We start from the raw sequence: 1,153,433 nt of genomic DNA, 5'->3' as shown, positions 1-1,153,433 counted from the left end.
GGAAAGAATCCGCTACGGGTCACCTCGCAGAAGCAGGCAGCCGGAGGGACGGATACAGGTGCAGGCTGTCCCACGTCGTCGGGAGAGAATGCAGACCCTGGAGCGAGGGGGGGCTCCTCCTTCCACCGAGGCGCCGGGGCCACCAGGCCAGGGCCCAACGCCGGATCCTCCGTCTCCGGGCACGCCTCAGCCCCGCTAGAGACAGGACGGGGCGATCAGGATATGCTGTAGGTCCCCACCATCGACGTGCCGGGACCCCTCTCCGCCGGACACGGTCACGAGCCCCTGACTCCGGCTCCAGTGACTCCGCCCCGACAGCGCGGGCCAAGATGACTGAGACCCAGCCGGCCTCGTGGCGCCACCAGCGGGCGGATGAAAAATCGAGGCCCCGGCTCGCCACGCGGCAAGTAGGCCCAGAATGGACGGCCCTCGATGGTCGCGCCAGCGGGCGCCCGGAACCCGAAGAAGCACACCACCGGGATCCTCTGGACTCCAGTAAACTCCTGCACTAGCAGAGATGGGGGAAGAAGAGGTAGGGCCAGGATAAGTTAGCGGATAAAGAACGGGCTGGCAGGAGCTCTACAGAGCCGCGTCCGCCATCTTCGCCCTCGAAGCCACGCCCCCTTACATCACTTTCAACCTCCCAATTTCACCACCATTATATACACATGAAGTGTTCTTTAACAGACTATCACAGAATTTCAACTGCTACATTTCAGAAACATACAACTGCACTAGAATGAGGGCTACCTCAAGACATTTGTATCTACAAATAAGCAAAATCAGAATTCCAGAACAATCGATGACTTAAGGGACTTACGTGTGATTTGAGGCTGACTGGAATGGAGCCCTGGTGAGATAAATCAAGTGGATTAGGGCCATATGTATCATAGTTCTGTTTTGCGATTCCTAAATAGCGATTTTTGAGGAATCGCTATTTAGGAATCGCAAAACGGTATGTATGAAGAAAATCGCTTTTTATTAGCGATTCCTTAAGCTTCCTTAAATGCGAATTCGCATTTTGCGAATTCGCAATTAAGGAATAATTTCCAATGCATTCCTATGGGCCAGGAGGCCCATAGGAATGATTTCCAAATAATTCTCAAATTGCGAATTCGCAATTTGCTAATCGCAATTTGAGAATTATTGCAAGGGTGCAGGGGTGTCTCAAGGACACCCTGCTGCACCCCTATACATTACATGTGTGTGCATATGGCGCACATACATGCCCAATGGGCATGTATGTGTGTCATATGCCACCCTCACAAATGCACAATTCTGCATATTTACAAGAAATCGCAAATTACCACCAACTACAAGTTGGTTGTAATTTGCGATTTCTAAACCTGAAATCGCAATTCTTAAAAGCTTCTTACATAGCATTTAAGGAATCGCAAAATTGTGATTCCTTAAATGCTATGGCAAATTAAGGAATCGCAAGTATTTGCGATTCCTTAAGATGCGATTGTTTCATACATATTAAATCATGCAAAATAGCCTTTTGCGATTCGCAAAGGCCGAAATTCGGCGAATTTCGGCCTTTGCGATTCACAAAAGGCTTGATACATATGGCCCTAAGTCCTATGAAAGTCTGGAAGTCAAAATGTTCACAGAAGTTTCTAAGTCCTAATGCAGAATGGGACTTGACACGTTTTGAGAAGAAAAATTCTCCCTGATTAGGGTGCCACTGAAACTGTATCTACAGCTGTGGAAAAGAAAGCTGGAAACTTAAAGCAAGCTGGTCTCGCTGGAGCTCTGGAGCTTTAGAGATTTCTCCCTGAAAATGTTTAAAGTCCCAACAAAGAATGTGACTTACATGTTTTACAGAAGTGCTGGGTACTTTGACAGGGACAATTGTCAAATTCAATCCAACCCAGTGTAACTGCCAGTCAGATACCTTTTCCGCTGGTCCTCCTGAAGTACAAGAAGGAAACGTTTTTTAAAGTTTCCAAACTGTCTTCTGCTGCCCAAACAACCACAGGAGTACTATTCTGAGGCCCCCAGGGTCTCAGGGGGGTCACTTTGCCGCTCTCAGGGTGTCAAGCAGAGGCTACATGTAAACTCCAGTCAAGGTACAGTTGCTGCTGGTCAGCTGGGTATTCCCAGGAAAATGACTTTTGCAGCTTTTTATGTCCCTGCAGCCACACAGGTCAGCCAAGTGAACCTTGGGGTCGACTTCTTTGTCCTGGGTACAAGAAGGAGCCAATACAGTATTTCATGTTATGTTATGTTAGAAGGGTACTTGTAGAGCAGACAACTACTCAGAAAGTGTGTCCCGGTGCTGAGAGAGCCTTGTGGCTAGTCTGTTGCGGTCACACAAAGAGAGGGAGTCTAGAGTTGCTGATGACACAGCCACGTTTTTAGCTGCTTCCTAAAAGTCAGTAGATCAGGTACCTGACGGAGTGGCAGCGGTAGAAGGTTCCAGACACAGGCAGCTTGCACTTGAAAACTTTTGCCAAGCCTAAAACTCCTTTTTTAATACATATACATCACCCCCAGCGTAGGCCCTAACCAGCCCATAGGGCAGCGTGCTTTGTATTTTAAAAGGTGGGCATGTACTTTTAAGTCCTGGTAGGGAAAAACCACACATTACATTTTCCCAACTGTGAATCCTACCTCGCCCATATGATGACATTGGATTATGTCATTACATTTAATAAGTGATAACTTTTGGTTGGGAGCAGATAGGAATGTCATATTTGGTGTCTAAGGAACTGTAATGTAAAACTCTCTTTAATGGGAAAGATTGATTTTAAGTAACTGTTCTGAAACTGACACTTTTAGAAAGTTGGCTTTTTCTTTCCCTAACCATTTGTGGCCTTAATTTTGTTTCATGGATCACATGACCAGGAATAGTTGGCAGTTGGTGTTTGTTTATTCTTCACAAATAGCTACACAACAGAGTGTCTGGGTTTTGGAGGGATAGGCCATCCTGACTTGAAGAGTGGGTGGAGCCATCACCCTTGCACTTCAAAGGCACTGTCTCAGCTCACAAAGAACCTCACACTAGTCTATTGTGTCCCGCCACAGACAGACTGGCACCAGGGCAGGAAGGTAAGAAATTTCAAACACCTCTGTGGGTGGAAACCTCCAAACGCTTTGCTCATTTTAAAGCTAGCACCAAGTATAACAAGGATTGGAATAGCCAATAGGTCTCGTCTTTGGGATCCTATAAATATTTAGCCATGAAGCACATTATGCTGGGTACTACAACATCTACTGTTGTTTAATGTGGAAACGTTGACACTACTAGGAACAATATAGCACTGTATTGAGAAGTAATTATTTAAAGTATTATAGGCTTTTGCTTTAGTTCAATTGACAGCAAACAGCTGGCACCGGAGAAGCTTGTGTAAGATGTCCCTTCCGTAGATAGGCAACCTCCGTCTAAACAAAGGAATTCACCGAAGATGAGGGAATGGTTGGGGATATTTAAAAGAGATCTAAACATGGACGACATGTGGAAACAAAAAGGGGAAAAAAAAAAAACCATACCCGTTTACTTTTCACAATAAAAAATTAGGACATAAATCTAGGATAGATTTTTTTTTTTTTTAATAAGCAACTCACTTCGAGATAAGGTCAAAAGCATTGAACATTATCCAGCTCACTTATCAGATCATTCGGCTGCCCAATTAAAAATTTCTTTAACACAAAGTTTAACTCCGACTAGATGGACCCTGGATCGATCAATTCTAACAACGGAGGAAAGTGTGGACCAACTGCTAAAATCGACAACTAATTACTTTGCAGATAATGGCGAAGAAACCTCTGAAAGAATTAAATGGGACACGTACAAAGCAGTGATAAGAGGACACTTACTTAGTTTGGGTGCACATAAAAATAAGGGAAGAAAAGCCGACATAAAAAAATTGGAGTCAGAAATTAAGGAAACAGAATCACAACTGGGAGCCAGCTCATCACCGATTTCTAAAGAAATACTAACTGAGAGGATAAGTAAGTTAAAAGAGACCTTAACAGATTACTTGGAGAACATAGTACAAGAGAAATGGGAGAACAGTAAATTGGCTAAACACGAATATGGGGAAGGATGCGGGAAAATGCTAGCGTGGAAGTTGAAAACAGATCAGACAAGGAATACTATACTATCCGTGTATACCAAAGATCACTCAGCCTTATGTGAAGACGACTCCGAAATTAGACAAGAATTTGCAGATTTTTTTTCAACAATATACAAAGAGGATATAAATCCATCAATTGAGACAATAAAGGAATATCTAGAAGGAATAATAATGCCAAAACTGATAGAAGAGGAAATCGTTTTCTTAAATATCGATATAACACCTGAAGAAGTTAGATCTGCAATAGGAAGTCTAAAGAAGGGTAAAGCGGCAGGTCCTGATGCCCTACCCAACGAATTTTACATAGCTTTAAAAGAGCCTTTAATTGATCACTTGACAAAAGTCATGAATAAGATATACATGGAGCATGAAAAAATCCCTGATTCATGGAATGACGCCACAATAAGTCTTATATTAAAACCGGGAAAAAATCCAAAAAACTGTGAGTCTTATAGACCAATATCTCTACTTAATTGTGACTATAAACTATTTATGAACATAATAGCAACAAGACTATCAAAGCTAATGCCGAACCTGATTGATCGGGACCAGAAGGGTTTCATAAAGGGCAGACAAATTCAAGAAATAACACATGAATTAATAGCGACAATAGACGTAGCCATATCAGAACAGCTACCCCTCACGATCATCACCTATGATGCGGCAAAAGCCTTTGATCGCGTAAACTGGCAATTCTTAAACAATGTCATAGAAAAAAATAATTTGGGAATTAATTTCGCTCACATGGTGAAGGAAATCTACTCAAACCCTAGAGCAAATATAATAGTGAACGGGAGTTTGACAAGTAACATCACTATTCAGAGGGGTACGGGGCAAGGTTGCCCCTTGTCACCGTTACTTTTCAATTTATATATTGAACCTTTAGCTTGTTCAATTAGAAATCATAACAAAATAACACCTTTTAAATACAAAAATTGGGGAAAAAAGTGGCTTTATATGCAGATGACCTAATGGTATTCACAGATAACTACAATAACTCAGAATTACCAATTAAGGAAATAATGAATAATTTTGGCAGGGTCTCAGGCTACTCGATAAATATTAATAAAACAGAGGCAATGAGTTGGAACTACACGACTAAACCTGCTTTCTCAAAGGAAAAAATAAGATACTTAGGGATCATGCTGACTGAAGATCTGAACAAAATTCCCCTATTAAATTTAAATTTAGTAGCAAAAGAAATGAGAAGTCTTCTCAAAACATGGTCTGGTCTACCACTAAACTTCTTGGGCAAATCAAACGCAGTAAAAATGACTATCATCCCCAAATTTACATACCTCTTTAATACAATTCCGTTGGAGTTTAATAAAGCTGCCCTAAAGAAAATACAAGGAGAATTATCCAGTTTTATTTGGTCGAAAAAAAGCACAAGAATTGCTTGGAACAAACTCAGGAGAAGAAAGAATCAAGGGGGCATAGCAAGCCCAGACATTATTGAATATTGCAGGGCTTTTCAGTTTAAAAATTTTATAACGTTGCTAATGAAACACGGTAACTTCCCAAGTTTCCTTCAACATATCACAAATGGAGAAGACTATTTCCTTTTCAAATTTGGCCACCCAAAATTCTTTAAGAAAGTAAAATTGAAGCTATTAACTAATGCGGTCCAACTATGGACGCAATTTAGAAGTATTTTGAGGATCCCATATTATAGCAATATGGCCCCAATTTGGGACTCACCTGGAACACCAGAATGTCTCAAAGATGCGTTATCCAGTGTAATTAGACAACTAGGTCTTGAAAAATGGGGACAACTTTTATGTGAAAATGAATTAAAACAATAACGGATGGGAAAGTCTCGAAGTTTAAATATTACCAACTGAAGAGTTGGGCTAATACCATCTCGAGAGAAACAACAGATCCAGGAAACTTTGAAAAGGAAATGACAAAGGAAGCCATAATAACAAAAGAAATATCAAAATGGTATTGGGCGTTAATTGAAGCTGGAGAAGAAGATCAATCAATATCGGAAAAAATATGGAGAAGAGAGTTTACCAACAAAGAAATCGATTTAAAGATGATGTGGAAAAAATCCTCTGAACTATGTGGGAGTGTGTAAAACCCGCTGCTCTAAAAAGAAATCATCTGTTCTCAATACATAGAGCGTATTGGACTCCAAAGAGATTATCAAGGTTCAAAGGTGCATCAATAAAAGCCTGCAGTAAATGTGGCGAAGAAAAGGCAGATGATACCCATATGTTTCAACATTGCCCGGGACTTGCGCAATTTTGGCAAGAAATTGGTAAGACACTCTCGGCCCTAATGAGAACCCCAATAACTGTAAGTACCTCTTTAATTATTTTTGGGATTGCTTCAAACACCATTAGATTAAGTAAACTTCAGGAAAAGCTAATGTTTACTCTGATATTATTGGCACGTAGAGAGATCTGTATAAACTGGATAAAACCGACACCACCAATATATGAGGACTGGTTAAACTCTGTAATTAGGGTATGCAGGCTGGATAGGAAAGGGAATAGTACAAAAAGAATGCAGTACTGGGATATTTGGGTACATTTTTTTACTCCTGAGTAATCGTCAAGACTCTTATTCTAGTGCCATGATCAGTATTTCTTTTCTTTTCCTTTTTCGTTCTCCTTTTTTCTTTTTTCTTTTTTTTTGTTTACCAATGATTAAAGCGGAGACAATAATTTCCTGGCAGGACTGGATTTCTGCCGAGTAGCTCTAGGGCTAGCTCATTACAGATCCTTGGAATTATTGTGTTGGATAAAGGTAAAGAGGAGAAGTCTGACAGGTCTTGAGAAAAAGCTGGGAAACTCCCCTTGGAATACTCAGCAGAGTTCCGGGGCAGTGAAGCCATATAAATCGAACAGACCGTCAACTCCCCCGAACACCTTATTATTCACATCTTTTTTCGCAATATGAGGTTAAAGAAAGAAAAAGAAAATGGAAAAAAAAAAAAAGATGTCCCTTCCAGAAACAAAAGCCAAGTGTAATAGAGACGCGTGTGTAAATCATGGGCATAGAAAAGGGACTACCAGCAGAGCGCAACACATAGTGGGAAAAGTAAATAGCAATGATGGTTTGTAACGAGCAGCGCTGAGCCAAACAAGCACTTGAGCTTCTAGGGGCTTTTGGAGTTTCTAAAGATCAGTTAACAGTTTAAGGCACCTGTGCTCATCAATATAAGCATTATCTGGGAATAGTTGTACTATAATTTCCTCTGACCTTATACTGACATTTGCCGCTCTCGCCCCAGCCATGACTGTGAGCCATGGGGCCAGCACCCCCAGCTGCTGAAGAAAATTTGTAGAGGCCCTCTAATCCCACTGTAGTGAAAGCGAAGTATTGCTGGCTGGGGTGAGAGTTAATAGAGAAGACACTTTGGAGTGAAGTCAGCATAATGTAAACAGATCGAAAAGTTTAAGCATTCATCAAATTTTACTTCATTTTGACTCGAACAAACACGACTTTAAACATGTATCAGGACTGCTTGGGTCAAATTTTTATTTTTTTAAACCTTTATTATACCTTCACATAGTTACACAGCAGTTTGCCTACAACCCAAAGGGCCGGCCGCTAATAAATGAGCATTGGAAGTCATGCATAAAGTAAGTCCATATTGTAATCATGCTGCTAAGGGCAAAAGGTGCATTATACGGTTGAGTGAAAGGTATACAATCAATATCATGTTGCAAGTCAGGTAAGGTTTTGTTTTTTATGAAAATAACAAAAATAACAGTCAGGAAATCACAATGCGGTCATCTAGAAGTAGTAGTGCAGTTTAGCTGTATGAAAGATTCACATGACAGTATGTGTTGCTATTTGTTGTCAGGAATTTCAAGCCAAAGTGGAGGGCGGCGATATCCCTACATCCACGTGTAACTGTGTAGCAGTCCCTATCCTCCCTCTACCCCTCAACCTACCCCCCCTCATCATCCGACTCCAACTGGTCGTCCTCTGGCAGAGGGTCACAAATTTCACTGCGGTACACATTCCATGGGGACCATATCTTATTCCATTTTCCCGGGCATGCGCGGCTCAAGTATACCGCCCTCTCTGTCACCATTATCTTGTCCATATTCATGCACCACTGTGACTTTGTCGGTAGTTCTGCCGCCCCCCAACGCTGAGCAATATCTCTCTTAGCCACAATCATGCCTAACGTTACCCAAAGTTGGCCACATCTGGACAGGTCAGTCGGTCCCCACACATTTAAGAGACATCGCCTCGGTTCTGGAAGGAGCGAGGTCTCTAGAGTCTGTGACACAGTGCGTAGTATTTGTCTCCAGTAATTTTGTATGCGTGGGCAGTCCCAGATTGTGTGGAAAAAGGACCCCTCCTACCCACAGCCACGGAGACAGAAGGGATGTTGTATTCTGTGGATGCGATGTAAGAGTGTTCTCGTATAATATACTCTCTGTAGGACCTTAAGCTGTACAAGTCTCAGCCTGGCTGAGATGCCTACCTCTTTTGGAGACGCCAATGCCTCATTCCATTCGTGTTCATCCAGGGCGTCTACTTCCCCTTCCCATCTTTCTTTCAGGGGGGCCAGCGGGTCAGGTAAGTTATTCAGGAGTTTACGGTAAGTCAGTGATGTCGCTCTTTCTATCATAAAGTCAGTTAGAAGACGATCCTCCAGTGGGGAGGATTCTGGTAGAACTGACCCGGAGGGGATGGCTGCCAGCAAAGCATGGCGTATCTGAACGTAACGGTATGATTCATGTGGCCCCAGTTCGTATAATTCCCTCAGGCGGTTGAATGAAATGACTTCACCCCGTTCCCACATGTCACCCACCGTGGATATCCCGATGGAATCCCAGTGAGAGAAGCCCCTACTGTATCTCAGGTTTCCCAAGGCACGTGTGTCCCAGAGTGGGGTGAGTTTGGTAATTTTCCCCTTCCAGCCCAGCGCGGCCAGTGCCACATGCCACAGCGACACAGCAAGTTTGGTAGGCCGCGTTAATGTTCGTACTTTACGTCGGTCGTAGAGTGGGGCAAGCATGTTGTTGATGCCCAGTTGTGCCCTATCTGTTTGGAAAGCTGGGTCAGCCTGTGAGGCATGTATCCACTGGTTAATGGGCTTGAGATGCGCCGCCCAGTAATATAGGTGAAGATTCGGCAACGCAATTCCACCATTATACCAACCCCTGTGTAGCTTGGCTTGCGCTATGCGTGTCGGGCGATTGCCCCACGGCAGACCAGAGACAACTGCCGCCACCTTTTTAAAGTACCCCGGCGCCACCGGAAAAGGCGTGTTTTCTAGTATATACAGAAAGCGGGGCAAGGACATCATTTTATATAGCGCTGCTTTTCCCAGCATTGTTAATGGTAACCCCGCCCAGAACTTGACGTCTTGCTTAAGCCGTTCCAGTGGTGGCGCCAGATTTAATTGCATATATTCCAGTGCATCCCGTGTGACATGGATCCCCAAATGTCAGACCTCGAACCCCCCCTTCCCCCTCTGTACCCACCTCTGAGGTGCAGAACCGGTAAACCCACGAAGTCCCGAAGCAGCGGGCGGTAGAACTACACTTCCCAGCATGTCGTACTATGCGGCACACAGGAGACGCAGAGTCAGGTGCTCACCCGGAAACAAAACAGCCTCGGAGACCAGCAGCGGCGCCGATTATTCAGCGGATCACAGAGTCTTCGGGGTGAGCGTCTTCTGGTAGCGGTAAGCTGGGTTTGGAGCTTCTCTTCCCTCATTGTTGTGGGGGAGAAGCCTGTTTTGTATTGAACACGCAAGCTGCGTGTTAAAAAGGACTTCCCAGAACTTTTGGTGATTTTGTTCAAGTTTATGACACGCAGGCAGCGTGTGTGTAAGGAACTTCACGAGCTCTCTCTAGGCTTAGGGAGAAAGGACTCAAGGCTTGAGGGAATAACATTGCGTTGTATAAAGGCGAGGTGAGGTTGCAAGACGGATTGCCACCTTGCTTTTGAGCAGAGTTGCATGCAGGCTGCGTGTGTTTAAGGATCTTCACGAGCTCTCTCTCTCTCAGCTGAATGGACTCAAGGCTTGAGGGGAAAACATTGCTTTGTAGAAGAGCGTGGTGAGGTTGCAAGAAGGATTGCCACCTTGCCCTTGATCAGAGTTGCAGGCAGTAGCAACAAGTGCATAAGGGACACTGAGTCTCGGTGACTATGTACACAGTAAACAGCGTTAAGGAGTGATTAACATTGTTTGCTGATTTTTTCTGTTTGTTTCCACAACCCTGTTTTGCTTTATTTTTACATGCAGGAGAACCGAGAAAGGGGTACCATAAGTAAGGGGTCCTGTGCTGTAAGGTGAGCAGTTCTGAAAAGGTATGCATGAATGTGTATGAATGAGTTTCGTAGTCTTTATTCACATTAGGGTTTCATACTGGTTCCCTTTGTCTTCTCTACAGCAAAACAGAATCCCTGGTATTGCCTCAAGTCTCCTCTCCTCGCATTTAATCCCTAACAAATTCCCCCCTCAGGTAGGAAGGAAAGGTTACGTCACTGATTAGTATTTATAGAAGAAGGACGTTAGAGTCAGCGGATATGGGGGGGACTTTCTTCTAATGGTTTGTTCGTTTGTCGTTTCAGATCTCCCTCCCCGCTGTTCCCTTCCTTTCCTTCCTTGGGGGAATTACCTTTATGGTTTGTGCATACTTCAGACGTTGGGGTGGTTCTTCGAGGGAAGGTAGAGGTCTTGCAGCACAGCTCCGAAGAGATAGAGGCGGAGCCTGACAGAATAATCAGCCCAAGCAGTATCTCTCTTCTCGGCTGTGTTGGAAGACGCCATGACAACGTTAGATGATGTTATGGCTGCACTGGCGGAGGTTCAAGCTGAACTTGCAGCATCCAATAGAGAAGTGGCGGCTGCCCGAGCAGAAAACGCCCAATTAAAAGCCAGAATGGACAGAACCCCATCACCTCAGGCTATGGGAGGGGGAACTCAAGTTCCAGCAACCACAGTTACCGTGGAAATGCCAGCTCAAATTCCCTTAGCACCACCGGAACGCTTTTACGGGGAAAACAGCAAAGTACAGGTATTCATTACACAGGTGATGTTACACTTTATGTGCAAACCAAAGATGTTTGCCACAAATCAGGCGAGAGTCGCGTTTTTGATATCACATTTAGGGGGTGAGGCCGCCCAATGGGCAGTCCCTATTGTACGAAGGGATGACCCGTTACTATATGCTTGGGATGGCTTTCGTGCGGCTTTTGAGAAAACCTTTGACAGGAGGGCTGAGACTTTTTCGGCTGATAGGGACCTGCTTAAGCTAAAACAAGGCAGTTCGGATCTGGTGACATATATGAACAACTTCCGCCGTTTGGTGGCCGAAACAGAGTGACCTGAAAACAAACAATCCGCCCTTTTTTATCAAGGCCTGAATGACGACCTTAAGGATGTTTTGGCTCAAATTGACCCTCAGCCTCGAACCTGCACTGCGCTCATTGAACTTACGTTACGCTTGGATCACAGGCTGAAAGAGCGAAAGGGAGATCACAAGACTAAAGAAAAACAAGCATTTGCAATGCAATAGGTCTCGCATTAGGAAAGTTTGAGCTATTGGTATTGTAAATGGCAAAGTTTTTTTTTTTTTTTTTTTATATACCTAAATTAATAGCTTTGTCATTTACAATGCCAATAGTTATAACTTTCGCAAATGTGATACCTATAGCATTTGTAATGCAATATGTTTTGTATTTACATGACTTAGATGTATTGATATTACAAATAACAATGGCATCCACGTCAGCTTTTCACATCATCATCATTATATAAATCTCGACACAACGATTGTAAATGGATCTCTTTTTACCTGGCCAAAGGTTACCCGAAAATTCTAACGCTTACAGCAGATCACTAAAGCAGCAAGTTCTTGGGGATCGTTCTAATGAAAGTCAAGAAGAATCATGGAGTGATGGGAAAGTGATGGTGAGGGGTTAAAGGGGAGGGTTGAAGCATCGGCAGGGATTATGAAAAGTAAATTAGATTTTGTGAATCCTTAGTAATGAGTGGTTTTGTCCTGGGCCCATGGGATTACATTTTAGGTCTTTGGAGCTCCTAAGCAGGCCACAACGAGACATTTCCTCCCTCAGCAGAAATCAGCAGGCTCTGGAAATAATTAATTCCACTGACAGCTTTCAACAAACCTTAAAGTGTTGAGTCTATGCAATATTCCCAATAGTACATCACCTGCATCTTATCTATGAAGAGATCGAAAAAAATGAGACTAGTAATTATATGCAGATTAGACCAAGCAGTCGAGAGAGTACTGAGAAAATAAAAAAACAACACCACCAGACTGTGAAGAGCACTCCCCTGGCCGCCTAAATAAGATGCACAAACGAATGCCCTCTGGTCCAGTGCAAATTGCCGAATAAATGAAACAGTGTCAGTCGCAGGAAATCGAGGACACTTTCGTGAGATTGCAGTTTATGTTTGACCTACCGTTTGTTCCTGTTAATGAATGGATGAGTTTTAATATGGGCATTCAGTGGGCTGTTTCATTTATTTCAATCTAACGCATGAGCGAGAAATTGCATCTTCACCCCTACAGCGAGATTCACTTGCAACTTAAGCTTGTGCTGCAGTCCGCCGCCGGCCTGCGACCAGGAAGTCAGGCAGGCCGGGCGGGACAACCGGAAACAGGAAGTAGGAGGGCGGGAGCCTACCCCGCCTCCCACGGAAGAGCCGCGATTGTTTGGAGCACCGGAGCAGGCAGGAGCCTACCCTGTGCCCCGGTGCCGAAGAAGGGAGGAAGAGTCCTGCTGCCGGTGAGAGCCGCTGCACCAAGGAAGCCGGTGAGTGGGGCTTCGCCTTGTTGCTGGGCTGCGAGGGCGGGGGCATGTGTGTGCGCGCGCGCGTGCGGCGGCGGGCTGTGTATGTGTGTGAGCGTGCGTGTGTGTGTATGTGTCTTGGAGTCTGTGTGTATGCGTGTGTGTGTGTGTGACTGTGGGGGGGGGTTGCCTGTCTGGGTGCCTGCGTGTCCGTGTAAGTGTAAATGCGTGTGCATGCATGTGCGTTAGGCTGACTTGCTGGGAGTATGGGAGGGAAGTGCACGGCGCGGCGCAGGACGGAACGTGCGCGTTCGCGCACCCAAATCTGCTCGTGACAGTTTCTTGTCCTCCATTCCCCCGTGTCCGATAGCTATAAGTCTCCGACCCTGGACGCATCCTTCGGTTGCGAATTCCAGGGCGAGACCTAAACAGTGTTACTTTACGAACATTCGGGGCACGGAGACAAAACGGCCTCGACATCAGAAGCGATGGATATAGGGGCAATGCGTGCATCGTTAACACTTAGTGAGAAGAACTATCGTCAGAAGCAGGGTCTTTGCCTATACTGTGGGAAAAAAGGACATTTCCTGAGAGAATGTCCGGTGAAACCCAAACCTGGCAGAGGCAGAGGCGGACCAGTAGCAGCAGGTACTACTACCACGGAGTCGGAAAACTACAAAGCTTGAAGGCGAGCGGAGGGGAACCGTCAAGCAGAATAACTATGCCTTCTATCACCCCAGAAACAAACTCAGAACAAACGCATCTGTTTCTGCACATGTCTATCGTGATTGCATCTAAGAAAAGAAACATCAGAGCCATGGTTGACTCAGGTGCTACTGGGTGTTTTATGGATTTCGCGGAAGCAGAGCGTGATGGGGTGTTGTTGATTACAAAAGAACATCCAGAACGGTTTATGCCATAGACGGCAAAGAGCTGAAAGCGGGACCCATACGGTATCACACTCCGAACTATGTTTTGTCTTATCAAGGAATGCATCATGAGGAAATATCCTTTAATATCATAGAGGCGCCTCAATATGGCATCATCTTGGGTCTTCCGTGGTTGAAGAAGCATGAACCACAAATCCAATGGAACTCCGTCGCTGTGTTTTTTCAATCCACATTCTGTAAAGAACATTGTAGTCAAGAAAGGCTCAACCCCTCAGGAGCATTGGCTTTGGTGCTACATGTTGCTACTGCAGCAGAAAAAGAAGTATCTCTTCCTTCTTGTTATACGGAATATGAGGAGGTGTTCAGCAACGTGAAGGCTGAAAAACTCCCTCCTCATCGTTCATATGACTGCCGGATTGACCTTATTCCCAGTTCTGTGGTGCCCAATGGCAGGATATACGCCCTTACCCTACCAGAAAATGAGGTTCTACGAGCTTATCTGGATAAATATTTGGCCCTTGGATTCATCAAGCCTTCTAGGTCCCCCGCTGCTTCACCACTGTTTTTTATTCCGAAAGCGAATGGCGAGAAAAGATGCTGTATCGACTACAGAGCATTGAATGCCATCACGGTCAAAAATCAATACCCGTTACCCTTGATACCGGTCTTGTTGGAGCAAGTGCGATCAGCCACTGTGTACACAAAGTTAGACTTGAGAGGGGCATATCATCTCGTCCGAATTCGACATGGGGACGAGTGGAAGACAGCATTTAAAACGAGATATGGGCTCTATGAGTACCTTGTAATGCCCTTTGGATTATGCAATGCCCCGGCGGCATTTCAATTCTTCTTAAACGAAGTATTACGAGACTACTTGGACCGTCATGTTGTCGTATACATTGATGACATCCTGATTTATTCGAATTCCATGGAAGAACACGAAGAACATGTAAAGCAGGTATTGAGAGCCCTGCTATCTCACCATTTATACTGTAAGATCACGAAATGTGAGTTCCATGTGTCCACCGTGGAATTTTTAGGGGTGATGCTCACCCCCTCGGGACAAGTGATGGCAGAGAGAAAAGTCAAGGCTATCACGGACTGGCCACGGCCCAGTACCGTTAAGGATATTCAGTGTCTGCTGGGGTTCGCAAATTTCTATAGGAGATTCTTCCGAAACTTTTCTAAACTGGTGACCCCTTTGACCCGCCTTACAAGGAAGGATGTTCCCTTTGTTTGGGATCAGGAGGCGCAACAGTCATTCGAACAGTTAAAAATCTCCTTCTCTTCTGCACCGATTTTGATTCATGCCAACCCTGGTTTGCCATTCATTGTCGAGGCGGACGCTTCGGAATACGCAATTGGCGCAGTTCTTTCCCAATGGAAAGAAACCACTGGAGCATTGCACCCTATTGCCTTTATGTCTCGGAAATTGAGTGTGGCTGAATGTAATTATACCATCGCCGAAAAAGAACTGTTGGCCATAATGGATGCCTTCTTGGAGTGGAGACATTGGTTGCTGGGTGCAAGGCAGATGGTTACAGTATATACAGATCATCGGAATCTGCAGTTCATGCGGGACGCAAGACATCTTTCCCCACGTCAACTACGTTGGATGTTGTTTTTTGAAGAATATAGGTTTGTTGTTACTTTTCGACCTGGTTCAAGCAACAAGAAAGCGGACGCATTAACACGCCAAGAACAACCCAATATGCATACCTTCACCCCTGATCGGGCAATCATCCCTCCTGCTTAAGTGGTTGGGGCGACTCAAACTCAGGCCTTTCTCACAGGAGTGAGTAAAGGAGTACAGACGTGTGTATGGAGGACATGGATTCGCCATCACCCTGAATGGAGACTGAAACATGGAGTGCCCATGAGAGGAAATCAAGTATTAGTTCCCACGAAACCTCTGAGAAAACTAGCATACTCATGGTGTCATGACACCCCTTGTGCGGGACACATGGGATACGTAAAGACTTTGGAGAAGGTGATGAGACAGTTTTGGTGGCCTTCAGTGCGTCCTGATGTTCGACAATGGGTGAGCGAGTGTACGACGTGTGCACAAATGAAATCCGACAGACAACAGCCACAGGGATTACTACAGCCGTTGCCCACACCAGAACAGCCTTGGGAGCGGTTTTCAGTGGACTTCATAGTCGGCCTCCCCAAGGATCAGGGCAACACAGCCATCATCGTTGTCGTGGACTACCTTACGAAGATGGGTCACTTTGTGGCATGTAAGCAGGTCCCTACAGCTGGTCAGTTGGCTCACCTTCTTTTGGTTCACATTGTAAGGCTACACGGTCTCCCTCGAGATATAGTGTCTGACAGAGGGGCCCAGTTTACGGCCCGTTTCTGGAAGACCTGGTGTGCGGAACTGCAAATCGAGTCCTCTCTGTCCACCAGTTTTCATCCGCAAACTGATGGGCAGACAGAGAGGTTAAACCAAACACTCAAGCAGTATTTGCGTTGTTATGTACAGGCTAATTCGGATGCTTGGGTGGATTGGTTGTGGGTAGCAGAGATTGCCTACAACAACACTCTGCATTCATCCACGCAACATACACCCTTCTTTTGCACATATGGGCATCACCCCAGATTCACTCCCTTGCTGCTACCCAGTACGTGCAGTAAACTACCCGATGTGAAAGAAAGATTATTGCACGTACGCAAAGTCCTAACCTGGTTCAGGCCAAGACTAAATACAAAAAGCAAGCCGATAAGCACCGTAGGCCGAGCCCTGTGTATAAATGTGGTGATTTGGTATGGTTGTCCACGAAACACATCCGGTTTAGAAAGCATAGCGTGTTCAATCCTAAATTCATAGGACCCTACAGGGTTGTGCGACACGTCAATCCCGTGGCGGTGCAATTACGACTGCCAGCACATCTCCGGATTCATCCGGTATTTCATGTCTCGCTGTTGAAGCCATCTCTATGCCCCCGTTGTCGGGCGCCCATGCCTATTTGGGTACAGCAGGATAGGGAGTATGAAGTACAGAGGGTTCTGGACTCCAGGAGGGTGAGAGGGCGCTTGCAATACGTGTTATCCTGGAAGGGTTACGGTCTGGAGGAAAACTCGTGGGAGCCTGCTGAGGCGGTTCATGCCCCGCGGCTTGTGGCAAGGTTCCATGCCGCTTACCCGGACAAGCCTGTGTAGGTTCGGGACCTTTTGGAAGGGGGATGTACTGTCAGACCTCGAACCCCACCTTCCCCCTCTGTACCCACCTCTGAGGTGCAGAACCGGTAAACCCATGAAGTCCCGAAGCAGCCGGCGGTAGAACTACACTTCCCGGAATGCCGTACTATGCGGCGCACAGGAGACGCAGAGTCAGGTGCTCACCCGGAAACAAAACAGCCTCGGAGACCAGCAGCGGCGCCGATTATTTAGCGGATCACGGAGTCTTTGGGGTGAGCATCTTCTGGTAGCGGTAAGCTGGGTTTGGAGCTTCTCTTCCCTCATTGTTGTGGGGGAGAAACCTGTTTTGTATTGAACACGCAAGCTGCGTGTTGAAAAGGACTTCCCAGAACTTTTGGTGATTTTGTTCAAGTTTATGACACGCAGGCAGCGTGTGTGTAAGGAACTTCACGAGCTCTCTCTAGGCTTAGGGAGAAAGGACTCAAGGCTCGAGGGAATAACATTGCGTTGTATAAAGGCGAGGTGAGGTTGCAAGACGGATTGCCACCTTGCTTTTGAGCAGAGTTGCACGCAGGCTGTGTGTGTTTAAGGATCTTCACGAGCTCTCTCTCTCTCAGCTGAATGGACTCAAGGCTTGAGGGGAAAACATTGCTTTGTAGAAGAGTGTGGTGAGGTTGCAAGAAGGATTGCCACCTTGCCCTTGATCAGAGTTGCAGGCAGTAGCAACAAGTGCATAAGGGACACTGAGTCTCGGTGACTATGTACACAGTAAACAGCGTTAAGGAGTGATTAACATTGTTTGCTGATTTTTTCTGTTTGTTTCCACAACCCTGTTTTGCTTTATTTTTACATGCAGGAGAACCGAGAGAGGGGTACCATAAGTAAGGGGTCCTGTGCTGTAAGGTGAGCAGTTCTGAGAAGGTATGCATGAATGTGTATGAATGAGTTTCGTAGTCTTTAATCACATTAGGGTTTCATACTGGTTCCCTTTGTCTTCTCTACAGCGAAACAGAATCCCTGGTATTGCCTCAAGTCTCCTCTCCTCACATTTAATCCCTAACAAATTCCCCCCTCAGGTAGGAAGGAAAGGTTACGTCACTGATTAGTATTTATAGAAGAAGGACGTTAGAGTCAGCGGGTATGGGGGGACTTTCTTCTAATGGTTTGTTTGTTTGTCGTTTCAGATCTCCCTCCCCGCTGTTCCCTTCCTTTCCTTCCTTGGGGGAATTACCTTTATGGTCTGTGCATACTTCAGATGTTGGGGTGGTTCTTCGAGGGAAGGTAGAGGTCATGCAGCACAGCTCCGAAGAGATAGAGGCGGAGCCTGACACCAAATACTTGAAAGAGGAGCCAGCTAGCCTCAGGGGGCAGTCGGGGCCGAGCGTCGGGACATGGCCTTTCAGAACATACAGCTCTGATTTGTTCCAATTAATCGTGTAACCTGAAATTTTACCGTGACCGTCGCATAGATTCAAAAGAGCCGGTACACCATGCTCGGGGTCTGTTAAGTACACCAGCATGTCGTCCGCGTAGAGGGACAGCCGGTCTTCCCAACCCTCCTTCCAGTCTATCCCCTTAAGTAAGGGCGTTTGCCTTATTAAATTAGCTAGTGGCTCTAGGGAGAGCGCGAAAAGCAAAGATGATAGGGGGCAGCCCTGTTGGGTGCCTCTCCCCAGCGAAAATGTACGAGAAATGTGGCCATTCGCCACTACATGTGCCATCAGTTTCGTATACAGCAGTCTAATCCACGATATAAATTTCGAGCCGAAGCCCATACAGGACAAAACCTCAAAGAGGTAGTTCCATTCCACTAGGTCAAAAGCCATTTTCGCATATAGGGCCAACATAACTGCGTGGTCGTGGATCAAGTCCGCTCTTGCCAGCACCCCATGAACCCTGCGAAGATTTAGTGCTGTGTTCCTATGGGGCATAAATCCGGATTGATCTGGATGGATAAGATCAGGCAGATGTGCCATCAACCGGTTAGCTAGGAGTTTAGCCAGAATTTTACCTTCTGCGTTTAACAGGGAGATGGGGCGATATGAGGAGCAATCTTCCTGTGGCTTTCCGGGTTTAGGTATCGCTACTATAGTAGCCGTTCTTTGATCGAGTGGAAGCTCACCTCTCTCTCGGCATTCCTCGTACATGTTGAGCAAGTATGTACTGAGCTCCTCGGACTGGGACTGATACCATTCCACTGGAATGCCGTTCGGGCCAAGCGCTTTGCCAGGTTTGAGGGCTCGTATGGCCAGCTGTATTTCATCGCTGGTTATGGCAACATCCAGGTCGGCTATTGCCTCTGGTTGCAATACTGGGATTTCCATTCTACTCAGCGCTTCCCGTGCCATGTCAGCGGTCACTACCCTTTCTGGAGTATATACCTGCTCAAAATGTGTCTCCAATGCTTCCACTATCCGTTCAGGGCTTGTTTGTGTTGCGCCGTTGCTATCCCTCACTTGTTGAATCCCTCTGGAACTACCCCCCCCTCTTGTCGAGCCAGGCCAACATCTTTCCCGCCTTATCGCCAACATCATATATCCGATTCTGTGTATCGGTCATGTGTCCCTTCACCATATGGCGAACATGTTCTGTGTATTGTCGCTGATGGAGTGCAAGGGTATGTGCCGTGTCCACTGTGGGGTTAGCCTCATGCAAAGTTGTTAAGTCGCGTAGTGTCAACTCAAGCTTAGACTGTTCAGCCGTCTGTTCCTTTTTATGGGCCGCGATAGAGCTTATAGCTCGCCACCTCAACACTGCCTTGTAGGCTTCCCATAGCACCTCGAAAGAGGCCACAGTAGCCACATTTTCATCGAAATATTGTGTTGTAGCCTTCTGGAGGGTTTTCCTGATTTTCGGAATTTTGAGGTATGATGCTTGAATGGGATATATACGGTTACGTGATTTTTTTCTGGGTGGAAACGGTTAGGGTGATTGGAGAGTGGTCTGAAATGCCTCTAGGGTGTATGTCTGCAGTATCTACGTGTTGCAGCCCTTCACCCAAAGCCAGGAAGTAATCTATCCGGGAAAGACTGTTATGGACTGTGGAGTGGAACGTGTACTGTTTGTCCTGGGGGTGGACATGACACCAGATGTCTACTAACCCCATTGCTGTCAGGAATCGCTGAAACCGGGAGGGCCCCCCCAGGCGAAGCTGTCGTAGGGAATCTGTCAAGCTGTGAATCTACTACTGCGTTAAAATCCCCACCCAAAATTACATCGCTCTCGGGAGAGACAATAAAAAGTCACTAAGACCTGGAAGCATTATTGAATGAAGGGATGGCGGGATGTACACTGATACCACAGTTAGGGGGCGACCTTCCCATTGCCCCTACAAGGCTGCGAAGCAACCCTGACCATCAGTTTTCGTGCTCAATGGAATGAAGTGTGAGGATTTTTTAATCAAAATACCAGTTCCCCGGGAGCCCGATGTAAACTCCGAGTGTGCCACCATCGTGTACCCTCTCCTATCTAAGGCCTTAGTGCCCCCCCCCGTCAAGTGTGTCTCTTGTAATAGCGCCAATTGGGGTTTTTGCCTCTTCAACGCATTTAGTACCAGGCCGCGCTTCACCTTATCCCCAAGCCCCCTCACATTCCACGAGAGTAGTCTAAGGGAGGAACCATCCGACCGTGACCCAGCGTTCCCCGCGTTACTTAGCTGCTCATCCGCCATTTCCAATCTTGCAGACACATACAAACGATTCTAGGAGGATCAATCGTACCTGTAGGTGTATCCTTCCAGCTATAGCACATACACAGCGAGCACCAATTTCTGACCGACGTAGTGAATTTCCAACCAAGAACCAACATCCCCTCCCCACCCATTCACTCCCTGCCTCCCTGCTTAACGGACCTTCAACTGTCCGCCTCCCCAACTGAGCAGAGCGCTTAACCCATCCCAAAAACAGAGTACTTGCACGTTGGGGGAGAGTGTCTCCCCGAGCAGGCGGCTCCCCTGCTCCCTTCGGAGTACCCAGGCCGGCGTCCATTAACGACCTGTGTGTATAGACAGTCAATCAGGGAGTCAGTGTCCAAGTTATTCATGGGCTGCTCATATTATTTCCCCCCTGCAGCTTCAGACAGGTCCGGTGTCGGTGATTTACTCGCGCCTCTTCTATCTGAAGTTTGTGAGCCAGTCCGGCTATCGTTTCGGTGTCTGTGATGCATTCTGTCGGACTTGCGTTCTACTGTGTGCCAGCCTTCAAGCCAGTCCCTTGCCGCCTCGGGGGAATCAAAAAACCAAACTTTCTTATCGGCGACCACCCGTAGCCGAGCTGGAAACAACATGGAGTATGGCTATTTTTGCTCACGCAACGTCTTTTTTACTTCTAAAAAAGTCCTTCTCCATCGTGTTGCCTCCGCTGTGTAGTCCGGGAAAAAGGATATTCGCGAGTTTTGAATTTGAATGGCTGGTGCCACTCTGGCCGCCTGTAGGATGGTGTCGCGATCCCTAAAGTTAAAAAGTCTCGCTAGGATCGGGCGCGGTGAGGACCCTGGTTTCGGTGTTCCTCCTGATACTCTGTGGGCCCGTTCCACAGTGAAGAAGTTTGAAAGACCCTTGGGGGCTAGCTGGTTCTTGATCAAGTCCTCCACATATAAATCCATTGCTCCTGTGGTTTCAGATTCCGGGACCCCCAAAATACGAACGTTGTTCCGCCGGGAGCGTCCTTCTTGATCGTCCAGCTTTTCCTTGAGCAACTTATTGTCGGCCTGCAGTTTCTCCATTTCAACCTGCAGATCTGAGACGTCCTCCTCCAACGATTTAGCCACCACCTCCACTTGCTTCACCCTTTCGCTCATCTTCTGGAGTTCCGCCCGTATCAGGGTCACTTCTGTTGCGGTTGCCCCCACCGTTGCCTGTACCTGGGCCAGGGCGTTCAATACGTCCTCCAGAGTGGCCTTCTTCGCACCTTCTCCTTCCGTGCCTTTGCCCATGGATTTGCGCTGCTCCGTCTGGGAGAGTGATTGTTTCTCAAAGGCAAATTTATCACGCTTAGCTTGGGTGGAGGTATTTCTGGACCCTTTGCCCGCCATATTATTACACTGGTACTTTCGGCCAGCGGCGGTCCCTTGTTGAAGGAGTGATCGCGGCGAACGGTCCGCCGGGCCGCCCGAGTTTCAGCGGCGCCCAGTCCTCTCAGTTGTTAGGCTTCCCACAGTCGGGTCTGCACTCTGTACTCCAATCGTGATGGTTACTCAGGATCTAGTTCCAGGATTGCGGTACAGGTCGCCCGGCCTTGCAGACGAGAAAGTTCGTGCCCCAGCGCCGGGACGCCCCGTTGCGGGGGCAGCTGTTTGCGCTTTACAAAACTGCTAACAAACTGCTAACATAACATGTGATGGAAAATGGCGGCGTCTACGTACTTGCTTTTCAGGCTTCAGTTGCGATTAGCGTCGCCGTCATCCACAGCAAAGTCTTGTCGTTGGAGCGATATGTCGAGCCCTTATGCGATCTGTAAGGAGCTGCAGACTTCCATCGCCGTTGTCGTGGGGTCTGTACTCGCTGCGGGCACTTCCAGTTAACAGCGCCGACGAGGCTCCGCTTCCGCCCGGGTAGCTCCCCAACCAGCCGCCGCGGCTGCGGTCACGCCACCAGGCCGCACACAGAGGTCGCCGTTTACTCCCGTTCCTGGGGCACCGATACTCCCAAACTTCTCCTCCAAGTGCCGTTCGGTCACCGGACCCGGGGTATCTCTTCTGGGTTCGTTTTTGTGCGGATAGGCATGCAGATTGATGCGGAAAGCCGCCTTACTCCGGGAGCCTCTCTAGTTTGCTGCCGCCATCATCGGCTGCTAGCCACGCCCCCCGGTGCTTGGGTCAATTTTGTACACAGATTTTACTTTCAAATAATTCATATTCACTGACAAATAATAACATTATTTAAAATAGGACTACGTTGGCTTACTTTGAGTTGCTTTTCTTTTATGTGCTGAGGTAATAGAAATTTTCAGGTAGCCAATGTGTCCCCCACTCGCACCCTATCCCCATGCACCCATGTTCCATGTATGTCATGTAACTTCTGCTCTGTACATGCTAGACAGACGCAAATACATTTGCGTCCATCCTTAACATGTAAGCTATCCAACCATACCAGGAAATCTTGTTAATTATGTTCCTAGGCATACGGTGCCACCGTCTTTACATGGTGCACTTCTGAAATTCGCACACGTTTTCTCCATGTTTCCTGGCCCAGTCGAGCTAGGCCCTTAAACGAGGCCTCTCTGCCTCATCTCTCCTGTCTCCAAAAGCTGTACGCCTCCCTGACCCCTGCCTTACTTCCTGCCAGCGCAGCGGTGCCCGGCTCGGCCTGGACTGCCTGCCAAATTCATGTTTTGCCTTCAAATTATCAGTTCATCCTCCTCGAAAACACATTCCAGTCTAGTGAAATAGTTAAACATATTCCCGGCTGCAGAGCAAAGGGCCCGGCCTCTTCTGTCCTCCTTGCAAGTGATTTACTGGCTCCGTTACCATGGTAGACCCATGGCTCCGCACGTTGCACCCAGACACGTATGCACGCACTAGCTTTCAGTATGGGATGGCCCCTGCCCGAGAGACCTTTTACTTCAGACACTACATCCTCCAAACATAAGATACTAGATATGTTATAGGTACAGGTTGCCCTGACACTCCAGACACCAGTCTCCTCCACTAGTGCTAAAGTCAAAGCCCCCAGTTTCACGTCATGCTAGTTGCGCGCGCATCCGGGTTAAGGGTTTCTGCTGATTCTGCAACTTTTCTCTATGCATCCACCCACATGTGACGATTCTTGTGACGTTTCTCTGACATGAACAGTGCACGCCCATGTGTACGCCTCTTTTTCACGCCTCCTCTTACGCACATGTGTTCTTATCTCGCTCTTTTCACCTGTTACGCCTACTGTATTGGATTCAATTGTGCTACTTTACTATATATAATGTGTAATGTTAATAAAATGTTGACTGTCCCTTCCCGAACCCTAGTGGTGACGGAACATGATATCCAACCTCGAGGTTCATTGTCCATTAAAGCCCGTATGACTCAGATACCACGGACTCTGCCTCTCATTTGAATGAGCTGTCTTGTAATGATAATTATGCGGAAAAATGTTTAGGTAAATTTATTTACCACATAATTTGGCGCCCGAATAGGGACCCCCCTTCCCCACTCGCCGGTGAATCACGCGGCTTTCGACCCCTTCTACAACCCCGACGGAAACCGTGCACGTTTGCGGGGTTTCCCGCTATCTTCCCTCGGGTCCACGAGGGAGACGGAGACTGCGGTCCGGCGTCCAGACGAGGCGGTGAGGAATGCGGAGGATCCCGACCAGACCCCTAGTCGAGAGAGCAAGGTCCGAGGTGTCCGGAGGCCCACCTGTTCCGAAGCGCATGCGTGGTAGCGTGATGTGTGCCAGTCCGATGTCGTAGCAGTCCAGTCCAGTCCAGAGTCCAGTCCGGTTTCCGAGGCCTTCAGTTTCTTGCTTCCCGGTGAGTACCGTTGTTGGGAAAGCATCTAGACAGGTTCATTAGTTTGTGCCTGGTAAAGACAGAGTTGGGTACACAATTCTGGTCCTGACGTGTTCACTTAGGTGGATACGGTCTGACGTGTCTCTTTATGAGACCGGTCTGTACTGTTTTAGCAGTACATCTAGTTATCCAGTTTTATCCCGAGAGTTTTACTGTGTTTTCTGTGTTCCAGGTAATTTCAGTCCGACATGTTTTAATGTGTTTCAATGTTGTGGTATGAATGATTGTTTACTGTTTATTACTGTGTATATTGTGTTCACGTCCGAATCACTCTAGTCATGCCGCTGTTTTCAAAGTTACGTCAGATAGGTACTAGGAAAGGGATACTTGAAGAAGCAGTTCCTGTCCCGCCTAGGGACACTCCAGGATATTTTATGTACCACAAACATGGCTTAGATGCTGTGTTGTATTTAGATTTATGGGTGGACTACACCAAGACACTGGAAGAGAAGTTTAGATGGCCTGCCTCAGGGACATGGGATGCAGATTGCATCATGAGAGTAGAAGAAGCGTTATGGAAAAAGAAAGCCAGACAATCTCAGAAAGATGCCATAGAATTGTGGCGCAAAGAATCGCATAGAAGAACAGAAAAAGCAATCAGAAAAGCCGAGAAAAGTAGAGGAGAATCCGAAAAAGCTAGAGAAAAAGAGTTACTAGAAGAAGGAGAACAGGTCAGATCAGAACAATTAGATCGCCAAAGAAATGCACTCATTTCAGGCATGTATCCAGTCCTGGCCGAGGGCCTGCCTAAGGCAACCCCGGAAGTACCCCGTAACTTGCCACCTCCATTGGTTCCGATTACAGTACGTCATAAAAAGACCGCAGCAGACATTTTCCTTTCTTCCTATTTAGATGATGTAGCTCCCGCATATACCAATGTAGCCGTACAACCTGCTAATAATCTACCACAGCATGTTCCGGTTGATCAAGCCACGACCCCTCCACGCCAAGACTCACTTCCCGCACCTGCTGTCACTTCCCCTTCTACTGCTGCTGCTACTGGTCCCCCTACTATTGGTCCTCTTAACCCTTTTGCTACAGATGTGACTCAGAGTCAGTCGTCCCCGTTACATGTACCTTTCCCACACGCAATGACGTCAAGTCATGCTCATGGTTCTGCTCAGGAGGTGCTTCAGGAGGCCTCCCTCACACCCGCCACAGTTACATCGAATGACAATGAGAGAATTAGCCACACAGCGCACTCCGAAAGCGATGCCCCATGAAAAACTTAAACAGTATCTTACGGATTGTAGATATGATCCAGTACCTGGCAAGACAGGAGACATGATGTTAGCCTCATTGCGTCTACGACGTGTTACAGATTATCTGATGTTATTACCAGAAATGCCAGAACATCTAGACAATATATATCATTTTATTAGAACAGGGGAGAGGCCCGAATGTATTCGTGAGGCCATGGCATATCAGAAAGTTGAGACACAAGGTTTACTATTACGATTCTTGATTAATTGTTTGATAAGGGAACAACATCAGACAGGTGTTGTTAAGGAAGAGATGAATGTACTGACAAAATGGAGTCAAAATATTGCAGAATGTAAACATGATAAACAGAATTGTATAGATGCTATGTCCAGAAAGATCCGTAAAGAAATAGTAGCGATACATACCAGACAGAAAGCTGAAAAAGAAGCCGAGTCAGAAAAGAATGACTCCTCGGAGGAGGAGGAGGTAGAAGCAGAGATTCCAGCAGAGACAGAAGATAGAATAGCGTACGTAGGTAGAGTGAAACTCCCTAAACAGTATTCTCTTGATAGACCTTTCGACAGACCCATTCGTCCAGAAAACAAGAAACGTTACCTTTCCCCGATACCAGAGCAATGTTCTCTTGAACATATATTCCAAGTCACTGATAAAATACTGAAAGAAAGAATAGGTTATCATGAACTCACTACCTTACGTGATCAGGAACTAGCCCGGTCAGCAGTCCAATGGGCCGGGGATGACAGTATATATAAAGATGATTTAGTAGTACAAACGTTTTTGAGTCTTACTCCAGAAGAACAGCGACTAGCTGGTATATACATGACTCAACATCTCATTACACAGTATGAAAATCAACAATCTGATCCAGGTCCATTGTATAATCTATTGCAAGACTTACTCCTGAGAAGATGGAGAGGTCTAGGTACCGATTTAATTGATATCATTCTAGAACAACGTCATAAATATAGAACTTTCCTGACTCCACGTCTTGTTTCCGTTCCACCCCCAGTAAGACAACCATATCACCTAGATAGACAGAATCCTTTACGAGAAGTACATCCAATTCGGAAGCCAGATGATACGCTTGAACGCGTATTTGTGTATACTCCTTTGACTAAAATGGAATTATTGGAAATGAAGAAAATTGTACCTTGTCACGATAAAGATCCTGCAGGTTTCCACTGTGAATTAAAAGACATGTTACTTATGGGCGATTACACGTATTCTGACATTCTTAAAATGTTAAAAGTATTGTTGCCAGCAGGGATTTACGAAAAACTGAAAGAAAAGGAATGGGAGGTGGGAGATAAAAAGATTGTTTGGACTGAATTAGAAGACGAAGAAAAGGGACGTACCCCAGGTTTAGGTCTTGGGGACAAAACTAAAGCATTGCCAGGATTGTTAGTACAGGTTTTGCCTAGATTATTGACAGTTAAAAAGGAAGATTGGGATGCAATCTCAGCCTGCAAACAGAAACAAGACGAAGACACTAGTGATTTTTATTCAAGATTCGAGAAATGTTTTATTATTAATAGTGGCCTGAAAACAAGTAGCGAGTCATTCCCACATCTTTTCGTGACCAAATTAGTTGAGAATTCCTTACCCCAGGTTAAGAACAGAGTATTGAAAGTCGAAAGTACATGGCAAGCTAACACGCCTTCCCAAATGTTACAAATGTTACAGTACCACCAGAATAGAATTAGAGAGGAACACGATCATGAACAGAGACGTATGAAAGACACTAAAATGAAAGTACTAGTTGCCCAGTCTGTTCCAGCAGACGGTCAGAGGAGGGGTAACACGCCGAACACACAGACTAGTCATCCTACAGGTCCTGTTAAAGGAAATTGCAATTATTGCAAGCAGCCAGGTCACTTCATAAGTGATTGTGCCGTTCTCAGACACAATATTGCTACAGGCAAAACGAAAGAAAGACCACGTCCACCTAGAACAGAACATGTTCAACAGAATTTTCAACAGAACCCGCAACCTCCACAGAATGCACAGCAACAGACAGTAGCTGTACCGCAACCCCAACCCATTGCCGCGACACAACACGTCACACAGCAAATGTACCAGTATCCACAATCCGAGTATCCAGATTATCAGCAGTACACATGAAACAGCCTAGAGAGGGAGGTTGGCTTGCCCCTTATCGAGGTTCCTGTAGATCAAGATGGTCCCTATGTACATAGTCAGGTGTTAGGGAAAGACAGAAAATTTTTGATTGACACGGGGGCGAGCAGAACTACCATTAGTCATGACGAGGTCCCAGGGGCACCCCTCTCAGGCTCACAGAATGTTTCCCTTGGTTTTTCAGGAAAGCCTATTGTAAACGAAGTATCGCAGCCAGTTCCCCTTGCAGTTGGTCCATTGTCCCGTACTACAGATTTATTGCTTACAAAATCGTGTCCTGAAAACTTACTTGGTATTAAAACACTGAAAGCTCTAGGAGCTGTTATATGTTGTTCCCCAGAAGGAGTGAGATTGTTCCTTCGCGATTTAAAGGGCCATTATGTATTGAGAGATTTTGATATCAGATTGAAAGATGTTCCACAGCATTTATGGGCGCAAGGTCCAACTGATGTAGGTTGTATGCATATTACTCCCTATCGTGTTACACTCAAGCAAGGTGTTGTACTGCCCCGAATCCGACAATACAAATTGCCCCCCGAGGCTGTAGCAGCCTTACTGAAAATTATTGATGAACTAATTGCCCAAGGAGTAGTTGTAGAAACCGACTCCAATGTATGTAATTCTCCAATCATCCCGATTCTTAAACGAATTGACCCAAATGCACCTCCAGTTTATCGTTTGGTGATCGATCTTCGAGAGCTGAACAAATGCATTGTACCACAGTATCCAGTGGTCCCAGACATTTCATCCCTATTGACTGCCATTGATTCCGAAGCTGCGTTCTTTACTGTAATTGACCTCAAGAACGCCTTCTTCAGCGTCCCCATTCATCCTGACAGCCAATACTTATTCGGATTCTGTTTAAATGGCCGAAGCTTTAAATTTGCACGTGCACCTCAAGGGTTCACAGAGAGTCCAAGTATTTACAGCCAAGCACTGAAAAGACAACTAGACAGTATTCACATGCCTACTGACACTGCTCTACTACAGTATGTCGATGATCTACTGATCACAGCACGGACCGAACGTGACTGCGAGCGCGCGTCACTGACAGTCTTGTATTTCCTTGCCGAAAAGGGGCACAAAGTATCCCCTTCGAAGCTCCAATTCTGTGCCCAGCAAGTGGTATACCTTGGGCACTTTCTGTCCAAGAGGGGTAGACAGTTAACACCAGATCGTATCCAGTTAATTGCACATCTGCCACAACCCAAGACACAAAAGGAAGTACGTGCCTTTATTGGCCTCACTTCGTACTGCAGACAATGGATTCCCCAGTATGCATTCCTAGCCAAACCACTCATACAGTTGACAACACAGGAGGCAGCGACTTCGACTGTCCTCCCTTGGACTCAGGAACATACACAAGCTTTTAATGACTTGAAGAAAGCCTTATGTCAAGCACCAGTTTTAGCGACACCATGTTACAGCAAACCTTTTACACTTTTTGTCACTGAACGCGATGGCACAGCGTTGTCCGTTCTCACACAAGATCAAGCAGGACACCACAAGCCTTGTGCTTATTTTTCTAGTACATTGGATCCAGTAGCCCAGGCTCTGCCTGCGTGCTTGAAATCAGTTGCAGCAACAGCTCTAGCTATCAGACAAAGCGATTCAATAGTATTAGGACATCCTTTGACAGTACAGGTTCCACATTCCGTAGAAGTACTTCTAAACCGTACACAGACTCAGCACTTGACCATAGCACGACTGAAGGTTATGAATTGACACTGTTCCAGCCACACATAGAAATCAGACGCTGCAACATACTCAATCCTGCCACATTGTTACCCTCGAGTACAACAGATCCAGCACCACATGACTGTGTAGAAGTCATTAATACAGTGACGAAGCCCCGACAAGACTTGACAGATATTGCATTGACCGATCCAGACTTGACACTTTACGTGGATGGTTCATGTATGAGAACAAGTACAGGAGAATTAGTGGCCGCCTATGCCGTGACCACTGATTCTGAAGTCATAGAAACACACCGTATTGACACACTATCTGCTCAAGCTGCAGAGCTCATTGCTCTGACCCAAGCATGTATAATAGCCAAGAACAAGAAAGTTAACATATACACAGACTCACAGTATGCATTCGGAGTCGTTCACGACTTCGGAGTTCTTTGGGAAGAGAGAGGTTTTTTAACTTCTCACGGTACCAAGATCCAGCATGGTCCCCTCATTCAAGCTCTGCTAGAAGCTATACATTTGCCGACAGCCATAGCCATTATGAAATGTAAAGCACATACCAAAGTCACCGACATTATTTCCCGGGGTAACGACCTGGCAGATCGTACAGCCAAATACACTGCTCAGACCGATATTCCGACTGACATGACAAAGATGGACACGCCTACACCGACACATTGCCTGACAGTTAAGGATCCCATTCTAGATGTACTCGACATACAGACACATGCCACACCAGACGAAATCAAGAAATGGACTGAACAAGGAGGGATCCGAACAGATCAGGGATGGATGACGAAGGGTAGAGCCACATGGTTCCTCCCCGACTCTATGGTTCAAGTCATAATTAACACAGCACATAGTCCAGCACACTTAGGAGAGAAAGCCATGTTAGACAGTTTACAGAATCTTTGGTACAACAAACATTTACGAGCAGCCGCAAAACAGAACGTGCGTACTTGCATGATCTGTTGTCAGTTCAATCCAGGAAAAGGTGTCCCCGTGGAACAGGGTGGATTTCATCCTCCTGACCATCCTTTTGAAGTCCTCCAGATGGATTATATCCAGATGGACAGATGCCGAGGATTTAAGTATTTCCTCCTAGTCGTATGTGCTCTTTCCCGATGGACAGGAGCATATCCAGTCCCCGATTACACTGCTGTAACCACTGCCAAACAGCTGGTACGTGAGTTTTTCCCGCGGTACGGTTTGCCCCGTGTCGTGTACTCTGATAATGGACAGCCATTCTCGTCCGAGCTCATGAAGCAGGTGTCACTCCTGTTAGGTTACCAGTGGAAGTTCCATTGTGTCCGACATCCTGAAGCCGCAGGTCTCGTTGAGAGACATAATCAGACCCTGAAAACACGCCTAGCCAAAATATGTGCCGAGAAAGGTGTAGATTGGATAGTTGCCTTGCCAGTTGCACTCTTTTACATGCGAATGGTAGCTCATTCTAGGACAGGGCTATCCCCGTATGAGGTGGTCTTTGGAAGGCCTCCTAATATGTGGGGGACGCCTATGCCCCGTAAAATCACAGATGTTGACAGTTCTATGCTGACGGATTACTTAGCTGCATTGATGTCTGCACTACAATCTTGTCGTTCACAGGTCGCGCTGCCTTTCCGGACAACACCCAAGTAAAGCCACATGAAGTCCGCCCAGGAGACCTGATCCTCGTGAGGAACTTCGACCGGAAGAGTCCGCTGGAACCCAGATGGAAGCAGCCGAAATTGGTTTTGTTATCTACAAGGACTGCAGTTAAAGTGGAGGGGAGAAAAGGATGGCTGCATTCGAGCCATGTTAAAAAAATTCACGGACTATTGCCAGACTCTCCCTTTAAGGACTGCCCACTTCCAGAGACTGATTCTAAACTCCCCCTGCTAGAGAAAACTCCCCAAGAGGAGTATCGCACAAAGTTGAGGTCTAGTAAGTCAGACAGTTTAATTGTTTAAGTCCCCTCCTGGGTGAAGCGGTTAGACAGGTTCCTGACATGTATAAGATAGACCCCACTAGTGAGAGAGATAGACAGGAGATCAAGAAACAAAAATATTGTAAGAATCTCCGAAGTCATTGTGTTCTAACGTTACTTATTATGTTTTTTCTGAGTCTTACGATAATCTGCACGAGTTGGATGTTACATATGTTCTTTCCTATTGCACATTCTTTTTCTAATGACACTGCAGAGCACACGTTTAGTGAACTGCCCCCACATGAGCTTTCCTATCGTTTAGCGATGCGCAACAATACATTCATCCGTATGTTACACCATTCTCACCAGACCAGCAATGCCACTAATTGCTGGATATGTGGCCGACTCCCTCCCTATCAGAACTACAAGGGAGCTCTGCCCCTCTTTCCTTATCCGTTTACACATAATGGTTTGTGTGGTGCATGGTTTACTTTAATGTCTTCCCTAGATAGTAAGTCCCAGGTTTCCCAAGGCAATTGGATATGGGGGAACCTGAATACAGTCATGAATAGAATATGTTTCCCAGACCAGGAAGGTCTTCCCCAAAGGACAGGGACCGATCTAGAAAATGAAGTGTATGGATTAGGTCATTTTACACTTAACCTCATGATCCTGAACGTGCAGTCTGAGACTAATTCGGACTTGCCGTCTATTACAGTTTTACCAGTAAAAGGTGAATTATGCGTCAGAAAGAATGGTTCAGTACATCTAGGACACAGTGATTGTGATACTGTTGTCGAATTCCGTGATAAAGGCAAGTCTACTTTCAAAGCTTCCCGACATTCCTATTTCATTTGTGGTCAGACAGCCTATATACGTTTACCTCCAGACTGGGATGGTACTTGTTTTATTGCATTCCTACTGCCACCTGTTTTTCTAGCCCCATCTGATTATCACAGGAATTCCCGCCTTATTCACGTTAGACAAAAGAGAGATCTCCCAATAGTCGATCAGACTGAAACCACATGGGAACAATACACAGACTTCAATAAGGGATTCTTCCCTTATTTAGGCACTGTCTCCAATAGTAAACTTATACGCAAATTGACCAGCATCCTTGAAGCAGTAGTGAATGAGACTACTTCTGCCCTAGGTAACTTAACAGAAGAGCAGTCTGCTATGAGACTTGTTGTTCTTCAGAACCGCCTTGTCCTTGACGTCATCCTGGCCGATAGGGGCGGGGCTTGTAGAGTCATCGGATCCAGTTGTTGCGTGTTTATTCCAAATAACGCGCCATCCGTGTATAAGGCCATAACTCGGCTTCATGAAATAGCTCACCTGATACACCAGAATCCAGGCTCCTGGACTTGGTCCGGTTGGTTCTGGAGAGTAGTATCTGCCTGGGGATGGAAGTTGTTGTCGTTCCTAGGAATAATATTGGTCATAGTATTCAGTTATTGTCTCTGTCTGCAATGTGGGCCAGCGATTTGCGGCTTGTGCGCCACAGCTTGTATTCCCCATCCAAGTACACGTTCCCGTTCCCAAATAAAGAAAGATGAACAAATGATGCTTTATGAACAGATAGATGGTCTCATGAATATAGATATATCCTAAAGGGTGTAGTAGGGTCCAAGGAGGGAATGAGGTAATAGAAATTTTCAGGTAGCCAATGTGTCCCCCACTCGCACCCTATCCCCATGCACCCATGTTCCATGTATGTCATGTAACTTCTGCTCTGTACATGCTAGACAGACGCAAATACATTTGCGTCCATCCTTAACATGTAAGCTATCCAACCATACCAGGAAATCTTGTTAATTATGTTCCTAGGCATACGGTGCCACCGTCTTTACATGGTGCACTTCTGAAATTCGCACACGTTTTCTCCATGTTTCCTGGCCCAGTCGAGCTAGGCCCTTAAACGAGGCCTCTCTGCCTCATGTCTCCTGTCTCCAAAAGCTGTACGCCTCCCTGACCCCTGCCTTACTTCCAGCCAGCGCAGCGGTGCCCGGCTCGGCCTGGACTGCCTGCCAAATTCATGTTTTGCCTTCAAATTATCAGTTCATCCTCCTCGAAAACACATTCCAGTCTAGTGAAATAGTTAAACATATTCCCGGCTGCAGAGCAAAGGGCCCGGCCTCTTCTGTCCTCCTTGCAAGTGATTTACTGGCTCCGTTACCATGGTAGACCCATGGCTCCGCACGTTGCACCCAGACACGTATGCACGCACTAGCTTTCAGTATGGGATGGCCCCTGCCCGAGAGACCTTTTACTTCAGACACTACATCCTCCAAACATAAGATACTAGATATGTTATAGGTACAGGTTGCCCTGACACTCCAGACACCAGTCTCCTCCACTAGTGCTAAAGTCAAAGCCCCCAGTTTCACGTCATGCTAGTTGCGCGCGCATCCGGGTTAAGGGTTTCTGCTGATTCTGCAACTTTTCTCTATGCATCCACCCACATGTGACGATTCTTGTGACGTTTCTCTGACATGAACAGTGCACGCCCATGTGTACGCCTCTTTTTCACGCCTCCTCTTACGCACATGTGTTCTTATCTCGCTCTTTTCACCTGTTACGCCTACTGTATTGGATTCAATTGTGCTACTTTACTATATATAATGTGTAATGTTAATAAAATGTTGACTGTCCCTTCCCGAACCCTAGTGGTGACGGAACATGATATCCAACCTCGAGGTTCATTGTCCATTAAAGCCCGTATGACTCAGATACCACGGACTCTGCCTCTCATTTGAATGAGCTGTCTTGTAATGATAATTATGCGGAAAAATGTTTAGGTAAATTTATTTACCACAGTGCTGTCACTTTCTGATAGTCTTTCCTGCAATAGGATTGCTAAAAAAGTCTGTATGGGGGAATCCTATATCACCTGGAGTCTGGTCTCACAAGCTCTACCCCGTGCCTATTGCTGGACTGCATGGAATGCAGGAGATGGCGGTGGCATAACAGGTCATGGAAAGCTGGATCAGCATTAAAAGCAGTAGGCGGGGGCACCTGGGATGGAGGCACTACTGGGACCCACCACAGACTCCTAATGTGTAGAAATGGAAGGACATGCGTGTTGAAAGGCTCTGCACCTGATGTTATGTGCTCTTCCCTGCGCGTGCTGGAGTTTGCTACATCGGAGCGTCACTGGCCGTGTTTCGCAGAAGAGAGACCAATCTGCAAGTAGATCAACTACTGGATGGCCCAACTTCCTGCATATCCCCTGAATAATTTGTGTTGAAATCACTGAGATACCCGTACTAAAAAGTTAAAAGTGGTTGCAATGTGCACTTCAATGTTTACTGAATGCGCTCCTATTTTGTGAACCGGGCTACGGAGAACGGGAGGGGGTGGGAGCATTGTGAAGATGGACAGCGGGATGGCCCCTACGCGCTGAAATCTTTTCACGCACTCGTGCTTGAGCTTTTGTGAACCAGGCTACGGAGAACGGGAGGGGGTGGAAGCATTGTGAAGATGGACAGCGGGATGGACCCTGTGTGCTGAAATCTTTTCAAGCACTCATGCTTGTGCTTTTATGAAACGGGCTACGGAGAACGGGGGGGTGGAAGCATTGTGAAGATGGACAGAGGGATGGCCTTTGTGCGTTGAAATCTTTTCAAGCACTCGTGCTTGTGCTTTTGTGAACCGAGCAACGGAGAACGGGAGGGGTGGGAGCATTGTGAAGATGGCCCCTACGCGCTGAAATCTTTTCAAGTAGTCATGCTTGTGCTGGTATCCATGTAGCGGGAGCAAGCAGCGGCACGCGGGCCATCTGTTTTCAATTAGCGCGCGCGCCGCTGCTCGCTCCAGCAAGGTGGATGCCAGCACAAGCACAAGTACTTGAAAAGAGCTGACCAATTTCTATAGTTCATCTCCTAGAGTAGCGCATGCGCGCTGCCTAGGCGAGACCTAAACATGGGACCCTCAGACCCTCTCTTCGGTACACTCCTGGACCTGCCGATACTACTGAAGGACTGCTCTTTTGCCAGAAGACTGTCCTGCTGCCTGAGGCTTGCCCTGAAGTCTCAGAAAGAAGACTGAACATGAACCGGTGATCCCAGGCTAACTGAGTGACTCAAAGGGCTAGTTAGCTGGCCTCCTATTCTGAGCTTCAGGGACACAACAACCTTCTGAGACCTCACTACAAGTGCCCAGCTGACCTGCTGCTCTGGACCTGCTTGGACCTGCCTTTGCCTTGCTCGCTCTGGCTGAAGTGAATTCCTGATCACCAAGAGGCGCCTCCCAGGTCCTGGAACCATGTTGTGGCATCAGTTGAGCTCTTTCGGGAAGAAAAGGAGGAATCCTGAAATTTTGGGCTCTTTGTGCATTGCCCGTGGCAACTAACAATGCAGACCTGACTCTTCCCGCTACATCGATAGCCAGCAACGACCGGTAACACAAGATGTGCATTGCGAGCTACATCATTGACAGCCTGCGGAGATGCCAATGAGAAGCTCCAACAACGGCTGACAGGATCTCCGTGCAACAGCAACGACTGTCTGCCATGCCCAACCTGCTCTTCAAGCTACAGCAACAACCATCTGTGATGCTCTCCCTGCTCCTCATATCCTCCTCCACCGCGAACTGCCTCTATGCGTTGGAGTTTAGAAGGTAACTTTTTCAGCAGGACTAACCTGTCACTGTATCCAGTCCGCTCTCCATTGCAGTTGGCCTGAACTTGTGAGGGGCACTTTATGCTTTTAGGTGCTATACTTCTATTACATCTTTGCAATTTTATATCTCCGGAACTACTGATTGGAGTTTTGTGGTTTTGGTGTCATATTATGTAGTTTTTTAAATTGATTATTGTTTCTAAATTAGTGTGGGATTTTTCTTGTGCTGTGTTTTCATTTATTACTGTTTGAAGTGTTAAAGAAATACTTTACACACTGCCTCAAAGTGCCGACAGCGTTTCTGCCAAGCAGCTAGAGGGTTAAGCAGAGGTTAAATTTGTGACTTTTTGTGGTTCACTCTGGGAAGGATTTTGGCTTTTGCATGAGAAGGGATTTGCCCTCCTCAACTACCAACCCAATGTCTCACAGGGATTAGTCCCTGTAACCAAGGAAAACACACACATTTTCACTCAGTATTTCCAGATTCACGTAGGTAGTCCTAATTCCGTGGAATATACCTTGCAAAGGCCAGGTTTAGACAAGGGATATCTGAGAAATCATAAGTCCAGGCCCCTGGTATCCCGGCACCTATATTCAGCTAACACGAAACAAATCTACTTTAGGGAAAACATGTTTAGTATAATGACATAATAGAATAAAGAAAATGGAAGGATTCTAATGTATTTTATTACATAAAAATACAGACATGATTAACAGAGCTTGTTCACCCATTCCATCTAGTGATGAATACATAACGTACAATAAATGAATAATACAAAACATATATTGGCATTAGTGTGAAATATGAATTAACATTGTCATATACTGTTGTCTTAACCTTCTATGGGACTTATGACTAATAAATAACTGACTGAACACTCTAATATGAGAAGACTATCACCCCAGACCAGTTCACTTATTGTATTTGTAATGTTTAACAATATGATCATAATGAGAGCATCCTTGAACTGGATGATCTTATTGCATGTTGTAATTTAGTCAACTCGTTGACAAGGGGCTTAGTGCTCTAACACGTGGACTTTGCAACCGCTATTTATAACAGTTTCTGTGCAAAGATAGTAGGCTACGTAAGATCTTCCGGTGGATCCCCACCGAGACCAGGAAGACGGTCACCCAGGCCCTCGTCACCAGCCGTCTGGACTACGGCAACTCCCTCTACGCCGGAACCACCGCCAGAAGAGACTCCAGCGGATGCAGAACACCTCAGCACGACTCATCCTGGACATCCCCTGTCGCAGCCACATCTCCGGACACCTGAGAGACCTGCACTGGCTCCCGGTCAACAAGAGAATCACCTTCCGACTCCTCACCCACGCACACAAAGCCCTACACAACCAAGGACCAGGATACCTCAACAGCCGCCTCAACTTCTACGCTCCCAAACGCCAGCTTCGATCGACCGGCCACGCCCTCGCCGCCGTCCCCCGCATCCGAAGAGCCACCACAGGGGGACGGTCCTTCTCCTACCTCGCCGCCAAGACATGGAACTCCCTCCCGACCCACCTCCGCCTGACCCAGGACCACCTCGCCTTCAGGAAGCAACTCAAGACCTGGCTGTTCGAGCAGTAGCGCCCCCCCCCTCCCCTAGCGCCTTGAGACCCTCTGGGTGAGTAGTGCGCTATACAAATGCTTTGATTTATTGATTGATTGATAGGCACCAACCCACCGACTGCATCTATTCTCACTCTCTGCAACACCCAGATGTTTGTGCTGTGAAGCCCTGGAGACCACTTCCATCCCGGTTTCAAATCTCACGACTGCACGCAAGGATCTCATTTCGGCTAAACTGCAACAAACACCCTTTCAACCTCCATGCACCAGACGAGAGCCCAGAAACCCGATGAATCGTACCTTGCCAGGGCTATGCAGCGCTATATAAATGATACACGTGGAGTGGTGAGCTACTCGGCAAGCCGGAATAAGTTCTAGGGCTGACAAGGAGGGATGAAAGAACTATGTACATACCAGGCGCGCAACACCCATTGGACTCACCGGGCTTCAGCCCCCCCGTCGTGTGTGGCAGCCCGGGATGAGACAGATCCCGGGCACACACAGAGCCGCCCCCGAACGTTTCACAGGTCTTTTAGACAATTTGAATGTTAATTAGGCCTTGCAGTTGTTTCACTTCTTCTAAGAGCCCCTGCAGCTCCACTCTGCCTATTGATTAAAGGTTCAGCCCCCCCCCCGAATTTTTTTCTTAGCCCCCCGAAATTTGGCTCTAGTTGCGCCTCTGGTACATACCAATACAATTCAAGGGCACAATTCTTACACTTTTTTCCCCAAGAATGTTCTACTTTCTTTATAACCGCTGGATTGCTATTGATGTATCTAAGGAAAGAGACCCTTTTCTTTTTTTAAAGTTTTTATTAGTTATTTAACAAGTACAGTATTATTTGTGAGACCAAGAGTACATGCAGCTTGGCAACACATTGAAATACTCATCCACTGGCATGCATAGGCGTTCAAACATTGGCACATCAAGCTCATAAACAATCAGCGATAGTGTCATGGTTAGTGACCAACTGGATCTTTAACCCAGAATAGTAAACTAACCAACCACAGCGATGCAATGTCAAATGCTTTCAAGAAGTTCAAGTCAGAGTGCCAGGTTTACGATAACGGGCGTGGTGCACCCTGAATGCAGGTGTGAGATGTATAGCATCCTTTATAAACATTCCGCAGGACCTATTGCTGTAGAGCCATTGCAATGCTTTTGTACGAGTGGCTGGCAATTACGTCAAAACGTAAACAAAAAGTAGATTGCTTCAGTCAACACATTAGAAGCTTGATGCAAAACATGTCTTTCTGTTATTGCGAAGTTCATGAAAGTGACCAACGAGGCTAAAGAGCTGGGCATTGCACACATATTTGTGCATGTTTCACTTTTTGTTAAAAACAGAGTTTGGAAATGTTTTGGAGAACGGTTGCCTGCTCTTATCTTCCTAACAGGAAACACCCTCTCGAGCAGGCAGATTACATATCAGCCAGGTTCCCTCGGTGGGCCAGTGTTAGTGATGGGCTCACTTTCCAGGATAAACATGAACCATGACAACACACTGGACCAGGAAGCACTGCGAAGCCTCAACTCGGATAGGTCAGATAGTTGCTTACCGTGAATATGTGACAAGCGCAAAGGCTTTGTGAACTAGGCCCCAAAAATGTGCAGTGACAGACGCCACCTGGCTGTGGCCTAAGACCCCCCCCCCCCTCTTCCTTTGAACCGTATCCTATATAACAATGAGCGAGCATTTGGGGTGAGCGAGCACTGCAGTTAGTTAGAGGATTGCTCTGAAATTCGCTTCTATTCCTCCATCCTTCTTTTAGACTTTTTCTTCCTTCCTTCTCTCAATCAACATTTATGTCTTTTTTTACATCCATCCTTCATTCTGTCTTTTTATCTATCTATCATTCCTCCTTTTTTCCTACCATGCTTTCTTTTCATCCGTCCACCCAGCCTTAGATCCCTTCATTCACCCAATCTTTCTCTACATCCATCATTCAGTCCTTCCTTTCTTTTCCCCGTCCGTCCATCCATCCATCCACCGATCCATCCATCCTACGAATTGTTCACCCACTTCACAACGCCCTCATATTACCCGCTTGCAGTGGTATTTGAGTGAGTTTCTGATTGGAACTGAAAACAAAAATCTGACCTTGTACAATGTAATATGGAGCTCGGGCCGAGTTCGCCCTATTTAAAACTACAAAATAAAATTGAAATGTTCCATCCTGCCAAGTGGTATCCCGCTAAAGCAATTAAAATAGTGAGGGGGTGTTCATGAGGCCCCTTCTGTAACCCGCAAGTAGGTAGAAAATGGCGATAAGGCGTGCCTACGGAATTGGATTTGTGGTGTAAGAGGATAAAGCCCAGGCAGAGATGTCCGTATAGAAAGCAGATATAAGTTAACAGAGAGCGACGTCCTCTGGAGGTGAAGTGAGCTACACCCTTTACATTGCGTAACAAAAGACCGTCTCACAGCACAATTAATTCAACTCGGAAATTACAAAAAAAAAATGACAAAACAAGAGAAGAAAGGTTTAGCTGCGTGGCAGTACTGGCCTCCAGTGGTAAAAGCAGGAAGTACATAAGTTCAACTAAAAATGTTGCGACAGAGAAACTGCGGCATTAGGACAGAAGACTACAGCGGTTGCACAGCTTATTCCACACTCTCCTTTATCTGAAGAACCAGCGGACATGGCTCAATACTTTAGGAGAAACAAGCATTTGCAATGCAATAGGTCTCGCATTTGCAAGAGTTTAAGCAATTGACATTGTAAATACCAATGCCTTTTATTTATGTTTTTAAAATCAACACAAATAAAAGGCATTGTCATTTACAATGCCAATAGCTCGAACTCCCGTAAATGCGAGACCTATTGCATTGAAAAATGATTGTTTATCACTGCAAGCATGTCGAGTGACACAGTTAAAACAATTTGCGTATCAAGAGAGAGAGAGAGGACCAGAAAGCTAGTCCTTATCCCCGGGTTTATATATAGTTAATCAAAAAGAGACTAGCTTTATGCATTACGAGTTTAACAAAAGTTAAGGACTCAAGTATGTTTCGTCAGGGGGTAGGAGCACCTGGTGAGTGTGCTCATGAAGCCCTCACCCACCAACCTAGTTGGTGGCATGCTTCATCATCGGGCCCACCCAGTGACACCTAGCGTGTCCCGGGTGTGCTTCGACGCCTGATTACAGCGGAGCAGGTATGTCGCTGAGTGTGCGGTGAAGAGTGTTATGAATGTGATTTTAAAACGGCTTGGCGGGGGTCCCAGTACCCGAAGGAGAATTAAACTTTAATACCTGGGCCACCGTCAGCGGTTAAATCCCCCTCTCACACATAGAAAAACACTTTAGGGCGTGTATACACAGTCTGAACTACACACCCACTAGTTTAATCCCATACACTTATTTTAATTTCGTCCTGAAGAAAGCCAGCATATTCATAAGGCACTGGCTGAAACATGTTGACCCACCAATGGATGTGGGAGGTCGTAACTCGTCTCTAACATCCGACAGCCTTATTTTTAACCACTGACGGTGGCCAAGGTATTAAAGTTTAATTCACCTTCGTGTACTGGGACCCCCGCCAAGCCGTTTTAAAATCACATTCATAACACTCTTCACCGCACACTCAGCGACATACCTGCTCCGCTGTAATCAGGCGTCGAAGCACACCCGGGACACGCTAGGTGTCACTGGGTGGGCCCGATGATGAAGCATGCCACCAACTAGGTTGGTGGGTGAGGGCTTCATGAGCACACTCACCAGGTGCTCCTACCCCCTGACGAAACATACTTGAGTCCTTAACTTTTGTTAAACTCGTAATGCATAAAGCTAGTCTCTTTTTGATTAACTACAATTAAAATAAAAACATATATCAAGTTACAGGGAAGCAACAGTAGGTGCCACACTATAAAGTATTATTTAATATTGATTAAGTTGCTCTTCAATTAGCAATATTAAGTTGTAGAGAAATAGAATACCATTCTTGTGGGAAACTGCAAAAGAGAGAAATTAGATGTGGCAAAACATACAAGTTGAGTATTTTGGTTATATATTGGTATCATTCTGCTTAACGTAGTTCACTGCCAACATGTCCTAATTGTGAACCACTGACTGAGGCTAACTGAAGTATAGACAGAGCCACTGGAATTATGCAGCAGCAGGGGGCTAATTTATGCAGCAGGGTTGACAAAATTAAGTGGTAAGAAAAGGCAAATTATGCAGCATGTGGTACATTCTGTGATAGTATTGATTATTTTCTCATTTTTACACTTAAGTGTCTAGGCATAGTTGCACATCATTAGTGTTGGTTTATCTCCCAAATATAATAATAAGAACATAAAGGTAACTAGTGAACCTATGCAAAGGGCCTTCCACTGCGCAGCAACATGTGTTGCTGTGTTTTTAGTAACTTTTGGACCGTTTAAATTAGAAATAATTTTTGGTTAAAATCTGCAATTATACAGTAGATGATAGATTATGTGGCGAATACGGAAAATTCCTAATTATTCTAAAAAAATGCAGCACCCGCACAAATATATAATTCCAGTGGCCCTGAGTATAGCTGACATACGGCAGTGCAGGACAAACACCAGTGCTATGCACACCACCACTGAGTCTTGTTATTAAAGTGCATGCGACCCCTGGAGGGGATGCTGAGGGATGGAAACAGGGAGGATTACCTTTCTCAGTACCTGTGAAACTGCTGGCACTCTGCATCATAGTGGACTGATTTGCACAAATAATATTTCCTTTTTTTACTCACTTTAACTCCTTTACTGCGGCGCAAGATCCGCCGCGGTGCGGGAGTTCTATTAAGTGGGCGGGCCGCTTTGGCCAACGGACGTGCATAGCACTACTGAGGTAGTGCTCGCGAGGCCGTTGGCCGACGCGAGCACGCAAGGGGTTAAATGGTGAAATGTTACTACCGCAGCAATGTCTGCAATTTGTTCTGCTCTTAATCGGGTCACTGTTAAGGCCTAGGCAAATCAGTACACTACTTTCATTGAACCAGGTTTGTGGTAAGAACCTTGTTTACAAGCCTTTAACAACACTATAGTAGCATTCACTCTTTTGAACGTGCAACTCAAATAAAACGACTCATAAGCATTATCAATTACTGATCACAAATATTTTTGGAGTGAAACATTTGTCGACTCTTAAAAATTAACCAAGTGACTCCAGTCTCTGGAAAACTAACCACAGACTGTCAATATGTCTGTGCACCACAAAGCATGTCTGCATATTCGAGCAAGGTTCTCACAGCAGATCTAAGTCACAAGCAAAATATGCGAGTTGGCACTGGATCACCAGAAGCGCAGATGCCTATGGGAAAATAAGAAGCAGGGCCAAGGTGTGCGACTACAAGGCATGTAATTCTGAGAAATATGTTAAATGCCAAACATGTAGCTGACTTTTCTCCAGCTAGACTGGAATTTCCAAGGCAAGAGCCAGCCACATGTCTGATTATCAACATGCTAGTTGTCTTCTAAATCTCACTAAACTACGTTCACTAAGTCCTAACCAAGGTTCAGAATAATGGGAGCTTCAAGTTAGTGCCACCTTTCGTCTGTGGCAAGTAAAACTGAAGCATTTGGGTGATTTCAACTTATTCTTCACAAAAGACTGTTATCACTAAAATGCCACAATACCAGCTCATTTGAGAAACCGATTTCCGAATATATCAATAAAAGTGCCCTTAATGATTAAATATGAATTCTGCCGATCAGATGGTTATGTACCAGTTCTCACACGCCATCTGCGCTCTATGGGGCTATCATACCTGGCTCTTGTCCCGCGGGTACGTGTACGAGCCGGGGGACGATCTTTCCGCAACTTAGCGGCCAAGCTCTGGAATTCCCATCCCCTCCATATTCGCAGTCTGGATAACTATCTGACATTTAGGAAGGCCATAAAAACTCATCTCTTCCCTTCTGTTTAGGCTCTAGTTTTTAGTCTCGCTGCAGCCAGCGACAGGACCTCTTTGCTGAGGCAGCTGTTGCGCTCTATAAGTTGGGCTAACATAACATAACAACATAACATAACATGTATCTTGGATTCCATGTCCTTAACCAAGTTTCTTTACCGCATGTATTCCTTATCTTATTGTTGTTATTCTTTGTATTTATTGGTTGAGCTTCATCTTACTAATGGCATTCCACCTTCTAGACTGGTGTTCTTATTCAGTGTGGTACTCCTCTATGTTGAATGTGGATGCTCCAATAAAAGACTGGAATTGAACACTTATGTTTAAGTGTCTTCTTCCTTCTAATCCATTGTGAGACTGTATAATTTTATGTTTTTATTGTCATTGTAGCCACTGTATTCTTACAATATTCAAACTTTCCAAGCAAGATTTTTCAATTCACCACTACATTACTGTTGCATTTAGTTTAGTCTTGGGATTTGGGACTTGGCTTATTCTTGTCTTGTGCCTTCGTTGTGGTGGAATCTTGCAGTGGCAGGATTCCATTAAGAGCGATCATTCCTTTGACGGCATATTAACACTGGCCAGCAAGGGAGAGGCCGCTCTGAGTTGTTGTTGTTGTTAATAAAGCCACTCCATTGTAGTGTGTACCTACGTTCCTTCACCACAATTTTGGCAACATTCAGCTGGCCAGTTCAGTGAAAGGTCGAGAGTAGTTTGAGAGGAGTGGCGCTGTGTTCAAATCACATCAAAGCGTAGGAGAACCTACGAGGATGGTAAAAGTCTCCATAACAACTACGTGCCATTGCAGGAATATAGCTGAAGCACCATCTCATATGTAAGTGAGAGGCACAGAGGCGTATCTGAGGGCCCACTTGGCTTCAGTGCTACTGGGTGGCATGACTGTATTATGCTAACTACGCACAGAGCAGCCATATTTTAGATCTGCTTCATTAACAGATTGTACAGTCTAGTACTTTTGGAGCGCATCACTTTGCAACCCCTGAAGTCCGACACCAGATACGCATGCAGTGGCCATCTTGAAGTCCCAAACCAAAAGGAAGCACTGCGGTCTAGAGGCACAGTGGCTTAAGACGTCAAAATAACGTGTTGGATATCTTGAGTGACCAAAGGAATATTGTTGTGGTGCGTACTTTGGAATGGTGATGGACACACCTTTTACCTGCACTTCAGTTCAGTGTGTACAGCGGTGATGCACACTCCTTGCAACTTGATCATAACGCTGAGTGCCTAATGATGCAAAAAACGTTTCAAAGAAAACATATCACAGTGCATTTCTCAGTGATACACACACTCTTACTGGAGATTTCATGGTTCAATAAAGCAGTCTCTACAGAGGGTTTCTTACAGTGCGCTTCTCAGTGATCGCACACTATTCTGGAGATTTCATTATTGCTGTATTTTTTTTAACAGGTTGCTGGTGTTGAGACACCCTATGTCTCTGGTAATAGTTATCTTTGGGGAAAGTTAGATTAGTTTTTATGGGAAGTAATGGAAGCCTCTGAGAGTAATCACGGTGAGGTCTCCCCAGTAGCCTCACCTTCACACACTTCTGTAATTACACCACCATGTTTCTTGGTGCAACCAGGTTCTCCACCAATGCCTTGGAAATATTGGATCTTAATGTTGGACAACTAGATGGAAGCTTTAGATGGAGTGGGGTTTCATCCAACAATAAAAAAGGTATTGCTGTTAAATAGACTAGGCAAGGAGGGCCAACGTCTGTTTGGATACTTACCCCCAGCTACTGAGGCGAATGGTTATCCCTTTCAAGGTGTCTTTAAAGAAGCCAGACGCAAGTTGGAAAGTTTTTATGCGAAAGAAGATAATCTTGTTATGACAAGGTATACGCTCTATACACAACATCAAAAAGTGGAGGAGACTATAGATGAGTTTGCATCTAGGTTACGAGAGTTGTCTACCAAGTGTTGCTTGGGGTTAAGACACACAAACTCAGAGACCAAATTATCATACAGTGTATGAACAAAAAGATTCAAGAGAGGTTATGGGTGACTCAGAACCCCACATTAAGTGATACCATAAGCATAGCCAATGTGCAACAGCAATCAGATTTGTGCATGAGAGAACTGGAGAAAAAGAATCAAGAAGTGAAGATTCTGATATTGGGGCGGTAAGTAGATCAGGAGGTGAGTCCTTTACTATAGTGAAGCCCAGAAATACAAAGAGGAAGAATTACACCCCATCCAAACAAGGACATAAGGGTTGCTATCGGTGTGGGAGTGCGAGTCATGCCTCAGACTCCAAGTTTTGTTTAACTAATAATAGAGAGTGCAGAAGATGTGGCCTTCTTGGGCACTTTCTAAGAATTTGTAAAAGGGGTAGGTCGTGGAAGGGTGACTTGTGTCTCTGATATATCAACTGAACCAGCTTAGATGCCCGAGAGGATCTTAAGAGTAGAATATGAAGGGTTAGACGAGAACCACAGGTGGAATGGACCCAAAGTAATGTTCAGAATAAATGAGCACAAGGTGCAACTTATGGTGGACACAGGTTCAATGTACACTATTCTGCTTAAGGCCATAGTTGAGCAATTGTGGGAAGGTAAGTAATTACAACCCAAATACATTTCGCCAACGGGATATCACGGAGAGATTATTGATATTGAGGGCTACATATATGCGGACATAGAATTTGGAGGTAAAAACATATGAGGAAAAGTATACATAGCAGAGCAAGGTCCCTCAATTTTGTGGTGGGCACATCAATGAGACTTACACATCTTTGTAAATCCCAGGGCACCGTCACATATGATGGTAGTTGAGAAAGAATCAATATCTGAAATCTTGAACTCAATGAGACAAGTGTTTGAGAGCAAACTGGGAATGTTGAAGGGTTATGTACATAAAATAGTACTAAAAAAATGCAGTTCCAATTCAGTACATGGTCTGGAGAGTCCCAGTGATTGTCAGAGAAGTGCAAAAGAGCTGATAAAGGAGATGTTACGAGAGGGAATCATTGAACTTGTGGAGGCTTCCAACTTTGTGTCCCCAGTGATCAATACATGCAAAGTGGATGAACGTTTGAGGTTCTGTGTGGACTTGAGATCTTTGAATCACTACATTGTAGCCGATACGTACCCCCTACCTAATTTGGCCCTTATGCTGTAGGGGGTGGGGGTGGGGGGGCAAGAGGTATTTTTCTAAATTGGATTTAAAAAATGTGTACCATCAGATTAAGCTCCATGAGGATTCAAAACGACTCACTGTATTTATAATAATGGAAGGAACTTTTCAGTTTACAGGTATGCATTTCAGGTGGTCATCAGCGGCAAGCGCTTTTTAATGCATGATTTAATGAGTTTTTTAGAGAATGAACAACAGTCTCTATTTTCACGAACACATACTGATTTTTGGTAAAACCATCGGGGAGCTCAAAACGATTTTGAAACAAGCCTTACAGCGGACTGTTGATGTGGGTCTTGCTTTGAGTAAGGACAACGTTTTTTTTTGTTGGAACAAATGGAATACTTGGGGTACAGACTGTCGGCTGAGGGAGTTAAGCCAAAGAAGAAACTGTTGAAAGCTACTGAACTTGCCTCAAGATGCAGGGACAAGGAACAATTGAGGTCCTTAATGGCCTTTATAGAATACTATGCAAAGTTTGTGCAGAGGTTTGCTGATAAGACAGAGGTGTTAACATTGCTGTTAAGGAAGGGTCAAACATTTATTTGGGAGCAGAAACAAAAGGAATGTTTTAATTTGATCAAGAAAGAAATCTGTAAGGCAGGCATTCTTGTGAGATTTCACATTGGCCGTAAATCCATCATAACTGTGGATGCAAGTGCAACAGGTGTAGGTGCCATTCTATCACAAAAACATAGTAGCTAGGAAAAAAAGTTGCATTTGCGTCAAGGACATTAACAGATGCTGAAAGAAACTGCTCTGTGATTGAGAGGAGGCCATGGCTTTGGCATGGGGTGTAGAGTATTACAGAACGTACATATGGAGTACAGAGTTTGTGTTCAGATTGGATCATAAGCCTCCCGTTAAAGTTCTTCTTCCAGGTGGGGCTGGCAAAGGTTCTGCCAGGTTGGCTAGACTGGCTGCCAGAGTTCAAGAATGTCGATATGCACTAGAGCATGTACAGGGTTGGCGGAACACACAGGCTGATTGTTTGTCCCAGTTGGCATGGATCAAATGAGTGGAGTGGCAAAAATGAGGAACCTGTAGCCTCTGTGCAAGATGCAGTGTTGGAAGGGGCTGGTGCTTTTACTGTGGAAGAGTGGTGCCAAGCAATGGATAGTGATGGTACCCTCAAGGAAGTCAGGCGGATGGTGGTTTCTGGGAGCAAGAGAGAGAGAGTTGTGTTGCAGTGTCAGTGTGTCTTTTTGTGAAAGTTCTTGAAGAAATGACCATGTGTGGTGATCAGGTTTTGATGAGAGGTGACAGGTTCGTGCCCCAATGGGTTTGAGAAGTAAGCTCATAAACATGGCGCATGAGGGACATTTGGGGCAGAATTTAACACAATGCCATCTCAAAGCACAGTTCTGGTGGTCAGTGTATGTAAAGGAGAGAAGAGACTTAAAGTGGGTAAACAATCGGTCTTATAACCAATCCAGGAGAGGCTTAGCATAGTGTATGTATTGATTTTATTGGTCCTATGTCTTCTTGAATAGTGATTGTAGGTTTGCTTTGGAGGCTGTGGGTGCATTTTCCATGTGGTTGAGTGTATTGCTCATGACAGTAAGCACCACGAAAGTCACCATTGCAAATTTAAGGAAGATGTTCCTAGAGGAGGGGGTACCATCTAACCTTATAACTGACAATGGCACGCAGTTAGTATATCACGATATGAGGGTGTTTTTCCAATGGCATGGCATCAGGCATCCCTACACCTCTTTTTACAACACAGAAGGGAACAGTATGGTGGAGAGAGCCAACAGGAGTGGCTAAAGGTGTGATCCCAATGGCTGATGTAGCGGGACACAAAATCAAGAGGGCTGTGGAGGATTTAGTTTGGGCATACCGCACTACTAACAAGAGGCCACGGTAAATTGCCCTTTGAGCGGATGAGAGGGACAATTCCAGGTTCCAATATGGTACCCTCCTGGATGAAAGAATGGGTAGCAAGAGGTTAGCAAAAGTGGGTGTGCAAGAACACAAGTCTGAGGTCGATTTAGATAATAGTAGTGTGATGTGCGATTGCATTAAGGTCAAAACTGAACAAGTGATGTGAGGATTGTCGAAATTTAAAGGTCCATATAAAATGGTGCATGTAGACAAATATGTGGTTTTGGAGAATGGCGAGCGGTGGAATTGACCAGGTGGTAATTGTGAAGTGAAGAGAGTGGAGGATTTCAGTGGGTTCATGTTGATCAAATATGGCGATTTTGAAACCTCTTTGGCTGAAAGGAGGATGAGTGGAAGCATACTACCCACTCTCACTGAGGACCCAGACGTTGAGAGTGCTAGGGGTTTCAAAGAAACAAGTAGTGAAAAGGGATCGCAGACCACCAGGATATTTGAAAGATTATATTTGCTAATGCAGTCCCATAATCTTGTTTAAGTTGCAAATTATCAGAATGCTTATAAATGTACTCAATGTTCTTGTTTTGTATTTTATGTTCTATTGTTTTATCCGTATAACAAAGGAGAGAGTAAGGGAGGTTTGCACAGTCTATGTTAGGTGGGAACTCCTGGTCCCCTAAGGTATAGTTTAACAACAATGGAGGAGTACCCCCTATGGGTGAACCAAATACAAAGAAGAGAATCCTTCTGTATCAGGAGCTTAAGGCTCTGGTTAGCAAAAAATTGCCCCAACCTTTATATAGGACAGTAGTAGTCCTTAGAGAAGACCCCTCACTCACCAACCTGGAAGGAAGGTTTTGGTGCCTCGAGAAGTGATCCGATCACTCCACGGGGCAGTACAGAGTTAAAACCAAGTAGGTGTGTACGCCAGACGAGCAGAAACCGCAAGTGACGGATATTTGCCGTCTTGGCCAAATCGATGCCCATGAAGCGCTAATTATCGCTTCCAGTGTTTTTCTCCTGACCCAGGAAAAAGCACTTTTTTACACCAGACCACTATTTATGGTCTGTATTTGAACGAGGGCTGGACACGCCTTAGCGTGCGTGGACCACCCCGTTCAACACACGGTCCTGACGAAAATCAAAAAATCTTACAGATGGTTGAAACATGTAGACCTACTTTTAACTACTTCACATAGCACACTTGGCTATTTTTAAGTTTTTCACACGTCTCGAGGCACCAAAACCTTCCTAATTAGGCACTGGTGCCACACATATATTTTAACAGGGCTCAAGCACTCCGGAATAAATTCTAGGTGTGAGTAGACTTGACCCTTTTTAAAACACTTTTCACAGTTTTACTTTGCACATATAAAAACAAAGAAACCCGCTCCACTGTAACCAGGTGTCGCAGCACACCCTATGGGCACTCGGCCTATAGGGTGGGACCCCAATGAGGAAGCATGTCACCAACCAGGTTGGTGAGTGAGGGGTCTTCTCTAAGGACTACTACTGTCCTATATAAAGGTTGGGGCAATTTTTTGCTAACCAGAGCCTTAAGCTCCTGATACAGAAGGATTCTCTTCTTTGTATTTGGTTCACCCATAGGGGGTACTCCTCCATTGTTGTTAAACTATTGTTTTATCCCTCTTATTTTGTCTCCAGGTTGCTGGAGAGTAATTTATGCTCCTATTGTGAAAGGATATATTCTCTTCCTGTACTGTATTTTTTCTGTCATATAGAACGGAAGGAGATGTGTTATATACAGTTTAATCCTGGGATATGGGACTTGGCTTTTTCTCGTCTCATGCCTTTTTTTCTGGTGGAATTCTGCAGTGGCAGGATTCTATATTAGGAGTTAAGAGAGAGTGTTCCTTTGATGGTGGTGGAACACTGGCTAGCAAGGGAGAGCCCGCTCTGAACAGTTATTGACAATAAAGCCACTTACCTCCTTTATTAGGGTGTGTGCCTACGTTCTTTCACAACAATTACCATACCCAATGGGGCATTTAAACCGACCTACACGAAAGCCACCCAACTAATTCTCAGGACCTCTTGTTATCAAGATTAGCTACTCACCAGTATTTAAAGTGGTTTCTGTAACCACGCACCTGTATGATGGTACAAGCCTTATCGTTCATCATTACTTTTTAAGTTTTCACCTGTCATCTTAGTCTCTCTGAGATCATAAAGGTTTAAAATATATGCTCTCTTCGAAGTTTTCAACCATAGAACAACAAGGTTCCTGCAAGTTCTCTGGACTACAACCCAAAAGCAAATAGAAGCAAACATTTCAAAATAAAAAGCCTAGAGAATTCTCTTGGTGCCCATTTTTAAAGGGGCCACAAGTGGTAAACAAACTACACAAGGAAGCTCTGGAGCGGCACTAATCATGAAAGCAAGAGGATCAACTTCCAGTGGGCTATGGGCAGAAACAATCCCGGCTCCATGAGTCTCTATATGGGCAAGCCATAAAGATGTATGGTGAACAGAAAAAAGCCAAAGGGTTTGGAGGTAAGCTATAAACAGTGGCACAGTCAACATTTATTATGTTGAATCTCATGGATAGGACCAATGGGCAACTCGTGTGTCCAATTTGCACTGGGAGCATGAGTACTGGGCACAAGTGCAGACGATGCTCCATGCCGAATGGGTAAGGGCAGCAGGCTGTCTGTGTTCGGTGTCAATAGATATTGCTATGCCCAGAGCTTAAATGCCAGAAACCGGACCTCGGAAGCTTGTTTCCGGTCCAGGGAAGGCATGGCTTGGCTGTTCGGGTGGACTGTTCCCATGAGGCACAGGGTCAGACTGATTTGCATATGGCCATGTCTGAACCGGGGTGGCGGAGTGTGCTAAAGAACGGTGATGGATTAAACCCAGATCTGTTGACTGGGTGTGAGTGTTTGATTGGTTCAGATGCTCCGTCCATCACCACCCCCTTTTGTACCGCTTTGTTCGCCATAAGTTGGCAGGGTATGCTCAGACGTGAGTCCCTTGCTCACTTTGCCACTGGATTCAAGCAGGCCGGGCAGAAGACGGCTGAAATGCCAGAAACCGGTCCTCTGAAGCATGTTTCCGGTCCAGGGAAGGCATGGCTTGGCGGTTCGGGCTGGACTGTTCTCATGAGGCACAGGGTCAGACTGATTTGCATATGGCCATGTCTGAACTGGGGTGGCGGAGTGGGCTAAAGAACGGTGATGGATTAAACCCAGATCTGTTGACTGGGTGTGAGTGTTTGATTGGTTCAGATGCTCCATCCATCACCACCCCCTTTTGTACCGCTTTGTTCGCCATAAGTTGGCAGGGTATGTGCTCAGACGTGAGTCCCTTGCTCACTTTGCCACTGGATTCAAGCAGGCCGGGCTGAAGATGGCTGAAATGCCAGAAACCGGTCCTCGGAAGCAGGTTTCCGGTCCAGGGAAGGCATGGCTTGGCAGTTCGGGCTGGACTGTTCCCATGAGGCACAGGGTCCGACTGATTTGCATATGGCCATGTCTGAACTGGGGTGGCGGAGTGGGCTAAAGAACGGTGATGGATTAAACCCAAATCTGTTGACTGGGTGTGAGTGTTTGATTGGTTCAGATGCTCCGTCCATCACCACCCCCTTTTGCACTGCTTTGTTCGCCATAAGTTGGCAGGGTATGCTCAGACGTGAGTCCCTTGCTCACTTTGCCACTGGATTCAAGCAGGCCGGGCTGAAGACGTCTGGAATGCCAGAAACCGGTCCTCGGAAGCATGTTTCCGGTCCAGGGAAGGCATGTCTTGGCGGTTCGGGCTGGACTGTTCCTATGAGGCACAGGGTCAGACTGATTTGCATATGGTCATGTCTGAACTGGGGTGTCGGAGTGGGCTAAAGAAGGGTGATGAATTAAACCCAGATCTGTTGACTGGGTGTGAGTGTTTGATTGGTTCAAATGCTCCGTCCATCACCACCCCCTTTTGTAGAGCTTACGATAGGCAGGAATATTTTGGCTGCAAAAACACATCTGAAGTGGATGAAGTGTCAGTTCAGGGTGATATGATACCACAGCTAACCACAAATGTAAAAAAAAAAAACATTTTTAGGTTCAAGGCGTTTCAACACAAACATTTAAGAGGAGCAATGTCATGACTAAGAATTATTCAATTTCTATATTTATTAGAAAATATATTAGACTATGCCAGTGACATAGACAGGAAGTATGATATATATATATATATATATATATATATATATATATATATATATATATATATATATATATATATATTGAGGAGATCAATCAGAATAACCTAAACCTCAGATTCACAGCGACCCTAAGTCAACATGCAGTCACTTTTTTGGACACAGAATTGTACATTACCGATGGTAAATTAGAGTCCAGAATTCATCGCAAACCAACGGCCGAGAATAGCATATTGCATGCTGCAAGTGCACATCCGATGCATCTCGTTTCCAGCATCCCCTACGGGGAGATGCTGAGGATGAGACACATCTGTAGCAATCCCACTGACTTAGAGAAGGTTCAGAGGGAAAGCCCTGAGCGTTTCCTTGAAAGAGGCTATTCCCTACAAACTATCGAACAGGCCAAAAGTAGATCCATGATGGTAACCAGGGAAGCCCTATTGACCGAAAATAAGCAACAGGAAGTGGACACTGACTCCAATATAAGTAACAGCAAAGCAACTGATTCAGGTGTTTTCAGAATTATCACAGGGTTTAGTAATCAACACAGGGAGATTTATAGATTGGTTAATAAATATTGGCCAATAGTAAGAAGTGACCCTATCATAGGTACAACTCTTCGAAACAGGGCTTCTATGACTTATAGTAGGGCACCTTCCCTCAAAGATAAGATAGTTGACACTAACCCAGAACCTATACTGAAATCAGCCTGGTGGCAAACCAATAAAGGCTTTTTTAAATGCAGGACGTGCAAGGCCTGCCAGCATGGCATTAACACCAAAACTTATCCGGATGGATTCAGTGATAGGCAGCATCCAATATCGCAGATTTTGACCTGCAAAACAGAATATGCCATTTATATCCTCCAATGCCCCTGCCTACTGAAATATGTGGGCAGCACGAAACTCCCGGTACATCAACGCATCCTCCAGCACCTCAGAGCTATCGCTAATGGGGATAATACCTACCCAGTCGCAAGGCATTATCGCGATCACCATCAAGTTGATAATTCATCGCTTAGATATTTTGTGATAGATGCGATCAAGGCTAGCAGGAGGGGCGGAGACAGGGAGGTCAAATTGAGAAGGCTGGAGACTCATTATATCCTGTTGCTCGACACCAAGGCCCCAGTGGGCTTAAATGTGACAGAAGATATGTACACCTGTTTACCTTAATGATTGTCTACAATGAGTTATATATTGGCACTAGTAGAGGCAGCTTTGCTTTTGCGTTTCCATTCTCTTCTCCCCTTTTCTTTTTCTTTTTCCTTCTTTTTTCATTCTTCTTTGTCTCAGGATTGGGGACTGGATATTGGGTTGCCGTCATTAGGTATGCATACATGAAATGAATTACAACAAATGATTTAATCTTTGCAGTAATTTCTGAATTACATTGTTACAACCGCTACAATTTGATTTAATTTTATTTTATAACACACACCAAGGGCATAACATGGTTAAATTAGACTAGGCGGATCCTAAGACCCCAATAGTCGATATTTTAAAAAATAAATTATTAGCCAAGCACACACTAATGTTATTGATTTGTTTGAGCACAGTTGGAAAGAAGTTGAGGGCGGACATGGCGCCAAATGGGATATAACATTCGGGACGAAGGGTGCAAGTAGGGGATGTTATGTGTATTATAACACAGAGATTTAGTAGAACAACGCATGGATAAATAATGATTTTAAAATTATTTATTACAGATACGATGAGAAGATAACAGGGCATCTCTGGTTTTAAAAAGCATTATTGCACTTTATTGCTGACATTTGCACATAAATGCATTTTGCACATAACTACTGGGAATTTGAATCCCTGTAGCTTTGACCAGCACTGATTTTGCGTATTATGCACAGTAATTAGATAGCACATGCACTTTATTACTTCTCCAAGTACTGTAACCGTGATGCCCAAATCATTCGTACTGTACATGTATTTTACTGAGATTTTATAATTAGTATTTTACAAATGATCAATTGTTATAAATGATTATAACAATTCCCCCTATTGTTTAATGCACAATGAATTATGAGTATTTTACCGATATTTTACTGTGACAAAAACATGTAAATAATTGACCTGAATGTGTTTAAGGATTCCAAAGGGAGCGTCATGTATTTTCCCCAAGTATGTCTTCCCTTTTTACTTCTTTAGCCCTGACACGTGATGTTGTTTAAATCAACTTTGGGCCCTTTAAAAAGACTGAGTTGCATTTGGATCACTGTCATGTGAACCAGGCTCGTTGAGAGCCGAAACGTCATGCGCTAACTTGTACTGAGTAAATAATTGCACCAAATTGGTCCGTGTCTGCGTTTCCTTGCCTGGGGGAGTACCTGAGCGATTGGAGTAAAGACGCAGTGTCTTGGATATTGAGGTCGGGCTGTTTCCGAGCCGACCACACACGGGACCCTCTTCAATCTGGTCAACGCCCTAATCGGAACGCCACCTGAGTTTCACTTAGGTAACTTGTACTCCGGAAGGAGTAAGGCTGTTTGACCCCCACCGGCTGCAGGCGTGATTTACAGAAAACATGAGGTGTTTGAGCCCACGAAATGGCGGACCGGACGATTAAGGAACCGGCAGCAACAGCTTCGGCACCAAGTAAGCACGGCCAGTAACTGTGTTGGGAGAAGAGTTAAGTGCTTTGACTTTGGCGCTCGGCGCATTATTTTGAAACTAACATAAAAGCGTAGAGCGCCATTTAAAGAAATATCAGCATTACAAGGATGGCGGCAGACAGTGTTCGGGACAGGGAGACACTAGCATCCATTGTGTTTTCCGACAGTCTACCTCTCCCTGCTAACATTCGGGGGAGACTTGACAATGAAGCCGGTAGTAGCGGTAATGCAGCTTTGAGAGATTTATTTAAAACGTTGGAAAAGAAATCCCGCAACGAGCAGTCTAAATGGTGGGAGTCGAAGTCCGTGCAAAGATACATAGAAGTCAACCGCATACCTCACGGTTTGCGTATCCTGACGGCTCCTACATATGAGGACCCCAATCCGGAGCTAATGAAAGAATGGGCCGAGTGTAATTTGGACGCCTCACGCCGCCAAATTCAAATTCTCATCAAGTATGCGGATATCGACCGGGCAAAATTATTACTGGAAATTGATGAAATACACAAGCAATTGGCAGGCATGGGTGATGAAGATGAAAAAATCAAGCTCATGAAAGCGATGAATGATAGGCTCAAAAAGGAAGAGGCTAAAATAATCGAAAGGAAGACCTATAAGTTTCAGCGCGATCGGAGTGACTACGAGCTGGGTCAGATTTTTACATTTTCACGGAAATATGACTCACTACGACGGGGAGCAAACCAAACTCAACCCAAGCAGAAAATTATTCGACCACAGAACACTGGAACCGATTCGGCTGACTCTAATCTAAGCTCTGATATTGACTCTGAGCCAGATGCAGAACGACGCGGCAGGGCACAGGCGGAAGGAATACCAAAACCATCTCCAGGCCAAGAGATAGCTTTTTTATGCCAGGAACGGCTCAAAACTCTGCGACTCCGTATTCCGCAAAGTCAAACAAGCAGAGGACAAATTACAGGAGGCGCCAGAGGCTCAGGGCGACCCAGAGGAAATTATCAGAAAAGAAGAAGAGGGAGGGTACAGAGAGCTGCCCCTCAATAAAACTAAATGAGAGCACGAGTCGAACTGTGATGAATCTTACAGAATTTAAGCTGTCAACCAAAGAGGAAGAAATATTGAGCTTGGGATTAATTTATGCCCCACGCAGCAACTTCAACTACACTGCTACGAGATGTGACATTTATAAGGCAGTGAGAAGGTTATAACTTCGCAAATTGTACACTCTAAACACTAAACAAAAAGATAAGACACAACCCCTAACGGAACAAATGGACACGATGAATGAGGCATCACAAGGAACTAAAATAATAACTAAATTATGGGAGACTAAGGGAGCAGGATATGAAAGGGTACAGCAGGAAAGAAACAAATCACGAGACATTGATGAAATGGGCAATAGAGTCACCACTGAAACGTTGTTCAGACAACCATCGACGTTCACCCCGGTGCTCCCACGTGATGCAATAGACATATTTCATGAGTGTGTGGTCGGGCAATTAAAGGAACTACATAGAAATACGGTGAACAGCAAGAGGAAATATGATGAAACATCACAACGATATTATGCCCTTGTGAAAAGACTAACTAAGGAACGTGACATTGTGGTGAGAGGAAGTGATAAAGGCGGCAATATTGTGCTTTTGACAAAATCAGAATATGAAAAAGAAGCCTTTTCACAGCTAAATGACAGAAACTGCTACGAGCGCATCAATGCCCAGGTGATGGCAGCTACGAGAATGGAATTCCATCGAAAATTATTAAAATGGAAAGCAGCTAAACTTATCACGGATGCAGAATATAAATACCTGAAAGTAGATCACCCAGTCACCCCAATAATGTACTTTATACCTAAGGTGCATAAGGACCCCATACATCCGCCGGGTAGACCAATTATCTCGGCAAGGGGGAGCCTTTTAGAACATACTTCGGTATATATAGACTACTTCCTGCAGGGATATGTGAGGAAGCTTGATTCCTTTGTACAAGACAATAGTGACTTCTTACTGAAAATCAGGACCGTGGAGGTGGCACCTGGGGATTGGCTTATTGCGCTGGATGTAACGTCCTTGTACACTAGCATTGCACATGAACAAGGTTTAGCAGCGGTCAGACATTATTTATTGAAGCGTGACCCAATATTTAATGATCATAATTGCATGCTACTGGCTATGTTGGAATTTTGCCTGACTAACAATACCTTTATGTTTAGCAATCTCATGGACCGCCAACGACAGGGGGTTGCAATGGGGGCCAGTTTCTCCCTGAGCTTTGCCTGCTTACACATGGGAGCTTGGGAGGAACTGGTCCTCAGGAGGGAACACAAACATATATTGGAGACTCATGTGATAGCATGGTATCGTTTTATAGATGATTTGCTAGTGATATGGAGGGGCAGTGAATTGGAAGCAAAGTCATCAATTGAGGAGATCAATCAGAAGAACCTAAACCTCAGATTCACAGCGACCCCAAGTCAACATGCAGTCACTTTTTTGGACACAAATTGTACATTACAGATGGGAAATTAGAGTCCAGAATTCATCGCAAACCAACGGCCGGGAATAGCATATTGCATGCTGCAAGTGCACATCCGATGCATCTTGTTTCCAGCATCCCCTACGGGGAGATGCTGAGGATGAGACGCATCTGTAGCAATCCCACTGACTTAGAGAAGGCTCAGAGGGAAAGCACTGAGCGTTTCCTTGAAAGAGGCTATTCCCTACAAACTATCGAACAGGCCAAAAGTAGATCCATGATGGTAACCAGGGAAGCCCTATTGACCAAAAATAAGCAACAGGAAGTGGACACTGACTCCAATATAAGTAACAACAAAGCAACTGATTCAGGTGTTTTCAGAATTATCACAGGGTTTAGTAATCAACACAGGGAGATTTATAGATTGGTTAATAAATATTGGCCAATAGTAAGAAGTGACCCTATCATAGGTACAACTCTTCCAAACAGGGCTTCTATGACTTATAGTAGGGCACCTTCCCTCAAAGATAAGATAGTTGACACTAACCCAGAACCTATACTGAAATCAGCCTGGTGGCAAACCAATAAAGGCTTTTTTAAATGCAGGACGTGCAAGGCCTGCCAGCATGGCATTAACACCAAAACTTATCCGGATGGATTCAGTGATAGGCAGCATCCAATATCGCAGATTTTGACCTGCAAAACGGAATATGCCATTTATATCCTCCAATGCCCCTGCCTACTGAAATATGTGGGCAGCACGAAACTCCCGGTACATCAACGCATCCTCCAGCACCTCAGAGCTATCGCTAATGGGGATAATACCTACCCAGTCGCAAGGCATTATCGCGATCACCATCAAGGTGACAATTCATCGCTTAGATATTTTGTGATAGATGCGATCAAGGCTAGCAGGAGGGGCGGAGACAGGGAGGTCAAATTGAGAAGGCTGGAGACTCATTATATCCTGTTGCTCGACACCAAGGCCCCAGTGGGATTAAATGTGACAGAAGATATGTACACCTGTTTACCTTAATGATTGTCTACAATGAGTTATATATTGGCACTAGTAGAGGCAGCTTTGCTTTTGCGTTTCCATTCTCTTCTCCCCTTTTCTTTTTCTTTTTCCTTCTTTTTTCATTCTTCTTTGTCTCAGGATTGGGGACTGGATAATGGGATATAACATTCGGGACGAAGGGTGCAAGTAGGGGATGTTATGTGTATTATAACACAGAGATTTAGTAGAACAACGCATGGATAAATAATGATTTTAAAATTATTTATTACAGATACGATGAGAAGATAACAGGGCATCTCTGGTTTTAAAAAGCATTATTGCACTTTATTGCTGACATTTGCACATAAATGCATTTTGCACATAACTACTGGGAATTTGAATCCCTGTAGTTTTGACCAGCACAGATTGTGCGTATTTTGCACAGTAATTAGAATGCACATGCACTTTATTACTTCTCCAAGTACTGTAACCGTGATGCCCAAATCATTCGTACTGTACATGTATTTTACTGAGATTTTATAATTAGTATTTTACAAATGATCAATTGTTATAAATGATAATAACAATTTCCCCTATTGTTTAATGCACAATGAATTATGAGTATTTTACCGATATTTTACTGTGACAAAAACATGTAAATAATTGACCTGAATATGTTTAAGGATTCCAAAGGGAGCGTCATGTATTTTCCCAAAGTATGTCTTCCCTTTTTACTTCTTTAGCCCTGACACGTGATGTTGTTTAAATCAACTTTGGGCCCTTTAAAAAGACTGAGTTGCATTTGGATCACTCTCATGTGAACAAGGCTCGTTGAGAGCCGAAACGTCATGCGCTAACTTGTACTGAGTAAATAATTGCACCAAATTGGTCCTTGTCTGCGTTTCCTTGCCTGGGGGAATACCTGAGCGATTGGAGTAAAGACGCGGTGTCTTGGATATATATATATATATTTTTTTTCTTTTTCTTTCCAAATCGCATAAATTAAACGATCACACAGGAGGGTTAATTTCACCACCAGGTCTTTTTTATTCCAGTAACGCGTTTCGCCTGTCACAGCAGGCTTGCTCACACACTGAAGTGTGGGTTGAGGATACCTATATATTATTCAAAACAAGGAAGGGAAAGCGGACTGCATTTCGATAGTCAAATGACATTAGTAAACACAGCGGCCATTTTAGACTAGTGTTATCGTATTTACATTCAGTTATATTCGGTCCCTGTAATGTTCGTTATAGTGAAAAACTGTATGATTGAAATAGTGTCACAAGTTAGTGAGACAGGTTCAGTTTAAGTTTTTACAATGCTATGTTTGCTATATGTGGTCTGTACAATAAATGTTTATCCATTCACAAGACATAGTGCCCCTAAGCAGATCTAGACATGCACTCAACTGCTGTGCTGCCAATCCGTTTCCGCATGTACTATTATTGTGAGTTCATAATTCTCTATTCATCACATAGTGTCTGTTCTGTGGGTACAAATACGCTAAGCATATGGTCTGTATTAATGACATAGTGTCCCTAGGTGCTTGCGTGCAGATGAAAAGCAGACTCTGCCTCAATACGTCTTATCAGTTCCTTACGTACCCTATTAATCACACAATTAAAAATCACAGACCAGCCCCAGAAGAAAAAAACTTGAATACAAGTGTATAGTACAAACCGTTACAGTGCTATCTAATGTCCCCAAATAATATTCTACATAGTAATTACAAATTTGAACACAACCATATTATTAGGAACAAGAGGGTTCTCTTATCTGTAAAAATTACTACGTCGATACTTGTTGATGTGCCGTTCTTGATGCGTTTTGATTCCCTTGCGGAGTTGGCCCCTTCCTTTCCTCCTACAATTAAAAGAAAATACAGAAAAAGAAAAGAAAAACTAATAGTATCTACTAGTACAGTTTAAAGCACTAATAATGTGCATTATCTCACAGAACTATTTGCTTTACACCAGTCCTCCAATTTTACCACCTACAGCATACTATATTCAGTCCTAGGCAGGCTACCTAACTCTTACTGTTCTCGCAGATGTACACTCAATTCCTCGTCTTGGTTTAGTCCCCCAGGATGCTTACTCTGAAGATTGATGATGTGCCATGACTCGCATTGTCTAAGTTGTAACTCCCTGTTTCCCCCTCTTCTGTTGTATTCTATTTGTTCTATTTCATAGAATGTCAACAATGAGCTGTTTGACAAGTGGTTCTCGGCAAAATGCCTGGCTACTGGGTAATGTGGATCCTTATTCTTTATTGCCCTCATATGTTCCATGACTCTTTTTTTGGCAGCTAGAGTTGTACTCCCCACATACCTCAACTGGCAGGGACATTCCAGAATGTAAATGATATAGGTCGTCCCGCATGTCAGGAATTGCTCAATATTTTTCTGACACTGAGGTTCGGTATTTCTTCCGCATATGGCTGTTGTGGCATGCCCTGCAGTGTCCGCAAGGAAAAAATCCTTTTAAATTCAGACGTGTGTTGGACTGTGTTTTTAGAGATATCTCCCTTCATGAGGATGTCTTTAAGATTTTTCCCTTTTCTGTATGTTATAAGTGGTCGTGCAGATATTTCGTTAGACAGAGTAGGTTCACACGCAAGCGTGTTCCAATTTCTGTTGAGAATTCTTGGATTCAGCATTGTAGGTCAAAATAATACGTGGCTGGTTTTCATGCTCTTCCTCCTCCCTCGGTCTGTCATGTAAGGTGTCTTCTCTAGGAATGGCCCATTTGGGATATCCTCTCTCCCTGAATCTACTTAGCATGTTTTCTTGTTCAATAAGGAAGTCTTCCATGGTGCTACTGTTTCTCCTTGCTCTGAGCAGTTCCCCAAACGGTATACTCCATTTCAAAGTTTCTGGGTGGCTGCTCAGGGCATGGAGAAGACTGTTCCCTGCCGTGTCTTTCCTATGTAGTCTGGTGCAGATTTTGTTACAGTGTCAAAAAATTCTATGTCTACTTTACTGATGTTATATGTAAGTTTGAGGTTGTAGGTGTTAACATTCAGTTTCTCAATAAAGGTTTTGGCTGACTCTTCATCCCATTTCCAAATGATGAAGAGATCATCGATGTATCTCATCTATTTGATGATTTTTCCTCTTGTTTCTGTACTGTCAAAGTTGGCCTGGATTTCCTCCTCCCACACACCGAGAAAAAGGTTGGCAAAACTCGGGGCAAAAGAAGTCCCCATAGCCGTGCCAGGGACTTGTTTGAACATGGTACCATTAAACAGAAAAATATTGTTAGATTAGCAAAATTTCATCATTTCAAGCAATATCATGGTATGTTCCATATAGCATATTTTTCTCCTTTTCAGGTAGTGGTGACAGCATTGCATGCCAAGTTTGTGGTCTATTATTGAGTACAAAGAGTTGACATTCATTGTAATAAGTAGATAGTCTTCCTCCCAAATTACATCATTCATTTTACTCAGGAAGTCTTTGGTGTCCTTTGTATATGATGGTAGGTTGATGATATATTCCCGTAAAAAATGGTCTACATACTTAGATATATGTTCTGAGACACAACCGATTTAAGACACTATTGGTCGCCCTGGTGGATTGGTGGCATTCTTATTGATTTTTGGAAGGAGATAGAAACTGAGGAGTTTCGGATAGTCCTTCTTCAGATAACAGAATTCCTTCCGGTGTAGGATGCCTTGATCTTTCCATGCTATGAGCATAGTCCAGATTTTTATAATGCTATAATTATATTTTCCATGTTTGTTTCCACATAGCATTTATATACATCTTTCGATCCCACAGGACAATATTCCCTCCCTTGTCAGCGTGTCGGATTACAAGATTTTCATCTTCAGCTAGCAATTTTACCAGATCCGATTGTTTTTGGAAAAGTTTCTTTCCTGAATTTTGTATGTATGTTTGCTAGATTTCTGGCGAAACTTGATCAGGTCTTTCATCACTGTCTCATGAAAGGCATCTATGTTATCATGGGGTGTCATAGGATAGAAAATGGATTTTGGTTTAAATCCTGTTCGTGCAGGGCCAGTAATTATTTCCTCTGTGTCTACGTTTGTTTCTGAGTCCGGGTCATTGTACAGGTCGTGTAAAGTAGTTACTGCATTGAAGTCACCTATACTTATGAACGGGATTTCTTCACTTTGTTTGTCTTCAATCCTGTTATTCATGTTTTGATCCGGTGGTCTCGTCCCTTTGATACTGTGCCATTTCTTTAGCTTCAGTTTTCGGACAAATTTGAATACGTCAATTCTTGTTTCAAAACTGCCGGTAGGACAGAACAAAAGTCCTAGACATAGGGTTCTTTTATCCTCCATAGTAAGCGGTCTGTATGATAAATTTACAATTGTTTTATTTACCATTTCAGTGTTGCTGTTTTGGACCACTCTTTTTGATTCCCATTGGTCCACATCCTTGTCCTCTTCCTGATCCTCTGTCTGATTCGCTGTCTTCTTCGCCAGTTTCTTCCGCGTTTCTTCCTCTTCCTCTTCGCTGTTGTTCCCGACATCTCCCTCTGGGTTTCGAGGCTGCATCGTATTTGGAATTTGCCTCAGTTCTCATGAGGCGATATGCCTCTAAATAATTTGTTTGTGGTCTTGCTCCGCTCGCCCCTTCATTTGTTCTGGTATTTGTTTCTGGTGTTTCTCCCTCAGTGTCACTGCTATTTATTGATGATTCTGTACCAGATATGTCCTCAATAGTTTCTCCTTGTGCCAGTTTCTCATACATATGGTCGTATTTAGTACTGTCGTTAAAATTCTGCCACTTTCATAGTCGCAACAGTCGCAGTGCAGTCTTAGTTGTTTTCTCGCTTTTATGTCATCTTTTATGTCATCTTCGTATCTTTTCAGCCTTCCTTTAAGATCTAGCATGAACTTGCTGATGGCCTCTTGTTCTTTGTGTTTCATTATTTCTTCTTCCAAAGTTTTAAGTTTTTTCATTATCCTTTCCCTATCTTCCCAGGTATACTTGATGAGGTTCATCAGCATACGTTTAGAGCTGCCATTCTTGTAGCATTCTAGGGTTAGGTGATTCGTAGGATGGTGTGGTATAGATTCGGAGGCCTCCGGGTACCATTTCCTTTTCTACATAATCCTCTAATGATATGGCCTCCCACCCTTTCGATGTTTCGGACTTTTTACGTTTTTCATATCTTTTAAGTTTGTCTTGTAATGAAGTTTCTTTAGTACTTATTTTCTTGATTATACTTCGGTTTTTGTTGGGGGCTCGTGCGAACAGACTTTGAGCCGCACTCCTTCTTGCAGTTTCCTCATCCATTTTTAGTGGAAGTATGACGTACTGTGACTAGGAGAAAGGTGTGAAGATTAAAAAATTGTGTTGGGGTGAAATCTAGGGGTTGGTTGAGAGTTCTCTCCGTCTTTTCTCATTAATAGAGACCATATGCTGAGCGTATTTGTACCCGCAGAACAGACACTATGTGATGAATAGAGAATTATGAACTCACAATAATAGTACATGCGGAAAGAGAGTGACAGCACAGCAGTTGAGTGCATGTCTAGGTCTGCTTAGGGGCACTATGTCTTGTGAATGGATAAACATTTATTGTACAGACCACATATAGCAAACATAACATTGTAAAAACTTAAACTGAACATGTCTCACTAACTTGTGACTTGTCAATCATACTGTTTTTCACTTTAACGAACATTACAGGGACCAAATGTAACTGAATGTAAATACGATAACACTAGTCGAAAATGGCCGCTATGTTTACTAATGTCATTTGACTATCGAAATGCAGTCCTCTTTCCCTGCCTTGTTATCAATAATATATATATATATCCTTAACCCACACTTCAGTGTGTGAGCAAGCCTGCTGTGACAGGCGAAACGCATTACTGGAATTAAAGAAGACCTAGTGGTGAGATTACCCTCCTGTATGATCGTTTAATTTATGAGATTTGGAAAAAGTTCGACATATATATATATGTCGCTCAAGGTTTCCACCTCCGCTTCGATAGAAACCACGTACTCCGGGGGTAATTCTCCAAATTAGATTCTATTTGGTTCGCAACAGACACGTTTCAGCGCTCCGCCTTCCTCAATGTTACAAACATTGTGAGGGGACGCCATGTTTTATCACTCGCATCCACGTAGCTTTTACAATGAAAAGTGACCTTAAAAAAATCTAGATCTCTTAAGGATATGTTAGTGCAAAGTCATTTAAGAAAAGTGGAAAAGAAACCCAATACCCTGGCAGATTTGAAAGGTTTTCACCCATGTTATAGATGCAAAGCCTGTGCGCACAGTAAAAGAGTAAAAAGCTATGACATACCAGGAACAGGAATAACGAAAACCCATCAATAAATACCTCACCTGCAACACCCCTTATGCGGTGTATTGTCTTAAGTGCCCATGTGGACAATCATATATTGGGAGCACCATCAAACCACTTAAATTGAGAATCTTGGAGCATTTAAGAGCAATTGATAAGAACGATCAGGCGTATCCTGTGGTGCGCCATTTCCAAGATAAACACTCTAGTAATAGACATCAGCTACAGTATTTTGGTTTGGACTACATTGCAGACAGCCCCAGGGGGGGTGACAGGCTACATAAATTAAGAAGATTAGAATCCTGATACATAATAGACCTAATGACCAAACACCCTAAGGGACTGAATGCAGGAGAAGAATTAGCATCACAAATTGGTTTTTAAATGAGAATGATGAAATAAGGATCATAACATGAGTCTGTTCCATAATGTATTTAGAAAGGTAAACTAGAGATTGACACTGTGCTGCATTTCCATGGAACTAATTGAAAGGATGTTGATTTGTTTTGTAAATTTGAACTGTATCTTATGAATTATCAGAAAATTATGAATTCATTGGAACTCTTTGAAACTTTCAGTATTTCGTTGGTCAAAATGTTAATGAACTTTTTTGAATTGCAAGAACTGAGAGTATCTATTACGTGATCTGATTTTGAGCAAACCCCGAACTTACTTGAACTTTATGATAAATGTATTATGTGGAAACAAATTTTTACAAGGGACTTAGGCCGATCCACGGCTTAATAAAACAATAGAGGTGTACATTGTTACGGCAATCTGGTTATGCCGATATACGGCTGTATAACTTTGTTCCTCATGTGCATAGAATAAGATAAGGAAAATTCTATTGAAGAGCGATAGAATTGGAGGTTGAAATTACCAAAAAGGCGCTGCTACTATCGGTACTGAGACTAGATACCAGATAGGCTGGTACCGTAATAATAATCTATAAAATGAGATGTCTGATACACTGACTCTAGCATCGCCTTATCTTGGTAGTGATTTTTGATTTTTGATTTATGATTCATGATTAATCATAGCCGATTCACGGCAGTACTGTACAGTCAGTGAAGGTCACAATTAATATAATTAATTAACATTATTGTGAAGTAATGATAATAATTTGAACTTTAACGCATTTAACAAAAAACAGTTAATGTGTTTCATACAGATTGAGTGAGCACAATGTAACCTCGATATGAATACTCAACCAATACGGTGTTTGAATTGAGTCCCTTGTTTGTTTTCATTGTAAAAGCTACGTGGATGCGAGTGATAAAACATGGCGTCCCCTCACAATGTCTGTAACATTGAGGAAGGCGGAGCGCCGAAACGCGTCTGTTGCGAACCAAATAAAATCTAATTTGGAGAATTACCCCCGGAGTGCGTGGTTTCTATCGAAGCGGAGGTGGAAACCTTGAGCAACATATATTGCGGGTCCTGTAACCGCATCACACACCAGTCTGAGAGTGCTCCCGTACACTAGCAGGAGGAGAGAGCGTGGATATATATATATATATATATATATATATATATATATATATATATATATATATATATATATCCTACTAGCATTCGGCAGTGGGCAGTTATAGTTAGGACCTACTTTGCATAGGAAGAGCGTTTGCTGTTTTGCTAATAATTTTGGCGTTGTTTGACAAATCTTCACGAAGTTTTCAAAACTAGTTTTGCCAGTTAGTTCAGCTGCAGTCTGAAAAGTTTAGGGGTGATCCCGTCACACTGGGGCAAAGAAAAAGGGGGGTCCCAAAACACGTTTTACCCATGCCATTTCCCATAGGAATTTTCGACATGACTACAGCCCGAACTGCTCAACGGAATTACACCAAATTTGGCACAAAGCTAGATCGTGGTCCAGCTTTCTGTAATTTGGTGTAAACCTGTTCAGGAGTTTTGGAGTTATTGAACTAACAAGATTTATGTACATCTAGAGACGCAAATCAACAGTGGCAGATCCACATCCCAACAGCTATGCCGTGATTGGCTGCCCGCAACCTGAGAGGAAAATTGAGGCTGCCATTTTGTTTACCAGTTCAAATAGGATCTGAAAAATTCAGATCCAGAGAACCTGACTAGCTACTGAGACATGACACCTTTTAGGTCTGTTTCAGAAACTGGGAAAGAGAACTTTTTCTTTATAGTCCCCTCACTCACCGGAGTTTCCTCACAGTGACATGCTTCATCATTGGGTCTTCCCAACCCGCTGCGGGTTGAGGCGTGCTACAACTAACGCGGTTGCGTAGGAGCACTTTTATATGAAGACTATATGTCATGTAATGTGAGAGAAAGGGGAAAATGCAAGTGGAGTGAGAAAATTAAAAATATCCTACTAGTGAGCTAAACTAACTTTATTCAGGCTCCTGGTGGATATATTAAAATGGGGTGGTTTACTAGGTGAGCCGGTTCTGTTATGAAACACATTGCCCTAGTAAAAGTGTCAACTAGTTTCGAGCTGTACCCCACAGCTCTTCTTCAGGACTACAACAGGGTCCAGCCCTGTGAGTACCACTCCAAAACAAAAAGTGAAAAGTATGCCTATATTAATATATGAATATACATACTCTTTTCTTGCAATTCAATGGCATATCTGAAAAGAAAAATACTTTCAATGTTATAGGTTCAACGTTCATTTACAAAGTGATGTTAAAATAATTAAATGTCCATTTCTTTTGTATATCAAAATAGTGTCTGAATGACCTTCTTAGTGATAGTTTATTAGTAACACCTTCACCCGTTTCACGCACACACTTTACCAAACCGAGTGGTCCCCTCATCTGAAGGAACACCCTTAGTGAATTGTCTGTGACTATACATTGATATAGACAGCACACATGTGACCTGGTCTGTGGGTCCAACACAAAACATAACGGACGGAACAAACAAAGGAGGAAAAAATAATAAAAACATACTTTTTCTGAGGTTTATCTGAACCTCATGGTCAATCGCGGGAAAGTTATATGTCCCCGTAACCACCTAAAGGATGGAATGATCAGAAACAAGTATGGGTTTTTTAATTATTAAGATATCGGTGCAACACGCGCTTCCGAGAACGCGTGGGGCTAGTAGCTAAGCTTTTCCGATAACTTGGATAGATCTTACTTGTTACGAGGCTCTGTTGTGGCGGTAAACCTACTCGGCTTCCCTTGAGACCGGCGGACTCTGTCTCTTGCTGGAAAGGTGCATATATAGCTTTCCTAATGCTGGTCTCACTTCCGGGTGGGGAGCTAGACCGCATGTGTTATTCAAAGATGACCGCTCGTATTGGAACCGAGCGGGCCATCTTTGAATACTCGGGTTAAAAATCAAAATTGTACAGAATTATTGCAAGTTGATCAAAATAATGATTACAGACAAACTTACGGATATTACGAGAACTCATTATTTTGGCTCATACATGTCATGCTTTCCAACCCATGGATTTTCATGAAGGGTGGCTTATGATGTTAATGAACACAGTTCTTGATGTTGTTAATCATTATTTTGTTAAACATTATTTTACATTATTTCGCCAGAAGGCCCCCCGGAAAGGTGTATATTAAGCTTTCTAATACTGGTCTCGCTTCCAGGTGGGAAGCTAGACCGTGTTTGTTATTCGAAGATGGCCGCTCGTATTGGAACCGAGCGGAGGCCATCTTTGAATACTCGGGTTAAAAAAAAAATTGGTTACCATATAATTTGGGACCCCCTCTAAAGTTTACTTATATGACCAGGGAAAAGAGGGGACTACGCATATACACAAAAATAACAAGTTTCCCCCATGGTCAAATCTTAGTTTCTTATTATGGCATTGCTCTTAACAGTTGTACAAATAGCTTTCAATTTAGTACAGGGACACCAGTGTGTTTCTTCTTATTTAGTTGTATTTTATTACTTTTTTTGAAAAAAGATTTATCAAAGTGTTATTAAAACAATTTTTTTTCCCTTTTTTTTGGGATCTTTTACAAAATTTGAACATCAATTCATCAATATATATAGTCATACAGTTCGTCTAAATAAGTGCAAAAATTCATGTTATACTAATAACAGTCTATACAGTATTTACTCTGTGATTTTAGCGAGCTGAGTAAAAGACTAACAATTACCCTGTCTCACACATCAACTTTCATACACACCACTCATTCATCCAGTATCACAATCATACACGTTCTAAAACAATTTCTAAGGTTGAGGCAACCCGGAACGTCGGTGTTTTAGTTGCACGCCAGGTCTGTTACACGCCAGGTCTACGCGCGTTTCGGTGGATTCGTACCACCTTCCTCAGGACCCACTTAGAAAAAGTTGTACTCCTCCCTCATGTCGTGTGTGCAGGGTATCTGAAATTAGAAGACACACTATCATGTACCTGTAACCAAATCAAGCTGACGGACATATCTCTAGTTATAAAATTTCTTGTCATTTGGACATTGACATGAGGATCTATTGTTACACCCCGGACAGTGGCACCATATCCATGGATAGATGATTTGTACTAGGACTTTGATTGTAGTACTACATAGCAGTGGAGTTATAGACTCACTATTAACTCAGTCTCAAGTTCTTTGCTTGCAATTAGAAGACTGATTTTTAAGCTCTATAGCAATTCTACCACCTAATGTTTTAGATCTAAGAATGTTCTAGTTCATAGCCTCACCTTACAGCAGATGTAAGCCAGGTTTTGTATGGCCTGTTCAGTTGTTGCTTTTAGTTATCTCTGTTCAGAATGCTACAACGATACCTAAATAGACAATACATATGCATATATGTAATTATAGACCTGTATTTTAAGTCTTCCTGTTTAGCAAAGAATGACATATGTATAGGAGAGGGTATTCCTTACCACTTTGTTCTCGTAACCGAGTCTGGATGGGGCTGTTTCTTATTTATTTATCAAAATCTTCTTCATGCTTATTCTAAATGAGACAATACATATAATTATAATAGAATCTTTGACTTTTAATTAATAGGGTCCTATTGACCAACCTTTCAAGATTCTTACCTCAACTATCTTCTTGCAGTTCGCTGCTTGGGGGCCTGTTTTTTCTATTTTTCTTTTTTTGGGTGCAGGGGCTTATATTCTAAAAAATTATTTCTGTATATTTACCCTTTAAATAACTTTAGAAAAGTTTACATTTCCTTTTTTCCTTCTGCTTCGTCTATTTGCCGGTCTTGCCCTTTCTTCTTTGCACTGCTTTATTGTCCGGCGCTGTTTTCTAGATCAAAGAGTTGTATTTACCATAATTATTGTCTGTCTACTTGTAGTGTACGAAACCCATCCCTCACTTTTACTTTTACCCTTTCTTTCAGGCCTGTCATTGCTTTTTCCCTATTCTATCGGTCACTTTCACTGCGTTTTACATTTTCATAAGTGAACATGAATTATTTTATTATTGTTTAGACATCTCTAACATCTCTAAACATGACGTCCTGTAAATCCCATCTCTTTTCAAGGTAACCCTTCACTTATTGGCAATAGGTAATTGCCCAGTCAATTTATTTGTATAGGCTCCATATTATCAACGTTTTAGATATATGTGTATCATTTCCGCTGTTATAACCACCCCAATACTCGTTACTGAGGTGATGTATTTGCATTTTAAACCACCCTTTAAAGTTTAAGGTTTAGTATCTGCATCTACCCAATTTAAATAAAACACTCGAAAATTCTTCATTGTTCCGGTGCTGACGGGCCCATTAGCAGTTAGCACCCACACTTAGATTTCTTACCCGATAGTCTCGCGTTCAATCCCGCATGTGCAGAGTCCCCGCTTCTCCTCCCCTCACTCGGACGACGTGATTACTGAGGGTTGAGTTTAAGGCTTTTAAATAGTGCCCGATGAATCCCGCCACGGACGTGTGTGTTGTCCGGTGTGTCGGTATTAATTATTTCTACTTCCGGTCCAGACGTGAGCGCCATGTTGGAATGGTCATTAAGTCCGTTTCTCCGCTTGTTGTTATGTGAATTATAATTTTACGAGTGTAAATATAGAATATAGCGTTCTTAGTTTTAGCTCAGGGATAGGAGTATGAAGGATTGCATTGCGTAATAAAAGCTAGATAGCAGATTAGTGTGAGCTCTTATGTTTTATTTTTCAGTAACTATTTGCGCCATCTTGGATTGGGGATATGTATGAGTTTCACAATTTTACTTGGCATCGTGGAGTATGCCAACTCAAATATATTTAAACCACGGTAGTTACTTTTATGGCAATGCAAATTTCAGATGTTTTCGTTTTTACACTATAATTAAAAAGTGAGTTTTATTTAATAAATTACCATGTTGAACCCGACAGTTCCCCGATTGGAACTGTATTTGAGTTGGCATACTCCACGATGCCAAGTAAAATTGTGAAACTCATACATATCCCCAATCCAAGATGGCGCAAATAGTTACTGAAAAATAAAACATAAGAGCTCACACTAATCTGCTATCTAGCTTTTATTACGCAATGCAATCCTTCATACTCCTATCCCTGAGCTAAAACTAAGAACGCTATATTCTATATTTACACTCGTAAAATTATAATTCACATAACAACAAGCGGAGAAACAGACTTAATGACCATTCCAACATGGCGCTCACGTCTGGACCGGAAGTAGAAATAATTAATACCGACACACCGGACAACACACACGTCCGTGGCGGGATTCATCGGGCACTATTTAAAAGCCTTAAACTCAACCCTCAGTAATCACGTCGTCCGAGTGAGGGGAGGAGAAGCGGGGACTCTGCACATGCGGGATTGAACGCGAGACTATCGGGTAAGAAATCTAAGTGTGGGTGCTAACTGCTAATGGGCCCGTCAGCACCGGAACAATGAAGAATTTTCGAGTGTTTTATTTAAATTGGGTAGATGCAGATACTAAACCTTAAACTTTAAAGGGTGGTTTAAAATGCAAATACATCACCTCAGTAACGAGTATTGGGGTGGTTATAACAGCGGAAATGATACACATATATCTAAAACGTTGATAATATGGAGCCTATACAAATAAATTGACTGGGCAATTACCTATTGCCAATAAGTGAAGGGTTACCTTGAAAAGAGATGGGATTTACAGGACGTCATGTTTAGAGATGTTAGAGATGTCTAAACAATAATAAAATAATTCATGTTCACTTATGAAAATGTAAAACGCAGTGAAAGTGACCGATAGAATAGGGAAAAAGCAATGACAGGCCTGAAAGAAAGGGTAAAAGTAAAAGTGAGGGATGGGTTTCGTACACTACAAGTAGACAGACAATAATTATGGTAAATACAACTCTTTGATCTAGAAAACAGCGCCGGACAATAAAGCAGTGCAAAGAAGAAAGGGCAAGACCGGCAAATAGACGAAGCAGAAGGAAAAAAGGAAATGTAAACTTTTCTAAAGTTATTTAAAGGGTAAATATACAGAAATAATTTTTTAGAATATAAGCCCCTGCACCCAAAAAAAGAAAAATAGAAAAAACAGGCCCCCAAGCAGCGAACTGCAAGAAGATAGTTGAGGTAAGAATCTTGAAAGGTTGGTCAATAGGACCCTATTAATTAAAAGTCAAAGATTCTATTATAATTATATGTATTGTCTCATTTAGAATAAGCATGAAGAAGATTTTGATAAATAAATAAGAAACAGCCCCATCCAGACTCGGTTACGAGAACAAAGTGGTAAGGAATACCCTCTCCTATACATATGTCATTCTTTGCTAAACAGGAAGACTTAAAATACAGGTCTATAATTACATATATGCATATGTATTGTCTATTTAGGTATCGTTGTAGCATTCTGAACAGAGATAACTAAAAGCAACAACTGAACAGGCCATACAAAACCTGGCTTACATCTGCTGTAAGGTGAGGCTATGAACTAGAACATTCTTAGATCTAAAACATTAGGTGGTAGAATTGCTATAGAGCTTAAAAATCAGTCTTCTAATTGCAAGCAAAGAACTTGAGACTGAGTTAATAGTGAGTCTATAACTCCACTGCTATGTAGTACTACAATCAAAGTCCTAGTACAAATCATCTATCCATGGATATGGTGCCACTGTCCGGGGTGTAACAATAGATCCTCATGTCAATGTCCAAATGACAAGAAATTTTATAACTAGAGATATGTCCGTCAGCTTGATTTGGTTACAGGTACATGATAGTGTGTCTTCTAATTTCAGATACCCTGCACACACGACATGAGGGAGGAGTACAACTTTTTCTAAGTGGGTCCTGAGGAAGGTGGTACGAATCCACCGAAACGCGCGTAGACCTGGCGTGTAACAGACCTGGCGTGCAACTAAAACACCGACGTTCCGGGTTGCCTCAACCTTAGAAATTGTTTTAGAACGTGTATGATTGTGATACTGGATGAATGAGTGGTGTGTATGAAAGTTGATGTGTGAGACAGGGTAATTGTTAGTCTTTTACTCAGCTCGCTAAAATCACAGAGTAAATACTGTATAGACTGTTATTAGTATAACATGAATTTTTGCACTTATTTAGACGAACTGTATGACTATATATATTGATGAATTGATGTTCAAATTTTGTAAAAGATCCCAAAAAAAAGGAAAAAAAATTGTTTTAATAACACTTTGATAAATCTTTTTTCAAAAAAAGTAATAAAATACAACTAAATAAGAAGAAACACACTGGTGTCCCTGTACTAAATTGAAAGCTATTTGTACAACTGTTAAGAGCAATGCCATAATAAGAAACTAAGATTTGACCATGGGGGAAACTTGTTATTTTTGTGTAAAAAAAAAATTGGTACAGAGGTATTGCAAAATGATCAAGGTGATAATGATGGTTACAGACAACATATAGAATAAACTTACGGATATTTCAGGAACTCATTATTGTGGCTCATACATGTCATGATCTCCAAACCATGGATTTTCGTAAAGGGTGGATTATGCTGTTAATGAACACAGATCTTTGTATTGTTAGGGCCCAACCAATAGAAACATCCCGGAGTCACACCAGGAGCATGGGACCAGTAGATCAACCAACAACGAGCAAACCACCAGCTTAGTAGTAAATCTATCCGATATCGACATCACAGATATCCAAAGAAAGGTTTTGGAGAAGGGATTAGGCTTTGTCCCAACCCCTACCATGGACAAGTTCCTCCTAGCCCGAGAGATGAATGAATTCTTAAGGAAGATTAAACTACAGGTTTTCTTTGAAAACAAACCCTCATCCAACCTACCTATTACTGACACCGGTCTACATAAAAAGTCTACTTTTACCCCCCCAAGTGCTAACCTCCCAGTGGAGGTCTTAGCATTCGAAAAGGCGGTGATGAAGGAAATTGCTGAAATTGACCCAAGAACCATCAAAGTTTTCCACAATCTGAGTAAAGTAGAAAATGAAGCGTTGAAGAAACTATCATCTATAAAGGAAATTACAATAAAGCCAGCTGATAAGGGTGGTGCGATAGTGCTGCAGAACACCACCACTTACAGGCAAGTCTGTCTTGGTCTTTTATCTGACCAAAGGAACTATGTGAAAATCACAGAAGACCCTACAAATCGTCTCAGAAGGGAGATAGCGTACCTTACAGAAGAGGCTACCACCAATAACTGGTTAACGAAAAAAGAGGCGGATTTATTGGAAACCAAAAATCCAATAGTCCCTTACTTTTATACGACACCAAAAATTCACAAATCCATAACACATCCTCCTGGCAGACCGATAGTATCGGGCATAGGATCAATATTGGAACCTCTATCTAAGTATGCCGATGCTTTCTTAAGACCACTGATTCAATCCACTGAAACCTATCTACAGGATACCAAATCGGTTCTCACAGTATTAAGAGATTTACCATTTGACCCCACAAAGAATATTCTGATTGGATTAGACGTGGAAAGTCTTTATACTAGCTTACCCCACGCCGATACCCTACAGATATTGGAAGATGTTTTATTTGAACAAGAATGGGAGTATCAAACACCGCGCCATGTCGTCCTGGAATGTTGTCGCTTGGCCTTAACAGAAAATTTCTTTCGTTTTGAAGATACCCTCTTCCGACAGTCCCATGGTACCAGCATGGGAAGTACTTTTGCGCCGAGCGTAGCAGGGCTATACGTTCACCACCTGGAAAAATGGAAAATTCTTAATGATTCAAACCCTCACAAACAACATGTGAGTCTCTGGAAAAGGTATATCGATGATGTCCTTCTCATCTGGGAAGGTACGGAGATAGAGGCACAAGATTTCTTGGTATGGCTAAACCAACAGGATCCTTTTCTCAAATTTACACACACTAGGAGCAGGTCACAATTAGTGTTTCTGGATTTAAATATCATGGCTAATGGATCGTCTCTCAGTACCACCACGCATTTCAAACCAACTGCAAGAAATTGCCTTTTAGTGTTTGATAGTTTTCACCCGAGACATTTAAAGGAGAACTTACCCTTTGGCCAGTTTTTAAGACTGAGACGAAATTGTAGTTCCAAGGAGGCTTTCAACCAACAAGCCAATGACCTCACGAAGAAACTACTAGACAGACAATACCCAGCACGTCTGGTGAAAAAAGCAAAAAAACGAGCTGCTAATAATAACAGGGAGGCATTATTGGAACCAAAAATCGTTAAAGAGAACTGTGAAAAAAGACCTATTTGCATTACCACCTACAGTATTGCCTCTAACAGGGTAACAAATATCGTCAGAAAACACTGGCGCACCTTGAACTGTGGTAGTCTGGATATACCAAAACCGATGTTCAGTCATAAAAGAAGCAAAAATCTGAAAGACTATCTAGTCCATACTCGCCCACAAGTGGAAAACAGGAACCCGAAACAAAGAACTATCAGCACAGTGCCTACAGGACATTACCCGTGTGGGGACTGTAGTGTCTGTCATTTGACAAAAGTCACAAAAAGAATAACATTCCACAATAACATGACTTGGGAATTAAAAGACTTCACGAATTGTAATACTTCTGGAGTAGTGTATATGATAACCTGTAATTGCCAATTACACTACATCGGAATGACAACTAGAAAAGCCAGCACCAGGATAGTCGAACACAGAAGTAATATCAGACGGAAGAAGATCACAACCAAAATGATATCCCATTTTATTGAATGTAATCATACGCCCAACGATATGAACTGGGTAATTCTTGAAAGACTGTATGGACAAGATAACTTGGAACATCGCCTCCTGGATAAAGAACAACGTTGGGTGTACAAGTTGAAAACTGACACCCATGGACTTAATGATACCATTCCGTGGGGCCTTCTGGCGAAATAATGGTTAACAATACAAAAGATCTGTGTTCATTAACAGCATAATCCACCCTTTACGAAAATCCATGGGTTGGAGATCATGACATGTATGAGCCACAATAATGAGTTCCTGAAATATCCGTAAGTTTCTTCTATATGTTGTCTGTAACCATCATTATCACCTTGATCATTTTGCAATAACTCTGTACCAATTTTTTTTAACCCGAGTATTCAAAGATGGCCTCCGCTCGGTTCCAATATGAGCGGCCATCTTCGAATAACAAACACGGTCTAGCTTCCCACCTGGAAGCGAGACCAGTATTAGAAAGCTTAATATACACCTTTCCGGGGGGCCTTCTGGCGAAATAATGTAAAATAATGTTTAACAAAATAATGCTTAACAACATAAAGAACTGTGTTCATTAACATCATAAGCCACCCTTCATGAAAATCCATGGGTTGGAAAGCATGACATGTATGAGCCAAAATAATGAGTTCTCGTAATATCCGTAAGTTTGTCTGTAATCATTATTTTGATCAACTTGCAATAATTCTGTACAATTTTGATTTTTAACCCGAGTATTCAAAGATGGCCCGCTCGGTTCCAATACGAGCGGTCATCTTTGAATAACAAATGCGGTCTAGCTCCCCACCCGGAAGTGAGACCAGCATTAGGAAAGCTTAATATACACCTTTCCAGCAAGAGACAGAGTCCGCCGGTCTCAAGGGAAGCCGAGTAGGTTTACCGCCACAACAGAGCCTCGTAACAAGTAAGATCTATCCAAGTTATTGGAATAGCTTAGCTACTAGCCCCACGCGTTCTCGGAAGCGCGTGTTGCACCGATATCTTAATAATTAAAAAACCCATACTTGTTTCGGATCATTCCATCCTTTAGGTGGTTACGGGGACATATAACTTTCCCGCGATTGACCATGAGGTTCAGATAAACCTCAGAAAAAGTATGTTTTTATTATTTTTTCCTCCTTTGTTTGTTCCGTCCGTTATGTTTTGTGTTGGACCCACAGACCAGGTCACATGTGTGCTGTCTATATCAATGTATAGTCACAGACAATTCACTAAGGGTGTTCCTTCAGATGAGGGGACCACTCAGTTTGGTAAAGTGTGTGCGTGAAACGGGTGAAGGTGTTACTAATAAACTATCACTAAGAAGGTCATTCAGACACTATTTTGATATACAAAAGAAATGGACATTTAATTATTTTAACATCACTTGGTAAATGAACGTTGAACCTATAACATTGAAAGTATTTTTCTTTTCTGATATGCCATTGAATTGCAAGAAAAGAGTATGTATATTCATATATTAATATAGGCATACTTTTCACTTTTTGTTTTGGAGTGGTACTCACAGGGCTGGACCCTGTTGTAGTCCTGAAGAAGAGCTGTGGGGTACAGCTCGAAACTAGTTGACACTTTTACTAGGGCACTGTGTTTCATAACAGAACCGGCTCACCTAGTAAACCACCCCATTTTTAATATATCCACCAGGAGCCTGAATAAAGTTAGTTTAGCTCACTAGTAGGATATTTTTAATTTTCTCACTCCACTTCATTTTCCCCTTTCTCTCACATTACATGACACATAGTCTTCATATAAAAGTGCTCCTACGCAACCGCGTTAGTTGTAGCACGCCTCAACCCGCAGCGGGTTGGGAAGCCCCAATGATGAAGCATGTCACCGTGAGGAAACTCCGGTGAGTGAGGGGACTATAAAGAAAAAGTTCTCTTTCCCAGTTTCTGAAACATACCTAAAAGGTGTCATGTCTCAGTAGCTAGTCAGGTTCTCTGGATCTGAATTTTTCAGATCTTATTTGAATAAGTATTGCTGTGGAGGGCGAACCTGACTGACCTCTTCCTCTACCTCCCCCTGTTTAGTATTTCATTTTGTTTACCAGGACATGGTTCGGGGGGGGGGGGGTGGAATAAAATGTAAAAGTGATAGAAGTGGTCAGGGTAGAGGTACCCTAACCCCATGGGACTGATGAAGGGGTCTGTGAGGGCCCCCTCATGGGCAAGACATTGTCCAATTTTTTTTTTTTGTGGGTTCAAAGCGGCGGTCTTTGGATCAAGGCCCCAATTTAAAAAACACATACACCCACTCACAGACCCACATGCTTACTCACACACCCACCCACTTGCGCACCCACACAACCACTCACAAACACATACATCTCCTTACACACCCACTCACAAGCCCATACAGCCACTCACACTTCCACAAAACCACTCACACCTACTCCCAGACCCACAAAGCCATTCACACACCTGCTCACACACCAACACAACCACTCACAGACCCACACAGCTACTCACACACAGGCATACACTTATAGAAATTGCAATAGCATATGTTTGTGTTAAATGTGGCGTTGTTTTTAGTATTAAATGCGTGCTTTGGTTGGGAACAGATCCGCAGATCAATAAAATGAATAAAAAAATACTTATTTATAGAAAGACTAAATAAGTTACCTTACCTTAATTTATTTATGTTTAGTTTTAAATAAGTAATAAGAATGAATGTGTGAATAAAATGTATTTATAAACTTGTGAAAATGTATATTGGTAAATTGAACTTATGGGTCAAGTTGCAGCATAATTGATATTTTTAAGAAAACTGGTGTAATTCACACACAAAAAAATGACAGATTATAGGGACATAGTTTGAATTTGTACGAGTCTAACAAGAACGTCCCTGTAACCTTTGTTTTTTTCAGTGAATTTTTACGTTTTTTCAATTCGATTTCGAAATTATAATGCCCCTGTAACATTTGCTTTTTTTGTTGGTGAATTTCAACATTTTTCATAATTGTTTTCTACCTATAATTTTTGAGGGTGGGTGTGTGAGTGGCTGTATAGGTAGGGGAGTGTGTGTGAGTGGCTCCATGGGTCTGTGAGGGAGTGTGCGAGTGCATCTGTGGGTGTGAGTTGCTGTATGGGTCAGTGAGTGTTTGTGTGAACGACTTGAGGTTCCGTGACGATTTGAACCCGTGTTTTCAATATTGTCGGAAATACATAATATTGGTATCAGCGAACCGCAAATGATCCATTTAGTATATCCTGGTGTTTTCGCTACGCTACAAACAAGAGCACTCCTTTTATAAACACATTTCTGATCTACCCACGGCATCCATCTTAGATCATGGCCGCCATTTTGTGTTTCTTGCCCTCACATACGCAATAACCTCTGATCACTTCATTTCGATTAAGGACACGTAGCCTTAGCCGGAGATTCACCTCTCTAGTGACACGTGCACCTTAGACCAGAGCACGCTGTAGCTGCATGACTCAGCAAAGACTGCCTCCTCTACCCGAGGCCAGTCCTGCCAAACTGGTCTTCGTGTCCATTGTCCTGATCACGATTAGGCGGCCGAAGCCGGTAGCCTTGCCCATTTACAACCTACAAACATCTCTTATCCCGCTTTTCTATCTTCCACACCTGGCTCCGTTTCTTTCTTTCTGAAATCTTTATTAGGGGGAGGTAACGAAATTTACGATGAGGCGGTCCAGCTCTTGAATGCAATATTGACAAGGGATTGTGATGAACTAGTGGGAACCCCTCTTCGTAGATGTTTTGTAACAGATTTTATCAACGGTTCCTATGTACGCCAAATATTTATTGTTTATGACACAAAGGTTTTGGGAATGTACCAACATGTAAAGAATTCGCCTGAAGGCCAAAATTTAGTATGTAAGGAGCAACCCTCTTTGTACAAATCGAACAGGCTCCTAGTTACTGCCCATGCGTAGTTTCTGTGACTTCTGTGTCCCTGCAGTAATAAACCTTTGGTCTTTGACGCCACCATCGAGAAGCCCGTGTTTCTGTTCATTTGTGCACCAAGGCAGGTGGAACTCCGGGGTCTTTGGGTGTTGTTCCCTGACACCTCTGGACGGAACCAAAAAGTCCAGAACTCCAATTGGTGCCCAACGTGGGGCGACGTCATTCGGTACCGGTCCAAAAGCCTGAAGAGTTCGAGAAGCTTCGTGTGAAGATTCCCGAGGGAGGCGCCCCACTTCATCGATCCCGGCATATCGCAAAAGTGGCCCGACGTTCTCTTCCACGAGGGTTCCCGTTCAGGACGGCTGCAGTGGGCCGTTGCCTTGACCGTCGCCCTGTCTTGGACCCGAGGTGCAGTCCTTAGTACAGCGAAACGTGACGGGTTTCTCCGTGGTGACGTCTTCAGTGCCTCAGTTAAGTATTTAGTGATAGCTAGCTGGTTACTCTGTGAGGATTGTTAAAATCCTTTTTGGTTCTTGGTTTGGTTTGGTTTCGTAAGATTATTACTGGTTGTTCTGGTTACGATAATCTATTTGGTTTAGTTTGGGTATCGATACATCAGTTCGTTTTGGTAGGCCTAAGTTCTTGGTTCGAGTGCACATATTTGTTCCGTGTTCTGTTTGTTTTGTGTTCCGGACTGAAAATGGTAAGTCGGAAAAACTGTATGTTGTCTTGTTTTGGTTGCAACAGTGACTCACGATTGGAGGACTCATGTCTGGTTCCTCCGATTGGGACTCCCCTATATGACTTGTATTGCAAATATGGTGTGGGTCCTATATCTTATAATGAGGTGTGGGTCCGTTACACTGGGAAAGACGGTGTCCTTAGTTGGCCACTACATGGTAGTTTTGAACCCGAAATTCTCGACAATCTAGAAGCGAAATTGTTTATGAAGAAAGCCCGGCCGGCAATGTTTGATTCTTTCCGTTTCTGGCGAAAAGAATCCAAACAGAGAGAAATGAAAAGGTTAAAGAAAGAACAAAAAGAGCAAGAAGAGTTGACTCTAGAGCAAGCAACTAAGCAGTTGCAAGCTAACGAGTGTGAGAAAGCCATAGAGGTGGCCATTAGAGAGCACAATTTAGCGATTGACAAGTGTTATCCTGCCTTGCCATCGAAAACAGCTAAGATACTGGAAGATTCTGAAAATGATCCTCTGCTATCTTATTTGTTACGGTCACCTCCACCGTATGCACAAGGTGCTACGGCTCCACCTTTACCGAATGTTCAATTGCCGGTTGCTGGACAACCTGGTATTCCTGCTCCTGTCCCTCAGAATCAGGCTCCCGTACCTCCTGTGGTCAACGTAAATGTTCCTACGGCTCCTCCTCCTCCTGGATTGCCGACTTCTATACCTGTATCTGTCTCGCTTACTACTGTTCCACAAACTATCTTCCTCGATACTCCTACTGTTCCGCTATCTGTTCCTACCTCTACTGTGTTTTCTGCGTCTGCGAGTATGTTGACTCCACTTTCTGTTAGTCGGAGAATCACTGATTCTGTGTCTAATATGCTGTCCCCTTTCTATAAAACTTTAATCAAGACTCCTACTTCCGATTCTGTTCAGAGACGTAGTCAGCTTCCGAGTACTGAGGAACGGGGAATTTTAGATTCCACGGCTCTCAGATGGATTTCAAAGAGTAGGAGATATAGTACGAAAGATGTGCTAGAAACGTTTATGCAGTGGAAGGAACCAACACAACGATATGTCTTTGACGAGATGTGCTCGTTGTTACGTGAGGAGATAGAAGAAGATGATGTTGAATCGAATCTAGAAGATTTAATTAAGGTTCAGAAAGAGTTTGCTGCAGGAATGATAGTGGGTGATAATATAGAAGAAGCGATGGAACTGATTTTAAGTTATAGGAATGATCCATCACTTCGTTCACCGAGAGATTTAGAGAGAAGTAAGACGAAGCTAAGTCGCCAATATCCAATGAGGGAGGTTCCTCCAATTTGGCGCGAAGCTGTGCAAGCTGACGCACCAAATAACATTGCAGCCGCTCCGGCCCAATTCCAAAGAGTGTGGATACACATTCCGTGGAAGCGAGCTGAAGTACTAGCAGTGAAGCAGGCCTTGCCAGATCCACGTAAGAATCCTGCTGGATATTACAAGGAATTAACACAGACAGTTGAGGCTTGTATAATGAACTTAGCAGACATCGATATGTTGTTTGGCAACGTAGTTCCACAACCAGTGTGGGCTAAAATTCGTAGGGAGGATCATCAAGTTGCCTTAGGTGGTGATTGGGCAGCTATAACTGCAGCGGATGGTCAGCAAGTAGGTGGTGCAAAACCCGAACCCCTAATTGCTAACCTTCCAGGTAGAATAATTGATCTAATGAAGACTCTGATGCCCGCATTGCGTGTTAATTGGGACAAATTATCAGCATGCAGGCAGAAGAAAGACGAAAGTGTCTCTGACTTCTTCACGAGGTTCGAAGAGACTTTTGTAGATCATAGTGGTCAGGACATGAGTACAGAAGGAGGGCAAAGACTGTTTGTCGATAAATTTGTGCATAATCTGTTACCTGAATTATGCAATAAATTAAAGGATTCAGAGAGTGCGTGGGCTGTGTCCACAACTGCGCAAATACTTGCGACAGCACAGTACTACGAAAACAGGGATAAAGAGGAAAAGGAGAAATCAGAGAAGAAAACGAAGGATTTAAAGACTAAAGTTCTTTTGCAGCAGGCGTATCCGCCTCGCACGAATCAGACTAATATGCAACAGGGTCCGTATCAAAGAACAGACTATAGTACATCGAGGCCTCAATATCAGTGGAACCAGTGTACTGTAAGAAAGAGGGTCACTACAAAAATGAATGTCCGATCTTAGCGCAAAATAATGCAGCAGCAGCTCAGAGAGGTCGTGGTGGTTTTGTACAAAATTCTAGAGGTCGAGGACGAGGTGCTATGCCTCCACAAACGAACGATCGTCCTTCAAATCACTTTGATCAACGAAATGGACAGTCTACTCAGCAAAATAGATCTCAACAATATCTTGTTGAAGACTATTGTGAAGTGGATGAGGGATTTCAGCAAAATGGGTACTAGGACAGCCATGGACAGAGAGAGGGAGTAGTATCAGTTCCAGTGGATCAGAGTGGGCCTTATGTCGCAGTAGCAACATCAGGTGTAGTCGAACCGTTTCTGTTGGATACTGGTGCCGCAAAAAGTTCTATCATTCATGCGAAACTCCCTGGCGCACCTTTGTCCGGCTCAACAAATGTTTCTGTAGGTTTTTCAGGCGCCCCTGTTTACAACCCGATATCTGGTCCTTTGTCTATTTCTGTTGGACCGTGTCACTTGAAAGCACCTCTGATTTTGACGACAGGTTGTAATGAAAATCTGCTTGGTTTAGATTTGTTAAAACGACTATATGCGACATTGTACTGTTCTCCGGAAGGAGTACAGCTTACGTTGGGTAAAAATATCACTTCTCCGATGTATTTGTCAATGGATGCACTCCCGCCAGAGCTACGCTCACTCCCTGATTCTCTTTGGGCGACTGGTCCTAACGATGTAGGCCTTTTAGAAATACCACCATATGTAGTGACTTTAAAAGCGAATGTAAAATTTCCAAGAATTCCTCAATACAAAATATCTAGTGAAGGTGAGCGTGCACTTTTATTGATTGTGCAAGATTTGATTAAGAAAGGTGTGGTTGAGGAAACGAGAGGAAATGTCTGTAACAGTCCTGTACTACCGATTTTGAAACGAACTGATCCTACAAAGCCTCCAGTGTATAGGTTTGTTATCGACCTTAGAGAAGTTAATAAGATTGTAGTCCCGCAGTTTCCTGTAGTGCCAGACATTACTGCCTTGTTAACACTGATTCCTGCTACAGCCACTTGGTTCTCAGTCATCGACTTGAAGAATGCCTTTTTCAGCATTCCGATAGCCGAGGAAAGCAGAGATATTTTTGGCTTCTGTCTAGGAGGTCGAAGTTTCAGATTTAAGCGCGCTCCACAAGGCTATTGTGAAAGCCCATCTATTTACAGTCAAGCATTAAAAAGCCAGTTAGATTCCTTTGTCCTTCCTCCAGGTTCTGCTCTAGTACAGTATGTAGACGATCTTTTAGTGGCTGCCGATGACAAGGAAACTTGCAAAGCAGCTACGATTTCGTTATTGCATCATTTGTCCAATTTAAATCACAAGGTATCACCTTCGAAAATGCAATACTGCTGCCAAGAAGTGACCTACCTAGGTCATCTCTTGTCAAAGGAGGGAAGGAAGTTGACCCCAGAGAGAATAAAAGCAATTACACAGATGAGTGTTCCACGCACACAGAGAGAAGTACGTGCCTTTCTAGGCATTACCTCTTACTGTAGGCAATGGATCCCAAATTTTTCTCTTTTAGCAAAACCGTTGGTAGCTTTGACTGGGAAAAATGTTCCGAGTCCGGTGCCATGGTCTGATGAATGTCAAGAAAGTTTTACTGAATTACGAAAAGCATTGTGTTCAGCTCCTGTATTGGGTACACCTGATTACAGTAAGCCATTCACGCTCTATGTTCATGAGAGAGAAGGTTGCGCGTTGAGTGTTCTGACACAGAAGTTTGGTGATAAACAACGCCCTTGTGCGTATTTTTCATCAACATTAGATCCGGTAGCTAGAGCGTTACCTAGTTGTTTGAGAGCTACAGCGGCAGCTGCGGCTTCCATTCGACAATCTGCTGGTTTGGTGATGAACAACATGCTAGTGGTCATGGTTCCTCATGCGGTGGATACACTCATGAATCGAACGAAGACACAACACCTTACCAGTGCGAGACTATCAGGTTACGAACTGACGTTACTAGCGAGTCATATTCAGATCAAAAGATGTAATGTATTGAATCCAGCAACACTGTTGCCGACTGATCAAGAGTCGAGTGATTCCGAGCCCCATGATTGTTGTTTTAGAACGGAGGAAGAGACAAAAGGACGCATCGACTTAAAAGATACTCCGTTATCCGATCCAGATGGCACGCTGTATGTGGACGGGTCATGTTTTAAATTGGAGAATGGTGATGTGACTGCTGCTTATGCAGTAACGACTTTGAAGACGATTGTGGAGACTGCAAGAGTGAGTCAGAATTCTGCCCAAGCTGCAGAATTAATAGCTCTAACAAGAGCGTGTGTTTTAGCTAAGGGAAAGAGAGTGAATGTCTTTACAGATAGTCAGTACGCATTTGGCGTGGCCCATAGTTTTGGCCGTCTGTGGAGAGAAAGAGGTTTCATTACGTCCCATGGGACTAAGATTCAACATGGTCAGCTAGTTAACGACTTGTTGGAATCTCTAACCTTGCCGACTGAAGTTGCGATTGTAAAGTGCAGTGCTCATAAAGCAATCACGGATGATGTTGGTCGCGGGAATGCTTTTGCTGATGAAATTGCTAAACAAACAGCTAGAGACACGATGAGCAGAATGTATGTTGCTACGTCTGCAAGATGGATTGCTGACTCCGGAATGTGTGAGGATACTATGGAAAGTGTGAAAGAGATTCAGAAAGAAGCAACTGAGGAAGAAAAACGGGTATGGAAAGAAAGTACGGGCAAGTTGGATTCGAATGGATGTTGGATTGATTTGACAGAACAGCAGCGTTGGATGTTGCCTGACGCGTATGTGCTTGCAGTGGTGACAATGGCGCATGGAGTAGCGCATATAAGTTCTAAAGGAATTTGTAAGATGTTGGCTCCAGTCTGGAAGAATGATGGGATCAGTAAGTGTGCAGAGAGAGTGGTGAAAAATTGTATGGTATGCCTGATGCATAATTCTGGCAAGGGAACTCCAACTCCAGCTGGTCATTTCGCTCCTCCTTCCTGCCCCTTTGAAGTGATTCAGTTAGACTTCATTCACATGGAGCGCTGTAATAATTTGAAATATGTCCTGGTGGTAGTCTGTGCTTTTTCCAGGTGGATTGAAGCATATCCACTAAAGGACAATACTGCCCTATCAACTGCCAAGATTCTTCTCAAAGAATATTTCCCTAGGTATGGAATGCCACGGATTGTATGGTCAGATAACGGAAGTGAGTTTATAGGGAAAGTTATGCAGAGTGTGTGTGCCGGCCTAGGTCTGAAACAAAAGTTCCACAGTGCGAACCATCCCCAGTCTGCTGGTTTAGTGGAGGGTTACAATGGCACCCTCAAGTTGAAATTAGCTAAAATACAAGCATCCACAAGTTTAGCCTGGCCAGACGCACTTCCTTTGGCTTTGTTATCAACGAGAGCAACTGTGCATTCTAGAGTGGGGCTTAGCCCCTACGAAATAGTTTTTGGCCGTCCGGCAAATATTTGGGGTGTGCCGAGGCCTAAAAAGTTTTGTTCTCTAGAATATCCTATGTTGATAGACTATCTTTACGACTTGACTGCTAAATTGAGTCTTATTCACCAACAGGTTTTCGATGCTTTACCAAAGCCTCCGGAGAGTCCAGGGCATCAGCTGAAACCAGGCGAGTTTGTGGTTATCAGAAATTTCGCGAGGACGAAGAACCTTCAGCCGAGATTTGTCGGCCCCTTCCAAGTCCTACTTGCAACGAGAACAACGGTTCGTGTGGCTGGACGCAAGCATTGGGTGCATGCATCCCATGTAAAGCGTGTGCCTTTGCCACTTCCTTACGACGACTGGGTGAAGAAGGGAATTGGTTCCTCCGAATTTGAAAGCACGCCAAAATTCATCCCTTTCAGCGATGCCGAATTGATCACTGACACTCCAAGCTCTGACTCTCCTCCAGAAAAGACTCTTTTGAACACTGAACATTTGTCCCCTGCATCAGAAAAAACTCTGTCATCTGCGAACTTGAACACTACAACAGCTACCAGTGAAACGCTATTTGCTGATCAGACAGTACCTGCGAAGCAAAGATATAACTTACGAAACCGTAAAATGGACAAATAAAGCAGGCAACTGCCTATTGTGATATTTTGAAATTTTGAACTTTTGCCTTCAGCCAGGAAGTTTGCTATTGTTTTATTGTTTTTAAATTGCCTTGCCGTCTGGGTAGCCGTAGGGTCGTGGCTGTGTGCCTAGTTGAATTTGCAGGGGTCTGACACAAGGTCGATCTTTCTGTTGGTTCTGGGAACTCCCAGGGCTGATAGAGGCATTTTCATCTACGTACACATCATCAGTGGTCGCGAGCGGATTGTAGAAGATGGAGCTTCCTGCGCTGCAACGAGAAAACGTGATTTATGTTCGCAGAAACAGACTTTATAGAATCCTTCACAGCAAATGCTTTTTGATGCAATGTGCCATTACATTCTTGATTGTTTTGATAACGTTGGTGGGTGGAATCGTCTTCAGTATAAATTTGATTTTTGTGCCAGTTACTGCAGTACCTCCCCTTGATCCTGTTACTTCTACTGTTCCCTCTATACACTCTTTTTACTCGTTTCCTGAACACGAGCAAGCTCGACGCTCAGAGCTCATTAACAACACTTTTGTACAGCTCTTGCACCAACACCAACTGGTAGTTAACACTACAGACTGCTGGGTGTGTGGCCTGATACCCCACACTATGGATAAAGGTATTCCCTATCTGGTTTTGCCTTTCAGCTACAATGGATCATTTCAGGCCCTTCAAACCATCTTTGCTTATGCCCTTGAAACCTATCCTCCACGTCCACCACGTTCCACTAAATATAACTCTGCCAACAAAGCTTTAGTCCAGGGAATTATTGACATGGTCAAGGATGTCAATAATACTCCATCATACCCTAGAGACGAATTGCGAGTATATTTAAGTTGGAATACTTCAGAGTATCGCCTTAGTCTAGGAGAAAGCAAGCGGAAAAACTCCACTCCAATCTGGGTCGTACCTCACCGAGGTCAGGTCTGTTTGCAAGGGAATGGGAGAAATCCGAGAGCTCAGCTAGGGAGGAGTGAGTGCGTAGAGACTTATGTGTTTCCGGCTAACTCTTCCCCTGCTTTTCTTACTGCTAGGGGCACCTACTTCATCTGTCGAGACAGAGCGTATACATGGTTGCCTTCCGACTTTTCAGGATCATGCTATATTGCTCGATTGTTGCCTCCGACATACACTGCTTCATCTGATTACCACAGAACCCGAGTAGCGAGAGGTGTCTTCAGCAAGGAAGATACTGCTGGTCAGGAAGCAGGAGACTTCTTCAAAGGCTTCCTTCCGTTCTGGGGGCCTATGGCCAATAGTAGAAACATACGTCAGCTAACACGGGTAGTTGAATCTACTATTACCGAAACTGCTGGTGCCCTTAGCAATTTGACAGCTGAACTTCAGGCGGATAGACTCATGACGTTGCAGAACCGTATGGTTCTAGACGTTATCCTTGCAGATCGAGGTGGGGTATGCAGAATGATCCAATCGAGCTGCTGTGTCTTTATTCCTAATAATGCTCCAACAGTCTATGAGGCGATCTCTAAGCTACACAAGATTTCCGACTCTATTCACGTAGACAAGGGAAACTGGTCCTTCATGGAGTGGTTGTGGACTCTGATCTCAGCGTGGGGATGGAAGGTTCTAATGGTCATTGGTGTCATCTTAGTATTCCTACTCTCATGTTGCCTGATTATCCAGTGTGGTCCTGCTCTATGTAGTCTTTGTGCTGCAACTTGTTTTAGGAAACCACCTGCGTTTGGAGAAAAGGCACGAGAAAGGATGATGATCCAACAGCATGTCACTGACCTAATGAGCATAGAATTAGATTCTGACATAGACTGAGTAATTGCCTACGTAAGGGCAAAAGGAGGGTCTGAGGTTCCGTGACGATTTGAACCCGTGTTTTCAATATTGTCGGAAATACATAATATTGGTATCAGCGAACCGCAAATGATCCATTTAGTATATCCTGGTGTTTTCGCTACGCTACAAACAAGAGCACTCCTTTTATAAACACATTTCTGATCTACCCACGGCATCCATCTTAGATCATGGCCGCCATTTTGTGTTTCTTGCCCTCACATACGCAATAACCTCTGATCACTTCATTTCGATTAAGGACACGTAGCCTTAGCCGGAGATTCACCTCTCTAGTGACACGTGCACCTTAGACCAGAGCACGCTGTAGCTGCATGACTCAGCAAAGACTGCCTCCTCTGCCCGAGGCCAGTCCTGCCAAACTGGTCTTCGTGTCCATTGTCCTGATCACGATTAGGCGGCCGAAGCCGGTAGCCTTGCCCATTTACAACCTACAAACATCTCTTATCCCGCTTTTCTATCTTCCACACCTGGCTCCGTTTCTTTCTTTCTGAAATCTTTATTAGGGGGAGGTAACGAAATTTACGATGAGGCGGTCCAGCTCTTGAATGCAATATTGACAAGGGATTGTGATGAACTAGTGGGAACCCCTCTTCGTAGATGTTTTGTAACAGATTTTATCAACGGTTCCTATGTACGCCAAATATTTATTGTTTATGACACAAAGGTTTTGGGAATGTACCAACATGTAAAGAATTCGCCTGAAGGCCAAAATTTAGTATATAAGGAGCAACCCTCTTTGTACAAATCGAACAGGCTCCTAGTTACTGCCCATGCGTAGTTTCTGTGACTTCTGTGTCCCTGCAGTAATAAACCTTTGGTCTTTGACGCCACCATCGAGAAGCCCGTGTTTCTGTTCATTTGTGCACCAAGGCAGGTGGAACTCCGGGGTCTTTGGGTGTTGTTCCCTGACACCTCTGGACGGAACCAAAAAGTCCAGAACTCCAGACTGAAAAGCAACTGAATAGGTGTTTACATGGCTGTGTAAGTGTAGGAGTGCCTTGTGGATCTGTGAGTGGGTCTGTGAGACGGTGCATGGGTCTTTGATTGGGTCTGTGAGTGAGTGCATGAATGGATGGATAAGTCTCTGAGTGGGTGCGTGTCTGAGAGGCTCTGTGAGTGGGTCTGTGATTAAGTGTCGGAGTGGATCAGTCAGTGGGTGTGTGAGTCTCTTAGAGGATCTGTGAGTAGGTATACAAGTCTCTGAGTGAATCTGTGAATGGGAACATGAGTGTCAGAGTGGGTCTGTGAGAGCGTGCAAGAGACGGAGTGGTTCTGTGAGTGTGTGGGTGAGTGAGTATCTGAGTGGGTCTGTGAGTGATACTAGTCTTTGAGAGGATCTTTGAGTGGGTGCATAATTGTGTGAGTAGGTGGGTAAGTCTCTGAATCAGTCTGTGAGTATGTGTGAGTCTTTCAGTGGGTCTCTGACTGGGTGATTGAGTGCTTGAATTAATCTGTTAGTGGGTGCATTAGTGTGTGTGTGTGTCGGTCAGTGGGTGTGTGAATCTCTGGGTGCATGAGTGGGTGTGTGAGTGTATCAGTGGGTCTGTGAAAGGGTGTGCAGTAAAACAATTAGGGCAAAAAACACAGTTGATGGACAGAATGTAGAACAATGTCATACATTCACCCCAGTACAAGGATCTGGGCCTAAATCCATCGTTTTCTTGCACTCCACACCACCCTGGGTTAGACACTGGCTATATGCAAATCAGCTCTGACCCTGTGCCTTATGGGAACAGTCCAGTCCGAACTACCAAGCCATGTCTTTCCCAGACCGGAATCAAGCATCCAAGGACCGGTTTCTGGCTATCAGCCTTCATCAGCCTGGATAGCTTGACTCCAGTGGTGTGGAGAGCCTGGGACTCACGTCTGAGTATACCCAGCACACTCGGGGTGAACATTGCAAAAAACACAGTTGATGGACAGAACGTAGAACAATGTCATACATTCACCCCAGTACAAGGATCTGGGCCTAAATCCATCGTTTCTTTGCACTCCACACCACCCTGGGTTAGACACTGATTATATGCAAATCAGCTCTGACCCTGTGCCTCATGGGAACAGTCCAGTCCGAACTACCAAGCCATGTCTTTCCCAGACCGGAATCAAGCATCCAAGGACCGGTTTCTGGCTATCTGCTTCATCAGCCTGGATAGCTTGACTCCAGTGGTGTGGAGAGCCTGGGACTCACGTCTGAGTATACCCAGCACACTCGGGGTGAACATTGCAAAAAACACAGTTGATGGACAGAATGTAGAACAATGTCATACATTCACCCCAGTACAAGGATCTGGGCCTAAATCCATCGTTTGTTTGGACTCCACACCACCCTGGGTTAGACACTGGCTATATGCAAATCAGCTCTGACCCTGTGCCTCATGGGAACAGTCCAGTCCGAACTACCAAGCCATGTCTTTCCCAGACCGGAATCAAGCGTCCAAGGACCGGTTTCTGGCTATCAGCCTTCATCAGCCTGGATAGCTTGACTCCAGTGGTGTGGAGAGCCTGGGACTCACGTCTGAATCTACCCAGCACACTCGGGGTGAACATTGCAAAAAACACAGTTGATGGACAGAATGTAGAACAATGTCATACATTCACCCCAGTACAAGGATCTGGGCCTAAATCCATCGTTTTATTGCACTCCACACCACCCTGGGTTAGACACTGGCTATATGCAAATCAGCTCTGACCCTGTGCCTCATGGGAACAGTCCAGTCCGAACTACCAAGCCATGTCTTTCCCAGACCGGAATCAAGCATCCAAGGACCGGTTTCTGGCTATCAGCCTTCATCAGCCTGGATAGCTTGACTCCAGTGGTGTGGAGAGCCTGGGACTCACGTCTGAGTATACCCAGCACACTCGGGGTGAACATTGCAAAAAACACAGTTGATGGACAGAATGTAGAACAATGTCATACATTCACACCAGTACAAGGATCTGGGCCTAAATCCATCGTTTTTTTGCACTCCACACCACCCTGGGTTAGACACTGGCTATATGCAAATCAGCTCTGACCCTGTGCCTCATGGGAACAGTCCAGTCCGAACTACCAAGCCATGTCTTTCCCAGACCGGAATCAAGCATCCAAGGACCGGTTTCTGGCTATCAGCCTTCATCAGCCTGGATAGCTTGACTCCAGTGGTGTGGAGAGCCTGGGACTCACGTCTGAGTATACCCAGCACACTCGCGGTGAACATTGCAAAAAACACAGTTGATGGACAGAATGTAGAACAATGTCATACATTCACCCCAGTACAAGGATCTGGGCCTAAATCCATTGTTTTTTTGCACTCCACACCACCCTGGGTTAGACACTGGCTATATGCAAATCAGCTCTGACCCTGTGCCTCATGGGAACAGTCCAGTCCGAACTACCAAGCCATGTCTTTCCCAGACCGGAATCAAGCATCCAAGGACCGGTTTCTGGCTATCAGCTTTCATCAGCCTGGATAATAAACAGAAGCAACCAGCAGCTGACCAAGGTTTCGCACATCCACTTCGTCTGTTTCAGAATTATTAGGCGGTGCGGCTACTCTCACCATCCGCTGCCAAGGATGTATAACAGACCAATAGTTATGTAAGAGCAGAGAGGCGCACACAATGAAGTCAATAGTGTAAGAGAGTCCAAAAAGAATTGTAGATCTTCGGTTCTTATTTGTAAAAGTATTCTTTATTTTCACGTACAGCGGCACAGCCAACGCGTTTCATTCCCATTCGTGCCTTGGGAATTTCATCAGGGCATGTTTTGGACAATCTAGTCTGTGCGGTGTCTCTCGAGGTCGTACTTCTTCGAGAACAGTTTAAAGGACAGTCACGGTAGGTCACAATGTGTACCTGCAAAATACTTTGTATTAGGTTCCAAGTGGAATGAAGATCCAAGTCCCCCCGAAATGTCAGGTCACTGTCACTATGGCAAGTCAATAAAGGTAGAAAATCCGATGCATCCAGTATTCCAGGAGGAGGAGCAGCGGAGAACGGGGGCCATACCTAAGGCACCGTTGCGTCACTACGCTTCTGCAGACCCCATTGAAGCCGGACACTTTTCCGAGCGTTCAGACTCCTCTTCCCCTCCGGAGTTCCCCCGAGGGGTCCGGATTTTCTACCTTTATTGACTTGCCATAGTGACAGCGACCTGACATTTCGGGGGGACTTGGATCTTCATTCCACTTGGAACCTAATACAAAGTATTTTGCAGGTACACATTGTGACCTACCGTGACTGTCCTTTAAACTGTTCTCGAAGAAGTACGACCTCGAGAGACACCGCACAGACTAGATTGTCCAAAACATGCCCTGATGAAATTCCCAAGGCACGAATGGGAATGAAACGCGTTGGCTGTGCCGCTGTACGTGAAAATAAAGAATACTTTTACAAATAAGAACCGAAGATCTACAATTCTTTTTGGACTCTCTTACACTATTGACTTCATTGTGTGCGCCTCTCTGCTCTTACATAACTATTCATCAGCCTGGATAGCTTGACTCCAGTGGTGTGGAGAGCCTGGGACTCAGGAGCAATCATTTCATATTCTTCCCTACCCACATGTCTACTGGCAGAGAAAGAGATTAAACCTTCGCTTCCAGCAGGAGGGAGCACTTTGAACCACTCCCACCTGCTGAAAGCTGAGTGTCTGCTTTAGCTCTGCTGGATCTCTGAGCTCCCGCCAAGCTAAAGCAAATAGCTATGTTTTGGGGGTGTGCCTCCCAGGACATAGCCGGAGCTGGCGGTGGCGGACCCCAAGGCCATATATGCATCCAGTAGAGCGGCCATGGGGCACCCCCTCCTTCTATTTGCACGGGCCTCTACGGTGGAGGTGGTGGTCCCTGGGGCTGTGAACATCCTGGGAGGGGGGCCACCCAACCCATCTCCTTCTTATAGAGAAAAAGAAAGATCCAGGTTGTGGTGTTTGTCAGGACCAAGGGGTCCACACAGCCTCTGCCAATTGTTTTAATTGCCCCGGGGAGGTGGTGGTTCCAGGAGCTTCTAGAAGTCCAGGAGGGGGGTCAGTGTGGCTACCTGCATTATAAAACCAGGGGTGGTGGGGGTCCCCAGGTCTCAAAGAACCTCAGGAAGGGGGCCCCCCTCCTTTTTTTAGAAACTGCCTTTAGAAACTGGCACTCCCGGGAGCCCTTTACAAAAGAAGCGTGGGAGCCCATGCTTTTTTCCCTTGCAAATTCATGAATTTCACGATTTTGCTGCAAAAACTTTTAATACATGTTTTTTTGCCCTGCTGGGGTTCCTCTGGGCCCGTCTGCGCCCTCAGGACCACCACTTCCCTGGCAATAAACATAAAATGAATGCCGGGGAGCCATACAGCCTCACCAGGAGACCGCCACTTCCTAAGATAAAAGGAATGCTGGGGCCCTTACGGCCTCCCCTAAAGCCCGAGGACCGCCTACTCCCCGGGGTGTTAAACATAAAATGAAGGCGGGCCAGTGCAGTCCCGAGGACCACCACTTCCCTGGGGCTAACTACTACAATGAGGGTGGCCGCGCGGTCCCCATCGTGGAGCCATGGTTGGTCACGAGGACTGCCAACACCCAGGGCCGATCTCCTGCTACCTCTTCAGGTTCCCACCCTTGGGAGGCAGCTGTTTGCTTTTGCTTGGAAGGAGCGGACAGCTCCTGCAAAGCAAAAGCAAGCATAACTTCGCTTTCTGCAAGTAGGAGTGGTCAAACAGCTCCAGCTTGCAGAAAGCGGAGTTTTCATCTGTTTCCCTGCGCCAAAATGTGCCTGCTGGGAAACAGGTGAAACTCTACTCCCGCAAGCAGGGAGCTGCTATTTAAAGCAGCTCCCTGCTTGTGGCAGAAAAAATGGCTGCTTCAAGCTGGTCCAGTAAAACCCTGCCCAGTAATTTGCAAGTAACATTGATTAAAGAAATTGTGCGACAGCGCTTAGAGTTTGACATGTCTCTTTTTTTAAAGATGGGGACTATGGTCACACTGGGCCAAGATTTTAATGGTCCTGAACTTGCTACAAAGCTTAAAATGTTAGTAAGCACTGGGAGCCGCAAATCAGGATTTGCCAGGAAAAGATCAGCACGGACCCTATCAGGCCAGGTGCTTTGTTCTTCGTAGTTTGATTTAAGGCTTTTGCAACCTCCGGATATGTAGAAGATGCCACCTTATGGCCACTGTCACCTATACAATTGTCACTAAACTCTGCATGGCAAATAAACTCCCTATTACTCCAATATACCACAGTGAAATGGTCAACCCATTTGTCGGGAGAGATTGTGGTATCAGTACTGGTGTTTTTACTGTCTTGAAAGAAAAAGAGGCATTGATGGTCTTCCAAAAAAGGCTAGAATTCTTACTAACACTTGCTTCATATAATTTATCCCACACCATTTGTCTAATAGTCACCCTGCGGGCCATAAGTGCCTATTTGTATTGATGCATGCATAGTCTCACCATCCCTTTTCCCTGCGATTTCTGTTTCAAAGCCGTGAGCAATCTATTCGTCCATGAGCAATCACTGTTAAACCCTTTTGGTGCCATTAGGCTCTTGATTTTCTATCGACCTTTAATACTCCATTCATTGTTTGGGTTATAGCATCAATAGCTTCCAGCATACTTTTTGGATTCAATTCAGTCTCTAGGCAAGCTAAAATGTGTGCCCTACTTTTCTTTATTAGGTTCACCAGTACAATATTTGGATTTTCTCGATTTAATATTTTAATTCACTGAGCCACCATTTTCTGCTTTATCACACATGAGAGCACCTTCAAGTACGTGACTTCAGCATGTCTGCTGTACAAAAAAACTTTTGCTTGATTTAATAGACAAAACCTTTGCTCCATATTTAATACAAATATAACCTCACATAGGATACACATGACTTCTGACCTGCCTCTTAGTTGATTAACAGCATTGTCATCAGGGTGGGGGCAGGAATGTTTCTCAAACCATGTTTACAAATAATCACTGTTAACGACTTAACCGCAGCGGCAATTCCCCCGCTGGGCGGGTATTCTAAAGGGTGGGCGGGGTTGCGACGGCCAATGGTCGTTCGCAGCACCAGGGAGGGAGTGCTCCCATCGGCCGTTGGGAGCACGGAACGGGTTAATAAATACATACTTGAAGCATGAAGTGGCAACACGCTTACTTGCAATCACCAGATTTTCAATTGAAATGGCCACAACATTTCTCCACTGATGTGGTTTTATTGATAAAACTATTGTGTACAATGTTTGGAAATATATTTTTAGCAAATATGTCATTTGCACGTCACCAAGTAAAGTGTTCCTATTTGTTTTACTCCTATTTACATTTTTGTTTGCATCACACTTCTGAATTACAAATGAGTTTTCTTTTGTAATTTCTGATATATATTGAAATACTTGTACTATTGAATTAACCAACTTTTTTAAATGTTGTGATAGAAAAAAAAACCTGACATGTTACATTCTTTTGAAAGAAAAGTAACCACCATTTTCCAGGATAAGATAAGCAACAGTTAGTAAGTTAGTAAAAAGACAAACTAACATCTGGCCTCTGTCCTTGAACAGACAGCAATTGTGTTAAGATAAAAATAAGATTTAAAGGCAACTTTATTGCTCATTCATTTTCTGAATGAAAAGAAAACCTGTTCACTAGAAAGAACGGAAGAATTTGTGCTAAAAATAGCTTGACCTGATCAGATGTGACTCGCCATAGCGTGTGAGCGAGTAGATTTTTGGAGGCCCGACTAATATGACTGTACTGTGAAAGTAATTCAAGAAAGGTTAACACAGGTCTGTCAAAGCTACCATTGAAATAGTATTAACACAAGATGACATAGGAATATTCATCTACAATAGTATAGACTCACGGTGAATGGTTTTCAAATCCACAAATCCTTTATGCATTCCAATTATGCATTGAAATAAAGCTTTGAATACTCAAAATGCTAAAAAGCAAAAGAAGCTTTTATGCTACGTAGATAATTGTCAACCTCTACAGATCCAGGCAGATTTTAGGTACTGCATCGTAGGGCCAAGTCGGTAGCACTGTAACAGTAGATAAAAGTGTGCTAATCACACACCAGTCCCATAAGCAGTCTCCAGCTGCAAAGTGCATGTGAAGCATGTGTACAGAATACCTAACTATTCTTACTTGAATCTTGATCTTCCAGCAGGTACCAAACGGGCCTTGAAGAATCATGTTACTAGACTTTCAGGTCTAGTGACTTGAATAATGTACTTCATTTAACTATAATGCACTTGACCCATAAACTGGTACAACGTGTGTGATCCTAGGCAAACATTTTATTTCATCAAGTCACTTTTTTCTTTATTACTAAACAGGAGTGCACCTTCAAATGTTGCACCATGTATAACAAAAATCTAGCCCACATTAAACGTACACATGAACCAGTTCTTGCCTCATCATTATCATTGTCATCAGGGCGGGGCACGAATGTGTCTGAGTTCATGTTTAAAAGCTCTCACTTTTAATAGATTACTAAAGCATGATTCACAGTCATTTACAGACAGCACATTTCCATTGTCCCACTGACATGCAGATTAACTGATATCACTATATATCATACAAATGATAATGGGGAAATTGGATTTCAGCAAATATGTAGCATTGGCACATCACCGCATAAAGTGTTCTAATTTGTTTTGATCCAATTAAATATTTATTACCATCACACGCTCAAAAAAAGTGCTTTCATAACTACTAACTTTTTTTTTAACAAGTTGTACATTTTATTTACAAGGTATTTACATTTATTTTAAATAAAGAAACTGAAACCCTATAGCCTTTTATTGCACACAGCATAATTGTCAGACAGTACACGTTTCTTTCTCTTACTGCAAAGTTAGAGAATTTTGTAAACACTATCTTCACGATGAAATAAGGAACCATCTTTAAGAAGACATAAGCTGACATTTGATCTCTGTCTTTGAACACACAGAAAATGTGACAAGATTTAAAGGCATCTTTATTGTTCTTCCACTTTCCTAATTATAAGAACACCTGTTCTTGTCAGCTGGAGTCGCTCGCCAAACCGGGCCAGTAGTCCCTAAAAATAGCTCGCCCTGATAACTTCTGACTCGCCATAGCGAGTGGGCGAGTGGATTTCAAGGCCTGCCCAAGAAAGAACTATGAAGCAGGTGCTAGAACTCTCGAGAGGAGTCCTAGTGCCTTGACTCTGGAGACACAATAGAGCATTAGAGGAAGAAGACTTTATAACAATAGGGAACATGGCGGCCGGCTGGGAGTGCCGGTTGGAAGCTCTTGTATTCCTAAGCAAATACTGAGGCTCCCTGTTTAACTAACTTACTGGCAGGATTATTCTCAATTAAGAGAGAGCTGGATGATTCGTCTGCCACTGTTTTTCACCCATGATAGATTTGCAGGATCTAAGCGAGGTCCGGACGGCGTCGATTGGAGGCAGCCAACTTAACAGAGCGGATCTGTGGTCAGAGGCAGCATTGAGCCTCAGCAGAGACCGGAAAGCCTCAGCACATATTTTGCTTCCGGGGTATTCCAGGAAGCATTGATGTTGGCCGGGCAGGCTGGGCTAGCTGTGTATCATTGATCCTTTCTCAAACTTTCGCAGGGATGCCACCTTAGGTCAAGAAAACTGAGAAAGTCCGCAGGCTGTATATGATTTAAGTAAGAGGTTGGGCATGGAAAGAGAATACCACAAACATTTTCCAACTCTCCTGTGGCCAGGAAAAAGGCATCAGGTAAAAAGCAAATTTCTTCAGGGGCAGGGGGCTTGGAGCAAGGTGCTTGTGATCCTTTAAATGTCAGGTACGCCCTAAGAAAAACACATTCTGGCAGAACAACACAAGTGAAACCGGTTTTGGTTTCTGCTTCCTGTAAAAAAGAATTTTAAAAAAGAAAAAGAGAGCCAGGGGAGATAAAGGCGGGAGATAAAAACAATCCCTTTATGGTTTTCCTTTCAGCCCCTGTCGACAGGTCCCGAAGTCAAACTGCGCAACTAAATAACCCAAAGGAGTGCGGGGGGAAGTGCAAAAAAAGCCGAACGCATTAGATCACTCCTTCTTTAAGCTCCTTTTTCAAAGTCAAGTTGAAGATGGAAGAGGATCTCCTTTTTTCACTCCTAAGCTACACCAAACAGGCAGCTTTGGGTCCAGCACACAGAGCAATAGCATTGCCAGTGTTGGGAAGACAGGGGAAGTAAAGAGGTACTTGAAATCAGTAATAGATTCCAAGTATTACCCCATGATACAGCTTTGGACCAACCTCACCTACATGGTCTTCAGTTACAGATTTCAAGTCCACAGTCTCAGGGACAGGAAGACCAGTTGGTGTAGAAAAACTATTTGTAATGCTGATAGATGAAATAGAGAAATTTGCAATATGGGAGTAACATCAGGAAAAGATTCAGGAGGCATGTGAAACCCTAGAAGCTAAAATGAATACTTGGATGGAAAGGGTGTCAGTGATGGAAGCCTCTTTAGAGGAGCTTAACAGAGGTGAAGCCAATCATGAAGAAATACAGAACCTAAAAATGGGAGAAAAAGATCTTTGGGATAAAATTGAATCACTTGAAAACAACACAAGAAGGACCAATATTAGAGTATTGAACGTTCCTGAAGGTCTAAAGGGAGAGAACATCAACGTTTTCACCATTAGCTTAATAAAGGAATTCATCCCCTGTGTTGACACTAAAGTCTTTGAGGAGGATATACAGGGGTCCATTGTGACCCATTCAAAATAGGAGCTGCTATGAAAAAACCAAGTAAAATATCGATCAATTTGTTAGATCTACTCGATCAAAGAAAACATTAAGACAGAAGCCCTCAAAGCTGGCAGTTTCTCCAAAGGAGAGTGGTCTTTCCACATTAAATCAGATATTTCCAGGAATACGCAGGATAAACAGTAGAAGCTAAGAAAATACATCCAGGAGCTCTGATCGCTGGGAGCCTCAGCTAAGATGCGTTCTCCTGCCCCCTTGAAAATCATGGGGAATAACAAAATGCAACACCAGAAATATTCAATAACTGCCTAGAAAAAAGAGAGTTCAAACGGGTACAAAACTTCCCAGATTTACCCAATGGTTACAGGGAGGATCACCCAGTAGACAGAGGGAGGGTGCCTGGCACATCAGGAAGTTTGTATAATATTTAAGAACTGGATTGGGGAGCATGTGGGAGAAAAAGAAAAATAACAGGAGCCTCCTTTGTAAAAATTAAATATACAACTTTTTTTGTGGAGCTCAGATAAATGCGATCTAGTTCCCTATCTCTAGGTTAATATGTCTGGGTTGTCAATATTGGCACCCCTAAAGGTTCTAACTTGGAATGTTAATGGCCTTATTTCGAGTATTTGAGACTCGCGGATAGCAACCAAGAGAAGAATGTGAAGATATAAAAAAACAAAAATGGGTAGACCAGTATGTTTGTACTAGCCAGACGTTGTGTCAAGGAGATTGCAATCCTTTTTAAGAAATCTGTTAAGACCTAGGTGGGCGATTCGATTACAGATCCAAGGGGAAGATGGCGGATTGAAAAGGTTCAAATATACAGCTCTTGGTATGCTTTTGTGGGTTATTATGGGCCAAACATTGATGATCCTTCCCCCTTCAAGCAGTATAAAACCAGCTTCTGGAGGTCAATCTTCCCATAATGTTAGGAGGGGGCTTCAACCTATTGATAGACCCTATCCTAGACAAATCCACTACTAGAAGCACAGCTAATTCACCTAAAATAAGAGCCTCACTAAAACTAATAATGGAAGATTTGGACCTTGTTGATATTTGGAGGCTGAAGGGAAATAAAGGGCAAAGGTTTTCTTTCCATAACACAAAATATGGACATATTTCTAGAATTTATTTCTTTTTCGTAGTCAATAAAATAAGCAAAAATACCCAAAAAGTGGCTCTTACACACTTCTTAAAAAAATTGTACACTGAAGACCTAGTTGCGACGGAAGAGGAGATCAAGAATTACCCCAGCGGAGTGGCTGCTCCAATCCTACAAGCAGATCTAAAGGAGGAATTAAATTCAGAGATTATTAGTTAAGAGGTTTCATTTTTTTAAATGTATTTATTTATTATGCAGCACCAAATAAATACATAGCAACAATTATATACCACACAGATTTCTTAAGTTTAGCAGCAAATGGGTACATAGAAGATACAACAATAGTATAAAAGTACATATTTGAAAAAATAGGAGAGAAAAGAAGAATAGCAGCAGATTGGTAGAACAAATAAAGAATTTCAGTAAAAGAACAGCAGCATTTAAATTCAGATAGAGGGAAGCTAGGTATTGTGATAATATAAAATTCCATATTCACATATACATACAGTATGATACAATATAGGTTATACAAATAATTACAGTATATCGACAAAGATTCTCCGCTCTATGAGCCCTCTTTCTCTCCTTTCATCCAGTTTTCAATGGGTTGCCAGATTTTTTGACCACGCGATATAGTGTCTACCCCTGGTTACATATATAGCTGTTTCTTGGTTATATATAGCCAAGAACCTGGCAAGCCACTTTTGAAAGGATGGAGGATTTGTTTCTTTCCAGCTAGCTGCGAATAAGATCCTGAATACAGCTGTTCCAATAAACAGGCATGATTCTTCGACCTTACTCAACCCCAATATATTATCACACCCTAGAATAAACAATATAGAAGAAATCGCTAAAGGATGTCCAAATACCTCTTCCCAGTATTTACCCAGTCCATTCTTTAACCCCATTAATTTGTCACACTCATAGAACATGTGGTTTAAATTGGCAGGACCCAATCCACATCTTGGGCAGTGATCATCCAATCTTTTCCCCCATGAAAACAACTGAGCGGGGGTAAAATAAAGATTAAAAATAGTTTTATATCATTGGGCTTTAAGGCTCGAGGACATAAGTGTCTTAGATGCCAAATATAAACTCTTATCGATGTCTGCGATAGGGTTGGTAAGTCTGAAAGCCCAAGAGGACTCAATGTGCTCTAGATCATCGTTTAGGCTGTTTAAAAGCAGGTCATAAATTTGACCAATTCTAAATGATTTTGTACCGAGAATCTCGAGAAGTGGTATTCTTTCTAATAGAATCCTAGGAGTTTTTTATTTCAGGACTGTTTTAACCTGCATAAATGTAAAAAAAATGGGATTTGGGGATTCCAAATTTATTCTGAATACTTGAAAATTTACAGTCTGCTTCGTTTCCACAGAAATCCCAGACTGTTCTTATGCCTAGCATTTCCCATTTCTTTGCCATATCATCATTTACTAACAGGGGCAGTAGCGAGGAGCCCCATAAAGGGGTATATCTATTATATTTTGGGATTTTCAAAAACCTTGAAATCTTGCACCAAACTCTCCACACACTCTTGACTATCTTAAATTTAGTTTTTTATAAATAACTGGGCTCTAATTGCTTTAAAAGCAAATCTTGATATTTTTTTCCCAATAGTAGTTCATGTATCAAGGGTATTTCTGGTAGTGGAATTTCTGTACCGGGAGGGGAAATACTAAATAAAGGATCCATTTGTTGGAGAAAGGCAGCCCAATGATATAGCGCAATATTGGGGAGTGTTAGGCCTCCTCTATGCTGCGGTAGCGTCAGAAATTTAAGTGATCTCATGATTTTCCCATATTGCCACATAAAGGATGAAAACAGCGAGTCTATTATTTTAAGAGTACTATCTTCCACTGCTAATGGTATTGCACGAAATAAATAAAGAAACTTTGGGAGTACATTCATTTTTTTTAAAATTCCCCCTCCCAATAATAGATAAGTGTAAACTGTTAACTCTCTTAAGGTCCTTCTCGAGGTTTTTAATTAGGGGGTCATAATTTAATCTATTGATTGCTTCTACCTTTGATGTTAAACATATCCCGAGATAAGTAGTCTGCTCTACTCTCCGAGGATCATTATATACTGTATTATCAGTGCATATAATAATAGTTTTTTCCTTGTTAAGTGAATATTCAGAAAATAAGCCGAATTGATGAGGAATTATGTCAATTTCTGCAATTGCCTCTGCGGGGTTTGGTGTTAATATAGCCACATCATCGGCATATGCTAAGACCTTCGTCTCATAGTTACCTATGCTTATGGGTTTCATTTTTTGTTCCTGTAATAATCTAGTGATTAAAGGATTGATATAAAGGGCAAAAAGAATCGGAGAACAAGGACAGCCTTGTCTTGTTCCCCTAGATATATTAATGAAACTAGATTCTTTACCCATTATCTGTAGTTTTGCCTTTGGATGATGATACATGGCTTTGATAGAATGGATGAAGTTGGACCCGAAATTGTTTAAAGTACCCTCCACAAAAACTCCCAGTACACCCGATCAAAAGCCTTTTCGGCATAGAGAAGGATCATTCACATATGGCCCTCCACACTGGACATGAAATCAAAAAGTGCAATGGCTCTACGGATATGAAACCATGTTGCCAGGGGGAGACCAGATGTTCAACAACCCTCCCGAGCCGATTGGCTAAGATCTTGGCGTAGAGTTTAGAGTCTGAATTAATCAGAGAGATTGGTCGGTACGATGATGGTTTCTCGACAGATTTATTCTTTTTGGGGAAAATAATTAGATCTGTTTCACCCCAAGAGTCTGGAGATTTACCGGTTTGTTGTATACCGGTAAATAGATCAAATAAAAGGGGTAATATCAAAGTGCCTAATATTTTATAAATTTCAAGAGGAATTTTATCAGGGCCAGCGGTCTTCCCTGAAGCCAAGCCAGAGAGGGCTAGTTGTATCTCGGCAATGGTGATCTCTTTCTCCAAATCCTCCTTGGTTAGATCATCTAATGTTCTAGCTTGTGGGGTATTTCCTATAAATTCAGTCACCACATTCCTAACTTCTGTGGTGCTCTGAGGGATATCGTCCGTATACAGTCCCCGATAATATTGCCGAAACCCTTCAATTATTTCATCGGGATCAGTATAATCGGTGCCAATTAAATTGATGCATCCTATTGAGTTATATGAGGCCTTTTGCCGGGTGCGTAGCGCCAACTGTTTACCAACTCTCTCACCATTCTCGTATAAGCTGTTACGATACATCTGAAATATCTCCGCTGAGCGTTTAGTTAGCCAGCTATTTAATTCAGTTTTTAGGATCAATATTCGGTGAAGAATATGGACTCCATCCTTATCTTGCGTGACTGCTAGAACATGTTCCTCTTCAGCTTTTTTCAAACCATATATTAATTGTGAGTTCCTGGCTTCACATTGTTTCTTTGCCCTAGTCACGTAGCTGATCGTTTCTCCTTTGAGGGCCGCCTTAAAACAATCCCATACAACCTCCCTAGAGGCACTATATCGATTCATATCAAAAAATCCCTCTGCCCATTTTTTAATAAAATTCACATAGTCTTCATCAGCTAGGAGCTTTCTATCAAACGTCCATTTAGTATATGGCCTGGTAAATTTAGTTATGTCTAATATCAGAAGTAGAGGGTTGTGGTCTAAGATAATTTTAGGGAGTTTCTTTATTTCTGCTTTGGTGACTAGGTCACGTGATATAAGAAAATGATCTATCTTAACATATCTATTATGCGGATATGAGTAATAGGTATATCCGGGATCATGACAATTCTTTAAATCCCAGATATCTATTAGATCATGGCTAGATCGCAGTTGACTAATAGCATTAAACACTTTGGGCTTTCGGCCTGTATATTTATATGGAGTATGTTTGCTAAATGTCGGTCCTAGTGAAATATTTAAATCCCCACAGAATATTATTGATTTTGGCCAAGAGGCAAGCTCAAGTTCAAGATTTTCAAATATTTGTGGTTCATCTTTATTTGAACCGTAAACTGAGCAGATGGTAATGCCTGATGTCAGTGTTACGATAGCCCACCTCCCCTGGGAGTTAACTAGTTTGCGATTAGGTACCCCCAAACATATTTTGGCCATAATCGCATCCCCACGGGTGTTCGAGGTTTGAGTTGTGGAGGCGAGATCTCTTTTTTCCCAGGGAAGGTGGGTTTCTTGCACACAGACAATACCAAAAGAGCCTTGTCTAATTAATTCACAAAAAAGTTAAGAGGAGTCAAGTGCAATCAGGAAATTAAAGGGAGGGAAAGCAGCTGGCCCAGATAGTTCACCAAATGAGTTACATATATTGCCATGAAAGACAAGTTGGTTCCTATTTTAACAGACATACTGAATGCAGCTTTAGTAAAAAGGCAAGATGTACAGTGCTCTTGGGATGAGGCCATCATTAGCATAATTCTCAAACCAAACAAGGACTCCAAGATATGCGAGTCCTACAGGCCGATTTCCTTACTGACTAGTGACTATAAAATGTACACACAGGAATTAACTAAGTTATTGGAGAAGGTGATCGGAACACTAATTCCTGAAGATCAAAAGAGGTTTGTTAAGGGAAGGCAACTTTATGAATTGACGCACAACCTGATTGGTGTAATAGACATGACCACTAAAGTTAAAACTGCCTTAACGGTACTCACTTTCAACGATGCAAAAGCGTTTGATAGGGTGAGTTGGCCCTTTCTACATGGTGTGATCAAACAACATGACTTGGACAAGGTCTTCTTTAGAGCGGTTGGGTCTTTATATAAAATTTCAATTGCCTAGATGTTGGTGAATGGTAATCCTACTAAACAGTTAAATATTAGAATAGGGAACCGTTAGGGTTGCCCGAGGTCACCTTCGATTTTTTTTAATTTCAAATAGTTTTTATTAGGATTTTTTTTTTTTAAAGAAAGTAAAACAAAAATACAAAATGACATCAGGTATTACATCTCTCTTTAACATGGGTATCATCCACGTGGTTGATACATGGCATTAATCATACATTTTTAGGGAACCAAGATATTGTTTACATATTCAAATTGCGGGGGTTACACGGATCAAATTTCCAGATTCAGTGGTGGCCAATAGTTAGAGGTCACAGGTTTGTTGCCACAAAAAAGAAAGAGAAAAGAAGGAAGAAAAAGGTAAAGGTAAAGGGACAGATCCCCTTTTTCCCCTCCCCACATCTCTAACCCACCCTCCCACCCCCGTTAGGTGCAAAAGGCATGGCGAGAACACAGGAAAGCGTTCCTCAGAGGAACGCCTGTTATTTTAGCGCTATTACGTAGTTGTATAAAACATAAAAAGTAAATGTAACATGAGAAATCTTAAAAGTTCACATAGCCGTGTGTTCAGGTTGAACATGTGCATTCATGTTAACCGTTAAACATTTGAAACCTTATTCATCAACAGTATAGGAACATAGTGAGAGAGCACTGCTGATACGGATATTTAACCTCTAGGTGTGTTAAATACGTGGCTTGGAGCTCGAAGAACATGGCGGTGTGAGTGAGCGGCTCTGCCTCTGACCACACGTAGCAGGATTAAGAGGAAAGAATACCAGGAAAAGCAACACAGATGAAGGGAGACAGGAATGCACTAATCTGAAGTAAGTACCTTGAGCCCGGAAGATCGGGACTGAAACCCAACACGGAGCTGGCGCGGGACAGCAGCAGGGCCTGGTCTCCACACAGTGAAGACGGTGCACGGTGCTCAATAGAGATCCAGTCTGGTGTGTCGGAGCTGACCTAAAGAACAGCTGGTGGAAGTGGAACGTGACCCGGAGCCCGCCCAGAGTCAGAAGGCAAGGAAGAAGAGATCCAGATCCGACGCGGAGACTTCCCTCCTCCCACAAACAGCCGACGACGAGACAACACCGGGGCCTAAACGACACACGGTAAGGACGGAGTGCCGCATGCAATGCATCTAGTGTGCCGGGGCTGACCGGAGGGACACCCGACCACCACAGGACACATACGCAAACCAGAGACCCTATCAGAGATGGGGGCAGAAGAGAAGAGGCCCACACGACACGGCGAACCTACAAGCAGTGCGGCTTAGTTTCGTGTCATTACAGTCCCAGCGGAGAAGGAATTACATGAGAGACCAGACGGTGGTAAGTGAACCATAATTATAAACAAAGTAAAAAAGAACAAAGAAGTAAAAAAGAAGGAGCTAACAAAAAAGCAAAAAATAAGAAGCTCATCACATTAACTACATCGCAGGGGCTGAACAGAGAGCACATGGTTCATCTGGGACCTCAACAGACCACAGACAGCGGGACAGATACTGGAGGGAGCCAGAATTAATGAATAGCCCCAGCACAATCGAAACATAAGAGGAATAAAAAAACACTAAGTAAGAGACACATTTTCGTACCTCTCCTAATCCATAAAGTTTTATTAGATACTAGCCTGACTTCAAAATGGTGCCTAAACGCACCCTGTACCTTAACCCGTTCCATGCGTTGGAGGGCTCCCTGCCATCAGATGGCACAGTGGCCGTGTGCAGAGGACGGCCGGGGGGTCCGAACCCCACCCACTCATTCATTCTCTAGCACCGCGGCGGAATTCGAGCCGCGGTCAAGGTGTTTCATCCCTATTACCAGCCTGCCTGACCTTAAGATGGCGTCTAGTAAGTGAACATATATAACTGCAGAATCAATAACTTCAAAACAAGAAAGAGTAAATAGACATCAATCAGGTCAGATATAATCACAGAAACTAATGTATTAAAATGCCAGAAAGAAAAATCAAACAAATATACGGGCATTATAGAAAGGGAGTAACTGAGGAACAGATGAACTGGCCAAAACGATATACAATGCATTAGCATAAATCAGCGGCTTCAACAAGCGTGGAAGGTATTAAGGAAACTTAAGGATATATATCTGATTAAGTCGTCCACGCAAGGCTACGTAAGCCCATACAAGTCTAACATTCTACTGGCTAATGGTAAACCATACTGGGAAATCCTACTTTTCCAACAGCGCCAAAAAACAATTAAAACACACATGGCTGCACTGACTGTTCAAAAGCACCACTGAAGTGTTACTAGAGCGAACAAACAATCCTGAACAAATAATCAGTAATCGTATAAATGCGATCCCCTAGATGCGGAAAAGACACCAGTGTTATGATGGTGGAAAAATAAAATAAAATCGACTCTCAAAAGAGTTAAATCAGACCCCCCCAAATCCCGATTCCCTGGTCAAGAATAAACAAGACATTAATGCAACAATGGAAACGATACTGATGAAACTTGCAGAAGTTCACAATCTAACTAAATCAACTAAAGAAAATACTGACTCTATGCAAACAGAAATCTCGGATATCCGAAAAGATATCAAAGAAACCAACAGTAAACTGATCGAAGCAGAAAACAGAATAAGCCAACTTGAAGAAGGAATATTCTCTACACAAAAGTTAGTAACAAAACTTGAATCTTCCACATGCACATTTGCCAAACAACTATCCGAGTTGGAGGATAGAAACCGGAGAGGGAATCCATGCATCTTTGGTCTGCCAGAAGGCTTAGAGGATGAGGCAACTTCATGAGGGTCATTCCTAGAAAAATGGCTACCGCAGGAGACAAAACTAAACTTTGATAAGCCCTTAGAATTTGACAGAGCACAAAGAGTCCCTGCAAAAAGAATGGCGAACCAAGTTCAACCAAGACTGATAGTCTGCAAACCACTAAGATACCAGCATGTCGAAATTATCTTGGCCTTTTTTAGGAAATACAACCAAATTATAAGGGAGGGCAAATTTTCTTTTATTGCACAAGATTATTCTAAAAAGACGGTGGAAACAAGGAAGTGTTTTCTTACCCTCAGACCCAGAATGACGGAACTCGGCTATCAGTTCTCCTTCGCAAACCCAGCCTAATTCCGAATGGTAATTCAAGGAACTACTCACTTATTTACGGAAGGAGAAGCCCTCGGAAAATTTCTAGAAAAAGCCAAAGATCAGAAGATGGATACCCCACCGCCAAGCGACCCGGTGGTTAAACCCAAGCGCTAACTTTCTCATGCTACGTTAGGTCTTCATAACGCTACATAATGTAAGGTCTCAATACAGTAAGACATTATGGTCAGAATTGATGGATGTTTGACGTGTAAGAAGACTCTAAATAAGAATATCAATAATGCTCTACATTGATCAGGAATAACATCTTACTGTCCGTAATTCCCACTTAGTTGAGTTGACCTGATACAGTACTTCTAAGCCCAGAATACTTTAATTTAGATGACAGTAATATATCAAGTAAGTGTCAGTAACATACAGAGAATAGACTCAAGAGATTACATATATTATAGTAACAGATTCTTAGGATGTTCATAGTTACACACTTTGAGGTTATCCATGGTTTTATGTAAAGAAAGATAAGAAGTAAGACATTGCAATTATAGAAGCAGTAGATTACCAGAACTAAACATACCTTACATTCTTAGGAAGGTCATGATTGTAAAATTTTATGTGATGCAAAATAAGAAGTAGGACTATAGAAGTAATAGACTATCAGTACTAAGAGGCCTTATATGCTAGGGATTGAAGTCACCTTTGGTTTTTAATCTATTTATTGAGTCGCTGGCAAATAAAATTCGGGCAAGTGAAAACATCATCCCCTTTGAGTGTATTGGATGTGAGAAAAAGGTGGCCTTCTATGTCAATGATTTGATGGTGTATACAAGAGATCTGGCAAGATCGCTACCAGTGATCTGGAGTACCTTGGAAGACTTTGGGAAGGTCTCTGGTTACTTGGCTAATCAGCAAAAAATAGAAATTACAGAATTAAACACTCAATGCAACAGTCCACTTGTGAAGACGGAAATAAGGTATTTGGGAATTCAGGTGGTGGAAGACCTAGCTAAAATGGTGCAGGTAAACTTTAATAAAGCAGCGCCAGGAACCAGGAGGTTACTAAAGACATGGGGAGGGCTCCCACTTTAATTCCTAGGAAGGTTTAATAGCTTAAAAATGTCGCTACAACAGAAATTCACGTTTATTTTCAATACAATACCTTTGGAATTTAAGCCGGAGTGGTTAAGAAACTTCAGGGGGAGCTAAGCAGTTTCATATGGTCCTCTAAAGTGGTGAGAATCATGTGGAAGAACAAGACAAGAAGAAAAAAAAGAACATGGGGGGGGGAAATCGCATGTCTAGATTTTTATCAATACGATCGGGTTTTCCTAATTAAATAATATAGGGTCTCTACTTTTGGATAACTCCGCCTCCACCCCGCTTCTCAAAGCTAGGATGAAAAGTTAACCAATGGATGCAGACTATTTCCTTTTTAAATTAGGAAACCCAAAGTATTTTAAAAAGGTTAGTTTGAAGATATATGGAGACAGCTTGCAAGCTGTGGTATCAAGTCAGATGGACATTAGGAACGCCTTACTATTTTAGTTCTACGCCAATATGAAGTCTACGGGGTCTCCCAAATGTCTTCAAGACAAGTTGACAAGCCCTCCAATTGGAGGGGAGTAAATAAATGGGTGAAATTATAAAGGAAAACTCAGTCTCCTGGGTTTCCCGGTCGGAAATTACAGAGGTTAGGTAACCTGTCCAAATTCAAGTATTACCAACTGGAAAAGTTTGGAACGGGGATTAGGTAAAGTCGCTAAAGGAAATAGCATTTGGGAGGACAAATTATAAAGAAGATCATCCCAAACTAAAGAAGTCTCCAAGTGGTATTGGGTGCTGGTACATGCTGGAGAGTAAGTTTTCACCCTGCCAAGAGAGGCCTGGAGGAGGGACCTGCTGACGTTGGACGTGAAAACCTTATGGCAAGTGTCAATGTCTTCTCTATGGATGTCTACTAAATCTGCGCCTCTCAGGAAAAATCATCTGTTTACAGTGCAGAGGGTATACTGGACACCGAAAAGGGTAACGATTCTGGGAGAGTGGTAAAGAAGTGCCTTAAGTGTGGCATGAAAAAGGCAGATGATGTCCACATGTTTTGACAGTGCCCCTTGATCCAGACCATTTGGCAAGAATTGGTAAGGTGCTTACGGAGGTAATGGGTCAGGAAATGCAGGTAAGCCTGGCACGGGTGATTTTTGGAGTCACAGATGGTGGAGGGTTACCTCTAAAAATGCATAAGAAGCAAAAATCCTTACTCTTTGTATTAACATGGTTAGCACGAAGGCCACCACTCTCGGTTTGAAGTGGGTGCTCCCTAGCTCCCTGACTTTTTGGGAATGGCTAGCATCAGTCCATCAGATAGATTAGACCACAGTGGCTCCCTAACTAAGAGAATAACGTTTTGGAATGTATGGGAACATTGGTGTAGATCTCGTCAAAACAACAAGTGAGGTTAATTATTTACTTTGAAACGAGAATGTCCAATGATTATGCATTTAAGCAAAAACCTTTCAAGGGAAGTTCTTACGCGGGCAACACAAAGAGCTCCCCAAACAAACAAGGTTGCTTATGTGGGTCTGAGCCCATTCAAAGGAGTGCCATGGCCCTAGTTTCCCTTCTCCTTTTCTAGTGAAAGCTGGGAGGCTTCTGCCGTTCTTGCTCCAAATTGAGGTTCTTTTGCCTACTTTCTGCACAAATGAGGACAAAAAAATATAAAGCATTGGAAAAACTCAGACAAATATATGGGATTTTGTACTCCAGAGTCTGCAAAGGTGTTGCTGCTTCCTGTTCAAAGTTTCAAAGGCAACACAGATGTTCTGAAATGACACTCAGGAGCTGGAGCGAGGGGAGGATTGGATGCGGCATCAAACTGAGCCACACCCGAGATCCACACAGGCAAGGGCAAGGCGTAGTCACCTAGGATAGAAAGCAGTGCTCCAACTCTCAGCTTGCATTCCTGCTAACTCACTGTCAAAGAGGACCAACCCACATTGTCTCACCTCATCAGAGTAGCTGAGACTACAAATTCGGGCAGGAAAGTCACTTTGGGTGACTGAAGTGGCTTCCTCCCCTCCAAATCCAGAAATGCAAGCAGCAAGCAAGTAGATGTAGGTGGGCTTGCCAGTGATACATAAAAATATAGGCGGGGAAGCCAAGCAAATGTTAGGCCTGGCCCAGGACGAGTGAAAATCTTGGCCCTGGACCATGGGTACTTGTTCATCAAAAAAAAGTGCCAGGGATGTGTCACACTGCCCTTTGCCTCACTAACTGAGTTTTTTTTTTTTTTTTTTAGTTTGAAGTTTATTAAAGTATAAAGAAGCAAAGACAGAAAATGAAGAAACAATCATAAGTTACAAAAAACAAGAAATCTCTCTTACAAAAAAGTAGAATTGATAAATAAATCTATATATAAAAACATGGCAAACGATAATGCTCATGAACACAAGGGAATTGAGGTATAACCTGTAGAATAAAACACGTAAGTGATATGAAAAATTAAATGCAATTAAGAAATGCAATCACTGTGGTTTTTGGACTTCAACAGTGCGAACTTGAGTGGTAGGTGGGATCTGGGCAACTCTGGATAAATACTCGGTGGAGGGAAGCCATAAAAGATCACGTTTGATTGCAAGGGAAATGGGGAAAACAAAATTAGTGTCCAGACGATGATTAAAACAGACTGCATTCCACCAAGCATTGAAGGAAACATCATTAGCTTGTTTCCAATGAGATGTAATATGGTGTAAGGCAATGGCTATCAAAAGGTCAATTAATTTATGATTATGGGTCGAATTGGCAAAAATAGGAGAAAGAGAACCTAGAAAAATGTTAACAATGGAAAAGGAAAAACAAAAATTGAAAATCTTTTTAAACTGGGACCACACCAGTTGCCAAAAACGAAAAATGGGAGGACAATCGAACAACATATGCTTCAAATCAGCTGAAGAGCAGAAACAGGACCAACAAGTGGAGGGAGTGTCTGAGGAAAACGATGACAGAAGTAATGGAGTGAATAATGTGCGATTATAAACAAAAAATAAGGTTTGGGTAGTGTTGGCAGCTCTGGAGGTAGTATGAATTTTTGACCAAATTTTATCCCATAAAGTGAAGGACCAAACTTGAGATAAATCTTTTTCCCAAGCCAACTCAACCTTAGATTTGATACGATCAGTAGAAGATTGAATAGATTTATAGAGAAAAGAGGCAGAAGGGGACTGATCAATTGCATTGGAAACAGGAAGATATGCTGTAGGGATAGAATTTGTAGTAGGAAGTGAAGAAAGGTATTGGGTAAGAGAGGGAATCAGTGACATATATCGTGCACGAGAAGAGGAGGGCAACGAGAATTGTTTTTGGAGGTCCTGAAAAGGAAGAGGTTGATTATCCACAAGAAGTTGAGAGATCAATTTTAGACCAAGAGAAATCCAGGTTTTCCAATATAATGAGCGATTACGAATTTTGAGGAGTTTATTATGCCAAATAGGCTGGATATGGGTGGAGGAAGCAGATGGATAAGAGGATGATAAGTACGGTTGAAGAAGAGAACGAGAACGGGAGATAATGGGGGAGCAAAGAGACGTTACATTAGCATGAGGGCTAGAATAAAGTAAAGAAATAAGAGAAATGAATTTAGGAGAAAAACCGATCCAACGAAGAGCTTGAAACATAAAGTTCCATCCTATTCTATCGAAAGCCTTTTCGGCGTCGAGAGAGATGGCAGCCAAAGGATAAGAAAGGGAGGGAGCTTTACTCAAAATATTAAAGAAAACACAGGAGTTATCTGATGATAAACGACCTTTAACAAAACCTGATTGTTCTGGGCCAATAATATTTGGTAATAGGGGATCCAATCTAAGAGCTAAGATTTTGGCGAAAATGTTATAATCTGTGTTTACAAGGGAGATGGGGCGATAATTTTTACATAAGGTATGGTCCTTGTCTGGTTTGGGAATTAAACAAATGAGTGCTTCCTGAAAGGTTCCCCGGGAAGAACCAGAATCAACAAAAGATTGAAATAATAGGAGTAGTTTAGGAAGGAGAAGGGAGGAAAAATGATTGTAGAATTCAATAGTGAAACCGTCAGGCCCAGGCGCCTTACCACGACGGAGGACAGAAACAGCATGAGAAATTTCAGAGAGGGAGATATCCAAATCAAGTGAATGAAAATCAACATGAGAGGAGGGAGGGGGAGGAATGTCTTGAAAATAAGTAGGGAGATCAGTGGGATCAGGACTGGATTCAGGAGTATATAAAGTTTGATAGAACGAAACAAACTGATTTAATATGTCTTTATCTTTAAACAGAGAAATTCCCGCCGGTCCTTGTAGAGATTCAATCTTTGTTTTCTCCCTTCGTATTTTAAGATAGTTAGCTAGTAATTTGCCCATTTTGTTTTGACCTCCATAATAACGAGAGTTACATTTAAGGAGAGAATTAGAGGCTGCATTTGTGGTAAATTTGTTAAAATCGAATTTGGCTGATATAAGCTCGCGAAGGGAGGATTCAGAGCTAGAATTATAATAAGCATATTCCAACTTCTTAATTTTATCTAAAAGTTGAGTTGACCTAGAAATCGACTTCTTTTTCTTTTGAGATACAAAATTAATGACAAATCCCCTAACAGCTGCTTTAAATGAGTCCCACACCATGACAATGGAAGATTCAGGGAGATGATTAAGTGTAAAAAATTCAGTGGCAAAAACTGTAAATTGAGTGCAAAAATCAGAGTCAAGGAGTAAAGAATTATTAAATCTCCAGCGACCTGAGTGAGGAGAGAAGGGGATAAGGTCAATATCAACAAAAACGGGAGCATGGTCTGAAATTAAAATAGAGCCAATGTCTGAGTGAAGGGCGAGTTGAGCTAGGGATTTGCTAAGAAAAAGGTAATCAATACGGGATTGGGAATGGTGGGTAGGGGAATAAAAAGTGTACTCTCTAAGGTCGGGATTACATAGTCTCCAAATGTCAACTAATGCGTTATTTTGAATAGATGCAGTAAATTGGGAGTGCATTTTGGAGGAAACAAATTTAACTTTAGAATTCCTGTCTAAAATGGGGTCTAGAACTTGATTGCAATCACCACCGAAAATAACATATTGTTCATCAAGCATAACAAGTTTTTCAGAAATAGCAGGCCAAAACAATTTGTCAACCCCTGTGGGAGCATAAACATTGAAAATAACTATTGATATCTTGTCTATGAGAAGATTTACAAGAACCCAACGACCATTAACGTCACATTCTTGAGATACAACAGAAACTGTTAACTTTTTATGACACAATATAACTGGACCATTTTTCTTATCTAAGGCAGGAGAATGAAAAACATGTCCCACCCAACAACGTTTGAGTTTTACAGCCTCCTTTTCCGAAAGATGGGATTCTTGGAGGAGGGCTACATCAGCTTTAAGCCGAGCCAAATGCGTTTAATGGGGTTATTTAACCCCTTAACGTTCCAAGTAACTACTCGGAATAGAAATCAAAAGTAGAATGATATGGAAAAGAAGATAGAATAGAAAAGGTGCGTTGAGAAGACAAGAGAATGGTAGTAGGAATGTAGAGATAGAGTATGTAAGAGAAATAAATCAAGAGAAAAAATTGAGAATACAGTGAGAAAGAGGGAGAGAAAAGAGCAAAGAGAGGAGATAGTAAAAGAGAACAGTAGAAAGGACAGAGCAATATAAGAAGAACATAGAAACATACCAACGGATACAGAACGAAGACGAATGGGGGGTGACGACGCCAGAAGATGACGACATCAACAACGGAACACACGCCACCGAACACCTGAGGAACCAGCAGAGAACTGAATTGAAGGGATGCATGGATACACCGGGATGAAGAAAAGGGAAGAGCATCTATAAGAAGACAAAAAATAAGAGGAATATTAGAGAAACATACGAAATACAAAATACAAAATACCAAATACAAAAATACTAGGATATGATATCAATCAGCAGGGAAGAAAGAACAAAAATATGACACGATAGGATAACGGAAAGGTAAACAGTTCATTCATGCGTGGCTAAACAGCTCTTGCAATGTCCATGACGTCGGTCTCCTGCTGACGAAGAAACTCTTGAAGGACCTGTGGATCATCGAAGGTTGTCGTCTTGTCCTTATAGGTCACCTTGAAGAGACAAGGATGAAGCAGTCCAAATCTTGCATTTAGAGCTCGTAGTTGTGGTCTCAAATCAAGGAATTGTTTTCGACGGTCAGCTGTCACTTTAGCCACATCCTGAGAAAGATAAAGACGATGACCTTCCCACATAACTTGTTTTTTAGCTTTTGCTGCTGAAAGAACCTGCAGGAGATCAGTATATTGTAAGAACAGCATGATGACTCTGCGTGGTTTGTTGGAAACTTTAGGACCAAGTCTATGTGCACGTTGTATATTAAGTGAAGAGGAAGGAGGAAGATCCAGAATTTTTGGCAGAAAGGTTTGAAAAAATGCAGTTGGATTGGATCCCTCTGTAAGTTCCGGAAGTCCATAAAGGCGTAGGTTATTTCTGCGATTACGATTTTCCAACTCCTCTGTCTGCCTCCTCAGGAGAGAAACATCTTTTTCCAAAAGCGAAATCCTAGAGGTTGAGGTTTGAAGGGACTCAGTGGCCTGTTCTACTAGAAGAACACGCGATTCAAGAGTGGACCACTTGTCATGAAGAAACTGCAAAGTCTTAGTAGTCTCAGCCATGAAGGGTTTGAGTGCACGAATTTCCTCAAGAATAAGATCCATAGATGCAGAATGTGATGAAGAGCCTGGGGAAGGTGGGTCCTTTTTGAGGCGCTTTGTTGAAGCAGGTTGCAAAAGTTTACTTGAGGAAATATTTTTTGGAATTGCCCCAGGAGTTTAGTCCGGCTTATGAGAAGCAGGATCATCCATGGTTGGAGTCGTGGAGTCAGAGTCTGAGGAATGACGCGGTTTGGGCGTTGAAGCAGTAAGCTTGAGGGTACGCAATTTCCCCATGAAAAAATAGGAGGAAAAATATTAGTGCCACCACAGACCACGAGACAAAGTCAGTAGAAAAAGCATTCAAGGAATAAACACTGTGGCACGGCACTGTTTAATGCGTACAGGAAGTGCGCCAAACAGAAATAATCAAGCTGAAGATACGTCGGATTATTCACTATGGTAGCTGTGAAATATACTGTTCCTCATCAGGAAAACCTTCAAAGATGTTTTGCGGAAAGAGAACACTGGAGCAAATCAACAAGCATTGCATGTGTACACAAGCGCAAGCACAGCAACGTTGCGGACACGCAGGTTTTCCAATATGATAATATGACCATGGAACCAATGTCCGTTATGAAGAGTGCTGTAGCATCACTGCGCAAAGAGAAATACTGTGGTAAACCAGGAAGCGTAGCGCATAGTAAAATGCGGTCGAAAAAGGCGCCAACCAGGAAATTGTTAAGTGAAGAGATGGGGCAGAGTTATTGAGAATGACGCCTGCACGTTAAAATATGAAGAGCAGAGAACTGCGACTGAGGAGGCATTCCACAGTGATTATTAGGCTGGTGAGGGAGGTAGAAGAGAATGAGAGCCTTGTAGAAGGAGAAACGAGGCAAACATGAGGCAATTATCGCTCGTGAAGGTGTTGCGTCAAAAAGAAAATGGCGGCCGCTGAAAAAGCGGACCGCGTCACAGCGAAAAGGAGCACATATCGCTGGAGTTAAGAAACAAGGAGCAGAGCCCTTTGCCCACCTCATGCTCCCACACCAGATGCAGTGAATTTCTTCCGTGAAAGTCCGGTGAGAGCGGAGAAATCTGCCGGCGTCGGTGCTTGGTCAGCGGAGCTCCGACGCTAAGCCGCCATCTTGTGCGGCGCTCAAGCCACGCCCCCCCACTAACTGAGGTTTTAAATAAAATAAAACGTCAAAGTGCAGGACAGATGAGCACAACATAAAATCTAAAGCATACATCTCACTTTTTTTTTTGTTTGAAACACATGTACGTGAAATTATCTGCAGCGAGCTCTACACTTACACTTGCTGGTGTCTCTCTGAAGACTTGTAGTAATCAGAAAGCCTACTCTGAGACCTGCAACACCTTTTGGTTTTGTTATCATGTGTAAATGCCTTCACTGAGGTGCTAAGACTCACCTGATACATCTGAAATCTGAGAAAAACTATGATATTACCATACCGACAGTGTTGTTCCATCCCTTATTTTACCACTTTTCTTAGAAAGACATTTTGTGAAAGATTCCTTTAACATGTGACTGATGTACTAATTTAACAAAGGGTACTATTTAGCGCTTGTTAGAACTGAACTAAAAGCAATGTTCTTTGGTATTAAACATGATAGAGAAGAAGATATCCATTCAGTAGCTAAATTACAAAATATGTAACTAGGAAACCTAGGTCCAATTTCCAGCTTCACTGCTTGATCAACACGTGTGAGCACAGTCAAATAGCTTTACTAAATTGTCGCATTTTTCTTGTCACATTTGAGAGCATCTTAAAATAATTCAGTTAATGATGTGTCCTGTACAAAAACCTCACTTGTATATGGTTTAAAAAACGTTGCTGTTGCTCCATTTAATAAACTGGCCATATATAAGGGGACCATGACAATTGACTTGTCTCTCAATTTACCAAGTTTAGGTTCACAAACATACACTTTTACAAACAGTCACTGATACAGTCTAATGTACTAAATTGTAACACTTCCATATATTAAAGAAACCTACTTTTATGTCTGGCTTGACAGCACAGATGTTGCCAGACCAATGTGATCAATCTCAAAAAAAGACTTTTCAGGAGGATACCAAGAGGGACTTTGGCTCCGTCCACACGGTGGACTGGAGTACATGGAGCAGATATGTGCTATGTCAGTGGTTCCCCTCCACACAGCTGTGATTTTTTTGTTTATCCAGCTGCATGACTCCAAAAATTAACCTCATCAATGCTCATGACGGCTCCCGGCCGTCATGAGTCACAGTAGACGTGGGCTCAATACGGCCGGGAGCTGTCCGACCGTTGACGCTACGCCCACGGGCGGTTAATTCCCCGCCTGTGCTGGTGAATTAATTGGTGGGCGGAGTTCGGACGGCTCCCGGCCGTCATGAGCTCACGCCCACCGCGATTTATGATGGCTGGGAGCCGTCCTGGGTACCTGAGCGCCACGCCCAGCCCCGCCCCCCTGACACCACAGCGGAATTTGCCGCGCGGCGAAGGGGTTAAGCCCGAGTTGGTCTAGTTTATTTGTTGAGAAAAGTATTTGCTAATGCCAGAATGCCTTTAATAGCTGGCTGTTATCACATTGTGTTACTGATAACACCCTGGTATTTTGTTACATTCAATCTCACATATTGCTGTAGTAGACAAGGATTTTGGAGCTGGCGACCCACTCGGACTAAACCCTAGTAGTTTTCACTGAGATGATTTTTGTGAGACCCTATTGTACTTTGATACATATTTGTAATTTAATAACTGCATGCATGATTGTTGCCAATTTTTGAGCATTTGAATAAGCCTGTGTAGATCAAGGTGTAATGCCAATGGTGAAGGCTAAATCAGTTAATTTGGAAAGTCATTACAGATGCCATAAGTTTGATCTGTTTATTGTGAAATGGTATGATAAAGTCGGCAGGTCTTACCTACTTTTTGTGAAAAGCTGATGCTAAAAGCATTAGGCTTTTAAGGATGGATTGCTATGCACTGTACTTAAACCTGTAGGCACTTATTTTGATACATGAAATCTCACAGATTTCCATAGTAGGCAAGGGTTTTGCGTTTAGGTGACCCACCAAAACAAACCACTGGGATTGAAGATATGCACTAAGATAATACTTATTAGGAACTTTATAAGCAGAGATAGTATTGTGTTTTGCCAACTGTCATTTTACAAATTAATTCCTGGTGGCTGCCTGTGTGTACGTTTGCGCTCAATAGAGTAGGCCTGAGTTGCTTATGGTAACAAGCCAATAATATCACCCATAGGCCCGAGTGGTACACAGTGAAGAGTTATGCCAGATGCCAATGATCTGGTTTGTTTATTATTAAAAGATACGACAAAGGCAGTAGGTTTACCTTATTTATTGTGGAAAACATTTGTTAAAGCCAGTAGGCCTCTAACAGCATGTTATCACATGATATTACCAGTATAGCTTTAGCCTGATCAGTCCTACCCGGAGACCCTCCTACCCATGAGTCAACTGGCCCGGGCAGGGCCCCTCCGTATGCATCGTGGGACCAGAGGCTCGTGGTGAACGTGTGCACTTACAGTGAGTAACCAACAGGACTAGCCTGTGCCGACCAGAGAAGGAGGTTGAGGAGCAGTTATGACTTCACCAAACAGCACAAGGCAAACAGGTGTGTGGTGCGCAACAGAAGACAGCCTGTGGGGCAAGGGAAGTGGGGGAGTGACCTCGAGCATTAGGCGGTCTTACCACAGATTTCCTTCCACGCATACTCTACACGTGGCAATTGCAACTGCAGGAGCTAGACCCAGAGCAGCAGTCATGCAAATAGCCCCTTACCGAACCATAGAGCGACCTGTACTGCTGTTTGACATGGTCTTCAACTTAAACAAGGATAAGGAAACGGTTACTTTCCTGGTTGCTCCTCTGACACACCCTTCTTCGCACATCACAGATGCGCATGTACCTCTCCTCCTATCTTCTACATAGCAACCAAGGGGAGGTTAGGCGTGGTCCAACAGTCCATTACTCCATCAGTGTAAACACCCAATTTCAAGGAGCAAAGCTAATTGGGCCAAGATACTTGAGCCATCCTGGCTCCCAGGCCCAACCTCATGTACCTTCCAGAAAAAAAGCTACAAGGACACAAAAATGTGTCTACGCATAAGCATCTCAGTGCACACACGAGCAGAGGCAGGCACACAACAGCGCAGTGGGGGGCCAAGGTAGTGGGATCAGGAGTTAAGTGCAAACTGGACATTATCGCATTCCAAGATACCAGAAAAAGCTCACTAAAGCCATTCGCCTTCACCTGCTGAGCAGTCCACTCAAAGGAAGGCAAAGCAAACAAAACCACTGATGTTCAAATAAGGCAAAATCTACCAGGCACAAGAGGGGGGGGTTATGGCCTACTTCAAGAGAGTGGACAAGGATTCGCAATCAACAGGGAGCAACGAGCCACCGCAAATGCAACCACAAGTATATCCCTTGCAATCAACAAAGTCTCCAACAAGGCACTCCAGGGAGGCCGTCCACCCATGGGGCAGAAAATGGTCCAGTTCAAGGCCTAAGCTGCAGGATCTCAATGGGTCAATTTCAATATTAGAGCTATCTTCAACTGTAACCGACCCTCTCCTAACACCATAGACAGGGGCGAGTATTAAAAAGTCAGCCACGCACGGTCCAGAACTTCAGGTCGACCCCCCAGTCTACCGGAGAAAATCTACCACAGCACAAATCCATACTATCCCTTGGGGAAGGATGAAGAGGATGCCACTACGGCGGCAGCACCTCCCATGAAGCAAGTAGCGCAGATAAAACAATTAAGCAGCAATTAAGCATGGCGGACGCAGACTATATATAAGAGCTCCGTAACCCACCCTGACACCGGGGCATTTATCCGTAAGACATAGGCTCACTGATGCTTCCCTCACGGCGCTACATGCATCGGAAGGCCTGTAGACTACTGCAAACCGAAAATTGGGCAGTTTGAGGCTTGGTATCGCCTTGGACGAGCGGGCGTTGTATATGGCTGTGTTCGCGCGGACACAGAAACTGCAATGTGCCACGGCAGTGTAGCGAGAACCCTGCGGCCAGAATCAACAGTACGGCTCGAGTGCTGAGTGCGCGACCGCCTTCACTCCTTGCAGAGCGGCTGTTGTGGTGAGCTGGGGGAGACGTCCGAGGTGGATATAATTAACGGAACTGCGCAAGACCTGGACTCGGCCCAAAATGGCAGCTGTTCGGAGCTAATCAGCTCCCGAACGGCGACGAAGGCAAAAGGGACGTGAATGCGGCTCGGACCTGGATTGCCCCTGTCTATTTCCATTGCTGTACAATGGGCACAGAAAAGGTGTGCAGACTGTCCCGAAGTGTAAACTACAGGAAATTGGACTGCCCTGGAATTGAGTTGTGCTGAGAAAGCAGGGGCAAACTTGAGGCTCTGCATTGCGGCACAGTGGAGACCATAACTGCTGAAGGTGAACTGCACGAAGAGTCCTGGGGAGTGTGCATGGCCTGGGGCAACATCAGGAGGTGACGAATGGCAGTTTATTGGGGGTGCCGCTGTTAACATGCCGGATGTCGGCGCTTACCTCACTGGGCTTGGCAAAGAACACCAGTGACTACGGAGGATCCACATAGACAGTCTGGCAGGTTCTTTGCCCCAGGCACATATCAACGGATGCCCTGACACTTACTTCTGCGGTTGTTAACCTACCTCTCTCTGTGAGACTGCCTGCCAAGGGGCACATGGTGGCGTGGAGAGGAGCCGGATTGGGTGTCACTGTAGTTTGTGCCCTACATGCACCTGGTGTGCCTGTGCCAGTATCTGAGTGTGGTAGAAGTACACTGTGCCACTGGAGACCGAGTCTAAATGAAAAGATGACGAAGCGCTTTGGTATGATGACAGCAATGGGGGACCGATATTGAGACGCTACAGGCCATGAGATACAACCCTCTGCAACTACTGTGGACTATCTACTAACATCCTACCAGTGGTGTTTGGGGGTGAGAATTGAGCCATACACTGTTTCTGACCCCTTGGAGAATATGGGGTGTCCCAGAACCAAACAATCGGAACCCACACCCCCTGACAGCTCAACAGGAACAGTACCAGACACACAGATGCGCCATCTGGACTCAGAAGTGATTCCGCCCACGGAGCGCACCAGTACTGAAGGCAAGCTGGAATTAATATTATGAGAAATATGAGACTCCAGGGCCATTATGGAAACGCAAAGAAGCACACTGACTACCAGTTTCACTCTATTGAAGGCTTATCACTCAAAACTGGCAGACAAAGTCAAAAATAACAGGCTGGCACTTGATGATCTTATACCCCAACAGACGACACACTCCTCCCAAATAGAACTACAGTACCAATTTAAAGGTCTATAGGACAGGGTGGACGACGCAGAGGGACGCTCTAGGTGCAATAATGTGCGCATTTTGGGGATGCCGGAGAGAAGTGAAGGGGCCCATCCAACACAACGATGGGGCTCACTGAACATTTTAGTGTCGAACACTCTCACAGAGTACCGCCCAGACCTCCTCTTCCAGGGGCGCCATCTCGGCCGATAATAGCGTGAATATTGAATTATAAAGATAGGGACACGATCTTACGTGCAGCACGAGAGAAGGCCCCGATAACATTTGAGAACAAAACAATTTCTCTTTACCCAGATTTTACTTTGGCAGTACAAAGAACGAGTATAAATGAATGTAGGTGAAAAGTGCACTTCAGTATTACAACGTGGCCTAGCCCCAAGATGGCTGCTAGGACTCCAACACGCATCTACAATTTAAACAATATTCATGTTTAACATACAATGTATTCCGAATATTCGCCAGAAAATGATCAATGATTCTTCATCATAATGTTTACAATTCAGTTCTGATAATGAACGCAATTAAATCAAAATGCAAATACACAATTCTTCATAAATCAAACATAAACATTCCAAATTGATTTCAACCCAATGCATTTCGGGACACTCTGACCCTCCGTCAGGGGTTTTCTGTTGGAAAAGAAAAAGGAAGCGTATTCATAAGATGTACATATCGTGTAGTATACATTAATAATTTTGAATGAACATATACATTTTCAAAAAGAGGGTTATAATACCTTCACCACCAGTGAGTCAAGTATCTCTATGCATCAATCACACAAAAACGGAATTTCTTCAGGCGGTTCATACACACCATAAAGAATGAGCTCTGATACAATGCCTCTCAAATATACGAAAACATGTGCTTTGAAACTGTGCATAAAGGACCTACCAATTATGTCTGAAGTATCCACCACCATACTGAAGAAACGCTGTTTAGGATTCTACAATAAACAAGGGAAAACTTCACTATTTCTGCCATTCTGTACGAGTGAATTCTCACCACACTCCAGCTGGTGACAAACTAACCTCGTGGTAGTGAGCATCAATCTTAAGTACTACTCAGCAAATGGCGTATCCGTGCGATGTGTGGAACCCCGAAAAAAAATCAGGATTTAATATCTACAGGCTCTCTGATATGCTTAATGGACCAGCAAATACGTGGTGAAAAGGTGCTCACCTATAATGCGGGTAAATGAGACTAAGGCCACAGCATTTCACTGTTCTATTCTGATCTATGCCCCAGTCAAACAATTGGCGCGTAGATGCAATAAATCAAACCCTGTAAGCATAAACAATACAAATATCAGAATGGTCGCTAATGGTAAAACAATTTAGTTGTGTTGGTTCAATGCATTTGCTCACCTCAACTGAGGATCGTTGCAAGGTCCAGAACCCCCAAACCCCCCTCGAACACTCTCCGGAGCTGTGAAATAATGAACACAGCCATTAGAATATAATTCAAGCAAGTGCCTCAGCACCCGCCCTCACGGTCGTGCGTCCTATCTTTCTCACCTGATGTAAGCAGACCGTAAAGCCCGACTATGTCCAAAGCAGATACTGCAGTTAACCCACCATACTAACTCCTGCTATACTAAATACGACGATGCGTGATGACGTCTCACGTGCAATAGACATCAACGATAGACTCACTGTAAACATCAAAATTCAATACCCGTAATTGCCATCAATGATGGACTCTCGGAGAACAAGCCCCGTCCCCTGAGAAACTAATAAACCTGTCATTCTCACACCACAGCGTATGGTCATTCTAAAATGCCAAAAACTTCTAAGTCAATGAACAACACCGCGGACCCTGGTGCTCAGAAAAAACCTATAAAGTGCTATAATGTGTGTGGTTAATATTTCAACAAGGAGCTTAAATACCAAAACATTCAGCAGCAAATAATGACATGGATCTAACAAGAAAATTTCTATGTGCAATGTTTTCAGAGTGAGACATATGAGGACCTCAAGACATTTAGGTAAATAACATCAAATTACCCATGTATGTATCTGCCTGTTATAAGTGTGTGATGCTGTTTGTATAATGCATATGTATTGCATGATCCCTACTGAGGGCAATGGCTTGCAGTATTCAGTAGTTACAAAAAACAGGACATTTCCAATTCATCATTGAGCCCGTAAGGCATCATGATCTGCAATTTTTTGATCCAAAAGACTTCCCTCTGGAGGAGGGTTTTAGAATTATCGACTCCCGGAGAACGTGGAACTTCTTCAATAATCTGAAATTTAATTTGTGCAATAGAATGGCGTGCTTCTGCCCAATGGACAGCCAGACTTGAAGTGGTACTTTTGTTTCGGATTCTACTTTTATGCTTGGATAGCGGAGTCTTAATTTTTCTCTCAGTTTTTCCAACGTAAAGTAGCCCGCATGGGCATTTAATCATATAAACAACGTGCTCTGAATTACAATTGGTACTATGTCGCAGTTTAATTTTGGCTCCTGTTCTAGCATGTGATAGAATATCTCCTGGGATTACATTGTTACAATTTTTGCAATTCCAACACTTGGTTGTACCACTTACTGGGGATCTAGACTCAGTCAATGCTGCTCGTGGATGTTTAGTCAGAAGTTCTTTCAGATTCCGCCCTCGGGTAAAAGCAAACAGTGGCTTTTCTAGAAATAGTGCTCCAAAATCTGACTCTGTTTCTAGGAGTTCCCAGCGTTTAATAATGATCCGTTTTATATCTCTTGAAGCTGTTGAGTATTTAGACACAAAAACCACACGATTTGTGGTTTTCTTGGGCCCCTTGACCAAAAGGTGTTCTCTAGGTGTCAATCTCGCTTTCTCTAATTGCGTATCTAAAAGTGTTTCAGAATATCCCCTGTTTGTGTAGTTCAGTTTCTGCTGCTGAAGTGTTTCCTCACATGCTGCGTCATCAGATGAAATCCGTCTAGTTCTCAAAAAACTGTGACACTGGTAAGTTTTTAATCAAAGATGGAGGATGAAAACTCTTATAAAGAAGGGCATTGTTTTTATCTGTTGGTTTTTTGAAGTCTCGAGTTGAAATTTTTCCTACCTCCAATTCAATCCATAGATCAAGAAAAGATAATGATTTCTTATTGATGCAATATGTAAATTGAATTCTGGGATCCACCAGGTTTAAAGTGTAGATATTGGCCAACAGTGAAGACTCTGAGTTTTTCCAAATCAGGAAAATGGCATCAATATACCTGCGGAAAAATATCAAACCTTCTTTCCAGGTCACGTCTGACAATATGAAGTCATTTTCAAATTTTGCCATGAACGTGTTGGCGTAAGCAGGTGCTCCGGGAAAACCCATAGAGGTTCCGTTCAACTGTATGTAGTACTTTCCATCCCATGTAAAATAACTGTTCTGGAGACAGAACTCCAGTAGCTGTATGATAAAACATTTGGGTGCTTCAGAATTCACTTGTTGCAAGAGTGCCCATTCTACAGCTTCCAGCCCACTGGCATTGGGTATTGATGTGTAAAGTGCAACCACGTCTATGGTGCACAAAATCCAATCCTCGGCCGCTTCTGCCTGAATACATGTTAAACTTCGTAAGAAATCTGTTGTATCTTCGATATAAGTGATCCAATTCTGAACAAACGATTGTAAATGTTTGTCTATTAATCTTCCAGGATTTTCAAAAAGAGATTCCCAGCCTGGCACCATTGGTCTGAAAGGAGGGTCCTCCAAATGTTTGTGAATTTTGGGCAATAGGTACATTTTAGGTCTCCTAGGAAAAGGATTAAGGAGGTTTTTTTTGGTAGTAGGATCAATCCAATTAAGTTGTTCAGCTTGATCTAACATTTTACTCAACGTTTCTGAAATTTCTGAAGTTGGTTCTCTGTTCAAAATACCATACGTTGTTTGGTCAGAAACATGTTCAGAGCCTTTTTGGTTATAGAATTCAGTATCCATCATCACAAGCCTTTGTCTGCCTTTTGGAATGTAATAGCCAGATTTTTGGCCAGTGAAAGTAATGCACTGTATTCTGCTCGAGTTAGGTTTTTTGATTGTCTTCTGAAGTTGACCTTGTGAAGATCTGCTTTGACAAGAGTTTCGAAGGTGTCTAGAGTCTTATGCGACACTGGCGCTAAAAAGGTGCTTTTTGGTTTAAATATGGAGATGATCTCTCCGCTGGGTTCAGTAGGACAGATATGTGTGAAATAATTACGTAAACGCAAGATTCGCATACATTTGTAGAATGCCACTTCAGTCTCTAATTCCGTGGTGTGATATGTACAGACGAAAGAGGTACCTTTGTTCAATACATTCTCCTAAAATTTCGTGAGTTTTATTTTCGATATATTGATTATGAGACTTTCGTCTGACTTCTGAGACCTTTCTTGTCTTTCTTCTTTTTTTTTCTTTCTCTTCTTCTTGTCTTTTTTCTTGGACTTCAAATGTCAAAGGGTCTGGTGGTCGGCCCAGCTCTCCACCCTTTTCTAAAAAAGACACATTCGTTGTTAATCCTGACGCGGTCATTTCAGTTTCTTTTCCAAGATTTTTACTTATCAAAGAATGATGAGCAGGTCTAGAAGTATCCGTGTCCCGATCTGAGATTACACTTTCCTCTGAGAATGTTTGTGTATTTCTTTTTGAGAAAGGACGCTGGGCGTAAACCTCTGACCATTTGTAGGCCTCATTCAACTTGCAATCAATAGTATCTCTTTTGAATTTCCTCAACTTGGTTTCAATCAATCATTGACATTTATAAAGCGCGCTACATACCCGTAGGGTCTCAAGGCGCTGGGGGGGGGGCGCTACTGCTCGAACAGCCAGGTCTTCAGCTTCTTCCTGAAGGAGAGGTGGTCTTGGGTCAGGCGCAGGTCGGTCGGGAGGGAGTTCCAGGTCTTGGCGGCCAGGTAGGAGAAGGACCTTCCTCCTGTAGTCGCTCTTCGGATGCGGGGGACGGCGGCGAGGGCGTGGTTGGCTGATCGAAGGTGGCGTTTGGGAGCGTAGAAGTTGACTCGGCTGTTGAGGTAGCTCGGGCCTTGGTCGTGTAGGGCTTTGTGTGCGTGGGTGAGGAGGCGGAAGGTGATTCTTTTGTTGACGGGGAGCCAGTGAAGGTCTCTCAGATGTTCGGAGATGTGACTGGTTCGTGGGATGTCGAGGATGAGTCTGGCTGAGGCGTTCTGGATCCGCTGGAGTCTCTTCTGGAGCTTGGCGGTGGTACCAGCGTAGAGGGCGTTGCCGTAGTCCAGTCGGCTGGTGACGAGGGCCTGGGTGACGGTCTTTCTGGTCTCGGTGGGGATCCACCAGAAGATCTTCCTTAGCATGCGTAGGATGTTGAAGCACGCCGAGGAGACGTTGTTGACCTGCCTGGTCATGGAGAGGGAGGAGTCCAGGATGACGCCCAGGTTTCGTGCATGGTCTGTCGGTTTGGGTGCGGTGCCCAGGGCGGGAGGCCACCAGGATTCGTCCCAGGCGGAGGGTGAGGAGCCCAGGATGAGGACCTCCGTCTTGTCCGAGTTCAGTTTCAGGCGGCTGGTCGTCATCCACTCGGCTACCTCTTTCATCCCTTCGTGCAGGTTGGCTCTGGCGGCGGCGGGGTCGTTGGTCAGGGAGAGGATCAGCTGGGTGTCGTCGGCGTAGGAGATTATGCTGAGGTTGTGTTTGCGTACGATGGCCGCGAGGGGGCTCATGTAGATGTTGAAGAGGGTGGGGCTCAGAGATGATCCTTGGGGGACGCCGCAGATGACTTCGGAGGCCTCTGACTTGTACGGTGGTAGGCGGACTCTCTGTGTTCTTCCGTCGAGGAAGGAGACGATCCATTCCAGCGCCTTGTCCTGGATGCCGATGTTGCTGAGGCGCCGTACTAGGGTGCGGTGGCAGACCGTGTCGAATGCCGCGGAGAGGTCTAGGAGGATGAGGGCCGCTGTTTCTCCATTGTCCATCAGGGCTCGGATGTCATCGGTGGCGGCGATGAGGGCGGTCTCGGTGCTGTGGTTGGCTCGGAAGCCGGACTGTGAGGGGTCGAGGGATCCGTTCGTCTCGAGGAAGGCGGCCATCTGCTTGTTGACGGTCTTCTCGATGACTTTGGCTGGAAACGGGAGGAGCGAGATGGGGCGGTAATTCTTGAGTTCGGTGGGGTCCGCTGTGGGTTTTTTGAGAAGAGCGCTGAGGTCGGCGTGCTTCCAGCTCTCGGGGAAGGTGGCGGTGTCGAAGGATGTGTTGATGATGTCTCGCAGGTGGGGTGCGATGACAGCGTCGGCCTTGTTGAAGACGTGGTGAGGGCAGGGGTCGGTCGGTGATCCGGAGTGGATGGAGTTCATCGTGCGGATGGTGTCTTCGGTGCTGATCGGGGTCCAGGCGTGGAGGGTGGTGGTGGGGGGTGGTTGTTCGGTCATGGTGTGCGTTGGTTGGTTGTTGAAGCTGTTGTGTATGTCCGCGATCTTGTTGTGGAAGTATGAAGCGAGGGAGTTGCAGAGGTCTTGCGATGGGGTGATGTCGTTGTTTCCTGTGCTGGGGTTGGAAAGCTCTTTCACGATGTTGAAGAGTTCCTTGCAGTTGTGTGCGTTGTTGTCCAACCGGTCCTTGAAAGCGGTTTTCTTGGCGGCGCGGATCAGCTGGTGGTGTTTCCGGGTGGCAAGTTTGAAGGAGGTCCTGTTGTCCGGTGTCGGTTCCCTTTTCCAGACTTTCTCGAGGGCTCGGCAGTTCTTCTTGGAGCTCTTGAGTTCGACGGTGAACCATGGGGCCTTCTTGCTGCCGGGTCTGCTAGGCGGGGTCCTCAGTGGGGCGAGTTCGTCCGCGCAGTTGCTGATCCACTTCGTGAGGTTGTCTGCGGCCTGGCTGGGGTTCGCTGAGCTGGCAGGAGGGTGCTGGCTCAGGGAGGTGGCGAGCTGGTCTGCTGTGATCTTGTTCCAGCTTCTGCGGGTGGCCTGTTTCTGGTGGTGGTGGGTCGTCGTTCTCGTCGTTCTAGTAATTCTTTTCCATATTTGTCCAATCTCAGATTCAGATCTTCCAAGAATTTTCCCCAGGGTTCTTCATCCATGCGTTTAGATAAATCATCTTTCAAAATGTGAATTTTCTCTTCGAGGTCATGTATTGTTTTTGACAGTTCTTCAATCAGCAGAAGGATGAAGTCTAAAGAGCATTTGTTTAAAATACAATACCATTTCTTCATAAATTTGTGATTACTGTGGAGTCTAAAAAGTATCGGTCGAATAGCAAGTCGCAGACCTCGTGGGATCCGTTTTACGCGGTGATATTGTATAAGTGTTGAAGCGTGTAAACGTTGGTTACGTTCCCTCCTTGTGAGTTATTCTAATTGACAAAGTTGCTGAGTGACGGTGCCACTCTGTGCATCAAATGATTTCGTTTCCTTGACGAGATTGTAAATTTCATTGGCCTTGTCCGCTGTGTAAGCTTTAGTTGAAGCTCGATTCTCAGTAATGCTTGCTATAGATTCAAATGACATGTTGGCCGTGGTGCGACTTTTCACAAGAGCAGATAAATGTATAAATGAATGTAGGTGAAAAGTGCACTCCAGTATTACACTAATCAATATATGTGTGCTGTGTTGGAATTATGCCTGCTTAGCATAGGTATAAATAGTGAACGTGGCGCCACCTAGCCCCGTGATGGCTGCTAGGACTCCAACACGCATCCACAATTGAAACAATATTCAATATATGTGAATATACGTGAGTCCCATGCTCTCCACACCACTGGAGTCAAGCTATCCTGGCTGAAGACGGCTGATAGCCAGAAACCGGTCCTAGGATGCTTGATTCCGGTCCAGGAAAGACATGGCTTGGCAGCTCGGGCTGGACTGTTCCCATGAGGCACAGGGTCACGGCTGATTTGCATATGTCCATGTCTGAACTGGGGTGGTGTGGAGTGTAAAAAAACGATGGATTTAGGCCCAGATCTCTGTACTGGGGTGAATGTATGACATTGATCTGCATTCTGTCCATCAATTGTTGTTTTTGCATTTGTCACCCCGAGTGGGATGGGTATGCGCAGACGGTCGTGCGTTCTGTCTTTCCCACCTGATGTAAGCAGACCGTAAAGCCCGACTATGTCCAAACCCAATACCGCAGTTAACCCGCCATACTAACTCCTGCTACACTAAATACGACGATGCGTGATGACGTCTCACGTACAATAGACATCAACGATAGACTCGCACCGGGGTGTTGTTCATTGACTTAGAAGTTTTTGGCATTTTAGAATGACCATACGCTGTTGTGTGAGAATGACAGATTTATTCGTTTCTCAGGGTGTTGCAAATAAGCAGCGATTAGATTAAGCATTAGCAGAAGACATGCTTCGTTTTGACCATTATCGTAATAAATGTGCCAACTCCATTTTGTATTTGTAGCGGCCATTTTGTATGCCATACATTGCCATGTGCTCGTCATGTGCTTAGTCCTACCTTCTTGTCACCGCGCCTGGAGTCTGCCCGGCAACAGGCTATTTTTAGGAGTCTCCGCTTTCAGCGTGTCCAGACATGCGCAGTAGGATCAGCGACCGTTATTAATTGGTTCCAGATAGGAATGTGTCTAGCAGTTATCTGAGACTGTTAACTCCGCCCACTCATCGATTGTGCCTTCCAAAATGTCCTTGTATGGTCATAAATCTCCTCTTGTCTTTTGTAACGCCTTCTCTTGAGCCCCCTCATTGTGTATAAAAGGGGCCATGTGCTTTAGTTCGGTGTGCTACTCGATACAATACCGAAGGGTGTTGTGTGGAATGTAGTACCACCTTTAAAGGTTTAATAAACTTTGCTTTTGTATTTTCCAGTTTCATTGCCAACTTCTTCCCAAGGTCTGAGGACTCTGTGCAGAGAAGGGCGAACCCTTGCACTAAGTAGGCCTAGCTGAGGTTTACTTACAACAAATTGGCGCACGACACGTGGGGCTCATCGGCGACTCGGATGCCCGAAGGAGCGGTCGTGACGAAGGATTGGAATCTCGCTGCGGACGCGTACGCATGCCAGAGGAGATCCGAGTCTTGGCATCCAAGGTTTTTTTTCCTTTCTTTCCGATCTGACCATCCAGGTGGTGCCGGTCCTCGACTGAGATCTCTTCTGTTGGCTTGTCGTGCAGTGGCCGTTTGGTCGAATTTAGAACTTAGCAGTTGGAGACTGGACACCCTGTGAGTGGTAAGAACCGTTGTACGGTACTTGCTGTGGGTTTTGGAAGCCTGTGAGTGGCAAGGCAGTTTTAGGATACGCTTGCTGTGGCAATTTTGGAATGACTAGTCACTGATGTGTATGTGTATGTGTATGTGAAATATATGTGTTGCAACACATATAGGCAGGTAATGAGGAGACTTTTCTCCATAATACGATTTTGATTTGAACGGCACAACGTATTACAGATACTTTAAGTGCTACTTTGATTATAATACTGCATATTCTGCACTATTTTTGGCATGCCTGTTTTAGCGCACTTTGTAGCATGTGCTGCTTTTGTGGAAATAACCGGTTAAAACGTGAGGAATCGCAGCCGGCTCCCCCAGAGGGGACGCCTCATAGAGGGATGTGCGTGTAATATGGTCTTTCTTCTATAACGTACAGCACGTTGTGGAGGAAATACACGCAAAAGGATCCGGAGTTATGTTGGCCGAAGTATGGGTCATTTGATATGCGAAAAATTGAGTATGTGGAACAGTGTATGTTTAAGCGAAAATCTAGACAAGATATGTTTGAAAGTGTGCGAATGTGGGTGAAAGAAGTACGTGAGCGTTTGAAACGTGAGCAAGCGCTGATTAAGAAAGAGCAATGGAAGTATGTGTATGAAAAAGCGCAAGAATTGAGGAAAAAGGAGGCAAAAGAGTTGGAAGAGAGACAGGAAAAGGAGCGCAGATTACAGATATCTGGCCAATATGCTGTTCGACAGCCTCTTTATCCTGTCCTTAATAAACCGCAAGATGATTTTTCTTTGTTAGATCGTCCTCCGCCTCCATATATCGTTTTGTCCGCTCCATCCGGTGGCGATGAGGATTCCGGTACAGATCGAACGAAACCAGATACCCGCTCCATGATTCCGGTCGACCGTGCGGCTGAACTTAGGAACCTGGCTCGGAAGTCACTTAAGGATACTATTACTGTTTCAGATATTTTAGAGACTTTTAAGGGATGGCAAGATAGAGAGCAGATGTATTTTACTGAACATTTTGCAGATGAAGTTGTTGAGATGTTTCGAAAAGTATCTGATGTTCTCGAACCTGATGATGTGGCAATTGATTGTAAGCAATTACGCAAATGAACTTTTCCTCTTTCCCAGGTGACTGATACGATCAGGCGACTGGTTAAACTTAGAAATGATGTGCTTCGGCTACGGGAGGAGAAACGAAAAGCTAAAACAGATGACCGAGCGGGATTGGTCGACGGGAAACAATCATCTATTTTTGAAACAGATAAGACCGCGATAGTGCATGCAAAGCCTATGCGAGAGGCTGTGCCTTTAGATGTTCCTCCTAAAGGAGCGGGTACTAGTGACGATAACTATTCTGTAGATGCAAAAGGGTATTTTATTTATAATTGTGTGTATACTCCCTGGAATAGAGCAGATGTTATGGCGCTTAAAGCTGCATTGCCTGATCCCCGTAAAAATCCTGCCGCCTTTTATGAGGAAGTCGAGGGAGCCTTAAATTCTTGTACCATGACGCTGGCTGATATCGATTTATTTTTCGGGCTCATATTGCCGCCCGATATGTGGCAATCCGTGCGTAAAGTAGATGAAAGCACAGCGTACGGGGCACTATGGAAGGAGATAGAGAGGGAAGATACGGACAGGGAACCAGTGCAAAAGCCATGACAATTGATTTTAGATCTCCCCGGTGCAATATTAGCTAAATTAAAAACGATTATTCCCCCTAAAAAGATTGATTGGCCTGTTTTAGCATCTTGTAAACAAAAAACAGATGAATCGGTTTCAGATTTCTTTACACGTTTTGAGGAAGCTTTTCATGATATCAGTGGCCAGTCGCTAACGGACGATACTGGCCGTCACTTATTTGTAGATAAGTATGTTACGAATCTATTACCAGGAGTGGCTTGCCGCTTTAAAGCCAGCGAAAGCTCTTGGACAACCTCTTCTCCGGCATCCGTCCGGACAATGACTCAATATTACAAGTGTCATGAACTTGAAGCGAAGGGCAATGAGGATAAGAAATCTAAAGAATTAAAAACAAAAAGTTATGTTATCTCAGGTCTATGGTGCACCTCTTCGAGGTAACGATAGAGGCGGACGAGGATTTTCTAATTCCTCCTCTACTCGTTTCTCTTTGGCTATTGATCAATGCGCGTATTGTAAGAAATTTGGTCACTGGGCAGATGAGTGTCCATTGTTGCACTCACAGCGCTATGTCCGTGGCCGAGGATCCATGAGGAACCGCTCGGGGAACTCAGGCCCTAGAGGTGCCATGAATGATCGTGCTAGGTTTGATTCTAATGTGCGGGTACAAAATGGGTTCAATACTTTTGATAGGCGCAACCAATACCAAATGTCTGATTATGGGCAGCCTGAGTTGCATGATTCTGCTTATGCATAGGATTGCGTAGGATGGGGTAAGGAATCAGATGAAAGTTCCGGTACATCAGAGGGGTCCTTATGTTACAGCACATGTTTTGGGTTCTACTGATCAGTTTCTGGTTGATACAGGAGCTACTCGTAGCGCTTTGTCTAAACAATTGGTTCCGAGGGCTCCCCTGTCTGGCTTAACGATTACATTGATAGGGTTCTATGAACCACCTTCCCTTAGCCCATTGTCACAACCACTTGCATTTCATGTTGATAAGTTTGCTGCTCCTTGCCCGTTTTTGCTTTCCCCGAACACGCCAGATAATATTGTGGGTCTTGATATGCTCAAGTATTTCAGAGCCACAATACGATGTTCCCCTGAAGGAGTGCGTGTGATTTTGAATGACAATTACCCAGTAACAGACAGAGTTTGTATTGTTCAAGAAGATACTGCATTAGCTTCCCTACCTAACACTCTGTGGGCTACTTCAGATACAGATGTGGGTCAGATGGTTAATCCACCAGTGCATATTAGTGTAAGGGAGGGAGCTGTGTTGCCGCGCCTGCCTCAATATCGAATTTCACAGGAGGGGGAGGAAGCACTCACACAAATTGTACAAGATCTTATTGAAGTTGGAGTTGTTGAGGAAGTTCCCTTTAACATTTGTAATAGTCCGATCCTCCCAATTTTGAAGAAAGATACTGATACTAGGATCTACAGATTTATCATTGTTTTGCGGGAGGTCAATATTATAGTGGTGCCACAATATCCAGTGGTTTCTGATATCACAACACTTCTTACCCTAGATCCACCTACTGCAACTACTGAGGTTCCGTGACGATTTGAACCCGTGTTTTCAATATTGTCGGAAATACATAATATTGGTATCAGCGAACCGCAAATGATCCATTTAGCATATCCTGGTGTTTTCGCTACGCTACGAGCAAGAGCACTCCTTTTATAAACACATTTCTGATCTACCCACGGCATCCATCTTAGATCATGGCCGCCATTTTGTGTTTCTTGCCCTCACATACGCAATAACCTCTGATCACTTCATTTCGATTAAGGACACGTAGCCTTAGCCGGAGATTCACCTCTTTCATGACACGTGCACCTTAAACCAGATCACGCTGTAGCTGCATGACTCGACAAAGGCTGCCTCCTCTGCCCGAGGCCAGTCTTGCTAAACTGGTCTTCGTGTCCATTGTCCTGATCACGATTAGGCGGCCGAAGCCGGTAGCCTTGCCCATTTACAACCCACAAACATCCCTTATCCTGCTTTTCTATCTTCTGCACCTGGCTCTGCTCCTTTCTTTCTGGGCCTTTATTAGGGGGGGGTAACGAAATTTACGATGAGGCGGTCCGGGTCTTGAATGAAAAGTTGACATGAGATTATGATGGAAAAGTGGGAACCCCTCGTTCGTAATGTTTTGACATCAGATATTGTCGACGATTCCTGTGCAACGCCAAATATTTATTGTTTATGACACAAAGGTTTTGGGAATGTACCAACATGTGAAGAATTCGCCTGGAGGCCAAAATTTAGTATATAAGGAGCAACCCTCTTTGTACAATTTGAACAGGCTTCTAGTTACTGCCCATGCGTAGTTTCTGTGACTTCTGTGTCCCTGCAGTAATAAACCTTCGGTCTTTGACGCCACCATCGAGAAGCCCGTGTTTCTGTTCATTTGCGCACCAAGGCAGGTGGAACTCCGGGGTCTTTGGGTGTTGTTCCCTGACACCTCTGGACGGAACCAAAAAGTCCAGAACTCCAATTGGCGCTCACGTGGGGCGACGTCATTCGGTACCGGTCCAAAAGCCTGAAGAGTTCGAGAGGCTTCGTGTGAAGATTCCTGAGGGAGGCGCCCCACTTCATCGATCCCGGCATATCGCAAAAGTGGCCCGAAGTTCTCTTCCACGAGGGTTCCCGTTCAAGACGGCTGCAGTGGGCCGTTGCCTTGACCGTCGCCCTGTCTTGGACCCGAGGTGCAGTCCTTAGTACAGCGAAACGTGACGGGTTTCTCCTTGGTGACGTCTTCAGTGCCTCAGTTAAGTATTTAGTGGTTGCTAGCTAGTTACTTTGTGAGGGTTGTTAAAATCCTTTTTGGTTCTTGGTTTGGTTTGGTCTCGTAAGATTATCACTGGTTGTTCTGGTTACGATAATCTATTTGGTTTAGTTTGGGTATCGATACATCAGTTCGTTTTGGTAGGCCTAAGTTCTTGGTTCAAGTGCACATATCTGTTTCGTGTTTTATTTGTTTTGTGTTCCGGACTGAAAAATGGTAAGTCGGAGAAACTGTATGTTGTCGTGTTTTGGTTGCAACAGTGACTCACGATTGGAGGACTCATGTCTGGTTCCTCCGATTGGGACTCCCCTATATGACTTGTATTGTAAACATGGTGTGGGTCCTATATCCTATAATGAGGTGTGGGTCCGATACACTGAGAAAGATGGTGTCCTTAGTTGGCCACTGCATGGTAGTTTTGAACCCGAAATTCTTGACAATTTAGAAGCGAAATTGTTTAGGAAGAAAGCCCGGCCGGCAATGTTTGATTCTTTCCGTTACTGGCGAAAAGAATCCAAACAGAGAGAAATGAAAAGGTTAAAGAAAGAACAGAAAGAGAAAGAAGAGTTGACTCTAGAACAAGCAACTAAGCAGTTGCAGGATAACGAGTGTGAGAAAGCCATAGAGGTGGCCATTAGAGAGCATAATTTAGCGATTGACAAGTGCTATCCTGCCTTGCCATCTAAAACAGCTAAGATACTGGAGGATTCTGAAAACGATCCTCTGCTGTCTTATTTGTTACGGTCACCTCCACCGTATGCACAAGGTGCTACGGCCCAATTTGTGCCAAATGTTCAATTGCCGGTTGCTGGACAACCTGGTGTTCCTGCTCCTGTCCCTCAGAATCAGGTTCCCGTACCTCCTGTGGTCAATGTAAATGTTCCTACGGCTCCTCCTCTTCCTGGGTTGCCGACTTCTATACCTGTATCTGTCTCGCTTACACCTACTGTTCCACAAACTATCTTTTTCGATACTTCTACTGTTCCATTATCTGTTCCTACCTCTACTGTGTTTTCTACATCTGCGAGTGTGTTGACTCCACTTTCTGTTCGTCGGAGAATCACTGATTCTGTGTCTAGTATGCTGTCTCCTTTCTATAAAACCTTAATCAAGACTCCTACTTCCGACTCTGTTCAGAGACGTAGTCAGCTTCCAAGTACTGAGGAACGGGGAATTTTAGATTCCACGGCTCTCAGATGGATTTCGAAGAGTAGGAGATATAGTACGAGAGACGTGCTAGAAACATTTATGCAGTGGAAAGAACCAACGCAACGGTATGTCTTTGACGAGATGTGCTCGTTGTTACGTGAGGAGATAGAAGAAGACGATGTTGAATCAAATTTAGAAGACTTAATTAAGGTTCAGAAAGAGTTTGCTGCTGGAATGATAGTGGGTGATAATATAGGAGAAGCGATGGAATTGATTTTAAGTTATAGGAATGACCCATCACTTCGTTCACCGAGAGATCTAGAGAAAGGCAAAATGAAGTTAAGTCGCCAATATCCAATGAGGGAGGTTCCTCCAATTTGGCGCGAAGCTGTGCAAGCTGACCATAATAATGGTATTGTAGCTGCTCCAGCGCAATTCCAAAGGGTGTGGATACACATTCCGTGGAAACGAGCTGAAGTGCTAGCAGTGAAGCAGGCCTTGCCAGATCCGCGTAAGAATCCTGCTGGATACTATAAGGAATTAACACAGACAGTTGAGGCTTGTATAATGAATTTAGCGGACATCGATATGTTATTTGGCAATGTAGTTCCGCAACCAGTGTGGGCTAAAATTCGTAGAGAGGATCATCAAGTTGCCTTAGGTGGTGATTGGGCAGCTATCACTGCAGCGGATGGTCAGCAAACAGGTGGTGCAAAACCTGAACCCTTAATTGCTAATCTTCCAGGTAGGATAATTGATCTAATGAAGACTCTGATGCCCGCATTGCGTGTTAATTGGGACAAGTTATCCGCATGCAGGCAGAAGAAAGACGAAAGTGTCTCCGACTTTTTCACGAGGTTCGAAGAGACTTTTGTAGATCATAGTGGTCAGGACATGAGCACAGAAGGAGGACAAAGACTGTTTGTCGATAAATTTGTGCATAATTTGTTACCTGAATTATGCAATAAATTAAAGGATTCAGAGAGTGCGTGGGCTGTTTCCACAACTGCGCAAATACTTGCAACTGCGCAGTATTACGAAAATAGGGATAAAGAGGAAAAGGAGAAATCAGACAAGAAAACGAAAGACTTAAAGACTAAAGTTCTTTTGCAACAGGCGTATCCGCCTCGCATGAATCAAACTAATACGCAACAGGGTTCGTATCAAAGGACAGATTATAGTACATCGAGACCTCAATATCAGTGGAACCAATGTGCGTACTGTAAGAAAGAGGGTCACTATAAAAATGAATGTCCGATCTTAGCGCAAAATAATGCAGCAGCAGCTCAGAGAGGTCGTGGTGGTTTTGTGCAGAATTCTAGAGGTCGAGGGCGAGGTACTATGCCTCCACAAACGAATGATCGTCCTTCCAATCACTTTGATCAACGAAATGGACAGTCTACTCAGCAAAATAGATCTCAACAATATCTTGTTGAAGATTATTGTGAAGTGGATGAGGGATTTCAGCAAATTGGGTACTAGGACAGCCATGGACAGAGAGAGGGAGTAGTATCAGTTCCAGTGGATCAGAGTGGGCCTTATGTCGCAGTAGCAACATCAGGTGTAGTCGAACCGTTTCTGTTGGATACTGGTGCCGCAAAAAGTTCTATCATTCATGCGAAACTCCCTGGCGCACCTTTGTCCGGCTCAACAAATGTTTCTGTAGGTTTTTCAGGCGCCCCTGTTTACAACCCGATATCTGGTCCTTTGTCTATTTCTGTTGGACCGTGTCACTTGAAAGCACCTCTGATTTTAACAACGGGTTGTAATGAAAATCTGCTTGGTTTAGATTTGTTAAAACGACTATATGCGACATTGTACTGTTCTCCGGAAGGAGTACAGCTTACATTGGGTAAAAGAATCACCTCTCCAATGTATTTGTCAATGGATGCACTCCCGCCAGAGCTGCGTTCACTCCCTGATTCTCTTTGGGCGACTGGTCCTAATGATGTAGGCCTTTTAGAGATACCACCATATGTAGTAACTTTGAAAGCAAATGTAAAATTTCCAAGAATTCCCCAATACAAAATATCTAGTGAAGGTGAGCGTGCACTTTTATTGATTGTGCAAGATTTGATTAAGAAAGGTGTGATTGAAGAAACTAGAGGAAATGTCTGTAACAGTCCTGTACTACCGATTCTGAAACGAACTGATCCCACAGAGCCTCCAGTGTATAGGTTTGTTATCGACCTCAGAGAAGTTAATAAGATTGTAGTTCCGCAGTTTCCTGTGGTCCCAGACATTACTGCCTTGTTAACATTAATTCCTGCTACAGCCACTTGGTTCTCAGTCATCGACTTGAAGAATGCCTTTTTCAGCATTCCGATAGCCGAGGAAAGCAGAGATATTTTCGGCTTCTGTCTAGGAGGTCGAAGTTTCAGATTCAAACGCGCTCCACAAGGCTATTGTGAGAGCCCATCTATTTACAGTCAAGCATTAAAAAGCCAGTTAGATTCCTTTGTCCTTCCTCCAGGTTCTGCTCTAGTACAGTATGTAGATGATCTTCTAGTGGCTGCCGATGACAAGGAAACTTGCAAAGCAGCTACGATCTCGTTATTGCATCATTTGTCTAATTTGAATCATAAGGTGTCACCTTCGAAAATGCAATACTGCTGCCAAGAAGTGACCTACCTAGGTCATCTCTTGTCAAAGGAGGGAAGGAAGTTGACCCCAGAAAGAATAAAAGCAATTACGCAGATGAGTGTTCCACGCACACAGAGAGAAGTACGTGCCTTTCTAGGTATTACCTCTTACTGTAGGCAGTGGATTCCAAATTTTTCTCTTTTAGCAAAACCGTTGGTAGCTTTGACTGGGAAAAATGTTCCGAGTCCGGTGCCATGGTCTGATGAATGTCAAGAAAGTTTTACTGAATTACGAAAAGCATTGTGTTCAGCTCCTGTATTGGGTACACCTGATTACAGTAAGCCATTCACGCTCTATGTTCATGAGAGAGAAGGTTGCGCGTTGAGTGTTCTGACACAGAAGTTTGGTGATAAACAACGCCCTTGTGCGTATTTTTCATCAACATTAGATCCGGTAGCTAGAGCGTTGCCTAGTTGTTTGAGAGCTACAGCGGCAGCTGCGGCTTCCATTCGACAATCTGCTGGTTTGGTGATGAACAACATGCTAGTGGTCATGGTTCCTCATGCGGTGGATACACTCATGAATCGAACGAAGACACAACACCTTACCAGTGCGAGACTATCTGGTTATGAGCTAACATTACTATCGAGTCATATTCAGATCAAAAGATGTAATGTATTGAATCCAGCAACGCTGTTGCCGACTGATCAAGAGTCGAGTGATTCCGAACCACATGATTGTTGTTTTAAAACGGGAGACAAAAGGACGCATTGACTTAAAGGATACTCCGTTATCCGATCCAGATGGCACGCTGTATGTGGACGGGTCATGTTTTAAATTGGAGAATGGTGATGTGACTGCTGCTTACGCAGTAACGACTTTGAAGACGATTGTGGAGACTGCAAGAGTGAGTCAGAATTCTGCCCAAGCTGCAGAATTAATAGCTCTAACAAGAGCGTGTGTTTTAGCTAAGGGAAAGAGAGTGAATGTCTTTACAGATAGTCAGTACGCATTTGGCGTGGCCCATAGTTTTGGCCGTTTGTGGAGAGAAAGAGGTTTCATTACGTCCCATGGGACTAAGATTCAACATGGTCAGCTAGTTAACGACTTGTTGGAATCTCTAACCTTGCCGACTGAAGTTGCGATTGTAAAGTGCAGTGCTCATAAAGCAATCACGGATGATGTTGGTCGCGGGAATGCTTTTGCTGATGAAACTGCTAAACAGACAGCTAGAGACACGATGAGCAGAATGTATGTTGCTACGTCTGCAAGATGGATTGCTGAGTCTGGAATGTGTGAGGATACTATGGAAAGTGTGAAAGAGATTCAGAAAGAAGCAACTGAGGAGGAAAAAGGTGTATGGAAAGAAAGTATGGGCAAGTTGGATTCGAATGGGTGTTGGATTGATTTGACAGAACAGCAGCGTTGGATGTTGCCTGATGCGTATGTGCTTGCAGTAGTGACGATGGCACATGGAGTAGCACATATAAGTTCTAAAGGAATCTGTAAAATGTTGGCTCCAGTCTGGAAGAATGATGGAATCAGTAAGTGTGCAGAGAGAGTGGTGAAAAATTGTATGGTATGCCTGATGCATAATCCTGGCAAGGGAACTCCAACTCCAGCTGGTCACTTCGCTCCTCCTTCCTGCCCCTTTGAAGTGATTCAGTTAGACTTCATTCACATGGATCGCTGTAATAATTTGAAATATGTCCTGGTGGTAGTCTGTGCTTTTTCCAGGTGGATTGAAGCATACCCACTAAAGGACAATACTGCCCTATCAACTGCCAAGATTCTTCTCAAAGAATATTTCCCTAGATTCGGTATGCCACGGATTGTATGGTCAGATAACGGAAGTGAGTTTATAGGGAAAGTTATGCAGAGTGTGTGTGCTGGCCTAGGTCTGAAACAAAAGTTCCACAGTGCGAACCATCCCCAGTCTGCTGGTTTAGTGGAGGGTTACAATGGCACCCTTAAGCTGAAACTAGCTAAAATACAAGCATCCACAGGTTTAGCCTGGCCAGACGCACTTCCTTTGGCTTTGTTATCAACGAGAGCAACTGTACATTCTAGAGTGGGGCTTAGCCCTTATGAGATAGTGTTTGGCCGTCCGGCAAATATTTGGGGTGTGCCGAGGCCTAAGGAGTTTTGTTCTCTAGAATATCCTATGTTGATAGACTACCTTTACGACTTGACTGCTAAATTGAGTCTTATTCACCAACAGGTTTTCGATGCTTTACCAAAGCCTCCGGAGAGTCCAGGGCATCAGCTGAAACCAGGAGATCTTGTGGTTATCAGGAATTTCGCGAGGACGAAGAACCTTCAGCCGAGATTCGTCGGCCCCTTCCAGGTCCTGCTTGTAACAAGAACAGCAGTTCGTGTGGCTGGTCGCAAGCATTGGGTGCACGCATCCCACGTAAAGCGTGTACCTTTGCCACTTCCTTACGACGACTGGGTGAAGAAGGGAATTGGTTCCTCCGAATTTGAAAGCACGCCAAAATTCATCCCTTTCAGCGATGCCGAATTAATCACTGACACTCCAAGCTCTGACTCTCCTCCAGAAAAGACTCCTTTGAACTCTGAACATTTGTCCCCTGCATCAGAAAAAACTCTGTCATCTGCGAACTTGAACACTGCAACAGCTACCAGTGAAACGCTATTTGCCGATCAGACAGTACCTGCGAAGCAAAGATATAATTTACGAAACCGTAAAATGGACAAATAAAGCAGGCAACTGCCCATTGTGATATTTTGAAATTTTGAACTTTTGCCTTCAGCCAGGAAGTTTGCTATTATTTTGTTGTTTTAAAATTGCCTTGCCGTCTGGGTAGCCGTAGGGTCGTGGCTGTGTGCCTAGTTGAATTTGCAGCGGTCTGACACAAGGTCGATCTTTCTGTTGGTTCTGGGAACTCCCAGGGCTGATAGAGGCATTTTCATCTACGTACACATCATCAGTGGTCGCGAGCGGATTGTAGAAGATGGAGCTTCCTGCGCTGCAACGAGAAAATGTGATTTATGTTCGCAGAAACAGACTTTACAGAATCCTTCACAGCAAATGCTTTTTGATACAATGTGCCATTACATTCTTGATTGTTTTGATAACGTTGGTTGGTGGAATCGTTTTCAGTATAAATTTGATTTTTGTGCCAGTTACTACAGTACCTCCCCTTGATCCTGTTATTTCTACTGTTTCTTCTATACACTCTTTTCATTCGTTTCCCGAACATGAGCAAGCCCGACGCTCAGAATTCATTAACAACACTTTTGTACAGCTCTTGCATCAACACCAACTGGTAGTTAACACTACAGACTGCTGGGTGTGTGGCTTGATACCCCACACTATGGATAAAGGTATTCCTTATCTGGTTTTGCCTTTCAGCTACAATGGATCATTTCAGGCCCTTCAAACCATCTTTGCTTATGCCCTTGAAACTTATCCTCCACGTCCACCACGTTCCACTAAATATAACTCTGCCAACAAAGCTTTAGTCCAGGGAATTATTGACATGATCAAGGACGTCAATAATACTCCATCTTACCCTAGAGACGAACTGCGAGTATATTTAAGTTGGAATACTTCAGAGTATCGCCTTAGTTTAGGAGAAAGCAAGCGCAAAAGCTCAACTCCAATCTGGGTCGTACCTCACCGAGGTCAGGTCTGTTTGCAAGGGAATGGGAGAAATCCGAGAGCTCAGCTAGGGAGGAGTGAGTGCGTAGAGACTTATGTGTTTCCGGCTAACTCTTCCCCTGCCTTTCTTACTGCTAGGGGTACCTACTTCATCTGTCGAGATAGAGCTTATACATGGTTGCCTGCCGACTTTTCAGGATCATGCTATATTGCTCGATTGTTGCCTCCGACATACACTGCTTCATCTGATTACCACAGAACTAGAGTAGCGAGAGGTGTCTTCAGCAAGGAAGATACTGCTGGTCAGGAAGCTGGAGACTTCTTCAAAGGCTTCCTTCCGTTCTGGGGGCCTATGGCCAATAGTAGAAACATACGTCAGCTAACACGGGTAGTTGAATCTACTATTACCGAAACTGCTGGTGCCCTTAGCAATTTGACAGCTGAGCTTCAGGCGGATAGACTCATGACGTTGCAGAACCGTATGGTTCTAGACGTTATCCTTGCAGATCGAGGTGGGGTATGCAGAATGATCCAATCGAGCTGCTGTGTCTTTATTCCTAATAATGCTCCAACACTCTATGAGGCGATCTCTAAGCTACACAAGATTTCCGACTCTATTCACGTAGACAAGGGAAACTGGTCCTTCATGGAGTGGTTTTGGACTCTGATCTCAGCGTGGGGATGGAAGGTTCTAATGGTCATTGGTGTCATCTTAGTATTCCTGTTCTCATGTTGCCTGATTATCCAGTGTGGTCCTGCTCTGTGTAGTCTTTGTGCTGCAACCTGTCATAGAAAACCACCTGCGTTTGGAGAAAAGGCACGAGAAAGGATGATGATACAACAGCAAGTCACTGACCTGATGAGCATAGAATTAGATTCTGACATAGATTAATTAATTGCCTATGTAAGGGCAAAAGGAGGGTCTGAGGTTCCGTGACGATTTGAACCCGTGTTTTCAATATTGTCGGAAATACATAATATTGGTATCAGCGAACCGCAAATGATCCATTTAGCATATCCTGGTGTTTTCGCTACGCTACGAGCAAGAGCACTCCTTTTATAAACACATTTCTGATCTACCCACGGCATCCATCTTAGATCATGGCCGCCATTTTGTGTTTCTTGCCCTCACATACGCAATAACCTCTGATCACTTCATTTCGATTAAGGACACGTAGCCTTAGCCGGAGATTCACCTCTTTCATGACACGTGCACCTTAAACCAGATCACGCTGTAGCTGCATGACTCGACAAAGGCTGCCTCCTCTGCCCGAGGCCAGTCTTGCTAAACTGGTCTTCGTGTCCATTGTCCTGATCACGATTAGGCGGCCGAAGCCGGTAGCCTTGCCCATTTACAACCCACAAACATCCCTTATCCTGCTTTTCTATCTTCTGCAACTGGCTCTGCTCCTTTCCTTCTGGGCCTTTATTAGGGGGAGGTAACGAAATTTACGATGAGGCGGTCCGGGTCTTGAATGAAAAGTTGACATGAGATTATGATGGAAAAGTGGGAACCCCTCGTTCGTAATGTTTTGACATCAGATATTGTCGACGATTCCTGTGCAACGCCAAATATTTATTGTTTATGACACAAAGGTTTTGGGAATGTACCAACATGTGAAGAATTCGCCTGAAGGCCAAAATTTAGTATATAAGGAGCAACCCTCTTTGTACAATTTGAACAGGCTCCTAGTTACTGCCCATGCGTAGTTTCTGTGACTTCTGTGTCCCTGCAGTAATAAACCTTTGGTCTTTGACGCCACCATCGAGAAGCCCGTGTTTCTGTTCATTTGCGCACCAAGGCAGGTGGAACTCCGGGGTCTTTGGGTGTTGTTCCCTGACACCTCTGGACGGAACCAAAAAGTCCAGAACTCCACTACGTTCTCTGTTATAGACTTGAAGAACGCTTTCTTTTCGATCCCTATCCATCCTGATAGCCGATATTTGTTCGGTTTCACTTTGAATAATCGATCGTATAGATTTTGCAGAGTTCCTCATGGCTATACCGAGAGTCCTAGTATTAACAGCCAAGCATTGAAAAGAGAGTTTGATTCCTTTGTTCTACCCGAGGGTGTGGCGCTCATTTAGTATGTTGATGATATTCTGTTAGCAGCTGATACCCCCAAACAATGCGAGAAATGCAAGCTGTCTTTGCTTTCTTTCCTTGCTTCACACCATCATAAAGTATCAAGAAAGTAATTGCAGTATTGTAGACCAAAGGTAACCTACTTAGGTTACCTTTTCTCTAAGGCGGGGCGTGCACTCACATCAGATCGCATTCAAGCAATTCTAGATACACCAGTACCTTCTACACAGAAAGAGGTTCGAGCATTTTTGGGTCTTACTTTTTTTAGGCAATGGATATTAGGATTTTCATATATCGCTAAACCCTTGTTAGCACTGTTGACAAAAGATACTCCAATACCCCTCCCTTGGACAGATGAATGTGAGACTGCTTTCCGACAGTTACGACAAGCTCTTTGTTCAGCGCCAGTGTTAGGTACTCCAGACTACACGAAGCTCTTTACATTGTACGTACACGAGAGGGATGGATGTGCATTGTCAGTTTTAGTACAGACACACGGCGATAAGCAACGCCCTTGTGCATATTTTTCAGCAGTACTTGATCCTGTTGCTCGAGTGTTGCCTGGATGTTTTCGCTCGGTTGCAGCAACAGCTGCAGATAATAACCAGACGATTGGACAAAGTAACAGGTTCACTTATCCATCCGGACCAAAAAGGATTTATGAAGGGGAGGCAGTTAAGTGAATTAACTTATGATCTCATTGGAGCCATAGATATGACTATAAGTCCCCATTGGCGATAATGACTTTTGATGCCGCCAAGGCTTTCGATCGAGTTAACTGGACTTTTTTATTTAAAGTAATACAGTGTTTTGATTTGAGTGAAAAATGCTCAGCAGCAATTAAAGCCATTTATAAAAACCCTTCAGCGAAAACCCTGGTTAATGGAAATCTAACAAGAGCAATACAGATTACAAGAGGGACCAGACAAGGGTGTCCCCTTTCTCCGATACCTTTTAATATGTATATTGAGCCCCTAGCCTATAAATTAAGAGCATCACTGAAAATTACCCCCTTTAAATATAATGGATGGGAGAAAAAAATAGGCCTGTATACAGACGACCTCGTTGTGTTTACAGGGAATCTAGAAAAATCCAACCCAGAAATATGGATGGAAATAGAGAACTTTGGAAAGGTTTCAGAGTATCTTTTAAACCAACAAAAAACAGAGTTAATGAAGTGGAATATGGATTTTGAGAGCATCTATGAAAAGAAGGAGATAAGATACTTGGGAATCCAAATAGTCCATAATATTGACATAATTGCACAAGTCAATTTCAATAAAGTTACAAAAGAAGTAAGTTCCCAATTACAATCTTGGGGGGCTTTCTCTGTCTCCTTTTTGGGTAAATCCAATTTAATAAAAATGACGCTTCTCCCAAAATACACCTTTGTATTTAATACAACTCCCCTAGATTTTCCACAAATATGGTTTGGGAAATTTAAGGGGCTGTTCTCACGGTTTATATTGAAGTAAGCAAGCCTCAGCAAGGCTTACCAGTGCAAAGGGTTCGCCCTTCTCCTCAGACCATAGGAAGAAGTTGGCACAGAAACTGGAAAATACAAAAGCATAGCTTATTAAACCTTTAAAGGTGGTACTACAGTCCACACAACACCCTTCAGTATTGCATAGAGTAGCACTCGAACTAAAGCACATGGCCCCTATTATACACAAAGAGGGAGCTCGAAAGAAGGCGGTACAAACATGGAGCACGATTTATGACCATATAAGGACATTTCAGAACACAATCGATACATGGGTGGAGGTAACGGTTCTTGAGACCCCCAAAAGCACATTCCTATCTGATACTAATCACTAACAGATGTGGACTCTACTGAGCATGCGCTAACACACATAGGGCGCTAATTATAGCCTGTTGCTGGGCAGACTCCAAGTGCAGTTAACAAGGAGGTAGGACAAAACTCGTGACGAGCACATGGCAATATTTGGCATACAAAATGGCCGGCACAAATACAAAATGGAGTCGGTTCAATTGCTATGACAATGGCCAAATACAGCATGTCTTCTGGTAATGCTTAACCTAATCGCCATTGATTTACAACAATATGGGAAAATAAGTGCCCAAGAATTGCCCATAAAAAACATGGAAAGAAAAAGGGATATGGAGGGATTGCAAGTCCCGATCTATACTTGTATATGTGTGTATTCCAGTTAAAAAACTTTCGACAATTGATGCAGGAAGACTGTATGTTCTCACCTCTTTTTAAAGCTCTTAAACAGGATTTTTCTCAACAAGCCGGGTGCTTTCTTCTAAAATTTGGTAATCCTAAATTTAAAAAAAAAGTAAAATTGAAGATTCTGACAGCATCAGTAAAACTTTGGTCATAAGTGAGTCGTCTTCTAAAAATTCCATATTATAATGACATTACTCTGATCTGGGACTCGCCTGGGACACCATTATGTTTGACAGATGCCCTACCGATACCTCTGAGAAAATGCGGAATAAATACTTGGGGGCAACTGGTATTCGAGGCAGATCTCATTTCTTGGCCACACCTATGAGCTAAAACTGGAAATCGGATTTCAAAGTTTAAATACTATCAGTTGATAAGTTAGACAAAAGCATCGGAAAGAGATCTGAAAGGGAATTCAAACCCAGCATTGAAGATCTACTCTCGCGGCATTAAAGAAAAAGAGGTGTCAGATTGGTACTGGTTACTTGCACAAAATGGAAAAGAGGAGCGGGCCTCATTTGTAGAGATATGGAAGAAGGAAATGCCAGATGAAGAGCTCAAAATTATTGGGCAAGTATCTATGTCACTTCTTTGGTCTTGCATAAATGCTGCACCATTAAAAAGAATCACCTTTTCACAGCCCATAAGGCCTACTGGACTCCCCAGAAAATCTTGAAGATGGGAAATCGGGAGATCAAGAAATGTCCCAAATGCGGAGAAGATAGAGCTAACGAGGTTCACATGTTTTGGGGCTGCCCGGTAATATCCGCATTTTGGAATCAAGTGAGTAAGACCATATCAGATATTATGGGGCTAGAAATAAAACTATCAACTTTATCTGTAATTTTTGGGGTACCTCCTAGCGAAGTTGATGTTAGAAAATTTACATAAAGTCATATAGCTCTATTTTTCACCTTGATACTCCTAGCTCGTAGGGAACTCTATATTAAATGGATACTACTATATCCCCCTAAGGAAAATGAATGGATTTACTCCATCCAGAGGGTAGTACGTTTAGATCAAGCAGGTAATTTCATGAAAGAGACTAAATACTGGGAAATTTGGGATAAGTGGATTGAGACAGGGGCGTGATATATATGTAATGTATATAAAAGATGATATGGGTTTTTAAATCTCCTTGTTTACGTTTTTTGTCTTTTAAGCAGATATACATGTTTCTGGGTCCAATGATTAATAATATGCTTTAGACAAAGTCCAGGGGACCGGTTTAATTAGGCCTCTCACTGGAAAATGGGACTATATTGTCCGTCTGATTTTCAAGACAGAGGTTGAAGCCTATATAAGTAGTCGAAGGTGCGGTTCTGGAGATACATAGTATCCTTTCTCCTCTGTGGGGGTGAAATCAGACCGGTAATTTAAAATCTATCCTTCAGCAGACACTTGAAGGGGCCAGAGAAATTCTCTCTCTTGAATTTTAAGGCATATTATCTTTAAATGAGGACTAAAAAAAGAGTGGAACCCGCATTTTACTTATTTGTTTAGGTCCTGATGAATGCCACGGACCCTACTGGGCCATTGGCAGAAACATGTCGACCTCATTGACATCGGTGGGGGAACAATAATATCCCCATTACACCGATCACTGTTTTTTAAAAAATTGTTTTTATTGTATTCATTCAACATATAGGCAGTAATGACAGAATGCAGAAAATCACATAGTACAATTAGGTTACACCTTTTCGAATACATTACTATTATTAAGTCAATATTAATCTGAACATTCCCTAGTAATCCCTTCGGCAGGTTAAACAATACCGGACCCCTAACTCCTCCTTTAGTCCTCATCTGAGCTATCTTCATCTGACTCTGGCATTGGGTCACAGACGCCCCCCCGGTAAGTATCCCAAGCCGCCAAGATTTTAGCCCATTATCGGGGGCTTCTCCGTTTGGAATATACTGTCCTTTCCGTTACCATAGTGAGATTCATGTCTCTACACCAGGCCTCCAACTAAGGCAGTTCCACTGCACCCCATTTCTGCGCAATATTCCGTTTTGCTACCATGAGTCCCAGCGTGACCCATGTTTGTCCGTGGCGTGTGATCTCATTGGGCTCCCACATGTTGGGTAAGCATCGGCGCGGCTCTGGTAGAAGTGACACTCCCATATGTGAGTAAAAAATCCTAGGCCATCAGCTAAATAAGTGAACAATTAACCTAAACCAGTGGTAAAAGGAACAATCGAAAATAAAAATTATATAAAAAAACATGTTTTTAATTGGTATATTAAAAATCATATAGAAACTGAACAAAAGTCAGACTATATGATGAGAATAAAACAAATCATCAAACAACATATACAAGCGTTATAAAAATAAGTACATTACATATAGGTAATACAGAATACATTTAAAAATACATTCAAAGTAATAGTTGTAGTTGGTGCCTAAAGTGCTGGAGAAACATTAAAACTCGACGCGCGTTTCGGCAGAAAACGCCTTCCTCAGGAGTCGCAGGTGATACTCTGGAAATATATTTACAAGAAAAACATATGTCAGACTACCGTATATACACATGCAATTTTACATAAAAGTTAATAGCAATGTTTAAATAAAACACAGATGGTATAAAGAGGGGCTAACAATATATAATTCAGACTCGAAAGTCCTTAGTACCTATCGGGTCTAGTCTACTAATTTGTTCACTCATTGTCATATGGTAGACAGATAATATCCAACAATTGTACAGTACTTAACTAATAATATACAAATTATCCAAAGTCCATTCGGGATACAATATTTGTTGAATTGATGTAAGTTGTTACAAACAAGCTATTAAACTAAAACATAACACCGTGGGATACATATTGATTGAGCATGTAATGGTACATAGATATAGACTTACATTAAAAGACTTTATTTCAATGCAGTACATCAAAAGTAGATGATTTCTTCATATATTCATGAATAATAAGTCCCTCGATAAAGGCTAGTTCCTGATCAAAAGAGAGACACAATAGTGTGTAATACTGTTTAAACATATTCTTTCATCTATGAACACAATGGGCCACACAACTAACCAAGCATCAAAGTATGGATTCTCGCAGAGGATGGTAGGAGGGACAGAAAAATTTATGTCGATAGATGGCCGCGTTATATGAGATTATACAAGGATAAGGGGATGGTCTAAGCGATCCATGCAAGGGATAAAGATACGGTGAAATAATAACAATATTGGAATAAAATAAATCCTATCATATTATATGAATCAACAATATGTCTACATGTATCCACGACATTCCGGACCAATACATAGAACAAGAACCAAGATAGAAAAGTTTTATCATTCCGATTAGCAGTCACTCGGTTGTGAGAAATCGGATAGATACTCCTACTACACTCAGATATATCATAATGAAGAGAGGGAGCAATAAGGTAATGGAGATCTAAAACGAACATGAACATGATGGAGACTTCTAGATAGCCTATTCTACTACTTAACCCTGTAGTTACTATATTATTATGTTTACCTGATAGAGTCTGCAAGCTTCTTGTTGTATTATATAGTAGGATGACGATGATAAAATGCACAGAAAATGTGTAGAGCAGCGAGATATTTATTAAATAGACGTCGTCACACGTGTCAGTAATTGAAGATGTAACTAGAAAAAAGGGGTGGGGGGATGATACACCAACAATTAACACTAATAGAGTAGTAAAAGAGGAGGCATATTTATTACATTTAAGGACTTGATAAAGAGTTACTAGTATTATGAGCGTTCAAATACCTTATATATTTAGAGTAGGTAGGATGCGTGATGTCTGATATACATCAGCAGGCGGGGACGTCTAGTTTCAACAGAAATTTCATAGCTGCAATGGTAAATCATATAGATACCCTAGGTTAGTGAGCCAGAGTAAAATACAAGTTAAAGACAGTCCAACTAATAAAAAATAGCGGCGATAACATATGTTAGCATTAACGGCTCTATTTACTGACGTTCGCTAGCTCTTACCTTAAAAAAGTTATTAGTCAGTGGACAGCAAGATGGTGCTGTTCCGACGGTCGTGGTATGGAGTTCGGTTCTCCACGGCAAAAGGGATAATCGCCGGAATACAGGCGCCCTTTTTAAAGCCCTAAAACGGCGCAAAAAACTAAATTGGTGCTGTCAAAGACCAGATAGCGAAACGGGACTAGTACAGCTGTAATCTCAAAAACGCGCCCCAGAAGTGACACTCCCACCGCCTGTGATATTGTTCGCAGTACCTTTCGCCAGTAATCTGCTATTGCTGAACATTCCCATATTGTATGTTTAAAAGAACCCTCTTCCCCACACCCCACACCCCCTGAGTCAATATGGATGCTGAGCCCTCTGTATTTTATACAATGTGGTCCTGGTATAATACACTCGATGCAGGATTTTAAGCTGCACTAACCGAAGCCTTGCAGGGATTCCCACCTCCTTGGGCGATGCCAGGGCTTCCTGCCACTCTGTGTCATCTATGTCCCCCACGTCTGTCACCCATTTGCCCGTAGTGAAACTGTCGGGTCCGGCAGATTGTTAATCAGTTTTCTGTATGTGAAGGATGTGCCGCGTTTTTGCATGTGCTCAATAAGCAGTCGGTCCTCCAGAGGGGAGGCATCAAGGACCTCAGTATCTTGTGGGAGTACCGCCAGCAAAGCATGTCTTATTTGTGTGTATCTGAAAGCCTCAGTAGGGCCTAATTCGTATTGTTGCTGGAGTTGGGCAAATGGCACTATAGTCCCTCTGTCCCACAAATCCCCAACCGTGGAGGTGCCTATATTATCCCACTGTTCAAATCCCTTGCTATTTCTCAGCTGTTCTAGCTTTTTAGTGTCCCAGAGCGGGTGAGTTTAGTAATAACCCCTCACCGATCACTGTTTTAATTACCATATAGATGCCAGCAAAATAAAAATTTCATTTGACATCTATAATGGCTTTTTAACCTCACTATTTTTCTATGGGCCCCAACTTAGCTTAGAAGTGCATCCCTGTCTTCAGGTGTATGCCCGCCCTCTATCAAACAAAGTTTTTAGAGGGCAAGGACTGGTCAATGATGAAGCATGACACCAGGTGGTGTGTGAGACCAGTCCTTCACTTTTAGTGAGATGCCTGCACTCATAAATTGATTAGCACTAGCACTAGCGACACCTCCCTGGGAGCGGCTCTATTGTGATTAACAGTTTCTGTTGGAGGCTTCCGGCTCCTAGCACCATGTACCTCTGGTTCTCTCATCCCGGACTCAGTCTGGGGTTTGTAGTTACAAAGCGTATTCAGACCATAACCCGGTAGAGGCCACATTAATGTGGGGGAAGGTTCCAACACCAATTCCGTCATGGAAGTTAAACCCATTACTGCTGGAAGACTCTGTGTTTTCCGCAATGGCCTCTCTACGGTCATAACCTAACATTTTAATGAGAACAGAACCACAGCTAGCACTCCACAGATTGAATGGGAAGCTTTTAAAACGGTAATATGGGGGGTGGCGATCAGTCCAAAAATGGGTGTACGTGCAGCAATCCTTGGCAAGCTTACGGATGTAGAGGATAGGCTGGGCAAACTGGAAAAGGAAGCAGTAACGAATACCATGAGCAAAACAGAGTTACAAGAACTACACATAGAACACGCAGAATTATTGGAAGAACCCCAAGTTCTAGACTATAGATTATATACACAGAAACAACATGTGAATGCGATAGAGCGGGCCCCTTGCTTGCTAGGATTATTAAAGATGCACCACCTGTGTCTCCCATTCTGGAACTAGATGTCCCGGGTGATGAGGTCAAACACACACAGCTGGAAATTAACGTCGCTTTTCAGCAGTACTATGAGCAACTGTATACGCCCCCGGACCGGGTAGAGGAAAGGGAATACGAGGCATTCTTTGAGGGATTGCAGCTCCCTACACTAAGCGATGACCAAGAGGAAGACATAAAGAGGTCAATCACACATATGGAAATTAAAACGGCGATTAATGCCCTCCCCCATAACAAGACACCAGGTAATGGATCCTAGCTGACATTTTTAATCTAAAAATTGTTTTATGTCATGTGTCATCTTTTTTTACCACATTTGGAGTGTGTTAGACTCCACGCCATTGCAGTGCACTTTGCAGAAGCTACTGCCGGTTAGCGGCCATTTTGGACGTGACTCACGCTTATCGCGGTCAACGTTCCAGTTGTTGCACGCTGCACACCGGCATTAGCCAAACTCTATGTAAATGGGTTCTGGTCGAGCGCCGAAGGCGCGCCTAAGGCAAGCCAGTCTGAACCCGTCAGCGCTAAGTCAGTGCTCAGGGCGAGTTATTCTGCCAGATCTGATTCAGCGAACAGATATATCATCCAGTTTTCAAGTGTGTCTTTAAAATCCTTTAGAACCCCATTATGCCCGTCACACAGCGGCAACTCAGTAGGTCTTACAAGTGTTTCTGTCTGTGTGGAATGTGGGTACTCATTTACACCGGCTCTCTTCGAATAACATGTCTACTGACTCATTTACGCACGGGAGCATCAGCGCCTGCCTCATCAATGCTAGACCTTTGAGGAAGCATTATGTAGATGTTGCGGATTTGGTCTCTGATAATCTTTTAGATCTATAGTTTATTACTGAGACCTGGCTTGATGCTTTTTCAAAACAAATTGTGGCCTTGGCCACTCCTGTTGGCTATAAAGTCCATCGGGTGGATCGCCCAGTCGGCAGAGGCGTGGGTTTGGCCATTTTATATAGGGAATGCTGGACCCTGCACAGTGAAACATCCACTCTTTGGGGTGAAGGTGAGGTCTTGGATTTTAGCCTACAGCTTTCTGCTCATTTCACTCTCGGGGGTTCCTGATCTATCGTCTACCAGGACTAGCTAGTGTCTTTTTTTAAACTTGTGGGGATGCTCTGGCAGATAGAGCATTGCGTTTCTCGAATTATGTGCTACTTGGGGATGTCAATATCCATCTTGATCATACAGATGACCGACTCAGCGGCCTTTCTGGACTTTCCATTTAGCCCAGCTCTCCCAATGGGTTACGTATCCTACCCATCAAGGAGGGCATACTTTGGACACCATCTGCTCTAACTTCCCTATATCGGTTGTGAGGCCGCTCCCTGTCTCCTGGTCGGACCATTTTCTCATATTTTTCTCATGGGATATCAAGCGCCCACCACGACTAGCCAGCTCCCATCGGCCTCCCACCTTCAGGAAAATGGACGCTGGGCAGCTTAGCAGCTGCTTGGCAGCCTCGTGGCCTTCCCTTCTAGGTGACCTGGAAGATAATGTATCTAGGTTTGCAGATTGGATTACCGATTCGGTCTACGCTCTCTCTGCACCAGGTCAGTTTAAGATGAGGAGAGAGTCCCCCTCCAAGCCTTGATTTACCCCTAAGTTGAAGACTTTGAAACATGCATTTAAGGTATTGAAGAGAGCATGGCGTTCCAGCGGCTATTGCTCCACTGCCAAATTTGCTCTTAGAGCCAAACAAAAACTCTATTATGCAGCTATTGGAATGGCCAAAGGCCAGCACTACTCCGCTCGCATTGATCGGGCTAATAATAATTCTAAAGACATTTTTGCAATCGTGCAGAGTTTCTTGGCCCCCAGCGCCCAGGCTTCGGTGGTACCCACCTCAGATACCTGGTGCAACACCTTGGTGAAATTCTTTAGGTACAAAATAATCAGCGTACAAGATACTTTTTCGACCACGTTCATGAAGTCTACTGCCGCCTCACTGGGGAAGCAGGTGACAGAATCTGTCTCCATCTTTTCTACATTTAGACCTGTTGATCTGCCTAGCTCTCTTAGAATCCTTAAGGCACTAAAGTCTGGATCACCTAATGACAAGTGTGCGGCTAGGCTTCTGTCCAAAGTGGCAGATACTATCAATCCTGAGGTAAATCTAATGGTCAACAAGTTGCTCCGCGAGGAATCTGTTCCACTGTCGTGGAAGCAGGCGTTGATTCTTCCCCTCCTCAAAAAGCCATCACTTGACCCTCTGCTACCTGAGAACTATCGTCCTATCTCGCCCCTGCCAAGTTTGGATAAAGTTTGCGAGAAGGTGTTTACCTCTCAGTTAACCAACTATGTAGAGGTGTCAGGCTTGCTTCATCCAGCACACTCTGGTTTCCACGCCTCGTATAGTACGGAGTCAGCACTGTTAGAGTTGGCAGAGGCGACTCGGGAGTGTTTGGATGCCGGTGGGAGAGCAGCTCTGTTTATGCTAGATTTCTCGGCGGCATTCGACACTGTGCCCAATTCTCTGCTCCTTGATCGTCTATTGGAAACTGGTATTTCTGGATCGGCGCTGCACTGGATCAGGTCCTTCTTGGAAGGCAGGTTGCAGCAGGCCTGGCTCCCTCTGTGTGCCTCTATGCCTATGCAAGTGACAACTGGCGTGCCGCAGGGGTCATCACTTAGCCCTCTTCTCTTTAACATCTATGTGACTCCGTTGGTTTATCTCACGGAGTCATTGGGGGCTAATGTGATGGCCTACGCGAATGACACGCAGTTTTTGTTTTCCTGGGGGAAGGGTGGACAAGTTTCACTGGCTGGCAAATGCACAGCTGAAGTGCAATGAAGGAAAATCTGAGGTGCTCCTGTATGGCTCGTTCCCAGTGGACATCAGAGAAAGGCTGTGGCCTCCTGACTTCTCTGGGCCCACTGTGGGAAAGGGTACCGCAAAAAATCTTGGCGTCTGGTTCGATGAAAAACTTTAACTTTGACACAAGTGAAGAAACCTGCAGGGACCTGCTTTGGCACCTTGAAAATCTTGTGGAAGTTTCTTTCCCTTCTGCCTGGAAGTGCCAAGGAAACCGTGGTCCGTGCCCTGATCTTGTCCCGATTGCATTATGCCAACGCTCTTTTGGTTGGTAGTCCAGGCTATCTTGCAAAGAAATTGCAAGTAGTCCAAAATTCGGCAGCCAGACTGCTATTAAGCTTACCATCTAGACTTAGTATTCGCACCCACCTGCGTAACTTGCACTGCCAGTTGAATCTTGGCTAAAATTCAAAATGCTGTCCATCGCGCATCGGGTCCTTTATGGGTTAGGCCCCATTTATCTTCAGAAAAGATTTGCTTTTTATAAACCCAGGAGACAGCTGGGCTCGTTCAACCAGTTATTGATACAGAGCCCCAGGTTCAATCGCCAAAGGCACGGCGGGAGTTCCTTCATTCGAAAAGCTGGCCTGGCTTGGAACAAGCTGCCTTGGCACTCCGGGGCACCCAGGATCCATTGCTTTTAAAGAAAAAACTAAAAACGTTGCTCTTTTAGCTTCGGGTCAGTGTGCAGTCTACTTTCTGGAGCAAGCGCCGGGAAACTTCGAGTAGCCGTGCGCTGTACAAATTAAATATAACATAACATAACGACGACTTGTCCATTTAATTGTATGCAATGTATTCTGAGTTGTTGATTCCCCGACTGCTAGAATTGCATCCAGTAGCGCTAGAGGATAGCTCACACCCTTTCACTACTGTGCAGGCAACTGATTTCCTTGCTGTAACCTGGAAGAGACAGCAGAGATATGGCGAGTTATAGACCCTTATCGCTCGTTAATGCAGATTACAAGATTTTAAGTAAGCTGCTAGCAACAAGGCTGTTACAATATTCCCCCAGACTGATACACACTGACCAGTGTGAATTTGTACGAAATAGGAGCACGGCGCTCAACATCTGGAGGCTCCATATGGTAATATCGCAGGTGCCTACGAATGCTGATCCACGGGACTGCATTTCTCTGGATCTGAGGCAAGCATTCGACTCAATGCACTGGGACTATATGTTGACTGCGTTTCCTAGATTTGGGATCCCGCCAGAGTACATTAACTGGGTGAGACTATTATTTACGAATCCGACGGCAAGGGCCCGCACAGAGACACACATCTCAAGCCAATACCAGGTAGTGAGGGGTACTAGAAAGGATTGCCCGCTCTCGACCTTATTATTTATCTTAGCGCTGGAACCTTTACTGCAAAAGTTACGTGTAATGGCAGGACACAGGAGGATACGTATAAATGGGGATATGCATGTGGCTTCAGCATACCCCAATGGCATCATTTTATTTATTACAAATCTGGACGAGGTTTGTGACGCTATGCCTGAGCTTTTTTCGGTGTTTCAAAAACTCTCAGGGCTAACAATAAATGAGAACAAGTCTTAAGCCTTCTTTTTTAATGACGTAGCCAGGACCAAACCAATTCAATTTGGTTGTTGGAAGTTCCAGACTGCGTTGGTTACTTTTAAATATCTGGGTATTCATATATATCGGGATGTGGAGGATATTTTAGATGGTAATTTAACTCGCTCTATAACATCACTTCGACGGCATATAGGTTCTGGACTTCCTTACCGATATCGGTAGCCGGGCGGGTAGCCATAGCCAAAATGGTGATGCTACCAAGACTGTTATATTATTTAGTTCATTCGCCCATTATGATTCCGCTGCAAATGTTTAAATTACTGTACACACTCCTGGTTGAGTTCATATGGGGCTCAGGACGTAGGCGTATAGGGCTCGCTAAGCTGCAACTAGCTACGAAGCAAGGGGGTATGGCAGTCCCCGACATGAGAGCTTTTTGCTATGCAGACCAATTACAGTGGCTAACATACTGGATAACTGGCCGTAACCTGAGAGAAATATCCATGACCCCCCCAAGCTTGGGAATGTGGGGAACTGCATATACTACAGCTACCAGGCAGTAAAACCTTGGCATCTGCGTCCTCACTCTTGCGGACAGCCCTATAGTACTGGAAGAGGGCCACGAGTTATACTAAAATATCGGCGCCCTACCCCCAAAACATACCCCTGTTGGGCCTTCCACTTTCATCGGGAAGGGTGACACTTAGACACATAGAGATCTGGGCAGAGGCGGGAGTGTCCACGATAGGCGAGTTTTTCACTGATGGCACATTGATGAACCATGACACATTCGTGCGGGAGTTGGGGGGGTTACAGATAGATTGTTTCTGCTGCATGTACATATTTCGCGCTATATCAAAATGGTTCAGGCCCCTGGAGGGGATGAGCCGCAGACCCATGCACTAACACATATGCAATATTTGATGGGCAACGGAAGTCCCCAAACAAAATGGCTGTACCGGGGTATCCGCACACACACGTCTGTTTCACTGCAGTTGACTCGTGATAGATGGGATGCGGATATCGGTCGCACACTCACAGATTAGGAATGGGAGATAGTGTTAGAACATCCATTTAAGATTTCTAGGAACCTGAAGTTTAAATTTATCCAGCACATGATTGTGCACTGTGCGTATTTAACCCCCCACAGGCTCAGCAGAATGTTCCCAGAGATATCAGGTGATGGTCCTCGCTGCCATTCCCCAAATGCCGGTTTATTACATATGTTGTTGGACTGCCCGAGATTACTGGTGAATAGTGTGGCACTGACCGGGAATATTCGGGCACTGGACTATTGCATATGAGGTCTCGTCCCAAGAAAAAGAAGGGAGATCCCACACGCAGATTTGTGAACCTTGCACTGATCTTGGCAAAAAGGAATGTAACCATGAGGTGGAAAGCTACCAGGCCGCACACATTGTTAGAATGGTATAATGAGGTGGTGTTAGATCTGGGGGTCGCTAGTTGGCAATGGTATTCACCTTTGTCCAAATAGGGACCCTTACTTCTAAGTCAGGATAAGGGAATTGCACTCCTAAATAACCCCTGCTCACCCCCTTGGTAGCTTGGCACGAGCAGACAGGCTTATCTCAGAGGCAGTGTGTTATGCATTTGTGAATATACTCAGTAAACCAGTAAAAACATTACAAATGGACACAACACAGGTTTTTATAAAAATAAGTATTCTTTATATAGACTTAATACAAGACCACAAATGACAAAAATTCACAATACTATAATCAAAGTTGACTTAAAGATGATAAAAGTTGCTTAGTTCAAGTTGATGATAAATGCGACAAAGTACAAAACAAAGTACCTGGATGCGTAACGCAAAATGAACAAAAAGGCCTGTAAAAGGGGAGATGCGTCGGTTTCGTGATCCGGGGGAAATGATGCGTCGTTCCTCAATGCTTGCGCAGAGTATGGGATGCGTTGTGATCCTTACCGGTGCGGGGATGATGCGTAGGTTCTTGGCTTGCGGTTTGGTTGCGATGCGCAAGATGGCGTCTCGATGCGATGCGACAATCCTGGTGCGATGCGAGAAGATGGTGCCCTTAATGCGACGATGATGCGTAGATGCCCTGGCAGCCTTGCGACGACTCTGTACTTTGGATCGGCGACAGGCCCTGCAACACGCTTCTCCGGTGATTCGATAGTGACTCTCTTGATGGCGTCACAGTTCTCCGGTGATGCGACAGCGGGCAGCTTCGACGAATACACGCTTCCTGGGAGATGCGGGGTGGCGCGCTTCTCTGGCAATGCGACGATATCAGCTGCGGCGGCGTCACGTTTCTTCTTGTTGCAACGCGCTTCCTACTCCCAATGACACGCAGGCTTCTGCAGTTAGAATTCCCAGCAAGGAACTTCAGAGGGGAGCTGGAGGTGAAGTCTTATTGTCATTGTCACTATATTACAGGCTGTAGACAGGTATTTTGTTACTTGTTAATCTCACATAGTAGACAAGTGTTATGGTGTAGGTCACTGTGATGCAACCCCGCTACTTACCCCACCGGGACTTCCTCCCCTCGGACGACTACCCTTCTCAGAAACGTATCCCGAGGCGTCCCTGGAAGCAACCCCGACAACAAGAACCCCGCCCCTCTCTTTTTTGCAAGAACCAATCGGAGGAGCCCAGATACCGGAAGCACATCACGCTGAACCCGGAAGTCCCGCCTCGACTACAGCGCCGGAGCAGGGAAAAGACGGAAGTGGAGAGAGAGACGCCGTTGGAGCAGCGATCTCGTGGCAGGAGACTCGGACCACGGCGGAGGAGGAAAAGGCGAACGAAGAAGCGGACGTGTGGACGGAAGACTGGTGGAGTCCCCAGGAGGTGGCTGAAGAGCGGCCGCAACTCATCAGAGAGTTGCGGCGAAGCTTGTGAGTACCAACAACCTCACCCCCTCCTAAAGCACATTAGGTGCTCTGTACATAGTAAGCACATTAGGTGCCCTGTATATATATATATATATATACATATATATATATTTAGTTCCCCTCTTGTAAGCACGGATCCGAGAGCACTGTAATAGTCTGTAAAGCACCCGACACCCTGTACAGCATTGTTACCTTTCCTTCACGACCTTCCACCGGGCACTAGTCTTCCTGTCTCCCAAAAAGCCTCTTCCCCAACACCCTACCCTCACGTTCTTCTTCCGCGTCCCTCACTTACCCTGGTGTTGGTAACGGTTGTGATTATAACAACCCAGCAGGACTAACGGCTCCTTATTTCTTTTCTCTTCCTGACCTCCGAGGACCTTCCCCTTTATCCGGACATCCCGTCTTCCCGAGGACCCAAGACCCAACCCTACCTTGAGAGGACCCAGACCCCTTACCTTGGAGCCACGTTTTTGTTTCCCTGCTTCCCTGAAAACATACTTTGTGTTACAATAAAAGAACCGATGTTGCCCACTATATCCGTCCTCCTTGCCTGCTTTTCCAGCCCGCCGTCACCCCATGTTCACAGTTGGTGTCAGAAGTGGGATCAGCTGGAGGCATGGAGGCCGTGGTAAAGAGGATGGCTGAACCCATGGAGCAGCTGGGCAAGATAATGGAAAGGTTTCTTAAAACCGCTGAGGACGATAGAGGACAGTTGCATGACATCCTTAAGGGTCAGGGCGATGCACACGAGCAAGCCATGGGGAAACTGACCGATGCCCTGGGACACCAGAGACCGATAGCCTCCCTCCCTTCAGTAGTATTGCAGAAGTACGTGCCGGGGGACGACCCGGACTACTTCTTTACAAACTTTGAAAGACTAGCCCAGGCTGCCTCATGGCCCGTTGATCGCTGGGGTCAATATCTCGGTCCTCTGCTGACTGGCGACCTGCAAGCCACGTACCAACAGGCCAACATCCAAGGTAACACTCCCTACGATGATATAAAAAATGTATCTTGGAACGTCTAGGTATTGACGACGAAACATACAGAGTGAAACTGCGACAAGCCACAGAGGGACCCCAAGACACCCCCAGAGCCCTCTCCTTCCGGATCAAAGACCTGACCAACCGATGGCTTAGACCAGACACCTCCCCCAAAGATGATATCCTGGGGAAGATATACTTGGAACAGTTTCTGGCGTCCCTACACCTGGGCACCCAGAGATGGGTAAGACAACACGCCCGCCTTACGCTAGAGACCGCTGTCGAGATCGCCAGTGCCTATAGTCGGGCACAAGAGCTCCAGCGAGGCAAAGAGGAACACCCCCAGAGAACCCACAACACGACAGGCATCCGCCCTCACCGACCACCACTGCCGAGGAGAATAGAACCTCCACCTTTCCTCCCCACTCCTGTCTTGTACCGTCCCCCCCACCCAGGACCTCAGTGCTATAGTTGTGGGGGTTTTGGTCACATCGCCCGCATGTGCCCACAAAAGGAAGAGCCCATGGAGGTCGGACCTATTCAGAACTATGTCTGCGCTACTCCTGGGGCTACCCCACCCCCGTTCTGTTGTCCGGTGAACATTGATGGACAACCCGTCCTTGCCCTAGCCGACACGGGATGCAGACAAAGCGTTCTAAGGCCTCAAGACATGTTCCCCCTGTCGGTCCTCCTACTGATGTGGTGGCCATACAATGTGTCCATGGGGACACTAAAAAGTACCCGACTACCCGAGTAAGAGTACAGCATCCCACAGATCCAGGAACCACCCTCACAGTGGGTCTTGTGCCGGCCCTTCCTGAACAAGCCATTCTGGGGAGCGATTACTCCGGTCTACCGAACCTCCTCCGAGACACAACGAACTCGCTGACCCAGTGGTGGAACGAAACCCCATTTCCTCAGGGACTGTCTCCCCCGGCTTCAGCTCCCAAACCCTGCAAATCCCAAATTCAAAAGAGAAAGGAGAAGAAGGAACACATCGCTGCATACCCTGCGATACCCGACGAGCATCCCTGGCAGACGGACAGGGAATACAGGGTATCACAACTAGAAGATCCCCTTCTACAAGAAGCATGGGGAAGGGCCCTGGACCACGAGGAACCCTTACAAGTAGGTCCCTATTTCTTCAAGAGAAATGGGCTGTTATACAGGAAAGGTGGGGCTCAACAAAACCCACAACTATTAATCCCTGGACCATTCCTTGCCCACAGCCACCTCTTGGGAGGCCATTTCGGCGATGAAAAAACAAGCCAAACAGTCTTGGAGAAGTTTTACTGGCCAGGCGTACACCAACAGATCAAAACATATTGTCGTACATGCCCGGTCTGTCAGAAACATAGTACATACCGACCCCCTAGAGTTCCTTTGCAACCCCTTCCTGTCATTGATATCCCTTTTAGCCGGGTCGGGATGGACATCATAGGACCCCTCCTGCCTTCCCGAAGTGGGTGTTGTTATGCCTTGGTTCTAGTGGACTATGCCACCCGTTTCCCTGAAGCCATACCCCTACGCCAACCGACTACTCAAAACATTGCCAAAGCCCTCATCGCTGTTTTTTCCAGGGTTGGGTTTCCCTGGGAAATCCTGACTGATCAAGGCCTTTCGTTTCGGCCCTCATGAAACAGGTCTGTTCCCAACTAGGGATTAAACAACTTAGAACCTCGGCGTACCACCCACAAACCTACGGTTTAGTGGAGCGGTACAATGCCACGTTAAAACAGACGCTGAAGAAACTATTGGGCCTAGAAACCAAAAGGTGGGAGGAGATGTTGCCATTGGCCCTATTCGCCATCCGATGCAAACCCCAGAGTAGTTCGGGCTATTCCCCCTATGAGCTGTTGTATGGTCGGCCTCCCCGTACCCTTCTGGATATGGCTCAAGAAGCATGGGAGGCAGAGCCAGACCGTACACGTCCCCTTCCCGAATATGTGGAAAACCTGAAAACCCACCTGTCAGTAATTAGGGACATAGTCCGCCAAAACATGAAGAGTGCACAAAATACCCAAAAGAGACAGTACGATAAGGGCACCAAACTCCGTGCCTTTAGCGTCGGAGACCCGGTCCTCTTGATGATGCCATCATCTGACCAGAAGCTACTAGGACAATGGCAGGGCCCTTATACCATCCTCCGACAAGTGACCCCTGTTACATAGGAGTTGGAACTGGATCCCAACCGGGGCACTACTCAGATATATCATGTAAACGACCTCAAGAAATGGGAAGGACCCCGCCCAGTCCTGTCAGGGTCCAGTGTTCGCTTCCCTCACCCCTTACCCCTTCGATCCCTGTTTGGACATCGAGATGACCAAAACACAAACTCTGGAACTACGGGATGTTCTATACCCAGTGTGTCAGGTATTCTCCTCCTCTCCTGGACGTACCACTATCATAGAACATTCCATACAAACTGAACCAGGGGAGGTGGTTCGGTTACAACCCTATCGATTCCCTGAAGCCCGCAGAGCGGTCATACAGCAAGAGACCGAACAGATGCTAAAAATGGGGATCATTGAGCCCTCTATCAGTAACTGGAATCCCCCTATAGTCCTTGTACCCAAACCCGACGGGTCGGTCAGATTCTGTATCGACTTTCGCGAGGTCAATAAGATTTCCTATTTCGACACATATCCATTACCTCGCGTCGACGAAATGGTCGAACGGATAGGGAAGGCCAAGTATATATCCACGCTTGATCTCTGTAAGGGATATTGGCAAATACCCCTCAGAGAACAGGATAAAATAAAAACAGCTTTCTCCACCCCTGAGGAATTATATCAATTTACTGTTCTACCCTTTGGTCTACATGGCGCCCCCGCCACATTCCAGAGAGCCATGAACCACATCCTGAGGCCCCACGCCCTGTATGCCGGGGCATACCTGGACGATATCATCATCTACAGCGATAGTTGGGCACAACACCTAGAAAACCTGTATCGTGTTGTTACCTCCCTGGGGTCATTTGGGTTAACCATCAACCCCGCCAAAACCACGCTAGCGGCCCAGACAGTGAAATATCTTGGGTACCTCCTGGGCGAGGGTGTGATACGACTACAGAAAAACAAGATCGAAGCCATCCAGTCCCTTCCGTTTCCCCAGACCAGAAAAGACCTCCGAGCGTTCTTAGGCCTTTTAGGCTACTACCGAAGGTTCGTTCCCAACTTTTCCAAGAGAACTGTCCCCCTTACGGACCTTCTAAAAAAAGCAGCCAGAACAAATGTTGCCCTAAAACACCCTACGCCTGTATTATGGCATGCCTTTTCCGACCTCAAACATACCCTGACCTCCAGTCCTGTCCTAGTAAGTCCAGACTACTCTCAACCATTCGTCCTGCAGACCGACGCTTCTGACCAGGGTCTAGGAGCAGTACTGTCCCAAAGAGACGGTCTGGGGAATGAAAGACCCATCCTCTATCTTAGCAGGAAATTGTTTCCCCGTGAAATGAATTACGCCGTGGTGGAGAAAGAGGCACTCGCAATCAAGTGGGCTGTTGAAAGCCTACGCTACTACCTGGAAGGTCGAGACTTTATCATTTACACAGATCACGCTCCTCTGGAGTGGATGGCCCGGAACAAGGGACACAATGACAGGTCCTCCGTTGGTTTTTGTCCTTACAACCCTATTGCTTCAAGACTGTCCATCGAAAGGGGTCAGACCAGGGCAACGCCGATTTCCTTTCCCGTTACCCTATTTCCCCAGCCCGTACAAAAAGGACAGCTAGGGAAAGGGGATGTGATGCAACCCCGCTACTTACCCCACCGGGACTTCCTCCCCTCGGACAACTACCCTTCTCAGAAACGTATCCCGAGGCCTCCCTGGAAGCAACCCTGACAACAAGAACCTCGCCCCTCTCTTTTTTTGCAGGAACCAATCAGAGGAGCCCAGATACCGGCAGCACATCACGCTGACCCTGGAAGTCCTGCCTCGTGTACAGCGCCGGAGCAGGGAAAAGACGGAAGTGGAGAGAGACACGCCGTCGGAGCAGCGATCACGTGGCAGGAGACTCAGACCACGGCGGAGGAGGAAAAGGTGAACGAAGAAGCGGACGTGTGGACAGAAGACTGGTGGAGTCCCCAGGAGGTGGCTGAAGAGCGGCCGCAACTCATCGGAGAGTTGCGGCGGAGCGTGTGAGTACCAACAACCCACCCCCTCCTAAAGCACATTAGGTGCTCTGTACATAGTAAGCACATTAGGTGCCCTGTATATATATGTATATATTTAGTCCCCCTCTTGTAAGCACGGATCCGAGAGCACTGTAATAGTCTGTAAAGCACCCGACACCTTGTACAGCATTGTTCCCTTTCCTTCATGACCTTCCACCGGGCACTAGTCTTCCTGTCTCCCAAAAAGCCTCTTCCCCAACACCCTACCCTCACGTTCTTCTTCCGCGTCCCTCACTTACCCTGGTGTTGGTAACGGTTGTGATTATAACAACCCAGCAGGACTAACGGCTCCTTATTTCTTTTCTCTTCCTGACCTCCGAGAAACTTCCCCTTTATCCGGACATCCCGACTTCCCGAGGACCCAAGACCCAACCCTACCTCGAGAGGACCCAGACGCCTTACCTTGGAGCCACGTTTTTGTTTCCCTGCTTCCCTGAAAACATACTTTGTGTTACAATAAAAGAACCGATATTGCCCATTATATCCGTCCTCCTTGCCTGCTTTTCCGGCCCGCCGTCACCCCACGTTCACAGTCACCCACTCTGACAAACCCTGGGAGTAGATGATCTTGACCGTGATAGTTCATGTAAGACCTTATTGAGGGCAGTATTATACTGGGTTGCCAACTGTAACTGTACATATTTGTAATTTCTTAACTGTATTCATGATTGTTGTTAGTTTATGCACACTTCAGTAGGCCTGTGTTGGTTATAGTATCAAGCCAATGGTGACGGCTATAGGACTTATCAGTTCAATGGGAAAATCGCGTCAGATTCCTTAAGAGTGATCTGTTTATAATTTAAAGTTAGGACAACGTAAATAGGCTTGACTTACTTATTGTAAAAAGCATATGTTAAATGTACTAGGCTTTTAAAGGTGAATTGTTATTACATTGTGCTTAAGACTGTAGGCAGGTCATTTATAGGAGCGTGTGAAATTTGTGTAATTTTCTTCTGCATAATTACAGGAAATGTTGGATAAATTATGCAAAATGCAAATCTATTATTTTGTCCTATATTTAAGTTCAAAAAGTGTCCTCGATGCGAGGATGTATTTTTTTAGTCCTCAAAACAGTATTAAATACAAGAGCTGTAAACAACCACTGCTCATGTTCTGCTTGTCAGCGTTGTTCCCAAGCTAACATTTTGCTGCAAACTACATCTTAATTTTTCAACATGGAATAATTTAGGAACAGTGTACCCTGGTTCCAAGATGGCTAACATATTGTTTCTAAAACCACGATTGACTGTGTACAATGCATCAGTAAAACAGACATCCGCTGCTATGTTCAGGTTAGTTATTGCAAGCACATGACTGCTGTGTTTAGATGCTAGCATGTTTTACTTTTTTCTCCTTGTATTCTTTTAATTTATCTTGCATACGTTGAGTGGGTTTTTGTTGAAGTTGTGTCAGAGAATGAATGCTAGAATAGGCCAAAGGATGGATGATGGCCGACAGGTGAGGAGCTCCGGCCGGGAGCTCCCGGCCAGGGATGGCCTTTTTGGGCTTGGATCCCCAGGTCTTCACCCCCTGGACCCTCTTTACTCACCAGGGTCGTGCTCGGACTGATGTCTTCATCTCTCCGGCCTCCTCCTCTGGATTCGAGTTCTTCTAATTGAATCTGGAGCATTTCCCCGACTGGCGGAGCCAGAGCAGCATGGCCGATGTCCGATTGACCGCCTACTCAACCGGGCATCTGGCATGGTTGCTCTGAGTCTTCTCCGCTGCTGGTGTTTTGCCTCCCCCTACCTGTCAACGCTTCAGTGATGGCCCGCCATCAATGGAGTCCAGTCTCGGCGGTGCTGGTGCTTGGTGGCGTTTCTCTGGCTGGCTATTGAGGATCTGAAATGGGATCTCCCCACCCGATGCCTTCCGGGTTCAACTTCTCCTGCTTCCCCCATGGCCTGCCCTCTTGCTGTGCCTCCCGTGGGACAACCGGGACTCGCGAGTCTTGTTGCGGGTAGGGGGTGCATTTGCGGGGAGATTCTCGGTGCTGCGGCATGGCGCCCCCTGGCTTTTCTTTGCTATCCGAGCCTGGGGGTGTGCGCATTCCTGGACTGCGTTTCTGCCTCCTTCTGTCTGGGACCGCTGCCCCTGGCATCCAGGCGGACTTCCCCTGCTCACCCCTCCTGATCATTCCCCGGCCAGAGCCCATGCACGCATCTTACAGCCTTCCGTTCGCCTTTGGTTTTGTGGCTGCGGCCCCCTTCGACTCTACTCAATGGATTCCTGCTCTCTGGGTTCCTCTACTAGATTCTTTACTTTGGTGACTTTTGTGCATCCCGCCATTTTTGGAGATGATCTCTGTCTATACCCACGACCTGGACCCGCCATTTTGTTTGGCCTTTGTTCCGTTCCTTCTTCCATCCCAACTCCTCCTGATGACCCTCGATCGTTTTTTCTCTTTTTGCCGGACTGCCTTAAATTATATATATATATATATATATATATATATATATATATATATATATATATATATATATATATATATATATATATTACCTACTGGCTATCGCCAGTAGGTATATATAGTTAGAATTTTTTCCCTATGGGACTTTTGAAAATTCTATGTCTAATAACTTTGGCGTTTGTGGACGGAATCGGCTGAAATTTTCAGGAAAATGGCACATTTTGTTTCTGAGCAGCCCCTGAAAATTTGGTGGGGTTTCGTCAAGGGGGGGCTGAGAAAAAAGGGGGGTCCCAAAACGCGTTTTTCCCATTCATTTTTCCATAGGGCGGTTGGACTCACTTTTAGCTCGAACGGCTGAATGGATTTGCACGAAACTTGGCAAAATTGTAGGGACTGTTAGCCCGATGTGCCTTTGCTAGGTCTCAATATATGTGCTCCAGTAGTTTTTGAGAAATTAACGTTCAAACCAAGATATATATCTGTAACAGCGCTCTGGGCAGCGATCCGGTCCGCTTACTTTTCGCTTATCGGAACTTTGCGCGCAGAAAGCTGATTGGCTCTCCGGTGTCTGTCAACATTCTAAACAGTCCGGAGCGGACGCCATCTTGTCTCTCGGTAGGATCGAGAGAGAAGAAGAGGTGGAAAACGAAGGGGGAATTTAATGAAAGGGGGCAAGGTATCCCCCTCTTGACCCCCTAGGAATGTTGTTGGGGTTATTAAAGGGTCCCGTGGGGAAAATAAAAAAAAAATGATTTTTCACGGTAGAAGCGCGGCCGCGAACTGGTAGCGAAACGGGAATTCGCCATTTTGTGCTTCGTAAATTAAATTACTAGTTATAAGTGGGTGCGGGAGACGTATCCTAATCCCCTATGTTTCCTGAGGGTGGGTGAGGAGGCTGATATATGTTGATACATCTCTTCCAGCGGCTGTGCGTGAGCTTTTTTTTTTTTTTTGCTGCGTGACAGTCCGGAGCGGCCGCCATCTTGTCTCTCGGTAGGATCGAGAGAGAAGAAAAGGTGAAAAACTAAGGGGGAATTTAATGAAAGGGGGCAAGGTATCCCCCTCTTGACCCCCTAGGAATGTTGTTGGGGTTATTAAAGGGTCCCGTGGGGAAAATAAAAAAAAAATGATTTTTCACGGTAGAAGCGCTTCACGGGCCGCGAACTGGGCCGCAAACTGGTAGCGAAACGGGAATTCGCCATTTTGTGCTTCGTTAATTAAAGTACTAGGTATAAGGGGGTGCGGGAGACATATCCTAATCCCCTATGTTTCCTGAGGGTGGCTGAGGAGGCTGATATATGTTGATATATCTCTTCCAGCGGCTGCGCCATCTTGCCTTTTTTCGAATGCCACAATTTTGTCGTGCACGGCAGCCATTTTAGATGCCAGGTTGGTCCCAGGCTATCACCTACCCCTGCGGATGTAGTTTATGGCCCCAGCTGTAGAGAATTCAGACATGCCAATCCTCCTGATTCAGGCGTGTGAGTACTGATTTCAGTGCTAGTCTCCCGCCTCCCGATTTCTGCAAGCAAAAACCCGGGGGCATATTACGAACAACTAGCGATAATTTTTGTCTATAACTTGTTTAGAGACAAAAATTATCGCCGCACATCGGCGATTTTTATCGCAGATAAACCTTGCTATTATCGCAGAAAAGTCAGCGATATTCATGTATTATCGACCTAATGCTCTTAGCCATGTTATCCACCTCCCATTGGATAACATGGCTAAGAACTGCTCAGGGCAGGTGTTAGATTTTGGAGATATTCGCGCTTAGCGCGAATATCTCCAAAAGTTGGTAATAGAAGGTAGCGATGTTAGGGACTGTTTCCAGTCGCTAACATCTTGGCACGCCACTTTGCATGTCATTAGTGATAAGTATCACTGACATGCAAAGCCGGGCCCAAGATGGTCGCTATCTCCTTTTAGGTGTCACTAACTGGTGTTAGCGACAGTTTGATAATAGGGAAATAATTTTATCTCCGCTTTCATGGTTTTTAAAGCCAAAAAAGCGGAGATAAACCCCCTTGATAATATGCCCCACGATTCCTTGGGGGTTTCAGCTGACAGGGCTTGGTATTGTGTTACATGGTAATTTTTCCATGAAACGTCAGAGGGTCGATGTAGGGGTTCTAGAAGAGGTGATAAACCATTTAAGCCTCATGAACAAGCGCATGGTCTTTTAAAGATTTGTGAAGTACTCGGGGCGGCGGTGTGTGTGTGCCCTCTTTCAGGAGCGGGCGGGGGGGCACTGCCAGCAACTTGCCAGGTCAGGTAGTGTTCAACACGTGCATCACCCTTTCTCTGCCTGCTATTGCGCTCCATGCTTCGGAAAGGTAAGAAAAAGAACGTGCATTTGAGTTTGAAATGTCCGATCCTGCAGCAGCACACTTCCAAAGCCCACACATGACAATAACCCGATTCAAGGCCCCATTCACCCGTTTTTCAAAAAATAGATAACACTCCAACAAATTAAGGTTATAAAACTTTATTAACTTTTAACGATAATGAACAGAACAAAAACTAAAAACATTTAAACATTTATTAACACAAAAAGCAACAATGGTTAGAAGCTGTCTTTTGTGCGAATAGTCCCAAGGCAGCACAACGTGCAGAGTTCTGGACGGCACCCAGGTGATGTCGCCTGGGTGCCGCACTGGTTTAGGGATCCTACAATGCTGCTCCGAAAATTGGCGTGGGGCGTCCCGGGTGGGGCGGGGGGAGGCCTCGTCAGTAGCGGTCTGTTGTGCGAATAGTCCCAAGGCAGCACAACGTGCAGAGTTCTGGACGGCACCCAGGTGATGTCGCCTGGGTGCCGCACTGGTTTAGGGATCCTACAATGCAGCACAGAAAAACAGCGTGGGGCGTCCCGGGTGGTGCGGGGGGAGGCCTCGTCAGTAGCGGTCTGTGTCCAGTGTCACATGGCTGACACAACATGTACGACAGGCACCCAGGTGATGTCCAGTAAACTGCCGCACTGGTTTTGGTATCCTACAATGCTGCTCCGAAAATTGGCGTGCGGCGGCCCGGGGGGGGGGGGGGGGAGGCGGCGTGAACAGGCCTCCCCAGGTGGCGGCCATCTAGCTGAGTTGCGCTCGCTCTTGCGGCCACAGCGTCTCGCTCACCATGTTGTGGAGTTGCTCCCACTCTTGCAGTGCAGCGATAGGCGGCTGCCACATGGCTGTCAAAATGGCGGACGGCTCTTCGGTTTTGGGCCTGGTCCACTGAAATGGCCCTGGGACACCTTGGAAGTCGGACGCTTGCCTGCTAGGGCTTGGGCTCCATTCTCGAAAAGCGTCCCCTCAGCCGTGAAGATTGTATAAAAGTCTTGGGGGCCCCCGACTCCCGCAGGCTTCCGGTGGGGAGCGGCTGACATGATTGCTCGCGGAATGACCACGACGGAGCCAAGAGATGGTGGTGCTCTCATGCTGACGCCAGCTTCAGTCTGAATGATCCAGAAACAAGGTGGGGCTTTCATCGTTTGGGAAAAAAAAATGTTCTAAACCAATGAAAAGTGTTATTTTTAGGTCATATGACCAAGCCTTCCATCTTTAGGAAACCAAAAGTAAAATGAACCAATGAAAAGTTTTATAAACAAGTCACATGACCTGTTATGCGACATAGGGCTACAAAAAGCGTAGAAAATCCGTTGGCACGTGAGGCGGCGTCAGTAGCGGACCGATGTGCGAATAGGCCGAAGGCAGCACAACGCGCCGAGATCCGGATGGCACCGAGGTGGTGTCCAGCAAATTGCCGCACTGGTGTGGCCATCCTACAATGCTGCGCTGAAAGACGGCGTGTCCAGCTGAATTGCGGTCACTGTTGCGGTACAGTGACTCGAACGCGCCGAGATCCGGATGGCGCCGAGGTGGTGTCCAGCAAATTGCCGTACTGGTGTGGCCATCCTACAATGCTGCGCCGAAAGACGGCGTGTTTAGCTGAGTTCCGGTCACTCTTCCGGCACAGTGACTCGAACGCGCTGAGATCCGGATGGCACCGAGGTGGTGTCCAGCAAGTGGCTGCACTGGTGTGGCCATCCTACAATGCTGCGCCGGAAGTCGGCGTGGGGTGCCCCGTTGGCTTATGAGGTGATGTCAGTAGTGGACTGATGTGTGAATAGGTCGGAACCAGCACAAGGCGCCAAGATCCGAATGGCAAGTCCTGGATGTTGAGTGCCTCAGTTGAGATTTCTGAGCAGTGCTTGTAGAACTGTCTGAAGCTTATTTGCACCTGCTGCAGCTTCACTAGGTCCGGCGGAACTTGTTGCCTTTTCCTTTCTGCTTCTTTTCCTACAATGCGTTTCTTCTGAAGACACGACCAGGTCCCTGAATGTGTGCAGGGGGACGCTATTGAATGAATGAACGCGTCGAGATCTGGATGGCACCGAGGTGGTGTCCAGCAAATTGCCGCACTGGTGTGGCCATCCTACAATGCTGCGCCGAAAGTCGGCGTGGGGTGCCCCGTTGGTTTATGAGGTGATGTCAGTAGCGGACCGATGTGTGAATAGGTCGGAACCAGCACAAGGCGCCCTGCACTGTTGAGCCTTTTTCAATGTCTGTTTTTTGTTCTTTCCCCTCCATCAAAAACAAAACAAAAATACAAGGCGCCAAGATCCGAATGGCAAGTCCTGGATGTTGAGTGCCTCAGTTGAGAGTTCTGAGCAGTGCTTGTAAGACTGTCTGAAGCTTATTTGCACCTGCTGCAGCTTCACTAGGTCCGGCGGAACTTTTTTCCTTTTCCTTTCTGCTTCTTTTCCTACAATGCGTTTCATCTGAAGACACGACCAGGTCCCTGAATGTGTGCAGGGGGACGCTATTGATTGAATGAAAATGGCGGCTTGACACAAAGCTGACTCAAGCGTTACTGTTGGTGCTATACAGACAAAAATTGGTTTTCAGTTTGTACATTCTTCAGGTTTTTTTTTCCATCCAAGTCTGATTGAGAGTTTGTAGAAAAATGGCTTCAGATTTTCCACATACTACTCTTCAACATTCTTCCTAAATGTAACAATGTGAAACTCACTAGGAGAACGGCTGTTTCTGTTTCCTTTCAAAATGCTGCCACCAATATTTTCTGAATGGAAGACACCATCTTGTAACATAAAGGGCCGAAAGGGGTTCTGGTCTGGCCGATGGTTGGTGGAGACATTTTGACTATATCTTGGACCTGCCCGGCCTCGCCCAAAATGGCGCCGGTATAAATGGGACTCGTAACTCTTTGCCCGCAAATGTATATCTAGAAAATGTTATTGTAAGTGGCCCTGTCGTATTTTAATTACAAAATGTACGTCCACCGATTCCGCAACTGTTAGACACCTTTGTTCTTGTCACCTAATGGCCCGCTCGTTACGTTCTTCTACAGTGTAAATGTCTCCTCATCATATACGATTTGAGTTTGCTCCGTGGCCGGCCCACGTGGTTATAGGCCCGTATTTGTATACTGACATTTTCACAATAAAGGTTTTTAAAACAAAACACGGTAGTAGTATTTTCATTTGTAAAGTTTTTACTTTTAGTGACTGTTTTCGAATCAGTAAAAGGCAAGTGAAATAAAGCAGTCCAATTACATGACGGATAAAAGGTATAATATGTAGGAACGCAGTAAAGATAAATGGTCAAGGGCAGTTGTGTTTTTCATGTCTGCAACATAAAGTGATCGATAAGAATCTGATAATCAGGCGTATCGGCGACTAAGACAGCAGGCCGAATCTCTTTTACTCAACGGCTCCGTCATGGAAGGAAGAAACGCCCTTTTTCTCGAAAAAGGAATATATTTTACTTGCAAGACAGTTGTAAATTTTCCGGGAAAGTACATTAGCCTGGAATATTATAACATATGTTTGAAAAAAAAATATTGTTCGAAAATAATAAAAAGCGTAATTTTTAGGTCATATGACCAAGCTTTTCATCATTAAATTAACAAAAGTAAAATGAACCAATGAAAAGTTTTATTAACAAGTCACATGACCTGTTATGCTTACGTTACGCGCTGCGCGCCGCGCCTCGGATCACTTCCGGGTGCGCTAACGCGGCGTGTCATAAAACGCATTACGCGACAACGTAGGTCAAGAATATAGTCTAAATGTCTCCACCAACCAGCGTTCAGAACACAACCCCTTTCAGCAGTCCAAAAAGTTCTGTTAAATGACAACAGAGGGGACAGGCAACAAGAACCATCAGTCAAAGAGGGGAGGGCAAGTTCTTCTCTTCCGGGTCATGTTGGGGCGCTACCGGAACTGATCGAATTGGTAGTCTACAGTGTTTCTGGATGTTTCAGACTAAAGCTGGCGTCAGCATGAGACCACTACCATCTCGTAGCTCCGTCGTGGCCATTCCACGAGCAATCATGGCAGCCGCTCCCCACCAGAAGCCTGCGGGAGTCGGAGGCCCCCAAGACTTTTGTAGAATCTTCACGGCTGAGGGGACGCTTTTCGAGAATGGGACCCAAGCCCTAGCAGACAAGCGTCCGAGTTCCAAGGTGTCCCAGGGCCATTTTAGTGGACCAGGCCCAAAACCGAAGAGCCGGCCGCCATTTTGAGAGTCCTGTGGCAGCCGCCTATCGCTGCACCGCAAGAGCGGGCGCATCTCAACTACATGGTGAGCGAGACGCTGTAGTCGCAAGAGCGGGCGGAAAACAGCTGAATGGCGGAAGAGGCACAGTGTAGCAAAAGCGGGCGGAATGGCAACTAAAACGATAAAGGGGCGCCTCACTACAGCTTGTCTTCAGGTCAAACGGATTGTGGGACAAGGTCCAGAATTGAAGAGTCATCAAAAGGCAAAAAGTACCGCCGGACCCCGGGAGCCGGCCGCCTATGTCGGGGGCGATCTCAGGCTACACCAGTGCTATAAGACTTGGGGAGGGTGTCGGAGCCAAGCGTCTTCTCCGAGTCCATGGCCATCACAGCGCCCCTCAGGGGCCTCCGTCAAGCTGTTTAGGAAGGTAACATATCACATTGTTTTCTAATGCAGTCAGGTCCACAAACGACACTCACTTACTTTGAGAATAGTGAAGCTGCAGTAGGTGGAAATAAGCTTCAGACAGTGTTACAAGCGCTGCTCAGAACTCTTAACTATGGCACCCAACATCTAGAACTTATGCTATTTGAGAATGGTAGTGACATCGAAGCATCTCAGGGACCAAAACCATTAACGTACTTTCACGTATGAAAATCTTACTTGGGGAGGGGGCAGGAGCGAAGCGCCCCCTCCCAGTCAGCGCCACCACACCGTATGTTGAAAATCTGAAGCCATCGTTCTACAAAGTCAACCAAACTTGGATTGAAAAATCTAGAAAAATGTACAAACTGAAAACCAGTTTTGGTCTGCATAGCATCAGTAACAACGCTTGAGTCAGCTTTGTGTCAAGCCGCCATTTTGATTCAACAAAGCACAGGCATTGAAAAAGGCTGAAATTCAGAACTCTAAACTATGGCACCCAACATCCAGGAGCTTGCTATCCGGATCTTGGAGCCTTGTGCTGTTTTCGATCTATTCACACATCGGTCCACTACTGACATCATCTTATAAACCAACGTTATGTAAATAGTTTTTTAATAAAATGTTTTACCCTGTTTCTTTGCTGGTGTGTTGTCTATATTTTTAATATTTGCATAGGGTTTGTCATTATTTTGTGCGGGATGGGTGATGGAGCCGAGCTGTCTTGCAGCCCTCATGGTGTGGAGCTCAGTTCATCTCACTATTTTCGTATTTCTCAAGAAGGGTTGTTCCTAATATTTCTATTTTAGCGAGGTCAAAAAGAGATCCAATTAGTGGCCTACTGATTTTGCTCGATTACTTTTATTTTTTTACACGATTTTTCACTATCTGCAAAGACTAAACAGAGTATTGCGACTTTGTGCTTGTTTGTAAATAGAGAATGATCCAAAGAGAACCAATTCTAAAACAGTAAATGCTTGGACAACAATCAATCAAATGGAGAGACAAGGAGGTACGACGGATTACAACGGGGGTAAAGGCCTGCGTTAACTACCCTTCTGTATCTGCAAAGAGAGAGTACTACTAAGGCAAAAGAGGGGAGGGGGGGGCAGCGTTCAAAGCACATCAGCGTGCATAAATACGAAAATGTTTTTATCTATCACGTACTTGACATTTTAAAGCTTTTCATATTTGCTATTAAAAAACCAATGAAATTCACAGAAAAAACCATAGGTTATAGTGGATATATAGTTAGGAATTTGCATTTACAAAACCTTGAAAATTCAATGAAAAAACCATAGGTTATAGGCCATATATAGTTAGGAATTAGCATTTACAAAACCTTATTTTACTCGCATAAAACCATTGAAATTCCATATATAGTTAGCTAACTATAAGCGCTAACTATATATCGCGCACCCGCAATCCACTGCTGATGATGTCACATATTACATCATTCATGACATGGTCAGTGACATCACTGATGACATCACTGATGACATCTCAAATGACATCACTGATGACAACTCAAATGATATCAATGATGACATCTCAAATGACATCACTGATGACATCACTGATGACAACTCAAATGACATCACTGATGACATCTCATTTGTCATCACTGATCACATCACTCATGTGATAATACAATGAACCTCTTCAGACTCTAATATAACCTTACATACACTCAGTATAAACAGACACTCACAGACTGTCACTCATCCATGGAGTTACTCACACACCTAGTCAGTCATGCAAAGAATCAATCACACCTCCATTTCCTCAACTATACAGTTATACACATCTTACTTATTCAAACATATAATAACACATATTTACTCTCTTATATAATCCCTGATACAAGCTCACAGTGATCGATACAGCCACTCACACATTCACTGGGTCTTATGTTCAGTTATTTATATATCTCAACTCTCACATGTATTGTGTTTTACATACGTACTTACTTGCACATGTAGCAATGAGAAATCCATTCACTCACCAACACACCCATGCACAGTCAACCGCCCATATAGCTGTTTCCACATGCACTCTTGAACTCATACTCCTAGTGAATCAACTGCTTACACATCTATGCACAGAGTCACGCACCTCCCAGCCACCCACACACACACTCAGCCTCCCATTCAAATATTTGGGCAACCAATCAATAACCCATATGGCCACTCTTATAGCTACTGATCAACACATGCAGCAGCTTACACAACAACAAACATACTGATGCACGAATTAAGACAGTTTAGTCACTAACCCATGTACTCAGTGAGACACATTTAATCACTCACTCATACAGTCAGTCATGCACCTACTAAATTCTTCATCCAGACACTTATACATCCACTCATTCTTCAATATGTGAAACATATTTAAACTTTACAGACACATACAATCACTGGTTGTTTTGATCAGTGATGTCATCAGTGATGTCACTGACCATGTCATGAATGATGTAATATGTGACATCATCAGCAGTGGATTGCGGGTGCGCGATATATAGTTAGCGCTTATAGTTAGCTAACTATATATGGAATTTCAATGGTTTTATGCGAGTAAAATAAGGTTTTGTAAATGCTAATTCCTAACTATATATGGCCTATAACCTATGGTTTTTTCATTGAATATATATATATATATATATATATTCACTGAAAAAACCATAGGTTTCACACCAGTTATAGTTAGGTGGAAATTTTACTCGCATAAAACCATTGAAATTCCCACGTTATAGTTAGTTGGACTCACTATAACTTGTGCGTGCAATGCACTGCTGATGACGTCACATATTACATCACTCATGACATGGTCAGTGACATCACTCATGACATCACTGATGACATCTCAAACCCCTCATTTTGTTCCTTTTCAAATTAAATGTATTAAGTGCTACCACTTTATTCCAATCAAGATGACTTCAGGTGTGCCATACTTTTGTCATAAGTAAGACTGTTAGCGTTCTAGTTGTTCTTTAGAACACTCTGGGACATTCTGTCATTGGGCTATAGTTGGGCTACATCTGGCTGATATTTGGGCTACATTTGGGCTCTTTTGTCTCTGGTGGCCATCTTGGGAGACTGCATATCAGAATTGTTTTAATGAAATATAAGAGGATTTGAGAAGTCACTCAAAATGTGCCCTAATTTTTCTTTCTTCAGCACTAATCATAATTTCTATGGCAAAATGAACCCCCTCATTTTGTTCCTTTGCAAATTAAATGTTTTAAGTGTTAACACTTTATTCCAATCAAGATGACTTCAGGTGTGCCATACTTTTGTCATAAGTAAGACTGTTAGCGCTCTAGTTATTCTTTAGAACACTCTGGGACATTCTGTCATTGGGCTATAATTGGGCTATATCTGGCTATTTCTGCTACATTTGGTTTTTTTTGTCTCTGGTGGCCATCTTTGGGCTACATTGGGCTACATTTGGGCTCTAACATATATATAGCCCAATGTAGCCCAATATATATTTTTTCAAAGTTAATTTTCGTAAAAACCACTGGAGCATACATCTTGAGACATAGCAAAGGCACATCGGGGTACCAGTCCCTACAATTTTGCCAAGTTTGGTGGAAATCCATTCAGCCGTTCGGGCTAAAAGTGAGTTTGACCGCCCTATGGAAATTAACATGGAGAAAACACGTTTTGGGACCCCCCTTTTATCTCGGCCCGCGCTTGACGAATCCCCCCACATTTTCAGGGAAGGAGCGGAGCGGAGCAGGCCACGAACTTGGAGAAATTTGCGAAGATTCGTCCACCGGCGCCAAAGTTATTCCCAATAGAATGTTGCGGATTTCCTATGGAAAGTAGATCCTATCGATAACTACCTACTGGCGGCCGCCAGTAGGTAATATATATATATATATATATATATATATATATATATATATATATATATATATATATATATATATATATATATATATATATATATATATATATATATATATATATATATATATATATATTCCAAGTTTCCCCAGAGCTCAAGGACACCACTTCTGCGGGAGAGAATTTACAGAACTTTATTTAAAAATCGCACATCCAGTCTCAAAACATTTTATAGTCCCTGAGGTGTTTCGGTGAACATCACCTTAATCATAGGGCGAGGCAATGAGTCAAACCATGGCTGGACTACGAACTTATTATTCTGCTGTCATGCATTCCCCAGTGAATAGCATGTTGGGGTTTTTAGTTCTGATATTTCCCACAGTAGGTCCATGCGTTTTTCCAACAACCCCAATGACCTTTCCAATGTTTATACCCTCCAGATGGCCTTGAGAAACGATGTCCGGTTTCACTCAATTTCACTCCCGCGCTGTGACCGGGCTGCCTTTCCATTGCAGCCCCGCAGACCCGTGTTCAGTAAGCCAGGCGGTGCAATCCTTTGCGGCCGAGGCCGCAATGTTATCACATCCTCCAAGTTTGCCCTAGAGCTCAAGTACGCCACTCCTGCGGGAGAGAGTTCACGGAACTTTATTTTATATATATATATATATATATATATATATATACACACACGTGTATTATATAATTGTCCAAGCCTAATCGCTGTTAAAATGTAATCCTGTGTGCATTTACTATTTGTATATATAGAACTCTAACCACTAGTATATGTAGGAGACCTTTGTACTTACTACCATTCCTATGTGATTTTAGAGTTTATCTGTTTGTATTTCTTCCTTGTGTGACTTTACAACTTGTACATGTGCACCAAAGAGGCGTGTGGGGAAATCACTGCAGCACTTTCAAAAGTGGAACTAAACAGACAATTGACCTACGATTACCAGAAAGCCTTGCGAACTGATAATAGTAACTCCCACCAGAGGGAAGCAATTAAAAAGGATTAACAAGCACTGGTCATCCGAAGGCGAAACTCATTGATGTCTGAAGAATCGTATCCCCCGAAGAAGGCTGAGAGAATGGCCGAAATGCATTGGGAAAAATAGTGCAAGTCCGCCTTGAATACATTTTGAAAACCCCGTGATGTTGTGCGACTCAGTCTTTCCCAGCAGGGGAAGGGATGTGAATGTTAATTACGGCGTTGTCCTGCCGTGGAGTTACGCACCTCTTCAAGAGCGCCAGACTTGCCCGCAAAAGGACGATTGTGGTTTACAGCGGAACGCTTCAGGGCAGCGGCTGCCACCAGGAACTGGAGCCTGGTTAGAGTCCCTAACGTGCACCAAAGAGGCGTGTGGGGAAATCACGGCAGCACTTTCAAAAGCGGAACTAAACAGACAATTGACCTACGATTACCAGAAAGCCTTGCGAACTGATAATAGTAACGCCCACCAGAGGGAAGCAATTAAAAAGGATTAACAAGTGATGGAGCTGGGATTCGCGTGCCAGCGCCCTGCTCACATACAAAACCCTTGCCTAAATCGTATAATCATATTAACACTATTGTTCGTCCTTTATTAAGTGGTTTCCCAAACACGCGGGTGTCCCCAGGATGCTTGCTTGTATGTCTTTTGTCATACTAACGAAGCTTGCACTAAAATCGGCTGCTTCGCTGAAATTCAGTCTGCGCATGCGTCGGTCATACCCATGTGATGTGACGCACTCGCATTCTGGAGGGAAGTTGTGCTCATGCGCACTGTAGCAAATATGGCCGCTTGTCTCTCACCATGCTCTCCGCTTGCTACCGCTGCTTTTGCCTATCTGTCTTTCCGCACTAAACAATAATGCTATAGTCATTATAAAATAAGGGTTGGTTAGTATTTTATCATGGTATACAGTGTGATCATTTTTATATGTGGTTTTAATTCGTTCTCGCTTACTTTTCATGTACCGCGTCTTGTGGGCTGGGGCATACATGAGCGACGCCATGCTGAGGCTCCTCTGAACCCTGTCAGGTGACCGGGGAAAGTCCTAACTGCGCAGAAGCTGAAACCAGCCAGCTGGCCCCAGAAGCCAAATGCGCCTGAGAAACCCAGCACAAGATGAGGACACTCACCTTGAGAATAACTGATTTTGTTGCAATGTCTTGTGCACTCAGATTTTCTATTGTATTCTATGCATGGGAACGTGAACCCAAGGGGCGGGTAGGAAAATTTTAATATTTGGATGAGAAAGTTGAATTCTAGGAGGTGGTAATGACCACACCACCTCTCCTGACCAATCATAATGTGGGAAACTGTCACTTGCAACATTAGTGGGTGGTCTGAGGGACCCCAAAACAGTATAACTGCCCTAGTTTAGCTTAGGAAAATTGTCCGACTTGTCCGAGTAGCAGACCTGTCACTGACCCTACGAACTCTATAGGTGCTCAATCTGAAGTGCTGCGGAGCACTCTGTCCATACTTTCCACAAACTCCTAAGGGGTGGAAATAATCCTAAGTGCTGGCGAAGCACTTTGCTGGGGAATTCGAAAACCCAATCGGGGTTACTGGCGGATTACTTGCAGAAAGGGGTAACGCTGGCGTTGCTTCTGAAGCTGTGGGTGTTGGTCATACCTTGGTGAGCCCAGTCCTGATCCCAAATCCTGAGGGGTATCCTGTCCTTACTGTCCGTGAGCTGTACCTGCTCGCATTCTGGCATTCCTTCCTGAGGGTCCTTGTCCCCGTCCTTCCAACTGACCCGTGGCCAGGGTTAGTCTTCTCTCAGACCTAGGTAAATATTAACCTGTGGGTTTGCGTCTCTCTCTCTTGACTTCTCTCTCTCCTTCCTTAATAAAGCACTCTTGCCGTGATATTGCTCTATCACCTTGAGAACGAGTTATATGCAATTGTTCTAGAATTGTTCCACTTCTCTCCCCTCCCTTAGGAAATTACCTACTGTTATATTATATTAGTATGTTCCAATTTTTCCCCTACCTTTAGCCTGATTGCGGTGAACTTAGTAAGAATAGTTTAAACACTTAGGTTAAGTACGTGTTCTAGGTCCCATCCACATCCTATGTTTTAGTATAAAATTGCAGTGACTAGTTTTGTTCTAAAAACTCCTACCTTTTAGTCTTCCCATGTACTCAAATGGTCTTAGCATTTATCTATAGCTATTTTATAGTGTTGATTTTGATGTTAGACGCATTATTCTGCCTATCACTTATTGCTTTGTCATATTCTCTCTAAAGAACTTATATAAAGTTTTAAACATCCTCAGGTGTCTGTGGTCATTTTACGGAATTGTGGAAAGTATTTACTGATTATAAAGAGTATCTGATGTTAGGCCTGTCTACTATTTTCCCTGATAGCTCCAGGTCCGTCGTAAGAATTGTGCCTGTGGTAAGTCAGGTACATGGTATGCAGAGGTGAAACCAAACCTTAATTGCTCATAGCAGCGTGCAGGAGGAGAAATATAAAATCCTCTCCCGATTCACCCAAATTATTAGTGTGGTGTTTGGAAAATTCGCACGCCAGGGCCCAGTGCGTGTAAAGAATTGGTAACACAGGTGGCCCGGGATAACTGCGCGCTCTATCAGTAATTTTCTGGCAGCCAGAGGATGGTTTGGACTAGTTAGATTAGGTAGATAGGATAGGTCATAAACAAACCGTGAAAATTAAATGTGCTGCTGATTTTCTACTGTATTAGGTTCAAATATTTTTGAAATGTTTTAAGGATTTATATGTAAATGTATATGATTTTTGCATTGCTGCTATAAATGTTATATTAACCAGTGTTTGTGAATGTTCAGTGTAGTCCGAATCCCCGGGGAAGTATTTAGCTAACGGTGAGCAGAATCCGGTTAGCTGTTGAAGTCACTAAGTTCGAGGTATTAGTGCAGGGTTAAGGATAACTGGAAGCACTAATTAGGACCTTTGTTTCTGGAGTGAATGATAGCTACGAGTCCTTTATAAAACTTTCATTGCGATATCACCTAGTAAGGGTCGCATACGGAAGGAGTAGTAGGGTCTCTGAGGCTTGTCTGGTAAGTAAAATAGTTCGCTGGTGAAATCCTGGCTCAGTACATATCCCAGACTAAGGTGGATGAGTCAGAAGAATAACGGGTTCTATGTTACTAGAGTGAAGGGACAGGCAAAGAAGTCTATCCAGAGTGAATGAAAAGTAGACAGAAGTGGTTTACTAGTAGCGAAAGAAAAGTCTTTTTTCTCGTTAGAACACTCAGACATAGTGGCAAACGTTGTGTGTTGTTGACTAAAACGTGCACTTGCACTTTAGAGAGAGTAAAAAGTTTCCGTTACCTTGTGAAGGAGGGAGTCAGTCGGAGAGCTGCTCTGACGTCACTCCGTGCCACGCTGGCATTGGTCAAGACAGCGGGTGTGTAGTGGAGCTGAATTTGTAAAGGAGGGGTGAGTGCCCAAGCGTGAGACTCAGTCTTGCGAAAAGGCCGCGCACCCATTGGTTAACAGTATTTGTATTCTCTGACCTGATTGGGTAGTGCGAAATAAAAGTCGCGCTAGCATTGGAAGCACAAAGGTAAAACAAAATTAATCAAGCCGAGTTAGAAGCGAGTCTGGAGAGTTGCATGTGGTATCCAGATTTCATACCGAACCCAAAGTACCTAGGATTTCATACGGATCAGCTTAGACGAGGTAGACCGCACATGATGTATGGAGTAAAGAGGAAACTGTCCTTCTCTGATAAAATAAAGAATTTTTTTCAAAACTGACAAGCCCATTAGAACGAGGGAAGGCGTGCTCATTCCCCCGCCGAATACCCCTGCTTCTTTCATGCTGTTTGATAAAGGGTACCACACTTGTGTCTGGTTAGAAAATTGGGCAAAGTATACTGTAGATGACGGAATCCTAGCATTTCCTGTTGAAGGCACATTTAATGGTCGGATTCTGTTTAACTTAAGGACCCGCATGAATGAGTTACACCCTAGACCTAGGTTGACACAGTACGAAGCCCTGGAGGAATGGGAGATTGAGGCTGCAGAGCGAGATAAACCCCGGATGGATAAGGGAGTGAGTAAATGGTATCCGAGGCTTCAAACGCAGACCAAAGAGCAGAAAATGAAACAGTGGAGGCAATCTATGTTGACTGAAGGGCTGTTCCCTATGATGGGGGTATCGGAAGAGAGAAAAGGGAAATGTAAAGAAAAGACCCATCACCTAATGCCCGTGGGGGATTCAGAAGATGAGCACCTGGAAGATTTGTTAATGAAAAATCCACCTCCATATGTTGCAGAGTCAGAGCCTATGCATTCTCCAAATCCCTTTGCCAAATATCCCAGAAGTAGGAGGGATAGTGATACAGATGGAACAGGTACAGACAGTAAAGCCAGTGAGGGGGATGGGTTTTGCAGACCTAGACCCACGGTCCCAAATTATCAGCCGTTCGGGGAAGGTCCACCCCGATTAGTCACTCCAACTGCCCCAAGTATTTATCCTTCTTTGGTACCTCAGGTATTGCATGGCAATTCTGCAGAAAGGGGGTTGCAGGAAAAAGAGAAAGAAGCCCTGGCTAAACAGCGAGAGGATTTAGTTCGAACCATTGCCCAGATACATCCCCATCCTGATTCCCTGACTATTCCAGTAACTATTGGTCCAGCTATTCCACTGTATAGAAATGACCTGACTAGTCCCCATCCTCCTGTTATCACCCCAATACTGCCTACTCCTAGCATCCCGACCCCGAGGAAAGAAGTATTCATAGATGAGGATCAGGAAAGTGAGTGTGAATCTGTAGTCTTGATGGATTTGCCCATAAGAGAGTCTAGAATTAGTACATCGGGGGCAAGAAGCCAGACAAGACCAAAGGAGGTGTTGATTGAAGGTGCAACTGGGGCTAGGAGTGCCACCTTAGTTTCCCCAGAAGAATTGGACAGGTGGACAAAGGATCTGGAGAAGGAGACCACTCCCCAACCTAAAGCATTGGAAATATATAAATTAAGAATAGAAATAGAAGAAATGATGGCTGGAAACGTAGGAGTTGAGCGCCTAAGCTCGTACAGTGAAGAAGAATTACTGTTTATCAGCAAAAACCTTACCCGGAGTGCTAGGTTGCTCCATGAAAGGATAATGGATACAGCCACAGAAATGGGAATTGATGTTAGTCGCTCCAAAATTCTCCAGAAACACTACAGAGTAGATTTTTCAGACAAGGATTTAGAAAGCCTGAATGTGATGGGAAAACAGATCCAAGTAAAGGAATTGTTGAAGCTCCTGCAAAAGTGGGGAGAGGTGGGAAAGTGGAGAACCAGGTGGGCAAAGAAAAAGGAAGACAGCAGGGCTAAGTCACAGGCTTCAGAATTCGTGTTAAAGGAAGTAACACCAACGGAAAAATTGTGCCCTATGAGAGAGGTCCCGGGAGGAAAATATGTCCATGTCCCTTGGTCCAGACAGGATATTGTGTCATTTACAAATGACTTCCCGAAATTACGTGAGAAGCCAGTTGACTGGTACAGGCAGGTAGAACGCTTCATAAAAGTTCAGAAATGCCTCTTGAAAGACCTGGATGGGTTTTTCGACATTGTGGTCCCTGTAGATTTGTGGACCGACTGTAAAATTGAAATTGATTGGCCCAGTGAGGAATTCCCCAGAGATGAGAAAACAGGAGCTCCCGCACCTGAAGTAATGAGGAAGTATGAGCAAGTCATACAATACCTCAAGAAGAAGGTGCCAGCAAAGGAGACAGATTGGACCCGAATTGATAGAACCACCCAGGAACGTGATGAAACGGTGCACTCATTTTATGAAAGATTACTGCAGGTATTCAAAACTTACAGTGGTATCGATAACGTAGACATGAAAGACATGACCCATTTCAGTTACAGATTTGTGCTGGGATTAAGACCTGAAATTTCACAATGGATTCGAGATAATAAAATCAGTTGGCAGGGAAAGCCCATAGATGATGTCCTAAAATATGCAAAATACTGCGAAGATGAAATCGAAAATAAAAAGAAAGCCCTCAAGGACAAAGTGATGTGGGCACAGGTGAAATTAGCCGAACAGCAGGAAAAACAGTTAAGTAAATTGACTTCCAGTAATAATGCTCAGAATGCCACTGCTGGGGGAGGAGGAAAGCCCCGAGCTAAAATGAGTCGGGAAGAAGCCATGAAAAAGTTTCCGTGCCATGGGTGCGGCCGGATAGGGCATTGGCGAGACGAGTGTCCACACCTGCAGGCCGGTAATGCCCCTGTAAATGGTTTAAATCCACAGGTGCCGAAAGAGGGGACAAGAAAGAACCAGCAACAGGTAAAATTACCTCCCGTACCCCGCGCTCCTAGACGGAATTTTAAGAGTCAGGGTCAGCAGAATGAGAGGGCGGAAGTATGGGAAGTTGAGAGTGAAAGAAATGCAATCATTCCACAGTACTTGCTAAATGATACCTTCCTCTGTGAAGATCAAGATTGACGGGGCCTGAGAGGGGAGGATGAGGAGTGCGTGCTTGGCGCCTCCTTACCGGTAGACCAGACTGGACCATACATTGAAGGAAAGGTTGAGGGAAAAGACGTCACCTTTCTGTTGGACACTGGTGCTACCAGATCTACTGTAAGAACAGTGGATGTTCCTAACCTACCCCTCTCGGGAGAAGCGATCCAAGTAGTGGGCGTCTCAAATCAAATAATAAGTACTCCAGTAACCGAACCAATGGAAGTTTCTATAGGAAATTTCAAAGAAATGCACAGATTTGTAGTCTGTGATTCCAGTCCTGTGAACCTGCTAGGACGTGATTTGTTGTGCAAAATGAATTGTACCATCTATTGCACACCAAAAGGCGTCGAAATTCAGACACCCGATGAAGATGGTGTGTACAAGCTGATGTTAGTCAGACAAGATTCTGATATCAAACCTTTAACAGTTGAAGATTTACCTGAAGAGCTCCAGTTAAGAGTAGTTCCAGAAGTGTGGGATTTCACAGGAAAGGATGTAGGTTTAATGGCAAATGTGGACCCAGTTAAGATAGCAATAAAAACAAATGCTGTATACCCCAAAACCAGACAGTACAAAATGAGTGCAGAAGTAAAAGCTGGAGTAGCGACTGAAATTACCCGGCTACTCGAAGCAGAGATAATAGAGGAAGTAATGAGCAGTCCCTGTAATTCACCAATCATTGGGATCAAAAAGCCTAGTGGAAAGTACCGGGTGGTGCAAGATTTACGCAAGGTAAACCAAATTGTTGTGCCGTGCTGCCCTGTTGTGCCCAACCCTGCTGTGATACTATATCAGATTCCCTGGAATGCAGAATGGTTCACTGTCATCGACCTGTGCCATGCATTCTTCTCCATCCCACTGCATCCAGAAAGCAAGTTCCTTTTCAGTTTTGAATTTGACAGCCATATCTATGTCTGGAATCGTGTCCCCCAGGGGTACACCGAAAGTCCATCGATTTTCAACCAGATATTAAAAAAGTGCCTTGAATCCCTAGTGCTGCCAAGAGAGTCTGTTTTGGTGCAGTACATAGATGACCTGCTAGTGGCATCTAAAACCCAAAATGACTGCGTCACTGACACCATTGCCTTGTTGAATCACCTAGGAAAGGGAGGACATAAAGTGTCACCTGACAAGTTACAATTTTGTAAAAATTCAGTGAAATATCTGGGACACCAGATCGAAAAGGGAATCAGGAAAGTTACTACCGAAAGAATAAAAATAATTAAAGCAATGGAACTGCCCAGAACTCAGAAGGAGGTGAGAATGTTCTTGGGAGTTGTGGGTTACTGCAGACAATGGATTGTAGGATTCGCAGCTCTAGCCAGACCCCTGATAAATATGACAAAGAAAGGCGTAGAAGACCCCGTCAGTTGGGACAGTGAGAGCATGAACGCTTGGGTGACTTTGAGAAACTGTCTATGTACCGCTCCTGCATTGGGTATGCCTGAGTACACTAAGCCCTTTGAGCTGTTCTGTGACACGAGAGAGAATTGTGCTCTTTCAGTCCTGACCCAGGAGCACGGATTAGTTAGAAGACCAGTAGCCTATTTTTCGGCCACCCTAGATCCGGTGGCTGCTGGATTACCTGGATGCTTGAAAGCCGTTGCTGCTACTTGCGTCAGTCTGGAACAGAGTGAGAACATTGTCATGGGACATCATGTCACTGTATATGTTCCTCATTCTGTTGTTATTCTACTGACTAGAACTAAGACCCAGTACCTCACACCTAGTCGGCTGACTAAGTATGAGAGAATTTTGATTGGTGCCGAGAATGTCACTATTTCCCGGTGCAATGTCCTAAACCCTGCGACCTTGTTACCTGTCCCCCTGGATTTAGAAATTGAAGAGGAAGGGAAGCATAATTGCATCGATCTAACTGAGTTCAGTACCAAGCCCCGTCCTGACATCCGTGAAATAGCGTTACTTGATGGGGATAAGACAATGTTCGTGGATGGCTCGTGTTTAAGACATGAAAGTGGGAGCCTAAGTGCTGCCTATGCTGTGGTAACATTGACAGAAACCATAGAAGCATCTTACATGAGCGAGGTGAAATCTGCACAAGTGGCCGAGCTCATCGCGTTAACCAGAGCATGTAAGAGGGGTAAGAACAAGAGAATAACTGTTTACACAGACAGCCAGTATTGTTTTGGGGTTGTTCATGACTTCGGCCAGTTGTGGCTGCAAAGAGAATTCATGACGTCCTCAGGCACTCCTATCAGAAATGGAAAGGTGGTGCATAACTTACTGGAAGCTATCCAATTGCCCAAAGAATTGGCTGTGGTCAAGTGTGCGGCTCACAAATCTGGAAATGATGATGTGACTGCCGGTAATAGGTACGCTGACCAAATTGCACCGTTTTGTGCCCGATACCATATGTCACTCCAAATTGCATTGTGGGATGGAACCAGCTGCCAACTTATGTTGTTTGAGAATGTGTCAACATGGGAAGAATTAAAGGATTTGCAACAGGCAACAGATAGGCAGGAAAAAGGAAGGTGGGCAGCAAATGGATGCAAACTGAGAGATGATGGTGTGGTGGTAAACACAACTGGGGTGCCTGTACTGCCTGATAGCTTGGTCGACCCCATGATCAGAATGATACATGAACCAACACATATGGGAAGAGACGCAATGTGTCGGGTGTTTGATAAGGTGTTCTGTAATTCAAAATTCAGGAACCAGGCGGAAAGGCTTTGCCAGAGGTGCCTAGTGTGTCAGCAATTCAATGCAGGGAAAAAGACTGTAGTAGAACAAAGTACAGTTGGAAAGGCAATAGGTCCCTTTGTCAGGATGCAGGCAGACTTCATAACCATGCCTAAATGTAAAGGGTATAGATATATCCTAGTCATAGTTTGCCTATTCTCCAGGTGGGTGGAAGCATATCCAGCTAAGAAAAATGATGCTCTCACCACAGCCAAGTTATTGCTCAGGGAGTTGATACCTAGGTACGGAATTCCAGAGACAATCGAAACGGACCAAGGTGGGCATTTTGCCAACGATGTCTTAGAGGAACTCTGTAAAGCCTTCAAAATGAAGCAAAGATTGCACTGTGCCTACCATCCAGAGGCTTCTGGGGTAGTGGAACAAATAAATGGCACCCTGAAATCCAGATTGGCCAAAATGTGTGATTCCACAAAGATGAACTGGATAGAGGCTTTACCCCTTGTGCTGATGAGTCTGAGAAGTATTCCGAACAGAAAAACTGGCCTAAGTCCCCATGAAGTGTTGATGGGAAGAGTGATGCGACAGGCTTGGGTGCCCGGACACAAACTGCTAAGCATTTCTGATGATATGGTATTAGAATACTGCAAGCAGCTGGGTGACCAAGTGCGTTCTCTCTCTCAGCAGATCGGAGAGACTGAAGACGAGTGGCCAAAGACTCCGGCACATAAACTGCAACCAGGAGATTGGGTGGCGTTAAAGAAACACACCCGGAGCAGTTGCCTGAAACCGAGGTGGGGAAAGCCACGACAAGTGATCCTCGTCACTACAACTGCTGTAAAGTGCGCTGGTGTACCGAAGTGGATCCACGCCAGCCACACAAAGCGGGTATCTGGAGAAAACGCGACTGGAGCTGAAGGCAGCTCAGCTGAAGAAGCTTCCGAGGAGGAGAGTCCGGAGCTAGCTGACATTGAACTGCCGAGCACAAGTCGAGACGTTGAATGGTACCCCGCCGACGACCAGGTTCATGATCCAATACGAACCCGGAAATATTCCTACTTAGACAGTGAGTGGGATAGTCCAGGTGAGTCAGAAATAGAAGAAGAAGGTCAGGTCAACGAAAGCCACAACACACCTGATCAGGACGTAGGCCAAGTAGGGTCAGATCAAGACATCGAAACTTCTCCTGAAACTCCAGAAGTAGGAAAGGGACAGTTAGAAATTAGAGCTGACGTTCATGCAGAAGAAAACGAAGAGATCGAAGAGCATGAACAGGAACAGATAGAACTAGATCAAAATGCTCAGACAACGGAAACAGCAATAACGAAAAATAAAAAGCGAGTACGATTTGAATCTGAGCAGGGACAGAATAGGGGCCAGGCAGAAGAAATAGACGAAAGACCTGGAACAAGTCAGACAGGCAGGGAAACAGAGGTGCCACATCAAAAAGTAAAAAGAGTGCACGAAGAAGGCCAAGTTTCCTCAACAACTGGGAGGCACGGAGGCAGAAGTGACCCCGATACGTCAAGAGACTGAGGCTCAGACTAAAGACAGTCGAAGAAAAACTAAAAGACAGAAAAAGGGCTGAAAGCGAAAGAAAGGCAGCCCAAGGCAAATCGCTAAGAAAGAGCGACAGAATAAAGAAACAGAACCGACTGTATCGGAGCCCTGAGTGGACGTACTTTGTGTTGGAGGAAATTGACGAGCCACACCACAGTGGCAACAGTGACGACGAGTCCATTGCTGATCGGAGTTCGGACGAAGACCCTCCTTGAGAGAGCCCCGAAGTGAGCCTTTGGTGCAAAGAAACGAAGAGGGGTAGCAAAAGCCACCTGTAAGCTAAATATGTCTGATACGAATGTCTCTGGGAGATCCCGGTGTGGGTGTCTTAAAACCTGTTGTAAAATATGCTTGTGTAGTGTAGCCATGTTAATAGTAATGTGGATAGGACTAACAGTTTTTCTACCTTTTATGATAAGTAAAAATCCTAACTTGTCCCCTACTGAACCCGAAGCAGTAGACGTAGGGGTTGTACAGACTGCAGAAACACCACGAAGCCTAGAAAGACGCGACAAACGAGTAGGACTGACACACACACGACCTAATTTAGAAGCACCAGATGAGGATGGACTCCATTTTCACAAAATGAGAAACAGGACGCATCTAAATGTTTTTGCTAACTTGTTAGTGCATTACGTAGAAGCTATGGAAATAGAGGACTGTTATGTTTGCATGAAGCTGCCAACTTCAGTGGCTGAAGGTGTGACATACCACCATCTACCTTTGACCTATGGAATCTCCTGTAGTATATTAGCTAGCTTGTTTTATAGAAGCACTTTACAGTACTATTATTCAAATGATGATGTAGTATTTTCTGAACTTCCTATTAGAGGACACCTGAATCGTGTACATACTACAAGTGACGTGACCCGCTATATGGGAGAATATTTCCTGACTATAGGTAACATAGATTTAGATAAAGCAAGAGAAGATAATCTGACCTGTTCACTGCAAGAGCAGGAAAAGATGTTTATAAAGATGGCAGACAGAAGGAGAGAAAAGTTTCAGAAGAAGGCAAATGACGAGAAGGATAGAGTCCCTAGGTGGGCTGAGCACATGGATAACACCTCGGAAAGCGAAGCTAGTCCTGCCTTGTTGCTGGATTTTGAACGAAAAGGGAAACTTTGTATCCATAGGGAGAAGACAGAGTACTATAACAATGTATTCATCGGTTCCAGCGAGTGTGAACATAATTACAAGGTAATTGGAGGTTGGGGTTTTAAAAATGGGTCAGAACCTGTGTTTCCCGGAATATATTATATATGTGGGAACAAGGCTTATTTCAAATTGCCGGATCACTGGTATGGAAGCTGCTACTTTGGCATTGTTTTCCCGAAAATATACCATGTGAATAATGCAGCTGGAAGCGATGAAGAAACTAATGGCTTAGTGCGTAGTAAACGTGAAAGTGTAGGTGAAATTATAGGTGATATTTTTAGTGCACTGATACCTGGAATGGGGGTAGTTCTGAACACCCATAGAATCTGCAAATTGTCTACAGTAGTGGATCGGTTATCTACTGACACTGCTGCTGGATTCCTGCTGGTCAATACTGAAATGGTTGCGATCAGATCAATGGTTTTACAAAATCGTCTTGCCCTTGACACCCTATTAGCAAAAGAGGGCGGAGTCTGTAGAATGCTGAAAGCGCAACATTGTTGCACCTACATTCCTGATAAAAGTATCGAACTAAAACAATATGTGAAAAACATAACTAATTTGGAAAAAGAACTCAAACCATTGGAGGTTGACAGTGCCTGGACGAGACTGACTGGAGGTCTCTCCTCCATAGGTAGTTGGTTTACTAACCTAGGTAGAAGTCTTTTGTGGAAAATACTGATGCCAATAGTTATAATAGGTGTAGTTGTATTAATCATTTTTATCTGCTGCAAATGCCAGAAGTGCAAAAAGAAATATACAGTAAATAAGAGGGGGGTGAAAAGAAATATTGATGATTTAGAATTAGAGGAGTTAAAGAATGAAATTTACAAAAAGGTGAAAAATCACCACTCTCATAGAGAAGCTGCAAGAAAACTCAACGAAAAATTTGTTGAAATTAAGATGGATGATATGGATGAATGAGAAAAAGTTGGCATCTGTTTCCTTCTATGTGGTGATGATAGTAAATATCATCAAAGAGGGGATTGATGGAGCTGGGATTCGCGTGCCAGCGCCCTGCTCACATACAAAACCCTTGCCTAAATCGTATAATCATATTAACACTATTGTTCGTCCTTTATTAAGTGGTTTCCCAAACACGCGGGTGTCCCCAGGATGCTTGCTTGTATGTCTTTTGTCATACTAACGAAGCTTGCACTAAAATCGGCTGCTTCGCTGAAATTCAGTCTGCGCATGCGTCGGTCATACCCATGTGATGTGACGCACTCGCATTCTGGAGGGAAGTTGTGCTCATGCGCACTGTAGCAAATATGGCCGCTTGTCTCTCACCATGCTCTCCGCTTGCTACCGCTGCTTTTGCCTATCTGTCTTTCCGCACTAAACAATAATGCTATAGTCATTATAAAATAAGGGTTGGTTAGTATTTTATCATGGTATACAGTGTGATAATTTTTATATGTGGTTTTAATTCGTTCTCGCTTACTTTTCATGTACCGCGTCTTGTGGGCTGGGGCATACATGAGCGACGCCATGCTGAGGCTCCTCTGAACCCTGTCAGGTGACCGGGGAAAGTCCTAACTGCGCAGAAGCTGAAACCAGCCAGCTGGCCCCAGAAGCCAAATGCGCCTGAGAAACCCAGCACAAGATGAGGACACTCACCTTGAGAATAACTGATTTTGTTGCAATGTCTTGTGCACTCAGATTTTCTATTGTATTCTATGCATGGGAACGTGAACCCAAGGGGCGGGTAGGAAAATTTTAATATTTGGATGAGAAAGTTGAATTCTAGGAGGTGGTAATGACCACACCACCTCTCCTGACCAATCATAATGTGGGAAACTGTCACTTGCAACATTAGTGGGTGGTCTGAGGGACCCCAAAACAGTATAACTGCCCTAGTTTAGCTTAGGAAAATTGTCCGACTTGTCCGAGTAGCAGACCTGTCACTGACCCTACGAACTCTATAGGTGCTCAATCTGAAGTGCTGCGGAGCACTCTGTCCATACTTTCCACAAACTCCTAAGGGGTGGAAATAATCCTAAGTGCTGGCGAAGCACTTTGCTGGGGAATTCGAAAACCCAATCGGGGTTACTGGCGGATTACTTGCAGAAAGGGGTAATGCTGGCGTTGCTTCTGAAGCTGTGGGTGTTGGTCGTACCTTGGTGAGCCCAGTCCTGATCCCAAATCCTGAGGGGTATCCTGTCCTTACTGTCCGTGAGCTGTACCTGCTCGCATTCTGGCATTCCTTCCTGAGGGTCCTTGTCCCCGTCCTTCCAACTGACCCGTGGCCAGGGTTAGTCTTCTCTCAGACCTAGGTAAATATTAACCTGTGGGTTTGCGTCTCTCTCTCTTGACTTCTCTCTCTCCTTCCTTAATAAAGCACTCTTGCCGTGATATTGCTCTATCACCTTGAGAACGAGTTATATGCAATTGTTCTAGAATTGTTCCACTTCTCTCCCCTCCCTTAGGAAATTACCTACTGTTATATTATATTAGTATGTTCCAATTTTTCCCCTACCTTTAGCCTGATTGCGGTGAACTTAGTAAGAATAGTTTAAACACTTAGGTTAAGTATGTGTTCTAGGTCCCATCCACATCCTATCTTTTAGTATAAAATTGCAGTGACTAGTTTTGTTCTAAAAACTCCTACCTTTTAGTCTTCCCATGTACTCAAATGGTCTTAGCATTTATCTATAGCTATTTTATAGTGTTGATTTTGATGTTAGACGCATTATTCTGCCTATCACTTATTGCTTTGTCATATTCTCTCTAAAGAACTTATATAAAGTTTTAAACATCCTCAGGTGTCTGTGGTCATTTTACGGAATTGTGGAAAGTATTTACTGATTATAAAGAGTATCTGATGTTAGGCCTGTCTACTATTTTCCCTGATAGCTCCAGGTCCGTCGTAAGACTTGTGCCTGTGGTAAGTCAGGTACATGGTATGCAGAGGTGAAACCAAACCTTAATTGCTCATAGCAGCGTGCAGGAGGAGAAATATAAAATCCTCTCCCGATTCACCCAAATTATTAGTGTGGTGTTTGGAAAATTCGCACGCCAGGGCCCAGTGCGTGTAAAGAATTGGTAACACAGGTGGCCCGGGATAACTGCGCGCTCTATCACAAGCACTGGTCATCCGAAGGCGAAACTCATTGATGTCTGAAGAATCGTATTCCCCGAAGAAGGCCGAGAGAATGGCCGAAATGCATTGGGAAAAAAAGTGCAAGTCCGCCTTGAATACATTTTGAAAACCCCGTGATGTTGTGCGACTCAGTCTTTCCCAGCAGGGGAAGGGATGTGAATATATATATATATATATATATATATATATATATATATATATATATATATATATATACCCACACACACACACACGTGTATTATATAATTATCCAAGCCTAATCGCTGTTAAAATGTAATCCTGTGTGCATTTACTATTTGTATATATAGAACTCTAACCACTAGTATATGTAGGAGACCTTTGTACTTACTACCATTTCTATGTGATTTTAGAGTTTATCTGTTTGTATTTCTTTCTTGTGTGACTTTACAACTTGTACATGTGCAATGTTTTCCTGTTTATATCTCTTCCTTGAGTGACTTTACACCTTGTACATTTGCATTTTTTTTTATTTGTATCTCTTACGTAACTCATGTAATCGAAAGTCCTTTTGTAATGCAACTGGTTCTTTTGTAAAGCGCTCCGACACCTTTGGGTAATGTTCTCGCTATATATAATCACATTAAATAAATAATATAAGATGCACGAGTGCAATGATTAATGACAGAGTGCATATATGAGGGCTTCAATTTATTGAGTGCCTAAGCCCATTATTATTATTATTATTTTGAATCTGCTTTTTATTGACATTTAGGTTACATGTACAGAAAGCCAACATACTCTTAGGACTATCCATGCATTGGATCACACATCAATAATGGAAATCTACTACTGATACATGAAGTCGAGCATTTCAGGTATACATGGCGTGCCTAATACACCCAAGCGCTTGTAAATCCAGTGTTGAGCTCAGTCCATGAATAATATAGGTGACAGTGCCATGATAACATGGTTCCATTAGTCCAGTGCGTAAAGTCTTTCAGCTAAATCAGTTTGGACTTCTGGACAGATATTGTGTAATAAAAACTGTCTAAACCAACAACCATAACATAGACCGGCGCAAGTGTAAGTACCCCCTTGAGTGCCTAAGCCCATCAATGACGCAATAATCATTTTCATTCATAAGCCAGACCTATTGACATTGCCCGTGCTCGCTGAGTTTAAATATCGTAGTCATATTTTACACTAATTCTAATGCGGAAGTTACAAACCACGTACTAATATGACTCTGACTGTTGCTTTAGCGCTAGGCACAAGCGAAACACCTGGCAGGGTTCTTAACGTTAATATATTAATTTACTTGCCCACAACCACCACATAACAAATATACCACCCAATGTTAGTAAATGCTTAATATGTCACGCAAACCTTGGAGAGGTGTTCCCGCATATCCTGCCCTCCTTTCCCTAAGTGTTCCGTGTAAATTCGAGGATGGCAGTAGGACGTGTACAGGCTACATCCGGCTGATAAAGACCGGCTCGTGGCTGACTGTGTTTATGTCAGCAAGCAGAACAGCCTGACAGCTTCAAACACACCGCCAAGTGAAGTGTTTATAGAATGCATAGGCACGTGCAGACTTCGTAAACCAAAGAACACGTCTGAATTTTGTATAGCACGCGACGATTGGCTGAGCTGAAGACAAGGCTCCAATCCCAGGTCACATTATAGATACGAGCCTTCACTACTTCAAAACGATTCACATAATAGGCTCAGCTGTTGGCTGTCATGCGACCCGGAAGTATTGACACTGTGGACAAATGTCGCCTATTAAAACATCAATAACGGATTACGGGCACTAGGCTGAATTTTGCGGACGGTCTGTGTAAGTCAGTCACCTTAGTTGTTATGCGTTAGTGAGAATGATCTCTTTGTCATTCATTCCGATCGGTTCCATGCGTCTTTCTTGCTCTACTGCTTTCCCTATGGCTGCGTTCTGTCTCGCCATGTTTACCAAAGCCAGCCACCTCTACTCTTCGTCTCCCTCCTGTATGTCATTCCCACTCCTTTTTTTCTGCTCTCTGTCTCTTTTCAGCACCCTTTCTCCATTCAATACCCAGCTCTTTGTGACATGATTGTTCGTTATTGCTGGTTGGGAGCAAATGTAAATTGCATTTATATAGCGCTTACTGCCCCTGACGAAGAGTTGAAGCGCTTTACGGCATGTGGCTGGTGAGGACTTATTACACCGTGTCAGTGATTAATTTCGGCTGTTGCGTATGTTTGGAAATATGAACATTGTTTTCGATATATTTTGTAAGAGGTTTCTACTTTGAAGTAAAAAACTTTGATCTGCTTAGAGGCCTCATGCTGAACTGCACGGAAGTCTTATTGCTGATTTTCTCACAGTAGTCAGAAACCACAGCACTTTCTCGGCATTCTTTTATATAGTATGCAACAATCGCATTCATGCCACTAATGAGACGCCCAAGTTGTGAGTGTACATTTTAACCCGGAGTTATTATAGCTTTCATTATCAATTTATTTAGAGTATTTATATAGCATGGCTCTAGTTCAAGAAGCCTGCTTTTCTGAAAAAAAGGAGTTTAACAATATCAGTAGGTGTGGGGGAAACTTCTAAGTAATTTGCAATAGATGAGCTGACAGATGTTCAGCAGGTGTATGTGGCATGGATAGATTGACATCTTCCCTGTGTTTCTCAACTCACCGGTTAAACAGGAATTTGAGGGACTGATGTTTCACTAGGGGAATTGGGAAGAAGGAAAGTATTTTTGTTTTGCCCAACGGTGAAGTTCATTTCATCACCAACAAGGGAGTCTGTTGTATTGTAATTGCATGTATATAGCGCTTACTACCATCCCAGGCGAGGCATTTGAGCACTTTTGCCGCAAGTATAATTAGTATAGTTAAATATGAGATTAATTTGAGCTGTGGGCATGTTACTCTGTTATTTCGATTGAAAGGGCTAGTGGATGGATAGAAGAGGCAAGGGGTTGCATTTATATAGCGCTTGCTACCCCTGATGAAGTGTTAAAGCACTTTTCGACTAGTAGCACACTACTCCGGAACCCAAAAGAATTAGTGGTGAATTAGTATAGGGAAATATGAAATTAATTTGAGCGGTGGACATGATAAACTTATTTGGATTGAAAAAAGGATAGTGGAGGGATAGAAGAGGGAAGGGTTTGTATTTATATAGCGCTTGCAGTCCCTGATGAGATTTTGAGGAGCTCTTCGGCAGGTAGCATACTACTCTGGTATACAAATAGGATTTGTGGGGGATTAGTATAGGGAAATATCACATTAATTTTAGCAGTGGACAGATGAATCTGTTATTTGGAACGAAGAGGAATCGTGGAGGGATAGAAGAGAGAAGGGTCTACAGAGTTTTTTCCAGGAGTTTATAGCAGTAGGAGGAGGTTTGGGGTGAATAAATGGGAGGTGGAAGGGAAAGGATCAGAGGGAAGGGTTTAGAAAGACTTGTTTGCGAGATCTGAATAGTAATAGAGGTATGGGATGATGCAAGGAGGAAAGAGTTTATAAGGGTTATTTTGGGGATCATAGTAGTGGAATGGGGTTTGGAATGAGTGAGAGAGTGAAGCTAGAGGTTATATTGAGAGGCATAGGGCGAGATGTGCATTGGGAAGAGTAGTAGAATGAGGTTTGAAAGGAGCTAAAGTGGAGGTAGAGGACATACTGCGAGAGGTATATGATGAGAGGTATATGGTGAGCTAGCGCATTGTAGATACTGAACTAGATGCAAAGTAACAAATACAAAGATACATAAGTACATGGAAGGTACACATGCACAAGGAAGGCAATATATGTAAATTCAAGCTGTATTCAACAAACTCAAACTTTAAAGTGTTGCTGTAAAACCTAATTTTTGCTGTTGGTGGTGTTGTTGTTCAATAGTGAATAAATGTATATATTAGTTATGATAAAACGTTTACTTATTTATGCAGTCACCTATATACATGTTAAACATAGAATAATACAAGTATAAGCAACATATATATCTGTTAAGCAGAACTAACAAATATCTATATATCTAAAAATATAATTATTTTTCACGTTGATACATAGCAATACACATATGTAAGTACATATCTATAGTTCAAATAAATGCTTATATACAGAGAGATGTGCTGTATATTTATGTTGGACTATGGTGGTTATGAGGGGGAAGAGCCAACTCCCGAGTCATCATCATCCTAAATCTTTATTTGGATGTAGCAATAAATCCATACAAGCCAAACAAAAGGAAGACATCTATTACTCACTGTACAAAAACCAGAAACATACATTTGAGTAAAACCATTAGCTGCACGTATGATTATTAAAAATGATAAAATACATCTTCAGAGAAAAACAGTTAAAAACATAAAAAGAATATCTAAATTTGTACAAGAGTGCAGATTGCAAATTAGCAAAATGCAATTATCAGTCAAAGCCAGTAGTCCTCTTGTACCAGTTAGCACCACTACTCCAGTAATGAGTAAATTATTTGGTTCCAGTAGTAGAAGGGAAATGACACAAGCATAACAGGTATAAACCTAAGTGTCTTATACAGATCAATAGAGCGCAAAAGAGACTGTCCACGCAAAAGTTCTTGATCTTAAGAGCCATGTCAATTACATTCAATACTAAAGTGCAGAGTCTTCCTAGTGTTCATACAAGCCCATAAAAACGTAGCGACTGAACAACTTATGAAAGGATCTGGTAGGGATTAAAAAAAATAAAGTGCTACTCGAGATTGTTTAAAAATGACAGCTTTTTATGATTGGGAGTATGAACCTTGCACAAGGATGTTTATAAAAAGCACAAAATAAAACAACGTGGAGATAATACTGCTTAGATACCATATCACCAGACTGATAGGTCAAAATGGGTACAATTATTGGCAGGAAAACTCAACATCAGAGGGTTTAAATTAATTTGAAATCTAATTAAAATATGCCTGTGCTGGGAGTTATTTGTAATTCCCAGATAAGAATTCCCTCCCTCTAAAACTGGGGGTATTTGTTGATACAGAATAACCAGTTTCTTTAGGCTGTTGGATTCAAAACAATCTAACAAGACCTTTTTCAAGTAGGAAGACTTAAGTTCAAGCTTAGAGATTTTCTGGCAAGCAGTAGGGTTCTCAAACAAGTTCTTGAGTCCTATGTCAGTTAGGGTCTTTCCCACATAATGTAGCCACACAATTGTTTGCCAATTATCTGGACTAAGGCAGTATTTTATAATCAATTGGTTTAGGCTCACAGTGTCCCTGCACCATACTGAATGCCACAACATAATTGGAGCTAGCTTGATACTGTCAGTCAGGTAGGGCACACTTAACTCTAGGTGAGGGGTTTGGTTGGGGAGGACTAAGGGAGAGAGGCTATACCCTTGAAGAAACTATCTTCCAGGTTTTGGAGAAGGCTTACAGATGCCATTTACCACAAATACCTGTCATGTAAGAGGAAGCAGAGACTGTTTTAGCTTGCAAAATCTTTTTGATAGTTTCAATAGGTTTTAATCTCAGCATTCTAGTGAAGGCTGTAATTGCCCCTACATCCTCTTCATCATTAGAGCCCTATTGTCGACCATTTTTGCCCAAGACTGTGACTTATCAAAAACGACCCCAAGATAAGGAAAATAATCTACCAACTCCAAATACCAAGTGCCGCTTTGAAAGAAAGGAATTTTTTTCTCACCCCCAGCCTTGGTGCAAGAATGAAGGATTTTGACTCATTAACCTGTAAATCTAATAAGGCCATAAAGGCTACATAGTCCCTTAAGTGCTGGCGGGCTAAACCTATTCTGGCAATCAGGACGACGTCGTCCGCATATACCAGTATCGGAACAGTGCGGCCATCAAAAACGGGTATATCCGTCATTGACCCCTAAGTGCTTCCCGACCCCATTAGTGTAAATGGAGAATAAGAAGGGGGCTGATCTTAAAGGGGTGAGTGCATTCCCCATTTTTGCCTTAGCGAACTGATGCTTTAGCACTAGCATATAATTGGCGAATAAAAATTATTATAGCGGGATCGATTCCCATGGTGTCCATTAGGTCCCATAGTTTAGTATGGGACACGGAATCAAAAGCGGCACTGAGGTCCATTAATGCCAAGAAGATTTGACCCCCCCCCTTAGCTCTAGTGTACTTATCAATTGTCAGGCTCAGGTTTAAGCACAGTTCAATTGTACCTTTCCCTTCTTGAAATCCATTTTGTGCTTCTATCATTATGTTTTTCTCCCTGGCCCAGTCCTCTAGCCTGTGTAGTAATGGTCACCCCAATAATTTTGCTGTTGTGTCCAATAAGGAAATTGGTCGATAGTGCTGGGCGTTCTTCTTATCTCTCTTTTTAAAAATGGGGATTATAATACTAGTCGACTATGTCGGTTGGGGGCCTGTTTTTGCTATTACATTTAGCACATTCGTGAGAAGGGGGTCCACAGGTCCTGATGAGTTAAAAATAGATCAATTGGGACCCCGTCTGGGCCCGTGGCCTTCCCATCTATACATTTGCCCTGGCCGGATTGTATCTCTTCTCGAGAGAATGTCAAATGCTTTGTCATGGGGAGGGATACAGGTCGGTCTTCTGCTGCTACATTCTCCCCTGAGCCAAAAACCTGCTCAAAGTGTGCCACCCAGTCTTCTTCTCCCACATGAACGTCTAGTGTGGGATCTTCATAGTTTTTGAAAAACTGAGCATTAATTGTTTTCCAGAAATCACACCCAGACTTAAAAATTGCTGCTTTTTCTAAATTTTCCCACGCCTCTTCTCTTAAAGTTCTCTCCCTTAACTTCCTGGCTCCCAGGTAACTTTTCCTAAGAGATGCTATTAGAACACTGTTTTGCATACGTGCGTTCAGGGCTTTATGCAGAGATTTTAGTGACTGTGCAGGAGTGGTCGAACCACTGGATTGGTGGGGCAACATTAGAATGTTTTGCACACGTCAGTGCCTTTTTCACTTCGCCAAGAAGAATCACAAAACCGGAGGTGATTTGATCGGGGGTGTTTTGGGGATTCAGACAGCTCATTACAGACTCTATACCGTTACTTAGAATTAGCGGGACTATTTTCCCTTTATCTATTTTTTTATTTTTTTTTATTTTTTTGGAAAACCTTTATTTACCAAAACAAGTACACTGCTATTCAGCCGTACATCCCGGAGGCCAGGCAGCATCACATTGCAACTCGGAAAAATGTACAAAAACAAGGCACAGGAGTGGTCAGGTTTAATTTTACAATAGAAAATGTTAAACTAACAATAAGTATGACCCAAGTCAACAGAGAGAAAAGTAAAGAGAAAAAGAGGAAGGACCAGAAAAAATAGTGAAAAAGAAAGAAACGAAACAAGGCTGAGGACAAAGAGGATAGACTAGGCATATAGCACGGGGAGGGGCAGGGTTCGCACATCCCATCAACAACAGGGTACATGACAGTCAAATGGATGGGGAGCAGTGAGTCAGGATACAAAGCTTGGAACCTTGGGAGGGGGGAACTACGGAGACAGGCGGATATCAGGCTGTGTCATCTCCGGGGGTGCGCAGATGTCTCCCCTATACGAGTTCCACGCTCCCCATACCGATCCCCACATCCTGGGTTTGCCCCGAGCCAAGTAAACAGTCTTTTCTCGGAGCATGCACCAATCCATGTTGGTCTTCCACAGGTCGACAGTGGGGGGCGCGGACGCACCCCATTTCTGGGCAATGTCCCTTTTGGCTACCATATTACCCAGGGTGACCCAGCGGGTCTGAGCTACATTGTAGTCGTTCGGGCCCCAAACGTTCAGGAGGCAGCGCCGGGCCTCAGCAGGCAGGGTCACACCGGTAACAGCCCTCATTACTTCATGCACACGCCCCCAGTACGAGGCAATCACCGGACACTCCCAGATTATGTGCATAAAAGTCGCCACCACACCACATCCTCTCCTGCACAGTCCATCCTGAGAGAGCCCCATGTGTATCAGCCTCGGGCCCGTGACATAAACCCTGTGGAGTATCTTCAACTGAACCAGTCTCAGCCTGGCCGAGATCGCCACCTCCTTAGGGGAAGAAACTGCTGACTGCCACTCCTCTTCATCCATCTCAATTCCGTCATTCACCCAGAGGTCTTTCAGTTTCACCAGCAGATCAGTCCGCACATTGATAAGCTTCTTATAGGTCAAGGAGATGGCGCTATCCGGCATATGGCCGTCTAACACCCTATCCTCCAGCGGAGACGACTCAGGCACTTTCTCCCCCACGGGTATAGAAGATATGATAGCGTGCCGCAGCTGTGCATATCGGAAGTATTCCGTTGAACCCAATTGGAACTCGGTCTGTAGCACTTCGAAAGATTTAACCTCCCCCCTCGCCATCACATCTACCACCTTTGAAATACCGATAAGATCCCATCTGTCGAACCATTTGGAGTGCCACAATTTCCCAAGCAGGTCGGAATCGTACAGGGGAGTAGCCATAGTGAGTTTGCCCTGCCAACCCAAAGTCTTGGTCACCGCCCGCCAGAGGTGCACCGCCGTTTTAGTAGGTCCAGTCAGTTTCCGATCCAGAGATCTAGAGTACAATGCCCTGTAATAATTCCCGTCATTCGTAAGCCAGCGATCCATGGCATATCCAGGATTGACCGCCGGTCCGTAAAAACCATAATTAACTGCCGCCAGCTGAGACGCCCAATAGTAGCGGCGCATGTCAGGCAAGGCGATGCCTCCATCATACCATGGAATAGTCAGCTTGGCAATAGAGATCCGCGGCCTGCCATCCCACAACAGGGTACGCTGCAGGCTCTCAACCTCTCCAAAGTACTTGGCTGGCACTGGGTCTTGCGTATTCTGGAGCGCATAGAGGAACCGCGGTAGGGACATCATTTTAAACAATGCTGCCCGACCCAGCAGAGATATCGGCAGTTTCTTCCAGCCCTCCACGTCTCGCCGCAACCTCACCAAAGGAGGGAGCAAATTCTTAGTGTAACGAGCACGGGCATCCTTTGAAATATAAATGCCCAGGTACTTGAAACCATGTTGCGAAATCTGTATAGAGCAGCCTCGAGGGAGGCGCGGAGTATCTCCACACAGCACGTAGAGGGAGGACTTGGACCAATTAATGACCAGGCCTGAGTAACTACCAAAAGTGCCAAGTAAATCAAACACCATAATCGAGGACCGGCAGGGAGAGGTAAGGTATAAGAGGATGTCGTCTGCATAGAGCGATATCCGATCCTCAAAATCCGGCGACCACGTGATACCTGCAACGTCGGGATGCACCCGGATCCAGGCAGCCAACGGCTCAAGTGCTAGAGCAAATAGGAGCGGTGACAGCGGGCAGCCCTGTCTAGTGCCCCTGTGCAAAGCGAATGAGGCAGACAACCGACCGTTCACCGTCACATTGGCAAGTGGGGAAGAGTAGAGAAGCCGGACCCAGCCGATGTATTCAGGTCCAAACCCAAGTTTAGTAAGCACAGCCCAGAGGTAATTCCACTCGAGCGAGTCAAATGCCATTGTCGCGTCGAGCGAGGCAAGTACCGTCGGCTTCGTGAGCAGGTGTGCCCGCGCCATTACCGCGTGGGGCCTTCGAAGGTTAAGGGCCGTATTACGGTGCGGGATGAAGCCGGACTGGTCCGGGTGAACCAAGTCCGCGATCACTCCCACCAGCCGGTTAGCAAGAAGCTTCGCCAAAATTTTCGGCTCGGCGTTCAGCAGGGAAATGGGGCGGTAGGAACGGCATAGGTCACGAGGTTTCCCCTCCTTGTGAATGACCACAATAGTGGCCAGTCGTTGGTCAAATGGGAGCTCACCAGCCTCACGGGCCGCCAGGAACATATCTCTCAGAGGTGCAGCAATGGTATCAGCCCTGAGCTTATACAGTTCCACCGGGATACCATTGGGCCCCGGTGCTTTACCGGAGCGCAGCGACCTGATCGCCAGCGCTACTTCGTCAGCCGTCATGTCCCGGTCCATATCCTCCCGCTCCGCGTCAGACAAACAGGGGAGCTCGATCTCCTCCAGAAAGGAGGCCGAGTCAAGTTCGGACCGGTCGGAAACGGACGTATAGACCGTCTCAAAGTAGTCCGCAAACGTCTCGGCAATAGCAGCGGGGTCAGTGACGACGAGCCCGTCATCACCCAGGATCTCTGGAACCACTCGGGACGCCAGGTCCTTCTTATCCAACCATGCAAGAAGCTTACCCGCCTTATCCCCAGCGTCATATATCCTGCCCTGCTGTTCCCTGCTCATCGCCTTAGCTGCGTCAGTAGCAGTTCCCTTTATCTATTTGATTCCACTTTAACTGGAAGCCATTTTTCCTGCCAAGGATGGGTTTACTCATTTTATGGGTGGGTAATGCATTTCTCAGGCCCGTCTCCATCGAGGCGAAGAGAATTGCATAATCACTGAATAGGTTGGCTTTATTTCAACTTGTTTAATACAAGCCTGAAGTATGCCTGAAACTATTATGAAATCGAGTGTTGATTCGTAGTCATTTCTCGAAAAGGTCTTAACTAGGCCATCTGCATTAGGGTTTACCTTCTTGATGATTATCAGTTTTCTAGAAATTAACAACCTATTTAGACTGTTGCCACATTTGTGGTGGGTAAAATGCCGAATAGGGTCTCCTGAAGTGTCCTCAAGACCACATACCCTATGTTCGTTGAACTTGCATGGCTGGGAGTTAGTTCCCAACCCACAAAATATTCACAACTTTCCCATATGATGTGCTAGTACTATTTTGAATTTCGACATCTAATTGCTCCACAACGTCCTTCATATTACCCCCCAAATTATTATAATAAAAATTCACTAATAACCAATCCCAGTCCCTGTTCCCCTCAATCAGAAGAGTATGGAAATAGGGACTCGGGCGTCGAAAATTAATCATTTATTGCAAACCCTTTGCCTCTGAAAAAGTAAACAATCCCTCCCGCTTTTCCAGAGGTGGATGGGAGCGCATCTGATTGTAATGAGCGAAACCCATCTAAAAATATAGGTTCAGTGGCCCACGTTTCTTGAATACATAAAAGGTCTAAAACTTGCCACTGGCCTAAGCAATCTGAACTACTTAACTTTGAAACTACGCCTGATATATTCCATGTAACTATTTTTAAGGTGAGTGCGGAACCCCTTTCTACAACCCCTCCCCCTATCTTGACTTTCTTGGCTAGACTTTATCCTGAGTGGTGACCATGTGTCCTGGCTCCCTTGGCTGGGTCACTGCTACCCCTGAGAGTCAGCCGCAAGATTCCAAATCAGCCAGCCGGGTTAGGGGCTTAAATCTGTTTGATAGCTCCATCCCACTCTTAACTAGCTGCCCAGGCTTATTGAGGCCAGCTGCTCCAACGATCGATGCACCCTTGGTCTTATCGGATGCACCTGAATAAAAACTATAGAAATGCTCTAGCGGGAGTACAGAGATCTGGGAGCTATGGGAGAGGTTGACCTGAAAATAATGCAATGAGGACTGGGTAACGTTTTTGTTATTAAAGTTTACCACTACGCAATCTCCCAGAGTAGCCTTTGATAAAGGACCCCCCAACTCACCCTCCTCGCCATAATAGTATGTCTGGCCATGCCCCTTGGACCATCAAAAAATTGGGGCCTGAGTGCTCAGCCTGTGGAGGGATTTATCCATGAGTTGAGTAGTATCTTCCCTTTGGCCTTCCCTCAGCATTGGGACGTTTACCAAGACCAGGACCAAACGGGAAGCAGTGAAAGGGAGGTCCAGCACTAAGTTGGACTCTCGCAGGACTGTGCTAATTGGCCTCCATGTCGTCCGCTGCCCCTGTCGTTTTCATACCCCATTAGGTTATTTGGGACCCTGTTGAAGTCTATACCAGGGGTAGGAATGTGTTGGGTGATGCCCTAGGATTTATCAGTTGCTTCTGAGAAGGTAAAGGTAGGGGGTTTAACACAGGTTAGAGGGATTGGGGAGGGGGTAAAGATGGCACAACAACCTGCCCCCTTTAGTTGTGAGGGGGGCCATCGACCATGGGGAGGGGCTGTGTCCGTATTAGTATTAAAAACAATAGAATCCAATTTCTCCTCAATTTTCAAAAGCCTGTCATGCAATGGGCCAACTAGATCCTTGACCAGATTTTCCAATTTGTTTCAGTCAAAGTCAACATATTGGGTGGTGGAGGCTCTTGGCGCTGGAGATTTGGTTGGGGGGGGGGGGGGGGGCAATTTGGAACCTCTTGTTGCCGGTTGGTTTTGCACTTTACCCCCCCCCCCCCCTTATTCTCTTTGTGGCAGGCTGTATGGACTGCTCCAACTGGACCGGTGGAACCGATACGGATATAGGAGCTAGCACAGGGGGGCGGGGGAGTTACGCAGGGATACCTGGTCATAAGATCAAGGGAGGGATCGAGTGTGGTCTGATGTGAAGTCTGCGATAGCTCGGAGAGACGCCTATCCACCTCCAGGGATAGCTGGCGTCCCCGTGCTATTCCTGTGCCACGGTGTGCGATAGTGCTTAAGAGCGCAAAGTTAGCTCCTCCCTCCTGGGAGTGCTGGTGGTTTGTGGGGCTTAGAGTCCCCCAATTGCAAACAGGAGCTGACGGTGTTGAAAAACGGCATCTGGACTCAGACTTCCTTCGTTTTTGTTTTGGTACTGGATAGAACAACCAGGGAAGTCATACAAAAGAAAAATACTGTGGTTAATGGGCAGTGCTGAAACCACCTACACTACCCCCACCCCACCCTGCAGGCAGTAAAAATCAGGACACCCACTGTGAGATGGGCACCATGCCGCAAAAGACTCTTCACAATGCAGGCAGACGTCCTCACAAACAAGAGCTCAGCAAAAAACAAAAAGTAATTGTAAGAAAGGTGACTTGCACGCACCTTTGTCCTTTGTCAGAGCATGATACATCATAGGCTGCTTCAATACGTTCAGCAGCACAGAACAGCTACGTGCGGCCTCCACGCCAGGAGCAGGGCCGTAACGATAGAGCGCAGAAGGGCCGCCACCACAGCTGAGCAGCTACACAGCTACGGTGCAGCCAGAAGCAACAGGCAACCACACACAAGATGTCGCACAGCAAGCACTGGCAGAGCACGCCAACCAGAGGCGAGCAGGATGCCAGACAGCAGGCCCGGAGAATGCCAGCAGAACGGCAAGACATGATGATCAGCGGCGTGGAGCAGGAGCGCACCCCGTCATAGTTGTCTCTTGAGTTGTCTTCTGAAGATAAGGTTGTTTTTTGGATCGTATGTTTTGGGGGAAAATAGTTCCCAAGTTTGGCTGTTTGAACAGAGTAGGATGTACCACCTAGGGTTTTTATTTTATGTGGTGGGATTTTGAGGCTATTTGCCAATCTGTAGCAGATGTTCCTTTGTTGATGTATATTTGGTGATTTTATTCCCGATGAGCGGTCCTTTTCCATGTATCGCTTTGAGGGTGATACAGTGCAGCTTGAATGTGGATCTCCTGGCAACCGGTAACCAATGTAGGGTTTTCAAGGCAGGAGAGATGTGGGCTTTTGGCTTTACATGTAAGAGTAGTGTGGCAGCAGAGTTCTGAAGGTGATCCCTGGTAGAGGCTCTTGGCGTAATCGAGTTTAGACAGAACAAGAGAGATGGTAGTCTGAACCTTGTGTGGAAATCCCAGGTGGGGGAAGATGCATTGCAGAGTTTTTATAGTAACAAAGCTTGATCTTTCTAGTTTGGCCACTTGGGCATTAATGAATAGCTTGGAGTCCTTGGTAATCTCGAGATTTCTTAGTTCCTTAAATACTTTAGGGGGTGGTCTCAGATCATCAGGCCAGGAGGCAAGTAGGTCATATTTTTGCAGTCGCCACACGTGAGTATTTCCATATTATGGACTTATTGTTAGCACTGCTCCTATGATACAGGTCTTGTTTTTGAGGGCAATGGAATCCTGTTGATGTCACAGAGCCTGTTTTACCATTGGTAGAGAGTGTCACAAATGTGGAAAGAAAGATAATGTCTCACGTGTTTGCAAAGGCTCTTACAAAAGAGTTTCTCTTCTAGAAGAAGCAGGCGAAGGGGCAGAGTATAGGGTTCTAGTGGCGGTAAAGAGGAGTACCAGTTTGAGAAAAGAAGATTCTGACCCAAAGCAGAATTTAAAGTCAATGACAAATTTACTGTGTTGATGGTAGATTCAGGCTCCTTGTACACCATCGTACCTAAACACGTTTGATAACCTATGGCCAAAGGAAAGTAAAAAAATATCTGACGTAAACTTGAAAGGTTATAAGGGAGCTGACATTGGCGTCATGGGTTGCTTCTCAGCTGATATAGGATCAAAGATGGTGTAACTAATGGGAGAATATATGTAGTGACCGATGGACCTCCAATATTGTGGTGGTCACAACAGTACGATCTGCATATCGTTGTGAATCCCAGAGAACAAGTGTTGGTTGTTGAGGAGGGAGAGTTGGAAGATATACTCAAAGGTTCTTAGAGGATATTTGAGGATAGAATTGGCGAGATCAAAGATTATCAAAACAAAATACTTTTGAGAGAAAATCTCATTCCAGTAAAGCACTGTCTTAGGAAGGTATAACTAGCAGCTTGTGCAAAAGTTAAATCTATTATTGATCAAATGCTCAAAGACCACATTATTGAGCCCATGGAAGCAACTCAGTGGGTGTCTCCAGTGGTTATCACCCCGAAAGCAGACTCTTCTTCTAGGCTCTGTGTGGATTTATGTAGTCTAAACTAACCTGTGGTGATGAACTGTTTTCCTTTGCCCAACATTAACAAACTGATCTTTCAGTTGTCAAATTGCAAATACATTTCCAAATTAGACCTTTTGAGCACCTATCACCAGGTAAAATTGCATCGAGACTCAAAGCATTTGATGGCGACGGTCCTTTGTCACCACTGAAGATGGGGTTCAATTCAACAGTTTACCTTTTGGGCTCATGTCAGCCTTTTAATGTGTTTCAGAGACTAATGACACTTGTTGGCTGGGATTACAAATGTGGTTTTCTTTCAGGATTATATAATCTTTGGAAAAGATGTAACTGAGTACAACAGGGTAATGTACCCGGTGCTAAACCGCATAGCTGAAGCAGGCATGGCTCTGTGCAGAGACAAGTTCAAGTATCTAGTCAGGATAGTGGAATACTTTAGGGCACTTGATCCACCGGCGATGGTATAAAGACTAAAACGAATTTGATGAGCCTGGTTGTGAATGCACAAGTTCAGTGACAAGAGCATGTTGAAGTCATTCATGGGGCTCTTAGAGTATTATTCAAAGATTGTGAAGGATTTAGCTGGGAAATCTATTCTACTGAGGTACTTGTTGGAAAAAAGGAAAGAAATTTGAGTGAGGAAAGTTCCAGCAGTTTGCTTTTGAGCAACTTAAAATGAACATTGCTAAAGCTGATTTATTAGTTCCATTTCAATTTGGCCTAACAATTATTGTCACAGTTGATGCGAGTGCGAATGGCATAGGTGCAGTCTTATTTCCAGCACATGCATGTACAGAAAGAGCAGTGGCTTTCGTGTTACGCTTGTTGACTGAGGCAGTAAAAACGACTCAGTCATTGAGAGTGAAGCGCTAGCAGCAGCCTCGGCCACTAATAATTTCTGGGTGTTCATATGGGGTGGAAAAGTCATATTAAGGACTGATCACAAGGCGTTGGTATAACGTTTAGGGCCTAATGATGGGCCATGGAATCCTGTTGATGTCACAGAGCCTGTGGTGGTGACCTCAACTGATTCCATGTCAGTTGAGAAACTAGTGATTCATGGTGCTTGGCTATTTGACAGATTGTTTCTGCCAATAAACTTCATGAGGACTTCTGTGATCTTGTGTAAGATGTCATCTTTCCAACATTTTCTGGTGAGAAGGATGGAATTAAAAATGTGTTTATTTTCACGACAATATACTTATCTTTGTTGCTGAGCACAACAGGGTATTATAATCCGAATAGCTGAAGCAGGCATGACTGCGTAGGGACAAGTGCAAGTTTCTAGCCCGAAAAGTGGAGTACTTGGGGTACTTGATCACTGTGAAGGTATAAAGCCAAAAATGAATTTGATTGGCGCGATTGTGAATGCACGAGTTTCCAGTGACAAGGACATGTTGAGATCATTCATATGTGTTCCTAGAGTATTATTCAAAGTTTGTGACGGATTTTGCTTGAAAATCTATTCCGCTTAGGAACTTGTTGAAAAAAGGAAAACATTTGAGTGGGGAAAGTTCCAGTAGGTTGCTCTTGAGCAACTTAAAATGGAGATGCCTAAAGCTGATTTATTATTTCTGTTTCAATTTGGCCTAAAAACTATTGACACGGTTGATGCGAGTGCGAATGGCATAGGAGCAGTATTATCTGAAGGACATGAACGTACCAAAAGAAAGTTGACTTTCGTGCCATGCTTGTTGACTGAGGTAGAAATAAATCTACTCAGTCATTGTGCATGAAGCGCTAGCAGCAGCCGGGGTCACTAATCATTTCCATGTCATTTTGGGTGGAAAAGTCATATTGAGCACTGATCACAAGCAGTTGTACCAAGTGTTAGGGCCCAATGGCACAACCAAGTGTTCAGGTCACTTGGCAAGGTTGGCAGTTAGGGTACAGGACTGCATGACTGCAATATTGAATACCTGCCAGACAGCAGACCGTTTGTCCCGTTTACCTGATAAGGCTGCTGAGGAGTGCTCCTTTGATTCAGAAGAAATAGTGGCTGATGTAGAGGATGTAACAGAAAGTCTACTGGGATGTGTACCCACGAGTGAGTGTACGTTTGCTATAGAGTCTGGTGAGGTCCTTAAAGCAGTGAAGGAGATGCTCAGAGGTGAATTGAGAAGGGAAGGCACACTTCCGGATGCAGTTAGACCTTTTTATAAGGTCCTAGATGAGCTGTCTCTAGTGAAAAATGGATTGATCATAAAAAAGGAGAGATTTGTGTCACCTAGTCCAGTGAGAGAAAGATTTATAGAGTTAGCCCACGAAGGACATTTGGTTCAAACTTACCCCATTAAGAGACTTAAAGAAAACCTTTGGTGGCCAAGAATGGACACCCAAGCTAAGGCCTGGGTGGAGAAATGTGAAGCATGCAAGAATTCGGAAAAGAGATTTAGAGTTGGGTTGGATGTGACTGAATACAATCAGCATGTGGTTGAAGCAGAGCATGCTTGGGAGTTACTGTGCTTCATTGGCCCATTTTTGAGCAATCCGGAGAATGAACGATATGCAGCAGTATTAGTAGATGCTAAGTCTCGGTTGTCGGAGCTAGTGTTTATGAGATCCATCATTTCTGTGATGGGGGAAATATTCCGAAGGGAAGGGATACTCTCTAAATTAATCTCGGACAATGGTACACAGTTGACATCCATGGAGATGCAGCAACTTTTGAGCAGCTTGGATATTAAACACATACGTACCTCACTATATGACCTACAGAGCAATGGCCAGGTCGAGAGGCTCAACCGAGTGGTTAAGAGCACCACGGAGCTGGCTGATAGAGCTGATATTGACATACAGAAAAAGATCCAAGATATATTATAGGCATATCACTCCACAGTGAATACCGGGACAGGGAAAATACCTTTTGAGCTGATGAGGGGTGGGCAACCAGGTACAAAGTTAGTTCTGCCGTGGATGTGTGAATGAGATTCCAAATGTATGGAAGAAATCAAAACTTCTTGCAATGGTCAAGATCTGATTAAAAGCAAAGATTGGTTGAAGGTGAAACCTGGTGTTTTGAGTAGAGGTTTATCCAAGTTCCGTGGCCCATATAAAGTAAAGGAAGTTGGGAGGCCATTGGGTCAGATTGGAAAATGGACAAACCTGGAATCTCAGGAGAGTGGCTTTGTTTCAGAAGGATGGGCTATGTATGGGTGTTCCTTTGTCTGAGAAGGAGGAAGATAGTCCCGGCTGGTTACTTATGTATGACAATGAGTTTGTTAAACCCCAGGATCATTATGCAAGGGGAGCCGTGAATGTGGGGGTGAGTGGTGAAAACTCTGGCCTACGCCGTGTTTGGGTTAGCAGACCTCCTGTCTGGTGGGGTAATTATGTTTTAGCTAAGTTACCCCTGTAGCGCTACTATTTGTTTTCTGTGTGCTAGGGGTGGTACTATGTCTTTTGCTAGCCCCTCTTATTGGGGCCATGTTGGGTGTATGTTGTTTTGTTCTTTGTAGGTGTTGTCTCATTGTTAGTAAGTCCTTTTCCATCCTTTCTTCTAGAGTGTGTGGATATATATATATATATATATAATGTTTGTATGTCGTATTTGCTTTGTATTTGTTGTGCCATAGTTGGAAAGGAAGGGGATGTGTTGTATTATGGACTGATTGTAAGCTCTGCTTTAATGTTATAGGCCTTCTTATTGTGGGCTATGGAATCCTGTTGATGCCACAGAGCCTGTGGTTTTGACATCAACAGATTCCATGTCTGGGGGGGCGGAGCTTGCTGGCGTCCATGCAAGACGTGTGAGTGCTGAGCTCCTCGCCTGAGCCCCTTTAATATCCATCAAACTGATCCTTTTTGGCACCTCGCGGTCTCCAGCGAGAGCGGAATTTGCTTCTACGACCCCTGGAGCTGCTGGGGGCACCTTTCCTGATCGAAATCGGTGGTGGCATCGATCACCGGACCGGCGGTGTTTGGAGTTGCGGACCAGGCCGCAATCCGCGGACTATCCTTGGGGGCTGCCTGCCCTGCGTAACGCGACGTGCGGCGTGAGGTTCCTGCGTGGCCCCGTCCTGCCGGACGACCCACTACCCTGTGCGGTTTCTGGACCGGTCATCACCAGTGCCAGTTCACTGTGGCCCCTCTGCCTCGTGTGTGTTTGCTGCGACCCCTTGGTGGAGACCTGGGGCTCCCTGAAGTGACCTACTGGCTGGACCGCGGGAAGTAGCGCCCTACTGCTGCCGGTTGACGGGCTCCACCGCAACTCGGATTGCCCCGAGGACTGGAAAGACACTGGTATTGGGCCGTGTGCTTCTGTGTGTACTGGCGCTTCTCGACACCCCGCGGTGTGCCCTGCACCGTAGTGTGACACTGGAGTTTGGGCTTCTCCCCTTGGACTAGTCTGTGCCACGAGGCTCGCGGCCGCCATCTTTGGCCGTCGTCCCCTGCTTTGCTCCGGACTGCTTCGCGGAGTTTGCTCCCCTGGCTCTTCTCCTACGTCGAGCCACCTCTTGCTCTTTGCTTGCCATATCTTCTGGGACCTCTGCCATGGTGAAAGGAGACAGAAATCAACCGAAGCTCACGTTCGACCAGCGGAGGCCGAAGGGCGCGGAGAATGCTCCTCCGGAAACATCAGCGCAGGCGGCGGAGGGCTCGCTCTGTGCGGACATTCGTGAGATGCTAGGCGCCATGGAGAAAGGCCTGCAGGACAGTATGTCGGCGATCGGCTCGAAAATCGACGCCTTATCATTCCGTATGGACCGGATGTCCGAAAGGGTGGACAAACATGCGGAACGTTTGGACATGGCGGAGCGTAGGCTGACGGAGGCAGAGGAGGCCCAAACGGAGTGGGATAGGGACCGTAAGCACTTCGGCCGTCTTCTCCAGGTCATACAAGACAAAACGGAGGATTTGGAAGCGCGCTCGCGGCGCTCCAACATCCGCATCACGGGGGTTGCGGAATCCACCAACACCGGTAAGATGGAACTGTTTGTCGAGAAGCTGCTTCACAAGCTCCTGGGGGAGGACGTCTTCTCCCCCATGTTTATTGTTGAACGGGCACATCGCACTCTCGGACCCCAGCCGCAGCCTGGCCTCCCGCCGAGACCAATCATCGCAAAACTTTTGAATTACAGGGACCGCGACCTGGCCCTCCGTCTGGCGCGAGAGAAGGGGGAATTGCAGTTTGAAGGAATGAACATCTCCCTCTATCCTGACTTCACTGCTAGGGTGCAGGAGGAGCGAAAGCGGTTCGCTCCCTACAAGAAACAGATGCGAGACATGGGGCTCGACTACGCCATGCTATACCCGGCGAGACTTCGGATAAATAAACAAGGACATTCGCATTTTTTCACCGACCCGGCTGATCTGAAAAAGTCGCTTAAGGAATGGGCCAAAGAACAGCGCAACAACCCGAGGGGTCAGCGTCCGGAGGATGAGGAGGCTAGATCTTCGGAGGGCCAAGGCTGAACTGTCTCACGCTGCGTGGCTTGGCTTGGCTATTTTACTGTCACTGTATGTATTGGATTCCAGTTTTTGATATGACTCTCCTTTGCCTTCACGACATGTTGGTTTGTGCCCCTTAATCTGCCTGGTTCGGGGTGGTGCCACATAATGGGGCTCGAACTTTTGCTGTTCTTCCTTGGTTGTCGGAAGGGTGCCCCCGATGGTATGTAGGGACTGATTATTCGCCACTCTGCTTGTTCTATTGCTGGGGCGTGGGTGGGGTGCCGAACGCTATGGGGGTAGGGCTGGGAGCACCGACTGTTTCTGGCCTTTGTTGGAGTATATTGTTGTCTGGCCAGTACCTCTGCCCCTGCGCTTTCGGCTTTTCGACCCTCTAGGGGGTCCTGGGTTTGTAGTGGGGTGTTTCGGGTGGGTTCAGGGTGGGTAGTGCTAAGCTCTGTCTGACCGGGTTGGGGTTGGTCGGCTGTGGGTGGGTGGCTGTTGGTTGTGCTTGTGTATTCTTGCTGCCATGCTGTTTGGGGTTCAGGGTTTGCCGGGTGGGGGGTATGTTTTTGCCGACTACTGCACTGTGTCTGCCACGCTGTCTGCTCTGCAACATTTTCCTTCTAATCTACCATGTCGACTGTTGAATCATTGAATGCGGAGTGCTCCCCGAGCTCCCTGCGATTACTGTCCTGGAATGTAAGGGGGCTCAACGATTTCCGCAAGCTCAGGAAGGTCTTAGCCTATTTGCATCGACATCACATTGACCTTGCGTTACTGCAGGAAACACATTTGCCACTATCCAGCCCTATGTTACAGGTGAGGGGCCTTGGCCCCGCTTGTGTCGCTGCGGGGTTCACGACACACGCTAGGGGGGTGCTCATATGGGCTAATCCCAAATCCCGTTTGTCACTGACCCGACTGGCGGTAGACCCTGAAGGGAGGTTTGTGGTTGCGCGCTGTGTTGGAAAGGATCATGATCTTCTGCTGGTGAATGTGTATGGCCCAAATTACGACTCCCCGGAGTTCTATGCTTCGCTTGCTGACAGTTGCAGGCAGTTTGTGGGCGCTAGAATGCTGTGGGGGGGGGACTTTAACTTAGTGCTGAACCCGGACCTTGACAGATCTGCGGGCCCCCCTAGGTCCCCTGCTGCTTCTGCGTCCCTCCTTTTGTCGGAATGTGTGAAACTTGATTTGCTTGATGTGTGGCGACATAGACACTCGGGGCGGGGTGGGTTCACTCACTACTCGGCCTATCACAACATTCACACACGTATAGATTATTGGTTTGTTTCCCGCTCTTTGCTAGATATGGTGAAAGCCTGCACGGTTTTCCCGCGCACGCTGTCTGATCACTCGCCCTTGCTCTTGCAACTGGTGGCTCCTCCCAGGAGGATCCCCCCCTTCACGTGGAGGTTCCCCCCGTACTCCCTCTTAGATGAGGTTTTCAGAGGGGAACTCGCCGAAGACATAGAGACCTATTTCGCGACCAATGTGGGCTCAGTGGACAGCGTCCAAGTTCTCTGGGACGCTTTTAAAGTTTTCATCAGAGGGATGACTATGGCGAAACACTCTGGGGTGCTCAAGGCTATCAGGCGACGCCTGCAAGTGCTCGAGACTCAGCTCTCTAGCCTGGATAATCAGGCGGTAGACACGGGGGACGCAGCCAATATGGTCACGCTTAAGTCCCTGCTAGATGAATTTCAGGAGGAGGCGGACAGGGAAATTAAGCATATGGGCAAATACGCGACGGCGCGTGTGTATGGGGAACGGGAGCGGCCTGGTGCACTCCTAGCCAAACTTATGCGCAACAGTAGGCCCCCATTGGTTATCGAGGAGTTGGAGACGGCTACTGGGGCGGTGGTTACGGAGGAGCAGGACATCTTGGCGGAATTTCATGCCTACTACACTGCCCTCTACTCCTCGAGGGACGCACGCCTTGAGGACGAAATAGACGACTACTTGAGCTACATCCGAATGCCCTTCCTAGCTGACTGGCAGAGGGAGTTTCTAATGGCCCCCATTCAGAAAGAGGAGATAACGGAAGCGCTGGAGGGCATGAAATCTGGTAGCGCTCCTGGTGCGGACGGTCTCACGGTGTCCTTCTATAAGGCCTTCCAGGAGCAACTGGTCCCGTACTTGATGCTCTTGTTCGATGACATCTGCCAGCAGGGCAGCATGTCGAAATCCATGAGAGAGGCGTTGCTTATTACCATCCCGAAACCTGGCAAGCCCCCGAATCAGTGTGGCTCCTACCGGCCGCTATCGCTGATAAATGTGGACGCGAAGCTGTATGCTAAAGTTCTTGCGACTCGTTTGGCGTTGCTGGTTCCGGATCTGGTTGCCCCGGAGCAGGCGGGATTTGTCCCCTCACGCAATCTCACTTATAATATTCGCACGGTCCTGGGCACAATCCAGCATGTCAAACACGAACACAAAGCGGTGGCCATCTTCTTGGATATGGAGAAGGCCTTTGACTCCGTTGAGTGGCCGTTTATGCTGAGAGTCCTCCGTAAATTTGGCCTAGGAGAGCCGTTTTTGCAAATGTTGAGCGCCCTATACTACAAACCTACTGCGAGGCTAAAGATAGGTAGCCTGGTCACTGCTCCCATCGATATTGGGAGGGGCACACGTCAAGGCTGCCCCCTCTCTCCCCTGCTGTATGCCTTGGTAGCGGAGCCGCTCGCCTGCGCTATACGAGAGTACCACCGGTTTGAAGGGATCAACTTCCCGACGTACCAGATCGGTATCTCCACTTATGCGGACGACACTCTGCTATATGTTCGGGACCCGGAGACTAATCTCTCTGCGGTGCTACGGGAGGTGGTTAGGTTCGGGGCTCTTTCTGGTCTTCGCGTCAACTGGAATAAGTCAGTAGCGTTGCCCCTGACGCCGGTGACGCTCCCTTTCGACTCGGAGTACCCCTTGCAATGGACCACGGATGCTATCCGCTATTTGGGGATACGCATACATACGGACCCGGAAGTCCTGATACGCGAGAACTATGGTGTGGCCTACTCCAAACTGGTAGACGACGTCGAAGTGTGGTCTAGGCTCCCGCTTTCGCTCATGGGCAGGATTGCGCTCATGAAAATGGTGGTACTCCCCAGGTTCCTCTTCCTCTTTGTGAATATTCCAGTAGTCCTCTCCAAGGCTTTCTTCCGGCAACTCACCCAAACACTCGTCCGCCTGGCGTGGGGGGGCAAACAGCCGCGGGTGCAGTGGCAAACACTCACCCTTCCGTACGACCAGGGAGGCCTTGGGGCACCGGATCTGGAGCGATACTACAGACTTGCTCAGGGCGCACACCTGCATACTTGGATTCATGGGGACCCGGGTATCCCTCATGTGAAACTGGAGAGACTCTTTGCAGACCCTGTCCCGCTTCCGGCGACAGTGTGTTATCCACCTGATAGAAGGGTCGGCAATCTGGACTCTATAGCCACCACGAATCATGCTTGGCATGCACTGATTGGCTCCCGGGATTGCAAGCTGCTGTATTCACCTTTGCTCCGGGTAGAATGGGCGGCCTGGCTGGCTCCGCTGACTGAGAAGGGCGTCCTGAAGGCACTCCGTGACCTAGGCATTCTTACCATGGGTGATCTCTTCTTAAACGGCACTCTGAAAACGCTGCAGCAGGTCCTTCACTCCTGCCCCGGGTCGACGCTGCTTCATAGTTTTCAATATCACAGGGTTCGTAGAGCGGCCCTTGCCGTTTTAGGCCCGGACCTGGCTGAGCCGCCGGAGGTCCCGGAACTCACCTATGTCATCAAGACCCCCTCCGCTCGCAAACTGATCACGGCCCTTCGCTCACTGGGTGACAGGCAACGGAAATATCCCCCCTCCAAGGCCCGTTTGGCCTGGCAGGCTGACCTCCAATCTCCCATCTCAGACGACATGTGGCGTTATTGTGCGACTAATACCAAGAAAATCTCGCTCAATGGTAGGCACCGTCTGGTGCATTTTAAATTCCTACAGCGTGTCTACTATACGCCCGAGAGGCTGCATAGGTATGGCCTTAGAGAGTCAGCGGAGTGTGAGCGTTGCCACTTTCACACAGCAGACTTTCTCCATATGGCCTGGACCTGTCCTGCCATACATAAGTACTGGGTTGAGGTCTTTGCGGGCCTCAGTGCTATCCTCGGTGACACGATCTTGCCTAACCCGGCGCTCGCCTTACTTAGTTTTTCAAAACCACTTCCTGTGGCTATGCGGCGACTAGCGGACATGGCGTTATTGACGGCAAAGCGACTGGTGGCGTTATGCTGGATGCGGGGACCAGTCCCGACTAGAAAACGGTGGGAAACAGACTTGCTTTACTGCTGCACGCAATCAGAGGTGTATAGCGAACTCCTACCTCCAAAGAGTAGGCCCAAAAACTTTTGGGGTTTGTTTCGAGCGTTTCAAAGTGCGAAAGAGGATGGTGAGTCGGATCCTGAGAGTGTGGAGGCAGATTTGTTGCAGGAGGAGGGGGCTGAGTCAGCGGTGGTTGAGGAGTGTGCCGGCTGAAGATCTTACAGTTGTGACAGTGTGGTGATTCGTGCCTGACTGTTTGAGATGTTTCTGCGTTAAGAGTTGCTTGTGACAGCTGTTCTGGTTTATGGCGACCTCTGTCCCCTTCCCAGGGCGTAATCCCGCCCTAGCGGGCGCTTGCTGATCTCCCTTGGTCTGTCTGAGGGACACATGGTTGAGGTACGGGGCGGGTGGTGGGTAGTGGGCACGGGTTTCGGTAGTCTGGCTTGTTCTTTCTTGGGGTGGGTGGGTTTGCTATTGTTTGGGGGGTCCCCTTCCCTTTATTCACCATTCCCTGAATACTTGTTGCTGTTCCCCTAGATTCTGGGTTTCTACGCAGTTCTTCACAGGTGGCTATTTTGATCCTGCCAATCTGGCGCGTCCTGCTCCCCTGGGGTCTGATATTGTTGGTGCGGTGGGGTGTGCATCCTGCTTATGAGTTGCGGTCATCCAATAGTAGATGCTACGATCGATTGCTTCTGTACACCTGTTCAACACCTGCAGTTTCGCCGCCAGGCCCTTAGGCTGTTGGTCTTTATGGCTGTGTAACTTACCCGCACCCGGGGATTGGAGAATGGTTTTTTTCTTTGTTGCCGCCGGCCCCCGGGTTGTAGGCGATGTCGGCTGTGTATGTAACTTGGAAGTGCAATAAAGTATAAATTTAATAAAAAAAAAAAACAGATTCCATGTCTGTTGAGATGCAAGAGATTCAGGGTGCCTGGCTATTTGACAGGTTGTTTCTGCCATTAAACTTTATGAGGACTGCTAAGATCTTATGTAAGGAGTTATATTTCAAGACCGTGCTTCACCCAACAGCAGTTATCTATCCCTTTCATCTGAAGGTGTTACATCCTTTTTAATGTTGGGGAGCCTTGGTGATGTCTTTTGCAGTGGCGTAACGAAACTTGAGGGGGCCCCCCTGCAAAGCACATGTTGGCCCCCCCCTTCCATACCCCCCGGGGGCCAAACCCACTACCTACCACTTTGCCCTACCACCCAGAAATCTAGTATATTTTTATTTGAAAACTCCAACATTTAAATGAAATGCCTCTGTTTTGTCTTTCTTTAAGTTCTAATGAGAAAGTGGCAAACACTCTTAACATACAAGCTATGCCATTTGTAACCATACTGTCACAAGCAGATTATTTAACTGAGGCAGCAATCCGAACTAGGCCAAGGAGTGATCCTATGGTCTCAGGAACAATATGGCTGAAGAACAAGGAACAACTATGAAGGGTCTGAAATAGAATTGACATTAATGGACAATAACTTGAAACTTTGAAAGACCAACCCAAACCTGCAATTCCATAAAAACACGACTGACAATATACGTGAGAAGTACTCCGTATCCTGCGAAAGTCAAGAGAAATAGACTGGTGAATTATCTGCATTCCACACACTAGCAACTGTCAAGGGTTGTGCATGATCATAACAACGTGAACTGAGGAAGCAATTTACATTTCTACCATCATGTCTTTATTAGTAAGCATTGCAAAACAGGCAGGCAAACAAGGCTGAGGAAGAAAACTGTTTAGATGCTTCAGAACATTGATGCAGATGTTTGCCTGTTTTAATTGATCATTTCTGTAGTATAAACAATGCTAAATACAAGATTTAAGGCACACATATTATAGACAAGTGAAAGCAACACCACAAATAACACTGCAGGTAGAATAAAAACAAACCATATCTGCAAGTGCTTAATGACCATCTGTACTAACTGCAGTTGGTAAAGCAAAAGAAAAAGTGCAAATACTTTCAAAGTGCATAATCAAGCAATCACCAGTCCAGCACTATACAAAAATCAAGCATGTTTTATAAAACAATCCAATTTTCTTCTTGCATCAAGGTGAAAATACTTTCAAAGTGCATGGTAAAAACAAGTCCAGCAGTATGCAAAAATGAAGCCAGGTTAGTAAAACAATTCCCCATTTGGTGTGTGCATAAAGGCACATATATTCCAAATCAATAGGTAAACAATAATAACCACAGCACCATACAATAATCAAACCAATTTAAACTAACAATTCCCTTTTTGAAGGCTCAAATATTTCAAAGTGACTAGCAAAACAGTAGCAAGTACAGTAGGCAGAAGCATACAAAAATCAAACCACTTTAGTCAACCAATGGCCTTTTGTTTTGTGCAGGAAGGCATAAATATTTTAAACCGACTGGTAAAAGCACTGCTGCAAAACCAGCTCCCTGCAACAAAACCGCCCCCCCCCCCCCCCCCCCACTGGTCCAAAACAGGCCCCCACCTTTCCAGCCCACTGGGAAAATGCCCAGTGCCCGCTACAGCCAGTCCGGCTCTGCTTGTGTGCTTGGCCCATTTTCAGTAGAGCTTACCACCCACAGGTTAATAGTAAGCCAAGTAGGACAGTCTAAGCTCCAGTTAACAGTAAGCAGAGAAAGACAACCTACCCTTCTTTTGTGTCCTTATTGGTATTGTCTGAGAGGAGGCTTTCAGCTTCTTCCCACATGCCTGCTCATACCTCATCGCAAAGATTTTGGCTGGATCTAACTCATTGGAGTAAGCAAAAGGTAAAAACTGCTCCGAACAGGAATAAGAAGTGACAGATTTAATACACATCTGCCGTTTGCGGCTTTGGTATATAGATGGATGAAAGAGTTCAGATTTCATTAGTTGAGCCGAGATTTCTCTACTGTATCCTAGGTTCTGCCTCCAAGTGGTGTTGAGAAACTCTCTGTGCTCCAGGGTTGGGTCATCCACAATTAACTCCCCTTGTTAAGTTCAGGTCCACAAAGCTGAGGACTTCGCTTTGTCTTACCAGGAACGGATGCATAGGCTCCATGAGCTCCCCAGATAGATTACCAACCATACAACAGGGACTCTAGCGGTGTCCTTACATGAGGGAGATGCTGCTCAGAAGAAATGGAAATTGCAAAAAACACAGTTGATGGACAGAATGCAGAACAATGCTTACATTCACCCCAGTACAAAGATCTGGGCCTAAATCCATCGTTTTTTTGCACTCCACACCACTCTAGGTCAGACAATGGCTATATGCAAATCAGCCTTGACCCTGTGCCTCATGGGAACAGTCCAGCCCGAACTACCAAGCCATGTCTTTCCTAGACCGGAATCAAGCATCCAAGGACCTGTTTCTGGCTAACAGCCTTCTTCAGCCTGGATAGCTTGACTCCAGTGATGTGGAGAGCCTGGGACTCACGTCTGAGCATACCCAGCCCACTCATGGTGAAAATTGCAAAAAACACAGTTGATGGACAGAATGCAGAACAATGTCTTACATTCACCCCAGTACAAAGATCTGGGCCTAAATCCATCATTTGTTTGCACTCTACACCACCCTAGGTCAGACAATGGCTATATGCAAATCAGCCTTGACCCCGTGCCTAATGGTAACAGTCCAGCAGTTCGGGCTGGACTGTTGCCATGAGGCACAGGGTCAGAATGATTTGCATATAGCCATGTCTGAACTGGGGTGGCAGAGTGGGCTAAAGAACGGTGATGGATTAAACCCACATCTTTTGACTGAGTGTGAGTGTTTGATTGATTCAGATGCTCCGTCCATCACCACCCCCTTTTGTACCGCTTTTGGCCGCCATAAGTGTGGCAGGGTATGCTCAGACGTGAGTCCCTTGCTCACTTTGCCACTGGATTCAAGCAAGCCGGGCTGAAGACTGCTGGAATGCCAGAAACCGGTCCTCGGAATCTTGTTTCCGGTCCAGGGAAGACATGGCTTGGCAGTTCGGGCTGGACTGTTCCCATGAGGCACAGGGTCAGACTGATTTGCATATAGCCATGTCTGAACTGGGGTGGCAGAGTGGGCTAAAGAACGGTGAACGATTAAACCCAGATCTTTTGACTGGGTGTGAGTGTTTATTTGATTCAGATGCTCCGTCCATCACCACCCCCTTTTGTACCGCAGAAGAAATGGAAGCCGTGAAACAGCTGAGGTGAGGCGGGATGAGCCAAAGATGTCCATTGCAGTACCAGGGAAGGTCCTGCACACCTCTGTGAGGGTGAGGCCCAGATGTTCCTGTGGTGTCACCACAGTGTGACCAGACTGCGTAACCCAGGGACAGAAATTACTGTAGGAATCAAACTTTAGTTTTGATGCTACAATCAATCACCATGAAGCCATGTTCTGCTACATGTCTTAATGACTTTAACAAAGCCAAATAGCATTTGGCTTTATTAATGTTTTTAGGCATGTTGGATAGTAGAGTGGGGTGCTGTGCAACATGGCTTAAAGTAAAGAAAAACAATAAGCTGTGATGTGGCCAACGCTAGCTGCATCATAGCGATTTATTTCTTTGCTTTACACCATGTTTGGTGCTGCTGTGCAACATGTCTAAATAAACATTGACAACACCAATATATCCTGCATAGGTTAAACTTATTGGCATCACCAATGTTTGCTATGGGGCAAGCTGTAATATAATGAACAGTGGGAGGGGCAAGCAACACTAGGGAGGAAAGTTGAGCAAGAGGATGTGACGTTACGGCCAGAGCTGCCAACAGCTGGGAAACCAGCTTTGAGTATCGGCACTGGCTCAACATCCTGTGATTCTGGGTAAATCTCCCATGCCTAAAAAATATTAACAAACATGGCTTTGTGTAATGTTATTGGTGCTCCTGAAAAAATTCTCCAATACCTTTCTGTCAAGTTGTTGCTACACAAAACAGCAAAAATAAAAAACAAAAGAGTACGGATGGTGGGAGGAGGGCAGGGGCCAAAGAGAGCAAGGAAAAACACAGACAGCGGTGGGGACAGAGGGGGACTTACTGTAGACATATGCACTTGTATAATAGAGCATATAGCTAACAGCTAGAGCGGTCAACCTCAAAGCTAGTGATCGGGGTACGAGTCTCGGCAGGGACGCTCAACACCCTGTGATTCTGGGCAAATCACTTAATCACTCTGTGCCTAACAAAATGAATGTGTCCATCTGTAAAGCAACTGGTGCTCATGTAAAAAGTTCTAATACCGCAGGTCGAGTTTGCGCTATGTATATAAAGCATTTTTTTTTTTTTAAATCGTGCATGAATAAAATGAAGGAAAAAAAAGTGTGTGCAGAAGCCTGTGGCCAGTGGAAGGGCACTGGCCGCAGACAGGAAGCTGTACTTCAGATAGTTTTGAGGCGCACCTACAGAAAATAGAGTTCTGCTGTTCATTCAGCAACTGACCTTCCATGTTGGCAACCTATCCATTCTATACTTTAGATGCTAACGGTGTCTCCATATTGATAATTTACTGGCTTTGATCTAAGGTCCTGATTCTTAAAACTGCTTCAGGTGACGGCTTTGTTCATTCTGAAAAGAAGATGGAATCATACGTTTTTGGATAGATGCTGCGACCATGGGATATGAGATGATTAAATGTCTAAAGGAGAAAGCTAATGACTGCGGGAGATTGGATGTTTTACATCAATCGTTTTTATTGATGGAATAAACTCCGCCTTGTTTTAAGGGTCCGTGGTAGTTTTGCCAATTTTAAAAAGAGGCTAAAACAGATGTGTTTGGATGTTCAGCTTGGTCTCCTGAGTCCTTTGAGATGAGACTTGGATACTTGTGGGTTTATGATGTTTTACAAATGTCTACTTGCCTTAAATTGACTTCAGGATTTAAACTTTTGAAAAACAGATAAATATAGGATCCAGTCATTAACTGAGTGAACAGAGTGGGACATCCCAACTTTTAAACATGTTTTTTGACCACCAATAAAGCCAGTGAAAACCTGCATTTATTTGTACTTTAAATGAATATTTTGCAAAAAATAAAATCATATCTGTTCTTGGAAACGTTATGCCAAGAACTAAGCCAATATGATCGCTCACTTCAGCTCTGAACACCAGAACATTATTAACCTTCCAAAGTCCATAGCATATGTTCAAATACATGTTGTGCGTAATGATTGCACATTATTATATCTGACACACTAATTGACCAAGTTACATTGGAGTAGCATTTATTGGCAATAAAAACTGGAGCCCAAGTAAATTGCAGGGTTCATCACTCGTCGTTTCATTCTCAGGTGGTGAGAGACTAATGGAGGGGTTAGGTTCTGGTTTCAATTAGTGTACTGTTCTTGTGGAATGAAATGGATTTACCCCATGCAGAAGAAAGAGGTTAGCACTGGTGATCATACAAAGTGGGTCCAAAGAGCAAATCAACCAACAGCATTAATCCCATTGCAACACAAGAACGCGACATTTCTATATGTTTAGGCCAATAGCTGCGCTCAATTTCTATGTCAAAGAATGTATATTTTGAGCTGTACATGTTTTAGAATGGGGTGGTAGCTGACAGCCATTTGCGGTTTTTCGCTAGTCCAATAACTTCTTTCATCATGTAAATCCAAGCTCTCACACTTACATTTTTCCCCCTTAGGATCAAATTCGAAACGGGTTATGGGACCTCAGTATAAATTATGGTGTTTTTTCAAAAGGTGTGTATGGAACATTTGCTCTGAATCACTGGTGGGCAAATGGGTGGGGGCAGATTTACTACAAAGTAACGCAGCACGGTGCAGCAAGTCATTTTGCTGCGCCGTGCTGCGTTAGTTTGGAAAGCATAGCGCTGCAACATATTTACAAGAATATGTGGCATCTCTGTGCTTTCCCTGCGCTTCCCCTGCGCTGCATAGTGCAAGGATGCCTGCGCCATGGGAGATTCGCGGCATTCGACACGGTCTGCCACCGCACCCTAGTACAGCGCCTCAGCGCCTCAGCAACATCGGAATCCAGGACAAGGCGCTGGAATGGATCATCTCCTTCCTCGACGGAAGAAGACAGAGAGTCCGCCTACCACCGTACAAGTCAGAGGCCTCCGAAGTCATCTGCGGCGTCCCCCAAGGATCATCTCTGAGCCCCACCCTCTTCAACGTCTACATGAGCCCCCTCGCGGCCATCGTACGCAAACACAACCTCAGCATAATCTCCTACACCGACGACACCCAGCTGATCCTCTCCCTGACCAACGACCCTGCCGCCGCCAGAGCCAACCTGCACGAAGGGATGAAAGAGGTAGCCGAGTGGATGACGACCAGCCGCCTGAAACTGAACTCGGACAAGACGGAGGTCCTCATCCTGGGCTCCTCTCCCTCCGCCTGGGACGACTCCTGGTGGCCTCCCGCCCTGGGCACCGCACCCAAACCGACAGACCATGCACGCAACCTGGGCTTCATCCTGGACCCCTCCCTCTCCATGACCAGGCAAGTCAACAACGTCTCCTCGGCGTGCTTCAACATCCTACGCATGCTATGGAAGATCTTCTGGTGGATCCCCACCGAGACCAGGAAGACCGTCACCCAGGCCCTCGTCACCAGCCGACTGGACTACGGCAACGCCCTCTACGCCGGTACCACCGCCAAGCTCCAGAAGAGACTCCAGCGGATCCAGAACGCCTCAGCCAGACTCATCCTCGACATCCCACGAACCAGCCACATCTCCGGACATCTGAGAGACCTTCACTGGCTCCCCGTCAACAAAAGAATCACCTTCCGCCTCCTCACCCACGCACACAAAGCCCTACACGACCAAGGCCCGAGCTACCTCAACAGCCGAGTCAACTTCTACGCTCCCAAACGCCACCTCCGATCAGCCAACCACGCCCTCGCCGCCGTCCCCCGCACCCGAAGAGCGACTTCAGGAGGAAGGTCCTTCTCCTACCTGGCCGCCAAGACCTGGAACTCCCTCCCGACCGACCTGCGCCTGACCCAAGATCACCTCTCCTTCAGGAAGAAGCTGAAGACCTGGCTGTTCGAGCAGTAGCGGCCCCCCCCCCACCCCCCCCCCCAGCGCCTTGAGACCCTACGGGTATGTAGCGCGCTTTATAAGTGTCACTGATTGATTGATTGTGTTTTTGCAAGAAGAGACACCTTCCTGCACAAAAACAATCACAAGAGGCTTTTTCCTCTTTCAATGCGTGCTGTAGAATGCAGCAAACATTGAAAGAGGAAAAAATTAGGAGAAATAAACATTTCTCCTCGTTGCGCTTCGCTACGCCACCTCTAGGGTGGCGTAGCATTCACAAGCATCTCCAGATTTACAATTTCTCGTAAATCTGGAGATGTCTTGTTCCATGGGTGTTGCGTGTGAAGAACCGGAATAACCCACTTACAGGGTCTCGGCGGCAGGGGAACTGCCCAAATCTTCCATACCCTTCATACATAGTAAAAGGAGACACAGGAGCCTTCGTCTGCAGGAGGAAGCCAGATTTATTCAATAGCCCGGGCTATGGAATAGAGTCCCGAGCTGTCGGAGACAAAACCCAGGAGGCTGCTACTTTACTCTGTAGCTTACAAGCCTTTTATACATTTCTCATACCATTCTTTTGGCTCTCAGTCCATTGTCCAACCAGGGCAATGTTTGTAGTTGATAGCTTGATCAAGGCGATGCTTGTAGTTGGTGACCTGGTCAAGGCTTGGTACACAGAGCATTGTCCACTCTGCTTTGATCAGGGCTCTTTCTTTCAGGTCATTGTTCAATTGCCTGATCAAAGCCTGGTCTTTCAAGTCATTTGTTTATTTACCCTGATTAGAGTCCAGCAGTCAGACCATTGTCTAGATAACCTGATCACTGTGTCAAGGATGTTTTTATCAGGCTGGGAGCAGGAAAAGAAAAATGAATGATTCACTCTGGGTGAGGGCTATGTGGCTTTCTGATGAACTGAAGAGAACAGGGGGTTTGGCGGGTGACAGTTCCTGGGCAGAAATGCAGGCCTGCAAAAATGGATTTTTGTCGTGATGATAGAATTTTCCTCGTTCATCAGGTAAAACTACTAGGTGGGTCGTGTGGAAAGTGTTTGCCACGAGATAGCAATTTAAAAATCAATGGAGTCCTGTAAAAATGATCGTCGTTCAAAAAATACATTTCCTCACATGGGAACACCCACAGCAACACCCATGGAACGCCCCTTCCACGCACTGTGCTGCTTGTGATGGGGCCATATTTACGAGGAGAAAGTCACGGACGGTGGCTTTTCCCCTCTTTGTAAATATGGAGGAGCTCCCTGCGCCACCAGTATGTCGGGAAAAGTGACGTAGTTGTGGCACAGGGGGCTTGTAAATCTGCCCCATGGTGTTTTGTAGCAGGAGGACATGTTTAGAGTGAAAGCAACACATCCCTAGGGTCCCACAGCTTGGATTGCTTGGGGTAAACCTAATACATTACAAAGCGAGGACTCAGGACTTGAAGAAACCTGAAAATCTTCATTCTCAGGGGTCTCACTAATAGAAAGAAGAACTTGACACAGAAGCTGGAATATAAAGAGAATATTTTTATTAACTCAAATGAGTGAGGCTACGTCACACAGAAGCCTTAGCAACTGAATGAGGCAGTCTGAGGAGTACAGAAAACAGAGGCCTTATATATGCTTAGGGTTACAAAACTCAGCATAAAAGTAAGGGGCAGTCTTAGCTTTTGCAAGCATGCAAAATGCCTAACATGGACATGCAAGATCTGCCAAATATTAGCCAATAGGAAAACATTAAAAACAAGGCATCATGTAACCAGAACATCCCCCTTGAGTCGTGTCTTTGCCCGATCCCATAAGTCAATCAATGACAGCACCTATAGGTCAATCAGTAATGGCAGAACATGTTTGCGTGCTTCAAAGGAAAGGTTTGTGAAATAGGAAAACACAGGGAGAGAATAGGGAAGGCCAAAAGATAAGATACAGCACGAGAAGAATGCTAAAGACTAACAGATAGTTGATACAGGGATTAGGTGGTCCAGACAAGAATTAGTTTAGGCCGGCTGGTGTCTGAGATGGGTTTCAAGACAAGGACAGAGGGGGTTTTCAACACATTGCAGTCCAAAAGGGCAGAGACACTTCGTGAATCATGCAGCCTGTGTAAAGGCAACACAAAATGGAGTTGAATGTAAAATGGAGTCAAAAACCACGTAACCTCAGACTGTGGATGATCTAATGTACCTAGAATAGATGACTGACCTGAGGGCTGGGCCTGGTCTGCAGCTTCAGGTAGGCGCGAGTGGGCCGGGCAGCAGCAGAGAAGAGAATGCACCACTTACAGGGCAACTGGGCAAAGTTAGTCAGGCAGGGCCCAGGGCTGGTAATAAATATGGCCACGGACCTCCAATGGTCCTTCTCAGCAAAGCGTGAGGGCTGGGTCTGACCTGGTCCTGGGATCTCGGCTCATGCGCACTTTCAATGGCGTTCTCAGCATGACCAGCATTCATTCAGTACATTGGTCACGACACCAGACCCTGCTGCCCCAGCTCGACCCTGAAAATTGCTTAGGCGCATCGCAGAGACAACTGCGTGCCACACGCACCCACTAACCAATTATCCTCAGAGAGGCCCGGCCGGGCCCTTGCACCATTAATTATTGAAATGGCTCGGTCGGGGCCCGCGCGTGCGCACGACACAGCTGTTCAGTTGCGCACCATAAAAGAGCGAGCCTCCATTTAATTAGAGAGTGGTGCCTGTGCGGCCCGTCCGGGGCCCAGGGGCGTGGGTGCCGTCGCCGTGGTGCTGCTGTGCACCATTTAATTTATTGAGGCCGGGTGTGCCCTTAAAATCATAATAATGTAAGTGAGGGGGCCCCTGGAGTGCGAGCGTGGACCACCCCGCACCCCCAACGCAACCTGTTACGCCCGGCCTGCATTGGCGCGCATGTGCACCGTTTAGTTTATTGAGGCCGGGTCGGGTGTGCTGTGCCATTAAAATTACATCAAATACATCATGTACACAGAGGGGGCCCCTGGAGTGTTGGCCCCCCCTGCAACGCGGAGGCCTTTGTTACGCCCCTGGTCTTATGAGGTCGTCTATGAACGCATATGCCTTTTTGTTCTGCCTCAGTAGCTTCATTTATGCACTAGACTTTAAGTAGGGAAAAGTCCACAGACCTCTTGTAATGTACCACTTGCTTGATTTGCAGTATGCATTGGAATCCTAGTATTCAGACTATTCTGTCCAATGTGCCTCCTTCCCTGTATTGTCTTGCAACATATGTGCGACTTTCAACATTTTCAGGAGCTCTTGCTGCTTCGTTGTACACTTGCCTGCAGTTGTTTTATTGCTTTGAGGTGGCTGCTTGAGCTGCTCATTTGTTGCTCATCATTCCAATTCTCATTTGCAGCATTCCAGATACTCACTGAATCTCTCAGCCTTATGGTCATTGAGGCATTGTCCTCTGATGCATACCTAAAATGCTTCCGAAATAGCCCTTGCCTACTTAATGGTCTAGTTAAGAACATTGATCTCATTTTATGGATATATATATACATATATATATATATATATATATATATATATATATATATATATATATATAAATATATATATATATATGAACATTCCATCACATCCTCTATCTAGGACATTGAAGAGGCCAACACGAGGGGAAAGGGCGGAAACTGACTTTATTCTTCAGTGGCAGGAAAGGGAAACACGCATCCCGCATCACCCGCTTGTGGGCGAATGCATTTCGGCTTCTTGTGAGCCTTCATCAGCGCCGCGGGTGTAGATGCTTATCTTCAGGAGGCGGCAATTTTACTGACTAAATGTCACGCCCCACCTGATAGGTCCAGCGCTGTTACCTCCCCATTTGGCTCCAATGCCAATCGCAATTGTCATTTGGTACGTCGCAACATGTCCAGCGACTACCAGACCCAGAATGCACTTCTCTTGTTGTTTGTGGGCCAATGTTGCGCTGGGGTAGGGAAAACGCTGTGTGGATGAAAGGCAATTCACCCCCTGGCACAGTCAAACAAGCCGTCTCCTCCGGTCCCCTCTCCGTCTCAACCCTGCTGACTCCGGTGTCCATTGAGCGTGGGCTTTGATGCCCGACGTGGAGCAGAGTAACTCCAACACCGCTGTAACTTCCATCTGATCAGTAGGTGAGCCCTGGCGAATCCCGATACCTCGGGCAGTTCCAAGCGTCGCAGAAGCGGCAACCAGCAGGTCAGGGCCAACTTGCAGAGACGGGGGCCATATATATATATATATATATATATATATATATATATATATATATATATATATATATATATATATTCACTCCCAAAAAAGTTTTAGGGGTGTTATAGTTAGCTGGACATTTCACTCATACAAAACCATTGAAATTGCTCCTATATAGTTAGTTGTACTAACTATATTTCGCGCACCCGCAATGCACTGCTTATGATGTCACATATTAGATCATTCATGACATGGTCAGTGACATCACTGATGACATCATCCAGTGAATTTGGTTTGCTTCTTTATTTAAATATACATTACATATATAGCAATTTGCATTGAAGAATGAGTGGATATATATAAATAAATATTTGGATGGAGGATTTAGTAGCAGTGTAATTGACTGTTTACTTGACCAATTTATAGTGTCTCACTAAATATAGTGGATAGGGACTAAACTGTGTGAATATCTGTATCACTTTGTCAGTTGTTGTGTAAACTGGTTCTCCAGTTGGTTACTAGCTATGTGAAAGTCTATATTAGTTATTGATTAGATAACTGAGTATTTGTATGGGAGAGTGAAAGTGTGTGTGGTTCGGTGGGGGGTGTGTGACTGTCCAAAGATGTGTGAATAGTTGATTCAGTAGATATATGAAGTTAAAATTACATGTTCTAACAGTTTGGGTGAGTGAATCTCTTTAAGGGTGTAGCGATGAGCAAATATATTTCTCAATGGTACATGTCCAACAAACTAGAAAAATAAAAGGCAGTGTATGTGTCAGTTGTTGTATATAAATAAGTGTCCATAAGACTCAATGATTGTGTGAGTGACTGTATGGATAACTATATACTTGTAATAATGATTTTATAATTCACGAAGTATGACTTACTATCTAAATGAATAGATGAAGTGGTGTTTGTATAAGTGTGTAGTTAAGTAAATATGTAAGTCTGATCCATTGTTTGCATACCTGAGTAGGATGACTCCATATGTGTTTAAGTTGTGTGCTGCTGTGTAATGTTGATATAGGTGTATAAGTATTTTTGATAGTGTTCTATTGTTCATTGACAACATGTATGAGTGAATCTACAGGTAAGTGATTAGATGTGTGTATACATCTATGAATCACCGAGTGGGTTTTTAGATACTTGTATTGCTGTGACAATGGATTCAAATATGATACTCTGTATTTTACAAAGAGTGATGAAAGATTTTACTTGTGTATGAAAAGGTGTATGTGATTGTCATGTGGATTATGTCAGCAGTGATGTCATTTGAGATGTCATCAGTGATGTCACTGACCATGTCATGAATGATCTAATATGTGACATCATCCTCAGTGCATTGCGGGTGCGCGAAATATAGTTAGTACAAGTAACTATATAGGAGCAATTTCAATGGTTTTGTATGAGTGAAATGTCCAGCTAACATTAACACCGCTAAAACTTTTTTGAGTGAATTTCAAAGGTTTTTTTAAATGCTAATTCCTAACTATATAAGGCCTGAAACCTATGGTTTGTTCAGTGAATTTGCAAGGTTTTTTAAATGCTAATTCCTAACTATATAAGGCCTGAAACCTATGGTTTTTTCAGTGAATTTGCAAGGTTTTTTAAATGCTAATTCCTAACTATATCAGGCGTGAAACCTATATTTTTTTTCCCAAAAATGTCAAAGGTTTTGTAAATGCAAATTCTAGTAGCGAATAACGTTTTTATATGTTAATATCCTTCTGGTACCACCTGAGCAGCCATCTTGTTTCTCAGTAGAACTGAGGCACAAGAGAGCACAAACAAGAGTGGAAAACGCGAAAAGGGGGCAGGGTAGAGACCTCCTGACCCCCTAGCCCTTCTCAGGTTGTCCCAGAAGGACCCTCAAGGGCAACATTTTTTTTTAATATAAAATCGCAGGGTGCGCGCATTGGTACGCGTACAGTGCGCGTACCCCGCAGTTGTGTTCGTGTTTTTTTTTTTTTGGCCTTGGGGGTCCTTCTGGGACCCCTGAGAAGGGCTAGGGGGTTGGGGGGGTCTCTACCCTGCCCCTTTTTCGTGTTTTCCACTCTTGTTTTGGACTCTCTTGTGCCTCAGTTCTCCTGAGAAACAAGATGGTGGCCAACTCTTCCTGGTTTGGACAGTTTGGAATGTTGACAGTCGACTACCAGCCAATCAGAATCGCGATCACGCACGTAAGGGTACGCGTGCGGTACGCGTACGGTGCGCGGACCCGTAAGCTCATATAGATATACATGTGTTTTTTAACCTAATTTTCGTAAAAACCACTGGAGCAATTCTCACCAAATATAGCAAAGGCACATCTGCATAGCTGTCCCTACAATTTTGCAAAGTTTGGCGTAATTCCGTTCAGCGGTTCGGACTGTAGCCGTGTCAAGCCGTCCTATGGAAAATTGCAAGCCCCCACTTCACGAATCCCCCCGAAACTTTCAGGGAAGGAGCGGAGCTGGCCACAATTTTGGAAAATTACACACAAATTCCTCAACCGGCGCCAACGTTATTCCCAATGGAATGTTGCGAATTTCTTATGGTAGCTAGGTCCTAACTATATATAGACTTCAAGAAACTGTATCACCAGGTAAAACATCGCAAGAGAATTAAAATGTCTAAGGAAAAACGATACTGGGCTCTAGTCACCAAATTAAGAAATGACCACCAAATCATTGTTTGTAGTTCTGATAAGGGAGGTAATATTGTCATCTGGCCCCAAACACAATACATTGAAGAAGCCAACAGGCAACTCTCAGAAGCGGTCTGTTATCAAAAGACTAGTATGAAACAATACGAGCTTGCAAGAGAGCAATTGAAAAAACTCCTTTTCAAATATAAAAGAGAAGAACTGATTTCTAGCGAGGAATTTAAGTTTCTTCATGTGGAACAGCCGGTCATGCCCAGGTTCTACCTTATTCCCAAAGTGCATAAGGGCAAGTCTCCGGTTCCAGGGAGGCTAATCATATCGGCCATAGACAGTATAGCGGAACACCTGGCACAATATACTGACTATTTCTTGCAATCCCTGGTTACAGGTCTGCTGACATACATAAGGGATACAGGTCACTTTTTACAAAAATTGAAGAACATTGCGTGGACAGAAGACTCCTTACTTGTTACGTTGGACATCGAAGCCCTCTATACAAGTATAGACCACCAAACAGGGCTCCAAGCACTGGAATACTTTCTGAGCACAAGACCAGTGCATTGTTACAATCACAATAAGATGTTGGTGGAGTTTGTGAATTGGAGTCTGTACCATAACTATTTTATGTTTGGTAATGATGTCTACGTGCAAAGAAGAGGTGTTGCCATGGGGGCCTGCTTTTCTCCCAGCTACGCGTGTTTACACGTGGGCTGGTGGGAGAAGCGGGTCCTCATGGGGGAACACCACGCAGTGTTCTCCGAGCATGTAGGAATGTGGGTTCGTTTTATAGACGATGTGTTTTTAATTTGGAGGGGTGATGAAACAAGTGCGAAAGAATTCATCATGACGCTAAATAACAATGAGGAAAATCTCAAGTTCACATATCACATGAGTAGAACAGCAGTGGACTTTTTAGTCGTCAAGGTTTTTATCAAAGCAGGTAAACTGTCCACCACCCTCCATAGAAAGGACACATCGGGCAACACAACCCTCCATGCCACAAGTGCCCATCCCCGTCATGTTATTGACAATATCTTCTACGGGGAACTACTCCGCCTGAAGAGGATATGTAGCAGTGATGAGGAATTGGCATCCTGCACTACAGAAGCATTAGACAGGTTCAGAGAGAGAGGTTATAAGGAGAATATATTGAGGAGAGCGGTCAAAAAAATGAATCAGAGACCTAGAGAAACACTGTTTAAACCGATGGTCCCAACTACGGGGACCAAGGAAGATTCGGCCGAATCTACCATCAGGTTTATCACTGCATATAGTTGCCAAGACCGAAAGATTTGGTCAATTTTTACTAAAAGCTGGCCTATATTAAAGACTAATGCAGTGTTATCATCTCATCTGCCAAACTCACCCAATATTACGTTTCAGAGGGGACCCTCCCTACGTACACATGTTTCAAACCCTTTCCCTGAACTGTTAAAAAAGAAGTCTTGGTTTCCACCCCGGCTGGGGTTTTACAAATGTACCAGTTGCAGGGCATGTAAATTTGGGGTAAACACCCAATATTACACCACTCCATTTTGCCCTACTCCATTGCCGATTAAAGGAAATTATGGTTGCAAAACAGAGTATGCTGTTTATGTTCTGGCATGCACCTGTGGCCTGAGATACGTGGGTAGCACCAGGCTTCCGGTGCATGCCAGAATATTGCAGCACATTCTGGCAATAGTCAACAACGACAGCTCCTATCTCGTGGCGAGACACTTTAAAAGTGTGCATGGGAATGATCTACAGTGTCTCAGTTACTTTGTCCTAACCTCGGTTCCAAAGCCTAGAAGGGGAGGGAACAGGGATAGGATGCTCCGGCAATTGGAATCGAAAATGATTCTGGAATTAGATTCCAAGGTACCAAACGGGCTGAACACAACGGAAGATCTGTACCACTTTCTGTAAAGATATCATATTTTTTGGCATGGTACATGGTCGTATTACAGCCCGGTCATCCCAAACTACTGGCAGTATTTCGAGAGTGTTCCTGAGTGGGCCATCACCTGTTGTAAAATCTAAGAATGTTCAGATTCTGTCCGACACCCAGTTCTCATTCAATTTTCTCCTTCTTTTTACTTTTTGCAGTGATGGATCAATGATTCTCCTGCATCACACAGGTTGCACTTTAAACACAGGGTGGAGGGGAGTTCATTCCTCCCAAAAGTAGGACACATAAATTTACTGCAGAGGGGTTGCCATCAGAGTTTGATGTCCCCAACGTTGGTCAATTTGTAAATATATTTTATGGGATTCGTTTCGACATCAGTATAGACTGAGGTCTAAGTGGGCACCAGGATGATATGGTGTGTGCGCATCTATCCTTGATTTGCAGCATTGCCATGGGTGGCTCAACCCCAGACTAACGTCACCCTGTCTCTTTTTATTTTAAAGGGCAAAGAGTAGCTTTTTTCCTTCAATGTTTCCAACTGTACTAGCCCACTTTAAAACCAGAGATTTCTCAACCATAGCCACATGCATTCAAACTTTGCAGAGTCTGGGTGCATGTAAGAATGTTTGGACATTCCTATTAGTTTGAAAACTGTTTAAATTACAGCAGTTTGTTTTCATTTTAACGTGACCTATCAAATAGCAACGGTGGTGTCGCACTGCGGAACAGCCGCAAAGCATTCTTAAGTAAAATGAATGAAATGAAAGCATGTAAAGCAAATCAACGTTAAATAATTACTCCTGTAAACAATAGAGCTTTACGTGTTGACTTTTCAAATACTGCTTCAATCAATCAATCAGTCAATCAATCACGGTGTTGTAGTGTAAGGAAAACTGCAGTTACTCCGTGTTTGTAAGGCTAGGGTACAGCAGCTTCATAATAGCAGAGCTACACGAGCCTTTAAAGCTATGGCCCGTCACTTCAGCAGAACAAAGACAGGTTTTTAAAACCAACATACAAAAGGCGAACTCCATACTGAGCAGACCTGGTTAGTGGAAAGAAAAGGACACATTCCTGCTTAACCTAACCTGCTCACGCCAAACTGTATGGGCAAAATGTAACTGCTATTTCGGTGAGACAGTGAACTTTGTGATGCACAATAGCCTTAAGCTTTGAGAAAAAACATTTCTCCAAAATCTCAAATGACCTGAAAAAATACTTAATGACTGACACCTCCCCCTTCGGTATCTCTTCTGTGGCTTATTTTGAAATCATTAGCCACATCACTGGTATTGTATTGTAAAGCATATGGCTCAGCATTGTTTGCCTAAAGGGCAATGCGTGCAGCATTAAGGATGTAATGCCTCTGTGCAGACCAATATTTAAGCAGCTTCTTGAGCCCTGTACCTTGGAGCCTGTTCACGCAGCTCAATGAAGTATTTTTGAAGTGGGTTGGACTTGCCATCACTCCATTTCAGTGACACTCTAAACATCAAATGAGTGTTCTATGGGTTGATCCGAAAATATGACTGATGCTGGCAATAAAGCAATTGCTAAAAGGGGCTGACCCATGCCCCACTCTATGTATACTGCTTGTGGGAAGATCCAATGTTTGAATGACACTCCAACTTGAGCAATGGCTGAAACTATTCTGTCTATATATAATTTATATTCATATACAGTATATTATTTATTACAAAAGTTTGGAGAGACGGCTAAAGCTGTCTTTAGCCCACACCTAAAAAACTACCCAGTCCCAGAGTAGGGTCGAATTATTGCAGACTAATTTTCGCTCCGCTGTGATCTGCCTTGGGATCTTGGAAGCTACAGAGAAGTTACATAATAACATAGGGGTACTTTTGCTCAGAGAAGTGTTCAAAGGGGCAACATTGTTGGAGAATACCTCCTTTTAATATTGCCAGGCTAGTACCTGGTCACTTGGCACATCATTTAGACATCATTGCTACTCCAGGCATCATGGCTAAAGCATGACCGCTCTACAAACAGCTTTTTGAATTTCTCTGCTGCCACTACCAAGGAAAATTGGTGTTGTCCCTCAAGAGGGGTGTCTTTCTTTATTAAGACAACCCTGAAAACACTCTAATAGAGTTGAAAAGTAAAAGGGACTTTGTGGGACATCGGAGGCTAGTCCCAAGGAACCCAATGAAAGAACGTGTGTTGCTAAATATGTGTCTTAAACAAAAGATTTCCTTTCTGTGTTACTCAATGAATTCTCACACTGATAAAGAGACCCATCTAGTGACTAACATTACACAACTTAAGGATTGTTCAAATGCAAAATAGGTTTCGTTTGTTCATTTTATTAAAAACGCTTTTATCTCTTTTCATCAATAAAAATTAAAATTAATCAGTACATCAGGTAATATAGTCAACAACACAATTTTGAATCTAGCAGGCTCAGAGCATACTCGTTTGACCTATAGTTTTTATCTTCTAACAAGTTACGTCTGTAGTGTAGTATACAGCAATATTCTCATCAAAATTGATATACAATAAATTTTACAGTTTACAACAATTTTCATAAAAGTCCCAGTCTGCAGGCGGATCGGGCACAGTGCATGTGCGCCGGGTGCGCGCACCATTTGTCAGCCTCATTAAGCGCCCGAGATCACTTTCGCCGGCAATCAATTTAGCAGCGCCCCTTTGATGTTCTCCTTCAAAGAACATCAAACATCAAAGGACATGTGTCACTTTCGCCCGTGAAAACTTTAGCAGCGCCCCTATGATGTTATCCTTCAAAGAACACTGTTGTGTTAATGCTTTGCTGCACCGTTTGACTTACAATGTGCTTTCTCTTTCCACAAACCCAATGTTTGTGTTCCTTTATTTTGAGATGCTTTTAGTATTAATGCCACACAAACATCCCCCCACACACACACACAACCCCCCCACACACAACCCCACACACACAACCACAACCCCCCCACACACCACACAACCCCTCACACACCACACAACCCTCCCCACACACACACAACCACAACCCCACACACACAACCCCACACACACAACCCCCCACACACACACAACCCCCCCACACACAAACACACAACCACAAACACGCAAAAAAAACACACACACAACCCCACACATACAACCCCACACACACACACACAACCACACACAACCCCCCCCAACACCCTCCCCCACACACACAACCACACATACACAACCCCACACAACCCCACACACACACAACACCACACATACACAACCCCACACCAGGATAGCAAAACATAGCTTAGCATAACAAAACATAGTATAGCATAACACAACACAACAAAACATAGCATAACTAAACACAACAAAACAGAGCATAGCATAACAAAACATAGCATACCCAAACATAGCATAGCATAACAAAACATAACACAACAAAACATAGCAAAGCATAACAAAACATAGCATAACACAACACAACATAGCATACCATAGCATACCATAGCATAACAAAACAAAGCATAGCATAACCTAGCATAGCAAAATAGAAACCTAGCATAACAAAGCATAGCTTAACAAAACACAACAAAACATAGCATAACAAAACATAGAATAGAATACCAAAGCATAGCATAGCAAAACACAACAAAACCTAGCACAACAAAACCTAGCACAACAAAACCTAGCACAACAAAACCTAGCACAACAAAACCTAGCACACCAAAACCTAGCACACCAAAACCTAGCACACCAAAACCTAGCATAGCATAACATAGCCTAGCAAAACAAAGCATAGCATAGCAAAACAAAGCATAGCATAACATAGCATAGCATAACAAAACACAACAAAACTAAGCAAAACAAAGCATAGCATAGCATAACAAAACAAGGCGCAGCATGGCATAGCATAACAAAACACAACAAAACATAGCATAGCATAACAAAACAGCATAGCATAACAAAGCGTAGCATAACAAAATACAACAAAACATAGCATAGCATAAAAAAACACTACAAAACATAGCATAACAAAACAAAACCTAGCATTACAAAACAAAGCATAGCATGGCATATCTTACCAAAACACAACACAACACAACAAAACATAGCATAGCATAACAAAATAAAGCAAAGCATAGCATAACACAACAAAACATAGCATAGCATAACAAAACATAGCATAGCATAACATGACATATAACAAAACACAACAAAACATAGCAGAGCAAAACATAGCATGGCATAACAAAGAATAGCATATCGCAACAAAACAGAGTAGCATAGCACAACAAAAAATAACATAGCATAACATAGCATAGCAAAACAGAACATAGCATAGCATAACAAAATAAAGCAAAGCATAGCATAACACAACAAAACATAGCATAGCATAACAAAACAAAACCTAGCATAACAAAACAAAACATAGCATAGCATAACAAAACAAAGTATAGCATGGCATATCATAATAAAACGCAACAAAACATAGCATAACAAAACATAGCATATCATAACAAAACCTAGCACAACCAAACATAACAAAACACATAGCATAGCATAACAAAGCACAGCATAACAAAACATAGCATAACATAAAACATAGCACAGCATAACAAAACACAGCATAGCATAACAAAACATAGCATAGCATAACAAAATATAGCATAACATAGCATATTAAAACAAAATAAAGCAAAGCATAGCATAACACAACAAAACATAGCATAGCATAACAAAACACAACGAAACATAGCATAACAAAACATAGAAGAGCAAAACAAAACATAGCATAGCATAACAAAGCACAGCATAACAAAACAAAGCATAGCATTACAAAACAAAGCATAGCATGACATATAACAAAACACAACAAATCATAGCAAAACATAGCATAGCATAAAAAAGAATAGCATATCGCAACAAAACAGAGTAGCATAGCATAGCATAGCATAGCATAACAAAACATAGCATAGCATAACAAAACATAGCATAGCATAACATAGCATATTATAATAAAATAAAGCAAAGTATATCATAACAAAACATAGCATAGCATAACAAAACACAACGAAACATAGTATAACAAAACATAGAAGAGCATAGCATAGCATAACAAAGCACAGCAAAACAAAACATAACAAAACATAGCATATTATAACAAAGCATAACAAAACATAGCATAGCATAACAAAACACAACAAAACATAGCATAACAAAACAAAACCTAGCATAACAAAACAAAGTATAGCATGGCATATCATAACAAAACACAACAAAACATAGCATAACAAAACAGCATATCCTAACAAAACATAGCACAACCAAACATAACAAAACACATAGCATAGCATAACAAAGTACAACATAACAAAACATAGCATAACATAAAACAGAGCACAGCATAACAAAACATTGCATAGCATAACAAAATATAGCATAACATAGCATATTATAACAAAATAATGCAAAGCATAGCATAACACAACAAAACATAGCATAGCATAACAAAACACAACGAAACATAGCATAACAAAACATAGAAGAGCAAAACAAAACATAGCATAGCATAACAAAGCACAGCATAACAAAACAAAACAAAGCATAGCATTACAAAACAAAGCATAGCATGACATATAACAAAACACAACAAATCATAGCAAAACATAGCATAGCATAAAAAAATAGCATATCGCAACAAAACAGAGTAGCATAGCACAACAAAACATAGCATAGCATAACAAAGCATAGCATTGTATATCTTTACTAAACATAGCATAGCAGAACAAAACATAGCATATAATAACAACACACAACAAAACATAGCACAACCAAACATAGCAAAACACAAAATATAGCATAGCATAAAAAAACACAACAAAACATAGCATAACAAAACAAAACCTAGCATAACAAAACAAAGCATAGCATGGCATATAATAACAAAACACAAAAAACATAGCATAACAAAAGATAGTATAGCATAACAAAATAAAGCAAAGCATAGCATAACACTACACAACATAGCATAGCATAAAAACATAGCATAGCATAACAAAACACAACGAAACATAGCATAACAAAACATAGCATAGCAAAGCAACGCATAGCATAACAAAGCACAGCATAACAAAACAATACATAGCATAACAAAATACATAGCATAACAAAACATAACAAAGCATAGAATAACAAAACAAAACACAACAAAACATAGCATAACATTGCATAGCAAAACATAGCATAGTATATCAAAACATAGCATAACAAAGCATAGCATAGCATAACAAAACATAGCATAACAAAACATAGCATAACAAAACATAGCATAGCAAAAGAAAGCATAGCATAATAAAACACAACAAAACTGCATAGCATAAAAAACATAGCATTGCATAGCATAGCAAAACATAACCAAACATAGCAAAGCATAGCAAAACAAAACAAAACCGAGCATAACAAAACAAAGCATAGCATGGCATATAATAACAAAACACAACAAAACATAGCATAACCTAGCAAAGCATGGCATAACAAAACATAGCATATCAAAGCATAGCATAACAAAACATAGCATAGCAAAAGAAAGCATAGCATAATCAAACACAACAAAACTGCATAGCATAACAAAACATAGCATTGCATAGCATAGCAAAACATATCAAAGCATAACAAAACAGCATAGCATAACAAAACATAGCATAACAAAGCATAGCAAAACAAAGCATAGCATAGCAAAACGCAACAAGACATCACAGCATAACAAAACATAGCATAGCATAGCATAACAAAACAAAACATAGCATAGCATAACAAAGCACAGCAAAACAAAACAAAACCTAGCATAGGATAACAAAGCATAGCATGACATATAACAAAACCCAACAAAGCATAGCAAAACCTAGCATAGCATAAAAAAGAATAGCATATCGCAACAAAACAGAGTAGCATAGCACAACAAAACATAGCATAGCATAACAAAGCATAGCATGGCATATCTTAACAAAACATAGCAAAGCAGAAAAAAACATAGCATATAATAACAACACACAACAAAACATAGCACAACCAAACATAGCAAAACACAAAGCATAGCATAACAAAACACAACAAAACATAGCATAACAAAACAAAACCAAGCATAACAAAACAAAGCATAGCATAGCATGGCATATAATAACAAAACACAAAAAACATAGCATAACAAAAGATAGTATAGCATAACAAAAGATAGTATAGCATAACAAAATAAAGCAAAGCATAGCATAACACTACACAACATAGCATAACATAAAAACATAGCATAGCATAACAAAACACAACAAAGCATAGAATAACAAAATAAAACATAGCATAACATAGCATAGCAAAACATAGCATAGTATATCAAAACATAGCATAACAAAGCATAGCATAGCATAACACAACATAGCATAGCAAAAGAAAGCATAGCATAATAAAACACAACAAAACTGCATAGCATAAAAAACATAGCATTGCATAGCATAGCAAAACATAACAAACCATAGCAAAGCATATCAAAACATAGCAAAACAAAACAAAGCATAGCATGGCATATAATAACAAAACACAACAAAACATAGCATAACATAGCATAACAAAGCATAGCATAACAAAACATAGCATAATAAAACAGCATAGCAAAAGAAAGCATAGCATAATAAAACACAACAAAACTGCATAGCATAACAAAACATAGCATTGCATAGCATAGCAAAACATATCAAAGCATAACAAAACAGCATATCATAACAAAACATAGCATAACAAAGCATAGCATAACATAACATAACAAAGCATAGCAAAACAAAGCATAGCATAGCAAAACGCAACAAAACATATCATAGCATAACAAAACATAGCATAGCATAACAAAACACATTAAAACATAGCATAGCATAACAAAATAAAGCATAGGATAGCAAAACAAAACAAAGCATAACAAAACAAAGCATAGCAACAGACTATGTGAATACGGTCCTTATACAATACAGCATTTTGTAAAAAACAATAATGAACAGTCTACTATTCTATTTAATGTGTATGATATATATTTAACTCTTTGTAAATTGATTGAAAATCCGATTGTTTTATATTTTAAAAACTGGTGAAGTTTTTTCTGCCTTTTTGTAAGATTTTAATTAATCAAACAAATAAACTTGAAACTTGATAACAAAACAAAGCATATGATAGAAAAGCATAGCATAAAGAAGCAAAGCTTAGGATAGAATAACAAAACAAAGCATAGCATAGCACAACAAAGCATAGCATAGCATCACAAAACACAACAAAACCTAGCAAAGCATATCAAAACATAGCAAAACACAACAAAACAAAACCTAGCACAACAAAACAAAGCATAGCATGGCATATAATAATAAAACACAACAAAACATAGCATAACATAGCAAAGCATAGTATAACAAAGCCTATCATAGCATATCAAAACAAAACATAGTATAACAAAACATAGCATAACAAAGCACAGCATAACAAAACCTAGCATAACAAAACATAGCATAGTAAAACAAAGCATAGCATAATAAAACACAACAGCGTAGCATAACAAAACAAAGCCTAGCATAGCACAACACAACAAAGCAAAGCATAGCATAACAAAACACAACAAAACATAGCATAACATAACAAAACATAGCATAACAAAACAAAGCATAGCATAACATAACAAAGCAAAGCCAAACATAGCATAGCATAACAAAACATAGCATAGCATAACAAAACATAGCATAACGTAACAAAACATAGCATAACGTAACAAAACATAGCATAACTTAACAAAACATAGCATAACGTAACAACATAGTATAACGTAACAAAACAAAGCATCACAAAACATAGCAAAACACAACAAAGCATAGCATAACAAAACACAACAAAACGTAGCATAACAAAACATAGCATAACAAAACATAACATAGCATAGTATAGCAAAGCATCGTATAGCAAAGCATAGTATAACAAAACAAAACATAGCATAACATAACAAAACATAGCATAGCATAACATAACAAAACACAACAAAACATAGCATAACAAAACATAGCATAGCAAAGCATAGTATAGTATAGCAAAACATAGCATAACAAAACACAACAAAACATAGCATAACAAAACAAAGCATAGCATAGCATAACACAACATAGCATAACAAAGCATAGCATAACAAAACAAAGCATAGCATAATAAAACACAACAGCGTAGCATAACAAAACAAAGCCTAGCATAGCACAACACAACACAACAAAGCAAAGCATAGCATAGCATAACAAAACACAACAAAACATAGCATAACATAACAAAACATAGCATAACACAACACAACAAAACATAGCATAACAAAACAAAGCATAGCATAGCATAACACAACATAGCATAACAAAGCATAGCATAACAAAACAAAGCATAGCATAATAAAACACAACAGCGTAGCATAACAAAACAAAGCCTAGCATAGCACAACACAACAAAGCAAAGCATAGCATAACAAAACACAACAAAACATAGCATAACATACCAAAACATAGCATAACAAAACAAAGCATAACATAGCATAGCTGAACAAAACAAAACATTGCATAACATAGCATAGCATACCAAACACAACAAAACATAGCATAGCATAACAAAACATAGCATAGCCAAACAAAGCATAACACCCACAACCACAACCACATACACAACCAGAACCACACACACAACCACATACACAACCACACACACAACCACACACACAACCACACACACATCCACATACATCTACACACACACAACTATCTATCTATCTATCGCTTTGTTTGAAGGGGACGCTTTGTTTGAACTGACCTGTTTGTGAGGAGATTATCGACCATTTTCCAGGGACACCAACGCTACAGCTCGCCGGACCCGCTACGCGGGTCCCGCATCGCGGCTCGAAAGTGTAGTCAGCGCACCTGGGACAGAGGCAGCGAGTCAGCTGGAGGTGGAGGCGGGGGCAGGACCAACAGCAGGGCTGCGAGCGGTGAAGCAGGGACTCAGTTTACCATGAGTCCCTTCAGGATTACATCACCAGCACCTGGGCCGCTCTCCCTGCTTGCCACGCCCCCCTACCACTGTCTACCCTTCATAACAGGCACAGTAGCCCGCTGCGCGGGAGCGTCCCGGGATAAGCCCGGGACAAGGGCGGGCCGTTTTGTGGCCGTTCGGAGGCCGAAGGAGGCTGGGCTGGGCCACCCCCCCCCCCTTCCCCCCCCCCCCTGGTTCACTCACAAGATTATAATCTGGTTTGTAAGGCCGACCAAGTAAGGTTCATCATTCATTATCCATTCTTCTTTCTGTAATATCTGCTTTGGGTATTTGGACGCTGTAGGGGGTAGCTTTAGGTAGTTGTTTAAAATGCCTGCTCCTCCTAACAAAAGGCTGAAAGACGCAAAGACTACTTTACCTAGTCTAACAGCGATAGACCGCATGTTACAGAAGACTATAGTAGTGGTGGCAAATGCTATTGAGCATACTGAACGACGACTTTCATTACCCGTTGGATCCCTACCACTTTAGTTGATAGCTGAGACCTCCGTAATTACGAACAATACGATGGACAATACCACCATGGACTCTCTCTGTGTTCCATCTTTTGTATCCTGTCCTGTTATACATCAGGTTTCTGGTGATTCTAACAGAGACAATATCAATGACAATTTTACCCAGGATGTACAGTCTTTGACCCCCTCTAGTGTAGTAGACCCCACATTTCCTATGCACTCCAAACGTTCTTCTATGGGTATGATTAAACATGTTAATAGCCCACATGAAGCCGAAAAAGGGGGTGATGTTAGTATTCCGCTGCAGTTGAGGGAGTTAGACAATTTATCTGACTGTAATATTAATAGTTCAAATGCAGACTCTTTTGTAGAAATCTCTTCTGACGAGGAGAAAGCCCTCTCTCCCCCCATAGCGGAAACATTTAAAAATAGCAATTTGCCTGCTACAACTCGAGCGAAAAAAAGGAAACGAGGGGGGCGGTCTCGACAAGGAAGAATCACAAAACCTCAAAGTGTTGTCTATAATCCATCAATGACTGAGGGGGTGGTCCAAACAGCTCTAGATAGTAACAAGAGTGACCCCCAGTCGTCTATTCATGATATTGCAAAAGACCTCTTGGGAAACATAGAACATTTAGTAAGGTCCTTAATACTCCCGTTAACACATAGGGTTAAAATTATAACAGAAGAGCTGGGGGAGATTGAAACCTCGATACAGAGGAATGCTAACCAAACCAGGGAACTACTCACAAGCACATTTAAAAACCATAGAGGTCTACCTGCTCCTACTGTGCCCCCTAACGGAGTCAAAAAAAGCAGCAAGGAACCTGAAATAGCAACAGAAAAGGGACTTAAGGCAGCTATTAATATACCCAAGGTACAATCAAATGTCGTTAGTGAAAAAGGGGGAGGATCTGCACCGGAACAAAAAACAAATAGCAGACAAACCAACTCAGTTGCCCCGAAAGAAAATAAGAGTAACTCACACTGTAAGCCACCTAGAGTATTCAAGAGGAACGTAGACCTTCCACCCCAGGCAGCACCATTTGTAGTAATTATGACAGGTGTACCAGAACTTGAAGATGGTAAGCGAGAGAACTTCCACACTCTGAAGAACAAGGTTATACATTGGTTGGCAAACAATAGACCATTACCACCAAACCTGAATGGGGAAAATACTGAATGTGAGAAGGGTTGGGTGGTTGGGTCGTAGACCAAAGGATCAAAATGGGGATGTGATTATCATAAATTTTAGAGACCATAGAGTCTCCAAATTCATTGGGGAATGGTACGATGGGAGTGAAAGGGAGGGAATTACAACCAGAGACCTGATCTATTTCTACCCACAATCATTGTTGAAAAGACCAGCTCATCCCCCACCAATACGTGGACGTGAATTTCTTAGCTATGGTTTCAATGTCCCCACATTCAACCGCTATTCTATGTTTGAAGGGATGGAAGGGATTGATTGACTGTGTGGTGGGACCTTGAGTGACAACATAGTCAAAATAGCCGATTACAATATAGAATGTCCGGGGAAATATGATAGAGAGAATAATGATGTGGTAATTGTCCCATTTGGGGAGGATATCTTCAGGATTGCGCCGACACTAAAAGAATCCCAATACCAAGATAACGGAGAAAAAGAAACAGGAGTACACATAAAGAAGGTTAACCCTAACTTAGGTGTAATTAAGTTAATTTCTTTGAATATAGCTGGTCTGGTAAGAAACATGTCCAAACCAGAATGGAACGAATTCATAGATAAATTCGACATCTGCTTGTTCCAAGAGACCTGGAGTATATCCCCTCAGTATAAATGTGGATACACAATTTATTTTATACCAGCTATCAGTACTGGGAGGGGTCGGCCATCTGGGGGCCTACATATTTGGATCAAAATTTCACTTAACCTGGTCATCACCATTCGTTCGTGGTCAACAGATGATATATTACATATCTCGATTAAGGGTCATAAAAGTTTTGAGTTGTTCAATGTCTATGCTCGAGGGACGCCAGGAGGCCAAACGTCCCCCACTATAGCACTTCTTGAAGGAGCATTGGCATGTATTCGTCCACTATCCAGCATTGTCATTGGAGGTGACTTTAATTGTACTTATGAACCCTTAGATAAAGATGATTTTATGTGTGTGAATGAGGTTGACTGTGTGCGGTCAATCCCTCTGTTAACTCTGGCACCCGTAAAAAAGTGGACCCCGAGAGTCCTGCAATTGAATGCCCTAACAACTGAATACAATCTTCGAGCTCTAAATGGGAGAACACCATCTGACCCAAACGGGGCAATGACATGTAATAAACTTAGTAGCCCCTCCCGTATTGATTATATTCTGCTCGACACCAACTCCTGGCAGAGCTTAATAGATATGGAAGTTGTGCAGACTCAAGACAGTGATATGAATAAGGCCTGGTGCAATGAATCAACAGGACTCTAGTACGCACTACTCAAAAATTGTATTTCTCCTTTAAACCGTTATATTTATTTTCATCAGTGTCTCAGTATCACGAGAATATCACATTTACATTTATTCTTCATACATTTTTACTTGTGAAATCAGTAAATATTTCATAGATACAACTTTACATATACAATCAAATAATACAATTTCCAAAACGCAAAAATAGAAAAAACCCAATGCATTTCGGGGCTTTTGCCCCTTCGTCGGGGGTCTGTTGAAAAAAGATACAAACAAGGAGAATATTACTTATTTTGCTTATTGGAGTGTTCTAATTCAACGCTCTAAAGTTACTCAACTGATTCTTACCCAAAATGCGTGGAAATAAAAAGGAATATCTGTTTAGCTCGTTTTTATTATTTGGCAGTGTTCTGAAAAAAGGAGAGTTCAACGGTCATATGGAGTTTGTCTATTTGTCACCAAAACTGAATTTCTATTAGTAGGGAATAGCAAATTAAGTTACCTGTAGTTCAATTAGTACTGCATCTACAATGAAGGACAAGAACGAATGTTATCAAGCCGTTAAACCGAAAAACCAAAACTGAGTTAAACGCGTGTTAAGACTCGAGTGAAGGGCTCACCTGCATGTTGTCTGAGCCTCGCATACGTAAAGGAAACCTGAATGGAACAAAGAGCGTCCGTCAGTGTGCCATTCTATACAAAATTATTGGTGAGTTGTGGGAGGGAAACAATTAGTACTTTTACCTGCGAGCCTTGTGGTTTAGACTTCGGTCTCGCTGCTGTTTCCGTTTACGATACTAAAAAAACGAAGGGATAAAGACTGTTATAAATTTGCTATCTCAACCCGGACTGTCGCTGAATCTATCCGGGAGTTCTTCGATTTAGCTTACCGTTCGACTTTTAATTGTTTTCCTCCAAACGAACAACCATCTCGTAGCTTGCCGGCCGGAAACTAAATTGAACCCGCATGTCCTTCTTTTTTTTTTATTTTTATTTTTTTTAAAATTTTTGAAAACCTTTATTGTGCATAAAGTCAGTACAAATACGGGCCTACAACCGTCCGGCCGGCCACGAACTCACATGAAGCACAAGTGCATGCAATACGGTGACAGGGTAATGCAGTCGAGCAGCAAGTGTAGCGTAAAGTACAGAGCAGGAAACACCACAGTACCCAGGCGCAGGAGCAATGCAGGTTAATTTTGAACTTTTTAAGCGACTATTTAGATCAGAACACAGTACTCCGCACATAAACTAGTAAAAGATAAAAAACAGGTCCGTGTAGGTGGGACTTGACTAGGAACAGCAGCACCAAACAGTTCGATTCACCACATGCCAGTCCCGACCAAAGGAGGGTCACAAACGAGTCACGCCACCAGAAAGCTATTTCAACGACCCCTAAACATGCGCGCCGCCACCCATCCCCCAGTATGCCTAACACCGACCAGAGAAAAAGGAAAAATCATAGAAGAGCAAAAAAAAAGGCACCATAGAAAAAAACTCCTCGAACCAATAAGTAACCCCCCACCCTACACACATGCAGAGGCTATGGCCTGCCCCCCCCCCTAGCAGAGTGTCTGTCGCCCCAAAAAACCCGAAATATAGCGAGAGTAGAGAAAGGAAGAAGAAGAGAAAGCAAAGGGAAAAAGAAAAAGGAAAATAACCCTGTGACTTGGAGAGTAGGAACAGTAAACCATCCCCGAACTCCCACAAGAGTGAAAACCGGGAGGAGGACCAATCGTATATACATACAGACTCCGCCAGCCTAAATAACAGTTCCCGCCCCCACAACAGTATCAAGCAAAGCAACAAACAGTAAATCAGTCAGGGCGAATCAATAGACAGTCCGTAAAACTCAGGCCTAGGTCAAGAACCACCGTGCCTCCCCCCCCATCCGCCCGGCTATCAAACCATAGAAAGTCTCCTAGCCCTGGCCCGTTCTGGGACACGGCCCCTCACCCCTCTTGCATAGTAGTCCAGTGCGGTCCAGGAAGACGTTAGGAAATGGCCGCTCCAAGGAGGGGGGCGATGCGTAGACAAAGGAGAAATGGCGTCCGCTCCCAGGATACTGTTGTCCCTCGGTATCAATCCCCTTTAGCATGTCCAAGCCGCCAGAGTCACAAATCAAAGCAAACCAAACTCGCGACAAGAGTGTAGTTGAAAAACCAGGAGGGCAATCCACCGGTAGCCGACTGTCCCCCATCGCAGACTGTAGCACACAGTTGAGCTCGGAGCTAGGGGGAAACTCTGTAGCGCCGACCGAGCTGTAAATTGGCAACAATCCACTACTCTCCACCGGTGTAGTAACTGTTGCATCCACTGTATCCCTCCGAGGAAATGCCGCGGCAGCGGACTGTGGCAGCTCCCGCCTGGAGCTCCGTGGAGGACAAGACCCTTGCTCCTGTCCGAAGGCTCGGGCGCAAGCATCGAGCCGCACCCCCAACTCGGTGTATGTGGTCTTCATCGCTAATGCCAACTCACCCAGGGCTGCCAGCACGTCTCCAAGAGTGAAGTCAGGCAGAAGTGTCCCCGTTCCCGCACACCCATGGGGGGGGGCCTACCACGGCCCCTTCAGGATCAATGCGCTCGCTATGCCGTGGGGTGACTAGGTAAAGGTCCGCACCATGGCGAGCCACCGGCGTCGCCATCTTGTCTTCTCCCCAACGAGACGCTGTGGGGTGGGGAATGGGGAAAATCACGGGGCGCGATGTTGGTGTCGGATCAGTCCCCGGGCGTGCAGCAGTCCGCCCGAGTTGGGGCAATGCCTGTGGGTCCATAGCAAGCAATGAGGCAAGCAGTGCCTGGTGGGGATTGCAGTTAGCGACCAGTGGGACGAGGAGAGCAGCGCCAAGACATGGCGGCCGGGAACAAAGGACTCGCCGGGTAACACTTCTTCTCCCTGCCACCGCACTGCAGGAAGCGTGTACAGCGTTCACCAGCGGCAGGCAGCGCCAAGGGTGCGCTCCTGCGAGGAAGCGCCGTCCAGTAGCGCCACCCCCGCAGCGGATCGGCTGTGCAGCGTTTGCGGGGTCTGGGCGCGTTGTAGTGCGAGCTGGTTCCCGGGCCGGGGCGAATCGTTCCGTAGCTGGTGATCCCGGGCGAGTGGAGAGGCCGGCGGATCACCGGTGACAGCAGCGCCGTGTCCCGCACCTTCTAGGACAAAAACAGGTGAGCGAAGCTAGCAGGATTATGGTGCGGGATTCCGGGGCCGGCGGAGCCGAGAGCTGCGCGTCCGATCAGGTCGCCATCTTGGCTCCTCCCCGCATGTCCTTCTTTTATTACAACTTTCTTGTTGTCAAATGCATGAACATAGACAACAGACTTTTGACGGTGCTCGCAATAGAAAGCTTTCTAGTTTGAAATAGACAACTTTATACGTCTTGGATATGAATTTATGTGCTAAAAAGCGTATGGACATAAAAAAGCGGGTATTGGACCTGAGACGCCATTATATTGCTTCTCTTGTGTTTGTCACTGACAACTTAAAGAAGAAGGCGTTTTAACGTTATGTGGTTGTTTGAAAAAAACGAACTTTCTCTTAAGAAATGCATGGTGATTTCTCGAAGTATCTAGGAATTATGTTTATAACAGATTTCCTAACGCGTTTAATTAAAAAGTTTATTTTATGTATTCTCTTGGAGTAGCTTGGTTTTATAAACCAGCTTTGTTGTTAACACTGTACATAATACGATTAACATGACCTATTACTGTAGCTGCGAGGGTGAACTATTTGATTTATTTACCCTAGGTTGGTGCTAATATAGTGGTGAAATCATTTTTAGTCTAAACCAACTATTTTATGTATGACTTCTCCATGTTGTCAGAAACATCTCATTTAACAAGTTGATAATAACCCTGCCTATTTACAATCTATACATATGTCATTCTAGGCAAATAATGCCAAACTTTATATACGACTGCCTATGTTACAATCTATGTATCTAATTTCTTTAGAATGCATTCATTTGAATGATGACACCCTTATATAACCACATGTTTTCAGTGTATGTGTGTGTTATTGTGTATTAGGATCCCTATTGCTATATCAGAACTTAAAAGGAATCATACAATTTCCATCTTGTCATTTAGCCCCTGGGGAACTAATGTCTGTAATTTTCGGATCCAGAAAGCTTCTCTCTGCAAAAGTATTTTAGCATTGTCCATTCAGTGACCATAATCCACTGTGCATGGGAATAAAATGGGGGAGGGAGAGGAACTTTGTAGAAACCCCGTTATTAGTCACAAAAGAACTAATCCCGTCAGATGGTAATCGCAAACTTAAATGGAATAGAATGTTAGGTCAAGAGGATAACTTGCTCTCTGTTAAAAGGATGGTTGAATCACTCACCACTGAATTGGTTCATGTAAACATGGGCACTAATATGGAGGGTACTAACTTTAGCCTTGAAGTCTCCTATAACACCCTGATAAAGGACATTGGATCCCTATTCTCTATAAATGGGGTTGGAGGCCCAGGAAAGAAAGGTATTCAACAAGCTAGCACTCCTTGGTATACGGCTCAATGTAGGGAGAAAAGAAGGGAAATTGGAAGGGCAATTAACAGGAAGGATAATGTAGCTTTGCGGCTGGCAAGAAAAGACTATAAAAGCTGTAAAATAGAGGCTAAGAGGGATTGGGAGGAGGAGTATTGGCAGGAACTAAGGGTGGCAGCAACCTCTAAGAACACTATATTATTCTGGAAAATGATAAACAGGTTAGATAGAAAAGTTAATGATCCCTTAGCCAACCATATAAACGAACAACAATGGCATACACATTTCTCTAACCTGTATAATTGTGGGAAGGATATACCCCCACTAGGTTTGGATCAGCCATATCCCAGTAATAATAGGACTACAACTGATGAGCCCTTTACAGCACATAAGGTAGCTGCAGCCATAAGGAAAATACCTCCAGCGAAAGCGGCTGGCCAAGATGGGATACCGGGTGATCTGTTTTTACATGATCCTAAGTTGTGGTCCAATCTTATTGCCCCACTAATAAATCTAATTCTTGCTGGTTATCCCGTACCTGACTCCTGGAAGGGGGCAGAAGTGGTCACAATCCACAAGAAAGGTGACAAGGAAGACCCCACCAACTATAGACCGATTAGTTTAATCGATGCAATGCAAAAAGTAGTTGGACTGGTGGTTGTGAATAGAATAGACAGATGGGTAGAGGAGGGTTGTATTCTCTCCCACTTTCAAGCAGGTTTTCGCAAAAATGTGGGGACTATGGACCAGGTTTTCAGGTTTTGGGCAATTTACTGGAAAACAGTCAGCGTTAGAAAGGGAAAACTCTACCTGGCTTTTGTTGATTTAAAAAGCGCCTTTGGTTTGGTACCTCGTGAAAAGCTCTGGAGGGTGTTACTGGATATGGGCTTCCCAGGATACCTCCTGGAACTGATAGTTAAGCTCCACGAGGATAGTTATGCCAGGATTAGATGGGGGAGCCAAGGGCAGCTAACGAGGAGGGTGGCAGTGAATAGGGGGGTACACCAGGGCTGTGTGATGGCGCAGACACTGTTCTCTCTCTTTGTTAACGGGGTGGTGGAGCGATTGAGGGAAGACAGTGCGGATGCCCCGGTCCTGGCAGGAGAAAAAACACCAACTCTCCTGTTTGCGGACAACACCCTCCTGTTGGCCAAAACCCCGGTGGGCCTGCAAAAACTTTTGGATAAATTCAATCTATTCTGTGATGAGCATGGTCTCACCATTAATACGACCAAAACTAAGTTAATGGTTTTACCCCCCCCCCCAAAAAAAATGGAAAGATTCCCCAGTTCACCCTCAATGGTAGTTCTCTTGAGGTGGTGGAGGAATTCGACTACCTGGGTATAAGGATAAACAGCAAAATGAGGTGGGATTCTCATATAGCTAAGATGCATCTAAATCTCAGGAGAGTGTCGGGTGCTATACTAAGGAGCCAGCGGTTATCAGTAAGTAGACCGATTGGCCCTGCTCTAGCTGTAGATGAAGGTAGGGCGATGCCCTCAACCTCTTACGGGGCAGAACTATGGGGAGGTGAAAATGTTGAGTTATTGGTAAAGGCAGAGAACAAATTTATTAGGGAGCTGGCTGTCTTACCTGTCTCCACCCCATTGACACCATTGTATTTGGATATGGGCAAACGTCCAATTACAGATGTACTTCACTTGCGCCCTCTGTTGTTTTGGGTTCGCTTAAGGAGGACCCCAGAGCTGGCACATTATGCTCTAGTGCTGGACGAGCTGATTGCATTGAACTCGGGTGGTAAAATACGCTGGCTAAATAAACTCAAAGAGATGATCACAAAGCTAGGTTTGACTGAATTCTGGATTTCCCAGGCACCACCCCCAAAGCAAGTAATAAAGAAAATTTACTGGGAGTGGGTGGAGGCCCTTGAACAGAGGAACCCAAGTAGGGGAATATTAACTATGCAATTTTTGAAACATAAACCAACAAGAAGGCTGGAACCCTTTCTTGACGTGATAAAAACGCCCAGAGACAGAGTCATTTTCCTAAAGATGAGATATGGAACCCTGCCTCTGAATCATTTTACCAAATGTTAGAAAGCCTCAAGGTCACTGAACGGTGGATGCCCATGCTGTCCGTGTAAAATAGAATCCCTTGCTCACTTTATGTTCGGCTGTAAAAGCTACAAGCGAGCAAGGCAGAGATGGCTTAAACCGGTTTGTAGGGAGCTTGGAACCAGAGACTTTCGGGTTGCTCTACGTATTATTACAACCAATAGCCTTCCACTTTTCATGGTTTGGTGTGGCAAAGTACCTCTCAAGTGCTTGTATAACCCGTATAAGAATGTTTAAACTTATTACTTCTAAGGCCGAATGATTATGATTGTTAACTATAACCTATCTTAAGTGTCTGAAACTTATATTGTCATGTATTTTTGAGCTGTTTCATATTTTAATGTAGTCAGGTTTTTATCATGAGCATAATTTAATGTATTTTAATGCTAATATTTTTTATGATTAATGTACTTTTATGATATGACAATATATCGAATAAAGTATCTATCTATCTATCTATCTATCTATCTATCTTTCGCCCTCACTCTATCTATCTATAGCCCATACTCTATCCTTCTATCGCCCTTACTCTATCCATCTATCGCCCTCACTCTATCGCCCTCACTATATCGCCCTCACTCTATCTATCGCCCTCACTCTATCCATCCCCTTCACTCTATCTTTCTATCACCCTCACTCTATCTATTTATCTATCTATCGCCCTCACTCTATATATCTATCGCCCTCACTCTATATATCGCCTTCACTCTATCTGTCACCCTCACTCTATCCATCCCCTTCACTCTATCCATCTATCGCCCTCACTCTATACATCTATCGCCCTCACTCTATCCATCTATCGCCCTCACTCTATACATCTATCGCCCTCACTCTATCCATCTATCGCCCTCACTCTATCCATCTATCGCTCTCACTCTATCCATCTATCGCCCTCACTCTATCCATCTATCGCCCTCACTCTATCCATCTATCGCCCTCACTCTATCCATCTATCGCCCTTACTCTATCGCCCTCACTCTATCTATCGCCCTCACTATCTATCTCTCTATCTATCGCCCTCACTCTATCTATCTATCTGTCGCCCTCACTCTATCTATCTATCACCCTTACTTTATCTCTCTATCTCTCTATCGCCCTCACTCTATCTCTCTATCTATCGCCCTCACTCTATCTCTCTATCTATCGCCCTCACTCTATCTCTCTATCTATCTATCTATCGCCCTCACTCTATCTCTCTATCTATCGTCCTCACTCTATCTCTCTATCTATCTATCGTCCTCACTCTATCTCTCTATCTATCGTCCTCACTCTATCTCTCTATCTATCTATCGTCCTCACTCTATCTCTCTATCTATCGCCCTCACTCTATCTCTCTATCTCTCTATCGCCCTCACTCTATCTCTCTATCTATCGCCCTCACTCTATCTCTCTATCTATCGCCCTCACTCTATCTCTCTATCTATCGCCCTCACTCTATCTCTCTATCGCCCTCACTCTATCCATCCCCTTCACTCTATCTTTCTAGCGCCCTCTCTCTATCTCTCGATCTATCGCCCTCACTCTATCTCTCGATCTATCGCCCTCACTCTATATATCGCCCTCACTCTATCTGTCACCCTCACTCTATCCATCCCCTTCACTCTATCCATCTATCGCCCTCACTCTATCCATCTATCGCCCTCACTCTATCCATCTATCGCCCTCACTCTATCTCTCTATCGCCCTCACTCTATCTCTTCATCTATCGCCCTCACTCTATCTCTTCATCTATCGCCCTCACTCTATCTCTCGATCTATCGCCCTCACTCTATCTCTCGATCTATCGCCCTCACTCTATCTCTCGATCTATCGCCCTCACTCTATCTCTCGATCTATCGCCCTCACTCTATCTCTCGATCTATCGCCCTCACTCTATCTCTCTATCGCCCTCACTCTATCTATCTATCGCCCTTACTTTATCTCTCTATCTATCGCCCTCACTCTATCTCTCTATCTATCTATCGCCCTCACTCTATCCATCCCCTTCACTCTATCTTTCTAGCGCCCTCACTCTATCTCTCTATCTATCGCCCTCACTCTATCTCTCGATCTATCGCCCTCACTCTATCTCTCGATCTATCGCCCTCACTCTATCTCTCTATCGCCCTCACTCTATCTCTCTATCGCCCTCACTCTATCTCTCTATCGCCCTCACTCTATCTCTCTATCGCCCTCACTCTATCTCTCTATCGCCCTCACTCTATCTATCTATCGCCCTTACTTTATCTCTCTATCTATCGCCCTCACTCTATCTCTCTATCTATCTATCGCCCTCACTCTGTGTCTCTCTAGCTATCTATCGCCCTCACTCTATCTATCTATCGCCCTCATTCTATCTATCTATCGCCCTCACTCTATCCATCCCCTTCACTCTATCTTTCTATCACCCTCTCTCTATCTATCTATCTATCGCCCTCACTCTATCTATCTATCGCCCTCACTCTATCCATCCCCTTCACTCTATCTTTCTATCGCCCTCACTCTATCTATCTATCGCCCTCACTCTATCTATAAATCGCCCTCACTCTATCTATAAATCGCCCTTACTCTATCTATAAATCGCCCTTACTCTATCTCTCTATCTATCGCACCACCACAGCATCACTCAGCACCACCACAACATCACTCATGGCATTTCAACATCCCTATGCGCTTCCACAGCATCACTGAACGCCACAGCATCACTCCGCGCCACCACAGCATCAATCTGTGCAACCATTCAACAACAACTGGTTCAAATATGTTCTCTCAATGTTTCAAGCTTTATTACAAATGTCACAAAAAGATGTTAATATTTTACTTCTGTTCTTGGATTTTCGTCACAATACAATACACTGGTCATAATCTTTACAAAAGTTATTTGCAAAAGTTTAAGCTATTGCCATTATAAATTACAATAACTTTTATTTAAGTATTAATTTTTTTAAGCCATTGTTATTTGTAATATCAATACATCTAAGTCACGTAAATACAACACATATTGCATTACAAATGCTATAGGTGTCACATTTGCGAACGTTATAACTATCGGCATTGTAAATGACAAAGCTATTAATTGTGCTATTTTCAAAACCAACACATAAAGAAAAAATGTGTCATTTACAATACCAATCAAACTTTCCTAATGCGAGACCTATTGCATTGCAAATGCTTATTTCTATTCCTCTGGCAGCCAAAGTAGCAGTCGCACAGTGGGTGACCTCCAGCCATGGATGCAATCCTATGATAGCTCACAATATCACATTGCTGTAAGGAATAATGAGAACACTATAGATTGAGGAGCATAGTTAACACAATTGCATAGATTTGCTTGTGAATGTCATCCCACTTGACTTTCAGAATGACTCTCTGCTTTTTGCTAGAATAGTAGAGCATCCTTAAGGATATTACTAATGTGTTACAATGGGTGCTTCCTCTTTGGTGATGTCTCATATCTTTGTTGTTCCAGAATGTCTGCTCCTAGTCTTCGTAGTAGAAGTTTGCTAATGTTTATGAAGCCACTGTCACTGGTGTCTTCTTTTGTGGTTGGGGTGCCTTGCTGTTGCACCCTTCTTGGTTATGCACTATGAACTCGTTGTGGGAGGTTCATGTAAAGCACTCTCCTTACATTTTAGTTAGTGGCGTCTCCTCCGTTTGAGCGGAGGAAAGTCGCTTCTCAGGCCAGAGCTGACAAATAAAATGGTAATAAACTTTATTTATTACCGATTTTTCAACAACTGACCCATCCTGAACAGAGTGACAGGACGAGTGGCAGCAGGAAGCTTTGCGCTTTAAAACGCTCATGTCTCTTTGGCCGGCCGTCTTGGGATGGCCAGCCAAACATGTGCATTTTAAAGTTCTCTAACCTAGCTGTCTTAGACAGTGGTACTTTTGTCATTTGTGGCACGGGTGTCACTTTGCTGGTTGGATTAGATTGTATCTTTATTGTATAGTTAATTAAAACCATTACAAAGATATATATTAATAATTCAAAACATTTATCCTAATTAAGATACTGCTCTAAACAATATTACATAAAAAGTAGAGCTAGTTCTGAGTGTTACAGAAATACAAAAGGTTTCTTAGCATTTATCTGATTCAGACATGCACAAGGCAATATTGCATTAAGAGGAATGCTAGTGCTGACCAGTTTGTGATTGTGTAGAATTTTTACATTTGTAAAGCTTATTTTTGCTAATTTAGTTGCAGAATACGTGAGCCACTTATTCCTACCTATAAAGACAAAACTGACAGGTCATAGTTTAGCTCAAGTTTATTTCCATGTTTACCTTATCTAATCTAGATCAAATAATACAAATCTGAGTTTTAAGAAATCTAATTTTAATCTAATCGACAATGCTTCCATTAAGTAAGGTTGCACTGATCCTTGTGCATAAGGTTTCAATAAAGTAACATCATGCTTCATTATAGGAATGGAGGTATAATCTAGGTCAAAAGAACAAAAACACTGTTGCTTTCTTATTATAGTTTTTAAGTGAAGCCAATATAAAAATAGGGTGGTAGTAAACTTCCTCTCATCCCATCAGTCAGTTCTCCCCAATGCATAATGATAAATACGGCGAGTGATAACACTTACTTCAGGAACAGTCTTTAGTTTTCAGCAGCAGCAGTTTTCTTTGTCGATGTTGCTTTTCAGTTGAAATCATCAGGAGCTTTTGGGGCATTTATGTGCATGCATTGTGAAATGGGAATAATATTGCAATCAGTGTCAGAGGTTCCTTTCCTCTGTTTCATTTGCCACGTATCTATTTGTTTAAGATAGGTGTTGTCTTCTGTTTGGGGAGAGAGAAGTGTTCAGCTTGGTAAGTGTACTGTAACAGGAACAGTTGCTGGGATTTTTTTAATATACAAGGAAATTGTATGTAACCAATTAAAAGTTGTTGAAGTGCAGTTCAATATAATTTATTTGCAGTATGGTTGATGTCCAGGTCCTGTGCTCAATGGCAAGTTGATTACTGTAGTTTTATTTTAGGTTGTAACTAGTTGGGAGTTTATTCTTTGGTGGGATGTGCCATTAATCTGATGCTCTCCTTATTTGGCCATAATTGTTTATACATCTTTTAAAGCGTGTGTGTGTGAATGCTGAACTAATAATATTAACTTGGAATGATATTCATGAGACATTAAGAAGGGGATTTATTTATTTATTACAGTTGTGCCACATTTTTATGGAGACTTCATGTTAATTAACATGGTTGTTGTTCTGATGTACTGCTCATCAGGTTACTGCTCCTTTCCCTCCCAGTCAATGTACCCCTGAATGTCATCTTGCCCCCAGGGTCTCTCAAAATTTCCACTGGGCACGGTGGCATCGCAGGTTATTTTCCTTGAAGTGAGTGTGTTATGAATAGAGCTTTTTTCATGTTTCTAATGTTGCTGAGTGTCCAGGGACACTTCTGATGTGTTCCGCTGTGCGCCAAATATAATCCACTGGTGTATGTATCAATAGTTATAAAATGTTTCATGATGTTCCGCATTTCCGAACAGCAACCACACAGAAGAAGCTGGAGCCTTACATTAAATGGGGTTAGAGCTATTGCTGTAGAATTTGTGGCATATTAAAATTGTAATTGGTTAATTTGTGGCATATTAAAATTGTAATTGGTTAATGTTGTGCTATCAGTGGTCATATCATGCTGAATCAGTCGTTTTCCATTATTCTTTATGCCTTAGAAATTTATAGCCGTAAATCACAAAAAAGTGCCTACACCCGACATTCTTAACCAAAATATTTATATGGATGGGACAAGCGCAGTGTATGAGTTTGACCTGGTATTTCTATTTATACCTATTTACTTTATCAAATGTTTCTATACCTTTTTCAAAATTTCACCAAAAAGGAAAATACATTCATAATATTTACATGACTATTTACAACTACATATTTACAAATTTTATACATTCCACAAACAAAACTTTTTACATATACACATGAAAAATGTATAATTTCATTAAATCGAATCAATCACAATCAAAGGAAAAAGACAAAGTCAAAACAAAGTAGCAAAGCCAAGAGATGGAAATAACTTATAAATCAGCCTTGACTGATTCAAAAACTCTTAATGATATTGCTTGCTCCTTCTGGTGTGCCGACGCGTTTCTAGTCCAGGGAAACCAGTTCCCGGACTGTCATCAGGGCTTTGTTAGTTTTCTGTATAGAATGCAGAAAGACATTTAAGATTTATTACTAGATTGCTACCTACTCCTATATCTTGTTTTGCACAATTCATTTTCTGAAGGAAGTACCTGTCTTTAGTTGGTCATTTCCCTTGTAAGTCAACAAAACGAAAAAAGGGCTTCAAGTCAGCCTATTTTATTCAAGGAGAGACCGTTTCGAACAACGGGGCGTTATCTCAATATCTGCAATGAGAGAGAAGTTGTTTTTAGGGGTGGGATCAGGTTTTATTGAGAAATTCAAAAGGGGGATACCCTGTTATGTTCATACCTTTTAAACAGAGCTCAAGGTGATGGACGTCGCCGTCAGGCGGTGTTGTATTGTAATTTCACTCGAAGATGCTAACAAAAAGAGAGTGCAGGCATATATTAAAGGTGCATGCTTCCAACCATGTTTGGGGCATTGTCTTGAATCAATATACTGTCTATCATACCTTTACTTGTGCATGAAGTCGATATTCAAAATGCAGCATGCACATTTTCTTTCATTTCATTGCCGCGTGTGCCTAGTACAATCTGAAGTGGAAATCACTTCTATAAGAATATCGCACCATAAACACGATAATTTGAAGCAAGGTTAAAGTGTGTACTACGACAAACCTGCTTGTATGCTGGCCCCTCCCTCACCTTGAATGGCCGCTTTTCTTTTACTATATTAACTCGACCCTAAAAATGATTGAATTGGGGGAATTTATATTCTGGCATGCTTATTGTTCCTTTTGGGGAGCTAAAAGCCGTCAAAGCCATGGCTTACCTGCTGCTACCACTCGTATTCTCAGACATCAATCCTCCTACACTTCTGCTGCAGCAGCCATTTTGGAATACCTGGTTCATATCATGTGATCTCTTGCTCAGAGTTATGGTCCATGTAGTTTGTTTAACACCGCGATAAATCCTACGGAGATTATCCAAGCATTCTGCATAGTCAGTTTTGATGTTTCTTAGCTATGGTTTTTACCTAATTACGCCCGCACCTCCTAATCTTTTAAATATTAAAAAACTCCAAAAGGATGAATTCTGGGTCATGTAGTTTACAATTCATTGCGCAGTCATTATGGGTAAACTCCCCTAGATATTTGTTCCATAGGTTCATGCACCGGCCATAGACAATCAATGCAAGTGAAAAACGCAAATTGTGGCCAAAAACTTTATTACATTTTTAAATTCTTGATAATTCTGTCAAGCTATTAAGTCCCGTCAGTGTACAGTTAACCTTTAGGATTAGATATGCCTCTTTTTGCCGTAATGCTCGGTCAACGTCCACCGGTCTCTTTTCTTGAGTTATTGAAAAAAGGACAGACCATTTAAAATAGTTTTCACTATGGTTTTTCTCCACAAAGTACTCAACCATAGGGGCTGTCATGACTTTTTTTCTTAATTCGCAATCGGTGTTGGCTAATCCTTAGATTAACCTGTTGGTTTGTTTTACCAATATAGATATTTCTACACAGGCATTCTACCACATATACGACATTCCTTGTCCTGCAGTTTGTAAACATATGATGTTTCCACTTAGTTCCACAATGTTCAAATATTCATGTCCAGATATTTATAACAACACATGGCTTTGTGAGTGAGCCAAAGACCTTTCCTTTCCAATAGAGATGCTGTCTGTTCCCCTTGTGTTTCAGACAGTTCTACCTTAAGAGACTTTTCATTTTCCTGTCAAGATTCTATCTGATTTACTTCTAAGAGAGCTATAACAAGAGACCACTCCTTTTTCACCAAAGACACTGTCCCATTTATTAGAGAACTATCCCCTTGCTCTAATCTCCAATGAGTTTGCTGTCTATCTGATACTTTGAATTATTCTGATTTCTGTCTATTCACTCTGTATTTATGTCTTCATGGCATTTGACCTTATTTCTGTATTGCCTGATTTTTTTAGATTTTGTAATAAAGCCCTTTAACTTTTTCCTGTTCTAGAACGAAATTGTTAGGTGTTCCCAATTACTGATGCAATTACTCTGTTAAATTTATGTTGGACCTGATGTTGAGGAGGGTGGTGTTCTTTAACACAAGATCAAGGGTGCTGGAGTGGAAACCTCAGAAGTAATTTTGAGGTGATTTAATTTGTGGGTGCATTACGAATTTGGGGTTCAGCTCCCGCAAAAGTGTACATGGTACATTTCAATAAATATTTTTCTAATGCTCTCTGGGGAGTTCAACTACGATGTACGCAAAAAACCTGCACTTTTGTACTATTTGTATCAATAAATATTATTTTCGTAATTTTCAACAGCCATTCAAACTGCCATAATGGAAGAGAGAGCTAACTTGATGAACATGATGAAACTCAGTATAAAAGTCTTAATTCAGTCTGCTCTATCCTTGGGAAGAATATTGGATTCTGATTATCCTCCACTCCAACAGTTCTTTGTGGTGATGGAGCATTGCCTTAAACATGGCCTGAAAGGTAAGTGTTCAATAGCATATTAATTTTTGAACTGCTACAATTGTTTATTAATAAAAGATTAACGCACTTGTTTGAAAGAAAGCAAGCTATGTAGTTACAGATTTACATATTCAGTTTAACTTTTAATAAACTAGCTGTATCATTTATTATATATTTGATATCTCCCCAATATTCTGGAATCCACCTACTCGGCATACACACTCTGTGCTGCTGTCATACTGAATGACACTGCAGAGAAACACGCTTGATCTGTAGTGTTGTACATGTATTCAAAAGAAATATTGTAAACCATGTTCTACCCAGATAAGTTATCTAAAAAATGAGTTCCATGTTAAATAATTTAAGAATGATTTTCTATGATGTCATCCGTGAATTGCTCACAAAATCTCATCATAAATTCCCTTCCATACTTTTAATCCGTGCAAAATTATCAATAGCTGTTAATCGATGTTATTGTTTCAACAGATTAGTTGTCTATGTATCCTAATTCAAAGACTAGCACTTATTTTGCTTGTATTTAAATCCATATCAATGATCAACTATGTTGTCGAGGTTTCTACTTAAATGACACTTTTAAAGCCCCCCTCTGTGTTTAAATTATTTGCGATGTAGGAAAAGGAATTAGTTTGTTACCTGGAGACATGTAACATTTAAACTTGTATTATCTCAGAACTGGTGTTAATGCTCAAGGGCACTTGCAGGTCACATTTGTAAACTGGCTATGTTTGCCAGCAGTTTTTTGATAGTACTCCCTTTTCCAGCAACTGTCACTTAGTTAATGTCTACCATGTCAGTTGTTAGGTGAATATATAGATTAAAGTACCCACTGCCTTAAATTATAAGGCTGTTCAAACTCGCCAAGCAGTTCCATGAACCTCTAGAGCAGTTATCTTCAAACTTTTTGATGCCGAGACCCCCCTGTCAAAAACCTTTAGGCGTAAGGACCCCTTCCTGACAAAAATTTCTAGAACTTGGTACTCCTCATCATTGACAACTATCGACAGACATAAACGCCCCCAATTCCCACAGCAAATCATTTATACATTGAGGAAATAAATTAAACAGTGTTTAGCAAACCAAAGTTCAGTGGTTGGGGGCGTGGTCAAAGGTGTGGCTAAAAACAGGGCCTCTATGAGGCATTGACGTAGGGCAGCACCGTAAGTCTTATTGCTGTGCTGCCCTACGCCAACGTGAAAGGGGAGGCAGCACACATGGAAAGAGAAAAAATGAGGAGAAATGAAAACATGTCTCCTAGTTACGCCTGGTGTGGGGAGGCGTATGGTTTTGGGTCTGGGGCAGCGTCAAAATCCATGGGTGTTGTGTGGGAACACCCACTGCAACGCCTATGGAATGCCTACTAGAATAAGGAAACGCAGTGACTTGGCTGTTTTGTCTTACTCCATAACTATGAGGCCACGCAGGGTGACTTCGCCTCGCCTCATAGATATGATTGAGATGCTTGTGTTGCAGAAGCTTCAAAAAACACTGACGCTCCAGCTGAGCAACTTTCATAAATCAGCCCCAAAATATTTTGTTTGTTTTTTAGGTCTTTCACCATCAGGTAGCTACATATAAAATAATGGGTAGCTAAAATGAAAAGTACATTGAAAAAGTTGTTACTATATAGTACATTATAAAACCTCTATTATTTAATGCACTGCACAGACGGCCACAGAATTAAATTTGGTTGGTGCAGTGGAAAATATTGACTTTTGTATTTTTTGTGCTATGAGGTCACAGCTTGTGACAGAAAGCACTGTGAATATGTAAGTCATTATTTTATACTTGCATTACACACATTATAAGTTAGCCTGCTACAAAATGTGCAAAGAGTTTTAGGATGTAGTGGAGATTCCAAAATGTAGATTTTTTTTTTTTAATTTAAATATTTTTCGATAAATCAATGAAATAGTTTTCTCTGGTATATGTCCATCCAATACACAGTCTTCAAGAGGGGATGCCTCTGGGAGGGCTTACCCCCGGTAGCACATGGGAGAGGAGGGCATGCCTGACCTGTAAGTACACAAAACCGCTCATTGTTATGAAGTTGATGTCTCTGCTGGAGCGCTTCGAAGGACAGTATTTCCCCTTTCCCCCCAGACATCTTTAATCTGACCAATACCAATCAGCTCCCACTTGTCAAATCCTTTGGTGGTCCACAGATTGCCCAATTTGGCGGAGCTAAAGAGAGGGGTGGCGAGAGACAATCTCCCTTCCCATCCCAGACTCCTGTTAGCCGCATGCCAGACCTTCACTGCATGCGAGGTGGGGCCCGCGAGCGAGAACCGTCCCGAACGATTATAGAAGGCCCAAAGGAAATCTCTCCCGGGCGACCGACTACGATCCATGGAGTATCCAGGGTCTCCAGGCAAGCCATAAACTATATGATTAATAGCCGCCAACTGGGAGGCCCAATAATATTTCCTCAGATCAGGAAGCCCGATTCCTCCATCATACCAGGCCAGGGTGAGTTTAGGATAAGCGATACGGGGCCTACCATCCCATATAAGCAGCCTCTGAAGCGCCTCTATCTCCTTAAAGTATTTAGCGGGAACAGGGTCCATAGCGTTTTGGAGAGCATATAAGAACCGAGGAAGCGCCAACATTTTAAACAAGACCGCTCTGCCCAGAAGAGACAGAGGTAACGCCCTCCAGCGCTGAATATCAGTACGTAGTCTTGCCAGCGGCGGCAACAAGTTCTCTACATATCTCGTCCTGGCTTCCAAGGCAATATAAATTCCCAAGTACACAAAGCCCGTGGTAGTAACTTGAAGGGGGCAGGTCTGTGGAATTACCGGCGGGTCTCCCGACAATACTAACATTACAGACTTCGCCCAATTAATAGCAAAGCCCGAGAACTCACCAAACACTCTGAGAATGACGAGAAAGACAAGCAAAGAGGATCTAGGCGAAGTGAGATAGAGAAGCACATCATCGGCATAAAGCGAATTCTTGTCTTCCCAATCCGGGCACCACCGCAGCCCACGTACAGACCTATCCCATCTGACCCAAGCCGCCAATGGCTCCAGCGCCAACACAAAGAGAAGGGGCGACAGAGGACATCCCTGCCGCGTCCCTCTCTCCAATGCAAAATCACCAGATTGACAGTTATTCACAACAACGCGGGCCTAAGGAGCAGTGTATAGCAGGCGCACCCATCCAATAAACTCAGGTCCAAAACCCAGCTTCTCCAACACCGCGAATAAGTGCGACCATTCGACTCGATCAAAGGCCATGGTGGCGTCCAGGGACACCAACACGGCTGGTTGCGACAAATCACCGGCCCTACCCAGTACTCCGTGTAAACGCCGAAGGTTCAACGCAGTGTTGCGGCGTGGCATAAAGCCCGACTGGTCTGGGTGTACCAAGGTGGAGATCACCTTGACCAACCTGATCGCCAGTACTTTGGCCAAAATCTTGGGTTCCGCGTTGAGCAAAGAAATAGGTCTATAGGAAGAGGGGGAGGTTCGGGGCTTACCTGGCTTGTGGATAACTACGATATTCGCAATCCGCTGATCATAGGGGAGGCTACCAGATTCTTTACTCTCAATAAACATGGCTTTAATAAGCGGCGCAATTTTGTAAGCATTCAATTTATAGAGCTCAATCGGAATACCATTGGGACCTGTCGCCTTCCCCGAGTTAATGCTCTTGATGGCACCCGCTATTTCGTCATCCGTAATAGCAGAATCCGTATACTTCCGATCTTCCTCAGACAAACTAGGCATAATAATGTCTCTGATCATCTCAGCCTGTTCAGCTCCAGTATATGCATCCGAGGAAGCATAGACACTCTGTACCGCCACTCTCAAGCTCCGGTACCAACCGAGAGGCGCGTTCTCCACGCTCCAGCCACGCTATAAGCTTGCCAGCTCTATTGCCATGCTCATAAATCCTACTCTGGACATCATTATGTTGCGTCACCGCCGATTCCCTAGACAGCCTGTGGTACTCGTCCTGCTTGAGGTGCAGCTGATGCTGATTCTCAACAGATGCACCACTGGCAACTTGCCTCTCCAAATCGACCACCTCCGCTTCAACAGTATTAATCTCTGCCAAACGTCTCTTTTTCTTACCCGCGATGAGAGACAAGGCCTCTCCGCGTAGAACAACTTTTATAGGCCTCCCACAGCGTCCACGCAGAATCCACCGTACCCTGATTATGCTGAAAATACTGTTCCGAGGCTCTACATATCTCTTTCCTAATGACGGGGTCTCGAAGGTGCCAGGCGTTAATAGGCACCACTCTACCCACTGTAGGCTGTCCCATCTCAACTCAAACCCAAACTGGGGAGTGAACGGAGACACCCCTACCCAAATGACGCGCCTCCCTGATAGTGTCTGCCATGGCAGCAGGCAACAGAATATAGTCAATTCGCGACATAGAGCCATGTGCCGCCGAGAGATGTGTATAGCTCCGTAGTACAGGATTCAAAAGACGCCACACATCAACCAGACCTAAAGAATCCATAAATTTGGGGAGCCATTGACGCGATGGGGGGAGCGATCTCGGCGGGGTACAGTCTAAACTACCATCAACAACAGTATTAAAGTCGCCACCAAGAACTAGAAGACCAAGTGGGAGTGAGAGAAAAACCTTAGCAAGATCCTTAAAGGTGTCAGATTGGAATCCCGGGGGAACATAGATTGAAAGAAAAGTGACAACTTTACCCCCGACCATCCCGGAGACACCCACATATCTGCCCCGCTGATCAGACCACATAGCTTGAACCTCAAATGGAAAGGCCTTCTTAACCAAAATTCCCACTCCCCTGGAGCCTGTTGAGAACCCCGCATGCGCGATCAGTTTATATCCCCCTCTATGAAGGGCCATACAACGCTTACCCACAAGATGTGTCTCCTGCAGAAGTACCACCTCAGGTGAATGATGCCTGATAAGCTGGCCAACCATCCCTCTCTTAATTTTGTCACCCAAACCATTCACGTTCCAACTCAACACCTGGATCTCCGATCCATGATTAGAGCAAGACATTTACCCCACTCCACACGCGCACATTCACATCTGCCAACACCCAATGCAATTCAAAACAAAACTGAAACCAAAAAGAAACAAAGTACTCCCCCCCCCCCTCCCTGCACCCCTGCATTAGGACAACGCCCTAACCCCAACTCGCAGTGTGCCTGTCGCCCCACCCAACAATGGTAACTGAAAGTAGGAAGAGTAGGCGCCTGCCGCACAGCCCCATACCACTTCCCCCAAGAATCATGCCGGAGGAACAATCCTATTAGCCCAAAGCACTACTGTTACACAATAAGAAAAGGTTATATCCACCCCCGTGTCCAAAGATCAATTTAACAGAAGTCTCTCATCCCGGGCCCTGCCGCTCATCTTCATCCTCTTGTCGCCGGTCTTCAGCACCATCAGTCATCACAGTGTCCAACCAATCCGATGCCACCTCCGCATTGTCAAAAAAACATGTCTTCCCATTCGCCGCGACTCGTAGCTTGGCAGGATATAGCATCGAGTATTTCATCTCTTTGTCTCTTATCCTCCGCTTGACTTGGAGAAAACTTTGGCGCATCCTCTGTACAGCTTGTGAAAAGTCTGGAAAGAAGGACATAGTAGTATTTTTGTAGCGTAGCAGGCCATCCGTCCGTGAGGCCTGAAGTATGACATCACAGTCCCAAAAATTCAGGACCCTCGCAATCATGGGTCTAGGTGGCGCCCCCACTTTCGGCGGCCCGCCTGGAACTCTATGTGCCCTCTACACTGTAAAAAGCTTGCTGAATCCCTTAGGCTTCAGATGTTTAAGGATCAGGTCTTCCACAAAGAGATCAGGGGTACGATCTTCTGCCTTTTCCGGTACACCTAGGATGCGAACATTGTTGCGCTGATTACGGCCCTCATAGTCATCAAGCAGCCGTCGGGTCTCCTCCCGTGCCGCTTGCAAGGCCCGGACCTCTCTCTGCACTTTAGCGACGTCGTCCACCAGGCTAGTCGTTTTGATGTCCAGGGACTTCACTTTTTCGCTAGTCTTAGCGTGATCCGTGCGCAAAAGGTTAACATAGATTTTAACTGAGTCCAGTTTGGTATCAAGCGCATCCATCCTGGTCCCCATAGACGCCTCAATCCTAGTGACGACATCCATTATGTCTTTCAGAGAAGGCTCGGAGCAGCCATTTGGGGAGGCTGGTCTTGTTGCCTCTGGTCGCTCGGAGATCCCTTAGGAAGCGTATATCTGTCCAGTTTATTGGACTGGACCGCTCTCTGTCCTCTCCCACCTTTGGGGGGAGGTTTCTCAATCTCCGACCTCGCCGCCATGGAGGGTGATCGAGGGGCCTCAATCAACCGACCGATGCCGCACAAATTCACACCTCCGACAACACTTCACACCTCCTCAGCGCTCCAAGAGCCGAACCAAAAGCAGTCAATTAGTGCAGAGAAGGCCCCCTCAAAACGCCCAGTCGTCGGGTATAATTCCTGGTAGCGGTTCCCAGAGGAGGCACCACTTCCGGTCGACACTGCCGCTGTTGTCGCATTAGAGGCCGGCCACAACTGCCACCACGGTCCGCGGCTCAGGCGACAGAAAGGCCCAAAACTTCAGACGACGATCCGGGAGGGTAGAATTGCACCTTTCGAGCCGCAATTTCACCAGAGGGCAGCAATGCTATTCCCCCATCGAATGCGGTCCTCAGGTCACAGGATAACTGGCAGGATAGACAGACGGAGGAACGGGTCTTACGGAGCTACACGATCACGCGGCCATCTTGGTCCCTCGCTAGGCTCCTCCCCCCAAAATGAAGATTTGTGTAATATCAGACCATAAGTAATGCATTTTTTTTGCATTTCTGTCCCTTCAACACCTCCACAGGGGTACTAAGCACTGCGTAAATAACCGTTATCATTAAAAGCACACACTTCACAGCCCAGTTGCGAACCACCACACAAAAAATCACATCTTTGCCATCACAATGCTTGAAGTGATTAACCCTTCCAGGCACGTGAAATTTCCACGCTGTGCAGGAGTTTTCATTAGTGGGCGGGATTCGGACAGCCGGGGGCCGTCCTCCGCACACGCACACTGAGACGCGTGGCGGCTCCTGGCCGCCGCGAGTATACAAGGGGTTAAAGTCAGAACCACTCCCAAGCATCCTTTAAATTTGCAGATTAACTCCTAGCACACATTTAAATGTCATTCAGGCAAGCAGGCACCCTGGCATGAAGGCTGATTTGAAGGGTTGTTTAACCTGTCTGCCAGGCCTCTTCCTTTTACAGCACATGACACTCAATTAACTTCAGCTGAAACATTTTAAGGATCGCGTTTGACTTTGGCCAAACGGAATGGAATGTTTTGTATTCCAGGCAGAATTAGGCCTGGAAATGGGCGACCCCCTTCCCAGGACTCTTGGGCCCCCCCCTGGGAGTTGCGCCCCACAGATTGAAGACCTCTGCTCTGGAGGGATAAAGCCAAAAGTGGAATTCCTTTAAAAAAGTCATGGAATTCTTTAATAAATTCAAGGAATTCTGAGGTAACTTACCACATCCTTTTAATGTACAGCAGAGCGTATTTTATTCCATATAATACATGCTCATACTTTTGTCCTTCCTACAAACCACTTAAGTCCTTAGTGTCTTGCTCTTTCATTTGCATTGTATACATGAAGAATAAAAGCGGAATCCATACTGCACAAGTAAACGCACCAAAAAGCAGTTCAAAATTTTTGCAATACAATATTAGAATTTGTTCACTGTAAATCAGGTTTAAAAAGATGCTGTTGTTCAGTTTATGTAGAACCATTGAGAGATTCCATCTTTCTGGATCAATAATAGTGAAAAAATTACCACGCTGGCTCAAATATCTGCTTTCTACTAATCACTTTTTCTTTTAGAAAAACGTATCTGGAAAGGAAAGGCCATTTTCTGTTTTCATTGTTTCAACTGCAGCTATAATGATGTTCGGGACACGTCTTTCACCTTGCCTGTTGGCTCTGACGGTCGGCATTGTGACGTCAGAGCTCAACTGTAATAACTTACTACAGTTTAGCAGCTATGTCAGGTCTTTATTAAGGTTACTAGAGATGTCACAACTCAACATTAATAAGGAAATTAAAGGTACACGTTTATACATTATCCCTTGTATAGTAAATCTTCCACAATTCTCTATTCCAAGTACCCTCCCAGAAGTATGATAATACTTCTTTTTAACAACGTGGTTGAGGGCTAGATCAATACTTACCTCTCTTTCCAAACTCCTGCGCTTATTTTGGAAAGCAGCTGACAGAAGTCTATCCAATTCAGTGCCTCTTGAGGATCTGTATTTTCCAATAGTCAGAATTTTAATGTATTCTATGTTTATTGCAGGTTTTGCCAGACAAATGCACATCTGCATCACAATCACAAAACAGTCACATATTTATTACCAGGCCGAATTTGGAAGGTTATTAACAATTTACCATTGAAATGGGCAAATATATTATTGGAGGGTGCAGTGAGCTTCTATAGCACTTTTCATAGTATTTAATTATTGTTACATATTGTGATCAACCTATGATATAAAAGGCATCATGTTACTAATGTTGTTTTAAAAGCAAATGATAAACAAATGTAAATAGAAACACTCATAGCTTATACCAATTCTTATAATAACTTTTGAAGTAACACCAGTATGGACGTTTTTCCAGATTTATGAATAAGTGGTTCTCAATGAGGGACATAAGTCAAATAATCAAGATAAATTGCGCACAAATGATCGGACATGAAGTTACGGCAACTAAAAAGAAAACCAAGAAGAATGTCATCTCCACTTTGTGATATACACAACAAGTATCACATGATGTGTGATTCTTTGTACAGAATACACAGCCTGCCATTTCCCTAAAAATTACTATCTGAAAACACATTATTTTGATTTGTTTTCAAATGGTTCCTGTTGTATTCTGCACAAAATGCCCACTAAATAATTAACTTATTTTTGTTCTCGAAAGCATTCTGCAAACAATTATTGCATTTACCAGAAGCATTGTGCTTCTGAAACAGCAGTTTCTGATCTTACTTCTCCTTTACACTACACTTATTATTACGAAAAGCCTTCTTTTGTCTTAAGCCTTTATTACACTTGTTGTCAATGACAATTAGAAATAGGTCTCATTTAAGGACCTGTAAACTGTAACTCTAGTCTCCTTCATTTCACCACTCTTGGTATAATTATCTTACATCAGTAATTTAACAAAAAATAAATGGCGTCTTTGCATATCTGCGTACAATGTTACATTATATTGTATCTAAGAGGCAACTTTCACAAATCAGAAAGTTTGTGGGTGCGCGCGGCCGGGCGAGAGCGTTGTGCAGTGTACAGTCGATGTCCCGGACCGCATTGGAATCCGGGTGAGGTTAGCATGACGGGCCAGGAGCGGAAGGGTGAGTCCATAAGGATCAAATGGTTGTGGCCATTTTGATCGGATGGTGTTTGGTGCGCAGTGTAACACGTTCTGCCCCTTTTCCGAGGACTTGTTGGTTCAGTCCGTCAACTGCTCCGCCTGCGCTCGCGCCGGCTGTTCTGACGGGCGTGACATACAGCAGGGACAGTGACACGTCTGGGACGCTGGCTGCGAGCGTTGGAGGGTCTCCACCGCCAGGGGCGACTCCAGGAGTCCTGCAGCAGAAGCGAGGTCGGCGCTGTGCAGACTGCTAAATGTAATCCTACGACGACATTGTAGATCTTGGATCTTGGAAACACTCGCAATCTGTGCAGACAGTGTTGGAGCATCAGAGGGGACTACGACCCGGAGGAGAACCACGCTCCCCCCTCCTTTGACCATCTGCATACCTCTTGCGTTTCCCGCTCTGCGGGTAACGCTCACAGCTTGGAGACTTGGCCAGCACCATAGGGGGAACTACACTGCCCAGCAGCCACCGGGGCAGAGAGACGCCCTCCCCCCACACCCTGCCCAGGTGTACTTTAACCAGCCCCATTATCCCGCCCCACAGGACGGGCGCGGGAGCGCCCCGGGAGAAGCCCGGGACAAAGGCGGGATCGTCTGTGGCCGGCCGGGGCCGAACGAGGCCGGGATGGGCCACCCCCCTTACACTTCTCAGCAACCATCGTTACCGACTGGTATTTACACCGACTTGCTCCGCACTTGTGGGTGCACACCCTTCATTGTTTTTTTTTTATTACTTAGCAGTCAAAGCTTGCCCCCACATGCTCAGGCATAGCTAGTAGGGTTCCTTAATGGTGCTATCTATTACCGTGAATTTTTAAACAACTTGTAGTTTAATTTGTTTTTAACACAAACTGTGGTTTAGCTGGGATTTTTCCTCCCTTTTTTTTTCCTTTCTATACTATGAGCAACATGGGTAAAAGTAATAAGGCGCTTACCTCTCGTCCCATGACCAGACAGCTAGCAGCCTCGACCCAGTCCCTACCTACCCTCACAGCAATTGACAAAATGCTTCAAAAAACGATTGGAGTCGCCGCAACTGCAATTGAAAATACTGAGAGACGACTCTCACTCACCCCGGTGATCACTTCTTCCCAGCCTGTAAGGGGATTCCCGTGAAACCACAGTCAACCCCTTTGAATTCACTTCCTTCCTTACGTCCTTTTCAGAGCTACCTTTTGCCCAACAGGTCCCGGAAGCCTTTGCTCGTGTAGCAGATCCTCTGCCACATCCCCTACCTGTAGGGAAAAAGGCCCCCAAATCTTGTCCTAAACGAAGGAAGACGAAACCCGCACACAAACATGCGAACAAAGAGAACCCAATACCCGCTCCACTACAGTCGGAATCCGGCTCCTATTTACCCCATACCGGACCCCCACTGTGGGCCACACATTTACTAATTGATTTACCGGCCCACATAGACCAGCTCATAACATCACATTTTAAAATACTGTCACCCAGGATTGACAGACTGGCATCCTTTATTAATAACAAAAGTTTGGGGAAAGACCTGGCAACTGGTGTATCGGAGAGCTCGGCCCCAAGAGCAGGTCCTGGCCCTCCCCTGCTCATTCCCCTGGACACCGGGCGGGACGCTAGTTCCCCTCTTACAAATTGCCCACAACCCTTGGCACCTGCAGTTGTGAGGAAACCTACCACATCCGCAGATGCCATTGGTCCTTCTAGGAGTACCAGTGTGTCTCCTACCGCTTCAGGTGGGACCACCTCTGGCATGCAACTTCCACTGTCTTCCCCTGGGCACCAGCAGTTAACTGGGAGCAAACACAAATCTCCCCCCTCTCCTAAACACTACGAAACCAGCCAAACAAAGCCTCCACCTTGCCCTCAGCTTCCCCCTGAGGCAGCACCGTATGTGGTGGTGCTCACAGGTGTCCCACCACTGAACAGCTCTCGTGGTGAAACCTTCCTCAAGTTAAAGAACAAGGTCATCCACTGGCTAAACAGGCACCGACCCCTCATGGGCCGAGGCCAGGGGGAGATCTTGTTTGCTCATAGGGTTGATTGGCTGGGTATAAGAAGAAAAGATGTTGAGGGTGACTGCATCATCGTTAACTTTAGGGACCCTGTAGCAGTTAAGTACTTGTTAGGGAGTGGTGGACCAGCTTTCCCAGGCTCTATTAATACTTCTCACCTGGGGTATTTTTACTGTCAGAATCAGGCCACGGCTATGCTGGAACAACCCCTGCCCTCACATGGTAACACCTTCCTTGAGTATACCATCCCAGTAGTCAATAGATTCAGGGCTTTGAGTAGTGTGCATTGACTACCGTTGGGTGCTCCTATAGTAGCTCCATCCCCAGTGGCACTACCTGAGGTGGGAGGCCCAAGCAAGGAAGCGGGGCTTATAGCACAGACGGCCAACCTAGGGAACGATGGCTTATTTCCACCACTCGATAATTGTGCAGCCATCACTGATGAATGGGTCTCGGATTTCCATCCACCGGTAAGACTCACTCCCCCTGGCCTAGTGCACCCTACTGGAGCACTCCCTGGATCACCGTCCCCCCGTCCCACCCTGATTGCTTCTTGGAATGCAGCCGGGTTGTGGACAAAGCTACAAAACCCTGAGTGGGGGGGGGCTGGTGGATAGGTATGACCTCTGCCTATTCCAAGAGACTTGGTCATTACCTGTCCCTGTGAGGGTAGGTTTTGTGTCATATTATAGAGCAGCTGTTCAGGGACCAAGGGGAAGACCCTCTGGAGGGTTGTGTATCTGGGTGGCAGTCCACATGGGGTATATAGTTAAGGTAATTGACACCAACTGTCTGGACATCCTGTGTATCACATTGACATTCAAAGGGCAGTGATAAATATCTATTTACGTCCCTTCCCCCGACAAAAAGGCCTATCCATCCTGGAGGCCCTGGAGGCACTTCTATCTTCCTTTCCCTCTACGTACCATAAAATCATTGGGGCAGATTTCAATTGCCACTTTGAGCCACTCTCGGTGATTCCCCCTGTCACTTCTGAGGAGGATGAGATGTGGCTCATCCCGGAATGCTCCATGTATCCAGAAAACCGCCTGATGCCGTTGGCACTCGCGATTAATAAGTTGGTCGTAGCATTTTCCCTAAGGGCCTACAATGGCAGGCTCCTCCCAGATATACCGTGTGCACGCACCTATAATAGACCGGGGAAAAGAACGACAATTGATTACATCTTGATTAACGTGGAATTCTGGGCTCAATTAAAAGCGTTTGTTGTGACCCCAAGAGTTGATAGTGATCATAATTTATTGTCACTCGAACTAGTTAGTCCCTTGGGGAAACAGACAACACAGGATGGAGCAGGGTCCCCTACCAACCAGAACCTAATTTTAACAGGGAGAGATAGGCGTGTCAGGTGGGAAAGGGTGGCCCAGGCACCGGACAAGTTGGCAGAGATATACAATCTGGTAGCTGGGGCTCAAGTCGAGGTCAGCGACTTGAGAAACCGGAACTCCGAGCCCTCGTATTTCTCAGCCCTCCAGACCACCCATAACACGCTATTCACCACACTCGCTGACTTTTTCACAGCTCTCGAGTCTGGTAGGGGGGAGAACTTCCAAGAGAGAGAACTGGTTCAATAAAAGTTGCGGGGAGGCAAAATCATCCCTGATAAAGGAGGTGAAAGTGGGCACTCAGTCGTCCATCAGAAACGCTCGGCAAACTTACACAAGCCTGACCGAAGCGGCCAAGGCAGAGTGGGAAGCCGATAGATGGGAGAAAATCAGAGTAGCTTTAGACGCCTGTATGTTTAGGGCTTTCTGGAACTTGGTGCATAGAGGCCCGGCCACAGGGATGCTCGCAGTTGTTCCCAACATTTGCGAAGAGGTGTGGCTTGCACATTCTCCAGTATTCAATCTTTCATAGATTCACATGCTTGTATCTTCCCCGTCGTCATGGTGGGAGTCTCCCGGTAAATAATAATCATAGCAGTAGAAGAAAAAACTGCCTGAAACCATAGAGTAGTGAAACCAGAGGGTAACCTCTCCTCCTCATTATGTGGCCCAAACTACAGCCAATCAGCAACCAGCCCCAGCCTACACCATTCCCAGCAGAGCCACCATACCTCAGATTTCTAACCGCCTTCGTGTGAGAAGGAGTCTCCCTGAGCTCTGCTCAGTTTATTCTCTCTTCACTGAACTTTTGACCTTTGTCAGTTGGAAATCAGGTACTATCTTCTTTTTTCTTGTCAAGAATTACTTCAGTCATAATGTCTGAAAGCTCCAAGAAGAGTCTTTTCAGAGCTTGCAGATCCTGTGGCAAGGCCAGACTTTTTTCTGAGGATCCTCACAAGGAATGCTTGTACTGCCTGTACCCCAAGCATATCCCTAAGGACTGCAAGTATTGCCGGACCTTCCCTCCCAAAACTCTGAGGGATAGGGAAGGGCGCCTCCTATTATGGCTTCAGAAAAGGAAAGTTCAAGACTCGGAGTCTGAAGGAGAAGCCAAGGGACACACCTCTAAAAAGTTAAGAGGGTCCTCTGAGGAAAAGGGAGATGTGAGGAAGCAAAAAGCAGGAAAATCTAAGGAAGGTGAACCTTCTACTTCACTCCCTCCAACTCCTCTCAAGCCTTCCTCAGAAAAGAAGGCTCCGTCGTCGCTTCCGTCGACGAAATATGTTAAGAATCCAGTCAGATAGCCGACGAGACAGTCGACGACGGCGGCGACGACCATTCCGTCGACGACGGCGGCGACGACCATTCCGTCGACGACGACGACCAGTCCGTCGACGACAATCTCGACGTCGACAGCTTTGTCGACGTCGACGACAACGACGACTCCCTCGACGGTGAGTGCTAGGCCTTCGTCGACGGCGAGATCTTCGTCGACGAGCATCCCGTCGATGATGCGGATGACTGTTCCTTCGACGATCCCGTCGACGACGAGTAAATCATCGTTGATGCCATCTCCAACGAAAATAACGTCTACTTATATTTCTGTTAAAAGGATTGCTCCGTTGACGGGGGTGTTGACGAGCAGAAAAGGGGAATTTTCCACGCCAAAGATTTCACCTCTGCTGCCCTCCACCATTCTGGATTGCCAGGAATCGGAGGAGGAAGGATCCTATGGTGTGGCGTACAGTCCTTCGCAGCTCCATATTAAACATCAGGACACTGATGAGGAAGAACACCAGGAGGACTTTGCCTTTACAAACCGGCCGGTCAAGGGCCAGATGAGATACGAATCATTTCACCAGGCCTATCACGATGATGATGAGGAGGAAGTGGATACACCTGCGCGAGAAGAGGCGATGTCGGTGCCTATCTCTTTAATATCTGACTTAAGGAGTATGATAGATAGCTATTATCGTCGCTTTCCAGAAGATAATGCTTCCGCGGCCAATGAGAAAGACTCAACTTGTTAAAGAGACGCCTATAGCTCAACCGCCTCCCCCTCCTCGGAAGGAGGTTCAAAACGTAATTACGATTCGTGATGACCTGAATGAGTCTGATCATGAGGATCAGGAGGAGGAAGGAGAAATTACTCAGGATGAGGAAGTGGGAGACGAATGGGACCAGTATATTGCTCCAACGTCCCCGGCGTCACCTTTGCCTCAATCAAGCTCTCCACCAGAGGATATAGCCAGCTTTCATGACCTGATGGAAAAAGCGGCTAAAAGGTTCAAGCTTTCTATGCCAGTCAAGGAAAGCGATTGTTTCCTTTACGACTTTAAGGAGTCCTCCAGGAAGTCGGTAAGAGCTATTCCGATCATTGAGCATATCTGGGATGAAGGACTCAAACTGATGAAGAATCCAGCCTCAGTCCCAGCATCCATACCCAGGCTGGACAAGAAGTATTGTGCTGTAGAGAAGGCTCCAGCATGTCTTATTGGTCATCCTCGTCCAGACTCGGTGGTGACTCAAGCAGCCCAGAAGCGCTCCAAGAACCCGATGGCTACATGCGTGGCGCCCCCCGATAAGGAGGGCAAGAAGATGGATGGCATAGGTAAACGCTTTGCGGTCATGGCAGCAGCTTCCATCAAAGCTACCAACGCAATGGCTCTGCTGAGCCGGTTCAATAGGCAGATGTGGTCGGACATCGCGCCTTTCCTGTCGCACCTTCCGGAGGACAAGAAAGGGGAGGCGACTACCATTCTACAAGATGGAGCCAGAGCAGCGTCGGAGTCCATAGAAGTGGCAATGGACATATCGTCTATAGCCTTTCGCCAAATGGCTGGGGCGGTAACCCTGCGGAGGCAGGGATGGCTCAAGGCTATGTCTTTTCGACCAGAGGTGCAGTCTAAGATATTGGACATGCCATTTGATGGAGAAAGCCTCTTTGGAAAACAGATTGACGAGGCGTTGCAGGGGATAAAAGCAGATACTGACACTGCTAGATCCTTGGGATCATTGCAACAAGGCCGTTATCAGTCCTTTCGCGGCCGAGGATCCAGAGGACACTTTCAACAACAACGTTCCTCTTATCAATCTAATCGGTACCAACCTTACAACCAGCAGGGTTACCGTCAGTACTCCTCCAACCAGCAATATCGGTCCTAAAACACTTCCTTCCAACAACAAGGAAGGAGAAAGTCCGCCGCCAGAGGGAAGCAAGACTCTGGTCGCAGACAGTGATGTTCCACAGGCGCCTCCATTACCGCTTCAGATCGACCAGTTCCACTACCTCTCTGTTTCTCCCGCATTGGCAGTCCATAACATCGGACAGATGGGTATTAGACATCATTACACAGGGTCACACCCTGGAATTCTCGCAAAGGCCTCCAAATCGTCCACCCCTCTGCAGAGTTCATCAGCACTTAGCGGCTCTCAAAGCAGAGGTCTTATCACTCATTCTGAAAGGAGCGATAGAGGAAGTACCACCAGACCAGCGGGGAACAGGTTTTTATTCACACTTCTTCCTTATAAGGAAAAGGCAGTCATCAAAATGGAGACAGGTACTGGACCTCAGAGATCTGAACACATACATAAAGAAGATTTCTTTCCGTATGCTATCCTTGCAGGAAATTCTGCTACTGCTTCGCAAAGGAGACTACATGGTCTCTCTAGACCTGCTGGAGGCATACTTCCACATTCCGATACACAAAAAGCACAATAAATATCTGCGATTCATGGTGGCGGGGCGCCATTACCAGTTCAGAGTTTTACCTTTCGGTCTGAAGTCTGCCCCCAGAGTTTTCACAAAATGCATGGCTCCTATAGCGGCGCATTTAAGGCAGCAAGGTCTACAGGTGTTCCCATACCTGGACGACTGGTTAGTAAAAGGACCATCGTTCCAAGCAACGGAGAGATCTCTACGGAAGTGCACGGATCTCTTCCAAAGACTAGGTCTTCGGATAAACAAAGAAAAATCATCTTTTGTTCCGACTTGTGCTCTACAATTCTTAGGAGCAATCTTGAAAACACAAGAAATGAAGGCTTACCCTTCAGAGGAAAGGGTAACGAAAATCTTGAATCTGACTGCATCCCTAGCAGCAAAAAAGTCCACTTCCATCAGGATATTCAAATCATTACTGGGAATGATGTCCTCTTGCATTCCGCTGATCCCCAACTGCCGTTTACAGATGAGACCGTTACAGGAAGCCCTGGACAAACAATGGGTCCAAGCCCTGGGTTCCTTAGACGACAAGCTGGTCATAACCTGTCAGATCAAGCGGGCAATGTCATGGTGGGGTATCAGGAGCAACCTAACAAAGGGCCTGTCATTCGAACCACAATCACTAAGCTACGTCATGACATCAGACGCTTCATTACGAGGTTGGGGGGCGCATCTGCAAGACCTGGAAATTCAAGGCCTTTGGTCTCCTCAAGAGGCGAAACGTCACATCAATCTCTTGGAATTAGAAGCGGTCTTCCTGGGCCTCCAGGCTTTCCTTCCCAGGATCCAAGGTTCATCGGTTTTAGTGCGGACGGACAGCACAACAACAATGTTTTACCTGCGCAAACAGGGTGGAACGAGATCAAAACCCTTGTCGATTCTGGCACAAAGAATTTGGAAATAGCTATTGTGTCAAAACATAACGCTGCAAGTGGAACATGTTCCAGGAGTAGACAACACAAAAGCGGATCTGTTAAGCAGGTCATCCGACATTTGCCACGGGTGGGAAATCAGCCAGGTCCAGCTGAATCGGATTTTCAAAGTGTGGGGCAAACCAGGTCTGGACTTGTTTGCAACTCAGAGCAACAAGAAATGCAGTCATTATGCCAGCAGGTTCCCTCAGCAAGATTCGAGGGGGAACGCACTTCAGCTTCGATGGACAGGGATGTTTGCCTATGCCTTCCCTCCCTTTCCCTTGATTCCCAGACTACTGAGGAAAATGAGATCAGAACCTTGCCAGATAATACTGATAGCCCCGGCCTGGCCGAGGCCGTTTTGGTATACAGAGCTTCTGCAGTTGTCGGTGGAACCAAGAATACAGCTCCCGATAACCAGGGATCTGATTTCCATGAACAGAGGCCAAGTACTTCATCCGCAACTGACCTCTCTAAGATTGTCCGCTTGGAACCTTTCGAGCACGAATTCCAGTCCCTAGATATCACTCCAGAATGTCGTGAAATACTGCAAAGTTCCGCAGCGCTGTCTACCAACAGGACATATATGGCAAAATGGAAGCGATTCTGTAGTTGGTGCGTTGCTAATGCAGTGCATCCCTTAACGTCCTCTGCTGAGCAAATCCTTCCATATTTGCTGCATTTAGCCAGATCAGGACTGGCGCACTCGTCTATTAAAGTCCATCTAGCATCAATTTCCAGATATAGAAGATCACCAGGATGCCCTTCCTTGTGGTCTAACAGACTAATCAAAGAATTCTTGAAAGGGCTGTTAAGGAAGTTTCCTCCTGTCAAGCGTCCCCCCACCTTCATGGCAGCTTAACACGGTATTGTCGCAGCTGATGAAAGCTCCCTTCGAGCCCATACACAAATCAGAATTGCAATTCTTGTCATGGAAAGTGACATTACTGTTGGCGCTCACATCAGCCAGAAGAGTGAGCGAGGTCCAAGCTTTTTCTATATTGGACCCCTTCATTCAATTCAGGCCGGATAAGGTGATGCTAAGAACTAACCCTAAATTTGTGCCTAAAATACCCTCTTATTTTCATCTGAATGAACCTGTTATCCTGCCTACATATTTTAAAAATCCATCCAGAGCGGCTGAAAAAGCTCTGCATACTTTGGATATTGGCAGATGCCTAAAAGTTTACATTGAAAAGACAAAAAGCTTTCGCAAATCAAACTAACTGTTTGTTGCTTACTCAGGGGTCAGAAAAGGGCTGGCCCTTTCACGTTCCTCCATATCCAGATGGATCGCTTCCGCTATTGGCTACTGTCATGAGAAAGCAGGAAGACCTCTCGACAGGAAAGTCCGTGCCCATGATACGCGGAAAATGGCGACGTCTTCTGCATTGCTAGCAGGAGTACCCCTTCCAGACATATGTAGAGCAGCAACCTGGTCGACTGCTCATACATTCACCAAGCATTACTGTCTGGACACGGAATGGAAGGCAGACGCAGCAGTGGGACAGGCAGTTCTGCGACATCTCTTTAAATAAGGTACATGTTTATGAATTGTATTCTGCAAATTTTTTTACTATATAATATGTTTTTTCTCTTTACGCAAATAATTATAGTGGCAATGTTTAATTGATCATGCCTTGGTATTGTGAAAAGTTCTTTTTAATAGAAGCAATTTATGGCACACAGCCCCGAGATAGGAAAGGGGTCTAGCCTAGAAACGCTCTAACTACAGGAACTGCTATCTACTCTGATACAAGCATGTGAATCTATGAAAGATTGAATACTGGAGAAAGAACTAGTTACTTACCTGTACACTATGGTTCTCAAGTATTATCTTTCATAGATTCACATGCGCCCGCCCGCCTCCCCGTTTCCTTTAGGTAGACCACCTTTTATCTCTGGTTTTCCTGTATAGCTCACTCTTGGGCGGTAGGAAATCTGAGGTATGGTGGCTCTGCTGGGAATGGTGTAGGCTGGGGCTGGTTGCTGATTGGCTGTAGTTTGGGCCACATAATGAGGAGGAGAGATTACCCTCTGGTTTCACTACTCTATGTTTCAGGCAGTTTTTTCTTCTACTGCTATGATTATTATTTACCGGGAGACTCCCACCATGACGACTGGGAAGATACAAGCATGTGAATCTATGAAAGATAATACTGGAGAACCATAGTGTACAGGTAAGTAACTAGTTCTTTTCAAGCCCCTCTACTCACTTGATTCCGAGTCACCTTCAGTGGAAACATTAGAACTTGCAAGTTTCCTCGATCCAGCCCCTGTCGAGGGCAGCGCCCAAGATAGTTATCCCTGCACGATTTCGGAAGTTAAGGCGGCAATTAGGAGTCTGATCCCAGGGAAGGCACCTGGCCTTGATAGGATCCCCGGGGATCTACATCGGTCTGAACAAAGGGTGTGGGCACCATACATTTGCAACTTCTTCAACGCCATTATGCAGGGCTTGGATATCCCCCGGACCTGGCTGGGAGCAGAAATTATACCCATCCATAAGAAGGCTTCTCCCTTGGACCCGGCCAACTACCGTCCCATAAGTTTAATCGACATCCTCCAGAAACTCTTTGCCCGAGTCCTCCTAACCAGGTTGCAGTGTTGGATGGATGATCACCACATCCTAACCTCCCTGCAGGCAGGGTTTCGGGCAGGGGTCTCCACGATCGACCAGCTGTACAGGCTACAGCTTGTATACTGGAGGACGGTCCCCTTCGGGGCGGGCAGCCTATATCTGATATTTGTGGATCCCTGGTCCGCATTTGACCTGGTCCAGAGGGACAAGCTAAAGGAGATGGGTGCCCCGGCCTACTTGTGTGATCTTTTTATACAGTTGCACAAGGGTACGTATGCTAGGGTGAGGTACGGGAGGGGAGGTGCTCTGTCAACCCCGTTCCCGGTGGAACGTGGAGTGAGGCAGGGGTGCGCCCTAGCCCCCACGCTATTCTCCCTATTCCTTAAAGGTCTGATCGCCTTTTTACTGGGAGCAAAAGACCTATATTCTCCCAGCTTAGCGGGACGGAAAATACCGGCACTAATGTTCGCCGATGATACCCTCCTATTGTCGAAATCATCGGGGGTATTCAGCGCACAATGGAGGCCTTTTCTAGGTTTTGCAAGGAGAGGAACTTGGAAATCAATTTCACCAAAACCAAGTACTTGATGTTTAATTTGAAAGGCCCCAATTGCCCCCATTCGCACTTGGATGGTTTGGCCCTGGACCGTGTGTCGACCTTCGAGTACTTGGGGGTCACTTTAAATTATAGAATGGATTGGGGTTCGCAGATCACTAAAGCTAATCTGAAGCTCGCCCAATCCTCGGGTGGCATTTTAAAAGTCTTCAATTAATCCTCTCTCAAACAGGTGGGACCTCCCGTTGAAATATATAAAACCCAGGCGAGAGGCGGCGCACTCTGTGGTGCGGAACTATGGGGACACGTAAGTGCGGCCTCCCTCTCCCTCACCGAGAATAGTTTTATGAGACGTCTCCTGAGAATACCCCAGAGCACACCTCTCACCCCATTAAGGCTGGATCTGGGCCTGGTCCCTATCCAGGACGTCGTCTCGAACCGTCCGTTGTTATACTGGAGACAACTCTAAGCCATCCCAGAAATGGAGAGCTATAGGGAGGATCTACGGGATCTGTTAGTAAGCAGGGGTGCAGGGTAAATACCATGATTAAAGCACATTCGGTACCTCTCTAAGGCAATAGGCAGGGAGGATTTGTGTTCTTCCCCTGAGGAGACCTGCGCCTTGCTATCTAGAAAAAGTTTGAGTATGGCACTGAGAGAGCATGGTTTGGCCCTCTTATTATCAAATTCTTCCCTGGGTAGGTTGACCAACACTTTCCTAGAGACCAAGGTCCACCCCAACTTTGAGAGATTTTTGGATGACATTAAGCCCTCCCTGGCCAGGAAACTCTATATACAGTTTAGGCATGGCTCACTCCCCCTTAGGGACGTCACAGACAAGTGGTCAAAAGCCACACCCTCAGTTAGCACTTGCCTGGGATGCCGGGGAAGCAGAGAGACAGATCTGCACGTTCTGCTCTTCTGCCCCTCGTATTCAAGGGCAAGAGCAAAATGGATAATTCATTTGTGTAAGTCCAGGGGTATTAGAGACTATAGGGAGACCTATAGAATTCTCAAAACTGACACTGCATTTATGACAGTATATGTAACGTCTACATTTCTGCCGTCTATGTGGTTTATTAGGTGTGCAATACTAAAAAAAGGCATCTCCATTAACTATTCCCCACGGGGTACCTTGACGTAAAAAATGGGGAGGTCCCCTTCTATCACAGAAAACCGGGTAGCCTGGTGGGATCCATTGCAGCATTTGCGAGATATTTATCCATGTATCCTCTTTTTAAATCTTTTTATCTTGAAATTATGTATATTGATCCTATGAGGTATTTTAACACTCTCACTATGTATAATTATGCGCAAATAGCACTGATGTATGTAAATATGCCTTTTTATGGTTTTTAACCGAAATAAAAGCTTTTGACTGACTGACATTATATTGTGGAATGTTCATTCCAGTTTGTGTAGAGGCAACTGTAAAGCATTTATGCACTTTAAAGAAATTGATGCATTATTCTGTAAATCAGACACATGGTCAAATAACTGAAGGGGTTCTCCAGGCACACAGAAGTAAATAAAAAACTGTTGAAACCGCGACCTCAACTTTTGACTTCTGTGTGCCCTGAGAACCCCTTCATCGATGCTTGATTTTTCCAGTTAAGTAAGACTAGATGGCTCGTCCTACTCCGAAGCACCAGATAATATTGGACAGTACCCTAAGAAGATTGAACATTTGTGTTAACTTGTAACATATTACGGTTGTGTGCGCCCAGTCTCCCAGGCACCCAAGTTGCTTATCCCATGGCCAAATAACTGTTCAAGAGTATGTTTCTGAGACAGCTAAATATATATTCGATCTTCATTTTTATCAGTTGTAACTGCTGGTGATCCTATGCACTTACGTTTACATACTAGGAAAAGCAAGTTGGAGATGGTAAAATAGAACTACTTAGCCGTATTAAACTTAAACAAATGTGCACTCATTAACTGATTTCCCATTTGTTGTTGGTCAATTGTGGGAGCTGATGTATGAGTAGAATGTTCCATGAAAGTAACATGTTGTGGTGAGCATAGTCCGTTAATGTGCACTGTCCAACAAATGGGGTTGCAAGCGCTGGGAATCTTAAGGCTGTCACAAACGCCGAACTAAAACCTGATGTCTAACTTGAAAGTAAATAGTTTATTTCCGATAAATACAACTCCTTGAAAGTCTTATATAAACACATTTCGCAAATACAACATATAGGGGCACATGCATCAACCTATTTAGGAAGTGCAAACGGTGCGAATCAGTAAATTCGGCCGTTTGCACTTCCTAAATACGTTTTTGGGATGCATGAAACAATTTTTCAAAATTCGCTTTTTTTTGCATTTCCTAAAAATGCGAATGCATTTAAGGAATCGCATTTGTGCGATTCCTTAAATGCAATGCATCAATTTTTTAAAAAATGCAAATTTTGAAATAGGAAGTGCAAATTAACACGAGGTTGACCCTCGTGTTAATTTGCGAAATTCTTTAAAAAATCACAAAATGCATTTTGGAAAGTGTCATGTTACAGACACACATGTCCTTAGGACATGGGTGTGTGAAACATGCACTTTAAAATACATTTCAGGGGTGCAGGGGGGGGTCCTTTGGACCCCCTTCTGCACCCTTGCAATGCATCAACAAATTGCGAATTCCAAAACAAAGAAATGCAAAACGGCATTGATTCCTATGGGCCTCTAGGCCCATAGGAATCAATGTAATGCCATTCCTTAATTGCAATTCGCAATTAAGGAATCGCAAATTCCGAAAATTAAGAAATCCTAAAAAAAAAATTGGATTTCTTGATGCATAGGATTTTGCAATTCCTAAATTGCGATTCCTTAATTTTCGCAATTTAGGAAATGCAAATTCCTACAATGATGCATGTGACCCACTGACCAAAATAATACAATCATCAAGTGAAAACATCCTGAATCTAAAATTGTGTAGAGCGTCACATGCAGAAATTAAATTCTACAACATCAATAAAAATCTCTATATCTTTGTAGTGTATATTGCATTTTAATTGCATATATATAGTGAAGCAGTTCCTCGATGATTCTCCAGGGCTCATTGGTGGATGGGTGGATGGTTAGCACTCTATTGTGGGGGAATGCTTAGTTGTAAGAGTGTTGAATTGCAGTTTGATCTATGTTTGAAGGGTTTTGGTGTTGTACATGAATGACTAGAGCAGTGCTCTTATCCTGATTTCTGTTTCTGTGCCTGAATGTTTAATGGAGAAAAGAAGGGTGAGCGAAAGAACACATCTACTTTATATTACTGTTTTGTAGTGTCTGGTTGAAAGGGTAAGAATTATGTCCATGGTCTGTGTGGGAAATGACATGTATGATGAGCAGTAGAATGCCCTCATTATATCCCTGTGCTGATGCATGGACTGTAATAAGGAAAAGGGAATAAGTGCTGCTTGTGAACTTGCATAAAAAAGGCAAGGTTTGAGTTGAATTTGCGCAGAGGACCAACCTACAAGAATGCACTGGATAAGAGTAGCTGTGGTAAATGTTCTTTAGATCACAGTCAGAAGTGACTGGACAACCCACAAGCATACCCTGGACACAGGCTGTTGTGATGAAAGATCTGAAGATTCCATTCCGGATTAAGAGGAGCAGCTGTCGGGCCTTCTTGGATACAGACCGGCTTCCAAACAAATGAATCTAGACCACCTGCGAAGGACCAAAACAAATGTTACCAATCAAGGCGGCTAAGTCCTAATCCAGTGCAAGTCGCATTCAATGGCAAACCACCATCAGTATTTGTTTGGTAAGGTAGAAGTCATCCATGACCGACAGAGGAGCAATACACAAGAATGTGCTTGTTGTAGGCTGCTAGGATAGATGCTTTGTAGGATCCACTCAAGAGAACAGCAGAGTAGCCCACATGCATGAACAGGAGAAAAGTAACCATTGTAAACGGCCACACGAGTCTTCATATGCGGGACACAGTGAATGCAGGCTGCCACCTCACTTGATCAGTTAAATATATTCAGTCATAACAGAGGGCCACCTCCCATATATTTTCGATACAGACAACCATGGTAAATGATCTAAAGAATACACCAAAGAGCGCCATAGGCAAGACTCTGGCACGCAATGGATACTGACACTAGTGCACTTACACTATAGAGTCCATGCGAGAGAGAGACCATTGGGATCAAAATGGCAAGTGTCTGACATTTCTTGGACCATTAAATCAATGGGGTATTACCCATAGAATCAAAGGACCTGGGTATGAATTGGTTAAAGAAAAAACAATGGTCCTTGACTATCAATCAGGAAAAACCTTACACGAGAAACATTTCTGATTCTGAAAATGCAATTAAATCCGCATGCTTTGATTTAAGCTTTATAAGGGAGATATAAATAATTTCTCAATTGACTCTATACACAATAAATGCAAATGAAAGAATACCCTGTTAGGTCAGCAAAATAAATGATTATAACCACACTCTGGATATTTGTACTACCGAAATTTACATATTTATTTACAATTTTTATAAAACAGTAATGATCATAAACGGCGCAAGGACTATTAAGTATAGTCAGTGAGAAAGGAAAGGGTGCTCAAGTGTTTAGAAGACGGAAGAAAAGCATTTATAATATACAGTTCTGATATTTACAAATGACGAAGCGGGCAACCTTCCGCTGTTTATATAGGCCTGTCCACAGGGTTTTGGAGGGGGGAGGGGGTAGGACGATATAGGTACAGGCACATTAGTTGAAAAGCGTCGACGTTTCGACCCTGGTGCTCTTGGGGTATCTGGGGCCTCGGCGGCGGGTCTTCCTCAGGACAAGGGACAAGGAAGGGGGAGGGAGACTTGGCCGTAATCCGACTAATGGTCTGGATCGGACACCAATGAAGCTGGTCAGGTGGGAACTCAGTCCAAGCTTCCAGGGGATAGGTCACCTACTGTCTTGGGGTGTGATGAAATCACTAGATTGTTCAGCCTGTTCTGTTTAACAATATCAATATGGATGGTGAGGTAGAGCAATCCTCCAGGCGCCCCCACGGGCAGTCCGGTGGCGGTGAGGGGTTGATTAGGTCAATGTTGCCTCTATTTCTGGTTAGGTATTGCAATCGGTGTCCACGTCACCTCGGCGGGATTATTTGGAAAACTGGTGACCGCGAGCAATTTCAAACGAGAAGAGTAGTTGCCGTGTCGCGGTCACCAGTTTTCCAAATAATCCCGCCGAGGTGACGTGGACACCGATTGCAATACCTAACCAGAAATAGAGGCAACATTGACCTAATCAACCCCTCACCACCACCAGACTGCCCGTGGGGGCGCTGGCAGGATTGCTCTACCTCACCATCCATATTGATATTGTTAAACAGAACAGGCTGAACAATCTAGTGATTTCATCACACCGCAAGACAGTAGGTGACCTATCCCCTGGAAGCTTGGACTGAGTTCCCACCTGACCAGCTTCATTGGTGTCCGAGCCAGACCATTAGTCGGATTACGGCCAAGTCTCCCTCCCCCTTCCTTGTCCCTTGTCCTGAGGAAGACCTGCCGCCGAGGCCCCAAATACCCCAAGAGCACCAGGGTCGAAACGTCGACGCTTTTCAACTAATGTGCCTGTACCTATATCATCCTACCCCCTCCCCCCTCCAAAACCGTGTGGACAGGCCTATATAAACAGCGGAAGGTTGCCCGCTTTGTCCTTTGTAAATATCAGAACTGTATATTATAAATGCTTTTCTTCCTTCTTCTAAACACTTGAGCACCCTTTCCTTTCTCACTGACTATACTTAATAGTACTTGCGCCGTTTATGATCATTACTGTTTTATAAAAATTGTAAATAAATATGTAAATTTCGGTAGTACAAATATCCAGAGTGTGGTTATAATCATTTATTTTGCTGACCTAACAGGTTATTCTTTCATTTGCATTTAATGTGTATAGAGTCAACTGAGAAATTATTTATATCTCCCTTATAAAGCTTGAATCAAAGCATGCGGATTTAATTGCATTTTCAGAATCAGAAATGTTTCTCATGTAAGGGTTTTCCTGATTGATAGTCAAGGACCATTGACATTTCTTGGAAACAGTATTGATAGCAGAATGATGCTATGGAAGGAAAGAAAATTGGAAAATCAGATTATTCGTTATAGTATAGAAGGGGTTTAGGAAAGGATCACTTTGGAATAATGGAACATCAATAGGCAGGGTTAAGACCTTTCTTGAAATAACAGGCGCAAACAGGGAAGATACCATAGTAAGAATTGCTTAATCTCCCAAACCCTTACCCACATGCCTCAGCTTTACACTTTTGGAGTTGAGGTTTAAATTGACAAGATAGGGGTGGGGGGATGACTCTGCAAGAAGGACGGACAATTCATATCAGCAGTGTATTGCAGAAGTAGAATAGAAGCTGAGAGAGGATGAAGGAAGAAAAGTTAACTCACTTAGATGTTTTTTAAAATTACCGTTGGTGTGAGGGGTAGTCCCCTGATCAAATTCACCGTATGCACCTCATCATACAGTGATTGTCTGGCTCTGCATGTTTGTTTCATGTAGTTTCTCATATAATGCCAGTTATTGTATCTTCAAATCTGTTTTAATGTCTGTGTGTGCATGTGAGACTTATTATAAAGGGTACTGCTTGGAAAATGTTAGCAAATGTTCTGGATTTAGGTAGAATAAAGCACTGTCTGATATAATGAAAATATGCATGATTTAAGAAAGCAATCTGTGAAAATTCCATGCCCTAAACCATGCTGACAGACGTAGCCAAGTGGATGACGAACAGCCGCCTGAAACTGAACTCGGACAAGATGGAAGTCCTCATCCTGGGATCTTCACCCTCCGCCTGGGACGACTCCTGGTGGCCCCCCGCCCTGGGCAGCGCACCCAAACCAACAGACCACGCACGCAACCTGGGCTTCATCCTGGACTCCTCCCTCTCCATGACCAGACAAGTCAACGCCGTCTCCTCGTCGTGCTTCAACATCCTGCGCATGCTACGTAAGATCTTCCGGTGGATCCCCACCGAGACCAGGAAGACGGTCACCCAGGCCCTCTTCACCAGCCGTCTGGACTACGGCAACTCCCTCTATGCCGGAACCACCGCCAAACTCCAGAAGAGACTCCAGCGGATTCAGAACGCCTCAGCACGACTCATCCTGGACATCCCCCGTCGCAGCCACATCTCCGGACACCTGAGAGATCTGCACTGGCTCCCGGTCAACAAGAGAATCACCTTCCGTCTCCTCACCCATGCACACAAAGCTCTACACAACCAAGGCCCAGGATACCTCAACAGCCGCCTCAACTTCTACGCTCCCACACGCCAGCTTCGATCGACCGGCCACGCCCTCGCCGCCGTCCCCCGCATCCGCAGAGCCACCACAGGAGGAAGGTCCTTCTCCTACCTAGCCGCCAAGACTTGGAACTCTCTCCCGACCCACCTCCGCCTGACCCAGGACCACCTTGCCTTCAGGAAGCAGCTCAAGACCTGGCTGTTCGAGCAGTAGCGAACCCCCCCTCCCCTAGCGCCTTGAGACCCTCCGGGTGAGTAGTGCGCTATATAAATGCTTTGATTGATTGATTGATTGATTGATTGATTGCTTTTGATAGAAATACTGTTGACTTTAAAACAATAGCATGGTTCTTGTTAAATTATCTTACCAGGATGCAAGGGAGATGACTGAGGATACTTCTTGTTGATTTTGTCTTGTTTGTTTGGCAGTCTGTGTCTGCAGAGTGTCTAAGTAAATCTTTGAGAAAAGGCAATTTTATTTTATTCAACTTGCATTCTTAAGCAAAAACGTATTTAATGCACAGTGATATATTTTTATATAGCTTACTTACAAAACATAAGTAAGTGCAGAGGCCCAAAGTTTTCTTTAACAACCTGCTAAAGTTACTCAATACTATAGCTGCCTAACATTGATTCTACCTCATAACTTTCTTGTCTGCTGCTGTACACTTCCTGTCTCTTTATCATCTACTAGACTAGTACGTTTTTTAAGTACAAAACATATATTTAGTATTGCACAACCATCTCATTTGTCAGTTGATGTTCAATGTACAGTTATGTCAATAGGAATGATACATTTACTACACAAGATCGCAAATAGAGTATTGCTTTGGTAATATCAACTTTCATAGGTTCCCCTTAATGTAATTTTGCTATTGTGATCAGGACTCCAAGCCGCCTTACTCTTACTACACTCCTTTGGTTGTTTTTTTGAAGCTTTTTCCCAAAGATACCAGATCTTATCTCCTTTTTTGGGAAGCCCTGAGTATATCTGTTTTTCAATTCCAAAACACCAGTCTGTCCCCTTTCTCTATGTATGTGTGTTAGGATAAGCATCTCTACCCCAGTGCCTGTCATGGGAAGGATTTTCGTTACCGCTGTGCAGGAGTGCCATGAAGCTAAGCCTACTCACCTCCACAGAGAGACCATGATCTCTAATTGTAACTGAAATCACAGCAACTCATGCACAGGGGAAAAGGGAAATGGGAAGAGAGACAAAAAAACTGATGCAAGGCTTGTCACACTTTATTCGGGTTCTGCTTATGGAAGTTTGCAATGAATCAATACCAGATTCGGAAAGAACTTCTAGCATTCAGATCATAGTCCATCCTTTCACCTAATTACCTCAAGCAACAAGTCATCTATCTGAGCTATTTCTTCCGAAACACTTAATATAGTTTTCTCACTGGAAATATAAGAAACCATTGGTTCTTTGTTTCCCTTGAAATTTCTTTGTAGCGCAGTGCAGATGGGTATTTTATGAGTTGGGGGGGGGGGGGGGGGGCAGTCATTGTGTATGACTCATAATGACTTACCAAAGAGTTTCATTCAAATACGTTCAAAATGAGTTAATGTCTTATAAATGCAGGAAAAAATGATATGTACAATGATGATGATGAAACAGGTGAGACGCAAAGTGCAAAATAAGAGTGTATCAAAAGCATGTGATAGAAAATAGTGCACGCACAGAATACATAATAATATACAAAACCTTGAAAATGGTAATGATTGTGATAAAAAATAGAGTAGTAAAAAGTAGGAAGTCAAGGTTCCAATTTGGCGCTTCTACCTCAAGACTTTGGTTACATGATGGTCCTCAATGACTGTCAAACACAAACTGCTTAGGAAAAGAATGAGACTGACTTAACTTTGCTTTTATATGATCTCAATCCAAGATGGCTACTGTATCTGACATTCCGCTTCCTGCAAGATTCAAGTTACTTTTATTTTGTTTGCGACGTTCACCACCACGCACACCAGCTTTGCTCTGAAGCTGAATACCCTTATATCTAGTTCTCAAATAGTGGTAAGCTTTTAACAAACACCATTTGGACTTTTTATTGCCTATACCTCATTATTTATTAACATCACTGTATAGTGTTATAATTACAGTGCCTGTTTGCCCCATGCGGCATTCATCAATCCTATTGTGCAGACTGCTGTCTTGTGGCCGGAATTGCTGCCGCATTTTTGTCCCTGCTTGGGATATTTCGGAAGCCGCCAACTGTGTATTCGCGCCAGGAGGCGCTTGAATTGGAGCCACACCCCGGTGGAGAAGGGGACTTACCTGCAGTCTTGTGGCTGGAATTGCTGCCACATTTTTGTCCCTGCTTGGGACATTTCTGGAGCCCGCACTTTTCTCCTTCTCGGACTCTCTCACCCGGTCTCCCCCTGCCGCCGCAGCTTTCATCAACATAGCGCGGCCGCAGAGGGGGGGGGGGGACCGAGGGATTAAGGACTCCATCCACCGGGTGCCATAGCGGCTGGAAGCCGCCAACGGTGTATTCGCGCCAGGAGGCGCTTAAATTGGAGCCACACCCCCCACGTCGTGGGAGCGTCCCGGGGGAGAAGCCCGAGCCAAGGGCAGGCCCGTCTGAGTAAGAACGTGGACTGGACAGGCCCCATCTCTTTCATTTTCACCTCGGGACTCACTAACAAGGTCAGTGTGTTACTTTCTATTCCCTAGCACTGCATTATTGCATAGTAATAAAATCTAACCAACCACTGATTACCAGGCTGTAAAGGCACCCCACACCGACTCCACATGAATATGGCTACGAAGGGGAGGAAACCAGTGGCAGGAAGTATTGTGGGGACTATTGATCAGTTTTTAACTCGGGCTACTTCAATGGTGCCGCGGGAAATTGACTTAACCGAAAGTAGATTGTCCTTGGATCCTACTTTTGATAAACGCTCCTCATTAGGGCAAATAGCCAAGGCCCTATCACCAAATCCAGGACCCCCCCCCCCCTACGATGCCTCTGGCTACTATGCAAACAGACACCTTGCCAACAAGCCTGACGGAAGCAAGTAATAACGCTTTAAAAGTGGTAGCCATTGTGCACAGCCCGCCAGTAGACAATAGATTAACCATCCCTGACCTACTAACGCCACTCCAAAAGTCCAGGACCTACCAGATCAGGGCAGTCACTTCGGCTGGTCTCGGACTCTAACTTAGGAGCCAGAAGCAAAGTGCCCGACCAAGCAGCAAAAAGAAAGCGTGGGGAAACAGCAAGAGTAAATACAAAATCGAAAAAACCAAAACGAACTATCACGGAGAACGATACCCCAATTGTGGCACTTGAAGACACACAGTCCGAAGTGCACAAATCACCATCTATAGATACCAATGAAGATGTGTCCCTATCATCGCCAGGGATAAAAGGGGACTTTTGGGCCAAAATGGAACGGGTATTCATAGAGTCTTGCCTCCCGATCCACAAAAGACTGGACTCTATTGAAAAAAGACTGTTACACATAGAATCATTGTGTTTGCCTAAACTGGGAGGAAAGGGGCCTATGATTAATACAGACGGGGCCCTGCCGGTTCAAATTGGCATGTCAGCATCTTGCCCAAGTTCGCATCCAATTGCGCAGCTTGGGGTGGCCATATCTAGTGATTCGGCCAGTTCAGGGAATAGGAAGGGAATGGGGAGTAGGGGGGTAGTCATTTCGAGTAAAGGCCTGACTCTGGCAACAGATAGGGAACGAAGGCCGAGATCAGTGGCTCCATGTAGGTCTGTACTCCCTTGCTTAGCCCTGCCCCCAGAATCAGTTCCCTTTGTTGTAATTCTTGTGGGGGTCCGTACACTAAGTCCAGGCAAGGTAGAGGGCAAAAGAGATCTCAAAAACAAGTGTATTCACTGGTTGAACCACAATAGACCCCTTACTAATGGGGGAACCAGCGAAATTCTATTTGTTAGACGAGTCGATTGGGTGGGGCCCAGAGGGAAAAGCATAGAAGGGGATTGTATCGTGATTAACTTCCGGAATAGGTGGACAGTCAAACACATCTGTAACTACGATTCAGGCAGCCCAGACACACTAATGAAACCCCTGCCGCTCACATATTTCTATCCAGGAACTCTGGCAAAATTTGTCCTGCAAAAAATTGGGAGGTGACAAATTGGGCGGGAGAAGAAATTCAGGGGGGTTACCGTGCACAAGGGAATGTACATGGAAATGTTGCCAGGTTTGGGCATCTGAATAGTCCCATGTCGTTCGACATGTTCCACCACCCCAACTGGTATGATAATCTGGAATCAGTAGATTGACTGCCTGAAGCAAGGATTTCCCTACCTGTCTCAATAGAATGTATGGTCTTGCTGGAAGTAAAAGCTATTTTCAGAGAGTTGAGGTGCCTTATGACTGCAGCAAGACCTACGCCAGACCCAAGTATTCGCAGGGCCAAAATAGACCAAAAGAAAAGGGAATTGAGGGCTGGGATAGGGGGTAGTTCGCCTAATGGAGGTGCAACAGGAGGAGAATTTGGAGGGGGAGGGGAGTGCAGTGTCACCGAGAGTTTTACTCAGGTGGCCAATTGTGTGTCCGCACCTACAAATCTTGATCAGAATGCTAGTCTACCACATAGCATTGATAAGGGGAATATTAACATACTTTCCTGGAATGTGGCGGGCCTGAAAAATAAACTAACATCAGAGGAGTGGGGTTCGTTCATGGATAAACACGACATCTGCTTTTTGCTAGAGACGTGGGCCATGGACGAGTTCCAAAGAAGTGGCTTTGCTACCCTTAACACCCCCGCTGTCAAAGGTGATAGAGGAAGACCCTCAGGAGGGCTAAGCACCTGGATAGCCACCCATCTTGGCGTCACAGCTAAGGAGTAAAAATCGACTCCCCGGATATCCTATGTGTGATGTTATCCCTCCCAGGAAATAAGAATTTAGCTATTATCAATATATACTCTAGACCTACCAAGAGCGGACAAGAGTCAGTAGTTTTTAAACAACTGATGGAATTCGCACAGCCTCTTGACCCTGGGACTGGTTTAATCATCGGGGGGACTTTAATTGCCAGTTTGACCTCTTATGAAATCTGGCATGGAGGATATTGATGAGGAGAACCTCCACTGGAATATTCCCAAATCTAATATCCCCCCGGTGAAAGCAGGGACCCCTTTGCTTCTCCAAATATGTTCCCTTACTTTGTCTCTGTCTGTAAGGCCTTGAAATGGTCGGTTCATTTCGGACAGCCCAGGAAATGTGACTTTCAATAAGGCGGGCAAATCATCAATCATTAATTATATCTTGATTGAATTAAGGGCATGGGACAAGATCCAGGATTTCAAGATCTATGAGCGGACGGACAGTGACCACAATGCCCTGGTTTTGTCACTGAAACCAGGGAGTTGGGGACTGACCAATCCCTTGATTAACGAAGACTGTGCTCCATTGCCTCTCCTTCTCCATAATAATAGGCGGAGAATTAAATGGCCCCACATAAGGAGCTGCCCAAACAAACATTCCCAAATCTATCACCAGGTCCCCCTTATCTCATGGACATGGCAGAGGCTGAACAACTGGGCCTTTTAGAGGGGAGGAATAATAGGCCTGTTGAAGTTCACAACCAGCTATCACAAAAAATGCTAGAGGTCTTTTTTCCACTCCAGACGCATAGGGAAACTCAGGCGAATACACACCCATGGTACACCGCTGATTGCCGCAAATTGAAAGGGGAACTAACTAGAGCAATCGAGGCAAACAACCAACCCCAAATTAAGCTATTAAGGGTACAGTGTAAGCGAGCTATAGAAAGCGAAAGAAAGTCTTGGGAGGCAGAACAGTGGGATGAGCTAAAGATGGCACTACAGTGTAGAGATCTCAAAACATTATGGGCAATTGTTACTAATGATGGCGGGGGTGGAAAGAACGCAGTTAGCCCCAACATAGCCCCAGCTGTTTGTGAGGAACACTTTGGTAGTTTCTACACTCGACGGCACACTGGTGACTCCGAGCTGGTATCCCTCAGTCCCCCCCCACAAGTGCAGACTGGGGGGTGCCCTGGAGATATCAATACTCGAAGTGGAATCCGCTATTATGAAGTTGCTGCCCAATAAAGCCCCCGGGCTTGATAAAATTCCTGGTGACTTGTTCCGCTCGGAACCGAAAATATGGGCTCCTTATCTCTGTGTCCTTTACAACTCAATCATGATGGGGTCAGACCCGCCAGAGACGTGGCGGGGGCGGAGATTGTTCCAATCTTCAAAAAAGGCTGCCCTCTCCTACCCTAAAACTACAGGCCAATCAGCTTGATAGATATCCCACAGAAAGTATTTAGGCGGGTACTTCTGGAAAGTATCCAGACCTGGGAAGAGGACAATAGTATCTTGAGTCCATTCCAAGCAGGTTTTAGAACCGGTACATCCACAATTGACCAGATCTTCCGACTCCAGGTGTTATACTGGAAAACAGTGAGTGTAGAGGGTGGCAGCCTCTACCTCATATTTGTGGACCTGCGGGCCGCGTTCGATCTGGTCCCCAGAGACAAATTGTGGAAAGTCCTCTATGACCTGGGTCTCCCACCATACTTGGAAGTACTGAGGAGACTCCATCAAGGTAATTTTGCTCAGGTCAGATGCGGAAAGGGGGGAGAACTGTCCGGAAGATTTGAGGTTCAGAGGGGGGTGCGCCAGGGTTGTGTGATGGCTCCCACTCTCTTTTGCCTCTACATCAATGGGCTTATTAAATATCTCCTAAATATAAAAGATACGGATGCCCCAAGGTTGGCCACTGGAAGAGTGCCCGCACTAATGTTTGCGGATGACACTCTACTGTCGTCGCGAACAGCCACCGGTATAAAACGTATCCTTGATGGTTTCGCAGATTTCTGTGAGCTAAGCGGTCTAGAGATTAACCTGGCTAAAACCAAGTTCATGGTTCTAAATCCCCCTAGGAGGACGCGGCCAAACCCGGCTCTGAAGGGTACACCCCTTGAGAGAGTAAAAACTTTTGAATATCTTGGCATTACTCTCGAGGAACATCTGGGATGGAATGCACAGATAGCTAAGTCAACCTTGAAACTGACTCAGACTGTGGGCGGGATTAACCTTGAAACTGACTCAGATTGTGGGCGGGATTTCAAAAATGTATAGAACACTAGCCTGGAAACCGGCTGCGCCTGTTGTAGAGATATATAAGGCTCAAGCCAGAACAGCCGCTATATACGGGGCGGAACTATGGGGACACCATCGGCCCAAAAGCCTGGCTAGGGTGGAACATACCTTTATGGGAAACCTGTTTTCCCTAACAACCAACCCCCCCTCTGGTACCACTAAGACTAGACCTGCGGCTATTTCCTGTGGGAGAAGAGGTGGCCTTGAGGCCACTGACCCACTGGCGAAGATTGTGGACAGTCCTAGAGCTAGCTTTCTATCATGCAGAGTTCCAGGAGGTTTGGGTCTCCCTTAAAACCAAGAAACTACCATGGTTATCCCATAGTAAGGATTTGTGTGCTAGGTTAGGTCTCTCGGAGCTATGGGAATCCCCTGAATCAGCTTGCCCTGTGCGTTCCAGGGTGGATGTGATAAAAAGGTACCGGTCGCTTAAACTGATGACTCTACAAACTAGCAGCTTAGTTGGAACACGAACAAGCCAATTCCTCGATATTAAAGCAGAATACAAAAAAGATGAATTCCTTGACATGATACATCCTCCTCAAGCAAGAAAGCTGTATTTACAGTTTAGATTGGGTACACTACCATTAAGGTCACATACTAGTAGTTGGGAAGCAAACAAATTTTCTGTGTGCCCGGCGTGTGAGCACTCCCTGGAAAACGAAAGTTATGTGTTCTTTGTCTGTCCGGCATACGGGCTGGCACGCCGCTGTTGGGTCAAACCTATTTTCAAGAACCTGGGTTTCCGCAAGTGCAACCAAGCGCTTAGAGTCCTAAAATACGACACTCACCCTCCAGTAGTTTTTGTGGTCTCCCGTTTCTTACACTGTATGTGGATTAAGCGCAGAACCCATGTAATGACTTGAGATAGACACGGGTCCGTGCTTAATGTTCCGTACTGCATTGATAACAATAATGGATGGTTTAACCCTTTGAATGCTCATGATGAGCTGAGCTAGTCATGAGCCACGGCGCTCCGGTGCTCATGACGAGCTCAGCTCGTCATGAGCCATGGAACGCTCGCATGCGGGGATAATTCCCCTGCTGTGCTGAGCGTTCCACAGGAACGGGTGTGGCCGTGGCGATCTGAGCTCGTCATGAGCACAGGAGCTCCTTGCCTCATGACGAGCTCAGCTCGTCATGAGCATGTGAGCGCTGTGCGTGCCCCCCTCCCCCCCAGCACAGCGGGGGAATATCCCCCGCAGCGAAGGGGTTAATTCTATTTTAAACGTTAGATGTTTGTAAATAGGTGTATATATGAAATTTTATTTCATCACATTTTATGTATCATTTGCAAATGGATTTTTATGCTATGTTGTTCTTTTTAACATGTACTTTTATGACCCACAGTGGTCGAAATAAAGTTATCAATGATGATGATTAATTCCCAAATCTCCCTTTATTCCAAGTATGGCAAACTTTAGCGTATGTGAAATTGATATCCACAATCCCTCCTATTTTAGTGTCTAGATTTAATGAAATTGAATTTATTCTCAGACATTCCTTCAGTGAATAAACGAATGTGGCATCTAAGTCATGTTGGTTTTGTCACTAGACCAGTTTGGTGTTTCAGGTTTCTATTTTAATAGGATCGAACTAAAGGGCTGATTTAGATTTTGACGGGACTACTGCTGCCCCACCGATGCAGGGATCCTAAGTTCTCCGTCAAGCTGACGGTGGTCCTCTAGCTTTATTTAATGTTGCGACAATACACAGGAGACTGCCGCAGCGGTGGTTTTCTCTGTCTAACAGTACTCCATCGCCGTCATGCTGGCAGGATTGCGCACAGCCGATTTAGATGTTCCCATTGTGCTAGCGGTGTCCTGTCAGCTGAGTCCTGAAGAAGCTAGGCCATGGTGGTGTGGAGACAGGTAAGTACTACTTATTTTCATCTCAATAGACATACATGTTGTGAATCTTTCAAAATGTATATGTAGGTAATGTGTACTGCTCATGGTTTTTGTTTTGTACATAAAGCAGTGCACATCAAAAACATACAAATACTATTGAATGGACAACCACCACAAAAGCCTACCTTAGGTTCTGGTGACAATGGGGTAGCTGGAAACCATGGTAAAGTAACAGTAGCACAGGAATAACCTGGACAATGACTGATTCAGTGGTGGGATCACCCAGAAAAATATTTTTCCACCTTTTTCCGCCAACTTGCTCTTGAAGGTTTGCCTGCCACAGTTGCCTCAATGGAAAGGCACATTGTAATCTGGAAGGCAGGAATCTTGGCAGGACTCCTTCTCATAGCAGCTTCTGCCTCTGATGCCGTCCAAGTGGGAGAAAGATTCTGACATAGGTGGCGGCACTGCAGCTGTCTTCCTCCAGTAAGCACCCAACATCTAAATCGAGCGGGCGAACCACCAAGGCTGGAGGCGGAAAGACCACTGGAAAAGTGACCCCGGGACCAGTCACACCAAGATCTAAATGGGCCCCTAAATTCTTAATCTGAAGTTAAAATGTATTGCTACTCATCAGGGTTATTTTAGAGCCTCATCCACCTCTTCATTTTCAAACCGTACCAGATCAGTTGCTCACCTGTCTCTTACTCCTCAAAGTGTAGCTGTCAAATGACCAATAAAGGCTCTATATATCTGCAGCTGTTCAGAGCTCCTTTTCCCAAGAAGAGTCATTAATATCTTGGCTTCTAGGGGATAGGATCTGGTAATGTATGTCAAACCCCTAATCTTGTAGTGTATTTTTCATCTGTAAGTACTGAAAGAAGCATGATGCAGTTACTTCAGATTCCATCTGCAGTACTGGAGACATTTTTGCCACATACGTCATACTAACTTGATGATCCCAATAGTGCCCCATTTTTTTTTAGGCTTTTAGCAACTGTGACTGTCTTTAGGGACGTGCCACACCACAGAGGTGTTTCTTTTGTAATTCCCTATGCCCATTTTATCTCTTTTGAAGTTTCAGATTATTTTTTATTACTTCCTTTAACGTTTGTCACTTTTTTCCAATCTTTCTCTGCGTCATTCTTTCTCTCTTGTTCTTGGTCGTCGGCCCTCGTCACCAAGAATGAGCGGTGGTGCATACCACCTGCAACCACTGGCACACTGTCTGCTGATTTAAAAAGTTTATAGTCCTTCTTACTGTCCCTGTAATGTTACACAAAGCCTTACTGCAAATTGAAAGATAAATGATTGTATCCGTATTTATTTCATTACAGCTTTAATCTGCATTCATAATTTATGTGGTAGCTACGCTCAAACTGATAATGGAGGCAAGCAGGACAGGAAGAGTCTGACTCCCCTTCCTACTAATGTATGATGCAGACAGCCAGGCAGTTCTGGCCTTTAACAGGATTCAGCTTCTCCTTCAGGAAGCTCTGTTTAGGTACGTCGAGCCTTAATACAGAAAGTGCCCCTAAGGTGCAACTGGCGTGTGCACCTGCCTTTACGCCCCTGGACTTTTTGGTATTACAGAAGGGCCTGCAGATGCTTGCTTAGCCCCTACTGCAGTAAAGATTGTGCCAGCACACCTCTGCCAATGAGGAAAACTGTTTGCCTTAGCATCCGTGTCCATAATGCGGCACAGCTGCAGAGGCAAAGAGGCTGCCTGCTCCTCAAAGAGGAGGCACACAGTTTAGGCTTACTCTGAAAGGGAGGAAAAGGGATAGAATGGACCCCACTCCCCCAGAGATTCCCTGCAGGCGGGGACAGTCACTCACTGAACCCACGTGCAAGGGGATATATGCCCCTACTTTATAAAACGGCCACCTCCACTGTGCCTCAAACAGATGCTTTACCTTTCTCTAATGCACTGTCCCTAGATCAGGCACCATTTTGCGGCTGCCTTGGGGCCAGGCCATTAACTCTAGGAGGGTGCACTGTCCCGGTTTGTGGCTTGCACACCTAGTTAAATGTGCACTGAATTGCAACTAGGTGCAGTGCGCAATTTACATAATGCAGCATCTATCCTAAACGTCATACCTCTCTGCAGGTCTTTCACGATCCTGTCTGTTCAGCAGATTTGGCCTAACATAGTGTTAATTACACGACAGTTGGGCTTTCTGAAAATTGTAGAACTTAACCTAAAGCTTTCCTTTAACAATACACAAACAGTACACTATTTCTTGGAAAATGTAGTTACCTTTATTAACTTGAAATGGAATGGAATTAGATTAATCCCAAAGCATTTTATACAATTTGGACATGTAATTGCAATGTCATGCACTCTTTTGTTACATGCTAAAATCGATGTACTTTGTAGACTTGCTGCTTTGCATGTGTGGTAGACTTGCATTCTAGAGGATGACAATTATTGATAAAGAAATCTGTGTCAATGTGTATGATTAGTAGATGTTATAAATTACTTACGCGTGATGTTGGGCACTATTTTATTTTGACTCTCCGTAGTTTTTCTATGCTTTATCAGTTTGCTAAAGAAATATGTGATCAGAACCTTTTGATTTTTCAAACGTGGAACGTAGTTGTGGGGGCTAAGATTGTGTTACCCTAGAACTAATAGTAAAGTCGAAAATACAATACAAATGTTTGTGCTTAATATAAATGTTTCCCTTTGCAGTGAAGAAGAGTTTCATAGGACAAAATAAGTCTTTCTTTGGTCCATTAGAACTGGTGGAAAAACTGCTCCCTGAAGCATCAGATTTAACAACCAGTGTTAAAAATCTCCCAGAGTTAAAGTAAGTAAGAAGATATTGTAATACATTTGTAAAGAAGAGTGTCTGATTGACAATGGTGCACCAAATATTATGTCATTTATGCCTTATGCCTTTCTACTGAAGTTGAAATAATGGAATAGTGTAAATAATTTTACAAAGTCAGGCCTCAGCCGCCACAGTTGGGCCCAGTAACTCCTGCTTGCCCTGTGGACCTCCTGAAAGGGATTTGACACAATATTTCTGATTTTCAGATATAGGTAAAGGAAAAGATCACATATAACTATTTATTTTTTGGCACATTTAGTTTGGGTAATGTTGTAATGTGAGACATATGCAGAGTTCAAATGCTGATATCTCTGTGAAAAAAAGAAAAGTAATCTAGAAAGGTGTAATATGTAAGCATAAGTGTTGCAATGCAGCGTCACCCTGATTGGCCCAAAACCTCCACAGCACACTGCAAACTGTAAAGCTCACTTACTCTGTGACCACAGTTTATTTGTATGAGTTCAAGATGTAAATGATGTAGATCAGAGCTGTCTGAGTTAATGTAAATGTTTTCCCTCTGGATAGGATCCTAAAGATCCCCGTCTGTCTTGTGACCTATTGGCTGCAGGTGTTAAAGAGGAGCACATCTGCAAATTCATTACAGAAAGCTGCATTGTAGAGCCAGTTATTTATCATTGGCAGGGGACTGCACAAAAATGAGGTGGCAATTCTCCACTTTCCAAGAAGTAGCAACACGGCTGTTAATCTCCTCATATAAATGGGACTTTGGACACATATCCCAGTAGAACCTCACCTGCAAAACTGTCAATGGCTAACTTAATTTTGCCTGCTGCTAAACCACCTGATAAAGGAAGCCAGTACTTATCATCAATGCATGTGCTAATGCCAGATCATCAAGTTAAGTGTTTAGGATATCATGGGTTGTCTTCCCTTATAGAGGGACGTATTAAAAGTTCACTCATTTCCTTAGAATGGCCCTCTAGTGTATACACCAATGCCCCTGTTGGTATGTATTGATGTGATACAGTCATCCCCCACTTGGTGTGTGCAGCAACTAGGCATGTGTCCTGATTGGACATTGTACCTCACTGTACTTTCTTGCCAGAGTATAATTTCAGAAATATTTAAATTATCGTTCAGACATATTTTTTGAAGTTATCACTCTAATGTAAAGTATATAGGCCTCCCATTTTGTGCATTGAGGAGGCATAGATCCTATGTGCGTGACAAAAAAGGCATCCATGTTGGATCTTGGCTCCTTACAAAACAGTGGACCTCATTTTTGCTGTTTCTATGTGTCCTGCGTTATGCGGCGCACATAGAGACAGCAAAAGGCTATTGATTGTTTATGTGCAGGAAGGTGTCCCTTCCTTCACATAAACAATTATTACAAAAAATTATGTTTTGCAACTTGTATGTGTGCTGCATTAAGCGGCACACATAGATGTTGCAAAACGCCATTTCAGATTGTTTATGTGCAGGACGGAACACCATCCTTCACATAAACAATCTTCCCTTGCAACACAGGCACCCTTGCACTATAGTGCAAGGGTGTCTGCATTGGCACTAGGAGGCTAAATTAGTGCCAGCGCAGGGGGAAGCACAAGTATTCTTGCAAATACAGTGCAGCCAAGCGTTTCAGAAGTGGCGGAGCGTGGCGTTAAGCCAAAGAGGCTGGCGCAGCGCTCCGCCACTTCCTCAAAAATATGCCCCAGAATGTTTCTTTTTTTCAGGCAGGACATTGATTGCAATTGTTGGTTGCCACAGTACAGGATACCATAGCAAAAACCATCACAGGATTGCTATGGTGTGTCTCTTGGAATATTTATTTGTAGTATGTTTTTTCCAATAATCCTTCTCAAAGTTTGACATTTTGACAATTTCTTCGCACAGTCTGACCATTTTGACGCTTATCACTGAACTGCTAGCACTTGTGTGTGGCACCAGATGTTTTTTTCATGTTTATGTAATTTATATTGGATGACTGTGTGGCTTGTTTATATTAAATGCATATATTCTGATCCAGAAAAAAAAAAAAAACAGTGGGTCTAGTAGTGCCCCAGAGTGAAATAGCTAACCCATGTCCTGTGACACCTGCATTGGCATTGGTATGTTCAATATGAAAAGTATCAGGGAGTGTTCCGAAAGTGTCCTAGGTTAGGTACAAGATGGATCAATCCGGAATACACGAGTTCTGTACATCAACCAAAAATTGATATGCAAATAGAAATATGTACCAAAGAATAGGAGCATTCCCTCTCCTCCTCCATGTGTGTTCTCCATGTATCTACAAGGGCTGCTTCCTTTGTTTTACGTGCAAAGCACCCACTGACCTGGAGTAATGCTTTGTGACTTAGAACAGCCAAATCTTGGGTTGAGGGCTAAATTGAATTCTCCTCCCTACATCCAGATTATTTTAATTGTGGCACTGAATATACATGTTAAGATAAGTGATTTATTTTAAGTTTTTTTGTTAGCTAATAAATGTTGAAGAGGACCCCCCAATTGTATGTGGCATTCATTAGTTTGCACAACAGAGTGCACACGGCTTGAGATCCTATGGAATGATCTAATTCATTTGTTAAGTTGCATATTATGGCCAAGACCAGCGACAAAATGGCACCCTATCTCTCTTATGTTTATGATACCTGGGATCGTCATTTGCTTACGCATTTTAGGCTTGGTCTTGTGCAATACAACTTACCATTTCCTTTAGGAAGAGGAATATACACTTGAATTGGCTCCTTTTCTTTGTGACAGTGTGTTACTTATGATGCACTTTATGTCTTCTGTAAGTTGTAAAGTTTTTATCTATTCGGGTAAGAAGTTTATTATACTTATTCTCAAAATTGCCAATTTTGCATAGTGTAGGCTAGCACTTTGTATTTACAGATGCTTGCATTCCTCTAAGTATGCCATATTAGTCGATATTTGTCAGCTGACCATCAGAATACGGAAATGTCTTGAAATGTAAATTATGATAAACTGTATTCTTTTTTGCTTCAAGTGCTGATTTATCTGTTTATTGTATTGTTCTTGTAACTGAATTAAGATAAATTGAACAGAAAAGCTGTGCGTTTGCCTACTCTGTGTAGTCGTCCTGCATATACATCCATGTACAAAATGAAATACACGATAATCTGCTTCAATTGTCTCAGACGTTGCAAAACATTATTTTGCAATTACTGCCTCAGATAGGCCCTTTCAGGTCTTTCTAAGGCCTTTGGCTTTTTGTGCCAAGTACAGTTGCATTTGCTGGACATTCTCTTGTGGTGAATATAGTGCGTTCTTTAGTTATCGATTCATGATCATTCCAACCATAATGAGTGTTTATCTTCTTTCCTTGTCTGAACAATACTAGTTGATGTGAAATATTGCTACTTTTGAGGTTATGTGGTGTGACCCCCAAGATTTATCAGCTACTGTCTTGATAACCTTAATGACACAATACCAGCCAAAGACATGTTGAGGGAGCCTCAGTGGAGAATGTTATTCGCAAATTATTGGCAGCTAGTTGGTTATATCATCATTTATGATGTGTCAGGATAATATAGCTTGCAAAAGTACATAATGAATAGGCATTCACATGATCATGTATTATAATATTATGATGTACATACCTGGTACAAGATGCAATAGACAATCTTTTCATTGCAGAAAGTGGCTGTGTTGGAAATGGCCGTTATTTGGATGCTTTCCCTCGATGTTTTGCTTTTGTCCCTATTGGTTTTCCGCTGATCTACATGCTAGCCTTAGGACTTTGAGTGCTTTGACACTGCCATTCAATGCCAAAGTGTTGTGCTTGTCATATGCATACTGATGATTGGTTTATACACGATTGGCTTATTTGAGTTAGCTGTAAGTCACATGTCCAGTGGTAAGCCATATACCTAGGGCATGTAACTCAAATGCTACAAAGTGGCCCTGCAGCACTGGTTGTGCCACTCGCTGAAGTAGCTCTTCAAACATACCACAGGTTTTCAATGGCGAGGCTTGTGCGTGCAGGTTACTGTTACACGGCTTGGCATTTAAAAGCTACTTGCAAAAATGCTGCATGTATCTCGCTACACCTGGGTGCGGTGTAGAGAAGAGGTAGAACACATGCACATGTGTGCTACATGCCCTAGTAACGAATGACATCGGATGGTGTGTTCAGTACTGTGAGGCCTGCTTCTCGCATTGACTAACATGGGAGATCTGTGGAATGGCTGTTGAGCTGTAGTTCCTAATTGTAGAAGAGTAGCAGTATGGCGTTTAGTATCAATAGATTAGTAATGACAAATCCTCTCTCCGGTAGTGAGAGGGGATTTGACATTACTAATGTGGAAATGCCTCTTTGGGGAAGTGGGCATTTCTATGCTTTTGGCTCTCTGTGTGCCTGTCAGCCGGTCTTCAATCCACATCCTGGTGCGGGGGGGGGGGCAGCTACATCTGTGCATTTCTGATAGATGGCCATAAACTAGGGGCACTCAAGGGAAACTGCAGACCTCTGACTCTGAGGGGCCTTCCTGGGACAGTTACGAGGGAATGTAATTGGCACCTGCCTAGCCAAGGGGCAGGGTCCTGGCCTCACTAAAGATATTGATCAAGCCTCCCAGGGTAGGATGGCAGACAGGACTACATTTTGAGTGGGCCTGTGCATTTCAAAGGTGGCCTTTTGAACTGATCCAAGCTTTAAAGGCCATTGTTGGTATAACTACTGGGGCTCTGTCCTGTGGAGTTTAGAGACACTTTTGGGATTGGAACCATCTTCTACAATGTTTCTACACTGGGACATCTAAGAGAAAAACCATTGGGGCTGGAGGGACTGCAACTGGATTATCTGCAGACTTGTGGTGGCCTGGGGCTTGTTGTGCTCCAGGAAGGGGACTATCACTTAGTGGATTTTTTTCCTGCATGTTGCTGGTCTGCAGTCAGTTGCCTCTTGTCATTGCCCATGGCCCTAAGCACTTTCCAAGGGCTGGTTGGCTGGCCTTTTGTAAATGAGATCCCAGGGATAGAAAGGATTTCCCTGTTTCCACTAGATCATAAGGACCGCGCAGGGTGTGGCGGAAACAGGTGAAAGTTATCATCGATTGGAACAAGGACCATCCTAATGTATGCAGTAATCACACTGTGCAGAGCAGTGTGCTCATAAAGATCAGCAGCACACCTAGGGTGCCGTAATGTGAAGAGTTTGAGGAGTGCCGCGAAAGTTTGCTGAGTCTGAGTGACCGGAGCTTGCAACCGGAAACCTATGCTACCTTGCATTTCATTGCGTTTGGTGTTCGAGAGCTGTTGGGGGATGTTTGCAAAGTACGTGGCACCTAAGCCGAAAGCTGGGACTGTCTCCAACCTCCAGATCGGGAAGATGATAGCGCTTGACTTTGCAGCCTATGTCCGAGGTCGCTGGAGAGCCCCCGGTCACCCCCCCCACCCCCCGCCCAGGACCCATGCCACAAGGTGATCTGTTGTTGGTAACTTGGTGACTGCGCCCGAGTGTTCTTGTTGAGCCTTATGTGCAGCCATTGCTCGCTGCCTGGATCAACTGCACCTCGCACCTCTGCCAGGGGGGAAAATATTTCTCTAAATTGGAAGTGCGCCGCTTCTGGCATCACAGTCTTTTACCTACAGGGAGATAGTAGTCCCATACTGGTGAAGGTAGCGCGGGATGCCTTGATGGCCTAATTCGGATCGACAAAACCTAGTAACTTTTTTCTTCAGCTTAGGTGGTCTTGACAATCTAATCAAAGTATCTCCAGCGGGTACAACTGTACCGTTGTCTGGTGTAGTGAGTGACTGGGGGGGCTGGGGCACGAGGCGTAGTAGGGTAGAACTGTGACTTCTTGGCTAGTATAAGTTGTGAGGGGTATGCAATATTGGGATATGTCGTGTTTGATGCTAATGTGATAGCAGTAAAGTGGAATACCTCTGAACAAGCCTGCATATATGTTCTTTCGTTCTGATGTGGGAGGGATAACTTAGGTCGTGACTACCTTCCCATGGGAAACAGGGTCAAGACTGATTTGCATATGGCTGGGTCTAAAATGGAATGGCATGGGGAGCAAAAAAGAAGGATTTAGGCCCAGATCTCTGTACTTGAGTGAATGTATGACATTGTTCAGCATTCTGTCGATCAATTGTTCTTTTTGCATTTGTCACCCTGAGTGGGAAGGGTATGCCCAGAAGTGGGTCCCTTGCTCCCAGAGCTCCCAGTTTTCAGTTCTTACTGATTTTTACAGATTAATACAGACCGAAAACCTTTTATTTTTCTCTCCGTATTTATTTTTAAATGTGGATAAAAGCCAAAATTAGGTTGTTTTTGAGGGATTGTAAATGCTGTCAGTCATGACTACCAGGCCAATAACTGTGTGGATTGTCAGGAAGGGAATTAAAAAAAATAGGAATTTTAATAAAGAGCCTTAAACAGCAGTAGATTTGCACAATCTTGATACTAAAATGTACATATTTTCTTACAAGTGCATATTTTACCATGTGAGTGTTTCAGGCGTTTAGGGATGAGTGCACATTAACGGGTTAAATAAATGCAGAAATATACACATTTCCGCTTCATTTTTTCACAAAACCTAAAATAAATATGGATAAATACAGGAAAAATTAGCAAAAAATGAATATGGATAAATACAGACGGAAATGACTAAAATATAATTAAATTGAAAACTAAGCTGTTTTCAGATGTCAGAAACTCACCAGAGGGAATAAATTAATGAAGAAATGTGGCAAATCATGGAACCCCATGTCGCGGAGTGAGTGTAGCCGGCCGGAAAAGCAGGCGAGGAGGCCGTATGTAGTGGGCAATTCTGGACTTTTATTTCGGTTGTACAATAATGACAGTTCCAATAGTCAAAAAGGGAGGCTCCTGGCGATGGTCTCAGGTTCGGTTCTTCTCCTCTGCTCGGTGTCCTCCGACAGTCCAGGGATGGCTCCAATGACGGGGAGATTCCAAGGAGGACCGGAAGGGAAGAAAAACAAGGGACCGTTAGTCCTATCCAGAGGTCAACGAGGCACAAACGCCTACCGTCACCCGGGTAGTGCAAGAAGGGGCGGAAAGAGACAGTGCGGGAAAGGAGGGTACCGGGAATGGGGAAGACAGGTCGGGTGATAGAGAGGGTGTCGAGGCGGGACGTGAGCGTAGCGGACGGGGTTTTAGTGTTCGGTGCTATATACGTATTATACAGTGCAGGGGTGGTGAGACTATCGAGAGAGGGGTTATTTACAGGGACTTTAACACGGACTCCTAATGAGTAGGGATAAAGAAGGTTAACGGCACTCACGCGGTCCGCCGTAACTCTCCAGTGAGTTACGGCCGCTCTTCAGCCACCTCCTTGGGACTCCACCACTCTTCTGTCCATACTTCTTCCTCGCACGTCTGCTCTCCTTCTCCGTCTCCAGCCAGAGGGTCCTGCCACGAAACTCCGACGACCTGTTGTGCTTGTTCTCTGATTTTATCCTGTGCTGGCGCTGCCTTTGGGGCGGGACTTCCGGGGTCAGTGTGATATGGTTCCTCCGGACCTGTTACTCGGGTTGGTTCCTGTGGGAGAGAGAAGGGCGGGGTTTTGTTTGGGATGGCTGGTGTTCCGATTCCTGTCTCTGTTATGGCGTTTTGGCTACAGGGGTTCAGTCCCGCTGGTGTCGGATAAGGTAGGTGAGGGGGAGGATGGTCTCCAGATAGGGGTCTTCGGACCGACGTCTCACATCCCCTTCCCCTAGCTGTCCTTCCTGTAGTGGGGGGAGAATGTGGGTACCGGGAAAGGAAATCGGCATTACCCTGGTCTGTGCCCTTCCGATGTTTGGTTTGGAAATGGAAGGGCTGGAGGGACAGAAACCAGCGCAGGACCCGGTCGTTCTGACCTTTGTTCCGGGCCATCCACTCAAGGGGGGCGTGGTCTGTGTAGAGGACGAAGTCTCTGCCCTCTAAGTAGTACCGCAGACTGTCCACTGCCCATTTAATGGCCAAGGCTTCTTTTTCGACCACTGCATATTGTATTTCTCTGGGGAACAATTTGCGACTCACATAGAGTATGGGACGTTCGTTGCCCAGGGCATCTTTCTGGGACAACACGGCCCCTAAACCATAGTCGGAAGCATACGTTTGCAAGATGAAAGGCAGCGAATAGTCTGGGGGTACCAATACCGGACCTGAGGTCAAGGCGTCCTTTAAGTCCGTAAATGCATGCCAGGCTTCGGGTGAGGGATTTCGGAGCATCTCGTCGGACCGGTTGGATTTTTTTAACAGGTCCGTAAGGGCTGCAGCTCTCTGGGAAAAATTGGGGACAAATCGCCTGTAATACCCGAGAAGCCCTAGGAAGGCTCGAAGGTCCTTTTTGGTCCGGGGAAAAGGTAGGGACCGGATGGCCGCGGTTTTACTTTCTTGGGGCCTTATCAAACCATCCCCCAGAAGAAACCCCAGGTATTTTACAGTTCTCGCCGCTAAAGTGGTTTTGGCTGGATTGATGGCGAATCCATATGAGCCTAAGGAGGCGACGACTCTGGAAAGATGCCTCAAGTGTTGAGGCCAGCTGTCACTAAAGATAATGATGTCGTCTAGATAGGCGCCTGCGTACTGGGAATGGGGTCTCAGGACATGATTCATAGCGCGTTGGAAAGTTGCTGGGGCGCCATGAAGACCAAAAGGCATAACCAAGAATTGGTATAACCCATCAGGGGTGGAGAAGGCAGTCTTTTTTCTGTCTTGTTCCCGGAGAGGTATCTGCCAGTACCCTTTACATAGGTCAAGGGTCGAAATATACTATGCCTTTCCTATCTTTTCGATCATTTCGTCCACCCGGGGCAAGGGATAGGTATCGAACTTAGACACCTTGTTGACTTCCCGGAAGTCGATGCAGAAACGGACCGACCTGTCAGGTTTTGGTACCAGTACGATAGGGGAGTTACACTCGCTGACTGAGGGCTCTATTATTCCCATCTGTTGCATGGCTTCTATCTCTTGTCGGATAACCGTCCGGCGAGCCTCGGGTACTCTATAAGGCCTCAGGCGGACAACTTTCCCGGGTTCCGTTTCAATCGTATGTTCAGTGACACTGGTTCGACCAGGGGAAGAGGAGAAGACGTTCTTCAGGGATTCCAAGGTGTGTCTTAGTTCCTGGATTTGTACAGGGTTTAATTCCGGGTCAAGACAGGGGTCAAAAGAGAAGAGGAGGTTTGTACTGGTTCCTGACATCACCGGACGAGGTCCTTCCCATTTTTTTAGCAAGTTGACATGAAAGATTTGGGAGGTGCCCCGTGTGGGGTCCAGTTCGACCTCGTAGGTAACGGGTGTCACCTGCCGAAGGATGGTATAGGGCCCTTGCCACTGTCCCAGGAGTTTTTGGTCTGATGAGGGCATCATAAGGAGAACTAAGTCATTAACCGAAAAGACCCGGCTACGAGTGCCTTTGTCATATTGCCTCTTTTGGTTGTTCTGGGCGGTCTCAAGGTTTTGTCTGACTATGTCTCGGATCATAGACAGGTGGGTTTTTAGGTTTTCCAGATATTCGGGAAGCGGACGAGTGCGGTCTGGTTCGACTTCCCACGCCTCCTGTGCCATGTCTAGCAGGGTACGAGGGGGGACGCCCGTACAGCAACTCATATGGGGAATATCCGGTGCTGCTCTGCGTTTTACAGCGAATCGCGAATAAGGCCAAAGGAAGCATATCTTCCCATCTTCTCGCTTCTAGGCCTAGGAGTTTTTTCAGCATCTGCTTCAATGTCGCGTTATATCGCTCTACGAGTCCGTCCGTTTGCGGGTGATATGCAGAGGTTCGAATTTGTTTGATACCCAGTTCTGAACATACACGTTTCATCAGAGCAGAAACAAAAGGTGTGCCTTGGTCGGTAAGTATTTCCCGGGGAAACCCAACCCGAGAAAACAAGGAAATTAGGGCTTTTGCTATTGTCTGGGTAGTGGGTTGGCGTAGTGGTATGGCCTCCGGAAAGCGGGTGGCATAGTCGACTATGACCAGCGCATAGCGACACCCACTACGGGAGGGTAAGAGGGGTCCGATTATGTCCATCCCTATGCGGCTGAAGGGAACATCTATGATAGGGAGGGGTTGTAAAGGGACCCGGGGTGGTCTATGACGACTGTTCTTCTGGCATACTATGCATTCTCGACAGCATTTCTTGATCCTTTGATACACCCCTGGCCAATAGAACTTCTCCAAGACGGTTTGGCTGGTTTTCTCGTCTCCGAAATTACCCCCTAGAAGATGACTGTGCGCCAGGAAGAGAACTTTATCTTGGAAGGGACCGGGGATGAGCAACTGTGCATTTTGTTGGGGACCCCCTTTTCGGTATAGCAAACCATTTTTCTTAAAGAAGTAAGGACCTACTTGTAAGGGGTCTTCGTGATCAAGGGCTCGACCCCAGGCTTCCTGAAGGAGTGGATCTTCCTGTTGGGCAGCCCTGAACTTTCGGTCGGTCTGCCAAGGGTGTTCTTCAGTGATGGCAGGATAAGCACTGACGTGCGCTTTCTTCTCTCTCCTTTTCTGACTTCTAGGTTTGTGGGGTTTGGGGGCGGCCATTGGATCGGGTTGTTCAGGGTAAGGAGCGTCTTTCCACCATTGGGTCAGGGAGTCAGACGTCTTTTGTAGGAGTGTAGGTAGTCCTGGATAGTCGCTACCTAGAATGGCAGTTTCTGGGAGAGCGGGAACAAGACCTACAGTGAGAGAGGTGCCTGGGTCTTTGGAGTGTTGAACTCGTACCTGAGTCGTGGGGTATTGTTTGGTTTCTCCATGTACGCATTGTATGGCTACTACCCCCGTAGGATTACTGAGCGGCCGTGCAAGGTCTTGTGGTCTTAGGACGCTCTGACGACAACCCGTGTCGGCCAGGGCCATGAGTTGTTGTCCGTTGATGGATACAGGACAGTGGAACGGCGGGGGTGTAGACCCAGGAGGGGTACACAAATAGTTTCTGACAAACCCGACCTCCATGGGCTCCTCCTTCTGCGGGCACATCCGGGCAATGTGTCCGAACCCTCCACAGGAATAACACTGGGGTCCAGGCGTAGGGGTTCGGAACACTACCGGGGAGGGAAACAGGGGGGTTGGTTCCGGTCTGCGGCTCAGGTGAGGGCAGGTTGGGCGAGTGTTCACAGCAGGCAGGGGCCTGTGGGGTTGGTCGTCCTTTCCCCGTTAGAGTTCTTGGGCCCGGCTATAGGCAGAAGCGATCTCAATGGCGGTCTCCAAGGTGAGTCTGGAGTGCTGTCTCACCCAGCGCTGCGTGGCCGGGTGTAAAGAGTTAAGGAATTGCTCCAGATATATTTTCTCTAAAATATTATCCTTAGTGGAGGTCTCAGGCCGCAGCCATCGGTTTGCGAGATCTCTGATCCTGAAGGAGAGGGCCCTCGGATTCTCCTGGGGCTTTTCCCTGGCCTGGCGTAATTTCACCCTATAGGTATCGTCATCGATGCCAAGACGTTCCAATATACACCGTTTAATGTCCGCATATGGGGTGTTACCCTGGATGTTGGCCTGTTGATAGGCGGCTTGGAGGTCACCGGTGAGGAGTGGACCCAGATATTGGCCCCAACGGTCCACAGGCCAATTAGCTGCTTGGGTTATCCTTTCAAAGTTCGTGAAAAAATAGTCTGGGTCCTCCCCAGGGACATACTTTTGGAGGACAACAGAAGGGAGAGAAGTTACCGGTCTTTGTTGGCCCAGAGCATCAGTTAGCTTGGCCATGGTTTGTTCATGGGTTACAGTTTGTCCTTTCAGCACATCGTGAAGCTGTCCTCTGTCGTCTTCAGCAGTCTTCAGGAACTGCTCCATCAGTTTCCCGACTTGTTCTTGGGATTCGGCCATCTTTTTCACTACGGCCTCCATGCTTCCAGCAGATCCCACTTCTGACACCAGATGTCGCGGAGTGAGTGTAGCGGGCCGGAAAAGCAGGCGAGGAGGCCGTATGTAGTGGGCAATTCTGGACTTTTATTTCGGTTGTACAATAATGACAGTTCCAATAGTCAAAAAGGGAGGCTCCTGGCGATGGTCTCAGGTTCGGTTCTTCTCCTCTGCTCGGTGTCCTCCGACAGTCCAGTGATGCCTCCGATGACGGGGAGATTCCAAGGAGGACCGGAAGAGAAGAAAAACAAGGGACCGTTAGTCCTATCCAGAGGTCAACGAGGCACAAACGCCTACCGTCACCCAGGTAGTGCAAGAAGGGGCGGAAAGAGACAGTGCGGGAAAGGAGGGTACTGGGAATGGGGAAGACAGGTCGGGTGATAGAGAGGGTGTCGAGGCGGGACGTGAGCGTAGCGGACGGGGTTTTAGTGTTCGGTGCTATATACGTATTATACAGTGCAGGGGTGGTGAGACTATCGAGAGAGGGGTTATTTACAGGGACTTTAACACGGACTCCTAATGAGTAGGGATAAAGAAGGTTAACGGCACTCACGCGGTCCGCCGTAACTCTCCAGTGAGTTACGGCCGCTCTCCAGCCACCTCCTTGGGACTCCACCACTCTTCTGTCCACACTTCTTCCTCGCACGTCTGCTCTCCTTCTCCGTCTCCAGCCAGAGGGTCCTGCCACGAAACTCCGACGACCTGTTGTGCTTGTTCTCTGATTTTATCCTGTGCTGGCGCTGCCTTTGGGGCGGGACTTCCGGGGTCAGCGTGATATGGTTCCTCCGGACCTGTTACTCGGGTTGGTTCCTGTGGGAGAGAGAAGGGCGGGGTTTTGTTTGGGATGGCTGGTGTTCCGATTCCTGTTTCTGTTATGGCGTTTTGGCTACAGGGGTTCAGTCCCGCTGGTGTTGGATAAGGTAGGTGAGGGGGAGGATGGTCTCCAGATAGGGGTCTTCGGACCGACGTCTCACACCCCACCAGAGGGCAAAAACGAAGGTAAAGCAGCACTACAATGCCCATAGTGCACCACGTGAATTTACTCACCTGCGAGGTCCCACCAAAGGGATTTAATCACTGGAAATTGCTGCTACTCCGTAATGCCGCCATTCTGCCTGTGATCAAGAGTCAAGAGACTCGAAATGCGTTAGGCACGAAGAAATCTGCACATCGCAAAGCAGCTCTTGCTCCTGCATCCAAAATAAAGCTCCGTATAAGCGTCCTGCTGTGTAGTGCTCTTTCGTCTTTTGGACAAACTTTGGAAACCTATTAACGGCTGTCCCGCCGTGAAAGTAAGCACAGCCATTGATATAAACAAGCATTGGAAATGCAATAGGTCTCGCATTAGGAAAGTTTGAGCTATTGATATTGTAAATGACACTTTTTTATTTATGTGTTGGTTTTGAAAGTAGCAAAATTAATAGCTTTGTCAGTTACAATGTCAATAGTTTTAACTTTTGCAAATGTGACACCTATAGCATTTGTAATGCAATGTGTGTTGTATTTACGTGACTTAGATGTATTGATATTACAAATAACAATGGCTTTTAATTTTGTAAATAATTAATACTTAAATAAAAGTTATTGTAATTTATAATGGCAATAGCTTAAACGTTTGTAAATAACCTTTGTGAAGATTATGTTCAGTGTATTTTATTGTGACGAAAATCCAAGAACATTGCATTTGCACCTAAACACACACAGAGCCACACACATATAGATGTGGTGGTGGTGGATCTGGGGGATATGGTGGTGGTGGATGTGGTGGTGCCACCTATAAGTTAGTGATCTGTTAGCTCATTGTATTGGTTTAGATCAAGGGAGGTGTTTGGATGAAAAGCTTCTGATCTAGAGCATGGCTGTTGTATTGAATGACATGGATGTTACACACTCAACGACATGCTTTAGTTTCTGGAACAATTGACTATTTCAATTTCAATGACAGCTCAGAAACTGGCTTTAGACTTGATAGCAGTAGTTATGCATTGAATAAGGGATGTGCAAAACCAAAATGTCTCTCTAGTAAACTTTTCGTAATACTTGCGAATGCATAATTGCTACCTGGAGTTAGCAGAGTTTTTTACATTTGTGTTTTCAAATTAAAATCAGGACTTTTGCTTCCCTTTCAAAATGTTGTGAGAAAATAAAGATCTCCAACATCCATCAAATTCGCGAGGCAAGTGGTGTTGAAATAAAATTGCGAGAAAGGAGTTCAACCACTTTCAGTGCCAACTTGCACTGAGAAATAATAATGTCATTTTGCATGGAAAACTGCGAACTGACAAACATGAGGAAATGAAGAAAAGAAGTCGGGGAACATATGAAGGGCAATAATCGGGCGCCGTGTTAGACTTTCCTCACGTATTAAAATCTATGCAGGCAACATTAACCGTTTGTATCCTGCCTCCTAGAGGATGTTTGGAAGAAAGTGGTGGGAAATACTCAGCAAATTGTTCATTTAACGCAGGTTTATCTCCCTAGTTATTGAGAAAAAATCAGACAGACACAGACGTGCGTTTTCACAGGAAGACAAAAGTAAAGAAGGTTGTGCTGGGAGAGAGAGAGTGGGGAGGAGAGTAGGAGGAGGAGTGGGGAGGAGAGTATTTTATTTATTTATTTATTTAGCAACTTGTAAAGCGCCTGGTGACCCGAGGGCATCCCCGCGCTATAAAGATTAAATCCTGCTGAGGGGGATAAGGGCGAAGGGTTTATTTAGGAAACAGGAGGGTTTTAAGTTTTTTCCTGAACGTCAGGTAATTGGGCTCCAGTCTGAGGGAGCGTGGGAGGGAGTTCCAACCAGTGGGTAGGAGGAGGAGGAGGGGAGGAGAGTAGGAGGAGGAGGGGGGAGGAGAGTAGGGGAGGCACGGCCTAGCGGCCGTGCAACCAAGAAGTGAGGGGGCGGAGCTGGGGGAGGCTGTGAGAGAGAGAGTGGGGAGGAGAGTAGGAGGAGGAGGGGGGCCAAAAGAGACAAGACGGAGGGAAGGTAGAGAAGGGGAGGGGGGAGGAGAAATGCGACACGGCGGGCAGGGGAGGGGGCGGAGCGGGGAGAGGTGCGACACGGCAGGCAGGGGAGGAGAGTAGGAGGAGGAGGGGGGAGGAGAGTAGGAGGAGGAGGGGGGAGGAGAGTAGAGGAGGCACGGCCTAGCGGCCGTGCAACCAAGAAGTGAGGGGGCGGAGCTGGGGGAGGCTGTGAGAGAGAGAGTGGGCAAGGCAGGCGGCTGGGGGCATGTGCACGGGAATAGTTCACTCAACTGTTTCTCTGAAAACACAGGCGCGGACTGCGTTTTATCCGGGCCAGTTGCAATTGGTCTAAGGTGCCCAGATGGAGTCACGCAGAGTTCTTCCTTGCGGTTCTTTCTGATGGAGGTGGTCGAGAGGTTGCTTAACCACCGTTTGATGGATGTTGCGATGATTTGCCTAAGTGAGCAGCGAGGGCGGTTAGAAAAAAGAGCGGGAAACAGGCACAGAAGAAGGGGAGTGGGTGCGCATGGCGGAAAGAGGGGGGCGGGCCCGGCAGAGGGAGGGGTTTGCGGAAGGCGCGAGGAGGAGGGGGCGCGCGCGCTTCGGTCGGGGTTACTCCTGTGAGTGTTTGGAATTTCAACGCGATTACGATTTGCGCTCGAGAACAGTGACGTCATAGACAGTGCGGGGCGACGTCACGCGGTGCGCTGCCAGTCATCTGTGAGAAAAGAGTGATGCTTGCGGGCGACACCAAAGTGGCACTCATAAAACTGTCTAAGCTTCGGGCCGGAGCCCTGCCGTAACGAATCGCTCGGCTTCATTCTTTTCACTGTGCCGGAGAATGGTGCCACATAATTTGTTATTTTATACACAGGTGGATGCTCTTTTTCGGCTATCACGTGGGTGGTAATGGTAGCATCCGCGCATGCGCAGCTATGCTTCACCGTGTGCATGTTCACTCCAGGCCTTTCGTTCTCAAAAGCTGCACCTCTGGGTTCTCGAAAGAGGAAGAGCTCGAGTGGCTAGGGAGTGTTTGTGTTTTACAAAGCTGAGATAGCAGATGTTTCAAGCAAACAAGTGAATTAACAGGCAAGCTTCTGTGTTCTGCGACACGGCGGGCAGGGGAGGGGGCGGAGCGGGGAGAGGTGCGACACGGCAGGCAGGGGAGGAGAGTAGGAGGAGGAGGGGGGAGGAGAGTAGGAGGAGGAGGGGGGAGGAGAGTAGGGGAGGCACGGCCTAGCGGCCGTGCAAGCAAGAAGTGAGGGGGCGGAGCTGGGGGAGGCTGTGAGAGAGAGAGTGGGCAAGGCAGGCGGCTGGGGGCATGTGCACGCGCTTTTAAGCTCAATGCGCATGCGCATTGAGCTTAAATTTCACGGGCACTGCAAGGAATCGCCACGATTCCTTGCAAGTTGGTTAAAGAGTGTTTAAGCCCCCATAGTCTCGCAAGCTCGATGCGCATGCGCATCGACAGGCGAGCCCTAAAAATGGAGCCGTTAGGGCACAGAACTGCTCGAAGCCCCAGTTGCGGTCACAAAAGGAATTGAAAATTAAGCTGTTTTCAGATGTCAGAAACCCTCCAGAGGGAATAAATTAATGAAGAAATGTGGCAAATCACGGAACCCCACCAGAGGGCAAAAACTAAGGTAAAGCAGCACTACAATGCCCATAGTGCACCACGTGAATTTACTCACCTGCGAGGTCCCACCAAAGGGATTTAATCACTGGAAATTGCTGCTACTCTGTAATGCCGTCATTCTGCCTATGATCAAGAGTCAGGAGACTCGAAACGCGTTAGGCACAAAGAAATCTGCACATCACAATGCAGCTCTTGCTCCTGCATCCAAAATAAAGCTCCGTATAAGCGTCCTGCTGTGTAGTGCTCTTTCGTCTTTTGGACACACTTTGAAATATATGTATATGTGTATATATAAAAAATATATATATATACCTATACCCATACCCATATGGAGAGTTCCTCCAATTAAGGTGAATTTGTAGCGAGGAAGAAGAGTGGCTACATCACAGTGTGAAAATGAAAAAAAGATTCTTAAATAGGAAGTACAACAGCAACATTTTAAATAAATGTTTGCTTAGGGCAAATGAGAAACCCAGAGAGGAATGCCTGTCGCCAAAAGAATCCTTGGCAACAACACAAACAGAAGAACTAATCAGCCTAATCTTGGATTACACCCAAGAAGCCAAGAAATCTCACAGATTCTGAGAAAAAATGGAAAATCCTGAAATTGGATAATACAATTGGTAAACTTATGGGAAATCATCCAACCATCATGTATCGCAGAGCCACCAATCTCAAAGACCGATTAATCCACAGCCATCTAAGAACCAATCAAAGAAAAGAAACATGGCTGAAAACAAAAGGCATTGCGAAATGCCACAGTTGTAAAGTTTGCCAAATCGCCAACCCAATAAAGGAATTGATTATGGCTGATGGAAAAATATGGTGGATACAGCAATTTATCACCTGCAAAGCCAGTACACTGTGTACATAATTGAATGGCCATGTAAATTAAAGTATGTGGGCAGCACAATTTGTGATCTAAAGAAGAGAGTACTGGAACACGTAGGACCGAAGGCAAAAAAGGATAAAAACAACGCCATCGCAAAACATGTGTAAGTTCATCATAAGGGAGATTGGAAATGTTTAAAGTTCAGTGGAATAGAAACTGTTCCTCAGAGTGAACGTTGAGGTAACAGAGAACGAATTCTAAGGCAGAAGGAGTCCAGACACATTCTCAATTTCAGAAGTATGTCTCCATATGGACTGAATTTATCGGAAGAATTATACATTCACCTATGAGGCTCCCTGGAAATCATACTTGCTCTAAATAAAAAGGAAAAGAAACACAAACTGGTCCCACAAAGATAAAGGATCTATAAGAGAAAAATAGAAAAATGTATAAAGAGTAACCCCGGTGCAATCTTGTCTAAACCATAGCGGATATAAGTTAAAAGGATGGTGTAAATAAATATGAACATTTTAAAATAGAAAAGGAAATGAAAAAGACCAAAGAATTGAGCGTTTGAACAATAAAGTTACAAAACGAAAAAATATCTCAAACAGGCAATTCATGGTTAATCTACTGAATTTACATCAAATCAACCTCCAGAATCTATAGTACATATACACCAAACCTATAAAGAACAGGCATATCCAAATTGCATATTCAAACTGGGAACCAGGTTGGACTGTTTCAAGATGTATATATTAATGTGACTATATGTCCCAGAATGCACGTTGTGATTGAATGCAGAGAGACAGGAACTGATGTAATATTATTACAATTACAAAAAATGCTGTTTTTTGAGAGCAAACCAACCGTGACCAAAGTATATGCATACCGAAACGCGTAGGTTGTTCGCCTGTACGCTGATTTGGAAATTGATTATATATATATATATATATATATATATATATATATATATATATATATATATATATATATATATATATATATATATATAATACAATGTATGTGGGGGTAGACCCCTCACACTCCCGAACGTACCTTAAATATGTGGCCAAGGCATGCGTTGTGAAAACATGCGTTCTGAAAACATGCATGGTAACGGTACAACAAGGTAAAAACCTCATTGTAAAGGCTGTTTCCCCCCCTCTCATCTGGTGTCCACTGGTGTGTCTGCCCACTGCACTGGCTGTACCCCTGGAACACATATCCAGTGCGGTGCCAGCTTCGGTTCCGGAGCTATCCATGTCACCGAAGGATTACAGCCCACACGTGCTATCTGGCTCTAAGCAGAAGCCACCATGACATCGATCAAGATTGCGCCTAGCTCTGACCGGCACACATCGAATAGGCAATGATTCAGATCCCTTAGCATGTGGTACGGCCCAAACTACACAATCTATTTTATATTGACTCTGACAGCAACAATTACGAGGAATGTGGTAACTGTCTCCCAATATGATGAGGAAAACTAGTATGAGGAACTTCAAGTTGCCTGTGGTCTTGAAACTTATCTAGACACTGGCTTTGTGTCTCCTCCTTATCTTGACATGGAGAAAACCTCCTCTTTTGCAGTTATGTGGAGGGCAGCAGAAATTCTAGACTTAATGCTACCTGCTATGGAGGTGTAGACTAATGTGTTAACTGAAGTACTTCAACTAGGTCAAGCGCCTACAGAGGTCCTGTTATTATTTAATGAGGCACTTATGGATATTCTTTTGGGCCCGTGGTCGAAACCATCTTCAGGTCTGCTAGTTCTCTCATCACCATCGTCCCTCACCAGGTAACTCAGCCTTTACAACACAACATCTAACACCAGAGAGCTGTATGGTACAGCGTTCCCCAACACTTCCAACACTTTTCCTTCTTCTCCGGATTGTAAATCTAAAATAATAGAGATTTTTAGTAAACAGATTTTCTCTTCTAAGAGCCTTGCCTTGCCCTGAAGGCAGTGAACACCAGCTGCTTTTTAGACTGCTACTCTTTGAGAGACAGTCCAGACAGTTGCGATGCTGTAAAATTGGTCATACACTCTGGCTTGGACACAACCGACTGCTTCAATTGAGAGATGAGTACTAGTGTGGCTCTTCAGGGCCACACCTCAATGAGATCTACGGCTTATCATTGGATGTTCAGGCATCCTTAATGGACATGGAAAGCGGACGCAACCCTGGAATGGTTTAAGCAGAGCAAAGCTACACTGTTTTGGGGGGTTTTCTGCTACCACAAGACGATTACACCAGCAATGTTGCCCTCTTTGTGGCTACAACAGGAGGTTTCCTTTTTTTTTCTGCCGTCCCTACACCAGCCGGCAGGCATTTCATCCCTTTTGTGTCGGAGGCTGCAGTTCTTAGAGACCACTTTCAGTACAGCAAGGACAATGTGCAGCTCAGTCTGTCGCTCCTCTAGCATCTGCAGCTGCAAAACAACTTTACAGTGTCCTTGCTGGCACACAGCAGCCCTGTTTGGAGGCAAGTTTATATATTTTCTAAAGGGGTGGCAGACCATCCTTTCCAGCAAAAGAGACCTCCAAATTGTCCGCTACTATCAGGAAAGCTGTCTTAGGACTATCCGCCCATTCTACAGCAAGAAGTGCAGCCCATTTTGGCCCAAGTAGTATGAACTGGGAGTTACTCCCGCTACTTGTACCGAAGAAGGACAGAGTCCTTTGTCCTATCCTGGATCTTCACCTTCTAAATGCCTTCCGGCAAAGGGGCGAGTTTAAGATGGTTATGCTAGCCCAGGTCCAGAGATTGGATGGGGACGTTGGACCAGCAGGATGCTTATTTTCATGTGACTCCTCTTAGATGATTTCGTTTATCACAGATATGCTGGATACAGTGTAGTTCAGTGCCTTTTCTCCATAGTGGAGTGTCCAGGACGTTCAGGCTATGCTCCTGATCATTCAGCCTCTGTCCTGGATCTCAGGTTCAATGGCTCTGAGACTACTGGGGTTATAGGCCTACTGCATCCTACTGACAAAGCATATCAGGCAGTACACGCAGGCTCTGTGTGTTCTTGTGCTCAAATCCCAATGACACAACATCTGGCAAACCTGTCTGATTGTGTCCAGATTTCAGAGGAGAATGTAAAAGGTCTATAGTGGTGGATCCTAGACTGTGAGATGGTCAGTAACAAACACTCTACTTACCCCACCCAGAACTGATACTTCAGTACTTGGTTGGCCATCTAGGAGAGGTGGAGATCAGAGGAGTTTGGTTTCTGGAGGAAACTCCACTCTACATCAGTTTGTTGGAGCTGAGGGTGATTTACTTGGCGTTGAATGCCTTCCTGCCTACCATCCAAGAAAGCTGGGGCAGGTGCTCAGGGACAATCCACCACAGTGTGTTACTGCAACAAGCAGGGCATGGTGGGGGTCTTGGGCCTGGTGTATGGCTGCTCTGCACCTCTGCAAGTGGCTGGATTGGCAAGCAATTTCTCTGGTGGTACATCCCCATGCAGTACCTTTAAATTCTAGGGTAGGCACACTAAGCTTCAGACACTTAGTGGATCACGAAAGGCAATTGCACCAGGAGGTTTCACAGGGCGACTTCCACCAATGACAAGAATCCTGTCTCCAGCACCTTTTGGCATTGGCGTTTCCAAAGCATCTCTCTCTCCTGGAGATGTCTTCAGTGAAGAGTGTAGGTTAGGACTCTCTAAAGCCTTCCCAACACTGCCTCTCCTGCCCCAGTTTTGAAGATGATCATTAATGGCCAGGTACAAGTCAGCTTAGTGGCACTGGACTGGGCCAGGAGAGTGTGGCTCCTTGGCATGAGCATCTGTCTTCTGATCAAGTTGCTGCTTCAGGATGATCTTCAGTCTTAGGAGGAGGGCAGTGTACTGCATCCAGGCCTTCATGATTTGCATCTACATGCTTATAAATGAATCCGCATATTGCCAGCAAGGCATCCTTCCACGTAATCAGTGTACACCAGTCGTTGGGACAAATTTGTGGATTCGTGCCGCACTCAACAAGGTGACCCATTGCAAGCGAATTTGCTTGAGGTTTTGTTCTTTAACTGTGCCTGGCCAAGCAAGAACTTGTTTTCAGGTACTGTAAGGGACAACCTATCAGCTCTTTTGGTATCTTTGTGGTTACCGGACCTCTTCTTTTAAATCACCAGTTGAGATAAGACTTTTCATTGGTTGCAATATTTATTTCTGACAAAGCCCTTTGTGATGCCACAGTCAGATTTGTACTTAGTCATTATTGTATTGATGTGCACCCCTTTTGAGCCGCTACACAGTTGCTCTTTGAGATTCCTGACATTAGAGATTGTCTTTCTCATCGCCATAACTTCGGTTAGGCGTGTGAGCGAGCTGCAAACTCTTTCTGTCAACCCACCTCATTCAGTGTTATTTTCAGAAAAGTTGGTGATAAGAACCTGAGCTTTCTAGCCATCGGAAGTTGTCCCTCCATTTCATGTTGGGCAGGCTATCACCCTTCTGGCATTCTCTGGTCTTCTTTATCTCTCTGAGTAAGAGTGACTCCATCATGCGGGCACTCAGCTTTTATATTGATTGCACCCTTGAATAGCGGGTGGCCGATCAGAAAACCCCACAAAGTTCTGAAGTCAAGAAGGATGAGGCAGTGCAAAACGTATCCTCTCTCTTGATGGATTGCCCTCTGCATAAAATTCTGCTAAGCTTTGGCTAAAAAGCACCCTCCAGAAGGCTTATGGGCTCAATCCCGTGTGGCCAAAGCTGCATTGGCATGCGGTAGGCTTGTCCTAGACATTTGTCATGCGGTTGTTGGCACGCTTGTTCACAAAGCACTACTGCCTCAACAGTCTGGTTTGGCGAGAGGAGCATTTTGCCTTCTCGGTTTGGCAGGATGTTTTGATCCAAGCCAGTTCACAGACTCACCACCTTGTGAGGCAGTGCTGTGGTATCTATTCAAAAGGCGAGGAATCTGTTGTTAGAAGAACAAGTTATTTACCTTTGGTAGAAATCTTTCTGGAGGATCCTGTATCTAACAGCAGATTCCTCACTGGCCTCCCACCTCCACATTCTGTGAACTAGATTCTATTTCTATCTAATAATGTCCCACGTTATAGATCTCCACATTGGTAACACCAGTCTGCCAATGGGCACTCCACCGGAGGGCTTAGACAACACAGAAATCTACTCGCATCACCACAGATGGGTGGTGTTTATATGAGATTCCAATTGTCACTTCCGAAGTGTAACAATGTTGGCCCAGCCACACAACTCCGCCTACCAGTGCACTGGATTACTGTTAAAAAAAGTTTTCAGATGCAGTCTGATGCCTAAGGAATATTAACAAGGTGAGGCATCTGTGGTTAGTTATATTATCCACCAGAAAGATAGTTATAGAAGGTGAATATGGCCATTAAAAGCAGTCTTCAGTCTCCCCCCCCCCCCCCCCCCTTTTCCCCCTCATCCGGGGCTCCCCATGGGCAGGAAGGGTATAGACTCACTCCCAAAATGCTTCTTATGTCATATGATTTCCAAAGTTCACTAGCTGCCACTGCTCACAAAACATATATGTTGACTGAGTTTAGGCCCCATTTGTCAACTGCATTTGCTACACAATTCACCCAAGGTTCCTGCCAGCACTACTCATATGGCTCTTAGTAGTCACTGACTGCTGCAATACTTCAGCAACTGGCCCCTGTACTGTGCCGAGATCCCTAGTTCCAGTGATCACACTCGTTTCTCCCAAGGTGCTCTTCCTCAGTCTGGCCTGTATGCTCCTTCTTTAATAGTTTGCACCTTCACCCCTCAGCTGCCTCCACCAGTCCATCGCACTAGCTCCACAGACATTCAGTTCCTCAAGATGGGATGAGGGGACAGCAGCACTCTCAGAAATGAGCAGACTTCACCCTAAGTCTCCACCGACTGTGGTACATCGCACCTCTGCTGCGGCCCCTGCACTCTGTCTGGCCTTTCCCTCCAATGTATGCTTCTCTCCAACACAAGCATACGGGAGGGAAAGACAACTCATTTGGGTCTTCTCTCCACAATACTTGTGACGATTAGGAGCTTTGCTGCTAGGTCATGCCACTGAGACTTGGAAAAGGGGGGCTTTAGCTTGGACCTGCCTTCCTTTGTTCTTCTGCTTTGATCCTCCCGGAATGTGCAGAACCATTGTCCACTCTCAGCAGTCCTTTTCACGACCTTCCTCTGGCTCTGTTAAAAAAGTATTTGCCCATTTGTGGTGGTATGATCAGAAAGCTCATGTTCCCAAATCTCGAAGCATACCTCCTGCCACCCTGCTTGATACCAAATTAACCTGTTTGTTAAGATCCATTTCAGTGCAAGAACCGTTTTCCTCATACTACCAACACCCTAAACATGCCTCTTGCAAATAGCGATTCCTAACTGTTTCAAAACCCATTTAATTATGGGGTAACATGCTAACGAATGGCTAAATGGGTTTAATACATAGAATTTACCAAATTTGAATCAAACAGTATGTGCTACACTCATACCGCGGTAATCTGTATTGTGCTTTGCTTTTTCTAGCATTAGTATAAAAGTGCTCGAATAGGCCCCAAATGTGTGGTGTAATAGAAACATCATTGATAAATTAATGGGTGCTTCCATCAGGTAACAAGCTCTAGTGTGGTTGTGGTTGGTAAAAAAATGGAGATGTAAAGAACTCAAAAGTGAACTGGAGACACGTTATTATTATCACCAATCCCATTTTAAACTTCCCACTGTTGTTTAATTTCTAGGACGCCTGTTGGAAGAGGAAGGGCTTGGCTTCATCTTGCCCTTATGCAAAAGAAATTGGCAGATTACCTGCAAGTTCTTCTAGACCACAAAGAGCAATTGAGGTAACACACAATTTCTTCAGATCAAAATAATTTGCAAACATGTTGACCGCTATGAAACTGATTGAGGTCAACGGTTTTTATTGTATGTAGGTATATGTTTTCATTTTTCGAAATAAACTCTTCATACCAAGGTACCTTAGTGAGGATGTCTGACTAAGGAATGTGGGAGAACAATGTACACGTAGGTATGGTAGCACAAGGCATCCAGGGAGACAAAACAATCTTAGGGCCCAATAATAGGGTTTGGCAGACACGCAATAAAGTACCCGGTCCGCTAATCCCCGGAGATTGGTGCCGCCAGTCAGCCGACAAGCACAGCAATGGGGACTTCGCACCCGGGGTCCCCGGGACTGGCCGGACCTGCCGAATAAAGAAGCAGCAGCCCACGGACGGGCCACTGGGCTCCAGCTCCTACCACTCGTCCCAGAACAGACGACGTGGGACCCCAGGTGGGTGCAACGGGACGGTGCCTGCCCGGGCTGGAGGCCCGCAATGTTATCATAGCTATTGCAGTGGGCTGGGCATACCTGCTATCCCCGGGGCCGGGAGCTGCGGGAGACTGCGGTCCCGGACACAGCGGCATCTCCATAAGGGCCTACTCAACGAGCCTCGGCAGCCGACACTCTGACAGAGAGACCGTCTGGCGGAGGTACGGAGTGGCCTGAGTGCGCTGGGTGGAGGGACCGCGCGTAGGCGAACACAGTGAGCGGGACCAGGGACAGCGCTCCGGCGTGGCCCTGCATACCCCTAGATGCGCTATTTAAGGAGGGGACCTGCGCCCGGCGCCCCGTGGACTTTCCTGGCCCCTGGGGCTGGGACCTACAGTAGACACCCCGAGCAGTCTCACAGAGCCCTCAAGTCAGTCCCCGCCTAGAGGAGAGACGCGATAGCGGGCAAGCGTGGAGATACAGGGCCCCATTCATATTTAGCGCTGGACCCACCCGGAGCCTAGCCCGGCGAACATATAAAGTTGGGAGCAGTTAGTAGTGAGGCCCAACCCGGAACGAAAGCCTGACGGTAAGAACAGAAGCCCCTCAGGAGAACAGCACGAACACAGTAGGCACTCGCCTGACAGTGCCCATTGAGAATCGGCCAGAGGCATCGCCTGGCAGAGGTGCGCTGAAAGTCCCCCTGAGGTGCTGACACCCGGCCAGACATTCCGTCGGGAAGGCAGAAACCAATAGACGGGCACAATCAAGGAGGCCCTGGACAACTCTAGGTACAGACAACGGCATTGATGGAGGCGAGCCTTAGTTCTTCACTGCGGATTGCCCGGACCAACACTACGTCCTCGGCGAAGGGGAGGAAGGAGCAGATTCTGAAAGACATGCTCTCTAAAGGCCCCCTATCAGAGGAGAAGGGGGGCTGATCGCCCCCAGCTTCGAACTTGCAGATGGATCCAGAAGACAGACATTCCGATCACTCACTCTTCAATACCCTAAGGGACGACTTCCAAACACTCAAAAGTGAGGTGGCTGGGGAAGTAGAAGAGATACGCAGTGATGTGGATGCAATCAGCCATGGAGGACCGCATCCAGGCCAGAGACGAGGAAGTGGAACAGCTCCAACAAGAGGTGCTAGCCGGCGGAAGCAACAAATCGCCCTGCAGGCACATACTGAAGACCTTGAAAACCGCTCGAGGCGGAATAACATCCGTATGAGACATAATCAAGTACCTACAAGAGCTTTTCCGGGACACCATGGGAGTGCGGCAAGACTTTGAAATCCGCATTGATCGGGCTCACCGAGTGGATTTGAGGCGGCGGGTCCATGCCCCTCCGCCGGACATCTTAGCCTTTCTTCCCGACTACACTCTCAAGGAGCGCATCCTGCGAGAGGCTAGAGCCAAACAACCGATGACAAATCAGGGCCAATCTATCACCCTCTTCCAAGACCTGGCCGCCATAACTCTGCAGAAAAGAAGGGAGTTCAGAGAGGTAACTGCGCACCTGAGAGATCTAGGAGTGGCCTACTTGTGGCGCCACCCCTTTTGACTGATCTTCAAATGGAACACCAAGCTGTACCAGCTCCGCTCCCTCCAGGAAACATGCAGGATCCTAGGCCTGAAATGTCGGGACCCAGAGGAGGAGGCGAGCACCCAAGAGCAAAACCTTCAGGCGCGAAATAGCAGAAAGTGGTACGGAGGAGATCGCCCGCTCTAGGGCTGGGACCGAACCCTAACACAATGGCGCAGGAGAGACAGGCAGCCCTAGAATCAGTCCTGATGGACACAGTATCCTCAGATTGCCTGTGACTTTCATCAGGGGTACCTATGCTTTGTAACTACCTCACCCCGGGAGGGTGGCTAGGGGGCCCGGAAATCTTGGTCCACATATGCTCCCGAATGATCCTTTTTCCAAATGCCCGCGCTCTTGGGTGACTGGCACTGGACAACCTTTGGGGTTTTAAGTTTGGGTTAGGGAGGGGGGGAACTGGTGTGCTACCATGGGATGGGAGTAGGCAAGGGTCAGGAGCAGAAATCAAAGACACAAGGGTGGCAGAGGACACACACACAATGTTAGGGATGGGGACAACGCAGACACAGCAGGTTAGACCCACGGTTACCTCATTTCACAATCCACCCTCCAGATTGTCACTCTCAATGTGAAAGGGCTCAGCAACCCAATAAAACAGAGGCCATCATATCTTATCTGGATAACCGGGGGGCAGAGGTGTGTCTACTGCAGGAGACCCATCTCCTCCCCAAGGATTGGCACCGGATGAAATCCCAGGCTTTTCCCCAACAATTCTATTCCTCCACATCCAATAAGAAAGTGGGGGTGGCCATACTAATTGCCAGGAAATTCCAGGGGTCAGTGGGCGACAAGGTAGCAGAAGTAAAGGGCTGTCTCTTGGCCTACAGGCTGTGGGTGGGTGGTTTTCTCCTTGTAGTGGGTTCCCTTGACGCCCCCAACTCGGGACAGGAGAAATTCCTCAGTACATCCCTATCAGAAGTCCTACGGTCACAGGAAAGACGAATCGTGGTTGGGGGGCGGATCTCAACTTGGTCATGGACGCGTAGAAGGATAGGTGGGACCAACGATACGGTCAAACAGGAGTACTGTCCAAAATCAGGAAGGAATGGTTGAGAGAGAGGGGGCTGGTAGATATATGGCGGGTAGCTCAACCACAGTCCTCACAATTTTCCTTCTACTCCCACACACATCATACCACCTCCTAGGCTCCTTGGAGCTGAACAAACTTGTAGACATTGTAAACATCACACCAGTAGCGCTATCAGATCACGACGCAGTGACGGTGACCCTCGGCATGCCCCCAACCCTCAGACAGAATGGGACATGGCAACTTAGGGAAAACTTACTACGTAGGGTGGGAGTGACTCAACAAATACACTAATGCATTACCGACTACCTGGCGATGAACGACTCCCCTGCGACTTCCCTTGCAGCACTGTGGGGGTCCCGCAAGGCAATGGCGAGGGGCGAGCTGATAGCTATCTCCGCAGCTGAAAACAGGGAGGGCAAAGAAAAACAGGAACCTCTTACAGCACAAGTGGTGGAGTTGGAAAGGGTACATAGTCGGACAGGCGCGCCCAGGGTGTGGCGCCAACTGAAAGCAGCAGGGGTGCAACTGGCAGGACTCGACCTGGACAGATACGAATATGCGGCCCTCCGGCTCAAACACTCCTACTATATTGGAGGGCACCAAACAGATGAAGGTCCAAGCTCTCCAGAACGCTAGGGGGAAGACGGTCGAAAGCGACGCCAAAATAGCAGGAGCCCTTTGGGACTTTTACTCCGCACTAAATGGAAAAGACCTGCACCTAAGCATGGAAGGTTACTCCTACTTACAGGGGGCCAACATGACGGCGCTGAACGCCGTGTGGGTGGAAGCTTTGGATGCACCGATCAGGATTGAAGAGGTGATAGGGGCGATTTCTCGCCTCAAGCTTCTGAAATCACCGGGGCTGGATGGCTTTTTGGCTGGTTTTTAAAAGTCCTTTTGCCCACTCCTCGCCCCGGTCCTGACGCAGCCTTTTAAATCATTCACAGGGCCTGGAACGATCCCCCCCCACATGCTGGCGGCCGACATAGTGGTGTTCCCTAAACCTGGGAAAGAGATGACTCAATGCAGCTCCTACCGCCCAATATCCCTCCCTAATCTAGACTTGAAGTTGTTTACGGGGGTCTTAGCGGCCAGACTGAGCCCACAAATGCCCAGTATCATCGTACCGGACCAGTCCAGCTTCATCCACAACTGTCAGAGTAGCGATATCACTTAGCACATCCTGCACCTTATTGACAAAGCCCACCGTACAAAGATGGATGCTCTCCTGTTGTCGGTTGATGCCGAAAATACCTTCGACAGAGAGGACTGGGCTTTTTGGACAAGACTCTAGCTCATTTTGGCGTTGGTGACCAGTTCAGGGCCTGGGTAGCGAGTTGCTATAATTGACCCAAAGCAACAATCGGGGTCAATGGGATGACCTCTCGGCCCTTTGAGATCCAGCGAGGTAGGAGACAGGGGTGCCCATTCTCACCCCTCCTCTTTGCCCTTTACGGGGAACCATTGGTCCAGAGGATCAGAGACAATCCTGATATATCGGGCATCCCATGTGGCGGGGAGAGGCATCTGGTGAGTTTATGCGCGACAACATCCTAGCAACCTTGGAGAACCCTGAGATGTCAGTACCGGCATTTCTCCACGAACTTGAATCCTTTGGTCGGGTCTCTGGTTTTCAGATGAATGTGGGCAAGTCCATGGTATTACGCCTAGGCCAATGGGAGGCACTAACCGGGGGGCGGGGACAGGTGTCCTTTGGAGGGCTACAGACTCGGGATATAGTTCCTTATTTGGCACTAGACATAGCCCCTTCCATAGCACAAACAGTCATGCATAATTATTCCAAGCTCCTTTCCCAGATCTCGAAGGACCTCTGGCAATGGCAACAACACCAACGGCCACTGCTCGGCCTCATCCCAGCCATATAAATGCCTATCTTACCCAGGTACCTATACATATTCCAGACTTTACCGGCCTGGCCCCCACTGGGGACACTCCACAAAATACAAACCGCAATACAACAGTTTACTGGGCGGGGGTGCGACCTCGTATGCGCAGAGATCTTGGCCATAGACCACCGGAGGAGGGAGTGCTGGATATACAGAATGTCCTGGAATATTTTAGAGTGGTATAACTGAGGTATCTAGTAGAATGGAGCCAACTAAAATCTGAAAAACGGTGGCTGTTCCAAGACAGAGCGCTGGCGAAAATTTCCCTATGGAAGGTTCCCTTCTTGAAGAGACCAGATAGGCCATCGAACCTCAAGGGCTCACCTATTATGAACTCTGTGCTGCATGTCTGGGATGGGGTGGCTTTCAGGCTGGGGTTCACGTCTTTCCCCTCACCGTTGACGCCCTTATTTGACAAACCGGAGTTTACACCAGGGATAGACGAATGAGCGTTCTCGCAATGGTGTGACTCAGAATGCAAAGCGGCGGAACACCTCTTCGATTTGGAGGGGATCCTCCCGTTCTCAGAAGTGCAGCAATCCTACGCCATATCGGAATCAAATTGATTCCAATACTTCCAACTTTGCCATTGGCTCCTTCAGGGCTACCTGGCATCCTCTAGTGTCCCTATTGGCAATGGAAATAAATGAGGTGACCTGCCCGAAATACCTTCAACTTCTCCGGCTTACAGAGGCACAAGGAACAACTGAGGCTACCTGATCTGCAGTCCAATGGCAAACCTCTGGCTGAGGCCCTAAAGGGGCGGACCCTAAGCACATCAGTTCGGGGAGGGAGTTTTGGGGTAGTTCGTTTTTTGATATGCTAAGAAGGGGCCAGCCCCGTATCCTGCTTTGACAAAGACCACCCCCTTGATCGCACCACAGGGACATTCTGGGGCTCCTGCGTGATCACATTCGCTCAAGCGGACTGGTGGGAGGGGGGATATAATGAGACTGGGGTACAAGAGTCCCAATGTATACAATGTATCTTTTTCTATGCCCAAAGTCAATAAAACAAAGTTACACATAAAAATACAATATGTAGCATCTTTAAATTAAAGTAAAAAAATACTTCTGAAGTAAAAAAAAAAAAAACTTCACCAATTTTCTTGTGACATCGGGTGATATCTGGAGTTGAAAGATAATGGATACCTGCACAATTTCCTCAAACTTAGTTGTCCTCGGGCACCTTTCAGATCAGTCATTTTTGAGTGATAAATTACAACTGAAAGGAAAGAAGTCCAAATTCTTGCAATCATCACAGTTAAATATATGGTTTCTCTTTACTCTGTGCACTGATAGAAAATGTAAACTTATCAGACAAGCCAATGACTGTCCCTTATACTCATCACAGATTAAGCGAATGGGGATGAGTGTCAGTGAAATTTCCTGTAGTATACATAGTGTTATGTACTGACCTTGCCCATAGTCCCACTTTCTATGTTATAAGCAGAGTCTTATTCGAATCCGAACAGCCACTCATTAACAATTATTAAGTGGGAGGCACATTTATATAACATAAATATCCATCATTCCCACCATAGGTGTTTAAAAGGCTTGGCCATAGAGACAATACCTCTATGGCCATAGAGGTCTTACCTCTCCAAAGAAGGTTTAGAGCAATGCTACTACTTGGGACAGGAGGGAATGGAGCATATGATGGTGATAATTTTGTAACACATGTAGCAACTTCAGGGGAAAACCCTTTTTTAACTTTGCTGTGCATCCTATGATGGACAATGAAAGAGGGTTTGAATCATTAAAGTCATACCTAAGGGAGTCCAGCTTCGAGACCATATTCCCCAGTCACTTATTAAGGGAATCCCTGAATATTGAAATCCTTGTGTAAACATAGCTTTGTGCACAACGCACAACTGTTGCTGACCCTGAAATCAACAACCTACTTAGACGAGTTCATAAACAACCAAAAGACCTGCCGAAACAGATCCTGTAGTCTTATTGTTAAAGGGTGCGCATGCCAAAGAGGACTAATGATCAATGAAAGATCCTTGACGTACAGCAACACTGAGTGCTCCAGGCAAATAGCCCCCTCGGAATCTCCAGAACTCACAACCAGCCCAGAAACTCACTGCTAACAGTTCTATCGTCAGGACGCAGAGAAGGGATGATAACGGGTACCCCTGCCATTTACCTAGTCAGTCGGAAAGTGCTCGGAAAGAATGTTGTTGGCCATGATTTAAGTATGAGGAGCACTGATCAGTACTAGGACAGTGGCTCTAATAAATCTCCAGAAAGCCAGTTTTATCTGAAGTATATTATTTTGTAGGACATTTGCTTAATTTGGTGGATACTTTCTGCATTCTTATCACTTATGAAGATCTAAGTAAAGAAGGCTCTTCCATACAGCTCACACATTATAAAGGCTGCATAGCAAAAGGCTTTGTCCCACTCCATTTCTTTTCCTACAAAAAGTTGTTCAATTAAGTCTTCTATAAAGCAATGATGACATTGTACAAACCTGATTTCATTCAAACATTTGTGTCATCCTGCTTGATGTCTTTGAGCTGCAAAAAAGAAATAAAGCCTAAATGTGACTAGAAGTCTAGAGCTCCAACTATAGAACCAGTATAGAGTGGTTGCTGGGTGGCTGCAACTAGTCTGCTCGATGGCCAATGTGCACTTGAAGGCTCCAGTTTCAAGTCTGTGAAATCACTGAAGCCATGTCTGCATATTTGGGTTCTACTTAATTTTCATTTTTCTCTAAAAATATTTCAAAGTGCTATAGTAGACCGTTTAAACAGGCACAACCACAAACTTTAATTTGACCTTGTGTGCTGGGAGTTTGGCAGCCTGGGGTCTCTTAATCCCAAATCCCAATCAGACTTCTGGTTTCAAGATTGAACATTTTTCAGCATTTTCGCACATACCTTCGATTTTCAACACATATGGATTTTTGCTTAGTTTTCGAACCCTCTGTCTGATATGCATCAGTTTTATTTTCTTCAGGATTTTTTAGATTTTTATCCTAATTTAATGTGAAGGTCTTTATTTCTTTAAATGAATTATTGTTTGTTTGGTTTGTTACACAAAACACCATTCTTTTAGGACCATATTCGTACTCCGATCAGTCTAGCCAAGATGAGCAATGGATTTCCTAATCTTACTCAAATCTCTTGTTTATCATTAGTGCTAAATAATAGTCTATAAAAACAACTGAATACAATAAAACAGAGTTTTTCGGCTCTGGCAAGGCATACCATCTAGAGATCCACTGTAAGTAGGCAACTAGGCATACCAGTAATCTAATGCCAAATCAGGAACTCTCAGACCCCTTCAGTCAATCAATCAAGGCATTTGTAAAGCGCCCTACTTACCCGTGAGGGTCTCAAGGCGCTGGGTGCGGGTGCGGTGCTGCTGCTACTGCTCGAACAGCCAGTAGCCTCCTGAAGGTTAGTAGGTCTTCGGTCTGCCGTAGGAGGATGGGGAGGGTGTTCCAGGACTTGGCGGCAAGGTAGGAGAAGGATCTGCCACCGGAGGTCATTCTTCTATTGCCGGGACGACGATGAGGGCGAGGTCGGCTGAGTGGAACTGGTGGTTGGGGATGTAAAAGGTGTGCCATTTTTTGAGGTATGCTGGTCCGGTGTTGTGATTCAGAAAAGGGGGTGGTGATGAACAGAGTGTCTGAATTAAGCAGACCACTCTTACCCAGTCCAAAGATCAGGGCTTGATCCATCACTGTTTTTTAGCTCACTGCACCATCCCAGCTCAGAACTTGGCTATATGCAAATTAGTCTGACCCTGGCCCAGTGCATCATGGGAACAGGGCAGACCAAACTACCAAGCCAATTCTTATACTGGGAAGGAAACAAGGTACCGGGGACCGGTTTCTGGCATTTCAGCCGTCTTCGGCCCGGCTTGCCGGTGTTGTGGAGAGCTTTGTGTGAGTGGGTGAGGAGCTTTATGGTGATCCTCTCGTTGACGGGATGCCAGTGCAGGTCTCTCAGGTGGGGTGTGATGTGGCTGTGGCGAGGGATGTCGAGGATCAGGCGGGCAGAGGCGCTCTGTATGCGTTTCAGTCATTTCGACAGTTTGACGGGGCTTCCTGGTAGAGGGCATTTCCGTAGTCCAGTCTGCTGCTGACGAGGGCCTGGGTTACCGTTACCGTTCTTCTAGTGTCAGTGAGGATGTACCTGTAGATCTTTCGGAGCATGCGGAGGGGGTTGAAACAGGAGGATGAGATGGCGTTGACTTGCTTGGTCATGGAGAGTGTAGAGTCGAGGATGAATCCCAGGTTGCGTGCGAGGCCGTTGGGTGTTGGAGCTGCTCCCAGGGCGGTCGGCCACCAGGAGTCGTCCCAGGCCGAAGGGGTGGAGCCGAGGATGAGGACCTCCATCTTTTCAGAGTTCAGCTTCAGACGGCTGTTTTTCATCCATTCGGCGACCGCTTTCATTCCTTTGTGGAGGTTGGTTTTGGCGGTGAGAGGGTCCTTGGTGAGTGAGAGGATCAGTTGTGTGTCATCGGCGTAGGAGATGATGTTGAGATTGTGCAGTCTGGCCACGTGGGCGAGTGGGGCAGTGTAGATGTTGAACCGCGTCGGGCTGAGGGGGGGGATCCTTGGGGTACGCCGCAGATGATCTTGGTGGCTTTGGATCGGAAGGGAGGGAGGCGGTCGCTCTGTGTTCTGCCGGAGAGGAAGAAGGTGTTCCAGTGCTTTGCTTCGGATTCCTGCGTCGTGGAGGCGGGTGCGTACGGTGCGGGCGGTGAAAGACAGTATCTAAGGCAGCTGACGGGTCCAGGAGGATGAGGGCCGCGGTCTCACCGCTGTCCAGCAGGGCTCTGATGTCATCGGTGGCGGCGGTGAGGGCTGTTTCGGTGCTGAAGTTGCTGCGGAACCCGAACTGGGACGGGTCCAGGATGTTGTTCTGATCGAGGTAGTGGGTCAGCTGTTTGTTGACCGTTTTCTCGATGACCTTCGCTGGGAACGGGAGCAGGGAGATGGGCCGGATGTTCTTGAGGTCCTTGGGGTTTGGGTTTCTTGAGCAGGGCGTTGATCTCAGCATGCTTCCAGCTCTCCGGGAAGGTCGCGGTCTCAAAGGAGATGTTGATGGCTTTGTGGAGGTGTGGTGCGATGGTGGCGCTGGCTTTGTTGAAGATGTGTTGGGGCATGGGTATGATGGGGAGCCGGAGTGGATGGTGCCCATGATTTTGATGGTGTCGTCGTCGTTGATGTTGGTCCAGGGGAGAATACGGTCGCCGTGGGTAGTGTTCGCAAGGTCTGAGGTGTCGTTGGCTAAAGTGGAGGCCTGGTTGTCGAGGCTGTTGTGGATGTCTGCGATTTTGCGGTGGAAGGAGGCCAGGGACTAGCACAGGTCTTGCGAGGGTGGGATGTAGTTGGAACTGGGGTTGGAGAGTTCTTTCACATTGTCGAAGAGCTCTTTGCTGTTGTGCAAATCATTGTTGAGGCAGTCCTTGAAGGAGGTCTTTTTGGCGGATCTGATGAGGTGAGGATGTTGGCGCATGGCGTTTTTGTTGGCTGCTTGGTTCTCTGGTGTCTGTTCGTGGCGCCATTTCTTCTCCAGATTTCGACAGTTTTGCTTGGAGGTGTGGAGGTCCGTAGTGAACCAGACGGCAGTCTTGTTGGTGCGGCTGTTGGAGGATTCTTGATTGGGGTGAGGGTGTTGGCGCAGTCTTTGATCCATCGTCTGAGGTTGCTGGCGGCGGCGTCTGGGTCGGTGGGGTCTGTGGTTGGGCTTCGGGTGGTGTGTAGCTGGTCTTCGGTGATTTTGCTCCAGCAGCAACAGGGGATTTGTTGGGTACGGTGGTGTGTGGTAGGTTTCTCGAAGGGGAAGTGGACGCAGCGATGATCGCTCCAGTGGAGTTCGGTGGTGAGGCTGAAGAAGACGTGAGAGCTTGCGGAGAAGATGGGATCAAACATATGTCCGGTGGAGTGGGTGGGAGTTGTGACGAGCTGTTTCAGTCCGAGATTGGCGAGGTTGTCGAGCAGGGTGGTGGAGTTGGTGTCGTAGTTTTTCTCGAGGTGGAAGTTCAGGTCCCCAAGGAGGATGTAGTCCGCGGACGCAAGGGCGTGCGTGCTGACGAAGTCGGCGATGGAGTCACTGAACTGTGGCCAGGGTCCGGGGGGCCTGTAGATCAGAGTTCCCCTGAGGGTGGTGTTGGGATCAGTGTAAATCTGGAAGTACAGGTGTTCGGCGGTGTTTAGGGTGTCGTCGGAGTTGGTTGAGACCTTGAGGGTGGACTTGTGGATGATGGTGATTCCGCCTCCTACTCCGGTACGGTCTCTGCGGGTGGTCTTGTAGCCGTCTGGGATGGCTATGGCGATGTGGGGTGCCGATGAGCTGTTCATCCAGGTCTCTGTCAGAAAGGCGACGTCCGGGGAGGATGTGTCAAGCAGGTCCCAGAGTTCCATGGCATGTTTGCTTGCGGAGCGGGTGTTCAGGAGTATGCATCTGAAGTGGTTGTGTCCTGTCCTGGTGGGTGGATTGGCAGGTCTGCTGCTGGTGAAGCTGCAGTTCTGGCAGGAAAAGGGTCCTTGGGTGCTCTTTGGGGCGGCCTGGAAGCAGGAGTGTGCTCGTCTTCCTAGACTCAACCACCCCGGACGTTGCCTTCCTGACGGAGACCTGGCTGAACGCCACCTCGGCACCAGACATCGCCACAGCCATCCCGGAGGGCTACAAGATCTCCCGCAGAGACCGCACCAACGGAGTGGGAGGAGGAATCTCCATCATTCACAAAGAGAGCCTCAGAGTCTCAACCAACACCGACGACACCCTCACCACCGCCGAGCACATGCACTTCCAGATCCACACCGACCACCAACACCACCCTCAGAGGAACACTCGTCTACAGACCACCCGGACCAGGACCACAGTTTAGTGACTCCATCGCTGACCTTATCAGCACCTACGCCCTCGCCTCCACGGACTACATCCTCCTCGGCGATCTGAACTTCCACCTCGAGGACAACATCGACACCTACTCCACCGCCCTGATCGACAACCTCGCCAATCAAGGACTTAAACAGCTCATGACGACACCCATCCACGCTGCTGGACACACACTGGACCCCATCTTCTCCGCAAGTCCCCACGTCTCCTTCAACCACACCACCGAACCCCACTGGACCGACAATAGATGCGTCCACTTCACCTTCAGGAAACCCACCACACACCACTGCACCCAACAGTTGCCGCACTGCTGCTGGGGCAAAATCACCCTCTCCCTGAGACCACCTACCGACCCCAACACCGCCGCCATCAACCTCAAACAGTGGATCAACGACTGCGCCGACAACCTCGCCCCACTCAAGACCTCCACAACCAATCACACCAACGATGGGATGAGGCGCAGGTGGTAGGTAGCCTGCAGGTTGAGGCGGGCCTCGAACTCACAGCAGATGCTAGACAGAAACGCGCACAACTCCAAAGAGCTCTTCAGCATCGTGAAAGAACTCTCCAACCCCAGCTCTAACACCAACGACATCCCACCTTCACAAGACCTGTGCGACTCACTGGCCACCTTTTTTCACAGCAAGATCACCGACATCCACGACAGCTTCAACACCCACACCCCCACTCCTACCACCGAGACCACAACCCCTGCGACCTCCACCCCCACCAGTCGACTGACCACCTGGTCCAACGTCAGCGACGAAGACACCATCAAGACCATGAACTCCATCCACTCTGGATCTCCTTCAGACCCTTGCCCCCATCACGTCTTCAGCAAAGCCAGCACAGCCATTGCACCCCACCTCCGAAAAACAATCAACGCCTCCTTTGAGACAGCAACCTTCCCGGAAAGCTGGAAGCACGCTGAAATCAACGCCCTACTGAAGAATCCCAAGGCGGACCCCAAGGACCTCAAGAACTTCCGGCCCATCTCCCTCCTCCCCTTCCCAGCGAAAGTCACGGAGAAGATTGTCAACAGACAGCTGACCCGCTACCTCGAAGACAACAACATCCTGGACCCATCCCAGTCAGGATTCTGCAGCAACCACAGCACGAGACCGCCCTCATCGCCGCCACCGATGACCTCAGGATCCTGATGGACAAAGGAGAAACAGCTGCCCTCATCCTTCTGAACCTATCAGCAGCCTTCGACAAGGTCTGCCACCGCACCCTAACAGCACGCCTCCATGACACCTGAATCCAAGAGAAGGCCCTGGCCTGGACCACATCCTTCCTCTCCGGCAGAACCCAGAGCGTCCGCCTCCCACCATTCCGCTCCAAGACCACCGAGATCATCTGCGGCGTCCCACAGGGATCCTCCCTCAGCCCGACACTGTTCAACATATACATAGCACCACTCGCCCGCGTCGCACAACAACATAACCTCAACATAGTCTCCTACGCCGACGACACCCAGCTGATCATATCCCTCACCGCAGACCCCAACACCATCAAAGCCAACCTCCACAGAGGAATGAGGGCCGTCGCTGAATAGATAAAGCACAACAGACTGAAGCTGAACTCATACAAGACGGAGGACCTCATCCTCGGCTCCACCCCCTCAGCCTGGGACGACTCCTGGTGGCCTACATCGCTTGGAGCAGCCCCAGAACCCACCGACCACGCACGCAACCTAGGGATCATCCTAGGCTCCGCCCTCGCCATGACCAAGCAAGTCAACGCAGTCACCTTGTCCTGCTTCAACACCCTCCGAATGCTCCGCAGGATCTTCAAATGTATCCCCTCCGACACGAGAAAGACCGTCACCCACGCCCTCGTCACCAGCAGACTGGACTACGGGAATGCCCTCTACGCAGGAACAACAACCAAGCTCCTGAGACGGCTCCAAAGCATCCAGAACGCTGCGGCTCACCTGAGCCTCGACGTCCCACGACGCAGCCACATCACCTCCCACCTGAGAGACCTGCACTGGCTCACCGTCGACAAGAGGATCACCTTCAAACTCCTCATCCACGCACACAAGGCCCTCCACAACGCTGGACCAGCATACCTCAGCGACCGACTCAGCTTCTACACCCCCACCGCAGCCTCCGCTCGGCCAGCCTCGCCCTCGCCACAGTTCCTCACATCCGGAAAACCACAGCCGGCGGCAGATCCTTCTCCTACCTCGCCGACAAGACCTGGAACACTCTCCCTACCGACCTATGACAGACCCAGGATCCGCGGGCCTTCAGAAGACTTCTCAAGATCTGGCTCTCCGATCAGTAGTAGACCCCCACCCCCCCCACCCCCCCCAGGGCCTAGAGACCCTCACGGGTATGTAGCACGCTATACAAATGCTGTTGTATTGTATTGTAGCTTCGGAGATAACACATCAGCAAATCCCTGGGTACATCAGTGTTTTCTCTTTAATTAGTGCTGCTAAGAGTTTCACAGTTTTATCTGTTTCCATGTATGCATGGGTCATGCACTCCCTGTCATCATTATCTTTACGTCTGTTTAGGTTCTGAGAATATTCTTCCTTTCTGTGTCTCTCTTCCCTGTTCTGCCCTCTCTAGGTCTCTCAAGCTTGTACCAAGGGTATTGAGCCCCCTGTATATTTCCTTATGAATGTCATTTGTGGTTCTTCAGCAGTGACCCCTTATAAGTACTTTAAAAGCCTCCAATTCAGTTGCAAGGAGCACATGACACAAACACACAATATGTTTAGTTGATTCAGTTTCATTTTTGCATAATCTGCATTTGTACTCTTATGAACTTTGAGATAAAGTCCAGTGTTGGCAGTGCCCTGAACCGGAGGGCCAGGAGCTTGCCTTTTCTGTGCCTTGAGTCATTGATTCCTAGGTATGTCTGTGGCACAAACAAGTTAATTTGACTATCACTGTATGAAAGCCATGTGCCATTGCTTTTTTTTAATCCAATACTCTGCTCAGCATCCAGGCACTAATATTAATGGCTTGAAAATTCTGTCTGACTGACATTCCAGTTCAAAGCCTTCCGTGCATGCAGGCTCTCCAAACGTTCTTCTAAATACCGGGCATTAGCCATATATCCCCTAGTGCTTAAGTCATACCATATAATGTTATCTAACGTATTAGGATTTGTTGATCAGCTGTAAGAGGGCTGGCAGTCGGATTTCATTGGGGAGGCCCCCTCCAGGCCCCCTCCCAGGCCTTTCCATCTCCCTCTTACCAGAGTACAATCCTGTCAAGATCCGTGAGGGTGTCTACCTTCACACCTTATCTACCCCTTTTTATTCCCCAAGTATTGCATTTATTGTTGTGTGTTCATCGGTATCATCTCATGTGTAGGGGGACTAAATGTATGGTTGAAGAGGAGAGTCACCTTAGAAGCCGTCATCCCATCTTGTGATGAATGTTTTGAGTCTGAGTCGGATCAAGACGTCTCTGAGGATTGGTCGTCGATCTTGTGCAGCGATCTTTGTTCATCTCTGAAAGTTGCAGCTCCAATCACTGCATCTGTTCCGACTTTTATTTGCTCCTTTGTGGGTCTTCTCGCTTTCCCTGGTACAGCTTTCATTTTTCTCATTCCCCTTCATTGATGTTGCTCTCTACAGTTCTCCATGGTATCAAGAGGACTGAGTTTTGTTCCATCTTGTTCCAGACTTTCTTGGGGTCTTCCTTTCTCAGATCACCTTCGGCAGGAAAGAGTAGCATAAACTGTAGCCTTTTGACTCTCAAGTTTCTTATTACTTCCAGTTATAGTGCTCTCTAATATTGGACTGCTGCAGTTTAGTCCAAAAATATTTGCATCAAAGCATTTCCAACTTTGTGGTGCTCAAGGTTCGGCTTCCTTCAGTATTATATGTTCATCCTAATAAGGGGGCAGTCTTGTCATACAAACCTAGGTATAGTTTCTAGAAGGGTTTTTTTTGACCGAACGGCTGTGCGCTCTCTCAAAAGTTTACAATTGGAGAACCACGGTCACCATTTCTTTCCGTATCCCAGATCATTTAAGCCCTACCCTTTCTGTTCCATCTGTTCCTTTGGGGAGATCCATGACTGTTGTTACTCTGTGTAGAGTGCCTTTCTTAGTTTTCTGTCCTGTTTTCTAAGAATCTTACCTTTTCATTAGTTCCTTAATTTAGGTTTTCTCTTTGTGGCACTCTGTTGTAATTATGCTGTCTCTGCTTGAGTCATTTGCTAAGATTGATGTAGACCTTCTTAAAGAATACCAGAAAAAACTGTTACAATACTGTCTATCTGATAGAGCCTTCTTGCCGCAGACTCCTTACCTTTGAATTTCCCAGGCGTCAGACTGTATCCAGAAGATTTTTCGGGAGCAGTTCTCCTGGTAGGTGGCATTGATTGGCTCCACATGAGTCGTCAGTGTCGTCCACTCCAGAAGTGGTGTCTGCAGCACCTAAGTAGGTGCCACCTTGGCTTGCTGACATTTATTTTCTTTCCACGCCAGCCAGCTCTGATCTGAAGAAGAGCTACCACTCAGTCACTGTCACTTTGTTTTTTCGATGTATTGTCGAGTGTTTTTGAGGATATTACTCCTGATGTATTAGGAAGATGTAATCTAGGAAGACAGATTCAAGCTCTTCGGCCTTCCATCTCCTGTTGTAGGTGAAGGACCCACGCCATGTCTGCCTGTGGTGTTTGGAGCACGACCATGACCCAATGTCCTGCTCCGACTGCCGCACCATGAACCGCAAGGATTTTAGGGAACTGTCCCTAAAGCTGATGTCAGCCCAGCATGAGACTCCACTTAAATCAAAGTCTCGGTTGGGAGGAAGGTCCTGGGAGCGCTCGCGGAGTCTGAAATCGTCATCCCATTCCAAGCATTGGGGACACTCTGGTGAGTCGAGGCACAAGAAAAAGAAGTCGTCGAAGAGATCTTCGACTTCTCCCTGTCTGTCGGCTGACTAGACTAGGGAGGAGCATCAGCATTCAAGGCTGTTCTCTGCTGAAGAATCTGTGCTTGGGACGACTCTGTGGCCCCCCAACTTTCTGGGAACCGGAGCGACCCCGCCCAACTAAAAGAGTTCTATAAGGCCATGCGCCTCATATTTTGGCAGCCCGACCCCTCAGACGCAGCTTCGGGCCTCGTGGGGTCGGAAGGGTCCCTTCTGGTTCTGGACCGGCAACTCCAGCTGGTCCTCATTGATCCATTCTTGGAACCAGACCGGTGCCAGTCGTACCATCTTGAACTTCCCCGACACTGGTCCAGATTCCGACAGCACCCACCAGCGGAGCTGCCCCTATTCTGATCCCCGACTCTGACACTGAGCCGGAAGGGCATAGCCTGATGCTGCATATTACACCGGCAGGAACTTTGTTTCCTAGATCGGAGCCTGAGCCCTATTCCCTTGGGTTAGGACTCGTGGAGGAATGGAAGCGGTCGCTGGACCCTGGAAAATACCAGCTCTTTAATGAAGACACTAACATGGACTGGTGTGAGGAACTGTGTGAAGCCAGTGGACTGGATAATACTCCAGATACTGGTATGCTTTCTCCCCCTACCGTGGTTATGTAGGAGGGAGCTCCATATGCAATGGTGGTCTGGAGGGTAGTTGAGGTCTATGAGTTGTCTTCTGTGGCAGACAAGAGTAACAACTTGACAGAGGTGCTGAAAATGTGAGTCTCCACATCTGAACTGCTACTCCTGTTCTTTTTTGAAGCTCTTATGACAATAATTTCTTTATTATTCTTCCAATTCTTCTCATAATATACAGCCACACAGCCAGCATGTTTCCTCATAAAGCATGATCTTCTTCAGGACTACAAATTACAAAGTTTCACACAATTAAAACCACAAATTTAAAATAAAAATTGAAGTGGGTAAAAAAAACCTACTACCAACATCGCAAAAAAATCACACATGATTGGAAAGGACTGTCGAAACAGAACAGAAACAGTCAAAAGCTACAACAAAACAACACAGAGGGGTAGGAGCTTCGCGGGCAACCAAGATGGCCGCGTGAGCTCGGAGCTCCGAAGACCCTCCGATCCTCCGTACTAATCCTGTCACATATCCTCTCAGATTCTCGTGAAACATTGAAGATGAACCGACGCTGACACGGATCCCGTTGTCCGATTCCAAATCCGACATTCCTGGGTGCAGTTACACCGTGTGAAAGTTTGCGGACTGCAGGGGAACCGAACCTCAAGCCGGGGCCTGTGATTGCGACATTGCCAGATGGAGGTGACGAGGCACGGATCTGGCTGCTCCGGCTCACAACGGAGCTAGCGTAGTGGCGGAGTGAGCGTACACTGGATGGAGTGCGGGATAGATCGTCCCAAACGCAGGTGAACTGGTGAGGCCCGGTGTGTTGACTGGCGAGGTGGCCCGGGGACCAACAATGGCTGGCAAGGGTGGCGCTGACAAAACACAGCCTCGGGTCAGCAGGAAGACTACGTACTCGCAGTCGAACAACATGGAGCGCTACGCTCAGCCGAGGGGCTCGCCTGGTGCCTCAACGAGACCCAAGGACCTGCATCGGGAGGTGTCGCCTGAGGTTCAAGAACCCACGCTCCGCGACATAATGGGCGCTATTGAAGGCATGAAGGCCGAGATGCACCAGCAGCACGAAGTGATGGCGCACAAGGTGGACACTCTGGCGATTGACGTCAACCTGATCAGAGCGGACTTGGGCAAAACGAACGAGCAAGTCAAGTCGCTCGACATTAAGACCTGTAGCCTAACCACGGACGTCTCGGATTTGCAAACCGAGGTCCACAACTTGAAGTCGGCCAACGACCTTTTTGCGAGGAGGCTTGAGGATTATGAGGGTCGGGCCAGGCGGCAGAACGTCCGCATTATTGGTGTGCCGGAGGGGGCTGAAGACTCAGCAGTGGACCTCTTCGTTGAAGACCTGGTCCAGAACCATCTAGCCCCTAAGGGACTTAGTAAGTTCTTTTCCGTGGAGCGGGCGCACAGGATGCCTGGGGGTCGGCCGAAGGAAGGTGCCCCCCCAAGGCCTATCATCGCCCGCGTGTTTAACTTTAGGGACCGTGACTCCATTTTACAGGCCTCAAGGAGCGGTGGGCCTCTGCAGTTCCAGAACGCTGCCATCAACTTCTTTCCGGACTTCACCCAGTCCGTGCAGAAACGGAGACAAAGTTTCATGGGAGTGAAACGAAGATTGTGGGACATGGGTATGAAGTACGCTATGTTGTTTCCTGCCAAACTACGGATCGAACATGGCGGCATAGCTTTGTTCTTTGACTTGCCGGAGGTGGTGTCGGACTGGCTTGACACCTTGCCCCAGCGACGTGAAGACACCGAGGAACGATCGGAAGAAGCCACTGGCGGCCAAGACAGGCAGGAATAAGGATTGGCTACAGGACTCTTATTTGGACAATGGGTCTACCATCAGCTGTTTGGTTCGGTAATCCTGTACTCATAAGGGGGCCTCCCCTGTACTTTTCTATTTGGAGGATGGAGGGGGGATAGGGTTACCTCCTTTCTCCTCGGGGGGCTTTTCGTAGATTAGTTTTCTAGGCACACTGCGAGTTGAGTGGGCTATTTAGTCTGATGCAGGGGTGCAGGGTGGGGGGTGGATGGGTTCTTTGTTTTTGTTCATGGGTTGAATTTTCTTATTCTCCGTTTCCCTTTTGGCAAGGCAATTGGTTGTATGATTCTGTTCATGTAATGGCGGTGCCCGTCGAGGGCGGGATGGGTGGGGATTTTGATGATGGGGGGTAGGAAATTGAATGTTCTAAGCTGGTATGTCAACTGGCTGGGGGACCGTATTAAGAGTGGTATTGTACTGCAAATGTTTAAGGGGTGTGTGCCGGATGTAATACTGTTGCAAGAAACGCACTTGGTGGGGAACACATGCTACGCACTTAATAGAAAGGGTTTCAAGATGGTGGCACACTCGGGTTCTCCTCGGGCTCCCGGGGGGTGGGGATTATGGTGCGCTCGACCCTCCCCCTGGAGATTGACTCGAAGGTGGTCGATGAGCGAGGACGCTACGTCGCAGTCACGGGGAGATGGGAGGGGCGTAACTTGGCTCTAGTTTCGATTTATGTCCCCCCTGAGTTACAGACGGACACCTTCAGAGATCTTGGGTGCGCCATTTTAGGGGCTGCTTCTTCTGGGAGGCGACTTTAATGCAGTGGATTCGGGGACATTAGATCGGCACCCATCCAGAGACCTTCGAGGTGCGCAGACCTGGCTTCCTGACTTTCTTGACACCCTAGGACTTGTTGACTGCTGGAGACTGCTACATCCCACCCAGCGCCAATACTCATTCCATTCAGGGGCTCACGGTAGCCTCTCCAGGATTGACTATGTTCTTACATTAGCGGCCCACGCATCGGCGGTCTCGGAGGCCAGATTGATGGCGAGGGGCATTCCGGACCACTCTCCGGTCTGGGTGTCCTTTGATTTTGATGTTGGAACGGCCGAGAGGGTGGCTCCGATAAACCTGTGGTACTTTCGTGATCACAAGACTCGTGGACTCCTGGCCAAAGCCATGGAGCTCTACTTCTCCGAAAACACGGGCTCAGTTGCCTCCACTGTCTCCTTATGGGAGGCATTCAAGACTATCCTGAGGGGGGAGGCGTTCTCCCTTATTGCTGAAGTGCGGAGACGCAGTGACGTGGACGTGGTGACTATCGAGTCCGACATAGCGGCGATTGATACCCAATTGGAGGCCGGCCCGACGCCGGATCTCCTTCATGCGCTTTCGCTCAAACAGTCGGAGTATTGCGCCGCTGTCACGGAGGCGGCGAAGGCCATGGGTAGGGAGCAGCAGGGGCGAATCTATGAGGTTGGGGACAAAGCCGGTAAACTTATTGCCTGGCTAGATAAGAAGGAGAGGGCTAGCCGTGTTGTCCCGGAGGTATTGGGGGGAAGGTGGCGTGGCTGTCACCGACCCTAGCGCTATTGCTCTTGCCTTCGCGGAATACTTCTCGTCCGTTTATACCTCAGCCTCCGAGATGTCGAAAGAAGACTCTGATGCCTAATTGCAAGACATAGAGGTCCCGTGCCTGTCGGATACTGAAAAGGAAGACATGGATAGAGACATCGCGGTGGACGAGATCGCTCAGGCGATACGCTCCCTGCGATCCGGCAAGGCTCCAGGCCCCAACGGTATCCCAGTGGAGCTGTACAAGATTAAACCGGACCTCGTCGCTTCGCCATTGCGGGCTATGTTCCTTGAGGCGCGGGAGTCGGGTGCCCTTCCCCCCGACCAGAGGCTGGCCACCATTGTGGTCATTCACAAGGAAGGGAAGCCCAGAGATTTGTGTCGGTCGTACCGTCCTATCTCGCTACTGAATTCTTAGCCCAAGATCTTGGCTAAAGTGCTAGCCAACCGGCTGGTTGGAGCGATAGCCGATTTGGTGCACCCGGACCAGTCGGGTTTTATTCCACATCGTAACACCTCAATCAGAGAAGACTTCACGGAGCCCTCGTGAGGGTCCGCACCCTTCGGGAGCCAGCCATCTTGGCGTCCCTGGATGCCACGATGGCCTTCGACTCCCTTGAGTGGCCATATTTGTGGGCGGTGCTGGAGAAGTTTGGGTTTGGTCCGGGGTTCATTGGATGGGTCAAGCTCCTATACGCCAACCCGCTTGCCAAGGTAGCGGTTAACGGCCGCGCATCGGCTCAATTTGCCCTTAGTAGAGGCACCAGGCAGGGGTGCCCCCTGTCCCCTCTTCTGTTTGCATTGGCACTGGAACCTCTGGCGGCGTGGTTGAGAGGGCATCCGGACATTAGGGGAATCAAGTGGTCCCCGGGCTTTGAGGATAGGGTGTCTCTGTACGCAGATGACATTCTCCTGTACCTCACCTCGCCGTGTATGTCCCTTATTGTTGTGTGTGACGTCCTGGGTACCTTCGGTAGACATTCTGGACTCGTTATTAACTGGTCGAAGTCTCATTTATATGTCCTGAGGGGTGAGGTCCCGAGACTCCCGCGGGACTGTAACATACAGGTTGCAAGACGGGGGTTCAAATACCTGGGCATCTACATCTCTGCTGACCCCACGGTGCGCTACACGAACAACTTGCTCCCCCCTCTTGCGCGCATTCGGCGTGATGTGGAGGGATGGCGAAGCTGCCGCTTTCCTTGCTCGGACGGGCAGCATTGTTCAAAATGATGTCCCTACCCCGGTTTCTGTACGTACTTCAGAATACCCAGGATCTGGTCCCGTCGGGATATTTCAGAGAGGTTGAAGGCCTCCAGCGGGCCCTGCTCTGGGATGGCAGGCCACGCATCGCTATTACCAAACTGACTCTCCCGTGGTATGACGGAGGGATTGCGCTGCCTGACATCCACAGGTATTATTGGGCGTCTCAACTGGTGGCCATTAATCACGGATTCTATGGGCCTGCCGTAAATCCGGGTTTTGCCATGGACCGGTGGCTCCTGGGTGATGGGAAATACTACAGGGCTCTGTACTCTAGGTCTCTGGATGGAAGCATGACAGGTCCCACTAAAACGTCGGTCCACATTTGGAGAGCGGTGACGAAGGCACAGGGATGGAAAGGCAAACTCACAATGGTGACTCCACTCTATGACTCCGATCTGCTGGGCAACTTATGGCACACAAAAGGGTTTGACCGCTGGGACTTGATAGGCATCTCCAGGGTGGAAGACATGATGGCCAGGGGTCAGATCAAGTCATTTGAGGCACTTCAGAGAGAATTTCAGCTGGGGGAAAGGGAGTTCTTCAGGTACGCTCAGTTAAAACACGCCCTCCTGGCGGTTAAACCGGAAGGTGAAAAGATCCCCGAATCTTCCCCACTGGAGGACAGGTTGCTGGACGGCTATATGCCCGACAGCGCTATCTCCCTGACCTATAAAAAACTCATTAACGTTCGTACGGACCTTCTGCTAGGGGTGTGAGATCAGTGGACCTGTGATGGGATTGAGTTGGACGACGAGGATTGTCAGTGTGCGTTCTCGTCCCCGAAGGAGGTGGCGATCCCGGCCAGACTGCGACTCGTGCAACTGAAAATCTTGCATAGGGTTTACGTCACTGGCCCCCGACTGATCCACGTGGGGTCCCTCTGAGGATGGTCTCTGTAGACGGGGCTGTGGTTCCCTAGCGACATTCATGCACATTATATGGGAATGTAGGGCGGTGGCTGCATATTGGAGGCGTATACACACAGTGATGGGTGAAGTGACGGGAGTTGACTTGCCCGCGGAAGCCCGGCGCTGTCTACTAAATGTATGGGGCCCCACAGACTACACCAGCTCACAAACTCAATGGGTCACCCTAGGCAACATGGTGGCTAAAAGGGACATTGCACAGAAATGGGGAGCGGCTCTGCCCCCCACAGTAGAGATGTGGAAGGCTAACATGTACTGGTGCATGTTCCGGGAGAAAACTGTGTATGTTGCCAGGGGTAGGCCCAAAAAGTTGAATAAGATTTGGGGGCCCTGGAATGAATATAGAGGTGATATTTGCCTCCCGCCGGACGCAGCGCCCTTGGAGGAGCGAATGTCCCCTTAGCCCCGGAGTCCAGCTGACTTAGTTATACACAATGTCCTGTCTCCTCCCTCCCTTCGATACCCAAGCATGTGACCTGTTCATGTATCCTATTCCATATATAGGCCCATCCTGCCCTGAAGTAGGGCGATGCCGTACTCCTTTCCTTTGCCTTGCCTTTTGCACCGTTATAGGTGCTTTTCCTTTGTTATACTGTTTCCTTTCTTTCATATTATAATATAAAATAAACCTCATGTGATTCTGTATTGTATTCTGGGTGCACCATTTTTACACTGCATAAAGTCTTGCTGCCAAGCCATCGGGATGTATGGCTGAATAGCTGTGTACTGCTGTGTTGTAAATAAAGGTTTTCCCCCCCAAAAAAAACACAGAGATACATGTACAATCACTATCACTTTTGCATATTTGGGTCAACTAAGCCTATATTACTGACAGTTAGAAATAACAATTTGATATCTTAGTCACAAAACATGCGTTACATTTTGGAATATTAAGACATTAGACAGGAGTATTTAGATCCAAAAAAATTATGTAATTATATTTTGAGTTCACAAAACAAGCTGATCAAGTCTCTGAGTACCATGCACATATTTTCCATGCACATTTTTCACCAATCTTATAAGAATTCATTATTGATTACACTGCTACAAGCCGGAGGATATTAATCTAACGCCCTAAAGTAAAAGCAAAAAACTTCAAGTGGAACCACTTCAATTTGTATAATGCCTTATTGCTTAAGAATCATAATCATTGGTATTTTCGTATCTGATAGGTGTATTGTAACCAATCTTAATTTGTATCCGGGCACCGGTTTCCCTAAATGTTAAACATGCTAATAAGGTCATCGCTCTCTATTAATATCAGACCATGCAAAGGCCATACTCTGGCAACACACACTAGAATACCAGCATGAAGGTGACACTGTCCATATTGACAATCTTTAGCTTTCTTTAAGTCAGTCTCCCTATTGACCTACTCACACTATCTGTATTCCCTTTGTACACTACTTCACCACTATATATTTTATCCTCCTTATTTTCTCTTATAAATATATAAAACACACAATTATTAGCACAATATAACTCTTGTGCAATGTACATCACCTCTTTACATGATACAGCTATAAACCAGAAAACAGAAAATGAGGGGGATGGATAATGAAACAAGAGGCACTCTTGGGCTAAAATCTTAGCATTACCTCCATCATACTTATAGGATCTGAGCAACCAAAGTGCCCTTACTTTTGATCTAACATAATCTTGCATTCACAAACGCTGGTCAAAAGTAAATAAGGTGTCTAGATTCACAACTTTATATCCAGACACAGTTATATCGATGTTAAATCGAATTCCATCTGTACTGTTAACCCCCATGCACAGGTTATCTGAGAGGGTACTTCTCATTGCATTTAAAGCAGCAGTTCACAACTCTAAATCCACACACAGTTACATCAAGGCAGGTTGTGTGCAACCCTACGTGCACAAGTCATCTTGCATTTGTGGCAAGAGTTCACTCATTTAAGATCAGGCAGACTAAACTGGGTGCCTGACCTTACATTTTTTGTTTTAAAGCAGAGCTCCTGCTGTTTATGATGGCACCAACAGTCAATCAAAAGAATAGCATAGCCTACATGCCACAGAAATATGCGTGCCCATCTGCCTGTCTCCTTCCACTGCATCCCTATCAAAGTCCCTATTGACCCAAAACATTTTTTTTTAATTCCGTACCCAATACATTGCAAAACCAATAGCATAGAAAGAACCTCAATCTGTTATCCAATAACATACCAATGCTCTGCATGACAAACAGGAGTAATCCCACTATTTATATTTCTCTAGACCAATCGAATGGCACACTTATTTGAGTCTAGATCATGTGTATTGTATATGCAATACGGGCCGCCACCTTGGAACAGTTCCACTATCAGGAGAAGGCCATTGGGAAACTATTAAATACAAAATATATCTCAAAGGTTACCAGTGCTATTTAGTACTTACAACATGAACACAAATCAGTCCCCCTACCACCATTCTGACACCATGTTTATTAAAGTATCACAGCAAATGTTTTGTGATATTCGTGGTAAGGGATACCTCCTTGCACGGGCTTCACATGAATTTTAGTACACCCCACGAGGGATACCATCTTGGAAAGGCATTACACTACCAAGTTATCAAATACACCACTACAAATAGGAAGCATCCTCAAATAACATTATACCATTAATAGCATCTTTAAACAGAAACATATGTGTGATGATCCTCCCAGTGAAGGGCGGGGAGGTGAAAGAGTTAAACTCAAAGTGTATGGCCTTGTTTGGTAATTGAAAAACAAGCAAAGCACCCAGTAAGGGACACCATCTTGAAAAGACTTTACACTACCAAGCTACCAAATACACATCAGTAATTGAATACCATCTTCAGATAATATTACATCAATAATAACCTCTAATTAGCACTGTGTAGATTGGTAGGCTCACAGTGAGGGAAAACTGTTACATTCAAAATGTATGGTCTAGTGTGGCATTTCCAAAATGATCAATAGGCAAGTTCCACTGGCACCATTCCTGGACACAGTTGGGGATCATTCACCTACTCCTTCCTGAATATTATGAGATTGTAGGTGTGGTCGACCCTACCAACAGCATAGCATTTTGTTAAACCTTTTCAATTCTGAATTACACCACATTAATTTGGAGGCGTGCATTCTTTTTTATTTTTTTTATTCTGCCATGATATACTTAAGTACAAAAAAATCCATTAGATTGGAGCAAAAAGTTTGACATCACAATCAGAGCATACCATATATCAAAAAGGTTATTCACATAGATTACATGTATAGAAATCTTATTTCCTATTAAGGACTGACATCGATAAATACATATATACATAAAAAAACACTCATTGCTCTTCCCTGACTATACTCGTGAGGTACAGGGCCATCCCCGCTCCTTTAGGGACGTCAAGCAGAAGTTGCGCGCTCTTTTCATACAATACAGGCTTCTCTTCCCAGCTAGCCTAAAGTTCGTGTTCCAAAATAGAACTCTTTTCTTAGACTCCCCTCAAGAAGCCTGGACATGGGTGACATAAGAACACCCCTTAAAACCTAATGCACGCAATCTGTCTCCCGTAGATGGTGCTGGAGGTGCCAGTAGGAATATCCCGGCCCCTCTACCACAGCGTAACCGCTCCTGCAGGCGACAGGACCAGAGACGAGCCTGTTCAGACTCACAGTTGGGCCCTGCTCATCAGCGGACATCTGAGGCACTCTCTGGAGGTCTCATTGCCCTGCGGCGCTCTGGTTCCTCAGGCCACTCAGACCCCGTGGGTGTCCCACCCCGCCCGTCATTGTTGGATCTACCTGACACAGATCTTTCTCGCCACCCGACGCTCCTCACAGGTCCCGCTTGAACTCCTCTACGCCTGCGAGAGGTACTTAATTCAGCGGCTGGGTGCCTTACTTCCACTAACTATTAACTTTAACTCCTGATGGACATTGTCACGAACATCCTACTGAGAGGAGGGGTCCTCCGGAAGTCCCCATTCCCAAGCATTTTAGTTTGGTCTCTTAGTTTTTCACTGTTAGGGCGACAGATGGTTCCGATTTCGAAGTATAGGGCGGGGGGAGGCAATTGGGTTGGGGAGGGGGGGAATGTTGTCCCAATTTGTGTTTGTTGTTTCGTTTGTTTACTATACCAGCATGCATTTTCAGCTACACGACATACGTGCAAGGCCCACCCTTGTAGAATTGCACCCACTACTTTGCGCACCTGCGTTACTCTGCCCTCACTGGCCACTCGTGCTAGGTGTCCTGCCCTATGCCCGTTTTCCCTATGTCTGACAACCGTGCTGAGAAAGCGTTGCTCCACATAATGTCTTGGAATGTTAACGGCTTGCTGGATAAGGTCAAGCGCACAGCGGTCCTGTGTTATGCTCAGCATCACACTATAGATATCCTGCTGCTCCAAGAAACCCACCTGGTGGGCATTCATTGCAGGTTCCTTGCATGTTATGGCTATGACAGAGTCTGGCATTCCGGCTTTAATCGGGGATCGTGTGGGGTGGCTGTCCTGATGCGTCGTGGTCTTCTACTCGTGGTGAACAAGGCAACCCAAGACCCGAAAGGCTGTTTTCTCCTCTTCGAGGGGAGCTTTGGGGACCGGGCTCTCAACTCACTCACTTTGTATTCTCCCCCCTCCCTATTGACCTCCATGCTTCGTCTCGCTACACTGGTCACTGCCGTGCCCTTGGGTATGACCATCGTTGGGGTGAGACTTCAACTCAGTAATGGACCCTGACCTTGACACTGCTATAGCACCTTCCACCTCCAGAGTCACTCAATCTACCCTCCTCTCGAACTGGGCTGCAACCCTGGGCCTCGGGGATGCCTGTAGGCTCTGGCATACGACAACACAACTCTACACCCACATGTCAGCTTCCCATTACACGCACGCACAACTAGATTACGTTTTTCTGCCGGCCCTGTACTGTAGAACAGTTCAAGACATCAACATCCTCCCTAGAGGTTTGTCAGACCACTCCCCAGTGGTGCTGCGGAAAGGCAGTCTCCCGACGTCCTCGCGCCCGATCTGGCGGCTGAACGCCTGGTTCGTTCAAGACAAGGATTTCAAGGACCAAGTTGGAGACGAGCTCTGCCAATACTTTACCACTAATCACGGATCAGTTTCCTCTCCTGGCACCCTATGGAAAGCCGGTAAGGCCACCTTCCGAAGCTTTGCCAAGGGCCAACTCAAACTTAACCGTGCAAAGCAGGATTCCTGCCTCAGACTCCTGGAGGCCCAGGCTGCTCTAATCGATGCTCAGCCTCCGGAAGAGAGATCAGAGGCCCAGGACAGGAGACTAGCGTTTCTGAGGGACGAGATCAAGCAGACCTCTTTGGAGGCGGCCAAACTGCTGTGGAGGTCCTCAGCGGCATGAGTATATGGGTGGGGATACAAAAATGGAAAACTTCATCATCCCCTAGCTACTTACCCAATGGCCAACCAAATCACCCCGGAGGTGATCGGCTCAGACGAAGTGACCTAGCAAGCCTCGCTGCTGTGGCCCGCTGCTGTGCCACTTATTACGCAACTCTCTACAATGCACAGCATCCTACTCTCTCGCTCCCGGAACTCCTTCAGTGCGAACGATTTTCCCTCCCCCGACTTATTGAGTCTGAGGCTCTGGACCTCCCGGTCACCCCGGAGAAGATCAACAATGCTATATCACGTATGGCTGCGGGTAAGACACCAGGGCCGGACGGACTCCGACAGGAGTTCTAAGTGTCCTATCGAGACACGCTGACCCCTCACCTCTTAGAAGTGAATCAGGAGGCGTCTGATCAGGGCTCATTCCGTCCCGAGACAGATATGGCCCCTATTGTGGTGATCTCGAAGTCTCAGCCCACCTTGAGGCACTGCCCGGATTACCGCCCTATCTCCCTCATTAACTCAGAGCTCAAAATATTCGCCTCATTCCTAGCCAATCGCATACAGCCGTATCTGGCCAAACTGGTCCACCCCGACCTGTGCTGGTTTATGCCCTCCCGGGGAACCCAGCACTGCCTCAGATGCCTCCAGCTTGCCTTAGCGTACTGGCAACAGCCAACCCCATACCTATCCCTCATTCTCGTAGATTTCGAGAAAGCATTTGACTCGATGGACTGGCGTTACCTAGAGGAGGTATTGATAGGCCCGGGCTGACCTCCTCAAGTGGCAAACTTTACCACTGAATCCTATGGGCAGAATAGCTCTATTCAAAATGATGGTCTTGCCCAGATTCCTTTGCATGCTTCAGAATTCCCACCTCTCCTTCTCACGTTCATGGTCCTGAGGGCTGGACAGCATGGCCACCAATTACTGTGATGGGGTTGAAGGCCCGACTGGCCCTCGCACAGCGCCATTTGACGACGATCTGGGGATAACAAATCTCTACCTTTATTATCTAGCAACTCGGCTCCTTACTGTATATGACTGGTTTAACGGTGGCTTGTCTGACCCGGCATACTGCTTGGAACTGCATATCCTGGGCCTGTCCAACATTCAAGGGATGCTGTATGGGAGCAGCATCCCCCAGACTCTACCCGAGGTCACCCGCGGGGTGCTCTTGACCTGGCGAGCTTCTTCACATCACACCCACTGGTCGGATAAACTGACCCAGCATACCTCATTGTGGTGAGGCACATGGCTTCGGGAGGTCACCATCCTCTCTGGCTTTGGATCGTGGGACCTCATTGGTATCTCTCTATTGGGTGACGTCTGGGGTGGGAGTCACATACGCACCTTAAAAGAATTGCAAACTCGTTACTCCCTTCACGCTTCCCAGTTCTACTGATACTTGCAAATATGACATGCCCCCCACTCTTACATTTCAGATGGCACCTCCCTACCCGAGTATAGCCTGCCCGGAACCCCAGACCATGACCGGTGATCTAGGGAAGGGGGGAATCTCCCGTATCTATCGTTCCCTTATCAATAACACCCCAGACACGCTATCACACCTCAGGGACGGATGCAAGGGTTGGCTTGTGTCTTTGGATGACGCCGATTGGAGGGACGCATTGATGGCTCCCAAAATAGTTACATCCTCAGCAAGGCTTCGCCTGGTTCAAGTATACTACCTCCACACTGCCGATCTTACGCCGCTGCATCTCCATGGCGCTGGGCTCCGACCTGATGCATCACTCCCCCGCTACAGCCTTATACAAGCCGACTTTTATCACATGGTATGGTGTTGCTCCACTATTACATGCTACTGGGAGTCAGTATCTGGGGAACTCGCTGAGGTTCTAGGCTGCGAGGTTCCTCTTAACCCAATGAATGTTCTGCTAGGTATCACTGAGGGGCTGGATGGTTCCAGAGCAGAAAACTCTTTCTCAGCATGGCACTGATGATGGCCAAAAGAGACATTGCCGCCAACTGGCTGAGCTCAGCTGCCCCCACCATGGCATGCTGGCTCAGAGGGGTGGACTGGTGCGCTGCCCAGGAGCGATCCCTGTATGAGGCAAGAGGCTGACCAAAGAAATTCTGGAGAATGTGGGGCAAATGGGTTTATGTAGGTGTAATGTCCTCTTGTATTTGCCTTTCATGGCCAAATGTACAAACAGCTGGTATTGTTATTCTTTGTTGATTTTATTAAAAAATCAATACATTTGGTTATCCAAAAAACAACGATCATAACCTGCCAAGAGGGAAACAACTAATAAGATAATAAAGATCATTTCATTCCGCGTTCATCTGGTCAAGTATAGCTGAGCAAACCCTTAAACCTAGGTTCTGTCTACGAGGTCCTTTAAGGGAATATAAACTGTGCTAAAAAAAATTTTTAAAGCATTAAATATAGCTCTCCACATCTTATTTATTTATTTATTTATGATATTTTTTATTGCGCATACAAATACCCGAAGGTGTCTCGGCGCAGGTGGGGGCTAGAGGGACCGAACAGCAAACTCACTGGTTGAACAACCATGTCTTTAGGAGCCTACGGAAGCTCATCAAATTGGGGGCATTTTTGATAGTAAGTGGAAGAAGGTTCCAAAGCTTGGGCGTAGCAACCAGAAAACGTCTGTCTCCCCAAGTTGCTGTTCTTGTACGAGGTACCGGTAGGAGGCAGGTGTTGGCAGATCTCAGCTGCCTTTTAGGGGTGTACAACTGAAATGCATCAGTCAGAAACTTGGGTCCGACGCCATGCACTGCCTTATAGGCGATGCAGAGGGCCTTGAATTTGATTCGGCCCTCTACTCTAAGCCAATGAAGCTGACGAATGGCGGGAGTAGTAGGCTGGCGGCGCGGGATGTCTAAAAGAATTCTAGCAGCCGCGTTCTGTATGGACTGCAGCTTAGATAGAACGAGTTTCTGAGAGTTAATAAAGAGGGCATTTCCGTAGTCCATTTTGGAAAACACTAGGGTGGTAACTAGGGTCTTACCAGCTGAGATAGGGAGGTAAGGCAGCAATTTCTTGATTTTCTTTAAAGTAAAGAAGGCAGATGACACAACCTTGTTGACGTGAAGGTTAAATGTCAGCTTGCTGTCAAAAATAACTCCCAGGTTTCTCGCCTTTTCAACTGGGACAGGTGGAGAGCCCAGCTGGTTGGGCCACCAAATGGAGGACCATTCCGGGGAGAGTTTGCCGAAGGTCATGACCTCGGTTTTGTCCGAGTTGAGCCTCAGACAATTGGAGGACATCCAAGTACTGACAGCGAGCATGGCCCTTTGGAAATTGGCTGCCACCACTGGGCCGTCCTTGTGGATCGCCAGCACCAGTTGGGTGTCGTCTGCGTAAGATGTAAGTCGCACCCCATGGGCCTTTATTACCCTCGCTAAGTCCGCTACGTAGATGTTAAATAGCGTAGGACTTAGCGAGGAGCCCTGTGGGACTCCACAAGGTAGTGCAGAGACGGGAGAGTAGAAATTACCCAACTTGACTGTCTGGGTACGGTCGGCCAGAAAGGATGAAATAAGATCTCTGGCCATGCCGTTTATCCCCAGAGCTGTGACATGGTCGACCGTGTCAAATGCTGCGGACAGGTCCAAAAGAATCAGAACGGCCACACCTCCCTGGTCCATAATGGACCTCAAAGGAAAGTGGTTCTTTTTGGGGCCACAAGGAGGCTATGCACAGCCAGCCTACGGCAGCTGCCATAAATATAAGATAGTTCACTTGCAGTATAGCTGGTCCGGTCACCGACCCCCTTGAGATACCCAATCACATGGCCATAGGAGTAATCGTAATTTCTATCCTAGTCACATTAGTTAAAGAGGCCTCTATCCCTAAAAAAAGCCAGTTCAATTTAGCGCATGTAAAAAACACATGGAGGCTATCAGCTGAATCTGCCCGACAGTGAAAACATTTGCCATCATTTGCACCCTCCACTTCAACATTTTTGCAGGTGTATGATAATGGTTAAAGTTGGTTTTAAAATGCTGTGCCCTAAGACTTGAGGAAATCAAGATTTTCTCAGCAATCTCAATAGACTCCTGTAAGAGTCTGTCGCCTAGGCCCAGAATAATATTGCATTTCGTATTTTGAACCTCTAAATCGTCCAAGAGGCACATATAGAGCCTACTGATCTTCTCTCTACGTTTGAATGCTTCAATAAGACCCTTTTTACCCACTGCCAACTGTTGCAGCTTTTTCTAGAGATAGTCCTGTATCTGTAAGAACTTGAGAAAATCTGTGTTAGGCAGACAATATTTCTCCACTAGTGTAGTGAATGTATACATATAATCCTTCTCGCAGAAATCCCCAATAAATGTGATTTCCACCTAACCATGATCATGTCCCAGAAAATAGGGGGTGATATCTGTGTTGCGGAAATAGGTTTGTAATACCCTATTCTACCGATTTTCAGACTTTAAAGCTGCCCAGAGAACCTTAAACCGGGTCTTTTTTTTATAGTAGTTTGGTTCAATCAACCTAAAAAAGCATCTTTCTGCTTCTGCGCCAAGCAACATTTGGTAAATAGAAGGAGCATCCGCTACATTGCTACTCACTTCTGCAGTTAATAAAATCCTCATATTTTGCAAGAGGCACGCATAGTAATAAAGTGTGAAATTTGGAACCGCCTTGCCTCCCCGAATTCTGGGTAATGTCATAAACTTCCTTGCTCTAGGGACTTGTTTCTGACCCCAGACAAATCTACCACATATTACTTGCGGGTTCTGTAGCTGGGCTCTACTGAGCTCTAAAGGCACTGACCTAAAATAGTACAGCACCTTAGGTAGTATGTTCATTTTTAAAACATTACTCCGACCGACCAGCGAGAGATATAGACACTTAATCCTAACTAATTCTTTTTTTAATTCCTCCCAACATAGGACCCCAATTAACACCCACTAATTCATCCAGACAAGCTCTAATTTTGATGCCTAAATAAACTGCCTCATGCATAATTCTTGAATCATCAAAATTGGGCTGGTTTGTCAGATGATCTTCGTTTTAGCAGTATTTAATTTATACCCTGACATTTGGCCAAAAAGAGCAGCCAATCGCTCTATTTTAGGCATTGCTATAGCTGGTGGTGTTGTGACAATAGCCACATCATCCACGTTAGCAACCCCCTTCTATTCTTCCCGCTGAATTTGTACAGGTTGGATAATTGTGCTTTGCTCGAATTGAGCCAAAAAAGGATATGATGCAAACAATAAAGGAGAGCACGGGCATCCCTGTCTTGTCCCTCTAGAAATAATGATTGGCTCAGACTCTAAGCCCATCACACGGATTCGGGCTATAGGAGAACTATACATAGCTTTCACTGAATTAATAATGTCCAACCCAAAGTCTGAGCGGCACAGTACTATCCATAAAGATTCCCAGGAGACCCAGAGGGGTCTGTTGAACCCTAGCCAAGTCAAACAGGGTCACAACTCGACGAATATGATTGACCGTGCCTCTTCCTGGCATAAAACCATGCTGATCAAAACCAAGGGAGTTATTACCCTGGCAAAACGAGTTGCCACAATTTTATCATAGATTTTATTGACGCAATTTAAAAGAGAAATAGGTCTAGATGATCCCGGCAATGTTTGTAATTTATCCTTTATTTAAAATTATAATATTGGCAACGTTCCACAATAATGGTGCTTGCCCCCGCTGAGCAGCCTGACTGATTAGCAGCATATCTGTTTTTAGTACTTGGTAAAAGGTTTTATAACATTCTTGATGTAATTTATCAGGACCCGAAGCTTTGCCTATCGCTAATGATTTGATAGTCTATTCCACCTCTTCCAGGGATATTGGTATATCTCAGTATGCAGAGTCTTCACAGCTGAGAGTTTGACTAAACCGGTCTTGCGATAATGGACTGAGCTGAAAACTCCCTATTCTTACATCCTCGGTATACAAGTCCTGATAAAAAGATCTAAGCACAGCCGAAATCTCGGAGGGTGTGCTAACTAATCTCCCTGTCGCATCCTCCAAGGAAGCTATTCCTCGGTCGATCTCCTTATTTTGAGCCCGTTTTGCAAGGCACCTGCCAGCACCCTCCCCAAATTCATAATATTCTCTCCTATATTTTCGATATCTACAGGAAATGGCTTTAGACCATAAACAATTAATCCTGGCCCTACAGCAAGCTACTTCCGTTTGTGCCAAAGTACTTGACCCATTATCTACCATGCATTGTATCAAGTTGCATTTGGCCCTTCTAAAATCATCATACAAACCCTGGGTCAAAGAGTTATGCTGTCTCTGCTTATGAATACCAAAGATCAAAATCTCCCCCCTGAGCCCTGCCTTTAAGGCGTCCCAAACTATGGAGGGAGCGGCTGTGTTCCTATTGATTTCCAAAAAACTGAGTGATCCAACTTTTTATATGAGAAACAAAAATATTATGTGCTAAAATCTTCCTATCAAAAGAAAAAGTTCTCTGAGGCCGAAAAAGCCCCTGAATTGGAATATCCATTACTACTCGGCTATGATCAGACGTAAGTCCGGGATATAACTAGATTTTAGCCTCTACCGCCATTCCCCGTATATTGAGGTCTCCACAGAATATCAAAGGGGTTGGCCAGGATGCCAGCTCTATATTGAGAAAGCCCAAGATCTGTGCCTCATCCATATTTGACCCATGCACAGAGCATATAACAAATCTACTAGCACTGGCAGCACACTCAGCAATCACCTAGTGCCCATATTTGTCTGCAACTGCTCTGCCCACAAGGCGTCCACTCGGTTTATCCAGGATGGCCACCCCTCGAGTTGTAGAGCCACGTTGTGTACACACTAATACTGTATACCCCAGTTCAGCCATCACCCCACACTTATCCCAGAGAATGTGTGTTTCCTGGAGGCACACCAAATCAGGTTTAATAACTCTCAGCTCATTGCTACTCCCTGTCTCTTAGACCTATCATTCAGACAAGACATATTAAACAAACAGATCTGTAGCCTCCCATCCATCAGTCCATCGCCCATCTAAGCGAGACACCCACTGCCACATCTGACTTTATCATGTTGTTTTTTTGTTTTTCTCGCCACCCCCATCCCAGTGACCCCGCCTCCCCAACATCAATTACCACCCCCCTGTCCCTCCTGGCTACAGTGCCCCAACCTCCCCAAAAACCACTCCTGTTCAATGATGCCCTCACTGACGTCTTTTTGGGGTCCTAGCCCAAAGCCAACTCAGTTCTCGTCAAGGGTCTGCTTCATAGGTCAGTTATAGTTTCATGCCTAAGGCTCTTCTGTGGTCGGCGTGCTACTAACGGCCTCCCAAGCGGCCGCCATCTTGCTTTTCCACAAAAGTCCACCTTGTGGGGGGGAGCGTGGCCGTCAGCCGGCGGGAATGGTCGCTTGCTAACACAACTCCCAACCCTTGCCCGACGATCCGCCTCACAGCTCCGTTTCCAGATCGGGGATTCCGCTTCCACTCAGGGAACCCCGACACAAACCGACTCTGCTCATCTCGGCGAAGTGCTGGCCTCGTCTGGGCGCTCTGGAGGCTGTGGTGCCCGGATGTGTGTGGTGCCCGGAGGCTCCGCAAAATGGCAGCCGCGTCGGAACCCCGACCGGCCCTCTGACCGTCCTCTGCCGAGAGTGGCTTGCCCTGAGACGCGGCAGGACCAGTTCAGCCTTCCTGCGGCACACTGGACCTGCCTCCTATCCCGCGACGGCGGTGTGGGCACCCTTACACGGCCCCTGAAGACACCCCTGGCCGGTAAGAGGAGACGCTGCGGAGGTCCCTCCCACGCCGGGGTGCCGGCTACGTGACGCACCGGCTTTGGGGCATACTGACCGCGGGGTCCCACTCCACCGCACCTTTCCCTAGCTGGACCCGCTTCGCCGCATCGCTGCTTGCCGGACCCCCACCCCCCACCCCACCCTGTTGAGAGGGAGTGGTCCCCCTGATAAATGCGACATTCGTCCGAGGCCCGTGGGGGGTGAAACCGCTGCAGCGGATCTGGCCTCATCAACCCTGCGGCCCAGAGCGCTTGTCACGCCACCGGCAGTAACTTCTAGCCCCCCCCCCCACCAACTAGTGACTTCTCAGCGGCGCCTTTCATGAGCTGCGGGGGGTGTGCCTCGAGGACCCTTGTGTGTTCTGCCTCTGCCGGGCCTGCTCCGGGTACACCTAGTGGGAGCATAACCCGGCCTTGTACATACCGCCGGGTGCCGAGACCGGGCGCCGCAGCCCCAGAGGTGCCCCGCCCGCCGAACTACATTGCGCACAGAGCCTACCACAGCGCCTGACCTTCTCCAGTGGTGGGGACAAAGCGTCTGAGGGCTATAACCCCCCCCCCCCCCCTGTTTTGGGCTTAGAGACTTGGTGCCTAGCTGGAGCGGCAGTGGATGGCCCCGAGGACGCATTGAAACCCACCTCTGACTGACCCCATCGCCGCGGAAACAGGTAGGCCTCCATATTATCGCTTGTCCTCAACTTGCCCCGACTGATCCAGATCCTACCTACAGGAAGAGATGGCGTCCGGCAAGGCGACACGACCTCCTACCCAAAGACAGATCAATAAGAACTCCTGGGGCGGCAGAGGAGACAATAAGGACGTTGCCCCTTCGGGAGACCTGAAGCTCGCTTCCCCCTCGCAGGGGGCAAAGGCACTCACACTGGAGGACTTAATGAAAGCCATTGCGGGAGTCCGTTCCTCGCTTGAGACCCGTATCCACTCCGTGAACATCGAGGTCACCCTCCTGCGTGCGGACTTGCGTAAGATGGACACTAAAGTCAAAGACGTGGAAGTCAAGACAGCGGCCTTAATTGACGTCACTTCTACACTCCAGCAGCAGGTTGCCCAGCTTCAGAAACAGCAGAAGCAGATGAGCCAACAGCTGAACGATTATAATGGGAGGGCGAGACGGAACAACATCCGGGTCCTAGGGGTTCCGGAGAAAGTGGAGGAGCCCCCAGCTGACCTCTTTGTGGAGTCCCTGATTACGGAGTACTTGAAACCGAAACCGCTTTCGAACTACTTCTCTATTGAAAGAGCGCACAGGGTCCCGGGGGTAGACCAAGGCCAGGAGCCCCCCCCCCCGCCCTATCATAGCAAGGGTCTTCAACTTTAGAGACCGGGATGCAATACTACAAACTGCCAGATCCGGCCCTCCACTCCTGTTGGAAAATACTCGCATCACCATGTTCCCGGACTTCACTGTTAAGGTACAGGCGAGGCGTCGCAGCTTTTTGGAGGTCAAGAGGGCGCTGCGAGACAAGGGCGTTAACTACTCCATGCTCTTTCCGGCGAAACTACGTGTCGAAATGGATGGTAAAACATGGTTCTTCTTCTCGCCGGAGGAGGTGTGGGACTGGCTCGAGAGCGGGAGCGGACGCTCTCCACGGAATCGTTCTTCAACGCACGAGCCCTCACTAGAAGACCATCCACCGGAGAGTCAGGAACTCTTCACCGGACCTCTTGATGGAGTGTAATGACATTTCTAAGCTGCGGAGGGCTCTGTTGAGACACAACGTGGTCTCTACCTTGTTGCCACCTTGAGACTGGAGCGGCCGCTCAAAGTAAAGTACTTCTTCCTTTTGAACTGGCCTCTGTTCCTGTCTCCTGTCTCCATCGGCCGCGGCCGGGCCGCACCAGCTGACTGATAAGTAAATTCTATATTATGTGAATAATGCATGAGTCTTCAGTTATAATTATACAAGTGTATTACATTTATAATGTTTTCAGTCGGGCAAGCAGCACTAGCGGCTTCTCTCGTACCCCAATTTTGAGTGGGAGGGCGACAGGCACTCTGCCGAGTTGGGGTGTGGATAGTTCTGAATCCGCTGGCAGGGAAGCAGGGTGGGGGGAAGGGGTGGGGGTGGGATGGGTTGGCAGCGGTTGTTTGCTGTTTTGTGGTTTACTTTTGTCCGTAGCAGAGTTTCCAATGACCATCTAGCTTTGTTCACTTATCCTTGTGTCTCTAGCAGAGATGTTCTTAGCTTGGCCCTCTTGCCTGTCCAGGGCTCCGTGAGACGTGGCTGGCTCCCTGGCCTGCTACCTGGCCTCCGGGGAAAACACGTCTTCAACCGCCCTATACTTCGAACTGTCTCGGGTACTGGCCGCCATAAATGGCCCCCTCCTAGACGGACCACTTACTTGACTCTCCTACCTCTCAATTATGGCTCATCACATCTCTAGATCCCTTACCGTCCTCACGTGGAATGTCAATGGTCTAGGTCACAAGATAAAACGAAGTGTGGTCCTCCAATTCCTTAGACGCCACCCCGACATAGTTATGTTACAGGAGACCCACTTGGTCGGTAACACCTGCCAGGCTCTACAGAAAGGGGGGTACAAGCTCCTAGTCCATGCTGGTTTCACTTCAGGTTCCCGCGGTACAGGAATCTTAGTTAGGAAATCCCTCGCGCTTATCTATTCACGCTACTGGGCTGACCCCCTAGGCCGTTTTGCAATAGTAGAGGCCACTTGGGAGGGGCATCCCTTGAATATCATTTCCGCATACCTCCCGCCAACTTTAGTACGGGAATCCCTCAAGGAACTGGGCACCCAAATACTAGGTCTCTCTCCGAGTACACTCATATTAGAAGGGGACTTCAATGCCACAATGTGTGATGACCTGGACCGTAGACCCAGAAGAGGATCGCACCGTCAGAGCTCGGACCTGGCTGACTTCGCTCATGCTCTGGGGCTAACCGACATCTGGTTCCTACACTTCCCGGACACACCATACTTCACGCACTACTCTAACGCTCACAACAGTATGCCCAGAATTGATTATTTCTTTTGCCCTATCGCAGACCTTGGTTGCTTTGTCCGTCCGAGGGGCCTTCCCCGAGGTATATCTGACCACTCGCCACTCATGGTTGACCTAACATACAATCGCTAGATAACGCGCTGACCTACTGTCATCAACCCCTGGCTATTGCAGATTCCCGATATTAGAGAGGCACTGCAGGAGCGAACGGAACTCTATTTTGAGGAAAACGTTGGTTCAGTAGACTCGGCAATTACGCACTGGGAGGCCTATATTGCTGTTCTGAAGGGTGAAGCTTTAGCACTTAAGACGTGTCACTTGCGGAAGCACGCCGAGCAAATCACCGAGGCGGAATCCGCTCTTATCAGCCTGGAAGCGTCCCATAACGCTGCACCCTCAGACTCTACTGCCGCTCGCCTTCGTGCCCAACAGCTAACATACAAGGCGCTGGTCCAAGAGAAAGCTCAGGCGCGGCTGCTCCATACCAGTCACCGGGTCTATGAATTCGGGGACACTGCAGGCAAGATGCTCGCGTGGTTAGATCGACGTGACCAAGGATCTCGTTGGGTTTCGTCCATAACTAGGCCAGATGGATCTGTGGTGACGGATCCACAGGACATAGCGGAGGCATTTGCAGACCACCTTGAACAGGTCTATACTGCAAGTAATGTTTATTGGTCCGCCGAGTCCAGACAACTGTTGGAGGAGATGCGTCTCCTGACCATCTCAGACTCCGACCGAACTGCGCTCAATGCTGACCTCTCCGCAGACGAGCTCACTACGGCGCTCTTTGCGGTAAATTCCGGTAAGGCCATGGGCCCCGACGGAGTCCCCGTTGAGTTCCTGAAAGGGATGGTCCATGACATCGTTCCACATCTTCTGAATATGTTCACGGAGAGCCTAGAGCTCGGAGTGCTCCCCCTCGACCAAAGACTAGCCTCCATCGCGGTCATTTTGAAACCAGCCAAGCCTCCCACTGCATGCAGCTCCTATCGTCCGATTTCCTTGATCAGCGCTGGGGCCAAGGTCCTGGCTAAATTACTAGCGACGCGTCTCCTCTTGGTGCTCCCTTCCTTGATACACCCCGACCAGTCCGGTTTTCTACCGGGCCGAAACACGGCATTAAATCTCCGTAGGGTGCAGAACGTACTGAGTCGTCGACCCACAATGTCTCAAGATGCGGCCATACTATCCCTAGATGCAGCGATGGCATTCGACTCGATCAAATGGTCCTACCTGTTTGAGGTCCTCCGCCGATTTGGCTTTGGGCCCGTCTTCATTGGATGGGTGCACCTTTTATATACGGACCTCTTTGGTCAAGTCAGGGTCAATAACGATACGTCCCGGAGATTCCCGCTGCACCTGGCAGGGCTGCCCCCTCTCCCCCCTGTTGTTTGCCCTCACTTTGGAGCCCTTGGCTCACTGGGTCCGCACCGAAGCCTGTATCAGAGGCCTGCGGTGGAGCGACGAGACCGTAGACAAGATATCCCTATACGCTGACGACATCCTGATATATGTGTCGTCCCCACAATCCTCCATCCATAGCCTGGTCCAAGTCCTCACGAACTTCGGGAAATACTCGGGTTATGCCATAAACTGGACCAAATCGGTGCTGTACATGTTGCATGGTCCGCCACCTTGCATGCCCAGGGGGTTCACAATTACAGTAGCCACAGAAGGCTTTACATACCTGGGTATCTTCATCACTCCCGACCACAAACTGTTTTATGACTGCAACTTACTAGGCCCACTCCGTAGGCTCCGTAGCGACGTGGCTCACTGGCGATCACTCCCGCTCTCTCTCCCGGGCTGGGCGGCGCTGTTTATGCTAGCGCTTCCACGCTTCTTATATGTCCTACAAAACTGCCCCTTCCCCATCCCGGACTCCTATTTCAGGGTGGTAGACAGCGAGCTCAGAACGTTACTCTGGGATGGCGGCGCTGCGCGAATTGCTCTCTGTAAACTGTTCCAGGGCTGGTATGATGGGGGAATCGCCCTCCCCAACCTCCGTCTTTACTATTGGGCTTCCCAACTAGTAGTGATCAACCAATGGATACATGGATCACCTCTTAATCCGGCCTTCCTATTAGATAGAGATCAAATAGGACGTGAAGGTTACCTCGGGGCCCTATATTGCAAACCCACTAAATCTAGATACGCGGGTCCCATGCTACACACAGTGGACATATGGCACATAGCCAATAGAAGGCTGGGTTGGGTTGGGCGGACAAACTCACCAAGGCATCACCATTGTGGTCCGCGCAAAGCCTCGGCTCCCTCTGCTTCTCCCAGGGATTCGATAAATGGGACATAATCGGGATTTCCGAGGTCGGAGACCTTGTCCACAAAGGTAAATTGGTGTCCTTTAATGACTTACGAACTAAATATGCCCTTGCACCCACAGAGTTTTTCAGGTACCTGCAAATGAGACTGTGCATTCTGGGAAGTGTGGTCCGGGAAGCACTCTCTCATTTGAGCCTCCCATCGGTCGGTGTGTTATACATAAAATGGGGAAGTGGGTCGGCGGTTGCGCACACCGCTTCCGTTAAAGCCCCTGAAGAGAAGCAGATGGAGCTTCGAAACGCGTCGGGCAGATCCCGTACGGAGCGGCGTCTACGAGTGGATCCCCGTCCTCACCTATACATAAACCAAGCTGCTGTTCGCGTGCTACTCAAAGGTGGACACCTTCGAGCATTGATTTATACGCGGCCGTCCAGCCGCGGAGTATGCACCACCCCGGTACCCTGGGGGTCACTAATGTGAAGCAGCAGTCGTACTTGGAATCGAGGACGGGCCCACTTGTGGAGTCCATACAGGACTTGATTGTGTGCTTCCCGGACCACACTTCCCAGAATGCACAGTCTCATTTGAGCCTCCCATCGGTGGGTGTGTTATACATAAAATGGGGAAGTGGGTCGGCGGTTGCGCACACCGCTTCCTTTAAAGTGCCTGAGGAGAAGCAGATGGAGCTTCGAAACGCGTCGGGCAGACCCTGTACGGAGCGGCGTCTATGAGTGGATCCCCGTCCTCACCTATACATAAACCAAGCTGCTGTTCGCGTGCTACTCAAAGGTGGACACCTTCGAGCATTGATTTATACGCGGCTGTCCAGCCGCGGAGTAGGCACCACCCCGGTACTGTGGTACTGAAAATTCTGGACCCTGCTATTGTATGGTACCGAAGCCCAACACTCCTGTCAGAAAATATCATCGTAACATGACGAATTTGGTATCGGCAGACCGGTAATGATTAGGACATTATACCTATGCATTTGCGTCATGATCGAGTGATGCAATCACCCTTAAATCGTAGTTTCTGTCCTGAACCCTCTGGTTCCATTTTGTGAGCGGCATCCATCTTGTGGTTGCCCTTACATAGTCAATTGACCGAGGCCGAATTCGAGCTGAAAGGACACTTAGACCTTTGCTGACTCCTCTGTGACCTGGGCGAGCTGACTCCCCTGCCTCCAGCCAAACCTGTTCGGGCAGTCCCCAACCCAATGGCCGAGCGAGATTAGCATCAAGGCACAACATTTCATAAACCATTCACCGCATACAAACCACGCTTTATCATACACACACCTGTCCCTGTTTCTTCTTTATGGCTAGTTTTACAAGGAGGAGGTGCCCGATTTTATTGGGGTTTCATCGATATCTGATGGAAGTTCTGGGCCTTGCTGGGTAATCCATCACGAACTGGACAAACGAAAATATGGGCTTGCCATCATGACTGTGCTTTTTCTTTGTTGTGAAAGTATGCATATGGTTGAACCGTAAAACAAAGAATTCTTGCCTGAAGCTTATATTTTTGTATAAAAAGAGAAGGCTGGCTCTGTAAAAACGAACAGTCTCCTGAGAATATACACACAGTGCTGTTGTACTTCTAGGACGCTTGTTACTTGGTTGCAGCCAATAAAACTCGATCCTTGACATCACCTAGAAGACTCTGTGTTTCTGTGGTCCAGAACAGGAAGAACTCAAGAGGTCTCTGGGTGTTCCCCCTGGCACCGCCGGGTCCCTAAAAACCCGGTACCTCAGTACCCTGGGGGTCACTAATGTGAAGCAGCAGTCGTACTTGGAATCGAGGACGGGCCCACTTGTGGAGTCCATACAGGACTTGATTGTGTGCTTCCTGGCCCACACTTCCCAGAATGCACAGTCTCATTTGAGCCTCCCATCGGTGGGTGTGTTATACATAAAATGGGGAAGTGGGTCGGCGGTTGCGCACACCGCTTCTGTTAAAGCCCCCTGAAGAGAAGCAGATGGAGCTTCGAAACGCGTCGGGCATATCCCGTACGGAGCGGCGTCTACGAGTGGATCCCCGTCCTCACCTATACATAAACCAAGCTGCTGTTCGCGTGCTACTCAAAGGTGGACACCTTCGAGCATTGATTTATATGGGGCCGTCCAGCCGCGGAGTATGCACCACCCCGGTACCCTGGGGGTCACTAATGTGAAGCAGCAGTCGTACTTGGAATCGAGGACGGGCCCACTTGTGGAGTCCATACAGGACTTGATTATGTGCTTCCCGGACCACACTTCCCAGAATGCACAGTCTCATTTGAGCCTCCCATCGGTGGGTGTGTTATACATAAAATGGGGAAGTGGGTCGGCGGTTGCGCACACCGCTTCCGTTAAAGCCCCTGAAGAGAAGCAGATGGAGCTTCGAAACGCGTCGGGCAGATCCCGTACGGAGCGGCGTCTACGAGTGGATCCCCGTCCTCACCTATGCATAAACCAAGCTGCTGTTCGCGTGCTACTCAAAGGTGGACACCTTCGAGCATTGATATGTATATATGTGTATATTTATATATATAGATATAGATATATATATATGTATATATATATGCACATACATAATATAACAACATTGAAAAGTGTGCATTCAAGAGGAAAATATGTGAATTTTCAGAATTCATCAGCTGATGTTTGGAGAAAAATGGTTGAATTTCCAATTCAACCATTCCAGCCCTTGAGTTGTGTAACAATAAACATATGTTATATCAGCGCCAAGATACCCCTACCGGTAAACATGTACTTTACAAATACATATATTATACTGACAGCTGATATTTGAGAGGCAAATCATGTGGCATTGGGAGACTTATTACACTACTGGATTGCAGCTATGGTTGTTATGAATTACTTAGGTAGGAGTTTTTAAATTAAAAACACCTGGTTTATATTAATGCTGACATCCCTGCCTGATGCACCAAGGTGATCACTGCTGGTAATCTTGCATGTAATGGCCCCTAATTAAATCTTTTCTGATGTGGTCACTATTACAACCCTAATAATATTAGCAGCTCAGGCAGGGACATCTTAATGGATTTCGGGGGCCCTGGACCAAACATATTTTGAGGGCTCCTGTTCAAACAAGCTTTGATTTTATGATCCAGTTTCAGCTTGTTCATGCCCTCTTTGCCCATTGCACAGGCACAGTGGTTCAAATTAAAATCTGTTTACATCCAATATTCAGGGATGGTGAAGTGTTTTTTGGTATTATAATGCTGCAATAACTCACTAATATTATTGCAAAGCAACAGGAAACATAAAATGATAACTCGAACGTATTATCATTTTATGTTTTCCGTTGCAGTGCACTGCTTAATTGTATTGTATTGTATTGTATTGTATTTATTGCTTGTTAAGCGCATCTGCCACCCAAAGGGTATCCTGGCCCTGAGACCACATCATTCCTGCAGATAGACCATCTTACATTACTCTGGGAAACAGAAAGGTCTTAAGATCCTTTTTAAAAGAAGTAAGGTCTTGTCTGCTCCTCAGTGTCAGCGGGAGGGTGTTCCAGAGTGTAGCGGCTGTAAAACTAAAAGCACGGCCACCCACCCTCACTCTATTGATCTTAGGGATCGTCACTAGAAACGCGGAGGAGGATCTCAGAAGTCTGGCAGCCTGATACCAGGAAAAAAGATTTTGGAGCGGTATCGGTCCCTGTCCATGCAGAGCCTTAAAAACAAGGCATAAAGCTTTAAAGGCAATCCTCTGTTGGACAGGTAACCAATGAAGATCAGCCAATGCAGCCGAAGAAGAAGAGGAGCGAGGGCGAGATAAAGCCAGTTTGGCCGCCATATTTTGGATCCTCTGCAGCTTTAGGATCAGAGTTTTGGGAGCTCCCAAAAGTAGTGCGTTGCAGTAATCTAATCGACTAAGAATAGAACTGCGCACTACCTCTGCCCTAGCCTCTATGGGAAGGAGCGGTAAGATCTTACGTAGGGCGCGGAGTAAGCCCATACATGTCGCCGTGGTTCTATTCACAGAGGCATCAAGCTGCAGATTAGGTTCAAACAGAAGCAGTGGAGCGCCGCTCCTCCGCCATAGCTTAGGAGCCGCCCCTGCTGCTCAAACTGCATGAAGGTCATCTTGTTTACTGGAGAACAACATAAAAATTGAAGGTTACCAAATGAAACGTGCACATCCAACTTCTTCGACCAGAAGCACACGATTCAAGCATCATTATAAAGCTCCATCCTTTGATTCACCTCCCATGTAGTTGTAGTCTAACATGTATGCTGGTTTATGCATGTCTCCTACCTGTCCTCAGATAGTCATGGGTGAAGTGCTTTAATTGTGAATAGTCGTTTTTCACCATGGGGTTCTGAGTGACATGAAGTAGGCAATGAGAGCAAAGCTCAAGTTAACTATTATGTCTCTCAGAACACCAAGGTGAAAAATATACCCTTAATTCACTTTTTACCCATCTCTAATTTTGTGTTGTATATTCCCAAAATCATCTGTCCCTGCTTTCAGTCGCCAAGCGGAGCAATGGAGTAATGGGGAGCTGTAGTATGTTTTCTCCTCCATGTACCAAATTAAAAAACAAACTAGATAACCTCCTGCAACCCATCCCCACCACTACGTACCTTGCTTTCCCTCTCTCTTCTCCAGAAGCATTGATACCTTCTTCGCAGCGCTGCTCTGACAGGCTCTCAGAGCCAGGAAAGAGCAGCTTTGAATTCCTTTATTATGTAGCAACAGTGGTTTGCAAGTTCTGTTCCCCACTGTTGCTCCATCATAGCAGTGACTCGTTTGATTTAGAACTGAGCCCTTCACATAAGACAGGAAAAATGCATTGAGTTCATAAATAGATACAAATTATAGAAAGCAATAAAAAAGAACGATGCTTACAGTAGTCAACATCGAGAAACACAATAAAGTCACATATTTTTATTTATTTCATTTGTATAGCGCAACAGCTACCCAACAAAGAGTTTCCCGGCGCTAGTGAACCAGTGCTTTGATTGATTCTGGTCTTTAGATGTTAAACAGCCAGGTTTACTACTACAAATATTACAAAGCAAAATAAACAACATGCAAAAACCAAAAAGCAATCAAGAATTACCAAGTGAAAAAACACATGAAAAAGTAAAATAAAGCTCCATGAAACATGCACTATTCTCACATCCCGCAGCAACATATTCCAAAGCAATCTCACAATGGCAGCCACTTACTATGTTCGGTGCGGGAATATAGAAATACAAAATGGTGGTGCAGCCACTTGTGTAAAATACCACTACCAGCCATTGAACAAATAGCTGCGTCCAAAACCAAATCTGAATGCAATGTGGATTTACCAGGTTAACTCACTGAAAGTGAAACGGGGTAGAAATAAAACAACATCAAACATGAAGGAGAAGATGCAGTTAAATGAAAATATCAATTCAGATATACAGCATTTCAAATAGCTAACTATTACAGGGAGACATGGTATATACGAACAAAACCATTTTTCAAGACGATACATGCGCACAAATACATATTGAAATAAAGCAAAATCAATGAAACCGGCTGCAGAAGCAAACGATTCAGCAATTTACACAATCCCTCTGAAGCGGAAGGGCTCAAAGGTAACTAGTTAGGAACATTTGAGTTGGGCAGGGAGGAGAACCATGCCTCATAAAGGAAAAATCGCAGGGAGGAGAACCATGCCTCATAAAGGAAAAATCGCTAGATACAAGAAAATGCTGTTGTTGTTCAGTGTTGCTTTCCACTCCCATTTGGGAAAGATTGGCCAGAACACTGGTGAATCTTCTCCTCCAGGGGTGTGAAAAACAAGGCCATACACTATTTGCTCCAAACAAGGGAAGTGACAGACTAAAAGGAGCCATCCCACACACTGAGCATCACTGTCCCTAATGGTCTACAGACATGATCCACTCCCACCCCTTGGGGCACATTAAGCGAAAAATGGCTGACTTCTCTGCTGGGGGTTCCACACCCACACTTAATGCACACAATTCCCACTGGTCTATTGGCTTTCACCCAACCGAAGGCAGAAGGGGTATATCACCAGTGTACACCCGAGGGGAAAAAACAATGGTCTGACACCGTAAAATAATAAACTACAGAGAGAGCGACCGTCTGCCTGGGGGCCTGTTTCACACTGCACACAAAATTCCCGGTGGCCTTATGGCGTCTACCACACAACTGGCCAGATCAACTACGAAAATGGCTGATCCCTCCTCTGGGGGTAAAACCCATGCCCCAGACTTATATAATTTAATTTTTTTAAAGTGCTGGAGGAACGATCTATTGCAAGAGGGCAGTTCCCACACTGCAGTCAAAACTGCTTGGTGGTCTAGTGGTAGTTCCCACCCACGCCTCCGGGCAGGGCAGACACAAAACTGACCAATCATCCTTTATGGGCTAGACAGATACCACCCTAAAACGTATAGGGTGAGCATCTGCCAGGGTGTTGTGCTCAAATAAGTAACAAACCCTGGTGACCTAGAGGTGTTTTTTTCCTCTGCCACCAACCCTCCCCCGAAGGGGAAACCATAGCCAATGAAAAAATAAAAATCTTGGTAGTGCAAGGGATCCTACTATCTACCAGAGAGCTACTCTCACTCTGCGCCAAAAAACAACTTGCATTCTAGTATGAATTTCTGTTGCTGGATCACAGTCCACTCCTCTGTCCCCGAGCAGGCGTCCACAGTGCAGGTGTGCCAGAGGAAAGGAGAAACACATAGCTTTCCTCCTGTGTCCCTCCTGATCTCTGAAAATAGAAAGGTAAGCACATTTCTCTGCTTGGTGATCCATCTCACAGAAACGCTGGAAGAATCGTGTGTTTCAGAGCGTCTGTGAATAGTTTCCAAACATCAATGCACTGTGTACATGTTAACATCACGATCTCGCTGGGAAAGGGGTCGGGAAGGCAGCGGAAGCGCTTCCACTGACTTCAAAGGTGGGGAATGACTCGAGAGAGTAGCAGTGCCTCCCCTGAGGTTGGGTAAAAAGATGTCTTGGAAACATGCTTAGCACATCGTAGGTAGTGCTGAGGACGTGTCCAGCAATTGTTAGCACCTAAGGGAGAGGTAGGACTAGGAATAACTAATGTGACCGGTAAGTACATTAAAATATATGTAATTCATTTTTTATATTTTGATTTACTAATATGAATATTGTCAACATGTTTGATTTGATTTGATTTGATTGTGGGTTTTATAGAGCGCTCAGCTACCCTAGGGCATCCCGGCGCTGATAACTATCATCCTGGAGAGTGTGCGATCAAGGGGGGTAGTGCTCAGGGGAAGAGGAGGGTCTTCAGTTTTTTCCTAAATCTAAGGTGGTTTTGTTCTTGCCTCAGGGAGAGTGGGAGGGCATTCCACAGTCTTGGAGCATTGTACGAGAACAAGCGACCACCTGTTCTGGCCTTTCTAATTCTGGGGACTTTTGCAAGGGAAAGGGAGTTCGATCTGAGTTGTCTAATTGATTGTTGAAAGGACACAAGAGGTCTAAGAATAGGGGGGCCTTCGTTGTGCAGTATTTTATGTGCCATGCACAAGGTCTTAAAGTTGACCCGTTCCTTGACTGGCAGCCAGTGCAAATTTCTAAGGGCCGGCTTAGCAGAGGTCCTTGCTGCCGTTCCTGTTAGTATTCTTGCAGCCGCGTTTTGTGAACATTGGAGTCTGTGGAGTACAGAGGCTGGGGCCCCCAGATAAAGGACATTCCCGTAGTCCAGTCTGGAGTTCACCAGCCCCTGCATCAAGAGCTTCCTGGATTGAGGGGGGAGTAGATGGAGAATCTTTCGTGCCATCTTCAGAAGGCCGAAGCACGTCCCCGTGGTTTTCCTCGCTTGTGTTTTGAAGCTGAGGTCCTGGTCCAGCCATATCCCCAAGCTTTTAACTTCGGATTTTGGGGGTGGAGGGGATCCCATGCATGGTGGCCAGGGAATGGGGGTGGGTATTTTGTTGGAGTTTCCCAGAAGAAGTATTTCGGATTTTTCCCCATTCAGTTTTAACCGGGATTCGCACATGTGGTGCTGATGTCAAACAAAAATGAAGTCAACTGCGTTGTTTTTGATGTGATCAGATACAATTCCAAAGGTAATCTTGTTTGTAATTGAAAAGGTTTTACACAATGTAATTAAATGCATGTCAATTCTTTTAGTGAATTTTATGAATCTGATGCATTAATGATGGAGGAAGAAGGAGCAGTGATTGTGGGGCTATTGGTTGGACTCAATGTCATTGATGCAAATCTCTGCTTAAAAGGAGAAGATTTGGATTCCCAGGTAAACATGTTTTATTTGTAATTCAAATTAATTCCAGAATGAACAGCACATTAAGAGATGTAATTGACTTTTGTCTATGTGAATAGGCCAGAAAAGCTCTGACTGGTAGAGCTAATTAAATGCTTGCCTCTCAGGGTAAGTAGGTGATAAACTCCTATGCAAGTATAATTGAAATGTTTATTCACAAAAAGAGACATTGCTCTAAACTTGAAGAGCAAAAATACCGCTTGATTTTTAGTGGGTATAAAGGGGTTGATAGATGTGTTTATCTGGAGGAAGGACTAGTCAAATAAGACGTCACCCAGAGAAACATCTGAAAATCTGGGGCTCATAGATGGACCTCTTGGGAATTAATTAAATATGTACACACTAATTAAGATTGAAGAAATAATCATGGGGAGGACAGAATTGAGGCGAGGACTAAATGATGTAATTTTGTGGCTAATTTATTATTTACATTGCTTAACAGTGACTAGATGGTATGTTCACATGTTATGTTGTGTTTCTAACGCCAAACTCAATAATAAGTCTATACAAATACTTGCCTCTTTCTTTCAGAGAGCACATAGATTATTGGGACACAGAGACACTTGCCAGCACCTCTAGCTATGTTATAAAGATAGGCAAATTCACACCCCGGGTAAGGCTATTTCCTGCAGTTAAAATACTGGACGAGGAGACATGGCACTACAGGTGGAGCAATATAGATAGTCCAGTATTACTATGTGACATCTGGCAAAAGATATGATCCACAATGGGATCTCCTAACTTTCCAAATTAGCCCAGAGTGAGGGCTTCAAGACCCTTTCGAAAGGCACTAATCACATCTACAAAGACAACAAAAAGCGTACCTACCATAATTTTGCAATATTTATCAAATAAATGCAATAAAACAAATGCCTCACCAAAAATAAATAATTTTTTCCTGAATTCGTCCTAAAACTGTAGTACAATTATGCTGTCAGCATTGCACCTATCCTCGCAAGGTTAAGACAGGTTTTGCACTCCGAAGAAAATCCACCCATTTCCCCGTAAGGACTTCCTGGGAGGTAGAATGGTAACAGAACTTCAAAGATCAGTCTGTAACAGCTAAAGAGGGGTATAGGGCTAGGGAAGTCGAGAGAGAAACATATCATGGCAGCAAGAGCATATTACAAGAGTTTCCCTATGCACACCTGGAATGGATGGTGTTGTAAAAGTGATCCGAGAGTCGGCCTCAGGCACTGAAACAACAGGTGATACAAGGACACTTATTATATATAAAGGAATCATGCATAAAAGGATTCACAGGTAGAGAAGACAATGGGGCTCACTGGGTACTTCCAAGGAGATGGCAGCATCGAGCCCTGAAGGCTCAAGAAACACCCAGAGGTCTAGTAGCACCCAGAGTAAGGTAAAGCAAAGTAGCGGTATTGATGGGGCCAAATGATTAAAGATAATGAGGCTTAGGAATGTAAGTAAGCAAATGAGTAAAAGTAATTAACAGACATTTGTAAAGCGCAAACATTCACCTTGCAGGTATATTGGCGCTATAGCAACCATTCTGGGTCCTTAAATACTGTACAACCTTGTAGCAGGAAATTTGGTAAGACAACCAAGACAAAAGAGAAAAAACCACCCAGGGAATGTAACGCAACAAAAGTGGAGGAAACTCAATACAGTAAACTAAGCATGAGCTAAACAACCAGTGGGAAATTGTTAGGCACCATCTTGGTAATCCGTAGACTTGTGACTAGGAGGGACTGTTTTCCCCTCTGCTCACTCTGACATGGATCATGCTTGACCCTCTGCGTGTAAGCCAGCAGTCAAGAACTGATAGCCCATACCCTCCACTCCTTCCCTTTCTTTTATGGGAACTCTCTCGCACCGCATGCCATTGTCTACTTGGTGTCTTACTCCACATTCCAGACATTTCTTCCATTGGAATACATGAGCATCTATTTTACCTCTGAAAAGTACATTTGTGCGTCACAATGTTTGTCACATTGTATTCTTTATCTCCTCGTTTTACTACTTTCCCCCCCAGCATTTGCAAAGGCAGTACATCCAGCTTTAGTACGTGCAGCTGCATTTGTGAATGCACATATTTGTATAAGCATATTAAAGCGCCTGACCCGTTGGCTTTGCTACTGTTCTTTATTTACAAATTGGAATCAAGGCCCATAACCTAAGAGGGAATCATAAGTCATATAGATGTAAATGATTTGTTTAAAAAAAAAAAAAAAAAAAGCCCATTAAACAATATAAAGTTTTAACATACTGTTGAAGAACTTGTCCAGTCAATTGGCCTCCTTTAATACTATTGGACAAATTGTAGTTTCACCTGTCAGCTTGTCAAGCAGCCTGAAGCTAAGATATGTACAGTTGCTGTAAGAGGGAGGGCAAATACATTTTTAATATATACCATCCATTTATTTTCAGAAATGCTTTTCTGGAGAGCCCTTCGACTCGAACCCTACATCTTGAAACTAGCTGCTAGGAGGCACTTGATTTACAGGTTTCAACACTCTGTTCAAATGTGGTCCGTGGAGATGAAATACTTTTGGAAAAGCTCTGTTCTCACTTTTCTTAACGCCTCAAGAACATGCTTTGCATTCCTGGTCACAACAAAGTTTCTCCCTCAGGAACCTTTATCTCGGATCCAAAAAGTATTATTGATCCTGAAAATTGATTAAAATGTTTGAATACTAAATGTTAAACTTAGTAATAGGTTATCGATCATCTTCCTTTCCCCTTGCAAGAAGTATGGGAAAATCAACACAAAGAAATCAGCCAGGGCGCCTTTAGCTTTAGCAGACCATGCCGAACTTAGGAAAACAGATTGGAGGGCTATTCGAGTAGGACTTTATCATTTTCTAATGCTAATGATCACAATTAGTCTGATGAAATATTACAAATTTATCTCAACTAACATAAAGGTAAATTCATTAAAAAAATCACTTATAGATTAACTCTTTGGTAAACCAAATGTATAATTAGGAGGTAATTCATAAGACAATAAGCATCAAACATAATTAAACTGCTATTAAGGAATACCTGCTCTACCCTTAATGCCATGTCTAACAGATCTGTCTGAAGAACAGTTTGGTGTCTGAATACGTTTGAGCAGCACCAGGCACAAATTTCACCAGCGATCAGAATCAACCAACCATCTGGAAGAAGAACTATGTTTTCAAATGGAGATATTAGGAAGGCTGTTTTCTTTCGGATAACAGGATAACAGGGTGAAAATAAATACTGACTAAAGAGAAGTTCCCTGATAACCCCTTAACTGCTGAGGCATTTTCACAGCAGTGGTGAACTCTGACTTTCTTGATGTTTATGGTAGTTTTTGCTTACATTTTCCTAATGTTTAAGTTATCCAGGCCAAATTTGCATTCCCCCCCCGCCCCCCCCCCCCAATTTTTGTAAATTTATGGTTTAAATTTCTTTATTAAGTTTGCAACGCACAAAAATGACCACGTATGAGTAGCTAGCAACAATCAGTGCTGTGGAACATATGGCCTGACAGAGCGAGTCAAAGGCGCAAACTCAACAGCAGGCGCCTATCTAGATGGTGTCACATATATGAGATCACTCTAAACAAAAGAAAACAACCCCCTGAGCACCCCCTCCCTCCACCCATCCAACTCCCACCCCCCTGTGATCCATGTCCACTACCTAAGCTAAATAAAACCACAAGTGACCCCCCCCCTGTTAGCCCGTCCATTGTGAGTCTGTAAGGCGCAGCAGTCAGAGGTATCAGGGGCATGTGACCTCTCTGAATTCAGTGGCTAAGAGCGACAGAAAGGGTTGCCACAGCTCGTCATATTTGGAAGTTTCAGCTTCTCCATACCAAGTAAATGCCACAGACGTTACAGCCAGCCTGTGAATGTTGGGGTGTTGGGAGTGCGCCAGTGTATGAGTATGTTTTGTGTCACTGACCCCAGCGCAATTGCTATCTGTCTGCCTCTGCGAGATCGTAGCGGGTAGGTCAGTGGGTTGAGGAAACCCAGCAGGATATGTGCTGGAAAGCGTGGGATCTCGGTCTCGAAATGTTTGTCCAACTCGTCTAGCACCTGGGTCCAGTAGGTTTGAACATGTTCACACTCCCATAACAGGTGCACTAGAGTGCCTACTTGGCACAGTCACGCCAACATGTCGCCTCCCGAGTGTGGTCATTGCATGTAGGTGCTCCGGAATATGTTGCAATCTTCGTGAGAGTCTCAGTAAGCCCCATGTGGTACGCAGAATGTCGGGCCCTATAGTATATTCTTTCCCACTCTTTGTGGCTGAGTGTCCTGCCTAGTTCCCTCTCCCATCACGCTCTGCTGGGGTTGTACGTGTGTGTAAGACTTACTTGTAGTATCTTGTAGAGATCGGAGATGAGTTTTTTATCTGATGTATGTGTAATGAGCAATCTATACTACTATAATAAAGTAAGAACTTTCAGGCTTTGAAGCGGGTTAACCGCCAAATTCTACCCCCGTAATCTCTGGGGTTCTGCCGCATTCTCAGAGCTAGAGGTTCCATATAGAGGGAAAAGAGAAGGGGCGACAAAGGGCACCCCTGTCTCATGCCTCTTTCGATGGGGAATCAGGTGGACGTGTGCCCATTCACCCGAACCGCCGCTGTCGGAAACTTGTAGCAGTTGAGGATGTATGTGCAATTCTTTCCCCCATCCCCGCTCGTTCTAAAACCTGCTCTAAGTAGGACGAGTGAACGCGATCGAATGCCTTCTCCGCGTTGATAGCGAGCATCATGTACTCCCCTGGCACACGTGTAGCCTTCTCGATGAGATGGAGAACCCGTTTGGTATTATCTTACGTTTGGCGCTCAGGAATGAATCCTGCTTGGTCCGGGTCGATGAGACCGGGCATATGAGGGGCAATACGAGTGGCCAGGATTCCTGTATACAATTTAAGATCTATGTTAAGGAGAGATATTGGGCGATATGCTCCACACGTAGACTAATCCTTCCCGGGTTTGGGGATGACCGCTATGGAGGCCTCCAAGAGATCACTCTGAATCGCCCTGAGTCGGCGAAAGAGTTAAACAGCTGGGTGAGGAGAGGGGCGAGCAAGGCCCAAAACTTTTTGTAAAAAATAGCTGAAAAGCCATCCGGCCCGGTGGCCTTAGCTGGCTTAAGATGAGGCATGGCAGCAATGACCTCCTCTGTTGTGAATGTTTCTGTCGAGGTGGTCAGCCTGGGCTTTGGTCGGTGTTGGCTAGGTGACAGAGCCTATGAAGGCAGCTCCATCGGAGCTTTATAGTGGGGCTCCGGCGTAAAGAGTGGCATAGAAATCGCGAAATACCACAGCTAGGGTTTTGTCTTCTGATATGCATGTACCATTCATCCTACAGATTTCTCGGACTCCCTGCTTTTGTCGGACCTCTCTCAACCTATGAGCGAGGAGGCGTCAACACCTGTCCCCCCCGGTATAGTAGGCGTGCCGCAATCGCAGCGCTGCAAATTCCGCACTATCTTGATCAAGCGCCGCTAGTTGGTGGTGCACGGCCTTAAGCTGTCTCCACACTCGAGGGGCTCCCGTCTGCTGATGTATCTGCTCTAACTCCCTGGTCTGTTGCGCAAGTTCGTCCCTTTTGCGCCTGTGCTCTACATTATCTGCCGCTGAAATGGCGATGATCTTCCCCCGTATGACAGCCTTCAGCGGTACTACTGCGTTGCAAAGGTTGTGTCAGAATTGGCATTATATGAGAGGTAATTCGTAATGGAGCGATGTATGTGCTTAATTACTTCCTTACGGTGCAGGAGAGTGTCTCTGAGACTCCATACCCTGGAGGGCCGTGATCTGGGTGGGAGGGTGAGAGTGGCGATAATTGATGCGTGGATCCGAAAGGGAGGCTACTCCTATGTCCACAGTAGTCGTGAGCGCGCGCACTGGTGTAGCTACTAAAGAATGGTCCAGTCTCGCGTAAGTCTTATGGGCATTGGAGTAATATGAGTATTCCCGCTCGTGAGGGTGAAAGCTGCGCCACAGATCGGACATCCCCAGGCCCTGTATTCGAGCAAGCCCCTCTGCCAAGAGTGCACCTGTCTGGTGAGTGCGTTGGCTAGATCTATCCTTGTTGTTATCAAAAACTAGGTTCAAGTCGCCCCCCAGGATGACATGGCGGTGAGTCATGGCTGTGGCCTCCATGAGAGCAGAGTGTAGGAACCGTTCCTGGCCCTCATTCGGGGCATACATGGAGCCAATAGTGAATGTCAGGCTACTTAGGGCAAATCGGTAGGTCAGGAGCCTCCCTTTAATCTCGGCTTTCTTATGCAGAACTTCCCCCTTGCTGAGCCACCAAGATCGCCACCCCCGTTGTTTTAGTAGGGCCTGAGGAAAAGAATTGGGTAGGAAATTTTCGTGACCGAAGACGGTGGCAATCTCTCGCTAAGAGGTGCGTTTCTTATAGGAGGCAGAAATCTGCTTGGGTGTTTTCTAGGCATGACAGGACTGCTCTGCGCTTCACTGGATTATTGAGACCGCGTACATTGAGGGTTAAAATCTTAAGCATGGTGACAGGCAATACCGGTGACCGATAGGACCAACAGCATAGGCAAGATGTCATACATGGCACTACCGGAGTGCGGAGCGGTCGGCTGACCTGAAGCCCTGTAGGCGTGTGGAGCTACACTAATTCTACAACGGAAAGTGGACAAGGAACAACGGACCCCCCCCCCCCACAAAGTCTCCAAGAAAACCCCAAATGAAGAACAACTGAAAAAAGTGAGTAGTAACACATTGTCCATCATCCATCAGGCATTGGGAAGTGGACATGGAACCCTGGATCCCCCCCACAATATCCCCTAGAATTAGCCAAAGGAAGAACAATCGGAAGGAGTAAATAGGAACGCATTGTCCATCATCTGACTAAAAATACAGTTTGGGGTAATCAACCAGCAAGGAGAAGGCCCCCCCTCCCGCCCACGACCTGGACATTGACAAATCGGCCAGTCAGCTAGATATATCTTCAAAAGTCAGCCAAGCTGGGAGGTGGACAATTCCGCGGAGACAGCTTCCAGAGCCGACCAATTTTTGTAAATTTAAAGATACTTAAGTTTTGATGATTCTCATTCAGACAACAGAAAATAGCCAAAATGTAGCAAAAAATGTTTTTGGGGTGAGGTTGTTGATAAATGGAAAAAATATGTTCTGCAAGAAAGTATTTGTTTTTGTCCAAGAATGGAATCAAGAAAAGGTTTGCTTTGCTAAGATCACTCCCTTCCCAGGTTTTAGGAATGGACCGAGTTGCTAGAAAATAAAAAAAAATTTCAATACAAATTTTTTATTGATCAATTGCACACAAGGTGCAGCTCTCCACATTCAAGAGAAACTGCAAACAAATCAACAGCAGCAAATGATTGGCAATCCATACATCTTTCAGCTTCCCTCTCCCCCCTCCCCTGTCCCCAACCCCCACAATGCTAACTCCCCCCCCCCTCCCCCGGATCCCTCCCTAACCCACTGCACGATAACTTTTTTAAATAGTGTTGCATGTAAAGTCATGTACACAGTTCCTCAATTGCGGCCCCCTTCCGCTATCTCTGAAGAATCCTCACGTTCTGCCGGTGGTTCTAACCATAGACCTCCTTATTCCGCCCACCTCTTCCATATTTTGTAGTGTTTCCTAGGACAGCCCCGGGCCTCAAAAACAGGACTCTTCAACCCCATACAAAAATCCAGTCCCTTTTTCCACACTACTACTGGAGGTGCCCGTGAATCTTTCCAAGCTTGGGCCACGTCTCTCTTGGCTACGGTGAGGCCCAATAGCAGCAGATGCCTTTTATATATGTTACCCCCCACCCCCTCTAGAACATGCAGAAGACCTAATTGTGGGGTACGCGGAAGTTCCCATCCCAACACCTCAGACAAACAGTCCCACACCCTTTCCAGAACCTAACCAAGACACTACAGCTCCATACCGTGTGGAGTAGGGTGCCCACCTCTCGACCACACCTCAAACAGTCTGGAGACGCAATCAGACCCGCCCTTCACAGCCTCTCCCTAGTGTAATAAGCTCTGTGAAGATATTTGAATTGGATGAGTCTTAAGCATATGGCAATGGCTGCACCTCGGGGAGCTCTTCCAGCGTTCCGGCATCCATTTCCCAGGATTCCCTCAATTTGTGTAGGGAGGAGGAACAGTGTGTAACTAGAGTCTGGTAAATGCGGGATATTTTCTTATCCTCTAGATCCCCCATAAATACCTTTGCCTCTAGAGGGCTAAATTCAGGTAAGGAGTCAAGTCCCTCTAGACTAGGCGTAATGGCGTGACGGAACTGTAAGTATTTAAAGAATTGGGTTCGAGGCATGCCATATTCCTCGCTAAGGTCCTGAAATGACTTAAGGGTCGTGCCAGACATAACATTACCCAGTGTGGAAATACCTATGCAGTCCCAGCCCCTAAATCCTTGCAGGGACGCCAGTGCAGGCAAACGACCATCACGCCATAGGGGGTCTCCTCTGTTAACGTGCCCCACCATCCCATGCGACGCAGCGCCTGCCTCCAGACCTGAAAGACTATTCGGGTAGCCTGCGGCAACTGTCTCCTCAACCGCTCTGAATATAAAATTGTGTGCAGCGTGTCGGATCCCATAAGATAGCGCTCAAGAGCATAAGCCGGGTACCCCCTATCGCCATACCACCATTCATTCAGGATCAAAAGATGGGAGGCCTGATAGTATGACAGGATATTGGACGTTGCCAGCCCACCACAGTATGTCGATAAAAAGCAGGTACGCAGCGCAACCCGCACTGCACCTCCCTCCCAAAGAAAGTGCCCCAGCACCGAGTTGACCTGCCTCAATCATTGAGGTGAAATTGGGTAAGGGTGGTTCTGCAATTGGTATAGCAGGCGTGGGAGGGCGACCATCTTGAAGATCGCCGACCCGCCATAGATTGTTGCGTGCTTATCTAGGATCCTGATCGATACTGCGACCTTATGCCCCTATTCGGCTATAAATCCATTTATTCCCTATATGGGCATAACCGTTCAAGTGCGATATTCAGAAAGTCATCTCTGGCCTTACACGAACAGAGCCACATTCCAGAATAGTTCTCTGCCACTTCCTTTGCAACCAATTAGTGCAATGACAGAGCAGAAGTCACTATCTGAAGATTCCTAGATTAACACTCCGAGTTCTTCAACAAGATAAAAACTCAGCAAACCTGGAAATCCCCGCTTGCTGTGTTTTGATTAGTAATGGAACTCTAATGAGCAACTGATAGCTATCACTTCCTAGTGACATCTTTAATTGACGTATTATGTCCAGCAAACATACGTCAAACCAGGCACCTGTCAGGTATAAATACTACCAACGTTGCCTTAAGCAATGTGTTCCTGTTGCTGCAGCCTGCTGCCCGTCGCCTGAACCCGCTGATACCATTATCGCTGCTAAAGCGCGAACGATGGTGTGGTGTAACTAGGAGCTGAACAGCCGTCCCTCTGCGAAGAGCCCAGCAGATGCCAAGCTGCCCGCGGACGCTGTCCCCCCTCCTTCTCCTCGACGCGCTGAAGAGAGACGCTGTCTTTCTCCTGCAGAGAAATCCAGCTCCAGCGTTTCTAGTCTGCCCTTGCGGGTGACTGGGATACCGAGTTCCCCCTGAAGGAGATACCAGACCTCCATCATTCTATTCAGAGGTATGGTGTTGACTAAACCCTTAGTGAGAATTCTTGAAGCAAACCTTGGCAAAACCAACTTAAACTGAACCTACTTACTTACTCCCCTCCCACGTATTAGGCTTAGGTCAGGTACACTGGGGTAGGCGTAGTTAGAAGCACCAGTTGAGTATTTTAGCCTAATGTATATATGAATGTATATATGTTTTATTACTTTTAACCATTGTATGGCTAAGAAACCATATCAATGCTTTTACAGTATTATCTTGCAATACTTATCTTACTGTACGTACTTTTTATAATAACAAGTCTTGCAATTGTGGCAATACATTTCTCTTGTACGAGAAGAAAGACTGTTCAATAAATGCTAACCCTTTATTGACAAACGCCCGTCTCTCTATTCTCTACATATCGTGAAAGTAATCTGCACTAACCTGACTGAGTAAAATAACTGTCTATTGTTTCACACGACCCTAGAGATTGACTCTTAATCTGAGGAGCAAAGTTGTCATGTTCCACGGTTGTTCGAAAGCTGAATCCCTTCTTATCTGTGCCAGGGAAGCTGATCACTTCCTATGCAGAGAAGAAAGTTTCCAGTGACCTCTGAGCTAGTTGGTAACACACCCAATTAAGTTTAGCATAGTCAGTAGAGGCCTGGAAGATCCGCACTTCTACGTCGACACTACTGTTTGTTATTCCAATGCGCAGGGCCTAGTGGGAAACTAGGAACTACACTACATGGCGCCCAACGTTTGGTAAGGCGATAAACTAACGCAAGACGTTAGAGTAACTCAGTCGTGCATATTTCACACAGACCCCTTTCTCCCGTAAATACTCCAATAGACGTCTGGAGTGGGTGAAAGGTTGAAATCCGCCCGAACTCAGTAGGAAGAGATTCCTATGTAAAGCTCTGGTTTATTCAACGTTGAAGGATACAGTGTTCCAAAATATTGTGCACCTTTGTCTCCTTGGAGACCTACTCTGCAAAACCTGCATTTATACAATGCCAGGAGAAAACGGAACCACTGGGGCCGCAGCAGATGCGAATCAGCAGGGTCCCGAACACACAGACCCGGATGCAATTATCATCCTGGTCCACTTAGGAAAATCTATAACTTTAAAAGTTATAGAAAACGGACTGACACCACAAGGTGGTACAGTAATTTTCGTGATAGAGGCTCACGAATATCGGCAGACAGAGGTATTCTATTCATGGATAAAACTTTCCAGCGGCAAACGCTACAACAAAAGAGTTTCACTATTACAAAATAGAGGAACCACCGGAAGAGTACGCTCCTTTCGAGGAGACTGAAATCCCACTAAAATTCCAAGAGCACCTGCTCTGGTTTAATGGCGCCCTAAAACATAATGATCACATTACCAGGCTCGGTCCACTAGGTAGACCAGGAGCAACGTGGCCAGTTCTAGCCGGCTACACACCACATCCTGACATTGCAAAAATGTCTAGAGAAGAGCTGTTAGTTCAGCTAAAAACATTAATTAAAATACATAGGCAATTAGTCCAATATGTAATGCGGACTGCAACAGTCCAGCCAGCTGTTAATGTACCACAGCTGACCCCTCATCAGGGGAACACTAATAAAATTACACCACAGAACATACAGTCATGTCTTGGTAAAACACCCGTAAAACGGGAACAAATTCCTTTCTGGTTAGCACAGAAAATCACTCAAATAGAGGCAGTATTTCCTGATACTACCCCTATAGAGAAACACAGAATCTTGACCATCTTCCTTCCTATGGGAATCGCACCACACGTGGAGGACTGCGACACTTGGGGTACAGTCTTTGCTTCCATTTACACAAAAACACACGGTGTTCCGTCAATGGCGGTAATACCAGAAGTGCTAAAACAGATTCAAAATGAATACGGTCCAGAGCCCGCTTTAACTCTTGGTATGAAATTACTGAAAGACTTCAAGCAGGTCTCGGCTATATTATTAGCCAACATTAAGGGAGAAGCAGCATCTGTGGCGATCCGCCAGAAGTTGAAGGAAACAGATATAAAAGATCCAATTGAGCTTGCCATAATCATAGAGAAATGCTATGAAGAATTAGGTAGAGACAGCTTGGGTGGAAAACCGGTAAAGCCCCAACTGCTCGAAAATCCTGAAAAATTATTTATTAAAAATAATTTAAACACTCCTAAAAAGAGCTGGGATGGAAATAAACAATCCACTCCCAAGGAAAAAGTTTTCCAGTCCAGAGGAAGGTCTCCTCGACGGAGGGAAAGAACTCCGACTCGAGAACACCAGTCTCCCCAGAGGGAGCCCTCTGAGAAAAGATATAACCTTAGAAATAGGGATAATCTGAAAAAACCTGATAGATATCAAAGTATTGATACACGTCCCTCTCGATCTTTTCCACAGAATTCGGAAAGAAGAGGACGGTCAGACCCAGGAGAGCACACCAAGTCCAAAGACAAGGAACCTGCTCAGAGTAAAAAATCTCAATTTTCAAAAAAGAAGGTAGCCAGTATTAGAGTAATCAACCATGCCGAGAATACTGAGGACACAGTTGAAAAACGGGGAGTGGGCATTGACAATGTTGGACAGTGCAGCAGAAATCAGTATAACGCGCAAGATCTTGATGAGTCATCTGGAGACAGTGGACACGAATGAATACATTCAGGTTGAAACTGCCGACACCAGACTTAGCGAGCCCCATAAGATATACGAAATAACATTGCGTATAGAGGGTGATAAGACTAGGAAAATTAGAGGTCTGTTTTGGGATAAGCTCTCAAAAGGCTATGATATTCTGTTAGCTGAAAAAGATTGGCCCCCAGAGTTTGTCAGGGAGTGCCCTCGTGGCGAAGAAGTGATTATGCCTGCCTTCTCGAATCACATTCCGATTCACAAAAAATATACATATGCAAGGAAATGGGCAGTAGCCCAGGCACCGGCATTATATAAAAATCATGTAGGATGGGATGAGGACTCTCCTCCCCACAAAATACATTTAAAAAGTGAACCAACTGCCCAACGGCAGTATCCCATTAAGCAAGAAGCTAAAAAACAGGTCAGGGAGATTTTAGATCAACTTGAATACCAGGGGGTGATTGAAACATGCACCTCTCAAATGAACAATCCTTTGTTTCCTGTCTCCAAGCCAGACAATTCATATCGTCTAGTTTTGGACTACAGACACCTTTTTATTATTATATTATTATAGAGGCTTTTATAGCGCGCTCTGTTACTAAATAGTATAGTATCCTGGCGCGGAAGAGAAGGGAGCAGATCACAGTAAATGCAGAGGAGGGATGGCCATTATACAGTGGTGTTAAAGAGGTGGGTTTTTAGGCCTTTCCTGAATGCCATGATGGAAGGGGCTGTTCTCAACTGCAGAGGCAGGGTATTCCAAGCTCTCGCTGCTCTAACCGAGATGGATTGGCCACCAAGCCTGCTATATTTAAACTTTGGCACAGTCATTTGGTGAAGATTGCTTGATCTGAGAGGGCGGTTGGGCGCATAGAGGGAAAATCTTTTTCTCAGATAGGTTGGACCTGTTAGATGGAGTGCTCGGTAAGCTAGCACAAGGATCTTAAATAAGATCCGTTGGGCAACTGGGAGCCAGTGAAGATCTCTGAGAGGTTGGCGGACACTAGATCTTCTGGGTATGTTAAACAGCAGCCGGACCGCAGCATTTTGAATGACTTGGAGGCGGTGGATCAGATAGGCTGGGAGTCCACAGTAGAGAGCATTCGCATAATCCAATCTGGATAATATCAGAGCGCGAATGACCGTCTCCTTGGCTGCTCTCGGAAGCAGAGGAATGGAATGGAATGGAATGGAATGGAATGGAATGGAATGGAATTGGATTTATAGAGCGCATGGCTGCCCTTGAGCGTCCCAGCGCTTAAAACAAATGATAACAGAGCGAAATGAGGAAGAAAAAAGTTTAGGGAGCTTTGGGGAAAAGGAAGGTTTTGAGTGACTTTCTGAACTTAAGGTATGAAGGTTCCTTCCGTAGGTCCCTGGGCAGGGCATTCCACTTTCTTGCTGCATTCAGCGAGAAGCGACGACCTCCCGTGCGGGCCTTCCTTACTCTAGGAGTAACGGCCAGGTATTCTTCATCAGATCGGAGGGCACGAGTGGCTTTGTAAGGACGAATCAATCCCCTGAGGGCTGGGGGGCCATTACCTTGGAGGGATTTATGTGCAATACAAAGTGATTTGAAGGAAATTCGCTCCTGGATTGGGAGCCAGTGCAAGGCTCTAAGCAGGGGCTTGGCTGAGACCCCTCTCGGGACTCCCATAAGAAGCCTGGCTGCGGCATTCTGGACCCGCTGTAAGATGTTAATCGTGGCCAGGGGTGCCGCCAGGAGGAGGGCATTGCCATAATCCAGTCTGGCCAGGATTAGGCCCTGAATCAGAAGTTTTCTTGATTCGAAGGGGAGCAGGGGGAGGACCTTCCTTACGGCCCGCAAGGATCCGAAGCATCCTCCGGCCACCTTCTGCGCGTGGGTCTTAAAGGTGAGTTGGGGTTCAAACCAGACCCCGAGACTCTTGACTTTCTCCTTTGGGGGTGGTGGGTCCCCCAAACAGGGAGGCCAAAGGTCGGAGGACAGAGATGGAAGTGGGTGACCCATGACCATGATCTCGGTCTTTGCTCCATTGAGTTTAAGTTTGGAGGCAGTCATCCAGGAGAAGATAGCTGACAAACAGCCTGACAAATCAGATGGGTGTCCCCTTTGTTGTGAAAGCGAGACGATTAGTTGCGTATCGTCCGCATAGCTAACAGATTTGATCCCGAAGGGGGCTACTGCCTCCTCTAACGGGGCCATATAAACATTGAACAGTGTGGGGCTCAGGGAGGAGCCCTGCGGCACCCCACACTGCAAGGGGACAGGTTTGGACATTGAGCCATTCTCCCAAATCCTGAACGATCTTTTATCAAGGAAGGACTCGAGCCATCTAAGAGCCGACCCTGTAATACCAACCTTGGCAAGACGCTGAACCAAGGTTGGGTGGTCGACGGTATCGAATGCAGCGCTTAGATCCAGGAGGATCAGAGCTGCAGATCCCCCTGAATCCAAGATGCATCTTGCTTCTTCAGTGGCCACCAGAAGGGCAGTGTCTGTACTCTGACCCGGGCGGAAACCAGTTTGGGAGTCGCTCAGAAGACCATTCTTTTCCAAATAGTCAGAGAGCTGCCTATTCACCAACTTCTCAGCCACTTTACCCATTCCTGGAAGCAGGGAAATTGGGCGGTAATTGGCCAAGTCCAAGGGATCCAATCCAGGTTTCTTAAGAAGTGTTTTAATTTTAGCTTGTTTCCAGCTAGGGGGAACAATGCCTGTAGCGAATGAGGTATTTAGGAGCTCTGTGGCCTTAGGTGAGATCGTCCCCACAATTTGTTTAAGGATGTGCATAGGGGCTGGGTCAGAGGGAGAGCCACTTTTTATAGTTGTTAACGTGTTACTGAAGTCATCCCTGGTGATAGTACTAAAGGCCTCGAGCTGAGGACAGGGAGAAACGGGGGTAGCGGCCTCTCTCGAGAGTAGGGTGGGCATTAGGGGCAGGCTATCTAGGATTTTTTGAATTTTGCTGTCGAAGAATTCCGCTAACTGGTCACATCTTAGTTCGGGGTCCCTGTGAGTGGTTATAGGGACAGGGATTTTGAGCAATTGATTAACAATTTTAAAAGTTTCCCTAGAGGAGTTAGCTGATGTTTCAATTTTCTCCTTAAAGAATTCTACTTTAGCTTTCTGCCGTGCAGCTCTGTAGAGTCTAAGAGCGGCCTGGTAGGAGGTCTTAGTAAGAGTTGACCAATCTTTCCTCCACTTCCTTTCTAATTTCTTACAGGATTTTCTAAGGTCTCTCAGATCAGTTGAAAACCAGGGGGATTTAAAGGTGCTGCTCTTTTTAGTTTTTAATTTAAAAGGAAGGACCGTGTCCAGGGAGCTAGTGAGCCAGTTAGTAAAGTTTTCATCCGCCAGGAGTGGATCAAGTTCTGTGTCTGGAATCGATTGTTCAAGGGCCCGAGTGAGATCTCCCACCGATAACCTTGGCCAGTCTCTCTGAAGTATGCGGGGGCACGTGGGCCGATCTGTTTCAGGGTGGATTTCCCAGGAAAAAGGGACCAAAAAGTGGTCGGACCACGGTAGGGGCAGAGGAGATTGAACTCTCAGCTTGGGAAGGTTGGAAAAAATAGGGTCTAACAGATGACCTTTATTGTGAGTAGATTCCGTATTTATGAGATCCAATTCAAAAGCTTTTAGATTTGAGATGACATCCGCTGCTATTTTATCGTTAGGGTCGTCAAAATGCAAGTTCAGGTCTCCCAGAACCAAGAAGTTAGAGGACCGAGCTGCAGCTGCTAAGGTGGATTCTAAAAGGGAATCTAAAAATTGTTTTAGGTTGCCCGGCGGGCGGTAAATGAGGAATCCAGAGAGGGAGGATGTCGGAGTCAATTGGATGTTGAAACCCGTGCTCTCTGTGTCTAAGATTCCACTATCCTCCAATCTGCAGGTCAGGGATTCCTTGTGAATTATGGCAAGACCCCCCCCTTTCCCCTTATCACGGTTCTGAGTCTGAATCCTAAAACCGCAAGGTAGGGCAGAGATGACATCAAAATCAGTGGAAGGGTTTAACCAAGTTTCCGTGAGGAAAAGCAGATCCAGGTTGCTATCCTCGATCAGCAGATTGATTTCTACCGCGTGTTTTGGCAAAGATCTACAGTTAAGAAGTGCCATCCTCAGGACTCGGCTGGTTTTCTTGCCGCTGGTCCCCAAGGAACCAGGCAAGAAAGAAATCAGGAAGAAATCTGCGCAAGGTTTTAAGGGTGGAGAAGCAGATTCCGGTAAGTTTTTTCAGGTGGTCCTCAAATCTGAGATTGTTGCTAAACCAAATTCCTAGGTTTTTTGCAGGTCCGCCAGTGGAATTGGGGCTAGGAAAGTCGGTGGGCCAAAGAGAGTTACTAAAGTTATCTGGAAAGGAGCCGTACAGCAGGATTTCAGATTTGCTCTCATTACATTTAAGTTGGGCACAGGCCAGCCAGCGGAAAACCGATGATAAGCAAAATTGAACTCTCGATGTGTCCGAGTTGTTTTTGGGCCATGTAAACAGAAGCTGAGTATCATCGGCATAAGCCATAATTTTGGCACCTAGCTGTTCCGCAAGATAAATGAGGGGGGTCATATATACATTAAAAAGCAGAGGGCTTAAGGTGGAGCCCTGTGGTACACCAGTAGAAAGTTTTTTGGGAGAGGAGGAGAAAGGCGGCATCCATACTTGCTGTGACCTGTTGTCCAAAAAAGATGTTAGCCAGCCGAGAGCAGGACCAGTTATGCCTATGGCTGCTAGTCTGGTAAGTAGGAGGGAGTGTGGGACCGTATCGAAGGCGGCAGAGAGGTCCAATAAAATCAGCGCCGCTCTGCCACCCCCGTCCAAACACTCACGAATGGCCTCAGAAACCTCGACTAGAGCCGTCTCTGTGCTGAAAGCAGCTCTAAAGCCTGATTGCGCAGGGTGAAGAGCTTGAGAGCTCTCAACAAATCTGTCCAGCTGTGAAAATGCAACTTTTTCGCATATCTTTGCTAGAGCTGGCAATAGAGATATGGGCCGGAAGTTAGCAGGGGTCTTTGGGTCTAGGCCATTTTTTTTGAGAAGTGGTAACAGTTTTGCCTGTTTCCAGCAGGCTGGAACAGTGGCGCTGGAAAAAGAGAGGTTGACAATATGTGTCACCTCTTGGCCGACTGTATTAGCCAGGCCCGCAAGGACTCTGGCCGGGCAGGGGTCGGCGGGGGAGCCCGATTGTAGGGTAGCCAGAATTTTCACAACCTCTGTTGTGTTCACTGGAGAGAAGAAGGCAAACTGATCCATAGAGATAGGCATAATGGGGGAGGGAATAGTCATGGAGACTGGAAAATTGCTACATACAGTAAGCAGATCATCTTGGATTTTTTCAATTTTTTCTACAAAGAATACAGAAAGTTCTTCACACCATTTTGCTGATGAGGCTAAAAGCGGTTGAGCGGCGCAGGGGGAAACAAAGCTTTTTACAATAGCAAAGATTTCTCCGCTATTGTTGTTGGCCTTGGTAATGCGCCCGTCATAGTATGAACTTTTTGCCGCTTTAATTGCTGCATAATACTTCTTTTGAGCCATTCTTAGTTCTTTCTTGGCCTCAGGGAGATAAGCTTGTCTCCAACGTCTTTCGAGTTTTTTGCAGCCTGATTTGAGATCGCGCAGAGTATTGGAGAACCAAGGTTTGGAAGGGGTGGAACGAACTCTACATACGCGACCTGTTTTGGTTGAAAGAGCAACACCTCCTTTGATCCATGAGTTGAATGAGCTAACGGCTAACTCAATTTCTGAAGGAAGTGGGGTGCGAGAGGTATCCAGCTGATCACAAAGCATAGCTATGTTAATTTTCTGTGTATGAGCCGTGGGGTGATTGGTCTCAGCAGAGCGTGACAGGGGCCACGAGAATCTTATTAGCATATGATCAGACCAGTTTACTATTTCAGGCTCAGACATATTTATATTAAAGTTGGTACATATTAGGTCAAGGACGTGACCCCCTGAGTGGGTGGGGGCCTTGATCCACTGTTTTAGCTGGGCCATCGCAAACGCATCATTTAGCCGAACTGTGTCCGGTAGATCAGGCTGGTCCGCGTGAATATTGAAGTCCCCCAGAAGGAGATATGTGGGGTATTTCAGGGCACGTGGGACTATCATGTCCTCTAGTGCCTCTAGAAATTTTCCTGCGTGGCCGGGTGGTCGGTACACCAAGGAGCCCCCTAAGGTAAAATGTGCCCCCAGAGTAAGAGAGAAATGGAGTACCTCGGCATCAATAGAGGGGCCCATAGAATCTAGAGAAAAGGTCCACTTATCTCTAAAAATGGCTGCTATGCCACCTCCTCTGCCTAAGGGGCGATCTTGTCTAATGATTTTAAAGCCACGTGGAATGGCAAGTTCGATCACTGGGTTGCATGTGTCATTGAGCCATGTTTCTGTGACAAAAAGAAGATCAAACTCGTTGTCACTTAATAGCTCAAATATATTGTTAGAGTGTTTTACCAGTGATCTGGCATTGATCAAGCCGGCCCGAAGACATGACGAATCAATAGAACACTGGGTGGGGGCCGAAAGGATAGGTTGAAGGCGAAATGTACATGCTTGACAAATGCGCTGAGAAGTATCTACCAAGTCCCATGGAATCGAGCAGGGGCAAGATTTAGCACTAAGTGCTATTAAGTACTCACGAGAGTAGGAGACACGCGGCCAATCAGTGGATGGGGAGGCAGCCGCAGGGGGGCTGGCGCTGGCCGTGTCCGGGACACGGACGGGCACAGACGGGCCCTCCTTTGGCGCTCCTTCGGCGCGCAGACGGCGCGCCCGCTGCGCGTGGCCGCTGCGCGTCTTGAAGTGCATGTTTATTTGTAGCCACAGCCCCTCCCTCCGCTGGACCGCTAACTCGGGTCCAGCCGGGTCCGAACCTGACTCAAGATGGCGCCCGTCTAGCCCTCCACATCAATCGGCACCAGGGAGCCGCGGTGGAACGGGGCACAGGGGGACCAGATCTCTAGCACTGTGACAGGTAACAGATTTAACAATGTTAAAATAGATTTTAAAAGGCACAAAAGTAGTAAACACGCAAATGGTAAAAACGATTGCAGGTAGTCTTTAAAATGACTGGCTAGTTCGGTGGGAACAAGAAGAGAGCAGAGGAGAGCCCTCGCAATCTGCTATCCTTCACTGAGCGAAATAACGAGGTGCTGCCACCACCTCCAACAAAACATGTTGTAAAACTTTTGCAGTACAAAACTCGCATAGTGCAGCCCTAATGAATAACATAGTTAGGAAAAAATATAAAACGACATTAGACATATCTAATGGTTTCTTTTGTCAAAACATTGCACCAAAAAGCAGATATTTGACCGCTTTCTCAGCATTTGGGTCGCAGAAAAAATTTTGTCGACTCCCACAGGGGTTCAAGAACAGCCCAGGACTATTCTCAGCTAGGGTAACAGAGTTACTACAAATATATGATGATGAGGCATTATCTTACGTAGATGATATCTATCTCACAGACGACGACTTGGATACTCACTTGAAAAGAGTGAACACCATTATACTTGGGTTCGCAGCAGAGGGTTACAAATTCAACTTTAAAAAGTCCCGAATTGCCCATCTGACAGTACTATTCTTAGGGTACGAATTATCAAGTGAAGGGAAAAGCCTAGCGGACAACTTCTTAGAGAAGTGCGTTGTACTCCAAGCTCCAAAAACGCTGAAGAATTTACAATCCATACTAGGTTTTCTGAATTTCGGAAGACTTACATTCTAAATTACGCAGAGAGGGTTAAACCTCTCTACGAACTAATTAAACCTGATTTTAAACAAATCAATTGGACTCAAAAACACACAGAAATTTTGAGATCACTGCAAACAGACATGTTAGCAAAAACAAAATTAGATACACGTGACAACACACGCAATCTTGTAATCCGAGTCATCCCAGGAAGATGCGGATTCACGTACCTAACCTCTAATGAGGGAGAAAAGGTACCAATAGCTTACAAATCACATTTGTACACAAAAGCTGAAATAAAATTCAGTTCAACTGAGAAAATTCTAACTGCGGTTCAGACTGCTGTAGCAAAAGAAAGGCCCCTAGCACAAGGTAAACGAATAATAATCGTAACACCTATACCGGCTTTAGAAGCGGTAACTAAAGCAAGCATTCCTAATGCAAAGGCTTTGCATCCGAGATGGATCCAGTGGGTTAATTCTCTTGCTGCAACAGACGTAGTTTACGAATTTGATCCTAACTTAAAAACACAGGAATTTTTACAATATGAATATGAATGTCCTCTGCCAATTGAAATCCTGCCTCTCGAAGAATACGGAAGTATTATATATACTGACGGATCAGCACAACCCGCAGTTGGGGGTAAGCAAGCTTACAGTGCTGCGTGCGCGATTGTAAAAGGTCGCTGGCACAAAGGAAAATTTAGACCACTGGTCACTAAAACACAATCTCTAGGAGATTGCTCGGCTCAACGAGCTGAATTAGTAGCATTTAAGATGGCGCTAGAAAATACCGATCGCGAATTCCCCACACTAATAGTGTGCGATTCTTTTTATTGCGTACAATCTTATAATGAATACTTGCAGAATTGGGTGGAAAATGGTTTTAAAGATGCAAAAGGTGGCACAATAAAGCATAAAATGCTTTGGGAACAGGTAGTTCTTTTACAGAAAGAACTACAAAAGACTCACGTGATACATACACTGAGTCATCAACGTGATGGCGTTCACGTTGCAGGGAATTCATTGGCTGATGAAGCCGCGAAGGCAGCTGTGCAAACGGCTTCCGTAGCTGCGATAACTCGGTCACAAACAAAAATAGACAGCGATATTCTACAAGCTGTCAGTGCGTCAGTAAAAAATGATAAGAAAACACTCCCAAAAGGCTTTCCAGAAAAGTACTTATATTCAATCGATGCAAACTCCGTTCCTTTTGCTCGAATCCCTGGAGTGGGGGATAGGGTAATTCCAAACAGGGAACACAGGTTAGGACTAATCAAAGCGGCACACGAAGGGCTTGCCTCTGCACACGCTGGCGTTTCCGCAACAATATCACTATTAAAACAGAGATATTGGTGGCCTCGCTTGGGAATACAAACCAAAAAGTATATATTAGAATGCGATATATGCCAAAGGATAAAAGTATCAACAGTAAAACGACCAGCGCAGACACCCCTTCTTATCTCGGATAAACCATTTGCATGTGTTTACCTGGACCACTGTGGTCCCCTACAAAGGGACGGCAACTATAGATATATCATGGTAGCAGTGGATTCCTGTACGAGGTTCATATGGATGTGGCCCCAGCGCTCGTCTGACGCTAGAACAGTTATAAAAGATTTGCGAGTCTTTATCGGCACATACGCAATTACCACGTTCCATTCTGACCAGGGTCCTGCTTTTAGCTCTCGAGCTTATAAGGAGGCCATGGCCAGCATGGGAATTGGGTTGCGGTATTCTTGTCCGTCGCACCCCGAAGGGAATAGTGTGGTAGAAAGAAAAAACCGAGACATAAAGCGATCTATAACAGCGAAGGTATTAGGTTCAGGCGCTGGGTGGGTCAAACATCTAATAAGTGTCCAAACTAGTCTTAATAACTTGCCAAGAAATTCTCTAAAAGGTTTCAGCCCATACGAACTATTGTTCGGAATTAGAATGAACATTCAGGACCTCGATATTCAGATGTCAGTGGTACAAGAAAAAACAACAGACTTTGACATCAAAGATCGTTTGGCTGTTTTACAGGAACTGAATGAAAGAAGAAAATCCTTAAGCAACATAAAGTTAAAACAACAGCCAAATACCACTGACGAGGCACCACAAGCAACAACCCCAGCAAGGCCTGTCTGGATTCCAAAGATTGGGGATCTAGTCAGAGAAAAGATCGCGGTGAAGAAGGAATTTGGGCCTTCTTACAGAAAAGCAGTACCTGTCTTGGCAGTCACCGGAACAAGATCAGTAGTACTACCGCCCCTTGCTGGTAAAAAGGAGAACAGAGTCGTGTCTATCGACCTGGTAAAACCACTAGCATGTGGCCTATAATCAACAGTAGGCCCAGTGGACTCCCAAGAAACAACAGAATACCCAAACTTGCAACAATCCAAGAGGTTCAAACTGAAAGACTCATCACATTCGATCAGCCTGCAGTGCACAGAGAAGGACTATGCAATAATGCCATGGAACTCGTGCCTCTTGAGACACAGATTGAAACGGTTTGTCAAGAAACAACGCCAGTCTACAATAATGTGGCATCAGAAAGTGCTACAGAAAGACAGATTGAAAGAACAATCCCAACAATTGACAGAACTGCCTCTGGTTATTTCATCAACTTCGACAACTTCTCTGAAGATCAAAACGACCCCGAAGTGATGCCAGAAACAAAAAAGTATTTTAAAGAAAAAGCAACGGAACTCTTTCATCAACTGAAGGAAATCTACCTTATTTCACCTTGGTTAGAGTTCTGGTTCGGTCTAGGTGTATTTTTCCTCCTGCTTTGGCTCATCGTGGTACTTTGTTTGGGAAAATTCATTGAGGGAAAATATAGTACAATGGACACAGCAAGTCAGAACATCAACCTAGTCCTGAAACCACACAGATCATCACACGTGAAGAAAAGAGAACTGTCAACAGTAAATGTCACAGCAATTCCAATACCTGGTGGGGTAGTATGGGAGAAAACAGACTATGAGATCTATGGTCCGGTCGAAATCCTGAAGTATCCTCATCAACTGAAGGTTTCCTTAAGTGACTTTGTAAAACCTAGTACATTCTCTGATGATTGGGACTTTAACATTATTAATGACATGCTGTCTGATTTAGTAATGTCAGCTAGATTCACAGATCATGATTATTTACAAGGTTCGTCTAGTTAGGAGCAATTATTCTGCTACACACAGTATGGTGATCATTACTTGCATAAATCTGCACAGCCTAGAAATGTTTTTATGTATAATCAATGGGAACATTGTGCTACACCACCTAAAAGCAGTTCTAAAGCATTTTTTGAGAAATTCAAATACTTCTCAGGGTTTAACACCAGTAATGCAGAAACGTTTTATTACAAACTTTTAGATAAAACAGGAATGAAAACAATGCTGACAAATTCTAAATTGATATACTCAGAAGCATTTTATGACAAAATGAAGACATTTGGTTTTGATTATTGGAAAAATAACATTGAAACGAAAACAATTTGGGGTACAAAAGATTGGCAGGTACAGGGCATTGAAGCACTATTCAGAACCTGCATGATACCAGAACAAATGATGTTTTTAAATGACACAATACACCAAACATCCTGTCTTGGCCTAGCTAAGATCAAAGACCTTAAAAAACCGTCTATTCGAAAGCCAATACCTGAAAATACAACTACAGATATTGAGTTAGACGTCTCACAAATTTTACATTTTAACAGAACACATGCTGATTGGAAAAAGTGGTTAATCTGGCCTACTGACACAAACAACTGTCAAGATAGATTCCTGAATAAAACACAGGGGTTAAAAATGACCAGACAAGACCCGAGATACTCCCAGAGACAACATCCAGGGATAATAACGACATACAGTGTAGGGAAACTCTGCCTTGAATGGCTAACATCATCCACACTGGCTGAAATTAAGCAACACTTGTCTTTACTAAAAGATGGTGCTGATTTGCGCGATTTCATTCTTGGACCACACAAACAGCGTCAAAAGCGTTTCATAGCGACCAGTATCTATGCTGCTTACAACGAGGCTTGGAAAGTCAAACAAATTGAAACAGCTGAAAAAATACGAGAAATTGATCGTATTAATTTGGAAAAATCACTTTCTGTAGTGGACAATGGGTTAATGACTCTGTCCTCCAGAATATATTCGTTGGACAATATTGCATCCTCTGCCTTTGATGTGATAGACAGAGACTTGCTAATCTCAATTACGTTCTATTGTACAATTAGGCTGGACGCTGCAAAATCTTGGTTCAGGCTATGTGCCTTGGCGTTTAATCAACACAACGTCATTATTTTCCATTTTTAACCTTACTGATAAACAGATCAGTTTGGCACAGAAAGGAGCAGACTATACAATCCTGAGCATCGAAAAACTTGAGAGATTACCATTGACAATGTCAGAGAGTCCTGTCATTGAATGGATAATACACGGAATTATCACAATTCCGATAAAAACTTTCCGATTTAAAAAGTGCCTTGAATACATACCTACTGGCCAGTATGAACAATTGGGTAAAGGATATGTAAAATCAGAATGGAAATTACCATACACACATTCTTGCTATAGTGACAGCGACAAAAATGTATTTCTTAGTGGTGAAAATTGTAAACATTCACTAAGCGGTATACTTTTGTGTCAGGGTATTAATTTACACGGAGCATGTGATGGAAATTCAAACAACCTTTCATGCCACCAGCTAGTCACACCTGCAACTCAGATAGAGCCCTTCTTTATGCAACTTGCAAACGGGAGTTACATTCATAGAACGGATCACAGATGTTGTGGCCTTGTTCCAGGGAAAAGTTATCTAGTAAGAGTAACATCCATGGTCAAATGTTGTATGCAGGCATTGTTTCCGAGTGGGCCTGTAGACACAGAGACTCCCATCTGGCCTCGTCTGAATCTCTATTCTATACGAATTGATACTTTAAGCAAAATGAAGTCTGTGCTTTTGCAGACAACAGTGCCCATAACGTCATCAAAAGAGACGTATGATCTTCTAGTTGCAAGGACAGCTACTGAAGTTCATGAACTTTTATCAACAAATTGCCCCGTGCATTTCGTAGAAATGCTTAGCCAACTCCTTAACATGTCTAGTGCCACAGGCATCCCAGGCATATTTAAGACGATTTTTACGGGACTGCTAACACCTTTTCAAGCAATTTTGGGAATTGTTCCTAATTTTGTCCACTCTGTTTTTGGCGGCATACCCTTATTTTTGGGACTTGTAGCAGGGATTTTATTTTTGACCGTCCTGCTTCGTTATGGCAAGCCAAAGCTCAGACATAGCTCCCATGGTAATGGAAGAGACAATCCTAGCAATGCGCTACCGGGACAGGATAACTAACGTCCTTGGATTGGCCAGGCTGAGAGATCTAAACATGACCTGGTTCCTTTCATTCAGACCTATATGGCAGAACCGTATCTTACCGGTACTTCGATGTATGCTATGCGGAGATGAGTGCGTGTTGGACATCTGTCTTTCACTTCCATCAGCCGTACCAATGGACGTCGATACTTTGCTCAGTCCAATAACGGCTCACGCATTGTGTTGTCCCCAGCGGCTACCAATCCTGATGACGGCATTCGTTGAGACTCCTGTACTACGACTAGGTGGTAACAGTGGAGCGAGTAACAAAAGCAACATCACCCAGGTACGACCTTCTGTGAGCATTGCTGATCCTGACTATGATGACAGCAATCATTCTCACACCTGCCAAGTTACAGCACTATCGAATTTGGTTGAACTGTCACCTGATTTTGTAGACCAATTCTTTGAGAGCCTGTCTGATATGATGTTCTCACCCGAACAGAAATAATAACTTTTGAAGAAGCTTTCCGACACACAGCGTTCCCATGAACTCTGAATTCGGCCTTCAGTTTTGATCAACAAAAACTGCAAAAAGCGTTGGAACTCTATTTCCCCGTTCAAGCAATAATTCTTTTGAATTGGACATTTTTTAATATTGACCTTTTTTGGCACGAAAAATTCTTTGCTTAAGGTAAATACTATTCTTAGAGAACAGAAGCTTCAAACTTCTACTTCTAAACACATCTAGAGACATAACAACCTTACACCAGCCTCTAGCACATTTATTGCAATGCATTTATATGTGATGATTTATCTCGCCCTTCTTCTGTTTCAGAGATATTTCATGTGTAATTCTTTTGCATAATCGTTCATTGATTTCTTATGCTATAATTTTTGAATGATTTCTATGCTTCAAAAACGTACCGTACCTAAATTTCACGTATTACATTATACGCCTATTTCGAATGCATTTATGTATTTTGGGGTGGGCAATGTTACACATGCATCCTATTGCTTTTAGTAATTTGATGGACATGAACCCGTGGAGTGGGTGTTGCGTGCTTATCTAGGATCCTGATCGATACTGCGACCTTATGCCCCTATTCGGCTATAAATCCATTTATTCCCTATATGGGCATAACCGTTCAAGTGCGATATTCAGAAAGTCATCTCTGGCCTTACACGAACAGAGCCACATTCCAGAATAGTTCTCTGCCACTTCCTTTGCAACCAATTAGTGCAATGACAGAGCAGAAGTCACTATCTGAAGATTCCTAGATTAACACTCCGAGTTCTTCAACAAGATAAAAACTCAGCAAACCTGGAAATCCCCGCTTGCTGTGTTTTGATTAGTAATGGAACTCTAATGAGCAACTGATAGCTATCACTTCCTAGTGACATCTTTAATTGACGTCTTATGTCCAGCAAACTTACGTCAAACCAGGCACCTGTCAGGTATAAATACTACTAACGTTGCCTTAAGCAATGTGTTCCTGTTGCTGCAGCCTGCTGCCCGTCGCCTGAAGCCGCTGATACCATTATCGCTGCTAAAGCGCGAACGATGGTGTGGTGTAACTAGGAGCTGAACAGCCGTCCCTCTGCGAAGAGCCCAGCAGATGCCAAGCTGCCCGCGGACGCTGTCCCCCCTCCTTCTCCTCGACGCGCTGAAGAGAGACGCTGTCTTTCTCCTGCAGAGAAATCCAGCTCCAGCGTTTCTAGTCTGCCCTTGCGGGTGACTGGGATACCGAGTTCCCCCTGAAGGAGATAACAGACCTCCATCATTCTATTCAGAGGTATGGTGTTGACTAAACCCTTAGTGAGAATTCTTGAAGCAAACCTTGGCAAAACCAACTTAAACTGAAGCTACTTACTCCCCTCCCACGTATTAGGCTTAGGTCAGGTACACTGGGGTAGGCGTAGTTAGAAGCACCAGTTGAGTATTTTAGCCTAATGTATATATGAATGTATATATGTTTTATTACTTTTAACCATTGTATGGCTAAGAAACCATATCAATGCTTTTACAGTATTATCTTGCAATACTTATCTTACTGTACGTACTTTTTATAATAACAAGTCTTGCAATTGTGGCAATACATTTCTCTTGTACGAGAAGAAAGACTGTTCAATAAATGTTAACCCTTTATTGACAAACGCCCGTCTCTCTATTCTCTACATATCGTGAAAGTAATCTGCACTAACCTGACTGAGTAAAATAACTGTCTATTGTTTCACACGACCCTAGAGATTGACTCTTAATCTGAGGAGCAAAGTTGTCATGTTGCACGGTTGTTGGAAAGCTGAATCCCTTCTTATCTGTGCCAGGGAAGCTGATCACTTCCTATGCAGAGAAGAAAGTTTCCAGTGACCTCTGAGCTAGTTGGTAACACACCCAATTAAGTTTAGCATAGTCAGTAGAGGCCTGGAAGATCCGCACTTCTACGTCGATACTACTGTTTATGTTATTCCAATGCGCAGGGCCTAGTGGGAAACTAGGAACTACACTACAAGATAGTCAGGGGCATACGGGACCACATCTTTATCTCTGTTCGAACCCGGTTCCAGACCGGCACTATGTTGCGCTCCCAGGAGACTGCGGAGGATTCAGACAGGAACACTCCTAAATACTGAAGGCCCCCCACCACCACTTGCAAAGCGGACGCCCATGATCCAATTCCCGTGCGATCTTCCAGCACCCACAGGGTGGATTTACGCGGATTCAAGTAGAGTCCAGATGTTTCACCAAAGATTTGCATTATCTCCAATATACGCGGTCCTGACTTATTAACATTAGTAATGAAAAACAGGACATCATCCGCGTACAGCGCGATTCTATCCGAAGGTCCGGCCTCCCATTCAAAACCTTTCAATTGTGCGTCGAGGTGCACCCACGCCGCCAACGGCTCCATAGCCAGGGCGAACAAATACGGCGACAGGGGGCATCCCTGCCGAGTACCTCGCCCTATGTGGAATTTGGTAGATGTGACCCCGGCCACCCTCACCGACGCCGTCAGGTCTGTGTACCTCAGTTTTAGATACGACAAAAATCGGGGCCCCAGGTTAAGACGAGGCAGGAGCGCAAACAGGTAGACCCAACTCAACAAGTCAAATGCCCTATCTATATATGCTGCCTGCTCCCCAGTGCCTCTAATCGCCTCCACCGTGACATGAGCACGCCTGATGTTATGTCTCGTAGCCCTATGGGGCATAAACCCAGCCTGATCCAGATGGACCAGCTCAGTTCTATAAGGAAGGAGACGATTCGCTAGCGCCTTGGCCAGTATCTTTGCTTCGACATTTAGAAGGGAGATTGGTCGGTACGACTCACGCCGGTCCGGAGGCCTACCAGGCTTCTGGAACACCACCACCTCCGCATGTCTCCAGTCGGCCGGCAGGCGACCCTGCTCTCTAGCCGCCTCCAATGCTTCCCCATTGTGCGCTCCTAATTGGAGGTGATATTTCTTTAAAAATTCACTTGGGAACCCATTGGCCCGGGTGCCTTCCCGGTGTTAAGCTCCCCCAGGGCCGTGCCCAGCTCTTCAGCAGTTAGGGGGAGTTTGAGACGCTGCCGCACCTCATCCGCTATAAACTTATCCACCACGGGGAGGCATTCCTGCTGGGTATATTGTGCGGCATAATATTGTGCCAAGCTGCCCACTATCTCTTTGGAGGCTCCGGCCGCATCCTTTATCCCCGGCAGCGTCTGCGCCTGAAGCGTATTTTGGCAGAGCCTATGAAGCATAGTGCCCGACTTATGCCCCCATTGATATATTCTGCTACAAGTCGCCAGTCACACATGCGAGCCTCGTCCAGTAACAAAGACGCATAATACTGCTGTGCCAGTAGTAGCTGCCCCACCTCTCTACCCTCCCTAGCGCCACTGCATCGCCCCTCCAGAGTCTCAATATGGCTGCGGCCTTCACTAATTCCTCTCTGCGCTTTTCACGGGCTGCTGCGCACCAGGCGATGTCCGCCCCCGCAGTGTGGGCTTCAGGGCCTCCCAGAGTGTCACAACATCTGCAACCGACCCCACATTATCTTCCCAATAGTGGGCTATAGCCTCCCCCATGTGTTTCCTATATTCCTCCTGCTGAAGATGCCACGTGGAGAGACGCCAGTGGAAAGGTTGCCGCATCTTATCTAGCCAAATGTCTACCGCAACCGGAGAGTGGTCCGAGAGCCCCGTGGTAATATAACGGCTGATTTCACTCTACCAATTGCTGTGGAACAGCGGAAAGATATGTATATTCCCGATCATGAGTATGGAGGTATCGCCAAACATCTACCAGCCAATCCCCCCAACCATGTCGCCTAGTTTAGTGGGCGTGTCCGCTAGCTGTCCACCCCCTGGTCTATAGCGATCCATCCGACCATTCATAACATCGTTCAGTCACCCCCAATCACCGCTCGTGCTTCAGGAATTTCTGCCCACACCGCAAACAACTTTTCCACTAGCGACCACTGCAATCGGGGCGGGGCATACACACTCCCCAACACCAGGGGCTCCTCACCAAGCATCCCTTTAATGAATACGTAGCGGCCCTGCGGGTCAACCCACTGCTTCGATTGGACGTAGGACAACCTGCGATGCACCAGAATGGCCACCCTAGTAAACGTGGCGTGATAAACCTGTTGGTATCCGTAGCGCTGCAAGCTAAGTATTTTGTTGCCTAGTAGATGCGTTTCTTGCATTAGCAGAATGTCCGCTGCTCTTTCCCTTTTCCCCAACCGCAACACTGCTCCTCTCCACCTTATCAAGTACTCCCCGCACATTCCAGCTAAGAATCCATACAGACGCCCTGGGAATCATCGGCCTGGTTCCTTCAACCGCCATCTAAGGGGATTTATGTCATGAGCCCAACAGGCGGGCCTAGAGGACGTATACATACCAAGTAATGAGACCTCATATTTATCGTGCAGATCAGACCAAGCCCGCCTCCCTCAACTTCCCCCCCCTCACCCCCCAACCCCCAAAACCACACCCACCCCCATTGCTCAAAAAACGCTGAAGTACCTGTCGCGGCCTGGGCGACCCCTGATCCCAAACGCAGGTCCTGAGGCCGTCCACACCAATGGATCCCCAAGAAACTACCCATTTACCCAACTCCCCCCTCCAACCAACCTGAAACCCAGGGAGGTGGTCCGCCCCTTAACTACCCCCCCACCCAATCCCAGAATGTCTCATATCCTCATAATCTCTGTCCTTTAGTTGACACAATTACCCTTCTCGGCCCTGCGGCCACTGCGGCCGAGTGTCCCTTACACTTACAACCACAGGGTTATATGCACACCAAAGTTCCATCTCTCGTCGGTCGAATGTTCAAGGATCTTTGGTCGGATGCTCCGGGGCTGCCTTTCCGCCGCCTGCGGCGCCCCCGGCGAGGAACGCCTCCTGGATATAGACCTCCAGTTCCCTCTACTCCGAGAACTCCTGGCGGTCTGCGCCTGTAATCCGCTCAAGGAGGAGTCTGAGTCATGGCCCGGCGGGGTATGTGCCCTCACCTTCACCGTTTCATCAGTCCAATGGAACACTTCCTCCGGGGTGTCAAAGAAGTGAGCAGGAGATTGAAACACCACTCGCAGGCGGGCCGGATAAAGCAAGGCATAGGGGAGCTTAAGATCACGGAGGCGTGCTTTGGCCGCAGTGAAAGACTGCCTCTGCTGTTGGACAAGCCTGGTATAGTCCGGAAATATCAGGATCCTTTGATTCTCACACATGAGAGAGTCCTTAGCCCTTGCTTCTCGCAGAATGGTATCGCGATCATGATAATTCAACAGCTTGGCTATTACAGGCCTGGGACAGGCCCCCACTGGCGGCTTCTGTACCAGAGCCCTATGGGCCCGCTCAATCACGAAGCATCGAGATAGGGATTCGGGGGGGAGCCAACTCTCCAGCCACTGGGTCAAGAAGCGCTCCATGTTGCCCTTCTTGCAGCCCTCCGGAAGTCCCACAAATCGTAGGTCATTTCGCCGGGCCCTTCCTTCCGCATCTTCCACTCTAAGGGCCAACCCCTTCTGGACACTCCATGTCGGTTACTTTGCGCTTGGGGGTCACCACATCATCTTCCACCCCCGAAATCCTGGTTTCAGCCTCCATGATGCGAGCCACAGCGTTCCGTAGGTCTTAACGCAATAAAGTGACATCCGCACCCACTGCACCAATTTTCGCGTCGAGCATATCCCTTGACTGGGTGATCGCCGGCATCAACGCCGCATTATCAGGTCCCTGGCTGTTCTGGCCCCCAGCGGCACCAGCTCCACCTCTCGGCCCGGTGTACTTATCGATGGGCACCTGCTTTGCGGACCCTCCACCACTCCCGCCTCTGGTCATTGTCTTCGGCGGCCGGAGACACACTCCACCAGGATCAGCCACCCGTATACCCGGATGCCGCCTCCATAATCTCCGGTGGGCACTGCGTGCCCGGACCCCCGGTGCCTCTCCAGACCGGTTGCCTGATCACTCCCCCAAAGTCTTGGAAACTGTGCGTCTGAGATATGCACCGGCCACCCTCTGCATGAATGTCCCTCTCCAGGCCACACGCTGCTGGGCAACTGACCATGACCACTATTTCGTGCTCAGAGCACTAACACTGCTACTGCCCACACCTAGGCCGATCTGCCCCCGAATCACCTGCTGGCGCAGTCCGGTGTATGGGCTGTCCACACGGATATCGCATGGAGCCGATCTTCAGCGGCGCCACCAGTCACTGGGCCTCACTATGCAATAGCCCTCGCACCATGGGCCAAAAGGAAATATCTCGCCGCCACTTGGTAAGTCTTAGGGACTCTTCTGTAAGCACTGGCTGTCTCACTAACGTGGCCCCAGGTCACAGGTATACAGGGGACCCACGCCAGAACCAGCCCTCAGGAGGACCTCCGACTGCCTTTGGCAAGCCCCTCTTCTGGTCGTGCACACCCCCCCGGCACACACCGAGGGCCGACCTGCCCCTGATCACCTGCTGATACTGTCCGCCATCAATGCGCACCTTTTCGGATGACGCCAAACTCCGGCTCCCGGCTGTGTCCTGGACACAAGGCCTCGCAGTAGGAAGGCTCCGGCCCCATTCGCCTGGACCACGCACTCCTCCCTTCAGCAATGTCCCACTATCAGCCAGGCCACCACTGCAGGGGGCCTCCGACGACTTCAGGAGCTTTCCGGCCTTCCAGCCTCTTTCCGCGGCTCTCCGCCGCTCGCTGCCGCCCCCCGCGCTCCCGGCCGGGGTGCGCGAAACTCGAGGTCCCGGCCGCACTCGTCCGGACCAGGCCGCAACTCGCTCCTCCGCTCTGCTCGTCAGCCGGGGCGCCCAGAGCTCTGCAAACGGCACCGGAGCACAGCCGCTCGATCCAGGGCACTGTGCCGTCCTCTAGGGCAGCGGGATCAGGAGGGGAGACAGGATTTTTAGGCGGATAAGTGGTGGACTGGACGGAGTTCTTCTAAGCTACGTTCGCCATTACGGCCCGCTAAGCCACGCCTCCGCTAGAAAATCATTTTAACCACTGTTTTTGTAATTTTCTAAGATGTAGGCAATTTTACTTACTATTAAGGTTTATACCTACCTGCAGTCCATGGTGAAAACAGGTGTGAAACCCCTGGGTTGAAACCAGAAAGCTAGTTCTCAAAAGTAGGTCGAATTTTGAATCCAGCAAGGAGTCATTTGTGTAGATTTCTTAAGATTTGCCCAAGATAATTAATTATTTCATTCAAAAACACATTGAAATAAGTAGGACAAAATAGAGATAAGTGTGACAGGGCTTTCATCAATAATATTTTTCCCTAATGGCTGATCAACAAAATAAACATATAGTTACATCCGTCAGACTCTTCTTATCTCAGAGACATGGGGTGTTTGTTGATTGTCCTAAAATAAGTGCTACCCCAAGCAATCAACTGAGCTGCAGCTTATAACGATTTAGAATTGTATACTGACCTTGCACCAATTCATGTGGTAAAATTTAATATCTGAAAAATGGATATGAAGCAAACCTATGCACCAGAATTATCAAAGCACAAGGGATGGGTCACACATCTTACTCTGACGACAGTCAACTGGTGCTGGCAGTGCATAATGATGGAGGAGCAATTGTGGCCAATTTTCAGGATGGAATGGTAGCCATCAGCACGTGGATGGCTAACAATTGCCTAAAGTTAAACTTTGAAAAAACAGAGGTGATGATTTTTGGCAAACTGTCTCCCGGTTGGTCCTCCATATGGTGGCCTACCAAACTAGGACCAACCCCACTTCCTGTATCAAAGGTCAGAAATGTGGGTGTCACATTTGATGACAGGCTGTCCTTTGCACCTCACGTCAATACTGTTGTCTCATCGTCCTTCTACACATTAAGAATGATTTTTAAAAAATCTTACCATTTCTCCCACCTAGTGCTGGAAAAACTCTTGTCAGTTCTTTAGTAATGTCAAAAATTGACTATTGCAATGTCTCTTCATGAACGCACAAAGTATGGTCCTCAATAAATTACAGCTGGTACAAAATTCAGCCACCAGGATCCTATCAGACACTCCTAAATACAAACCGATCTCAAAGGTGCTGCGACAGTTCCACTGGCTTCCTATAAGAAGTCGAATCAAATTCAAGGCCCTTTGCATCGCCTATAAAGCTACACGAAATACTGGACCCATGTTCCTGAAGGAAGCTCTTGGTGCCTACACCCCCAATAGATCCATACGGTCTTCAACAGCGAATCTGTTGAGGATCCCCCGCACTAAGAAAGCTTCATGGGGTGACAGACGATTCACCGTCGCCACCGCCAAATTGTGGAATAGGCTCCCTTTTCACATCAAGATTAGCCCGACCTTGTTTGCCTTCAGAAAAATGATAAAAACATGGCTTTTTAGCCAATAGTCTACAGACCTTGGTTCACGCTTGCTGTCTGTAGCGCCGAGACACCCATGGGTATTTGCACGCTCTATAAATTGTATAAAATTAATAAAATGAATTAAAAAATAAATTTATGAAACATACCTAAGATAATGAGTTTAGGAATAGTGGTTATTTGTACAACTGTGAGTATGGGGTTACCCATAATATCATGTGCTTGAGAGGGCAGTTTTGCAAAATGTGTTTCGTGCACACTGGTTTGCATTAAAAACTGAAAAAATGAAGGGAAATGTAACTGATAAGAACAAATTGTGTGCTGTTCAGTGGTGCCATACTTCTGCTGAGAACGGTGCCTCACTTGTGTTGGTGGCGCTATCACCTGAAACAAGAAATGTCAAAGAACTCAACAAAAAAGCATTAAGATGCTTCCTTTGACTGAGGAAATGGATGGAAGATCTCGATTAGTGCATGTTTAGGGAGAGATCGGTGTATGTGGCATGGGGACGCCCTGGAACATGGGGGAAAATTTGGGGCGCTTGGAACAGTTATAGAGGGGATATTTGTACCCCTCCAGTTGCCCATAATGACGCTGTGGCCTCGGAATCTCCATGACCCCACCAAAATTGTTGTATTCATTGAGATGGTTGGTGATATACGAGTGCTTATTGTACCTTAATCTGTAGTCGCCTGATGCTTGTTCTTTGTTTATTATTTTTATTATTTCAATAAAAAGATTTTTTTTAAAGATTCTTCCTTTGAAATTCTCATATTCTGGCCATGTGGATAGCTAAGGTTTTTGGGCTTGGCCGGCACTCATGGAACGCCAAACATTTCTGAACATTAGACACTGTGGAGTCCACAGTGGTGTGGCTTGCTTGGATCCAACTACGTTTTCTTACACATGATGCCTTGCAAATGTCAAAAGTTGGCTAAAATCATAGATTTTATTCAAATTTCTGTGAGGAAGAGTTCTCAAATCTGTGAGTATCGAGAACAGTCCATACCATTCCCTATAAAAGCGGTATCCCCACTTGCACTCACATTTGGGCAAACTCAAATCAATAGTCCAGCACGTGCTCCCTCTTCAAATAAATACCAATTTGCTCAGCTGGCATAATATTTCAAACTATTGAATAAAACACCAAGCTAGGGGCACCATCCCTTTTTTCACAGTAGAGAAAGATTTAGTTAGTCCATAATATTAATTTAAAAAAAAGGACATCACATGTTTTGAAATGTTTATCACTTCATCCAGGCCATCTTCCCTATGAAATGTATTCATTTATTGTTTTCAAGTAGGCGAGTAGGTCTTATAAATCAATGAATGATTATTGATTATTTGCCTGTTGGATTCAAAGACTTAACTGGTGTATTGCTGCTCCCACTTCTGCATGATATCAAACACTTGCATCTATGATGAATCACCTGCAACAGGAACCAGTGAAAACTTGGACCTTATTAGGCCAATGAGGTCTTCACATGATTTCGGCTTTGGTCTGTTACTATGATGTGTGTTAGGTTCACCCTTACATAGGAAGCTGCTTTTCAGTTTGGGAGTGTGGGAATGCAGGGTGATAATGCTTTGGCCATAGCCTGAAACTGCCTGGGTTCTCTGGCACTTACATGAGGGACGAATAGTCTTTTTTGACCCCTACGTTGACAAAGTCGGTATAAAACATGCTGGGATCCACGCAAACTATACCGCCCTGTATTCACTTGGGTCTCTAGGTTGCAGAAAGGGTCAATATGGGTAGGGTTCCCTGGTTATCTGCTGACCAAGACCCTGAATAGTGTAGCCATTCACCACCCAAGTGAAAGGAAATTGGGATTTATTTGAGTGTAGTTTTGAACTTGGCTGAGAAGGGGTAAACGCCCCCATTCCGCCTCTTTCTGGGAGCACAAATACTGCCTAGTGACTGGGGTGGGGCCCTGTGTCAAGATATTCCAGCACACCCCTCCATTCTTTTTCCAGGGTCTCAGAAACCTCAACAGGGTAACAGGGAGAAACAGAAAGGTGTGCAGGGCGTGCTCATCGTGGCACTGCAGCTATCACAACCAGGTTCCTGATAGTCCTTCTGCCACCTGGGGGAGGCAAAGTGAGGTTCAACACCACCTCTCTGCAGTTCTTTATGTCAACTACACCCAAAAATTCCAAGTGTCCTATTACTTGCCATGCTCTGGATTTAGCACCTGCTCTCCAGGGCTCCCGGGCTGATCTTGCATCCCACTTGCATGTTTTCTCTCTGGCTCAAGACACATAGTGTGACTGACCGAGTGGGGCCCTCAAGTCCAAACTGCTTGCGACTGAGCTTGATTGGAGTGGATACAGATGATCACATTGCAAGCCTCACAGGCCAACAGTTTCTGTTAGCATGAGGCCCTGAAATTGGTGTGGCTGGCTGCCACTATAAGGGTCTTAAGCTTAGCAATGCTCTCTTTTTTAGTGTGCATTAACCCACTGAATGATGTAGTGGGCTAAACTTCACTTTAATGAGCTACTTCAAGGATGCAGGCGAAGTACCATTAACTCCCGAGCTGCTTGTTGGAGACCCATGAACTATACAAAGATTATTTTTAAATGTGGGTGGTGGCATCTGCCAGTCATTGGTTCACTGCATGTGTTTGAGCTTTTAAAAAAAAACATTTATTTTTGAGTAATACCACGAACAATACAGCAATGCCTTCAGGGCTCGGCATGTCTACAGGTATACAATCAGCATGAATGAATAAACTGCACTTAGACAACACAGTAGCTCGTTGTTCTGACAAGTCAGTAATTGCGGTAAATGTTTTGTGCATTTCGACCACACTACGTCGCAACTCCATAGTAGGTGACAGGCAAAGCTCCCCTCTATATGTATTCCATGCTGCCCATTTACGATACCATTTTTTGGGGCAGCCTTTGTTTTTAAATACATACTTTTCGGCAATCATGGCTCTATCCATGTCAATTGCCCTGTCGCCTATTTTTTTTTTTTGTTTGTTTTTTTGGTTTAAGACATTAATTTCACATTGCCACAGAGATAAGGTACAGTCGTATCGCCTACAACCTGATAAGGCCGGCTGTCCATGTTGTCAGTATCCACAATCGTAAGTTTGTCCATACACAGCCTTCAGCCGACAACCATAGGTCCGGCGGCGAGTTGGTGGCGTGTGGAGCATGCGCGTCATTTGACAACGTAACAATATGGCATAGACGCTCTCTCGGTCTTACTTTTTCATGTATTCCAGCAGGAACCTCTGCAACCTAGAGGAACAAGTTAACAAAAACCCCCTTAAAACTCAAAACACTGTGTCACAACATTCTCCCCCCCCTAATTACTCTGTAATGAACCACGCGTATCTGCATAAGACCTGTTTCAAGTTTGTACCAATTACGTATCATTGTCCGAAGCTACCGTCAGCAGATATTGTCTAAAAGGCTCCCAGTAGTCTCTGGGACGTGAACCTGCAGGTAGTTCCTCCTCGTATGTGGCCAACGTATCTCTACAATAGGTCAAGTCCTCCAGCCAGTTTTTCACCCTTGGCTTCAGCTTACTATTCCAGTGCAAGGATACTCTCCTCTTCGCCATTAGTAGTTCGATCACACACAGTTTCCGCCGTCGTGCTTTCAGTTGCGGCACTACCCCCAATAAGCAAATTTTGGCTGTGCAGTGTAAAGTGGCCCCCAAGATAATGTTAATGGTCTGTATCACTTGCTCCCAGTACTGCGCCACCGCACCACAATGCCATGCCAAATGCATAAAGTCTGCATGTTCCTGCCCGCACCTAGTGCAGCTGGAGTTATCCCTTAATCCAAACCTATGCAGTCTGTAAGGTGTGTGATACATGTGATGCAAGTATTTATAGTGGATGAGTCTGAGATTACCATTCGGTGTCAGCATCCCCGTTAGTATGCAGGAAGTCTCCCATTCCTCTTCCGTGAGGGTATCTGCCAGTGCTGCGCACCATTTCTCCCTGGCCCTTGTAGTGTTGCCCCCCCATGCTTGTTTGTGCACTGTGGTATAATCTGGACACCAAGTGAGACGCTGAGGGTGTGGTGAGTACAAGCTGCAAAGGGGCAAGTGTCTGCGGTTCGTCTGGGAATGTCGGAAAATGCTCTCTCACTGCCCTTTGCAACCTGTAATAGTTGAAACTAAACAGCAGGGGTGGATTCTGGATATATGTTAATTTGTCTAGCGTTACGAATTGCCCGTCTCTATATAAATCGCCTAGCGTATCTATGCCAGCGTGTTTAAGGAGGTCCATTTCTACCTGTTCTTGTGTGACGGATAAGGCCGGATGGTGGGCTAGTGGGAGTGCCGGTGCGTAAAGTGGTGTGCTTTGTGCCATCTTGCTCAGTATCCTCCATGCCTCGATCGTGGTGTTCACCGGGGTGATGTCATGATCATGCAATCTGGATCGTTTATGTGTCAGGATACTCGTCAGTGGGATGGGATCAGCGTCCCCTTTTTCCACTGCGACGTGTGTTAGAAATGGTATCTCATGGTACCAATAATGCGCGAATTGCGCCTGGGCACACAGATAATATAGGTAGATGTCTGGTACCTTAAAACCTCCTTTAGCGTACGGTAGTGTCAGTGTCTGTAAATCCAACCTGGCCTGTTTTCCCGCCCAGATCAAGGATAACATAAGGGATTTAATGTTGCGGAACACCTCTGCTGGGGGCTTGATAGGTATGTTGTTGAATAAATATAAGAATTTAGGCAGCAGCACCATTTTTACTATGGCGAGTCTATCAGCCAGTGACAGCGGTAGCCCAATCCACCTCTTGACCTTATCTTCTAATGTTGATATAGTTCTCCCATAGTTGGTGCGGATGACTAGTTGCGGGTCCCTGTGGAACCATATGCCCAAGTATCTTGTTGGCTCATCCTGCCATTCCAGAGGGTAATCCAGCGCAGAGGGCTGGGTACCGTCCGTCAATGGAAGTACAAGGGATTTGTTCCAGTTAATTTGCAGTCCTGAATATTGGCCAAATTTTATATATTCCCGCAGCAGCGGGTTAAGATGTAGCTCTGGGTTTTTAACATAAAGGACCATATCATCAGCGTATAATGCTATGTGTATGGGTTGTGCGGGGAGCTGAATGGCTGAGTAGTGGTGGTGTTGCCTTATTTTACACGCCAATGGTTCCAGTATGAGGGCAAACAGCATTGGCGACAAAGGACACCCCTGCCTGGTGCCGCGTCTGATTTCTATCGGGGCCGAAAGATGTTTATTTATCCTTATGCGTGCCTTCAGATCTGTGTACAGCATCGTTATCCAACCAATGAACAATGGCGGAAATCCCATCCGAACCAGGACTGCGTGGAGAAAGGGCCAATCGATCGTGTCGAACGCCTTGGCCGCGTCCAGTAGGACAGCCACCGCCTTTATGTCCGGGGCCAAGTAGTGCGCCAAAGCAAACAGAGTGCGAGTGTTGTGGGTGGTCGACTGTTCCCGGTATGAAACCAGCATGGTCGGGTCTGATCAACAGCGGCATGAGCGGTTTCAGTCTGTCTGCTAGTATGCTCGCCAGTATTTTAGTGTCTACGTTGATCAGCGAGAGAGGGCGGTAAGAGTCGCATTGTTCATCGTCCTTGCCCGGTTTCAGTAAAGCGATGATTAGCGCCTCTCTCATTGACGGTGGTAGCGTTTGTGCTTCGTGGGCGGTCTCATAGAGGTTCACCAGGTGCGGTGCTAGTATGTCCGCGAACGCTTTATAAAATTCTATTACGAAACCATCTGGTCCCGGGGCTTTGCCATTAGGGAGCCTCTTAATGGTATCTACAACTTCTTGTGATGTGATAGGTCGCGCCAGGTAGTCTCTGTGACCATCCGCCAGCCAGGCGAGCTCCACGTCTGCCATGTAGGCCAACAGTTCTTCTTGTGGTATTAGTGGCCTCGCCTCATATAGTGCCCCATACGTGTCCATGAACTCCCCCATCATAGTCTTAATGTCGTGCGTGCGTGTGCCAGCCTTAGTTTTTATTACTGTTATGTGTTGTGGTGCTCTGCCTGAACATATCTTTTCTGCCAGGCCCCTACCAGGCCTTTCCCCCTCTCCATACCGTCTGGCAGTTGTCCTTTTAAATATGTATTTTAGTTCATCCTCAGCAAATTTGTGATACTCTGACAGTAATGCCTGAATGTTACTTAATATCGCAGTGTCACCAGTGCATGTGTAACGCTGTTCCAGCTCTTGTATCGCCTCCTCCCGCCTCTTTAACTGATGTCGTATGTCCTTCAATATGCCTGAGGTTGTGCTGATGCATACGCCTCGTATTGTTGCTTTGAAGGCTTCCCACAGGAGGCACGGGTCCTCCGTCGTGGGGGAATTCAGCTCGAAATAGTCCGTGATCGCTTTTAGGATGGTGTCAACATACAGCGGATCACGCAAGGCCTGTGCATTAAACCGCCATACGTACGGCGGTGTGACATAGTGCGGGATTCGTAATTTTAGGAGAACCGGGCCATGGTCAGATAGTGTCCTAGGGAGGTGTGTGATATTCTCTGCCCATGTTATAATATCTTGTGTGCCTAACCAATAGTCCAACCTGGACCAGCTCCTGTTGGCCGCATTAATGTGAGTCGCTACGTGTTCCCCAGGGTGCAATATCCTCCACATTTCGCTTAGATGTAAGTCGGTCATTGCATCTAGTAGCATCTCTCTCGCTTTTATATGCTGTTCCAGTGTATGTGGTGCTCTGTCGTGCCCGTCTTGTAGCGTGACATTAAAATCACCCCCCAAATGATATTTTCCGCCCGTATGTCCGCTATTTTGTGCCACAACCTTTCATAGAATGCTGCATCGTCTACGTTCGGGCCATATACATTCACTAGTGCCACTTGCTGCTGTCTCACCTTACCCACCACTATGACATACCTACCCCCAGTGTCAGCGTACGTTTCCGAAATCTTAAAGTGGTTCCCTTTCTTTATCCGTATACTTACACCCCGTGAGTATGTCGAGTAGTTTGAGCCAGTGGCTGATTCTGCCCATTTGCTTCCCAGCCTTGACGCGCTAGTGGGTGCCAAGTGTGTTTCTTGTAGAAATGCCACATCTACCTTTAGTCTGTCAAAGTACGCAAACATTTGTCTTATCTTTTTTGGAGTCCCTAGACCCCGTACGTTCCATGTTAGAAAGTTTAGTGTGTCAGGGCGTGCCATTACAGTGTGGTTGGTAGAAGCTTCTCTGCGGCTGCGCCGCCTATCGCAGTCAGATTGTAAGTCGACAGCGCCATGTCATGTGCGTGCTGCGGTCTCCTGCTAAGGAATGCAAGCATAAAAATATCTGTACAGGCAACAAAAGAGGTCGCAATGTTTCTCAGACACAGTGCATTCATTTGAACCATTCTCAACTCCCCCTTCCCCCCTCCTCCCACTTCAGCACCCAAACTTTGCCAAAGCCATTCCCCCCATAACTCCGAAAGTGTATTAAAACTGAAATTGGGGTGCACCCGCCTGGGGGTGTCGCCCGGAGCACACATCTCCATCCACATAGTGGATGTCGACGGGTGCGCATCTCCACAATGTTAATGTCAGGTTCTTCCCCTCCCCCTCTCTTCACCTCATATGTGTCTAATAAGATCCCTACCCCCCCTTCCACCTCTCGAAGATGCATACATTTTCAGGCTCGGCGCCTCCACATACCCATATCGACCCACCTTTACCGATACCGTCTCAGTTCTATATAGTGTCAGCGCATTTACCACAGTCTTCTGCCCATGTACCCTGAGTCATTCACCTCGTGGGCCACGTGCATCAGCCCACCACCGAGGATCGCCAAATGTACTCACTGCGTTACCGCCATGCTCGTCCTCCTCGTAATGTCTGTAGGCGGTAACACCCGTTCCATTGCAGAGTGCAGTCCGTAGTCCAGTGCCAAAGTCAGCGTCCTCAGTCCCCAGCTGGCTATGTAGTAGTAATCCAGTGGCCCATGCGGGTCCGCCATCAGAGTTTCAGTCGTTGTCGCTCATCCTGCCCGCACCCTCCCGGTCTTTACGGCGTTTTCCAAGTTTTTTGACGTAGTCCTGTGCAGCTTGCACTGTCGTAAGAATCACCGGCTTGCCCTCTGTTAGAATTTTGAGTTTCGCTGGGTAGAGCATCGCATATCCGACTTCCAACTCCCGGAGTTTCTTTTTGACAGCAGCAAACTCTTTCCGCGCCAATTGCACCGCCATGGTGTGGTCAGGATAAAACTCCAGTGTATTACCCTGGTAGTTGATTGCGCCTTTTTCCTGTGCAAGTCTGAGTATAGTGTCTCTGTCTCTATAGTTCAGTACTCGGGCAATAATCATCCGAGGTGTGGCCCCTGGCTTTGGGGTGGGGGCCAGGGAGCGGTGCACACGTTCGACCAGGAAAACTTCTGAAAAACTCCTGGCTCCAAATATGTCTTTTAGCATGTTTTCCACATACGTCTCCATCTTGCCAGTATTGGTTGACTCCGGCAGGCCCGAAATGCGCACGTTGTTGCGGCGGGACCTCGCCTCTTGGTCCTCCACCTTTGCTCTCAGGGTTTCTAGGGTCTTTTCGATGGCACCGCACGTTCTCGTGGAACCCCTGGACTGATCTTCTAACGTGGAGATCCTCTGCTCTGCTTCCACCAGTCTCTCCTCGTGGTTTTCCAATTTCGCTGTCATAGTATCCACCCTCGCCACGACATTGTCCATCTTGTTATTCATATCTTGTAGGCTTTGCTGGATAGCCCGGAGCACAGTCTCCATGTTGGCGCCATCTCCCAGTACTTGCTCCCCGTCGGCTTCCAGAGCAGACCCAGTTTTTGTCGTCTGCTTCCTGGTCTCGAAGGGCAATTTCGTCTGCTGCTTGTCGGGTTTCCCCATTTCACTGGTAGGCGCAGTTGGGCTACTTAGCCGTGGGCTCGTGGAGGCCGCAGGCTTGGCTGCCGTTCGTTTACGTCGCTGTTGTGCGCCTACCGTCCCCAGTGCCGCGGGCCTATGCATTTGGCCATCTACCTAGCCACATACTTGCTCAGTGCAATGTCTACTTCGGGTGTGCGCTAATTTGGTTTTATGTTGGGGTCTCGTAGGTGTTCAGTCATGCCGTGCCTGTGTCTGGTGAGCATGTACCAGCGGGGCCCAATGCGAGCGAGCGTCCTCGTCTTGCTATTCACAGCGGCTCGTTGCGGATCAGCACCACAGAGTATCGCACCAGCCTCCCATCGGGCTTGTCTTCTGCGTGGGAATTTGCGCCGGTGACTTCGGGGTTCTCTGTTTGTCTCCCTAGGTGGTGGCTGCACGCGGACCCTCTTTCACTCCAGTTGCAGGTAACTGCTGGGACTCATTCGCGCCTTCCGCCGCGCACCCCCTGATGGTGTGTGGCGGCGTCTCCGACTTAGCGCTCCACTCACCGGCCCCTCTCCAGCTGCGCCACTCTCCACTCCTCCTCCGCTTCACCGCTGAGCTTGCTCGCCCACCGCCGACGTCCGGTCCCAAGCAGCCTTAAGCGATCAGGGCAGCGGCAGCGCCAGTCGCGGGTTCGCTGTCCGTGCGTTCCACTGCCGCCATTTTGTCGGCCCTGGAACGCATCTCCTTCGCAGTAGTAATGCCGCTTATAGCGAGCGTCCTGCACACCTTCCTCGCTGGCGCTTCGGCTCCGCTGTCGGTGGGGTGGTTTTAACGCAGGCAGGCAGGCGTTCGGGGGTGATACCGCTCATTTGCGCCCTTCGTCTTCGCAAGCGGCCGCCGCCATTTTGGACAGTCTCGTACCCTCACTGGGGCATTTGCCGATTTCTCCTGTCGTGTTCTTCCCCACTTAGCGGAGTCTGCCTCTCCACAGTGTCACCGCTTTCCGACGTCCATGGGTCTGTTTATCGCGCCTGTTGGGGCGAGTTTGGGGTTATAGGGAACGCTTTTCCCGCACCCGTCCGGCGGAGCTGACTCAGATGCCAGCCATTCCGCAGTGCGCCCTCTAGCGCCCCCCCGCCCAGTCGCTGATTCGTGGCGTTTCCCCCAACCCCCATTTCTGTGCAATGTTTCTTTGACAATGGCCAACCCGAGCAAGACCCATGTTTTCTCGGTCAGATTAAGGTCAGTGGTGTTCCATATATTTAGTAGGCATGGGGTAGCTGTTATTTCCTTACCCCCGCCCCTCTCAAGATGCCCAATGCAAAAACAACAGTTGATGGACAGAATGCAGAACAATGTCATACATTCACCCCAGTACAGAGATCTGGGCCTAAATACATAATTTTGTGGCTCACCATGCCATTCCAGTTTGAACCCAGCCATATGTAAATCAGTCTTGACCCTGTGGCGCCCCATGGGAACAGTCCAGCCTGAACTGCCAAGCCCGGCCCTCCCTGGACTGGAAACAAGCATCCTAGGACCGGTTTCTGGCTTTCAGCCCTCATTAGCCAGGATAGCTTGTTTCCAGTGGCATGGAGAGCCATCTCCAGATGCCCAGCAATTCCGTTCCAAAATGGCTGAATGGTGTTTGAGCTTTTTTGAGTACACACGTCGGAAGGGCACACGTCGAAAGGACCAGGGCGCTCTAGCCAAGTTTGAGTAGGTTGCGTACAGTTTTGCTCATCCCTCAGCTTTTGGTTTTGCTATTCGATTCAGTGCTTCTTACAACTAACCCCTTTGCTGCGGTTGGTTAATTGTACAGTATTAGAGCAAATCCATTCTGTACGAGGGGTTACAGTCTTAATTGACTGGGAGGCTATGGTTTAACAGTCTTTTTCTTGCAACCATGATAAAAACTGGATAAGGGGATCCTCATTTATTGTCATAAGAGCGAAATTGTCCCACTCACACGCTGGATCCGAAAGCACTTTTTTCAATGTATACATAAATATGTACAAATCATTTAAAAAATAAAATAAAACTTTTTGCAATCTAATAAAAGGAAAGAATTAGTGACTAGGGATAGCTTTTGCAAAATATTTTTTTAAAAGAAAAAAACATAGACCGGAAAACTGCCATGGCACCTTTAATTGATGCCACTCCTCCAGTAGTTCATCATGTCTTGTCAGTGACAGTTGGTCCTCTTCTTTTTCTTTTGCCTGTTAACCGAATCCTGCAGTACTAAGTGCAGCCTTTTTTGACTTTTTTCACTTTGGAAACTTTGCAAATCTTGATTTTTCTGCCTCATTCACAGTCGTTGGACTTTAGAAATGTTTTATTTGTAAAACATGTTCTTTCATTATGGTAGATACTTTTCCTATGGCAGGAAGAAAGGAACAATATAACCCTATCTTTATGATACATCTGCCAGAAAAACACCTCCATGAATATTGCAGTCACTGTCAGATGATGTCCAGACAATCCTTAAATGACAAGCAGAGCATCAGTCTTTATGGCATGCATGAGCAGTTAAACAAACACTTTGAAATCGCTTTAAGGAGATCTGAAGAGCATGGTTCTTCAACTTTCTTCCAAAGACTCCCACAGAGGGTGGTCTAACAAGAGACATGGTCTTGGGAAGAAACATTTCTCCTATTCGAAGTCAAGGACAGATACAGTCATGACCTAATGTTTCGACAGTGAGCAGAAGTCCAAGCTCCCTCTCCATTGTAGCATTGTTTGACATCAGCACACCATTCAACATCAGGTGGCCATTCCGTATTAGACCACTGTTGTTGTTGAGCCTCTATTCTCATCGAAACAAGGTCAAAACATTTGTCGAGGAAATTAAAGTCAAGCAAATTATACCCCTTGGCTGAGTGGGTGAGATAGCTAAAAAGGAGAAGACTTCCTAATATACCGGATTTGCAATACTCGAGGGTGTATTCACCGACCCGTAAAGTTACACTGTCAAAACCCAATTCAATAATAAAATTCAATAGCAAGATTATTCTTCGAGGCTGGAGGTTTATTCAGCTGGATGATTACTCAGTGGCCCAAGCAACAATAGGAAGAACAAAGACAACCTTACAATTAGTGGAATACTTCTGAAGGAACAAAACAGTAACTCCTCACTTTCCTCTTCTCCTCTAGTCACTTTGGTTGAGGGAAACTTCACAAATCATCTGCTAGAGAGGTGATAAATAACAGGAGACAAAATATGTAAAACAGATACTCGTTGAGGTTCAAGTCTCCTCCACCAAACTTCCCGTCAAGAAGATTCTCCCAATACTATCAGAAGCAACTTCAAAAGTAATAATACACCTTATTGGCAAGTGAAGCAGTCAACAAGGTATGTCATCACCAAAAGGAATGGAATTTATTCCCATTACGTTGCAGTTTGAAAGAAAGGATCTACACAAGAGTTCATACCAATTACACCTGAGGGACCAGATATATGCTGTAGATCTTCATGATGATTATTTCAATACTTCACATGTGAAGAAATATTTGAATTGCCTAAGGTACCTAAAAGGCAATGATCACTTCAAATTCAAAATCATTTCTTCTGATTTAACGTCCCCATCCGTGATCTTTTCCAAATGTATGGTGGTGGCAGCTGCGTACTTCGGGAAACAGTTTGTATATCCCTATCCAAGTGATTAACTAATCCAAGCTTCAACATCACAGAATTTTCTATGCCACTATCAAATTATCTATTCTTTTGTTTTTCAGGGTTTACATGTCCACTATATGGAATCAACTGCAGTTTCAGGTTAATCAATCTACTTCCTACACAAGGTTCTGGACACTTAGGTTGTAGAAGTGTATCCTTCGAGCAGAGAAAGTCGCCTGTCCACCTGAAGTGTTGCAATCTAAAACCAGCTGAAATTCATCACCTTGCCAGATATCTTTTCTGCTAAGATTGATGCCTTCTTGCGTTTTCCTGGTTCATCATTTCAGCCAGCACACGAGGATTCTTCAGCAATAATTGGAGGGCCTATGGTGCCAATTCACTGGGAGCTGAGAAGACTGACTAACTCGGTTTCAGTTTTCAGTTTAGTAATTCCCATGGTGGTGCCAGAATCTGATAAGGAGGGGTTCCTTTTTATATGGCTATTGAAACACAAACAGTTGTAACATGCACCTCACTTTGATGTTGGGGTGCACTTATGGATCTTCTTCAAGTGCAGGGAACATGATTCAAGAAAGACATGCCTTATCGCATCATCCTTCTTTAATTGAGAGCAGCCCACATGGCTCTAAGGTGGTTTCTCCCAGTGTTCAAGTGTTCTTCTGGTCCAAATGGACAAAACCACAACAATGTGCTGTTTGAACAAACAAGGAGGGACTCATTCCAGACCAGTAACTTTGGAATCTTAGGCAATTTAGAAATTTGTCAAAGCGAGAAACTTACAAATCAGGACTGATCATTCTCTTATGTTTACAGAACGCAGATGCTGACTTAATTATACCATTGCAGGAAAATCCCAAATGGGTTTTGCACTACAGGGTCTCTCATGACATCTTTCGCGATTGGTTCTTTCGCCAGTTAGGCCTATTTGCAGAAGCATGAAAGAAGAAATTCCCAGACCTTGCCTCCAGGTACTATGAACCAGGATGGAAGGAGAATGCCCTGTGAAAGACTGGTCAGGGATATTTCTGTACGTCTTTCCTCTGATCACACTGATTGCAGCAGTTTTATTCCAGCTGTCCTGCTTCAAGGCCAGGAAGATCCTCCTAGATCGAGGGGCCACACCACTTGTGGTTCGCTGGCCTTCTACAGCTGTTGGAGTGACCATAGAAGAGGCTGCTGTGCAGACTGGATCTCCTGCACAAGTGCTAAGGCCAGATCCTGCACCCCAGTCTTACATCTCTATACTTAGCAGCCTAACTGGTGAGCATATATAATATGGGCATCTAAATCTGCCGCAAGACAGTCTGGGAATTTTGAAGGACTCTATGCACACTTCAGCCAGAACGTCATGCAATTTCAAATGAAAGAGATTCTGTATCTAGTGTAGTCAGAACAGCTTTTCATCCCTCCTGATGTCAAGAAGAGGCAGTACATCCTTACCCTCTTCACTTATTGGGATTTGGGTTTTGCTTCTCCTCCTCGAAGGTACAATTCTGGCTGTTACTGCCTGTGGAAGGTCTTGTTCACAGACCTATTTTTAGAATTCCTGTGGTGTTAGGATTTTTTAGAGGATCTTTTGAAAGGATTTGCTCCTGTTAAATTGCTGTCTCCACCTCAGAACTTAAAATAGTCTTCACTAAATTGATGGGGTCTCCTTTTTGAACCAATCCACGTGTCTTTCCTGCAACATCTAACTTGGAAAGCTTTTTTTCTTGCAGCTATAATTCAGTTTGGAGAGCGTGCGTGATTCAGACCCTATGTGGTCATGAACCCTACTCTGTGTTCCGTAAGAAGAAGTTGGTGATGAGAACTCATCCAAGCTTCATTCCCAAAGTAGTGTCAGATTTGCTGGTTAATCATACTATTTCATTACCACTGTCCTTAAGTCGGGAGATCCCTTCCTACTATGGATCTGAGGAGAGTGCTAATATTCTAGACCAAACTCTAAAGGTCTTGGATATTCTGAATATTTGTTTGTACGTTACAGGCCTGTTAGAATCAGTTTCTCAGTTTATAGTACTTGCATTTTACTGTTACCAGTTGGCAAACAAATCTCCTCCTGGCACACCTACAACTCACCTAGTAAAGTGACAGCTATGGTGGTTCTTCAGAGAAAGCTTCCCATCTCAGAAATGTTTTAAACTGCCACTTGAAGGTCTGTCTATGGATTCACAAGGCTTTAGAGTCTTGATTTTGTCTCCTTGACTGCAGTACAGGTAGTACAGGATTCTTTAATGAACCTGTTTGAGTAGGTTTTGTGCATTTCTGCTCATCCCTTAGCTTTTTATGTGGGGTGGGTTTGCTATTCGATTCAGTGTTTATTACAATTAATGAGAATCCCTTGGATGAGAAGAAAACTTTACATAACTGTCATCTTATTTCACCTCCATGGGCATCTGCATTACAGTTGTAAGCCAGCCTCCCACCTCCCCAGAAGGTATGAGGGAAGTACTTTTGTGACTCTACATCCAGGATACTATTATATCAGTAAAAAAGAACTGCCCTGACTGTCATGGGAATGATGGATTCTAAACTAGTAGGGATTTATTGTCAAAATTCACAGACATCATTGTGGGAGCAGGTAACGGAATGTTCACTTTTTGAGCTCCTCGTATGAGTATTTCTTGAAACGTGTTAATGTCTTCGACTGGCGAGAATCTTGTTGGAGGAGAATCAGTGAAAGGAGAGAAACATCTCCTTGTGTCCGAGGACATCATTGTTCCTGACCTTGGACCTGTACCTGTGTCTGCATCTAGATGAATATCTTAAAGAAAAGTCTTGTCTGCAATGTTATGATGAAACTCTTCAGCTTGTTTCGGATCTTTAACGAGATATGGACCTCTGTGGTGGGGATTTAGATCTTCTTAGTACTGTAGGTAGCTTGCTAGAAAGTGAGCTCCCGACGGCATTGCAGCCTGAGGAGGAAGATCCCAGGTGAGTGAGGTGGAGTTGTTGCTGGTGGAACAGGATGTTTAAATGGAGAAGGTTGTTGAGTAGTATGGTGTCTTGGAGAATCTGGAATGACTACTGGCGATGATGGTAAATATGCTCTTGAGTTTTCTAAATCTGAAGGTGTCGGAAGTCTCCTCACCTGTGTTTTCGTGATACAATCAACCAATTTAGAGATGGAAAGTGCAGATTCTGTGTGTCTTGACTTCGAATGGCCTCTTAAAGTTGAATGTCTCGGTTCCTCGCCACGTTGACTGTCTGTGTTTCAATATCATAAGGCGCCTTCTCTTTGGCGTCATCCCAGTTCTTGACTATGAGCATGTTGCCACTATACCTCATCTCTACGCCATTGTTCTCGACGTCGAACAGGAACGTCGTCTTTTTTTCTGGACTTAGCCTCTTTTTGGATCTCCCTCTCATAGAGTCACTGTCAAGGTAGAGCCCTGGCAGAGGACTGACCCTCTCCTCGTTCATGTTACACCCCACCTTCAGATAGCGCCTCATGCTGTCTGCGTATTTTCTCTCTTCCCTGAACGCGAATCTTCTCCCTGTCCTGCAGGGTATGCCTGAAGAAGGTGTTGCAATGTTGACATTTGTTTGGCATGTGACTGTCAGGCAAAATATACACAGATTATGGGGATCTCATTTTCCTTTTTTCTGCCACAGATTGGACACTTGTCAATAAAGATAGCATTTTATTTGACTTAAAACACATTTTTCCAGTCAGAAAATGACAGAGAAACAGTTTAGGCGTCCAAAGGCAATTTGTGAAGCTGGTTAGATTCCAGTCTATAAAGATTTTTAGTAAAATAAAGAGGAAACAAGCATTTACAATGCAACGGTTTCGCCTTTGCAAAAGGTAGAGCTATTGGCATTGTAAATGACAATTTTTTTATTTATGTGTTGGATTTGAAAACAGACAAATAAATGGCATTGTCATTTACATTGCCAACAGCGTAATCTCTCGCAAATGTAAGACCTATTGTACCCTACTGGACAAGCTCAGCAGACCGCAATTACTACCACACACACACACACACCCAGAGCCAGCCACACACACACACACCCAGAGCCAGCCACACACACACACACCCAGAGCCAGCCACACACACACACACCCAGAGCCACACACCCAGAGCCACACACACACACACCCACACACACACACACACCCACACACCCAGAGCCACACACACCCACACATCCAGAGCCACACACACCCACACACCCAGAGCCACACACACCCACACACCCAGAGCCACAGACACCCACACACCCAGAGCCACATACACCCACACACCTAGGATGCAATGACAGAAACAGCAACATACAAGTCGGGTGGCACACTATGTTAAGGCAGATTTTTATCGTATATGTTTTTAAGCTACGCCCTTAATTACACTGGCCACGCCCCTTGCAGAGACCCTCCAGTTTTTCGTCCCAGTTAAAGCCCTGCTGCTCCCTACGTGTTCCTCCATACACGATCTTGGTGGAGTTGCCAGCAAACACTATCCCTCATAATAGAGAGAAATTATTTTAATTGGGTGTCCCCTTTGCATATTCTCTTTTCTCCATTCAAGAAGCTGATTGGAATATGCTGTACAGCCGGCTCCTAAATCCCTATTCACCATTTCAACGTACAGCATCCAGGAATCTATTAAAAAAGGCTTCTTTAAACAGCAACTAGTTTTTTTTTATACTGTAATTATTTTCTCATAAAAACGATTTCATTACATTACACTGCAGTCAATCAGTTATCCCCAACACAAATGCGACAGTGTTAACAATGCTGTGTTAACAATGCTAGGTTGCTTAGTATGTGAGATGCGGTATAAAAAGAAATAAAGACACATAATTCCACCTATCAATAGACGATAAAATGAAGCTCAGTGTCACTCCTAGAAGGAGCCAAGCTGCATATACAACAGGCCCAAGCAGATGTTCGATACCCGATACTGGTACAAAGCTATGGATAAAGGTGCCCATCGTTTACAAGAAACATTTTAATGCAAACAAGACCCTTTACAGCCCCTTTTAATACAGAAGCCATCTCAGTGAAAACTGTTCAGCAATAATTGGACGGATAGGGTAAACTAAAAGCTGCTCGTGCTGACCCTCGCCCTCCCCTGCATGGACCCGGAGCGGGTGCTGCCCGTTGCTTTTTGGATAAGGTGAGGAGGGAAGTTGTGGGTTTTTTGGCAGGGTTAAAGGTTGTTAGTTTTCATAGGGGAGTGCGGGGGGGTCTCCGTCAGTGCTTAATTTGTAAAATCTGAAGTGCAGGTGCTCAAATGTTTGTAGGAGGCTCCACCCACTTACTCCATTAGCCATGGCCGTTGTCACCCAAAGTTAGAGGTTCTAATTTCCTGTCTGTGTGGTCACAGGTTTAAATCCTGGCAGGTCCCCCTGCCTTTCATCTTTCTGAGGTCTATAAAATGAGTACCATTAAGTTGGGTAACTCGAACGATCTGTTGTTCAGCTCCAAGATACCCTTGGGTGAACGTGTACTTTACAAATTCTTAAGTATACTTTGTTATGATTTGCAGTATAATTTCTATTCTTCTCCGTTTGACAGGCTAATCCTGAGATAAAATAACAAGTAACTAGGTGAATAACAACACTGTCTCATGGCGTGGTACTAGGAGGGCACTGGGTATCCCGATAAAAGTTGCAATCCTTTGCCAGGTTCAAGATGGCGCTTCCTTCTCTTCCCAGCACCAGTGCGCCACAGAATCAAGTCATTCAACCTCTATGCCTGACATGCATCTCATGTGACCAAGCCAAGGTATTCTATGGAATAATGGTTTCATATGACATATCGAGTAACCGTCAACTTGCTATTCCAGCCTGTTTCTTACTGACAACAGCATCAAGCATTATGGGACTAGTAGTTCACTACTGATTGTCTACAATACGTGCGTGCTGAGGCCAGAGGCGGGGTTAGAAGTTGAAGTAATCCTAAACCCACGAGAGCAGAGTTCAGTTTAGCTAACTATTTTTAATTTTACTTATGGCTTAGCTGTGCTGCTACCCCCGAGACGAGCACAGAACGGGCATTCCAACACTGCGAGAGGTAGACTAGACACTGTCAGACAAGCCCGATTTTTGCCAGCCAGCCTGCACGGATTTATTTAGACCAGTACTCTGAAGCAGGGCAGAATACATACTTCACCTTTGGCCGGGCGGGCAGGGCGGAGGCAGGGCCTTTAACTTAACCCTGGAGAGGCCCGCCAATATCTTGTTATAACTAAGCGTACGGCCGGCGCCAGCTGCCCCTGCAATCTGCATAATTAGAACTGTACATTTCAATTCAACTTTAAACTCAACATTTTTTAGTTGCAAGCAGGACTAGAAAATCAAAAAATATTTGCGCACCAGACACAAAAGCTCATATAAGCTGCTCCTTCAGTTGAGCCAGTAGCGCAGCACATAAGAAAGCTCGGACCTGGGAAATCACTACCTACACATAATACCAACAGACTATCTTTGAGCGCAGATACTGACAACCCAGGGAAGTTTATGTTACACTCTCAAAGCCGACACCCGGTTACACAAAACATCATATCTGCTGAAAAATAGTATTGAACTCCTGCCCCTGTAATATTTTTCCGACAGGGCTCGTTAAGCAGTTTAATAAAAAAATTCGATGCGCACTGCTCCCGGGGTCTGGTGTGCAGCTTCCCGCTATTTTTAAAGAGTTGCATGGACCTCTACCCACCCAGCACCTACCACGCAGTAAAAAAAAAAGGTCCTTCACAGAGAAACTGGTAACTTTTCATTTCAAGCGCCAGCTCCATCTCTGAAGAGCAGGACGTCACCACAAGAAAGGAGAAGGCCAGGGGGGCAGCAGCACAGCGGGGATACTACAAAGGAAGGGAGAACGGCACAAGCCCCCCTCCCCCTCCCCTGCGTCTCTTATTAACTCTACTACCGCGCCAAATTGCCAGGCAAACTTTACAGCAATTAAATCACAGCGTGGCAGGCATTAACTAATAAAAACAAATACTGCCTCTGGTCTCACTCCGGCAGCACTTACCGGTGTCGATTCACGGTCCAGTGAGCTCCTTTCCCCGCCCCTGCAACGTTAGACTCTCACCCCCCACTGACCTTTGCCTAATTAGCTCTAACAAGCTGTTAGTGGCCGGGCACGGAATTAAAGTCCGTTATGCTCGTGTTGGGGTCGGGTTGTCTATCTTGGATACATTGTTGGCGTGCACGAGAAGAACGTGGCACTCACTGAGGGGGAATGTGTGCGCACTGCGCAATGAAAACTGCCACAACATTCTGAAAAAATCTGTGGAGTGCGCACGCTGCTGTGGCCGCGCATAGCCCTAACCACTGAGAACGAAATCCAGCCTGCCCTGCCCAACAGTGTCCCGCCCACTAGGCCAGCCCAGCTGCATCAAAATTCAAGCCGCGAGCAGTAAGTGAGATGAGATCATCAGAAATAATCTGATGATGACCCATTGAGAACTGTCTTGAAGTAAGTGATGACGTCCAAGCGAGTGACAGTGCAGAGTGCAGACACTGTCTCCGGAGTCGGACGAGAAGTGAGTTTTAGTCCCGTAACGATACAATAGTGAAGCAATTAAAAGCAAATAATTACTATACTAAATCAATTACGTGCACGTGCACCAGTGTGTGTAGACCCGGCCCTGAGAATTAGGTGCCGGTGCTTAGCACCGGCACAAATTAAGCACTGATCTCCGTTCTACGGGGTCGCGTTGCTTCTCCTGCTGCGGGGGGGGGGAGGAGGGCTAGATTGAGGGAGGCGATGTAGGCGGACGGGAATGTTGTAATTTGTTGCTTGTGTAGGGAGAAAGGGCCGGGGTTTCCTGGGGGCCTTGCGCGTTAGGCGAGCGGGCGGGAGACCGCCATTGATTCTGCTCCGTTCCTCACCGTGCCGAAATAAAATGATATTGAAATTCCCCGACACTCTCCCAATCAAATAAAAAGAGGCGAGAGAAATGTGCACTTCAAGGCTTTAAATCTGAAACTTCCTAATCCCCTGAAGTCCACACTAGACTTCTTGCCCCCATGGGAACACCAAAGCATTCATCCAAGTGATCGGTCTCCAATGAATTTTAGATAAGACCGAATGGAAGGGAATTGATGCGGGTATTGAAGCGATTTTAATGCAGAAGAAAGCGGCGTACTAAACAAGCACTAAGGTCGGGAATAGAGACTTGTCTTTCTCGAGCAGCGTTTGCGGGCGGTGCCGTAGGAGTGTTTTTCCTTTCAGTCTTATACTCGCTCTTTGTCCGGCTACTTGTGGCCTCGCTGGTCCATTGTCCTCGTGGTTGGGGCCCACGCTGGACTCTCTGGGCTTACCTTCATCACGAACGCCCTCCCTTTCTCTCGATATCACCTCCACCCTGTTAAGAAACCTCCGACATGTCCCGGGCCGGCAGCCAATCACAGCGCGGCCCAGGGAATGACGTCACAGGGGTGTCCCGGGCCGGCAGCCAATCACAGCGCGGCCCAGGACACACGGCAACAAGGGGTGGGGCTTAAAAAAAGACTCAAACGCCCCCGAATCGCGTCAAGGCATGCCCTGAACTCAGTGACGCTCCTCTCCTCCAATGGCTGGCCAGCATTTACGAGGCCAGCCAATGGAGAAGAGGGGCGTGTTCAGGCCCCCCTACTACTAACAAAAGATTTCGGCTCCGCCCACCCACTGCTTACGCAGTGGGACAGTAGCCGAAACCTAAAAATGGCTTGGCTCAGTACTCCAAGATCCTGTCACAAGGAGCCGGAAAAAGACTGAGGTAACTGCCACCTGCAGTGCATAATGGGATACTGAAAGGGTTGCAAGCCGTATGTAACATTTCCTTTCTTTTTCTTATTCTAGTCAAAGAAAAACAAGGATCCCAAGTGTCATTTGTGGGTCTTCAGTTCTTTCTTCAATGTCAGGATGTGATAAATTCTTCTTAGTTGTACTGTTGGGGAGTTCCAAATGTCTGTGGAGGCAGCAAATAAATATTTCCTTTGTGCTCAACTCATTTGGAATTTCGTTGTTTCCAGGGGAAGTATGTTCTTGCTCCTTCATGCTCTTGTGCCACTGGATAGCCTACTCAATTACACTAGGTAACTTCCTACATGTAGTGATTTGAAGGTGATGCAGCGGATTTTAAATTGTATTCACCTCTTCAGCGGTCAACAAACTGCTCCCTAATAATAGGGAAGATGCGGTTTAGCTTCTTCTTGGAAAGTAATTATGCAATATGTTCCTTTTACTGAGGTTTTTACATTATGAGGTATACCCACCATAACAGTGTTGCAGACGTCAATTCTGGAAATAATAAGAGCATGAACAACTATCTTCCACTGTTTTTAAGCATGCAGATGTTTTATTCTTTTTAGAGAATGCATATAGAAATTTTCAAATCGTGTCACCTTTTTGATATGCGTGATCGTCTACAGTGAAATCACATAGACTCAATAGACTTCACTGCCTCGAACTTTCAATTACTAGATTATGCTTGGATCTATTTTGTTATTGGATCTGCAAGAGATCCGAATGATTTCCATTTTCTGCGGGTTTAGTTTCAGACGGTTCTATCATCCAGATTTGCTATTTCTCTAGTTCACACTGTTGAATAATGGTGTCTTGAGTCATTAATAATTGTCATTGCCCAGGTTTAAATCAACCGTGTATTGATGTAGCTCAAGGCCTGAATCTCTCATCAACAAACTTAGAGGTTCTACGTAAAGTATAATTGACATTGGAGTATAGTTGCCTCCACATTATGTGGTCATTCCTAGAGAGTATAATGGACTTAATTTCCCAGATTTGAAAGTTTTACACACTGTGTGTGAATTGTATGCTTTCATCTTCATGCCACTTTTGGTCTCCACTTCAAAATAGGAGAAAAGAGATATTGAACTGCCTTCCATTTAGTATGTGGCAGACGCTCTCATGCAATATATTTAAAATCAGAGAGAACTACACAGTTAACTGTTTTGTTTAATGTTTTCTTTTTATTGAGTTGATCAGTACTAAATCTGCAACCATCAAGTAGCCGTAATTTGGTTTTGTAGCTCTTTTAGTAAGGTAACACAGTAGAAAGTATCCTTTTAAAAATATGTATCAGGTTGTTCTGTTTGTCTGCTAAAGGGTTTGTGATTGTCCTTCATTGTCAATGAGTTAGTGTGGCAATTTAAATAGTGTGCACTATTGCCATTTGCAACAAGCATATTAGGGTTGCTAGACTGTGTGATGTCGAGGAGGTATCTTGTCAGAATGATGTCACTTTCAAATGTATATTGCACTGGAATCACTTCAAGAGTAATGAGGCCCACCACTATAGCACTTCCCCTTAGCTAATCCTTGATGTTCAGAGTGGAAGTCGGTCAATAGGTCCTGACCCAGTTACCACTGTCCTCTTCACGTAGAGGCAACGCTGGATTATTGTTTGTTTGTGTGGCTATTGTATAATAGTATCCTGTGTCGCATGGCTTTGTTTATTAGTTCTGCTTTATATAGATGCCTGTTTGATTGTGTGACTGTAAAATCTGCCTACAGAAAGCTCATGTCTCAATCAACTTCTCTCTGAATCTGTTATTTATGGAAGCTGTTAGTCTGCAAATTCTTCCTTACTCCTCCTGATGTGTTTCCTTAAATGTGTAATTTTTATTATCAAAGCTGGCCCAAATCTCCTTGTTCTTGCTGGGGTACCACATGTCTCCCTGGCAGGGAATACATTGTTGAACCCCTATCTTTCAATGTGGCTTGTGTGAGATGTGCTTAATATCTGTAAGCCAACCTCTGATGTTTTTGTGGTGAATATCTTAGCTGTAGCTCAACCTATGAATATGCAGTACATATGTGCATGTATTCTCAAAGCAGACCGCGATCTCAGTGGTCATCAGCCTCCTAGTATGTCTTCACCAGTTATATCCTGATTGTGGCACTAATGGTCTTCCTATTGACACTGCGCATTAGCTGGTCATTGGTTGATTGATAGATTTCCCAGCCAATAGATCTACATATTGAATTACTTCAAGGGCCCTTATTGGGATATGGCTACCTGTTTTTATTTGGCACGTAATATCACATAGAATATGTGTTTCTCCCATGCGTCACTGATACGTGTGCATTCCTTCTTGTGTCACTTCTGGATTATAGGGTTAAATATCGTGCTAAAGGCGAATGTTATACCATAAGAAAAGACCACAGTGCTATGGAAGCACCCTCTGGGCCATAGGCAAACAGATATTATATTAGCCACCCTTGATGGGTAGCATCTTCCAAGCTGTGTACATTGGAGGTGATGTGCCTCAGGATTTGGGCAGTGTCTGTTGTGAAGTGGTACAGACTGTTCAACTTTTTCGATCTCATATGCTTGACCTCATACCTAACCCTGTTTATTCTGATGTTCTTTAGCCATATTGCAGCAGGTAGCCAGACCATTTGGCTGCTTTCTACTCCTTTGTTATGGGCTACAGGGTGTTATCTGAGTTCTCTGCTACACTGCTGATCCCATCACCTGCATGTTTTTTCTACCTATTTTATACCAGCCCAGTGAATGCCTTCATTTTAGCCTTAAAAACCACAATACAAGATTACAACACCACTGTTGGTTGTGTTTTTTCACCTTTGTATTAATTCCCATTTTCTGCCAAAAAGATCATCTCTATGTCATGCAATCTGCCTTGATGCCAGTGGTAACAATCTGTACCTCACGTATTGAGGCCTCTTTTATTGTCTTTCATCCTGGGAATTTGTTGTTTTTCACATGAAAAGGGCGGCCTCATCTTCCCGTGTTTGCCAAACAGGCTTATTTTTTTTATTTGTGAATAAACTGTTTTGTAAGGCTCTTTATGCCCTTTTTTTATGGAAGGCAATTTTATGTTTATTTTTGTTTATTTTTCAGGTTGGAGTTATTGATTTTTCTTTATTCCTCAAGGATGCACAGAGCAGTGAGAATGATAAACAGTATGTATAAACTTTGTATCAATTAAAGCAAATGTTAATTGGCAGATGTATGGTAGCAACAGGATATATTAATTAATTAATTAAGATTAAAAAACAGATGGTTCTTGCGATCTCTTTTAAATTTAGCCTAGGTCTTGTTTTCATGCTCTTAACCTGATGTAGAGTCTACGAAGAAGTCCTGGATAATGTAGATTCTAGCTAGTGATAGCAATGCTTTAGAATCCTGGAAACCCATAGTGTATATTACAGCAATTACTTGTCATTCTCATTTTAAGAAGCCATGGGGGTACTCTTGAAGTTTCACTCTGCAGAATTCCGCGGAGTTACATAAAAACTCTGCAGTATTCTGTGGAGTTCCACGAGTGGGCTTAATCGTCATGTCATGCTGATATTTAGTTACAGGAGCTTGTTCCGTGGTGCAAAAAGTGCGAACAGCAGGACTTGGTGTGTCCGAGGGTGCTGCTTCTTTGCTGTCACTCGAGTATTGAGCTACAGCTTTCTCACATCAATTGGCAGCGTTCTCACCTTAAATAGTTGGGGCCGACCGCATTGAGAAAATCTTGCTGGTGCCACCTTAGCGCCTGAAAATCACCCTGGTGGACGCACATTCTTGCTTGCGCTTGTCAACTTAGCGTTGGCGAGCCATATCCGAGAAAAACTCCGCCACACGGAGAAGTTTTGCTGGAGCTTGGCAAAAAAAATGTATAACCCACCCCTAAATTTTAGGTCTGGTGTGACAGTGCAGCTACCTGGCAGAACTTTTCTCACAGCTCTTTGAAACTAAATATACGAATACAGGTAATAGGCTTCAAATGAGTAAACATGTACCTCAAGCAGTAGGTTATTTGCTAGTGGATTATTGAATCTTCCATGGAATGCTCATTTTAGTATGAGGTGCTTTCATGTAGCAGATGGCAGGGAACATTTGTTGGTAAACTCCGAAACCATCTGTGAAAGAAGGTATTGCCACTAAAAGCAACACACCTGTTGTGTAGTTCCTATATATTCCTGCACAGAATCTGCGCTTACGGATAACATAAACTGTGGGGTTGGTGCCAGACTGGTTCCGAGCACCCCCACCAAGAATGTTAGCCTGTTTGCATTAGCTAGCTCACAGTGCCACTCGAATCTCCTCCTATCAGGGAGAGAATAGTTTCTGGCAACCTTAGAACATGACAACCTTGATCCCTCAGAATCGTGGAAACAATGTACTACTTTTCGCTCTGTCACTTGTGGTCACTTATTCGGTCTTCGAGAGTTACACAGAAGAAACAGTCGGGCGAACTTTCAATAAGAATTTATTGCACAGTTGTTCTTCTAGTGTAAAATAGATGTGCTGCAACAACCGTTAGACAGTAGCAGATATATATGATTAGCAGTACAGTGAATATAAAAAGATAGTACAGTTCTACCATCTTGCAATAGTCATGAATACATACATGAATTTAAAAATAACGATAAAAGAAAGTGCATACTCCTATGATGCCTATCTAGATGTCCCTAAGTGTACCTAGCATGTGAGTAGGTGTGAAGCCAAGAATCCCTCTAGGTTTAGTCTATCCCCATTACCTGAAACAAGAGAGTGTGGGACCCCGTCCTGGTCTCGAGTTGGACACCCTGCGAGGGATGTATCAGACCAATGTCAGCTGGAGCGTCTGTATGCAGGAGCCTCAGCGTCTCTGGTCAGTGTGTCGGCCTGGAAGTCTCGGTTCCCTCTAGCTAACACTAGCAAGAGGTGCTGTATTCATACAGAAAGTATCTAGGGTTCCTTTCTCCCATGTTTCTTGTATTAGCCATTGTTGGATTTGCGGATGACGTATGGGATGAACCTTGTATGTAGACAATATGCAGGTGGTTTAGCCCCTGCCTGGTTTCCAAGAACCCTTATGAATATTCATTCATACTGTTTGAGTCTATTGATGAAGTTATAGAACACTATTGTTAAGGGGAAACCCTCTTTTTCCGCCCAGGACTAGAACTAGGTAAAGGTTCAATCCTAAAAGGCTTGTTACTGTGTAGTGTGTAGAGAAGGTAATGTAGGTGAAGGGGTATATTACCCGGGCCTATATTCTGGTACCTATATGGAACATAACGCACCCTGCATTATAAACAAATGCTTACTAAGTATTAGCTAGATAAGTATGTAAATGTAATATATTTTTCAGTTGCTATTTTTTTTATATATATTTACTTTTGTCTGCCAAAAATAAAATAGAAAAGAACATATGTTATTTTGCATTTACAAGCACATCTTAGTTGCGAGGCTGTTCTTTATTTCTTTATTATTCTAATGCTATTTGATTTGCTTTCAATACTAAAACTGTAGGTGCCTTACATGTCGAAAGTAGTGGCGTATAATTTATGGATATCAGCAACAAGAACAACAGATCTAATCGGACGAGAGAGCATCTTATTGCTTGTTATTTAAGGAGCTGTCATGCCAAAGGGCCAAGCATTTATTTATCTTTAATTATTTACTTCACTTTGTAATTTTACTTTCAATATCGAAATGATAAAAAATACATATGAAAATTGGCAACGTTGGTTACTTGAAAATTGCTTATTTGCATGTATTGCAACATAATTTCTTATTACTATGAAAGTTATTTTGCAAAGAACTGTGGGTAAGCAAATGCCCTTCTCATGAACATCTGTATATCTGAAAACCTCTATTTTGGAACTGCTGTACAACATAATTAATAGTGGAAGAGTTCTGCCACGCACGTGCTTGGAAGTGAATTGTTCAGTGTGTTTACAAAATGACTGTTGTGGTAGCCATGGGAATTGCTGAACTAATTACCTAATTCATGCTGCACAGGATAAAAGAAACATGTCAGGACAATTGAAAAAGCATCCAGAGTGAATCTATTACTAGTGAAATATTGACTTGCAGAAAGATTTGCCGTACGCAATTATTAGCCTCAAAACCATAAAGGTTTGCATAAACAGACATGCTTGAAAAGGTGTTAAATGTCATGTGTAAGACTCTAGGCCTCCTTATGTTTTTGAGAGATTTCATGAGGAATATTTCACACAAGTGAGATGAGATAGAACATTGGGGTTAACAGACAAGCTGTCTGTGAGGCAACTGCTACAACAAGGTGATGGATTGAATGTGTGAATTAATCTCAGCTGCTGGCCAGGGCCAGCCGGCCCTAGCGTGCATCCAGCGTTTGCCCAGGAAGCTGGAAGGGTGGGGCCGGTTTTTGAGCGGTGGGAGCTGTTTTTAGGTCTCGCTGAGCCAATGCGCTTGCGCATTGCTGGCGAGATTATAGTAAGCGGAAAAGAACAGTCTACCAAACGGCGGATTAGACACAGTTCATGTGAGACAGGCGCGTGCACAAACCAGCCACGTCACTCACCACCATTTGTCTGTGCCTCGCATCAGACACAGCAATGCCGAGAGCTTGTTTCCCTTCCCTGGGATTTGCCATAAACACATTGTTCATCACATAGAGCCAGCCTCATTACTATTTATATTTCACTACACTGACTCTGCGCAGTCAATTCATAATTGTCCAGTTTTTCTAATTAATCACACAAAAAAATTTAGTTTCGCCTGCACAGTTCTGGGGTGACTCACAATGGCAATCCAGAGATCATACATCAAACACAGGCCTTCTTTTACTAGAGCCTTCTGCTGGGGAATGCGGCGTGCGTTTCCTCGCCACCGAGAGCTTCACTGGGCACGCGTGGCCCACGGCAGAGGCGAAGCGCTGAGATATGTCCTCTGCCGTGTGTTCATTCATAGCACTTGATGGTGATATAAACTGTCTATGCTGCGGGGTCCCCACACTGCCTGCCTTTGTGCCACAGGTTCTCATCCTGTTTACGTTTTAACATTCCTGTGCCTCTAAAAGTGGGTCACAGTCCTCACCCGCTGTATATGCTTACGACTCCTCATCCGTCTGTAAACATGCCTAGTGCTCACTTCTGTTTTTCAGTATACCTGAAGCGCCTCACCCAATCGTCTGTGCCTCAAGTTCCTCACCCTTTCTGTACCCACCGCAAGCTTCTAACCCACTGGTCTATATGCCTCAGGCTGCTCACCCTGTGTATATATTCCGCATCCCTCCTCATCCCTGGCTGTGCTCGAGCTCCTCACCTCTCGGCATATACGTCAAGCGCTTCCTCAACCTGTGTAAATGCCTCGCGTTCCAGCTCACCCTGTGTATATATTCCTCAAACTACTGATCCTTATTGTATAAACCAGCTGCAGCTGCCTGAAGCTCCTCACCCTGTATATATGCCTCAAGCCCCTACCTTGTTCACATTTCCTGTTCATGTTACCTGCTTGTAGCTCCAAGAGCTGCCCTGCGTCCCACTTTCAATTCACCCTCCCTCCCCCTTCTGTCCCTGTTGAACATTCCCCGCTCCCCTCCCGTTGTCATCATGAAGCGCGTCAGTGTCTCAGGCAAGCTAAACATGAGGCAACATCACAGTGCGCACTCCCTGTTAGTCCTTTGTTTGTTTGGTAAAACACTTCTCACTCACGTTTACTGTATTGTATTGTGACTTGCCGCCAGTGTCTGTGCCCGGAGGACAAACAGCCTACACCACAGGAGGTGCAGAGGGGTGCAATACACCCCTGTTGAGATTGCTTCAACCTTTGGCAAGGGCCGGCAGTGAGATCGTACACAGGCTTGCAGGAGAGCTGAAGCTGAGAAAGTTGCCTTTGTTTCCGGAAGCTCTCAGCTTTTGAAATCCTTGGCCTAACTAGCAGGAGGTCATTTGCGCAGCTGCACCATTAACAGTCACAGCTGTATCTCACAGTTTATTGATAGTTCGCAGCTCTTGTTTTTACTTACAATGTTTTTTTTATTTAACTTAACGTGCCCAAACACGTTCATTGTTTTCTTTCCTTCTTACATTTAGTATGCAACAAAAAACACTCTCTACACAAACAGCACTCCCGTCCTCCCTTTTCTTTCTGTCATCTTTTTGTGATTTTCAGCTTTGTGTGACTGACTACTTGACCTCGTGCCTATGAGTTTTTAATGCGTCTATTATATTTATTTACTTACAATGTTTTTTTTATTTAACTGTACGCGCCCAAACACGTCCATTGTTTCCTTTACTTCTTACATTTTGTATGCAAAACAAAAACACTCTCTCCACAAACAGCACTTCCATCCTGCCCTTTCGTCCGTTCATCTCATCATCACCACATCACTCTAGGACAGCACCACATCACTCTATGACAGCACCACATCACTCTATGACAGCACCACATCACTCTAGGACAGCACCACATCACTCTAGGGCAGCGCCACATCACTCTAGGACAGCGCCATATCACTCTGGGACACCGCTACATCACTCTGGGACACCGCCACATCACTCTGGGACACCACCACATCACTCTGGGACACCACCACATCACTCTGGGACACCACCACATCACTCTGGGACACCACCACATCACTCTGGGACACCACCACATCACTCTGGGACACCACCACATCTCTCTGGGACACCACCACATCTCTCTGGGACACCACCACATCTCTCTGGGACACCACCACATCACTCAGGAACACCACCACATCACTCAGGAACACCACCACATCACTCAGGAACACCACCACATCACTCTAGGACACCACCACATCACTCTAGGACACCACCACATCACTCTAGGACACCACCGCATCACTCTAGGACACCACCGCATCACTCTAGGACACCACCGCATCACTCTAGGACACCACCGCATCACTCTGGGACACCACCGCATCACTCTGGGACACCACCGCATCACTCATGGGCACAACCACATCACTCAGGGGCACCACCACATCACTCAGGGGCACCACCACATCACTCTAATAAACCACCACATCACTCAGAACCACAACAGCATCACTCAGCACCACAACTGCACTGTCCTTGCTTGCTACCGACAAGCATTGCCAGAGCTAATAGGACTTTTATATTTTTCAAAGCTAAAACATATTAAAAAGAAATTTAAATAACAATACCAATAGCTCACACTTTCCTAATGCAAAAACGATTGCATTGCAAATCTTTACAAGGCACTGCAGTCTTTTACGTTAGCCCGTGTCAGATTTTTTTCTCTCGATACTAATACAACCTTTAAAGATAATAGAAATACAGTTTACTGACAAGTCACTAACTAACACTGCCACCCTCTCACACAGACTACACACACTGCTCCCCTCTCACACAGACTACACACACTGCCCCCTCTCACACAAACTACACACACTTCACCCCTCTCATACAGACCACACACACTGCCCCCCTCGCACACAGACCACACACACTGCCCCCTTTGCACACAGACCACACACACTGCCCCCTCTCACACAGAACACATACACTGACCCCTCCTCACACACTGCCCCATTTCAATGCTCTCTTACACATTACCCACTCACAGTACTTTAGGCCTCACCCACTCCACACTTACAACACGCGCACACACACAACCCGCCCCCTTACACACTCATACTGTGCCCTCATACAACTTACCCTCACACACTGCCCTCTTACACACTGCCCCCTTACACACTGCCCTCTAGTTCGTACGATGTCAGTAGGTGCCTTTTCTACATTTTAACTAAAACACTAACGTTACAGGATCAAAGCGTTTCCAAAACGCATAATTAGATTTTTGTTTTTTTATTTGTATTACTGTCTGTTGGTGCTATGTGTTTTCTGCTTAATTTGGAATTATTGTATAACTTTATTTAACAAATGAACAAAGTGCACGTGGACGTTTTTTGTCGGAAAATGTGGTGGCGCGCAAGCGCCGCGCTCCTCCTTTGCTGCCACACGCATTTAGCTCACCAGGCTGCACACCCCCTCACTCTCCATATGGTTGCACGCCTTTTCTTTGATCTCCGCCGCGCGCTCTCACAGACTCCTCTCCGCCCACGCGTCTCTCCCCTTCCGTGTAGTTCCACCCGCCTTCTCTTTCTCTCATTTTGTTGACCTCGTGCCTAGGAGTTTTGCATACGTCGAATATATTTTTTTTACTTGCAATGTTTTTTTTTAAATGTAACTTTACGCGCCCAAACACGTTCATTGTTTCCTTTCCTTCTTACATTTAGTATGCAACAAAAAAACACTCTCTACACAAACAGCACTTTCGTCCCCTCTTTTCTTTCTGTCATCTTTTTGTCCCACATCCTTCTTTAAATCCCTGTTCTCTTCTCCTCACATGTGCTAATCTGCTGCTCTCTTTCACACACAGCATACTTGAACTCCCTGTTGTGTTCTCCCGTGCTGATCTGCTGCTCTCTTCCACCTCGCCTCCTTCTCTAACTCCCTGTTCTATTCTCTTCTCATGTGCTGATCTGCTGCTCTCTTCCACCCACCTCCTTCTTTAACTCCCTGTTCTCTTCTGCTGTGCTGATCTGCTCCTCTATTCCACCCACCTCCTTCTCTAACTCCCAGTTCTCTTCTCTTCTCTCGTGCTGATCTGCTGCTGCTCTCTTCTACCATGATTCATTCTCTAACTACATGTTCTCTTCTCTTATCCGGTGCAGATCTGCTGCTCTCTTACATCCAGCATACTTCTTTAACTCCCTGTTTTCTTATCCTGTGCTACTCTGTTCTCTGCTTTTCTCCCTCTGCTGATCTGCTGCTCTCTTCCACCCGACTCCTTCTTTAACTCTGTTCTCTTCTGCTGATCTCTTCCACCTCGCATCCATCTCTAACTCCATGTTCTCTTCTAATGTGCTAATCTGCCGCTCTCTTCCACACCAACTCCTTCTTTAACTCTCTGTTCTCTTCTGATGTGCTGACCTGCTCCACTCTCCCACACACCTCCTTCTCTAACTCCCAGTTCTCTTCTCCCGTGCTGATCTGCTGCTCTCTTCCACTATACATGTTCTCTTCTCTTATCCGGTGCAGATCTGCTGCTCTCTTACACCCAGCATACTTCTTTAACTCCCTGTTTTCTTATCCTGTGCTACCCTGCTGTTCTCTTCAACCAGCCTCTTTCTCTCACTCCCTGTTCTCTTCTCTTTAGTAAGTTGCGCATTTTTCACCCTCTTGAGGCGGAAGCCGGGAGGTTCTCCATTACTTGTCTTAGAAATTTTTAGTCTCCTAAGCTTTGCCACTGTCTATTTCGCTTGATGTAATAAGCGTTTTTTAGTATTTTACTTTGTGTTGTCACTGCGCTTGATTAAAAAGCGTTTTACTCACCAGATATTTTAGTTCCATCTCACCGCTCCCTGGGCCCACTCTCAGCTGAGCATTGACGCTGAGAGTGTGGTCCCGGGGAGCCGAAGCCTCCACAGCGGCCATCTTGGGTGTGACGAAGCGCCCTGGTGCGCTCTAGCTGCAGATAAAAAGGGCTTCCTCGCTCTCTGCGCCTTAGTAAGTTGCGCATTTTTCACCCTCTTGAGGCGGAAGCCGGGAGGTCCTCCATTACTTGTCTTAGAAATTTCTAGTCTCCTAAGCCTTGCCACTCTCTATTTCGCTTGATGTAATAAGCGTTTTTTAGTATTTTACTTTGTGTTGTCACTGCGCTTGATTAAAAAGCGTTTTACTCTCCAGATATTTTAGCTCCATCTCACCGCTGCCTGGGCCCACTCTCAGCTGAGCATTGACGCTGAGAGTGTGGTCCCGGGGAGCCGAAGCCTCCACAGCGGCCATCTTGGGTGTGACGAAGCGCTCTGGTGCGCTCTAGCTGCAGATAAAAAGGGACAGTCTCCTTCCGCGTAGCGGACGCGCCGGACTCACGCCGGAGTCATGCCAGAGTCCTGCCTGTCTCCCGTCTGCTCCTGTCTGTGCCCGTCCGCGCCAGGCCGGGCCCAGGGACCAACTCCCTTGCTATCTCCACGCTTGTCCCACTCACATATTCGTGCTCTGCCCTCCTACTATCTCCCCGAACACCTTGTGTAAGCACACGTTAAACCCCTCACACAATCAATATCAATGCCGACACTGTTTCTTCCAATTGATTAAGCCGGCAGAGATCAAACAGAAACCGGAGCATATGCTCAACATGGCATTACTGAATTGCCGTTCCCTGCCTAAACATGCTTTAGAGATCTCACTCCTATTAAAGGACTCGGCACTGGAGGTATTGTTTCTTACTGAAACTTGGTTAAGGACCAGCTCAGGCCCAGACATTGTCCAGGCTCTGCCTCCGGGCTATTTAATCCAGCACATTGACCGAATAGGGAGTGTAGGAGGAGGGATCGCTATCCTGTAGACTATAAGGAACATCTAGTCTGTCGCCTGTTAGGCAGCCCATTACTTGATTGTGAAAATGCCCACTTCTTGATCACCCTGTCTCCTTCAGTTTCCTTTACCGGGCTTTTAGTATACCGTCTACCAGGATCCTTAGGACAATTCCATAGGACACTGTTAGAAACGGTTGTAAACCTTGCCAGTTCTGCCTCTAACTTCACTATAATGGGAGATCTGAACCTCCATTTCGACGATCCGCAAGACACGTTAGCTATGGATCTGGCTCAAGATCTTGAGACCTGTGAAATGGTTCAAAAAATTAAAAAAAGCCACCCATATAAAAGGACACCTGCTTGACCCTATTTTTTTCAAATATCATAGACTTAATCATCACCGATCCAAGCCCTGTTCCGTGGTCAGACCATTTTACCATACCTTTCACTTGGAGTGTCCCTCCCCCAGCTCCGACCAATACTTTCTGCAGAGCGCAGACAAGATATTGGTCTAAACTCAATATAAATGAATGGTCAGAAGTATTAAGGACCACTTCACCTCCCATTAACGGTGATATCAATACAGCAAACCCAGAGTTTAATAAAGTGGATAGAGCGCTCACTGGACATCAGTCTCCCTAGGAAATCTGTAATCCAAAAAAGAGGATCAATCAATCATCCCTGGTTTAGCCCAGAGCTCCGAAAACTCAAACAGGGATGTAAAAAAGAGGAGAGACAATGGAGAAAAGACTTTGATCCAGAGATAAAAACTAAATACAGGGCCTCCATCAAAGCCTATAAATCTGCTTTAAAGGCAGCCAAAATAGCTTTCTACGCAGAGAAAATCATTGCATCTCCTAATTCCTCTAAAGAAATTTTCAGAATTGTCAAGACTCTGCTGAAACCTCCTGACCCCCGTCTCGCCCCAAACACATCAGGGTCCCGCTGTGAAGAAATTGCACTCTTCTTCCACACTAAAATTCAAAACATTCTTTTAGGTCTCCCACCCATTACCATCCCCGAATCACTATCGTTAACTAAACCTCCCTTTCAAGTCGCCACTCCTGAACTCTTCTCCTTCACTCTGCTCACCGAGGAATTGCTACCCCCCTCATCAATTCAGTAAAAAGTGGCTCGCCGCTTGACCCTGTTCCAATTAACATCCTGAAATCAGTCCTGCCTATTATCGCTACTCCAGTCACCAATCTGATCAACTCCTCGATTGAAGCAGGCACAGTCCCACGGGACTGGAAAATGGCCATGGTCAAACCATTGTTAAAAAAAGCTACCCTGGAGAGCTATCCCACTATCGTCCCATCTCCCTTCTCCCGGGTATCAGTAAACTGTCAGAAAAATTGGTAAACCGCCAACTGTCTTCATTTTTGGAAGCCTCTAACCTACTTCATCCTTCTCAAACAGGCTTTCGCCCTAGACAAGGGACGGAGACGGCACTTCTTAAGGTGGTTGAAGAGTCGAGGAGGATCCTGGACACAGGTGGCAATGTGGCCATCATCCTCCTGGACCTCAGCGCCGCCTTCAATACGGTAAACCACCGTATCCTTTTAGCCCGTCTAAACAAAATCGGAGTCTCGGGAAAAGCCCTTTCATGGCTTGAATCTTTCATCCTTGAAAGGTATTTTAAAGTATTTGAAGGGGATTGCCATTCATCACCGATACCCTTGCAGTGTGGGGTACCACAGGGCTCCTCCCTGAGCCCCACACTTTTTAATGTGTATATGTCCCCCTTAGCCGAGATAGTGGCTCCCTATGGAATTGAATTAATCAGCTATGCTGATGACACTTAGCTTGTGGTCTCTCTGAATCAGGCAGATCTGTCCCACTCGAGTTTGAGTGATTGTCTTGAGGACGTAGCAAAGTGGATGGGCCAGTCCCTGCTCAAACTCAACAACGAGAAGACTGAACTGATGTTACTGGGCAGGAAGGCATCATTCTATTCCCCTACGTTATGGCCCCCTTCTATGGGCACTGTCCCAACCCCAAGAAGTGTGATCAAGAGTTTAGGATTCTGGTTAGACGAGGACCTTTCATTCAAAACACAGGCCAGGAAAACTGCGGCCACCTGCTTCGGCTTGTTAAGCTCTATATTCAAAATCCTGCCTCAACTGCCTGACAGAGCCAAAAAGATCCTAGTCCAGGCCATGATTTTATCCAGACTGGACTATGGTAATGCGCTCTATCTGGGAGCCCCGGCCTCTGTGATCTGCAAACTCCAGGTAGTCCAAAACTCAGCAGCTAGACTCCTGAGGAGCACCAACCATCACTCCTCAGCCAAGCCAGCGTTAAGATCACTTCATTGGCTACCGATAAAAGAACGAGTACACTTTAAGGCCCTCTGTATTGCCCGTAAAAATCTGCAAGGCAAAGGCCCCCCTATCCTTACTAGCCTGATCAAACCATACAAAATGCCGCGAAATCTCCGCTCCAATGATCTTAATCTGGCAGAAGTCAACAGAATCAATGAGGCTCGCTCTGGGGAACGCTTTTTTTCCCATAACACCTCAAAGTTATGGAACTCTATGGCCCTCTCCCTTCGTCAGGAATCCAATCATCTTTCATTCCGCAAGAAAATAAAAACATGGCTTTTCCCCGGCTTTTCCCCAGAAACTAACTACTAACTGGTTCCATCTTTCACTTTCAGACCCTGTGTCGGAGCTTAAGCGCTGGGATGCCTCCGGGTAGCCATGCGCTATAAAAGAATTATCTCATTCATTCATTCATTCATTCTCCTGTGCCGATCTGCTGTTCTCTTCCACACCGCCTTCTTCTTTAACTCCATGTTCTCTTATGCTGTGCTGTTATGCTGCTCTCTTCAACACACCTCCTTCTATAACTCCATATTCTCTTCTCTTCTCCAGAACAGATCTTCCACACACCTCCTTCTCTACCTCAATGTTCTCTTATCCTGTGCTGTTCTGCTGCTCTCTTCCACCCCACCTCCTTATTTAACTCCGTTACCTTCAGCTGTGCTGATCTGCTGCTCTCTTTCATCCACATCCTTCTCTCACTCCCTGTTCTCTTCTTTTATCCCTCTGCTGCTCACTTCCACCCGCATCCTTCTTTAACTCCCTGTTCTCTTCCGCTGATATGCTGCTCTCTTCCACCTCGCATCCTACTCTAACTCCCTGCTCTCTTATCCTGTGCTAATCTGCTGCTCTCTTCTACAACTCCCTGTTCCCTTCTGCTGTGCTGACCTCCTCCTCTCTTTCACCCACCTCACTCTCTAACTCACTGTCCTCTTCTCCTGTGCTAATCTGCTGTTCTATTCCACCCTCATCTTTCTCTAACTCCCTGTTCTCTTCTCCTGTGCTAATCTGCTGCTCTCTTCTACAACTCCCTGTTCCCTTCTGCTGTGCTGACCTCCTCCTCTCTTTCACCCACCTCACTCTCTAACTCACTGTCCTCTTCTCCTGTGCTAATCTGCTGTTCTATTCCACCCTCATCTTTCTCTAACTCCCTGTTCTCTTCTCCTGTGCTGATCTGCTGCTCTCTACAACACAACCTTCTGCTTTAACTCCCTGTTCTCTTCTCCTGTGCTGATCTGCTGCTCTCTTCCACCCGCCTCCTTCTTTAACTCCATGTTCTATTATGCTGTGCTGTTATGCTGCTCTCTTCCAAACACTTCCTTCTCAAACTCCCTGTTCTCTTCTCCAGAGCTGATCTGCTGTTCTCTTCCTCCAACATTCTTCTCTACCTCCCCCTTCTCTTCTCCTGTGCTGATATGCTGCTCTCTTCCACCCACCTCCTTCTTTAACTCCCTGTTTTCTTTTGATGTGCTGATCTGCTGGTCTATTCCACGCCACATCCTTTTTTAACTCCCTGTTCTCTTCTCCTGTGCTCATCGACTTCTCTCTTCCACCCCACCTCTTTCTTTAACTCCCTCTTCTCATCTCTTCTCCTGTGCAGAGCTGCTGCTCTCTTCCACCCGCCCCTTCTCCAAATCCCTGTTCACTTTTCCTGTGCTGATCTGCAGCTCTCATCCACCCAAACTCCTTCTTTAACTCCCTGTTCGCTTCTCTTCTCCTGTGCTGATCTGCTGTTCTCTTTCACCCCGCCTCCTTCTCTAACTCCCTATTCTCTTCTCCTGTGGTGATCTTTCTTTAACTCCCTGTTCTCTTCTGCTGTGCTTACCTTCTCCTCTCTTCCACCCACATCATTCTATTACTCCCTGTTATCTTCTCTTCTCCCATGCTGATCTGCTGCTCTCTTCCACCATGCCTCCTTCTCTAACTCCATGTTCTCTTCTCTTCTCCACTATCTATCTATCTATCGATCTCACTCTATTTATCTATCGCTCTCACTCTCTATCTATCTATACATCTAACTATCTATCACCCTCACTCTATCTATCGCACTCACTCTATCGCCCTCACTCTATCTGTCGCCCTCATTCTATCTATCTATCTGTTGCACTCACTCACTCTATCTATCTTATCTATCTATCTCACTCCCTCTATCTATCGCCCTCACTCTATCGCCCTCACTCTATCTATGTATCTATAGACCACACACTATCTATCGCACTCACTCTCTATCTATCTATCTATCGCCCTCACTCTATCTATCGCCCTCACTCTATCTATCGCCCTCACTCTATCTATCTATCTATCTATCTATCTATCTATCGATCACCCTCACTCTATCGCCCTCTATCTATCTATCTAAATATCTATCATCCTCCCTCTTTCTATCTATCGCCCTCCCTCTATCTATCTATAGCCCTCACTCTATCTATCTATCGCATCACCACAGCATCACTCGGCACCACCACAGCATCAATCTGTGCAACCATTCAACACCTGGTTCAAATATATTCTCACATTGTTTCAAGCTTTATTAGAAATTTCACAAAAAAATGTTCATATTTCACTTCTGTTCTTCGATTTTCGTCTCAATAAAATACACTGAACATAATCTTCACAAAAGTTAATTTAAAAAATGTACGCTATTGCCATTATAAATTAAAATACCTTTTATTTAAGTATTGATTATTAAAAAAAATTATAATATCTATATCGATCGCTCTCACTCTCTATCTATACATCTAACTATCTATCACCCTCACTCTATCTGTCGCCCTCATTCTATCTATCTATCTGTTGCACTCACTCTATCTATCTTATATTGCCATTATAAATTAAAATACCTTTTATTTAAGTATTGATTATTTAAAAAAATTATAAGCCATTGTTATTTGTAATATCAATACATCAAAGTGACATATTGCATTACAAATGCTATAGATGTCACATTTGCAAAAATTACAAGTATTGGCATTGTAAATGACAAAGCTATTATTTTCACTATTTTCAAAACTAGCACATAAAAAAATTGTCATTTACAAGACCAAAACCTCAAACTTTCCTAATGCAAGACCTATTGCATTGCAAATGCTTGTTATTACTGGAGGCCATTGTACAGCAATGCTGCAATATTGGCCTAGAGTAAAAAATGCAGTGGAGGCAGGTCTGACAAAATATTCAGGGCTCTTTTGGGTTACCAGTCCAGCCCTGCTGCTGGGTATCGCTTGGGGCAGCATTGCAATCCATCATTTTTCGCCCCTCATGCTACTTCTGTTTGGACCCAGCCATATGCAAATCAGCCTTGACCCTGCTCCAATCGGAACAGTCCATCCCAAACGACCAGGTATAGCTGGACGATGGTTTGGGATGCGGCCCGAGCGAGTGCCAGTGGCTAGCATAAATTCAAGCATTCGGTGCACACCTTTGTTGTTGCAGTGTTTGTAAGGCAACCATTTGCTAAAGCTATCCCCCACAATATCCTGCTTGTTTCTACAGGACGTTCTGAGGCAGCTGACCTCTACTCTGTGGCTCCTCCTTGGAGAACATACACTAATACTTCTCATAGCACATAGTACAACTTGAGATTGGAAACTTCATTGGAGCCACTAAGTCTGCTAAATAAAGGTGATATATTTTATAGAATAGGGGAGTCTGGTTATCAAATAATCTAAAACCAACTGCACACGCACCCAAGCGTTGTATAATAATCATGGTAAAACCAATTCCCCAAAGTATAATTTAGGTGCAATAAAAGCATTTAGTGAGCATAAATTCCCAATCCTGAGTGAAGAACGCAGTATTACTGGAATTTTGCAATTGTAGAACTCTCTTACTAATGGAGAAATGCCACCTATGATTAGTGGCACACTCTACTTTGTTCTCGTCAGGAGTAAGTGCCATTCCAGCCTGTGAATGGAGACAGAGCACCCCTAGCAAGAAGAGCTCTAGGTTCAATCTGTGCAACGCCTGTCGCCCCGCCATGTCGGGCATGGACCCCCACACAGTGTGACGCTGGTGCCTGGAGCTGGACCACAACACAAAATCGTGCTCCGATTGCCGGGCCATGCCACTGAAGGCTTTGAGGGAGCAGTCCCTAAAACTAATCGCGGCCCAGTGCCACTTAGGTCGGCTCGTTTAATGGAGAAATACCGCCAATGATTAGTGGCACACCCTACTTTGTTCTTGTCTTGAGTAAGTGCAATTCCAGCCTGTGAATGTAAACAGAACACCCCTCTATTCATTGGGAATATGGGAATGGTGAAGGAAGTATTGTCCCAATAGAAAGTATTTCCCGAGGGAGAAGGAAAATACATTGAATATACATCATAATAATACATGTATTTATGTACTGGAGAACTGCAGGAAATCTGCAGCTTTCTTAAATGTCCTGGAGTATTCCCATAGAAAGTTGGAAGCCTTGAAATGTAGTATCTGAAGTAGACATCTGATGTAGACACCTAGCCACAGATTCCTTACCTTAGAACTTTCAGGCGTCAGGCTGGATCAGGAAGATTTTTTGATAGCAGTACCCCTGCGCACCGATAGATGGCGTCAGTCGACGCTGGCGTTGTGTTCGTCATTGTGGTGACGTCTGCGTCGTCAATATACCCGCCACTCCAGTGCGTTCACGTCAATTTTTTTCTTTTCGTGCCTGCCAGTGCAGATCCATCGAAGGGAGCTTATCCCCTGTCATTTTTGACAGACTTTTTTCGACTTTTTGTCGATTCATTTTGGTGTGCTAGGGATGTCTAGCAAGAAGACCCCGGGGTTCAAGTCGTGCGGCAGCTGTCAAAGTGCCATGTCGGTCACGGACCCCCACTTAGTGTGTATTTGGTGCCTGGAGCGAGACCACGACACAAAGTCATGCTCCGATTGGCGGGCTATGATGCTGAAGGCTTTGAGGAAGCGGTCCCAAAAGCTGATCACGTCCCGGTGCCTAGAAGGTCACCTCGCCTCGTCGGTCTCATTTCCAGTCAGTCTAGAGAAAGGTCCTAGCACCGCTCCAGAGGATCGATGTCCTCTTCCTTGAAGTTGTCGCGGTCAGGTATGAGGCACCACAAAAAGCACAAGAAGTCAAAACGTGCTTCGACTTCCCCCCGTCCGTCATGTGAAGAAAAAGGAAGAACCTTTGCGTTCAAGGCATCAGTCCGCAGAGCGGGTGCCTAGGTCGGCTCCATATTTCCCACCCTTTCTGGAGCCGGAGTGACTCCCGCCCAACTCAAGGAATTTTATAATTCCATGTGCACCACAGTTGGGCGACCTAACCCTGCCGCCGTGCCCTCTGGCCCCGAGGGCTCAGATGATGGGGTCCCCGTGGGTTCTCCGCATTCGACTCTGGCCGCGGCCTCCTACTGGGCCTGTTCCTGGGTCCTGACCGATGCCAGTCGTCCATCAGCAACCTTCCCCGGCTATGCGTCAAACACCAAGGTCCTCCGCAGCACCATCCCAATCCTCATTCCGGACAACATGGAGCCGGTCAGGCATCCACCGATGCCGAGACCAGTGCTGACTCAACCTTCCCGATTCTGGAGGGTTAGGGATGGATGAGGCGGATTGGGAGGGGGAGCAGGATCCCCTAGAAATCCCACAACCTCAGGATATAGACTGGTATGAGGAATTGGGTGATGCGAGTGGCCTGGTCACCTCCCCAGATTCTGGCATGCTGTCTCCACCTAACCTTCCTACGGAGTAGGGGGCATAATTTGTAATGGTGGTGCATAGGGCTGCGTAGGTCCTGGACCTGCAGCTTCCTACAGTGGCAGTCAAGACTAATGTCTTGAAAGAGGTCCTGCAGCCTGGTGTCTCCACTCCGAACCCTTGCTGCCTTTCAATGCAGCCTTGACGGATGTTCTTCTGGGCACCTTGTCCAAGAACAGCACAGGGGCTCCTGTGGACAGAACGATTGCCTGCCGGCATTGCCCAGCACCGAGTGACCCAGCTTTCCTCACCACCCACTTCACATAGCTTAGTGGTCCTAGCTTCCTGTGGTGCGTTCCCTTCCACACCCCCAGAGAGGGAATCCAAAAGACTAGAAAGCTCTGTGAAGAAAATGTTCTCTTCCCCCAGTCTAGCTTTGCGGCCGGTGAACACTGAATGCCTTTTGGGCCGTAATTTCCATTTGATATGGGATACGGGTATGCAGGTGCTGTCCAGAGCTCAAAGGAGGGCCTGGTTCGTCTCTATTAAGCAACTTTAGACAGGAGAGATGCAGCGAAGTTCGCCATCCGCTGTGGCTTGGACACAACTCACTCATCTGAAAGAGACACGTTAGTGATAGATTCCTTACCTTAGAATATCCCGAGGCGTCAGACTGGATCCGGAAACTTTTGCGTAGCAATACCCCTGCGCGTCGGTAGGCGTCGTCTGCGGCTCCGCGTCCGTCGGCGTCCTGAGCGCTGGAATGATGTCGTCGGAGTACTTAGACGCCGCCCATGCGCGCTGACGTCAGTTCTTCTTTTTTCCGCGCCAGCTAGCGCAGATCCGGAAGAAGCTCTACCCCCAGTCAATTTTTGACTGAACTTTTTGATCTTTTTGATCTCTCTCTTTTTATCGAGTTCTCGACTCTATTGGTGCCAGGGATGCCCGAGTTCAAGCCTTGCTCGAAGTGCGATCGACTCATGTCGGTCACGGATCCCCATCGCCGGTGCCTGAAGTGCTTAGGCCTTGACCACGACTATCGGACCTGCTCCGACTGCCGGGCCCTGACGTCGAAGGCTAGGCGAGGGACAGGTCGCGAGGTCGGAGTCATCGAAGCTCCGGAAGTGCACATCGATCGTCTGGTTCCAAGTCCTCAGGTAAGAGGCATGAGAGGTCGGAGCGACGTCATCGATCCTCCGACTCACCCCGACGCTCGCACGATGAGGCCGGGGGCTCGGGCGACACCGCCCATGCGGCTCCGCGGGAGTCGCAAGCGTCGCCGCCTGCCCCACACCTTCGGGTCCCTGGGCGCGGCGCGACGCCGGAGGAGGTCGAGAGGTACCTCATGGCCATGAGGACCCTCCCTCCTCAGTCGGTTCCCGTGGCGCCTTCGGGCCCAACGGTTCCGTCTGGAGGTCCTACCGGGTTGGGCGCTTCGGCCCCGACGCCGTCGGGTGCTTCGGCCCCGTGCCGCCGGCGACTTCGGTCTCGGCGGCGCAGGACCTCACCGGATCCGGGGCGTCGCCGGTCGACCTTACGGCCTCACCGGCGCCGTCCCCACAGGTGTCGCCCCCGGCGCCCACTGTGGTTGCCGCCCCCAATGTTTCCTGCGGTCCAACTCAGGCGCCGGAAGGGCGCCGCTGGGCGCCGATTCCGTCGGCCTTTGGGGATTTCTATCTCCGCGAGGAGGCCCTGTCTGCTAATCCTGGTTTACAGGACACAGGTGACGAGGAAGATTGAGAGGGGTCCGAGGACCCTCTGGCACTAGATTGCCAGTCTCAACAGGACTGGACATATGAGCTTGGGGAGGCCAGTGGTCTTGACACATCGCCAGACACTGGATTTAACTCACCTCCGACCGTGGCTTCGGAGGCGGGTTCTACTTATAGCGTAGTGTTGACGAAGGCAGCTAAGGCCTTAAACCTTAAGCTCCCCGTCGCGGCCGTGAGGACTAACCTCCTCACAGAGGTCCTCAAACCGCAGTCCAGCTCCATGGAGCCCCTGCTGCTGTTCAATGAGGCCTTGTGTGACGTTCTTGTGGGCACTTGGTCCAAGCCTGCCACAGGCCCGCCTGTGGATAGGAACGTGGCCAGACGCTACCGCCCGGCCCCGGGCGACCCATGCTTTTTGTCCACCTATCCCACCCCGAGAGTCTGGTCATCCAGGCCTCAAACTCCCAGACCGCATTCCCGTCGGCCCCGCCCGACAGGGAATCCAAAAGATACGAACAGTTCGGGAAGAAGGTTTTCTCGTCTGTTAGCTTAGGGCTGCGGTCTGTGAATACCGCCTGTCTCTTGGGCCACTACACCCACACTCTGTGGGACACGGTTGCGGAGGTGCTGCCACAATGCCCGGAGGAGGTCCAGGCTAAACTCGGCCAAGCCCTTGCGGAAGGCCGAGATGCAGCACGCTTTTCTATCCGGTGTGGGCTGGATACAACGGACTCACTGGGCAGGGCGATGGCAACGACAGTGGCGGTTCGACGCCACGCCTGGTTGAGATCCGCCAACTTCTCGGCCGATGTCCAGGCCACACTCCTGGACATGCCGTTTGATGGCCGTCGCCTTTTCAGGGCCCTAGTTTCATGGCACCAGTGTTGGTTCTATCATGGCTCTGCGTATCTGGCGCGGAAAAGCTGTGTATCAGAACTGACGTCAGCGCGCATGGGCGGCGTCTAAGTACTCCGACGACGTCATTCCGGCGCTTACGTCGCCGACGACGGACGCGGAGCCGCAGACGACGCCTACCGACACGCAGGGGTATTGCTACGCAAAAGTTTCCGGATCCAGTCTGACGCCTGGGGATATTCTAAGGTACAGAATCTATCACTAACTAATGTCTCTTACAGATATATCGTTACACAAGTAGTAACTTGTGCACTAGGTAGAGTGATTTCCTTGATAGTGGCCATAGGACACCACACCTGGCTGAGGACGACTGGATTTTCGGGGGGATGTCCAAGCTAATCTTATGGACATGTCCTTTGATGACTCCCGTCTCGTTGGAGACCAAGCAGATGCAGCGCTTGAGCATTTTAAGGACTCATGGGCTACGGCCAAGTCCTTAGGCCACACCACAACATCCCAGCCTGTGTCTGATTTTCGCTCCTTTCGTGGCTATGCAAGAGGCTTCCAACCTTGCCTACCCAGAGAGCCTTAGCAACCTTTGTGGGGCCGTGGACGCGTTTCACCCCGACCTCAAGGCTTGGGCAGCCAGAAGTCGAGCCAAGCCACAATCCCCTCCTCCACCACAAAACCTTCCTAGTCTGATTCCCCTGGATCATAAAAGTCCGGTTGGTGGCAAGATACGCCATCATCTCCACCACTGACTTGATATCACCTCAGACAGGTGGGTATTGCAAATAGTCTGATGGGACTACTCCCTCCCCTACAAGACTATACCTCCATCTATGCCTCCATTGTACAGTCGGCTGACGGAGGATCATCTGATTCTGCTCCGTGAGGAAGTTGAGACTCTCTTGGCCCAGGGAGCTATAGAGAATGTTCCTGGGCCAGAAATAGGCTGTGTTTGGTATTCCTGCTATTTTCTGGTTCCAAAGAAGGACCAAGGCCTTTGCCCTATCCTTGACCTCTGAGCTCTCGACTGCTTCCTCTAGAAGAAGATCCAGATGCTCACAGGTTGCGTTGGACTTGCATGATGCCTATTTCTATATTCCTGTTCTGCCTGCTAATCATTTCTACCTGTGGTTTACGATGGGCCTTAATCACTTTCAGTTTGCCCTGCTCCCCTTTGGCCTCACCAGTGCCCCTTGGATGTTCACAAAGGTGATGGTGGTGGTCGCTGCCAATCTGCGAAGATCAGGGGTCTAGTCTTCCTCTATCTCGGCGACTGGTTGCTGAGGGCGGGCTCCTCCCAAGCAGTTGTCTCGCAACTCCAGACAGCAGCGAACCTCCTGCACTCACTAGGGTTCACTATCAATGTGCTGAAGTCACACCTGACTCCCTCTCAGACGCTTCTTTTTATCGGAGCAATTCTGGACACCGTGCAGTTTCGGGCTTATCCTCCTTAGCGTCGAGTCCAGAATATTCAGGCTATGATACTGCTGTTTCAACCTCTATCCTGAATTCGCTCAGAATGACTCTGAGGCTGATGGGCCTCATGGCCTCCTGCATCCTACCTGTAGGCCATGCCAGATGGCACATGCAGGCTCCGCAGTGAGACTTGAAGTTCCAGTGGGCACAGCTTTGGGGAAATCTCACTGACCTGGTTCAGATATCAGAGGGCACTGCAAAAGGCATTCAGTGGTGGCTAACAAACAGTGATTGAGTTGTAAGCAGAACCCTCTCCTTTTCCCACCCAGATCTCACAGTAGTGATGGATGCATATCTTCTGGGAAGATTGCAGCCTCCTGGGAGAAGTGGAGATCACAAGACTCTGGTGGAAGCCAGGCTCCCTATTAAACTGTTGAAGCTTCAGGCAATCCTATTGGCACTAAAAGCCATTTTACCGTCCATCAAGGTAAGGCTGGTTCAGGTGTTCACAGACAACACTACCGCCTTATGGTACTGCAACAAATAGGATGGTGTGGGGTTGTGGACCCTCTGTCAAGAGGCCTTGCGTCTCTGGACTTGGCTGGAACCACAGGGCATTTCCCTGGTGGTTCAACATCTGGCCAGTTCTCTGAATGCCAGAGCAGATGAACTCAGCCGACAGTGCCTTGCGGATCACGAGTGGCGTCTCCATCCGGAGGTGGTGCAAGGACTCTTTCAGCGGTGGGAGAGTCTTGATTAGATTTGTTTGCCTCCAGAAGAGAATGCACAATATTGCTGTCATCAATTTTACGCTTTGGAGTTACCAAGGTGACTCTCGCTCAGCTACGCTTTTCGTCGCGAATCGTGCTCAGGCCTCCTGTACGCCTTTCCTCCCATACCACTCCTGCCTAGAGTGCTCGAGAAGATCAGGAGCACCGGGCAAAAGTCGTTCGTGTGGCTCCGGACTGAGCATGGAGAATCTGGCATCTCGAGCTTCTGGCAATGAGCATCAATCCTCTGATCAGGCTGCCCTTTAGGGAGAATCTTCTGTCGCTCCATCAGGGGAAGGTCCTCCACCCGAACCTGTCTACTCTCCGCCTCCTTGCATGGAGATTGAGCGGCGACAGTTGACAGCTTTTGACCTTCCTGCTGAAGTCTGCAAAGTTATCCTGGCAGCCAAGCATCCCTCCACATAGTCGGCATACGCCTGCTGATGGAACACATTTTTTAAATATTGTACAGCAAGGTCTATTCAACCCTTATCTGCCCCCTTGTTGTATGTTCCCATGTTTATTTTTTCTTTGGCCCAGCAAGGCTCTGCTCTGGGAACTCTGAAGTGCTGCCTTTCGGCCCTATCCGCTTTTCTTCGGCTGCCAGACCAGCCTTCACTTTTGAAATCCCCTCCAGATATTTTTTAAGGGGTTAACCCACTCGTTTCCCCCTTCCCATTTTATCATGCCACAATGGGACCTTAATTTGGTCCTTACCTTTTTAATGTATTCGCCGTTTGAGCCATTGTGCGAATGTCCTCTAAAGCTGCTCACTATTAAAACTATTTTTTGGGTGGCAATCACCTCTGCCAGGAGGGTGAGCGAACTGCAGGCACTGTCTTCACAGCCTCCTTACCTGACCGTCTTTCTGGATAAAGTAGTAACTAGGGCACCTTTTCTGCCTAAGGTGGTAACACTCTTCCAACTGGGACAGTCTGTTACTCTGCCCACTTTCTATGCACCTCCGCATCCTTCTAAGGAAGAGGAGCGTCTCCACCATCTGGACCCAAAAAGAGCATTATCGTTCTACCTAGATTGCACCAAAGAGTTCCGGGTGGATGATCAACTCTTTTATAGGGTACGTGGGAGCAAAGAAGGGGCATGCTGTTCAGAAGAGGACCATATCATGCTGAGTTATCCTCTGTATTGAAATATGTTACGCCTTACCAAAGAAACAGCCTTTTGAAGGCTTTAGAGCCCATTCCACCAGAGCGAAGGCTGCTGCCTCAGCCCTCCAGCGTGGTGTTCCAATTACTGATATTTGCCAAGCGGCCACATGCGCTTCTCTGCACATGTTCACCAGACACTATTGGCTGTTTTCTTAGGTTTGCAGGGAGGGCCTGTTTGGCCGCTGTCTTGCAGGACTTTCAGGTCTAAAGTTTTTCCACAGTCCCATCTCTGGGGAAGGTATTGCTTGGGTATCTGTTCAAATGTAAGGTATCTGCGGCTAGATGTCCCGATCAGATGGACAAGTTACTTACCTTCGATAACCATAGTTGCCAAGGTGTCAGATTGTGCTATGTGTGACATCTTCAAAATTTTGGTCTAATTATGAGTGACATTTCAACAACTATGAGTGACACATTCTCACGAGCAAAATCAAGCAATGAATATGAGGGAAACCTAGAAATATCATAAATTACACGCATTTGAGCAATGATAAACCCAAAGAAGAGTTTAACTGCTATAAAGCACCAGTAATGGAAGGGCACTAGCACGCACTTGTATGTCAAGGGCAGGAGGTCGAAGACAGGCATCAGTCTTCTCATAATTTTACTCCCCCAGTGCTGAGCTGCAGCATCAATTACTGGGGGCCTGGTTTGTCGAGAAAGTTACCAGAATGTTAAAATAAACTATTTAATAGGCATATCTAAATAGAGATGATGTACCAATGTTGCTAGCGGTTCTGAGGGCCTCTAACACGGATCTTACAGCTGACTTAACTGACCAGTTCAGAGTTCCACCATACTGTTCCTTTCGTTTGGTAGTTAAGTTGTTATTTATCACATACAGGCAGAGTTCGAGCTGTCATTTGCGCCCCCACCCACCCAATAGAACTTAAATGCCAGAAAGGAATACAGCCCAGACATGTACTTACCGCGAACAATGCCTGTCTAAATCCTCACTTGGCAGGATGGCTGAAAACAATTCACACGAAGATGACGTACGCTGGGCATACCTCGAAAATTCGGAGTTCACATAGGATGTTATCACCCATAAACAGGTAGTCAAGTTTTTCAGCATATCGGTTAAAATGCATCCGGTTTTAACAAGTGAATCAGTGACGTTGCCAGCCTGACTTGAAGATGGCAGACTTCTTTGCAGCTTTTTTGCAGCTTGTACCGTAGTGAGTAGACTCACTACTTGCGTCTTACAGTTAAAAATACATGCCATGCCGTTCCTCGAAAGGCCGCAGTAGTCACGAGTCTACATGGGGCTGTGCTCGCTTTGCAAGTGGCAGTGACTCTGTTTTCTCCCCCCTTTTTGTTTTGTACAGCTGGACAGGGGATGGTGTGTCGACCTGCAGCCGGCTGTTTATAAAGTGATTGCAGCTAGCTGCGACAGGTGCATATGGATATACACTGGGTGTGGTGACAGAAGCAATTGGTAGTGGTGTTTCCTAGAAGGGAGTAACGGCACATTCAAATACATACAAGTATCAGATAGTCTGTCAGTTAGGGCACACAGTTATCACAATTAGTACAGTCGGAGTGCTAGGGAGGCCCCAGTCACTGACTACCTAGGGTGACTAAAGCAAATCAAAATGACCTGCCAAAACAGAAATTCAAAAAGGGTCAGTTCAGCACTATCCTGATAGCAATGTTGGAAATGACTTATTGGTCACAACAATTCCTTCAACAATACAGTCAAAATATATGCATAATTCATCAAAAATAATCTTCTTGGGACAAGATGATCAAGCCAAAGTCTTTTTGCATATGAGTTTCTTTTTATTCACAAGCGTCAAAAAAACAACCAGCCAACGTGTATTTCGTCAGTACAGAGTCCGTACCAAGACTTCCTCAAGGCTAAACACCTATGAAATCGAACATGCCATATAAAACTATGGTATGATAACCCCAAAGATTATGTCAGGTACTGCGGGATGTGGACATGGTAATACGCGTGAAAATGTATATATCGGCCCTGACCGGATCTTAAATACCATGCCAGAAAAAAGTTCTTAGATGCCGTTGGAGGAAAGATCCTCTTGGCAATGGCCGACTATGTTCTTCACGAGATGTCTCCGCTAAAGTGGAAATGAGGGAGTAGTGGAGACCAGAACATCGGTATCTGTAGTCCTGTGTTCAAAACTTTTCTGCCCGTCTGGTGACGTGAAGAACGGACTACTCGCTCCTAATAGTGATGGCAGTATTGTCAATGTGTACAAAACCACATCCAAGATCCCGAGCGTTAGCGTCCCACGCACATGATAACACGACTGGAAGGGTCGTGTTATCATGCTTTGAGGTTATCATACCATAGTTTTATACGGCATGTCCGATTTCAACGTCGTTTAGCCTTGAGGAAGTCTTGGTACAGACTCTGTACTGACGAAACACGTGTTGGCTGGTTGTTTTTTTGACGGTTGTGAATAAAAAGAAAATCATATGCAAAAAGCCTTCTACTTCATCATCAAGAAAATTATTTTTGATGAATTATGCATATATTTTGACTGTATTGTTAAAGTAATTTTTGTGACCAATAAGTCATTCCCAACAATACACTGGGGGCCCGATGTAGGTAAATGCCGTTTACCGATTTTAAAATACCGAATCCTACCGATTCGGTATTTCAAAATCGGTAAATGGTATGTAGGTCCCAACATCTGGATTCGTTACCGAATCCTTAACAATTCTTTAATTACCGATTCGGTAAATACCGAATCGGTAATGCCCATTCATTCCTATGGGCTTTGAAGCCCATAGGAATGATTAGGCATTACCGATTCGGTATTTACCGAATCGGTAATTAAAGAATTCACAAGGGTGCAGGGGGTGTCACTTTGACACCCTCTGGCACCCCCAAAACAGGCACAGGTGCCATGTGGCAGGCATACCTGCCCTAAGGGCAGGTCTGCCTGTCACATGACATAGGTGTGCATGCACACATGTGCATGCACACCGGAATCGGTATTTTACCATGGATTTGTATTCCATGGTAAAATACCGATTCTGTAAGCCATGTGCAGAAGGTACATTGCCTACCTACATTGCATTTTCGGTAATTTTACCGAATCGGTAAATATTACCGAATCGGTAATTATTTTACCGATTCGGTACATATTACCGAATCGGTATATTTACCGATTCGGTAATGATACCGATTCGGTAAAATGACCGAAAATGTGCCCCTACATCTCGGTAGCCCTTTACCGATCGGAAACGGCTGAAAATCTGTATTTTCGGCCGATTCGGATCGGTAAAGGGCTACCTACATCGGGCCCTGGGTGTGGGGCAAGGCAGTGATCATAAACATATGTAAAGTGATCACTGCTGACTGACGGTGTCTGCTCTAATGCCCTCTTGTACTCTGTTTTACACGCCTTAATTGTACATTCAGGATTAGCAATTTACCCCTAGTAGATTACCTTACTGAGGCGAGCCAGAGCCAATGGCAATTGGCGGGCCGCAACGATTTGTGGACTTCCTCGACAATGCTGGCCACATTCTGGCTCAGCTGTATGTGCTGCCTCTGGGCTGATGAGAACCCGCTCGGGTCGGGTCGCAGGAACACTTAAGTGTGAGCACAGCAGCACTGTGCTGGCATGATTGTTAGAAGAGCACTGCCTTCGCCAGTGGGCTCTAATCTCAACACCATTTACCGCGGCAGCCAAAATGCAATTTACGCCCGCTGAGCGCTAGCGCTACCCGCGGCAGGACAAACCCGCATTTAAAGTCTGTCTTTTAAATTGACAATGTCTCTCACCTGGCTGACTCTACCTTATTGGGCACTGACTCCTGACGTATTTCTGCGCTGTTGAGTGTTATTAGTGTGTAACATTGTAGCAGTGCAGCAATTAGAGCAGCAAGCTGCTGAGCCATCCCCCTTAGCCTGCCGGGAAGAGGGCACATTGTGAGCTGCTACAGCTTTCACAGACAGTATGGTGCATTACAGCAGCCTCCGACTTGACAACTGCGGAGGCGCTATAATGCGTGACTTTGTATTTCAGTGCAGTGATGCGGACCACCACACTAAAATGCATTAGTCTTACCTCTGTTGTGTGATACTTGGCAGGACTGGATAACACCTTGTCTGGGAGAGACATAGTCTAGCTGAAGATTCCTTACCGACCCACTGATCCTCCCCAAACTGCAGAATAGTTTTTAGTGTCTTGGCTGCTCCCCCCTCAGGGCCCTAGTTGTCTTTTTGAATAGAACATGATCAGTCACTTCATGGCTCTGTGCTTCTGGCATGGAAAATTGTGAAAACTACTGACGTCAGCATGCCGGAACAGTGGTTATATTGATGACGACAGACGTCACCACGATGACGAAATGCAGAATCGACTGATGCCATCTACCTGCATGCAGGGGTACTGCTATCAAGAATTCTTCCGGCACCATTTTGATGCCTGGAAGTTCAAAGATAAGGAATCTGTGGTTAGATTATTTCTGTACCAGATAAGGCGTTACCGAAGGTAAGTAACTTGTCCGTATTACTAAAGGAGCAGATTTGTGAGTATTAGTCCTAGAGGTTTATGAATCAGACCCTGAAAGGGTGTGTGTGAGAGTGTGTGTGTGTGTGAGAGTGTGTGTGTGTGGGTGGGTGGGTAGGTAGGTAGGTAGGTAGGTGTGTAGGTAGGTGTGTGTGTGTAGGTAGGTAGGTGTGTGTGTGTGTGTGTGTGTGTGTGTCTGTGTTGGTAGGTGTGTGTTTGTGTAGGTGGGGGTGTGTAGGTGTGTGTAGGTGGGGGTGTGTGTAGGTGGGTGTGTGTGTGTGTGTGTGTGTGTGTGTAGGTGGGGGGGTGTAGGTAGGTGGGGGGTGCAGTACAGATTTTGTATGGATTTAGAGCCCTGGCTAAATTTAGTTGGATGGTGATAATGAAATCTGGGTATTAGACATTTCTTCCAAATATAATGGCTGAGAGACTTAGACTTTTGCTCTTAAACTCTGCAGCCATGTACAGGTCATGGTTTGGAATCCCGGGGAGCCAGGCTCCGACTTCAATGGCTTGCATACCTCTGAGATTGGTAAATTGAGTGCATTTACATTGGCTGATTGTAACTCCGGTTTGCACCGGTTTAAACCCGTAGAAGGGCGGTATGAAGCACGATATATAAAAGGTCAACTGTAATTCTTTAAAGAAATTCTCCCAAATGACGACGAAGTCTAATGTCTGTTTTAAGTGCACTATTACCTTTTAGTTGCTCGTTAAATCATTACTCTGGCATAATTGTATCGTTTCAGATAACTGCTGTATGCACTTTCATTGGTTGAATACCCCTTCTTTGTAACACCAATGATTTGTCTTTAAAAACAGAGAAGAAGAGATGACTGCCATCCTTGACCAAAAGCATTATTTGGAAGAATTGAATGGGCATCTAAGGTAAGACGTTTTCTGCACGTGTAATAGTCAGTCTGGTCCAAATCAAAGAGCTAAAGTGCGTCTTCTCACCAACCAGAGCTGCGCGGCTAGTTTAAGTTATGCATTTCACACAGCTCTCTCTCTCTCTCCCTGCCCAAACGGTGGTCACCTGCTGCACAAGTGTTACATTATCCAGTACAGGTGGAAAGCCAAACGATACCTGCTTCTCAGAAAACCTTTCCTATACTGAAAAATGGTAGGAAATATCGTGGAGAAAAAAAAATCTGCATTCTCAGTCAGGTGTCCAGTGTCGCTCTCCTTAGCGGGAAAATAGCATCTAAATGAAACGTTATGTCATATCCGGGAGAGTAAATTGTATGTGTTTCGTACCTCTGAGGAGAACCGACGTACGAAGGATTGGGTGGCAAAGCAGTTGCTGTTTTTACACTGCGACTTAACATATTTCGCCCCAGCGATGCAAGTCTGCCCCAAACCTCCAAAGCGGCCCCAGTCAGCCTTGGTCAGTGAATATATGTGAAATATGGGAGATTCAGGGGCCCTCATCACATTCTCCAGGGCGGCTCCATCATTCTGTGTGATCGCATTGCATTTTGACCATTCAATGTCATTAGCAGAAATCCTGCCTCGTTTATATCAACGAGACGGGGTCCCCTCTGTCAAGACTAGGGAATGCCTGTGATTGTGAATGCAATAAACGGGGCATACGATGGATAGCCGGCCTCTATGACTGCATATCGTGAGCCACAAAAATAAAAGAACATAAAAGAAAACATGCCTCTGCCTAAACCTGGAACCATATGTTTATGGTGGTCTTCTTCGAAAGCAGATGTACTTAGAAAAATTATAGAAACCCTTTTAGTTTTTATGCACATATTCTTATTGGCGCAAAGAAAGGGACTATTGGCTTTGAATTAATGTAACCTGAAGTCAAAGTTTAAGCTCAAAAAGAAGATACAAAACTAAATCGGCATAAAGGAAGAAATGAAAAAGGTATTGGCAAGGAAAACTGGTGGCCCAACTGAAGCACATTTCTTTTTGGTGGATGTGCACGCAACAAAATGCAATCTTTTCCAGCGAAAGCCACCAATGATTGAAGTAGGCTGACCCATTGCCCTATGCAATATGATGTGTTCAGAAGCAAAACGTGAATGACATATGAATAGACCAGTAGATGAAAAGGGCAGATCTAAAGTCCTGGCTGATCCAAAGACCCTCTAGCTATATTTTTTAATTTATTACATTAGGCTTCTAGTCAACTAAAGATGTTCCCAAGCCAGACCTAAAAATGTTATTGATACAAATTAATGGTTTTCACAGTAGTTCTAGACTGCTGTATTATTCCTTCTGTGTCCAAAGTCCACATTCACAGAGTCAAGGTTGTCCTGCACAAAGTCACAAGAAAGGAGGTGGTGTGTCTTTCATACACCTGTTACTTATGAGTTAAATCTATTTACGCCTTTTAATATCACTTTAGTCCATTACAACTTCGGTTTTTACATCTGGAAAGCATGTGTTTTTTTGGACCCCACAGTCTTTGTGAGTGCACAATCTTTTGTGCATCGTACTTGAAATGACGTTTATCATTTGCCGCAATCTGACATTATATAATGTTTCTGCCAAGAGACTTAAGATTTGTACAGTGCTTTATGAAACCTTTCTAAAGTCTGCCATTTATTTATGCTTCTCAGTGTTCAAAAGACAGTCTCAGTTTGTTATTGTAAAATCTCTCGTTTCCAAAATATAAATTCTCTTAGTTTATCAATCATTCTGCTTGTCAAATTAAAAATTAACATACTTTTATAAAGTGCTTTGTGTGTGCTTGAACGTGTACAATTTCTCAGAAACAGGCACTAGGATCCCATGTTTCCATGAGAAATTTAAAATGTGATGCTTTACGTACCTATGCTAGTTCAGGCAATATGGTTAACACAGGCAGGTGTTTGTTGAAAAGTGTGAATGTAGTGATAAATACTGGGAGTTTCGTTTTATTGTGTAATGTGCATGATTTGCTTTATGTAATATAGCATTTAACTCTAGGTGAAGGAATTTGCTGTACCATTTCCCACATTCAGCTTATAGAATGGTCCTTCCTGGGGAACGGATATTGTATTAATCCCTCAGGTTAGCAAAGTGGTCAGATCAGATCCTTCCTCTCAGAACCCCTGGAGAATACCCCACGTTGGTTTCCCTCAGTGGGTGTAGAGATCCATCATCCCTGTAGTGTCCACTCTAGACTGTGCCAACATCATCTACCAGGAGGTCCCCTTCTTCTACCTTCACATGCTCTAGTAATCGCATAACACAGCAGCCATTCCACCTTTAATCACTGGACACATTACCCCATCCTTGCAAGTGTTCTGCTGGCTCGCAAACTCCATACTTCTAAATTTCGAGATTCTCTGCTTTGCATATTGGACCATCAATACAAAATACAAAAACGTCAAACCTACGTACTCAGAAATCACCTAAAGTCAAAGGTGGCTCTTCGAAAAAAGCGGCATAGCCACTGTAAGAAAGTGGGTTATTAATTGAGGTTGATGTGAGTCTACAGTTCTAAAGAAAGTGAAACTGTTTCTTCCGGAAAGCAACTTCAGAATTGCTGTTGAAGCACTTGTACTCTTGCATCTGGATGGTGGTAACACCATGCTCCATGGCCTCCCAGACTCCACACTAGCACCCATTAAGGGCATCCTACATACTGCACCATGTCTCATCTTAGGCTCAAAGAAATATGATCACATGACCCCCATTCTCATGGATCTCCACTGGTTCCTCATGCCAGCCCACATCATCTTCTAAACCTACAGCATTTACAAATCCATCACACGTGGTGCCTGCCACTTCGTGCATGCAAAGACAGGGGGGTACCAGAGGTACCCCCCATGTGCACCCCACCCCCCCTTCACCCCTGGGGGCCCACAACAGGCCCCCAAAGAAAAGTCTGCATGCCTTTCCACAGCGGAAATGCCTCAGTGGAAAGGCATAGGACCGCCGCAATCCTAATATGGCTGGCGGTGTCTGATAGACACCGCCAGCCATGTTAGAGCTTTCCCGCCGCGGTCGGAAGGCAACCGCGGCGGAAAAGCGGCAGACGGAAAAAAGATCCCCCAGCCATCCTAATCTGACGGGGGTCTTTTTTCTGTCCGCAGCGGTTAATCCGCATCCTCCAGGGCCGGCGGTGGCTTCCGCCGGCCCAGAGGATGCGAATTAACCGCAATCCTAATGAGCCCCTTAGTCGGCACATACTGGGACTGAGCTCCAATTTTTGGGGTGACCTGCAAGGCCTAGGACTGCACTCCTGCTTTTGCCTATTGTGTTAATCCCGGTTTTTGAAGATTGTATGTGCTGGTGGGGCTGCTTTGGCGGGTGCCGACGCTGCCTGTCCTTGGTCACTGCTCTCCTTCTCACGAGGCTGCTGGGTCTGCTCCTCTGGCTGGGGGTGTCCTCGAACCCTGAGACTCTACTGACCAGCCAGTTCACCTCAGACTACAGCGCCATTCTCCGCCTGTCTGACTATCTCGGCTGGGGTGCCTGTGACCTGACCATCTGTGTAGAACTCTGTGTCCCATTGCGGTCAGCACCCTGGTGTATTGACAGACCTCCCCGCCACAACGGACTTCCAGATGGCGGGAAACAGGGGGAATAGACCTGCTACCCAAAAGCCGATCACCAAATTTACTTGGACCTCTAAGGGCGATGGGAAGGAACAGACCTCTGAAGGAGAACCTAAAGGGACGCCCTCTTCGCCTGCAGTGAAGTCCCTAACACTGGAAGATGTCATGGAGGCTATTGCAGAGGTAAGAACCTCATTAGAAACCCGCATTGACTCAGTGAACATCGAGGTCACCCTACTACGAGCGGACCTCTGCAAAACAGACTCCAAGGTAAGAGACGTTGAGGTAAAAACTGCGGCCCTAATTGACGACACGTCGACTCTCCAACACCAAGTGGCCCTCCTGCAAAAACAACAACTGCAAATGGGCAAACTCCTGGACGATTACAAAGGTAGGGCGCGAAGAAATAACATCCGCGTCCTAGGTGTTACGGAACGGATGGAGGGGCAAGCAACAGACTTATTTATTGAAGACCTCGTCCTAAAACACCTCAAGCCTAAGAGTCTCTCTAGCTATTTTTCCATCGAACGGGTCCACAGAGTCCCGGGTGGCCGGCAGAAACCAGGTACCCCCCATTATTACGAGAGTTTTTAATTTCCGCGATAGGGACGTTATTATTCAAACGGCCGAACAGGGGCCCGTACGCCTGGATGAGGTCCATGTCACGTTTTTCCCGGACTTCACCATGAAAGTGCAAGCAGGTAGGCGCAGTTTCCTAGAGGTCAAGCGAGCCATGCAAGACAAAGACATCAAATACTCGATGCTCTTCCCAGCGAAGCTTCGCGTCGAGTCGGAAGGCAAGGCCTGGTTTTTCACGTCGCCAGAGGAGGCGTGGGAATGGCTGGAGGGCTGGCGCCAAGTCGGAAAGCCCCGGAATAACCGTGGGAGTCCTGGACCGAGTGAATGGCGTAACCATCCTGCGGAGCGGCAGAACCGGCTGGCGGAGGATGAGACTGAGGAACAATGATACTTTCCACGGAGGCTGGTTTGCTGGGATAGCTACGAAGGGGACAGTCAAGATACAACGGCCGGAGAACTTGATCCTGCCGCAAAAGTTCGACTGTGGATTGCGACGCTGCCCGGTGGCAGTGGGCTAGCGCGCATTAGCTGAGGAGCAGTGTTTGCTTTTATTTCTCCCCCCTGCTGATTGCGAGCAGTGGCGGCTCATCGACATTGTAATTTTAAACTGCCTAATATTACGCTGCAACTAACTTCATTTCAAAGTTAACAGGTCCTTACTTGCTTTTCTTTACAGGGGCACACGGCGGCCGGCTGAGGGCTGATCGCTGGGGCGGGCTCTCAGCAGCCGCAGGCGCCATTTTGGGTCGGGTTGACCGGCGATTAGGATCTTGGCACACCCCCCTCGTCCCTCCTCTATTTAAACGGCCACTATGTGTCAGCGCAGCGGATGAGCGCAGCGGGCGCGACGTAGGCGCGCCGGAGTTGCGCCTGAGTTAAGCCCGTCTGCGCCCGTCCGCGGTTGGCCGGGGCACGCCACTCTGCCTCTTTCCTTACATATTCCCGTTCCTCCCTTATTAACTTTCACGACCACGCTCTCCCTCCCCCTGAGTCTTCATCCAGGCTCGCCTCACTGGGCTTGCTTACGGCCAGGAAAACCTTTCCTGAGATTATACCTTTTCCGGTTGCTGCCAGGCCGCCAGCCTTGGGCCCCAGGTCCTGCACACCCCCGTCGGTAAGGGCCCACAAATCTACATTATCAGTGATATACCTTAATACTCGTTCCCTGGTTAGCCATCAGTTAGATATTTTCCATCTTCTGGGGTCTGAGCAGCCGGACATCCTATTTCTCACTGAGACTTGGCTTACGGATGACTCATCCCCCGATATTCTGGCGGCTATCCCCCCGGGTTACTATATATTGCAGGCAAATCGCCCCTCTGGTAAAGTTGGTGGTGGTGTCGCAGCCATCATTAGGCACCCAATCCGTTTTTCCCCAGTGGTCACTACTAGTATTCCTATGACTGACTGCCTGGTGCTCAGACTGGAGCAGCCAGGGTCGTCCCTTATATGTGCCCTGGTTTACCTTCCCCCCCAACCTATGCCCAGCTTCTCGGCCCAGTTTGGTGACCTTATCTCCCAGCTCACCATTAACAACACCAATGTTCTGGTCCTAGGGGACTTTAACTACTGGCCATCGGATGCTCACGAAACTACATGTTCTTTGGCCTTTTCGGACCTTATGTCAGGTCTAAACTGCACCCAACACATACACTCACCCACTCATGCTAAGGGCCATATCCTGGATCAGGTTTGGACCTCCTGTCTGGACATCTCTGTACCCCTTGTCCTTCCTTGCCTTTGGTCAGATCATTTCTTAATCACTTTCACCTTAGCTATGCCCCCCCCCTGTTACCATTGTCCTAGAAACCAACTTCTTAGCTCGCAATTCGAACAGGGCTGATCTGAACAAATTTACTTCCCTTCTCAGCACATCCGCCCCACCAAGCACTGGATCTTCTGCCTCTATTGACGCTCAAACACAGAGCTTGACTCGCTGGCTTACTTCTGCCGCTGACTCCGTGGCACCTCTAAAACTAGTCAGAGCGAGGCGCCGCCACGACGCCCAAAGGTGGTTCACTGAGGTTCTCAAAGCCCTGAAACTTGGGCTTCGACAGGCAAAACGGCGCTGGCGTCGGGGGTATTCCCCTGATACCAAACGGATATTTTCCTCCCTGCTTAGAGAGTATACGTCAGCCATAGCCTCGGCTAAGTCTCTTTACTTCTCTAATAAAATCTTGGATTCAGCCAACAAATCCAAAGATATATTTTCAATTATCGAGGAACTATCCAATCCTGTTAGTCACCATTGCACCCCTTCCTTCCCAGTCTCTATGTGATTCCCTTAATCAATTCTTTGTGGAAAAAATTATTGAGATTAAACACAGTATCCCTGCCCAAGTCCCGCCTGTCCCTCCTCCGTCCGTTGCTTCTTGCTTTCCACCCAACACTCACACCTTAACCCAGATCCCCCCTATTTCGTAGGAAGGCTTTCTTGCCCTCCTGCACAAAGTCTCCTCTGGTTCACCTAGCGACTGTTGCCCTCCCTCAGTTCTCCGTGAAGCTTTCACTGTCTGCTCTGAACCCCCCCTGGCCCTTCTGAACAACTCTCTCACCACGGGGGAGGTTCACGGCAGAGGTGGTTGCCATCTTAAAGAAACCCTCGGCAGACCCCTCCATCATGAGCAACTTTCGCCCCATATCCCTTCTCCCTTTCCTCAGTAAGGTTTTGGAGTCACATGTCACCCATACTCTTAGTTCTTTTATTGAGGAATCGTGTTTTTTGGACTCCCAGCAGGCTGGGTTCAGACCTGCGCACTCCACAGAGGCGGTCATTCTCTCTGTGATGGAAGAACTGCGCAGAGGGGCCGACGCTAACATCTGTCAGGCCCTGGTGCTCCTGGATTTGTCGGCCGCCTTTGACACGGTCGACCATGGTATTCTGGTCGACCGTGTTGGAGAGGCCGGCATCCAGGGCACCGCCCTGGACTGGGTTCAGTCCTTTCTGACTAAACGCCAACAAGCAGTCAGACTGTCCCAGTTCTCTGCCGACCAGGTCGGGCTGACCTGTGGTGTCCCGCAGGGGTCCTCTTTGTCCCCCCTCCTTTTTAATTTATATCTGGTCCCCCTGATTCGTTCTCTCTGTGGGTTGAATGTCACCGCGTTTAATTATGCGGATGACATTCAACTGGTCTTTACCATCGACCCCTCGGACGAATCAATCTCCACCTTTCAAACCACGCTCTGCTTCATCAGCAACTGGATGAGTTCAAACCATCTGAAGCTCAACCCGACAAGACCGAGCTGGTTCTTGTCGGGGGGTCCTCTAACCCTTGGCAACCCTCCTTTTGGCTGGCAAGTTTGGGCAGCCCCCCTCGCCCAGTGAACTCAGCCAAAAGTCTGGGGGTTATCATTAGTAGTGATCTTTCTATGACACCCCAGATTAGTGCGGTAGTGTCCTCCAGCCATTTCCAGCTCAGGAAAATTCGCAAAATCTCCCGCCTACTCACCACGGAGGCTCTTACCCTGGCCCTGCTAGCGTTAGTCATTTCCAGACTCGACTACGCAAATGGGTTGTATGTAGGCATCCCTGACTACCAAACTAAGAGACTCCAGCTGATCCAAAATCAGGCCGCCCGCCTGATTTTCCACCAACCTAGAAACCAACATGTTCGTCCCCTTCTAAAAAGTCTCCATTGGCTCCCGGTCTCTGCACGTTGTAAGTTCAAGCTAGGTTGCATCATCTTTAAATCCCTTGCAGGTGACGGTCCCTCCTTCATTTCTTCCCTTCTTCACCCATATGTTCCTCTTCGCAATCTTCGTTCGTCTCAGATGGCCTTGCTATCAGTTCCGAGATTCAAGAGGAAGAAACATGGTGGTCTCAGGTTCTCATTCTTAGCCCCCTCCTTCTGGAATGCACTCCCCCTCCCTTTAAGGCTGTCTTCCCCATACACCAGGTTTAGATCCCTCCTTAAAACTTTCCTGTTCACCGAGGCCTACAATTAGCTCTGCCCTCACGCTCTTTTCACTGTTCCCTCAGCATAAGCGCCAAGAAACCTTAAGGTGTTAGTTGCGCTATAAATTTTTTTTTAACATAAAACTTTTTAACATTCCGCTTTACACCGATTGCAGCTTTTTGTCCATAATGAGAGGCGACCATCTTATACATCTGTTTTGTGCTTTTTACTATATTACCCATTCATGCGCACAGGTTGGTTTGAAAAAGGTAAATCTTGTTCATTGTTATACCATGATGATATGTGGCGAGTGGCACGTAAGGCTCACCAGGTACCCCTTACATGACTGGGAGGGCGACCGGCACTCTGCCGAGTTGTGGTGTGGACAGTTCTAGGTCCGCGGGCAGGGAGGGTTTGTGGGAGGGGGGGAAGGGGAGTTTTGGGTTGGTTCTTGGTTACTGTATGTTTCGTTCACTGCAGATTCTTTCCTTGTTGCACCACTACCTTTCAATGAGGTCCAGCCCTTACTGCTCAGACACACCTGGTAATAGCGAGTCCTCCGAGGGTCCGGGTATCCTCTTGTCTCACAATCCATATGGCCAACGTAATCCAGATAGGGAGCGCCTTTCCCCTTGTGACACACCTACACAAATCTCGTGATTTCCACCACTATGCCACAGTCCCTCTCTAAGACACTCACAGTAATGACTTGGAACGTCAATGGGTTGGTCCACAAGATAAAACGAGGGATAGTTTTCCAATATCTTAGACGCCAATCTCCCGACATAGTACTCCTGCAGGAGACACATTTGGTTGACAACACATGCCAGGCACTCCAGAGAGGAGGTTACAAACTATTGACGCACGCAGGATTCATCTCTGGGTCCCGAGGTATGGGCATTCTGGTTAAAAAGAATGTAGCAATCACCCATAAGAAGACACGGGCTGACCCCTTGGGTCGCTTCGCAATCGTGGAGGCTGCTTGGGAAGGACGAACACTGAACATCGTATCGGTGTACCTCCCACCAGCCTTGGACCGCGATTCCCTCCGAGACTTGAGTGCTCGACTAGTGGACCTCTCGACGGGTGCACTCCTCATTGGGGGGGACGTTAACATGATGATGAATGACGATCTTGATAGACAGCCCAAGCGACACTCGCATAGGCCTGGCTCTGACCTATCAGGATTTGCACAAGCTATGGGCCTAGAGGATGTATGGAGGACGTATTATCCCGACACTCCGCATTTTACGCACTAGTCTAACGCACACAATAGCATGTCCCGCATTGACTATTTCTTCTGTCCAACCGCAGCCGCCTCCAGGCTCGTCAACTTGACTATAAAGCACTAGCACAATAAAAAAAGGCTCACGCCAGACTACTCCGCACGCGCTATCGAGTGTATGAATTCGGCGACCGTGCCGGGAAAATGTTGCTGTGGCTAGAACGCCGTGAACAAGGAACTAGATAGATGTCATCACTTACACGGCCGGAGGGATCATTGACCACGGACCCGCAGGAGTTGGAGGATACCTTTGCAGATCACCTAGAGCAAATTTACTCCGCCGGGGCGTATTACACTTCAGAGGAATCCAGACAACTCCTTGAAGAAATGCACCTGCCTACCCTATCGGAAGAGGAAAAAGAGACCTTAGACGCCGACATTACAGCAGATGAGCTACGTACGGCGCTTTTCGCCATCAAGTCGGGAAAAGCTATGGGCCCCATTGAATTTCTGAAAGGCATGGCTTCCGGCGTGATCCCACACCTCGAAAATATGTTTGAGGATAGTCGTGATAGTGGCACCTTACTATTGGACCAGAGGTTGGCCTCCATAGTAGTTATTCTTAAACCAAATAAGCCCCCCAATGAATGCGGTTCTTACAGACCGATCTCTCTGATTAGTGCGGAAGCCAAGATCTTGGCGAAGCTCCTGGCGAATCGGCTAATAGCCGTACTTCCTTCCCTGATTCATGACGATCAATCGGGTTTCTTCCCTGGGCGTAATACGGCTCTAAATCTACGCAGGGTCAATAATGTTCGGAGTATGCAGCCGTACATTCAGGAAGACGCAGCCATTGTATCCCTTGACGCCACGATGGCGTTTGATTTGATTGAATGGTCTCATCTTTTTGAGGTCCTGCTTAGATTCGGCTTCGGACCAAAGTTAATCCAATGGGTACGACTATTATATACTGACTTGTTGGGCCAAGTCCATGTCAATAACCATACTTCTCGGCGGTTTAGGCTTCATAGGGGAACACAGCAGGGCTGTCCCCTGTCACCTTTGTTGTTTTCCCTGACCTTGGAGCCTCTAGCCCACTGGATCCGAACTGATGTCTCCATTAGGGGCCTCCAATGGAATGACGAGATTACTGACAAGATTTCCCTTTACGCCGATGATATTTTGGTTTATGTGACCTCCCCTCGATCCTCTATTAACAGCCTCTTCCATGTACTCACCAACTTTGGGAAATACTCTGGATATTCCATCAACTGTTCCAAATCTGTATTATAAATGTTGCATGGTCCCCTGCCCCCAATGCCCCGAGGTTTTTCCATTACGACCGCCCATGACGGCTTTAAATATTTAGGCATTTTTGTCACCACAGATCCTGCGTTGTTCTACGATCGTAACCTGCTTGGCCCGCTACGTAGGTTGCATAGCGACATAGCTCACAGGCGATTGCTGCCACTTTCCCTTCCTGGTAGAGCGGCCCTATTTAAAATGTTAGCGTTCCCACGTTTTTTATATGCCTTGCAGAATTGTCCCTTTCCAGTCACAGACTCAGACTTTAATGGTGTGGAGGGAGACCTGAGGTTTCTACTGTGGGACGGGGGGCGGCTCGCTTTGCCCTCCACAAGCTCACAAAGAGCTGGTATGACGGGGGCATTGCCTTACCTAATTTACGCCTCTACTATTGGTCGTCACACTTGGTGGCCACTAATCGCTGGATACACGGCTCACCCTTTGATCCAGCTTTTTATCTAGACAAGTACCAGACTGGGCGGGAGGGATATTTGGGAGCCCTCTACAGTAAACCGACCCGGAAAAGGTGCATAGGGCCCATGGCACAGACAGTGGTGTTATAGCTTTGAGCCAATAAAAGCATGGGTTGGTCGTACAAGCTCACCAAAGCAACGCCACTGTGGTTGTCGCAACAACTTGGCTCCCTTTGCTTCCACCTGGGTTTCGACAGATGGGATACCATAGGAATCTCTACAATTGGCGATCTGATACACAGGGGCAAATTACTGATGTTTCAGGAACTGCAGGCCAAATGCGAACTGGCACACACAGAATCTTTCCGTTACCTCCAAATCAAGCATGCAATCCTCACTGCTATTCCTGATCTTTCCTCACTACCAGAAACCTCTCCCCTAGATGACAGGCTGCTTTCGGAACCCCTCCCGTCCAAGGCCATATCCTACACTTACCGCAAACTATGTAACAATTTCCCCGACCCCTTTCAGTCCCTACGGGACAAATGGCACACATTTCTGGGTAGCTTAGAAGAAGAGGAGTGGCGGGCGGCCTTGATGTCCCCCAGGTAGGTGGCGATCAACCACTGCTTCCAACTAATTCACCTGAAGATTTTACACAGGACCTACATGTCCGCCCCTCTCCTGGCTAGACTGGGGAGATGTGCAGATGAGTTATGCCTTAGGGGCTGTGGCAACATTGGCACCTTCTTCCAGGTCCTATGGGACTGTCCAGTGATACATCATTTTTGGAGGGGAACAGCTCAGAAAATGGGAGCCGCCCTGGGGAAATCTATTCCAATGTCAAAAAAAGTAAATATCCTCAACATATGGGGGGCTACGGACCTGAACAAATCAGAGTTACAGTGGGCGGCTTTGGGTTTCCTACTGGTTAAGCGTTCCATTGCAATGAATTGGGGTGTTCCGACAAAGCCACTGGTGGTGGGATGGGTGGCTGAAATGGACCGCAGCATGCTGGCTGAGAGAACAGTATATAAACTGAGAGGCTGCCCTGCAAAGTGGGACAAGAAATGGGTCATTGGAACAAATACCGGGGCGAACTCTGTGATTCTCCAACGGTGGAGATGGCCATGGAACGGGCTGGTTCCTCGTGCCGAACTGTAAATTGCGAAGTCATTTTTGCTGAATCGGTAACCTGTTTAATCCTGTCATGTTTTGTAATACGGATGGAATACTCTGCTTTTATTGCTCAATAGAGTATTATGTTAAAATCACACAAAAAAAGAATAGTCAGTATGTCATTCAGTCAACAACTGACTGGCTCTCTTTTCATCTTACCTATTAATCATTTCCCTGGTTGATGCTGATTGGCTGCAAGTTTAATTTGGCCCCTATGAAGGCCTAGAAACCTGCTTAATAAGGTCTATCTGATAGACATCCGGCCACAGATTCCATTGCGTATAATCCTCCCCAGGCGCCAGACTGGATCTGGAAATTTTTTCAGCTGTACCTCTGCACGTTGGTAGAGGGCGTCGAGTGACACTGTAGTCACGTCGTCTTCCAAATGTGACGTCAACAAGTGTGACTGTTATCGTCCCCTCCGACCAAAGGCGGGAAGAGAACACATGAAGCTCATTGCAGAGCGGATGTCACAGTCATTGAAGTATTTTCGTTGACCGACCGCGCGTCCACTGTAGAAGTCGTTTAGAGGTAATCCTCGGAGTAGGCGGTCTAAGTTGCTACGCCTCCCTCCTTCTTCGTCTACCCCTGGTCCCGATCTCCTGGTAAAGTGTTTGGGGATGATAAAATAGAGATGTTAAGGAAGGAGAAAGGGATTGTGAAGGATCCTCAGGGCATGGCCATGTTTAGTCCAGGCATGATCAGATTGGTGGCCTATGGCTCATGTGGCTGATTTTGTAAAATTGTAGATTTAGAGGACATTGGAAAAGAGGTCAAGGGCCGTAATGAGGGCAGACAAGATTCTTTAATTTGTAGAGTAATGAAATGCATTAAGTTACAGAGACCAACTAGGAGAAGGTATAATTTTTGTGGGACATAAATTTGATATTTCAGTTATTGGCGAGTTGGCCTGCCAATAAGTATTTATCTTTAGGACAGCTGTCTTGTAAGTTGGCAACATTGCTATGTTTAATTTCTGGAGAGCTTCAGATGATAGAGCTTGTTAGGTAAGTAATAGGGTATATAACCCAGATGGAATACCGTTTCAAATTACAAGACATGCTAAGACTGTCTTCGATTTTCTATCCAAGGTTCATTAACCATCAGAAGTTATGTGAGTTATGTGTAGTGCGCTGTTTGATAAACAATTTGGCTATTTTCAAGTATGACTCAGGATTTGTTTGCAACGGAGCAGCTGTAGAGAGGAAGCTGGCTGCTGGGCTGAGACTTGTATAGACTTTAGTGACATACTAGTTCTGGAATTTTAGGTGTGGTTATTGTTTTCTTGGAAGTTTTGCAGTGGAGTGGCAATTAAAGACTTATGTATAATTCTAGCCTCCGTTACATGCTCCAGAACATTGCTCCTCTCCTTCTCCAGATCTTGGTTTCGTGAGATAGACTGTTTGGCCATTAAGTTTTTATGGGGAGGGCGGAGGCCCAGGCTGGCCCTGGCCCAATGCCGGATCCCGCCCTTTGACGGAGGTCTTGGGATGACAAGCCTATATCTTTATTATTTAGGGACTCGGCTCCTTACCGTTCACGACTCGTTTAATGGCGGCTGGTCCGACCCGGCGTACCGTCTGGAGCTGCACACTCTGGGTCTGTCTAATATCATGGGGATGCTGTTTCCCAAGCTCTCCTTGAGGTCACACATGGAGTACTCTTAGCCTGGCAGGTCTCCTTGCGCCTTACCTGCTGGTTGGACAAATTGACCCAGTATACCCCCTTGTGGTGTGGCACTAGACTCTGGGAGGTTGCTACTCTTTCGGGATTCCGACCCTGGGATCTCATTGGGATTTCCCTATTGGGTGATGTCTGAAGTGGGACCCACTTGCGCTCCTTCCAGGATTTACATGCCCGGTTCTCCCTCCACTCTTCCCAGTTCTTCAGATATCTGCAGATAAGCCATGCCCTCCACTCCTATATATCAGAGGGCACTTCCTTACCTTAATATAGCCCACCTGAAGCTCAGGCCATGACTGGTAATCTGGGGAAAGGAGGAATCTCATCTATCGCTCTCTTACAAACAATACCCCACACTCACTATCTCGACTCCGGGACAAGTGGGAGGGTTGGCTTGGGGCCCTGGAGGATGCTGACTGGAGAGACTCCTTGACACCTCCCAAAATAATTGCAGCCTCAGCAAGGCTTCGGCTAGTCCAAATATACTTCCTTCGTGCTGCCTATCTTACACCGCTGTGCCTTTGGCCTGATGCTTGCTGTCCCCGCTGCCATCTCACCCAGGCAGATTTTTATCAAATGGCATGGCTTTGTCCTGCGATCCATAGGTATTGTGAATCCGTGACCGGAGAGCTCACTGAGGTCCTGGGCTGGGAGGTTCCCCTTGACCCTATGAAAGTACTTTTGGGCATCACAGAGTGGCTGGATGGTACCAGGGCTGGGAAGCTCTTTCTTAATACAGCGCTGGTGCTGGCCAAGAGAGACATTGCAGCTCACTGGCTGAATACTACTTCACCTACATTGGCACGCTGGCGCAGGGGAGTGGACTGGTGTGCCACACAGGAACGGCTTCTATATGCGACCAGAGGTTGTCCCAAGAAGTTTCGTCGGATGTGGGGCTAGTGGGTCGCAGTGATAGACGACTAGAGGGGATTGATGTGCTGTCCGGGACTGGAGTGGATATGCCGATATCTTCCCTATGTATGTCTACCTCTATATGCCACCGTGATGTGTTTTCGTCCTTGCCTTGTCTTTCACACTGTACTCTTGAATGGTGCTGTTATCTTTGTTGCAACCTAAAATCAATAAAATTGGTTATCAAAAAATGTATTCTAGCCTCCGTGTCTTTAATGAAATTCCGAGTCTGTCCTCCCAAACTTGGAGAATCTACTTTCTTCATAGATGTGCACAGGTTAAATACAGCTTTAGCTGTTAGAATACCCGAACCGCGTAGGTAAGTCCACAACAAACCTTTTCTCTCAAGAGAAGAAATATGGTAAATTAGGTACATATGTTGTAGGGAATGCTTTTGGTTCATGCAGGAGAGATCACTGATAATACTCCTATAGCCACATTTCCTTTGAAACATTCTTGGCAATAAATCCAGTCAAAATCTCAGTAGGGGCTGTCTTAGTCTTTTTGCTAAGTAATAGTGTAGTGACGAAAATTTTCTGGAATTTCACACCACATGCCTCAAGTGTGGAGCGGGAGGAGGCAATTTTTGCTCACAATTTGCAATTGTAGCCATTAGACCTTCTGGAGGAGGGAGGTTGCAGACCAGCTCTCTGGGGTTTTGGGGGTGGGGTTTGTGTTTCATTAGACCCTACAATGTTTGATTCTGGGCATTACAAACAATGATCTTACCTGGAACAAACTTCTCCTCTGTGCCCTGGAATGAATGATTGGTAAAAAGATATCAGGTGTAATTGGAGGAGCTCACTGAGTCCAGCGTGGGCAAATTAGAGCCCAGGATTGGATCACTGCTTGGAGACAGGACTAGTGGTGTACTGTAAGTAGGGATTGCCCTTGAAAGTTTGGAAAGATATGGGGTCTTTGGAGGGAATATTATGGCAATGACATTTGGGCTGAGTCTACACCTTGCCTAGCATGTTAGCATAAATGAACGACCCAAGAGAATAAATTAGGTCTGTTGTTAGGTCAGTTAGCCATATAGAGTTGTAAACTGTCCCATTGATGAGGTACTTTGGTGGGACAATATGTATGTATACAACTCCTCCCATATTGTTATTGGTGGGATCTACTTCTTTATTTCCGTTGACCATAGCACACCCCATTTGTTTGGCCTTAGTTCATGTTGATTGACCCAAACTTCATTTTTGAAAGCACAAAAGTGCAGTTGTTCGCTCTGGATCGACTGTCAGAAAAACAATATGTTTAGCACAAGGGCTTCTCCCATGCACATTTAATTGATGCTAAACCAAATTCTAAACCTGCGGCATCACTTATGATTTAGAGAGAGATAGAATATATGTCATCCATTTCTCCTCCAGGCTATAGAGCATAGTGTTGTGATTCAGCAAATGTATTGTATTAGCACATAGAACCAAATGCTCTACATGTTGTAAAAGCTTTAATAAGTGATACTGTAGAAGAGCTACCATACAGATAAATACATCTAAAAAGTGTGCCTGCAGCCACAATTGCTATCGTAGCCACAGCCTCCCCGGGAGCTTTCCAATTTAAACTTTGAGACAAAAATATCACAAAAATACTGATAATCAAATACTTTCCGCAGTTGTTTCACCACATACAACATACGGTCAAGTGTTGTACTATGTAATTTTCTTTTAATTTGCCTTCCCAAAACTCAATCACATCGCTATTGTTTATATTATGTGTGCTGGTGCTTACTGTACAACAGTCAACTAGGGCATGTAATTGCCTTTGAAGCTTAATTGGCACGTCTAGGATGACCATCACATGTGTACTTTAGGGGGACAAGCATTTTCAGTGCAATAGGTCTCGCTTTTGCGAGCTTTTAATCAATTGGTATTGTAAATGACAATGCCTTTTATTTATGTGTTTTAAACCAAACAAGGCATTGTTATTTTTAATGCCAATAGCTCAAACTCTCGCAAATGCAAGAGCACTTTAAAGTTGGCCACGTCCATTTATTTAGACGCTGCTCACGGTATTCGGGTTACAGTGAGCAGCGTCTAAACAAAGGTGCATGGACTAAATTAAAGTGAAAGCGCATATGGTGCGATTTCACACAAAGTAAAAATAATTCATTAAGAAGCGTTGTGGTTGGCTGCTTGAGTGAAAGTGGCGCACACAATTAATTAAATAAATAAATGAGTGCAGCAGCTAAACTGAAAGCGGACTGTGCTGTAAATTAAATAAGTGAATATGTGTGGCCGCTATAGTTAAAGCCGACCGCTAAGTAATTTAAATACAGTAGTAGGCTTGCTGCGATGTCATGTGTGGAATAGGGGAAGAGCATTAAGGAAAATAGTGGTCAACTTACAAAGCGAAGCATGTCACAACACCAGTAAAAGGTCCAGTTCTTATGGGCAGTCACTAAAGGAGACAAGGCCGTACCAAGGAGGGACTAACAAGCCTCATAATGAATCGGAAGCCAGCGTTCACGAAGGACAATGGCACAAGCCAATTAAAAAAATATTGGGCGGAGAGTGGGCAGGGCCTATAGTGCATACCCTAATACAGCATGCCTCGCAGAGCCACGAGCGTATGTGTATGCGTGCTGCCGCTAGGCTCAACCTAAAAACAAATAGTTTGAAAGATTAAATGATGGATCTAAAACATTGCTTAGAATTCTCTTAGCACTCTATATTTACTCTGTATACCCTTCTTTCCTTAATTATTCAATCACTCACTATTGTGTTGCAATATTTGGCTACAGCCGTAAAGAGGAGTCAGGTGACTTTTTCCTCTTCCGTTTTATTTTGGGTGTTTATTTTGTTGGCTTTCCGTGGTGCTCTTTGCAGCCAGTGGTACCATTCTCACGTAAAGATAAAAAATAAAAATCCTTACATTCCCTTTATCAGTTGAAATTTCTGGAGCATGCTGTTCCTTTTGCACTTTTACTTGGAACTAAACTTTTCTTCCATCTCCTTCTCAGTTGTAATATGTTGCTTTGATGGTTGTAATCCATTGCAGATGGTCTTTCTTATCGTCTCAAAATTATCTGAGCTCTCTGAACAAACGTGTTGTAAAATATGCTACTGGATATAAGGAGTTAACTTCATTTCTCTAAATTACCATTCTTTCTAAATTTTGTTTTTACAGTTGCACTGTTGGTGATCTCCAATTGAAGATAGATAATTTAGAGAGGACCAACTCAAAATTGCAGGAGGAGGTTTGCAAATAATTTGTCTTTGTTAAAGTATTTGTTTGTGAAATTCTGGATTACAAGAATGTCTCAATTTGTTTAAATCATGTTGATTTTAAAAAGTATAAGATTATACATGATTATATAAACATAGTTGATTTCTGGGGTAGTCGTTCATCTGGATATAGAACATAGCCCCAAGTAAGTATTAATTGCTTCCTGATTTATAAAAGTATAATTATATGTGATCCTGATCAATATAGTGTTATCTGTTCCTCAATTACTATGTATGATGTAGGCTCAGACTTGGGGGATTATAGAGTATGTGCTGGGGTGGGCAGTTAGGCACAGTCTTGCCACAGCAGGTAGATGAAAGCAAGTAATACTGAACAGTCAGTTGGTAAGAAGGGGTTATTTTTATGGAGATGGCAAATATCAATAATAGCAGTCCAATAGAAGTAGAAGTACATTCTTGATTTAGAGGAACTGGAGTACTTTGTGGAGAGCCATGTGTGACATATGAGTCCTAGAGAGAGGATAATTGTAAATGGTATTTATTTTGTGCCTACTACTCCTCATGCGGCATTGAAGTGATTTGCAGCGAGTAGCATGATACCCTGGTACCCAAGATTAGAGGTTAATAGTTTTTTCTATTAGTTGTGTTAGGTTTGTGCTCTTGAAATTCTTCAGTGTTTATTAGAGTTTAGAGTAGGGATACGATGATGGGAATGGATTTGAAAGGGGAAGTAAGGGGGTAAACGTTTTAGAAAGACGTTTGGAGGTTCATAGTAGTCAGAAAGGTTTGGGAGGAGTCGGAGAAAGAAGGTATGGGACTAAGGTTTAAAGGAGGTTTGTGTGAGAGTCAGTCAGTCACACTTGGTAAGGATTTATTGGCTGAAGAAAACGGCTCTATATAAATATCTTGCATAGAAACAGCAATATTTACATGGTCGAATGTACACATTTATCTAGTGATGAAGTATGCAAAATTCTCATGACATTTCTTAAAGTTTCGGTAGCAAGCATATATGCACCTATATGTACAATGAAGCAGCAGTTATGGCATTGTATTATATATACGCATGTATCTTGTGCTGTGACATACATTTTTTCCTTTATATAAACATATCTGCTTATAACATGAAGTATAGTTCACTGTACAATGACACATATATAATGACAACTTCATCTCTATGACGTGAGAAGCATAGTTTGTCATGTCTGTGAATACTGTTGTTGGTACACTGTTGTGTTGTGACTATAGTTGTTATTTCTGGAAGAGCCAGCTTTTGACTAATATTCTGAACGGAAGATGGTTGTTGATGGGTCTTGTGTGCGTGGGTAGTAAATTTCATAAATTGGCTGCTTGAACAGAGAAGGATGTTCCAGCCATTGTTTTTTTCTTGTATGTTCTATCACTGTGGCAGGAAGCCATTTCTTTAGCATAGGTTCCTTTTTCGTATGTATTTGTAGATTTTCTTCCTGAGGAAAATTGGTCCTTTGCGATGTATTTCTTGGTATGTGACACAAAGCAGCTTGAAGGTGGATCTTCTGGCAACTGTTAACCAGTGTAGGACCTTCAACACAGGGAAGATGTGTGAATGTTGCTTTATATGTAGGAGTCGTCTAGCAACATAAGAGGGGATGGACCCAGCATGCACCAAAGGGAAGAAAGAAATAGGGAGCATAAAGCGGGGGTGGGAAGCAGGCACCAAGTGGTTGATCTACCCCCTCCACTAACAAATGTCTTTACAACAAAAGCATTTTAACAAAAATACCTTTACAGCTAAAGGCTTTTACAACGAATATGGCTTTACAGTAAATGCCTTTACCACGAAATTGTAAGTATTTAACAAGTATGTATAAACCCTTTTTGAATATATATGGGTTGATTTTTATCTGTAAAATACTTACATATTTGTGGTAAAGGCATCCGTGCTAAAGGCATGTATTTATAAAAACTTGTATATCAACAATATAAATACATATACATTTTTGTATTTATCAATATATAATTGAACAAAGGTGCTAGCGCTTCTGAGGGGCACACACTTACATCCCCACCATCCTTTTTTTTGGCCTCTTGCAGCTCCGGTGCCCGTACTCCTGTCATTATTTCCATGTCCCGACACGTTTCAAGGCCACTCCGCCTCTTCTTCATGGGGTCTAAGTGAGGAAATACGCATAAACACACCCCTGCCAGCAATCGTTTTTAGGGCTCGCCTATTATATCCCGCAGGGATTAATAGGCAAGTTTAGAGCAGTTGAAACAAACTCTTGACCAAGGGCTTCGGCAGGCGGATTACTCACAGTGCATGTTCCCGTGCATGCGCTTGCCATTTGCTCCCCTAGCCGCCTCGCATCATCGCATCAGACCCGCCACAGCAATGCCGAGAGCTTCAGACTTCAAAGGAATGCTCTACCCCGCCCCCCTCTGCCACTTCACGCGCTCCGCAGAATCAGCCCTCCTCCCAGCGCTGCCTGTCCTTCAAAAGCAATTCACGGCAACTTGGCTTGATGTCCGTTGATTGCCGTCTACAATCATACAGGCTCCTTTGTCAGCTTCAAAATGAGGGATTCTGAGTCACTCTTTCCGGTTTGTGCAGCGGTGGAAAATGATCCTTGTCACAGAGAGCTAATGTCAGCGAGTGCGCACATTTTACAAGTACAAGAGAAAACACATGACTGTTTTTTTAGTTCTATCTTTTATCCAACAGTTAATTCATTCCCACAGTCCTCTTTTATTGGAATCTCATTTCATAGGCTGCTTGCATTCCACCTTTATTCGCTCACCCCCTTCATCATCTCATTAATTCCCTCTTTTATCCACTTTTAATTCCTAATCATTTTGCATTAATTTGTCTACTTTATTTGTATGCTTATTGTCTTTTTCTTTTACCTTCTTTTTGTTACACCTTTTCCTCTATTTTTGCATTGCCTGCTAATTGAAATTGCAACCCTTTTAATCCACTTTTATTCCTTCTTGCTTTCTCCCTTTTAACTTATTTTTTGCATCTTCTCTTTAGCCAATTAGATTAATTCATATGATCCCCTGCTCCCCAGCCTTCGTGCCTCGTTCATGTGTATGTATTCCTTTTAAAATCTTTACTTTGAACTCCTGACTGTACCACAAACCCCCTGTCAATCCAGCGTTCTCTCTTTTTCTCTCATCCTTCCTCTCCCCCTCTTTCTCCCCGCATTCTCTTTCCAATATCCTCGGCTCTCTCCTTTTCTTACTCTCATTCCCTCTCTTTTTCTCTCTCCCCTTTCGCTCTCTGTCCTTCTTTCTTTCTCTCTCTTTAACCTCAGCTCCCCTCTCTCTCTCCCTGTCTCTCTCTTGCCTAGATCGCCCAGACTCAATTACGAACGCCTCTAATAGTGCTCCAGAGCCTCGCAGCAGAGAAGGCGCTAATTACACAGCATCAATACATGCGCCCCACGGCTCAGACCCCATTCCTGCCAGTCTCCCAGCCACTCTGGTGTGGCCAGCGCCCCTCCCCGTAGGCCCCTGCTCCCCAGCTCCTTCTGGCACTCTCTCCTGCTGTTTTCCATCTGCCCAATGACCCAATTTCCATATAAAAGGATTCCTTTGAGGAGGTGATGCTGCCCTGGCGAGCCCTTTGATTTCCAAGCCTTCAATGAGGCCCGGAGTCATTGCATTGGGACGGCATGAATATGTTAAACAATTGACAGACCTGGGTGGGGTAAGGCCCCCATACACCACGTCCCGCACCCCCAGCCCCAAACAAGCCCCAGAGACCGAGCCCTGCTATATCTCTCAGGCTACAGGTGATTAAAAAAAACTCTAGAACTTGCTCAAAAGTGAATTCAAAGCATCTGCAAACTTTATTTGTTTTCGAGACGTTATTGTTTTTTTTAGAGGGTGTCAATTGTTTCCAGTATCTGATGCCATTCCAGCTCCATTGACCACCTGTGGCCCTTTTAGAGGGTTGAGTATGAGGGCAAAACACACCTGAGCTGGGGCCTCAGGGGAAAATTGTGTGGATGCCAAAGTGTGTGCTTTTAAGCTAATCTACCACAATGAAACTGGAGCAAATGTATAGAATGATTTTCTTGGGAGCACATAACTAACCCCAAATAGCAAGCAATAATTAATAACAACTAGATTAGGCAGTAAACGTGGGTTCCAGAGTAGCGTGCTACTCGGTGTAAATGAATTCAACAGATCGACCAAGAGCAGTAAACACTATATAAATCCACCCTCCAACTCCAAATACACCCTCCAACTCCAAATACACCCTCCAACTCCAAATACACCCTCCAACTCCAAATACACCCTCCAACACCACCCTCCAACTCCACCCTCCAACTCCACCCTCCAACTCCAAATCCACCCTCCGACTCCAAATCCACCCTCTGACTCCAAATCCACCCTCCAACTCCACCCTCCAACTCCACCCTCCAACTCCACCCTCCAATTCCACCCTCCAGCTCCACCCTCCAACTCCACCCTCCAATCCAACTCCACCCTCCAATCCAACTCCACCCTCCAATCCAACTCCACTCTCCAATCCAACTCCACCCTCCAATCCAACTCCACCCTCCAATCCAACTCCACCCTCCAATCCAACTCCACCCTCCAATCCAACTCCACCCTCCAATCCAACTCCACCCTCCAATCCAACTCCACCCTCCAATCCAACTCCACCCTCCAACTCCACCCTCCAACTCCCTCCAACCTCCACCCTCCACCCTCCAACTCCACCCTCCAACTCCACACTCCAACTCCAACTCCACCCTCCAACTCCACCCTCCAACACTCAGGAACACCACCACATCACTCGGGGACACCACCACATCACTCGGGGACACCACCACATCACTCGGGGACACCACCACATCACTCGGGGACACCACCACATCACTCGGGGACACCACCACATCACTCTGAGGACACCACCACATCACTCTGAGGACACCACCACATCACTCGGGGACACCACCACATCACTCGGGGACACCACCAAGGGAACACCACCACATCATTCTGGTACACCACCACATCACTATAATACACCACCACATCACTCAGCCCAACCACATCATCAGTCAGCTACACAACAGCACTGTCCTTGCTTGCTACCAACAAGCATTGCTATAGCCAATAAGACTCGCATTAGGAAAGTGTAAACTATTGGCTTTGTGAATAACAATGCTAATAATTTATATATTTTAAAAGCCAACACATATTAAAAAAATGTGTCATTTACAATACCAATAGCTCACACTTTCCTAATGCGAGACCTATTGCATAGCAAATGCTTGTTATTTGCTTGACAACGCCCATTATGGGAGTGGCTTCTCATTAGCCTGATGGTTAAAGTAGTCCTTGGGGTGAGTACAATATTCCTTAAGTAGGTAGCATGCTTCCTCACAACATTATCCGAAAGTTTGATATTCCTTAAGTAGGAAGGATTCTGAGTAGCGGAACTGTCTTTGTTGCAATGGAATGTCGAGCCGCATAGCAAAGTCCCGTACTTCACCACGGCTTCTCCGCATTGCAGTATCTGCCTCTGCAACCGGAGATGGTGCTCCCCCGCACGGCCAAGGACAGCTGTGTGGGATATCTAATTGAACAAAGGTGCTTGCGCTTCCGAGGGGCACAAACTGACATCCCCACCATCCGGTTGACATTCCATTTCAACAAAGACAGCTCTGCTACTCAGAATCCTTCCTACTTAAGGAATATTAAACTTTCGGATAACATTGTGAGGAAGCATGCTACCTACTTAAGGAATATTGTACTCACCCCAAGGACTACGTTAACCATCAGGCTAATGAGAAACCACGCCCATAATGGGCGTTGTCAAGCAAATAAAAACGATTGCTGGCAGGGGTGTGTTTATGCGTGTTTCCTCACTTAGACCCCATGAAGAAGAGGCGGAGTGGCCTCAAAACGCGTCGGGACATGGAACTAATGACAGGAGTACGGGCACCGGAGCTGCAAGAGGCCAAAAAACTGGATGGTGGGGATGTCAGTGTGTGCCCCTCGGAAGCGCAATCACCTTTGTTCAATTAGATATCCCACACAGCTGTCCTTGGCCTTGGCTCTCCATCAAATGCTCCTCAAAGGAGCAATAGAATCGGTCCCGATCTCTCAGCAGGTAAAGGCTTTCCACTCCGGTTCTTCCTGGTCCCGAAGACTTTAGAAAATTGTCGCCCTATTCTAGATCTGAGGGAGCTAAACCCCTATCTCATCAAACAATCTTTTCGGAGGGTTTCTCCACCAGACGTTTTTCGACTTCTCAACTCAGGAGATTACAAGGCCACATTGCATCTAGAGGACGCTTATTTTCACGTACCCATACACCCTGCTCACAGGAGGTTTCTTTGCTTCACAGTAGCCAAGAGCCATTTTCAGTTCAAGGTCCTACCTTTTGGACTTCGATCTGCTCCACAGATCTTTACAAAGGTGTTAGCTTCGGTAGCAGCCTTTCTTTGAAAACAAAAGCTTCAGGTCTTCCCTTACCTGGATGACTGGTTACTGAAAGCTCCTACCAGGCAGGCAGCACAAGAATCAGTCATAGCATGCACACGCCTGTTTGTCAGTCTCGGGCTAATGCTCAACGAAGAGAAGTCTTCTCTCCGTTCATCCAGAACAGCCAGATTTCTGGGAGCCATGCTAAACACGTCCATAAACAAAGCTTTCCCGACCTTGGAGAGGCAAGAAAATCTGATGACCACGGCCTCCCGGTTGTTAAAAAGACAGTCACTTTCAGTTCGCCTCTACAAGTCCCTTCTGGGGTCTATTTCCTCCTGCATACCTCTGATTCCTCACTGCAGGTTGCGGATGCGTCCACTCCAGGAAGAGTTAGACTTGCAGTGGTGCCAGGTCGATGGATCCTTCAACAACAAGATCTCCGTTACCGAGGCCATGAGGTACGTCATGGTGGATGAACAAGAAAAACATTTCTCAGGGCCTTTCCCTCAGGATCGCCCCTGCTCCACACATAATAACTACAAACACCCTGCTAGAGGGCTGCGGAGCAGTGTTGCAAGACCTTCATGTAAGCAGCCATTGGCTGTCCCAGCATCGTCTTTTACATATCAATCTGCTGGAGCTCAGAGCGATTCGCCTGGCCTTGCAGGCCTTTCTTCCACAAATACAGCAGTCGGCCATTCTAATAGGTGCAGACCACACGGCGACCATGCATTATATAAACAAACAAGGAGGCACCAGATCTCGACTATTGTCACAAAAAGGTCAGACAATCTGGGAATGGGCAATCCAGCAGGAGGTATCACTCCAGGCGGAACACCTTCTAGGTGTTCTTAACAAAGCCTCAGACACGTTCAGCAGACTGAAGTCGGTCAGCCTCGAGTGGGAACTGGACAACTGCACTCTACAGAAGGCCTTTCGCTGATGGGGCAGGCCTTCCATAGATCTCTTTGCCACTCTGGAGAACAAGAAATGCCAGTTCTATGGAAGCAGGCTTCACCATCCGGGATCGTTGGGGAATGGGCTTTCGATGGCTTGGTCAGGCGCATTTGTTTACGCTTTTCCCCCCATGTCTCTGATCCCCAGACTTCCCAGGAAGCTCAAAACAGAGCCACGCAGGATGATTCTGATAGCTCCTGCGTGGCCCAGACCGTTTTGGTTCACAGAACTGCACCTTCTCTCCCTGGACCTTCCACCTCCACTGCAGCCGATTCCTTCGCTGCTGACAATGTCCCAGTGCCAAGTCTGGCATCCGGATCCGCAGTCTCTACAGCTCTCGGCATGGCTCCTGAGCAGCGAGAATTTCTTGGTCTGAATCTTTCCGCAGAATGTAGAGAAGTGCTCTCTCAGGCAAAAGCCCCAAGTACCAACAAGACATACAGGTTGAAGTGGAACCGTTTCTGCATTTGGTGCCAGCAAAACAGTGTCTATCCTTTTAAGTCTGAACCACATGAAGTTCTTCCATATATTCTATCATTGGCAAAATCGGGGCTGGCTCACTCTTCCATCAAGGTGCATCTTGCAGCAATCTCTTGCTTCAGATGCACGTCTTCAGGCCCGTCCCTATGGTCGGTGAGGATCATTAAGCAATTTCTCAATGGCCATTTCAGAGTTTTCCCTCCAGTCAAGCCTCGTCCTCCCCTTTGGCATCTGAACTTGGTTCTCGCCCAACTTATGAAGCCTCCTTTCGAACCTATTCACAGGGCGGAGTTGAAATTCCTCTCCTGGAAGGTAGCTCTTCTGCTAGCTGTGACTTCAGCTAGACAAGTGGGGGAATTGCAGGCTCTCACCATTCAGGAACCCTTTCTCCAGTTCAAAAAAGGTACAGTAATTTTGCGTACCAACTCAAAATTAATACCTAAAGTACCTTCGGACATTCACTTAAAACTTTTTCCCTTCATCCGGCTACTCCGGTAGAAAAGGCACTTCACTCACTGGATATTCAGAGGTGCTTAACGTTCTATCTCCAGCGTACTAAGGACTTCAGGAAGTCTTCTCAACTGTTTGTGTCCTTTAATGACCCTCGCAAGGGTTTTCCCCTTTCCAAGCAAGGGATTGCTCGTTGGATTACCAACGCTATCCAGTACTGTCACAGAGCAGCGGGCAAGCCCCTGGAAGGTTGAAACCGTGCTCCTTCCACAAGGGCGACTTCTTCTTCAACAGCCCTCTTTGCCGGAGTTCCTATCGGGGAGATCTGCAGGGGAGCTACCTTGAGCAGTAACCATACGTTTACAAGGCATTACTTCCTGGATTCTGCAACGCAGAGTGACACAGCAGTCAGCCAGGCAGTCCTAAGGAACCTCTTTCAGTAGTGGTGAGCTTTCCCTTTCATCCCTCCTTCCATGTTACTGTTTTTTCAGCTCTTGCACATTTTTTTTTTGTAAAATTTTTATTTTGCAGAATATCAGTTGAAACGGAAAGGGGGTGGGAACAGTAAGAGGGGAGTCAGAAAAAGAGAGAAAGACCGGCGACATGTCGCCACTCAACCCCACACAGGGGGCGCAGAAATAGGGAGGGTGCATGCAAAAAAGGAAGGGCGACAGGGCTCCACAGTTCACAGGTAGCTGACAACAGTCCGATAAGCAACGGGGGAGTATCCACCCAGTGCAGCATCCAGTCCAGCCCAAGTTCGTCCAGTGTCCAGCAGCCCCCCCTAGTCATAGCCAATCGTAGCGAGAGAGAGAAGAAAGAAAGGAAGAACACAAGATGATTACCCCAACTATCCCTCCACCCTCAACCCTCCCCAACATCACCCTCCCCCCGGTGGCGGCGACCAACAAACACACAGTGCCATGCCTACATTCACGTATTCAGAGTTGGAAAAGATGAAGAGACCGCAGTGTCGGCGGACACACAGCCGAAGGCAAGCCTCGGGACAGAAATCTCACAAGCGAGCCCCAGTTGTACATGAAATTTTTAAATTTCCCCAGGAAGATGTCAGAGAGGCGTTCCATGCTCAACAGACGCCACAAACGGGCATGCCACAAGGAAAGAGCTGGGGCAGACGGGGACTTCCACGCAGCTGCCAGAGTCAACTTGGCCGCACCCAAACATAACCACATAACTCGCTTATCCGCTCTAGTCTGATGTTCAAGCAGCGGGTCCCTAAGCCCTAGTAGAACAAAGGCCATGGTGGCCGGGATCGGGTAACCCAGGATATCCTTTACGTGGGAGAGAATCTCAGTCCAGAATGGCTTGATGGCGGGACAATCCCACCATATATGGCTAAAGTCTCCTAACATCCCACAGCCCCGCCAACACCTATCTGAAGCAGTAGGAAATATACGGTGTAATTTAGAGGGATACAGATACCAGTCAAAGACGAGTTTCATATGTGCTTCTCTGAGGTCATTAGAGTGATTATGTGTTGTCACATCTCTCCATAAGGCCTGCCATTCAGTAGTAGAGATGTCCCTCCCCAGTGTGGCTTCCCAGTGGTCCTGATAACGCGGGCGCGGCGCCACGGTAGAGTCTAACAGTAGTTTGTACAGGAAAGAAATCGTCCCCTTCATGGTGGAGGTGTGAAGAATGAAGGATTCAAATTTCGACAAGGGTCTGGTAGCCGCGTCCACTACGGCAGGCGACGTCGCCCAATGCAGGAGTTGGAGATGTCTGTAGCGTTCTGTCGGGAGGACGCCGTAGTCCCTCATGCAGTTGTGGAAAGTGAGGGGTTCGACGCCATGGAATAAATGGGTGAGGGATCGACAGCCACCCTCCCTCCAAGCATCAAAGGGGCCTTCCTCCAGGGCCGGGGTAAAAGCCGGGTTGAAATGAATCGGGGTGAATGGGGACGGGAACGTGGTCCAGCGGTCATCACCGCTCACCGTGTCCCAAACCTTCAATACCGTGCTCGTGGGAGTGCTAATGTAGGCATTTTTTGGCCGGTCTGCTTTAGGCTTCCAGGCCAAGTCCCAGATGGAGCGACCCGCAACACTCCGATCCATGTGGAGCCAGTGCTTCTCCGATAGCTGCTGGGACCACTCTACTATGACCCTCAGTTGGGCGGCTTTGTAGTATAAATGCATGTCCGGAAAGCCAACCCCACCCTCCAAGCGTGGGCGCCGCAGGACCGAGAACGGGAGCCTTGCACGGCCACCCTGCCAGACATATTTCAGCATCATAGTCTTCAATCTGCGGAAGTAATCCAACCCTATCGGAATAGGCAAAGCCTGAAAGAGGTACAACAGTTTGGGAAGAAGCACCATTTTAAGAGCGTGTATCCTGCCCAGCCATGAGATGTATTTAGGCTTCCACCTTTCCAGTTCCGCCCTAATAGTAGAACATCGGAGGGAAGTTGGCTTGGAACAGGGCAGGCACGGAGGGGGTCAATCGCACGCCCAGGTAAAGCAAGGACTCCGACGCCCAGGCGAGTGGGGTGAGCGGCCGGGTCAGCCGTACCTCCCCTGCCGACAGGGTCAGATTCAGGATGTAGGATTTATCGAAATTGACCTTGAAGCCCGCCACCTCCTCGTAGACGGAGAGCACCGAGTGGACATGCGGGAGCGACAGCGCAGGTTCCCTGATAGACAACAAAACGTCATCCGCAAAGAGCGAGATCTTGTGCTGCTCTCCCGTGAAGGGAAGGCCCAAAATCCTCTCATTGTCCCGCACCGCCATAGCCAATGGCTCAATACTAAGAGCAAAGAGAAGGGGCGAGAGGGGACATCCCTGGCGCGTCCCTCGGGAATGACGGAAACTCGGGGACCTATGGCCGTTGACCAACACTCGGGACATAGGGCCGCTGTAGTTGGCCTCAACCATCCTTACGAAGGAGGGCGAAAAACCAAAGGCCACCAGCGTCTTGTGCAAAAAACCCCAGTCGACGCGGTCGAAGGCCTTCTCCGCGTCGAGCCCTACTAGCACTGCAGGTACGCGAAATCGTTCCGCCTTCTCGATGAGGTGTATGACGCGGCGCAGGTTATCATGGGTCTGCCTGCCTTTAATGAACCCCGATTGATCAGGATGAATTAGAATAGGCATCAGATCTTGCAGTCTACCTGCCAGAATAGAGGAATATAGCTTGGCGTCTAAGTTGAGAAGCGCGATCGGCCGGTAGGATGTACAGAGAGTAGGGTCCTTCCCCGGCTTGGGAATGACAGTGATCAGAGCTTCGGCCATAGAGTCCGTGGTTCTGCCATCAACCGCCATTGCGTTGAAGAGGGAGACCAAGTAGTCACACACTTCAGAGGCAAACGTTTTGTAAAAGAGGGCCGTGTAGCCGTCAGGCCCCGGGGCCTTGTGCAGCTTCAGGCCTTTAATGGCGTCTAAGACCTCTTCTCGGGTGATGGGGGAAGACAGTGAATCATTCCATTCTGTTGAGACTTTCGGGAGGGGCAGATCCTCCAGGAATTTGGACTGCGCGTCTGGATCAAGGGTGTCACTCGAGTAGAGTGCCTCATAGAAGCGCCCGAATATAGTCGCTTTGTCAGCATCTCTGTGCTGGACAGAGCCCACGTGGTCGCGAATACCCCCTATATAATCTTTCTCACGCTTGTCCCGGAGTTGTCGGGCAAGATGGCGCCCGATCTTGTTGCCCTGGGAGTAGGAGGTGCGCCTAAGACGCAGGAGAGTATACTCCGCCCTGTTATTGTAATGGGCCCTCAATTTCCCTCGCACCGCCGTCAGGGGGCGTAGAGTCACCCTCGAGGGATTCGCCTTGTGGGCCTGCTCTAAGGAAGCCAGTTCTAGTTCCAGAGCCTCCCGTTCCTTGCGCCTCAGCTTGTTCAAATTTGCATTGAGGGCGAGGCATGTGCCCCGCAGAGAGGCCTTGCATGCGTCCCACGTGGTATACACCGACGTGTCCGCAGGTGGATTGAGGAGGAAGAAGTCACCAATTGCCTTGCGCAGAGCCTTACACGATTCCTCATCTCGCACTAGAGCCGCCGGGAAATACCACTTGCGCCAGCCATCCCCCCCGGTGGCCCAGTGCAGTCCCAGAACCACGAGGCTATGGTCCGATAGCGAAAGCGGAAGAATATCAGCTAATTGGATGTCCCCCCGGAGGGCCTGACTAACCAAAACATAATCAATGCGGGAGTATGAGTGATGTACATTGGAGAAAAAAGTGTAATCCCTGGTCTGCGGGTGGAGAGAGCGCCAACTATCAATCAGTCCCATGTCTCCTATCTGACGTTTAGTTTCATCCGAAAAGACCCCAGAGTCTGCCCTGCGGCCCCCAGAGCTATCCAGATCCCTGTCCCACACCATATTGAAATCTCCTAATAAGAGTAAGTGACCCTCCACAAAGTCCCCCATCCTGTCCAGCAGCTCCTGCAGAAAGCCATTCTGTCCCGCATTAGGGGCATACAACACAGCAAAAGTACATAGGCGTCCACGCAACAAACCCTTCACCAGCAGCCAACGGCCTTCCTTATCCCCACTAACCCCCACAGGTTGAAAATGCAGGGAAGCCCGGAAGAGTAGGGCCACCCCTCTATGCTTCGTGGTCGCAGATGCCCTGTAAATAAGGGGGAACTGCCTATGACGAAGCCTCAATTCATCTCTCCTAGCCAGATGTGTTTCCTGGAGGGCCACCACATCTAAATGATGATCCATGATGTACTTCCAGAGTTTCTGCCGCTTCTGCGGAGAGTTAAGGCCCTTCACATTCCACGTTCCTATGCAGACAGGCATAAGAGGCAACACAGAATCCACGCCATGTTCACAACCAGACAGCCTCGGAGCCCGCACCGGTCCCGCACAGGCATCAGGGCCCAAGCCCACAGAAGGATTCGGGGGAAGGATCCCAGCCACATCCACTCTAAGAGACCCACACGGTCATACCGCAGGCCGCGCCCGGCATGTACGTTCCGAAGGCACACAGGGGCCAGTAAAAGGCACATCCCAAAACAACACACAAACGTATAGGAGAATGACATCGAAAATATCCCCAGCACACACTCATCACATATCGCCGCCGCCACCCCTCGTAACCCCAACCCCACACCAAACCACCCTGCCATGACACCCATACGCAGAGCTTCAAGAGGTCCACCCTCTCCCCCCCCAAGAACAAAGAACAACAAAATACAACTCAAAACACTGAACCTGAACCTCGCAGTCTTCAGTTCCAGTAAGTCGTGGTTCAGAAGTCTCTCACTGGACTGGGGTCGGGGCGGGGGGGTCCACCTGGGAACCCCCAGGTCCACAGTCCGGGGTGTCTTCTCCAAAAGTACCATTGTACCCCGGGGACCTCAGGCCAAGAGCCCCTCCGACGTCACTCCATGAGTACGGGGTCACGCTGCACCAGAGCTCATCTGGGAGTCTGTCATGGTGGCGGAGGCCACTGACGCCACTGCGGCTCCTCTCTCCTGCTCACTAGTCGCCGAATCCGGCCGTCGTCGTTCTGGTGCCGGGCCCACATTGTGCCATGAGGAAGAGCGCCGTCGCCTCCGAAACGGGGAGCCACGGGCCTCCTGCGTCGGTTCCGCTTCTTCAATACCAAGGAGATCCTTTGCCTCCCGCAGGACGTTGATCTGTCGCAACCGATTCTCCCAACGAAAGATGATCCTGAAGGGATGGCCCCAGGAGTAGGATACTCCGCGTTCCCGGAGGAAGGCGGTCACAGGGCGGAAGTCCCTCCGTTTCTGCAATGTCGTCGCTGCCAGGTCCTGGTAGAGCTGGGGGCGATGGCCCCTAAATAGCAATGAGGTAGTGACTCTCGCTTTTCGTAATATCTTCTCTTTCAACTGAAAATCGTGTACGCAAACAAGGATGTCAGGAGGCGGCCCTCCGCCCCTCCTGGGCAGCCCCACTCTATGCACCCTGTCCATCTGGATGTCACGTACATCTGCATCCTCCAAGATCTGGAGAAACAGGGCCAGGACGTACCCACGCAGATCCCCTGCCTCGCCGTCCCACGGCACCGCTTTGATACGAATGTTATTTCTTCTGGAGCGGTTTTCCAAATCTTCCGTGTGGGTTTGTAAATCCAGATTCTGCTCCGTAAGGCGTATGATGTCTTGTTGGAGTTGATGCACATCATTCGCCATGCTAAGATCATGGTCTTCCAACGTTGCCACCCTTTCGCCGATCCCATCTACGTCTCTCCGCACTTCTCTGAGGTCCGAAGCCAACTGCGTACGGAGTTCGGAAATATCGTCTTTGATAGTGGCGAAGAGTTCTTTCATGAAGGCTTTAGTCGCCGGCGCCTCATCATCTGACTGTCTGGAGGAGCCACTGGCCCCTGGCGAGGCTGGCTGTTGCGATGATTTGGGGGCTACCTCCTTTCCCAACTTCCCCCCTCTGCGCTGCGAGTTGGACATGGCGGTCAGTCTCTTCCACACTCCCACTTCAGGCTCCAGATCACCGCCCCTCGGAGGGTGGGAGCCGGGATGGCGATTCACTGCGCTAGGGCGACCCGCCGATAGCGCTGGCCGTCCCCTTCAGTGGCCAGTCAGGTACCTCCCCACGGCAGTGCTGTCACGCTCCTTCCAGGTCACCTCGATCCGTTGGCGTACCAGTGTCCAAGACTCCACCCAGGGGCAGAAGGCGGCCGGGGAGGCCTGCACCGCAAGGCAAACTGCTAGGCTCAAGGCCTACGGCATCCCAATATGGCACGCGTCTCCTCCAACGGCCAATACCAGGGACAGTCCAGATCGGTCGGCCAGCGAAAAGGTCCCTTCAAAGCAACTCCAAGCGTTCGGCCGCTACCAGGGCCCACTATCCGAGTGGCGGCAGGCACAGCGCTCCGTTCCTCAAAACCGTGCTGGCAAGTCGTGAATGCCCCTTTCCCTCCAGGCGTCGCTGCAGAAGCTCACCACTAACGTAATGGCAAGCCACTCCACAGTCCCTTGCAGCAGTGACCAGGGCCCCCGATGGCTTCTGGAGCCCAGCCACTACCGGCTCAATGCCTCCTGCCTCGCTGTTTTTAGGCGTGTGCAAGCCCTCGCATCGGCCCTCCAGCCACCAGCACTGACCAGGCCCAAATCCAGCAGTCACCCACGAGGCGCGCGTTCGGGCGCCGATGCTGGGCCTCGCTACTCCGCAGCCTCGCCTGCCGTTCCCCGCTGGTAGGCACTCCGGTCCGCCACTCCCCGAGGCGAGGAACCCCCCTGTTCTACCTCCGTTGTGCAGCGCTCGGGTCAGCTCCGGCTCTCAGGGGGCTCTCTCCTCGGCTCCTTCCGCCCGCCCCAGGTGCCGTCCAGTCACTGGCCCGGGCCCGGGCTGCAGAGCGTTCCACCCAGTGACCTTTGATGAGCGCTCTTTCCGCCGGCGGGTCCGGATTTTCGCTGTTCCCGCTCAGCGCGGCGCACCCTGCGCCGGCGCTGCCACAGAGCCCGGAACTGCTCCGCCTCCTCTGGCCACCAGATCACGCGAGGCCGCCGCTTCACAGGCCGCCGCCCAGCACTCAGTTCTCGCCTCCTACCGGGCACCCTCCGGCGAAGGGGGGAAACCGGAACACACCGCCAGCTATCGGCAGCCCCCGCCGATCGAACAGCGCAGGTAGGGTGCCTCGGGACCCCGCAATTAGTCGCTATGCAGGATCGGCGTCGGAGAGGCTCGAGAAAGCGTCCTACTCCGACGCCATCTTGGCCACGCCCCCCTCTTGCACATTTTTTAACCTCATGTGTTTATATTTTGTAAGCTTTCCAAGTATGCTATTGACCATTGAAAGTGTCATTATGGTGAATATGCTATAGCTTTGTTCTTGGTTTTGTAATGGTCATGGTTCCAAAAATGTGCTGATAACTACTAGCTACTCTTATACAAGCATTGGAATCCATGAAAGTTCCAATACTGGAGTAAGAAAACAAGTTACTTACCTGTAACTTTTGTTCTCTAGTATTGGAAACTTTCTTAACCACTTAACCGCAGAGCGAATTCAGCCGCGGTGCGGCCGTTTGATTAAGTGGGCGGGGCCGCAACGGCCAATGAATGTGAGCAGCACTACCGAGGTAGTGCTCGCGTCGGCCGTTGGCCGATAGGCGCAGCGAAGGGGATAGATTCCCTTGCAACCCACCCTCCTCCCCTGGGAAAGCTCAGCCTCTAAAACGTACAACTTCCCTTACCATCCATAAACCCATATCCACCCTAAAAATACTCTTGCCACACAAAAACCCACACCCACCCTTTAACCCCTTCCATGCTCATGACGAACCCCAGCCGTCATGCACTACGGTGCTCGTGTGCTGATGACGGCTGGGGTTCGTCACGGCCCGCCCCTGTTCGGCATCGAAGGGGTTAACACACATATATATATATATATATATATATATATATATATATATATATATATATATAATATTTACTGCCTTCTTTGTCCGCTTTCGTCAGCCAAAGCAGGCGCGGAGCACAAAGTCAGTGCTTCAGTTATTCTTTAATTCTATCGGCCATAACGCGTTTCGGTCCAGCCGGATCTTGATCACATGACCACGCCAATGCTTTTTTACACCCCTTTTTAAAGTGTTTCGTGCTTATTGCGATTGGTAATAGGTAATTGAAATGAAAGAAATACTTTCTGGTGATATTTGGGTATAATACAGTACGTTTTTTTCACACTTTCGTTACAAATGCTTTTCAATATTAAATAATATATATTAAATGTTAAATACATATAGCATTTCAGTAAGAACCAATGCTCTTGTACCCATATAAATATATAGATAAATAAGTAGATCATGAAATATTTGAACAGTATTAAAGATAAAATACCATGAAAATATAGATCTCATATTATAAATTTAAATACCATAAATACATAAATATTCATTATTTAAAAATTGTTTTCAGAAATGTATATATATTAAAAAAAAATAAAGGTATATACATGTACACACGTGTGTGTGTGTGTGTGTGTATATATATATATATATATATATATATATATATATATATATATATATGTATGTATGTATATATATTTAAAAGCCTTTCCTCACTTGCACTTGAAATATACTTATATACTTACATTTACCATAACTTTCTTTGCAATAGGCATTCGTTGTGAACAACTTAGTTGTAAAAGCCTTCAGCTGTAAAGGTATTTTTGTTAAAAAGCCTTCGTTGTAAAGGCATCTCGTTGTTTAGCCTTTGCGAAAAGGGCTGTTTCTGGCAAAGGTATATCATTTTAATTGTGTATCTTCTTGTTACTTGAGAAATTTATGGGGCCCCAGTAGCCTATTTCACTAACTTCACAAAAAAGCTTTAAGTAGGTTTGTTTTGCTTTGGGCATAGACAGGCACCCGCAGCTGAGAGCAATTCTTTCCATCGTCTAGAAGACTTCAAGTTCCAGCCATGATGGAGGTGCAAACAGCTGACAAATATAAAAAAAGCTTAAATTCTTACTGTAAAACGTACCTGAAATAAAAGGTCAAGTATTATCCATCTAAACCAACACCCAGTATTGTTACCATGTCTGACTCTAAGGGTAACATGCAAAAGCACTGAGGTGTTTGAAAAAGATAACAAATAAGGTTTTTGTATGAGGACAGGTAGTTTGAATTTTAAGAAAGATCTGTGTCAAAAGAAGTGTTCATCAAATAAGCATGAGAAGTTCTTTGAGAAACTATACGAAATACACCAATAAAGGTAAGTGATACAGAAACTAATGTTGTACCCCATGTTCTAATATATTATTATGAAAGTGGTCACATATTTAGTTTTGGTTTTTAACATTTCCCTCATTAAGCATACGTATGCGTGAAATGAACTGGGATGGCATTGTAAAAAGGACAAATTATTTAATGAATTATAAAGCACAATAAAGTCTGTATTTGAAGCTTCAAAGGCAATGGATATTCAATTGAGTACATTGATTGAACAGCCTTTAAAAGTAACAAACCTGAGAATGTGAGAGAAAACTGTATTTTAATTAAAATTGTGAAACTCCATAGAAGACTATTAAACACCATCAGTGAAGCATAATGAAAAGTATTCAACCAATATATTAGTATTCTCTTGAATGAATACAAGTGGTGGAAAGTGGACACAGTCTCATCAGTTATTGACAGGTATCAAGTCCTTAGCCTCCTTACTGCACCCAGCTAATGAATAATTTAAAACAACCAAACAAATGTTCTTTGATGAGAAATAGGCCTTTACATTTTCCAGTATAAAATGCATGGGGAGTGCCACCACACATCACAATTGTGGCTTTGCAGGAATAGTCCATCTTTGGCAATTTTCACATTCCTCAAACTCCTGGTACTCCGATTGACTTTTATCATTCCAGACGGGGCATGTCATCTACTTGCTCTTACAACTTCTTGAGCATATTCTTATGTAGGAGCTAGATTTTTGTACCATTTACTGAATAAGAATTCCCTGCTTCTTTTAGTCCATTAATTCTAAAAGCAGCTTTGCAAGAAAGAAATAATATAAATAAATATCTAGAAAATAATGATAGAGGCTGTGAAATTGTTCCAGTGAAAGAAGATACTCACATTGCGTCTCTCTAAGCTGGGGCTTCTCCTCGCCCCATTACGTTTCTCTCTTTGCGAGTACATGCTGGTCCCTTGCATCATTATGGATCCTTATCTGACCAATGGCTATGATAATTATGAAGAATACAGGGATGCCCCATACGGTTTACAGGTGAAAGAAAGACTGATGGATGCCCTGGATAACTCAGTGGAAAAGTCATTAAACAGGGCGCTAATATCCGCACTGCACCCCTTTAATAAACCACTCAAGCATTATGCCTTGCGAACCTGGAAACTGATCCTCCAAGTGCTCCACCCCCCTTTTTGGAGGTCAGATTGGCAGACGTACCCCGCCGCCTCTGAATGAGACTGGCAGTTGACCCCTCAGATTCTCTACAAAAAACGTACTCATTCCGTCCTTATTTATCACAACTGTGGTACCACTAATGTGCCTGGTCCTTTGGGGTCCATTCAAAGAGATGATCTAACTGTAGATGATTGATTCTTCCTCCTAATCCTCCAAATTAGAGGAGCTGCAAGAAGAGCTGCAGCCCTCAGCTTTTGAAACATAAAAAGAGTCCCACCATGTGGGTCCCTTGCTAGATTACTGGTTTTCGAGCCAGATGAGATTGTTTTCCCTCGCACTACCGAATGGACTCCTAACCTGTAGTTGGTGAAGTACATTCAATCCCATTTACGCAAGGGCTTTAAAAGAGAAGTCTGTGCTAAATATGGAACAGAATACCCTTGACAATCACTTGCGGGTAATGAGGTTGACACCCCCAACCTAGACGCGAACCTGATAACTTTCCTGAAGAAATGGTGCGGTTGTCAGGACAAGTTGCTGGACCTCTCGGTCCGATAACCAAAAGTCTGTAACTGGCAGTTCAAGCCAAAGAAACTAATACTTCCGGCTCACCAGACATCCTTCTGAAGTGGTCCCAACGTGCACTTTCCCTCCTTGGCAATGCTAACTTCGCCATTTCCACAGAAAGGTGCAAATCATTACTAATATGCATCAATCCCAAATTGGCAGAACTGGTCATGTCTGAAGCAGGTTCCTTAGCCAATGGGGGGCTTATTTAGGCTCTGATTAGTAAAAGACAAATATATGGTCAAGTTCCCATCCTTGGATGAGGCCCAGAAAGTCTTCAACAGTGGCCTTTTCTTCCCAGGGCTGGGACATCAGGCCATGGTTTCCACAAGACCTCCTATTGAGTTTACAGTTCCAGAAGGAGAGGAACATGGGAAAATACCGGACGAATCACATTCTATCCCACTAGAGCCAGAGGAGGGTGTCATTTTTTTCAGAGGAGCTCCTACCAGGGATCCTGGCAGGTATTTTGTCAGTTTAGCACCCCCTCACGGCAAATGCATTGAGGAGCGGAGAGGGCTGTTGCCGCCCGAGACGGCCGCTGCCTCCTGCGCCCCCTAGCTAGGCCAATGACTGAAGTTCTGCCCTCTCAGACTCCACTTGTGCAAGTAACGATTATTCCAAACTCGGATCTGAGGTCCTTTAATGCATGGGTGGTTTATCATCACTTCAAGATAGAAGGCATCTGTCTTCTGCGAGACCTGTTAAAGGAAAGGGATTAGATGGTCCAGCTCAATCTAAAGATTGCCAAAAACTTTTAGCATTATTTCCTTGAACATCGCAATATAATGACAGCGGAGTATACCCCAGGTTGGACACACATAGTGGCAGACTGGAACTCCAGGTATCTGCAAGATTCCAGCAATTGGAAACTGCATCCCAGGGTAGTTCTGTTTTTGAACCAATTGTGGGGTTCATGCATGGCGGATCTCTTTACGTCTCGGCTCAACACTCAACTACTGATCTTGTTCCTCTGGTAACCAGATCCACTAGTGGTGAGCTCAGATGCTGTTCTGCAGTCTTTGGCAGGGAATCTACATTACTCATTTCTTGCCATTGAATCAGAGGGTTCTGGCCCAAGTGAGGCATCGGAAGGCAGAGTTGATTCTCATCACTCCAGTAGAAAAGCTCAAACCTGGTTTCCCGTGGAGTTAGAACTGTTGTGTGATCTCCCTGTGAAGATTCAAATCGTCCAGGACCTTCTCACGGACCCTGCAGGTCTATCACATCTGTTTCTCTCAGAGGGGCATTTGTCCCTCATGGCCTGGATGGTTTTGAGACACGATGGTGTGTCTCAGGCATTTCAGATCAAACTAATTTCTTCCTCTCCCAAATCGTGGGCTCCCGGTACCCATAAACACTACGCCTTGGCATGGTGGCATTGGGTTGGTTAGTGCGACAAGAGGAGTGTGGATACCATGGGGGCAGACATGCAAATGGTTGTTCTTTTTTTGGCTTAATGAGTCCTCCAATTTCACTCTTGCAGCTGTCATTCTGCAAGGGTATAAAATACTTAGGAAGGAGGGCAGGCTGGGCAATTATTTTTTAAGCAGAATTTGGACTGCACTGCCATCACTCTGGGAGATACGGATGGAGTGAAATGTTTACGTTTCCTCTGCTCCCTATCACCCTATCAATTCCTGGCGGGTGCTCAGATCTATAGAACACCAGGTTCAACGAGGGCTTTCCTGAAGTCTTTAAACCAGTTTTGGGCCCTCGAATATAGCCATTTCTTGGTCTTAGGTGACCTAAACCATCGCATGGGTAGACCAATGGATACGGAAGTGATCTCTTTGACCGATACTCTTTCAGCTCCTAGCCTTATCCTTTATGTTTTGTGACCCATGCATAGGGCCAGACACACCTTCAATCACATTTTTTCAAATGTCAATCTTAAAGTAGGCGATCCTGTACCTCTAGTTTGGTTGGATCACTTTTTAATCAGTTCTAGTTGCCCCACATATCGGAAAAACAGACAAATGCATCACGTAAGTATGTCATCAATGCATAGAGCTTTTCACATTTCTCCAACTGATTTGGGAAAAGCCCTTGAATCCTCCACCCCCACTCCTATCGGGGAATCCAGAAAGGTTCCCGTTTCAGCTTGAAGCCTGGTTTTTACAGAATATAAATGAGTTAGCTCCTATGACTACACGATACACAAATAAAGAAAAGCTTTCCGCCCCCTGGTTTAACAAGACGCTAAAAACTAGTAAAAAAACGTGCAAGTGACTGGAAAGGAAATGGCAAAAAAGTATGGCTTAGAGGACAAACATGATTATAAATTGGCCTTGAAGGCCCAATATATAAAAGCTAAGGCAATGAAAAAAGCTACCTGGAGGATACAATTGAGGCATCAAAAAACAAAGGAAAGGAGATTTTTAAAATTGTAAAATCTTTCTCTAATCCTGGGTCAATTACCAGAGATCATCAGCCATTGGTGGAAAGGACTAATCAACTGGCTGAATTCTTTAATGAAAACATTGTGACTATACAAAGCTCCTTTGATAAGGTGTCCCAAGATGACAACCACTATATGATACTTTCTGATCTGAGGCTGTCCATAGGAGAAACCCCCACACTTTCACAATTACCTTGGCTGTCGTTAGAGGAATCTCTCTCTATCATCATGGAATAAAAGTCGGGATCCCCTGCTGATCCTTGTCCAGCCCAACACTTTGCAAAGGTGGCTGCGGCAATCAATACAGTGGCCAACAAGGTTGTCAACGCCGCACTGGACTCTGGGTGCATGCCTTCTACATGGAAACATGCTAAAATCCTCCCTCTATTAAAAAAAACCTTCGGCTGATTGTAAAGTCTTATCTAATTACAGGCCTATATCTCTACTTCCCACCTTTTCTAAGGTGGTGGAAAAGCATGTCATCTCAGGTTATTTGGAAAATAATAATCTTCTGCATGCCAGTCAATCAAGTTTTAGAATTAGCTGTAGCACAGAAACAGCGCTGCTAGAGGTTACAGAGCACATTAAAGAGAAGTTAGATCAAAAGGGAAGAGCCTTCCTAGTATTGTTGGGCCTTTCGGTGGCCTTCGATAGGGTCCTGCATGTTAAACTTTTGGAACAGCTTCAGAAGATTGGAATTGGTGGTACTGCCCTGAAACGGCTATCCTCTTTTTAGGAGAACAGAAAGCAGGATGTCTGGACTCCTCCTTACACTGTTGCCATTCCAAATCTGAAAGTCTGTGTCCCACAGGTCTCTGCTTTGAGTCCAACACTCCTTAATGTGCATATGACCCCACATGCATTTTTGGCTGAAGCGTGTGGGACTAAAATATTATCATATGGGGAGGACACCAAACTACTCTTCACCTGTGAGAAACGTGCAGACTTTGAGGGGGGGAGATCAGAATCCGCCTCTCCAGGGTGTTCAAATGGCTGGCTAGGAACCAACTCAAATGTAATCCGATAAATCGGACATTATCTTTTTTGGTGCTCCACCCTCGGAGGAGTGGAGACTTTGGTGGCCGCATGATATGTTTCCACCTTCCTCTTCTTAAAACACAGCAAAAGATCTGGGCATCCATATTGACAGCGCTCTGTCTATGAAATATCAAATCCAAGCGGTAGTAGGTACCTGTTTTGGTCTATTACGAACTCCAAGGACATTTTTACCTCTCCTGTCTAGGCCCACTAAGAAAACTGTGGTCCAGGCTTTAATTACTTCTAGGCTGGACTACGGGAATGTACCATATTTGTGTCTGCCTGAGTATCTTCTAAACCGCTTGCAGGAAGTTCAGAATACAGCGGCAAGACTAGTCCTCAATTTAAACCGAAGGACCCATATGTGTTTGTATCTTAGTACACTACACTGGTTGCCAGTGAGAAAGAGGATCAAATTCAAGGCTTTCGTGCTTACATATATAGCCTTACATGTCATGAGTGCCAGTTACATTAGGAAGAGAATACTTCACTACACTCCCTCTGGAACTTTGAGGTCTTAATTTAACTGCCTGGCTACCATACCTAGGATATGCTGGGTCAGAACCGCTGAAAAATCCTTCATGTTTCTGGGAGCCCAACCCTGGACCCATCTTACGGCGGCCCTCAGAGCCACGACAGAACTTGCTGTTTTCAGGAAACAACTCAAAACATGACTATTTTGCAACTAGGTGGGTTCAGGGGTAAAGTGGAGAGATGCCTAATAGCACCGGGACACTCTGCTGAGTAGCCATGCGTTTAATGTCTGTCTGTTCTCTCTTACTATATGCTAAAAGTCAGGTTGATATTTGTTGGGGGCGAAAGAGGGTACCCTGTCTCAAAGATTGGCTGAATGATGTCACATATGGCTACAAACAACTTAGCATTTTTTAGGAACTTATGCCCTTGACTCGCAACATATAGGAACCATTCCTAGATTGGGCCCGGAGTCGGACCGTTACTCCTGTACCTGTCCTCACCAAAGACATTTAGTTCTAAAATGTCCCCCTGCACTTTTGTAGTCTGACTAGCTATTACATATTGTCTGAAATTTGTAATGTCGGTATGATGTGCCTGTCTATACCTTCTTGACTACGCACCCCGATGACTCCTATAGTATGCATGTCTGACATGTTTAAAGATGATGATTGTAGTCTTGACATCTATACACTGTCTACTGGACTGTACACATTGATCACCTGTTGTAATTCAATATGCTTTGTACTCCACTGTAATGAACTATATTGTGGTAATGTCATGCTGGCCGGTTGTGTTGGAACTTGCAATTCCTATTTTTCTTCTTTGAAAATTTAAATAAAACAATAAAAAAAATGTCTGTCTGTTCATTCATTCTTTCATTTGTAAACTCCTTAGAGGGATTCATATGCCTCATCCTCTCAAACGTAGGTATTTGGTGATGTGGGCTATAGCTGATGTCCGCTGGTTCTTACGCTCTTAGTTGGTGAATGAGGATCTTTCTAGGAAGCAGCTCTTGGACAAGCTAACGCTCCTATTATGTCTCGTATCATGCAGAAGTGTATCGGATGTGAAACCATTGGATAGAACATGTAGCATATTTCCCCCCTCAGAGGTCACCTGTCCAATTTCGAATTGGACAAAGACTAACTTTCATTGTATACGTTTCCCAGCATTTTGGGACAATTAAAAACTCTGTGTAGTTCGATGCCTTAGAGCGTATGAGCATTTTACCCAGGAATTTCTACAAAATCTTGCTTCAAACGTACACTCAACTACAGCCCTACCATGCTCATCCTTGCTCTTCATGGCCTCTCTTCTTTTTTCTACCTCTTACCCTCTATTGCGTCACTGCTTTCCTTTTTCTTTTCCACTACATTTGCTGCACATTGCCAGTCTCAGGCACATACTTTCTTGGCCTTACACCCCAGCTTGAAATAGCAGACCACAGGAGGATATCATTGCCTGCAGTGGCAGAGGGATTAAAACTGTGATATTACAGACTAATAATGCCTCTTCTGCTGCTCAGCCATCTAAAATGCCTCTGAATAGCCAACATAAATTGATTACATTTATTCAAAGATGTGTTTATACCCCTGGTAAGCTGTGTAGATTTGGTTTGAGTGTAGATGACAGATGTCCATCATCGACTTTTGTTTTGCTTTGTTTGCCCTAAGTTGGCAGGGTATGCCCAGACGTGGGTCCCTTATTCATTTTACCTCTGGATTCAAGATAGCCTGGCTGATTAGGGCTGTGAACACGAAACCGGTCCCAGGATGCTTGTTTCCGGTCCAGGGAAGACGTGGCTTGGCAGTTCGGTCTGGACTGTTCCCATGAGGCACAGGGTCAGACTGATTTGCATATAGCCCCCATGTCTGAACTGGGGTGGCGGAGTGAGCTACAGAATGATGATGGATTAAACCCAGATCAGTTGACTGGGGGTGAGTGCTTGCAATGTTCAACACTCCGTCCATCATCCCCTTTGGATTTGCTTTGTAGATGACAGATGCCTTGGTTGTAGTGCAGAGGAGGCTGATTTTATGCGTCTAGCTTGGCAATGCTCAGGGATAACAAACTTTGGGAATAATGTCTTCAGAGAACTGAGCAGAATTTGAGACATTAATATAGCTCCCGGGTCCCTTGCAGCGCTGCAATGATATGCGAAAGATACACCAGCACCAATGCATGGGTGTACAGTTCTGACACTATTTCTTGCAGAAAGTATGTACCTTATAAGTAAGTTGTAAGTAAATAGCGAATACACTGTAAAGTAATAAGTACGTTCTATCTTAGCTAAACACAGTGTTGCGTATATAGGGACTTAGAGCTCATGGACATTGGATATTAGCAATTGCTAACTTACAGGGCTGGAACTGTGGATAAATTAATGGTGATTTCTGCTGAATGATCTGGTTAGTGCCACAAAGATTGCTGGTTGTCAAAAGCTGTAGGTGATTTGTGGTAGTCAGAACGTGTGGTAGTAGTCAGTAAATGTGGTTGACAAGACATAGAAAGAGTTAATGACAGCGAAAGTTGATCTTTAGAGATCCATGAGTTTCAGATTTCTTCGCATTGAAAGTTTAAAGATCAGCAGGTTCAGGGAACATATGCGTTTGGCCTTTGTAGACCTTTCTGAACCTGGCAGGACCAGCAAATGAATGCTGGATAGACCTCTCAGTTAGTTTTTTATGAATTGTGATGAATCTCACTGAATGAGCTTCTAGCAAGACTGTTTGTTTTGGTGCACTACACACTCTTCTGCACAGCATTTCGTTTTTTCACAGTTGTGTCCAAGGTTTAGCTTGTTTCAGCTTTCTCCTTTGTAGGTGATTCAGGCACAGGAGGGTCTGACTTTGTACGCTTTTAGCTCCGCCTTAGTGTCTATCTTTATGTTCCTTAGAGTTAACCATCTTTAGGATTGCATACACTGTTAAAAACTGATGAGGAGGAGCTTGGTAGAGTTAATGGAGTATCTGTGTGGTACTGAGACTGTGGAGGTCTATGCCACTCAACCTCCTTTTATGAATTGCCATGCTGCCTGGTCCGAAATGCATTTTGAGCTATAGTCTTAGCACATACGTAACTGGATGGATTGAGGATCAAGGAGTGAGTTTGGCTTTGGGGGTTCCTAAACAATCACACTAACCATCTATGATAAACAAATCATTCTGAAGAGACGAGCATGTCAGCAAAGCGCCATTTGCTTGTAGCCATGACGATGAACAGCTGTATTTGTATTAGCAGGAATCGACCAACTGCAACGTGGAAGCACTGTGGTTCACCCCTTGAGATTGTTGTTTAGCAATTGAGGTTAGTCAGATTAGCGAGCTTGAGTACTGCAGCAGTTTATGTCCAAGAGACTGGAGGTAGATGCTGAAGAGGCATCTAAGGGTGATTTGGGGGTTTACCTGCTGGTAACAGACAGTTGAATTACTACCCAGTTATGTATTCTTGAGTCCTGGTGCCGGGAGCTGCCTTGTAAGATGTGGGCTGGTGGCCTATGGGTAGCATCAACAGCCAGCAGGCCTGGTCACAAGAGTCACCTTGCAAAGTGGTGGCTTGTTGTCAACTGGTTATTGGGTCCTAATATTTGTGGAAGCCAGGAAGTGGTGTGTGGGGATGGGGGTTAAATAACTGCTTCGAGGTTTTTATAGGTCTTGCAGATCAGACAATCGGTCTGATCTGCACTCTGCACTCCCTTGGTGAGCAAACTGCGGCTTGTCATGAGGATTCTGCAGCTGAGGGCTCATTTCATCATGGGGGCCCATGAGGTTGCAATGTGGAACTGGGTTGGTAGAGTCCTGTGTGTATTTGAAAGTAAGATGGCGGGGAGGACTGGACTGGTTGCTGTGCAGGCTACAGTGGGCAGATCAACCGTACCACATTCACTGGCAAGCAATATAAGTACTAACCATGTTTCTTCACATGACTCTCAGCGCTGGGTAGCGAGGGAAGGGAAGATATCCAAACTCAGCTGGGATTTGAAATTATATTGCCTCTGTAGTGCCCTCAAGGCAAAAGCAATAACACTTCGGAGTATGACAAGGCACAGTGAGATTTTGACTAGGCTGCACTGTGGCGAAGAGAACGCCTCATCCAGATCAATCCAGTGCAGTACATCTCACCAGGATTACAGTCCATGCTGTCATTTTATTGTTTATCTGCAAAAGTAGTTGTATTATTTCATGTGAGGTATTTAAATTCATACATGGAAGAGGGGAGAATGTATGGAGCTCACAAGGGAACCACCATCTTCCTCTGGCTGCAGGCCACAGGCCAAATGAGATTTTGTTAAGGTTATTTTTTGTTTGTTGTTTTTTTTGTTATATTTTGTTTTGCCTGTTTACAGTCCCTACTCGGGCATTGCTATAGACGACCTTGGGGGCCTATTTTGAGGTACATAAGGGTAGATGGCTCACATGGATCAACAAAACAGTCTGCCAAAAGGCATCATTGCTCAAAAGGGGATAATGAAGTCAGGAAGCAGCATAGGGAGGAACTCCTCTTCCTTCTCCTACTTTCCCTTCTGCTTCAGGTTCTGCTTTATCTGACAAACAGTTGCAGTGGTCAATTTCTTTGTTTGAGGCATCGAAGACGTCCTTGGATACTACATTAACCATTGTTAGCCCTGGCATCATTGGCGTCAGTCTCCCTTTCATTTTTGACGGATTGCCTCTTCTGTTTTGATATGTTTTTGCTGGTTATATGCTTTGAGCACTGTGCCACTGCTATTCAGTGCCACAGTGCAAGTGCTACCTATGTTAAATTGATGTACTAATTGGTGATTCCATGATTGGGTTATTTGATTTACCTGTCAGACCCTAGTACAGTGCACCATGTGTGCCCAGGGCTTGTAAATCAAATGCTGCTGGTGGTCTTCCAGCACTGGTTGTGCCACCCACAGGAGCAGCTTGTAAAGTATGTCTCAGGCCTGCCATTGCAAGGCCTGTGTGCAGTCTAGTACTGCCATGTCGACTTGGCAAGTGCACCCACTTGCCAGTCCCCAAACCTTCCCTTTGCTTCATATTAGACACCCCTATGGTAGGCCCATGGGCAGGGTGCATTGTAAGTATAAGGTAGGACATGCTCTGGTGTGTGTAGCATGTCCTAAAAGTGAACTACAGCCATTTTTGTTTTTCACTAGCGAGGCTACCTGTTCTCCATAGGCTAGAATGAGCAGTTAGATTATTACATTCTTATAATCCTAACTGACTGAGGAAATATGGTAGAAATACGAATTTAGTATGCCTGAACTCAGAATGATAAAATACATCTTTTATTAAAGTTGATTTTAATATTCTGTGTTTGAAAATACCACTTTTAGAAAGTAGGTATTTTCTTGCCTAACTATCCAGGCCTGCCTCTGCTAGGTTGTGTATTCCTAGTCTGGGTTTGTGAGTGACAGGGCTTGGGGATTCTAGAAGACAGGCTGGGGCAGCCTAGTGGTGAATAGAGAGATCTGCATCAAGATGGGACGGAGGAGTTGCACCTGGGACCTGAATAGGGTTGGGCCTCCCTCTACAATGCTGGTTCCACCTCCTGCTCTTGTCTGATGTCTCTGCACTGTGAAAGGAGAGAAGGAATCTTGTCAACAAAGTTCTCCAGAGCTGTGCCTTCCCTCCCCTGTGCTGGCTCCACTTCCTGTGGGGCGGCTGATGTCTCTGCCCTGCACAGTGAAAGGAAGGAGAGAGTCATGTAAACAAAGTGCTCAGGAAATGGTTTGGACTAGGCAGAGGCCTCTCTGCCTTCAGAGAACAAAGGATTTTGGGGTATAAATATTGGGACCCTGATCCCAAGAAACTAGATCACTTCTGGAACAAGAAACCTTTGCCAAGGAGAAGAACCAAGGAAGCTGCAGGAGTTTGACTGCCCCTCTGCTAGTGTGCTGTTTGCTGGGTTGGCCTGCAGTGGTTGCTTCATTTCCAAGTAAAGGAGAAGGAACATTCTAAGGACTCATCATCTACAGAATATTCTCCAAGGGCTTGAAGTGTGCTTGCCTCCTGCTGAAGTCTTCGCTACAAAAGACTTCATCTCCAGCTCCCCCTGTGAATTTCCTTGCTGGGAATTCTATCTACAGACATTTGCGTGTCGCTGGGAGCTGGAAGCGCGACGCATCCAGAGGAAGCGTGTCACCGCCGCAGCTGAAATAGTCGCGTCGCCGGAGAAGCGAGCCTTCACTGCATCTCTGTGGAAGCGTGTGTTCATCAAAGCTGCCTGATGTCACATCACTGGAGAAGCTTGACCCCATCAAGAAAGTCGCCATCGCATCACCGGAGAAGCGTGTCGCAGGGCCTGTCGCGGCTCCAAAGTACAAAGTCGTCGCAAGGCTGCCATGGCGGCTACGCATCGTCATCACATCGCCGCATCAAGGGCGCCATCTTCTCGCATCGCAACCGGATCATCGCATCGCATCAAGGCGCCATTTTGCGCACCGCAACGGGCCCGCATGCCGAGAATCTACACATCACCTCCGCAACGGTAAGGATTACGACGCATCCCCTACTCTGCACAAGCATTGAGGCACGACGCATCATTTCTCCCAGATCACGGAACCAACGCATCTCCCCTTTTGCGAGCCTTTTGTTTACTGTGCGTTACGCATCCAGGTACTTTGTTGAAAACCTTGTCGCATTTATCATCAACTTTAACTAAGTAACTTTTATCATCTTTAAAGCAATCTTAAGTGTAATATTGTGGATTTTTGTTGTTTGTGGTCTTGTGTTAAGTCTATGAGGAATACTTTTTTTAATAAAACCTGTGTTTTGTCCATCTGTCATGTTTTCACTGTCTTACTGTGTATATTCACAAATGCTTAACACACTGCCTCTGAGAGAAGCCTGTCTGCTCGTGCCAAGCTACAAAGGGGGTGAGCAGGGGTTGTCAAGGAGTGTAATCCCCTTAACCTGACTTAGAAGTAAGGGTCCCTATTTGGACAAAGGTGAATACCATTGCCAACTAGAGACCCCCAGATCTAATATTGGTGGTCAGCGGTGAGGATTTGGACTTTGCATTTGTGTTTTATATGCAGTGATTGGTGTACACTACTAGTGAGTGCAGACCAAACGCAACCACATACTTTTTTTAGAATCTTTTTCCTTGGACTGTTAGTTTTTCCTGAAAATTCCCAATTATTACTACCATGAGTAAACCAGCATCTATTGCATCTATGGATCTTGAATTTGAGGAAGAGAGGTTGGAAACCTACACTGTGAAACAGCTCAAGCATCTGTGCAGGAAATTGAAAGTTGCTACACCAGGCATTTAAAAAAAGGATGACTACCAGAAGGCGCTGAGGGCCTGGGTAGAAGCAAGAATTTCCCCTGATCTTGTGGTGGAGCTAGTTGGGGATACAGATGGGCCCATTGAGAGGCCAGTGTTTTCAGCCAGGGGAGGGGGACTCCCTCCACCTGGCAGCAGTATCTATTCCAAAGACCTGTCCTCCAGAGAGTTGGAACACCGAGAGAAATAGAGCACTCAAGCTGGAGTTGGCTAAGCTTAAGATGGAGAGTCAGAGGGAAACCAAGAATAACAGGTTGTCTTTGGAAAGAGAGAGAATGAAAATGGAACATGAGAGGATGTTGAGGGAGTTAGAGATCAAGGCTAAGGGCTTAGAAATCAATCCCTCTGGCAGCGCACCATCTGTGCCTTCAGAAGGCAGCGTACATATTCCCAAGATGTCATCAAAGATTTCCACAAAAGTGAAGATATTGGGCAGTGGTTTGCAACCTATGAGTTAGGAGTGTTGGCCCACCGGGTACCGGAGAAGGATTGGGGAGCGAGGTTGTGGGGCCGCTTTTTAACTGAAGGTAGGGATACTTTGTTAGATCTGCCCAGTGAGAATAGGATGTCTTATGCCCACATGAAAGGAGCACTGATGACAAGGTATGGTTTAACTCCAGAACTCTATAGACAGTGGTTCAGGAATTGTAAGAAGATGAAGGGAACCACTTGGGTAGAATATGTGTCTTTCTTTTGCAGAGCTGTGGATGGTTGGTTGAGGGGTAGCAATGTGGATGATTTTCAAGCGCTCTATGATTTGATTGCTAGGGAGCACGTGTCTGTTAATTGTTTTCCAGAGCTACCCCAGCACCTTATTGATAGCAAGTTGACTAACCCTAGAAAGCTTGCTGAAGAGGCGGACCGCTGGGTCAGTACCAGGGTCCACAAGGGTCTTGTGGGAGACTCCGCCAAAGGTGGGCAGGGTCCCCAGGAGAAGAGTGGGGGGGACAAGGGTAAACAGAGGGAGTCCCAGAAGGGGCCCCAAAGTAATTCCCAAGGGAACCAAGGTATGGGTTCCCAGCCTCCCCCTGAGAAGAAGTCAGGACCCCCAACAGGTAAACCTGTTCATAGGGGGCCTTTTACCTGCTTTCAGTGTAAGCAGGTGGGACACCGTTGGTATGATCTCCAGTGTCCCCAAAAGGGTCAGTATGTGCCACCCCATGCAGCCCCCCTCAGATGGCCAGTGTAGCCCTGGGTGGGGAGGAGATGGGTGCCCAAGGTGGGTGGGGTCCCGCAGAAATGTCTCTTGTCTCATTAGGAGACTTTGAGATGGTCCCATGAATTCAGCTGCCTGATAACACTAAGAAATACAGGCAGTGGGTGACCATCAATGGCCATAGAGTGGAGGTTCTGAGAGACACCAGAGCCAGTGTGACAGCTCTCAAGTGTCACTTGGTGTCTGAAGAGCAGGTAGTCCCCAATGCATTCTTCCAAGTTGTTGCCGCTGACAACACTGAGAGCCATTGCAAAGTGGCTCAAGTTCCCTTTGAGTGGGGGGTGGGTCTCTGGTACTCTTCAAGTAGCTGTGAGGCCAGCCATGAGTGGGCGTGTGTAACCACTCGGTCTATGGCAGCTAAGGGTGTTCAAGAGACCCTGGAGCCTGAATGTATGGCCAGGGACCTGTCTTACAGAGACGAGGTAGGGTGTGGTGTAGTTCCTATATTCCCAATAGGCTCTGCGCATTGGAATAATATATTCTATAGATTAGACGTAGGACTGAGGTCTACTAGGCTCCCATCGAATATATTAAACTTAATAGTGAGTGCCAGCTAGCTCAGAGGTCACTAGAAACGTTCTCAAATTCACAAGAAGGGATTAGTTTCTGACAACCTCATAAACATGACAACTTTGTTTCCCAAGAATAAGAGTTGTAGAGAAATAGAGAGATGGGCGTTTTCAATAAAAGGTTTATTGAGCAGTCTTCTTTCTTATGCAAGGAAAGTGAACTGCTGCAATCGTAATGCAGACTGCAAAGTATAATGCGTACAGCAAGAACAATATTATAAAATAATACTGTAAGAGCATTGTATGGTTTCTAAACCATATAAAAATACATACATAAATAACAATGACTAAAAATACTCAACTGGTGCTTCTAAAATACGCCTATCCCAATGTACCTAACCTAAGTCTAGTACGCGAGAAGAAGTAAGTATTGTGTAGCATAGGTTTTAGTTTTCTTTGCCAAGAATCTATCCAAGATTTCTCTAGGTTCTAATCATCTCCATACCTTAGTTTAGAATGTAGGAGGTCTGGTATCACAGTATCTGGACTCGATTTCCCAACACCCCGCAAGGGGAGCTTGGAAACACTCGAGCTGGATTCTTGGCGAGAGAAAGGCAGTCTCCCGATCAGTGCATCAGCTGGAGGGTCGGCTTCCTTCGGCACTTGCTGTAGCGAGCTGCGTCGGGCAAATAGATAGTCGAACTGCTCCGAACCACTGTGTCTTGCTAGAGCAAGTGAAGGTATATTTATACCTTGAAGGTGTCTAGGAATGCCATAGTTTGACGTAGAGTCGGGCATAATAACGTCAGGAAAAATCCCCTAGGGAATAGTTGTTCTTTGCAAAGTACATGAGTTCTTAGATAAATCAATATTCAAGCAAGGGAAGGTCCCTGACTGCTTAAGCCGTTTTTCCAAGAAATCGTTGTGACGTTTGGTACGGGTGGAAGTAGCTATGCCTGTATTTGGTCTGCATGGGTCATGTCGAAATAAGGGCTTGATTTCTATGCCTATATTAGGGCAATTTGAATTGTACCTATATGAGGGCATGAATCGGGAAAATTCACTCGGAGCCTAAAACGCCACACAACACCCACTCCACTTTATTATGTATGGCATTACTAAGTTCTAAACACATAAAACACATCTAAACATGATGTGTTAAAACCCCACCCAATATCCATAAAAATGAATTCGAAATAGTTGTACATGAAAAGAGCATTTGTGCTGTACGTATTTAAAGGAAATGTTTCATTCAAAGCATATAGATGACATTTGAAAAACGCTATCCGAATGAATCATGAAAATATATTTATGAAATGGTTCTTCAATACAGAAGATAAGTCGAGACCATTCTATGACAGAATATATAAATTGCTTGAGGGTGGACAAGGTCAAATATTGTCTCTCTGAAGTTTTCAAGGAATTCTAGTTCTCCAGGAATAGTTCTAATTTAAGCAGATTACTTTGTGCCCAAAAGAAAAGTACAAATTGGGAGAAAAAAATATGATCATCGAGAAATAGAGTTTCAAAGTTAGAAGCTTGTTTTCAAAAGTGAAGGTCGAATTCAGAGCATCACAGAACACTGTGCGCTAATTTCAAAAGTCAGTGTCATTGTTGGGAGAAAACATCAAATCTTCTAAGCTTGTAAAAAATGTGTCTACTATTGTAGGTGAAAGTTGGACTACCTCGTTAAGCAGATCAACCACACAGGGATGAGAAGCATCTGCGTCAGACTCATTAGCGCGTCTGTGAGATCTCCACGAATGCCGTCATCAGAATTGGTATCCGCTGGGGACAACACAGTGCATGAGCAGTTACTGGTTCAAGCAAAGTATCAACTTCCGTTGGCAGCACTGATGGGAGTGTCAGACAGATGTCCAGCACGCATTCTTCTCCACATAGCAGGCATCGCAGAACTGGTAGGATGCAATCTTGCCAGATTGGTCGGAATGATAGAAACCACGTGGTATTCAAATCTCTTAAACGAGTCAATCCCAGTATCGGTATCATGCGCTTATGACACTTCATTGCCAGGAGAGTGTTCTCCAAGGTGATCTGGGTGTCGATGGTGACTCGGCTTGCCATGTCGGAGCAGAATGAGCAAAAATAGTATCCCTGCTACGAGTCCCAAAACGAGAGGCAGGTCGCCAAACACAGAGTGCACGAAGTTTGAAATTATGCCTAGGACTGCTTCAAAGGGTTCTAACAGTCTTGAAAAAACTGTCTTAAATACCTGACCAATACCACTCGTATCAGACATGTTTATGATACGACCTAACATTTCTGAAAAATGTATAGAGCAGTTTGTAGTTAATAGGGTGTGTATCTCTGCATAAGTCCTTGCGACTTGCAGATCATACATCTCTTTGGCCTGGGTCAGTGGCACAGTTTTTTGTACAAGAATGGCTTTCATTCTGCTTAAAGTATCAATTCGTAAAGAAGAGCTGTTCAGTGAAGGCCATAATGGCGACTCCCCGTCTGTCTTAGTTTTAGGAAACAATACTTGCATGCAGCAAGTGACCCTGGCTGACACAGTTACGCCATAGGGGGTTCCTGGCAACATGCCACAGCAGCTGTGATCATTCAACATAATGTAACTTCCATTAGAAAGCTGCCTAAAAATTGGATCAATCACTGCAGCTGGAGAACCTTGCAGGTGGCAGGATAAGTTATTCGAGGAACCATCGCAGACCCCGTGTAAATTAATACCCTGACATAAGAGTGAACCGCTTAGCGCATTTTCGCAATTCATACCACTAAGAAATACTTCTTTTTCCCCACTCCAACATTTGTGTGTATAAGGTAAATCCCAGGATGTCTTGATGTATTCTTTACCCAACCTTTCATACACGCCTTCTGGTATATGTTTCAAACGATACTGAAAATGGAAAATTGTAACAGGCAGAGTGATTGTACCGTGTATTATCCATTCTGTTGCTGGTTTCTCAGAAACAGTTAATGGTAATTTTTCCAGTTTTTCAATTCTCAGCACCATATAGTCTGCTCCCCTCTGTGCCAATGTGATTTGTTTATCTGTAAGGTTAAATTCAGAAAACAATAACGTGGTGTCAATTAGACGCCAAGGCACATAGCCAGAACAAAGGTTTTGTATCGTCCAGCCCAAAAGCATTATAGAACGCAATTGTGACTGACCATGTTGTAACATGACCAAGTCCTGTTCCATTATGTCTATGGCAGAGGATACTATGCTGTCCAAAGAAAATATTCTGGATGACAGAGTCGTTAACCCATTGTCAACTACAGAGAGAGATTTCTCTAAATTAATACGATCAATTTCTCGTATTCGTTCTGCAGTCTCTGCTTGCGTTGTTTTCCATGTTTCATTATATAGGGCATAGATACCGGCGTATATAAAACGTTTATGACGCAGTTTAGTAGGTCCATGTAAGAAGTCCCTCAAATCAACGCCATCTTTAAGTAAAGATAAGTGTTGTTTTACTTCTTTCAATGTAGATTTTTGTAGCCATTCAAGGCACAGTTTTCCCACTCTGTATGATGGTAATATCCCTGGATGATGTCTCTGGACATATCTTGGATCTGGCCTAGTGAATGTGAACCCTTGTGTCTTATTCAGGAATCTATCTTGACAGTTGTTTGTGTCTGTGGGCCAGATTAACCATTTTTTCCATTCAGGATCTGTTCTGTTGTTAAGTAAAATAGTATTTACGTCAACCACCCCTTCTGTAGTGTTTTCCCTATCCTGTTTAGGTGTAGGTATGGACGGTTTGTTTACATCTTTTATCTTAGCTAATCCAAGACAAGATGTCTGTTAAACAGTGTCATTCAAAAACATTATTTGTTCTGGGATAATGCAGGCTCTAAATAAAGCTTCCAATCCCTGCACCTGCCAGGCCTTCGTGCCCCAGACCGTTTTTGTCTCAATGGTGTCTTTCCAAAAGTCAAAGCCTAATGTAAACAACTGAGCATAAAAGGCCGCAGAATAAATTTGCTTTGTATTAGTCCACATACTTTTCATTCCTGTCAGATTAACATTTTTAAAGTAAAATGTTTCTGGATTTGAAACATTAAAACCTGAAAAGTATGGAAATTTGTCATAAAATGTTTTTGAACTACCTCTCGGTGGCGTTGGACAATGTTCCCATTAGTTATAAGTTCAAACATTTCTAGGGTTTGCAGATTTATGCAAGAAATGATGACCATAGTGATTATAACAGTACATTTGTTCATAATCCGATGAACCTTTTAAGTATTCATGATTTGTAAATTTTGCAGACATTTCTAAGTCTGACATCATGGTATTAACAGTCTCAAAGTCCCAATCATCAGAAAAGATGCTGGGTGAAACAAAGTCACTCAAGGAAACCTTGAATTGGTGTGGAATCTTCAACAGCTCTGCAGGATCAAAGATGTCTTAATCAGTTCTGTCCCAAGCTATACCACCAGGTATAGGAACAGCTGTGATGTTCACTGATGACAAGTCTCTATGTTCAGTTGGGATGATTTGAGTGGCTTGAGGAGTAAGTTGATGTTCTTACTTGCTGTGTCCTTTGTACTATATCTCCCATTGATCAGCATTCCCAAGGTAAATACCAGAGTCAACCAAAATAGAAGAAAATGTACACCCAAAACAATCCATACTTCAACCCATGGTGAAACCAGATATGTCTTTTCCAGTTGATGAAAAAGTTTGGTTACTTGTTCTTTAAAAGTTCTTTTAGCTGGCGTTGTTTCAGGTTCGCTAGGAGCCTCGGAAAACATATCAAAGTTAATGAAATAGCCAGAGGCAGTTCTGTCAATTGTAGGGATTGCTTCAGGATTCGATGACATCGCTAAAACCACTTGATCACTTGTCATATTAGTATAGTCAGATGCTATTTCATTGTAGACAGGCGTTTCTTGACAAACTGTTATTTGGGTCTCAAGAGGCACAAGTTCCATGGCTTTGTTGCATAGTCCTTTATTCTGTACTGCAGAGTCTTCAAAGGTGATAAGTCTCTCAGTTTGAACCTCTTGGGTTGTAGTCGGTTTCGGGCGTCTGCTACATCTTTGGAGTCCACTTGGCCTACTACTTATGATCGGCCACATGATGTAGTTTGACCAGCACGATGGACACAAACCTGTTCTCCTTTCTTACAGCAAGGGGCGGCAGTAACACTATTCTTGATCCGTGGATTGCTAGCACAGGTACTGGTTGTATGTAAGAAGGCCCAAATTCCTTCTTGTCCGCGATCTTTTCTCTGACTAGATCCCCAATCTTTGGAATCCAGGCAGGCCTTGCTGGGACGGGTGGTTTCTCTTCAGTGGTCGTTGGCTTCTGCAATACGTTGCTTTGACTTTTTCTTGTTTCATTTAAGTCCTGCAAAATAGCCAAACGGTCTTTGATATAAAAAGGTTTTTGTTCTACCACTGAAGTGTGACGATCAAGGTCCTGGACAATCATTCTAGTTCCAAAAAGGATTTCATATGGAGTGATTCCCCCTAGAGAACTTCTTGGCAGATTGTTAAGACTACTTTGGACACTTATTAGATGGTTGACCCACCCTTCACCCGAGCCTAGTACCCTAGCTGTTATAGATTGCTTTATGTCCCGTTTTTTCTCTCCACAACCGAATTTCCATCCGGATGGAATGGACTAGAATACCGCAATGCAACGCCGATATTGGCCATGGCCTCCTTGTAAGCTTTTGAGCTGAACGCAGGACGCTGGTTAGAATGTAGCGTGCTGACTGCGTTTGTGCCGATAAAGACTCGCAAATCTTTTATAACAGTTCAGGCATCAGCCGAGCGCTGAGGCCACATCCAAATAAATCTTGAGCACGAATCCAATGCGACATGATATATTTATAGTTACCATCCCTCTGCAAGGGACCGCAGTGGTCCAGGTAGACACAAGCTAATGGTTTATCTGAGATTAACAGGGGCGTCTGCGCAGGACGTGTCACTGTTGAGACTTTCACCTTTTGGCAGATTTCACATTCCACAACATAGTTTCTGGTTTGTTTCCTCATGCGCGGCCACCAGTATCTCTGTTTTAGTAATGATACTGTAGCAGAAACACATGCGTGTGCAGAGGCGAGTCCTTCATGTACTGCTAAGATTAGTCCTACTCTATGTTCCATGTTTGGAATTACTCTATCCCCCACTCCAGGGTTCGAGCAAATGGAACATTATTTGCATCAGTTATGTATGAGTATTTGAGTGGAAGGCCTTTAGGTAATGTTTTACCATTGTCTTTGCTTGAAGCATCGACAGCTAGCATTATTTCACAGTCTATTTTCGTTTTTGAACGAGTGATTGCGGCTACGGAAGCTGTTTGCACAGCTGCCTTCGCGGCTTCATCAGCCAATGAATTACCTGCAACGTGAACGCCATCAAGATGATGACTCGGTGTATGGATCACGTGAGCTTTTTGTAGTTCTTGTCGTAACTGAACTACCTGTTCCCAAAGCAACTTATGCTTTATTGTGCCACCTTTCGCATCTTTGAAACAGTTTTCAATACAGTTCTGCAGGTATACATTATAAGATTGAACGCAATAATAGGAATCGCAAACTATGAGTGTGGGGATTTCGCGATCAGTATTTTCAATCGCCATCTTGAATGCTTGTAGTTCAGCTCGCTGAGCTGTACAATCTCCTAGAGACTGCGTTTTAATGACCATAGGTCGGAATTTACCATCGCGCCAGCGATCTTTAAGGATCGCGCACGCAGCACTATAAGCTTGTTTACCCCCAATTGCGGGTTGTGCTGATCCTTCTGTATAAATTATACATCCGTACTGTTCTAGAGGCAGAATCTCAGTGGGCATAGGACAGTCTTGTTCGCATTGTAGAAATTCTTGTGTTTTTAGATAGGGGTCAAAAACGTATTCAACGTCTGTTGCAGCAAGAGAATTAACCCATTGTATCCATCTCGGATGTAAAGCCTTTGCATTTGGAATGCTCGCCTTTGTTACTGCTTCTAAGGCAGGTACAGGAGTAACGACCATTATGCGCTTACCCTGTGCGATGGCTCTCTCTTTTGCTGCTGCAGTTTAAACCGCTATCAGAATTTTTTCTGTAGAAGTGAATTTCATTTCAGCTTATGTGTACAAGTGTGATTTGTAAGCTATCGCTACTTTTTCTCCTACGTTAATCTGCATCTTCCTGGAATGATTCGGATCACTAGGTTGCGTACGTTTACGCGTGTTTGTAAATGTGTTGTCACCAACATGTCTGTTTGTACAGAACTTAAAATTTCTGTGTGTTTTTGAGTCCAATTAACTGTTTTGAAATCAGGTTTGATTAATTCATAAAGAAGTTTAACCCTTTCTGCGTAATTTAGAATGTAAGTTCTTCCGAAATTTAGGAAACCTAGAATTGACTAAGTTTTTCAGCGTTTTTGGAGGTTGGAGCAGCGCACATTTCTCTAAATAGTTTGCTGCCAGGCTTTAGCCTTCACTTGATAACTCATATCCTAGGAAAAGTACGTTGAGGTGGGCTAGTCATAATTTGTTTTATTTGAATTTATACCCTTCAAAGGCGAATCCCAATATTATGGTGTCCACCCTGTTCAAGTGACTATCCAAGTCATCGTCTGCTAGATCGATGTCATCGACATATGATAATGCCTCATCATCATAGGTTTGTAGTAACTCTGTTACTCTGGCTGAAAATAACCCTGGACTATTCTTGAATCCCTGGGGGAGACGACAAAATTGACTCTGTGTCCCCATAATTGAGAAAGCGGTCAAATACCTACTTTCATGTGTAATGTTTTAACAGAAGAAAGCGTTAGAAATATCTAATGTGGTTTTATATTTTTTACGCACAATGGTATTCATTAGTGCAGCACTGTGTGCATTTTGTACTGCACAGGGTTTGCAGCAGGAGTTTAAATGTCTGTAATCCAAAACTAGACCATATGTATTGTCCGGTTTGGAGACAGGAAACAACGGATTGTTCATTGGTGTATGTTTCAATCACCCCTTGGTGCTCAAGTTGATCTAATATCTCCCTGACTTGTTTTTTAGCTTCCTGCTTAACTGGGTACTGCCTTTGTGTAGTTGATTGAGTTTTTAACTGGATTTTATGTTGAGGAGAATCTTCATCCCATCCTACATGATTTTAATATAATGCAGGAGCCTGGGCTACAGCCCATTTCCTTGCATAAGTATATTTTTTATGAATTGTAATATGATTGGAGAAGGCTGGCATGATGATGTCTTCGCCATGTGGGCACTCGCTGACAAATTCAGATGGACGGTCTTGTTCAGCTAGAAGAATGTCAAAACCCTTAGAGAGCTTCTCCCAAAAGAGTGCTCTTATTTTTCTAGTTGTATCGCCCTCCATCCGGAGTGTTATTTCATATAACTTATGTGGGACACTAACCCTGGTATCAGCAGTTTCAACTTGGATGTACTCATTCAAGTCCACTGTCTCCAGATGATCCTTCAAGATCTTGCGAGCTACAGTTACCTCCTGCTGCGCTGTCCAACATTGTCGGAGCCCACTCCCTGTTCTTGAGTTGTGTCCTCAAGATCCTCGGCATGTCTGATTTTTAGACCTGCTACCTTCTTTTTGGTGAATTGAGTTTTCTTATTTTTTGGAACGTGTTGATCGTGTTTGGACTTCACACGTTCTTCCTTTTGTTCTGACTGTCCTCTTCTTTCGGATTTCTGAGATGAAGTCTGAAAGGTACGAGAGGAAACGTGTATCAGTATCTTGATATCTGTCAGGTTTTCTCAAATGATCCCTATTCCCGAGGTTATACCTCCATTCGGAGGGCTCCTTTTGAGGAGACCTACCTCGCGAGTGAGAACGCTTCTCTTCAGAATTTTGTTTAGTGTTCTCCCTCTTCTTTTTAGGAAGAGTGAGAGTGTTTTTAATAAATAAACCTTTTCAGGACTTTCAGTCTGCTGTGGTTTCACTGGTTTACCACCCAAACTGTCTCTACCTAGTTCTTCATAGGATTTTTCTATTATTCTGGCTAGTTCTTGTGGTTATTCAGTTACATCAAATTCTCTTAGCTTTTGACGGATCGCCACGGATGCTGCTTCACCTTTAATATTAGCTAATATTATTGTTGAAACCTGTTTGAAATCTTTCAGTAATTTCATACCTAGATTTAAAGCAGGCTCTGCCCCGTATTCATTTTGAATCTGTTTCAGGACGTCTGGTATTACCGCCATAGACGGAACACCATGTGTTTTGGTATAGATTACAGCAAAGACTGTACCCCAAGTGTCACAGTCCTCCAGGTGTGGTGCGATCCCCATTGGTAAACAGATTGTTAGGATTCTGTATTTCTCATGAGGGGTAGTATCAGAAAAAACTGCCTCGATTTGAGTAATTGTTTTAGCTATCCAGAATGGAATTTGTTCCCTTTTTGCAGGTAATTTACCAATGACTGATTGTATAGTCTGTAGTGTAATTTTATTTGTGTTCCCCTGGTAAGGAGTGTGTTGTGGAATCCTTATAGGAGGTTGGACTGTTAGAGTCCTCATAGCATATTGAACCAATTGTCTGTGTATTTTTATTAGTTGCTTTAGCTGAACTAATAGTTCTGCACCTGTCATTTCTTCAATGGCAAGATGTGGTGTATAGCTGGCTAATACCAGCCATGTTGCTCCTGGTCTACCTAGTGGACCGAGCCTGGTAATGTTATTTTGATGTTGTAGGGCGCCTTTAAACCAGAGGGCATGCTCTTGGTAAGTTAGTGGAATTTCAATATCCTCAAAAGGAATGTATTCCGTTGGAGGTTCCTCTTCTTTGTAGAAGTGAAACACATGTGATACTGGATTTGCTTCAGGGAAGATAATCCATGAATAGAATACCTCTGTCTGACGATATTCATGTGCCTCTATTACAAAAATTACCCTACCACCGCTTGATGATAGGCCATTTGTTATACGTTATATAGTGATGGCTTTCCTTACATTTTCTGGGATGATTATAGCATCCGCATCGGTCTCTTGGAAACCTGTAACGTCAAAGCCTGGTAGGGCTGCATCTGCTGCAGCTCCACCGGCTGCGTTGTTGTCGCCGTTAACCAACATTGTTTAATGAAAGTTGCAGAGCAAGTTTCAAGGAAACAAAGATAAGGTGCACAATATTTTGGAACACTGTATCCTTCAACGTTGAACAAACCAAAAACTAATACATAGGATTTTTGTCCTACTCAGTTATGGGGGATGTTTTTTCCTTTTACCCATTCCAGATGTCTATTCGAGTATTTTACGGGGAAAAGGGGTCTCTGAGAAAAGCACAACTGAGTTACTTTAGTATCTAACGTTAAATTAGTGCCTTACCAAACGTTGGGCGCCATGTATTGTAGTTCCTATATTCCCAATAGGCTCTGCGCATTGGAATAATATATTCTATAGATTTGACGTAGGACTGATGTCGACTAGGCCTCTATCGAATAACATAAGTTAACATATTAACCTTAATAGTGAGTGCCAGCTAGCTCAGAGGTCACTAGAAACTTTCTCGAATTCACAAGAAGGGATTAGTTTCTAACAACTGTATAAACATGACCACTTTGTTTCCCAAGAATAAGAAATGTATCTCTAGAGTCGCGGAAACAATAGATGAATATTTCACTCAGTCAATCGTGCATGCTTTGTTTCTACAGAGTTGCAGAGAACTAGAGAGACTGGTGTTTTCAGTAAAAGGTTTATTGAACAGTCTTCTTTCTCATGCAAGAAAAGTTAACTGCTACAATCGTAATGCAGACTGCAAAATATAATGCGTGCAGCGAGAACAATATTATAAAATAATACTGTAAGAGCATTGTATGGTGTCTAAACCATATAAAAATACATACATAATCAACAATGACTAAAAAGGGTAGGAGCCTCGAGCGCAACCAAGATGGCCGCGTGAGCACAGAGCTCCCGAGACCCTCGTAACCTCCCGAATATATCCTGTAATTTATCCTGTTTGCTGTCGACATCTTCGTGCAGATAAACCACGGGAGAAGCGAAAGCTGAAATTTGTATCCCGATCAGACCCCGGAGGCCGGAGCTGTGGTGCTGGAAAGTTTGCGGCCTTCGTCTCTTGGATGCCCGGCGCTTGGGTTGGCACGGTGCCCGGGGTGTAATTGGACAACATCGGCCCAAGATCGTGGAGGCGGCCGGTCCGGCTTCACTTTCACTTTCGTTTTTGGCACTTGGTTCGGATCCCGGGCTTGGGATGCCTCATCGAAGCGAAAGCTTGAACCCCTGTTGGTGCTTGACCGTACTGAACAACACACGAGGTGTCGGACTTTGGCCTAGAGTGAGAGCCATCTTTTTCTGGCTAATTCCCGTGCTTTCCCCGAGGGCCATTTTGTACTTTCGCTTTCTGGACTCTGAGTGGATAAGTCACGTTGGTCGACTTCCGTATCAGCTAGGTCTTGTCTACTGCTTGCTGGACTGGACAGTTGTTTCCCCCCAGCTCTTGATTAGGACAGCAACTTGGGATTTTCTTGAAATGGCGAGCAAACCGGAGGGGGACAAGCAGAAGTCGAAAACCACCAGACGGGGTGGATATACTCAAACCAATGTCATGGATCGATATGCCCAGGTTAAGGGGTCGCCCAGTGGACCGGGTAGGTCACTGGAGGAGGCGAAGGACTCATCGGCTCAGGTCACTGAACTAACTTTACAAGACGTGATGGCCGCCATCGATGGTATCAGGTCTTCCCTCGGGAAGCAAATGGAGACCCTTGCCCATAAATTAGATACAGTGGCGATCAATGTCAATTTGATTCGCCCGGAACTTACAAAGACTAATGAAAAGGTCACATCGTTGGATATAAAGACATCGAGTTTAACGGATGACGTCGTCGACCTGCAGACCGAGGTCCGTAACCTGAAAACCTCGAATTACATTGTTGTCCGTCGCCTAAAGGATTTTGAAGGGAGGGCCCGGCGGAATAATGTCCGTATAATTGGAGTTCCGGAAAAGGCGGAAGATCAAGCGGCTGACCTCTTTGCTGAGGACCTTATCGTCAACCACCCCGCGCCCAAGGGACTGAGCAAGTTCTTTACTGTGGAGCGAGTGCACAGGGTCCCAGGCGGCAGACCGAAAGTGGGTGCCCAGTCGAGGCCTATGATAGCGCGGATATTCAACTTTCGGGACAGGGACGCTATCCTCCAGGCCTCTCGAGCGGAAGGGCCCTTAAAATTCGAGAACTCCTCAATCAATTTCTACCCAGATTTCACACAGACTGTCCAAAAACAGAGGCTACGTTTTCTGGGGGTGAAGAGGGGACTTTGTGATATGGGTCTCAAATACGCCATGCTTTACCCGGCCAAGTTGAGGATCGAGTATGACGAACGGGTCCACTTCTTTGATAGGCCTGAGGTGGTGGCCGACTGCAGTTTATTTTAACTGCAGTTTATTTTACTGGTTGGACACTCTGCCGGCCCAACAAAAACCAGAGAGACAATCTGGCGGAGCGGAGGGAGGAACTATGGAGCAGGAATGAGCACCGACTGTCTGTTTTTTGGGGACACTAGGGGGTTCACTATTGTGGTGGTTTGAGTTTTGATGTATGGTTAATTGCAGATGGAATGGGGGGTTGCAAGGCTATCGGAGGGTCTCTCTCCTCCTCAGCTTTACTTCTTGTAGCTTAATTTAGATGTGGGGGCGACAGGCACACTGCGAGTTGGGGTGGCTTTATAGTCGTAAGCAGGGGTGCAGGGTGGGGGGTATTGCAACGGGTTGTTCAGGGGGGTGGTGGGCGGGTATTGGTCTTCAGGTTACTGTTTTTGCAAGGCGCTATATTGCAAGACATTCTCATTGACGTGCTGGACTCAGGCGGGGGTTGGGTCTTCTTTCTCTTTTATGATGGGGTAGGGGGTTGAGGTTGATGAGATGCAAAGTTAACGGGTTGGGGGACAAGATTAAACACGGGGTGGTATTGCAACTTTTAAAACGACATTCCCCTGATGTTGTTCTACTTCAGGAGACCCACTTGATAGGAAATACATGTCATGCCATGAACAGGAAGGGATATCGTCTTGGGGCACATGCTGGGTTCTCTTCCGGGTCCCGGGCGGTTGGAATCCTTATTAAGAACTCTCTCCCACTTGAGGTGGACTCTACGGTCCTTCATGAAAGGGGACGCTTTGTGGCTGTGTCGGGGCGGTGGGAGGGCCGCATGCTTTCCCTGATGTCTATTTATGTTCCTCCTGGCCTGCAGTCTACAACCTTCGCTAACATGGGACGGGTTCTACTCGATCTCCCTGAGGGGTTTTTGATTCTGGGTGGTGATTTTAATGCAGTGGTTTCCGGCACGCTGGATAGACATCCACCTAGGCATCTCAGGGGGGCTCATGGCTGGCTGCTTGACTTCATTGACACAATAGGCCTGGTGGACTGCTGGAGACTGCTTCACTCTACTCAGCGGCAATATACGTTTAATTCGGGCGCCCATGGTAGTCTCTCCAGGATTGATTATGTTTTGGTGCCGGCTGCACAAGCGTCCTATGTTGCAGAGGTCGGCATATGGCTCGGGGTATCTCTGATCACTACCCGCTGTGGCTTCGGTTTGAATTGGTGCCGGGCTCCGGGGGAAGGATAGCCCCTATTAACCCTTGGTATCTTCGAAATCCTAAGACTCGCAGTGAGCTTGTAAAGGCTTTTGATCATTATTTCCGGGAGAATGAGGGTTTGGTTTCTTCCTCGATATCGCTGTGGGAGGCTTTCAAGACTGTCCTTAGGGGTCAAGCTCTCTCGTTAATTACTGGAGTTAAGAAGCAGAAGGAAGAGGATGTGGTAAGGGTAGAGACGGAGATAGCTGATTTCGAACTGGAACTAGAACAAGAGGTAACCTGCTCTAAACTGCATGTCCTGCAATTGAAGCAGCTGGATTATAGAACGTTGGTAACGGATGAGGTGAAGGCCCTTAGTCGGGAACAGCAGGGGCGTCTCTATGATGTTGGGGACAAAGCGGGCAAATTAATTGCATGGTTGGATAGGAAAGATAGAGCTAGTCGTGTGGTGCCTGAAATCGAAATGGAGAGTGGGGTACTGATCACTGACCCGCAAGGGATAGTGACATGTCTTCCGTGTGGGATAGGCCGGAGGAGGACTCTTGCTTGCTGTTGCGAGATACTGCACTCCCGAGCCTTTCTGAGGCGGACCGACACCTCATGGACTGTAAAATCACTGCGGGTGAGGTAGCGTTAGCTATGCGTTCCCTACACTCTGGTAAAGCGATGGGTCCCAACGGTCTCACGATTAAGCTTTGCAAGCTTCGTCCGGACAAGATTGCTCCGTATTTAAGAGACATGTTCCTGGAGTCCCGAGAACGTTGTCTCCTCCCCCGCGATCAGCGGTTGGCATCGATAGTGGTAATACATAAGGAAGGGAAACCGAGGAATAAGTGTGCTTCGTATCGACCGATTTCACTGTTAAATGCCGAACCTAAAATTCTGGCCAAGCTGCTGGCTAATAGACTGATCAAGGTCATTAGTGATCTGGTCCATCCGGATCAGTCTGGTTTTATCCCGCACAGGAATACGGCGTTGAACCTTAGGCGTCTACACGGGGGTCTCGCGAGGGCCGCAACGCTGCGTGAGCCGGCCATTTTGGCGTTGTTAGATGCCACTATGGCGTTCGATACAGTGGAATGGCCGTATTTGTGGGAGGTGTTGGCTAAATTTGGCTTCGGTTCGGATTTCATTAGCTGGGTGTGGCTTCTTTATGCGGACCCTCTCGCCCAGATAGTGGTTAATGGACGCGTCTCAGTGCCATTTTGTCTTGGGCGGGGTACTCGCCAGGGTTGTCCGCTGTCTCCTCTTTTGTTCGCATTGGCCATAGAGCCTCTCGCAGCTTGGATCCGTTGGGAGCCCTCAATGGGGGGTATTCATTGGTCTCCGCAGTTTGAAGATCGCCTCTCATTATATGCGGACAACATCTTGCTCTACTTAACTTCGCCCAGGAAATCTTTGATAGTACTATGTGATGTTTTGGCTTCCTTCGGTAGAAACTCTGGCTTGGATATCAACTGGGCGAAATCCTATCTTTATGTTCTTTTTGGTGATGCTCTGATTCTACCTCGTAACTGCCCCATCCAGATAGCGCAAGAGGGGTTCAAATATCTCGGGATCTATGTATCGATGGACCCCGTGGTTCGATATGAAAAGAACCTTCTCCCTCCTTTGAGTCGGTTGAAGCGAGATGATGCGGGCCGGCGGAGGCTCCCGCTGTCACTGCTCGGGCCAGCGGCTCTTTTCAAGATCATGTCTCTCCCTCGTTTTCTATATGCCCTTCAGAACACACTTGATACTGTTCCAGCTAGTTACTTTCGTGTAGTTGAGGGTCTGCAAAGGGAATTGTTGTGGGATGGCAGACCTCGCATTGGGCTTGCCAAGTTAACGCTCCCGTGGTATGACAGGGGCATTGCTCTCCCCGACATTAAAAGATATTATTGGGCGAAACAGTTAGGTGCCATCAACCACGGTATGTATGGCCCTGAGTTAAATCCTGGTTTCACCATGGATAGGTGGCTACTTCCCGGCGGCAATTATTACAGAGCGTTATATTCTAAATCTGTGGTAAAAACTCTTACGGGGCCGACGAAAACGGCCGTACGGATCTGGCAAGATGCTACTAGTTTGTTAGGGTGGAAGGATCGTTTGACCTTGGCGACCCCGCTTTTTAACTCTGATAGGTTTGGTAAATTGTGGAACACTAAGGGGTTCGACAAGAGGGATCTCATTGGCATCTCCAGGGTGGGAAACCTCTGGGTTAAGGGACAAGTGAAATCGTTCGTGGCCTTGCAGACTAGTTTGAACTGGGAGGGATGGAGTACTTCCATTATGCTCAGGTCTGTCATGCACTGATGTCTGTCTTCCCGGAAGGGGAGGAAATACCGGAATATACCCCGTTGGAGGACCGTTTGTTGGATGCCCATATGCCAAATAGTACCATCTCCCTGGTGTATAAAAACTGATTAATCACAGGGCAGACCTTCTGTCGCAATTACGAGATCAGTGGACCCGTGACGGCCTTGAGCTTGATGATGAAGACTGGCAATCGGCGATCTCCTCACCGAAGGAGGTCCCGGTTCCGGCACGACTCAGATTAGTTCAGCTCAAGATATTGCATAGGATCTATGTCACGGGTCTCAGTCTGGTCCGGATGGGTTTTGCCGAGGAGGGTCTGAGTCAACAGGGTTGTGGATAGCTGGGGACGTTCCTCCACATCATCTGGTAGTGTCGGGAAGTCACTGACTATTGGAGTAGGATACACAAGGTGATGCAGGAGGTTACAGGTGTGGCTCTCTTGCCAGAGGCCAGGCGCTGCCTGTTGAATGTTTGGGAGCCCACGGATCATAATGTGGCACAGACCCAGTGGGTGACTCTAGGGGCCATGATTGCTAAACGGAACATTGCACAGTTGTGGGGGTCCTAGAGGCCTCCTACTCTTGAGGTGTGGATGGAAAACATGGATTGGTGCATGTTCAGGGAAAAAACTGTATATTTGGCTCAGGTCGCCCCCGAAAATGGCATAAGGTTTGGGGTGTCGTAACAAATGGTTGAGGAAGGGTCTAAGGGGAAACTTAATTTTTTAAGACCAGAAAGACAGACTACACCCCCATTCAACATATAGAAAAAACATAGAGACTGTCACTGGTCTGAACTGAAACAAGGGCGAAACAGAAAGGCTATGTGTCTACCACCGATGTGTGTATTAGAAAAAGAAAATGAATCCCATCAGCCCACCCATATGGCAGAGTATCATCATCTGTGATTGCTGTGTAAGAATGTTTCGGATAAGGAGACACACCTGTAGGTATTGTGTGTTTCTCCAATCCTCCAGAACCACCAGTGATGGATCCTACCCTAAAGGCCAATCTTGCTTGTAGTGGTATGGGATGTTGATTGCAGTGAAAAAAAAGTGAAAACAAACGTCAAAAGTGCAAAGTAAAATTGACTACCATGATAGAAGGGAGAACTTTTATTAGGGAAAATCATGGTGTCCATATTAAAATTAAGTGTATGACAGTTTGAAATTATAACTGCCAGTCAAAGATGGTATTTGGTCAACATGTTTCTGCCTTTGTAGGGAAATCTCACCTACCAGGCTTTCATCAGGACCTTACATACACTACTGCAATAAAGTAAATGTGCAACAAAAATTGTATTTACACATACCATATGATACCAAACACCCTACCGTACGTGGAAATTCTCCTACGTGGGATGTCTGGTTCACAACTTGTTAGGATTCTTTCCTGAAAGATGAAATACACAACCATACATACAAGTAACAAACAGGTAAGGCACAGACACAAACATACTTTGCGCCACATGTTGCAAAATAGCTCAAAAGTCAGACTTCAAAAAGATAGTTGTATTAATTTTACAAACTTTTAGTTTGCTCACCCAATGAATCTTGGGAGAAAGCCTCACCTCGCCTGGCCACTGCTCAGGAAGTGGAGGCCCCGCTCTATGTTTGTGAAAAAATAAACAATATGTATATGGGGTTCCTAATTAGATTCCATAACATTCTTTTCACTATAGAACCTAGGTATTTATCTAAGATTTATCAAACGGTAGCACCCTCTAGGGCCGCCTTAAGACAACGACAGTGTTGTTAAGTGCACAATCATTGCGCCAGCAAAGAACGGTATTCTCCTCAAAATACAAAGGGAATCGCCATAAGTAAAGCACCCTCAAAAGTATTATACAGGAGTTCGAACTGTGCTAGCAAGTGAGCAGCACCGTTGTAGATGAAAAAGTTGTCCCAGCATCGCAGCAGGTAATGGTGGGGCCAGTGCTCAAGCAAGAAATAAAATAGAAAGAAAGCAGAGAGAAGAATCTGTTCTGCGCCTTTCCTTACCTATCCGTCAGTATTTTATTTCTTGCTTGAGCACTGGACCCACCATTACCTGCTGCGATGCTTGGACAACTTTTTCATCTACAACGGTGTTGGCTCACTTGCTAGCACAGTTCAAACTCCTGTATAATACTTTTGAGGGTGCTTTACTTATGGCGATTCCCTTTGTATTTTGAGGAGAATACCGTTCTTTGCTGGCGCAATGATTGTGCACTTAACAACACTGTCGTTGTCTTAAGGCGGCCCTAGAGGGTGCTACCGTTTGATAAATCTTGGATAAATACCTAGGTTCTATAGTGAAAAGAATGTTCTGGTGCAATCTAATTAGGAACCCTATATACATATTGTTTATTTTTTCACAAACCTAGAGCGGGGCCTCCACTTCCTGAGCAGTGGTCAGGCGAGGTGAGGCTTTCTCCCAAGATTCATTGGGTGAGTAAACTAAAAGTTTGTAAAATTAATACAACTATGTTTTTGAAGTCTGACTTTTCAGCTATTTTGCAACATGTGGCGCAATGTATGTTTGTGTCTGTGCCTTACCTGTTTGTTACTTGTATGTATGGTTGTGTATTTCATCTTTCAGGAAAGAATCCTAACAAGTTGTGAACCAGACATCCCACGTAGGAGAATTTCCACGTACGGTAGGGTGTTTGGTATCATATGGTATGTGTAAATATAATTTTAGTTGCACATTTACTTTATTGCAGTAGTGTATGTAAGGTCCTAATGAAAGCCTAGTAGGTGAGACTTCCCTACAATGGCAGAAACATGTTGACCAAATACCATCTTTGACTGGCAGTTATAATTTCAAACTGTCATACACTTAATTTTAATATTGACACCATGATTTTTCCCTAATAAAAGTTCTCCCTTCTATCATGGTAGTCAATTTTACTTTGCACTTTTGATGTTTGTTTTCACATCTTTTTCACTACAATCAACATCCCACACCACTACAACCACGATTGGCCTTTTGGGTAGGCTCCAACACTGGTGGTTCTGGAGGATTGGAGAAACACACTATACCAACAGGTGTGTCTCCTTATCCGAACCATTCTTAAACAGCAATCCCAGATGATGATGCTCTACCATATGGGTGGGCTGATGGGATTCATTTTCTTTTTCTAATACACACATCGCAGGTAGACACATAGCCTTTCTGTTTCACCCTTGTTTCAGTTCAGACCAGTGACAGTCTCTATGTTTTTTCTATAAGGCTTGGGGTACCTGGAATCGATATAGAGGGGACATATGTGTACCACCAGTGACTGCAGTCCTTAATGTCTCGCTTTCCCCCTGACCCCTTGGTGTTCCTGATTGCTTTCATGTTACTGCTGCACCCTCTTCTCCTCCCCCTTCCCCCATCAATGCGTTGCTTATTGTAATATCTACGGAAGGTCGCACTGCCCTCGTACAGTCTATGCACTTTTGTACTTTGTTTATGCCTTGCTTTGTTTTTCTTTTTCAATAAAAGAAATATAAAAAAACTAAACAAAATACAAAACAATGACTAAAAATACTCAACTGATGCTTCTAAAATACGCCTACCCCAATGTACCTAACCTAAGTCTAGTACGCAGGAAGAAGTAAGTATTGTGTGGCATAGGTTTTAGTTTTCTTTGCCAAGTATCAATTCAAGATTTCTCTAGGTTCTAATCATCTCCATACCTTAGTTTAGAATGAAGGAGGTCTGGTATCTCAGTCTCGGGACACGATTTTCCAACACTCCACAAGGGGAGCTTGGAAACACTGGAGCTGGATTCTCAGCGAGAGAAAGGCTGTCTCTCGATCAGTGCGTCAGCTGGAGGGTCGGCTTCCTTCGGCACTTGCTGTAGCGAGCTACGTCGGGCAACTAGATAGTCGAACTGCTCCGAACCACCGTGTCTTGCTAGAGCAAGTGAAGGTATATTTATACCTTGAAGGTGTCTAGGAATTCCATAGTTTGACGTAAAGTCTGGCATAATAACGTCAGGAAAGAACCCCTAGGGAATAGTCATTCTTTGCAAAGTACATGAGATCTTGAATAAATCAATATTCAAGCAAGGGAAGGTCCCTGACTGCTTAAGCCGTATTCCCAAGAAATCGTTGTGACGTTTGGTACGGGTGGAAGTAGCTATGACTGTATTTGGTCTGCATGGGTCATGTCTAAATAAGGGCTTGATTTCTATGCTTGCATTAGAGCAATGTGAATTGTACCAATATAAGGGCATGAATTGGGAAAATTCACTCAGAGCCTAAAACGCAACACAACAAGGGGGTGCGGGAAACCAGACCCATTGTTCCCACGGTCCAGGAGGAGGCAGACCTTGAGGGGGATACCCCGGAACCTACAGGGGAGCAAGTTTCTGAACTGGGGAACCTACCTGAGCTAACCCATTGGCAGCAAGAAGGGGGTCCCTCCAGGGAGGAATTTTGTGAAGAGCAGCAGAAATGCCCTTCTCTTGTGGGTTTGAGGCAACAGGCCACAAACCAGGCAGAAGGTGATCAGTCTGGATCACATTGGATCTACTGGGAGAACGGTCTCCTGTACAGCGCGCCTAAGATTGCTGAGCCTGGGTCAGTCTGTGTGCTGGTGGTACCCCAGCGCTTCAGAGCCTTCCTACTGGGTTTGGCTCATGATGTTCCTTTAGCTTGTCAACTGGGCAGAACAAGACCTTTGAAAGGCTTGTCTCCCACTTTTATTGACCCCAGATGCGGAAGAGTTCAGATACTCATTGTAGGACCTGTCAAACTTGCCAGGCAAGTGGGAAAAGTGGAAGGAGGCACAAGGCCCCTCTCCAACGTTTCCCTGTAGTCAGTACCCCCTTTGAACTGGCGGGCATTGACATTGTGGGGCCAATGGACCCCAAGACAGCCAAGGGCAACAGGTTCATCCTGGTCTTGGTGGACCATGCTACCAGGTATCCGGAAGCCATTCCGCTTAGGACCGTGACGGCCGCCGTGGTGGGACGTGCACTGATGGGGATCTTCTCCTGTGTGGGGTTCCCCAGAGAGGTGGTGTCTGACGGGGTACAAACTTCTTTTCTGATTATATGAAGTCTCTGTGGAAGGAGTGTGGTGCTATCTACAAGTTCACCACTCCTTACCACCCCAACGTAATGGGCTGGTTGAAAGATTCAACCGGACCCTCAAAGGCATGATCATGGGTCTTGAGGAACCAATGAGGCGTAAGTGGGACGTCCTCTTGCCATGCCTTCTGTTTGCCTACCGTGGGGTGCCACAAAAGTCCCTAGGGTTCAGCCCCTTTGAGCTTTTGTATGGTCACCCGGTAAGAGGACCTTCGAGTCTGGTCAAGGAAGGCTGGGAGCAATCTCCCAGGAAACCTCCCCAGGATGTATATAGTTACATGCTGGCCTTCAGGAACCAGACTCGGCGATTCAGAGATCTCGCTCAGGCGAATCTAGAAGCCAGCCAGGAGGCGATGAAGCGGTGGTATGATCAGAATGCCACTCTGATTGAGCTTCAGCCTGGACAGAAAGTTTTGGTCATGGCCCCTGTGGAGCCTTGTGCGCTCCAGGACAGGTGGACCGTTCCATAGGTGGTGGTGGGGCGCAAGAGTGATGTCACCTATCTGGTGAACTTTCGGTCTCCTAGGAACCTCTTGCGAATCCTGCATGTTAACCGCCTGAAGCCCCACTTAGAAAGGTCCGAAGTGGGCATGCTCCTAGCGACAGATGATGGAATGGAGGAGGAGACCGAGCCTCTTCGTGACCTCCTGTCTGCAACAGAGCAAGATGGGTCAGTGGATGGTGTCCGCCTCTCTGCCACACTGACCCCTGATTAGCAGCAAGATTGTCGCCAACTGTTGGGGCAATTCTCTGATCTATTTTCCTTTATTCCTGGTGTCAGAGTGGTGCGTCCATGATGTGGACACTGGAGACAGTCCTCCTGTGAAGCACAAGGCTTACAGAGTGACTGGCAAGGTTAGGGCTTACATTAAGGAGGGAATCTTCAAGATGTTGGCTTTAGGGGTAATTGAGTCCTCAAACAGTCCTTGGGCCAGCCCAGTGGTGTTGGTCCCAAAGGCTGATGAGCGCATTGATCGGTTAGGGGCTGCACGGTACCTCAGCACGTTTGATTTGATGTCTGGGTACTGGCAGATCGCCTTGACTGATGGGGCTAAGGAGAGGTCAGCATTCCCACACCAGATGGGCTCTACCTATTCCGGGTTATGCCCTTTGGGATGAAGAATGCCCCTGCCACCTTTCAGAGGTTGGTCAACCAGGTGTTGGCTGGACTGAAGGATTTCAGTGCCGCCTACCTGGATGACATTGCAGTGTTCAGCGCCAGTTGGGAAGAACATCTGCACCACCTCTGGGAAGTGGTGATGGTACTGCGCAAGGCAGGCCTCACGATCAAGGCGAGTAAGTGCCAGATCGGGTAGGGTTCTTTTGTGTACTTGGCTCACCAGGTAGGAAGCGGCCAGGTGGCGCCCCTACAACCCAAGATTGATACCATCCTGGCATGGGAACCCCCAAAGACTCAGACACAGGTGAGAGCCTTTTTAGGACTCACAGGGTACTACAGGAGGTTTGTCAAAGGGTATGGCAACATTGTTGACTGAGCTGACTTCAGGAAGCAACCCAAGAAAGTGAACTGGACTGACACCTGTCAGAAGGCTTTTGACGCCCTGAAGACTGCTATGTGCACAGCGCCCGTGCTTCAGGCGCCCAACGTCTCAAAAGAATTCATTGTTCAGACGGAAGATTCAGAGCATGGTGTGGGGGCTGTTCTAGCACAGACTAATGAAAAGGGCCTAGACCAACCTGTAGCCTTCATCAGTAGGAGGTTACTTCCACTGGAACAGAGGTGGAGTGCTGAAGTTGAGACATACTTGTTTGGGACTCACTTCATGGTTCAGACCGACCACAGGCCCTTCAGATGGCTGATACAGATGAGCGGTGAGAACCCAAAGTTGTTGAGGTGGTCCATTTCCCTACAGGGTATGGACTTTACTGTGGAACACCGCCCTGGTACAGAACGCGCCAACGCTGATGGTCTGTCCAGATTTTTCTGCCTTAGTGAAGAGAACTCCCAAGGGGAAGGGTAGTTCACCCCATATTTCAGCTGGAGGGGACACGTGTTAGACCTGGCATCATTGGCGTGCGTCTCCCTTCCATTTTTGACGGATTGCCTCCTAGGTTTTGATGTTTTTGCTGGTTATATGCTTTGGGCACTGTGCCACTGCTATTCAGTGCCACAGTGCAAGTGCCCCTTATGTAAAATTGATGTTCTAATTGGTGATTCCATGATTGGGTTATTTGATTTACCTGTCAGCTCCTAGTACAGTGCACCATGTGTGCCCAGGGCTAGTAAATCAAATGCTGCTGGTGGGCTTGCAGCACTGGTTGTGCCACCAACAGAAACAGCTTGTAAAGTATGTCTCAGGCCTGTGTGCAGTCTAGTACTGTCATGTCGACTTGACAAGTGCACCCACTTGCCAGTCCCTAAACCTTCCCTTTGCTTCATATTAGACACCCCTATTGTAGGCCCAAGGGTAGGGTGCATTGTAAGTATAAGGTAGGACATGCTCTGGTGTGTGTAGCATGTCCTAATAGTGAACTACATCCATTTCCGTTTTTCACTATTGAAAGGCCACCTGTTCTCCATAGGCTAGAATGAGCAGTTAGATTATTACATTCTTATAATCCTAACTGACTCAGGGAACATGGTAGAAATACGAATTTAGTATGCCTGGACTCAGAATGATAAAATACATCTTTTAGTAAAGTTGGTTTTAATATTCTGTGTTTGAAAATACCGCTTTTAGAAAGTAGGTATTTTCTTGCCAAACTATCCAGGCCTGCCTCTGCTAGGTTGTGTATTCCTTTCTGGTTTTGTGAGCGACAGGGCTGGGGGATTTCAGAAGACAGGCTGGGGCAGCCCAGTGGTGAATAGAGAGATCTGCACCTAGATGGGAGGGAGGAGTTGCATCTGGGACCTGAATTGGGCTGGGCCTTCCCTTTACAATGCTGGCTCCACCTCATGTGGCTTGTCTGATGTCTCTGCCTGCACTGGGAAAGGAAAGAAGGAATCTTGTCAACAAAGTGCTCCAGAGATGTGCCTTCCCTCCTCTGTGCTAGCCCCACCTCCTGTGGGGCGGCTGATGTATCTGCCCTGCACAGTGAAAGGAAGTAAAGAGTCATGTAAACAAAGTGCTTATGGACTGGTTTGGACTAGGCAGAACAAAGGATTTTGGTGAATAAATATTGGAACCCTGATCCCAAGAAATTAGATCACTTCTGGAACAAGAAACCTTTGCCAAGGAGAAGAACCAAGGAAGCTGCAGGAGTTTGACTGCCCCTCTGCCAGTGTGCTGTTTGCTGGATTGGCCTTCAGTGGTTGCTTCATTGCCAAGGAAAGAAGAAGGAACTTTTTAAGGACTTTCATCATCTACAGAATATTCTTCAAGGGCTTGCACTGTGCTTGCCTCCTGCTGAAGTCTCAAGGACAAAAGACTTCATCTCCAGCTCCCCCTGTGAATTTCCTTGCTGGGAATTCTATCTACAGACATTTACGTGTCGCTGGGAGCTGGAAGCGCGACACATCGAGAGGAAGCGTGTCGCCGCCGCAGCTGAAATCGTCACATCGCCTGGAAGCGTGTGTTCATCGAAGCTGCCTGCTGTCGCATCACCGGAGAAGCGTGACACCATCGAGAGAGTCGCCATTGCATCACCGGAGAAGCATCGCATCGCCGCATCAAGGGCGCCATCTTCTCGCATCGCAACCGGATCATCGCATCGCATCAAGGCGCCATCTTGCGCACAGCAACGGACCCGCAGGCCGAGAATCTACGCATCACCTCCGCACCGGTAAGGATTACGATGCATCCCCTTCTCTGCGCAATCTCCCCTTTTGCGAGCCTTTTGTTTACTGTGCGTTACGCATCCAGATACTTTGTTGAGAACGTTGTCGCATTTATCATCAACTTGAACTAAGTAACTTTTATCATCTTTAAAGCAATCTTAAGTGTAGTATTGTGGATTTTTGTTGTTTGTGGTCTTTTGTAAAGTCTATATAAAGAATACTTCTTTTTATAAAACATGTGTTGTGTCCATCAGTAGTGTTTTCACTGTCTTACTTTGTATATTCACAAATGCTTAACACACTGCCTCTGAGATAAGCCTGTCTGCTCGTTCCAAGCTACTAAGTGGGTGAGCAGGGGTTATTAAGGAGTGTAATCCCCTTATCCTGACTTAGAAGTAAGGGTCCCTATTTGGACAATGGTGAATACCATTGCCAACTACAGACCTCAGATCTAACAACCATTATTCCCTGTCTTCTCCTACATCTTCTATATTTTCCTTCAGTATCATCTCACCATCTCTCTCATTTTGGCCCTCACTGGATTATGATGAACAGTTGCATGCTTTGGAACCTGTGACAAAGGGGTCAGAGCTACAAAAATCAGACTAGATTAACCTTTTTAAAATATTTGGCAGAAAGAATGGTGATGGATCAGTCCTTTAATGTTCCAGCAGTTACAGTTCAATTCTACTCCCTGTCTGGCATTCAACAAAGCAGATAAGAATGTATTGCAGAGGGAGTTGAAAGATTCAGAAAAGGCAGATCTTTGTAATTTTTTGTCACACCTATATTCTTTAAGGAAAAGGAGAAATAGAATTTCCATCCTTGCGGAAAATGGATCTGAGACAGCCAAACCTGGTAAAATATCTTCAGTTATTGCAGATGACGTTTCATTGGCATAGGTGGTAAACTGCAAAGTGGAGATAATTGTAAGGAAACGCTCTGCAGGTCAAAATTCGGATGTAGGAGCAGCTTTAAATTTAGTATATGAATCCTAGCTATTTGTGAATAATTTTCAAGTTATAAAGGTAGCCGTTCAAGATGGGGAAGACTGTTCGGAATTATTTACAAATATGGAGATGCAAGCAACACTTTTATGAGATGTTACATGTGGCACTCTTAAGGCTGTTGTGTTTTCTACAGTCTCCAGTGTTGGGCCCTGTCAACATATTTATCTGAGACACTGGAATCTGTGACACAGAAATCTGAATTATTGCATATGCTTTTTTCTGGGAACTGTCTTTTCTGGGGACCAGCAGAAGGATTTACTTTGCACGGTGATCAAGAATCAAAAGCATGTACAGTAATTCAAATCCCATCTTAAGGAGTTGGATCCGCCACATGGACCATTGAAAAGGAGGTGTCAAAGGGAGTTTCAGACTGCAAAAAGTCAAATCAAACAGTCCTGTTTTTCCCAGCGGCCGAAACAGTCGCCCACAGTCCCTTCTCCTAAATACAAGAAACTGTCTTAACTATGCCTGTTGGGGGGCTTTCTTTCTTATTTGCACTAGCTTTGGCAAGCCAATGTAGCGAATACATGAGGTCTGGAAATAATAAATCATGGGTACTTTCTGAAGTTCAAAGAAATTTCTCTACAGTCAGGACCATCTCATCAAAAAAGTCACAAACTTTTGACAAAATGCAGTCTTCCCGGTAGATGATGACTTTGGATCTTCAGGATAACTGCCTCCATATTCTGATTTTCTCCCTCATCAGAAGTTCTTAAGATTCTTGGTAGAGGTGCAGCATTTTCTGATCAGTTGCTTAAGTTCAGCTTGACACTCTTACAAAGGTCTTTGCGTAGCTTCTAGCACCTTTGGTGGCCATTCTCCATGATAAAAGAATCTTAGTGCATCCTTACTGGGATCTTTGTGGTACCTTGGAATTGTTTATGCCTTTGCCCATTGGTTCTTTATTTCTACATCATTGGGATACATTTTGACAGCACTTGATACCTGTGACAAATAGTGTTGGGGGGGGTGTTTACAGTGGTGGTTGATTCCCTCAATCCTCAACAAGGGGTCACTCTGTCTATTCCTCATCTGTTGATCTGAACTACAGATGCAAGCAAGGTAGGCTGGAGAGCCACACTGGGGGATCTATCTGTTCTGAGGAAGTGGGATAAGTTAGAGAAATTCCATTCCACAAACTGGAAAGAAATGAATGCAGTGTATATTGCTCTTCTTCATTTTTCCCAACTTCTTCCAAACCAAATCATTCATATTATACATATACGGCAACTTTAATTAGCACCTCGAGCATTGCTGCATGCCCCTGGGCCACCCCTAGCCACGCGCTCCGTCTCGTCTAGTGTGCTCTGTGAGTTCCTATGTCTGCCAACGCTCAGAGTTGGGGACAGCCCGCCAAGTGTCTATAGTGGCGCCTACTCGCCATCGCTCATAGGTGCGTCTGCTGTTACCTCCGGTCTTCCCTGCCACGCTATACGAAACTCTGCTAGTATTGCATCCCGTCGGTGCCAGTGGCTGCCTCCGCAATCCGATAGCATCTTCTCGTTGGAGTGTCACATTTTCTGCCTGCTCCCAGCACAGCAGGGATTGGTACCAGGCTTTTGTCGCTGGGGAAGTGGGAGACTTCCAACGACGCATAAGCAATCTTTTAGCCACTATGAGACCCAGATCTATGTATCTGGAATTCATCTTATATTCTTTGGACCTGTGATACAGTCTCAGTATACAAACTTCTCATTTGCAGTCCAGTGTTCGTTCCGTGGATTGGGCCTGGCACCGAGTCACCACCACCCAATTTGTTTGAATAGTTGGGCACTGTCCGGCGCAATGGCTGACGCCACACCCGATGGCGCCCACGCTGAAGAGCGGAGCCGAGATCCCAGCCCGCCGTCCCTGATGACAGCTGGGGGTGGCGTTTGCAGCATAAAAGGACGGGATCCACGCGGGTAACGCGCTTCGCGTTGCAGTTCAGATCCCTCCAGGCCTCCCACCGCTGTTCAAGTGTTCCCTGCTTACCTGCAACTTGGCTTGTCCTCCGGTTCTTGTCGTCGGGGATTCTTCTTGCTTCTTCGTGTTGCTGGCTCCTGTGGTGTTACTTTGCTTCAGGGTCCTTGACTGTTCTTCCGGGGCTTTGCTGTCTGCTCCCTGTTGCTAAGATTCTTTGCAGCTCCAGTGTTCTTGTTAGGCTTAACCCCTTATTGCCCTCATTCTGCAATACAGAGAATTTGTCAAAGGGTTTTAAAGCATCACCGTTTCTTTAGCAATTGCATATTATGCTTAAAGTGGTATATCACTTATCTGATGGTTCCTTGTTCTCTTGCCCACTTCATGAGGTCCTTCTGTTCTCCGATCTCTGTAAAAGCGAGACAGCATAATTAGAACTGCGAAGTAACGTTGCTCTTTGCTAGTACGAATTATATAGCTTTGCCCCCTGCCTTTTTTTTTGTCTTTTGTCCCGTCTCCCCTCCGGATAAGGGAGTAGAGTTTTTTGGTTTTTCCCTGCCTACAGGAGTATGGGAATTAGTGTTTGTTTCATTTTTGGGGCTTACTATTTCTACTGTGATTCTCACTAATGTCTATACCTTATTTTTTTTCTTGGTTTTCTTGCTTACTGCCGCAGTCCTATTGCCTATTGACCTGTGTCCCTCCTTCTAGACAGTAAAGGTGTTCAGTCGTCCCTGGGAAGTGGTTTCCTCGCACATAATGGTATCTCCTATTTAAGGTAACCCTTAGGAACTAGGAAGGACCTTATATACATCCTGTCTTACCCACACTTAGAACTCATGTTATGTTTTCCTTTTTAAGATTGTAGCAGACCCTCTCTGAAGACCCAGCGGACGTCTACCCCTTCTCTCTTCCCTTGTTTTTGTTTCCCTCCTTCTCCACCTTCCCTCTTTGGCTTTGACATAGTTGGGCTAAGGAGGTGGGTGAGGGAAGTTTGGAACTAGCATTATGTTCATCCATGCCGTCCCTGCAGTAAACACAGGTGAACCCTCACAGAACGCGAAGCCAACGTTTATTTAGTGCCCGGACGTCATGGAGGAACATCCGATAACATTAGCAGATTGGGCCTGTATGATAGGGATTCTACAGAGGGAAACCCAGGCCCTGTCTTTTAGAGTTGATTCCCTAAAGCAGGCCTCTTGGGTTGTGCCCCCTTCTGATCAGCCTTCAGGCTCTTATGTTACCTCTTTCGCCTCATCTCCTCTCCCTCCGAGCACTACTCCTCAAGTATATCACATCACTATACCTTTTTCTATCCCTTTCGCCCCCAGAACGTTTTATGGGTGATCCAGCCAAGTTTGCCACATTCATCAATCTTTCAGTTGCATTTTATGTGCAAGGCCCCCTGTTTTCCCACTGAACAATCCAGCATGGCTTTTGTTTTATCGTATCTGGGTGGAACAGCCACCACATGGTCAATTCCCTTAGTGGATAGAAACAACCCTCTATTATATGATTACTGAGCCTTTATTTGACAGACATTCCTTTATGCAGTCTGTAGTCACAGAGTTGTTGAACCTTAAGCAAGGGTCTAAGGATTTAATGTCTTACGTCTCCTGTTTAAACAGATTGGTGGCCGAAGCTGGTTGGCCTGAAGCCAAACGTAGTGCTCTTTTCTATAAAGGCTTAAAAGCCGAGTTAAAGGATATGCTGGCACAAGTGGTCAACCCTCCTCAAACCTGTCATGCTTTAATTGATTTGGTCGTAAAATTGGATCACCGCTTACATGAGCGAAAGAGAGTGTCTTTACTGTGGCAAATCAGGGCACTTTCTGAGGGATTGCAAAGTTAAACCCCACAAACGTATGGAGTCTGGAAACTGATAAGCCTGAGCATGGTGGAGACTGATCGCTCAGGTGGGACAGATTTACTGGTCTCCCATTTGGTAGGGTTAGGGTCTACTTCTTATCCTCTACAACCCGTTTTTGTCTGCTCAGCTGGGGTGACCAAAGGATATCCGTGCAACTCATTCTTGACTCTGGTGCCACTGGAAATTTTATTGATTCAGCCTGGGTGGAGAACATACGTATCCCTACAAAACCGAAGAACACCGTAGACATCGTCAAGACCACTGACGGAAGTCATATGAAGTCTGGTCCTATTATACATGCCACCATAGAGTTAGACGTGCCACTCTTAAAGCAACACCATGAAACTATGCATTTTGATATTATTTCCTCACCACAGTTCCAGGCTATCCTCGGTCTTCCGCGGTTGAGGAAACACAAACCTGACATCAACTGGGAAAACCATACTGTTGATTTCGCATCCGAGTATTGCATGAACTTTTGCCTTGAGCCTCCTACAACAATACAACAAGTGGCTAGTAGCACTGATTGTACAGCCCCTACATTACCTTACTGTTATGAGGAGTTCAAGGATGTGTGTTGACAAAGAAAAAGCATCCACTCTGCCACCCCATTGGTCATATGACTGTCGTATAAACATAGTACCCGGTGCCAAAATCCTATGTAGTCGCATATATGCCTTGACGGAAAAAGAAAACACGTATTTGATGGAATATTTGGATGACATGCTGCAAAAGGGATTTATTTGTCCCTCTCGATCTGCAGCATCCTCCCCTCTTTTTTTTATACCTAAACAGGAAGGGGTTCTTAGGTGTTGTATTGACTACAGAGCTCTTAACCGTGTGACTATACAGAATCCATATCCATTGTTTCTGATACAAACCCTACTCGACCAAGTGAAATCGGTCTCTATATTTACTAAGTTAGATTTGAGAGGGGTGTATCACTTAGTTCGAGTACAAGCTGGAGATGAATGGAAGACGGCCTTCTGAACAAAATTCGGGTGGTATGAGTATCTAGTGATGCCCTTTGGCCCGTGGAACGCCCCCGCCGCCTTTCAATTCTTTATTGACGATGTTTTAAGAGAGACCCTAGACTTAAACACCAATGCTTTCATTGACGATATCCGGATCTATTCTTCTTCGGTGGAAGAACATGTCAGACATGGAAAGAGTGTCCTAACCCGTCTCGGAGATAACCACCTGTACGCAAAACTGGACAAGTGTGAAGTCCATGTTCCTGAAGTCACCTTCTTAGGCTTTGTCTTGTCAAAAAAGGGGTATCTATGGATCCCAAAAAGGTTGCTGTCATCACAAAATGGCCCTCTCCTCGTTCAGTAAAAGCAGTGCAGAGCTTCCTGGGCTTCGCCAATTTTTATAGGCGATTTATACAAGGATTTGCAGCTCTTACAGTCCCCATCACTAAACTTTTAAAAAAGGGGATGTCGTTCCATTGGACTCCAGAAGCTGAAAAGGCTTTTACTTGTTTAAAAGAAGCCCTTGTTACAGCCCCTGTTTTAACGCATCCTGACACTTCACAGCCGTTTCTACTGGAAACAAAAGCCTCCCAAATTGCCATAGTAGGAGTCCTGTCTCAGAGAGACAGACAGACAGGACATCTACATCCTGTGGCATACTATTCCCATAATCTAACACCTGCTGAAGTAAACTACTCTGTGGGGGATAGAAAGCTACTGGCTATAAAGAGAGCCTTTGAAGAATGACATCAGTACCTGCTTGTAGCCTTGCACACTGTAACGGTCATCACCGATCATAGAAATCTGCAATTCTTGAAGGCTGAATGAGACAATTGAGATGGACCCATTTTTTAGTGACTTTGACTATGTCATTCAGTTCCAGGCTGGCACTAAACACGGCAAGGCTGATGCTCTATCCCGTTTTGGCTACGACTTCCCAGATTAGCTGGGCTTTGTTGGGGGGGGGGGTACCTTCTCAGAAGAATCTTTTATGAAATAAGTAGCTCTTGCACACGACTCCTACGTACTCAGGAACCTCAAAACCAAACATAACAGGGTTAAAAGTAACAACGTAGTGTTTATTCAAGGTGGCTTAATTCTCCCTACTCAGTCTCTTCAAGCACAGGCACTGGATTGGTGTCATACACACACGTTAGGAGGCCACCCAGGATATAAAAAAAACCTTGCTTTGCTTAAGAGGCATTTCTGCTGAGCGTCTATGAATCATGCAGCCCGGTTGTACGTTCAAGGTTGTTACATCCGTGCTCAAAGCAAAAGTTTCCACCAAGTACATGTTGGTCTCTTGTCCCCTCTACCACCTCTTCCTACCCCATGGCATTCCATTACTCTGGACTTCATTGTAGAACTGCCCCCTACTAAGCTAGGGCATACTGTCATACTTGTTATCGTTGACGTGTTATCCAAGATGTCCCATTTCATACCCCTGAAGAAACTGCCTACTTCCAAAAAACTAGCCTGTGTGTTTCTCCAACAGATAGTACATCTTCATGGCCTAACCTCCATCATTGTATCAGACAGGGGCCCTAAATTGGTGTCCCGTTTTTGGAAAGGGTTGAATAGCATGATGGAGATAGATGTACATCTCTCTACGGCTCATTATCCGCAGACCGGCGATCAGACAGAGAGGGTCAACCAGTGTATTGAACAATATTTGAGGTGTCAACTCTTACAAGGAGAGAAGGATTGGGTCTCGGTTTTATGGACAGCAGAGTTCGCATATAATGACAGTGAACATGTTTCTATTGGAGTTTCTCCCCTTTTCTGTTCCTACGGGTTTCACTCTTGCTATGGTCTGGTTTCTTCTTTAACGCCTTCTACTTCTCCGTCTGCTCATGAATTGGTATCTTGTCTCCAGGATATTCAGGCTTCTCCTAAAAAAGCTTTGGACAAGGCCAAGAGGAAGTACAAAGAAGGCGCAGATCCACATTGTCGACCTCCTCCTGCTTATGCTACAGGAGACAGGGTGTGGTTATCCACTCGGAACATCCAGATTAAGGGTGCATACAAATTTAAGCCTGCAGTATTGTCCCTATGTTGTTTCTAAAGTGGGGAACCCTGTAGCTCTGAAACCTGACTTACCTGTCTCTTTGCATTTACGTCCAGTCTTTCGTGTGTCATTGTTGAAGACTGTCGCCCATGGCACTGTTGTTCCTGTACAACTCCCTCCTGTGTTGGTGGATGATGGTCCTGAGTATGAGGTGGCCTATATTGTGGACTCCTGTAGGGTGAGTCAGTTGCAATACCTGATTAACTGGAAGGTTTACGGGCCTGATGAGCGTTCTTGGGAACCTGCATCTAATGTCCATGCTCCCCGTTTGGTTTGCTTGTTCCATCGTCGTTTTCTGTTCAAACCCAATCCAGTTGGGAGGGTGAGTTTTGGGGGGGGGGTGTACTGTTGGGCGCTGTGGCTGACGCCACCCCCAATGGCGCTCGTGCTGGAGAGCGGAGCCAAGAGCCCCACCCACCCTTCCCTAATGGCAGATGGGGGCGGCTTTTGCAGCATAAAAGGACAGGATCCACGCTGGTAACACGCTTTGCTTTCAAGTTCAGATCCCGCCAGGCCTCCCACCGCTGTTCAAGTGTTCCCTGCTTACCTGCAACTTGGCTTGCCCTTCGGTTCTTGTCGTCGGGGATTCTTCTTGCTTCTTCGATTTGCTGGCTCCTGTGGTGTTCCATTGCTTCCGGGTCCTTGACTCTCTGCTTTGCTGTCTGCTCCCTGTTGCTAGGATTCTCTGCAGCTCCAGTGTTCTTGTTGGGCTTAACCCCTTATTGTCCAGATTCTGCAATACAGATAATTAGGCAAGGTGTTTTAAAGCATCATGGTTTCTTTGTTTCTTGGGCAATTACATATTCTGTTTAAAGTTGTATAGCACTTATCTGATGGTTCCTTGTTCTCTTACCCACTTCATGAGGTCCTTCTGTTCTCCGATCTCTGTAAAAGCAAGAAAGCATAATTAGAACTGGAAAGTAATGTTGCTCTTTGCTAGTACGAATTCTATAGCTATGGCCTCTGCCTTTGTTGCCTTTTTTTTGTCTTTTGTCCTGTGTCCCCTCCTGATAAGGGAATTGAGTTTTTGGGTTTTTCCCTACCTACAGGAGTACGGGAATTTGTGCTTGTTTCATTTTTGTGGCTTACTATTTCCACGGTGATTCTCACTAAGGTCTGTACCTTATTTCCTTTCTTGTTTTTGTTGCTTACTGCTGCAGTTCTATTGCCTATTAACTCGTGTTCCTCCTTCTAGACAGTAAAAGTGTTCTCTTGTCCCTGGGAAGTGGTTTCCTCGCACATAATGGTATCTTCTATTTGAGGTAACCCTTGGGAACTAGGAAGGACCATATGTACATCCTGTCTTACCCCTACTTAGCACTCAAGTTATGTTTTCCTTTTTGGGATTGGAGCATACCCTCTCGGAAGACCCAGCGGACGTCGACCCCTTCTCTCGTCCTTTGTTTTGTTTACCTACTTTCCCCCCTTCCCTCTTTGGCTTTGACATAGTTGGGCTAAGGAGGTGGGTGAGGGAAGTTGGGGACTAGCATCGTGTTCATCCATGCCGTCCCTGCAGTAAACACAGGTGAGCCCTCAGAGGCACGAGCACAGCGTGTGTATGAGGTGTGCCCCTGCCTCATTGCATCGTGCGAATTTGGCGTCTGCGTGAGCAAAATGCTTATTTATTTTCTCCGGTGTTAGGTAGGCTCTATCTATTATATAGTATTGAATGAGCCGGAACCTCGCATTGCGGAGAATCCTTGTTGGACATTCAAGTATGTGCCCCTATTCTTTGTCTGTGGTGGGTCATTGTAGGTCTGTGTCCCAGTGGTCCCACAGAGTGCGTAATTGCGGTAGTGTATGAATTCTAAGCGATTCAGCAAACCATTTGGTGAGATGGCGACCCGTGCCCATTTCGTGTAGGTATTGACCAGTTAAATGAGTGGTGGGCTCCTGTGCTATGTTCCCCCAGAGAGTGCCCAGCATGCCGGTCTCTGCAGCCTAGAGGAGAAATTGGCCTTGCGGCAGCTCTAGTGTCCTACCAGGTTTTCGAATGGAATAACTTGCCCATCATTAAACAGATTCCCTACTGTGGTTTTGCCCGCCCGTTCCCACTGCGTGAGTTCTGCACTGAATATTGCCCGATGTCTTCTGGGAGTACCCAGCAGGGGGAGAGATGGTGCATATGGTGTTTTCGCACATGTGATACGAAGACAGCGACTGTAACATTGATATGCCACTCATACCATTAGCTGTATGGGTAAACTCCTTTTTCTATTGGGGTGAAACAACTCCACTATCTGGGGTTGGGTGCATCCGGGTGCTTGTGTAGCTGTGTCTTGGAGGTGTCGTGCACTTAGCCAGCGTACCACCCATTGGAGCTGTGCAGCCAAATAATAGTGCTCCATGTTGGGCAGCAAAAGGCCTCCTCGATTGGTCGTGGGTACATTTTAGCCCTTGTTACTCTGCTCCGTGACTCATGCCAGATGAACTGTCGCATGCTTGATTCCAAGTTCCTAAACAATGGTGGCCGGAAGTGAAGTGGTAGGTTTGTGAAATCGGAAAGCAACTGTGGCAGGACTACCATCTTTAGCAATGCAATTCTGCCAATGACCACCAGTGGCAGGGTGCTCCAGAAGGACATCTATGCCCTTACTGCTGTGATGGCATGCATTAGGTTACCCTCCAGGAGGTCTTGCTGTATCCGGTAAATATGAATTTCGAGATACCTGAATGCTGTAAGCTACCAGTGCACAGGTGTCCCGCTGATGACTAAGTGCGGGTCTGGAGTAGTTTCCGTAAAGGGATATAGACAGGACTTGTCCCAGTTTACTTTCAGCCCTGACACTGAAGCAAATTCAGTAAATATGTTTTCAATTACCCCACAGGACTGCCCAACATCTCTGAGGTATATCAGATCTTCAGCATAGAGTGAGACCGCATGTGTGCCCTCCCCCAAGGGGATTCCCCACTCATCCTGAGTGCTGCACAGCGCCTCCCCCAGTGGTTAAACAGCCACTGTGAAAAAGAGTGGGGGGCAGCGGGCAGCCCTGCCTGGTGCCTTGTTCGATGGGGACCTGTTCCGACATGTGAGAGCCCATCTTAATCTTGGCTAACGGACGTGTATATAATAGTTGGACCAGGCTTAAGAACACTTCTCCCAAATAGTATTTGTGCAATGCAGCAAATAAAACCCCCCATTCTACGGTGTCAAATGCCTTTTCTAAGTCTAATACCGGTCATCCAGCATGTGGCCAATGGTCCCCTGAGTAATGTGCTACCCGGGAGAACCGACGCAGGTTTAATGACGTGTTGCCATTTGGCACAAAACCATTTTGGTTGGCATGTACTAGAGGCGGTACCAAAGGGGTCAATCTGTTCGCCAAAATTTTTGCGAGCACCTTGTAGTTGGTGTTAAGCAAAGCCAAAGGCCGGTAAGAACCGATCAGTTGCAAATCTCTGTTCGGTTTAGGCAAGGACACCAGTAGGGACTTGCAAATCGTATCTGGTAATATGCCAGTTTCTTGTGCGTTCTGATTAACCGCAAGGAGTCACGGCACCAAGGTCTGCTGATATGCTTTGTAAAATTCAGCCGGAAACCCATCAGGACCTGTGTCTTGCATGTAGCAAGCGAGCTGATGGCAGCCTGTACTTCCAGTAATGTAAGCGGCTCGTTCAGTTCAACTTGCTGGTCTGCTGTGATGTGACACAGGGCCACAGGAGTGAGGAAGGTGTCTGCATCTACCGCCATTGCACAGTGTGTTGATCGGTAAACCCTTGTGTAATGCGTGGTGGATATCCCGCAGTTTACCAGCCCATTTGCGGGCCGTAGCCTCAGGCTCTACTGCTGCATGAGTGTGCACGGCATGAGATGCATAGTTCAAACAACGCAGCCGTTCTAATTCCACTGTGTGTTGTTGGCACCGGTCATCTATGCCTGGCTGTACTGCGTCACCCTGCGCCAAATCCGCTTCGAGTCTAGTCGGGTTGTCTTCGATATGCTTTATCTTGTTGTCTAACTGCTTCTTGATGCACCAATTCAAACCCATGCATTGTCCCCTGACCACTACTTTGCCGGTATCCCACGTCCACAACTGCCCCTACATTGTATGCAAAGACCTCCTCTAGTGCCTCGCCTACTGCTGCTCTGGATGCGGGGCCTTTCAGTCCTAGAGTCTGGAGCCTCCATAAATGCCTGCCTGTACCACTACCTTCCCCTTGTAGTGTCACGATATGTGGGTTGTGATCCGAATGCGTTTTGCCCATGTAATCTGCACTGAGACATTGCGCTAGCAGCGGCGCGCTTGCAACAAAGCGGTCAATGTGAACATACAGCCTGTGTGAGTGTGACTAATGTGAGTATAATCGTGTTTCTGGGTTGAGGGTTCTCCACACATCCGCCAGGCGCCCGTGGTGCAACCATTCCCCCAGATTCCTAGCGTTAAACAGAAATCTAGACCTCTTACACCAGGAAATCTAATGTCTTCTTTTACTAAATGGCGTGATGAAAAATCCTTAAATCTACCAGATTGTGAATCAAGATGGATTTTACAATTTCTCCAGGAAGTACTTGAGAGAGAATTGTCAGTGACTAATTTACAAGTGAAATGGCCAGCAATATGGGCACCAATAGCCCTTGAGGGATGAAGGAGATGGAAGTTATTGGCAGTAGACTGTTGAAGGGCTACCTCTTTGCTTAGACCCTCAAAACAATTGGTAGATCCTTCATGGTAACTTCTAGTGGTTTTGTAAGTATTGCATTCTTGTCCCTTTAAGCCTCATTCATAAGTTGATCTTAAACTCCTAACTAAGTGTTAATTTTGGTTGTGATAACATCCGCAGATACATTATGAGACGTAGATTCATTATTGGTCAAACCCTCCTATATGGATAATTTTTCCCGAAAGGCTGTTTTATAGTATAGTACCAGGTTTCTGTCCCAAGGTTATGTCTACCTTCCATAGGAAACAGGAAATAACTCTTCCTTCTATCTTTCGAGTTCCTTTAACCCCTGAAGAAGAATCTTTGTATACATTTGATGTACGTGCTCTGAGCAGTGAAAATCACTGTGAAAAGGTCTCGGGGTATAGACTGTGTGAAAACCCCTTTCTCAATTTGGTATTTTTACTCCTAGTCGTAAAGCTTCTACTGCAAGCTTAAGTAGATGGTGTAAAGACAATGGCCTGTGCTTCCCAGAGTTCTGCTCTTTCAGCAGGGAAAGTGCAGGGTAAATTTACCTAGTGGATAGCTGCATCCTGAGCGTAACACGCAGGACATCTATTATGAATATATGCAAAGCTGCCACATGGGCTCCACCGTCTGCAATTATTTCTCAATACAGTTTTAGATGTTTGTGATAGTAATTCGATAGTGTTCGGATCTTAAGTATTGGTGTTTGTTTTGCCCGAGAGAATTGTTTTCTGCTTGGAAGATGCAAACACCCCATTAACATTTTTTTGTTGAACTGCATCATTATGGAGTTTTGTTTTCTGGGAATTTGATTGCTGTTTCTGCTCTGGTCTATCCTCATTTAGTAAGTAATGATACGTGAAATGGGTTGAGGAGGTTATATCCCAATTTGTACTAGTAATCTCCATCACTCCAAATACCCTTTTCTAATACCAATACTTTCATCACACCGTTCTCTTATTCATAATCTCGGTTACTTTATGCTTTGGGATGAGAGATCATGTATGTGGCTTTTCTTCCATTTATTGCATAGCAAACGCAAGGAATAATGTGTGGGCAAGACCGAGGGTATTAGATTTTAAAGTTCTATGGTGAATATGCTGGGTTATGTGATGCCTGAATCAAAGGATGGAAATCTCATTTAGTAGGTACTGGTATGAGAACAGGATATTCAGAGTAATGAAGAATACTAATAAGTAATCTGATAGACTTCTGAGCTTTTAATCTCATCAGAGATCACTGGCCTAGCTGCAATAATATTCCTATTAGTTGAGCCACCCAAGTAGAATTAATCGATTCCCTAGCCAGTGAAACGTATCCAATTAATGTCCCTGAGTTCATCACTTTTCGTGCTTTAGATGTGTAATGTGCATATCCACAATCTTAACAAGCTTGTTGATGTTCATCTATTTTAGCAGTAAGACCTACCCAGGACTGGCTGCAAACCTAGCCGCACTTTACACATTCATTAATGTTCTTTGAAAGAGTAATGTATCTCACATCCTGATTCTATGAATCAGGGTTGTGAATGTGCCCTTCCAATTTGTTTTTTGCGCACCTGAGTTAAACCTGTGTGCACAAAACAATTTGAGAATCGGTTGCGAAATAAATTGCTTTTATGCTAAAACCAGTGACTGTGGCCGTTAAAGACAATAGGCTTTCCAAGCGATACTTAACAAACTACATAAAGCAACTCCCTGAAGTCCTTATATAAAAACCTGAATTCAATGTGGTGGTCTTTCTAAAATGTATGAGTTTGAGCCAAAAGGTATTAAATTAAATTAAATCGCCTTCACGTTTTCTTCCAACAGCTTTCTGCCGCAAAAGATCGAATTGTGTCTCTTCAAGAAGAACAGCAGCAGTTGCAACACGAGAATGCTTTAATTCGTGAACAAAGTGAAAGAAGTGTGGCGGTAAGTAATATGTGTAAAAAATACTGGGGAGGAATTGAGATTATGGCCAAAGTAATAGTTATCAAACTCTTCTTCTCATCTCTGTCAATGCCACTTAAGCGTTGTGCCCCAGTCTGACGAAACCACATTTGTCAAATCTTAGTTTAGATATCCTAATGCTGTTGGTAAACTGCTGCTGCATCATCACAAATTAATGGTATTTCTGTCCTATGAGAGAACAAACAGGTGAGGTGGGTGCCCATTGACCAAAAACTAGACTGTTGTGACCAAACCTGACCTGCTGATATACCAAATTGGGTAGGTTTAATGGCCATATAGTCATATAGAAAGCGTTTTATCATAAATTACTGAATTACAAATCAGTCTCTCTTTTAATTGACAGTGCCATGGTGAGGAATTACATTTTGGAGACATCTGGTTTTCAAATATGTTGTATTATTCAATGTAGGAAATGTAATTTCTGGGTAACCAAGGGCCACAGTTACTTTCCACTCTCCCTATCTTGTAAACAGCACAGTACTGATTTTTCATGTTTGCACTTTTGGAGACATCTGATTTTCAAATATGTTGTATTATTCAATGCCGGAAATGTAATTTCTGGTTAACCAAGGGCCACAGTTACTTTCCACTTTCCATGTCTTGTGAACCAGCACAGTACTGATGTTTCATGTTTGCACTTTTTTGTTCCAGCTAAGGAGAACTTTAGCTGTTTCAATCCGATTGCACCTCCAGCATCCTTGTAGTGTAGTTCCTATTTTCCCAATAGGCTCTGCGCATTGGAATAACATAAACAGCAGTGTAGACGTAGGACTGAGGTCATCTAGGTCTCTACTGACTATGTTAAACTTAATTTAGGTTTGCGCCAGCTAGCTCAGAGGTCACTGGAAACATTCTTGAATGAATAGGGAGGGATTAGCTTCCCTGGCTCAGACAAGAAGGGATCCAGTTTCCGACAACCGCATAAACATGACAACTTTGCTCCCTCAGAATAAGAGTGTATCTCTAGAGTCATGTGAAAACAATAGACAGCTATTTCACTCAGTCAGCAGTGCATACTTAGTTTCACCAGAATGCAAAGAAATAGAGAGACGGGCGTTTTCAATAAAAAGTGTTATTTATTGAGCAGTCTTCTTCCTCATGCAAGAGAAATGAATTGCCACAATTGCAATACTTATCATAAAGTAAAGTGCGTACAGTAAAAGTAGTATTATGAAATACTGTAAAAGCATTGATATGGTTTCTTAGCCATATGATACTTTAAAATGGATACAATATATACATACATAAATACATTGACTAACGTGCTCAACTGGTGCTTCTAACTAAGCCTACCCCGGTGTACCTGACCTAAGCCTAACACGTGGGAGGGAATGAGTAAGTAGCAGTTTAAGTTAAGTTGGTTAAGATAGTTTTGCCAAGAATCTGCATCAAGAATTCTCTTAAGGGTTTAGTCAGCTCCGTACCTTGGTAATAGAATGTGGGAGGTCTGGTATCTCTTTCCTCAGGACTCGATATTCCAGCAACCCGCAAGGGTAGGCTGGAAACACCGGAGCTGGATTTTCTCGGCTGGAGAAAAAGACAGCGTCTCTCTCAGTGCGTCAAACGGGAGGGGCGGCTTCCGTGGGCTTCTCGCATCAGCTGGGCTCTCGGGCAAGTAGATGGCCGTTCTGCTCCAAATCACCGTGTGTTTGCTTAAGGCAACTGTTGGTATTTTATACCTGGAAGGTGCCGGGTTTGACGTAAGGTTGGACATAAGACGTCACTAAGAACTAACAGTTCTTTCTGGACTTCAGGAGTTCTTATTCAAATCAAAACAAAAGCAGGGGGGATTTCCCGGGCTGCTGGAGGCTTGGTTTGTTTAAAGAATGCGTTGTGCTTTCTAGGAGTCGATGGGAGTAGCCGTGCTGTGCTTTGGACTGCATGGGCTATTACTGAATATGGATCTGATTTTTATGCCTTTATCAGGATATTATTGATTATAACCTCACAAGGGCATAAATCAGGAATATCGAATTAGGGTCCTAGATATAAACACGACATCCTATTAACACTACCATACGGCACTGTGTTGCACTCTGGTGAGACTAACCCATCACACTACGTTACATCCTTAGAATACTAATCGACTATGATGTACTGCATTGAAGATGGAGAAGTGTGGTGGGTTGGAGCCCATATTTTATGATGCAGGGTTGGCGGCTTGGAGTCCCTAGAGTACAGGACAGTATGTTGTGTTAGTGCCCCAGGATGCGGTGACATTTGGTGTGTAAGTGTCCTAGGGTGCAATGTGGTGCAGTGGATTAGTGCTAAAGTGCCTGTGATATTTTACTACCATTGAAACAAGAAAAATTGTCCTGACTTATCTCAGAATGCACTAACAGCAGTTACCAAGAACAGTATGAAAATTAGAAGTTGAAAACTGTGTTAAAAATAAAACCCACCACGTTGGTAAGCTCAAACTTTAACTTGCATTTAATGCAAAATAGCAAGCAACACAGTAAAGTATTTAAACACAAGTAGTATTTCAACTGACCAGAGCTGTCCCTAGAAAAGGGTCAGTTGGAGCATAAGACTAAAATACATAAAATGTTGGACAGTTGATATAGGTTTTCTTTCAGTACAAGTCTATGGAACCTAATCACATGTCAGAAATGTATTACTTTCATCAAAAACGTATCTAACGAGCTGATGTCTGGATCTTCTCACTGAAGAACAAGATGTTTCTGAGGCAAAGATATCATTCACACTACATTCAGACTACATTCATGAGCTCATTATTCTCCTAAATTCGAGCTTTCAGTTATCAGTACCGAAAATGGGGTTAAGCTTTGCAGACATTTGCAAATTCGCAACCTTGAATAACACTTTTTCTTGGCCTACTAGTGCCATGAAAGTTAACAAACATATTTAAAGCTAGTGGATACATCAAAGCAATGAGAAGCAACACCCATATTTGTTTTGAAAATATATTGGTACACCTTTTCTCAATAATACTTATATGAGAATGTATGATTAGGTTTTCTCAACAGTCTCCTTCAAATGTCACAAAGTTATTTCACTTGTATTTACTTCATAGCAGTTACATAGGTGTTGAATCCCAATCTTTTGCTGCACTTATTTGCATTCGTCACATCTCAAAAATGATTTCTTGTAATAAATCACAACAATTAGATTTAATTGTTACAGTGGCATTCCTAGTTTTCTTTCTTGGCAATTCCTACTTTCTTGGTAATTCCATTCAAAGCTTTGTTGTTGTGCCCAGCCACCATCTGTAGTGTTTGACTATTTTGTCTCGTATTTGCCTGAACGGAAAGGGACATAAAACCATTGTTCAGGCAAGAGAAATCAGGCATTGCCTGCATGGTGTGGTGTTGTACCAGTAAATGAAATGTAGTTTTGCCTAGCTTTTTTCTGAAGGAAAGTCTTGATTTCATTGAAGATAGACACTTTCCAATGGCGAGAATCCGAATAGAAAGCATCACGTCGGAACCACTACTTATTTACAGGGGAACAAGGCAGGGCTGTCCTCTGTCACCATTGCTGTACTCCTTGATGTTAGAGCCGTTGGCATGCATCATTAGGCAGCACCATGGTGAGTCAGCATTGTGATTCAAACTACAGACAATTAATATAGCCTTGTATGCAGAATACATGGTGCTATTTCTCAGGGTGCCAGAGAACCATCTTACGTCTATTCTTGGCAAATACACTTGATTCGAGTGGTTTTCTGGACTTAGCATAAACTGGCATAAATCAACGATTATTCCTTTGACAGTACGCACTACTCCACACGAAATTGAGTATCCCCTTGAGTGGTCAATGCAGCCAGTTAAATATCTAGGAGTATGGGTACACAAGGACCTGGAGCTGGTATTATGGGAAAATTAAGGCGGGGCATTTACTAATTTGGAAAAACAAGTAAACAGTTGGATATAAATGCTGTTGTTGCTTGCAGATAGGATTGTGCTTATAAAAATGATAATACTACCAAGATTTCTCTACCTATTCATAAATATACCTATTACACTACCCATCCAGCTATTAACAAACATATGCTCTCAGTTAATAAAGCTTATATGGGTGGGGAAGTAACCTCGGATAAAATGGGAGTCTCTTACCTTGGACTACAAGAATGGTGGCTTTAGTGTGTCAGATATTTATTTATACTACCTATGCGCCCACGCACAATTTGCGCATTACTGGTACATTCTCCATGAGTACACACCGCATGTAGCAGTGGAGGACGGAGACGCCCACCAGGTCTCGCTGTGGAGCATGCTACCACATTACAAACAAGGGATACCAAGAACTGAAATCAACACTATAGACTGCACTACTGCTGCCTGGCCAGCCCTGAGAATGAGGTCTAACCAGCTCCTTTTATATGCTCCTTTACTTCCAATAGCGCATCACTCAGCTTGGTCGGTCACGCATGAGACGGGGGCAATGAATATCCTAAAATGGGCAGGTATTGAAAAAATAAAGGACAAGTATCCAGATGGCAGATTTATCACGAGTGATGACTTACAGTACATAAGGAACAAAACATCATTATTTGTATTTACATATTATAGACTCTGGGTGGCTGTGAATAGAGCTTTATCCCACATTCCCAGAGGAACCACCAACACTAAACACATTTTGGGTGCTTTTAGTAAGTCCTACAAGGAGCAAATTAGTCAACAACTTATACAAAGCAGCAAGAGAGGAAACAAAGAGAGACCCGAAACGTAGTTTAGAATGCTGGAAGAAAGGCTCCAGCCTCAAATTATGCAGGAGGACAAGGTATACTGCTGCAGTCAGTCGAAGACACTAACGTCCAACTGCAACCTGCGCATAATTCATTTAAAAAATATACACCAAATGTACCACACGTCGGCTATGTTGCACAGGTCTGGAATTAAATATAGTGATCTATGTCAGAGATCCAGGATGGGCGGGGGTGGCGGATTTTATGCATTTAACATGGAATTGTCAACAGATGCATATGTTTCTGGGAATTGGTAGTTCAGCAAATACAGATCATGTAAGAGACCACAATACACTGCAGTCCGCAAGTATGCCTGTTAAGCCTGATCCAACGTGTGAAGGGTATAGTGTGTAAATTCACAACAATAGCTTTGCTTATAGCCAAAAGGAGGGTGGTTATGAACTGGGGGGAATATGTCCGCCCCCAAATTAGAACAATGGATGAAGGATATGGTGTACTGCAAAGAAAACATGGTGCTGTATGCAGAGGAGCTGCTAGAGCCATTGAGGCCTAAAGATATATGGGGACCCTTCACAGAATACTTCAATCAATCAATCAATCAATCAATTCTTTGTATAGCGCACTACTCACCCGGAGGGTCTCAAGGCGCTTGGGGAGGGGGGTCCGATACTTAAAGAGAAAAGACAATTTTGAAGCTGAAGGAGACGACTGAAATACATACGAGATAGTAATCATAAAGTAGTTAAGGATTGTATAATGTAAACACATGATATATGGAGGGTTGCAAGTAATGCCTTTGACAGAGCAATGTGGTGACTCTTGTTGTTATAATAATAAAATTGCTAAATAAAAAGAATCACTTTCTTTCCTTGCTTTATAAACATAGCATATGGTTCTGTAAGTTTCCCCTTTGAGAAGCGGTCAAAAAATTAAGCACCATGACTAGATTTGTTCAAGAGGGTTCTGAACCCCTGTCCACTCAACAACTACAACATCGTGCCCAGTCAGACCGATACGCCTTGGTGGTTCCTAGGGTCCAGGATAGGTGTATGAATTGAGCAGAGTCTGCCAAAATTCCTGACATTCCCCGCAATTTTCCAAGCCACTAGAACTAGGGTCTCTTCTAGAATCATTACATGTGATGTCTGTGTGAATTGAGAAGTAGGCTGGGAAAAGATGGGATTAGAATGGGTTAGTTGGAAGACAGTTCTAGGATGGTTGGGAACCAAAGTTGAGTCACCAGAACAGGCTCAGGGCGACTATTGAAGCCCTTTGTCATCAAACCTGGGCAAGCACTTGTGAGATCATGATAAAGGGAGGAAAAGCATAATTGAGAGCCCAAGACCAGTCTTGGAGAAAGGCATCCATGCAGGGACCTGCGGGTCGGATCTCCCACTGTAAAAGGTAGCGGTTGAGTGTTCGAATGTGAAGCAAAGAGCATTTGTGGCCTCACCTGGAAAAAAGACTTGAAGTTTGTAGAATGAAGATGCCAGTCATATGAATCTCATATGTGCCTGTAGCAGTAATCCACGATTGTGTTGAGATTGGTTGGCAAATATTCAGCTTGAACAAGCTGTTTCCTATGCAGGTGAAACTCCCTGAAACTCTGGGCTAATTGCGCTAATTGTTTGGACCTTGCTCCTGCCAAATGGCTGATATGTTTCTGCCATTAAGAGGCTAGAGTATATTACTTTTTCCTTTGCAAAATGTTTGATTGCAAAGTGCTGAGAAGCGTCTTTAAATAATTTAGGTGCAGCAAAGACACCTTCTTCGACCATGTACAGCCATTGAGAACTGGCGACATCTTGCACCTCAACCTTATAGGCTTGAATTAGACTCTAATGGTATATCTGTGGTAGAAGGTAAAATTGCTCTCCTGTTTCAAGCATCTAGATGGGCTTGCCAACATTGGAGTCCCGATTGGGATTCCTAATTTAAGTGTAGGATATAAGTAAGAGATGCCACGACAAAGATTCCAGATATTTATTCTCTAGAGGGCACCATAATGTAATGGACCTGGAAATGTTGCTTGAATGAAAGATACCAGTAGGCCCCTTTAACTGAGCCAGTAGCCTGAGAGATCATGTGGACATCTTCAAAACATGAAGACTTCTTCTCTTAATCTTTCCCACTTTGGGTTAAGGTAATTGAAAGATTGACTTGTCAAAATCAATAAGAAAATCTAGGAATTCCATGTACCTTGAGGTAATCCAACAAGGTCTCTCAATTTATTAGAAAATGCAGATTCTGAAGTAGGTTGGTGAAGGTTAATTGTTGTCTTAATAGACATCTGGCTTGGGCTGAAAGAAGAAAATCATTCATATTGTTGTATTTCTATCTAGGACCCTAATTCGATATTCCCGATTCATGCCCTTGTGTGGTTATAATAAATAGAATCCTTATAAAGGCATAAGAATCAGATCCATATTTAGTAAACAGCCCTTGGAGTCCAAAGCACGGCAAGGCTACTCACATAGACTCCTAGAAAGCACAACGAGTTCTTTAAACAAACCAAGCCTTCAGCAGCCTGGGAAATCCCCTCCTGCTTCTGTTTTGATTTACACAAGAACTCCTGGAGTCCAGAAAGAACTGTTATTTCTTAGTGAAGTCTTATGTCCAACCTTACGTCAAACCCGGCACCTTTCAGGTATAAATATGCCAACGTTGCCTTAAGCAAACACATGGTGGTGTGGAGCAGAGCGGTTATCTACTTATCCGGAGCCCAGCTGATGCGAGAGCCGAAGTAAACCGCCCCTCCCCTTTTGACGCGCTGGAGAAGCTGCCTTTTCTCACGCCGAGAAAATCCAGCTCCGGGGTTCCCAAGTTGCCCTCGCGGGTTGCTGGAAGATCGAGTCCTGAAACGCGAGATACAAGACCTCCTTCACTCTAGAACCAAGGTACGGAACTGAATAAAACCTTATAGAGAATTCTTGATTCCTATACTTGGCAAAAAACCCAACTTAACTTAACAAGCATTTGCAATGCAATAGGTCTCGCATTAGGAAAGTTTGAGCTATTGGTATTGTAAATGACACATTTTTAGGTCTCGCGACCTATCGATGTGCGCAAGCGCATCGAGCGGAGCGAGAATTCAAGTGGCGAAAACATCGTGAAACCAAAGGGCTTTCAGCCCCGCGGTTTTCATGCAGTTCCCGTGTACATGCACGCGCATCGCATGCAAGCCCAGCCTCTCCCGCCCCCATCCGGCATCAGGCTTCTCCTCCCCTAGCAGCACTCCTCCCACACCAGCAACTCCCCCCTCCCACACCAGCACCTCCCCTCTCTCTCCCCGCAAACACAGCCTTGCCCTCTCCCACACCAGCACCTCCCACACCAGCACCTCCCCTCTCTCTCCACGCAATCACAGCCTTTCCCTAGCAGCACTCCTCCCACACCAGCACCTCCCCCCTCCCACAACGCAATCACAGCCTAGCCGCACTTCCGAGCCTGTCCCAACAACACAACCCAGCTCCGTCACATGGCTTCTGCTTTGCTCACTTTCGCTCTCCTCAACCCTTCCACTCTTGGCAGACCAATCGTTTTCCCTTTTGATCACGTCAGCCCGAATCACATCCGAACGTCTTTTGGTCCCGTTTCTATATCTACGTACATAACTCTGCCGCCCACATTCACCACTTCACCGGGCGTCACCCTTGGCGGTCCGGAGAATCTTCTAACTTAAGCAGCAGACCCGTGTTTTTCGGTAAGCCACGTCCCTTTACTGTTTTCGACACCTAGCTCACTCCGCAGTAAGTTTTGTTTTTCCTGCAAGCTAACTCCTGCACATCGCGAGCACCACCCCTCGCTCACTCATATTGTACATAACGTTCAAATCAAGTCAGGTAATGCCACATTATGTCATGCAGGGGGTACATGGGTCTTCAAGATATTAATCCTTCTGGCCTCCCAGGAACCAGTGCAAGTCTTTCCGTGTAGTTCCTTTCTCAACCCTTCCACTCTTGGCAGACCGTCCGTTTTCCCTTTTGATCACGTCAGCCCGACTCACATCCGAACGTCTTTTGGTCCCGTTTCTATATCTACGTACCTAACTCTGCCGCCCACATTCACCACTTCACCGGGCGTCACCCTTGGCGGTCCGGAGAATCTTCTAACTTAAGCAGCAGACCCGTGTTTTTCGGTAAGCCACGTCCCTTTACTGTTTTCGACACCTAGCTCACTCTGCAGTAAGTTTTGTTTTTCCTGCAAGCTAACTCCTGCACATCGCGAGCACCACCCCTCGCTCACTCATTTTGTACATAACGTTCACATATTTCATGATAACACCCAGCATGACGCCTTACTCCCAATTCTCATCTATTCCCATCACCATTGCGCTGTAGTTCCTCAAGTTTACTGCTCTTTCATTTTCCCGCTGACCCCAGTATGCAGGCACTCGCATTCCCTTCTTTAACACGCCCATATGCATGCAGCACATTCCTCCGTTTAACCCTCGTGTGATACACCAGCCTCGGTCTCCTGCCAAAGTTTACTGACACACGTTCCTTTGTTTCTTCAGACTTATGACGCCCTGAAGAAGAGCCAGCCTAGGCTCAAAATGCATCGGGGTGAACTAATACTGCTTTAAAATGAAGCCCACGCTTGAGTTATCGTTGGCATGAGACACACGATTTGCGACAAAGCAAACTAGAATAATAAACTTCTCCAACCCCTGCCCCAAAACCACCGCTCCCACTTTCCACTAACCCCGCTCTCGTCTTCTCCTGCCCCCAGCGTCTCACCACCACCGAAGCCCAAGTTCTACCCTCACCCTCCAACGCTACTACTCACAGCCTACCCACGACCACCACAGCCATCTCAACAGCGTCAAAATAAAGGCCACTTTGTAGGTATTCACGTTAATTTAATAAATTCACTTTAAAACCGGAGATTTAAGTTGTTTACAATTTTTTTAACACCACACAACATTTCTGCAGGCACACCATTTTTTTTCCCTCCTTGTTTTGTTTGAGGTCACCACAGGAGCCCACGGAGCTTCAAAGTGAGCGCTCTCACCTTCCGGATTGGTGTTGAGCCCTCCCCACCCTCCGAGCACGAATGCAACGTTTCCCTCAACCCACCCTTCCCCCTGCATAGAGTGCGCAGCCATCCATGTCCTTACCTAGAAGAGGGGAAACTTTTAAGCCCTTTCTGTGGCATCATTGACCAGCTTGCAACACGCACTCATTAAGCTGGACAGGACGCTTTGCAATCAAACTTTTTTAGATGAAGATTTATTTTATTGATAAAGTACCCTGAGCAAAGTTGTATTTGCTATCTATCACTCTATTACTGCATTTGAAGCTTTTATCTCTCCTCCTCTGCGAGCTTTCCAATCGTTCCTGCCCCCCCCTCCCCCATTTAATTTGTTTCCTGTCTCTTCATTGCTTGCCCGTCCCCCAAACCCTGTGCCTTGCTACGGTTTTCAGACTGCCGATTCTGCTGTGAAACCACTGTTTTGCCCTGCCTGTGTTTATGCTGCATGAGTTCTTTCTAACCCTGCAACAACCTTAATTGCTGGGGGTTATATACAAGGGTATGGTCGGTGCTTAGGGGCTACATGTCTGTGGCCAGCTCACCATGATTAAAAAAATAAATATTCATTAAAAGGGAAATCACCCACGCAAGCCCACTATCACCCACGCAACACCACACTCACCCACGCAACGCCACTCACCCAAGCAACCCCACTCATCCACGCAACCCCACTCATCCACGCAACCCCACTCATCCACGCAACCCCACTCATCCACGCAACCCCACTCATCCACGCAACCCCACTCATCCACGCAACCCCACTCATCCACGCAACCCCACTCATCCACGCAACCCCACTCATCCACGCAACCCCATTCACACACGCAACGCCACTCACACACGCAACGCCACTCACACACGCAACGCCACTCACACACGCAACGCCACTCACACACGCAACGCCACTCACACACGCAACGCCACTCACACACGCTACGCCACTCACACACGCTACGCCACTCACACACGCTACGCCACTCACACACGCTACGCCACTCACACACGCTACGCCACTCACACACGCAACGCCACTCACACACGCAACGCCACTCACACACGCAACGCCACTCACACACGCAACACCACTCACGTTGCCAATAGGTCTCGCAGTAGGAAAGTTGGAACCATTACAATTGCAAATAACAATGCCTTTTATTTTTTTTTTCATTTTAAAAACATAAAGGGCTTTGTCATTTACAAAACCAATAGCTCCAACTTTCCTACTGCGAGACCTATTGGCAACGCCAGTGCTTGTTTATTTATGTGTTGGTTTTGAAAATAGTGAAATTAATAGCTTTGTCATTTACAATGCCAATAGTTATAACTTTTGCAAATGTGACACCTATAGCATTTGTAATGCAATATGTGTTGTATTTACGTGACTTACATGCATTGATATTACAAATAACAATGGCTTTTAATATTTTAAATAATTAATACTTAAATAAAAGGTATTGTAATTTATAATGGCAGTGCCTTAAACTTTTGTAAATAACGTTTGTTAAGATTATGTTCAGTGTATTTTATTGTCAAGAAAATCCAAGAACAGAAGTGAAATATTAACATCTTTTTGTGACATTTGTAATAAAGCTTGAAACATTGAGAGAATATATTTGAACCAGTTGTTGTTAAATGGCTGCACAGATTGATGCTGTGGTGGCGCTGAGTGATGTTGTGGTGGCGAATGAGTGATGCTGTGGTGTTCAGTGATGCTGTGGTAGCGCATAGTAATGTTGTGGTGCCCCTGAGTGATGCTGTGGTGGTGCTGAGTGATGCTGTATGCTATGCTATGTTTTGTTTTGCTATTCTATGTTTTGTTTTGTTATGCTATGCTATGTTTTGCTATCCTATGCTTTGATTTTGTATGCTATGTTGTGTTATGCTATGCTATGTTTTGTTTAGTTTTGTTATGCTATATTTTGCTATGCTATGCTTTGTTATGCTGTGCTATGTTTTGTTATGCATACTATGCTTTGCTATGCTATGCTTTGTTATGCCATGCTATGTTTTGTTGTGTTTTGTTATGCTATGCTTTGTTGTGTTTGGGTATGTTTTGTTATGCTATGTTTTGTTATGCTATGCTTTGTTTTGTTATGTTATGCTATGTTTTGTTATGTTATGCTATGTTTTGTTGTGTTTGGTTATGTTATGCTATGTTTTGTTATACTATGCTAAGTTTTGTTTTGCTATGCTTTATGTTATGCTATGCTTTGTTTTGTTATGCTATGTTTTGTTGTGCTATGCTATGTTTTGTTATATTATGCTGTTTTGTTGTGTTTTGTTATGCTATGCAATGTTTTGTTAAACTATGCTATGTTTTGTTTTGCTAGGTTTTGTTTTGTTATGCTATGTTTTGTTATGCCATGCTATGTTTTGTTGTGTTTTGTTATGCTATGCTTTGTTGTGTTTAGCTATCCTATGCTTTCTTTTGTTATGCTATGCTATGTTTTGCTATTCTATGCTTTTTTTTGTAATGCTATGCTGTGTTTTGTTATGCTATGTTTTTTATGCTATGCTATGTTTTGCTATGCTATGCTTTGTTATGTTATGTTTTGTTGTTTTTTATTATGCTATGCTTTGTTTTGCTATGCTATGCTTTGTTATGCTATGCTATGTTTTGTTGTGTGTTATTATGCTTTGTTTTGCTATGCTTTGTTTTGCTATGCTATGCTTTGTTATGCTATGCTTTGTTATGCTATGTTTTGTTATGCTTTGCTTTGTTTTGTTATGCTATGTTTTGTGATGCTATGTGTTGTTGTTGTTTGTTATGCTATGTTTTGTTATGCTATGTTTTGTTGTGCTATGCTATGTTTTGTTGTGTTTTGTTATGCTATGTTTTTTGTGTTTTGTTATGCTATACTATGTTTTGTTTTGCTATGCTATGTTTTGCTATACTGGTGTGTTTGTGGTTGTGTGTGTGGGGGGGTTGTGGGGGGGGGGGGTTGTGTGTGTGGGGTTGTGTGTGTGGGGGGTTTTGTGTGTGTGCGGTTTTGCGTGTGTGGTTTTGTGTGTGTGTGGTTGTGTGTTTGTGTGTGGGGGGTTGTGTGTTTGTGTGTGTGTGTGGTTTTGTGTGGGTGTGTCTTTGTGTGAGGGGGCAGGGTGTGAGGGGGCAGTGTGTGAGTGGGCAGTGTGTGAGGGGGCAGTGTGTGAGGGGGCAGTGTGTGAGGGGGCAGTGTGTGAGGGGGCAGTGTGTGAGGGGGCAGTGTGTGAGGGGGCAGTGTGTGAGGGGGCAGTGTGTGAGTGGGCTGTGAGTGAGGGGGCAGTATATGGGGGAGCAAAGTGTGAGTGTGCAGTGTGTGAGTGGGCAGTATATGGGGGAGCAGTGTGTGAGTGTGCAGTGTGTGAGTGCACAGTGTGTGAGGAGGCAGTGTGTGAGGGGGCAATGTGTGAGTGGGCTGTGAGTGAGGGGGCAGTGTGTGGGGGATCCGTGTGTGAGTGCGCAGTGTGTGAGGGGGCAGTAGTTGCAAGCAAGCTGGATGGAAGGGTGAAAAGATTGCCAGGTGAATAGATGGAATGACAGAAGAATAGATAGATGGGAAACAGTGAATGAGAGGATATATATATGCAAGGATGAATGGACGGAGAAATGAAAAAGGTTGGATGGGGCAGCGGGTGGGCTGATAGAAATGTGAAACAATGGCAAATAGATTAATAGATCAAAGGGTGAAAGCATTGATGGATGAAAGGAGTGATAGCCTTGCTCGCATTCCACACTCGGTAATATTAGACAAGTGTTTCAAGTGGGCTGGGATTTTTATTTTCTGACTAGTGCCCTTTGTAGCTTTAATTTACAGACACGAGCATGCACAAATGTTGCATTGAAACATGCACTTACCAGAATGATATGCCGTCTGAAAAACGTATCACAACAGCTTGTAAATAGCTAACACTGTTAGGAAATGCAATATTAAGGAAAGTATGTGAAATATAAATACGAATGACATAGATTACCTAAACCTTTTTTTTCACGCACTTTAAAGAAAAGTCTAAACCAGACAAAGTCGATAGACTGAATCACCTTTATTCCTCCACTGTAATTAGCTTGAATGAAAACAAAAAAAGCAAGCAATGTGTTCTCTTGGGCTAATCAGTTTGTCAACTCCCTCCTATCTCAGTGACTTTAGTAGCGCCAATATGGGGCTGCAAACTATATATGTACAATTGTACATTACCTTAACAGTGAATCTATATTCGGGTAAACTCTGGTGGGTATACAAAAAGTTCCTAGTTTTATAAAAGAGGCCCTTGGTAATAAAATGTATCCCATCGCCTGAGGATTTATTTCCAGCAGAGAGGTGTCAGGGGGTTGGTGTGCTCCCTGAGTGGAAGGACCTCTGCTGGGGAGGGGGGAGCAGCGTGTGCTTGTCATAAGGCAGAAACAAGCGGATGACATGAAGCAAAACATTCAAGAGCAGTGTCTGCAACGTCAGGGACTGGGGGTGAGCATCACGGCTCGGAACCCTGAGGAACCCTGAGGGAGGCGGGGGTAGGGGCTTCACGGAGAACAGCCGGTGGAGAGAATTCAGGATGGGGTGGGAGCAACAGTATCAGAAAACGAGACTGTTGGACAGGCCTCGTGAAGGGCTCGCTCCCTCCCCGCATGACAGAGCCCGGACACCGGCTCTCCCGGTGCCACCAGAAGAACAACCCCGACGACCCGCAGAAGCAACCCGCAACCCGTCCCCTACGGGACGCCTGCTCCCGGACATCTCTGTATCACTGGCCCGGGCCACCGTCAGCACCATCGCCCGGTCCAGCCGCCATCTTGGACACTGCACCACGAGGCCGCGTGGCCTCAGCTCGACCCCAACCCTGGGCCTGGCGACTGCAAACGGATCCCGGGTACAACTTGGGTAGAGTATGTGAACTATTTCAGCCGAGCCTTCGAGGGGTGGATCAAGGGCAGCCACGTAACCACCTACAAGCAACTCTTTAACCTCATGGTGTGGGAGCACCTCTCCAACAATTGCTTCGTCGAGCTCAGGCAGCACCTTCTCGACAGTAAATTGACTGAACCTCGGCAGCTCGCCGCTGAAGCTGACCGATGGGAAAGCACTCGAGTGGCCCGGAGTGGGCCAAGTGAACAAAACAGAAACAACCAAGGTCTCCATCGCCCCCGAGGAGGAGGAGGAGGCCAGGGCCGGGGCAGAGATGCCGTCCCGGCAGCTCCCGCCAGCAACACCCCGCCCCCGGCCGGTCGGGGAAACCCCCGATGCGCCCAGGGTTCCGAGCCAACGTTACTTGCCACCGGTGCCAGCGAATCGGACACTATGCCAGCGACCCGAGCTGCCCGAAGAACCAGACTCCCGTGCCCCGCCAGGTCGCTGCCGCCGCGCTAGGAGAGGAGCAAACCTCCGAAGAGTATGAAGAGTACAAGCAGGAACAGCCCGAGTGGGAACCTGCCGCCATGATCCTGGCCTGCCTGGGGGAAAGACATGATGCCGCGGGCTCCCCTACCCGCCAACACCAGAAAATACAGCCAGTGGGTGAACATAAATGGGCGCAAGGCCGAAGCCCTGCGCGACACCGGGGCCAGTGTGACGGCGGTCCGCTGTCACCTGGTGACCCCGGAACAAATCCTGCCAAACGTTCTTTGCCCCGTCCGATCAGCCGACAATTCAGAGAGCCTGTGTCGGATGGCCTGCGTCCCCTTTGAATGGGGAGGAGTGTCCGGTATGCTAAAAGTGACTGTCCGCAATGATGCCCCAGTGGACTGCCTCCTGGGAAACGACCTCGAGAGTTCCCCGTGGGCGGCCGTTGAGAGAAGAGAGCACCTGGGGATGTTGGGCCTCCCGGACTGGGCGTGCGTAACAACCCGGTCCATGGCCACCCGTGCCATCCCCAGACCCGAAGAACCCGAACGGCCAGCACCTTCTCCCCCGATAACCCCAGAGGAAGACACCCTCAGTACTGATCCCCCAGAGCAAACCCAAGAAGGGCCCACTCCGCTCCAAGATCTTCCAGAACTGGCCCAGTGGCGTCAAGAGGGTGGACCCACCCAGGAACAATTCCGGCAGGAGCAGAAGACCTGTCCCTCCCTCGAGGGACTCCGACAGCAAGCACTCGCCCAGAATGCGGGAGACACCGCAGGGGCCCACTGGATCTATTGGGACAATGACCTACTATACAGCGAGCAAAGAATTGCAGAATTGGGGGCCAGTCGGGTGCTGGTGGTGCCCCTCCGCTTCAGAGACTTCCTTTTGAACTTGGCACATGATGTCCCCCTTGCTGGGCACTTGGGGCAAGACAAAACGTATAACCGCCTGGTAACCCACTTTTACTGGCCCAAAATGCGAAATGACGTCTCCAACCACTGCCGGGCATGCCCCACCTGCCAGGCCAGCGGGAAGAGCGGCCGAAAAATCAAAGCACCCTTGCAACCATTCCCCGTCGTAACCACCCCGTTCGAACGGGTGGGAATAGACATTGTGGGGCCCCTGGACCCCCAAACAGCACAAGGGCATCGATTCATCCTGGTCCTGGTGGACCACGCCACCCGCTATCCCGAGGCCATTCCTCTTCGGACTGTAACAGCACCAGTGGTAGGCCGAGCCCTAATGGGGATCTTCTCCCGAGTAGGATTCCCCCGAGAAGTCGTCAGCGACAGAGGCACGAACTTTATCTCCAAATATATGAAATCTCTCTGGCAGCAGTGCGGGGTCACGTACCGGTTCACGACCCCCTATCACCCGCAGGGAAACGGACTGGTCGAACGGTTTAACCGCACTCTCAAGGGGATGATCATGGGGCTGGAGGAACCCCTACGTCGCCAGTGGGACGTGCTGCTCCCGTGCCTCCTCTTCGCCTACCGAGAAGTCCCCCAGAAATCCCTCGGTTTCAGCCCCTTCGAGCTCCTGTACGGACACCCTGTCCGGGGGCCCCTCGGCCTGGTTAAAGAAGAATGGGAAATGGCCACCCAGAAGACCCCTCCGGACGTGTATAAGTACCTCCTGACCCTCCGCAACCAGACCCGGCGGTTCAGGGAACTCGCTAAAGCCAATCTCGAGGCCAGTCAGGAGGACATGGAGAAATGGTACGATCAACATGCCTCCTCCATCGAGTTCGAGCCTGGTCAGCAAGTATGGGTAATGTCTCCCATCGAGTCTTGTGCCTTGCAGGACAAATGGACAGGACCCTTCAAGGTGGTCGAGCGCAAGGGCCCTGTCACCTATCTAATCGATATGGAGTCCCCCCGGAACCCCCTCCGGGTCCTTCACGCCAACAGACTCAAACCACACTTCGTACGCTCGGAGCTCAGCCTACTGATGGCCACAGATAGTGGGGCAGAGGAAGACTCCGAGCCCCTCCCTGACCTACTGAGGACCCGTGAGAAAGATGGCTCGGTGGACGGGGTCCGACTCTCCGATGTCCTGACCCCGGAGCAGCGCCAAGACTGTCGGGCCCTCCTGCTGCAATTTGCAAACCTGTTCTCCCTCACCCCCGGGGTCACCCCCTGGTGCCTTCACGACGTGGACACTGGGGACAGTCCCCCTATCCGACACCGGGCGTACCGAGTGCCAGATCGGGTGCGCGCCTGCATCCAAGACGAAGTCTCCAAAATGCTCACACTCGGAGTCATCGAGCCATCCGACAGCCCCTGGGCCAGCCCAGTTGTACTGTCCCCAAAGCTGCTGCCCCGGGCACCACCCCGAGCTCCGATTCTGCGTCAACTATCGGGGCCTGAACGCTGTCACCCGAACCGACGCTCACCCCATTCCCCGAGCAGATGAACTGGTTGACCGCATGGGGGCTGCCCGCTACCTGAGCATCTTCGATCTGACAGCGGGCTACTGGCAGATCGGCCTCACCCCCAGAGCCCAAGAACGATCCGCCTTCTCTACCCCGGATGGTCACTACCATTTCAAAGTGATGCCATTCGGCATGAAAAACGCCCCCGCCACTTTCCAACGACTTGTGAACCAGGTATTGGCGGGCCTCGAAGAGTTCAGCGCCGCCTACCTGGACGATATCGCTGTGTACAGCCGCCACTGGACAGACCACCTTCACCACCTCCGAGAAGTCCTGCACGCCCTCCAACAGGCCGGCCTCACCATCAAGGCCAGCAAGTGCCAAATTGGCCAGGGGTCCGTGACCTACCTCGGGCACTTAGTGGGGAGCGGTCTGGTGGCCCCTCTCCAGCTCAAGATCGCTGCCATCCAGTCCTGGCAGCCACCCGTCACCCAAACCGAGGTCCGAGCCTTCTTGGGGCTCACCGGATACTACAGGCGGTTTGTGAAGGACTATGGCAGCATTGTGGGGCCCCTCACGGAACTCACATCCAAGAAACACCCCAAAACCGTCAACTGGACCCCGGACTGTCAAGCGGCCTTCGAGAAACTGAAGGCCGCCATGTGCACCGCCCCTGTGCTCCAGGCCCCCGACTACAGCCGTGAGTTCATCGTCCAGACGGATGCCTCAGACCATGGCATTGGGGCAGTCCTCTCCCAACTAAACCCCGAGGGAGTCGACCAGCCAGTGGCCTTCATCAGCCGACGCCTGCTGGCCCGAGAACAGCGCTGGAGCACCATCGAACGGGAGGCCTTTGCAGTAGTGTGGGCCCTCAAGAAGCTCCGGCCCTACCTCTTCGGTACCCACTTCCGGGTACAAACAGATCATCGACCCCTTCAATGGTTGATGCAGATGCGGGGGGAGAATCCCAAACTGTTGCGATGGTCCATCTCCCTGCAGGGGATGGACCATCACTGTGGAGCATCGTCCAGGCCAGGACCACGCCAACGCGGACGGCCTGTCACGCTTTTTCCGCCTCGACGAGGAGAGTCCCCAAGAGGATGGGTGACTCTCCCCGCCTACAGCTGGGGGCGACGCATGTTGGACAGGCCTCGTGAAGGGCTCGCTCCCTCCCCGCATGACAGAGCCCGGACACCGGCTCTCCCGGTGCCACCAGAAGAACAACCCCGACGACCCGCAGAAGCAACCCGCAACCCGTCCCCTACGGGACGCCTGCTCCCGGACATCTCTGTATCACTGGCCCGGGCCACCGTCAGCACCGTCGCCCGGTCCAGCCGCCATCTTGGACACTGCACCACGAGGCCGCGTGGCCTCAGCTCGACCCCAACCCTGGGCCTGGCCAGGCCCCGACATCCCGGCACCACCATCCACCCAGGAGGCGAACGGACCACTTGGCAGGTCAATGGGAGAGAGGAGTGTCGATGGCTCTCCCCCGCCAGGTGCCGATCGCCCCCAGCCTCCCCGGGCGCTGGCTCCACCCCCTGCTGGGTGACTGGACTCCCTCATCCCGGACCTCCCGACCTCCAAGTGCGAGGGTCCGGACATCAAAGGGCGCCAGACCTATAACTGGGGCAGCTCCAGAGCAGGAAGGCAGTTGTATCCTGGAGTCGAGAGACACTGTGAAGAACTCATCCTTGACGGACTGCTGGCGCTGCCGCAGCCCTGCCTTGTGAACCATCGTCCTGCCTGCTGGCGCTGCCGCGGCATTCTGCAACCTTCCTCCTCGTCGGGACCTGCTGGCGCTGCCGCGGCCCTCTGCAACCTACATCGTCCTCGGGACCTGCTGGCGCTGCCGCGGCCCTCTGCAACCTACATCGTCCTCGGGACCTGCTGGCGCTGCCGCGGCCCTCTGCAACCTACATCGTCCTTGGGACCTGCTGGCGCTGCCACGGCCCTCTGCAACCTACATCATCGTCGGGACCTGCTGGCGCTGCCGCGGCCCTCCTCAAGTGAGACCTGTCATCCGAGCCTGCTGCCGCTGCCGCGGCCCGACCTTCCAGAACTCCGAGCTCGAGGATTGTGAGCTATCCATCATACCACCTCAATACCAGATCGGTATCAAGACTGTCCCGCTACACCCTTTCCCTTCCAGAGACTAGAATTGAGAGGACCCTCGTGTCCCGATCTCACTGTACCGTGATACTTTGCTTCAAGAACTGCATATAAAAAGCGTTAACCTTATCCTTGTGTGGTGTCCATCTGTGGGGGGGGGGAGTTACTTGTCTGTACGATCGCTGGAGACGGCCCTCCCCGGAGGCCTCTCCCCTTGTCCTCGGCCGACCCTCCAGGTCCCCGTCTAACAGAGACCTATTGCATTGCAAATGTTTTTTTTGGCAGATACGGGGAGATTAAGTGATTTGCCCTGATTCACAAGATATTGAGCCGACGCCGAGCCTCGAACCTGGCTCCTCAACTCCAAAGTCGGTAGCTGTTGCCGTTAGGTCACATCCTTTTTTAATTTAAAATATCCCTAGTACTGACTGTGCAGTACACTATGAAAAAAGGGCTCTTGGGAAATAAATACATGAGGTGCAATAAGATATGCTAAAGGCTGATTGGAACACAACAGAACATGCTGCAGCATGGGGCGACTAATAAGTATGCAGAATCTGGACCTGTCCCACACCTTATAAAACCTGAAAGGAAGAGTCGGCGGAAGGATTTGGCTTTGAACAAAGATGCTGACTTCCGAAATGACGCCCCGCCCACTGTGAAATGTTTTACCCTTAATCTATATATGAATGGTGAAAAAAAAGGAAACATTTCAATTCCAGTCAACGCACACCTCTGGAAATTATTTAAAATTCCATTTTTAAATGCACGTCACTTTTGAAATGTTCTTCTCACGTGGTAGCGGTCCCAAAATAAACAAAAATACAAAGCTGGAAATAAACATGCAAAGTGAGAACTGCGAGGTGCAATTTTGGACAAAAGGCCTTACTTATGTAACATTTGAATGTGGTTGATGCTACTTACATAGTGCATTTAACAACAAGGGGTGGTGATGGACAGAGTTTCTGAATTAAGCAGAATACTCTCACCCAGTCAAGAGATCAGGGCTAGATCCAACACCGTTTTTTAGCTCACTGCACCATCCCAGCTCAGAACCTGGCTATATGCAAATTAGTCTGTTCCTGTCCCAGTGCATGATGGGAACAGGGCAAACCAAACTACCAAGCCAATTCTTACCCTGGGAAGGAAACAAGCTTCCGGGGACCGGTTTCTGGCATTTCAGCCGTCGTCGGCCCGGCTTGCTTGAATACTGACGGTCCCTTGCTCACTGTACCATCCGGATTCAAGCAAAAAACGGTGATGGATCAAGCCCTGATCTTTGGACTGGGTAAGAGTGGTCTGCTTAATTCAGACACTCTGTTCATCACCACCCCCTTTTCTGAATCGTTTTTGGCCACTATAGGTGTGGCAGGGTATACTCAGACATGAGTCCCTTGCTCACTGCACCATCAGGATTCAAGCAAGCCGGGCCGACGACAGCTGAAATGCCAGACACCGGTCCCCGGAAGCTTGTCTCCTTTCCAGTGAAGAATTGGCTTGGTAGTCTGGTCTGCCCTGTTCCCATGATGCACTGGGCCAGGGACAGACTAATTTGCATGTAGCCAGCTTCTGAGCTGGGATGGTGCAGTGAGCTAAAAAATGGTGATGGATCAAGCCCTGATCTTTGGACTGGGTAAGAGTGGTCTGCTTAATTCAGACACTTTGTTCATCACCACCCCCTTTTCTGAATCACTTACATAGTGCAGGCAGATTTGTGCCCTTGCTGGGCAGGCAGACCCGCGGGCAGAGGGAGGGGGTCGGCCAGACCCCAAACTAAGCATGGGCGAATTTTGCGGATCTCGCGTTCGCGAATTTTGCGGATTTGCGAACTCGCAATCCGCAAAATCCGCGAATTCCCGCGAATTTGCGGATTTTTTTTTTTTTGTGTTCGCCCGTGTTTCTGCCAGTTCGCGAGGGTTTTTACAATTTCGCAATTTGCGAACTTACCTGTCGGGTCGCAAGTTTTGCGAACTTGTTGTTTCTACGTGTCCAGCCTGTTTGGGACACTCTTCTTCATCACTGCCACTCTGTCACCACTGCCACTCTCTGACTACTCATGCCACCCTCTGGCCCACCCATGCCACCCTCTGTTTCATCACCACACCCTCTGGTTGTCCATTGTACATTATTTTCGGCAAAGCAAAGCACACCTTCCCTGCCTCAAGTGACCTGAATTAATTTGGGGCTGATTAATGTGTCACAGAATATTTTTTTAGCTGGCACCTGCTTCCTTAGTGCGCCCTGATTAGTGATCTTTTGCACTTGCTAAGTGCTTTCATTGTTGCAAAATTAGTTACAACACCTGCCCTGCCCCAACTGACAATAATGAATTAGGGGCTGATTAATGGATTTTAACTTCCAGCCTGGCTCCTGCTTGTCTCCCTTAGCTGTAATTCAGGACCTTTGTGGCATATGTGTAACTATTCTGAGGTTCAGAGCAGGGTCACATAATAGTTGCAACTGGCAACTGAACTCTGGAGGGGCCCCTCAGGAAGCACTACAGGAAATGGCTACTAATGATGAGCCTGAACTTTTGAACCTGGCAAGTAGTTTCAGTTTTGCTAAGATCGTATTTCTGCAATTTAGCACTTATTCGCGGGGCGCGAAGTTGTACTGGGAAGCCGCGAACTCACGCGAACAGTGCGAGCAGTGCGAGCAAAATCCGCTGCTCGCGGATTTGCGGATTTTGCGGGAGATTCGCGAATCTCGCGGATTGCGAATTTCCCGAAAATCCGCGAGCGAAACGGATTTTCCGCCCATACCTACACCAAACGCAGCGGAGGAGGAGTGAGTACTGCAGAGGCATTGCCGCCTCATTAAGGGGAAGCTTACGTGTGTGCTAAGTGGCGGGAGGACTTTTAAGGCAAAGTGCGAGAGGTAAAGCAAACAGTACTTTAAGGAGCATGGGGGAAGGTGGCGTCTTAGTCGTGGGGAATGTAACGGAGATCTGCTGAGATCCCCCGGTGGCATTTAAAATGTCAAATATTGTTTTTTAAAAGCATCACAGCTGGCGAACTGTATACATAAAATTAAGTATAAAAAAACAAAACCAGGGTGATTACTGTGCCACACTACATTTGAGTTCCAAGCCCTTTACCGCTAATGTAATTAAAGCAGGGGGTGGGGGAGCGGATCCCTTTGAAGCACGGCCTCGCGGCCGCCAAAGGAGTATAAACAGCAGGGATGTAATTAGGGGGGAGGAGAAGTCGCGCTGGGGTGAACGCCTGAGGCCAAATCCGGATCGTAAAAGTCAGCTTTGTGATGGGCGGTTATAGGTATCTCTGCGAGACCTAAAACTGCAACTTACTTACTCCTTCCACGTATTAGGCTTAGGTCAGGTACACTGGGGTAGGCGTATCTTAGAAGAACCAGTTGAGTTTGTTAGTCAATGTTTTTATGTATGTATATATTTTATCCGTTTTAAAGTATCATATGGCTAAGAAACCATATCAATGCTTTTACAGTATTATTTCATAATACTACTTTTACTGTACGCACTTGACTTTATGATGAGTATTGCAATTATGGCAATTCATTTCTCTTGCATGAGAAAGAAGACTGCTCAATAAAATAACACCTTTTGATTGAAAACGCCCGTCTCTCTATTTCTCTGCAATCTGGTGAAACTAAGCATGCACGATTGACTGAGTGAAATAGCTGCCTATTGTTTTCACACGACTCTAGAGATACACTCTTTATTCTGAGGGAGCAAAGTTGTCATGTTTATGCGGTTGTCAGAAACTGAATCCCTTCTTGTCTAATCAGGGAAGTTCACTCCTCCCTGTTCATTCAAGAAAGTTTCTAGTGACCTCTGAGCTAGCTGGCAAACCAAAATTAAGTTTAACATAGTCAGTAGAGACCTAGATGACCTCAGTCCTACGTCTACACTGCTGTTTAGGTTATTCCAATGCGCAGAGCCTATTGGGAAAATAGGAACTACACTACATGGCGCCCAACGTTTGGTAAGGCGATAATCGAACGCAAGACACAAGAGTAACTCAGTCGTGCTTTTCACACAGACCCCTTTTTCCCGTAAAAACTCCAATAGACGTCTGGAGAGGGTGAAAGGTTAATATCCGCCGTAACTTAGTAGGATGAGAATCCTATGTATTAGTTCTTGGTAGAGTCAACGTTGAAGGATACAGTGTTCCAAAATATTGTGCACCTAATCTTTGTTTCCTTGAAACTCGATCTGCAACAAAAAAACTTTCAGTCAGTAAAATGGCAGAAAGTGACGAAGAGAGGGAGCAAGCTAGACTAGCAGCTCAACTCATAGCGGACGACACACTTCTCCAAAACACCGACCCGGATGCAATACTCATCCCGGTCAATATAAGGAAAACCATAGCTATAAAACTTATAGAAAATGGATTAACATCAAGAGGTGGTATAGTCATATTTGTGGTAGAGGCACATGAGTTTTGGCAGGCAGAAGTATTCTATACCTGGATAAACTTTTCAGCAGCAAATCCTGTAACACATGAGTTCCACTACTACAAAATAGCGGAAGCTCCAGAGGAATACTCTCCTTTCGAAGAAGATGAAATTCCACTAACATATCAAGAGCACCTGCACTTATTTAAAGGCGCCCTAAAACATCAAAATCACATCACCAGGCTCGGTCCACTAGGTAGACCAGGAGCCACGTGGCTGGTTCTAGTCAGCTACTCACCACACCCAGACATTGAAGCAATGTCAGCCATAGAACTTTTAGTTCAGCTAAAACAACTAATTAAAATACATACACAATTGGTCCAATATGTCATGCAGACTTCAACAGTCCAACCTGCAATTAAACTTCCACAAAATACCCCTCATCAGGGGAACACAAACAAGATTACACCACAGAACATACAATCGTGTCTTGGTAAAACACCCGCAAAACGGGAACAAATTCCATTCTGGTTAGCTCAAAAAAACACCCAGATAGAGGCAGTATTTCCTGATACTACCCCACACAAAAAACACAGAATTCTGACTATCTGCCTCCCAATGGGGATCACACCACATGTGGAGGACTGTGACACTTGGGGTACAGTCTTTGCTTCTATATACACAAAAACACATGGTGTTCCGTCTATGGCGGTTATACCAGATGTCCTAAGACAGATTCAAAATGAATACGGTCCAGAACCTGCTTTAACTCTGGGTATGAAATTACTGAAGGACTTTAAACCGGTCTCTGCTATATTATTAGCCAACGTAAAAGGAGAAGCAGCATGTGTGGCAATCCGCCAGATATACCCGACCAACCATTTGAGCTTGCTAAAATCATAGAAAAATCCTATGAAGAATTAGGAAGAGATAGTTTGGGTGGGAAACCGGTAAAACCCCAACTAATTGAAAATCCTGAAAAGACCTATATTAAAAATAATCTAAATACTCCAAAAAAGAGCTGGGATGGTAAAAAACAATCCACTCCCAGGGAAAAACAATTCCAGTCCAGAGGAAGGTGTCCCCAACGGAGGAATAAATCACCGGTTGGAAGAGACAAATCTCCCCAAAGGGAACCCTCTGAAAAAAGATATAATCTTAGAGATAGGGATAAAATAAGAAAACTTGACAGATATCAAGACATTGATACACGTCCCTCTTGATCCTTCTCACTCAATTCTTCTCGATCTTCCTCACAGAAATCGGAAAGAAGATAACGGTCAGAACACAAGGAAGAGCACGTCAAGTCGAAAGACAAAGAACCTGCTCATCAAAGTAAAAAATCACAATTTCCCAGAAAGAAGGTAGCAAGTATTAAAATTAAACATGCAGAGAATTCTGAGGACACAACTGAAAAACGGAGAGTGGGCCCAGACAATGCTAGACAGTGCAGCGGAAGTGACCATAGCTTGCAAGATCCTGATGAATCTTCTGGAGACAGTGGACACGAATGAATACATTCAGGTGGAAACTGCAGACACACGAGTTAGTGTGCCCCATAAACTATATGAAATAACATTGCGTATAGAGGGAGATAAAACTAGGAAAATAAAAGGTCTCTTTTGGGAGAATCTTTCTAAAGGCTATGACATCCTGTTAGCTGAAAAAGACTGGCCACCAGAGTTTGTCAGGGAGTGCCCTCATGGCAAAGAAATGATTATGCCTACCTTCTCAAATCATATCCCAATTCATAAAAAATATACATTAGCAAGAAAATGGGCAGTGGCCCAAGCCCTTGCCTTATATAAAAATCATGTATGATGGGATGAGGATTCTCCTCACTACAAAATCCAGTTAAAAAATCAACCTACTGCACAAAGACAGTACCCAGTTAAACAAGACGCTAAAAAGCAAGTCAGGGAGATCTTAGATCAACTTGAATATCAGGGGGTGATTGAAACATGCACCTCACAAATGAACAATCCTTTGTTTCCTGTCTCCAAGCCAGACTATTCATATCGTTTAGTATTGGACTACAGACATTTAAACTCCTGTTGCAAAACTTTTGCAGTACACAATTCACACAGTGCAGCACTAATGAACAACATTGTGCGCAAGAATTATAAAACGACATTAGATATCTCTAATGGATTCTTCTGTCAAAACATTGCACCTCAAAGCAGGTATTTGACCGCTTTCTCAATATTGGGGTCGCAAAAACAATTTTGCTGACTCCCACAGGGATTCAAGAACAGCCCAGGATTATTCTCAGCCAGAGTAACAGAATTATTTAAAATATATGATGACGAAGCATTATCATATGTTGATGACTTCTATCTTACAGATGATGACCTGGAGACTCACTTGAAAAGAGTGAACACCATAATTCTTGGATTCGCATCAGAGGGTTACAAATTCAACTTTTAAAAGTCCAGAATTGCCCATCTGACAGTCCTATTTTTAGGCTATGAATTATCAAGTGAAGGCAAAAGCCTGGCAGACAGCTTCTTAGAGAAGTGTGCAGTACTCCAAGCACCAAAAACGCTGAGAAATTTACAATCAATACTAGGCTTCCTGAATTTCGGAAGAACATACATTCTTAATTATGCGGAGAGGGTTAAACCTCTCTATGAATTAATAAAACCTGATTTCAAACCAATACATTGGACTCAAAAACACACAGAAATTTTGAGATTATTAAGGACAGACATGTTAGCTAAAACAAAACTGCAAACTCGTGAAAACATACGCAATCTGGTAATCAGAGTAATTCCAGGGAGATGCGGATTCACGTAACTGACCTCTAATGAGGGAGAAACGGTACCAATAGCTTACAAATCACACTTGTACACTCAAGCTGAAATGAAATTCAGCTCTACAGAAAAAATTCTGACAGCGGTTCAAACTACTGTAGCAAAATAAAGAGCCCTAGCCCAAGGCAAAAGAATAACTGTTTATACAGCAGAATCAGCCCTTGAGGCATTAACAAGTCCACGTATTCTGAATACAGTGGCATTAGATCCAAAATGGATGCAATGGGAAAATTATCTTGCTACAGAAGACGTGAAATACTATTTTGACCCGAAACTGAAAAAACTAGATGATCTAGAATATGAACAAGAATATCCTCTGCCAATCGAAATTCTGCCTCTTGAACAGTATACCTGCGTAATCTATATGGACAGATTCGCACAACACTACGATGTAGATAAAAAATCCTACAATACAGTGTGCGCGATTGTCAAAGCTCGCTGGCGCTCTGGTAAATTCAGACCTATGATTACCAGAACTGAATAACTCAGAAACTGTTCAGCTGAACGAGCTGAAATAAGATCTTTGAAGATGACGCTTGAAAATGCCGATCGCGAATTCCCCACACTAATAGTGTGGGATTCGCTTTACTGCGTCAAGTCATATAACAGCGACATGCAGCAAAAATGGTTACAAAGATGACACAGGTGCCACAATAAAGCATAAAAAACTTTGGGAACAAGTAGTTCTTTTACAGAAAGAACTACAAAAGACTCACGTGATGCACGCACTGAGTCATCGACGTGATGGCGTTCACGTTGCAGGGAATTCATTGGCTAAAACAGCCACAGCGGAAGCGGTTCAACCGGCTTCTGTAGCCACTAAAAAGCGTTCAGAAAAACAAATAGATTGAGAAACCATGCTGGTGGTAAAAGCGTCATTAAAAGGCGATTATGCAGCATTACCTCTCAACTATTCACTCAATAATACATACATAATTGATGCAAACTCCGTTCCTTTTGCTCGAATCCCTGGAGTGGGGGATAGAGTAATTCCAAACACGGATAGTTTTCTTGATTGAAGATGCACACATGGGATTGGGTCTGAGGCACCAAGAGATCCTGAAATCTCTGATAGAATTATAATCAAATTACTGGTGGCCGGGAATGAGCGAAGATATCTACAACTTTGCAAGAAATTGTGAGGACTGCAACAGAGATCGCAGTTGTGAACCGGACCAGACAACAGCCCAGATACCACTATTAGAGAGCATCAGGCGATCTGTAACGCAGAAATCCAGCCAGAGAAATGCGTCCCCATAATTATTAAGACTGAATTCACTTAAAAATGTAGACCCCAACGCTCGGCTGACGCCAGAACTGTTATAAAAGATTTGCGAGTCTTTAGCGGCACATACGCAATTGGCATGCTACATTCTGATCAGGGTACTGCGTTTAGCTCTCGAGCTTACAAAGAGGCCATGAGCAGCATGGGCATTGCATTGTGGTACTCTTCACCCTTCCATCCTGAGGGAAATGCGGTAGTGGAAAGAAAGAACCGTGACATAAAGCAATCTATAACGGCGAGGGTATTAGGTTCGGGTGATGGGTGGGTCAAACATTTAATAAGTGTCCAACGTACTCTTAACAACATGCCAAGAAATTCTCTAAAAGGTTTCAGTCCGTATGAACATTTGTTTGGAACTAGAATGAGAATTCAGGATTTGGATTGTCATACTTCAGTGGTAGAAGAAAAAACCTTTGACATCAAAGATCGTTTGGCTGTTTTACAGGACTTGAATGAAACAAGAAAAAAAGTAACAAAGTTTAAGCCAACGGCCACTGAAGAACCACCTGTCCCAGCAAGACCTGTCCGGATTCCAAAGATTGGGGATCTGGTCAGAGAAAAGATCGTGGTGAAGAAGGAATTTGGGCCTTCTTACAGAAAAGCAGTACCTGTCTTAGCTATCAGCGGAACAAGATCAGTTGTACTACCTCTCTTACTGGTAAAAAGGAAAACAGAATTGTTTCCATCGATCTGGTGAAACCACAATCATGTGGCCGATAATAAGTAGTAGGCCAAGTGGACTCCCAAGAAATAGCAGAAGACCAAACTTTGCTACAAGCCAAGAGGTTCAATCAATCAATCAATCATAACACTTGTATAGCGCACTACTCACCCGGAAAGGTCTCAAGGCGCTTGGGGGAAAGGGGTCCGCTACTGCTCAAACAGCCAGGTCTTGAGTTGTCTCCTGAAGGCGAGGTGGTCCTGGGTCAGCCGAAGGTGGATGGGGAGGGAGTTCCATGTCTTGGCCGCAAGGTAGGAGAAGGATCTGCCTCCGGCGGTGGCTCGTCGGATGCGTGGTACGGCGGCGAGGGCGAGGCTAGTAGACCGTAGCTGGCGGGTGGGCGTGTAGAAGGTCAGGCGGTCGTTGAGGTACTTGGGGCCCAGGTCGTGGAGAGACTTGTGTGCGTGGGTGAGGAGCCTGAACGTGATCCTCTTGTTGACGGGGAGCCAGTGCAGGTCCCTCAGGTGGCCGGAGATGTGGCTGCGTCGGGGGATGTCCAGGATGAGTCGGGCGGAGGCGTTCTGGATGCGTTGGAGTCTTTTCTGTAGCTTGGCTGTGGTTCCGGTGTAGAGGGTGTTTCCGTAGTCCAGTCGGCTGGTGACGAGGGCCTGGGTGACCGTCTTCCTGGTTTTGGTCGGGATCCATCGGAAGATCTTGCGAAGCATGCGAAGGGTGTGAAAGCATGATGAGGAGACTGCGTTGACTTGTCTGGTCATCGAGAGGGAGGAGTCCAGGATGAAGCCCAGGTTGCGTGCGTGGTCTGTTGGCTTGGGAGCGATGCCCAGGGCTGGGGGCCACCAGGAGTCGTCCCAGGCAGAGGGCGATGGTCCCAGGATGAGGACTTCCATCTTGTCTGAGTTCAGTTTCAGGCGGCTGTTCTTCATCCACTCGGCGACGTCTTTTATCCCTTCGTTGGCTGGTTCTGGCGGTGTCGGGGTCACTGGTGAGGGAGAGGATCAGCTGGGTGTCGTCTGAGATGATGTTGAGGTTTTGTTGGCGCGCGATGGCAGCAAGAGGTCTCATGTAGAAGTTGAAGAGGGTGGGGCTGAGTAATGATCCTTGCGGGACACCGTAGATGACTTCGGTGGCCTCTGATCGAAACGGGGGGAGGCGGAATCTCTGTGTTCTTCCGTCGAGGAACGAGATGATCCACTCCAGTGCCTTCTCTTGGATGCCGATGTTGCTGAGGCGTTGGACTAGGGTGCGGTGGCAGACAGTGTTGAACGCTGCAGAGAGGTCCAGGAGGATGAGTGCCGCTGTTTCCCCGTTGTCGAGCAGGGCTCGGATGTCGTCGATGGCTGCAATGAGGGCGGTCTAGGTGCTGTGGTTGGCTCTGAAACCGGACTGCGAGGGGTCGAGGGATCCGTTCGTCTCGAGGAAGGGGGCAAGCTGTCTGTTGACGATCTTCTCGATGACTTTGGCAGGAAAAGGGAGGAGGGAGATGGGGCGGAAGTTTTTGAGGTCGGTGGGGTTCGCTGTTGGTTTCTTCAGTAGGGGGCTGAGCTCGGCATGCTTCCAGCTCTCCGGGAAGGTGGAGGTGTTGATGACGTCCCGGAGTTGGGGTGCGATGGTGGAGTCGGCCTTGTTGAAGACATGGTGGGGGCAGGGGTCGGTTGGAGATCCGGAGTGGATGGTGTTCATCGTGCGGGCTGTGTCTTCGGTGGTCACCGTGGTCTAGGTGCGGAGGGTGGCGGTGGGGAGCGTTGGTTCGACGGTTGGGTGCGTGGATGGAGCGCCGAAACTGTTGTGGATGTCGGCAATCTTGCTGTGGAAGAACGAGGCGAGAGAGTCGCAGAGATCTTGTGAAGGAGTGATGTCGTTGTTGCCGGTGCTGGGATTGGAGAACTCCTTGACGATGCTGAAGAGTTTCTTGCTGTCGTGGGCGTTGTTGTCCAGTCGCTCCTTCAGTGATTTCTTCTTGGTGGTGCGGATGAGCTGGTGGTGCTTGCGGGTGGCGTGTTTGAGGGCGGTCATGTTGTCGGTGGTCTGGTCGAGGAGCCAGGCTTTCTCGAGGGTGCAGCAGGTCTTCTTAGAGTTCTTGAGTTCGTCGGTGAACCAGGGGGCCTTCTTGCTTCTGGGTCTGCTGGGAGGGTTCTTCAGTGGTGCGAGGTCATCGGCGCAGGCGGTCAGCCACTGCGTGAAGTTGCGGGCTGCTTCGTTGGGGTCCGTTGTGCTGGCAGGTGGGTTCTGGCTGAGGGAGGTGGTGAGTTGGTCGGCGGTGATCTTGCTCCAGCTCCTGTGAGGAATCTGTTGCGGGTTGTGGTGGGTTGTGGTTTTTCTGAAGCTGAAGTGGACGCAGCTGTGGTCGGTCCAGTGGAGTTCGGTGGAGTGGCTGAAGGTGATGTGCTTGCTGGATGAGAAGACTGGATCAAGCGTGTGGCCGGCGTAGTGGGTCGGGGTGTTGACCAGTTGCTTGAGTCCGAGGTTGGCGAGGTTGTCCAGCAGGGCGGTGGTGTTGCGGTCCTTGTTGTTCTCCAGGTAGAAGTTGAGGTCCCCTAGGAGGATGTAGTCGGCGGAGAGGAGGGCATGTGGGCTGATGAAGTCCGTGATGTCTTCGCTGAATTGTGTGCGTGGTCTGTAGATGAGGGTGCCTCTGAGGGTCATCTTTGGGTTGGTGTGAATCTGGAAGTGGAGGTGCTCGGCGGCGGCGAAGGTGTCGCTGGAGTCGGTCGTGATGCGGATGGTGTTCTTGTGGACGATGGCAATGCCTCCTCCGGTCTGGTTGACGCGGTCCCTCCTGATGATCTTGTACCCGTCCGCGATGGCGATGTCGGGGGCTGAGGAGACGTTCATCCAGGTTTCCGTGAGGAAGGCGATGTCTGGTGATGTTGTGTCGAGGAGGTCCAGAGGTCCACGGCGTGTCTGTGGACGGAGCGGGTGTTGAGCAGGATGCACTTGAGGTTGCTGCTGGTGCTTGGCTTGGCGGGCGCGGTGCAGTTTCGGAGGCAGGTGAACTTGCAGGTTCTGCAGGTGAAGGGTCCGTGAATGTGTTTCGGGGCGGCCCGGCAGCAGGTGGGGTTCCGGCCGGCTTTGAGGGCAGCGGCGTCGTAGGTCTGTCGGGTTGTCTTGCATCGGTGGGGGCCAGGGGTCCTGGCACTGGGCGCAGTCCTGGCACTGGGCGCAGTCCAGGCGCGGATGGGCGCAGACGGGCTTACGTTTGGTGCGCCTTCGGCGCGCAATCGGCGCGCCCCCTGCGCGTACGCGTGGACTCCGCCATAAATGGTGTAGTGGGAGGGGCGGAGCGAGGGAGGAGCAGCTGGGAGGCGGGAGCGGGGTGGCGAGTGGGGAGGGTCGAGGGAACCAGCAGGAGTGGGGGCGGGACCGCGGGGGAGCAGCGGCAGGGAGCGGGGTGGGCAGCAGCGGGGACGGAAGCGCTGGGGAACAGAACAGAGACAATACCAACAGGGCAACACTACGGCGAACGGTGGCAGGGCAGTACACGGGGCAGGCTGAACAGGACAATCAGGACAGCAGCACAATACAGATAAAACAAATCAGGGCGATATTACAGACCAGGCAGGGCAGTACACGGGGCAGGCAAACTGAAAAACTAATCACATTCGATAAACCAACAGTAAATAAAATAGGACTATGCAACAAAGCAATGGAACTTGTGCCTCTTGATACCCAAATTGCAACAATTCGTGAAGGTACACCAATCTACAACGATGTAGCTTCAGAATGTACAAACGTAACAAAAGAAAATGCAAAGATCAATGGAAATCCGGAAGCGATCCCACCAATTGACAGAACTGCATCTGGCTATTTTATCAACTTTGATGACTTTTCTGATGATCCAAGTGAACATGGAGACAAGCCAGCAACAAAAACTTTCAAAGAAAAATGACTGAGCTGTTTCACCAACTGAAAGAGACATATCTGATCTCACCATGGATTGAATTTTGGACTGTGTTGGATGTACTTTTCCTCCTGCTTTGGCTTATCATGGTTTTATGTTTTGGTAGATTCATTGATGGAAAATATAGTACAATCGACACAGCAAGTCAGAACATCAACTTGGTCCTAAAGTCTCACAGACCCTCTCACATCGAGAAAAGAAAACTATCATCAGTGAACATGACAGCCAATCCAATACCTGGGGGCATTGCATGGGACAAAACGGACTATGATATTTATGGCCCGATTGAGCTCTTGAAGTATCTACACCAGTTCAAGATTTCCTTAAGTGATTTTTTGAAACCTAGTTTCTTTTCTGATGATTGGGATTTTGAAAATATTAATAATATGATGTCAGATTTAATAATGTCAGCTAAGTTTACAGAACATGATTATTTACAGGGTTCATCAAATTATGAAGAATTATACTGTTACAACCACTATGGTCATCACTATTTGCATAAATCTACACAACCTAGAAATATTGTTACTTACAATCAATGGAAACACTGCCCAACCCCACCTAAAGGAAGTTCTAAAACATTTTTCGAGAAATTTCCATACTTCTCGGGGTTTAACATCAGTGATGCAGAAACGGTTTATTTTAAAATGTTAAATAAGACAGGAATGAAAAACATGCTGACAAATACTAAACTGATTTATTCTGAAAAGTTTTATGACAAAATGTCTACATTTGGTTTTCAATTTTGGAAAAATAACATTGAAACAAAAACCATCTGGGGAACAAAAGACTGGCAGGTACAAGGTCTAGATAAAATCAGCCGAAGACATACGAATGGTGCTGGACGCGGGGGCTGGAGCCGCCCTGATCCTACTGGACCTATCGGCGGCCTTCGATACGGTCCACCATAAATTATTGGTGGACCGTTTGAGGGCCAGTGGGATTCAGGGAAAGGCACTCGACATCTTGAAAGCCTTCCTATCTGGGAGGACTCAGTCGGTGGCCTTAGGGGACTTCGAATCTGAGCCATTTGTGCTCCCCTGCGGAGTCCCACAGGGGTCTTCCCTGAGTCCGACTCTTTTTAATGTTTGTCTCCACCCTAGCGCCAGTAATCCGATCCTTCGGATTTAATCTTACATCCTACGCTGACGACACGCAGATCATGGTGTCGCTGCGTCAGGGAGAATTGGACAGCACAGCAGATCGGTTTAGATGCTGCATGCAGGAGGTGAGCAACTGGATGGCAGGAAACTGCCTTAAGCTCAACTCTGCAAAATCAGAAGTGCAACTGTTTGGGGCAAAAGACAATTTTTGGTCACCTCGCTGGTGGCCAGAGGAAATGGGGTCCGACCCCCCCTCCCCCCCCCCTCTCCAGTGGCAAAGGTAAAAAATCTGGGTGTCCTGATGGACGATTCTCTGTCCTTCAGGCCACAAATCAATGCACTGTCCTCGGCTACCCATTACGTGCTTAAAACTATCGGAAAGTCCTGCCATTCCTTCCGGTGGAACATAAGAAGACAGTAGTGACCGGACTGGTGATGTCCCGATTAGATTACTGCAACGCTCTGTTTCTGAATGCCCAGCAGGGACTTCTAGATAAACTTCAAATCCTGCAGAATGCAGCAGCACGCCTGATCACAGGCACTCCCAAGTTCGCCTCAGTCTCCCAAGACCTTGTAAAGCTACATTGGATGCCAGTGCGGAAAAGAATCTTGTTTAAGTCACTCTGCGTGATTTTCAAGGCGCTGCATGGCCTGGGCCCCCAATGCTTGAGACCTTTCTTCCAGTGGTATAAGCCAGTGCGAGCTCTACGATCAGCCGAGCAGGGAATCGATGATGAGACAAATGAAAGAGGGCCCACAAGAGACGCCTCGTGCTCTGTACTTTAGGGTGAAGGACATGGCGGACCGTTGGCTAAAACCAGCCTCTACAGACAAGGACGGAATTATGGCAAAGATATATCTAGAGCAATACCTAACCTCCTTACATCCCCCCATCCAACGTTGGGTTCAACAACAGGCAAACCTCACCCTAGAAACTGCAGTAGAAATACTGGGTCGTCCAGAATTTGCAAAAAAAGAGCGAGAACATATCCTCGTAGATCTCCATTTTCCCCATCCCATGGCACTGCGCGTATGCGGATGTTGTTCCGGCGGGAACGATTCTCCAAATCCTCCGTATGTGCCTGGAGGTCCAAATTCTGCTCTGTGAGCCGGATCACGTCTTGTTGTAGTTGGTGGACGTCGTTCGCCACACTCAGATTGTGGTCCTCCAGAGTAGCCACCCTCTCTCCAATGCCATCCACGTCCCTCCTCACCTCACGGAGGTCCGAAGCCAGTTGGGAACGGAGTTCCGAAATGTCCTCCTTAATAGAGGCAAAGAGCTCCATCATAAAGGCCTTGATCGCAGGAGCCTCATCGTCGCTTGGCTTAGGCGAAACACTAGGACCGGGAGACGCCGCTTGCTGGGATCCCCTCGAGGGGCCGTCCTTACCAGGCTACCCCTTGCGAAGTGTGGAGGACATTGCGGCGCCTTTGCACGCGCGTGTATGCAGGGCGAGGGACCTCAGTTCACCACCACCGGAACGATGTAAGCCCAGCCTCAGGCCGTTACTGTCCAAGTCCTGGCCTGGAAATCAGAGGCCCGTACCAGCAGTGCCCACGTGGGTATGGCGGAGCTCTCTTCTGTCGCCGCCGCTGATCGCTCCACGTCCTGCACCCTCAAGCCGCGTCCATCTATGCTTCTCAACAGGCAGGGCGGCCCAGAATCACAGGCCACCAGGAGATCCCCCCCAACTTCAGGGGGGGCCACTGCAATGCTAAAAGGTCGGGAGAGATCCCCCGTTGTCCCGTAGGAGCTATGTGCCAGTGTAGTGTAATGGCGGTTCCCCGCTGCCGCGTGGCCCAGCAATCGAGAGCCGGGGAGGTGGCGCAACCGCACTCTAGGGATCTCTTCTCTGGACCCCGCGGACCTCGTAACCCACAACGGCAATGTGGATCCAACGGCAGTCGTCGTGCTTCAACTGCCCATGCCGGGCCGGCTCCGCTAAGCAACGTGCTCGGTCTGTCTGTTCCGCTTCGGTTCAGGCAGTCGACAGCCTTCCACACACCTGGGGGCACCCTCAGCTATCTTAGGGCGGAGAGGGAACACAGCGATAATCAGGCCGGGAGCACCTCGATAGCTGGCTCAGCGATGGCGTCCGTCCCTCGTGCCGCAGCGCCAGAAGTACGGTTTCTTCCCTCACTCGAGGCCGGGGATCTCTAGGCTGCACTCCGCCGTGGCGCACGTGGAATTGTGTCACCTTCACCGTGTCTCCGGGGGCCGAAATTCCGGCACCGGATCGTGCTCCCCAACAGCAGGACCCACAGCAGGCAGGGGAGCGTCGGCAGCTCGCTGCTCCAGGGGCTAAAACAAAGCTAGGCAGATTTCAGCGCCGGAGGGACCGCACCACACGTCTTACTCCGTCGCCATCTTGGTCACGCCCCCAGGAATTTTATTTTTGTTCCTTCTGCTCCGATATGGCAAGCCAATTCACAGACAAGACTCCAGCAACGATGGAAGAAACGATCCTAGCAATACGATACCGAGACCGTATCACTAAGATCCTCGGATTGGCCCGGCTAAGAGATCTGAGTACAACCTGGTTTCTTTCATTCAGACCTATCTGGCAAGATTGCGTCTTACCTGTGCTTCGATGTCTGCTATGCGGAGAAGAATGCGTGTTGGACGTTTGTCTTACACTACCATCAGCAGTACCAATGGATATCGACGCTTTGCTTTGTCCTGTAACGACTCATGCAACGTGTTGTCCCCAGCGGCTACCGATTCTGATGACGGCATTCGTTGAGACTTCACCATTACGTATAGGTGGCGGTGAAGTACCAGAGGAAAGCAGCACCAAACAGGTACAACCTTCTGTGAGCATTGCTGATCCTAACATTGATGATAGCAATCACGCAGAGAACTGCACAGTTGCAGTATTTTCAAACTTGGTCGAACTTTTCAGTTGTAGACCAATTTTTTGCGAGTCTGTCTGATATGATGTTCTCCTCTGAACAACAAGAATGATTTTTTTAACAAGCACACAGCGTTCCTTGAACTCTGAAATTGGCCTTCAATTCTGTTAAACAAAGCAACTGAAAATATTTGGAACTATTTTTTTTTCTCCCCTGAAAGTGAAATAATTGTTCTTTCTAAATCCAAAATATTTACCAATTTTTCCGGCACATGATACTTTGCTTAAAGTAGAACTATTCCTTCTATTTTTAGAGACACTAGAGACAATATTTTACCTCAGCCTCTAGCAAATGTATATTATCGTATATTAATACATGATGAATGGTCTCGACCTTCTTTTCTGTATAAAGAGCCATTTCATGTGTAATTTCATTTCTAAAGTTTCGCAATTCATTTAGCTGAAATATATGCATTTAACTGAATGATAGCCTTGCTTGAAAAGACGTACAGTACCAATACTCATTTTTCGTGTATAATCCATACACCATTTCAAATGCAATTATGTATTTTGGGGTGGGTTGGAAAACACACATGCATCGTATGTTTACTATTGCTTATTTTTTAGTAATGAGGGGCATTAATCCGTGGAGTGGGTGTTGTATTTCTATCTAGGACCCGAACTCGATATTCCCGATACATGCCCTTGTGTGGTTATAATAAATAGTATCCTTATAAAGGCATAAGAATCAGATCCATATTTAGTAAATAGCCCATGCAGTCCAAAGCGCGGCAAGGCTACTCCCATAGACTCCTAGAAAGCACAACGCGTTCTTTAAACAAACCAAGCCTTCAGCAGCCCGGGAAATCCCCTCCTGCTTCTGTTTTGATTTACACAAGAACTCCTGGAGTCCAGAAAGAACTGTTAGTTCTTAGTGATGTCTTATGTCCAACCTTACGTCAAACCCAGCACCTTTCAGGTATAAATATACCAACGTTGCCTTAAGCAAACACTCGGTGGTGTGGAGCAGAGCGGTTATCTACTTATCCGGAGCCCAGCTGATCCGAGAGCCGAAGGAAACTGCCCCTCCCCTTTTGACGCGCTGGAGAAGCTGCCTTTTCTCACGCCGAGAAAATCCAGCTCCGGGGTTCCCAAGTTGACCTCGCGGGTTGCTGGGAGATCGAGTCCTAAAGTGCGAGATACAAGACCTCCTTCATTCTAGAACCAAGGTACGGAACTGATTAAAACCTTAGAGAGAATTCTTGATTCCTATACTTGGCAAAAAAAACCAACTTAACTTAAAAACTGCAACTTACTTACTCCTTCCCACGTATTAGGCTTAGGTCGGGTACACTGGGGTAGGCGTATCTTAGAAGCACCAGTTGAGTTTGTTAGTCAATGTTTTTATGTATGTATATATTTTATCTGTTTTAAAGTATCATATGGCTAAAAAACCATATCAATGCTTTTACAGTATTATTTCATAATACTACTTTTACTGTACGCACTTTACTTTATGATAAGTATTGCAATTATGGCAATTCATTTCTCTTGCATGAGAAAGAAGACTGCTCAATAAAATAACACCTTTTTATTGAAAACACCCGTCTCTCTATTTCTCTGCACTCTGGTGAAACTAAGCATGCACGATTGACTGAGTGAAATAGCTGCCTATTGTTTTCACAAGACTCTAGAGATACACTCTTTATTCTGAGGGAGCAAAGTTGTCATGTTTGTGCGGTTGTCAGAAACGGAATCCCTTCTTGTCTAATCAGGGAAGTTCACTCCTCCCTGTTCATTCAAGAAAGTTTCTAGTGACCTCTGAGCTAGCTGGCAAACCTACACTCTTTATTCTGAGGGAGAAAAGTTGTCATGTTTATGCGGTTGAATATATGGTTTTCACACTTGTGTAGAACTGCTGTCTTTAAGATAATGTATCTTCTCTGATTTTCAGACTACCATAAGTAGGTGCCCGATTGTTTTGCACGAGGTGTGTATGATCTGAACTAAGCCAGCAACGCTATTTTTATCTTCACTTGTTCGCCTCCATCGCCGCTTTGGGTGGCGTGCATGCACTGCTACTTGTTTTTAATTACTTTGTGAAACCTGTCACTCTTGTTATTGTATTTTTCTTTTTTGTCACCTGTTTTTACTCGCTTCAAGCGCCCCGGTCCACCGCAGCCTCTCGGGCTGATTGTTGTGGAGGGTGACTTGAATCGGATCTGTGGAAACCCTCACTTCCGGTTCCCCTTTCTAGACGCAGTCTTGGTTGGCGGTCTAGTTGCTGAGTGCTCCCGGTGGCTCCGATACTTGAATGAGCTATGGCGCGGCAAGCCCGTCTGCTCCCGTCTGCACCTGTACGTTGTCTCTCACCAGGACCCATGGTCAGAATCAGTCTGGACTGTATTCTTATTGCAGGGAAGAACTACTGGCTATCAATTCAAGGGCTACTTCGTGTAAGGCACCTCCACTTAACCCAGGGGCAGAAATATTTAGCTTCTCTGGTTGTAGTTATGTCATCTCTAACCCTTCACCCCTATCACTTGCATCTGCCATTCAACCTTAGGGCCGGCTGAAAATATTTCACCTTAATGTGAGGTCCCTGGCTAAACATAGTTTAGAAATCCATGAACTAGTCATAGGGGAAGTTCCGGACTTGTTTTTCCTGTGTGAGACTTGGATGACTGAGGACATGGTGGCTGAACCTAATCTAGCACTACCCTCTGGTTTCTCCATATGTACGATCAATAGGGAGTCCAGAGGGGGTGGTATCGCAGTGATTTTTAAATCCTGCTACTCCTGTCTTCTCAATAAGGAAGAAATTGAAGGCTGCAAGTGTTTTTGTTTTAGTATTTATGTGAGTTCTCATTTGACTCTATCAGGGCTCCTGGTATTCCAGCCACCAGGGCCGGCTGCCAAGTTCAAGGATGCCCTTTTGGAGGTAGTCACTTTGCTCGCTATGGGCACGGCTAATTTTAGCATTTTCGGGGATTTCAACTTGCACTTTGACTTAATTCATGACAGTGCAATTTGTAGTCTGCTTGCAGACTTGGCCGCATTTCAGCTGGATCAGTTGGTGTCTGGTTCTACGCATGTAGCTGGGCATCTGTTAGACCCCATATTTTCTAATATTCAGTCCACAAGGGTGGAGATGCCTAAACCCATGGACCGACCACTTTCTGGTAGAAATGTACGTTCAGATCACTGAGACTCCTAACTCAGACATCCAACAGCCGGTCTTTAAACACCCTTGGCGTAAGTTGAAGCTAGAGGATTTCCATGCTTTTCTCGCTGCTAACCCTTTGGGACTGCTGCATGACTCAGAGTCTGATTATGGCTTGTTTTGTGACTGGATCAACCATGGTCTAGATTCCCTTATTCCTGCTAAATGGTTTAAGAGGCGAACCTCTATCACCTGCCCGTGGTATAATGACTCTTTGATCGTTTTAAGGAAAGCCTGTAAAAAAGCGGAACACGAGTGGAGAAAGGATTATGACTGAGAAAAAGGTATGCTATCTTGCTAAGATTAAGCAGTATCATAGAATTATCTACAAAGTTCGTGCTGCTTACTATGCAAACGAAATTAAGATTAGTCCTAATCCAGCTAAATGCATTTTTAAAATCCTTAAAGACCTCAGGACTAGGAAAGTTACTGTGCCCATCATCTCGTCTGCACAGCAGTGTGATGACTTAGCTACCTTTTTCGTGGAGAAATTCCGCGCCATTTATCAGTCTTTTCCACAAATGTCTATTCATTCTACCACATCGCCTCCTGGAACTGGGTCTCGGCCAACTTTGGCAGCTATTCCTTGCATGTCACAGGAGGAGTTCACTCGGCTGAGTGGTAAAATTAAAACTGTTTCTCCATCCGACCCTCTGAAGCCGGTGCAGTTTAGAGTGTCATTTTCTATTCTTCGGGCCCCTCTTTGTCATATAGTTAACTCCTCTTTTTCCACTGCAACTGTTCCTGCGTTATGGAAACAGGCAAGGGAATCTCCCATTCTTACAAAACCAACGCTGGACCCAGCTAAGCATGAACATTTTAGACCTATATCTCTTCTCCCCTGGGTGACAAAGATTACAGAGGCACATGTTAATAGTGTGCTTACACAGTTCCTGAATTCCAATAACACCTTGGATCCATCACAAAATGGTTTCAGCCCGGGCCACATTATGTAGACATCTCTCCTGGCCACTACTGAACATCTACAGACCATTCTTGATTCTGGTCACAGTGCGGCACTGTTCCTGTTCGATCTCAGTGCCGCCTTTGACACGGTTTTACATGGTATTCTGTTACAGCGGCTAGAGGAGGCGGGGTGACTGGTCTGGCTCTGGAATGGTTCAGATCCTTTCTGACCGAAAGATCTTTCTGAGTGTCTGCCCTCCCCGTTTCTCTCTCAGGTCCATTCCATCGACCAGAGGGTACCCCAGAGCTCAGTATTGAGCCCTTCGTTGTTCAATCTGTAAGTTCAGACTCTAGCAGCGGTCGCCAGGCAGTGGGACCTTACCATGGTCTCATATGCTGACGACCCGCAGCTTGTTGTGACCTTGGCTGAAGGCTCCTCTCCGAATGCCTCCAGGTTTAGAGATGGGATGGCGGCTGTGGCTGAATGGATGGCTACCAACTGCTTGCAACTAAATGCCAACAAAACTGAGGTTCTGTTGGTTGGGAAGAACTAGATGCGTGTGAAGCGAGCATTGGTGGCCGACTGTTCTGGGTGACATCCCCATTTCAAAGGAAGTGGTAAAAAATCTGGGTGTATGGATGGACTCTTCTCTCAGTTTTCAGGTCCACACTAGGAAAGTGGCTGGCACGTGTTTTGGCCTTCTGCGGGGTCTTAAGCCCCTTTTGAAGTTCTTTGAACCATCGACACGTCAGCTGATTGTCCAGTCAATTATTTTATCTTGCCTGGACTATGCCAGCTCCCTTTTGTAGGGGGAAAATAAGGCTGAAATGCTTTGGATGCAACGTGTCCAAAATGCTGCTGCCAGAACCTTGGTGGGACTCCCGCGATTCTGTCCTGTTGCTGGCATCATTCGGAGACTTCATTGGCTCCCTATGGAGAAGCGTATTCAATTTAAGTCTCTCCTTTAAGATTTTGAAACTTGCTATGCCAAGCCTGCTGAGTAACTTGCTTACTCCTATGTCTACCGTCGACAGCTGCGTTCTGCGGGGCAGCACCGGTTTTTGTTCCACGGGTAAAGCGCTGCCGCGCTGGGGGGCGTTCCTTTCGCTGTCTGGCGGCTAGGTTATGGAACTCCCTGCCTGTGCAGATTCACAGTATAGAGTGTCTGCTTGTCTTCAGGAAAGCCATTAAAACGTTTCTCTTTCCTTCAGTTTAGCTCTGGTGGTTGTCTGGCGACGCTGTTTCAGGTGCTGTGTTTGTTCTGCCTCATTGATGCTGAAAGCGCCGGGACGCCCCTTTGCTGGGGCAGCTGTGCGCAATACAAGCCCCGATAACATAACATAACATAACATGGGCAGTCTGATGAGCGAGAGCGCCACCTTAGACAGGATACTTCCTTGGGGAGGTGGCTAAGCTAGAGGGGTTACAAACGTATGACTGGGTAGACATATCCATATTGGTTGATCTGATGGACAGGAGTAGCATTTAACGTTCTGAGGAGCTGGGATCTGAATTTGAGGTGTAGCCTACACAGTAGAATATAACAGACGGAAATATTTATTTTTCAATGAGAACCGGAAAATGCATGACTTTGCCGCACAAAACGTCCTTGGCACCATATAGTGTCAAACAGTATAAATGCCCCCACTATAACCCATTACCCAACCGGGCCATGCTAAGCCAAATAATTTGCCCTTGATCCATTAACAAGGCTCCTGAAATCCTCGTACCTACTTCTTCTCGCGTTTTGGGAGCATGGCTCACATTACGTAATTTATGTAGAGGGGCATATCGCCCAACAATTTTTAACAGAAACCTTGTTGTACTCCCAACCAAAATCAGGGAAAGACTTTGATATTGTTAAAAGGACTCTGATCCACATATTTGTATGGCTGGGACATCATAGAGTCCTTGCCTGAGAAGCTAATCAAAGCCAGGCAGGCTCTACCCCACTTGTGGAGAGAACACTTGCTGGTAATAAATACTATTATTTGGATAAGGAAGAATATAAAATCGCTTAAGTTAACCTCCAAAGTTGTTAATGATGAGGTTACCATTAGTGAGATTAAAAGAAAAACTGGATGTCTTGGGAATACTTAGTGATTTCTATGTTGAATGTCACTGTTAACCCATTCATACACATCCTTGATTTGGGGTGGGACTGGACTACTGGAAAGAGGAATTTGAGGACTGGGAAATTGGACAACGAGGGAGATAGAGAAATGATGAAAGATTACTTGGAGGAGCAAATTCAATGAAAATATTCAACAAAGGGAGTAGGAAAGAATGTAGGAATAATTGAGAACTTGAATGAATGAGGAAAAGAAGGAAATAAAGGCAAATTTCTTTATAAGTACTGGAAAAACACCATCCTTCTGATTGTGTATGGAGCAAAACAAAACAAACACTGATAACCACTGATGTTTACAATGTTTAAAAAGATTGGAAAACACTGGGGGAAAAAAACCGGATCTGCCAACAATTAGAAACTGAAAACAGGAAAGCCTAGGCATATGGCAACTCTTTTTGGATTTTAATGCCTGTATGAAGGAAGTTGGCCTTCGACATTGTACCTCTGTACAGTCATGTAACTTTTTGGTGACTTGCAATGTTCTCATACTGTATAGTTGAGGAGGTACATTATCCAATGTATATTTCGGATTTTGCCCCAAAGTCTTGCTTTCACTAAAAGCGAGATTTGCGCAAGATATAGAATGAGCCACAATGATTGTAAGTATTTGCAAATTTTTTTTTTTTTTTTTTTTTTTTAAATATATTTTTATTGCAGGAATCAGTACAACAATACAGTAACGACCAGCATCATATTATAGCCAACTCTTACTAGATATAGCCCACCGACCCCCTTCCATAGCACTGCTATACCGCCAAGCGGCCCATATTCCTGGGGTTGGGCGGCGAATGTAGCTGGGGTCAGTAGGATGCTGGAGCTGGTCCGGATAACACACTGTCCGTCATCTGCTTTTCTAGACAAACCCCAACCCCCAAAAAGATACCCCCCCCCTCAAACTACCAGTCATTGTGAAACTCCCCCCTCGCCCCCCCCCCACCATCAGCGCCAGGGAGTTTTATCACTGTAGGATCCACTGCTTGACCCTCGGGGAAGGTAATAGTGCTGTTAATGCTAGTGTCTAACGGGACTCGGGTCTAGTTGCTTCTTCGCTTTCGGAGTCGCTGGGGGTACAATAATCCCTGAGGGCCTGCACCAACGTTTCCCATTCTAACGCGGCCTCCTGCGCCTTCTCATTGCTGTGCCTCCAAGCCAACTGATATCGCAGCGCGCTCTCACCCGCCGCCCATTTCAAAAGTTCAACGTGCCATCTGCTGCCCGTAGGACCAGCGCGTGTCTTCCAGTTCCTGGTCACCTCTCGCTTAGCCAGTAGGAGCCCCAGGTCTATAAATTTACTAGTAATTTTATTCCGGGGGGTATGGGGGAACCAGTGCAGTAGCCCTACCGCCGCATCAAACGATAAGTGCCTCCCCGTCACCTCTTCTAAAGTCGCCGCCACCTCCTGCCAGTAGGACGTCAATCCGGGACAGGCCCATAGCATGTGTAGGAGGTCCGCCTCCTGAGCCGGGCACCTAGGGCATTCCGCCGAGGCTGTGGCAAAATAACGCCTGATCTTAACCGGGGTCAGGTACGCCCTATGAAGAACATAGTAGTGGACCAGTTGGAAACGGGCGCTACGTGTACCCTTCCATGCTCGCCTCACCAGCTGGGACCAGGTCGTCTCCGGGATCTCCCTACCGATGTCCTCTTCCCAGCGGGACTTCAGTGTGGTGAGAGGGACCAACCCCTCGGTAATCAACCTGCCGTAAAGGCAAGTGACCGCCTTCACTGTGCCCGCCGACATCATTACATACTGGCACACCTGAGACAACTGAGGTTCCTCTAGTCCGTTTTGCCAGTACGCCTGGATCACTCGCACAATGGCCGAGTGCAGCAGAAAGTCGCCCCGGGGGATCCCAAAGCGGTCGATGAGATCCTGAAAGGACAGGAGCACTCCGTCCTCATACAGGTCCCCTACGAGCTGTAATCCCGAATCCTCCCAGTCCGCCAGTCGCGACCAGTCTCCTCCGTGGGGGAGGGCCGTCAGCATCCCCAATGGTATTTCAGGTGCAAATGGGGTCCGCAGGTGACCTCTGTTATGAGCCCGATTCCAACAGAGTCGGATAGTCCGCTCCTCCATCGACAGGTCCCGAAGGACTAAACGCTGTCGCAGCGCGATAAAGGAGAGGACGTGCCTGGCTATACCCGTCCCTCTACCGTCTTCCGGGCCTCTGAACTCCCTGGCTATCTCTTGGGTGTATGTCTGGAGCTGCGCCGCCAGGTAGTACTTCTCAAAGTCCGGCACAGCGAGCCCCCCTTCGTCCTTCGGCCTCATCAGGGTATTGAGGGCCACCCGCCGTCGGCCCGTGCCCCAAAGGAACCCGACCACCATAGAACGCAAGCGGCGAAACGTAGCCGGTGGGACCCATATCGGCAAAGTCCGAAAGTAATACAATAGTCGGGGGAGCGCCACCATTTTGAGCAGGGCGATGCGTCCTGCCACGGAGAGCGGCAGCGTGGCCCAAAAATCCATGCTGCCTCGGAGTGCTCGCATGCAACGGGCAATGTTTCCGTCTAGGAGGTCGGGCTGGTCGTGGTACACGAATACCCCAAGGTATTTAAAGCAGTCGGGTTCCCATCTGATCTCCCTACTTAGCGCCGGAGTGGGGACACCCCTACGCATCGGGAAGAGGCAGGTCTTAGACCAGTTCACTCGTAGGCCTGAGACTTCTCCGAACTCCGTTAACGCTAATTCCGCTCCCCGTAATGCGTCGACCGGGTCCTCCAGGAAGAGCAACAGGTCGTCCGCATAGAGCGAGACGTAATGCGGGCCCGCCGCTGTCCATAAGCCCGTATAGTGGGCTCCCGAGCGAAGATGCATCGCTAGTGGCTCCACCGCTAGTGCAAAAAGAAGCGGGGATAAGGAGCACCCTTGCCGCGTGCCACGCTCCACCGGATATCGCGATGAAATCAAAGGGCCCGATCTAACCCTGGCTGAAGCGGAAGCGTAAAGAACTGCTGTCCATTTGATAAATCCCTCCCCGAGGCCGAATCTCCGCAATACCGCGCTCAAGTAGTCCCACTCCAGGCTATCAAACGCCTTCTCCAGGTCCACCGACAAAACTACCGGGGACGGGGCATCCACGAATGGTTCCCCAAGCAAGCGAAACAACCGTCGGATGTTCATGGTCGTATTTCGCCGTGGGATGAAACCGGCTTGGTCCTCGTGTACTAGGGAGCCCATATGTCCTAACAGCCTCGAGGCCAAGATGCTGCTCAATATTTTGTAGTCCACCGTCAGCATTGAGAGGGGACGGTAGGACCCCGGGTCAGACGAGTCTCGGCCTGGCTTGAGGAGAGGAACCACCAACGCCTCACACATCGAGCCGGGGAGGCGACCCAGCCTCTTCGCCTCCCTGTAGACCACCAGTAAACGAGGGGCCAGAAGGTCAGCATAAGCTGCATAGAACTCCACCGGCAGGCCATCTAGGCCCGGGGTCTTGTTCCTCGCCATCCGTTTGATGGCCCCGCGGATCTCCCCCAAGCCTATGTCAGATCCCAGGGCGTCTGCCACTTCCTGTTCCACTGTGCGGAGTTCCAGCGGGCGAAGATAGTTATCGAGCCGGTCTGGGTCACGCGCGGAGCGACTACGGTATAAACACTTGTAATAATGCCGGAAGCAAGTAAGAATCTCCGGTTGGGTGCACACCTCGGTCCCATCCGCCCTACGCATCCTAGTCGTCGTTTGGGACTGGCGCGTAGGGTTGGCCAACCACGCCAGTAACGCGCTCGACCTGTCGCCCTCCGCTATGGATCGGACCGTGTAGGCCTTATAATCGAAACAGCGGAGCCGTTCGACCTCCACCGCCACCGTCTCCCTCGCCTCTACCGTTTGTGTTTGCAATTCCGGGCGTCCGGGTCGGCTAATTTCGAGCGCGCGGAGCGTTCGGTCCGCTGCGTCCAAATCAGCCAGGATAACACGTCGCATGCCCACCCTCTTAGAGATACAGTACCCCCTCACCACCACCTTGAAAGCGTCCCATTCGAACGCCCTAGTACTCGCGGAACCGCCGTTGGATGCAAAATAATCCGTGATTCTCTCCCCTAAGTCTGCCTTGAAGACACTGTCCTCGAGGATCTCGGGGCGCATCTTCCAGGTAGGTACCGCTGGCGTCCTAGGGAACCAGCGAATGTCCAGCAGGAGGGGGTTATGGTCCGATATGGTCCGCGATAAATACTCCGATCGGACCGCTGCCGAGACTAATTCGGACGAACCAAGAAAGCCATCCAGTCTGACATGCAGCTCATGAAGGCTCGAAAAGTACGAATAATCTCTAGACGCGGGGTGATGCGCCCTCCATATGTCCGTCAAACCCCAGCGGGTCTGCCAATCTTGACGGCCCTTAGCCGTCCGCCGGACCGGGGAGTCGGGGAGCGGGGGATGCGAGCGGTCTATGTCTACATCTACCACGGAGTTAAAGTCTCCCCCCAGCAGGAGGGGACCGGTGAAAAGGTGGGCCAACGAGCCCGATAACCCGGAGAGGAAGGCAGTCTGGTCCACATTAGGGGCATACACACAGCAAACATTCAAGTCCCTCCCTCCTAGCGTGCCTGATATGGCCACGAAACGCCCCTCTGGGTCCAACACTGTCCTCGTGACCTGGAAGGGGACTCCTGCCCTGATCCATATTAGCGCCCCCCTGGCATAAGCAGAGTACGCCGTGGAGAAGACCTGCCCTCGCCACCTACGCTGAAGCGCCGCCCCTTCCGCCTTGTTCAGATGCGTTTCCTGCAGCAGCGCCATTTGCACTCCCCTACGCACTAAATAAGCGTGGACCTTGTGACGCCTAGACATAGTGTGAAGCCCCCTCACGTTCCAAGTAATACATTTCAAGTTAGCAACATCAGCCATTGTCCCAAAGTGTTCTTGCACAGTCTCCCCGTCCGGGTCCCCACAAAGAAAAAACATCAATCCTCCCAGCGCTGTCGGCGGCCATTTTCCCCAACCAGAACCAAACCCCCCAAAAACCAACAAAACCCCCTCCCAACCACCCCAGAACAGGACCCAAACTGCACCATCTAGATCCCATCCAAACTTCTACGGAGAACAACCCCAAAAACCCCACTAGTCCTACGGTCGCCACCGTAGGAAGGCCTTATGGGCCAGGTGCGGGCTGAGCGGAGGCAGTGGGCCCTCGTCGCCCAGGCTACCAGGACTATAATAAGCCCCCCCGCGTCAAAATCTTTCGGGGCAAGAGTAGAAGCCCCCCAACCCTCCCTCTTCCATTGTCAGCAATAAAGAACGGCAGCCGCCTCCCCCCTGCCGGGCCCCCACCCAAAACAAGGCAACCTATCCCATTACCCTTGTCCGTCCAAAAGGTCCTCCACCGATTTCGGTGTGATCACCGGTGTGTGGGTACTGTCTGCCACTGAGTCTTCCGAGTCCGATGGTGCCCCCTGAGCACCCGGGTTTTCCTCCTCCTCCTCGACGTCTTCGCCCCTTGCTCCCGACAGTTCCGACAGAACTTCCAACACTCCCCTCCGCTCAGATGATGTCTCCGCTGTCGAGGGTCCTCCCGTGCGGCCGCGGCGGTTCCTGACCCTTTTAGATCGCCTCCTTTGTTCCGGCTCCTCCGCCTGATGGGTCGAGGCGTTGTAACCATCCTTCCCTGTTCTGTACAGTTCGAGCCAGTCACAGGCCTCCTCCGGGGTGTCGAAGAACTGGGTTTTGTCGTCGACAATGACTCGGAGCCTCGCGGGAAATAGGAGTGAATATTGGATGCCCTCACTCCTGAGTTCACGCTTAACCGCCAGGAAGGAGAACCGCTTGCGCTGCGTCTCGTAGGTATAGTCAGGGAAGATATTCACCTGGCTGTTTGCAACCTGGAACGGGCCAGTGTGTCTGGCGGCATTTAGGATCAGGTCTCTGTCCCGGAAATGTAGCAACCGTGCCACCACCGGCCTCGGGGCTCGTCCCTGCTGTGGGGGCCGCGCTGGAACTCTGTGGGCCCGTTCTAGAGTGTAAAAGGAGGACAGGCCCTCCGGGACCACCGTGTCTCGGAGCCAGGTCTCCAGGTAGCGCACCATATCACCTTCCTCAACCTTTTCCGGCAGGCCCACTACCCGAATGTTATTCCTCCTGTTTCGGCCTTCCGCATCCTCCGCCCTCCGTTCGAGAGACTCGATTCGGGACATGGCATCCTTTATCGTCGCAGCCAGGGTTCTCTGCGCCGGTTCGATAGTCTTCACCGTACTCTCCACCTCCTTGACCCGGTCCGAGAGTTTACCGTGGTCTGCCCTAAGGAGGCCCAGGCCAGTCGCCACCTGGGCAATGTCCTGTTGTAGGGCTGACCGAGTTGCCTCTATGGCTTCCAGTACACGGTCGAATTGTTGCTGGAGTGGTGCGCCACCAGGTCTTTTAGGATCTCCATGTTCTTCCTTGTCTTGGGCCTCAGAGTCCGAGGTGGCCTGGCTGGATCCCTTGGCTCCTCTAGGTTTCCCCATGCTGCCAGGGGCTCTCCGCAAAGGTCCCGGAGTAGTCGCCTCCGTGTGCAAGTGCCCAGCACGACTTTCCCGGGGTTTCGCCCTCCAGTCTGGAATGGGCGATCTCCTTCTCCAGAGCCTGTGGAGGCTCCGCCGTTTCGGCTCACGCCACCGCCACGGCGTCCGAGGGCACCGATAAGGGGGCGGAGACACCCGTCTCCAAGTCGGGCAGGCCCGTTCACCCACTATAGCTCCGGGGGGAGGGCCACCAACTCCCCCGGTTGTCCTGTGGCGCCCGAGTGTCGCGCCATCCATGTAGTTGGGGTGGCCAGTAACTCGCAGCTAGTTGCGGAGTCGCGGTGCCGACCACTGCCTAGAACTGAGTGCACCCGTGCCCGGTGCCCTCTAACGCTTGGGCACCCGCCCGGTCGTCTAAACGAGTATGGTCCCGCCGTAGAGGGTCCGAACCAGCCAATGTCCAATGTCTAAAACAACTGAGGCTGGTGAAGCCGGGTGCCGGGCGACACCCGCGAGACCTCCTCAACTCCGTAGGTTCGATCAAGGGGACAAAGGGGTCCGGGCGCCATATTGGGTCGCACTCCGCCACTCCGCAAACTTCGGCATTTCTTCAAAGCCACCTCCGTCCAAACTCCACCAGGGCCCTCGGGAGGGTGTCGTTGCCTCGCTCAACCGAATACGGGGTCTGGGGTGCCCCTCAGCCTCCGATGTTCAGGATAATTCCGGGCTCAGTCCCGGAGCCGAGCTCTCAGGCGACCATCGCCATCGGCGCCCAAGCCACGCCCCCAAGTATTTGCAAATTATGACTGCATCTGTTTCACAACTCTTTGATTCAGTCTGTGCAGAAGTGTGACTACAAGTTCACTGCAAAATTATTAAAGCATACTTCTGAACCTCATGCACAACATCATACTCGCATAATAAAACCATAGTCTGATACTTCTTTTTCCGAAAGCGTTTTCTAAAAATGTAGACATTTTTTAGAGGTTATTTTATTGTAGATTTGCACAGCTCCTTAGCTGTACAAATCTACAATACAATGACCTCTAAACCATGTCTACACTTTTAGGAGTAAGAGCAGAGAACAACTGGATCCTTCAGTGGACAAATGCAATATCAGTTATATTAGTTATTTATTTCCCTTCCATTCCCTCGTCCTTGGTCAGAGAAAGGAAACTCCCATCAGTTGGTAAGTGCTTGTTTGTACCAGAGTTGTATTTAAGACAAGAATGTTCCCATGGTTTGTATTGACAACACCATTTAAAGTAAATCATATGACTAGCTTCAGCCAGTCCCTAGTACAGACGAATAATTTGCTTAAACAATACAGTATCATACTTCTAATATTTATTTTAGGTTTAAAGTATTTTATTCAGCATGACACACCATGACAAATACACGGCAACATAAGACTGGCGTTAGAAAGAGTGCTTGAGCCCGGCATGACACAACATTTTAATGCAAACACCCCCCCCCCCCACCCCAACTCCTAACCACCCCAGCCCAACTCCCCCCTCCTACCCCACCCGTTGTCCAGTGCACCACCGTCATGCAACCCATACTCCCAAGCTGGAGATGTCCAGGAAGAGGGACTCAACCCATTCACTGATCCGGCGTCGGCGGGCCCGTGAGCCGCAGGAGGCGGAGGTACTTAGGGCAGGTGAGTTCCCTGAACTCTGTAAGCAGCAGAGAGTGAAACGGTTGCCAAAGTTCATTAAATTGCGCTATGTCCCCTGCCACCAATAGTGACAGTTTTTCCATACCTAACACATGCCACAATCTATGGAGCCAGCCTGTGACTGTAGGCGGTGTGTCCGTGCGCCAGTGTATCAGAATATTCTGAACAGCAGAGCCAAGGGCGATGGCGATCTGCCTACCTCTTCTGGACCTGAGGGGATACATAAAGTCATTTGGGAGTCCTAGTAATGTATATGCCGGGAAGCGCGGGAGTTCAATGCCAAAGTGAGAGTCTACTTCATCTAGCACCTCCTTCCAATAACCAGCTAAAAGAGGACAATCCCACAGAATGTGTGTGAGCTTACCCCGTTGTCCGCACCCTCGCCAGCACGTGTCTGCCTTACTATGGTCGAACTCATTAACTCGCTCAGGTGTATAGTACCAGTAAGCGGACACCTTGGTGAAGGTATCAGTGAGGCCCATGTGGTATGCTGAGTGGCGCGCCCTATAAGAGATGTGGTCCCATTCTTTGGGGCTCATAGTCCTCCCAAGTTCCCGCTCCCATCTAGCCCTCCCGGGGTTATGAAAGTGTGTTGAAGGCAGTTGTAATAACCGATACAAATCCGAGATCAGCTTCGAGTCTGACGTGCGCGACAGCAGCCATCTCTCACACGGCAAGAGCAATCTATCCGCCATTTCCCTCACTTGTAGCTGGAGGGCCCAATGCCGGGCCTGCATATAACGATGTCTCTCGGCTTCGGGGAGAGAGAATTCCTGACGGAACTGCGTGAACGGGATGACCCCCTCAGGGCCGTATAGATGACATAACCCCCTGCATCTCGCTTGCCGCCAATGCGTAAAGGCTCCTTTCTCCATTCCGGGAGAAAAAGCCGGGTTGTCCACCAGCGGCGAGAGCGGCAACGGGAATGATGTGAGGTCATACCGGAGGTAAGTAGCATCCCAAACCCGCAGAGGCACTCTAGTGATAAAAGAGGCGTAGAGATTCTTAGGCCGATGGGCCCGGTGCAGGAACGGTATCTCCTGCAGAGGCCGCCCGCCACTGCTTGGTCTTGAAAAAGCCAATGCTTGTCCGACTCCCATCTGCACCATTCTACTAAATACCTCAATTGCGTCGCTTGAAAGTATTTACAGACGTCTGGAATGCCCAGACCTCCAGCATCAGGGGGCAAGAGGGAGAGGGCCCTGCGCAACCTGGGCTTCTTCCCTTGCCAGATAAAGCGAGCCACATCTGACTGCAGTTGCGGGATCCATCCCGTGGGTGGTTGTAGCGGCAGGGCCCTAAACAAGTATAGCACCTGCGGTAAGATCGTCATTTTAACGGCAGCAATCCTACCTAGCCAGGAGAGGATGCCGCGATTCCAGCGGCTCAGTTCTTCTCTGATCTTAATTCCCAGGGCCAAATAATTAGCCAAGACCATGGCCGGCAATGTGGGTGCTATCTGAATCCCCAGATACGGTATCGCCTCCGAGGACCAAAGCAACGGGAAGCTATTCTGCAGAAACGCCCTGGTGGCCGGTTCAAGGGAGATATCCAAAGCCACCGACTTCCCCATATTCATTTTAAAACCCGAGACCGAACTGAACGCGGTCAGTTCCTCCATACAAGCCGGCAGCGCTATCCGGGGTGTAGCCAACGTGAAGATGACGTCGTCAGCATACAGACTGATCGTATGGGTAAAGCCACCCATCCGTATCCCTTCCACTGCCGGTTGGGTCCGCACCCTTTGGGCGAGCGGCTCCATATATAAAGCAAAGAGCAAGGGTGAAAGTGGGCAACCTTGTCTAGTGCCTCTCTCAATGGCGAAGGCCGCGGAGGTGTGGCCGTTCACTCGAACCGCGGCTGACTAATATTTATTTTAGAATCAGATAGCACTTGGAACTGCTTTCTTGTCAACCAAAGAGCCCATTGCATTGTGGTTTCAAGATCTGAGTCTGATCGTATTATGTTGTCTAGATCCAGACTTATTGCTTTCTTAACACCATCACTGCTATTGATATTTTCCTCCGGTGCTGAATTCTTTGAAAGTCCATTGTTCATGACGAGCTGGGCTCGTCATCAGCGTGCGAGGAGGCTACGCCATGACGAGCCCAGCTCGTCATGAGTGTGGAAGGGGTTAAGTACATATTTGCAGTTGTACAGTTGTTTATAGATGCTGTCCTCTTGTTGCTCTGTTAGCCATTGTATTGCATTGATACTTTATTTGGGATGTCAGAGCTACTTCAAACTGAGTGAACATAATATTTGAGAGCTTAGCTTAATGAGGACGAAAATAACAATGTTGCTTCAATAGTATGGAATTAAAATCATATGTACTAAATCTTAACTTTTGTGCAGGTAACCAAGCAGGATACTAAAGTAGAACTGGAAACTTATAAACAGTCTCGTCAAGGTCTAGATGAAATGTACAATGACATTTGGAAACAGTTTAAAGAAGAAAGAAGAATTCGATTGGTATGAATGATCCATTCCATGTTGACTGGCATCACACAGCTTTTCTTTTTTTCATGTGATATAATTTACAAACTGTCTTTAACAAGAACTCTAAAGCTTTTGCATAATAAGTAGCCAATCGCTAGATGGTCATCCTTTTTTTTTTTAACAACAGATTTTATTGATTTTCTGTAGTACCAAATGGGCAGAACCCGGCAAGCATTGTCATTAGATTGTAATGACTTTCCACCCAAGAGGTCTGCAGAACATCCGACCACCCCCCACCCTTCAGCTCTCACCACGCACCATACATACCGTAAAAAAACAAGATATAAACACAGCAAATGATTTTCCATCCACATCTGTATTGTTCTATTACATTAAACTGGTGAATCATTTACTACCCCGTTTAAGAGGATCCTGGTTCACTGGCTGCGTTATTGATGGTCATCTTTGATAAACATGTTATGATGTGATATTGGGAGTACACTCTAGATTTCATTCTGTTAATCCAGGTCCAATGTAGGCAACAGCTTGCTTTTGTCATATAAGGAAGCACCATACTTCTGTGCTACTCACTCCCTGCTCAAGTTGGCAACTGTCTTTCTTCTAACAAGTCACTCTTCACATCTGTATAGTAACCTACAGCGTGGATGTGTTTGAAAGACTGCAGGGGCCTTATCAACACCAAGCACAGCTGTAGAATGGACCGGTGTGCCTTTAATGATGGAGATCCTACAGCCTGTAGCATTTGGCCCCTGTAATCCCAATTTATGGAACGGATAAGTCTAAAACATTAAGAGGGCTGGTTCACCAGAATCAGATCAGTGATGTTCTGGAGTTTGCTTTGAACATTTCCATACCATAACATTCTCTGGGTAGTCAGTATAATAGTGTATGATATATATTTGATATATTCCTGAAAATGAAAAATCACAGCTTTCTTCAGGATCATTAGTCCTATCCTCTTCAGCATTGGATCTTTCATAGATTCACATGCTTGAATAATTATCGTAATTAGGCTGTGAATACCCCCTAAATTTAAACAGTGGTAAACAGTGTTAAAAGGGCTATAGATCCAGTAACCGACTCTGTTATTTAGCCCACCCACCTCATTTGATAAAACCAAACTTCATTCAGTGGGGTGAAAGTGCTGAACTCCTACTCAAAGGCCAGCCACCACAGCTTAGATTTCTACTATACATACTGTGTCCTGAAGTCCCTGATCTGCTCTGTCTTTGCATATTTTCTACATTTGACAGGATTTTGGTCTTTTGTACAACTTGCATGGACTCCTGCCAGATCCTGCTTCAGTTACTTGTTTCAGAGATTATTTGCCTTTTTTTCTGGCGCAAGTGAAAGGTCCAACCATCATCTTGAAAAAACAGGTGAAGAAATCTCTCTTCAATATTTGCTCCTCTTGGGGGTAAATGAAGATTTATAGTGATGACCCTCATGAGAAATGCATATAGTGCTTTTAACCTAAGTATTTTTTTAATTGCTTTTATTGACTTTTCTCCAAACCAGTACAGAAATAAAAAAAAAGATCAAGCCAGGGTTGTGTAAAAAAGAGAGGGTCCCCCTAGACGATGATGGGGGGGGGGGGGGGGGTTGTGGAGGGGGGACACTGGAGACACCCGGATTATGACATGGGTTCCAATCTCCCAGGTCCGTCCCCCCCTCCATGTCCTACATGTCGGCAGGGTCATGGGCCGAAGGCCTATCCTTCTCATCTGTCAAGAAAGGCGTCCACTACCTCTATCTATAGATCAGCCAGATGTTGCCTCCGCATGATGCATTTCTCCTCATTTCTCAGTGCTGCAGCCACCGCCCTAGCTCACAGTTCCATGGACGCCAACGAGTATGCGGAGAACCCTCCCGTGACCTCCTAGGGAGTGGTATTTCCCTCTTTGCCATGACTATTGCTAGGTCTAAAAACTGGTTCCCCCACTTTGCATAACGTATTCCGCAGGTAAACATCTAACAGGCAGATTTTCATGGTATCTATATTCGGCAGTTCCAAACCATGTGTAAGAACTCAGTGTATTCAATAGCGCATCCGGGCACTGCATGTGTTCTGCTTCCTCATAATTTTTATCCTGTGGGGAGTCCGGTATACATGGTATGTATGTAATTCATTTGTGTATATTTGAAACAGGTGTTTCACAAAACCTTGTGATCCTGTTCCAAAGGCATCCTCCACTTCCTGTCCCAGAGCCTCCTAACCAGCGCTGCCTCCCACCAAACACGCCTACAAGGGAAGTTGTCCATGGTCATTTACACTGCTGACTTGTAGTGTCAGGAGATCATACTGCGTCCATTTCCAAAAGTCAGGACCACCTCCAGGCACTCGTGAGTCCTGAGCTTCACTGTCCCCCGCCCGGCGTCCATCACGGCCGCCTCCATCACCCCATACGTGAGGAACTGGGTCCCAGGGAACCCCTCCTTCTCCACTAGTGAGTCCAGAGTGCGTAGCATGCCTTACTCACAACAGTCCCCCACAGTTTCAATGCCATCTACTAGCCACTGTTTCAGCCTAGGCTCCGTGAAGTAGCCCACCCAGCAAGTGGGTAGTTCAACCAGTGGGATCACCAGGACATAGGGCACCATTTGTCGCAGCCGCACCTCTAAGACCCTCCAGGATCTCACTGCCAAGGTCAGGAGCCTCAACAAGTGCCCTCCCCCCTTCAGGGCCTTCCCCCCCTCAAAACCTGTCCCAATAGCCAATCCACAAGGGCACCCCTAAGCTAATGCTCAGCAAACCCTCCCCCTCCGCCCCCCCCCCTCCCCCAGGTCCCGCATATCTTAACCCACCAGCCATCTCTCTAACCACTGTAGCTGTGCCGAAAAAGTAAAGTTCCATGTCGGGTACACCCAGACCTCCAATTCTGATAGACCGACGCAGGGTGGCAAGAGACACCCTGTCATCCACCCCTAATCTCAAATTAATTCCCGGATCACAGCATCCAGTGCCTGGAACCAACTTCGAAGGATCCAAATTTAAAGGTTAACAAAGCAATATGAAACCCATGGGAGGATCGCCATCTTCGTGCTACCCTCGCCATAATGGGGAGTTTAAGGGACTGCCAAAATTTCACAGTTCCTCTTAGTCCCTTGAGTGCCAGGGCCATATGGGTGTTTTCCTCCTGCTTCTCTCCCATGAGGTGGAACAGTCTACAGGTATTGAGCGAGTTATTGCATTGCATGATAAAGCCGTTCTGATCGCTGTGCATGGATGCCGGCAGATGATCGTTCAACCGGCTTACCAGTATTTTACTCAATATTTTATAATCCATGTTTAGCATCGATAACTGCCTATATGCCAATACTTCATCATGATTCCCCCCTGGTTTAGGAACCAACACTATCAGACCTTCCTGAGAGGTAGCCAGTAGGCACCCACCTCCTCCAACGCATTATAATAGGTAGTGGAGTTTGCAATCCCAAGGAGTTATAAAATTGCCAGAGGTGATCGCAGTACCGGGAGAGGAGGGGGGACGGCAGTGGTGTTTAGGGACACAAGGTCTTTTACCAGTGCAGCCATAGGTGACTGGGCGGAGTGGGAAGCCTTAGACTTTGCCTTCACCCTTTCCCCTCACTTCACATTGGGCGTTACTCTGGTTTATCGTCCTCCGGGTCCTCCCGGAGAGTTCCTTAAGGCTTTTGACAATATCATTATACCACGCGCCCTCCGCTACCCTAAGTTTCTCCATCTGGGGGACTTTAATATTCATTTGGATACTCCAGCAGCTCGGGATGCGGGGTCTCTAATGGACTCTTTGGGCCTAGCGCAGCTGTCACATTATGTGAAATCACCTTCCCATTCGGGCGGCCACCTAATTGATTTGGGCTGTAGTAATTTTCCCATTAAGGTAGAGGAGCCCGAGCCTGTGACGTGGTCTGACCACCACTTGATCAGGTTCTCTTGGTCCTTAGGCAGGCCTGCTAGAAGCCCGGTCCTGCCGCCCGACCTACACCCTGGGAAGATTAATCTTCCTGCTCACTCGACGGCCCTACTTCAGTCCCGTCCGACCCCCCCCCTCTGACTTGGAGGGGGCGGTGGATAACTTTGAGCGCTGGATTAGTCAGGGAGTTAACACCAGCTCTAAAGCTACTCAAGGTCGTAACCGGTGCTCTCTCCCCTCGCAGCCCTGGTTCTCTAATCAGCTCAGGGATCTGAAACTGGGGTGCAAAAAGCTGGAGCATAGTAGGCGTCAGAAGTCTTGCCTGTCGGCCAAGAGGACCCTGTGCTTGGCACAGAGGGAGTACTATATGGCCATTAGGAAAGCTAAAAGCAACTATTTTGCCGGGAGGATTGCGCTGGCTCAGGGCAATAGTAAGGAGATCTTTGCTATCGTCAAGAGCTTTTTATCTCCCTGCGCAGAACAAAGGGCGCTTCCTGTCTCTCAACAATGGTGTGAGGAGCTGTCCACCTTCTTTGTGGACAAGATATTAAGGATTCAGGACAGTGTCGGCTCGCACTTTAGAGTTGTGGAGTCCTCTTCTCCAGGGTCCCCCTCTATTTCGTGTGCGGTCACCCATTAACTCACCTCATTTGTGCCTGCGGCCGAGTCAGACATTCTGAACATTCTTAGCTCCCTTAAGTCTGGCTCACCCTCCGATCCGTGCCCGGCGCGGGTATTAGCTGGGGTAGCCAAGAAGGTTTGCACAGCAGTAGTAGACCTTGTGATTCTCTCCCTTCAGACCACCTTGGTTCCAGCTCAATGGAAACAGGCTAAATTGCTATCCCTTCTTAAGAAACCCTATCTGGACCCTTCGGTCCCCGCCAATTATCGGCCTGTTTCGCTACTACCAGCCTTGGCTAAGGTTTGTGAAAAAATGGCTTTTCGGCAGCTCAAGACTTTTGTGGAATCTTCAGGTGCTTTGCATCCAGCTCAGTCGGGGTTTAGATCTGCCTATAGCACGGAGACTGCCCAGGTGGAGATATCGGAGGAGGTTAGGGAGTGTCTTGACGGGGGCGGCAGGGCGGCCCTGATTTTACTTGACCTCTCTACCGCCTTCGATACGGTGCCCCACCAGCTGCTTCTGGCCCGGATATCTGCCATTGGTATTTCGGGTCTGGTCTGAGAGTGGGTCAAATCTTTCTTGGATTCCCGCTCGCAGCAGGTTTACATGGCTCCCTGCTCTTCCTCTGTTAGGAACCTTGCTACGGTGGTCCCACAGGTCTCTACTTTGAGCCCCTTGCTGTTTAATATATTCTTAACCCCTCTGGTTTATCTAGCAGAGAAGCTTGGTGCAAAAGTGATAGCGTATGCTGACGATACTCAGCTGCTATTTACCTGGAGGGGCTCGGATCTGGACACTAACATCGCCCAGTCGTGCCTAGCATCAGTATTCTGCTGGTTGGCCCAGGCCTCTCTGAAGTGCAAGAAGGATAAATCTGAGGTTCTCTTGTATGGTCTGTTTCCCTTGGATTTCAGACAATCTTTATGGCCGCCAAAATTCCCCTGCCGTTGTTCTGACTGTGGAACTATAAAAAATTTGGGGGGGTAGTTTAGTGAGGACCTGCGGTTTATCGACCACGTTAAAAAACTGACTGGTGTCTGCTTTGGCACCCTCAAAGCACTCAGAAGGATCTTTCCCCTGCTCCCGAGAGTGGCCAAAGGGTCAGTTGCTCGTGCTCTGATCCTCTCCCGGCTAGACTATGCCAATGCTCTGTTCATAGGCATGCCTGGCTACCTGCTGCAAAAACTACAAACTATACAGAATGCCGCGACTACACTCTTGTTTAATGCTGCGAGTAGATCCAGTGCTAGGCAATATTTACGGGATCTGCACTGGCTGCCGGTGGCACAGCGAGTACAGTTTAAAGCCATTACCCTGGCTCACCGGGCCCTACATGGACAGGGTCCCATCTATCTTAGGAAGCGTTTTGCCTTCTATGTGCTGAATCGACCTCTGCGATCTGCTTTCTTCCGCCGGATGATTATCCTGCGCTTCCTCAGAGTTCGTATGGGAGGCCAGTCGCTTTCTGTCAAAGCTGCAGCAGCCTGGAATTCGCTCACTGCGGACCTTCAGCTTATCCAAGCATTTCAACTTTTTAAAAAATACCTGAAAAAACATATGTTTAGTCTGACCATCTAACAGACTCACACTCCTTCCCCAGCTCACTTCCGCGCAAAGACACTCTTGAGTATTAGTGCGCGATACAAATCCTCTATAACAATAACAATATCCGCTGAGCGTGGGGTAATCACCAGCAGAGTTAAGCCAGTCTCTTGCTCCCTGTCATAATCCATGCCATGGGAGTTTGACGTGGAGGAGCCCTTATCAGTGTTAGTTTCTCCAAACTCCCATTTATAGGCAGCACTTCGGAGCTCCCATGCGCACTGATTGACTTGTCGCTGCTCACCCTGCTCGTTCAGCTGTTTCCTTGGGACATCCAGTGCCCCACCGTACTGAGCCCGACGCGACTGCTTAGTAAGTACACTACTGCATATGTACAGGCGCCTCTAGCTCACCTTTCCTTCCTTTCAATGAGCCTAGCGGTAATTGTTTTTAGCGCTCCTTAATTGTCTTCTCCCCGTCATTGTGGGCTCGAATTTTAAAACCTTTTCCCTTCCCTACTTTACCTGTCCGTCTTGGTCCACTAACCTCCGAGTATATAAAGGAATACATGTATCCTTCTATACCCAGCACTGCATATCAAATATTACGTAACCTGGTCCTGATGATGGCCTAATACATCTACAGGCTGAAACGCCGTCGACTTCCACAGCGGAACTCTTGGCGCCTCCACCAAACGAATACCCTATTTAATCAGTATAACTTTGTAACAATAACTGTAAAGAAACTGTTTTAACTTCACCTGCCTGGTGCGCCCACCACAATCGCTGTCTATACCACATCACTTGTCACTTGCGCAGTCACTAAACCTTCACGAGCACTTGTGCACAGTATCTTTATGGTTACATGTCATTTACTGTAACACAGTCCTAGCGCCTCATGTGCTTGTACATATGAATTTCAATATGTCCAACATGTTCTTTGATTGAAATACAATTTACCTTCATAAGAAAAATGTCTCCCTGGCTTTCTGCTCCTTTGGATTTAATCCATTGCAATTAGTTGTGCCACATGTACCTGTACGTTAAATAATACCCTTGTTTGAGACACTGTTGTTTGTTACTAACTACTGCCCCAATCTCCCTGTGGTTTATGGGCTACCTCCTGTAGTCTGATACTGCTCAAGGCTGCGAAGGCGTTGTCAGTCTTCCGATCCTATTGCAGCGACTTGATGCCATTTCCTTCAGCGGCCCGGCCCTGGGCTGGCTTACCTCCTTTTTATCTGAGAGGTACTTCTAAGTATCTGTCACCACCCCCTACTGCTCTCAGGTGCATACAGTACACCAGGGGTCCCTCAGGGCTCTGCCTTGAGCCCTACCTTATTTAACATCTACATCCAAACCCTGGCAGAAGTACCCAGGAATAGAGGATTAACTGTGGTATCCTATGCGGATGACACACAGTTGGTGGTGGCACTATCTGATGACTCGGTGCAGGATGTGCTTAAATTCAACGATGATTTAACTGGCATCGCTGACTGGATGACCGCCAACTGTCTCCAACTTAACCACGGCAAATCTGAGATCCTACTGGTGGGTAAAGATGCGCATTTGTGGAGTGAGCTTTGGTGGCCTTCCACTCTGGGCATCTCGCCTGTCCCGAAGCAGACAGTTAAAAATCTTGAAGTATTGGTAGACACTGCTCTAACGTTTCAGGCTCAAACAAAAGCGGTAGCCGAGGTCTGTTTTGGGCTCCTACATGGTCTTAAACCCGTGCTGGGATACTTTGATCCTAATATCTGACAGGTGATCATTCAGGCCACCATTCCATCCAGGTTGGACTACGCTAGCTTCCTCTTTCTTGAGGCAGAGCAGAGGTACTCCGCCTACAAAGGGCACAAAATGGTGCGGTCCGGATGCTCCTGGGCTTGCCAAGAACTTGCTCCACCTCTGAGTCCATTGGCAGACTACACTGGCTCATGGTGGAGAAACGCATCCAATTTAAAATTCTCTGCATCTCGTACAGAATTATGAACGCTCAATCTCATGGTATTCTAGCCAATCTTCTTGCACCTTATATGCCTACCCGCCAGTTACGTTCTGTGGATCAATACCTGGCAGTAGTTCCCCGTTTCAAAAGAGCACGAGCAGGAGGGCGCTCCTTCTTCGTTATTGCCCCTAAACTGTGGAACTCCCTTCCTGGGAGCATCAGATACAATCAAAGCCATATTTCTTTAGTCAAAGCCATAAAAACCTACCTTTTCTTCAGATAATTTGTCTGTGTATGCGTCTCATTTGGCCTGCCTTTGACAGTTGTTCTAGCCCTGGTATGCCCCTTTGCTGGGGCAGCTGCGCACTTTATAAAAGTTATAACATAACAATGGCCACCAGTTTGCCTCATGTCTCCTGCGCCTCTGTTGGGCCATGCACTCTGCAGCTTCAGCATCAACGTCTCTTCCTCTGGGGCCACAGGGAGCTTCATCTATGCCTGCCCTGTGAGTCCCTAGCCATTCCCAAGCAGCCGCTGGAGTATTAAAAAATAAAATGCATTGTCATCCACCAACAGTTTGAGCGGGGCTGGGAATGGGAGCAAGTATGAAACATTCACCTCAGCGTGCTCATTTCATTTAACTTCTGTGAAAGTGGTCCTGCGCGGTAGATAGCCACCGGCAGATTGTCCACCTGAAACCTGGCACTTCATGAGAGCGCTGCAAAATGTGGTCCCGATCTTGATTATGCAGCAGTGGTGCCACAACTGGACACAGTGGGCTCCCCGGAGGCAGAGTCCAGCCTGGTATGTGGTGCGCCCTCTCCAGGGCGAAGAATGTCGACAACCCCTGTGAAGCTACTGTAGACACAACGATGTCTCTAGAAATTGGGCCATATCCTGTCCCTTCACTTTTTCTGGGAATCCTCCTATGCTCATATGGTTCCGCCTGCTGCAGCCCTCGTCATCTTCTGCTCGTTGCTCATGAGTATCCACCCTTCTGGTAAGGTCTCTGACCTGCGCCTCCAGAGCATCCAAGCAGAGGAGTACTGCTGTTACCGCTATTCGGTTTCCCTCCCCCTGGCGATCAGCTTACGATGGTCATTGCGCAAGATTCCCTGGTCTACTATGAGCGTCTCAATCTTTTGTAGTTTCTATGGTTATTGATGACTTCAGGATCTGCGCCAACATAGTGCCTTTCAGCGCCCCCGCAGCTGAATCCCCAGTTCTGGCTGCTACAATGGGCCCTCCTGCAGCACCATGGACCCTGAGCCTGGTCGAGTGCCCTTCATGGACTTGCGCAACGGTCTACTGCACACCATCTCTGTGACTACTGTGCCCAGGATTGAGCTCTTCCACCAGGAGAAAATGGAACTTCTAGCTCAGGACAGGGGTGGTAGGGGACGTCGGATTCCGCCCCAGTAGGCCCAAGCCCTAGAATAAGCCCACGTTAACCAGCCTCCAGGGGTCGATACCGTGCCCAGTCCAGGCACGTATGGTCACAGTCTGCTCCACACCCCAGACCTCTGGGCCTCAAAGCCTAGCAACTCCCCCAGGGGGCACACCAACTTCTGCCCTCAAGCTCAACAAGGTACGTGGGTGCCCCCTCACCTTAGGCACACCTGCACCACCTGGCCCCGAACAGCAGCAGGCAGCCAAGGAGGGCTGCACAGTAATTTTAGGTGGATCAGGCCTCTGCGTCAAGTAGTGCGCACCAAGTCTCTGCTAGCGGTTCTGCTAGCTAGCCACCTCTCCTCTGCGTCCAGCCGCCAGGTCCCCAGCAGACCACTCTGCCAACACGTCATTCTGGGGTATCAGGGCCCCTCCACAATGCAGATACTGCCTTCTCAGGGACCCTGGGGATCCAGCAAAACAAATCCCAGAGCATTCAGGCATGGCTCCTCCCTCCTGCAGAGGAACCTCTGCCGCCCCCCCCCTCCAAGTCTGGGCCCATGGCAAGTCGTTTGCTTCTCTATCGGGAGACCCCAGGAGGGCCACTGCCTCCAATCCAGGCCTGCTGCCAGCCAAAATCCATAAACCACTGCAGGCGGAGGGCTACAGGCCGCAATCGGCGTCCCACACTCCCTGGAGTGACTCCACTGAAGTCTCCCTAGCCCTGGTGGCAGCTTGGTCAGCTTCTCTTAGCGCTCCCACCATCTTGAAGCCACGTGTTGCTGTAAATGGGCACTTTCGTCACTGCTGCAGGAGCCCCTGTGTATCTTAAATGGGCTCCTCTGCCCTCAAGAAGTATCAGGGCACTTTTATCTCCTCGCTATCCACCGTCTGGACCACCTCGCGGATTACGAAGCCGCTGGTAAGGAGTGTCCCTAGGGTGCGACCATCTTGCGCAGCTGCCAACCACGACTCCAGCTTATATCCTAGACATAAGGCCTCTCGCTGTGACATTTGACCAACTTTTCCAACGGAGATCCTCAATGATTATGAAAGGAGACTTGCCTTATATTTGCTGGAGAGGAAAAATTCAACCTATAAAGGGGATAGTAAGCAGTGCTACCACAAGCACTACCATGACAGTGCCACAAAAGGGCTTACTCAAATTCCCATCGTTGGAATTTTCTACAAAAAACACATCCCGCTCCGCCTATCAAAAGCACTGAATACCATGCCCTGGAGCCCAGAGTACTTTATGTGCTAGTAGAGTATGTCATGGATTATTCCTAGGTGTGTCGTATGTGGTATTCTCTTCCTGTTCAGATTGCAGACACAATCAACAGAATGATGAAATGGTCTGTTAGGAGAGGAATCCCTCAATGTCGAACGTCTCTAAAGGTCGATATAATCTTCGACATCAAACTACTTCTTTTTTTTTTTTTTTTTTTTTTTTTTTTTATTTGGAAAACCTCAGACATTACAGCAAAGCGAGTACAGGCCAGGGGGGCCCACCAAGCGACATAATTTCAGACATCAGAATGTCATGCAGCAATAAAAGAAAAAACGTTAAGGTGTGCCCCAGCCCGGCCAGTCACATTAAATCAGGATCGACGTGTAAAATCGTTCACATTAGTACAGGATATGGGAGGATTCCTTTTTGTATTAGAGTTGAAGGATCAAGCAGCAAGCATTAGTACGACATCGTGTAGCAGTCAATACACAGGACAAGATATTAGCCTTTAGTCGAACACAGCATTGGGAGAACAATAGGAAGATATGAAGCCAAATACGAGCAGTCTGACTCACAGAGTCCCATTCACCAAAGCGAGCAATATCAACCAAAATCCGTAGCTAATAGGGACACAAGCGATGATCTCCCCAGGAAACCCAAACCCCCGCCTCCAACTATAAGAAATATGTAAGAGAGGAAAGTACATCAAGAAGAACAAGAAAAGAAGAAGAAAAGTAGGGCCATAGAGACAAAGAACCACAAAAAACACGTCCCGCCCCCACCCCCCACCCTGCATGCAGCGGAAGGCCACGCCCCCCCCCCCCCCCCCCCCCCCCCATAGGCATGCTTGGTGCCCCAGAAAACCCACAAGAGGGAATTTAGAAGAAAGACTTAACCAAGAAAGGGGCCATAGAATGAAGAATATACTAACCCAAAAGATCCCTACCCCCCCAACCCCCCACCCTGCACGTCTGAAGAGGCTATGGCCCACCCCCGACTAGCGTGCCCGTCGCCCCAGAAGAATCCCAAAGAAAGGGAAAAAATGGGGGGAGAGTCATTAAAATCAAACCCCTGCCCCCCCCCCCCCCTTTCACAAAATAGCTCAGGCTCGATCACAATTAAGCCAACATGCCAACAGGCAATGGCGGCGTCGCTGTACAAAGCATTAAACATATTCATCACAGTAGCCGTCCGGGCATCCGTCCTTGTTACACGAAAGGAGGGGTCACCCCTGACCCATTTTGACCCTTCCATCTATACGTGGCCACTGAAAGTTAGTAATGCAGTACAACCTCAAAAGATCAGGATGGCCAGGCAAGCAAGGCAGAGTCAGCCGCACGGGTGATCCCGCCATCAAAGGGCTGAGAAACCAGTCTTTCCAGACATGTAGGAGCAGCAACAAAGTACCGGGCCATCCTCCCAAGTCGCGACACAGTAAAGGCAAATCAGGTAGGGTGAGCAAAGGAGCCGTTCCATGAAAGCAATCTGCCTGCAGTACAGTTTCAGGTCCCAATGTCGCACTCACGCAGTCGGGCGACCCGGAGCCGCCTCCAACGCTGGCCAGGGTCCCCCACAGGACCACCTGTGAATGCATAGTCGTTTCTCCCGTCTCCCGCGTAAAGCTGCCTGTGGCACCACTCCCCGTCGGAACATCAGGGCTCTCATCCGTCGGTGGAGCAATATTGGCGTCCAGCCGTCTACCAAGTTCCTCGGCTCCTCCCACCCAAGCCACACGGAGGGAGTCCAAAGCACCCAGGAGGTCCCGAACCGTGGGTTCCATCCTGCGAGGCCAGACCAAGCGCACTCACCCCGCAAAGTAATACCTTCACCAAACAGCGCCAGAAGCTTACACGGTGCCACCTAGCCAAAGAGCTCTTAGGAGATCCATCAAACAGGGGCCGGCAAAGCACACAGTCGTGAGATGCAATCCGCCATGTCCACCATGGCCGTAGACAAGGCTCTCAACCCTCGAACGTCCTATGGGAAACGCAGGCAGTAGTCGCGCTGCATGGCACGGGGTCGTAATGCACAGAATAGACAATGCAGGATCACCGACCTCCGTGTCACTGAGGTCCGGGACACATAGATCTCAGGTCTTGCCCAAGCACACAAGGTCTATAACGTTGAGCCCGCTCCAAAATGGCGTCCCCCGCCCGACCAGTCACTCTAATCAAGCAGTCCCAAGAACAAAGGGACGATCTTACAAGCTGGCGTAGCGGACTTCCCAATGTGTGCGTCCGTTTCTGGGGCTGCGCTCGGTCACCACGTTCATCCGTGCAGCTCCAATGCCACCTTCTGCAGTCCCGATCCCCGGGCGTCTTGGCCTGCACAGCCGCGGTCTCAGGTACCAACAACAGCCGGCGTCAACATCCGGCCCCTCGGCCAGCTGCCCGACACCGTCACGACTCAGGCGGCAGGGATCAAAGAAGGGGGATGCCGGTCACGTCGAACTCCAAGGCTGCCGCCAGCTACTCCCCGGGTCTTCCGACGCCGCAGAAGATCAGCGCTGAGCTGGTGCAAGCGGGGGGAGGCAGGATAATTTCAGGATTTCATGCCGCGGCGAGCGGAGCTCACAGCCTAAGCGGCCATCTCGCTTCGCGCTCGGCCACGCCCCCCCAAACTACTTCTTGAGCCAGCTCTCGTCAGCTTCATAGTCGTTGACTGGGTGCATTTTCTCTTCTTCCTCTGTGATCTTTCCCTAGGTCTCTCACATAGGGGGTCCTTGGAAATGGAGCAGAGGTAGAGAGGGTACCCTCTGCATGTCCCTCAGGTCTTCGGCATGCTACTTCTACGCCTGCATCAATCTTCTGAAGTCCATGAACCCTGCACTTCTCCTTGACCTTTAAGTTCTCCTGGACATGTTTTGCAAAATTTGCAGGAGTCAGGAGGATATGAATCGGAAAGACACACAATGCACAGGTGTGAGGGTCTGTTTGAGATTTCTTTGTTCCACATGTGAAATTATATTTTGTGAAGGAAAACATTTTTATTTTGTCAACAAACAGAAAGAAATTGCAGATTTGTCTCTAAATACCTTAAGCGAAGGAAGGTTTTGGATAGGAAGAACACCTCCAAAAGGTCATGCTCCATGCTAAATGATCCTGTCATCAGGAGTCAGAATAAAGAACTGCTCAACTGCCACCTACAGGGCATTATTGGATACCTGTGGAATGATACTCCTTTAAGGAGGAGCACCAGTGTCCCCTGTCTTTCATGCTTCAGCCTGTTTCTCTATTGTCCCTATTTCTGTTCACCTTCCTTTAAAAAACGGTTCCAAAAGAGTTTTCTAGTCACCACATTATTTCTAGTGTTCCTATAAAAATGATTACTTATTTGAAGTAAATAGCCAAACTTTGGCCAATATAGCCTTTCATGGGCTTTTCTAAAATACTGTTTTTTTCTTTAAAGGAATAGGCTTTTTTTTAAGTAAAGATGTATATAAAATTGGATATATATTTGTGAAATGTGCTCCGAGATCCTGCATGTGCACAGAACAGTTTCATAACTTTGACTACAATCAAGATTCCCCTGCAGGAGAACTAGGATACAGGTCATTAATTATTCCTTCTCCATTACTGGTACTTTGCTAGATTCACATGCTTGAAACATTCCCAGTCATTGAGGTGGGAGTTCCATGGCAACAAAACTAAAGCAGACTTACAGCCTAACTGCATTAAAGGCCTTTAGCCCGTTAACATCAGTATAAAAGACCCATTGTCAAACAAATGATTACAGTACTGGGATCTCCACCTGTTCTGAGGCCATCTCACCAGCTGAAAGTGAATCATGGAGTCTTGCTCTCTCTTCAGACAAACAACTCTACTTTTATTTCAGAAGTCCTTTTCACGCCCCTCTCTGTGTGTTGAGTCATCCACCACCTGCTTCTGATTACATGAGAAAGATATTTTTTCCTAAAATGCAATCTTCTTCAAAGAGAATTGCTTCAAAGCCTGAGATGCTTGTGAATAGTTGAAAATGTACACAGATTAATTTTGTGAGGTGTATCTGCTGCCTACACCCCAACCACAAGACCAAGGACTGCAAAATATGCATAACATTCTCGGCAACGGTTCTTAAGGGCCATGAAGGAAGGCTTTTGATTTGATTACAGAAATATGTAGTCATAGAAACCCCTTAAACTGGGCATGAGTCCGTCCAGAGCACCCTTTCTGAGAAGGGGTAATAAGAACGTAATTGCTATCTCAGAACTGGCCAGTCATCAAAAACCTCACCCTGTGTGGAACAACTGGCTTCGTCATTTTATGAGCCTCAGGAACAAATCCAAAAATGCCCACAAACAATCTAGCAAGCCTCTGTCTGTGTCCAAATCGGAAGTGCAGAAAAGGCTTAATCTACCTCAGTGTCACCACAACTTAAAAAGTCATCAGTGGACACACCGTTGATGAGGTCACAAACTCCACCTTCTAAATAGAAAACAATAAAGAAATTGTCTGTTGACGACCACCCCATAGACCATGCTGTTGACAAAGAATCTGGCAAGGACAGTTCTTTCGACATGCACCCTGTTGATGACGCAACCATCCATTATTGTTCCATTTACAGTAGAACTTAGAACTGGAAAATGATCAGAAATATTCCTGGAGTATACATCCCCAAGCAAAGTTTCACTGCAGCTAGCTGCAAAACTGCTCACACCTAAACCAAATAAATAATCCAACCCAGATTACCCGTTTGGAGCAGCATTCAACCAATGACTGCATAAGGGGAAGGGTATCATCAAAGTTCTAGATATGAAAGCTATAATCAGCCACAATAGATGCTATCCGTTCCATTCTCCTGTGGCCAGCAACAACAGGTGCCCACCAGTGAGACACTTGCAGGATTCTACAGCAAACTATAATTGAAATGCGTGGGTGGTTCTCAAGCAGAATCACAAGAATCAGGATGCCTCCTTTGACAGTGCCTTGGAGCCGGCTGCTATCTCAACGAACCCCTCAGAAATGTGGTCCTGGACATGGAAAAATTAAAACCTACAGCCCAGAATGGGCGCAAATAACATCAGAAAAATGGATGCTGAATCTCATACAATTCAGGCACAAGCTAAAATTCATCGAACATCTACCCCCTCACCCCCAACACTACCACACAATCACAAACATCTGCACAGACTAAACACCTAAATCCTGATCATGCTATGGAATTCATCCATTAGCCCAGTACCTTTCTTATTCATCAGGTCAAAGTCTTCCTCTAGTATACAGTCATTCTGGATGGTCCCTCTAACGGAACTCCTAAGGTGCTAGTGGAGTGTAAGTATATGGTATACTTAGACCTCCAAGTTCCTTATTTCCACTTCTTAATTCACTACAAATATCAGAAATTCATAAGGTTCTAAGTAGTCAGCAGCCACTGTCATGGGAAAATCCAACGCTGGAGTTGTTTGCATCTCGGACAAACACGAAACGCACATTCATCTTAAGCAAAGATCCACAAAAGAGGTTGTGCGGAAGCATGTGTTTTTATTGTATTGTTAAGGTCATAAACATAGGTTCCCCCGTTTCATTTTTATTAAAAAAGCCATTGTGAAACTGAAGAGCAACGATGCCACATGATATTAATCACCCCTAAGGTGGCCCAGACAATATTGGTTCACAGAATATCTTTTTTGAATAGTTTATAGGTTTTTTTTCTTGATTGGAAAAAGAGGGAAGAGCATTACAAAGGTGTGTGCCGAAACTGAAGAAGCTTGCCACCCACTCTTGCTCTAGCAAAGCGAGGTACAGTCAACAAATGTAAACTGTTAAACCAAAGCGGGCGCAAGAGTGAGTTCCTTGGTAACAACTTCTGAAAGAAAGAGGACACTTGCTCATTAAGAGGTTTATGACAATAGCATGATGTCTTAAATTGAATTGGCTTTTCCCCTAGGAGCAATTAAAGGGTTTGTCAGGCCTCAGATTCTATCACGTTTCTGGAAATTAAACTACTTTGCTAATTAATTTACTGCTGTGTTTTTGACCCTTTGCAGCCTTCCTAGTGGGACTACCAAAAGGCCTGAATAACAGCCATTGGAGTTATCCAATCTTGAGTTTACAGCATCATTCACCACTGAGGTGTGAACAAATAAACCGCAAAGTTTTCTTAAACATTCTCAAGAGGAAAACACTGCATTGATTTAGGAATTTAGAGTGTGTTGCTTATTAAGCCTGAAGCCAAAACCTTTAACCTTTTTACTTTGTACAGGGACGGTACCCAGTTTGGAGGGCCAAGCTAGAAAGGACCAGGGGTTGTTTTAATCTAGCTGCAGAACTTTGGCTTTGGACCAATTCAGTCTTCTAAAATTACCGCTCATGCATTTCTGGGTGGCTTACATACACCCTGGCATAGCTTATTTGGCTCTTAGGAAGGAATTTATTAAAGTTTTATGATCATAGTTCACTTTGCAAACATATCAAGATATCTCCGACCTGAATGTCTTTCATTGTGCTCCCACAGAATATTGAAGTCGTATTTATAAGGTCTTTTTAGAGTCTTCCCTCTGACAAGGAAGCCTCCTATAAATGTGTAGTAATGTTTTGTCACACGTGATGAAAAGTCCTTCAGCCAATACACAAGCTATTTGCAAATACATTTCCTGGAAAACAGTGTTTTTTCTGAATCAACTAGTTGTCTGTGTTAAGTGCTTAGGAGGATTGCTGATGTGGCACGTGTCGAACTTTAAACACTGAGCCTATACCCTGGATAATACCTTCTTTTTGTTCTTTTTTCTAGGTGGCATATATGAATGCTCCAAAGAGTATGCATGCTGAGGTTAGACTTTGGTATAGAAGTGTACTTTTAGAAAGCTTGCGTGTGAAGAGATGTATTTGTGTGTAGACATTTTTTTTTTCTTGCAAAATATTTTTTGCCAGAATGTAGGGGAACTGTGTTCCTTCCAAAAAGTAAAGGGTTTAAACCTTGTAGGAACCTTCACAAACAATTGCCTGTGATAGATCTATGAAGTGTGCCTAAAGTGTCTGGGTATTGGTCACACCTCAAAGACCTGTGAGGAGTGTGCTCTCATGAACCCAAGAGCTATCCGGGAAGGTGAAGCAAAGCTGTAAGTTGCCAATCACCATAAAAAGTCCCACTCGAAGTTGAGTGTGCGGATCCCTTCTCACTCTCAAGGCTGTTCCCGCAACAGGTCTTCGTAGCTATCTAAGTTTTGCGGTCAGTCGAAGGGAAAGCACAAAAAGACCAATTGAGATTTGACCCATTCCATGGTGCCTTGCAATTTTACTCCTAGTCCCCAGCCGAGGAGCTGGTTCCACAACTGATCTGCATGCACCCATAGTTTCTGGGTCCATCAATGTCATTGCAACTGATTGAGGCCTTTCAAAAAGCCATGTTGCTAATTTTTAACCTCTTTCAGCTCCCATTGAAAGATTCACTAAGGCCTCCAAACAGGTTACTGATGGCAGGACCACCCTCAGCGCCTTCTGTCAATCCTGAACTTGCTTCAGGTTCTGCCCAATTGCAAGAGCTCACCTCCAGTCCGCCACCCAAATTCATACCATCCCCACTGACCTAGATGGTGTCAAAGAAAAAACAATTTGTTCCTATAGTCTTATCTGACTCCAAGCCGAATTCCTCTCCACCAGGAGTATTTGGCCCCCTGAAGCCGCACCGACCCCGGGTCCACCCCAGAATCTGCAATAGAAGAGTGCATAGTTTGCAATGGGGTTGAGACGTGCAAGCTGAGTTAGGCGTGACCGAGTGAGGCATTAAAGCTACAACTGCCAACTATGGAAGTTTATACAATCGTACTTTTTAGGAAGCAAATGTTTCCTTTGTCAGTCTAGCCCTGTCTAGTCAGTCAAAGCCAGCTGTTTGTTGCTGAGATATACCTAGGGTCTTAGTGACATGTTGATGAGATTTTGCTGGTAACCCCAGAGGAATTTCTGGCCAACCTGGCTCAAACCATTCAGGATGGTCAGGATGCTGCAAAGTATGTTATCCGGTCTGGGCAATACTGACATCATGGGCAGAGTAGCTGGCTCTACCATAGTGCTTCGGCAGCACTCTTGGACGAGATCCACAGGCTTATCTGGTGACGTGTTTGCCTCTTTAATGGACATGCAGTTCGATGGTTCTTGCCTCCTTGGCGAGAAGAGTGATTCAACATTGGAATGCTTTAAAGAAAGCTGTACCTCTCTGCATGTTCCTTGGGTGTTTCCACACCTGTGAGACTGTACCTTTAACAGTTTTGGATCTTTCAAGGCTATTCAAAGATTGGAGTTTAGGCAACTTCGAGGACCACTACCCCTGCAACATTGCATCTCAGTAATTTTGGGGTCGGGCAGGGATTAAACAGACAACGCTAAGTGTCATCAATTTGCTGTACTCCCTTTTCACTCACCAGCAACCCTCAGATGTTCATGAAAGTGATGGCAGTGATCGCAGCATAGCTTTGAAGGTTGGCGATTCCTGTTTTCCTCTACCTGAGCGACTCGCTGTTGAAAGCTGGCTCACACAGTCAGTCGTTTTCACCTTCAGATGATGGCGAGCCTCCTAACATAGCAGAGGTTCCTTTTCCTGGGCTTTTCCTCCACCACCACGAGACTTGAACATTTGGGCTGTGATCCCAAAGTTTCATCCTCAGACCTGTGGCTCTGTTAGAGTGGCTCTAGCTCTGGGCCTTTTGGCGTCCTCCTCGTCAACTATGCCAGGTGGCATATGCAGGCTCTGCAGTGGAACCTGAAGTCTCAGTCTGTCCAGCACCAGGGTAAACAGTCTGATTCCATTGAGATTTTGGAGGAGACTGTTAAAGACCTGCAGTGGTTGCTCAATCACAACTGGTCATGCAGCAGCTCACCCCTCTCTCTGATCCACCCAAAGCTGACGATGGTGACATATGCATCAGTGATGGGATGAGGAGGTCCTCTGTATGAAGTGGAGATCCGATGGCTCTGGTCTCTGACAGAGACTCATCTCCCCATCAGTCTGTTGGAGTTGGCGGCCATCCATCTGGCACTGAAAGCCTTTCTTTTGTCCACCATAGGGAGGATTGCTCAGGTTCTCACAGTAGACGCCAAGTGTTACCGCAACAAGCAGGGCTGTGTGGGATTCTGCATCCTATGCCAGGAGGCACTTCATCTCTGGAACTGGATGAAGCACCAGGGCATTTACCTGGTCATGAACCACTGGTGAGATCTTTGAACGCCAGGGTGGATGAACTCAGCAGCTGGCGCCTGAGAGATCATGAATGGTGGTTACACCTTAAGTTGGCACAGGGGATCTTTCAGCAATTGGGAGAACCCTGGCTGGATAGTTTCACCATCATTGAGAACATACAATGTCAAATATTTTGAGCACTGGAATTTCCAAGAAACCTTTCTCTCTCTGAGACAGGGAACTCCTGAACCCTGTTCAGCCACAGCCTCTCCAGCTGAATATGATCAGGAATGACAGGGCCCAAGTCATCCTACTGGCAACAGATTTGGAAAGGGGAGTGTTGTGCCTTAAACTTCTGGCCAGAAGCATATGCTATCTGGCCAAGCTACCGCTTCTGGAGGACCTGTTGCAGCAGCAGGATAGTGTCCTGCACCCAAATTTGTACAGTCTGCATCTCTGTACGTGGAGATTGAGTGGCAACAGTTGACTGCCTTCGATCTTCCTACCTAAGATGTGGATGTGGATATGATCCTGGCTGCCAGGGGTCCTGGTAGCCTGGTGTGGCAGAATACTAATCCACTGCAGGCCAAATTGTTGGATGGCCTACAGTTCATTTGTCTCTGGCCTAGCAAGGGCTTGCACAAGGTTATCTGTTAGCCCTTTCTGCCTTTTTATATGTGTACCTGTCCAACAGTCCTTGTTCAAATCACCGTTGTGTTGAGATTTCTAAAAGGGTCAACGTATTTCTTTCTTCCAGAACCCTTTGCGATGCTACAGCTGGATCTTAATTTGTTCCTCACTTTATATGTACATCATTTAAACCAAGGCACAGCTATCTGTTATGTGTCCTGACTCCTAAAACGGTGTTTCTGGTTGCAGGGACTTCGCCTCGCCATGTAAGTGAACTCCAAGCTCTCTTGGTGCAGCCACTTTGCACACCTTTTTTCCCCAGATAAGATGGTGTTGAGATCGAGAGTGGCCTTTTTGACAAGTCATGACTGCTTTTCACATTGGGCAATCCATCACTCTACCAACGTTCTTTGCTCAGCCTCACCCTAGAAAGAGGAAGAGAGACTCCAGCAGCTTGACCCCAAAATTACATTGATCGTCCCAAAGACGATTGGATGGACGATTAGCTCTTTGTGGGTTTATTTGGGGCAAAGAAAAGCAAGACCACACTGAAAAGAATGCTTTGAAAGTGAATGGTTGTCTGCATTAAGATCTGCTAAGCACTGGCCAAGGAGCAGCTTTCGGAGGACTAGGGGTTATTCTATCAGGACCAAGGATTCTGCCACTGCGTTGACATGCAGAATGTGCATCATTGACATCTGTCAGTCTGCAACATGGGTGTCAGTACACAGGTTTTCAAAGCACTACTGCCTTGACACCGAGGTCCAACTGGATGGATATCTTGCCCATTCGGTCCTGTAGGACTTTTTGATCTGGGCCATTCCACAGGCCCACCACCTTTTGGTGCCACTGCTTTGGCATCAGTTTTTTAGATGAGGATTCTGTGGTTAGAAGTATACAGTAGAAGTACAAGTTACTTACCCTCGGTAATGCTCTGTTCGAGGCATATGAGCTGCAGATTGTACACTATGCATAGATCACCACCTAGTGCTGGGCCCGGATGTCTGCAGTTTGTTGTTGTCCTTAAAAGTTCTTTGGAAGTCACGAGATAGGTGACTCCTCCTTAGGACCGCATTGCGCGTGGGCATCGGCTCTATCCCCAGATAGTTTTTTTCCACCTTCGGGCTCGGATGTGTTTCCTGCGCTCCGGTTTGGAACCAAATTTCCTTCGGCGCGCAATCCTCACCCAGTTCGACGGTATTGTCTCGATCGCGATCTACGACGCGATTCTCTAACTTCGAAGTCTTCCATTCCGGTCATCGACGAAGGCCTTCGGCCTACTTAGGCCTTACTTTCTGGCTCATGGAAAGGACCCCATTCAAGAAGTGTCCTAAATGTGGGTCGAAGTTTCCCCACAACGACCCACATTGAGGGGTGCAACCTGTGCCTTTCACCGGAGCACGAGGCCAAAGACTGTTCGGCGTGTGCCTCATTCCGCTCCAAGAAGACGATCCGGGACCGACTAGCTCGAAGAACTATGGCTCGCTCGTCAGCTCCGATTCCCAACGACATCTTCGAAGAGGGCGTCGACGTGCCATAACACCAGCACGGCGAAGAGAGTATCGGAGCATCAGATGCCGAAGACTCCGATGTCGAGGAGGTCACTCCAGCTCAACGGGTCATAAGTAAGACCGTCGACCCCACCCCTTCCTCGACACCATCTAAAAAGGCTTCGGTCACACCCTCACCTTCGGGCTCGGTGCACACCGAGACACTGCTTCTAACGCCCCGCCTTTGGGCCCGGCAAAGAAGACTACAAAGCCTTCAGGCGGCTCGGGCTCGAGCCAGCCTACTTCCGGTGCCTACCCAGTACTGACACCGAAGAAAAAGCCATCTTCCTCTTCCGCGTCGACCGTTGCTTCGACACCCAAGCACACGGCGCCGAAGACTGGCAGCGGGTATCGACACCGAAACCGCACTCAAAGCCGAGCAAAAAATCAACCAAAGACCCAGATTCACACGCAGCAGAGCCGAAAAAACAGGTTCCCGTAAAAGACACTTCGAAAGGGCACACTCCTAAGCCAACTGCCGACTCGGTGCCTAAAAAAACTATGGAGCCGAAAATTTCGACGCCAAAGGATCTACCTGGCTCACAAGAGCTTTTTACACCGGATCCACAACAAAAAACTCTTGTAAAGGATCCCAAAACTGGACAATTGACTCTCAGCTCCAAGAAGAGACCACTTGAGGCGCCAGCACCTCCTCCCCCTGCAAAGAAGAGAGACATTGCAACCTCTCCATTAAGGGTCCCTTCTCCTCCACCTCCCCATACTGTTCCTACTCATACACCTCCACCACCACAGCATTCACCTACACCATCTCCTAATCCAGACGATGATGTGCACACAGATTCTGATTATGAAGGTGGGGGTGCTCATTACCCACCACAGGCTAATAGTCCCCCTCAGTCACCTAATCCATGGGATGATTACAGCACCCCGATGTGCCTTATGTCCCACAGGATGATGTCTATCCTCCCAGACCTTCCCCACCAAAGGACACCATAGGTTTTAACCTGCTAGTCCAGAGGGCTGCACAATATCATGGGGTGGACTTACACACTGACACAGTGGAGGAAGACTTCCTATTAGACAACACAAAGATCTACGGCCATCTTACCAATGCTTAAGGGCGTCATCACGCACGCAACAGAAATGTTTAAAGACCCCGTTAGAGCTAGGGTCCTCAATCCCCACATTGAGAAAAAATATAACGCTGCCCCTGCAGACCCAGATTATATTAAAGGGCCGGCACAATTAGATTCTTTAGTGGTATCCAATGCACGTAAACGTGCTAATTCCCAAACAGGTGAAGCCTCACCACCAGACAAAGAATCTAAACTCCTTGACGCCTCTAGCAAAAGAACTGCGGCACAAGCAGCTAACATCTGGCGCATTGCCAACACCCAAGCCTTGCTGGCAACATACGACAGGGCACATTATGATGAACTAGAGTCCCTAATGCAGCACCTACCAGACAAATACAAAAACAAGGCTAATGAACTTGATACAGGAAGGTAAAATATCACAAATACTTCCATCCGTTGTGCCCTAGACGCTGCAAATACTGCCTCAAGGGCAATCAATACCAGCACCTTACTACGTAGACATGCCTGGCTACGTATTTCAGGTTTTAAACCTGAGGTGCAAAACTCCATACTTAATCAGCCATTTGATGAAACGCACCTATTTGGCCCAAATGTTGGCGTGTCTTTGGAAAAAATGAAGTAAGACACTGACACTGCAAAATCTATGGGAGCATTGCAGCAGCAAGCTCCCAGACGTTCTTTTCGTCGCTCATCGTACAGAGACAACACAAGAGGCTACTCCTCAGAAAGTCCCTCCTCTTCCTATAAAACCCCTGGCCAATCCACATTCACCAAGGGCTCCCAGAGAGGGGTTTACAGGGGTGACAACAACAAAGGCAGAGGCAAGAACATCACCTCCCGCTCTGTCTCCACCCCACCCATTGACTTTCCTCCCCTTCAACATTCCACTCCTGTGGGGGAAAGACTCCAACAATTCCTGCCTGCATGGATCAACATCACATCAATCAACACAAAAGAGGGAGGAGGGCCACTATTGTTTAAACTCCAATACCCTGGCCCCCAGATACACACTAATGTTCCCACAGAGGGGGTATATAGAGTACACAACAAAGGCACAATCAAGGAAAATTTCCCAATTTGGAAAAACTGCCCTCACTCACATACCAAGGTATGTGACATGCTTCATCATAGGGCCTGCTACAAACGCCCTGGTGTAGCCACATCCAGGGCGGAGCATTAGGGAGGGGGAAAAAATAATAAATTCCACCCTACAGGACGTACAACCAAATGAATCAATACGTACAACGAGTAACACATATAAGTTGTAGAACGTGCAGTGAACACCTTGTGGCGTAACTGATAGTGCGACAAAAACGTGCAGTAAGGATGTGATTAAAACTGATTAAGGGTGCCAAAAGAAAAAATTACTTTATTAGACGCAGTTTGATACCCCTATCAGGATTAAAAATAAGATAAAGGATGGGAAAATGTCTTATTGAGGAAACGAGGTTCCTCAAGACTTCCCTCCTACCACTGCTGAAGTCAACATGTTTCGACCGCTTGAATTGTGCCTAAAGAGGTCACCCTGGTCTTCCTCAGGTCTGTCGCTATCAGAGCCACTTTCCGCCCAGCCGTAATTTGGTCACAGGGCCTTCAGAATAGAGTAGGTCATTCAGATCCGTACTCCTCCAAATCTTATGATCGTTCAGTGGAGATTAGACCCCATAATGTGGAAAAAACATTCACTGGAAAAGAGCAGAGGGTAATGATAGAAACATATATTTTACCCACCATTCACTCTGCTCGCCCTTTCAGATTTCTACTTCTCTAAATAAGGTGTTACTCTAAATAAGTGAAATATGCTCACGTGAGTTTCAATATTAACACTATATCTGTAGTGTTAAAGCCCAGGTTTCTTTCCTTCAACCCCTCGGGTAATTGACTTTGATCACTTGATCATCAATTATGACGTTTATTTAGTGATTTTATAATGATATGCGCAACACACTCCCACTACCATGGCCAAGTCCTGGATTCCCGTGAACCCACACACACCCCCAACATGTAAACCACTCTGTAAAAAGCGCGTAGATTTACGCCTCTACTTAGGCTAATCGATTTACAAAAGGGGGTGGTGATGAACAGAGTGTCTGAATTGAGCAGACCACTCTTACCCAGTCCAAAGATCAGGGCTTGATCCATCACCGTTATTTATCTCACTGCCCCATCCCAGCTCAGAACCTGGCTATATGCAAATCAGTCTGTCCCTGGCCCAGTGCATCATGGGAACAGGGCAGACTAAACTACCAAGCCAATTCTTTACCAGAAAGGAGACAAGCTACCGGGGACCAGTTTCTGGCATTTCAGCCTCTTCGGCCCGGCTTGCTTGAATCCTGATGGAGCAGTGAGAAAGGGACTCATGTCTGAGTATACCCTGCCACACCTATAGTGGCCAAAATCGATTTACAAAAGGGGGTGGTGATGAACAGAGTGTCTGAATTGAGCAGACCACTCTTACCCAGTCCAAAGATCAGGGCTTGATCCATCACCGTTATTTATCTCACTGCCCCATCCCAGCTCAGAACCTGGCTATATGCAAATCAGTCTGTCCCTGGCCCAGTGCATCATGGGAACAGGGCAGACTAAACTACCAAGCCAATTCTTTACCAGAAAGGAGACAAGCTACCGGGGACCGGTTTCTGGCATTTCAGCCTCTTCGGCCCGGCTTGCTTGAATCCTGATGGAGCAGTGAGAAAGGGACTCATGTCTGAGTATACCCTGCCACACCTATAGTGGCCAAAATCGATTTACAAAAGGGGGTGGTGATGAACAGAGTGTCTGAATTGAGCAGACCACTCTTACCCAGTCCAAAGATCAGGGCTTGATCCATCACCGTTATTTATCTCACTGCCCCATCCCAGCTCAGAACCTGGCTATATGCAAATCAGTCTGTCCCTGGCCCAGTGCATCATGGGAACAGGGCAGACTAAACTACCAAGCCAATTCTTTACCAGAAAGGAGACAAGCTACCGGGGACCAGTTTCTGGCATTTCAGCCTCTTCGGCCCGGCTTGCTTGAATCCTGATGGAGCAGTGAGAAAGGGACTCATGTCTGAGTATACCCTGCCACACCTATAGTGGCCAAAATCGATTTACAAAAGGGGGTGGTGATGAACAGAGTGTCTGAATTGAGCAGACCACTCTTACCCAGTCCAAAGATCAGGGCTTGATCCATCACCGTTATTTATCTCACTGCCCCATCCCAGCTCAGAACCTGGCTATATGCAAATCAGTCTGTCCCTGGCCCAGTGCATCATGGGAACAGGGCAGACTAAACTACCAAGCCAATTCTTTACCAGAAAGGAGACAAGCTACCGGGGACCGGTTTCTGGCATTTCAGCCTCTTCGGCCCGGCTTGCTTGAATCCTGATGGAGCAGTGAGAAAGGGACTCATGTCTGAGTATACCCTGCCACACCTATAGTGGCCAAATTCGATTTACAAAAGGGGGTGGTGATGAACAGAGTGTCTGAATTGAGCAGACCACTCTTACCCAGTCCAAAGATCAGGGCTTGATCCATCACCGTTATTTATCTCACTGCCCCATCCCAGCTCAGAACCTGGCTATATGCAAATCAGTCTGTCCCTGGCCCAGTGCATCATGGGAACAGGGCAGACTAAACTACCAAGCCAATTCTTTACCAGAAAGGAGACAAGCTACCGGGGACCGGTTTCTGGCATTTCAGCCTCTTCGGCCCGGCTTGCTTGAATCCTGATGGAGCAGTGAGAAAGGGACTCATGTCTGAGTATACCCTGCCACACCTATAGTGGCCAAAATCGATTTACAAAAGGGGGTGGTGATGAACAGAGTGTCTGAATTGAGCAGACCACTCTTACCCAGTCCAAAGATCAGGGCTTGATCCATCACCGTTATTTATCTCACTGCCCCATCCCAGCTCAGAACCTGGCTATATGCAAATCAGTCTGTCCCTGGCCCAGTGCATCATGGGAACAGGGCAGACTAAACTACCAAGCCAATTCTTTACCAGAAAGGAGACAAGCTACCGGGGACCGGTTTCTGGCATTTCAGCCTCTTCGGCCCGGCTTGCTTGAATCCTGATGGAGCAGTGAGAAAGGGACTCATGTCTGAGTATACCCTGCCACACCTATAGTGGCCAAAATCGATTTACAAAAGGGGGTGGTGATGAACAGAGTGTCTGAATTGAGCAGACAACTCTTACCCAGTCCAAAGATCAGGGCTTGATCCATCACCGTTATTTATCTCACTGCCCCATCCCAGCTCAGAACCTGGCTATATGCAAATCAGTCTGTCCCTGGCCCAGTGCATCATGGGAACAGGGCAGACTAAACTACCAAGCCAATTCTTTACCAGAAAGGAGACAAGCTACCGGGGACCGGTTTCTGGCATTTCAGCCTCTTCGGCCCGGCTTGCTTGAATCCTGATGGAGCAGTGAGAAAGGGACTCATGTCTGAGTATACCCTGCCACACCTATAGTGGCCAAAATCGATTTACAAAAGGGGGTGGTGATGAACAGAGTGTCTGAATTGAGCAGACCACTCTTACCCAGTCCAAAGATCAGGGCTTGATCCATCACCGTTATTTATCTCACTGCCCCATCCCAGCTCAGAACCTGGCTATATGCAAATCAGTCTGTCCCTGGCCCAGTGCATCATGGTGAACAGGGCAGACTAAACTACCAAGCCAATTCTTTACCAGAAAGGAGACAAGCTACCGGGGACCGGTTTCTGGCATTTCAGCCTCTTCGGCCCGGCTTGCTTGAATCCTGATGGAGCAGTGAGAAAGGGACTCATGTCTGAGTATACCCTGCCACACCTATAGTGGCCAAAATCGATTTACAAAAGGGGGTGGTGATGAACAGAGTGTCTGAATTGAGCAGACCACTCTTACCCAGTCCAAAGATCAGGGCTTGATCCATCACCGTTATTTATCTCACTGCCCCATCCCAGCTCAGAACCTGGCTATATGCAAATCAGTCTGTCCCTGGCCCAGTGCATCATGGGAACAGGGCAGACTAAACTACCAAGCCAATTCTTTACCAGAAAGGAGACAAGCTACCGGGGACCGGTTTCTGGCATTTCAGCCTCTTCGGCCCGGCTTGCTTGAATCCTGATGGAGCAGTGAGAAAGGGACTCATGTCTGAGTATACCCTGCCACACCTATAGTGGCCAAAATCGATTTACACAAGGGGGTGGTGATGAACAGAGTGTCTGAATTGAGCAGACCACTCTTACCCAGTCCAAAGATCAGGGCTTGATCCATCACCGTTATTTATCTCACTGCCCCATCCCAGCTCAGAACCTGGCTATATGCAAATCAGTCTGTCCCTGGCCCAGTGCATCATGGGAACAGGGCAGACTAAACTACCAAGCCAATTCTTTACTAGAAAGGAGACAAGCTACCGGGGACCGGTTTCTGGCATTTCAGCCTCTTCGGCCCGGCTTGCTTGAATCCTGATGGAGCAGTGAGAAAGGGACTCATGTCTGAGTATACCCTGCCACACCTATAGTGGCCAAAATCGATTTACAAAAGGGGGTGGTGATGAACAGAGTGTCTGAATTGAGCAGACCACTCTTACCCAGTCCAAAGATCAGGGCTTGATCCATCACCGTTATTTATCTCACTGCCCCATCCCAGCTCAGAACCTGGCTATATGCAAATCAGTCTGTCCCTGGCCCAGTGCATCATGGGAACAGGGCAGACTAAACTACCAAGCCAATTCTTTACCAGAAAGGAGACAAGCTACCGGGGACCGGTTTCTGGCATTTCAGCCTCTTCGGCCCGGCTTGCTTGAATCCTGATGGAGCAGTGAGAAAGGGACTCATGTCTGAGTATACCCTGCCACACCTATAGTGGCCAAAATCGATTTACAAAAGGGGGTGGTGATGAACAGAGTGTCTGAATTGAGCAGACCACTCTTACCCAGTCCAAAGATCAGGGCTTGATCCATCACCGTTATTTATCTCACTGCCCCATCCCAGCTCAGAACCTGGCTATATGCAAATCAGTCTGTCCCTGGCCCAGTGCATCATGGGAACAGGGCAGACTAAACTACCAAGCCAATTCTTTACCAGAAAGGAGACAAGCTACCGGGGACCGGTTTCTGGCATTTCAGCCTCTTCGGCTACTTAGGCTAATGACACATTGGAAGATCAAACTTACCGAGTTTATGTGATACACAAAATCGAACTGGTGTCCGCCAGGATGGTCTCCCTAAGAACACAGTGTATGAGGGAATAAAAAAATTGTAGAAATGCTGAATCTCAATTGCCAAAGGCTAAGCGCCGAAGCGGGTCTTGTCTGTGCTGGGTTGCTAATAAAGAACCCAAACCTAGCCCTGAATCCTAAAAATACCCCTGTACCCCAAAACCCAAACCTAGCCCTGAACCCTAAAAACACCCTGTACCCCAAAACTCAAACCTAGCCCTGAACCCTAAAAATACCCCTGTACCCCAAAACTCAAACCTAGCCCTGAACCCTAAAAGTACCCCTGTACCCCAAAACCCAAACCTATCCCTTAACCCTTAAATACCCCTGTACCCCATAACCCAAACCCACCCTTAAAATACCCCTGAAACCCTAAAACATATACCCCAACACCCCCAAACTAAAACCATATACTTACCTTAAACTTAAATTTTAAAAACATATGCTTTTACCATTCATGCATTTACAACGAATTTCGTTGTAAAAGCATGTGTGGTAAAAGCATATAAAATGTAATGGTATGCGTTATAATAGTATTGCGGAGTAAAGGTACTTGCGTTGTAATGGTATGAGGAGTGAAGGTATGCGGAGTGAAAGTTGCGGAGTGAAGGTGTTTTACCGTCTCCACACCTCTTAACACAAGACCGTGGAGAAATCTGACACCCGGACCCATCTCAGCTCAACCTTGCGATCTGGCTCCTGAAGTCCTAGAATTTGGATATCTGAACCTTCCTCCAGACTGCATGAATGTCATTAAAGAAGCTAGACGTCCTACCACTAGGGCATGTTATGCAGCCAAGTGGAAACGATTTTTAATATATATTTTCATAACAGCGATATTAATCCCTTAGATGTGGCTATTCAACACATTATAGGTTACTTACTGCATCTTCAAAGATGTAACTTAGCCTATACGTCTATTAGACTACATCTTGCTGCAATAGCAGCATATCTGCAAAACAGACAACATCTATCTCTGTTCAGAGTGCCTGCCATTAAAGCCTTTATGGAAGTCCTTAACACCATCGATGCTCATGGTATTCTCCTGCGGTGCTGCAGATTTGGGAATCCCATTGTTCATGACGAGCTCAGCTCGTCATGAGTGTATGGAGGTGTACACCATGACGAGCTGAGCTCGTCATGAGCGTCGAAGGAGTTAAAAGAATAATTCCTCCCAGAGTACCACCTTCACCTGTATGGAATTTAAACGTCGTTCTCACACGGCTAATGGGGCCTCCCTTCGAACCCATGCACAAATGTGAATTACAATTTTTAACCTGGAAGGTTGCGTTCCTAGTAGCTATTATTTCCCTGCGCAGAGTTAGTAAACTACAAGCACTAACCATTCAAGAACCCTTTTTGCACATGCATCAAAATAAGGTTGTTTTTAGTACCAATCCAAAATTTCTGCCTAAAGTCATTTCTCCATTCCATCTCAATCAATCTGTGGAACTGCCCGTTTTCTTCTCGCAACCACAGTCAGTAGCAGAAAGAGCTCTTCACACTTTAGATGTCAAAAGAGCGTTGCTATCCTACATAGAAAGAACACAACCCTTTCGTAAGACAAAACAACGTTTTGTGTCTTTCTCACCACCACACGAAGGCAATCCCTTTTCAAAATCTGGAATAGCTAGATGGATTGTCAAATCCATACAGATTTGCTACCACAAAGCTAAAAGTACGCTATCTGTTCCTCCTAAAGCCCACTCTACCAGAAAGATAGGGGCTCAATGGCATTTTTAGGGAACATTCCCATAGGTGACATCTGCAGAGCAGCCACAGGGGCTACACCACACACATTCACGAAACACTATTGTGTAGATGTGCAAACAAAACAACAAGCTAATGTGGGCCAGGCTGTTCTTAAAACATTATTCCAAACTACTGCAACAGATAGGGGTGGTGGCCGCTAAGAGTGGGTACTGCTATATAATCTATGCATTGTGTACAATCTGCAGCTCATATGCCTCGAACGGAAAATGCTACTTACCAGTATGCATCTGTTCTTGGCATGTAGAGCTGCAGAGTTGTACACGCCCACCCGCCTCCCCGGCTACCCTTGGCTGTTCCAGTATTATCTTAATTAGATACAAATTACACGGGCATCCTTCTTGTACTTGCAAAGCTCCATCATTTCCCTAATAGCGAAAAACAATCTGGGGATGGAGCCGATGCCCATGCGCAATGTGGTCCTAAGGAGGAGTCACCTATCTCGTGACTTCCAAATAAATTTTCAGGACAACAACAAACTGCAGACATCCGGGCCCAACACTAGGTGGCAATCTATGAATAGTGTACAACTCTGCAGCTCTACATGCCAAGAACAGATGCATACTGGTAAGTAGCATTTTCCTTCTAGTGGATGCTCTACATGACTGCAGACACTGCCCCCCTATATTTTGCTGATTGAAAAGGCCCCTATTTAAGAATCACACTGGTTCCTTGGATTATATTTTTTTTCTTTTTTTTCTTTTTTGGTCCTCATTAACCATCATGGTTTCAAGTATCGACAACAGAAATAGAAAAGACGTCATGCTGCCTCAGTTACGAAACTGGCAGGGATTCTGTTTGCGAGTGGTTCCAACTCCCAACAGCAATGACACTTTCTGTGGAGGTCAAACACCAAGGAAACCTGGAAAAGGAGTTAAAATGAGGTACCTGTTACTGCCACTGTATGCCGAAATTCCAACCAGAAAAAGGCAGAGCAGGAAGATTACACCATAGCTGCGTAATCATTAGACCAGGGGGAAAAAAACCACACAAAAAAACCCCAGCGCAATTAATGGACCCAGTCGAGCAGATGCCAAAAAGCTCTCTTATCTTGATTTCCGGCCCTAGCCAGGTCTAACTTTGATACTTGCAGAACTGAGGCATACCAATCATTAAGAGAAGGAGGGGTAGGATCTTTCCATCTTCTGCAGATTTCCCTTCTTGCCAATAGGATGGAATAGAACAAAAGGTTCTTGGCTGGACTCCGAGCCAAGTCTATAACTCCGAAGATTACAAGAGGGAGGTCGACTGACACTTGAAAGCCCAGTGAGGACGTAAGTGTGTTGCTTATTGAGTCCCAGAATGGAGCCAAGTGGGGACAGTCAAAGAACATATGCACATCTGGGGCTGCTTCTAAGCCGCACCGGGCACATGCCACAGAACCTCCCGAAGAGAATTTTGACAGCCTCTGTGGGGAATAGTAGGCCCTGTGTATGGTGAAAAGATGATTTCTGCGAAGCCAAGCTTGCTTAACAATGTCCCACAGAACCTTACAAGATGTCAGCCACAGATCCTGCACATTTTGGCCGAGAATTAAGGGGCCCCACAGGGACTCTGGTAGTTGGAATTCCCCGTCAATTTCTTCCTGAATTAGATTGTAGCATAGAGAGATCTCCTTCCTGGCCGGGGGTTTATCTATCAGAAGGGACTCAAGTTGGCAGCCCCCCCCCGCCCCCCCAATGGTAAACTGCTCCCCCGAGAGGGCTGGAAGGTGAACGAGTGAGCCCAACTGTTGAACAGCTGAAAAGCTGATATTAGATGTATCCAGGAAACACAGCTTACTTTGCGCTTCCAGTTTCATAATTACTATGTCCTTAGATGCCCCTCAAGTACAGGCTTATTTCCGTAACGGTAAAATAGGCAGTATGACCATATTTTATCTCAGCAGCCATTGTCTTCTGCTGCTTAACGTGCAGTGTGCCACACCTCTGGTACGGGAAGCTTTATTTCCTGAGAAGCAACAGTAACAGGATAGAAAGGGGATGAAAACTATGTGCACTGGGACTGGAGGGCCCGGAACAGAAAAATTGATTAGAGTGAGGCATGAGGTGAAAGACGAAGAAGGGCATGGCCTCCAAATATACACACTGAGCAGAGTGCTACAGCATGTGCAGTGCTCTCCTTCCTCATAGACACATAGCTGATAAACTCCTGCAGGATAAAAGGGCATTGAAGCTGACAAGTTTTCCTCCAACTACCCTTAATATTGGAGAGTACACAGCTGCTGTTTCCCAATATTCAAGCGGTGGCTGTCAGCAACTCGGGCCTGGCTGCTGATGCAGGAACATTGTAGGGATCCCCCAACTTACTCTAAAGCTCCCGCCCACTCCAGAACATCCAAGAGCAACGGGTGACACCAGCAGGACACGACAGGTGGGGTGTAGGCCACTCCTTACACACAGCCTTCCTTTAAAACATGCACCCGTAAGCCCAGCCCGCCTACCTCTCTTTGGTGAGCCTGCTGGCAACCAACCCTCTTTACAACCCCATCGTACATCTTACCTTATTTTCCCATTGGTATGGCCTTCATTACAAAAATGAAACAATCCTCTAGCATGAAAGCTGTGTTTTCTACACAATCCCTCCGCTTCCAAGTGACGTAAAGGTTAGAGCAGCTGACCTTGAAGCTGGAAAACTGGGTTTGAGTCTCGGTGGAAGGCTCAACATCCCTTGATTCTGGGTGAATCAGTTAATTTCTGCGTGCCTGTGAATGTGTCCGTTAGTAATGCAACTGGTGCTCGTGTAAAGCACTCCGATACGGGTCGAGTTCGCACTATGTAACAAAACAGAGGAAAAAAACTGTACTTTCCTGAAACACTTTCAGAAACCAACCATAAAAGTAGCGCACAGAAGCAAACAGACATACAGCAAAGTGAAAGGATACAAGTAATAGGCCCGGCTCCATGGGAGGGAGCAAACACCAAGAGGAGTGACAAAAAAAGATACATTACCCACATAGAAGAAAGCTCTCTGGAAGAAACGCAACAAAAACCAATGAAAAGTGATGGGCGAGCTGTAATCCAACAGAGTAGATAACGCATGTCTCGAAGAGCCAGCGCATACACTGCCTAGGCAAGACCTAAAAAAATCTACTGTCGAGTGTGATGCTTATATGTGGCTCTATCATCACTTCCAAGTCACCAGCCAGTTGCACAATGCCACCACCGGAGCATTACCAAAGGTAGGTAACTTGATCTTATGCTCAATACTTCATTTTTGAGATCTGATATAATCCAATTGGGTAACATTTCAGAGACCCTTAATCCTTCGGGCCCTAGGCAGTGCATAACAATTATTATCTCCCTTTTAAGCTTGTGAATGGGTCCTCATACAGATACTAAATAATGTAGGAAGTTCCACTTCATCTCTTCCAACTCACACATAATTAAAACACACAAATTCTTCCTTGCACACCTCAGTTTCAGCTCTAGGTCAATATTGATAACCAATAGTGCACCGGAGGAATACCACTGAAGCTGTCTGTAATCACACTATGTTCAAAGTGTATTTACATCTGTAAGCTCTTATCACACCTCTTCTGCCTTCTCTTATTCCACCTGCCTTATTCCCTTGACGACTTGCTATCCACCATGTTCTTCTACGGGAGTTGCCTGTGCTCGGGGCTCACTGTTGCACATGCATTCCTTTCTTTCTATTTGCGTTCTATAGTGTGTCGTGTTCCAGTCTAGTGGTCTGCACCAAACGGCTGCCTCCAAAGGTGAGTCCATCCAATCAAACTGTGTCTGAGTTAAGGTGCGGCATGGGTTAAGCCCTGTAAGACTTGGTTTGTGGTATACATGGTTTGTTAAAGGCACAGAGAATCTGTTCATATCCCCAGAAATGGCCGACCTCTAGAATAGGGTATAACATTCACAGCATGTTAATGAAACTAATCAGTTAACACACTACTTCCTCGCATAATTACAGAGTACTGACCACACATTCCTTTTAGCATGGCACCATCAGTTTAAGAACTTAACCACGCAAGTTCAATGCATGTGTGCTGGGCTTGCACACAGCCACGCCTCAAGTGAATACACCTGTATCCAATGTCAACAGATTGAGGTACCTGCCACTAAAAATGAAGTTATTTATGATGTAGCAATAATCATCCAAGACAGTGTGTTGGGCGCAAAATGTGATGGTGCTGCCTCATCAAACCTCAGCTATTCAGATTAAAGTCTTTCTCCTTACTAACATATATGTATTTTACTCCAGAGATACAAGCTCCTTGCCATTACTCTATCAGTAATGTCTCTACACAGAGTATGAGGAGTTTAGCTTTACATCATACATAATCCCTTCTGGGGCAAGGTAAGCACTTCCAACCATTCTCCTTTTAACTAACAACTTAATAGCCTTAGCTCCCCAGTTTACCAACTACGTCCTGGATAAACAAAATACTAACAAAGATAACTATCACAAGATAACAGAGCATATACTGCAGAGGTTCTTGGGACAAGAGACTACTACAAGGCTTCCCCAACTTGGAGGAAGGCTCCCCGGTGCACAGCGCTAAAGTGACTAAAAAGTCTTAATGTTTATACACAGTTCATCACAAAGTAAAGTGTGCAAACTTGAAAGGTTCCACGTTTTTAATCAAACTCATTAGCTTCATGAGTGCTTCATGGATATTTGAAATATAGTTTCACAATGATGTTCCAACATGCATCATCCAAAATTAATGATCCCAATGCATTTCGGGCTGAAGGACAGCCCTTCTTCGGGGGAATGCTCTACAAAATAAAGAAAGCATCAATCTGTCACTGGACAGTTCGTAAGAGAGCCATAATGCGCAGTTAAGAATACCGATGCTGGTTAAAACATGCCATCATGCTCAAGGGCCAACCATGTGTGTCAACCTAGGGAAGTGCAATCTATTCACAAGCTAAGGCAGTGTAAGTGTGTTAAACTTTTTGTCAGTTCTTGGGACACGCACATAAAATGAACATAGATGACGTTATTCATCAGTCCAAACCACCACATAGTCCTTTTTTTATTTCTGTTCTCATTTGACGTCTTCAGATATCTTACTAATATGTAATTCGCAATATTTTGGAGACTTGCAGTAACATTCCGCTTTCAAAACAAGTCCTATTTCAACATGATTTTTTAAGGAAATGGAAAAAGAGTTAGAGCTTCAAATTGGAATGAAAACCGAAATGGAAATTGCTATGAAACTTTTGGAAAAGGACACCCATGAAAAGCAAGATAGTTTAGTTGCACTACGCCAGCAGCTGGATGAAGTCAAAGCAATTAATCTGCAGATGTTCCAGAAAATCCAGGTAACCTTAATCTAATATATTTCATAGTTGGTGGTTAACTTGTGTTCATATTCCACTTACTGCATCACTGTGACGTGAGCTGTCCTGAGTTTATTTATACAATTGGAACGTAAATCTGACCTGCGAGTTGATACTGTGCTACAGTGTCAATAAAAACCCAAAAAGTACACAATTCACGTTTATGAAACAGGAAAAATGAATAGGGGTAACTGATCAGTAGAGCCTGGATAGAGCAGCAAGCTGGATAGCCAGGATAAAGCAGAGTGCCAAACGTGTACAGAGAACACTTGAGTTTTAGGTTTCTGGTAAGAGGCCATTTTGGGAGCAATGCTCGCATGCTATTCTCACAAATTCTCATTATTTAAATTCTTCTTAATAAATAATGGGCACACACACTATGAAAACTATCCAAATAAAATATGTCGAGAATCTGATGCGTGGGAACCTAGCTTAGATTTCTTTTTTCCATTGTCTATGATTGTGATATTCAGTGCTGCAATTATGTTTCTGGCTTCTGACTGCAATTATCATGGTTGTTAAGAGGCCTTAACAGTAATTTCCTCTTTTACAAGGAACATTTTTGACCACAGATTTCCCAAACATTGAGCAAATTGTTCTAGATGACGACAACAGAAGGGCTCGTGAATAGTCTATTTTAATGTGCCTTTAGGCAAGTTTATGTAATTATATTTTTCCAGCATGTGCTGCTCTAGAACACATGCTTTGCATGTCCCTGTTGTTTAGTGTTGAGCATAGTCGTAAGTTTTTTTTAATTCAAAATAAAGGTTTCAGTTTTGAAGTAACCTGTGGGTCGTCCCCTGAAATCCACAATGCATCAGGAGATAGACTCCATCAGCATCTGGTTTTGACATATTTTCGTGGTCCCTCACCCGGAACCCACGATGTCCGTGTGGTACAGGGTTTAGCAAACTTCGAGATAACCTGTGTGATTGTGGATAAATCAATGTCTGTGTCTCGGACATATAAAAGGAGATCATTAGTTTATAGGGGCCACAATGTGAGTGTTACCATGTACTGGTAGTCTCCAGGTGGCCTCAAGGAGGGGCAGTCGGGCTGCCAAAGGTTCCAAGGCCATAGCAAATAACTGTGATAAGGGACAACCCTGATAGGTGCCTCTACCTACAGGCCATGGTGCTGAGATATACTTCCCAGTTTTAACCCAGACTGAAGGGGCAGAGTATAGAATTTGTATCCATTTCCAACTGTACGGACCTATCCCGAATAGACTCAGCACTTTGTGCATATAACCCCAGTGTAGGTAATCAAAAGCTTTCTTCAAGTTCAATAAAATACAGACCTTATTTGGAAAGGAAGCTTCCAATTCACTCTTAATATGCCACAGCCTGCGAAGGTTTGACTAGGTGTTTCGACCTAATATAAAGTCCTCCTGATCATCGTATATTAACTCCGGTAGTTCCGGCAATAATCAGCTTACAAGAAATTTGGTAGAAATCTTATAGACACTATTTAAAATAGAGAGCATACGATACATTGCCAAGTCCATTGGATTCTTCTGGGGTTTTAATAACGTAGAGCTGAGTGTGGCATTAAGGGTAGGATTAAGGGAGCCTTTAGAAAAGATGGCCTACCATTAATATCAGCTAATGAGTTAGGCCATCTGTACCTGGCACTCTACCTTTAGGCAGAGCTTTGAATCAAGAGAATCTCAGGTTCCATAATGGGCATGTCAAGAGGCATTCAGGTCTCTCGGGTTAAATGAGGAAGTGGAAGTTGGGCAACAAAACTATCAAACTGACCGGTAGAGCAGTATAAAAGTCCTAGTAGTAATTGTAAAAGGCGGCAATGATCGATGTCTGGGTGTGAGCCGTGTCCCCGGATTGGATTAGAATCCGGAAAGGGATGAGAAACCAAATGTGCCAGCAAGCAGCTAGATTTGTCTTCCTCATTGTGGATTCTAGCTAGGTGAGCAGCACAGTCTTGGGTCGTAAGTAGTTCAGCAGTACCAAAAAACCTAACTCGCGCCTCGCACTGCTCACCCGTGCTGTCAGGGGATACCACCACAGCTCGTTATAGCTCTGACAGAGTCGACTCGGCCTGTTGGATATCTAGTGTAAGCACCCTGAGAGCAGCCACTGTCGTTTTTATTGCAAAGCCTCCTTGTGATGATCTTAAAAGTTTCCTACTCCACCAAACGGGAGTAGAAGTTTCCTGTATTCTCTTGAAAGAATGTGTCAATGTGTTGGGATACTGGCTGGGACATCTTAACATCGTAACCAGCAAATAGGATTCGATGGAGAAGGATTGCCCCATTCCACCGTCATACAGAGAGGGTTATGATCTGATAATACTCTGGTGGTAGTGGATGTAGGTCACTATGTTATGGAGGTACATAGAACAAACAAAACGGTCTATTTGGGAATGTAATTTGTGGGCCAAAGAGTAAAAGGAAAACTCCCAGTGTGTAGGATATCTAAGAACCCTCTTGTCATCTAGTGCTTAGTGAGTCAACCACTGCCAGAGCATGTCTCCATTAAGAGACACGTGAGTTCACAGTAAGGGAGGTGTCAAGATGAATGTCCAGGACTGAGTTGAAGTCCTTAACAATTACGCATAGGGCAGTCGGCCAGCCTAAGTAATGTTGTTAGTTAAGTCCAAAAGTCCTACTGTTCGGAGTAGGGAGCATACACAACACCTATGTTCCATGGGTGGCCACGCAGGGTACCATGAAGGAATACAGAGTGGCTGTCCAGGTTGATATGTACTGTGTCGAGCCTGAAAAGGACCCCTGCTCTAATCCATAATTCAACTCCTCTAGCGTAGGCAGGGAAGCCTATGAACTTGCCCCACCATCTAGCCTGCAGTTGGGACACTTGTCCAGTGAGTTTCTCGTAACCAAGCAATTTGTGTATGCTAACAGAGCAGTGCTGCATGTACCCTTTAACGGTTTTCCTGGGAGTTCATCCCCTAAGTTCTATATAATTAGGTTATGTGAGTCAGAGAATTTTTAAAGTAGAGGAGCTGTGGTCAGTGTTGGAACCAAACCAGTGTAGTGGAGAGGGAAGCTATGTGTACTGGATATAGCTGGGAGCGTCTGAGAGGGTGCACATCGCTACAGTTGCTCAGACAGAAATAAAAGACTAATGGGATGCGAAAGGTAGCCCCTGGACAGAGCAAAAAAACACTATCCAAACACAAAACTCTAACTTGACACAAACATGACAACGAGGCTAAGAAAAAGGGAATGGAGGACAAAACGAGGTCATAATAATTTCCCAGACTTTAGGGTGTTGTAGCGATTGCAGCATGGGATGTTCAACCCCTCCAGTGGTGCAGAACGAAAAAAGGGGGCTAGTAGGCCCACTCATGTAATAGGGACCAAAGTACGGAAAAACTGCGGATTCAATGTCGTGGCCCCTCCCAGGCAAGGGAGGGGCCACAAATACCAACATATGTGAAGGCAAAAGGTGTCATGGGGTAGCCGCATAGCCTGTGATGTAGGTTGGTCATAGTTAACGAGAGTTCGCCTAAATCAGCAATAGACTGCATAGTGAATAGTGGCAATGAAGGAGTATCGGAGCCAAGTTCCTCTGATGAGGGATCCTCTCCTGACATAGTTGCCGCCAATTAAAGTAAATGCGGCGATGCCAAAAGTCTGTCCAGGGAGGCTGCAGTTGCGACTGCAACGTGCTGCTCCCGCTCACTCTGTAAAAATGTTGGAGTGTCACACCATGATCTACGGCAATGTAATATCTGGACCATAGTTATTTGATCCAGTTTGGGAGCAGTTGGGGAGGGAGCTCGGGGGCGACCAGGCGCCTGTTTATCAAAAGCCTCCACCCAGTCTCATGCTACCTCCGGCTGTATGAAAAAATGGCTATGCTGGCCTTCAGAGATGCATGGTTTGGCGGGAAACATTAAGGTGCATTTAAGGCCTAGATCTCGCAGTTTCTGTTTCACCTGCGTAAATTATGCTGTTTGACGCTGGACTCCAAGTGTATGATCTAGAAAGAACATATTTTTGTGTTGCCAAGGTAGACGATACCCTTCTCACTGATAGCCATAAGGGTTGTATCTGGGTCACAATAATTCAATAGTCTTGCGACAATAGGTCGGGTGGGGCACTGGAAGGGGAGGTTGCCAAGTCTGAACCCGATGTGCATGCTACAGCACAAAATGCAGGGAAAGCGCATCCTCTTGTTTAATCCAATGTTCAAGAAATGCGGCTGTCTCTCTCCTCTCCGCCCCCTCTGGTATGCCTACATTCCACACATTATTGCAGAGGTAGCTGACCTCCGCATCATCCAGTTTGCTCTCTGCAATGGGTATCTATTCTAGAATAGACTGTGTTTGTTCCACTGTATGTTGGCTGGAGGGTCCAAATCAGCTATGGCTTGGGTATTCGCATGTATTCTGTTTGAGAGTTTTTGCTGGTTTTCTCTGCGGATCGCCATGGCGTTAGTGAGAGTTGAATTTGGTCTCAAAGGCCTCCCTAGAGTCAGCAATGGCGCCAGTATTTTGTCCAACTTATTAGCTGGAGAAGCCCCCACAGGGCATGGGTCGTCTCCACAGGGGACTCCGTAGTAGCTATCATGGTTGCTCTTCGCTGTGAACCAAGGGACAAGAAGGGGCAAAATACCCAAGGTTGGGGGTCTGGTGACTGGGTTCTCCGTTGATTACGCTTCTACCTCATGTACACATGCGAAGTTCGAAAAGTAGGTGCTGGGTAGTATCTCAGTAAGGCAGGAGACTCAGTGGGGCACTCGCGAAGTCCAGGGTTCAAGAATTCGCCTCACCCATAATCTGAACATATATGAGTGAAGGCAAAAGTACTCCCAACTGCAATGTGGAGCCTTGTGTCTCCCACCCTGGGCCCCCCTGTCCGGCTCCAGCATAGGGCCCCATTAGCCAGCATCATCCATGTCATCCAGGGCGTTGGGGATATCTCCAGCCACTAGGTGTCGAGCCATCCTGCTCAAACTAAGCCCCCTCTGAGTACTCCGTTCCCACCTGCACGAAAGGGGCTCCCGGTGTCTCTTTAGCCCCAAAACAGGTCTAAGTTGCCGGCCGGGCCACGGAGACACAACTCTAGGGCTTTGCCAGCCTTTTCTCTGCGTAGCCATTGACAATTGTGCAGAGCCTCATCCTCAGAGGGCCTGGCCTGATCCTGGGTATACCACTGCCGTTGCCTGGCGTAGAAACGCAGAGCCAGCAGCCCATTGCTCGATTGCAGCTCCCAGGCACAGAGGACGTACCTTTGCAGATTGTGTCTCAACAAAATGTGCTCCCTGGCTCCCCAGCCCCCATAGTAGATGATGTGGGGCCACGCACAGCAAATAATTAGGCCCTCTATGTTCTGCGTTCCGGCCACGCCCTGAAATTTCCAATCCTTTTTCCAGAACCACAAATGATTGTGTAAATAGATTTACACACTCTAGATGGAATATATCTCCAATATTTCATTAAAAGTACCAAAACTTTGAAAGACTACGACTTTGTATCTTTTGGTAAGTCACACTTTGGCTTTCCTGGCTGCAGGTGTCTGTGTCCCTTGAAGTCCTCTTTGAGTCAGTAGAAGGCCAGCTGCAGCTGGACTACCGATATCCATGCACAGCGGGTCCAGTGGTATCCTTTGGTGGAGACTGGTGTTCCTCTTTGGCAACAAATATGTGCTGAGACGACACATCTGAGACGATGAGCACCGGTCTCCTGTTTGTTTCCACTGCCAACCTGTCTACCCCTCCGGAGAAGATCGCCATTTGCGGCTTCACCTTTGAGGCTTGCTTTTTGGGCCAACACCATTAGTGGCATGGGTGAGGTAACATCTCTTCCTGTTGCATGCTTCTAATGTTTCTGAGCCTGGGAATCGTTAGCACAACTTCCCAGGAGGTCAGAAGCCTGTCTGGTGGGCAGGAGGTGTGCAAGGCCACTGGACAACAGAGTGTAACCTTCTAAAAGATGCCTTTCCTTAATAGTGACATAACATTTTACTTGGGTATCAAGTCAGGTTTGATGTCACAATTATTTTGATACCTTCAAGTACTAATTTTAGTAGTCCCATTCAAAAGTTTGCTGGGCTGAGGGGTAAATTGTTAACTCGGTCTCACTTTTCTACACCAAAAACAGCAATTTGAAGTGTTGCTGTCAGGACATATGAATGTGTCAAGTTTGCGCTTCATAAAACTCCCCGAAAAAAAAAATATATATATATATAACCCCAAGCTCCAAGGTGACCCCAGGTAAGGACGCACTCAGACGGCAACTGGCGTGAAAGCCCTTCATTAAGGTAAACTGAGTCCTGCATTCCGAATACATTCACAGCATGCATGCCGATATCAGCCTGACGCGTTCCAGAGCTCCTGTTCTTTCTTCAGAAGCTCGACATTTCAGTTCGTGCTTTCTGACACACCCAATTTATAATTGTTTAATTAGGCACCCTCCGATGGGCTGCTCAAATGAGTAGTTTGCTTGGCCCTCTGGGTCTTGTGGTGTATATCAGAATAATTCACTCCTTTGATGGATGCACGTAATTTTCACTGTTGTCACCTTTTCATAAGCCCTCTGATGGGCCTCAGAATATAGGGGTCAGTTGTCAATCCTATGCGTTGTCTTCCCACTTAGCAGGCTTTAGCATGATTCCTAGCCCTGTGGCCCCGCGTGAAAGCGGGATGGTGCAATCCTTCACGGCGGGACTGCCGCATTAAAATCCAAGCTCCAAGATGCCCCCAGGCAAGGACGCACTCAGACGGCAACTGGCGTGAAAACCCTTTATTAAGGTAAACTGAGTCTTGCATTCCGAATACATTCACAGCCTGCATGCCGATATCAGCCTGACTCATTTCAGAGCTCTTGCTCTTTCTTCAGAGGCTCAACATTTCAGTTTGTGCTTTCTGACACACACAATTTATAATTGCCAGTCAGTTAGTGAGTCAAAAGCTTTTATTATCGGTTAAAAACCATAAAAAGACATATTTACACATTTGCAAGTAGAAGTGACAATGTTAAAACATGCAGTACAGTCTTTAAAACAATACTAAATTCATACAAAAGCTAAGAAGATTAGGGAAATACGGACATAAAAAGCTCTACATACAGTACATACTCGCGCTAAAAGATCCCAGACAGTTTATTAGAAGGGACCTCATGGGCTACAAAGTTCCTACAACTAAAGAAAGGGGAGTTAATGGTCTTGCAATTTTTAGTACTGCACACCTTGTGTACCACATGGACAGGAGAAAGGTTGCAGTTGCGAACACTGTCAGAGGAGTGGTATCATATTTAAGAATTCTGAAAACCTCCCTGTGGTCCCTTAAACCCCTGGACTTGCAGAATTGAATAATCCATTTGGCTCTTGCCCTTGAGTGCGAGGGGCAGAAGAGCAGAACGTGCAGATCTGTCTTTCTGCTACCTGCACACCCTGGGCAAGAACTCGCCAAGTATTAAGCGTTTGCCCACTTATTTGTGACACCCCCAAGAGGCAATGGGCCGGGTCTAAACTGGATATAAAGTTTCTTGGCTAGAGGAGGCTGGATGACATACAAGAATTTCTCAAAGTTGGGATGAGTCTTGATGTTAAGGAAGGTGTTAGTCAGCCTGCCCATGGAAGAATTAGATATTATAAGATCCATACGGCGGCGCTTTAATGCCAAGCTCAAGGATTTCTTGGAAAGCAAAACTCAAGCCTCTTTGGGGACGACCATATTTACCCCATACCAAGAGCCTGGGAGAGGTGCTTGATGTGCTTTAACTATGGGATCTTCCCCACACCCCCTCTGGACAAAAGATCCCCTAGGTCCTCCCTATAGCACGCAAGCTCAGGTGTGTACCAGAGTCCTCTCCAGTACAGTATCGGACAATTCGAGATAGGCACCAAACCTAAATCCAGCCTTAGGTGGGTACTCCGGGGAAGCCTCAAAGGGCGCCTGATGAAGCTATTCTCGGTGAGGGATAGCGGGGCAGCACTGACATGACCCGATAGATCCGCACCATATAGCGTGCCCCCTCTCGCCTGGGCTTTATAGATTTCCACGGGAGGACCCAGCAATTTAAGATACCGCCAGAGGATTGGGCCAGCTTCAAGTTGGCCTTAGCCATATGAGATCCCCAGTCCATCCTATCATTTAGGGTAATCCCCAAATAGTCGAAAGTGGACACTCGATCCAGCGCCATTCCATCCAAGAGGGGATGGGGGCAATTGGGTTGTTTGGTGTTATAGACCATATACTTGGTTTTAGAGAGGTTAATCTCTAGATTCCTCAGGCTGCAAAAGCGGCAAAAAGCCTCTAATGTGCGCTGGATACCCTCAGATGACTTTGACAATAGGAGGGTATTGTCAGCGAACATTAGGGCCGGTATTTTTCGCCCAGCCAGTCAAGGGGAGTCCAGATCTCTCGATCCCAGTAGGTGTGCGGTCAACCCATTGAGGAAGAGGGAGAAGAGCGTGGGCGCTAAAACACACCCCTGCCTCACTCCCTTTTCCACCAGGAACGGAGCCGACAATTCCCCACCCCTCCCGTACATCACCCTTGCGTAAGTGCCTTGGTGCAAGCGTTTGAATAAATCGCACAGGTAGGCCGGGGCACCCATCGCGAGTAATATTGCCCAAAGCTTATCCCTCTGTACTAGCTCGAATGACAAAGATCAAATACAGACTACCTGCCCCAGAGTGACTGTCTTCCAGTATACCAACTGTAATCTAAACAGTTGGTCAGTCGTGGAGACCTTTGCCCGAAAGCCTGCTTGGAAGGGGGTTAGGATGTGATGGTCTTCCATCCAGCTCTGCAACCTAGTTAGGAGGACACGTGCGAATATTTTCTGGAGGACGTCGATCAAACTAATCGGGCGGTAGTTGGCCGGGTCCAGGTGAGAAGCTTTTTTGTGTATGGGTATGATTTCTGCACCCAGCCACGTCGGGGGAATGTCCAGGCCCTGTATAATGGCGTTGAAGTAATGCAAAAACCAGAGTTGATGGACAGAATGCAGAACAATGTCATACATTCACCCCAGTACAGAGATCTGGGCCTAAAACCATCGTTTTTTTGCACTCTACACCACCCTAGTTCAGACATGGCGATATGCAAATCAGTCTGACCCTGTGCCTCATTGGAAGAGTCCAGCCCGAACTGCCAAGCCATGCCTTCCCTGGACCGGAAACAAGCTTCCGAGGACCGGTTTCTGGCATTCCAGCCGTCTTCAGCCCGGCTTGCTTGAATCCAGTGGTGTGGAGTGCATGGGACTCACGTCTGAGCATACCCATCCCACTCGGGTGACAAATGCAAAAACCACAGTTGATGGCCAGAATGCAGAACAATGTCATACATTCACCCCAGTACACAGATCTGGGCCTAAATCCATCGTTTTTTTGCACTCCACACCACCCCAGTTCAGACATGGTCATATGCAAATCAGTCTGACCCTGTGCCTCATGGGAACAGTCCAGCCCGAACTGCCAAGCCATGCCTTCCCTGGACCGGAAACAAGCTTCCGAGGACCGATGGCGTTGAAGTAGACACAGATGTAAGGGGCCCAGACCCTCTGCTCGCTCAGGTATAGATCACCAGGGATCCTATCTAAACCCGGTGCTTTCCCCGAAGTCAAGCTTCTAAGAGCCACCTGTACTTCAAGGAGTCTGAAAGGGTGGCAATCAAGTTCCATGGCCGCCGGGTGAGTTGGTTCGGATATACTTATTTGGGCGGCTATATTTACAGAAGAATCCGAAGCTCTAAGTGGGTAGAGGGACTTAAAATGGTCAAGCCAATTGACCAATTGCTTAATTAGGCGCTCTCCGATTGGCTGCTCAAATTAGTAGTTTGCTTGGCCCTCTAGGCCTTGTAGTGTATATCAGAATAATTCACTCCTTTGATGGATGCACATAATGTTCATTGTTGTCACCTTTTCAAAAGCCCTCCGATGAACCTCAGAATAAAGGGGTCAGTTGTCAATCCTATGCGTTGTCCTCCCACTTAGCAGGCTTTGGCATGATTCCTAGCCCTGTGGCCCCCAGTGATAGCGGGGTGGTACGATCCTTCACGGCGGGCGTCTAATTAAGCAATTATAAATTGGGTGTGTCAGAAAGCACAAACTGAAATGTCGAGCTTCTGAAGAAAGAGCAGGAGCCTTGAACCATCGGCATGCAGGCTGTGAATGTATTCGGAATGCTGTAATATATATTAATGGCGGGCACTTACTATGTCTGAGCAACTTTTGGATTAACTATGCTGACAATAAAAATATGCACTTTGCACTTTATCCTGGTGTGTTCCTGATTCGATTCTAATTGGATGTTCAAGAGGTCCTCGCCGGATCTGATTCATCCATTTGCCTTTCTTAGGGGAGACTTGTGCATATTGTTAAGAGAGGTGGTGGGTTTGCCATTGGTTTAAATGGCAACGTTGAATGAGCAGTTCAAAACTGCTCTTCAAGAGTGCAGTAGCAGGCTAGGAGCTATTTTGTGCTTTTTCCCCCACACAGGGTGTCACAACCAGTGCCACAGCCCTGTGGGTGGGATACTCTGTCTTACATGCCCTGGGTACTCTTGGTACCATATACAAGGGACTTTTAAGTAAGTCAGCTTATGCCAATTGAGAGGTAGCCAATCCCACATACATTTTGTAAGGTGTTAGAACACGCTCACTGAGGTCTGATTAGCAGGCCTCAGTGCACTCGAAGTAGAAAAAATAACAGCATTAGTCCAAACTTTGGGGGTGATTATGCAAAAAGAGGCATTCTCTTACATAGTATATATGCACTGTCCTGTTTCGCATCAACCCACCTACTTACTCACCCATATGGGTAAGACACAATTTAAGGTACAGTCCACATCCTGATGCATTTTAGGTTTCAGAAGAGAGATCACAAGTCACTTAGAAACTACTTGAAAACTGAAACCTTTATTTGATAAAGATTGATTACTGTACTAATATGAACAAGTGCAGTGGAAGTCTTTCTTAATCTGGCCCTTGACAGATTAGATAAAAGGGTAAACCTCTATTTATTACAGACCATCTACTTTTAGGCTTTTAAATCAAAACATTGGAGTGCCAACAACCCCTACCCGAAGCTTGATTTGCCTAAATAGCAATGGCTGCTAAGCAGAACAATTGCATTATATATTCTCTGTTGTCAGTTGTAATGGTCGCTACGTCTAGACAATAATATAAAGCACCTACTAGGCCAATTGATCTTGTTGTTTTTATATGTGAAAGGTGCTTCTTCATAGATTGGCTAGTTTGTGTCTGGTAGTGTGTATAGGTGAGCAGGTAAATGCTAGAGTTAGTCACCTGTTGGAATAATAGACTTATTTGATGGGTGCAGGAAAGATAGAGTGATTGGTTGACTAGATGAGAGAATGATGGATAGATGCATGGCAGGGCAAATGCATGGGTAGATGGCTGCATTAGCAAACAAGTAAATGATGAATGAGTGAGAGAGCACAGATCATCAAATGACTGAAAGCATAGATAAATGTATGAGTACATTGATGTTCCGGATGGATGGGTGTTAGCATAGTCTAGGTATGTGGCTTGCTATTAACAGAGTAAGGAGCCTTCACCCACTAAGTATGTGTAAACCCTGCCATACATAGCCTAACTTGCATGTGACTGTTAGTGCTTGCAAATGGATGCCTATAGCTGCCAATAATAACCATCATGATGCTAGAGCCAGCATTAGAATTCCAAATCGAACATTATGCCAGAAGTGCATGCCAGGGGTATCCACTGTTAGCTAATATTGCTACCAATATGTCAGAGCCAGCAGTGTGCTAGAAGTTGCTACCAACATGCCATGGCTCCCAAGTTATGTCATTAATTGTCACCTTTCTAGCAATAATTATGAGTATAATTAAGGGGTCAGCGGGTGTCATCAAACCATTGGTGTCTGCAATATGTAATTAACTAGCAGTATTATGCCTGGGGTTGGCACCATAATGGATACAATATGTCGGTTGAAGGGGGCACTGTTTGCCACAAGTTGCTGGGATGCTACTCTCACACGCTCTATCTCTTTCTCTCTCCCTCTTTCTCCCTGTCTTTCCCTCTCTCTCTCGCTCTCTCTCCCTCGTTCTCTCTCTCTCAATTACTCCGGAATAGCATTTCTTCCATCACTTGATCTTGCATAATTGTACATGGTTAAAATATTTCCAGTCACAAGACTGGGCACCCTTAGTAATCAAGGTTAAAATAGCAGTTCACACATTAAAACAGCATATTCACCTAAGTTTGTGATCTGAGCCTTGGCCAGGGAGGCGGCTCAGAGCTTGAACTCCCCATAGAGGCTCCTGTTGTCAGATTTTCTTCCGAGTATTAAGCTTACAATAAGGAATTCTGTGGGTCTAGTATTCAGATCGCTCTCATTTCTGCATTAGTCTAATTAACCCTTTCCCTGGAACCTTTATCAATTGAAGCTTGTAGAAGCTAAGCAGATTTCTGCCCATTTTCTACCTGTATTTTGTAAGCCCTAGGAGCATCATCATCATCATCATCATGAAGAGTGAGGCACCTTTCCACCTGAAGACTCTCTTTAGATCTTGTGCCTCTTACTGGGCAAGGATAATGTATACAGAAGGTACCCACACAAAGCACATTTGGGTCCAGATGTACAACCGGGGCATTTAGCGATTCACAAATTGCTCTTAATTTCGAATCGCAATTTGCGAGTCGCTAAATGCCATATACAACAGCGTCCGAGACACTGTTTGTGATTCCCAATGGGGTCGCAAATTGCATGCCTCATCAATATTCATGAGGCATTCGCAATTTGCGACCACGTTAGGAATGGCTGGCCCTCCCTGGTACGGTGGTCTGCTGGGCTCAGCAGACCTTTATGTCTGGGACTGCTTTTCAATAAAGCAGTGTTTTTTTTAATGCAACCCGTTTTCCTGCCCCTATTTTCCCCTACATTTGCAAAGAGGAAGGGGTCCCCTGTGGACCCCTTCCCTTTTGCGAATGCATTACCACCCTCTTGAAGAGGGTGGTAAATTACGAGTGTTTTGCGACCGCAATTGCAAAACATTCTTTCATAGGGTAGCGAGTCGCAATTAGGAAGGGACGCCCTTGGAATGCCCCTTCCCAATTGTAAATGGCCCTATCGTTTTTGCATGTGCAATCGTGTTGCTAACCCGTTGGTGCATGCAAAATTTGGTTGTACATATTGCCCTCGATGCCTCCACAAGCCCTAACACATTCCAAAAGACTTGTGATACCCTTGGTGACCCCCACTCTCATTAATGGCCTATACTCCACTCTTCACATGTTGCTCCATTTTTCTAGAAAGGATGTAATCCTCAGTAAGACAAAAGGAGTAATGTCTATGGGTCGCTGAAGACAACTTACCAGCATCACATGACCCACTTCATTAAACACACCCAGCAGACTTTAGAGTGTCAAGGTCATGGATTTTTCTTTCCTGATCCTTCATCACCAGGGACTATGCAACTTGTCAAGTTTCTTTACCCGATTCCTTGACATGCTTTTCTCAAGCAAAATTTGAAGCATTTCCCCTGGTAGATGCTCCAACTTGCACTGCAGGCATCTGACTTCAGATAAGGGGTGTTTGTTGCTTGGTGAGTGTTAGAATTAGGGGTCTCTGGTTGGCGCAAGTATTCACTTGTGACAAGAAGGGACCCTCTCCTCTAAGTCAGGGCGAAGGATAACCCCTTAGAATTACCCTTGCTCCCCCTCTAGGTGCGTGGCGTGAGCAGCCAAGGCTATTCTTCAGGCGCTATGGAGTTAAGCACTTGTAATAGCACACACAGTAAAATGTACCAATCCCCCCACAAATGGACACCAGGCAGGTATTATATATAAAAATACCTTCCTTTATGTAAAAAAAAAATATATATATAAGCAGATCAGACTTATCACAAGACCAAATATAACGTGTTTAGGTTTTAGGCCACAGATTGAAAATAGGCAAGCTTTTCTTCTTGCTTCTAGATCACAAAAGGTTTCTGTTCACTTCAAATGTACTTCCAAAATAGTTCTCTTAGTCCCAGCTACTTTATTCTGACTTCATGGGCAGGTTCTGGGGACCTCAGGCCACTCTTAGGCCTTCTGTGCGCTTCGTAGCGCTTCGCTCGCTCTCTCCGCTGAAATCGACTGGAGCCCTACCGCGGCCCACACATTTAGCGTGAGCAAGCCTTCACCGCGTACGGTCCTTCCCAGCGGCTCGGGACATAGGCGCAGGCAGAGCTTGGTGCTGACCGGTGCGGCTCGTGCGGCGGGAGGGTTCTGAGGAGCAGGGCGCTTGTCAGGGGGCTGGGGGGCCAAGATAGGAGGACGGAAGTGCTACGCTTGGCTCCCACTCACCCGCAAGGACTCTTGTGGGGGCGTAGGCTTCCTCCTTCAGCGCTCTTGATGCACATGCCTCCATGACGCGGAAATAACACGTTGCGGGCCCCGAGCCCGTGCAGGAATCTTTGATGAACGGTGCTAGTTCTTGGGGTGAGTCGGACACGGGTCAGTGCTACTCAGATGATCCAGGGGCACCTTTGGATCCTGACGTCAGCGGTGCATGCGCTCAGGCAGGCGCGGCCACGACCCTCAGCACGGCGGTGCGGGAGTCTCCACAACGGGGGGGCGCGGCATGATTAGATTCCAAGATAGTGAAGCGGGGTCACAGGGCACAGCCTGTGCAGCTGATAAACCGGCGTTGATCACGATCTTTAGAGGAATTCCGGCGGGAGGGGTGAGAGCGCTTCAGCGTGCGCAAGTAGCAGGCAGGGGCAGAGGAGCAGGTAGCCTAACCCGGGGGCAGAGAGCGACTCCAAACGGAGCGAGGCTCTCACGGGGACAAAGGCAGGCAAGCTCCCGAGTGCCACAGCCCTAGGAGGGGGCGATGAGGGGCGCAGTCTTGCTCCGGCGGGATGCACACACGGCTCGAGTTTCAGGACGAGCAAAGGTACCAAGAACCCACTAGTCTTGGGGTTCAGGTCAGGGGGCAAGCTTCAACAAGCCCTTGGAGAATGTTTCAAGCACAAGTCTACAAAGTCTTTTTAGCAAGTCTTTTCCTTTCCTTCCTCAGCAAGGAAAGCAGCAGGCCAGTCCTTCCAGCGTCTTCTTCTCCTTCTATTCGGGCAGAGGTTCGTTGTGGGAAACAGGATTCTGATTTACCAGGAGCAGGGCTCCTACTTTTATACAGCATTTCTTTTGTCTTTTCCGGCCAGGGGGGCCTTTGCATAACCTCATTCAGTCTCTGAGTACTTTGTTGGGGGTACTCTGACTTCTGCTTTCAGTGTGAGGGGCAGGCACATCAGACGCTCCACAGGAGGAGGAGCCAGTATTGTGTGGACAGGGGCAGCCAGGAGTACCTTGTTGACAGTGCTTCGCCCTTCCTGGGCCAGGTGCCGGCTGAGTCATCAGTCGCTCCCCAGGGGGCGGAGCCAGCATTGTGGTGGCAGAGCACAGACCCATTCAGAATCCAGGGGCACTCCCACCTCCCACCAAGCTGTAATCCTGGCATTCACCACCTGTCATCCCCCAGCCCTGTCACTCACATAACCCAGACAGTCAGATACACATCCTAGCAGAGGCGGGCTGAAATGGTTAGGCAAGCAAATGCTATTTTTCTAAAAGTAGCATTTGCAAACACAGGATATTAAAATAAACTTTACTAAAAGATGTATTTTATTATTCTGAGTTCAGGCATACTAAACTTGACTTTCTACCATGTTCCCTGAGCCTGCTGGGATTATAGGGTGTAATAATTCCAGCAGCCCATCTTTGGCCTAAGAGAACAGGTAGCCTTACAATAGCGAAAAACGAATTTGGCTGTAATTCCCTATTAGGACATGCCACACACATCAGGGCTTGCCCTCCCTTACACTTACAATGCACCCTGCCCTAGGGCCTACCATAGGGGTGACTAACATGAAGTTAAGGGAAGGTTTAGAGGCTGGCAAGTGTGTGCACTTGCCCAGCCAGCTTGACAGTACCAGACTGCACGCAGGTTCCTCAATGGCAGACCCTAGACACATTTTCACAGGCTGCTTCTGTGGGTGGCGCAACCAGCGCTGCAGGCCCACTAGCAGCACTGGCATTGACTGTAAATCCAATGACCCAATCATGGAAATCAATCACATATACATTTTACATAGGGAGCACTTGCACTGCGGCACGGATTGGCCGTGGCGCAGTGCCCTGAGCGGCAGACACCATCAAAAACATCTGAGGCACATCAGCAAAAAGTGGAAGGGAAACTCACGCCAAGGTGCCAGGTCTAACAGTGAGTGTTTAAGGAATTGTTTGAAATTGTCAAAGTAAAGTTTTATTTAGCATATTTTTTAAAGAGAAAAGTTTACAAGTCTCAGTGTGGTTTCGTTTCACGTACCTTCCTTGATCATATGCCATAGTATTAATTATTTAACTTCGGTTTTCCCAAAAAATCTTTCAACAGAATGCTGAAACTGCATTACATCAAAAAAGTGAAATTATAGCTTCCTTAGAAGCCAAAGCAAATCAGAATGGATCTGCATCAAAACAGCTAGAAGAAACGTAAGTTTTAATGAGCAATCAATATGTAAATAAGAATTTATTTATTTTTCTTAACTGTTTCAAGAAATGTCTTTAATTATGTGATTGTGTGTCCGTCGTATAACGTAAATGTCTAATGTAGACATATTAACTTTATTATGGGGTGTTCTTTTTCACTATTTATGGGCAGAATTTGTTGAAGCGAGTTTCACTTTCGACAGCCTAGCATTGATCTGTAGAGTGCTCTGCTTCCATTATCGTAAGACTGAATGTCATATTCTTTTTATTTTTCAATTTAAGACATTGGTCGTATCAGCACATTTTCCACCATTAGATGTTTAATAGATTCACAAGTTTGAATCATTCTCCGTCTTCAGATTAGGAATCTGTGGTCATTTTAAACGGCAAAAAATGGTCTTAAAATAGCCATATGACCAAATAACAGTGTTTATTTAGTAGCACAATTTGAAATGTGCCCAACGTCAACCAGCGAGGTAAATATGCTCAGTGTTCTACACTTCCTAGATGCCAAAATAAGTTGGATTTCTACAACATATTGTGTGTGGGATTCCCCACACAAAGTTCTGCTCTGCCTGACAGATTTCTTACATTTGACTGGATTTCTACTGTTTCTTAAACTCCCTGGATGTCTGCCAGCCCTTGCGTCAGCTCTGCTGTACAATGAATTGTTTTGGAGGCTATCGACTTATTGTTGGACCAGGTAAAAGTACAACTGTCAACATGACAGACATGCATGAAGATGAGAGTTCTCCTCAAAAAGTGTTGATCTTGCAGAAAGGTGACCCTTTTTCTTCAGGAAAAAAAGGGATTCTGCCACAAGGAGGATACTGCCCCTCCAAAAGGGCAGCTCCCTCCTTATCTGAAAGAGACACGTTAGTGATAGAGTCCTTACCTTAGAATATCCCCAGGCATCAGACTGGATCCGGACACTTTTGCGTAGCAATACCCCTGTGCGTCGGTAGGTGTCGTCCGCGGCTCCGCGTCCGTCGTCGGCGTCGTTAGCGCCGGAATGACGTCGCCGGAGTACTTAGACGCCGCCCTCGCGCTCTGACGTCAGTTCTTCTTTTTTCCGCGCCAGCTAGCGCAGATCCGGAGAAGCTCTACCCCTTAGTCACTTTTTGACTAAACTTTTTTGATCTGGTTTTTCTCGAGTCGTTCGACTCCTACGGTGCCGATAGGGATGCCCGGGTTCAAACCCTGCTCCAAGTGCAGCCGAATGATGTCGGTTACCGACCCCCATCGCCGGTGCCTTCAGTGTCTAAGCCTCGACCACGATGACCGAACTGCTCCGACTGCCGGGCCCTGACGTCTAAGGCTAGGCGGGAGCGGTCCCGCAAGCGACTTGAGATCCGGCAGTAGGCCCTGCGCCGTTCAAGGTCCCGGTCCCACAGGAGGTTGAGGGACCGGTCGCGGGGTCGGAGCCCTCGTAGCTCCGAGAGTCGGCATCGGTCTTCGGGATCAAGATCCTCAGGTAAGAGGCATGAGAGGTTGGAAAGGCGTCATCGCTCTTCAGACTCACCCCGACGCTTCCGCGACGCACCGGGGATTCGGGTGACACCACCCACGCGGCTCCGACGGAGTCGCGGGCGCCGCAGCCTGCCCCACACCTTCCGTTCGCTGGGCACGATGCAACACCTGAGGAGGTCGAGCGGTACCTCATGGCTATGAGGTCTCTCCCTCCTTTGCCGGGTTCCATGGTGCCTTCCGGCCCAGCTGTCCCGGCTGGGGGGCCTAGCGGGTCGGGTGCTTCGGCCCGACGACGCCGGCGACTTCGGTCCCTGCGTCACAGGCCCCCACTGGATCCGCTTCCGGATCCGGGTCGTCGACGGTCGACCTCACGACCTCACCGACGCCGGCCCCTAGAGTGTCACCCCCTGCGCCGCCTACGGGCTACGCCGCCCCCGATCCTACCCTCAATTCGGTTCCGGCACCAGAGCGGCGCCGCTGGGTGCCGCTCTCAACGTCGTTTGGAGACTTTTTATGTCCACGAACTGGCCCCATCCTTTGAACCTGAATTTCAGGTGATGGGTGAAGAGGGAGATTAGGAGAGGTCTGTGGACCCTCTGGCACAGGAGTGCCAGTCTCAGCAGGACTGAACATGTGAGCTTGGGGATGCCAGTGGACTGGACACTTCGCCAGACACTGGTTTTGTCTCCCCTCCAACCGTGGCTAAGGAGGAGGGGGCTGCCTACAGTGTAGTGTTGACGCTGGCGGCCAAGGCATTGGGCCTGGAGCTCCCGTCGCGACCGTGAGGACTACCCTCCTCACTGAGGTCCTTAAACCGCAGGCAAGCTCGGCTGCGCCTCTACTGCCGTTTAATTAGGCCTTGTGTGACATTCGTTTGGGCACTTGGTCCAAGCCCGCTACAGGTCAGCCTGTAGATAGGAACGTGGCCAGGCGCTACCGTCTGGCTCCGGGCGACCCTTGCTTCTTGTCCACCCACCCCACCCCAAGAGCCTGGTTATCCAGGCCTCTACTTCCCAGACCGCATTCCCGGAGGTTCCGCCCGATCGGGAAACCAAAAGGTACGAACAATTCGGTAAGAAGGTGTTTTCGTCCCTGAGTTAGGGACAGCAGTCAGTCAATACCGCATGCCTCTTGGGCCGCTACACCCACACTCTGTGGGACACGGTCGCGGACGTGCTGCCACAATGTCCGGAGGAGGCCCGGACTAATTTCGCCCAAGCCCTTGCGGAGGGTCGAGATGCGGCACGCTATTCCATCCGGTGTGGGCTGGATACCACGGACTCACTGGGCAGAGCGATGGCAACGACGGTGGCAGTTCGACACCACGCCTGGCAGAGGACTGCCAACTTTTCTGCTGATTTCCAGGTCACCCTTCTGGACATGCCGTTTGATGGCCGTCGCCTCTTTGGCGACAAGGCAGACCATGCGCTTGAGCGTTTTAAGGATTCCAGGGTGTTGTAATCCATAAAATGACGGGATGATTGTAAATCATCACATACTACAGTTATTCCATGGAACAGCTATGCCATGGACTCTTGGGCTAGCATTGTAAGATGCAGAGCATTTAAAGCTACAGATATAAATAAACATAAAAGTGTTCTTGAACTGTGTTCAAGAATACAACACATCTTCCTCCTTTATTAATGTTAGATAAAAACTATATACACAACACATCTTCCTCTTTTATCGATGTAAGATGTAAACTATATACACAAATACAATATGAGTTAATTAATATACTAAAGTTACATTCAATAAAAAAAAATATATATAAATGTTATTCAAGATATTTCAAGGTTGTCTGGAAGTTATCCTCCTGAATCTCCACATATATAATCATTCAGATAACTAGGAGGACCTCTTGATCTCTGAGGCCTTATGCAACCCCTAGTTCCATCTCCAGCACCTTCTGATGACGTACTAGGTATACCACCAGAAGGTGTACTAGATATACTGGTATTAACATCCAGATCCTCTGTGAACAAATGTGGATTGAGTCCATCGCCTTCCACTTCACTCACCACTGTGTCTTTTGAATTCCCTCTCTTGTATAATGCTACTCTCCTCATGTTCCAACTTTCACCATCATATAAAGTTATATGTCTCCTATGCACATTTTTGACTTTATATGGACCCCTGAATTTAGTAAACCCAGCACTCACTCTTCCTGGCTTGACTTTTACCCAGTCATTAGGTAATATGCTAGTCTTCTGTGACACAACTTCTTCTCTTTCCTCTACCAGATTTACCAAACCAAGACAGTTCTTTAACCATGCTGGGTTTAATTTCCTGCTAATAGGTCGTCCCCTCATGCATAAAATCGGAATCTTTCCAGTAACAGTGTTCTCAGTTGTCCTGTAAGCCCAGACCAATTCATTCACCAATTTCATAACAGCAGACCTACTCGCCACTGCCATCTGAATTGCTCCTTTTACCATGCGGTTTGCCCTTTCCACGATATCATTGCCCTGTGGGTTGTATGAAGATGTTCTTGCATGTTTTATGCCACATGATTTCATGAATAAAGCCTTTTCTCCCCCGCTCACCTGTTTATTAATGTATCGCCCTCCCCAGTCCTCCCACCTGTTTTTGCCAGCATTTCAGGACCTATTAGCCACTTTAGCGATTAATCACGCTTAAGTCCTAGTATTAGGGGATTTTAATTATTGGCCCTTAGACCCTCATGAATGTACCGCCTCTAAGCAATTCTCTGACTCACTTGTATCCCTGAATTTTGTCTCTCACCTGCAGATTCCTACGCATATTCACGGTCATGTACTAGACCAGGTCTGGTCTCTTAATATCTCGGTCTCTTCCATGTCCGTGTCCCCATGCCCCTGATCAGATCATGCCTTGATCTCCTTCTCCCTCCGCCTTAAGTCGGCAGCAAAGATTCTGCTTGCCAAAAACACCTGGGCGCGGAACTGGAATAGGGTAAACCTTCCTGCATTGTCATCCTCCCTTTTGAACTCTGTACCTAACCTAGAGGGTTTATCTTCTATCTCTCAAGCCGTTGCCATCGATACCTGGCTTGCTGGAGGCTGCGATACGGTAGCCCCATTACGTCGGATATCAACCCAAAGATCTAAGGAGTCAAATCGGTGGTTCGGCGATGACCTGAAGACAAAAAAGCTGACCCTCCGGCGGGCTGAGAGGCAATGGAGAAAGAATTACTGCCCTCTACTAAAAACCCATTATATGACTCTGCTGAGCGACTACAAAAGGGCCATATTAGGCGCTAAAACTGCACACTTCTCAGCTAAAATTCTGGTGGTGGAGAATAAATCTAGGGAGATTTTCTCCATCGTTCATGACCTGGCCTATTCTGACAGGGCCACGCTTAAGCCTCCCCCCACCCAGTCCCTCTGTGACTCTCTGAATTCTTACTTCCTGGAAAAAATTAGCAACATCAAAGCCAATATCCCACTTCCTTCCCCTACTTTTGCTGAGCCCCTTCCCCCGACTGTTCACTGTTGTCTTTCTTCTATCCCTCCGCTTACCGAAGAAGTGTTTCTTGCAATACTTCCCAAAGTAAAGTCTGGTTCCCCGGTGGACATCTGTCCAGCCCATATTTTGCAACAGATCTATTCTGTTTGCCCCAAACCGCCAATCTCCCTTCTCAATAGCTCGCTGGCCCAGGGGGTGGTAATCCCAGCACTTAAATCTGCCACCATAGTGCCCATCCTGAAGAAGCCTGGCGCGGATCCCTCGGCTCCAGCTAACTATCGTCCCATCTCCCTTCTTCCCTATTTGGGCAAGGTGCTGGAGCGACACGTAACATCGGTCCTCAGTGCCCATGTAGAAGCCAATGGGGGCCTAGCGTCCCGCCAGGCAGGCTTCCGGCCTAGGCACTCCACCGAGTCCGTCGTGGTGTCGGTCCTGAACAACCTCAGGGAGGGCATGGACCAAAACAACCACCAGGCTCTGGTGCTCCTCGATCTCTCCGCCGCTTTCGACACGGTGGATCATTCCATCTTACTTTCTCGTGTCGGAGCGGCGGGGGTCGAGGGCTCAGCCCTGGTTTGGCTATCGTCCTTCCTGAGGGACCGCACCCAGGCGGTCTGGTTGGGGGATTTCTCGGCCACCCAACTCAAGGTCACATGTGGTGTTCCTCAGGGTTCTTCTCTTTCCCCTCTTCTGTTTAATCTCTACATCTATCCTCTGATCTTTGCACTTCAGCAACTGGAGGTCACCGTTTACAATTATGCGGATGACCTCCAGCTTATCTTTAATCTTTCTTCTTCTTCTCATTCTATCTCTAATTTTCAGACTACTATGATTTTCATCAGGGACTGGATGAACCACAACCATCTGAAGTTGAACCCCGATAAAACAGAATTGGTTCTTACGGGTGGTTCCTCCAGTCCCTGGAACTCGTCATTCTGGCCTTCTTCTTTAGGACCCCCTCCCACGCCTTCTCCCTCAGTTAAGACCCTGGGCATTAAAATCAATAATCATCTCAATCTCCACTCACAAATAAGTTCTGTTGTTTCTTCCTGTTTTCTTGTTCTTCGAACTATCCGCTCTGTTTCTCGTCTTTTCTCTCCCCTTGCACTTAGACTAATCATGTCCGCTCTGGTGATTTCCCGGCTGGACTACGCCAACACCCTATACAACAGCATTCCAGCCTATAGTTTGCAGAAGCTCCAGCTGGTTCAAAACCAGGCGGCCAGATTGGTGTATGGCCTCCCCCGTTCCCATCATTCTACTCCCCTACTGAAGGCATTACACTGGCTACCTGTCAGGGAGCGATCCCTTTTTAAAACTGGTTGCATGGTTTTTCAGGCGCGCCAGGGTACTGCCCCTGCCTTCATTTCTTCCCTGCTAAAAGAGTATACCCCTGCTCGTGAGCTCCGCTCATCCACCCAATCACTTCTTCAGGTACCCCGTTACAGACGTAAGAAATGGGGCGGAGCCAATTTTTCATTCCTGGCACCATCCTTTTGGAACTCCCTCCCCGATCACTTACGTCTGGCTAGACATTACTCCCTCTTCCGAAGAGATCTTAAGACCTTTTTGTTCACCCAGGCTTTTCCTAATGTAAACTAACCTTATTTTCTGTTCCCCCTCACTAGTATTTTCGTTCCTACTGCTAAATTAGTCTCCACAGCGCCAAGAAACCGCACGGTGAATGTAGCGCTATATAAATATTTTAAATTCAAGTCATTTCATTTGAAACTAGTTGAGTACCATTGTCATTTTGACATAACATCAACCATAACTACACCAAACCTACATTCACCCCCCATTCCTGTCAAAGGACCTATAAAGTCTAAACCCACTATGTGTTACGGTATAACGGGAACTTAATTTTCCCTAACTCCAGTTGGCTTCCTACCTTTAATCTCTTTTCACCTTCAACACATATAATGCATTTTTCCACCCACTCCATTATTTGATGATCAATGGTAGGCCATCAAAAGTGTTCTCTCACCCTCTTCTTAGTCAAAGACTGTCCTAGATGACCCTTGTGTGCTAACTTAAACACTTTGAATCTCAGTTCCTCTGGCGGTATGATTTTTCGCCCTTCATCGATATAAATACCCCGTCATCTACAAAGGATAAGTCATCTAAAATTTTAATAAAGGGCCTAACTGCAATAGGAAAACAACTTTCTCTTTTCCCACCTTTTACAATCAAGTCTTTTACCACTTTCAAAGTCACGTCTTTATCCATACACTCTTTCCACCGGTCCTTACTTATCACTCCACAAACTGCCATAACATCAATTATTGCAACAGCACCTTCCCCTTGATACAATTCTACATTGGTTTTGTCAACTTCTTCCCATGGCAACGGTAACCTTGACAAAGCAACCGCTTGACAGTTTTTCCATCCAGCTTAATATTCTACCTTATACCTGTACTCTTGGAGTCGTGCAGCAAGTCTGGATAAGCGTGCTGAGGTTTTCTGTGCACCCCCAGGACCTAGGATTTTGATTAGTGGTTTATGATCAATTTGCAATATAAAATCAAATCCCCACAAGTACATCCTGAAGTACTCCACCCCCCATGCCGCACCCAACGCTTCTTTCTCTATAACAGAGTAGTTTCTTTCCGAAACCGTTAAGGATCTCGAAGCGAATGCCACCGTTTTTGTACCATGAGCATGCACCTGTGCAAGTACTGCACCGATACCTACCGCACTGGCCTCAACTGTCAAATGCCACCGTTTTTGTACCATAAGCATGCACCTGTGCAAGTACTGCACCTATACCTACCGCACTGGCATCAACTGTCAATACTGATTTTAACTTTGTATCAAATGGCGTAAGTAGGTCAGCCTCCCATATCTCCATCTTTATTTGCTCAAAGGTATCTTGCTGTTCTTTGGACCAAATAAACCTATTGCTTTTCCTGAGTAACATTTTGATGCATTCAGTTTTTTCTGCAAAATTCTTTACGAATTTTGCATAAAACTCTGAGACCTAAGAATGACCTCAATTGATCTTTATCAGTTGGTGTTGGAGCCTTCTGTATTGCTTCCAATAAATCGCGCTTTGGTTTGACTCCCACAGCAGATAGAGTGTAGCCCAAATACTCCACTTCTTCAACTGAAAACTTAAATTTTCTTTCTTGAGTGTTAAGCCAGCGTCCTCCATTCTATTTAACACATCCTTCAACACCACATGATGCTGTTCTCTTGTCCCAACAAACACCAACACATCGTCTTGAAAATATACCACATTCTTAATTCCTTTCAATACAGACCCCATCATCCTTTGAAACACTCCAGCAGCCGATGCCAACCCAAATGGCATCCTTGTAAATTGGAATACCCCTTCTGGTGTAATAAATGCTGTTAATTTCTTCGAGTCGTTATGTAATCTCACCAGATGATATGCACTGCGTAAATCAAGCTTTGAAAAATACTTCCCTCTCTTCAGCAATAATACCAGTTCGTTAATATTGGGTAATGGGAAATTGTCCACAACAATATTTTGGTTAAGTGTGCGTAAGTCCACACAAAATCTAAAACTATTATCAGGCTTGCTCATAATACTCGATGTTTCTATTTCCTCAATAATTTCTTGTTGCACCATCTCATCTAACATTCTTTTTACTTCATCTCTAGCTACTATGGGTATCTTCTTCACTTTATGCTGCATCGGTACTGCATCAGGTTTCAAAATTATTTTATGAACGTATCCTTTTAATTCACCAATTTTTTCACTGAACAGGTTGTTCATGCTGTTCACTATTGTTTCGGTATTCATCTCTTCTACCACCATTACTTGTTGTTTGGCCCTTGACTTAATTATGATATGCAGATCGTACTGGTGCGCCCAACCTAATATCGGTGGACCGCTATACGCTACATATACTTTACCTTCCACCTCTCTACCCTGAAATTTTATTCTACTCACCATGTACCCTACTATATCAATTTTCTCCCCCTGATATCCACCAGGATTGATGTATTTTGGTAAAAGTTGTACTTTCCTCCAATTCTCTTTGAATGTGGACAATGGGATGATGGTCCAAGATTAGCCTGAGTCAACCATCAACTCTGTTTTTTTCCCATCGATTTCAAACATAGCCTTGGGTCTATTTCTTCTCCCATACGCCATTGCCTCACTATCATCATTTGCACAAATGCTATCACTATCTACACACAATATTTTGTTAACCCCCTCTACATTGCACATTGAGGATTGTCCTTGCACTAAATCATTGACTACCGATACCTTTTGTCTACTATTTGACTTGCACATCTTAAAGAAATTACCTCGTTTACCACACTTCTTACATGTTTTGTCTAACGCATAGCATCTCTTGTAATCTGCTGTATGGTACGTACTGCCACATCTAGTACACATTTTCTCTTGAACCTTTTTAGGTCGAGCTGGAGAACAATGCGAAGCATTGTCCAGCTCAACAACTATAGTTGCCCGTCTCTTGGGAATCTGAGACAGGGGTCGGGCACGCGCGGCGATTCGTTTCTGTGGACGCGCACGTCAGGCCGGCGCCATGCACATCCCCTGCCTCAGATTCCCACCTAAACACGCAGGCAGGCAGGCACACACACAGACGCAGGCACATACAAGCGCACACACACATGCCCCCCCCCCCACCCCACCCCCACGGGCTCAAGCGCACACACAGCCACGCACGCAACCCCCCCCACCACTCACAGGCTCACGCGCACACAGACACACTCGTAGGCGCCATGCACATCCCCTGCCTCAGATTCCCACCTAAACACGCAGACAGGCAGGCACACACACAGACGCAGGCACATACAAGCGCACACACACATGCCCCCCCCCCACCCCACCCCCACGGGCTCAAGCGCACACACACAGCCACGCACGCACCCCCCCCACCACTCACAGGCTCACGCGCACACACACACTCGTACACATCCCCCCACCCCCCCACTCACCAGGCTCTTTCAGCGTGTTCCGTGTCCCTGTCTCTCTCGTCAGCCAGTGGGTCAGTCTCGGCATGGGAGCTCCACAGCGCTGGTCTTTACCCGGTCCCCTCCTGGCACCGGGACTTCAGCTGCCGGACTTCGTTCTCCATAACAAAGAGCGCGCATGCGCAGGCAGCCCCCGCCCTCTCACTCTCAGCCCAGGCTGCTTTCGGTTTTGCTGTCTTCCGTGTTCGCTGGCAGCCTGTTCCTCCTGCCCAAGTCGCACACCGGACATAAAAGACTGAAATGTAGTTTAGAAGAGAAACACGTCTGTCAATGTACCTGGTAGCATTCTTTCTCCGTAGTAGCAAGTATTGTGTGCACCTGCAAGAAGTGTGTGTGCTGGTCCATCGGACATTCTTTTCGGGTGACGTGAGCTGAGATTCCATCTGTCCGTCCAGCCATGGCAATGGGTGAAACGTCGTAGGTCCGTTCCTGCAGGAGTGGGGTGGGGGTGTATAATTTTGTGTTAAACCTCTACATGACAGCAGAAAGCTGGCCCACAAGCCTCAGTAATTTCGGCGTGCAGGTCGGTAGCCCTGGACACTCTGCAATGAAAGAAGGCTATGTGCAGGGGGCATTAAAGTATCCAAGATCATTTTGTCGTACCCGTGCTCGGACTCACTAGTAATTTAACCTGCGAACCTGTGGCATTCTCCGCTGGAGTCCTGCACATCCGATTCAACAAATCGTTAGGGGTACCCCAAGTGATAGTCTGTCTGCAGTGCTGTGACCTGCCCTGAAGGCCCCGGGCGGAGGAGACGAACATTCTTTTAGAAAGCAATGTAAAAACCTGCCAAATGCTTATAATAAACTCATACAAACACGAGCATTGCAGGGTGTTGCCGTTAAAATAGAGAAGGAAGCAAATGCAGTCCTACGCAGCACTAGCTCGCAAGAATGCCCTCTAGGCACTGCTAATTGAAGCACATACCGCCCACACTGCCGATCAGCCTGCCCTGGGGCACCTCTGAGCAGGGCGGGGTCTCCAAGGGCACAGGTGTCTTTTTACGGTTCAGTGGATGTTCTCATCCTAAATCGTTTTGGGAAGAGTGCGGTCTGGTCCGTAGTGAAGCACACTGTGTCGAATACTATTTGTAAGTTGATGTGGACGGTCATTGTGCATATTTATGCCCACAGTCATTCTGATTGAGTCAGACATTGCCGTTCACTGGTAAAGTGTGTTATTTGCTTGCGATCTTGTATCGACTCATGATCCGGTTCACAGAAGGTGAAGTGATTTGCATCAATATATTTTCATCAATATATATAACATGCCATAAAGCTGTGAAATGTATATTGTAAGTGCAGCACCTCCCATTTATTGTAAACAACACAATGGAAAATGCATTCTAAAATACGGCATTCTGAAGTTTGAGCGACTTGGTTTGACTAAAAGATCCCTGAATCTTCTGTCAGTGTTTAGGTCTCGACTATTTATCACTTAAGTGATGAATGGACGACCACTCAGCAGCACCACTCTGCACCACCCAGCATCACTCAGCGCCACCCCAGCATCACTCAGCACCACCACAGCACAACTCAGCATCACAACATAATCACTCAGCGCTACCCCAGCATCACTCAGCACCACCACATTATCACTCAGCACCACCACAGCATCACTCGGCACCACCACAGCACCACTCAGCACCACCTCAGCACCACCACAGCATCACTCAGCACCACCACAGCATCACTCAGCGCAACCCCAGGTTATAGGTGTCACATTTGCAAAAGTATAACTATTGGCATTGTAAATGAAAAAGCTATTAATTTAGCTATTTTCAAAACCAACACATAAATAAAAAAAATGGTCATTTACAAGACCAATAGCTCAAACTTTCCTAATGCAAGACCTACTGCATTGCAAATGCTTGTTATGTTCTTGTAGAGACCCTGGTATCCTTCCACTTGAATTTTTTCCTACCCCCATTATCATTGTTCTTATATTGACTAACAGCAGCCACATCCTCACCTTTTATTATACAAGACTCATTGTTTGAAGAAGTCTTCTTCACCATTTCTTTCATTTAACACTCCGATTGTTCCACGACTTTAGCTATGTCAATTGCATTGCTCAATGTTGGGTTCTTTGCAGCCCATAACCGCTCTTGCATTTTTTTGTTACAACACTGTACTATCAACTGGTCCCTTATCATTTCATCTCTCATGTTACCAAAACGACAATTTATTGACAACTCACGGAGTCTCGTGACAAACTGATCTATTGTTTCATCTTGCTTCTGTGGTTGCGTATAAAACTTGTGTCTACACATTGCTATATTTACTTCTTTGGCATATTGTTTTTTAAGCCTAGCCTTTGCTTCATTGTACTCATTACTAATTACTCTTCCATCACTATCTACTGCCACAGGTAGGAATCTGAATGCATGTTGCCCCTCTTTTCCCAATGTACTCAATAATAATGCCTTCTTTCTTTCAGCACTATAACTTTTCCCGTCAAGAGCTATGATATAGTTTTCAAAGATTTCTATCCATTCCTCCCACTCTATCGGAGGTTCACCTGCTTGTTGAAGGAACAATGGTGGTGGAACAGCAGTGTTACCGTCCATGTTTGATACTAGATTTCAGAAAACTACTTTTTAATCCCTTCCAGGCTGATGACGAGCTGGGCTCGTCATGGTGTAGCCTCCTCGCACGCTGATGACGAGCCCAGCTCGTCATGTAACACTGGTATTTGCGTTTTTCAGCACAGGAGGGGAAAACCATTTGCATAGATGAGGTTAAATAATTGTAATGGTGTCCTGCTGTGTTACTAGAAGTGCTGTTTGTCAAATCGCTACTCAAAACAACAATAGTATGATAGTATTGTACACTGGACAAGTAAATTAGCAAAATACATAAAATAAGAGGAAATAAGAAAAAACGTTTTTGATTCTCAATTAAATCAACAATATTGAAAATATCTTAAACGATGACCGGTCATTGTAGAGTTAACCAACCATTGCAAACTGTAATATGAGCAAATGTCACTCCTTCATCCTCCGATTTTTCCTTCTTAAATACCTCTTTGTTTTGTACTTAGTGTTTCCAATCGTCGCGCCAGAAACGTTTCTTTTTTTAGGTTGGAATGCGCTAGTTCCTTTCACCGTGAATGTTTTTTTTTTTTTTAATTGCGCGCTGTTTAAGTTGTTGTTCGGTTACGTCCAAAATGGCCACCAGCGACGTTTTTACGTGACCTCCGTTGAAACGGAATCACGTAGCTCACGTTTTAACCTTAGTGACGTTGTACGTTCTATGCGTCGTTCATATCACGTCCTGTTTCTAAGGCACGTCACCGGCACCTCACTGGTGTTCCGCCGTGAAGATGAAGCCGCTCGAGATAAGCTGCTCGAGATATGCAGGTATTAACGTTACTGCTGCTCTCCCATTGATTTAAATGATGCACCTCCTCTTTTCATGTGTCCAACAAATACCCGTATGTGTCCAGTAGATACAATTACACCGACTCTCTCCTCTCTCTCCTGCCACATGTATCGCAGTTACAGTAGAGGCATTGCTGACTCAGTATTAAATAAGAGAAACAGAATCACTTGTTCTAATTAAGTGAAATCGCTCGTCCAAACTCAGTTCAATCGGACATGCTGCGATCCACACCTTGACGAGGACTCGTCTTTTCCATTAAAAAAAAAATCCCAGTACCTTCTTATAAATTCCTTTAAGTCAAGATTTCTTCTCAGTTGTCCATTGTTTTCCCAATTCTTTTTAATCAGGATATCTTCTTCTTTTTTTTTTGTGTGCTTATATTCAGAACTCTCTTCTTCTGTTAAGCTCTTTAACTTTGAAATTTGCTTGCACACGCTGTTACTCGTCCTTGAGCATGTGGGTTCTCATTACTTTAAAAAAAAAAATAGTCTTTAATAAAATATTACCCTCTGTACTCTTCTCAATTAAGTCCAGGTTAGTTCCATCGTCGCCAATTGTTGTAATCCATAAAATGACAGGATGATTGTAAATAAAGATATAAATTTTATTGAAGAATACAGAGATCAAGCAGTACACTGACTGCAGGCAATCCAGATCTACCACATACTACAGTTATTCCATGGAACAGCTATGCCATGGAATCTTGGGCTAGCATTGTAAGATGCAGAGCATTTAAAGCAACAGATATAAATAAACATAAAAGTGTTCTTGAACGGTGTTCAAGAATACAACACAGGGCGACAGCCAAGTCCTTGGGCTTCTCGGCCCCAAGCCAGCAAACGGGTGCCTTTCGCTCCTTTCGTGGCCAAGGAAGGGGCGCTCCCACACGTGCTGCCAGCCATGCACCGCAGACTAATACACAGCGTGGTGGCGGCCGTGGAAACTGCTGTGGCGGCGGTCGGGGACAACGGCAAGGCCAGTCCACACCTTCCCCTGCAGCATCCGCCTCAAAACCCTCCTAGTCCGCGCTTTCAGGCCCATGTGACGCCAGTGGGGGGCAGGGTTCGCCATCACCACTTCCACTGGCGCACTGTCACGTCGGACATGTGGGTGCTGCAAATCGTCCGAAGGGGCTACTCCCTCCCCTTCGAGACGACCCCTCCAGCCATGCCACCGCAATACCACCGTGTGTCGGGGGATCATTTGCAACTTCTGCAAGAGGAACCTGTCCGACCAGGTCATGATCTCGGAGGGCACTGCGAGACAGCTGCAGTGTTGGCTCACGGACCGCGATTGGGTCAGCGGCAGATCCCTCTCCCTTCCTCAACCGGAGCACGTAGTTGTGACGGACGCATCCCTCCAGGGCTCGAGAGGCCACATTGGAGAGGTGGAGATCAGAGGCCTCTGGTCTCCGGCGGAGTCCCGGCTCCATTTCAACCTTCTGGAGCTGCTGGCGATTTGTCTAGCACTGAAGGCATTCCTCTCCTCTGTCCGGGGGAGTGTAGTGCAGGTGTTCATGGACAACACCACCGCCATGTGGTACTGCAACAAACAGGGCGGGGTGGGGTCGGGGACCCTCTGCCAGGAGGCTCTGCTCCTCTGGCAGTGTCTGGAACATCAGGGCGTGACCCTGGTGGTTCAACACCTGGCAGGTTCTCTGAACGCCAGGACGGACGAGCTCAGCCAAAGGTGCATGATGGATCACCAATGGCGTCTGAACTCGGACGTGGCGCAAGGCCTCTTTCTGCAGTGGGGAGAGCCTTGGTTAGATCTATTCGCCACAGAAGAGAACGCGCAATGTCATCAGTTCTGCGCGTTGGAATTTCCAAGGCGGCACTCGCTCAGGACGCTGTTCGTCGCGAGTGGAGTTGCGGTCTGTTGTACGTCTTTCCGCCTATATCACTTCTGCCCAGAGTGCAGAAGAAAATCAAGCGCGACCGGGCCCAAGTCATCCTTGTGGCTCCGGACTGGGCGCGAAGGTACTGGTATCCCAAGCTACTCAGTATGTCAGTCGATCCCCCCCGATTCGTCTGCCGCTTCAGGAGGACCTTCTGTCGCAGCAGCAGGGGACGGTCCTCCACCCGAACCTGTCCAGTCTCCACCTCCATGCTTGGAGATTGAGCGGCGACAGTTGAGGCCATTTGACTTGCCTCCTGAAGTCTGCAATGTCATTCTGGCAGCCAAGCGTCCCTCCACAAAGTCGATATATGCCTGCAGGTGGAACAGATTTGTGGCATGGTGCACAGCAAAGGCTGTGGATCCTCTCAATGCCCCTCTTTCTGAGGTTCTCCTCTTCCTTCTTTCTCTTGCCCAGCAGGGCTCTGCTCTGGGCACTATCAAGGGCTACCTTTCTGCCCTTTCAGCCTTCCTAAGGATACCTGATCAGCCTTCTTTGTTTAAGTCCCCCATTGTAAACAGATTCTTAAAGGGCATCACTCATATGTTCCCTCCTGTTCCTTTCGTGATGCCCCAGTGGGGCTTGAACCTGGTTCTAACTTACATGATGTGCACTCCCTTTGAGCCGCTTCATAACTGTCCTCTCCGTCTTCTTACGCTTAAGACTGCTTTCCTGGTTGCCATCACCTCTGCCAGGAGAGTGAGTGAGCTGCAGGCTCTTTCCTCTAAACCTCCTTTCCTTTCTGTCCATCCGGACAAGGTTGGGTTGCGGACAATCCCTCTTTCCTGCCCAAGGTAATCACAGCCTTCCACATCGGGCAGTCCATCACCTTGCCCATCTTCTTTCCGCCTCCGCATCCCTCGAAAGAGGAAGAGAGGCTCCACCGTCTGGACCCAAAACGTGCGCTCTCTTACTATCTGGATCGCACACGCCAGTCCTGGGTGGGTGACCAACTCTTTGTTGGTAACGTGGGCGCTAAGAAAGGATGGGTGGTGCACAAGCTTACCATCTCTCGGTGGATCGTGTTGTGCATCCAAGCATGTTACTCCTTGGCTAAGTAGGAACCTCCTGTTGGGCTGAGGGCCCACTTCACTCTGGCCACAGCGACTACTACTGCCCTGGGCCGAGGAGTCTCCTTGCAGGACATTTGTCAGGCAGCTACATGGCCTCGCTGCACACGTTCGCAAGACACTACTGCCTGGACAGCCAAGTCCGGAGGGATGGCTTCTTTGGCCGTTCCGTCCTCCAGGACTTTCTGGTGTGATTATTGGTTTCGCAGATCCTACTCCGGGGTTGGTATTGCTGGGGTATCTATTCTAAGGTAAGGAATCTATCACTAACGTGTCTCTTTCAGATGCACAAGTTACTACTTGTGTAACAATATATCTGTAAGAGACATTAGTTAGTGATAGATTCCTTACCGACCCACCCATTCTCCCCGTTCTGCGAACCGATATCTAGGGTTAAGGTCATCCCCTTTCAGGGCCCTAGTTTCATGGCACCAGTGTTGGTTCTATCATGGCTCTGCGTATCTGGCGCGGAAAAGCTGTGTATAAGAACTGACGTCAGCGCGCGAGGCGGCGTCTAAGTACTCCGGCGATGTCATTCCGGCGCTAACCACGCAGACGACGGACGCGGAGCCGCGGACGACGCCTACCGACGCGTAGGGGTATTGCTACGCAAAAGTTTCCGGATCCAGTCTGACGCCTGGGGATATTCTAAGGTAAGGAATCTATCACTAACTAATGTCTCTTACAGATATATCATTACACAAGTAGTAACTTGTGCGTTAGGTGATGTTTCTATGTGCAGTGCTCTTTCAAGCACTTCAACGAGGCGGGGCAGAAAAATAAAATTTAGAGCTTCCTGATTTTATATTCTCTAATGAAGTGCCCAGTCATGCCTCTAGAATGGGAAACAATCCTGTCAAGAAAGAGTATGACCTTCATTACATGTGAAAGATTCAAGACGACTATATGAACTACGTGCCTGAGGATGTGCTTACATGTTCACATAGTCATCACATGGGCTCACGGAGAGACTATGATCTCAACTACAGTTACAGACATCAACACCAAAACCTACTAAGGATGCAGTTGCCTCTAAATTTTCTCAACTCTTCACAACAGATGAGCGAAACTTCCAAAAACAGGTCCCTGAACCCCTGCATTATAGGCCATCTCAAGTGCAGCTGCTACCTTCACAATTTATACAACCCATGCAGCCTCCTCACCACCACACTCTGGAGTGTACTACCCCCAAGACATGAGGAAAGACTATGATGGACAGAGGAAAGATGAGAAGGAATTGTATTAAGAAGATCAGCATCATCATGAGGACAATAGCTAGATAAACTGAGTGTGGCCCCAAGATTTAGAAAAAACACAGCCCTAGTCTCTTGGAGACAACATTTTACACATCCATGCCCTTTTGGATAGTGCAAGTAACAGATTTGTTCTACTCGTGGCATCCCAAGGGGCAAATATGGTTCCTTTACAGGAGCAACCTAAGAAATAAGTAAAGTCCATTACAATTTTAAAGAAAAGAGAGGTTGAATCTCAGGAAGACACTGTCTACAAGTCAAGCAGCCAGTTATACATTGCTCGGAGAAAAAATATAGAGCGCCAGCAGAGCAGAAACGTGCCTCATGGGTCACCAGAAATCAACTAGCCTCTTTCATTGCTGCTGCAGCCCAGAGACAATTCAACAAGCCCGGTCACCCGTATCTCTACCCCTCCAGATAAGCATGGTAGACCTGATTCCAGTAGACCGGAGCAGTGAGGCAAGGTTGATAGTCAAGAAAGAGCAAATGCATTGGCAGTGGTTATCAACACTGCTAGGGGTGCAGGCCAGGATTCTTGACATACCCTTTGTTGGTAGCATCTTATACGGAAAGCACATCATCTAACCTTTACAGACCATCAAAACAGACACTGACACTATCCGCTTCCTGGGAGCCTTGCAGTTCAGGCATTCTTTGGGGTATCCCTTTTGAGGCACCAGGAGATCCCAGTTGTATATGAGTGCTTCCTCTCAGTATGGCGGTCTGAGTAGAGAGAACCACCCATATTGACATTACAGTTAGACTCAGGGATATTTCTCAAGGAGAGGTCAACAGTCAAAGCCTTGCCAAAGATCCCCAGCTCAAAAGAGGAGCTTCTCCGTTATCTTGACAAGACGACCCCAAGACCATGTGATTCACTACTCCTGTCCACTCCATTAAACTCCTTTCGAGCCAAGGGAAGAATCTCATATTTTGCCTCTGAATAGGTAAACATCCCATCCAACCATTGGGTACTTCAGATGGTGGATCAAGACATACCCTGCAAAGGACATTATGTGCACCTTCAAGAACTACAAGAGGAGATCCAACAGCTTCTTCTCATGTGAGCCATACAACAGGACATCAAGCACGTAGACGTGCAATCCACTACCCTCACGGTATTGTTAATCGACCGCGTTTCCCCTTCACCACGTATCGTTTACTTTCGAAAACCTTTGCCCGAAACATTCGGGGAAGGCTGTTGAACATACCCGCACCCTTATCTGTCGCAGCTGATGGAATGGACTCCATTCAAGTTATGACATAAACACACAGGTAGTAGTGTTCCACATTCAATAAACACACTATAGTCTGTCATTAATTTGGCGTGAAAAGTCAAAATAGCTTGCTATATTTCTGCAAACTGGTGCTAAATCAGCCCCAAACACCTACCACCTAAAGGTGTTATTAGCACAAACCAATGTGCAACCATTTATACAAAAAACTGAGGCTCTGGCAGCACACCATTAAGTCAATTATTGTTCCATAAACAGTAAAGATCAGATTTGTGGGATCCTTCAGTATATATCCCTCTGCTAAGAGTGGATCAGACACAACAATATTGATCTGAAACAGAAATCCAGAAAGGTCGTTGTTGATGCTGTTCAGTAGTCTTCATTCATATTGTGAAAAAAATTTAAAAAACATTCCCAGCACACGATAGCCGACATGTGTTTCGTCTTTTGCTTAGACTTTTTCAAGGCATAAACCTCGGAATCAACAGACCAGAATCGAAAACGGGGCGTGTCTGTTCTTGCGTAACGAAATATGTGCAAGAACCCCAGTCCGGATATTTGTCTAACCAGCTCAGCTCAAAGTGTCCCAAAAATGTCACAAGCAAGATCCTAATATCCAGCACTGGGTCTGGCAGGTCCAATATATTTCAGAGCTGCATGTAGACAACCATCGGTCCACTGAAATGGGTCAACGCTGTGCCTCTAAGTATTGATAATACACTGTTCCTATAACACCCAATCTTTTCCCAATACAACTGTCCACATTATACGTGATTCGCGATCCTACTGAATGCGATCTGTCACCTTATACACAATCAACTCTTCAACAGTCTCCTCTTGTAAGTTCCTTTTACCGTGACCTTAAGACACAACCGTAGTACTTTGCAACCATCGAAGTTGTAGTGTGTCCGCTGATCCGCGTATCTCCACAGTCACGCGTATCTTCACAGTCACACTGTGGAGATACACGTATCGGCGGTCACACTACAACTTTGATGGTTGCAACGTACTGGAGCTGGATTCTCTGCGAGAAGGATGACAGCGTCTGGTCAATGCGTCAGTTGGGGACTTGACTTCCTTCCGAACTTGCCGTGGAGCGCAAGTAGGCAGCTGAACCGTGGGGTGCCATGGTAAGTGAAGGTATATTTATACCTTGAAGGTATTTAGGAATGTCAGTATTGACGTACAATTCGGGCATAAGCACATCATTAATAAAGCCCTAAGGAATGGATGTTCATGCATAATAAATGAGTTCTTGGAGAAATCAATATCCAAGCAAGGGGAAGTCCTAAAGGCTTAAGAGTCTGGTTTTCCAAGAACTCGTTGTAACTTAGATGAATGGATGTAGTTGACCATGCCTGTATTTGGTTAGCATGACCAATGCCTTAATAAGAGCTAGATTTCTATGCCTAAATAAGGGCAATGGGAATTGTACCTCTATAAGGGCATAAATCGGGAAATCTATATACGGTATATAAATCGACATACAACAAGCTCATATGCCTCGAACAGAAAATGCTACTTACCAGTATGCATCTGTTCTCGGCATATAGAGCTGTAGATTCATATACGCCCACCTACCTCCTCGGGTGCCTATACCTGTTGCAGTTATATCTTCCTTAGATACATACATATATGGACTTCTCCTTCTAACTACTCTTTCTGGCTCCATTATCAACCTCTACTGGAAAACAATCTAACAATGGAGTCGATGCCCATGCACACTATCACCAAAGGGAGGAGTCACCTACCCCGTGACTGGAAAGACTTCTCTGAAGAAAAACAAATTGCAAACATTCGGACCCAACACTAGATGGCGATCAATGCACAAGTATATGAATCTACAGCTCTACATGCCGAGAACAGATGCATACTGGTAAGTACCATTTTCCTTTAGTCTCAATTCTTCTTTATAAAGAAGAAAATGGCATTTTGAGCCTTCGCAAACCGGCTCTGTGAACGAGGCTTGATGTGAACATCTCTACCTATGCCTTTCCACTGTTTCACACTTATCCTCACAGAACTGAGGAAGACTTAATTGTGATAGTATCAGCATGGCCTCACCCGGGCTGGTGCATCGAAGTGCTCAAACTGTTAGACATTCTCTGTTAGTTCTGAAGATTCAGCATACCACAATCTCAAATCACTTAGCCTTGCAGCCTGCTTCCTAACCATCTAGATATATAGTATAAAGAGGAATAGTTTTTACATATGGTGCAGTGGTAAAAGGATGAATTCTATTTCGATACTGCCACATCAAAATATGGCATATCTCCTGAGCCTGGCTAAACAAGGCTTGAAATGCATCTCCATGAGGTTCCTTGTGGCTGCCACATTCAGGTTCAGAAGGACCTTGGCCTTATCATCCATATATTCAGTGAGAATTGCAAACAATTGATGGGCAGAATATTCTTATCCTTCCCACCTGAATATCTGTCATATGCCTACATGAAAGGACAGGCACATGCAGCCAGTATAACGTTCTGTTATAACAAAGCCAAATGCACTCTAGAGGATAAAGTGACTTAGTCACTCAACAAAAAGCATGTCCCAGACAGCAACACTCTGCATGAAGGAGACTCTCTCCTGGACATATGTCACGCAGCAACATGAAAAAATAGGTACATGTTTATAAAACACTACTGCCTGCATTGGAATACAGCAGTAGATTTCAACTGAGCGTGCATTCCTTTGGAAATTGTTTAATTAAAAGATGAGCCTGTTTACCACTTAAAACAAGATTTATTTGACTGCTGGCTATTCTGAATGTCACTTGTGAATCTATAAAATATCTAATTTTGTTCCTTTAACTCCAGGTCTTTAGCTTTGGTATCTTTCATAGATTCACATGTGATCCACCCTCCTCCCAAGCTCACTTCCTGTATGTTTATGTTGTTCACTTGTGTTATAAGATCTGAGTTATGTCAGCATCAAAGGGGACTAAAATGCACAGCATATTAAATTCACTGGCTGAAAGTCAGGGTATTTCAATAGAGGTGAATAGTCTACCAAAAACACTGTTGTTTGGGACTTAGACTATTTCATCACTGTTTATCACCATTTAAAATTACTGGAAATTCCCAGATTGACAACGGGGAATAATTGTAGCAAGCAAATCTATATACGATACCAATGCTGGAAAACTGAGGTTGCAAGTAATCAAATAATTTCTGAAAACTGAATGCAGCACTGACATGAACACATTGATGCAAGGCATATTGTATTTAAAGTGCATTTTAAATGAATAGACTCATAATTGCATCTAATTGTTAGGAATACCAACATGTTACATGGTTCTGCAGCTTTCACTTGTCATGCATGCTAATCATACATGCTAGTTCTTTGGAAGCCAGTAGTAAAAGGTGAGGTATCACATGGTCCCATGCCATCATCAGTTGTCTGGACATAGCAGTTACTAGTTCATGAGTGGTGTTACACCTCTCCTACAACACAAGTGCAGATTTAATTATTAGCCCAGCTTCAGCTTGCAGCTCAAGACCAATATTCACAGTGACCTTTTTAAAGAGACTTTCGAGGACATGCTTCAGCCATTTACTTAAATAGGAGACTCCCTCTACTCCGTACTGGTGGATAGAAGTGAAAATTTAAGAATAAGAAGTATGAAATAGCAATAGGAGTTGGTAGGGGCTACATGATGTATAAGGGCTGACCTTCACAAGGGACAAAAGATTCATATTAGGAGTCAGTTTATACTGATAATGTCTGTAACTCACTCAGTGGATGCAGTAGCTGCACAGGGGTTATAACATTGCCTCGATCACGCCAACTTAACATATCTAGTATTAATTACAGTATTTACTATCTTCACATATTGTAATAGGGTGTAAAAATATGGATCCCGCCACCGCCAAAGCCAACCTCCAGGAAGGAATGAAAGACCTCGCGGAATGGATGAAGAGCAGCCGTCTGAAACTGAACTCAGACAAGACGGAAGTCCTCTTCCTCGGACCATCTCCCTCCACCTGGGACGACTCCTGGTGGCCCCCTGCCCTGGGCACCGCACCCAAGCCAACGGACCACGTACGCAACCTGGGCTTCATCCTGTACTCCTCCCTCACGATGACCAAGCAAGACAACTGCGTCTCATCAGCATGCTTCAACACCATGCGCATGCTCCGAAAGATCTTCCGATGGATCCCCACCGAAACCAGGAAGACGGTCACCCAGGCCCTCGTCACCAGCTGTCTGGACTACGGGAACACCCTCTACGCTGGAACCACAGCCAAACTCCAGAAAAGACTCCAGCGCGCTCAGAACGCCTCAGCACGACTCATCCTGGCCATCCCTTGCCACAGCCACATCTCTGCCCACCTGAAAGACCTGCACTGGCTCCCCGTCAACAAGAGGATCACGTTCAGACTCCTCACCCACGCACACAAGGCTCTCCACGACACGGGCCCAAAGTACCTCAACAGCCACCCGCCAGCTCCGTTCCGCCAGCCTTGTCCTCGCCTCCGTCCCACGAATCCGCAAATCCGCTGTTGGAGGAATATCCTTCTCCTACCTGGCAGCCAAGACATGGAACTCCCTCCCCACTCAAATACTGACCCAGGACCATCTCTCCTTCAGGAAACAACTCGAGACCTGGCTGTTCGAGCAGTAGCATCCCCTCCCCTCAGCGCCTTGAGACCCTAACGGGTGAGTAGCACGCTATACAAATTCTGTTGATTGATGAGCAAGCTAGCATGCAGAAGTGAGCCTAAGAGCTTAGCATTTCAATCTCGCCCTCAAATTAGCTCCCATTAGTCCCATTGGTATACGAGGGGTCAAAAAATTAAGTGCTCATTGTCTCCTGTGTGCAACACTTTATTGTGATTATTTATTTGATCATGTGAAAAGTCCTGAACTTGCTATACAAACTTTGGCAGACAATTTACTCTAGTCATTTCCCATGAGGAATGGCATGACTACTTGCTATTACTGCTTTTCAGTGACAACAGATCATATAGCATGAACATGTTAGAATAAAAAAGTAACAGTGGTATGGATGTGATGTTATTAGCCAAATAGTGCCCTAGAGTTGAAAGCAGTGGACCTGTGAATAATATAAAACTATTACAGCTATGCCTAGAATTTCCTATTTCAGGTTGTAACTTAAATGTAGTAGAAATGCTTGACAACTTCTAAATATTCGGGTATATTCTATGGTTGTCCTTGAAGTAACAATATATGACTTTATGGTTTGCCTTTCCCTTTGTAGAAGGGGAACAACCCTATGTAAACCAATATTGAATTACTCCAAAAGCATCAGTCTATCTAAATTGCTTGGTCACGTCCTCTCAGAACAAAATTAAATGTGGCTCCTAAATTGTATCTGTCCTATTGGTTTTGTTAACAGAGGAGTAGCCTGAGCTTCAACATGCAGCAAGCAAGAGGCCTAAAGTCTAGACCTATGCTCGCCATATAAGGAGAATCAATAGACAAAACTGAATTACTATTGAAATGCTTAAGCCAACACTTCTGTACGGCCGGGGTTATTATCACCCTTCTTCCAAAAGAGTAGTTCATCATTTCTTGGCTGGTGTGCGCCAAGGGGACTAATCTTAGAGAAGTTAGTTTGGCCTTGCCTTAAAATGCTGTCGGGTCTGCACCTTAGGGAAAGGTTCCTGTGAAACTATACGGCTGTGGAAATTAATGGATTCATATACTATGCGGGCCTTTGAGAAATATGAATGTTTCAAGTACTTTGAAGTGGAGGTAGAAAGCATTCAAATGATAAGGCAAAATCACTAACAAACCTACTCAAGTCAATTATGTTGCATAATGTAATTCACTGCCTTACGCACGAGAAATGGCAACATGCTGACAATTTGTATTGAGTGTGGAATATTGATCCCTAAAAACACCGGTCCTATGAGAGTCAAGTCAAGTCAAGAAAGCTTTATTCGATTGTTTGCACAGACAATCATTAAAGCGCATAAAAAACACAATACAATTAGTCATACAGAAAAGAAAAACGCTTATTAATTTTTTTGTACTACATTTAAAAAAAGTTAAAGCAGTATTAAACTAAAGCAAGCTCTTGACAGAGTGTATCAAATCATGGACAATTGCTTCCTACAGGACAAGACTTTTTTCAGAAAGATCAATATTCTAAACACTGTGTGCTCATTATCTAAAAATTGTAGAGCCAAAAAGGCTGGTCAGCATTGGCGCAACCCCAGCTGTTTAAAAATAGGCAACAAGTAAAGGGCCCTTGCAGCAGTATAAAATTTACAGAAAAGGGTAATATGGATAATGGACTGTAGAGACGAATTATCACAGGGGCATGATTGGAGATTTTGGGACCAGTCATTTGGTATGGGAAAAGTAACTAGTCGATAAAAAAATTCCCAACCTAAAACGGGTCAATAGGAACCTATCCTAGGCACCTTGTACGTAAGTCAGGTAAGGTTGAATGTTAAAAGTGATTAAAGCCATCTGATTGTGCAGAACGGTGGGTTTTAAGATTTCAGATGACTTTCTGTTAGAGTCTAGCAGCAGCATACCCTCTTTTCTTAGCTTCTTCCTTGTTATAAGCTTAAGGGAAAGGGGATCGGTGAAAAACTTGGGATGGCCAAGATCCTTTAAAAAATTATACACATATCTTAGCCATGGAATCATCATTACCCCTTCCAGGTTCAACGTATCCGCAAGGATTTCTCTATTTAAATTGGCCTCATCTTTTGACCACAGCCTGTGCCATAAAAGCACAGGCTCAACCCTGATCAGGTCGGAGATAAATGGAAGCCCTAATTCTGCGTGACAACCGCTTGCAGAGGAACCTTTCGGTAAGCATAAGATGTATCTTAAAAATGAGTTTTCCACTCTCTGGATCGGGAGTAAATCAGAAAAACCCCACACCCCGCTGCCATAGAGTACCGCTGCAACGCACTTCGCTTTATACAATTTTAAAAGTTCTATGGGGGGTCTTTTGCCTAATTTCCTAGCAAAAGTAATTAAAGCAGATGTAGTGCATAATAAAACCAACCTTCTAGCTAAAACTGCTTGAGCCCAGGTGTTTTATGGGAAAGAAAATGCCCAAGTAGGAGAACTTCTTTGCAACCCCAATTTTCTGCCCTGCCACAAACATGTCCTTATGCTTCTTGATGCCAGTACTACAGCGCATAATGAAAGTTTGGACGAGTTTACTCTTAAATCCAGATCTTACATAAAGAGGGAGAAACTATCCAGAAAACGCTGAAGACCTATTTGGGTATGAGACATCAGTACTGCGTCGTCCGCGTACAGGAGGGCTGGAATAGGACGCCCCGCTACCATCGGAATATCCTGGTTATCCTTAAGAAGAGCCTCCCCTAGTCCATTTATATACAAGTTAAAAAGGAACGGGCCAAGAGACAACCCTGTCTGACCCCGCTTTTAATTGGAAAGGCTTCTGAGCATTCTCCCCTCACACCATAGCGGACGCGGGCCTTGGCCTCACAATAAAAGCGTTTAATGAAATAAATAATATTAGGTTCAACCCCCATGACTTCTAAAATTGACCACAATTTATTATGGACCACACAGTCAAAAGCGGCTGTGAGGTCCACGAATGCTAAAAGCAAGTTACCTTTCTTAGCCCTTGTGTATTTCCCCCACCAATTGAGAAAGGTTTATACCCTGCTCAGTAGTCCCCCACCCCAGCCCGAAAACCATATTGCAGGTGTGACAGAACAGAGTTCTCCTCAGCCCAGTCCTGAAGACGCTCAAGAAGAACTCTGCCTACCAGCTTTGTTATTGCATCCAATAGGGGATGGGTCTGTAGCATCCCGGATCGTGCCTGTCACCCTTTTTAAAAATAGGCACAATAGTAAAGCCTACCCAGGTAAGCAAAAAACTAGTGCTACAACTAGCATTAAGCACCTGTACCAGGAGGGGCCCCCACAGCTGCGTGTTTATTTTAAAAATATCAGCGGGAACCCCGTCTGGGCCAGGAACTTTGCCACCTCCTCTAGGGTAAACTCTAGTTCCTTGTTCTGCAAGGAACAGTTCATACCAGAAGTATCCTGAGGGAGATTATCGTCCGTGAGGGGACTATCTTCTCCTCTGTATGCCTGGTAAAAGTGATTAATCCACTGATCCTCAGGTATGGCTATCTCGATAGTTGGGCCCACCTCACTGGTTAAGAAAGGGGCTCTAATTGCCCTTGACCCAGCGCTCCAATTGAAAAACTGTCTCATAGACGCTACCTATCACCACAATACTCACCATCAATCATGAAACGCATATAAAGGCCCATAAACCAATGAGACAATTTTTGAGCAACTGAATCAGGTGGTATGATTAATAAAACTATTCACATAATATTTACAATATTATATACAACTTGTTAGACCTGTCTGGCTTTGTGGCGTAGTCCCTCCTATTTTTTTATTTATTTTGTCCCCTTTTTGCCCCTCATACCCTTGATAATTTTTGTCCACTAACTTTTTATAGGTGTTGGCAGGGGGATAGGTGTTCTTTTCCCCCCTCATAATTGTTCACCTCAGGCCCAGAGGCCTGTTCTGACAGGAAAGTTGGAACCACACAAAATGGTGGCTACCAACTGCCCAAACTGTCACACTCAGAACTTGGCCATAGCCTAGCATAGGGCGTTCTAGAACCTTCTGGTCCATTCTGGACCACTGAGGGTCAGCCTATATAAGGCGGAATGCGAGGCAGCCATTTTGTCTACCTGTGAGAGTCAGCTGGAGGATAGGCTAACCTGGCAGGTGGGGGGAGACTAGTGTAAGGGTTGAACTCCTGGACTGGGAAGCAGCCTAATTATTCCACTTCTCTACCTCTCCTGTGGGTTCTTGACTTGTCCCCGCTGTGGAAGATTAAGGGAGACCCTGGGCGCCTGACTAACCCCTAGCTTAGGAATAGCAGGGTGTCAAAGGAGAAGGAGACTGCAGTACTGCGGTGCGCAGTCCTCTGCCCAGTAGAAAGAGACTCAGGAGGAATAGCCCTCATCCCTAGACCCCAACCTCCATCCAAATTTGAGTAGTGAAAGGACTTTGCAGAGTGGGAGAGTGGGAGCTGAGGTAAAGAATCGAACTGGCACTGTTTCCTACCTTCCTGGGTGCTGGGGAAGGCTTGTGCCCTGGTTTCCTGTGAGGCCCTGGTTGATCGTGCAGTTGGCCGGTCCCTGGAGTTCCTGGTGAAGGGAGCCGGTTTCTTTGAGGCAGCGCCGTCCCCACTGTGAGCGGGACCCCTGGGGTGCTGATCGCGTTCGGTGACAGCGCCTTCCCCGGGATCCACTGAGCCCGAGAAGCTTTGCGAGGCTTCTCTCTGTGAGCGGGACCCCGGGGGCGCCTTCCGCGCTTCTGGCGCATTGCCTGCAACGCACTGTCTCACTTAGAAAGGGGAGGGCGAGACACTGCTGGAAAGCGCCTTCGCGCATGCCCCAATCGTGATCCCAATCCCCACAGGAGGGGCCTAGGATCGATCAGGCCCGGACGAGTAGTGTCCTTCCTGGGAGCGGCCGCCGGGAGAGGCGGGACAAGAGCGAGCGCTTCCGCGCATGCCCACCAAGGGAGTGTCTTCACTGAGGAGAGGCGCCGGTGAAGCTTCTATTGATCGCCGAGTGATCCTGCCTTCTCCTCCTGCTCGAGCGCCCCACTGAGGAGCTGGCCCGAGCAGGGAGGGGGAGCTAAGAGGCCCGGTAGGGGCCTGGGGGGCATCGTGGTTTCTGTCCCTAACGCCTAACAAGTGAGAGCCTCCCTGAAGAGTCGGCCCGAGCTGGGGAACGCCGAGGAGTCTTCTGAGGCAAGAGAGCCTCTTCAGCCTCGGTTCTTTGGCCCCCTCCTCTTCCGTGTTACCCCTCCTTTTGGCGCAGGACTACTACAGCATCAGCTGAATTCAAGTAAGGAGGTGTACTGAAAGGGGGAGAGTGGCGCTAGAGGTTAACAGGGATTAACCCATATCCTAGTAAATTCCACAGCTGAGTGACACACAGGAGGGAGTAACTTGAGGAAATCCTCAGTAACTGTGAACTAGGAAGTAAGGGTGGTTGGTGCTGTGGGAGACCAGTGTTGTGCACCGTATAGTAACCATTCAATGTGGATTCTGGAGTCTGAAGAAATGCACAATTGATGTTGGTCATTAATTTAAGATAACAAATCTGAAGTGTTTTTATTGATTATTGACAAATGTAATGTGTAATTGAAATAGGTTAACATCTCTGGAAGTGGATCTACTGTTTTGAAGACAACTAAATGTAATGTATTGAAGAAACTGATTGATAATTAGCTTAGTAGTTCAAAAGGTATAATTGCTGATTCTAAAGTATCTTGAAATGTCCTAAGCTGTATATTCTGAAAACATAGAGTATATTATTTTTATAAAGCAGTACTTATTTTTCCACATTTTGGTGTAGCGTTTTCTTTTTGTGTGCTATTGCGTGGTTTTACTGTTGGGTGGTCTGCAACCTTTACACTGTGCCTCTGAAATGTATGTCTTGCCCTAGGCCAGGCTACCCAGGTTCTAACACAACTGCAGTTTATCTCTCTTTCCCATGATTTTAAACATTCTTTAATCAGACCACTAAGGCGATTGAATTAACTTATGGTAACTAGACCACGAATAAACAAGACCAGCTTGTCTCTTCAAATCTAATTTTATTAAATTTATTTTTCATAAAGAAAAAGCATTTACGTTTTAGAATCTTTATTTTATAAGCAATTAAGAAAGCAGCATTTTAATAGTGAAATGAATTAAAACTGACATCATTAAAACAAGCTCAGGAAAACAAAGTATTAGTAAAATACAGGTTCCCATTTCCAAAATCTATTTCCCTGACTATATCTCACTTTACCTAGAAGGGGAAAAATCATTTAAAGTCTGCTGTCCTTACATGCGCCAAATGTCCAACAGCATGTCACGTCACTCAGGAATCGGAAAGTAAGAGTTTATTCCCTGCTCATAGTGTCAGACTTTATACCTTTCTCTCTAGCTAAACTTTCTACATTTTACATTCTTTTAAGCAAATCCAAGCTTTTCATTGGCTGTCCTGTGTCAGTCCATGATAAAATTGTTAGGTCATCTCCGACTCTTGACCAAGTCCAGGCTTCATATAAGCCCTATTGTCTTTTAATTCCACATCCTTCAGCTTCCTCAAGAAAGTTACTTTTTCCTCGAGTTTCGAACATTTACTTCCTAGCCTTGGCAGACAAATTAAGTTCCTGTCCTTGAGCCTTTATCCATGAGCACGTTCAAACACAACCAAAGAACTGCTTTGACATTGCACAAAAATCTTCACTGCTGCGCATGTGCAAAGTCTTTATTCTGTCAAGCTTTTACGTCTGCAGCTCTGTCAGCCATATTTTCTGAACCATCTTAAGGCCTCAATTTGGACACTATTATTAAACAAACACAAGACTGTAGGAAGGTACATCCTGACTATGGTTGCCCCCAACTTTTTGCCCTGTGTTTTAGCTGGTTTTGGACATAGTCGACCTGGGACCCTGCCAATCAGGACCCCAGGCCTACTGCTCTCTCTTTAAAATGGATTCCATGTACCCTAGGTACATTTCCAATTGGTACTGGGCCACCCTATCAGACCCTGTAACTCAAGGCATGGGTGTACCCAGGGCTGCCAGGGGCTGCAGCATGTATTATGCCACCCCTGGCTGGCCTCCTAAATTTGACACAACTGGCTGCATGACAGCTGGGGCAAAGTCGTGTAATCACCCTTTGCTGTAGGTGTAGTATACCTATACCTAACCCTAAAATGGACACACAGATTCCTATCAGTCACTCCTATGGCAGGCCTTGACAATCCTGAAGGCAGAGTGCTTGGAATCGTGTGAGATGGTGCTCTGGCATGAGCTGAGCCTGTCTGCAGCTTGCGGAATCAAGTCCTAATAGCTGTTCCATGATATCGCATACCATATACTCTTAAGTGCATTATAATCCTCGCGGTTAAATGCTATCTTTGGTATTGCTTTATCAAAACATGTCGAGTAAGGTGTCATACGAATTGGAATACTAACCCCTCGCCAATTCTGGCGACGGGGTTAGCATTCCACCCTTCTAGAGGGACACGACATGTATGTAACTGTGAACCCCGGTTAAAGTTAACTGAAGCCTCAGCTCCACAAAATGGATGCTGCCACCACAGACACGAGTCTGACCCCCTGCAGCTGGGAGTCCTTCCAGCGAGGGGAGCCTGGACAAAGGGTTTCCTGTCAGGGGCGGTGCTAGCACCGTCCCAGACATGGTTTTGTGTATCCTGGGTAGGCAGGGCTTTACAGGAAGGTGACTGCTGAGTGGCACCCCGGTGCTCACTACGCATAGGCCGGTCTGAACCAGTTCCAGGGGCACACCAGCCCCTGGCCTGGGGAAGTCCGGCATGGCTGAGGGGTGTAACCACCCCCCACCTAGTCCCACCCATAGGCAGGACCTAGTCACCGGGTCAGCCCCCTTTTTTAGTATAAAGATGGGAGCGGGCCCCCTGTTAAAATTAGATCATCTTTGGAATCAAGATACCACTTTCTTCGAAAGGACTTCACGATTTCTTCTTCAAGATTCTCCCTTGTGGCTAAGGAGTAGTCACCCTGCATCCGCAGGCACCATCCTAAAGAACACTGCGGCCTGCTGCAAGTCCTTCATCACGAATCCGACGACCCAGCACGACGAGACCCGGCTTCCCTGGCACCTCTGACCTCTACTCACCTCTACAGCCCAGCTGAGAACCGTGAGTGCGACGAGACCTCAAGGGACCGACGATCGCCAAGACTGCACAACATCTTTACTGCAAGCCCACCGTGTCCTCCACTGGTGAGTGCTTTGGGGTCCGAGAAGCCCCGACCCTGCGCAGCTCCAGCACCCAAGGCCAGCCTCCCTGCATCTCCACGATCGGCGTGGGGCCCTTCTGCTGTTTGCTGTGCACCGCGTTGTTTGGCTACTAGCCGGCTGGCTTGTGGCCTTCTGAACGACGCCCGACGACATCTCTTCTGCTGGTCTGGTTGCTCCAGGCTGGCCCTTGCTTCCTTCTTCGAGAGAGGCACCCCGGACCCTCCTGGTCCACTCCAGACGCCATTTTAGGTCCACCGCGTGGGCTTGAATTTGCCAAGGCTTTGTTGCCCAATCCTGGGTCCAGCGACGCCGACAGCTTCTATCTTCGTGGGACAGCTCGATCCTCCATCCTGGTCGCCGACAACGCCTCCTGGTCCGTGAGATCTTCGAGTCAAGCGTCACCCACTCACCTTGTCGAGGTGGCTACCATCCGGTGCCCTCCTGGTGCCCACTGACTACTGGCTAGTAGTCTCGAACTTGGTCCCCTCTGCTTTCAGGTGTCATCTATCTTCAAGATCCAGGCTTGGATCCGACTGAACTTTCTTCACTGGTCACCGGCCAGCATCTTTTCTTCCGGCTCCTGGTCCGTCTACGAGGATTCCCGACGTCTTTTCAGACCTATGCAGCTGCAGCCCCTGGGCTAGGTAACTTCGGCATTTCGGTGCCCCAGCATAGCCTCACTATCCAAGGGTCAGAATCTACTTTCGTTTTCTCCCTACCAGGTCGGGTTCGCCCGAGAACACTAACTTTCTATTTCCTAGCTACCATAGACTTTTGTCCCGCATCTCGCGTGAGAGTGCACACACTGCACCCGAGTCCCCTAGGCCTCCTAGAAGTAATCTAACGATTCCCTAGTCAAGTCCTAGCGATTCCAAAAGCTATTAGTACTGTACTTACCTGCTAGTAATTTCGCATTCCACTTTCAGAGTATATGGTTTTCCGTGCCCCTCGGGCATTTGTATATACTGTGCTAACTTAAGTATTTTTGTAAGAGTTTTGGTTTGTGCTTAGTACCCTGTCCTCATAAAGAGTACAGGGCTGTTGTGATCTTTAATAAATAACTGTTTATTTTCATAACACTTGTGTGGTGTCCTTTCACTGGGTATTCAAGGGGTATATGTGTGGTAAACAGCTGGCTTAACACGCCCTCTCGAGTCTTTAGCCTTAGACTGCTCGTATCCATGCTACTAGGATAGCTGGTCTATAAGGTTGACTTACAACCAATCATCAATAAGGGTTGCTGGACTGATACATAGTGGGCACTAGAATAGTGACCACTGCATATCAGGCCACCTCCTCACATTGGTGAGCAGCGGTTGGGATTTGAGCTTGCTGTTGTTTTACCACACGTATCCTAAGAATATCTTGTTGAAAGATCACATAAGTACTGTTAGGTACATATAACTAAAGCTTAGAATACTCTGAGTTCTACTGAACCAGCTGTTGTAGCTCCTCAAGGCTTAGCACACCTTGGCTGCAACTCTTAGCAAGGGATCAGTAGGTAACACATAGTGTAGGTAGGTGCATCACTTACACCACACTAGAAGCAGTATGTCGGCCACAGGAGGAAACACTGAGTCTCCCCTTGTGTCAGTTGACCCTCCACAGGTCATCCCTTCAAAATATACTGCTCTTAGCTTCCATGAGATGAGACAAGTGTGTACTCTCAGGAAACTAAAACAGGGGTCTAACCCCACCACTTCCTTTCTGATTGGTCTCTTAGAGGCTTATGATGCCAGTAGGGCTGGTAACCCAGACCCTTCTAATCCAGATGGAAGTTTGCCCTCCTTACAGGGTCCCTTTGATATCCATCCCCTCCTTGAGGCAGATGTTGCTGAGGATGAGGATGAGTTATCAGGGGATGAGGCAGATAAGGGACAGGTAGAAGTCAGCAGACTAAGCAGGTCCAACTTAAGCAGACATGAGCTTGGTACTGGGGGACCCCTGGGCCCACTCTCAGGTCAGCTTAACATTGGGAATGGACGAGTTAGGTCTCTATCAAGAGGCTCTAGCAGATCCTTTCGAACCAATGGCTCTCTCAACTCTTCTCACAGAGGAATGTCTTCCCCTAAGAGGAGAGTGTATGAAGCTGAAGAAAGGGCAGTCAAACTGAGGATTGAAAGGGAAGAACTTGCCCTGGCCAAAGAGAGACTTGCCCTTGCTAGAGAGCAAGAATTATGTGGGCTAGTTCCCACTGGTGGCAGCAATAAACCTAGCAATAGGGAAAGGAGTTTTGATACAAAGCACCTGAATAAGATAGTGCCCCCCTTTAAAGAAGGGGATGACATCCACAAATGGATTACTGCTTTGGAGAGAGCCTGCACTGTGCAGGGTGTTCCCCAAAGTCAGTGGGCAGCTATCTTGTGGCTCTCCTTTGATGGTAAAGGTAGAGATAAGCTCCTCACCACAAGGGTGGAGGATGCTAACAATTACCAAGTCTTGAAGAATGTACTGGTTGATGGGTTTGGTTTAACCACTGAACAATACAGGATGCTGTTCAGAGACACCCAGAAAACTCAGTCTCAAGATTGGACTGACTTTGTTGATTGTGCCACTAAGGCTTTTGAAGGCTGGCTACTGGGTAGTAAGGTTACTGATTTTAAAGGATTGTATAATCTAATTATGAGGGAGCAAATCTTAAATAATTGTCAGAACCAGCTATTACATCAGCACCTGGTAGACTCTGAGTTGACCTCTCCACAGGAATTGGGTAAGAGGGCAGACAAATGGGTCAGAACCAGGGTTAGGCCTAAAAACCAGGGTGGTGACCAGAAAAAGGAATCAACCAAGCCTCAAGAGAAGGGTGGGGATAAATCCACAGAGAAGACTTCCCAAGGGCCCCAAAACTCCAACAAGGGTGGTGGGTCCCAGAACACTCCTTCTGAACAAAAGAAACCTTATTGCCATACCTGTAAACAGGTGGGCCATTACAAAAGTGATGCCAGTTGCCCTAAAAATGGTAATAAGGGAAATACACCCCCAGGTAATACTCCTAAACCTCCTGTTACCACTAGTGGTAATCCCCCAGGTGGTGGGAGTGCCCCCAAGAATGTGGTGGGCATTACTCTGGGCCAACAGGAGGACTATGGCTTAGCCAGGTTCCCTGACCACACTCTTGTCTGTGAGACTGGCATGGGGTTTGCCAACTTCACTACTGGACCCCACGTTTTGGGCAAGTATAGACAAGAAGTTTTAGTGAATGGTCAGAAAGTTGAGGCATTCAGAGACACAGGGGCCAGCCTCACCATGGTGAGTGACCATCTGGTCCCCTCTGCTCAACTGACCCCTGGTTTTACTTATCAGGTGACAGACATTCATGGAATGAAAAGAAGGCATCCCATGGCAGTAGTCAAGCTCAGCTGGGGTAATGTCACAGGGCCCATGAGAGTGGCAGTGACAGATAACCTACCTGTAGATTGCTTACTGGGGAATGACCTGGAACTCTCAGCATGGGCTGAGGTGGAACAAGAAACTCATTCCAGAATGATAGGCCTATCCAGACAGGTTAGTGGGGCAGTAATAGCTACAGCCCCAGTCCAAGCACCATTCCTCCCTGAAAAGGTTGGAAGGGCAGTGGTAGCCACTGCCCAGGCTCAGACAGACTTTTCAGAACAGGATAGGAGGGCTGTGACAGTCACAGCCCAAACACAGACTGAGTACCCTCCTGAAAAGGTTGGCAAGGTTGAAATGGTCTCAGCCTCTACTCAGACAGATAGTGAGGTTGTGAAGCCTGAAACAATGGATCACCCCACTCAAACAGAGAGCATTGAGGAGGAAGAAGAGTCTTCCCCCTCCCAGACACTAGGTGAGAGCCAGCCTCCTCAGGGAACTGACTCTACCCCTGTTGAAGGAACTGCCCCAGAGGTAGTCAGGCCTAGCCTGGCAGAACCCCTGATGGCAGTGGACCCTTCCCAGGTGGGACCCAGTCTGGAGCAGGTAACCTGCACCTCTCTACCCTGCCTCAGTCAGCCCAGGGCTGAAGAGACCAGGGAGGCCAGTGGTGGACCCCAAAGGGCCCCCTGTCCAAAAGAACCCCCTAATCAGCAGATTAGGACCACTGAAGCTGGTAAACCTAGCCAAGTGAAAATAGAACAGACTCCTGAGGGATCCCCCTTAAAAGTAGTTAGGGAACTCCCACAGCTGGACACTGTTGGGCACAGCCAAACATGGGGCCTAAAAACCCCAGACCTGACCTGTCCCTCCAGTAAGCCAAACAGAGGGACTCAGCCTCCAGCTTTAGGTAGCCAGAGGCTGACCCTGAGAGCTCAGTGCATCTCAGCTAAAGAAAGAAAGGCACACATGATGAATGGTGATTGGAGGAAGTTGAGCCCAAAGGTAGAGGAGCCTCACTTCAGTACTCCATCCCAGCATCAGCCTTCTTCTTTCCCAAGACACACCAGAGACAGAGATTCCCTATGGTGGAGACCCTCAGATACCCTTAGGGTGAGGGGTTGCCTAGTGGACCATGACACAGGGGGAAACCAAGCCAGAGCTGGTCCTTCCTTATATGGCCACTTAGGTAATAGAGGCTTACCTGGACAAGGATAGCCTTATCTCCTTTCGTTTGGGGGGGGGTTGTGTAGGAAGGTACATCCTGACTATGGTTGCCCCCAACTTTTTGCCCTGTGTTTTAGCTGGTTTTGGACATAGTCGACCTGGGACCCTGCCAATCAGGACCCCAGGCCTACTGCTCTCTCTTTAAAATGGATTCCATGTACCCTAGGTACATTTCCAATTGGTACTGGGCCACCCTATCAGACCCTGTAACTCAAGGCATGGGTGTACCCAGGGCTGCCAGGGGCTGCAGCATGTATTATGCCACCCCTGGCTGGCCTCCTAAATTTGACACAACTGGCTGCATGACAGCTGGGGCAAAGTCGTGTAATCACCCTTTGCTGTAGGTGTAGTATACCTATACCTAACCCTAAAATGGACACACAGATTCCTATCAGTCACTCCTATGGCAGGCCTTGACAATCCTGAAGGCAGAGTGCTTGGAATCGTGTGAGATGGTGCTCTGGCATGAGCTGAGCCTGTCTGCAGCTTGCGGAATCAAGTCCTAATAGCTGTTCCATGATATCGCATACCATATACTCTTAAGTGCATTATAATCCTCGCGGTTAAATGCTATCTTTGGTATTGCTTTATCAAAACATGTCGAGTAAGGTGTCATACGAATTGGAATACTAACCCCTCGCCAATTCTGGCGACGGGGTTAGCATTCCACCCTTCTAGAGGGACACGACATGTATGTAACTGTGAACCCCGGTTAAAGTTAACTGAAGCCTCAGCTCCACAAAATGGATGCTGCCACCACAGACACGAGTCTGACCCCCTGCAGCTGGGAGTCCTTCCAGCGAGGGGAGCCTGGACAAAGGGTTTCCTGTCAGGGGCGGTGCTAGCACCGTCCCAGACATGGTTTTGTGTATCCTGGGTAGGCAGGGCTTTACAGGAAGGTGACTGCTGAGTGGCACCCCGGTGCTCACTACGCATAGGCCGGTCTGAACCAGTTCCAGGGGCACACCAGCCCCTGGCCTGGGGAAGTCCGGCATGGCTGAGGGGTGTAACCACCCCCCACCTAGTCCCACCCATAGGCAGGACCTAGTCACCGGGTCAGCCCCCTTTTTTAGTATAAAGATGGGAGCGGGCCCCCTGTTAAAATTAGATCATCTTTGGAATCAAGATACCACTTTCTTCGAAAGGACTTCACGATTTCTTCTTCAAGATTCTCCCTTGTGGCTAAGGAGTAGTCACCCTGCATCCGCAGGCACCATCCTAAAGAACACTGCGGCCTGCTGCAAGTCCTTCATCACGAATCCGACGACCCAGCACGACGAGACCCGGCTTCCCTGGCACCTCTGACCTCTACTCACCTCTACAGCCCAGCTGAGAACCGTGAGTGCGACGAGACCTCAAGGGACCGACGATCGCCAAGACTGCACAACATCTTTACTGCAAGCCCACCGTGTCCTCCACTGGTGAGTGCTTTGGGGTCCGAGAAGCCCCGACCCTGCGCAGCTCCAGCACCCAAGGCCAGCCTCCCTGCATCTCCACGATCGGCGTGGGGCCCTTCTGCTGTTTGCTGTGCACCGCGTTGTTTGGCTACTAGCCGGCTGGCTTGTGGCCTTCTGAACGACGCCCGACGACATCTCTTCTGCTGGTCTGGTTGCTCCAGGCTGGCCCTTGCTTCCTTCTTCGAGAGAGGCACCCCGGACCCTCCTGGTCCACTCCAGACGCCATTTTAGGTCCACCGCGTGGGCTTGAATTTGCCAAGGCTTTGTTGCCCAATCCTGGGTCCAGCGACGCCGACAGCTTCTATCTTCGTGGGACAGCTCGATCCTCCATCCTGGTCGCCGACAACGCCTCCTGGTCCGTGAGATCTTCGAGTCAAGCGTCACCCACTCACCTTGTCGAGGTGGCTACCATCCGGTGCCCTCCTGGTGCCCACTGACTACTGGCTAGTAGTCTCGAACTTGGTCCCCTCTGCTTTCAGGTGTCATCTATCTTCAAGATCCAGGCTTGGATCCGACTGAACTTTCTTCACTGGTCACCGGCCAGCATCTTTTCTTCCGGCTCCTGGTCCGTCTACGAGGATTCCCGACGTCTTTTCAGACCTATGCAGCTGCAGCCCCTGGGCTAGGTAACTTCGGCATTTCGGTGCCCCAGCATAGCCTCACTATCCAAGGGTCAGAATCTACTTTCGTTTTCTCCCTACCAGGTCGGGTTCGCCCGAGAACACTAACTTTCTATTTCCTAGCTACCATAGACTTTTGTCCCGCATCTCGCGTGAGAGTGCACACACTGCACCCGAGTCCCCTAGGCCTCCTAGAAGTAATCTAACGATTCCCTAGTCAAGTCCTAGCGATTCCAAAAGCTATTAGTACTGTACTTACCTGCTAGTAATTTCGCATTCCACTTTCAGAGTATATGGTTTTCCGTGCCCCTCGGGCATTTGTATATACTGTGCTAACTTAAGTATTTTTGTAAGAGTTTTGGTTTGTGCTTAGTACCCTGTCCTCATAAAGAGTACAGGGCTGTTGTGATCTTTAATAAATAACTGTTTATTTTCATAACACTTGTGTGGTGTCCTTTCACTGGGTATTCAAGGGGTATATGTGTGGTAAACAGCTGGCTTAACACGCCCTCTCGAGTCTTTAGCCTTAGACTGCTCGTATCCATGCTACTAGGATAGCTGGTCTATAAGGTTGACTTACAACCAATCATCAATAAGGGTTGCTGGACTGATACATAGTGGGCACTAGAATAGTGACCACTGCATATCAGGCCACCTCCTCACAAAGACATCAATTAATTAATTAAAGAATTGAGACCCATTCTGTTACCCGCCCCCTTTACTAATTAATCCTGTTAATCACGTTACCTAGCTTTAAGCACATACAAGCAGCATTATATTTACTTTTCTTTCTCGAACAGCATGAACTCCATAAGCTCTTCATCACAGGAAAGCATAACATAAGCACATAAAATAAGCACATGCCATTAATTTAATTGCCGCATTTAATACTGACAAAGACAATAGACAAGGTTAGTTTATTATTTTTTCTTTGCGTATGCAACATAGAGCACATTAGTTTATCCCACGTGTACTGATGAATGTATTCTTAAACTAAGTTGATTAGTAATTCCACCACAAACTTATTAATTTTATTATGGTTATGGGAGATTAACTTCACAAGTTTGAACAAAATCTTGTTCTTCACCTTGCTCCATCACCCTCCAGAATGCTGCTCTATCTTTAGTTGCTGAGGCCTCATGTAGGGCCTCCCAAGCTTCCTTCTTCATTGTGGTCTTTCTAGCCTTTAATGCATGTCTGTATGCCTCTCTGGCTAGCCTTAGTGCAGAAACATTTCTAGGAGTTTTCTGCAATTCTTTCTTAAGCCGGGAAGGTGCTTGAGTGCATTTCAAATCGAACCATCCACATTGAGAATCATTATTCTTCTTACGTCTAATGAGGGATTCGCTTATAACGGTGGTTATACCGATAAAGGAAGCTAAAATCTTTTCAGGGGCAGCTTCTTCGCTCAAACAGAGGTCTATATCAGTTTTACAATCATTTATCACTGTATTGGTAAGTTTTTCTTGGTCAACGGCTGCCCATCGAAGGGAGTATCTGTTGGTACTTCAAATAGTTATAGTTTCCAGCAATTGATCATTGCTGCTATGTGGTCTAGGTCTCTTACAAGAGGGCAATATAAGTGGAAAACAAAGTGGGAAATGGTCACTAAGAGGATTTCCAGAGACATAAAAAGAGCAGAGAGTGCATGCGTGGTTGCTTGATATAAGTACATAATCAGGTAAAGGAGCAGGAGATGGGCATAACTCATTCACAAATCCTAAATCGTTACTAGAAATAAGTTCATTAAGCAACTCCCCTAGGGCAGTATGCCTAAAATGTGACAAACCTACCCCATCTTCTCTTAAGGGTCCACATATATTATCCCCGGCAATGGGACATAGCGTGCAGTTAAAATCCCCTGCCACAATTATCATGATTTCTTCTGACTTTCCTCTGTTGGCTAATTTCAGTGAGTGTGAGATGTTTGTTATAACAATACCCACTTTTCCTGCCGGAATATTATTATAAAAGTTTACCAAGGCTATGGAGAGTAATGCATCCACAACCATTTTAATTAGGTGGTAATAATCCTTGCTAGAGAGCAGCGTAACATTCTTTATATCTGGAGTATTCAATATATATGTGCACAGACCACACTTAGCCCTGCCGTTCTGTACATCAACTGCTGGAGTATGGTAGGTCCTGTATCCGTTTCTTAGACCAAGTTTCTTGAAGACACAAAATCTCAAACTTAGTAATAAAATCCCACCATAGTTGATTATTTAATTTTGCATTAATCCCGGCTATGTTCCATGATACAATATTACAGGAAGGAGGTTTGCCATCATCAGTACAGTTTCTTGTTTTGGTGATCAGAGTTTCATCTCTAATATTTCCGGCTATAATTTTAGGGGGGACGTTGTCACTATCCCTTGCTGGTGTACCTGCTTCAATCCTGCTTGCATGTCTGAGGGATGCAGAAGACGTATCATTATCCCTTCCTATTGTGCTTACTCTAGTGCTGGCTACATGACTGGGAGGCACAAGAAAAACAACAGGGTCCAGTCAATCAATATTTTCTAGGGAGTTCAGTGCGTCAAAGTGATTATAGGTTAATATGGGATATCTAAACTGCCTTATTTCCCTATGAATATCTCTCTCAAACATTGAGGTTTGCCGTTGTAACAAGTTGGGTGGCCTGTAAAAATATCCCAGCGGTAATATGTTTATGGCATGTGGGTTCACAGGTCCGTTGAAACCCCTTTCCAGGATTGTGTGTACTAATAGAGGTGACCTAAAGGTTAAAACAACAGTCCCCCGCAGTGATTTAGGTGACGGGCCTACCCACCCAAATCTGCAAACCATTTTAAAATCTGAAGAAAGATGGTTGTTAAGTCCAATCTTGGTGGCCAGAAAGTGGAGAGACTTATTCTTTAGGCTGGACCAGTGCTCAGGATCGTTATATGGGCAAGAAGGGGCATTAGCTAAAACCACCGTATAAGGGGTTGCTTCTGGTGGGAGATTTACATTCTGTAATTAATTATTAATTAGATCTAAATGCTCTGGGGAGTATTTCCCCTTCTCTGAAGCTCTATTTTTGCTGTTTGTCTTATTAGATTCTCTAATAGATTCTGCTTCCCCCTTTGCACCAGGCCGGTTCCTAGGGGCTGTGGAATGGTGAGCAGTTTTAAAGAGATGTTGACTAGTACATGCTAGATCTTCATTGGAGTTATTATTAATGATCCTGCCATGTGGTTGTTTATTTATTTTGGAGCTCGATGTTGTTTCAGAGACCAAACCTGCTTCCCTACCCGGTGGAAGGCATTCTCTCGTTATGGGGCAAGCCGCCGCTGTAGCTGAATATCGACTGGTCACCAGCTCTTCCACCTTTTCTAATCTAGTTTTAACTATAGTCATCTTTAGCAGAACAGGTTCTAAGAGGGTTGTCATCATAGTCTCGAGCTTTCCCCAGAAGTTCCCATCTAATATCCCCTCAGCAATCTTAACAATCTCATTATGTTTTGTAGGTGAATGCAGGCCATTCTCCACATCAATAACTGATTTCCCTCTCTCCTATTTGTGTTCTGAGCTGGTTTACTCTGTTTTTGCATAATTTTGCCTCTCTTTTTCTTTGGGAGTTCTGCGCTGATAGATGCCCTACGATTGGCCATGTCCTCTAGTAATAATTTTTGGCCCACCGGAGGCATTCTCGGGTTCAGAGGGAAGGGGAGAAACAATGTCTGTTACTTGATTATTTACAGCTTGTAGTGAGGTGCCAATCAATATAGAGGACGGTTCATTACTCGATTCCCTACCTTGGTCCGTAAAGACAGGTGTCAGGGAGAGTCTGCTCTGTGAGGGTACGGGTTCTAGAGACAATCTTCCTTCCGTTAACTTAATTCCATTTATGAGGACTGATTCTGCCCTCAAAAGAAAGGCATCTAAAGTCCCAACAACACCTCGATTTTTACTCTTACTCATATTAGAGGAGAGAAGCCTACCCAGATAAAATACGTGCAACAAGGAAACAAGCAGTGCATATATAGTCTTGAGTCAAGTTATTGAGGGGGTGGCCCAGCCCAGCCTCTTACTGTCTCTGACTGGCTCACCCTTGGTCCGGGCTGCGTCCCGCGCCACGGTGGGAGAGGCTGTGCTATAAGCGCGTTGGCCATGACTCCCCCTCACTCACGACAGCTGCGGGAAGGAGCGGTGCACTCTGGGGGTTGCAGCCTTCCCCAGAGTGTGTAGAGCAGTGCGAGTGGCGCTAGAGTGGCGGCAACGCCCCTGGGACCCTCGTCCCAGCAGGGGTTCTCTTGAAGGCAGTTGCGGCAATGCAGGCGACGAATGGACTCAAAGGACAGGCAGCAAAGTTCCTATGAGATTCTACTCTCTTAGGGTATTGATGGGAGGTATAACAGTGAGAAAGGCAGTTTTCGTTAATCCTCAGATTCAATTTTTATTTTTTCCTCATCTAAAATATGGCCAACCTATTTTCATCTATTGTTCCACTTTTCTTGGGTTTGCTTTTTACATGATTAGGAGACTGGCAGTAGGAAATGATCACAGCCCATTCTGTTTGCAGATGTGCAAGATTTTGCCATGAGAAGCCTGTGGTGCCTTTACTTCCTCTCCACTGATCTTTAAAACTATTGTAGAGGGTTGGGTAGGTCCAAGTGAGGAGTGGGTTGACCTCTCAAACCTATCATTTAATCAGGGAAGGTTACTTGTAAGTTTCTTACATAAGCAGCAACTCAGTGCGATGTGCTCATGCAGGGCTGGACTTGCCATTCTGCCACTTTTACTGCATTTCCACAGTGGGATTAAGGGTAGTGGGCTGCTTTCTAAGTCAGGTGGGCTGCCAAGACCCAACAATGGCCACATGGCCCTATTCTAGCCACTTTCTCCTTCAGCGTGTGACAGGTTTTACCATTTTTGCCAGGGCTGATCTTGGTTTGCAGTCTTGCCCTTGCTTGCAAAAGAACTGTCTGCTGACAAGAATACTTAGCAGGATAGGTTTCCTGGAAGCTACTTGAGGTTGGATCCACTGGGCTTAATTTACAGAAGGTGATCGGTAGTGTCCTAAGTCATACTGAATAAAGCGATACTTTGATGACAAAAGAAGCACATATCATTATGCCTCTCTGTATTCTCCAAGCTAAGTTAGGTTCTAATGATTAATTATGTGTAGGTTTTAGGATTACTTGTAAGATCATGTTTATTTATATATTATTTTGAAAATCCAGTGTGCGGCTAGATTTCCTAGGTTGACCTAAAATATTGTTTTCAGATTGTGAAAGCAAAGTGAAAGAGAGCTACTGGTAAAAGAGACTGGTGGTGATGTCATTCATGCCATTTCCCCACACTTGTAACAACGAAGAGTTTCTACACAAAGACTGTTTATTCATAAAATTAATCTTTTTGGAAGATAAGAACACCTTCAAATTACTACACTCTAAGAATTTGCATCAGTGACTATCTGACTCCTGGTTATGTATACCATGCCAAGTTTACTGAGTATCAATTGGGTGCCACTGTTTTAAATTAGACCGAAAAAGTTCTGTGAGAACTAACAAAGCACGATGGCTATTTCTTTTCATGCATAACAAAATTTGGAATAATAGAATTTAAAAATGTTTTGACGAAAATGTTTATCAAAAAAAGAATAAAGATTTTGTGATATTAAACAACAATCAAGAATGCAGATGAAGGATTTTTTTCTAAGACTTCATATAAGCAACCTATGGGTTTAGATGAATATACTCTATTCAAGTGACTCTCATATTGAAGGTAGATAATGCTTATGCACTAGGGAATAATATGGCTCAGCTTTGTGATATAGTATTGTCTTTATTGGTTTTGAAAGTTCCTCAGTGAAAGTTGTGCTTGTTGGGTAGTGAGTGTTATATAGAATTTTCATTATGGAATGTATGGAACCTCTTTTCTAAGGACGTTTATGTATCTGTCATATTTAAAATGCCATCAATGGGATTCCAAACCTGTAGCATAATAATGCAACAAAATAATAGGGTCCTTCTGGTCAATTTGATGACCTTTTTCAGTCAAATTTTAAAGTAGTGCTTGCTCTTCATATTGACTATCACCTTTTTGTGGCCTTGGTACAACTTTTGAACCAATAGGTTTTCACTTGGTGACTCGATAAAATTACAACTAAAGTGGAAATTATACAAGGTGTGCGTCAAGAGTCCAACACACTGCCGGGGAGGTAAACGACTTTTACACTATTCATTTAATTGCCTAGTGCTTTGCGATTTCAATGGAAGCCCAAATTAATGTGTATTCTTTGTGTAAAACATATTTTCATATATATTCTGCTTAATAGTACCTTTTTTTAATTTCAGAGTAAAACTATCAGAAAAAGCCATGAAGGAAGTTGTTGACAAGCATGAAAAGGCAAAACAAGAGTTTGGTGGCAAGATTCAAGCCTTGCAGCATCAACTCACAGAACTTGGCAGACAATGGTATGGCGGGCTTCCAGTAGATTAATATTGATAGACTTTAGTGAGCATTTTAAACAAAATCAAATGTGCTTTTCAGTGTATGACACAGCTGTTTATTTAAAATTACATGGGAATGCCTGTTAATATCCATAAAGCAACTAGTTACCTTGACTTGAATGACAGAATTTGTTTGTGGGTTTTGCCTTCTTACAGCTGTTTATAGCTATGCTTCAGAATGACTTGTGGTATTTACTCTTACTTCCAGGAATGCCACATCTATCTGACCTTATTAAAGTATTTTGTAGAACTTTACTGTAATGTTAGAATGTTATTATTATAATCTGTTTTGATATGGACTTGCTCAATTTAAAGTCCTTGATCTAGGTTATTTTTGATGGGACCATGTGTAGTCCCTTCCGCATGAGAGATGCTTTGTTTGTGCCCAAATAGAAGCCATAGATCCCAATTCACAAAGAGTTTGCTTTCAGTAGACTTTCTCTTGTTGGATAACTGCTAGAATTCAGTAGTTAATCAGGAGTACTCCAAGAGTAAGTCGGTATTAAAAGACCAGATCTACCGTCTCTCCGATTGCAAACAATGTAGACACACAAAAGTAGACATTATGCTGGGGCGTAGCTATCAATAGTGCAGCAGATGCAGTGGCCCTGGGCACTCTTACTTCCAGGAATGCCACATCTATTTGACCTTATTAAAGTATTTTGTAGAACTTTACTGTAATGTTAGAATGTCATTATTATAACCTGTTTTGATATGGATTTGCTCAATTTAAAGTCCTTGATCTTGGTTATTTTTGATGGGACCATGTGTAGTCCCTTCTGCATGAGAGATGCTTTGTCTGTGCCCCAAATAGAAGCCATAGATCCCAATTCACAAAGAGTTTGCTTTCAGTAGACTTTGTCTTGTTGGATAACTGCTAGAATTCAGTAGTTAATCAGGAGTACTCCAAGAGTAAATCAGTGTTAAAAGACCAGATCTACTGTCTCTCCGATTGCAAAAAATTTAGACACACAAAAGTAGACACTATGCTGGGGCGTAGCTATCAATAGTGCAGCAGGTGGAGTGGCACTGGGCCCCATGTCATTAAGAATCCACCGAGCAACAAATGGTTGCTATATTTTACTATCCAAGCAGCCAACAATGCGGCCCGTTTTCCCTTGTTATATCAGGGCCATAGCATCCTTACTATCCCACTATGATGTGATTTGAATGTGCTTCGATCTCTACTGTATCGCAACTTTCCTAAGGTGCAATAAGGGCTTCCTCCCAGTCAGTGCCCTCAATTGGGCCCAAGTCAATCTACCAACTTTGGCTCATTCTTCACTGATAGTCAGACCTGTTACATAAAAGAGTACTGTAAATTATAAAGGCAGTACTATCTAGTAATTCCTCCTCAGAACCTGGCTTCGAGTGTGAAGAGCTCCTCCATATTCTTCCCATCTAGGTTATTGCTGGATAGACCTTTCTGAAGTAGAAATAGAAGAGAATTCAGTATTGGCCAAATTGTTGTTTGCAACTTGGTTACCTAATTCAGTCCAGTATTACTACACACATCATGAAGTTTGGATATGCAGAACAAGTCCAATTTCCTACCTCTCTCAAGGATTGCAACAATGCCAAGCACATTGTCTCTCCACAGTGGCGTTTCCTTGTAACTTTACCAATTCAAGCCACTGATTTAGTCCCCAACTTCCACAAACTTTATTACAGTTGCATTTGCCATATCAACGATACAAGCATCCGTCATTACGGTTTTATATTTCCCCCTCAGCCTCTCCAGGGCACCCCAGCCCTGTTGGTCTTCATTAGCAAGCCAGAATTCGAATCAGAAATCTCTTTTTAATTCCACTGCGTAAAAGCATGCAGACATGCAAAAATAGCAATAAAATGCATACAAGTTATTAAAACATACAAGTAAAATACAAATAATTATCAGGTTTGGGATATTAATGACCAATAATCTGGATAAAAACAGTCTGAAATTAATAAAACTGAAATTAAAACAGAGTTAAGTAATGATTCATTGATGTCCTGAAATTAATCTAAAATTATTGACTTCCAGGAGCGCACTATAGCTTTAAGTAACTAGGGGCCAGATGTACGATTCTCAATTCGCAAGTCGCTAAATGCCATATACAGCTGTGTGCGATTCCCAATGGGGTCGCAAATTGCATGCCTCATCAATATTCATAAGGCACTTGCAATTTGCGACCCCATTCGGAATGGAAGGCCCTCCTGTGTATGGTGGCCTGCTGGGCTCAGCAGACCTCCATGCCTGGGACTGCTTTTCAATTAAGCAGGTTTTTTTTTTAAATCAGCAAATGAGATGCATTTAAAAATAAAAAAAATTAAACTTTTTCGTTTAAGTTTTTAAGGGCAGGTAGTGGTCCCTGGAACCACTGCCTGCCCCTAAAAAATATTTTCCCCTGCATTTGCAAAGGGGGCCCCTTGCTTTTGCGAGTGCATTACCAGCCTCTTGAAAATGGTGGTAAACTGCAAGTGTTTTGTGACCGCAATTGCGGTCGCAAAACAATCTTACATAGGGTAGCGAGCCGCAATTAGGAAGGGACGCCCTTGGAACACCCATTCCTAATTGCGAGTCGCAAATCTATTTAGCAAGTCTCAAATAAATTGCGACTCGCTAAATAGGGTTTGTACCTGGCCCAAACGGGTTGCTAACCTATTTGCGCACGCAAAAATGGGTCGTACTTCTAGGCCCAGAATCACATGACAACATGTTTCATCATCTGGTAATGACCATAAGAAATTATATACTTGCATGCAAAACTGTAGATTCCTAAACTTTAAAAATGGTATGAGGAATTTTTTGGTATACATTTCATAATATTCACAGAAGAGGAAATGTACCTTATTTTTTTTATGCAAGTTAGTATATGGGCATTCTTTTGAGTCGTTCTGGGGTTGGCGTCCAGCTGGAAAATGAAGTACATATTTCATAATACCAGCCGGGAAGCTGAACAATAAAAGATTATAAAGAGGATTTCTCCCACGTGGAAAATCGCACCCTCCCGGCACTCCGCTGTTGCTTTGTTGATGATAATTCTTTCAATCAAAGTTTTGCCCAATTTGTATTTAATTATGTTACAATTTGATTTAAATCATCTTGTGGTTATGTAGCACTAATTTTAACTTCACATTGTACTTTGCATACATCTTCACATTGCTTTAGCACAAACCCCGATGCATTTTGGGCATTGCTCTTCCTCAGGGGTTATATCTGTAATTCTTCAGAAAAAGAACAAGGTGAAACCTGTCCAGCGTGTGAATCCAAGTGAAAGATGTTTTAAATGAAATTTGTAACAGAATTAAATACAAATTGGCCAAAACTTTGATTGAAACAATTATTATTAACAAAGCAACAGCGGAGTGCCGGGAGGGTGCGATTCTCCTCGAGGGAGAACGTCCTCTTTACAGTGACATCTCACAACTCAGGATCAGGAAGTGATACCCACTGGCACCCTAAACATAAGGACAGGGACAACTTCATGCATTAAGCTTATTTATACTTAAAGGAGTGCGATCGCAATCTTTTGCAATAAAAGACTATCCCACCTCTTATTAGTGTTCTGCAGGTCGTTGGTAGATAGATCCCCGGGATTAAGATATAAATAATGCTTAACACTTGATTTTTGTCTTTCAGCCCTGATCCTCTTTTCTTTGGCTTGTTCTAGCAGCAAGACTTGCTTTCTAACAGAGGCTGCCTGCGGCACTCTATCTAAAAACACATCAGCCAATCCAATGGCTTCCAGAGATTTTTTGACGCATGCTAGCTGGGGGATCAAAAGACCCTTATCGCAAGCCAGCAGCCTAAAACTTCCTCTCTAGTTAATTTTGCTTCTTCTGAGCTCCACATAGAAAGCCACAAGAGGATATGGCGGCTACTAATAAAGTCGCTCAGAAAGTCTAAGCCTAGTTTATTGTGGCAAATGATCCTGGAGGTTGACGCGCGGGCTACAGTACTCTCTAACAGGCTCCATGTTCATGCCCCATAAGTTGCTATATGGACGTATTGTGCCGAAAATATTTGCAAGAGGGGTGTTAGAACCCTCTCTCCCTTGGGTGATGGGAGACAGCAGTGAGCCAACAGCCCTGGAAAACTTGGTCCTACTTTGTGCAATATGTGCAGACCATATCCCAGACGACCTGAAAGTGACCCCCAGGTAAGAAAAGGAGCTGGTAATTAATAGCACTTTCTTACCTACTGTAATAGTTAAGGGTTGCATGCGCTTTGGGCCACAAGTCATTTTAAAAGACCTAGTAAAATTAGTTGATAGATGGGCCATGAAAATGACAGGAGTGCACTAGATGAAGCATTGCTTTGTGGGTGCGGACAATTAACCCTGCGCTATCCGCATACAATAATGCTGGTAGGGGCAACATTCACCATGGGCACGTCTGGAGTGCACTTACTAAGCTCCTTACTAAGATGATTTATGTAAAGAATAAAATGATGTGGGGCTAAAACGCACCCCTGGTGAACCCCGACCGATACTCATTTTACCATCATCAGTGACTTCTCCGTTGTTGCCAAACCTGACTCCGGCCTTAGTGTCACTATGCAAGGAGACCAATAAGTGAACTAGGGATGTATCCATTTGCTGAATAATGAGAGATTGCAACAACTTAGCCTGATTAACACAATCAAAGGCCATTGTCGAATCCATAAAGGTTAGACACAGTGCAGATTGCTTGGCCACCTTATATTTCCCGAGGATCAGGTTTATGTTGAGGCATTGATCGATCGTCCCTATACTACTGCAGAATCCATATTGACACAGGTCTCTGCCTAAAATTTTGGCTGGTATATCTAACAGGGAAAACAGACAGTAACATTTAGGCTCCGTCCTGTTGCCCTTTTTAAAGATCGGTACTATGATTGAGGAAGCCCTGGAGCGAGGGGATCAATGAACTGTTCATGCTCTTACAAATGTTTGTCAACAGAGGGGCTCAAAAATCCATGTTACACTTAATAATGTCAATTGGGACCAGTGGCGGCTGGTGCATAGGGGCGAATGGGGCACCGCCCTTCTAGCCTCGGGAGTCGGAACGAGGATCGGGGAGGAAGACAAGAGAGACACATACCGCACGCAATGCAGCAGCGTCACATCAATGAAGTGCTCACTGCCCCGTGTGTCACAAATTAAATTCTGTCTGACTCTGACTGCTCTGCTCTCGTCAAGGGACGGACGATGACGAGGTCACAGGAGGTCAGAGACCTCCTGCGCATGTGCTGGGCCAGGGTAAGGAATATTGCTCGCCCTGGAAGCACAAATGCGGAAACAGTGATGTCAACACGAAGGGAGTGGCGCAAGAAAGGGGAAAATGCCTGTCCCCAAATGGGCGCTCAAGCTGCGCCCCAGGCGTCCCCAGCAGCGCGCCACTGAAACCAACGGCAAGGGGCAGGGCAATGGGTGGCAAGAACCGGACACTCCCCTTGCCCTCGCGCCACTCCCAGGCCTTCTGATTGGACAATGGGAGACGGGAGCCTGTGCACTGCGCAGGACGGACACCGGCACTGACCACAGCCAGAGCACCAAACGCAGAACACTCTTGCCCTCCAGCCCCCCACACGCCACAGGCCGTGATGTGCCTCCCGAGCAGAGATCGATGTCATCACTTGGCAAATGGATCGCGCAAAACAAACGCAATGCAGGCTGTGTTGAAAAACGATCGACTCGGCATCTAGGAAAGCACAAGCAGAGCGACGCCAGGTAGGCACAAAACCAAATAATCCATGCCCTGCCTGGATTGGCTCCACACTGCAACCAGCGCGCTCCCCATGGCAACACACATGGCATGCCTGCATGGGGAAACCACAGCCCCCATGCCAAGTATGCCCTCCTCTCCAATCAAACTACGATCTTCATGATTCTCTTCCTCTGCGCCACCACATTCTTGCGCTAGCCAGGCTTCAACCAGAGCCTTGAGAGGAGGTGCGAAAGTGAAAAACCGACTGTGGCGGTGAGCGACTGCAGTGCAGAAGTCCCCACAGTAGCGCGCGTGTACAGTATCTTCATAAATTCCCTAATGTGGCTTGAGTGGCCCAATCCATAGATTTGTGCACGTGCGAATCCGAGCCCCGGCTGCCAAAAGGAGGGACCAGGCATTGCCTCCACTTGGCAGAAGCCAGCCGAACCCTCCCGAGCCCTCTCACCCTCCCACCACTGGGCAGCCAACTGGAACCTCCACTCCCCACCTCCATCAAGCCTCACCAGCCGGCTCTGATTGGAACATCATCCTTCCCGGGTCCTTTCCCTCCTACACTCTCCCTCCTGCACTCTCCTGGATGGTAGCCTTCACTTCTTGTACAGAAATGGAGAGGAATGACAGAGCCTCCCCGGGCCATAGCAGCAAACTGACTGAACTGGCGGCAGAATAAATTTTTTGAAAGTGTGCCACCTAGTCCTCCAAATTTATGTGACAACTAACTGCTGATCTACCTTGATCTAGGGAACACATGCATTAGACAGCCTTCCAGAATGACTTGCTATGCTTTGTGCAGGCAGTGTCACTTAAAAGGGACCACTGCTGGTAGATTACTTCTTTCCTCCGCCTATTTATAGTTAATGTGCAAGCTTTGCACTGAATGGCCACTAAGCCTCGATCACAGGCCCTTCGAAGGAGTCGGTTTGCCCGTGAACAGCTTTAATCACACCATTGAGGGCACCCAGACTGTGGTCTGATAAGTTTAGAGAGAGATAGTCTTATCCTCTCACAGAGAGCAAGGAAGGAGATTACAATTGCCTCACCAGTATCATTCTCTCATAGGCACTCCAAAACCATTAGCAGGTTTGCAGCTATTAACACATTGAGAAACTTAGTTGGATCTGTCAGCTTCCAGCATATCCTGAGGTTGTGAGGATATGCAGTTAAGTTTCCTAGAACTGGCATCTCTTAGTAAGTCTCCCTATACGGTGCCTTCAGTGTTATTTTGATTGGATTGTGTTCCTCATAGTCAGTTGGAACAGTTGCAACATCCAGCAACATTTCCTTCAAGTTATGAGAAGGATATAGTCTATGATTGAGCGAGCATTCCCACCTCTAAAGGTTGACAGACTCTGAGTGTGTTTACCTGCCTCCTCCATGACTTAATACAGATTGACAGATGCAATTAAAGTCACAATTATTTTCTCCGTTCATTGGGTTGACTGGTGGTATCTAAAACACCTTCTGGCCCCTGGTGTGGCAACCTAGCATTGACATCACCCCCTAAACAAATGCAACTGCTGGCCTTGTTGAGATTTGACCTCCACTAATGCAAAGATGTATGAGAATAACCAGAGAAATTTTTGACTGGGCGCATTCACAAAATCATTGTTTTAAACTTTAATCAAAAATAGCGTCAGAGCCCCCTTAAAAGCATCAGCTTAAAAATCAGAGCTCGGGGTGCATACAGACTCTGCATGGCCACCTATGAAAAGATTAACCCATATGGAAAGACCACCAGAGGCTCTGCCAGAGCGAGATGGCTGAGTGGGAAGACTAAAACACATGAAACCGTCGAAATCTATCGAATTGGTTTCCCAAGTCTCTTGCAGAAAACCAATGTCATACATTTTTACAGACTTTTGCCAATCAGGCATAAATAGCTTTGTAAGAAGGTCTGCAACGTTCCAACGTAATATTTTCAGCCCAAAAAACTTGGCAGGAGAAGTATAAACAGTAATGGTTGGGACAGAGTGCTCATAGACTGGGCGTGAGAGACTAAGTAGGGCATTAGCTTCACAATAACCTTCGTTCTGGATACCGACACTACCAGGGTCAGCCTCCGTACTAGAAACTGGTTCTCCCTCCATCGCCACGAAGTTCTTGTACCGCGATCTTCGAATTGCAGACATTTCCTCTGAGACAGGCAAAGAGCATTCTCCAGGATTCACATGGACCAGTCAACCCACCTTGTTACAGTCTGATAGTGGAGAGAATCTATTTTGGCTTTGCAGACTCCATCCCGCCTGCTGAATGTGACAGTTTGTGTAGTAATGAGGCCCTTGTGTGGTTGGTTTGTAGAAATCCCTTAAGGGGAGTGTGTCAATCTTTGATTTTTTTAGAGATTTCCAATGAATGGACTTTCAAAATTTTCCTCGCCATGGCAGGTTGCTTGAAGTTGACTACAACACAATCCCATTCTATATTTGTCCTTGCTGGCTCGACCCAGCCTACTCTTCGTACCATTAATATGTCACAGATATCCCCTGGGTCAAAGTGCTTATGTAAGCTCAGCCCTTCGACATTCTTGGTTCCAAGTTTCCCCCAAGATTCCATCTGATTTACTTGCAACTGGGGTACCCCACCATTACCATGACATAGGGACATGAATCCGGCGGCAGATGTAATTTTTCTTACTGGGAACTCTGTCTGCTGCCATGCGTCCCCCTTGTGTGCCTGGGGCGCTTCGGTTGCTTAAGACCCCCTGTAAAGTACTCCTGTTGGAGCCATTCATGTCATGAGCAACACCCATTTGACCCCTGATTTCATTGTCTCTAGGCCCCGGGATTGCAGGAAGGGGGTGAGTAGGTTGAGGTTGGGGTGCCGATTGGAGATTCGGAGGCTTTGGAATAGCACCCTCATTTTGGGCTGTACCACGTAGGCGTTGTGAAGGCATGACATGAGGTGTAATTTTGGGTGCCTCTCCATCGCTGGTGTCCCCAGTGACTGTTGCGGTGTGAGTTACCATCACACAAACTTGAAGATTGAAGATGTTGTTAGAAGCACCTAAATCTTTTCAATTCGCTCCTTTATTGCCTGTAACTGTGTCTCAAACATTTTAGAGACACTTTAATACACCTCCTCCTTGAAGGTGTTGTGAGGTCGAGAACATGGTGTCATTATGTCTCAGGTCCTTTAGGTTTTTGCGTGTGACACCCTTGAATTTATCTTATTCCGCTTTGATGTGGGCTCAGCCGTGGAAATAATGCTATCCTACCTCCGATCACGTGGAAGGTCGTAATTTACTCCACTGTTATTATCTTCACATAGCTCCAATGGGTGGGCGGAGCATACTATGCTTTCAGTCTCAATAATAACAGCTTCTCCCTCAGGGCGACCAGTAACGCCAAATAAGGCACCTCCGAGGGCAACCATTGCATTTCCGGTGCCTCCTCCCTGTCCCAGGACAACCTTTGTTCGGTTAGGACAATTTAATTTCCCACCACTGCTACTGTGCGCTCTAGCATGGTATCAATACTGCTGGGTCTGTATGTGGGTTTCTTTAGGTGGCTGGGGCCCGGGCATTCCATCCCCTTACGCATTCCCAAGCTTTATGAGAGATCAGGTTGGGGAGAGGGTCTAGACTTGCTGTCCAAAACAACTTTGGTAAAATCGCCTCGCCTCACCTGACACAGCAAGTCTCTGGGCACTTTCATAGCTGGGGTAAGTAGCAGGGGTAAGAATCAGGATGAGTAAAGTATATGGCCCAGTGTTGATTTGGCTTGGCTCCTCTGGCATGGCCTGACACTGCTTCTCCCCCCCCCCCCCCCCCCCCCCCCCTCAGCCGGTTAAAATCAGGTGTTCAATTTTATCAAAGTCAATCCTTCGACAGAGGTTAAGAGAGGCGGGGGGCGCACTTCTTTGAAACGAGGGCAGGTTGGGTGGTCAGGATAGTTAAGACGCTAGTAATACTAGAATAATACTGTAACAGCAGCAAGTAATCACTTACTCTCCCTGGTCTGCTATTAGTTGTCGCCTCCACCCACAAACTTGCCACACTAGGTTGGACGATGTTTTATTTCTCCACGGAAGTAATGTCCTGTTCGGGGTAGCGAAGTATGATAGCAACTTTACACAGCATTCAAAGCAGTGGCTGCGAGGTCTTAACATTTTTCAGACCTAACCCAGGCTTTAAAAGTGAAATACAACATTGCTTAACCACAAAGGCAGAGTTGTTTGACTAGGAAAAGTATAATTCAAAAGAAGTCAAATTTTTTAATAGATATACCAAGATCGTTGATTGTGCACTTTCCGACTCCAGTCTCTTCTTCTCAGCTAGAGGACACTAACTTTGTTGGGGTCTGATGATCCTTGGAGAAACTTAGAGCCTGAATTATAGTTTGGTGGACAGGGTACTTAGTCTTAAGCACAATGGAGTGCCTTGTCCATCAAACTCTTGGTGCCGCCCACCACATTTAGAGACTGACCGACCTTAAGTATTCCATTGACTGAGCCCCCTTTGGCAGGAAGGAAGTTACATTGACCTCCCTATTTGAGATAGGCACATTAATGCATTTGTTTTCTGTTTGTCACTGCCAGGAAAGCCTGCTAGCACAGGGAAAAAAACAATAATAACCTTCACTTTGAGAGTTTATTTTTGAAAACCAAAAAAATTTCAATAGTCGTGTGTATAGCCATTAAAACAGCAGCCAACAATCACCAAACTTTTAGTACATAGAAAGGAACTCCTGTGATGGAGATTCCTTCAATATGCAGAGATAAAAGCGAGACTGGTGGTAGGCTCTACATTTGGCGGGAGGAGTACCCTCTGGGACAGTGGCGGTAATGTCCTCTGCCATCCAGATGGACACTATTCCATCTGCCAAACTCGAAATCAGCCCCCTAGAATTGAGGACCAAATATCTTTCACAGATAGCGGCTGAGGAACTCTGACTTTTGATGGTCGCTAGAGGTGTAAAATGCATTCCTTTACAAAGACTCACTGCTCCGTGGTCACTCTATGGTTTTTCCAAAGACAATCAGACTAGTTGCCTCCAAAGCAGCCCAGTATGCGCTTTTGTATATCTACTGTATAGCTCACTTTATTAAACACATGCTGCAAACATCTGTTCTGATCTGAAGGTCACAAGTTCAAATTGTAGCAGCACCAACTCAGATTTCCAGTATTCAGAGACCTGTACATTTAGAGTCATTAAATTGGATAATACTAGCATTAGTTATTTGGGGACTTCCTTGTTTGTAGTTAGCACCTGTCCTGCCAACCCATCAGCCATTGACCAATGCACAAAACATTGACTGGCCCTCTCTGCTGGGTCACCCCCCAAACTGTTTGACTTGACCCCTTCTGTTTTGCTGAGTGTGTGTTTGTTTGTTTTACAAAGTTACCTAACCAGTGCTAAAGTGCTTGTGCAAAACCTGATAAAATTGGTCTGCAACCAATCGACCTATTTAATTTACTTGTAAGTCCCTAGTAAAGAGGGACGCTGACCCTTGGTGGGGCCTCCGTTGGGCCTACCAGCCCCAGCCTGCCACGTGCCAGGACGTGCCGTCACCCCAGGGCTCAAAAAATCCACTCACCTGCTCGCATTTGCGAGCCAGATTTAGTTAGGATGAGCTACTTTTAGGTCCTACTAACCCTTTATGGCAATTAGTAAGACAAACTGACATTTGACACCTGTCTCTGAAAGTAGAGCGAATGTGACAAGATAGTAAGATTTAAAGGCATCTTTATTGCTCACAAAGTGAAAAATACCTTTAAATCTTGTTAACGTATCACATTTGCTCGGCTTTCAAAGATGGAGATCAAGAGCATTACAGTTAGGTCGAGTAGATTTTTTAAGTTAACAATTTTTTGATTTTACGAGAATTGACCTTGGAACACAGCGTGCTTGTAAACCGCGTCATTAGCTCGCAGCCGGGGACTCTGACACTTGGTGGGGCTGCTGCAGGGACAAGCAGCTCCAGTCTGCCACCAGCCAGGAGGCGCCATCACCTTTTACCACTGCAATCTTGAAAAGTGCTTTATTAGCCTGCAACGCGAAATGCTGACACTTTGTAGGGCTGCCGAAGGGACTATCAACCTCATCCTGCTATGCGCCAGGAGGTGCCACCATCTCAGGTGACCGCTTGCTTGAAAAGCACTTCATTAGTCCGCAGCTTTGGATGCTGACATTTAGTGGGGTAGCCACAGGGACTACCAGTCCCAGCCTGCCACATGCCGAGAGAGAGCATCACCTTGGGCCACAGAGCTTGAAAAACACTTCATTAGCCTGCAGTGCTGTACGCTCTCGGGCCAGGTCCATCCACACCCAGAGGAGGCTGATCTGGGCTACCCCTCTGACGCCAGTCTGTGGTACTTATGTGTTATCCCTGTTTTAGTTATTAGTTTTTAGTGGTACAAATTATAATTTATTTAATTATTTCTTTACATGTTGGACTCTTATTGATTCTTATCTGCATTCTTGTTAGTGAGAGAGCTTTCACAGGAGAGCTTGATTTATTCCATCTGTTTGTCCGACCTGCCCAGAAAAATACTCGAAATCCACAAAGTAGGGTTAATGGCTTTGTGTAAATTTGTCCTGGTGGGTAAAAAGAAATCGAAATGCTAGAAGTGGCACAAAGCTCAAGCAGAGGTAAGAAATCACTGAAATCAGCTGGTAATAATTGTGTATTTGGTAGAATTGGCCCATTGCTGGATAAATGTAATGACATCATTAACCCGTCACAACGGGGCCATTAGTTTATCCCACTCTTCCCCAACACTGTCTCTAAACACTAGCAAGACGTGTATACCCCAAATGTTTAACAAAGCACCATCTCGATCAGTAATAGCAACTCAGCCTAGAACTCTCAGGAGGTCTAAGGTGATGACTGCAGACTCAAGGGCCTCAAACATGGAGCAGGCTAATCTGGTGACGGAGTGCCATAATTGCTTCTCTGCTCTTGTGGTGCTGAAGCAAGTCCAGAGGTAGGGTCTTTGACTTAGACAGGAGCAATGATGTAGGAGCCACGAAAACCATTGAAAGCCTTTTTGATATAATTAGTAGCCTGAAAGAAGAAGTTTTCTCTCTCACTCTCAAGAAAATGGTTGAAGGGCTGGAAACAAAGATTGGATAAGTATTAGCTATGAAATGCTCAAAATTGTATGAGAATGACAGGGGTGAGAGGAATGGGGGACAAATAATAGTACGAGACACAGGTCCCAGATTCATGTGGATAGAACCCGTAGTCATTTTGTCGAACCTGAGTGTGCTTTATCAAGATCTCATCCCCCATAGCATATATATCTGACGTGGCACACTTCCCTGGGTGAAATACCAGGGGTTCTTTCAGTCGGGGTATGATAGAAGTCATCATTCCTGGTGGTTGGCGAGAGGTCCTGGGGGACTAAACCAGGAAAATTGCCCTCCAGCAAATACTGTACACTTGAGAGATCTACAACCTTTGATCCATAGCCCTCCAGGCCCAGGTGGCAGGGTGTATGGTGGGGTATATATGAAGACACCGGCGACATGCCAGCCAAATTGCTGTCTTTCTTAACCAGATTCCTAAACTGCCTGTGGGTACAAGGGAAGACAAGGATGCCTTAATCAATATAGTGACCCACTGGTTTCGGGACGTCGAGCACTTTTACGCTATCGTTAGGAGCGACATCTGTAGTGTTGAGAGGTTTCATATTACAGGGCGCCGTTCAAATGTACTTAAGGTATCACTTTGTAGTAAGGATCTGGTGGGTGGTCTCATGGCAACAGAGCCACGTTCAATCTGGAATGTAAATACCGAAATTTCGATTAACTATAGGATGTGTAATGATATGCAAGACCCCCCCCCCCCCCAAAAAAAAATACCCAGGCAGTATACCAAATCCTGATACAGCAGCAAATATCAGACCCAAATGACTTGGAGGCCTAAGTTCACCTAGATCCAGGTAAGGTATGTGCAGGGGCAAGGGAGAGGTGGGAGGTGGAAGACCGATTGAATACCGCTGTTGAAGTAGGTTGAAGGGGGATACTCCCCATAATAATAGCAATGCCATTCCACAAATGGAGGGATATAGAGAAGAGCATCCAAACAGGGTCAAAATATTTTACCGAGATATGATCAGCGCACACTAGATCATTAAATAAAGTTTACAAAATATTGTCATGGAACGTGGCAGGTATTAGAAGCAACTGCCAGAAGCCGACTGGGGGATGTTCATTGAGGTACACAACATTTGCCTCTTCCAAGAGACATACAGTACTGATCCCACTTTTAGGAATGGCTACTCGACCTTTTGTACTAATGCAGTTCAATCAGGAAGGAGAAGACCGTCTGGGAGCCTAGCAATCGGGGTCATGGTCTCCCTCTAATGTGTACTTACCCCAATCAATACAGATTCACTAGATCTCCTAGCAGTCAGCTTGAAACTCCTGCCAGATATAACTAAGCAAAAATAGGGGATGCATCCAGGGGATTCAACGCCGCGCAGCCTAAAACAGTCACTACAATAGACAAAAGAACAAGCAGAAAAAACGTTGCCCACCTCAGTGGCTAGCTGCATATTGACCATACATTACAAATTCACATTTGTATACCAAAAACGAGAGGCAACGGGAATAATTATAGATTTTTTTTTTTTTTTAAATATATTTTTATTGCAGGAATCAGTAAATCGTTACATAATCGACCAGCATTATAGCACAAGCAAAATCAATGAGATACAACCCTCCGTCCCCCCGCCGTAATTTCCTTACACAGCCTTACGGCCCACAACCCTGGGGTCGGGCGGCGAAATTCAATGGGGGTCAGAAGGCTGTCGAAGCTGGTCCGGATGATCCACTGTCCGTCATCTGCTTTTCCAAACAAGCCTATAAACCCAGAAAGAAAAACCCCACCCTCAAACGCTGCAAACCAAAGAAAACCCTACCCAACCCCGCCATCAGCGCCCGGTAACAACCGCAACAGGATCTGCTAAGGGACCCCTGGGGAAAGCGACAGGTCTATAAGTGTAATCGTTTATCGGGACATGGGGCGAGCCGCTTCCTCGCCTTCAGAGTCGCTGGGGGTGCAATAATCCCTAAGGGCCTGTACTAATGTCTCCCACTCCAGCGCTGCCTCCTGCGCCTTCTCATTACGCTGCCTCCAAGCTAGCTGGTATCTTAGCGTGCTCTCCCCTGCCGCCCACTTCAAGAGTTCGCTGTGCCACCGGCTTCCTGTCGGACCAACTCGTGCCTTCCAGTTCCTGGTCACCTCTCGCTTAGCAAGGAGTAGCCCTAAGTCGATGAATTTGCTGGATATTTTATTCTTGGGGGTATGAGGGAACCAGTGCAGGAGTCCCACCGCCGCGTCAAACGATAAGGACCTCCCCGTCACCTCCTCCAGGGTCTTCCCCACTTCTACCCAGTAGGATGCCAATCCCGGGCAGGCCCACAACATGTGGAGAAGGTCCGCCTCCTGGGCCGGGCACCTGGGGCAGTCCGCCGAATTCGTAGCAAAATACCGCCTGATTTTCACCGGGGTCAGATATGCTCTATGGAGCACGTAATAGTGGACCAATTGAAAGCGGGCGTGGCGTGTGCCCTTCCAGGCTCGCCGCACCAGCTGGGACCAGGTCGTCTCCGGGATCTCCTTGCCAATGTCCTCCTCCCAGCGGTTTCTCAAAGTAGTGAGGGGAGCCATCCCCTCGTTGATCAATCTGCCGTAAAGGCAAGTGACCGCCTTCACCGTGCCCGCAGACATCATCACGTATTGGCACACCGGAGACAAAGTGGGTTCCTCCTGCCCGCTTTTCCAATGCGCCTGGATCGCTCGGACAAGGGCCGAGTGCAGCAGAAAGTCGCCGCGGGGGATCTCAAAGCGATCAATGAGCTCCTGAAAGGGCAAGAGCGCCCGTCCTCATACAGGTCCCCTATTAGCTGTAAGCCGGTGTCCTCCCAGTTCGCCAATCGTGACCAATCGCCGCCATGGGGCAGGGCCGTCAGCATCCCCAAAGGAATTTCGGGCGCATACGGTGTTCTCAGATGGCCCCGGGCATGAGCTCGGTTCCAACACAGGCGGACGGTCCGCTCCTCCAGCGACAAATCCCGTAGGGCCAAACGTTGTCGCAGCGCTATGAAGGAGAGAACATGCCTGGCCATACCCGTCCCCCTTCCGTCCTCTGGGCCCCGGAATTCCCGGGCGATCTCCTGGGTGAAGGTCTGGAGCTGCGCCGCTAAATAATACTTTTCAAAGTCCGGCACCGCAAGCCCACCCTCATCCTTCGGCCTCATCAGGGTCTTGAGGGCCACCCGTCGGCGGCCCGCGCCCCAGAGGAATCCGATTATCATTGATCTTAATAGTCGAAACGTGGCCGGTGGGACCCAAATCGGTAGTGTCCGGAAATAATATAACAACCGGGGGAGCGCCACCATTTTAAGCAGAGCGATCCGCCCTGCCACCGAGAGCGGTAGCGTGGCCCAGAAGTCCATACAGCCTCAAAGTGCTCGGGTGCTGCGGGCAATGTTCCCATCTAGAAGGTCGGAAGGTTCGTGATAGACATACACCCCCAAGTACTTAAAGCAGTCGGGTTCCCACCTAATCTCCCTACTTAGAGTAGGGGCGGGGGTGCCCTTGCGAACCGGGAAAAGACAGGTCTTAGTCCAATTCACCCGGAGGCCGGAGACCTCCCCAAACTCCATGAGCGCCGTCGCAGCTCCATGTAGGGCGGCGAGCGGGTCCTCTAGGAAGAGCAGCAGGTCGTCTGCATACAGCGATATGTAGTGCGGGCCCGAAGGAGTCCATAGGCCCGTATAATGGGTTCCCGACCGGAGATGCAGCGCGAGTGGCTCCACCGCCAGCGCAAAGAGGAGTGGGGATAACGAACATCCCTGCCTCGTGCCCCGTTCCACCGGATATTGTGAGGAAATCAGTGGTCCCGCCCGAACCCTGGCCGATGCAGAGGCATAGAGAACCGTGGTCCATCTGATAAAGCCCTCACCGAGGCCGAACCTCCGCAGCACAGTGCAAAGGTAGTCCCATTCCAGGCTATCAAAAGCCTTCTCTAGGTCTACCGATAAGACAACCGGGCAGGGGGCATCCACAAGCGGCTCCCCTAGCAAGCGGAACAACCTGCGAATGTTCATGGTCGTGTTACGCCTAGGGATAAAGCCAGCTTGGTCCTCATGCACCAGGGAGCTCATGTGTCCTAGCAGCCTCGAGGCCAAGATACTGCTCAGTATTTTATAGTCAACCGTCAGCATTGATAAGGGACGGTAAGACCCCGGGTCGGACGAGTCTCTTCCAGGCTTGAGGAGTGGAACCACCAACGCCTCGCACATCGAGCTCGGGAGTTGCCCGAGCCTCTTCGCCTCTTTGTACACCACCAATAACCTAGGGGCTAGGAGGTCAGCATAAGCTGCATAAAACTCCACAGGAAGGCCGTCCAGGCCCGGGGTCTTATTCCTCGCCATCCTTTTAATGGCGCCACGAATCTCTCCCAGTTCTATGTCGGACCCCAGGGCTTTCGCCACATCCTGCTCCACTGTTCGGAGCTCCAGTGGCCGTAAATAATTATCGAGCAGGTCAGGGTCATGGGCTGAGCGACTGCGGTACAAACGTTCGTAATATTGCCGGTAGCAGCTCAGAATCTCAGGCTGAGTGTACACCTCGGTTCCGTCTGCCTTGCGCATAGATGTTGTCAATGAGGACTGACGCGTGGGGTTGGCCAGCCACGCCAGCAGCGCGCTCGATCTATCCCCCTCTGCGATGGACCGAACCGTATAGGCCTTGTAGTCAAAACAGCGAAGCCGTTCGACCTCCGCCGCCACCGCCTCCTTCGCCTCCGCCGTGCGCACCTGTAATTCAGGGCGCCCGGGGCGGCGAAGTTCCAGCTCGCGGAGTTTCCGGTCCGCTGCCTCTAGGTCGGCGAGGATAACTCGCCTCATGCCTACCTTTTTAGAAATACAGTAACCCCTCACCACCACCTTAAAAGCGTCCCACTCCAACGCTCTCGTGCTCGCGGTGCCGCCGTTGGACGCAAAGTACTCTGAGACCTTATCACCTAGGTCCGCCCTGAAAACACTGTCCTCAAGGATCTCGGGCCGTAATTTCCAGGTGGGCACCGCAGGCGCCCCGGGGAACCAACGAAGGTCCAGCAGGAGGGGGTTATGGTCTGATATGGTTCTGGTCAAATATTCAGATCGGACTGCTGCCGAAACCAGTTCGGGCGAGCCAAGAAATCCGTCCAGTCTGACGTGCAACTCATGGAGGCTCGAAAAGTAGGAATAGTCCCTAGATGTGGGGTGTTGCGCCCTCCAGATATCCGTTAGACCCCAGTGGGTCTGCCAGTCCCTACGACCCTTAGCCATGCGACGAACCGGAGAATCGGGAAGGGGCGGATGCGAGCGATCAGTGTCTACATCCACTACTGAGTTGAAATCTCCACCGAGCAGAAGGGGCCCGGAGAGGAAGTGGGCCAACGAGCCCGATAACCTGGAAAGGAAGGCAGTCTGGTCTATATTAGGAGCGTACACACAGCAAACGTTTAAGTCCCTCCCTCCCAAGGTGCCCGAGATAGCCACATAACGCCCCTCTGGATCTATCACTGTTTTCGTGACCTGGAAGGGAACCCCAGCTCTAACCCAAATCAGCGCCCCTCTGGCATACGCGGAGTACGAAGTGCAAAAGACCTGCCCCCTCCATCTACGCTGTAGCGCCGCCCCTTCCGCCTTGTTCAGATGAGTCTCCTGCAGCAGCGCCATTTGTACCCCCCTATGCACTAAATAAGCGTGGACTTTGTGGCGCCTGGACATAGTATGAAGCCCCCGCACGTTCCAAGTAACACATTTCAGATTAGCAACATCAGCCATTGTCCCATATCGTTCTCGCAAAGTCTCCCCATCCGGGTCCCAACAAAGAAAGGATATCAATCATCCCAGCACCGATGGCGGCCATTTTCCCCAACCAAAACTGAACAACCCAAGAATGAACCAAACCCCCATCCACCCTCCCCAGAACAGGACCCAAATAGCACCATCTAGTTCCCATCCAAACCATACCCTCCAACAACCCACTAACCCCTACTAATCCTGCGGTCGCCACCGTAGGAAGGCCTTAAGGGCCAGGTGCGGGCCGGGCGGAGGCAGTGGGCCCTCGACGCTCAGGCCACCAGGACTAAAGCAAGCCCAAAATAGTGTCAGAAACCCTCGGGGCAAAAACAGGGCACCCCACCCTCCCTGCTCCGGGAGTCAGCATCAATCGTCGGCACCCGCCACCCCCCTGCCGGGCCCCCTCCCAAAATGAAGTAGCTCACCCCATTATCCCTGTCCATCCAGAAGGTCTTCCACCGATTTCGGTGTGATCACCGGTGTATGGACGCTATCAGTCACCGATTCCTCGGAGTCCGTTGGTGCCCCCTCGTCACCAGGGTCTGCTTCCTCCTCAATGGCATCGTCCCGTGAGCCAGATAGCGCAGATAACACCTCCAGCACTCCCCTCCGCTCCGACGATGTCTCCGCAGTTGAGGGCCCCCCCGAGCGGCCGCGGCGACTCCGAATCCTCCTGGATCGCCGTCTCTGCTCCGGTTCCGCCGCCTGCTGGGATGAGGAGCCAAAGCCATCTTTCCCTGCTCTATATAGTTCGAGCCAGGTACAGACATCCTCCGGGGTATCAAAAAATTGAGTTTTGTCATCGACAATTATGCGGAGTCTTGCAGGATAGAGGAGCGAGTACTGGATGCCCTCGCCCCTGAGCTCGCGCTTGACCGCCAGGAAGGAAAACCGTCTGCGTTGAGTCTCGTACGTGTAATCCGGGAAGATGTTCACCTGGCTGTTCGCCACTTTGAATGGACCATTATGTCTGGCGGCATTGAGGATGAAGTCTCTGTCCCTAAAGTGCAATAACCGCCCCACCACTGGTCTCGGGGCACGTCCCTGCTGCGGTGGCCTCGCCGGGACTCTATGGGCACGCTCCAGGGTGTAGAAGGAGGATAGACCCTCCGGGGCCACCGTGTCACGGAGCCAGGCCTCCAAGTATGCCACCATGTCGCCATCCTCAATCTTTTCCGGCAGGCCCACCACACGGATGTTGTTCCTCCTGTTGCGGCCTTCCGCATCCTCCGCTCTCTGCTCTAGGGCCGTAATCCGGGATAGAGCATCTTTCATAGTCGCAGCCAAAGTTCGCTGTGCCGGCTCCAAGGTTTTCACCGAGCCCTCCACTTCCTTGACCCGGTCTGAAAGTTTGCCGTGGTCCGCTCGAAGGAGACCCAGGCTCGTCGCTACCTGGGCAATGTCCTGCTGGAGGGCCGAGCGCGTGGTCGTTATCGCCTCCAAGATGCGGTCAAATTGCTGTTGCATCGATGCACCACCAGAACTTTCCGGGTCCCCCCGTTCCTCTTTGTCCTGGGTCTCCGAGTCTTAGGCGGCTGGGGTAGTCCCCTTGGCACCTCTAGGTTTCCCCATGTCCCCGGGAGCACTCCGTGCGGGTTCAGGAGCAGACGCCTCCGAGTGCAGGCTCCGGCTATGACTCTCCCGGTTGCTGGGCCCCAAGTCGAGTGCCGGAGAACTCCGTCTCCAAGGCCTGTTGGATCTTCTCCGCTTCGGCTCGCGCCACCACCACGTCGTCCGAGGGCACCGAGGAGGAGGCGGGGACAATCGCCGCCAGGTCGGGCAGGCCCGCACGGCCGATAAAGTCCCGGGGTGAGGGTCACCAACTCCACCGGGCGATTTGCGGCGCCAGAGGGTCGCGCCTCCCATGGAAGTGGGTCGGCCAGGAGAAGGTAGCTAAGGGCAGTGTCGTGAGTGGGGCTACCACCGGGAGCTCCGGACGTCCGCGTGCGGGATCCACTATTGCATGGGCATCCGCCCAGTCACCCATCCGAGTGCGATCCTCGTTACAAAAGTCCGATCTGACCGATATCCAGAACACAGATCACTGGGAGATGGCAGAGCCGGGGGTGTGCCGCCGCCGGCTATGCCCCTCCAGCCTAATGGATTCGGCCAGGGGGACAATGAAGTCCGGGCGCCATGTTGGGTCGCACTCCGCAACTCCGCAAACTTCGATGTTTCGCCGGGTCACCACTCGTTCAGACCTCGCCAAGGGCCCCGGCAGGTCTCCGTTGGGCCGATCAGCAGAATGCGGGGGCTGGGGTGCCCCGCAGCCTCCGATTTACAGGATAATCACGGGCTCAGTCCCGGAGCCGAGCTCTCAGGCGACCATCGCCATCGGCGCCCAAGCCACGCCCTCCGGAAATAATTATAGATTAACACATTTAGTATAGACAGGTGATCGTAAGTCTTGAATGTTGATGCAGAATTTTTCTTTATTATATAATTCCAAAATAGCGCAGCTAACGTCTTACAAAAGGTTTCATTGGGACTGCAAATACGAAGAATACATGTGTGTCATAAATTTGAAATATGTACAGGCTAATATGTTCAGTCTAATAGTTAAAGTGCTGATATTTTATTTAAAAAACATGTAAACTACACAACTCTGCAGTTACATTGCAGACCAGCATTCCAAAATGCTGTGTCCTATTCACACACACCAACAAGACATAAGTAATAAACAACGATCACTCAATCCTTGGAAGAGTCAGAGTTAAAAATTATCTTTCTATGCCATCCTAATACCATTGTTTCTCTTTTGAGAGACAAGCAACTCCAACATGTGTATTTGTAAGCTCAATTGCTTGAAAACCCCAGAAAGCATAAAACCATGATTATAGATAAGACAGAGGAACGGAACATGAGAAGTAGTGCAATATTAGACCATGTGCGCCCCCAAATCCAGTTTAGTGGTTTTAAGGTTAAAATATGTTAGGAGAGAATCAGTGATTTTAAGAAACACCTAGGCAGGTTCCCATGCCATTGACCATGCAATGTGAGCTAAGAAGAGGAAAAGTAGCAAATTTATAGTGGGTCTCTTACCCAAATATCTAAACCATTGGGAACGCGAGAAAACTCTGAGTAAGAAATAAGCCATATCAGCGTTCTGAAAGTACCTAAAATTATTTTATATTTATATTTCATATATTAAATTCAAAGCAAGGAATGTCTTAATATTCAAAACTTACATGCAATTCAATATTAGTTTCTGATGAAAAGATATTTTATTTTATGTCTCATTCGGAGATCGCTGAGTAAATCTCCTAATTAAACCATGAGTGCCGTGCGCCCAAGTTCATTAATCAGATCACAGTCCAGTGGTTCTTAAGTGTACTCTTTCTTCTAGATGGAAAATAACCAATCAAAAAACCAAATGTTGACCCTAAACTGAGGAAGCTATCTAGAAAACATGGGGAACAGATGACCCTAATCTCCGATGGACCAGCAGCATCATAACGGTTTTCTGGAGCTGCAAGTCATCTACCTGGCTTTCACAGGTTTCTGCCTTCCGGCAAGTATAGGTCTATCCAGGTCCTGATGACAGCAAACTGCCATGTGGTACTGCAACAAACAGGGTACTGTGCAATCTTGTTTTCTTTGTTTGGAGGCACTCTGACTGCCACAGTCACTGATATTTTATGGGATTTCTCTGATGGTCAGTCACCTAACTGGTGTTCCCAACTTTCCATAGTCAAGCATAAGAAGACTTTCGCCAAGACTGTTTTAAGTCTCATTCCAAGTCGAAAATTCAATACCGGTACTGTTTCAACTCTACAAATCACAGAAAAATGCTTGCAGGCTGCCCTACATCATGAACCAAATCGTCTGGAAAGTCAAAAATAAAGGATAAGGAATCGACGCAGGATCGAGTCCCTTGTACCACTTTCATTTGCATGAGCATGCGTGGTGGTGGAGCCATGGTTCTCTAATTCTCTTCCAGAGTTGGCTGACTTTGGAGTCAATCCTGCAAATGGTTCCAGTAGAACATTAGTTTCCAGGACCATCTGCTACGTATAATAGGTTGAAGAGTTCCGCACAGCCATGCTCTGGCTCAACAGATCCTTGATGACTCCCTGTTGTGGATCTTCTGGCCCCAAGAGACATTTTTGCCTTGAATACTGACAATCGGTTTGTCCTTGGCACCAGTTTAACCCTCTAAGCCCGTTACAACACCTCTGATTGCATTCCAAACACTGCCTCCGGTGCCACGCGTCATGTCAGTCCCTGGGACTTCGACACTGGTACCGCTTCATTGACACCATACGATAAGCCACCTATAGTATTGTCAAACATCTGCCAATGTCACACCTTGTGACAGTTGAAACACTGTAGGAAGCTGGCTCTGTATATACTATACTAAAGTGAGGTATAGTGTGCAGAGTCCAGTGGACAGTGTTAAGCATTTTTTGTACACACTCAATCAGCAAATCATTTCACACACTGTAAGACTGAACTTCAGACAAATTGTTTTGTATAAAAATATTCTTTTAGCTATTTTATTTTCTAGAACCAAGCAAGCCTGGCACAGGTAAGCAATTACTACTTTACAGTAGTAATGCAGTTGTAACACAGTTTGGATTGCACTTATAAATGTGCTTTGATTTGATTACAATAGTGTTATTGATAATGCAATGCTTTTCAGCATACAGTACATATATTTTGTATAGGATTTTTAGTAAAATGACCAGTAGACTACTTAGCAGATTACTTTTCTTACACAGTGCAGTATACCTGGATACTGCCCCGGACATTTCCTGTAAACAGGTGAGTAGAAGCATTTCTGATGGATACATCTGCCAGTGGATTCCACACCTTGTGAATATCCCCCTGCATCAGCAACGTTCGGAAAATTCTTTTGTAGCACGCCGGCGTGGACGACGTCATAGGAGGACGGCATCGCGCGCGACTCCGACTGACGTCACCGACTCCTTATTAGGCCTACGTCGGCGTGATGACATCAGTTCCCTTTTTTCCGCGTCATCGACGCTAACAGTTTTGAGGGATCTTCTGTTGAGTTGATAGTAACTTTGTTACTATTGTGTGTTTTCGGTGTTGCGGTCTTCTGTCGTGATGTCGTCGAAGAAGACTGAGTTTAAGACGTGTGATTCATGCGGGAAGATGTCTATTACGGATTCGCATGGTGACTGCCTTTGGTGCCTGGGTTCGGATCACGACGTCCAGGGTTGTCGATCCTGTTTGAAGATAAACCCAAAGGCTCTTCGGGAGTGTGAGGCAAAGCTTCTGGTTGCCAAATTGAAGGGCAAGGATGCCAAGAAGGGTTCGAGGTAGAGATCGAGATCGAGATGCCCAAAGTCGAGGTCCCGTCCCGGTCGAGGTCGGCGTCAAAGTCGACTTCGGGACATGTTTCCAGATCTTCGAAGAAGAAGCATAAGAGAAGGAAGCATAGTTCAAGGCACCATTCCGGAAAGGAGTCTGATTCGAAAACGAAGTCGTCTTCTAGAAGTCATCGGAAGGACATGATATCTCCCTCTCCAGTTCGGAAGCCTGAAGGTGAGGCCTCGCCTTTGGTGTCACAGGAGCTTTCTCCGGCTCAGTCTTCGGGACATGAGGAAGAAGAAGAAGTTGATGTTCCTCAGGGCTCGACGACTCCAGTTCACCAACCCGAGGAACAAGAGGAGCAGGAGGAGTCGATTCCGGTGCAGCCTCCTCAGGACAGGCAGTGGGTTCTTATCCTCCTTTTCCGGGTCCAGGACAGGATCCATCACATTTTTTAAACACCATGTATGGTGTTTATGCAAGAGCCATGTACCCCTCTGGAGCACCGGCTGGTCCCATGGGTCCGTTGGCATATAATTTGGGGGTTCCCCAAGCCTATGCTCCGGGGCCATTCTAGCCATATATGCCAGCTCCGGCTCCACCTTGGCATCTCCCGGCGCCGCCAAAGTCATCGAAGCCGTTTACGGCTTCACCGGCTCCGGAACGACTTCGAGATCCCAATCTGAGTTTGACGCCGGCTCCGGCTCCATGTTCGACGCTGGCTCCAGTTCCACATTCGACGCCGGCTCCGGCTCCCCATTCGACGCCAGCTCCAGCTCCTTCGCAGTGGATACCGGATCCGATGACGTTGATTTGAATAGAGTGGTCGAGACGCAAAGCTCATCGCCTTTTGGAAGAGAAGAGTTATGGTGAAGCTGAAATTAAAGAAGGAGAGCTTCAAGATCAGGAGGATTATTTTGATGATCTACGAGATGCAAGTGGTCTAGAACTGTCTCCTGATTGGGATTTTGCCACAGTGTCTGATGCTCCTTCTAAAAATGTGGCTCCCTACCATGTGGTGATTAAAAAGGCTGCAGATCTGTTGAATTTGACTTTGCCATCTGTAGAGTATAAGTCCAACATTCTGACTGAAGTCCTCTATTCTCCTTCATCTGTGGTTAAGCCTATACTTCCTTTTACTGAGGCTCTAACGGATCCCATCTTGGAGGTATGGAATAGACCACTTAAGGCTCCTGCAGTAAAAAAGCCTGTTGCAAGGCGTTATAGGGTGGCTCCTGGTGACCCTGACTTTTTGTCTACTCATCCCTTGCCGGAGAGTTTGGTAGTACAAGCTGCCTGCTCTAAAAGATCTGCAGGTGCTTTTCCCCAAGTTCCTGTTGACAAAGATTCCAAAAAGCTGGACCAAAGTGCAAAGAAAGTGTTTTCGTCAGCAGTATGGCCCTAAAATCTACAAATGCCACTTGTTTGCTGCGTCGGTATATCCATGCTTTGATGGATACTGTTAAACAGCTGTCACCTAAGCTACCTGAGGAGGACAGAAAGAATTTTAATGAAGTGGTGTCTGATACGCAGGCTGCAGCTCGGCAGGTCATACAAAGTGGTATGGACACGGCGGATTCGGTGGCTAGAGTCATGGGGTCTTCGATTGCCACCAGAAGAGCTGCCTGGCTGAAGACTTCTGAGTTCTCTGCGGATGTTCAGGCTGCTTTAATGGATTTGCCCTTTGATGGCTCAAGCCTTTTCGGTAAAAAAGCTGATTCTGCATTGGAAAGGTTCAAGGACAGTAGAGGAACGGCCAGGTCTTTAGGTTTGCAGACTAGAGGCTCTGTGAGCAAAAGATACACAGGATTTGGAAGATCTACTTTTTGTCCCTATAAGCAGGCACAGCAGCAAAATCCTTTGCACAGGTCGTACAGGGGTAGACAAAGAGGTTGTCCTCGTGAACGTCAGGCCTCCTCCTCCTCCACTTCCTCCTCTTCTACCCACCCCCACCTACAAGGACAAAGCAGCCCTAGATCCACCATTCCGGATCATGCGGGTCCTGTGGTGGGCGGGTTTACCTTTTTTCTAAGAGAATGGGAATTGATTACATCAGATCTTTGGGTTCTCAATCTCGTAGAGAATGGGTATGTTCTTCCCTTTCGGGAATTTCCCCCAAATTACCCTCCTTGCCAAGGTTTTTGCGCAGAGGACCACCTGCTGCTCCTGCAGGAGGAAGTCCTGGCACTGTTCAGAAAGGGTGCGATAGAGGTGGTTCCGGAGCAGGAAAGGAATCAGGGGTGCTACTCCCGGTATTTCCTGATTCCCAAGAAGGATGGCAGACTTCGGCCAATCCTGGATCTCAGGATCTTGAACCTTTACCTGAAACAGGAGAAGTTCAAGATGCTCATCCTTGCGCAGGTTCTTCAAGCGCTGTTGGAAGAAGACTGGATGGTGTCGATCGACTTACAGGATGCTTATTTCCATATTCCTATCCTGAAGTCACACAGAAAGTATCTCCGTTTCACGGTGGATTCGCCACACTACCAGTTTGCGGTCCTTCCGTTTGGACTTACTACTGCGCCTCGAGTCTTTACCAAGGTGATGGCTGTGGTGGCTGCACATCTCAGAAGGTCAGGGATTCCTGTATTCCCTTATCTGGACGATTGGCTAATCAAAGCGGAATCTCCAGAGAAGGTGCTCCATCATCTGCAAGACACGATTCAGTTATTGTACAGGTTGGGTTTTTCGATAAATGTACCCAAATCTCACCTGGTGCCCTCCCCGCGCAACCTGTTCATAAGTGAGTACTGGACAAGACTGTATGTCAGGCATTCCCCCCTCCTCAAAGGATTCTCGACATACAGAAAATTATTCCTTTATTTCACAATGGAGCGGTCGTTCCAGTCCTGAAGGTTCTTTGCCTGCTCGGTCTGATGGCTTCTTGCATTCTGTTGGTCAAACATGCACGCTGGCATATGAGGGCACTCCAGTGGTGCCTCCACAGGCAGTGGTATCAGCACAACGGAGATCTCAGGGAGTCTGTGAGGATCTCGAGAGAAACTGCAGCGGACCTGTCTTGGTGGAGTGTGGAAGGCAATTTGTCTCAAGGGAAGCCTTTTCAAGTTCCTCCTTCGGTGGCCACAGTGATAACGGATGCATCAACTCTAGGGTGGGGTGCTGATCTGGGGGACCTGGAGGTCAAGAGTCTTTGGTCTCCAGAGGAAAGGTTGCTTCACATCAACCTTCTAGAATTAAGGGCGATACGTCTGGCGCTCAAGGCCTTCCTCCCTTCCCTTCGCGGTTGGTCGGTTCAAGTCCTGACAGACAACACCACCGCGATGTGGTATGTCAACAAGCAGGGAGGAGTAGGGTCGCAGTGTCTCTGCAGAGAGGCTCTGCGTCTCTGGTCCTGGGTTCAAGACCATCAGATTTGTCTGATGGTAAATCATCTGGCTGGAGTTCTGAACATACGTGCAGACAGTCTCAGTCGGCAGTTCTCAGCCGACCAGGAGTGGAGGCTCCATCCGGAGGTAGTTCGTCACGTCTTTCGGACGTGGGGAACTCCTCAGGTGGACCTGTTCGCCACTCGCGAGAATGCTCACTGCCCGTCATTCTGCAGTCTCCAGTATCTGATGCAGGGAGCTTTGGGGGACGGGTTTCAGTTGAGTTGAGACACAAGACTCCTTTACGCGTTTCCTCCCATACCCTTGATTCCTCGGGTTTTGAGGAAGACCCATCGGGACCGGGCCCGAGTCATATTTGTCGCCCCGGATTGGCCAAGAAGGGTGTGTAACACAGATCTTCTCCACCTCTCCTCGTGCCCGCCGCTCCGTCTCCCTCTCAGGGCAGATCTCCTCTCTCAGATTGAGGGGCAGGTTCTACACCCCACCTCCAGACCTTACACCTTCATGCCTGGAGATTGAACGGGGCAACCTGAATTCCTTTTCTCTCCCACATGATGTCGTGGATGGCATTCTGTCGGCTAGGCGTGACTCCACTAAGTCAATCTATTCTTACAGATGGTCTAAATTTGTTACTTGGTGTGGAGAGAAGTCCATTGACCCTTTGAAGGCTCGTTTGTCTGACATACTACAGTTTGCTCTTTTCCTAGCTCAGCAAGGGTTTGCTGTAGCTACAGTCAAAGGTTATCTTTTGGCCTTGTTGGCATTTCTCTGTCTGCCGGATCAGCTGTCCTTGTTTAAACCTCCTGTTGTTTTAAGGTTTCTAAAGGGTCTAACAAATACATTTCCTCCTACTCCCTTTATTGTGCTTCAATGGGACTTGAATTTGGTGCTTACTTTTCTGATGGGTTCTCCTTTCGAACCTTTGCATAACTGTCCCTTGAGACTTTTATCTTTTAAGACTGTCTTCCTGATTGCGATTACCTCGGCAAGGAGGGTAAGTGAGCTTCAAGCTCTTAGTTTAAAGCCCCCATTCTTGACCATTCATGCTGAACGAATAGTTCTCAGGACCAGGACTGCTTTTCTGCCTAAGGTGGTAACTCCCTTCCATCTAGGACAGTCCATTACCCTTCCTACCTTCTATCCTCCCCTCACCCTTCCAAGGAGGAGGAGAGACTTCATCGTCTGGACCCTAAGAGGGCGGTGTGCTTTTATCTTGATAGGACAAAAGACTATCGAGTGGATGACCAGCTCTTTGTTGGCTTTGCTGGCTGCAGAAAAGGAAGAGCTGTGCACAAGCGCACACTTTCAAGATGGATTATACTATGCATCAAGATCTGCTACTCCCTGGCGGGTCAGGAGCCTCCAGAAGGTATAAGAGCTCACTCTACTAGAGCAACATCACCAACATCTGCTTTGTCTAGGGGTGTTCCTGTAGAGGATATTTGTAGAGCGGCAACTTGGGCCTCCTTCCACACTTTTGCGAAGCATTATTGCTTGGATACCGAAGTGAGGAGGAACGGCCATTTTGCGCGTTCAGTCCTCTGGGATTTTCTAGTATAGGAGAGTGGACACCCTCCTCCGGGAGTGGGTACTGCTGTGGAATCTATTCACAAGGTGAGAAATCCACTGGTAGATGTATCCATCAGAAGAACAAGTTACTTACCTTCGGTAACGCTTTATCTGGTGGATACAGTATCTGCCTCTGGATTCCTCACTGACCCACCCATTTCCCCATTGTCCACTCTTCTATATCGAAGTTTATGGAAATGTTTAAATGTATGTATGTATGTATGTATATATATATATATATATATATATGTATATATATATATATATATATATATATACATACATATATATATATATATATATATATATATACATACATATATATATATATATATATATATTGTGTATATATATTGTGTTTTTCATGCATTCTCTTCACACTGTGTGTTGTTTTGAATATTATGTACTGTGTACACTGTATGTGTATATATCTACTGTCATTGGTCTGTCTAGGTGCCTCGAAGGCACAGAAAAAAGGGCGGAACTGATGTCATCACGCTGACGTAGGCCTAATAAGGAGTCTGTGACGTCAGTGGAGTCGCGCGCGATGCCGTGCTCCTATGACGTCGTCCACGCCGGCGTGCTATAAAAGAATTTTCCGAACGTTGCTGATGCAGGGGGATATTCACAAGGTGAGGAATCCACAGGTAGATACTGTATCCGCCAGAAAAAGCGTTACTGAAGGTAAGTAACTTGTTCTTTTGTTATTTGGTACAATTTTAGAAGGATTTCTTAGGTTTTCCAACTCAACACTTATAAGCTTTTCATAGAAAAACAGTCAATGTTATCTTATGGAGGAAAATAGTGTTATTGGTTAACAGGTAAGTACTTTGTTGTGGGAGTTGGTATTCTGGGGTTAATCTCAGGGGGTCCCCCAGGGTCAAGGATGCACTCTTGTTACACCCTCAGTGGCACAAGGGCGGACAAGTGCAAGGTGCTGAAGTCCAATGTTATCCAATGAGCGATAGGGGGCCTCCGGTTGGTGGCTGCCGACGAGCAGGTCACTGTGTTGTGGGAGCAAAGCTCCTTGGCTTAAGCTCCGGGCAAATGGGGGTTTAGCCCAGCACAAAAGGTGCACCCATAGCGGCACTGGGGCAGCCTGGTGCAGAGTGCTTTTTTGGCGTAGCTTTCAATGGGGAGTCTCTGGTTTACCAACACACTGCAGGCTCGGTGACGAAGGTCTTCTGGGTGCGACCACCACTTGGATAGGTAAGTTGGGATGCTGGGGGTTGGTTAGTCACCGTCGGTTGGGCCACCCAAGGTCGTGTGGCATCGGGTGCAGGGGTGCCTTTTAGGGTCGGGTCTTCTTACCAGCTCCTGGTCGCGGTTGGTGGGTCCTTCCGGTTTGAGGATGCAGGCATTGGCTGGAGACTTGAGGCAGGTCAGGGGTCACTAGATCTCTGGTCAGGATCGCCGAGGAGACCTCCTCTTGGTGTTGGGCCACTCAACCTTGGGCTGTGGGCGCCGGGTGCAGAGTGGTGCAAACCCTCAGATCCTTGCGGAGCTGGAGTCTGTTGATGAGCAAATCCGGTGTTCACGGGAGACAGAGTCTTTAGGATGGAAGGCAGGTAGGTTCTCTGGGTTTCTTGAGATTTCTGGCTCAGGGAGTGAAGGCTCCCATCCTAGGGGTCCAGAAACATGTCTTGTAGTGGCAGGCTGGTGTGTACAAGTCAGGGAACCAACCAGAGGCTGGTTGTTTTTCATGGGGCACCTCTAAGATGCCCTCTGAGTGCATTTTTCCTTAAATCCCACACCGGCCTTAGTGTGAGTTTAATGTGCTGAGAAGTTTGATAAAAAATTTCTCAGTTTTCAATGTAGCCATTATGGTGTTGTGGAGTTCATAATGACAAACTCCCAGCACCATATACTCTTAATGGCAGCACTACACTTACAATGTCTAGGTGTGGATTTATACATTGTAGGGGTACAGGGTCCATGCACCTGTACCACCACCACTAGTATAGGGCACCCAGCTAGAGGGGTTGACTGATCTATGCAAAGGCAGTGGGTTGTAGGTATGGCACACAGGGATGTGTGCCATGTCGACTTGTCACTTTGTTTTGCACCAAAACACGCAGCCTGCAAAGGCAGTGTGTGAGTGTAAATGTACAGGACCTCTAAGGGTGGCACAATAAGTGCTGCAGCCCTCATAGGCCTTCCCTGGTCACAGTGCCCTGGGTACCTGCGGTACCATTTACCATGGGTTGACCTGTGGCCAGAGAGCGCCAATTGGGTGTACAAGGTACAGTTTTGGGGAAAGAAAACAGGCCCTGGGAACCTGATTGGCAGGGATCCAGGACACATCAAGTCAAAGTACATCGGTAGTCTGGCAAAAAGTGGGAGAATTCCTGCAACAGAAACCCATCTCCTACACACACTGCTTCATCTGCTTGCGCTGCCACCTCCAAAGGGATGACACCACCCCTTATATTCACTTTATGGCACCGACTTGGATTTTTAGTGTCATGTGAGTGATGCATTTGCTCATCGCTATCAAAATGACAATTGGCATGATGACTTGGAGGAGGCTAGTAGTCTTGATACCTCTCCTGAACCGTGCCTCCTCTCGCACCCACCGGCCAGCCACAGAGGAGTCTGCTTTCTACTCCATGGTTGTGCGTAGAGCTGATGAAAATCTTGACCTCCAGCTCCCTACCTTGTTGATGAAGACTAACATCTTGACAGAAGTTCTCCAGCTGGAACAAGCATCTTCTGAGTCCACCTGCAATTTAACAAAGCCTTAACAGACGCATTGAGGGCATGGGCCAAATCTTGCTCTGGCCTACCAGTCAACTGCCAAATGGCGCTATGCTATGCCATGGGCGATCCTGCTGTTCTGTCTGAGCATGCCTCCCCTGAAAGTTTGTTGGTGCAAACACCTGAAAGTAAGACCAATCCCAACATATTCCAAACTACTCCTCCAGACAGAGGGTCAACAACTATTGCAAACAAGTTTTTTTGTCTATCAGCTTGGTGCTCAGGTCAGGGAATGCCAGCTGCTTCCTGGGGCGCTATTCTCACGCTGTTTGGGACTCGGTAGCTCAAGTCCTCCAAGGTGTCCCTGAAGATCTCTGACCTGTCCTTGTGCAGACGATTCTGAACAACTGGGATGCTGCAAGGTTTACATTTTGTTGTGTCTTGGTCTGCACCGATTCCATTGGACGGGACATTGGCATCAATGTTGCCATTCACTGCCATGCCTGGCTGTGGTCCACTGGTTTTTCATGCGAAGTCCAGTTGCCCCTTATGGACTTGCTGTTAGATGGGGCTCTCTTATTTGGTGATAATGCAGACTCCGCTTTCGATCGGTTCAAAGAGAGCACCAGACATGTGGCTCTGTAAATTATTCAAAAGGGCTTTGCCTTCCCCTTCCTTTCTGCACCGTTGAATCTTCCACCGTCTCTCCCATGAGGAAATCTTTCCATTTTGCAGCAGGAAGTGCAAGCCCTTTTGACAAAACGGGCTATCAAGAAGGTCCCTGCACCAGAAGTAGGATGTGGTTGTTAATCCCGCAACTTCCTGGTGCCAGAACAGTCAAACTGGTCCTAGTCTTGAATACCAAAGATCTTTGCGACTGTATGGAAGTGTTGATTTGCAGGACACCTATTTAAATAAGCCTGTCTTGCCAGCCCACTGGCATTACCTGCAGTTTATGGTGTGACAGAAGTAATTACAGTTTGATGTGCTCCCTTTTGGTCTTACCAGTACCCTTTGCGTGGTCACAAAGGTGCTGGTGCTGGGGCAGCACATCTTCGGAGGTCAAGGGTACCAGTTTTCCCTGACCTTGACTGGCTGTCGAAGGCAGGCTCGCCCCTGGCAGTCGTCAGCCACCTACAGACTACTGCAAACCTCCTGTCGTCTTTGGGGTTAACTATCAGTGTGCCCTAAGTCACACATGACTCCTTCTCGGACACTCCCCTTCATTGGAGCCATTCAGGGTGTGTTTAGTTTCATAGCTTTCACTCGGAAAGAAAATCCAGGACATTCAGGCCTTGATTCCAATCTTTCAGTCTTGGCCATGGGTTTCAGTGAGATCAGCTCTGAGGCGGCCTCCTGCATCCTGATGAAAGAGCAAGGTAGATAGCATATCTGGGCACTGCATAGGGATCTGAAGTCTCAGTGGTCCCAACATCAAGGGTACCTCTTTGACCATGTTCAGATTTCAGAGGAGACTACAAAAGATATCAAGCGATTGGTTCAGCTGCAAACCCCTCACTCTTTCCCACCCAGAGCTGACAGTGGTGACCAATGCATTGCTTCTGGATTGGGGTGGCCACCTGGGTGAAGTGAAGATCAGAGGGCTCTTGTCTCTGGCTGATGCCCGGCTCCACATCAACCTTCTGCCCGTTTGTCGGACCGGTCAAGCTCATCCGTTGGTGCACGGCAGATCACGATTGCCAGTTACTCCCAGAGGTGGAGCAAGGTCTCTTTCCCACAATTGAGAATGCGTAATGTCTGCATTTCTGCCCGTTGGCATTTCCTAGATATCTCTCGCTCTGAAACGCGTTCTGCCTCAAGTGAAACTCAGGACTCCTGTATGCCTTTCCGCTGATACCGATTGGGCCCTTGTCATCCCAGTGGCTCCAGATTGGGCAAGGAGAGAATAGCATCCATAGCTCCTGGGCTTGTACATATGTCCTCCAATCAGGCTGCCCCTCCTTGAGGATCTGTTGTTGAAGCAACAAGGCAGGGGTTTGCACCTGGGTCTTTCTAATCTTCACCTTCATGATTGGAGATTGACCGGCGACAACTGAACACCTTTAATATTCCTCAGGAGGTGGTTGATGTAATTTTGGCTGCCAGGTGCCCCACAACTAAAACTGTAAATGTCTGTTGTTGTGACACATTTGTGGCTTAATGTGATTCTTTGAAGATTGACTCCCCTCAGGCCAAGCTCTCTGATATAATATTGTTTTTTTGGTCCTTAGCCCTGCAAGGCCTTGGCCTGGGCACAAAGAAAGGATACTTTTTGGCTTGTTCAGTCTCTCAGCAGTTTTCAAAGAAGCCCTCTTTGTTCATACCCCCTGTTATGCAATTTTTGAAAGGATCACAAGACTTGCTTCCTCCCTCTCTCTTCGTAATTTTTCAGTGGAGCCATAACTTGATCCTCACATTTCTAATGTGTACCCCACTTGAGCCACTTCACAGCTGCTTTTTGCAGCTTCTGATAACTCAAGACAGTGTTCCTCGTCGTTCATAACATCAGTGTGGCATGTGAGATTCAAGCTCTTTGTGTTCACCTGCTGTATACCACCTTACCAGACAAACTGGTTCTTTGGACTCTGGCATCCTTTCTACCAGAAGTTGTGATGCTGTTCCACGACTGTCAAGCCATCACCCTACTGACGTGCTATGCTCCGCCTCACCTCTCTAAGGAGAAGAGACTCCATCACTTGGATCCCAATGGAGCTCTGAGTGCTCAGGAGTAGCGTCTATATAGGCTCTGCATGTCATTTTCAAATGTAAACATCATCGGTACAGAGCCACACTGCGCCACCTTCAGGCGTGCAGAGTTATTTCTGAAAGGTTTCTATATCCAGTCTCACATCTGGGCATTATACAAAAGGGGAGGAATCTGCAGCTAGATAGTCTTAACCAGAAAGAGCGTTAACCAAGGTAAGTCACTTGTTCATTAAAACTAAAATACTAGTCTAGTGTACACAGTATGAATTGTAACTACAATGAATACATGTAATATGGGAGCAGCAGCGGTTACAAGATGCGTGAATAATAGATACCACTCCAACACGATTTTTATTAATAATGCACATTAATCGTACCATCTTTCGGCTACTTCTAAGAACTAATCTAATTCTAGAATTCTAGCAACTCATTAAAAAGAACTATTATGAGTTTCACAGAGGATACGCATCACCATACCTATTTGAATGATGAAGTTCTGAATTGAAGGAAATGGCAAGACCTGCTATTCCCGCTTTACAAGGCCAGCCTACTCTGATAACTCAGCATACGAAGAGTCAAAGTCGCCTTTAATGGGAACCTGAGTTTTGATGTACGACATGTCCGAGTGTCACCTGGAGAAGTATCTGCTCTTCACTTTCTATGCTCGACATTTATAACATCTCATTGTTGTTAAGAACTCTTAGTAGAAGCAACTGCCACAAAGCTGCCTCATACCAATTTAATTATTTTAGTTCTAAGTGACTGTGTTCTTTTGAATATCAACAAAAGTGAAATACATAGTCCTCAATCTTCTAGAAACACTTAAAAAGTAATATAAGTTGATGTGAAAATGAAGCAGTCATCATTTAGATTAAAATTTTCACGTAGGCTTGAGTATTATACTAAAGAACATAATAATATCAACCATATTTCATATGAATCATACGTACTTAGTATTTGGATTAATTGTTTAGCACGTGTAATTCAAGTAGAGGAATGCCCACAATAATAAAAACACAATGTTCATGTTCCTAGTACTGCATCGATGTTCCTGGAAGATAGTTCCATAGAAATTGCAGAGACAGTTGCAGCTTTCCACAAGAGATTTCACAAAATCAGAAGTGTGAAGTTTGTCTCCAAGGACTAGTTTTCAAAGCAGGACCTAAAAAAAGACAACCTTGTTGACTCCAGGTAATTGCTAACTCAGAAAAGTACGAGAGCTGTCTCAAGGTTGAACGCAAGATAATCTTCAAATGGTGCTGTTCCCCTTTCCTCTTCTTAATCTCTCACTTCTTACTTCTTCGCTCTTCTTCGCTTCGGATGTTTTTGTCCAATTTCGAGGTCAGTATGCAATTACACGAAATGGTTCATGACAAGAATAAAGTCCAAATATGTCATGACTATGGATAAAAATAAATGAAGTATAACCATTTACTTGCATGTTTGGAAGGAGGGTCATATATACTAAAATCCTATATTTCCTTCCTACTTTTACAACCCTCAAAGTTCACATCTTTGAGAACTCGGCTATTACTACACATTCAAATTCTCTTTTATTTAGTGTGTTCTGATAAGTGGTTTTCATTTTTTTATGCAGAGGTCCATGAGCAAAATAAATGTTCAAAGCCATTTTGCCTCTGCAAGTCTTGTAATTTGTAAAATCACAGGGTCTGGGGCAACTAAACTCATTTTGGGAGTTGGATAAACCATTCCTACTCACAAAATTGGTTTTGCAATCCATTCCGAATTACAACCAGAAGGGGGCCCCAATGGAGAATCCCACCTTAATTGCTTGCGGAATGGTAACTCTCAATGGTTTTGTGACCACAGTTGTAGTTGAAAGCCATTGGTCTGTCATCAACACTTTAAGGAGGTGCAACTGACTCAGATTAACTTTATTGAGCACCAGGGGCGAAACTAGACGCGTACTTCGGAGGGGGCTAACAGGGGTGGCCGGTATGGCTCATAAGTGGGTGCATGGGGTAGCGGAGTATTGTGCAGGGTGGGGGGGAGTCACGCACGGGGTGAAAACAAAATACCTTTCCGCCAGCTGGGTCCGGCGTCTCTGGTCCTGCTCTCCTGCTTTTGATTTCAGGAACAGGAAGCAGGCAGTCAGGCTCCCTCCTCTAAGCCAATCATAACACTGCAATGCGTTATGATTGGTCTGAGTGCATTGACATGGAGCTCAGCCAGGCGCTATAGGTGTGGGCATGTTCTCCATGCAGGCTGTAATGAAGCCTGCATGGAGAAGGGGAGAGGGCGCATGACTGTTTAGGGGGCACGAGAGGGCCCACCAAACAGTCGTTGCACACTTGGGATTGGGAATACCACTCCTCCCCTGCTCCCTGAGCAGAGCTGCCCCACCCACCCTCCCGCCTGCAAAGGAAACATAAAATGATAATAACTTAAAGTTATTATCATTTTATATTTCCTTTTCACTATTTAACCCCTTTGAATCTCATGACGAGCTCAGCTCGTCATGAGCCACGGTGCTCGTGTGCTCATGAGCTCGTCATGACCTTTAGAACGCTAGCACGCTGGGCTAATTCCCCTGCTGTGCGAACGTTCTAAAGAAATGGGTGTGGTCATGACGACCTCAGCTCGTCATGACCACACCATGGGAATTTGCCCAGCTGCGAAGGGGTTAAAAGCAGTGGGACAACGCTCTTCCGCCATAACAGAGGAGCCACCACTGAGGGCTAATGCCTTCAGCCAGTGCTGGCCCTAGCACTGGTCGCACACGGTGCAACAGTCTTTATTAGCGCCCCCTCCCCCATTTCCTCCTTCTCCATAAATTTCCTCACTTCCTCTCACCAACAATGCACCTCATCTCTCCTTAGCACCTTTCTGACAAGCATTTCATGTTTTTTATAGCGCTACTCATAGTTTACTCACACTCAGTTCTGTGATCTGCATGATACACATTCTTTGTAGCAAGCACACTAACCCTCTGTGCTGTGTGGGTGGCAGGAGCGCCCATGTGAGTGCACGGTGAGCGATGCGACAGTGTGAGAGTAGGGTAAGAGGAGTGAGAGCAGGATGAGTGAGGTGACCATATGAATTTGGGTGTGCATGTTAGTGCAGAGTGGGACTAATGAATGCATGGTTAGTGATGGGCTTGTTTGAGTGACATTGCAGATTGAGCAGTGAGGGGGACTGGTGAGTGAAGTGTCACATGAGTGCAGGGTGAGTAGTGGACTCGTGTGAGTGCAGGGTGACGTACAGGGTGAACAGCGCAAGTGCATTGTGAGTCCAGAGTGATGACTGTGAGTGGGTGAATGGTGTGAGTGCATGGTGATAGCTGTGAGTGCAGGTTAAGTGTGAAAGTGAAGGGTGAGAATGAGGAGTGTGTCTGGGAATGCACCCTGCATTGAGACAACACTTGAAGTAATTCAGCATGTTATTGACGGCACCGTAGGGTTTAAGATACAAGTTAAATTATTGCTACTATGGCGTTAATCAGGGATCGAGGGTGGAGGAAATAAATAATGTGCTGATCCTGCAACAAACTTCCATTCTTATGATTAGGGTTGCCAGCTCATTATTTTGATGTTCTAGACGGTTCAAAAATAAATAGTCACCTAAAGCGTATGTAACCAGTTTACAAAGGTATGTAAATGTGCAAATGGTCTTTAAAGACCTTTGAAAAACTCGGGCGTGCCAGAGATAAGACTCCAGACACTGCCCAGCAGCCCGGGCTGGGCTGAGACGCTCGACCGGGTGCTCAAGCCCATTCAGCCCAATGGGGGTTGCGCTCCTCATTGTTCCAGGGGACCATTGCCTTCCCGATGTATTCCGAAAAAAACCTCTTATTTTTTAAAGCAGTAAGGGTTCTTTTAAGAAAATAGGCTGCCTTAAAAATAAATCTTTTTCGGGAATGCAACCCTGGGATGGTGGTCTTCTGTTCCTTTCAGGCCGTCATCCCTGTGTCTGTAACCAGTCATAGGAGTTCACAAGTAGCGGCCGGCCTAATTATTATTCATCAGGCTGCCCGGTCTGCCGACCTGTTTTGCGATGTAAACTGTTGTTGTGCAAAATCAGAGACCGGTCACCTTTCTCTTCATACATCAGCTCCTAATTACTAAATTCTTAATAAAACAGACTTTTACCTTGCCCCTCCCCTCACTGCCAGTGGTAAATTGATACGTTGGCATGCTGAACTATTTGAACAAATGGTATGTATCCAGGTTGGGACATAGGAATTTTAAAACAGTGCTGAAGTAGGCCATTATCTTTGATGTCTACAGAGGTAGGTTGAGGCATTTTGGAGACATATGACTGATCGTGTTGATCACATCCTGTGCTAACACCTTGGAATGGTAGAAGGGGTAAATTGTTTGCTATTAGCTCTGTTTATATAATAACAGAACACCATTGCCACAGATTTCTTTACCTAGGATACTAGTGACATCTGTTAATAGGCTTTGTCTGTACCTCGAAAGTACCCATCACAAACTAATGTGGCTCAAGACCCAGTTGTTTCTAATGTTAGTAACAGAGCTGGGAGGATAGCCGGGATGGAGCAGAGATAGACTAAAGCGGTGGGTGTCTGTTGTGTCGGGTGATGGGGACAGGACTGCCCTAGGGAGATCACTCTGGGACCTGCACTCAGGGGCATCTAAACCTGACTAGGCCTGACACGTGGCCCTAGAATAAACTCAGTCGAACACTGGGAATAAGTTTGCTTGCTCGGTCTGTGCGTCTCTCTCTCTGAACGCCCGCGCACGTGCTAGACCTCTTTTTATTATAGGGAGTCACATGACCAACACGTCCAGCCCACGGGGCGCCGGGGGCGGACCTTCAGGAACATAACATTCCTCCTAAAAATAAGGAAAACCAAAAGAATGCAAACAATGAACACAACTGAACCATAACTTTTCTTGCTCATGAAACATTTGGACCGATACCTTCAGCGTCCTTTAATTGCCAGCGCATTCAGTTCAACACAGCACATGTATATATGTGAATGGGAACAGTCTTACGTAAAGTAATCTCTCAGCCAGCCGGAGGGGGTGGGATTATCACGTAGTTGACGTTGGGACCCCCGGTGAGTCATCAGTTCCGTTCCAACCTCCAACTCGTGTCTTGGCGCCTCTCTGTCTGCCCCCTCCGGATCTGGGGCCTCATCCAGGGCCTCCGCGTCACCTCCCACTTCTTCACTGGAAACCTGATGCTCGCTACTTTGCCTGACCTCGTGACGAGGTGTTGATTCAACGTCCGGCACAGTGGTTGCGGTTTCGGTTTGTTCACCGCCTTGCTGGCGCCCTGGCTCAAGGCTTGAAGGATGATACAGTTTGAAATGAGACACATTTCGAGTCACCCTGTCTCGTCCTCGAATAGCCGTGAGGCGGGTGCCTTTCACTCCAATGACTCGCCATGGTCGCTTCTCGTAGTTAAGTTTAAACTTGCCCCCAGTTGCACGATTTCTGATGAGCACCACATCACCTCTTTTGAAGTGCGGGGCCACAGCCCGGCGTCTCTTACTGATCTTTTCACATGCCGAATTTCTTTTCTTCTCCACTGCGTGTTCATCTATCATTGCAGGTGCCCACTGGGGGTGATGAGGAATGGAGTCAGTTATCACCCTTCCCAGGAGGAGGTGTGCGGGGGCCACCCCAGTTGTGGAGTGCGGGGTCTGGCGATAACTTCGGAGAAATGTGAAAATGGCCATTTCCACTGACTGCCCCTTGTCATGGGCGATACGGATAACCTTGTTCAAAGTCCTCATGAACCTCTCGGCCTCCCCATTGGCTTGAGGCCACCGAGGTGTTATGCGCCTGTGACGGGTTCCCAGAGACGCAAGGTATTCAGCAAAGTCTTGACCCTGGAATGGCGGTCCATTGTCTGTTCGGAGCTCTCTCATGGCTCCATGAGTGGCAATGATCTTTTCTATTTTGGGGATGACACAGTCTGCACTGGTGCTTGTGACAATTTCGACTTCAGGATATTTTGAGTGGTCGTCTATCATTACCAGCGTGTGTCTTCCATCCGGCAGGCTGCCAAAGTCCATACTGACTCTCTCCCAGGGTCCTCGTGGCCTGGGTTCCACAATGATGGGGGCCTCACGGGGGTTGTCGCCTGTGACTTGACAGGCCGCGCACGATCGCACCACGCTCTCCACCATGTCATCCATGAGCGGGAACCATACCTTCGTCCGCAGCCGGGCCTTCGTCTTGACCATCCCCTGGTGTCCTATGTGGGCCAGTTGAACCACTCGTCCTGTCAGAGCCGTCGGGATTACCAAGCGATGCCCCCGCAGGAGGCATCCCGCCGCATCTTCATTTAGTTCAGCCCTCACGTGGTATAAGCTGTCCATTATCTTCTGAGCCTCCGGTGTGAGTACCCTCCAGCCCTCCTTGGCCTTCTGCCAGTTGGCCGTTCGGAGCAGATCTTTGGCCCGCTGTATGCAAGCATCCTGAGCCGTGGTGCTCACGACCTCTTCCAATGATATGGGGCGCGGGCATGATCTGGCCACGACCCACTGTACATAGGCTTCCGTCTCCTCGGCCTCATCCTTCTCCTCAGGGGTCGCGGGCCTAGGGTGCCGTGATAGGTAATCCGCCGGATTCTTTGCCCCTGGCTGGTACTCGATGGTGCAATTATATTCTTGCAGTTGTAAGATCCATTTTTTAATTCTAGGGGGTGGCTTGGAGGAGGTGCCTGAAAATAGAGCCAGCAGCGGTTTGTGGTCCGTCACCACTGTGAAGGGCTTGCCATAGACGTACAAATGGAAGTGACGACATCCCCAATGTATTGCGATGGCCTCCTTCTCGATTTGGGAATATCTTTGTTCTGTGTCCGTGAGGGACCAGCTGGCAAAAGCAACAGGGGCCCAGTCTATCTCATCTCGGGCTCTCTGCATCAGAACGGGCCCCAGTCCCGCCGGTCCGGCATCTACTGCAATGAGAGTGGAGTGTCGTGGGTCAAAGAACGCCAACGTGGTGCTGCTGGAGAGTGCGCTCTTAATGTCTTGAAATGCCTTTTCCTGTTCAGGTCCCCAGCTCCATGGGGTGGAGTCTTTGGTTAGTTCACGCAGAGGGAGAGTCAGGTTGGCTAAGTCCCTTATGAAACGGCCACAGTAATTCACCATCCCGAGAAAACTTCGGACCTCCGTGACCGTCGTGGGCGGTGGTGCATCCTTGATGTCTTTGACCTTGTCAGGATCAGGGTTGACGCCGTCGGCTGAGAACACGTACCCAAAAAATCCTAGTTTGTGCTGGAGGAATTCGCACTTGTCTCGGTGCAAGGTGAGCCCAGCACTTCGGAGCCTGCGGAATACCTGCGCCAAGCGTTGGTTGTGTTCTGGGATTGTTCTTGCGTGCACCATGATGTCATCACTGACATTGATTACCCCCGGTATGCCAGCAATCAGTTCCTGGATGACATTTTGGAAAACTTCGGCAGCACTGGAGATTCCAAAACTCAACCTGGTGTACCTGCGCAGTCCAATGTGGGTGGAGAACGTCGTGATGTTCCGGGACTCCTTGTCTAGTACAAGTTGATGGTACCCCGCCCGAAGGTCCAACTTGGAGAACCACCGGGCGCCAGCCATCTCACCAATCAGGTCATCTATCGTAGGGGTGATATGGCGCTCCCTCTTGATGGCAGCATTGGGTAAGCGCATGTCCACGCAAATCCGGACCGCTCCAGGCTGTTTTGGCTTCCTCGTGACCACGATGGGCGATACCCAGGGGGTGGGACTGGACACCGCCTCAATTATCCCCGCTGCTTCCAGCTTCTGCAGCTCTTCCTCGACCAGTGGTCTCAAGTGGAACGCAACGCGACGATGTCGCAGGGCCACCGGTTGAACAGTGGGGTCCACGTGCAGATGTATCTCCCGGCCCCTGAAACAGCCAATTCCTTCAAATAGGTCAGAAAAGTCTACAATTAGTTGCTGTACCGATTCCTCATGCACACCAAATGCGAATGTGACTACCCCCAGATCCTCTGCCGTCCGGCAACTCAGGAGCATACCTTGACCCTCTTCCGACACAAAGATGTTGGCTCGCGTGATTTTGTCCCTGTGTCGGACCGCTGCTTTAAATTTTCCCCGGATGCGGAGGGGAACGTCCTGACCGTAGGCAAAAACGGTGATCGGAGTGGAGCGGAGGCTGGGAGGAGTAGCCATGTCTCCGTAGAGGGATGCACTCATGAGATTTATCGAGGCGCCTGTGTCGACTGTCGCCATGATGTCCTGATCGGCCACCTGTATGGCGCACTGTGGCAGCGTCCTGGTGCGTCTGGTGGCGGTGCCGATCATGTGCACCTTGTGTACGGATCGCTCCTCTTCATCATCGTCCATATCACTGTTGCTGGGTTCTCCTTCAGCACCTTCGGGCTCAGCCACCGTGTGTATTGTCTGTCGAGGCTTGCCGAACTTCTTGGACCGGCACACTTTTTCAAAGTGATTCATTTTTCCGCAACCTGAGCATCTCTTGCCCCGTGCTGGGCATTCTGGCGCCGGATGTTTGGGGCCGCCACAGTAGCCACATGACTGCGCTGAAGCTCCGCCCTGAGGAGTTGTTGTTCGTTTTGCCCATTTGGGCTGTGGGCGGACTTGGAGTTTGTTAACCGGCTCCATTTTCATGTTGGCTTGTAGTGCCGCTTCCATGTGGGCTGCCCTGGCCTTGGACAGCTCCTTTGTGCGACCCAGCGTGAGGATATCTGGTAGAGGCTTCCCCGACTCCTCCAGTATTCTCTCGCGCAGCTTAGCAGAGGCGCATCCTTGGATTATTTGGCCCCTGATCTCTTCCGTGACGTCCTGGAATCCACATGTTAGTGCTAGTTTCTTTAGCCTGGAGTGGTAGGCGTCCAGCGACTCATCTGGCAGTTGCCGTGCTTGCCGAAAAATGAATCGTTCATAATCCTGGTTGGCCATTGGTTCAAAGTGCGCGTTGAGTGCATTGATTAAGGTGTGGTGGGTTTTGGGAGTCGCCTCCGTGAGGGTCCGGCTGATAGAGTGGATGTCCTTGCCACCAAGATGAAGGATCATGGCGCGCTTCTGCTCCTTGTGGACCTTGGTGGCCTCGAAGAATATTAGGAGCCTGTCCACCCACTCCTTCCACTTCGGTGCGAGAGTGGAGGGCGCACCCTCCACCACAAACGGTTCAATGGGCGGAATGGTAGCCATCACCCTGGACGCTCTGGAGTAGGTTCGTGGGCGGCCGGGGGATGATCCGAAGGGGCACCCCGATTAGTGCGGAGGGAGCAGCGAACGCGCTCCGGCGAGGTAATTTCCACGGGCCGAGTCAATGATGGCCCTGGCGCTCCAGAGTCGGGTGGTAGGATGAAGGCCGGGACGGGTCAGCACCACGTCCCCTCGAACAGCTGGGCAGGACCGGGCGCCGACCGTGTCGCCTCGCCAGGCGTGCCGAGGTGCGATTCACGCACGTGCAGCCAAGCACGGTGCGGCACCGGGCGTGGAGTGTCCACAGAGGGAGGGCCTCGCGCGACCAATCGAGCTCCTGTGCGCAGCAGAGAGGTGCAAGCCAGCGCCGCTCACCTGTCGAGGGCCAGGGATCAGAGTCGTTCCTCCAGGCGAGCAGTGCGGGGGTGTGTGTGGCAGCAAGGCACGAGCACCGCAGGCAATTGGGAGCGCCCGCAGCCGCCTCACCCCAGGAGGGGCACACACACATTCTGAGCGAAGGATCGACAACCACCCTCGTCGCCAATTGTTGTGTCGGGTGATGGGGACAGGACTGCCCTAGGGAGATCACTCTGGGACCTGCACTCAGGGGCATCTAAACCTGACTAGGCCTGACACGTGGCCCTAGAATAAACTCAGTCGAACACTGGGAATAAGTTTGCTTGCTCGGTCTGTGCGTCTCTCTCTCTGAACGCCCGCGCACGTGCTAGACCTCTTTTTATTATAGGGAGTCACATGACCAACACGTCCAGCCCTCGGGGCGCCGGGGGCGGACCTTCAGGAACATAACAGGTGTCCCCCCCCCCCCCCTTTCTTTCCCAACCGCAAGCCTCTGAAATAAGCCCAGAGATCCCGCCTCCCTCAGCAATCACACAGGAGGGGCAGAGCGGGAGCTGATGCGGGCTGGAGTGTGACCCCACATGGCAAGCGCTTGGGAGACAGAGCACCGTGAACAGCCAGCTGCAGGAGAGGCAATGCCCGCTACGGATGCGCTCGTGGAGAGTGAGCATATCAGAGACGGGAGCAGAGGTGACGGCTCCTACCGCGCTCAGTATGGAGGCAACATTTGAGGAGTTGAGGAGAGAGTGAGGGCGTGGGTTGCGAGAGCGACGACGGCCGCCCCTGCTTTAATGGACGTAGGGACAACAGCGGTCAAACACGGAATGCGGGAAACGGTAGTCTAGCTCGTTAGTGTACATGATTCACGACGAAACAGTGGACCTATTTCCACACACGCACTGCTCCACCTCAGACAGCACAGGACAGCGTTAGGGTCCGATACAAGCTGAAGCAAAGAATTGCTATTCCGAAAAGGCTAATTAAGATGCAAGATGATCGCGTGTGGAAGAGGAACTTAAATGTATTGATACCCAGTAGTCTGCTGAAGGGCACCATCGGAGTAGTGAGTCTTGTGTCACATGCAACATTCCTTATGGGGCCCGAACACAATCATTAGGAGCACACAGGACCTGGTCCCTGGCTGGGGTTTAATCCACTGAGGGAAGAATAGCTTGTGCTCCCCCTCCCCTTTGCCGGAAGGGGGTTTCTAGGACTCTGCCTGTACGACCAATCCGCCACCATGACCAAGACAGCTGCGTGGACGGATGGACAGAGGAGAGCTTGGAAGATGCCTGGCTGAAGAGGGGACCGCAGCATCAAAAAAAAAAGGCTACCTTTGGGCTGACCTTCCCTTTGTCTCCTTTCCGTCTTTCCCCTCATCCTCTCCCCTCTCACTCCACCTCTCCCCTTTCCCTCTCTATTTGTCTCTCCGGACTTTGGGCACAGTTCTTCCTCGTCTCCCTACTATGGCTCCTTCCTCCCCTCCGTTTCCTATAAATTCTCTCAACCTCGTTGTTTGTTTACTGTACCTTTCTACGCCATTGTAACTGATGTAATTTGTAACACAATCTTCCTCTGCTATAGCGCTCTAATACCTACAGGTCCATCCAGCGCTTTATAATCCTTTTGATCTATCTTATAATGCAACATTCCCCTGGTTATGCGCTCTGATACCACCGGATCTAGATAGCGCTATATAACAGTCGCAAATCGATTAAACTAAAAACTGTTTTTTCCTGTATGCTGAGACCTGAGCAACATGGCTGATGACCAGTGGAGCTGCTTGACAGCTATTGAGGAGTCTGGCCCTGGTTTTCCCCCTTGACCGTCACCTACCCAGCCGGACATTGGGCATTGTTCCTCCTTGTCTCCCCGCTATTACTCCTTCCTCCCGTTGTTTGTTTACTGTACCTACTACCCTACTTTAACTGATGTAATTTGTAACGCAATCTTCCTCTGCTATAGCGCTCTGATACCTACGGGTCTAGCCAGCGCTTCATAATCCTTTTGATGTACCTTATAATGCAACGTTCCCCTGGTTATTCGCTCTGATACCTCCGGGTCTCGATACTGCTATGTAACCTTTGCATATCAAATAAACTATAAATTTGCTTTTCCTGAACGCTGAGACCTGAGCAACATGGCTGATGACCAGTGGAGCTGCCTGACAGCTAATGAGGAGCCTGGCCCTGGTTTTCCCCCTTGACCATCACCTACCCAGCTGGACATTGGGCATTGTTCCTCCTCGTCTCCCCGCTATTACTCCTTCCTCCCCTCCCTCCTTTAAATTACTGCAACATGGTTTGAGTACTGTTCCTTACAATGTTTTTGTATCTGATGTAACTTGTAACGCAACAATCCTAAATGTAAAGCGCTCCGATACCCTCTTGGGTCAAGTTCGCGCTATACAAACTTTATAAATTAAATAAATAAATAAGATGCCCAAAGGCATTTTCGGCTCGAGGTGGTATACAGATGTCTTACTCTCATAGACACTTGCTTACATCTTCCCAGTGCTCTCTTTAAATGCGCACAGTGACTGATGCCAGTTTAGATTGAACCATTTTGCTCAAGTTATACTCCAGCAGACCTGACTTGGCAGTTTCACACTACTTTAGCGACAAGGAGGTAACTGGGATGAAATTGTGTTCCAATGCAACCGTATATGAGCACTGGGTATAAAAATTCTGCAATCTGTCTGGCATGAAGTTGAGAAACAAAGGTGGTAAAGGCAAGCAAACTATGTGATGGTCAGACTAGGCTGATGGAATAGCTTCTACTAAAAGGTGCTGGAAGTTCACTATGTTGTTGAACATCAGTACAGTGCTGAATTAAGTATTCATTGTCATTTTCTATGGATGTCTGTTCATGTGTTTTTACAAAGATTTGAAAGAGAGGGATTGTTAGACCTTTATTTCCTACGGTTTTGTGCCTTTAATGTGTAAGCTAGCTTCCTCTGTTGTGGAAGTTGCTACAGATTAACCTCTTCTGATTAGTTTCTGGGCGAATGAGTCGGAGCGCCCATCATTCACACGCTAATTGAAAGGTCACATGCGCAGCCGAACTATTTAAAGCTGACAGACGCCGACTGCATTGAATATGCACCTTTTGCTGCAGGACCTACTTGCTGTCACTTTTCATAGATGTCGTTTCATTATGGTGTACTTTCAAAAAAGCTAGAAAGGGAGGGTTTGTTATAGACCGCCTAGACAACAACGCGCACAACAGCAAAGAGCTCTTCAACATCGTGAAGGAACTCTCCAACCCCAGCTCCAACACCAACGACGTCCCACCCTCGCAAGACCTGTGTGACTCACTCGCCAACTTCTTCCACCGCAAGATCACAGACATCCAAGACAGTTTCAACGCCACGACCGCCCGACAACCACTGAGACCTCCGCCCCCACGACCACCATCCGCACCAACCGCCTGCTCTACTGGACCAACATCAACGACGATGACACCATCAAAATCATGAACACCATCCACTCCGGATCTCCGTCAGATCCATGCCCACACCACATCTTCAACAAAGCCAGCACATCCATCGCACCTTATCTCCGGAAAGTCATCAACACCTCCTTCGAGACAGCAACCTTCCTGGAGAGCTGGAAGCACGCTGAGATCAACGCCTTACTCAAGAAACCCAAGGCAGACCCCAAGGACCTCAAGAACGTCCGGCCCATCTCCCTGCTCCCGTTCCCGGCAAAGGTCATCGAGAAGACCGTCAACGAACAACTGACCCGCTACCTCGAGGAGAACAATATCCTGGACCCTTCCCAGTCTGGGTTCCGCAGCAACCCCAGCACCAAGACTGCCCTCATTGCCGCCACCGAAGACATCAAGTCCCTGCTGGACAACGGAGAAAAGGCGGCCCTCATCCACCTGGACCTTTCAGCCGCCTTCGACACGGTCAGACACCACACACTACGAACATGCCTCCACAACACTGGTATCCAAGAGAAGGCCCTGGCTGGACCACCTCCTTCCTCTCCGGCAGAACACAGAGCGTCCGCCTTTCCCCCCTTCTGCTCCGAAGCCACCGAGATCATCTGCGGCGTACCCCAGGGCTCATCCCTCAGCCCAACTCTGTTTAGCATATACATGGCACCGCTCGCCCACGTCGCCCATCGGCATGACCTCAACATCCTCTCCTATACCGATGACACCCAGCTGATACTCTCTCTCACCAAGGACCCCCACACTGCCAAAACCAACCTTCACGAAGGAATGAAGGCCGTTGCTGAATGGATGAGGAACAGCCGACTGAAGCTGAACTCGGACAAGACGGAGGTCCTCATCCTCGGATCCAAACCTTCGGCCTGACACGACTCCTGGTGGTCGACCGTACTGGGAACCGCTCCAACACCCACTGACCACGCACGCAACCTAGGTGTCATCCTCAACTCCACCCTCTCCATGACTAAACAGGTCAACGTAGTCTTCTCCTCCTGCTTCAACACCCTCCGCTTGCTCCGTAGGATCTACAAGTGGATCCCCACTGAAACGAGAAGAACAGTCACCCAGGCCCTTGTCAGCAGTAGGTTGGACTTTGGAAACGCCCTCTACGCAGGAGCCTCAGCCAAACTCATGAGACGGCTCCAACACATCCAGAACGCCTCTTCATGCCTGATCCACGACGTCCCTCGCCGCAGCCACTTCACACCCCACCTGAGAGACCTGCACTGGCTCCCGGTCAACAAGAGAATAACCTTAAAGCTCCTCACCCACGCACACAAGGAACTCCACAACACCGGACCAACGTACCTCAACAGACGACACCGCTTCTACACCCCCTCCCGCCAGCTCCGCTCCGCCGACTTCGCCCTCGCTACAGTCCCCCGCTTCCGAAGAGCGACCTCAGGCGGCAGATTGTTCTCCCACCTCGCCGCAAAGACCTGGAACACCCTCCCCATCCACCTACGGCAGACCCAAGACCTTCTGACCTTCAGAAAACTCCTCAAGACCTGCCTTTTTGAGCAGTAGCAGCATTCCCCACCCCAGTGCCTTGAGACCCTCACGGGTGAGTAGTGCGCTTTACAAATGATATGATTGATTGAATGATTGATACTTCTAGTTTTTGGTTTAGTGCCTTTGTTTGTAATTTAGCTCCCAAGAATATTGAAATAGTTGCTGGTTGGGCTCTTTTTAATTTTAGACCACATGTCCAGAAAGCAACCATCCACAGATCACCATGAAGGGCTGCTTGCATATCTATGTAGCAGACAACCAAAGCGTATGAATGTATAACATTTAAGGAAAATACTGACCCCCTAATGTGATATTTTTCTATAACCGATTTATCAATATGATGTTTTGATTGCAAGTTAGTTTGTATAAGCTAATATTGAGTATGGTGTGTTCCTTTTGCTGTTATTGGTGCCTGCTGGTCTAAAAGTATCTGGGGCATATCACCTCTGTGTGTGAAATAAAAGTATTGCTGTCCCCTACAGATATGAACTAGGAGCAAAGCAAGAATCTGAAATAAGGTCACAGAATTCATTTCTTGAGAAAGATTGACGTGTCCAGACTTATGCTACGTGTCGTATCCTTTATTTACTTTACCTGGGTGTAGATAGGCTGTTCTTTGAATTTCTGACCTCTAGGACTGAAATGCCATCGGCCTGTGCAGTGGTGCTTTTTAGGTCTCGCCTAGGCAGCGCGCATGCGCTGCTCTAGGAGATGACGTTTAGAAATCGATCATCTTCTTTTCCAGCACACGCGTGCTTGTGGTGGCATCTACCTTGCGGGAGCCGACCATCTGTTTTTAATTTGCATGGCTGTGCGCTGCTGCTCCTGCTACCGCTAGGGGCAAGCTAGCACAAGCATGAGTGCTTTAAAACAGCTGTTTTTATTTGCCCTTCTTAACTGCTTAGCTTGCACTTTTGCTCTGTCTCCAATTTTCCCGCTATAGCACATATGGAATAAATTTACTTTTTGCCGCCTTTCGATTGTATCTTGAGTGTAAAAAAAGTAACGTTCTGCTAATACTCGAACACAATTTTCTTATTTGCAGCTCCTACGATTTTGCACTTCCGTCTCCAGCTTTCTGATAGTCTGTCCGGTTGTGGGTGATGAAGCACAGAAGTGCGTGCGTGCCCACTAACCTCCAGAAGCTAGCTCGCCAACAGTCTCTTCCTGTCCCCATCAATACGTCAATGCTGCCTCCAAAGAGGTCACCTCGCTTCCGGGACTTTGACTAACTTGGCGGTCTTCGGCTCTTCATAGCATGGGGGAGAGGTTTGGGGGAACACGACTTCCATTTCGGGCCGCTATTGATTGGAGTCCGGCAGTGTTCTCGTCGTTACGTCACTATTACATGGTTTTGCTTTTCGGTTGGCTACGCTCACTGCTTTCCTTAAGATCAGAAGAGCAAAGTGTGGGTGGACTTGGTGCTGTCCCCCATAATGACGGGTAAGGCTGTGCCCAAATATGCGCTTCCTCACTTTGCTTTCGCACAAGAAGAGTTAAACTTAAACATTCCTTCGTTTTAGGCTGTCACTCGCAGTAGCTGCACAGCTTGGTGTTTCAGTGGAGAGGAATTGATCGTGCATCTTTAGGAATAGACACACACTCTGTCTCTCGGCTATAAGAGTGCATGTCCAGGAGCATATGAGTACTACTTTCCTCGTCTCTTGTAATGACAGTACGTCTCTAGGAACCGACAAGCACTCCTTCTCGTGACTCTTGCAATGCTGGTGCACCTTTTGCAGAGGACGAGCACTTCAACTTTCCTCTCTTGAGGCAGGGTTTGTGCTGTAAGACTGACCTGTTTACACATGTATTGTAAATCACTCCAAGCCTGTAACTGAAACCTACATTCAAACCAGTGGTTTTAGAAGAAGTTCAAGGTGTAGCGGTAAGCCTCAAAGTGGTTGTCTTTTGTGATCGAACAATTTCAAATACTGGCCCTGATGGTCGCCGCCTGCGTGGCCGGGTTTGCGCTGTGTATTAAAAGCGTAAGCTAAGAGGACAAGCATTGGCTTAGCCAATAGGTTTCGCCTTTGGAACCTTATAAGTATTTAGTTATACAGTACAATATCCTTGGTGCAACAACATCAACTGTTGCATGGCTAAACACTTATACGGTCCCTTAAGGCAAGACCTATTGGCTATGTCAATGCCTGTTTCTTCATACTGACAGCGTTCTAGCATATCAGAGCATGTTTGTGTCTGTGATGAAAAGTCTTCGAAATATCTGGGCTCACAACTAATTTACAGGTCTACTGTGTCAGCAATGTGGATTTTTGGCATCTTGCTTACCTACACAGCACTTCTCCCCATCACTGCTGCACACTTCTGCACTGGTATAATTTTGTCATTTTTAGCTATCTGTTTACTATTTTTGTTAGCATTTTTAGGTCTCTCCTAGGCAGCTCTTACGCTATCTCTTTGAGACATGCTGTTGCAGGGATTCTGCACATACACAGAACTATCCACAGGAATACGGGACCTCAGTGTTATAGGGGCTAAGCCTTCCTACCGCCTCAGTACCCACAATCCCTGGACCGACTAGCTATAGTGTCTCACTCGCTCTTCTAACCAACCATGAAGGTACAAATGATTAGACCCCTCCGAACACAACACTCCAGACTCTCAGGAATCGCGTTAGCAGCATGTACCCTTTCGCTCATTCACTCGTACTTGTCCACAACAATAATTGACAGAGACCCTCTTATAGTTTAAAATGTTGATTTTAACTATTGGGCTCTATAATGCAGTATGCGAGCCACTACCAGCAGCAAAACGCATAAACCTAAAACAATTAGCACTGTAGCAAGTCCATATATTATAAAGGGAGATGTCATCTTATGTAGACAGTGCATAAAGGACTATAAGGCCTAACTGTTTTGAGTAAAGTGCGCTGATAACTTGGGGCGCTACATAATTTTTTTTTTTTTAAGTACATAAATTACAAATATGTGAACACAGGAAAGCTTTGCTGGGGGAATGAGAGGGCGCAGTGGCTCTGCTGTGTGGACACCTTGGGATGCAATCGAAAAATAAAAATCCCATCAGCTAAGCTCGTGTAGATGAAAATGCTCAAACCCAGAACATTCAGAAATGACAAGCCAAGACAAACAAGAAAAATTATGCCCTGAAAGTAACAGAAATAAACAGAAGGGAGCGACTACTTCTATCTGAAAGAAACACACAGTGATAGATGCCTTACATTAGAATTACCCGCAGGGGTCAGACTCAGTCTGGAAAGTTTTCATCCGCAGTACCCCAGTGCGTCTGAAGGTGGCGACGTTTGGCTTCGTGTCCGTCGTTGGCGTCGTGGTCGCCGAGATGACCTCGCGGCAGCTACTTAGACGCCGCCCTCATGCACTGACGTCCGTTATTTCTTTTTCAGCGCCAGCAAGCGCAGGTCTTGAGAGAGTGGTACCCTCAGTAATTTTTGGAGGCTTTTTGTCTCGGTTTTTTCAAGTCGATCGACTCCTGGTGTTGTAGAGATGCCGGGTTTCAAGTCTTGCGAGGACTGTCATCGAATGATGACGGTGACGGACTGCACCGCGTGTGTCTCTACTGCCTGGGTTGCAACCACAAGTCGTGCCCCGACTGCAGGGCCATGGCACCGAAGACTTTGCAGGAGCGGTCCCGAAAGTTGCCGGAGGTCCGGCAGTCGGCTCCACGCCGCTCAAGGTCCCGGTCTCGTGGGAGGTCGAGGGACCGGTCGCGGAGCCATCACCATCGTTCAGCAAGATCGAAGTTTTCACACTCTGGGTCAGGTAAGACGAAGCACAAGAAGTCGAAGAAGTGTCATCGCTCAATGACTTCCGATGCCCGTCGTGGCTGAGGGTGCGGGTAGTGCCTCCCCAGCGGCTCCGGCGGAGCCTACGGGGTAGCCGTCGGCCTTCCTGCCCTTCCCGGGTCCGTCGGTGACTCCCGCCCAGATGCAGGAATTTCTGTCAGCCATGGCCCACCTATCTGGTCTGTCGGGCCCGCCGGCGCGCCTTTGTGACCTTGGGCCCTCGCCCTTCACTGACAGGGGTTCCAGCATCGCTATTGGCTCTGACAAAGGGCCCTCAAGGATCCAGGCCTGGCACCCGGTCATCGCCGGTTGTCCTACTCACACCTCCACCTACATCGAGCCGTCCGGTCCGGTCTTTCAGGCCCATCAAACACCTAGTGGGCGCAGGATTCGCCATCACCTCCCTCACTGGTGCACCATCACTTAGGACAGGTGAGTTTTACAAATAGTCCGAAGGGGCTACTCCCTCCTCTTCGAGACTACCCCTCCAGCCATGCCACCCCAGTACCACCGCATGTTGGGGGGATCATGTGACACTTCTTCAACAGGAAGTTGCGGCCCTCTTGACCAAGGTAGCCATCAAGCGCGTTCCTGCGCCAGAAGTAAGACGTGGTTGTTATTCCTACTACTTTCTGGTGCCCAAGAAGGACAAGCGCCTGCGTCCTATCCTGGACCTCAGGCATGTCAATCGCTTCCTCCGCAAGGAGAAGTTCAAGCTGCTAACTCTAGCTCAGGTCTTGTCTGCTCTCAACCCTGGATACTGGATGGTAGCGTTTGACTTGCAGGACGCATATTTCCACATTCCCGTCCTGCCTGCCCACCGCCGTTCCCTACGGTTCACAGTAGGCCATGAGCACTTTCAGTTTACCATGCTCCCCTTTGGCCTTACCAGCACCCCTCGGGTGTTCACAAAAGTGATGGCGGTGGTCGCAGCTTATCTGCACAGATCAGGGGTACCAGTCTTCCCCTATCTCGACGGCAGGCTCACCCCAGCTAGTCGTCTCCCACCTCCAGACTATGGCCGACCTCCTGCATTTGCTGGGGTTCTCCATCAATGTGCCGAAGTTGCACCTGATTCCCTCTCAGAAGCTCCTCTTCATCGGAGCGGTTCTGGATACAATGTAGTTTCGGGCCTGTCCTCCTGAATGGCGAGTCCAGGATATTCAGGCTATGATTCCGATCTTTTGGCCTCTATCCTGGGTTTCAGTCAGGATGACCCTGTGGCTGATGGGTCTCATGGCCTCCTGCATCCTGCTGGTCACTCATGCCAAATGGCATATGCGGGCTCTGTAGTGGGACCTGAAGTTCCAGTGGGCGCATCATCAGGGAACCTGTCTGATTACGTCCAGGTCTCGGAGGGCACTGCACAACAGCTGCAGTGGTGGCTCATGATCGACATTGGATCCAGGGCACATCCCACGCGTCCGTCCTGGGATGGGGCGGCCACATGGGAGAGGCGGAGATCAAAGGCCTCTGGTCTCCGGCCGAGTCCCAACTCCATATCAACCTTCTGGAGCTTCAGGCGATCCTTCTTGCACTGAAGGCATTCCTTCCCTCTGTCAGGGGGAAGGTAGTGCAGGTGTTCACAAACAGCAGCTCTGCCATGTGGTATAGCAACAAACAAGACAGGGTGGGGTTGTGGACCCTATGTCTGGATGCTCTGTGCCTCTGGACATGGCTAGAACAGCAGAGCATTTCCCTGGTGGTTCAACACCTGGCAGGTTCACTGAACGCCAGGGCGGAAGAACTCAGCCGCAGGTGCTTGATGGATCACGAATGGGGTCTTCACTCTGATGTGGCGCAAGGTCTCTTTTGACAGTGGGGAGAGCCTTGGTTAGATCTATTCACCACCAAAGAGAATGTTCAATGTCAGCAATTCTGCACGTTGGAATTTCCAAGGCGGCACTCGCTAGGCGGCGCTTTTCGCCGTGAGTTGAGTTGCGGTCTGTTGTACGCCTTTCCGCCTATACCACTTCTGTCCAGAGTGCTGAAGAAGATCAGGCGCGACCTGGCCCAAGTCATTCTGGCCTTGAAGAGTTTGGTATACCAAGCTACTCAGATTGACGATCAATATCCCGATCCGACTGCCTCTTCAGGAGGATCTTCTGTCACAGCAGCAGGGGACGGTCCTCCACCCGAACCTGTCCATTCTTCACCTCTTTGCATGGATATTGAGCGGCAGCACTTGATTCTTTTTGACTTGCCCCCTGAAGTCTATGATGTCATTCTGGCAGCCAGGCACAAAAAGGTTGTGCTTAGAACACGTCCATCCTTTCTGCCAAAGGTTGTCACTCCCTTTCACATCAGGCAGACCATCACTTTGCCCACCTTCTTTCCGCCTCCGCATCCTTCCAGATTGTAAGAGAGACTCCACCGTCTGGACACAAAACGTGTGCTCTCATTTTACCTGAACCGCACACAACCGTTCCGGGTGGATGACTAGCTCTTTGTTGGCAACGTTGGCACCAAGAAAGGTTGGGCCGTACACAAGCGGACTAACTCGGTATGGGTCATCTTTTGTATTAAAGCCTGTTATTCTCTAGCTAAAAAGGAGCCTCTCGTGGGGCTGTGGGCCCATTCCAAAAGGGCGATGGCTGCCACTACGGCGTTGGGACGTGGTGTCCCATTACAAGACATCTGTCAGGCAGCTTCGTGGGCCTCGTTGCACACTTTTACTAAGCACTACTGCATGGACAGCCAAGTCCGGAGAGATGGCTTCTTTGGCCGTTCTGTTCTCCGGGACTTCCTGGTGTGATCTTGGTTCGCAGACCCACCACCAGGGTTGGTATTGCTGGGGTATCTATTCTATGGTAAGGAATCTATCACTATGTGTTTCTTTCAGATATACAAGTTTCTTACTTTCGGTAGCGATATATCTGTAAGAAACAATAGTAGTGATAGATTCCTTACTGCCCCACCCATCCTCCCCGTTCTGCGAACGGATTTCTAGGGTTAAGGTCATCCCTTTCACAGCCATAGTTTGCTCTACGTTTCTGGTGCGGAAAGTCGTGTACAGAACTGACGTCAGCGCACAAGGATGGCGTCTAAGTAGCTGCCGCGTGTCATCTCGGCGACCACAACGCCAACAACGGATGCGGAGCCGCACAATGCCACCTTCCGACATACAGGGCTACTTCTGACGAACATTTTTCCGGATCAAGTCAGACACCTGAGGGTAATTCTAAGGTAAGGACTCTATCACTACTAATGCTTCTTACAGAGATATTGTTACCGAAGGTAAGTTACTTGTTCTGTAGGGCCTGTCACCATAGTAGGGAAATAAACACTAAAAGGAGGAACAAATAAATCCAATGCGCCACTGAAAACCAAGGATTTACGAACCCAAAGGAACGAATGAAAAACGATGGGCGTGCTTGAAGACCACAGTCTAGATACAGCATGTCTCAAAAGAGAACAATGCATGCGCTGCCTAGGCGAGACCTAAAAAAGCACCAGATCCTTTCATTATGGAGAGTCATATTGATCCTGCAGTAGTCAATGTACTCCTTAACTGCCAGCAGCATAGCAATGGAAGCTAAACAGGTTAGGACTAGACATAGAAAAAGACAGACACTGCACACAATACAGGGAGCAGAACCAAGAACCCAAGACAGACTTGTTAGGAGGCTTCACTGAACCAGCAGTATTGGAACTCGTCATGTTTCTCTTTAAGCCGCCCTACAGATGCTGCCTGACATACGGATCCACCTTTATAATCACCTCTCCAAAAGGTCCTTGTCCAACATCTAGGAATAATTAATATGAGTCACACCTCATCAACGTTTTAACTAGCTTTATCTGTAATACTACTAAAATAAAAAGTAATACTACCCGTTGTCCTTTTTTTGTTTCTCTAACAGCTCAAGCCTGGATAAAATGTTGAAATGTGAACAAGAACAACGTCAGAATCTACAGCATGAGTTACAACAAGAAAAGGAAACTACCAGCGTCCTCAGAACTGAGCTGCAACAAGTGTCAGGGTTAAAAAAGGTAAAGGTGTCGATCAGGTGTTAGTATGTTTTCTATGTGCAGAAAGTATTTTGTATACAAAAAACATCAAAAATATCTTTGTAGTAAAAAAAGTACAAACGGATATAAACATTTTTAAAGAAAATGTTAAAGTTGTAAAAGATCATCTTAACCTTCTTGTTAAATATTTTTTGGTTGGATGCATTACAAGAAGCAAGATCGGCAGCAGGTTTTGTTAACCGATAGTTCTGCACTCCCCTGCAATGTCCCACAGAATCCTGACTGTATTTGAGTACAAAATACACATTGCCTGCATGATCTTATGGCGAAAGATAAAAAAAGCTAGAAGCCAGCTAGGTTGATGTGGGATTGAGGTTGTGTTAGGCAGCAGAGATGAAGAGCCAGCCTCGTGAGTGGATTGGTAAGACAGGGCTACTTTAAAGGGCGGTCAGTCAGCAGAGAAGATTGTCAGCAGACCAAGGAAGCCTTCTCCTTGATAGCCTTGATCTGGCACTGCCCACAATGAATTGATTGCCTCATTTTGCCTCCAGATCCCCTGGAACAAGGTGAGCTAGCAGAAGTGGAACAAAATGGCTGAGGTTTGCATTGCTAGGATGTCAGTGCGGATGTTGGCACATTATGATGGTGAGTGTAGACCCAACCAAAGACTAGTTACAGTGGTTGCAGGTGAATTCTTACTGGTGGAGCCAGGGCTTGTGACCAAGGAGGTGCTAGAACACTGCTGAGAGACACCTTTGGATACCACCCCTGAGAGACACCTGTGGATGAAGGTTGTAAGGCCTGCCTTGTGCATGGGCCTGGATAGTGCAGGTCAAGGTTACCTAGTGAATAGCTGGAGCTCAGGGAATGTTGCAGTTGGTGCAGCAGGAGGAGCCTTACGTGGCCTACTGTGGCATAGAATGGCTTCTGGAACTGTAATGAAGCTGGTAATTTATAGTAGGAGACACTAAAGACAAAACTTTGCAATGACTCTCCAGGCGTTGGTTCACCCACTTTGATGGTTGCACCTATTATTTGATTAAGTAGCTGGACGTGTCGTGCAGTGCAGCTGGAAGTGCGCCCTGTCTCTTAGGATACTTGAACTGGTGACACCTTACCAGAGATTGAATATTGTCAGTGAGAACGAGCAGAAAGAATGATTTGGATTCCTAGCAGGTTTCATAGCTCAATATCCCCTGAGGTATCCCTCTCCTAAAAGTGGCCGCTCTCACAAGGAGGTTTCATAGCTCTGAATATCTGCTGAATTGTGGGCTGCGGTCTGGTGTTATTTTGTGTAGCGCTGATTGCTGTTTGAGAAAAGGACTTGAGCTGAACCAACAATAAGAGGGGCTGTGGCTATAGGGGATCAACAGGGAAAGCTTTCAGCTAAATCAACCCAAGACGACGAAATTAATCAGTATACTGAAATGGTTGGTGGTAGCAGGCCTGCACAGTCGCAGTAGGCTTTTCGAGGTAAGGAGGGGCTGGCTGGAGATTTGCATTCCCCTGTCCTAGAGGCCATTGTAGTTTCCACAGCAGCCCTTAAAGGAAAAATAAACATCATCTTAATAGATGTCAGTCTTCTTGAAAACTAGTCATAGAAAAGTTGTGGACCCAACGAAAGAACCCGAAGGGGTAGTGGATCATCAAAAAAAGTTACATCCGACTGCAGAGCAGTATGAGAGTAGAGACACTCTCTCTCTCTCTCTCTCTCTCTCTCTCTCTCTCTCTCTCTCTCTCTCTCTCTCTCTCTCTCTTTCTTCCTCTCTTTCTTCCTCTCTCTTCCTCTCTCTCTCTCTCTTTCTCTCTTCCTCTCTCTCTCTTTCTCTCCCTCTCTCTCCCGCTCCAGTGGCCGATAGAGAAGGAACAGACTGCACTTTCGGAGAGCTTGGGAACAAATGTAAGGCCTGTCTGTAAAGCTCTTCCTGGAAGACTAGATACTGCAGAAGGGCCTTTATTATTCATCTCTATGGAATGTGTGCACAAAGTGCTGAAACCCCTGCTGTTGCCAGGGGTCACACCACGAGTCATGTTTGCTCAGTTTCTGCACTACCGGGAAAGAGTCATGATTATGCATCATGTTCAAAATCAGGTGCTACGTAATAAGAAAACTGAACAATCCTGATCTTTCTGTACTATACTCAATAGGTCCAGCAACTAAAAAAATCCTATGCCCCTGTGATACAAAAGCTGTGAGCACTAAACTTGAAGTGCATGCTCCTATATCCTGCCCAACTAAGAATCATATAAGATGAAAAGTCAAATATTTTTTACTGCACCATAGAACATCTGGTAGTGGTTTGAATTGTGGCTTAATGTGAAGCGATTACGGGCTCCTGTGAGCTAGCCTTGATCATTCAGGTCTTCACTGGTGGAGCTACTGCTTCAAGACTCTGATAGAAAGTGGAGGCTGTGGAGTGCTAGCAGGCGTATCACAGGACAGTGGTGCAAGAAGAGAATGCTTGTGGCAGATACCTCTCAGAAAGACCTAAAACAGGATGCAAATTCTGGGGGTCGTAGCCTGACTAGCTAAGATGGAGTGGAACGTTTGAAGGGTAGTGAGGGTAGGGCAGCAAGAAAGATGTGTTCCGTAAGATACATGGATTTGCTTTGTGATAAGATGATAATGCTTGGCCTAAGGGTCTAAGATTTGCTTCTGTCTCATGGATTCAAATCTTTTCTTGTAACGTGGGGATGTGCGACTGACATGTTTACAATAGCTTTGCATTAATTAGATGTTCCAATGTTGTGATTGGAAGATAGGGATTGTGTGCTAGATGGTCAACAGGTTTATTTATTTATTTATTTGAACTTGTAAGGCGCACAGCTACCCGCAATGGGTTTCCCGGCGCCAAGGGAAAGACTGGAGAAGAAAACTACAAGACTTAAGAAAGGGACTGCTGTTCAGAGAATCAATATTGCTGAGAAGAACTATTGCTGAAAAAGGCAAGTTTTTAATCCCTTGCGGATCTTAACCAAATCAGTTTCCAACTTCAGCCTCACAGGCAAGGTATTCCACATTTTGGTGGCCAGATGCGAAAAGGAGCGGCCGCCCATCTTCGCCAGCCTGAATCTAGGAACGACAAAGTCTCCCTTACCTGCATATCTAAGGGTACGGCTAGGAGTATAGGCATGAATAAGACTTTGAAGGTATTTGGGGGCAGAGCCCTGTTTAATCTTAAAAATATAGCATAAAGCCTTAAACTTGGTTCTATTTTTAATCTCTAGCCAATGCAAATCGCGAAGGGCTGGGAGTGCGGATGCTTTCCTGGGAACATTGCATAGCAGCCATGCGGCCACGTTTTGAGCCACCTGGAGTTTTCTCAACGTAGCCAGATCAGCACCAAGGTACAGGACATTCCCATAGTCCAGGCGGGATGTTATCAAAGCCTGGACCACAGTCCTTTGGGTGGTGGTCGGAAGCATCCACAAGATTTTTTGGAGCCATTTGAGGGTGGCAAAACAGATGGCAGCCACTTTGACAGCCTGTTGTTGCATCGTAAGTTTCTCATCGATTAAAAATCCAAGATTGCGAGCTTGGGCCACCGGCTTGGGAGAAGGACCCATACTCTCGGGCCAATGTTGTGGGCCCCAGAGATCTTTGTCTTTACCCAGGATTACAATCTTGGTCTTATCACCGTTCAGCTTCAGGAAGTTTGCCTTCATCCAGTCTGCCACCTGAGACAGCCCTAATTTAAGAGCAGAGACATTGCTACCATCCCCTCCAGATAGAGTAAAAATAATTTGTGTGTCATCGGCGTACGAGAATAACGTTAGGCCAGCTTCTTCCACAATCTTGGCCAGGGGTCTAATATAGTTGTTAAAAAGTAATGGACTAAGGATAGACCCCTGGGGCACGCCGTACGCCGATGCACAAATTTTAGATGATGCTTTGGCCGAGAAGACCTAGAAGGTGCGCCCTCTCAGAAAAGAGGCTATCCAAGTAAGGGCCGAACCCCCAAATCCCAAAGATTGGAGGGATGAGAGAAGAATGGAATGAGACACAGTATCGAAAGCAGCGCTTAAATCCAACAGGATAAGCGCCGATGTCTCCCCGCGATCGACACTGTGTCTCATGTTCTCGGTGACCCCCAAAAGAGTTGTTTCGGTGGAGTAGTGGGCCCTGAAACCAGATTGTGAAGGATGCAGGTAGCCCAAGCTCTCCACTAAATGGGATAGTTTGGAGTTAATGTGCCTCTCTAAAATTTTAGAGAGAATAGGCAACAGTGAAATAGGCCTATAGTTGGATAGGTTTGAAGTATCCACGCCTGCTTTTTTCAGCAGGGGAACTACCATTGCGTGTTTCCACGTCTGTGGAACACATGATTCTATCAATGAGGTGTTCAGGAGTTTCATCAATACACTGCGAGAGTTTAAATCAAGTTGTTTAAAAAATTTTGCCGGGAGGGGGTCACAGGGCGATCCAGATTTAATGCTCTTAAGACAATTGGCAAAGGAAGCATCATCAAAAGGCAGCCACTCAGAGAGCTTAATTGTCATGGGTAGTTGACAGTCTGGGGCAAGTCCAGGGGGCGCCAGAGGAGAATGTAAATCTGTGTTCAAAGGGCAAATACCCAGCGAGTCATAGATCCGTTCTACCTTAGTGATGAAATAGTCAGCTACTGAGTTGCACTGTTCCTCATTCAGAGATGGGGGGGCAGGATTGGAATCAGCTCCTGTCAGTTTTTTTACCACTGAGAATAAGGTGCGAGGACAATTCTGGGCGTGTGAGATGGTATTAGTAATATGAGTAGCTCTTGCGATCTTGCAATGTTTATGGTAGTCTCTAAGAGCTGTCTTATATGCCATCTTACGAGAGGGCGAGTAGGAACGCCTCCATTGTCTCTCAAGTACCTTACATTTAGACTTAGTGGTTTTCAAACTATCCGAAAACCAGACTGCGGGGTGACGATGTGGCAGGGCATACAAGGGCATAAGGGGAACAAGTTTATTCACAGCAGAAGTCATCCAGTCAACGACTGCTGCTTCTGATGCCAGGAAACATGGATTATCAGTTGGTAAGGTATTACATAGATGCTTGTTAAATTCAGTAATGATAGTATTTCACTCAAGAGTAGGGATAAACCATGCTGCAATTTTGACTAACAGTTACTCAAAGTAGTACGTTATATATTGGTAGTGAAGAAGAGTATTAGCTGAAAAAAAATTGGGATATTTGGGGTGAGGAAATAATTGTTAAGAATTGTACTGTACTTGCCATTTATTTATATGATACTGTGTTTAGATTCTTCTTGTTGTTTGTAGGAGCTAAAGAACTTGCAAGATGAAAAGGAGGAAATACAGAAAATCTGTGAAGAACAAGAGCAGGCCTTACAAGAAATGGGCCAGCACCTCAGTCAGTAAGAATGAAAGATTTTACTATTTACTTTACAAAGCTACAATTCTCTTCCAAAGGATCCTCATCTACAGTCATAGGCACTGAAGTGACCCGCCCATGTGTGGGATCTTTGAGTATTTTGTGAAGAGAGATATATGTATATGTTCGAGGCATATTTGGATTCACTAAGCTGTGCATACTCCTGTTATCTAGTGTTTGGCCCCGGATGTGTGAAAATTATTTTTCTTCAAAGAATTCTTCTCGAGTCACAAGATAACCCGACTCCACCTCTTACTAGTAATGCTCATGGTCATCGGCTCCATTGTTATTTTTTTTCCGCCATTGTTCTGACGTGCTTCAGTGCTCCGAATCGACACAGCTGCGGTGGTCTTTTCAGTTCTCACGGTCCATTATGTCCCTGTCAGTATTGTATACAATTGCATTTCCCCCTTTTCTCTCAAATCAGGTCGACGCTTTCAGTTACTGTCCAACTCCAGCCCCCGGTGAGGCATCACCCATCGGTCCTTTCTTTCCTTCCATTCAGTCCTCTCTCATCATGCTTCGTCTGTGATGGAACAGACATTAGGTCTCGCACCTGCGACGCAGGGCGAAAGCCCTGTCGCAGCGAGACCTATTGCTATCGGCTCTGATTACAAGGAGCCAAAAGGGAGACAGGACATGGGCACGTGCACGCTGCAGGCCGGATCGGGACGCGCACATTCACCAAGTACAGTTACGCGCTGTGCCAATCTCCTGCCTCCCTTGCAAAGCTCCTGCAGTTACTTTCGCTTTCCCTCCCCCCTCCGCCATCGATCCAAGAAGATACTGCATCGTGCCTTGGGTCCCCGTTGTGAACACTCGGTACTTTGTGCTGTCTGAATCTTCCTAACAATGTAAAATGTTGTCCCCTGCCTATTTCAGCACGTTACCTGCCTTTCCGAGTGCACTAACATCTGCACAGAACCGCGACGCTGCAAACAACCTTCAGGCGGGAGGGCATGTGGCCTGCAAGCGTTACCCTCCGGGCAGGTGCTCTCACTTTGGAAATGGCGTCTTTCTGGCTCTATAGCTAGCGAGGTGTGTACCCCCTTTCCCAACACATCCTAAAAAAAAGCGCACTTGAATATTACCGCCTTCAGTGGCTAGGCTAATATCATCGCGGCAGACAACCCTATATTGGTCGTAATTCTCCACACCAAAATGAAAGAAAACGTTAAAGGTGAATACTCTAAGCCTTAACATGCAGAGTACAAAACTTTATTTAGAGTCCTGTAGCCGTTAACGTCATATTTATCAGGCCGCAGCGCACTTACGGCCCCCATGACACAAGCCGTCTCGCGTGCCCTCACTGTCTTTCAGCAGCAGGAGGGTCGTCCCAGCACACCTCGCAGCCTCCAGCGCGTGCACGGGCATCTCTGCCCTAGGCGCCGGCCCCAGTCAGCCCTCGTCCATGGCAAGCTTTCTTTTCACAGGATGTCTCCCCATAGCAGGTAGGCGTTATGCCACAGCAACTCTTGCCGTCTTCCAGGCAGCGGGACGTACATTTCAGGATCCCGATGCCGGTCACTGGTCGCTCCTGGCACAGCTCTACCACCGGCGGCGTGTGGTATGAGCTATGCACTGGTATGGAGGCTCATTGGGACGCCCGGTCTCCAACGCTCACAGAGGCCGCCCTTCCCCAAGCACCGGACTCGGGCAGTATCGCTGTGTAGTCTCCGGATGCCTCGCTCTAAGGGCCGCTGCAGCACGAAGTGCGCACGCATGGCGTCTCCTTTGTTTCACACGTTCCCACCACGCGCATCGCGCACTTTCACCTCCCGTCCTCCATTGGTACAATGGCAGAATGGGTGCTTTCCGGTACCAGCACCCTTTTCTGACTCTGCAATATATTTTTCATTAAAAGATTTTGAACGGTAACAAAAGCGAGGCATAAAAGGAACAGAAACATATCAACATGGAGATCTAGGTAGAAAGAAGGAATGAAAAAGAAGCTTTAAGAGTACGCTATTGAAAAAGGAAGAGCAGGGTGGTGATGAAGCTAGGCTAGGCTGCCTTGGCATTCGATAACCCCAGCCTTCAGCTTTTCTTTGTGGCCCTGCACTTTTCTACACATTACACACTGCCTGGCAGGCGAGACTGCATATGTCAGGGTTTGTCCTGATGTTCCAGTCTCACATTACGTCTTCTAAATGTAAACCCTACTCTGAATGTGAAATCATGAGTAAAACAATGGGAATAACTGACCCTGTAAAAGCGGGTCCCAGGCGCAGCTTTCAGCCGGTGGCAGTGCAGGCCGCATAGCTGGGATGACTTTCTTCCCACGTCTGACAGGTATGGTGGGGACGGCAGGGCGTTGTGAGAGAGAGAGAGAGAGAGTGTCTGTGTGTCTGTATGTGGGGGGAGGGGGCATTGGATGTCTATATAATGTATCAGGCCAGAAGGGCAGTTTATTCTTCTGTTAAAGTCATGAAAAGTTTATTGCTGACAAGGAAACCTGTTTACATTCCATTACCTGTTAGTTCTTTCAATGCACCCTAATGGCTTCCTTTCACCTTCAGAAAGTAGTGGTGTCACTGTAGTGTAACGCTCTACATTGCACTCCCTGACCTAGTTGCATGCTGTTTACACTCAATCATTCATCCATGCACTGGTGCCCCCCACCCCCGCCCCCCGAATGAGAGATCTGCATGTGCCAGGCGGAGCTCTCTGGGAGACCCCGACCACAAGAGCTCCTCCGAAGGTCCTGAGGCTTTGCTCTGCTGGGATAAGTACAATGCACCCTTACAGCAACAGTTTTTCAAAAACAAACTCCAAAAGCAGTAGTTTTCGCCAAAAATGGAAAGTCTTTTATTTGTGCTTCTGCATGGGACTGCCAGGGTTTCCCTGGTAATCCCAGACAAAACAAACATTTGCAATGCAAGAGGTCAGTTTGAGCTATTAGCGTTGCATTATTACTTGCAACACCAATAGCTTAAACCTTCCGTAAAGTACCCCAAACAAAACACGGGGGTAAAAGATATTACCATTTACAATGCCAATAGCTCTAACTCTCGCAAATGCGAGACCTATTGCATTGCAAATGCTTGTTTGATACTGCCATCGGTATCTTGCGAGGTACCCCTAGGCTTCTCTCTACCGGTTCTGTATACTCTCGCTCGAGCATGATGAGGCCTCTTATGACATGTCAATCCTTTTGGTCGAAGAAGACTCTTCTAGATCGCCGAGCCTGTTGACTTGAGATGTTGCGCAGAGCTGCAAAGATACTGCAGGCCTCTTCGGCACCCAGGACCTAGAGGGGCAGCATCATCCCGAGCATTTGCCTGCTGACAAGGAGGTCAAAGGTTGCCTGTCACAAAGGCATATATCTGGACCCGTTGTGCTGATTTTGATGCTTTTGGTGCAGTTTTGCCCCTGGTGCCCAGCCCTAGACACTCGAGGCTGTACTACATAAAGTGCCCCAGGGGCCTAACGGTACTTTGTGCTCGCTCTGCACACTCCCGGGTCACATTGATATTACAGAAGGGGCTGCAGATGCTTGTGCGGCCCCTTCTGTAATACTGATAGTGCTGGCACACATAAAACCCAAGCGCTATTTTGAGGGGGCATTCCATCATTTGCTTGGGCGTGCCCGTACAAGAAGGCAATCTCTATGCGTCTGCCCCGTGCTCTATTACAGACATGGACGTAGAGAAAAAGATGCTCTCGAGAGGTGCACTGTCAGAGCAACCCCATGAGTGCAGCACTCTGGAGGGGGAAAGAGGGTCCTATGGACTCCCCTGACATCCCCTTCCAGGCGGGTGCAGTTGCTGACTGCACCCACCTGCAATGTGCTGCCCCAGGGCAGCCTGAGTTTGCGGCTGGCATGGGGGCAGTGCATTCATGGTAATATGGCACATTTTCATTGTTTGTGCCCGGCACACTTTTTTAAAGGTTCTCTGTGCGCAAACAATGGAAATGTGTATTTACTGTAATATGGCCCCTGTAGCACTTTCTTCTGGTCTGCAAGTTGCCAAACTTCACAGAGAGTTGATTTCACTGTTCCCTTTGCCAGCCTTTTTGCTTTGGTTTCTCTGGGCCATTCACTTCTTGTGCAGAGCCCAGACGTTCCTCCAACTGGTCCTCAGTTGGTGTAAGGGGGACCAGCTTGCCTGGTACTAGGGAGTAAACCCACTGTTTCTGGGGTCAGTCAGAGTCCTGGGGCTTGATGGCTGTCAGGGGAGGTTCCTCCTTTCAATTGTCCATGGTGACTGCCTCCAAGTCCAGTGCCCGGCAGAAAGAACAACCAGGAGAGAGCTCTCTCCCCTGTGCAGGACCTTTTAAGTGGGGGCGGCAGTGTCCAGTAGGGACACAACTCTGGTGTGCCGCATCATCTTTCCACCCCTGATCCAACCTCCTTATGCAGTCTTCTTGGATAGCTCAAAATGGCATCACCACGCAGTCACTTGCCACATTTGCTCTGGGCATCTCCGCTCCACCCCTCGCTGACATCACTGCCAGTGCCTTCCACCAGCAAATCGTCAAATGAGCCTCCCCATGTCCACCTCCCTGGCTTAGCTTTAGAGGTCTGGATTCCCTCCTGTGTGGAGTGTCCAGGGTCTGGCCCTCTTCCTGGCACATGACGACAGCTTGCTGATTGATGCGTAGTAGTTCACCCAATCCCGACCTCCTTCAGGGCAGGCTTAAGCACTGTTCGTAGTTTCCTTTCAGGGTTGAGGGCTTTTATTTTTGCAGCTGGAATGAAAAGTAAATAACCCAGCCCAGTGGGAGTCAGAGAAATAAGAAATTTCTGGATGACCCATAAGCTGTACAGATAAGCTTTTGAACTTTACAGAATTGTTCTTTTTACACAGGTTACAGTGCACATCGTTGCGAGTTTCTATCCAAAAGAGAACTGGAACTGACCCCTAATGTAGTCTTTCCCATAGGAGTATAATGGATTGTCCGTACAGTCAAACAGTAAATCACTCTGCATATCCCTTACATGTGTACACCCACATTATAAAGTCTGTTCCAGGTCACTACCAAACTCTGCATAGTCCCTTCTGCGCCAGGCTACCTGTGTGCAGTTTCTGACTGCACATAATGGGAGTCTCCCGCATGCAGCCGTCACATGTGTGCACACGTGGTCACGTGTAACCACCCAAGTGCCCCTTACTGCGTCACAGCTGCCTTATCTTAAAAGGTGTACACTGGTTATAAACATGCATGGCCATTTTACCATGAGTTTACCATGGGGGCGTCAAAGGTTATGAGGCTCTCCCACAGTAAAAGGTGAAAAACCAGGTGATCGAAAAGCTAAATAAAAAATCTGGGCAGACAAAATGGTCAGAACCACCTTCTCACAATCTTTAAACCCCTTTTTCACAATGTGGTGGGTGTCTTTGTGCATTATTAGTGTTGTGTTCTCTAACACTGGTGGTGGTGTGATTGTATACTAATAATAATGTCTTTTCTCACACTAGTGGTTTGGCTTTTTCACACTGTTGGTAGTTTCTGGATAGTAGTGGTGGTGTCTTTTTTTCACTACAGCTGGGGTATTTTGTACACTATCAGTGGTGTTTTTTTCTCACACTAGTGGTGTGTCTTTTTAACCTTGGTGATGGAGTCTTTGAACACTGGTTGTGGCGTCTTCTCTTACGGTGTTGGTGTCTTTCCTCACTGTAGATGAGCACCTTTCTCACAGTAGTGAAATGTCTTTTCTCACATTGGTAGTGTCTTGTATACTAGTTGTACCATCTTTCTCACAGTGATGCTAGTGTCTTTCTTGACAAGCAATGGGGTTTCCTTCAATCTTATGTCACTCTCTTTTCTCACACTAGTTCTGTGGCTTTTATCACACTGATGTTGGCAGCTATGCACTCTAGTAGTGGTGTCTCCCTACACTTATGGTGATAGTGTCTTTTCTCGCACTGGTGGTGATGTGTCTAGCATTATACACTAGTGATGGTGCCTTTTGTCACCTTGGTCTTAGGGTTTGTACACTAGTGGTGAGTGTTTTCTAACATAGTGGTGGTGCCTTTGTGTGTACACTATTAGTTGTGTTTTCTTTCAAAGTGGCAGTGGTGTCTTTCTCACACAAGAGTGGTGCATCTTTTCTTATGCTGGCTGGTGTGTTTTTCTCATACTGGTGGCCGTGTCTGTACAGCAAATGGGGGGTCTTTTTTCATTATACTGGTGGCATGTTTGCTGACTGGGCTGGTCCTGGACCCTCCTGTTCAATTGCCACTTTTTAGAAATTTTCTTGGTGGGAGGAAAAATTCCATCACATGCAAGTCCTCTCTCGCAATGGTCAGGTTTGATCGCTACACACTGTATGGAGGCTGGTCCAATAAAATTTACCAGGGCTGCTTCGAGCTCCCAGTCCGGCCCTGAGGGGGAGCCACAGTCTCCTCTGTTTAACTTGTTGGGTTGGGAGGCAGGGGCTCTGCAGAGAAGAGGGTGGGGCAGCCAGTTTCAGGTCTGCAAGGTGGGGATGTTTATTAGTATTATCAATAGTTGTGACTGGGAGAATAGTGGGCAAATGGGGTGGGTAAGGTCATGTTCATTGGTTTTGTTTGCTTGGTTCAGTTGAATGAGACACAGCAGGTATGTTGCACCTCACTAGCCGCAATTTGGTTACTGCAGTGGTCCTTGCCTACATACAGTGTGTCCTCTAGCAACTGCATTGTCCAGTACAGGTGTTTGTTCATCATGGAGGCGTACCTTTCAGGCACTGACCCTAGGAAAAATGCTGCAGTACAGCGTACACGTCCTGGTACTAATGTCAACTGCAATAAATGAGTGACCAAATCAGTCTCAGCGTCAGGGCTGTATCTAAACAATTCTCGAAACATATTATAAAGATCTCACTGTAAAGAGTCCATTGGTACTGTGTTGGAGAGAGAGACAATACAGGGCGTGCACACAGCACTGAATCCTCACTTAATTTGCAAGCAGTTAGTGCTCTAATAGCCAATTCTAACCTGTCCCATACTTTTACGTAAATCTCATTTTGTGAAAAATATAATGTTGCGTACAATTTGCATAAAAGATCGTGCCCCATCAAATTTATGGGCGCATATGGTGATGAAAGAAATGAGTGGGTCATTTTATAATTATATATACTGGTTCAGTTAACTGTTCATGCATCAACTTTCCATTCACAGCCACATTGGTCACTTTCCAGCTACTGTGTGGTCCTATCTTGTCCCTTACCACCGATATTGTTGTGCCACTGTCTATCAAGAAATCAAGCTCTTTACCACCTACCTTAATTGGACATATGGGATTCTCCTTTGGCGTTTCTGATACCTTCATTATAAAACACTGGGGTGGTGTTTCTGCAGTTTGGGTCACTGTCTCTCTCTCTCTCAGCGTTGCCCTATGCTGATCCTTGTTGTCCCCAGAAAGGGTTCCCCATGGAGTGCTTTGGGTCTTGGATGTCTTTGGGCATGGGTGGTGCTGTTGACTATACCCCATTGCCGTCATTTATGCCATTTCCCCACCTTTCTCTCCTGTTCTCTCTCCCCCTGTTATTTCTACAGTCTCTACCCCAAAGCCCGTACCTTTGGCAAATATAACACTGTTCCCTACTCTGGTCTCTTCTCTGGTATCCTTGCTCTCCAGCCTGTCTACGTGATGCCCCTTGATCGTACATTCCCTCAGGGCTCTCCTCCCATCTGCTGCAACATAATCGTCCCTTTGTCACTGTTAACTGTGTCCTTATTTACCTTAAAAATAGAATCCCTTTCCAGATTTATCAGAAGTGTGCACAACACTTAATATCCTTCAGTTGACCAATCAGGGTTGGGCAGTTTACAACTATGGGCCACTAAAGCTAATAATCTATTTATATAATTGTCTGAGAAGCTAACACGATATGCCTCTACTGTCCACTGTACCCCTGCTTTATTATCCCGTGCTTCATTGTACCTTAAAATGTTATCAGCCACTGATTTGTCTGGCTTCTGCAATATAGCCTTAACCCTAAGAAAAACCACCATCCTTTATGACTAGGCCATTATTTGTGTCCTCTTCAGAAAGTAGCCAATCCTTCATTCGATGTTCTGTGATATACATAATATTAGTCAGGGTTGTCCAATCTCAATTCTGTGGAATTTGTAAAGTACTTTTTACTAGTCGCCATCTACTTCTATATCCTATTTTCAGTAGCATTTCTACATCTCTAGGAAGGTCTGTGTACGCTATGCACATTTTAAGAAACCGCTCATAATATTTTACACTGACTGTGAACGGGTCTGGGATATCTTTTGTCATCTGTGTAGCCTCAAGGGTGTCAAAGACTGCAGCATCGCTATGCCTCCCTAAACAATATTAAGGTGCCGTCATTTTAGGTGCTAGTATTGTCGTATCTGTAAATTTGTTCTCTTCATTCTCTCTTATTGCATTTGTAATGACAATGTAAGGATTTCTCGTTCCTTCTCATGTGACTGACACTTAATTTTCTTAAAGGAATGGTGTATTTCCCCTGTTTTATTTTCCACCATCTGCTGTAATTCCTCTGCCTCCCTCCTCGTTTGAGCTAACATCTTGTGTAGTTCGTTGATCTCCCTTTATTCTGTTCTGAGCTCTAAATCATCGCCCAGGAGAGATCGAGGTTTCAAAACCATATGCCCCATCCCCTTCAAAGGATATGTGTTCGTTCAGAGCCGCAGTTCTAAAACAACTTTCTCTGGGGCCAGCCATCATGTCAGACACCCTCGTTAAATCTCCTTCCAGTGATATGTAAAAACAAATAAGGGGCACATGTGCATGTGTGTTGGTCCTTACATATTTTAAGTAGGGGCCTAGAAGAATGTGTAAATTAAAGGTGGCTGAGGAGGGGCTGTATAATTAGACCAAGGCGGAACAGTGCCTGCAGAAAAGGTGATTGGTCTTGTGTCGGGTGACCCCTCCCACTCGTGCCTCTAAGGCTTAGAGGCACGAGTGGGAGGGGTCACCCGACAGAGTCTAAGCATATGCCAGGAATACAAAATTTTCCAGCTATCACGACAAGAATTTTAGATTCTATTAAGGACACAGAGGCGAGGATTATGCTTTCTCATTTCTTTACTGCACAAACAGCAGCCAATGAAAGTAAAACTACAATGGTAAAAACATTTCCCATGAGGCTTTGAACCACGCCTCCAATAACAGTAACCAATCACAGTAGTAATAAGCATATGAAGTATAGAGACACTAATCTGGCCTCCTCTTTCTTTGCGCGAACAGTCTTATTATAGTGAACAAAGTCTTTAACTCTCAACGGAGAGAACAGTTCCATTAGGAATTCTCAACGGAGAATAATCCAAAACCACGAAGAAATCATCTTCCGCCCGGAAGGCACAGCAGCACAATCCAAAGAAGGCAATCAACTCTTGTTGGAATCATTCCCTGAAACAGAAAAAGAAGTTTGAGAAAAGGAGCCCACAAACTACAATTCTGATAGGGTGGGTACAAAGTTGTTAAACAACATCATTTCAAAACAACTTTACAGTTCTATAACTGTCCCAACGGGTGGGATAATCCTCGCCTCCGTGTCCTTAATAGAATCTAAAATTCTTGTTGCGATAGCTAGACAATTTTGTATTCTATGGCAGGACCGGAGGCTTCTGATTATGCTGGTTCAAAGCTCATCAATCACAGCATCAGAAACATGAGGAATAGGTTTATAATAAAACACTTTAAACATTGAATCAGAAGACCAATCAGCCGCTTTTAGGATGTCTTCCAAGCGGGAACCTAATAAATAGGCTTTAGAGGCTATCGCCCCTCTAGCTGAATGAGCACCATAAACAGATATATCAATGCCAGCCTCTGACATAATCCATCGAACCCATCTGGCTAAAGTAGCAGCAGCAACTGGTTTGAAGGGTTTCTGCACAGAAATTAGCAACTGTCCTAAAGGATCAACCCTGTGCGCAAGAGTACGTTCTTCATAGCATTTGAGACACTGCAACACACATAGCTTGTTGTTATGTGGAAAAACTGGATACTCCACTGAGCGTGAAATGGTCTTTGTTCGTCGTGTAATAACAAAGGAGACACCTTGAGGAGAAAACATTCTACCAGTTAAATCTAGTGCTCTAACATCTGAAACTCTGCAACATGAAATGAGACACAATAGCATAGTGAGCTTGGCAGAGAGGTGTTTCAAAGACAAATCACCATTATTGGGCCAGGTTTCCTATAAGTTAAGCACTTTAGTAACATCCCACATGGTGGAATACCTGGGCCGAGGAGGATTGGCCACACACACACCTCTGAGTAACTTACAGACCAAGGGATGCATCCCCACAGGCTTACCCTCGATGTGGTCGTGACCAGCAGAAATTGCAGACCTGAAATTATTAACAGGCCTGTAGGCCAGGCCCGAAGCTGCACTTTCAGACAGAAAATTCATTACTTCAGTCACATTTGATCCCACGGGATCCACCTGTTTTGAAAGGCACCAACTCACCCACTTCTTCCAGGAAGCAGAGTATCGTTTTCGGGTGGAAGGAGCCCACGCCTGCTGCATAAAGTCGGAAGCTTCTCGCGAAAGATCTGCAAGGCATTTATGTCTCCGGAGAGCGTCCATACCATCAAGGTCAGTTGATTCTGCAGGATTAAGGGGTGGCAAGCCCCCACTGGGTCCTGCAGGAGCGTCGGGAAGACTGGGAGCCGGAAGGGAAGATCCACAGATAACTCCAACAGTGTGGGAAACCACGACTGAGTCGACCAGAACGGAGTCACCAACACTATTGTCGCTCTCTGCCAGCGTACCAATGCCGCCACTCTCGGGATCAGAGCAAACGGAGGAAAGGCATATTTCCTCCGTTGCCCCCAATGGTGAAGGAACGCATCCGTTCCCACCGCCATCGGATCCGGTCTCCAACTGTAGAACCGGGGAAGATGGGCATTGAGGAGCGAGGCAAACAAGTCCATCTGGCATGGGCCTCGCATAGTCATGATCTGAGCAAACAGCGATGGGTGAAGTCTCCAATCGCTGAAGTCTCAGAGAAACCGGGAATTCCAATCTGCCACTTGATTGAATTTCCCCGGAAGGTATTCTGCCACCACCGAGATCCTGCGATCTAGGCAAAAGTGCCAAAATTCCTTCGCAATTTGGACCAGCATTCGGGACTTCGTCCCCCCTAGTCGGTTGATGTATCTCACCGCTGAGACATTGTCCATTCGGAGGAGAATACAACAATTGCTCTTCAGTGGTGAGACAGACCTGATGGCAAATGACCCTGCCAACAACTCTAGACAGTTTATGTGTAGTGAGAGTTCGTCTGCCGACCAACGTCCTCCTGTGGTAAAGTCTCCACAGCGAGCGCCCCAGCTCCACTGACTGGCGTCCGACTTGACTACCACATCCGGGGCTGCGCCGAAGATGGCTCGGCCATTCCAGGCTGACATGTGGTCCAGCCACCATTGAAGCTCCTCTCAGGCCTCTGGTGGAAGAGGAATAAGGTGGTTGTAATGAAAATTCCTCTGTAAGTAAAAGATTTTCAGTCTTTGAAGGGTTCTGTAGTGTGAGGGTCCCGGGAAGATGGCTTGGATTGACGAAGCCAGAAGGCCCATAATCCTCGCTAGCACACGCAAGGAGATCTTCTCCTTGGTCAGGGTGGATACAATATCCCTCTTGATGGACCTGATCTTTTGAAGAGGAAGGAGCAGCTGGGCTGACACAGAGTCTATCAGGAAACCTAGGAACTCCATCTGCTGGTTCGGTATCATCACCGATTTTTTGGTATTGATAACGAACCCCAGATTCTGCAAAAGGGACGTTGTCCACTCTAAGTGGGTGAGAAGAAGGGCTCGATCTTGGGCTAGAATAAGCATGTAGTCTAGGTAGACGATGAGACGCACTCCCATCTCTCGCAGGCGAGAGATCACCGGTTTGAGGAGTTTGGTGAAGACCCAAGGGGCTGAGGACAGACCAAAGGGAAGCACCTTGTATCGGTACCACTGCCCTTTCCAGGGAAACTGCAAGAATTTCTGATGAGAGGGGCAGATGGGGACGGTCAGATATGCGTCTTTTAAATCTAAGCGGACCATCCAGTCGTTTTCCAACAAAAGGTCCCGTAACAGATGGATACCCTCCATCTTGAAGTGGCGGTAAGTGACATAGGGGTTGAAGTCTCTCAAATTTAGAACCAGGCGTTGTCCGCCTCCTTTCTTCTGTACCAGGAAGACGTTGCTGCAGAATCCTTCTGGTAAGAAGGGTCCGACAGCAATTTGGCTAACAGTTCCTCCAACTCTGAGCCGATAAAACTCTGTTCTAGAAGGGAAAAAAGGAGAGGCTGAGGGGGGGAAGGGCTGAAGGGGACATATTAACATCTCTATTTGGTATCCTGGAGGACCCAAGCATCTGATGTGAGACTCGTCCAATTCATCACCATGTGACGCAGTCTGCCCCCTAAAGGGACCAATGGGCACACTTGACTTACCAAAGGATTGATTGTCGAAGTTCTTGTAACCTCTGTTGACACCTCGATTATATCGGCCTCTGAAGCCGCGTGATCTGGATGGGTAGAAACCGGCCTGGTTCGGTTCTTGTGTGTAGCCTCTGCCCCGTCTAGGGGCGTATCCCGTCTGAGGACTGGTATTCGAATAGCGGCCGGTCGAGCGTCCTCTGCCACGCCCGGCCCTATTAGAGACCTGATGCAACACCCTCTTCAAGAAGGCCTGTGATTTATCGAGGGACGCGAAGGTATTAACGAATTTGGCAATGTCTTTTTACAAAATTGTCCCCAAAACAACTGTCCTTCCGCCAAAGGACCCGGTTCTGAGGAAGCCAGTTCAACTAACTGAGGGTCAATCCCGAGTAAGACTTCCGCCTTTCCGAGGCAAGAGCGCAATTGGCGTTCCCCAGCATGCAGATGGCACGTTGAGCCCAGCCCGCAAGGACTTCAGGATGGATGGCATCACCCGTCTCTTGAGCTTGAAGGACTAATTCTAGGATCTTAGCCAACGGCCCTGAAAGGTAAAGGACCTTATCTTGGCACGCTCTGAGCGCGCGATCAATCCCTTTTTTAGGGTCTTTTTTATATTTCTTGAGGAAAGTAGTCATGGAGGAGTCAATGTCGGGAGTGACGGCAACCTTGTGGGCCAAGTCGGGACGGGGGCACTCGGACCTAAGGCGAGCTCTCACCTCTTTATCAAAACATTTACGGAGGTGAGTTTCCAGGTATTCCGCCACAGCTGGGGGAGGGAGCCAATCATAGGACCTAGGATGGACAATGTCCGAAGGGTCAAAGGAGAAGGGTGAGGGGTTGACAGAAGGAGAGACATGCTTGCGTTTCTTAGTGCGTTTGCGGGGAGCAGCATCTGAGGAGTCTGTATCAGTATCAGTGTCCGTGGTGGTATCTTTGGGGTGGGGGGGTGGGGCGGGACGGTAAGGTCTTGTCGCCAGTGGAAGACTCTTTGGATTTATAAATCTTATCATAGGAATGGGCGTGGGGCCAGGACGGGTCAAGAGCCACCTTCTTAGAGGGAGGAGGACGTGGATGATCTTGTCCAGGAATAGGGAGAGGCTTACCAGGGACCAACAGTTCCAATTTTTTTTTTGGGCTAATGGAAGCAGGGCTGAGGAGAGGTCCTTATCAAGTTTAGCGTCCAGTTTCTTGTCAATTATATCCTCCATAGACTCCTCTTCGTAATACTCATCATTGCCCTGGTAGTCGCACGCAGCACCCTCCTCTTCACAGTACTCAGTATCTGCCATATTCACAAGGGACCTCTCAATCCCACTTACAATCCCCAGAGGGAAGCGCAAGTGCCAGCCCAGGCAAGGGAGTCTATCAGGGGAAGTGCCAGGCGCAGGAGCCGGAAATACCAAGAGTTATCAATTGTATAAAGTCCAATTCTAGGACTAACGGAGGGAAACAACCCTTAATCAGGTATGAAAAGGGTTTCCAAAAATTACCCTACTTCTTCTGTCTTTGGGAAGCTAGGGGTTAATGTCCAAGACCTCCGATTGCCAAAGGGAACGAAAACGCTGTTTTTTTGCGGTCAAAAACGGCCCCTCGGCTCCTGGCCAAACTGCGTGATATCCCCTTTCAGCCGGGGCTAGAGCGTCTTGATCGGCACTAATTAGCGGGCTGCGCGCGCATACAGGCGTGCGTGAGCCCCTGAAGACGCACGCCGGGCCTCAGCCGGGCTCCTGCGTGCGCCTCCTTCCCCGAGGGGGGGCCTAAGTCCCTCTGAATCGCGACCGCGATTATCAGCGGCCACAGCCGCGAGCAGCGATAGGGACACTAGGGAAGCCTACGGCGCAACACCCGCTCCACACAGCAATACAGGAAAACGGAGCGGGCCAGAGAAGCACCGCTCTGAGATCGGGGGAGAATGAATGCCGATAGCAGCGTACGTAAACAAGGCGGCAATATTAACACCTTAGCTGCTTCGCAAATATCCCTCCCCAGTGCTGCGCTGTCCATTGGAACTAGTGCTGAATGGACGTCCAATGGTCGTGCGCAGCACTGGGGAGATAGCGCTCGTGACGACCGTTGGCCGTCAGCAGCGCTTAAGAGGTTATACGGGCAATAGAAGTTTATCAACAAACAGTACAGTATCAGCAATTGCATAAGTATAATTATCAGATAACGAAAAAACACACGCCAGAGGCGAAATCAGTAACATGAGATCGTTCAAGCATAAAAAGTAAGGAGCACTTATCTGGGCAGCGGAGCAGCAAAGAAAGAGGAGGCCAGATTAGTGTCTCTATACTTTATATGCTTATTACTACTGTGATTGGTTACTGTTATTGGAGGCGTGGTTCAAAGCCTCATGGGAAAATGTTGTTTTTTACCATTGTAGTTTTACTTTCATTGGCTGCTGTTTGTGCAGTAAAGAAATGAGAAAGCATAATCGGAAGCCTCCGGTCCTGCCATAGAATTGAAACCTCCACTCTCATTCAACCTCTGTTGTCTAGTCCTTTTTTCATCCGCAAACAAACAGATCTCCGCATCAGTCCATGTACCCTCAACTGCATGTTCCCCATTTTGTACCTCTCCTCGCTTTATAAGCCATTGTGGCTTCTCTTAAGTTCTTAAGTAGACAACTTTTCTACCTCTTTGAAATCAACATGCTCTTGTCTGTGCGTCCACATGCACATCAGGCATTCTAGAAAGAGGGGTGTTTGAAATTGCTGTAACCCATCTACTACTGTTGTTGTAAAGCCACAGTATTTGCACAGTGACATAAAATGTTATTCTGTTAGCACGCAGTTACTTAATTATAGCAAACATTGACTATATCATGGGGCAACCCATTTACAGTTCTTATTCTCTTTTGTTAGGTGGCGCACACTCACTGTTCTCTGACTCTTCAGACCCTATGTCTAGAGACTGCGGTGGTTTCCCATTTCCCTGGCCTTTCTTCTCTAAAAGGAGAGCTCTCTTTCTAGCAGTTGAACTCCATTGCTGCAAACAGTCGCTCATACAGTGGGACTCCCATGCTGCATCACCCCGTAATTCTATCGTCTCTGTCAAATATTTAATTTAATCTATCTCAAGAGTTCCCAGGCCACCTAGCGCTACTCCTCGTCCATTTTCACACCAGGGAACAAAAATGACTTGCATACTTTGGACAGTTTGTCTCTTCAACTATCTGAGCCTCTGGTATATCTTCTAACAATACATCACATTAACATATACAAAGTGAAAATCACAAATCTCCCGGTGATCACATACACAAACATGAGACTTTGGAACCACAAATAATCAAAATGTCCCAAAAATGTTTTGTTCTGTGTATCCTTGTATCTACTTTACATATTCCAAGGATAGCTGACATAGGTTCTGAGCAACACAGGATAACCCCATTATATTGAATGGATATTTATTTATAGGCATTAATGCTTGATGTCCGGCCAAGGAAGAAGTTCAGACTTGCACGTAACCAGGGCATGCACTAAAGGCTCCATCTTCCCTGAATGGTCAGTGAAACAGTCTTATATACAGTATAGAATAAAGAAGACAATGAGGCAAATATGAGAAAACCTATAGAAATTTAGCACAAGCATAAAATGGAAGGAAAACATCTGTACCATAACGTGCAGTATAGAGAGCTGTCGGGGGCTCTGAGAAGGAAATGGTCTATGCGTCTGGAATGTTCTAATGAGCTTAGCTAACATGGGAGACACAAAGGCAGTATAGGTGTTAATTTGAGGTAATTGGTTCCAGATGTGCAGGGTACGATAGAGAGAGAAGGGCCTCAAAAAGGGGAAGGGGTGCCTGCAGCTGCCGGGCTGTCCAGGGCAGTGAGAGCCTTGTTGCAAGGCTGGAATCTGTGAGGTAACGGGGCTCGTGTTGCGTCGAGGACCTGCTTTGCAGCATGTGTAGTAGGGAGAAGTGGGATAGCTCAATGGGTTGAGAAAGTGTGGGTGACAATTGGAACTAACTATGAAGTACACACATATGTATGCATATATTTTTCTCAACACTTGTTTCCAGTGTGTTTACTTAGTTGATCACCCATAAGTTCAAAATGTTTATTTTCTCTTGATCCAGGTATATTGAATCTTAGGACTGAAGTTCTGTTATTCAGCTGCGACTGAAGTCACCAGTAATCCCTTAGGTAACAGTGTCACCTAAGTCTGCTACTTGGAATACTTCAAGAATGAGATGGTTATGGCTAGATCTATCTAGATCTCCCAGGAGGTTTTGGTCTCCTCCAAGGCGCCTAAGACCCCATAATGAGTGCTCTAGTTCTCACAGAGCTCTAGGATGTAGTCACTCCCCTTTAAGTTCATCTTTTACTTTAGATCGATCCTCTATCAGCGGCTCCTCTCCAACTTATTCTCTCCTCCTGCACTAATATCACCTGGGTTAACATTAATACCTTAATGAGATATGTAGGGGAGCAGCAAAGCTCAACAGTCCTGTACTGACCCCAGCTACTACTGTCTGTAATTTTCGAAACATTGCATCATCAGGATCCTTATTGCTTTGATCCAGCGTCTTTTAAAACCAGCAATGCAACAAGTTGTTTTTCTGACACATGTTAAATCTGCTTTTATCATACAACAGAAATAATATAAGACAGCAGCTGAGAACCTTCTCTTCCTTAGAATGGATCTCCTGCCTGATTCTATCATTGTATGTACAGTGATGAAATTGCATGCCATTGCTCCTTCCACTAATTTTCCTCCAGATAAGGAAAGCAAGGGATGGACTTGGGTATAATGCATAAAAACATGAAGGCTGCAACAACAGTTCTCTCTGGGACTCTTTACAGAGGTTTACAGAAAAACAGCCAAGAGTGGACAGGCAAGATTTTCAAGAGATCCTTCATGAAGGAATGCCAGTGTACAACCAATTTATTAGCACTACAGAAGATTCCTCAGACTTATCTGCCCATGTATACTACTAATGAATTTTTCTCAAGCGCCGTTCTTTTTTAAGGCTTACAGGGTTGAAACTGGAAGAATAGCGGAGGCTTTGCCGCGCCTTTTGGTGTTCTATCCCTCTCTCCCGGTGGAGGACTGTGCGGCCCTCACTAAAATGGTGATGCTACTGTGTCTCCTATATTTCTTTTAAATTTGCCTCTCCGTATCCCCTGCTGTAGGTTTCATATGTTGCCTACAATGCTAGGAGTCCTAATATGGAATAAGGTGAGTCATAGGGTGGCACTATACAAACTGCAGTTCCAACTGAGTGTGGGGGGCTGTCCAGCTACAGTGGCTGTCCCGTTCGTTGTCTGGGCGCAAACTGTTAAAAGTCGGTGCGGACCCGCTGCTTGGAGCACTCAGCTTAGTGCAGAAAATATTTCGTCCCTGCTCAGAGGCACCCGTGTACCCCAACAGTCTCCGAGTGGTGATATCGCCGAATGCTTCTTTGTATGCTCACGAGATTCCCTTATGTTCCATCTGGCCTTTTCGAGATGCGACTAGTGGGGAGGGGAGGGTGTTATGGGTTTCTGTGGAAGTAATCACTCTAAGAGATCTATTTCAGGGTGGAACATATCCTGTTTAATTTACTGGCGAAGCAGTTGGGTCTGCCTGCAGGCCAGTTCCTGAAGCATAGGCACCTAGTGCCTGCACTTGAGCCCATGTAGAGCATTACTGGTACTGAACCCACTCCACACCCCTGATCCAGGCACTTCACACAATGGGTCGGGGACATTGTTTGATTTTCTGTCTTTTGAAAGCTCTATTACACATGCCTCTAGACCCATTGGGCCCATTTCAAACACGTTTGGGGAGTGTGATACAGACTGTGGAACGTCCCAGAATGAATGGTCTAGGACATTAGCATACCCATGTAAGGTTTCCCACCATGCCCGCTTTCAACTCATACAGTACAGCATTTTGCATAGAGCTTATCTTACCCTGGCCAGATTACATAAAACATTCTCTGCAGTGTCTCTTGATTGCCCTCGCTGCTGCGCCCACATGGCGGACATGCTGCACATGAACTGGGCATGCCCTCACACTTGTACGTTATGGGCAGAGGTTTACGCGGTTCTGACTCTGGTTACTAGCAGTTTGTTCTTGGACAAGGCAATTAGTTGTCTGCTGAGTCTTTATGGGTGCCGAAAGGTGGGTGATGCTGTAAATCAGTCCATTGCCTAACTGCGCAAAGTACCACTTCTCTCTCTGATTGGTTACTGAACGCCACCAGGACACTGTCCTTTACCTCAGAGTCTCTCTCCCTTTCTTAGTTAGAAACCTGAAATCCCTCAGTATCGATTTTAGAAATGAAAGATCAAGATGCAGCGCCTTCTTTTTTTATGAAACTCCAGTAGTCACAGGTCACCCAGAATACAGACATACAGACAGACATATGCTGCTTATGCCACATCTTTCAGCTAATCTGTCTGGTCTCTAATGAGGATTCAAGGCATTCCACCCTTGCCGTCACACCCTTCACATCATGCTCTGTCAGTGTTAGGTCCTTGTTCATCTGCTATTGTCATGACTTTCTTTTCAATTGATTTGGTGGTAGTTTGTAGGTTCTGTATCAGTTCTGGGAACGTACGTCCTTCTGTGTGGGATAATTGTCGGGGATTGCACCCAATTCCATTGCGATCTTATCACAGTCACTGACTCCATGGTGCAGCTGAAAGTTGAAGATATCCATCCTCTTTTCTTTGCCCCTTTATCCTCTTTTGGTGACATGGCATAGCAATATAGGTGGTAAATCCTTATGACACTGTGTCAATTGGCCAGATGTTGCTTCTCTGTGTCAATAAGCCCCCTGTAGTCACATCAGTTCTGATGTTAGCACCTCATCTTGACCCAGTCAGTCATAGGAACTTGCTCTTCTCTTTTCGCAACACCTCCTGGCCTCTTTCTTTCCACAGACCCAGGCACAATCCGGAATCAGGCATTGTCAGCCTGGAGTTCTGGACTTTTTGGTTCCGTCCAGAGGTGTCAGGGGACAACACCCAAAGACCCCGGAGTTCTACCTGTCTCGGTGCACGAATAAACAGAAACACGGGCTTCTCGATGGTGGCGTCAAAGACCAAAGGTTTATTACTGCAGGGACACAGAAGTCACAGAAACTACACACGGGCAGTATCTAGGAGCCTGTTCGATTTGTACAAAGGGGGTTGCTCCTTATATACTAAAATTTGAGCTTGAGGCAAATTCTTTACATGTAATACATTCCCAAACCTTTGTGTCCTAAACAATAAATATTTGGCGTTGCACAGGAATCGTCGACAATATCTGATGTCAAAACATTACAAACGAGGGGTTCCCACTTTTTCATCATAATCTCATGTCAACTTTTCATTCAAGACCCGGACCGCCTCATCGTAAATTTCGTTACCTCCCCCTAATAAAGGCCCAGAAGGAAAGGAGCAGAGCCAGGTGCAGAAGATAGAAAAGCAGGATAAGGGATGTTTGTAGGTTGTAAATGGGCAAGGCTACCAGCTTCGGCCGCCTAATCGTGATCAGGCCAACGAACACAAGAACCAGTATAGCAGGACTGGCCTCGGGCGGAGGAGGCAGCCTTTGTCGAGTCATGCAGCTACAGCGTGTTCTGTTCTAAGGTGTGCGTGTCACTGGAAAGGTGAATCGCCGGCCAAGCCTACGTGTCCTTAATCGTAATGGAGTAATCAGAGGTTATTGCGTATGTGAGGGCAAGAAACACAAAATGGCTGCCATGATCTAAGATGGATGCCATGGGTAGATCGGAAATGTGTTTGTAGCAGGAGTACTCTTGCTCGTAGCATAGCGAAAACACCAGGATATGCTAAATGGATCATTTGCGGTTCGCTGATACCAATATGATGTATTTCCGGCAATATTGAAAACACGGGTTCAAATCGTCACGGAACCTCAGACCCTCCTTTTGCCCTTACATAGGCAATTTCTCAGTCTATGTCAGAATCTAGTTCTATGCTCATCAGGTCAGTGACATGCTGTTGTATCATCATCCTTTCTCGAGCCTTTTCTCCAAACGCAGGTGGTTTTCTAAAACAGGTTGCAGCACAAAGACTACACAGAGCTGGACCACACTGGATAATCAGGCAACACGAGAACAGGAATACTAAGATGACACCAATGACCATCAGAACCTTCCATCCCCACGCTGATATCAGAGTCCACAACCACTCCATGAAGGACCAGTTTCTCTTGTCTACATGAATAGAGTCGGAAATCTTGTGTAGCTTAGAGATCGCCTCATAGACTGTTGGAGCATTATTGGGAATAAAGACACAGCAGCTCGACTGGATCATTCTGCATACCCCACCTCGATCTGCAAGTATTACGTCTAGAACCATACGGTTCTGCAACGTCATGAGTCTATCCGCCTGAAGCTCAGCTGTCAAGTTGCTAAGGGCACCAGCAGTTTCGGTAATAGTAGATTCAACTACCCGTGTTAGCTGACGTATGTTTCTACTATTGGCCATAGGCCCCCAGAACGGAAGGAAACCTTTGAAGAAGTCTCCAGCTTCCTGACCAGCGGTATCTTCCTTGCTGAAGACACCTCTTGCTACTCTGGTCTTGTGATAATCAGATGAAGCAGTGTATGTTGGAGGCAACAATCGAGCAATATAGCATGAACCTGAAAAGTCAGCAGGCAACCATGTATACGCTCTGTCTTTGCAGATGAAGTAGGTACCCCTAGCAGTAAGAAAAGCAGGGGAAGAGTTAGACGGAAACACGTAAGTCTCTACGCACTCACTCCTCCCTAGCTGAGCTCTCGGATTTCTCCCATTACCTTGCAAACAGACCTGACCTCGGTGAGGTACGGCCCAGATTGGAGTTGAGCTTTTACGCTTGCTTTCTCCCAAACTAAGGCGATACTCTGAAGAATTCCAACTCAAATATACTCGCAATTCGTCTCTAGGGTAAGATGGAGTATTATTGACGTCCTTGATCATGTCAATAATTCCCTGGACTAAAGCTTTGTTGGCAGAGTTATATTTAGTGGAACGTGGTGGACGCGGAGGATAGGTTTCAAGGGCATAAGCAAAGATGGTTTGAAAGGCCTGAAATGATCCATTATAGCTAAAAGGCAGAACCAGATAGGGAATGCCTTTATCCATAGTGTGGGGTATCAAGCCACACACCCAGCAGTCTGTAGTGTTAACTACCAGTTGGTGTTGGTGCAAGAGCTGTACGAAAGTGTTATTGATAAATTCTGAGCGTCGAGCTTGCTCATGTTCAGGAAACGAGTGAAAAGAGTGTATAGAAGAAACAGTAGAGGTAGAAGGGTCAAGGGGAGGTACTGTAGTTACTGGCACAAAGATTAAATTTATACTAAAAACGGTTCCACCCACCAACGTTATTAAAACAATAAAAAATGTAATAGCACATTGCATCAGAAAACATTTACTATGAAGGATTCTGTAAAGTCTGTTTCTGCGAACATAAATCACATTTTCTCGTTGCAGCGCAGGAAGCTCCATCTTCTACAGTCCGCTCGTGACCACTGATGATGTGTACGTAGATGAAAATGCCTCTATCAGCCCTGGGAGTTCCCAGAACCAACAGAAAGATCGACCTTGTGTCTGACCCCCGCAGATTCAACTAGGCACACAGCCACGACCCTACGGCTACCCAGACGGCAAGGCAATTTTTAAAAACAATAAAACAATAGCAAACTTCCTGGCTGATGGCAAAAGTTTCAAAATTCAAATATCACAATAGGCAGTTTCCTGCTTTATTTGTCCATATTACGAGATCGTAAGTTGTATCTTAGTTTTGCAGGAACTGTTTGATCGGAAAATAGTGTATCATTCATAGATGTTGCAGTGTTCAGGTTCGCAGATGGCAGAGTTTCTTCTGATGCAGAGGACAAATGTTCAGAGTTCAAAGGAGTAGTTTCAGGAGGAGAGTCAGAGTTCGGAGTGTCAGTTATCAATTCGGCATCGCTGAAAGGGACAAACTTGGGTGTTTGCTCGAATTCAGAGGCACCAATTCCCTTCTTAATCCAGTTGTCATAAGGAAGTGGCAGGGGCACACGTTTGACATGTGTTGCATGGATCCAATGCTTGCGACCAGCCACACGAACAGCAGTTCTCGTCGCCAATAACACCTGGAAGGGGCCAACAAATCTGGGCTGAAGGTTCTTCGTCCTCGCAAAATTCCGCACCACAACGTGGTCACCTGGTTTCAGCTGATGACCTGGACTCTCCGGTGGCTTTGGCAATGCATCGAAAACCTGTTGGTGAATAAGACTCAATTTAGCAGTCAAGTCGTAAAGGTAGTCAATCAACATTGGATATTCCAGAGAACAAAATTCCTTTGGCCTTGGCACTCCCCAAATATTAGCGGGGCGGCCAAAGACAATTTCATACGGACTAAGCCCTACTCTAGAATGTACAGTCGCTCTCGTGGATAACAAAGCCAAAGGTAGTGCGTCTGGCCAGGATAAACCCGTGGATGCCTGTATTTTAGTTAGTTTTAGTTTGAGGGTGCCGTTGTAACCCTCAACTAAACCAGCAGACTGGGGATGGTTTGCACTGTGGAACTTTTGTTTTATGCCTAAACCGGCACACACACTCTGCATACTCTTTCCCTATAAACTCACTTCCGTTATCTGACCATACAATCCGTGGCATTCCGTATCTAGGGAAATATTCCTTGAGAAGAATTTTGGCAGTTGATAGGGCAGTATTGTCCTTCAGTGGATATGCTTCGATCCATCTGGAAAATGCACAGACTACCACCAGGACGTATTTTAGATTGTTACAACCATCCATGTGTATGAAATCTAGCTGAATTACTTCAAAGGGGCAGGAAGGAGGAGCGAAGTGACCAGTAGGAGTTGGGATTCCCTTGCCAGGATTATGCATCAGGCATACCATACAATTTTTCACCACTCTCTCTGCACATTTACTAATCCCATCATTCTTCCAGACTGGAGCCAACATCTTACAGATTCCTTTAGAACTTATATGCGCTACTCCATGTGCCATTGTCACCACTGCAAGCACATACGCATCAGGCAACATCCAACGCTGTTGTTCCGACAAATCAATCCAACACCCACTTGAATCCAACTTGCCCGTACTTTCTTTCCATGCACACTTTTCCTCCTCAGTTGCCTCTTTCTGAATCTCTTTCACACTTTCCACTGTATCCTCACACATTCCAGACTCGGAAATCCATCTTGCAGACGTAGCAACATACATTCTACTCATCATATCTCTAGCTGTCTGTTTAGCGGTCTCATCAGCAAAAGCATTCCCACGACCAACTTCATCCGTGATTGCTTTATGAGCACTGCATTTCACAATTGCAACTTCAGTCGGCAAGGTTAGAGATTCCAACAAGTCGTTAACTAGCTGACCATGTTGAATCTTAGTCCCATGGGACGTAATGAAACCTCTTTCTTTCCACAAACGGCCAAAACTATGGGCCACGCCAAACGCGTACTGACTATCTGTGAACACATTCACTCTCTTTCCCTTAGCTAAAACACACGCTCTTGTTAGGGCGATTAATTCTGCAGCTTGGGCAGAATTCTGACTCACTCTTGCAGATTCCACAATCGTTCTCAAAGTTGTTACTGCATAGGCAGCGGTCACATCACCATTCTCCAATTTAAAACATGACCCATCAACATACAACGTGCCATCTGGATCTGACAATGGGGTGTCTTTTAAATCAATTTGTCCTTTTGTCTCTTCCTCGGTTCTGAAACAACAATCATGGGGCTCGGAATCACTCAACTCTTGATTAGTCGGCAACAATGTTGCTGGATTCAATACATTGCATCTTTTGATTTGAATATGACTTGCTAGCAGTGTCAGCTCGTAGCCAGATAATCTAGCACTGGTAAGGTGTTGTGTCTTGGTTCTGTTCATGAGTGTATCCACAGCATGAGGAACCATGACCACTAGCATGTTATTCATCACCAAACCAGCAGATTGTCGCATGGAAGCCGCAGCTGCCGCTGTAGCTCTCAAACAACTAGGTAACGCTCTAGCTACCGGATCTAATGTTGATGAAAAATACGCACAAGGGCGTTGTTTATCACCGAATTTCTGTGTCAGAACACTCAACGCGCAACCTTCTCTTTCGTGAACATAGAGCGTGAATGGCTTACTGTAGTCGGGTGTACCCAATACAGGAGCTGAACACAATGCTTTTCGTAACTCAGAAAAACTCTCCTGACATTCAGCAGACCATGGCACCGGACTCGGAACACTTTTCCCAGTCAAAGCTACCAATGGTTTTGCTAAAAGAGAAAAATTTGGGATCCACTGCCTACAGTACGAGGTAATACCTAAAAAGGCACGTACTTCTCTCTGTGTGCAAGGAACACTCATCTGCGTAATTGCTTTTATTCTCTCTGGGGTCAACTTCCTTCCCTCCTTTGACAAGAGATGACCTAGGTAGGTCACTTCGTGGCAGCAGTATTGCATTTTCGAAGGTGACACCTTGTGATTCAAATTAGACAAATGATGCAATAATGAAATCGTAGCTGCTTTGCAAGTTTCCTTGTCATCGGCAGCCACTAGAAGGTCATCTACATACTGCACTAGAGCAGAACCTGGAGGAAGTGCAAAGGAATCTAACTGACTTTTTAATGCCTGACTGTAAATGGATGGGCTCTCACAATAGCCTTGTGGAGCGCGTTTAAATCTGAAGCTTCGACCTCCTAGACAGAAGCCGAAAATATCTCTGCTTTCTTCGGCTATCGGAATGCTGAAAAAGGCATTCTTCAAGTCGATGACTGAAAACCATGTGGCTGTAGCAGGAATCAACGTTAACAAGGCAGTAATGTCTGGAACCACAGGAAACTGCGGAACCACAATCTTATTAACCTCTCTGAGATCGATAACAAACCTATATACTGGAGGCTTTGTAGGATCAGTTCGTTTCAAAATCGGTAATACAGGACTGTTAGACATTTCCTCTAGTTTCTTCAACCACACCTTTCTTAATCAAATCTTGTACAATCAATAAAAGTGCACGTTCACCTTCACTAGAGATTTTGTATTGAGGAATTCGTGGAAATTTTACATTTGCTTTCAAAGTGACTACATATGGTGGTATTTCCAAAAGGCCTACATCATTAGGACCAGTCGCCCAAAGAGTATCAGGGAGTGAACGCAGCTCTGGCGGGAGTGCATCCATTGACAAGTACATCGGAGAGGTGATTCTTTTACCCAATGTAAGCTGTACTCCTTCCGGAGAACAGTACAATGTCGCATATAGGCGTTTTAACAAGTCTAAACCAAGCAGATTTTCATTACAACCTGTCGTCAAAATCAGAGGTGCTTTCAATTGACACGGTCCAACAGAAATAGACAAAGGACCAGATACGGGGTTGTAAACAGGGGCGCCTGAAAAACCTACAGAAACATTTGTTAAGCCGGACAAAGGTGCGCCAGGGAGTTTCGCATGAATGATAAAACTTTTTGTTGCACCAGTATCCAACAGAAACGGTTCGACTACACCTGATGTTGCTACTGCGACATAAGGCCCACTCTGATCTACTGGAACTGATACTACTCCCTCTCTCTGTCCATGGCTGTCCTAGTACTCATTTTGCTGAAATCCTTCACCCACTTCACAATAGTCCTCAAATGATACTGTTGAGATCTATTTTGTTGGGCAGACTGTCCATTTCGTTGATCAAAGTGATTGGAAGGGCGATCATTCGTCTGTGGAGGCATAGCACCTCGTCCTCGACCTCTAGAATTCTGCACAAAACCACCACGACCTCTCTGAGCTGCGGCTGCGTTATTTTGCGCTAAGACTGGACACTCATTCTTATAATGACCCTCTTTCTTACAATACGCACACTGATTCCACTGATATTGTGGTCTCTGAGAACCATAATCTGTCCTTTGATACGATCCTTGCTGCGTATTAGTCTGATTCATGCGAGGCGGATATGCCTGTTGCAAAAGAACTTTAGTCTTTAAGTCTTTCGTTTTCTTATCTGATTTCTCTTTCTCCTCTTTATCCCTGTTTTCATAGTACTGAGCGGTTGCAAGTATTTGCGCAGTTGTAGAGACAGCCCACGCACTCTCGGAATCTTTTAATTTATTGCATAGCTCAGGTAGCAAATTGTGTACAAATTTATCGACAAACAATCTCTGTCCTCCTTCTGTGCTCATATCCTGACCACTATGATCTACAAAAGTCTCTTCGAACCTCGTGAAGAAATCGGAGACACTTTCGTCTTTCTTTTGCCTGCATGCGGACAACTTGTCCCAGTTAACGCGCAATGCTGGCATCAGAGTCTTCATTAAGTCGATTATCCTACCTGGAAGATTAGCAATTAGAGGTTCGGGTTTGGAACCACCTATTTGCTGACCATCTGCTGCAATGATAGCTGCCCAATCACCACCTAGGGCAACTGGATGATTCTCTTTACGTATCTTAGCCCAAATTGGTTGTGGAACTACATTCCCAAATAACATGTCAATGTCCGCCAGATTCATAACACAAGCCTCAACTGTCTGTGCTAACTCCTTATAGTATCCGGCAGGATTCTTACGCGGATCTGGCAAGGCCTGTTTCACTGCTAACACTTCGGCTCGCTTCCACGGAATGTGTATCCATACTCTCTGGAATTGCGCCGGAGCGGCTGCAATACCACGAACCGCATCAGCTTGCACAGCATCGCGCCAAATTGGAGGAACCTCCCTCATTGGATATTGGCGATTCTGCTTCGTATTACTTTTCTCTAAGTCTCTCGGTGAACGAAGTGATGGATCATTCCTATAACTTAAAATCAGTTCCATCACTTCTTTTATATTTTGACCTACTATCATACCTGCAGCGAACTCTTTCTGGACCTTAATTAAGTCTTCTAAATTCGATTCAGAGTCATCTTCTTCTAGTTCCTCACGTAAAAGAGAGCACATCTCGTCGAATACGTATCGTTGCGTTGGTTCATTCCACTGCATAAATGTATCTAGTACATCTCTCGTACTATATCTCCTACTCTTCGAAATCCATCAGAGAGCCGTGGAATCTAATATTCCCCGTTCCTCAGTACTTGGGAGCTGACTACGTCTTTGTACAGAGTCAGAAGTAGGGGTCTTAATTAAAGATTTATAGAAAGGAGACAGAATGTTAGAGACAGAATCAGTGATTCTTCGACGAACAGAAAGCGGAGTCATAATACTGGCAGATGCGGAGAACACAGTAGCAGTTGGAACAGATAGCGGGACAGTAGGAGTATCGAGTAAGATAGCTTGTGAAACAGTAGGTGTAAGCGATACAGGTATAGGTAGAGAAGTCGGCAACCCAGGAAGAGGAGGTGCCGTAGGAACATTTACATTAACCACAGGAGCAGGAATACCAGGTTGTACAGCAACCGGCAATTGAACATTCGGTACAGGCGGAGCCGTAGCACCCTGTGCATATGGTGGAGGTGACTGTAACAAATAAGACAACAGAGGATCGTTTTCGGGGTCTTCTACTGTCTTAGTTGTTTTTGATGGCAAGGCAGGATAGCACTTGTCGATCGCTAAATTATGTTCTCTAATAGCCACCTCTACGGCCTTCTCAGACTCGTTGACTTGCAGCTGCTTAACAGCCTACTCTAAAGTCAACTCTTGCTCTTTCTGTTCTTTTTTCAACCTTTTAATTTCTCTCTGTTTAGATTCTTTTCGCCAGTAACGGAAAGAATCAAACATTGCCGGCCGGGCTTTCTTCCTGAACAATTTCGCTTCCAAATTATCAAGGATTTCGGGTTCAAAACTACCATGCAGTGGCCAACTAAGGACACCGTCCTTTTCTGTATAGCGGACCCACACCTCATTATAAGATATAGGACCCACACCATGCTTACAATACAGCTCATATAGAGTGGTCCCAATCGGAGGAACCAGACATGAGTCCTCCAATCGTGAATCACTGTTGCAACCAAAACACGACAACATACAATTTTTCCGACTTACCATTTTATAATCCGGAACACAGAACAGACAAACACAGACAGGAATGTGCACTCGAACCAAGAACTTAGGCCTACCAAAAGCGAACAAATGTATCGATACCCAAACTAAACCAATAGATTATCGTAACCAGGACAACAACCAGTGATAATCTTACGAAACCAAACCAAACCAAGAACCAAAAAGGATTTTAACAACCCTCACGAAGTAACCAGCTAGCAACCACTAAATACTTAACTGAGGTACTGAAGACGTCACCAAGGAGAAACCCGTCTTGTCTCGCCGTACTAAGGACTGCACCTCGGGTCCAAGACAGGGCGACAGTCAAGGCAACGGCCCACTGCAGCCGTCCTGAACGGGAACCCTCGTGGAAGAGAACTTCGGGCCACTTTTGCGATATGCCGGGATCGATGAAGTGGGGCGCCTCCCTCAGGAATCTTCACACGAAGCTTCTCGAACTCTTCAGGCTTTTGGACCGGTACCGAATGACGTCGCCCCACGTTGGGCGCCAATTGGAGTTCTGGACTTTTTGGTTCCGTCCAGAGGTGTCAGGGGACAACACCCAAAGACCCCGGAGTTCTACCTGTCTCGGTGCACGAATAAACAGAAACACGGGCTTCTCGATGGTGGCGTCAAAGACCAAAGGTTTATTACTGCAGGGACACAGAAGTCACAGAAACTACACACGGGCAGTATCTAGGAGCCTGTTCGATTTGTACAAAGAGGGTTGCTCCTTATATACTAAAATTTGAGCTTGAGGCAAATTCTTTACATGTAATACATTCCCAAACCTTTGTGTCCTAAACAATAAATATTTGGCGTTGCACAGGAATCGTCGACAATATCTGATGTCAAAACATTACGAACGAGGGGTTCCCACTTTTTCATCATAATCTCATGTCAACTTTTCATTCAAGACCCGGACCGCCTCATCGTAAATTTCGTTACCTCCCCCTAATAAAGGCCCAGAAGGAAAGGAGCAGAGCCAGGTGCAGAAGATAGAAAAGCAGGATAAGGGATGTTTGTAGGTTGTAAATGGGCAAGGCTACCAGCTTCGGCCGCCTAATCGTGATCAGGCCAACGAACACAAGAACCAGTATAGCAGGACTGGCCTCGGGCAGAGGAGGCAGCCTTTGTCGAGTCATGCAGCTACAGCGTGTTCTGTTCTAAGGTGTGCGTGTCACTGGAAAGGTGAATCGCCGGCCAAGCCTACGTGTCCTTAATCGTAATGGAGTAATCAGAGGTTATTGCGTATGTGAGGGCAAGAAACACAAAATGGCTGCCATGATCTAAGATGGATGCCATGGGTAGATCGGAAATGTGTTTGTAGCAGGAGTACTCTTGCTCGTAGCATAGCGAAAACACCAGGATATGCTAAATGGATCATTTGCGGTTCGCTGATACCAATATGATGTATTTCCGGCAATATTGAAAACACGGGTTCAAATCGTCACGGAACCTCAAGCCCTGGTTTGCCACCCACTACACCAGGGAGGCAATTCCTTCCCCACAGGTGAATAATCCGACAGCAGCGGAATCACATTATCTCTATATTTGTCGCCATGGTCCAGGTCTTTCACTCCAGGTGACATGTGGCAGATGCTATCTTGCCTTGTCAAGGGAGAGAAGTTATTGGCATGATCTGCTGCCTTACACTGTAAAGTAGACTCTCCAAGGAATGTTGCATGAAGGGGAAACACTTTCCCTATGTTAGGCTGTTTTCATCTGACAGTGCCAACTTCTACCGTATCGCCTGGGCCGCAGAAGATCACGCCTCTCTGGAGTTCTTAACATCAACATACTCCAGGGAGCCCGGCTGGCCACTCCCTCGCCACCTCTGTGTTCAAATGATCTACAACTTTCTACACTTGGTGGTCCAATATTTGACGTTTGGTGTACCAGGCAGGAAGCTTGACCAACCAATGTTTAACCATTATGTAAATTTGAGCACCTTAACCAATCTTGGGTAAGTGCATCTCTGCCGTTTTATTGTGGGCATTCAAAGCAGAGTCTCCAGGGCCAGACCAGTTCAGACTAGGCAAGGAGTGATTGGGAATGGCCCATTGGTAAAGGCTCAAGAGAAAAACCACTGTTGCTTTATGACGGCCAGCAACACAGGAAAAGGTGTAACACTGAGAATTACCAGTGCAATGTAAACATCCTTTGAACAAATCTAAATAGATGTCAACCTTCTCCATCCGGTCAATCCAGTTTCATGTTTAGGGCCATGATCCTCAAGAAAGTGCAAACAGCCATCTACACCCTGTAAAAAGTCAGCCTTCATTTTGTGTACTCAGGAACACAGTATCCCAGGGGACTCAACCATTTTTTTCATGTTGTTGTGTAACACACGCACAGGACGCACATGAGGGTAGACCGAAAACCCAAGTTAATGGTGTTTCGAGTTGACCTCTAAAGAGAATGTCCAGCATGTAGCCTCTTTGTAGATCACAATGACATTATAGTGACCCTTCTAGGTGGGAGATGTACGTAAGCCAAACATATTGCTGTCCTCCATGCATCAGTAGTGCATTTGCCAACCCTGTGGTAATTTCGATGCAAACCGATGAGGTGTTGCTGTGTACCTTCTTTTCTCTCAGTATTTGAAAACATCTTTCCATATCTAGGACTGGATGGTGTGCACTTTTTCAAAAGGATCATTTTGCAGTTTAGCGGGTTTTTCACGAGTTTCATTTTAAACAGCTGAGGAACAATTATTTTATGCTGAATGTAATACTTAAACTGAAAGTGCTCCTGGCAAAATACACTGGTAAACTGAGCGAAACAGAAGGAAAGTAAGAAAAAAAAGTGGAGCTGCTTTATGTTGTTCAGCATTAGCATTCTAACCATGGTATATCGGAATGGTTCATGCTCACCATTGTGGCCCGCAGCCTTGGCTGCCTTTCGCTGGCTGCCCATTGCCAATATTCACTCTTTTGGAGAGAGACGGACAGGTCAGTATGGACACTGGTGAATTGCCATGCCCAAAGTATGCTACGTGGGTTATAGAAGGACCACTGAAATAATTCAAGCATAGGAGCCACAGCAACACTCGCCTCAGGCCTCTTGGAGGTGTCTGGTTGTACAAATACTGCCCCACCTCCTGTGCCATCGCTTTCACAGTGATACAGCTGGAAAAGCGGAGAGGAGTATACCACTGTATAAAATTAAAATGACATTAAAAATAAATGAATTCTTGGTTTTGAGAACACATAATAGATTTCCCAACAAAGCCAGCGATAATCCTAAACCCACTTTACAGTAAGCCTATACCTTTTACTATTTTCCTTTGTTGGGAATCTTTGTATAATAGTTTGTTTCTAAATTTTAAAACCGTTTGTAAATTGAGAAAAATGTTACTTTGTTAACTATGACAAATAAAATACATGAACAAATGTATCTTTTACCTGCTTGTTTATTGTGTTTGGGTGACAACCTAAGTGGGGCAGGTGAGGGGGCACTGTGCTATCAAAACTATTTTTTTATAAACAAAATTCACAGATAATTGCTAATATTATCACGACATCTTGATGCAAAATAAATATTTGCCATGAAACTCTTCACAGCCAACAAACGACCTGTTGTTTGAGTAATTTACACTCTGATCTCTTTTATATCTGAGACATTGCACAAAAATAAGAGACGTTTGGTCTTCTGTTGGGAATGAAGGTGCAGCTTGTTCCTGTGAGGTGTGAACATGTAGTATTTAAATGTAGACCTTACCTTGTATTTGGACAACTTGGGAAAAGCCATGGAACAGTATGAGAACTGGTTTCTTCAGTGCGTGTGCAACGTTTGTCACCTCCTGTTAGTTAAAAATACCACTGGGCTTTAGCCCCAGCTCACAGCTTTTGCATCAGATTGTGTTCTTAGTTAAACTATTTGTTGCCTTTTACCTACCCATTTAGGTTGTTGCAACCATACAGTTACTAGCATGCTCTTGGATTTCCACTCAGTACAGTGTGACCCAGATTGAATGAGTTGAATCTAAAGAGTTCTAATGCCAGCGGTTGCTTCTGGTAAGGAAACAAAGCTAATTATAGAGCAACTTAGATGACTCAATTTAATTTTTAAAGTATGTGTGGCCTCTACTCTGAGATTTAAAAAAAGGAACAGGGCAGTAAGTATGAGACCTAGGACAAATGACGGCATGTTCAGTTTGTTGTAAGACTTTGCACATTTTACGGCATTAAGAGGCAAGTTAGAGACCTCTCTCCTCATGATTGGCTTACTTGATAACTAATGCCTTTGAATTGAATTCTCTCTTTTCCTTTGTTTCAGATCCAAGATGAAGATGGAAGATATAAAAGAAGTAAATAAAGCGCTGAAGGTAGCTACAACATTTACATAGTGTACTAAAATGACTCTAAAGGGGTGTTGAAGCAGGGCAGTTCAGGATTACTCTAACATTTCTTAAGAAATGAAAGATCAGATGCAGCATATATGATTAACAGCACACAAAGTCAATGTTCACTCACTGCTCTATCTTCAAAGAAGAATGCAAATTTTACTGACTGGTAAGTTAAAAAAAATAACAGTTAAAATTATGATACACAAAGAAAATTAGAAGGCAACGTCACCTTCTAGGGTTGAGATTAAACCCCAAACAATTATAACTAAAATCACTTTTACTCAAAAACCACCACCCATTGAGGAAGAGTCTTGAACCAGCAGGATCGGTTGAGTGCCAGTAGTCTCACTGGCCCTCCCAGTGGTCACTACGGTCAGATAACTAGTGTCCAGCAGGGACAGTGTTCAAGCTCTCAGTGACTGGTATTTGGGTTTTCAGTTGGGGGCAGATGTAGAAGTGGGTCAGCACGTACTATCGACTACCACGGTGTCCCAAATTTATAGGTGTGAATCTTTAACATGGAAAGTTGTGCCAAGTTATTATGGCTGCGGTAACTAGACAATGTACAAAGTTGTGGGCCAAGAGAACTGACATTGACTTTGAGGCACAGGAAGAGCGTCTGTGCCAACCAAAGTATTGCCTTTTTCAAAATGGAAGTTATTTTCATTATCCGGCAGAAGTGCAGTTTCCCCCTTCGTCTCTATTTGCAGGTTTCTGGATCCAGAAGTCCAAGATCAGACCGGTTTGTACTGGTCAGGGTGTTAATATTGATTTACCTCAGAAAACCGAAGAGGGTTTGACTATTGGGTGGACGATAATAGATAACACTGGAATAGGGGAGAGAGGCAGATTTTATTGAGGCAAGGAAACTTACATTAAGCACAGTGAAGGGGCTTGCAACCCCTGCGACCTAACAGGTCAGATTGGATTCACGAAGTAATGCTTAGCAAAGGGGACTTGCAGTCTGTTATGTTTACCATAGACAAATGCAGCCTGCTGTCAAAAACAACCATCATGTGCTGTATGCACGCATTGCCCAAACTGATACCATTAATCACTCAGGTAAAGTGGAAAAAAAAACATCTTAGAAAAACTTGAGGGTATTTGTACACAAACCTGATCACAAGTTGCTACCAGTGTTTTTGCAAACAGTAAAAGAGAATTGAGAACCAGTCTATGTACTAATAGGTCGGTTCGTAAAATTACGAATCGTAGTGGGTCTTAATCCGACCTACCTCATGTATATTAATGAGGTATGTCGCAAATTGCTACTCACTACGGTTGCAGGCTGGTGACAGCAGACCACCATGTCTGCAATTACTTATAAATTAAGCAAACTTTTGTTTCTAAGTGCAACCGGTTTTCCTTACAGGAAATGGAACTGTGTTTAAAAAGAAAAGCATTTGTTGTTTGTTTGCTTATGAGTTGGCACTGCTTATTTCCCAACAAATTTTCTTTTTAATTCAGAAAGGAGGAGAAGTCCCTTTGCTTTTTGCGTATAGGTTACCACCTCCTTTGAAGTCTTGGTAACATTTCAGTATTTTGCGGCCAGATTTTCTGACTTCTAAAATCGAATTAGTACATCTGCAAAAGCAGTTTTCCTGGTCACAAATACTGAATTAGAGCATTTGAAACGATAAAAATGCTTAGTACATACAGCTGTCCTTAGATGTGTGCGGTTTCAGACCTTACACTGTAATTAAGTGAGACTATTGGCTTACTGCTGTGTAAGGATGATGAATTTTGCTATGCCTGTATTTGCAAACGTAGATGCAAATGGCGTTTGATATAGGACCATTGTTATCTTTGATGGCTATTTCCAGCCCAATTCCTTCCAAAGCTGCTCCCAGAAAGCAGCCATAATATGTTGTCAAAACCTTTTCTCGCATATAGCATCAAAAATAGCAGCCACAATCGTGCTTTGTTTGTTTTGTGTATCTGCTACTTGTGACAAATGTTCTTGTATTGTTATATGACGTTAAACCATTTGCTAAGTGGGCGATGATGTTTGTAATAATTTTACATAATGTATCAATAACATGACATATAATTCACAAAATATTGAGGGCAGAGATGAGTTCTGATCAGTGCTTAATTTGAAAAAAAATAAATGCAAGGGCCAAATGTTTTTATGTCTAAATGGCAAACAAAGGAACCAAGAACCACAGGGGTATTAACCTCTGAGATAAACTTGTGGTATTAACAAAGGGATGTCAAAATAAAGGTTAATGTCCCTGCAATTAAATTGTCAGTTTCACCAATCATATTTGGATTACAATCTTATACCCTGTCATTTCTTACTTCTCAGGGCCATACGTGGTTGAAAGATGATGAAGTTATGCAATGTAAACAGTGCGAGAGAGAATTCTCTATATCGAGGAGAAAGGTACTTTTGGAAAAATGCTTCATTTGAACTAGGTTTGAATGCAGGGAGTTGCTTAAAGTTATAACAATATCAATTTCATCTTGATCGTAAATAATATTGGTGAATAGATATTAAACAAAAGCAACACTTTTTCTTTTTCTGCATTTTATATGATTTCAAGGTTTGACAAAATTTGACTGAAATAGTTTCACACCAAAATAGAAATCCAGTTTCTAAAGGATGTCATAGTATTTGCTTAAAGTTGTCCTTCTTCCAACTTCTCTGGTTGGAGGTGCTGTCATTTTGTGATGGACACCGCGAAAAGTCAGATAGTTTGGCTCGTCAAAAGCACCCAATTATCTTACTTTAAAAGCCTCTACTTGCATAGATGTCTCTGTGTTCATAGCAGTTTGCCTTGTGGAGTGCAATACATTGATATGTTTGTATATTTATTTATATATTGATTGATTACCTTTGTGACTAATCTGCTAATGGCCACTCATTCCATGGAAGCTGGTGCATGCAACATAGAACACAATAGTTTTGGTGCATATATCACATGAAGGCCTACCTGATCCACACATCATGCAGAAATGATTCCTTGTTTAGAATGGTTCTGTCACAATGTGTTAATTATAGTCCGCATCATCCGCTCACACAACATCTACATCCCCACCTATGCAGATGGCACACAAATCAATATTTCCTTCTCGGACAAGACCTCCAATACAAAAAACAAGTTTATTGATTGCACAACCGAAGTCATTAAATAGATGAAAGCCAACTGTCTCAAGCTCAACACTGACAGGACAGATGTAGTGATCTTCAGGAAAAACAACTCACCATGGGACTCCAGCTGGTGGCCAGTCAAACTCTGACCCACACCAACACACACAACCCATACTAGGAACCTCGAAATAATCAGAAACCGCAAACTGGACATGACTGCACAAGTCAACACCTCACTGCATCTTGCTTCCATACCCTGAAGATTCTGAGGAAGATCTTCAAATGGCTCCCAGGCAATGCTAGAACACTAGTCCCCAGCAAATTGGACTATGGGAACACCCTTTATGCCCGGATCCCCAGGCAACCCATTAGAAGACTACAAACCGTCTAGAACACAGCTGCCAGAGTCATCCTCATCCTCAGAATCTCACACATAACTCACATCACAGCACACCTCAGGAAACACAGACGCACTCAATTCTAACTCCTCACACATACACAATCTGAAAGAGACACATTAGTGATATATTCCTTACCTTAGAATAATCCCCAGGCGTCAGACTGGATCAGGAAAGTTTTGCCTAGCAGTACCCCTGTGCATCGGTAGGTGGCATCGTGCGGCTCCACGTCCGTCACTGGCGTCATGAGCGCTGGGATGACGTCACGGAGACTACTTAGGCGCCACCCATGCACGCTGACATCAGTTTTCTTTTTCCGTGCCGAAAGCACAGATCCGGATTGAGCAAGTACCTCAGTCATTTTTTTACTACTTTTTTAAGACTTTTTGTCTCCTCCTCTTGTCTCCTGGTGCACGTAGGGATTCCCGGATTTAAATCTTGTGGGTTGTGCCGACGTAATAGATTTGTGGCGAACCTCCAAGATGTGTGCCTCTACTGGCTAGAGACCGATCATGACTCCTGGGACTGTCAAGACTGTCGAGCCATGGCCCCGAAGGCCTTGCGGGAGCGGCGGCGGAAGTTGCTGGAGGTCCAGCACTCCTCTCCCCGCCGCTTCGGGTCTAGGGGCCGTTCGTGGAACCGGAGCCGTCACTCTTCGGGCTCTAAGTCTTCGCCTTCAGATTCCGGTAAGCGACGCCATAAAAAGAAGTCGAAGAAGCGTGTTCGCTCTCCGACGTCCCCCTATCGCTCTCCGGAGGCGGACGAGGGGGACAGGGGCTCAGCCCCTGCGTTTTCCTCTGGAGCTGAGGAGTTCCGCAGCCTACCTGCTATACCCAGGTCCGTTGGCGACTCCCAAACAGATGCAAGAGTTTCTTGCTGCTATGGACCGCTGCTTTAGGCCCAGAGATCCCACTGGTGCGCCTTCGGGCCGAGCGGTCCCGCGTCCAGATCCTGTTGGCCCAGCGGCTCCGCCACCGGCGCCAGCCCCGGCGCCACAGGATCCTGAGCCACAAGGTGCAGCGCCGCCGGCTCCAGCCCTGGCGCTGCCCTTGCCTCCGGCTCCGGCCCCTGCGCTGCCCTTGCCTCCGGCCCCGGCGCCGCCACAGGCGCCGCACTGGGTGCCGTTTATTCCGCCCCTGCCCCGGTTCTCAGACCATTTTGTTCTGGCCTGGGATCCAAATTGGTATACGGCTCTGGCTCCGACCGGCGCCATTTTCAGCGCCGTTCCTCTACTCCGGAGCTGGACAAGAACTGGGACGGCTCAGAGGACCCTCTTGCCCGGCAATGTGACTCCGAGCAGGATTGGGTGGACCACCTCCAAGATGCGGGCGAGCTTGATGTGTCTTCTGACCCAGGTTTTGCCTCTTCTCCGCCTACTATGGCGGAGAACGCTTCCTAGACCCTGGTGCTGCGTCGGGCTGCGGAGGCTCTCCATCTCAACCTCCCCACGGTGGCCCTTAAGACCAACCTCCTTACTGAGGTGCTCCAGACGGCGTCTACCTCATCGGTGCCGCTGCTCCCTTTCAATGAGGCTCCCACCGATGTCCTCATGGGCACTGGGTGGCGGCCGGCCTCGGGGGCGCCGGTGGATAAGAACGTTGCCAGGCGCCATCGGCCGGCGCCTGGTGACACCGCCTTCTTGACCACTCACCACACGCCTGAGAGCCTGGTTATTCAGGCCTCGACGTCGCAGAGTGCCTTTCCCACGGCTCCGCCGGACAAGGACTCCAAGAGGCTGGACTAATTTGGCAAAAGGTTGTTCTCCTCGGCCAGCTTGGGGTTACGGTCCGTTAATACCGCTCGCTTATTGGGCCCTTACTCCCACGCAGTGTGGGATTCGGTAGCTGAGGTATTGCCTCAGTGTTCTGAGGAGGTCCAGGTTGTCCTTTCCCAGGCGATTGCGGAGGGCAAGGATGCAGTCCAGTTTGCCATCAGGTGTGGTTTGGACACCGCTGATTCGTTGGGCGGGCGATTTCCACAACTGTGGCATTGCGGCGCCACGCCTGGTTGCGTTCTACTGGGTTCTCACCCGATGTCCAGAGCTCTCTCATGGACATGCCTTTTGATGGCTCCCGGCTCTTTGGTGATAAAGCTGATAATGCCCTGGAACGTTTTAAAGACTCTCGGACCACGGCCAAGTCTTTGGGTCTTTCCACGAATAACCCTGCCACACCTGGGTTTCGTTCCTTTCCTGGCCAGGGCAGGGGCGCCCAGGCACGTTCCTCCAGCAAGCCTGTGCAGAAACAGCCACAGCGCGGCCGTGGATTCCGCAGGGGCGGGTCTGGTAACCAGCGCGTGGGTCCGTCCACTTCCACCCCCGCTGTTCCGCCTCTAAGCCTTCCTAATCCGAGCTTCAGGCAGCACCCCATGCTGGTGGGTGGCAGGATCCGTCACTACCTCCACCACTGGTGCGAAATGACATTGGACAAGTGGGTGCTGCAGATAATCAGCCACGGTTACGCACTCCCCTTTCGGTCCGCCCCTCCGGCCATGCCACCTCGGCACCACCGCATGTCGGGGGATCATTTGTCTCTTCTCCGTCAGGAAGTCTCGGCCCTCCTGGCCAAGGGGGCCATCAAGCACGTTCCAGGTCAAGAAGTAGGGAGTGGTTGTTATTCCCACTACTTTCTGGTCCCCAAGAAGGACAAGGGGGGCCTGGGCCCCATCTTGGACCTCCGGGACGTCAATCACTTCCTCTGGAAGGAGAAGATCAAGATGCTGACTCTGGCTCAGGTCCTGGCTGCCCTGGACCCTGGAGACTGGATGATGGCGTTGGACTTGCAGGACGCATATTTTCACATCCCCATCCTGCCGGCCCACCGGCGCTACTTGCGGTTCATGGTAGGCCAGGAGCATTTTTGTAGTTTGCCTTGCTCCCCTTCAGCCTTACCAGTGCCCCTTGGGTGTTCACGAAGGTGATGTTGGTGATCGCTGCTCATCTGCACAGGTAAGTGGTGTCCGTCTACCCCTACCTCGACGATTGGCTGTTGACGGCAGGCTCGCCCCAGGCAGTCTTCACCCACCTCTAGACTACGGCTGACCTCTTGCATTTGCTGGGGTTCTCCATCAATCTGCAGAAGGTGCACCTGAGTCCCTCTCAGAAGCTCCCCTTTATCGGAGCGGTTCTGGATTAGATGCTGTTCCGGGTTTATCCTCCCGAGCAGCGGGTCCGGGATATTCAGGCTATGATTCCTCTCTTTCAGCCGCTATCCTGGTTTTCTGTCAGGCTGACCCTCCGGCTTCTGGGCCTGATGGCGTCCTGTATCCTGCCGGTGACGCATGCCAGATGGCATATGCAGGCTCTGCAGCGGGTCCTGAAGTTCCAATGGGCACGGCATCAGGGCAACCTGTCCAATCGCGTCCGGATCTCGAAGAGCGCTGCAAGACAGTTGCAGTGGTGGCTCACGGATCGCAATCGTGTCAGTGGCAGATCCCTCTCCCTTCCCCAACCAGTGCACACAGTGGTGACGGATGCGTCCCTCCTGGGATGGGGAGACCACATGGGGGAGGTGGAGATCAGAGGCCTCTGGTCTCCGGCGGAGTCCCGGTTCCATATCAACCTTCTGGAGCTGGGGCGATCCGACTTGCACTGAATGCATTCCTTTACTCTGTCCTGGGAAGTGTAGTGCAGGTGTTCACGGACAACACCACCGCCATGTGGTATTGCAACAAACAGGGCGGGGTGGGGTCGTGGACCCTATGTCAGGAGGCTCTCCGCCTCTGGACATGGCTGGAACATCAAGGCATTCCCTTGGTGGTTCAACACCTGGCAGGTTCTCTGAACACCAGGGCGGCGAGCTCAGCTGCCTGTGCATGGTGGATCACGAATGGCGTCTGAACTCTGACGTGGCGCAAGGTCTCTTTCTGCAGTGGAGAGAGCCTTGGTTCGATCTATTCGCCACCGAAGAGAACGCTCAATGTCATCAGTTCAGCACGTTATAATTTCCAAGGCGGCGCTTGCCCGGAGACTATTTTTGTTGTGAGTGGAGTTGCGGTCTGTTGTACGCCTTTCTGCCTATACTACTTCTGCCCAGAGTAATGAAGAAGATCAGGTACGATCGGGCCCAGGTCATTCTTGTAGCGCCAGACTGGGCTCGAAGTGTATGGTATCCCGAGCTACTCAGTATGAGCATCGATCCCCCGATCCGTCTGCCTCTTCAGGAGGATCTTCTGTCGCAGCAGCAGGGGATGGTCCTCCACCCGAACCTGTCCAGCCTCCACCTCCATGCATGGAGATTGAGCAGCGACAGTTGACACCTTTCGATCTTCCTCCCGAAGTCTGTGATGTCATTCTGGCAGCCAGGCGTCCGTCCCACCAAATCGGTATACTGCCCCTCTTTCTGAGGTTCTTCTGTTCCTTCTCTCTTTGGCCCAGCAGGGCTCTGCTCTGGGCACTATCAAAGGTTATCTTTCGGCTATCTCTGCCTTTCTGCGGCTTCCAGATCAGCCTTCTCTTTTTAAATCCACGGTTGTTACCCGTTTTCTTAAAGACATTACGCCTTCATTTCCACCCGTACCCTTCATAATGCCTCAGTGGGACTTAAATCTTGTCTTGACTTTTCTGATGTGCGCTCCCCCGATCCGTCTGACTGACAGGGAGTTTATGAAGATAAATACATGATCGAAGAAAGTTTTTTGATCCAGCAGCCTTGTTCTCTACAGGTCATTGAGTGTTTGAAACCTTTTCCCCCCCAGTCTATTGGGGAAGAAGTATCCTGTACAGAATAACCACCAACTTCTCAACCTGTGAGACTGCTCAATAAGTCCCTCGCATAGGATCTGTGCTATAAGAGTTTTTTAGAACTGGCCCACAGGTTTATTTTATTTATTTATTTATTTGATGCGATTTTCTATAGCGCGAACAATACTCGAAGGTTTCAGAGTGCTTTACAAAAGAACCAGTTGCGATACATAAGGATTTAGGATTACATGAGTTACATGAAAGATTCAAACCGGAAAAAAAATTGCAAATGTACAAGTTGTAAAGTCACACAGGGAAGAGATACAAGTAGAAAAAATTGCAAATGTACAAGTTGTAAAGTCACTCAAGGAAGAGATACAAATGGATAAACTCCAAGAATCACATAGGAAAGGTAGTGGGTACAAAGGTCTACTACATATACTATTGATTAGAGTTATCTATATATACATATATATATACAAATAGTAGATTTTCTCAGGATTGTATTTTAGCAGCGATTCGGCTTGGACAAGTATATATCACATATTTACAGAGTGAAAAGAGAAATTAAAATTAAAATAAAAAGGTGTAGAGAGCGGTATGTGGGGGAGAAGAGTTGGAGACTGACATTGGTGAGAGGAGAGAGGGGGACCTGAAGGGTGAAAGAGATAAGGCAGTCCAGTGTAAGTGAAATTTCTGAAGGTCAGCAGGATGGAATCCAAGGGACCAAAGGAAAGGACAAGAATTCACAAAATGGCGGACCCGAGTCGTGGGCATCGATGGAAACCATCTCAACATGGCAAGATGCACCCAGAGCAAGAGCGACAACAGGAGAGGGTCCCAAAATGGCGGGGCGCACACGAGTTCCAGTCCAAAAGTTATGGGTGCCAAGTCCAAAGAAAACCGGGGAGCCGACCCAACGGAGGAAGAACAAGAGGGGAAAAGGAGCCAGACAGTCAAAAGGAGGAGCATCTTCAGTATTTGCACTTCCTTTCCCCACTGCTGCACATACATGATCCCTGGTTTAAATGCTCCCTTGCTCCTGTACTTCTCCCAACCCTGTACCAAACCCAAAATCAACACCTCAAGAGCATCATATTTGCCCCCCAGCGTCCTGTGCAGGCGAAGTCACTCTGAGCCCTCCTTTTCCTTCCCTCGCCCACTGTACCTGGACCACCTACCAAGGACTCCGGCAATTCCCTTAATCCAGATTTAACCCTCCCCCTAATATTCCTGACCCCAGGATACAACTCCTCTAATGTTGAGGCTGTCATTAGGCACTGCCAATGCCATACTCCTCCTTAGCAGTGGTTAGAGGTAGTGTCTAAACTGTTCGGATCCTAACACTGTGAAAATAATAACTCACTGAAGCCTCAACAGGCAAACCTAACTTGCTACGACACAGGAATAGACATACACATTTGAAAAGACCAGATTCCTAGTGCTCAGTCTTCTGATGAGACTGAGTGCTAAGCAAGCTGATGGGACTGATGATGCTGGTGGCCATCTCACAAAGAATGGCCTGAGATAGAGAAAAGAGTAAGGGGTGCACATTAAATCTACATTTCCTCACATACAGTAACAGTAATGGTAAGAACTATATCTCTAGCGGGATTCCTGTACCAGATATCCTGAAGGCCACCGTAAACCTGAAACAGTCATTGAATAGAAAATAAGCACCCATTGGACTAAGGTTTCTTTATCATGTTAAACTGATCAAACGTACTGTTAAGGATTATTGATCTGGCTGGGCCATTGTCAACTATTGAGGACAGGACGACCACTTTGCAAGCTTGGGTGACTGAGTTGAAGCCTAAAATGCTGCACTTGAGATGAGGTGTGGATGCCAAAGACTACTTAATAAACCATGGATTGTTAATGTGCCCTGAAAATGAAAAAGGCAAAAACACCAAACTGTTCATTGAGAAATTATCAGTGCAGTAATTCACAGGAAACAATGTCTGCCATGTTCCATGTTAAAAGGCTCATGAAGTTCTTGCGAGTAAACCATCACCCTGTGTCCTTGCAATTATAAAAACACTTCTCAAGTACAGGAATCTTAATATAATTCTGAGAGAAGTCTGGTGGTGGTTTGATGCAGTGTTTGAAGAAAACAGGATTTTCTTTTTTCCTGACTACTCTCAGAAATAACCGAAAAGCGAAAAAATGTAGAATAGGGGAAACCTGGATAAAGGTTTGCCCTTCTGTCTGCCTATTGATAATAAACATTCCCTTCATGAAGCACGGACCTGGGTAGAAAAGTGGGAAAGCCAAAAGGAGGGGTAGAAGATGGATTCATCCCAAGGACAGGTGACCTGTATCAAAAGTATGCAGATACTGCTATGCTGCACAATGAGGGAAGAATAACCAACACAACTGCACTCAGCCTGAAAGTCTGGAACCAAAGGATGACAGCAACAACTCAATAGAAGAGGAGTAATAAACTGAACTGCATCCAATAAGTAAGTGTGGTGTTCAGAAGAATACTCTCACAGGTTGTACAAGGAGAAATGAAACAATTTGTCCAACTTATGAAAATCAATGGGAGGCACATAGAAATAGTTGTTATTATGGTGATCTCAAAGAATGTAAAGGTAATTAAGAATGTGTAAGAGACAAAGAAGGAAGTGATTAGCATTGCTTAAGTGGCAGGATGTTGAATGGACATTTCTCTGACGTCGGATGCTCCTCGTGTGGATACTGACTCTGCTCCGTATCTTCAATTTCCTACTCCGGGTTCAGATCCTACGCATTTAAATGCAATGTATGGCGTGTTTGCCAAGGCAGCCTACCCCTCCGGAGCACCTTTGGGTACCGTGGGTCCGCTGGCCTTCAATTTGGGCGTGCCTCAGCATTATGCCCAAGCACCCTTCGTGCCTTTCATTCCGACGGCGCCGTCATGGCCGTTTCCAGCTCTGAGATTTTCAATGCTGTATATGGAGTCTCTGGCGCCGTCTGGTCGGCCTTCCTCTCGTCCTCGTACAGCGCTGATTCAACCTTTGGATCCTCCTTCAATGCAGACTCCGGAGCTGTCGGCGCCATGTGTGGCGCCGCCGACGCCGCAACCAAGGTTGCTCTCGAGGAGAGCGGCACAGAGACTGTTGAAGGAAGAACAGTATCAGAGAGAAGAGGTTGAAGAGGGTGAAATAGAGGAGTCTGTCGATGATTTTGAAGGGCTTCAGGAGCAAGTTGCCTGGACACCTCCTATCAGACGAGGTATTAAAATAGTGAAAAATTCTGGTCTACTGTTAACCATCACTTATTTTCTGGATCAGATAACATCTCTCTAGAATGTATTATTCAGGATGAACATTGGGTAGCTCACTTTAGGTCTATTTATGGTTACCCGGACCAGAAGCCCCTATTGGTGGACACACCTCTTATGCAGTCAGCTTCCCCCTTAGTTTCTGAAGTGCATGAAGTAGAGAGAGCAATCTTAGAGACCTCACAGAACAAAGCGCCTGGCCCTGATGGTGTGCCGGCAGATCTCTATAAGAGGGCTCCTAAACTTTGGGCTAAGGTTCTGACAAATGTGTTCAATGTGTCAGGAGCAAAAGGGTTCCCTGTATCTTGTGCCAGATCAATCATTATCCCGGTTTTTAAAAAGAGGTAGAGAGGGGACCCCTCGTGTTATATCTCCCTGATTGACTCTGCAGTTAAAATTCTTGGCAGAGTCATCCTCTACAAACTTACAGATTGCTTAGATGGCTGAGGGGTCCTCTCAAATCTGCAATATGGTTTTAGAGCGAAGAGAAGTACCTTAGATCAATGTTTGAATTTGCAGCTTTTAATAAGTAAATATACAATTGCTAAGGAGGGGTCCCTTTACATGGGTTTTATGGACCTCTTGACCGCCTTTGATCTGGTGAATAGGTCCAAGCTGTGGCACATTTTTGGGGATTTGGGTATCGATCGGTCACTGGTCAACTTTTTAGCTCATCTACATTGTGGACTTTTAGCCTCAGTAAGGGTCACACAGGAGAGAAGATGCACCGACCACTTTAGTTCAGAAAGGGGGGTCAGGCAAGGGTGTATTTTGGCCCCCCTTCTCTTTACACTATATATAAATGCACTGGAGAAATCATTAGTTGAGGCTTCAATGGACGTCCCACGTATAGGAGATACTGTTATTCCGGTGCTTCTATACGCTGACGACGCAGTCCTACTGACCCGCACTGGGGTAGGTTTGCAAAAACATTTTGACTCCTTTGGTAATTTTATGACGTCATTGGACCTGAAAATAAATATAAATAAGTCTCAGGTTATGATTGTAGGGGAGAAAAGTCGTAAACTGAAAAGACAGGCCTATTTTTGCTGCGATGCTGAGGTCAAGAGGCTCCCCATTTTTACATACTTAGGGGTCCTCTTTGATGAAAGAGGTACTTGGGGTGCTCAGCAGAAGCAGAAAAGTAATGCGGTAGCTAGATCTACCTCGGCTCTTATGGGATTCGTAATCGCCTGGGGGCTAGACCAATGGAGGCAATTATAAAAGTCTACAAATCCAAGTGCCTAGCAATTGCAGCATATGGCTCCGCGATCTGGGGCTATATGCCGCAAGATAGGATTCAGGTGGCGGAAAATAAATTTTTAAGAGCTCTGTTATCGGTCCCACAGTCTACACCGACTTTTTAAATCCACACAGAATTGGTACTGGGGTATGTTACAGACTTAATAAAAATGGCCCTTTTGATTTGTTGGCTCAAGACCTGGCTTAACCAGGAAATCTCGCTGAATCACCTGATCCTGAAGGATTGTTTAGCCCTGGATAGAGCCTGTAAGATTCCATGGCTGGCCTACATTAAAAAAATGTTTACAATGTTAGGGCGCCCACAGCTTTATTCTTTTCCGAACCGTATTAAACAAGAGGATGTGGGTTGGACTAAAATTAGTTTTTTAAATATGCTAGCTCAGGAAAGGGAAGAGCAGGAACTGAAAAAACTCTTGTGAAATCTAATTATTTACTGGTTACCTCTCCTTCGATTGAGCCTTATCTAAAACTAGTAACAAGGCCCTTTTATCGGCACCTTTTGATTAGACTTCGTTTTAATCTAATTCACCTTACATTGATTTTTTTCCCAACATGGGGTAAACCAGAAAACTCCAAACCATGTAAGTGTGATAACTTCTCTGCACAAGACACTTTACATTTTGTCATGTTTTGCGAGTATTATTCTGACATCCGTAAAAAATATTTGACGCCGATTCTGAGGGAGGCGGGGTTCATAAAGGTCAGGCCAGCCCTCAATTACTTTCAAATTCTGATTAGTACCCATGTTAAGTAGCAAGCTTTTTAGTGGCCGCTGTGCGAATTAAGACTAAGAGTCTATGTGCCCCGATCATTCCTGTGAGACCGCACTTTTATAAAAATGAGTTTTATGTACATTTTATGAGCTGTTTTCTGGTACTAAATGAATTTCTATGTTTTTTTAAATTTTTGATGTGCATCATTTATTGTATATTCGCTATGCATTGTTTGTATCTGTGTCTTTTTATGATTTTAATTAATCGAATAAAAGTGTTTTGACTGGCCTCCGCAGAGAGGGAGCTTTCTTCTTCAAGGGCTTCTCCACCTCAAGAGGTAGCTCCATATCATACCGTTATCAGAAAGGCTGTGGAGCTTTTGGATTTGCAACTACCTACAGCTCAATATAAGCCTAATTTGCTCACTGAGGTTTTTAATTCGCCATCTTCGATAGTTGAGCCGCTGTTGCCTTTTAATGAAGCTTTTACTGAGCTATCCTGGAAGTGTGGCGTAACCGCTCTCTTCTCCTGCTGTAGCAAAATCTGTGGCAAGGAGATATAGGTCTGCTCCAGATGACCCTCCCTTTCTTTCTTCACATCTGTCCCCGGAAAGTTTGGTGGTACAGGCGTCCTGATCTAAACAGTCTTCAGGTGGTTTTCCTCAGGCTTCTGCCGGCAGGGACTCTAAGAAGTTGGAGCAATCAGCTAAGAAAGTCTTTTCTTCCTCTAGCATGGCACTAAAATCAACCAATGCTACCTGTTGGGACGTTACATACATTCATTGATGGATTCAGCTAAGCAATTGGCGCCTAATTTGCCGGATGACCAGTGGGGGCATTTTATGGAGGTTCTGTCGGATGCTCAGGCTGCTGCTCTACAGGATATACAGTCTGGCCTGGATACAGCTGATTCAGTGGCCAGGGTTATGAGCTCCTCCGTAGTTACCAGGAGACAGGTTTGGCTTAGATCCTCTGGTTTTTCCCCAGACGTACTGGCTACCCTTCTTGATTTTCCCTTTGATGGTTCAAAACATTTCAGAGAGAAGGCTGATTCCGCTCTTTAGAGGTTCAAAGATAGCAAAGCCATGGCAAAATCCTTAGGGTTGCAAACTCAGTCAAGGGGACTTGTATATAAGAAGTATCGAGGGTTTGGAAGGTCTTCCTTTCGTAGCTTGTGACAACCTCCACAGCAAAAGCAGCAAAATCCTCTTTATAAGTTCTACAGAGGAAGAAGCGGGGGTCGCCAAGGAGGTCATCCCGCAATCTCTCCCCCTCCTCTTCTACCTCCCCTTCTCCCCCTGGTAGCGCAGGAAAGCAACCCTAGAGCCCTCATCCTGGAACATGTGGTTCTTGTAGTGGGTCGGCTGTCTCACTTTCTACAGGGTTGGAAATCGGTCACGTCCGACCTTTGGGTTTCCTCCTCCTTGCCAAGGTCTCTGTTCGGAGGACCTATTGCTTCTTCTCCAAAAGTAGGGCCTTGCCGTATACAAAAGGGTGCGATAGAGGTGGTTCCGGAGCATGAAAGGGGCAGGGATGCTACTCCTGGTATTTCCTGATTTCCAAAGAGGATGGCAGATTACGTTCGATCCTGGACCTCAGGGTCTTGAATTTTTACCTCAAACAGAAGAAATTCAAGATGTTGACCCTTGCTCGGGTTCTTCTGGCGCTGCAGCAAGAGCACTGGATGGTGTTGATCAATTTACAGGATGCATATTTTACAACCCCATCCTGAAGTCGCACAGGAAGTATCTCCGTTTAATGGTAGGGTCGCAGTACTACCAGTTTGCGGCCCTGTTGTTTGGTCTTACTACAGCACCTCGAGCCTTCACACAGTTGATGGCAGTGGTGGCAGCTCATCTCAGGAGGTCGGGGATTCCGGTTTTCCCTTACCTGGACGACTGGCTGCTCAAGGCAGAGTCGCCGGAGATGGTGCTTCATCATCTGCGAGGGACAGCTCAACTGTTGTTCGACTTGGGTGTTTTATAAATGTGCCCAAATCTCACCTGGTGTCTTCTCAGGGCAACCTGTTAATAGGGGCGGCACTGGATACTACTGTGTGCAGAGCTTTTTCACCTCCTCAGAGAATTCCCGACATTAAGGAGAAGATTCCTTTGTTTCACGATGGAGCGGTTGTTCTGGTCCTGAAGGTCCTTCGCCTGCTCGATGTGTTAGTTTCCTTCATTCTGTTGGTCAGTCATGCACGCTGGCCCATGAGGGCACTCCAGTGGTGCAACCTGTCTCAAGGAAAGCCCTTTCAGCCTCCACCGCCAGTGGCCACAGTGATCACGGATGCCTCCACTCTAGGGTGGGATGCTCATCTGGGGGATCTGGAGGTCAAAGGCCTTTGGTCTCCAGAGGAAAGGTTGCTTCACATCAATCTTCTGGAATTGCGGGCAATACTTTTGGCACTAAATGCTTTCCTTCCTTCCCTTCGCGGTCAGTCTGTTCAGGTCCTCACAGACAATACTACCACAATGTGGTACATCAACAAGCAGGGAGAAGTAGGGTTGTATTGTCACTGCATAGAGGCTCTACGACTCTGGTCCTGGGCCCAGGACCACCAGATTTGTGTGATGGCATATCATCTGGCAGGGGTGCCGAACGTGCATGCGGACAGTCTTTTAAAAAAAAAAGTTTATTGAAGGTTAAGGTGCAATAAAAGGACTTAACAATTAACTTAGCACAAACGAAGCATTAAAAATGTGATACAAAAATGCAATAGCATGGACATGACACTCAACATATAAATAGATAAATGCACAATTCATGATGTGGGAATAAAATAAATTTTACATTCCAATAAATATGTCAGTAAAATACTAATTCCAGATTAAAATTCTAGCATCCCTCCACTTCGTAACGGGGGCCCAAAAACGTCTTCCCATGCATGCGGACAGTCGCACAAGGCAGTTCTCGGCTGATCACGAGTGGAGGCTTCATCTGGATGTTGTTCATCACACCTTTCAGATGTGGGGAACTCCTCAGGTGGACCTGTTTGCCACTCACGAGAACGTGCACTGCTCGTTGTTCTGCAGTCTCCAATATCCAATCCAGGGAGCGATGGGGGAACGCGTTTCAATTGCATTGGAGCTCGCAACATCCTTTACGCGTTTCCTCCCATACCCTTGATTCCTCGGGTTCTGAGGAAAATTCGCCAAGACCTAGCGCAAGGTATATGGATCGCCCCGGATTGGCCAAGAAGGGTGTGGTACACAGATCTTCTTCACCTCTCATTGCACTCTCCGCTCCGTCTCCCTCTCAGGGCAGTCCTCCTCTCGCAGTCGAAGGGGCAGGTTCTTCACCCCCACCTCCAGAGCCTGCACCTTCATGCCTGGAGATTGAACAGGGCAACCTGAATTCTTTCTCTCTCCCGCCAGGTGTGGTGGATGTTATTTTATCGTCCAGGCGACACTCCACCAAATCTATTTACTGCTCCAGATGGCCTAGATTTGACAAATGGTGTGGAGAGAAGTCCATTGATTCGTTAAAGGCCTACTTGTCGGATATTCTTCCGTTTTCGCTTTTCTTGGCCCAGCAATGTTGTGCTGTGGCCACTGTAAAAGGTTATTTGTCGGTCTTATTGGCGTTGCTTTGGTTGCCGGATCAGCTTTGTTTAAATCTCCGTTTGTTTTAAGATTTATTAAGGGTCTTACCAATAGGTTTCCTCCTACTCCCTTTATTGTCCCTCAATGGGTTTTAAATCTTATACTGACTTTCTTAATGGGTTCTCCTTTTAAACCCTTACATAGTTGTCCTTTAAGACTCTTGAATTTCAAAACGTTTTTTCTTGTAGCTATTACCTCTGCCAGGAGGGTCTGTGAGCTTCAAGCTCTGTTCAAAACCCCCGTTTCTGACCATTTATGCTGAAAAGATAGTCCTCAGGACCAGGGCTGCTTTTCTGCCTAAGGTGGTTACTCCCTTCCATCTAGGGCAGTCCATTACCCTTCCTGCATTCGATCCTCCCCCTCATCCTTCCAAGGAGGAGGAGAGACTTCACCACCTGGATCCTAAAAAAGCGGTTAGCTCTTGTTTGGAAAGGACTATAGACTTGCGATTGGGATGATCAGCTCTTTGTGGGCCACATTAGAGGCATGAAGGGCAAGGCTGTGCACAAGCGCACTGTTTCTAGATGGATCATCTTGTGCATCAAGATCCGCTAGGCCCTAGTTGGTAAGGAGCTGTCTTAAGGTATTAGAGCTCATTCCACCAGAGCCAAATCATCCACTTCTGCTTTGGCCTCAGTTGTTCCTGTAGGGACATTTGTTAGGGTGCAACTCGGTCCTCCCTCCACACTTTCACAAAGCATTATTGCTTGGATTCCGAAGTGAGGAGGGACGGTCACTTTGGGCGCTCTGTCCGGCATGACCTTTTTGGTATTGAAGGGTGGACACCCTCCTCCAGGAGTGGGACAGCTGTGGGATCTATTCAAAAGGTGAGGAATCCACAGGCAGATGTATCCATCAGAAGAACAAGTTACTTTACCTTTGGTAACGCTTTTTCTGGTGGATACAGTATCTGCCTGTGGATTCCTCACTGACCCTCCCTCCTCCTCGATGGCCATCCTTGTATACCTTATAAGTGGCATAATTTAACATGTTTATTTTCTACTGTTTCTTCTGTCTGCCTTTAAATGGATTTATAGGAAATGCTTTTATTATTGGCTTTACTTGTTAATTTTACACTGTGTGTATTTGTATGAATATTGTGTACTGTGTATTCTTTGAATTTGGTGCTGGTCCACCCGTTCGCCTCGGATGCACAGAAAAAATGGGTGGAACTTCCAACGGTACTCTCTTATGGCTCCAGTGATATCATGCAGAGTCGCGAGCGGAGCCGTGGCATTGTGACGACTTCATCGGCGAGGAGAGCTAGGAAAAAAAGTTTCAGCGTAATGCTGGTGCAGGGGATATTCAAAAGGTGAGGGAATCCACAGGCAGAGACTGTATCCACCAGAAAAAGCTTTACCGAAGGTAAGTAACTTGTTCGTCGTCCTAAACTTATTTTTATTAAACTCTTTTTATTTGGTACAAGACTTGTTGGGTTAACCCCATCCGCTATCCTTCTCACTCCAAGTAACAGACTAATATCCACCACTGAAATGACCTCATATTTCACCATATTAATTCACCACTAATCCTTCATAGGCTCCCTGAATAGCATGCGTCAACAAGCGAGCGATAAATAAATACTAACCTTTGTTCTACTCTATCCTTCTGCTATCATTCCAAATCCAAATAACTGACTAACCTATCCACCACTTAAAATGTACTTGCATGTTTCACTATACTAATTCAAAACTAATCCTCTGTGGGTCCCGGAGTAGCGTGCTACCTGCCGAAAAAGCGCTTTGACGCCTCGTCAGGGGTAGTAAGCGCTATATAAATGCAATTACAATACAATACAATACATACAATAAGGTCTTTCGTACAGAAAATTCGTATTTTCCAGTTTACAGTTCTGGCCACAGTTATACATTTTCATAACATAAAGATATACAATACGTTTCTTCGCATGCTTTGCTTCTAATTGTTCGTTATCTTCCAGTGAGGGTTCTGTTATCGGTGGTGCACAGATGTCCCTTCTATATATATTCCAGTTTCCCCATTTTCGATCCCAATTCTTAGGGCATCCCCGGTGAATATACACTGCCTTTTCAGCCTTCATCGCGCTATCCATATCATTGCACCATTTTGCAAAAGTCGGCGAGTGTAGTGCCCTCCAGTAATTGGCAATGTTCTGTTTGGCTATCGTCATTCCTACTGTTGCCCAGTCGCGGACTATGTGGGTAAGGTCAGTAGCATCCCATATATTTAAAAGGCATTACTTAGGGTCTAGTTGCCCTTGGGCCTCGCTGATCTGCGTTATCGTGTCTATGATTGCCTCCTGTCCTACACTTTTTTATTTTATGTATTGAAATTTTAAACCACTGAATTTTATGAATTCATTCTTTCTTATTCTATTTCTGGTGATGTTTTATAAAGGTGCTACAAATTTCTTAAACTGTAATGGTTTTTTAGTCAAACTTTTATGGTTCATGGAACCGAAATAGTTATTCTTGACTTAACAAGCACATGCAAGCACATGAGGGGGTGCACACCCACAGAAGCATTGTTGCAAGTTACGCCAGCTCCTGTGATCGCTGATTGCTGCCTGCTTATATCTCCACTTCAAAGACAAAACCAAAAAAATACATATTATGATATCATGACATTATGAGAGGGTGACCAGATTCTCAAAACAAAAAACGGGGACCGGTCATAGACATAAAAGTAGGACTACGGTTTGCAGTAACCATCTACATAAAAGTAAGATTATTTGACAGCTGTCAAAGACATAGAAAAGGGACAACAACGACAGCTCCCTCCATAGACCGAAATGAAGCATTACAGACAACAAATCTGAGGTCTTTTATTGGCACCCCTCTCCTTTACACAGCAGCATTAGTACTTCTTATTACATTTACACTTTTAAGGACTACAGCATATATTTTCCAAAAATCAATAAAACATCACAGGCTAGCAAATGCCAGTGCAAAGAGAGCATGCACGTGCATGCTCAACTGGAAATATTAAAAACAGGGACATTTCTGTGTTTACCTGTGACACTGGTTGAAAACGGGGACATTTGAGTCACTTGGAGAAAAGTGTCGGGACACGGGGACACTTCTTCAAAAACGGGGACCGTCCTGGGAAAACGGGGACGTCTGGTCACCCTACATTATGAGTGTAGAAACTGAGCTCTGTTGTGCTGTGTGTAACCCCCGTGACCAAAACGTAATCAGAGCGGAAGTTGCGAGACACGCGAGAACGCGAGCATCGGACTGTATCGCACCGCAGCCCGGCCCGCGGAACAAATACCCCCTCCCCCCCCCCCCGGCCCGCAATAGTCAGAGTGGGCAGAGTCGGAAAAAGGGGAAGGAAAGTCGCGAGAGATGTGGTATTCGAGCCGCCGCTCGGTTCCTTGAAGCACGGCCCCCCCGGCTTGAGCCCTCCAGCAAAAGTGGAGGAAGACGCTGGGAATCGGATTAAACCAGAGGGAAAGCCGTAGGCACAAGGCTCAAGGGGTAAGGTACGTGGCAAGATAACGTGACCCAGCACTGGACGGACTCGGGTCACAGGCTTTTGGAGAATCAAGGAGAGGCAAGGGCCTCTTAAGTGCAAGCAGAGAAGGGCACGGGCACGGCGCAGGGATACCCACAAAAGCACAACAGAGGTAAGTGGGGAAAAGGGAGTATTCTTGCTCCCTTCCCCTTTCTTTCTTTATTTCTTTTATATCCTACCTTAACGGACTACCCCAGCCCTGAGGACAGTGATTTGAAATAAGGGGCTGAGTCAGTAAGGGTCGTGCGCAGTCGCAATCTCTGAGTAGCAAAAAGCTCATTTGATGGCTCCCAAGGAAGAATAAAAGCGTACTGGGACAGACAAAGATACCTAAAGTCCCCCCAACGGATCAAAATGCATCGGGAGGAAGCTCAGTGGACCCAGGGTCAAAATCAAAATCCAAACATATACAGAAGAAAAAAGAGAAAATACCCAAGGAGGCATCGCAAGTGGGGCGAAAGGGGGGAATAGCTTCAAACTCCTTGAAAGACTTTGTGGGAAAACATGTTTAAAGGGTTTTCTCACCAGTTAAGCCCCTTGCATCTGATCTGGAAATAGGCGGGGAGGAATCATGGAAGGGAGGCTCCTCCGTTATATTTGATGAACAAATTTTGGACTCTGAAAATTTATTTAACCAATCCCTACAGTTTTTAACTGTTCATAATGGTCCAATATTGTCACCCCGATTATCCTCGTCTCCAAGGTGCTGTCTACTCCATGACCCTAAGGAAATAAATAGTGAAAACCAAGGACAAGAGGATGAAGATGGTTCTGCCTCGGACGGAAACTCGGAGGGACATGAAGAGTACGATGAGCACACTTCAGGGTCCAAGGGTACTAAAGACTGTAATCAATCCCTACAGCTTAATCTTCTATAAATCTGGCCTCCTCAATGTTGGAATTGATTAATGTTGCAAAGAACACTCCAGGGAATCCTGGAAGTGACAATGTTAAATCATGAAATTTTAAAAACCCAGAATTCGCACCTTTCAAAAATTCAGGGTGAAGTACAAGGAATTAGGGGCCAAATGCCTTCAATGTTAAGACCAGCTCCTGACCCCGAGCATATAACATCAACTTTGGGGAGGGAGGAGGTTGGGAATATAGAACCCCCACCTGCCAACCATGAAGTATACATCTCTAGATGGCCAATGTTGCTAAAAAGAAGGGGCGATTATAATAGGCATACCTTATTAAGACAGGGGAGACCTATTAGGAAAGGCGCGCAAAGAAAGGGATCTGAAAGAGACACGTTAGTGATAGATTCCTTACCTTAGAATATCCACAGGCGTCAGACTGGATCCGGAAACCTTTGCGAAGCAATACCCCTGCTCGTCGGTAGGCGTCGTCTGCGGCTCCGCTTCCGTAATCTGCGCCGGAATGACGTCGCCGCAGTATTTAGATGCCCTCCTCGCGCTCTGACGTCAGTTCTTCTTTTTTCCGCGCCAGCAAGAGCAGATCCGGAGAAGCTCTACCCCTTAGTCACTTTTTGACTACATTTTTGGTCTTTTGATCTGTTTTTTCTCTAGTTGTTCGACTCCTACGGTGCCGGTAGGGATGCCCGGGTTCAAACCCTGCTCCAAGTGCAGCCGACTGATGTCGGTTACCGACCCCCATCGCCGGTGTCTTCGGTGTCTAGGCCTCGACCACAACGACCGAACCTGCTCCAACTGCCGGGCCCTGATGTCTAAGGCTAGGCGGGAGCGGTCCCGCAAGCGGCTTGAGCTCCGGCAGTCGGCCCGCGCCGTTCAAGGTCCCGGTCCCACAAGCGGTCAAGGGACTGGTCGTGGGGATCGGAGCCCTCGTAGTTCCGAGAGTCGGCATCGGTCTTCGGGATCAAGGTCCTCAGGTAAGAGGCATGAGAGGTCGGAAAGGCGTCATCGTTCTTCCGACCTACCCCGACGCTCGCGCGACACGACCGGAGGTTCGGGTGACACCACCCACGTGGCTCCGACGGAGTAGCAGGCGTCGCAACCTGCCCCATTACTTCCAGTCCCTGGGCACGATGCGACGCCAGAGGAGATCGAGCAGTACCTCATGGCCATGAGGTCTCTCCCTCCTCCGCCGGGCTCCGTGACGCCTTCGGGCCTAACGGTCCCGGCTGGGGGGGCCTAGCGGGTCGGGTGCTTCGGCCCCGGCGCCGCCGGCGACTTCGGTCCCGGCGCCACAGGCCCCCACTGGATCCGGTTCCGGATCCGGTTCTGGATCCGGGGTCGTCGCCGGTCGACTCACGACCTCACCGATGCCGACCCCTAGGGTGTTACCCCCGACGCCGCCTACGGACAACGCCGTCCCTGATCCTGCCTTTGATTCGGTTCCGGTGCCGGAGCGGCGCCGCTCTCTACGTCGTATGGAGACTTTTACTTCTACGAACCGGCCCCATCCTTTGAACCTGAATTTCAGGTGATGGATGACGAGGGAGATTGGGAGGGGTCTGTGGACCCTCTGGCACAGGAGTGCCGGTCTCAACAGGACTGGACATGTGAGCTTGGGGATGCCAGTGGACTGGACACTTCGCCAGACACTGGTTTTGTCTCCCCTCCAACCGTGGCTACTGAGGAGGGGGCTGCCTACAGTGTAGTGTAGACGCGGGCGGCCAAGGCATTGGGCCTAGAGCTCCCCGTCGCCGCCGTGAGGACTAACCTCCTCACTGAGGTCCTTAAACCGCAGGCAAGCTTGGCTGAGCCTCTGCTGCCGTTTAATGAGGCCTTGTGTGACGTTCTTTTGGGCACTTGGTCTAAGCCCGCTACAGGTCAGCCTGTAGATAGGAACGTCGCCAGACGCTACCGCCCGCTCTGGGCGACCCTTGCTTCTTGTCCAACCACCCCACCTCCGAGAGCGTGGTTATCCAGGCCTCTACTTCCCAGACCGCATTCCCAATCTCTCCGCCCGATCGGGAATCCAAGAGGTACGAGCAATTCGGTAAGAAGGTGTTCTCGTCCCTGAGTTTGGGACTGCAGTCAGTTAATACCGCATGCCTCTTGGGCCGCTACACCCACACTGTGTGGGACACGGTCGCGGACGTGCTGCCACAATGTCCGGAGGAGGCCCCGACTAAACTCGCCCAAGCCCTTGCAGAGGGTCGAGATGCGGCACGCTATTCCATCCGGTGTGGGCTGGATACCACGGACTCACTAAGCAGAGCGATAGCAACGACGGTGGCGGTTCGACACCACGCCTGGTTGAGGACCGCCAACTTTTCGGCTGATGTCCAGGCAACCCTTCTGGACATGCCATTTGATGGCCGTCGCCTCTTTGGTGACAAGGCAGACCATGCGCGTGAGCGTTTTAAGGACTCCAGGGCTACTGCCAAGTCCTTGGGCCTCTCGACCCCACGCCAGCAAACGGGTGCCTTTTGCTCCTTTCGTGGCCAAGGAAGGGGTGCTCCTACACGTGCTTCCAGCCACGCACCGCAGACTAATACACAGCGCGGTGGCGGCCGTAGAAACCGCTGTGGCGGCGGTTGGGGACAACGGCGAGGCCAGTCCACACCTTTCCCTGCAGCATCCGCCTCAAAAACCCTCCTAATCCGTGCTTTCAGGCCCATGTGACGCCATTGGGGGGGGCAGGGTTCGCCATCACCACTTCCACTGGTGTACCGTCACGTCGGACATGTGGGACTACTCCCTTCTCTTCGAGGCGACCCCTCCAGCCATGCCATCGCAATACCACCGCCTGTCGGGGGATCACTTGCAACTTCTACAAGAGGAAGTTACGGCCCTCTTGGCCAAGGGGGCCATAGAGCGCGTTCCTGGGCCAGAAGTAGGGTGTGGTTGTTACTCTCATTACTTTTTGGTACCCATGAAGGGCAAGGGGGGCCTTCGCCCTATCTTGGACCGACTGAACGTCAACGGCTTCCTCCGGAAGGAGAAGTTCAAAATGCTGACTTTGGCTCAGGCCTTAGCTGCCCTGGACCCAGGAGACTGGATGGTAGCGTTGGACTTGCATGACACTTATTTCCACATCCCCGCCCTGCCAGCCGACCGGTGCTACCTGCGGTTCACGGTAGGCCACGAGCACTTTCAGTTTCCCGTGCTCCCCTTCGGCCTTACCAGCGCCCCACGGGTGTTCACGAAAGTGATGGCGGTGGTCGCAGCTCATCTGCGCAGGTTAGGGGTTTCAGTCTTCCCCTACCTCGACGACTGGTTGTTGAAGGCTGGATCGCCCCAGGCAGTCGTCAGCCACCTCCAGACAACGGCGGACCTCCTGCACCAGCTGGGGCTTTCCATCAACGTGCCGAAGTCACACCTGTGCCCTTCTCAGAAGCTCCTCTTCATCGGAGCGGTCCTCGACTCGGCGCAGTTTCGGGTTTATCCTCCCGAGCAGCGGGTCCGGGATATTCAGGCTCTGATTCCAATCTTTCAGTTTTTATCCCGGGTCTCGGTCAGGTTGACTCCGCGGCTTCTGGGGCTGATGGCCTCCTGCATCCTTCTGGTGCATCACGCCAGGTGGCGGATGCGGGCTCTGCAGTGGGACCTGAAGTTTCAGTGGGCCCAGCCTCAGGGCAACCTGCTGCAGTGGTGGCTCACGGACCGCAATTGGGTCACTGGCAGATCCCTCTCCCTTCCCCAACCGGAGCACGTAGTTGTGACGGACGCGTCCCTCCAGGGCTAGGGAGGCCACATGGGAGAGGCGGAGATCAGAGATCCCTGGTCTCCGGCGGAGTCCCGGCTCCATATCAACCTTCTGTAGCTGAGGGCGATTCGTCTAGCACTGAAGGCATTCCTCCCCTCTCTCCGGGGGAGTGTAGTGCAGGTGTTCAGACAACACCACCGCCATGTGGTACTGCAAAAAACAGGGCGGGTGGGGTCGTGGACCCTCTGCCAGGAGGCTCTGCGCCTCTGGCAGTAGCTGGAACATCAGGGGGTGACTCTGGTGGTTCAACACCTGGCAGGTTCTCTTAATGCCAGGGTGGACGAGCTCAGCCGAAGGTGCATGATGGATCACGAATGGCGTCTGAACTCGGACGTGGCGCAATGCCTCTTTCTGCAGTGGGGAGATCCTTGGTTAGATCTATTCGCCGCCAAAGAAAACACGCAATGGCATCAGTTCTGCGCGTTGGAATTTCCAAGGCGGCATTCGCTCGGGGACGCTTTTCGTCGCGAGTGGAGTTGCGGTCTGTTGTACGCCTTTCCGCCTATACCACTTCTGCCCAGAGTGCTGAAGAAACTCAAGCGCGACCGGGCCCAAGTCATCCTTGTGGCTCTGGACTGGGCGCGAAGGTACTGGTATCGCGAGCTACTCAGTATGTCAGTCGATCCCCCGATTCGTCTTCCTCTTCAGGAGGACCTTCTGTCACAGCAGCAGGGGACGGTCCTCCACCCGAACCTGTTCAGTCTCCACCTCCATGCTTGGAGATTGAGCGGCGACAGTTGAGGCCATTTGACCTGCCTCCTGAAGTCTATACTGTGATTCTGGCAGCCAGGCGTCCCTCCACAAAGTAGGTATACGCCTGCAGGTGAAACAGATTTGTGGCATGGTGCACAGCAAAGGCTGTGGATACTCTCAGTGCCCCTCTTTCTGAGGTTCTCCTCTTCCTTCTTTCTCTTGCCCAGCAGGGCTCTGCTCTGGGCACTATCAAGGGCTACCTTTCTGCCCTTCCCGCCTTCTTAAGGCTACCTGATCAGCCTTCTTTGTTCAAGTCCCCGATGGTTAACAGATTCTTAAAGGGCATCACTCATATTTCCCTCCTGTTCCTTTCGTGATGCCCAAGTGGGACTTGAATCTGGTTCTAACTTACCTGATGTGCGCTCCCTTTGAGCCGCTTCATAACTGTCCTCTCCGTCTTCTTACGCTTAAGGCTGCTTTTCTGGTTGCCATAACCTCTGCCAGCCGAGTGAGTGAGCTCCAGGCTCTTTCCTCTAAACCTCCTTTCCTTACTGTCCATCTGAACAAGGTTGTGTTGCAGGCAAAACCCTCTTTCCTGCCCAAGGTAGTCACAGCCTTCCACATCGGGCAGTCCATCACCTTGCCCACCTTCTTTCCGCCTCCGCATCCCTCGAAAGAGGAAGAGAGACTTCACCATCTGGACCCAAAACGTGCGCTTTCTTACTATCTGGATCGCACACGGCAGTTCCGGGTGGATGACCAACTCTTTGTTGGTTACGTGGGCGCTAAGATGGACGGGCGGTGCACAAGCGGACCATCTCCTGGTGGATCGTGTTGTGCATCCAGGCGTGCTACTCTTTGGCTAAAAAGGAACCTCCTGTTAGGCTGAGGGCCCACTCCACTCGGGCCACGGCGACTACTACTGCCCTGTGCCGAGGAGTCCCCTTGCAGGACATTTGTCAGGCAGCTACGAGGGCCTCGCTCACACGTTCGCAAGACACTGCTGCCTGGACAGCCAAGTCCGGAGGGATGGCTTCTTTGGCCGTTCCGTCCTCCAGGACTTTCTGGTGTGATTATTGGTTTGCAGACCTACCACCGGGGTTGGTATTGCTGGGGTATCTGTTCTAAGGTAAGGAATCTATCACTAACGTGTCTCTTTCAGATGCACAAGTTACTACTTGTGTAACAATATATTTGTAAGGGACATTAGTTAGTGATAGATTCCTTACCGACCCACCCATTCTCCCCGTCTGCCAACCGATATCTAGGGTTAAGGTCATCCCCTTTCAGGGCCCTAGTTTTATGGCTATCTTGGCTCTGCGTATCTGGCGCGGAAAAGCTGTGTATAAGAACTGACATCTGCGCGCGAGGGCGGCGTGTAAGTACTCCGGCGACGTCATTCTGGCGCTAACGACGACGGACGCGGAGCGCGGACGACGCCTACCGACGCGCAGGGGTATTGCTACGAAAAAGTTTACGGATCCAGTCTGACGCCTGGGGATATTCTAAGATAAGGAATCTATCACTTACTAATGTCTCTTACAGATATATCGTTACACAAGTAGTAACTTGTGCTATAGGTACAGTAGTGGGAAAAGGGAGAGATGGAGGAACCATTAGGACTAACGGAACAAGTGTTAAAATCAAAGACCCCAAAAAACAAGAGAGAGAGAGAGAGTGAGCAGAGTAAGAATAGGAAGCACAGAGAAACCATTAAAGAATCAAGCGAAAAAGGGTATCGGCAGTAGAAAACAAATTAATACGGAGAAGCTGACTAGAAGCATAAAACATGCACCATGCAAGATAACGAGAAAACCTACCACAATTGCTACCCATAAAGAGTGGCATCATCTGACTAATATAATAGAGGATGAGGTTAGAACTAATATACAACAACCACATAGAGGGCCAAAATCAAAAAGAATGGAGGGTAAAGGAAACCAGTGGCTGTATTTTGAACAAGTGAAAATGGGAAGGGGTTAGGCTTGGGAAATCTTAACATTATGATAAATAATTCTTCCCCCGGAGGACTCTTGGAAGAATTGGAGCCTTAGTACTAGCCCCCCAGGGCCCTCCCAGCGTTATTTAGAGGAATTCAATGGGTATGGGCCCCTTAGTGACGTGGAATAGGTATGGGGCAGCCACATGGCCTAAAAGCAGTCTCCTGGAACATAAATGGGTTAGGAAATCAAATAAAGCTGGAACGGATAAAAGATCTGGCGAAAAACAATGTGATCATTTGTATCCGGAGACCTGGGTATGTGGCAAAACCCCCATAGTGGATGGGTTCCGGCAAGTCTATCGTCCGGTAGTAAAATCTAGATCCGGCCGCCCTGCAGGGGCCCTACTGACATTACTATCTACAAAAGTAGGGAAAAAAGTATCCAGGCTTACTGTAATGTGTAAATGGCTGCTCTGATGTAGAATAACCCTAATTGCTGTTGGTAATAAGAAAGAAAATGTGTTGATTTTAAATGTGTATATGCAATGGGGTGCCCAGGAGGAATATGGGGTTGAAATGGGATATTTTAAGAATGATTGAGATTTATTGTGTGAAAAGTACGATTCAGATTTGATTTTGTTGGTAGGAAATTTTAATCGTAAACTTAACCCTAATTGGCATGACCTCATGTATTTGGAAATTTTGGAGTCCTATGATATAATTCAAGCAAAGTTTTCTGAAAGTCCTTGCTCAATGCATGATGTAAGTCTGGGAAACTACCTAGCGACCAAGAGTCTCTTCTGCTTGAACGGTAGGTTTCCACAAGACTGCCCGGCAAAGAAAACTTTCAAACAAGGGACACAAAACTGCCCCATAGATTATGTCTTTATGCCAGCATGGAATTTTAATTTAATAAAGGGCTTTAGGGTTAACCATATAGAAGATAGTAATCACAATATTTTAGAATTGGAGTTGGGATATTCCCATCAGATTGTTGCCGAGAAAGTAATCATACAACAGATGGATTATCCCAGGCGCATTTCAACACGGTTAACCGAAGAATATATAGAAAGGCTAACCATGCTCCAACACAATATCACTTTAGGAAGTGTAGCTGGACTAAATTTGGCCTGGTACATTGAAAAAATAAATCAAGTGGTACAAAGCATCAAGGTCGAACTTAGAATAGATGTAAAGGCCACCAAGACTAAACAACACAGGTTAGGCAAGGTAACTGGTTTAATATAGACTGTTTAAATAAGAAAAGAGAACTAAGGAGAGAACAGCGCAGTTTGCGTAAAAAAATTGATAAGTCTAGAGCAGAAAATCTTGTCAAACTAAAGAAAGAATACACTATGTTTCTTTATAACACTAATAGGGCCCATAAGGAAAATTGCTGGGGGAAATTGCTGGAGGCAATAGAATTCAAGAACATACGACTGTTCTGGAAGCTAGTTCAATCAGTATCAGAGGCCTCAGTTGCTTCAATGAATTGTGTGGTAGAGGAGGGTGCCTGGGAGGAATATTTGAAGGAATTGTATTCCCCGGGGAGAGAAATTGAAGAGGGAGTACAAGGGGACTGGAGTGGTCTGGTAGATGATTTAAAACCAGACCTATCAGTAGAAAATCTCCTTACTTCGATAAAGACCCTAAACTTAACAAGAGCTGCTGGCCCAGATAGCCTGCCAGCCGTGATAATCAAGTCACGGACATCATGGTGGGCTACATTTTTCTTCCAAATGTTTTCAGTAATCCTAGAAACAGGGACAATTCCGATTAATTGTAAGGGTGCGATAATTAGACCGATCCATAAAAAAGGGGATGTCTACACACCAAGGAACTATAGATTAATTAACCTACTCGATATTGGAGAAAAAATATTTGCTAAAATAATATTAGGTAGGTTAAAGACTTGGGCAGAAGAGGGATCAATTATCCCAGTGGAACAAGGTGGTTTCAATGAAGGCCATTCCACAATGGATCACTGTTTTGCCTTATGGGCCCTGGCCCGGAAATCGGTAGAACAAAATGGGAAGTTGCATTGTTGTTTTGTCGATTTTCGGGCAGCGTTTGACTCGTAATACACTCTGGGAAGATATGTTAAAATATAGAATCCCGGATGGCTTGTTGATGATTTTAAAAGAGCTACATAGAGGGAACTGGCCCCAGGTCATTAGAGACACGCAAGGGTCACTAACTCATAAGATAACAGTAGGGAATGGCCTTAGACAGGGGTGCGTTTTGGCACCCCTGTTATATTCAAATTTTTTTGGCTGATCTTCCCGCGGCACTAGAAGTGGAAAGAAGCGCAAGCCCTAGAATGAGTGGTCTCAAAGTGCCTTGTCTCCTATATGCTGATGATCTAGTGATCCTTGCCCAAACTGAAATAGGACTTCAAAGGAAATTAAATGCTTTTAAACATTATTGTGATAGGAAAATGTTGATTGTAAATATGGAAAAAAACAAGGTTTTATGTTTTGGGAAGAGCCAGAAGAATTTTAATTGGTTTTTGGGCAATGACAAATTAGAGGCATTTAAAGAATATAGATATTTAGGCCTCTGATTTGACAGTGCGCTAAAATGGCGCACCCATTTGGAGGCTCAAAAAGCAAAATCTTTTTCATCCACATGTGGTTTGAAAAAGTTTAATAAAGAATATGGCGATATGACACACAAACCAATGTTAAAGGCATTCGAAGCAATGATCCCGCCCCAAGTATTGTATGGGGCAGAGGTGTTATACTTGAGTGGTAAACATGAGTGGGATCAGGAAGAGGGAACATTTTTACAAATATTGTCTTTACGTAACTGTACACTGGTTCAAGCAATCAGAATGGAACTAGGGTTAACCTCTTGGAGTGTGCAATCCCAAATGGCCCTGGTAAGATTTTGGAAGCGTCAAGACCCAGGAGTGATACCGAAGGTCTCACAATGGTGTAGAGAGGAGATCCAAATACGTAGCCTTGGCTGGGCAAAGGACGTGAGAAGAATCCTCCATAAAGTAGCAGGGCGCCTTAATGTGAGACTTTCCCAGGACTCCTTGATGGGCGAGTTTACAAAGAGAATGCTTAGGGAACAAGGTCAGTCCTTTTCAAGGGCACAGGACCCAGATTATATGCTAGCGAAAAAATCGGTCCAGTGGTTAAAGAATTCATGGGTAAAAGAAGGTTGGTTTCCGTATCTGGATATATTGCCCAACCAAGGGTTAAGATACGAAATTCTAAGGACCCGAGTTGGGGTTAACCCTTGGAAGATAGACGGAAAAATAAAGTCTGCACTGATTGGCCCAGATGGTAATTGTAACTGTGGGCTAGGACTAAGAAATTATATGTTGCACATATTGCTCGATTGCACATTTGTATTTGACATACGGAAACTGTTTTTACGTCCTATATTTTTATCACATAGATAACCTCGCGTGCCCAAGCGATTTGTTTACTTTGTTTACTCGCTAGAAATTACAATAGGATTGGGAAAATTCCTGAATGCCAAAAAAGAATTTGGAAGGGAGATACTGAAGGAGGGGCATTGATCTTAAGTGTTTTAAGGTCTTCTGTAAATGTGAATTTTTCTTTTTATTCTTTGAGGAACCTAGAGATTTCTGTAAAATTCGGGTTCAATGAATAGTGTGTCTTTGAGGGTGCCACCTTTTTTTTGTCAAAGAAATTTTTATTAAAGTCTTTTAGAAAACAGCTCATGGCACAATCCGCCCATATTCCCACGCAGGGGCGATCAGTTCAAGTCATGGAAACAGTCGAGCAAGAGGAAACTCAACATACTAGGGTCACGTACCCCGAGCCCAATGTACAGATCTAAAGATTGGTTACAGATTCTGAAATGGATGGGTACTCCAATAGTCTTTTCTCAGTTTTAATGGCAATGGTGAGTCCTCCAGCCCCAACATCCCTACGGGAGAGTCAGTGTCCCTTTTGGGTCCATCAAAGAGCCAAGTCCATGCTCGATAGCAAACAGGAACACCCGCCAGGGGCTCGGATGTAAAGGTAGCTATATCAGCCACGAGGAAACCTAAAATTGAACTCCCTACCATTCCCCTCCCCCCTCCTCTGGTAGTGGCGGTAACACAGATTAGAGTCGCAGAAGCTGTACCACTCAGAGCTGGAAAAGATGTAGGGCCCGTACTGTGGGCGGGCATACTGCCGAGGGCAACCCCCGGGACAAAAAGGAAACTAAAGGTCCCCACTTGAACTCAAAGTTCTTGCAGTCCTCTCGGAAGATATCTGACATACGTTCCATACTGAGGAGTCTCCAGAGGCGGGAGTGCCACAAGGACATCGCCGGCGCCTCACTGTTCTTCCACGCCGCTGCAATGGTGGTTTTAGCCGCCCCTATACAGAGCCACATGATTCTCTTGTCTGCCCTAGTTTGGTGCTCTAGTGCAGGGTCCCGGATCCCCAGTAGAGTTGCAATCATGGAGGTCGGTATAGGGTACCCCAATAAGTCCCTCATCTGAGCTAGGATTTCCTCCCAAAAGGGCCTGATAGCGGGACAGTCCCACCAAATATGTTGAAAATCACCCAGTAGGCCACACCCCCTCCAGCACCTGTCCGATGTGCCTGGGAAGATCCGAGCCAACTTCGATGGATACAGGTACCAATCCATCATAGTCTTTAGGTGCGCTTCTCGCAAGTCTGCAGATTGGTTGAATCTGAAAATATCAGACTACAAGTGAGACCACTCCTCATCCGAGATAGCCCGCTGAGCCAGCCCCTCCCACAGGGACATGTAACGGGGTCTAGGAGTCGGTGTTGAAGACAACAAGTGTTTATACAGGAAGGAAATGGCCCCTTTCATAGGGGTGGTCCTAACAATGAAGGATTCAAACTTAGTGAGGGATCGGGTCGCTCCCTCCCGCACCTGGGGGGCCAGAGCCCAGTGTAGCATTTAGGTGTAGCGGAAATGTTCAGAGTCCCTTATACCATAATCTCTTTTGCAGTTCTCGAATGTGAGGGGATCATAGTTATGGAACAGATGGGTCAGAGCCAGACAACCCCCCTCCCTCCAAGAATCAAATGGGCCTTCATGGAGTGCTGGAGGGAAAGCCGGGTTAAAATGGATAGGGGTGAAGGGCGAGGGAAAGGAGGTCCAGCCCTCTAGAGATGCCACTGAGTCGCAGACTTTCAGAGTGGTACGAGTGGGGGTGCTAAGATAGGTGTTCTTGGGTCTGTCTTGCTTCGCCCGTCAGATAAGGTCCCAGATCGTTCTTCCCGTTACACTACGGTCAATGTGGAGCCAGTGTTTTTCTGATTCGTGTTGTGATCATTCGGTAAGGATTCGGAGTTGGGCCGCCTTATAGTATAGATGCATGTCCGGAAGGCCCGCTCCACCCTCCCTTTGGGGACGTCGAAGCAAGTGAAAGGAGAAACACGCACGCCCTCCCTGCCATATAAAGCGCAGGATCATTGCATTCACCTTACCGAAGAAGTTGTTGTCCATCTCTATGGGGAGTGATTGGAATAAGTACAACAGTTTGGGTAGGAGGGTCATTTTAACAGCGTGGATCCGCCCCAGCCAAGAGAGGAATAAAGGTTTCCTCCTCAAGAGTTCTGCTTGGATGCACCGTAGGATAGGAGGGAAGTTGGCCTCGTACAAGTTCTCCACTTTCGATGTGAGCTGTACCCCCAAGTATTGTAGGGAGGATGATGCCCACGCAAGGGGAGTCAGTGTCTGAAGGTGGGAGACCTCAGCCGGAGAGAGAGTGACGTTAAGTATGTAAGATTTGATCAGATTGACTTTGAAGCCCGCAGCGGTCTCGAAGCGGCTCAGGACAGCCTGCAGGTGTGGGAGAGACGAGCCGGGGTTGGAGAGAGATAGGAGGACGTCGTCCGCAAAGAGGGATATCTTATGGGACTCGCCCGTGAATGGAAGGCCTTCAATTCCTGGGTGCTCCCTGACAGCTATGGCTAGGGGTTCAATACTAAGGGCGAACAGTAAGGGAGACAAGGGGCATCCTTGTCTGGTACCCCTGGAGTGGTAGAAGGGAGCAGACTGGACACCATTCACCGAGACTCTAGACCTCAGTAGCCTATAATTGGCTTGAAGCATTTGTATAAATTTGGGAGAAAAGCCAAACGCCGTGAGAGTAGCCGTGAGGAATTTCCAATTGACGCTGTCAAAGGCCTTTTCTGCGTCGAGTCCGACCAGGACTGCAGGAATTTTAAATGTGTTCGCTTTCTCGAGCAGGTGGATGATGCGTCGAGTGTTGTCGTGTGTTTGGCGACCCGCAATAAAACCGAAGTGGTCTGGGTGGATAATGAGTGGCATAAGGTTGTTCAGTCTTTTAGCCAGTATCGAGGAGTAAAGTTTGGCGTCGATATTTAAAAAGGCAATGGGCCTATAGGAGGCACAAAGTGAGGGATCTTTCCCCGCCTTAGGAATCACCGAGATTACTGCCTCAGCCATAGAGATCGACGTGTCGCCGTCAGAGGCCATCCGGTTGAATAGTCGAACCAAGTGGTGGCCAAGGTCGGAGGCAAACGTTTTATAGAAGAGGGCAGTGTACCCATCGGCGCCTGGCGCCTTATGGGATTTCAGGGCTTTGATAGCGGAGAGGACCTCTTCCAAGGCGATCAGAGCAGTTAGCTCCTCGTTCCAGGCTGGGGAGACCTGTGGGATGGGTAGGCTCTGAAGGAAGTCCTGTTGTGCGGCAGGGTCCAGGGCGTCTGCAGAGTACAGGGTTCTATAGAAGTCCCCGAATAAGTTTGACTTGTCCTCATCCCTGTGTATGAGTGCCCCTGAAGGATCCTGAATACCCCCTATATACTCCCGCTTGTCTCGCAGCTGCCTCGCGAGGTGTTTCCCTACCTTATTGCCCTGGGTGTAGGAGAGGTTGCGTAGCTTAAGAAGAGTGAATTCTGCTCGGTTATTATAAATGGCCCTCAGCTTGCCTCTGACGGCCGTGAGATTGCGGAGTGTTTGTCTGGTGGGTGCAAGTTTGTGGGCGTGTTCAATGGATGCCAGTTCCCCCTCCAGGTCTTCCCTCTCCTTCACCCTCCGTTTATTCAGAGCGGAGTTAAGCGCAATACACTTGCCTCGAATCACCGCCTTGAGGGCATCCCAAGTATTGTATTCGGAAGTGTCTTCCGGATGATTATGTTCGTAGAAGTCCTTGATGGTCTCCCGCAGGCGGGTACAAGAATCTTTGTCCCTGGTCAGGGACGCTGGGAAATACCATTGGGCCGGTGAGGGGGCATTGCCAAGCCAGGACATGTAAACTGAGTATAAGCCATGATCGGACACAGATATAGGGAATATCTTAGCCTCTCTGAGGTTGCCCTGTAAGGACTGGCTAGCGAATATGTAATCCAGCCTAGAGTAGGAATGATGTACGTGTGAGAAAAAGGTGTAATCCTGGGTGTGTGGGTAGAGGGTGCGCCAGGTATCTAACAGGCCCATGTCTTGAATGAGCCCTTGAGTGGTAGGATGGAAAGAGCCCAGACCAGAGCGATTAGTATGCGTGCTGTCTAATGTGGGGTGCCAGACCAAGTTGAAGTCACCCAGCAGAATTAGAGGGCCTTCAATGAAATCCGTTACCTTACCCAGAAGAGTGTTAAGGAATTCTTTCTGTCCGCTATTGGGGGCGTAAAGCGTCACAAAGGTGCACAGCTTTCCCTTCAACCGCCCCTTAACCATCAGCCACCGGCCGTCCCTGTCACTGAGCATACCCAAGGGCTGAAATTGCGCAGAGGAACGAAAAAGGAGTGTCACCCCCCTGTGTTTGGTAGAAGCAGAGGACTTATAAATAAGTGGATATAACTTGTGTTTCAGGCGTAAATCTTCAGATTTCTTCAAGTGGGTTTCTTGTAGTGCAATTATATCCAAATGGTGGTCTAAGTTATATTTCCAAACGTTCTGCCTCTTCTGGGGGGAATTGAGCCCTTTAACATTCCAGGTACCTATAGTGATAGGCATTGTAGTATGAGTACCGGGGTGACTTCCTTGGTGGGGCCTCCCGGGATCCCAGGGAAACACCTTTCTATGTAGCTCCCCTCCCTAGTACCTGAAGGCCAGACATTAGTCTCGGCTAGTGCAATGCCTACTCCCCCTCTCGAGATGTCTCGGAAGGCCCCATTGATTCCTTGCCAACCTGGTCTCCCCCATTCCCTCCGCCCACGAAAATCAGGCAACCCAGATGAAAGTAGACCGCCACTGCCAATGTTCCCTCCCTCCCCCCCCCTTCCCCCGAACCATTAACAAAACAAACAACCATAACCAAAATTGCACACCCTCAAGTAGCCGCCCCATGGGGCGGCCCATCCCACGAATATACTGGTGGGAACTATGGGTCCTGGGCCCGGACCGCGCAGCACTACAGCGGTAGTAACATAGAGACATCTGAATTCGAAGTCACTTACAGTTCGAGTCAATCAGCATAGCGATCGCCAGCAATGAGAATAGGAATGTCCTCGGCGGCCCAAACGGTATGGATGCGACCTCCCCACATGGAGGTGGCCTGCCTTAGTCTCCGAAGCAAGTCCCTAAGTGGAAGGGGAAGAGCAGAGTTCACGAAACATACCATCAGCCATTCTTCTTGTTCGTTGTCTGCGACCAGGGCGAGGTGGAAGGCGCATCTCTCGGCGGGGTCCCTGATGCGTCTTGTGCCGGGTCGTCCTCCTCTGTCGGCAGCCCCAGGAGACGCAGGCCTTCTCCCAGAGAGGTGAGGTGGTGGCGTTTGTTGTGTAGTGTGAAGCTAAGGCCAAAGGGGTACGTCCATCTATATTTAATGCCATCGTCTTGGAGCTTGGATGTGACAGGGCGGAAGGTCTGTCGCCTCGCCAGAGTGGATGGCGCGATGTCTTGAAAGACGGAGCACAAAAAGTTCTGGAATGAGACGGAGTCTTTGGCCCTCGCAGCCTGGAGAACCTTTTCCTTCACTTTATACGAGTGAAAGTTCGCCAGGATATCCCGTAGTCTTCGCCGGTCGCCTTTTGGGGTGGGGGGCCCACTCTGTGCACCCTGTCAAGCCTGACTTTGAGTACTGTGGGGTGTAGGATCTCCGCAAAGAGGCCCTCCACGAACTCCTCCAGGTCAGGACCCTCTGCGCCCTCCTCAAGGTCTTTGATGCGGATATTTTCCCGCCTTGCGCGGTTTTCCAAATCTTCAGACTTCAATTGCGCCTGCTGGAGCTGCTCCTTTAGGGATTTGATATCATCCTGGCATTCCACCAGCGCCTGGCTGTGTGTTTGGTGGCCGGCCTCCAGGTCGAGCACTCTTGTGCCTACTGAGTCCACATCTTGTTGGAGTGAGGCCATGCGCTCCGTGATGTCTGAGCACAGCTGGTCAATAGAGGATTTCATGTCTTGGCCCAGTTCTTTTCTAAGTTCTGACTTGAAGTCCTTAAGCATAGACTGTAGGTCCGCCTTAGAGAGGGCCATGGTAGCTTTTTCCGCGGAGCCCCGGAGCGTCGGTCTAGCGTCCGGTGGGGTGAAGAAATCAGAAACATTGCCGGACCCTTTAGATGTGCCCTTCTTCGGAGGCATAAGGAGTAGGGACCCCACCTGCGGCGCCTCCACAAATGCCAGCAAAGATTCTTGTGTCCCCCTGCCTGCAACCGTGATGGAAGGGTGCAGTTGAGAGCTATGCAAGAGTGAATGCGCAATTCCTGTAGGCCCATCTCCCTCGGCTCAGGTGTAGCTTCCCCGTCCTCACCGGTGTCTTAGGCCGCCAGGCCGCTTGGTGCGCATTCGGGACTTCGGCACAAGGTTCCCCAGCTTGGGACCCCTCCGAGCTGTTATCCTCCAGGGACCACCGCTAGTCCGGTCGGCTGGCGATCAAGAGGCGCTGCAGTGGTGGGCGCTCTGTGTACATCAAAACCGGGCTCCGGGGTGCCGGACTCCCTCAGGGCTCCACGAGGCTAGCCCGCAGCCAGAGCGTCCCGGCGGCCGCCATCTTAGAGTCAGGCATCGGGGGGAGCCGTCGTCGACCTTCCCTGGGCCACACCGGTGGGAGGCAGGCAGCAGAGCGGGCCCCCGGGAGCCCGGCGTCCCTGTAGGTCCTCCGCTCACCTCCATGGCACCGTGGCGGCAGGACGTAGCTGGCGCTCCCGGCGAGTGTCCCGTCTCACTCAGCCGCCGCCATTTTGGGTTCAGAGGGCATCCCTGGCCGATGGACGAGAACCGGAGCACCGGAGCCTCGCCGGCCACGCCAGGCGCTGCTCAACAATCGTCAGACATTCCGCTGTCGGAAGCGCTGCAGAACGGCGAGCTGCGTTCCGAAAGGACTTCGGAAAAGCTCCGCCGAGCGCCGCGCGGACTGGGAGCCGAAGCAGGTCATATCTGGTCGGCCATCTTGCCCGGCCACCGCCACCTTTTTTTTTTAACATGTATTGAATTTTAATTATTTATGATGTAGTAGAATTTAGACTTTTCGTACTAGTTGGATCCTGATCATGTTTTGTTTTGTACTGTTTAAAAGACCATGGTCTAAATAAACAGAGTTCTCTCTCTCTCTCTCTCTCTCTCTCTCTCTCTCTCTCTCTCTCTCTCTCTCTCTCTCTCTCTCTCTCTCTCTCTCTCTCTCTCTCTCTCATATTATGACATAATAAATATTTTCTGATTATACATCAGATAAAACAAAGGATGGACATTAAATATAACAAGGACTCAAAATGAAAAGACAAAACCTACTGATCAGAACCACATAACATGAGTCTGGGCCATAAGAGGATCGGTTAACTATAGTTTCAGCAAAGTTGAGGTTGCTGCCTTCTTCAGGACAAAGATTAATCAAACCGCCCAAGTTGTCTGTGGTAGTGAGTTGGCCGAACTATCATTTTTACATAAATCAATAGTCCTTTCACAATGAACAGAGGAATCTTTCAATGAAGAAATACTGCTACATATGGTATTCATTAGCACTTCTTCTCAATTCTCCAATCACTTAATACTTTATCGCTAACTACAGCTATTGCTGGTATTCTTGGGTATATTGTGTTTTTAAATAAAATAATCCTTTAGAGGCTACATTTAACCTCATGGCTGCTAAGGAGATTTTCCTGGTGTGCTGGATCCTTAGAAATGGGTGTGGTCATGACGGAACGGTTCCGTCATGAGCACAGCTCAAATGATGCTCATGACGGAACCGTTCCGTCATGAGCATCGAAGGGGTTAACAGGAAGAGTAAAGATAAACCTTTGTTGCTTACTTTTTTGATACTTCGAACTAGAAGGGAAGTACCTGAATATGGTCTGTGGCTTACATGAGGAACAAATTCAATCTCAGCCAATTGTTAAACTCCGGATGTAAAGAAACGTGACTGTTTTCGATAGAAAGGAAAGGATTTTTTCTTGACTGATGCTTCCTTACACCTTGCTCACATCCATAAACACAAATTGGCTATCAAAATCCATCTGCTTTTGCAACTTGTAAAAACTCAAATATATTTTCCGACCCTGAGGAATATTCCATTCACCCTATTACTCAAACAACAAACAAAACAAAAAACCTCTGTGACAGGGTAAGGAGGCTTCGCTGTTATGCTATCGCATGTATTTTTTTCTGGGGTAGTGCCATCAAGGCATTCAGCTGTTGCCTCTAAAGTAAAAGGAGAAATAGAAGGTCAAAGGTTCATGCCAGCTGCTAAGGATACCACATCAAATCCTTCCTATTCAAGAAACTGTAATTGATTGTCTTGGCATTGACAACCCTTCCAATTAACACCCAGAAGGCACTAAATTCCTAGTCAATTGCACTTCTTCTTTGATGACCTCATTGTTGTCAATGGATCATTGGTGGCTTTTTAGAAATGTTTTATAGACGATGTCTCTTCCCTGGAGTCACTGCTGACGACAGTCCCATATGGTTTCTCATACCACAATGCCATCATTGGCACTTGCTCACCGCCCCTATCAATAGAAAATTATTCCTCATTGATGAGAAAATTGCCTATAGAACAACAATTTTCATCTTTCCTTTTTCATATCCAGGAGAGCCAAGTTTTATACAGAAGTGGACATTGGATTGGGCAAACTAATGTCACATCGGCTTTATTTAAAGGAAGAGGAAAAGCATTTCATGTGTGGTTATGGTGACGAATACCTTTAGGAGGAGAGACCAAGTGTCACAAGGCCTCACATCACCTAATTATGTATACACTCTAGCAGATTTCTTTATATCTGTCTAGGAAACCATGGCAAAGTTTTAGAAGACATTTCTGCAACCTTTGACCAGTGGTGGAAACTCCTCTGGGGCCTCTATAAAAGCCTCTGCAGCCTAAACTCTTCTTTATTGCAAAAGGTTTTTCCTCTGCAATTCTTTAAATGCTGTACCAAAACTAATCGATCCACTATTCTCCTTTAAAGAGTTAAAAGAGGAGGGATATTTAGACAAATATTAAAAGATGAGAAGCACTTTGATTTGATTACATAACCTGTTGAAGACTGATACGTTGAAAAGCCTTCTGCAGGACAGAAGGTCTCTAGCTCTAGCTTAGATGGCCTCTGCCAGGTTTGACCTCCACATTAACTCCCTGGAGATGGAAGGTTCTCTACATGACTTCAGCATGGTGTGTAGGAAAGTAGTCACTGCTATGTTTGTGCTTTACCACGTGCAGGAAGAAGGCACTCTGACTTTTAAGGCACCTTATGTGCAACTTTTAGCACGTATGTGCTATGCTGTCCAGTAGAGATTAAATAGAGTGATCACTGAACTATGGCTCTAGAACCCTCCCACCACATGTTCAGTCTTCCCTAATGGAAAGGAGAGGTCCTCAGCCCATTTGGGATTAAGTTGGAGCCATAGCAGCTGCTACCGCAAGGCTCAAAAACTCTAGTCATTGTCACAGATGAAACCGGCATATGTGCGATGATTTAAAAACCCACCTGAAGCATCTGCTGGCAGATATGAAAGGAGACTTCTGTGCTGTTGCATAACACATTATCAACATTTCTGCAGACATCAGCAACACTAACTGTAAGCTGTTGGCCTGTGGTAGATTATTAATGCAACAAAAGTAAATTCATGTGTGACCCTTTGACCCAAGCTTGAAAACTAAATGTGACTTAGTGGCGTACATATCTTCAGGTGTGTTAGTCTTATTTCAAAGGGTCACAAGAAGAGGGGGCAGTAGCTAGATCAGGTTCCTTTGACTTTCATTCTTATAAATGCATAGATGAACACCACTAAGGCAGGCAAGATTCAGTCTTTTGTTCTTCCCTTCTCTTATCTCATCTCAGTGAGGTAGTAGAATCCTCGAGCTCCTGGAAGCTTAAAACTTAAATATTCCTGACAAGTGTGCAGGATTCATTGTATGACATACTTATACCCTAGACCTGTCAACAGAGCTGTGACTACACATAGTCAAAGGAGCATACTATCAAATGTTATGTGCCTTCAAAAAGCAGCACAGAATTGCAGTTAATATATTCCTTGCATTTTTTTTATATTATTTTTTTTATTTTCAAATTGCAAGATTCGTACTAATACAACTTAGCATCAAAAATCCGAAGGTGAGCCCCCCCCCCCTCAGTAGAAAATTCTGATAAGAAATTGGAAAAAAGGGCACAAATGAACAATATAAAAGAAAAATCAAAGAGATATATAAAGTAGCCGAGAGTAAATGTACCTTCCTATATATAGTGTTAACAGAAAAAAAAGAAAAGAAAAGATGGGACCTGCTCAGGCCATTGGCATTGAATGAACAAAAACAGTAATACACATTCTACTCTTGACGGACTAAGCCAGTCCGTAAGTTTGCCCCAGACATCCAGGCCCTTCTTCCAACCCCTGCGTCCTTTTTTTTTTTTTAGAGTAGACTGCTTTTTCCAGGTGGTATGTAGCTATGTACCTTGCGAGCCATTGAGAGTAAGATGGAGGCTCTGGGTCTAGCCAAGCTGTAGCAACACAAATTCTCCAGACGACCATGGCCAAAAAAATTAAACCCTCCCTTTGAAAGTGTGGTGTTTCTGCTTGCGTTCCAAGCATGATAATGGTGGGGTTCAGGATGATTGGTTGAGAGGAAACTTCTCTTAAGAACTCCTGTATTCGGTTCAGAGTGGGTATAAGCTTTGGACAGGAGGCAAAGATATGTACAGAATCAGCCCCAAATTCGGAGCATCTAGGGCATAGAGTACCCTGCCCTGATCCCCATTTTGACATTTTGTTGGGAGTGATGTACAAGAAAAAAATTGTTTTAAAGTACTGAGCTTGTAATTTTGCAGAAAGTAGGATGTTTTGTGACAGAGTGAGTGAGTTAAAGAACACCTTTCCAGATGTGCCAAGTTTGCCGTGCCATTTGTCTGCGATGTTTTGAAGGTCATCCGGCGTCTGTCTATTTATAATATTATATAGATTCGAGGAGTCAGTCGTTTCCCGAATACATTAAGGAGTTCAACCTCCGTAAATCCTGAGATGCCCCTGACCTTTCGAGAGAGAAAATTGTGAATAGACAGATATTTAAAAGCATCTTCTCTCTTGAGGCTGTGCTTGGCTAAGAGGTCAGAGAAGGGAATAACTCCCTCGTTGGTGATTAAGTCACCCAATTGTGTAATACCTGCTCTATACCAGTCAGAGAAGTAGGCCTTTCCAAAGATGTCGGGGAGGTTGGTGTTATTTAAGGTGGGAGAATAATGATTAAACCTGCCTATACCAAAGCTTCTACGGATATTTCGGAAGACCTTAAATGAGCTAAAAAGAGTCTTGAATCTAGCCCTTTTAAAGTATCCAAAGGTAGTTTGTCATAGCAGACATCCCGAGGTGTCCTCCCCCACCAACATTTGAAAGGAAGGGGGCAGTGCTGTAGAATAGGAGTCGGGTAGTTCTTTAAATAGTTCAGAGCTATATTGCATGACGGAGGCCCAATAGTACAAAGTAATATTGGGGAAGGCCCAACCTCCCCGGTCTTTTGGTAGGCATAGTTGTCTGAGTGCCCTCCTGGGTTGTGAGTATGCCCAGATAAATTGTGTGTATATTTGCTGAAATTTCATGAGGCTGGCTTTGTTAAACTCTAGAGGGATTGTGCGGAAAAAAATTTAAAGTTTGGGAAAAAAGGTCATTTTTCTGACATTACATCTGCCAACTAAAGTGAGGTGCAGGTGTTTATACGCTTCAGTGCTTTTTTAGTTTGTGTGGCGAGCGGTAATAGGTTGTTGGGAACAACTTTGTCCAAGTTAGAGGATATGTAGACTCCTAGATATTTAGCTTTAGGAACTACTCTATGATCGACCCAGGAGATTTGGTTATTTGTTATTATCTGAGTCTTGTTTTTATTAAGAGCATAGCCAGATATTTTACCGAATTTGCTGCTTCCAATTCCAGGCCGGCTATGGCGTTTAGGGGATCTGGTGAGGTTATGGCCAAGTCATCCGCGTAAGCTAGAATTGTTGTGGTGCAGCCATGGAAATTAACTGGTAGGATGTGATGGTTGTTTTCGATCTGTTTGATAAAAGGGTCCAGGTATAGGGAAAATAGCAGAGGGGAACAAAGACACCCCTGCCTTGTGCCGCGGGAGATCTCAAATTGCCCGGTTAATTGACAATTACTTGTGACACAAGCGGAGAGTTTTATATAGAGTGTTTGTACAGCTAGTATCAGTTTTGGCCCAAAGCCCATCCTCTTCATGACCGCCCACAGATATCTCCAGGAGACCAGGTCGAAGGCCTTTTCGGCATCAAGTAGTATTAAAGTCATGGGATACCCTGCGACCTGTGCGGCGTCAAACAGAGTGATGGCTTCCCTGACGTGCTCAGTTGTGCCCTTTTTCGGGATTAACCCATGCTGATGTTTCGAAACAAGGGATTCAACTACCGAGGAGATACGGTTTGCCAGTATTTTGGAGAAGAGCTTGGAATCAGTGTTCATGAGTGTTATTGCCTGTATGAGCTCATGTCTAGCGGGGATTTATCTTTTTTAAGGAAGATTGCTATCCTGGCATTCGACCAGGATGGGGGTGGTGCAGCCCCACTGAATATAGATCTCACTAGTTCTGTCAGTATTTTTTTAGAGTTGAGGCGCAAAGACCTTATAACATTCTATGGGGATACAATCCACCCCAGCCGCTTTCCCGTCAGGGAGAGAGTTAAGGGATACCCGTATCTCTACCCAGGTAGGGGTTAGGTCTAGAGCCTCGCTGGAGTCAGTGGAGAGTGTTTCTAGATTGATCCCAGTAAGATATCTAGTGATGTAATTTTTAAGTGTCTCAGTCGGGTCTTTGTTCTCCTCTGAGTAAAGATTGGCATAGTAATCCTGGAAGCCCTTTCTTATCCGACCAAAGTTATTCGTCTCTTCTCCTGATTGGAGCTTAATTGTGTGTATTTCATTGTATGTGGCCTGCTGTTGTGTCCTAACTGCCAAGTAGTGCCCAATACGATCACTACATTCATAGTTTTCTTGCCGTGTACTTGCTCCTTTGGCAGCTGCTTTTTCGGAAAATATTGCTCCTATTTTGGATCTGGCTAGAACAACCTCATCTTGGATATTCTCGGTGTTTAGCCTTCTTGAATGGCTTGGGTTAGCTTGATTTCAGCCTCCTTAAGCGAATAAAAAGCTGTCTCACTACCTAGAGTCAAACCATCTCCTCAACGACTCACAGACAGGCTTTAGACCAGGTCAGGGCACGGACACTGCTCTCCTCGTAGCAGTAGAAAGAACTAGGGAAATCATCGATGCAGGAGGATCAGTGGCAGTGGTCCTCCTAGACCTAAGCGCGGCCTTTGACACGGTCAGTCACCAGGTCTTAACCCAACGTCTCGAGAACATTGGGGTTAGAGACAGAGCGCTGAAATGGCTATCGTCCTTTCTTTCACGACGCTCCTACCAAGTATGGGAAGGCGAAAGTCGCTCCCCCTCCATCCCCCTCCATCCCCCTCCATCCCCCTCCAGTGCGGCGTGCCTCAGGGCTCATCCCTGAGCCCCACGTTGTTCAACGTCTACATGGCCCCACTGGAGGAACTCGTCTCACCCTTCGGAGTCACTATCGTCAGCTATGCTGACGATACACAACTGGTGGTGACACTCTCCCACCCCAAGCTAGAGGCCTGTAATCTCCACGACTGCCTCTCCAACGTACATCAGTGGATGAGTGACTCTGCTTTGAAACTAAACGTCTCCAAAATGGAGATCCTGCTCCTAGGACATAAAACCACGAACCTCCCCCCTAACATCTGGCCCGCCTGCATGGGTGAACCCCCCACCCCCAAGAAGGAGGTCAAGAGTCTCGGAGTGTGGCTGGAGACCGACCTTACCTTCAGGACACAGGCAAGAAAGACGGCCGGCATATGCTACGGTCTACTTAAATCTTGCAGGAAGGTAATCCCGCTACTACCTTCCCAGTCGCGTCTCATGCTGGTCCAGGGCCTAATTTTATCCAGGCTGGACTACAGCAATGCCATCTACCTGGGCTCTCCAGAATCCACTCTTCAAATTCTGCAAAAAGCTCAAAATGCCGCAGCCCGACTACTAACAAACACCCCGGCCAGATCATCTGCCAAGCCCGCACTCAGGAAGCTGCACTGGCTCCCTATCAGGGAAAGGGTCACTTTCAAGGCCCTCTGTCTTGCCCACAAGGTACTCCACAACACCGGCCCTCCCATACTAAACAACTGGATCACCCCCTATAGACCCACGAGAGCGCTTCGCTCGGAGCACGGAAACCTCATTACGATCCCCAGGGTGAAAAAGGCCCGCATAGGTGGCCGCCGCTTCTCGGTCAACACAGGAAACAAATGGAATGCACTCCCCCTGAACATCAGAGCAGAACCCAACCTCCTTCGGTTCAGAAAAGCCCTCAAAACTCTATTCTTCCCCTAAGCTGTCACTTCTCCGGACCATTCCCCTTTGCGAGTAAAAAAGGTTTAGCGCTGGGATACCCTCTGGGTGACTACGCGCTCTATAAAACCATAAATAATAATAATAATAATAATAATAATAAGCTTTTCCTGAAGATTGGTAATAGTGAGTCTCTCCTTCTTATTTCTGCCTGCTGAAAAGCCAAGAGTCTCTCCCCGAATGCCTGCTTTTAGTGTGTCCCAAACAACTGCCAAAGAGGCAGACCCCAGGTTAATATCTAGAAAGTCCTGTAGCCAGACCTGCATGTGTGTTTGGTACGCTATATCCTGGAGTAAAGCTTTCTCAAAGCTCCAGGAGAAAGGCGTTCTTGGATTTCCCAACCCCTTGATGTTAAGAATAAGGGGGTTGTGGTCGGACAAGAAGCGCGGGGCGGTCTCAATAGAGCTATTGCTAATGAGAGCAGAAGAGATAAAAAAGTAGTCTAGCCTGACGAGGGTGCAGTGGGGGTTGGAAAAGAAGGTGTGACAGGGGAGTGAAGGATTTAAGCAAGCCCCTGCGTCTTTTAGGCCATGCGTTTCAGCCAGGTTAGTCAGGGCCTGAAATACCAGTGGTTTCCTGCCAGTGTACCTCCAGCTATTGTCAGTTGCCCAGTTGCTGGGCAGGTGTAGATTGAGGTCGCCACAGAGAATTATAGGAGTGGGCCAGTGAGCTAATTCCCCTGAAACATAGTTGATAACTCCAGGGTCGTCGGTATTACTGCCATAGATTGAGCATAATGTGTACGGAGGGCTGCCGGGAAGAAGGCATTCAGTTATAACCCATCTGCCCAGAGGATCTGCTTTAGACCGAGGAGTATCAAGAAGGAGTCTTTTTTTCTGAAAAAATGCCAACCCCTCTGGTTTTAGATCCTTGGGTGGTTGCTCCCAAGACTTTAAACCCTAAAGAGTCCAGCAGTTGTTTCTGTGAGCCTTCAATGTGTGTCTCCTTTAAGCAATATATGTCCCCCCTCAGGGATCTGAGACCCTGAGAAACTTTTTGCCGTTTAGAGCGATCATTCAGTCCACAGACATTCACACAGACAATTCTTAGGATGTCAGAATTAGCCATAAAAAAGGGTTTGTAGTAGCCTTTCGTGCCAAAAAAAGAAAAAGAAAGTACATTCAATTAGCATGTATAAATACTTATACAAAAGAGACATTGTGACAGATGTCTGAGCCCATTTTTCCAGTAGCAAAAAGATTAAACTCCCCCCCCCCCCACCCCACCCCCCTTTGAGCAATGAGGTAAACCCTGAATGATGGCAATCTACATAAGCCCCAGCCATCAGCCACGCCGGAATGAGAGAGAGAAGAGAGAGAAAAAAAAAGAAAAAGACATAGGCCCAATTTAGATCTTTGCTCTAACCAGCCGGTAGTAAAAAAAAAAAACGGGTATTGTCAGTCAAAGCTTAAGTCATCTGTTGCTGCCTTTGGACTTCATCTCGGTCAAGTTTTTGCCCAGCTTTTACTTCAGATAAGAAGATCTTGGTGGTTCCCTTATGTATGACTATGAGCCTGGCGGGGTTCATCAGGTACACATCTGCACCTTGCTGCTGGAAGGGTAGGATTAATTGTCTTAGGCGCCATCTACGTTCCACTGTCTGGTGGCAAAAGTCTGGCTTGGCGAAGAAAGATATTCCGTTGGCGCCTTTTTTAGAGTTGAAACGGGCTTTGTGGTATATCCTTTCCCTAAGGAGAAAATTTCCGAAGTATACCAGAAACACTCTTGGGTGCCCTCCAGGATTATGTTGTCGCTTTAGATGGAAGGGGAAGCGATGGGCCCTCTGTACCTCGTGATTCCAGTCCCAGTCAGTCTCATCAGGAAAGGACTCCTGAAGCAGTTTGACAATGAAGCGCCTAGGGTCGTCCCCCTCCTTCCCTTCAGGAATGCCCAGTAAGCGTAGGTTGTTACGACGCTGGCGAATTTCCTGGTCCTCCATCATGTCATTAGGTCCACCATGCAGGCAGTATTAGACTCTCCAAGCTGCTTAGCGGCCAGGCTTTCTGTCTCTAGATACTCGGTGCGAGCCTCAACCATTGTCACATGGTCACTGATCTCAGATCAGGTTTTATTTAGGCGCTTAACCCCCCTTGCAGCTTCTTGGCAGTGTTTTTTGCCGCTCAGTTATCAAACCTAACCTCCTTGTGGAACTCCTTTATCGAGGCTAGTATGGAAGCTAGCGAGGGCTCAGAGGGCTCAGCCAGTAAGTTTTTAGAGCTCCCCCACTGAGTAGAATTGTGGTCATCCTCCTCTGCTGGATAAGACATTTGGCAGTCAGAGTAATCCCACTTTAGCTGGCTGCGCCGCTTATTCCTACTATTGGGCTTTTTGGGTCTCTGAACAGTGTCTGTGTCCTTATGCGAGACCTCACTGTCTCCTTCGCTGGCCCCTTCAGTCACATCCTCGCTTGAAGAGGAGGGGGTGCCGTCGGAGACGGAGTAAAAGTGCTCTAAGCCTGCTTCAGGTGTCCAGGGGGGTTGAGAGCTATAACCTTGTTGATCTCCTCAGAGTCATTAGCCATCAGTAGGCTAGGAGCACAGAATGATTGCTCGTTGGGGCACTCGCTGGAGGGTTGCTCTAGTAAGGAGGGTTTTTCTGTGCCTTCGGGTACCACTAATGTAAGTGCTAGAGCCGGAGCTGGGGCCGCAGCGCCGCCTGCGGCCTCTTCTAAACAAAGTACAGGAGTTTCCCTGAGGCTCTCTACTGTAGCATCCCCCTCTGTCTGAGCGATTGTGCGTGGTTTGGTGGTTATAGAGGGGTTGCCAGTCTTTCTTAGTCCCAGAAATATTTTCGCCGGGGGAGGGTGAGTTATATCAGAGTTTCTAGGGTCCTTACCCCCCGTCCCCCCCCCCCCCCCCCCCCCCCCCCCGGCTTGATCACCGGCTTCCCCTGTGATCTGGACCGAGCACTGACCTCGGTTCTGTGGCTGGTAGTATCTCCCGAGACTCCTCCTGCAGTGGCGTCGCTGACGGCAGCAATTGCTGAGCTCTTGCAGTTTTGTGAGTCGGTGATAGTGACCGGAGTTTTCGTTTTGGAACCTTTCCGCGCCCCTCCGGCACTCATGCTGCTCCTGAATAGGTCCGCAGTGATCTCTGCTTCCAGCCGAGAGTTCAACAGGGTTTACGCTGAGGAGGAAAGCTCTGGCTGTCAAAATCCCTCCCAGGATTGCTCGTGTTTGTGAGCCGGCAGTCACTATTATAAAAAAAAAAGTAGCGCTTTCAAAGCTGCGCTGAGGGTCTTCCAAGTGTTAGGAGTCGTGTCCGGAATTGTAATCATCCAGCACCTTCTTCGAGTCGGGAGTTTCGACAGTTGAATGCGCGTCCAACTTTGCCGGGTCAGGATCTGCCAAGTCATCGCTCTGGCATCTGTCAGGTCTGCGCAGGGCGGCTGGCCGAGTGCTACGCTACCGACTGGACGGCCGAGCGGCAGAGAGCTCACGTAGATTCCATCTTGCACTCCCCCTGTACTCTATTCCTTGCATTTATCATTGCATTATTTAGTCTCCGTTTATTCAATTAGGTACTTTTCTTTCATTTAATTAGTTAATGCAGTTCAATTTTCTCTGACGCAGTCTAGCATCTGATGGATACTTCTACCCATATATTAATCACCATTTTTAATCTCCTCCAGACACATGACTGGGTCCTTTGCAATCGCTACCAGTACCGCTAGGTGGTGATAAAAAAAAAAGAAATGCAAACTACAGTCTTTCACTGCAATGCATTTCTCTTGCTGCAAAGTCAGAGTGAGAAACATGGAAGCACCGATCCCCGACATCGCTTCAACGTCACTCTCGTAGCCAGTGCCTGTTTTGGAAAAGTTGTACCCAGAATTTCTGGTGCCATGGGTCGAGCAACTGTAAGTGGCAGCATTTGCTCAATTTATGCTCCAGATTATTCGGTCCGCTTCACCTCCATCCAGATCGCCATCTGGTCCATGGAGCCTTTGGAAACTCCCACGGTTTCTTTGTTTCCAGATTCAGCCTTGGTGTTGGTCGATTTACGCAGAGTTGTCTCAAGCCTGCCCCTTGGTGCAGAGTGCAACCCCTTCTCCATTAAAGGCTTTGCCACTAGTTATAGTGCCATATCCAGCACCATGTTCGCTGGTGCTGGAGTTGAGTCCCTCTGCTACTCTTGCAGTGAGAGAATGTAAGCATCCTTAGAGGATGATACTCTGTGAGCAGAAATGTGCCTGGTTAGAGACTCTCTATGGTTCAGATTGCAACACCATGCAAATGTCCATCATGGTTTCTCCAAGTAAGTATGATGATACTGAGGCACATCTCTTACCACACACTATATGGACAAAGATAGGTGCATAGGATTTCAAAATACGCGTGGGATAGCTGCACTCCCACAGGTGTTACCTCAATTTTGGGGTGAGGTCTACTCACTACTGTTTCGGATGTTCCCTGTTAGCCTTACCATTGCCCCTTTAGTCTTCATGAAGGTCATGTTGCTGGTTGCTGATCAGTTTCGCAGGCTTAGAATGCATGTATTCCTGTACTTAGATGACTGTTTATTTAAGATGGGCCAACCACAGCTGGTGTTAGAACACATTTTTCTGCTTTTCAACCTGGGGTTTTCTGCAAATTATTCCAGGAACCACCACTAGCCCTTTCAATGTTTACATAGAACCATCAGTGGAGCTATTATAGTTCTCCATTATTGGATCTTTCATAGATTCACATGCTTGACTCATCCCCGCCGTCTTAGTGGGAATCCCACAGTATACATATGAAAGAAGTAGATAATACTACAAGAGGCTACAATGCAATGATCTGTCACTGCAATAGCCTATCCATTTTCTTTTGTAAAAAGAACCAAACTTAAGTAGCAGCCAATCAGGCGACGGCTTCCTCTAGAACAATCCCAAGAGAGGCTAGGTCCCAATAATAGAGTGGGGACAACTCCTGTCTCAGAACAACATAATGGATTGGGAGACACTATATTCAACAACAAATGCCTCCATAGCAAAATTCAAATACTATCAGCTCTCAAGTTGGGCGAAATCTTTAAAAGAAGTTAGAGCAGGAAACAACTTTGGAAAAAGAGATGCTGAAAAAGGATGCTATTCACAAAGAGATCTCGTATTGGTACTGGGCTTTGATCCTAGCAGGGGAGGAAGAATTCAGGATGCCAGAGAGAGTATGGGGGAAAGATCTGCCGACGCTGGAATTAAATAACCAATGGCAAGTATCTATGAGCAAATGCTGGACAATTGTAACATCAGCTGCCCTACAGAGGAACCATTTATTTACTTCTCACAGAGCATACTGGACCCCGAAAAAGTTGTCAAAATTCACTCTGGCGTCAGTGAAGGCTTGCCCGAAATGCCGACTGGAAAAGGCCGATGACCTCCACATGTTTCGGTAGTGCCCCCTTCTCGATGGCTTCTGGAATGATGTGGGTAAGACACTAGATGAGGTGCTAGGAAGACATATAAATGTAAGTATAGACCTAATTATTTTTGGGGTAATGAGCTCAAGTGTCTTAGAAAAACTTTCTAAAGTACAGGAAAATCTACTATTCTTACTAATATTATTAGCTAGGAGAGAGATCTGTGTGAAATAGGTAAGTCCAGTCCCCCCACTACACAGTGAGTGGCTGATTTCAATATTAAGAATGTACAAACTGGACAAAAGAAAAGCATCTAGTAAAAAGTTTAAATTTTGGGAGATCTGGGAAAACTACCAGCTAGGATTGAACTAGACTGTTTTGGGGGATAAACCACACGGGCAATGTCTTAAGGTATGGGCCGGAACAGAACCGTCTTGCCACAGTCCAATGATTATGTGTGAGCAATGAAAAGAAGTCAGGAGAAGGCCTGCATGAGTAGCAAAAAGGGCTAGCTCTCCCCCCACTCATTAAATCCTTTGATAAAGTAATGGAAATAAGGGGACCCTCGTTTCTTCAAAGCAACACAGGGGTACTGTCCAGACCCGCACACTCAGTTACATGGCAGTGAAGGTAAAGAATAAAGAGAGAACGGGGCCCAGACAACTCCTTACTAACAATATTGCACAAATGAGGACTAAAAAATTTAAAAAAAGAGAGGCTAGGTCCCTCAGATCTTCTACCGCACGTCGTTTTCTTCAAAGAAAGGTCTCTTCAGGTAGTGTTGATCCTGCGGTAAGAAGAGGCTGCATGCTGAAGATCCACATAAAAACTGCATCTACTGCCTTTACCCTCAACATAAGGTAAAAGACCCTCAAAGACAGAGAGGGTAGGTTATTCAGTTGGCTTCAGAAACTAAAACATAAATCTGACTTCATCTCTGAGGATGAGGAGAACTCTACCTTACAGGCTTCTTAGGAAACATCCAAAAGGAGAGCTAGACCACTTGAATCTCCTGAGGTTTCCAAGAAAAAGACTTCTAAAAAGTCTCGTCAGGAAGATGCAGGCACCTCACAAAAAGGAAAGCTTCCATTTCCTGAGGAATAAAGCCATAAAAAGGAAAAGCACGTGTTAGACCTGACATCATTGGCTTGAGTCTCTCCTCCATTTTTCTGTTTGCCTCTACTGTTTTACGATGTTTTGCTGGTATATGCTTTGGGCGCCGTGTCACTGCTGTAGGTGCCATAGCGCAAGTGCTCCCTCTGTTAAAATGATGTATCTATTGTATCCATGTTTGGCTTATTTGGTTTACTGTCAGTCCCTAGTCTAGTGCACCAGGAGTGCCGGGGCTTGTAAATACAAATGCTGCTCGTGGGCTTGCAGCACGTGTTGTGCCACCCACAGGAGCGGCCTTGTAAAAGAATGTCTACGGGTCGGTCATTGCGAGACCCACGTGCAGTCTTGCACTGTCACGTCGGCTGCGCAGGTATACCTACTTGCCAGCCCCTCCAACCTTCCCTTAACTTCATGTTAGTCACCCCTATGGTAGGCCCATGGGCAGGGTGCAGTGTAAGTGTAAGGTAGGACAAGCCTGACCAAGTTGGCCTGTCCTGATAATGAAGTGCCGCCATCCTAGGGCTTCACTATGGCGAGGTAGCCTGCTCTCCGTTGGATAGAATGGGCCGCCGGGATTATTAATGCTATGATCCTAGCTGGCTCGGAGAGTACGGTGCAATGTCGAGTTTGGTATCCCTGAGCTCGGGGTTTAATTACGCATCCATTGGTGTGGCTGGGTTTTGGACTCTGGGTTCGAAAGTAGTACTTTTAGAAAGTGTCTACTTTCTTGTCTAACCATATCTGGTCTCTGCTGGTCTTGCGTGTGTGTGACAGGAGCTGGGTGGCTCCAAGAGGTCTGAATGAGTCAGTGTGGGATGAGTGGGACATTACGTTGAGAGTAGGGGGAGAGTAGTTGTTGATAGCCTGCTTTGCCTGATACAATGCTGGCTCCACCTCCTGCCAAGCGACTGATGGCTCTGTGCCTGCCATGGACGATCCTAGCCCCACCTCCTGCCAGGAGGGCGATAGCTCTGCTCCTGCCAGTGTCAATGCTGGCTCCACCTCCTGCGGGGCGTCTGAGGACCCGGCCCGGCTCAATGAATAGGCCAGGTGTGACCGCCTAGCTCCACCCACCACAGACCCAGGATGTTGGGAAACCCCCGGCATAGACAAAGGGATCAAAGACGAAAAGGGGTATAAGAGTAGGACCCCTGAACTAGGAAATCAGATCACTTCTGACAAGGAACCCTGTAACCAAGGACAAGAAGCCTGCTGATCTAAAGGACTGCCTACCCCTTCTGCCGGTGTGCTGTTGTTGGGGGAATCCTGCAGTGCTTCTTTATTTTTGCCAAGGAACCAGGAGAGAGGAACTGTGTGTGTACTCTCACGCTTGCTAAGAAAATCTCCAAGGACTGGAAGAGTGCCAGTCTCCTGCTGAAGTCACAGGGCTAAAGAACTTCATCTGCTGAAAGTGCTATTTGCTGGAAGTGTGAATCCAGCACCTCTGAAAGGACCAGCAATCACGACGATCGGACGCTGGGCCCGACCGACGCCAGCAGCAACGCCAGTGAGTAGGAGTACGGCTCTAACTCCAGAGGACCTCGTGTCTGCCCCGCTGCTGATCGCATCAACCGTGTGGCCTTCGACGCCGTGAGCGCTGCTCACTCTGTGCAACTGCATCATCGACAACGCCTGCTGTGGCCTGATCGACACCGAAGACGCGACGCCGGATTGCTCGACGCCGCTGATCATCGTGTGCTTCATATTCCTAAGGTACTGTGTTGTTGGGGGTCCGTGTGACTCCAGGCCCGGCGCAGCGCTCCTCGCGGTCGACGCCAAACCTGTGGATTATCTTTGCCCTGGCGTTGTGTAGCTCCCGTGTGATTTACCCTGTTGCTAAGAACTGAGTTTCCAAGAAGAAGAATTGCTTGATACTAAAGACTTTTGTGCTAAAGAAGAAACTACCTTTGAACTATCCTTTTTCCTTCCTGAACGTATTTATTCCGATTGTGTACAGTTTTGCCGTTATTTGGTCTTGTGCTAAGTCTTATATAAAAATACTTATTTTTATAATACTACGGTGTCATGTCCATTTGTAGTGTATTCACTGTATTACTGTATGTGGTCATAATTGCTTAACACACAGCGTCTGAGATAAGCCTGTTCTGCTCTGCCAAGCTACCAAGGGGGTGAGCAGGGGTTATCGAAGGGTGTGATCCCCTTGCCCTGACTAGAAAAGGAGTGTCCCTATTTGTCAGAAGTGCATACCTCTGCCAACTAGAGACAGCCGGTTCTAACATTGGATGCAGCGGTGAGGATTTGGACCTTGCATTTATGACCCATGTACAGTGATTAGTGTGCGCTACGTAGTGAAAGCAGACCATAACGCAGTCACAATCTGATTCGGAAGGATCCTATTTTTTCCGCTTTCCTGAAACGTGATTTTCTGAACACTGCCAGCTTAACCATGAGTGACAACGGAGTCACTGCCCCTGCTATCGTTGTTGTTGAAGAGTTCGAGAGGAGTAAGCTAAAGAGATACAAGAAAGATGAGCTGAAACACTTTTGCAACCAGTTTGAAGTTCCTACCACCGGCCTCTCGAGAAAAGATGATTTTTCTAAAGCATTGCAGGCCTGGTGGGAGTCCAGAAATCCCTCTGATGTGGTGGTGGTACCCACAGAGGAAGGGGATGAGGAGGTGCCAGTGAATGGACCTGTGCCCTCTCCCGGAAGCAGTGTTTCCTCCAAAGGTCTTTCCCCTGAAGAAAGAGAAGAAAGGGCGAAAGAGCGAGCTTACAACATGGAGATGGCAAGGCTAAAGATAAATGGGCAGTTGGAGTTAGAAAATGCAAGAGGTAGAAGGGAAGCTGATTTAGAGATCAAAAAGTTGGAGTTTGAACGAGAGAAGTTAGCTTTGGAGCGTGAAGCCAGGTTGAGGGAACTGGATATCCAAGCTAAAAAGTTAGAGTTGAATCCCTCTGGTGGCAGCATTCCATCCGAGCCTGCAGAAAGTAAGTTTTACTTCCCGAAAGATGTGATCAAAGATTACAATAAGAATGAAGATATTGGTCAGTGGTTCAAAGCATATGAGTTAGCATTGTTGGCCCACCAGGTCCCTGAGAAGAATTGGGGAGCGGGGTTGTGGGGTCGCTTTGTGAATGAGGGAAGAGATACCCTGTTAGACATGCCTGTTGCGGATAGGATGTCGTATGCTCATATGAAAGATGCTTTAATGTTGCGATATGGTTTAACCCCCGAGCAGTACAGACAAGCTTTTAGAGAATGTAAGAAGTTGCCTGGTACGACGTGGGTTGAATATGTGTCTTATTTTTGCAGAGCCATGGATGGTTGGGTAAAGGGCAGCAAAGTGGAAAGTTATGAAGCTCTCTATGATTTGTTTGCGTGGGAGCACTTGTCTAATAACTGTTTTCCAGAGCTGCGCCAGCACCTGATTGATAGCAAGATATCTAACCCTAGAAAACTTGCTGAAGAGGCGGACCGCTGGGTCAGTACCAGGGTCCACAAGGGTCCAGTGGGAGACTCAGCCAAAGGTGGGCAGGGTCCCCAGCAGAAGAGTGGGGGGGACAAGGGTAAACAGAAGGAGTCTCAGAAAGGGCCCCAAAGTAATCCCCCAGGGAACCAAGGGAAAGGTTCCCAGCCTCCCCCTGAAAAGAAGCCAGGGGCCCGACGGGTAAACCTGTTCATAGGGGCCCCCTGACCTGCTACGGTTGTGGGCAGGTGGGACACCGGTTTTATGACCCCCAGTGTCCCAAGAAGGATTCGAATGCACCGCCGCGTGCACCCCCTCGTCAATTGGCAAGTGTAGCCTTGGGAGGGGAGGAGATGGTTGTCCATGGTGGGAGGGGTCCCGCAGAAATGTCCCTGGTCTCGCTAGGAGACATGCAAATGGTCCCTCCACCCCCTCTGCCTAGTAACACTAGTAAATATAGGCAGTGGGTGACCATTAATGGCCATAGAGTGGAAGCTCTCAGAGACACCGGAGCGAGTGTGACAGCTGTCAAGTGTCACCTGGTGTCCAGAGAGCAGGTGGTTCCCCACGCATTCTACCCCGTGATAGCTGCCGATAACTCCCAGAAAGAGTGTGAGGTGGCTCAGGTTTCCTTTGAATGGGGGGGGAGTTGCAGGTACTCTTCAGGTTGCTGTGAGGCCCGCCATGCCTGTCGACTGTCTCCTGGGCAATGATTTGGAAGACTCCCCTTGGGCCAAGGTGGAGCGAGCGGCGCACTTGAAAATGTTGGGTGTGCCAGAGTGGGTGTGTGCAACCACTCGATCCATGACAGCGAGTAAGGGTGTTGATGGGGTCCCGGAGCCTGAAAGTACGGCCCAGGACCCAGCTGTGAAGAGAAGAGGCAGGAGGCGCGGGAAACCGGCCCCCGTTGTTCCCGTGGTCCAGAAGGAGGTAGACCCTGAGGGGGATGCCCTGGAGCCCACAGGGGAACAAATTGCCGAACTGGGAGATCTGCCCGAGCTGACCCACTGGCAGCAGGATGGTGGTCCCTCCAGGGAGGAATTCTGTGCGGAACAGAAGGTGTGCCCTTCTCTTGTGGGCATGAGGCAGCAGGCCTCAGCCCAATCCTCAGGTGATCAGTCAGGGTCACATTTTGTGTACTGGGAGAACGACCTCCTGTATAGCGAGCCTAAGGCTGCTGAGCCTGGGTCAGCCCGTGTGCTGGTGGTACCCCAGCGCTTCAGAGCCTTCCTACTGGGTTTGGCTCATGACGTACCGTTAGCTGGACATCTGGGGCAGGACAAGACCTATGACAGGCTTGTCACCCATTTTTATTGGCCTCAGATGCGTAGGGATGTAGACATCCATTGCAAGACTTGTCGCACTTGCCAGGCAAGTGGGAAAAGCGGAAGGAAGCAGAAGCCTCCCCTCCAACCTTTTCCGGTGGTCAGCACCCCCTTTGACCGGGTGGGTATTGACATTGTTGGGCCCCTGGACCCCAAGACAGCCCTGGGCAACAGGTTCATCCTGGTCTTGGTGGACCATGCCACAAGGTACCCGGAAGCCATCCCTCTCAGGACAGTGACGGCCCCCGTGGTGGGACGGGCACTGATGGGTGTTTTCTCCCGGATGGGGTTCCCCAGAGAGGTGGTGTCCGACCGAGGCACCAACTTCATTTCGAACTATATGAAGTCTCTGTGGAAGGAGTGTGGGGTAACCTACAAGTTCACCACTCCTTACCACCCTCAAGGAAATGGGCTGGTTGAAAGATTCAACAGGACCCTGAAAGGCATGATTATGGGTCTTGAAGAACCAATGAGGCGGAAATGGGACGTCCTCTTGCCATGCCTGTTGTTTGCTTACCGTGAGGTGCCGCAGAAGGCTCTAGGGTTCAGCCCCTTTGAGCTCTTATACGGTCACCCGGTAAGAGGACCTTTGAGTCTGGTCAAGGAAGGCTGGGAGCAATCTCCCAGGAAACCTCCCAAGGATGTATACAGCTACATGCTGGCCTTTCGGAACCAGACTCGGCGCTTCAGGGAACTTGCTCAGGCAAATCTGGAGGCCAGCCAGGAGGAGATGAAGCGATGGTACGACCGGAATGCCACTCTGGTAGAGCTTCAGCCTGGTCAGGAAGTGTGGGTCATGTCCCCTGTGGAACCTTGTGCGCTCAAGGACAGGTGGACTGGACCGTTTAAGGTTGTGGAGAAGAAGAGCGATGTCACCTACCTGGTGGACTTGAAATCTCCCAGGAACCCCTTGCGGGTCCTGCATGTCAACCGTTTGAAGCCCCACTTAGAAAGGTCCGAAGTGGGCATGCTCCTCGCTACAGATGATGGAACGGAGGAGGAGAGTGAGCCTCTTCCTGACCTCCTGTATGCTAAAGAGCAAGATGGGTCGGTGGATGGTGTGGTCCTCTCTGACACACTGACCCTTGAGCAGAAACAGGATTGTCGCCAACTGTTGGGGCAATTCCCGGATCTGTTTTCCTTGGTTCCGGGTGTCACGCATTGGTGTGTCCATGACGTTGACACCGGAGACAGCCCTCCTGTGAAGCACAAGGCTTACAGGGTGACTGACAAGGTCCGAGCGTACATTAAGGAGGAGGTCTCCAAAATGTTCGCGTTAGGGGTGATTGAGTCCTCTAGCAGTCCTTGGGCCAGCCCAGTGGTCTTGGTCCCGAAGGCTACAGCGCCTGGTGCTTCACCGGAACTCCGGTTCTGTGTGGACTACCGAGGGCTCAATTCAGTCACGAAGACTGACGCGCACCCCATCCCCAGAGCTGATGAGCTCATCGATCGGTTGGGGGCTGCTCGGTACCTTAGTACGTTTGACTTAACGTCTGGGTACTGGCAGATCGCCTTGACTGATGGGGCAAAAGAGAGGTCAGCGTTCTCCACACCAGATGGGCTATACCAGTTCCGGGTGATGCCCTTTGGGATGAAGAATGCCCCTGCCACCTTCCAGAGGTTGGTCAACCAGGTCTTGGCTGGACTGGAGGATTTCAGTGCCGCCTACCTGGACGACATCGCAGTGTTCAGCGCCAGCTGGGAGGAACACTTGCGCCACCTCCAGGAAGTGTTGTTGGCCCTGCGCGGAGCAGGCCTCACAATCAAAGCCAGTAAGTGCCAGATTGGGCAGGGTTCGGTGGTGTACTTGGGGCACCAAGTAGGGAGCGGTAAGGTGGCCCCCCTGCAACCCAAGATTGATACCATCCTGGCTTGGGCACCGCCCAAAACCCAAACACAGGTGAGAGCCTTCTTAGGACTCACGGGTTATTACAGGAGGTTTGTCAAGGATTACGGTAACATTGTGCACCCCTTGACTTCGCTGACTTCCAGGAAGCAGCCACGAAACGTGATCTGGACTGATGCCTGTCAAACGGCCTTTGACACCCTGAAAACGGCAATGTGCACAGCACCTATACTCCAAGCACCCGACTTTTCGAAAGAATTCATTGTTCAGACGGACGCTTCAGAGCATGGCGTGGGGGCTGTTCTAGCTCAGGTGAATGAAGAGGGCCGAGACTTGCCTGTAGCCTTCATCAGTAGGAGGTTACTTCCCAGGGAAACGAGGTGGAGTGCGATAGAGAGAGAAGCATTTGCTGTGGTCTGGGCGCTGAAGAAGCTAAGACCCTACCTGTTTGGGACTCACTTCCGGGTTCAGACAGACCACAGGCCCCTCAGATGGTTGATGCAAATGAGGGGTGAGAATCCAAAACTGTTGAGGTGGTCCATTGCTCTACAGGGGATGGACTTTACGGTGGAACACCGACCTGGTACAGATCACGCCAATGCTGATGGTCTGTCCAGATTTTTCCGCCTTAGTGCTGAGGACTCCCTAGGTTAAGGGTAGTTCTCCCCACATTTCAGCTGGAGGGGACACGTGTTAGACCTGACATCATTGGCTTGAGTCTCTCCTCCATTTTTCTGTTTGCCTCTACTGTTTTACGATGTTTTGCTGGTATATGCTTTGGGCGCCGTGTCACTGCTGATCAGTGCCATGGCGCAAGTGCTCCCTCTGTTAAAATGATGTATCTATTGTATCCATGTTTGGCTTATTTGGTTTACTGTCAGTCCCTAGTCTAGTGCACCAGGAGTGCCGGGGCTTGTAAATACAAATGCTGCTCGTGGGCTTGCAGCACGTGTTGTGCCACCCACAGGAGCGGCCTTGTAAAAGAATGTCTACGGGTCGGTCATTGCGAGACCCACGTGCAGTCTTGCACTGTCACGTCGGCTGCGCAGGTATACCTACTTGCCAGCCCCTCCAACCTTCCCTTAACTTCATGTTAGTCACCCCTATGGTAGGCCCATGGGCAGGGTGCAGTGTAAGTGTAAGGTAGGACAAGCCTGACCAAGTTGGCCTGTCCTGATAATGAAGTGCCGCCATCCTAGGGCTTCACTATGGCGAGGTAGCCTGCTCTCCGTTGGATAGAATGGGCCGCCGGGATTATTAATGCTATGATCCTAGCTGGCTCGGAGAGTACGGTGCAATGTCGAGTTTGGTATCCCTGAGCTCGGGGTTTAATTACGCATCCATTGGTGTGGCTGGGTTTTGGACTCTGGGTTCGAAAGTAGTACTTTTAGAAAGTGTCTACTTTCTTGTCTAACCATATCTGGTCTCTGCTGGTCTTGCGTGTGTGTGACAGGAGCTGGGTGGCTCCAAGAGGTCTGAATGAGTCAGTGTGGGATGAGTGGGACATTACGTTGAGAGTAGGGGGAGAGTAGTTGTTGATAGCCTGCCTTGCCTGATACAATGCTGGCTCCACCTCCTGCCAAGCGACTGATGGCTCTGTGCCTGCCATGGACGATCCTAGCCCCACCTCCTGCCAGGAGGGCGATAGCTCTGCTCCTGCCAGTGTCAATGCTGGCTCCACCTCCTGCGGGGCGTCTGAGGACCCGGCCCGGCTCAATGAATAGGCCAGGTGTGACCGCCTAGCTCCACCCACCACAGACCCAGGATGTTGGGAAACCCCCGGCATAGACAAAGGGATCAAAGACGAAAAGGGGTATAAGAGTAGGACCCCTGAACTAGGAAATCAGATCACTTCTGACAAGGAACCCTGTAACCAAGGACAAGAAGCCTGCTGATCTAAAGGACTGCCTACCCCTTCTGCCGGTGTGCTGTTGTTGGGGGAATCCTGCAGTGCTTCTTTATTTTTGCCAAGGAACCAGGAGAGAGGAACTGTGTGTGTACTCTCACGCTTGCTAAGAAAATCTCCAAGGACTGGAAGAGTGCCAGTCTCCTGCTGAAGTCACAGGGCTAAAGGACTTCATCTGCTGAAAGTGCTATTTGCTGGAAGTGTGAATCCAGCACCTCTGAAAGGACCAGCAATCACGACGATCGGACGCTGGGCCCGACCGACGCCAGCAGCAACGCCAGTGAGTAGGAGTACGGCTCTAACTCCAGAGGACCTCGTGTCTGCCCCGCTGCTGATCGCATCAACCGTGTGGCCTTCGACGCCGTGAGCGCTGCTCACTCTGTGCAACTGCATCATCGACAACGCCTGCTGTGGCCTGATCGACACCGAAGACGCGACGCCGGATTGCTCGACGCCGCTGATCATCGTGTGCTTCATATTCCTAAGGTACTGTGTTGTTGGGGGTCCGTGTGACTCCAGGCCCGGCGCAGCGCTCCTCGCGGTCGACGCCAAACCTGTGGATTATCTTTGCCCCGGCGTTGTGTAGCTCCCGTGTGAGTTACCCTGTTGCTAAGAACTGAGTTTCCAAGAAGAAGAATTGCTTGATACTAAAGACTTTTGTGCTAAAGAAGAAACTACCTTTGAACTATCCTTTTTCCTTCCTGAACGTATTTATTCCGATTGTGTACAGTTTTGCCGTTATTTGGTCTTGTGCTAAGTCTTATATAAAAATACTTATTTTTTATAATACTACGGTGTCATGTCCATTTGTAGTGTATTCACTGTATTACTGTATGTGGTCATAATTGCTTAACACACAGCCTCTGAGATAAGCCTGTTCTGCTCTGCCAAGCTACCAAGGGGGTGAGCAGGGGTTATCGAAGGGTGTGATCCCCTTGCCCTGACTAGAAAAGGAGTGTCCCTGTTTGTCAGAAGTGCATACCTCTGCCAACTAGAGACAGCCGGTTCTAACAGCACTCTTCAGAACATTCAATGAAAATTTCAGTCTCTAGAAAGCGTGTTTCACCGACGGTGTTCTTATCTGGGTCACTGTCCACTAAAAAATCTTCTTCTGGACATGCTCCTACCTCGTTGTTGACAAAATCTACATCGTCGACAACGGGTACGACGACGGTCCCGCCGATGGCGCTTTCAGTAATGACGATGGCTTTAACACCGCCGACTACCTCATCATCGAAAGCCACTCGGATGGCTATGACCACAACCTTCTCGTCTGCGTCCTCATCGATGACCGTGGTTTCATCGACCGTCTCGTCTACGACTGCGTCAACGACCATATCGTCTGATACTGCTGACAAGTTCCTAATCCGTTCCTGTCATGTCCTTGTCAACGATGCAGACTCTGCTACCCTCGGCAAAGTTGACAACACTTTATCCCATGCCTGATCGTAAGCGTCCATCGTCCTTACAACTTACACCTACATACCTGTCGACGACGTTCTCGTTGACAAGGCATTTGTTTTCAAAATCCAGCAAAATTTACCTTTGCCACGTTCAACCTTTTTAGAAGAATCTGATGACGATGGAATGTTTGGACCTGCTGATAGTCCTTCTCAGCTGCATGTAAAATATCAAGAGGAAGAGGATGATGAATATGAGGGTTACTACCAACATGAATATCACCCTCCTCATGCAAAGATTCAATACAGGGAGCAAGTTAATGAGTCTATAGCCCACCTCCCTGTAACTCTGGTACAGGACCTTCAAGATTTATTGCATGATTACAGCACACATTTTCCTTTAGCAGCTATTCCTCCACATCCACAGCAACCACCGCCTGCTTCTTCTCCACCATGTACCTCTGAACTTTTGCTTGTGACCTCCCCTGCGGGAGATTCTATTTTGCCGCAACAACATCAGGACACTTCTGATGAAGGAGAAATTGAAGACAGTCAACCTCAAAAAGATGGGCAAGTAGGGGATGTAATGGAGGACTATGTTATATCGACACCTGCTTCTCCTTCTCCCCAAACTGTATAGTCTCTACCAGAAGATATTGGCGGCTTTCACGCTCTAATAGAAAGAGCAGCTTCGCGTTTTCAACTGTTTTTAACTGTCAAGCAATCAGATTGCTTTCTCTATGATTTCAAAGATCTACCAAAAAATCTGTCGGCTCTATACCCATTGTAGATCACATCTGGGAGGAAGGTGTAAAAGTAATTAGGCAACCTGCCTCACTTATCCCTGTCTTGCCCCGGATCGACAAGAAATATAAAGCTCCTGATGATGCTCCTGCTTGTCTGGTAGGACATCCTAAGCCTGACTCCGTTATCTCACAAGTCGCCCAACGGAGATCAAAGAACCCTTTAGCGCTCATTACTGCACCGCCTGACAGAGAAGGAAGGTGCCTAGATAACATTGGCAAAAGATTCACAATCACCTAAGGTGCTACAGTTTGCGCCTCTAACGCTCTAGCAATTTTAGCCAGATACGATTGCCAGATGTCGTAGCACATCGCTCATTTCATAGATCTCCTTACAGAGGATGAAAGGCTGGAAGCAGGAAAGATCTTGCTAGAAGGGGAAGGATTTGCATCTGCGATTTTTGATGATTCTATGGACATTGCTTCCTTGGCCTTTCATCAGCTCGCTGAAGCTGCTGTCCTCAGGCACCAGGGTTGGCTGAAGGCAACAATGTTCCGCCCTGCGGTGCAAAGCAAAATTCCGGACATGCCATTTGATGGTGAAACTTTTCGGCAAACATATTCATGACACTTTGCAAGCCATCAAAACGGACACGGACACAGCTAAGGCCTTGGGAACGCTTCAATATAGAAAGACCCCCTTTCGTGGAGCGCATTACAGAGGAGACTATTTTTTCAAGGAGGTTACCAGAGAAACCAGCTTCAAACTTACACCTGTTTTGGACCTTCCTACCAGCAGCAACGGTAATACCATACACCACCACAAGCTGCTTATTCCAGACAGCCTAGACGGAAGCAACAATTTCAACCCAGGGATTCTGTCGAAAAGCAGTGACGATGCCTCGCTGCTTGCTGCTCTTCCCTGGTCTACTTCACAAAAAAAATCCCCTTTCTCATGCCTACATCAATGGCAGAAAATAACAATAGACAAATGGGTCCTGGACATGATAAAATATGGCCATACCCTAGAGTTTCACATAAGAACGTGTTGCACACCAATCTTTCAACCATATTTCACTTGTCCTTTTAAACCACAATTTTTTTCAAGTGGCGTGCTCACTGTTTTACATGCCGAGCCCACACTGCACGTGTTGAACATAAACACCAAAATCGTAGGGCATTCCTTTAACCCCACTTCAGTGGCGACAGCCTCATTTTCAATATTGCATATGCAACCTTTCTTTCATCTGAAACTTTTTCACTTCATATATTCATCCTTTATATAATGCGCTGCACGATCACTTTTCGTGTAATTATCCTTCTTAAACTCCTCCTCATGCAAGGTAAGTGCAAATTTCCAAGGCTTCTCATGTATTGGCGGGCCATTCGAACCTCTCAACCAAAGACACGTACAAAGGCATGGTTCCTTTCAAGCAGTTTGTTTATTTATCCAATGCATTTCGGACCCCAATAGTCCTTCGTCAGGGAAAATACTGCTTGACTGCAAACATCCTCCTTTCTTTCTTGAAAATGGAGCTTCCATTTTCATTTCTGGAACTAAGGGCGATTTTTCTAGCCCTCCAGTCATTTCTTCCAAAAATAAGAGCATCCTCAGTCCTCATCCGTACAGACAATACCACCTGCATGCATTATCTAAGCAAGCAGGGAGGAACTTGATCTCCAATCCTATCCTTGGAAGCTCAATGGATCTGGGTATGGACACTGCAACATCACATAGCGATCAAGGCGGAGCATCTCCCAGGAGTAAAGAACAACCTGGCAGACATCTTGAGCAGTTTAAGTCAAACAAATCACAAGTGGGAACTCAATCAACTGATTCTCGAACACATTTTCCAGAAATGGGGAACACCCTACTTGGACCAATTTGCATCTCAAGGGATCCAGAAATGCCAGTTCTTCGCCAGCAGGGAACTGCAGATAGGGTCATGGGGGAATGCGTTTTCGATAAAATGGTCGGGAATCTTTGCGTACGCTTTTCTCCCATACCCCCTCATCTCCAGAGTACTGATGAAAAAGAAACTGGAATCGTGCTAACTCATTCTCATTGCTCCACATTGGCCCCGTCAGCACTGGTTCACGGAGCTACTCCTGCTGTCATAGTCCAAGCCTTATCGCCTGCCAGTGTCATCCTCTCTCCTAATGTTGAACGAAGGACAGATCCTGCATCCACACCGAGCTTCTCTGCAATTGCATGCCTGAAACCTGAATTCAAGGAATTCAAAGATGTAGTCATACCTGAAGACTGTAGAGACATATTATCCAGAGCTAGATCGGATTCTACTACTAAAACGTACAGGCTAAAATGGAAAAGGTTTTGTTTTTGATACCTTCGGAAACATTCACCCTCTTCTCTCTTCTCCAGAACGAATCTTGCCTTACCTCTTATCTCTGGTAAAATCAGGTCTGATGTGTGCTTCAGTGAGGGTCCACCTCGCCGCACTGTCCCAATACAGACGCATATCCAATGACTTTTATCTCTACTCTTCTCGGATCATCAAGCACTTCATGAAGCAATTATTCAGGACCTTTCCCCCCATTAGGCCTCCTCTATCAGAATGGTATCTTAATGTGGTCCTGTCTCAATTAATGAAACCACAGTTTGAGCCAATCCACAAAATTGAGCTCAAGGTTCTTACATGGAAAGTGGCTTTGCTTCTTGTGCTTACTTCTGCTAGGAGAAATTCAAGCCTTCACACTTAAAGAGCCTTACCTTCGCTACACAGAGGACTTTGATATCTTAAGAAAAAACCCTAAGATCATACCAAAGGTTCCATCTCAGTTTCACCTTAATGAACCTGTTATTCTGCGCCCTTTTTTTCCCAGCATCCTTTTACATGGGCGGAGAAATCTCTCGACTCATTGGATTTCGAACGTTACCTTAAGTTTTACTTGCAAAGAACAAAGCAGCTGAACAAAATGGATCAACTGCTAGTATCTTATGGGCCTTTAAGACTGGGTTCTGCTGTTACAAAAAGAACTAGTGCACAATGGATCTCTGCTACTATTCAACTCTGTCATATTAAGGCGGGTAAACCGCTCACAATCAAGGCCAGGGCACATTTTACAAGTGCAGTTTCCTCTTCTGCTGCTCTTTTTGCTGGTGTTCCACTGGACAAGATTTGCTGTGCCGCTAAATGAAAGAGTGCTCTTAATTTCACGTTGCATTATTGCCTGGATATGGCAACTTATAGCGTAGCAGCAGTGGGACAGGCAGTCCTACGACCTCCTCTATTCCAGTAAAGTAAGCCTCTATTATTAGAGATGTTTTCTGCTTTGCATTGTGTGATGTGTATGTGTGCGTGTGTGTGTGCGTGTGTGTGTGTGTGTGTGTGTGTGTGTGTGTGTGTGTGTGTGTATATATATATATATATATATATATATATATATATATATATATATATATATTTTCACTGAAAAAACCATAGGTTTCACACCAGTTATAGTTAGCTGGAAATTTTACTGACATGAAACCATAGAAATTCCAACGTTATAGTTAGTTGGACTCACTATAATAAGCGCGCCTGCAATGCACTGCTGATGACGTCACATATTACATCACTCATGACATCGTCAGTGACATCACTCATGACATCACTGATGACACCAGTCAATGTGTGTCTTTCTGAAAAATCAATATTTTTTATATATGTATTTGTAAAGGTTGATGGAAGAATAAATGGTTAAATAAGTGTGTAAATGGATGTTTTTAGAAAAAAAATGATTGGTTAACTGCCTTATTAAGTGTATCTTATTGAATACATAAATTAGCGAGTAACTTTTTTAAATATTGAAATATATGTATCAGTGTTTCACTTTGTGTATAAGTGGCTGCATGGGTTGGTGACTGACTCACTGTTTGTATGTATTTTTAAGACAGCATATGTGCAGGACTGTATGGGTGGATGAGTGTGTATATGTGTGTGTTAGTGAGTGAATGCCCGTCTCACTATTGTCTTTTTTAGTAACGACATATATTTTAATCTAGTGTATGTGAGTTTTGATGTATATAAGTGAGTATATGTGAGAGTAAGAGATTGTAAGAGTTCCTGTTTAAATAAGTTTGTGTTTCTATAAGTGATTGTTTAAGAGAGTAAGTATGTGTAAGTTTCCTTAGAAGTAAGGAGGTAGTGTGTGTATAGTTGTATATGCAAATAAGTGGATGTTCAATAATTTATTTGTATGTGTGAGTATGTGTGTGAGTAACTTTTGGATGACTGTCGGTGTATAACAGGATGTATAGATGTATCACTACATATGATGCGTGAGTATATGTATGAGTGACTATATAGAACTGTTGGTGAATGAGTGGATGTGTATATAGATGGTGGAATTACTGAATTGGTTGTTGTAACTGGTATGGGTATCTCCATTTTTTTGAAAATGTTAGTTCCTATTTTTAAATATGTGTTTCAAGGGTTACATTACACTAAAGGAGGTCTGTCACTCTGTCACAAGGATGGTGTCATCAGTGATGTCACTGACGTTGTCATGAGTGATGTAATATGTGACGTCATCAGCAGTGCATTGCAGGCGCGCTTGTTATAGTGAGTCCAACTAACTATAACGTTGGAATTTCTATGGTTTTATGTCAGTAAAATTTCCAGCTAACTATAACTGGTTGAAACCTATGGTTTTTTCAGTGAATTTCATAGGTTTTTTAAATGCTAATTCCTAACTATATATAGGGCCTCAAATCTATGAAATGTAATATTTTTTATAATTAATCCTATATTGTATATTTATATAATACTATTTTTTTTTTGCCCTGGTGCGCTCCCGGTGCGCACACCGGTGTGCGCACCGGAAAGCGCAGTTTTCCGGCGCGCCCCTGGTCGCGCACCGGTGAGCGTCCCATTAGCGCTATTGCCGCGATACGTGACGTATCGCGTAGCCGCGTCCGCGTGATACGCACGGCGTAAGCGCACCCGGAAGCACTCGAGCGAATACGATCGCGCAATGTAAGCATTCGACGTGCTTACGCGACACGCCCTGGGGCGTGCCGCGTAAGCGCGTCGGGTCATGTGACCTGAAAATAACACTTTTCATTGGGTCAGGACAGTTTTTTTTCCCAAATGACGAAAGCCCCCACCTTTTTTCCTTATTCTGACTTTGTCCTTTGACTGAGGAAGACCTGTTTGGAGATCTTTGAGTAATATTTTGTACTTTAAAATGGCTACAGTAGCAGCAGCAGCTGGAGCATCTGCACCACACAACATCACATTGGTGGTCAAGAAGAAGAGGAGGAGGAGGAGGAGGGGAGGAGGTGGCTGCCAGAAGACAATACCCCATACAGGCCAAAGCAGCACATTGTATGGGAGTTTTTTTCCATCCCAGAGGGCAGAAGAAAGTGAATGCGCCAAAGGTGACTTGCCAAATCTGTGGCATTGAACTGTCAAGGGGGACCCTAATAAAAAATATTCATTTGGTAATAACACCATGATTCTGCACATGCAGCGCTAGCATCCCAACAACTATTCTGCCGCAGAGGTGAGAGAACTGGCCAGCAACCCTCCCCAATCTTCACCCAGCACCTCCAAACGAAAGCAACCCACTCCATCGGGACCAGAAACAAGGGAGATGGTCCCAAACATTCAATCAAAGTTTGGGCAATACAAAATCTCTTGTATTTTTTGTGGTAAGACCATCACCTATGGTGAGCAAAGCATAACGCTCATCAACCGTGCTGGTGACAACCACAAATGCCCCAAAAATCCTTTATTTTTTCCTGAATTTTTTTTTTGCTCCAGTTGAGCCGTTTTCAATTCCCTGTTTTTTGTTTCTCCCCATAAAAATAACAAAAAAATATAAAATAGTTCATAAAAGCCAAAAAAAGTACAAAATGTTCAAACAAACATTAAAAAAATATAAAACCACAAAAAGAAGAAAAAAAACAGTTCTTTTTAGAACTACCTCCAAATTATAAAAAAAGGCTACATTTTTTAAAAACTCTATCATTCTTTTTCCCCATGGTACGCTCCCCGGTACCCTCTGCGGTGCGCGTACCGGGCGCTCCCCCCGCGCAAATCAAAAAAAAAATACAATTTTTCTTTTGCCCCGCGGGGCCCTTTTATAGCCCCCACATCAAACCTAGGGGGTCAAGGGTGGTCTACTCTGCCCCCTTATGGTCATTTCCCCCTTTGTTTTTGCCACCTCTTGTGTCTCGATCCTACCGAGACACAAGATGGCGGCCGCTCCGGACTGTTTGGAATGTTGACAGACACCCAAGAGCCAATCAGCTTTCCGCGCGCGAACTCGCGTAGCGCGCTGGATAGCGCCCCGGAGCGCGTACCGGGCGCGCTTATAGATATATATATATTTTTTTTAACCTAAATTACTCTAAATCCACTGGAGCACATATCTGGAGACATAGCAAAGGCACATCGGGCTACCAGTCCCTACAATTTTGCCTAGTTTGGTGGAAATCCATTCAGCCGCTCGGGCTAAAAGTGAGGTCGACCGCCCTATGGAAATTAACATGGGGAAAACACGTTTTGGGACCCCCCTTTTATCTCGGCCCCCGCTTGACGAATCCCCCCCCCCCCCCCCCCCCCCCAACTTTCAGGGAAGGACCGGAGCGCCGCGAGGCAAATTTGAGGAAATTTTCAGGCAGATTCCTCAACCGGCGCCAAAGTTATTCACAATAGAATGTTGAGATTTTGTATTGAAAAAAATCCTAACTATAACTACCTATATATATATATATATATATATATATATATATATATATATATATATATATATATATATATATATATATATATATATATATATATATATATATATATATATATATTTTTAATGGTACTTTATTACATGATATTTTATATATGTTTTAGCATTTGCATGTATATTGTTACCCACCATCCTCTAAGGGTGGATATTTATATATATATATTGCAGTACTTCTATTCATGTATACCTATGCAAGTGCTAGCTACTCTGATTCAAGCATGCAAATCTATGAAAGATCCAATACTGGAGAAGAAAATAAGTTACTTACCTGTAACTACAGTTCTCCAGTATTGGTATCTTTCATAGATTCACATGCAACACCCACCCTCCTCCCCTGAGAGGCTTCCCTTATTCCTCAAGGTTCACAGTCTCACACTTGTGCTTGAAAATCTGAGGTACCTAGCCTCTCTTGGGATTGTTCTAGAGGGTGTCGTCGCCTGATTTGCTACTACTTAAGTTTGGTTCTTTTTTTACAAAAGAAAGTGGATAGGCTATTGCAGTGACTGTTCATTGCATTCCAACCTATTGTAGTATATTCTACTGCTTTTATATGTATACCGTAGGACTCCTACTAAGACGATGGTGGTGATTCAAGCATGTGAATCTATGAAAGAAAACCAATACTGTAGAACTGTAGTCACAGGTAAGTAACTCATTTTCATACCGTAGCTCTGAGGGCTGCACAACGAGTCCTAAACATTTGATGTTTTGGGTTGGACTCATCTGACCCTGACATTTGTTGATTATTTTGGATCACCTTGCCTTCTGCATTCTGCTTTTCCCGTATGCAAAGTGGCATATGCAAGCTAATTATAGGGGGGCTCCATTTTCACTTGACACAGCCCTGGGGCAACCTCCCAGGGAACATTTTGATCTTCTCGGGAGGTCTCCTGGGACCTGCTTTTGTGGCTGGGATTGGACCAACTCACTTGTGGACATGAAGATTTCGGGTCTTTGGTCCTCCATAGAGCAGGTGCCATATCGAGTTGCAGGTAATTTGGTTGAACCAAAAGGCATCTGCTGGGGAAAAAAGCTTTTCAAGCACTCACTGATAAGACAACCACCATGTGGTATACCAACAAGCAGAAGGGTACATTGACTCATGTCCTCTTTCTAGAGGTGAAAATGTGGCACCAGCCCATTACTCATGATGTTTCAGTGTCGGTGAATCATCTGCCAGACAACCAGGAATGGTGTCTTCATCCAGAGGTGGTGCAGTTAGTCTTTACTAGATGGGGCTTGTCTCAGGCAGATTTGTTCTGGCAAATACGTTCCCTTGGAGTTCAATTTCGGTCTGCATTATGCATTCCTGCCTATTTCTCTGATTTGTGGATTTCATTCCTGCAGCTCGTCATCACCAAATCAATTTACCCAGGCTAGTTGTTGTATTTGTGGCGAGATGTGCCTAACGGAAAGTCTATAAGCAGAAGGCACCCTTGACAGACATTTGGCAATTCACACTTTATTTAGATCACCAATGCTTTGCTTTGAGCACAGTTAAAGCCTCTCTCGGATACATCAGTTTTTTCTTTGTTTGCATCATCATCCATCATTTTTTAAATCCCTTGTTGTAATGTGGTTTCTAAAAACGTTAACTCTTATTTGTTCACTCTTCTTATATCATGCCTCTGTGGGACTTGAAACATATATAGCTGTTCTCTGAGGCTTACTACTTTGTAGATAGTCTTCTTCATTGTCCCTACTATGGCTAAGCAGATGCGTAAACTGCAAATCCTTTTGGTCCATCCTCTGTTCACCTCTTTCCCGCTAGACAAGTTGGTATTTCGAATGCATACCTCTTTTCTGCTTAAGGTTGTGTTGCCATTTCGAGTGGGACAGTGTAGCAACGGGCTCAAATGCTGTTCTTTGGTTTTGTGTGGCAAAAGAAGAGCAAGTAAATCAAGAGGAGAACAATTTCCCACTGGATTGTAATTTGTATCAAATTGTGACACACCCCATCGAAGAATGAACTGCTTGACTGTATCCACTATAGAGATGACTACTTCAGACTTGTGCAGGGGCGCGCCTGTTCTGTTCATGTCTTGGGCTGCGAATCGGTCTTTGGTCCACATCTTCACTAAGTGCTACTGCTTTGACTACCAGGTCTATAGGTAGGGTAAATTTGCCAGGTCCATGCTGCAAGACCTTTTGGTTTAATGCTCTCCTCAGACCCACCCATGTGTTGTACTCCATGAGTATTGATTCAGAAGGTAAGAATTCTATCAGTAGATGTGTACATCAGAGCAAGTCATTTATCATTGATAACAATCTGTCTTGTGGATACTCTTTTGAAATCAATTAATACTTTATTATCAGATTAATGATGCCCATTTAATTTATTAAATAAAGCAAATACAATTTTTACTTAAATCATATATTGACCAACAATTTGTTTTCACCTTTAAAATATTGGTCTAAACAATTGTTAACAATCGAATGTTTAAATAGCATTATCTGTTTGTGAAGAAAGCCTTCTATGCAGAGATTCGCAACCTTGCCCTATTATGTACAGAATATTGAGAAAATGCATTAGTCAAGTGAGTCACATTGATCAGTTACTTCCAAACTGTGACTAACTGCTTTTATCCATTTTCAAAACTCCTATCAAATTGCCTACCCTGACTAATAAAAACATAATGAAATAGCCTATATGCACTCTTAAACTTCAGAAAACAGGTTTTGAAAAATTATATCTTTTCACTTTGGTAGTTCAGGAAACGATAAACCATGTGTTCCATGCTTTCATGATAGTACCTTCAAAACATGTTTTTTGAGAAGAAAAAACAGGTGTTCCTAAACATTATCTCAATTTTTGTTTGTGTTCACCAGTATTGAAAAACCCAAATCACAACCTTGTGTACTCTTTAACTATTAATGGCAAATTTCAACAAGTATGGTTTGATTTGTTTAACATTTTGGTAGGATTGTACCACCAACTTAGACTGCTTCTTTGCTGCACACAGCATATTCTCTAATTCAAAAGATCTTCAGCGTTCCTGGTGCTGAGAAACACCTTTACAATTGAATGCAAGGTATTTGCTTCAATAGATGCTGCACATCTAGAGCAGCCACACCTTCTGCAAGAGGTGTCTGCCGTTGGCTTCCCTTGATCTGGTCTCGGTTTCACATTTCTTGCCACAGGACAACTTTTAATAATCTATGTTCTGTGACTGTGCAGTAGTATGCGTGTCTGTGCAGACTGCACAGTGTACCAACATTTGTTTCAGTAGACATGATTAAAACTGAATTTGCAATTGAGATGTCGAGGAAGCTGAATGAAAAAGTGTTTGGAACAGATTACTTTGCTTTACATCAAGGTGAACTGTCAATGTACTTTGGTAGAGCTTCACATTCCATATGCCATAAATGGCATACATTTAGATTTAATTACGTCTAACAAAGGGTCAGAGATGGGTGAGGAAGCTTGTATGCGAGACTCTGTATAGCATATATGAGTGAGTTGGCCATAGGATTAAAGAAGCCAAATGGGTGTGGTAGCTGCCCTTGTCGTTGAACCAGAGCCCCAGATATTTAGAAGTCAAAACAATGCTGGTTTTCTAAGCATTTAAGAGGCATTTCATATTCTTGATAATTTTCTTGCCACATTAGATTTTGTTGTGTTTACTTCTAGGTAGGCTTCACTAACATCCATGGTGAAGTTCTCTAAAGCCCCAGGCAAGTGTACGAACAACCCCATTGATTACACTGACGCCATGCAAGAAACATCCACGGTTGATTGATTGTGCAAGTCTGTCGATGATATTCCTGTTGACGGACATTATATCATAGCCAATGAAGGCTCATCATCTGCTCCTTGTCAGTTGCAAATGAAGGGAAGCCTCTCTTTGAAGAGGAGTCCTTGATATGCGGCATACACATTTGCAATTGCAGTCCTGTAGCAATCAGAGATGCTTTCATTGATGACTTATCTGTCGACAAGCAGACTGTCAACAACAAACTTTCTCCAGCCAACTCCAACTACTGCAGTACCCGTAGTACTTTCTCTGGTAACATCAGCAATTTCTACACTATCATCTATGAGGCATATGCAATTTTTGATGGTTTCACCTGTGCCACCTCCTCCCCCAAACACGATCATACAATGCGGATCCTCAGGCCAAGAGGGAGATTACTGGGCGGATTAGCCAGATCTAGACCAAAATCTGAATCTGTCGCCTCCGTTGCTGTTCAATACAGGTTAAGGAATCTTTTGATGTCTTGCACAGCCCCTCTAGACATGGGATCCCATGCAAATTGGATTCCATGGGGAAACAGTTAAATATTCTAGCAACAGAAACTGTTAAAATCATCAATGTTTTACCCATGGTAACTAGGTTTAACTGGTAACTATGGAGGGGTATACTCCCTATCTTAGGCAAGATAGGTGAAGAGGACAGACTTAAGACTAAAGCTATTAAAAAAGACAGAGAGCAATCAGCAGCCATTTTCATTGATGCAACTGTGGATGCCTGATGTTTTTGCTACATTGCAAAATGCAACAGTCATGAGGCACTACAGGTGGGTGCAGAACACATCTTTAAGACCAGAGTCCCAGCAAAAGATCATGGACAGCCAAAATGTCCTTGCAAGAAATTGGATGAGAATCTTCACGCTATCAAGACAGACACTAAAACAGCAAGTTCCCTGTAGAGCAGACATACTTATGGAAACTGCAGACATCCAAGTCAAGGATATTTTCAAAAAGTTTCCATTTTCACCAGAACAGGTATTATGGGAGCAATAGACACAGGCTTCATTCTCCATCAGCAGAGATATCAATGTGGCCAGCCTAGCTAGCATGGCCAAAGACAGAGAGGCAACCAGTTAACAACGTTTGACACCAAAGAAGATAGAGCCTGCCTTAGTCAGGCTCTCTTCCTCTCCCTTGACTCTCACAGTGGGATGGCAAAGGAGTTATTTCTTAAAAGGATTGCGAGAAAAAATAACAGTCAAGTGGGTGTGGGCATAGTCATACATGGTCATATCCTAGAACTCTTGGAGAAACCACTATCTCTTCTTCCAATGGTGAAAAAGCAAAAACCTATAAAAGAACTACATTTGGAGGTTACTAAGTTGCTGGAGAATGGAGCCATAGAGTGCAGCCCTCAGAGAAAGGCTTGGGGTTTTATTCAAGGTTCTTTCTTATACAAAATGTCTGGTGATTGGTGACCTGTATTGGATCTAAAAATCTCAACTGGTGTAATAAATTGGGTTGTTAGTTGAATGGGGGGGGGGGGGGGGCGGTGACCCTGTTCAGGCAACTGCCACACTCCCTGTCTGGATGAACCACAGCAATCACTAAATTAACCTGTACTTAACCCTGGGTAGCTTGGCCCAAAAAGCAGTCAGGCTTAACTTATAGGCAATGTGTTTAGAATGTATGCAGCGCAGAAACAGTAATATAGTGAAAACACAACACAAGAAAAATCCCCACTAAATTATGAAGATAAAGTACATTTAAAAATTAAACATTCCAAGATTGGGATTTTGGCTATTCTGTTACTCCAGGGTTCAAGTGATGAAGCAGGGTTCAAGAAGTAGGGCAGGCCCCTGAGGGTTCAAGGCAGGCTCAAGTCAGCAAAGCAGTCCTTCCAGTGGTGGCAGCAAAGTAGTCAATTCAATTCAATTCAAAAGACCTTTATTCGAATTTCATAAAAATCATAAAAGTACAACATTAAAAACACAGTTGAGATTCCTTGGAATTCAAAATACAATATTCATAATAGTTAAAAATCTATTGCAGCTCTCATAAGTCTATTTTCAGGGGTTTTCCATCATTTTACGTGCGCGTGTTATGGATCTCAAGAAAGTGCTAGTGTGAAAGGTTAATTCATCTGTGTCCAGGGAGAGCAACATTGAATAAGACTCCCTCAGTGACAGGGGTCTTTGTTTTCTGAAATATGGGGTAAAAACCAGTTAATATACTTTAAATAAAATTTACAGAAAAATAGGAAGTGCAAATCTTTCTGTGTGCTAGTACCATCACACGGACATGGGTTATATTGTGTTGTATAGTGAAAACCCAAAGGAAAACCCAATAGGAATTTCACAGAGCCCGCCCTAAGGCAAAATAACAGTGATCTTTCCCAATTGGTCATGGGTAAGGTGAGGTAGGATGGAAGTGGTTGCCTACACAATTCATTCCCCATGTATGTCACAACTGTAGATTTGAGTGTTTCCCTTCTCATTCGTTCTGAATTATAAAGTGCATATAGTGCTTGTTTGACCTCAATTTTGTCTTTAGGCTCGATCCTGGATGGGTCGGAAAAAAGATCTCCTCTGTCCACGGCACGCAGGGTTTTTGAGACTCCTGCGAGCCAGGGGATTGCTAGGCCATGGTCACATTTAAGACAATCTTTTATAATATCTTGTGTTAAAGTGGCTGAATTATTCCTCCAGATCCTGATCCAGAATAGAGCTGGTCTGGCTCTAATGAAATCACATACATAGGGGAGGTTTAGTTCTTTGTGACAAATACATTCAGAGGATGAGATTGGGACGCCCAGTATTTTCCTGCAAAAGCGGCTTTCTTCTCGCTGAATACTAGAACTTTTCACCAATCCCCAAACCTCAGCCCCATATGTAGCTACTGGTATGCACTGTAATGTAAAAATTTTTTAAATAGCTCTAGTGGCGCCTATTTTCTTTGGGCGGGACAAACTCAGAATGGAATTGGTGGCTTTCGAGAACTTGCCCATGGCGTGGGCCAAATGCCCACTCCATGAGCCGTTCGCAGCGAAAACCAACCCTAGGTAAGGAAATGTGGTTACAGATTCTAATTTATCTGTCCCTATGTGTATAGTATTAAGCTTTCGTTTTCCAGGCCCACATGGCATAATAAAAGATTTTTTTAAATTTACACGCAGATCTAGGCCCTCCATATATTGAAGAAAAGTTTTGACAAGTAGGCGGAGGGCAATTGGGGTGCGGCCCATGAGGACCGCATCGTCTGCGTATAATAGGACTGGTAGTGGTTGCCCCTGGATTATTGGTACATCTCTAGTCACTTGTTTTAGGGCTTTGGCTAGGCCATTGATATAAATAATAAACAGGGGTGCTAAAACGCACCCCTGTCTTACCCGCCTGCCAATTTTAATGGCTCCAGATACTTCTCCACCCATCCCAATCCTGACTTGTGCCTTAAGGTCCGTATGGAGATAGGCTAGGAAGTTAACGAGAGCCTCATCCAGTCCATAGTTCAGGAGGGTGGCCCAAAGTTTAGATCTATTTACTAAATCAACTTGTCAATTATCAACTTTAGGTTCAAACATTGCTCCACCGTACCCACCTTGCTCCTGAATCCCATCTGACACGGGTCCAATAGATCTGTATCTTCAGTCCATTCTACCACCCTATCATAGAGGACTCGCCCCAGAATTTTTAAGGTGTTGTCCAAAAGAGAAATCGGACGATAGTTGACTGGGTCCGACCTCTCGCCCTTTATAAAAATTGGGACAATGGTACTGGTTGCCCAAGTATTGGGCATGGGTACTGTTGGCAAACTATTAAAAACATTAAGGAGAATTGGTGCCCATAGATCCGGACTATGCTTAATAACATCTATGGGGAGTCCATCGGGACCAGGAGCCTTGTTGCCAAGGCTCTCTCTGATGGCTACTCCCTCCTCATGGAGATCAATCTGTAAGCCGCAAGGCTGTCCAGAGGCGAAGCTAGTTGTTCCACAGATGGTGCAGCATATACTTTGGAGAAATGGACCTCCCATACACTGCTGGTTATACTACAGCTAATTGGGGTTAATTTGTTGCCCATGTCTCGCATGACAAGAATGGGCCGCTGCCCTTCAAATTTGTACTTCCAACCAGCGACTCCCACTGTTCTGCCAGTAATGCAGCCTTCCTTTCAGTTATATTAAGTTTATAATATTTCCTAGCTGCCTGTATCTCTACTATGCACCTTGGCTTAGTTGCTAATGCCCTACGAAGTTCCCTGTTTGCTAATGAGCAGGCGAATCAAACCACCTTGGCTCTTTCCCTTTCTTTGGCAGTGGGACTGACAAAGAAGTTTTTATGGCTAGACACAGTTTACCAAAGTCAGCGATTATCCTATGGCCGTTCCCGTCCGTGGATAAACAGGAGTTGATTAACTGGGGGTATTCCTTTTTCACACTTTCTAGTATGGCCCGCTATCAACTCCCCTCCATTTTAATCGCAGACCGTCACCCGAGGGTGTAATGTCTCTTGCGCCATTTAAATTAGCAAATACCGGGCTGGGGCCTAGGTGCAGAGTGACTGTGAGGGGGTTATGACCTCCAAACGAAGTTTCTATCACTGTGGATTTAATTACACGATCTATTAGGTGGGGAGACATAAAAATAAAATCAATGGTTGAGAAGCAGTCCCTGCCTCTGAACGTAGGGGCGCAAAGCGTGCTGGGAGTATGCATAGCATTACTGAGAATATGCTCAGTTAACATGTTGTCTAATTCAATACCCCTTCGCTCGGCTTGGTCTAAATTATTTTTATCCTTATGCCAGCAATTCTTTATGATTTTCGCATTGAAATCCCCCCCGATTAGAATCCCTATCTCCTCCTCTATTTCTGAATTTGATTCCAAATTTCGTAAAATCTTAGAGAGTGCTAAAAAATTCTTATTGGGTACAGAGTAAAAATCGTTATTATAAAAATTAATTAAATAAATCTGGGTCTTTCGCTTAAATTCAAGAACCTGTATGTTCGGGTTCCCTCCTGATAAATCTCTGATTGTACCACCAGCCAATATTTTAATCCCAATAAATAATCCACCCACTGTGCATCCAAAGTCAGGCTTAGGTGCTGTCACACTAAAACAATGATAACCATCTATATGTAAATTCCCCACAGCCCATGTCTCCTGAAACATAATAATGTCTTTGTCATCCAACAGCTGGACCCATTGTGGGTCGGACAATCTTGATTCTAACCCAGCAACGTTCCAGCTGAGGATTGACAGGTCAGAATAGCTAGGAGGGCTAACTGGCTTTCTCCTAACATTTTTAACACTTTTAACTTTACTCCGCTTAGAGTTAGTTTGTGTAGGAGTTACAACCTCATGTATGACTGTAGGTGTGGCAGTGTGATCGTGCACTACTATTCCCGGAATTGTGTTGGCTTGTGTTGGAAATGAATATTCCCCTTTATTGTTAGTTGCCTCTTCACATTCAGTATTACATTCCCTGTTCCCCAGTCAATCCTGATCTTCTAGGTTTGAAAAAGCATGTTCAAACCGATTATAAGTTGGGATGTTATATGTATACCTCAACTCATTCTGGGGCATAATTCGGATTTGATTAGCCCTTAAATAGGGCTTCTCCCCTAGGCTATACTGGGGCAAAGTTGGAAAGTATGGATGTGACATAGGGTGTGCTGGAAATATGGTCTGATGACAGGGCGGAGGACCATTCCTATGGTTAAGATTTTGGTCCTGGAAGCGCAGTGGGGATTTATTCCTAATACCAAAAATTGGGTCCTGGTGATACACTGAGGGATTATTCCCAAAATTAAAGTTAGAATCTATTAAATGCCTGTAAAAGTAGCCCAGGGGGGAGCAGAGTGGTATTGAATTCCCAGGGTGAGGGCAGTGGGGCATTGGTGAGGGTGTTTTGGGCCCATTGCGGGGATCTAAAGTTTATAATTATACAGTCCCCTTCGAACTTTTTTCTCAACGGGCCCACCCACCCCACTCTTTGGGTATGGATAAATTCCCTTGCTCCTTCCATTGGGAAGTTACAGTTACCAGATAACCAGTGGAGAATTCTATTTTTGAGGGTTATATCACTTTCCTCCTGGTCCTTCCTCAATTTGGGCACATTAACTAGGACCAGCACATAAGCCCCACATTCGGGGGTAGGCTGATGCGAGCTGGTATCTTCCTCGTGTTAATTGCCGTGGTTTGATCCGGCTTGGATATTGGGGGGGTTTGGGCATCATTATTAGTTTGTCTAGTTGGGACCCTTGTACTTTTATCAGCAGTGGGGTCCGTACCTTCTGAGCTAACTACTTTGGTCATGTTAGAATTAGGAGCCCGTTTTGCTGGGGGACGAGCATTTATTAAATTTCTACTTGTGCTTGGTTTTGATGTTGGCAAGGGGGTTTTGTTATGGGCATCTGTATTCGTACTAACACCGTTGTTTTTGGGCTTAGTTCCGCTAATTATCCCCAAATTCGATTTATTTATTACACTATACCCTGAGCCCAATTTTATTACATGCTCGAATAACGCTCTCAGCCTCTTATCCATATTTACGATTTGTTGGTTAATTGACCCTAAAAGGGTGGATAGCAGAGTCTCCATCCTCTCCCAAAATCCTTCGTTCCCCATCACTGCACTGGCCTCAATAGTTTGAATATCCATCTCATTGCGTTGGCATCCCTCTTATCCCCTCTCTGCTCAGCAGATGCAAGAACCCTCCGTCGTTGCTTACGCCCACCCTTGCCTCTTTGTTTGTTTACTGATTGCTCAGTGTCTATGTTTTTTAATTTTCTCTTAGCTTTTTGCCCCCTGGTTCGCACCGGTATACTGACACTTTCGTCCCTGTCAGTGTTTGACATTTCAAAATCCGGGCACGGTCCTGTGCCCTCTAGATGAACCGGGTCATGAACTAAAGGTAGAGAAGAGTCTTGACTTATATTTGTACTAGCAGCCCGTCCCGATGTTGTCCGGGTATGAATTGCTGCCGGCCAGTAGTATAATGTTTCGTAGGATTTCATTTTGATAGCATTTCTTATCTGTGACAGGCCTGTAATGTAAAATGTAAAAAGGATTTGTATAGCGCTGCGTTCACCGGACGGTTTCTTGGCGCTGATCACCAACCCAGGAGGAGGCAAAGAGGGGAGAAAGAAGAACTTTATGTATAGACACCACGGAAAAGGTGAGTTTTTAGGAGAGAGCGAAAGTGAGGATAGGAAGAGGAGAGTCTGAGGTCTAAAGGTAGGGAGTTCCAGAGTGAGGGGGCCAAGAAGGAGAATCTAAGACCTCCGTGCTTTTTACGCCTGTACCTAGGTGTCTGGAGGAGGGCGTGATGGGAGGAACGGAGGTGTCTGGGGGGTGCGTACGGATGAAGAAGAGAGGAGATGAAAGAGGGGCCGATACCGGCCAGGGATTTATGAGTTAGGCAGCCAAGTTTGAACTTGCAGCGCTCCGACACAGGAAGCCAATGAAGGGCTTTAAGGAGGGGACGAACGTGGTGATGTTTTGGCTGACGATGGATAAGACGGGCGGCCTGATTCTGGATTAACTGAAGTCTCTTTATCTGATATTGTGGAATGCCTGCGTATAGGGCGTTGGCGTAGTCGATCCGAGAGATGACTAGCGCCAACAGCGCCAGGGTGAGAGCTTCAGTGGTCAGGAAGTGAGCTATTTTCCGGATTTTTCTGAGCTGGTGGAAGCAGGAGGATACTGTAGCGCTGATCTGATGATGCATGGAAAGATCTTGTGAGATGTAGACCCCTAGGCTTTTTACTTTTTCAGCGGGACTAGGAGGGGGGCCAAGGGAGAGGGGCCAGAAGGTGGAGTTCCATGGATTGGCTGGGCCTCCGACAAGAACGAGCTCCGTCTTGTCGGGGTTGAGCTTAAGGTGGTGAGCGCCCATCCAGTCGCTGATATGGCAAAGGGTGGACTGGAAATCCTGGGCCGCTTCCTGCGAGTCAAGGTTGAAGATGAGCTGAATGTCATCTGCATAATTAAATGCAGTGACATTCCTTCCCCGGAGGGAGCGGATCAGGGGGGTAAGGTATAAATTAAAAAGGAGTGGAGACAAAGACGAGCCCTGCGGGACTCCGCAGGTGAGTTTCATCCTGTCCGCCGAGAATTGGGAAATTCGAACAGATTGGTGGCGGTTCGTCAAAAAGGAACGAACCCAATCAAGGGCCGTCCCTCCAATACCAGCCTCCTTGACACGGTCGACCAAGATGGAGTGGTCGACCGTGTCAAAGGCTGCCGGCAAGTCCAGGAGGATTAAGGCTTGGCTGGCGTTAGAGTCGTGGGGGCGCTCCGATTCACAGTGCACTGCTAATGCACTTAAGGGTGCGCGTTCAGTAGTGTGTGAACTCGAGTTTCCCTACTTTATTTTCCTTGCAATATTATATAGCACGAACTCGACAACATGGCATGAGCACAATTTACATTACAGAAGAACACATTGATTTGTGGTAGGCACGGGGAGACAAAGCGATTTGCCTGGAATCACAGGATGTTGAGCTGATGCCGAGATTCTAACGTAGCTCCCCATCTCTAAAGTTCGCAATTCTAGAACTTGTGGTGGGAGGTGTGTCTAAAAGTGTATGTCGGTGCTGGGCATCAATGAGAGAGACTGTGCATTTTTCCAATTGGTGGTGAAAAAATATGAGTATGTTGCTGGAGATGTGGGCCGCGGTGCCACCAATGTACTTACGGGGGAGGGTAAACACCCATTATTCCGCAAATTTCTTTCCGCATACCATCACTCTGCATACTTTCATTACGAAAGTACCATGACTCCGCAATGCCATTATAACGCATGGCATTACATTTTATATGCTTTTACCACGCATACATTTACAACGAAATACGTTATAAATGCATGAATGGTAAAAGCATGTTTTTTTAAAAATGTTTGGATAAGGCAAGTATGTGTTTTGGGGTACTGAGGTATATATGTTGGGGTGTTTGGGTATTTTAATGGTTCAGATACAGTTTTGGGTTATGGGGTACAGGGGTATTTTTAGGGTTCAGGGCTAGGTTTGGGTTTTGGGGTATAGGGGTATTTTTAGGGTTCAGGGGTAGGTTTCGGTTTTGGGGTACAGGGGTATTTTAAGTGTTCACGGCTAGGTTTGGGTTTTGGGGTACAGGGGTATTTTAAGGGTTCACGGCTAGGTTTGGGGTTTGGAGTACAGGGGTATTTTTAGGGTTCAGGGCTAGGTTTGGGTTTTGGGATACAGGGGTATTTTAGGGTTCTGGGCTAGGTTTGGGTTTTGGGGTACAGGGGTATTTTTAGGGTTCAGGGGTAGGTATGGGTTTTTGGGTACAGGGGTATTTTAAGGATTATGGGCTAGGTTTGGGTTTTGGGGTACAGGGGTATTTTAGGGTTCAGGGGTAGGTTTGGGTTTTGGGGTACAGGGGTATTTTAGGGTTCAGGCGTATGTTTGGGTTTTGAGGTACAGGGGTATTTATAGGGTTCAGGGCTAGGTTTTGGTTTTGGGTTACAGGGGTATTTTTTGGGTTTAGGGATAGGTTTGGGTTTTAGGGTACAGGGTAGATTTATAGGGTTAAGATGGGTTAGTGTTTAAGGGTGTTGGGGTATTTTATAGAGTAAGGGTGGGTTATGAATATGGGGTGCAGGGGTATTTAAAGTAGGGGTGGGCGGAATTGGCGCGAACTTGGTACAATAAATCCACAATATTTCGTTCCGTCAGATTTCCAATTATTAAAACAGAAACCTCATATATTCAAGGTAAAATAACAAGTATTTCTACATGCTAAAATGCATATAGTCATTTCACAAAAGTGAAATTAGCTTCCAGCAAGCAGTGAGAGAGGTGATGATTTTGAAATCAAGCCTCTTCAAACCATTATGGGACGAGATTAGCAGTGGGAAGTGAATATTATAGTATCCAAATAATTCTACAAAGAGCTGCAGTTCACCTCGTTCTCCCCAGTTGTCCCCAAGAGGCAAATGCAATAGCATTTAAAATATTATACATCAAGCTGCAGTTCACCTCATGGTCCCTAGATGTCCCTGATGAGGCAAATGCAATAGCATTTAAAATATTACACATCAAGCTGCAGTTCACCTCATGTCCCTAGATGTCCCTGATGATGCAAATGCAATAGCATTTAAAATATTATATATCAAGCTGCAGTTCACCTCGCCGTCCCTAGATGTCCCTGATGAGGCAAATGCAATAGCATTTAAAATATTATACATCAAGCTGCAGTTCACCTCGTCCTCCCAAGATGTCCCTGATGAGTAAAATTCAAAAAACATTGAAACCCTTTCATGAATGCTAAAAATTATGCTAAGCTTATCCCATAATGCGTTGCAGGGCCTTTTAGTTGTATTTTTGCCCATAACTGTGCTTGGGGTGGTTCTAAGAGAATGGGGCCTCCACTGAATTACTATTTAAAGGGAGCAGGAATGTATAGAACCTGGGAAGAAAAAACAACACTTGTGACGGAATGCCCCTTCCCTCACCGCGATTGTCACGCCCCCCAGCACACACCCACAGCACAATACAGACACACCCACAAGGGACTACTTTGCTAGCACGGTTCTTTTACATTTTAAATGTATATGGTGGGCGTCTGCATAGCCTTCTGTCCTTCTGCTGCAACTGCCCTTTCCAACGCTGTATTGGGTGTTGTGATTGGTGCTGTGGTTCCCGAGTTTACCTGGCCAAAAGGTGCAAGTTCTCTCTTTATAATAGTAGTATAGATTAGACCTGAGCATAGTGGGGGTTGACGAGAGCCTACTACCTGTGGGAAAATTTTCCAGTGGGGCCGTATCCACAGTTATATAGTTCTCATTAGAGTCTGCGCCTGGGAGCCCTGCACAAGATGCAGCAAGTAGGGAATCCAATGAATTATCCTGATTCAAGAGTTGGGGCAGGCTCGGTGGGAGCGAAAGGCGCCTTTCCGTATTCTGGATGGCTGTTGCAACAACAGCAATGGTCTTCTTGAGCATTTTATCTATCGCGGTCAAGCTTGGCAGTGGGGTGGTAGAGGTTGTTACAGCCATTTTCTGTTTGTCTTTTGGCCTAGGCACTGCCGGTGTTCTTTTCCCCATGGTGTATATTTAGTCAAGATACACTATGCAACAGTTAGCTCTCTTCCAACAGTGTATTTTGGTTTACTATTTAGTCAAAACTTATCACTAACCACTAACCTGGTGTGCCTGTAACAGTGCAAATGGTCCGTGAGGATATGACCTGCGAAGGGGGGTGGCCCAGCCCAGCCTCGTTCTGCCCCGGACTGCCACAGACTGCCCCGCCCTTGTCCCGGGCTTCTCCCGCGAGCGACTCGCGGGGCGAGAGGCGCTCTGCTGTTAAATCGCGCCTCCGGGCGCTGCCGCTGACGGTCCAGGTGCGCCGCTCGCCTCCGGGGCAAGTGAGAGAGTCTCAATGCTCCGGCCGTTGCCCTCACGGCGCTTCAAGGGTGGAAGTGGCGGTGAGGACGGCCGTTCCCCTCACGGCGTGTGTGCAATCCTGAAGGTAAGCCCCCAATGAGCGCTCCGGCGCTCTGCTGTTAAATCGCGCCTCCCGGCGCTGCCGCTGACGGTCCAGGTGTGCCGCTCGCCTCCGGGGCACCTGGGAACGGTAGTCCCTCGTGACAAGTGAGAGAGTCTCAATGCTCCGGCCGTTGCCCTCACGGCGCTTCAAGGGTGGAAGTGGCGGTGAGGACGGCCATTCCCCTCACGGCGTGTGTGCAATCCTGAAGGCAAGCAAAGTAGTCTTATTGAGTACACAGCAGGCCACAACAGCAGGCAGTCCTATGAGAGCCACTTCACAGGTCCATAAACAATCTGAAGAGTGGGTCAGGGTGTCCCTTTTTTATACCTGGTGACGTCTTTGAAGTAGGAAAAGTTTCTACAGGTTTCTCTTTGAAGTGCTTGGAATTTCTTGTCTCTCCTGCCCTGGCTCCAATCTGGCTGCAGGGACAATGCAGTGGTGACAAGTCCTTCGTGTAAAGGCAGACACAGCCTATTCAGTTGCAAGTGGGGCTATGACCAGCTCCACCTCACCCATCCTGCCAGTTGATGGCATATTCAGGCACATTTATTCCCTCTATTGCGTGACGGTCTGGGAGGAATTCACACATCCAACTGCCAACTACACCCAGTCTTGTGATGTGAACAGGCTGCAACCACCAAAAAGCAAAGGCCAGGAAAATGCCAACTTACTAAATGTGACATTCTCAAAATTGTGATTTAAAATCCAATGTTACCTCTAAAGATTTCAATTTCATAGATACCAAACACTAAATGCTTTCATGTTCCCAATGAAGGTTAGCACTTCTTAACTGTAATAAGGCAGCCCAATGTTATCCTATGGGATGAGTAGGCCTCGCCGTATTGAAAAACTAATATAGGGTTTTTTCACTACCAGGACAGGTAAAACTTACAAGTACATGTCCAACCTTTTAACTACAATGCACCCTGCCCTATGGGCTATGAATGGCCTACCTTAAGGATGACCTTTATGCAATAAAAGGGGAGTTAAACGCTTGGCAAGGGAGTTATATTACCAAGTCGAGTTGGCAGTTTAAAACTGAATTGAGGTTGGGAAGTTTTATGGGGCTACTTAAGTGGATGGCTCAATAAGTGCTGCAATCCCACTGGTAGAATTTGACTTACAGGCTGTTAGAACTGGGGGTCTCTAGTGGCAGAGGTAGGTACCACTGTCCAAATAGGGACCCTTGCTTCTAGTCAGGGTAAGGGTAAGGAGGAAACACTCTTAGATAACCTCTGCTCACTCCCTGGGTAGCTTGGCACGAGCAATCAAGGCTTATCGAAGCCAATGTGTAAAGTATTTGTACCAACACTCACAGTAACAGAGTGAAAACACCAGAAACTGACTCCACAACAGTTTAGAAAAATAAAGGTATTTTGATCTAAACTACACAAGACCAAAACGACAAAAATCCAACATACACAGTTCAAGATTATGGTTTCAAAAGAGTTCTTAAAGTTGCGATAAAATAATCCACAGTTGCGTGAAAAGTTAAGTTGCGTCACGTTTAGCCAACAGTACCTTTAAATGTGACAAAGTTCTAAAACAGAAACTGGTGCGGTGGAAAACAAGCGATGCGTCACTCCTGAGACCCTGGGGAGGCGATGCGACAGCCCCGCTGGATGTAGCGGGCGTGATGCGTGATTCCGGTCTGTATGGGGAGGGATGCGATACCTTGTATGGATTCCGGTGCAGAGTTTCCAAAGTGAAAGAAGCTTGCAAAGGCACGATGCGATGATCTTTGGAGTTGCGACAATCTCCAGGGCAACGATGCGGGGACCAGCGGTGAACTTCCTCTCGCAGCTCCTCGAAGCGATGGCTCTGCGACGACACTCGCAGCGACGTGATGCGGTCAGCAAGCAAGCGGTGCGACGGTCTCACCCAGCGACGACAGGCTCTGCGACGACACTCACAGCAATGGTAATCTTCCGGCACCGGTCTGGTGCGTCCCGCAAACGAAGAATGCGACGACTCTGGCAGCGCGGCACAGGCCTTCGTAGCGGCGGGAATTTCCTCGCATTGTCGGGGATGCGCTCTGTAAGGTAGCGATGCGACAAAACTTGCCAAAAGTCTTTAAAAGCTTGGTTTCCAGCTTCTCAACACAGGTACAACTTCCAGAGGCACCACAACTGGCCCAAGCACTCTAGGAAGGACAGAACTCTCTCAGCAGAGTTCAGGGAAGCTGGGGGTGAAGTCCCTTTGTTCCTGGGACTTCTTAACAGGGAGCCAGCTCTTCTCAGGCCCTTGGAGATTCTTTCAAGCAAGGGGACACAGCACCAAAAGCAAAGGCCTTCCCCTCTCCTTGGCAGCAAAGCAACAGCAGGTCACTCCAGCAGAGCAACAGCAGGACAGTCTTCCTTCTTCACTTTCAGCTTTCTCCTTGGCAGAGGTTTCTTCTTGATTCCAGGATGATCTAATTTTCTGTAGTCAGGGGTCCTGTACTTATACCTCTAAAAGGCTTTGATCCCTTTGTGCAGGAGGGCTCTGAGCCCAATCTGAACCAGTTCTGGGTGTTCCTTGAGCACTTTGTTTTCCTGACCTCTCCTTTCCTTTCAGGGAGAGGGGCAGGGTCGTCAGCCACCCAACTGGAGGTGGAGCCAGCATTGTGGAAGGCAGACACAACCCTGTTCAAGCCCAGGTGCTACCCCCTCCCACCACTCTAGATGCAGATGGAGCTATTCAGCCCACTCAGACTCTGGGAGTCACCCAGCCTCTGACACTCACAAACCAGACAGTCAATTCACAAACAGGCCAAGGCACACAGAAAGGGCAGACAAGAGAACAGCAACTTTCTAAAAGTGCTGTTCTCAAACACAGGATTTAAAAACAACCCTTCCTAAAAGATGTGTTATTAAATTCTGAGTTCAGGGATACCAGACTTTTATGTCCTATCTTGCTCTTATGGGAAGATATGCTGGTAATTAATCAAAAATTGGGGAGTAGGGTAGACGGTCCATTCATCACCCCAGTAGCAGTAGTTTTGTAATCAGTGGAAGAATGGACACTTGATACTACTTAACCATTGGTTAAGATGGGACACTCTCATAAACGCGGTGTTAATAGTGCGGTGTATATCTTTCTTCCGCCCCTCACACGCGTTATGGCATTTATCATCGAGTGTTCCAACAACGTGCTATATGCCAAGCCTCAACCCGAGGCAACCTCTGGCGCAAGTAGCAGTGTCCAGAGATAAGGGAAGGGGAGGGGAGGGCACCCAGAAAAGAGGATAAGAAACATATACTACACCAATGGAGGTTTTAATAAAGAGGTGAAGTATTGTTATTAAAAATGATTGCGGTATAATTGGAGGTCGAGTTATTGGATCTCTTTATACCTTTTTAACTACAACGTCAACATGTTTCTGCTCCATGTCGCCCAGCCGGGTCTACGGAGCATTCGTCAGGACAATACGTAACACATAAACAGATAATGAAAAAATTGAAAAAATTACTTGCACCATTTGTGTAGTAATGATATATGATGAATATTTTCGCCTTTTCGGAAATTATCTATTTTGCTAGCTGAATTCAGCTTCAGTCAGGCGGCAACGGGACTCTCTGGTCCCAGACAGCGCATGGGGAGTTCCCAGGACTTGTACTGTCTCTGCCCCCGGAGGCAGAGACAGCACAAGTCCTGGGAACTCCCCAGGCGAAAATATTCATCATATATCATTACTACACAAATGGTGCAAGTAATTTTTTCAATTTTTTCATTATCTGTTTATGTTTATGTGTTACGTATTGTCCTGACGAATGCTCCGTAGACCCGGCTGGGCGACATGGAGCAGAAACATGTTGACGTTGTAGTTAAAAAGGTATAAAGAGATCCAATAACTCGACCTCCAATTATACCGCAATCATTTTTAATAACAATACTTCACCTCTTTATTAAAACCTCCATTGGTGTAGTATATGTTTCTTATCCTCTTTTCTGGGTGCCCTCCCCTCCCCTTCCCTTATCTCTGGACACTGCTACTTGCGCCAGAGGTTGCCTCGGGTTGAGGCTTGGCATATAGCACGTTGTTGGAACACTCGATGATAAATGCCATAACGCGTGTGAGGGGCGGAAGAAAGATATACACCGCACTATTAACACTGCGTTTATGAGAGTGTCCCATCTTAACCAATGGTTAAGTAGTATCAAGTGTCCATTCTTCCACTGATTACAAAGATATGCTGGTAGCCACTGTAGCCAGCATCCCCCATGATAGCCTATGGGGCAAGATAGCCTTACAATAGTGAACAACGAAAATGCCTGTAATTCACTACCAGAGCATGTCACCTGCACAAGTACATGCTCTACCTTTCACATACACTGCACCCTGCCCAAGGGGGTACCTTGGGCCTTCCATAGTGGTGACCAATTTGTACAGAAAGGGAAGGGTTAGGCCTGGCCAGTAGGGACACTTACCAGGAGGACATGGTAGTTCACAGACTACACACAGGCCAATCGGTGGCAGGCCTGAGACACCATTTTAGGGTTACTCATGTGGGTGGCACAATCAGTAGTCACTAGTAGCATTTGTTATCACCAGCCCTGGCACACTCAGTGCACTTTACTAGGGACTTCTTGGTGACACAAATATGCCAATCATGGATAAACAATCATAATAACAATTTACACAGGGAGCACTTGCACTTTGACACTGAACAGCAGTGGCAAAGTGCCCAAAGCATCTAAACCAGCAAAAACGAAATCCAGCACAGCATCAAAAATACAGGAGGTAGAGGCAAAAAAATAGGGGGAAACCACGCCAAAGATGCCAGGTCTAACACAGGCCATGTGTATATATTGTATAGCACTCTACAAAGGACTTATAATTAAATACAGCTGCCAATTAGGTGTAAGCCAATTTTACCATGTTTGGGGGTGTAAGGGCAAGCACTTTAGCACTGGTTAGCAGTGGTAACGTGTAGAGAGCCCTACAGCCAACAAAAATGAATTCAGCAAAAGTAGGAGGGGTGAAGGCAAAGGTTTGAGGGTGACGGGTGACCCTACAAAGATATCAAGTGTAGAATATGACCAAAGCAGCATGCTACTAGTGGGACTGGATGTAGAATCCCTTTACACCAGTCTACCACAAGAAGATACGCTCAAAATGTTGGAGGACCTCCTTTTCAAGCAAGATTGGAAATACAAAACCCCACGTCACTTTATTCTGGAATGTTGCAGACTAGCATTACAAGAGAACTACTTTGAGTACAATGGGCAATTATTTCTCCAATGCCATGGGACCTCCATGGGGAGTGCGTTTGCGCCCTCAGTAGCTGGACTCTGTGAGCCGCTTAGAAGAGGAATGCATCCTGAACAACACCAATCCCTACTTTCCCAATATCAAATATTGGAAACGCTACATTGACGATGTCATACTATTATGGGACACACAATCGGATCTAACCATCTTCATAGACTGGCTTAATGGCAGAGACCCCTGGCTAAAATTTACCTTCACATCCAGCAGAACTACAATTGATTTCCTGGATCTAACCATTTTCTCAGAAAATGGCAAACTTGAAACTAAAACCTACACGAAGCCAACGGCCAAGAACTGCCTGCTATCATACTACAGTTACCACCCCCGGCCATTACGAGACAACCTTCCGTACAGCCAATTTCTGAGACACAAACGTAACTGTAGTAAAACAATTGACTACAAACAACAAGCAGCAGAACTGAGCCAAAAACTGAGGAAAAGGAACTACACTCCGGCAATAATAAAGAAGTGCGCAAACGAGCCAAATACCAGCCGAGAGATTGTCTACTACAAAGTGCGACTAAAGAACCAGTGAAAGATCTCGTAACCTGCGTAACAACCTACTGCCCAGCCACCTATGAAGTCCAAAAGCTCATCAAGAAGAAATGGCAAATACTCACCTCTGGTAACCTAAACTGGCCTAAACCAAGGTTTGCTAACAGAAGAACGAAAAATATAAAAGACGTTCTGGTTCACACAAGACTGAAAAAAACCAATACTCAGGTCTAATATCAGAGACATCAACATGACTCCAGTGACCGGACATTACCCTTGTGGCACATGCGGGGTCTGCAAATTCACCACTTGTACAAAAACTCTCCAACTGAATGACAAATTATTTTGGACACAAAGGAGTCATACGAATTGTAACTCCTCACACGTGATTTACCTGATCACATGTCCCTGCCAAAAACAATACATCGGCATGACCTGCCGCAAAGTCAAACTCCGTATAGGAGAACATCGGAGCAATGTGAGGCTGAAAAAGAACACGACCAAACTTTGTGCCCATTTCGTAGAAGCTGGCCATACGTGTGATGATCTTAAATGGACAGTTCTGGAAATGCTCGACTGTAAGGATCACAATGCAGAACAAGTCTTGTTCAACAAAGAACAGAGATGGGTTGACCGTTTGAGAACTGACGTAATAGGTATGAATGACCACATCCCTAAGCATCAGTTTAGTTAATTGTACTTCAATACTCCATCAGTGAGTCCACCATCTTAGAATGTCAATTACATGTCCGACCAGTAGTCCTTTTTTAGTGTCTACGACCAGTATATAAGTGCAGTGAGCTCTGACCTACCGTGATCCAGGGGCAGAGTCAGCACTAGGCACGAAATCCGGGCCGCATGGGTAAGAATGGCGTTTCCTGATACTTCCATACAGCTATCCAGGTAAGAACGCCTCTACTAATTACTACAGACCCTCTGTTGTCTCCCTCCTAGTGAAACTCCAGGAGCGACTCCCAGTCCCTGTTGATGCCGTATAACTCAATCAAAAAGGTACACCTTAATGAATGACTGGGTATCATTAGGATACGTGTATGACAAACACCTTCTGCTGGATGTATGATGTGGTCTTATGAGCAGAGACATGATCATTAATCCATGTTCTGCTCCCACCTGGTCACCATGTAAAGACTTCTGCATGATACCCGTCTCTAAGACCTTGATAACCTGACGGCGATTTGGCTGTTCCCACTCCCCGTACTTTTCTTGGACCTGTTAGTTTCTCCTCTATTTTAAACCTTTTTCTAGATTACTTCTACAATTAGAATAATCTGTTTTAGCATTAATTATGCGCTGTACATAATGTGTGCCCGAGAGTGCCGTACCTCACACACTACCCAACTCACGAATTGTTGGTCTTTTCTCTTTTTTCTTTCAATACAGCTTGGAAATTCCATGCCATCAGCATTCGTACCACACAAATAGTGTGTGTAATTCCATTTATGTTTGTTTCTTGTCCTTGTCCTGACGAAAGCTCCCCTGACCCTGTAGGGCCCCGAGAGCTGAAACATGTCGACACTTTTTTGAAAACGATATAGTAGTTCAATAACTCGACTACCAGTATATCACAATGGTTTTTAAGCTTAGTGATTAGTCTTTGTAAATAAAGTTCACTTTTTTGATCTATTCATTAATTTTAACAGTTTTTCTACCCACTTTTCATTTCTGGACACTTCTGTAAATACCAGAAGTAGCCTCTGGTGAGGCAGGCACCCTGCACGTTAATCGTTAACCCAATGACTATGCCATGACTCCTGAGGGGGCGGAAAAAAGATATACCGCTACGACACGATTCCAGGAAGTCTATGAGGGTTCTCGATAAAAACACTATTTGGTTTTTGCAGATACCAGTGTCCATTCTCTTTTTGATTACCAATGACCCTACAAAGAGGACAGGTCCAGCAACTTGTATCTCAAGAAACTTGATCATAATACAAAATCCTAAAGTGCGTCAAAAATGAAAAATTCCTACAATCGCTGGATCAGTGAGATGGCCTGTCTCAGAAGAAAGGGGTGTGTAGTCTACCTTTATCTAGATGACTGGGAGTGATGCATCAAGAAGGCTCTGATATGATCAGAATGAAAGTAACTTTTTCAAGCTTAGGTTTAGCTACCACTATGAATAAATCAACTTGACAACAACCAAGAGCAGCTAAGCATGCACTGGAAACAGAGAAATTTAAGTTAATACAAGGTAATCATCATAACTCCCAGTCACCGACATTCCGTCATGAGCACCGAAGGGGTTAACAAAAGACACTTGTCTGTAAGGATGTCAACGGTCAATGGTTCAAGAGAGATGTTGCTCAGTATCAAACTTGTCAAACTCAAAAGGAGTCAGATGGGCTCTTCAAGCCTTCTTTTCCACAAGGAAAGACTCTCAAGTCATGATTCGTACAGACTATGACACAACCATGAATTTCATTCCGAAGGTGGGAGGAACAAGATAGCACATGCTGTTGCAGTAGGTTTAGAAGATGCGGATCATAAAGCCCAATGTAGATTTCTCAGCAGAACATGTACCAGAAAATCACACCAATGTGGCGGAACGACTGAGCATGCTGTACTCAATAACAAATAAGAAATAGAAAGCAATTAAATCTAGTATTTCAGAGATGGGGTGCTTCCTAGAGGGATATGTGCGCAGTAGACCAGAACTCTAACTGCCTCCAGTTTGTAAGCTGATGCTTCTGTCCAGAAGCGAGAGAAGAAGCTTTCACAATGATCTGGGCTGAATGTTTCTGTACATATTCCCACCCATTCCTCTGGTACCAAGACTGTTGTTCAAAACAAGAGCACTGCAAGCCGATTTTCTTGGTGCCAGTATGACGCATCAACTTTGGTATTCAGAGTTGTAGAACATGTCCATCCAAACTCTCATACTGTTCAAAGCAGACATGCATCTACTTTCCACTAATATTTTACCCCAGACCTCAATAACTTAAGTTGACTGCCTGGTTCATTAAGAAGTAGAGTTTGGACAAATTAATATGCCCGAAGACTGCAGGCTGATTCTTAAAGTGGTTAGAACAGCCTCCACTATTAAAATCATACAATCTAAAATGAAAATGTTTTATTTTATGGTCGGGAAAAATAATTCTCTCAAGATGTTGCTGTGCTCCTAAAATTAGCCAGCTCAGCCTCACACCTAAATTATGTGCACCTTGCAGCCATTTCAAGATTCATGAGAACACCTAATGATATTGCTTTATCCTCAGAAAGGCTCATTCATGATAGATTTATTCAGGACCTTTCCTCTGAAAACTAAATTGTCTCCAGATTGGGAGTTAAATACCCTGTTCACCGCATTATTGAAACCGCCTTTCATGGAACAATGCATTTGCATCCTTTTTAGGTCTCGGCTAGAAGCGAGCGAAGCTCGCTCTCGCCAGAGACCTTATTGTTAGCGGCTCAGCTTCCCAGGAGGACAGCACTGGCCGCGCGCGCCGATTTGTTAAGGCCAAGCGCACGAGAACGCGCTCGCGGCCAGGTGCTGTCCTCCTCGAAAGCTGCCTCCCTTCCCCGTGCAGGGCGGGCCGCCGCGCTGCCTGCGGCGACCCGGAAGCATTGACGGCCAAACCGGAAGTAGGTGCTGTCCTGCAGAGCACCGCTTTTCAACTCTCTGCTCCTCATTGCCGGAGACGGCTTTTCAAGCTCCTCGTCGCAAAGGGAGTAGCTGTACTACCTTTTCATTCATTGTCATGCACTTGTTTTATTCGGTACAGTTGTGCCGTTAGTTTTGGGCAATTGTTTTGTTTATAGTTGGAACGTAGATTGCAAGCTCCTTCATCGGCTATCACCCGACATTTCTAGTATTTTGCGTCTTCACGAGGGGCATTACCGAGCATATTGAACCCTTTTCTGAGATTCTATGGGAGTCTCTTTTGATCACTTATTAGTGAGCTTAGACTTTTATGTTTGCTTCTTAATATTACACATCTAAGGTGTACGATATGCCCCTCTGCATTGTCAAGTTTACGTGCACATTAAAGTTTTTTTAATACGAATACGCCAGTATTGGGATGTCTCTTTAAATCTTTAGCACGCTGCTCACGTTATCTCTTTAAACACACTCAGCAAGCTGGGTATTCTTACGTACTCCAGCTACTGGCGTTTGTTTCGTATGAGGTTGAAGGAGTTTCTGATCCGGCATCAATAATCACGGTGAGAACTGCGGTTTAGCTAGTTTACTTCTTTTATATTTGCGCTTAGACCTGTACCGTTACCAGCTTATTTTGTTTACTTTTTCAACAGAAAGCATCCGTTCGGCAGAACGCATTGAGATATCTATTGCTGGCCGCGCAGCTAGCAACACGCTGATTATCCGATTACACGGGTCCATGAACCGGGAGCGTTGGTTCTCACCATGCCACTCGTAGTGTCGGGTGAGAGTCATTTTGGATGACATTATCTTGGCAAACCATTTCATAGATTTTAGTGTCTCTGAGGCTCCTTAGAACCATATCTTGGTATTTATCTTTTTTCAGTGACACATCCTGTGTCTTTTCATTTTCAAGGGAAAGAGTCTATTGTTCTGACTTCATCGAACTTGGGGCAACCACTGAGTCTTTTTATGGACATTTCTTTGGACCTGTACTGCATGACTGAGATCGGCACTGATCACATTTTCTGGTTATAGAATTGGGTTTCAATGTACATTCCCATTATTCACAAGGTAGCATGCCAATCATTCATTCACTTTGTCCTTTCCCTTTTCTTTTCTGTATTGCTTCACCATTCGGGTGCAAATCTTATTCACTGTCATATATTGTCCTACAACCTATATTCGATTGGTTGAGATTAATGTGTGATTAGTTCACATTTATTGTGTTGTAGATTCCCAAGGAGGACACTCCAAACCTTATACAGCTATTGTGTGATGGATTTCATCCCCTGAAGAAGGGTTATAAACCCGAAATGGATTGGGATTGTCTCTGCTTATATACTATAGACAGGGATTGCTATATGTTACGGACTGTATACATATGAAGTTCATTGAATCAACTTGTTCCTTTCTTATTATGATGTGAATTCTTATATTTTTCATATTATAACATTCTGTTTTGTATGGAATCAACTACACTAAGTAGTTTACTACATTGTTGAAACTAATATTGATTATGCTTATTGAATATAGTGTACTTGAACAGAAAAATCTGTGCGTACTCTATTGAAGACATTTTTGTTCTTAGCTGTGCTCCGTGTAGACTATGGTTTCCCATAGCCTCCTTTTTGTTAGAAGATTTATTTTTCCACGTTGCAATGGAAGTTTAAAACTGTGCTCACAGGCTGCAATGGCTGGCATGAGACATGTTTAAAAGGCTACTTAAGTGGGTCGCACAATAGGTGTTGCAGTCCCACTAGCAGCATTTATTTTACAGGCCCTGGGTACATGTAGTACCACTGAGTACCACTGTGCTAAGGACATACAAACAAATTAAATGTGCCAGCTAGTTGTTAGCTAAAGTTACCATGTTTGTATAAGAGATCAAAAGCAATTTAGCACAAGTTAGCAGTGGTAAAGTGTGCAGAGTCATATAGAAAGCAAAAACAAAGTTAACAAAAACAGGAGGATTGAAGGCAAGATTTGGGGGGAAAACCATGCCAATGAGGTCAGGACCAACTCAGGGGATAACAAGTGATCACCCTATAGAATGGGGAATAACATGAGGAAATGTGTCCAATTTCTGCATGTTATTTTGTTTCATAGAATGACTTTTACAGTAAACTTCATAAAGCTTTATTTGGTGCTTACACAGTACAACATGTTATGGGGCCTTTATTTGACACAGCATTTGATGGAAAATCAGTCTTTGAAGATTATACAGTCATTCAGTAATATAACTTCACAATTGCCAATATTATGGTCTCTGACAGTATACATGATCAAATTATTGCTCATAATGGTGGTTTAGTGCATTCTCTTTATTACTTGGTGACAGGTTAAGAATACGACTGAGCTACATATGTCTGTTGTGATTACTTTGTAAAAGAATAGTACTGGATTGCAAAGCATTGCTCAGATGTCCCCAGTTGGCGCTGTTTAAGGTCGAGTGCCAAATACCAAGGCTGCGTAGTCTTGATTCCACCTCGTGGTTCTTTAATCTACTAGTAAACTCTCCCTGCCTTTTCATCTCACTCGCGTGCAGGGTCTTTTTCATTACTGCTCACCCCTCATCACTGTTTTCCGTCTTACTCTTTGTCATTCTTTTCCCCTTTTGCTTTTTGCTTTCTCTTTCTCTGGATCAAAGTCTGTTGAGGATAAATAAGTGCCAGTCCCCAAAAATGAGTGCCTGTGAACCCCACCTGCAACCACCAACTCAAATTAAGCACTGCTGGTTGGTCAGTGGGCAAAGTCAAGGGGCTGTTTTAGAGAATTTAGTGGCTGTTTTTTTAAAAAGAGCCGCAGGAGTTCGTATAAATCCTGCGAGAAAAAAAAAATATGAATTGATTCGGCATCGGCACTGCCATGACTTTAGGTTCTAACACTTTCACATCGAAAAATTATTTAACATTACGCTTTCCCAGACCCCATTCGCCTGCAGACAGGTGTCTGCTTTCACTTTGTGTCTAAAGTGTTTTAGGGAACTGCTTGGACACGCGTTTATACAGTCCATCTTCTACTTTCTTTAGTCCAGTTCTCTCCCCAATGCAGTGTTCTCATGCCCTTTGCTCTCCCAACATTTGCTCTCCCATTTGATGAACTTTCATTGCATTCAGCGAATGACTAGTTCCAGGTCAAATCCAAGCTAGGTAGCCGTGATAGCAACTTAATCGTACTATTTGTTACATATAGACACTTGAAGACCCCACTTAAGTACGGTTATAATGGTGTGCATCTTGCATTGTTTACAGAGGAGAGTATCTTAAACTAGGTGGAAAATCATCACCCAGATCAGATGTGTATAAACAAAATACAAAGTGGCTAGGGCACAGGTTGTTTTTAGGCTTCTATTTGTTATAATATGTTTTGTCTGGTCTCTTGATCTATACCTGAACATTTACCCATATATTTGTACGGAGCTCAATATTAGTCCCTAGAAGATGCGAGAAGGGGGCCATAAGGCTTGCACTTTTGTATAGGTAGCACATATTTATACTGTTGAATGCCGGCGTGAAGTAAATGAAATGTGTACAAGGATGCCTGTTGCCTAAAGACAATGCCATCTATTTATCGATTAAGCTATTGGCAATGTAAATGACAATGCCATTTATTTATGATTTAAAAAATAGTTATGAGCAATGCCAATAGCTCTACCTTTAATAATGCCGAGACCATTGCATTGTAAATGCTTGTTTTTCTCCTTATTAAGCTTCTTATTGTACAAAATAAACCATAGTCAGCTATATCAATTCACATTTAGTACATTGTTACATGCGATAGTTTCCGGCACAGAGGTGATTATGTACATTATGATCAAAACATAGAACTCTTAAATCCGCCACCCCTCCCCTCTGCATTTGCATCCTTGGTAGCAATAACATTGACTAGAAGGGAGAATTGTTAGTAACAAGCTTCCAGGTTAGTTTTGGCGTATAATGAGATATATATATATATATATATATATATATATATATATATATATATATATATATATATATATAATCACGCTTCAAGGCTGCGCAGAAAAGCGTTTCTCCTTTCGCCACCGCCCGCCGTAGACAAGACACAGACTCAAATCTAGTGCATATTTTAGTTTATTGTCCCAAAAACCGTCAGAGACGCGTTTCACCGCTTGCGCGGCTTGTTCACTTATATAGATATCCACGAGACTCCGCTGCCAAAACTGCCGCTCCTGTTGGAACAAACGGAGACGAACCACCAAGTAAGTGCTCAGATTTCTTTGTTTATTGTGCTGTTTCCATCATGACGCGTTTCGGCCTGCCTCGGCCTTGTTCATATATATATATATATATATATATATATATATATATATATATATATATATATATATATATCCAATTACCACTCCGGCGCTTGAAACCACCAATCGGAGAAAGACACGGACTCCAGGATTAACTTACACACTGCTGGCTACAGTGACTTTTATTTTAATATATATATATATATATATATATATATATATATATATATATATATATATATATATATATATGCGTGTGTGTGTATATATATATGTGTGTGTGTATATATATGTGTATGTATGTATATATATGTTTATGTATATATGTATGTATATATATATATGTCTATATGTGTATATATATATATATGTCCACAGGCTTTCTCTCTTCCATAAGACAGACGAGGGGGCACCCTGGATTCAAAACAAAATTCTTTATTGGTCAAGGTTTGGCATGACGGGTGGTATCCACGGAAGGCTTCCAGTACCTGGGAGTATTCATCACACTGGATAGGCAACTGTCACTTCTCAGGAATGTTGACAGAATACTTGTGAACTCCGCGGCTGATATGGCCCGATGGCGCCAACTCCCTCTGACGCTCCTGGGTAGGGCGGCGATGTATAAGATGATCATCTTGCCCAAATATTTATATGCCCTGCAGAACGAATATTATCCGATACCAGACGGTCTCCTCCGTAGAATACACGCCGACCTCCGATCTTTCATTTGGCTGGGTAAACAGCCGAGAATAGCGCTGACCACCCTCCAACCAGTACAGTGGGGGTATCTCGCTGCCAAACCTTGAAGCGTACTATTGGGCGGAGCACTTGTCCCCCATTAACGATTGGCTCCACGCCCCGGCGGACCACCCGACGTATGCACTGGAACGTACCAAACTGGCCCCACGTCCTCTGTTTTCGTACCTATACGGTGGTGCGGCGAGCCGGTCCTTACTCCCAGCCACGCATATTACACTCAGGGCTTGGAAATTGGCGACGAGACGTGTGGGATGGGATAGGAAACCCACCCGACAGACCCCACTCTGGCACTGCACGTGGCTCTCTGAACTCCACAAACTTACAGGATTCAAGCAATGGGATGACATTGGGATTTCCACGGTGGGTGATGTCATCGCTAGAGGGGAGCTAAAATCCTACGCCGCCTTGAGGGCAGAATATGGGCTCCATCGCTCGCAGTTTTTTAAATACATTCAACTACGCCATGCATGGAGGGCACAGGCTCTAACCTTAGAGGGCCTGCCAGAATATGCGCCTCTGGAAGGCAGATTACTGCAGGAACAGATACCACACAAGGCCGTCTCACTCACCTACAAAACACTCACAAACAACATGCTGGGGGACCTGGCGAGGCTTAGGACCACCTCTGAGCAGGAAGTAGGGACACTGGAAGACATTGACTGGGACTTAATCCTCATGCACCCGAGGGAGGTGGCTATCAAATCCCGGCTCCGCCTGATCCAATATAACGTGCTCCACAGGACGTACTTTGATAGAGTGCGACTGTTCAAAATGGGGAAGACACCGGACGATAGATGCCTGAGATGCCATCATGAGGGAGGGGACTTTTTCCACATATTATGGGCTTGTGTGAAAATACAATCCTACTGGACACTCATTTTCACCGAACTGCGGGAGGTCCTGTCTGTTTCGCTCGACCAGGAGCCCAAACTGGCCATTTTGGGAATGACCAATGATGTCGACCTTCCCCGCCCCTTACTGGTGTTCCCAACACTGGCCCTAGTGGTAGCGAAACGTGACATTGCAAAGTATTGGGGGGCTGAGACGATACCCACTATAGATGAATGGAGAAGGGGACTAGACCTTAACATGGCGGCAGAGAGAGTGACGTATAAATCAAGGGGTTGCCCGAAAAAGTTCAAAAGGGTTTGGTCAAAATGGAGGCAATATCATGGGCTAGATAGTGGACTCGGGGAGGGAGGCTCGTGAGTGGACCCGGAACGGGGAGATGAGCGAGTTAAGGATGAAAGGATGTGCTAGGAATGGACAGTGTTCGTCAATCACGCTAAGCATGCTTGAATGTTTTTCATACCACTTGCTTATCAGGTGTGGGGGGGGGGAGGGGGAAGGCGGGAAATGTATATGCCCTTAACGTGACTGTGATGTTAGACCTTGATTGAGCGGATGTTCTACCGACTCTACATTCATATTAGTGCTTGTTGGGGGGGGGGGGGGGATCAACAAAACTAAAAAGCAGATGCCCAGTTGCTAATGTGACCACCAACTGTGTTGTGGCGGGGATGCACCGAGAGGGACCCGAAGACTCGGTCAGACTGATTTATGGACTATGAATTGATACGGCACCGGGGGCTCCATGAAGTGTATCTTGCTATGTAATTGTTTTGCCTGCATAATGTTGCCACTGTCACCCTTATCATGTCTGAGTATCTGCAATAAAAATCGTTTTAAAAAAAAAAAAAAAGGTTTGGCATGCCGCGTTTCAGCAATACGCTTTCATCAGATGCGATTCCTTGTAAATTGCCACTGCCACTGCGGTCCAAAGTTTTAAGTGTTCTGGCAACTAAAGTTGATCTGCTTGCACACCTGCTTGTCATTTGGGAGGAGCCGCCTCCGTAATCCACCACGTGGAACTACCACTCCCAGAGTGCAGTTTGCTTTCACCAACGTGCTGCGATGTGCGGTCCGTCAGCCAGATTCCCATCATTCCCCATGGTTGAGGCTGGCTGCAAATGAGATCAGGTAAGGATGCGCAGTGTGTTCCTGGGCGAAGTTTTGTATCCGTTATTGTCTCCAAACTTCCAACCTTTACATCGCCGACAATTACAGGTTTGTGACATCTCTCAAGTAGTGGTGTCTATCCATGTAGGTCATGGACTATCTTTGATAGCGGAATTGTAATGCCTGGTGATGTAGGGCGATCCAGAGGCTTCCTAGTCCACACCTAGACGTGACACACCGGATACTTCGGAAGGTGCCTCCCTCTCACGGTATTGCTCCTCGCTAGTATTTCCACAGGCTGTCTCTCTTCCATAAGATAGACGAGGGGGCACGCTGGATTCAAAACAAGATTCTTTATTGGTCAAGGTTTGGCATGACGCGTTTCAGCAATAAGCTTTCCTCAGATGCGCTTCCTTGTAAATTACCACTGCCACTGCGGTCCAAAGTTTTAAGTGTTCTGGAATCTAAAGTAGATCTGCTTGCACACCTGCTTGTCATTTGGGAGGACCGCCTCAGTAATCCACCACGTGAAACTACAACTCCCAGAGTGCAGTTTGCTTTACCAACGTGCTGCGATGTGGGGTCCATCAGCCAGATTCCCTTCATTCCCCATGGTTGAGGCTGGCTGCAAATGAGATCAGGTACGGATGCGCAGTGTATTCCTGGGCGAAGTTTTGTATCCGTTATTGTCTCCAAACTTCCAGCCTTTACACCGCCGACAATTGCAGGTCCGTGACATCTCTCAAGTAGTGGTGTCTATCCATGTAGGTCATGGACTATCTTTGATAGCGGAATTGTAATGCCTGGTGATGTAGGGCGATCCAGGTGCTTCCTAGTCCACACCTAGACGTGACACACCGGATACTTCGGAAGGTGCCTCCCTCTCACGGTATTGCTCCTCGCTAGTATTTCCACAGGCTGTCTCTCTTCCATAAGATAGACGAGGGGGCACGCTGGATTCAAAACAAGATTCTTTATTGGTCAAGGTTTGGCATGACGCGTTTCAGCAATAAGCTTTCCTCAGATGCGCTTCCTTGTAAATTACCACTGCCACTGCGGTCCAAAGTTTTAAGTGTTCTGGAATCTAAAGTAGATCTGCTTGCACACCTGCTTGTCATTTGGGAGGACCGCCTCAGTAATCCACCACGTGAAACTACAACTCCCAGAGTGCAGTTTGCTTTACCAACGTGCTGCGATGTGGGGTCCATCAGCCAGATTCCCTTCATTCCCCATGGTTGAGGCTGGCTGCAAATGAGATCAGGTACGGATGCGCAGTGTATTCCTGGGCGAAGTTTTGTATCCGTTATTGTCTCCAAACTTCCAGCCTTTACACCGCCGACAATTGCAGGTCCGTGACATCTCTCAAGTAGTGGTGTCTATCCATGTAGGTCATGGACTATCTTTGATAGCGGAATTGTAATGCCTGGTGATGTAGGGCGATCCAGATGCTTCCTAGTCCACACCTACACGTGACACACCGGATACTTCGGAAGGTGCCTCCCTCTCACGGTATTGCTCCTCGCTAGTATTTCCACAGGCTGTCTCTCTTCCATAAGATAGACGAGGGGGCACGCTGGATTCAAAACAAGATTCTTTATTGGTCAAGGTTTGGCATGACGCGTTTCAGCAATAAGCTTTCCTCAGATGCGCTTCCTTGTAAATTGCCACTGCCACTGTGGTCCAAAGTTTTAAGTGTATAATCACGTTGGTCTTCTCTTAGCCTCTGAGGGTGTGGAAAAAGGATGGGGAATTGCCATCAACACATAGGGTAGCACCTTCTATGCCTATGCATTGGCATGTCAGAAGGAAGGATTTGCAACTGCTACCAGAGCCCCACTCAGTGGCGGCCAGCACAGGTAAGCATGGTGTGGTGGGGTGCGGCAGAGGAAGGAAGTGGACAGACGCCGATTTCGATGTTATTTATTTAATTATACCTATTCTGACGTCTGTTGACTTCCCCCACCCCACTGCACTTACCTGTGCCAGCCACCACTGGCCCCACTATCTCACTTAGTTGCGCTGCGAGCTATTACAAAGTTTCTAGATCCAGTATGGAATAGTTTAAAGGGTGAGGAATGTCCGAGTAAAGCAACGTCCGGAAAGATAGTTACTAAAGGTATGTAACTTGTTGTTAATAACATTTCGTCTGAGTTAGTAAAAAAAAGAAAATAATAGTAAAACTGTGAAACGGTAGTCGGCCCTAATAAAGGAAGGAGGGAATGTTTTATAGGCATTTCATAATAAAGAAAATGTCAGGCAGTGGATGCCAATAGTAGATATATGATTTTGTGGTTTAAAAACGAATTGCTCAGTGCATAATAATTTTGTGTAGTTGCCCTTCAAAACATCATACTGTTCCTGCAGAAATAAGATATTGTGCTGGTGATAGAGAATGCCTAGGCGCAGACCTACTAACATTTTGTGTTGTGTCTGCTCCACTTTTTTGGCGGAGCCATGAAGCAAAATGTTAGTAGAGATTTATAAAGTCGCGCAAGGGCCAATTTGCGGTACCTTTGTTGGCTTTGAATTTGAAAAAAAAAGCAGCACATATCGCCTCTGGCATGTGTTACTTTGCTTAGGGCAGCGCTCCATGGATGGAGCATGGGCCTTCCCATGCATCCACCTATGGATTTTGATTTAATCCCTGATCTACTAAGGTCAGTAAACTTGGGATTGCACCAGTATGGTGCGCATCCCTGACAGGGAGAAATACCTTTACTTCTCCTTGTTACTTGCTTTTTCTATTTGTGATGCATTCCACATCATACATAGAAAAAGAAAAATGCCTTTAAGGATTGTTTTTGTGCAGAAAGTATCCCTCCCTGTACAAAAGCAAATGTACTTGTAACACAGGCACCTTTGCAGCAAAGCTCAAGGATGCCTGCGTTGGTGCTAGGCAGCCTCAAGTGCCCCATATCTTAGTAGATATGGTCCGGGCCGGACTGGGAACCAAAACCAGCCCTGGCAAAGTGCTCGGCCGGCCCCCATGGGGGTTGGGGTGCGGCCGAGCTGTTTGACAGGGCCGATTTTGGGAGATTTTGTTACGGGCGATATTGCAGCTAAGCTGCAAAAACTGCCCTGTAAAAAAAATGGCCCCATGGGGGCCCAGAACCGGCCCCCACCCTAGCGACCCTCCTCGGAAATGCCTGGTGCCCGCTACAGCCAGTCCGGACATGTATATGGTGCATTTCTACTCTCTCTGTTTCACGCAATGCAGCACAGTAACTTTGTGTGAAGTTTTAGTTAATATGCCCACGAGTGTCACATATCCATCCAAGGCACGGAAAGTTCCTCTCTTTTATGGTTAACCTGTCAAGTGTTTTTCTCACAGCCATTATTGGCGCCAAAGGTTTTCCCCAAATTCAGCTGAGTTTTAGCATTGTTGATGACTGGGCCCTTTAGCCTGCAGAACTCAGCAAATGTATCTAATTATTTCTGTGGGCCTCTTGGTGGCTTAGAGACCAAGAAGATATCATCTGTGAGTTAAAGAGAAACACTCTTGGTACCACTTGGTTCATATATAGACTAAACCGCAAGGAACCAATGAACTTTCGCGGACATCTTAAGTTACAGGGAAGGTCTTGTTTTTTTTCCCAGGTTGTATCCCAGCGGACCATAGCGTAAATTCCTTATTTACCTCTGAACAGCGCAGTCTCCGGGGAGGTCTGCCTTGCAAGACCCAAAGTAAGGACAGACACTGACAAAACGGTCACTGGCAAAGAGAGGATATCTATCTTGAAATAGCATGGGACATTACAAGAAAGGCTCCCGCATATGAACGTCACAGAGCTCATGGAAAAGCATCTGGTACTTGTGTCCCTGCTGCGGAGGGTAACAGACATGGGATCCAGTTCACTTACAAAAAGCTTTGTACTAAACACGTCCTATAAACCCAAACGTTTTGGGAAGATTTATTAGAGAGAAATATCCTGTTCACCAGAAAACACTTGTCAGGCATGACACACAATCTGGTGGAAAGTCCACTAGTATGCCAAACGCACTACTCAATTTAAAGTATAACAATGGTAAACTGTGATCTGTTAGGTTAGACTACCAAGTAATCACTCAAAGAATAACATTTTGTAAAAATGTTTATACTATTTGAATCTATGAATCCTTTTACAATATCAAAAAACACTCAATGACATGATAATACATGAAGTGTAGTAAATCCAAAAACAAAAGCATCGTCATGAAGCTGTCAAAAAAACATTATCATGAAATTTTCCAACTAAGTAATTTAAATGTAAGAATCAGCACTTATAAAACTCATGATGCATGATCACAACTAGAATAAGGCCATGATCACAACAAATAGAAGGCCCAATGCATTTCGGGAAACTCCCTTCTTCAGGGGCACTGTGAAAGAAATGAAAACATAGCATCAACAATCTATATGAATAGTAATAACAATTTTGACTCATTGATGATCAATGCAACAAATTCATTGAATAGTTAACATCACTAAATAGCAGTTCAAAAAACATACTGGAAGCACTGTTAAAAATGACGGAGGTAGCTAGAAGATGAGCTTCTTTCTAGGTCAATGGAAACCATGAGGAGTGAGGAAAACAAAAGGAGCAATGAACCTTTAGATAAACCGCCACCATTGGGTGAAAAAAATAGTTATAAAAGCTTGTGTGTTGAATTCCAAAGACTGCCTTACACCATTGTGCTAACAAAAGGCTTAATGGAGCTACGTCAAGTAGTACTCACTTAAAACTCAAAAGTGCTGTAGTAATCGAACATGGTACAGGGTTGCAAATGAGACACTGCAGATCTGTAGTTAAACGGCAAACACAAGACAAAGTGCCTTAGAAAAAAGAAGAACATCCCAAGATTTGGTCTTATCACTATACTACAGTCATGCTCAATAACTTACTGCATGGACAAGCTGCTCACTATGACGACTGGTGTTTAAAAATGTATGTATGTATCCACTGCCACTCAATTAGATGCTCACGAAACTCAAGCTTGAGTGTCTACCTGCAATATCAGAACAACATTATCAAATGGTACACTGACATGAATAACCTGAATCCTTTCTAGTGTACTGAGGATAATCCCAAAACTTATCACACCATAACACATGTAGCGTGTCCCTCTCGCTGCTAGTTCCAATTCTGCTCAGAACAGTATGAATACTAAAATATAATCACAACCTCTAGTAGATACTGAAAAACGCTATTATTATACAAACGTTTTACGCTTTATGCCGGGTATCTAGATAGTTACTACTGACACACGCTAATTGTAACCAAAGAACCTTTCTCACCAAATGCGTGCGACGTGTGATAGAGATAAATGAGGTAAAATGCTGTTACCTCATTTATTGCAGGTTGTGATTACGCATTAGCTACATACAATTTTAAGCAGAAGTGGAATTGTGGGATTAATAGGGACACGTCGCACGCATTTGGTGAGAAAGGTTCTTTGGTTACAATTAGCGTGTGTCAGTAGTAACTATCTAGATACCCGGCATAAAGCGTAAAACGTTTGTATAATAATAGTGTTTTTCAGTATCTTCTAGAGGTTGTGATTATATTTTTGTATTCATACTGTCCTGAGCAGAATTGGAACTAGCAGCGAGAGAACGCTACATGTGTTATGGTGTGATAAGTTTTGGGATTATCCTCAGTACACTAGAAAGGATTCAGGTTATTCATGTCAGTGTACCATTTGATAAATTTTGTTCTGATATTGCAGGTAGACACTCAAGCTTGAGTTTCGTGAGCATCTAATTGAGTGGCAGTGGATACATGCATACATTTTTAAACACCAGTCGTCATAGTGAGCAGCTTGTCCATGCAGTAAGTTATTGAGCACTACTGTAGTATAGTGATAAGACCAAATCTTGGGCTGTTCTTCCTTTTCTAAGGCACTTTGTCTTGTGTTTGCCGTTTAACTACAGATCTGCAGTGTCTCATTTGCAACCCTGTACCATGTTCGATTACTACAGCACTTTTGAGTTTTAAGTGAGTACTACTTGACGTAGCGCCATTAAGCCTTTTGTTAGCACAATGGTGTAAGGCAGTCTTTGGAATTCAACACACAAGCTTTTATAACTATTTTTTTCACCCAATGGTGGCGGTTTATCTAAAGGTTCATTGCTCCTTTTGTTTTCCTCACTCCTCATGGTTTCCATTGACCTAGAAAGAAGCTCATCTTCTAGCTACCTCCGTCATTTTTAACAGTGCTTCCAGTATGTTTTTTGAACTGCTATTTAGTGATGTTAACTATTCAGTGAATTTGTTGCATTGATCATCAATGAGTCAAAATTGATATTACTATTCATATAGATTGTTGATGCTATGTTTTCATTTCTTTCACAGTGTCCCTGAAGAAGGGAGTTTCCCGAAATGCATTGGGTCTTCTATTTGTTGTGATCATGGCCTTATTCTAGTTGTGATCATGCATCGTGAGTTTTATAAGTGCTGATTCTTACATTTAAATTACTTAGTTGGAAAATTTCATGATAATGTTTTTTTGACAGCTTCATGACGATGCTTTTGTTTTTGGATTTACTACACTTCATGTATTATCATGCCATTGAGTGTTTTTTGATATTGTAAAAGGATTCATAGATTCAAATAGTATAAACATTTTTACAAAATGTTATTCTTTGAGTGATTACTTGGTAGTCTAACCTAACAGATCACAGTTTACCATTGTTATACTTTAAATTGAGTAGTGCGTTTGGCATAGTAGTGGAGTTTCCACCAGATGTTGATATACAATTAGGACTGGCTGCCTTCCAACCAAACAGCACACACACTTGGTTGAAAATAGTTTATTATACATAGAGTACCAGTCATAGAAAAGGGTGTGCGCAGGCAACAATTGTTATGTAAATATTGGATTTGAGCATTTTAATAATCGAAATAATTAGGAATTGTATTCTTTGTTTTACTTTACTATTTACCTGCTGCATCCAACACTTCAGTAAAAGCTCTATTGCACACCCAGTTCGCCGCTAACACCATACTATTGCTGGGGGAACACTAGGTCGCGTTTCACCGAAAAAACACCACTTCCGCTTTCCGCGTTCGCGGAGCGGTTAGCGGTCTAGCCATCTGTTAGGAGGGGCTACTTAGGCAGCGAGGAGCCGGCCGCCGACGGTGGTAAGGGAGACAGTGGCAGTGTCGACCGAGCCGCTTGACGCCTGCCAGCGCTCCTAACATCATTTTAAATATTGGATTTGAGCATTTTAATAATCGAAATAATCAGGAATTGTGTTCTTTGTTTTACTTTACTATTTACCTGCTGCATCCAACACTTCAGTAAAAGCTCTACTGCACACCCAGTTCGCCGCTAACACCATACTATTGCTGGGGGAACACTAGGTCGCGTTTCACCGAAAAAACACCACTTCCGCTTTCCGCGTTCGCGGAGCGGTTAGCGGTCTAGCCATCTGTTAGGAGGGGCTACTTAGGCAGCGAGGAGCCGGCCGCCGACGGTGGTAAGGGAGACAGTGGCAGTGTCGACCGAGCCGCTTGACGCCTGCCAGCGCTCCTAACATCATTTTAAATATTGGATTTGAGCATTTTAATAATCGAAATAATTAGGAATTGTATTCTTTGTTTTACTTTACTATTTACCTGCTGCATCCAACACTTCAGTAAAAGCTCTATTGCACACCCAGTTCGCCGTTAACACCATACTATTGCTGGGGGAACACTAGGTCGCGTTTCACCGAAAAAACACCACTTCCGCTTTCCGCGTTCGCGGAGCGGTTAGCGGTCTAGCCATCTGTTAGGAGGGGCTACTTAGCCCTCTCGTCACCCTGAGCGCGCAGCGATCGCGCCAAGGAAAGCGCCAGTGAACGCGCCAAGGGAAGCGCCAGTGAACGCGCCTGAGACAAGCCAGAGAGAAGCCCGTCTGCGCCCGTCCGCGACAGGACGGGGCTAGGTGCCAGGGTGTCTACACCTGCAGATATGCCTAGCCATGAGGATAGGAGACTTACTTATACATCTCAGGTACTGCTAAACCTTAGATCTCTAACATCGCCGGGCTGTGGAGACAGTGTTCGCCCACAGGTTGAAGGTCCTTTTTCATGTTTACACTGTCACTCCCAGTTCGACATTATTTCAAAGGTCCCCAGTGAAAGTAGTGCTAGGTGTCATATGCCATATAATTCCACTGTCAATCATGTCACTACTGACCCCATCATCCGAGTGGGACGGAAAAACATTCTCTGTAATATCAGATCGCTCCCAAAACACTCCGCCCAGGTCTGGGATTTAATCTCCTCTAAACAACCTGACCTATGCTATCTTACTGAAACATGGCTGAAACCATACTCTACTCCCGCTATCACGCTGGGAGTTCCTAACAATTATAAAATAACTAGACTAGACCGTCCCATTAAAAACGGCGGAGGAATCGCCATTGTATATAAACAAGAGATCTCCAGCAAAATCCTGGAGGAACTGACGACCACAGAAATTGAACTGTTAGTCTTTAAACTAACATATTCGCCCAAAGACTGTCAGATAGGTGCCTTAGTTTATCGCCCTCCTGGCCCTTGTACAGGCTTTTCGAACCTTCTGATCGAGTTGTTAGCTCCCTGTGTCAATAATGACAGTAACTTCACATTAGTAGGGGACTTTAATGTTCACAGCGAGAGATCCGACTGTAGTGAGGCGCAAGTTTTGCTAGCAGATTTGTCACTATTAGGTCTAAGTAAACAAAACTCTGGACCTACTCACATAGCTGGCCATACATTGGACCTGATCTTATCTAATTCTCCATTGGTCTCTTGTTTACCTGCGGATCAGGTCAGCTGGACCGATCATTTTGTTGTGGAATTTTATACTCCGCTTCCTGAGACCGTCATGACGCAGCAGATCTCACTCCCACTGTTCGTAGACAGTGGCATAAAGTCACAGACAGTTCCTTTGAAGAGAAGTTTATTGCACCCATTATTCTTCCTAGTGAAAGTATTGATATGGCACTAATTAAATTCGGTAGGGCGACCAAAAAAGCCATTGATGAAATAGCCCCTTTGAGACAATTCAAACCCCGACCAGCCGCTAAACAGGAAGTGTGGTTTTCTGATCACCTAAGAACATTGAAACATTCTGCTAGGAAGTTAGAGAAGAGATGGAGAACCACTCACTTGGCAGAAGACAAAAAGAGATATTGGGACTCACTTTCTATTTACCATAAGGCGATTCTTACAGCTCGAAAGACGCATATAACAGCACAAATTGCCGATGCCGGAAACTCCCCCAGAGTTCTCTATCAAATTCTGCAAACCTTTGTCAAGCCTACAGCATGCAAATCTGTAGAAGTAGCATCCCAACAGCTGTGTGACGAGATATCTCATTTCTTCACCACTAAAATTGACAAAATTTATGAAAAAATAGTCAGTGCTGTTAATAATAATGATTCCTCAACAACAGCACTTTTCCAGGCTGATACAGAGCTGAAACAGGATATACATTCTTTGGAATCTTTCCCCCCTATCTCTTTGGAGGAAATTTCTACACTGACTACCAACATTAAAAGTGGGAGTCCGGATGACATTATCCCAGCTAGGATAATACCTGCTCTGACAGAGCAGCTCTCTCCTATTTTTGAGCAACTTGTGAATCTTTCACTTAGTTCTGGCCACGTCCCTAAAGAATGGAAAAGAGCCCTCGTCAGACCCATTAGGAAAAACACCGCCATTCCTTGGACTGAATTGGCTAATCTAAGGCCAATTTCATTGCTACCCTTTCTTGGGAAAATAATTGAAAAGCATGTAAATTTCCATCTATCCAAGTATATTGAATTGGCCGACGTCCTTGACTATTCTCAGTCTGGGTTTAGGCCGAGGCATAGCACGGAGTCCACTTTGATATCTGTGACTGACGATCTGCACATGTACCAAGACAAGGGCTTTTCAGTGATCCTGGTTTTGTTAGATCTATCAGCGGCGTTCGACACTCCATCTTCACAGACGGTTGTCGAACGCCGGGATCAAAAATAAAGCCCTTGCCTGGCTAAAGAGCTTTCTATCCGGCCGCACCCAGAGTGTCAACATGGGTGGGTATCGGTCAGCGGAGGTAGAGATTTCCAAAGGGGTGCCACAGGGCTCTTGTCTGAGCCCCACTCTTTTCAACATCTATGTGGCACCCCTGGCAAGAGTGATGCGTAAGTATAGTTTCATCCCCGTGTCATATGCTGATGACACGCAGCTCCTCTTCCCATTCAAAACTATCTCCGCTGAAGTGAAGAGCTCCTTTTCAGCCGGTATGAAGGCAGTGGCACAATGGATGTCGGCCAACTGCCTTCAATGCAACGTCAGTAAAACTGAGGTTATGTTGTTTGGAGAAGCTAAACTGCTTTGGTCCCCGGATTGGTGGCCCAGCGACTTGGGAGTTGTTCCTGAACCCAAGTCGATTGTAAAGAATCTAAGGGTCCGTCTGGATCAAGACCTGACACTCAAGCAACATGTCAACTATATCTCAGGTTTATGCTTTCATACCATCAGCCTACTGCGCAAGGTCTTTCCTCTTCTGCCTGATTCGGTGAGGAGAACCTTAGTTCAGGCACTTGTTCTAAGCAGGATTGATTATTGCAATGGTCTACTACTTTCTGCCAATGAAGGGGTGTTGGCCAAACTTCAAGTCATCCAGAATACTGCGGCTCGTTTGGTCCTTAATGCCTTCCCAGAACTGCTTCCAAACCCCTTCTTGACCAACTTCATTGGCTTTCAATCCGGCAGAGAACGAAATTTAAAACATGCTGCCTGATTCATAAGTGCTTAAATGGACAAGGGCCTGCCTATTTGGAAAAGAAATTTGTTCCATACACCCCCACTCGATCTCTTAGGTCCAGTAATAATCTTCTTTTGCTGGTGCCACAGGCCAAGAAAGCCAGACACTGGAGCAAGGCACTTTCCATAGTAGGACCTACTCTATGGAACAAACTCCCCCTGTCACTTAAACAATGCACAGACCATTTAAAATTTCGGAAACAATTAAAAACCTTACTGTTCAAAAATGAAATTTAGCTCCCACCCCCATCTATCTTCTGGTGTTCTTCTGGCGTCAAAGCGCAGAGATACTCCACTGTGAGTTGATTCCAGCGCTATACAAACCTACAAATAAATAAATAAATAAATAAACAACCTTCTGATGACAAACAATCTGCCAGACACTGACAATTTCGACAAGGTACCATGGAACAAATCTTAACGCCATGGGTAGCTCTCCAGAGGCATCTGCCTTCCACAGCACGGGTAACTTGCCGGCACTTTACTAGCAAGGCTTGGTAACTAATATACAGACTATGGAAACACTTTGTAATTCCCTGATCAAAGACTTTTGTGTGAACCTTTCGACCAACCCTGGTAATCCACAGATTAGTGACCAAATCGAGGCACAGTATTTGGAAATGTTCTTGACTGCACTATAAAACCGAATAAAGTTTTTTTAATTGAATTGACTGCACTATGGAGGCAGGCAAATAAATATGTATCTACATCTCCTGGCTTTGGTATTTCATAATCCAGTGTATTCGATCGCAACGGAACAGCTGCTGAATTACTATAGTTTGGCCACGTGGATATCACAGAATATGGTTGGAAGATACTCCAAACTCAAAGGGCAATTTCGACTTTAAGCCGATGTCGCATAAAATCGAAAGTTTCTGCATGAGAGACTTGAGTCACTTAGACATCATGGCCTGCCACACCTGGTCCCATCAACTCTGCGATTTCTCGGAGTACACATATGAGCGCTTCTAGATGTAGACTACAATTCAGATGACAATTTTTTTATGATGCACAAGCAAGAATATATCCCAGTTATTATATCTTAACCTTTATTGATTTTTCAGATCAAAAGTAGACCTCCAAGTTGGCATCACAAAGGAGGCAACATACATCCTGCTACCACATTTTTGTCCACAAACACTATATTAAATAGTTCATCAAACAAAAAATATAGATGTGACCTGTCTCACCTTCTTCATCATCTTCCCTCCGTCATCTACCTTCAGATGGCCTTGAGCATTGTTGTGTTCTGCATTTCTTTGACAATACTTCCTGACCACCGGCAAGATTACACAAGTACTAAAATGCTCTTGAGAGGTATTAATCACACCAAGTACCACTCTCGGGCCAAAAAGCCACGTCCAGCTATTCGTCTATATATTGTATTCAAGGGAAGCTGCGGAGGACACTTTACACAGCCGGGCCTGTCACCTTTTCATTTTGTTCCCCATCCAGAGTATTAAAGGGGCCCAAAGTGTAATGTAAACCGATGTTTCCACCTTCCAAAGAGTACATTATGTGCTCACGTGCCATTAAATCCTATGCTGCTCATGACCCTAGTTAACCAGAGAGAGGCCATGGTCAACTGAGCAGCCAAGTTTTGCAGAGTGATGCTGTGGGCCGCAAGGAATATATTAGTTTTGTGAAAAATGAATCTGAATTAATAACTGGTAAACATGTCCTCATTTAAATGAAGAGCTTGGTTTGATTTTAGTTCTAAATTAAATTGGTAGAAAAATCCTTATAGGAGGGTGTATGCGAATGTGTGTGTGTTTTGAGACACCTCTATTGATGCAGCCACTATACGTGAAACCATCAATAAGAAACAGGGATTTTGTTCAAATTCATATGTTCACTTCGAAATTGAAGCATTTCATTTTTTCCTCTTTACAATCTTTTACAGCATCATTGCAGAAACTGCGGGGACATCTTTTGCAACAGCTGTTCAAGCAATGAACTGTCCCTTCCATCCTACCCCAAACCTGTGCGGGTCTGTGACGTGTGCCACAATCTCCTCCTTCAAAGATGCTCGTCTACCTCTTCGTAGCTCTGCGGATGCGCTGGAGCCCGAAGAAAGCCAAGGACCTTTATGAAGCCAACACTGTTGCTGCCTTCCTTCACCAATGAGGAGCTTATTGTCATTTTGTCGTCTTTTGAAGCCATGGCTAAGCAGCTGGGAGTTCATGCACAGAAGATGCACTCCCTAAGGGTGTACCTGCATGTCCCAGAGGGTGGAAGGCGAAGCATGATCTCTGTACCTTCTATCCAGGGGAATCATTCTTATGAGCAGGGCCCTTGGGGTTGCCACCCTTTGGATAGACACCCCTTGCATTAAGTTCAGTGAAGGGTTAAATACAACTGAAGATTATTCCACATTAAAAAAACGTCAAGCAACTTTGACAATAAGGGTTGTCCAATTTTAATTTCTGCCTTTTAAAGTAATGTTCAAACTGAAAAAATATCGTTCACTGATCTCCGCTAGTAGCCATATTGGACTACGTTTTGATGATGCACTACATTGGTACCTTCTGGGAAAATGACAATTATATTCGCCTAGAAAAGGCAAAACATTTGAAAGGCTTTTCTTGTACTTCAAAGTTGCTTGAGCATTTTTTAAATCGTAAAGTTCAGGTTTATTTATACGTCTATCGGAACAGCACACCTATATTCGACAGTCCGGTAGCTACCTTTCTGACAAGTCAAACAAATGAGGGCCCTGCCTCTTTCGCTACTGAAATTGATGTTTAAAGGGAGAGAAGCCTAATTCACTTTCCTTAATGTACAGATCATCAGCTATTTGGGTGTGAGAGGGGATTCTTTTTTTTTTTCTCGCTAAAAGAAAGGTTTTCCATATATGGGTCAATTTTCCAATAAACACGGACAAGAGTAGGACTACACCAGAAAGCCTGTTACAATTCTGCTAATATTTGAAATCTAGAACTTGTGGTTAATTGTATATATTCTCAAGACCCCATTTATGGGCCTATATGCATTCCTCTGAAATACTCTTGAGGTAACAGGTAGGGTCACCTCTTTGGCCGCCTCTTCAAGGTGCATCCAAGTATGATAATGTGTTGCCATTTTGTACATCAACGATTGCAGTAATTTTTCTATAGAACGTGGACAGTACTTCATGAGCCCATCTTTAACTTTTGCATATTTTGGTAATGGTTCTCCTGTTGGGGGAAACAACACTTTTACATTAAAATACTAACACTTTTGGAAATTATGACATTTTGATTGCGACATTTTTTTAAACTGCTTACTGAAATAAGACTGAAAATTCATTGTTTTTCTAAATAGCCAATGTTAAGAGGATGTTTTTATAAGTACTTGCAATGCACAACTAAATTTCACAATGCAGCATATCATGCGTTTTCTGTATTTTCCTAGGTATCCATTGACATCTCACATTTATTTTTAATATATCTACGCTGGGGATTTGTAATTTTATATTAACTTTGAAAAGCTAAGTGAAATCTGCTAGCTTCCTAAAAAAAATCCTTTAAATGAACATGTGTTACTGAATATGTATCAGTAAAATGATGTGCCTTTATAATACAAAAAAAGTCAATTGTAACTTTGGGTCGTTGATGAAATGTGTATTGCTGCAATCTCTTGCTTCACAGCATAATAAAAGTGACATCTTTATTTTCAAATCGTATGTCTCAAACAGTATTTTCTTTGGGGGCTTTGCTTGATTATAGGTCAGCTACAATGAATGTGGCACATGGTGAGCGATCTACATTTGTTACGGGTGGCACAGGAGCATTTAAAAGACGACGTCACTTCTCAGTCAAAACCATTTTGTTGTTTTAGTTATTTAAAACCCTAACAAATAATTTTACAGTTAATTAGTACTTAAACAGGATATGTCATGTTATATACGTCACCACTGTGTGTATTTATCAGTTTTTAAAGATAGCCCCACCCAGTAATGACTGCGGGAATGCTATGCATATAGTAGATAACTCTTAAGTTACTCAATGAAAACGAGTGTGCTTCAAACCCGGAAACCATTTTTTTTAAACAAATGGATGTTAACGTTTCTCTCTGTAACATGCATCACATTAAATCACTTTTGTAAACAATTTTCTAACGTATCCGGGGATGCTAAAATGGTGTGGCCTTTTTCTGGTTTGGGAAATGCTATACTTTGTGGCATAAATACAACAAATTAACTACAAGACTAATTGATGACACCGCTAGCTTCAAATGGAGAGTTTACTTCAAAGCCCGAGCACTAATCCTTGAGGACGTCCTCCATGTCTGTGATGTCAGGTCCTTTATTTACATTTGACTGAGATGCCAGAATTCTGAGCTCCCTCAACATTTTCACAATTATTTTGTGCCTTTTTGGGTCAGCATTGTCATTCCATTGGATACACTTCATGTCACCTCTTAAGACCTGCGGATCAAACACTGTGCAGCCTGAAATATTAGAGGAAACGGAGAGGCCATTCCGCTTCCTCTATACGACCTGCACCGCGCCTCAGAAGAGCTGGCTCATCGCCTGGGAGAGATAAGGAGGATTGGGCCTGGGGCGGAGACTACGGTTTTAGGGCGTTGGGCTGGGTTTTTCTTTTTTTTAGGACTGGGGTCAGGAGAACGTCGCGCCGGGGTCTAATTTAAGGGTTCAGAGCAGGGGACAGGTATTTTTAACAAGCATTGGCAAAGCCAATAGGTCTCGCCTTTGGGACCTTATAAGAATTTAGACTATAATACAGCAATACATACAGCCTAACTTCCCTCTTCCCATCTGTGTCTTTCACCTTCCAGTAACTACATATCAGACATCACAGCTTAAAGGAAAATCCATAGTGAATCAGTGGAAAATGCACTATTGTACGTTATGAAACCTCTGTTAGTTACGGCACCACACCAAATCTTGGGTGGTGCAGTGGAGAATAGTGACTTGTGTATATTTAGTGCTACAAGGTCCCAGTCTGTGACAGAAGCACTGTAAGCATGTAGGCCATTATTTTAAATTTGCATTACACACAGTATAGATACAAAATGTGCAAAAATGTTTGATAAAAATTACAATTACAAAAAAGCTTCCAAACTATAGGTATTTTGCAGGCTGTATGTAGTCCAGTGTTTGTTTTTTTAGCCCTCTTTTAAAAGCACATTTCGCAGCTTAGCTGGTAGCTAGGTCCCTTACAATACCTCTCAAACAGAATACATGGGTGTTACCAGGCAGCTTCAAGTTATTCCATCAATTAAAGCCAAAGCCAGTTTCCCAGCTCCCTTCACATAAGCAAATTGACCAGTTGTGCACATTTACATTTCTTTCAGTCAGGAATATCCAGGCAAGAAGGCCACTTTAGCTGTCTGCCCCTCCCTCGGTTTCGCAGTATAAGAGACACCTTATACTTCAGTCGAAGCACTTCAGCTGTAGAAATGAACGGTCTACAACGGTTGACTTTTGACAAAAAGCAGGGGGGCTGTTTTCCTAAAGTGTGCCCCTCAGATCCCTCCCGCTTCCACTCACAACTATCACAAACACCCCTTATCAGTTGTTGTTCAATCACTTCCTCATTTAATTTGTGTCCTCTATGATCAATCAGGACTTTGCAGTGCTTTGATAAATTAAATCCCGGGATGGAACATGGGGCTCCAGTTGACCTGGGCTCTTCAAGTAACTTTATATGCACTCCAGGATGTGTTTCGGTTGTATTTTTTCCAGAGGGGTCATTTAATGCTCTTACGTTGATTGAGAGGACGAGGGCCATGAAGCCCAGACAGCAGAAGCAGTTGATAAAGATGGCGTTGAAGAGGGACCAGACAACGAAGTGCGTGGGGGGCTCTGGTACCGGAACAGGGTTTGTGTCTTCCGGCAGCCTCCGGTATCCCTAGTCTCAGGGCTGCAGCGCCACAGGCTCTGGGGCATATGCCATGCTGTCCCGGGGCAGAGCAAAGCACTAGGCTAGACAGGTGGGAGACACGTGGGAAGAACGCGGCGGAGGCAGGGCAGTGGTGAGGGCACGGGAGGGAATAAAAAACAAGCCAACATGAATAAGGGTATATATATGAGGACCCGATCAAAAGTATATACAATAAATTCACTGTCAGCAAATGCAGTGCAACATGTTTTCATGCCGCTGGCAGACACACAAAGACAGGCTATACAGATAAGTAGCGGGTGATAAACGCAGCAAGCGCAGCCGCATGGCCACGAAAGTGAAAGTGACCGCTCTAATTAGAAACATGATCCACAACAGATGGCACATCACGCGCCGCTGCTCGCTCCTGCAAGGTGGATGCCGTGGGAGCAAACATTTTCAGAAAAGGTGGGACATGCACCCGCCTTTGGCCAATTGCGTGCTTTCATTTTTGAAAGCCACACGCAAAGGCCAATAGAATGTGACAACCACACACACACGAGCTTTCAGAAAGTCTAGAGTGATTCCAAGAGGCCCTCTCCTAGAGCAGCACATGCGTGCTGCGCTAGGCTCGACCTAAAAAAGGGCCTGTGTGGCAATTTAATATAGCAGCCACTGTCAGTACTGTAGAGTAGGGTGAGCCAATGGTAGCCATGCTCAGTAAGGAGGGTGTCCCTCCAGACCCACAGTTCTGCTTTGAGTCTCAATCAATGTTCTTCTAATACCACATCTTGAGTAGGGCATGGTAAATTCATAGTTTTAGTCCGTCCTACATGGGAGGCAACAAGTCATTTTTCGCAGGATTTGCTTCCTATTTCCATAGGCTAACTAAAACAGGGAAACAGCTGGTTGTAATTTCACAGCGGTCCAGTGAATATTGTGAGATTATCAACCTGGATGTGAGTCGAGGGCAGTCGGCAAAGCTCACAGAAAAGCTTTTCTGATTGGCAACCAGAAGGCAATCAAGGTGGGCAAAGAAGGACAATGTTCTAACTGCTTAAAAAGGTGGCCATTCCGATTTTTGGACAAATAAACAGTATGATTAGCCACCCTTTCAAACAATGAGAATAGTTCCGGGTGTTAGGGCTAATCTGATTGGCTACTAGCAGCCAACCAGAATTACTGGGGACAGCCAGCACCTCTCTTAAGTTTGTTTGCTTTCCAGGAGGGCAAAGCCAGCCAGAACATAAGAGGTTGGAGAATAAATCTGCCAATTTCTGTACTTCACCTGTTGAGTGGAGTTGTTTTTGTTTAAAAAATGTCATTTGAATTTACATAAACACTGAAAAAAATGAAGAACACAATTTCATAAATATCTATTCACAAAAAGATACTACAGCCCTTAAAAAATCAGAATTGCAATACATTGTTAATATACAAGTTAGTATGTGACCACCCAAAAATAATCATGACATATACCTTAAAAGAGAAACAAATAACATAAATCATATCCTTTCTTATAAAAATTTGCCCACTCCCAATAGCCATGATAAGACAAGCCAGGATTCTTAGGGCACAACTCGGGGTTGGTATATGGAGTCCCTTCACTGTTTTAAGAGAGTGGACACCATTCCCCTTCACAGAGACTGAGAGGTGTCCTCTTATGACCCAGCACTGCAGCTGCTTGCATTTACAAACACTGCACATGTAACTTTTTTTTTTTGCAGAGTTTTATGTAGCGCGAACTTGAACCAAATTGTGTATCAGAGCGCTTTACATAGCACCAATTATGTTACATCAGGACACACATTCATTTTTGTTAGGCACGGGAGATTAAGTGATTTGCCCAGATTCACAGGATGTTTGGTGTCGTTACAGAGATTTGTACCCCGATCCTCTGGTCCTCTGTGCTGGTAGTACCCCCTTTATTTGTGAGAGAAGCCACGTAGGGGGTTACCTCTGAATGTCTTATCTGAGAATTCCCAGAAAATGTCACACTATTAACTCTTCTAAAGCCTATGTTATGTTACGTTATATCGATTTGTAGAGTGCACTAATCACCCGAGAGGGAATCCAGGCGCTTGGGCAGATGTGTGGTTGTGTGGTCCCCAAGGTGCTTATACAAACAGCCAGGTCTTCAGCTTTTTGCAGAATTTAAGTGAGGAGGACGCTCTGATGTGTTGAGGGAAGTTGTTCCATGTCTTGGGTGTAATGTAGGAGAGTGAGCGGCCTCCAGGTTTACTTTTGTGGATGCAGTGAACGTGTGCAAGTGAGGTAGAGCATAGGTGTCTGGTAGGTTGGTGAAAGTGTATGCGGCTGTTCAGGTATTCTGGCCCTTTGTTGTGTAGGCCATTGTATGTGTAGGTGAGAAGTATGAATTGGCTGCCCTTGTGAATGAGGAGCCAGTGAAGCTTCCTGAGGTGCAGTGTGATGTGGATGCAATGTGGGAGGTCAAGTATGAGTCTTGCAGCGGTATTCTGGATGGTGTGGAGGCTGTGTAGGAGTTGTTGGAGATTCTTGCGTAGAGAATGTTGCCATAGTCCAGTCTGCTTGTGATGAGTGCTTGCTTGACAGGCTGTCTCGTGTTCTGAGGCAACCATTGGAAGATGTTTCACAGCAAGAATAGGATGTGGATGCAGGAGATGCACACTGCATTGACTTGAGCTTATCGTCTAGGTCCATCCTTATATTTCATATATGGTCGGTAAGTGTGGATGTTGGCACTTGATCCGACGGCCACCAGGTGGAGTCCCATGGGGAGGTCTTGTTGCCAAAGACTAGTGCTTTCTTCTTGTTGGAGTTGAGCTGTAGGCAGTTGGTTTGCATCCAGCCTGCTACTATGCAATTGGTGAAGTTGGTAATGGTGGTGGTTGTCTTGTCTGTCAGGGAGAGGAGGAGTTGGGTGTCATTGGACAGACAGCAGTCCCTGTGACATCATTGTGATATTCTAGTGAAACTAGTGTCCCCACAATTTTTCTTCTGACGCGTGCCCTGATGATTTCTAATTAATAGGCATTATACGGAATATAATTATAGCAGATTTTTTTAAAGCCATTTTTCCTTCAGAAGCAGACTTAAAATAACCATTGCCAATACCGTAGACTCTAATATGCTAATGCTTACAAACATATGTATGTAGAAATGTGAACGTGTGCATGCCTGCAGATGAATGAGTTACATCATTAAAGCTGGACCAACTGGTTTGCCCATGCTTGTTTTATGTGGGGGAAATAGAATGTACATTGTTAGACTGCCTAAACCATGCAGAATTGTAAAGCAAAACACGTCATTACAGCCAAGACTTGTTGGTGGAATAAAAATATAATCGCACTAGTGCAGGGAAAGGCAGGGTCTAGCTGGATCCAGGCTGCACGAGTGAAATATACTGAATTTATCTTGTAATTTGCAAACACCGGGGCATATTCAGCAGCTTCCGCACATTGTCTACTTTCCGTTGGAAGCAGGCAGCTGCAGGGGATTTTTACTTTCAATTCCAGGTGGGTTCCAAAGATAGGCCTCATTATAAAGGACCATTAGCTTTCCTTTTGTTCAATTGCCATCCTGATTAGAGCTAACACATAGATGGCAATGCAATGGAGGGAAACAAAGGCAGACAGCTTGTAAACACTTTACAAGTACTTAGGAGAAACTGCAATATGAAGGCAGATTTTTGACTTTGTTCAATCCCGGTATACAGAGATATGCATGCACTGTCAGAATGTCAAATGTACCTGTCTGTATGAATAACTACACAAATAACAATTTAAATAGCACAGTTTAATTATTTTATAGCTTTACTCATCCCGATATGTGGTGTCTAATATTACACAGAGACATACATTGTAGAAGTGTATAATCATAGTGCAGGAATGTTTACATAAGACCATGAGGGTTACAAGGTATTGGAGTCACATACGATGCTTAGAGATAGGCATTATACCTTAAGAGTGCCTGGTCTGGAGAAACACATAGTGAGGATTTAAAAAGTATTGAAGTGGTTGGGGTTGTCTGTACTAATATGATTATTACTACCCAAAGTAATGCTTTTTAACAACATTAGAAAAAAGACAGATTGTGAAAAAAGCATGCCTTGCAGTTTGTATGCAACTCCTTGATGTTGGCTTATAGCTCACTGTGCTATATTAGAAAGATTGAAACTTGTGAACTGCAAGTGACAAAAGGATCTGTGTGTCAAAAGCAGTAACCCACTTACCTAGCTACGTAGATTACAAATCTGTAATCTGCATGTTACACAAAGCCCTTTGCAGCAGGCATACTAACCCTATATACTACTTTGAGTCAAAACAATCACTAGACCACACACAAATCTCTCCCGCAAGTACATTAGCCACCAGAATTTGGTACCGTTATTTTTATCCCCTGAAAATTGCTGGGTATACAAAGTTCTCTGCAGCAGATGCTTTAACCCAAATGGATATTTTGAAATGCAGCCTCTGTGATCAGTGGCAGCTGGTATGGAACCGAGTGGCGAGTGGGTGTAGGGTTACAAAAAATAAAAATTCACTTACCTCTCCACGGCCGCTGTCTTCCTCCATCGTCTGTCCTCCTCTTCTCTTCTGGAAATACACAGGCTCCCCTAAGCCAAGCACGACGCTGCTGTCACCAGAATAACAGCAGACCTGAGTGGTCTGAGCGCCGTGGTTCGGCGCCCAGACAGGGACTGGAAACTCGTGCTTGTTATCCACCTAGGCTGTACAATACAGCCAAGTGGAGAACATACTAAGTTTGCATGACTGTTTGGCCGGCCCAAGACGGCCGGCCATACCGTCATGCGTACTTGAGTGCCCTAACCACTCCTCCCTCTGCTGGCTGTGACGACAGCCAAGCCCCACCCATCTCCAAAGCCGGCTTCAGCCCAGAAAAATATAATGATAATAACATTGTGTATTATCATTTTCTTTTTCCTTTTTTTCACTACTGAAAAGCAGTGGGGCGACGCTCCTCCACCTTAGCGAAGGAGCCGCCGTTGTCTTTGACCAATTAAGTAAGCCAGAAAAGATTTACTGTTGCCTTTGTCCTTGTTGCCAATTTTTTTGCGGAAGAGTTCTTAATAAAAAATGTATATGTTGACTATCAGACACCGTTTTGCATGACTCTGCCCCTCGTGCCTCCACCCTCTTTCCATACCACACCTTGATCCCAATTTGAGTTCTCACAGTAAAATTATTTAACATTCCATCACTGATTCCCACAACGTTTGTTGTTATATGTAATCTACCTCAAATAGAAGTTGTGCCATTTTGCACCCTGCTCCTGGCAGCAAGAAAGAAGTGAAAATATGTAACCATTGCAGTTTTAAAAGAAACTTTATGAAGTGCAGCGTCTTGCAAGAAACTGATATCGGTTTGAGAATTTAGCAACTGAAATACGTTACATGCAAAAGAATGTGTAATGTGCACATATTGTTGCCAATGAGGATAACCAACAGTTAGACAACGAGCATCTTTATTTCGGAAAATCTTGTATTCGGCACTACTCACACAAGGTGTCTTTTTATGTTTATTACCAGAAGGAGGGTAGTTAACAGGATCCATTTTAGGAACTTGCACAATGGAAGGAAGCAAGTGTAAAATTACTTGGGAGCATGCCAAAGTGGTGATAAGAGGTTGTTATATATCTGGGATAATTGTTGCATGGGGCGAACAGAGGCTGCTGTGGGGTTAGCACGACTTATAGTCAGCTCACACCCGATTGGTCAGGCGTTGGGAAGCACACGTGACCCCAGCCTAAAAAGAACCCATCATCCTGCTTGATGCAAACCTCTAAGAACCTACCGTTCATTCTGCGCCGCTGCCTTTAAAACAAAAACACAAAACTCGCTCGACTTAACCCCGAGTTGGCCAGCATACCCATCCAACTTTCGTGGTGCTTCCAGCACACACAGCTGCCGCCTTAAAACTCGGTGGGGTCAAGTGTAGCCAAGTAGAAGGCTGGGCTGAGAGTGACTGACCGAATGATTTACACAGGAGAATGCTGAGCTCTATCACATGAATGACATGCACCCTCTTGCCGTCCCTTGAGGCAAACACATTGCCTGTGTACTGACTCTATCGAAAACAATGCCGCAGGATCGCAGGGCATTTCCAAATCCCACCCTCTTGTTTACTTTCTTCTTACAATACACACCTTAGCTTCTTCCATTTTGCAAATATGAAGGGACTCTTGCGAAAATGAAGCAACGTAGAAGCTGCCGCAGCCGCTGAACTGCAAAAAATGTCACTTGTTGTCAAGGCAAATACATTTATTGGTCACACATGCCAGCTCTCATGCTGTAATTAGCACAAACGTTGTGAAATGGCTGCACCCCACTTCAGACAAGCTGCTGCCTGTCTTCCCAGAAAGAAACCAACCCAATTTTAAAGAAAGGGAAAAATAAGCCACACGAAGGGCATGGATGGGGGAGGGAGGCGGGAACAATTTTGGAAGCTTCCTCAGATTTAAGTAACAGTGGCTGCAACTGGAGTTGAGGAAGCGCCATGTGGGCTGAAGAGGCATGGGTTGGGGCCCGAGTAAGGGAGGGTGAGGGTTGCCCCAGTATGTCAAAACAAACCAGCGCGGCCGCGAAAGTGAAAGCGACCACACAGAACAGATGGCACCCTGCTTGAACACTGCTCGCTCTCGCAAGCCGCAGGCCGCCACATGCACGAGTGAAGGTCTGGAGTGAATGCAAGAGGCCCTCTCCTAGAGCAGCACATGCGGGCTACACTAGGCGAGACCTAAAAAGGGCTGGGGTAGGGGAGCTCACACTGGGGCCTGTTTTCAGGGCTCAGGGGATGGGTGCTTTGTAATAAGGGCTGGGGGTTAGGAGTGTTGTTCTTGGGTCCACTTTTAGAGCTCAGCGCAGGTATTCAGGTATTTTTAAAAAGGGCTGAGGGCAAGGGAGGGGTGTGCCAGGGAGCTGTTTTAGGGCTTACCACGCATGTGCCTATAGCATTTATGCTTTTACAACGAAATTCATTGTAAAGGCATGCATGTAAAGGCATGTTTGTTGTAAAAAAAAATGTGTGGTAAAGGTAATGCTTTCGATTTGTATGTGCTGCATCGTCATACATCCCTTTCAGAGTTAGTCACACATCAGAGAATAGCTTTCTTGACACAGAAGCATTGAAAGTATAAAAAGCATAACTGTTCTTCATCCTTATGCCACAATTCAGATTCAGATAAGAATAAGAAAAAAAGCACCCGTGCCATTTCCCGCTGTGGAGTTAAATGCAGTACGCACTGAAGCCTTTAAGGTTGCCCTCCTCCAGATCTTTGCAGTGACTGAAATCCAGGTGAGAGCTGATAGTTTTGTTCCAACTCCACAAGCAATGCATCCCTTGGCAAAAGCTAAGATGATCTTTCGGTACAACTAGTTCCAGGGTTGTTACCATGCCATCTGGTCTCGAGGTTCCGTTGGTCAGATATCCTAGTATCTTCTACTTTGTGGAACGCTATGCATAATGTGAACTTGGACCCATGGCTTCCACGGGCGTTATGACCAACCTGTCATATGTCCTATGCAGGCCCATTGTTGTTTTCCCTGTGTTAGCCTGAGCACAATGCAAGCTGCACTTAGCTATGCACATATTACTATACAAACTTGTTTAATTTTGTGCCACGCTGTACTTTCATACAGAAACCGGGCTTTGTTTATGGGTTACATTCTTTCCTAGGATTTAGTCTGAACACCGTAGACAAGGTCAAACGACAATGCCCCTTGCTATTCTGTTCTGGTCTGGCTGTAGCACCTAGACAAAACACAGGAATGCAGCTCTTGTTTGGGAAAACATACTTTTCTCTTATAGATAGGCACAGACATGCAAAACAAACACTTGGAGAGAGACTTTCAGAGAGGAGATCACGACTACAAAGGAGATGTAGAACTTTTATCTGTGCATGCTAAGGTACGGGGTCCACTGAAAACACTGAGAGATCTTCCGATACATGATCACTTTTCTTTGGTAGAAGGGGAGGGGGTTAGTCCACTTTGTCTAATATAAAGAAAGCTCCTTTTATGATCTATGCATTACTTACTATGCTGACCGTGTTTGTGTTAGACATCTTCTTACATATTGTGGTACATATACTCCATACTAGAGCACAATGGTTAAAGTAAATATTATAAACTTTTCTAGTGTCCCTGTCAGATCCTATTGTGGACAAGTATGAGTATGAGAGCCAAAGTGTGTGTCCTGTCAGTGCGATTCCTGAGAGTGTCAGGAGTGTTGTGTTCTGGGGTGTCTAATCACTTGTTCCTCTGTGAGTGAGTAGGACGGCAACTGAGACATTTGGTCCTGGGCTCATGTGTGCCAAGGTGGTAGGATGACTCCGTCTCTGCCTACTAAGGTTCAATGGTCCCAAGTATGGTTCTGTGACTCTGCAGAATCCCCGAAACAAACCTTCTACTTGTCATTGCAAATAATAAAGAAGCAGAGATTTAAGTTGATGAGGTGACCAAGCTGAAGACCGCACAACTGAAAAATGTGCTAGACTGAATGGCTATTTCTGTCTGGCGGGTTGAAGTTATTGTATGTTTCTAACAAGGATAGGTACATATGTTTACCCAAAGGGATGCTGCACAGATTCCTCAAAAAAGTTATGTTAGTGTGTAGAGCAGCATGAGTAAACATTCTTGTATAGCAGGTTGGTATATACCCTCTGACACATTGAGAAATATACTAGTTCAAAGTTTGCTGCAATGTTATGTTTCAGGATGCACGTTATATTGTGTTTACCAATGTGTTGGAAATGAACAGAAGTTACTTACCTGTAAACTGTGGTTCTCCAGTATTGGTCTCTTTCATAGATTCATATGCTTGAATAATTCCCTGTCGTCGAAGTGGAGAAGGTTCTAGAGGGTGCTACAGCCTGATTGGCTGGAAAGTGGACTATTATAATGACATCGATATGTTACTAAAGTGAGCTCTCCCTCAAGGCTTTCTATGGGCCTATTTTGTTGTTCTATGGTACTTCAAGACTTTGTTTTTTTAAAAGAATATACATATTATGGAATATTATTTTATGTGTATATATGAATATATTATATATATATTTATGTATATATGCTTTTTACTACTATGTTATGTACCATTGGACTCCCACTTCGACGACAGGGAATTATTCAAGCATATGAATTTATGAAAGAGACCAATACTGGAGAACCACAGTTTACAGGTAAGTAGAACAAGTTACTTACCTTCGGTAACGCTTTTTCTGGTAGATACAATATCTGCCGTGTGGATTCCTCACCTTGTGAATATCCCCCTGCGTCAGCAACATTAGGAAATTCTTTTGTAGCTTCGCGCCGACGTGGACCCGGACGTCATGGAGGCACGGCATCGCTCGCGACTTCGCTGACGTCACCGACGCCTATAATAGGCCCATGCCGGCGTGATGACATCAGTTCCCTTTTTTCCGCGTCGTCGACGCTAACGGTTTTCTGGGATCGTCTGTAGCCTTGGCTGTAACTTTGTTACTTGCTATTTGTTTCTAGTCTCTTTGTCTTCACTTTCTTTCGACATGTCTACGAAGAAGACCGGGTTTAAGGCCTGCGGAGAATATAATAAGGTGATGTCCATTACAAATCCGCATGAATGCTGTTTGTGGTGTCTGAGCTCCGACCACGACGTCGAGGACTGCCAATCCTGCAGGAAGATGACACCAAAGGCCCTCCGGGAAAGGGAAGCAAAACTTCTGGTTGCCAAGTTTAATGAAGGAAAAGAAAAGAAGAAATCAAGATAGTGGACTCGAGTCTCGAAGTCAAGGTCTCGCTCGAGGTCGCGATCGGATTCGTCCTCAGCCCATGCTTCAAGGTCTTCGAGGAAGAAGCATAAAAAGAGAACCCATGAATCCCGACATCGATCGAGAAAGGAGTCGGGTTCCAAGCCGAAGTCTCAGGTGAAGCTGGTCGAGATGGTGGTAGTTTCTTCGGCTCCGGAGGAACAGGATGCGAGGCTGAGGCGTCTCATGCGAATTCACCGAGTTCGCCGAAGCAGAAAGCTGTTCCATCTCCGGACCCATCCCATCCTTCAGGTCGGGAGGATGAAGGTGAGGAGGAGGTGGTTGGAGAGGGAGAGGCTCCGTTGCCCGAAGGTCTGTCGACTAAGGTGCACCAGCCTGAAGAGGAGGTCGACGCCGCCCTCGAGATCCGCCTGGGGGTTCGTATCCAGCCTTCCCAGGTCCAGGTCAGGATCCTTCGCATTTTCTGAATGCGATGTTCGGAATTTATTCAAGGGCTATGTATCCCTCTGGGACTCCTTCTGGTCCCATGGGTCCGATAGCATATGGTCTGGGTGTTCCTCAATCCTATGCACCTGCGCCCTTTATGCCAGCTCCGACGCCACATTGGCACTATCCGAATCCGGCGAGGCCTTCAACTCCGAAGCCTTCGACGCAGAGGTCGGCGTCTCCGATTCCATCGACGCCAGTCCCATCAACTTTGAAGCCGAACCCTGATCGACGTCGTAGATCTCTTCTTTGTCCTTGCTTCGGTTTCTGAAGGATGTGACGCCTTATCATTTAGTGATAAAGAAGGCTGCTGGCTTGTTGAACATTGCTCTACCAACTGCAGAATTTAAATCTAATCTGCTCACGGAGGTCCTTCATTCACCTTCTTCAGTGTCTGAACCATTGTTGCCCTTTAATGATGCCTTAAAGGATCCAATTTTGGAGATTTGGAAAAAACCTGTATCGGCTCCTGCTGTGTCTAGGGCAGTAGCTAGGAGATATAGGACAGCTCCTGAAGACCCGGAGTTTTTATCCTCTCATCCTCTACCAGAGAGTTTGGTGGTGCAGGCTGCATATTCCAAAAGATCTACGGGTGCATTTCCGCAGGTCCCAGCGGAAAAGGAGTCGAGAAAGCAGGATCAGGCTGCTAAGAAGGTTTTCTCTTCTGCCAGTATGGCTTTGAAATCCACGAATGCTACCTGCTTGATGGGGCGTTATATCCACGCTCTTATGGACACTGTGAAGCAGTTGGTGCCCAAGGTGCCTGAGGAGAGTAGGAAAGACTTCCAGGAGGTAATCTCTGATACTCAAGCTGCAGCAAGGCAGGTTATTCAAAGTGGATTGGATACGGCAGACTCTGTGGCTAGGGTCATGGGTTCTTCCGTAGCCACAAGAAGAGCTGCGTGGCTGAAGTCAAGTGAGTTTTCCACAGATGTCCAGGCGGCATTGATGGATCTTCCATTTGACGGGTCTGGATTGTTTGGGAAAAAAGCGGACACTGCCTTGGAACGCTTTAAAGAAAGCAGGGCGACTGCGAAGTCGTTGGGCCTTCAGTCCAGGGGCACTTTTGGTAGACGTACAAGAGGATTTGGCAGATCTTCTTTTCGAGCCTATAAGTCAAACCAGCAGCAGCCGCAGCAGCAGCAAAACACGTTGTATAGATCTTATAGAGGCAAGCAGAGGACCCGGGCTCGGGCCGTAACGCTTCCTCCTCCTCCTCCTCTTCCCCTTCCCAGCCTCCGCAGCAAAGCAGCCCTAGATCCGCCATTCCGGTTCATGTGGGCCCAGTGGGGGGCCGGCTTACCCATTTTCTTCAAGATTGGGAATTGATAACATCGGATCTTTGGGTTCTCAATCTTGTAGAGAATGGGTATGCGCTTCCTTTTCGGGAGTTTCCCCCAAATTATCCTCCTTGCCAGGGTTATTGTTCGGAGGACCACCTGCTTCTCCTGCAGGAAGAAGTCCTGGCACTGTTTCGAAAAGGTGGATAGAGGTGGTTCCGGAGCAGGAGAGGGGTCAGGGATGCTACTCCCGGTATTTCTTGATCCACAAGAAGGATGGCAGGCTTCGGCCGATTCTGGATCTCAGGATCTTGAACCTTTACCTGAGGCAGGAGAAGTTCAAGATGCTCACCCTTGCTCAGGTTCTTCAAGCGCTGCTGGAAGAAGACTGGATGGTGTCGCTCGACTTGCAGGATGCGTATTTTCATATTCCAATCCTGAAGTCGCACAGAAAGTATCTCCGTTTCACGGTTGGGTCGCAACACTACCAGTTTGCGGTCCTTCCTTTTGGTCTTACTACTGCGCCTCGAGTCTTTACCAAGGTGATGGCTGTGGTGGCAGCACGTCTCAGAAGGTCAGGGATACCTGTATTCCCGTATCTGGACGACTGGCTGATCAAAGCGGAGTCGCCGGAGAAGGTGCTCCATCATCTGAAAGTGACAACTCAGTTGTTGCACAGGTTGGGTTTTTCGATAAATGTACCCAAGTCTCACCTGGTGCCCTCCCAGCGCAACCTGTTCATAGGTGCGGTACTGGACACTACTGTATGTCGATCATTCCCTCCTCCTCAAAGGATTCGCGACATACAGGAAATGATTCCTTTGTTCTTCAATGGAGCGGTTGTTCCAGTCCTGAAGGTCCTTCGTCAGCTCGGTCTGATGGCTTCTTGCATTCTATTGGTCAACCATGCACGCTGGCACATGAGGGCGCTCCAGTGGTGCCTCCGCAGGCAGTGGTATCAACACAACGGAGATCTCAGGGAGTCAGTGAGAATCTCCAGAGAAGCTGCAGCGGATCTGTCTTGGTGGAGCTTGGAAGGCAATCTGTCGCAAGGAAAGCCTTTTCAACTTCCTCCATCGGTGGCCACGGCAATAACGGATGCATCCACTCTAGGGTGGGGTGCTCATCTGGGGGATCTGGAGATCAAGGGTCTTTGGTCTACAGAGGAAAGGTTGCTTCACATCAACCTTCTAGAGTTGCTGGCGATTCGTCTGGCGCTCAAGGCCTTCCTCCCTAACCTTCGCGGTCGGTCGGTTCAGGTCCTTACGGACAACACGACCGCGATGTGGTACATCAACAAGCAGGGAGGAGTGGGGTCGCAGTGTCTCTGCAGAGAGGCTCTGCGTCTCTGGTCCTGGGTTCAGGACCATCAGATTTGTCTGATGGCGAATCATCTGGCCGGAGTACAGAACGTTCGTGCAGACAGTCTCAGTCGGCAGTTTTCGGCCGACCGCGAGTCGAGGCTTCATCCGGAGGTGGTTCGTCACGTGTTTCGGACGTGGGGGACTCCTCAGGTGGACCTGTTCGCCACTCACGAGAATGCTCACTGCCCATTATTCTGCAGTCTCCAGTATCCGATGCAAGGAGCCTTGGGGGACGCGTTTCAGTTGAGTTGGGAAGGACGACTCTTTTACGCGTTTCCTCCCATACCTTTGATTCCTCGGGTTCTAAGGAAAATTCGCCAAGACCGGGCCCAAGTCCTATTGGTCGTCCCGGATTGGCCAAGAAGGGTGTGGTACTCAGACCTTCTCCACCTCTCCTCTCACCCGCCGCTCCGTCTCCCTCACAGGGCAGATCTCCTCTCCCAGATGGAGGGGCAGGTTTTACACCCCCACCTCCAGACCTTACACCTTCATGCCTGGAGATTGAACGGGGCAACCTGAGTTCTTTTTCTCTCCCGCCTGACGTGGTGGATGTCATCTTGTCAGCCAGGCGTGACTCCACTAAGTCCATTTATTCCTATAGGTGGTCTAAATTTGTCACTTGGTGTGGAGAGAATCTTTAGATCCTTTGAGAGCCCATTTATCTGATGTTCTTCAGTTTGCTCTTTCTCTGGCGCAACAGGGGCTTGCTGTTGCCACAGTGAAGGGCTATCTTTCTGCGCTGTCGGCATTTCTCTGCATGCCTGACCAGCCGTCTCTTTTTAAGTCTCCTGTTGTTCTTAGGTTTTTGAAGTTTCCTCCTTCTCCTTCTCCTTTCATTGTGCCTCAGTGGGACTTAAATCTTGTTTTGACCTTTTTGATGGGTTCTCCCTTTGAGCCTCTCCACAAATGTCCTATGAGGCTTTTGACCCTTAAGACAGTTTTCCTCGTTGCAGTAACATCGGCAAGGAGGGTTAGTGAGCTTCAAGCTCTTAGTTCCAAGCCCCCATTCCTGTCCATTCATGCTGATCGAATGGTTCTTAGGACCAGGGCTGCTTTTCTGCCAAAGGTGGTAACTCCTTTCCACCTTGGTCAATCTGTTACCCTCCCTACCTTTTATCCTCCCCCACACCCTTCCAAAGAGGAGGAGAGGTTGCACCGTCTGTACCCCAAGAGGGCGGTGTCCTTTTACTTGGACAGATCTAAAGACTGTCGGTTGGATGACCAGCTCTTCATTGGCTTTGCTGGCTGCAAGAAAGGAAGAGCGGTCCATAAAAGAACTTTATCAAGATGTATTGTCCTCTGTATAAAGATCTGCTACTCTTTGGCCGGTAAGGAACCTCCAGAGGGCATAAGGGCTCATTCTACAAGAGCTAAGTCGTCAACCTCTGCATTGGCTAGAGGTGTTCCTGTAGAGGATATTTGTAGGGCGGCGACTTGGTCTTCCCTCCACAATTTCGCGAAGCATTACTGCTTGGATTCTGAGGTGAGGAGGGACGGCCACTTTGCGCCCTCTGTCCTACAGGATTTTCTGGTTTAGAAGAGTGGACACCCTCCTCCGGGAGTGGGGACTGCTGTGGGACTCTATTCACAAGGTGAGGAATCCACACGGCAGATGTATCTATCAGAAGAACAAGTTACTTACCTACGGTAACGCTTTTTCTGGTAGATACAATATCTGCCTGTGGATTCCTCACTGACCCACCCGCCTCCCCGTTGTCCACTCCTCTATGCCAGTGTTTCTATTATGTATTTATTGAATTGTCAAATGTTATATTGCATTTACTTCACACTGTGTGTGTTACCTTGATATTGGTACTGTGCATACTGTGTTTATGTCTACTGTCATTGGTCCGTCCGTGTGCCTCGAAGGCACGGAAAAAAGGGCGGAACTGATGTCATCACGCCGGCGTGGGCCTATTATAGGCGTCGGTGACGTCAGCGGAGTCGCGAGCGATGCCGTGCCTCTATGACGTCCGGGTCCACGTCGACGCGAAGCTACAAAAGAATTTCCGAATGTTGCTGACGCAGGGGGATATTCACAAGGTGAGGAATCCACAGGCAGATATTGTATCTACCAGAAAAAGCGTTACCGAAGGTAAGTAACTTGTTCTACTTACCTGTAAACTGTGGTTCTCCAGTATTGGTCTCTTTCATAGATTCATATGCTTGAATAATTCCCTGTCGTCGAAGTGGGAGTCCCATGGTACATAACATAGTAGTAAGAAGCATATATACATAAATATATACATATATACATATATACACATAAAATAATATTCCATAATATGTATATTCTTTTAAAAAAACAAAGTCTTGAAGTACCATAGAACAACAAAATAGGCCCATAGAAAGCCTTGAGGGAGAGCTCACTTTAGTAACATATCAATGTCATTATAATAGTCCACTTTCCAGCCAATCAGGCTGTAGCACCCTCTAGAACCTTCTCCTCAGAAGCTCAAGCCCTCAAATTTTCGTAGCGCAGGAGAGACCAAGAGTGCATGAGGAGAAGAGAGCCTCTGAGGGGAGGAAGGGTGGGTCGCATGTGAATTGATGAAAGACACCAATACTGGAGAACCACAGTTTACAGGTAAGTAACTTCTGTTCTTCTCCAGTATTAGGGGTGTCTTTCATAGATTCACATGCTTGAATAAGAGTAGAAAGCAGTACGCCGCAATAAGAATCATAAAAGCCAATAAAGAAAGTTGCACCGCATACATATATACAGGCAACATTGCATATCCATAAGAAAAAAAATTTTTATAATAGAAGGCGGGAAGCAACAGAGGCTCACCTTATTTGAAGAGGTTTCGAAGCACCGCTTGACCCACAGCAGTGTCCGCAGCGTTGACTGTCTCCAGACAGTAGTGCCTCGTAAACGTGTGCCTACTGGACCACGTTGCCGCCCTGTAGATCTGATGCAGAGGCACTCCTGCAAACAGGGCAGTAGAGGAAGCAACTGCTCTCGTCGAGTGTGCTCACACAGGAGCTGAAAGAGGCTTGCCAGCTCATTGATGGCAGAAGGAGATGGCAGAAGAAATCCAACGAGTGATTGTTTGCTTAGTGACCGGATGACCCTTACGCATCCTTCCATATGCCACGAAGAGTTGGTCAGACTTTCGAAATGCAGCAGTGCGTTGGATGTAGAGTTTGAGGCACCGGTTCAGGTCAAGGAAATGAAGAGTACGCTCAGCTGGAGACTTTGGATTAGGGAAGAAAGTCTTGAGAATGATCGGTCCATTAAGGTGGAAGTCCGATGGAACCTTCGGAATAAACTTAGGGTTTGTACAAAGAGTAACAGCGTCCTTAGAGAATTGGAGAAAGGGCGGCTGTATGGTAAAAGCGTGGATGTCACTCACTCTTCTAGATCACGTAAGTGGGGGGAGGAGGGAAACCTTCCAAGTAAGGAATTTCAATTCCGCTGAGTGAATAGGTTCAAAATGAGGTTTGAGAAGTTGGGCTAGGACCAGATTCAGACGCCGAGCCAGTGGAGGATGCCGGATAGGTGGAAACATCCGGAACAGACCTTTAAAGAACTGGTGAATGATCCAAGAGGAGTACAGAGACGTAGATCCAGCACGTCAAATGGGAAAGTGCAGCCAGGAGAACCTTGAGGGAGGAATGTGAAAGTCCCGATTTTGCCTAAAGGAGGAAGAAAGGAAAGATCTGCTCAGGAGTAGCGAGCTTAGGAACAATGTTTTCCGAATGGCACCAGACACAAAACCGTTTCCACTTTAATTTATAGGTCTTAATGGTTGAAGGAGCACGTGCTTGAGCTGGGACCTCTCTGCAGTCCGGATCAAGATTCAGATGGGCGAACTCATGGTGTTCAGGTTCCAAGCGTGAAGCTGGAGAGATGCCGAGTCTGGATGGCACATCTGACCCTGAGTCATGGTGAGAAGGTGAGGCAGCGGATGAAGAGGGATCGTATCGCACTGAGAAAGAAGAAGTAGATCCGTGAACCACGGTCGACGTGGCCACCTGGGTGCAATCAGCAGGATGTGACACGGTTGAAACCTCATTCTGCGCAGAAGGGAGGTACAAGAGGGATCGTCGGAAAATCGTACATGAATTAGTTCGACCAGTTGCTCGAAGATGCCAACTTGCGTAGCGTGGGCGTTTGACTGGAGTCGCAAACAGATCCATATCTGGGCGGCCCCACCTGCAAAACACGTACTCCAGAGTTGACTGATGGAGTTCCCACTCATGGTTGTCTGTGGTCGATCTGCTGAGAGAGTCTGCAAGGGTGTTGGAAATCCCCGGGACATGAACAGCGGTCAAGTGAACACGATGTTGTATTGCCCACTTCCAGATCTGTTGTGCCTGTTTGGAGAGCGGGAGAGATCTTGTACCCCCTTGCTTGTTGAGGTAGTGCATACTGGTGGTGTCTGTACGCACCAACAAAGACTTTCCTTCCACCAGTAGTCGAAACGATTTTAGGGCGAGAAAGATAGCCAGGAGCTCCAGCCGATTGATGTGCCACTTGCGCTGGTCGACTGTCCATTTGCTCTTGATTGAAATCTCCTCGAGGTGTGCACCCCAACCCTCTAAGGAAGCGTCCATCGTAAGGGTAAGCGTTGTGGCCGGCTCTTGAAACAGAGCCCTGTTGTGATGTTTGGAAGGTGAGCCCACCATTCCAATGCGGCCTGGATGCGAGGGGTCAGGAAGACTTTGTCGTTGAACGACCCTGGGACTTGCCGCCATTGCTTGTCCAATTCTTCTTTAAGGACTCGCATGTGCAACCTGCAATTGGGAATCAGTGCTATGCAGGACGACATCATGCCCAGAAAGGATTTTAACATCCGGACAGAAACGGACCTCTTTGAGCGTAAAAGAGCCACCAGCTTGATGATGCGATCTAGGCGTTCTTGCGAAACAAACACTTTCGCTAGACGTGTATCTATCAACGCTCCCAGAAAAACTATGTTGTGAGGGATGGACATATGACTTTTCGTGGTTGATGGAAAGACCTACGCTTTGGAAGAGGGAAAGGCAAGTCTGAGTGTGTTGTTTTGCTGCTTGGAAGGTTGGTGCCTTTATTAAGCAGTCATCTAAGTAAGGGTAGATATGTATGCCTTGTAGGCGTAGATAAGCCGCAACTGGGGCCATGATCTTTGTGAAGACCCTCGGCGCGGAACAAAGTCCAAAAGGTAGAACCTTGAATTGGTAGTGCTTTGATCCCACTGTGAAACGGACGTACTTTCTGTGTCTTTGATGGATTGGCACATGGAAGTATGCCTCCTGGAGGTCGATTGTAGAGAGGAATTCTTCTGGATTCAGGAACAGTAAGATTTCCAGCAAGGTTAGCATGCAAAATGTCTTGGACTTGACAAATTTGTTGAGGGCTCTGAGGTCTAAGATTGGGCGCTACTCTCCCGAATTTTTCCTGATAAGAAAAAAGCGGGAATAAAGCCCATCCCCTGTTGTTTTCGAGGAACCACTTCGACTGCACCTTTCTGAATCATAACTGTAACTTGTGCAAACAGTTCCTTTAGATGTTTTGGAGGAGGACCAGATGGCGGGCGGTTGGGTGGGAACTTGATGAGTTCCAGAGCGTGGCCTCTTTGGATGACTTCCTAAACCCAAGGGTCGAAAGTTATTGCTGACCAATCTAAAAATCTTTGGGAGATTCGACCTCCAATTTGCAGAGTGGGAAAAGACTTGAAGTTGCGACAGTAATTTTTTATTGGAGGAGTTACCACCTCTGTAAGTGGTTTTCCGCCTATATGGTCTGGAGTCGGTCTGTCGAGACTGCGATTGGTTTGAATAACGCTGCCTGTTGTCACTGTAGGTGCGGTATTGCGAGGAGCCATGAAAATTAGAGGATGTACCTCTACCACGTGTTCCGCGAAATGGCCTCTTCCGGTATTGCAAAGAACCGAAGGGGCGAGCAGTGCCCGTGTCCTTTTTAATAGATTCCAAGGCGTCGTCCACATGTTTACCGAAGAGGGACTCGCCATCAAAGGGCAAATCAAGTATTTTTGCTTGCACCTCCGGCCGAAAAGACGTAGACTTGAGCCAGCCTTGTCTCCGTAAAACTGCAGCGCCAGCTAACTGCTGGAAGCCAGTCAAGGAAATATCAACCGAACAGTCGAGAATTTCAGAGGAAATCTTCTCACCCTCTTGCACGATCTTTTGCGCTTCAGCTCTGGATGCTTCAGGGATGAGGTCAACCAATGCAGCAATTTCCGACCACATTTGTCGGTCGTATCGTCCAAGGATGGCCAAGGAATTTGCAGCCCGTACAGTGGTTGCAGCCATTGTTAAAAATGTGTTTTCAATGGTGTCCAGACGGCGACCCTCCTGGTCCGGTGGTGGTGATATGGAAGATGAAGGATTCCGTGACCTCTTTTGAGCAGCCTGAGTAATGACAGAATCAGGTTTTGGCTGGGAAACTAAACAGGCAGGCGAATCCACAGGAGCCCTATACTTTTTGTCAATATGTGGAAGTACAGCCGGCACAGAATTGGGCCGTTCCATCAATTTAAGTCCTTCTTTCCATATGAATTCTATGATAGGGATGGAATGCACCTGCTTCAATGGCTGGTCTTTAAAATCATAGAGGAAGCAGTCCTCTTGCCTGACTTCCATCGGCAAGTGGAAGCGTTTGGCAGCCCTTGACATCAAAAGATGGAAACCCCCAATGTCAACTGGAGGCGACGCCAGAAGAGAAGTAGGTGGAGGCGACGGAGTCTGCACCTGGTAATTGTCCCAATCTGCCATTGCAGCATCATCATCTGGGTCTGTGTCCGTATTATTGCCAGTATCCACCTGAATTGTATGCTGTGGAATAGGTGATTGGACTGGTGCAAGAGAAACAGACGGCTGTGTGGATGCGGGCGGCAGAAAAGCAGGCGTGCAAGGTGGGAAACGACGATTGTAGTCATCGAACATGTGTTGCAGATTGGAGATCAAGGACAGAGGCAACTGTGCCATAGGAACATCCTGTTCAACATCATGCGAATCTTCTGGACCCGAGATATGCAAGTCTTGCTCCTCATCATCATCATAGTCCTGATATTTAATCTGTAACTCCGACGGGCTATTGGCAGCCCTAAAGTTATCGTCCACATAGGAGCCATCTGAATCACCCTCATCATCAAATAGTTGAGGCGGTGGACCTGTGCGATGTTGCAACAGGCTCAAATCCAATGGAAATGGACGCGTGACAGTAGTAGCCGTGACGACTGTGAAGCTGGTTGCAGTTGCCAGTGAAAATTTCACAGTCGATGAGGCCGTCGGCGCTGTCGCCGTAGAGTGCTTTGCAGTAGACTTTCCTGGCGTCGATGATAATGGCAATGTCTTCGACGAGATCACTGTTTTCGTCTTCGACGCTGCCGTCGATGTTGGTGTTGCTGCCGTCAATGAAATTTGTGACGTCGATGAAGCTACCGTCGACGAGGAGCTCGCCGTCGACGGGATGGAGGCCGTCGTCGATGAAGTTGAAGGCGTCGCCGATGAGTGACGTGTCGACGAAGCCTTTGTCGGCGAATGGCGTTTTGACTGAGTCGTCGACGAGATCTTGATAATGGAAGCAATAGGCCAGGCTTCCTGAACCAGCGTCGACAAAGCAGTCATCGTCGTCGACATGGAGCAAGATTTTCTCGTCGACGGATCTTGTCGTCGTCGACGAGCTGGTGCTCGTTTTCTAGTACGAGGGCACAGAGTGGATCTGCGACGCCAGAGAACTAAGTCCCGCAGGGGTAGAGGCTGGCAGATCCCGTGGGGAGACTGATTTTGAAGCATCCACAAGCTTGACTCACGCTTGAGAGAGGTCATAGGCTGGCGAGAAGACACACTCTCTAAATCAGACACAGGATTGTCTGAGGTCTTCAACTTCTGTAGCCACAGAAGGAGACGGACCGCTCTATCTTTCAAGGTCTTATTTGAAAATGTCCTACAAAATGTACAACTCCTCACCTCATGGTCCGGGTACAAGCAATAAATGCATTTCTTAGGAGGGTCCTCAGAGAAAAGACAAAGTTTTCTACAGGCTGAGCAGGGGCTGAATAAAGATTTCTTTGTAGTAGACGTACTTGAAGGTTTGAAGCTTGAAGTTGAGGAAAAAACTGAGCAGAGCTCAGGGAGACCTCCCTTCACACGACGTGCGGTAGAAAATCCGAGGGCTTGAGCTTCTGAGGAGAAGGTTCTAGAGGGTGCTACAGCCTGATTGGCTGAAAAGTGGACTATTATAATGACATTGATATGTTACTAAAGTGAGCTCTCCCTCAATGCTTTCTATGGGCCTATTTTGTTCTATGGTACTTCAAGACTTTATTTTTTTAAAAGAATATACATATTATGGAATATTATTTTATGTGTATATATGTATATATTATGTATATATTTATGTATATATGCTTCTCACTACTATGTAATGTACCGTGGGACTCCCACTTCGACAACAGGGAATTATTCAAGCATGTGAATCTATGAAAGACACCCATAATACTGGAGAAGTATAGATCCTGCAAACACCTAGTGTTGCAAATGAATTGTCTTTATTAATATGCACACAGGTCATAACCACTTTTGAGAATTAGACTTTAAGTGATTAAAGGGATGTTATGAATTGTGTGAACCTGTTATGTTTTGATTGTTTTATTGGGAAATGTTAATAAAAAAACGGAAATCATAAACAGGATCCCAAAGAAGATCTAAAGACAAGCAACAGGTACTACCAGCTAGCTATGCTGGATCTTTTCAGGACAGCCCCATAGCTTTCTGGGACACTCGCTAAGGAAGCGTCCATTCCTATGGTTAGGAGCTTCCCCCAGCTTTGATGCTGCATCTTCACGGACATTGACCCGGCGCTTAAGGCAAAGCCAGCCAGGACACTGTTCCTCTTTGTTTTTCCTCTGAATTGACCCTGACTTCGGTGGTGGTGCCACCCACAGAGCTGGCTCCTTTACTGGCCAAGGAGTTGATTGGAGAAAATGTCATCCATGTGTCAAAGAATAAAGTCAGGGCTATTTCCAACACTGAGCCAAAGCGAGCACCTTTCCAGGGCCCAAAGGTTCATAGATTTGGAAAAATATTTGGTTTAAATTCAGATGGCTTGGCTTTGAAAGATAAGGAGTACGGGCACACAGAGAATGATGACTCAGAAGCAGATCACTTCCTACCTCCTTATAATACAAAACACAGCCTTTATTTGGACTTGTAAAATCTCCTTGGAGGAGACTTCTCGTGCAGTGGTCTCCTCGGACAAGAAAAGGCACCAGGGCTCGAAAAGATCCCCTGCTGACGTTTTCTAATCTGATGAAGCTGTTTGGGTATCTTTCATAAAATTTGTCTCAAATGCAATCATGGAAGAGAAGGCCAAACCCCCACCCCCCCATCCCCTCATCCTGCAAGGGTGCCGAGATTCTGCAGTTATAAAAAAGAGGAATGCCTCCCAGCATCCCCTCTAACTGCGCCTAATAAGCCTTTTAGAAAACCTGCCAAACGTCTTTTGGAAACAGGTTGTAGGAGGCTCATAGACTGGTGTGAAGAGCACAACAACCTCTCAAATCCGTAGGCAGGCTTCAGGCACAGGACTAGTGCCGTTTACCAGGCCTTCCGTTTCCATCTTCTCAAATAGAAGACGATGGACCTGTCCAGGGGTGAACTTTTGTGGCATTCGTCGCTCCTTATGCCACATTTAATTTAATGCCCAGAGGGAAATTGTGTGGGATGCTCCATTGTTTACTGCACATAATTATTCTACTTCATGAGGGTAACTTTGCCAGAATCCGGTGTGGCGCGAGCAGAGAACTGACAGAGTCCATCCCAGTTGATCAAGGAGTGCACCAAGGGTGTTGTTTTGGGTTAACACTCTTGCTTCTATATACCAATTACTGTGTTCGTTATTAGGTCTCGCTGAAGCAATGCGTAAGCATTGCAGCGAGATTCTAGTAAGCAGTACGAAAAGTCTGCAATAACTGCGGATTAGACACAGTTCATGTGATCTATGTGCGTGCACGCCTTCAACCTGGCAACTTCACGCTGCACTTCACGAACCCGGAGACTTTACCAGTCCCCCCACAGAATCCCGCTTTGGTAAGCGACGACAGCGTTTGGCAGTAAGCCTCAATGCTCATTTAATTCCGCTCTTCGAGCGTTGTCCTAACCCTCGCCTTGTTTACTTTTTAATCCCTCCAGCATCGCATTTCAGCCCGACATACACGTGAGCAATCCTCAACCTGTTTTTCTTATTTTCCATTACTCGCTACCCACTCTTAAACCCGGTGTCACCCTTTTGAGTGTGCTTACCATTCTTCCACAAATCCGCCCCTTTTTGGTCATATATTTTCACCTGTTGTGGTTACCCTTGCATCTTTTGCGCACAGCCTTCTGCTTGTTTACATTCACGTTGGGGAAATGTTAGTTTTTTACATTATGATGTGTTAATACCACTATGATACAAATGCAGATCGTTCTCATTTCTTACAGAGCTCCTTGAAAAAGGGTTATCGACCCGAAATGCATTGGAGCAACGTGGAGCAACGTTGATTTTGTGTAAAACCTAATTAATTGGATGCAAATAATCCATTAATGAAAGACTTATGACAACATGAGAAAATCAATTTAATTCAAATAAATTTTTGAAATTCATCGGAGTCTATATCCTTGAACCAGAGGGTGTGCCCAAATACTGGGATGTGCGCATTGATTTGTTCACACGTATTCATAGCGAGCAGAGAACTGACAGAGTCCATCCCAGTTGATCAAGGAGTGCACCAAGGGTGTTGTTTTGGGTTAACACTCTTGCTTCTATATATCAATTACTGTGTTCGTTATTAGGTCTCGCTGAAGCAATGCGTAAGCATTGCAGCGAGATTCTAGTAAGCAGTACGAAAAGTCTGCAATAACTGCGGATTAGACACAGTTCATGTGATCTATGTGCGTGCACGCCATCGCCAGCCACGTCACACCACCATTTGTCTGTGCCTCGCATCAGACTTCAAAGGCTGCCGCTCCCCCGCCCCCGCCCCGCATCAGACTTCAAAGGAATGCGCTCGCGCTCCCCCGCCACAGCAATGCCGAGAGCTTGTTACTGGACGAAAGTGAAAGTCTACCGTGCTTGTTTACAGTAGCCTTGCTCCTCAAATGCTGTTGCTGTGTTGCCATCTCTTTAGGGACACGCAGCTTGAAAACACTCGGCTTGCTAGCTGCAATGCTACATCCGCTATGCTTTGCCTCTAGACACGTTGATCCCTCTCAGACTGTGCTGACTGTGCCCCTCCTGATTCTGAAGCTGACCAACCGCAGTCACCACCAGTCTCTTCTCTCTATCTTATGTCAGCCCTTCCTCCATTTACTTCGGACCCCCGCCCTCACACCTCCTCACCCTCACACACCCTCTCACCCTCACACACCCTCACTCACACTCACACACCCTCATACACTCTCACACCCTCTCACCCACCCTCACACATCCTCACACACCCTCACCCCCTCACTCTCACAACCCTCTCACCTCACACCCCCTCACCCTCACACACCCTCACTCACCCTCACACACCCTCACACACCCTCACTCACTCACACCCCCACTCTCACCCCCCACCCCTCACCCTCACTCATCCCCACCCCTCACACACCCTCACAGCCCTCACCCACCCTCACACCCCTCACCCACCCTCTCACCCACCCTCACACCCTCACCCACCCTCACACACCCTCACCCACCCTTACACCCTCTCACCCTTACACATCCTCACTCACACACCCTCACACCTTCACCCCACTCACCCTCACAACTCTCTCACCCTCACACCCCCTCACCCACCCTCACACCCCCTCACCCTCACACCCCATCACCCTCACACCCCATCACCCTCACACCCCATCACCCTCACACGCCCTCACTCACCCTCACTCACCCTCACACCCCCTCACTCACCCTCACACACCCTCACCCCTCACCCTCACACCCCCTCACCCCCTCTCACACCCCCTCACCCTCACGCCCCCGAACCCCCTCACATCCCCTCACCCTCACACCCCCTCAACCTCACACCCCCTCACCCTCACACCCCCTCACCCTCTCACCCCCTCACCCTCTCACCCTCTCACCCTCACACCCTCACTCTCACACCCCCACACCCCCTCACCCTCACTCACCCTCACTCACCCTCACTCACCCTCACTCACCCTCACTCACCCTTACACACACTCACACACCCTCACCAGCATAGCATAACAAAACATAGCATAGCATAACAAAACACAGCATAGCATAGCATAGCATAACAAAAAAAAGCATAGGATAGCAAAACATAGCATAGCATAACAAAACAAAGCATAAGATAGCAAAACATAACATAGCATAACAAAACAAAAAATAGCAGAGCAAAACACAACAAAGCATAGCATAACAAAACACAACAAAACATAGCATAGCATAACAAAACATAGCATAGCATAACAAAACAAAGCATAGCATAACATAACAAAGCATAGCAAACCAAACATAGCATAGTAAAACAAAACATAGCATAGCATAACATAACACAACAAAACATAGCAGAACAAAACATAGCATAACATAACTAAACATAACATAACATAAAACAAAGCATAGCATAACAAAACATAACATAGCAAAACACAACACAGCCAAACATAGCATAGCATAGCAAAACACAGCATACATAACAAAACATAGCATTGCATAGCATAGCATAGCATAACAAAACGCAACAAAACATAGCATAGCATAACAAAACACAACAAAACATAGCATAGCATAACAAAACAAAGCTTAGCATAACAAAGCATAGCATAGCATAACAAAGCATAGCATTGCATAACAAAACATAGCATAACGAAACATAGCATAGCAAAACACACCAAAACATAGCTTAGCATAACAAAACACTACAAAACATAGCTTAGCATACCAAAACAAAGCATAGGATAGCAAAACTAAACATAGCAAAGCATAACATAACAAATCAAAGCATAGGATAGAAAAATAAAACATAGCAAAGCATAACATAACAAAACACAGCATAACAAAACACAACACATAGCAGAACAAAACATAGCATAACAAAACATAACATAGCATAACATAACATAAAACAAAGCATAGCATAACAAAACATAGCAAAACACAACAAAACATACCATAGATTACAAAACACAACAAACATAACATACATAACAAAACATAGCATAACAAAACATAGCATAATAAAACAAAGCATAGCATAACAAAACAAAGCATAGCATAACAAAACAAAGCATAGCATAACATAACAAAGCATAGCAAACCAAACATAGCATAGTAAAGCAAAACATAGCATAGCATAACATAACACAACAAAACATAGCAGAACAAAACATAGCCTACCATAACATAAAACAAAGCATAGCATAACCAAACATACCATAGCAAAATACAACACAACAAAACATAGCATAGCATAGCAAAACACAACATACATAACAAAACATAGCATTGCAAAGCATAGCATAGCATAACGAAACACAACAAAACATAGCATAACAAAACAAAGCTTAGCATAACAAAACATAGCATAACAAAGCATAGCATAACAAAACATAGCGTAACGAAACATAGCATAGCAAAACACAACAAAACATAGCATAGCATTACAAAACACAACAAAACATAGCTTAGCATAACAAAACAAAGCATAGGATAGCAAAACCAAAATAGCAAAGCATAGCATAACATAACAAAACAAAGCATAGGATCTGTCAGTGGTAGGTCCTATTTTGTGGAACAGCCTTCCTCTCCAACTAAGACAGTGTCACGACCATTCTGTTTTCAGAAAACAATTGAAAACCTTTTTGTTTCAGGTTTAACCAGTTAAGTCAAGTGGCACTCCAAGATCTGCCACTTTGTGAGTTTTGGTCCAGTGCTGTTGTATCGTCCTGGTTCTTGCTTCTGCTGTCTCTCAGCGCGGAGATACTCCTTCAGGAGTTTATTCAAGCGCTTTACAAACCCGCAAATAAATAAATAAATAGGATAGCAAAACAAAACATAGCAAAGCATAACATAACATAACAAAACGTAGCATAACAAAACAACGCATAGCAGAACAAAACATAGCATAACATAACATAAAACAAAGCATAGCATAACAAAACATAGCAAAACACAACAAAGCATAGCATAACAAAACACAACACAACACAACAAAACAAAACATAGCATACATAACAAAACATAGCATTGCAAAGCATAGCAAAATATAGCATAGCATAACAAAACATAGCATAACAAAACATAGCATAGCATAACAAAACACAACATAGCATAGCATAACAAAACAAAACACCACATAGCATAGCATAACAAAACACAACATATCATAGCATAATAAAACACAACATAGCATAACAAAACAGCATAACAAAGCATAGCATAACAAAACATAGCATAACAAAATATATCATAGCATAACAAAACATAGCATAACATAGCATAGCAAAACACAATAAAACATAGCATAGCATAACAAAACATAGCATAGCATAACAAAACAAAGCATAGGATAGCAAAACTAAACATAGCATAGCATAACAAAGCATAGGATAGCAAAACAAAACAAAGCATAGGATAGCAAAACAAAACAAAACATAGCATAGCATAACAAAACATAGCATAGCAAAACATAGCATAACAAAACAAAGCAAAACAACAAAACATGGCGTAGCATAAAACATAGCACAACAAAGCATAGCAGAGGAAAACAACAAATCGTAGCATAGCATAACAAAACACAACAAAACATAGCATAGCATAACAAAACAAAGTATAGGATAGGATAGCAAAACTAAACATAGCATAGCATAACAAAGCAAAGCATAGGATAGCAAAACAAAACAAAGCATAGCATGACAAAACAGCATAACTTAACAAAACATAGCATAACAAAACACAACAACACATAGCATAACAAAACAGCATAACATAACAAAACATAGCATAACAAAACACAACAACACATAGCATAGCATAACAAAACATAGCATAGCATAACAAAGCATAGCAAAACATAGCATACCAAAAGATAGCATAGCATAACAAAACACAGCATAGCATAGCATAACAAATCAAAGCATAGTATAGCAACACATAGCATAGCCTAACAAAACAAAACATAGGATAGCAAAACAAAACATAGCATAGCATATAGCATCACTCCGCACCACCACAGCATCACTCAGGGGCACTACAACATCACTATGCGCTACCACAGCATCACTGAACGCTACAGCATCACTCTTTCGCCATCACAATATCACTCAGCGCCACCACAGCATCAATCTGATTCAAATATGTTCTCTCAATGTTTCAAGCTTTATTACAAATGTAACAAAAAGATGTTAATATTTCACTTCTGTTCTTGGATTATCGTCACAATAAAATACACTGAACATAATATTCACAAAAGTTATTTACAAAACGTTAAGCTATTGCCATTCTAAATTACAATAACTTTTATTTAAGTATTAATTATTGAAAAAAAATTCATGTAATACAACACATATTGCATTACAAATGCTATAGGTGTCACATTTGAGAAAGTTATAACTATTGCCATTGTAAATGACAAAGCTATTAACCCGTTAACCGCGGCGTTAGTTCCGCCGCGGTGCGGGCGTTTTCGTGCGTGGGTGGAATGCCGTCGGCCAATGGCCAAAGGATTTTAACTACCTGCGCATGTATTAGATTAGTGGAGACCCGGTCCTGGGAACAGATCTTAACAAGCATTGGCATAGCCAATAGGTCTCACTTTTGGGTGCTTATAAGTATTTAGTTATGTGGCATTCCACACAGTGTCCCATAAAATATTGTTGCACAGATTAGAAAGCATCGGAGCGTCAGGCTCTGTTCTGTCTTGGTTTCAGTCTTTTAGGAAATCTTCTTTGATATTTCAGGTTGACATTTGAGAGAAACATAACATGTAGTCGCAGATTCGTGTTTTCCTACAACCAGCTGCTTCACTGAGTACCATGCTGATTACTGTAAGTTATCGAGTGTGATAACAAGCTGTGAAATGTTCAAATAAATGGGCCACTCCTTTCACTAATGGCCGTTACGGCATTTGTTCCTATTGTTCAACAACAGAGGTGCAGTGCCCTATACATTCTACCCAGTCACACAGCCATCAATTTCCATACAACTGTATCTAGAAGTGAGTACGACTTTGTTCAGACGTAGTATGATCTCAGGTTTTCTTGGTGTTCTAATTTCCATAGAGGTGGCGGTAAGATATCAGTGACAATCACACAAGGTTTAGAAACAAGAATTTATTTAACACTTCAAACTTTAACCGCATCGCTGCGGCGGTTATTTTTCCCCTACGCGGCTTTTTTCTAAAAGCCACGTAAGATGACGAGCTCAGCTCGTCATCCGCACACGCCCCCCATGGCTGATGACGAGCTGAGCTCGTCATCAGCATTGAAGGGGTTAAGGTGGTGGTGTTCTTTAGAGACTATTTTCTTCTATTCTTCTCCTCGTTTTCCTCACACTTTTGTTTCTCTTGACCTAGAAATAAGTTCATTAGGCAGTTATCTTGTTGATATCAATATCATTGCCAGTATGTCTGAAGAACTGTCATTGAGTGATTTCATGCCTTTATGTACTTTGCTGCATAGAGTAACAACATGTTAACATAAGTTTAACTTCATACATAGTGTTGATTAAGTGTTTCATGTTTTTTTCACAGTTCCCCTGAAGAAGGGAGTTTCCCGAAATGCATTGGGCCTACTTTAAGTTGTGACTAAGTTATTATGTGTTTACAATTTATCTGATTCTTATGTTCAATCAACTCAGTATAACAGCTTAATAACAATGATTTTGTTTTCGGACTCAGTAAACACCGTGTGTACATATGTTATTGTGTGATTATTGTAAATGCAAATGAATTTATAAATAGAATCAAATTTTTTTTTTAAAGTGCAATTTTTGACTGATTATTCAGGAACTTAATCTGTCATAATCAAATGCTTTACCATTGATATACTTTACAACACGTTGTGCGTTTGGTATACTAGTGGAGTTTCCACCAGATGTTGTTCTTCAATCAGGCTGGCTGCCTTCCAACCAAACAGCACACATACTTTGTTTAAATATTTTCATATACGGAGTTCTTAGCATTTAGAAAGGGTGTGCGCAGGCAATCATTTCTTTGTTATTCCACACAGTGTCCCATAAAATATTGTTGCACAGATTAGAAAGCATCGGAGCGTCAGGCTCTGTTCTGTCTTGGTTTCAGTCTTTTCTTGAGGGGCGTTCTCAGCAGGTGGCTTTACACCCCTATACTTCTGAAACTAAATGGCTTTCGTGTGGAGTTCTTCAAGGCTCGGTCCTCAGCCCTACCCTTTTTAATGTTTATTTGACCCAGTTAGCCTCCATAGTCGAGAAGCACGGCCTGCGGATTGTTAATTATGCAGACGACACCCAACTGTTCTTCTTCTTTAAGGAAAAGGAGGGAAGGGACCACCATGGTTTTAAAAACTGCCTCTTAAATATTGTGTCATGGATGTCGGACAATTGCTTGAGACTCAATACTGAAAAGACTGAGGTCCTCTTTTTTTAACAATAAATCTCCCCTGCACTCAGCACTTTGGTGGCCTACAGCTCTTAACCCTCCTCCAGTCCCGGTTAATGCGGTCCGTAATCTAGGCTTTAAAATGGACACAGCATTGTCGGGAAAGGATCATATTGCGCATCTGTCAGCAGTATGTTTTGGGAAATTAAAAACCTTGCGCAGATTTCTCCATTTTCTTCCTTTGGATTGCCGGCAAGTGGTGGTCCATTCCACCATTACCTCTCGTCTGGACTATGCCAATAGCTTATTTATTGGACTACCAGAATATTTGATCTCTAGGCTCCAGTTAATCCAAAATGCGGCAGCCAGACTTACCAGAAACATTCCTATAAAACACAGTATCCCCCCATCTGGCAAGTCTGCATTGGCTGCCCATAAAGAAACGAGTTATTTTCAAGACTATGATCCTGGTCCATCGAGCCCTGTATGATGCTGGCCCTAAGTATCTGAGAGACAGGATCCAGAGGTATTCACAGACTAGGACTTTAAGATCTAACAGTCAAAATTTACTCAAGATACCTAGATTCAATAAGACAAGGATGGGTGGTCATGCCTTCTCAGTCCGTGCCCCCATGGCCTGGAACTCAATGCCAGAGGAACTTAGGAAAAAGGTACAGGAACCGGCCTTTAGAAGGGCACTGAAGACCTGGCTATTTCGACTGAACTAACCTCTCGCTGCCGGTCTTTGGCTTTACTCTCTGTTGTTTATATGATCAGGAACGGCGCCAGGACACTTCCGTCGGAGTTAGCTGTGCGCCATACAAGTTACCATAATAATAATAATGCAGCACAATAGCCTTGGTGCAATAACATCAACTGTTGTATGGCTAAACACTTATAAGTTCCCACAGGCGAGACCTATTGGCTATCCCAATGCTTTTTTAACATGGGGCTGCCCAATAGCAAATTGCAGTTACCCGGCCGGGGGACGAATGAATGGCTGTGAGGTGTAAGAGGTATATGGGACAGAAAGCAAGAAGAGACATGCAGAAAATGAGTTTCCTAGACATACGCAGAAGCATTCAACTAATGATAAGCAATCGCTGACCCAAAGCCCGCTGCATTTATTAACTCTGGTCACAGAAAGTATTCAACAATAGACAGGTGTGTGTTTAGAGCAAATGCCCACTGCTACTAAATGTACCCAAGTCGGTGCCCTGATGTTTACTATGGATGTGAGAAGTTTTAGAATGGCATGTCTGGTGGACAGGCTTTGGGTGGCAAGTGCAGTTTTTGCATACAAATGCAATAACCTATACTTTTGATTTACAGCCTTTGCGCCAGAGGTCAGAATACACTAGGAAATTACTAAGAACAGTCTTTCTCAAATAGGGATAAGCATCGCCCAAACATCACAGCATGGATGCTCCATCCTCTTCTTCGCACACTAGAGCCCTACTCTTAAGCAGGGTGAGAAGCTTATTTGCCTGACAACCCCAACAAAACGAAGCTAGATTATCATTTCCATAAAACATTAAGCTTGTACAATACGTCTCAGCTATCAGAGCTCTCGGAACCTTCATGTATGGAGTCACCGAAAAATATCTATTGTGCAAGAACGTTTGCATTCAGGAAACCAATATATGCAATGAAGAAACCCATACTAGTTAGGATGCCAGTAAGCACCTTAATATACTAAGTCCCATGCAAATACAAGGAAGGGCACACAAGTATGTCATAGACCAATATTTGTAACCTAATTAATACAACACTCGAAAGCCAACAAGTAAACTGCTTCTCTTAGCCAAGCTCATACATCCCTCTCCGAGATATGGACGCCCATTAATTGAATTACTAGCTAAACACACACACAGGCAATACACTTGTTTAGGAAGGGAGCCTTTAGTTCACTAAAAAATCCTGAAATGTTTAGGTTAGAAACTGCTTCTTGTATTCCTCCGTCATGCGGAATATCTTCTAGGCTAGCTGAAAACGATCAGTTGTGGGGGAGTTACTTTACTCTAGTTTTACATGTTGTCCAGCTGGTCCACTATTCCCACATACTTCTTTCACATAGGCTGAGCATTTCTATCCACCGTCACAATGATTCAGATACCGGGAAATTACGGAAACAAGACTGAAACAGTAAAAGCTTGTCTACACCCGATACTGGCCCACTGTAATAATAATCAAGGTAAACAAAGTAGGGGTGTCCACTACTCATCAGCTGGTTTGATTTTTTTCCCCATTTTATCTACAATGATTAGTATGCTACCAAATTGATATCCGCAATACACTCACTCATTTTGTAATGGAAAGCCCACCCATAAATGTATGATAAGTTTTGAAATTATTTTAGGCAACACACTGGAGTTCAGTTTGCCAAAGGATAAGATTGCCATCTTATTGAGGTATTGCTCACAGCCAATATAACAGAGTATGTGTTCTAGTCAGTTTTATTACAGCATGGTGACAACATATAACGCATTCTACCAAGAGCCTAACAGGCAGATGCATCAAAGAAAATACCAGGAGCAAACGGGCAGATTCTCAGAATCTGGTCGTTTGCTCCCTGTATTTTTGCATTTGGGATGCATCATCCCAAATGCAGAAATCGCAATTTAAGGAATCTCTAAATAGCGATTCCTGAAATTGCTCTTGCATTTAAGGAATCCCAAAATGAGATTCCTTAAATGCAATGCATGAAACCCAAAAAAATAGCGATTTCGCTAATAGGGGGAGCAAATTATCATGAAGTTGAACTTCATAGCAATTTGTTAAAACTTTGAAAAATGCACTTTTGTGCATTTTTCAAAGTTACATGTTGCGCACACACATGCCCTTAGGGCGTGTGTGTGTAACATTTGTGCACAGGTCCATTTCAGGGGTGCAACAGGGTGTCCTTTGGACACCCTGGCACCCTTGAAATAGCAGAACATTAGCGATTCGGTAATAGCTAATCGCTAATAAGGAATGGCTTTCCTATTCATTCCTATGGGCCTTAGGCCCATAGGAATGAATGGGAAAGCCCTTCCTTATGAGCGATTAGCTGTTACCGAATCACAAATAAGGAATCTGTAGGAATCGCTAATAACATTGCGATTCCTACATGCATCCCGTTTTGCGAGTCTTTAATAGCGATTCCTTAAAATTCGCTATTAAGGACTCGCAAAACATAACTTTGATGCATCTGCCAGTTAATTTATAAACATTTGACTAAACTAATATCTACTGTAATTATACATCACAAATTCATAATTTGCAAGAGCGCCTTTGTGAAGCAAGTGTTTGCTTATACGTTTTCTATTGAATATTAAAATAACTAAAGAAACCAATATAATTTTTTTCAAATCAATGGAACATTCAGTCATAAGAAAAAGACTGACAGAAGTGTTCCAAACTTCAATTTATATTTTTCAATTTGGCCTCTGGGCAAAGGACCACTTTTGTGGGTTGAACCACAGTTGGGCAGAAAAGCAGTCACAAGGGGCCCACTTTGGAAGCAAATATCAGATGTTTTAAAATAGACTGCCTAATGGACCACGGTCATGGACCTGGAATATAGCACTGCACAGTGCTATTTTAGAGGACGAACATTCTAGTAGAGACTAGTTACCCATGGCGATTCAATAAAGGCTACCATACGAGCCTCACCAGGTACTTTCCGCTTTTAGGCAAGATGGACAAAAAGTACACAACACCTTAAGAGCACAACACTCCATATAAATGCCCAAAGAACACCATCGAATTTGCCAAGATAAACTTATTTCAATTTTGAAAACTTGAATTTCACCGCACCCAGTAGTGTTCAAAACCACAGACAGCAAAGCTAAATACCCCCCTACAGATTTGATACCACGTCGCACTTGCCCAATATACAACTATCGAGGTAAGCAGTTGGTGCCGATAAGCACAAGAAGACACGCCCACTATGTAACATGAACCGACTCAGAAGCCATTCCGTTTTAGAAATCTTGTTGTGGTCCCTTTGCCTGCTGATTGATTTATAAAGAAATCACGATATTAAGTACGACTGAATAGAGCCCGACTGTAATACTAGAACAAATTTAGTGTGACCTCTACATGCAATGCCAATATGAAACCTGGACTCACTAGTACTGTCAACGTACAGCACACAACCAGCTTAGAAGGATGCTGTACCTGCAGTGCAACACGTGGGGCGCCCTTACTTTGCGGTCACAGGGTTTAAGAGCATCAGCAATTAGCCTTGGTCAGCGGCTGCAAGTTAATCAGCTGGCATCACAGAACATTTATGGCATATGAAACATCCATGTGTTATAATGGAGTCATGCATATTTGTAGAGTTCAGTATAAATCATAGGGTAAACTGACTCCAAGGAGCTAGTCTAGGCACACCTAGGGCCTGGTTGGGACCACTCAAAAAGGCATGTCTACAACTTCCTCTAGAATTGGAATGAGTAGATGGCTCTATGTTGTAAGAAGTCATTAATAGCGATGTAGAAGGCATGGCAGCTGGACCTTGTCTATACATGGGATTTGTAGAAGTAGGATTCCGGAGAAACGGAGGTGGCTGGGAGATTAGTGATTGCAGATGCGAACATAAGCATATACCATGGGAAGCTGTTTAGCAGATGGAAAACTACTTTCATAAGAAGGGCGCGAGAGACCAATACATAGCAAAAGCAAACAAGCTTAGCTGTGCACACGCTTCTTCCTCCACTGAAAAAATTAACAAGACGCTTTGGTTAGAAAATTGACACAAATACAACAGTCCCGTTGAAAAATATGCAGCGATAGATACGACGCACAAGAGGGGAGTCCCCCCGACACAGCAACATACATTTCTCCTAATTGCACATGCGTCTACTGCACTAAGGTGGCGTAAGCTCAAATTAAACATTTCACGGCATTGCCCTCGCACATGGTTAAGAAAGGAACCCACCCCCAAAACAAGTAAACCATAATGAGTAGACTCACTGGCAATTTAACACCAATCAGAGAAACATGCCGCCAGCGGGGTGTAGCGAGACAAACATAGTGCCATATTTTTTCTCCACTTTAGATGTCAAAATAACCTACCATCAGGTGATCGTATCCGCTTTTTTCCAGCTATACCGTACACATGATACACTTTTTGGTGCATAGAAGTATTTGAGGCTGCCTTTTGGTTTAGGTTCGGCAGCAGTCATGTTTCACAAGTTAGTGGAGAACTTATTTGATGGTATGTGCGGAGCAAGGGATGCTAAGAAAAAAATATTTGGTCTTTTTGTGACCTCAGGAGGAGCATAACATTAAACTAACAACGGTATTAATAATTCTAGGGGAAAAAGGAGTGACTATAAAAATAAGTGCACGTTTTTGACTAATGCTTTGCATTATTTGGCCAATTGCATGAAGTCTAAAAGAATAGACCCCGGTTCAGATTTGTTCAAAGCAAATAAACATTTACTGTGTCCAAGTGACAAAGGCATGTTAGGATTTTTATGGGGCTTAATGTGTATTACGCATGCTTGGTTCGTGGGTTTGCCATGTTGAGTAAGTCTTTACGGAAACTACTAGGAAGAGAAAAAAGTTGAACTAGGGCAGTGGAAAGCATGGAGTGTTTAATGGCGAGGTAAATATGATTATCGCCTGTGCTACTGCATTGAAGTCTTTTGTGTTTGGGGTGCATTGTGCTGAGAGGTGTAAGTGCTGTGGGTCTATGCCTTCTTTTGTGTAGGTGGTTCACAAGCCTTTACTGTGTATTATGGGTTAGAACGAAGTAATCTAGGCCTCAGCTGTATCAGATCTGCAAGAGTATAACTTTCATATAAAATACATTCCAGGATGAAGTATTCATGTCGGCTGTTGGTCTAGTTTGTCTGTGTAAGATGTTGATGGCTTGAGTGAATGCCATAGACTGTTCACATGGGATTTTCTTGCCAGAAAAATATACGTAACTGTGTTTTGCTCACAGTTGGTCATATGTAAGAAAGTTGTGTGGTGAATTATGCATTTTTTTGTCAGGTGGCGTCGGAGTTAACTTTTGGAAAGAGTGTTGTGTTGAGGCTATATCAATCTGTACCGCTTTCACCCTGGAGACATAGTGAGACAAAGACTCATTCACTGTGCATGAGCTCAAACTAAACATTTCATTGCATTGCCCTCGCACATGGTTAAGAAAGGAACCTATCCCCAAAACAAGTAAACAATAATGCGTAGACTCACTGGCAATTTAACACCAATCAGAGAAACATGCCGCCAGCGGGGTGAAGCCAGACAAACATGCCGCCAGCGGGGTGTAGAGAGACAAAGCGTTCATACAATGAAAAACAAGACGAGCGGCCGCGAGTCGCTCTCTGTGGTAGGGAGGGGGAGGAGCATTGAAGTACGCGCTTGCCTGATGGAATGTGGGTTACTGTGCGCATAACCGCACGCTCTAGGCCACACAAAAAGCTGTGGTCTGCTGTCTAAAGCCCACTCGCTAAATGTCTCGCCAGACAGTGCATCCGCTGGCTCAGGCGAGACCTAAAAAGCACCATTACGGTGAAACATAGAGCTGGGGCGATATGCATATTTGCTACAAAGGCTAATTGGGCTCTCATTCTACCAGCAGTGGACATTTATAAGGCCATGTAAAGGGATGCAGCCATCTACGGTGCACAACTATGGGGCTATTCTAAGATAGATTTGTTGAATGTGGCGGAAAATTATTACCTAAGAGCCCTTACTGGGCTAGGGAAGGGAACACCATTTGTGCCACTACATCTGAACTTAGGGATCCATGAAATGGCAGCATTGGCGCATTAAGACCCTTGCTATATTGAATACACATCTGGAGTACCAGTGAGTTATTCCACTTCAAAACTAATTCGGCTTTAAAATAAAATGGCTGGGATTTATTAAAAAAAGGCATGGACCAACCTGGGCTTAGAAGCATTCTGGAAATAACCTTGCTCCATTCGTCCAGCTGATGCAAAATTAGTAAAAATATTTGTCTATGAGAAAGCTGCCATTTCTAGGGAGCATCAAAACCCCACAGGCAGCTTAACAACTGCTTTCCTACTTTTTAAATCCATAAGCAGAGCTGAAGAGTTTAGATTTTATTCATTCAGCTTGTGCATGATTAGTGTTCCTACAGTTTATGTATGGGGCACTCCCTGTAGCAGCTTTTACTGCAGCATGGGAGGGCTTGCATCAGGGGTCATGCTATTGTTTTTATTGCAAAACTGACATGGAAACAGATGAACATCTGCTATTTGTCTGCTTCCTTACACTAAAGCTAGTACCAGGTGGATAGTAGGGCCTCTGTGTCGATCCCTTAGTTTAGCAGAGAGGGGAGAAGCTTACAAAATTTGCAAAAGTGATACCTCAACGGCAGTGGTAGTGGCCAAGTTTTTATATATAGTCTGGACAATGAGGCAGAAGCTGTCAAACAACATGCCAGGTTAAAGTACTATAGGGTGGCTGAGCTGATGTATAATTAATTAATCAATCAATCAATCAGGAAGTTTAAAACGATTACTCACCCGTGAGGGTCTCAAGGTGTTTGGATGAGGGGTGGTTGCAGCTCCGGTCAGCCGAAGAGCCAGGTCTTGAGACTCTTCCTGAAGGTGTGCAGAGTAGGGGAATGTCTGATGTTGACTCGGAGCTTGTTCCAGGCCTTGGCCACGATGTAGGAGAAAGCTGTTGCGCCGGTTCTGGTTTTGCAGGTGGGTGGGGTTTCTGCCAGGGCGAGATCGGCGAAGCAGAGGTTCCTTTTGGGGTCGTGAAAGGAGACTCTTTTGTTGAGGTATTTTGGTTCGGTGTTCTGGAGGGATTTGTAGGTGTGGGTGAGTAGCTTGAAGGTTACTCTCTTCTCGACGGGGAGCCAGTGGAGGTCTCTTAGGGGTTGGGTGATGTGCTCATGTCGTGGGATGCCCAGGACGAGTCTGGTTGTGGTGTTCTGGATGGACTGGAGTTTGTATAGCAGGGATTTGTTGATTGCAGCATAGAGGGCGTTCCAGTAGTCCAGTCTGCTTGTTATGAGTGTGTGGGTGGTGGTCTTTCTGGCTTCAGGGGGATCGACTTGAACGTCTTGCGTAGGTTGTGGAAGGGAAGCAGATGGAGGCGATGGTGCTGATCTGTCGGGTCATGGTGAAGGAGGAGTCGAGCATAATGCTGAGGTCCCGGGCGTGGTCTGTGGGGGTTGAGGGGGGGTGCCAAGTGCAGTGGGCCACCAGGAGTTGTCCCATGCAGAAGGGGAGGGTCCGAGGACTAGGACTTCTGTCTTCACTGAGCTGAGCTTCAGACAGCTGCTCCTCATCCAAGCTGCAACGTCTTTCATTCCTTCTTGGAAGCCGAGTCTGGTGGTTTTGGGGTCCTTCGTGAAGGAGAGGATGTGCTGGGTGTCGTCTGTGTAGGATACAATTCTGAGTCCATACTGTCTGTCGGTGGTGGCGAGGGGGGCTATGTACATGTTGAAGAGCATAAGACTGAGCGATGATCCTTGAGGTACTCCGCAGTAGATCTCTGTGGGGTTGGAGAGGAAGGGCGGGAGCCTGCTCCTTTGGATTCTGCCGGTAATGTATACTTAATCGATTTGAGTACATACATGTCTCCAAATTTAAAATCATTTAATGTTTTATCCTGTGTATAGTTTAGCCTGATTTATATTTTTTATGTATTTTGACTGACATTTTTATTTCGAACTATTAATTAATTTGAAATTTGATCATTAAGATCCCATGGTATGCAAACATATTGTTCCCTGTGTATTTTGATGATGACGTTCTTATTTCATACCATCAGTAGTAGTTTAATTAAAATCCTAATGTATGCAAACGTATTGTTCCTATCTTTGACACTGTTGTGGCTCTGTCAGTTCACCTCCAAACACCGTGAGGAGAAGTGGAAAAAATATCAGCAACTGATGACAGTGTGCTTGTTGGCTTGTATACTCTAGTGATGTCACATCTGTCACGAGATTTGTGGCTGCAGCCACCTGGCAGAACTACAGTGGCATTGCTGAGAAAAACGTGTTTCTAGAGCAATCTGAGAAATCTGTGGGAAGATTATTTATCCAGTAAAACACAAACAATTGAAGGAGGGTCTGAGGGAAATTTAAAGACCTGCCCAGTTCGTATCCCCCTAACTGTAATCCTAACAACAAAAGAACCGGGGGTCTATAACGGAGCTTCAAGTACTCCGAGCTGCTGCAAAACTCCTACATAAGTGAGTTAGGCGCTAATAGAGCTACAAAAGTCTCTATATCAAAATGTGTGCCAGGACAAACCTGTCGAAGGACCTACTGAGATTGTTGGTAAGACCCGTACAGAGATGTGTTGGATTCCCATCAAATAGGTATGTAGATCAAGTGTTCTCATTTGGTCATCCAAAAATGGGGTGGTATGTCTCTTGATCAATGAGACCCATCCATCGCCCTTACTCAATTGGGTCGCACCATCAATCGCTAAGGTACCCATGAACACATGATAAAGATGGGATCGAGTGCAGTGCAAAAATCAAAAGATGTGTGAGTTAAAAACAAGGGGTAAAAGGATCAATAGGCGAAAAACTCTAATGTAATTTGTCCTTTCCCTCAAACAAACAAGAACAATGCAGAGGAAGCAGTCTAAACATATAACTGCATTTACAAGGCCAACATGTTTCAGCCGGTAGGGACAAGATCCCATGGCTTTCTTCAGGGCCAGAGTTCTAAGCATTAGCTACTGCATACATAAAGTGAACGTAACGACAAACTGTAAAGGATATACATAAATAGTCCAAAATAGTGTTCCTCTGTACCAAACGGTGTCTCTTACATCTGAATAGTACAGGGAGTGTACCTCACCTTTCCTGGAACCCAGCTCAGGAAAAAGGAGGCCCCGCTCTGTCCACAAAGCTCGGGTCCTGCGATGAGGGCCTTCCACAAAGCTCGGGTCCTGCGATGAGACAACGCCGGACAGAGCGGGGCCTCCTTTTTCCTGAGCTGGGTTCCAGGAAAGGTGAGGTACACTCCCTGTACTATTCAGATGTAAGAGACACCCCATTTTTGGATGACCAAATGAGAACACTTGATCTACATACCTATTTGATGGGAATCCAACACATCTCTGTACGGGTCTTACCAACAATCTCAGTAGGTCCTTCGACAGGTTTGTCCTGGCATACATTTTGATATAGAGACTTTTGTAGCTCTATTAGCGCCTAACTCACTTATGTAGGAGTTTTGCAGCAGCTCGGAGTACTTGAAGCTCCGTTATAGACCCCCGGTTCTTTTGTTGTTAAGATTATTTATCCACCAGAAATATTCTTTCCAAAAATAGGTAACTTTTTCTTAGGCTTAACCCATTGTTTATGATTGGTTGTTTTTTTTTCTTCTTTCTTGTCAATCTCCTTTGCTTACTTTTCGATGACTTACATTTTTCTTCTGGTGTTTGTCCCTCATCATGAGCACAACTTCTTTACCATACTTTTGATTGATGGCTTGTATCCTTCCACTGTTTATACTCAAGTAACTACTTTCTTCTTTTGCTTTCAGTACTCCATATGAGGTCTTGTGTTTTCTTGCTCTTCACACATTTAAGATCATCTGTTGCTTCCCCAAAACCTCTGTCCCACTCTGATTTATTACACCCCCCACTACCAGGCTCCTCTATAGCTCCCTTTTCCTGCTCCCCCTTTCTCATCCTTGAAATTGGCTTGCTCCCCAACTCCTTTTCCTCCGGTCCTCCGTCGACCCCACCACTCCCAGGTTTCTTTAAAATTGTGTGAGAAGGGGAGCCACAGGAGACCACAATGCGTGGGACTACCACAACCAGGATCCTTTGCGTAGAGGGGACAGACACAGGTGGAAGCGGGAGAGACGCGAATCAGGCAGAAACAGCGCGGCTCCGTAGCACAAGGAGGAGGAGCTGACCCCGGAAATGTTCAGGAAGGGACAATGAAACGGAGGCCAGGACAGGAAGATGCGTCTTTGACCGGCGGGAAGGGGGAACTGGGGACGCGGAGTGAAGAACGGGACAAGAGAAGGGGGCGAGGAACCGAATACGGAAGAGAGAAGAGAAACCGACCAGGAGACGGAGGAGCCCGACAACCACTGGACGGAAGAGTGGTGGATTCCAATGGAGGACGCTGGAGAGGGGCCCTGACTCAGGAGAGTTACGGCGGGGCCATGTAAGTGATTCGTACTTGGGAAAGGGTTATAAAGGGGAGCGGTAGGAGGGAGGACAGTGTTGCATGAAACAGGGGGAACACGTACTGTTGAAGTTGTGCACAGCCTTACCTGACCTAATTGTTTAAACACTGTACTGGTGCTTGAAGTCTTGACAACCCGACCCCAACAAGGTCCCTCATTACCTACTCGCCATATCCAAACTCCTTCCTTCCCTCACAGTCCATAGCCCATGAGCACTACTGGGTGTAGGTGATGGGAATAATTCTATGACACAGTGACCTGACAGGCTCCTTTTCTTTTCTCTTGGGCGAGCCTCCGGGGAAGTGACACCACGGACGACTACGAGGACCTCCCTATCCAACCCCAACCTGAGGAGGGAGGAACAGCCGGAGCCACTGCGACTAGCCACCTTGAAAGCGGGAATATCCATCCAGAGAAAGAGACTTGTGATAGCCTTGTTAAACCGGAACCTGTGTCTACTGATAATAAAATCACCTCTGTTCGAAAATACATCCAGCCTCCACGGCGGTTTATCCGCCCTGCACTCCCACAAATTGTTTTTTTTTTTCCTTTTCAGGAGGGCAACGAGCTGCAATTTGCTACCAGGCCACTTCTTTGCTAAATTAACTTTAACTCGTCTTTATTTTTTAAAATTTACCTCTCAACCTTAGAATCCGCTATCATGCAACTGTAAATGAAAATAAAGTGGATTTATTTATTTGCGATTTTATATAGCGCGAACATTACCCGAAGGTGTCAGAGCGCTTTACATAAGAACCAGTTGCATTACATAAGGAGTTTGGATTACATGAGTTACATAAAAGGTACATACAGCAAAAGTTGCATATAAACAAGTTGCAAGTTCACTCAAGGAAGATAAAAGACAGTAGAACGCTAAATTCACATAGGAGTAGTAGTAAGTACAAAGGTCTACTACAAACACAAGTGGTTATACAGAAAAACTCTACAATCACTTTGGAGTAGTAGTAATTACAAAGTCTACTACAAACGCTAGTTGTTAGAGATATATATACAAGTTGCATTTTCACTCAAGGTTACATTATATAAAGCGCTTATATAGTGCATATTTACAGAGCATGAAATGTTGCCATCATTCAGCATTCAATTCCACTGAAACCGCCAAAATGTCCCTTAGTCCGCGTGCACCCTTGACGTTAAAGTCTCGATGGCCCAACTTGGAGCGTCTGAAGGGCCCGGGAGGCCCCAACGTCTGCTACTTAACGGAGATTGGAGGGGGGGGGGGGGTGGTGGGAGAAGGCAGCGGTAGGCTGGCGGTCGCTCTTCACTTGGCCGATTCTTTCGCAACCTCTAGCTCAGGCACTCACAGGTTAAGCCGGTCACTGGGAGAACACCCGCTCCCCAGCAGGACAGCTGATCCTCACCGCTTCTCGCCGTACTGTAGAGGCATCAAGCCGTCATCGGGTCGGGCACTGTGAAGATAGTCTCCCCAAGGGTGCCCCCAGCCTCCGGCACCAGCACCGTGTGAGAGCAGGAGGACCAGGCCAAAGAGAAGGGGGACAGCCAGGCAGGGGGCGTGCGCCGGGTCCGCAGAGTGCAAGACCTGTTGGTTTTGGCAATGGTTTTTTAATAAGTCTTCAGATAATAATTGTTTGATTCCCTCAAATGGTAGCTACCATTAGAATAATCAATTCAATCCACGCCTGATGTTCACTACGCCCAGCCCTTGAGGGAGTGTTGCTCCATTTTGCACAAAGTTACCATTTGACTGCAAGGTCTTACACCCAGGGACACTGGAATTATGTAATTGTGCGACAGCAACGTTTTTCGCATAGTTATAGATTTGTTGCATTTACCGCATAGGCCCACAACCTATATATTTTCCTGAAAAAACGAAATAGCCTCTGGGTATTTCGAAGAATGGCGCTTCCTTCCAACATATTAACTCTTTGCTTTAGTATTATTACCATACGTATTTTCTCAAATTGAGAGAGATTAATTAGCTGGGCATGCAATTAAAATCGGAAACTGGCTGCATACAGATTTTTGTAGTAAGGGCATTGAGCAGTTATGAGCCCTCCCAAAGATCTCCAATCAAATAAACCTGCTTCCTGGTGGGCGGGAAGGAGACAAAACAGGTAGATTAGGCATTTAGAGAACGGAACAGGTAAAGGGAGAATAGGATGTGGATATTAGAAAGAGGGATTCATTGAAAGGTGTGATAGTTGCAAGACTAAAGGAAGACCTAAAAAACGAATGAAGGTAGGGAAAGATGGGACAAAGGAGGAAATAAAATCAAGTAATGGCTTGAGAAAGACATGTATGGATGAAAAATATTTTTGAAGTTCTGAGAAGGCTACCTTAATATTCAAGTGAAAAGAAGGAAAATGGAAATCTGGAAAATATACTTTAAAACATTCATGAGTGCCACATGCGCGATGAGAAAAGAGGACAACTGAAAATGCAGAGGAAGAACAGGAGTACTAAGGACAGTTAAAATTGGATTGATGTTGGGACTGCATGCTATTGAATTAGTCAATTTTTATTTATGTTCTGGGGAACGAGTAGAAAAAAAATCTGAAAAATTGATGGTACAAGAAACAAGCATTGGCAAACTGACTGGGTGTGGCAACACATAGAAGCATCATTTGAGCAACACTGTGCATGTATGAGTTTCCACATTAAATGCGCAAGTAAATGTTGTGCTTACTCTGCAAGCACCGCCTCGCTTCACAGCACACAGTCATGCCACACCTAGATCTGAGGCCTTTGATTACAATAAAGTTGATAACAGAGATACAAATTAAAAAAGATTTAGTCGAGGGGAGGAGCTACGACACCAACCAAGATGGCCGCATAGTCTCCCGGCTCCGCTGACCCCCGTCTTCCCCTCGCTTATCCTGTCGAATATCCTGATCTCCAGCCCCGGATTTGTGTGGGTGAACTAGTCTGCATCCCGATGGTGTGATCGCGGAATTTTTCTCATGTTCTGGTGTGAAGTAACATCAAAAATGTTTTGAGGCCTAACCCAGACTGTAAGCCGGGGTCTCGATTTCTGGTCTACCCGGGTCCAAAGTGAACAACAACGGACTGCCGAGGGTGGTTGGGTACGGTCCCTGGAACTTTCGAAAATTTCTCTGAACTACTTTGCAACCATCTGCTGCCTGGTGCTGTACCTGAGGTGAGGCGACGGGTGGTGCGCGGTGCTGCGTCGCGGGGGGCCCCGGCCCGAAGGCCCGGCACTAGCACCGCTGGTGCCCCGGGGTAGGGGTCCCGCCGCGCGTTGCTGCATGTTGCTGGCCCGTCTCTCACGGCCTGTTTCTGCTCCGGCGTATCCTGCCCCGGACAGGGAGCCTCTCCGTGGGGATCGTTATGCCTGCGGCCGAATGGAACCCTGCGGAACGGACTCAATGTGGCCCTTCCTTGCGGATGGTAATGGCGGAAGTTGTGGCGCTTCGCGCGATGGTGAGGGCCCAGGTCAATCATTGGCTGTCGGCAACAGATGGAATCATAGGACCGGGAACGAGCCCTGACTTGCTCTTTGAGACCCAGGAGCCGACTTGCCCCCTGTTGGAAGCCCTACTGGTGTGTTTGGACCCGGTGCTGGAAGCTGTGCCTGCCCCCGAAGAAACGGAATTCATAGTGTGTGCTGAGATTGGTGACTCTCTTAAGTTCTCGGAAACATCGGTCCTACAGTTATTGGAGCATTTCACTGCTTCCCCCATCCTGGACACTGTTGGCCCACACTTTGATCTGTGTCGGAACGAGTCGCACCCCCTCCCCAATCGGTCTCCCAATATGGCGGATGGAACGATGCTTGGCTTCGGGGACGGAGAGGGACATCGTTGGTGCAAGCTGTGTGCGTTGGGACCAGCTATTCCTCTCCTAATTGCTGACTCAAGCTCCGGCTGCTTCTGTGTGAACTTTGACTTTCCGGGGATGTGGCTTTTCTTATCCGAGGGACACGGCAACTTTGTTAGACGGGGCCAAGGCTGAGATTGTGGGTTGAATCGTTTACGATGGATCTATTGGTAACGAGACTGCTTCATCAACGGACGGATTCCGGGGCGGGGGTTTGTGGTTCCCCCCGGGGTATTTTTGTATGGTGGACAACTTTACTTGTGTTGGCTTAGGGGGGCCCCTTTGATAGGGCGGGGGGGGGAGAGACCGTGAGCGCATAGACTATCGCCCTCCTCCGCTTCCCCGTTAGGTGGGGTTTCCTTTCTTTCTCTTTTTTCTCTTCTTCTTCTATATTTCGGGTTTGGTTCTTGGGCGATAGGCACACTGCTCGGGGGGGCCGTAGTCATCTGCAGGGGTGCAGGGTGGGGGGTTGGGGGAGGGGATCTTTTGTTTTTATTTTTGTTTCTATGGCCTTTTTCCTCTTCTCTTATCTTTCTTTGTCTTTTTCTTTTCTGGGTCAGTGCAGTGGGTTTCCTTTGGTATCAATCCCTGCTTTTTCATCTGTGCCTCACTTTTCGTGGTGTTTTTTGGGTCTTAGGGCAGGTAACTGCAGGCGCGAATTGACCGTAATATTCCTTCACATCCTGACCTCTTGTTTCAGCGCCATTGGTTTGATCGATTACTGTTTATTGTCGATACGTTTACTATTCTGCCTGCCATTTTCGCTGCTGGGAAATTGTTCAGCACCTGATCCTTCCATCTTATATTATAAAATGAAAACCTTTTATATCCTGTTTTTCTAATTGTGCTGTTCAGTGGCCAAGAGTACGCTAGCACGGAGATTCTGCTCCCCGAGGTGCTGCATGTGATTAAAATTCCTAAGAGGGGTGGGGTCGCACACTACTCACACACCGGCGGAAGTTGCCCCTGAGGACTCTGGTCATTGTAGTAGAGTGTTCGCGATGCATCATCTTTCGATCTTGCTATCTTCGCTGTCTTCGCCATCCCTGGACACGTGTTTCGGGTTATCAACCCTCGTCAGCAGGGATAGGCAGTGTTCTGGGGTCGCCGATGGCTGCCAATATCTGCCAGGTATAGTACCACTCCGGCGCGTAGGTGCGGGATCCCAGGCTCGTCAGCCCGCTGCTCAAGGGAGCTTTAAGTTACAAAGAGGGGTGGGGTCGCACACTACTCCCACACCGGCGGAAGTTGCCCCTGAGGACTCTGGTCATTGTAGTAGAGTGTTCGCGATGCATCATCTTTCGATCTTGCTATCTTCGCTGTCTTCGCCATCCCTGGACACGTGTTTCGGGTTATCAACCCTCGTCAGCAGGGATAGGCAGTGTTCTGGGGTCGCCGATGGCTGCCAATATCTGCCAGGTATAGTACCACTCCGGTGCGTAGGTGCGGGATCCCAGTCTCGTCAGCCCGCTGCTCAAGGGAGCTTTAAGTTACAAAGAGGGGTGGGGTCGCACACTACTCACACACCGGCGGAAGTTGCCCCTGAGGACTCTGGTCATTGTAGTAGAGTGTTCGCGATGCATCATCTTTCGATCTTGCTATCTTCGCTGTCTTCGCCATCCCTGGACACGTGTTTCGGGTTATCAACCCTCGTCAGCAGGGATAGGCAGTGTTCTGGGGTCGCCGATGGCTGCCAATATCTGCCAGGTATAGTACCACTCCGGCGTGTAGGTGCGGGATCCCAGGCTCGTCAGCCCGCTGCTCAAGGGAGCTTTAAGTTACAAAGAGGGGTGGGGTCGCACACTACTCACACACCGGCGGAAGTTGCCCCTGAGGACTCTGGTCATTGTAGTAGAGTGTTCGCGATGCATCATCTTTCGATCTTAGGGGCGACACCGCCGGTGTGTGAGTAGTGTGCGACCCCACCCCCATTTGTAACTTTAAAGCTCCCGTGAGCAGTGGGCTGACGAGCCTGGGATCCCGCACCTACGCGCCTGAGCGGTACTATACCTGGCAGATATTGGCAGCCATCGGCAACCCCAGTACACGGCCTATCCCTGCTGATGAGGGGTAATACCCCGAAACACGTGTCCAGGGATGGCGAAGACAGCGAAGATAGCAGAAGATCGAAAGATGATGCATCGCAAACACTTTACTACATTGACCAGAGTCCTTCGGGGCGACACCGCCGGTGTGTGAGTAGTGTGCGACCCCACCCCCATTTGTAACTTTAAAGCTCCCGTGAGCAGTGGGCTGACGAGCCTGGGATCCCGCACCTACGCGCCTGAGTGGTACTATACCTGGCAGATATTGGCAGCCATCGGCAACCCCAGTACACGACCTATCCCTGCTAATGAGGGGTAGTACCCCGAAACACGTGTCCAGGGATGGCGAAGACAGCGAAGATAGCAGAAGATCGAAAGATGATGCATCGCAAACACTTTACTACATTGACCAGAGTCCTTAGGGGCGACACCGCCGGTGTGTGAGTAGTGTGCGACCCCACCCCCATTTGTAACTTTAAAGCTCCCGCGAGCAGTGGGCTGACGAGCCTGGGATCCCGCACCTACGCGCCTGAGTGGTACTACACCTGGCAGATATTGGCAGCCATCGGCAACCCCAGTACACGGCCTATCCCTGCTGATGGGGGGTAATACCCCGAAACACGTGTCCAGGGATGGCGAAGACAGCGAAGATAGCAGAAGATCGAAAGATGATGCATCGCAAACACTTTACTACATTGACCAGAGTCCTTAGGGGCGACACCGCCGGTGTGTGAGTAGTGTGCGACCCCACCCCCATTTGATTAAAATTGCTCTCTGTTAATCTAACTGCTTAGCGGTCGGCCCCCCCGGGTTGTAGGCCCATACTTGTATTTGGCTTAAATGTCAATAAAGGTTTTCAAAAAAAATAAATATTTAGTCAGTTGACTGTAAGTGTTATTAAGAGCAAGTTACTTACCACCGCAATAATGAAAGAGGAGCTGCTTCGTGTTTGAAGGAGGTCGCTGTGTGTCAGAGAAGGACTGCAAGGCCTGCTGCCGCACCTGTCGCACCCTATTTCACAGCTCGCCGCTCCCGCTTTGCGGGACACGTGCGGGTGGGTGCCGGGCATGCCCGTTTAAGCCTGTTAGAGACTGGACGACCGCCCATCCTCTGAGACTGCTCACCTCGTAAGGTTAGTCCTCGTCAGCATACTCTTATTAATTAGTGGAATACACAGAGGAAGTCTGTTGTGTTTTTGTTTTAATTTTACTCCTCATTCTATCTAAATTTTCGCCTGAGGATGAACCTACGAGAGAGTAAGTGGAGATTTGGGCCGCCCTCAGGAAGTGTGGTGGGGACTTTGGACCAGTTCCTAATTAGCGCCAGCTTGGTCCTTGCCCATTAGATAGTGCTGATCGAGCGCCGTCTATCTCTTGATCCTCAATAATCTAAATGATCATTTTTGGGTGTTATAGTGTCTGCACGTACTCCTGAACATTCTTTGGTAATAGACACTGACTCCCCTGATAAGGCAAGTGATGCTAGTCAGTTTTGTAATGGGCCATTGGAAACCTCTGCATTGCTGGTTATTGATAATATATCCCATCATGCTGAGTCGGTCCAGACGGATGCAGCACCCACCCAAAGCAGCCTACCTCCACGTATTGCTTCAAGGTCAGCACCCCAACGTAAAAACAAAGTTCCTGCTCCAATCCCCGATCCACTGCTTAAAAGAAAGCTGGGAAGGGGGCCTCAGAGACAGAAACCGGCGAAGACTCAAAGGACAAACACCAATGGTGGAAGTATTACTTCATCAACTGTAGCGACGGGGGATTCGGCCCTCATTATGTCTGGAATCCTGACTTCCTTGATTACGGGTGGCTCCTCTGCTGAAGCAAATGAGGCTGTGGAACAAATTGAGATTTAATTGTAACATCCTTAACTCCTATTATCCACAGATTGACTAAGATCGAGGAGAGACTAAATAACTTTGAAAAGTCACGACAAATCACAGTACTATAGAGGGTGTACTGACTCAAGCCAACCGATTATCTATAGCTTCAGAGCTCAGAAATGCAATAGTAACCAATTCCAACTTGTCAAATCTACCGGCAACAAGGTTGATGTTATTGTCGTCGAGGAACAATGGTACTGTGCCCATTAACCATGAAGCTGGGATAACGAATGTGGGAAGAGAAGTGGGTGAAATAGGGAATGTGCTTAGTGGTACCGGTCTAGCTAACCAGGGTGCTCTGAGAGGGGAGGAAAGTAGACCATCCGTAGGGCTAGTAGGTGAAATTGTACAACTACCCATGCACCAATAAATCGGGTTAGCTCTATACCAGGGCCACATGGCCGAGAGTACCCCCGGATGCACGAGGGACTAGACAATAGCCCAGCGTTAGAGGGCTCTAGAGTCTTACACCTCCCCCCGGCCGCAGCCCCTTTGGTGGTGGTTCGGAGGAACGTCCCAGTTTTACAGTATGGTCAGATCGAAACCACGATCAGCTGATGGCTAAAACCATGCACTGGCTTACAACACAACTGAAGGACGCTGGAGGGTCAATTGGGATATCTGTAACAAGAGGATTATGGCCACACGATCATCATGGATAGGTCATTCTACAAAGGAAGGGAGAGGGGACTGTATAGTTGCTAATTTTAATAACAAGATTGTTGTAAGATTTCTTTTGAACCACCTAGGTAGCACTAATTTAGAGTATCATACAAGAAAAATCTCTCTTCTGCCCCTAGGGTTCTTTTATAGACCCCGCCACACTCCCTTGATGGGTTGGGCGATTCCACTTGCATTGAACCACTCAAGGGTACCCCACAGAATCATACACAGACCAGTTGACTTAAATTTAGTTAATAGATGTGCTCCTCTTACTGGTTTAGATGCATGTGATTGACTACCAACCACAAACTTGCCCATGTTAGAGAATACTGAGCTCTACCACCTTTCCCAGAGAGCAGTGCGATTAGGTCTTTTTCAGATAGGGGGGTTAGCATTGCTCACCCCTTATTAAATATAATATCATGGAACATTTCTGGTCTTCCAACAAAAATGATCTCTAGTGAGTGGTCGTGCTTTATAGAGAATCAAGACATCATTATGTTCCAGGAGACTTGGTCATTGAACACTATCTTTCGTCCTGGGTATTTGTCTTTTGGTAAATCGGCTATTCCCAGTCATAAAGGGAGACCATCTGGGGGTTTGCTTATCTGGGTTAGACAGCAGGCATGTTGCCAGGTGGAAGTGCTATTAATAGATGACCCTGACATCCTGGCTATCAAAATTCGTTTTGAACATGGGCTAGATCTCATATTTGCCAATGTTTATGCAAGAGGGCTAGCGGGAGGGAAAGCCTCTCCTACTATCTCTAAACTTGATATATTCATCAAATCATTGAAGGGGACAAACCACCTAGTAGTAGCAGGTGATTTTAACTGTACTTTTGAGCCCCTGGGCATAGAAGATGGAAGCCTGTCCAGGGATGAGGATGCGACCTGGGGTATACCTCTGCTGGAGCTCACCCCGATTAACAAATAGTCAAAGGCAGTCCTCCAGCTGAAAAGTTTATCTCTGGAATTAGGCCTGAGGGCTGTAAACGGAAGGTCGGAATCAGACTGTGAGGTTACTCATACTTTTAACAATGTGATAGGAAGTAGCAGAATTGACTACTTTCTTATCAATTTGGAACTGTGGGTAAGGCTAGAGGTTATGAAGGTCCCGAGTAGACCGGAGCGCGATCATGAACCCTTAATTTTAACTCTTAAAACAATTGGTCATTCTACGGCAAGGGCAGGTATTGAAATAGCCACAGCTGAAGTGACTATGTCCAATGATTGCTGTAGATAAAAGTGGGCACTGATCCCAGAGAATGAGGGTACTATGGACCTGATAAAGTTAACCCTTGAAGATACCCTATTAGTTCTCTCAAAGCTTGATTTGCATGAGGCTTCTCTTCCTGCCCTTACAAAGGTTCATGAGGAGCTATTCATAAAGTTGAAAACCTTTTTTACAAAAAATAAAAGGAGCTCTAAGCAGGTCATGCAGAAATCTGCAAAATGGTATGATGGGGCATGCAGGGCTGCTCTTAAGTCACCTCTCCCAAGCTATTAGGTCAGGTTTGCCGTAAGAAGTTAAGGAAGCTAGGGTTACATATAAGGAAACCCAGCGAAGGGCAAAGAATACCTTCTATGAGAAAAGATTGCAGGATTTACTAAATGCAAGTAATGGAAAAATTGGGTGCGGTTCTGGCAAACAGTGAAATGGGCCAGTAGTGATACAGGGCCTTCACCAACTAATAATGTTCCTCCTGAAGCATGGGTCATACACTATCAGACCCAGTTTGCCTCAACGAATAGTAGTCCAAGCCATTACCCACCAGTAATGTGTGACAATGTATTAACCTTTTACATAGGGGAAATTGAGAGAGCACTGGATAGCGTGGCCGCAGGTAGGGCCGCGGGTCCAGACTGTATCCCAGTGGACATTTTTAAATGTGACAAGAAAAAATGGCTCAAATATATACATTATATGGTCAATGGACCAGCAAGAGGTGCTCCCTTGCCAGAATCCTGGCGCGGGGCAGAGATTATCCCTATCTACAAAAAAGAGATTGTGCCAGCCCAAGTAACTACAGGCCTATAAGTCTCATAGATACCATGCAAAAGATTGAGGCCAGACTTGTGCTGAGTAGGGTAAACACTTGGATAGATGACCAAGAAATTCTATCCACTTTCCAAGCTGGCTTCTGCCCTCATGTCAGCACTATCGACCAAGATTTTAGATTCATCATGATTTATTGGAATACTGTGGTTTTAACAGGGGGGGCTCTCTACACTGCATTTATAGATCTAAAGTCAGAATTTGATCTGGTGCCCCGCTCTAAGTTGTGGGATTCACTTAAGGAAGTAGGGATGCCCCTTGCGATTTTAAATTTAATCATTAAACTTCATGACTCTAATTATGCTCGGGTTCAGTGGGGCCAACAGGGAGAGATAACAGATCAGTTTCCTGTGACTAAGGGGGTACGGCAGGATTGTGTTTTGGCCCCCATCCTCTTTTCTCTGTTTATAAAAAACGTTATCTTGTACTACTCTGAATATCCAACTGATGCTCCTACTCTTGCTGGCATGAGGGTTCCACTTTTAATGTTTGCAGACGACACCCTAATTTTATCCAAAACACAACGAGCCCTCAATAGATTCACTTTATTTTGTAATGACCATAAGCTGATAGTTAATGTTGATAAGACTAAGTTCATGGTCCTGCCAAAACCAAAAAAGTGTAAGGCAGAGTTGTAATGAATAACGCACCATTTGAGCAAACTGACACCTTTACGTACCTGGGCGTAACTATGGGCAAGACAATGAATTGGAAGCCTCAGATAGATTTACTAGTTCTCAGGCATAATCAATTAGCAGGGGCCCTTTTAAAAGAGTACCGGCTGTCCTATACTAAACCGGTAGGTCCAGCAATTGTAATATACAGTGTGAAAATCAGGGCCTCCATAATTTATGGTGCAGAACTCTGGGGCTTCGATAACCTAGACCCCTTAGTCCTGGCCCAAAACAAGTTTCTGAATTCTTTGACTGCCTTCCCCAATCGTCCCCCCTCAAACCCCTACTTTTAGATCTGAGTTGTATTCCTATTGAGGAGGCAGCGGGCTTTAGACCCCTTGCATATTGGAGACGACTTTGGACAACCCCTGAGTTAGTATCATATGCCAAAGCAGTTAAGCATATCAGAGAAGCTGATATGTCTTCAAAAATTACTTGGCTGAACAAAATTGAGGGCATGGTGGTCGACATGGGGCTTAGGCACTTGTGGAAGGACCCAGAAGGGAATCAGTTCCCATCTAAAAAAAATTGTAATGTTTTTATTGGGACATGGATTGTCTTAAGTCCCTGTCACTGGTGGATAGTGCATCCCTGACCGGCCTCTTTTTCGATCAAAAGTATGAATGTAGGTTGGAGGCCTATTGGGATGTCATCACGAGACCTGATGACAGGAAACTGTATCACCAATTTAGAGTGGGTACCCCCCCCTTGAAAACCCTTATGGCAGAATGGGGAGATGGCGATACAAATGCACTGTGTGTACATCTCAGGATGAGTCCATACTCCATGTATTGTTTGTGTACCCTGTGTATAAGGATACCGTTAATAAATGGATTAGGCCGATCTGCTGCAATTTTGTTACAAGATCATCCCAAACAGCATTGCGTATCTTAAAGACAGACACAAGGCAACCTGTAGACATAGCTATGGAAAATTCTTGAGCTGGTCATGGGCCCTTAGAAGGAGTAGTTTGAAAGAAAATGCATGCTCCATTTTGCATTAATGAAGAGGATTGTGCTTGATGTTTTTTTCCTCTGATGGCTATGTGGGAATATTGTTTCTTATTTTTATGTGGCTCCCTCCTGACATAATTAAGGTTTACAATGAATGTATATTTTACTTGTTTTTTTAATATAACTAATTTCTTTCTTTCATAATAATTGTATTCTATAAAGTTTGGCACACTTGGTTTTATATAACGTTCCTATATTTGTCTTTTATGATTAAAAAATTATTGAATAAAGACAAAATTAAATTGATTTGACAGAGGAGCACTGCAATATAAGGGCCACCCCTGCACGCTGATATCAACTTCCTGTCTTTTCCCTTTCTGTGCCCTCAGACCCAGAGCATAAAACAATTGTTGGTGACAATATGTGTAATTTGCTAACTTGGGACTATTTTTTTTTAGATTTTAAGGAGACAACTACACAGAATGGGAAGGTGGGAGGGCACAGAGGAATCTGCAGTTAGGTGCAGTATCCGACAGAGAGAGCATTTACCAAACATAAGCAACTTGTTCCTCTGATGGAGCCTTCTACCTGCAGATTCTTCACCTTTATAGTAGATACCAAATCAGTATTTTCCAAAGGTGAAAGGTCTGTGGAGTGCACTCAAATCAAAAGGGTCTGCAAAACCAAGCTGGCAAAGTGTCGTTCCCACTGGACCTGTGTATCAAGGCAGAAGTGCTTCAGGAACCGATGCCCAAAACCCTATTTTGCAGCCTGACTGATGCCAAGGACAGGCAACCCTCGTGTCAACACTGTGTTAGCGACCTTGGTACTAGTGAAATGGCCTCTCAGACTCTCAATGAGCTTTTTCTTGGCCAGTGTGTAGCAGAACTTGATGTAGAGGACTAGCTATCTTGACAGAGTCGTCTTCTGCAGAGCCTTCCAAAAAACTCCACAAAGAGTTGATCATCCACTCAATGGTCCTTGATATGATTACTATAAAATTCCAAGCCCTATTTGGCTCTTTCCAATGGAGATTCTCTTCTTCTCAGGGATGAGAAGGAGAAAAAAAAACACTGATAGTGTGATCAATGTGGATGGGGAGGGGAGTCACAAACTATGGTAAGAAGGCCACCTGACTACTGAGTAGCAATCTGCCTGGAAAGATTGTAGTGTATGGTGGTAGCACTGAAAGTGGCTGTAGTTCATTAATGCGACAAGTTGATGTAACCACAATATGGAAGACAATTTCAGGATTAAGCGACAGCAAGCAGCTATGCACAGGCTTGTAAGGTGTAAGCATAAGAAAATTCACTGGGGCATCAAATGTATGTAAAACCTTTAATGAACTGCATCACAGCTGTTTATTTAAACAAGGGTGGTTGGTTTGGTAAAAGCAGGAAGGCGCTGACAAACTTTTGCGGTGTCCACTGCAAACCACGTCTAAAGTTCTGCTTTTAAGGGGTCAGTGTTTTGGGCAACAAATTTGTCCCAGCACTAAGCGTAGATGGATTTAATGGAAGGGCGTCTGACAAGGAGGACATCTATCACTTTGGTCTGCATCTCAAACGCAGTTAACTGCCACCACTCAGGGTCCACGTATGTAGTTTTAAGTTAGAGGGGTTTGAATGAAGCACTCTGCCCTGTTGATGAAAGAGGCGACCCTTCCAATGTGGTAGCCTGATCGCAAGGCATGCTCAGGAGTTCTAGATACCACACTCCTGGCCCTGTCTGGGGAAATTAAGATTACTTGGGTCCAGTCGTTCTTGATATTCTTCCGAACTCGGGCAGGAAAAGTAGTGCAGGGAAGGCAATAGCAGTCCCTTGTGCTTTTCTTCCAGAGTTTTAGAAAATTCTCTGATTCCCGAAAGACCAGTCATTCCGCTGTCAGCTGACAGCATGTTCTTAGATCTCACACCCCAACATTCATATATGTGCTGATTTCCCTGACTGTACATTACTAATATGATGAAGGATCACAATTATGATAGCAAGGCCCGTGGCGCCACAGTGAGACTGAAAATCCCTAAATCAGCACTGGATCGGCTAATCTGCTTTTCCAGTGGGCGGTCACAGGACCTGGCTATGTAGAGTGTCTGCTTTGATGTGTAGAGTCTGCCCTGGGTCCCAGCAGCACAACATCTGTAGGCTGAGGCACACTGGAAGCTCACGGTCAGCAAGATATCACGGAGCTGCCTGTTCCTCTGTTGTGTTCAATATTCCATTCATGCCTCTGCCACCTTGGGGCTTCATGTGAGACCTTCCAAGCACTAAGCAGCTGCCGGCTGTGCAAGAGGTGATGGTATGTGGAGCTCCTTCATGAAGGAGAGAAGGGGATATTTTGATGTATTAATTCCCTTTTCTGAATGTTTTAATTTTGAATTGGGTTTTTTCACTGTTTTTTTTTAATATGTTTATTGCCATTTTCTTAATTGCAACACAAAAACAGTGTTTATCAGCAAGACATATAAACATGTTCAGTTGGACCTCAGCATCATATCCAGACAGAAGTGGCGGAGAATCAAATAGCATTCTTATGTACCAAAATATCATTGTGGGCCCCTTCCTTTCCTTCCACCCTTCCACCCGACCATAGGAAATCATTGTGAATTAGAGAGCAAGAGTCCATAGTATGTGAGCCATGGCTTCCATATTTTCCAAAACTTTTTAGGACAGCCCCGTGCCTTGTAGGTTGTCTTCTCCCCTAACATGTACATATCCATAATCTTTCTCCATTCAACCAGAGGCGTACTCGCCTCAGCCCCCATACCTTAGCTAGATCGCGTTTCACAACCACTAAACCTAGCTGAAGTTGGATTAACTTTGGTTTGGGGAGGTCAATGTCCGTGGATATTCCTAGCAAAACAAACAAGGGATTAAGTGGAATTATCCCACCCAGAATACTTTCCAGCTCCTCCCAGCAGAGTTGTCCATCACAGTTGAATCTTAAAGCACTCCCACACCGTGTGAAAGAATGTACCTTCTGACCCAGTACAGCGCAAACAGTCAGGCGTTTCTGCCCTCCCTATACAATGCAGTCGCGCTCTATCATAATATGCTCTATGCAAATATTTTATTTGAATCAGCCTGAGGCACAACTTGATGGCCACCTCTCGAGGATGCATCAATGCCATATCCCAATCTAGGTCATCCATCTCTCCCAACTCCGATTCCCATTTCGTCCACAGTTTCTGCAATATGTCTGGCTTGTTATTAATTATCGTTCTACATGTCAAAGAGACTGCCTTTTCCGCTATTTCCCCCATCAAGAGTTGCCCCTCCAAAGGTGCATATTCTGGGATGTCATCAATGTCTAAGCATTGCGCCTGCCAAGCATGGGCCAGCTGTCGGTACTTGTAGTGTTGAGTCGTGTTCATGTCATATTCCATCTGGAGATAAGTGAAGGTGACCAGATCTTTACCGTATAGTATGTCCTTAAGTTGTGAAATGCCCAACAAGTCCCACTTCATAAAACCTCGTAGTTTCGTAATTTCCTGAAGTCAATTTCCTACCCACAGCAGGGTTTCTCTGGTGACCCGGCCACCCCATTTCATCAGTCTTTTTGCCTGTTTCCATGCTGCCAGAATTATCCATGTCTCTGTGAGGAGCTGTGCAGCACCTCTCCCCCATATATATAGTGTGTTTACGGGCGCCTGGTGAACTGTGTGCGTTCTTGTGCATATGTAGGGTGATCTCTCTACATGTTCCCGTTCATTCACAACTATTAGATGGGCTGCCAAATAATATACCCGAAGGTCCGGCAAGGAGATACCGCCATTATGTTGATTGCGTTGCAGTGTGGCCAATGCTATCCTCGTTGGCCTTCCGTCCCAAAGAAATGTTTACATTGCATCATCGATTTTATTGAACACCTCAACTGGTATTAACTGATAGGTATTTTGTAACACATAAAGGAATTTGGGGAGCACTATCATTTTGTATAGGGCTCCCCTGACGATTAGGGTCAGTGGCAGGGTCCTCCATCTCTCCATGGTAGCGCAAAATTCCCTGAGCACCCTATAGAGATTGTGTTCCAGCGCTATTTTCGCATGCGTTGTGACGTAAACCCCTAGGTATTTATGTCCTCTTGAGCCAACTGAAATTGGCTTAGGCCTATAGTATAGCCATTGCTCTTATCTGCTGGATATAAATATGGTTTCCCCCAATTGATCTTATATCCCGCATGTGCGTTGTACGTTTCACAACTTTCCATAATACTAGTGAGTGTTCTGTCCGGATTTGTTACATACATTAATATGTCATCAGCTTATAAAGATATGCGTTTGTCAGTCTCTGCTATCTCTCCTGTCCGGAATCCCATTCTGTCCGGGTGCATTCGGATCACACAAGCGAGTGGTTCCAACACCAAAGCAAAGAGCAGAGGGGATAGTGGACATTCCTGGCGCGTGCCCCTGCCTATGGGGATTTCCTGTGATACCACCCATTGACTCTAACCCTTGCCATGGGTCATAAAGTACGGCGATCCATTGCCGGAACACCGGCCCGAAGCCGAATTCCTCCAAAGCGGACATGAGCAAGAGCCAATGAGCAGAGTCAAATGCCTTTTCCGCATCAAGGGACAAGATGAGGTGCGGATCATCTCTTTTGTTCACCACCTCCAACCAATTGTGCAATCGCATCAGGTTGAGCCTCGTCGACCGTTTCGGCATAAAGCTCGACTGGTCCTTGTGGATGAGACCAGAGATTACCGCAGTGAGCCTATTTGCTAATATTCTGGCTAATATTTTGGTCTCCAAGTTGATAAGGGAGATAGGATGATACGAGCTACACATCTGTGGAGGGCGGTCTTTCTTAGTGATTACCGCAATTGTGGCAGTCCGTAAGTCTCTGGGGGGACTCCCTATCTCGTGCGCCTCCAGGTATAGTTGGAGGAGGTGCAGACTAAAGAGCGTCACATGTTGCTTAAAGAATTCCGGGGGGAGCCCGTTAGGCCCTGGGGCCTTCCCAGTTTTCAACTGGCCAATGGCTGTCATGATTTCTTCTTTTATAATTTTACTGTCTAATGACTTTGACTCACTGTCTGCTAATTTAGGGAGCTGTATAGCCCGTAAATACTCTTGGACTTGTGATACCTTGGCCAAGTCCTGTGGTGTATAAAAGGTCCCATAATAGTCCGCAAAGCTTTGGCTATTGCGACTAGGGTCACATGAATCCTACCGTCCTCCTCCTGTATCTGGGTTACCCATCTACTTTCAAGCTCTTTTCTGCTAAGCCATGCAAGCAATCTGCGTGTCTTGTCGCCTGTGTCGTACAGTCGCCGGTGCATGGCTTGTATCGAGTGTTGTGCATCTTTTCTAGCCAGTGTGAAATATTCCAGTCTAAGAAGTTGTAAACTGCGTAGCAGGAGGGATCATTGCCCGTACATGCTTGTGTTTTGAGCTGCATTAATCGGGATTCAAGCCCGGTGATCTCTTATTCCTCTCTCTGTTTTTTATGAGCTAAAATGTTTTGCACTCTATCCTGTAGTACAGATTTGTATGCCTCCCATAGTGTGATGGCCGAGTCTACCAAGCCCACATTTTCGTTAAAATATAGCTCTGTATCTGTCCTGAATTCCTTTGCGACCTGAGAATCCTTTAATTCCCAAGCGTTAAGTTTCCGTTCCCTGTTCTGCCAACATGTACGGGTGCCTACTGTGAGCCTCAGGGGCGAGTGATCCGAGAGGCCTCCTTAGAAAAATTCTGCTTCATGTACCTCGCTCCGGTAGAGAATCCAGCGTGGGCTAGTGTTTTATCTGCACCTCGGCCTAGAAAACCACATTGGGTGCCTTTAAGTGAGTCTGCTATAGGAGAATTACATCAAGTTTCAATCTTTTAAAATACGCGGCTACTAGTCCTCTCTTAATCTTATTACCCATCCCGTTCACATTCCATGAAAGGATAGAGTACCTTCCTTGATCAGGTGTAGCCATCCCGGTGGTGCGTAATGTTCAGCCTAGCGGCAGGTCGACCTCCCCCTCCCCATTGCTGTAGTCTCTGCAATCTGATAATGTCCATTGTCTTACTGTTTTGCCATATTACTGTAAAGAAACCCCAACCCTCATCACCCCCAATCGCCCCCCCCCCATCTTCCAACCCACTACCCTTGGAGACAGCAGGACCAACTGTGTTTTGATCAGATTGGCCAGGTCTATTGCCCAACCCCCAAAACCCATTGTCTCAAACTTTTCTCAGTCCCTCTAGTCCCCCCACGTGGATTCACAAGTCCCAACTAAGCTATCTATAGGTTAGGCTGTCAAATTGGTAAACTCTGAGCCTAGCTGGTAGAGCGGAAGTGTTCACCGAGAACCACGATAGTTCAAACAGTCCGGACTTGAGAGAAGGAGAAAAGAACAAAAATAACAAAATAGGGAAAGAAAAGAAGAAAAAAAGGGGGTAGGGGGAAGGGAAGGGAAAGATGGGCAGGGGGAGGGAGGGGAAAGCCATGAGGGAGGAGAGAAACAATTACAAAAATCCGGACAGGACAAGCGGCGTGGCGTGTGGTGTCTTTCTCTAGTCCGCTATTCCTGCCGCTCTCCAGGCCATCTTCTACTCAACAGCTTCATCATCCATGGGTTGTGTCCGAGTGTCTCTTTCAGTTTCTGTGCCATTCTCGCCTGTGCATTCCAGTAGATTAATATTTTGCATCAAAGGGTGATCTTCTGAGTCCGTAGTAATGTCCTGGTCAGTGCAGTCTGCCGAGTGGCGCATAACAAGTTCCTTTGACTGCTCTAGCTCTCTGGAGCTGCCTAGGCAGGGGATGCCTTCCGAATCCGATGCTCGTGTTGCAGTCCCTGCCACTCTACTGTTCCGGTAAGGCATCGGTCTGAGTGCTGTGTTCGGGGCAGTCTCCTTATTCCTCCTGATACAAAATTGCGATATAAATGCATTGCTGCGCAGTGAGGGGGCTTTCCCCAGAGCGCCGTGGCATGTCTATAGGTGATCTCGGTACGGGGCGCTCCTCCAGCCAGTGCCATGCCTCCTCTGGAGTGTTAAAAAACAAAGCACCTTAAGTTTAGTTTAATCAACAGCTGCCGCAGTTTGTCCTTCACAGAATCAAAAGTTTTGCGTTGCTTCTGAACCTCTCGGGAGTAGTCCGGGAATACCATGATTCTCGCTTTGTCCACTCGAATTTCCCCCTTTTGTCAGAATCCCCTAAGGATGACGTTCCTGTCTTGGTAATTAAGGAACCTTGCAATCAGCGGCCGTGGGGGTGCTCCCGTCGGTGGTCTGGCCCCTGGTATTCTGTGCGCTGTCTCTATGATAAAGCATGGTGAAAAGTGGGCATCAGGGAATGTATCCAACAACCACTTACGCAGGTACGCACCAGCATCTGCCCCTTCAATGGCCCCTGGAAAACCAAGAAAGCGAAGATTGTTTCGTCAAGCTCAATTTTCTGCATCATCGACTCTCCAGAGGACATCTTTCATGATTGTCTTCAGGGCCGTGACCTCGCCCTGCAGCGTGTGAGCGACGTCCTCAACTTCCGAGATACGGTGCCCCGCTTGTGTGACTTTTTCGGAAACATTTTGCAGGTCTTGAAGGAGCAGGTTAACATAAATTTTTATCTCATCGATTTTGCTTTCGAGCACCTCTCTGGAGAACTGAATAGCTTGAAGGATGGCATTGTTATCAGGGGTATCTGCCGGGCCTGCTGTGGCGGGGTCCGGCGCCTGTAACGGTCTGGCAAATTTGTCCATTTTCCCTGGTTTTTGTGGTTAGGGGTCTCTGTCTCGCGCCATCTACAGCCAGCACTCGAGGGGGCAGCAGAAAGCAACCACAGGAAGATAGCAAGGGCACCGGTCGTTACAGTCCACCCACTTCTCACACCTCCTTCTCCGAGGGGCCAGTTCGGCGCCATTGCATTCTATGAGCTGTTGCCCAAGTTAAATAACAAGTCCCTTCAGTACACTAACTGGTGGGAAGGGTTGCACTCCAGCCGCTGCGTGACTCCCACTTTACCGTTGTCCGCACCTTGAACAATGCCAGCCCTTGCAACAATGGCCTGTACTGGGGTCCTGACTTCAAGACCAACTGTGGGTGTGCAGACAGCACTTTCTCTGTTCCGCTGGGCACCGCTCACTTTCACCAGACCGCGCACCCTCCAATCCGACTTGTGTGTCACTCACCGCACCGGAGCCACCGTGGTCTGCCAGTGACGTGATCTCTCTATGCTCTTTTGTCCAGTGTGAACCGTTCAAGTACTGCCATGCACCACACCAGGCACGTTTCCCAGTGTGTGCCCAGTCTGTGTGTGATCCGGTCAAATCTGACACTGCTTCCTTTTCGCTGCACCCAGGTGTCGCACTTTAGTCCCTGAGGGCACTCCTCCCAAGCATCCTGGTCAGCTCAGCAGGGGCCTCCTGGGGTTCCTGTCTCATTCTCGCACTGTTACAGAAGGTGGTGCTGGTGCGTCACCCGCCGGGTCTCCCAGCCATCTCTCCGTCACACTAGGCGTCGTGTCTGGGGCCTAGATGGTGCCTTGCTTGTGGGTCCTGGTGTGCTTCTCCCTGTGTCAGGCGGAGTCAGGCGGAGTCAGGCCTCACTTGTGGTGCGATCTCACCGCCGTGTCCCGCTCCTGTAGATCACCTCAGAGGGCCCTCACTTCGCCCCTAGAAAGTCCCTGATGGTCCACCTTTCCAACCACCCGGGGCTTGATCCGGCAGCACGGGGGAAGGGGGGGGGTAGGTTGCGCCACTGTTCAAGTGCCAACCCAGCCCACTACGGATCTTTCAATATGGCGCCCCCTTAAGTCAAGCCGCATCAGCCTATCGTTTCTTCTGGCTGTAGTATTCCAGGCAATCGCCGGCTGCGTGGACGAGGTGTTTGTTGTATCTTATATCTTCCTGCTGCTCAGCTAGAATTCTTGTGATGTGGAATGTTGGATGAATGGAATGTTAGTGGTTTGTGAATGTCAGTTGGGTGAGGGCTGAGCAGCAGGACAGCTGCTCCTGATGGGGTTATCGTTTCATCTTATTATCTTAACATCTTAACTTAATAAACTAACTTGCTTTATTTACATGGAAGTACCAGCTTCTTTTTGAATACATCATTTGGCGATGTTTTGAAGGAGAATCTACGTGTGCAAATTAAAAGAAATTTAAAGCTAAGGAGTACTGTTTAGAAAACGAGAAGAGAAAGTCAAGCTTGAAGGCAAAAGAAACATGAAAAGTACTGAAAATCGAAACAAAAGATATCTCGAGTTAAATGAATTTTAACAGTGAGTTAAAGTGTGTGTTGAACGCTGTCTGGCAATCTAACCCCATCAGTGACCCGGACATCGGTCGCCCTGAAACCCAGGTTTGCCAGATCTATCAGCGTGTAGTTTATTTATTTTGGGGGGCAGTAAATCGAGCCTCGGTGTAAAGTACAGGCATTATAACAGTTGCTGTGTCATTCGTGTGTGGTTCGGGAGCACTAAATCAAGCCTCGGTGGAATGTATACAATGACAGTTAGGTTGCCCTAAGACCCACTTTAAATGAGTTGGAGGGGCAAGGATAAGTCCAGCGTCAGTGGAAAGTGAAGGACTACTAACTGCCGCTTTGTTGTTTATTTGTGTTCTGGGGCAAAATCGGGCCTCATAGAGTAGTGTGTCCATTCTATCTGCCATTGTTTGTTTGGTGTTCAAGAATAAAGATCGACCCATTAAGTGAAATATGAGTGGCAGTAAGGTCAGCGTTAATCAAGGATTAACATCAGTTAACCCAGCGCAGGAAGAACATTCAGCGTTTTAAAAGGGTTTAACAATGCCGATCTGAATGACTTGTGGTTCGGGGGCTGAAAATCGATCCTCGATGTGAAGTGCAAAGGGTTGATGAATTGTACTCTACATGATTTTCTGAAGTGGCGTTTGCCTGAAATTTCAGCGAAGGTTGAGAAACGACGCTGTGGAAACATTTTGTGTTTTCAGTGAAGGTTGAGGAAATGATGTGGTGGTAACATAACGTGAAAGATGAACATTAGACAAGCTGTCAGTTTCATTTTATTTTCATGACCGTTTGCATTAACAAGGAGAAGTAACGGTTACTGTTTCTGTTTTGAAATCTGCACGAGACAGTTTTCCTTCATTGCGAGCATCGGTGTCATCTTTTGTGGCGACTTATCACCTCGCAAAATGATTTGGCGCATGTGCGTGCCATGAACCACCCGACTTTACGTTGTTGTGCGTGCCTCCATTTTGATAGTGGCAAAACAAGGCATACATCGTAGGGGAAAGGCATTGCCAAGGGTGTTATCAGAAGGTTGTTTTCGAGAACTAGGTACTGTCATATCTGTTATGCTTATTTTGACAATTGACTTTTGGGAAGTTAAGCAAAAAAAAAAAAGGAAAAATGGCAAGGTAGATGGAAGAAAACCGTTTTGAAAAGTTATATAGGACTAAGATTTGGAACTGGTTTCAGGGCCCAGCAGTTACAAGAATTGCTCCATGGTTTTAGGAATAGAAGCGGGTCGGCGTACACAGAGGAAGCTGTGGAAAATGATAGGTCGCAGTTACAAGACGATGGTCCCAGTAATAGTGGCGGCTGAGAGAGACCATGTTTGGGGCAATGTCCAGGGACAAGAATTGTTATGGAACCATGAAGACTGGGTGGAAGAGCCCACGTCGGCAACATGTGTAGCATCCCTGTGTGTTGTTAGTCCAACCTTGTTTGTGTTATGTATGAGGTGACTGCGGTATAGTCTCTCAGTTTTGGTGGTGTTTGGTTAGAGGTGAATAAGTCACCAAGAGCTGTTCCACAACAGGTGTTGTGTATGAGTTAGTGCCTAGTTGTTAGGCTACTCATTGGCTCCTGTATGAGTTGGCTGTGTTGTAGGTAGTCACTCATTGTTTGAGTAGTTTGGTTGTAGGTGAAGATGTCACCAAGAGCTGTCCCACAACAGGTGTTGTGTATGAGTGGTGTGGTTGCGTTGGGAGTGTCCCTCTCGATGGGAATGTCTGTTGCCTCGCACGTCAAGGTTGCGTTGGCAGTGTCCCTCGCACGTCAGGGTTGCGATGGGAATGTTTGTTGCCTCGCACGTCAAGGTTGCGTTGGCAGTGTCCCTCGCACGTCATGGTTGCGTTGGGAGTGTCCCTCTCACGTCAGGGTTGTGGTGGGAATGCGCTTTGCCGAGACGGCTATGTAGTTTGTCATCGATCATTATTAGGTATTGTGTTGTGTTCAGTGGCGCATGAATGAGTAGGTGTACACGTTGCTTTCTGATATATATTTTGTTACGGTGTGTTCCTTGTGTGTGTTACTCGTTGTACCGGTCTGACCAACCTGGTATGATTTGTGGCATATGGGTTTGTTGGTGTAAGATGATGCTCTGCTCAGATTATTGTGTAGTGTATAATTCCTAGCATAGTTGTGTGCGAGAGGAGATGTTATATATGGTCTCAGGATGTATCTTCTGTCATATATGGTCTCAGGATGTATCTTCTTTGTCAGTTTGATGAGTTGTGGTATGGTGTGTGACAGGATGTAACTTTTATGTCAGTTTGTGACTAGTTGGGATGCTGGGTGTGTGGAATTGTATTGCATATTTATTTGTTTTCAACTTATTGACTAAATGTACTTTCCATATTGTTATTATCTTAATTGTTTCATCTGTTGTGTTTCATAATGCAATTGTTCCCCAACGAAGGGAGATATGTTGTATCTTATATCTTCCTGCTGCTCAGCTAGAATGCTTGTGATGTGGAATGTTGGATGAATGGAATGTTAGTGGTTTGTGAATGTCAGTTGGGTGAGGGCTGAGCAGCAGGACAGCTGCTCCTGATGGTGTTATTGTTTCATCTTATTATCTTAACATCTTAACTTAATAAACTAACTTGCTTAATTTACATGGAAGTACCAGCTTCTTTTTGAATACATCAGTGTTCAGCCACTCCACCCGGATCTTAGGCCTCGTCTCGTCTGCGCTTCAGCCCAGGCTGGGCTGTCCAACACTGCACAGCGTGGTACAACCAGCCCCGTGTCTCGGCGCCGGCCACCTGATCCCGGCAGGAGCTGCAAGCGAGGCAGGAGCTTTGTGTCTGCTCCAGATCTTCGTTGTCAGTCCCCTCAAGGGTGCCGGGTGGTATCTAGTACAGGCTTCTTCAGCACCACAGCCGACCCTCCAAGCAGCCGGGGATGCTCAGGTGACAGGGTCGGCAGTCTCGAGGATGAGCACTACATCTGCCAAGGGCGCTTCCTTATCGCCATTCGCTCACTATGGTTCCGAGTGGTGCGTGATCAGTCTGCCACCGCTCAGTGAGTTCTCCAGGGATGCTTTCTTTGCCACCGGGGGCTCAGGCCACCGCCATTTTGTCCGCTGCCAGGTCCTTACTTCTCGCGCCATTTTCAGGTGATTACGGACCATTATTCTTCCGGATTGCTCGATCAGGGCACGTACACTGGCTTCTCACACTCGGTCCGTGGTCTTGGGGTACAGGATCACATAGATAGGTAAGTATTATGTCACGATTAGCGCTCGGCCGTCAAAACTCCGGTTGGACACGTCTAGCCCACCATGCTGTTGGCCACGCCCCCGGGTTTTTTCACTGTTGGCTGCATCACATTCCATTCCCGTATTTTATTCCCCCTATTATAATACTCTGGTTGTAACTATTCGCAATGATAAAAGTGGCATTGCAGGAGCTGACGCTGCCTGATGATGATAGTCGGGAGGCAGAAAGATCTGACTCTTCGAAATGGCTTCCTCCTCATAGTAAGATTCTAAGCAGGCGAGTACAGCCATGTAACTGTCCATGATATTATTCAATCAGTGGTGACTGACACAATAAGATCAATTTACAATGTGCGTGCAAACAAAAGAAATAAGTAAAAACCATTGTCTTTCACATCACCAATAGCCCTAACTTTCACAAATGCGAGACCGATTGCACCTGCAAATGCTTGTTTTCATTTTAGTGATTAATGCCCTAGACTAGAGTAATGCTTGTGAGTGGTTTGGTCCTGACTATGAGAGAGGAGAAGTCGAGAAGATTTGAAGGCTGATGGCCTGCAAGGCCTTCTGTACACGCAATGTTGAGATAACATATTGTTAATTCTCTTGCTTGAAAGTTCTGTTTTGTCTAGTCACAGTTTTGCCTCATCTTAAAGTAGCATATGAATATTCCCAAATCTCCATGCTAAAAAAATTGTAACATAGTCTGTGTCGATTTTGAAGCGCTGATATGTCCTGTGACAAGGTTCGCACTATGTAATACTACCAAAAATAAAATGTGCTTTCAACCTCTCACCACCCTGTAACCTTATCCAAGTGTTAACAAAATGCTAACATTTGATGTTAGAGATGCCATCTAGTGGCCGAAATGTGCAGTATGAAACTGGAAAATCTGCTGGCATCGGCGCAGGATGCCTGGCCATGGTTGGGTTCTCAAAGTATACAACAGATGTATATATATATTATTCACTGTACAATTAATTAAAATCATTACAGTAAAAAGTGCTCATCATATTAGAGCTAGAAAAATAATTTAAAACTATTATTTGTAACAGGGATGTAAAATACGTTTTGATAAAAAGGAAAAAAAAAAAAAGTTTGCCTCCCCTCCCCAAGTTCCACCAAAGTATGTTGTTCTATGGGTGGCATTGTCAGGTTATGATTCCTTGCCCTTGGCCTCTAGACCTTTCACCATGAGAAAGGTTTTCCTGACTGGGATGCTGGAAGTGCAGACAATTTACACAAATGTCCCTATAGGAATTGTTTAAACAATATTCAATAAATTTCAATGTTGCCACAGCCGTGGTTAATTATTAAACAAAAGCAAGGAAAACAGATTTAAACTGTTTTTTATTATTCAAAATATTCTTTTTGTCTTTTTTCTTCTTTATACTTTTTTTTTTCATATACGTCTGAAATATGGCAACAGAAATACTACTATATTGACAGGAAAGATTCCCAGTAGTATCAGGCAACTTTTGTTATACACATGGAAAAATAAATACCATGTAGAGAGCGGTACTTGTCACAATACAGTCATTTAGCAATCAAATGATGATACAGAAATGAACAAAACGTCGCCAAGCGTCGACGTTTCGGTCCTTAGTTGGTTATAACAATCCATAGGACCATCTTCAGGACCATGTGCTGCACATATTAATCTAAAAACAAATACATATATAAATATAATAGCCTTGCCAAAACAGTATTGTCCACCCACTCCAAAGGAAATTGACACCAAAATTGTGACACACACCTCAAATGTGACACTTAGACTATTCACCAGCACCAAAAGACACCAGCGCTAACGTGCCACCACCGTGAGCACACTACATTACAAACACAAAATCTGGACAGCAAAAGGGCTTACCCAGGACCTCCAGCCGGAAGTCATGAGGTTATGCACTGCATTACCTAATGTCTGAAGAAAGAGAAACCACTATAAATATCAATATCAATATCAAATCACACGCAAACCCCCTGACTAAGAGCTGCAAAGTGACACAACATGTCATTACACCTACCTACAGATGATATAAGAATCTCCAGTAGTATCGTTTTTTGTGCACCAGATGAAAAATTCGGGCGTTAGTCCGGAATAACCACGTCACCTACAAGTCAAAGACCTCCATCAATACTACTAGCGTAAGTCTAATACAAGCCCTAATAGACTTAAGCCCTAAATATTCTAGTTGGATAGTGTAGTTAGAGAGCCAAACTTACTCAAAGGCGTGAGGGAAGCACCACTGTTGCAAACCGATCTGCATCAGCGTCCGAACCAAGCATCGGACCACTTCCGTGTGTATACGCAAAAGACGTCATGACGTCACACGTTACGGGGAGACATCTTAGTATAGTATGAAGCCATGAAAGTAAGTGCTGCTATAGCGGAACAAAGTAAAGGGGTATAACTAATCACACCTTACACAGCCTTTAATCAGACAACACGAGAGCCGGTAAATATGTGGAGGACCAAGGTGAGGACGTAGTAGGGTCAAACCTGACACAGCCTATAATCAGAAACCTGGCAAAGTCAATAATCAGATACCAACATCACAGAGGCCATCTTGGAACGGAGCCCCGTCCATATATTACTGTAAATAGAATCTCTACAGGGGCAGTATTACCACACTAAATACCCCTCATCTACACAGAATTATAGAAAATCTTGACACCTAGTATGATAAACATACAAGACCTTCATTGACTCACAGGGTGGCCACAGTATGCCATTCAATAAGAGAATTAAAGCCCCTATCCACAGTGTCACAAGTCCAGATCCACTTATTCTCCCTCAGGGTAAGTAGGCGATCCACATTCTGACAACGTTTGGTACCTTTAATAACATCAATCACAAACCACTGCATTTCGTTAGGCATATGTGATTTCTGCTGATAGTGTTCTACCAGCGGGGCAGTTGTAACATTACATCTTATTCTGGACTGATGTTGTAACACCCGTTTCTTAACTGTCTGTGTAGTTTTACCAATGTACGATAGCATGCACGGACATTGTATGCAATAAATAACATTCTTAGTGTTACATTTTGAGTGGTAATACAGTTTGATGTCTTTGCCATTCACAGTACAGTTTTTCAGTGTCTTAGTAGTCGCACAAGCTGCACAAGAGCCACAGGGGAAATGCCCAATCACAGGTGGTAACCTCCATTGAGACTGTATAGTGGAGGGCGATGGTTCATTATAAGCCCTCACCAGAAAATCTCTCAGATTTCTTCTTCTTTTAAAGGCAAAGCGAGGTTGCTCAAGATGAGGTTCAACTTTACTGATTAGATGCCAGTTGTTTTTTATGATAGTCTTAATTTGATGGGATTCAGAACCAAACGTAGTGACACAGGTAAGAAGCCTTGTGCCTATCTCAGACGTACCAATCTTTTCTTTTTTTGTCAACAAAGCCTCCCGGTCATAATACCAGGCACGTTTCATGGCCTGTGAGTGGTTTCACTAGTCTGCGAGGATAGGACCGCATCACCAGTTTGAGTTGTAGCACCTTGGCCTCTCGAAAATAATCGGTCTTCTTGGTGCAGTTACGACGCAGATGCAGAAACTGCCCAAAAGGAAGATTATCGCATAGGCTGCGTGGATGATGACTATCATATTTTAGAGGGTATTCCTCGCTGTGGGTTTCGTATAAAGCTTCATAGCTAGGATGTTATTATCGCTGTAGATGGATAGGTCAAGAAAATTAATCGAGGATCTGTCACTCTCGAATGTGAATTGTAAATTACTGTCCTGTATATTCAACCACTCGTGGAACTCTTTCAGTGCAGTCTCTGTGCCATTCCAAATTAAACATACGTCATCAATGAAACGTAAGTAATGGCGTAGATTATCTGAATAGGGATTGTTGTTATATACTACCCTATCCTCAAAGGTTGCCACATAGAGATTTGCTATGTCAGGCACGAAAATCGCGTCCATTGCCACGCCTTTGAGTTGGCCATAAAAGTCAGGACCAAAAATGAAATAATTCTCATTAAGAGCAATTCTGGCACATTGAACTATAAAATCAGTGGGAACCTGATGGGGTCGTGTTCGTGTTTCCAAAATATCACTGATTATCGAAAGTGCATCTTCTTGAGGGATGTTAGTATACAGGCTATTAATATCCATAGTCACCAAGATGTCACTGGTTGGATCAAATGGTTGGCCTTCAAGTTTTGTGATCACATCTCTGCTGTCTTGTGTGTATGCTCTGGTCAAACGAAAGGTTTCAAAATATAATCAACATATTCTGCTAATGGTTGGAGTATGGACTGGCATCCGGCCACAATGGGTCTGCCAGGGGGGCATTTGCTGTCTTTATGAATTTTAGGAAGGGTATAAAACGCTGGTATCGTAAAATCCTTTTTATTAATATAGTCAAATTCTTTAGCACTTAACCAAAGCCCTTCCAGGCCTACCGGCGTTAGTGATAGAATCTCTTTCCCTATTCTCATGGTAGGATCACCTCTAAGTTTTTTGTAGTGTGTTGGGTTATTAAGTTGGCGTAGAACCTCCTTATCATAATCTATTTTATTTTGTAGAATGATCCCACCCCCTTTGTCCGCTGGTTTCACTACAAGATCATCCAAATTAGAAAGGGTCTGGAGCCCCACTTTAGCCTCTTTGGAAAATTATATTTGACATATTTTCTGTTCTGAAACATTTGTTGGATTTCGTTGAGCACTACATTTTCAAAAGTGATGAGATCTTTCGGCATCATATTAGTTGGTGGAAAGAAGGTAGAGGGACACTTCAGACCACTGATGTTAGGCATATATACCGTTTGGGGATTTGCAAAGAAGTAATACTTCAGACGTATCGTTCGAAAGAACTTATAAAGCTCTACGAATGTCATAAAGGCATCATTTCTGTTAGTCGGGACGAAAGACAACCCATGGCTCAGTATCTCCACTTCTTGCGAACTTAACTCATGTGAAGATAAATTAAAGGTTGGAACGATAGCCCAACTCTGGTTACTTTGCATCTCTAAATCTTGTTCTGGAGTTACCACTCGTAATAACTGTTCCGTGTTTGGCGGAACCCCGAGTGTACTGGTTCCTGTACCAACCCCTCCTGGTGTTCCGGACACGACCCCTCTGTTGTTGTGAAGTGCAGACAAGCAATGATGCACGGACTATGCCACCTCAGCATCCTTGCGCTGGATTTGCAGGGATCTTCTCCGGGGTTTTATTGCATTCATTTGCCAGTTTTAAGTCAGTCCTAATATAATGGACAAATTTCCCCAGTCTGGCTAGAATCATCGTGCTGTTTGTGAAAAAAAACATGGCTGATGCTTTGCCGCAGGATTTAGTTCCATTAGTGGAGCAAATCGGACGCAGTAATCACCTTCTTACCTTGGTAAGACTGGGACAACAACATATTAGGTGGAGCCACGATTCCCTCTTGTATGGGCAGAGTCTGCATTTAGTGGCTTCCCCTCTGCAAGCCCACTCAGGGTTAAAATCCACAATTCCTAGGGTGATTAGTCTCATGGACAAGATTTTACTTCGAACTGATGGTGTAATGGCATCACTTAAATAAGCCTGGGCTTTTCCTACTGTTTAAGAACTATTCAAGGAGACTAAGAGTGGACTTGAGCGAAGGGATTTGCAGTCCAAATCAAATGAGATTTCACACACTTGTTTATCTATCACTGTTTGCCATATGTTCAGGGGGATGTCCGGCCTCGATATGCTTTCTCACACTATATTCAATGTCTGAATCGCTTTATCGAGTGCAGAATGCCAGGGCGTGCAAGGCTCTTCAAAGATTGATTTTAGTTGGAATTTTAAGGAGTAGGCCGGAGCCCTTAAAATCCTGAGGTAGAGTTTTATGATGTCACCCTGGCATATCCGGTCCGGCCTTGCCATTCCCAGCTCCAATCTTAGCCTTGCTGCCCTTGGGATTTGAAACACTGTTTTATAAGCTTTAGATTGCGCTGTTAAAGTAGGCCTGCAGTGACCCGGGCAAAGCCTGGTGGCCATAGCTGATTGCAGGTAGCAGTTTAGCTTTCATAGCTTTTAGTATTGGGCCGGCAGTTGGACTAATCAGCTGATTGTTTAGTTGTTTCAGTAAATATATGACCCTGTTGGCCTTAGTGCTCTGATGTTTCAAATGGGCAGTCGCCTTAGCCCAATCCGTCAGACAGACCCCTAGGTAATTGTATGACACCGCCGTCTTGATTTGCAGGTTGCCCAAATGCCATTGTGCTTTCTTTTTCTGATGGTAGGACCCAAAGATGACAACCTTGGTCTTTCCTTGATTTACTGTCAGATTATTGATGTTATTAAATTGATTTAAAGCAGTCAGGGCTCTTTGGAGACCCACTTTTGTGTGATCCATTATGGCAGAATCGTCAGCGTATTGGAGCACCGGCAACTTCATAATTCCTAGTCCTGGAGTTGCTAGGCTGGCTGCTTTAAGGGCGTCGCCCAAGTCCGCCGTGTAAAGATTTAAAAGAATGGAAGCCAACACGCAACCTTGTTTCAGCCCGTTCTCCTTGTTGAGTTTCGAGGACACAGTGCTGGCGCTGGTTTTGACTCTTACCCAGGTATCTTCGTAAAGCGATCTAATTGCCTTCCATAGGTTCGGTGGAATGCCCCAGTTTTCTAGCTTCCACCATAATCTTCTTCGCACCACTTTATTGAAGGCTGTGCTGTTATCCACGAAGCATAAACAACAGAACAAGGGTGCCAGTGCTGATAAAAGTGAATAAAAACTGGGATAAATCCTCCACTAACCGAAAGTCAAATTCAGAAAAGGGAATGCTTTTTAATCGCAGCTTTATTGTGTATTCAATAATATTTTATAAAATACATTTGTACATTTGGAAATAAAACATTGAAGGAAAAACAAGAATGCAAAGGAGACACATGAAAAAGCAATCAAATTAGAGCGAACCACCATTCATTCCTACAATCATATCACTTTCACCAAGCATTCAACAGCATACAAACTGGTCTCACACATACCATATATACATTATCTACAACAGGAGAAACAAAAACACTGGAACTGCCTTAATGTAAACACACTATTTGTACTCTGTAATGACAAAAAGGACATTAACAAAGGTTTAGCAATTTCAAACAGTTTTTCGCAAATCCAACGGAAATTAGAAAGTGTCCAACAAATAGCTAATGATCTATGTAAAGTTGTAACTCTTAGATCAATGGCAGACCAGTGTGAAGAAGGGCCTACGCGTTTCGAATCTCCTATAGTTCCTTGGAGATTCTCATCAGGGCCTCGGGCAACTGAACAGAAAGGAAAAGAAATAGAAAACATTTTTTACAAAACATGAAGAATGGCGACTGACAAGCATAGCCAATACATAGCAGGTAGGAACATTAATACTTCTCATGGAAAGGACACACTTCAGAATCTCTTAAACTCAGTTAACCCCAGTCTTTAAACTGTTCCAGTTAAAGATAAGAACCAGAGTAAACCCCCAGGGAGACCCATCGTGGCAGGATGCGGATCTCTCCTCGAACCCATTGCCAAATACGTGGACTGTTTTCTCAAACAGTTTATGACGCAGGTTGTGTCATACTTACAAGACACAACCGACTTCATAAATAAGATGGAAACTGTCACTTTCAACGAAGGGACGGATTTGCTTGTCACACTTGATGTGACATCACTATACACACAAATCCCTCAAGATGAGGCTGTGGCGGTTCTCTCTTTCTTTCTAGACTCACGTCCTAGACCCATGCAAGTCCCCACAGAATTCCTGCTAGAGTTGGCCTCATTTGCCTTGAAGAAAAATTATTTTTGCTTTAACAAGGAATTTTTCTATCAAGTAAAAGGGGTGGCAATGGGGTGCCCTTTTGCACCGGAGCTGGCTGTGTTGTTTATGTCTATGTATGAAGACACTCATATACATAACAACAACCCGTATGGAACATACATTCGTAAATGGTATCGTTTTATAGACGATGTCTTTATGATATGGACAGGGGGAGTTGACAACTTGATACAATTTCATCAATGGCTCAACAACAGGACACCAGATATTCAATTTAGCCTTTCCCACTCTGAAGCAAAAATCGCTTTTTTGGACGTGGTGGTTTTCCCGAAAGCAGGAAGGCTGGCCACGACTTTATTCACCAAATCCACAGATCGCAATAAAGCGTTACTCTATCAGAGTAATCACCCCAGAAGCCTCAAGGATAATTTGCCTTATGGGCAGTTTCTGCGTGTACGCAGAAACTGCACATACGAAAATGATTACTATCACCATGCAGAGAAACTTGTCTCCAAACTCTGTGATAGGGGGTACCCCAAAAGATTAGTGAGGGACTGTATGAAACGAGCAAGGTGGACCCCCCGCGAAACCTTATTGGAACGCAAAAAGAAACCCGAACAGAGACGACAAGTTTGCGTAACAACCTTCTGCCCGAATGCAAACCAGCTAAAACGCATCATCGGTCAAAACTGGCACCTGGTACGCAACCTGGATGAGAGCCTCAAAGATCCCCCACTTTTTGCTTTCAAACGAGAAAACAGTGTGGCTAACCATGTGGTAAGAGCCGCAATGCACACCCAGAACCAACCTTCCCTACGTGAAATGATGGGTTTGACACCTGTATTAGGTCACCATAGATGTGGCACCTGCCTTTGTTGTGAAACAACCATACAGGGCACGGTTTTTCAACATAGGGGAATATCATGGAAACATGAGGTTTTCAGCAACTGCAAATCGAAATTTGTAGTTTATGGAGTCATATGCCCATGCAACTGTCTGTACATTGAAAAGACAGAGCAGGAAGTGCGCCAACGCATAACGCAACACAAATCGAGACTGAAGAGAAAAGTTGAAAATGCCCCGTTAGTAAACCATTGGAACAAGAAGCAACATGGACTAAATGACTTTAAATGGACAGTGATATCCAAGATAGAAAAGAACCCTCGAGGAGGCGATATGAGCGTTCTGCTGTCCAGAAGAGAAGCCATGCTAATTGTTAAATTTGACACTGCGGTGTCTGGTTTAAATGAGCTTTCTGAAATCTTCAAATTGTAACCCCTAGGACGTTTATGTGGACACCTTACGCCTCTGGTTCACTGTCTGCCACCCCGGAGGTCAGATTGTATATATTTTTATTATCATTATCTGTAAACTCAGCTGCATACTATGCCACCTTGCAGCACGCAAGCCACTCGCTCGCTAAGGTCCGCCCCTGATCCTCCCTATATAACGCGCAGCCTCCCGCGACCAGGCGATGCGCATGCGCGAGTGACTAGCGCTAGCACCGACGCCGACCGTTTGCGGGTTTCCAGGACCATCTCCTTTGAACCTGGTAAGTTCTTGCTGCCCCCCCAGCCCCCCAGCACTCAGTCCTTTTATTTTTGAGCGGCCCCCGCCCAGCGCTGTTATCTTTAACCCATGCCATCGTGTGTTTCAGGTTCTGCTGGCACACCGGACATTTGCCTGCTTGTGCTGACGCTGTTTTTCCTCTCTCACGGAGGATGCCTGATTAACTACAGGCTCACCGCCCTGGATTCTAAGGTGATTTTTATCTTTATCACGCTGCTAAGTGTGTCAGCGTTACTCTGTTTCGAGGCCTGATCCCTTTCAATCCTGTCTTTTTGGCATACAGGACGCCCCAACTTATACAGCATAAGACACGACGCTTTACAGCCCTGCCAGTCCAGATCCACCCCTTTCAACGCGCTAGGACATTTCAGCTCACCTGAGCGGTAAGATCCTTTTCCCGAGGTCTGCACCCCGCGATTCTTCCATCTATACCCCCGAGGAGGACCTAAAATTCATACTGCTAATTCTTTTGTCCACAGAGGGTTGGGTCCACTTCCCCGACACTTCCCTGCCGCGGACCACCGCCTGCAACATTAGGTGGTAAGTCCGCCTCCAACTGTACTCCTGTCAATAACTACTATTAGGGGGTTAATGGTCCTCTTGATAGTTCTTTTTATAGCAGTCCATGCTGACAGTAACATTGAGCACTGTTGCTTGTGCCCTTTTCACCATGGTTTCTTCTCCAATCTGGAACAGTTTAAAGACTGGGGTTAACTGAGTTTAAGAGATTCTGAAGTGTGTCCTTTCCATGAGAAGTATTAATGTTCCTACCTGCTATGTATTGGCTATGCTTGTCAGTCGCCATTCTTCATGTTTTGTAAAAAATGTTTTCTATTTCTTTTCCTTTCTGTTCAGTTGCCCGAGGCCCTGATGAGAATCTCCAAGGAACTATAGGAGATTCGAAACGCGTAGGCCCTTCTTCACACTGGTCTGCCATTGATCTAAGAGTTACAACTTTACATAGATCATTAGCTATTTGTTGGACACTATCTAATTTCCGTTGGATTTGCGAAAAAACTGTTTGAAATTGCTAAACCTTTGTTAATGTCCTTTTTGTCATTACAGAGTACAAATAGTGTGTTTACATTAAGGCAGTTCCAGTGTTTTTGTTTCTCCTGTTGTAGATAATGTATATATGGTATGTGTGAGACCAGTTTGTATGCTGTTGAATGCTGGGTGAAAGTGATATGATTGTAGGAATGAATGGTGGTTCGCTCTAATTTGATTGCTTTTTCATGTGTCCCCTTTGCATTCTTGTTTTTCCTTCAATGTTTTATTTCCAAATGTACAAATGTATTTTATAAAATATTATTGAATACACAATAAAGCTGCGATTAAAAAGCATTCCCTTTTCTGAATTTGACTTTCGGTTAGTGGAGGATTTATCCCAGTTTTTGTTCACTTTTATCAGCACTGGCACCCTTGTTCTGTTGTTTATGATATAGGCTCAGCCTTGCTGATTAGAGCCAGCCCCATTTTGTTTTTCATATTCTATTAGCGGACGGCTGTCCGCGAGGTTCTTTATGTAATCCAATTAATTTAGATACCGTGCCAGATTGATCCCCGCACCTCTTGTCATTTGGTCTAAGGCCAACCTGGCCAACGGCCCCCTAAAACCCTCCATTGATTCTTTGTGAGTGTTCTTGTGTCACACCTGTTAGGTCTCAGTCCCCTATTTCCTGCACCTCTTTCTTTCTTCCCTCTGCCAGTGGGCTTACTCTCCTCCTTATATTTTTCTCTGGGAAATGGCAGAGAAGGACACTTTTGCTTATAGCGAAGATCACATTAAGAATCTCCTCAGTGATCCCCCAGTTTTTTCTTCAGTCTCCTTAAGTGTGTCTGCAACTTCGCAGAACGAATCTGAAAGACTATTACGCCTTAAGAAAAAGCAGATTAGGACCGATTTGCATGGTCACTTCCTCTTACAACATCTGAGGGAAGGGACTATCCCAAGTGCCCTTCAAATAAAAAACATTCCTGTTATCTTTACAGAAGACCCTATTTTTAAAAAAGGCTTTTCCTTTATTGAAACAAAGTGCAGTAGGGACCTTATGGTCCTTACTATTGAAACAGCTGTTAGACTCTCTAAAATTGAACTGGAAGATATAGCGAAGTTAGAAGCAGAAATTAGCTCTAACCCAACCATAGCGGACGCTAAATCACTCTTGGAGAAGGTGGAAAAGGAAATCCAAGAATTCAAGGACTACACGGTCACGCAAAAGACCAACCAATTCGAGAAGGATAAGAAGAATTTTTCTTTGGAAAATATATACCCCTACCTACAGCCTGACTTTTACACCAAGCAGGAATCTAGAAGATACCTATCAGACAATCAGGGTAGGTCTAGGAAACAATTCATCTCCTTCGGCGAGACTTCCTCGTCCTCTGGCAACGATAGTGACACTAGTGGTAACAATAACCAAGTAAATAGAAATAGAAACTGGAACCCCAATCAACAAAATCGAAACCAGGGCCAGAATTATTTTTTAGGCAGAGGCCAAACGAGACCCAGAGCGCGAGCCAGATACACCATACCATGGGAAATGAAGACCCGCAGACAGCACTACAAGAACTGAGAGTATCTCCCATCTTTAATCTCTCGCAAAGATCATTATCTAAAGCCGAGGAGGGTATTCTATCCAAAGGATTATCCTTTGTCCCATCGAAAAGAACGGACTTTGTGCGCATGAAAACAGAATTCATCGAATTCTGTAGAAAACTCAGGCTCACAATGTTTTTTTCTTGAAAACCCGATTCCACAGGCTAGGGAGGTCACCGGCCTCCGCAATAAATCCACTTTCTGTCCCACTGGTAACACGATTCCCAAAGAACTCTTAATCTTTGAAAAAAGTGTACTCTCCGCAATCTCTAATATGGAAAAAGAAAAAAAGTTTGTCAAATATAACACCACAAGAGAGGAAATGTCAGCACTTACAGCCCTAAAAAATGATACTACCATCGTAATAAAGCAAGCCGATAAGGGTGGCTCTATAGTAGTATGGGATACTGTAGAGTACAACAATGAGGTCAGAAGGCAGCTTGACGACCCCACCTGCTACCGTAAAATCGAAAGAGACCCCACCAGAGAATTACAAAACCAACTCTTTAAGATCATCCAAGAAGGCTTTGACCAAGGGTTCGTGGGTAAAAAAGAATGCGAGTACCTACAAATAAAACATCCTAAGGTATCAGTTTTTTATGTACTACCAAAAGTACATAAGAACCAGAGTAAACCCCCAGGGAGACCCATTGTGGCAGGATGCGGATCTCTCCTCGAACCCATTGCCAAATACGTGGACTGTTTTCTCAAACAGTTTATGACGCAGGTTGTGTCATACTTACAAGACACAACCGACTTCATAAATAAGATGGAAACTGTCACTTTCAACGAAGGGACGGATTTGCTTGTCACACTTGATGTGACATCACTATACACACAAATCCCTCAAGATGAGGCTGTGGCGGTTCTCTCTTTCTTTCTAGACTCACGTCCTAGACCCATGCAAGTCCCCACAGAATTCCTGCTAGAGTTGGCCTCATTTGCCTTGAAGAAAAATTATTTTTGCTTTAACAAGGAATTTTTCTATCAAGTAAAAGGGGTGGCAATGGGGTGCCCTTTTGCACCGGAGCTGGCTGTGTTGTTTACGTCTATGTATGAAGACACTCATATACATAACAACAACCCGTATGGAACATACATTCGTAAATGGTATCGTTTTATAGACGATGTCTTTATTATATGGACAGGGGGAGTTGACAACTTGATACAATTTCATCAATGGCTCAACAACAGGACACCAGATATTCAATTTAGCCTTTCCCACTCTGAAGCAAAAATCGCTTTTTTGGACGTGGAGGTTTTCCCGAAAGCAGGAAGGCTGGCCACGACTTTATTCACCAAATCCACAGATCGCAATAAAGCGTTACTCTATCAGAGTAATCACCCCAGAAGCCTCAAGGATAATTTGCCTTATGGGCAGTTTCTGCGTGTACGCAGAAACTGCACATACGAAAATGATTACTATCACCATGCAGAGAAACTTGTCTCCAAACTCTGTGATAGGGGGTACCCCAAAAGATTAGTGAGGGACTGTATGAAACGAGCAAGGTGGACCCCCCGCGAAACCTTATTGGAACGCAAAAAGAAACCCGAACAGAGACGACAAGTTTGCGTAACAACCTTCTGCCCGAATGCAAACCAGCTAAAACGCATCATCGGTCAAAACTGGCACCTGGTACGCAACCTGGATGAGAGCCTCAAAGATCCCCCACTTTTTGCTTTCAAACGAGAAAACAGTGTGGCTAACCATGTGTAAGAGCCGCAATGCACACCCAGAACCAACCTTCCCTACGTGAAATGATGGGTTTGACACCCGTATTAGGTCACCATAGATGTGGCACCTGCCTTTGTTGTGAAACAACCATACAGGGCACGGTTTTTCAACATAGGGATATATCATGGAAACATGAGGTTTTCAGCAACTGCAAATCGAAATTTGTAGTTTATGGAGTCATATGCCCATGCAACTGTCTGTACATTGGAAAGACAGAGCAGGAAGTGCGCCAACGCATAACGCAACACAAATCGAGACTGAAGAGAAAAGTTGAAAATGCCCCGTTAGTAAACCATTGGAACAAGAAGCAACATGGACTAAATGACTTTAAATGGACAGTGATATCCAAGATAGAAAAGAACCCTCGAGGAGGCGATATGAGCGTTCTGCTGTCCAGAAGAGAAGCCATGCTAATTGTTAAATTTGACACTGCGGTGTCTGGTTTAAATGAGCTTTCTGAAATCTTCAAATTGTAACCCCTAGGACGTTTATGTGGACACCTTACGCCTCTGGTTCACTGTCTGCCACCCCGGAGGTCAGATTGTATATATTTTTATTATCATTATCTGTAAACTCAGCTGCATACTATGCCACCTTGCAGCACGCAAGCCACTCGCTCGCTAAGGTCCGCCCCTGATCCTCCCTATATAACGCGCAGCCTCCCGCGACCAGGCGATGCTCATGCGCGAGTGACTAGCGCTAGCACCGACGCCGACCGTTTGCGGGTTTCCAGGACCATCTCCTTTGAACCTGGTAAGTTCTTGCTGCCCCCCCAGCCCCTCAGCACTCAGTCCTTTTATTTTTGAGCGGCCCCCGCCCAGCGCTGTTATCTTTAACCCATGCCATCGTGTGTTTCAGGTTCTGCTGGCACACCGGACATTTGCCTGCTTGTGCTGACGCTGTTTTTCCTCTCTCACGGAGGATGCCTGATTAACTACAGGCTCACCGCCCTGGATTCTAAGGTGATTTTTATCTTTATCACACTGCTAAGTGTGTCAGCGTTACTCTGTTTCGAGGCCTGATCCCTTTCAATCCTGTCTTTTTGGCATACAGGACGCCCCAACTTATACAGCATAAGACACGACGCTTTACAGCCCTGCCAGTCCAGATCCACCCCTTTCAACGCGCTAGGACATTTCAGCTCACCTGAGCGGTAAGATCCTTTTCCCGAGGTCTGCACCCCGCGATTCTTCCATCTATACCCCCGAGGAGGACCTAAAATTCATACTGCTAATTCCTTTGTCCACAGAGGGTTGGGTCCACTTCCCCGACACTTCCCTGCCGCGGACCACCGCCTGCAACATTAGGTGGTAAGTCCGCCTCCAACTGTACTCCTGTCAATAACTACTATTAGGGGGTTAATGGTCCTCTTGATAGTTCTTTTTATAGCAGTCCATGCTGACAGTAACATTGAGCACTGTTGCTTGTGCCCTTTTCACCATGGTTTCTTCTCCAATCTGGAACAGTTTAAAGACTGGGGTTAACTGAGTTTAAGAGATTCTGAAGTGTGTCCTTTCCATGAGAAGTATTAATGTTCCTACCTGCTATGTATTGGCTATGCTTGTCAGTCGCCATTCTTCATGTTTTGTAAAAAATGTTTTCTATTTCTTTTCCTTTCTGTTCAGTTGCCCGAGGCCCTGATGAGAATCTCCAAGGAACTATAGGAGATTCGAAACGCGTAGGCCCTTCTTCACACTGGTCTGCCATTGATCTAAGAGTTACAACTTTACATAGATCATTAGCTATTTGTTGGACACTTTCTAATTTCCGTTGGATTTGCGAAAAACTGTTTGAAATTGCTAAACCTTTGTTAATGTCCTTTTTGTCATTACAGAGTACAAATAGTGTGTTTACATTAAGGCAGTTCCAGTGTTTTTGTTTCTCCTGTTGTAGATAATGTATATATGGTATGTGTGAGACCAGTTTGTATGCTGTTGAATGCTTGGTGAAAGTGATATGATTGTAGGAATGAATGGTGGTTCGCTCTAATTTGATTGCTTTTTCATGTGTCCCCTTTGCATTCTTGTTTTTCCTTCAATGTTTTATTTCCAAATGTACAAATGTATTTTATAAAATATTATTGAATACACAATAAAGCTGCGATTAAAAAGCATTCCCTTTTCTGAATTTGACTTTCGGTTAGTGGAGGATTTATCCCAGTTTTTATTCACTTTTATCAGCACTGGCACCCTTGTTCTGTTGTTTATGATATAGGCTCAGCCTTGCTGATTAGAGCCAGCCCCATTTTGTTTTTCGTTATCCACGAAGCAGCAGAAAAGTGGGGGATGGTTCTTCGTGGTGGCCTGGGTGGATAAATAGGCCAGTGCCATTAAGTTATCCATGGTCGATGCTTTTGACCTGAAGCCCGTTTGATAAGATGGTATAATTCTTTTCTCTTCTGCCCACCCCTCCAAATCCTTCAATAGAAGGCGAGCGTAAGCCTTGGCTTCAAGGTCAAGCAGGGCAATAAGCCTATAGTTCGAAGGTTTTAAGCGGTCTCCTTTTTTATGTATGGGGACCAAAATGGAACCCCTCCAGGGGGTTGTTGATGATTGGAATGCGTGGATAAACAAAGGAGTTAGCAAACCTGCCCAGAAGTCGGGGGCCTTTTTAAAGACTGGTGCTGGAATTCCATTTGGTCTTACTGACCATATAGGGATTTAGCTTGGCTGGTATTTCATCATATGATTCTGCCGGCGTTCTCTTACCCTCAGACCATTTGTCTTGGCTGGCTTTCGTGTCACCTGAAGTGACGTTTGTTTGCCGGCCTGGGCCCTCTATGCCACTGGCCACAACTGGACTGTCTTTGTGGGCAGCGGTACTTGTATAAAGCTGGTTGACATACGTCAGCCAATCCTTTTCTGCTACTCCATTCTCTCTTGATATTCCTCTGCTCCTCATTTGATTTATATGTCTCCACAGGTGGACTGGGTTCTTTCATTTTATCAGGGCAAAGACTTTTAGCCATTCCCTTTCTGTGATGGCAGTTTTGTGTTCCCATTTTTTTTTATTGGTGCTGCCCTCAGACATGCAACCGTTGGTCCTTCCGAAGCACCGGCCCCTCTTTTCTTTTTTCCTAGAGCCTTAAGCAGGAGACGTTTACAGACCTGTATGTCTTTGTTTAGGCCTCCGCTGCCCTGTCTTGGTTGTCTTGTATGCCTGATGTATTTTGGTCTGGGGATTCCCAAACTTTTCTTGTAGGTCCTCCACAATATCTTCCCAGGCTTTTATGGGTGATGTTGGCGTAAAGAGATTGCCTTCCTGTTTTTCTTCCAGCCATGTTTGTAACGAGTTACCTATCTTGACCGACCATTTGATTCTCTTCAAAACACTGTGATTTTCATCCCCTCTCGATGTGCCAATGGTTTGATAGTGTGGAGCTGTCTGGACTGTCGTCAGGAAGACCGCTCTCAATGGCCTGTGATCACTTTCTGACCTTTCTTCCACTTCAAAGTCGTACAAACTATCCGCAAGTGCTTCGCTGATCATGATGTAATCTATTCTTGAAATGTCTCTGAAGGTAGGAGGGGGATCCCATGTGTTCGAGTAAGCTTTCTTCAGTGCATAGGTTAAGGTCAGGTTGTGGTTGCTGACGAAGTTGATCAAGGGCGCTGCCCTGCCAGAACTCAGTAGAGGGGAGTTGTTAGTGTCCAAATCCTTCAGATTGAAATCCCCCGCTAGGATAACTTGGTGGGATTTATATTTACACAGGAGATCCTCTAATTTCCCCAGCAGCCCCTCCAACTTCTCTTTTGTGGTAAGCAGGGCCGGGTTTATATAACAGTTAATTAGAAGAGGCATAGGATGTGAATTCATATTCAGGCCTTTGATTTGTAGGGCTTGCAGTCCTGTTGTGTTTAAATTGATAGTTTTAGCTTCAAGAGCACTATCATGCTTTATAAAAACTGAGAGGCCGCCGGCTGTTCGGCTGAATAAATTATTTTTTATGGCTGGAATAAAGTGTTCGTAGTGCCCTGCCAATTAGGTGCAGGCCAGGGCCCAGGTCTCTTGGAGGCAAAGTATGTCGGCAGTTTCCAGAAATTGCCTCAAGTGTTGCCACTGATTTTGCTTATTCCTGATATATTCCAAGAGATTACATTTAATTTCTCTTTGTGAACTGGTGTTCGCCTTATTCCTGCCCCTACCGGCCTAGTTTCTCTAATGTTAGGAATGCTGGTTGGTTCCTCCCGTTTATCCTTACTAGTTGATTAAGGGCAGGGGGGCCTGCACTGATGACCCGGTGGTTGTTTTTGCAGGAAATCCTGATCCCCGTTGGAATCTTGGGGGCTATCTGAGTTTTGCCCGAGGCGCCCGAGCCATTTGTCCCGTGGAGAATTGACCATGGGGCCTTTGCTCTATTGTCTGGTGCCAGGACATGAGGACATTTTGGGTTTGACATTGCCTGAACGTCAATGCCTCATTCAGCGAGTTGAATAACGTTGTTTACGATGGCTTGTTGTATTTTTATTTGCTTTAATCCCACCACTTTTGAGTCGCTGTGTGTGTCCCCCTTTGTACTCAGGAATTTCACCCATTCTATGTCACCCGTTTGTATTTGATCTAGAGAATCCAGATGTTTGAAGAGGCGGAGTATGTTGCTCCTGTTCAAGATGTCGTGCTGTCCTGTGCTTTGATACCTGGGAGTGAGAATTATCTCTTGGACTAATGTTGGTGAGCCTAGGATAGGAGCCACTATTCCCCTATATGGGGAGGGCTCTACCTGGCCCAGTCCTGTGTTGTGGCTTACGCGTTTACTTGTTGTGTGTCCTGCTTGGGACCAGTTGATGTTGCCTTGATTGGCCCCAGCGTCGACCTCTTTTCCGAGTTCTGCTTCTTGTGAGGACAGGAACGGCGGTTGCATTGCTGTTGTGGCAATCCCTGTCTGGGGGCTTGCTTTGTGCGGTAGCTGACTTATTGTGACTGATGCCACGTGTCTGTTGAGATGGTCTGAATTTACAAAGGATTCTGTCCTTGCTGCTGGTTTATGGTCCATCACTGCTGAGGGGTTGGAGGCCTTGATTGACTTTGCTCTTCTGCCCAGAGAAGAGTGTCATGGGCCGCCTTTTTGCCCCTATTTTCAGCTATGAAAATTGGATAGAGCTGGGGAGAGTTGGTGATCCCTTGCAGGGGCTGGGGGATGCTCTTCCTCAACTGCGATTGCCTCCCTTTTGTTCCGTTGTTTCCTTAACTTTGTTTTTGCTCGCCTTGATAAAGGTGAGTCTTGTATGTTGGTTGTACAGATGGTGTGTTCCTGCGGGTCAACAGCCATGATATTGCACCCCCTCGTTGTCCCTCGATTGTACTTAATGTCTCTTTGGCCTTTCCTGGGCTGCCCGTTATGCCGTGCGAAACTGAATCTGGGTCCGGTTGGTCAGCTCTGAGTCATCAGTGCTGGATGTAATTGATGTCTCCCAGAGTCCTTTGGCTATCTCAACTATGTCCATTAGGATCTCGGGGAGCGTGGCCCATTTCTCCATAAGGTTTGAGCAGCAGCAGGTACAGTCCCCCCGATTGGCAGTTGAATACTGATCAATCATGTTGTTTAATTCGTCCACCCTGGTGCCTATATTGACTAAACGGGCTGCAATGGCTTGTAGGAGGTCTATTTGGACTTCCATTTTGGAAGACTGCCACAGAAGGGCTTTGTTGGTGGAAGAGTTTATCTCAATTGAGGGAGATCTCTCCAAATCCGTGTCTATGCTGGCGCCTAAGGTTGTGATCGGCTTTTGAATTAGTGCCCAGTGAGGATGATGGTGGCAGCAGCAGATTAGGTGTTAAATCGAGGGTTCTTTAAATCTTCTGCCCCAAATTGTGGAGGAATGATGCTGTCCAGTCTCCTCCCAATGGGGAATTTGGCCCCTCGGCCACTGAGTATGGCCACGTGGTTGTGCAGTTTAGTTTGGGGTCCATACTCTGGCAATCGGGACCGTGATCACTGACTTTATGGATTTGCGCTTTTATCACAAACGTGGGTGCGTCCCTGCTTAGGCCTGTTCATTTAGCTTGGTGGGGGTGGCATCTTGCCTCATGAGCGAGCTTTGGTGGAGAATTGGACTTGACATTGTGTCTTTAGACTGTGTTGAGTCTGGGATGGAGCTTAAAGCGAAGAGTTTAGAGTTGAATCCCTCTGGTGGCAGCATATCATCGGTGCCTGCAGAAAGTAGGTTTTATTTTCCCAAAGATGTGATCAAATATTTTCATAAGAATGAAGATATTGGCCAATGGTTTAAAGCGTATGAGTTAGCATTGTTGGCCCACCGGGTCCCTGAGAAGGATTGGGGAGCGGGGTTGTTGGGTCGCTTTGTGAATGAGGGGAGAGATACCCTGTTGGACATTCCTGTGAAAGATAGGATGTCTTATACTCACATGAAAGATGCTTTAATGTTGAGGTATGGCCTAACCCCAGAAAAGTACAGACAAGCCTTTAGAGAATGTAAGAAATTGCCTGGTACTACGTGGGTTGAATATGTGTCATTTTTTTGCAGAGCCATGGATGGTTGGGTAAAGGGCAGCAAAGTGGAAAGTTATGAAGCTCTGTATGATTTGTTTGCTTGGGAGCACTTGTCTAATAACTGTTTCCCAGAGCTGCGCCAGCACCTTATTCATAGCAAGATATCTAACCCTAGAAAACTTGCTGAGGAGGCGGACCGCTGGGTCAGTACCAGGGTCCACAAGGGTCCAGTGGGAGACTCAGCCAAAGGTAGGCACGATCCCCAGCAGAAGAGTGGGGGGGGACAAGGGTAAACAGAGGGAGTTCCAGAAAGGGCTACAAAGTAATCCCCAAGGGAACCAAGGGGAGGGTTCCCAGCCTCCCCCTGTGAAGAAGCCAGGGGCCCGACAGGTAAACCTGTTCATAGGGGCCCAATGACCTGCTACGTTTGTAAGCAGGTGGGACACCGTTTTTATGATCCCCAGTGTCCCATGAGGGACTCTAATGCACCACCATGTGCACCCCCCGTCAGTTGGCGAGTGTAGCCCTGGGAGGGGAGGAGATGGTTGCCCCTGGTGGGAGGGGTCCCGCAGAGATGTCCCTGGTCTCTTTAGGAGACATGGAAATGGTCCCTCCACCCCCTCTGCCTAGTAACACTAATACATATAGGCAGTGGGTGACCATTAATGGCCATAGAGTGGAAGCTCTCAGACACCGGAGCAAGTGTGACAGCTGTCAAGTGTCACTTGGTGTCCAGACAGCAGGTGGTTCCCCACGCATTCTACCCTGTGATAGCTGCTGACAACTCCCAGAGAGTGTGAGGTAGCTCAGGTTCCCTTTGAATGGGGGGGGGGGGGTTTCAGGTACTCTTCAAGTTGCTGTAAGGCCCGCCAGGCCTGTTGGTTGTCTCTTGGGCAATGATTTGGAGGACTCCCCTTGGGCTCAGGTGGAGTGAAAGACACATTTGAAAATGTTAGGTGTGCCAGAGTGGGGGTGTGCAACCACTCGATCGATGACCGCAAGTAAGGGTGTTGATGGGGTCCCGGAGCCTGAAAGTATGGCCCAGGACCCAGATGTAAAGAGAAGAGGCAGGGGGCGCGGGAAACAGTCCCCCACAGTTCCCGTGGTCCAGGAGGAGGCAGACCTCGAGGGGGATGCCCTGGAGCCCACAGGGGAACAAGTTGCTGAACTGGGAGACCTGCCCGAGCTGACCCACTGGCAGCAGGATGGTGGTCCCTCCAGGGAAGAATTTTGTGCAGAACAGAAAGTGTGCCCTTCTCTTGTGGGTATGAGGCAGCAGGCCTCAGCCCAAACAACAGGTGATCAGTCAGGGTCACATTTTGTCTACTGGGAGAACGACCTCCTGTATAGCGAGCCTAAGGCTGCTGAGCCTGGGTCAGCCCGTGTGCTGGTGGTACCCCAGCGCTTCAGAGCCTTCCTACTGGGTTTGGCTCATGACGTTCCGATAGCTGGACATCTGGGACAGGACAAGACCTATGACCGGCTTGTCACCCACTTTTATTGGCCTCAGATGAGAAGGGATACAGATATCCATTGTAAAACCTGTCAAACTTGCCAGGCAAGTGGGAAAAGCGGAAGGAAGCTCCAACCTTTTCCCGTCGTCAGTACCCCCTTTGACCGGGTGGGGATAGACATTGTTGGGCCCCTGGACCCCAAGACAGCCCTGGGCAACAGGTTCATCCTGGTCTTGGTGGACCATGCCACACGGTACCCGGAAGCCATCCCTCTCAGAACAGTGACGGCCCCCGTGGTGGGACGGGCACTAATGGGTGTTTTTTCCCGAATGGGGTTCCCCAGAGAGGTGGTGTCAGACCGGGGCACCAACTTCATTTCCAATTATATGAAGTCTCTGTGGACGGAGTGTGGGGTAACCTACAAGATCACCACTCCTTACCACCCTCAAGGTAATGGGTTGGTTGAGAGATTCAACGAACCCTTAAAGGCATGATCATGGGTCTTGAAGAACCAATGAGGCGTAAATGGGACGTCCTCTTGCCATGCCTGCTGTTTGCTTACCCTGAGGTGCCACAGAAGTCTCTAGGGTTCAGCCCCTTTGAGCTTCCGTATGGACACCCGGTAAGAGGACCTTTGAGTCTGGTCAAAGAAGGCTGGGAGCAATCTCCCAGGAAACCTCCCCAGGATGTATACAGTTACATGCTGGCCTTTAGGAACCAGACTAGGCGCTTCAGAGATCTTGCTCAGGCAAATCTGGAGGCCAGCCAGGAAGAGATGAAGCGGTGGTACGACCGGAATGCCACTCTGGTAGAGCTTCAGCCTGGTCAGAAGGTTTGGGTCATGTCTCCTGTGGAACCTTGTGTGCTCAAGGACAGGTGGAGTGGACCATTTGAGGTTGTGGAGAAAAAGAGCGATGTCACCTACTTGGTGGACTTGAAATCTCCCAGGAACCCCTTGAGGGTCCTGCATGTCAACCGGTTAAAGCCCCACTTAGAAAGGTCCGAAGTGGGCATGCTCCTAGCTACAGATGCTGGACTGGATGAGGAGAGCGAGCCTCTTCCTCACCTCCTGTATGCAAAAGAGCAAGATGGGTTCCAGATTGCTTATTAGGGTTTATACTATGATTTGATTGCTCTACTAACTTGCAATTCACTTACTACTGACTACTATACTGTTTTCAATAGTGTGTTTACTCACCCTCTGGGGTGCTATAATCTTATTCGATTCGACATTGCACGGCTTCTATATTATTGTTTCCTGATTGTTATTAGTATGTATACTCTTTTGTGATTGCTACCTTACCTTGCAACTCATTCACTACCGAATATTGTACTGTGTCAAGAGTTTGTCTACCCTACCTCCTATTTCTGTAAAGCGCTCTGATATCTGCAAAGATCTTGTCCGCGCTATATAAAACCTTAACAATAAATAAATAAATAAATAAATGGGTCAGTGGATGGTGTTGTCCTCTCTGACACACTGACCCTTGAGCAGCAGCAAGATTGTCGCCAACTGTTGGGACAATTCCCTGATCTGTTCTCCTTGATTCCTGGTGTCACTCAGTGGTGTGTCCATGATGTGGACACCGGGGACAGCACTCCTGTGAAGCACAAGGCCTACAGGCTGACTGACAAGGTCAGAGCATACATCAAGGAGCAGGTCTCCAAAATGTTTGCCTTAGGGGTGGTTGAGTCCTCTAGCAGTCCTTGGGCCAGCCCAGTGGTCTTGGTCCCGAAGGCTGCAGCGCCTGGTGCTTCACCAGAACTTCGGTTCTGTGTGGATTACCGAGAACTCAATTCAGTCACCAAGACTGACGCGCACCCCATCCCCAGAGCTGATGAGCTTATAGATCGGTTAGGGGCTGCCCGGTACCTTAGTACGTTTGATCTAACATCTGGGTACTGGCAGATCGCCTTAACTGATGGGGCAAAAGAGAGGTCAGCATTCTCCACACCAGATGGGCTCTACCAGTTCCGGGTTATGCCCTTTGGGATGAAGAATGCCCCTGCCACCTTCCAGAGGTTGGTCAACCAGGTATTGGCTGGACTGGAGGACTTCAGTGCCGCCTACCTGGACGACATCGCAGTGTTCAGCGCCAGCTGGGAGGAACACTTGCGCCACCTCCAGGAAGTGTTGTTGGCCCTGCCCAGAGCAGGCCTCACAATCAAAGCCAGTAAGGGCCAGATTGGGCAGGGTTCCGTGGTGTACTTGGGGCACCAAGTAGGGAGCGGCAAGGTGGCCCCCCTGCAACCCAAGATAGATACCATCCTGGCTTGGGCACCGCCCAAAACCCAAACTCAGGTGAGAGCCTTCTTAGGTCTCACGGGTTACTACAGGAGGTTTGTCAAGGATTATGGTAACATTGTGCACTCCTTGACTTCGCTGACTTCCAGGAAGCAGCCACAAAATGTGATCTGGACTGACGCCTGTCAGACGGCCTTTGACACCCTGAAAACTGCAATGTGTACAGCACCCATACTCCAGGCACCCGACTTTTCTAAAGAATTTGTTGTCCAGACGGACGCTTCAGAGCATGGCGTGGGGGCTGTTCTAGCTCAGATGAATGAAGAGGGCCGAGACTTACCTGTAGCCTTCATCAGTAGGAGGTTACTTCCCAGGGAACAGAGGTGGAGTGCGATAGAGCGAGAAGCATTTGCTGTGGTCTGGGCGCTGAAGAAGCTAAGACCCTACCTGTTTGGGACTCACTTCCGGGTTCAGACAGACCACAGGCCCCTCAGATGGTTGATGCAGATGAGGGGTGAGAATCCAAAGCTGCTGAGGTGGTCCATTTCCCTACAGGGGATGGACTTCACGGTGGAACACCGCCCAGATACAGATCACGCCAATGCTGATGGTCTGTCCAGAGTTTTCCGCCTTAGTGATGAGGACTCCCTAGGTGAAGGGTAGTTCTCCCCACATTTCAGCTGGAGGGCACACGTGTTAGACCTGACATCATTGGCCTGAGTCTCTCTTCCATTTTTTCTGTTTGCCTCCTCTGTTTACAATGTTTTTGCTGGTATATTGCTTTGGGCACTGTGCCACTGCTGATCAGTGCACGGTGCAAATGCTCCCTATGTTAAATTAATATTGATTGAATTCCATGTTTGGCTTATTTGGTTTACTGTCAGTCCCTAGTCTAGTGCACGAGGAGTGCCAGGGTTTGTAAATACAAATGCTGCTAGTGGGCTTGCAGAAAATGTTGTGCCACCCACAAGAGCGGCCTAGTAAAAGTATGTCTAAAGGTCTGCCATTGCTAGACCTACGTGCAGTCTGGTACTGTCACGCAGACAGCGCAAGTACACCTACTTGCCAGTCCCTAAACCTTCCCTTAACTTCATGTTAGTCATCCCTATGGTAGGCCCAAGGGCAGGGTGCATTGTAAGCATAAGGTAGGACAAGCCTGACTAGGTTGGCATGTCCTAATAGTGAATTACAGCCACATTCGTTTTTCACTATTGTAAGGTTACCTGCTCTCCATAAGTTAGAATGGGCTACCAGGGTTATTAAGAGCAATAATCCTAGCTGGCTCGGGGAGCATGGTACAATGTCGAGTTTGGTATCCCTGAACTCAGGGTTTAATAACGCATCTGTTTGGGTGGATGGTTTTTGGACCCTGGGTTTGAAAATAGCACTTTTAGAAAGTGGCTATTTTCTTGTCTAACTATTACTGGTTTCTGCTGGTTTGGTGTGTGTGTGACAGGAGCTGGGTGGCTCCATAGGTCTGAATGAGTCAGTGTGGGGTGAGTGAGGCATTTGCATTGAGAGTAGGGGAAGAGTAGCTCCTGATAGCCTGCCCTGCCTGACACAATGCTGGCTCCACCTCCTGCCGGGCGACTGATGGCCCTGCCCCTGCCAGTGACAATACTGGCTCCACCTCCTGCTGGGCGTCTGAGGACCCTGCCCTGCACAGTGAATAGGCCAGGTGCCTCGGCCTGGCTACACCCACAACAAACCCAGGATGAGGGGAATTCCCCTGCATGGACAAAGAGATCAAAGCAGAAAAGGGGTATAAGAGATGGACCCCTGAACCAAGAATTTAGATCAATTCTGACAAGGAAACCTGAACCAAGGACAAGAAGCCTGCTGATCCAAGGACTTGCCTACCCCTTCTGCCAGAGTGCTGTTTGCTGGGTGGAATCTTGCAGTCGCTTCTTTATTTTTGCCAAGGAACCAGGAGAGAGGAACTGAGTGTGTACTCTCAAGCTTTGCCAAGGAAATCTCCAAGGGCTGGAAGAGTGCCAGCCTCCTGTTGAAGTCACAGGGCTAAAGGACTTCATCATTTTGCTGAAAGTGCTTGTTGCTGGAACCTGAAAGTCCAGCACCTCTGAAGAGATCCAGCAATCCCGACGCCGACGGACGCCGCCGAATCCAGCTCGACATCGTGAGTGCAGCTCCCGTGTCCCGCATCTTCGACGCCATCCGCTGGGCCCGATCAACGCTAGTAGCGAAGCAGCTGCCGACGCCTCGACCCCGAGCCCTCTCGACGCCGTGAGCGCTGCTCACTCTTGGAACATCATCATCGACATCGACGACGACGCCGTATCCTGCTTCACCTTGTGAGCGCTGCTCCTGCCTGACATCTGTCGACGCTGCTGCAGATCACCCCGACTCCGAGGCCCGATCGACGCCGAGGCCGCGACGCCTGGACATCTCGACGCCACTGATCATCATGTGCTTCGCTTTTCCAAGGTACTGTGTTGTGGGGGTTCGTGTGACTCCGGGCTCGACGTAGCGCTCCTCGCGGTCGACGCCGAACCTTTGGATTAACTTTTCCTCAACGTCGTGTGACTCCTGTGGGGTTTACATTGTTGCCAAGAACTGTGATTTAAAGAAGAAGAGTTGCTTTTGTTACTAAAGACTTTGTGCTAAGCAGAAACTACTCTTGAACTATTATTTTTTCTTCCAAGAGTATTTATTAAGATTGTGGTATATTTTTGTCGTTATTTGGTCTTGTGCTAAGCCTTATATAAACATCCTTATTTTTATAATACTACTGTGTCGTGTCCATTTGTAGTGTATTCACTTTATTACTGTGTATGGTCATAAATGCTTAACGCACTGCCTCTGTCTGCTTTGCCAAGCTACCAAGGGGGTGAGCAGGGGTTATCTAAGTGTGTGATCCCCTTGCCCTGACTGGAGGAGGTGAGTCCCTATTTGTCAGAAGTGTATACCTCTGCCAACTAGAGACAGCCAAGTCTAACAAGCACATTTCGGACTTTGTGGGACACTGGGCGGGAGTTTTCCTTGAGCAGGATTTTGTGCATGAATTTCTCAAGCTTCCCGACTTTACCCCCGAACACCTTTGGGAATCCTCTCCTCATTCTCTCCAGATTCGGCCAGCACTCACAGTCTGTTAGCAGTATTTGTTCTCTACCTCCCGGGTCCAGCTGAATCCCTAGGTCTCCTTGATCTCTCCATCCCAACACCGACAGGCCTTTCTCCGCCACATACAGTTTGCATTCTGCCGTTCTTCCCCTGAATTCAAATTTCAGGATCCGGTAACCCACCATGGGGATCGGAGTATCGGTATATGACACCGGCTGAATGTCTGGTGGTTCTAAACTGGGACCGAGGCTTGGTCTGAACTCTTCCTCCCATACCGATCTTTGGTCTATGGTGTATGGAGAGCCCGAGTCTATCGCAACCTTGATTTTCACTCCTCCAATCAGCATGTCAGCCCGTGGCTTACTCGAGCGTCTGTTGTCTATTCCCAGTACTTGCTCCTCGATGCACAGCACCAGATCGTCTTCGTCCAGTTCTTGTTCATCTCCTTCCGGTCGGTTTTGCGTCACATATTTTACGACCGTCTTCTTGCCTTTCCTGCGACATACCTTCTCATAGTGACCTACTATGCCACAGAACATGCATTTCGCCTGGAATGCTGGCCAACGTTTGTCTTGGGCCGCATAGTTCGTACTTCCTCACCTGTAACATGTGGATTTGTTCTCCGGGGACGGTTTCCACGTTTGACCTGACTTTCCTGGCCATCTGTTTGTTCCTTTATTATCTCCAGCTGTCACTCTGTTTCGTCTAGTGTACTCTGCATCGTCCACCTTGTTCACCATGGGCCTCTGGGCGTTCTCCCTTTTTGCTGCATCTGCGCACTGCTTCGACAGTTCCGCTTTCTTTACCATCGCTATTACCTCCTTCAACGTCGCCTCTCCATGCGCCCACAACTTGTCCTGTACCGCCTTATTGGTGGTGTGCATCACGATTTGGTCCTTTATGAAGTCGTCTTGTGGTGCCCCATACTTGCATGTAATCGCCAACCTTCAAAACGCCGCAACGTAGTCGTCGATTGATTCTCCCGCTCTTGCTTCCTCTGCTGGAAGGTAAAACGATCAATGGAGACGCACACTGCAGGTCGGTAGTGATTATCCAGATCTTCTAGGGCATGCTGGAAAACGTCATAATCAGCTGCTGTTCTAGTCGTGGGCACCAAATTCGTGAAAACTCTTATCCCTTCCGGACCCAGATTATGTAAGAGTATCCTTCTTCTCCTCAAGCTGGGAAAGGGTTCTCCATAAGCTTCTAGATAGTTCTTGAAGTATTCCCTCCAGTCTTCCCATTTCATCTGGGGTTCCCCTGGTTTGGGCAGAAACGGAATCGGCGCCGTAAGGGAAGATGCTTGTGTACTCATCTTGGCCTGTTCCTCCGGTTCTCCTCCTTGATTTCTAGGGCTCCCAGGCGCGCTTGCGCTTCCGCCTTGTGTTGTGTTGGTTCGGGGTTCTCTTTCTCTTCTCTCTCCCCGTTCCGCCAGGGCCTCAGTGGGGTGCATCTACCCTCTTACCTTGCTTCCTTTCCTTGTTTGCCTCAGTTCTTGGCCCTGGTGCACGTGGTGGGGGCGCCTGTCGAATTTGCGCCTCTGCCGCGCTCTTCCTGCGACCTTCTGCCAGTAAGCTTCTTTGCCTTCTTCCTTGACTGGTGCACTACAGTCTTCTTCCAATGTTTGCTGCCCTTATGTGTGCTTTTTTTTTCTCGTGAAGCAGCTTGTGTTTCTTGTGGGAATATTCCCGACCTCGTCGCCACTGTAATGTTTCTTACTTCACCGGAAGTACCAGGCAGACTCAATGTTGGCTTTATGAAGCTTGCTTCTTTATTTTAAATCCTTAACAGAAAGAGCGCCGGGCGTCTTACATCTATCGCGCTCCGAGCCGCTCCACACATGCGCATTCCGCCACTCGCGCATGCGCACAACTTCCCGCGGTCTCGTCCTTGCGTGTCGCGTCATCACGCGCTCGCTAAGGACTAGACCGCAACACCACACTTTCTCCCCCACCCTGCCTCCCGTTGCCCGTGATGCCTACCATTTATAATGCAATAGGTGTCGTGTAAATACAAGACCTATTGCATTGCCAATGCTTGTTGTTCGTTATTGAGACAATGCACACTGCCACGGTTCTGCGCTACTTTCATTGCAGCCATGCAGTGTTTTGAAAAGTACACATTTTGATTAATTAACAGCTTTTCCAGGTGCGGCAACAGCTTTTTTTGTGTTTATTCATTAAATATCGCATGTGATTACTGAAATATTAAAACAGGCACCAGAAAGAAGAGAAGGGAAACAGCAGGCGTGATGGAGAGATGGGCTTTAGGATAAAAAGGGTACCAGCACAACCTAAAGTCTGATACAGCACAAGGCACAGTGGTACAATTAGCAAAGCCAATCTCCTCGTTGGTAAACCTGGACAGCTTGATCTTTGATGTAGCGAGCAGCGAGCTTCAAACTGGCCTGTGAAAAGGCTGCGGCTGCTGCTTCATTTTTTTTTCTCCGGAAGTAGCGAGGACAGGAAGTTTTTATCCGTCCAGGGCGCTATTGGAGCAAGGTGATATAACAGTAACAATGGCTCTCTGGCCATGGCACATTGGTAGGTAGAGACAGGCACTCAAAAATCACCATTTACGAACGTGGATGACTCTACCACCTATATTTGTAAAGCGCACATTAACAAGCATGAGGGCACTTGAAAAAACTCCTCAACAGGTTACACAATATCTCATCCAGAGTTATTATTTAAATTAGTCTAGTTGTTCAGTTTGTGGTGATAGACAAGAAAAATGCTTTTTTTTTAGAAGGGTGTGGGATCACTATCTTTTATTAAAAGGTTTGTAATGCTCTGCACATTAGCTAAGTCACTTGAAAGTACTGGAACAGAAAGAAAACAAGTATTTGCAATGCAATAGTTCTCGCATTTGCGAGAGTTTGAGCTATTGTGATTGTAAATGACAATACTTTTTATTTATGGGTTGGTTTTTGAAACAGATAAATAAAAGGCACTGTCATTACAATTCTAATAGCTTAAACTCTCGTAAATGGGGAGACCTATTGCTTTGCAAATGCTTGTTTTTTTCTCCCTTGTGGCGCAGGTATACCAGGTGTACCAAGGGCCTCACTGATGAAGGAACAAATGAAGGTGACCCAGGAGAAAACTGGAAGTTAAGAACCACAATGATGTACTCAGTAATAACAAGTGGAGGACGCTGGTGGGGGGAGGGAGGGGCAGTGGGGTCAGTGGCTCGAACCGGACGAAGACGGAACAGGAAACGGAGGACGAGCGGCTGCCAGACAGTGTGCACTCCTATGTCGGCAGAACATATGTTGTAGAGGGCAGGGTCGTCTCCACCGGTCAGACCAACAGTCTACAGGAAGCGGTAAAGAAAACATGCTCTGGGTCTTGCTGGCTGCAGGGGACAACGTAGTATACTCTGATGGCAGAGACTGTAATTGTAATCGCATTTATATATCGCTTCCTAACCCTGCGAATCGTTGAAGCGCTTTTCGGCAAGTAGCACGCTACCTCGGAACCCATAAAGTATTAGTGCTGAATAGTATAGTGAAAGTATGAAAGTAATTTCAGCGGTGGATATGTTAGTCAGTTATTTGGATAGTGGAGGGATAGAAGAGGGGAAAAGGTTTGCATTTATATAGAGTTTGCTACCCATGATGGGGTGTTGAGACGCTTTTTCAGCGAGTAGCACGCTACTTCGGAACGCATAAAGGATTAGTGGCGAATTAGTATAGTAAAAGTATGAAGGTGATTTTAGTGGTGGATATGGTAGTCAGTTATTTGGATTGAGAAAGATAGTGGAGGGATAGAGAAGGGAGAAAGGTTTAAGTGGTGAATTAGTTAAGTGAAACATAAAAGTAATTTGAGTGGTGGATATGTTAGTTATGTGGATTCAGAAGGTTAGCGAAGGGGTAGAAGAGGTAAAAAGGTTTGCATTTATATAGTGCTTGCTAACCCTGATGGGGTGTTGAAGCACATTTTTGGCGAGTAGCACTCTACTTCGGAACCCATAAAGGATTATGGGTGACTATTTATAGTGAAAGTATGAAATTGATTTGAGTGGTGGATATGTTAGTCAGTTATTTGAATTGCGAGTGGCGAGGGACTATGACTGCCATACATGTGAGGCCTCAGGCTGCATCCCACCAACAGAAGCAAAGAACATTGTTATAATGTTATTGTTTGGGGGTCTGAAGTACAGGGAATTGTGGGGTGGTTAGTTTCAGGACCACAGCACTGTAAGGTAGGGTGGGGGTAGTTTTAGGGGTACCCTTCAACATAGGGGGACACCAAGGTACAAAGGGATTCACATGACATGCACATTTAGAGATGGAATACATGGAAGGAAGGGAAGACACGCAGATACCATTACGGAGGCACAGGCTTCAACATAGCTAATATGGAAAGTCAACGTGTTAGGTATTAGGATCAAGATTGGTCTGGTTGCAACGGCCTTAGGCCGGAACAAAAGAGATGTATTGTTCCTGTAGGAAACACCTCTCACTGGTGGACAGCATTCCTGTATGGGGAAGGGTAAATACTACACACAATGCGCAGGGTCGAGGGGAGTGATGATGCTTCTTAAGAGGACCTTGCCTCTCCATGTATCCTGCCCTTTGACGGGCACTAATGGATGTTAAGTGGCACTAGCAGGGGAAATGAGGGCGAGAAAATACTATTGATTTATGTACATGTTCCACCGGGCCTGCAGTCTGAAATGCTCCATAGGATGAGGGTCATCATGAGGGAAGCTTCCTTGGCACTCACAATCAGATCAGGGGTGAGGGGTTTAACCTTGCACTAGCTACACAGATAGAATGAGCAGCGGAACTGAGGGAGCGACAACCTGAGGGAATTTGGAGGGTTTTACACAGGCAATGGGGGTTTCTGATATTTGCATAGCTCTTCACAGGAGCGAGAGAGATTATTCCTACTACTGGAGTGCACATGCTATGCACTTGAGACTTGATTATTTTATTTTACCCCCGGTTGCTCCTTAACTAGGATCGTAGAGGTGGAGTACTTGGCCAGGGGAATTAGTGATCACTCGCCTCTGCATGTGACTATGACCTGGCGTCTCTTTACCAGGCAGGAGGTCAAGCGACTAGACAAGGCCAGCAAGCTGTACCTCAAGGAAAACAGAGGGACAGTGCAGAGTCCGATCACACTGTGGGAAGCTTATAAAGCTACAATCCGGGGAGTGACTACTAAAGGAGAGATGGGCAGTTGAAAGGAAAAGACCCAGTTCGATGCCTGCCCTGGAAGGGGAGCTAACATAGCTAGAAAGTGAATATGTGACGACCCCTGTGTCCCACTTGAAAACTGAAATGGACCCGAAGAGGGCCGAATAGCTGACTGTTGCTAGACACTTACTTAGCAAAGCAGAAAAGCATATACGAAACCGGTCACAGAACTGGCAATCTACTGGCATGTATTGGAAGCAACGAAAAGGTAGGGTCGTGCTTGCAGGAAATACATGTAGAATCAGGGAGAATGGTGAGAGACTGCATGCACATAGTAGAGGTCTTTGTAGAATATATGGACTCCTTCTACAGCACATAGCTGCAGGTCACGGAGGAGGAGGTATTGACCTTTGTCCAGGACTGCCCAGTAAGGTGTCTTGACCCACTGCAGGCTCAAGACCTGGAGGCAGACATCACAGTAAAAGAGGTTTCCCTAGCCATGGGGTGGATGCAGGCAGGGAAGGCTCCGGGCCTAAATGGGCTTCCGATTTAGATGTTCTATAAGTTGTGTAGAGCCCCTTAGTGCTGCCTCATATGGTGGCATTTAAGGAGGGGGACTGCCGAAGGATATGCGAACGGCGACAGTTGTTCTGATCCCGAAAGCAGGAAAACCCTGCAATCGGTGTGTCTTATCGACTGATTTCTTTGCTTAACGCTGATATTAAATCCTGGCAAATGTCTTGGTGACACGGTTTACAGGCAGTGGTGACTAATATAGTGCCCCTAGGACAAGCTGGGTTAATGCTGGGTCACTCAACCAGGTTGAACCTGAGGAGACTGCATAAAACGTTTTCTGCAACTGCGGTTTTGAGTGAGGACAGTATTATTGCCAAGCTCGATGCTAGCTAGGCCTTTGGTCATATCTCATCGGAGTCCTGGCTTCAGTCCACAATATATTAAGTTGGTGACAGACTGAAGGCTGGAGTGAGGGTGAATGGCCACACTTCTTGGGAGTTTTGGGTGCAGAGAGGCACGAGACCGGGTTGCCCACTCTCGCCGATGCTAGCGATAGAAGCACTGGTGGCGTGGGTGCAGGTAGATGCACAAATATGGGGCTTACTGGGTAGCAGTAGCTGTGAAGAGTTTATTTCACTCTATGCAGGTGATATTCGGTTGTATTTAACGGAACCAGACCAAACACTATCCAGAATGCAGGATATAGTTTGCATATTCGGTAATCATACTGGATTCGCTAACAACTGGGAGAAGTCCCTACTATTTCCCATGGACAACGGGAAGCCAGTAGATATGTTGCCCATACCACTTAGAGTGGAACAGCAGCAATTTAAATACATTGGGCTCTGGATAAATCAACACTCTGATTCACACTAAGAGGCTATAAGGCTGCGGAGGTAGGCGTAGACAATGATTGGGCATATGTAGACTGGGTGCACCCGTCATTTCGTCCGGACAGGTTAAGCATGAGCGAGCTGAGGTATTTGCATGCTATGCATGGGGGTAGATTGGATCCCGAGGCGGACCCGGCCACTATGACAGTAGCTGATGTCTGGAAGAGATTGACTGTGGAAATGGGGTGGGTTACGAAACTGCCCCAGAGGACTCCGCTTTGGGAAGTATGCAACTTGAGGTCAATGGTGGCTTTGAAGGTCTTCCAGTGTTGGGATAACATGGGCCTCCCTACAATGGTGAATGTTTGGGATACCTATGGAGTAGGTCTCTTTGACCACCTGAGAAAGAAATACCAGCTGTCAGAATCGTAATGGCTAAGATATGGGCAGTGAGACATGCCCTAAGGGCATGTGTATCACAGGAAGAAGATTTAGGAAGACTCCCCTTTAGAGTGGAGATTGTTTAATGGACGGGTGGACAGTAAACTAATCTCACTGACGTATAGCACTAGGAGGAGGAATATGCAGATCCACCTTCTAAGACTGCAGCACAGACGGGTGCAAAATCTGGGGGAGATTTGAGTAGAAGGACTGGCAGCCGGCACTAGTGTTCCCAGTAGAGGGTGGCAATAAAGGCTAGTTACCACCTGGTTCAACTCAAAATCCTCCAATGAACATACTATATAAAACCTTTATTTCACAGGACAGGGAGAGCAGAGAGCGAGGACTGTCTCAGGGGATGCAGGATACATTACTGCATACACTGTGGAGCTGCCATCCGTCTGCGGGCCTTGAGGGAGGAGGTATGGAATTTACTGGCGAAAGCCACTGGGATACCTCTGGACTTACAGCACAGGTTAGTGATACTGGAAATACGGGGCCTACAGACATGACACGCTATCAGAAGATTCTACTGAACCTGGACTGTATAGTGGCAAAAGGAGACATTGTCCAAAAGATGGGTAGTGAGACTTTCACTTTACACTGGGAAACAGGCATTGATCACTACAAACTGGTGGAAGAGGAGGTATATAAGGGACGAGGGTGCCCGTGGAAATGTGAAAAAATCTGGGGTGTTTGTGGCTAGGGGATTAGTGTGCGTCTAGTGGGAGACTCACTCATATTCTCGGTTGATGGGTCGCGGAAGAGGGGATAAACCCACAACAGGGCTCGACTTGTATGGAACTGGTAATTTGGGGTAGCATATTGTCAAATCAGAACACCAATGGCGGGAAGTGTATGTGCTTGTTAGACAAATTATTTCTAACCGCTAGAGGCTACAGGCCAGGGGGTGTTAAGGGCAACACTTTATTTCAACAAGCCTCCAATTTTGTTCATTGTCACAGAAGAGAGAACCTTTAAATACATGAATGCAGGATGTCCGCTGTACAAAAACCTTGCTTCTGTTTTATTTAATTGCCTATCATGTACCACAATTTTTAGTAATAATCTAGGTCTCATATAAGGTACACATCACACCTACCTTAGATCTCAGTTAATTAATAGCAATGTCATCTGGGTGAGGACAGGAATACTTCTTAGTTAATGTTTAACTCTCACTTTTAAGAAAAGCTTCTCAATGCAGTAGTATCATTTGATGAACTAAGTTGAAACGCTTTGCATGTTAAAAAAATACACTGTTTGAATTGTGAAGATACCTTATAATATTTTCTGAATATTTGTATATGATCTTTGAAGCATGATGTACACGCTGAATATTTTCATGCTTTGCTGAGCCATGGGTTCTTGGAGCCAGAGCCAACTTTTGGTTCAGCTCTAACACAGCTCTCCCTGTCAATTTGTTGACTTGCTTCCCTCTATTGTGTTGTATTGTATGTGGATAGCACAGTGGGTTACTGCTTTTGTCACAGAGATCCTTTTGTTATTATCCGATAATACATCACAATTCTAGTATAGCACAGTGAGGTATGGACCATCATCAAGGCACTGCAGGTTAACTGAAAGGCATGACTTTAGGACCTTGTTTGTATTCTCATTCTTTCATTATTCCAAGGTTGTTAAAAAGGGTCCCCTGGATATCAATAAGGTATATTAGCACTTTCGTTGCGCCCCTCGGCCAACGGCCGTCGCGAGTACTACCTCCGTAGTGCTGCACACGTCCATTGGCCGACGCGGCTCCGCCCCCTCAATGGAACACACCGTGCCGGAATTGCAGCCGCGGTTAAGGTGTTAGTATATGCAACTTCTGCAAAGCATTTTAAATTCTGACTGTGCTTCTCCAAGCCAAGAGCTCTTAACATATAATGCCTACTAATTTGAAGATATATGCCTCCCACACCTTGTAGCCCTTATTGTCTTCTGTGACACTGCCTGTACATTGTTTTACACACTTCTATGACTCATTGTCTCTGTATACTATGTTTCTACGCTGTAAAGTGCTCTGAAATCATACATCAGGATGAATAGTGCTACAAAACAAAAATAAAAAGAAATTTGTGAGTGGTGTTTACATCATTACTGTAATTAGTCATACAGATAGATCTGACATTCTTGCAATGCATACATATCTCTTACACATAGGGGTTGAAAAAAGTAAAACACACTGTGTTGCCAAAGCACGTGTGACGTTATAGCAAGCTAAGTATCTTTCTTTCCAACTATTGAATTGATATGTAGGTGTTGAGCTCCAGAAAGCACTAAGCCAAGATGAGAGTCTAACGAAACGAGGGCCGATTTACCTTTAAGTGAGGCCTTGTGCCCAGCTGGAAGTGAAAATAAAAAACCTCCCACTGCTCCTAAAGGTTGCTGCTGTGAAAGAAAAGCAGGCTGCGTGCAGATGTTACTGAATAAGTCCAAGCGTCAGCAAATTACATTGTCGTTTTTAGGTCTCGACCTCTGCCAATGCGCTTGCGCATTGCAGATGTCGAGACTTATAGAGTTGGATCCACGAAAGCTAAACCAGGCGGATTGCTCAGCATGCCTGTGCCCATGCACGCTCTTGCCATTTGCTCCCGCATCATTGCATCAGACCGCCACAGCATTTGAAGCTTCCCCAGCGTGCGCTCGGCCTCAGGCATTCAAGCGTGACGCTTCCCCAGCGCGCGCTGGGCCTCACTTCTCCTCACACCCCATATGCCTGCACCCCCTCCCCCGCCTCGCACCAGACTCCCCCGCCGCTCGCCACCATATGCTCGTTCCCTCCCACTGGTTTTATCTTGGCCGCGCGACGTTACTTTTACGACCGCGCGGCCAATGCTTTTTAAAATTTAATTATTTCTTATCGGCAATAAATCCTCGTCATCGGGGCTGCCGCGCGGCCGTGTGCCTTTCACGCAAATGCTTGTTGCCTCTGTCAGCTCCAGTAACAGGATGCATTCTTGTGATCACAGCAGAGATTCTTTTTTATTTAATTATTTCTTATCGGCAATGAATCCTTGTTGTCGGGGCTGCCGCGCGGCCGTGTGCCTTTCACGCCAATGCTTGTTGGCTCCAGTAACAGGATGCATTCTTGTGATCACCGCAGAGATTCCTTCGCAGAAACTTTGTCAGGGGATTTCGCCCCAGGAGAAGTTTTTGATGTTCATGTTTTCACCAGGGGGCTCGAGCACGCGCTCAGAATGTTACTTCATACGCATCGGTAATCAGGCTGATTTATTTATCCGAGATGTGCAGGAATCGCAACCGGGCATTTTCACTTTGTTTGCATGTTCACCTTTTATCTAGCTCCTTGGTTTGTGGTTTCTCCCCTCTCAGCATCCGTTCCTGTTGTCACAGTTTGCGTCCGTACCCTAATCCTCTATCACTTTACTACAACGGAAGTAACTTTATTGTAGCCTTTTTTCTCGACGCAACCCCTCAAAGCCACAGCACCACTCAGCGCACAGCATCCCTCACAGCAACAGCATCCTGCAATGCCACAGCATTACTCAATGCCACAGCATCACTCAGCGCCACAGAATCACTCAGCACCACTGAATGCCACAGCACCACTCAATGCCACAGCACCACTCAATGCCACAGCCCCACTCAATGCCACAGCACCACTCAATGCCACAGCACCACTCAGCGCAACAGCACCACTCAGCGCCACAGCACCACTCAGCGCCACAGCACCACTCAATGCCACAGTATTACTCAATGCCACAGTATTACTCAATGCCACAGCATTACTCAATGGCACAGCATCACTCAACGCCACAGCATCACTCAGCACCACTCAAAGCCACAGCACCACTCAACGCAACAGCACCACTCAACGCAACAGCACCACTCAACGCCACAACATCACTCAGCGCCACAGAATCACTCAGCAACACTGAATGCCACAGCACCCCACAAAGCCACAGCACCACTCCACGCCACAGCACCACTCCACGCACAGCATCCCTCCACGCCACAGCATCCCTAAATGCCCCAGCATCCCTCAATGCCACAGCATCCCTCAATGCCACAGCATCCCTCAACACCACAGCATCCCTCAACGCCACAGCATCCCTCAACGCCACAGCATCCCTCAACGCCACAGCATCCCTCAACGCCACAGCATCACTCAACGCCACAGCATCACTCAACGCCACAGCATCACTCAATGCCACAGCATCACTCAACGCCACAACATCACTCAGCAACACTGAATGCCACAGCATCACTCAGCACCACTAAATGCCACCGCATCACTCAGCACCACTGAATGCCATAGCATCACTCAGCACGACTGAATGCCACAGCATCACTCGGCACCACTGAAGGCCACAGCATCACTCAGCACCCCTGAAGGCCACAGCATCACTCAGCACCACTGAACGCCACAGCATCACTCAGCACCACTGAACGCCACAGCATCACTCTGTGCAACCATTCAACAACAACTGGTTCTAATATGTTCTCTCAATGTTTCAAGCTTTATTACAAATGTCACAAAAAGATGTTAATATTTCACTCCTGCTCTTGGATTTTCATCACAATAAAATACACTGAACATAATCTTCCCAAGTTATTTACAAAAGTTTAAGCTATTGCCATTATGAATTACAATAACTTTTATTTAAGTATTAATTATTAAAAAACATAAAAGCCATTGGTATTTGTAATATTAATAGATCTAAGTCATGTAAATACAACACATAATGCATTACAAATGCTATAGGTGTCACGTTTGCGAAAGTTAAAACTATTGGCATTGTAAATGACAAAGCTATTAATTTCGCTATTTTCAAAACCAACACATGAATAAAAAATTTGCCATTTACAATACCAATACCTCAAATTTTCCTAATGCGAGACCTATGCATTGCAAATGCTTGTTTAGCATATTTCACTGATTCAAGCCAGATCAGGCAACAAGAGCTGCCGGATCTGAATGAATCCTCCTCATTTCCTACACTTATGAATGGGAATTCATTAAAAAAACAGAGAGGCTGAAAACTAGTGCTAAAGAGGAAAGCCATAATGTGAGCTATGCCGATTGAGAATTTCAAAATGATTTGGGTAGAAAAGGGACCCCTCCAGCCCTGGCCTGGCCTGGCCTGACCTCACACAGATGGGCAGGCGAAATCTACCATGACTTAGACTCTGTCTTCACATGTGTGGTAGTGATTTAATTCACAATCTCTGACCTGTTTTGTCAGGTGGCACCTTGTCGGTGTGGTCATGAAGCCCTCACCAACCAACCTAGTTGGTGGCATGCTTCATCATTGGGCCCACCCAGTGACACCTAATGTGTCCCGGTTGTGCTACGACGCCTGATTACAGCAGAGCTGGTATTTTTCTGAGAGTGCAGTGTTGGGATTTAGTGAAGTGAAAGATTAAAACGGCTTGGCGGGAGTCCCAGTACCCGAGGGTAAATTAAATTTTAATGACTGGGCCACCGTCAGTGGTTAAAATAAGGCAGAAGGATGTTTGGTGGTTAGTTACGACATCCAACATCCATTGTGGGTCGACATGTTTCAGCCAGTGCCTTAAAAATAATCTGGCTTTTCTCAGGACCTTTGTAAAAACATGCTGGTGTGAATTAAAAATGGGGAGTGTTATACAGGCAATGTGTTACACTCGCTAAGGTGTTTTTCTAGGTGTGAGAGGGGGATACCCTTCTCATGCATACCTGTACATACAACATATAGGACATGGACAAAACATATAGGAAAAGAGAGTCACTAGGTAAGTTGCTTAAAGTCATAAACACATGAATGTGGCTGATACTAAAGTGCATGGTGGGTAGACTACAGTCGGCCAAAGTTTATCGATACTGGTGGTACCGTTAGGGTGATTATCGTCATCTAGCTAAGGCGTGGTGAGGCTAGAACACTGGCATCACGCACATACAGTGTGATATAAATGGAGTAAGAAATCTGTTCTTACGCTGGGGATTAGCAGCCGATGCTTCCTGGAGTGAAGCGGCAAAGGGTTGACCCTGTGGGGAGAAATGTGTGGCCACTGGGGGTTAGGAGACCTGTATGGAAGAAAGAGCGCTTACCCATAGTTTCTGTCCAGGGATCGTCATACCCACAGCCTTTCTGGTCAAAGCCTGCCGGGTACCTGTGGCGCCGTCTCCACACTCCGCAATCTGGGTGTTGGCTGCCTGGCTGTTTATATTGACGCGTTAATTGTTGTTACCTGGATTGGAGAGCAATAGTAGAAAGACTGCCCAGGGCGCGGAGAGAGTGATGGGCGCTTGCGCTTGGTTGAGACAGTGAGGCGCATGCGCAGTGGGGGGTTTATCGTGCCTGCATGTAGGAGGTATTGGAGGTGAGATTGGCGAATGCTCGATGGAGTGACCATCGTGTATACCTACTACGGGGTTGTCCCGTATGGTTAGAGAAAGGGACGCATGATCTATGGGGGGAGTTTTTTTGAATTCCCAGCGTGTGCTGGCGCATAAATGGCCAAAAGGATTTCCCTTGGGCTTTCCGTGGTGAGAGTGGTGTCATCAAGTTAGATGCACGGTTCTACTGGTTCTGTGCGTAGTTAAGCTGTGAGGGAGTTCCAGGGGATGGCATCATTCAGCCCTTCTGTTTGTAGGGAGGGACGGTAAATCCAGCGTTGTTCCTTATTAAGTAATTTTTTCTCGTTGTCCTCCAAATTGTCAGGGAACTGTTCTATGACAGTCCAGGTTAGATCATTGGGGGTGTGGTTATGACTTTATTAGTCAGTTTACTAATGTTCTTTTTACACCTGATGGTGCTTTTGTGTTCCGTTACTCTTGTGCGTATTTTGCGTGTGGTCATGCCTATGTAGCGGAGACCACAGGTGCATGTGAGGAGGTATACCACATTACGCGAATTGCAATTAGTGTGACTGCATTGGGTCCATACTTTGTTAGGTTCAAGGTCTAGGGTTTTGGTGTGTCTGGTGAGGTGACAAACACTGCAGTCATTGCAAGAGTAATGGCCGGTGACTTTCGGCAAGCCCCAGGAGTTGAGAATTGTGTTGGGTTCTGGTCTGATATGTGTTCTGGGGCGAGTGGACACCAGTTTGTCTTTTATGTTGTTGGACCTTTTGTAGGCAAATCTGGGTGTGTCCCACTGTCTTTGGCCTGAATTGATGATCTTCCAGTTTTTGCAGATCAGTTTAGCCACCTCGTTTGAGGCTGTGTTGTACGTTGTCACGCAGGTTATTGGCTGTTCTTGGTGTTCCTTGTCAATGGTCTCAAGGAGGGCATCTCTATTTTGGTTGCGGGCTCTTTTTTATTGGTTTTGGAAATGATGGCTCAGGGCAGCCACGTTCCTGGAGTTTTTTGGCCATGTTGGAAGCTTGTTTCTTGTAATCTGCTATAAAACTGCAGTTTCTGCGTATATGTAAAAATTGGCCGTACGGGAGGTTTTCCCTCAGTGGGCGAGAATGGAAACTCCCGAAATGGAGTAGGGAATTCCTGGCAGTTGGTTTGTAGTATGTTGTGGTAACAAGCACTCCTTCTTTGACCATGATGTTTCGGTCTAAGAAGGCTAGTTGGTTTGCGCTAGAGGTGCTCGTGAATTTGAGGTATGGGTCTCTGTTGTTTAGCCATGTTAGGAATGTATCAAGGGTTGGCTGAGAGCCTTGCCAAATCACAAGGATGTCGTCAATGTATCGACGCCATTTGAGGATGTTGTTCGAGAAGTGGTTGGTGTTGGCTGCAATGTATGATTGTTCAAAGTGATGGACGTACAGCCCCGCAACACTGGGGGCAAAAACGCTGCCCATGGATGTGCCATTGGTCTGGAGGTAATAAGATCCTTCGTATTCGAAGTAATTTTCTTTGAGTGCGAGCGTGGCACATTGTAGGATGGATTCACTGGGAGTGTGGTACGGCCATGGCGTCTGCATGAGGATGTCCTTGAGAACCTGCAGGGTTGCATCCTGGGGAAGGCTGGTATAAAGGCTTTCGATGTCCAATCCGACCAGTAGTTGGGTATTGGTATCAAAGGGTGTGTTGTTGATCACATGGAGGAGGTGTTTGGTGTCCTTAATATAGGTGGGGGTTTGTTACACTAGTGGATTAAGAAAGTAATCACAGTATTGTGAGAGGGGCTCAAGGAGGGAGTTGATGCCTGACACTATGGATCTGGCAGGAGGGGGGGTTGCGCAAATATTTTTGGACGGTGAATATCTTTTGTTTGGATAGTTTTTTCTGTAATGGCAATGTTATGTTAATATTGTACAGTCTGTTATTTTACCATCACATTTTGAAAATAGCTAGTGTTGTATAGTGAGAAATTGTTCTGGTAGGAGATAGAAAAATATTTAGGATGTTATTATTGTACAGTCGTATTTAACAAAAAAAAGCATTCATTTATAATGCTATTTATTTGGATTAATTTGTTTCCAAGTGTTTAAATTGATTATTTTAAGTTCAAAAAGGTTTACATTTTTTATGCTGAATTTATAGATAAAATCCTTCGAAATTTATGGAGAAAATATTACATTATTTTGCAAAATTATTTTGTATTTCTAACCAAAAAATTTTAGGTTTAATTTCATATACAAATAAAGAAGCATTTTAGACATATTTGTTTAGTTGAAAGGATCGAAAAAAATAGTTTAATTTATAAATGCATTTATATGAAAAGAATATGTATAAAGATGTTAGGAAAATTGGAATGGATTGATTAAATTTTGGAAAACAAATAAATTCTTTTCTCATCTCCAATTTTGAATATTTGGGGATAATAGATGTAAAAAATGAATGGTTTTCTTATGGCAGGAAATAATAGAAAAAAAGCAAAAAATAAGTAGGCTGACCCGACTAATCATTTTGGAAAATAATTTAGAAAAATATTAAAGCCAATTGTAATTAGGGTTTTGTGAAATTTAGGGCAAAGCAGGAAAGTAAGGTCAAATATTTATTTTAGAAACTTAGAATGTTAGCCACATTTTCGAGGTAGTCTAGAGCCACACACAACGAAAATTGTTGTATTATACCCAATAGTCTTTCAGACATCTCTTTTGTTTTTTTGGTAACTCGTGGGTTTAGACTACCACTTAATGCTTGGGAAAGTCTCATTTCTTGGAAACTTTGCTCCTTCTTCAAAGTTTCCAAAAAAGAGTAGAAATTTGGGTGAGGTTTTCCAATTGTACGGTTGAAGGAGTTATTCCATCCCTCAATGGCATTATTTGTTTTAGCTTCTCCCTCTAAACAGCTCGTGTAACAGTTCCACCAGTCCACATGAAAACGTGGCTTCCTCCTGCGACCCGATCTGCTTAGGTGCCCAATCCATGTGTCTTCGAATAATTTAGGATGGGTGCCAATTTGTCTTCATTTTGGTTGTAATATTCTGATTCAGTAATGGCAGTGTAGTACTCATCTACACTTTCAGGAGGAACAAAACAAAGTGCTGTTAATTTTTTTAATTCACCTTGGAGTTTGTTGTCTGAGGAGTATTCTGTAACCAGGGATGTTTTCTGTAATTTACGCCAGAATGCCTGGGAAAAATGAAAAAAATGCCCCTGAATTTGGGTATCCGTGTACGTTTTACTGATCACATTGATCATGGTCAATTCAAAATCAATTATAATTTTCCTAGGACTTTTTGTTGTTGTATTTTTAATAACTGATAAAAGTGCAGTGTAGGTTGCAGAAGTCTTATCAGGCAGCAAACTATATACTAAGGGGATTACATTATGGTTAATTTTAGCGTGTATAGTGTAAATTTGGAAGAATGGATTGTGTGTACTTTTAAACGTCCCATCCATCATCCAAATTTCACTATTTTCTAACTTTACAAGGTTGCGGGGAGTACTAAAAATTAGAATACGTTTTTGAGGGTTTTCATTGTCATGGAGAAGGAAGGGTTCATTAGCAAAATAATGAGTTAGTTCTGGTGGAATATTAATATCAGAAAAAGTATGAGGTGTGGTGGTTTGAGTGTTACTTGCCTGCTTTTGTCTTTGAATAATTCGTCTCAAATTAGGAATTATAGGCATATTACTAGCAACATGAGAGGGGACATGTTGTGCAACCTCTATTAAAATGTTTCCAGTAGAATCATTGGAGGTGCTTGCTAGTTGTTTCATTTCATTGATGGTTTCCCTTACATCAATCTCCATTGCAGAGGCAGAGTGGTTGTGATCAGTAGTTTTTACAATGAAATCATCATGGGTAACCGCTCTGCCGCTGCAATGGGATGTGTAGTATTGCACACACCTCCAATGATTTCTAGGAAAACTTACCCTTTCTTTACAATAAATGTATCCTGCATGGTTTAGTAGGTTTTTTCCTTTCTTTGATTTGATGTAGGAAGCTCTTTCCTGTGTAGACATTTTCGGTTGGGAGAAAAATTTTAAATTAAATATGTGTTTGTAAATACTAAAAAATACATTTATATCTAACAGTTTGTCTGCTTCTGAATTTTTCTAAAAATGAAATTGTTGATCTGCAGTAACTTTATTTTTGTATTTTATTAATGTTTTTCCTCTTTGTAGTAAAAAAATTACATTTTGCTTTTATATACCATCCCACACTTTCCATAATGATACACCTTCCTGGAGTTTGAATATAAATTGATACCCCTACACCATCCTACACTTTTCCTACTGCAGCACCTACCTGGGTTAGAATATAAAATATTACCCTTTTACCATCCTACAATTACCCTACTACTGCACCTACCTGGAGTTGGAATAGAAATTGTTATCCCTACACCATCCCGCATTTTCCCTACTGCAGCACCTACTTGGAGTTAGAATAGAAAATAATACCCTTTTACCATCCAACACTTACACTACTACTGCACCTACCTGGAGTTTGAATAGAAATTGATACCCCTACACCATTCCACACTTTCCCTACTGCAGCACCTACCTGGAGTTAGAATAGAAAATAATACCCTTTTACCATCCAACACTTACCCTACTGCTGCACCAACCTGGAGTTTGAATAGAAATTGATATCCCTACACCATCCCACACTTTCCCTACTGCAGCACCTATCTGGAGTTAGAATAGAAAATAACACCCTTTTATCATCCAACACTTACCCTACTGCTGCACCAACCTGGAGTTTGATTTGAAAGTGATACCCCTACACCATCCCACCCTTTCCCTACTGCAGCACCTATGTGGAGTAAGAATATAAAATAAAACCCTTTTATCATTCTACACACTTGCTCTACTGCTGTACGTATCTGGAGGTAGAAAAGTCTATAATTTTCATGCATCATAGAACACTTTCTCTTGCAGTTTGAATTGTATATACCTTTGGGTTTTGTTTCTCTCTTTGTCGTCTGGTTTCTGCTTTGATGGTGTGTTGGTTGGTTTTGGGGTTGTTGCTCTCTTTCAAAAACAATAGTTGTTTGATGATCTGAAGTTGATTGATATTTAAAAAAAAAAGAAAAAGGAAAAGGTAATGTTATTTAAATGTGAAATGTTTCTGATGTAGATAAACATCTCAACAATTTTGTTTATAATAGACTTTTTCCATCCTACAATTTCTATACTGCTGTATATACCTGGAGTTTGAATATACATTGATATCTCTACACCATCCCACACTTTCCTTACTGCAGCACCTACCTGGAATACGAATAGAAAATAATACCCTTTTACCATCCATCAACTTAACTTACTGCTGCACCTAATTGGAGCTTGAATAGAAATTGATACCCCTACACTATCCCACACTTTCCCTACTGCAGCACCTACCTGGAGTAAGAATAGAAAATAATACACTTTTATCATCCCACACTTTCCCTACTGCTGCACCTACCTGGAGTTTGAAAAGAAATTGTTATCCCTACACCATCCCACACTTTCCCTAATGCAGTACCTACCTGGAGTTAAAATAGAAAATAATACCCTTTTACCATCCAACACTTACCCTACTGCTGCACCAACCTGGAGTTTGAATAGAAATTGATACTACTACACTATCCAACATTTTCACTACTGCAGCACCTACCTGGAGTAAGAATAGAAAATAATACACTTTTACCATCCTACACTTTCTATACTGCTACACCTACCTGGAGTTTGAATAGAAATTTTTACCCCTACACCATCTCTCTCTTTCCCTACTGCAGCATCTACCTGGTGTAAGAATAGAAAATAATACCCTTTTACCTTCCTACACTTTCTCTCATGCTGCACCTACCTGGAGTCTGAATAGAAATATTTATTTGTAACCCTACACTATTTCACACTTTCGTTACTGCTGTACCTTTATTGACTACTATAAAATATTTATATCTCTACAGTTTTTATTTTTAATAAATCAATACAGTATTATTAATTATATTTAAACATACAGTTTTGTAAATAATAATATAATTACCTTTTTAACAAGTTGACGTTTCAATTTTCAAAGTTGAAATCATTTAATAATTTTCTCGAAAATGAATTTCTCTGTAAAAATTAAATTAAATATATGTGTATTAATAAATGTATTTGCGTTTCGTGTGTTTAGAATTGTCGATTAAAATATCGAAAAGTACCTTCAAATTATTATTGAAGAGGAGTGTTGCCTCTGTAGCAAAATTCAATTTTTTTATACTGGTCTTTAGCGGCGTTGTTTTTAGTAGTTCGACTAATAAAAAAAAAGCAACATTTTGAGATGTTTGAAAAATAATTTATATTTATTTATTTGAAATCATTTTTAAATAATAAATAAAAATTATTACATTTTTTTCTCAGCTTTTAAAATGTAGGGTTTTTTATATATGTATATATTTGTATACATAATTATAGAAATATCTCGGTAGTATAATAGGTGCAGCGTTGTAATAGGTTCAGAATATTTTTCTGAAAATAATTTAACTAACTAACTCACTTGTATTTCGAAAAATAATACTCCTGATATCCGATCTGGTCTTAGTTTAGGTGAAGAGGTCAGAGGGTCAGCTTTTGGCGTCTGGTCACTCTGGGAGTTGAGAATCAACTGTTTTAAAAATGGTGTCTGCCTCGTATTTATAAGTTTTGGTCAGTGTCACTGTTTTTTTTTGGAAACACACCGTTGGTATTATAATTTTACATACGTTTTATTTCTGTGGAAAGTTATAATTTAAAAGTTTGTAAAAAGATATGTTATTTTCGTTTTCCGTGCAATTTTGTCATCCATTTTGAAAGTAGTGTTGTGGTATTATTTCATGGAAAGAGTTGTAGGACTAACGTTTGAACTACATATTTTAAAATGGCGACTGTGTATGTATAATTTTGTTGGTTTCAAATAATTATTTTCTTTCATTCTAATATATGTTTAGTATATTTTATTTTTTATTTTCGTTGCGTGTGTAACATTTTCTACAGTTTAGATTACATGAGTATTATTTTTAATACTCAAGTTTTAATTTTAATACCTGCGTATTATTTAAAAAATTGTTGCATTTCTTTTCCTTTATGTTTACTTTTTCTCATCATTTTAAGACACTTCCCCACCCAAAACCTCTAGTTTCCCTGCATCCCGTTCCAGGTTTTATTTTACAAAAAAATATATATATATTATATTTGCGTTGTAAAGGTATGCGTTGTAAATGTTTTCGTTGTAATAGCACTTTACTATTATTAACACTATCTTGCGTTGTAATAGTATTCGTTGTAAAAGCATGCGTTGTAAAAGCATTTGCGTTGTAAAAAATGCGTTGTAAAGTACTGCGTTGTAATAGCATGCGTTGTAACGTCATACATCCCTCTTTAACAACATCCCCATTACGTCTCCTTCAGCAGTCTTTCATCAGCTATCCTCCTTAGTGACCAAACTTATTTGGGCTGGCAAACAAGCCAGAATTGAATTACGAACTCTAACTCTGCCATACTCACAAGGTGGCTTCAAGGTCCCGGATTTCTTTCTCTATTATCTCTGCACTGGTATCATCCAACCCCCTACCTTACACATGTGGCCATCGAAGAGGGTGACGCGTGTTACCTGTCCCGCTGACTGCCATAATAACCTACCAAAGACCCCCATTACATTCCAAAGATATTAATACGGTAGACACCACCAACACGGCACGGCATCACATAGGTAGATTAACAAATAAATTACCATTGTATAACCCTGCCCTTCCGTTACATCACCATCCAAATCTAACTGTCACACAAGAAGAGGTGGGGATGGGGCTGTTGAAACAAGTGGGGATGGCCACTCTGGGTGATCTTTATACCGATGGAATGTTTCAGCACAAAGGGGATTTGGATTATATGAGCAACCAAACAATGCTCTTCCGTTTTACATACCAGCGGGCGATCAAACAGCACTACCCTACATACCCGGCAGAACTGCCACAGTTGCGAGCCCTTCAACTGATTATAACTTCCACTAGTAATAAACAATTAATATCACAACTATACACCACCAGTCAAGAGGAAATTGCTGAAACAACACATAGGGCATGGGCGAGGTGGAATGGGATGCTGGACACTCTCCTCACGGAAGAGGAGTGGAGAATAACCTGCTCTCTGACAGAAATGCTAACACCTAACGGCAATCTAAGAATGTTACATTATAAACATTTGCATCAAACATACTATACGCCGGCCAGGCTCCACAAATATGGGCTTCGACCGGATGCAAGGTGTAAACTATGTGGCATTGAGTCTGCAGACTTTCTGCATCTTGCATGGAGCTGTTTATCGGTACAGGATTATTGGGTAAAAGTTACACAAATTTTAAGTGATATGGTAGGAGTGTCGATTACTTGCTCCAGCCGCGCCTGCCTTCTGGGGCTGTTGTGTAATGTCCGGGCTTTAAAGTGCAAGTATTATATGATTGCTTTGCTTCTCGCTAAACGTAGAGTCTCACTATGTTGGGATAGTAAAAACATACCTACCACTCGCCAATGGCTTAGAGACATGGCCTACTGTCATGAAACGCTCACCACCTATGAAGAGGAGCTACCAGCAGGATCGCGCCCACGAGACTATTGGACATACTTGGTCGAATACTTACGAACTAACCCACTGGATTCATGATGACTTGCACTGTTTTCTATTTACTGCCTTTGTCTGCTTATAAGTAATGGGTGGTATCTTGTCTGTATTATGACTGCAAAGAATTGCTGTTCTTGGAGGCGGGATGCGGCAGCATGATGGTCTGTATGTTTGTTTATTTTGGACATGTACTGTCTTGAAAATGCCAATAAAAAGATATAAAAAAATAATAATAATTTCTCACTTGTATGAATTCTAAATACAGTATTCGTCTGTGTCTCACCCATGTATTAATGACACTTATTTCACCCATGTCAATGAGCACTTTTTTCATTATATTTATTGTCACTCTATTTTTACTAAATTGCGGACAGCTCATCAGAAAATGCTTAAGGAATGACCAAGCAACATTTATAGATGTTCCAAAGTTCAGAGAAGGTTTCAGTTTCGTTGCAAACAACTGCTTCAGGCACTGGAAGGTGCTTAGTTTAATAAAGGGCCAGAACAAGTAGAAGTCGTCATTCTTTTATCTAGAATAATTCCAACTTATTGCTTCATTAGAGTATCTTTTTGGTATTTGACTCATATATTTCGTGTCAGTCGGCAAGAACCCGAGATAGACATCAGTGACCAGACGTCCTAAGTGCAAAACTTTTCAGACTCGCTATACTAAGCAGGACTCGCTTACACTACTCTCATTTCACTCCCTGAGGAAGCCCCTTGGCCTGCCTGCCGGCCGTACCAAGGGGCGAAACACGTGTTGGCTGTTCTATATCTTACCTGCCCTATGATCTATGCTTGCTGTAATTGACTCTGCCTACATACAAGAGTCAAATACCAAATAGATCCTCTAACGATGCAATATATCAATATATTGAAAGTATTCCAGATAAAAGAGTGACGACTTCTACTTGTTCTGGCACTTTATTAAACTATTCACCCACAATGGGGAAGGGGTCTCCATTGCAAAGAACAAGTGAACCCTGAAATTACCAGCTATAGTACTACAGGCTGACTGGGGCCCACGACCCATTACCCCTTTTCCCTCGACGTGATTGGTGTTTGGAGTGGAGACTGCAATTAAATAGGTCAATAAATTGACACAGAAAATAGCTGAGCCTAAAAAGGAGATTCTGGATGATAGGGCCCTAACCAATGCAAAAGAAGCCCTAGAACATGCTGAGAAAGCACTGACCGAGTTTAACACGGGTACACTAAACAGAAATTTTGATAAGTTGGTAAAAGAGATGAGAAACTGTGACAAAAAGGTGATGTACCTCGACATGGTTGACGAGTACTACCAACAGGATAGCCAGGGCTTTTTCACAAATAGGTGTAGGCAGAGCCCCAAGAAGTTTGACACCTTTTCAGATTCATCCTTTGGCAGCGATTTGGATACTGAGTCTGACAGACCCTCCCCAAGCAATTAAACCAATCAGGGCCACAGCTATCAGGACACCCAGAATTCATATGGGGACAGCAATCAGATATCCAACAGGGTAGTGGACAAGAGAAATTTGGGAAGTACCGAGGGGTTGTAACAGGGGCAGGACCAACCACCGAGGCAATTCCCGAATACGATTCCTCCCGCAAGAAACACACGGCGAAATCCAAACATGCCATCAAACTTACAGATGGTAACAACTATGATCAATTCCGCACAACCAATGGAGGACAGATCTCCAGATCTCACGACTGAGGGTGCATTAACTAGGAGCATCCTTGCCGAGATGCCTGAGGTACCCATTGTCTTTGCCGACAGGCCTCTAGTACCTATTGGTTCTGTGAAAGGAGAGGCAACACATTTTCCTATTGAACAAAAAGGAACTACTACTATTCTACCATGGATCCAATCATTAATCTCTCAAAATTGCACTCTGTCTGCTGCTGAAAAATGGATCCTCTCTAAGGGACTCACTTTATCCCCACGATTCCCCCTGATACCTTCAACATTAAACTGGAATTGCAAAGAATTTTCAGGAAGATCAGACTGAAGTACCACTTTAACAATAGGGAATATACCCCTTCTTATTCAGCCATCTCCTTTATGCCACCTTCCACGTTCACCCCAGCGGCCTATTTAATGAGCCAAAATATCTTGGCATATGAGCAAATCGTACGGAAAGAAACTATGGACCTGTTGGGCAACAGGAGATGCATCAAATACAATGTAACGAAAGAGTAGAGCCTCTCCCTCGACACCCTTGGAGCAAACAACACTATTGTCATCAAGGCAGCAGACAACGGGGGAGCGGTGGTTGTACAAAATACCTCGGACTACGTAGAGGAGATACTATAGCAAATCAACATGCAGGAGAGTTACCTCCCAATACCAAGTGACCCCACATATGAAATCAGAAAACTGACCCAGGACCTCACCAAGAAAGGTCAAACAGTAGGTTTCCTGAGTGAACCAGCACATGATTTTTTGAATAAACAGGAGCCCAGGATCTCTACGATCTACACATTACCAAAAGTGCATAAGTGCCTGGATAAGCCACCTGAGAGACCCATCGTTTCGGGTTGTGGATTTATCCTTGAACCACTGAATCAGTATATAGATACCTTTTGGCAACCATCATTTGTAAGGGATACCATGCATATCATCCAGCTGGTGGAAGGCCAAACCTTTGATACCACACAACTCATGATTACTCTTGACGTCTCATCGCTGTATACTAGTATTCCACAGAACAAGGCTTTGGAAGTGACCAGAGAAACACTAGAGAGACGCCTTAAGCCATACTGGGTACCCACTGATTTCCTGCTGGCCTTGTTGGAGATAGTCATGTCCTGGAACTACTTTGGGGCATATTAGCAAGAGCATTTATGCCGATTTAGCGGCACTTTTTGCCGCTAAAGCGGCGATATTATTATCGCCCAATTAACAAGCTGTCGCTAACAGCTGTTAGCAACAGCTTGCCGGTGACAGCAACCGTTTCCCTTGCCACTTTGATTGTCAGCGATATTTATAGCTAATGACATGCAAAGTAGGCGTGCCCCGCGAACACAACAGGAATCCACTCGCAAACACACCTAACTCCTATCGCCAATGCGACCCTGGGACCCGGTTAGCGGCGATGAAAGTCGCGCTAACCGCGGTTATCACAGGTTTTTTACACCTGCTCAAAACCGGACTTGTCCATTCAACTCAATGGGAGGATGGATTGTGTGGCTGAGACCACCATGGCCTATCAGCACCCACCCCACTAACGCTGGATCATTATCGCTGTAATTCATGCGATAATCCTGCTTTTCGCCTCTATCGCTGGGTTCCATCGCCGTGGAGATAGCCGTCGCTAATAACGTGTTATCTCGGAGATGGAATCCAGCGATAAACGGCGATGTAAAAATACTCGCTAAGCACGCTTTGCGATATTTATCGCAAAGCGTTGCTAATATGCCCCTTCGTTTTTCAAAACCAGTATTTCTACCAATGTAAGGGTTTGGCCATGGGGGCAGGATTCGGCCCTAGCTTGGCTAACCTCTTCATAGATTCATATGAAGAAGAATATCTCTACAACCCCAGTAACCCTTTCATAGATAACATCGCCGTGTGGAAGAGGTATATTGATGATGTGATAATGATTTGGTCTGGTACTGAAATAAGCTGGATTGACTTTAAAAACTGGTTGAATAATAGATCAATAGATACCCAGTGCACGATGGCCTACAGCAATTAATCAACTTCCTGGATATTACCTTCAAAGTGGAAGAGGAGTCGATATACACCAACTTATACAAAAAACTCACTAAACGCAATACGTTTCTTAAATACGATTCACATAACCCCAGAAGTCTCAGGGACAATTTGCCTTATGGGCAATTCCTGAAACTGAGAAGAAACTGTGTCTGTAACGCTGACTTTTTCAAAGAAACCGAGACTCTTACCCTTCAACTTAAAGAGAGAGAATATCCCATTGAGTTACTCAAACGGGCCAGAAAACAAGCCTGGTACTGCCCTTGTGACTCCCTGTTAGAGGTTAAACCCAAAAAACCAGGAAAAGATAACTTTGTCTGCGTCACCACCTTTAACCCCAGAAGCCACGAGATCAAGACAAATGTGAAGAAATATTGGAATCTAGTGGCGAGTGAACTTGGAACCACTGATGAACAAATGTTCGCGTTCAAGAGAGACAAAAATGACAAGGACTTTGCTGTAAAGGCCTATCTAGAGACACCAAGACCACCAGACATCAGGAGTTAGTTAAACTTACCACCCCTCCTTGGACATTATAAATGTGGCAATTGTAAAGCCTGTACCCTAAGCATTGAGGGTACCTCGTTCACACACCAGAACAGGACATACAACTTTTCACGACACACAAACTGTAATAGCGTAAATGTTATTTATGCCTTCAAGCGTCCTTGTAGCAAGTTGTATGTTGGGCAGACTACTCAGAAGGTGAAGTCTAGAATCTTGCAACACATCAGCAGACCTAAATGTAAACTACAGGGAGCTCCCCTAATTGGGCACTTCAGCAAGGCCACTCTCCTGACAGTCTCAAATGGTGGGTTTTGGAAAAAATCCAGTCCTCCCCCAGAGGGGGTAACATCGGCACTATCCTGAATCTTAAGGAGTGCAGGAGGATACACTCTTTGGATGCAATAGGTAGCGGCGTGAATGAATTGGAGGAGACTTTCAGACAGATGGGCCAACTCCAGTACGGCTGACACATAAGTACTGGCCAGTCTTTGTTTAGCTACACAAAGGGTCCTTGATTATGTAGTGCACATATGCAACTGTATGACTTTTATATGTATGGATGCCCCTGTAATGCACAACATGACACGATCAATGTCTCTTTCAGGATTATCATAACTGTTTAACTACTATGTTGTTCGAGCGAGGCACCTAACTTCCAATGTTACATTTCATGTTACTAGTTTGAAACATGTCAATCATTGTGTAATGTCATGATTATTAGCCCCATGTAGGATTTAATATGTTAACTAATAGAGGTTACTTAATATTTGTTTATTGAAAGTAATTTTCAAATGGGGCGAACAGTATGTTACACCCAGCTGGTTGGAGCAATGTCCCTATGGGGGACCAATCAAATTTGAACATACAAATGTCCAGTCAGCACTGAAAGATACTTCTTCTATGACCCCGAATGCGGTCATTATGGAACGCTTTTAAATATGCAGTTGTTAATATGTGTGCGTGCAGACCAATACTTTCTCGTGCAAAACCATCATGGGACTCCTTCCCTGGCTCCATATATCAATCAATCAATCAGGGATTTATAAAGCGCGCTACTCACCCGTGAGGGTGTCAAGGTGCTGGGGGGGTGGTGCAGCTCCAGTTCAGTCGAAGAGCCCGGTCTTAAAGTTCTTCCTTAAGGTCTCGAGGGTGGGGGAGCGTCTGATGTTGACAGGGAGCTCGCTCCAGGCTTTAGCTGCGACGTAGAAGAAAGCTCTACCGCCTGCTCTGGTTCTGCAGATGTGGGGGGTTTCTGCGAAGGGCAAGGTCTGCGGAACGAAGGTTCCTCTTGGCTACGTGGAAGGAGACTCTCTCGTTGAGGTATTTGGGTCCGATGTTGTGGCATGATTTGTAGGCGTGGGTGAGCGGTTTGAATGTTACTCTGTTCTCGACGGGGAGCCAGTGGCGGTCACGTAGGTGTTGGGTCATGTGTTTGTGCAGTGGAGTTCCGAGGACGAGTCTGGCTGTGGCGTTCTGGATGGTTCGAGCTTGTGGAGAAGGGTTTTGTTGATTCCGGTGTAGAGGGCGTGGCCGTAGTCCAGTCTGCTGGTTATGAGTCCGTGGGTGATGGTTTTTCCGCATTCTGGGGTATTCATTTGAAGGTCTTGTGGAGGAGTTGATCTGGCGGGTCATGATGAGGGAGGAGTCAAGGATGATTCAGAGGTTCAGTGGGTGGTCTGTCGGGGTGGGTGGACTCTGAGGGAAGAGGGCCACAGGTGTTGTCCCAGGCAGAGGTGGAGGGTCAGAGGAAGAGGACTTCTGTCTTCTCCGAGTTGAGCTTCTTTTCATCCAGGCGGCTACGTTCCTCATTCCTTCCTGGAAGCAGTGTATGGTGTCTTCTGGGTTCTTTGTGAGGGAGAGGATGAGCTGGGTGTGTCGGCGTATTATACTATGCTAAGCCTGTGTTGTCTGACGATGACGGTGAGGGGGGCCATGTAGATGTTGAAGAGCGTGTGGCTGAGCGATGATCCTTGGCGTCTGAACCTCTGGGTTCTGCCGGAGGGAAACAAATGGATCCAGGAGAGGGCGGTTTCTCGTATCCTAGCGTCGTGGAGTCTGGCTGCGAGAGTGCGATGTGAGACGGTGTCAAAGGCAGCAAGAGGTCTAGTAGGATGAGGGCTGCGGTGTGTCCCTGGTCTAGTAGCGGAATACCGACTGGGAGGCATCTAGGATGGAGTTCTCTTCAATGAAGGCGGTCAGCTGGGTGTTTATGGGAATCTCAGTGACTTTGGCTGCGGAGGGGAGGAGAGAGATGAGCCTGTAGTTTTTCAGGTCTGTTAGGTCGGCCATGGGCTTCTTTAGGAGGGGTTTGACCTCCGCCCACATCCAGTCATCGGGGAAGACGCCGGATTCGAAAGAGACAGTCATGGTACGTTCTAGTTCGGGTGCGATGACAGTGGCGGCCCTGTGGTAGATGTGCGGTGGGCAGGGGTCCGTGGGGGCTCCTGAGTGGGTGTTCTTCATGGTCATGGTGGTGTGTTCGACGGTGGCCGGATTCCAGGTTGTGATGATCAGCTCTGTGTCTGTGGTGTTGGCGAGAGGGGGAGGTGTCTGATGTCTGTTCGCTGAAGTTGTCGTAGAGGGCCTTGATCTTCAGATGGAAGTAGGAGCTGAGCTGGGTGCAGAGTTCCTGGGATGGCGTGATGTCCGTGGCTTCGCTGGGGTTTTGGTGAATTGCTGTGTGTGTTCTATTCTAGCGCTGTGTGTGCATTCAAATCCTAGCTCATTTTGTATAGCGCTGGGTGTGTTCTATTCTAGCGCTGTGTGTGCATTTAATCCTAGCTCATTTTGTATAGCGCTGTGTGTGTTCTATTCTAGCGCTGTGTGTGTTCTATTCTAGCGCTGTGTGGGCATTCAATCCTAGCTCATTTTGTATAGCGCTGGGTGTGTTCACTGCTGCTCGCTCTGCTTAGCCCTGTGTGTTATCTGTGAGAGCGCTGTGCTAGCATCACACTGTAACTCGTTTTGGAGAGATTTAAACTGACCTGGATCAGCCTTTGGCGCTGCTCGCTCAGCTCCGCATTGCAACGCTTTGGTTTACTGTAGGCGCTTTGATTCCATTTGCTGCCCCTGCCTCACTTTCACTTTGACCCTCCATTTTGTTTGTGTTGGTGCTCCCTGGGCCGCCCCTCCTCCCCGCTACCGCCTCCCAGCTGCTGCCCCTCCCACGCTCCGCCCCCTCCACCATCCATTTATGACCATTGCCCCCGCGCGCAGCGTTCACGCGCAGCGACCGCGCCCAATCCGCGCCGAAGGTGCGCCAAAGGTAAGCCCGTCTACGCCCGTCCGCGCCTGGACCACGCCCAGCGCCAGACCCCCTGTCCCTCGCATTGCCCAGCTCCCCCGCGTTACCTACGATGCCACCACCCTCCTAGCCCTTAACCCCGGCCGCTCCCCCAACTGCGTCCAAGCCGCTCCTGGACACACCCATGGACCTTTCTCATGCTACTCCTGCAAATTCTTCTGCACCGTCAACCAGTCCGCTACGATCACACCTCAGTTTCCCGACACCAACCACCTACAATGCATCTTGCTCAACACCCGATCGATCCACAGGCACGCCATTGACCTATGGAATCTACTAGACACCATCTCTCCGGACGTCGCTTTCCTTACGGAAACATGGATGAACGCCTCCTCCGCCCCAGACATCACCATTGCCATCCCAGAAGATTATAAGATCATACGCAAGGATCGTACCGGCCACACAGGAGGAGGAATCGCTATCGTCCACAAGAAATCCATCCAAATCTCAACCAGCTCTGACGTCAACCTCGCCAACTCTGAACACCTTCACTTCCAGATTCACATCGACCCCAAGACCACACTCAGAGGCACCCTCCTTTACAGGCCTCCAGGACCCCGCGCTCAATTTAGTGAGGACATCACGGACTTCATCACTCCACACGCGCTCCCCTCCAAAGATTACATCCTTCTGGGAGACCTCAACTTTCACCTTGAAAAGAACAACGACCGCAACTCCACCACCCTGCTGGACAACCTCGCCAACCTCGGACTTAAACAACTGGTCACTTCCCCCACCCACATCGCAGGTCACACTCTCAACCCTATCTTCACCTCCAGCAATCATGTCTCCTTCAGCCACACCACGAATCTCCTTTGGACTGACCACAGCTGCGTTCACTTTACCTACAACAAGCCCAAACCCAACAACCACCCCCAACCAACTCTGCAAAGAAACTGGAACAAAATCACCATCGACCAGATCTCCTCATCGCTTCTCCTAAACCCCCCAGCCCACTCCTCAAACCCCGACCAAGCCGCCACCAACCTCACCCTATGGCTATCCAACAGCGCCGACACCCTAGCACCACTGAAAAAACGACAAAGCAAACTTGGCAGCAAAAAGGCCTCATGGTTCAACGATGATCTTAAGAAATCCAAGAAACTCTGCCGCTCCCTTGAGAAAGCCTGGAAAAAAGACCCAACCACCAGCACCAAGGACGCCTTCAAAAACGCCACCCGCATACACCACCAACTGATCCGAAAGGCCAAGAAAACCGCCTTCAAGGAACGACTAGATAACAACGCCCACAACAGCAAGGAACTTTTCAACATCGTCAAGGAATTTACCAATCCCTCGGCCAACTCTAACGACATCACCCCCTCTCAAGCCCTCTGCGACTCCCTAGCCTCATTCTTCCACAACAAAATTGCAGACATCCACAACAGCTTCGACAACCAACCCGGAGACCAACCCACCCAACCATCTGCTGGACCTTCACCCCCCTCAAACATCCTTAATGACTGGAACACAATCTCCACTGAGGACACCATCCGCCTGATGAACTCCATCCACTCAGGATCCCCCACAGACCCATGCCCTCACCACATCTTCAACAAAGCAGACTCCATCATAGCACCGCACCTCCGTGACGTCATCAACTGCTCCTTCAAATCCGCCACCTTCCCGGAAAGCTGGAAACACGCTGAACTTAGCGCCCTTCTGAAGAAACCCACAGCGGACCCCACCGAACTCAAAAATGACCGCCCCATCTCGCTCCTTCCATTCCCGGCCAAAGTCATCGAGAAAGCTGTCAACAACCAGCTTGCCGCCTTCCTCGAAGCCAACAAATCCCTCGACTCCTCACAGTCCGGCTTCCGAGCAAAACACAGCACTGAGACCGCCCTCATCGCAGCCACAGACGACATCCGAACTCTACTGGACAATGGAGACACAGTCGCCCTCATCCTCCTCGACCTCTCCGCAGCCTTTGACACAGTCTGCCATAGCACCCTTCTACAGCGCCTCAGAAACATCGGAATCCAAGGAAAAGCACTGGAATGGATCACCTCGTTCCTCACCGGAAGAACCCAGAAAGTCCGCCTCCCACCATTCAAGTCAGAGGCCACTGAAGTCATCTGCGGCGTACCACAAGGATCTTCACTCAGCCCCACACTTTTCAACGTATACATGAGCCCCCTCGCAGCCATCGCCCGCCAACACAACCTCAACATCATCTCCTACGCGGATGACACTCAACTGATCCTTTCACTCACCAATGACCCTAGCACCGCCAAAACTAACCTACACGAAGGAATGAAAGAAGTAGCCGAATGGATGAAACACAGCCGTCTGAAACTGAACTCTGATAAAACAGAAGTCCTCATCTTAGGTACCTCCCCCTCCGCATGGGACGACTCTTGGTGGCCAGAAGCCCTTGGAAAAGCACCCATCCCGACGGACCACGCACGGAACCTGGGCGTCATCCTGGATTCCTCACTTTCAATGAACAGACAAGTCAACGCCGTCTCCTCATCCTGCTTCAACATTCTTCGCATGCTCAAAAAAACATTTTGTTGGATCCCCACCGAAACTAGGAAAACGGTCACCCACGCTCTGGTCACGAGCCGACTGGACTATGGAAACACCCTCTACGCCTGGACTACCACTAAACTCCAGAAAAAACTCCAACGAATCCAAAACGCCTCAGCCAGGCTCATATTAGACATCCCGCGTAGAGAACATATCTCTGGTCACCTGAAAAACCTCCACTGGCTTCCCGTCAATAAGAGGATCACTTTCCGGCTCCTAACCCACGCACACAAAGCACTCTACGAAATCGGACCAGAATGCCTCAACACACGACTGTCCTTCTACACCCCCTCCCGCCAGCTTCGTTCTTCCAACCAAGCCCTTGCCACGGTACCTCGCATCAACAAGACCACCATGGGAGGTAGATCCTTCTCCTACCTGGCAGCTAAAACCTGGAACTCACTTCCCACTTACCTTCGCCTTACCCAGAACCACCTAGCATTCAGAAAGCAACTTAAAACGTGGATATTTGACGAGTAATTCCCCACCCCTCCTTAAGCGCCTTGAGACCCTCTGGGTATGTAGTGCGCTATATAAATCCTTTGACTTGACTTGACTTGACTTAGTGTTGGTCGAGTTGGTGTGGATCTTGCTCTTAATGAAAGTCCGCTTGGTGTCTCTTAGACACTGGTGGTATTTCTTTATGGCATCCCGGTAGCTGATCAGATCTTCTGTGGTTTTTCAGTTTCGCCAGGTTTTCTTGAGTCATCTGCAGGAGCACCTGGCTACTTGGAGTTCGCTGGTGAACCAGGCGGCTTTCAGGGGTCGTTGTTTGCCGGGGTGGCGGAGGGGTGCGAGCTTGTCGGTGCAGCTGGAGATCCAGCGGTGAAATTCCTTGGCTGCCGATTTCGCATTGGTCATGACGTAGGGTGGGTCTAGGAGGAGGGTGGTTTTAAGGTGCTCCTCTGTGATCTTGCTCCGGTTCCTACAAGGCGGGTGTGGGGGGTTTGGGTTCGGTGGAAGTGTTGAGGGCGAAGTATACGCAGAGGTGGTACATCTAGGGGGGCTGTGAGGTATGGCTGAACTGGATGTTCGTCCCTCCTGCGAAGATGGGATTGAGGGGGTGTGTCCTGCTCTGTGCGTCAGGGTGGTGACATGCTGCTTCAGTCTGAAATTCGAGAGGTTGTCAAGGAGGGTGATGGAGTTGGGGTCGCTGCAGTTGTTGAGGTGGAAATTTAGGTCTCAGAGTAGAATGTAGTCCGTGGATGTGATGGCGTGTAGGCGATGAGGTTGGCGATAGTAGTAGCTAACTGGGTGCGCGGTCCGGGGTGTCTGTAGGCGAGGGTGCCCCGTAGCATGGTCTTTAGGTTGGTCTGAATCTGGAAGTGGAGATGTTCTGGAGTGGGGGTCGCTCATGATGGAGGTGGAGAGTTGAAGGGAGGTCTTGTGAGCGATGGCGAATCCTCCAGGGCGGTGGGGGCGGTCCCTTCTCTGAATTTTCTATCCGTCGGGGTTGGCGGTGGCGATGTCAGACCAGTGGGGGCCCACGTCAGACTTGATACATTATTGATGCCCTCACTCTGAAGGGAGACAGGGGGCAAGATACCATGTTTAGAACTTAGGCCTGGACTGGCAACCCCACACCTTTAAAACTACCTGTGGTTGGACCGGCGGTGCTGCGCACCCGGAATATCAGCTGTGTGGGATTACTAAATTGTACACCGACGTGAACAGCGTTCACCATCTTAATAATTACAGCTGATAGTGTCGCAGCTCACTGAAGTAACTCCAGTCTGCAAGTCGATTCCCAGGCCAAGAGGCTAGTCGAGAAGCAAACGCAGCAACGACTCCACTATTAACGGTGTAACGTTCATTACGCCCGTTAGAGGTGGGGGGGATGAGGCCCTACTTGCGAAAGCAGCCAGACTAGGTTCTGGTGCGGCCTGTGGGTGGGGTGGACCCCACCGAGCCCACAGCATATAATCTACTGCTGCCTTTGGGATCAGAACATCTATTGCGCAAACACCCTGCGGGGGGCGGCATCCCGGACCATTCGCTCAAGCTCACTTTACAGGTGAGACCCTGGTCAGCCATGTCAAAGGACAAAGGGGCAACCTCGGCCACAAAACAATGCACTATAGATAAGTTTACCTGCTCGAATACAGGGTCAACGCCAGTGGTGGCTGCTGGGGGCCCGAGCAGCGTTCCAGACAATGCTGTGCTACTGGCCGCCATAATCCATTCAAGAGATGCACTTGATGCCAAGATTGGAGCAGTGGGATCAGACATTAGGCTACTGCACCAGGATCTACGTAACACCATTAAATTGATCAACCAGAGTCTTCGGCGTACCAAACTGAAACCAAAGTCTTCGGCGTAGAGGACACGATCTCGACCCTTCAGGGCAAAGTGAACGTGCTAGAGAAACTCACGCAGCAGGGCCTTGCCACCCAGGTAGAAGATGCCGAAGGCAGGGCCTGGAGGAACAATGTTCGCTTCGTGGGTTCCCTGAAGGTTGCGAAGTTAAAGACATGGGCGCATTCTTGGCCCAGTGGCTCAGGTCCTGGATCCCGGAAGACTCACTGTCAACATGCTTCATAATTGAGCGCGCCCACACAGCGCTATTGGCGAAACAACCTCCAGTAGCCCAACCACGCCCTGTCATAGCACGATTCCTTAATTTCCACGACTGGGATACAGTCCTTCATTTGGCCTGTGCGCAAGGCACCCTTACCCATGACTCCGACTGCGTAATGATATTCACAGACTTTACTAGGATAGTACAGCAACAATGCCAATCATTCACCTCTGCAAGAGCACGACTGCGAGACCTACAAATCTCATATATGCTACTTTTCCCGGCTCGGCTGAGAGTCAGCAATAGGAATCACACTGTCTTCTTTGACACTCCAGAGGAGGTATTTCAGTGGACGTATGAGGTCTGACATGAAAAGCCGCATACACTGGCACCACGGGACTCAGATTTATTATCAGGTGACCATCAAAATAGCTGCAATGCCAAGAAAGATTCTCACTGACCTAGATCACGATCATCCTGGCACTCGAGGTCAAGCAAGCAGGAGGTACCGGAAGTTAATCACACTGGTTGGTCATGTCATTTACCCACAGGCCTGTCTGATTCATTAATAATCCATCCAAGAGACAAGACTACACATTCCAGCATGAACTGGGGCTCCAACAGCGAGCAGACAATCTCAGACTTTTTTGCGGCACCAGCCTCAATGAAAAGCTATGTGAACCATTGGATGGACCACACGTCTGCCCCCCATTGAGGTGGGCACAGTTGTCCACCTGCAACAGATATTTCAAAATTTTCTGAGATATTGGGGTGAGAGGAGGGGGTGGGGTGGGGGTGGGAAGGGGTTTCAGTTCCATATGTGGTTGATGGTTACTGGTTCATATTGCATTTCACGCATCGAAGCAGACACTCCCTTTAGCGCTAGTACCTCGATAACATAATCCCTCTGTAGGTATGACAACTTCGAGCAACTCAAGTCCTGACGGTAAGCGTAATGTAATGAATTGGAATGTCCAAGGCATACTCAATAAAATAATAAGCATGGGGCAGTACTTAAACAGACAATCGTCTAGAAACTGATATACTACTACAGGAAACACACTTAAAGGGTTTAAAAACTCTGTGTCTGGCCAGATTCGGCTTCATACAAGCATTCCACTCCGGGTTTGTAAGAGTGTCCTGAGGAACCACCATATTGATTCATCAGCCAGTCCCCTTCACACACACCCATACATGGACTGACACTCAAGGCAGATCCATTTTCATATATGGGAAAATTGGGGAGGAATATAGAGTGGTTGGTAGTGTATACGCACCACCCCCTTTTTCTCACACTTTCATTGACAGCATTGTAGACTTGTCAGAGTCTATACAGGATGGTCTAGCATTAGTTGGAGGGGACTGGAATGACATATTACATCCAGAATGAGATAGATGGTGGCATTTTACCACAGTTGACACACTCAAGACTGAGTCCTATGGTAGAGTTGCTGGGATGGACTGATGCATGGAGAGCACTGCACCCCACAACCGTAGGCTATACATACTTTCCAGAAGTACAGAACTCCTGTTCGAGATTAGACAACCAGATTATCACCTGTGAACATAACCTACGGATATGTAAGGACGAAATTCTTGCCCGTGGCCTATCAGATCATTCCCCGGTACAGGCACAACTACACGGTGGCCCAAAGAGACCTCACTTTCGTTAGCGGCTCTCTCTTTGGCACCTACACAACCCAACACATAAATCATGTCTTCAAATGGCTGTACTTGATTAATTCTCACTTAATGATGGATCGACCTCCTCTGCCATAACACTATGGAAGGAAATGATGCCCACCATTCGAAGCTTCGACATAAGCCAATGTGAAGGAGAGAAACGTCAAAAGCAAAAATGAATCCAGATAGAAGCTCAAATACTGGAATTGGAGAGACAGGGTCTAGACAGAGAAGGGGCTAGGTATGGGCGGAAAATCCGTTTCGCTCGCGGATTTCGCGGATTTTCGGGAAATTCGCAATCCGCGAGATTCGCGAATCTCCCGCAAAATCCGCAAATCCGCGAGCAGCGGATTTTGCTCGCACTGCTCGCACTGTTCGCGTGAGTTCGCGGCTTCCCAGTACAACTTCGCGCCCCGCGAATAAGTGCTAAATTGCAGAAATACGATCTTAGCAAAACTGAAACTACTTACCAGGTTCAAAAGTTCAGGCTCATCATTAGTAGCCATTTCCTGTAGTGCTTCCTGAGGGGCCCCTCCAGAGTTCAGTTGGCAGTTGCAACTATTATGTGACCCTGCTCTGAACCTCAGAATAGTTACACATATGCCACAAAGGTCCTGAATTACAGCTAAGGGAGACAAGCAGGAGCCAGGCTGGAAGTTAAAATCCATTAATCAGCCCCTAATTCATTATTGTCAGTTGGGGCAGGTCAGGTGTTGTAACTAATTTTGCAACAATGAAAGCACTTAGCAAGTGCAAAAGATCACTAATCAGGGCGCACTAAGGAAGCAGGTGCCAGCTAAAAAAATATTCTGTGACACGTTAATCAGCCCCAAATTAATTCAGGTCACTTGAGGCAGGGAAGGTGTGCTTTGCTTTGCCGAAAATAATGTACACTGGACAACCAGAGGGTGTGGTGATGAAACAGAGGGTGGCATGGGTGGGCCAGAGGGTGGCATGAGTAGTCAGAGAGTGACAGTGGTGACAGAGAGTGGCAGTGATGAAGAAGAGTGTCCCAAACAGGCTGGACACGTAGAAACAACAAGTTCGCAGAACTTGCGACCCGACAGGTAAGTTCGCAAATTGCGAAATTGTAAAAACCCTCGCGAACTGGCAGAAACACGGGCGAACACAAAAAAAAAAATCCGCAAATTCGCGGGAATTCGCGGATTTTGCGGATTGCGAGTTCGCAAATCCGCAAAATTCGCGAACGCGAGATTCGCAAAATTCGCCCATGCTTAGAAGGGGCTCGCCTCCATAGACATCTAGCTCTTTTACAGCAGCAGTACATGGAAGAATTGCTGGAAGAGGCCAAATCTATTTGGCTCGCCAAACGAAGTAGGATATACCAGTGGGGAAATAAATCCAGTAAACTCTTGCACAGGCTGTGCCAATACTCTCTGAAACCTATACAGATCCCCACGATTAAATCACTCCAGCAGAAGTAGCACAATGCTTTGCCAGACACTATCAAACCCTATACACCATGCTTGAATCTATAACTAGCTCCCAAATAGAGGACAATTTTAGAGACATTCCTCCGAGAACTATTTCAATGGCTACACTTGACTCCTTGGAATCACACTAGAAGAGTTAACCATAGCAGTAGAGGACATGACCCCTTGAAAGGTACCGAGACCCAATGGCTTTCCTTGCAAGTTTTTTTAAAGCATTCATACCTATACTGGGGCCTTGCTACATAGCCACAGTGTTTCAAGCCCTGAAAGAGCAACAACTACTTCTGGACTGGAGGCATGCCGAAATTGTAGTCTTCCATAAACCCGGACGCCTGCCTGAAATAGGCTCATCATATAGGTCGATATCACTTTTAAATATAGAAGCTAAATTACTGGCCAAAGTATTCGCAAATCGGCTAATACCGCTCATGTATGACCTTGTCCATCTCGTTCAAACCGGCTTTATGCCAAAACAAGCAACCAGACATAACATATGTTGCACCCATAATGCAATAGCTGCGGTTTAACAGCTGGATCGACCAGAAGCGCTGCTCCTAGCAGATATTGACATGGCATTTGATTCGGTCAGCTGGACATATATGTTCATATTGTTAAAGCATTTAATATGAGCCCCAAATGTATAGTCCTCAAACAATTACTCTACACGGATCTCACGGCTTCCATATGGATTGCAGGAGCTATATCCTGGCAATTTCTGATAGGATGAGGCACACAGAAAGGCTGCCCTCTATCTCCTCTTCTTTTTGCCCTTGTTATTAAATCCCTGGCAGCCTGGGTGCGGCGTGATGCTGTGATGAGAGGATTTGAAAGGACGCACAAAATGTCGGACCGCATAGCACTCTGTGCAGCTGATATCCTCTTCTTTTTTACTGATCCACATAGGACTGGGCCTAGAATTCTCCAGATTATGCTAGTCTTTGGGAGATCATCTGCCTACAGACAAATAATCAAAAATCCTCAGTATGGCCAATAAGGAGAACATCAGGACATTGACACTGGATCAAATAAATTACAGTAGTTACTAATGGGTTAAAATATCTTGGCGTATTCTTATCAGATACATAATCTCTGTCATGGGATTAAAATATCGGTATTCTGACAGAATGGGTAAAAGCTGAAGGTAAGGCATGTCCTAGTCTTCCTATATCGCTGTACGGGAGATCAGCTATTTTTTAAATGGTATCCCTCCAGCGCATCGACCCTATCCTGCAATAATGGTGTAAGCAAATTAATGCAGTTCTGGTGTGTGGATGGGGGGACGGGGGATGTACGGTCAGTCGCACTTCTCACTTGCTATCAATCAACATATTGTGGTGTAATAGCAGCTGCAGACACCCAGTCCTATCACGTGGCAGCACACCTACAAATCCTGAATGAGTGGTAGTATGGCTCAAATCTGGACCTGGGATATAGAGTGGAGGAATGGATCATGGGTGACCCGTCCCAGTATATGCACCTATACAATAGATCAGTCCCTATGACACTTCCACCCGCGCCTAGGTAGTGTTCATAGTTTGGCGATAATCCCTTCGCCAGATAGGGTAGTTGGGACGTATCACTTAAGAAACCCTGCTATGGCGCAACAATCTTCTTCCATAGATGGCAGTTCTACAAGGCTTTACACAATGGGACCAAATAGGGATTTCTTTGGTTGGAAATGTAAGGATTGGTCCTTAAATCATTTCAAGATTATCAAGTTGAATATTTACTGCATCGCAGTCAATTTTATAAATACTTACAATTAGGACACGCCCTGCACCCATACATCCTGAATTCAACCAGCTGGAAGGCAAAATACTAATGGGTGACCTAGGGGATTATAAAATCATGAAAATATATCAGTCTCTTACAACAAATAACCCTAGTACCCAAGACACTTTATGGACTAATTTGGATGACCAACCTAGGCTCTATAGAGGAAGATGAATGGACGGAAGCAGTACAATCACCCAGAGGGGCAGCTATATCCATACGTCTAAGGCTCATATCATTTAAATATCTGGATTGGGCGTATTACACGAGGGTCAAGCTATGGAAAGCTGGGTTAATTGCATCTCCACAATGTCTCCCCTGCAAACGGGATGAACGTACATCCCTACACACAATGTGCACTGTATTGGAAGGCTTCTGGCACGGAGTTCTATTTTGCCTAGCAGAAGTGCTGAGATTGGACCTCCCTAGATCGCCAAAGCGTACACTATTACATTGCACAGATGGAATTGGTGGGAACATATACAAGCAACACCTGTCATTTCTGGGGCTCACTCTAGCCAGAATCTGAAAGGCAGGAACATCGCCCCGAGTCAGAGCCTGGAAGCGAGGCATGGATTTTAATAAGAGGCTAGAAATCCCAGTATTTAAAGCATGCAGATGTCCCCAGAAACATTAAAAAATCTGGCAAAGATGGGCCGATTATAGAGGCTTCCCACTGGAATCATTAAAACAAGCCTCATCAACACGCGGACATGTTGCTACCACATAAACACATATAGACAGATATGGGGCAGACTATGATACATACTTGATGAGGACGGCTGGTGGGTTCAGGAGGGACTGCAGGGCACATAGATGCATATTGGTATATGTTACATTTTCGTTTAAATTGGGTACTTGATGTACTACAATCGGGTTGGTGGGCACAGACATAACAGATATACTTGTTAACCTGAGACAAATGCTCCACTGTGCCGGATTTTCCTGGTGTGAACTATATTAAATGTCAACAAAATATGTTCGGGGGGGAAAAAGTACGTGATTGTCTTTTTCGGACCTCTTTGATACATTTTAACTAAATGGGTGTGGATCTCTTTACTGCCGCAACCCTCACATCTGTCTGACAGGACACTCCTTTCAGTCTTTTAAGACTACTTTTCAAGTTGTCTGCCTCAATGTTAGCTGTTACTTTTGTCCCATTCTGTCATTGAAAAATAGTTTTCTTGTCCTGCTGTCTCTTTTGTTGAGTATCTTTAGGCGAATAGCACGCAAGACTTGCCAAACAAGTTGTGTTGGAATTACTTTAACACAAGGGTTGTTTTCTGCTGTGTATCAATGTGTGGTGTTAATTCTGCAAGATCCAGTTCAGTATTCAGTTTTGGAGCCACCCGACTGAAACAGCGTTGATGTTTCTGTTCTTAGACTTCATTATGGTGGATTATAATCTGCTGTTGAGGTAGCAACAGCAGAAGAGATAATCATCCTTAAAATGTTTTCTGGAGGCTATAACTACAAAATTTGAGAGTTGCAACTGTGGGCTGATACTGCTCTGCATTGGGGCAGGTTTGGATGCCTTTCGGTTTGGGAGGGTCTCAATGTCTGGCAGCGCTGCGTCTTTTGTTTATTTTTGGAATGGAAGTTATGGAGCTGCTGCTTCACAGAGCTCCTGCCTCTTCGTTTTTTCAGCACTAGGCTACTGGCAGGTAGAAGACTGGGCCTACCAGACAGAAAGAAATGGAATCCACTATGGAAAGGAACAGAAGAAAAGCTGGAACACACTGCCCGATTTACGGCCCACGATCGGGACAGCCTTTGAGCTTATGGGGCCTAGGTTATCAGCACCATCAATAGACTAGTTCCTCCCCACCAATCTGAAAAAGTAGCAGCCCGTGGCACCTCCAGTACAGCAAGGAAACAAGACACAGGTTAGGCATTGGAGTATCTTCCACTGGTGCAGCAGGTGTAGTGCCACTGGGGCTCAGAAGCTTGATGGGCCTACCGAACCCTTATTATTTTGTATATTATAGCTGAAACAGCATTCCGGGGAACCATTTCCTAACTTGCACTAGAGCCCGTAAAACACTGGCTACATTACTCCAGCCAGGCTGCTATTGGACACATGGGAGCCTGGTGTAAATAAACTGCAGCAACCACGGTCTCTGTTGTCACCTTGCTCTCGTCCACTGCAACCTCCAGTGGACATCAGTGCTGCAGTGAAAATAAAAGCTTTGCCCACACACTTCCTTAAGGAACCATGACCAGCTTATCCTGTTGGCAGTGGGCATCGTAGACCAACCATGATGCACTTATTGGGAGTCCATGAGCCTGGCTTACAGGTAAAGACACCTGTGCATATACTGGAAATAGAGGGGCAGGAAAATGAACAAAGTGCGAGATAGCATGGGCCGCTCAAATTATCCTCCTCTGAGGGTCTGTGCAGTGGGCACCTGTTGTCCAATGGTTCCTAATCCACAAGTGAATAATTAATTTCCCACCATTTTCAAGTGCTACACATGGTACATAGGCATAGCCCCATTAACAGTTCCACACACTATTAGTTTGCCTGCCTTATCCCACATCTATAGAAGGGGGATGCGGGCATCTGGGCAGAGAAAAGACTTGAAAGCAGATGCGTATGCACATGGCTCCTAAGAAAAAATGTGTAGTGCGTGAGGTGTCAGACGAGTGTGAGGGTAGCACATGGGTGGCAAGAGGATGCTTCCAAGGTTCTTGAATAGCAGAGGTGCATATGTATGGCCCCTAGAAAGCAAGAGTATAGTGCAATCAAGTGGCAGAAGTATGGTCAGTGTGTTTTCATGGCACAAGTGACAGAGGCATGTGCACATGCCTCTTGGGTAGAAACAATTCAGGGAACTAATTTGTCTGGTGTGTGCATGTTGTACATTGCATTCACAGTGTTTTGATGGCACTTGGGTAGTAAAGGTATATGTGTGGAGGTGTATGTCCTAGGTCTCATCCTATGATTATTTGCTGCATTAAAAGGCAGACAAAACAGTTGTGTATATCACATGTAGGAAGTATTCAAGATATGAGACCCTACTTAGTTGCCTGTGCTATCCTTTTAACCACACCATCAGATTCTCTTGTGGGTGCCTCTGCCTCATGTGATCACTATTTGGGTTTCCAGGCCTTCATTGTTGAATTCCCCACCCACATCCTCTCCACAACCCGTCTCACCTTCTCCCCCTCACCTTTTCAGGCGCTTGCTATAGAATTTTACTTGTGTATAACATTTCCACCCCACCACTTAAAAAAAAAAACAGCCACCATTGTGTTTAGGAAAAAGCTGGTCAAATAAAAGTCCACATTTGTACGAACTTTTATCTCATTGATGAAGGCCCAGCCAAACTTGAAGAGGGTGTTAACCCCTCAGGTGTTTTCATAGCCAGCAGAGGTAGGGCTGTCTTTTCCAAAACTAGTAGAGCTTAAAGCTGGGGCTGACCTTTTGTACTCCAAGAGGAGGTTATGGATCCACAATTGGAAACACATGATGTTAGACCTCCTTCTACCCACAGAGGAAGAGGCGAAAGGCCCAGAGAATGGTCCTGCCATAATAATGGTAAGGTGGTGAATCTTTTTGCCCCCAAAAAATTGGGTGGCAATCTCTCTTTCAAATAAAATGCCAGAAAATAACTTCAGCCCCCAGGGCTCTACACGGTCAGGGTTACGGACTGTAGTTCTATTCCCAACCAGTAGAGTTGCTATATCCTTGATCAATGAGGAAGTCTGAGATCTTCAAAGAAAGAGGGCGATAGAATCAGTCCAGGATTCAGCTTTGTTTTCTGAGCAATTTGCTTCCAGTGAGAAAGAGGAAGTCTTTCAGCTGATTACAACCTGACATTGTTGAATAGTTTCCTTTGTTATAGACACTTCAAAATGTAAGGGATTTACTCCATAAGAGATTCACTCATACCAGGGAATTGGCTTGTGAAAATAGACTTGAAAGACAACTCCAATTCATACCGATCACAGATGTTTCCTTTAATTCTTTTGAGGTCAAAGGAGTTTTCAGTTCTATTCTCTTCAGTTTGGTCCGGTTAGCTACCCCTTGGTGTTTTTCAAAGCTTCCAAAGTCAACGATGGAACTAATCAGGTCATGGGGTAGTTTCTCTGTAATAAATTAGAAACATTTGTTTCTAGTCCCGACTCGGATGATTCCATTTCTGTGCTTTGCTCTGGATTCTCAGAAAGGCTCTCTTTCTTCCAGGACAGAAAATCAATTCGTAAACAGTTGGATTGTATCAATGCTGAGGAAAGACAGGGTTTTTCTACAAGTGTTAGCCTGGACAGCAGGGGCCACATGTATCAAAAAAGTGTTTTTGCGATTACTAAATAGCGATTTTTACCGAATCGCTATTTGGTAATTGCAAAATTATATGTATGTAAGGAGCCACCAAAGATTTTGTGATTCCTTAATATTACCAAATAGTGATTCAGTAAAAAGGTAATGGATATTAGGTAATTCTATTCCATTCATTCCTAAGGGCCTAAAGGCCCATAGTTTCGAATGGTTTTTCATTAGTTAATTTGCGATGACCTAATTGGTCATTGCAAATTAGGTAATGCAAAGCCATGGGGACCCAGGCCCCCCCGAAACATCCCAAAAAAAGGTGCACATGTAAAGTGCACACATGCCCTAGGGTCATGTGTGTGCTACATGGCACTTTGAAAAAATGCATTTCAACTCCAAGTCAATGGTAATAGCATTTTCCTGAATCCTGTTTGCATTTAGAAAATGCTTGGTACATGTGCTAAGTGAATCATAAATTGTGATTCCCTATTTGTAGTCGCAATTTTAGGTAATCGCTAATTTTGCTAGAAAATTGTAATTGCATTTATATAGCACTTACTACCCCTGAAGAGGCGCCAAATCGCTTTTCAGTGAGTAGCTCGCTACTCAGAAATCCAAAAAGGATTAGTAGTGAATTTGTAAAGTGAAATATGAAATTAATTTGAGAGATAGACAAGTTAGTCTTATTTGAATTGATTAGAGGGATATAAGAGGGAAGGGTTTCCATTTATATAACGCTTGCTACCCCCAATGTGGAATTTCAGGGTTTTTCTGCGAGTAGCAAGCTACTCAGAAACCCAAAAAAGATTAGTGGTGAATTAGTATGGGGAACTATCAAATTAATTTGAGCAGTGGATAGGTTAGTCTGTTAATTGGATTGAAAAGGATAGGGAAGTGTTTGCATTTATATAGAGTCTGCTACCCCTGATGAGGTGATAAAGCATTTTTCAGCTGGTAGCATGCTACTCCAGAACCAACATAGGATTAGTAGAGAATTAGTACACAGAAATATTAAATTAATTTGAGCAGTGGACATGTTAGTCTGTTATTTGGATCAAAAAGGAATAGTGGAGGGATAGAAGAGGGAAGGGTCTAGAAAGTTTTAGGTTCTTTTGGGGAGCGCATAGGAGTAGGTGGGGTTTGGGATTAGTAAGGGGAGGGGGAAGAGTCGGGGTAAGAGTCAGAGGAAAGGTTGAGAAGGGCTTGTTTGGGAGATATGAATAGTAAAAGAGGTATGAGATGAGGCAGCGGAGGTAAGTCTAGAAAGGGTTATTTTGGGGATCATAATATTGGTATGAGATATAGGAGTGGAGATTGTGGATATATTGAGAGATATAGGGTGAGAAATAGGGTAGTGCATTCGAAAGATCAGATGAATGAGGTTTGAGGAGTCAGAGTGAGGTAGATGGTATATTGAGAGGTATAGGGTGAGAAATAGGGTAGTGCATTTGAAAGATCAGATGAATGAGGTTTGAGGAGTCAGAGTGAGGTAGATGGTATATTGAGAGGTATAGGGTGAGAAATAGGGTAATGCATTGAAAAGAGTAGTAGAATGAGGTTTGAGATGCATCAGAGTGCGGTAGAGGATATATTGCTAAAGAAATAGGCTAGCTGTAGAAAGCTGGCTCTGTGTACACTCCAGTGGTTCTCAATCTGTGCGCCGCGGCTCCCTGGTGCGCCCTCCAAACTAGCCAGGGGCGCTGCACTCCAAAGGTTTCCGATTTTCGAATTCAAGTCTAATTGCCGGTAACGTCTTAAAAATGTTAGTTATTTAGTAAAAGCATATAACGCCTTTGTCCACCAGATGGCAGCAGAGCATTCTTTATTGTGAGTGCAGAACTGAATGGTAGGGAGATGCGTTACTGGTAGTTCCTGCTTAAGAAGCCAGCAACCAAGATACACACAGATCTAATGACCAGATTTATTACCTTGTCAAACAGGTTTCAAACAGATCTCTGTAACATGGGCTCAATCTCCCTGATCTCTTTTATTTGAATTTGAGCATATTACCGCAGGGTACACACACGTATGCAACATGTGCCGAACTCAACGAGCGATTTTAATAGCTTATCTTAAACTCAGTTCACAAAGCACGACAGGTCTCCATGCTGACGGAATTCTATTAATACTGTTTTGTACAGTGATGTATTTATACATGCAGGCAAACTCTGAGAATTCTGTTAGTTTCAGTGCTTGTGTACTAGCGCGTGACGGACTTTGTGAAGGGGGTGATGTGTGTAGTGCTGTTAGCACTCTAGCTGTCGCACGCACGCATCCCCTCATCCGCAGGCCAGGCGTGGCCTGCGGGGAATCAATAAATGGAATCCGTGTGCTCGGACACGTCACTTCCGACTAGGATTGGGTGTGAGGCTGACTGGTGTATGTTGCGCGCCTCCACCCCTGCGCTAGCGATCAGCCAAGGCCTGGTCCCCTAAACCCTACAATATTATACTGGCGACGAGCGGAGGGGGCCCAACCCTCGCCCGTGCACCAGCACCCAACGGAGCGGTCCGCTCCTCTTCCGCCGACCGCGCATATCCTGGCTCCTACCAGTGAGCCTGCTGCTGCCGGAGCACTCCTCCCTGCCACTGCCCTGCCTGCCTGCTAGGACGCGACATCCACCCTCTGGCTGCCCTCCGGTGAGGGTGCGAGCCGTCTGCTGGTTCCTGCGGTGTCCCTGTCTGGAGTTTTGCGACGCCTTGCCGGACCTCACGCATCTCGCGTGGTCGGCGGCACCGGCGCCCTGCCAAACCTCACGCATTTCGCGTGGGAAGCGGGAAAACGCCCTACGAACCCTCACGCATCTCGCGTGCACAGCGTTTTTGGTTTGCTGCGTCCCGGGGGTGTGTGCCGACGCCTGGAGTGACAACTGCCAACACCCTGGAAACCTGGAGACTCGTCTGGAGCAGTCCTGACCATCCCGAGGCTGGCCAGACACGGCGCACGTGGCGCAGGAGGAAGCTGCGACACGGGGAGAGCGGATGGTGCGGATCTTTGCACAGGTACACGTGCTGCTGCGAATTCCTGAGGGGACTGACTAGACCAGAAGCTATCACCGCCCTAGTTGGGAGTCGGCGCCATGGGGGATGGAGATGCGGCAGCGCCTGTCATTAATATCCCCTTCCAGCACGCCGCAGGCGGGGTCCTGCCACCATTCAGCGAAGCAATAGACCCGTCCACGGCCTCACCCCGCTGGAAGATTTGGCTAGAAAGACTAGAGAACTACTTTGTAGTCACACGAGAGACAGATGCCGCAGTAAAAAGATCCTTACTACTCCACTACGCAGGGGATGAGATCTTCAGACTTTTCAAACACCTCCCTAACGCGGGTGCGGCGGCCAGCTATGCTGCCGCGGTTACCGCTGTCAACGGACATTTTGACCCCCAATTGAACGTGGACTTCGAGGTATTCAAGTTGGGACAGGCACGTCAACGAGACGGAGAGAATATGGATCAATTCCACACGCGCATCAGGGATCTGGCCAGTTCCACCGACGATGACCAGCCCAGAGCCATAAGGATATTTAACAACAAGGGGTGGTGATGGACAGAGTTTCTGAATTAAGCAGCAGTAGCTTGTCTCCTTTCTGGTGAAGAATTTGCTTGGTAGTTTAGTCTGCCCTGTTCCCATGATGCACTGGGCCAGGGACAGACTGATTTGCATATAGCCAGGTTCTGAGCTGGGATGGGGCAGTGAGATAAATAACGGTGATGGATCAAGCCCTGATCTTTGGACTGGGTAAGAGTGGCCTGCTTAATTCAGACACTCTGTTCATCACCACCCCCTTTTCTGAATCGTTTTTGGCCACTATAGGTGTGGGAGGGTATACTCAGACATGAGTCCCTTTCTCACTGCTCCATCAGGATTCAAGCAAGCCGGGCCGAAGACGGCTGAAATGCCAGAAACCGGTCCCCGGTAGCTTGTCTCCTTTCTGGTGAAGAATTGGCTTGGTAGTTTAGTCTGCCCTGTTCCCATGATGCACTGGGCCAGGGACAGACTGATTTGCATATAGCCAGGTTCTGAGCTGGGATGGGGCAGTGAGATAAATAACGGTGATGGATCAAGCCCTGATCTTTGGACTGGGTAAGAGTGGTCTGCTTAATTCAGACACTCTGTTCATCACCACCCCCTTTTCTGAATCGTTTTTGGCCACTATAGGTGTGGCAGGGTATACTCAGACATGAGTCCCTTTCTCACTGCTCCATCAGGATTCAAGCAAGCCGGGCCGAAGACGGCTGAAATGCCAGAAACCGGTCCCCGGTAGCTTGTCTCCTTTCTGGTGAAGAATTGGCTTGGTAGTTTAGTCTGCCCTGTTCCCATGATGCACTGGGCCAGGGACAGACTGATTTGCATATAGCCAGGTTCTGAGCTGGGATGGGGCAGTGAGATAAATAACGGTGATGGATCAAGCCCTGATCTTTGGACTGGGTAAGAGTGGTCTGCTTAATTCAGACACTCTGTTCATCACCACCCCCTTTTCTGAATCGTTTTTGGCCACTATAGGTGTGGCAGGGTATACTCAGACATGAGTCCCTTTCTCACTGCTCCATCAGGATTCAAGCAAGCCGGGCCGAAGACGGCTGAAATGCCAGAAACCGGTCCCCGGTAGCTTGTCCCCTTTCTGGTGAAGAATTGGCTTGGTAGTTTAGTCTGCCCTGTTCCCATGATGCACTGGGCCAGGGACAGACTGATTTGCATATCGCCAGGTTCTGAGCTGGGATGAGGCAGTGAGATAAATAACGGTGATGGATCAAGCCCTGATCTTTGGACTGGGTAAGAGTGGTCTGCTTAATTCAGACACTCTGTTCATCACCACCCCCTTTTCTGAATCGTTTTTGGCCACTATAGGTGTGGCAGGGTATACTCAGACATGAGTCCCTTTCTCACTGCTCCATCAGGATTCAAGCAAGCCGGGCCGAAGACGGCTGAAATGCCAGAAACCGGTCCCCGGTAGCTTGTCTCCTTTCTGGTGAAGAATTGGCTTGGTAGTTTAGTCTGCCCTCTTCCCATGATGCACTGGGCCAGGGACAGACTGATTTGCATATAGCCAGGTTCTGAGCTGGGATGGGGCAGTGAGATAAATAACGGTGATGGATCAAGCCCTGATCTTTGGACTGGGTAAGAGTGGTCTGCTTAATTCAGACACTCTGTTCATCACCACCCCCTTTTCTGAATCGTTTTTGGCCACTATAGGTGTGGCAGGGTATACTCAGACATGAGTCCCTTTCTCACTGCTCCATCAGGATTCAAGCAAGCCGGGCCGAAGACGGCTGAAATGCCAGAAACCGGTCCCCGGTAGCTTGTCTCCTTTCTGGTGAAGAATTGGCTTGGTAGTTTAGTCTGCCCTGTTCCCATGATGCACTGGGCCAGGGACAGACTGATTTGCATATAGCCAGGTTCTGAGCTGGGATGGGGCAGTGAGATAAATAACGGTGATGGATCAAGCCCTGATCTTTGGACTGGGTAAGAGTGGTCTGCTTAATTCAGACACTCTGTTCATCACCACCCCCTTTTCTGAATCGTCAGAGCCATAAGGAGGCAGCTGATCCAGGGATGCCGAGACAAGAAATTGAGAGGCCAGATTCTCCGTAAGCCCGGAATCTCTTTGGAAGACATCCTTATCTTGGCCAGATCCCACGAGCTCTCGGACGTCAGAGCGACGGCCATGGAACAGGCCCTGCATAAAATCCCGATTAAGGCGGAAAACATCAAGATAGAACGTGCGGACGCTGTGCGGCCTCGGGCACGTGGTCAGGCAAAGAAAGGATATCGAAAGAAGTCACCTCAGGCCCGCTGTGGATACTGTGGCCATGAACCACACGCGGCCAAGGACTGCCCGGCCCAGGGACAGACCTGTGGGAACTGTGGGATCCCAAACTACTTCGCATCAGTCTGCCGCAGGAAGAACCAGATGAGAAACCCTAAGAAATCATGGACACCCACTAAAGCAGTCCGCCAATTGTCACTAGCTGATCCGGCCCCGGAGAAGTCAGAGAAGCACCTGCCCACGGTCTATGATGATGATTCGGACTCGGAAGACGAAGAGGCGTTCGTCATCTCCTTCGCCCGGGAACTCAAGCAGCGGAGAAGACCACAGCCAACCTGCGTGGTACAAATGGGACAAAGCGAAGTGAAGGCGATCATTGATACGGGGGCCACTGTCAATGTGATGGGACTACAACAATTCAACAAGCTGCGTCCCCGCCCCGAGGTCTTACCATCTAAAACGAGAATCTTCACCTATGGCGCGGATACACCCCTACCTCTCAAGGGGAAGATCGTGATACCCATCCGAGCAGATGAGGAGGAAGTAACGGCAACAATCCACATCATCAACTGGGAGGCTGACACCTTACTGAGTAGTCATACGGCGGAGGATCTGAAATTGATAGCCTTCGCCAACCGGATCCGAGCCCACCAAGTGGATGAGTTGCTGGAGCGTTTCCCTGAACTATTCAAGGGACTAGGGTGCATCAAGTGTGACCCCATCAAACTCCACATCGACAAATCGATCTCCCCCACAGCCCTGCACCACCGCCGGATACCTTTCCACCTCCGACCCCTGGTGGAGAAAGAACTTGAGAAACTGGAGAATCTTGGAGTTATTGAAAAGGTGACGGGGCCTACCCCATGGGTTTCACCCATGGTCATCGTCGAAAAACCTAAACAGCCGGGCGAAATCCGGTTGTGCATTGATATGCGACTACCGCACACAGCCATCCGGAGAGAGAGACACCTGACGCCCACGATGGACGACATAGTGGCCGACGTGAATGGCTCAAAATGGTTCTCCAAAATTGATCTTAACGCTGGATACCATCAACTACCCCTTGCGGAGGAGAGCCGATTCATCACGACATTCAGCACTCACCTCGGCCTCAGGCGCTACAAACGCCTCAATTTCGGCATATCGTCAGCGGCTGAGGTGTTCCAAAACACCATTAGGGAACTCCTATCCGGGCTGCCAGGAGTCATCAACGTCAGCGATGACATCCTAATACACTCGCCCACCGCATCTGACCACTACAAACACCTGCGGAACGTCCTGAAGAGACTAAGTGCATATGGAGCAACACTCCACAAAGACAAATGTCAATTCTTTCAGTCATCTATTGAATTCTTTGGCTACATATTTAACCAGGAAGGAATTCAAGTCGACCCGAGAAAGTCCAAGTCCATCAAAGACGCTCCAGCGCCCAAGTCACCAACGGAGGTGAGAAGCTTTCTCGGGATGGCCACATACTGTGGCCGGTTCATACCGGGTCTAGCCACAAAAAGCGAACCCCTACGAGCCCTCACCAAAACGGACGCCGTTTGGCAGTGGGGCACTAAGGAATGAAGCATTCCAGAGCATCAAGGATGCCCTCCTGGAAAACGCCACACTGTCCTACTTTGATCCTGGGAAACGCACCGAGGTCATTGTCGACGCCAGCCCGGTAGGCCTGGGGGCAGTCCTGACCCAGGAGCACGAGCCCGGACAATGGACAGCACTAGCGTTCGCTAGCAAGGCATTGACCCCCACCGAGACCCGGTATGCCCAAATTGAGCGGGAAGCCCTGGCGATCAAGTGGGCCTGCAGCCATTTTCACCTTTACCTACAGGGCCACCCATTCGTCATGGTCACAGATCACCAACCCCTAGTACACCTCTTCAAGGGCACAGCCCCGCATCCACCACCACGCATTGAAAGATGGGTGATCCAGCTGCAGTCGTATGGAATGGAGGTGGTGTATCGGCCAGGAGCCAAGAACCCGGCGGACTATCTATCACGCCATCCACTACCTCAGGAGCCGACATCCACCGATGACGACTGCGAAGAGTACGCCCGATGGGTGGCACTCACATCCTGCCCCCGATGCCTGGCCATCAGTGAAATCAAGGAAGCGGCCGCTGATGACAACCCATACATGAGATCGCTGCAAGCTATCCAGGAAGGGACCTGAGCCAATTACCTACACCCCCCCAACACCTGGACGGCAGCGGACAAGGAGGCCCTCACAAAGTTCTGGCATGTCCGTCATGAACTCAGTGCCACCGACGATGGCGTGCTACTAAGGGGGACACGACTAGTAGTACCACAACGCCTTAGGCATCGAGCTACGCAACTCGCCCACGGCGGCCACCAAGGCACAACGAAAATGAAGTCCCGCATGCAGGAGAAGGTGTGGTTTCCCGAGCTGGAAACTATGGTGGAAGACTATGTGAAGAACTGCCTATCTTGCCAACTGACGGGTGATCCGGAGAGGCCGGCCCCGATCATCACGGAGGCGGCCTGCACCACACCGTGGACCAAAATAAGTGTGGACTTCGGGAGTTTTCCAGGAGAAGGACTCACACTGGTGGCCATTGATTCATACTCGAAATACCCGTTCGTTGAAAGAATCAACTCCACTGCCTTCACACACGTGGGGCCAGCATTAGAAAGATTATTCTCCATGTTTGGATACCCGGAAGAACTAAAAAGCGACAATGGACCACAGTTCCAGGGAGCAGAGTTCGCAACCTTCCTGAAGGCCAGAGGCATCACCCACCGGCGCATAACACCCCAATGGCCGCAAGCAAATGGGGAGGCCGAAAGATTTATGCGAACTCTAAATAAGATGTTTCGGATAGCGATGGTAGAGCAAGCAGACCCAGAACAGAGACTGCATGACTTCCTACGAGAATATAGAGGGACCCCTCATTGCACCACCCAGAGAAGTCCATGGGCCCTCATGTTACAAGGACAACGCAGAGACCTCCTTCCCACTGCCCCGGGGATGGCATCGACCCCGAATGACACAGAGGAAACCCAGGAGCGGAGACGACAGAACAATCAGCGAGCAAGTCAGCGTCGAAGAGCAACACCACGACGGCTGTGCCGGGGAGACCAAGTGGTCATGCGGAACAGACGTCCTGGAGGGAAGTTCCAGACGCCCTACCAACCGGAACTGTGGACTGTGACAGCCACAAAAGGGACAATGGTGACCGCGCGCAAGGAAGGGGAAGAAGTGTCGAGAAACACCTCGTGGTTCAAAGTGATACCCTCTGGGCTGGCCAACAACCCGGAAGCGGTGGACAACACTGGGGCATTGCCCGGGGCCCTAACGCAAGAGGAGGAGGACAACTCGCCAGCAGGGACACAAGAAGTAATGCCGGAGTCAGAAAGCGGATCACCAACGACGCAAACCCCCACCAGGAGCACCCCACACTACCGGGAACATGGTCGAAGCCAGCCCCCGCTATACAACCTACGGCCCAATCCACCCCCGAGCCAGAAGCTAAGGGACTATGCCTGTCAGCTGAGCCCCTGAAGTCGTCAACAAGGGACACGCAAGTACAGTGCTTTATATTGAGACTATGATAGACTGATCACCCAATTCTGGAACATTTGCGAGAACAAAAAATCAAAGTTTGTAAAGTTGGATAGGGATGTAGTGCTGTTAGCACTCTAGCTGTCGCACGCACGCATCCCCTCATCCGCAGGCCAGGCGTGGCCTGCGGGGAATCAATAAATGGAAGGCGTGTGCTCGGACACGTCACTTCCGACTAGCATTGGGTGTGAGGCTGACTGGTGTATGTTGCGCGCCTCCACCCCTGCGCTAGCGATCAGCCAAGGCCTGGTCCCCTAAACCCTACAATATTACAATACCACAGTACATTAACTCTGAGAACAGATCGCAATATTTGGTTCCTGAAGTTATAAAGTACATCTTCCAACCCAAGGTAACTTAAGTCATTTTTCTTCTTATAAATATAAAAGAAATGACATTTATTGTGTGTCATAACTGTCCCAACTGAACAAGGCGTTCCATCCCATTCTACACTACAGGAGTACCCCATGACTGTTCAGCATGTCCTGGGGTACATGACTCAAACTTTATCTCAATTATTTTCTTGGAGAAAAGTGTAAGTACTACCGCTGCTGGGCTTACATCCATCCATCCGCAAAAAAAAATCACACAACATAATAGGGAGCCACGGCCAATAAGCCAAGGGAGCCATGGGTTGAATAGTTTGGGAACCACTGCACTATACCAAATGAGGTATAGTGTGCACAGAGTCCAATGGAACCCCAAATAACGGCAAAGGTAAAAGTACATAGCACATTACTCTCTATTTCTGGTAGTGAGCAGTAAGGCTTTATCAGAGGATAGTGTTAAGCATTTGTTGTACACAGGGACGTGGCCAAGCAACATGGCCGACAGGACGTAAGCTCCGTCGGCTCCCGGCAGGCCGCCACTTAAATCCTGTAGTAAATATCCTTACAGGGCTCATGTGCAGGGAATAAAGGTGTGTACGAGCCCAGACTGCTGTGGGCTATATCCTGACCCACTTTGGAGCTGCTGGCAGGCAGAGAAGCAGAGGAGACGGCCCGGACTGTCCAGGGGCTGGGCCGACGGTGATCGAGGCCGGGGTCTGCGGCCTGCCTCTGAGAGATGGTGGCGACCTGAGGCCAGAGGGCCCACTGCCATCGGGGTCCCCGCAGCGAGAGGATAGGACAGCAACGGACCGGGCCCGTTGGGGCCCTGCTGTGGAGAGAGTAGCCTGAGGCCTCCTGATCTACTGCGGAGGGATCTGGCCGGACGCGGGGCCGACGTAAATTGAGGCCGGGGTCTGCAGCCTAAATCCGCGAGACAGGAGCAACCGGAAGCCAGGGCGCCCGCTGCCATCGGGGCCTCCTGCGGCGAGGAGAGCGACGGAGATGGACCGGGGCCCACTGCTGGCTGGGGTCCTGTAGTGGGGAGAATTGCCTGTGGCTGCCCGCTTCAGCGGAAGGATCGGCCCGGACTGAGCAGAGGCGGAGTTGACGTGGCTTTAGGCCGGGGTCTGCGGCCTACCCCTGCGAGAAGGAGGTGACCTGCTACCGGGGGGCCCACTGCCATCGGGGCTTGCCGCGGCGAAGGGAGTGACATGAGGGACCGGGGTCCGCTGCCAGCCGGAGCCCCGACGTGGAGGGAGTCGCTTGAGGTCGCCTGATTTCTATGAAGGGATCCGAAGATACCATCGGTGCCGGGCTGCACAGGGCTTGGAAGGGCCGGGGAACGTGACTGGAGCCCCGCGGGCCTGCCCCCTGGAGAGGTGATCCAACCTGGAAGACGCCCGTTGACATCGGGGGCCTCAGTTTGCGGGCTGTGGGGGGGGCTGGCGTCGGACCCGAGTACCGAGGCAGGTGAGCCCAGCAAATGGACGGTAGGAGTGCCCTCTGAATCTCCTGCCCTGGACTGGTGAAGTGGTGGTTGGACGGTGGAGACACCCTGTGGCATCGGGACTCCCTGAGAGCCTGCAATCCTGTAGGTGAGGCTGCGGTCCATTGTAGATTGACGCCTCGGGTGGCCTGGAATGAGGCGACTGCTAGTGTTGGCGAGGCGGGGGAGATCCTGGGAGCCGGCCCAACATGGGGAGAGCCCAGGAGGGCTGCAGGGACGGTGAAGGAGCTCCTGCAAACATCTGTGGATTGCCTGGGGTTCGCTGGGGCCCCTTGTTGACCGACGTGCACGTGGAGTGGGACTGCCCGGCTTGGCGACACCCTGATGGGCTGAGTCCGGCTCCGGACGCAGCGTTGGCGTTGAGCCCCGCTACCATGGACACTCCGAGAAGGGCCTCAGTTGCGTAAGAGGACAGCAGTGGTGGGTTGATGCAGACAGTGGGTGAGTTGAAGTCTGGCGAATAGATCGTGTGTGTCACCTTCATCTGCACAGGTTGTAGCGTGGGTCTCATGGGACTTCCTTTGCCACCAGGGGAGCCCTGAGGGGACTCTTTTCTGATGTCCGCAATGCGCAAAGACAGAACACCCCGGGTTTCATAGCCCAACACCATAACGCAATATACTATGCAGCGGCTCCCCTCGCAAAGGATTACGCGCCAGTTGGGACAGGACGAGGGGAATCAGACTCCTGAAGAGCACTCCCTGGCGGAACTGTTAAAGGCGATTCAGGGGTCCCATTCTGGCCTGGAGCGTCAAATTAAGACGGTATCCATCAACGTGAATTAATTACGGACTGACCTGCCCAAAGTGGCCGACAAGGTTACGGATGCGGAGGGGAATATCTCCCAATTGCAAGGGGATGTGGCGTCCCTCAAAAAAACAGTCTTGCAACTTACTGCCACGACGGAGGCTCTGGGACGGAGAGCGGAGGATGCGGAAGGGAGAGCACGCCACAGTAACATAAGGGTACCGGGTATTCCAGAACGGGCGGAGGCAGGCAACCCAGAATGCTTCTTGGAGCACTAGATTCATACTGCATTGTGTCCTGCAGGTCTGTCAAGACGTATTTGTGATTGAACGAGCCCATAGAGCGTTGGTTCCGCCACCGAGGCCCGGAGCTCCACCACGGGCCCTCATTGCCAAGATCCTCAACTATCGCGATAGAGACTGCATCCTTAGAGCGGCGAGGGAGTCTGCGGATCTAATGTTCGAAAATGCAAGGATCTCCATATTTTCGGACTACACCCAATTGGTCCAGGAACAGCGGACGTCCTTCCTGGCCGTTAAACAAAAGCTCCGGGAGTTGCACCTACAGTATATGCTGCTCTACCCGGCCAAACTTAAGGTTATTTCCCAGGGAAAGGCGCACTTCTTCGAAGCCCCAGAGGAGTGGCTTGAGATAAGGGGGGATGCCCTTCCTCTGGGAGAGCGGGGAGGAAACCGCAGCATATGGGGGGCACAACCGCAGGTCCCGCACAGATGAGAGTGAGGAGGGACGGCGAGTCACGATGGGAGAGGATGGAGCCCTCCGCCTGGATTTGATAGAGTCTGAACGCTTGCCAACAAAATTAAAGACTCCCCTGCTGAGAGAAGTACTCGTTCCGGATACGCTGCAGCCCACAACGGATATTATTTCGCCTACCAGTGCTACGATTCCAGAGACGGCTGGGGCTCAGGAGCCGATATCGGAACCCCTGTTGTGAGGAGCGGAAGTGGTCCTGCATGGTTTGATGGACTCTGGGCCTGGTGACTGGCCGATGCCCGGCCGTGCGGGGGCCTCTACCTAAAGGGAGACTATACTCAGTCTCATGTTTCAGGGGTCGGGTAGCTCGTTAGAGTGCGAAGGCTTGAACACACGGTGGAATCCTTCACTGTAATGGCCAGAGTCCTGCCTTCATGATCTGATAGCGGCCCTGCTGGGAGCTGGGTGGGAAGTTGTTTCTTTTCGCTGTTGGGGGGTTTAGCCAGGTTTGGCGGATGGGGTGGCTGTGCACGTCCTGGCACCATCATGGGAAGGGCATATCGGCTGGTTGTGTTGTTGCTAGTATATTGCTCGTGGGTGGGGGGAGGGTTGGGCAGGGGTTGTTGAAGGGGAATGTTTTAGGCATCGCATGTATTACACTTCAGGCACGGGTTTGGAGGGACACCGAGGGTAGCGTTCTGTGGGGCGGCGGATACATCATCGAACATGGGGTACAAGTTTATGAGCTGGAATGTGAGAGGACTAGGCACATGCACTAAAAGATATAGAGTCCTTTCTTTGATTCGTAGGCACAGGATCTCAATTGCATGCCTCCAGGAGACCCATCTTACGGACGAGGGGGCACAGAAGTTGGGCAAAAAGTGGCGGGGTCAGGTATTCCACTCCTCCTATTCTACATATGCTAGAGGGGTGTTTATTTGGGTGGCACCTGGGGTCCCATTCGCAGTCCAATATGTAGAAGCGGACATTCATGGCAGATACCTGCTTCTCAGGGCAAAATTAGATGGTAGGAACATTGTCCTTTTGAATAAATATGCACCTAACGTGGATGATCCGGATTTTTTCGGGCTCTTCAGGACGTCCTGATTTATGATTTGGGGGCTCCAATCCTTTGGATGGGGGATTTCAATTGTGTTCTGGACCTGGGCCTCGATAGGTCCCCGCCACGGGAAGGCACAAAACCCTGTATGACTGCCCAGCTTCAGGAGGTCATGGAGAATATAGGGGCAGTGGATATTTGGTGTCAGACAAACCCGACGCAGCAAGTTTACACCTGTTTTTCCCCCACTCATAACACGTAGTCGCCTCGATAGGGTTTTAGTTGCAAACGCTGGGATTAGCATATCCATAGAGTTGACACCAGGCGTGCTTTTTATCCGATCATTCCACGGTGACCTGCCTGGTAAGATGGGGAACCCCGGTTTCCCGCCCTCGAACATGGAGACTTCCGGTGGATATCCTCTGTGACCAAATGGGGAGGGCGCATGTGGAGACAGCTCTCGGGGACTATGTGGACCTTAATTGGGAAGAGGGGGGCCTTTTGCTGGCCACCAAATGGGAGGCCCTAAAGGCGGTGGTGAGAGGAGCCTGCATGGGACTCACGTATGGAGTCTGGAAGCAGCTTCTACAGGCGGCAGAGGACGCTCTTTTAAATGTCCAAGCCGCGGCATCTCCTGCCGACCTGAGCAATCGGCCCGTGTTAGGGTCCATGATATTCTGGACCGACTTGACAAGTATACTCTAGGCCAATATAGGCAGCGTCTCCATAGAGAAGGGGACAAGTCGGGCGGCTTTTGTCTTGGATCCTTCGGAAATAGCAGACCCCGGAACGTATTGTAGCCCTGCGAGACTCCAATGGGGACGTGGTACATTCGGAGCGTGCCATCCTCGAAGCCCTCAGATTCCAACTCCAACAGGTATACACTGCAGACCCAGACATATCCGCGGCTTCTTATCTCCCTTATCTACAGGGACTGACCCTGACAACCCTCTCCACAGCGGACCAGGAGAAACTAGATCTGGTACTAATGTTGGGTGAGGTGCGGGCAGCCCTGGCCCGCCTGCCACACGCCAAGTCACCGGGGAGTGATGGATTCCCACCGGAGTTTCATCACGAGTTCGGCGACACATTGTCGCATATCCTCTTACAGGTCTTTGCCGAGGCATTTGAGAACGGGTCGCTCACGCAGAGCATGTCAAGTGGGGAGATCTGCATGATCCTTAAACCAGGGGGGGACAAACTAGACCCTTCAGCGTATCGCCCAATCACTATGATCAATACAGATGTGAAAATTTTGACCAAATTATTGGCCACCCGTCTGGCACCGCATATGGCGCATTTGATCCACCCGTTATCTCTCATGGGTCGGCTGGCCGTCGCTAAGATGGTGATGCTGCCTAGGACACTTTACATCCTTCAGAACACGCTATGTCCTCTTCCCCCTAGGGTCTTTCGGACCCTGAACATGCTACTTACGTCCCTACTCTGGGCGGACCGGCGTAGTAGAGTAGCCCTTCATACAGCGGTGCGCTCCTATGAGGAGGAAGGCCTAGAGGCCCCGCGCTTTGATTTATATTATTATGCTGCGCAGCTGCCACCGGCTGCCAGATGGTTTGCGCATGCAGATGTTTGGGAGACGCAACTATTGGCGGGTAGAGCAATGGTACAGGATCGACGGGTGGCTTTGAATCGGGGCAGGGGGGCAAGTGAGTCTTTGCCCTACGTCGTGCGGCACACGGCGAGCGTTTGGCATCGATCATAGGGTGTTGCGAACAGCGCCCTTCCACAGGGACCTGCCGATCTGGATCCTGGCGCACATGGTGACAATGGAGCAACATATGTCCTTCCGGGCCTGGTGAGAGGGGGGCTGTGAATCCCTGGCCGACCTATACCCCACCGAGACCTTTTTGACCTATGAACAAGCGGAGGAGGCCTTTGGTCTTCAAAGAGGGCAGTACCTGCATTATCAGGGGCTGTGCGATGTGGTACGGTCGCTTTGGGCTCAGTATCCAGAGGCGCCCCCAATGACTCACACCTTGAATATTCTTCTGTCCTGTGGCAAAGGATGCAGACTTATTTTCCTACTATATGCAGCCATGCGTCGGGACTCGGCCCCGCCGGTGCCACCGGCGTGGGCGGCCTGGGAAGCGGACTTAGGTACACCACTGGACATGGGGCAGCGTAAGCGAATAGGGGCCCTAACACAGAAGGTATCTTGTAACGCACGCTTTAAATTAATATTTTAGTTTCCTGCACCATACCTACCTCACTCCGATCTTATTGAAGTGTTATTCCCCAGACAGGGGAGATAATTGTCCCAGATGTAGCGCAGAAGGGGCAGGGTTCCTGCACTTGGCTTAGGACGGCCCGCTAATCCAGAGCTTTTGGGTGAGCGTTGTAGATCACATATCTGCCACTACGGGACTCCGTATCACACTGACACCTTTGCACTGCCTGCTGGCACTGGCCCCTAGGCCAAAGAAACGAAAGCTGTCCTATAGATTAATGCAATTGATGTTGGTGCTGGCCAGACGCAGGGTGACTATCACTTGGATGGGACAGAGGGCCCCAGAGATACCCACGTGGATCAGGGATGTGTGAAAATGGTCTCTAGCGGAAGAAACACATATGTAGAGCTGCAGGAGGGATGAGAAACTACAAGAGGACCTACTGGCCTGGCGAGCCATGTGTGCTACAGGATTGGGGGTACGGGGACACACTTCCCACAGCGATTCAGAAGGGATGAGTAGCGAGCTAATCTCGCCGCAGGGATTGGGATCGGAGGAGACTGGGGGAGTCCCCTAAGTTATAGCTAGTATACGGTATAGTGTAGGGTCTGGTTATTTACTCACAATGACACTTGTTTATTTGTATGTCATTCTGCTATGCCTTCTGAGCGTTCGTGTATCTCGGTGAAGCCTCTAGTCAACAAAAGTGCCTTAGTGAGTCAGTCGATGTGTATACGTGCTGTTCCAATGCCAATTGGGGGGGGGGTGTTCTATGACTGTTACAGTATAAAACTGAAAAATAAAGTTTATATTAAAAAAAGCATTTGTTGTACACACTCAGGCAGCAAAGGATGTCACACACTCAAAGACTGAACTCAGACCAATTTGTTTGTGTTAAAAATAACATGTTATTTTTTTTCTAGAACGAAGCCAAGCCTGGTGCAGGTGAAATGAATGTTATGCAATGTTTTGAATGCAGGTTCAAATGCAGTTGAATAAATTACACATAAATCAAGGTTTCAAAATTACTTTTCAGTTACTTTGCAGATTACTTAGAACGTTACTTTTTAGATTACTTTTTCTACTCAGTGTGATATGCCTAAATATCACACTGGGACATTTCCTAGAGAAAAGGTAAATAAATCAGTTTTTGTACATTTGCAGTTTTTTTGTGTTTCATACAAAACAACTCCATACTTAGAACAATTTTCAAGGATAAACAGTCACTGCATTCCTATGGAGAGAAATTAAGTTAACAGTTTTCAGTTAAGTACAAGTTTGTGGGTGTTTATATTCTGGGGTTAGAACTGGGTGCAGAGTGCTAAGGTCTAATATTACCCGCTAGGTGGTCTCCGGTTGATGGCTGCTCACGAGCAGGCCACAAGGTTGTGGAAGCAAAGCTCCTGAAGTTAAGCTAAGGGCAAAGGGGGATCTAAGTTAGCACACAAATTGCACCTGCAGCGATGGCTGGGTGCAAGGTGTGGTTTTGGTGTCGGTTGCCCTGTTTTCAATAAGAGTTGTCGTTATTTGGGATTTTGGCTGCAGGCTCAGTCCAGGAAGACTTCCGGTAGAAACCAATAGCTGGGCAGGTAAGTTGGAGGGCTCGGGGACGTATTGAGGTACTGGGTTTTCTCGGAACCGATACTACTACAATAACCCAGCGGTGTCAGGGCAACACCCAAAGACCCCAGATTTCCCTGTCTTGGCAAACAGAGACACGGGATACTTCTCGATGACGTCAAAGACCAAAGTTTATTGGTTGCAACCAGGGACAGAGGTCTACGAAGTACACACGGGTAGTTCGACAGAGACTGCACCATCTCAATGAACAAAACTCGGTCTTTTATGCCGAAAATTACGCCTCTGGCAACATCACAATTTACATTTGGTGCATACAAAACTGACCAATGGACAAGTAGCATTTCAAAAAGTAGCGAATCACGACAGTCAAAGTTAATCCCACTTTCCGTTGTCCAGCCCACCAAAACGATTGCACATATGCTAAGTTTCCTGTTCGATCAGGCCGGACAAACCCACCATAAAACCTTCAACCCAGATCGATGAACATGTCGTAAAGGAAAGGCAGAAACAGATGGAAAGGAGATAGAGGAGTGGGAACGGTGTGCCATAAAGTCAGGGCACGTCCTGCTCTTTGATCTTTATCAGGCCAGCTGCTGAACAAGGAACTGGCTCAGCTTGATTCGCCCCAGGCGAGGAGTCAGTTCGGCCAGGTCAACCAGAAGTCAACTAAGGCGTACGTGTCAAGGACTCGTTCGGCCACAATCATAGGGCCTATGTTAGGGCAACCATACAAGATGGCTGCCACATACAAAATGGAACCCGAGGGTTCAAACTAAATCCTCAAATGCAGAGTGTTCTCCTATATCGATTCATACGAAAACACTCAGACACGTTACACTCACCATTTGCGGTCTGTAGAGACCAAAATCGTCCATTTCTGACGATCTTTATAAATCGGGTTTCGGAACTATCGAACCCAATTCGGACCCACGGAACCACAGACCCTCCTTTTGCCCTATCATAGGCAATAAACCCAGACCCATTTTAATCTGAATCCGGATCTATATTCATCATGTCATCAATATGCTGTTGTAGCATCATCTTATTACTATGCATTTCTCTCAGGACAGGTTTCTGTACGCACAAAGTAGCACAGAGGCCACAAATAGCCGGAGCACACTGTACACAGAGACAAAACATGAACAGAATCGCTAAAACCACACCAATGACCATCAGAATCTTCCAACCCCAAGTGGATATCAATCCCCATAACCATCCCATCAAAGACCAATCCCCTTTGTCCAAATGGACAGAATTGGAGATTTTATGCAATTTGGAAATGGCCTGGAGGACTGACGGAGCATTGTCAGGAATAAAAACGCAGCAGCTCAATTGAATCAATCTACAAACTCCCCCTCGATCTGCCAGAATAACGTCTAGGGCAACTGTATTCTGAAGTGTCATAAGTCTATTCGACTGGAGCTCAGCAGTCAAGTTACCAAGGGCACCGGTGGTCTCAACTATGGTGGACTCAACCACTCTCGTAAGCTGACGAATGTTCCTACTGTTAGCCATAGGTCCCCAGAATGGCAGAAAACCCTTGAAGAAATCACCTAATTCTTGTCCTGCAGTGTCTTCTTGACTAAAGACATCTCTAGCAATTCTTGTCTTGTGGTAATCTGCCGCAGATGTAAAAGTGGGGGGTAACAGAAAGGAAACAAAACATGTGCCCAAGAAGTCGACATAGCAAACAAAGTAAGTACCCTTAGCAGCTAAGAACGCTGGGGAAGACTGAGACGGAAACACATAAGTCTCAGTGCAAACGCTCTTCCCTAACTGAGCCTTCAGATTCTTACCGTTGCCCTGCAAACAATGGGGCACTATCCAGATCGGTAGAGGACTTTTCGCTCGCTGGTTAATACTCAGGCTAACTCCATATCCAGTTACGTTCCAACCACTATATGGTTGCCTCTCATCTTTCGGAATAGTCTCTACTGCATTAGTCCCTTTAATCATGTCGACTATGCCTCTAGCTATAGGACTATTCTTCGGATTATCTCTCGGTGAACGTAAGGGGTCAACACTGTGGGCATATATGAACATGGTTCTATAAGCTCGAATCGAACCATTCAAACTAAAGGGCAAAACCAAATAAGGAATTCCTTTATCGGTTGTATGAGGCATCAAACCACAAATCCAGCAGTTCGTTGTATTGATCACTAACTGATACTGGTGCAAAAGCTGTATGAAGGAATTATTAGCGAATTCCTTACGTCTGACTACCTCATATTCAGGCAAAGGGTGGAAAGAATGAGAGGAAACAGTAAGTGAAGGTGTAGATTGCACAGTGGAATTAGACGACATTTTAAAAACAAATGCTACATAACCAACTATGAAAATTACGAAACTCAGCAGCAAAAATATGCATGATATCAAAAAGCATTTCTTCGACATTATTTTGCAAATGTGTTTTCTAAAAGTCAGTGTCTACACAGGTCTCTCCAACTCAAAGAAATCCATCCTAAACTAAAGTTGCTGCCCGCGGTGGTTGGTTGATTCTGCTTGAGAGTGCCTCTGCTGCACCCAGGAAGACTGCCTCGGACCAACAGAACCCAAGACCTAGTGTCTCAGGCTTACACTCCCAAGACTGGTAGCAACCGCGACCCTAGCAGCAAGAACCGGATGGCAGTTCAGAAAAACAAAAATACGTAGATCCTTGGTGGAGAGTTAACCTGCAAACAGTAAAAAAATCAACTTTATTATTTTTTTTATTTGTCCTTAGTTCTCGATCTCAAATTGTATCTATTTCTTCCAGGTAACTCTTGATCAGCAAACAAAAGATGAGGCTCGGTAGTGTCCAATCGATCTGCAGGAGGTATTGATGCTTGCAAAAGATGATCACTTTCCTGTTCTGAATTAGTCCCAATCAAACGAGCATCACTGAATGCTACAAATTTCGGGATTGTCTCGGTTTCAGAATCTGCGAGACCATCCTGAACCCACTTGTCATACGGCAAAGGTAAGGGTGCTTTCTTCGTGTGGGAGCCGTGTATCCAGTGGCGCTTCCCACGTACTCGCACCGCAGATCTCGTCGACAAAAGGACCTGGAAGGGTCCAGTCCAGCGAGGCTGATTATTCTTCGTACGCTGGAAGTTCCTAATACAGATCCAGTTACCAGGTTCGATCGCGTGGCCTGGATCTTCTGTAGCTTGTGGGAGAGAGCTGTATACCTGTTGGCGTAAAACACTCATTTTAGTTGTCAATTCATGCAGGTAATCAAGCAAAACAGGGTATTCGAGGTCACTAAACCTCGTCGGTCTTGGTACGCCCCAAATATTCGCCGGGCGACCAAACACAACCTCATACGGACTCAAACCCATTCGCGAATGCACAGTCATTCGAGTGGACAAAAGTGCTAATGGCAAGGCATCTGGCCATTGTAAACCAGTGCTCTCTTGAATTTTGGCCAACTTAAGTTTCAGAGTGCCATTATAGCACTCGACTAAACCAGCTGATTGGGGATGATTTGCAGCGTGGAATTTCTGCCTAATTCCGAGACCATCACACACTCTCTTCATCACATGACCCACAAACTCACTTCCGTTATCACTCCAAATGATTCTCGGCAAACCAAATCTAGGGAAAAACTCTTTTATCAAAGCTTTCGCAGTGGAAAAAGCAGTGTTGTCCTTAAGGGGGTAAGCTTCTACCCATCTAGAAAAAGAGCAAACAAGCACTAACACATACTTTAAGTTGTTGCATCTTTCCATATGGATAAAATCTAGCTGCAAAGCCTCAAACGGATACGTAGGAGGAGCAAAATGACCAGCTGGTGTTGGGGTTCCCTTGCCAGGATTATGCATCAAACACAGCATACAATTCTTGACCGAATTCTCTGCACATCTGGGTATTCCCACATTCTGCCATACCGGAGCCAGCAACTTGCAAATCCCTTTCACACTAATGTGTGCCAATCCATGCGCCATTGTAACAACTGGAAGCACATACGCGTTTGGCAGCAACCATCTTTGATGTTCCGACAAATCAGTCCAACAACCATTCGAATCCAACCTACCCTTACTCTCTCTCCATTCATCCAACTCTTTCTCGGTAGCCTCACTCTGGATAATCTTCACGCACTCAATAGTGTCTTCGCACATGCTCTTCTCTGGAACCCATCTCGCAAAACCCACAACATACATTCGACTTGTCACATTCCTAGCAGTTTCTTTCGCAACCTCATCCGCAAACGCATTACCACGACCAACATCATCCGTGATCTTCTTATGGGCACTGCATTTCACGATCGCTATTTGCAAAGGTATCGTAAGAGATTCAAGAAGTTTATTCACCAGCTGCCCATGCTGGATCTTTGTCCCATGCGATGTCAAAAATCCACGTTCACGCCACAATCGTCCAAAGCTATGAGCCACTCCAAAAGCATACTGACTATCAGTATACACATTCACTCGTTTCCCTTTCGCCAACACACATGCTCTCGTAAGTGCAATTAATTCCGCCGCTTGCGCGGAATTGTGTGGGATACGTGCAGCTTCGACAACTGTATGTAAAGTCGTCACAGCATATGCTGCAGTGGTATCGCCATTTGGTAATTTAAAACACGAGCCGTCAACCCACAAAGCATCATTACAATCAGGAAGAGGAGTATCTCTTAAATCTATCCTCCCTTTCGTCTCTTCTTCTGTTCTCAAGAAACAATCGTGATGCTCTTCGCTATCATCGTCTGTCTCAAGCGAAATCGGCAACAATGTAGCCGGATTTAGGGTATTGCACCTCTTGATGTGCACATGGCTTGCTAACAACGTAAGCTCATACCCTGACAACCGAGCACTAGTCAAGTGCTGTGTCTTTGTCCGATTCAACAAGGTATCCACTGCATGTGGAACCATAACCACTAGCGTATTGTCCATAACTAAACCAGCAAATTGTCGAATCGAAACAGCCGCTGCTGCAGTTGCTCTCAAGCAACTCGGCAACACTCTAGCCACAGGATCTAATGTTGACAAAAAGTACGCTCATGGGAGTTGCTTCCCGCCAAATTATTGAGTCAACACCGATAATGCACATCCCTCTCTCTCATGGACATACAATGTGAAAGGCTTGCTGTAGTCGGGAGTACCCAACAGAGGAGCCGAACACAACGCGTTTCGTAGTTCAGAAAAACTCTTTTGGCATTCCTCAGTCCAAGGAATCGGATTTGGAGTATCCTTAACCGTAAGAGCTATCAAAGGTTTCGCTAAAAGGGAAAAATTTGGGATCCACTGTCTGCAGTACGACGTAATACCCAAAAACGCACGTACTTCTCTCTGTGTCGTAGGGACACTCATTCTTGCAACAGTTTGGATTCTTTCTGGGGTCAGTTTCCTTCCCTCCTTCGATAATAGGTGACCTAAATAGGTAGCTTCTTGGCGACAGAATTGCAATTTCGAGAAAGAAACTTTATGATAGCATTCAGACAAATGAGACAACAAGGACACAGTGGCATCCTTACATATGTCTTCTGTATCGGCAGCGACCAACAGATCATCAACATACTGGATAAGGGCCGCACCATCAGGAAGAGCTAACAAGTCAAGTTGCGTCTTCAAAGCTTGACCAAAAATCGATGGACTCTCGCAATAGCCTTGAGGAGCGCGCTTAAAGCGGAAACTTCGTCTTCCTAAAGAGAATCCAAAAATATCTCTACTCTCTATGGCAATCGGGATGCTGAAGAAAGCATTCTTCAAGTCAATCACCGAAAACCAGGTAGCAGAAGCTGGAATCAATGTCAATAATGCAGTAATGTCGGGTACAACAGGGAATTGTGGAACAACAATTTTGTTCACTTCACGAAGGTCGATAACAAACCTATATACTGGAGGCTGTGAAGAATCAGTTCTCTTCAAGACAGGCAAAACCGGACTATTACACACATTACCTCGAGTCTCTTCGATAACACCCTTGTCAATCAGATCATAAATGATCGCCAAAAGTGCTCGTTCACCATCACTCGAAATACGATATTGCGGAATGCGTGGTAACTGAGCATTCACTTTCAACGTCACAACATACTGAGGAATGTCTAACAGGCCCACATCATTTGGACCCGTAGCCCATAACGAATCTGGTAGCGAAGACAATTCAGGTGGTAGACAATCTTTCGAAACATATATCGGGGAAATCACATTCTCACCCAAAGTAAGATGTACTCCTGACGGAGAACAGTACAAGGTCGCATATAATCTCTTCAATAGGTCAAGGCCTAGCAAGTTCTCATTACAAAAGAAGGGGTGCTTCAAACCTACGAGGACCAACAGAAAGAGGCAATGGAACGGAAATCGGATTCATAACGGGGGCGCCAGAAAAACCTATAGAAACATTATTAAAGCCAGACAAAGGTGCGCCAGGGAGTTTGGAATGCATAATAGAACTCTTCGTAGCACCAGTGTCTAGCAGAAAAGGCTCTGACACACCTGATGCAATCACTTACACGTAAGGTCCACTCTGATCTACCGGAACTGAAACAACTCCCTCTCTTTGTCCATGGCTGTCCTAACAATCATTACCTTGCTCTTCGTCGCCTTCAGCATAGTAATCATCTACGTAGTACTGTGTAGATCTACCAGACAAATTCTGCTGTTGATCGAAACTATTCATTGAATTCTGCGGAGGAAAAGGGCGCGCGTTTTGTCCGCGACCTCTACCTCTAGGCGCTTGTTGAGCACCTCTACCTCTAACACCAGGAGCACTATTAGCACGTTGCAACAGAACCGGACAACTATTCTTGTAATGGCCCTCTTCTCTACAATACGCACACTGATTAGGACCATACTGAATACGCTGTTGTTGAGGAGTCTCGTTTCTTTGCGAGTTCCTCGAATACTGTGGTGATTGCTGATAATCACGCTGATTATTAACACAAGGTGGATAAGCTTGTTGTAGAAGAACTTTAGTCTTCAATTCCTTAGTCTTCTTATCCGCTCTCTCTAACTCATCCTTACGCCTATTTTCGTAGTACTGAGCCGTAGCAAGAATTTGCGCCGAAGTAGAAACAGGCCAAGCACTCTCGGAATCCTTCAACTTAGTACACAACTCAGGAAGAAGATTGTGCACAAATTTATCAACAAATAATCTCTGGCCACCTTCAGTAGCCATACCTTGACCACTATGATCAACAAAAGTTTCCTCGAAACGCGAGAAAAAGTCTGAAACAGACTCTTCTTTCTTCTGCTTACAAGCTGACAATTTGTCCCAATTAACACAGACTTCAGGCATTAAAGTATCCCCCTTGCGTCAGCAACGTTCGGAAATTTTCTTCGTAGCACGCCGACGTGGACGACGTCACAGGAGCACGGCATCGCGCGTGACTCCGTCTGACGTCACCGACCCCATATCAGGCCCACGCCGGCGTGATGACGTCAGTTCCGCCCTTTTTTCCGTGCCTTCGAGGCACACGGACGGACCAACGATAGCAAATATGCAAATATACAATATACACAGTACAAATAGAACCAAATCAATACAACAGTATTATAATTATATATACAGAAAGACCAGGTATAGCAGAGTAGACAAAGGGGAGGCGGGTGGGTCAGTGAGGAATCCACAGGCAGATATAGTATCTACCAGAAAAAGCGTTACCGAAGGTAAGTAACTTGTTCTTCTGATAGATACATCTGCCGTGTGGATTCCTCACCTTGTGAATAGATTCCCACAGCAGTCCCCACTCCCGGAGGAGGGTGTCCACTCTGCTACACCAGGAAGTCTTGGAGGACAGAACGCGCGAAGTGGCCATCCCTCCTCACCTCGGTATCTAAGCAGTAATGCTTCGCGAAAGTGTGGAGGGAGGCCCAAGTCGCGGCCCTGCAAATATCCTCAACAGGCACACCCCTAGACAAAGCAGATGTTGCAGACTTTGCTCTAGTTGAATGAGCTCTAATACCCTCAGGAGGGTCCTTACCCGCAAGGGAGTAGCAGATCTTGATGCACAGGATTATCCACCTGGAAAGAGTGTGCTTGTGCACCGCTCTGCCCTTCTTGCAGCCAGCAAAGCCAACAAACAGCTGGTAGTCCACCCGGAAGTCCTTAGTCCTGTCCAGATAGAAAGACACCGCCCTCTTAGGGTCCAGGCGATGCAGCCTCTCTTCCTCCTTAGACGGGTGAGGGGGAGGATAGAAGGTAGGAAGGGTAATGGACTGCCCAAGATGGAAAGGAGTCACCACCTTAGGCAGAAAAGCAGCCCTGGTCCTAAGAACCATCCTTTCTGCATGAATGGTCAGGAATGGGGGTTTGGAACTTAGAGCTTGAAGCTCACTTACCCTCCTTGCCGAGGTGATTGCAACAAGGAAAATCGTTTTAAAAGAGAGAAGCCTCAATGGACACTTGTGCAAGGGTTCGAAGGGAGAACCCATCAAAAAGGTCAGCACAAGATTCAAATCCCAATGAGGAACAATAAAAGGAGTAGGAGGAAACATATTCAAAAGACCCCTCAAGAATCTCAAAACCACCGGAGATTTAAAGAGAGAAGGCTGATCCGGCAAACATAAAAACGGCGATAAGGCCGAAAGATAACCCTTGACCGTGGACACAGCCAAACCTTGCTGTGCCAGATAAAGGGCAAATTGTAAAATATTAGACAAATGAGCCTTCAAAGGGTCAACATCCCTCTCCCTGCACCAAGAAACAAATTTTGTCCACCTATAGGAGTATATGGACTTAGTGGTGTCACGCCTGGCAGAGAGAATAACATCCACCACCTCGTGAGGGAGAGAAAAAGAACTCAAGTTGCCCCGTTCAATCTCCAGGCATGAAGGTGTAATGTCTGGAGGTGGGGGTGTAGAACCTGCCCCTCCAACTGAGAGAGGAGGTCTGCCCTGTGAGGGAGACGGAGCGGCGGGTGAGAGGATAGGTGGAGTAGGTCCGAATACCACACCCTTCTTGGCCAATCCGGAGTAACCAATATGACTTGGGCCCGGTCTTGACGAATCTTCCTCAGAACCCGAGGAATCAAAGGTATGGGGGGAAACGCGTAAAGGAGTCGATCTCCCCAACTCAACTGAAACGCGTCCCCCAATGCTCCTTGCATCGGATACTGGAGACTGCAGAAAGAAGGGCAGTGAGCATTCTCGCGAGTGGCAAATAGATCCACTCGAGGAGTCCCCCACATCCGAAAGATGTCGTGAACAACCTCCGGGTGAAGCCTCCACTCGTGGTCGGCAGAGAACTGCCGACTGAGACTGTCTGCACGCACGTTCAGAACTCCGGCCAGATGATTTGCCACCAGACAAATCTGATGGTCCTGAACCCAGGACCAGAGACGCAGAGCCTCTCTGCAGAGACACTGCGACCCTACACCTCCCTGCTTGTTGATGTACCACATCGCGGTCGTGTTGTCCGTTAGGACCTGAACCGAACGACCGCGAAGGGAAGGGAGGAAGGCCCTGAGCGCCAAACGTATCGCCCTCAATTCCAGAAGGTTGATGTGAAACAACCTTTCTTCCGGAGACCAAAGACCTTTGACCTCCAGGTCTCCCAGATGAGCACCCCACCCTAGAGTGGATGCATCCGATATCACTGTGGCCACTGATGGAGGCAGCTGAAAAGGCTTTCCTTGTGACAGATTGCCTTCCACGCCCCACCAAGACAGATCCGCTGCAGCTTCCCTGGAGATCCTCACTGACTCCCTGAGATCTCCGTTGTGCTGATACCACTGCCTGCGGAGGCATCACTGGAGCGCCCTCATGTGCCAGCGTGCATGACTGACCAACAGAATGCAAGAAGCCATCAGACCGAGCAGGCGAAGGACCTTCAGGACTGGAACAACCGCCCCATTGAAGAATAAAGGTACCATTTCCTGAATGTCGCGAATCCTTTGACGTGGAGGGAATGCACGACATACAGAAGTGTCCAGTACCGCACCTATGAACAGGTTGCGCTGGGAGGGCACCAGGTGAGATTTGGGTACGTTTATCGAAAAACCCAACTTGTGTAACAACTGAGTTGTCTCCTGCAGATGATGGAGCACCATCTCCGGTGACTCTGCTTTGATCAGCCAATCGTCCAGGTACGGGAATACTGGAATCCCCGACCTTCTGAGATGTGCAGCCACCACAGCCATCACCTTGGTGAAAACTCGAGGCGCAGTAGTAAGTCCAAACGGGAGGACCGCAAACTGGTAGTGCTGCGATCCCACCGTAAAACGGAGATACTTCCTGTGCGACTTCAGGATTGGGATGTGGAAATACGCATCCTGCAAGTCGATCGACACCATCCAGTCTTCTTCCATCAGCGCCAGAAGAACCTGAGCAAGGCTGAGCATTTTGAACTTCTCCTGTTTGAGATAGAGGTTCAAAATCCTGAGATCCAGGATCGGCCGAAGCCTGCCATCCTTCTTGGGAATCAAGAAATACCGGGAGTAGCACCCTTGACCCCTCTCCTGCTCTGGAACCACCTCTATTGCACCCTTTCGAAACAGTGCCAGGACTTCCTCCTGCAGGAGAAGCAGGTGGTCCTCCGAGCAATAACCTTGGCAAGGAGGGTAATTGGGAGGGAACTCCTGAAAAGGAAGTGCATACCCATTCTCTACGAGATTGAGAACCCAAAGATCTGATGTAACCGATTCCCAATCTCGTAGAAAGTGAGTAAGCCGACCCCCTACTGGCCCTACATGATCCAGAATGGTGGATCTAGGGCTGCTTTGCTGATGCGGGTGGGGTTTGGGCATTATTGGAGGAAGTGGAGGAAGAGGAGACTTGACGTCCACGTCCACGACCCCTCTGTCTACCTCTATAGGACCTATATAGAGGGTTTTGCTGCTGCTGCTGTTGTTGTTGGCCCTGCTTGAAGGGACGAAAAGAAGATTTACCAAATCCCTTGAATTTTCTAGCCGTCGACCCTCTCATCTGCAGACCCAAAGATCTCGCAGTGGCACGGCTGTCTTTAAACCTTTCCAAGGCCACATCAGCCTTCTTACCAAAAAGGCCAGTCCCATCAAAGGGTAAGTCCAGCAAAGTAGATTGTACATCGGCTGAGAAATCAGAAGGTGAGGAATCCACACGGCAGATGTATCTATCAGAAGAACAAGTTACTTACCTTCGGTAACGCTTTTTCTGGTAGATACTATATCTGCCTGTGGATTCCTCACTGACCCACCCGCCTCCCCTTTGTCTACTCTGCTATACCTGGTCTTTCTGTATATATAATTATAATACTGTTGTATTGATTTGGTTCTATTTGTACTGTGTACATTGTATATTTGCATATTTGCTATCGTTGGTCCGTCCGTGTGCCTCGAAGGCACGGAAAAAAGGGCGGAACTGACGTCATCACGCCGGCGTGGGCCTGATATGGGGTCGGTGACGTCAGACGGAGTCACGCGCGATGCCGTGCTCCTGTGACGTCGTCCACGTCGGCGTGCTACGAAGAAAATTTCCGAACGTTGCTGACGCAAGGGGGATATTCACAAGGTGAGGAATCCACAGGCAGATATAGTATCTACCAGAAAAAGCGTTACCGAAGGTAAGTAACTTGTTCTTCAGGCATTAAAGTCTTCATGAAAGTGATAATTCTACCAGGAAGTTCAGCAATAACATCTTCGGGCTTAGCACCTCCAACTTGTCTATCGTTCGCTGCAACAAGATTCACCCACGAACCGCCCAATTCATTGTCATGATCTGTATATCGAATAACATTCCAGATGGACTGTGGGACAACATTCCCAAACAACATATCTATATCCACCAAATTCATGACGCACGAACTCACAGTTTGCGTAAGTTCTTTATAATATCCAGCAGAATTCTTTCGCGGATCTGGTAAAGTCTGCTTAAGCGCTAGAACTTCTGCACGCTTCCATGGAATATGAACCCTTACTCGCTGAAAGTGCGCAATAACAGGTGGATGAGCATTGGAGGAACCTCTCGCATCGGATATTGACGCGCATGTCTCCTAACTGATGAATCTGGTTCAAACAGCCGTTCAGTAGGGACATCACTTCGCAGCGACAATAACGTCGACACCGCTTTCTCGATGTCGTGTAGAGTCACAATTGTCCCTTTAGCAAACTCTGAACGCAATCGAGACAATTCTACAGGTACTCTACCCAATTCGTCCGTCCATTGTTCATGGAGGAACGCACACATAAGCTCAAAAGCATAACGCTGCTTTGGTGCTTCCCATTGTCGGAAAACATCCATAATACCTTCTAGGTCATACTGGGACCTATACATCACCCATCTACGTGCCATATGGTCCAAAACCACTCGCTCATCTGTATCAGGCAAATGGCTACGCGACTGTCTACGCTCACTCACAGGAGACATACCCATTTGCCCCAACAAAGGAGTTAGAAATTTAGAAAAGGCAGCGGTCACCCGCTGTCTAGGAGAAGGAACAGTCGGAAAGACAAGAGGAGACGAAACAGTAGTGGTGGGATCCATAGTCGGAACAGGCATAGAGGCAGTAGTAGCAGGAAATGGCAAAGTTGGCAACCCTTGAGAAGGCTGTGCATAAGGAACAACGACCAACGAAGAAGCTGGCTGTGGAGGAATAACAGGAGGCAAAGCAATAGGTGCTTGCGCGGCCACAATCGGTTGTGGTGGTGCCGTAGCATTCTGCGCATAAGGTGGTGGTGAATTTAGCAAATGCGACATCAAAGGTTCTTTCACAAGCTCCTTATCGTCTTTCTGCTCTTTAGCTGGCAAGACTGGGTAGCATCTGTCTACCGCTAACTTCCTCACTCTAAGCATCTGCTCGCTGTTTTTCTCTTCTTCATCATCTCTGTATGCAACGGCAGCTTGCACCATTGACATACCCTTTCTATTCTTCTTTGCTAACTTAATTTCTTTCTGTTTGGCTTCTTTGCGCCATATGCGGAAAGAGTCAAACATTGCCGGCCGGGCTTTCTTCTTGAACAACCTCACTTCAAGGTTATCTAAGACTTCTGACTCAAAACTAGCATAACGGGGCCACTGTAGGACACCGTCATCTTTCGTATATTTTACCCAAATCTCATTGTAGCTAATAGGACACGAATCCTCTAACCGGGAATCCCTCAACGTACCACAACAAAACAAATTCCTAAGACTGCTAAAACCAGGCATCTTGCTCACTAGTCTAGCTTCAAACAACAAGGGTAATCTAAAATCGATAAGTTCGTGAATACACGAATCCCTTGGCTTTGGGGCCTGCAGGTACCAAATCAAAGCTATCCACTAAAGGATACAAAGCAAACTAAGAACTAGGAGACTCTCCCTTTATACTTAACTGAGTTGTCGATGGCGTCACCAGAAGACCCGTCAATCGTCTCGCTCTACAAACGTGTAAGGCTCCAAAACAGGGCGACAGTCAGGGCAGCAGTCCTTCGTAGCCGTCGGGACGCGGGAAACCTCGCAGCAAAGACCTTCAGAACCACGTCGACATACAGGGGTCGCGGAAGTGGCTGGCCAACCTCTGGAATTTTCTCACGAAGCTCCTCACGAACCTCTGGCTTGGACCGGTACCGCTGAAGTCGCCCCACATTGGGCGCCAATTGAGGTACTGGGTTTTCTCGGAACCGATACTACTACAATAACCCAGCGGTGTCAGGGCAACACCCAAAGACCCCGGATTCCCCTGTCTTGGCAAACAGAGATACGGGATACTTCTCGATGACGTCAAAGACCAAAGTTTATTGGTTGCAACCAGGGACAGAGGTCTACGAAGTACACACGGGTAGTTCGACAGAGACTGCACCATCTCAATGAACAAAACTCGGTCTTTTATGCCGAAAATTACGCCTCTGGCAACATCACAATTTACATTTGGTGCATACAAAACTGACCAATGGACAAGTAGCATTTCAAAAAGTAGCGAATCACGACAGTCAAAGTTAATCCCACTTTCCGTTGTCCAGCCCACCAAAACGATCGCACATATGCTAAGTTTCCTGTTCGATCAGGCCGGACAAACCCACCATAAAACCTTCAACCCAGATCGATGAACATGTCGTAAAGGAAAGGCAGAAACAGATGGAAAGGAGATAGAGGAGTGGGAACGGTGTGCCATAAAGTCAGGGCACGTCCTGCTCTTTGATCTTTATCAGGCCAGCTGCTGAACAAGGAACTGGCTCAGCGAGATTCGCCCCAGGCGAGGAGTCAGTTCGGCCAGGTCAACCAGAAGTCAACTAAGGCGTACGTGTCAAGGACTCGTTCGGCCACAATCATAGGGCCTATGTTAGGGCAACCATACAAGATGGCTGCCACATACAAAATGGAACCCGAGGGTTCAAACTAAATCCTCAAATGCAGAGTGTTCTCCTATATCGATTCATATGAAAACACTCAGACACGTTACACTCGCCATTTGCGGTCTGTAGAGACCAAAATCGTCCATTTCCGACGATCTTTATAAATCGGGTTTCGGAACTATCGAACCCAATTCGGACCCACGGAACCACAGTAGGGGTGCCTCGGGTTCTCTTCTCCACGGTTCAGGGTGGCTGGATGCAGGATCGTCTTTTGAGGTCGGGTTTCATCTTGCAGGGCCTCTCGCGTTGGGGGCAGAGGCTGCAGGCGACGTCAGGGAGTCCTGGAGGAGTCAACCCACAGTGGTCTCTGACTCTGGAGCACTGGAGGACCTCGCTGGGACCGTTGGGCCAATTGGGCCGTATGCATCAGGTGCAGTGGTGGTTCCAGGCGTCGGGTTTCTTTGTCCTCAACAGGCTCAGAGTCTGTCTTGGGAGTTTGTTATGAACAGAGCTGCTCTTCACAGGCAATCCGGTCTTTGTTGAAGGCAGTCAGTCCTCCATGCGGTTCTGGAAGTCGCTGGCTGCTGGACAAGGTGACTTTTGGTGTAGGATTTCTGGAAACTGCAGACGGGCCGGTAGAATTGGGTCCAAGTCAGCAGTCTCCTCTGCTGGGCGTGTTCTTTCGTCCTTCGTAGTGAGGAAAAGTGTCCTTCTTGTCTGCATTTATTTTGTGTCAGGACTCCATTATTTTTGCATTGCCATTTCGTGTCAACACCTCTGCACGAACCTCCTGGTCGTTTCTGCTGATGTCTGATTAAATTCCAACTGTTACGACCACCCTGCCCTTCCTGCTCCTTGTGGTTGAGCCAATTTCGAAAAAGGGAACAAAGAATTGGCCTCACCACCCTCGGACTGAACTCCTGCACACATCCTGTTTCGCAAGACTATGTTATGCCACCTTCCCAGAAGCACAAGTTACTTACATTCGGTAACGATATATCTGTAAGAAACAGTAGTTAGTGTTAGATTCCTTACCTTAGAATATCCCCAGGCGTCAGACTGGATCTGGAAAGTTTTGCGTAGCAGTACCCCTGCGGGTCGGTAGGCGTAGTCTGCGGCTCCGCGTCAGTCATTGGCGTTGCCGGGATGACGCCGGAGTACTTAGACGCCACCCTTGCGCCCTGTGTCAGTTCTTGTACATAGTTTTCTGCGCCAGGAACGCAGAGCCATGACAGAGACCGACACTGGTGCCATGAAACGAGGCCCTGAAAGCGATGTCCTTAACCCTCGATATCGGTTCGCAGAACGGGAAGGATGGGTGGAGCGGTAAGGAATCTAACACTAACTACTGTTTCTTACAGATATATCGTTACCAAAGGTAAATAACTTGAGCTTCTGAAAGAAACAGGTTAGTGTTAGATTCCTTACCTTAGAATAGATACCCCAGCAATACCAACCCTGGTGGTGGATCTGCGAACCAAGATCACACCAGAAAGTCCTGGAGAATGGAACGGCCGAAAAAGCCATCTCTCCGGACTTGGCTGTCCAGGCAGTAGTGTCTAGCAAACGTGTGCAGTGAGGCCCACGCAGCTGCCTGACAGATGTCCTGCAATGGGACTCCCCGACCCAGGACAGTAGTAGCCGCCGTGGCCCGAGTGGAATGGGCCCTCAGCCCAACTGGGGCTCCTTTCTAGCCAAGGAGTAACAGACCTTGTTGCACAACACGACCCTTCTTAGCGCCCATGTAACCTACAAAGAGCAGGTCGTCCCCCCGGAACTGGCGTGTGCGATCAAGGTAGAAGGAGAGCGCACGTTTTGGGTCCAGACAGTGGAGCCTCTCTTCCTCTTTTGAAGGATGTGGAGGTGGAAAGAAGGTGGGCATGGTGATGGACTGCCCGATGTGAAAGGCCGTAACCACCTTGGGCAGGAACGAAGGACGCGTTCTTTAAACAACTTTGTCCGGATGGACAGAAAGGAAAGGAGGCTTAGAAGATAGAGCCTGGAGCTCAATCACTCTCCTGGCAGAGGTGATGGCAACCAGGAATGCAGTCTTAAAAGTCAGAAGACGAAGAGGGAAATTTTGAAGTGGCTCGATGGTAGCGCACATCAGATAGGTTAGAACAAGGTTCAAGGCCCACTGAGGCATCACGAAAGGAACAGGAGGAAACATGTGCGTGATACCCTTCAAGAATCTATTTACAACAGCGGACTTGAAAAGAGAAGGCTGATCAGGAAGCCTCAAGAAGGCAGAAATGGCAGAGAGGTAGCCCTCAAGAGTGCCCAAAGCAGAGCCCTGTTGGGCAAGAGAGAGAAGGAAGAGGAGAACCTCTGAAAGGGGGGCAGAAAGAGGATCCACAGCCTTTGCTGTGCACCATGCCACAACTTTGTTCCACCTGCAGGCGTATACCGATTTTTTGGATGGACGCCTGGCTGCCAGAATTACATCACAGACTTCAGGAGGCAAGTCAAATTGCCTCAAATGCCGCCACTCAATCTCCACGCATGGAGGTGGAGGCTGGATAGGTTCGAGTGGAGGACCGTCCCGTGCTGCTGCGACAGAAGGTCCTCCTGAAGAGGCAGACGAATAGGGGGGTCTAAATCGACTGACATGCTGAGTAGCTTGGGATACCAATATCTTCGTGCCCAGTCCGGAGCCACAACGATGACTTGGGCCCGGTCGCGCTTGATCTTTTTCAGCACTCTGGGCAGACGTGGTATAGGCATACAGTAGACCGCAGCTCCACTCTCGACGAAAAGCGTCTCCGAGCGAGTGCCGCCTTGGAAATTCCAACGTGCAGAACTGATGACATTGCACGTTCTCTTCGGTGGCGAATAGATCTAACCAAGGCTCTCCCCACTGCTGAAAGAGGCCGTGCGCCACGTCCGAGTTCAGACGCCATTTGTGATCCATCATGCACCGGTGGCTGAGTTCGTCTGCCCTGGTGTTCAAGGAACATGCCAGGTGTTGAACCACCAGGGTGACGCCCTGGTGTTCCAGCCATGTCCAGAGGTGCAGAGCCTCCTGTCAAAGGGTCCACAACCCCACCCCGCCTTGTTTGTTGCAGTACCACATGGCGGTGGTGTTGTCCGTGAACACCTGCACTACACTTCCCCGGACAGAGGGAAGGAATGCCTTCAGCGCAAGCCGGATCACCCGCAGCTCCAGAAGGTTGATGTGGAGCCAGGGCTCTGCCGGAGACCAGAGGCCTCTGATCTCCCTCTCTCCTATGTGGCCCCCCATCTCAGGAGGGATGCATCCGTCACCACTACGTGCTCCGGTAGGGTAGAGAGAGAGATCTGCCGCTGACCCAATCACGGTTCTTGAGCCACCACTGCAACTGCCTTGCAGTGCCCTCCGAGATCCGGACGTGGTCGGACAGATTGCCCTGATGCTGTGCCCACTGAAAATGCAGGTCCCACTGCAGAGCCCGCATCCGCCACCTTGTGTGATGCACCAGAAGGATGAACAAGAGTTACTTACCTGTAAACTGTGGTTCTCCAGTATTGGTGTCTTTCATAGATTCACATGCTTGAATAATTCCCCGTAGTCTAAGTGGGAGTCCCACGGTACATGAAATAGTAGTGATATACAACAACATCATAAATATACATATAAATATAATATATATAAATAGACATAATAAAGAAATGTAAAAGTACCATAGAACAACATAGGCCCATAGAGGCCTAAAGGGAGAATTCACTTTAGTAACATATCCATGTCATTGTAATGGTCCACATTCCAGCCAATCAGGCTGCAGCACCCTCTAGAACCTTCTCCTCAGAAGCTCAAGCCCTCAGATTTTCGTAGCATCAAAGTGACCAAGAGTGCATGAGGAGAAGAGAGCCTGAGGGGAGGAAGGGTGGGTTGCATGTGAATCTATGAAAGATACCAATACTGGAGAACCACAGTTTACAGGTAAGTAACTCTTGTTCTTCTCCAGTATTAGGGTGTCTTTCATAGATTCACATGCTTGAATAAGAATAGAAAACAGTACGCCAACACATGAGTCATAAAAGGCAATAAGAACAAATGCAAGCAAAGAAATGCACATATGAACATAGCAGATATATATCTATGAAAGAACCTTTTATGACAGGAGGCGGGAAGCAACAGAGGCTCACCTTCATCTGAAGAGATTTTGTAGCACTGCTTGACCCACAGCAGTGTCTGCAGCGTCAGCTGTCTTCAGACAGAAGTGCCTCGTGAACGTGTGCCTGCTGGACCACGTTGCCGCCCTGCAGATCTGATGTAGAGGCACTCCAGCAAATAGGGCGGTAGAGGATGCAACTGCCCTTGTCAAGTGTGCTCGCACCGGAGCAGAAAGAGGCTTGCCAGCCCGTTGATGGCAGAAGAAATCCATTGAGTAATGGATTGTTTAGTGACCGGATGTCCCTTGCGCATCGGTCCATCGGCCACAAAGAGCCGGTCCGATTTACGAAAAGCAGCAGTGCGTTGGATATAGAATTTGAGGCAGCACTTTAAGTCCAAAGAATGAAGAGAGCGCTCAGCGCAAGACTAAGGGTCTGGGAAAAAAGTCTTGAGAATGGCAGGTTCATTAAGGTGGAAGTCATAAGGAACCTTAGGAATAAATTTAGGATTCGTACGAAGAGCGTCCCTTGAGAACTGAAGAAAAGGTGGCTGAATGGTGAAAGCTTGGATGTTGCTCACTCACCTGGAGGATGTAAGTGCGAGGAGGAAGGCAACTTTCCAAGTATGGAATTTTAATTCCGCCGAATGAACAGGCTCGAAAGGAGGTCGGAGGAGCTGTGATAAGACCAGATTCAAACGCGAAGCAGGTGGTGGACGCCGAATGATCCGAGAGGAGTACAGGGACGTAGAACCATTGTGGCGAAAGCGGGAAATCGTGGCCAGGAAGACTTTAAGAGTGGAATGCGAAAAGTCCCGACTTTGCCAAAAGGAGGAAAAAATGCAGGATTTTCTCAGGTGTGGCGCGTAGAGGATCGACCTTCTCCTTGTGGTACCAAACACAAAACCGTTTCCATTTCAGTTTATAGGTCTGGACTGTGGAAGGAGGGTGTGCATGAGCAAGCACCTCTCTGCACTCTGGAGCAATATTCAAATGTGCAAACTCATTGTGCTCAGGTTCCAAGCGTGAAGCTGGAGAGACGTCGGATCCCGGTGGCAATTCTGGCCCTGGCTCATGGTGAGAAGATGAGGCAGGGGACGAAGAAGAATTGGATCGCATTGGGAAAACAGAAGAAGATCCGTAAACCACGGGCGACGCGGCCACCTGGGCGCAATCAAGAGGATATGACACGGCTGAAGTCTCATCTTGTGCAGTAGGCACGGAATCAGAGGGATCGGCGGAAAAGCATTAACGAATGTGTTCGACCAGTTGATCGAAAACGCATTCCCGCTCGATCCGCTGTGGGGATGCCGACTTGCAAAGCGTAGGCATTTGCGGTTGAGTGGAGGCGCAAACAGATCCAGCTCCGGCTGGCCCCACAAGCGAAACACATACTCCAGAATCGGTTGATGGAGTTCCCACTCGTGATTGTCCGTAGCCGATCTGCTGAGAGAGTCCGCAAGGGCGTTAAAGGCACCCGATACGTGAACTGCTGTTAGCTGGACTCGATGGTGAATCGCCCATTCCCAGATCTGTTGTGCCTGTCTGGATAGCAGAAGAGATCTCGTACCCCCTTGCATGTTGAGGTAGTGCATACTGGTGGTGTTGTATGTACGCACCAGCAGTGACTTCCCTTCCACCAGCAGCCGAAAAGATTTTAGGGCGAGAAAGATAGCCAAGAGTTCCAGGCGATTTATGTGCCATGTGCAATGATCTGCCGTCCATTTGCCTTTAACTGACAACCCTTCGAGGTGTGCACCCCAACCCTCTAAAGAAGCGTCCGTTGTAAGGGTAAGCGTGTGGTCTGGGCCCTGGAACGGCCATCCAGTTGCGATGTTTGGATGGTGAGCCCACCATTCCAATGCGCCCTGAATGCAGTGGGTCAGGCAGATTTTGTCGTTGAACGACCCTGAGACTTGCCGCAATTGTTTGTCCAACTCCTCTTGGAGGACTCGCATGTGTAGCCTGCAATTGTGGATCAGCTGTATGCAGGACAATGCGATGCCCAGAAAAGATTTTAACATCCGGACAGAAGCAGACCTTCTTGAGCATAGAAGAGCCACCATCTTGACAATGCGATCTTGTCACTCCTGCGAAACAAACCGCCATACGAGAGTCTATTAATGCCCCATGAAAGATCCTTTGTTGTGCTGGACGGACATGTGATTTCTCGTGGTTGATGGAAAGACCCAAGGCGTGATAGACGGATAGGCAAGTCTGAGTGTGTTGTCTTGCTGCAATAAAGGTTTGGGCCTTTATCAAGCAGTCTTCTAAATAAGGGTAGAACTGTATGCCCTGTAGGCTTAGAAAAGCCGCAATCGGAGCCGTGATCTTTGTGAAGACTCTCGGAGCGGAACGAAGGCCGAAAGGTAAAACTTTTAATTGGAAGTGTTTCGATCCCACTGTGAAACGAAGGTACTCCCTGTGTCTATGATGGATTGGCACATGAAAGTATGCATCTTTGAGGTCGATTGTGGAGAGGAACTCTCTGGGATTCAGGAACTGTAAATTTTCCAGCAAGGTCAGCATCCGAAATGTTTGGGATTTGATTAACTTGTTGAGGGCTCGGAGGTCTAAGATAGGGCGCCACTCTCCTGAAAAAGCGGGAATAAAAGCCCTTGCAATCGAGGAACCACTTCGACAGCCCCTTTTTTTATCATAACTGCGACTTGCGCAAACAGTTCCTTCAAATGTGCTGGGGGAGGGCCAGAGGGTGGGCGGATGGGAGGAAATTTGAGAACTTTGTGAGCGTGGCCCTTTAAGATGACAACCAAGACCCAACGATCTGAAGTTATTTTTGACCAATTGTAGAAGTGTTGGGAGATTCAACCTCCACTTTTCAGAGCAGGAGAACACTTGACCCGTGGAAAGTCACTGTTTTTTAGAGGTAGCACCTCCTCTGTAGGTGCTTTCCCTTCTATAAGGCCTGGAATCGGATTGCCTATTCTGAGTTTGATAGGAGTAGGGCTGTTTATTTTCACCATAGGAGCAATACTGGGAGGAGCCACGAAAATTGGAGGAAGTACCTCTGACACGTGCTCCACGAAAAGGCCGCTTCCGGTACTGGAGAGATCCCAGGGCACGAGCAGTGTCCGTGTCTTTCTTGATGGACTCTAAGGCGTCCGCCACATGCTTGCCGAAGAGGGACTGTCCATGAAAAGGTAAGTCTAGCACTCTTGCCTGCACTTCAGGCCAAAAAGCTGTGGCCTTAAGACAGCCCTGCCTCCTTAAGACCGCAGCACCTGCGAGCGGTCTGAAACCCGTAGAGGAAATATCAATGGCACAGTCTATAATTTCAGAGGATATTTTCTCTCCCTCTTGCACAGTCTTATGGGCTTCTGCCCTGGAGGATTCTGGAAGTAGGTCAACTAAAGCTGCGATCTCTGACCACATCTGACGGTCATATCGTCCAAGGATGGCCAAGGAATTTGCCGCCCTGACTACCGTGGTAGCCATAGTGGTGAATTTCTTCCCAATGGTATTCAGGCGGCGACCTTCCTGATCTGGTGGCGAAGTTAACGGAGTTGCTGGGTTACACGACTGCATTTGAGCGGCTTGCGTAATGACCGAGTCATCCTTTGGTTGTGACACAAGGCATGCCGGTGAATCCGCAGAGCCTTATACTTCTTGTCAAGGCGCGGAAGCACGGCAGGGATGGAGTTAGGCCGTTCCATTAGTTTAAGTCCCTCCTGCCATATAAAGTAAATTATTGGAATGGTATGCACTTGCTTCAAAGGTTGATCCTTGAAGTCATAAAGAAAACAGTCTTGTTGTTTGACGTCCATGGGCAAATGAAAACGCTTTGCGGCTCTCACCATTAAGTTGTGGAAACAATGTCCACTGGGGGAGAAGCCAGGGGAGAAGCAGGACTGGGAGACGGGGTCTGGGCCCCATAGTTGTCCCAATCTGCAAGGACAGCGTCGTCCTGGTCCGTATCATTGCGAACATCATCATCATCAGTACCAGGATCAGGAAGAACTGGTGATATTGCCTGAGCAACAGGAAGTGGCTCTCGTGCTTGAGGAAGCGGAGTAGGAGAAGTCTGCGCAGAAGGTGGGAATCGATGATTATAATCATCTAACATGTGCTGAGGGTTCGATATCAAAGACACCGGTATTTGTGTCATAGGAACATTGTGGTCAACATCCAGTTGGTCATCGTGAACTGGGAGGAGTGAACCCCTGTCATCATTGTCCTCATCCTCATAGTCCTGATATTTTATATTGAGCTCCGAAGGACTTGCTGCAGGACGAAAGGTGTCCTCAACCTAGGACCCATCAGAAGATTCCTCCTCTGCAGACGCAAAGAGTTGAGCAGGGGGGCCAGAACCACCCTGAAGAGGACTCAAATCCAGCGGAGTGGAACGTTTTACAATAGAAGCTATCACAACAGTAAAGGTTGTTGCCGTTGCCAGAGAATAGTGTCCCGTCGACAAGCTTGTGGTCGAAACCGTCGTCGAGGAATTCGCCAATGTAGAACCAGGCGTCGACGAAGAAGAAGCAGAAGCCGTCGACGGTGCGGCCGTCGTCAACGTGGACTTCTTAGTCTTCGACGGAGCTGTCCACGAAGAGGTGGTCGTCGACGGTGTCGCCGTCGTCGACGAGGTCTTCTTCGTCGTCGAGGTCGAGGAACTAGACGTCAACAAGGGACACGTCGACGATGCCTTCGTCGACGAATGCTTCTTTGGTAAGGTCGCCGATGCGGACGCTGTCGTCGTCGTCGTCTTAGTCGACATAGAGCATGTCGTCGTCATCGTAGGCACAACGTCGACGGATCTTGTCGTCGCCGACGGGCGCGTCGACGAGCTGACACTCGTTTTGGACGACGAGGGCACAGATTGGGACTTTGACACCAGAGAACCAGGTCCTGTAGGCGTAGAGGCCGCCATATCCCGTGGGTAGACAGACTTTGGAGCGTCCACAAACTTCTTCCTTTTTAGAAAAGAAGAAGGCATCTCCGTCACCGACCCACGTTTAAGAGAGGTCTTGGAATGGTAGGAAGACACACTCTCCACATCAGACACAGGACTGTCTGAAGTCTTCAACCTCTGTAGCCACAGAAGGAGATGGGTCTCTCTATCTTTTAGGGTCTTGGAAGAAAAAGTTCTGCAAAACTTGCAGTTCCTCACCTCATGGTCCGGGTACAGGTAATAGATGCACTTTTTATGAGGGTCCTCGTGCAACAGGCGAAGTTTTCAAAGCGGAACAAGGCCTGAATAAAGATTTCTTTGTTGAAGACATTGTAGATGAAGATGAAAGGTTTGAAGATTGGAGAAACTGAGCAGAGCTCAGGGCGACTCCCTTCACATGACATGCAGTAGAAAATCTGAGGGCTTGAGCTTCTGAGGAAAGTCCTTGAAACGCTCCAGCGCACTGTTCCCCTTGTCGCCAAAGAGGCGACGGCCATCAAAGGGCATGTCCATATGGGAACCTTGGACATCGCCTGAAAAGTTGGCGGACCTCAGCCAGGCGTGGCTGTGAACTGCCACCGTCGTTGCAATCGCCCTGCTTAGCGGGCACGTGGTATCCAGTCCACACCGAATGGAATAGCGTGCTGCATCCCTTCCCTCTGCAAAGGCTTGGGTAAGCTTTGCCTGGACCTCCACCGGGCCCTGCGGCAGCACTTCCGCAACCGTATACCAGAGAGTGGGATTAACGGCTCAAAAGGCAGGCGGTGTTGACAGACCACAACCCCAAACTCAGCGAGGAGAACAGTTTCTTGCCGAACTGGTCGTACCTTTTGTATTCCCGATCCGGAGGGGCGGTCGGGAATGCGGTATGGGAGGTTGAGGCCTGGATTACCAGGCTCTCCTGGGTGGGGTGAACGGACAGGAAACTGGGGTCGCCCGGAGCCGGGCGGTGGCATCGGGCCACGTTCCGATCTACAGGGAGGCCTGTAGAGGGCTTGAATCAGGTGCCCAACAGAACTTCAGAGAGGGCTTCGTTGATCGGCAGGAGAGGCTCCGAGGAGCTGGCCTGCAGTTTGAGCACCTCAGTGAGGAGGTTAGTCCTCGCGGCCGCGACTGGGAGCTCAAGAGCCAAGGCCTTGGCCGCCCTAGTCAACACCACGCTGTAAGCAGCCCCCTCCTCCGTAGCCACGGTAGGAGGGGAGATAAATCCAGTGTAGGGCTAAGTGTCTAAACCATTGGCCTCCCCCAGTTCGTCTGCCCAGTCCTGGCTTAACTGGCACTGCAGTGCCAGAGGGTCCTCAACCCCCTCCCAATCCCCCTCGTCATCCATCTCCTGAAAGTCAGGAATAAATGATGGAGCCGGATCGTCGGTGAAGGGTTCACCAATCGGCGTCGAAGATGGCGCCGGTCCGACTCCGGATCCAGACCGAGGTGGGGATTGGGGATGACGCCGTCCGGGGATGGCATCGGGGGCGACACCCTTGGTGACGGCGCCGACGGAGGGGTCGTACGGTCGACTGGCGTCATCACGGATCCAGGCTTGGATCCTGAGGGGCCCTGCAGCGTCGGGACCGGAGTCGTCGACGGCACCGGGGCCGAAGCACTCGACGGCACCGGGGCCTGAGCCGCTGGCCTGCTTGGGCCCCCAGATTGACCCGCGGGGCCCGAAGGCACCTCGGCGGGACCCGACGGAGGGAAGTGCGACCTCCTGGCCGTGAGGAAGGCGCTGATCTCTGGCGTCACGTTCAGCCCAGGGACCGGCGGGTGTGGAGCTGGACTCAGCGCTTGCAGGTCCAGCGGAGCCGCGTGGGCGGTGTCGCCGGAACCCCCGGCCGCGTCACGCAAGCGGCGGGGGGAGTCAGAAGAGCGATGTCGCTTCTTCGACTTCTTGTGCCTCGACTTACCTGAGGACTTGGAGCCCGATGTGTGGTGTCGACTCGCCGAGCTGTGATGACTGTGGCCCCGCGACTGTTCCCTTGACCTCCTCCTGGACCGGGTCCTAGAGCGGCGCGGGCCGACTGCCAGAGCTCGAGGCGCTTATGGGACCGCTCCCGCCTAGCCTTCGACGTCAAGGCCCTGCAGTCAGGGCACGACTTGTCATCATGGGCCCGAGGCAGTAAAGGCACCGATGGTGGGGGTCGGTAACAGACATCAAGCGGTTACAGTTGTCACGGGGTTTGAACCCGGGCATCCCTATCGGCACCGGAGTCGAGGATCGACTCGAGAAGATCCAAAAGAGATCGAAAATGTTAGTCAAAAATTGACCAGGAGTACTGCTCTTCCTGGCACGTAAAAAAAGATGAACTGACGTCAGCGAGCGAGGGTGGCGTCTAAGTACTCCGACGACATCGGATACGAAGCCGCAGACGACGCCTACCGACGCGCAGGGGTACTGCTACGCAAAACTTTCAGGATCCAGTCTGACGCCTGGGGATATTCTAAGGTAAGGAATCTAACACTAACCTGTTTCTTTCAGATTTTGTTTCTTTCACATATCCTGTTCAAGATCTGTCTGTTCTCTCAAGTACATATCCTGTTTTGCAAGACCTGTTCGTAATCTTTTGCACCATCTGTTGCAACCCCCGTCCTGCCTGAACAAAGAATGGTGTAACTGCATTTTGACTCGGGGCGCCAGGTCCACGCCCAAACTGGTTTCTTAAGGTGGGAAATGTGTATATAAGGCCTGTAAGCTGCAGAGTGAAGCAGCAGCCTCCTCTGTCTTGTCTCTGACAAGCTTGGGACTCTGTTCCGTCGCCCGGGCTATTCGAATAAAACTTGGTTCCTCCTACAGACGAAGGCTCCTGTGTCTCCTTTTTCTATATATGGAGGGTACGGAAGACTTGGGCGGTTCCCCCGCCGCCGAGACCCAGTTAGTGGGTATAAACAGTTCTTTAAATGGCGCCCGAACAGGCCCTCAATGAGCACGAAGGACAGGCCCGGTGGATGTGAGGAGGTGCACGGAGAGACTCTGACGGAGGTACCCTACCCGAGGGATTCTTGCAGTTCAGTAGCAGAATGACTCGCCCTCTGTTCCCCCCCACCCGGTCTGGGCCACATGACCGCTTTCCCTAACAAAGTGATTCCTGGAACAGGCCACAGCCCTACGTCTGTAGAAGAGAACTACCCCTGTCAGGTAAGGGTAGTCTGATCGCCCACCGAGTCTGTATGATTCTGCTGTTATTGACTTTTGCAAAAGCCATGCCAGCGTTTTTTAAAACCCTCTGTTATCTGTTTACAAGCATACCGGCCAGTAGTAAGTTTAACACCTTGGCTGCTAGAGAGTTTCCCCTCCTGTGCTGAAGCACCTAGATTCCCATTGTTCATGACGAGCTCAGCTCGTCATAAGCACAGCTCCAGTGTGCCTCATGACGAGCTGAGCTCGTCATGAGCATCGAAAGGGTTAAGAAATGATGTTGTTGTATGTGTGTGCAGGACTCCCAGCTGGAGGCGGCCTGTCCGCTTCCTCCAGAGGGGACCCCCGGTCACACCATGTATACTAAACATGGTCCTTCTGCTATGTTTTCCCCTTTTTTGGACCAAATACACTAAACGAAGTAACTCAGAATTACAATGGCGGCCTTATGGGTCTTTTGACCCGCACGTTCTGGCAAATCTAGAGGAACAGCTATTAAAACGGAAGATTCGTCCCTCAATGTTTGAGTCTGTCAGGTTGTGGAGGAAGGAAATTGAGCAGAGAGCAAAGAGGGAAAAGGCACTAAAAAGGAAGCGGGAGTGGATGTCAATGGCTGACCATGCTAGGGAGCACTTACAGGATCGCATAGAAAAACCTGTAGAGATAGCTGATAGGGAACATAGGGCGCGGGTGCAGAAGTGCTACATAGCCCGTGAAGAGAAGGAAAAGGCTTTATGGAAGGGGGAGAAGAGGGCGATTCCCTGCTCAATACCATGTTGGAAAGTCCACCTGCTTATGCCCCCATGTACCCTGCCCCGCATACAGCTGCCCCAGCCGTGCTGCACACTTCTGCCCCCCACTGCCCCTCCTACTGTTCCCCCGTCACACCGACCCCCCCCTATTTTAATACCCATGACACAGACTGCGCACACTTCCCCTGTCCTCGCCACGGGAATGACGAGTCCTCATCCGCCCAATCCCTGCAGCTTTACCCCTGCCCGCCCCTTCCCTTCTTCCCCGTGGTCCACGGTTAAGCAGGATTTATATAGATTATTGAATTCCCCCCGACTGTCTCCCTTGCGCTCTGCAGTCAGCTTTTCGTCCCTTCGAGAGGATGACCGGCGAAAGCAACAGTGTGAATGTTGGATAAATAGCGGGATATATTTATCCATTTAAAGAAATATGGTCCACCTTTTCCCAGTGGACGATTATGGACCAGACCACCCGGGCTGAATACATGTGTACCTTGGTTATGCAGAGATTCGAGAATTCATTTATGCAGATACCCCCCGGATTAGTGGACCTCAGGTCACAAATAAAAAGAGGCGATGTGCATGGAGAGGGGATGTTTGGCGCTATGTCTGCTTTGATAGCTTACCGTGATATGAACGCCTTCCCAAACCCCCTCTAGAGACAGCTATGCCAATGAGAGAGGCGGGCCCGTCTTTGTTAACGCACTCACCGATGCCCAAAATAATGGCCGAGAACCTGTTGAAGCACACTGTCGTAGGCTATGTGTTCATGTCCCTTGGAAATGGTCAGAGGTAATGCAGTTGAAAGGGCAGTTACCAGATCCTCGAAAAAAATCTGGCTGACTTTTACAAAGAATTAGACCAGATAATATCTGCTGGTACACTTATTCTTGAAGACATCGACTTGCTCTTTGGTGCGGTCGTTCCTACTGAAATTTGGGATAAGATTCGACATACTGACCATGAAGTAGAGCTGGGAGGTAAATGGGTTAATCTGGAAGCAATGGAAGACGCAAGAGCAGGGGGGACTAAGCCAGAAGCTGCCATCCTGACTTTGCCCAGTAAAATAACACTTATGAAAACATTTTTGCCAGAAACAGTCATTAACTGGGATAAGATAAATGCCTGTAGGCAACGAAAAGATGAAAGTGTGGCTGACTTCTTTACCCGTTTTGAAACAGAATACAAGGGACATACTGGCTTGGACCCCCGGATCCCATGCTCTAGCCCAGTATTTGTCTATAAGTTTGTCAGCAACTTGCTTCCTGAGATTTCCGCCAGGCTCAAGAAGGTTGAGAGTACATGGTCTGCCCAGACTGACTGGTATCTTTGCTATGGCACAGTATCACGAGAATAGGGGGAATAAAGATAGAGAAAAGGATAGTAAGAGGGCTAGGCATCTTAAGACTAAGATACTTCTACAGCAGGCTTACCCTCCCCGGAGTCCCGATGCCAGCGGAAATTTCAGACCACCGCCCCAACCCCATCCGAGGGCTTGCCAGTCTACCCCCTCAGGCCCTCAACGCACGGGAGTCCTCCAAACAGATCAGTGTGCTTATTGTAAAGGGTACGGCCATTGAATAGATGAGTGTCCTGTATTAGCTGAAAACATCCGAACAGGGAAGACTCTGCCTCGTGCTCCTAGAGAGGGCAGGCCAACTAGGGGCCATGGCCCGCCCCGTCCGCAGGACAAAGAGCATAGATCCAGGGATGGCGCCCCTATCCGGCAACGCCGGGCCAATAGGTTTGATGGATACGAAGAAACATGCACTTATTACAATGATGAAGTTGATGAGACAGGGTTCTATCAAGCCTAGGACAGCCAGGAAAGGGGTATTACTAGAGTGCAAATTCCAGTGGATCAAAGGGGCCCGTATGTTCAAATGTCAGTTGTGGGGAACAAACAGAATTTTCTTCTGGATACTGGGGCCACCAGGTCTTCTATTGCACGTCTGTCAGTTCCGGAGGCACCCCTTTCTGGCAACATGAATGTCTCCGTGGGTTTTGCGGGAACACCCGTGACCAGCCCTGTCTCTGAACCCCTCCGTCTCGATATTGGCCCCGCACATGTTGACGCTCCCTTGGTCCTCACTACAGGTTGCAGTGATAACTTATTAGGCCTGGATTTACTGAAAGCTCTGTATGCGACCAGATCATGTAGTCCCCAAGGTGTATCCCTAACAATTTCCCCCACCACAGGCTCCTATATGTATCTGTCTGGTCACCTCCCACCAGAGTTGCAGTCTTTACCTTCCTCCCTCTGGGCATCATCAGACACGGATGTCAGCTGTCTCAATATACCCCCTCATGTGGTATGTATTCAGCCCGGCGCCATCCTTCCCTGCCTTCGACAGTATTGACTGCCCGCGGAATGAGAAGCGGCCCTTTTAACAATAATATCTGAATTGATGGACAAGGGCGTAGTGGAGGAGACACGTGGTAATATCTGTAACAGTCCCATTATTCCGGTTCTTAAAAAGATCAATGGAGATGCTCTCTCACCTATAATATAGATTCGGGATTGACCTGAGAGCCTTTAACAAAATAACGATCTCCCAATACCCTGTTGTCCTCGACATTACAGCCCTCTTGGCGATGGTCCCTTCTGACGGCACGCACTATTCTGTCATAGACCAGAAGAATGCCTTTTTCAGTATACCTATACATCCTGACAGCAGACATTTTTTTGTTTTCTCCCTTGGTGGGCAGAACTTTAGATTTTGCCGCGCCCCTCAAGGCTTCACCAAGAGCCCCAGTATCTATAGTAAAGCTCTCTAAAGTCAACTAGATTCCTTGGAACTCCCTTATAATTCCACACTGCTGCAGTATGTTGATGACCCCCCTCATTACCGCCAATTCTGCCCGACATGTAAAGAGGCTACCCTCTGTTTGTTACGCCACCTTGCCCTCCATAACCACAAGGTCTCTTTAAAAAAGCTTCAATTTTGTCAAGAGAAGGTGACCTATTTAGGTCATCTCCTCTCGAAGGAGGGAAGGCAGCTCACCGTTGATCGTGTAGCAGTTATCAATGCTATGGCGGCCCCATGGACACAAAAGCAGGTGCGAGCCTTCATAGGTCTAACCTCATACTGCAGTGGATTTCCAATTTTTCGGCCAAAGTCAAACCTCTTCTTGCCCTCACCACTAAAGACATATCAGACAGTTCCTTTCCATGGACTAGAGAGCATATGCAGGCCTTCCAGGATTTAAAAGGAGCTCTGAGTACTGCTCCAGTCCTCGGTACTCCTGATTATAACAAAAAAAAAGTCTTTTTGTACATGAGACAGACGGCTGTCTTGACCCTGATATTCGGAGGTCACTATCGGCCATGTGCCTATTTTTCAGCCACCTTAGATCCTGTTGCGTGGGCTCTCCCAGGATGCCTTCGGGCGACAGCTGCGGCCCATCAGAGTGCGGGGATCGTCATGAACTCCCCCTTGACTCTGATGGTTCTCCATTCTGTGAATACCCTCCTTAATAACACCAAGACACAGTACCTCACTAGCGCACAACTCACAGGATATGAATGGACACTCTTTTCCAGTCACAATAACATCAAGAGATGCACTGTACTGAATCCTGCCACCTTACTCCCACTGGATACTCAGGATGCCTGTTTAGATCCACATGACTGTATATTGAGGACAGAGGAGGAGACGAAGGGGCGGGTTGACTTACAGGATACCCCGATAGCAGACCCAGAAGGTGCACTGTATGTGGACGGATATTGTCTCAGAGGGCCAGATGGTAACACATCAGCCGCCTACCCCCTCACGACATTGGAGCAAGTAGTAGAAACAGCTCAGATTCCGCAGTGTTCTACTCAGGCTGCAGAATTAGTGGCCCTCACTAGAGCCTGTGAGTTAAGCAAAGGAATAACGGTTAATATCTACACTGACAGTCAGTATGCCTTTGGGGTGGCTCACAACTTTGGGAGACTGTGGAAAGAAAGGAATTTCCTTACCTCACATGGGACGAAAATTCAACATGGCCCCCTAATTCACCTATTATCAGACTCCCTGACATTGCCCAGAAATGTATCTATTATAAAATATAAAGCACATAAGAAAGTGACGGATGATGATGGAAAAGGTAATGCCCTGGCTGACCACAGACAGCTCTTAAGAAAAAGGAAGGAATGTATGTGGGAGGTCCCACCAGGTGGGTGGCAGAGGGTGGTATGGTTGAAGATACAGTACAGTGTGTGATCGATATTTAGTCCCATGCTACCCCTGAGGAGCTGAGGATGTGGTTAGAGCATTTAGCGGTAAAGGGAATACATGGCTGTTGGGCCCGTATCACTATGGAGAGACAATGGATGCTGCCTGACAGTCCATGTGCTACTTGTAGTAACGATGGCCCATGACCCTGCCCACATTAGTGCGAAAGGGACATGTAAGTTGACTCAAAGATACCAGCATATGCCGAGAGGATGGTCAAAACATCCATGATTTGCCTTATGTAAAACAGGGGAAAAGGTACAGTGACCCCTGGAGGATTCTCCGCCCTACCTTTCCTTTCGAAGCCCTCCAGATGGACAAATGTAACAATTTAAAATACGTCCTGGTGGTGGTCTGTACCTTCAGCCGATGGGTGAAGGCCTACCCTGTCAAAGACTGAACCGCTATCACTACCGCCAAAATACTGTTGAAAGAATACTTCCCACGATTTGGTTTGCCCCGTTTGGTCTGGAGTGACAAGGGGACACACTTTAGAGCTCAAATAATGGAGTATGTCTGGTCAGCACTGGGTGTGAAACAAACATTTCATGCAGCTAACCACCCCAAGTCAGCAGGTCTAGAGGAGGTGTACAATGGCACCCTAAATACTAAAATGGCCAAGATTGTAGCCGAGACAGGTGTCACTTGGGTTGATGTTCTGCCCCTAGCTCTGCTGTCTGTCAGGACAACGGCCCATACAAGGATAGGACTATCTCCTCATGAAATTGTGTTCGGGAGGCCTGCCAATGTGTGGGGTGTTCCACGGCCCCAGAAACTGTCTGATGTCTGATGTTGAATACCCTGTGTTGACTGATTATCACAGTTCGACGAACACCTTTCGTACTTTTTACCACCAGGTGCATGAGGTCATACCTGATAAAAGCGAGGGCCCAGAACACGTTATCCAACCTGGCGACGGGGTTTTGATTCGCAACTTTCAACGTACTAAGAGCCCCGCTGGACACAGCCCAGTCAGGTGTTACTGGCCACCCGCGCTTCCTGCCGTGAAAGTTGAAGGTCGGAAGAACTGGAACCACGCGACGCACTGCAGACGAGTGCCTCTGCCTCTCCCCTATGATCAGTGGGTGAGAGAAGGACGAGGAGACTCAGAAATAGTCCTGTGTTTGTTCCATTCAGCGACACAAGATTACATTTCACATCTACGGAAGCAGAGAGTGACAGTATACTAAAGAGAAAGGTGGAACACTCCCATCACTCTGCTCAGCACCAGGAACAACTATTCCCTGACCATACTGATCCTACTTCTACCAGATATAACTTGTGTGTAGGAGAGTGGGGTCTGCAATCCTATGGTCACCCCCGATTCTTGCTTTTTGCTTCACTGGTTTACGACTTTCCCTGGCTGTGGGCCTGCTAATCAGACCCACAGCCTAGCTGTTCTCTCTCTAAATTGACAAGCATGTACCTTAGGTGCATTTACCAATTGGTACTGGGCCACCTTATCAGTCCCTGTATAGCATACCTTAGGTATCCAGGGCATAGGTGTACCCAGGGCCTACCAGGGGCTGCAGCATGTATTATGCCACCCCTGGCTGGCCATCCAAATCTGACACAACTGGCTGCACGACAGCTGGGGCAAGGTGGTGTAATCACCCTTTGCTTTAGATATAGTATCTCTATATCTAACCCTAAAAATGGACACATATATTCCTATCAGTCACTCCTATGGCAGGCCTTAACAATCCTGAAGGCAGAGTGCTTGGAATTATGTGAGATGGTGCTCTGGCATGAGCTGAGCCCGTTTGCAGCTTGCGGAACCAAGTCCTAATAGCTGTTCCATGATAACGCGTACCATATACTCTTAAGTGCATTATAATCCTCGCGGTTATTTGCTAACTTTGGTATCGCATTATCAAAACATGTCGAGTAAGGTGTCATACAAATTGGAATACTAACCCCTCGCCAATTCTGGCGACGGGGTTAGCATTCCACCCTTCTAGAGGGACACGACATGGATGTAACTGTGAACCCCGGTTAAAGTTAACTCGAGCCTCAGCATCACAAAATGGATGCTGCCACCACAGACACAAGTCTGACCTCCTGCTGTTGGGAGTCCTTCCAGCGAGGGAGGCTTGGACAAAGGGTTTCCTTCCTTGGGAGGTGCTAGCACCACCCCAGACAGGATTTTGTGTATTATGTAGGACAGGGCTGAAAGGAATGAGACATGCCTGGGGCACACAAGGTGTCCCTGTGCATATGCCGGTCCAAACCAGTTCCTGGGGCACTCCAGCCCCAGAGCTGGCGCAGGACCAGACAAAGGAAAGGGGGTGTAACCACCCCCCTTCCTGGTCCCACCCAGAGGAGGGACCTAGTCGTAGTGCAGCCCCCTTTAGCCGAATAAAGGTAGGAGCTGGTCACATTCCAAATTAGATTATCCTGATCAACTTCACAAGAAGAAACTCTGGGCCGACGTTCTGCTCCACAGAAGACAGAAGGAATCTCCCTTGTGGGCAAGGAGTGTCCACCCTGCATCTGCAGGCACCATCAGCGTACTGCGACTTCCCTTTGTCGTTTCCTGTAAGGGATCCAGACTTCAGAGCCCGACGAGACCCGGATTCCCAGACCTCTCCGACCTCAACCCACATCTGCAGCCGAGCTGAGACCCGTGGGTGCGACGAGACACGTGGGACCGGCCATCTTGAAAGAAGCAGCACTTCGCTCCAGCACGACTTCCGAGGCCTCCTCGTCCAAGTGCTTTGGGGACTGAGAAGCCCCGACCCGAGCAGCTCCTGCATCGAAGATCAGCCCTCCAGCATCCACGAGATCTGCGTGGGGCCCTTCTGCCTGTTTGCTGCTCGACGCGTTGTCTGGTCACTTGCCGGCTGGCTAGTGACCTCCTAGATGACGAACACCGACAACTTTGCTGCTGGTCTGGTTGCTCCAGACTGGCCCTTGCTCCCTTCCAAAAGAGGAGCACCCCGGACCCTCCTGGTCCACTCCAGACGCCGTTTCCACTCACCGCGTGGGTTGCCTTTGCCAAGGCCTGTTGAGCCCGAATCCGGAGACGACACCGCCGACAGCGAGAGCCTGCGTGGGACAGCTCGTGCCTCCATCCTGGTCGTCGAAGACACCACCTGGTCCACGTGGCTGCAGAGACAAGCGTCCACCCTCACCTGATCGCGACGACGACATCGGTTCCACTCCTGGTTCCACTCCAGTCACTGGCTAGTGATTTTGAACATTGTCCCCTCTGCTTTCAGGTTCCTCTCTTCACCAATCCACCCTTGGATTGCACCGGACATCTTCCTCCTGGTCACCTGCAGCATCTTTCTTCGAGGCTCCATAGACTTCGACGCGGAAACCCGACACGACTTCGCACCTATGCACCCGCAGCCTGTGGGTGAGGTAACTCAAGCATTTCGGTGCTCAAGGGTAGCTTGACTATCCTAGTGTCCAGTTCCACTGTCGTTTCAGTCCTATCTAGTCAGGAACGTCCGTACTCACCTTTTCTTTAAACTGTACTGTCCATAGACGCTTGTACGCATCTCGCGTGTGAGTTCACACTCTGCACACGCGCTCCGTGGGCCTCCTATTACTTACCTCCAGTTAGTATAGCGTGGTCCCAGCGATCCTACAACCTCTGGACAGCTCCATTCCTTTAATTGACTTTCGCATTCCATTTCTTTAGTATTTGGTTTGCCGTGCCCCTAGGGCGCCATTGTAAATCGGGCAACTTAAACGTATTTTTCCTAAGAGTTTGTCATGTGCTTAGCCCTCTGACCTCATAAAGAGTTCAGAGGTGTATGTTAGATAATAAATAACTGTTTATTTTCATAACTACCTGTGTGGTGTCCTTTTCATTTGCTATTCAAAGGTTATTTGTGGTAAAACAGCTGGCTTCACATGCCATAAAGAGTTTAGCCTAAAGACTGCTTTTGTCCACGCTACTAGGATAGCTGGTCTATAAGGTTGACTTACAACCAATCACCATAAGGGTTGTTTGGACTGATACAAGGTGATCACTAGAACTAGTGAACATCATATATCAGGCCAACTTCTCACATTGGTGTGCAGCGGTTGGGATTTGAGCTTGCTGTTGTTTTTACCAAATATAATCTGAGATATCATTTGAAAAATCACATAAGGTACCCTAGGTACATATAACAAGCTTAGAAATACTCTGAGTTCTACTGAACCAGCTGTTGTAGTAGAAAGGGAGTAGCACACCCTGACTACAACTCTTAGCAAGGGATCAGTAGGTAAACCCATAGTGTAGGTAAGTGCACCACTTACACCTCACTAGAAGCATGTCTACCCATGGAGAGTCTTCTGAGACTCCCCTTGTGGTTGTTGACCCTCCACAGGTCACTTCCAGATATGCAGCCCTTAGCTTCCAGGAGATGAGACAATTGTGTACCTCCAGGAAACTAAAACAGGGTTCTAACCATACCACTCCTTTTCTGATAGGTCTCTTAGAGACATATGATGCCAGAAGGGCTTCTAACCCAGGCCCCTCTAATCCAGATGGGAGCATGCCCCCCTTAGAGGGAACCCTTGGGGACCCTGACCGTAACCTCCATGGAGCAGAAAGTGAAGAGGAGGAAGGGGATCAGGAATTGTCAGGGGATGAGGCAGACAAAGGTCCTGTAGTAGTCAGTAGGCTCACCAGGACCAACTTAAGCAAACATGAGAATGGAACTGGGGGACCCCCAGGCCCACTCTCAGGCAGGCTTAACATTGGGAATAGACGAGTTAGGTCTCACCCCAGAGGCTCTAACAGATCTATTCATACCCATGTCTCTCAGGCATCTTCTCAGAGAGGGATGACATCCCCTCAGATAAGAGAGCATGAAGCTAAGATGAGGGAAGTCAATCTGAGGATTGAGAGGAAGGAACTTGCCCTTGCCAAGGAAAGACTTGCCTTTGCCAGAGAGCAGAAATTGAGTGGGGCAGACCCCACTGGTAGCAGCATTATCCCTAGAGATAAGGACAGGAGTTTTGATACTAGACACCTGAGTAAAATAGTGCCCCCTTTAAACAAGGGGATGACATCCACAAATGGATTACTGCTTTGGAGAGGGCCTGCACTGTAAAGTGCATCCCCCAGAGTCAGTAGGCAGCTATTCTGTGGCTCTCCTTTGAAGGTAAAGGTAGAGATAAGCTCCTCACTACTAGAGCTGAGGATGCTAATAATTACCAAGTCCTGAAGAATACACTGATTGATGGGTTTGGCTTAACAACTGAGCAGTACAGGTTGCTGTTCAGAGACACCCAGAAAATTCAGTCTCAGGATTGGGCTGACTTTGTTGATTGTGCCACTAAGGCTTTTGAAGGCTGGTTACTGGGAAGTAAAGTTACTGATTACACAGGATTATATAATCTAATTATGAGAGAACAAATCTTAAGTAATTGTCAAAATCAGTTGTTGCATCAGCACCTTATTGACTCAGATCTGACCTCTCCCCAAGAATTGGGAAAGAAGGCAGACAGATGGGTCAGGACAAGGGTCAAGCAGCAGAACCAGAACCAGGGTGGTGGCCAGAAGAAAGCAGACCAGAAGGGTAATGAGACTAAGCAAAATGACCAGAAGTCTTCAACAGGGCCCCAACAATCTAAGGAGGGTGGTCCCAGAATTCCCAAAAGAAGAAGAATAATGGTCAGAAGAAACCATGGTTCAAATACTGTAAAAGTAATACTCACTGGTTTAGTGAGTGCACCAAGAAAGGCCCAGCTCCTACCACTACTGCCCCTAAGGCACCTGCAACCCCTAGTTCAGTTAGTAGTGGTAGTGTTCCCCCTAAGGCTATAGTGGGGATGACATTGGTATCTGAGGCAGGCTCTGACCTAGTCAGAGTACCTACCCAGGCTGTTCTTGTTTGTACTGGGGACATGGATTTGACCCCTACAATAAGTCCCAGTACTCTGGGCAAGTACAGGCAGACACCTTTAATCAATGGAAAATTGGCTCAGGCCTACAGGGACACTTGTGCCAGTGTCACTATGGTGACACCAAACTTTGTGGACCCTGGTCAGGTAATACTAGGTTCAGACTACCTAGTGACCAACGCTAGCAATGTCACTACCACCCATAGTATGGCACTTGGTAATTTCTCCTGGGGAGGGGTAAATGGCCTCAAAGGGGTTGTTGTTAGTTCAGACCTCCCAGTGGACTGTCTTTTGGGCAATGATTTGGAATCCTCCCTATGGTCAGATGTGGAGTATAGGACTCATGTGGAAATGTTAGGTTTGTCAGCACATGTCCTTGCTGTGACTAGGTCACAGGCAAAAAAATGCCCAGCTGAACTAGTGCTGGATCCTGGAACAATGGACCAGACACTAACCAAGAGTAAGAACAGTAGGGTTAAGGCAGTGCCTTCCCCCTTGCCTCAAGGTGAGGATCAGCTCTCACAGGAGACTGACCCAAAGACCCCAGAAGGAACTGTCCTAGAAGAACTTGAGCCTGAACAGGTTGAGTTTCTTGGGACAGGGCGACCTTCCAGGGCAGACTTGAGACAAGTACAATTAGACTGTTCATCTCTTGAACCCCTCAGACAGCAGGCTGCTGCTGAGGCTGCAGGGAATGCTACAGGTGCCCATAAAGTGTATTGGGATGATGGACTCCTTTACTCTGAGGCAAGAGACCCCAAGCCTGGTGCTACCAGGAGGCTGGTCATCCCCTTGTCTCTGAGAGGTTTCCTTCTCACCTTGGCCCATGAAATTCCCCTTGCAGGTCACTTAGGCCAGAACAAGACTTGGGACAGGCTTGCCCTACACTTTCACTGGCCTCATATGTCTGAAGACACTAAAGAGTTTTGTCGCTCATGTGTCACCTGTCAAGCCAGTGGCAAATCGGGTGGCACAACAAAGGCCCCCCTTATACCACTACCTGTGGTGGAGGTACCCTTTGAAAGAGTGGGGATTGACATTGTTGGACCAATGGACCATCCAACAGCATCTGGGCACAGATTTATACTGGTGGTAGTGGATCATGCCACCAGGTATCCAGAAGCTATTCCTCTTCGGACCACTACAGCTCCTGTTGTGGCCAGGGCCCTACTTGGAGTTTTCTCCAGAGTGGGGTTTCCTAAGGAGGTTGTCTCTGACAGAGGTGCAAACTTCATGTCAGGATACTTGACTGCTATGTGGAAGGAGTGTGGTGTCAACTACAAGTTCACCACCCCCCATCATCCACAATGCAATGGGCATGTTGTAAGGTTCAACAAGACCCTCAAAGGGATGATAAAAGGGTTACCTGAAAAGCTTAGGCGAAGATGGGACATCCTTTTACCCTGCCTTCTGTTTGCTTACAGAGAGGTCCCACAGAAGGGGGTTGGTTACATCCCTTTTGAACTTCTCTTTGGGCATCCTGTAAGAGGACCCCCGTGTCTTGTGAAGGAAGGATGGGAGTTACCTCTCAAAAAGCCTAAACAGGACATAGTGGACTATGTACTTGGTCTCCACTCCAGGATGGCAGAGTACATGGAGAAGGCATCTAAAAACCTTGAGGCCAGCCAAGAACTTCAAAAAGCTTGACATGACCAAAAGGCTGTCCTGACTGTGTATCACCCAGGACAGAAGGTGTGGGTGTTGGAGACAGTGGCCCCAGCAGCTCTCCAAGACAAATGGTCTGGACCCCATACCAACATTGAACAGAAGGGAGAGGTCACCTATCTGGTAGACCTTGGAACTCCCAGGAGCTCTCACAGAGTACTTCATGTGAACAGGCTCAAGGCATTTGTCAATAGGGAAGACATGGGCTTGCTCATGGCTACAGATGAGGGACAGGAGGAAGAGAGTGACCCTCTCCCTGACCTGCTCACTCAGAACCCTGATGATGGGTCAGTAGATGGTGTAGTCTTTTCTGACAGCCTCTCTGAGCATCAACAAGAGGATTGTAAACAGGTTCTTCAATCCTTCAGACAAATGTTCTCTCTGACACCCAGTCAGACGAACCGGTGCACCCATGAGTTGGACACTGGTGACAGTCTGCCTATAAAGAGTCAAATCTACAGGCAACCTGACCACGTCAGGGACTGTATCAAACAAGAAGTACAGAAAATGTTGGAATTGGGAGTCATTGAACCCTCAGAGAGCCCTTGGGCTAGTCCAGTAGTTCTAGTGCCTAAACCTCACACCCAAGATGGTAAGAGAGAGATGAGGTTTTGTGTAGACTACAGGGGTCTCAATGCTGTCACTAAGACAGATGCCCATCCACTACCAAGAGCAGATGAACTCATAGATAAATTGGCTTCTGCCAAATTCTTGAGTACATTTGACCTGACAGCTGGTTATTGGCAAATCAGGTTAGCTGAGGATGCCAAGGCCAAGACAGCATTTTCTACCCCAGGAGGTCATTACCAGTTTGTGGTGATGCCCTTTGGTTTGAAGAATGCACCTGCCACTTTTCAAAGGTTGGTGAACCAAGTTCTCTCTGGGTTGGATGACTTCTGTGCAGCATATCTAGATGATATTGCTGTCTTTATCTCCACCTGGGAGGATCACCTGATCCACCTGAGGAAAGTTTTGGAGGCCCTGCAAAAGGCAGGCCTCACTATCAAGGCTACCAAGTGCCAGATAGGACAGAGTCAAGTTGTATACTTGGGCCACCTTGTAGGTGGAGGCCAAGTTCAACCTTTGGAGAGCAAGATACAGGCCATAAAGGACTGGGCTCCTCCAACCACCCAGACACAGGTCAGAGCTTTCTTGGGCCTGTCTGGTTCATATAGGAAATTTGTCAGAAATTATGGAACCATTGTGACTCCACTTAATGACCTGACAAGTAAGAAAATGCCAAAGAAAGTTCAGTGGACAGTTAGCTGTCAGAAGGCATTTGATGACCTAAAGCAGGCCATGTGCACTGCACCTATTCTCAAGAGTCCAGACTACTCCAAGCCATTCATTGTCCAAACAGATGCTTCTGAGTTGGGTGTGGGAGCTGTTCTATCTCAACTGAATATTGATGAACATGACCAGCCCATTGCTTTTATAAGTAGAAGGCTGACCCCTAGAGAGAAACGTTGGTCAGCTATTGAGAGGGAGGCCCTTGCTGTGGTTTGGGCCCTGAAGAAGCTGAGGCCATACTTGTTTGGCACTCACTTCAAGATTCAGATCGACCATAAGCCCCTCTTATGGCTAAATCAAATGAAGGGTGAAAACCCCAAACTTCTTAGGTGGTCCATTTCCCTACAGGGGATGGACTTTACAGTGGAGCACCGCCCAGGGACTGACCATGGTAATGCAGATGGTCTCTCCAGGTACTTCCACTTAGAACAAGAAGACTCACCTGGTCAAGGTTAGTTTAATGTCCCTAAGTTTGGGGGGTGGGGGTTATGTAGGAGAGTGGGGTCTGCAATCCTATGGTCACCCTCGATTTTTGCTTTTTGCTTCACTGGTTTACGACTTTCCCTGGCTGTGGACCTGCTAATCAGACCCACAGCCTAGCTGTTCTCTCTCTAAATTGACAAGCATGTACCTTAGGTGCATTTGCCAATTGGTACTGGGCCACCTTATCAGTCCCTGTATAGCATACCTTAGGTATCCAGGGCATAGGTGTACCCAGGGCCTACCAGGGGCTGCAGCATGTATTATGCCACCCCTGGCTGGCCATCCAAATCTGACACAACTGGCTGCACGACAGCTGGGGCAAGGTGGTGTAATCACCCTTTGCTTTAGATATAGTATCTCTATATCTAACCCTAAAAATGGACACATATATTCCTATCAGTCACTCCTATGGCAGGCCTTAACAATCCTGAAGGCAGAGTGCTTGGAATTATGTGAGATGGTGCTCTGGCATGAGCTGAGCCCGTTTGCAGCTTGCGGAACCAAGTCCTAATAGCTGTTCCATGATAACGCGTACCATATACTCTTAAGTGCATTATAATCCTCGCGGTTATTTGCTAACTTTGGTATCGCATTATCAAGGCATGTCGAGTAAGGTGTCATACGAATTGGAATACTAACCCCTCGCCAATTCTGGCGACGGGGTTAGCATTCCACCCTTCTAGAGGGACACGACATGGATGTAACTGTGAACCCCGGTTAAAGTTAACTCGAGCCTCAGCATCACAAAATGGATGCTGCCACCACAGACACAAGTCTGACCTCCTGCTGCTGGGAGTCCTTCCAGCGAGGGAGGCTTGGACAAAGGGTTTCCTGCCTTGGGAGGTGCTAGCACCACCCCAGACAGGATTTTGTGTATTAGGTAGGACAGGGCTGAAAGGAATGAGACATGCCTGGGGCACACAAGGTGTCCCTGTGCATATGCCGGTCCAAACCAGTTCCTGGGGCACTCCAGCCCCAGAGCTGGCGCAGGACCGGACAAAGGAAAGGGGGTGTAACCACCCCCCTTCCTGGTCCCACCCAGAGGAGGGACCTAGTCGTAGTGCAGCCCCCTTTAGCCAAATAAAGGTAGGAGCTGGTCCTATTCCAAATTAGATTATCCTGATCAACTTCACAAGAAGAAACTCTGGACCTCGACGTTCTGCTCCACAGAAGACAGAAGGAATCTCCCTTGTGGGCAAGGAGTGTCCACCCTGCATCTGCAGGCACCATCAGCGTACCGCGACTTCCCTTTGTCATCTTCCTGCAAGGGATCCAGACTTCAGAGCCCGACGAGACCCGGATTCCCAGACCTCTCCGACCTCAACCCACATCTGCAGCCGAGCTGAGACCCGTGGGTGTGACGAGACACGTGGGACCGGCCATCTTGGAAGAAGCAGCACTTCGCTCCAGCACGACTTCCGAGGCGTCCTCGTCCAAGTGCTTTGGGGACTGAGAAGCCCCGACCCCGAGCAGCTCCTGCATCGAAGATCAGCCCTCCAGCATCCACGAGATCTGCGTGGGGCCCTTCTACCTGTTTGCTGCTCGACGCGTTGTCTGGTCACTTGCCGGCTGGCTAGTGACCTCCTAGACGACGAACACTGACAACTTTGCTGCTGGTCTGGTTGCTCCAGACTGGCCCTTGCTCCCTTCCAAAAGAGGAGCACCCCGGACCCTCCTGGTCCACTCCAGACGCAGTTCCCACTCACCGCGTGGGTTGCCTTTGCCAAGGGCTGTTGAACCCGAATCCGGAGACGACACCGCCGACAGCGAGAGCCTGCGTGGGACAGCTCGTGCCTCCATCCTGGTCGACGTGGCTGCAGAGACAAGCGTCCACCCTCACCTGATCGCGACGACATCTGGTTCCACTCCTGGTTCCACTCCAGTCACTGGCTAGTGAGTTTGAACATTGTCCCCTCTGCTTTCAGGTTCCTTTCTTCACCAATTCACCCTTGGATTGCACCGGACATCTTCCTCCTGGTCGCCTGCAGTATCTTTCTTCAAGGCTCCATAGACTTCGACGCGGAAACCCGACACGACTTCACACCTATGCAGTCAAGGGTAGCTTGACTATCCTAGTGTCCAGTTCCACTGTCGTTTCAGTCCTATCTAGTCAGGAACGTCCGTACTCACCTTTTCTTTAAACTGTTCTGTCCATAGACGTTTGTACGCATCTCGCGTGTGAGTTCACACTCTGCACACGCGCTCCGTGGGCCTCCTATTACTTACCTCCAGTTAGTATAGCATGGTCCCAGCGATCCTACAACCTCTGAACAGCTCCTTTCCCTTAATTGACTTTCGCATTCCATTTCTTTAGTATATGGTTTGCCGTGCCCCTAGGGCACCATTGTAAATCGTGCAACTTAAACGTATTTTTCCTAAGAGTTTGTCATGTGCTTAGCCCTCTGACCTCATAAAGAGTTCAGAGGTGTATGTTAGATAATAAATAACTGTTTATTTTCATAACTACCTGTGTGGTGTCCTTTTCATTTGGTATTCAAAGGTTATATGTGGTAAAACAGCTGGCTTCACATGCCATAAAGAGTTTAGCCTAAAGACTGCTTTTGTCCACGCTACTAGGATAGCTGGTCTATAAGGTTGACTTACAACCAATCACCATAAGGGTTGTTTGGACTGATACAAGGTGATCACTAGAACTAGTGAACATCATATATCAGGCCAACTTCTCACATTGCGTTCCAGAAGGAAGGCTTGCCCTTGACTACGCTCAGGTACATATAGGCTGTAGGGCTGTGATCTCCCGGCTAAGACGGGTGCTGGTATGTCAGACTAAGGTAAGCGCCTAGGGCTCTTGGCACCTGCATCCAGTGAAGCAACCACCAATCACAGACAGCCGCTACAGGTCCCTGGCTTAGTACAATGGCAGCAGTCCAATACGCCAAAGTCCAGAAGGAGTAGTTTCTGTCCTGTAACTTCAGTTCTGTAGTAGGAGTATCTCTGTTATAGTCATAATCTAGTGAATAGTCCCGCCCATGTGCGTGGACCCCGGCAATGAAAAATAATCTCTTAAGTTGTCAAAACATGCAGAACTGCAAAGACACTTAAGAGAGAATTTAAAGACAAATAATGCAGCCTATATCCACAGGCTACACTGTCCAGTACTTCAACTAGAAATTCCACCAAACAAAACCACACACAACACAGCCTGCCCAGTTTCTTCCATAGAGAAACTTGCCTCTACCAGTAAAAGACTCTGGAATGATAGAGAGGAAGGCATGGACAGACAAGCCCCATAGGCTGCCATTATGTGGCTTAAATAGGATACCGTGCCTTTAAGAGAACTTTCCAGAACTTCTCCCAGTTTCCCAGAATGCACAGCAGGTCCCTTTTACTTTCAGTTCTTTTTGAAGGCGTAGCACACCAGACCTGTAGCATTCCTTACATGAATATCTTTCTCCACCGGGGAGGAGGGGGGCGCTTATGACTATAACAGAGATACCCCTACTACAGAACTGGAGTTATAGGACAGAAACTACTCCTTCTGTAGTAGGGGATCTCTGTGTACAGTCATAATCTAGTGAATAGAATGGCAAGCCCATCCCCACACCAAAGCGGCGGTGGAGAGAAGGAAATTAACACCACTATTGTGCGAACAAATTCCGCAGCGAAGCCTGCCCAACCTGAGCATCTGCCCTGGCATCAGTGTCCAGACAGTAATGCTTAGCAAAGGTATGAACCGACTTCCAAGTGGCCGCCTTGCAGATTTCTGCAATCGGAACATTACGGAGCAAAGCTGTTGTGGCAGCTTTTCCCCTGGTGGAATGAGCCTTGGGTTTACCCCCTAAGGTCTTATTAGCTTTTTGGTAACACAACTGTATGCAAGACACAATCCACCTAGAGATGGACTGCTTAGAGGTAAGCAAGACCCATCCTGACCGATCCATAATTGACAAATAATTGGTCTGACCTACGAATATCTTTGGTTTTATCCAGATAAAATTTCAGCACCCTCCTAACATCCAGGGAATGTAGAGACCTTCCCGCTGGAGATGAAGGATTCTGAAAAAACGTAGGCAAAGTTATGGTCTGGTTGACATGAAAATCAGAAATAACCTTGGGAAGAAATTTAGGGTGAGTACGCATAACAACCGTAGCAGCATGAAATACAGTATAAGGTTCTTGGCAACACAACGCCTGAATTTCACTCCCCCTGCGGGCTGATGTAATGGCCACGAGGAACGCCGCCTTCCAGGACAGGTGCTGCAATGAAGCCTTATGAATAGGTTCAAAAGGCTCCTTCATCAATCTGGACAGCACCACATTCAATTCCCATGAAGGCGAAGGAAGCCTGACAGGAGGGAACACTTTCTTCAAGCCTTCCAAAAAATCTTTGATCACAGGGATCTGGAAGAAGGAAGTCTGTGAAGGGCATTTCCTGTAGGCAGTCAATGCAGTGAGATGAACCTTAATGAAATGAACATTAAGTCTAGACTGCGCCAAATGTAGAAGGTAAAGAAGGATGACGTCTTCCTTGCACGCCGTCGGGTCATAGTACTTGGACTTGCACCAGATACAGAACCTCTTCTACTTGTAAGCATAGGAAGTCCGAGTGGAAGGTCTCTTAGACTCCTTCAGTATGCCCATACAATCTTCGGGCAGATTCAAATGGCAATATTGCACTCTTAGGAGCCATGCCGCCAAACTCAAAGACGAGAGGTTGGGGTGCAACATCTGCCCCCCGAACTTCGTGAGAAGGTCCGGCCTGCACGGCAGCCGTATGTGAGGAAGAAGAGACCGGTGAAGCAGGTCCGTGAACCACCACTGCCTGGGCCATTCCAGGGCAATGAGTATCATCCGAGCCCTGGACCGGGCCAGCTTGATGAGTACCGCTGGAATCAGGGGAATGGGTGGAAAAGCGTACAGAAAGCTGTTCGACCAGTTGATCCATAGCGCATTCCCCAGTCTCCTGCTGGTAGTACCTGGAGGCGAAGTCTCGGCATTTGCTGTTTTCGGCGGTGGCGAACAGATCTACGTCTGGAGTCCCCCACCTTGCGAAGACTTCTCCTAGTACTTCGTCGTTTATGACCCATTCGTGGTTTTCCTGAATCAGTCTGCTCAGTGCGTTCGCCTGAACATTCTGCACACCTGGCAGATGGGTAGCCGTTATCGTCAGTCCTCTGGCCAGAAGACAGCGCCAGATCGCCTGCCCCTTTTGTGACAGAGTGCGTGATCTCGAACCCGGTCTTATTGTCCGTCTGTACAAGCAGAGAGTTGGTCTGAAAGGACGGAAGAAAGGCCTTCAGTGTCAAGTGAACAGCTCTGAGTTCCAGGAAATTGATGTAATACGTGGCCTCCATCGGGGACCACGTTCCTTGAATCTGTAAGTCTCCGGAGTGCGCCCCCAACCGTTGAGAGAAGCATCCGTCACGACAGTCTGCGTGGGAATGTCCTTGTGGAAGGGAACCCCTCTGAGGAGATTCTCCGCTGAACACCACCACTTTAGAGACTGAAGAGCATGCAGAGACAGTGGTATCTTGTCGTCCCAAGATCCTTTCTTCTGATCCCACTGGTCCTCCAAGCACTCTTGCAACGGTCTCATGTGCAGTCGTGCGTGTGGCGTTAGGAAGATACAAGAGGCCATCGATCCCAGTAGAGAAGACACCGTCCTCACTGTTGTAGATGGAGTGGTCATAAGAGCTTGAGCCTTCCGAAGGAGTGATAATCGTCGCTTCTCCGAAGGAGACACGCTTGCGGACAGCGAATTGATGGAGGCTCCCAAGTACTGTTTGCATTGGACCGGAGTCGGGAAAGACTTGGATATGTTGATGTGCAACCCCAGCTTGTTCAAGAAAACGCACGTCTTCTGGAAGTGTGCTCAAACTTCCGAGAAGGAGGAGGCCTTGATTAACCAATCGTCCAGGTACGGGTAGACGAACACCTTGTTTTTCCTCAGGTGTGCCGCTACCACCACCATGCACTTCGAGAATGTTCTCGGCGCAGACTTTAGTCCGAATGGGAGTACTGTGTATTGATAATGATTGGCACCGACTTGGAATCGCAGGAACTTCCTGTGTTTGTGTGCAATGGGCACATGGAAGTACGCATCCTGTAGGTCTATAGCACATAGCCAGTCTCCCTGTTGCAACTGAGGATAAATCTGATGCAACGACAGCATGCAAAACTTCTCTCTGCGAATCCACTTGTTTGCCTGTCGCAAGTCCAGAATGGGCCTGAACTCGTTCTTGTCCTTCTTGCGAACCTGAAAGAACCGGGAGTACAGACCTCTTCCTCTCTGAGACAGAGGTAAGTCTTCTATTGCCCTTTTCCTTAACAGGATATCGGCCTCCGCCTGGAGCTCGCTCAGCTGAAACTGCGAGCTGACCGGTAGAATTGCTGGAGGCGGGCTGGTGAACCGAAGACTATATCCATTGCAAACAATATTCAGCACCCACTTGTCCTGAGTAATTTTTCTCCACACTGCCAGAAAAAATTGAATGCTTCCCCCCACCGGAGTGGGTAACGGATGCGGGGGAAGTAAGCGCTCGGAGCCTAGACCCGGCCGGGCCTTTGGTCGCTGGTGCCGACTGTTGGCCGCCTCTGCTCTTAGGGCGCTTCTGGAACGGCCTTCGGAACTGCTGCTGTTGTTGCTGTCCCGAAGCTTGGCCACGCCCTCTGCCCTGCCCACCGAACCGTCTCTGGAACGGGCGGTACGATTTCTTAGTCTCTTTGGGCTTTTCCAGACCCACAGCCGTGAGTGTTTCGGCCTCCGCCTTCATGCGGGCCATTTCGTCATCCGCATGTTTCCCAAATAGGGTTTCGCCAGAGAATGGAAGATTGGCAACCCTTTGCTGTGCGTCAGGTTTCAGTGACGTAAGGCGGAGCCAGGCGTGTCGTCGCTGGTTAATCCCATGGCAGAAGCCATGCGCCGCCAAGAGAAAAGAATCGGCTGCAGCGCTGATGACCTGATTCGCCACAAACATCCCCTCATTTAACACCTCCTGGAAATCTTCCCTCTTGTCACGAGGAAGGTGTTGAGAGTCCCAGAGGGCACGGTCATAGCGTCCCAACAAGGCTGTGGCACTCGCAGCCTTCATGGAGGTCGCCGTCGTTCCACACACCTTCCTCCCAGCCGAACCCATCCTTCTAGACTCTTTATCTGGAGGGACTGTGGATGACGGGGTGGTAGCATGCTGTTTGCGAGCCGCCGTCACTATCACAGAGTCTGGAGGAGGTTCCACTCTTAGAAAAGCCGGATATGGGGGAGGAGCTACGACAGCAAACAAGATGGCCGCTTAGTCTCCCGGCTCCGCCGACCTCCGTCTTTCGCTTGAAGATTCTGTCATCTATCCTGATATTCTGCCCCATATCCGTGTCTATGAACTAATCTGCAGTCAGATGGAGCAATCCCGAGATTTTTCCGACATTGTGGAGTGGAGTAATGTCGAGGTTTGACTCGAGGCCTAACCCAGTCTGGAAGCCGGGGTCTCGATTGCTGGTCCAGCCGGGTCCTAGTTGAACAGCGGACTGGTGAGGGCGGCAGGGTCCAGTCAACGGAACTTTCGACATCTTTTGGACTGCTTTGCTGCCGATCTGCTGCTTGGTCTCGTATCGAAGGTGAGGGGACGAGTGACGCCCGATGCGGTGTGGCGGGGGTCCCTGACCCGGAGGCCTAGAGTTCGCATCGCCGGCGCCTTTGGGTTGGGGACTTGGCGGGCACGACTGCAAGTTGACGATCTGTCCCTCGAGGTTCATCCCTGCTCCGCCTAATCTTCTCCCGGGGAGAGCGGCTCTCCGAGGGGATCACTATGCCTGATATTATGAGAGACCCGGCGGAGCGGGCTGAGTGCGGCCCCGTCATTGCGGTTAGTGCTGGCAGCACTCGAGGCACTTCAGGTGACTATGGAGGCCCAGGTCTGTAAACTGATGTCGGCAGCAGATGGAATTAAGAGATTGGGACCGGACCCTGATTCGTCGCTCGGGACTCGGCGGTCAGCTCTACTTCCGATAGACGCCCCAGCGGTGCATTCAGACCCGGTGCATGGAGCTGTGCCTGCCCCTACAGAAGTGGAACTGATTGAACATGCTGAGATCTCTGTATCGACTATATGGTCGGAATCCTTGGTTTCGCTACCAGTGGAACATTTAACTGCTGTTCCCACTCTGGAAACTTTTGGTCGAGACTGTGAACTGCATTGGATTGTGTCGCACCCCCTTCCCAGCTGGTTCATCAAGATGGCGGAGGGGACAGTGTCTGGCCTTGGAGTCGGGGAGGGGCGTCATTGGAACCGGCCATGTACTTTGGGGTTTGCCATCCTTTCTCCATATAGCGGACTATATTTTGGCAACTTCTATGTATATTTTGACAATTTGTGGATGGGGCTATACTTACCAGAGGGAGTCAGCAAGTTTGATCGACGGGGTCAAGGCTGAGACTGTTGTTTTGGGTTTACTAATGTGGTTTCATCGGTAACGGGATTTGCTTCATTAGGTTCACGGAGACCGGGCGGGGTCTATAGTTTCCTCCGTTGTAATCGTCTATTGTGTTCTGCTTGATTGAGTCAGCTTTGTGGGGGATTCTTTGTTATGGCGGTGGGGGGAGACCAGGAATGTGTACAATAATAGCCTCCTCCATTTCTACTTTTAGTGTTGGGGTGTGTTCTTCTTTTATATCTCTTTGTTCTTCCTATATTTCAGGTTTCAGTTATTTGGGGCGAAAGGCACGCTGCTAGGGGGGTAGGCCGTAGTCATCTGCAGGGGTGCAGGGTGGGGGGTTGGGGGAGGGGATTTTTTTGTTTTGCCTTTATTGTTTTTATGGCCTTTTTTCTCTTTCGTACCTTTCCTTTTGCCTTTTCTTTCGTTTCTTCCTTTTTCGGGTCAGCGTAGTCGGTCCGCTCTTGTGTCTATTATCGATTTTTCCTTATCTGTGCCTATACTTTCTACAGTATATCAGTATCGATGGGTGGGCGCTTAACTGGTGCGAACTGTGATTGTATGCTTGTCTATCCTGAATTGTATGCCTTAGCCCTACTGTTCTAAATGAGATCGTTCTAACTGTGGATGTCCTACTATTTTGCCCGCCCTGTATGCGACTGTGATATTGTATGGCACCTGATCCTTTCAGTTTTATATTATAAAATGGAGCCTTTAGAATCCTGTCATTGGCTTGGTATGCTTAATAGCCAGTTACAACCAAATTTGTGGTACCTTCGCTTCCCGGGCTGCCGAGTCGTGTCCTAACTGACTTGCTGTGATTAAACTGATTAGCAGCCGGCCCTGGTGGTTGTAGGCCCATATTTGTAACTGTTTGAAGTAACAATAAAGGTTTCCCCCCCCCCAAAAAAAGCCGGATCAGAATCGGGAGCCCGGTATTTGTTCTGTAGTCTCGAGGGGGTCGCCTTAGTCACCGCCGGGGTGAGAAAAAGGTCCATGGCCGGTTCCTCCAGGCCCAGTACTAGTGGCAATAATGGACGAGACAGATGTTTCTGGTGCAGCGTCTCGAAAATTACAGATGTCTTGGGCGTGGGCACCGTCAATGAGATGCTTAATTTTGCAGCACCTCTTAACAGGACATCGTGAAAAGCCACTAGATCATCAACCGGCGACACCCTTGTCTCCGGTGACCCCGACAAAGTCGGAGAGTAGTCCCTGGTCCCTGAGGACCTCGTATGGGAGCGAAACCTGTGCTCCTGTGGCGGCGTCTCGACCGCCTGGATGACCTGGTGCGCAATCGTTCCCTCCTCCTGGAACGAGAGCGCGACCTCCCAGTTCGTGGGCGCTCCGCAGGTTTCCGTGGAGGAGTCTTCCGTGGCTTATCCTGGGGTTTTGGTCTAGGCGTCCCCTTAGGCGGTGTAGGAAGAGGAGGCAGTGACACCGATCTTGGCGGAGGAACAGGAGGTATCTCCGACCGAGGGGCGGGCCCATGCGGCGGAAGCATGGTGGTGGTTGTCCTGAGGGAGGAAGTGGTGGAAGCGGAGGGTTGATGTGAGGATCCTCCTTAGGTACAGGAGGAGGGGGAGCCTTCGGCCGAGGTGGCTTATATACCACCGAGTACACAGAGCCCGGTGACTTCTTCGGGGGAGGGGACTGCAAACCAGCCCCTCCAGTAGGTGATCGCCGTCTCCGGCGCCCTCCACCAGACCTAGCGTGACTTCTGGCGCCAGAACTCCTGCGCCGCTTAGGAGAGTTGGAACAACCCAGAGATGCCGATCTCTTCCTTCTCGACGCGGAGCGTCGCTTTTCCGGCGTCGAATGTCGCCTCTGAGACTCAGATCTCTTCCTCCTCGACGCCGAATGCCGCCTCCGCAACGTCAAACGTTCCATCCTTGACGACGAGTGTTGACTCCTCCTTGACGCCGACCGCTTTCTCAAGGTCCTCGACGTCGAGGATCCCCTTGACGCCGACCGTCTTCGCGACGGCGACCGGCGGTGTCGCCTCGACGACGAGCGCCGACGCCGATTGCTCCTCCGACGCTGATAGCTCAGCGCTGACGTCTATGACGACGCCGCTGACGTAGTCGACGGTGGTCTCGACGGCGGCCTACCCAGGCCCTTCGACGTCGAATCTTCACGCCGTCTCGACCCAGAGCCCCAGGGAGATGGGGAACACACAGTCGTCATCGTCGATGCAATCGACGCAGACGGAGACCGGGACCGTTTGCTGGTCTTCCTGCCTCTGGGGAGCCCCCCAGAGGCCTCAGCAGAGGGAACCTTCCCAGCCTGCCCAGATCCACCTGCAGCCTGAAGTAGTCTCTCCTCCAGGCCTTGAAGCCTAATCTTCAGCCTTTCCCTCAGGATCCTTGCTGAAAGGTGCTGGCAGATGTCACATTCTTCAGGGACATGTGCTTCAGGGAGACATATAATGCAGACGTCGTGTGGATCAGTCTTAGACTTCTTCCTTCCACAAGCTGGGCACTTGTCGAAAAGAGCAGGCATTTTAGAGCCCTAACAAGCCTGATCAAACACACAGGAGTGAAGGGAAACACCAAGATATATAAACTGCAAACACTTTTATCAAAAAAGTGAACAAAAATCCAATAAACCCTTGAAAAAGGGAGAGCTCAATGCCAGGGTCCTGTTAGCAGGAGCCTTCAAAAAGAACTGAAAGTAAAAGGGACCTGCTGTGCATTCTGGGATAATGGGAGAAGTTCTAGAAAGTTCTCTTAAAGGCACAGTATCCTAATTAAGCCACATAATGGCAGCCTATGGGGCTTGTCTGTCCATGCCTTCCTCTCTATCATTCCAGAGTCTTTTACTGGTAGAGGCAAGTTTCTCTATGGAAGAAACTGGGCAGGCTGTGTTGTGTGTGGTTTTGTTTGGTGGAATTTCTAGTTGAAGTACTGGACAGTGTCGCCTGTGGATATAGGCTGCATTATTTGTCTTTAAATTCTCTCTTAAGTGTCTTTGCAGTTCTGCATGTTTTGACAACTTAAGAGATTATTTTTGATTGCCGGGGCCCATGCACATGGGCGGGGCTATTCACTAGATTATGACTATACACAGAGATCCCCTACTACAGAAATGATATGTCAGTCTCCTACATGGCAAGTGATTCGTAGCCCTCTTGGTGACGCTGTTTGTCTTAATCTTCTGGTCTATCAGTTGGATGTCACTGATCTATCCTGTTACCCCACCAACTCCTATCCAGACTCCTGCAGAGCATCAGTATTTCACGTTACCAGCCCAAGAATTACAACGCTGTGCAGAATTTTTCAATAACACCATTGTCCAGATGTTACATCATCATCAGCCGATCATAAATACGTCCAACTGTTGGGTATGTGGACTGAAGCCACATGCTATGACACAACCTAACCCATTCTTTCCTTATCCTTTTTCCATTTCTGGGTCCTGTCTTGCATGGTGGATGTTGATGCAGGAGGCCTATACTATCAATGGTACTACCAATTCTGTCCTTGGAACATTTAGAGAGGACTTCTGGCGAAACAGGTCTGGCAATACCAACACCCCTTTTTGCCCGACCGGCTCATCAACATTGCTATTATCAACAGATTGACTAGGTGAGATGGTATTTGACTCAATTTCTCGACAAACATTTACCAAATTTCGTGTCAGAAGGCTACTACCTGATGTACGAAACACTCTGAATGTTATAAATATGCAGGGCCGTGTCTGCATCCATGGCTTGGGAACTAAGAAAGTTGGTACTAGTATCTGTGACATCATTAAAACTTTAAACTCTAAGTCTCCTCCAAAGTTGGTGGCGTCCCCCCAACACTTATTTTGTCTGTGGCACAGCAGCCTACACTTGGCTCCCCCGTAACTGGTCTTGTACCTGCTATCTGGTCTTCCTCCTTCAACCAACGTATTCTACCCATGGAAGGGTGTCCTCCCATTCTGGTGCCCCATGGCAAACAGTCAGGCTATACGAGGACAAACCAGGGCCCCGGAGGCCACCATCACAGAACCAGCTGGTGCCCTCTCTAACATCACTGCAGAGCTGCAGGCAAACCGCCTTGTAACACTTCAAAATCGTATGGTCCTTGACATGATCCTCGCTGATTTGGGTGGTGTGTAAATTGATTGGCTCCAGCTGCTGTGTATATTCCAGATCACGCACCCACAGTATATGATGCCATCCAACATCCGCATCACCTTTCCTCTGAAATTCATCAGGATGAAGGCAACTGGTTCCTCACAGGCTGGATCTAGGGCCTCCTTTCCCATGGGGATGGAGGGTCCTCATCTTCCTTGCCTTGGGAGTGGCTGCCCCAGTCTCCTGCTGTTTGTGCATTCAATGCCTGCCAATGCTCTGTGCAACATGTGTTCAGGCTCTCAAGCCTCAACCCTCTAACATTCACGACACCAACTTGAAGATGAAGCTCCAACAAGAAACAGATGAGCTCATGAATATCGACGTTTCCTAGAAGTATTTGCCACTCAATGGCAAAAGGCAGGTCTGCATTGCCATTTCGTGTCAAACACCTCTGCACAACCCTCCTCGTCATTTCTACTGATGTGTGATGGAATTTTAAGGGTCAAGATGACCCTGCCCTGCCTTCTTGTGATTGAGCCAATTTCGAAAAATGGAACAAAGAATTGGCCTCACCACCCTCAGACTGAACTCCTGCACACATCCATCCGGTTTCGCAAGACTTGGTCATGCCACCGTCCCAGAACTTGTTTCTTTCACATATCCTGTTCAAGATCTGTCTGTTCTCACGTACATATCCTGTTTTGCAAGACCGGTTCGTAATCTTTTGTACCATCTGTTGCAGCCCCCGTCCTGCCTGAACGAAGAATGGTGTAACTGCGTTTTGAATCGGGGCACCAGGCTCCCACCCAAACTGGTTTCTTAAGGTGGGAAATGTGTATATAAGGCCTGTTAACTGCAGAGTGAAGCAGCAGCCTCCCGTGTCTCGTCTCTGATGAGCTTGGGACTCTGTTCCATAGCCCGGGCTATTCGAATAAAACTTGGTTTCTCCTGCAGACGAATGCTCCTGTGTCTCCCTTTTCTATATAAGGAGGGTATGGAAAACTTGGGCGGTTTCCCCGCCGAGACCAAGTAAGGGGGTATAAACGGTTCTTCAGTAGGATGCTGGAATCTCTTCTTGGTTTAGGGCTACCTCCTAAATACTGTATTTAGGAGGCGTTTTAGGGGTCTCTAGGTCAGAAGGCAATGGGCCACTGACCTTAGGGTGACTACACCCTTGGTGTGCTCAACCCATGTGTGTGTGTGGTGGGGGGCACAATCCCCAATTCAGAATGGAGAGTGCCTGCCATCTGCAAGATGGCAGGCATGCACTGAAGAGTGGGCTTCACCTAGCCTCCCCCACCTGAGGAGTGGGGTTGGCAGAGGCGGACACCTTCTAGGGTGTGCTAATTTTTCCCATCCGTCTTCCTGTCAATAGGGAGGGAAGACCAGAAGGGGACCTGCTCCTGAAAGCAGGAGCAGAGGGGGGTCACATTACAAAGGCAGCAAGCCCTTTGAAGCTCCCCTGCCACAGATAGCTCTTTCTGACCTGGGGTAGGTTTGACTACCTCCACCCAGGAAAGGCTGTTTCTGGGCTCAGGGAGCAAAGGCTCCCACCCCAGAATCATGTCTTGTGATGGCAGGCAGGCATCATTTTTCAGGGGGCATCTTTAAGATGCCCAGAGTGCATTTTTCATTAAATCCCATACAGGCATCAGTGTGGGTTTAATGTGCTGACAAGTTTGATACCAAACTTCCCAGTTTTCAGTAAAGCCATTATGGTGCTGTGGAGTTCGTAATGACAAACTCGCAGCACCATATACTCTTGATGGAATTACTGCACTTACAATGTCTAAGAATAAGTTTAGACACTGTAGGGGCTAAGGGCTCATGCACCTGTATCCCAATCACTGGTATAGTGCACCCAGCTAGAGTGGTGTCTGACCTATGCCAGGGCAGTGAGTTGTAGGCATGGCACACAGGGATGTGACGTATCATCTATTTACTTTGTTCTGCACCAAAACACGCAGCCTGCACTCCACTGGCAGTGTGTGTAAAGGTACAGGGCCTCTAAGAGTGACACATCTCTTTTGGCTGAGCAGCTGGCTTCATACGCAGTCAGCTACTCTAAAATCATCCTTATTGGGGACCTAAACTATTGGTTCGACAGCACAGCTACAGACACTCAAGCTGCTGAACTAAAAGACCTGCTTACAGACCTTAATTTAACCCAGCACATTCACTCACCCACCCACCAGAAAGGTCACAGCCTTGACCAAATCTGGACGCACAACTTACCCCCACCCAACCCTGTCATCAGTCCTTGTATATGGTCGGACCATTTCGTTATTCATTTCACATTAGAAATACGAGGGAATGTTAAGTCCAGATCATGCAAGGGCAAAGAATTCCGTAAATGGAAATCTGTGGACCTTCCGGGATTCATTGATGCTCTAAGCAAAACTGTACCTTTGCTGCACGATGACCTGGATACTGGTGAGAGAGCGCTGTCCAATTGGCTACGCCACGCAGCTGATCTCTCAGCCCCCCTGGTACAGGTCTCTAGCATTAGAGGGAAGGACGCCCACAAATGGTTTACCCAAGAACTGAAAGATCTTAAATTAGGGGTACGACAAAAGGAACGGAAATGGAGACAAAACTACTCCCCACAAGACAGGAAAGTGTACTGCGTTGCTAGAAAGGAGTTTCAAAAAACCCTGCACCAACATAAAACCAATTACTTTTCCCAAAAAATTTTAACCTCTTCCAATAAAACTAAAGACGTATTTAATATAGTTAATGAGCTCTGCGACGATGACAGGACAGCTCCCTCAATAGCTCCCACCCAGAAGCTGTGTGACTCTCTGAATGAATATTTCAGAGAGAAAATTGTAACTATAAAACGCAACATTGCAAGTACCCCTAAATCATCTCCTTTGGATGACATTTTTTATAATCCTACTACATTAGATGCCCTCCCTGCCATAGACTCTAAAACTTTTTCTGCTCTTCTGGCACGTGTCAAGTCTGGCTCACCCGACGACATCTGCCCACCCTATATCTTCACAGAAATAGGGCATTCTATTCCACATGGGATCCTTCCTCTGCTTAACGAATCACTCGATCAGGGAAAGGTACCTGCAGGGTTTAAACACGCTCTACTCATTCCCTTGATTAAAAAACCCGGCCTTGATCCTCATGACCCATCAAACTATCGCCCGATATCCTTGTTGCCATTCCTTTCAAAGATCCTGGAGGCACATGTTGCTAGCTGTCTCTCTAGTTTCATTGAAACCACTAGATATCTAGAGCCCAATCAAGCTGGGTTTCGACCGGGGCATTCTACCGAGACGGTGACACTGGCGGTTCAGAATGTACTAAGATGCAACGCGGACAAGGACATTCACCAAGCACTAGTACTCCTTGACTTGTCGGCCGCGTTCGACACGGTCGACCACACCATCTTGGTCGACCGTGTCGAACAGGCGGGCCTTAGAGGCTCGGCACTGAGTTGGCTGAAGTCATTTATCTCGGAACGTACCCAGGCAGTGAGATTAGGAACCTTTACAGCCCCTAAAATTAAAAATGAATGTGGAGTCCCTCAGGGCTCGTCCTTGTCCCCACTTTTATTTAATTTGTATTTACGACCCCTGTTGTTTTCATTAAAAAAGTTTAGAGCCTTAATTTTTAACTATGCAGATGATCTGCAACTCATCTTCCGTTTGGACTCCCCTGGTGCGGCCACCGAATTTCGGGAGGCCATGGTCCACATTCAGAGATGGATCAGCCTAAATCACCTGAAACTCAACCCAGGCAAAACTGAACTGATTTTGCCTGGGAAGAGTGAACTGTACTGGGGGCCACATTTTTGGCCTCCAGAAATGGGAAATCCTCCAGCTAAGTCCCAAACAGTAAAAAGCCTAGGAGTCACTTTTAATGAAGATCTTTCACTTAAAAGTCAGATAGGGACTGTGGTATCTTCAAGTTTTTTCCAACTGCGTAAGATCAAGAAGATTGCCCACCTATTAACCCACCCTGCACTGATCCAAGTCATCATCGCTCTTGTGCTGTCCCGTCTGGACTATTCCAATAGCCTGTATTTGGGTCTTCCAGCTGGGCAGCTCAAGAGACTTCAACTGGTTCAGAACCAAGCGGCCAGGCTGATTTGCAAGATCCCCAAATGGCAGTCCATCAGGCCGGGATTGGCAAGTCTCCATTGGTTGCCAGTAGCGCAGAGAGCAACATTTAAAGCTGGATGCATTATCTTTAGGGCTCTGCAAGGCAAGGGCCCTGGATTAATTAGCAGCCTGCTTGTTAGTTACACCCCCTCTCGTGCTCTCCGCTCAGGTCAAAAGAACTTGCTAGTGGTGCCTCGTATCAGGAAACAGCGCCATGGAGGCGGATCTTTTCACTTCCTGGTCTCCTCCCTGTGGAACTCTCTGCCATTGACGCTAAGACTTCATGAAGACCTGCTAGCTTTCAGACAGGCTTTTAAAACATGGCTCTTTAGGCAAGCTTACCCATAGTTAACTCCGTCTCTCTTTGCTGTATGTTATGTCTTTGCAAACCTCCCACAGCGCCATGAAGCCTATGGGCGTACGTGCGCTTAATAAATTTAACATAACATAACATAACAATAAGTGCTGCAGCCCTTGGAAGCTTTCTATGGCCACAGTGCCCTTGGTACCCTTTTATAAGGGACTGGCATCCAGAGACTTGCCAATTGGGGGTACAAGGTACAGTTTTGGGAAAGAACAAAGGCCCTGGGTACCCAATTGACAGGGACCCAGGACACATCAAGTCACAGGCAATCAATATTCTGCCCCATAAGAAAACACATTGGCAAAGTCCATAGGTCTCGCCAACATAAGATCTAGAGGCTTTGTCAATATTTTTCCACCATGCTGCACAGCAGTGCAGCCGCCGGGCAACTTGGAGAAAAACATTGACAAAGCCAATAGCTCTTGTGTAGGCATGGTTTATTGGCTTTCCCAATGCTTGTTTTTAATGGGGGTGCTAGGTGCAGCACAGCCTGTGGGCTGCTGTCTCCCCTCCCTCTGCCCCTTCTCCGCTCAGAGCATTGGAAATAGGAGACAGAGAGGAGGGGAGGTGAATCAGGGTTGCTAAATGAGTTGCCTAATCGGCATTTATTTCTGGGAACAGGTCACCCAGTACCAGGGACCGTTCATGATGTTGAAGGCATGGCGAGCCAGGGAAATGGATTGGGTATAGCATTTTCGCCAGAGCTGCTGACTTGGGAAAACAACAAACCAGGTACTAATTCAGAACTGGCTAAACATCTTGTGATTCTAGGCAAATCACATGTGCACGTGCCGAAGAAAACATGAATGCAAGCTTCTGCAATGTAATGTGTGCTCATAAAAAGAACTGCAATACCAGCCAGTCAAGTTTCCACAATAGAAGACTGCAACAATCAAAAGGTAAATGTTCTGTGAAACATGGAGAAAAATATTGATAAAGGCAATAGATCTTGGATAGGTGAGATCTATTGATTTTGCAAATGGTGGAGCTTGGAGCAGTGCAGCCTGTGGGCTGCTGTCTTCCCCTCCCTCTGCCCCTACTCCTCCCCGCCTAGGAGCATTGGAAACGGGAGACAGCAATACGGAATTGGAGGTGCTAAATTAGCTGCCTAATCTGCATTTATTACTGGAAACACCACCCATCACCAGGGCCCATTTATGTTCAAGACATTGAGGGGTGTTGAACAGATGTATTGAATGGGAGAGGATGTGGCACTGTTGCTGACTTGGGAACCAGGTTCAAGTCTCTGCGTCAGCACATCTTGCGATTCCTGGCAAATCACTGCATGTGCAAAAAAAAACACGATGGCAGCCTTCTTCAATGTAACTGATGCTCAAGTAAATAGCTGCAATATCTGCAGGCACGAGTTTTTAGCATGCAATATTGCAAATTCCTTTTTGAAATGTTAAATTGAAAAACCAGCACTTGCACAACAGCTTGACCAGTGCTCAGGTAAAGAGCTAGATTACGAGCTGTCACAATAGGTTTATACAAGTCTGCCCACCCCTACACAAAACACAAAAAAGCTAAGACTGGTATGAAACAAGAAAGAAAACAAGAACGGCTGCAAAAGTGAAAGCAAATAGAGCAGCAAATTAATTAAATAAACAAGTGCGGCCCTTAAAGTGAAAGCATACTGCGCTACAAATAACAACCGAGTGGGAGGGTTTGCAAACATGGACCGCAGGCTGCAAATGGCAAGAAGCAGCTCAAGAGGTGAGGCAGGCACAGGGATGCAGCTGCCACCCTGCGAGCCACAGCTCGATTGCGAGAGCAAAATGCAGTGGGAATCAAAATTTACGTGCTTTCATTCTTGAAAGACAAATGCAAAAGCCAATCCAATGAGGGAGGCGGGTCAGACAGTTTTGAGTGCTTACAAGAAGCCTCGTGGATCGAGATACTTATAAGATTCTTATGTATGCAGTCACCTATATAAATGTTAAACCTAGAATAATGCAACTATAATGTGAACATTTGTTAAGCAAAACTAACAAATACATATTTAAAACAATACTTGTTTAGCTATTAAGCAATACACATGTAGGTAAATATATAGTCCAAATAAATGCTTCTCAACAGAGGTATTAACAGTAAATTTATGTTGGAGTATAGTGGTTATGTGGGGGAAGAGCCAACTCTTTAGTCTTCTGAATAGAAGGTGGTTATCCGTGGATATTATGTTTGGGGTAATGCAATCGATAATTTGGCTGCTTGAACCAAGTGTAGGAAGGTGGATACCTGACTATGGTTGCCCCCAACTTTTTGCCTGGTGTTTTGCTGGTTTTCCGACTTAGTTGGCCTGGGACCCTGCCAATCAGGACCCCAGGCCTACTGCTCTCTCTGTAAAATGGATTCCATGTACCTTAGGAACATATCTAATTTGTACTGGGCCACCTTATCAGACCCTGTAACTCAGGGCATAGGTGTACCCAGGGCCTACTAGGGGCTGCAGCATGTATTATGCCACCCCTGGCTGGCCATCTAAATCTGACACAACTGGCTGCACGACAGCTGGGGCAAGGTGGTGTAATCAACCTTTGCTTTAGATATAGTATACCTATATCTAACCCTAAAATGGACACCCGTATTCCTATCAGTCACTCCTATGGCAGGCCTTGACAATCCTGAAGGCAGAGTGCGTGGAATCGTGTGAGATGGTGCTCTGGCATGAGCTGAGCCCGTTTGCAGCTTGCGGGACCAAGTCCTAATAGCTGTTCCATGATAACGCGTACCATATACTCTTAAGTGCATTATAATCCTCGCGGTTATATGCTAACTCTGGTATCGCTTTATCAAAACATGTCGAGTAAGGTGTCATATGAATTGGAATACTAACCCCTCGCCAATTCTGGCGACGGGGTTAGCATTCCACCCTTCTAGAGGGACACGACATGTATGTAACTGTGAACCCCGGTTAAAGTTAACTCGAGCCTCAGCATCACAAAATGGATGCTGCCACCACAGACACAAGTCTGACCCCCTGCAGCTGGGAGTCCTTCCAGCGAGGGGAGCTTGGACAAAGGGTTTCTTGTCAGGGGCGGTGCTAGCACCATCCCAGACAGGGTTTTGTGTATCCAGGGTAGGCAGGGCTTTAGAGGAAGGTGACTGCAAGTGGCACCCCGGTGCTCACTATGCATAGGCCGGCTAGAACCAGTTCCAGGGGCACACCAGCCCCTGGCCTGGGGGAAAGTCCGGCATGGGAGAGGGGTGTAACCACCCCCCTTCCTGGTCCCACCCATGGGCAGGACCTAGTTGCGTGCCAGCCCCTTTTACTAGTATAAAGATAGGAGCGGGCTCCCTTCCAAATTAGATCATCTTTGAATCAAGACACTACTTTCTACGAAAGGAACTCTCGACTTCTTCTTAAGATTTCTCCCTTGTGACTAAGGAGTAGTCACCCTGCATCCACAGGCACCATCTAAGAACTCTGCGGTTTGCTGCACGTCCTTCCTCCGGAATCAGACCGACCAGCACAACGAGACCCGGCTTCCCTGGCACCTCTGACCTCTACCTACCTCTACAGCTAAGCTGAGAACCGTAGGTGCGACGAGACCTCGAGGGGCCGGCCATCATCAGAACTGCACGACTTCTATCAAGCACGACCGCCGAGGGATCCTCTGGTGAGTGCTTTGGGGTCCGAGAAGCCCCGACCCTGAGCAGCTCCAGCACCGAAGTCCAGCCCCCCAGCATCCACGAGATCTGCGTGGGGCCCTTCTGCTTTTTGCTGCTCACCGCGTTGTCTGGCTACTAGCCCGCTGGCTTGTGGCCTTCCCGACGACGACAGACGACATCACCACTGCTAGTCTGGTTGCACCAGACTGGCCCTTGCTCCCTTCCAAAAGAGGAGCACCCCGGATCCTCCTGGTCCACTCCAGACGCCATTTTAGGTCCACTCCAGACGCCATTTTAGTTCCACCGCGTGGGCTTGAATTTGCCAAGACTTGTTGCCCCAATCCTGGGTCCAGCGACGTCGACAGCATCAACCATCGTGGGACAGCTCGCACCTCCATCCTGGTCGCCGACAACGCCTCCTGGTCCGTGAGACTGCGGAGCCCAGCGTCGCCCACTCACCTGGTCGAGGTGACTACCATCCGGTGCCATCCTGGTGCCCATCTGATCACTGGCTAGTGATTAAGAACTTGGTCCCCTCTGCTTTCTGGTGTCATCCATCTTCGATCCAGGCTTGGATCACTTCGAACAATCTTCACTGGTCGCCTGCCAGCAACTCCTTCTTTCAGGCTCCTGGTTCGTCAACGAGTATTCCCGACGTCTTTTCAGACCTATGCAGCCGCAGCCCCTGGGCTAGGTAACTTCGGCATTTCGGTGCCCCAGCATAGCCTCACTATCCAAGGGTCCAGATCCACTTTTGTTTTCAACCTACCTAGTCGGGTTCGCCCGAGAACATGAACTTTGCTTTTACTAGCCTCCATAGACTTTGTCCCGCATCCCGCGTGAGAGTGCACACTCTGCACCCGAGTCCCCTAGGCCTCCTACTAGTAATCTGAAGGTTCAGTAACGTAGTCCTAGCGATTCCAAAGCCTATTAGTCCAGTACTTACCTGCTAGTAATTTCGCATTCCACTTCCATAGTATATGGTTTTTCGTGCCCCTCGGGTATTTGTGTAAATTGTGCAACTTAAAGTATTTTCGTAAGAGTTTTGTTGTGTGCTTAGTACCCTGTCCTCATAAAGAGTACAGGGCTGTTGTGATCTAAATAAATACACTGTTTATTTTCATAACACTTGTGTGGTGTCCTTTCACTTGGTATTCAAGGGGTATATGTGATGGTATAACAGCTGGCTTAACACGCCCTCTAGAGTTTAGCCCGAAGACTGCTCGTATCCATGCTACTAGGATAGCTGGTCTATAAGGTTGACTTACAACCAATCACCATAAGGGTTTTTTGGACTGATACAAAGTGCTCACTAGAATAGTGAACATTATATATCAGGCCAACTTCTCACACCAAGGATGTGCCACCTGTTTTTTTTATCTTGTATGTTGCGATTTTGAGGCGAGGTACCAACTGAGATCAGAGGTGCTTTTGTTGAATGTATTTGGGGATTTTATTCCTGATGAATAGTCCTGTTCCATGTATCCCTTTGTGGGTGATAAAGCAGCTTGAATGTAAATCAACCTTGGTAGGGCTTTCACTGCAGGTGGGAGATGTGTGGTTATGGCTTTATAAGTAAGAGTATAGGATTCTGTTGAAGTACACTTTTTGCCTGGTATCTGAAGCAAATGTGTGTGTACTGACACACGTATGGCTCACAAATAAGTCCCTTGTAAAAAGGGCACCAGGGGCATTGTGACCATAGAGGGCCTCCAAGGGCTGAAGCAAGCATTTTGCCACCCTAACACACAGCCATTGCAGACTGTTTAGGTGCAGCTAAAAATGAAGTAGACATGGTACACATCCCGGTGTGCCATGCCTACAAACCACTGCCTGTGGCATAGGTTAGTCACCCCTCTAGCAGGCCTCCTAGCCCTATTTCAGGGTGCATGATACAACAGGTAAGGACATAGCTGCAAAGGAAATATGCTCATCCTGCGATTAAGCCATTACAAGCTCCACAAATGCTTCAATTAATGCTAGGAAGTTGAATATCAATTTTCTGTGTAATAAAACCACACTGATGCCAGTGTTTTATTGTAAAATGCACTCCGAGGGCATCTTAGAGATGCCCCCTGAAAAACTACCAACACCAGTGTGCAGCTAACCGGTCTGCACCAGCCTGCCATTTCCAGACATGTCTCTGACCCTAAGAGGTGGGGGCCTTGTGCTCCAGAAACAAAGGCTGCTCTGGGTGGAGGGGCTTCTCACCTACACCCCCCCACCCCCCACACACAAAGCAGGACAGCATTCAGGGCAGTGAGCCCCCCTGCCAGGACCACCCGTGTCCTGAGCTGAAGTGAGACACCCCCCCTTTGAAAATCTATCATATATTTAGCCAATAGGGTTAGGGATGTGTTCACCCCCAAAGGGGTAAACAGCCTATGTTGTCATCCTAAAGGTAAGCAGCCCATTGGCTACTATCTGCAACTCTGGCTAACGCCCCTCAAGTTTAGTACTTCAGGAACCAAAAAAAAAAATCAGATCTGCAATGACCCAAGTAGAAAGAAGACATCCCTGAAGCAGACCCTGCAGAAAAGCCAGATAACTGCCTTGGCCCCAGCCCTACCAGCCTGTCTTTAGTTTCCTATAGCCAGCAACAAAAAGGCTACCCGTCTTGCAGCCAGTGACCTCTGAAAACTCTGGGATGAAGGCTGCTTTAAAGGAGACTCCAATCTGAGACTTGTCCAGAAGAAATAAACTCTAAAGACGTATGCCATTTGGAACGGCAAGTCGAAACCCCTCTATCAGATGGATCCGGCCCAAATCCAGGTGGCCCACTAGTCTAGTGCAGGTCGCCTAGCCTCAAATCCAGGTTGGCTGATTTTTCCTGACCTCCACCATGCCGCCTGCAGAGTGAATCGAAAGCCCCAGTAAGAAGAAAGACATCTAAAGGCATCCCTGCAACAGCAGCCCCGGGGAAAGTAGACCAGCAGTGCGGTTACCCTTGAGCCCCCAAATTTACCTGTGCTCTGATAAATCCAGACAGTGGTATTAGATTTAGGTAATAAGGTACCACAAAGAATAGTTGCACAAAATATCTTGAAAGAGCCAAATTTTTAACGGTGCTAAAAAGGTGAGAACTACAAGGTTCCTAAGTATTTTCTAACAGACTAATTTAAGATTAAGACACTACATTTCTGACCCTTCCATAAACTTATTATGGACACTAGTTCAAATGAATTATTTAGGCGATACGGTTTTAACAAGCACTATATACTGATTGTCATAGTGTTGCAGCTCTGAGCGGAGTTAACGACTCGAAGAAATAGGAACCAGTGAAATCCTTTAGAATTGTGACACTACCACAACGGAAACCCAATGGTTTGGTATTATCACCACTTAGAAAGTAGGTCCTCCCATATGGCACGACATTTAGGACATAACTTTTATATTGGATATTAAACTTAGTGATACATATAAATCTTTGCTTGCTTTACAGATTTAGTTCTTACACAGGAAATAGGTATTTATGTAACTTCGACTAAGACGTGCTCTTAGTTTTAACTTAGTTCTTCAACTCACCTATATCACAAACCATTTCAGTGCACGCTCTACACTTAACATGATCCATAGCTTGGTTACTCACACATTTCACAATCACGCCCACAACAGAAAAGTCTGTCTTGGCTTTGGGAATTATTTTTGCTGGCACTATTATTTTTTAAAAAAACTTGGTCACCATCGATATTGGGGGTCATAGACCTACTGTTTTTCACAGAGGTATATTCTGTGTTAATTCATCTATCTTTCCCACCATATGCAGGAGATACACTTGGTTTGCGTTTGGCCCAGAAACTGATAAGGTTCAGGCTGTTAAACAATGGGATCGTTATCCCAATATACATACTGGTCTTTTTGTTTTTCTAAATTCACAGCCTTGAGAAAGTCACGGGACGACCTCCCAGTTGCAACAAAACACATGGTGGCTGTAGAGAATTATCTGGGATGACTTGAATACATTAAAATGACCAACAGGAAAGAAGAATTTACTGCATAATATTTGTCTGAACTTGTGGAAACGCGCAACGTTTTCCATCTGCACACTTCAGTCTAACCACTGCAGCCAGTTACCAAAAAGAATAATCTCCATAGGATTGCACTGGATGCCAGATATTGTGTTTCAACCCTGCACCGGGTCGCCCCGGTGTGGCATAATGCCACCCCCGTGCTTGCCTAAATCCTTCATCACATGCCATGAAACCACAAGTACCTACCTGCAGTGAGATCCCTCTTGGGGTGCCCCCAGTTTCCATTGCAAGACATTGGGCCAAGTACCTACCTTGATCTGACCCATGCCATGTTGGACTAAACCCATAAAGACTGGCTGTGCCAGTAAGGAACTAAACTGTAAACGTGCTACCTTTTTTCCTCCATTAGGATTGTATTTCTTAAAAATTGCAGTCTATCTTGTACATCGCCACTGCTACTGTTGATTGACACCACAAAGTATTTTCAGTATCACTGTAAAGTATCCTTATTGATTCTGCAAACATGTTTATTGTCCCTGAAAAGTATTTATTTTAAACTGGTTCTTACCTGCAACAGAGTTCCTCTTGGTTCTAACAATTAAAGTAACTTCAATACAAAACAATTGGTCTTGGATTCAGTACTTGAGTTTGTGTAACCAGTTCTTGCCTGATTGTGTACAACAAATTCTTAACAGCTCTCTGATGAGACCAGCTGCTCAAACACAATACCACAAAAGAGTACGGTCGCCTCCTCCGATCCACTGGTGGCTCTACACCTACCCAGGCAGGGGGGGGGCAACATAAAGACCTTGACAGCAGCGGGCCACATGAATAGGATGAAGCACTGGCACTGGGGCCTGAGGGAGCTGTTTCAGGAGAGGACCTGGTGCATCCCCCGGCCGCCAGTTTGTTTTATCAGCTACTGCCCTATTAAGTGTGAGGCGCAGGGCGCCCTCCACGGTCCCCAATGGCGGGTGGGAATTCGGACTAACACAAGACCCAGAAGGAACAGGGCTATTTTGGACAGGTGTGTGCCGCCCGCCCCGCACTCCCTTTTTCGTCACCACGAGGCCCCAAGCTTAATTTGACTGGAGAATCAGCGCAATACCCTGTGGGGCGAATTACTATCACCCTTAGTGCACGAGAGACCCACTGCCTGCATTGAGGGCACTTCTCCCTGAGACTCTACTCAGAGAACGTATCCCTACTCTCCTACCGCCATGACTGGCAGGAACTCATGGGGGGCTGCCCAGGGACACTTGGACAAATTTGCCTTCGCCAAGTCACAGGGGGCGGCGCAGAATAAGGAGTAGTTTCTTTTCTGTAACTCCAGTTCTGTAGTAGGGGTATCTCTGTTATAGTCATAATCTAGTGAATAGTCCCGCCCATGTGCATGGACCCCGGAACAATCAAAAATAATCTCTAAAGTGTAGAAAAAATGCAGAACTGCACAGACACTTGAGAGAATTTAAAGACATATAATGCAGCCTATAAAAGGCTACATTGTCCAGTACTTCAGCTAGAAATTCCACCAAAAATCCACAAAAACAGCAAAGCCTGTCCAGATTTCCATTGTCTTCAGTACAAACCCCTCTGGAAGATAGAGAGGAAGACATGGACAGACAAGCCCCATAGGCTGCCATTATGTGTCTCAGAATAGGGTACTGTGCCTTTGAGAGAACTTTCCAGAACTTCACAGTATTCCAGAATGCCTTGCAGGTCTCTCTTACTTTCAGTTCTTTTTGAAGGCGTAACACGCCAGACCTGTAGCATTTCTTACATGAATATCTCTCTCCACCGGGGATGAGGGCGGGCGCTTAGGACTATAACAGAGATACCCCTACTACAGAACTGGAGTTACAGAAAAGAAACGACTCCTTCTGTAGTAGGGGATCTCTGTGTACAGTCATAATCTAGTGAATAGAATGGCAAGCCCATCCCCACACCAAAGCGGCGGTGGAGAAAAGAAACCAACACCACTATTGTGCGAACAAATTCCGCAGCGAAGCCTGTCCAACCTGAGCATCTGCTCTGGCATCAGCGTCCAGACAGTAATGCTTAGCAAAGATATGAACTGACTTCCAAGTGGCGGCCTTGCAAATTTCTGCAATCGGCACATTACGGAGCAAGGCTGTCGTGGCAGCTTTGCCCCTGGTGGAATGAGCCTTAGGCTTACCCCCTAAGGTCTTATTAGCTTTCTGGTAACATAGTTGTATGCAGGACACAATCCACCTAGAAATGGACTGCTTAGAGGTCGCAAGACCCGTCCTGACTGATCCGTAATTGATAAACAATTGGTCTGACCTACGAATATCTTTAGTCTTATCCAGATAAAATTTCAACACCCTCCGCACATCCAGGGAATGTAAGGACCTTTCCGCTGGAGATGAAGGATTCTGAAAAAACGTAGGCAAAGTTATAGTTTGGTTGACATGAAAGTCAGAAATAACCTTGGGAAGAAATTTAGGGTGAGTACGCATAACAACCTTAGCAGCATGAAATACAGTATAAGGTTCATTACAACACAACGCCTGAATTTCACTCACCCTGCGGGCCGATGTAATGGCCACGAGGAACGCCGCCTTCCAGGACAGGTGCTGTAACGAAGCCTTATGAATGGGTTCAAAAGGCTCCTTCTTCATACCGGACAGCACCACATTCAATTCCCATGAAGGCGAAGGAAGCCTGACAGGAGGGAACACTTTCTTCAAGCCTTCCAAAAAGTCTTTGATCACAGGGATCTGAAAGAAGGAAGTCTGTGAAGGGCTTTTCCTGTAGGCAGTCAATGCAGCGAGATGAACCCTAATAGAGTGAACATTAAGGCCAGATCGCGCCAAATGTAGAAGGTAGGGAAGGATGACATCTTCCTTGCACGTCGTAGGATCAAAGTTCCTGGACAGACGGGGGGCGTGGCCAACAGCATGGCGGACTAGACGTGCCTCGCCGGAGCTCCGGCCGAGTTGCCCCAAAATCCGACAAAAAAACCCTGAATACCGAGCGAAAACGCACTTCAGCTGAAGTCACGACCACTACGGATTCTGGCGAGCAAGCGGCCAGGGTGGCGGTGTGGTATTTGCCGGTGATTCGGCGAGTCGGGAGGCGACACCGGGGTGAGGACGGCCATGATGGCGGCCGCGAGGTGAGGAGGACGGCGACAACGCTGACGCCAGTCCCGGCGGACTGCTGAAGGTGCGAACACCGGACCCATCAGGGGGCCCCCACAGTGACCGGGGACAGCGGCGCGCGACTGGGGGACTAATCCAGCTTGGCGCGACCCGCACGGAGAAACACAGTCCCATCCCAAGATGGCGGCCAGCGGGGAAGACTGAGCGGTACCTCGCGAGGGGGCTAGGGAACGAGCCAACCCTGCAGACGGATCCGGGGACTACTGCAACCGGCGGGGGTAGCGGCTGCCCCCGGGCCCCCCCCCCCCTCCACCCCCCTCGTGGAGGACAGCGGAGGACGGCATAGCGGACAGTGGCAGCCGGGCTCTGTGGCTGGAGGGCGGTAGCGAGAGAGCAGTCCTAGACCCAAGGCCCGCCTGGACTCCCCTGGCGGGGGCTGACCCGGACAGCGCGCCTGGCCGGCCAGCGGACGGCGGAGGGGATCGGGAGGGAACGCGGTGAACGGTGCGGTCCCCCTGGCACCCCAGTGACACGAGACATCCGCGGAGCGGCCGACCGGAGCCCCCCACCCCCGTGGAGAACATGAGGGGGAAAAAGGAGACGACCGCCAGGAACACGAAGCAGGGCCCCATGGACCTTTTCGCTGCCCCGAGGAATGGGACCGATCAGCCGGGTGCCCGTCCAGATATGGCCGTGTTGCTGGAGGCCATTCAAGCGTCCAGGACGGACATCCAGGCATCGAGGTCAGCCCTGGAAACTAAAATTGGAGAGGTCGGGGCGGAGGTAACGCTATTGCGCCAAGACTTTAGGAACCTAAACGAGAGGGTGACGGCCGCGGAGGACAGGCTGAAGGAGGACGGAGAGGCGATTACAACGCTCAGGAAAGACATGGCGGAACTCCAGGCGGCTCACCGTAACCTCCAATGGAAGGTGGATGATGCGGAAAACAGGTCCAGGCGCAACAACCTCCGCTTTGTGGGATTTAGAGAAGGAATCGAGGGTAAGGACATGGCGGCCTTCTTGCTAACCTGGCTCAAGTCCACCTTCCCAACGGCGCAGTTTTCCACCTGCTTCATAATTGAGCGGGCACACAGAGCGCTCCTGGCCAAACCCCCGGAGGGTGCGAGACCCCGGCCGGTCATCGCACGATTTCTGAACTTTGCCGACAGGGACTTGATCCTACGCGAAGCCAGGGAAATGGGGGAGATCCGACTGGAGAACGCAACAATAATGATTTTCCCGGACTATAGCCAGGAGGTGTCGAAACAACGCCGTTCCTATGACTCAGTCAAGGCTAAGCTGCGTGCCCTACAAATCAGGTACATGCTTCTCTTTCCCGCCAAGCTGAAAGTGATATACAAAGACAGAGCGATCTTCTTCAATCACCCAGAGGACGTGTGGCAGTGGCTCGAGGAGCGTCCCATCCTGAATAGCCGCGAGGCGGCCAGCCGGGAGGCAATGGACATAAGGGTGAGGAGTAGGTCACAGTGGGGACTACCGAAACCTCAGAGGCAGAGGACACGGAAAACCCAGCCAACGGACTCGGCGCCACCGTATAGGACCCGGGGAGCGGCAGGCAAGAGGACCGGCAGGTCGGAATCCCCCGGCGCGGCGACGGGCGCCCGCCTCAGTGGACCCCGGAAGGGCGCACGCTCGGAGGGCGACGACGTGGAGGAGTCTGAGGGCCCATCATCCGGCGAGGAGGACATGGAACTCTTGAGTGCATCACTACACCCTTTGGCGCAGGAGATCCGCCATATGGAACAGGACCTCTCAGGCCACGACCTCACCACAGACACACAAGACTCCCACTCATGAACTAAGGGCGGAGTGGCTCGATGGAGATGGCAACTCGGCGCGAATGGAGCACGCAAGTTGGCACAGATCCCCCCTGTATACTCAACTCCATCCAGGGTTTGAGTTAGTTACTGTTTACACTGGGGAGGGATGTGCGGGAGGGCGACTGACCTGCCCCCACTGAAGGTTTGGTCCCCTGTTGGGATGCGGCTGGAAGGGGAGGGAGGTGGGGAGGGGGTGGGGGGGACATGCGGGTGTTACAGTTACCCCACGTTGGGGTGTTGGGATGTTGGGGTGGGAGGGGTACGAATGGCTATAAAGCAGCGAGTCCTAGGACAGTCCCCCTTATTACCTTCCGGGCCCTGGGGTCCGACCCCAGATGAACCTCGTACAGTGCGATGGCAAGTACATTAGCTGCACAGTACGGTGAGGGCACCGGGATTAAAGTGTTAACCTGGAATGTAAACGGCCTGGGGTCCAAAATTAAGAGGAGCCTGGTTACTGCATACATCAAGCGCGCAGCCCCCGACATCATTTTCCTCCAGGAAACGCATTTGAGGGGAAACCGATGTGCGTTTCTAGCGCGCGGGCAATACATAGTCCTGGCACACGCGGGATACACCATGGGCTCGAGGGGCACGGCAATACTTATTAGGAAAACAAGGCCCTTCACAGTGACACGCACGTGGTTGGACCCGCAGGGCACATTTGCCGCGGTGCAGGGGACATGGGAGAGACGCAGGTACACCTTGATATCGGTCTATGCTCCACCCAAACTACAGACACGAACGATGCAGGAGATCACAGGAGTGTTACTAGACACGGCAGATACAGTACAGATTGTGGGAGGGGACTTTAATGATGTAATGTGCACGACTCGGGATAGATCAGGGAACACTCACACAGCGGGTACGGAAACAGCTCTGGCGCGCAGCATGGCCACGATCGGTCTCACTGATGTCTGGCGGTGGCTCCACCCTGAACAGGAGGCTTACTCGTTTTACTCTGGGGCACACAAAGTCTTCTCCAGACTTGATTATGTATTCACCTCTAGGCAGGAACTTTCGGCAGGGGACTCGGCGGACTACAAGGCGAGGGGTATCTCGGACCATTCCCCACTGATTGTACACATAGGACATGGTCGGGGGAGAGGGCAGGCGCAATGGCATATGTCGGCATGGGACATACAGACACCCGAAATTTTAGGGGGCATTCGTGCGGACATTAGAGTATTTGTGGCGGAAAACGAAGGTTCAGTTCAGTCTAGGGTCACATTGTGGGAAGCCATGAAAACTGTGTTGAGGGACCGCTTCCAATCCAGGGTGGGGGCGGCCAGGAGGAAACGCACTGAAGCCATAGCGAGGGAGGAGGCTAACATTTTGACCCAAGAGGCCGAATACCACAGAACAAAGGAGGAGGTGACTCTTAGAAAACTGCTAGACACCCAAAGGCTATACAGGGAATTGACCACAGATGAGGCGCGTACTCAGGCGCTGGCTACCCTACATCGCCTATACGATGTCGGCGACAAGTCGGGAAAGCTCATGGCATGGCTGAGCAGGCGGGAGCAGGCTACCAGGTGGGTGGACTGGGTAGAGGCCCCGGGACAGGTGAGGGCGTCCTCGGACCAGGCAATAGCAGAGGCCTTTGCGGCCCATTTTGAGGACTTCTATAGGGCTAGAGATCTGGGGGATCTTGAGGAGATGCAGACAATGCTGGGTAGTGTGGAGGTACCGCAGCTGACCCCCGAAGATAGCACGTCTCTGGAGGCGGATCCCACCCTGGACGAGATCGGGGAGGCGATGGCTGCCCTGAAACCGGGGAAAGCCCCGGGGCCTAATGGATTCCCGGCGGAGTTCTTCAAGCGGACGGGGGACTTACTCTCACGTCACCTGAAGTCGGTATATGCGGAGGCGTTTGAATCTGGCGCTCTTCCGCCGGACCTGGCCTTAGCTACCATAATCCCGATTCACAAGGAGGGCAAACCCAGGGGGGAATGCTCCTCCTACCGCCCAATCTCCCTCCTGAACATCGAGACTAAACTCCTTGCCACTATCCTGGCGAGGCGGTTGAGGCAGGTCATAACGGACCTAGTGCACCCCGATCAGTCCGGGTTCCTGCCGGACAGGGCCACTAAACTCAACCTGCGGCGCACGCACAACTGGCTTCAGGAAGTCTGCGACAGGAGCGAGCCCCACTGGTTCCTCTCACTGGACGCAGAGAAAGCATTCGATGCGGTTCACTGGCCCTTCCTGATGGGGACCCTTCAACGGTTCGGGTTTGGGCCCAAGTTCCAGCGCTGGGTGCAGCTCCTCTACTCGAACCCCAGGGCCAGAGTACGGATTAATGGGCGGGTGTCCAGGGAGTTTGCGATAGAGCGGGGGACCCGCCAGGGGTGCCCGTTGTCCCCACTCCTCTTTACTCTCACAATAGAGATACTCGCAACCCGTATCCGTTCCAATGGCGACGTGACTGGCTTCTGCAGGGGAGACTCAGACACTAATCAGGAGAAGATCTCCTTGTATGCCGATGACGTGCTGTTATACGTTACGAATCCAGCTAGGACGATACCGGCCCTATTCAAAGAACTGCGAGACTTTGGGGCAGTGGCCGGGCACACCATCAACTGGCATAAGTCGATCCTCTACGACCCGCAGGGTGCGCCGAGGGGGGAGGACCTGCCGGAGATGCTCATCCACACCACGGAAGGATTCCGCTACCTGGGGGTCTTTATCACCCGAGACAGGAGGCGATCCTACGCGGACAATGTTGACAGGGTAGTGGTGGCAGCGAAAGCGGAAATGGACAGGTGGCGACCACTCCCGCTCACCATTCTAGGCAGGGCCGCCCTGTATAAAATGATACTGTTACCGAAGTTTTTGTACGCTCTCCAAAACGAGTACTATCCCCTGCCGGCCACGACAGTGCAAAGAATTCACTCAGATCTCCGTTCCTTCTTGTGGCTGGGGAAGCAGGCCCGGGTGGCACTTGCGACCTTGCAGCGACACCAATATAGTGGGGGAATCTCACTGCCTAACCTGGAGGCCTACTATTGGGCAGAGCACCTTACCCCGGTCAACGACTGGATTCACGCCCCGGCTGATCACCCCACCTATGCGCTCGAGAGATCGCAATGGGACGATGTAACGGTGTTACACTTCCTGTATGGGGGGAGAGGGGGCCGCCGCCTCCTTCCGGCGACTAAGATAACCCTAATGGCGTGGCGCAGAGCAACGGTAAGAATGGGCTGGCATGAACGGCCCACCCGGCAGACACCCCTGTGGTCGTGTAGGTGGCTGACCGAACTGAACAAGCTGCGGGGATTCCAAAGGTGGGATGATATTGGCATTTCCACGATTGGGGACATCATAGCGAGGGGAGAGCTTAAAACCTTCCAGGCGCTGCAGAGAGACTTTGGACTCCAGAGAACCCAGTACTTTAAATACCTTCAGCTGCGGCATGCATGGGGAGCACAGAACATATCCCTCACTGACATACCCCAGTTTGCACCACTCGAGGGCCGCCTACTCCAAGAACAGATTCAGAGGGGGGCGGTGTCCATGACATACAAAACACTGACAAATAGCATGTTGGGAGATCTACAGACACTCAGGGGGAGATGGGAGGCAGATGTGGGCACGCTAGAGAATCTAGACTGGGAGCTCATACTCATGCACCCTCGGGAGGTGGCCATAAAATCGAGGCTCCGCCTCATTCAGTTCAAGGTCCTACACCGGGCCTACTTTGACAGGGTGAGGCTCTTTCGGATGGGGAGGGCAGGGGACACCGCCTGCCTGCGATGTCAACACCAGCCGGGCGACTTCTTCCACATCATTTGGGGATGCTCTGTTATACAAGAATTTTGGGGTGAAGTCTTCCATGAACTAAATGAGATACTGGAGGTGGAGATACCTAAGGACCCCAAACTGGCACTTCTGGGCATGTCAACGGAGGTTGACGTCACACGATACCTCCTCATTTTCCTGCTGCTGGCCCTGGTGGTGGCAAAAAGAGACATTGCGAAAATGTGGGGGGCGCCTGGGAAGCCCACCATAGAGGACTGGAGAAGGGGCTTGGATATGTATATGGCAGCTGAACGAGTTACCTATAAAGCTAGAGGGTGCCCACGGAAGTTCCGAAAGATATGGGCTAAGTGGCGACACTATCATGGATTGGAGTAGAGGGGCGTACCTGACCGGGGGGCTGTGAGGGAGCGGGGGTGGACCAGAGAGATGGTACCTATGTCGCAGGTTTTAGCTGAGTCACTGCTTGAGGGTATGGGCCATGGGATGGCCTACATTCGATTGGGACACGATGCAGGGGGCTTGGTAAGTCACGGATGTCGGGGGGAGGAGGGGGGTGAGGGTGATATGCTGCTTGGGGGGGGGAAGTGGGGGGGGGGGGGGGAAGGGGGGTCTCGGACAGAGGTCCCCCAGTTGATCACTTCCCTTGTTGTTGAGGGGGGGGGGGTGTTTGGGGTGAAAACGAAAAAGTAAGTTCGCCAAACTGTATGCCATGTAACGAAATATTTACAAAAGTTGCGTACTCTCGGGAAGAGCGGAATGTTGACGCTCCCCCGAGACAGTTGATGATCCGTGTAAGAGATTTGCCTGATGCAACAATAAAAAGAATTTGAAAAAAAAAAAAAAAGTTCCTGGACAGACACCAGATACAAAACCTCTTCCACTTGTAAGCGTAGGACGTCCGAGTGGAGGGCCTCTTAGACTCCTTCAGTATGTCCATGCAATCTTCTGGTAGATTAAAATGGCCATATTGCACTACCTCAGGAGCCATGCCGCCAAACTCAAGGATGAGAGGTTGGGGTGCACCATCTGCCCCCCGAACTTCGTGAGAAGGTCCGGCCTGCACGGCAACCGTATGTGTGGAAGGAGGGACCGGTGTAGAAGGTCCGTGAACCACCACTGTCTGGGCCATTCCGGGGCAATCAGGATCATTCGTGCCCTGGACAGCTTGATGAGCACCGCCGGAATCAGAGGGATGGGCGGAAAAGCGTAAACAAAGCTGTTCGACCAGTTGATCCAGAGTGCATTCCCCAGCGTCCCTTGCTGGTAGTACCTGGAGGCGAAGTCTCGGCATTTGCTGTTTTCGTCGGTGGCGAACAGATCTACGTCTGGAGTCCCCCACCTTGCGAAGACTTCTCCTAGTACGTCGTCGTTTATGACCCACTCGTGGTTTTCCTGAATCAGTCTGCTCAGTGCGTCCGCCTGAACATTCTGCACACCTGGCAGATGGGTAGCCGTTATCGTCAATCCTCTTGCCAGAAGCCAGTGCCAGATCGTCTGCGCCTCCCGAGACAGGGTGCGCGATCTCGACCCCCCCCCCTGCTTGTTGAGGTAATACATTGTGTTCGTATTGTCCGTCTGTACAAGCAGAGAGTTGGTCCGGAAGGACGGATGAAAGGCCTTCAGCGCCAAGTGAACAGCTCTGAGTTCCAGGAAATTGATGTGATACGTGGACTCCGTCTGAGACCACGTGCCTTGGATCTGTAAGTCTCCCGAATGCGCTCCCCAGCCCTGGAAAGAAGCATCCGTCACGATCGTCTGAGTAGGAATGTCCTTGTGGAAGGGAACCCCTCTGAGGAGATTTTCCGCCGAACACCACCACTTCAGAGACTGAAGAGCATGCAGAGACAGTCGTATCTTGTCGTCCCAAGATCCTCTCCTCTGGTCCCATTGATCCTCCAAGCACTCCTGCAGAGGCCTCATGTGTAGTCGTGCATGAGGAGTGAGGAAGATACAAGAGGCCATCGACCCCAGTAGAGAAGACACCGTCCTCACTGTTGTAGATGGAGCGGTCATAAGAGCCTGAGCCTTCCGAAGGATCGATCTCCGTCGCTCCTCCGAAAGAGACACGCTTGCTGACAGCGTATTGATGGTGGCCCCCCAAGTATTGAATACATTGGACCGGGATCGGGACAGACTTGGACATGTTGATGTGCAACCCCAGCTTGTTCAAGAGAACGCACGTCTTCCGGAAGTCTGCTTGAGCTTCTGAGAAGGAGGAGGCCTTGATCAACCAATCGTCCAGGTACGGGTAGACAAACACCTTGTCCTTCCTTAGGTGTGCCGCTACCACTGCCATGCACTTCGAGAATGTCCTGGGTTCAGATTTCAGTCCGAAAGGCAGCACCGTGTATTGGTAATGATTGGTGCCGACTAGAAATCGCAGAAACTTCCTGTGCTTGTGTGCGATGGGCACGTGGAAGTACGTATCTTGTAGGTCTATGGCACAAAGCCAGTCCCCCTGTTGCAACTGAGGATAAATCTGATGCAACGACAGCATGCGAAACTTTTCTCTGCGAATCCACTTGTTTGCCTGCCGCAAGTCCAGAATGGGACTGAACTCGTTCTTGTCCTTTTTGCGAACCAGAAAGAACCGGGAGTACAGACCTCTTCCTCTTTGAGACAGAGGTACGTCTTCTATCGCCCTTTTCCTTAACAGGATATCGGCCTCCGCCTGGAGCTCGCGCAGTTGATACTGCGAGCTGACCGGAGGGATCGCTGGAGGAGGGCTGATGAATCGAAGACTGTATCCATTGCAAACAATATTCAGCACCCACTTGTCCTGAGTAATTTTTCTCCACTCTGCCAGAAAAAATTGACCGCTTCCCCCCACCGGAGCGGGTAACGGATGACGGGGAAGTAACCGCTCAGGGTCGAGACCCGGCCGGGCCCTTGTTCACGGTAGAGGACTGCTGTCCACCTCTACCCCTCTGACGTTTTTGGAAAGGTCTTCGGAACTGCTGCTGTTGTTGCTGCTGCTGTTGTCCCGAAGACTGTCCTCTTCCTTTCCCTTGCGAGCCGAACCGCCGTTGGAACTGGCGGTAGGGTTTCTTGTCTTTGGGCTTCTCCAAGCCCACCGCCGTCAGGGTTTCTGCCTCTGCCTTCATCCAGGCCATCTCGTCATCTGCGTGTTTACCGAAGAGCGTGTCCCCGGAAAACGGCAGGTTGGCCACTCGCTGTTGCGCCTCAGGCTTGAGAGACGTAAGCCTGAGCCATGCATGGCGGCACTGGTTGATACCGTAGCAGTAGCCATGTGCAGCTAACAAGGAGATATCCGCCGCGGCACTGATGGCCTGGTTCGAGACCAGCATACCTCCTTGACGATTTCCATGAAGTCCTCCCTCCTGTCACGCGGCACAAGGTCCGCGAACTGCTCCATGGAATCCCAAAGCGCACGGTCATATCGTCCCAGTAATGCCGAGTCGCTGGAAGCCTTCATTGTTGTGGAAGAAGTCCCACATGCCTTCCTTCCCGCAGAATCAATCCAGCGGCGCTCCTTGTCTGGAGGCACAGTGGAGGACGGGGAGGTAGAATGCTGCTTTCTGGCCGCCGTCACTATCACTGAGTCGGGGACTGGGTCCATCCTCAGGAAGGCAGGGTCCGAGTCCGGTGCCCTGTATTTTTTCAAAAGTCTGGACGGGGCAGCCTTCACCACCACAGGTGTAAGAAACAGTTCTTGTGCCGGTTCAACCAGTCCCGGAACCAAGGGCAACAGAGGGCGAGACAGGTGCTTCTTGTGCAAAGTCTCGAATATCACGGATGTCGTAGGTGTAGGAGCCGTCACCGTGATACCCAACTTCGCAGCCCCCCTCAGGAGAACCTCCTGGAATGTACCGATGTCATCGATAGGAGACACCCTAGTCTCCGGGGAATCGGACAAAGTAGGTGAATAAGAGCGGGTCCTAGAAGACGTATCGGACCTGGATCTATGTCTCCTATGGCGCCGTCTGGAACGGGTGGAGGACCTGTGCCTGCTCCTCGATCGTTCTCTCCGTCTGGAGCGAGATTTCGATCTCCTGGGCCTCGGACGGTCAACCGGATTCTCCGGGGTGGCCGACTTGGGCTTACGTGGTTCCTTAGATTTAGGAGTCTTCTTGGGAGGGGTCGGGAGCCTGGGCAACGAGACCGACCTCGGCGGAACCGGTGGAGGCTTGTCAGGCAGAGGAGGCAACGGAGGAGGGGTAGGAGTCCTCGGACGCGGGCCTCTAGGTAACGGAGGAGGAGGTGAAACAGACTTCTTTGGAGTATACACCTCCGAGTGCACCGATCCCGGTGACCCACCATCCTTCCCGGGCTGAGGGGAGCCCCCCACAGCCCTAGGCCGCGCAGTACGACCCCTCGACGCCGCTGACCGGTGTTCGGGCGTCGACGTCGAGCGTCCCTTCGGCGTCGACCGTCTCCTCCTCTTCGGCGAACGCCTGCCAGCCTCGACGTCGACCCGGACCATCTTGACGACGATCCTCTGTGTCTTGACGGCGATCTCTTGCGCCTCGACGGCGAACGCCTCGACGTCGCCTTGGAGTGTCTCGACATCGACCTAGACGGCGACCTCCTTCTCCTCGACGGCGAACGCTTCCGTCTTGCCGGCGACCGCTTCCGCAGCGGGCTTGACGACGAGGATCCCCTCGACGACGATGAAGCCTTGTTTCTTGACGGCGATCGACTGTATCGCCTCGACGGCGAGCGTCGACGCCGGGCCTGCCGACGCCGAAAGCTCGACGTCAAAGACAGCGACGATGACAATGTCTCTGTGGTCGACGGTGGCCTATGTAAGTCCGTCGACGGGCGACGTTTCCTCGACCCAGAGCCCTGGGGAGACGGGGAGCCGGCCTTGGACTACCCTCTCGACGTCGTGGTGGGTGCCACCGACGACGGAGAATGGGGACGTGTGCTGGGCTTCCTGCCCCTGGGGAGCCCCCCAGAGGCCTCAGCATGGGCAGATGAAGCCCCTCCAGACCCACCTTGCGCCTTCTGTCTTCTTTCTTCTAGTCCCTGAAGCCTGATCTTCAGTCTGTCCTTCAGGGTCCTGCCAGTGAAGCCTTGGCAGATCTCACACTCCTCAGGGATGTAGGAAGAGGGAAGGCAGAGGATACAGACCTCATGGGGGTCTGACTTGGCCTTCTTCCTGGAGCACTCCGGGCATTTGTCGAATAATGCAGGCATTATGGACAACAAAGGGGTGCAAGAAACCAAGAAGAAAGCTCCAAAGTACTTTAAAAGTACACAAAATCGAATTTAGTGCCAAAAAACACCAACAAAACCCTTGAAAGGGGAGAGCTCATTATTTTGAGTATTTGTAAAGCGCGACTGATACCTTGCAGGCTTCCTGGCGCTGGAGAATACTCTGCTGACGGATAACCGGGAAAACTGTCAGACGGGCATTTATTGGGGGAAAAGCCAGGTCTTGATGCGCTTCCTAAATGGAAGAAGTTGTGAGATCTGGCGTATATCAGTGGGCAAGCTGTTCCATAACTTGGCCGCTGCGACCCTGAAGGATCTGCCCCCGGTTCTGGCTTTATTAAATCTGGGTACCTTTACCAGACAGGCCGAGGATGAGCGTAGGTCTCTGGTGGGAGTGTACCACAGAAACAGGGCTTGCAGAGGTTTGGGTCCGAGTCCGTGCAGGGCCTTAAAGACAATGCAGAGGGACTTGAATGCCACACGTTGTTTTAAGGGCAGCCAATGTAGCTCGGCCAGAGCTGCTGTGGCCGAAGCCCTCCTCGTCCAGCCAAGAGCCAGCTTGGCGGCGGCAGATTGAATTCGTTGTAATCGATCCATCAGCGTGACTGGAGACTCCAGGAGCAGGGCGTTACAATAGTCGAGGCGACTAAGTATCGTACACCTGACTATCGACGCCCGGGCTTGTGCAGGGAGAAGTGGCATGATTTTTCGCAGGGAGCGTAGCAGGGCTGTGCAGATCCCCACAGTTTTTGTTACCTGGGTTTCCATACTTATTTTGTTATCGAGCATGGCTCCCAGGTTGCGAACCGAGGCAACTGGCAGTGGTTTGTCTCTAGTCTCTGGGGGCCAGAATTCACTCGGAAACTGGCGGGGTATGTTGGTGCCTGAACAAAACAGGACCTCTGTTTTAGAGGAATTAAATTGGAGGGAGTTTCTGTGTAGCCATCCAGCCGTCTCTCTTAAGCAGTCGTGGAAGGTGGAAAAAGGAATGGAATCTTCACCTTCCCAAGAGAGAATGAGCTGCGTGTCATCAGCGTAATTTATTGTTTTGATCCCAAAGGATTTGATTAACTTGATTAGCGGGATGAGGTACACGTTAAAAAGAATGGGGCTGATGGAGGAGCCCTGAGGAACTCCCTGGGGCACTGGTGCAAAGGTGGATTGGAATGGGGGGAGGGAGACAGCCTGTCTTCTGTCCCGAAGGTAAGAGTGAAACCAGAGCAGTGCGGTGCCCTCCACTCCCACTTCACCGAGTCTCTGCAGCAGCGTACCATGGTTGACCGTGTCGAATGCGGCAGACAGGTCCAGCAGTATCAAAGCCACTGGCTGGCCCCTGTCTGCACGCATGCGAAGATCCTCCATGGCCGTTAAGACCGCTGTTTCGGTACCGTGGGCAGGACGGAACCCGAACTGATGATCGTCTAGAAGGTTGTTCTGTTCTAAGTGGCCGGAAAGGCACGAACTGACCCATCGTTCGGCGACTTTCGCTGGAAATGGCAGTAGGTAGATGGGTCGGTAGTTTGAAAGACATTCTGGGCTCAGGGAAGGTTTTTTCAGGAGAGGAGTGACAAGCGCCTGTTTCCACGGGGTTGGGACATAACCACTGTGCAAGGACTGGTTGCATATTAGGCGCATGGTGCCAAAAAGTTCAATTCCAAAATTTTTCCAAATTTTTGGAGGCAGGGGGTCGAGTGGAGAACCCGAGGTGATACCAAGCGCCAGTCTTTCAAACTCGGAGGCCGGGATTGGGGGAAATTCCCGTAACCTAGCCATAAGGCCAGAGCCTAGAGACGACAAGTTTTGAGAGCTGGTGTTTGGTCCCTGCATGTTGGGGGCTCCCAAGGAGGGAGGTGTTTTCAGGTTTTGAATAATGGTGTTTATTTTGTTAATAAAAAACGCTGCAAGATTATCACAGAGGGCTTGGGTTGGAGGCTGTGTAGAGATGACACAGTCTGGATTGGTTAAGTTTTTAAGTATCTGAAAAATACTTTTTGAGCTATTGGTGGCATTGGTAATGATGGAACAGTAGTATTTGGCCTTATTTTGGGCGATGGCAGTTTTGTACTCCCGGAGGTTTTCTTTCCAAAGAGTTTTGTTAGTGTCAGAATAGCCTTGCCTCCATCTTCTCTCTGCTTGTCTGCAGGCTAGTTTGAGAGCTCTTAATGAGTCGTCGAACCATGGGGCAGGTACTCGTCTCTTTGGTTTGCCCTTTTTCTGAGGGACAAGGCGTTCCGAGATATTGGAAATCCTTGTGCAGAGGGACAGATATTTAACCTCTACTGATTGAGTGATGGAAAAACTGTCTTCCACCTCAAATACTGGGCCAGTCAGTCTTAGTTTATCCAGAGCCTTCCAGTCTCTGTACGGGGGGTCAAGGCCGGGGCGGAGTGCCGGTTTGCAGGACCTGCTGCCTGCAATGTGAAATTTAATAAGCGCATGGTCGGTCCAGCACATCGGCAGAATATCACTCAGAAGTACTAGCTGGGGGGAGGAGAAAATTAAATCGAGCTGGTGCCCTGCTGAGTGTGTGGGTTTATTCACCAGCTGGGAAAGTCCCATTCCTTCACAGGAAAGTAGAAGATTGTTAAGGGCGGAGTCTAGGCTGCCGTTAGGCCAAAGGTTAAAATCGCCCAAGACGATCAAATTGTTATGAGAGGTAGCCATATTGGTAAGAGTGGTGAGGAGCGACTGCTGCTGAGTGGAATTGAAAGCTCCCGGCGGGCGGTAACAAATCACAGCCGTTAAAGTTGTTCCAAGGTGGCAGTCGATTGAAAGGCCAAGTATTTCGGTCCCAGCCACTGGGTCCATGGCAAGGGTTTTCACTGACCAGGAAGCTCTATAGATTATACCCTAGCTCAATGCTCCAGGGTCCTGCTTGCAGGAGCCGGAAAAAAGAACTGAAAGTAAGAGAGACCTGCAAGGCATTCTGGGATACTGTGAAGTTCTGGAAAGTTCTCTTAAAGGCACAGTATCCTATTCTGAGACACATAATGGTAGCCTATGGGGCTTGTCTGTCCATGTCTTCCTCTCTATCTTCCAGAGGGGTTTGTACTGAAGACAATGGAAATCTGGACAGGCTTTGCTGTTTTTGTGGATTTTTGGTGGAATTTCTAGCTGAAGTACTGGACAGTGTAGCCTTTTATAGGCTGCATTATATGTCTTTAAATTCTCTCTTAAGTGTCTGTGCAGTTCTGCATTTTTTCTACACTTTAGAGATTATTTTTGATTGCTCCGGGGTCCACGCACATGGGCGGGACTATTCACTAGATTATGACTATACACAGAGATCCCCTACTACAGAAGGAAGGTTCTTCACTGGGGTACCAGGCGGAGCGGGGTAGGACATCACCCTGAAGGACATTATGGCGACCCTATATAAAGTAGACCCCAGGATCGGGACACTAGCAGTCGACCTGGCTCTCATCCAGGCAGATTTCAATAAACTGTCCTCCAAGATTTCAGATGTTGAGACCACTATTGAGACCCTGGTCACAGACAACTCCACTCTCAAACAAGTGCACCAGTTGGAAGAGGACAATAAACTCTTAAAGTCCCGCCTTGAGGACCAGGAAGGGCGCTCGACCAGGAAGGGCGCTCAAGACGGAACATACACCTTGTTGGGTGTGCCAGAGAAAATGGGGGAGCCGGCTCTTGACCTATTTGTAGAAGATCTGGCGACGACTCACTTTTAGCCTCGTGGGTTGTCCAATTTTTTCTCTGTGGAGCGGGCTCACCGGGTCCCGGGTGGAAGACCCAAGCGGAAGACCCAAGCTTGCCCCCCATCCCCCCCCCCCCCCAGCCGATCCTGGCGAGAATTTTTAATTTGCGACCACGATGCCACAGGTGGCCAGAAAGTCGCCACCAATCGACATAGAGAACGCCCACATCACAATTTAACCAGACTACACTGCAGCAGTCTCAAAACAACGCAAATGTAAATGTAAATGTATTGGCATTTATATAGCGCACTACTTACCCGTAGGGTCCCAAGGCGCTTCGACCGCTGCGAAACCCTTCCTGGCTTCCCTGAGAGATGGTCCCTTAATGGGTATCTCCAGGGTGAGACCAGGCATCCCCGGCGGTCTGGTGGGGCCGTTAGTGAAGATGAGGCAAGCTAATGCCCAGAGTTGCCGAGTGTGATCGCTGATCAGAGTGGGCACCGAGGCGAGAGAATTATCGAGTCCGCTGACCCTGGTCCAGAAACCTGCCGCGCCGGTAATCGAACCCTGGTCCCGGGCCGTCCTCTGCTCTCGGGTCTGCCGCCTCTAACCAGTGAGCCACACTACTTCACTGGTTAGAGGCGCAGGGGGTTCCTAGAAGTTAAGAAGGCCCTCCGTGAGCGGGAGATAAAGTACTCTATGCTGTTTCCAGCCAGGTTGAGAGTGGAGGATGAAGGAAAGGTGTGGTTTTTCCTCACACCTGACGAAGCCCAGCATTGGTTGGACGGATGGCAACAGGTGGGACGGCAGGGCCGCACTGATTACCGAGAACAGCACCAGGACGAGTAATGGATCGGGCCTATATGCGAGTCATATGTAGCCGAAACTTTGAGGATGAAATGCCAACGCAGAGGCTGCAGAACTGACCTGAGCCATGGCCTTGAGAAACTGTGCCAGATGGTGTGACTGTGTACTGAGTTTTTTGGGTACCCATCCCGAGTCACCGTGATACAGGGTAAGG

At 46.5% G+C, this 1,153,433-nt stretch overlaps 1 protein-coding gene across 4 annotated transcripts; it reads left to right on the top strand.

The window, feature by feature from the left end:
* Window positions 1-196,458: 196,458 nt before the first annotated feature.
* Window positions 196,459-913,595, top strand: RUFY1 (RUN and FYVE domain containing 1). Of its 4 annotated transcripts, XM_086931453.1 has the most exons (18): window positions 196,459-196,551; window positions 263,621-263,794; window positions 303,247-303,364; window positions 327,341-327,442; window positions 376,801-376,924; window positions 435,201-435,262; window positions 463,625-463,690; window positions 481,632-481,701; window positions 553,155-553,256; window positions 606,542-606,658; window positions 642,694-642,861; window positions 659,233-659,330; window positions 703,774-703,893; window positions 760,119-760,248; window positions 765,493-765,587; window positions 798,140-798,188; window positions 800,518-800,595; window positions 911,840-913,595. In XM_086931453.1, exons 2-18 carry the CDS (start codon window positions 263,638-263,640, stop codon window positions 911,981-911,983), a joined length of 1,800 nt encoding a protein of 599 aa, XP_086787579.1. In that variant the 5' UTR covers window positions 196,459-196,551; window positions 263,621-263,637; the 3' UTR covers window positions 911,984-913,595. The 4 variants fall into 4 exon arrangements, with proteins under 4 accessions (XP_086787579.1, XP_086787580.1, XP_086787582.1 ...); XM_086931454.1 differs by lacking the exon at window positions 642,694-642,861; XM_086931456.1 differs by lacking the exons at window positions 196,459-196,551; window positions 263,621-263,794 and adding an exon at window positions 273,779-273,870.
* The last annotated feature ends 239,838 nt before the right edge of the window (window positions 913,596-1,153,433 follow it).

Source organism: Lissotriton vulgaris, chromosome 7 (assembly GCF_964263255.1).
Source record: "Lissotriton vulgaris chromosome 7, aLisVul1.2, whole genome shotgun sequence".
Taxonomy (NCBI): Eukaryota; Metazoa; Chordata; class Amphibia; order Caudata; family Salamandridae; genus Lissotriton; species Lissotriton vulgaris.
Note: the sequence above shows the minus strand (reverse complement) of the source record. Positions and strands in the feature narration are given on the sequence as shown.

Excerpts from the sequence above, each read along its gene's own strand:
- RUFY1 (XM_086931453.1), top strand. The coding sequence starts at position 263,638 with ATGGAAGAGAGAGCTAACTTGATGAACATGATGAAACTCAGTATAAAA. Across the intron at positions 303,365-327,340 it reads AAAAATCTCCCAGAGTTAAA|GACGCCTGTTGGAAGAGGAA; the intron begins GTAAGTAAGAAG and ends TTTAATTTCTAG. Across the intron at positions 760,249-765,492 it reads AAGTGTCAGGGTTAAAAAAG|GAGCTAAAGAACTTGCAAGA; the intron begins GTAAAGGTGTCG and ends TGTTGTTTGTAG.